Source organism: Carcharhinus amblyrhynchos, chromosome 18 (genome assembly GCF_965287045.1).
Source record: "Carcharhinus amblyrhynchos chromosome 18, sCarAmb.v2.hapA, whole genome shotgun sequence".
Taxonomy (NCBI): Eukaryota; Metazoa; Chordata; class Chondrichthyes; order Carcharhiniformes; family Carcharhinidae; genus Carcharhinus; species Carcharhinus amblyrhynchos.
The window spans coordinates 15990471-17143903 of NC_137341.1; the positions used below are offsets into that span (position 1 = coordinate 15990471).

The following is a 1153433-nucleotide window of genomic DNA, read 5'->3' on the forward strand; positions in this document are numbered from 1 at the left end:
CATGTCCTTCATTAAAGCAGGGCTGAACCCTCACCTTTATCATTAATGGTAGTGCTGAGCTATAAGGTTACAGACTGCATTCCAGGAACAATTTTGCTGATGTCAATGGCCCACAGTGCCTCATGGATGCCTGCAATGTGAAGGTGCAGCTTTCTGTGCAATGGTCACTCCTACCAATACCATCATGGATAGATGCATCCGTAATAGGTGATTGGTAAGGACAAGGTCAAGTGGGTTCTTCCCTCTTGGTTCCCTCTCACACCTTAGCATTCTCAGTGTTTTTTCTAAGTAATGTACTGACTTAGCAGCAGAGGTGACTGGGGGAGAAGGCAGTAGTGGTAATGAGCAGTAGGTTTCCTTGTCCGATGTCTGTAAGGTTTATCTTGTGAATGTGACTAAGTCAGGTTTTTGTCCAGTCTGTGGGGCAGCTCTCCCAATTTTGATGCAAACCCCCAGATATTTGCATTGTGGATTGATAGCACTGGATTTCCTGTCCAATTAATTCCTTATTTACTTTTTCTATAGCTTCTTGATATAACTGATGGCTTGCAAAGGTTACTTAAGAGTCAACCACATTGCTGTGGATCTGGAGTCACAGGTAGACCAGACCAGGTAAGGACAGCAGATTTCCTTCCCTAAAGGGTGTTGGTGAAACAGGTTTCATTACTGAGGATGGCTTTATTTTCCAAATTTATTAATTGAACTGAAATTCCATCAGATGCCATGGTGGGATTTGAATTTGTGGCCCCCAAGGCATTAATGTGGGCCTCTGGATTACTAGTCCAATAGCACTAGCACTACACCACTGCCTCTTCTGAATTCTGTGTTGGATTTTTAAAAATTCATTTTTCCAGGATGTGGGCATCATTGGCTAGGTCAGCATTCATTGCCCATACCCAACTGCCCTCCATTTCAGAGGGGAGGTGAGGACTTCCTTTCCTAAATGACATCAGTGAGCCAAATGGGGTTTTTCCAACAATGATTTCATGATCATCATTAGACTTTAATTCCAGGTTGTTATTAGGCTCAAATTTCACTATTTGCCATGCCAGGATTTGAACCCACATCCCCAGATCTTGCTCTGGCTCTCTTCTAGTCTCGTGCCAACGCAACTATGCCACTGCCATCTTGGTGACTGTCTTATATTGATGGCCTCTAGTTATGCTTTATTCCAGTCGAGGAAATACTCTCTGAATCCACCCTGCCAAATCCTGTCATAATTTTAATTACTTCAGACCCAGTCTATCAACCTTTCCCTATTGTGTTTACCCATGCAGTTCCATGTCATCCTTGCATGCTTCTCTGCACCATCTCCAGTGCCTCAATGTCCTTCCATCCATTATGTCCATAATATGGTGACCAGAACTGCAGACAGTACTCCTCAGTGTCCTCCTAAGTGTAGTCTAACCAAGATTTGATACAGGTCTAGCATAAACTCCCTCCAGTTCAATTCAATCCCTCGAAATAAAGCATAGGCAATTTCAAATTATATTCACAGCAAATAGAACCAAAATTGCATGCCACTTCTGGATTCTCAACCATACCAGTTTTATAAGCATCATTTTGTGTTGTTGTCACCCTTTTGCAAAAGTAACTTCCTCCCTGTAAGTTTCTGGAGTGGAGGTAGTGCGGGGGTTGGCTGTTTTAAGCTATAATCCATGTCCACAGAAGCAAGTATGCTGGAACTGAGCCAAGGTTGTTGCCCTGGAGCACTGTTAGGGATTGTGGATTAGTATCACTGAATTTCAAACAGTGCATCGACTGTTAGCAGTCAAAGCTACATGATGAAACTGTTATTAAAGCAAAGCACTTTTACAAATCTGTGATAATGTGATTGTTACACCTCAGAAATAAATAACATATATTGGTTGAAATGTAATTATCATAACAAGGGACATTTAAAACTATTCTGTGATATAACGTAAAGAGTTAAATCCATTATGACAGCATGCTTAACGCAGAGGGGATGAGAGCATATTCTATACAGTAATGGTAGCCCAGCTATGAACGGCCTCATCAGACCAAGTTTTGAATTTTGAAGAGACCATATCTTGTGTGTTATGAGGACCGTGGTGGCTAGCAACACATGGCTGTTAAAATTGCACATGTTGATAGATCTGCGAGGTCCAAATGAGTGGTCTCTGCAAGTAGCTTAATCCTTCAAACAACACATGATGATGAACAGCAGAAGGAATGGAACACTTGGTGAACTGTGTATCACAAGCTGTTGTGCAATGGACCAGGCACTTCTGAGCTTTTCTTCACCTGCCCTCACAAATAGAATCAATGAAGATCTGACCTATCGATTTCCTACTCCAACAAGATTTCTTTTGCTGTGGTGCCAGGGCATGTGCAGAAGTTGTTGTTCTGCAATTTACAGGATAATCTCTCCCACAGTGGTGCTCATCCATAATCATCTTCTAAGATGATAATTAGGTCTTTGTGTCATCCTTCCTGTCCCCACTCCCACACTTCCCCACCCAATAGGAAGTTTCCAGTTTTCAATGTGCATGGTGGCACAGTGGTTCACACTGCTGCCTCACTGTGCCAGGGACCTGGGTTCGATTCCCAGCTTGTGTCACTCTGTGGAGTCTGCACGTTCTCCCCATGTCTGTATGGTTTCCTCTGGGTGCTCCAGTTTCCTTGCACAGTCCAAAGATGTGTAGATTAGGTGGATTGGCCATGCTAAATTGCCCCTTAATGTCAGGGAGACTAGTTAGGGTAAATGCATGGGGTTGTGGGGATAGGGTCTAGGGGGGATTGTGGTTGGTGCAGACTGGTGGGCCAAATGGTACACTCCTACACTGTAGGATTCTATGATTCAATGCAATAATCTTACCATATGGTGAACAAACAGTCAAGTCCAATGTCAAACAATGCACTAAATGCAATTTGTGTTCAGCCAGGACTACTTTTCCCCAGAACTCATTACAACCTTAGTCCAAACATGGGTTAAGGAGCCAAAATCCAAGGATGAGGTGAGAGTGACTGCTCTTTATATCAAGGCATAATTTGATCAAGTATGGCATCAAGGAGACATAGTAAAATTGAAGGAATGAAGGAGAAAACTCTGCTGGCAGGAGTCATACTGAGTACAAGAAAGATGGTGGTGGTGGTTCTTGGAGGTAAATCATGTTAATCCCAGGACATGACTGCAGAAGTTTTTCAGGGCTGTCCTTGGCCCAGCCATCTTCAGCTTCTTCATCAATGACTTTCTCTCCAATACAACATCAGATATAAGAATGTTCACTGAAGATTGGACAGTGTTCATTACCATTCACAGCTGCTCAAACATTGAAGCAGTCTATGCCTGCATGCAGAAAGACCTGGACCACATTCAAGCCTGGCCTGATGGGTGACAGGAAACATTTGTGCCACACAAGTGTCAGCAATGATCTTTTTCAGAATTATCATTTGAGTTTTCCAACAACAAAATTGTGGGCGGCAGTTACATTAACCAGCAACTTAACTGGACTAATCACATATATACTCTGGCCAGAAAAGCATAGTAAAAAGTCTGACAACACCAGGTTTAAGTCCAACCGATTTATTTGATAGTAAACTCACTAGCTTTCAGGGTTAGTCCCTTTGCCAGGTGAATGGAGAGTTCTGGCCTTAGCTTATAAAGCACAGACAGTTTACAGATTACTGATTAGAATGCAAATCTTTACACCTAACCTGCTGTTCAAGTCTAAAAGTGGCCGACAATGTGAGTGGAAGGAGCACTATCTACTCACTTCCACACATTGTCGGCCACTTTAAGACTTGAACAGCAGGTTAGGTGTAAAGATTCGCATTCTAATCAGTGATCTGTAAACTGTCTGTGCTTTATATGCTCTGTCTGAGGCCAGAACTCTCCCTTTGCCTGGCAAAGGGACTAACCCCGAAAGCTAGTGAATTTACTATCAAATAAATCAGTTGGCCTTGAACCTGGTGTTGTCAAACTTTTTACTGTGTTTACCCCAATCCAACACCGGCATATCCACAGCAGAGATGGGAATGTTCTGCAATGAGTAACTCTCATTTCCAGGCTCCCCAAAGTTTTTGCATCATCAAAAAGACACAAGTGAGGAGTATAATATAATGTCCACTTTCCTGAACGAGTGCATTTCTATCTGCATTTGAGAAGCTCAACACCATCCAGGACAAAATAGGCCATATAATTGGCACTGCACCCACTGTCTTAAACATTCATTTCCCCCCACTATTGGTTCACTGTGGCTGCATTGTGTCACATTTATAAGATGCATTGTGGCTGGTCTCCAAATCTCTTTTGGTAGCACTGTCCAGATCTATGACTTCTGCAATCTAGAAGACAGCAGGTGGCACAGTGTTAGCATTGCTACCTATCAGCACCAGGGACTCGGGTTCGATTCCAGCCTTGGGTGGCTGTGTGGAATCTGCACATCTCCTTGTGTCTGCATGGATTTCCGCCAGGTGCTCCGGTCCAAAGACATGCAGGTCAGGTGGATTGGCCATGCTAAATTGCCCCTTAACGTGCCAAGGTGTGTGGATTAGTGGGGAAAATCTGTGGAGTTACAGTGATAGGTCTCCTTTTGGAGAATCAGTGCAGACCTGATGGGCCAAATGGCCTCCTTGTACATTGTAGGGATTCTCTGAGATGCACAGGGACACCACCACCTGCACATTTCCCTCTACATCACACATTATGCTGACTTGGGTCACTGTTTTTCTCACTGTCACTGGGTTAAAAATCCCAGAACTCCCTTACAGCACCGTGGGCTGGAGCAATTCAAGCTGGCTATCAACTTAAGGATGATTTAGGGGCAGCTGATACAAGCTGGTCTTGCCAGTGACGCCCACATGAATCAAGAAACACACCTTGGCGCACTCGTGTACGACCTTGCACACATTGTGCTTCCTATATATCCAGCTCTGTGCAAACCAGCCAGCAGACTATCATAACACTTAACTAATGCAATTAAGGACGTGGAGTGCTCTGGGGTATTTCTGAAATGTAAGAAACCATCTAAATGCAAATTTTTCCTTTAAAATTTGTTTTGTCTTAATTCCAGCATTACAGGGGGTTGGGGGGGGAGGGGGTGGAAGATTAATGTTGGTGGCCAGAAGCAATTGTCTCTGCATTATTTCTACCCTCAATTTACTTTGGATCTATGTTTATAATGTCTGTTTCTAATGATGAAATATTATTAAATTCTTTCTTAATGATTCACTGGCAGAATCCAGTGAGAGTTTTTCTGGTTGAGTCAGCAGCTGAATAGCAAACATGCCAAGTGAAAATGACTGTGCTTTATCCTGCAGAAGACTTGTGTCATTTAATACAACTGGAAAAATAAGCCATTAGCATACATTTACAACTTGATCAGGATGACTGCCCGAAATGCACAAATCTCATCCGTTTTGCTTTTTTTTTGCCCGTTTGAGATCATAGAATCCCTACAGTACAGAAGGAGGCCATTTGGCCCATCAAATCGCACTGACAGAAATCCCACCCATGCCCAATCCCCATTACCGTACGTATTTACCCTGCTTATCGCCCGATACTGAGGGTTTATTTAGCATGGCCAATCAACCTAATGCGCACATCTTTTTACCAGTTGCGGTGAATAGTGTAGATGTCTTTGAAGTGATGTCAGATAAGTACCTGAGGAAGGAAAGGAATAGGAGGCTGTTAGGAAACATGACCACATGTCAGCTATGGACAGTTGGGCTGAATGGCTCGTTTCGATGCTGTACACTTGATGTAAGCTTTGACAGTGCTGTACTCCCTCAGTATTGCGGAGCTGAACTGAAGATTGGATTATGTGCTAATATTTTGGAATGGGACTTGAATCTACAAGTTAGGAGGTAAGAGTACAGTCAGAAAGCCATTACTTGCATATGAATCGCACCGGCAAAATTAGAAAAAACAACTACAAAATCTATAATGACATTATGGAATTACTCCAGATTTAGAAAGATTCTGAACGTTCATAGAATAGGCTGCTTAGATTTTATACATAAGTAATTATTTAAAATGTTAACATAAATAACCCTGTTGCACTAAACCTCAACCTCCCCTGATAGTGTCTTATCAATGCGTTTTTCTTAAATCAGTCTTCCACATATTGAGGGTAATATGAATGAGCAACATTCAGTGGACGTGATTCCACTGTCAGGCTAATTATTGCCTCAAATCAGGAGCCTGGCCTTGTCTTTGAGTCAAAATTTCACCAATGTGTGGGGAAACTGATTCAACAGGTGACCCAAAGGAGGGATGAGAACTTTGACATTCATAATGTGAGAATCTGCTCAGTCTGTGATTTTACTGGTATTCATTCCACATTGGGTAACTAACCTCTGATTTACACCATATAGAATGTATAAACGGGCCATCAACATTTACACTACACTCTCTCCCATCCTTTTCTAACTCAATCAGCACAATCCTCTATTTAATGCTCCCTCCTATTTATTCATCTCACTCCCTCCTTCATAGCAAACTTCTCCCAAATTACACAGGATTTGATATGACTTCTCGTGAGAGTCAACACTTGACACACATTCATATTCAAGATTAAAATAGTTTCTTCAACAAGTGGATGAACTCCACATATTAGTCGCTGACAATATCTACTGAGCAAAGCAGCATTAGTTGGCAGTTGGTTTAGCTCAAACTCAATGGCTGTAACATTACTAAATATTGACCAAGAATTCACCCAGGAAGAAAAGTAATAGGGTGCCACACTCAAGGGTTAAAGTCAAACCTGATGCAGGATTATTGAGATGTTGTTGATCCCAGGTGGATATGCCTCAAAAGTCTGCAAACGCCTCTGCTTACATCATCAAATCTTACAATCCCTACAGTGCAGAAGGAGGCCATTTGGCCCATTGAGCCTACACCAACAACAATCCCAGCCAGGTCCTGTCCCTGTACCCCCACATATTTACCCTACTAATTCTCCTGACACTAAGAGACAATTTAGCATAGCCAATCCACCTAATCTGCATATTTTTAGACCGTGGGAGGAAACCCGAGCACCCAGAGGAAACCCACGCAGACATGGGGAGAATGTGCAAACTTCACACAGACAGTGACGCAAGCTGGGGATCGAACCCGGATCACTGGTGCTATGAGGCAGTAGTGCTAACCACTATGCTACCCCTACAGGTCACGTGACATTTTACCAGCAGAGATGTAACCGCTTTTAAATACACAACATTTATGGAGGAAATCTTTAACATTAAGGTGCTTTCTTTACCAACCAAGGGCGGCACAGTGGTTAGCACTGATGTCTCACAGCACGAGGGACCCGGATTTGATTCCTGGCTTGGGTCACTATCTGTGTGGAGTCTGCATGTTATCTCTGTGTCTGCGTAGGTTTCCTCCAGATGTTCTGGTTTCCTCCCACAGTCTGAAAGACGTGCTAGTTAGGTACACTGGCCATGCTAAATTCTCCCTCAGTGTACCCGAACAGGCATTAGAGTGTGGTGACCGGGAGATTTTCACAGTAACTTCATTGCAGTGTTAATGTAAGTCTACTTACGACTAATAAACTTTAGTTTCAAGGAAGTTCAGCTTCAATCTGACTTGCTTCATCTCATGACGTGACGAGTTCACCCCCACGTCCCATCTTCTAAGCAGAATCCTCTATATTGTCGCACCCTCAATAGTGAAAAGTGTGGCTGTTCACCCTTCCACGAGTTATTTTTCAGGGAGGATTATTTGAAAAATGGAAGATTGAGTTTAGTCAGCAGATATAAATTAACACAAGGTGGTGTCGCATTGGTGCCATCTGACATGAATCAGAAAGGATTTATAAAACTATTAGGGAAACAACATGAGAAATAATGAATTATAAACGAAATACTTAAATGTTTTATGGATGAATGACAAACTAGCTATGAAGCAATAATAGTTTCAGAGCTCCTGAATACTGAATGAATATGCAAAGCTTCTATAACAGGCAATCTGTGCTGTCTATAATTTGAATGCATTTACCTATTAATATAACATCTCTGCGTGTAATCAAACAATTTCTTATCCCTCATTAATGAAACTGTTTCATTAATTACTGTTATTAAATTAAATTGAAATAGCTGAACAAGCATTCCTCATCAAGGAGGGCTCTCTAATGCCTGGCATATCTTGGCAGACCAGGCATTTCTTCCATTCAACCCTTACTTTCATCTGAGTTTGATGGTCTAAGCCAGGGTGACATTGTAATTCTCCTGAGTGCACCAAGGCGGGAGATGGAGAATACACCAAGGCCCCTTCTCTCAATCATTGTCTAATGACCCTTCTAAAAAATACATGTCTATCAACGTTGTGTTAAACAGCCTGGCAATTGCAGAGGTTCATAGGGGAGGAATGGGGACTTGCTGAGATCAGGAGCTGAATTATACACTGACGTGAATCTGAAGCTTAAGCAGAGGAAGAATGAGCACTCAAATGACAAGGAATAAACCTTGCAAGTGAGATCTTGTGGCACAGTGGGTAGCACCTCTGCCTCTGAGCCCGAAGCTCTAGGTTTGAGTCCCACCCGGGATATGGTGGCCAAAGAAGGTGCATTAATAGCACGATCAAAGAGGTTAAGAGTGTCGAATTGAAAATCCTTCCAAACACGCCAATAACACTGGCATAAGAGTGGGAGAGACTCCTAGTCAGCCATGTTTGATGTGGAGTGGTGTCCCTTACACTATCAGTGTCTGGCAACAGACTAGCAATCTGTTCTGGGAATAACTAGCTATGGAAACAGATGAAAGTCTGTGTTAGTGCACCACCAGGTGCGGGAAGAGAATGGAAAATATTGCAAGGTGGAAAGATCAGGAAAATTTAATGATTACCCTTTAAATAATAGTGAACAATATTATGAAGTGGAATTTACAGGATCATTCAAAGGAAGCATTTTCTGATTCAATGCCAGCAGTGGAGTCTATCAGCTATTGCAACCAACACTTTAAAGAATGTTCACAGCAAATCTTTGTCACGATGAACAATTCAATGATATGAGGACTGCTGAATGAAAAGGCTTGTTGCTGTTAAAAATTTACAAGTTGCACTCATCAGAACTGATACAAGAGTGCCAAATATCAAAGGAAGCAATAATTTATACTGCATGAGAAAAGGGTGCTGATTAATCAGAGTTGACTTGCCAATCAAGATTGGCAAGGTGAATGCAAGAGAAATAGTGCCCCCACACATTCAAATTAAAGAATTGGTGCTCCCACAAATTCAAAGAAAGGTACAATGCCTGAACATATTCCTTTTGTTTGCAGAGGTCAGGTCCCTGTACATGTAGTTTCTAGCAAGCATAAGTGAGCCACCTTGTCAGCCTGTCGGCTAATCTTAAATTGGTTGTTAGTAATTAGCACACTTGGAATTGATTAGCAAGTGCTGCCCATTCACGAATCATATCTAACATTAGACATCATGGCCGGGATTTTACGACCTTGCTGGGATGAGGCTCGTAAAGTCTCATTCTGTGAGGTGATAAAATTCCAGCCTATGTTTTGAGTTCTGCGAGCACAGGCTGGTTGAGCATGGTTAGTCCTCTGCCTGCATTGTACAGCCTTGTCCTGAAAGATACTCCTGTCACGTGTGTATGTGGAGACAATGAGAAGTGAGTGTGAGACTGGCAGTGTTGGTAGTTGTGAGAATCTGGTTGTGATTCTGAATGTTACTGAGTGCCTGGGAGTGCTGCTGAATGAACGAAGAAATATGGTGCATTTAGCAGTGTGAGAGGAGATGTTATGTGAAGATGCATTCACTTCCTTTGACTATTGCATGAGGTTGTTAGACTTTCTGTAGCACTACCATCAGGGAGTTGCCTTACCTGAGACAGCTCACTGCTGAGGATTGTCCTTCAGGGTCTTCTCATCCCATGCAGAGGCTCCCCCTCCTTCCTACTCCACCAGAAAGGCTTCCAGCACTGCATCCATCCTTAAGGATCTTTCTGTTTGTTCAGTTTGCAAGAATTTCCACTGTAGCACTTTTATTTGTGAGGCTCCGCTTTAAGGGACAGCTTGCCGTTAAGAGGGGCAGATTGAGTGCACCATGTGATCTGTAAACAACAGTGCTGGTGTCCCCTGCCATATACAGAGAAGCAGAGAGCAGTGCTGATGGTGCATTAGATAGCTTTCCAATCGTTCAAACTCTGCACAGTTCCCAACTTGATTAGGTGGGGAAATCAAAAATCAGGGCAATCCAATTTCTACCTCCTAAATGACTCAACCTTTCCAACGCTTTGGGGATTTTACTGACCAATTACAGTGGGAAATTTGAATGAATGCTCTCGGAAGATTCAGCTTGAAATTTTGTACCTTTTTTTGCGACAATAAGCAGCAACTCACTGGGTCACTACTGTTAGTCTAACCGGTAATGATTACAATTTGGCAATGCAGAGTTCTGGACACAAGAAGATTGACACACATGTCTCCAGGACAAAGGAAGTATCCATAATCCTGTGAGAATAGATCTGTCCTTATCTTTTCCAAGCATTTTGGGGCAGGATTTTCTAGGCCTATCTGCCAGCAAGACTTTTCAGTCTGTCTGAAGGTGACCCCCTGTGATTGGGTTCCCTGGAGGCAGATGAGTGAACCACACAAAACGCCGTAAACATTGGCAGGCCCGACCACCCCACCAGCAGGCAATTACGAGCCATCACCACCACCAGGAAACGTGTCATGGCGGCAGCCCAGAAAATCCCACCCTTGATGTCAGCTATGGCTCAGTTGTTGACACCTCAACTCTGACTGAGAGTTCGGATGTTTACGTCCAACTGCATTTCATCTGGGTTGAATCTCCAGTGCTGCACAGTGGGAGTGCTGTCCTACTCTTTACTATGAGATGTTAAACCAAGGCCACATCTGCCAGATTAAGTCAATGTGAAGAAGCCTCTGGCATCATTCAAAGAAGTCATGATGTGCAGATGCTGGCATTGGACTGGGGTAAACACAGTAAGAAGTCTCATAACACCAGATTAAAGTTCAACAGGTTTATTTGATAGCAAAAGCCACTAGCTTTTGGAGCGCTGCTTCCTTGTCAGGTGAGATCGCCACTCACCTGACAAAGGAGCAGTGCTCCGAAAGCTAGTGGCCTTTGCTACCAAATAAACCTGTTGGACTTTAACCTGGTGTTGTGAGACTTCTTACTGTATCATTCGAAGAAGAACAGAGCAGCTGTCCCCAGTACCCTGACCAATATTTAGCCCTCAAGAAATGTCCTGAAAAGTTTCTGTGGTCGTTCCCTAATTACTACTTGTACAAACTCGCCATCAATAAATATGTCGCCATGATGTCTACATTTCAATAATGATTCATTTCAAAAGGGCTTCATTAGCTGTAAAGTGTCTCAGACAGTCCTGAGATTGTGAGAAAACACTTCATCATTAATACAAGTCATTCTTCCATCCTCATCTATACAGTAATGAATAAATATTTATTCCATGTCTGAGAACATTGCAAATATCATAGAATCCTGTAGTGCAGAAGGAGGCCATCCGGTCTGCACTGACCATAATCCCATCCAGGCCCCATCCCCAAAACCCCATGCATTTACCCTAATTAGTCCCCCTGACACGAAGGGGCAATTTAACATGGCCAATCCACCTAACCTGTGCATTTTTTAGACTATGGGAAGGCACCGGAGCACTCAGAGGAAGGTCATGCAGACATGGGGAGAACATTCAGACTCCACACAGACAGTGACCCAACCTGGGAATTGAACCTGGGTCCTTGGCATTGAGAGACAGCAGTGCTATCCACTGTGCCACCTTTCCGTCTGAAACACAAGTTTAATTTTGTTGCAGGGGATATCCATCATTGATTCAGTTCAGTATATGTTAAACTGGTGTTTGTACCTCATAATATCTGTTCCAACTCCCATCTCGGCATCAATCAAACTAGACAGGATTTTGTTTTATTTTACAAGTTTGCATGCATCATCACTTTGTAGAAATTTATATTGGAAGTTAAAATAACTTTATCACGGAATCCCTACAGTGCAGAAGGAGGCCATTCAGCCCATCAAGCCTACACTGACAACAATCTCACCTAGGCCCTATCCCTGTAACCCCATATATTTTCCGTGCTAATCCCCCGACACTAAGGAGCAATTTAGCATGGCCAATCCCCCTAACTCGCACATCTTTGGACTGTGGGAGGAAACCAGAGCACTTGGAGGAAACCCACGCAGCCACAGGAGGAACGTGCAAGCTCCACACAGACAGTGACCCAAGCCAGGGATTGAACCCGGGTCCCTGGCGCTGTGAGGCAGCAGTGCTAACCACTGTGCCACAAATCAGCAAATGGAAGAAATTGCAGGCCACATATGAATGAAAAGCTTCACCAACTAAGAAAAGCAGCATTCCAGGGCAACTGGTTTGTCTTAAAGCTCAATTCCTGGAACTTTATAGAAGAAAATCTCCAGCACAAATTGAGATAATATATCTACCAACCAAGTAAGTTCACCTCCAATGTTAACAGTTTCATCATTTGATGTGACAGGTCCACCTCCATGTCCCTTCTCATAAGGAAAGCTTTTTCTGTTATCTCCCTCAGGAGTGAGGGAAGTGACTGCTTATCCTACCGTGATTTATTTTTTTCGGAGAGGATTATTTGCAAATGGAAGATGGAGCAGGCTGCAGATATAAATTAACATAGGGTGGTGTCACAATGATGCCATTTGACATGAATCAGAAAGGATTTATAAAACTATTAAGGAAACGACATGAGAAATAATTGATAATAAACCAAATACTCAAATGTTTTATGGATGAATGACAAGCTAGCTATGAAACAATAATAGTTTCTCAGCCCCTGAATATCGAATGAATCTCCAGTTTCTGCCCTGAAGCTTCTAAAACAGGCAAAATATGTTGTCCAGCGCTTGAACCCATTTACCTATTAATGCAATGACTTTGCATGTAATCAAACAATTTCTTACCTCTCATTAATGATTTAGGTTTGACTAATTGTATTTATCAAATTAAACTGAAAGTGCTGAGCAGAGCTTCATCATAAAGAATAGTGTCTGCTGTCTCAACGGACTGGGGATTGCACCCCGCCCCCGAGTTTGAGCTGATTTTAATGATTATGGGAAGAGTGATGTTCGAGGCATTACATTTAGCTTCAGGAGAAAGAAATTATCTGCCAAGGTCCTTCTTCGTGACCACAATCTAAACATCATTTTAAAAAGTGCATGTGTGATTAGACATCAATTGAACAGGTTGTAATGACTTCAGTCAGGCCATTGAGGTTGGCCTTTGGAGTATGAGTTCCCTGATTAAGGATCCAATTGATGGGCCAATCAGGGAATCTTTGCCTTGTATTTATCCAAGAGTGTCGGTTCCTCTGACACTCCCCGGAGATAGACTGCTAACTACTAGCGCTCTGTACACTGCTGTTAGAGTTTATAAATGAAGGGATTGTGGTGAAGGGACTTTTGCCCCCAAATGCTTATTACACAGCTCTACGTTTGATCACAAGTCCCAGTTGTGTACATATAAAATAAATCCTTGAGTTTAAAAATTAGTATTTGCTGCGTAAACATCAAGAAACCAACCATGCATTGGGGATTGGTTAACACATTATTTGTAGGTTAGTTTATTAAGAACCAGGTAAATGAAAGCAGTTTTACATTATTACCAAGCATGGAAAACATCTGAGACTAAAGGGTATGTTAACGTCAGAGGGAATTCCCGGCCAAGGCAGATAAGTATCCTAAATTCCACCCTAAGCCTGAATCACGTGATAGGCTGCATCACTTCCCTTCTGGTGATATGCATATCTATTCCTTAAAAGGTATCCCACAACGGTCCCCGCCACCTTCTCCCACCATCAGCCATAATGTCTACAGAGTGGTAATCACGGTTGGATTACTGTTCTGCTCCTGGTTACTTCCCTGAAGTGCAGCCGTACCTTTACTGCCTGATCTTCCGACTCGGGCTCAGTGAGAATGGCACAGTGCAGCTACTTCACAAGGCCTTCTATCAAGCCCAATAGTCAGGGGAAAGGATGGCAAACCTCGGCTGCAATTCTCCCATCCGAATCCGCAATTTTTCTGGCGAGTCGGGATGGGAGATGTGCGTCACCGGCCTTGTTCCGGGATTTGAGCATGCACCGGGAATGCATGTGCATCTCCCAGAGCCCACCCCGCCAGGAATACTTCACTCCAGTGGGGTTTACAGTACTTCCCCACATTCAGGGATCTAGCTGGAGACCCCGCTGGAATTAAGGGTGGGGGGGCAATTGGGGGCCCCCCAGGGAGTTGGGCAGTGGGGGGAAGGTACCCCCTGGGCATGCGCACCCTGGCAGTGCCAGCCTGTGCCCCCAGCACTGCCCAAGGGGCAAAGTGCCCATGCCCATGGGGTACCTTGGCACTGCCCAGCAGGCACTAAGCAGAGCCAAGGGGCCGGGGCCTGGGGCGATTGGTGGGGGTGGAGAGTCCTGCTGCCACTCTGGATTGGTCTGAGATGGAGGGAGGGCAGCTATTGGGACAGGCAGGGGGAGGTGTGGTCTGCCACAGGGGTCTGCCTCCCCTGGGGGGGGCGGTCAGCGGGAGGGGGGTTCTGCTGGGTTGAGGGGGCTGGGGGGAATCACCACTGACGGGGGAGGGTGGTGGGCTGGACATTGGGGCGCTTCATGGTGGTGGGAGGGGGTCAGGACTGGCCTGGGAGTTGGTGTAGGGGCTGCAATTGGGACGTGGGGGTGGCTGGAGGGGCAGCACTGTGGTGATCGAGCAGGCCTGCAAACGGGGAGACTGACCGATCGGGAACACTGTACATGAGCAGAGTTCCAGAGTCCAGCGTGAACAGGCCTTGGTTTTTAATGATATTCACGATTGTGACCTCTGCATTGCACAGAGTGTGGAGACTCAGGTGAGAAGCTAAAGTGTCAGAACAGTCAGGATCGAGAACAGTTTTCCCACCAATTCAGCGCTTTTGGGAGAACTGCAGCCCCCCCTAACTCTCTCAGACCAGGTAAGTTTAAAGGTCCAGCCACTTTGCGAAGTGAGGCAGAAGGTGAATGGATAGAATGGGGAGGGTGGGTTAGGATGTGTCAGAGGTGGGGGGTGGGGGGGAGGAGATAGTAGGATTGGAATGGGGGTGTAGGACGGAAGATGAGTGAGAAGAATGGGGGGGGGGTAGGTTGGGGGGATTGGTTGGGTGAGGCTGGGGAAGGGGGGTAGTCAGCAAGGGTTGGGAGGTAGTCCAGTAATACACCAATAAATAAGCCTTTTCTTCTGAGATTCCACTGTTTGGGGATGGAGCTTTCTCCGAAAGTTGCTGCAGGAGAGTTTGTATGTTTAAGTCCCACTGCAGAGCACAGCATCTTTGGTTTATATGCTAACTGGGTCTAAAATGTCTATGGGGGGATACTAATAAATTGGGACAATAGAGATAGCGAGCAGTTAAGAATTATACTTTGTCATGTGTAAGTATTTATGGTAAAACTTGTGCTGATTCTTTTTGTTATCTTCTAACTGCATTCTTAAACAAAGCTTCCTAGTGGGTCACTTGAAACACCTTTAAGGTCAAGAGACAGATGGGCTGGTGTGGAAGGGAGGGAATGGGAGGGTTTTTGTATTGAGATAATAAATGTATGGGATATTCAGAAATGAGCTGGAGGAGAAAGGTCACAGTCTGAAGTTGTTGAACTCACTGTCGAGGGCTGTATAACGCCTCATGAGATGCTGCTCAGTCTTTTTAATTTTACAGTTGTTTTGGAGGTGAAGGTTGTCACAAAATCATTGTCATCAAACGTTTGCCAGTTTGTAGGTAACAGGTTCCACAGACAGTAAGTAGAATAAATAACCAGTTAACTGTATTTGCTTGCATTGATTCTGGGATAAATATTGGCCAAGACCACAAATAACTTTGCTGTTCTTGTATTCATGTGGACAGAACCACATTTTAACATCTCATCCATTCCACCTTCAGCAGTCAGCACTCAGTATTACATTAAAATGTCAAGGCTAACTATCTCCTCAAATCCTAAGAACAAGATGACTTTCTCAGTTGTAAGAGCATTAAGCCAAGCTGATACCTAGCACCTCACCATTCTAAACAGACCTCTTTGCCAAAGATATATTTTCAAGTCAGCAGTCTTTTGAAGCACCAGTTATCCTAAAATATCAAAGACAGAAATGTCTGCTTTACTGACCTGAGCCAACAGCTGCTGAATTGAGCAGTTTAATATCTGGAGACTGTCAAATGGTTTGAGGCAAGAAGCCTCTCCATCCCTTTGATAGTGCTCGTTACCATTGGCTACTGAATGTGCTTGGAAATGGAAAGCGTTTAGTTCAGTTGCACAGATTTAGTGTTCAGGCCTCTGATGGTGGATGGTAATCGGATCACATTATGAATTTGTATTGCTGCACATGCCGACGGCTGCCTAGAGGGCAAAGGATTTTTACTTTAGATTAGAAGCCTCTAAGGCCTTGCCAATTTTAATTGGCTGTAGATTGTTGGAGAGCTTAAAGAAGAAACCACTTAGCACTGATGATAAATTGTGTGTTTTTTTTTAAATTCTGTCATTGGATGTGGGCAACATTGTGGCTTGGCCATTTCAGAGGACAGTTAAGAATCAACCACATTGCTGTGAGTCTGGAATCATGTGTAGGTCAGGCCATTTCTTTTCCTAAAGGATGTCAGAGAACCAGATAAGTTTTTACAACAACCAATGACAGTTTCATGATCACCATCACTGAGGCTAGCTTTTAAATCCACTTCATATTTCTTGAATTTAAATTCTACCAGCTGCCATGGTGGGATTTAAATCTATATCTCTCTGGGTCTCTGAATTATAGTCCACTAAGATTACCATCAAGCTATCACCACTTCCCATCTAGCAAGTAAGCTTCATAACATTCAAGAACATTAAATTACCACAGGGGCAGGTTCTATGCAAGTTTTGAATACTGCTTCCAAAGATGGGTGAATCATTCAGTATGAAACTTTTATCAAAATATAAATTACTACATTTGAACTTGTCGGATTCTTCTTTTTCACCCCTAGCTTCCAGGCTTTCTCTTTCTTATCCCATCGACTGGAAACGTTTTATCTGTTATGGGACAAGCAGAAGATTTCTCCAGTTAGATATTAGGAAGAGTGAAACAATTGTCTTTGGCCCCCGACCACAAACTCAGTTTCCCAACATTTTCTCTATCCCTTTCATAGAATCCCAACAGGGTGGCAAGAGGCCATTCGGCCCACTGAGTCTGCACAGAGACAGCATCTTACCCAGGCCCATCCCCCGCCCTATGCCTATAACCCCTCTGCTAATCCACCTGACCCACACATCTTGGGACTCTAAGGGTCAATTTAGCATGGCCAATCAACCTAACCTACACACCTTGGGACACTAAGGGACAACTTACCATGGCCAATCCATTTAACCTGCATGTCTTTGGACTGTGGGAGGAAACTGGAGCACCTGGAGGTTAAACCCACTCAGACACAGGGAGAATGTGCAAACTCCACACAGACAGTGACCCAAGACCAGAATTGAACCAGGTCCATGGCACTGTGAGACAGCAGTGCTAACCAATGTGCTACCGTGTTGCCCCCTCACCACTGCCTGGCTGCATCAGACTGGAGCAGGTGTCATATATGACTCTGAATGAAACCATATTCTCACCATCACCACAATGGCTGACTCTCGCCTCTGTAATGCTGCATCCCTGCCTTACCCATAGCCGTGAATAACTATCTATCCTACTGCTGGTGTTCACTGCTTCAGGCTGCTGAACACACTTGGACATTTCACTTTCGGAAAGATAGAATCCCTACAGGGCAGAAGGAGGCCATTTGGCCCATTGAGCCTGCACTGACCACAATCCCACCCAAGCCCTATTCCCATAACCCCACCTATTTAACCTGCTTAATCCCCTGACACTAGGATAAATTTAGCACAGCCAATCAACCTAAGACATGAAGGCAGTAAAGAGCTTGTTTAGAAGACTGATTCCAGGGATGAGGGATTTCAGTTATCTCAGTAGATTGGGGAAGTCTGGATACTTTTCCATAGAGAAAAGGGGGTTGGGTGGAGATTTAATTGTGGTGCCCAACATCATGAGGGGTTGGGACAGAGTGGATAGAAATTTCCCACTGGCAGAAAGGTTGAGAACCAGAGGACACCACTTTAAGGTGAACAGCTCAAGAACAAAAGTCAACAGAAGGAAAAACCCCTCTGGTGCAGTGTCTGGTTAGGATCTGGAATGCCCTCCTGGAGCAAATGCTGGCAGCAGAGCCAAACATAGCTTTAAAAGGATATTGACTCTGCAGGATGGTGGAGAGGGACAATCTGAGTTGCTCTTTCAGGGACAGAGTATGGACATGATGGGGTCAATGGCCTCCTCCTTGCGCAGTAATCATTCTATGATTCTAACTGAAAGAGTCACCTCCAGAGCTCATTTATATTGACTAATCCCAAGTTTTTGACATTTTCTCTCAACAACATGATGAATACTGATAAAAGCCCACTGTGACCATAGTGTGTGTTCAAAAGCTCCCATGCGTGATATGTCCTTACAGGCAAATTCAAAGTGGCAGTTTACAGTAAATAATGTGGAAGTAAAAAAGCACAAGTGATATAATTTATCTTGAAGTAAGAGCTTTCTCGAGCAAAAAAGGTCAGAGGAACCGGAGGTGTAGGTCATCCAGTTGGATCGTGGCTGACCTATTTCTTAACTCCCAACTACCTGCCTTGCTTATTAATACTCCTTAATGGCCTTCCCTGACAAAAATCTATCAAAAAAAGGCAAAATACTGCAGATGCTGGAATCAGAAACAAAAACCAAAAGACTGGAAAATCTCAGCAGGTCTGACAGCGTCTGTAAGAAGAGAATAGAGCCAACGTTTCGAGTCTGGGTGACCCTTTGTCAGAGACCTATCAACCTCAGTTTTTATTTTGATCAACATCACCCACAGCTTTCTGGGAGCAGCGGGTTCCAGATTTTCACCATCCTTAATGCGAAGAAATACTTCCTGATTTCACCCCTGTGAAAGCCAAGCTCTTAGTTTAAGATGATGCCACTTTATTCTGAACTCCCCATGACAGGAAACAGTTTCTCTCCATTTACTCACCTTAGGTCATTAAGTGACCCTTGTTCTCCTAGTCAGACATTTTGCTAGCTTACCTGTATATCAGCATCTTCCATAGTCCTTGACATTATCTTTCCTCTGTCTTATGCCCTATATATCCTTGTCACAATCTCTCCTAGCTCCCACCTATCACTGCTCCTCTACTTTCCTCCACTCCCTTATAACTATATATATTCCATCACCTTTCTTACTCTCTTTAACTCCAAAGAAAAGTCAAAGGGGCTCAAAACAATACGTCTGTTAATCTTTCCGCAGATCTGCCAGACTTTTACTGGGTGGAATTTTTCCATCCCGGGAATGGTTGTGGGTGGGGACGGATCATGCAATGGTCCATTGACCTCGGGCAGGAATTTCTGGCCTTGGGGGTGAGGGCAGCTGAAAAATCCCACCCACTGAGTCTTTCCAGCATTTTCTGTTTCTATTTCAGATTTCCTGCCTCTGTAGTATTTTGTTTTTATATCGAGGCCCATTAAGATCTGACAACTATTAATGTCACCTCCCTGTCTCCTCATCAATTCACTCAACCCTTTCTCTTGGTCTCCTGATCTCGTTTTAAACTGCCTGTTTCAATGACCTTTGCTGATAAGACATTTTGCACTACTATTAACTTCTGGGTAATTAGTTCTATTTGACATTTCATCTGATTCATGGTTGTTAATTTGTGATTTGTCTCTTCATTTTAGTTGAAAAAGTCCTTGACCAGTTCGGTTAATTGTCTTTCTAATGTGGAAAATTTTAAATAGGTCACTTTGATTTCCCTCTTTTACAAAGAGAATTAACTATCTTTAGCACTTGACAATGAGAAGAAATTACTTCATACAGACTGAACACCTTGAGGAGTAACCTGACAGAGGTCTTTAACATTGTACAAGGGTTTGGTTGGATAGATGTAGAGAAGATGTTTCCATGTGGGAAAGGTCATAACTATAGGCTATAACATAGGATAGTCGCTGCTATATCCCAAAGAAGGGATTTGGGGGAGGTGATGGCTAGGTGGTATTATCGATATGCTATTAATCCAGAAACTCAGTAATGTTCTGGGGACCCAGGTTTGAATCCCACCATGGCAGATGATGGAATTTGAATTACGTAAAAAATATCTGGAAGTAAGAATCTACTGATGACCATGAAGCCTTTGTCGATGGTTGTTAAAAATCCATCTGGTTCACTAATATCCTTCGGAGAAAGAAATCTGCCGTCCTTACCTGGTACGGCCTGTGTCACTCCAGAGCCACAGCAATGTGGTCGACTCTCAGCTGCCTCAGACAACTAGGAAAGGGCAATAAATGCTGACCAGCCAGTGATGCCTAAGTCCCATGAAGTCTGAGTCATGAAAACGTGGAACTCACGTGGAGTATTTCACGTGAAAAAGGGCGGCATGGACAAGTTGGGCCAAGGAGCCTGTTTCCATGCTGTAAACCTCTGATTCTATTGCCCTATTTGAGGCAAATAGCAGAGAATGTTTAAGGGGAAGTTGGATAAGCACATAAGGGGTAAAATAGATTATAGTTAGATGAAGAGGAGTTGGAGAAGGCATGAGTAGAGCATTCACACTGACATGGAGCACATAGTACATGTGGCCTATTTCTGATCTTGTTGATTCAGCTTTTTTAAAAAAAACTTTAAAAGATTAATTTGCTTTTATGTTAGAACTGTGCATATTGCTGTCTGACATTTTGACTGAAGGATAAAACATTAATGCCATTGATAATATTTCAGTTCTGAAATCCTGTTTGAATTTGATTAAGTAATTCCATTTGAGGTTTAGGTCTTAAATGCTGAGGAGGAAGTCCCCTCCCAACCATTCAAAATGTGATTGCTTCAGTTTGAAGTGCAATGGTGGTTACACATCAGCCCAAAACATTTTCTTTCCCCAACTACAGCCTCACCAATCATGAACTAAATGGTGAGTTCACCTTTCAGGTTAAATCAACATTTCAACCAAAGGTTTATGTTTGTTTGTTTCTTGGTTGTTGAACAAAATGAGGGCCTTTGAACAAGAAGTAGTCGTCTAGGGTGAACTGTGGCATAGTGGTCAGCACTGCTGCCTCACAGCTCCAAACATCCGGGTTTGATTCCCAGCTTGGGTCATTGTCTGTGTGGAGTTTGTATCTTCTCCCCATGTTTGTGTGGGTTTTCTCTGGGTGCTCCAGTTTCCTCCCACACGCCAAAGATGTGCGGGTTAGGTGGATTGTCTGTGCTAAATTGCCCCTTAGTGTCAGGGGGACTAGCTAGGGTAAATGCATGTGGTTAAGGGGATCGGGCCTGAATGGGATTATGGTCATTGCAGACTCCATGGGCTGAATGGTCTCCTTCTGCACTGTAGGATTCTATGATCTTTCTTTCCAATGAAGCATCTATTAAATGCAATGTTCCCCAGTTGTTCTTGTCCTCCAAAAGAATGCTAAAGCCTTGAATGAGATCCCAAAGGACAGATGCTAATTACTGGCCAGGATTTTCTGTTCCTCCACTGCCCCCACAACAATCACTGTCCATCGAGACAAAAATAATCAAGAAAAGAAATCTTATTATCCGTTCAGCTTAATTTTAAATGGTAACACACTGCAGAATTCAAAGTCTAATCACTGGGAATGCTAAGGCACCACTGGAGACCAATGATCTGTTTATTTTACTGTCCCCTGTCAAAAAGAATCTCTGTCTGCATTAAAATAATAAGAGAACATGCATTTGTATTGCATTTTTCACGAGCTCAGGACATCCCACTGGGCTTTAATTAAGTACTTGTTATTGAAATGGAATCACTGTTGTAATGTAAGGAACTGCCAATTTATGCACAGGAAGTTCACCCAAACAGCAAGGAGATAATGACCAGGGAATATTGTTTTGGTGATGTTGATTGAGAGATAAACCATTCAAAAGACATTTTGTCATGATGACAATTGTTTAAGTTTAAAGTTTATTTATTAGTGTCACAAGTAGGCTTACATTAACACTGCAATGAAGTTACTGTGAAAATCCCCTAGTCGCCACACTCCAGTGCCTGTTTGGATACACTGAGGGAGAATTTAGCATGGCCAATACACCTAACCAGCAGGTCTTTCGGTCTGTGGGTGGAATCTTCCATTTTGTTTTCCTTCTGGACTAGGAGAGAAACGTTTGCACCTTGCAGGCTGCACAGCCATCCTGTCTCACCATATTGTCCAATGCTTCGAAGGAATAAATCCATCGCGAAGGTGGAGTCTGAAAGACCCGCAACATTGGCTTTCTAGAAATTGAAGCATCCTTTTTAAAGGATATCCCAAGCTCCAGTAAATGCAAATGAAGAACCCTTTCCCGCCCACATAGATTTAGTAATACCCAGCCCACCCATCTACACAAAGACAGCCCCCACCCCCTCCCCACCATGGATGCAGAGATCCTCCCACCAACGCACACATGAACACCCCCCGCCCCCGACCTCCCCACCATGGAGCTCCCCAGAGGAACCCCCCAACACTGCCCTTTGGCACTGCCGGGGGGGCATTGTCTGGCCATGCCCCTCTCCCCCCTGGAGGGGCTGTATTTACCTGTGCCCCACTGGTATGGTCCCTTAACCTGCTACGCATTGCTCCAGACATGTTGTAAACATTGTCGACGTGGGAAGGCAGGGGGTAAATCCCAGTATGGTGGGACAATGCAGCAAGGAAGGCCGCAGTCCACTAATGAGTTGATAATGTATTTCGGTGAGTTTCCTGACCTTCCTGGCTGGGGTGGGAACCTTATTATATCAATGGTGGGGGCAGGTGAGGTGGAGACAATCCTATCATGAGATCTCACTGGTGAGAATCTCGTTTTTTGGCCTCTTGTGGGATTTTGCACCCACATCACCACTTGCAGGTGCAAAACAGTGGCCAATGTCTAGAATTCTTCCATCCTGCCCCCGATGGGGTTGGTGGTGGGCAGGAGTGGAGAATCTGGCGGCAACCAAAAAGTCAGAAACCCATTAGTTGCAATTCTCCCAGTGGTGAGTTAATAGTGGGTTAGTCCTGCTGCTGCCTGAAAGTGTAAACACCATGCATCTCATGAATGCTCATTAACACAGTCGCCCATAGAATCCCATCAGGCATTCCAATCTTGTGTCGCATCAGTGAGAAATTACCTCAGATTGATCAACACTGGCATGTACAATGGGTCCTCAGTTCACCAGGGATTTTGAGGTGAGTGCAACAACCTTCTGCCATAATGTTGCATTATTCCTGATGTGCTATTCACCATTATGCCACGGCAGACCAGTCCCTGCCCACCATCTCCATGCCAAGCTGGTCTTCATGAACAGCACCATTATGTTGGACCCATGCTCCCTCTTGCATCACCATCTTGGTTCAATACTCCACCTGGAATTTAAGTTTGAGTTTAAGTTTATTTACTAGTCACAAATAGGCTAACATTAACACTGCAATGAAGTTACTATGAAAATCCCCTAGTTGCCACACTCTAGCGCCTGTTGGGGTACACTAAGGGAGAATTTAGCCTGGCCAATGCACCTAACCAGCATGTCTTTTAGACTGTGTGAGGAAACCGGAGCACGTGGAGGAAACCCAAGCAGATATGGGGAGAACGTGCAGACTCCACACAGGGAGTGACTCAAGCCAGGAATCGAGCTCGGGTCCCTGACACTATGAGGCAGCAGTGCAAACCACTGTGCCATTGTGGGGTCGGGGAGTACAGGGGTCCCTGGTGCCACACACCAGTGTCTACCTAGGACAGCACTGTGCTGCAGGATGAAGTAAAATGGGAAGCAGCTCATGTGGAGCCTAAATGCTGGTATGATCTGGTTCCATATTGTACATCCCATATAATTCTATGTGAAACCTGTCAAAGTAGGCAGTCACTCTGTACCTGATGACTGCTTCCGGTAACTTCCCGCGATTGATATTAGAATCGAGAGGATAGACATATCAGGAAATGTCAAACAAGTTAGGTCTTATTTTTATAGAAGGAAAGGTTTCGCTGGTCTGTCAGATTATGTGAGTCACTGATGGGGCAAACCACTTGTTTGGTCTCCATTGTTTGAACCTCTCAGTTGTTGTAAAGCAGACACAAATTCTGTTTTTTCATAAAATAGTTTTATTTCTTTGAACCAACTTCACACACAACTCTCCGCCAATACCCAATGCCACCTGTGACCCCTTTATACATCAGTGACTTCTATCAAACAATTGTGTAAGGCCACAGTTGGAATATTGATTTCAGTTCTGGTCACCCTATTATAGAAAGGATATTAAACTAGAAAGAATGCAGGAAAGATTTACTAGGATGCTACCGGGACTTGATTGTTTGAGTTATAAGGAGAGTGCGTAGACTGGGACTTTTTTCTCTGGAGCTTAGGAGGCTGAGGGGTGATCTTATAGAGGTCTATAAAATAATGAGGGGCACAGGTCAGCTAGATAATCAATATATTTTCCCAAAGACAAGAGAGTCTAAAACTACAGGGCATAGATTTAAGGTGAGAGGGGAGAGATTAAAAAAAAGTCCAAAAGGGCACTTTTCTCATAGAGGGTGGTGAGCATCTGGAACAAGCTGCCAGAGGTAATAGTAGAGGCGGATATAATTTTGTCTTTTAAGAAGTGTTTAGTTACATGGTAAGATGGGTATTGATGGATATGGGTCAAACATGGGCAATTGGGACTGGGTAAGGGGCTAAGAAAAGGGGTGGCATGGACAAGTTGGGCCGAAAGGGCGGTTTCCATGCTATAAACCACTATGACTCTATAATTGACATCAAATTAGGACTTAGTTGGAAGGTCTGTTAACCCATTCCTAACATCCGTAACGAGAACTCATAAATATAAAATCATCACTCATGAATCCAATCAGGAATATCAGGAAAAGCTTATACAGCCAAAGAAAGTTTATTTAATCAAACTCTGCCTAAGGGTTATCCAGACAATTCTCCCAGTCTGCTGTGCTGATTTAGCGGCTGGGAGACTCAAGCAGAGGCTGTTTAGTGAGCTTCCCGCTGGGCGCCACAGCCTCCGCGAGTTTCTGGCCACCAGATTTCTGGCACTATCAGTTCCACACCAGAAATCGGCAGATATCTGTATGATTTTTTTTTAAATTAGGATTTGCATATAATTAGCCAGGCCCAGTAGAGTCTCCCCATCACGCCAGGAGAGTTTCGTTCCAGTGGGTTTTACAATAGCTCCCCACTTGTGAGGAACTGGCAGTCTGAAGGAGTTAGGGGCGGGTCCCTCTGGGCACTTCCAGTGTCAGTGCCAGCCTGATCCTCTGCACTGCCCAAAGGAGCAAAGTGGCAATGCCCAAGGGGCATTGGATAGCGTGAAGCTGGCAGGGCCAGAGTGGGTACAGGGCCTTTGGAAGGGGAGCATTGATATGGGTGGGGGAGTCCTGCTGCCACTCTGCATTTTGTAATGATAGAGGGAGGAAGACCAATGATTGGAGCTGGCCAACGGGGTGGGGGGAGGGATTGGGATAGAGGAAGGGAAAGCAGGAGATCAGGACTGCCAGTGGAGGAGATCAAGGCGGGTGAGGGGATGAGGCTGCCCTGGGCACGTCCGGGGGGCCAATGATCAGGCCATGGTGGGGGGGGAGTTGGAAGGGCAGCAATGCGGGGGTCACGGGACTAGCTAGCAATTGAGCTGGCCAGTAATCGGGAAGCTGGCAGTGTGGGCCACTGCGTATGTGCTGATCTTATGGCCCGCTCAGCACTATGCTGCTGACCTCTTCAGTGGGAATAGGCCCTGCCCACAGTGTGGGAGATTCATTTTGAAACTCCCGCTGAAAATACCAGCGGGGTTTACTCCAGTTTTTACATAAATGTGACACTTAGAATTTTAACTCTATTTTCTCGCCACAGATGCTGCCAGACCTGCTGAAGTTTTCCAGCATTTTCTGTTTTTGTATAGCCAAAGAATGGGAGGATTCTAGAATTTTCTGCTTTGGGAGCAGTTGAGGTGAAAACACATGTTTCAGGAGAAGTAAGATAAACATCAAGAAAGGAACAAAATTATGCCTTGATAGCGTTAGAAAAGTGGGAAGAGGCTTGGTTCAATGCTGGCATCAACCCATAGGGTCAAATGGCCTTGTCCTGTCTAACCATGATGTGGAGATGCCAGCTTTGTATTGGGGTAAACACAGTAAGAAGTCTCACAACACCAGATTAAAGTCCAACAGGATTATTTGATAGTAAACCCACAAGCTTTCAGGATTTGCCCCTTCGTCAGATGAGTGGGGAGTTCTGATCACAAACAGGGCATATAAAGGCACACACGGTTTACAGAATACTGATTAGAATACAAGTCTTTACAGCTGATCAAGTCTTAAAGGTGCAGACAATGTGAGTGGAGATAGCATTATGCATAGGTTAAAGAGATGTGTACTGTCTCCAGACAGGACAGTAAGTGAGATGTTGCAAGTTCAAGCAAGTCATGGGGGTTACAGATAGTGTGACATGACCTGCCGAGATTTTCCAGCATTTTCTGTTTTTATACAGTCAAAGAATGGGAGGATTCTAGAATTTTCTACTTTAGGAGCAGTTGAGGTGAAAAAACACATATGTTTCAGAAGAAGTAAGATAAACACCAAGAAAGCAACAGAAAGTTAAAGAGGTGGGAAGAGGCTTGGTTCAATGTCAAATGTTGTGAGACTTCTTACTGTCTAACCATGACAGGCTGTATTCTTTGTTTCTTTCTTCCCCTGCCCCATTCTTAAATAACAGAGTGGCATTTTTACTTTTCCAATTCACAGATATAATTCCTGCATTTGGAGCATTTTGGGAAATGACTAACACACCTGTTTCTTTTTAATACTGTGTTAAAGCCCTTTAGTCCTGGACACTTGTCTATTTGAAGTTCCATTATTTTCCCTGTTACAGTATTGTCACTTATCATAGAATCCCTACAGTGCAGAAGGAGGCCAGTTGGCCCATCAAGTCTGCACTGATTCACCTACAGAGTATCTTACCCAGACCCTATCCCCATAACGCCACATATTTACCTTGCTAATCTCCCTAATCTACACATCTTGGGACACTATAGGGCAATTTACCATGGCCAATCCACCTAAACATGGGAGGAAACCGGAACAAACCCACACAGACACAGAGAACTCCATAAAGTCACCCAAGGTGAGAATCGAATCCAGCCCCTGGTGCTGTGGGGCAGCATTGCTAACCACTGTGCCACCATGCCACTCCCAGTCCTTGTCCCATCTTTGTTAAACCTGGAAGTGGACAGGTTTTTCCAGATTTATATTATGTTAATATCTTACCTGGCTACTTTTGAGTGTTAAAATTAGAATCATATAATCCCTACAGTGCTGAAGGAGGCCATTTGGCTCATCGAGCCTGCACCGACAACAATCTCACCCAGGCCCTATCCTCCATAAACATATCTATTTACTCTGCCAGCCCTCTGACACCAAAGGGCAATTTAGCATGGCCAATCCATCTAACCTGCACATCTTTGGAGTGTGGGAGGAAACCGGAGCACCCGGAGGAATCCCACTGTGTCACCATTGCCATCCTTTATGTTCAGTAAGTTCCTGCCTGAGTTATTTTTGGGTTCCCGTGTTAAATTGGTATTTTGTCCTCATAATTCATCGAGTTGAAAAGCATCCTTTAAATAAACCTGCCATTGTCTTATTATTGCCAATCTTTATTGAGTTTATAATGCCCTTTACCATTTTCCTCTTAATAATATTTGTTCTTAGCTTTGATATCCTGTAACAACTTTGTTCACACCCTGTTATTATTTCCTTTGTTGCTTTTTATAACTCTCCCAGCCCACTAGATTTCCACTATCTCTTACATTTGCATACATGCTTTCTTTTAGCTCAGTATGGTCTCTTGCCTCATTTGTTACTTTGTCACACCATGTTAGTTCCTGCCCTAGCTCCTCTGCCACCAAGTCAGGGTCTGTTTGTGAAACCTTTTCATAAGGCTAAAGACACTATAGGATTCAAGTTATTGTTACATCACTTTCTGAACCACACTCATAGATAAATTGAACAAATAAAATATTCCATAAAATGAACAACAAAACTTCTACTTGTATATCACCTTTAATGTAATCAAATGGCTAAGGAGCTCCATAGAAGTGATACAAAGGAGAATTGGACAAAGACTCACATAAGGAGAAATTAGGACAGTGATTATAACATTGGTCAAAGAGAAATTCCTCCCCCTCCATGGTGTGTTTTGCAGCGCTGGCATCTTATGGTTCCACCTTTGTCCCCCTGACCGCACCTCTCACTGTCAGGAAACCCACAGCAGGGGTGTGCCGTCAGCAGGCACTGTAAGATTCTGGCAGTGTAAAATGGCAGCAAGATTTTAAGGATCGTCCTGAAGAATGAAAGTGCATTGGACAGGTTCAGAAAGAGAATTTCAGAGCTGGGGACCCAAAGTGGCTGAAGGAATGGCCACCTATGATGGAACGATCAAAATCAAAAAGGTTTAAGGGGCCAGAATTGGATGGATGCATTTACCTCAAGGGTTATGGGGCTGGAGGAAATGACAGAAATGGGGAGAGGCAAGGGTGAGAGAGATTTGAAAACGAGGATGAGAGCTGTATTATCAAGAAATTGCTGACTGGGAGGCAACGTCAACCAGTGAGCACAGGGGTGACAGACCAAAGAAACTTGATGTGAGTAAAGTTTGTTTATTAGTTTTACAAGGAGGCTTACGTTAACACATTAAGTAGTTACTGTGAAAATGTCCTAGTTCAGGTGCATTGAGGAAGAATTTAGCATGACCAATGTACCTAACCAGCACGTCTTTCAGACTGTGGAAAGAAACTGGAGCATGTGGGGGAAACCCATGCAGACACAGGGAGAACGTGCAAACTCCAAACAGACAGTGACCCAAGCTGGGAATCGAACTTGAGTTCATGACGCTGTGAGGCAGCAATGCTAACCACTGTGCCACCATGCTGCCCCTGGCAGTGGGATTTTGGATGATGGCAGGTTTACGAGGGTAGCATATGGGAGAGCTAGCTAAGGCTTTTTAAATGAATGAGAGTTTCAGGAGTGCAGTCCACGTAAAATGGAAGGTAAGTTAACATTTTCAAATTATGCTGTAAATTGCTCACCAGAATAGAAAAAATAGATTTTGGACGTGGATGAATATAACTAGTGTAACACATTTCTAGAATTATAATGTTAATGACACTTAGAAAAGTCACAACAATAAATTCATAGACAATTGATCCCAGCCCTCCCAGTCTCAACAAGAACTCACTGCCGTTCAACAGGAGAGTTATGTAGAAATACCTCCAGTTAAATCTTTATTCAACTCTCTTGTCATCTTGTTTGCCCTGAATTAGCGGCACCCCATATTCACCCTGGCTCGCTTTGTTAGTTATATGTGATAATGATGTTTGCCTAATCATATTATCGACAGTGGTAGGAAACTGGCACTGGCGAGTCACGATTTAGGGGATTACGAACAGTGAAATGTTGTAGTTAGCTGGGAGAGTTCAAGAACACAAAGTTAGCAGCTGCTTGACATAACTACTAGCCAACCAGAATTACAAATTGGTCGGCCGTCATTTCTGATTGGGGAAAAGTAATTGCTTTAGAAGGGCGGGGTTCGAAAGTTGGGGTGCTGTTTCAAAGAGAGAGAGAGATGGATGGCTGGATTATTCCTTGCATCAGTCCAAGGAGCCCTCTGAGGAAATGTGTTCTGGCTGGAGCTTTGACTCAAGAACTTTGTGATAATTAACTTCGGCACTTACCGTCCGAGGGGAGGTCCGGCACCGAGCTGCTGGCTGCAGCAAGAGCAGGCAAGTGTTCAAATTCCAAGTGTCTTCTCTGCCGAGACAATTCCCGGTCCTTCGTTGAATCCGCTTCCTTGCGCATTGCAAAAGTGCATTTCGGCTGCTGAGCCTGTTTGATTCCACCGGCAACCTTATTTCTGCCAATGCTTGGAAAACATCTCTCTTTTTAACAAGATTTCTACAAAGATTCTTTATAGAATTCTCTACAATGCAGAAGGACACCATTCTGCCCATCGAGTCTGCACCAACTTTCCAATAAAGTATCCCACTCAGGCCCTACCCCCTTTGCACCATGTGTTTACCCTGCTCATCCCCTTTGACCCACATATTTTAGGACATTAAGGGGCAAATTAATATGGCCAATTCGCCTAACCTGCACATCTTTGGAGTGTGGGAGGAAACCCATGCAGACACAAGGAGAATGTGCATTCTCCACAGTCACCCAAGACTGGATTTGAACCTGGGTCCCTGGTGCTGTGAGGCAACAATGAGTGGCACAGTGGCTAGCACTGCTGCCTCTCAGTGCCAGGAACTGAGTTCAGTTCCAGCCTTGGGTCACTGCCTGTGTGGAGTTTGCATGTCCTCCTGTGTCTGTATGTGTTTCCTCCCACAATTTGAAAGATGAGCAGATTAGGTGCTTTGGCCATGCTGAAATTCCCCCTTGGTGTCAGGGGGACTAGTAGTGTTAATATGTGGGGTTCTGGATTAGGGCCTGGGTGGGGTTTGTTGTTGGTGCAGGACTGATGGACTGAATGGCCTCCTTGTGTATTGTTGGGATTCTATGATTCAGTACTAACTACTGTGCCTGTGTGTTTCAACTAGATATTTAGAGGGGTGTTCACATTTGTTTCCTCTCTGGAAATGAATTATTTGATTGTGATCTAATAAAGACCACCCCCACCCAATCTGGCTATGTTGATTGTCAAAGATGTTTTAAAACAAGATTTCAGTCCACTTTAAATGAGGAGTTGCCAATCCCCTGAATTATAAAGATATAATCTAATCTAAGGTTTAAACAAAACACAAGCGGATTACAAATATCCTTTAAAACTCCAGATTGACTTAATGAAATGACTTCAGTATAAATATTTGTCAGAAGTACACTTAGCCTTCAGAATAAAATCATTCAGTCAAGCAATCATTTCTTCTCTTTTTTTGAGATTTGTATGGAAACTGTCATGTTGAGAAAATAATAGCTCTATTGTTAATCTTGCAAGCTGTGATTTACTGTCCGAAAACCCCTTCCTCAGTAAGTCATTCTGTACGGACCATTTGCAATCATGTGGACTATTTAAGACCGAGCTAGGGAGTAATTTCTTCTCAAGGGTAGTGAACCTGTGGAATCGTTTACTGCAAAGGCTGGATTGTTAAATATGTTCAAGGTGGGAATAAACATTTTTCAGTCAGTCAAGGCATTTGAGGGTTATGGGGGTATGTTGGGAAAGTAGAGTTGAGGATTATGATGGGTCTGTCACTATCTTATTGAATGGCCTACTCCAGCTCCTATGTCTTATGGACCACACTGGTGTTCTGTATTACTCACTGCTTTTTATATTCTGAAGTTCAGTGTGGTGAACCTCATTTGAATTGAGAGATTATTGAGGTTGCTTTTGCACACCTTCGATTGTATTGGAAGGTTAGATCGTGCTGCAGATGTGATGCTGCTATCTTGAAATCGCCATGGCAAAGGCGGTACAATGGACATTCTTTCTGAAAATGAAGTGTCCCTGATTTTCATTAGTCTGTCACTGGTGGATGTGCTTTCAGCTACTCTGCTCTGTAATTTCTTTCTTAAACCACTCAGTCCCTCTCCCATGTTTAAAACCTACCTCACTGGCCAAGCACTTGATCACCTGTGTGAACACCACCTGATAAGGTCCAGCAATGACTTCTGTTTGAGAATGCTGATGTCCTTGTGACCTTTTGCCACATTAAAAGATACATTTTCATTGCATCATGTTGTTTGTTGCCCAAGATCGGACTGTGGTGGATGAGCGCAAACACTGCAGATTCTGCAAATCTGAAATTAAAATTGAAATTCTCAGGTCAGTCAGTATCTGTGAAGAGAAACAATTTAATATTCTGGGTTGCTAAAAGGATATTTTGTTTATTAGTGTCACAAGTAGGCTTACATTAACGCTGCAATGAAGTAACTGTGAAAATTCCCTAGTCACCGCACTCTGGCGACTGTTGGGGTACACTGAGGGAGAATTTAGCATGGCCAATGCACCTAACCAACACACCTTTCAGACTGCGAGAGGAAACCCATGCTGACATAGGGAGAATGTGCAGACTCTGCACAGGCAGTGACCCAAGCCAGGGATTGAATTTGTGTCCCTGGCACTCTGAGGCAGCAGTGCTAATAGCTATGCCACTCATAAACGTTAACTCTGTATCTGTCTGCGCGAGTGTCACCAGATTTGCTGACTATTTCCGGTTTGTTCTGTTTTTTTGGTTGTGAACTGATGAGCATTGTAGTCAGTCTCTTGTTTCTGTGACAATGATATTTTACTTCATTGCACCTGAAGATGACAGTGTGAACCATCCCGGGACCTGAACTGAGGACATCCTGGTTTGGATATCAGCACTCAATGACCTGAGCTACCCCGATGCTCCCTAAATATATTAAATCCACAAACTGGTGCTCTCAAATATTCTTTCCTTTGCAAAGTAGTGATTCACTGGTAAGCACAGAAATAAAAGCACATGTTATATAATCCTTAGAGCTTCCATTGCATAACATAGTGCAGAAGTACTTCTGTGAAACATTTGTCATAGAGGTTTACACATGGAAACAGGCCCTTTGGTCCAACTTGTCCATGCCGCCTTTTTTTAAACTACTTTTAAACCCTCCTGGATGGCTCTCGCAAATTTCCCTGCCAAGATGTTAGTCCCCCTCCAATTCAAAAGTAACCCACCCCTCTTGAACAGATCAGCTCTTCCCCAGAAAAAGATCCCAATGATCCAAAAATCTAAATCCTTCCCTCCTGCACCAGCTCTCAAGCCAGGCATTCATCTCCCTAATCCTCCTCTTTTCTACTCTCACTAGCACATGGCATTGGTAGTAGTCCTGAAATTACTATCTTTGAGGTTCTGCATGTTAGCCTTCTGTCTAACTATCTATATTCACATTTCAGGACCTCATCCCTCTTCCTACCTATGTCGTTGACTAACAACACATTGTATATATTGGTACCAAAGAGGAAAGGAGAAATAAACGTGTGCATAGGATCTTCTCTACCTTGTAATAAGATATATGCAGAATGTAACTTCCATCTACTAACTGTATATTTACCCTTTAGAATTGCTATCTGGTTAGCAGTGGCAAAGGAATACCAAGTACACCTCCTTCCATTCCATCTCTGTTTGGCATTGTTATGAAAGCCTGAGTTATGATAAGAATTCAGGAGAACCATACGTGTCAACTTGTAATGTGCAAATCCCAGAAAACTTAGATCAGTATCATCTGTAATTTCTTATCCATTGAAGCTTAATTCTAAACAGTTGCAGCAAAGTGCTCAGGATTTGCCTATTTGTGCGCAGGTCTTATAACTAATGATTAGAAATATAATTGGTAGCTTAAGGTACAGAGTCTTGAGAACCATGAACTTATTTTTTCCTCACCGCATCTAATTATACCCCTTTTCTTTGTATTTACTACTGAGTGAGTCTAGTCAGTTTTCAATCAGCCTTGGTCCTCAAGTGTCACTTTGCTGTTGGCACCAAAGACCCTCAAAAACCCACATTAGATAGAATTTACATCTGAAGAACTGGTTCATTTGAGCCCAGTAGACTTGTTCTCCTGTTTATGCTATGCATAATATTGCTCTGTTTGCTTCATCTAGACCAGTGCCTCTTTTGTTGCTCTCTAGTTTATGGTGAGTTCCATGTTTTCACCACCCGCTGAGTAAAGATGTTTCTCTTGAATTCCTTATTGGATTTATTAGTAACTATTCATATATTCTTGGTTGAGCAACATCCATCTTGCTGTCAGAATTATGTGGTAGACACTGTGATCCATGTTTCAATTATGCATGAGTTTTGAAGCATCCATAATCTTGTGTCTGGTTTTAAAAAGGAAGACCAACTCAACTGTACAATGCTACCTCAAAGTAAGGTAATTAAATCCCTTCCAACAGTTGGTTCCTACTTCATCCATGGAAGTCACTTGACATCCCAAAAGATCAATCTAAAGGGTGTCTAGCAAATCAGTCAGTGTTTGGAGATGGCTTCAGACTTGCAGGAAGAAAGGAAGTGGGTCAGTGTTCATTGTCAGGGCAGGAATTAGTCTGCATGCTGTTGAAATAAGGATTCTGTGCACATTTCTTCCATTTGACAAAAATGTTAATTTTGACCTTTTTAATCCAAGCTGAAAGCATCAATCGTTTATTCAGTGAATATGTTCTCTTTTTTTGAATTTTATCTTGCCTGTTGGTAATCTGGTTGTTTTCAATAATATCTAACTGCTAACATAAAATATATGAAATCAAATGCTCCACTTTCCCTCTGTGTGTTTCCTCCAGGTGCTCCAGTTTCCTGCCACCGTCCAAAGATGTATGGGCCAGGTTGATTTGCCATGCTAACTTGTCCGTTTTGTGTCGGGTGGATTAGCTGGGTAAATATGGGATAGAGCTCAGGTGGGATTTTAGTTGGTGCAAGCTCAATGGGCTGAATAGCCTCTTTTTGCACTCTCTGCATGGTATGGTATTATGAATGTCCTGTGGCACAATGGCAGTGCCAGGGACCCAGGTTCGATTCCCAGCTCGGGTCACTGCCTGCATGAAGTCTGCACGTTCTCCCCATGTCTGCATGGGTTTCCTCCGGGTGCTCCTGTTTCCACTCATAGTCCGAAAGACATGCTGGTTAGGTGCAATGGCCATGCTAAATTCTTCTCCGGGGCACCCGAACAGGTGACAAAGGGATTTTCACAATAACTTCATTGCAGCGTTAATCATAGAATGTATGGTGCAGAAGGGGGCCATTTGGCCCATTGAGTCTGTGCCTGTGACGATCCCACCCAAGTCCTATCCCTGTCACCTCATATTTACCCTGCTAATCTCCCTGATACTAAGGGGCAATTTATCATGGCCAATCAACCTAACCTGCACACTTTGAGTGTGGGAGGAAACCAGAGGACGTAGTGCACAAACTCCACACATACAGTCACCGGAAGCTGGAATTGAACTCAGGTCCCTGGCGCTGTGAGGCAGCAGGGCTAACCACTATGCTGCCTACTTGAGCCACTAATAAACTTATTATTTTTCCTCGTTTGTTTGGTTAACCATACCTCTACATTGGGGACCTTTTTCAAGTTAGTTATCTACCAGCCCAGAAATTATATTGACATTTGAGGTATTAAGTTCATAGTGACAATTCAGATAACTTGGTTAAATTTGAGGATTGGAGTTGCACCACTTAAGGAATCTCCTGAGACTTCTCAACTACTTATTTAGTGAGAGGTATAATCCACTCCATTAGATACCTATTGTCCTATTGGTTCATGCACAAGTTTGCTAACATTCATTTCTTCCTGTGCATGGCAGAATTAAGTTGATTAGAAATCCTCAGATTTTTGAGTGACTGACAGTGATTCAAGGCACCTGGTCATGGTTAGATCAGGACACACAACTGACCATTTTGCATGTACATTTGGTTCAGGTAAGAATTTATGTCCTGAGACATGCCATAAGTTGTAAATCTGGTCCACTTTTATATTGACAATGAAGTTGGCCACATCACAATTCTACAATTTGTCAGTAAAGTTTTTTTTTACGGTATTGATGTTTCCCCTGTCATGTCCATCAAAGGCTTGTCATATCCACAACTCTTGCTCCTGTCAGGTGGCTGTTGCTTATTCAAAACACTTGCACATCCATTTAATCCAGGGTGAGTGCCTCTCCCTGCAGTGGATGTACCAAGGTGTCATATCTGTGGAAGTCACGTGTGCCATTGTTCAAAACTTACTCCAAAAAACCAAGTCAATAGACAGGAAAGCTGGTGAGACCGGTTATTCACGAGCAAGTGTGAAAGGCCACCATCTATTTCCTATTATGTGGTGGTGGTGGCTTTGGACTTCCAAACCATTTTTTTGAATGAAAATACTCACCACTTTCCATAAAATATACTGATTGATTGCAGTCAGTTACGGGAAGAGATGCATTCTGTCTGTGACACTCCAGTGGATATCGACACTTAGTAGGCTGGAAGAAATAAGTTCCTAAAGTGGGTTAGACCAGGACGTGCGCTATGTTTTGGGTTTATAGCTGAATATAAATTATTTATTAACAACTTGTAAGTAGCTTTCTTTGCTATCATCTGTCAATTTCCTGGTTGCACAAGGGCTTTGTGAGCACTGTATGTAGCATAAAATTACAGAGATAGTAAATCATGGCTTAGGAATCAGATTTATAACATAGTAAATTGTGAAGTCACCCGCTTTGCTCCTGAAATGGATAAAACAGGGTACTTTCTGAATGATACAAAGCTGGAAAAGTGAAAGACCAAAGAAACTTGGGAGAGGGTATATGGGTTATAAAGGTACAATGAGCATCTGCAGAGGATAATTGGATGCTGGCCTTTATATCGGAGGTCCAGAATACAAGGGGTTGAAGTCATGCTTCAAGTTGTACAAAGCCCTGGTTAGGCCATAGTTGGAATACTGGTGAGCAGTTCTGGGCATCAGACCTTAAGAAGGAGATATTGGGCTTGGAGGAAGTGGAGTGTCGATTATCAGTGGGCCCATGAACAGGGATTGCACAAACTAGGAACCCATTCCCTGTCATTTTGAAGGTTGATGGGTTAATTGATCCAAGTTTTAGGACATCATTAAGGAGAACAGATAGAGAACTATTTCTGGTAATTGCAGAAATTATAAGATACAAGCAGAATTAGGCCATTCAGTATGATCTCTTTGACTAAACTTTTGCTTAAATGCCTTAATATCTTCTGTGTGGTTCAATGTCAAATTTTGTTTGGTAATGCTCCTGTGAAGCACATTGATGTTTTACTATGTTAAAGGTGCTATATAAATGCAAAAGATCTCCTATTAGTGCATTTTGGAGAAGGAAAGAGAAGTTAATGAAAAATATTTTTATTCTGTATTGTCTCCTCTCTTTCTAGAGAGGGTGCCTTTCATTAGAACAGTGAAGACTTGGAGATCTCATTGAAAATTTATGAATAGATGTGGAGATAACATTTCTACTTGGGGAATCCAGAACTGGGAGCCATATGTACAAGATATTGACTAATTAATCCGAGAAGGAGAAATTTCTTTACTCGGTTAGATAGAATCTGGAACTTGCAGGAAGTGGCAAATAGCTTAGATGCTTTCTGAAGAAAGTTGGACAAGTTCATAAGAGAAATGAAAGATGTGCTGAAAGATTGGATGAGGTATGTGGAATAGGTGGAAGCGTGCGTGCAGTATTAACACCAGTTGAACCAGGTCTCAGACACTGGCATTCAAGCAGTTTGAATACAGAATGTTCTCTCTTAAACCACAGTTTGTTGAAGCGCATTATTACTGAGATTATCCAAAGCACAAAATTCAATTCAGATAAAGTCAAAAGACATTTGTGTAACGTCTGAGTTAATTTCCATTCTATTGCCCTCCTGTACCTGTTGTGTGATATAGTCTCCCAGAATTACGCCAATACCGTGCTACTTGAACTTGCACCACACGGACAGAGAAATTGTATAAATAACCTAACTCTTTGCAAAGTGAAACTTATTTTGCTACTAAAACCTGCATTTTTTTGCATCAGTTTTTGACTGGCATTAGCTTTGAGTCTGCAAGTCTTAAAATCCATACTCTCACTCAATGAACTCTTCCAGCGGAGGTTCCTAACATTTAATGTGACAGAGTTGCCTGAAGGAGAGATCAGACTATTTGATTCAAACACACAAATATTGTAACAAATATTGACTTTTTAAGTTGTTTCAACTTATTGGATCCAAGAGGATTAGTTCTGATGAATTTGATGGGTGAGAAACTAGGAATCAGCATGGACCTGCACCTTTGTAATGTTAAACTAATTACAAACTATTATGTACAAAGTCGAGCCAATTTATTAACTCTTTTTTTAAAATTGCCTGTAAATTCTGAACAGCAATGCTGCACTGATTTCATCTGTCCTCTACTGTCAAAGGAACATGCTTCATGGCAATCCCCTTGGAACCCTTTTTGTTTTTGGATGTAGAGGTGGAGAAAGAGAGGACATGCCCCCCTTTTTATTTTACAGCACAAGCTTGCATGTTCTAGTAGATATTTAAAGGTACAGTCTTTTATTAAAACGTGGGTGACAATTAAAAATGTGCTATTGAAAATTAGCCTTAATAATTAAATCATGGTTATCATTACTATTTAAAACAACATCTGGTTCACTAATACCCTTTAGGAAAGGATCCTCTGCAATATGGTTGATTCTTAACTGCCCCCTCTGAAATGGCTAAGCAAGCCACTCAATTCAAGGGCAATTAGAGATGGGCAACAAATATTGCCCTTATCAGTGACACTCATATCCCATGAAAAGAAATAAGATGGTAGGTTGGGTGAGTTGTGGTCTGGTTGGGGGTGGTCTTCTAGGCAGGATGGGATGGGGTACTGGGATCTATCCAAGGGTTGGTGGTACTTAGCCAGGTGCTCAAGGGGCATGGTTGACTTGGGGGGGGGTGGGGGGGGGGGGGTGCAGAAATGGGTGCTGGCTGTGGAGTTACTCAGGTATTTGTTGGATGAGTTTTAAACTGCCTGGCATTTACTGGGTAACTGTTGAGCCAAAGCTGTGTGGATCTGTCAGATCAATTGCAGCTCAGGATCACAGACTTTCACTTAAGTTCCTGAGGAGTAGGAGAATTTCCCATTGGAAGATTTGGACCATCATGTCACTGCCACTTTTCACTTGGTTTTTGCCTGCTAAAGTTCCTGGAGTTAAAAATCTGAACTAAGGCGCAACAGAAGATTATTTTAGCACTTTCTGAACGAAAGAGACTTCATAATGGTACAGAAGGATGGAACTATTGGGCCCAGCATTCTTCTGCCAGCTCTTACCATTTCAATTAGACCCACTCCCCAAGGCCTTGCAAAGTCTTTCACTTCAAATACTTACTCAGTGCTGTTCCTGTTTCTATTTGACCTATTTCCACCACAACGCAATACATTCCAATGTGAATGACTCGCTGTGTAAATAAATCTTCATCTTCACAGCAGGTTCTTTGGCCAATTGCCTTCAATCCCTTCCCTCTGGCCATTGACCTTTGTGTCTAGAAATAGTTCCTATTAACACAATCCTTCATCGGACAACTTCTACTCAAAATCTTTTGTTGGTGTGTGACAAAATCTGCAGAGAGCAGTCTGTTACCTGGGCAATTTGAATTTCACCTTGATGCAGAGGGACAAAGACTGCAGATGCTTGAATCTGAAAGACAGAACACGCACATCTCCCAGGTGCTGTCTGCCCTGCTGGCTATTTCTGGCATTTTCTGGCCATCCTTTACCTAGACGTTTGAGGAGAAAATGCTCACCACTGTGCCACCTTGGCATTGTCCCTCTTTCTTGTCTTGCCAGAACTGGTTATTTACAGTGGGAAGGGGGAGGGGTGTTTATGCTCCCTCACCCTTTTTTCATTTTGAACTATCCAACTAGTGCGGATTCGATAGGGTCTTTTTAAGAGACTTTTGGATAAGTATATGGGACTTAGTAAGATAGAGGGTTATAGATAGCCCTAGTAGGTAGGGGTATGTTTGGTGCAACTTGTTTGTCCTATAGGTTTTCTATGATCTAACCTTCTCTTCCTTTTTTGCCTTGTGTGTTTATCTAGCTCCCCTCATAAATATATCTATGCTGGCTACCATTACTCTGTCAACTGGGCTATTTCTACATAAACGCAGATCTATTGATGTGAACTCCCCTACAAGATCTAAAGTGGACACAAAGTACGGAAGCTTTTGGATTTTCTGAAGTGTGCTGTTATTGGTTGGTTGCTTGTTAAGCTTTGTGTAGCTCAGTCATTCCATATTTCCCTAAGTTGGTTCCTTGTCTTTTGACTTTCTGAATTGAATTTTGTGCTTTGGATAATCTCAGTAATAATGCACTTCAACAAACTGTGGTTTGCGAGAGAACATTCTGTATTCAAACTGCTTGAATGCGTGTGTCTGAAACCTTTACACAGAGTTCACTTGATGTGTTTAAGTTTTTCTCCCAGAGTGGTAAACTGAACGGGCAGATTGTAAACTGTGAGAAGGAGCCTTGCAATTACTTTTTGAACACAGTTGTCATTTATTAGTCTTTAGAGAATAATGTTGTGTTTGTTCAGCTTTGGATGTTAAGAACCAGTCATTGCACTACAAGGGACAGGCTGTAGACCAATATGAAATGAAGCCCTGAGTTGACCCCAGCTTCTCTGTAAAGAACATCTTCTGTTCCACCAAAAAACATCATCTTGTGAAAAGAACTGTGGCTAAATTTGATTATGTATTTGTTTCTGTGTCACGAGTAGGCTTACATTAACACTGCAATGAAGATACTGTGGAAAATCTCCTGGTCATCACACTCTGATACGTGTTTGGGAGAATTTAGCATGGCCAATGCACCTAAGCAGCACATCTTTTGGACTGTGGAAAGAAACCCACATAGACATGGGGAGAATGTGCAGATTTCTTACAATAAGTCCAGCCGAGTATCAAACCTGGGTCCCTGGCACTGAGGCAGCAGTGATAACCACTGTGCTGCCCATAATGTATGACCTCCATTTTCTTCCATCCCTCAACAAACCTAAATGTAAGTTTTAAAAACTGGTTTTGACCATGTTATATTTTTCACACTGCAGACTTAATAGTATTGTTGCCAGACATAAGTATACAAAAAATCCTCATTTAGTGCCTGTCTGTAGTTTCTGTGGGGTCCTGTGGGACTGGTGTGCAGGTTCAAACTTACAAGAGCATTTCCATTTAGAAATAAATCAATTGGGTCCTTTGTTTAGTGGTTAACCACAGATTGGAACAAAGGAACAGTTTTTAGCCAGTCTGGTCACATTTCAATCGGTGTAAAATATGACATGGCATTGAAACTGACGTGCAAATTTTTATAAATTCTACTTTAACAGCATAAGTTTAATGATGTACGTACTCCAGTTACTCTGGACAATTTTCGTTTACGCAATTAGAAATTTAGATACATCTGTAGGTTCATTGTCAGATGTTCCTGGAGCGGGATATTACCAACTTAGAACATAAGAACATAAGAAATAGGAGCAGGAGTAGGCCATCTGGCCCTTCGAGCCTGCCCCGCCATTCAATAAGATCATGGCTGATCTGTCGTGGCTCAGTTCCACTTTCCCGCCCTCTCCCCATAACCCTTAATCCCCTCTCTTATCAAAAACCCATCAACCCGCTTCTTAAAAATATTTAGCGAGGCAGCCTCCACCACTTCAACGGGCAGAGAATTCCAGAGATTCACCACCCTTTGAGTGAAGAAGTTCCTCCTCAACTCCGTTCTGAACCGCCCCCCCTTTATCTTGAGGCTGTGCCCCCTAGTCCTACTGTCTTTTTTGAGCGGGAAGAGTCTTTCCACCTCTATCCTATCCATCCCATTCATCATCTTATACGTCTCAATGAGATCTCCCCTCATTCTTCTAAACTCTAACGAGTACAAGCCTAGTTTATTCAGCCTCTCCTCATAGCTCAACCCCCTCAACTCCGGTATCAGCCTAGTAAACCTCCTCTGCACTCCCTCCAAGGCCAAAATATCCTTGCGCAGGTGCGGCGCCCAAAACTGCACACAGTACTCCAGCTGCGGCCTCACCAATGCCCTATACAGCTGCAGCAAGACCTCCCTACTTTTATATTCAATCCCCCTCGCTATGAAGGCCAGCATCCCATTCGCCTTCCTGACCACCTGCTGCACCTGCAGGCTGGGTTTTTGCGACTCATGCACAAGGACCCCGAGGTCCCTCTGCACCGTCGCCTGCTGCAGTTTTTCGCCACGTAAGTAATAGTCCTTCCTACCATTCTTCCTACCAAAGTGGACCACCTCACACTTGCCAACATTAAATTCCATTTGCCATTTCCTGGCCCATTCGCCCAGCCTATCTAGATCCTTCTGCAGACTCTCCACACCCTCCGCACAATTTGCCTTTCCCCCAATCTTGGTGTCATCAGCAAATTTCGACACCCTACACTCGGTTCCCTCCTCCAGATCATCTATATAAATGGTAAATAGCTGAGGCCCCAGCACCGACCCCTGGGGCACCCCACTAGTCACCATCCGCCAATCCGAATAGCACCCATTGACCCCCACTCTCTGCCTCCTATTTGACAACCAATCCTCTATCCACGCTAACACCCTACCCCCAACTCCATGTCCTCTGACCTTCTGCAGTAACCTCTTGTGAGGTACCTTATCAAACGCCTTCTGAAAATCCAGAAAGACCACATCCACCGGCTCTCCTCTATCCACCGCCCTAGACACATCCTCATAGAACTCCAGTAAATTTGTCAGACACGACTTCCCTTTAAAAGTTGATCCTTGCTCCATCTTCTCTTATCTGTTGGTGTGTGTCGATACCTGTAGTTCTTTAGGTCAAACCTCCCATGTGTTGTTCCAAGTGTGCTCTTTCACTCTTGTCAAATGTCAGATCAGGTTAACATAAGACAAGGTGTCATTTGGTTTGTATGTTTTTTTTCATTCCAATGCAAGCTGAACAAAGTATGATTGTCACTTGGTCAAATTAGTACAACCTCTGCTTGCATACCATTGCCAAATAAAGAACTCACATTTGGTAAACTGTTTACTTGAACATTTGGTTTGTGGTGTCATATCTCTTTGTTCTGCCCCACTTCTGCAGCCTTCGGTGGGGCTGATTTAATTTTTCCGTTCCTCTACTGTCCTGCTTGGCTTTACTATAACCTATCCAGTTGTACCTAGTGTTCCCCAGAACAGCTCCTTCCCCCTCTCCCACACCCATATTTCCAAGGCCATAAAGGACCTATCCCTTTTCTCCCCTTCATTTTACATGTTACCAAAAAGCAGTATCATCCCAGGCACAAGGTAAGGTTTCAGATGTAACAGCGCACACAACTACCTTTTTCACCACCTCTCCTGACCCCTCCACTGCCTCTGTCAGACTAGTTAAAGAAATGTAAACTTGCCCAAGAGTTTTGGTGCATGTGCTGGCAAGGTGATTGGCCGTGTATGCTCAGGATCTTTGGGCAAAGATCATGAGTGCCCCTGTGTGATGATGATGGCATGGTAACCTGACCATGTGACCCACAGTGGTAGGGAAAGGTATGCCATGTGACTGTATGGGAAGAAGAGGCTCCAGGCAGTGAGGGCTCGGAGCTCCTGGGGAGTTGAAGTGGCAGAAGGTCCCTGGCCTTTTGAAGGAATTTGGAGACTTGCGCACCCTCATGAGGGAGTTTACACAAGATTGTATCTCACTGTGGACCGTGATATCTTGGTTGTTTGCTGAGGAATTTCTTAGTCACAAATTGTCTAGTTTGGGTTCGACATGGTTTACCTGTTAGTTCATATTGGCATAGTGTTAATTCTGAATGTTAAACTACAATATACTGTAAATTGTTCTGACTTTGTAAAATGTACACTGACATTTTTGGTTGAAAACATGGGATCTTGTGGCTGTATTCTCTTTGGTACCTGGGAATTCAAACTTCCTCTGATTTTAAACAGTGAACTGATTTTAATTTGATTATTGTCATGTGTGTTAACATAGTGAAAAGTATTGTTTCTTGTGTGCTGTACAAACCATACCATTCATAGAGAAGGGAAGGAGATTGCAGTATGCAGTGTTACAGTCATAGCTAGGGTGTAGAGAAAGATCAACTTAATGCGAGGTGGATCCATTCAAAAGTCTGATAGCAGCAGGGAAGAAGCCGTCATTGAGTCGGTGCCTAACTATTGGTAATGAGTGCCTGTTCAATGTCGGGATCTGTACAGAATGAGTCGGGAAGCTGCAAGATTCAGCATAGTGCTTGTTGATTCAACTTTTTAACTGGCTTTTTAATTCAACTGAGGCATCTGACTTGTGGTTTTCCAAACAATTGTGGTGTGGTGACACCCTGCTGCAGTCTCTTTCAGTTCTACTTTTTACAGGAATGCTGCCACTGTCAAAATGGAATGATACCAGAACTGTGGCAACAACTGGAGGGTCAGTATTCAAAGTCTGTAAGCACAGTGCTTTTCCTGCACGTGGTGCTGGGGCTGCACGTGCCCGCAGACAGGCTCTTGGGCAGCAGGAATATGGGAGAGACAAAGAATTAGGTGCACATGGCTGCAAGTGCTAGACAAGGTGTGTGGGTGGGGGGGGGGGGGGGTGGTGGTGTAGAAAGGTACAGTAGAGATAGCAGGACAGTACAGTAGATTTGGCACATTGTGAAACTTCTTACTGTGTTTACCCCAGTTCGACGCCAGCATCTCTGCATCACAATAGAGATGTTTTTTTTTTACGTAGGGTGCTGGGGGCCTGGAGGGCACTGCCAAGTGGAAGTGGTTGAGCCCGATTAGATTAGTGACGTTTAAGATTTGCCTGGATAGGCACATGAGTGGTTGGGGGTGGGGGGGAATGGTAGAGAAGAATACAGGTGGTTGGTCTAGGTAGGACAACTTGATTGGCATGGACTTGGTGGGCTGAAGGGCCTGTTCCTGTGTGGTACTGTCCTTTGTTCATGGCACATTCTTCTGTTAAGAAGTGAGGAAAAATTTAAGATTTAGAATTGAGATTGGAATATAAAGGGAAATTGATAAGTGCAGCTGTCAGAAGGGGTCTTTGATCTGTAAATTAGCAATGAGAAAAGCAAGTGTTTACCAGTGGCTAGGGGAGAACAATGGAGCAGACATGACCACAGGTTGGAGAGATAAGGCAATTGTCACTTGTGGACCTGGCTTTTAGCATACAAAGTGTGTAACATCAAAGGGAAAGAATGATATATCCATAGCTAGAGAAGGGCACACAGTACAAGCAGCTACTGTGATGACCACACCCAGCTGCAGAAAATAGCTTCTTTAAGTCATTGCTAAAAGGTTAAAATCCCAAACCTCAAACAAGATGATGCTTTTGCTGAGACTGAAGACGGTTCTCCCCAAATGTGGACAAAACCTGGGTGTGGGTAACTATCTGGATTTAATTCATAAAGTTGTATAATACTGAATGTTTGGGGGACAAAAAGGGGTGCCTCAGTTCAGGAAATGTGGGCAATTGAGACACTTGGAAGAAAATGGACATGGTTTGTACAGGGAAGGTCATGTCTCACTAACTTGATTGAGTTTTCAATAATAGAGGGAAGGGCTGTGGATGTTGTTTATATGGACTTTAAGGCATTTGACAAGGTCTCTTGTGGCAAACTGGTACAAAAACTAAAATCACATAAGATTCAAGGTGGGCTGGCTAGATGGACACAACTGGTTTGGTTATAGAAGACAGTAGTGGTGGAAGGATGGAGATCTGTAGCTTATGGTGTTGGTGGTCTGGGTATGTAAGTTTGTGGATGACATGAAGATTGGCAGAGTTGCTAATAGTGCTGAGGATTGTTAGAGAATGCAACAAGATGCAAATTGGAAACTTGGGCATAGAAATGACAGATGGAGTTTAATCCAGACAAATGTGAGTTGATGCATTTTGGAGGATCAAATTTAAGTGTGCATTATCCTGTAAATGGCAGAACCCTTAAGAACAGTAACATATAGAGGGATTTGGGTGTGCAAATCCACAAGCCACTAAAAGTGGCAACACAGATGGCCATAGTAATTAAGAAGGCAAATGGCATGTTTGTCTTCATCAGCCAGGGCATCGAGTACAAAAGTTGGCAAATGTTGTAGCTATATAAAACCTTGGTTAGGCTGCGTTTGGAGTATTCCGTGCAGTTCTGGTCACCACATTGTCAGAAGATGCAGAAGGTTCACCAGGATGTTGCATGGCCTTCAGAGCTGTCAGCTGAGATTGAATAAATTAGGATTGTTTTCACTGGAAAGACAGAGGTTGAGGGAGACCTGATAGAGGTCCATAATATTGAGAGGCATAGATAGGGTGGAAAGTCGGAGGCTTTTTCCAAGGGTGGAAGTGTCAGTTACAAGGGGGTGGAAGTTTAAGGGAGATATGCAGGAGAGGCTTTTCATTGGTGGGTGCCTGAAATGCACTGCCAGAGGTGATGGTGGAAACAGGCACATTAGCAAGACATGTGGGTGGGCACATGAATAGAGGGATATGGACTGAGTAAGGGCAGAAGATTTGTTTTTAGTTAGGGCAACATTAGCACGGCTCGTTGGGCTGAAGGGCCTATTTGTGTGCTGTACTGTTTTGTTCAAAGGTATAAGTTCATGTAATACTGTGTGTATAGCCATCAATGCAGTTAATTGTCACCCCTCCTACTATTTTGACATGATGACTTTTTTCTGATTTATGGCTACAAGAACAGGTCAGAGGCTGGGAATCCTGCAGCGAGTAACTCCCCTCCTGATTCCCCAAAGCCTGCCCACCATCTACAAAGACACAAGTCAGAGGTGTGACGGCATATTCATTTGCCCGGATGAGTGTAACTCCAACACTTAAGCTTGACACCATCCAGAGAAAACGGCCCACTTGGTACACCTTCCACAAACATCCACAGCCTCTGTCACCAATGCACAATGGCAGCAGTGTGTACCGTTTACAAGATGCACTACTGGATCTCACCAAGCATCCTGAGGCAGGACTTTCCAAATCTATGACCATGACCATCAAGAAGGATGAAGGCAGCATATACCTGGGGATGCCACCTTTGGAGGGTCCCCTCCAAGCCACTCACCATCCTGACTTGGAAATACATCACCATTTATTCACAGTCACTGAGTCAAAATCCTGGGACTCTCTCCCTAACTGTGGGTGTACCTACACAACATGGACTGCAGCAATCCAAGAAGGCAGCTCATCACCACCACCTTCTTGAGGCTTCTTCCCTGCTGCCATTGGATTTTTGAATGGACCTACCATTATATTATTCAGCTGATCTTTCTGTACACCCTAGCTATGACTGCGACTCTATTCTCTTTTCGCTTCCCCCTGCACCCCCACCTTTCCTTCTGCTCTACGAACAATGTTTTGTCTGTATGGCGTGTAGGAAACATTTTACGCTGCATCCCAACACGTGCTAATAAAATTAAATCTTAAAAAAATATGTGTAATAGATGCTAGCCTAGCCAGCAGTGCCCACATCATTGCATAAATTTTAAAGTGAATTGTGATGTGTTTTTCTACAGTTTAAATGTACTGTATGCCTCTTGAGAAACTCATTAACAATGTACCTCATTTGAAAAGGGCACAACTAACCCACTGGAACAAAAGAACTTATTAATTCAAAAAATTACATTCCTGGGACTAACGTACTCCAGTCACGTCAGCGCCCAGCAGTGTGTTCACAGAAGCAGCTGCAATGGCGAGGTGGAGAGGCAGGCAGTCAAGCTTTAGACCTCTCAACAGCCTAGGTCTACCTTGGCCAAGCCCAGGAGCAGTCAGACAAGGTTTCCTGATCTGCCTCTTTCCCTCCAAAGGTGCTATATAAATGAACCCTTCCTGTGTAAAAGCCTTTCTTCAAAGTAGAGTAGAAATGAAAAAGTCAAGGTGCTAGAAATCTTCCTGACCTGGCTAACCGTTGTGCCGGACAACTGTCCATTCTGCATCTTAAATATTCCTCATTTAACTGAACGTGGGCTGCCTTTTGAAGGCAGCCTTGTAGGGGGAAAACATGTTTTTTTTTCAAAAAATAGCACTTTCAGTAGAAACGTGACTAAAGATGCCTGAGCAATACCCACTTTAACTTGAACACAACAATTAATCCATTTCTCATAACCTGGTGACAGATGTGTAGCATAAACACCAGAAGCTTAGTCAAGGACACCACACTGCTAGAATCTGAATTAAAAGAACATCAATACTGATTTTGCTGTGGTCTGCATGGTGAAAATGGTACTTTGTGACTTTCCTTTTTGAAAGAAAACCGAGGGGAGGGACATTCTACAAGCTGAAAGACATTGATTGGGGAAAGTCCAAATATCAGTGTCTGGATTTTAAATTAGCTGACTCCCTGCGGGTGGGTGGGAGGGAGGAGAGTTAAGAGAGTGTAGAGAATACGTCAGTAAAGCACCGAGACACAGCCAGCATTCCTCTGTGTGCAACATCATAACCAGTTCCCCACCTGTAAACTAGCCTGATTAGTGATGGCCGAAGGAGGAGGGGCCAACCTGGGTAAAGGGAGGGTGATCTCGGGTTTAAAGTTTATTAGTGTCACTATCTCCATTAGCATTGCAATGAAGTTGTTGTGAAAATCCCCTAGTCGCCATACTCCAATGTCCAGGGGTACTGGGGGAGAATTTAGCAGAGCCAATGCACCTAACAAGCATGTCTTTTGGACTATATGCGTTAAGACCTTCCTTCACTCAAAGGGTGGTGAATCTCTGGAATTCTCTGCCCATGGAAGTGGTGGAGGCTACCTCGCTAAATATATTTAAGTCACGGTAGATAGGTTTCTGATGGACAGGGGAATTGAGGGTTATGGGGAGAGAGCGGGAAAGTGAAACTGATCCACTTCAGATCAGCCATGATCTTATTGAATGGCGGGGCAGGCTCGAAGGGCTAGATGGCCTACTCCTGCTCCTATTTCTTATGACCCAGAGAAAACCCATGTAGATACGGAGAATGTGCAGAATCCGCACAGACAGTGATCCAAGCCAAGAATCGAACACAGGTCCCTGGTGCTGAGATACAGCAATGCTAACCACTCTGACGTCCATGATGTGGGGGGTGGGGGAGCACACCCATATGAGGGACTCTGATGCCTGTGAAGGTGAATATACAATCAGACTGGGAAGACAGAGTTCGATAATCAAAAGCTGGGAGTTTGAGGTCTCGAGTCAGTGTGGGGGATGTTAGTTCCAATAATTGTGTTGAAGAATGAGTCTGAAGTGAACCTTGCCATTGAAAGATTTGTTTCAAAGACAGCAAAGTAAAATTCACTCCCAATTCTTTCTCTTCTCAGTGTTCCAGCTGTCCCCATGTATACTCTAGCAAAACAAATTAACAAATCAAGGACATATTAAAAGGGCAGCCCCTTTTTGAAGTGATACTGGAACCAAGAAGCAAAAATGCAAAGGAATCTTTAGAAGTGTTAATTTAAGTGTGGTTATCGTGGAATCCTACAGTGCAAAAGGAGACCATTTGGCCCATCGAGTCTGCGCCAACCCAGGCCTACTCCACATAATCTCATGTATTTACTCTGCTAGTCACTAAGGGGCAGTTTACCATGCCCAATACACCCAACAAGCTCGTCTTTTGGAGTGTGGGAGGAAACCAGAGCACTCAGAGGAAACTCATGCAGGCACAGAGAGAACGTGCAGACTCCACGTGGACAGTGACCCAAGGGTGGAATTGAAACTGGGTCCCTGGCACTGAGGCAGCAGTGTCAGCTTAACATCATAACATTCACAGTACCCAGCAAGCACATATCTGTCCCCTCCCCATCCCCTGTCCTCCTCCACAGTATTTCAGGTTACAACAAATGGACAAATAACAAAGTTAAAAAGGGAAAGCCCCTATATGGGAAACTGCAGTAAGGTGTTACATGAATATAACATGTCCCAAAGTGATTCAGAGCATAAAATATAATAGTGACTTACATCAGGGTCAAAACCCTGTTTTTGATAAGAGAGGGGATTAACGGTTATGGGGAGAGGGCGGGAATGTGGAACTGAGCCACGACAGATCAGCCATGATCTTATTGAATGGCGGGGCAGGCTCGAAGGGCTAGATGGCCTACTCCTGCTCCTATTTCTTATGTTCATATGTAAAACCTTGGTCAAAGAGATAGTTTAAGGAGAGGTGGAGACATTTTGGGAGAGCATTCTGGAGCTTGGGATCTAGGCTGCTGAAGACAATGTCACAAACGGTGGAGTGATTTTAAAAATCGGGGATCCTCTAGGAGTCAGGAGCGCTGAGATGAGAGTTGTAAGGCTGGAGGAGGTTAGAGATTGACAGGGGAGAGACGATGGAAGCACTTGAAGATGTGTTTAAAATCAAAAGGTTCTTTGACCAGGAGAACAATGTCTTTCTGACCAAGGGAACAATTTTGTTCCATGTGCAGGTTAGGAAATGGAAATAGTGTGGAAATGTGTTTGCAAGCTTTCACAAGGTCACAAACAGGCTGGTTTTATCTGTGTTGCCAGGGAGAGGGATGGAAATGGTAGCTAAGGAATGGAGTTTGTTGGGAGTGGGGAACTAAAGACATGGGTTTCAACATCCCCAATATTTAATTGGGAAAAAATTCTTCTCATCCAATCCTGAATGTTAAAGTAGATAAGAGATCCAAGACACTTTTTCAGAATAAAGCCACAAGATTCCCATGTATTTTAGATAAATACAAAAACTTTGTGATATCAGGTCAGAAAGATAAAACAATATACAATATCTATCTTGTATGCCAAGGTAAATATGAGGTATATGAATTAATAGGCAAACTATGGTCAAATACTCCATTCTGCACACTAGATGGCAAATGTGACCAAGGGAGTCCATGGATTTTGCAACAATCCATGCAGACATCAGTAATACTGAACAAACCAATCTTATTGAAACTCTGGATGGGATTTTCTGGCCCTGCCATGGCAGGTTCTCATCTAGTGAATGCCACCAGCTAGCCAAAGATCCATTCACTTCACTTTGGTGGGAAAAGAAGATCCCATTGGTGGATAAGGCCAGAATCTTGCGTTCTGGAGATTTGATTCCAGTATTTGCCTTTGAAGATCTCACCTTTAGGATTCTCTAAGTCCCTACAACTCAGATATCATGAACAATGGCCCATTTCACAGGATTTTGGTCTCATCTTGTCTCAAGATTCTATTCGCTAGTTGGGTCATAACTTTCACAATATACATTAACAATTTGGAGGAAGGAACTGAAGGCACTATTGCTAAATTTGCGGATGATACAGAGATATGTAGAGGGACAGGTAGTATTGAGGAAGCAAGGGGCTGCAGTAGGACTTGGACAGGTTAGGAGAATGGGCAAAGAAGTGGCAGATGGAATACAATGTGGAAAAGTGAGGTATGCAATTTGGAAGGAGGAATGGAGACACAGACTATTTTCTAAATAGGGAAATGCTTAATAAAAACAGAAACACAAAGGGACTCAGTCCTTGTTGAAGATTCTCTTGAGGTTAACTTACAGATTCAGTCAGCAGTTAGGAAGGCAAATGCAATGTTAGTATTCATGTTGAGAAGGCTAGAATACAAGAGCAGTGATGTATTTCTGAGGCTGTATAAGGCTCTGGTCAGATCCCATTTGGAGTATTGTGCACAGTTTTGGGCCCTTTATCTAAGGGAGGATGTGCTGGCCTTGGAAAGAGTCCAGAGGAGGTTCACAAGATCCCTGGAATGAAGAGCTTGTTGTATGAGGAATGGTTGAGGACTCTGGGTCTGTACTCGTTGGAGCTCAGAAGGATGAGGTGGGGGCATCTTATTTAAACTAGTAGGACACTACGAGGCCTGGATAGAGTGAACGTAGAGGGAATGTTTCCACTAATAGGAAAAACTAGGACCAGAGGGCACAACCTCAGGCTAGAGGGATGATCCTTTAAAACCGAGATGAGGAGGAATTTCTTCAGCCAGAAAGTGGTGAATCTGTGGAACTCTTTGCTGTAGAAGTCTGTGGAGACCAGGTCATTGAGTGTCTTTAAGACAGAGATAGGTACTTGATAAGGGGATCAGGGGTTGTGGGGATGGAAAAATATCAGCAAAGATTGAATGCTGGAGCATGCTTGATGGGCTGAGTGGCCAAATTGTGCTCTTATGTCTGACGGTCTTCACATAGATTTGCACACCTCCACTTGAGCATCAACTCGTGAGCACGATACCGGCTCCTCTGGCTGCACCAAGCAAAGCATTACTGTTCCAAAGGAGTTCCTTTTATCACAATGGTTCACAGCATGGAGTCACCTTTGTCTTCCTGCATCTCCCAGGTTTCTCTTGTACCCACCAAACTTAGTCTGCTAGCCACAGCCCTTTTCCCACTTTTAACTTAACTGGGACCTCTCGCTATCCCCTGCTGGGACACTTGTTTTCAATGGCACTCTGCTCCCAGTCAAGTGCTCTGGACTTTTGTGCCTTTCCTTGTTGCTGGACTGTGCACATGTAGGCTGCTCATGGACAGAAGATCCGAGGTCTGTCGGGCTCGCTTCCCGACCTCTGCTCGTTACCCAAGTTAACTTGAGAGCAACAGTAGAGAACTTGAGGCATTGGTGAGGTGGAGCTGGGTGTCCTCAGCATACAGATATAAAAGTTTTGGATGATCTCTCCAAGGAGCAGCATGTAAATGAAAAGTAAGGGGGGGGGGGGGATGAGAAAGTCAAGACCGAATCCTTGGGGGACCACCAGAGGTCATGGTGCTGGAGCAGAAAGTGAAGATGTGTTAAGTGATTCTCTGGCTATGATAGGTTAGATAAGGGTGGAACCAGGTGACAGCAGTCTTGCCCAACTGAGTGACCAGCAGAGAGGTGTTGGAGAATGATGTGATCAACCATGTCAAAGGGTGCAGATAAGAGGAGGAAAGGTTAATGGTTCTCACAGTCACGTGACTTTGGGAGCCATTTTGCTAACTGTCTCAAGGGTGCAAATGGAATTGGAGGGACTCGAACATGAGTTCTGGTGAAGGTGAGCACAAATCTGGGAGGCAACAACATGTCATTTGCAGGAATGGTAGGGGTTCCTTATTGAAAACCATAGATTTAAAAGAGAACCATTTACAATAATAGCTCATGTGGAGAGCAGGAAAGGTATTTGGGTCATCAGTTTAGTGGAAATAGGTCCACGGGAGCTGGAGGCGGTTCTTATGAACAAGAGAGGAAGAATGAGGGCGATTCAGGAGAGGAAGTGAGGTGCAGTTGGGTCAAATCATTAGAGAAGTTGTGGTGACGGGAGGTTAAAGGCCTGGGGTTTTGACGATGTAGTTAGTGAACTGGGGGATAGTTTATCCAGATGCGCGCACAGAAGGAGATGAGGTCGGAGCGTGAGAGAGGGATGTGGATATTGAGTGATGCAGAAAAGTGATCAGAGACTACAACTGGGACAGCACAGTGGTTAGCACTGCTGCCTCAGCACCAGGGACCCGGTTCAATTCTGGCCTCAGGTCGCTGTGTGTGAAATTTGTACATTCTCCACGTGACTGTGTGGGTTTCTTCTGGGTGCTCTCGTTTCCTCCCACAGTCCACGCTCCAAATGTCTAAGGTGGATTGGTTATGCTAAATTGTCCCCGAGTGTCCCAAGATGTAGAGGTTAGGGGGATTAGCAAGGTAAATATGTAGGGTTACAGTGAGAGGGTCTGGGTAACATGTTCTGGAGAGTCACTGCAGATTCAATGGGCCGAATAGCCTCTGTCTGTCAGTGTAGGGACTCTGATTCAAAGGTCAGTTTTTGGATGAAAGGTGAAGGGAACAAGGTGAGATGCAGAAAGTATGAGTGAGTGTCAGCTGAATGGCACCACGTGGCGGGGGGGAAAGCAATGATTCAGGAAGGGGAGTCATCACCACCTTCTCGGGAGAACTTGGGGATGAGCAAAATATGTTGGCCCTTGCCAGTGATGTTCACATCAAATTAGTGTTTTATAAATTCAACTTGGATTTTCTGAAACATCAACTCGCCTGTTTTTGATTTTGGTGATTTGTTTGAAATGCTATTCCATTGGTTGTTTCTGTTGCGTAATTACAAAAATGATTCACTATCTGCAGCAATAGCATTTGATTAACTGGCCCTGGTCCATACTATGTGTAAGGACCCCCTCACACACAAGTTGGAAGTTGAATGTGAGTGATAAGTGGGCATTTGCCACCCCCTAGAGACCAATACTGGTATTGAAAAAGTAACTCGCTGAAAAGAAACAGGGCACAGTTCAGGGCAATGAGCTGTAAATCGGCTACTTTTTTTCAGTTGCTTGGGCATAGCTGAGATTATTTGGATGTAATTAGTGTGTGCTAATGTCTTTTTCAGGCACTGGGCCATTATTTTTTGCTTTTAGGGTAGATTATGCTTTCTGTGCCGGGCGCAATAGTTTTGGGGAAATCAGAGAATCCTTACAGTGCAGAAAGAGGCCATTTGGCCCATCAAGCCTGCACTGACAACAATCCCAGCCAGGCCCTATCCCTGTAATCCCACATACTTACCCCACTAATCCCTGTAACGTATGCATCCCGGGATTAAGGCACAATTTAGCATAGCCAATGCACCTAACCCGCACGTCTTTGGACTGCGGGAGGAAACCCACGCAGACACGGGCAGGACGTGCAGACTCCACACAGACAGCGACCCAAGTCGGGAATCGAACCCAGGTCCCTGGCACTGTGAAGCAGCAGTACTAACTACTGTGCCGCTCCAAACGTCCCTAGAGACAGGTGGATCATTGGAAATACTTGTCAGATTCGGCAGGCACCATCACAGTTTCGTTTTCTATATCCTCCCCTTGTGATGGAAAACCCCTCAATTTGGATATTTTGGCAAGTTGCAGTAATCCTCATCCCAAAGCTCCCTTTCTGGAGAAATCCATCTTGTTGAATACTGCAAGCAAAGGGGGAAGCCAGTTATCTGTCAAAAGCCCAGGCACTGATTGAAATATAACAGCCAGGCTCCAGGAGGCTAATAAAGTTTAATATGTCTGCTCAGGTTCAACACTGAACTTTCTTTCTCTCGTACAAATAGTCCTCGATACCATTGCAATCTCGGAACTGCATGAATTGAAACTGAGAGTCACACATGCTGAGCCTTTACCTTATTGCAGCCACAAATAGAACTTTCTCATTTGGTTCTCCCCTGGCATCTTGTCTCCATCTCACGCACAGTTCAACAGATACAATTGTTGTGAGATTAGTGGTTGCATCCTCAGGTGAGCGCAATATGTTATTGAATGGTTTTATAAACCATCATCTCCAACACTCTCAATCTCACGGCCTTGCGATCTCAGCTTCAATGAACCTCATGTTCTTGCGTGTTTTATGAACAATGATTTAATTCCATTTGAAAATGAGCAGCATGCTGCTTGAAGCATCTGACCTTGATCAAAGGCTCAACATCCCATCATTTGAAGTTAAGATAACATGCACATTCATTACATTCACTGGCTCCAATGTGATAAGTTCAAGTACTTTGGATTCAACATCAGAAATGGCAATGAGCACTTTACCACACACACACACACACACACACACACACACACACACACACACACACACACACACACACACACACACCACCCCCAGTTAAAGTTCACTCTAGGTTGCTCAGCTTGGCACTTATCACAAGAATGATTAGTGTTCTGTGTTCGCTGGTTTGGTGTGTATAGCTGATTTTACCTCCAGAGTAATGGAGGGATAGCACTGCTGCCTCTCAGCACCCGGGACCCGGATTCAATTCCTGGCTCAGGTGACTGTGTGGAGTTCGCACGTTCTTCCCATGTCTGTGTTTTCCTCTAGATGCTTCAATTTCCTCCCACAGTCCAAAAGGCATGCTGGTTAGGTGCATTGGCTATGCTGAATTCTCCCTCGGTCTACTCAAACAGGTGCTGGAGTGTGGCAAAGTATCAATTCAGGCAGTGTAAGCCTACTTGTGACAAATTTAACCTCCTATCAGTTTTATTTGCAGTACCTAAAATAGCTCAGCAATCACAGGATTTCTATATACACAGGCTCATTGGCCTGGATTGGGGAACCTTCTGTATAAGATCAGTTACAGTTCCACCTGCAGCTTAAGCAATTAAGCACAGTGAACTGAAATCAATGACCAGATTAGCATAATCAAGCACAGATCAATCAAACAATTGACCACGACAGTGGGGTGAATGGTCACCTCCTGTGCTGAAATCCATTAAAAAGACTGATTAGGCTGAGGTTTTATTTTGTAGAAAAGAGAAGGCTTGAGGGGTGGCGTGTTAGACTCTTTACATCTGCCTTCTCGAACCATGTTTCAACTTTGTGGGAGTCCAAAAGTTGAGATCAATGAGTTTCCTATTGGATTGATTGAGAGAAAATTATTCACCCAAAGTGGTGAGAATGTGAATCTCACTACAACAAACAGTTTGGGCAATTAGCTGAGTGTATAACTAATTAAATACATGAGGGACAAAGGAATAGAAAGTTAGCTGATAAGATGAAGAAAGATGGAAGGAGGCTCATGTGGAGCATAGTCCTGTTGGGCCAAAAGGCCTGCTTCTATTCAATGTAAGTATGTAAATGGACATAGCCACTTCCTATTTTTTAAAATGTCACTAAAACATTTAAACATATATAAATACCATTGCTCAAGACATAACATGTTTGCTTTTCCCATTTTTAAAATCTAAAGCTGTGCTTCACAGAGGTAGTGAGGCCTTCTATTGATCCACTACAGTGACTATGGGTTCCTGTGTAAGAATGATGAACGTGGCAGAGAATGTTAATGCATCATTGTAGAGACACCTATTGCTCAGTCTCTGATCATTTCCTCAATGGCAGAAATCCATCATATATTTCTCACCAGTTGGTTTTGCCACATTCACTGATTTTCATATCCCTGCCTTTCAAATCTTACACAAGGTAGTGAGATATTGGCATGGATCTGATACTAAGGCAGGACAGGGCTGACTATACATTGGACTAAGAACTTCCAGGTTTTGTTACTTCTTGGTCTGTTTGTTACATTTCCCTTCATGTGTATACCTGTTTTGAGAGAATGTTCCTCCCCTAATCTGAAAAGAAACGAACCACAAAGGTGAATCAGGTGATTCAAAAGCATCAAGTCTCACCCCAGAGATTTGGGCAAATATACCAAAATCTTGTTGGCATTCACAGGGGGCGGGGGTGCAAAATTGTAGGTACCACTTTGTAATCAACCTACTCCCCCAGTTCAAAAATTAGCCCCAGCAAGTACAAAGATCAGCTGGCCCAGAGGGAATATGTCCCTGAACACCCCAGGATGTAAGGATAGAAATTACTGAGGCATTGCTCACAATCTTCCCAACCCTCGGGCAAAGAAGTGAGGCCAGGAGAATGGAAAATTACAAATGTTCAACAATGGTAAGAAGGATAGACCAGCCAACAACAGGTCTTCAGGTTAACTTTGAGATAGGGTAGCTTTTAAGAAACAAGAACAACTTGGACAAACATGTTCTCATGAAAACCAGCACTCATTCAGGGTGAATTGTCTTTGGCTAACTTGATTGAGATTTTTTTGAGGTAACAGGGAGGCTGAATGAGGTCAATGCAGTTGATATTCAAGTCACAGGGGACTTTGCAAAGATATTTAATTATTCCGCATATACATTAGACTTTTTAGCAAGATTGAAGATTGTGGGATTTAAGGAGCGGCAGTAGCTTGGATACAAAATTGGCTAATGGCAAACTGAGTTGTGATGAATGGCTTCTTTTAGTACTTGGAGGCATAGGGTGGAGTTCCCCAAGGTTCAGTATTCAGGTGGCTGCCGTTTTTGATATGTGGTGGAGGAGTACAAGGCATGCTTTTGAAATTTGCAGATGAAGCAAAACTTGCAAGTGTAGTAAACAAGAGAGACAGTAATAGACTTCGACAGTAATAGAATGATCACAGTTGATATCAGAGTGGGAGGTGATGCGTTTGATTGGAAGCATGAGGAGTGACAATACAAAAATGTTAGTATAATAGAAGGTTCAAAAGCTAGTTATGGGGGTATTTGAGCAGAAATCCTTGAAACTGGCAAGTTAACAAGTTCATGAAATTTTGTTGGGTTTTAAGTGTATTTATAGAGGATTAAATCCAATTGGTTTCCTTGCGCAGTTCAAATGATGTGCTGGTTAGGTGCATGGGCCATGCTAAGTTCTCCCTTGGTGTACCCAAACAGTGTGTCAGAGTGACTTAATTGTAGTGTTGATGTGAACATGTTTGCTACACAAACTTCAAAGCTAGGTTACTGTCAAATTCTGGGCACCACACTTTAGGAAGGACGTCATGTTACGAAGAGGATGCAGAAGAGATTTACTGGACTGCTTCCAGGTATGAGGGATTATAGTTAGTTACTTAGACTGAGGAAGCTGGGCTTGCTCTTTAGAGTAGAGGGGATTTGAACAGTGTTCAATATCATGACGGTTCAAACTGTTTCCAATGACTAAAGGGTTAAAAACAGCAAGAGGGCACCAGTGACATATGGCAAAAGAACCAGAGGGGACATGAACATTTTATCCCAATATGCATTGGGAGGGGATTTGGAACACTGCCTGATAGGAAGGTGGACATTGGATTCAATAGTGGCTTTCAAAATGGAGTTAGTTAAATACTTGCCAAGTGGGATTTGGGGCAAGAATGGGTCTGGGTCTAATTCTTTGAAAGAGAAGCACAGTCTTGATGGGCTGAATTGCCTCCTTTTGTTGGGGCGGTTGGGGGGAGGGAGAGAGAGAAATCATGGGCCCTGGACCTCCCCTTTTTGTGGGCCCCTTATTCCAGCATCACTGCCTCAATTTCTTCCACCCCACCCCCACCCAACTACTTCGCCTTTCAAGATCCTTCAATGAATTTGTCAAACTATCTCCTTTTTGGTCCGAGTAAAATGGTATCAGCTATCGCTGGCATCTGGTTACAAATATCTTCTGATTTATACGTGCAGTGTATGTCATTAATATTAACAGCGAAGCCAATAAAATGCAAAGTTAGTTTGTGTGCACCCCGTAGGGGTTCCTACCATCACTATTAAAGAGACGAGAGAGTAACGTTTTTATTTTAACAGCACTGTCCGATGTTGTTAATTTGACAAGAAAACATCTCATTAGTTCTTTCTAACTCTCTATAGGCAATACTGATTACAGTGACTGCCTTAGTCCTCATTAATATGTTCTGCGCTTTGGACTGTATGAATACCATGATAAATTAATATCTTGGGGAAAGATTCAATACTGGCAATCCAAATAAAATTGCACAAGGTCTTTTGCATTCTGTAGAAGAATTAGAATGCTTTCTTCTGCCTCAGATGCATGATATTCAATATAATTATTTAATACAAGGAGTGTGATTTGGATTCTATTTTATCAGCAGTCACACAGGGTAGAAAGATCAAATCACTCTTGAGCAAGAAAGTGGGATGTTTAAAAATCAATCTTCACTGTAAGTGAGAAGCATTGGAGTCCCCAGGTGTCTGTGCAGCATGAGACCAGAGAGCGAAGATTGGTTCACAATTCCATCCTTGTTTTCACTGAAAACTCTGTTACTCCTCACAACAATATCTACTGTACAACACAACTTTATCACAATTTCATTCCTCAACTTATTAAATAGGTAAGTAAACAAAATGGCAAGACTGAAGTCAGTGGAAAAACTGAGAATCATGTGCAAAGATAACTGATTCACTCTGAACTCATTATGCATGCATGTCCTGGTAAACTCTGTCTGCTCACAGTAAACTTTCATTTGCAACAAAATAAGCAGAACTTCACTCCAGCCATGATTCCACTACGACAAAGGCCACATAGCCCAGCACATCTTGCACATCCAGAATGATATGCATATTAGGAACATGAGTAAACCATTCAATACCTTGAATCTGCTCCACCATTTGATAAATGTAAAAAAAACTGTCTGCTGGAATCAAACAAAACTTGATAACATTGGAGTTGTACTCGCTGGTATAATGTAGACAATGGATTTAAATCATGTGTTGAAGAAATGTTGGTTTTGTCTTTTTGATTATATCTGCACGCATTTGGCAGAGTGACTGTATCATTAGTGACATTGGATACCCAATGCTGATTCTCCATAGATTATTAAACACAGAGCAATCAAGTGATAGGGATTTCTTCAAAGAGAATTCCCTACATTTACAACACAATTCGACTCTGTAGCTAATACAACCTTACCATTCTAACTTCTCTGGCACTAACTCACAATAGACCCAAAATGGCATCTGTTCCTTTTATGTTAGAGTATTCTAGGATTTGTGAATCAGACATCTACCAGCAGTTCAAAAGATTTAGATTAAAGTACTGCCCTGAATTTTTCAGGGAACAGTACATGATGTAAAAATTCAGTGCAGCCAACTCAAGAACAAGATGGTTTACCCTTCCCCCTCAATGTCATCCAAGTTAGATTATACATTGTGAATTTAAAGCCTAAAATTGGAAAAAATATTTAATAAGGAAACTCCCACAGCAAAACAGCAATATCCTGAAAGAAATTGTCTCTAGAAGCAGCCAAGTCATAGGATTGAGTTGTTATAAAGGCCCTTTAAGGTAGAAGTCTTATTTACTGTTCCTCTGGGATTTCAAATTTTTTTTTTGCCACAACTACAATGGGTGATCAGGAATCCTCCCCCAGAGAAAGTTTAATCCCACAGTGTGACCACCATCTGCTAGTTTTTAAACTGGATGATGCAGGGTGAGGGTGAACCCAGGGCAGTAGAGATTTGTAAAATCTTTTTTTAATTTCAATGAAAATAGAAACTTCACTCCCAGAGTTTGCAAGAGTGATTTAAGATGGGCGATAGTCCAGTTTTGCATCAATCCAGGTTTTTAATTTCTCGCATTTTATTTCTTTTGAGGTCCAAGATTCTCGAGCCTTGGGTATATCAGTATATCATCTGAATTGGGGCAGAATGAACAGTTAAACCCCTACTTATATGCTGGTGTAAATGTATACGGTGTTAAATTTTATGATACTTAAACCCTACGTGCCCCCATCACCCCCAGATCCACTGGGTGTAAAACCACTAGATATTTGCCTCACCATTTTCAGCCAAGGACATGCTCGGTTGTTGCACCAACGCTGACTTTTGGCAACTTTGCAATTCTCTAGTGAGCTTTTTCCAGATAAAGCTGAGAATGACAAAGCTGCCGGAGGGTTAGAATCAGCAGAGCAGCAAACTCCGTGAAAGTGATCTGAAAGACCGGCTATAAGGAAGAAAAAAGCCAGGAATCTCAGCCTGACTATCAAGACCATCATTTTGGGCCTGCAGCCCCTCTGACAGGTGCCAAGATTGCCGATGACAGCCACTTGGGTCACCTGTTTGTCACCCATCTGCAAATCCTCTCCCAGGCCCAGTCTCGTGTGCAGAATTTGGTTTCGAGTGGGAGAATTGTCAGTTCTCTCCAAATTGAAATTAACATCAAGTGGATTTGGTGTCCTGGGGATGCAAGAGACGGTTTGTAGACCAGGATTGACATTGACTTGCATTTTTTTTCTTTTGAGGTGTCAAACCAAGTGCTGTTGATTTGATCTGCTCTCTTGTCTCATTTGTGAACAGATACTAACTGGTATTTTCTATAAGCTTAGTATTAGCCTGAAGCACTTTCATTTTTGCATGGATGTTAGCATTCCTCTAACATCTGTGCAAAAAAAACCCCTCCATTTTAGCAAAGATATTAAACAACAGCCTCCCCGCTTGCTCCCCCGCCTTCTCCAAATGGGTCCAGCTGTTGCCATGAGAATATAATTTGAAGGAGAGGGTGGTGGTGATGGGGGCTACTTTAGCCTCCCCCGGATCCATGGAGCTATCAGCAGTTTTCTTTCAACGTGCAAACAGGTGGAATAAAGTGATGGAGCGAAGAGAGAGCAAAGTCTTTCAGCACATTACAGCCATGTGTTATTTACTGGAAACAGCGATGAGTGACGTGCTCTCGGAGTTGTAACACCGTCCCACGTCCAGCGCAGCCGTGATGACTGGACTGGCCTCCAAACAAGTAGTCGTGACATGGATATGCTGGCGTTGGACTGGGGTAAACACAGTAAAAAGTCTGACAATGTCAGGTGAATGACAAAGGGGGGTAACCTCAAAAGCTAGTGAGTTTACTTAAACCTGGTGTTGTCAGACTTTTTACTCTTCAAACAAAAGCACAGCCCTGCCTGTTTAGGGTAAAATCTTTGCAAGTCATCAGAGTGAGATTGAATATTCAATGCTTGACCTTTTTTCTATGTTATCTGCAGTTGCATTAGTATTTTCAGTTGGCGAGAAAATGTTCCTTGACGTAATGATAGTTAAAACAACAGAGTTTTTATTGAGGAAAAAGCAAGAACTTGCATTTATAAAGTGGCTGCTCCTCTATTTATAGCTGATGATTTTGGAATGCAGTCACTGTTGCAATATAAAATGTGCAGGCAATTTGTGCTCAGCAAGCTTCCACAAACAACAATGTTCTTTATAGAAGCTATTTCTACTGGTTGGAGAATCTGGGGGGAATAGTGTAAAAAATTTGGGCCAGGCAGCTCAGGAGAGATTAGTAGAGGTTTGGAATTCTCTTCCACAAATGGCTTATGTTAGATCAGGAACTCGTTTAAAACCTTGAGATCGATACATTTTTGTTGAGCAACAGTATTAAAGGGTATGGGCCAAATGCCATGGAGTTCAGCCACAGATCAGCCATGATCTCACTGGCACAGAACAGGCTTGAGGGGCTGAATGGCCTACTGCTACTCCTATGTTATTTGCTAATGACCAGGCAATCACTTTTGTGATGTTGGTTGAGGGATTAATGTTGGAGATTTCCTCTGCTTCACAATAACACCAGGGACACCAGGCTTCTGTTTCACACTGGATCTGAAAGCTACACGTCTTCCTCATTACTGCAGTGTCAGCTCGGATTTTGCATTCAAACTTCTGGAGAGCGACATACTTTGGACCCCCTCCATCCCAAGCACAACAGTGCTGAGATTGCAAACTCTGGCAGAGTGGCAGCAGGATTATGAGCTGCAGAGATCTCCAGGCCTCTGTCTCAGTAAGGAACTCAAGAAGGTTCTGTTCCTGTTACCCATTCTGAACACTAGAGGGCAGCATTTAGCCAAGTTTGTTTTGGGGTTTCTACCTAACTTTTTGATTTTCTTGGAGTCAGTGTTGGGTACTGCAGTTACAATGCTCAACAGATCCAGACTCTGAATTTCTTCAATCCTGCCTGCAGGGAATCATGCCAAATCTTTGCACAATTTTTCTGGTGAGCTTGTTTACCTTGGATAGAGATTATAGAAGAACCCAGCACAAAAGCAGAGTGAATTAAGAATTATGATCTTGCTTTCTATATTCTAAATGACTGATTGGAAATTTCAATCAGGTCCGTAAAAAGTCGATCAAAACTTTCTCTAGTGTATGGGGAGCTGGGCATATTCCCATGTGTATATGGAGGGGGGGGGGGAGGGTGTTGCTGGGGCTTATGCCCTTGTGTATATGGAGTGGTGGGGGAGGACATATTCCCTTTGAGCCTATTCAAGTGAGCGATCAATAGATTCTTGGATGCTGAGAAAATCGGAGGGAAAGGGTTTAAAAGCAGCATTGATGTAATAGGTCAGCCAGGATTGTATCGAGTAGCTGAGCAGACTTGAGAGGCAATAAAGATACCGGAGTTGAGGGGGTTGAGCTATGAGGAGAGGCTGAATAAACTAGGCTTGTACTCGTTAGAGTTTAGAAGAATGAGGGGAGATCTCATTGAGACGTATAAGATGATGAATGGGATGGATAGGATAGAGGTGGAGAGACTCTTCCCGCTCAAAAAAGACAGTAGGACTAGGGGGCACAGCCTCAAGATAAAGGGGAGGCGGTTTAGAACGGAGTTGAGGAGGAACTTCTTCACTCAAAGGGTGGTGAATCTCTGGAATTCTCTGCCCGTTGAAGTGATGGAGGCTGCCTCGCTAAATATTTTTAAGAAGCGGGTTGATGGGTTCTTGATAAAAGAGGGGATTAAGGGTTATGGGGAGAGGGCGGGAAAGTGGAACTGAACCACGACAGATCAGCCATGATCTTATTGAATGGCGGGGCAGGCTCGAAGGGCTAGATGGCCTACTCCTGCTCCTATTTCTTATGTTCTTATGTTCTTATAACATCCATTCTTCCTCTTAATGATCTTCCAAGATCCATTTAAATAACAACTAAAGGTGCAACAGTTACCGAGACATGTCCTTGTAGGGAATGTCTTTGACCATCCTCCTGAGCAGATTGCATACCCTCGTGTTGTGCATCTGGAGTCTCAGTGCAGTTTTAGAGCTGACAGTTGGGTAATCCACATGGTTTTCTCACTGACCATTACAGGTGAAGTGTCTCAAACGGTGCGGGCCACCCTGCATTGCCTTCCCAGGCCTCACCTGAGGCCTCCGATCTTGCTGGCAGAGACAGACCCTTCAAACTGCAATAGAAAATGTGCTGCCCAGCTAAACTCCTGGACACCTTTTTAACTACAAGAACCTGCACTGCTCCATCAGGTACAATGGAGCAACATGGACCCAGCAGCAAACTAACTGAAACTGCACAGCCCCATATGTTCCAGGTATCTGTTCTCAACAGCTGTCTTTACAATAATGAAGTAGTGGTACCTTATGCAAGGCAAGAAAAGAGGCTGAGAAACTCTTAAGTTCGTGACTTCAGATGAACATTGCACATCTCTTGACAAGACAAGAAGTGGATGTACACCAGTGTGTAGAGATCCCCGCATGGTCTGCTATGACTCCATTGATCAGATAGGTGATGGCCACATTCTCAAAGACATGCTCTAGGACAAACTTGCACAAGGAAAGCACAACCCCTAGGGCTGCAATACAATATACGCTATCTGCGAGCAAGACCAAGTTGACTGGCTGGTAAGTCCTTACTACTCGTTGGAACCGGGAGACGAGCAGTCAGGAAGGGAATGGAAAACGTACAGAGGGAAGAAATGACCAGATGGTGGAAAAGTCTGCCTGTTGACTGAGGATCTACCCAGGGTCAATGCTCCAGTTGTGCCAACACTGGAAAGGTTGGTGTCATGGGCTTCTACAAGCATGGTAGAGCATGGGTGAGATCTTCCAGCTGCACATGCTGGCAGGATCTTCCAGTCCCGCTGATGGCACACCTCTGCTACGGCTTTCCCAGTGGCATGGGGTGGACTTGGTGGGAAATCTCACTGCTGGGGGAGGTAGTGGAAGCGATAGTGATTTTAAAGGGGCATCTGGACAAATACATGAGTAGAGGAATATGGTCCCCGGAAGGGGAGAGCATTTTTTTTTAGTTCTGACAGGCAGCATGGTCAGTGCAGGCTTAGAGGGCCAAAAGGTCTGTTCCTATGCTGTAATGTTTTGTTTCTTGTTCAATCCACAAGTGATGTAATTGGCTAAGGTTTGTTTCACGTTGGGTTGTCTTAACTACAACTTCAATTCAAATCTGAATTCTTAGAAAAGCACTTTTAAATAGGAGGTACAAATAATAAAAATGGTGTGGTGTACCCAGCACAAAGATTCTTAGAGGATTACTCCATTCTTGTGCTACAGTTACACTGAAAAGTTCCAGGCATTTTCAGAACGCGACATTTTCCAGCACACACTCAACACCAAGTTTAATATGTACTGTGAACAGAGAAAACTTGAATTTCAAAAACAGAGACCATATTAGACTCCTGTTACATACAAATGTATTCCTGACCCAACAACTCTTATTTTCACAACAAAGCTCAAGAACCTGACCACATTTTGGTAAAGTCATTAAGATCAATCAATGGAAGTGCACTTTGCATTGTAACTGTGAACTTGATGCAAAGCTGTTAAAGACATTAGGAACTTGGAGAACGTTGACAGGTGTGACTGGTTTAGTTCTAGGCTTTCTCAAACTGGGCTAGAGATTGTAGGAATGTCTTTGGCCATCCTGTGAGGAGTTTGCACGTGCCTGTGTAGTGTATCTATCCTGAGTCTCAGTGCAACTTCAGAACTGACAGCTGGCCAGTCCACCTGGTTTCTCACTGGCAGCTACAGGTGGAGTGTCACAAACAGTGCTAGCCACCCTACATTGCCTTCCCAGACCTCATTGAGACCCTTTGATCACAATGTGGAGATGCCAATGTTGGACTGGGATAAACACAGTAAGAAGTCTCAACACCAGGTTAAAGTCCAACAGGCTTATTTTGTAGCAAAATCCCGATGCGATGACACACAAGGCAAACACACTGAGCAGTCCCATCGTACCAATGGGACCTTGTGCAAGAACCTCTCCGGCTACGTCAAGGGCATCCTGAAACCTGTTGTACAAAGAACCCCCAGCTTTTGTCACAACACTACGGACTTCCTACAGAAACTCAGCACACGCAAAGCAGTTGAACCAGGAGCACTTTTCATCACAACAGATGTCCCAGCATCCCCCATGACGATGGCATTGCTGCAACTGCCTCAGTACTCAACGGCGACAACTGCCAATCTCCAGATGCAATTTTACAACTCATTCGCTTCATCCTGGACCACAATGTCTTCACTTCCAATAACCAGTTCTTCATCCAGACACATGGAACAGCCATGGGGACCAAATTCACGCCTCAATATTGCTAACAACTTCATGAACAGGTTCGAATAGGACCTTCAACCAATGCAATACACTAGGTATGTTTGATAACATTTTCTTCCTTTTGGACTCATGGTGAACAATCACCTGAAGCAACTATATGATGACATCAACAAGTTCCATCCCACCATCGGACTCACCACGGACTACTTTCCGGAATCAGTTGCACTTTTGGACACGCGCATCTCCATCAAAGATGGTCATCTCAGCACTTCACTGTACCACAAGCCCACAGATAACCTCACGATGTTCCACTTCTCCAGCTTCCACCCTAAACACATTAAAGAAGCCATCCCCTACGGCCAAGCCCTCCATATACACAGGATCTGCTCAGATGGGGAGGATCACAACAGACACCACCTAGATGTAGAAAGATGCCCTCATAAGAACAAGGTACGGCGCTCTAATCATCGCTCAACAGTTCCAACGCGCCACAGTGAAAAACCGCACTGACCTCCTCAGAAGACAAACACAGGACATAAGAACATAAGAAATAAGAACATAATAGGAGCAGGAGTAGGCCATCTAGCGCTTTGGGCCTGCCCTGCCATTCAATAAGATCATGGCTGATCTGTCGTGGCTAAGTTCCACTTTCCCGCCTTCTCCCCATAACCCTTAACCCTTAATCCCCTTGCCTATCTACCCGCATCTTAAAAATATTGAGCGAGGCAGCCTCCACCACTTCAACGGGCAGAGAATTCCAGAGATTCACCACCCTTTGAGTGAAACATGCTGGACAGAGTACCCTTCGTCGTCCAGTACTTCCCTGGAGCAGAGAAGCTACACAATCTTCTTCTCCAGAGCCTTCATGTCATTAATGAATATCTTGCCAAAGCCATCCCCACACTCCCACTTTTTGCCTTCAAACAACCGCACAACCTCAAACAGACCATTGTCCGCAGCAAATTACCCAGCCTCGAGAACAGTGATCACGACACCACACAACCCTGCCACAGCAACCTCTGCAAGACATGCCAGATCATCGACATGGGTGCTGTCATCTCACGTGAGAACACCATCCACCAGGTACATGGTACATACTCTTGCAACTTGGCCGACATTGTCTACCTGATATGCTGCAGGAAAGGATATCCCGAGGTATGATGCACTGGGGATGAATGAACACTGCTCGACAATCACCAGGCAGGAGTATTCTCTTCCTGTTGGGGAGCACTTCAGCAGTCACAGACATTCAGCCTCTGATCTTCAGGTAAGTGTTCTCCAACACGGCCTTCACAACACACGACAACAGAGTCGCTGAGCAGAGACTGATAGCCAAGTTCCACACACATGACGATGGCCTCAACCGGGCTCTTGGGTTCATGTCACACTATCTGTAACTCCCATGACTTGCCTGTGCTTGCAAAATCTCTTTAACTGTCCTGGCTGGAGACAATGCACATCTCTTTTAACCTGTGTTTTAACCCTCTGTCCACCAATAGTGTCTGCTGTATCTTTTTAAGACTTCTTTACCTGTAAAGACTCGCATTCCAACCATTATTTTGTAAATTTGAGTTTACATCTTTATATGGCCCATTTTTGAACAGAACTCCCACTTACCTGACGAAGGAGCAGCTCCAAAAGTTAGTGGCCTTTGCTACTGAATAAGCCTGCTGGATTTTAACCTGGTGTTGTGAGACTTCTTACTGTCTTTGATCATGTCAGCTGAGACAGCCCCTTCAAACTGCAATGGAAAATAGGCTGTCCGGCTGATCTCCTGATTTATCTTTTCTTTCTATGGGTGGCACAGTAGTTAGCACTGTTCTCTCACAGCACCAGGGTCTCGGGTTCCATCCCTGCCTTGGGTCACTATGTGGAGTTTGCACGCTCCATATGTGCATGTGTTTCTTCCAGGTGCTCTGGTTTCCTTCCACAATCCAAAGATGTGTGTGTTAAGTTGATTGGCCATGCTAAGTTTTTCCTTTTTAGCGTGAGGGGGATTAGCAGGGTAAATGTGTGGTGTTACAGCAATAGGGCCTGGGTGGGATTGTTGTTGATGCAGGCGCAATGGGCTAAATAGCCTCTTTCTGTAAATGTAGTGATTCTACGAGAACCTGCACTGTTCCATCACTTACAAAGGAGCAACATCAGGTGCTTTCTAGATTGGCAACATGGACCCTGCAGCAAACTAACCAAAAATACAAAGCTCCATATGTTCCAGGTATCTGTTCTCAGCAGCTGCCTTTATAATAGCAAAGCACTGAGATGACTTGAGCATGCCAAGAAAAGCTTTTACTTCCATGACTTGAGATGAACATTGGACATCTAAGACAGTGCCAAATATGGTTGTACACCAGTGTGCAGAGATCCTCACGTGGTCTGCTACGAATCCATCTGAGGCGAATAGGTGATGGCCACATTCCCAAAGACATGTTCTAGGGTGAGCTTGCATGAGAGAAACAGAAGACCCACAGTACAAAATAGTGATCATTGTCACCGGCAAATCGGATGCCTTTTCTTTTGGCCACAAAATGGCATTGGAATGGGTGACTTTCCACATCCCTTACACTCCCCCAAGAACTCCAGAAATACATCTGTCCCCACGCCCAGTCAGTTGACACCTAAAATGTTGAGGATGGCTTCCAAAAATCAGCTTTATCCTCTTTAGTTTGGCTTCCAGAGTGTTACTTTAGTTTAATGGTGGCATTCTTGTCTCTGAAACAGGTCTTGAGACTATTTTATTTAACGTGGCTGGTTATACATTCCCAGATCCAAAATAGTCTGATCTCTAGCTGGCTCCATAATGCATTGCTCCCGGAAAACATCCTGAATGTACTCTTGAGCCATTTCCAATTTGGTTAGCTCAATCTCCACGAACCCCAGTGTAGTAGATTTGGTGGCTCAGCCAAAAATCCCAGTGGTGGGATCTTTATCTGCATAATTGGCTGCATGTTTCTTGCACTATAACACCAACGTAACACAAGCAAGAAATAAAAACAGAAGTGGGCCACCAGGTCTTTCACGTCTGACTGGCCATTCAATGTAATCATTGTTAACCTATGCTGGCCTAGCTCCTTTTCTGTGCCACTTCCCCACAGCCCTAACTTCCTTTAATCTATCAAATATTTACCCATCTCCACTTTTAAATACTTCTAATGATCCAGCCTCTGGGATAGACATTTACCACCCTCTGCAAGAAGACATTTCTACAATCTCAGATTTAAATGATCAGTCCTTTTATCTTTTTAGTGCTTACTCTCCTGCTAGTGAAAATCTCTCACCATCTACCCTGTCCAGCTCCCTCAGGATCTTCTTGTTTGAATAAAGTCACCCCTTATTTTAAACTGCAAGGAATACAGATCCAGACTATTTAGTCCCGAAAGGACAACACACTTATCCCAGGAATCTCCATTGGACTGCCTCCAATGTTACTACATCCTTTAAGTTAGGGAAGCAAAACTGTACGTGGTACGTGGTATTCCAGTTGAGGCCTCACCAACACCCCGTACAATTGCAGCAAAACCTCCCTATTTTTAAACTCTGCTTTGCAATAAAGGCCAAAATGCTATTTGCTATCTTTAACTACTTGTTTGACCTGCTTGCTAGCTCTTTGTGATTCCTGCCTTGATCCCTCTGTACTTCATTCACCTCCATTTAGATGATGATCTGCCTTTTGATTCCTTCTACCAAAGTGCATGACCTCACATTCCCCATATTAAACTCTATTTGCCAGTTTATCACCCAGTCTTTCTCTATCCCATTGCAGAATGCAATATCCTCATCACGCCATGTCCTTCACATATCTATGTATCATGGTGAATTTGATAACCTTGCAATCCATTCCTTCCTTCAGATCATTAACTTTAAGGTTTTTTTTCCCCCACCGAGGGTGGTGGGTCCCTGCAATTCACTGCTAGTGAAGGTGGTGGAAGCAGGCATGATAGCAACATTCAAGGTCTATTCTGATAGACAAATGAATGGGAGGCGACCAGAGATACAAACTGTGTATTGGCGCAGGCTTAGTGGGCCAAAGGGCTTGTTCTTGTGTTGTTTTGTTCTTAATTCTTTGTTCTAAATAGTTACTTGCAGACCAAGAACTGATCCCTGCATTATTCCACTAATTATACCTTTCCAATCAAAGAACCCATTTATTCGACCGCTCTGTTTTTGATGTAACAGCCAGTTTTGAATCCATGCTAAAACGCTGCCTCTAATTCCATTACACTGTGCACTAACCTCTTGTGTGGCACCTTGTTAAATGCCTATTGGAAATCAAAATGCACTACACCTACAAGCTCCTGTCTTTGCCCCTGTTACATCTTCCCTAGAATTCAAGCAAATTTGCCAAACATGATTTATCCTTCATAAAACCACGTTGACTGAGTTTGATTTTATATTCAGCTTTCCTAAATAACTTGCTCTTTTTCCTCTTTGATTATTGACTCCAGTATCTTGCCAATTACTACAACAGTAATGAAGGAAATAATGGCACTAAAGAGTGACAAATGGCCACGACCTGATCATTTTCATCTTGGAAATGTTCACAGTTGCTTCCTTTTAAATGCCCTAACTTGTTATCATTCAGGTCAGAAACTCTAGTGTTTTATGAAGTTTTGCAATTTGAATTTGGCTAGGGTAAGCATGAGATGTTTCACTTCAGGTTCGATTCAAAAGACCCACTAGGGAGCTTTCATCGAACAAAGTTTATTTAAGAATACAGTTAACATGTTGAGAAAGAAAATTAGCAAGAGAGAAAATTGGTTAGAAGTTCAAGATGGGTGCAAACATCTAAATAACCATTCAGGAGATACAATAAAAGTCTGCACTGCACGCGTGATCTTTGATGTATTTTCGATCTGTATTGGGGACAAAATAATGAGGGGCTCCTGAATTTTTCACTTGCTGAATTTGTCACATTTACCAAAAAGCAATTTACTTGGTCACCTGAGTCTCTGCTGTGGCTTGTACAAACATGACGTGAAAATTGGTTTAAAAGATTATTTTTAATGTTTTACCTGTGTGTTGCATGTCTGTTTTGTACAGGGTCGTGGGGGTGGGGAGTTAGCTGATGCAAGGTACATGATTGTGTAGGGGTGGGGGGGAATATAGTTTATGATATCAGTGTGTTTTTGTAATGAAATTGTGGACATCAAATCCACGTTTCCATGTCTGCTGTAAAACAAAAAAAATTCTGGCAGAAAACATGTAAGCATTCAGTATAGGGGCCAGTGAAATATGATTTTTATTTTCAGTCTTAAGACCAAGACTGATAACTCGGGAGCAACAAGTGGAAATGATTAGCATTTTACTGGCCCCTGAAGCATATCCTGTTTAACGTGCTTGGGGCCAGATGGTTTCCAAAAGAAATGAGAGTGCTGACTGTATCCTCACTGCAATGAAGTGTTGTGTCCATTGGACCTGGAGAGAGTTGACCAGTGAGAATCAGTGCAATGGGAAGTGTTGGCATGTGGGTTAGAATTGGTACAGGGTTACATATTCCTGGAAGTGTCATCACATGATCTAGGTTCACCCTTCAGAGGCAGCCCAATACTGAGTGAGTGCCACATTGTCTAAAGTTTGGTATTTTGGAGGAGTCATGAAATTGGGAATCCCATTTACTAGCCTCTTGCCCACTGTTGATCCTGTGGCATTAGGGCAGTTCTCTGTGGGTGTCCTGGCCAATATCCGTTCCTCAAGCAGCATCACTAATACATCAAATCCTTTCTTGAAGGCTGCAGGACCATCCTAGAAGATTGGTAACTAGATATCAGTAGTGCTCCACTGTGCTTGCACGTTTGGGCAAGGGAGTGACAACTTGCATTGTGGGCCTGTGCGGGTCTTCCACAGATAACATCCAAGAATATCTATAGGCAGCTGTGACGCATGACACAAGCGGGACTTGGAAAATCTCAGTTCCCTCTTGGAGAAGGCAGCCTTTAAAAAATGGTGCCCCGATCTTTGAGGAGCTAAGTTGCTGCTAATGTTACATTGAGGGATTGCCACCTCCTTTTTGTTTTGAACGATACAGCAGAGAAAGCCGTACCTGCTGCTTTCAGCTTCAATGCCACTTTCCCACCCACTGTCGGCTTTTGCCGCTATCTGAGATAACGTTACCCACTGTCTCTCCATCATCAACTCTTTAATTCCCAATTCTTCTAGGGAGGTGAGAAATGGATGAAATACTGAGGTTTACCTTGGGACCTCAGTGTGGTGATACTGTGCCTTAAATGTAATTACATGTCTCTTGTGAGGGGTATGTTTGGAATTCAGCTATTTGACATGGTGCCAATTTGTCTGCAAAGTTCACGTTCTGAGAATGCGGGCTAATCTTTGATTTTAGCTTGGGATTTGTTTTTTTAGTCTGAGGCAATGCATTTTGTTTGCTTCTTCCCCTGGGGTTTCGGTAGCATTTTGATTAGGTTGATCATGTGCTTAAAGGGAGGAGCTAAACTTACAAGGACAAACAGTTATTGGTAGATTCTGAAAGAAGTGAGAGGGCTTGTGCGCTCATTGTTAAGAATTGTATCTTGTGTGTTTGTTTCAGTTGGAAAAGTTAAGCAAATTAATTAATTAGTTCTAATTAAACTGTATTGTTGAATAAATTGGGTTTTGATTTAAAAATTTCCATTGTAGGTCAATAGAATTGCACCTGGAGTGAAACATCTTATCCTCACACTAATGCCAAAACAGAAAACTGTTGGGGTTCCAGTCAGGCTTCATACTATACTTTGAGGTTTCAGCTCTGAAACCTTAACACCAGCAAGGAACTTCTTTGAGAATCTGCAAATGCTTTTTGTTTTTGCATGGCATGACATGAAAAAAATAACAGGGTGACAAAGGGGTTGGAACAACATGACAGGGAATGGGCATGTGAGATGGGAAGGGAACGATAGAAGAGCAGTCAAGGTCTGTGATACACTGTGGTGGAGGCAGATTCAATCGATGCACTCAAAAGGGAACTGGGCCGTCTTCTGAAAAGGAAGAATGTGCAGGGCTAAGGGGAGAAAATGAGAGAATGGCACCAAACAAATTATTAGTTTGGAGAACTGGTGCAGACTTAATGGGCTACATGGCCTCTTTCACCATTGTAACAATTCTGCGATCTTGTTAAAGGAAAGGCAAGAGAGGAATAGTAAGAGGAAGGATGGAATGTCCTGAGATGGAGCAAATCCCCTCTAACGTTAAAGATACAGCATCAATGGCATTTATTTTGCTGGTCTCTGCTAGCTTTGGCCATAATTTTTAGAAGTTAATATTCTTGGCCATTATATTCCTCAGGAGTAAAAATCTAACTTTTTAATCGCGTTTGTTCCAGAGAAAGGGACCAAAAGGTACTATAAAGTATGTAAAGTAATCCCAAAATGTTTTGGGTACTTGGAATCCTGTACACAGAGTGAATGATTAAAATAACCAGTACTACTTCCAGGGAAGTTTGTTGATGTAAGCTTATCAGTACTGTCTTTAGGGATCGAGAGCATTTGGTACAGCATGTCCAAAAATATGCACCTTGGCTGCAGTTTTCTTAATAAGTAACACACAAGGTTAGCTCTTGTAATAATGAAATAACAGAACAATAAACAAATGCAAATGATTTACGAGTTGATGTCATGCAGATAGTATCAGCATGATTTTGCTGTACCCATTCTAGCCTCTGCATCCTCCCAGACCGGCTAATGAGTCGTCCATTTCATCTGCAACTCCTCAAACAGCCCATCTCCAGCACTCCTTCCAAGTGAACTAGTTGGTGTTCCAGTTCCAGTCCCACTCACTGGCCTCAACTGTCCGTTCCTTCCCTCAGATTGTTTCCCAATCATAAAAACGTGAGGCCATTCAGCCCCTCGAGCTGTTCAGGTGAGATCTTAGCTGGTCAGAACCTTCATCTACCCTGTTTTCGTTCTGTCTCCTATTTATACCTAGAGGAGACCCATTGCTTTGCCGAGTCCCGTGACTGGGCACCCCCTTTGCTCTCCAAATCAAACGACACGCTTTGCTGCTTCTGTGGAACAGGAGTGTGATTGTCTTTTGAGTGCTTTGGGGCTAGCAAATGGGATTATGGAATAAGATGGTGCAGAAGGAAGGCCATTTGGTCTGTCATGCCTATATTAGCCCTTTTTTAAAATAGTGACTTGGTTAGCACCCATGTTTTCTCAAAGTCCCCGTTCAACAATAATAACTTTTTTATATGATACCTTTAACATAATAAAACAGGCTATTCCCAAAAGCCTTACAACAAGGTGCCAAACCACAGGAGGAGGTAGTAGGTCAAGTGCCTAAAACCTTAGTTTGAGGTATATTTAAAAAGTGTATTGTTACAGAATCACGTGCTACAGGCAGCCGTCACTTAACAAGTTTATTATGGGTGGCACGGAGGTTAGTGCTGCTGCCTCAGTGCCAGGGACCTGGGTTTGATTCCCAGTTTGGATCACTACCTGCACATTCTCCTTGTGTCTACGCAGGTTTCCTCCCACAGTCCAAAAGACGTGCTGGTTAGGTGCATAGGCCATGCTAGATTTCTCTCTCCATGTACCCAAACAGGTGCAGAAGATACAAAAATCTGAGGTCATGTGCTAACTGACTCAAGAACTGCTTCTTCCCTGCTGCCATCAAATTTTTGAATGGACTGACCTCACACTAAGTTGATCTTTCTCTACACCCTAGATATGTCTGTTACACTCATTTTCCTTCTCTATGAACAATATGCTTTGTATAGAGTGCAAGAAAAAATATTTTTGACTGTATACTAATACATGGAAGGGTGGTGGGGAGCGGAGGCCTCAGCATCTCAATCTGCATAACAGGTTTGCGGTTCTTGCTTCCAGTCTGGACGAGGACGAGGGAGGTGAGGTCGGTGAGCAAACTGCACACAGTAGTGATGCAGCAGGACATAGGCAAAGAGAAGGTGAAAAGGAACGTAGTAGTGATTGGGGATAGTGGGGTGAAGGGTATTGACACTGTCCTTTGTGACAATGACAAAGTCCACAGAAGGGTGTGTTGTGTGCCTGGTGCTCGGGTCCGGGATGTCACATCTGGGCTGCAGAGGAACCTGGAATGGGAGGGTGAGAATCCGGTCATTGTGGTACATGTGGGTGCCAGCGACGTAGGCAAAATGCAAACTGAGGATCTGGGGAGGGAATATGAAAAGCTGGGAATGGAATTAAAAAGTAGAACCGACAAGGTGGTTATCTCTGGGCTACTGCCTGAACCGAGTGCAGACAGGCGTAGGGTTGACAGGATTAAGGAAGTGAATGGGTGGCTCAGGGATTGGTGTGGGAGGAATGGGTTTGAATTTATGGGGCATTGGCATCAGTATTGGGGTAGGTGGGATCTGTTCAGGCGGGATGGGGTGGGTCTGAACCGTGCTGGGACCACAGTCCTGGCAAATCGTGTAAAGAGGACTGTAGACAGGGCTTTAAACTAATTAGGGGGGAGAGGGTGCGAGGGTAGGTGACATTACGAGGCCTAAAGTTAAGGAGAGGGTACAGGTAAGGGTGGAGGCCGAGGATGTCCCAATAATAAAGGGAGTAGGGGGCGTGAGTATGAATAGGGTCCAGGTGAAGGCTGGGATGAAGGCACTTTATCTGAATGCACGAAGCATTCGGAATAAAGTGGATGAGCTGGTGGCGCAGATCAGCACAAATGGATATGATCTGGTGGCCATTACAGAGACGTGGCTGCAAGGTGACAGGGACTGGGAGCTGAATGTCCAGGGGTATCAAGTGTTTAGGAAGGATAGGCGGGAGGGAAAAGTGGGGTGCGTAGTTCCGTTGATTAAGGATAGCATCAGGGTGGTAGCAAGGGATGATATTGGAGCCAAAGAGCAGAAAGTGGAATCGTTGTGGGTGGAGATTAGGAACAGCAAAGGGAGGAAGACGCTGGTGGGTGTCGTCTATAGGCCCCCAAATAATGATCTGGAGGTGGGGCGGGCTGTTAACGCGCAAATAAGTGCGGCGTGCAGGAATGGGACGGCCGTAGTTATGGGGGATTTCAATCTACATATTGATTGGTCGACCCATGTTGGACGCGGTGGGCTCGAGGAGGAGTTCTTGGAATGCTGCCGGGATAGTTTCCTTGAACAGTGTGTGTTGGAGCCGACGAGGGAGCGAGCTATCTTGGATCTGGTGCTATGTAATGAAGCGGGTAGAATCAGGGACCTTGCGGTGAAGGATCCTCTTGGGGAGAGTGATCATTGTATGGTGGAGTTTCTGGTGCAGATGGAGGAGGAGAAAGTGGGTTCCCGGACACGCGTCCTTTGTTTGAACAGAGGGGAGTACGGTAGGATGAGAGAGAAATTGGCGAATGTGGACTGGGGGAGCGCGTTCGAAGGTAGGTCTGCTGAGGAGCAGTGGAGGATTTTTAAGGAGACCTTTCTTGGTGCTCAGCAGAAATTTATTCCAATGGTTAAAAAGGATCGTAGGAGGAGAGGTAATAAGCCGTGGATAACGAAGGAGGTGAAGGAAAGTGTTAAATTAAAAGCGGAGGCGTTTAGAGTAGCTAAGAGTAGTGGGCGAGAAGAGGATTGGGAGAGGTTTAAATGTCAACAAAGATTGACAAAGAAATTGATAAAGAAGGGTAGGAGAAACTATGAAGCTGGGCTAGCGCTTAATATAAAAAAGGATAGCAAGAGTTTTTATAAATATATAAAAAGGAAGAGGCTGGCTAGGGTGAACGTTGGACCCTTAGAGGATGAGAAGGGGGACTTAGTGGTAGGGGATGGGGAAATGGCTGAGGTCTTGAATAACTTTTTTGTTTCTGTCTTCACGGAGGAGGACGTGAATAATTTGCCGGGTGTTAGAGATGGAAAGGTGGTAGGACTGGAGGGTCTCGATGACATTACTGTTACTAGAGAGGCAGTGCTCGACAGACTGGAGGGGCTGATTGTGGACAAGTCCCCAGGACCGGATGGAATGCATCCGAGGGTTCTGAAAGAAATGGCGGAGGTGATAGTGGATGCCTTGGTGGTTATTTTCCAGACGTTGCTGGATTCCGGGGAAGTGCCGGAAGATTGGAAAACGGCTAATGTTACGTTGTTGTTTAAGAAGGGTGGCAGGCAAAAGGCGGGGAATTATAGGCCGGTTAGTTTAACGTCTGTTGTAGGTAAAATGTTAGAATCCGTCATCAAGGAGGAAATAGCGACGCATCTTGAGGGGAATTGCTTGATAGAGCAGATGCAGCACGGTTTCGTTAAGGGGAAGTCGTGTCTGACAAATTTACTTGAGTTCTATGAGGATGTGTCTAGGGCGGTGGATAGAGGAGAGCCAGTGGATGTGGTCTTTCTTGATTTTCAGAAGGCGTTTGACAAGGTACCTCACAAGAGGTTATTGCAGAAGGCCAGGGGACATGGAGTTGGGGGTAGGGTGTTGGCGTGGATAGAGGACTGGTTGTCAAATAGGAGGCAGAGAGTGGGGGTCAATGGGTGCTATTCGGATTGGCGGTTGGTGACTAATGGAGTGCCTCAGGGGTCGGTGCTGGGGCTTCAGCTGTTTACCATTTATATAGATGATCTGGAGGAGGGAACTGAGTGTATGGTGTCGAAATTTGCTGATGACACCAAGATTGGTGGAACGGCAAATTGTGCGGAAGGTGTGGAGAGTCTGCAGAAGGATCTAGATAGGCTGGGCGAATGGGCCAGGAACTGGCAAATGGAATTTAATGTTGGCAAGTGCGAGGTGGTCCACTTTGGTAGGAATAATGGTAGGAAGGATTATTATTTACGTGGAGAAAAACTGCAGCAGGCGACGGTGCAGAGGGACCTCGGGGTCCTTGTGCATGAGTCGCAAAAACCCAGCCTGCAGGTGCAGCAGGTGGTCAGGAAGGCGAATGGGATGCTGGCCTTCATAGCGAGGGGGATTGAATATAAAAGTAGGGAGGTCTTGCTGCGGCTATATAGGGCATTGGTGAGGCCGCAGCTGGAGTACTGTGTGCAGTTTTGGGCGCCGTACTTTCGCAAGGATATTTTGGCCTTGGAGGGAGTGCAGAGGAGGTTTACTAGGCTGATGCCGGAGTTGAGGGGGTTGAGCTATGAGGAGAGGCTGAATAAACTAGGCTTGTACTCGTTAGAGTTTAGAAGAATGAGGGGAGATCTCATTGAGACGTATAAGATGATGAATGGGATGGATAGGATAGAGGTGGAGAGACTCTTCCTGCTCAGAAAGGATAGTATGACTAGGGGGCACAGCCTCAAGATAAAGGGGGGGGAGCGGTTTAGAACGGAGTTGAGGAAGAACTTCTTCACTCAAAGGGTGGTGAATCTCTGGAATTCTCTGCCCGTTGAAGTGGTGGAGGCTGCCTCGCTAAATATTTTTAAGAAGCGGGTTGATGGGTTTTTGATAAGAGAGGGGATTAAGGGTTATGGGGAGAGGGCGGGAATGTGGAACTGAGCCACGACAGATCAGCCATGATCTTATTGAATGGCGGGGCAGGCTCGAAGGGCCAGATGGCCTACTCCTGCTCCTATTTCTTATGTTCTTATGTGACAATAATAAATCAAATCTCCCGGTTTCAGCCCCAGTCACTGGCCCCGCTTCCCCTCCCCCCTGGAATGGCAATAAGAACCCCAGCATGAAGGGATTTTCTTGAGGAAAGGTTAAGCAGGTTGGGTTTCTACTTTATTGAGAAGAATGAGAGGTGATCTCATTGAAACATATAGGATTCTTAAGGGACTTGACAGGGTAAATGCTGAGAGGATGGGAGAGTCTAGACCAGAGGATACAGCCTCAGAATAAAGGACACCAATTTAAGATTGAAATGAGGAGAAATTTCTTCTGAGGGTTGAGAGTCTTTGGAACTCCTTGCCAAGAAACTGTGGGACTAGAGTCCTTGTGTATAAAGTTATGAGAAAGGGCAAGAAAGTGGACATAAAGAATATTCAATCAGCCATGATCCGATTGAATGGGTGAACAGGCTCAAGGAAGCCAAACAGCCTACTCCTGTTCCTATTTCTTATGGTCTTAATGGATTCTTTCCATTGTGCACCATTAGCTCAATCATTGTACGTTAGTCTCTTAAATCCAGAAATCTGCTAAGCCCTTCTCTCCATAGTTTAAATGAGATGTTGATAGGGTGCCCTTTCAATCAGCCATTGTTTTACTGAATCCTCCCCTGCATCCTCAAACTGCATCATTCTTTGGTGAATGAAAAAATGGTGCTGTTGAATTTAACAAGTGAGGCATGCTTCCAACCGCCCCGTCATTCACAATGTTCCTGGTCCTCCATAATCACCACCACCTCATTCCCATTCTTCCTGTCACTCTTGACCTCATCACCTGCTCATGTAGAGGTTCCTGAACCCTTCAATATTAATGTCCCCGTGGTGTTTGTCGAACTGACCCTTGCCCTTCCCAAGGCCACATACATCTCGACTTCTCAGGAACCCCAAACCACACCCCCCCCCGCCCCCATATGAGACCATTGAAGTCTCCTCTTCCAACCTCTAATATTTTAGCTACTGAAAAACAGGCCACTGTGTCCCCTGAACCTTACTGTGTCCTTTTTATCTTACGATACCATGACTCAAACCCCCAGAATCAAATGCCTCGTGTGACTGGCCACACCTTGCACTCTACACACTGAATGATCATCACTGCCCAGAGAGGCCCAGGACTGGGGACAAAGACTTGCCCCTGACAACATTGCCTCAGCCCCAGACAGTCTTGTTATTCTTACCTGAGACAATTATTCACTGTTGCACTCTGATCACTCCCTAGTCTTGCCTGCAGGGTGACTCTGTGGTTAGCATTGCTGCCTCGCAGCATCAGGGTCTTGGTCACTGTGTGGAGTCTGTACATTCTCCCCATGTCTGTGTGGGTTCCTAACTACCAAGCCTGCTAGTTAGGTGTACCGGCCATGCTAAATACTCCCTCCGTGTACCCAAACAGGCACCAGAGTGTGGCAACTATTGAGGCTTTGGGATGGAAGAAGAGTTGGGTCAGGGAAAGCCATAAATTAATTCCCAGTTACCAAAATAGGCTAAAAGAGTTGAGACTCTACACTTGGAGAGAAATGTAGGCTTGGGATAACCTGATTGCTTATTCCCTTATCATCTAAACCTGTGTTCTGGCTGACTGTTTCAATTCAACAGATCAGATTTTTAAGTTGTAGATGGTTAGATATAGGAGGTGCTGCTTTTCCCAGAGAATAATGAACCTCTAACAGCTTGCTGACTTGCGTGGTGGACAGTGATCTGCTGAATACCTTCTTGAATGCTCATATCTGCAGTGTAGTTATACCCACAGAACTGTTAGGGAGGGTGTACCAGGATCATGGCCCAATGACATTGAAGAACGACGATATAATTCAAGTCAGTATGGTGAGTGACTTGGAAGGGAACTTCCAGGTGGTGACATTTGGTGTTGCTGTCCTTGTCCCTCCTAGATGATGGTGACAATGGGTTTGGAAGATGCTGTCTGAGGAGCCTTGGTGAGTTCCAGATCATTTCTAGATGGTACACCCTGCTGCCACTGTGCAAGGTTGGGATTACTAGCTTCTGACCTGCTCTTGTAACCAGTGTTCATATTGCCAGTCCAATTCTAGTCAATGGTAAACCCCAGGATATTGATTAGTGGGGGATTTGGCAAAAGTCATGTCATTGCCATTTAGCTCTGGAAAATTCACAAGTCATTAAAATTAACTCGGGTTCAGGTTGTCAGAAAAATCCAAATAATGTCCCCTGGGGTGGAAATCTGGCATCTTCTTCCAGTCCCGCTCATGTGACTGCAGTCCATACACCAACATAGCTGATTTCTTAACTGCTCCTCGGTGGCCTACCAAGCCATTTAGTAAAACAGGTCAATCAATTCAAATGCCCCTACTTCAGAACGGGGTGGCATGGTAGCACAGCTGCCTTACAACTCCAGGGACCTGGGTTCAATTCTGGCCTTGGGTGACTCTGTCTGGAGTTTGCATGTTCTCCCTGTGCTTGTGTAGGTTTCCTTTGGACGCTGTGATTTCCTCCCATAGTCCAAAGGTGTGCAAGTTAAGTGGATTGGCTATTCTAAATTATCCCTTGGTCTCCCCAAGATATGTAGGTTAGATGAGTTAGCCATGGGAAATGCCAAGGGTTACAAGCATAAAAGGTCTGGGTGGGGTGTCTGTCGGAGAGTCAGCGCAGTCTCGATGGGCTGAATGGCCTCTTCTGCACTGGATTTGTTTTATTGTCATGTATTAGTATACAGTGTAAAGTATTGTTTCTTGCATGCTATACAAAGTATACCGTACATAGAGAAGGACAGGAGAAGGTACAGAATATTGATTACAGTCCATTCAAAAGTCTGATGGCAGCAGGGAGGAAGCTGTTCTTGATTCGGTTGGTACATATCCTCAGACTTGTATCTTTTCCTGACGAGAGAATGTCTGGAGTGTGTGGGATCCTTAACTATGCTGGCTGCTTTCCTGAGACAGTATAGGTAGTATCAAAAGATGGAAGGCTGATTTGAGTGATGGACTGGGCTTTATTCAGACCCTTTGTAGTTTCTTGCAGTCTTGGACAGAGCAGGGGCCATACCAAGCTGTGACACAACCAGAAAGAATGCATATGGTGCATTTGTAAAAGTTGGTGAGCGTCATAGCGGACATGCCAAATTTCCTTTCTCATCTGAGAAAGTAGAGGCTCTGGGGGCTTTTTTCTAGTGTCAGCATGGAGGGACCAGGAAGGTTGGCGATCTGGACACCTAAAAACTTAAAGCTCTCGATCTTTTCTACTTCATCCCCATTGATGTACAGTCTCCACTACGTTTCGTGAAGCTGATGACTATGTCCTTTGTTTTGTTGACATTGAGGGAGAGATTATTGTCATCACACCAGTTCACCAGATTCTCTATCTCTTCCCTGTACACCATCTTGTCATTGTTTGTGATCTGACACACTATGATGGTATCATCAGCAAACTTGAAAATCAAGTTGGAGGTGAATTTAGCTCCATAGTCATCAGTTTATAAAGAGTATAGTAAGGGGCTGAGGACACAGCCTTATACGGCACTGATGTTGAGAATGATCACAGAGGTGTTGTTGCCCCTTCTTACTGTTTTGAGGACTGTGGGTTAGGAAGCTCAGGATCCAGTCACAGGGATGAGCCGAGCCCCAGCCACGGAGATGGGTTTTGTAGGAATAATGGTGTTGAAGGCTGAGCTGTAGTTGATGTCTTTGTTATCTAGGTGTTCCAGGGTTGAGTGCAGGGTCAGGGAGAAGGCATCTGCTGGTGAACTGTTGTGGATCCAGGCAACTGGGGAGGCTGGAATTGATTTGTGCCATGACTAACCCTTCAAAGCACTGAGCCCATCAGTCGATGGTCATTAAGGCACACTGCCCAGCTTTTCTTTGGTAGCGGGATGATGGTCATTGTCATGAAGTATATAGGGACTTCAGATTGTTGTAAAGAGAGGTTGAGATGTCTGCAAATACCTCTGCCAGCTGGTTTGAGTGCTCGTCCACATATCTCATTCAGGCCAGTTGCTTTCTGTGGATTGACCTTTTGAGAAGAGTGCTGTGATGTCTGCAATGGTGACCTTGGACACAGTTTTGGGGTAGAAGGTATGTATGCTTTCACAGATTCTATGATCAGTAATGATAAATCATCAGTCTAGTTTCTTACCTGGTTTCTGTCGTTTCTTTCAGGCTGGGAAGGATTATTCACACTGTGTGGTAGGATAGTGATCATTGGTAATCTTCAACATGGGATATGCACATCTGCAGAGGTTTTAACACCTGCTTCTGTGCTTCCTTTGCTGGTGAAAGCAAGCAGAGATTTGAGAAAATAACCAGTAGGATTTGAGAGATTTTCTCAAGTGCCAACATGCAAGAAGCTGTATTATGTCCACTGTGCATTGAAGGTGGTCCTAGAGTCTACATTTTTGTGGTGTTTTGGGTGTTGTTTCCCCTGTATTGGGGAAAAGTTGCAAAATTGAGTAAAGATTGTGTTCACCACGCTTTGGGCAATTTGAGTTCTGACATTACGTTGGCTCCCTACACACCGGTCACCCCAATAGGATGAATAACTCTCAAATTAAAGTTTGTTAATTGTACATATCTACAGACCTTGAAGAGAGGTGACAAAAATTAAGTTGAAACAGCAGTTAAGTCTGGAGCAGAATAGATACTTTTTTATTTTTAAAAGGTTTTAAATTTCTTTTTAGTTTACTTGAGGAACTGATTGCAATATCCTAATCTGACTTGAAAATAGTTCATTTTCAATCATTTAAATTCCGTTTGCTGGTGCACTGATACAATTTGAAATGCTTATATTACTTTGTGAATACTTTGCAGCAGGGATCCAAATCCAGGCCAAATCTGTGTAGGAATCACGGATTGTGCCCAAATGGATCTCAACACCACCCTCCCCAGCCCCTGTAACTGGAGGTTACAAATCTTCCTGCCAACAGGAAGGTCCACATATCACTCCCTTTTTTTTTAAGGTTCACATGGAAACATATAACTCAGCACTGACTGAAAAGATTTGGAATTCATGTAATTTGATGAGCAACATTAATTTTGTGTGTGAAACAGTGGTATTGGGAACACTTCATTAATTACCAAGGATTTGGTATTATTAACTCGCCTGCAGGCAATTGCTGTTTCTGTTCACAAGTTTGTTCCATTTGAGAAAGTCAGCCAGAAAATCGAGGCAGATTAGTGCTGGTTTTGTCAGCTATTTGCTATGGCAGCAGTGCATTAGCAGAATACTTCTGCCTCTCTCTCCTTATTTGCCACATATAAATATCATCACAGAATATTGATTTACAGAAACAGGTCTTAAAAGGCCAGGGGAGAGAAAAAAATCATTCACTCAGTCAAAAGGTTACATTTTTGCCAACATTCTTTATTTTCATTTAAAGAGCCTAGACTTGGAAAAAGAGTATACTTTTTCAATATCTTGACTGCACCCATAAAGTGGTGACATCTCAAGATAGGAAGAAGTAAACAGCTTTGGTCTCTTGTTTCTGGATATCTAGCTAGCCCCCACTGCTTGGAGCATACACCTGGATATCCAGTGAGATCAACTGTAGCTTTTTCCTTCACAGGCCATCCAGTAAGCTGCCAACATCCTGAGAATAGGATGCAGTCCATTCCTGGTCACAGTGGAACAGAAGTTTTCAAAGTATGACGCAGCACCATTTTTATCGAATTTCCCCTCCTTTTTTTCCTTCCTTCCTGTTCCTTCATGTCCTTAGCCCTCCTCTCTCCCTCTCCCTCATCCTTGGCCCTCCTTTTTCTTCCTCCTCACACCCCCTCTCATCCTCGGCAGCCCCTTGTTTCTTCTTTCCACCCCACCACCCCCCCCCCCCCCCAGTCATTTTCCTCCCACGCCCTCCCACCAAGGTGTTGACTCCTTGCTGAGGTACGATGCCCTCTGGTGCATAGCTCGAGCGATAATTGCTCCTGTGTAAACGGCGGTGAGTTGGCAATGTGCAAGGACAGCACACCTCATGGCAGCTCTGTTTTTATACATCAGTCCGTTTCAGGATGGGGTTTCTTTTGCCCTGTGATAAATTTGCATCTCTGTGGCAGCAGACCATTGTGTTCATTTTTATCAGTTTTAATTAAATGAGCCTAATAATACCCCAGACTTCACTTTCTGAAGGATAAGCACGTGACTGAGCATTTTTTGTTTGCAAACTGATATGCCTGGGGGGGCCCCAGTCCCTGGTTCCCACGCCTTTCCTCTCTCCTGATTCAGTAATTTATAAGCTGGAGGTGTATTTGAGAAGCGCAAGTGCCAGTTTATAACAAAATGCTGGTAATTTATTAACTTCCACTGGGCCACATGCCTGGCCCTTTGGACAGGGTGATTGACAGCAGAGTCTGGGCTTATCTCTCTGTGAACGTAATGGCATTAACAGGAGTTTGCAGGGTAGGACATGTGCACATGTAGAACCCAACGGATCAAAACAGACCTCCCTCTCTGGCCTGCAGCTCTGAGCACTGCAGAACTGAACAGGATAAGGTTACTGTTAGGCAAAGTGAAGTTGGCAGCATTCCTGCAGATTGATTAACCCTTTGGTTTGCCACTCAAACCCAAACGTTAACAGAACTATACATTCAAGATTAGGAGAACAATGCTTAATAAAGCTGTGACTTTTTTTTAGATCAGTGATCAACAACAACAACTTGTATTCGTATAGCACCTTTCCACGCAAAACATCCCCACAGGTGCTTTTGAGTATTATCCAACAAAACTTGATGTAAAGCCACAAGGAGATATAGGGATGGGGGCCAAAAGCTTGGTCAAAGGGTTGTAAGGAGCATCTTAAAGGAACTGAGGGAGGTGAGGAGTTTTAGGGTTGGAATTCCAGAACCTAGGGCCGAGGCAGCTGAAGGTACAGACACCAAGGGTGAAGCAAAGGACATGGGAATGCACCAAATCTGTTACACCGGGGAACGGCTGGAGGGAGCTTTGTTTTCCTGCCTACCTGACACTACAAGAAAGGTAGGACCGGATGGACAACCATTCCCAATGCTCAGTTCCCACATCCCTGGCTTTTCGAAGCGCTGAATGTACAGTAGCAGCATGCCTGATTAAATCTGAAACTCCAAAGAAGAAGAATTTAGTCCTTGAATGGTTAAACATGAGCCTCTGGACATAATTAATGGATCTTTGTGAATCCCATAAGCTCCTAGTACCAGCTGATACATTGGCTCTGGCAGCTCAGCACCAAGTATGTATCCTGTGTGGCATGGAGAGCTATCATGAGTGGTGCAGTGGGTAGCACAGCTGCTTCACAGCTCCAAGGACCTGGGTTCAATTCCCAGCTTGGGTCACTGTCTGTGTGGAGTTTGCACATTCTCCCTTTGTCTGCGTGGGTTTCCTCTGGGTGCTCCGGTTTCCTCCTGCTGTCCAAAGATGTGCGGGTTAGGTTGATTGGCCATGCTAAGTTGCCCTTAGTGTCCCAGGATGTGTAGGTTGGAGGGATTAGTGGGGTATGGGGATAGGGCCTGGGGTGGGATTGTTATCGGTGCAGACTTGATGTACCAAATGGTCTCCTTCTGCGCTGCTGGGCTTCTATGATCTTTAAAGGATCCCACAGACCTGAGCAGCTTTGGCTGGATCAGACCCAATATGTATTGACAATTAGTGGATCTCTCAAAACTTTGCCCATGGAAATTTAGGACAAAACTAATTGTCCATACACTATGGACAATATCTAGATATTTACCTACAATACCTGGTGTGCCTGTGGGTGGCACACACTCAGTGGTGAGTAATTTCATTGGTGTTGGCTAACATTGTAAGATCCTAATGTTACCATTGCACTAACTGCTAAAACAAAAACAAGAATTGCTCGTGTAGCAACTAAGTGTTCCTACTTCTGCAGTGCCCTCACCTTACACACTGTAAACAGGGCTCCTGTGTCAGCTATGGCTCAATTGGTGCTGTTGCAGCACAGGATTCTGAGTTCAAGTCCCACTCCAGCACAGTGGTCAAAGCTATTGCTCCAGTACAATACTGGAGTACAATACCTTGTTTTGGTTAAGACTTTTCACCTGCCCTGAACCATCACCTCAGGCTGGTTTAAAAGATCCCGTGGCACTATTTTGAAGCGAGCAGGAGAGTTTTCCCTGGTGCAGTTAGCCGATATTTATCTCTCTGTCAACATCACTGCAATCTGGCCATTATTGCAATGCTGTTTGTGGGAGCTTGCTGTGCACATGTTGGCTGCTGCAATTTCCCACATGCTTGTTACTGTCGGAAAGTGCTTTTGAGACATCCAGTAGCCACTTCTGGACCCACTTAGTTTCAGAAGTACTTGATTGTCCACTTCCTCTGATCCGTTGTGGGACATGTGTTGACTGGGGCCACGTTCCAAAGACAGCTCCTCCAACAATGTAGCACTCTGTCAGTTCTGTCCCAATTGAGTACAGAGGGCTAGAAGCATATCACAAAATAGATAGAAATGTACCTGAGGTGCGTGCACAAAAATCCTTGTTGGCCCAAGTGGAAAACTTACTTTTGAAATAAATATGTTTATGTTTTCTTTACACGACACCAGTGTGGTGGGAGAAGAAATATTTCACGATGTTGATGAGCCCCTGTCGAGACAAAGGAGTCTTGGCACCACGTTTGGGAGATCAGTTTACTGTGGTGCTTTAGGAGGTCAGCAGTCAATAGTTCTGTTCTTGGCCCTGTCGTACTGGGCTTGTATGTAAATGTGTCACATCACAAGATCGATGATAGAAATATTCTGCGCCTGGTAGCACTGAGCAGGTGAGGAGCGCTGTACTAGATTCCCTCCAATTTTTTTTAAGTTCTGGCCCAGGGCACATGTGGCTTAATGCGACAGCTATCCATTGCAAAAGTGGGATTAGATCCCAACTGTTGACGGAAGTGTGCAGCATCTGCGGGCTGAATGTAATCGATCCTATGGAAATGTTTTTCGGCTCATTATCAAACTCCGCAACACTTCTCTCGCGCTCGGGACATCTGTTGTTGTGGAGTTGGCTGCAGTTAGTTTCAGTTAAGCAGACAGCTGCACCATTGGAAGCGTTGGAAGATATGTGTGACCTTTTGCAGTTGTTCCTTCTGATTTGCACTGGACTTTTGACTTGGGGGGAGCATTTCAATGTAAATCATATTCTGAGTGGATTGAAAATGGCAAGTGCCACTGTGGGAACTAATGGAACTGTGCAACGACATTTTATTCAAAGTCCTGCACAAGTTAGATTCTATGAAGCCTTCCAAATGTGCAAATAAGCAATTTATAACTAAATGATCTTGGTCTTTATAAAATGTTGTTTGTGGCCTCAGCACAGACTCTTGCAAAGAGCAACACACAGTATGATATTTCAAAATGAGTTTTTGTCTGGTCATCAAATAGAGGCCATTTGTGAACAGTATTCACCGGGTTTGCTATTTATGAAATCCATTCCTGTTTGCAGTTGTAGACTCATTGGACAGGATTTTCCAGCCCCATCATGAAGGTTTTCCAGCAGAGGTGGCTTCCCATTGGCATGATCTTCTGGTCTTGCCAACGTCTGCGGTGTTTGTGGTTCAACTATCTCATTGCTTCTCGGCCTTTTGGCTAAGATCAAGTGTAGTATTGACATGTTGCGCTCGGTTGAAGTCATTAGGTTACATTTTAGCTTCATTTGAAGCAATTTTTTCAAGCGGCATCTCAACCTTTTGGCTAAGATGCAAATGAGATCAAGCCTTGGAGGAGGAGTTATGCCTACTCCGATCAGCTTGGATCATGTAGATCAAGCCCAAGACGGGAGGTGAGAGCCCTGTCTTATCAGCTTGGATCGGCAGTGTCCCAACTTGTTGGGACTCTGGATTGGATTTGATTGGATTGGAATAAAGTTTTTTTTTAAAAAAAGTCTCATCGTGCCTGGGAACCCTTTTAGCTCAAGGCTCAGTAACAAGGGGGCATAACATCAATGTGATGGGCAGAAGGTATAGAGGGGAATGTGAGGACAAACTTTTTTTTTACTTAGAGGGTGCTGATGGTCTAGAATATGCTGCCTGGGAGGGTGGTAGAGGCAGGTTGCCTCACATCCTTTTTAAAAAGTACTTAGGTGAACACTTGGCATGTCATAACATTCAAGGCTATGGGCCAAGTGCAGGCAGATGGGATTAGACAGGAGTTCAGGTATTTCTAATGTGTCAGTGTGGATTTGATGGGCCGAAGGGTCTCTTCTGCCTGCATGATTCTATGAACCTGCCAGAGATGGTCATATTCAGTGGGTCCAGAAAGTCCCATGGGCAGAAAAATCCTGCCCAGAGAATAACACAGCACAGGAGTCCCACTGTGTCTGTACCACTTTTTGAAAGAATGATTGAATTAGTCAATCAAACTATTTAATGGGGAGTGTGGCATCAAGGATAAACAACTTCAAAGAAGAATCTGACTGGGATAATTGGAACCATGACCTTGGTTTTTATTAAGGATGTGGATGGAGGGAAAGTTATGGCACTAGAACCCTACCTGTTATCAACCACGGCTCCAGGATCATACTTTAGACTCCAAGTCAGAGGGTTGTAGATTGGATGTCGCGCTTCACGATACCCTGGCGCAGGGAACGCAGCGCTGTTGGAAATGTCATCTTTTGAGACACTAAATTGGGCTCCTGTTTATGCAATTGAGTGAACATAGAATCATAGAACCCTTCAGTGCAGAAAGAGGCCCTTCAGCCCATCAAGTCTGCACTGACCACAATCCCACCCAGGCCCTACCCCAATATCCCTACATATTATACCCACTAATCCCTCTAACCTACGTATCCCTGGACACTAAGGGGCAATTTCTTACTATGGCCAATCAACCTAACCCCCACACCTTTGGACTGTGGGAGGAAACCGGAGTACCTGGAGGAAGCCCACGCAGACATGAGGAGAATGTGCAAACTCCACACAGGCAGTGACCCGAGCTGGAAATCGAACCAGGACCCTGGAACTGTGAAGCAGCAGTGCTAACCACTGTGCTACCGTGCCACCACATAGACAGATCCATGATGGTATTTTTAAAAAGAGCAATGGAATTATTCCCAGTGAATTGATCAGCATTTGTCGCCCCACCATTGTCAGTAAAACAAGTTGTCTGGCCATGGTTTTGTTGGTGTTTGTGGGATCTTGCTGTGCAAAAATGGCTGCTGCACTTCCAATACTACGACGGTGACTCCACGCCATAAATATTTCATTGGTTGTACAGTACTACAGAATATCCCAAGGTTGTGAAAGACGCTATATAAAAGTAAGTTGTTTTTTCAATCTTGCTGGTTCATCCAGTACACCTCGTACTGACCCGGTCCTTGCATTCTTTTTAACTGATTTCCTGACATTGTGCAATACATCCGATGCCACGTGCGTTCCTACCTGCAGGCGCTTGGGGATGGAGTTTAATTTTTATTGCTTTTAACGTACATAAACCTCTCCCTAGTTGATTTACCAATCAGCGGAGGCCAGGAGATTTTAGCTGTTGGCCTACCTCGTAGTGGAAGGAGCGTGAGCTTAGCTCAGAAGAGCCCTCAGCAACCTCCCCCACCCTCAGCTTCCCTACCAGTAACAGAGAGGGGAGGGGTGGGGAAGGGGTCGAGGGAAAGTCTTGTAGTTGGAAGCAGCAACCAGAAAAGTGACAGCTCGCTCGGGCTCCACAGAGGAACGTTATGGACTTTCTATGCCACTTTTATCTTCAAACATGGTTCTGACTAATGATGAATCTACTCCACTCAGGCCCCAGTTTAAAATTACATCAACTATGTGAAATAAAAGGGCCCAATTTGCATACATTTAAAGGCTTCTACTTTAGGTGGCCACCTTATCTGCCTGCTAAGCTCTTGGATTAACCTCGCAAGTGGCCAGGATCTGTATGGATAAATAACCCATTTGTTCTGAAACTGTCTGCTTGTCTAATTTCCATTGGCCGGATACTGTTACGCTTAACTCTTTGAATACAGTGTGGTGGTTTTGGGTATTGGCTATCAATTGGGTCTTGATGAAGTCTTTAGTCTTAAGTACGTTAACTATGTGTTTATTAATCAGGCCTATGCACATATAGACAGTAAAGGATTCAAGCCAGGAGCTGGCTCCGTGCTTGCTTGTGCACATGGCTCTGTCCAACACTACACTGATCCCCAAATGTAGGTCATATGTTTTCTCATATTACTTCTGTACTCAGTACCACATTCAACCTGTATGTGCCAGACTCTTGAGCCATAGCGGTCACCTTGCCTGCTGCCCTTCTCTCTTTGCTTTCTGTTTCCCCAGTGAGGGAAATGACAACGCAGGGTCGCTGAACGGATTCTGATAAACAAGTTCCGCACACATGAGGATGGCCTCACCCGGGATCTTGGGATCATGTCACACTATCTGTAACCCCCACAACTTGCCTGGACTTGCAAAATCTCACTAACTGTCCTGGCTGGAGACAATACACATCTCTTTAACCTGTGTTCAACCCTCTCTCCACTGATAGTGTCTGCTGTACCTTTTTAAGACTTGATTACCTGTAAAGACTCACATTCCAACCATTATTTTGTAAATTGAGTTTGTGTCTTTATATGCCCTGTTTGTAAACAGAACTCCTGCTCACCTGGCAAAGGAGCAGCACTCTGAAAGCTAGTGGCTTTTGCTACCAAATAAACCTGTTGGACTTTAACCTGGTCTTGTGAGACTTCTTACTGTGTTTTCCCCAGTGAGTGCTCAGTTATCAAGACTTCCCACCTAACAAATAGGGTGGCACAGTAGCTAGCACTGCTGCCTCACAGCATCAGGCACTTGGGCTCAATTCCTGTCTTGGGTCACTGTGCAGAGTCTCATGTGAGCGTGGGTTCCTTCTGGGTGCTGCGGTTTCATCCCACATTAAGAAAGTCGTACTAGTTAGATGCATTGACCATGCTAAATTCTCCCTCCGTTGATCCAAACAAGTGCCAGTGTGTGGTGACTGGGTGTTTTCACAGTAACTTTGTTGTTCGTGTTAGTGTCACAAGTAGGCTTATGTTAATAAATTTAAAGCTATTTGTTCAATGTCATGAAATTAGCCAAAAACTACACGAGAAACATTTTGATGATAGTTACTGACTAAATTTCTATTACCAGGAGTGAGGACTGTCTCGGTCACACAGTTGACTTCACAGGAATGATGAGACCTTGCTCAGGAATCTGTGCCATTCTACAAGTCAATGGGGCAGGAGGTAATATTTTTAACCAGCATCAAGCAAATATTGACTGTAATTTGCAGCAAGTATAATGGTGCCTTCGAGCTAAAGCATTAAATATAGAACAAATCAATGGGACTGAGTGCATTTGTGTAAAGGGAAAGTGGGATCTTAGATTACACCAGTTGTCATTGAGTGAAAAGACACGGACTGTTCTGTGACTACATCTAATCGTTTAAAATAAATGACTGTTAATTCTTATTGATCCCTATTGACTTAAATGTTTCATTTATTTGCAAATAGTTTTCAAAGGACTAATGAAAATGTATCAGATAAAGGTCTAAATGGTTCCAGTTTTTGTCTGATTTCATTTTGAAGTCGAATTGGCATACTAGTGAGGGGGAAAGGTATGTGGGTATGAGTGTGTCATCGCTGTGGGTGGTCCATACTCCATTCTTGATTTTGCATGCCGTATATTATCTCGCATCTCAAGTCTGCACTCTGCATTCATTTAACGTGACTCTGCAGAGTATCCCAGAGAGATTTGATTGGAACACTGGGTTTTATTCTATTGCAGCTGCTTTGTTGAAGAGTTTGAGCATCCAGTGTGATGATTTGATTTGGATAAGATTAAAGCATAACATTAAATAGACTCTCCACCATCTGCTGGAAGATGCAGGAAAATGGAGAACGGCTATAGTCCACTAATAGCGCTCACTTTGGCATCCCATTTGAGTTTTTGATACCTTGTCCAGAAAGGCTGACAATTATTGATGATTTTATTACCTCAGCACTCTAATTCTCTGAAACCCTCACTGCCAACTTCTGTTTTCCACCCTTTTAACTTGGATTTTCCGAATGTCCATCTACCATGCTTTGTCCAGCATTAAGTCCAGAGTAGCTCATTGCCCTTTGCATGGGTTCACTGTGTTTCAATTTAAATAGGAGCAGAAGTAAACAGTTTCACTCCTCAAGCCTGATCAATTCTTTAAAAAGGTCATGGCTGATCTGTTTTTGTATCAAGTTCTACATTCTCATCTACCCTTGGCTGAGCTCCTGGCGAAGAGTCATCCAGGCTCTGATTGTTGGCTCTACTCTCTCTCCACAGATGCTGTCAAATCTGCTGAGGTTTTCCAGCATTTTCTGCTTTTGCACCCCCAGTAGTTTTAGATTCCCTTGCCTAACAAGAATCTGTCAACCTCCACGTCAAAAATATTCGGTAACCCAGCTTCCACCACTTTGAGGCAGAGTTCCAAAGTTGTACAACATCAGAAAAAAGCTCTCCTCATTTCAAAGGGTGACCCCCAATTTTAAAACCGTGCCCCCTAGTTCTGGACTTGCTCACAAGAGGAAACATCCTTCCACGTCCACCATATCAAGACCATTCAAGATCTTTTATACTTCAATCAGGTCATCCCTCATTCTTCTAAACCCCAGTGGAAACAAACCCAGCCTGTCCAAATTTTTCCCCATAAGACAATCCAGTCATCCACTCATTCTAGTAAATCTCCTCTAAATTGTCTCCAACACATTTACATTCTTCAGGTTACATAGGAGATCAAATTTGAACACAGTATTCAAGATGCAGTGTCACCAATGCCCTGTATAACTGAAGCACAACGTCCTGACTTTTATGTTCAATTCCAGTCATAATGAAAGCATTCCATTAGCCATCTTAATTACTTGCTGTACCTGCATGCTGACTTTTTGTAAACTTGTGCACTAGAACACTAGATCCCTATGCACTTCAACAGAAAATAGTTACAGAATTCTGAAATTGATGGCATAGTGGTTAGTACTGTTGCCTCTCAGCATCAGGAATCTGGGTTCAATTCCTGGATTGGGTCACTGTGGCGTTTGCATGTTCTCCCCACGTCTACTTGCGTTTCTTCTGGGTGCTGCAGTTTCCTCCCACAGTCCGAAAAACGTGCTGGTTAAGTGCGTTGAGTCATGCGAAATTCTCCCTTCAGTGTACCCGAACAGATGCTGGAGTGTGGCAACTCGGGGATTTTCACAGCAACTTCATTGCAGTGTTAATGTAAGCCTACTTGTGGTACTAATAAATAAACTTTATACTTTTTACTCTATTTTTACAATCTTACTACCAAAACTTCACATTTTACTCCATCTGCCAGATTTTTGCCCACTCATTCTATCTTTATCCATCCATCTACAACTTCACTTTCCTACCTATTTTTTGTGCATCCTGCAAATTTACCTACCATGCCTTTACTCCCCTTATGTATGTCATGCACTTTGAAGAAGAGAATCCAGGATATTTGACCTTGGCGAAGAAACATGGGTTGGGTCCTTTCCCTGACGTGGTACCTCCATCTCATGGGTTGTCTTGTGATCCTCCGTCCATCTGGTGATATCTTTTGAATAGCTTTCTGAAGTGTCTCGGTGGAAACACTGCACTGAGTTTGCTGGACATTGCTGTCATCTGTGAGGTCACTCGACTCCACATGGTTGCCCAATATAAGGAGTGCACACTCCTGTTTTACTCATACTGTCTGTGCTTGACTTTAGGCATTTATAAAGGACAAATTTTCATTGGCTTTAGGCTCAGCTACAAATGTTTTAATTAACAAAAAACAGTCCACTCCTAATACTAGATATTTAAGCTAATGTAATGGTGCCATACAACACTCAAAACGGTGTTAATAAAAAGCCTCCATGGAGAACTCCATGCTACTGTCTCGACCTCAACTTGAACCCCCTCAACATTTATTTATTATCCTTAAGATATTTTTAAACTTCAACTCCCAATATTCCTCATCTGGCTCATACTGACTACTCCCTTTGCGGTTGGTCCTTCCAGTTGGAGCTGTAGGCCATGAATCAGGGTGACTATTCCTGACCCTCCCCTCTGACTGCAGCCTATGACTCAGTGGTCTTGCCCTTTTTTATTACAAAACGTTATCAAAGTATCAAAGCACATTCTGGGGATGGTAAATGCTTAGCACCTTTTTAATCTTTGTGCAAGGTTCCTGCCTTAGTCCAGATAAACTCATGATGATGTGCCCGTGACTGAACATTGGATCCCTTCTAGGAGTGATGTCTCTCACTCCCAAGTTAATACGTACGTGATAAAATCCATTTCTCCTTGGCCATTGTTGATGTTTGTTTGTATAATGGCTGTTGTCTGGGGTTATCAGCTCTAATAGTCACCAGTTTCTTGGATTTGGATTGTCTGGCTACTGCAACGTCGTTGAGACATGGGGTGATTGTGCAGACTCCACACAGACAATCACCCAAGCCTGGAATTAAACCCAGGTCCCTGGTGCTATGAGGCAGCCATGCTAATCACTGTGTCATCATGCTGCCCCATTCTCTAATTCATTCTAGAATGAGGCTGTTCTGTCCATCCAACTTGTGCCTGCTGTTTTGAAGAGTTATCCAATCAGTCCCTTTCTCCATAGCCATTCACATCTTTCTGCTTTTAAGGATATAGCCTGTCCCTCTTTTGGATGGAGCTGTTGAATCTACTTCCAGTACGCAGTCAGGTAGTGGATCATCAGATCTTGCTGCTTAAACAAAATTCTCTTCATCACGACCTGGTTCTTTTGCCAGTTGCTTCGTTTTTGGGCTACGATTGCACTCCTTCCCCAAGTTAAGTACTTCTGAAGTGAATGGCTGAGGCATCGCACATTTTACCACCTGTACTCTGCAGTTGTTCCTAACTGCTTCCGAGTTTGGGCATTTTGAGACTGTCCACAGACAAGACTCCAGTAAAACAGTGCAAGTGTTTGCTAGTCTACAACAGTGCTGCCAAATAGGAGGGACCAGGAATTACCAAACCGGAAAATGAGATGACAATTGCATGTAAGTAATGATGAACGAACAAGGCAAATGTGGCACAGAGCTTCTATTTGTATCTAGGTGGATGGAGAATATAGTACTGAAGTAGGGAGTCATTCTCATACCTGTTTCTAAATGCATTGCCTGTGGCTCCATCTGAAGAATAAGTTTTTTTTTTCTTCCCCTTAGCCATACTGGGAATCTAGGAAGTTGTAGCTAATGAAAAGAGATGTCAACTTCACAGCATAAGCAAGCAGCAGAAGGGTCAATATGTCAACACATTTCCAGATGATGTCAATTTTCAATTCACAAGTGAAGGTTATCAAAAAGCTGCCAAATTGTAAATGTCACCAGTACATGGCACCAGCTCCTGACGCACATGTCTTGCAGTAGATAGTAACCCCTAAGTAAACTGACAGATTCATTCATTCCACTAGTGAAGAAACCTACATAAAAACTTTAAAGAAACTAGAAGCTAGAGTAGGGCAATCTGCCCTTCAAATCTGCTCTGCCATGAACTTTTTGATCGTGGCTGATCATTAAATTTAACATCCTGATCTCCCACAACCCCCTCTATATCCCTTTAGCCCCTTTAACCCCAAGAGCTATTTCTAATTTCTTCTTGAAATCATGTGTTTGGGCTTCCACTATATTCGGTGTTTGTGAATTCCACACGTTCACCACCCTTTGGGTGAAGATGTTTTTCCTTACCTCCATTCTAAAAGGTTTATCCCTTTATCCTCAAACTATGATCCCTCGTTCCAGACTCCCACGCCATTGGGAATGTTCTTTTTTGAATCTGTCTAATCTTGTCAGAATTTTTAAGTTTCTGTGAGATCCCTTCTCATCTTCTAAATGCCAGTGAATTATTTAGTCTCTCCTCGTATGATAGACCTGCCATCCCAGAAATCAGCCTGGTAAACCTTTTGCTGTTCTCCTTCTACAGCAAGGATATCCTCAGGTTAATGAGTTGGTGGAATATTTGCACATCTCTACCAGTATATTTCTATTGACCTCCAAGTTGTGTCTCTCTCTTCTCCAAAGAAAAGAACACTTGCATATGTATATTGCCCTTCGTGACCTCCAGGATGTCTCAAATGGCTTTACATCCAAGAAAATATCTTGTGGAATGTAACCACTGATAACATAGGGCAGCACAGTGGTTAGCACCTGGGTTTGATTCCCAGCTTGGGTCACTGTGTGGAGTCTGCCCATTCTCCCTGTGTCTGTATGGGTTTCCTCCAGATGATCCAGTTTCCTCTGTCTGATGGACATGCTGGTTAGGTGCATTGGCCATGCTGAATTCTCCCTCTGTACCCGAACAGCCACTGGAGTGTGGCGATTTGAGATTTTCACAGTAACTGTATTGCAGTGTTAAAGTAAACCCACTTGTAACAGTAATAAATTAACTGAAACTTTAGTAAACATGACAGCTCACTTGCACACAGCAAGCTTCCACAAAGAGTGATGACCAGATAATTTGTGGTAATGATTTGAGGGGTGAATATTAATCATGATACTGGGGAGATCGCCCCTGCTGTTTGGATATTACATATCCAATTGAGGGTACAGGATCAGTAGTTCATGAACAAATGGCTTTGTTTGCATGAAAATTGTATTTCGTGGAAACTTCTAACATTCTGAAGTTGTTTCTTTGCACCACAAAATGAAAATAAGAGATGTAATGCTCTGAATGCAACTTGTATTTGGGTGGATCTTAGTCAGTTGTGTTTTGTCAGCTATTACATGGTGCAGATGTATTGGGCAGGAAGCAAAAGTTTCATGATCCAAGGGTGACTTCATAAAATGATATCATTCTTGTGTTTAAAAGTTGAGGCTTTTACAATAGTTTTTAATTGAAATGTCTAATCAGCTGCATCTAAACATTGATGACTAACTGTACTGGTCATTGTATTTCAGTGCACATTGTGATTAAATCCTGCACGATGCCAATAGAACTTGGTAAATTTAAGAAATAAAAGCAGTAGTCTTAATGATGTTCTTGAAATAATCTGATTAGCAAAATGATAAAATCAAAATGTGTTCTCTTCCAAATGCAGTTGATGCTCTGTTGGGTTAGGGAACCAGAGGGATGAGGCTCGATGGGACTTATGACCATTTCTTGCCCCAGAGGTGTTGATGCAAACACATGGGTGGGGCTGGGGTGGTGCTAACTGTATATTTAACTGACGTACTGGGCTGGATTCTCCAGTCATTCACACCCTGTCGGGGCAGGCAGAGAGAATGGTGAATATGTCACTCAGCTAAATCTCTATTCACTGCAGCAAGACTGGAGAATCCCAGCTGCAGGTGAGGTGCGCAAAATCTAGCCCACTGTGCAGGGTTCCCTGATCTCGACTGTTGCAAGTGAAAAATGAAAAATTTGTATTCCAACCAAAGCTATTCACTTTCAGCTGCACCGGAAAGTCCCAGCTGAGAATGAGAACATCAGATTTTGATCCTTCATTTAACCCGTGCTATTGTAGTTGGAAACAGGCCTATGAAAACACAAAAAGAATCAGAGCCAACGTGAAGCAAAATTTTAATTATGCAACGAGTGGTTAGCGCTTGAACACATAGGGTAGGATTTAACGGACTCCCACCTCGCCCTTCCCCCGTGGCTTCTGGCAGCAGGGGCAGTTCACCATTGGTCATTGATAAGATCTTTTGTCCTGCTGATGTTTTGTGGGACTTGCCCATCCTGTTGCTGAGGAAAAGCTGCTATGGGGTTGGGAGGGGGGAGCTTGGGGCTTGCCTTTTTGACAGGACTGGAAGACCCCGCTGGCAGGAAGGGCTAGAAATTTGGCCCACGGTCTGATAGATTGGTGAGATGACAAGCTTGAGGGAAAACTCTGCATTTGGTAATAATTTTCAAAAAGAAGTGGATAATGTTTGATGGAGGAAATAATAGCAGGGATACAGGGAAAGAACAGTGGAGTGGGATTAGGGCTGATGCAGCCAACTGGCTTTCTCCTGTGTCTGTAATTCTGTGTTCCTGAGAGTTGCCTAGGGGCCCTCAGTTTAATGGCTCACCTGAAACATAGAAAAATCAATGGTTTTCACGGCAATGCAAAATTGTGGCATAGTGTGGAAAAACCAGTAATGTTAGCTAACAAAAAAGGATTCAATGAATTAAGATGCAAGAGAAGATGCTGACCAAAAATGGCAGCCATGAGTCATTTGATATTGGAATTGTGTTGACTTTTTTGGAAAACTTAAAAATGTGAATTCTTGGCTGAAATGTTGATCATGCAATTACATATCTGGGGGTGTTGAGGCCTTCTTCATGAAGGGGCTGTTGAGTAGAAGGCCCCATATAAATGCAAAGAGTTGGATTTTAATCAACTGTAATTCTGTCAAGGCAATGGAACTGCTAACTAGCCAGCTACCCAACAGACATTGTGAACCCCTTGTGGACGGTGAAAAAACCCTTTTCCATTGGTTTCTACTATGCTGGAATGTCAAATTTGAGATGAAAGATCAAACGTTTGATTACTTATCCAAGATACGTTAATCAAGTTCCTCCTTGAAATGTCCAGACGGAAGATTTAAGAACTGGTAGTGCCAAGCCAGAAACTGAAAATAAATGTCATCATATATATGTAATCTAACTGGGCCAAAATAGCAATTTAACCCAAATTACTTAGTTAACTGCCTTCTATGAGGAAACACTCTCTAGATTGGAATCAAATTATTAATATACCTAAGGAAAGGATCTTTAAAGATTTTATTTTATTTAACACCTTTAAGTGTTACTGGAGCAGAAGTGAAGAGGGCAGGGTTGTGTAGTCCTGGGTGATAGAAAAGGTGGCATTTTGATAAACAGAAAATCTTGGGCAAAATATTCAATTATCAAAAAACTCTAGTCCACATCTCTTGGTGTCCCCAGAATGGCACAGTTAAGCTTTACAGTTTTTAAAAAGTTTATTTATTAGTCACTAGTAAAACTTACATTAATACTACAATGAAGTTACTGTGAAATTCCCCTAGTCGCCACGCTCTGGGGCTATTCGGGGCAATGCACCTAACCAGCAAGTCTTTCAGAAGGTGGGAACAAACCGGAACACCCGAGGAAATCCGCGCAGACGCGGAGTATGTGCAGACTCTACACAGTCACCAAAGTGGGAATCGAACCTGGGTCCCTAGCACTGAGGCAGCAGAGCTAACCACTGTGCTGCCCCTACTGTGCCATCATGCTGTCCATGTAGAGAAGGAAATGTGACCACAATGTGACCAGCTTCACTGACACCAATAACGAAGAGCAGATGTATTCACTGGTGTCACTTCAGCATCTCAACTCCAGGAATGACATTCCCCATAGAGTTAAAAAAACAGAAAATGCTGGAAAAACTCAGCAACTCTGACAGCATCTGTGGAGAGAGAAACAGAGTTAACATTGATTCTTCATCAGAACTCTCTATACGGCACAAATAAATATTTTAAGTTGCAGTCATTGTGCCCAAATTGCACCGACAGATCAGTGAAAATAAGAGAGAAAGAGGTGACTGGCCATTTATGCTTGACTAATGGGAACTCTGCTGGAATTAGTGATGGGGATTGGTGGGAGAAGATCACGATAAGTGAACCATAGAATCCGACAGTGCAGAAGGAGGCCATTCAGTCCATCAAACCCGCACCAACCACACAACCCCATGTGTTTATCCTAGCTAGTCCCTCTGACACTAAGAGGCAATTTAGCATGGCCAATGCACACATCTTTGGTTGTATTTTTTCCATGGATAGACGGATAGACTGTCTTTTCTAATACAATGTCTGAGTAGCATTCCAGCTGTGGACTCACTATCGATGCAGCCTGATACCCGTACAGATTTATCTCTGACTTTTCCATTATTCAATGCCCCATATATGGAACACAGACTATTCCTTTTTTTTTGTATATGGCTTTTTGCAAATGCAATGTAGTTTTAAAAGGTTGGTGCATTTGCACCTCCTTGGACTGTTTGCTATCTACTGTTCAGGGTGCCACTAGGACATGTGTCTATTCTCTTCCCAAAAAATATTCTCACTCATAATTGACTGATTTTCTTGAATGATCCTGATGTGCCTGATCTTGTCTAAGCACAGAGGGTGCACCATTTGAAATCAGCCTACTGCTTTGCAACTCTGCACAAAAATATCAAACCCACGCCCAGGGCTTTTGTAAAAGTACAAACTTTTTAATGAAAGTACTAAAAGGGGCACAAACCAACTGGATGGACTGGTGGATGGATGTTAAATATATCTTGAAGGACATGTTGAGGTGTGACAGTCAGCCAGGGCTAACACTGCTGAATACTATTTAGTGACCCTTATGCCAGAGAATACACAGGTCAGATTACCATGCAAGGATAGGTTCAGGTGCAATGTTCCTTGTTTGAACTGAAGAGCCAACTGTCAGACTTGTGTACACAGCATTGCCAATTAAGAGAATAATCAGGGGATTCTTGGACTTGCGAAGCCAAAGCCTTGAGAAAATTAGCCCTTCAGACTGGGGGAGCAGGGTCAGAATTTTGGGGGGGATAAGATCGAATTTTTTGAATTCTGAAGGCTGTGTCGTTTAGCTGCTTGAAATTTGAACAAACTTTACTGGGCTTGGAAGCTTTTCACTGCTTTTCCACGCTCCCTTTTTTTCCCGCTGTTGCATCAGGTTTATCTGTATCATTTCCAAAACACTCGCCAACTTCTTAGAATACATCCGGGCTGACATAAAGTACAACTTGCCCTCCGCAGGTTCAATTTGACTACTGCAAGTGGTTTCCTGTCCATCTATGAGGAAATTAGAGACAGAATTAGCTGAAACTTCATGCTGTTGGGTACACCCACCTCCAGTGAATTCCTTGCAGCACGCCGACACACCCTCAGTACGACTGAGCGTTTAGTATTTCTTTTTCTTTTCACATATGTGACAAACTGATCTTCATCGCCCTAGATTCCTTTTGGCATTCAAAAATCCATCAATCTGGGGCTTAAATGTTTGCAATAATTGGGCATTCACAGCCTCATGAGGTAGAGGATTCCAAAGATTCATAACCCTTCCAAGTACAAGTGTTTCCCCCTTTTTTTCTCCTCATTTCAATCCTAAGGGGCCATGCTTAGTCTGAGACCATGCCCCTTGTTCTAGACTCTTCTGCTGGGAAAACCACCTCTTAGCATCTACCCCACCAAGCTTTCCCAGAATCTTGCGTTTCAATGCTGCAAGGCTTCCTTATTCTTATTCTTATACTCTATGATGCAGGCCAATCTTTTTAATTGCTTGACGTGCCATCATGTGAACATTTGTGTTTCGTTTAGGAAAACACCAAATCCCTCCAAACAGCAACATTTACTAGTAGTGCAATTTAAAAATGCTTACTTTTCTGTTCTTCCCATCAATTGCCTAACCTCTTATTTCCGACATGACACTCGATCAATCACTTAACGTGTCTATAAACAGACTGCTGTCTCCCACCTCTTAACTAACTGTCTCACTTAACTTTATATTGTTAGCAAGCGTAGATGTCGTTCACTTGGTTCATTAATATAAAGGTGAGATTTTTCTGGCTCTTCCTGTTGGTGGGATCAACCATCCTGCTGAAGTTGACTTGATGGTTTGAGTTATAAGGAGAGGCTGGACTCTTTTTCCCTCTGGAGTGTAGGAGGCTGAGGGGCGACCTTTATAGAGGCCTATAAAATAATAGTCAATATCTTTTCCCAAAAGTAGAGGAGTCTAAAACTTGAGGGCATAGATTTAAGGGGAGAGATACAAAAGGATCCAAAGGGGCAACTTTTTTTAAACAGAGGGTGATGTATCTGGAACAAGCTGCCAGAGGTGGTAGAGACAGGTACAATTTTTAGTCTTTTTAAAAAAAAATTTAGACGGTTACATGGTAAGATGGGTATAGAGGGATATGGGCCAAACGTGGACAGTTGGGACTAGCTTAATGGTAAAAACTGGGTAACGTGGACTAGTTGGGCCGAAGGGCCTGTTTCCATGTTGTAAATTTCTGTCTCCTGCCATGGATTCCCCAGTGTGGGATGGGGCAAGCCATGCAAATTGCCAGCATCCTGCCAGTGGCCTCCGCCTTGGAGGGGAAAACTCGGGGGGGGGGGGGTTGGGGGAGAGAGAAAGAATAGTGGAGGAATGGAAAATTCCACTCAAGATTTTGCGATACATTATAATTAGCTGAAGGCCCAACATTCGATCTTGTGGCAAGCTCTGAATAGTGTGATGCCAATCTGAAAATGACCCATTCATTCCCACTCTGTCCTGGCCTTCAACCAATCCTCTCTCGACACCACCAACACATTACTCTCAACCCCAAGAGCCTTTATCTTGTGCAACAAAGCTTAAAGGAGGGAAAGTAAATGTACGTATTCAAAATTCTAGAAAGTTTGATGTGCCAAACATTTGAATTATTTTCACTTTTTGGTAAATTTCCAAAGGGATGGCATAAATTTAGGATTACACTAGAGGCACGAGCAGAAATGGAAGGAATTTGAAATTGGTGCTAGAAGTGTAAGGGAGGAAAATGCAAGCGATTTTCTTATTGTAAGCTTGTGGGTTGATTCTAATGGGGAATTCGCGATTTAACATTTACAAGAAGAAAATAACAATAAAGGGTGTGTGTATAAAAAATCAAGGAAATAGGCTGAGAGTTGATGGCTCTGATCTGGAGCTGGGACAAAGTAATTACTTCATGTTGAAATATCAATAATATTTTTCAGTGTGTATGTAGAATGACTCAATTTTCTTTTCATGTGATTCCTAGCCTTCTCTAAGTTGCCTTCAGCACTTTTTCTTCTTGTCCGATTTGCTATTGTTCAGATTGTTCCACATAAAGTTTGACAAAGGCCTCTCGACACAGTCTTCGCAACTGACTTTAGTTGGATGCCTACTAGCTTCAGTTGCCTGAGGCTGTGTTCTTTACTTTGTTTTTGTTTCAAAGGCAAATGACCCCACATGCATACATATCCACGAAAGGAAATTGTGTAAGGCTCCAATGGTGAAATTAATGTTTCACCCACTGGAATAAATGAGTGTAAGGATCACAGGGTTGAGGTTGCCGGCTTGTTGATGTAATGTTAATAACTGATTTGGCCCACTGCAGAGGTCAGAACAAATTATATTTTCCGAGGTCTATGCCTTGGGTAATTATAGGCTCCAGAATGAAGAACTCTCCCGGTTTAGCCTTCGACTTGCAAACAGTGCTGATAAGGAATATGACAGACAAGAGTAACATGGCAGTGGCATCATTTGGAAACACACCATTGCTAATCAATCGGTTGGTTTCATGGTTTGTGTGTTATTCATGCTATTCCAATCAGTGCAATTAATGAGCAGATTAAAGATTGAAATATCACTGTCAATTTAAGGAATTCAACCCATTTGGGAGATGAACTTTAGTAATACATAAGCAGTGCAGTAACCTAGGCTGGCACAGTGGCTAGCATTGCTGTCTCACAGCTCCAGGGATCCAGATTCGATTCCTGCCTTGGGTGACTGTGGAGTTTGCACATTCTCCCCATGTGTGTGGGTTTCCTCCTGTAGTCCAAAGATATGTCGGTTAAGTGGATTGGCCATGTTAAATTGCCCCTTAATGTCCCATGCTAGGGAGATTAGTGGGGTAAATGTGTGGGGTTAAGGGAATGCATAATATGCCCTGTCAGAGTCAGTGTAGACTTGATGGGCCAAATGGTGGCCTCCTGCCCTATAAGGATTCTATGACACCTCAGCACAGCACTGGAGGTACCCTCTTTTAGATGAGATGTTAAACCAAGGTCCCTTTTGCCTTCTCAGCCAGATTTGACCAATCCCATGAGACCACTTCAAAGAACAGTAGGTAAGTTCTCCCCAGTATCCTGATCGACATCCAGCCCTCAGACTAAGACCTTTGTCACTAAAGTGGATCATTAAGCTGTTAACTTCATTGTTAATTGTGGGTCCTTACTGTGCTACGTTCTTAACATTGCAATACTTGAGAATACTTCAAAGTATGTGACAAGGTGTCAAACGTTTTGGTATTTTTGAGGTCATGACAGATGGTTTTGAAAGTTGTCAATTTTCTTTGAGAAGATGATTGCAGCCAGAATTGTGGTCAAGAGCCATTTCCAAGCCCAATCTCGAATGGTGCAACGTCTAATATTTTTAACCTGTCAGCACGGACGTTCATTGTGTAAAGTACAACATCCTGTTGGCATGGTTGATTTAGACATAAAAGATCTCAACCCACAGGCTAATGTGCAGGGGAAAGGAGATGATGAGGAGCGGGTTGTTGGACAATGCCAAGCTTGGCATTTTCAATGTTCTCAGAACAAATAAGTAAAGAGTTCCACTGCTCTGAGGTCCTGGAAAAGCTGGCGTCACGGAAGTCTAATTGCCTCCTTAGGACCTCCAATGTATTTTATAGCCAAGAGATTGCCTTTTGAAATGGAACCACTTTAGATGATAAGTCTCATGACACCAGGTTAAAGTCCAACAGGTTTATTTGATAGCAAAAGCCAGTAGCTTTCGGAGCACTGCCCCTTAGTCAGGTGAGTGGGAGTTCTGTTCACAAACAGGGCATATAAAGACACAAACTTACAAATTTACAAAATAATGACTGGAATGCGAGTCTTTGTCATGCTCTTTTAGATGTACATGATGACAGCTAATTTGCATGTACCAAGCTTTCACAGCTACTGATCATACTATCTGTGGGCCACCTTACCAGCCATACAGACCGCACCATCACTGCAAATGAGCATGGAGAATTTGACACTGAGCCAAATCCCTGTTTGCCGCAGTGGGACCAGAAAATCCTGCCAGCATTGAGTGCCAGAAAATTCCACTCTCTATTTTTGATGGTCTTAAGATTTCTCCCTCAACTAGACTCTAGGAGAATTCCCTGCACTTTTAATAGTGCCATTATATCTTTTTTGCTAAAAAAATTATCTAATGTCTTTCATGACCCCTCAAAGCTCTGTACAACCAATGAAGTAATTTGTCAGTGCGAGAATGTGGGAAACATCTACCTGAGCATGCAGGCACAGCCTTGGTTTAAAACCTCCTCCTGACAGATAAATCACTTGTTTAATACTGCACTAAAAAGGCCATGTTTTCAAGGCCACATTTGGCACCTTAGCCTTGATACAGTACAATGAGTGTACAATGAGACAACAATACGTGAACTTGGGGATGACAACTTGGGAGTAATGAGAGAGCAAAGTTCAGGGTAGCAATAGCCATTGCAGTCTAGATAAAACACAGACGAGTATAATTGTGACATATGGACAGAAATTGTGGCTGCAAAAGTGGAGGATTAGCCATCAGGAGCATACTGATTTAATATTTTAATCCTATAAGCCCAGTGATCTTATTACTGTTGAGGTGGGAGCCTGTATGACTGCCAGGTCCGCCTGCCTTATGAATTATATGTTCCAGTCCTACACTGGTCTCCTCCCTCACCTTTCCTTTCAGAGGCATTGTTATTATTCAGGTCAGAAACTCAAATGTTTTGAGGCCTGGCTGGACCATAAGTTTTGCAATTTGAATGTGGCTAGGATAAACAGGAGGTGTTTCACCTTCTTGCTTTGATAAAAGCTCCCTAGTGAGTAAGTTGAATCAAAGTTTATTTAAGAATATAGTTAACATGTATGGAAAAATAATTTAGCAACTTTTACCAATGACAAACAAAACAACCATGATAATGTATAACAAGAATGTCCCAATCAAACAAAACTTCCCATAGGCAAAAACTCTCTTTCCACAAGTTTAACGTAGCAAAGACTAAGGCGCACGTGATACTGGGATTTGGATGAATGCTGCAGTTTTCCTGAGAGAGACACAGAACAGCTTCCTAGAACACCAGGGAGAGACTCTGGTCGAGCCACCAACAGTAGATTCTCTACTTCAGGAAGGCAAGAAGTCTTGCTTTCAGCTAACGAGCAGAACTTCCAAAACTAGAGAGAGAGAGAAAAACACTACTTTCAGCTTGATATCCCTTCTAAACTAAAACTGCTGGCAGCCAAACAGAAAATAAAACTGTCCAAAACACATGACCTGCCTCCTAACAATGCAGGGTCTTAAAATCAAATCCTATTTAAGTAGCAATAAAAGGACTTCTACAGACAACTCAACATTGAGAGCTGCAAAGACTAAAATGGTTGTTGTTGGGTTAGGAGGTAGATGTTTTTAATGTGCTAGTCTGTAAATAAATAGAAGCATGTCAGATTGCCTCCAGTTCTGATCTTCAGTTGGCTTTCTGGAGCAGGACACTTCACTGGGGAGACCAAACACTGATTGGATGACCATTTTATAGTACACCACTGTTCAGTAGCCCTGAGCCTCCACTCACCTTTCATTTTAATTTCTTGCCATACTTGCACTTTAATCTCCCCAGTCCTTGTTCTGATGAGATCAAAAGTTAGCTCAAGGAACAACAACATCATCCCAGTTTAACAATTTCACCTTGTAACCTTTGCCCCTTTTTGGTAGATGGTGGTTGTTATGATTTTGCTATTTCACTTGCACCACCTCCGAATCCATTTTTGTTTCTCCACTTGTCACGTTACAATCTCTGATTTCTTTTGCCCTCCACCCTTTATTATTTAATCCTTTCTGCCTTTTATCCTATTTTTCTTTCCTTTTTTGTTCTTCCCTATTCCCTCACTAGACCGCCAACATTACCGAGTTGTGATGAAAGGCCATTGAGCTGAGGTGTAAACTCTGTTCCCCTCTTCAGACAATGCAGACCTGCTGATTATTTCCAACAATTCCTATTTTTATTTCTGCTTCCCCAGTATTTTTGGTTTTGTAACTTATTGTGCCAGTGATGGTAGTGGGAGACTGTTTTGTTATTTTGAGGATCTTCAAATTGTAGGTGGCTTCATTGTCTTCTGTGGGTCGTCTTGTGGCTGAAGAGTCCAATGTGAGATTGGCATGAGCATCAGGCAGGTTTAGTATGGATTGTGATTGGTACAGACTCAAATGGCCTCCTTTTTTACTGTAGGGATTCTGTGGTTGTCAGAGATATTTCACATTCATGTACTTGGATACGGGAGTGCTGAATAAAATGTAATCTGAGCTCTTGTGGTGGGTTACGGGGGTGCATTTTGCAGTAGATGGCAGTGTGGTTCTATTTCAGCGAGTCTCACTGTTAGCTTTCACACAACGTAATGTAAACTGAAGACTTTTCCAGAGTTAGGCTTTTTATTAAAGAACAAATTGGAGAGACCCCTTGATAACGTTACCAAGCCTTTCAGTGGGATTAACTGCATTACGGGGCACATTTTGGAAGTGGAACCCCATCTCTCCTCAGATTTGCCACATTAATGACCAGACTTTAACAAAAGCTGAGTCTTTGCATCGTGAGCATTCAGCTGCACAGAATAACCAAAGCTTGGAGGCTTTGGCTCTTGCAGTTGGCAGTGGGCTGAAATTGAAGCAGGCTAGGGAAGTAGCTATGGGCCAGAACAGGAGCTTTCCAGCCAAATTATTAGCTATAAACCCGAGCAGAACAAAATCTCCAGGCTACAAGGCTACACAACAGCCCAGTGCCTCTTGCTCATCGATAACAGACAGTAATCGATAACTCTCAATGAAATCTCCAGTAATGCTGATTTGACTGACTGGAGCATTGCTGAGGCTAGGAAAATGGCAAGTCTCATGATGTTCCAATTTTCTATTAACTGATGTTTCAAGGCTTGACTCAGTGCTGCTCCTAACTTGTTGTGTAGTTGATTTTGTGTTGCATTCAGACTTATGAGACAATGGATGTTGAAGCTTGTATTTGTTGGATGATGGGATAGTTTCTGCTATGGATCTTGAACTTGACGTTCTCCAATGGAGAAAATATTTATTTGCCTTTTTAATTAATGAAGCAGAGTGGCCATACAGCTGCAGGATTAAGGAGGAGGAAGTCATTGGAATTTGAAATGAATATTTGTTTATACCGGGGATTTTAGCAAGGCTTTGGCAGTCGATTGTTTTATCCAGCCATGGTGCACTTCTTTAGCCTTTTAGGCTAAACCTCACATTTTTTGAATGCGCCACAGATAATTGTGCCTTCAGCACTCACCAAAACCCAAAACTTTACAATCAGTTCAGGTAAAACTGGCACTCAAACTCTTCGAATACATGCAGAAGGATAATTACATTGCAGCTTCTTTGTTTCCACAAGACTCTTCAACAAATAGCTGATTTAAAGAACTTTGTTTGATTTTTACCCTATGAAGAGGTGAAAACTCTATTTGGAAATGTGCATTAAACTCTGACCTTTTCACTCTCACCTTTTTACTCCTCCACCTTTTTGGAATGATCAAGTAGCCCAACAGATTCAGCAACAAATTTTTATTGGTTAACTTGTGACTCGAATGTTGTCTGCTAATGGAATGCAGTGCTGCCCTTTCCACCCTGTCAGTTGGCAGATGTTTCTTCAGCTTCATTTCAGTAACTCAACTCCAAGAAAGAGGGGAGTGCCCTGCTCCCAACTGGCACCTTTTGTGAAGGGGCACACCCTGAAATACCAACATATCCTGTCTGGATGTCTGAATCCACTCGCAGCATCTCAGTAACAAATTTTCCGTTCAGTTGTTAGTAAATGATTTAGGACCCTTTTTTAAAATTGGTCTTGGTCAAGAGCAGCATGTTACATTATTGAGTTGAAGTTAGAAGGAGAACACTCTTGAATCATCTAAACATCTTTTGTCCTCCACTTTAGAATCATAGAATCCTACAGTACAGAAGGAGGCCATTCGACTCGTCGAGTCTACACTAACTACAATCCCATCCAGGCCCTATCCCCACAATCCCTTGCTTTTACCCTATCTAAGACACTAAGGGGTAATTTAACATGGCCAATCTCCCTATCTGTGTGTCTTTAGACTGAGAGAAAACCGGAACACGCAGAGGAAACCCACACAGACATGGGAAAATGTGCAAATTCCACACAGTCACCCAAGCCGGGAATCGAACCCAGATCCCTGGTGTTGTGCGGCATCAGTGCTAACCACTCTGCCACCATGCTGACCACTTCTTGACATGAATCTGGATTAACATACTTGTTTAAAAATAACAATGGAATTTCATTCAGACAAATTACGTTGGTTGCTAATATTGCTGTGTGACATTGAGAGACTTGAACATTATCTTCCCTGCTGTCATCAGACTTTTTAAATGATCTGATCATCTATTAAGCCGATCTTTCTCTTCTGTAGCTGCAACGCTGTATTCTGCACCCTATCATTTTCCTCTTTTCTGTGTTTTGTCTGTATTGTGTGCAGGAAACAATACTTTTCCCTGTATTCAAGTACATGTGACAATAAAACAAATCAGACAAGTTTTTGGGAGTAATTTGCACTTGAGTGTAATTGTCTTTCAGTAATGTACATTTATATATAATATCCATTTTAAAAGCAACAGTTCCATCAGCATCTGAAAGAGAAAGATAGTTTTGCACCGCGGACAAGCTCTTCATCAGTGACATGTTAACCAATCTTTCTGATGCTGGCTTAAGTTCCTTTTCATTTCCAGCTGTTTGTTTCTCATTTAGCTTCTGGTGTTTCTTTGCTTTTCTTCCTTTGACTGCCCTGAACTAGATAAAGGGTTCCAATGCAGCAAATTTTTGTTCCTTTCTTTATCAGATGAGCGATCTATAAACTGACGACATAAACATGCACGAATGAATGGATTTATGGACCTATAAATGCTGACTTGTGACCTCAATAAGTTAAAGACTTCATTAGAATTTAACCAAACACTTAAGTGACTTCCCCTCATTAGGCAGTGTGCTAGTTTTAAAATAAGATTTAAACTGCAGACTGAGAACTTTCTGTACTGTGATTGCGAATGTAACTCATTAAACCCTGCTCGATGCTGTGGAAACACCATCTATTACAGCTGATATAAAATGTACATTGTGAAAGCGGGTATGTAAACATGGAAAGTGCACAGCAACTCGAGTGTAAATCATCCTACATTTTAGAGGCATTCAGATATACAGTATTATGCGGTGAAAACCACCAGCCTTTCAATTCAGGCTGGCTTACAAACGTCTATATTGTATTTTTGACGTTCAGTTGATTCTTGCAGTCTTTCCTTCATTAACATTCATTAGAGCAGAAGGGTGCCCATAGCTCCCATCCTGAAATGAAGTCTTCCAGGAAAGAAATGTATGTTGCTCCTCTTCACAATCCTGGGTGTCCAAAGCACCCACTGCCAGTAAAGTACTTTTGACAGGTAGTCACTATTGTAAATGAGAAATACAACAATCAATTTAGTGGAAGGTAATGGCCTAGTGGTATTATCACTAAACTATTAATCCAGAAACTCAGTTACTGCTCTAGGGACCTGGGTTCGAAGCCTGCCATGGTAGATGGTAGAATTTGAATTCATTATAAAATATTTGGAACTAAGAATCTACTGATGACCACAAAACCATTGTCAATTGTCGGAAAACCCGATCTTGTTCGCTAGTGTCTCCTTTAAGAAAGAAAATCTGCCATCCTTGTCTGTCACACATGTGACTCCAGATCCACAGCATGGGGTTAACTCTCAACTTCCCTCCAAGGGCAACTAGGGATGGGCAATAAATGCTGGCCAGTCAGCAACGCCTATGTCCCACAAATTAATAAAGAGTGCCTAGCAAGGTTTTGCAAACAGCAGCACGTAAAGATGAGGTAGTCTATTGTGATGTGCTGAGGGCAGCTGGAACCCTAGTTGGAAAAATAAAGCTGCATCTCTGGCAGTGCAGCTGTCCTTCAGTTCGGCACTGATTTACCAACCTGGATTACATATCTGGAGGAAGGTTTAATTGGACTTGCAACCCTGTGATTTGGCTACCAACTGTGCCAAGGCTGATGATGGAGAATCAGGGACCTGTCCTGAGAGCTCAGGAATAGTTAGACATTTGCAATGGGTGACGGGTTCAGGTACTGCTAACTATGGATGATTACCAGTTTAAATCGGGAGTCACTATATAACTACACCCTAAGCAGTCGCCCCCAGACCATGGACAATATTTTATACATACTGCATATTCTGATTGCTTATATACAAATTATTTGAAAAATTGGCAGAATTACTGAAAGGGTTAAAGTAGCCTTATGCCAATTTAACTAAACAAAACCTTAATTTGAATATAATTCAGTTAGTGGTGCAAGATCTGTTTGAACAACACCACTATATCTAACTGGTTTAATTAATACTTTGTTAACCATAGTAATTGGGCCATGTGCAAAAAGATCCTTTCTTCAACAAAGCCTAATGCTTTATTGTCATTTAAAGCAGAGCCTCTTGTTTTATCTTTGTCCAGTTGCTTTTAAAAGGCGAAAGCTTTAGGGACAGAACCTCAGGGTTTATCTCATACGTGTTCGGGGCTCGTTGCTGAGCAGCTACTGAGAGCCAACTCATTTAATTTGTAACTGCACCACACACTTTTGGAGAAATGGGGTCAAGCTTCATGGCAGGCTGGGGTGGGGGGAGGGCGGGGTGGGAATGTTCAGCTGTTGAGTTCCAGAGTTGGCGTCCTTCCAAGCTGGTGGAGTTGGCATGTTGCAATGTTTTCTTTTAATTCTCAGTGCAAGTTACTGTAGTAACCATTTAAGACCCTGTGGCAGACATTGCTTGCCGAGCCTCAGTAAGATTGTTGCCAACAGCAGGTTGTGTTTCAGGCAGAGCAGGCTATTTAGTGGCAATGAATACTGGGCAGATAAGATTGGCCCCATTTCAGATTCCCAGACGGCATTTTTCCAAACTAAGCAAAACCAATGTAATTTTTTTTTTAAAGATTCTTTCTCGTGTGGGAGAAATGAACTCTGGGATACATAAGAGTGTTAACGTTTTGGATGTTTGACTGGAGGTTTTATTGCAGGGCAGCCCACTTCCAACTGTCTTGAACATAATTTTCCCCATGTCCCTCCCAATTTCCATATTTTTACAACAAAGTCAGTGAAGAAAGTACATATTTTATTTTCTCCCCCCACCGTGTATTATTCTGCTAAATTGTTACAACCCCAGGAGGTTAATGTTATTACTCCGATACGTCGCTGGCACTGGAGGGTTGGCATCCCTTGGGAAGTAGGTTAGTAACTGCTGAAACCATTCTGGTTGGTAACTCCAGACCGCCCACACTATGAACTTCTCAAATGTGACTCTTGATATCTGTTCCAGTCCTTGCGCTTAGCCGTTGACTTTACCAGTGACACAATGACACAAGTGTGTGCAATCCATTGTAAAACTGGACAAACTGGCTTTGCAGATACTTTGCCTGTCAATGACATCCAATAAATACAACATTTCCAAACAGCAGCTGAAAGGGTGCAGTATATCTATGCATGAATACAGTTCAGAGAAAGATAAATGCTAACTAGTCTTTCTCTGTCTCTCTCCCAGATCTCCAGCATTTTGTCTTTGTCAGATTGTTGGATCGGGAGTGTTGTTTTAAAACTGTCCCATCTATTCAGTCATGACGTTCCTGGCTTTTGGCATTCCCTCTCAAAACCGTTTTGCTCTGTTACCTCTGTCCCTAACTTCAGAACCTCCTAAAGCTTAACCCCAGTCCTTCACTATCCACAACACATTCCTACCCCTCTCCTCCAATCCCAAGTCAATAACCTCCCCCCTCCCTCCATGATGATAAACTTCTTCTGTACATTTCATGCTACTTAAAAACAAGTCTTCATCAAACTTGGATCAGCAGCCTGGATTAAAATGCCTGCTCATTAGTCGCTCTTTTTCTCTGATCAGTGGTGGCCAGCCGGGGTTGGGACCACTGGATGTGTGTAAGTGGGTCTGTTTAAGCAACAAGACCCAACTTGGTGGGGCTTTCCAAAGCTGCTTTGCTTTCTGCTTTCCAAGGATGATATTCTCCAGAACTAACTTTTCCTGCACAGAAACAGGAGTGATTATGATGTATCAAGTATCTGTGTGATATGTAATGCCACCAGGTATCTGAAATCCCCATTTCTCCATCACCAAAGGTCATGCACTCGGCTGTTCTCCAGAGCTTCCTTCTCCACAGCAGTCAGGGTGGCTGTCACTGTAGAGGCAGCCCTGGTCTTTCTCTTCCTGGAGTCATGCACTTCGGGTTTTAGGTAGGGTTCTTTGGGACTTGTCCACTCTCCCAAAATGTTGGTAGTTTGTTAAAAACATTACTCTTACAGCTACTACATCCATGTTAAGACCTCAAAAGGCAGGCCTCTCCTCCGTCCAGGCCTCTTATGTCTATTACATCAGCATGTGCTGCAGATATTAAACTTTTATTCCACGTCTTTCCAAAGTCTTTATCCCTATCTTTTATTTATATCTTCCTGCATCTCCACCCAAAGCCTCAGATTTCACAGGGCTAGTCGCCATGGTGCACTGACCAATCACCCAGACCTCATACAGATTTCTTCCAGAGGTTGAGGATATTCCATACTCTCCCTCCTATCGGTACGCGTGTTCTTCTCCTGGGTGTCAGTACTTTGGCTTCATTCTCTTCAGGATGAGTGGTAAGCCCAAGTTTCTATTGACCGTCTTTCCAAGGGTAATGAGAGGCTGTTGTTTCTCTTTACTGTACCCTGATCTCAATCCTGCTCGACCTTGCTTCTTTTGGTGATTGTGGTTTCTCTGTTAGTTACTTACCTACATTCTCTACCCAGGCTCCAGCACCGGCAACTGGTGTGCTCGGTGAGTGTGGTTAAAGTTACCAGCCTACTATTTTCTCTTTACAGATTCGTAGAATCCTACAGTGCAGGAGGAGGCCATTCAGCCCATCAAGTCAGCACAATCCCTATCCCCGTGACATCATGCATTTACCCTAGCTAGTCCTCTGACACCAAGGGGCAATTTTAGCATGGCCAATCCACCTAACCCGCACATCTTTGGACTGTGGGAGGAAGCAGAGCACTTGGAGAAAATCCATGCAGACTACGGGGAGAATGTGCAAACTCTACACAGTGATCCAAGCCGGGAATTGAACCTGGGTCCCTGGCATTGTGAGGCAGCAGTGCTAACCACTGTGCCGTCGTATGTTTTGTCCTCTCATGAACATTCAGGGTGGTATGGATTTATGATGTAGACTTGCTGGCATTGGACTAGGGTAGGCACAGTAAGAAATCTCTCAACATCGGGTTAAAGTCCAACAGGTTTATTTGGTAGCACAAGTTTTCGGAGCGCTGCTCACCTGATGCAGGGGCAGTGCTCCAAAAGCTCATGCTACCAATTAAACCTGTTGGACTTAAACCCAAATCCAATATGAAGTCTCACTACACCAGGTTAATGACAGAGATGGAAATTTGTTCTGAATCTCCTTCCAACTGAGATGGTGAGAACCATTTTCACGGTGTGGCTGTTCTGTCATTGGTAGCTAGTAAACAGTCAGTGACTGTTCAAAAATATTCACCATTTTGCTGCTGTGCTTGTTTATGTTCCTGCAACTTTTCTACACCTATACGGGGGTGTCAGTGGTTGGCACTGCTGCCTTACAATGCCAGGGACCCAGATTCAATTCTTGGTTTGGGTCACTGTCTGTGCAGAGTTTGCACGTTCTCTCTGTGTCTGTGTAGGTTTTCTGCAGGTGCTTCAGTTTTCTCCCACTGTCGGAAAGACATGCCGTTTAGGTGAATTGGCTGTGCTAAATTCTCCCTCGGTGCACCCAAACAGGCGCTGGAGTGTGGTGACTAAGGGATTTTTCACAGTAACTTCATTGCAGTGTTAATGTAAGCTTACTTGTGACACTAAAATAAATTGTGCCCTCTTGTCTGTAAGGAGAGAAGGTAGGGAGTTTTGAGAATGAGATGAATTTATAGGGAGGGTGGGGAGTGATCACGTGGAAGGTGACTTTGAGGCGAGAGGGTGAACATGAGTGTTTGTACAGATGGGAATGTGAGGAGCCTGGAGAGAGGAGAATGTGTGTGTTGGCCTGAAGAGCGCCATGCAGGAGGACCCTGGGAAAAGCTGAGTGAGGGGGTTGGGTTGATATCTGATGGCATTCCCCTTTTCCTGCCCTCCTGAAGATGTTGAACATCTTGTGGTACTGAATCCAGATTTGAGGGGCTGCTTCCTTCTGCTGCTGCTCTCCTCTCTGGCCACTTGTCCTGGTCACTGAAGCCGGCATTACACTGTGGTCCTACAGTCGGACTGCAGTGCGGATGCTAACCATGTGGCCAAACTAAAGAGCCACAACACCGCCTACTCTAGCAACAGTCATTGCTGATCTGGTGCCAACCTCCACACTAGGCAGCTTCAATTAAATTCTCTCCAGTATCTCTTACTGTGAGTCAAATTTTGTTCACTGCTCTTGTGAAGCACCTTGATGTTTGATTGTTAGTCACTATGTAGATGCAAGGTGGTGGTGTGACCCTGCACCAATATGCCCCAGTTTGTGATAAAGTTTTTTTTTTGTAGTATGCGCTGTGGTCCTTTGCTCCAGAGACGGTCGTTCTCAAAGACTCATTACCCGACAGCATCTTCCCACTGTGTACCGAGTCTAGGATATACTGAGTGCCTTAAACTCTGGCAGCAAACGTTGTAGCACTGTTGAAATGGATCTTGGCTTTGTTGAAGATTAAAGCAGGAATAATCAATCCAACTGGATCATAGGATATTGTTTTTGGTTAAATTCTTTTCACCAGGATTTTTTTTTCTTCCAATGCCACCAACATCATGGATGGGACAGGCAAATCTGGTGTGCCCAAAATCCAGCCCCCCACTTCCAGGTGTTACCTGAAGTGACCAGTCCACTATTTTCCATCCTTTTCTGCTAAGGGAATACCAAATTTTTGTTCGATGCCGACTACCCCAGCAACACAATTGGGAAATGTTCTTATCTATCTTATGTGGAAATGTCTGCATTTCTGTAGCATCATTCATATCCCCCAAAGTGCTTTACCACCAGTGAAGTACTATTGAAAGGCAGTCAATGTTTGTATGTCTGAAGCTGGAATCTACCCGAGTTCATGACTGCAAAGGAAAACGGGAATATCTGCAGAGGAAATGAGGCAAATTGGATGGCCGTTTCAACAAACGAGCACAGGCCAAATAGCCGCCTCCTATGCTGTGGCTCGACAAATATGAGGACCATCCAAACTCGATCATTCAGGGCAGCTTTCAGCCTTGGTGCGTTTTCCCAGCCATCTGTGATTTTTTTTTTAAAACATCTTTTTCCCATAAACGTAAGTGAGTAGCTATGCAAGTGTTCTTTAATCATTTTTCAGTGTAATTTGTTATAACTTCCAAATTCCTCAATTAATTGGAAATGCGCAAAAAAATAGCCAGCAGTTTTAGTTTTGTAGATCTTGGCTTTGCCTTTCCTCTTTTTTAATTAATTGTCTTTGCAACAAGGCATGGCGCAAAGAAACAGAACACAACCCCATCATGCTGAATCGATCAAGGTCGATTTGGCATTCGCTCAGCAAATTTAATATTCTGGAGAAGGAGACAAAGGACAAATTAATTTCCTTTTTCCCATTTCACCTACAAGTTAGGAAAATATTTAAAGCTTGGGTGGCACAGTGGTTAGCACTGGTGCCTCACAGTACCAGGAACCTGGGTTCGATTCCTGGTTTGGGTCACTGTCTGTGTGAAGTCTACAGGTTCTCCTCAAGTCTACGTAGGTTTCCTCCGGGTGCTCCGGTTTCCTCCCATGGTCTGAAAGATATGCTGGTTAGGTGCATTGGCCATGGTAAATTCTCCCTCTGTGCACCTGAATAGGCACCGGAGTGTGGCAACTAGGGGATTTTCACTAACTTCATTGCAGTGTTAATGTCAGCCTATTTGTGACACTAAATAAACTTCAAACTACCTGGCAGGTTTTATAAAAGACATCGTCTTGACAGTAACAGAAAAACACCTGGCTATATCCCATGTTGGAAGGGTTTTTTTTTTAAGGGAATGTAATTTATTCCATCAAAAATATTTAAGATTCAATTATGCTGCGACTTGAAGGAATGCAGGCACTGCCTGAAATGCATAATGTCTTGGAGTGGGAGGTATGAAAGAATGCTGTGGATGTGGAAATTGAAATGAGACTGAATAATCAAGTGGTAGCACATTGAGTCAAATCAGGCACCGTATATCGCAAGCAAGTGCCTTGCATGCGTATTCAACACTGAGACTGAATGAAAGGCATTTAATATAACACAAACTGCCTTAGTTTGTCGTCTTTGTTTTGTCACCCTTGCTACATGTGATCAAATTCCAGTTTAAATGTATTTGTTCAGTGGCATTGTCTCCTGCGTTTGTGTGTTAGTGCGTAGACTGTGTTTCCGGTTCACACTTCTGTGTATCAAGTTAACATGTATGTGGCTGGAATTTCGCATAGCAGGGTAGGGGCAGCACAGCGATTGGCACTGCTGCCTCACAACATCAGGGACCCTGGTTCAATTCCAGCCATGGGTCACTTTCTGTGTGGAGTTTGTACATTCTCCTTATAGACGGCACGGTAGCACAGTGGTTAGCACTGCTGCTACACGGCTCCAGGGACCTGTGTTCGATTCCCGGCTTGGGTCACTGTCTGTGTGGAGTTTGCACATTCTCCTCGTGTCTGCGTGGGTTTCCCCTGGGTGCGTGGTTTGCTCCATTTCCTTCCACAGTCCAAAGCTGTGCGGGTTAGGTTGATTGGCCATGATAAATTTCCCCTTAGCGTCAGGGAGACTAGCAGGGTAAATATGTGGGGTGACGGGATAGTGCCTGGGTGGGATTGTGGTCGCTGCAGGCTCGATGGGCCATATAGCCTCCTTCTGCACTGTGGATTCTATGAATTCACGTGAGAAAATGTCGGGTGTGCCTCCCGATTGTTATCAGGCTGCCACACCCATATTATGGTTGGGTGCACGTGGGAGTTGGAAACATGCCCACTGGCTAACTGGCAGTGAAGCACATTCGAAAGGCAAGTAATTGGAATTTTAAATGGCCCACGCGATTTTTTTTGCAGGCAGCTATCCCTTTTTCTAATTGAAACCCCATCCAGAATGGGCCAGAACCATGGCAATGTGAGTTGTTCGGAGTTTAGGTCCGAGTTGGCTATAGGTGGTTTCCTGACAGTTCATTACATTCTGTTTTCTAGAGGACACCTTGGCTTCCAAGCTTTGAGAGGCTTTCCACTGAATGCATTCTTCAGGGCACATCCCATGCCATCTGTATTCCAGGAAATGGGAAGGAGAGCGGGTCCAGTGTCTGCAGCACCTTCCCAGAGAGTGACCTGTGGAGGTATTGACATGGTGGGTGTGGAGCGGATTTTTCCTCTTGTCAGAGAATCTAAAACTAGGGACCACTGTTCAAAAATAAGGGGTTTTCATTTAAAACACGGATGAGAGCTTTTCCCCCCCCCCCCCCCAGGGCCATGAGTCTCTGGAACTTTCTTCCTCAAAAAGCAGTGGAAGCAGACTTTGGTTATCAAGAATCTATCTAGCTCTGTTAACCTTTTCATCCCTTTGAATATGTCTATCGGGGTTGGAAGGAATACGAGGTTGAAGTAAAAATCAGATCAACCATGCTCTTATGAATGGTGGAACAGGCTTGAGGGTCCAAGTGGCCTAATCCTGCTTCTGATTTGTATGTTTGTACGTTGACTATATACTTAACCAATATAATGTCTAACCATAGTTGTGGTTCTGTGATTGTCAACACTTGCTGAATAATCCTGACTGCACCAAGAATTACCTTAATAACCAATTTATGATTTATTAGTTGGGCTCAGTGTAGCTCACCGACACTTGCCAAAGACTCCATATATTCATGTGCAAAGACCTGTCTCCTGCAAATAAAAAGATTATCTCTAGGCATTGCTCCTTTTCTGAATTAAACAGAAGCATAGGGGAGCACTCGCTCCCTGATGCTTTTTTCAAGGTGAAGCCTCAATCAAAGCTGATTTATCAACCAATCAGCACCCGTTGCTCATGCAGCATTATATTGTTGTTCTCTTTGAAATTTGGCATTCTTGTGTCTATCCTGATGAGTGTGAGATGAAAAGCTTTGACTGCATATCTTTTTTTCAGCCATACTCGAGTTCTGTTCTAGCGAGTGACTAATTCTGAACTCTTGAGATTCTCCAATTTTAATCACTTCACTATCTATAGCTTCAGTGTCTTTGATTGCCAAAGCTCTAAAGCTCTTGAATTCCTTCTTTAATCCTTCCCTTCTCTTTCTCTCTCCACCTTTTTGTATGCTCATCAAAACCTTTTGACCCAGCTTTTGATCACCTGTCTTATATTTCCTTATGTGGTTCGGGGTTGTAATTTTGTTTGTAGTTCTGCTGGGAAACGATTTGGGAGCTTTACATTGTTAAAGGCACTACACTAGTGCTGGTTGTAGTACCAGTTCATTGAATCATAGAATCCCACAGTGCAGGAGGCAGCTGTTTGGCCCATCAAGTCTGCACCGACCACAATCCCACCCAGGCCCTATCCCCATGACCTCACGTATTTACTCTAGCTGGTCCCCTTGACACTAAGGGGCAATTTAACATGGCCAATTCACCTAACCTGCACATTTTGGGATGTGGGAGGAAACTGGAGCACCTGGAGGAAACCCACACAGACTTGGGGAGAACATCCACACAGACAGTGACACAAGTTGGGAATTGAACCCAGGTCTCTGGCACTGTGAGGCGGCACTACTAACCACTGTACCACCATGCTGCCCAAAGTTGTGGATGCAGAAGCCTGTGGGTAGTTGCTGTGATTACTGATATCATTCCTCACGTTTCCACATGGATATTGTCCTCTGTATCATGGATAATGCAATTCGGTCCCCAGCTGCCACAGAAGCTGATACGGAGATGCCGATGTTGGACTGGGGTAGGCACAGTAAGAAACCTCGCATCACCAAGTTAAAGTCCAACAGGTTTATTTTACCAAATACCTCGCACTGTGCCGCAGAAAAACAGAGGCTCCTCAACCAGCATAAACGGCACAGAACATAAACTGGCACTGCATGAAAACCTCATTAAAAGTATTAAATTGAAGAATCTCAGCTTTGAAATGATGGCCTTTAGGCTCAGGGTCAGTACCATTTTCAGTACAGTATCCTGCACCATGCATTCGCTACTCCTGAATGGCCTGTCTAATTAATTCATTGAGTGCCAAGTTGATGAGTCCATTGCTGAGAATAACTGTTTTAAATGTTTCTGATTTCATTCAGGCAGATGGTCGGAGCCATGAGTCAGGCTGTAAAGGCAGAAAATACTCAGCAGGTCAGGCAGCATCTTTGGGGACAGAGGCTTGAGTTAACACCTCAGTTCACTGATGTAGAATCAAAACCAGAAAATGTTAAAGATGCAACAGGTTTTAAACACACAGATATGAGGGATATGAAAAGACAAAAGAAAAGGTCTGTGATAGGTGGAAGGCAGGGGAGATTAAGTATCAGAAGGGATAACCAGAGAAGGCAAGAGTGGGTGGCAAATGGTTTGTTCATATTTGATTTCCAGCTTTCTTTCTGAGCAAGGCACAGTGGTTAGCGCTGCTGCCTCACAGCACCAATGACTTGGGTTCGTTTTCCAGTTTGGGTCACTGTCTATGCTGAGTTTGCGTGTTCTCCCTGTGTCTGTGTGGGCTTCCTTCCTGCTGCTCTGATTTCCTCCACTGTCCAAAGGTGTGCAAATCAGGTGGATTGGCCATGCTGCATTCTCCCTCGGTGTATCTGAACAGATGCCAGAGTGTGGCAACTTGGGGATTTTCACAGTAACTTCATTGTAGTATTAATGTAAGCCTACTTGTGACTAATATACTTTTTTATATTTAAAAAAAATTGTTCACCTTTTGAGTAATCTTCTCGTCAGCTCCCCATTTAGACTGTCTCCTTGAAATTAAGTGAATGAGAGGTGCATCTCATAGGAATGTATAAAATTCTAACGTGATTAGACAGGGTAGATGCAGGAAGAATATTCCCAATGTTGGGGGTGTCCAGAAACATCGGTAAACCTTTTAGGACTGAAAATGAGGAAATTTCTTCACCGAGTGTGGTGAGCCTGTGGAATTCGCCACCACAGAAAGCAGTTGAGACCCAAACCTTAAGTATTCAAGGAGTTGGGTATAGCACTTGGGGTCAAAAGGGATCAAAAGATATGGGCAAGGGGTGGGGTTGGGGGGGAGGAGGGTGGAGATGGTGGAATCAGTCACATTCGATTTTGATTTATTATTGTCACATGTATTAAATACGGTGAAAAGTATTGTTTCTTCTGTGCTGTACAGACAAAACATACTGTTCACAGAGAAGGAAAGGAGACTGCGGAATGTAGTGTTACTGTTATAGCTAGGGTGTAGAGGAAGATCAACTTAGTGCAAGGTAAGTCCATTCAAAAATCTGACAGCAGGGAAGAAGCTATTCTTGAGACGGTTGATACATGACCTTAAACTTCTGTATTTTTTCACGAAGGAAGAAGGTGGAAAAGAGAATGTCCGGTGTGCATGGGGTCCTTAATTATATTGGCTGCTTTTCTGAGACAGCAGGAAGTGTAAACAGAGTCAATGGATGGAAGGCTGGTTTGCGTGATGGATTGGGCTACACTCACAACCTTTTGTAATTCCTTGTGGTCTTGGGCAGAGTAGGAGCCATACCAAGCTGTGATAGAAAGTGTTCTTTCTGGTTCTATAGTGTAACTGTAAAAGTTGGTGTGAGTCACAGCTGACATGCCAAATTTCCTCAGTCTTCTGAGAAAATAGTGGCATTCGTGGTCTTTCTTAACTATCGTGTTGTTCATTCGTAATGAATGGTGGAGCAGGCTTGAAGGGCTGAATGGCCTAATCCTGTTCCTATTTCCTCTGTTTCAATGCAAATGACAACATGGCTCCTGATGTGCATGGCACAGGGAGGAAATTCAGGTATTTTGAATGGCTTTCGAAGCAAATGCAAGCACCACCAGTCTGTCAGGCCAATCCGGAATAATAAGTCTGTGATGGGCTTTCTGACATACTAAACGATGATCTTATCATTTTGCTGCTTTAACATCTGAATGCAACTTTTATTTGGATGAGCCATCTCCAGATGTTCATTATCAGCTGTTTCATCATGGCCTGTTTCTGCAGCTGATAATGGAGATCATTCCAGTAAGGCCAATCTTATGGGACTAAGAAATGATCTTAACTAATCCCCTCACAGATGTTTGTGCTCAAAACATCGTGAATGCTGCAGACCTCCCTGACGGAATGTTCCTTAAAGGACATCATCTTGCCTCAAGGTGAGAGTTGAGTAATATGACTCAGCTGTAACTCTCTTCTCAAACAATAATCATCTAAAAAGGTTCTTGAACACCCTGCTGGAAGATCTAACAATAGCTACTGCTTCAGTGTAGACCTCAGTAGTTTCGTCTTGGGTTGGGTTAGTTGACCAGAAATAATTTTGGCTTCTCCTGCTTTCAAATGTCCTCAGTTGATTGACCACTGACAGAACACCAAATATTCTGTTGTTTTAAAACGTTTCACTCTGTGAGACACAGTGGCAACTAGTTATAAGACCACTTATTCTGCATATGTGTTTTAATACATTCAGGGACTGGTGTGATCACAGTTTCATAAAGATAACTAATTACTTACATATGCTAAATTTCTAATGGCTGTCTTGAGAGAGACTGACCACCACCACATCTTGGAAGATCCTTTGACCATTTTGTTGTGTTTACCCATTAAACCCACACCACTCCTCAAAAACATTTAACAATGAAATAAATAAGTCTCATTTTAAGAAGAACTGCTTCCCTGCTGCCATCAGACTTTTGAATGGACCTCCTTGCATTAAATTGAGTTTTCTGTACACATTAGCTATCACTGTATGACACTACATTTCTGCACCTTCTCTTTTCCTCCCCCCCCCCCCCCCCACCAAGTACTCCATAAACAGTATGCTTTGTCAGTATAGTGCTCAGGAAACAATACTCTTCACTGTATCCCAATGCATGTGACAATAATCAATTTGAAAAATATTTTAGTCTGGTGCACCCATCAAATCAAGGCTGGATGCTGATATAATCTGCTTAATGTCATCCCTCGCGCCCCCCCCCCCCCCGAACTTCAATTTTCCCTCAGCAATAAAATCTCGGCGTCCATGACTGAACAATGTGTAACTCTTTGGAGTTAGAAGTGTAAGGGTCAGATTTTAACTCCTCTGTTTAAGTTTCACTCCAGAGGCAGACTTCTCCCATTTTGAGACTGGGTGCTGTGGCAGGGGCGGGAATGTGAACTGTCTCTGCCGAGGAGACCGGCAGGAAAACCAAATCTTCCAGCCTCGACTTTATCAGTTACACACTTGGATGTTTTATACTGTATTCGGTGGCAGGGCAGTTCCGTGTGGCGCATAGCCTATTTTTTGTGTCCGGCTGCCTTAGTGAAAGGATGCCCAACATCACTGACCGACTATTGAAGAAAGAAGGTGGACCTCCTGAAAATGACGATGGATCTGTGGGAACATTCTGAGACAGGGAAATGAATCTCCTCTGAGAACGAAGATGGATCTCTGGGAGCACTGAGACTGGGAGATGCTTTTCCAGGAACATTCTGAGGCTGGAAGATGGACCTGCCCCAGGATACCTGCAGATGCACCTGTGACCCATTGCTCTGGTGTTCCAGGGTTACAGGCAGCTTCCATTCTGAACTCTAGAGGCAGCCCCAGGCATTGTTCAGTTGAGTCCTGACATCTGCACACCATGTTGTTTGGAGCATGTTTCACATTGGCATGTTTGCCTGCTGTTATCATGGAGGATCTGGTGTGGGAAGGTAGACATTCATCTGCATCCTTAATGGGATGTGAATGAGGTTCATGGCAGCCTCTATCAGGTTTTACAACCCAACACAGCACCAGCAGAAGATCCCACTGTAAATTCACACGGGCGGATCCAATTTCTGGGCTTCCTGCAATATTCTCCCGTTTTTCTGCCTGCCATCGAACCCATTGGTAGGGATTTGGGAGAATTCTGTCCTAGGTCTGGCCAAGGAAGATGCATTCATAACGCAGCCAAACACATTGGATATCAGCTTGTACACCTTTTCCAACGTGTGCCAATGGCAGGCAGTAAGTGCAGGGAGATTCCAGGTTAGCCATGTGATGGAAAGAAACTACAGCCATCACGATATGTTATTTCCAGTTTCCAATGTGCAAAATTAAAAGTGGATGTTGCCACAGCAACTTGGACTGCTTTTGGCAGGCATTATTTGCTCAGCTGAACAGTGGTGTGGATCAGATTTTGGCATCAACAGCACCAGGGGTTTGATCCTGATGACAATACTGTACTTTTAAGAAATTTGTTTTGCCATGTTCTTGTGCATGATCTGTTGAAGCAGCTCTAGGCACTGAGCCATTTTGTCTGGATTCAGCAGGACTATATTGTTACTGCAGCAGCATAATTACTTCCAGTTGCTAGAATGTTTGTTTAAAAATGGACTAATGCCGTCCTGCTGTTGGTGTTCCCCTGGGGTTTTGCAGGGTAGCGCTTGATTAGGTTGACTGACAAGTAAAGTCACGTGACTGGGTGGAGCTAGGTTTACACAGAATTCGAGCTTTGATGTTGTTTTGAGTCGAGAGAGCAGTGCCTTTCTTTTCCCTTCTCTGCCAGCTCCCAGTTTTCAGAGACTCGGGTGGTACTCTGAAGTTCTTCTGTTTTTAGGATATATCATTCTTTGGATACTGCTGTCTGGATCTCTGTCCAGAAATGTTAAAAGGCTGGAAATTCAGCATCACATGAGCATACTTTTTTTTTCTACTAGCTAATAAGAACATAACATAAGAAATAGGAGCAGGAGTAGGCCATCTAGCCCTCTAAGCCTGCCCCGCCATTCAATAAGATCATGGCTGATCGGAAGTGGATCAGTTCCACTTTCCTGCTTTCTCCCCATAACCCTTAATTCCCCTGTCTATCAGACACCTGTCTACCCGTGACTTAAATATATTTAGCGAGGTAGCCTCCACCACTTCAACGGGCAGAGAATTCCAGAGATTCACCACCCTTTGAGTGAAGAAGTTCCTCCTCAACTCCGATCTAAACTGCCCCCCCTTATCTTGAGGCTGTGTCCTCTAGTCCTGCTATCCTTTCTAAGCAGGAAGAATCTCTCTACCTCTACCCTATCCATTCCCTTCATTATCTTATACGTCTCTAAGATCCCCCTCATCCTTCTAAACTCAGAGTACAGACCGAGTCTATTTAGTCTCTTCCAATGAGTACAGACCGAGTCTATTTAGTCTCTTCCAATGAGTACAGACCGAGTCTATTTAGTCTCTTCCAATGAGTACAGACCGAGTCTATTTAGTCTCTTCCAATGAGTACAGACCGAGTCTATTTAGTCTCTTCCAATGAGTACAGACCGAGTCTATTTAGTCTCTTCCAATGAGTACAGACCGAGTCTATTTAGTCTCTTCCAATGAGTACAGACCGAGTCTATTTAGTCTCTTCCAATGAGTACAGACCGAGTCTATTTAGTCTCTTCCAATGAGTACAGACCGAGTCTATTTAGTCTCTTCCAATGAGTACAGACCGAGTCTATTTAGTCTCTTCCAATGAGTACAGACCGAGTCTATTTAGTCTCTTCCAATGAGTACAGACCGAGTCTATTTAGTCTCTTCCAATGAGTACAGACCGAGTCTATTTAGTCTCTTAATTTGAAAGAAGGATGTATATCTACAGGGATATTGCTTTAAATTTAACAACAGAGATAGCTAGCTGTTACGAATTGTATTTTGTCATGTGTAAGTATTTTAATTGCTAAATGTTATGCTAATTCATTTGTTATATTCTAACGTTTTAAATAGTTTTGATAACTTCCTAGTGGGTCAATTGAATCATATCTGGAGTGAAACACCATATGCTCATCCTAATGCCCAAATCAAATGCAAACGTTGGAGTCTAGGCTAACTGCATAAAATACCTTGAAGTTTCTGGTTGGGTCTCTAACATGCCCATTCTGGTTGGAATGGACATGTTAGAGATTTGGGTCCTCTCTCCTTGCCCTACCTGTGGTGAAGGTTGTGATACTCTGGGCCAGGCCTGCCTTTTGGCAGAAAACCCAAGAAGATGAAAGAATGGTTTTAAAATCTGGCCCACAATGCTGTAATGAAAGAGCTCTGGGGCGTGTGATCTGCTGAATGGGGGTGGTTGTAGAATATGATTATCAGCAAAAGAATAGGTGGAATTAGTTGATGAAATGAGAAGGATATTGACAAAAGCAAAGACCAGATTGCAAGAGAAGCCAATTCTTAGAATAATGTATAGAGAGTCAGTTTTCAACACAAGTTTTTCCTGTTTATGTTGCATTGGTTCCTTTTGTAATAGATGCTCAACCATTTTCCTAGTGCCTACTTTAAAGCTTTTGTCCCTAACACACCAAGATTGGGCGCAGATATATCAGAATTTTAGCCACAAGGTTGAAAAATGATCCAGGCAGTTTGATTCTGCCATACTCTGCGGTGTGTTGGCACTGTCATCGATGGGCATCTTAATGAATTCATTGAAAGTTAGGCCTGCACCCTGTGTGAAAGATCTGGAAATATTGTGTTTCGTTCATAAGGTTGAACTTGCACTTTCACGGTCATCCTCTCTTTATTCAGGGGAAAAGCTGAGAGAAAATGAAATTGAAACTTATAAGGGCAGATTTGCCAGGCCAGAAGTTGCCTTTTATTCTTTCAGGATATTGTTCCTTTCTTGTGAGACTTTTTAATGCCGTTAAACCAATGGTGCCTTGGACAGTGTTGGAGCATTTCCCGGATATTGAGTTGAATAATTAACCAGTTCACTTAACCTCCAGTCTGAGAGTCTTCCTGCATTCTTCCCTTCCTTTGCTGAGCTGTTTTGCAGTTGCTATGGTAATATCTCCACAGTTGCTCCATGTGAATGGAAATCACTCTGACTGAAGTGTGTTGATTTATTAGTCTCTGTTGGTGGCTCCCACTGGAAACAGTATAATGGGTATAATCGAGTGAAAGGTATGCTGTTAACTGACTGGATAGTCTGAATGACGAGGGCCATGTTTGGCTGTAACAAAAATTTGTATCCGCCGCTGTTAGTTAGACCTGCCCCTGCACAATACAGCTCAAAAGTTTTTTGCCAGCTTGGTTGTTGAAGGTATGAACTGATGGCAACGTAGTGAGGGGAGTAGAGCATCTGGGGGACCGGAGTGAACAAGGCAACAACAGGATACCTCCTTGGCCAGTGGTAGAGTATTGTGAAATAAACTGTGCAGGACTGAGACAAGAAGGAAACTCTGTCACTAGGGCAGTTCAGAATTGTTTAGGAGGAAGTATTGCAGAGACTTTCAGCATTTAAAGTTAAGTCCCCGGGACCGGATGTGATGCATCCAAGGATGTTGAAAAAGAAGCGATTGGAAATTACACAGTCACTGACCATAATCTTTCAGTCTTCTCTAGACTGGGCGGAGCTGCCAGAGGATTGGAGAATTGCAAACATTACACCCCTGTTCAAAACAGTTATAAGGATAAGCCCAACAATTACAGGCCAGTCAGTTTAACATCAGTGGTGGGAAGCTTTGAGGGATAACTGTTTAGGATAGAATTAGTAGTCGCATGGAAAAATGGAGTAATGGGCAGAAAAGATGAAAGAAGGATAATTTTGCACCCAGGCTTTGTTGGAGTGCAGTCCTTGTTGGATTCACAGGTTTCTGCATTGTTGCAAAATATTTATCTTAAGGTGACATTTAGTGTGGGTCTGCATGATAAATATAGTGAAAGAACTCATGGGTAAATCCCAATACTTCCTGCGCGGTGTTTGAAATGTCGCTGAATGATTAGTGCATGCATGAAGTCTTCAGAATAGGCCTGTGATCATCTGAAAATACTGGGTTTTTTAACTTGGCTATTTTTATCCCATTTTATTAATAGTCCCTGACAACTTGTGACTCATTTCCTTTTCAGCAGGATGATTTCCAGTTGTCAGTCATAAAAGCATTACTTGCTCGCATACAGTTCCACAATCCGAGACAAATCATTGAAGCCAATAATGAGTTGTGTGGCTACTGTTTCGCAGGATTCCATTGTTCGAGTGATAGCTTAAAGGCAGAAATAAATTGGGCAATGTTCCTTCAGACACAATCATTTACCTATTTTTCTGCTATAAAGGCAGTTCTGAAGAAGAGCCATTTTGGACTCAATGTTAACTCTACGTTCTCTCTCCACTGATGCTGCCAGACCTGCTGAGTTTGTCCGCTGCTTCCTGTTCTAGTTTATTAGCCATTTTCCTGCTTTCAGTTTTAAAGGGATAAAGCATTTTGCTTTAAAGATCTTTGCATTTGCAACAAGCCTAAAGGATCAAAATAATGAGGGGCATTGATCAGCTAGATAGTCAACCTATTTTCCCAAAAGTAAGGGAGCCTAAAACTAGAAGGCATAGGTTTAGAGTGAGAGGGGAGATGCACAAAAAGGTCCGGAGGGGCAATTTTTTCAGAAGGTGGTGAATGTCTGAAACAAGCTGCCGGAGGCAGGTACAATTTTGTCTTTTTTAAAAAGCATTTAGACAGTTACATGGGTCAGAGGGATATGGGCCAAATACAGGCAATTGGAACTAGCTTGATGGTTAAAAACTGGACAGCTTGAACAAGTTGGGCCAAAGGGCCTGTCTCCATGCTGTGTGGCTCTATCATATCTCTATGACTCTAGTGGTTTGAGGATTTGAATTTATTTTTCACTGTCCATAAGTTACCACAAAGCTATCAAATTGTCACCAAGAATGCCAGCTCATTCACTAAATGTCCTCTTGATGGAAGTAACCACCTATATTTACCCAGTCTGAGTCTGTATATATGATTCCAGTCACCAAACCAATATGGTCGACTCTTACCAACCCCCTGAAGTTCCTGGCGAGTAACTCCATCCTTAAAGTTACAAAGCCAGTGCTCAGAATGGACCGGGCAAACACAAATCCATTCCTTGCTCCAAAAACAAACCAAATACAATTCATGGTTCCCACAAGGGAGCCAAACAAGGTGCAAGTTGATAAGGTGAGGCAAAAAAATGAGTTACTAGTTGCATCAAAACACTGAACTGCAGCGATTCAAGAAGAATGCCACTTTTCAGGGCCAGGCAAAAAAATGTCAGCCGTGTCAGCTACATCCCGACAATAAATAGGTAGAATCTTTAAAACTATTACAGCACAGAACAGAAGGAGGCTGTTCAGTCCATCTAGCTTATACCTTCCTTACTACTGGCATTCAAACAAATGATCATTGAACCATGAAGTAGGTTTTTAAAAATTTTATGGGATGTGGGTGTTGCCGGCAAGGCCAGCATTTAATGCCTCCCCTTCCCCCCCCGTCCCAATTGCCCTTGAGAAGGTGGGTGGTGAGCTGCTGCGGTCCCTGTGGTGCAGGTACACCCACAGTGCTGTTAGTGAATGAGTTTTGTTAAGAGTGTGTTTTTGAAAGTCTACAGATTGTACGTTGAAGAGAGAGCTGACTGGGTGAACAAGTCTTTTGAGTTTCCAGGCTCATTGTAGGCAGATCAGGGATGTGTCCAAATCTAACGTTTCTTGAGAGGTAAGAGTAGATTCATTTTAAATCCTATCACTGGAATCCAGTTGGCAGAGTAGTGGCTGGGAATATGGTTGTTGAAAGATTTCACTCCTGAAAATTGATGGGCTTTCTCAAACTGGCACCAAAACCCTGGTGGCAGACCAACAGAAGCTGCAGTATAAACAGCAGCATTGACATGCATTTATATAGTGTCTTTAACATAGTAAAGCATCCTAAGGTGCTTCACAGGAGCATCAAGTGAATTTGATGCCAAGCTACAAAAGCCGATGTTGGGACATGTGACCAAAGCTTAGTTACAGGAGTGAACTTTTTATGGAGCAGTTTGGAGGAAGTGAGAGAGATGGATAGATTTACAGAGGGAATTCCATTGCATAGGGCCTGAGCGATGGCCAGCATGACAGGCCATGATTAGAGAGGCACAGATTTCATGCAGCTGGCGGGTTGGAATAGGTTACAAAGATGGGGAGAGATGAGGGAATGGTTAGGACTTGAAAACAAGGGTGAGAATTTTGACGTGTGTGTGTGTGTGTGTGTGTGTGTGTGTGTGTGTGTGTGCGCACGCCTGTCTGTTCTCGCCCAACAATCCCTTCTATGGTTTGTGGAGATGTGAATGTGAGGCTTGTAGTGCTGCTCAGGTGAGTGAGGTGAAGCTCGGAATGGTGGGTGCAAGTGGTGATCAGTGAAAATTGTTGATAAGTGAGCATCTCTGCTGCTTTCCACCTCCTCCAGTGCAGCATCCAAAATCCTGAGTTGTGCCATTGTTCACTGTTTGCCAGGCCAGATTTACTTCACACGTGACTGCTCCTAATGCTTCAGACACAACAGACCTCTAGTGCACGTTGTCTGCAGACAGCACGTACTATCTTTAACTGGCCTCAGTAAGTAATGATTTGGAGCCTGCTATGCTGATGGCTGCAGCCAATGAACAGCGCAGGTACCCATTCAAATATATATATAGAATCAAAGTGCAAAAGGAGGCCCTTCAGGCCATCAAGTAAACTCATCAAGTAGGGCTGACGGGGAACTGGAGACTGGCCCTGGGGGACTCGATCTTTACTTTGACAACCCCTTTGCTTCAGGCTTTACCGTGACTGGACATGTTGCTGCTATTCTGGTGTTTTTTAAAATTTTTTTACTCTATCCTTAACATTACAAAGCCAATGCTCAGAATGAACCAGGCAAATCCATTCATTTCTTACTTCAGAAACCTATTTCAAAATCCAATTTGTCTGTGAAGAGAGAATAGGGCTAGTGTTTTGAGTCTGGATGAAGAGTCATCCAGACTTGAAGGCCAGAATTTTACCACCTTGCTCACCTTGATTCTGGGGTGTACAAGGCTTGCTGAACGAAAATCTCCGTTGGCCTCTGGCAGGATTTTATGATCTCGCCCGAGCAAGGTCGTAAAATCCTATGCAGATGTTGGCTATAATCTCTCTACAGATGCTGTCAGACCTGCTGAGATTTTCCAGCATTTCCTGTTTTTGTTTCAGATTTTCCAGCATCCACAGTGTTTTGCCTGAATCCAATTCAGGGTCCCTGCTAGGGAGATGCACAGGATTCAAGCTGCACTCCATCTTGGGCTTGATCTTAGCCAAAAGGCTGAGAAGTGGCTCTCATCCCAGGACAACCCCGTCAACCCAGGAATTTGCAAACCTTCACTGATCTTGCCCATTGACAGAAACTCTCCAATTTAGCACCTGATAACTGAACTTGCACCTTATTATTGTGCATAGGCCATCAGGTCTAACAAATCTGTTTTTCATTGATTCACCACTTAGTCACCTTGTTTGTGACATCCACCATCTCTTCTCTCTCGAGGAGAGTCTGTTTCACATTTGTTTGCATTATTGGAAATTTTTGTTTGCATGAATGGAAATTTATTCCACAGTCATAGTGTCCTTCTGAACAAAAAGACTTCCACCTGACTTCTATTCTTCCACCCAACCTCTTCATTCTGCCCTTTAAGCTCGTCATTGAGGTAAACAAGTTGCCTGGATCCAGTTCTGTTAATTCCCCCCACAGTCATGAACGCTGGATTAGATTGACTCACAAACTCACTTCCCCAAAAATAGGGCCAGCTTTATAAACCTTTCTGCACCATTTAAATGCTTGGAATGATCTTTGACTGAAAGGTAGAATAAAAGTTGAGAATCTTTAACTGACCAATAGTTAAGAGTTTTATTTAAGAAACTTCCTTTTATCGCAGATTAAACCCACCCAACATTTTTTTTTCTGATAGAAATGAAGGTCTCTGAAATGTGCAGAACTGCTGCCATAAAACATCTAACCGCCCCGCTGTATGGACGACCTGATGTTGGGGCTCCTGTTCACCAATGCTTCACCCCTATCGTCAATGTTATTTTGGCAAATGTATCGATTGTTAATTTAACCACGGGTCTATCTCAAGCCAAAGACTGAATAAAAAATTACTTGGAAGGTGGCAGGGCAAGTTGATGAAAGCTTTTGAATCCTGTGCTTTGTCGGCAGAGGCACAGAGTACAAAAGCAAGGAAATTGCACTAAACTTTGACCAGTCACTGGTTGGACCTCCGCCAGAAAACTGCGTCCAATTCTGACACGATTCTTTTGGAAAGATAAATGCTTGGAGAGGAGATTTACTGGATTGGGTCTTTGGTTATGTGGAGATATTCAAGAAATTGGGATTGTACTGCTTAAAAAGATTAAGGGTTAATTTTACAGAGATCTTCAGCATGGTGAAGAGTTTTGAATGGTGAAGAGAAACAGTTTTCCCTGGCAGCTGGGTTGGTGACCCGAGGTTGTAGATCGTAACATTTTTTCATAAAACTAGTAGGAAGACCAGTAGCTTGATGTGCGGGTGAGGTGCATTGGCCATGCTAAATTACTCCTTAGTGTCCCGGGAAACATTAGAGAAATAACAGTTGATAAAGTTATCGGTAAATTATCCGGTGGCTGAAGGAGCAAGTTGAAGATGAACAAAAGGATTTTAAATATATAGTTATTTTCGGAATGCACACTGACTTGAAAGTTTGGGGAAAAAAATGACTGATTTGGAAGCTACAACCCAGTTGGGCAATTAGAGACTTCCTGCATATAAAATTGTGAAATTAAATTTGGGAATACTTGCTGATCAACGTGAAATGTGTGGAAGAATTCCATGAAGGCAACATTGCCGTAACACGCACCCTCTGAGTTTAAAAGAATAACTATTCTTGGATTATGGGCTGTGGGAGCAAGGCTGACATTTATCAATAAATTCTAGTTGCCCTTGAGAAGGTGATAGTGAGCCACTTTCTTGAATCACTGTGTTCCCATGTGAAAATACTCCCACAGTGCTGTTAGAGTTTCCAAACATATTCCAGTGCAATACACCCTCGTCGTTCCTAATCAGTACTGGGAAGGGGTAGTCAGTCCTTGTGTCTCAGATATTTCCAAAGGTTTCTGTCTCTCCCTTTTCTCTTCTTACCCTCCCCATTTCAAACCTGGGCCGCAAATCTTCCGCCCTCGTTTGCAGCTGGGATTTTCCGGTGACGCTGAGAGTTTGGCTGGAACACCAAATTTTCCGTTCTCGCTCGTGACGGGTCCTGTCACGGACCAGATCGGAGAATCCTGCCCAACTGTGCATGCAGCAGTGGTCAGTTCCCACCTCGCAAGATGCAATAAAAGTTGCGGTAAGGAGCTCACTCCCAAATGAGGCAATTTTTCTGCCTTATCCCAGAGTCAGCAACAACCGTGGAAGGTGATCCCCACAGCACTGGGAATCGGCCGCACAAGCATTCCCCTCTCCTTACCAGAGCACCCAGAAGAACCCACGCAGACACGGGGAGAATGTGCAAACTCCACACAGACAGTGACCCAAGCCGGGAATCGAACCCAGGTCCCTGGAGCTGTGAAGCAGCAGTGCTCACCACTGTGCCGATGAGACAAGAAGCAGGCAATGCAGTCAGTCGCCAGAACATATCCAATTTCCTGAGGTGGAATGCACTCTGGTTTACATACTTTGCCAGTGCCCTCCCCGACCCTGCCCCCAATTTTTTTTCCCCTCTGGTAGCTCCCTGCCTCTCGTCACTCATTCCATGTGGAACATGGAAGTATTTTTGTTTAGTTCATGTCTGCCATCCTTGAGAGAGTCTCTTCCTCAGAGCCTTGGGGCCTGTGCATAGTTCAAGATAATCATCCACTTAACTGGAAAGGTACCCTCTTTTTTGATATATATATATAGAAAATTTCAACCAAAGGCTAGAGCTTGGCAGCAGATATGGACCATATCCCTTGTCTAAAACATTGTGACCTCTGTGTCGTCTTTCGTTCTCACGCACCTTTTATTAAACTTTCTAATCGAGGCAAACATGTTTCTTGTTTCAGTATATTTAAATGTTGCTTTTAAAGCTGTACGTTCTTCCCAGCGGCTGCAGCCACCGATCTTCTTCTTGCCATAACCACTTCCGAATCAACACCCATCTGCAGTCTAAACCATCCGTCTCCCTTGCTTTATTCCGACAGTGCTCGCCCCCGATAGCCAAAGAGCATCCCCGTGAAGCTTTTCAGTGCTTCCGTGCTGAAGCTATCGAATGCCTCCAGGTTCTGCTGTGAGGGTACTGTGACCTCTGCTTGATGACTCGGTTAGCCGCCAAATTACAAAGCCGTTTTCGGAAATCATAAGACTGGAAACCGTGGTTTAATAAGCAGACATGTGTCGGCAATTACACAAATGCAAAAAACAATTATGATTTGACTGTGGGAAGTAAAAAGAGATTGTATATTATAAAATGTTGGCAAAAAAGCAGCAGAATAAAGCTGCAATAAATTAGCAAGATGCCCTTGATTTTATTCAACCAGAATTTTTCCTGTTTCTCCTCAATTAGAATCCCTACAGCGCATGGAGGAGGCCATTTGGCCCATCAGTTCTGCACTGATTCACCGTCAGAGCATCTTGCCCAAATCTTATCCCCAAATCCCCATAAATATATCCTGCTAATTCCCCCTAACCCAAACATCTTGGGCGCTGGGGCAACTTAGCATAGACAGTCACTTAACCTGCACATCTTTGGAGTGTGGGAGGAAACCCACACAGACACGTGGAGAATGTGTGGAGTCTGCACAATGTGACCCAAGGCTGGAATTGAGCCCAGGTACCTAGCATTGAGGCAGCAATGCTAACCACTGTGCCATGGTGCTACCCTGCTCAGGAATGTTGCTTTTCCTTCCTTTGGTGGGACAATGTAGAACCCCCCCCCCCATTCCGGAGGTTTGAGCGTAAAACCCTCTGGTGCAGAACTGAGGGAGTGCTGAATCCCTCAGTACTGTTTATCAGGTGAAGCATAGCACCAAAGGCCTGGCTTTCTGAATAGATTTTCTGGAGCTAAGACTGGATTATATGTTGAGGCTGGTCTCTTTGCAGCGATGTTGGACAGGGATGGAAACCTGGGGAAGATTATTGGGAAGGCAGCCAGTGACACTCCCTCTCTTTCACAGGCCAGCAGCTCAGAGTCCAACCAAAATGGGTTGAGCGTGGCCTCTCATGCTGCCCATGTAATCGGAGCAGTGGTAGAATGAGCACCTTAGTTAGGTATTAATTGCCCAGCTGGGCTGTGGGTGGGCAGTCCCTCTGGCACCCCCATCCCCTACCACTCATTAAATCAGGGTGGGGGGGGGCCACATAGGCAGAGGGTGAGCCTGAAGCAAATGGCACTTTGTGGGTGCATCCACTAACCTTCCTGCCCACGGTGGGGGGCAATAAAATCCAACTCTTGGTCTGGCTATCTGTCATGGCCACTGTTGACATGAAATTATGGCAGGAAACATATTTAAGTAGCAAGTGAGTGCTTAACAGAGGGGAGTACGGTAGGCTGAGAGAAGAATTGGCGAATGTGGACTGGGGGAGCGTGTTGGAAGGTAGGTCTGCTGAGGAGCAGTGGAGGATCTTTAAGGAGATCTTTCTTGGTGCTCAGCAGAAATTTATTCCGATGGTCAAAAAGGACCGTAGGAGGAGAGGTAATAAGCCGTGGATAACGAAGGAGGTGAAGGAAAGTGTTAAATTTAAAAGTGGAGGCGTTTAGAGTAGCTAAGAGTAGTGGGCGAGAAGAGGATTGGGAGAGGTTTAAATGTCAACAAAGATTGACAAAGAAATTGATAAAGAAGGGTAGGAGAAACTATGAAGCTGGGCTAGCGCTTAATATAAAAAAGGATAGCAAGAGTTTTTATAAGTATATAAAAAGGAAGAGGCTGGCTAGGGTGAACGTTGGACCCTTAGAGGATGAGAGGGGGTCTTAGTGGTAGGGGATGGGGAAATGGCTGAGGTCTTGAATAACTTTTTTGTTTCGGTCTTCACGGAGGAGGACATGAATAATTTGCCGGGTGTTAGAGATGGAAAGGTGGTAGGACTGGAGAGTCTCAATGACATTACTGTTACTAGAGAGGTGGTGCTTGACAAACTGGAGGGGCTGATTGTGGACAAGTCCCCAGGACCGGATGGAATGCATCCGAGGGTTCTGAAAGAAATGGCGGAGGTGATAGTGGATGCCTTGGTGATTATTTTCCAGATGTCGCTGGATTCCGGGGAAGTGCCGGAAGATTGGAAAGCGGCTAATGTTACGCCATTGTTTAAGAAGGGTGCCAGGCAAAAGGCAGGGAATTATAGGCCGGTTAGTTTAACGTCTGTTGTAGGTAAAATGTTAGAATCCGTCATCAAGGAGGAAATAGTGAGGCATCTTAAGGGGAATTGCTTGATAGAGCAGACGCAGCACGGTTTCCTTAAGGGGAAGTTGTGTCTGACAAATTTACTTGAGTTCTATGAGGATGTGTCTAGGGCGGTGGATAGAGGAGAGCCGGTGGATGTGGTCGGTCTTGATTTTCAGAAGGCGTTTGACAAGGTACCTCAGGTTATTGCAGAAGGTCAGGGGACATGGAGTTGGGGGTAGGGTGTTAGCGTGGATAGAGAACTGGTTGTCAAATAGGAGGCAGAGAGTGGGGGTCAATGGGTGCTATTCGGATTGGCGGTTGGTGACTAGTGGAGTGCCTCAGGGGTCGGTGCTGGGGCCTCAGCTATTTACCATTTATATAGATGATCTGGAGGAGGGAACCGAGTGTATGGTGTCGAAATTTGCTGATGACACCAAGATTGGTGGAAAGGCAAATTGTGCAGAGGGTGTGGAGAGTCTGCAGAAGGATCTAGATAGGCTGGGCGAATGGGCCAGGAAATGGCAAATGGTATTTAATGTTGGCAAGTGCGAGGTGGTACACTTTGGTGGGAATAATAGTAGGAAGGATTATTACTTACGTGGAGAAAAACTGCAGCAGGCGACGGTGCAGAGGGACCTCGGGGTCCTTGTGCATGAGTCGCAAAAACCCAGCTTGCAGGTGCAGCAGGTGGTCAGGAAGGCTAATGGGATGCTGGCCTTCATAGCGAGGGGGATTGAATATAAAAGTAGGGAGGTCTTGCTGCGGCTATATAGGGCATTGGTGAGGCCGCAGCTGGAGTACTGTGTGCAGTTTTGGGCGCCGTACTTACGCAAGGATATTTTGGCCTTGGAGGGAGTGCAGAGGAGGTTTACTAGGCTGATGCCGGAGTTGAGGGGGTTGAGCTATGAGGAGAGGCTGAATAAACTAGACTTGTACTCGTTAGAGTTTAGAAGAATGAGGGGAGATCTCATTGAGACTTATAAGATGATGAATGGGATGGATAGGATAGAGGTGGAGAGACTCTTCCCGCTCAGAAAGGACAGTAGGACTAGGGGGCACAGCCTCAAGATAAAGGGGGGGTGGTTTAGAACAGAGTTGAGGAGGAACTTCTTCACTCAAAGGGTGGTGAATCTCTGGAATTCTCTGCCCGTTGAAGTGGTGGAGGCTGCCTCGCTAAATATTTTTAAGAAGCGGGTTGATGGGTTTTTGATAAGAGAGGGGATTAAGGGTTATGGGGAGAGGGCGGGAATGTGGAACTGAGCCACGACAGATCAGCCATGATCTTATTGAATGGCGGGGCAGGCTTGAAGGGCCAGATGGCCTACTCCTGCTCCTATTTCTTATGTTCTTATGTTCTTAACCCTAGCACCACCCCCCACACCCCCATTCCTGGCCATCAGTGTAGCAATCCATCAGTATTGCCTGGATTTGTAAATGGAGGTGTGCTTCTTGCCGCCATCTCTGAAACACTTATTTTCTCATTCGCTTTTTACGTTAGATATAGAAATTGCTCCCAAATCCAAGTTAGTACGACAGCTAGCAAAAACACCAGATACGATGGACAGAATAACACGTCTCCCCTCCCCTTTCTATGCTAAAGGGTTTTGTGATTGGGGTATGGTATGTTTCTTTTTGTTGAAAAGTGAAAATTAATGGACATTGCAGGAGTCACCTTCAGAGTTGAACAGGGTCAGACAGAAGATGTGATAGTGACGGTGTGATTGAGAGAGGCCGAAACATGGCTTGTGAATTGTAAACAGAACAAGCGACTGGGGGCCGGTTTGGAATTTTAACAGTTTTGAGAGTTAGAGAGGAAGGGTGGGCATTGAATCTTCAAATTGAACAAGAAACTAAAGGACAAAGAGGCATTGATGAAAATGGGAAGAAAGCTTGCCGTGTGGAAGAGAACATAAGCTGGAGGTGGAAGAAGAATCACCACTGAAATTGCCAGGATTTTCTCTTGTATTCAGATCGTGAGTTTACGAAGAAAGCCATCCTCCATATGTAAGTTTGGGACAGACCTACCTGAGAAGTTGCTGAGGAAATGAAGTAGTCTTCCAGCTTGCTGGAAGAAAGTGAGCTTCTTGGACGAAGATTTTGCCATGGTCGGCAGAGATGTGGATGTTCCATCTGAGACCAGAGGACGCAGTGAGGCCAAAGGTGTGAAATGAAGGAAAACAGCACATGCAGTGATTGAGTGCATTTGGAGCATTTGGTGTACATGGGTTATTACCCATGGGCAGATGAAGATTTCAATTTGTTGATGAGTGTATATAACACGTGGCCCAAGCAAGAATGAAAAAAAAATTTATATCAGTAGCACTTGAGTGACTGCAACAAAGTGTTGTCAACAATCAGCTGGATTTACCAGCCCACTGGAGAAGGGCTGGGAGGTAGGAATGTTGGCAAAATGGAGGCTAGAATCATCAGGAGGGGAGCCCAACACCTTCCTTCTACCAGGGCATATCACCAGGAATGGAAACCCCAGCCCAAACTACTGATGTGGCACAGTGGTTAGCTTGCTGCCCCCCAGCATGAGGGACTGCTGCAGGAGCCCCAGTGATGCTGGTCACCCCTGTTGTTACACGACCAGTGCTAGAATGTGGCAGGCCACCTCTATCAGCGCCCTGCTGAGCTGCCCAGGAAGGTAGGGCCACTGTCCTGGATTGAGCAGCAGTCCAGACACAGCCTCTCAGTTAACCTCTGCCAGTTAAGGCTGCCCAGTGTCCAGCCATCTGCCCACATGGGCTTGGGTCCCACCTATGATCCGACAGCTGGACTACTTAAACTGCTGGGGTAATCTCCTGAAGAATGAAAGGGAAGCAGGTTGGCAGAGCACATGCTACATTTCTACAACCTGTCCTTTTATACATGATTCCTTTAAGCCCCGGTATTGTAATTGTGCATCCAGAGGGAGTGTTCCAGAGCGTCAGAAACAAAAGCAACAATTACGTGCCATACCAACTTGAGGGTTTATTAAATATGACACCACTCATCACTTTTCCTGTTTGTAAGTCCCTCTCCTGGCTATTGCTTTCCACTGGAATTCTGCAGAATTTTAAACATGGGAGTTTAATCATCACTTGTGGAACAAGAAGTGCTGTATCACTTGTCTGGGCTGAAGAAATGCCACTATATTGGTATTTCAGGAGAATTTCTTGCATTTTAACCACCGTGCCTCAAGTGCATGGCAGTTCTGCTGCCTCATGGGTTTGATTCCGGCCTCTGGTCATTGTCTGTCTGTGTGAAGTTTGCACGTTCTCCCCGTGTCTGCATGGGTTTCCACCGGGTGCTCCGGTTTCCTCCCGGAGTCCAAAGATGTGTGGGTTAGGTTGATTGACCATGCTAAATTACCCCTTATTGCCGGGGGGCTAGTAGGGTAAATATGCAGGGTTATGGGGATAGGGCCTGGGTGGGATTATTGTCAGTACACACTTGATGGGCTGAACGGCCTCCTTCTGCACTATAGGGATTCTATCATAATCGTACTTGGCGATTTTCTAAGTTAAAGTTTTTTTATAGTATCACAAGTAGGCTTACATTAACACTGCAATGAAGTTACTGTGAAAATCCCCTAGTCGTCACGCTCCAGCGCCTGTTCGGGTACACTGAGGGAGAATTTAGCATGGCCAATGCACCTAACCAGTATGTTTTCATTTGCCACTTATTACAGTCACAAAGAAATGGGTCTCCCTTTCCAGTAAGTGAGCAGGACTTCAATAGATCAAAAAAATAATTGCACTTGTGTTTCGAGAGAGAAATAATAGCGCCCCTCGGTTTCTCTTTATTTTGTGCCTTCTGTTGCTAGGTGAGGTTGTGGTGCTGTAACATTACCGATTTTGTTTTGAATTGATGCCAGTGTTGTCATATTTTTGGCATCAGGCTGGTAATAGCACACCACAGTGGAGCACGGTGTTAGAAGTGAGTCCTCCCCCAAGAGTCTGGTTCCTTCCTGACCACAGGAAAGGGCCAGACTAAACTCACCTTGGCATTGGTGTGGAGAGTCTGCAGAAGGATCTAGATAGGCTGGGCGAATGGGCCAGGAAATGGCAAATGGAATTTAATGTTGGCAAGTGTGAGGTGGTCCACTTTGGTAGGAATAATGGTAGGAGGGACTATTACTTACGTGGCGAAAAACTGCAGCAGGCGACGGTGCAGAGGGACCTCGGGGTCCTTGTGCATGAGTCGCAAAAACCCAGCTTGCAGGTGCAGCAGGTGGTCAGGAAGGCGAATGGGATGCTGGCCTTCATAGCGAGGGGGATTAAATATAAAAGTAGGGAGGTCTTGCTGCAGCTGTATAGGGCATTGGTGAGGCCGCAGCTGGAGTACTGTGTGCAGTTTTGGGCGCCGCACCTGCGCAAAGATATTTTGGCCTTGGAGGGAGCGCAGAGGAGGTTTACTAGGCTGATGCCGGAGTTGAGGGGGTTGAGCTATGAGGAGAGGCTGAATAAACTGGGCTTGTACTCGTTAGAGTTTAGAAGAATGAGGGGAGATCTCATTGAGACGTATAAGATGATGAATGGGATGGATAGGATAGAGGTGGAGAGACTCTTCCCGCTCAGAAAGGACAGTAGGACTAGGGGGCACAGCCTCAAGATAAAGGGGGGGCGGTTTAGAACGGAGTTGAGGAGGAACTTCTTCACTCAAAGGGTGGTGAATCTCTGGAATTCTCTGCCCGTTGAAGTGGTGGAGGCTGCCTCGCTAAATATTTTTAAGACGCGGGTTGATGGGTTTTTGATAAGAGAGGGGATTAAGGGTTATGGGGAGAGGGCGGGAAAGTGGAACTGAGCCACGACAGATCAGCCATGATCTTATTGAATGGCGGGGCAGGCTCGAAGGGCTAGATGGCCTACTCCTGCTCCTATTTCTTATGTTCTTATTGTTCAGCTTGGCGCAGCACTTCAGGACCCTGTGTCCAGCGTAATACGTGCAGTTGCCTGGTGAATGCACCAAATGGTGCCTGTCTGTTCTCCAACATCCTCCATTCTGGCACTCGGTCGACATAAATTATACGTCTATTTGCCTCAAACCATGCTGGCAAAGGAAACAAAAACAACTGTGCTATGTGAAAGTTCAATGTTGTACAGACAAGGGGGGCACAAATTGTCTCGTGTCACTCAACCCATTCTGATTGGTGTTTTGTATTTGTACTTAAACCCTTCAAATCACTTTGTCTCCAGAGACTTGTCACCAAGTTTACTGATTACCACGAGCCAATCAGCAGCCATTCTGTCATTAGCAAATTCCATATATGGTCTTGGTCAGGGCCGGCTTGAAGCTCAGCTAACTGGGCGGTCACCTGGGCAACAATGTGCTGAGGGATGCCGAGAAAGGGAAAGAGAAACAAAATAAATGAATGGAAAATTAAATTATTTAAGGTATATGGTACTGCATTGCAATCTTAGTTAGCATTATTTAACTTCGTATTAGCCAATAGTATGCTTAAGGTGGCCTTAACCTCATCATGTGACTTGGCATGGGTGAGCATGGGAAGGGCATACAACATATACAAATATTGTAGATATTTAAGAAGGATTCATAAATGTAGTTAGTATTGTTGCTAACCACACAATTTGTTCAATTATAGGCATAACTAGTTGGCATTTATTGCCATTCCTCATTGTCTTGATGAGGCATTTAAGAGTCAACCACATTGCTGTGTCTCCGGAGTCACATGTAGGCCAGATCAGGTAAAAATGGCAGATTTCCTTCTCTAAAGGACATTCGTGAATCGGATGGGTTTTCACAACAATCATCAATGGTTTTATGGTCATCATTTGGCTTTTAATTCCAGATATTTTTACTGAATTCAAATTGCATGATCTGCCATGGCAGGATGGTCCCCAGAGCATTACCTTAGATCTCTGGATTTACTAGGCCAGTGGTAATGCCACTACACCACCATCCCTTGATACTAAAACGAGTGGTGATATAAGCCATATGATGAGTAAGGCAGGTAGTCGGTAGATATTTTTGCAGTGTATTTTCCAGTCAGCCACCATTTTCTTCTTTACCATATAATGGTTTCATTCTTGCAAATAGTAAATGCCAATCCATTGCCCAAGGAAAAACCAATAATTTATAGATTTACATGTCTGGTGTTGCATTTGATTTTAGCTTTTTGTTTTTATTTGTACAGGTAGTAACTTCAGTTCTTTTAGTCCCTTCTATCTTATTATAATGAAAAATTGTAGAAGTCTTAAGATGATGTACATATTTAACTTATTTTACCTGTAATAAACTCTTTATTGTGATATTTGTAATTCTGAATGTTTTTTGTCATTTTGAAAATGGTAAACTGCCTTACAAGCACTGAAATTCAATTTGCCCGCCACACTAACAAACCTCAAGCCAGCCCTGGTCTTGGTGCCAGTAATTGGAGGAGGAATCTTGCCCAGGATATTGGGAGATCGATGTAGGAATCTTTCACTACTTGGCACCTTTCTCATGCATATCATTCACTGACACAGGCAGCTGTGGGGTAGGTCTCGGTTGAATGTCTATAACAACAGTTTGTATTTGTATAGTTGCTTTTTAAAACATCCCAAGACACTTCACAGGAACACTATGAAGCTAAACCAATTAAGGTGCTAGATGGGGCAGATGGCCAAAAGCTTCGTCAAGGATCTAGGATTGTAAATGAGGAAAGTGAGTAAAGGTGCTGGAGGAATTTAACAAGGGAATTACAGCGGTTGGGGGGTATGGGCAGTTGAGGCGCAGGTCCAGTGATGAAGTAATTAAAATCAGGGATGATGGGCAGCACAATGGCACAGTGGTTAGCACTGCTGCCTCACAGCATCAGGGACCTGGGCTCGATTCCTGGCTTGGGTCACTGTCTATGCGGAGTCTGCATTTTCTCCCTGTATCTGCATGAGTTTCCTCCCACAGTCCGAAAAATGTACTGGTTAGGTGCATTGGCCATGCTGAATTCTCTCTTGGTGTACCCAAATAGGCACCAGAGTGTGGCAACCACGGGATTTTCACATTAACTTCATTGCATTGTTAACATAAGTCTACTTGTGACTAATAAATTTAATTTAACTTGGCCAGAGTTAGAGGAGCTCAGATATCTGGGAGGGTTGTGGAGCTGGAGGAGGTGGGGCGGAGGGGAGGGTGAAGCCACGGAGAGATTTGAAATTGAGGATAAGAATTTAAAAATTTAAGATGTTGCTTGAACAGGAACGTAGGTAGGTGAGTGAACACTGGGATGGTAAGAGAGTGGGAGATGATGCAAATAGAGACACAAGCAGCAGAGTTTTGGGTGACCTCAAATTCATGGGGAGTACAATGCGGGAGAGGCCACTGGCAGGTAATGCAGCGAAATGAGTTCCGGTCTCGACGTAACTAAAGATGAGGGTTTCAGCAACAGATGGATTGAGGCAGGAGTAGAGTCGGGTGATTATAGAGGTGGGATAGCACAAACGTGTGGGCGGACGACTGGTGTCAAGTATGTGACCAAGGTTGTGAGCAATCTTGTTCCAGGTTCCTGTGACAATTAGTCATAGAATCCATGCAGTAAAGAAAGAAGCCATTCGGCCCATCGAGTTTGCACCAACCACAATTCCACGCAGGCCTTACACCCCCGCCCCTCCCCAATCCCTACATGTTTTACCCACTAATCCCTTTAACCTACGCATCTCGGGACACTAAGTGGCAATTTTAGCATAGCCAGTCAACCTAACCTGCACATATTTGGATTGTGGGAGGAAACTGCAGCACCCAGAGGAAACCCACACGGACACGGGGAGAATGTCTGCGTGGAGTTTACACAATGACCCAAGCCAGGAATCATACCCAAGTCCCAGGAGCTGTGAAGCAGCAGTGCTAACCACTGCTACTGTGCTGCCAGAATTGCCAGGAGGAGGAATAGAGTTGGTAGTGAGGGAATGGTGAGCCACACCTTTGGCAATCTATTCCAGTCTGTGTGTCTCGTCTACACACTGAATATGTGTGCCATCTTTTTCCTTTGGCCCTTTCAGTACCCTTTAGACTTTGGGCAATAGTTTAAAATGGGCCCCTGGGAATCAGTCACCTGTTGTGCACCTCCTCCAAATTTCACTTCCATTTTAAATGTTGTGGCTGAATCAATAGTAATCTCCTGATCTCAAAATGTCTCTCTAGTGTCCTGTGGCCAAAGTGTTTTCCTGTCTGAAGAGCTTATAACTGGCATCCACTGATACCAAATGGGATGGTGATGAGAACTGGGCAGTAAACTTCTTTTTCAGTTCTTAACTCTGACGTACTTCCACTTCAGTATCGATGCAGAGTGGTTTTGGGTGTGCGTCAATGTGAAAGCAGCAGTGAAACTCTAAAAATAATAATATAAAGTGAAGCACTAATGCCAAGAATTTGGAAGCAGCCTCCCATGATACCACCTCATATTGAATGCCTGAAATAAGAGCAATGTACCTGCTACAAAGCCAAGTATGCAAGGTTCTTGAGTCAGCCAGGGGATTATTTTAAACGCCGAGGATAATTTATCTTCTTAAAAATGGATGGGTTTGGATTGAATGGGTGATTTTTTTTAAAAAAAAATACTGCCAGCCTGCCTCAAAACTTCCAATATGGGCAAACTGGTAAGATTCTTAAAGGAATTTCTAACTCGTGTTGGTTGGATTTCTGTGCATCGCGAAGTCCAGCGGATAAAGGAGAAGTGTGGGTCCCGCCAGCAGAACATGTGGGCTAGGGGGAACGGAAATGTCTCATCACAGCCCAACAGACCAATGCTGTAAACATGGCCACTTCCTCCCACCACTCCAAACAACCAGCCCCATACACATTGGGTTATCATTTTCAACACCAATGTTCAGAAGTCTTCCTCCAATGTTTTAAAAAAGAAGGTAACCTCCTAACACTCCAAGCGTTATCATTGTGAATCCGAGTACGTTACAGAGACTGCGTTACGTTTGCCTGCCAGAGACTGTCAAGACTTGGTCAATCAATAGATAAAATTGGGGCGGTACGGTAGCACAGTGGTTAGCTTAGCTGCCTCATGGCACCAGGGATCTGGGTTCAATTCCAGCCTCAGGTAACTGTCTGTGGAATTTGCATATTCTCCCCATGTCTTCGTGGGCTTCCTCCCACACTCAATGTGTGGGTTAGCTGCATTGGCCATGCTAAATCGACCCTTAGTGTCATGGGATTAGAAGGGTAAATATGAGGTTACAGAGATAGGCCTGGGAGAGTGGTGATGGTGCAGACTCAGTGGACCAAGTTAGCCTCTTTCTGCACTGCAGGAATTCTATGATAAAAATAAGATTTCCCCCTGTTATTTTACACCACACGTCCCTGAATGGAAGCATCTAGCCTAAATGCTCGACCAAGGTGAGAAACTTGCCATAAATGGAATTGGGAGTGATTTGTGACATTCTACCAATAACAAACGCTAAGGCTCTGTAATATTGCATCACCTTGCTTAAATATTCTATAAATATACATGAGGCTTGATGAGCTAAACAGTGGTTAAAATTGGCTTTTGCAGAGTCACTCAAGTGGGCTGGGGTTGAGTCTTAATTGTGTTGAGCCATTCAAAATCATGATGGAAAGGTTTTATATTCATTGTGGAATTGGAGTAAATGTTCCAAATACTTAGTATAGTATTGCACTGCACTCAGTAATTTTCCAGTTGCTTTCTTCACGGGGTATATCTGGTTTCTTCACAGACAGTGACACAAATTACTTGCTGTGAGGTCCAAAGAAACTTTGTATTTGTTTTGGAAGTACTCAAAATAAATGTTAGAACGCTTCCTTGTGGTCTTCGTATTTCGCAATCCTAAGGGGACATTAGGCAGGGTCTGTACAGCATATTCCCTGCAGGATGTGTTGGCAATTCCTTGATTTCTAACAAGTGAAAACACTGGCCTTGCTTATGGGAGGGCTTTCTGAATCCCTGACAACCACCTGGATTTGGGCCAAACAGCCACTAGACGCCCAACTGGAAAGTTATCCTACGTCTGAAACCCAAAACTATACACAGGGTATTGAATTCATTCGTCACTGACAGTGTCTGCTCCTCTTTAAAGGTGTTTTCTCCAATTTATCATCGCTTTTGTTGAAATTATTGTACTTTTTTTTAAAGAAAAGACAACTTGCATTTATACAGCACCTCTAATGGTGAAATATCTCAAGGCGCTTCACGGGCATTGGTGGAATTTTCCAGAGGCAGTCTGCCATTGGCTGGTGGCAGGATCCTCCACTCCTACTGATGTCTGTCTATGGGGTTTTGTTTGCCCCACATTTTCACTGCCAAGGAATGTGCCGCAGTGCATCACCATCTGCAGGGCCAGAAGATTGCACTGATGGGATGGGCTGGAAAATTTCTGCCTTTAGCACACAAATAAATTGACATGAGATTTCATAATACAAGTGACCACAATGTTGTTCAAAGGGGCTGGTTTTGAAGATGATACAAAGAGGAGAGAGAGAATTAGAAAGGTTTACGTTATGTTCTTTTTGATTTATTATTGTCCCATGTATTGGTATAAAGTGAACAGTATTGTTTCTTGTGCGTTATAAGAACATAAGAAATAGGAGCAGGAGTAGGCCACCTAGCCCCTCGAGCCTGCCCCGCCATCCAATAAGATCATGGCTGATCTGTCGTGGCTCAGTTCCACATTCCCGCCCTCTCCCCATAACCCTTAATCCCCTTGCCTATCAAAAACCTATCAACCCGCGTCTTAAAAATATTGAGCAAGGCAGCCTCCACCACTTCAACGGGCAGAGAATTCCAGAGATTCACCACCCTTTGAGTGAAGAAGTTCCTCCTCAACTCCGTTCTAAACCGCCCCCCCTTTATCCTGAGGCTGTGCCCTCTAGTCCTACTGTCCTTTCTGAGCGGGAAGAGCCTCTCTTCCTCTATCCTATCCATCCCATTCATCATCTTATACGTCTCAATGAGATATACAGACAAAACACACCATTCATAGACGACATACAGGAGAAGGGGAGGGTGCAGAATACAGCATTGCGGTTACAGATAGGGTGAAGAGAAAAATCAACTTAATGTTAAGTAGGTCCATTCAAACAGTTGATGGCAGCAGGGAAGAAATTGTTCTTAAGTGGGTTGGTACGTGATCTCAGACTTTTGTATCTTTCTCCTGACGGAAAAAGGTATGTCTGGGATGCATGGGGTCCTTGATTATGCTGGCTGCTTTTCCGAGGCAGTGGGAAGTGTAGATGGCATCAATGGACGGGAAGCTGGTTTGCTTAATGGACTGGGCTACATTCAATGTAAGTGTACCAGTCAGAAATGAGAGTTGATGAAATAATAATGTGGTACTCTAATTGAAGATAGAACCACCTACAGATAATTTTCACTAGGAGTCTGTATTGCACCTATCTGACCTTGGCAAGCACCGGTTGTCAACTAACTACAAATCATGGGATTAAGTGCATCATATCCTGTCAATGCATCATATCCTGTCAAGTCATTTAAGATACTTAAAGGTATATGCATATCATATCACAATCCACATCATTTCATCACACACAATTATAGATTTTAGCATTTTCCCTATGGCAGATGTTAAGCTTACTAGCCTGTAGCTTCCAACTTTCTGTCGCCCTATATTTTTTTTGAATAGAGGAGTTAAATTCACTGTTTCCCATTCTGATGCGACCCTTCCAAAATCTAGGGAATTTTGGAAAATTGCAACTCGTGGAGGGATTATCTCAGCAGGCACCTCTTTTTAAAACCCTAGAGTGAAATCCATCAGGAATTGACTACTTGTTAGCTTTTCATCCTAATAATTTTCTAACTATCCTATTCCCCGGTGATTTGAATTATTTGAAGTTCTTCCTTCCCTTCAACCTTTTTTACAATTATTTTAGGATGTTATTTTTATACTCCACTATGAAGACTGATGGAAAGTATCTGTTCAATTCACCTGCCATTTCCTTATTTCCCATTATTAATTACCCGAACACTTTCCAGAGAGAGAGAGCGAGGACCAGTGGTCACTTTACGACTTCCCATACTAAATGTTTTTTTTAGCTGGTTTTTCTCTTGTACTCTAACTCTTTTGGTTATTCTTTACTGTTTTCTATATTCTATCCAAGCTATTAATCGTTACCAAACTTTTTATTCAATTTCATAGGATCATACAGTGCAAAAGAAACTCTTCAGCCCATCGAATTTGCATCAAATTTGATACTATCTTTAACTTCCTTAGTCGTCCACAGATGGCATGGCCTACTCCCGAAGTGTTTCTTTCTCACTGGAGTGTATCATTACTGAATGTTATGAAATATCTCCCTTAAATGTCTGCCACTGCATCTCTACTAACCCTTAACCCCTTAATCTAATTTCCCAGTTCACTTTACCCAGCTCTGTCTTCAAACCATTATAAATTGTTTGTTCTTATGTTTAAAACATTAATCTTGGACCAACTCCTCTCCCTCAAACTTAATGCAAAATTCGATCAGTTTATGATCACTGCAGCCTAGGAGTGTCTTTTACTATGAGGTCATTCATTAATCCTGCCTCATTGCACGTTACCAGATCTGGAATAGCCTACTCTCTGGTTGACTGTGGAACATGCGACACCTAGCAACCATCTTGAAAACGCACTATGACCAGGCAGATGGTGAAATTTGAATAGAGGTAGGTATTGTTAAACTTGATATGGAGAGGGGCATGCCCTCAACTATGCTTCCTGTAGTCGATGACTGTCTCTTTCATTTTGTTGACGTTGAGGAAGAGATTATTGTTGCTGCACCAGTTCACCAGATTCTCTCTTTCCTGTACTGTGTCTCGCCATTGTTTGAGATCCAACCCACAACGGTGATATCATCAGCAAACTTGAAAATCACATTGGAAGAGAACTTGGTCATACAGTGAGAGGTTTATAAGGAGTTTAGTAAGGGGCTGACGATACAGCCTTGCGTAGCACCATTGTTGAGAATGATCGTGGAGGTAGTGTTGTTGTCTACCCTTACTGACTGTGGTCTGTAGGTTAGGAAGTCTAAGATCCAGTTGCAGAGGGAGGGGCCAAGCCCCAGGCATTACTGTTTGGAGATGTCTCATAGGAGTAATGGTGTTAAAGACTGAGCTGTAGTCAATAAATAGGAGCCTGATGTAGGTATCTTTGTTATCCAGACTTGAGTGTAGGGCCAGGGAGATGGTGTCTGTAGTGGACCTGTTGTGACAATAGGCAAACTGTAGTGGATCCAGGCAATCTGGGAGGCTGGAATTGATTTGTGCCATGACTAACCTTTTGAAGCATTTTATAATGATGGATGTCGGAGCCAGGTTCTATTTCATGCAACAAATTCACCGATAAAGATTCTCAAGTACCTCAGCTGCATTTTTGAATTGGTTGGTGATCATTTTGATTACGTGTGCAGCTCTCCTTCACATAAAAAACCTAACTGGGGCACTCATTTATTTCAGAGGTGTTTGTAACCCTTGCTTTTCAGACCCGCACATGTACACACCTTGGAAATTAATGGACGCAGGAGGGATCAGCATGTAGCCCATCAGTGGCTTCTGTTGCTTGTGACACAGGGGGTGATCCATGCCTCCCACTGATCAGAGATTTGTCTTGCCTCACATCCATCAGGCTACTTTTACCCACTATTAATGTTTGTCTGGAGCGCGTTTTGTTCTATTCTTTCGTGGGATGTGAGCTTCACTAACTAGGCCTACATATGTTGCTCTAATTGCTCTTGAAGGTTATGGTTCATAGAATCTGTAGAATCATAGAATCCCCACTGTGCAGAAGGAGGCCATTTAGCCCGTTGAGTCTGCACCAGCCACAATCCCACCCAGGCCCCATCCCCGTAACCCCATATATTTACCCTCTGATCCCCCTGACACAGGGTCAATTTAACAGGGCCAATCAGCTTAACCCACACATTTTTGGACTGCTGCAGTCCATGTGGCATACGTTTTACTCACGATCTTGTATGGAAGAGGAGGATTTCTTGAGGTATTTTACAGACAGGTTATTAGCATGTGTCACCACCCACTTTACCCACCAATGATAGCCTTGACTTCAGGAGGCTTTTGAATGGTTCTATCATAATATTAAGGTGATCTTTCTCTTCACCCTACCTGTAACTGCAAGACTACATTCTGCACCCTTTCCTTTCCTTCTCCCCTATGTAGTCTGTGAATAGTATGTTTTGAAATTTGATTTTATTACACACATTAGTACACAGTGAAAAGTATTATTTCTTGTGCGCTATACAGACAAAGCGTACTATTCATCAAGAAGGAAAGGAGAGTGCAGAATGTAGTGTTAGAATCATAGCTAAGGTGTACAGAAAGACCAACTTAATGCAAGGTAGGTCCATTCAAAAGTCTGATGGCAGCAGGGAAGAAGCCGTTCTTGAGTCGGTTGGTACATGACGTCAGACTTTTGTATGTTTTCCCGATGGAAGAAGGTAGAAGAGAGAATGTCCAGGGTGTGTGGAGTCCTTAATTATGCTAGCTGCTTTGCTGAGGCAGGGAGAAGTGTAGACAGAGTCAATGGGTGGAAGGCTGGTTTGCATGATGAACTGGGCTACACTCATAACATTTTGTAGTTTGTTGCGGTCTTGGGCAGAGTAGGAGCCATTCTAAGCCGTGGTACAAACAGAAGGAATACTTTCTATGGTGCACCTGTAAAAGTTAGAGTCATAGCTGGCATGCCAAATTTCCTTAGTCTTCTGAGAAAGTGGAGGTGTTGGTGGGCTTTAACTGTAGTGTTTTGTCTGTATAGTGTGCAAGAAACAATACTTTTCACTGTACCCCAATACATGTGACAATAAATCAAATCAAATAAACTCTAGAATTCCCTCCTTATATCCCTCCACATTTAAAAATGGTCCTTAAAACCTGCTGCTTTGACCACGTTATTGGTCACCTTAATACCTTCTCAGTTGATGTCAGTTCCATGGTAACAGACCTATAAAATACTTTTGGGTATTTCATTGTTGAAGGAGCATATGAATGTTGTAGTTAATTGTTATGAAAAATACTGTATGTTGCAATATATACTGTATGTAGAAATATCAATTATTTTAAACCATTGTCAGCACTCCAGAAGCAAGAGTGCTGACAATTCAAAAGTAATTAGTTGATTGTAAATGACTTTGGGACATCATGACACATGCAGCGTGCTGTATAAATTCAAATTCTATCTTTCAGTCTTCTGTTTGTTTCTCTATTGTGTCAAAATTAATCCTTATCTTGTTAAAACCACCTCAATGCTGTGAGAAAGCCTTAAGCTATCTTGATGTTACAAGGATGTGGGAGGGATTGTGACTTAATCTTATAATGTGAAGATAAATTATATCTTGATTCAAATCTCACCGCGAATTCTCAACTTATTCCTTTTTTTCCCTCTCTGCTGATGCATCTTAGTTTATTCCAAAATATATTGTCCTTCATTGAACATTAGCTTGGGTTAGTTGGTTTAAAAAGAGCCTGGCACAATTCCAGGTGTGACCAACCAACACTGTTCCCGACTTGCTATTGGAGTTTCCCATTTTTGAAGTTTTCCATTTTTTTTGGAACGGATTTGTGTTGCTTTCCCGTACTTCTGAAATTGTTAATTCCTCCTGCCTGTCCTCGGGTGCCTTTTAGACGAGTGTATATTTTTCATGTGCGAGCGACAACAGACTGTTTCACTGTGGAAGGTATCACAACTACGAACGAGGTCCCATCCTTATTCGATACATCCTAACGAAGCCATTGGATCATCATTGTGCACGGACGACAACAACTTGCATTCATATAGCACGTACAGCACAATTAAAGCATCACGGGCAGAAGTTTCCGATATCGACTCTACGTGCTGATACTTGCACGCAGCTCCCCAACTGCAGAGCCAGCTTTCTCACCAGGCAGTGCAGCACTTAGAGTAAAAGAATGCTACAGGTATCTCTGACATCATCACATTTGCAGGGGCTTGATAGAGCCAGGAATGCTGCCCATCATGTGCCCTCCCCAAGGGGCTGTACTTACCAGAACACCCCTGGTGACCAAAAGAGAGAGTGCTGGAAAATCTGACAGCATTTATAGGGAGAGAAGAGAGCTGACATTTCGAGTCCAGATTACCCTTTGTCAAAGCTGGTAACCTGGACTTGAAACATCAGCTTTTATCTCTCCTTACAGATGTGTCAGACCTGCTGAGATTTTCCAGCATTTTCTCTCAGTTTCAGGTTCCAGCATTTGCAGCAATTTGCATTCACCTCAGAGTTCCCTACAACTGATTCACGTTTTTAAACCCTTTGACACACAGCCTCATCAGGCAATTATTAGTGCTGAGGCCCGAAGCTCAGTCAAAGGTAAGCTGTAAGGAGCGAGAGAGTTAGAGAGGCAGAAAGGGCTGGGGAAGGGAATTGAAGGCTGAGGGGCTAGGTAGGTAGGCCACTGGTGGAAAAGTGATCGCTTCAGACCAGAGTTGGAAGAATTTGGAGTCTTGAAGAGCTGGAAAAGGTGATAGAGATTAGGAGTGACCATGCCATGGAAGGGTTAGCAAAAAAGGATGAGAGTTTAGATGATTTTTTTCCCCCTAACCCACCAAGCTGAGGGACACAAAGATCAAAAGTAATACGCATGGAGCTGATGCTGAATCTTCAGGCCTTTATGGCTTGGTATCACACTAGGCAATGCCTTTATTGTGCTATGGAGTGAATGAAACTATAACAATAGGTGGCATGGTAGCACAGTGGTTAGTGTCCTGCCTCATGGCACCATGGCACCAGGGACCCAGGTTCAGTTCCTGCCTCGGGTGACTGTCTCCATGGGTTTTCTCTGGGTGCTCCGGTTTCCTCTGACAGCCCGAAGATGTGCAGATTATGTGGATTGGCCATGCTCAAATATCCCTTAGTGTTTAGATTGGGGGGATTAACAAGAAAAGTAGAGCATAGGAAAGGGCTTTCGGCCCTTCAAGCCTGTGCCAATCTTGATGTCCTAACAAAACTAAGAAAAAACCTTTGTAATTGCTCAGACCATATCCCTTTTGTCCCTCCCTATTCTTATGCCCATCCAGATGCCTCTTAAATGTAGCTAATGTGTCTGCTTCCACCACCATCTCTGGCAGTCCATTCCAGGCATCCACCCCTCTCTGTGTGAAAAACTTCCCCTGCACATCTATTTTAAACTTTTCCTCTCTCACCTTGAACCTGTGCCCCCTTGTAACTGATACTTCCACCCTAGGGAAAAAGCCTCTGACTTATTCACCCTGTCTATGCCTGTAGCAGGTCTCCCCTCAGCTTCAGTCTTTCCAGCGAAAACAATCCCAGTTTATTCAACCTCTCCTCACAGCCAGTGCTCTTGAGACCAGGCAACACCCTGGTGACCCTTCTTTACACCCTCTGCAAAGCTTCCACGTCCTTCTGGTAGTGTGGCATAGAACAAAGTTGTGGGAATAGGGTATGGGTGGGATGTTCTTTTGGAGAGTCGGTGCAGACCTCTTGGGCCGATTGGCTTTTCCTGTAGTGTAGGAATTCTAAGATGATTGCAATGTAGAATCATCTTGGGACTTGCATTTTAATTACAACCTTCTGCACCTAACAAATGGTTTCCATGACAACCTGCTCACTGCCACCCAGCTACTCCCCTCCCCCCCCCCACCCCACCCCACCCCCAAGATCATCTTCCGTACCCAGCTATACTGCTTCATGAACCATTGTAAGTAAAATTAGGCAAGCAAAGGCCAATTCCCTTTTTCCTTCCCAGGTAAGGATATCAGCCTGGAATGCTGCTGTTCTTAGTAGATCAGTTGTGCATTGACTCAACTCGAATCTGGTTTCCAGTTAAGGGAGCCTGAGTGTCTGGATGCCCTGAGGTCGATACCATGACTGGACAGGAGCACTCAACTGCTTAAGCTGCTGAATCAAGTCTGTTAAACTTTAATCCTGACCTTTCATCTGTGTTGTACAGTTCAAATATTAAAAACTATTGTACTGCCAAGTTTTGTCTGTTGGGTAGATCTGCATTGACTTGTGCAAGCCTTAACTTTGTGCAAGCGTACCGAGAGGTGAGACTGGAAATTGCCACCCAAAGTCAATGGAGTTTGGTCGCTCTCCAAATCTTCCTGTCCCACCGGTTATCACTTCTGCTGTTGGCAAGACCACAACATCCCAGCCAGAGAATTAAAATACTAACTTGATACTTCAAGTGAAATAGAGTTAAACATAAAATTAACACTTTCGGAGCGAGTTGTATCTTGAAGAGTTGAGGAGGGATAGGTGGCATAGTGGTTAGCACTGCTGCCCTGCAGTACCAGAGACTGGGGTTCAACTCCAGCCTCAGGTCACTTTGTGTGGAGTTTGTACATTCTCCCTGTGTCGGCGTGGGTTTCCTCTGGGTGCTCCGGTTTCCTCCCACATTCCAAAATGCCCGGGTTAGGTGAACTGGCCACGCTAAATTACTCCTTGGCGTCAAGGCGATGAACAGGGTAAATACGTGGGGTTGTGGGAATAGGGCCTGGGTGGGATTGATTTTGGTGCAGGCTCGATGGGCAGAATGGCCTCCTGCACTGTAGCGATTCTACGATTCCCAAATAGATCAGAGAACATTTAGGAATGAGTTGATTAGGTGGTTGAGGGACAGAAAATGAAATGTTAATCAAGTGGGCTGAAACTGTAGCTGTTGGGTTTGAAGGTGGATGCTTGTAAGATAAACTTTATAAATAAATGCTTACACAAGTGTGCAATGATTGGCTCAAGTTCTTTCTTCACCAGCTGCCTGCCTGGATATTAACAGAGGGTTGTTACATATTCTGGATACAAAATCAATCCCAGCCATTAATTCCTGGGCTTTTTGAACCTGACCTAACCCGACTCTTGGCCCCGTGTCACTGCCTGTGAATATCGGGCAGGGGCTAAAATGAGCTGCTGATTCATTATAAGCCATTCAGCTCTTCCATGCAAGGACAAGTTCACCAACAATATATTTACAGCAAACGCTTGGGTGCAAAGAGAGAGGAAAGTGGCAAATCCTCAGAAGACGTGATAATTATGGGGGGCGGGGGGGCCCTTTAGATCAAATGAAATTGTGTGGTTGAAGAGAATAAAGTTTGAAAGGTACTTCAGGCTGTGACTTGAACTTGAGCCCACTAAATAGGGGTCCAGTATTCTATTGTAGCAATTATTGGGTGACCCCCACCACCCGCGCCCCCCCCCCCCCCCCCCAACCCAGCTCATAAAAATATCCAACTTGGCAGAGTCATAAATTAGAGTAAAATGCTTCTTGTGACACCATCCAGTGTGTTGAAAATTTCACTTGTGTTTTGCTCATAAATAAATTGGATCTGTTTGTCACTCTCTGTTAAAAGCGTCCCACACTGCCAGCACCCTGGTGCATGCTGGGTAAAACAGAAGCCAAGCACAATACGTCTATCCAATTTGGTTCCGAACAATGAAGTTTCACAACTGGCCAATCAATCATGGGGCTGACCTGTTTTGAGCATTTGAGCCAGCTGGCTGCCAGGCTGGCCGGTGACTCATTTGAAGTCACCCCTTTAAGGAAGCAGCTGAAGTTTCCCATGCGTCCCCTGTCATAAATCTCCCTTTGTACAGGCCTTGACCAATATTCACATGAGCTAGCTCAAGAAACGCAAACCAGATTTTGGCATTGTCTTCACTGCCAAAAAGTGGATTGCCGACCTGGACCCCGTTTAGCTCCAGGAGAAAGACGACTGCAGGGAGCAAATGTCATTGGGTGCTAAGAATTTACACTTTGATTTGCCATTCGGCGCTTTTCATTAGCCTGTCTCCTGAGAAATCTCGCTCAAGATCATTGCAAGTGGAGGAATATTAACTCTCCATTCGCTCAGACCAGCAAACTGTAAGTCTGATGATATGAAGCAAACCAATTAACTCGCACTACCAGAAGAATGTGGAGGCTTTAGGGTACAGAAAAGATTTACCAGGATGTTGCCTGGTATGGAGGGCATTAGCTATGAGGAGAGGTTGGAGAAACATGGTTGTTCTCACTGGAATGACTGAGGTTGAGAGGGCAATCTGATAGAAGTCTACAAGATTGAGAGGTATGGACAGTCAGAAACTTTTTTCCAGGGTAGAAGAGTCAATTACTAGGGGGCATAGGATTAAGGTGAGACGGGCAAGGCCTAGAGGAGACGTATGAGGCAAGTTTTTTTCATAGATGGTGGTTGGTGCCTGGAACTCGCTGCCGGGGGATGTTTTGGAAGCAGGTACGAGAGTGACTTTTAAGGGGCTTCTGGACAAATACATGAATAGGATGGGAATAGAGAGATGCAGTCCCCAGATAGGCAGCATGGTTGGTGCAGGCTTGGAGGGCCGAAGGGCCTGGTCCTGAATGTAATTTTCTTTGTTCTTTGTTCATGGGTGGTTCCACTTGATGTGATGGTGGTCACTTTTTACAGACTGATTGTGGGCTGCATTTTATTTCTTTATCATTTCTACCAAGCTCCTGCTGGACCTGGAGGAGACAAAGGAGAGGTTTTGTACACCTTTCGAACAGTGTTTTCTTGAACGTTCCGAGTCAAAAAAATGTGAATGCAAATCACCAATTGTTGACCATCACATGACTTGTTGTTGTTCTAGGATGGTGTCAGTTTATCCCCTATTAGTGTTTTCCCACACATTGCAGCAGCTCCCAAAGGTAGTGGACAATTTGAGCTTTCGCCACAGTAAGATTTAGATTTTTGTTAGGCACAGGTATCACAGACTCTGAGGCAAAGATGAGAAGATAGAATTGTTGCGCAGGTTAACCACGATCCAACTGGCAGGGCCTGAAGGGGCTGAGTGGCCTCCTCCTATATTCTGCTCAAATGGTTAGAGCAGTGTTTCCCAACCTTTTTTATATAGGCGGTATGTACAGTGGATAGCACGGCTGCTTCACAGTGCCAGGGACCTGGCTTGGGTCACTGTGGAGTTTGCACATTCTCCCCATGATCCCTAAAAGTTGGCACGCAGGTTGATAGGGTTGGTAAGAAGGTTTACGGTGTGTTAGCTTTTATTGGTAGACGGATTGAGTTTAGGAGCCATTAGGTCACGTTACAGCTGTACAAAACTCTGGTGCGGCCGCACTTGGAGTATTGCATACAGTTCTGGTCGCCGCATTATAGGAAGGATGTGGAAGCTATTAGAAAGGGTGCAGAGGAAATTTATCAGGATGTTGCCTGGTGGAAAGGTCTTATGAGGAAAGGCTGAGGGACATGAGGCTGTTTTCGTTAGAGAGAAGTAGGTTAAGAGGTGACTTAATAGAGGCATACAAGATGATCAGAGGATTAGATAGGGTGGACTGTGAGAACCTTTTTCCTCGGATGGTGAGGGATAGCACGAGGGGACATAGCTTTAAATTGAGGGGTGATAGATATAGGACAGATGTCAGAGGTAGTTTCTTTACTTGGAGAGTTATTAGGGTGTGGAATGCCCTGCCTGCAACAGTAGTGGACTCCCAACATTAAGGGCATTTAAATGGTCATTGGATAAACATATGGATGATATTGGAATAGTGTAGGTTAGATGGGCTTCAGATTGGTTTTCACAGGTCAGCACAACATCGAGAGCCAAAGGGCCTGTACAGTGCTGTAATGTTCTATGTGTGGGTTTCTTCCAGATGCTCCAGTTTCCTCCCACAATCCAAAGATGTGCAGTTAGGTGCATTGACCATGCTAAATTGCCCCTTTTGTGTCCTGGGATGAGTCGGTTAGAGTGATTAGCAGGGAAAATATTAGGATTACTGGGATAGGGCCTGGGTCGGATTGTTGTCAGTGCAGACTTGGTCTTCTGAGACACACCTCCTATGTTCTCTGTCATATTCCCGTACTCAGAACTTCATTTTAATTTCTCCCCATCTCTCGCTTCCCAAGGAGTTTTGCACCCTTTTTGAGTTGTCGCTTTTTTGTGCAAGTGTATGTGACGTTTGTCTTCAGCTCCAAGTCCTGTTGTTCAGGTACCTGTGCCTGACCAAGGTAAAAAAAAACCTAAACCACAGCTTTTTCCTGGCTAGCTCATGCATGGGAGGCCCTAGATTCATTGGGTCTTGGAGATGTCAGTCACAGAGCTATAACAATTGGGTTAGAGGCACAGTAGCACAGTGGTTAGCACTGCTGCCTCACTGTGCCAGGGACCTGGGTTCAATTCCCGGCTTGGGTCACTGTCTGTGTGGCGTCTGCACGTTCCCCCCGTGTCTGTGTGGGTTTTCTCTGCGTGTTCCGGTTTCCTCCCACAGCCTGAATGATGTGCTGGTTAGGTGCATTGACCTGAACAGGTGCTGGAATATGGTGATTAAGGGAATTTCACAGTAACTTCATTGCAGTGTTAATGTAAGCTTTACTTGTGGCGAATAAATGAACTTTACTTTAGAGGTCTGTTATCCAGACCATCCTATGGCTGTATATTAAGATGATTGCAGGTAGTTGACTGTAGTGCTCCAGAGTAACATGGTCACATTAGAAAGATCACAATCGGTATAAAATGTTGACAGAAACTTAACATTTCTTTACACACTGCGCATTGCCGCTCTCCACCACACAAGCATTGGAATTCAATTCTCACTTCCTGTACCTTGAATTCAATGTTACCTGCACTGTGCTGGACACAAAGTCTCCTCTGGTCATCATTAGTGCAGTCAGAAGGATGTCCACTGACGCAGTGCACTGTAACACCACAAAGTCCTCTCTCCAATGACCCAACCAAGAAATAGTCAACATGTTGATTAAAGATGAGATAGGAAGCTGGCGACCATAACTGAGGCATTCCTGCAGCCATGCTGCCGTCATTTCTCCTTCCTTTTAAAAAGAATCTATTTGACCTTTAAAACAATTACGTGATCAACCCCTTATAAAGCCATAGCAATAGATTTTCTCATAAAAATGTCAGCAGAATTTATGGAGGTTAAAAGCCTTCTTGGCAAGGGTTCAATGAAGCAGAGCGACCGGGCGAGGCTAGGCAGTGTAATGACCACTAAAGATTTAAGCATCTGCTGGTACTTCAGTCTCCAGGGAGGGCTGTGTTAGATTTGGAAAGGTAGGGGTTTTTTTTCAGCCAAATATCAGGATTGGAGTAGCTGCTTATGAAACATTTCAATTAGCAGGGCAAGCCCTGACAACAACAAAGCAATTAGAAATGCTGAAGAAATTAAATTGTTAACCTGAAGGTTTGGATTTCCGTTGCCTTTTAACCTAAATAATTGGGAGGTGCAATTTTTAAAAAATTTGCTGCTTTCTTTTTCGCGTAGCCCGCCAAGATAGGGAGAGAGGAGAGGAGTGGGAGTAATTGAATATCTCTCTGAGTGCCAATACAAGCTAAATTCCTTCAGCTGTTTGCTGGGAGTCAGTGTGTAGCACCCTCACCACTGATTCAAACTTCTGGTTTGGGTGGCAAGGTGGCACAGTGGTTAGTGCTGCTGCCTCAGTGCCAGAAACCCGGGTTCAATTCCCAATTTGGGTCACTGTCTGTGTGGAGTTTGCACATTCTCCCCATGTCTACGTGAGTGTCCTCCTACAGTCCAAAAGACATGCTGGTTAGGTGCATTGACCCAAACAGGTACCGGAATGTAGCAACTAGGGGAATTTCACAGTAATTTCATTGCAGTGCTAATGTAAGCCTTATTGGTGACTGAAATAAACTTTAAGTCTCACTTGAGCACAAAATCGAGCCCAACTTAGTCATTGAATCCCTCCCAGGCAGTCCTGAGGGAAGTCTGTGCTGTCAGGGTGCCATTCCTTTGGACAAGAGGCTGAATCCAGGCACCATGCTCGAGCTTACGTGGGCACAAATGCCAGAATCTTCCAGCCCTGGGCGATCGTGCTACGGTGAAGGGCTGGATAATTTCAACTAAAAGATTCCATGGCACTATTCAAAAGAAGAACAGTGAAGTTCTCCCTGGTACCCTCACCAGTATCCCTCAAACAACAACGTCTGAACGGGTTATCTGCTCATTATCATATTGCTGTTTGCAGCTGCTTGCTGCGCACAAATTGTCAGGTTTCCTACAGCAGGTGATTCTCGAACTTGGGGGCCCTTCAACCTCAATTGAAAGAGACTAGTAATCATGGACCCCCAACTCATTTATTTGGGCAAATAAATGGCAGATGGAATTTAACCCTGAAAGGTGTGAAGTGATATGCTTTGGAAGGAGTAATTTGACAAGGAAATACTCAATGAGCAGTTGGACATTGGGAAGTTCTGTGGAACAAAAGGACCTTGGTGTGTTTATCCATAGATCTCTGAAGGCAGAAAAGCAGGTAAATAGGGTAGTAAAAAAGGCATATGGGACACTTGTCTTTATCAGTCGAGGCATAGATTTTGGAATTGTATAGAATTTGGATGAGGCCACAGCTAGAGTACTTTGTGCAGTTCTGATCGCCTCGTTATAGGAAGGATGTGATTGCACTGGAGGGGAATGTCCTAATGAAACCATTGGAGTCCACAGTTTGAGAACACTGCCCTACGTTACAACAGTGAGCAGACTTCAGAAACATACCTTTTTGAAAGATGCAACATCTAATGCAAATCTTTCCATTTCCGTTTTCCTTCTATGCAATTTGATACTATACAGTGGGCAGTCAAAAATGCATGAGTAAGAAGGACGAGAGAAAACCAGCAGTAATATCGAGCACATCCCCTCCTAGTAAATGTTATAATGTTGCACACTGTCCACTGATCCTCAAGTAATGTCCTTTCCTCAAAGAATTATAAAGAAATATGTTCAAGTCAAGTAAAACTTCACCCTGACTAACGGAGACAGTTACACCAGAAAGTAGGTGTCCAACAATGTATTACAGTCTGAACTAACTAACTGTATTACATTCCTCCAACAATATATTACGATCTGAACTAACTATATTAGCCCTCCAGCAATGTATTACAGTCCGAATTAACTAACTGTATTTCAGTCCTCCAACAATGTATTACAGTCTGAACTAATTGACTATATTACAACCCAATGTCCTTTCTCTTGGGCACTAAAATTCCCTTCTGACGGAATCCAATGCTCACTGCAAGAGTGGACATTTGATCAGAAGACAAAAATAAATACTGCTCACATCTAACCTATAGATGCCTGCTGATTCTGAAGCCCTGGCAAGTGATGTAATGAGTATCGTTACTGGACTAACAACTGACAGTCTGAATGATTGATTCCATGAATTCAAATTGCACTGTGCCTGTTTGATCATTTGAATTAAGTTTTGTTTAACAGAAACACTGAAAATGAAAAGCTGACATGAGTAAAAGTGACATTGTTATACCATCTCAAAGCTGTCATTGTTATACAATCTCAATTGGGTTCATTAGTATTCTTTTGGGATGGAAACCTACTGCCCTTACCCAAACTGGTCTACATGTGACTCCAGTTCTACACTATGTTGGTTTTAGCTCAGTTGGCTGGACGGCTGGTCCGTGATGCAGAGCGGCACCAATACCGCGGGTTCAATTCCTGTACTGGCTATTCACAAAGGCCTCACATTCTCAGCCTTGCCCCTTGCCTGAGGGGGAGTGATGCTCAGACTAAATCAGCACCAGTCAACTCTTCCCCTATCAAAGGGGAGAGCAGCCTATGGTCACCTGGAACTACAGCAGCTTTACATTATATGAAAAGGATGGGATCAAGGTGCCTAATGATGGGAAATATATGCTGGCTACATCTCAGAGATGAATTAAAATTATATCCTCTGCCTCTCCTCACCCTCAGCAGTTTCAAATCGTCTTCCTTATTGGGTTTGTTCCTTAAAAATGTCTTCCACCATATCCCTTTTAACTCTAACCTTCTTTCCCGAAAGCAATCTATCAGGAGCTTTATCAAAAACTTTTAGGAAACGATGGTGACCAGGACTGGGTGGATTACCTTCATTCTCACACTTATTATTTCCTCAAAGAACTATATCGAATCAGTGAGACAAGATGCTGTGCTTTCCAAAGCCATGTTGATATCCTTAATAATCACTGTACTCTCCAAGTGATCACATGTCACAGTGCACCAAGCACTTTCTCACAGTTTCCCTGTAGCTGAGGTTAAGCTCATGAGTCTAAAAGTTTTGGGGTGTGATTTCCCCCTCTTTGTTAACCAACCACATCAGTCACCCTCCAATCCTCAGGAACCAACTTAAACGTCAGCATGTCATTGAACATGTGAACTTGAGGCTCATCTGCAACTACCCTACAATACACTCCATACAACTCTCCATCTCCATGCCCAGTCTAAATTACATTAAATGCTTCAATCTTAGATGCTTTAATCTGGCCAAAATTAAAAGTTTAAAGTTTATTATTTATTAGTGCCACAAGTAGGCTTACATTAACACTGTAATGAAGTTACCGTGAAAATCCCCTAGCCACCACAGTCTGATGCCTGTTTGGGTGGCATGGTGGCACAGTGGTTAGCACTGCTGTCTTAGTGCCAGGGACCTGGTGTCTATTCCCAGCCTTGGGTCACTGTTGGTGTGGAATCTGCACGCTGTCCCCATGTCTGCATGGGTTTCCTCCGGGTGCTCCAGTTTCCTCCCATAGACCAAAGATGTGCAGGTTAGATGCGTTGGCCGTGCTAAATTCTCCCTCCGTGTACCCGAACAGGCGCTGGAGTGTGGCAACTAGGGGATTTTCCCAGTAACTTTATTGCAGTGTTAATGTAGCCTATTTGTGACACAAACAAATAAACTTTGAGCCACACTGAAGAACAATTTAGCCTGGCCAATGCACAATAATCAGCACAACTTTGGACTGTTGGAGGAAACCCACACAGACATGGGGAGAATGTGCAGAATCTACACCGTGACCCAAGCCAGGAATCGAACCAGGTCCCTGGCACGGTGAGGCAGCAGTACTAACTACTGTGCTACCATGCCCTGCCCCCCCCCCCCCCCCCCATTCCTCAGCTTGCAGTCGATTTTAGCTCAACAGTTATACAACACAGAGAGTGTGGTGTATTGAAAGTTATTTAATTTATCAGCCATTATCTTTATACATAATCTAACCTTTTATTGGCCCAATGTGATCCTTGATTATTCTCTGCCTCCTAATCTAACTGGGGGAAAAAATGACCTTCAGAATCTAAATTACCCACTACCCCTTTTTATCTCAACATTCCTAACACTGGTTTTATTTATCATAAGCAGTTTTTTTGTAATAACTGTTCTTATTTTCTGACCATTCCACTCTTTATACTTAGTAAAATAGTTTTCATAGAATCTCGACAGTGCAGGAGGCCATTCAGCTCATCAAGTCTGCAATGACTCTCTGAAGGACATCCCACCCAGACCCACCAACCCCCCCACCCCACCTCTGTAAACTTGCACATCCTTCATAACTAATCCACCCAACCTACACCCTGGGGTATATTCTCACATACCTTCCTTAAATGTGTCCCCAGAAGTAAAAATTCAATTCTTCTGAAGTTAATCACAACCATCCTATTAGCAATTTGATTATATCACTATTACAGCTAGAACTGAACAAAATAAGCATGATAGCCAAAGTACTGTCCAACAATGTCCAGTTCTTTAATTCATTCAGGGGATGTGGGCAACGCTGGGAGGGCCAGCATTTGTTGCCCATTTATAATTGCGTGATTTGTTAGGCCGTGTCAGAGGGTATTAAGTGTCAACCGCATTGCTGCGGATCCAGAGTCACATGTAGGCCTGATAGGGTAAGGACAGCAGGATCCTTCCCTAAAAGAAGTTAGTGAACCAGATGGGTTTTTCCAATTATTTCATGGTCATTGAGAGACTGTGACCGCCTGACTTGTTTTGCTTTTGGCTCACTTATAAGTACTACATTGAGTAAGATATCATCTAAAGGCACCCTTTCTAAAATGTTGCATGTGCTCCCATCCCGTAAACAGCAGCTTCCTGTGAATTGGTTGTCCCATATTGGAACATAACAGTGGACAGATAGCAAAGCTGCCCTGTTACAATGCAACAGCCTTCAGTTGCTCTTCCACTGTGTCAGCTGTGGCTCAGTAAAATGGCAGCAACGTTCCTTCTGAGTTAGAAACATTGTGGGTTGTCCTGAAGTCTTCAGCAATTGAGGTTTAATCTTGAGACCACTGCTGGGAATGATTCAGAAAAATCGTAGGAGCAATGGTAAGTTTTGGAGTTGCAAAAGAGAAGGCTGCTTGTTGGTCAGTCAGTCCTGTAATAAAGGGTGGGATCTTCCTGTCCCATCAGCAGTGGGAAGCATGGTGGGCGGGACAATTTAATTAGGCACGAGCCCAAAAATCAGTTCCATGACTTTGGGATGAGCCGACAGAATCCTGTTCTCAGGACTATAAAGATGGGTCAAGCTTCCTGACGAGTTCGTTAATAAAACAGCTCACCAGAGTGAAGTTCCCCTCAGGAATTAGGTTGCCCACCAGTAGGAAATGAGAGCTTTCAGTTTGATGGATGTGGCCAGCTCCATTTCTTCCACTCATAATTTCACTGCTATTAGGTGCCACTGGCACAAGGTTTGGGGGAGAGGTTGGTATGGTGGAGCAGAGGCTGGGCTTGAGGGGAGGGGCAAGTGGCTGTCTAGGTGCCCTTCAGAGATAGTACCTAGACCTTCAAATCCATGAAGTAATGATGGATGGGTGACGTCCTGTCCTCCCTGCTAAGCAGTTTGTTGTGCTCCCCATGGATGCAAAAGTCATGATGTGAATGGTGCAAGAGGGCCGCTGTCCCACCCTTCAGTGGGAATCACTCGTAGTTCTGTGCCCACCACCAAATCAATACTTCAGCGCAGAAGATTCTGCCCAAACAGTCTTTTGCTGTCTAGTTCATACTGGAACATGTTGCCTCATGAGAAGGGGGGAGGGGGAGGCATTGGTGGAGGTGGTGATGGTGGGTGGGGGTGGGGGGGTGAAAGCACTGATGGAGATGGGGGCAGAGGGAGGCATTGGTGGAGATGGTGATGTTGATGGTGAGGAGAGGAGGCATTGGTGGAGATGGGGGTGGTGGGGCAGTGGGAGGTGAAGGGGCAGGGGGAGGCAGTGGGCATTTGGGGGAAACAGCACAGTTGGACAGAGGAGGTCATGTGATGAAACCTCCAAAAATACATCCAGCCAAAAATGGCAAAGCCACATTTTACCAGGATGGCAATCTGGCTATTGTCACGAACTGTGCTGATGTTACCTGTGAGAATGTACCAACTTGAAACACCAGTTGGTGATGGGGTTGGGAGTTTGCGGGGAGAGGGGAAGAAGAACCTGTGAATGGAACGGAAGATCCTGCTGGCTGGAAGGGCCAGAAAATCTCGCCTATAGGTGTTATTTTGAACACTGGCAGAGGAGCTCTCCCCAACTGCCTCCCCAATATTTATCTCTTAACTACCAACACTAAAAACCGATCAGCTCACCATTTATCACTCTGCTGTTTGTGGGATCTTTCTATGCACAAATTGACTGTATTTTCCCCCACGTAGCAACAGTGCTATACTTCAAATTGCAGTTTATTGGCTGTGAATCACTTTGCAATGTGGTCTTGAAGTTGCAAAAGGAGCTGTCAAAATACAAATATTTTAGTTTTAAAGTTTTAAGCCTGTTTATTAGTGTCACAATTAGGCTTACATTAACATTGCAATGAAGTTATTGTGAAAATCCCCTAGGTGCCACACTCCAGCGCCTGTTCGGGTACATTGAGGGAGAATTTACCATAGCCAACGCACCTAACCAGCGCATCTTTCAGTCTGTGGGAGGAAACCAGAGCACCCGGAGGAAACCCATGCAGACACGGGGAGAACATGCAGACTCCACGCAGACAGTGACCCGAGCTGGGAATCGAACTCAGGTCTCTGACACTTTGAGGCAGCAGTGCTAACCACTGTGCCATTGCGCTGCCCTGTCTCATTCAAAAATGTAATACGTAAAATATGCGGAAGGCACAGACTCTGAAACGTACACCACAGAACAACAGCCAGGTCTTGCTTCAAGAGCCTTGCAGGCTAAAGATCTCCCCATATTGCACTGATGCCTATTTCAGCAGGATTTTTATTTTAAACAATACAAACTGGGTGAGGAGTGCACTCATTTTAGAAAACTGTATTGCAGTCAAAAAGAAAACTTTTCAATATATGAAAATAAACTTTTCTCAAAAGCCAGAACTAAGTACAAGAAACGCTATCCTTTTGAATAGAGTTCTGGTAAAATGATTTTCAACTCTTGAGCTCGTTTTCACAGAAATTATCATTTTGGCAAAGTACTCCAGTTTGTAGCGATACCTGTTTAACTCTTCATGTGCTAAATATTATTGATGAATACATATTTAACTCGCAACTATGATTGTTTACTGATCGCCATGACAACCGGGTGCATGGAACAAACTGTTCAGTCCAAGATTTAAAATAAGTGACAAATAAATAAATTTATCACTTCAGCATTGAATTTTAATGTATTGGAGGCCAGTGGACATATTAATCATTTGAAATTGCTGTTAGTTTTCAAAGCTGTTCCATTCTCCTTTTGTTAGACTAAACTCCCGGGGAATACAAACTGGCGAAGCAGTCCCTCACGCTTTGCATTTCTCTATCTTTTCACAATGCAGTCACTTTAACCCAACTAAGCAACTGGGAGGAGGGGGGGAAAAATATGGGGCATTGTCCCGTTTTTGATGGGGCGTGAGCAGGTTTGAGACCGTATGTTTTCCCACGCAAGCTCGTGAAAGGATAAGCCGAGAAAGCCTTTAAACCATTCCAGGCGCCTTGTTGATACCTGGGTGCTCACGTGAGATACTCCGGTTCTCCTGCCACACCCCAAAGATGGGCAGGCTCGGTGGATTAGCCATGCTAAATTGCCCCTTGGGGTCCCAAGATGTGTAGTTTATAGGAATTAGTGGGGTAAATGTTTGGAGTTATGGAGACAGTGCCGGGTTGGGTTGTCTGTCAAAGAGTTGGTGCAGACTGATGGGCCAAATGGCAGCCTCCTGTACTGTAGAGATTCTATGACAACAACTGCTTGCATTTATAGACCACCCTGACCGTTTAATGGACTGAGCTACTGGGGATAGTGAATCTGTTTTCTGGGTGGGGCTGGAGATCAGGGTGGGCTAGGGGGTGCCTGCTGGGGGTGTGGGGGATGTCTGCCCAGGGTGGAGGGGGGTTGGAGGTGAGGCGGTGTTGGTACTGCGGGTGGGGGGGTTTGCTGGAGACAGGACCCTTTTGAGATGGGGGCAAGTCAAGGTTGGCCTGGGAATAGTCAGGGGGACTGCGATCGGGCTGTTGGGGGCTGAGAGAGGCAGCACTGTGGGGGTCCCGAGCTGGCCAGCAAATGGGTGAGCTGACAGATCGGGGCCAGTGCGCGCGCGCAGAGTCCCACCGGTTTCAGCTTTCCGGATAAGAATAGACCTGGCCCCCTGAAATGTAATGATATTCATGTTGGTGGCCTCTGCATTGCACAGAGTATGGGAGATTCTAATGTGAACTCCCTCTGAAAAAAAAAGTGTGAGTTATTCCAGCTTTCCTGCGAATTCAACACTTAAAATTTTTTTGGAGAATTCCGGTCTCTATCTCATTCCAAGTCATTGTTTGAGGTCCAGTCCACTATGGTGGTGTCATCAGCAAACTTAAAAATCGAGTTGGAGGGGAATTTGGCCACAAATCATAGATGTATAAGTATAGTAGGGGGCTGAGAACACAACCTTATGGAGCACCGGTATTGAGGATGACCGTGGAGGAGGTGTTGTTGTCTATCCTTACTGATTGTGGTCTGTGAGTTGGGAAGTTCAGGATCCTGTCACAAAGGGAAATGCTGAGGCCCAGGCCACGGAGTTTGGAGATGAGTTTTGTAGGAATAATGGTGTTGAAGGCTGAGCTGTAGTCAATAAATAGGAGTCTGACATAGAAGCCCTTGTGATCTAGGTGTTCCAGGGTCGAGTGCAGGGCCAGGGAGATGGCATCTACTGTGGACTTGTTGTGGTGGTAGGCGAACTGTAGTGTATATAGTGTAGTGAGCTATGAGAGCAATAAATACAACACTTCAGTATACAGTGTTAATAGCATACAGCAATAAATACATCAGAATACAGTATTTGGTATTCATTAGTATACAGGAGTAAGTCCTATACTTTAGGTTTTAGTACATAGTAAGCAGAAATGAATGTTATACAACACTTTGGTGTACAATATTCAGAATTCATAATATACAAGAATAAGTACAATGCAACATTTCAGTGCTTTTTCTATTAATTCAGTGCTGTGAATCTGGAGTCATATGTCAGCAGGCCAGGATTCCTCCTCTAGCGACATTTTACAACAACTGGCAATGGTTTCAAGGTCATCATTTGACTTTTAATTCCAGATTTTTGTTGAATTCACATTTCATCACCTGCCAAGGTGGGGTTAAAATTTGGATCCCAGAGCATTACCCTGGATCTCTGGTCTAGTGCCAATATCCCCATGCCATCACATCCCCATATACAGTATTCATAGTATACAGGAATGACTACTGTATGACACTTCAGTATACAGTCTTCCGCATTCATAGTATACAGGAGTAAATAACAAACAACACTTCAGGCTCTGTAAACTTGGTTGTTTCCTCAGATTTATTGTTGCATATCTCTTTTGCTGACATGCTGAGAGTTGAAGCAAAGTTGAAGTCAGTTCTGCAAAGGTACAATAGGGTAGATTTAGACTGAATGTAACAGTGTAAAATGGGTGAGAAGCAAGTTTATTAAATTAACAGTGAATATACAATGACGTGATTAAAATATATAGTTGAAATGTTATCAGCTAACTCTAAGAAAAGCTTCCAAATTTTAGTTTATTTATTAGTGTCACAAGTAGACTTCCACTAACACTGCAATGAAATTACTGTGAAAATTTCCAAATCACACTTAGGCGCCTGTTCAGGTACACTGAGGGAGAACTTAGCATTGCCAATGCACCTAACCAGCACGTCTTTCCAGACTGTGGGAGGACACCGGAACACCCGAAGGAAACCCACGCAGACTCTGCACAGAAACTCACCCGAGCTGGGAATCAAGCCCACATCCCTGGTGCTGTGAGGCAACAGCGCTTGCTCACCCCTGAACCAACTATTTATTCTCTGTATTTAAATAGATAATCATGCTACACATGAGAGCTAGCTCAAGAGTGCCTGCCTTTCAGTGATGATTTCAGTTTGTCTGATTCAAATTTTTCTCTTTCAGTCCTCAGCTTTAGCCAGGACTCATAAAAAAAATGGCTAGCCTTTGGTTCTATAACTAAATCAAGTCTTAAATCTGTATGTATTTAACCTCCTCTCAAACGTGTACCCAGGCGTAATGAACTGCAAATCATATGCAAGGACGAGAGGCCCAGATTGTCAATGTAACCTTTGTGCTTTATGCCTGATTTAAAGGAACAAAACAGGATAGAAGGAGAATTCAGTACTGCTGGAAATATGAAAAGAAAACAGCAAATACTGCAAGCACTCATCAGATCAGGTGGCGTCTGTGGATTGCAAAGCAGAGCTCCTTGATGATTCCTAATGGTGTCTATTATATTTCAGAGTTATAACTCAATCATCAGTATCTATGTCATTGCTCTTGGGCTCCCTGAGGGCGATGGCTAAAAAAAACCTGAGAAAATTATTAGAATGTTACCATGTACGACATAAAGGCAAAGGTGCCTCGATATGTTTCATGCTGGTGGGGTATGTGATTAATGGCAGATTGATTTAGTCCCATAGATAGTGCTCAGGTAGCTAATGAATCTACCATAGCTGTTCAAAATTGACACTTGAAAGAAGAGCTTCAACCTCTTTCTGTCGGATTATTTTATACAGTCCATGCAAAGAGAGACGCCCAGATCTCTATGGTATCTGTTGTTACCATTTGTTAAATAACTCCAATGGATGCCACATTTCACCACTCCACCCAGCCAAGTTCTTCAGGTTCAAAGCCTTTCAATCGAGTAAGTGAGACCCTTGCAAAATTGTGCGGATGATGCATTGATCAGGAAGGGCCAAATGGTTGTAAACCTCTTAAATGTGATTCGAAGGGGTGGCTAACGTTATTTTTATGACTCTCACTAGATCACTTTGATTCGCATTATCTGCAAGATCATCTCCACTATCAATGTGCAAGTGATATAACGGATGGGTAATGATGGTAACATCTGGACACAATAGAACAGTTACAGTGAAAACATTTCCTACCTCCAGGGTAGAATGGATAGCATGACCGTAATTTTCTTTTCCTGTGCCCTTTTAACAAATTTATTAAGTTCAGTAGCTTTGAAATTCCCTCCCTAAATTGTTCTCCTTTTCAATGTGGCTCCTTAAGCCTACCTCTCTGAGCAAGCTAGGTCCTAATATCTCTTTAATGTGTGGATCGTTGTTTAATAGTTTTGCTATGAGACAAACTGGGGCATTTTGTTACATTAAAGGCATGATAGAAATGAAAGCTGTTTTACCCATTTTCTTGTGTCAAGGCAGACTGCAGGTTAACCAGAGTGCTCACGGATGTGTAGTGCATTCCCTACATTTTAGAAGCATTATGAAGGATAAATTGGGCTTACGTCTTCATGCAGTGTGCTGGGTTGGACAGGAAAGGCAGGTCAAAGCCTTAATGCAATATAGTGTTGTGTGTGTGTGTGTGTCTGATTTAGACAGGAATGTATTCCACAGTTACGGAGCATTACTAAAGTATCTGGGCAGCTATCCTCCCATTTTTTGTGCTTTCAGAAGCAGTATTTATTACAATGAGAGATTGTGTCTCTCAACTGGAGCCAGTACTCCCAAATAATGCAATCAAAGCCAACTTCTTCATGTTTAAGAGTTATATTATCCAGATTAATATGCACAGTTAGGGCTGCTGAGTTGATGGATGGATTTGACCATGGGTAAATATGCAGGTCTGGTGCTGGCCTTGGTAGTGCCTTGCTGGGAGAGATTTTCTTGGTGCCCAAATTGCACCTGAAAAACTGATGCTGTGTGCAGGAAAATGTGGCACTGAGTTTTTTGCGTGTCCCCCACCCCCAAAATTTAGTGTCACATTTTTTCTGCAAACAGCATCAGTTTTTCAAGTGCAATTTGGGCACCAACCCCAAGAAAATCTCTCCCAGCAAGGCACTACCAAGGCAGCACCAGACCTGCATATTTACCCATGGTCAAATCCATCCAACAACTCAGAAACCCTGCTGTTTGTGTGTGAAAGCACACTGTATAACAGTTACCTACAAATGAATGTTAGCCATATCTTTGTCAGACAGTGCTTTGACAAAAGGCCATCTGGTCTCTCAACATCAGCTCTTTCATCTCCTTACAGATGCTGCCAGACCTGCTGAGATTTTCCAACATTTTCTCTTTTGGTTTCAGAACTGCAAAACAGATTTCCTCTAATCCCTCCAGGGGCATATGAGTGGCATAACCGTCTACTCCTCCCACAGCTGGCACATGGATGCCAACTGTCTGAACAGAATAGGCTAATATCCTCAGGAAAAAGCCTCTATTTTGGATTTTTTAAATTTTACAACAAAAACTGAATATAGTGACACTGCAAGTCCTGGCAGAAGGAAGTGGCTGGGGTGATTTTCCAGAAGTTATTTCTACAACGTAACTGGCCTTCTCTGACAGCTGGAGAGATAATGGCACTGTGGTCTGTTTGCTGTCATTCTGGTCATCAGTGCAGAGATGTTAAAACTGCAAGGCTACAACTTGTTGGTTGACACAGTGCTGTCAGCATTCACCTTGTTGAAAAGGAAAGGTTTTTCTGCCTATGTTGTGAGTCTTCTACTGCCCCATACATTTCCCAGTTCTGCTACGTGAAATCACAGTACTGCCCTTTTACAAGTTACCCCTCTGAGATAGAATCTCTCCAGGACCGAATGAGGCCAAGAGGCCCACTGAGCCTGCACCAACAACAATCCCACTCACGCCCTATTCCCATAACTCCACCTATTTACCCTGCTAACCCCCCTGACACTTAAGGATCAATTTAGCATGGCCAATCATCTTTGGACTGTGGAAGGAAATCGGAGCACCCAGAGGAAACCCACACAGAGACAGGGAGAGCGTGCAGACTCTGCACAGACAATGACCCAAGGCCGGAATTGAACTTGGGTCACTGGTGCTATGAGGCAGCAGAGCTAACTGGTGGATGGCAAGAGTGTCCGACCAGGGGTACTTCTGCCATCCCAGGTTTGGCATGGGAGACTAGGTTCAACCTGATGAATTTTAGACCTGGGCATGTTTCTGGCACTCACCGGGAACATGCGACCGGCGGGCTTGGAAGTGGATGCAATATGCTTTTCTGGTCACATCTGAACCGCGATTTCATGCTTGTTGGCATATTAAGTATGAAACGTGTGCCTCAAAGAATGAGAGGTGATCTCATTGAAACATATAAAATCTTTTAAAAAGCTTGACAGAGCGGTAGATGCTGAAAGACTGCATTACCTAGCAGGAGAGTCTAGAACTTTGGGCCCTGAGTCCCAGGATAAGGGATTGACCATAGAACTGAGATGAGAAGTTGCCTTATCAAGAGCAGAATAACCCTTTAGAATGAGCAACCCAGTGGGCTGTGGATACTCAGTCAATGAGGATACTCAAGACTGCGGTGTGTAGATTTTTGGACACTGAGGGATATGATGATGATAATGCAGGAAAATGGAGTTCATGTTTTAAAAAAAATCAGCTGTGAATTTCTTCAGTGGCTTTTGCAGGTTCATGATGCTCTATTGCTCCTGCTCCAATTTCTTATTTTTTTTGGAAAGACTGTACAGAATTGATGGGTTGAATGGTCATCAGTGTAAAGATACTTGAAATCATAATGTTGTCCTTTTACGAGCTATCTTCCCCTAGCCAGAATCATAGAATCCCTGCGGTGTGGAAGGAGGCCATTCGGCCCATTGAGCCTGCACCAACTACATCCCATGCAGGCCTTATCCCCGTACCCCATGCATTTAGCCTACTAATCCCCCTTACACTATCCCATGAAAGGATTCTATGGATGATGGAGCAGAGAAATTCTGAAGGAGATTCCTAGTGGCTATATTCAAATGTTGAATAGCGCCAATAAATCCTGGGAAGAGAAGGTGCCGTTTTTAGAACAGAGTTGAGGAGGAACTTCTTCACTCAAAGGGTGGTGAATCTCTGGAATTCTCTGCCCGTTGAAGTGGTGGAGGCTGCCTCGCTAAATATTTTTAAGACGCGGGTTGATGGGTTTTTGATAAGAGAGGGGATTAAGGGTTATGGGGAGAGGGCGGGAATGTGGAACTGAGCCACAACAGATCAGCCATGATCTTATTGAATGGCGGGGCAGGCTCGAAGGGCTGGATGGCCTACTCCTGCTCCTATTTCTTATGTTCTTATGTTCTTCCCCCAACTCTGTTACTCACTAACAATTATTTCCTATGGTCGGGGCTTGAGAGTCAAGTGAATGTCTAAGCAGAGGTGTGTGTACTTTTCGATATTAAACTCACAAGTAGTTCCCTGTGTCAACAGGTGTGTAAAGCCTGTTTAAAAAATGAATATTGCTGACACTGAGCAGTTCTACTTGGAAAGGACTCACTGCGCATGTGCAAACTGCACCCATCTCACTCCTTCACTATTACTGTGGCAGAAAATTTCAGCATGAATTTTCAAATAAATCTATAATTCTGAAGACGCTGGACAGGACTAATTGTAAATGAGAATGACATTTACGTCAGTCTGATTGCCAGCAGTCTTGCCAAGCAATGTTACGCAAGCTACATACTTCAAACTTTACTAATCTTACTGACGAGTACGTAAAGCAACAAACACAGCAACAAAGGGAATTCAGTGGCCGTGCTTGAAGTCATCAAAATTATAGTGATGAGTGATTTAAAACGGAATGTGGAACATAAAAGGACAGCAGAAGAGAGAGAGGAGCTCATTAGACCTCAGGTTCCAATTCCTTCTATACTTCCCCATCCTCTCTCAAGTATTTATCTCATTCTCATTCTAAAATTGTTCTGCTTTGCGTTCTATCCCCCTATTTGCAAAATCTAGGGCCCGTATATGCTTTTTCGACTTGTCTGCTCACTTGTAAAGATTTCCCAGTTTGAGCTGTTATCTGTTCCTTTAGTTTTGAGGGGTTTCTTTTGCCCCATTCAGTGTATATGTCCTGTCCTCCCTCACAAAGTGTATCATCTCCTATTTCGCTGGACAAAAGCCATCTGTCCACGCTGCCAAGCTGTCTATGACCTCGTAAAGTTGCCTCTCATTCTCTTCACTGTTGACCATGGTCGGAATTTTGCACTGCCCCCACTACCCTTCTGGGGGAGAGGGGTGGGGGGGATAAATTTCATGGCATTCCCCCTAAGATCGTGCACGTCCTGATCCAGACTCGATTTTACAGGTGGGGTAGGCAGGGCCTCAGATAAGCAACCCACCCATGCCCCTAATTAAAACCTTTGTGTGGCCACTGAGTGGTCTTTTCCCACCCAGCCTTAATTCTTAAGCTGGTACGTGCCCAATGGCTAAGAAAGGGAAATTGATAAAAGTTCTCATTCTTGACCCCACCTGGGAGGGTGGGCACATCAATTGGAAGACCCTTTCAGACTGGGGATGTCTTCTCAAGGGCATGAAAGCTCTGGTCCTACCATCCCATCCTGGACACTATCCCCTCCACAGGACCTTTGGTATTAGGAGGCTTGGTACTAAGTGAGGAATGCAGCCCGGGACCAAGGCCTCAGGCATGGCATGTTGTTGCAGTACCTCATTCCACCACTGCAGCGCTGTGTTGTCAGCTCTCCATGGTAGAACTTCTGTCCCAAGTGTGGGCAGAAATCCCGCCTGCTGCCAATCAACGGCCTATAAATGGCAACAGGCCTGCATCATTCCTTGCCAACAGTCAGGATGATGGGTGGGGTAGAAATGACTCGTATCCAAATTCTCCCTATGGTATATAATAATGATCAGGATTCTGCATATACACCAATCCTTAATGCCAACCTTGCCTTTCCTGCTTAGCCAAGGGAGTTGGATGCCCAAAGAGGATGGTTTCCCACAGAAGGTCTTACTGATTTCCTGAGTGTGTGCCTTGACGCCTCTTTCAACTCACTGAACTTACCTTCTGAGACTTTACTGAGGAGCCCAAAGTCTATCTGCACATATAGATAGATTTTGTATACCAAGGATCCCAACAGACTAAAATATGCCAAAACTTGCCACACAACCTGGGGGAACCAATAATAAAGAGAACTAACTTGTTCCTTGTAGTTTGGGCTTGAAATCAAAGATATGGTGCAACTTGATGATACTGAGTCAGAGCAAAGGTTGCGTTACTACCCTGAGCTTAATAAACACAATGTTATTTACTCAACAGTGCTGGCACGTGAAGAAATTGGAACATAATTTGATAATTACTGTCAGGATACAACAATTCCCTGCGGGGATATACCTTGAAAATGGTGTTCCCATTTCATGTGGAAAATATTGGCTTGTTTCAAAACATTCCATGTCCCAATACACCTCGTAACTCCCTTCCAACAAAGGACACATGCAGCAACTGTTCACAGAACTAGAGATTGGACAATTTAGTTTTTTAAATTCCCTGATAACCTTATGCTAGAAAGATGCTTTCTATATTTGAGATGTTGGCAGTAGATATTTTCAAACGTGCACATCTTGATAATGTAATCCTTGTTGATAAACTAATCGTAATTATTGGCTTCGAAATAGAAATCTTCCACACTTGTCTAAAGCTCCCATCAGCCTTTGTTTTTATCTTGTTGCCAGGGCAATTATTGTTAGCTAATCTCACATTCTTCAGACCATAGCTGCTATGGTTCTGACTTTTCGGGCCCTGCAAATACTCTTCTGTTTCTTCCAGTTTTTCTCTTTCTCCTTGAGAGTAGACTTTTGTACCCTTGGGCCTTGCATTGGTTGTCATGGTGACCGATAGCTCTCTTTAATAGTATACAGAGTAAATGCAGCCTTCTCAGGGATATCATGCAACAAAGGCCATGAAAGTCCTTTATTGCAAACCTCACCTCCGACAGGATCATTTTACTTATCGGTTCACATAATCTCTTTCCAGAATGCTGAGCCAGGAAATGAAGGAGGAAGATACAGCTGACTGCGCCGATAGCTAAAATTACTGGAGATGAGGATCTGATCACCACTGGAATATCTGGAAACATTGCCACCAGGTATTTAATGCAACTCGATCATGTCAGCTATAGCTCAGTTGTAGTACATGTGACTCTGAGCCAGTAGCTCATGGGGTCAAGAAGCACCCCAGAGACTTGAGCAGAAAACAGTAGGTACTCAGTGCAGTACCTACAGAGGAGGGAGTGCTGCATGGTTGTCTTTTGGGTGGGGTGGTAAGCCAAAGCTCCGTCTACCCTCTCGGATGGACATAAAAGATTCCATGGTGCTATCTGAAGAAGAACAGACGAATTCTATCCAGTGTCGTAGAATTCCTGCAGTGCAGAAGAAGGCCATTCAGCCCATCGCATCTGCACCGACCACAATCCCACCCAGGCCCTATCCCCATGCATTTACCTTAGCTAGTCCCCCTGACACTAAGGGGCAATTTAGCACGGCCAATCCACCTAACCCGCACATCTTTGGACTGTGGGAGGAAACCGGAGCACCCGGAGGAAATCCACGCAGACGGGGAGAGCATGCAAACTCCACACTGACAGTCACCCAAACCGGGAATCAAACCTGGGCCCCTGGCACTGTGAGGTAGCAGTGCTAACCACTGTGCCGCCCTGTGCTGTGTCCTGGTCAATATTTATCCTTCAGCCAACATCACTAAATAAAGATAGTTTATGTGGTTATTATCATATTTTGAAGCTTATTGTTTTTAGATCATGCATTACAATTTTAAATATACATCGTTAGCTTTGGGACATTCTGAGGCACTATACAAAAGCAAGTCTTTCTTGCAATGAAACGAGCAAAAATATTGCCATACAACAGTTTGGAGTCATGCCTCCTTATTCTGAAGCACTTTGAGATGCCCAGTGGCCATGAAAGGTGCTATATAAGTTCCTTCCAATTCTCTTCCCAAACCTTGTGGTGCACTAAGGCAGACTTTTGCCTGTTTCCACAGTTAATAATTCCTGGAACAGGTCGCTAGCCTAGGCTTAGAACTTGAGGGGTGCTACTCCAGCTACACGAATAGATTTCATGAACTGTCTTTGGTTTCATTTTTTTAATGGTAAAATTTTCACCTTTTCTCAAGTCCAATATTGTTCGAGACTCAAGGAGGTGGTGGCAGAGAGCATGACTGGGGCTTGAGTTCTGCCCGTTGCTTTGCTGCTGATTAAAAGTTCATTGAAAATCTCAATAACCTGCAAACCATAGTATAAAACCAGACCGTTCATTTTAATGATCCTGGATGTCGAGGGTGACATGTAGATCAATTCAAATATCCTGCTCGGAAGCACAGTCCCAATTCAAAATGGAACAAGTTGCCTGCAGAGACCAAATGGATCATTTACCATGTTATGCTTTATTTTCCTCCTGAGTATTTAATTAGGTTTGCCATTTATTTAACCTATTCTGTGAGAATGCAAGTGCTTTTGAGGTTGGTAGGATAACTAACCCATCGGGATTGGTCTGGACTCTCCAGGGATTTAATCTCCTATGATATTGCTAGACAAAAGCATCATATTTCTTTTTGTTTTCTTTGAATACTTTTGTTTATTAGTTCTGAAGTGTTGGGTGGTGCGGTGGCACAGTGGTTAACACTGCTGTTTCACAGCACCAGGGACCCGGATTCAATTCCCAGGCTGTCTGTGTGGAGTTTGCACATTCTCCCCATGTCTGCATGGGTTTTCTTTGGGTGCTCCTTCCACAGTCCAGGAGATATGCTGGTTAGGTGCATTGGCCATGCTAAATTCTCCCTCAGTGTACCCGAACAGGTGTCAGAGTGTGGCGACTAGGGGATTTCACAGTAACTTCATTGCAGTGTTAATGTAAGTACTTGTGACACTAATAAATAAATTGTAAATGGAGATAGGGTGGTGGGAAAATCAGGGCTGTTTGTTCAGTCTTCGTGAAACATTTTTTTATTCATTCATGGAACATGGCTGGCTGGCCAACGTTCATTGCCCATCGCTAGTTACCCTTGAGCAGGTGGGGGTGAGCTGCCTTCTTGAATCGCTACCGTCCATGTTCTTTAGGTTGACCCACAATGCCGTTAGGGAGGGAATTAGAGGATTTTGACCCAGCGACTACGAAGAAACGGTGATGCATTTGCAAATCAGGACGATGAGTGGTTTGGAGAGGAATTTGCAGGTGGTGGTGTTGTTGGTGGTACTCATCCAGGAATATGTCCAACTAGATCTGGTAACCCTGAGGCATCTGTGCGTGGTTTCCTTAATGAAATTGTGGAAAATGGGAAATATTTTCGCCCATATTTTAAAATCACAAGATGTGGATAGAGTTCCTTGGAATTCTAAGTACCACCGTGTGTTGAATGCTATTAAAGGTTGACCACAAAACATGGTCACTCTGTTTAGTGGAGGTACTTGATTGGACCAGCCACCCTATTGTGTGAAGTTACTGCCCATTCCAGTATTGAAGGGCTGTCCACTTTTGAGAAAAATATGAATGGCAGTATTAGGCATTGAGTTTGTTTCTTTATAGTGAGGTGGCATGCTCCTCCTACACATGCTGCCTCTTACACATCCCTGATTTTAGTCCCTCCACCATTGTGGCCGTGCCTTCAGCTGCCTGAGTCCTCAGTGCTGGAATTAATTCCCCTAAATCCCCAGCACACACTCCTCCTTAAAACCTGACCTCTGCGAGCAAGCTTTTTGATCACTGTCCTCATATCTCATGATATGATTCCTTGTCACATTTTTTGTTTGATCATGTTTTTTGTGAAGCCTCTGGTGACATTTCAGTACATTACAGAGTGTCATGTAAGTGTGAGCTGTTGTTACCTGGATAGCAGACTGATTCACATATTTACTTTTGCTTGACATGTAACTGAATAAATAATGAAAATATTGTTTTAAGCAGACATATAGATATATACAGATGCTTAAATGCTAGTTCTTTGCAATCAATATTGCAATTCTATCTTGGAGCAAGACAGTCACTCTATCCAGTTCACTTAAATCAACATACCTTGTATAATTTGCACTGTTGTAGGTTGTCCTGATTGAATATCCTGAGGGAGGTGAATAATGCCTTTCATCCTGTTTCCTATAAGTAATTAAATTGACATAGCATAACTTGTCTTGCCACTATTACCCAAGGTAAATCATGCACTCCCAACTATTATCCTTCCCATGTCTGAGGATATAGCCAAATCCAATAACTCACATCGACCTTTTTGAATTTCTGGACAGTAAAATATTGTCACATTTTTAAATTTTTGAAAGAAGGAATTTGGGGTAACCTATATTCAGCTAGTTCATTACTACTAAGATAAATTTGAGTCACAACTGATTTGACACATAAAGCACAAGCACCTAAGGACCCAAATTACAGCATAATGAAACACCCATCTGGAATTCTTTCTTTTTTCACATACTCTGCCCGCTTAAGATAGTGAGACTCATCAGTATTGTACGCCTTGGGGGTTAATTGGGTGTGACATTGAAATGGTTTAATTCACAAGTACAAAACGTGAGATACTGCCAGTGATCATAGAATCATTGAATCCCTACAGAATGAAGGAGGCCATTCAGCCCACTGCTTCTGCTCCAACTACAATCCCACCCAGGCTCTATTTCTGTAACCCCCACATATTTACCCTGTTAATCCCCTGACACCAGGGTCAATTTAACATGGCCAATCAACTTAACCCGCACATCTTTGGACAGTGGGAGGAAACTGGAGCACCCAGAGGAAACCCGCACAGACACAAAGTGCAAACTCTTCACAGTGACCCAAGGCCAGAATTGAACCCGGGTCCCTGGCGCTGTGAGGCAGAAGTGCTAACCACTGTGCCATCATGCCACCCAAGTGGGGAAACTTAATGTCCAAGCCTATGTGAGGAAAGGTGGTTGATAGATTGTTTGACATATTCTCAAACCCAGAGGTGAAAGGAGGAGTTAAGAGAGAGATTTTTGCAGAGTTGGGAAGACTTTGCAGATCTTTAAAATGAATGGAAGTCCTGCACCGCTTCTGATACATCCTGTTTTTCCTAGCAGGGTGAGGGATAAGCAAAGGGGAATGGGGTGCAATACAATTCACACAGGAGGGAAACCAGAACTGAGCAAGGCCATTTAAACCTAGCACCCATTGAAATAGACCCCATTTTGACTGTTGCAAGGCCCTTAATTTACAGTATGGGAGTCACAAACTGATGGAGTAGACACAAATGCTCCTTAATATGGAATAGGACTATATAATTGTCATGGTCTGAAGTTTCTTTAAATCACTGTTTCTTCAAACTTAAAAAGAAAACAAGCCACAACTATCACTAAGAATGTAAAAAACAACCTCCCTCTATAGGTTTCTTTTAATTGACAATTCATCTGTTTCAGGTTAGAAAATCAAGTGGCATCTGTTTATGTCATTTCCATAAAGGTCTTTGTTGATATTGCTTCAAGGGAAATGCTATCGTGAATGCTTGTTTGAGTTTCAAAAACTACAATTATCACAGCAGGGTCCCAAATTCACAGACTGAACAGTTTACGGAGGTTATTCAAGGATTAGCTGCCTTTGCTATGTGGTCCGAAAAGATGTCTGTTTATATTTGTATGAGATTAATTATTTGAGATTTAAAAGCTTTGAATGGGTTCTATGAATGAGTATGAGACCTGTATCAGATTGTTAGCTTATTTCTTTTCATCTTCACATACTCCTGAAGTCTGCCCATGATGGATAATCGGTGAGTGGCTATGCGTCAGGGTATCAGGGACCATGGGGCATTGTTGGGTACAATGTAGTGGTTTGAAGGTGTAAGGGGTGAGGGCTAGAGTGCCCGCCAGCTTCTGAAACAACTGGGACAAAGCTCTAGAAAATGGAGATGATCTTTCTAACTCACCCACCTCAGGATTCACCTATTCCTGTGGCCACTGACATTCTGCTTCTGGGGTCCATTCACACACACAGCAAAATTCATGCAATTTGGGGTACATTTTACCAAGGCAGATATGAGGAATGGGGAAATTTCCCAACGTGAGCCATCCAGCTCAGTAGTGAAAACCTGGCTGTAAGCTTCGGCCTCCAGTGTCATTGGGCTGAGTTGAAAGAAATCTTGAGCATGAGCCAGGTATAAAGGGCGAGATCACTCCTCTCGCATTTAATGCCATTCAGTTTCACACAAATACTCATCAAGAAATATTACAAGACGGCAACAGATTGGATTAAAAATTAATTGTAACATTATTCTGTTAATTCATGTGTAATATTTTTAAATAGATTTGCTTGTTGGTCTATGAATGGCCTCCTCTCACTCTGGAAAACATTAATAACCCTCGGAATGATTAGTGAAACTCTTGTGGGTGAAGTTTCCAGTTCACATGACAAAGGTGTAATCAACAAGGGGACATCATTGAGAAGTGCTTTCGTTTATGTTCACAGTACGATTAGAAATATAGAAAGTGGAAGCAGGAGTAGGCCATTTGGGCCTGCTCCACCATTCATTCTGGATCATGGCAGATCATCGAGTTCAATGTCCAATACACTGGGGCAGAAAGGAAAGATTTCTGAGTGTAAGGTATGCGGGGCCTTCTTCCAGCAGAAACCATGATGTTGTGATGATATTTACCCTGAGGTGGTATGTAGTATAAACCCAAAGTATCTACCCAGTTTTCTCACCTATGTTGTGCTGTATGAAGCCGAAACTCAGCCAAGGTATAGATAGGCTGTTGAGATCCTGCCATGATGTGGCTGGAAAACCCCAGTATAGTTTAGCCCTTGCATTGTAGAAAGGGCAGGACTAGAGGAGGAGGAGAGAGAAACTAATCCTGTCCTAGGAATGGAACTAGGTGTCCTGCTTAGCCTCTGATCTTTCTTTAATTTGGACAAATTTATTTCTCCTCTGCTCTCCCCCCACTCCCCTGTTGCAACCGTTCCTCTCCTAGGGTGTTTTTCCAGGGCACAGGGCATATCTGACTTGCATTAGATCCGATTCAAGGAGCCAACTGCTGCCAGTGAAGACTAACTCTTTATGTCCCCACAGAGCGTAGCCATGTTCTCACTCATCGTATCCAAGTGTAGGCTTCCCTTTGGGCAGGCTGTGTGGTAACCAGGTGTGCATCAATTGTGGCTACCAGACCTGCAGATGTCAACTAACTTGGTACAGATGGCAGATCAAACCTGGGGCCCTCACTATCTGTGTGACAGAGAGACAACTCACTGGCGTCTCTCTTTCTCTCTCTTCTCCCTCTGTTTCATTGTGCCCCCATCATTTTGCATCTTGTTGTGATTTCCAAGTTGCCAGTGCATATTTTTGGTGAAACTTATTATTTCAAAATGTGGTTTTCACTTTCAAGGCACACTAGATCCGCATATGTTTCTTCATGACTTATTCTAAGTGTCTTTTAAAACAAAGCCAATATTTCTAGGGAACTAGGCCACATATGCAAATATCTACATGCAGCCGTGAGGCAATTCTAGTTAAATGTTAAAGACACGCCAAGCTTCTTTCGCTGGATTCCCTCCTTTTTGTCTCTAACTGTGATTTATTTTGCATTGTTCAGATCTCCGGACTTGAGCTTTTTTATTACTGTAACCCAGTGTGAGTTAGGGCTACGATCCCAGTCAGTGCCTTGCTCAGCGTGCATTCTCTGGAACACTCTGCACGTTGCCCCATGCGGTGACAGAAGTCGGATCTGCTTCTGTCGTCCCCTGTGCACTGAAATCTGCCCTCCCGCTGTGGGCAGTGACCAGAGGAAACTTTTACAAAGGAAGAGGGAACAGAGCATGCTGGAGTAAGGTTGCCAATTCTGGGTTGGATATATTCCTGCATGCACTGCCAAATGACTTCCTGTCTGTAACGGCCCCGCACTATTGCCATTTGTTTTTTTTTACACAAAAGGTGGCGAGTGCCTGGAACTCACTGCCGGGGGAGTAGTGGAAGCAGATATGATGGTGACTTTTAAGGGGTGCCTGGGTAAATAGATGAATATGATGTGAATAGAGGGGTATGCTGCCTGGAAAGGTAGGGGGTTTTAGGTCAGATGGGTAGCATAGTCAGTGCAGGCTTGAAGTGCTGTAATTTTCTTTGTTATGTAAGTGGGGCATTGCCCCTTTAAGAGGATGGGTCAGGTGACCTGGGGTGAGAGATGACCTGCCCGGGAATCCACCCCCAATGAAGCTGAGGGCTGGAGTGCAAGAAAAGCAGTTTATTAATAAACTCTATTTACTTCTGTGACTTACCTCCATGTGCGTTCTTTGGAGCTACCCCTCCCACCTCCCATTAGCCTCAGACTTAACACCATTGGTCTATTGTTCTGGCCACCTCTGCATTCCCATGGCCTATTGGAAAGGCTTTGTTGTCCAGTGGAACTAACTGTTTGTGAGACAGCCTTTTTTCAATATTGTTCTGAAAGTGTTTGAAGAAAATGGAGGGGAAAACAACACAATTATTGCCCCTCAGAATTTTGTTTCCTGGAGATTAGGTGGCACAGTAGCGCAGTGGTAAATGCTGCTGCCTCACAGCGCCAGGGATCCGAGTTCAATTCCAACCTCAGGTCACTGCACGTGTGGAGTTTGCACATTCTCCCCATGTCTGTGTTGGTTTCCTCCGGGTGCTCCGGTTTCCTCCTACACTCCAAAGATGTGCGGGTTAGGCTGATTGGCCATGCTAAATTCTCCCTCAGTGTACCTGAACAGGTGCCAGCGTGCGGCGACTAGGGGATTTTCACAGCAACTTCAATGTGGTGTTAATGTAAGCTGACTTGTAACACTAATAAATAAACTTAAAAACTTGTTTTCAAGTCTCCACCCTTGTGTCAGGAGGGTTAGCAGGGTAAATATGTGGGGTTACAGAAATAAGGCCTGGGTGGATTGTGGTTGGTTCAGGCTTGATGGGTTGAATGGCCTCATTCTGCACTGCAGGGACTCTGTGATTCTACCATTCAGTTTCAGCTCCCAGAAACTTCAGGAGGGTTACCAACTCTGTGTTAAACCTATAATTCTGCATTCAGCAGGGGGTCTTCCACTGGTTGTCGAGTTAGCTCTGCCTCCTACTGCGGTCCCTTGGCTTCTGGTGCAGAACAGCAGGGGAAAGAAGTGAGGCTTTGAGTGAAAGACTGAGTCCCAGCTTGGTCCGCAATCCTTCAAAGAGCAGAGGCCGCAGTTCTGAGCCGGGCTTTAAGCAGAAGGGGAAGACAGGCTGCGAGCAGGCCCGGATATTTTATCTGCAGCAATGTTGCCAATTTACATTGCTGCCTCTTAACCCCTTAATGCCCACTTCAGCCTTATTCCTGCATGATTTACACACTCAGTTTATTTATACCGTTCTTTGGCCTGGGTTTGTTGTCCAGGGCGCGCCCGGAGCCAGCACGGGACAGGAGCAGATGTGAAACCTGCTCGCGATTGAGTTGTTAACATTACACTGGCTGGCCAATTAACAGCCATCCATGCAGCGTCAAACTGAGTCAAAGACTGAGTGCTGCCAGGGAGGGGTGGCAAGAGGGAAGGCGCTGAAAATAGGGAGGGACCAGCCTGGCACTCCAAATGTGCTCCCTTGGGGGAAGAGGGCCACTGCGGATCTGTGTGAGGGAACTGCCCATCTGTGAGAAATAAAATACCAGCAGAAAAACTACACCATGAGAGTCCAGCAGCACAATCAGACCTCCGTCACCAGGCACATTTGTTAATTTTATTTGAGCCCAGACACTTTATCCCACCCTGGATCGAAGTCAGAGCTCCAAAGTGGAGGCCTCCTGGCCAACTGGCCTGTCCGCCTGCCAATCGTAAAGGCAGATGGGCAACTGGTGTTTAATTTAAATTGGTTTCTTGATTGTCGTCGGGCACTCATCCAACTCGCACACTCTCCCGACATCATCTCGTCGGATTTCACACGCTTCCGCTCCTGAATTTTATCAGTAACATTCTGGCCCACACCTTAGCCTGTGACAGGAACAGAGGGCTGGATTTTCAACTGCTGGGGATGTCTGAACCCCAGCCAATCTTAAAAATCACAGTCCCAGAACCATCTCTTCTTCCTGACACTTTCAAGACAGCCTGCAATTGCTAAAGTTAGGACATATAATCACTGCAATGCAGAAGAAGGCCATTCAGCCCATCGCATCTACACTGACTCTCAGGCAGGGCACCCCACTCAGCCCCCATCCCCATAACCAAACGTATTTACCCCGCTAGTTCCCCTAACCTACACAGCTTGAGACACAAAGGGACAATTTAGCATAACCAATCCACCTGACCTGCACATCTTTGGAGTGTGGGAGGAAACCAGAGCACCCGGAGGAAACCCACGCAGTCGTGGGGAGAATGTGCAAATTCCACACAGCCAGTGACCCGAGGCAGGAATTGCACCCAGGTCCCTGGCGCTGTGAGGCAGCAATGTTAACCACTGTGCTACCGTGCCTCCCCAAAGGTCAACTGGGAGGGAATGGGGAACTCGCTCTCTTCCGATTAATGGCAGCTTAAGCTCCTTACGAAGTTTGTGAACAAACCAGTGAGAGCAGCAATATGACTTTCAATGGTGATTCCGGGAAACAGTCTGGTACACGTTAGTATAGCTGTCGGGTTCACTGCAATTTAATGCTTAAAATCCTCAAACCCTGATGTATCCTGCGCTCAATCAGAGAAACATCGAATCATAGAATCCCTACAGTGCAGAAGGAGGCCATTCAACCCATCGAGCCCACACTGACAACAGTCCCACCCAGGCCCTATCCCCGTAACTCCACATATTTACTCTGCTAATCCTGCGACACGAAGGGAGAATTTAGCATGGCCAATTCGCCTAACCTGCATTTCTTTGGACTGTGGGAGGAACCCACAGCACCCTGAGGGAAATCCACACAGACACGGGGAGAGCTCCACACAGGCAATCACCCGAGGCCGAAACGGTGAGGCAGCAGTGCACCCATTTCTGCTATCCGCCCTCTCGGGAGCTGCCAGCTGTGGGAGAGGGCGGGCTTTCTTATAGCTGCCGCCTGTGTTTGCGGCTGGCAGCAGGCAGATCACTCCCACCTCCCGGAGAGGCCCGGCACCACTGACTGTACACCCAGCTCACCGCCTGGCCAACCATTTACATTTAAAAATAACGCTGAATCGGAGGTTGAGGCGTGGGGTCTGGAGCGGGAATTCACCCAGAAGTCCAGTTCCCGGCCGTGCTCCGAAAGTCCGACCAGGATATCAGTTTTACTGCGCTATGGCTAGAAGCAAAACTCTGGATCAAGCCCTGAAATGACAGGCAAATCGAGAAGGAATGTAAGGCAGAGCAAAATTAGCCTCACCAAGCACTGTGGTGGGGGGGGGGATCTTAGCTGCAAAGAACAAGGCAAATAAAACTAAATCAGAGGCCTTCAGAATCCAAAGACATATGCTTAATAATAGCAATGGGTATATTACAAAGGAAACTCTGAAGGGTTCAAGCCAGGGCATGTGAGCGGGGAGTAATTGTGTGACTTTGAACAGATATCAGTCAAGGGTTGGTATGAAGTGTAGGAAAATGTTCAAGTCTCTTGTTTACAGAAAGAGTTGCCTCATTTTATGAACTGGTTGAGCTGAGTTGGAAAGAAGTGAAGGAAACTTTTCCGATCTGAGGTGGGGTGGCCCCTGCTCTGTGCAGGTCCAGCGCTGGACTTTGTACTTTTGGGAGGTTTGAGCATAAATCACTCGGAAAGGTCAGGGGTCAAGACCATGAGCACAGAGGGAATGAGAGATGATCACACAGGAAGTCCCGATTGCATAACCCTGTTTACTTCGCTCACTTGCCATCTTCCAGGCAGTTTCAGCTCCCACACAATGACCTCAACATCACTTAGTCTTTCCTGTCATGTTTTTGCCATTTTCATTTTGTTTGCAAGACAAGTGAGGGGGCGGGGAGAGAGAGAGTGTGTTTGTGGGGGATGCTGGGAGAGCTAGTTTCCTTCCATGTTCACCGGGCACATGATTTTAAAGACTTTTATTTTAGTGATTTCACTCATCAAGTTCTCCATTGTCTAGTCGTGTGCTGAGAATAATATCTCTTATTTGTATTTAAAATGTGTAAAATGTAAATGAAAAAATGCTACGCATGGGTAGCATTGATTTAGTAGAGCAAATATATAAAATATAGATTTTCAATTCCTTCAGCACCTTGACGATTTAAATCTCCTCAGATCTGGAAGAATGTCAAAAGCCACAGTCCTTTAAAAGGAAGAATGCCAATCGGACACTGATAATTCATTGCAGCAAGCAGTGACTCAGTCTTCTTCTGGGGTCAGTCGTTTGTGAGTTTGAGGTCCGCACTGGAGACTTGAAAACAAGTTTTTAAGTTTATTAAGTTTATTTATTAGTGTCAGCTTACATTAACACTGCAATGAAGTTGCTGTGAAAATCCCCCAGTCGCCACACTCCAGCGCCTGTTCGGGTACACTAGGGAGAATTTAGCGTGGCCGATGCACCTAACCCGTACAGCTTTGAACTGTGAGAGGAAACCGGAGCACCCGGAGGAAGTCCACACAGACACAGAGAGAACGTGCAAACTCCACATAGGCAGTCATCCAAGCTGGGAATTGAACCTGGGACGCTGGTGCTGTGAGGCAGCAGTGCTGTGCTACTGTGCCGCATGAAGAATTTCTCATGCCATTTGAGGAAGAGTGGGTGTTCTTCCCGGTATCCCATCCAGGGGAGGAAGAGGAAGGAAAGCTGCAACCAAGATAACCACTTTATGGCCAGTCTGTTCAAGAAAATACTAATTCAAGTGTCATGCCATTAACCTCAATCCTAATCCTCCTCCACTGACAGTCCCACACTCCTCTTCCTTCTGTCACTGAACATCACTGGTCAGAAATAAAAAGCCTACAGAAAATAACCAACTTCATAAAGACACCTTAGCCATACTGCAAACAAAATAAAACTAATCACTCTTATGGAGTCCCTGATGTGTCTTTTCCAAGCCTAGTGCTCCTACAAGGTGAAATCCCAGTGCCTGCAACAAGGCTGGTGGAAAGAAGTTAACTTTCAGTGGTGGAGACCACAGAAGGCCATTACCAAGGAGTTCTAGGCCTGGAGGACCAAACTGCAGACTTCATCATGTTCGCCCTGATAGTAGCAATCTGGAACTGGCTGGCAGACCACAGCAGGGCGATTGGTGGAGCAGCAGCGATGGGAGGGCAAAGTCTGTCTTCTACACAGAGGGCAGTGGGTGTGAGCTCCATGGAACTCCTGTCTATCCCTCGGGGAAACATAAGTAATCTGTCAGATGAGAGTTTCCTGGAATGTTTGACACCCTTTGACACTGGTGTCCACAGTGTGGGTGGCAGTAGTTTGAGCTGTTGTGAAAACACTCAGATGTTGGTGGCTCCTGCTCTGTTACATTGGAAGCTGAGACAGCAGCACAGTGCAATGGTTAGTACTGCCACCTCACAGCACCAGGGACCCAGGTTCAGTTCCAGCCTTGGGTATTGACTGTGTGGAGCTTGTACATTCTCTCTGTGTCTATGTGGGTTTCCTCTGGGTGCTCCGGTTTCCTCCCATAGTCCAAAGATGTGTGGGTTGATTGGCCATGTTAAATTGTCCCTTCGTGTCAGGGGTCTAGGGTAAATACCTGGGGTTATGAGGATAGAGCTTGGGTGGGATTGTTGTCGGTACAGGCTTGATGGGCCAGAAGGCCTTCTACTGCGCTGTAGGGGTTCTATGATTTTATAACTGAAGTGTCTCATCTGCCTCTGTGCTTGGTTAGACAATCGTGCTGATGGAGTTGACCACCTTTCCCAGTGGAATGATGGACTCCCAAGTTGTGCACAAAACTCTGTGCCAAGTAGGCACCAGACCCCTTCATTACCTTCAATATTTACACAAAGGCTTTCCGGCAGACTTTTCCATGGTCAGAGCATTTGGGAGTGTACCAATTACCTTCTGCAGCCTGAACAATTGAACTTCTCAACTGGGTCCTCTGCAGCACAATCTGTGTACAATCTCATTCTCATCCTCTGGCAAGCTGCCACTGTGTTATCTGTGCCCGAGCTGCAGTGTGCTCACATGCAGCATCTCACTGCATACAGAACCCTCTCTCTGCTATCTGCTAATATACACATAGGGTCAGTGTCAGAGAGCATGAGAGTGAATATAAAATCAAGTGATGGCGTGTCTTCATCATCTGTCATACTAGTCTTTGCAAACTACTTCTTGGATGGGCTGCATTTTTTTGAACATCTGAAAGGAAGGAGTCACAAGGGTAAAAAGTGGAAAGCATGGCTACAAACCTGCATCTTGTAAGTGTAGGATGAAGGGGAAGTGGGTTGTAAGAAGGAGGATTAGTGATGCGGTTGTCACCACCTTCAACTAAATCAGCCCAGCACTGCCCTCAGCTATGGGTGGCCCCACAATGGCCAGCATTGCCCCACTCCCACCCCGAGTGAGGTTTGGACATGTAGGCATGCCTCTCACCTTCTACTTTCTTCCTGCTGCCTCTGATCTGTTCACCAGCTTCCTCTGTCAGAGAGAGAAAGTATGTCAGTGAATGGATTGCATTCTGGGTGATGTGGCTGTCATGGCTGAGTGGCTGAATAGGTGGCTAGCTGGCAATGTGTGTAACCTGCTGCGGGAGATCTGCAGCAATGCCAATGGTGTGAGGGGAGGCAATCAGGTGAATGATCATAGAATCATACAGTGCAGCAGGAGGCCATTCGGCCCATCTGATCTGTACTGACTCTCCCGACAGCATCTTAGCCTGGCATTATTCTTGTAACCTCTTGTATTTAACCCACTAATCCCCCTAACCTTCACATTCTGGGGCAATTTGGCATGGCCAATCCTAACCTGTGTATCTTTGGAGTGTGGGGAGAAACCGGAGCACCCAGAGGAAACTCACACAAACATGGGGAGAATGTGCAAACTCCACACGGATAGACACCTGAGGCTGGAATTGAATTGAATAGATTCTATGATTCTATGAGGCATTTCGAGATATGGCATTTGGAGTTGTATTCACTGTCCTTGACCACTCACATGAGGCCATTAAACTTTATGGGGTGCTGCATTTAGCTCCTTGTGACTTTATTATTGGCATTGATTTCCACCCACTGGGCAGGATTTTCCTACTCCCTCCCCCACCTCGTGATATGTTTTCTGGAAGTGGAGGCAGCTTGCCACATTGGCCATTTGTGGGATCTTCCAGTTCCGCTGATATCTACGCCGTTTTGTGTAGCTCACCCATTGAGCCATGAGGGAACTTCCAAGGAGGTGGTGGTGGTGGGGTGGGGGAACGGGACGGTGGGGGTGTGGGAGGGTGTTTTGGGGGAGGTAGGGGGAATGGTGGTTGGTTGCCTTCAGTGGGACTGGAAGATCCTGCCAGCGGGAGGGTCTGGAAAATCCTGCCCACTATCTTTGAAACAAGAATGGGTATCCAATACCTGATGAGTGATAAACAGGCGACAGGGCAACTTCACACTGCCTGCTCATCATCTGTGACACTAACAACACTGTTCAGTGGCTACACACATCTGCACAGGGGTCCCAATAGTTTGCCCTACTTAAAGCTAACCTGCATTTCCGAAAAAGGAGGTACGTTGGCTGGAACTCTATCACCTCGCTCGCCACAGAGTTGGAGTGGGCAAGGGTGCAACAAGGAAATCACCGTTGACTTTAGGCGGGTATTTCTGGTCTCGCCTGCATGAGGCCGTAAAATCCCGGTGTCTGGCGAACCTCCTGAACCCAGCAGGTATCGGAACACCCTCATTTCCATCTCTGGCACCAACAGGTAATGCGGTATCTCAAAACATGGTGCCTGACCTCTTGCGCTCTCCCTCTCTCTCTTCTCTCTTTCTCTCTCTGTCAGTGTCAGCCATATTTCACTCTGTCCAAGTCAAATTCAGTTATGTAACGGCTAACAGCACATACTGTAGCCACAATGCGCCTTCCCTCTAAGCGCTGCATTGTAATGGGTAGGCTGAGTGAAGTTTTTCTGTCCAATTCCTCTCGATGGGGGCTAATTATATCACACAAGGCGACACCCATTTGCAGCAGCTCCCCAGTCTCACCCCGCAGTCTCCCCTTCTATTCTCCAATCTCCAAGCTTTTAAAACCCACCGTGTCCTTACTGCACGCTCTGTTTTCAACCCCAATGATGGCCAACCTGATGGGCCTTGGGCCTGTGATCTCAGCACCTCCAGCAGCCCCAGTGTATCTTCCCTTAAAGCAGGGCAGGCTAGCTTGAAGTGGGGTTGGCAAGTCACGATATTGGGCTCCCTGCTGGTGATGATTGCACGCAGTGATCGTTACAATCAGCAGACACAACAAAGCAGACAGGCTGTCTGCATTACGCTGAACGGGCACATATTAATTATGCATCATGATCACCGCATCCTTTTCTTGGGTGCCTACATTACAACAGTGACTGCATTTCAAAAGCATTGCATGAGCTTTCAAAAGGTGGTACATTTTCACAATAACTTCATTGCAGTGTTAAATAAGCCTACTTGTGACTAATAAATAATTGAATTCTTTTGTGAAATGGGTCATTTTCAGAAACACTGGTGTAGACGTTTGTAGATCCATTTTGGTTATTTCTGTTGTCCCCTGGTCTCATTGCTTCTTGTAATTGCTGCCAGCCTCCTGCAGTGTGACGCCAAAAATATAATTGCTATCCTGCCTTAAAGATTATCCATAATCATGCTGATGTCAGCTTTAATCCAGCCTGCCGCAGATTCTGTTCACCCTTCTCCTTTATCCTTAACAGGAGAAAAGGTTGGGAAAGAAAGATTGGATTAAGAAATGGAGAGAAAGGAGGCTGAAAGGGAAAGTGAAGAAAGGAATGGAATTTACTATTTTGCATGTTTAAGTCTCCAAATGCTGGAGGAAGTTGTGGGGAAGAGGGGTCACTGTTTGTAGTGAAAAGTTTAGAATGTTAAGAGGGAATTTACTCATCAAAAGGATTGAATGGACATTTGATGTGTGTAGCGTGTGCAAGGACAACAACTGAGGATAACAGCAAATTACTGTGGATGCTGGAATCTGGAAACCAAAAGGGAAAATGCTGGAAAATCTCAGCAGGTCTGGCAGCATCTTTAAGCCACAATGTGGAGTTGCCAGCATTGGACTGGGGTGGGCACAGTAAGTAGTCTCACAACATCAAGTTAAAGTCCAACAGGTTTATTTGGTAGCACGAGCTTTCAGAGCGTTGCTCCTTCATCAGGCTGTGAGACTACTTACAGCATCTGTAAGGAGGGAAAAGAACTAATATTTTGAGTCCCGATGTCCCTTTGTCAAAGGATTAGAAATGTCAGCTCTCTTCTCCCCTTACAGATGCTGTCAGACCTGCTGAGATTTTCCAGCATTTTCTCTTATGGACAACAATTGTTTTTGTGAAGCTGTTGGCAAAATGGTGCATCTTGGATAACAACGGTTTCTACATTTAATAGCAGTATCTTCCCCTTGCCTGATATTACTGTCACAGTTGTGTAGTAATAAAGGTAAGTTCCAATCACCCTGCCGTTACTGCGACAGGGCTATTGTCATGTCCAGTCATCATGGAGCAGCAACCAGCAAATAGAATGGTGGACACTAACCAGTTGCATGTCAGTTGGAGGTTGCCCTGCTGAAATCTTACCACATTCCAGTTAAACTGTATCTTGAGCTTTGTGTCCATTTCTTGGTCATCAAGATGAGGAGGAAACATCATTCCCTAAGTGAGTAAAACACAAGGGTGAATGTTGTTGTCAGTAGATTAAACTTGAAGGGAAGGCTGGAGAAAGTTGGCATCATCAGTTTTTCTTTGAAAGGACAATTGAGGGGATAAGTTTTGGAGGTATGGGAGATAGTAAATGACATATCCACAGCACTGTTCTTGAGGTGACCAACTCCAGCAAGTTCTTCATATTTGGATATGAATAGAACAGGCACTTGGGTTCAGTCCCCGGCTTGGATCACTGTCTGTGAAGAGTCTTAGTAAACTGAACGTTTGTATTATTTTAACACAAGCTGAGATTGGATGGAGCGCCTTGTGGGGGTAAATGGACTAACTGTGAAGATACATTGCTTTATTAAACTTGCTTTGCACCATTTGCAGTTCCGGTGCCAACCTCGCACCACTGTCTAAGTTCAATCTGGAGCAGGTCACACTTAGCATTGAGTGCAGTAAAACACTGTGCACAAACATAAACTGTGACTGTCCAAGTATGTTCTACTGGACATGCCAAAATAGTTGCTCAAGACAAAAAAATCTTCCCAAGCTCCAACACTCATGGAGCTAAACTTAGAAAGAACCCGAGTCAGATGCTTCAAAGGTTTTTCTTAAGAAAGTCTTTCTGTAAATTATAAGTTTGAATACAAAGGGTTTCACAAAGAAAGAATTGATCCACCACAGAACCAGAGTGAGATCTGGGAGAGCGTTGTTACATAATGCATGCAGAAAAGCAGTTATGAATGTGGCCTCATTTTAGTGGCAATTAAATTTGTGGGTGGAAGAGACAAAAGCCTCAATAAAATTTCCAAACTGTCAATCTGTTTGTGTTAAAATTTGGTTAAACTGTCAGCCAAGAAAAAGACAGAAGTCAAAACTATTATCTCCTCAAAGCTGAGTGCCATCAAACATTCCTGCCCTTGTGCCGAATCCTACTTTCTTTAACTGGGATCAGTGAGTGAATCAAAGACCTCAGAAAGCCAGGAGACATTGGAGATCTTGGAGATCACTCATCATTCACAAGCCGACCATCCAATCTGGAATGAATTATATTTTCCTTCCTGTTTCATTTAACATGATGGAACAACAAATTTAGCAGAAATACACAGGGAGGTGATGGTGTAGTGGTATTGTCGCTGGACTAGTAATCCTGAGACCCGAGGTAATGCTCTGGGGACCTGGATTCAAATCCCACTATGTTGGATGGTGAAATTTGAATTTAATAAAAATCTGGAATTAAAAATCTAAACAATGATCAATGAACGATTGTTGGAAAAACCCAGCTGGTTCACTAATGTTCCTTAGGGAAGGAAATCTGCCTTTCTTACCTCGTCTGGCCTACATGTGACTCCAGACTGACTGCAATGTGATTGACTCTCAGCTACCCTCAGGAATTGGCAATAAGCGCTGGTCCAGCCAGCTATGCCCACATCCCATGACCAAATTTTTTAAAACTATAAAAAGTTTTACTTCTTTCATTTTCCAAAGATGACCAAAGCTAGGTGGAGCTTCAGCATGTTGATATCAATTCTGACTGTGCCAATCCAAAGAATTTGATTCTCAATAACCTCTTTGACTCTGTGTTAACACTGTCCTGTTTTCATTGGGCTGGGGTCATTTGCTGTCGATGACCCAAGTTACCTGGCACATTCATGTCAATTCTGACTGTACTGGTCCAAAGGACTTGGCTCACCATAACTCTTTGACTCTATGCCAACTCTCCCGCCTTTTGGGCTGGGGGGGGTTTCATATGCACAGCAGGTTTGCAGGTGGGACCCCCATTTGTCAATAGGGACCCTGACAGCGTCGCCAATGAACAATGGATGACACTGCCACTAAAGCAACTGCAGAGGCAACAAGCCACACTAAAGGGCACGAAGAGGCTTGAAAATGGAATCTTCAATAAAAATTCCAAGCTGTCATTCCGTTTTTGTGTTGAAACTTGGTGAGCCGAGGTCAGAAACCAAAGTGAATAGTTCCTCAAAGAATACTAGAGTTTTTAGGCTTGCAAAAGGAAAGCAGTATCTGCTGAAAATATCTGACCTCCACCACCCAAACTCTCCTGAAGCAAAGGAGGTAGAAATCTGTGAAGAGCTGCTAATCTATTGCAACAGGACCTTCACAACAGCAGTTAGCATCTTTTGGCCCCAGGATGTGCCATATTATCAGAACGAGACTTTGTGGAATCATTCCACTTTAGCAGCAATATAATAAATTGTGAATTACATAGTACAGAGCTCTGGTCTTCCGTGGAACAGAAGATCAGGCAGGGTTACGGACTGCCAATGTCCCATGCAGTATTACCGTCTAAAACCAATTTCATCCTCTCTACATCCTTGGACTTGCTGCAAGCAATGCCCCCGGAGGTCTATTATATTTTGCATGTAGAATACATATTGGGGATGGATAAAAAGCAGAAAATAAGCAACTCACTTCATAACCAAACTACCTCACCCACTCTGGTACCCCTCCACAGTCCCTTTTCCTCATCACTAGCCCCTGGTTTATATCCTTTATATAATAGGTTCTTCTTTAATATTCGTCTTTCAGTCTTTAACAGTCTTAAAGTTAAAGCCGGAAATCACTTTCCAAAGTAATGGGCAGAATACTCCCAATTCTTTAAGTGCCAAATTTGACTGAAAACTGGAGTAATTCGCACTGTTTTCTTCAGTGGGAGTTCAGAGCAGAATCTCCCACACTCTGTGTACTGCAAAGGCCACCAGCGTGAATATCATTAAATTTCAGAGGGCACGGCATATCCCTGCTGGAGAAGCTGAAATCAGCGTGCGTGGTGGGTGGGTTGGGGCGGGGGTGCCTACAGTGCATGTGCTGATCTGTCAGCACCGAGATCGGCAAATGTGTGGTGGTCCCACACCTCCCAATCGCTGGCCAGGCCCAAGACTCTGCAACGTCGGCCCTTGGCCGCCTCCCCTCCTCATCACAGCCCGATCGCTGGCCCCCGGCCATTCCCAGGCCCAGTCCTGATCCCGCCCACCCTGCCTCGATCTCCAGCCACTCCCACCACTGATCTTACCCCCCGCACCCCCCCCGCCCCCCCCAACAGTAAACCACCCCGCATTCCTGACCGCATTTAAATATTTACTCCACCGATCTCCGGTGTGGAGCGGACGCTGCTGGAAATCCGGCACTGGAAGACACTGTCACACGTTTGAATCCCGTATCGCCCGGTGCGAGATTATCCCGGATGGGAGAATCACCCCCAGTGTTATCTCTTATATGTTTCTAAGGTGTGCAGTGTCAGGAAAATAATTTAATGAGCCCACTTAAATGAGCCACTCAAGCCTTCTGAAGATTTTGATTTCTGATTTCCCACGGCATTATCTTCAGAAGTGCAAGTTGTTAAGTACCCACTTAGCCCATCACCATTTAGCTTCTTATCTAACCTGCCCAATTAAAGGAGGGGGGTGTGCTTAAAATGCCACCCGCAGCATTTCTGATGTAAAACACCCCAAGGTGATTCAGAGGAGCAGTATCAAACAGAGTCTGACACCCCACAGCAGGAAATATTAGGACAAAGTATTTTAATTTTAAGGGCCATCTAATAATTGGCTTCACCAGTATCCTGTCCAATGTGCTGATTTTATGTTTCGTACAATTCTGTGCTTCTTCTGGCACTTGTGTGTTTATAACTCAAAAAGCAAGTAAGTGCAGCCCTCAAATGGTTCGATGGTTTTGAGAGTAAATCTTGTCTCAATATTTTCCCACCCTTCCTGTGGAACGGTATCTCCAAGCTTTGCGTTAAGTATGTAAAAAAAAAACTGCTGCCTCATGCCACAAATAGACCCTTAATGTTCCCTGAGAAAAGTATTCCTCTGTGTTAAATCACTGATTTAGTTCCTACCAGGATTCTGAGTTACAAGTTGGCTAAGTTGTCAGCGCTGGCGACACTGAAATATTAGTGGTTAAACCAAAATATTACTTGTGAAACCTCACCCCCCTCCCCTCACTCAAAGTCAATCTTAAAGCCAGTGATTTCCCTTCCAATCCCCCAGTGGCAGTAGCATTTCATCGGCATATTGTAAAGGGAATATCTCAAACCCGATAAAGCGAATGGCCGACTATGCCTTGAAAGCAGTTTCTAGTTAACAGTAAATGATTGTGGAGCAGGTTTGTATCAACTTACCACAGCCCTTTGAATTGTTCTCTTCAGGATCTGTCTACGCTCCAACTAGACTTTAGAAAACAATCTCTTAACAGGAGGAGAGGAGGAAGCATGAGATCAAAAGGGTCCAAAGAACTCACTTCTTCCAAAGTTGTCTGGTGAAAGAAAGATTTGCTTACCAGAGCTCTGGTGTGATTGAACTGTGCAAGGAAACTATATTAAATGATGGACTGTCCGCTGTTGCAAAATTGTTATGTTTGTAATGACTGTCAGGGCACACACAGTGTTTCCTTCGAACTACAGCACATTCTTATTGTACTTTGCAACAACGAATAGTTGCCATAATTATATCCTTCAGATGTGCTGAGGTTAATGTGTTGGATACTATTTTTAGCGCAGGCTAGGGATGAGCAGTATAATCAGGGCAGCCAGGCATTCAGAGAAGTGCAGAATCAGTTTGGGTTTAAGTACCTTCTCATCTCACATTATTTGCAGGCTACTAGTAGGTATAAGTTACTGTTTCGAGTTCCAGAGTTTCATCCTGGTGGTATGAAATATGTTATAGAAATGCAACTCTGGCCGCGATGTTCAGCATACCTTCCTCCACCCCCCCCCCCCCCCCCCCCCCGCCAACTTCCCCCAGCCTCCATGGTGATGGCTCACTGTTGCCCGCTGGTGAGAATTTCCAGCCCTGAAGAAGTTGGTGGCCATTGCCGCTGGGAAACTTACTGGCTGATGCTAACCTGCTTCTGCTGCTCCCCAGGGTGGGCAGAAAATCCCGACCTTTGTTTCTTCCTTTACCTCTATCTCTCTCAAGGGTGGCATGGTGGCACACGGTTAGCACTGCTGCCTCCGTGCACCAGGGGTCCAGGTTCGATTCCGGCTTGGGTCACTGTCTGTGCAGAGTCTCCCCATGTCTATGTGATTTTCCTCCAGATGCCTTGGTTTCCTCCCATAGTCCAAAGATGTGTGGGTTGGATTGATTGGCCATGCTAAAATTGCCCCTTAGTGTCTGGGGGGGTTAGCAGGGTAAATATGTAGGGTTACAGGGATATGGCCTGGGTGGGATTGTAGTCAGTTGAGGCTTGATGGACCAAAGTTGAGTTTGCACATTCTCCAAGTGTCTGCATGGTTTCTTCTGGATGCTCCAGTTTCCTCCCACAGTCCAAAAGATGTGCTGATTAGGTGCATTGGCCATGCTAAATTTTCCCTCAGTGTCCCCAAACAAGAGCTGGAATGTGTCAACTTGGGGATTTTCATTGCAGTGTTAAGATAAGCCTACTTGTGACATTAATAAATAAACCAGAAATATGATATGATAGTTTTTGTTTAAAACCACAGAATTGAGCGCAAACAGTTAATACAACTCTTCCCTATTAACAAACTGATTTGAAGTACTACCTTTTAAAACAAAAATAAAACTCCACTGTTGTATAAGAAAGCATTATCTGGCAGAAAATAGAATAACATGTATTGAAAAAAGTGACTAACACTGAATGACTTGTTAAACTTTCTCAAAACTACTCCATTAGCTGCTCAGATTGCTTGAAGCAGTCTTGTAAAGGTTAAAGATAGGAAGGCTATTTTTCGATGGAGTGTTCATTTTCTTCAGTAAATATTTAATTTGTTACCATGCAAACATTTCACCAAGTGTTTCATTGAGCCTTCCCTCCCAATGGTTATTTTCCGAGAATTTGAACCAGGAGTTCCAACGACTACGAATTCCAATTCTTGGGATAGTTTTGTTAATGGACTGGACGCATATATCAAAAACAGACTGTTCAGTAAATTGGAAACCTTTGAGAGTTTTATAACAAGTGAATGTTTAGGAGGTATTATGATAGGTGATCGGGCGTATTGGTAGATCCCAATCCCACTTTTCTCTTTCAGTGCTTAAAGCAGGATGAATTACATGCCTGCGGAAAGGTGCCGAGAGATACAGGATTGCAGAAAAAAGAATACAATGACTGTTTTGCAGGAGAAACGATCATAGAATCCCTACAGCATGGAAGGAGACCATTTGGCCCATTGAGTCTGTACTAACAACATTCCCACCCAAGCCCTGTTCACCATAACCCTCATTTACCCCAATAACCCCCTAACGTTAGGGTCAATTTAGCGTGGCTAATCAACCTACTGGCACATCTTTGGACTGTGGGAGGAAACCGGAGCACCTGGAGGAAACCCACACAGACACAGGGAGAAAGTGGAAACTCAACACAGACAGCGACCCAAGGCCCGAATTGGACCGGGGTCTCTGGCGCTGAGGCAACAGTGCTAACTACTGGGCACCATGCCACCCAAATGACGTTTTTAGATTAAAGCTATAGCTGAAGAATTGGAACAGCACACTTCAATACATGAATAGACAGGTGTAAAAACACCTCCTCACAGGGGGAACGTCATGGAATCACATCAAATCTCTCCCCCTTGCATCTATGAATCATAATCATGATTAAGGCATAACCTTAGAAACAGATCACTTGGAATTAAGTTAGGAAGTAGTGGATGTCTGGAACACTCTCACCCAAAAAATTGTTGAAGTAATTGGAAATGTCAAAACTGAGATCAATTGATTCTACATAGGCCAGATTTGAAGAGTTAAAGTTTATTTATTAGTGTCACAATTAATTTACTGTGAAACTCCCTTAGTCACCACACTCCAGTGCCTATTCCGGTTCGCGCAGGGAAAATTTAGCATGGCCAATGCACCTAACCAGCACATCTTTTGGAATGTGGGAGGAAACTGGAGGAAGCCCACACAGACATGGGGAGAATCTGCAGTCTCCACACAGACAAGCCGGGAACTGAACCTGGGTCCCTGGCGCTGTGAGGCAGCAGCGCTAACCACTCTGCCACCATGCGCCCAAGATTCAAAACTGTGGTTAACTAGTTCTGTACTGCTAAGTTTTGGAGCTACTAGCAAACATAATATGTTTGATTTATCCTGGGATCTGTTGTGTGTGCAGTTGGCTGACATCACTGAGGAATTGTGAAATACGATGGTTTACAATATTGGCCAACGTTTCCCGCCATTTCCACTGGTGGGATCTCTCACCCCTAGTCTAGGCAAATCGTTCCAGAAGGTTATGTGCTGGGTTTTCTGCCCCTTCCCACTAGTGGGCTTTTCCAGTCCCTCCAAAGTCGAACCCCCACTGTGGGTTCCCGGCAGCATGGGGCAAGCCACGCAAAAACGCCATAGGCATCGGTTGGGCAGGAACATCCTGCCAGCAGCCTCCACTGCTGGTAATCGTACTGCGGGGGCACTGGAAAATCCCGGCATTTTAACATCTTTCTGTAGGAAGATGGCCAATGAGAAGTTAGAATCAAAGTGAAAAAAACAAGTTGTTGTGCCAAATTACTGTTTTGTTTTCTGAAAATTTCTAATCATGTTGCATAACTATTACGTTGGTGAAATGTTGCATCATGTCATTATACCAGAGTAAACTATGCTACAGAGTTGTAAAATTCAGTGTGTATTCAGAATTTCAACAGAGCAGAGCTGATCTGCCTCATTACTGGGATGCTTCAAGTACAGAATCACTAAAAAAAGAGGGAAATTAGCCAAGGAATCATGAGTGGGACAAAGGAAAAATAACTTTGTTGAGGATTAACAGTGAGCTTTATTTCATTCCTTTAAAAGGCTACATTTTAAAACGTCCTATTTTACACACACTGTTCAGTTGTTTCTTACAACTGAAATATTCAGTCCTAAACTTCAAACATCCCTTATTATTAAGTGAGCACTTTCACTCAATGTGCCCCCAGTGGGAGGCGGCTTGTAGGCTAGTCAGAGACACAAGAGCTCCAGAGATCCTACAGGAGACTGCAGCAGGTACAGGACAGACTGAAATCAATGTGCGCACACACATACACACACACATAGACAGCAAGTGGTCTGAGGGTTTAAACTTCTGTGGAATGGAAGTGTTCACATATGTGCAATTAATTCCAGCAAAACCACTGTCAGGGCAACTCCAATCTCTTTTCAGTTTTACCCACAGGTGATAGGCATTTGAAGATATATACCTGGCTTTATCCACTCACAATTTTGTCTTTCTCAAAGATGATCAGTTAGTCGTTTGTTTTCATATCCAAATTGAAAGGAACGTGGAAGGGACCCTGGATGAAATGTTATCGGGTGTTACATAGTGACTAATTGGGAAAATTGTGCACAGTGCATTTGGGGAGCTGTTTTATCAGCTTTGGGAGAGGGGAAGGGGGGTTGGGGAGGGAGGGAGTTGGTGACCTGCAATATGTGACAGGAGCCCAGCAGCCCGCCCTAACCCCAGATGGAGAGTAGAAATTGGCGGACAATCAAGTTTCCTCAAAGTCTGGTCTTCCATATATGGCACAATAGCTTAGTACAATACAAATAACAAGCAGCACATTGTGTAGTCCTAGTCACCCGGAAAAAAGAATGCAACACACGGAACAAAGGAAGCTGTCTAATGAGGCAGTGTGTCCCACAAGATATTGTCCTGTGAAAATTCTGGTGGATAATTAGGATGGAAGACAATGGGTGGGATTAATGGAGGTCCCGTTATCATTTTTGTTTAATATATTTTTGAGGGCATGGCTCTTTTGAAAGGTATTTTTCCCTTGCTTCCTCTTGCTCTCTTTCCAGGCATATTTCTCAAGAGAAGATAGTTGGCTGACTGGTTATGCAATGTTCCTGCTTTTCATTCAGTTGACTTCTATGGAGAAGAATATTGGCCAGGGAGGTCAATCTAATACTACACATTTGATGCTGTCACTCAAATTAAAATGAGCTCCCAGCATGTCTTACATAGAATAACATCACTATTGAATTAGTTACAAAAGAGCATATGCTCTAATACACCCTGCATATAAACAAGGGACTGTTTATATATTACTGTCAATTTGATAATATTCAGATATTTCTATAGAACTGGCATTACTTTAAAATTCTCATCTTTGTTTCCAAATCCTCCCATAGCATCATCCTTCCCTATCTCTGCAACCTTCCACAATCATCTGACCTTCACACTCCACATTTTCTAGCCTCTTTGCATCCTCGATTTTCTCCTGGCCTTACCATCACCTTCGTGAAACCTGAGCTTTTCTTGTGCCAGCCCTGGTGCAGTGGATCGCACCCTCACCTCTGTCCCTGAATTGAACATGGGTCCCTGGCACTATGAGGCAGCAGTGCCAGCCACTGGGCCACCAGGCTGCCCTCAGGAGAAACTTCTTTACTCAGTTAGTTAGAAGTAGCTTCGTTGTAATGTAAGCCTACTTGCGACTTTAATAAATAAACTTTAAAAAAACTAATCCTGGCCTTTTGAGCATCCCCAATTTTAATCCTTCCACCATCGATAATCATGACTTCAGCTCCTGTGGTCCCAAGCTCAGGATACTCTCTCTCAACCTTTCCACCTCTTTATCCCATTCTCCTTGGTCAGGACACCCCTCAAAGCCTTCCTGACCAAGCTTCTGGCTATGTGTCCTAATATTTCCCATGTGGCTTGCTGTCGAATTTTGTCTGACTATGCTCCCCTGCTTTGTGCAATATTACTATGTTAAAAGTTCATGTTGTTGTTGTTGAATTTTCAATCCTGGCATTGCGATCGCAGACTGAGATCAGCTAACCCAATACAGACTTGGCATCAACTCTGGCACCTTATATGTATGACTCAGTACTGCCCCACACCATCAGAACAAGATGTTCAATCCCAAGTGTGTTCCTTTGAGGTTTTAAATGTCAGGGAATAAAACTACCTCCTCATCATGTGGGTTTACATTTTACAATAAAGCAATGGGCTATTCAGCCCAACTTGCATGCCATATAAGCCTCCTGCTACGCCACTAGATCTAACCATATCAGCAAACTTTCCATTCTTTTCTCCGTCATGTTTATCTAGATTCCTCTTACACATATCTATACGACTGACTCCATTCAGCAGCAAGATACACATTCTAACCAACTGAGTAAAGAAGTTTCCCCTGAGGGCAGCCTGGTGGCCCAGTGGTTGGCACTGCTGCCTCATAGTGCCAGAGACCCATGTTCAATTCTGACCATCTGTTTGCATGTTCTTTCTGTTTCTGCCTGAGTTTCCTTCGGGTGCACTAGTTTCCTCCTGCAGTCAAAAGATGCACGGGTTAGGTGGATTGGCCATGCTAAATTGTCCCTAAGTGCCCTAATATGGGGTTACAAGGATAGGGCCTGGGTAAGATATTCTCAGAGAATGGCCTCCTTCTACACTGTAGGATTCTATAATATCTTTATTGGATTTAAGAGTAACTATCTTATGGTATAATTCAGGTCAAAAACTCCAAAGTATTGTATGAAGTCTGCCTGGATACTGTGATTTGCAATTTGAATTTGGCTATGGTAAGCACGAGATGTTTCACCTGAGGTATGATTCAAATGACCCACTAGGGAGCTTTTATCAAACAAATTTATTTAAGAATATGTTAACGTGTATAGAAAGAAAATTAGCATTATCTTTTACCAATTACAAATAAGAAAAAAATGATATTGTATAAACCTTAATAAATATTTGAAATGTTCCAACCAAATAAACTTCCTTAAACAAAACCCTTGCCATAGATTTAGCACAGAAAATACAAATGCTCATGTGATGCTGGAACTTAATCCATTGATTGGATGCTGCAGTTCTCTTGATGCACACACAGACAGCTTCCCAAAACACAAGGTAGAGGGCAAGAGGCCCTAGACAAGCCAACCACTAACAGCGGAGTGAAAATAAACAATACCCTATTTAAACTATTGAAGCAGCAGACAGCTCGGCAACAATGAAACCAAAAGGTCTGTTTACAACTGCAGAGAATATGATTTAAAAAAAAAATTGCTTGAAGGTATGCTGAAGTCACACTTTGATCCCAGGTATTCAGAACAGTAATAGTTTGAAGGGAGGTTATCTTCCATGGTATTCTAAGAATCTATTACAGTAGGAACAAAGAGCTCTGATTGTCCATTTCCTTTCTTCTGTCCATTTCTTTAATGCCTCCTCGAATTCCTCTCCCCTCTCCGCTGAACTCTCCTAGTCCCTTCCTGGCAGACTCTTCCATAAGCCTAGGTTTGCCAACTAGTACAATGGCCAGTGTAATATAATGACCAAGTGTTTCACACTTCTGTGCTCCCACCCTACTCCCCATTCTCCATCAGTGTTTCACACACATGCAGTTGCCAGCTGGAGCTCATCATTTCAGCAGTAGGAACTGTGGCTTTTCTCTTCTCCTCTCAAGAACGTTCCAAAGCCATTTGTGGCGGCCCTACCACCAACTCATTCATGATCTGCTAACTCAGCACACATTCGGGCAGCCGAGTTCCATCCATACTTTGTCTGCTGCATGTTTTCTCTAATAGTTCTTGTCTGAACTGCAGTTTTACCCTTGAAGATTCTGAAGCAGCTCCCTATTAAAATTATTAAAAACCCAGGCGTCAAGCCAATGGGGGGTCTTCAGACTTGTTCTCAGCTAGCTCCGATGTCTTATAAAAATTCTATGTGCTCACTCCTTCTGATTCTGGCAAACATCTTTTACAGGCTTGGGGGTGAAATACTGGTTTAGGGATAATTTATGCGGCGACAGTTTATACATTCAGCTAATTAACTAAATCTGAAATGAAAAGCTAGTGTCAATAATGTTGACCATGAAACTGCGGGATTATTGTAAAAGCCCATCTGGTTCACTGCTCTGCAATGATCCAGCAAGTCATTCAGCTGTAAGCAAGATAGTATCAAATATCATTGGCTCACCACTACTTTCTGAAGGGAAATGAGGGAGAGGCAATAATTCCTGGCCTTGCCAGCAACACTCACATCACCATGAGTGAAATAGAAAAAAATCTAATAGCCACAAAGAGAACTATTAAGTGGCCTTGTGTGAACCATTGGAGCAGGTATTTGGGGCCACACTCAGAGCATCACACTTCCTCAATACTAGAGTTTTAATCTATACTCTGAGTTTATGGTCTGGAGTGGAACTGAAGTGTTGAATGGGAGAAGCTCAGTACAATAGAATGACAGTACAATAGAAAATCTTTTGATTTCAGTACCCTACACATAAATACACAAACATATATACACATACACACAGACACCCATGATTGAACAGCTGCGTGCGCGTGTGCGCGCACACACACACACACACATATGATACACACATGGAGGGGTCATTAGTTTTTGGTCCTTCTACTGCCAGTAAGAAGTCTGACAGCACCAGGTTTAAGTCCAACCGATATATTTGATTGTAAACTCGCAAGCTTTCGAGGTTTCCCTCTTCATCAGGTGAATGAAGAGTTCTGGCCTCAGACAGGGCATATAACAGCACAGACAGTTTACAGATTACTGATTAGAATGCGAATCTTTACACCTAACCTGCTGTTCAAGTCTTAAAGTGGCTGACAATGTGAGTGGAAGGAGCACAGGTTAAAGAGATGTGTATTATCTCCAGACAGTACAGTAAGTGAGGGTTTACAAACACAGGCAAGTCATGGGGGTTACAGATAGTGCAACATGAACCCAAGATCCCTGTTGAGACCGTCCTCATGTGCGCAGAACTTCCACTGCCCACATTGACTTGCACCTTTCGTTTAATTTGCTCTTGCCCACAGTATCAGCAAGTATCTCTTGACCCACTGACACTCCTCAACCTCTCCCTCCATCGAGAAAGCACCCCTCATCCTGTCAGCTTTGAAAATTCAGTGCTAATGTTAAAAATGAAGGTCTGTTCGAACCTCATTCTCTGAACCAGTGGATGCAATGTAAGGTAACCTGGAATCTGCTGTACCCCAAGAGAGCATTTGAAACTTGGTTGTCTTTAATAAATAACCCTTTTATTCATTAGCTTACTGAAGGGGTTAAGCGTTGTGCTCATACAGTCAAATTTCATTACAGCTACGATTGTAATAACAGACCTCCCATTGTCCCAGTGCTTTCTCTTTCACTGTTTCAGATATGTGCAGTGAAAGCAGCTAAAGCCTCCATAAGTTTGACTCCCCATAAAACAACATTGCCAGTCCCTGTGAGCTATAGGTTAACTTTTCAGCATTCCCATTTCCCTGTCAAAGATAATGTATTATAAAGTACTGAATTCAACCATTAGAGATTGGAACTCCTCAAGGGAGATAGAAAACCCAATCTCTACAGCTTCATCAAAGAAAGAAGAAAAGGCCTTGCATTTATATAGCGCCTTCAATAACCCCAGGATATCCCAGGACATGGGTGGCACGGTGGCACACTGGTTAGCACTGCTGCCTCACAGCGCCAGGGACCTGGGTTCAATTCCAGCCTCAGGTCACTGTCTGTGTGGAGTTTGCACATTCTCCCCATGCCTGCGTGGGTTTCCTCTGATGCTCCGGTTTCCTCAAACAGTCCAGAGATGTGCGGGTTAGGTTGATTGACTGTGGCAAATTGATCCTAGTGTCAGGGGATTAGCAGGGTAAATATGTCGAGTTACAGGGCTTGGGTGGGATTGTGGTCGGTACAGACTCAATGGGCCAAATGGCCTCCTTCTGTAGTGTAGCGATTTTATGATTCTGCCCCCCCAAGCACTTTAAACCAATGAAGTACTCTTTAAATGTATTCATGTAGGAAACTCGGCAGCCAAATTATGCACAGAGAGATCCCACAGGCAGCAATATGATATTGACCAGCTAATCTGTCTCAGTGATTTCCTTTGCCGGATTAATATCGACCAGGAATTTCACTGCTCCTTGTTGGCAGGCACCTCGGACAGTGCAGTGCTCCCTCAGTACTGTACTGGGAGTGTGCCAGCTTGGGGGAGGCGCTGGAGTCGCCTCAAGTCCCTGGAGCGGAACTTGAGAGCAGGGCCAGGATCTTCCAGTCCTGTCCAGCGATTTGGCAAATTGGACCGGAAAATCCCAGCCCGTGACTTTCCGACTCAGAGAAAGTAAGGTGAGGAACACTAGGCTATGCATCCAAGTTTGGCCTTGATAGATAGGTCTTTGACATCACTGTGCGCATGGCCACAACAGTAGTGAATTATTGGGCCTGTAAAATGGTCAGTGGAGCTCTGCTTTGTGAGGTTTTGGCCAAACACCTATGACCCTTAACTTAGGTGCTGACAGATACACTGAAATAGCCATTGGACATCAACTGCAGAATGTGGTCAGCAATGGGGACAGCTCAGCTTTTAATTTGACTTGCAAGCAGCTGAATTTGATCGGGAAGTGTCAGCCAGCAGTCTGTATTACTGTCAAATATTCTCCCTGTAATAGACTGAGGCTTTCATTATATATATATTTGAATGAGTTACCTTATGCTGCAGACAACTGGGCAAGGTGGGTACTTTTCCTCTTCATTTTGGTCCAACGTAAATGAACCGCCGGCCTCCAGCCACTTTCTAATGAAACCACTGACTCCAGCCCTGGGCTGAACATTTGACTTGAGCATTGACAGGCTGCGGTTGCAACACAGTAAAGCCTCAGTCTCCTGCTGCCTTCTACTGAAACCCCTGTGACCTATAGCAAAACCTGCAAAAGAAAAGTTAAGTATGTTAAGAGAAACTGGTTGGACTTTTAATTGCCATGAAGTCTGAATTATGAGCAAACCACATTCAAAAAACACATTAGGTCTCATTATACCCAATGAGTGCTACGTTTGCTTTATGACATGTTTCTCATTGACATTCTGCCTCTGCCCTTTGAACCTTGAGTCATAGTTTTGGAGTGTTGTTGGTCATGATCAGTACAGGCTTAAAGGGCCGAAGGGCCTTTGCCTGCGCTGTAATTTTCTTTGTTCTTTGTTTTGTGGAACAATGGCTATATTACCTTTCCCGTGCACTCATCTTCAGGTTGCACGCCCTCATGTCTGCGTGGGATTCCTCCGGGTCCTCCATTTTCCTCCCACACTCCAAAGATGGGTGGGTTCAGTGGACTGGCCATGTTAAATTTATAGAATCATAGAATCTGCGGCATGGAGACAGGCCCTTCAGCCCAAATTGGTCCATGCCGAGCAAAATGCCCATCCAAGCTGACCCCATTTGCCTACATTTGGCCCATATCCCTCCAAAATTTTCCTATCCAGATATCTGTCCAAATGCCTTTTAAATATTGTTAATGTCCTTCCCTCAACCACGTCCTCTGGCAGCTCATTCCACGTACATACTTACCTCAGTATAAAAAAGTTGCTCCTCAGGTTCCCATTAATTCTTTCCCCTCTTAACTTAAACCTGTGCCCTCAAGTTCTAGATGCTCCCACATTAGGAAAAAGACTGAGTGCATTCACCCTATCCACTCCTCCCATGATTTTAGACACCTCTATAAGCTCATTCCTCAGTCTCCTACACTCCAAAGAAAAGAAAAATTGAGCCCCAGGATGTGTAGGTTAGGGGTATTGACGATGCAAAATTGTCCCTTAGTGTCTCAAGATATTTAAGTTATGGGAATTAGTGCAGTAAATAGTGGGGTTACAGGAATATGGCCTGGGGGGTGCTCTGTTGGAGAGCCATTGTTGATTCAATGGTCTGAATAGCCTCCTTTGGGACCCTATGATTCTATAGCCTTCATCATTGAATTTGGGACTCCTGAGACTAAAGAAGTAGACGTTGTTTAAAAATAAAGAAAAACAGCAAGTAACAATATTTCGTTTAGAAAATAAAATAGCCTCAGAGAGCTTGATCAGGAGTGTGAAGACCAGGAGATCAGCATTGTTGGATTCAATCGCGTATTTTTTTGAAGAATTGTTGGTCCAATTCAGTGCTAGAAAAGGGGAGAAGATTCCTGTGTTCAGTGGGAGAAACAAGCCCTCTGAGGTTAGATGTAGAATAATCAGATGCAGACAAAAACTCCCTTTGCATTGCTAACATGTCTGGTGTCCAGCTTCCAAATGCAGTTACTGACACACTTGCCTCTGGGTTAGAAAGTGGTGGGATCTAGCCCCACTCCTGGACATGAACACAAAGCTTAAGCCGACCATTCAATGCAGTGCTGAGGGAGTAATTACAGAGGGGCAGCCCTTCCGGAGAGATACAAAAGTAAAGAAACTTCACCTGTTCAAGTACACATTGCAAGTCCCATGGATTTGTTAAAAGAGCAGGCTTCTCTCGGTGTTTAGACCAACATTCTTCCCTCATAATTAACTCCATTACAAATGCAAAGTTTCCCAGATTATATTTTGGGATTGTCACTTTAATTTAGGCTAAAATGAAGGAATTAAGTGAGTCATGTGACCTACTCAACCATAAGCTTAGGTGGCTTGGTTGTTAAAGGTTGGGATGACAGACCAAGTTATTTTACTGGGAATAAGATGAAGATATTCTCATCTGTCGGCAATAGTAAGAGCATCTATGATGACTGGGTAGACTATTAGTCTTCGAGTCTCAAAGGAGGAGTTAGGAACATTGGATTTTATAAATGGTTTAAATAGTCTATTTAATTTCAAGTTAGAATAGAGTTGGGGGTGTAGAGGATAGTAATTAACATTTCCAGCTGTGTATAGGGCACATGATTCCCATTGCCATGGAGATGGGCAAGAGTCCGTTTGGTTACAGGGTTTTTCTAACATGTCTCTGAATCTCACAGAGACAATTGATTCTACAAGAAACTGTACAAGAGAGAGGGAGAAAGAGAACTGTGAGGTAGAGACAATCAGTCCTGCATCTGAACCAGAGAAAAAACTGTCTTTATTATTCAACATGCAGAAGGTGGGTGGGAGCTTGCACGCAGATTGAAGAGACTGGGTGGGATTGTATGGCATTGCTTATCCCAAAACCTTAAAATTCCATCTGAGGTCAATAGACCTTCCCATTGTCCACCCCTTGCCTGCTCTAATTCCCGTAGCAGTGAGGCAGTAAAATTTCAGCCACTAAGGCTGGACAATTTGCCTAGCTTTGGCAGAGGAATCTCCAAGGTCACCCACAGGTTAGCCAGCGAAGCAAGGTAAAAGGAATCGGGCTATCTGCAGTGGAAATTATCTTTAGATTGGTTCAGGACAGTGTAAAATATAATTGTAGTGGGAGATTTTAGTTACATTGAAAGTTAAATGAGGGAAACTTTTCTGTAGCCTAGTTTAAGTTGCTTCTAACAATCACGTTTAGTCAATTTTGTTTTTCGTTTTTTTTACAAAAGAAGTCTAAAAACGTGAAATCTTATCATCTGATCCTTCAAGTCAGTCACTGGAAATTCAAGTATCTTTTTAGAAGTTGTCAGTCTCTACGTGGATTGTAACATCTCATCATTTGCGCAGTATAGCTATCATATCTTCACGTACATAGCAGTGACTGTGGTTAAAAACAATTCATTGAATGTGAAATGCTTTGACGTTGCAAAGGGAAGTCCTTTCATCCCAGATCTGAGTAAAAAGCTAAGAAAATTGTTTCCTACATAAGCCCTCACTTCCATCTCTAGCTTCTTTGAGTTAAAGTCCTGATTTGTGCCAAATTCTGTGCAGTTTTATTTTCGCTGTTATCCCACGCACACCCAACTGCATAAAATCATTTCAAGCTATTTGCAAAGATTAAAGACCCATCCCATCCATATGGATTGAAGTCGTACCCACATCCCAGACATAAAAGAACAACATGCTGCCATCGCTCACTCATTTCAAACTACTCATTCCAATATGTAGGCATATTTCAATGCTGTTCAACCAGCCCAACTTTGGAATGCTGTTCATGAATTCTAAAAGTTCATCCAGGGCAGATTCTATTCTGACTAACTATTATATACTTGTTGATATATAAATAGATATTGTACATCAATTCAAAAAATACCTTCAAGGAATATAAATTGACATTTTATTTTACTCATTTTTGGGATGTGGGCATCTCTGGCAAAGCCAACATTTATTTCCCATCCCTAATTTCCTTTGTGAAGTCAGTGGTGAGCCATATCCTGAAGTGTTGCGGTTCATGTGATGTGGGTACGCCCACAGTGCTATTGGAAAGGTTGTTTCAAGATTCTCACCCAGCAACTGTGAAGGAACCGTGACATAGTTCCAAGTCAGGATGGTGTGTCACTGGAGGTGGCAGTGTTCCCTTGCATCTGCTGACCTTGTTCTTCTTGGTGGTAGAAGTTGGAGACTTGGCAGGCACTGTCGAAGGAGCCTTAGTGAGTTGCTGCAGTCAACTTGTAAATGGTCCACATTGCTGCTACTGTGCGTTGGTGGTGGAGGGAGTGAATGGTGAAGATGGTGGATGGGCTGCCAAGTAAGCGGACTTTGTTGTCTTGGATTTTACCAAGCTTCTTAAGTGCTATTGGAACACCTGTCATCCTGGCAAGTGGAGAGTATTCTATTACACTCCCAACTGGTGCCATGTTGATGACGGACAGGCTTTGGGGAGTCAAGGGGGCTGCAGAATTTCCAGGTGATGTCCTGCTCTTGTGGCCACAATGTTTAAGTGACTGGTCAATCTCAGAGGATGGTTTTGGTGAGGAATCCAGTGATGGCAATATTGTTGAATGTTAAGGAGAGATGGTTAAATTCTCTATTGTTGAAGATGGTCATTGCCTGGCAATTGTGTAACTTGCCACTGATGTTCTTGTTGCAGGCCGACACAAACTCCTTCATTATCTGGGGAGTTGTGTGAGGTGCTGAACACTATGAAACTATCAGCAAATATCTCAAAGACAGAAGCTCGATAATTAATGAAGCAGCTAAATGGTTGGACCCAGGACATGATGGAACTCCTGCAGCAATGTCCTGGGGGTGAGATTACTGCCCTCCACCAGACGCAACCATTTTCCTTTGTTTATATTTGACTCCAGCCAGTGGAGAATGTCCCCCAATTTCCACTGACTTTAATTTTGCTAGGGCTCCTTGATGCCACCGTTGGTCAAATGCTGTCCTGACATCAAGGGCTTTTATCTCTGGAATAAACCCCTTTTGCCCTTGTTTGGACCAAGGCTGTAATAAGGTCTGGAGCTGAGTGGCTCTGGAGGAACCCAAACTGAGCGTCAGTGAGCAGGCTGTTGCTAAGGAAGTGCCAATGTCGAGTTCATCTTCCATCTCTTTTTCGATGATTGAGATTAGACTGAAAGAATCGTAGTTGACTAAATTTGATTTGACAGTGATGGATGGGTGACTCCCCCCCAAGGTTGAATTGCAGGTGGATGCAGCCCTAGAAACTTCTATACAGCATCTACTTCAGATGTCATGGAGCTAGTTTAACTTGGTGAGTGTTTGAATAACCTGCTCCACGAAGGTCTGTCATTTTAATATTTGAATAAGACTCCATTCCTCAGATCTGACAGCTTTTTTAAGTTAATAGCTGCAAAATACTCAGCGACTAAAAGGGAACAGTGCCACCTGATCTTCTTCTGTATATGACAGCGCAGGTGGGAACCACAGTTTAACGTCTCCTCTGAAAACCACACCTCCAACTGTGCGGCACTCCCTTTATCCCGCACCAGAGTGTTGACCTAGCTTTCCTGTGAAGTTGGATCTGGAGCCTCCTGACTCAGAGGCGGGAGAGCCGTTCACTCAGCCACAGCTGACACCTGCCCAGGGCTCCAACTCTGATTTAATTCAGAGGGCCGGCGAATGAAATTTAACTTGTTGTTAGCTAGTTCTCAAAATATTTTTTTGCTGCCCGTCAGTTCACACAAGCGCTTGGTCTGTTGGCGGCTGGTGTGTCATTTGCTATTAAGGCTATCAAAATCTAAAGACTAGTCAGGCCAGATTTATCAACAGAATAAATTGCTGCCTGGGCTTCTGCAGTGTCCATGGGGCGTCATTTAGAGATGAATGAAGTGAGGGGATGCTACAGTTGCAATTAGCTATTCTTCCCTGCTTTGTTTCAGGAATTTGCATTCTCATAATGAGCCCTCGAGACAAAAGGAAGATTAGCAACAATAAAACTGCGGATTGGGAATTATGGTGTCAAGGGCATCACATCTCCCAACCAACCAGTTTGAAATTTAGGCACACAGCTCTAAAAAGTATGGGCAGAATATTAAATTCGAGGAGCGTTTAATTCCACTGTGCGTATCTTCCCAAATTTTCCAGTACCGGTATTTTTAGTCAAATGAGAGTTATTGCATTATTTTGGCTTCTGCTTATCAAATAAAGTTTATTTATTAGTGTGACAAGTAGGCTTACATTAACACTGCAATGAAGTTAGTATGAAAATCCCCTAGTCGCCACACTGTGGCGCCTGTTCGGGTACATTGAGGGAGAATTTAGCATGGCCAATGCACCTAACCAGCGCATCTTTTGGACTGCGGTTTGGAACCAGAGCACCCAGAGGAAACTCATGCAGATACAGGAAGAATGTGCAGACTCCACACAGACAATGACCTAAGCCGGGAATGGAACCTGGGTCCACTTAACAGCTTCAACTTATGATCATATAGACCTTCGATGAAGGAGCATTTGCAGACAATATTTGACAATAAGCAATAAGGGAATATTAGGATGGATGACCAAGAACTTTTCAAGAGGGAAGGAGAGGTCAAGAGGCCGAGAGGGGTTCAGTTACGTAATTCCGTTACTTTAGGGCCTTGGCAACTAAAGTATACGGCTGCCAGTGGTGGAGGAATTTAAATCCACAATGTTCAGGAGGCCAGAGTTGGAGGAACATTGGGTGATGTGGGGCTAGAGGAGATTATAAAGATAGGGAGGGGTCCATGGAGGGATTTGAAAAGATAAGAATTTTAAAAGCGAGGCATTGTATAGTTGGAAACCAGTGCATATCAGCAAGCCTAGGCAGGTGGAGAAACAGAATCTTACGCAAATCTGACCACTCTGACAGCAGAGTTTCATGCTTCCCCATTTCATGATGGCTGTCATTGAAAGCTGAGGAGATTAAATTTGTGTCCTACCCATGCATAGTGACGTGCTAGTTCCCAAGGAAGCTGCAAGCCTTCATCCAGTGTCTCCCATAGCTGAGACTGAACCTGCTGTTATGATTTGAGTGGGCTATAGAAAGGTTACCAAGCCCAGTGCTAAAACCTGCTTCCCATAAGTGAGCCTGTTCTCCCTATCAATGAGACCTGTCTGAAGTGGTTGGTTGCAGGGTGTGACAAAGAAATAGGGTCCCAGGACATCTTAGGCAGAGGTAAGACACCCTTTAGGATTGTTAGAATAGGATGCATTAGTGTGTAGTTTTCATGCATAAACTTACTGGAACTGTCAACCTGTCAAGGAAGTGTCCAAGGATATATACTCTGCAGAAGCTTTCTCTCACCTTAGTTGTCAAACTTCTCCCATCTTAGTTGTCAAACTAGATCTGAACATTTTTGTTGCATTCTCCCTCGTACCCAGGCTGACATTGGCCACATCTCACCTTGGGCCAATATTTGTGATGTGAAGCTTACACACGAGATGAGATATTTGGAGGATGGTCCAGAGAGTACTGGCCCTTAGCCAGCTGGGAAGTTAGAGACTCACTATTGGACAGCAGGAGATTCCCTCCGTAGCTTTAAAGTCCCATCTGGGAGAAGTGAGGACACCATACGATTAACCTTCCAAATTAGCACCACTAATCAAAGAGGTTGCCCAGGAGCGCAGTAGACTTTTCTGATCGAATGGGTTGATTTTTCATGTAGCCCTTTGCATCAGGTGAGTGGTGAGATTTTGCATCGTAACAGAGAGCCAAGCTCCAGTCTAACCTCCAGACCCAGGGAAGTTATGCAACATTGGGCAGCTTCACGGCCCATGTTTAAGTTGGATGCTCTCCCAAGTATTCTGATTCCATGTGCGACCTACATAGTATTATTGAAAGCATGCCATGGATTTCTTCTGTTCACTAACTCAAAATTCAGGTTGCTATTCCGGCTGATTAGCTTCATAGAATCCCTACAATGAAGAAGGAGGCCATTTGGCCCATCGAGTCTGCACCGACTCAACATCTCATCCAGGTCCACCCCTGCCCTATTCCTCTATCTTCATGTATTTACCCCATTAATCCCCCAAGCTTACACATCCTGGTACACTGAGGTGCAATTTAATACAAACAATCCACCTAACCTGCACATCTTTGGACTGTGGGAGGAAACCGGAGGAAACGCACGCAGACATGGGGAGAATGTACAAACTCCACACAGACAGTGACCCAAGCTGGGAATCAAACCCGAGTCCGAGGCTGGAATTGAACCCAGGTCCTTGGCACTGTGAGATAGCAGTGCTAACCACTGTGCCACTGTGCTGCCCAGTAGAATCTTATAGAATCTTACAGTTTATAGAATTATATAATCCCCACAGTGCAGAAGTAGGCCATTCGGCCCATTGAATCTGCACCAACAACAATCCCACCCAGGCCCAATTCCGGTCTCCCTGCATATTTACCCCACTAATCCCTCTAACCTACGCATCCCAGGACACTAAGGGGCAATTTAGCATGGCCAACCAACCTAACCCACACATCTTTGGACCATGGTGTGTGGATTAGGAACACCCAGAGGAAAGCCACGCAGAATCAGGGAGAATGCGCAAACTCTGCATGGTGACCACAGCTGGGAATCGAACCAGGTCCCTGGAGCTGTGAGGCAGCAGTGCTAACTACTGTGCCACTGTGCCACCCCTATATGCTATGCAATAGAATCAAACAACTATTCCTTCAGCATCCTTTCCATCCTTTCTGAATCTGGTAGAAAAAAGTGCCAGCAATTAATCATCTTTAAGTTATTCAAAAATATCTGATATTCATGCAAGGCATTCTTCGTGAAATGAATGAGCTGAGTATTACAGTCCCTTAGATTGACTGCTGCCCAAAAATCCAGTTCAAATCTCAAAGGAGGCAGAAAAATCCTCTCCAGATCAAAACCAAAATAGTATTTTTACACATGACAATGCTGGAATATTTCTCTTAAGATTAGACTGTAACACTATTAAAAAAGACCCAGTTGGCATGTTTATGAGGTGAGTGTACACAGGCCTAGAATGTCCACAGGGGTTCTGATTCCCCACTGCAACTTCGACCCAAGATCAGCAGAACGTCCGAAGCAATGATATCCAAGAATGTTGTTTGGAATTTTAGCTGGTTTAACAATTTGGTTGTCAGCAGCCAAAGACTTGCAAAACCTGATGAGAAACTTTTTGCCTGATTGGCAATAACAGTCTAAAAGGCAAAGTCCTATTCTTATGCACTTCCAAAGATGAAATGATGGTTACGCAGATACAGAATCATTTGTTAAGGCTCAGTAGGAGACACTACCGTCTGACTCAGAAGGTTGGGGGTTCAAGTCTCACCCCAGAAACCTGAGCACAAAAATGCAAGTTAATGCTCCAGTAAAGTGCTGAGAAAGTGTTGTACCGTCAGAGGTGCCATCTTTTTTGGAGAAGATATTAAACCAAAGTCCCGTCTGCCTTCTCAAAAGATTCCATGACACAACTGCAGTGGATTCATACCCAATTGCCCTGGCTTGTTCCTGTGCACAAATGGCCACACTTAGATTTTTTTTTGTTGGAGGAGATGTGACTTTCCTCTGCATTCCATGCTGCAGCCCGGGAATGCCTAATGCACATGTCCCCCTGCTGAGGTCTGGTTCCCAATTTCAAATATGGAATGAAAATCAGATGTCCGGTTTCGCCGTTATTCCGTCTGGAGATGTGGGGGTGGGGGGGGCGGGGCAGGTTGAAAGGCCATTAAAATCACACTAGGTTTGGGAGTTTGTGAAAAAAATAAACAGCCTGCTGAGGAGGCAGGAATATTCTGAAAGGCAAGTGTCAAATGTTCTAACATCTTCAAGTGTCACTGTTAGGTAATGTGTTATAATATGGGTGTGTTTTTAACACTCTGATTCAGCACAGGGATCTGTCCTGCAAAGATAGCTTTACCCCTCCATTGACCAGTATTGTGTAATTGTACACATGCATTGCAGCACTTTTCCAATGGAGAAAGTGTCTTAATGTGTTTTTTTTTTAATGTCTCTTCTCTGATTTAGTTAGGTTGGCAGTTTTGGTTGCTTTAAAATCCTGCTTTTGAATGTAGAAAAAATGATCTCCCCTACCTTTGGTAGACAACATACTGTGCTTTGAAATAGAAATGGATATTTGTTTTGTCAGTGTGGATGGATGCATTAGCTATTGCACCTCTTTCATTATGAATGGTTGATAAGATTTCCATTCAGCAGGTGGTCATACTAATCCAAGAACTAGTGAACATAATCATGGGGAGGCGATGGCCTCGTGGTATTATCACTAAAAGGAGAATGTATCGAGGCATGGGGGAATGTGTCAGGGCCTGGGGGAATAAGAGGTGGCAGAGAAGTGGTGGGGGGTGAGGTGGGAGAGAATTAGGGAGCCTTTAATAAAGCTGAAAGCTGGGCTGCTGTATGGAGAACGAGGGAAGTCTTCTACCTGGCCTGACCTGTATATGCATTCCTCAGGGGCTCCATCCTGGAGCCTGACCCATGTGTTAAAAGACAAAAATCACAAAGTCCCACATTGGTTGGGCGTGCATTATTGAGAGCTCCAGAAGGCTGGGTTTTCCAAACCCAGACGAAAATCTGTCCCTTCAATTCCATCTTCGATTTGGATTATATTACATTCAAAATGTAAATCTTAATTGAATCTTGTACTATCCTTTCTTTTGTCACAAACATTTTCTGAGTGCTTGTTAATGCTGGATTTTGCTCCACCGTCCAGCTAAAAATTGGGCATGATTGTAACAGAAATTCTGGGAATGGGATGGTGACATCTCCCCCATCCGAACGCAGCTTCATCCCTCTTGCCAACCTGTGCTTCCCTGTCCCTGCCGCTGCTCCTGCCTGCTTTATGCCTTTCCTGATGGAAGCATGAGGAACACTCCTATTCCTTATGCACCTATTAGGAGCACCATAAACTCTCTTCCTTTATTTCCTCTGACCATGGTTCCCCAAGTCCCTTGGGTTGAGAGTGACAGTGGAGTGATATTGGAAGCAATGTTCTCAGTATCCACAGGTTGACAGAATGAACCAGATAAAGGTCTCCTCTCCTGCCAATTTGATCACCAAAGCTCATCCTCTGTTGCTCATGGCTTCTGGGCACAGTCTACAGAAATGGCAGTTCCATCCTTCTTAGGGGACATTCTGCTGCATCAAGGTCTCTCACCAACCCTCGCTGTGTGCCCACCCTGCAGGCCCAATCACCCCAATCCCAGCCCAGGGGAATGGGTTAGGGTTTGCAGCAGGTTTGGAGGGAGGGGTAGACATCCCACCCTAACACCAGCAAGAAAATGCAGGCCCTTGCAGTGGAGCTGGCAACCACGAGGTTAAAATACAGCACATATCCCACTGGTGCTGTGGCTTTCTCCAGACCCCACACACTACAGTTCCCAAAGCCTTCAGAGTGCAGACCTACCAACACGATTCCCTTGAAGCCCTAAGCCATAAGCTTTCTAACCTCATTATTACAAACCCGTGGTGACCAGTAAAGTAGTTAGGAGATCATCTGACTGAGATTTAAGCTCCTCTATGGACTATAATGGAGTTTAGCTGGGGGCAGGGAAAATTACAATAATAAGTTTGTAATGACAGAGTCTGCAAAAACATGGTTCCAATACCACCAAAAATGCTGAAACATGCAAAGCAACTGAGGCTGCAGTGACATCTTTAATCAAACCTCACTTCTATCTCCACCTCCACAAATAATACTTCATTTATGCAACACACGATGTGTCTCATGCCTCTCTGACCCAGAGGCAATGGGGGTAAAAGATTGCTGTTTCAGAGGGGCTAAAGACAGAAAGTGTGCTCCCAAAATCATCAGTACTTGGACCACTGTCATTCCCAATTTATATCAACAGTTTACACTTCAAAATCAAAAACGTAATTTCCAAGCTTATAAGAGGAGTAGCCCGTACTGAGGGGGACTGCGACAAGTTACAAGATCGATCAGCATCTAAATTTTGGTAAGAAAAATGAAGAGCCCCAGTTTCATAGAACCCTTACAGTGCAGAAGGAGGCCGTTTGGTCCATCGAGCTTGCACCAACTCTCCGATAGAGCTTCTTACCCAGGCCCTATCCCCATAAACTCACACATTCATCCCTAATTCCCCTAACCTATACATCTTTGGACACTCAGGGGACAATTTAACATGACCAATCCACCCAACCTGCCCATGTTCGGAGGGTGGGAGGAAACCAGAGCACCTGGGGGAAACCCACGCAGACACGGGGAATGCACAAATTCCGCATCGTCAGTGACCCTAGGCTGGAATTGAACCTGGATCCTTGGCAGGCAGCAGTGCTAACCAATTGTTACTTGGAAGATGAGAATCAAAATGGGTTGGGGAAGCAAGGGAATTTGGGAGGAAAACTATAGGAATCAGTACTCACCACGAAATAGGCAATTCAGAAGAAACCTCAAGTGTCATCCAAATACAGAATACATTGTGGAGTCATAGGACTGGATCTTCACCATTGAAATGGGAGTCAGGAAAATTCCTCAGGAGCAATTGCCCACAAGGACAGGATTTCTATTGCCAAGGGTGGGTACAGTCTGTAGTCGAGCCAAACGGCCTGGCAAAAAGTTTGGTACGGAGTCAGGCCATTAAAAAACCCACCTTGGTGCTGGGGAACTTCACCCCAGTTATAATCGTTCCTCTAGCCCTCTCGCCTAATGTTTCCAATGCCAAGGACTGCCCTCCACTCAGCCCCATGACTCCTCATGCCAAAGTACGTGCCCCACTCACTCCATATGATGTCTTGTGCCCTCCGTGCCAAGCTATACACTTCTATGCCCATTTACCCATTATACACTGTATAGAACAAGTAAACGCAATAGGGACAGTAAACACTGGAAAAAAGCTTTGGAAAATCAGTGGTTCATTAATAAATTATCACTTTCTTTAAAAAGCTCTACTTTAGCCCAAAAAAAATGTCAATCATCCAAACCCCTTAAACTACCAACAGTATAAAAGTTAAAGCCTCTTCATCTTGTGTAAGTAAAAATTGCACGATGAACCACATAGATCTGAGAGCCACAGGTATCAATCAAGCAGTATTTTGCCTGGAATCATGTGTTTCAACAGGCTAATAGATTATTGGGCTTTCAGCCAAGCCTCATTAGAATTCTTAGCCTTTCAGGTATTGTGAACCATAGTCTGCATGAGGGAATTTCAGAACAATAAGTTTGAAATGGCCTCCTCATGCCTCCAATACAAGGTCATTCCGACTTGGTGAAAATCCAGCCCATGGAGTGATTTTTGACATAGCATGAGGGCAATTCAGGTGACTGAGTCCCTGCTGACTCCCCACGGAGCAATCCAGTCAGTCTCACTTCACAACTCCATCCTCTTTGTTGTCATAATAACTAATTGAGTTGAATAATTTAGATGTATTTAAGAACAATCTCGATAACACATGAAAGTGAAAGGAATAGTTATATGCTGACAAAAGTAGAGAAGCAAGGGAGGGTGGATGGACTTGGCACAGCCATATGGACTGGTTGGGCCAAGTGGCATGTTCCTATGCTCTATGCTAGTGGTAGGCAACCTGTGGCCCAGGGACCACATCTGGGTTCTGAGTTCCACCCATGTGACATTTTGTCGACCGTCGCCTACACAAGGTTGCCACATTCTGCTGATTTCCATCTGTCAATTCTTCTGCTACCAGCATGACTGAAATAATACGCAAGTAAAGCAAGGGCCAGGGAAGTGAGGTGACATGCTAATTGATCACATTGACTGTGAGAGCTGTGCGTTCTCTCTGTGTCCAAAGTGTAAATATTTATTTTGTTTTGACCATTTGAATTTGGTCCCGATTACCAACAACCTGTCCTAGTCCCTCCATGCCGACACTATAGTTGAGAAACTATACTTTCTCAGAAGATTAAGGAAATTTGGCATGTCCGCCACGACTCTCACCAACTTTTACAGATGCACTATAGAAAGCACTCTTTCCGGTTGTATCACACCTTGGTATGGCTCCTGCTATGCCCAAGACCACAAGAAACTGCAAAGGGTTGTGACTGAAGGCTAGTCCATCACTCAAACCAGCCTCCCATCCATTGACTCTGGCTAAACTTCCCACTGCCTCGGCAAAGCAGCCAGCATAATCAAGGACCCCACGCACCCCACACATTCTCTCTTCACTTTCTTCCATCAGGAAAAAGATACAGGAGTCTGAGATCACATACCAACCGACTCAAAAGCAGCTTTCTCCCTGCTGCCATCAGACCTACCTCGCATTAATTTGATTATTCTCTCTGCTAGCTATGAGTATAACACTATATTCTGTAATCTCTAATTGCCTTCCCTATGTACGTTATGCTTTGTGAAGTGCGCAGGAAATAATAATTTTCGCTGTATGCTAATACATGTGACAACAGTAAATCAAATCAAAATCGTGATAGTTCTGTTCTATATAAATGATTAAGCATTTTCTATAACTCATTATGAAATATTCAGCATTATTTAATCTTATTCATGGGGGTCAAGATTAGTCAACAAACCAGATTTCAATCTTGTGGCCCTGAGATGAAGGAAGGCCACTCACCATCCTAGATTGCCCATCACTGCTCTATGCTGTTTGAATATTCGCACCTTCCTAGGAGATTACAAGTGATAGGTTTTGTGATGAAACATGGAGGGATCCTTTCAACCAGAGTTGGGATCTCTGGTCTGGGCTTGTTAGAGCCTGATTTCCTGTACTGATTAGTTCGCCATAGAATTCACCAGCACCTCTCCAGAAAGAAGGGCATTGAATTTCATTCTTAATCCCACCTTTTACTCTCGGAATATCCAGAAATATTTTGCAGCCGATGAATTAATTTTGCAACATTGTCACTTTTCTTACAGGTAGTATTAGAGAAATAGTGGGGGGCACAGTGGTTAGCACTGCTGCTTCACAGAGCCAGGGACCAGGGTTCAATTCCCAGCTTGGGTGACTGTGTGGAATTCTCCCCATGTCTGTGTGGGTTTCCTCTGGATGCTCCGGTTGCCTCCCACACTCCAAAAATGGGCGGGTTAGGTTGATTGACCATGATAACTTGTTCCTTCATGTCAGGGGGACTAAGATGGTAAATAGTGGGGTTATGGGGACAGGGGGTGGGATTCTTCTCGATACAGGCTCAATGGGCCAAATAAGAACATAAGAAATAGGAGCAGGAGTAGGCCATCTAGCCCTTCAAGCCTGCCCCGCCATTCAATAAGATCATGGCTGATCTGAAGTGGATCAGTTCCACTTTTCCGCTTTCTCCCCATAACCCTTAATTCCCTTGCCTACCAAAAACCTATCTACCCGTGTCTTAAATATATTGAGCGAGGTAGCCTCCACCACATCAACGGGCAGAGAATTCCAGAGATTCATCACCCTTTGAGTGAAGAAGTTCCTCCTCAACCCCGTTCTAAACTGCCCCCCCCCCTTATCTTGAGGCTGTGCCCTCTAGTCCTGCTGTCCTTTCTGAGTGGGAAGAATCTCTCTACCTCTACCCTATCCATCCCTTTCATTATCTTATACGTCTCTATAAGATCCCCCCCCATCCTTCTAAACTCCAACGAGTACAGACCCAGTCTGTTTAGTCTCTCTTCATAGTTCAACCCCCTCATCTCTGGTATCAGCCTAGTGAACCTCCTCTGCACTCCCTCCAAGGCCAAAATATCCTTGCGCAAGTGCGGCGACCAAAACTGCACACAGTACTCCAGCTGCGGCCTCACCAGTGCCCTGTACAGTTGCAGCAAGACCTCTCTGCTTTTATATTCTATCCCCCTCACTATAAAGGCCAGCATCCCATTCACCTTCTTGATCACCTGCTGCACCTGCAGACTGGGTTTTTGCGACTCATGCACAAGGACCCCCAGGTCCCTCTGCACCATAGCATGCTGCAGCTTTTCTCCCTTTAAATAGTAATCCCTCCTACTATTATTTCTGCCAAAGTGGATAACCTCACACTTGCTAACATTGTACTCCATCTGCCAGCTCCTTGCCCACTCACTCAGACTATCCAGATCCCTCTGCAGACTTTCCACACCCTCTGCACAATTTGCTTTTCCACTCATCAAATTGCATCACCCTACACTCAGCCCCCTCCTCCAGATCATCTATATAAATGGTAAATAGCTGAGGGCCCAGCACCGATCCCTGCAGCACTCTACTAGTCACCAACCGCCAATCAGAATAGCACCCATTGATACCAACTCTCTGCCTCCTATTAGACAGCCAATCCTCTATCCACGCTAACACCTTACCACCAACTCCATGCCCCCTAACCTTCTGAAGCAACCTTTTGTGAGGCACCTTATCAAACGCCTTTTGAAAATCGAGAAACACCACATCCACCAGTACCCCTCTGTCTACCGCACTAATCACATCCTCATAGAAATCCAATCAATTCGTCAAACATGACTTCCCCTTAACGAATCCGTGCTGCATCTGCTCTATCAAACCATTCTTTGTTTGGCCTCCTCCTGCACTGTAGGATTTCTATGATGTGTTACAAAGTTACAAGAAGACAGCTATCCAACAGGTAAGGGCAGCATGGTGGCACAATAGTTAGCACTGCCGCCTCACAGCGCCAGGAACCCAGGTTCAATTCCAGTCTTGGGTCACTGTCTGTGTGGAGTTTGCATATTCTCCCCATGCCTACGTGGGTATCCTCCCATGGTCTGAAAGATGTGATGGTTAGGGTGCATTGACCGCGCTAAATTCTCCCTCAGTGTACCCGAACAGGTGCCAGAGTATGGCAATTAGGGAATTTTCACTGTAACTTCATTGCAGTGTTAGTGTAAGCCTCCTTGTGACACTAATAACTAAACTTTAAACTTAATTAATTTGCATTAGGGAAAAGTATACAGTAATGACTATATTTTTTGAATTGATTTTGTTTCAAGGATAAATTTTGCAAGAATTCTTCTGCTCTTGAATTAATGTCGCACCTGAAAGACAACACCTCACACATTGCAATACTTCCTCCGTACTACACCGGAGTGTCTGCCTGGATTATGTATGGAATGGGCACAGAACCTACAGTCTTCTGACTGAGGAACATGAGGTGCTACCCCTGAACTAAAGCTGACAGCCAGGACCTTTAATAGCTGCTTGAGATGGCGGTTACGGGGTTGGGGCCACAGTGGGATTGTTAGTAAGGAAGACTCGATGGGCCGAATGGCTTCTTCCTGCACTGTTAGGATTCTATGATCCTATGAATCTGTTCTATAATTCTAGGAGGCGAAGCCACAGTTTAAACTCTCACGTAAAAGATGCAGCCTCTGTGATATGCTATTGGCTGTTGTGTTGTGTACTAACTCTGTCCCTGCAGCCCCCTGCGCAGACATAGGACCTCAACAGTGCAGGAGGTGACCCGTCAGCCCATTGAGTCTGCACAGGCATTCAGAAAGAGCATCTTACCCAGACCCACCTCCCCAATCTGTCCCTGTAACCCCATTCATTTACCATGGTCAATTCCACCTAACCTCCACATCCCTGGACACTAAGGGACAAGTGAGTATGGGCCAATCTACCTAACCTGCACATGTTTCGACTCTGGGAGGAAACTGGAGCATCTGGAGGAAAACCACACAGACATGGGAAGAACACGCAAACTCCACAGTCATTTGAGACTGGAATCAAACCCAGGTCTCTGGCACCGTGAGGCAGCAGTGCTAACCACTGTGCCACCGTGCTGCATGTAATCTCCTGGGAGAGACAAAAATCTAAAGTGGGAAATTCCACTCAGGGATAAAGGGTATGCCTGTAAATTCCTCTCCTGACTTCCTCAGAGCATCAAAACTACTCCAGTAGAAATATGGTCCAAGTGTTATAGATAAAACATCTATCTGATGTGGTGCCTATCCCAGTCAGAAACCAACCCAGCTTTGCCTAGAAGACAAAGTCAGGACCCTCCACAGCAACCAGCAGCACATACCAGACGCTCATTATTCTCCGGGGAAGGAAGAACAGCCCAAAATGTGGTTTATTTTACTCTTCTTTAACAATTTTGTTTAAAATTACATTTCAATTTTGAAAATGTAATTTTTTTAAAAGCTTAAATATTTCACCTTTAGCATCCTCAAGCTTCAGAAATCTACCTTGCATCTAAAATTACTGCTATAGTTTATCTAATTTTAACTTTACTTAGGCAGCATTTGGTTGCCACACTACCGGAAGGATGTGGATGGTTTGGAGAGGATGCAGAGAAGGATGTTGCCTGGTCCTGGAGAGTTTTGGTTATGAGGAGAGGTTGGATAAACTTGGATTGTTTTTACTGGAAAGACGGAGGTTGAGGGGTGACCTGATACAGGTCTACAAAATTATGAGAGGCATAGATATGGTGGATAGTCAGAGGGTTTTTTTCCCAGGTTGGAAGGGTCGACTGCAAGAAGGCATAGATTTAAAGTGAGAGGTGGTGAGTTTTTCACATAGAGGGCGGTGGGTGCCTAGTGGAGAATGCACTGATAGAGGAGATGGTGGAAACAGGCACTTTAGCAACTTTCAAGGCATATCTTGATAGACACATGAATGGGAGGGGAACGGAAGGATAGAAACCGCATATCGGCACAGGCTTGATGGGCCGAAGAGCCTGTTCCTGTGATGTATTTTTCTTTGTTCCAATTATTATTTCACGTGAGCAGGAAGATTTCCAAGGCTAATTGGACAGGCAGGAGAGAGGAATGAATTGTACAAACCCTACCAAAGATCCAACACTGCCTCGATGGGCAGAAAGACCTCCTTCACTGCTGTCAGGCTCTGTGATTCTAGACTTGACAAATGGTTAACATATGATTGAAAACACATCATATCCCAAATATTGCATGGGATTTTTTTTAAAAAACTAAAAGCAGCTTATCCCAGTGCTGTAATTAGAGATGTCCAACTTCCCTCAGTCGTTGACAGAATGATGGTTTTGGTCATGAGGTATGTACCATAATTACCAGTGTTTCATTATCGTGGAACTGAAGACTGCCACCGAGACCCTCCTCACTGCTCATGACAGATGGCAAATGCCTGCTCTCCCCTCCCACGTGAAGGCCACCTAGTGCATTGCACACACGAGTTCTGAAAGTTAGAGCGTGCCCAGAACGCAGCACATATACATCACTGTGTTTCTGGGAAAAATAACACAAGACCCTCAACATTTATCTTTTTTTTCAGTTAACAGATGCATAAAATAACACAACACAGGGATCTTAACTGAAAACTCAAAATGCAGGCTATATTGCATTGGTGTCTTGGGTTCTAATTATACCCAGAATATTCAGTCTGACAGGAATAGTGGAAACAGATTCAATAGTAGGTTTCACAAACAAATTGGATAAATAGATGGGATAACATAGAATTTGCAACACAGAATTCTGCCCAATTGATCAGCTCTGGAGTTCCTCTTCTACCCACTACCTCATCTAACTCCATCAACACAAACCTCTATTCTTTTCTTCCTCGTGTATTTATCTAACCTCCCATAAAAGGCATTGATGCTTTTTCACTTCATCTACTCTACAAGTCTCACGTTCCAAACAAGCTCTCAATAAAGCGGGTTCCCCTGAATTAGTGACTTGCACTTATAGTCTCTAAAAGGTAAAGACATGGTCGCCTCAGATGACCATAGGATGCTCTAGCCTTTGGGGAAGTGGGGGGAAGAGACAGGGTGGACTGGCTGGTGGTGATTTAACCTGAGAATCACCACACCGGTTGAGAAGGTGGACTTTCATGTCGGTATGGGAATTGAACCCATGCTGTTAGTGTCGCTCTGCATCGCTCAACAGCTGTCCGGCCAACTGAGCTAAGCCAACCACAAGCCAAGACACAAGCAGCAGAGTTGTGGATAACCCGAGGGTAGAGGGGAGGTGACTAGCCAAGTTTACATTGTGACCAGTGAGTGTGAAAGGTGACACAGGGATGGATGAGAGTTCCGGCAGCAGGTGAGCTGAGAGATGGGCAAAGTTGGACAATGTTACAGAGATGGAAATAAGCAATCTGAGAGATTACATACATGTGAGGATAGGAACTCATCTCAGGATCAAACGTGACAGCAAGGTTGTTCACAGGCTGGCTTATTCTCAGACTGTTGCCAGGGAGACGATTGGAATCAGTAGCTCAGGAGTTGAGTTTGGGCAGTGGAGTAGGAACTGAAGACAGTGGCTTCAATGTCTTCCAAATATTTTATTGGTGGGCTCCAAAGATGTGCAGGTTAGGTGGACTGGCCTTGCTAAATTGCCCCTCAGTTTCAGGGTGTTAGCAGGGTAAATATGTGGGGATATGGGGATAAGTCCTGGGTGGAGTTGTTGGTTCAGGCTCGATGGGTCAAATGGCCTCCTTCTGCGCTGTGGGGATTCTGTGATGCTATCTATGATCATCCAGTACTGGACGTTGTTTAACCAGTCTGTTAATTTAGCAACAGTGGAGGAATCGAGAGAGATGGTGGTGAGGTGTTGTTGGTGTTGCAGGTGAGAGCTAACACCAGGCCTGTGGATAATGTCCACGATTGGCAGCATGTCAGTGCAAAATTGGGAGCAAAGATGGGTCCTTGGGGAGACACTAGAGGTAATTGTGTGGGAGCAGGAAGAGAAGCCATTGCAAGTGATTCTCTAGCTACGATAAGATAGATAAGGGTGGAACTATTCCAGAACAGTCCCACGCAACCAGACAAGTGGAGAGATGTTGGAGGATGTGGTCAATATGTCGAAGGCTACAAGACAGGATGAGGAGGCCCACAAGGGGTTCAGAGCCAAGTAATGTTTTAAAACCTAACTGGGCCTTTTTCAGGCTAGTCAGCTCCTCCTACCATGTTAATGTTGCCCGGCAACATTATGGCAACCTTGTGTTGAAATCAAAAATACAGCACGACTTATGAATCCAACAGAGGCTGCCACCTGCTCTTATCAGGACCTGGTCCAGGGTCTAAATCAGCACAGTTAATATTACACTGGGCAGGGATGGAAATTAGATTTATGTATTTTTTTAACTTAAAAACCTGCCTGGACAGGATGTTTAAAATCAAAGGTAATGTACTATTCATGGAAAGCTGTACTGATAGTGGGACCCATGCATCACAGACGTGCTACTGCGTAGAAATCATTATTTCATCCGTGTCCCATGATCCAATATGATGCTTGCTTGCCTCAGTCAGTACATTTTGGTCGTCCTGAGGGAGTACAAGTTACTTCTGAGGCAAGTGCAAGTTATTTCTTTTACTCTGGCCTCAGAGTTAGAAGATTGTCGGTTGGATTGTTCTACTGGTAATACCAGTAGAATCTACTGGACGCTAAGTTACTGATCAAAACATTGGATAGAATCCACTTTCACCAATTTACATCCAACATTGAATTTTACAGCACGGAAACAGGCCATTCATTCCAATAGTTGATTCTGTCCCTCCTGAGCCAGACTGATTTTGGGATGGATATGGTACTGGATGAAGGGCTGCCAACCTGGTAAGGTCCAAACAACAACATAACATCCAGCACACTATTCCCATCACTTCTCCCCGATTAGTGGTTCCACTCCTACATTTTCAGTGGACTTCTTTGTTGACATTTGTCCAAGGGAAATTATGAAGGCATTATTTGATTGGATTTGATTTATTTTTGTCACGTGTATTGGGATACAGTGAAAAGTATTGTTTCCTGCACTATATAGACAAAGCATACTGTTCATAAAAAACATAGAGGGAAGGAAACGAGAGGTTGCAGAATATAGTGTTGCAGTTACAAATAGAGTGAAGAGATACATCAGCTTAACATATAATAGGACCATTCAAAAGTCAGCAGGGAAGAAAGTGTTCTTTAGTTGTTTGATCTGTGTTTTTATCTTTTGTATCTTTTTCCCAATGGAAGAAGGTGGAAGAGAGAATGTCCAGGATGCATGGAGTCCTTGATATTGCTGGCTGCTTTTCTGAGGCAGAGAGTCGTGTGAACTGAGTCACTGGATGAGAGGCTGGTTTGCGTGATGGACTGGGCTACATTCCCAACCCGTTTTAGTTTCTTGCGGCCCTGATCAAAGCAGGAGCCGTACCAAGCTGTGATACATCCGGTAAGGATGCTTTCTATGGTGCATCTGTAAAGTTTGGTGAGAGTCGTAGTGGACATGCTGAATTTCCTTAGCCTTCTGGTAAAGTAGAGAAGTTGATAGGTTTTCCTAACTATAGTGTCAATGTGGAGGGACCAGGACAGATTGTTGGTGATCTGCACAGCTAGAAACTTAAAGCTCTCTGCCATCACCGTTGATGTAGACAGGGCATTACCTCCGCTATGTTTCCTGAAGTCAAAGACTGCCTCCTTTGTTTATGAATGCTTGGCTCAGTTTTAAAACTTGATATTATCCAAGTAGAGGATTCTCCATTCACAATTTGACAGTTTAAAGAGGCAGTTAAAGGATTAGATGTCATTGATGTGGAGTGTGAACAGAAGTTTGTTTTTATGAGAGACTAACTATTTGGGATATAAGAGCTTTGAATAGATTTCAGGAATGGGAAATTTTTTCACCATGAAGTGTGTTTGGGTGAGAGTTGTATTGGATTCTTGGAAGCTTTTTCTGTTATCTCAGCATGCCCCCTGATGTCTGCCCATGATGATAACTAGGCAAGCAGCTATGGAGGTGGCATGGGGAGCATAGGGTGCGTGCGGGTAGGGGAGGCCATAAGTTGTCATGGAGAGGTCATTGGGCTGGGTGGGGGCAGTATGAGGGATGAATGCTAGAGGGTTTAAAACAGCTTTAAAACAACTGGGACAAAGTCTTAGAGAACTGTGAATGGGCATCTAACCAGCCCACCCCGACATTCGCTACCCCTGTGGTCATCTACAATCTACATCCAGGATCAGCAGACCAGGCCTATCACAGCCCCATCTGCCCAGAGTGAAAATTGGTTCTAAAGGGACCCTTTGAACTGAGACCGGTCAGCCTGGTCTGAAGATCTCCAGTCATGAGCTCCCTGCCTCGGTGGGGAAAATTTGGCCGCCTGTCATTAGGACAAGTCATGCAAGCCCTCTCAAGTAAATATAAAAGATATATAATTGAAGAAGGGCAGGAGAACTATTCTGGCCAATTCTTATCCCTCAACAATCACCTCAAACAGATCATCGGGTCAGAGTACATGTTGGACCTAGTTGTGTGCAAAGTGGCGCCATCTTTCTTAGAATACAGCAGTGGTACATTTCTAGTCAGTAGATAATTGGCTGTAGATAGGGTCCGTGAGGGCTGGGTGCACAAGTGCTGTAACACCAGGACCAGGGGGCCAGCTCTAGTCCTCCTTTTCTATATAAAAGGTCAAAGTCGTTCATCTTCATTCCAAAGTGAACTCTTCATTCCTGCTTATTTCCTCCATCAGTGATGAGTTTTGTGAATGGTGGATTGCCATAGAGAGTTGGGGAGGTGGGTTGCGGGGGGCGAGGGGGGGCGGTGGTTGGGAGTGGTGGTTGCTTTGCTTGATTGGCATCATGTTTCAGCTTTCCATTGGCCCGCATGGCACTGTCCATCAATCAAAGACTTGCTCAGGATGCCACCTCCATCCAATTCAAACACTTGCACACAATTGATTGGGCTGGTGTGAGCGGGTACGGACGTATGTGTGGCAAGCGGAGATGTTATGGTGTTAGATGCACAACACGAGGCATTGGGAAGATAAAATATGATCACGGGCAGGATTTCCCAGGCGCGCTCACCCCAAGAGCAGAAAATCCTGCCCAAAGTCAACAGACCTTTGCCTGATCCACCCTGCTCCCACCCACTACGATTCCGGTGGCAGGCAGGATGGAAAACTCTACCCCTTGAGTCTACAAACCTGCTTAATTCTTTTAGATTTCAAATGAACCACATCATGTATGCCAAGGATTCAGACAAATTCTGAAATTTAAAAAGGGATATTTGAATTGCTATTTGCCCTCCCAAATATTTAAGCCTGTAAAATGTAACTTGCTGTGACATTTGGACAGCATATTGCAAGGAATTCACATGGTGATGGGGTTTTCTTTTTCTCAATTGGACAACCCCATATGATGCATTTTAAGTCATCCTGAATACTCAGCTCCTGTAGGTAACAGTAGATTGTGTCTGTGTGGACTTTAATTCAAAAACTGCAGCTTACAAAGCCCTCACTGGAACAGTTCCCAAAACTAAATAAAACCAGCTCTATTTTTAAAGGAAGCAAATAACTGATCCTTGGGTGATTGCTGCTGTTCTTTTATTCTCGTGGATGCAGGAGCATTTTATAGAACCCAAGCAGTGGAAACCCAGGCCATTGTTAAATGATAAAAGTGCATTCCCTTTTGAAGCTGTGTTACAGTTAGTCAGAACACGCATGATTTATCCAGTGTATATCAATGCAGCACTTGGCCATGGAAACTCAGCTTGAGGTTGAATAGGACATGAGATTGCAAGCTGCTTCAGTCAATAGCGAGCGAGATGCAATGCTGCTGTTTTAACGTTCCTAGCTGAAGGATATTACAGCTCATTTAAGACTGGATCTCAGGTGAGGAGCTGGTATTACAGTGGTGGGTTTTGGGGGGGTATGGTGTAGTGAGAGGTGGTAGAGAGGGTAGAGTTGGGTGAGCCCCATCAACATAGCATAGTGGTATTATTGCTAGACTATTAATCCATAAACTCAGCTAATGTTCTGGGGACCCGGGTTCAAATCCTGCCTCAGCAGATGATGGAATTTGAATTCAATAAGAAAAAGAAAATCTGGAATTGAGAATCTACTACTGACCATGAAACCATTGTCGGTTGTCGGAAAAACCCATCTGGTTGACTATTTTAGGGAAGGAAATCTGCTGTCCTTACCTGGTCTGACCTACATGTGACTCCAGAGCCACAGCAATGTGGTTAACCCTCAACTGCCCTCTGAACAAAGGCAAATAGGGATGGACGATAAATGCTGGCCAACCAGCGACGCCAATGTCCCACGAATGAATAAAAAAAAGGGAGTGAATAGAGTGCAAAGTTAGGAAGTTACTCTCAATCTGTTTGAAATACTAGTTCACCTCTCTTGGAGTATCACATTTGATTCTGGGCACCTGTCATCAGAAAGGATGTACAGGTTAGATGGATTGGCCATGCTAAACTAATCCTTAGTGTCCCAAAATGTGTAGATAGATGATTAATCATGGTAAATGTATGGTGTTATGAAGCTATGGCAGGGAGAGGGCCTGGGTAAGATACTTTCTGTTAGAGAGTTGGTGCAGACTTGATGGGTGAAATGGTCCGTTCTTCCTGTGTCTGTGTGAGTTTCCTCTGCATGCTCCGCTTTCTTCCGAAAGTACAAGGATGTGCAGATTATATCAATTGACCATGCTCAATTGCCCCTTAGTGTCCCAAGCTGTGTAAATTAGTGTGATGAGCGGGGTAAATACGTGGGGTTACGAGTAGGGCCTGGGTAAGATACTCTGTCAGAGAGTCGGCAGCCTTTGGCTGTAGAACAATTTGGGACATCCCAAAGCAGTGAAAGGTAACTGTAAACTCACTCTTCTTGAGTAAAGGACTGAGTGGGCCAAGATAAATGCTTGGATAATGGCTGAGGCAAACTCAGAAAGGTGCTGGGTTTGTGATTCCATTTAGTTTAAGCCATACCAGCACCTTGAGCTGGATAGGCTGGAGTGACCAGGTCCAAAGTGGACCAGGACCTGGCCAGCAGTTGCAGTAATTTGTTGGACTGGTCCTCGGTTGTGATCTAAAATAGGGAAAGTTCTTCTGCAGAAGTTAAGATTAGGAATGGGGGGACTGAAGTGCGACCTGGAAAGTTTCTCCTTCCAGTTGTATCACAACCTCAATCATCTGATAACAGCTTTGTTTCAAAATATTATCCTTCAGCTGCTATAGGCTCCTCTTTGATCAAGATGGCAAACCACTTTTATGCAGACTTCAGGGCAACTTCAGCTAATTATTTGCACGTTTTATATATACTTGTGCATGCGCGACTGTGTAGCTCAGTTTCAGTGACACACCATATAAGTGAAAGCAGTATAATGCTGATGCTGTGAATTCAGTGAAAATGCAACTAAAAAGCAAACGGGTTCTGTTCTTTTCTTTGACACAGTTGTTGCAGAAATATAACTCTCAAAGGTGCAGTAAATAAAGATAAATGGTGATTGTTTCCCTGCCCTTTCACTCTTGTTTCACGTTAAGGTGCAGTTCCCCAGAACCAAGAACATATTAGTGTGAGTGCTTGGGAATTGGTAGCTGCCAGTGGCTGACAGTTTACTGTGTGATAGCTGAATAAATTGCCTTTTAACAAGAAGAATATAGAAGCAGTGGAGGGTGATGGCTGCTGCGATTTACCACACATCAATACAGAGGAAATCTATAAATTGTTTGACCCATTGACACCATCTTAACCAAGCACTTCCCAGCTCCACTCTGTCTAGTTGAGCTTAAAGAATGAGCAAGATGGACACTTCCATTTTTTACATCAATTTTGGCGTTTGTCCCAGCCCGTTTTTCTTTCCCATTACCCACTCTCTTTTATAAATACAATGGGGAACGATCTTACCAGCTCGTCGCGTTGGTCGATCGGCGTGATGCGTTGGTAAAATCGAGAGAGAGGTGAGAAGACCAGGTTCACGCTGGGAAGGGCGCGAGGCTGATTTAAATATTTATAAGCTAATTTAAGTCTGATTGACAGCCTCATCCGTGCAGGCTTTTACCAGCAAGGATCACATATGGTCCCAACCAAATGGGGACTTGTGGGCACATGGCACAGTGGGTAACCTTCCCACCTCTGAGTCAGGAAACTGTGGGTTTGCCAGACCTGAGCGCCAAAATCTGGGCTGGCACTCTGTCTCCGTACTGAGGGAGTGCTGTCAAAGCTGCTGTCTTTCAGACGAGGTGTTAAACTAAGGCTTCAACTGCCCTCTCTTGTGGGCATATAGATCCCATGGCACTATTTCAAAGGAGTGCTGGACAGTTCCTGCCTCCGTCAACCATCATCATTGAAAAATGATCTGGTCATTTCTAAACAGCTTTTGTAAAAGCTTTCAGTAACGCATCAGAGGGTTGGCCTGGTTTGTACAGTCAAACTGTTTTGCGGAGCTCTTCTGGATCAGACAGAGCAGCTGAGGAACAGGGAGAGTGACAGCATTGAACCCCCTTTTAGGAAGCCAATGCACTGTCCTAGTATCAGTGCAGAGGTGCCCAAACCAGGGGAGAGTCTTGCTCCGCTACAGTTCACAGTCACCATGAAGCCTTGACCCTGGATTGACACTGCAGTATCACTCCTGGTACAAACCGCTTTTTGCCAGCACCAAGGCTACATTGTAAATGCATCTTGAAGGGTTACTGCAACAGCTATCACACTACTGTTTAAACAGAGAGTTTAACAGCTGTTTGTTGCATGTGCAGTGAACATGGCAAAGCACAGTGGTTGGGCACGCATGCCAAGTCTTTCTTTGCATGTCTGTACAGCTGCTTCCCAATAGTCATTACAAATGTTGGAAGAAACCACATGGAATTTAAGAAGGTCACCGCAGCAATGCTGGAAAGAATATTGTGTGGTCATTTTCACATACATCACCCAGATGGGCAGCGCTTGAAAGAAAGATTAAAACTCAGTAGTTGGTATGGAAGAGCCATTATTACTTAAAATGCAAAGCAACAAACCAGTACATTTAGCCCATCTAATCGCTGCCAGTGTTTATGGTCCCCACGAGCGTCCTCCCAGCCCTAACGTATCCTGGTATTCCTTTTCCTATAATGTGCTTATTCAGCTTCCTTCTTCTTAAGTGCAGCTATGTTATTCGCCTTACATGGTCAAAGATTCCACATTCAAACCACTTTCTCCAAAATTCCTTACTGATTTTTTTTTAGTGACTGATTTAATTGGATTATCACGTTTCTTCACACAATGCCCAGTGAGATTCTCCAGAGGGAACTTTCTGTTCAGCATACATTCTCGTTGAATTCATGGAAGGAGTTAACTCATAACAGGCTGATGTAATGAGTACAAAAGACAAATTATGGTTTGCAGATAATAAGCACGGAGGAGGATCGTTTTAAACAAGTTGCAATGTTGCAATCTCATGTTCTCCTTCTGTTTCTGTCACAGATATCCCCTGCTACAGGTTTTTAGGTTGGAGTCCCACTCAGCACCCCAGATAACCACAAGAAAAAAGCTTTTGATGGCATTTATTTTCTTGCACCAACACGACCGCCCCACCTACCCCCCCCCCACCCCACCCATCCCCTAGCATTTCATTTGACTTGTTAAAACAAAATTCTCTCCAATTGTAGACCCACACTACTTTGATCTCAAGCGGAGGAAAACTATTGGGAATTGTATAGCATTGTCAGAGAGGAGTACCCAGTCACCAACAGCTCCAGGGAATTACTTACTCCCCTGGGCCAGCCCCCTCCTCCCACCCACCCCCTCCCCATTTTCAGTTTTGAAATGATTTCAGCTCACTGTTCATTTGTTAAAAGCCTAGACGATGGCAATAATGCTAGTGGAATATCAGGAGTAGCTTTATGGCCACAATCTTACATGCACGAAATTAATGTAACAATTTTAAATACTTCTCCTTTAAAAATCTCGTCTTTTCATTCCATTACAATGTGGCATCATGCACAATTAAAGTACAGAAAAAGGCCATTCTTAATGCCTCACCCTTAACCTCAAGCTTCCATGAAATAATTTTATGACCCTTTTGCCTTGTTTAAACTTGAAGGACAAGATTTTCACTAGGACAGAGAGCCTCTCCATCGTGACAAAAGATGGGTTGGATGTGGGGCAGCTGACCCCGGAATGAATGAGCAGTTTGCTGGATGCGGAGGCAGGCTGGGTGCAAAGTTCCAGTGCTCCAGCGCTGTGTTTAAATGAATCAAACATAGAAATAAAGCAAAAGCACCCTCCAGCCATCACCCTTGCAAACCCCACACACTTACTATTTCCCAGCCATACCTCCCCACACATCTCCATTACCTTCATACATCAATGCCAATCCAGGCTTCTTTACCCACCCCCTGACCCCCAAACCCCTTATAAATTAATGCCCTTTTAGTGTCATTCCATTGTCTCATACCCTCTGTGCCAACTTGCTGTCCACTCATGTCGACCCATGCCCCCTTCCACCACCCTTTTTTCTTTTCCCCTCCATGCCAACTTGCCTAGTATCCTTTGAAACTTCATGGACAGTTGTGACACTTTGTGGACAACTCTTTAATGATTCATTGACAACTTGACTGTTCCATGACAGCTGGACAGCTCTTTTACAGTTTCTGGACAGCTGGACATCTCTTTATCAGCTTGAAACTCCCAGTGAGCTCATGCATAAAAAGTGCATAATCTTGTTTGCTTTTAACAATCCCAAAGGATACCTTGCCTCTCCTAAAGTAAAGTTTATTTACTGGTCACAAGTAGGCTTACATTAACATTGCAATGAAGTTACTGTGAAAATCCCCCAGTCGCCACAGTCCAGCACTTGTTCAAGTACACTGTGGGAGAATTTAGCATGGCTAATGCACCTAACCAGCACATCTTTAGTACTGAGGGAGGAAGCCGGAGCACCTGGAGGAAACCCACGCAGACACGGGGAAAACGAGCAAACTCCACACAGACAGCGACCCAAGCCTGGAATTGAACCCGGGTCCCTGGCGCTGTGCGGCAACGGTGCTAACCATTGTGCCACCGTGTCCCAGGACCCTATTCAAAGAGGCACCCTGGCTCTCCAGATTAACCCATCAAGTTCAGACCTCTTAAAGTCTGGATTCCTCATTTCTGTTCTCCCAAAGCCCTAGTTTTAAATGATTTAAATGACCAGCTGTTTCTGTAAAACAACCATAATCCAACAGATTGGATTGAAAGGGCTGAATGATCTACTCCTGTTCCTATGTACAAAGAAGATCATAAGAAATAGGAGCAGGAGTAGCCATTTGGCCCATCAAGGCTGCTCCACCATTCGTTAAGATCACGGCTGATTTGATTGTGGAACGAATGGCACTTCCCTGTCTGCCCACTCCCCGTAACCCTTGCCTCCCTTTTCATTCAAAAACCTGCCTAACTCAGCTTCGAATATATTCAACGACCCAGCCCTTTCTCTTCTCTCTCACACGTAGGCTGCCACATGCTGCAGTACGGTTCCACGGCTTTCCCCAGCTGAGCCATCATGCACTCTGCAGCAAGAAGCCTGTTCCTGTAAAGGGCGGGGGGGGCCACTTGCATGAGATTAAAGTCTGTCAAAGGTGAACTCTGTTAGCTCAGTGCGGATCTCGCGCCTTCTGGTTTGTGTGGCTCTAGTGCTACGCCGGGAGTGATCCATCCCACTGAGGCTATCGACAGAGCTGAGTACACAGTGTTTATGGACAGCACAGGTTTCACCCACTCGGCGCCATTATGATTAAAATGCAGTGAACTTTGCTGCTGATTTACTGGTGTTCGTACTTCTGTAATGAGACACAGTCGCCCACTGGCAGGCAAGCATTTCCTCATCCATTAAACCTAAGGCTGGTGAGACCCATTGAACCCATTTAGAAAGTAATACTGTAATTCAGATTAGTAATATATAGACTGTTAATGAGATTCTGATCCTGTTGCAGGCATTCAGAAGCTGGGTTCAAATAAAAATAATCCAACCTGCAGCCATGGTTCGTTTCATATACTTCAATAAAGCTGAAGGTTGTCAACTGAGACAAGCGCAGGGCTGTCGGAATGGCCAATTGGAGTTTGCCTTTGAATTATTTAAACCATATTTGGGGCAGCTTTATGGAGCACTTCTAGGAAATTTGAATCACTTTCTTTTTTTAAACACATGCATTTTTATCTTTAAGAGGATTTGTTTTTGACAGTCTTAAATCATTTCAGAGGATGGGATTTTCCACACGTATCCACCTGGACCAGCCGAAAATCAGCAAAAAAACATAGAAACTAGAAGCAGGAGTAGGCCGTTCGGCCCTTCGAGCTTGCTCCGCCTTTCATTTCGATCATGGCTGATCATCAAATTCAATATCCTGATCCCGCCTCCCCCAATCCCACCCCCCCCCCCCCCCCCCCCCCTCACCCCCATACTCCTTGATCCCCTTAGATGGGCTAATCAGGGAGTCTTTTCCTTGTATTTAACAAGGGTGTCAGTTCCTCTGGCACTCCCTAAAGTAGACTGCTGACTGCTAGCACTCTGTGCATTGCTGTTGGAATTGTAAATAATGGGGATTTTAATGAAAGGACTTCTGCCTCAGAAGGCTTATTATAGAAATCACACAATGTTTTGGCCTCAACTACATTCGATGGCCGTGAATTCCACATGTTCACCATTCCCTAGGTAAAGATATTTCTCCTCACCTCAGTCCTAAAAGGTTTACCGCTTATCCTCAAACAATGGCCCCTAGTTCTTGATTTCCTCCATCCCCACCCCCCCACCCCCCCCCCCCCCACCCCCCCAGTTGGGAACATTTTTTCTGAAATCAATGAACTTTTAGCTGGCCCAACAAATCTCTCAGGGCAAGTCTCCTCATGATGGGGCTGAAAAATCCCAGCCTGAGTTTTATCTTTTTAAGAAAGAGGCAGGTAACCAGAAGCTTCATCAATCTTGGGTTTTAAGGAGGATCCTAAAAGGAAGAAGGATGGGGAGGGAGGTGGAGGGATGGAATTCCAGAGTTTTGGGCCTAGTTGACTAAAAACCTGGCCAACAGTGATGGGTGAAGTGAGCCAGAGCTGTCACATAACCAGAATTGGAGGTGTGTAAAGATTGCAATGGCTGGTTGCGAGGGGCAGGGAAACGCTACAGATTAGAGGGGCAAGACGTCGGTGGAATTTGAATATGAGGATGAGATCTCAAATTGAGGTGTACAGGGATAAAACAACAAAAATTTAAACGGGTTTAAAATTAAAATAGTAACAGCACCTCATGCAGATTAAAGTAAACATCAAGTAGCACTAGAAAAAGAAGAGGCGATGAAAAAAGGAATTTGGGAAAGGTTTGTAGTTCGGAGTGTTTTCCTTAGAGAAAAGAAGGCTGAGGAGATTTGATGGGAGGTATTCAAAATCACAAAGCCTTTGTACAGAGGAGATGGGGGGTGGGGGACTTTTCCCACTTGTGAAAGGATCGAGAATGTGAGGGCACAGATTTCAAATAATTGGCAGAAGTGATATGAGAAAGAAACTTTTCCACATGGCAACTGGTAAAGGTGTGGAATGCACTGCCTGGGAGTGTGTGTGTTGGGGGAGAGGGGAAGGTTCAAAGAAAGCATTCAAAAGGGAATTAGACTGTAGCCTGAAAAGGAAGAATGTGAAAGGTTATGGGGAGAAGGCAGGAGAATGACACTGAATGAATTGCTCATTCGGAGGGTAGGTACAAATACAGTGGGCTGAATGGCCTCCTCTTGTGCTTTAACAATTCTGTGAATCTTTGTGATTCTGTGCAGAGTATGAAGCCAAGCTGGCTGAAGGTTCTGACACACCAAAGCTGGTTCTGTTTTGATGACCTGAATGCAAAGTTGTTCTGGCAGTATAGCTTCCATCTATCAGCCGTGCCTTATCCCTAATCAGATACCAACCTCGATTCTCCAAATTGACCCAACGTCTTCAGAAATTAAAGATTAATCTGTAAGACTCTGCTGCAGGAAAGAAAGCCCATGAGAAGAAACAGTGGGGCCATTAAAAGAAATTGTGATTTATTTTCCATTTCCTTGGAATATTTCCATTTACTAGTTGTAAATCACTGGGATTTGGGAAGTCTTGTGGCACAGTGGGTAGTGTACCTACTAGAAGCTTCGGGTTCAAGTCAAATGCTAGGACTTGCTGGCCATGTAAGGAACGTTCACAAAGCGGTTCAACGGCCAACAGGGGAGTGGGTGAAGATCTGCTAAAAATTGGGGAATGCTCAGTGAAGATTTTTTGATTGACAGTCAAGAATTATTCAACTGGATACTAAAGAGTTTTTTTCACTTTCCACTCCAACATGAGAAGGCAGGGGTCTGCAGTGATGAATATGTCAGATGACCTATGGTGTGAGCGTGACAGCAGGGCAATTGATGATAGGAGGTCATGTGATGAAATCGCCAGAAAGAAATTTGATTTTTTTTGATTTATTATTGTCACATGTATTAGTATACAGCGAAAAGCATCATTTCTTGTGCACTATACAGACAAAGCATACCTTCATAGAGAAGGAAAGGACAGGGTTCAGAATGTAGTATTAGTCATAGCTAGGATGGAGAGAAAGATCAACTTAATGCAAGGTAGGTCCATTCAAATGTCTAATGGCAGCAGGGAAGAAGCTGTTCTTGAGTCAGTTGGTACCTGACCTCAGACTTCTGTATCTTTTTCCCGAAGGAAGGAGGTGGAAGAGAGAACGTCCGGGGTGCGTGAGGTCCTTAATTATGCTAGTTGCTTTGCGGAGACAGCAGAAAGTGTAGACGGAGTCAACGGATGGGAGGCTGGTTTGCGTGATGGATTGGGCTACATTCACAACCTTTTATAGTTCCTTGCAGTCTTGGGCAGAGCAGGAGCCATACCAAGCTGTGATACAATCAGAAAGAATGCTTTTTATGATGCATCTGTAAAAGTTGGAGAGAGTCGTGGATGACATGCCAAACATCCTTAGTCTTCTGAGAAAGTAGAGGCATTGGTGTGCTTTCTTAACTATAGTGTCGGCACAGAGGGACCAGGACAGGTTGTTGGTGATCTGGAGAACTAAATACTTGAAGCTCTTGACCCTTTCTACTCCATCCTCGATGATGTAGACAGGGGAACTGGCATCTATCGTATATTTCTTCCCTTAAAACAAAAGGACACATTTCCCTTTTAATCTTAGTACTCTGTAAATTAACAATGTGGAAATTATGATGTCAACTGAATCTAGAATAAATCAGCTCAACTCATTTCGTCTTTGCCATGTGCTTCTTGTTACTGTGCAAACTCCAATGGTTAATTAGTGCAATTTCAGAAAATCCCCCTTCCCCATTAAACAATTTACTGTATCTGTTGCTGTTACTGCAAATGAACGGAGTTCAAGTTTCCTTCTTGATTCTAATTCACAGAAACCAAGGCTCAGATCATTTTCTTTTTAAGTTATTGCAGTGAGCAGTGAGAGCTACCACTTAACCTCGAAGTCGTGCAGCCACAGCAGCCACCATGCTGTAGCCACAGCTTCCTTTCCCCGAGTTAATTGTCTTTGCAAGCCGTCAGTTCGAAGCAGCCTTTCAGGTAAACCACTCCACTGATAGTGGTGGAGGGAGAGACAAAGAGAGGTTTGAGGGAAGGGAGCAAAGGCAGATGAAAGGTCTTCACACGCGTACATTAGGGGAAGTATTTAGAAGGCTCCCAGCAGAGAGATAGGGTTTCTGCTATATTACAGCTCAAGCATTTGAGAAGTACAATTTGCTGGTTGTGTGGTATTTAGAGAGGCTCAGTTGTAATTACAGCAGGCACATACTTTGTAACATACACGTGTGTACACTATAACAAATACAGTAAACATGCACACATACTAACATACCAATTGACATGCCCAAACATACAAATGCACGAACACATACATCAACATGTGTATACACACAAACCTATGAACGTGCACCCAACACACTGCATTGTGCTTCTTAAATTTGACATCTCCAAATGACTTTAGTGGCAGAAGCATGGCAGTTTTGTGCACAAGAAGTAGCACCCTTGCCCCTGAGCAAGAAACTCTGGTTTAAGTCCCACTCCAGACCTTGTTGGCCAGGGAAAGAGTGGTTCACGATGCTGCTCAAACAGATTTATCATCAGCCTGCTAATCCGGCCAACATTTCCCCACTATTCCCCCGACTAATCCTGGGGGTGGAAAGTGCATGTGAAGATACCAAACAAACAAGGCCAGATGTTTATCTATTGCTTTGTACTCTGTGTTCAAATGATCTGGATCCACTGAAGGAATAATTAGGAGAAAATTGAATCTAAATGTTCTATTCCAGATCACTGGTCTCCACCATCTTAATGAGTACAAACATTTAGTCATAAACATACTTTTAAAAAGTACAAGTTGATGGGGATTGCTGATATGAAGAACAGAAGTATGGGGATAGAAAAGGCCATCCGGTATCCCCCACATCGAGCCATCTCATCATCAAATTGGCTGGTATATGCTTCTCACAAAGGAGTGGATGGATTCACCAATTTCAGTCCCAAAACATACCTAAAATTCCATTTAATGAATTGGAATTTCATTCATCCATTCAACAATTGCAAAACAATTGCCTTGTGAACCCTGTGGTGGACAAATCCATTCAACCCCTTGAGGGCAGATTTTGCAAAGTTTTTCCCTTCCTAACCTCACCCACCAGAAGCCAGTTGAGTGCCAGCTTGGATGGGTGGGTCGTGCATACTTTGATTCGGACTGTTGTGGGTTCAAGGCCCACGTCAGGATCCGACCCTAACCCTCCATTGCAGTACTGAGGGAGTGCTGCACTGTTAGAGGTGTTGTCCCTGGAATGTGGACACCTCCGTCATTCCGAGTAGAGACAGGAATTTTTTAGTTTCCCTGTCCAATGTTCTTCCCTCTGCTGCTATCATTAAAGCAGAGTATCTGCTCATTCTCTTCGTTGCTGATCCTGTTTGCAAAACAACATTTGCTTGCATAAGAACATTTGGTGTACTTCAGAATAAACAGTCATTCATCATTTTGAAAGGTTTCTGAGAATCACACTGCAGCAAATGCAAAATCTCTCCCTTGAGATGAAATTCTGGAATATCTATCAAACTCTGTAATCTACATTCTTCACTGTTCCTTTTCATGGTTTGACATTTACCACAGTCACAACATCTCAGTGTGTCACGGTGGTTGGCACAGCACCAGAGACTCGGGTTTGATTCGCAGCTTGGGTGACTGTCTGTGTGGAGTTTGCACATTCTCCCTGTATCTGCGTGGGTTTCCTCCCATCATCTGCACATCTCTGGACTGCGGGAAGAAACCGGAGCAGGAGACTCCAGTTTCCTCCCACAGTCCAGAGATGTGCGGGTTAGGTTGATTGGCCATGCTAAATTGCCCCTTAATGTCAAAAAGTAAATAAATAGGGTCATGGGTTTAGGGCCTGGGTGGGATTGTGGTCAGTGCAGACTCGATGGGCTGAATGGCCTCCTTCTACACTGTAGGGATTCTATGATGCTATGATCTCGCCAATTGCTGCCAGCCTGTCGGATACTTTACTGTCCCAATCTGGATCTGTTTGTCAATCTTTTTACCAATCAGATTTTTATAAATTTTTTTTCAGAGAAATTAATCAGCACATTAAGTTCAAAATTCTTGAGGCCTTGACAAGGTAGATAGTCAGAGGCTGTTTCCCAAGGTTAGAAAGCCCAGGACTGGGGTCACATGGGCAGAATTTTCCACCCTGGAGACTAATTCTGGTGGCAGGTGGGAAAGACAGCACGATTCCGGTTGGGCAGCGGGATTGCTGGAATCGCATGACCTTCTGCTTTTCAGCTCATTATTTATGCATCTGTGAGGAGCTCAGCAAATCCTGTGGTGGGACGGGCAAGAAGTCACTCGCCCCATCATGGGGTCCAAGGTTCTGGCACCATTTTAAAGGGCATCAGGACAGCAATTCGATGCAAAGTGTTATTCCTCCAGGGTCCTTGTGGCTGCAGCTCATACTGGAGAAGCTGGCAGATTTGAGCAACCATACCCCACCTTTCGCTCATCTCTAGATGAGAGCATTATCAGTGATACACCCATGGTGAGGTCAGTCAAGCCAACATCTTGACCTTCTTGAGGTCCTGCTGTCTCTTGCTGCTCACGCCCTCCCTCTTCCTGTCACTAACGTGCGAATATCCCTCCTTCTCCTGCCGCTATGCCAACATGTGATCGACCCTCCTTCTCCTCCCTGTATGCCAACCTTCAATGAACCTTCCTTCTCCTCATCTTGGTGAGAGCCATTAACAAGGCAGAGTTCTCTGCAGCCCTGCATTAAATGATACCTCAGTGGATGTGGAAATGAATTGGAGCAATAAATCCAGTGAGTGTGTCCTTTACAGCTTTCCCTCCATATCAAAGCTAACAGGCCAATGCCAAGCTCTTCACCTGGCCTCGATCTAGACATGGCATTCCCACTTTCAGGCAAGGGTCCAGAGATGAATGTTCATCCCATTAATGCAGTACTGTGTATGCAGACATTGCTGTTTAACCAGGGTGATGAGAGCCATCTGATGTTATGAGGATGTGTCTAGGGCAGTGGATAGAGGAGAGCCGGTGGATGTGGTCTTTCTGGATTTTCAGAAGGCGTTTGACAAGGTACCTCACAAGAGGTTATTGCAGAAGGTCAGGGGACATGGAGTTGGGGGTAGGGTGTTAGCGTGGATAGAGGATTGGTTGTCAAATAGGAGGCAGAGAGTGGGGGTCAATGGGTGCTATTCGGATTGGCGGTTGGTGACTAGTGGGGTGCCCCAGGGGTCGGTGCTGGGGCCTCAGCTTTTTACCATTTATATAGATGATCTGGAGGAGGGAACCAAGTGCAGGGTGTCGAAATTTGCTGATGACACCAAGATTGGGGGAAAGGCAAATTGTGCGGAGGGTGTGGAGAGTCTGCAGAAGGATCTAGATAGGCTGGGCGAATGGGCCAGGAAATGGCAAATGGAATTTAATGTTGGCAAGTGTGAGGTGGTCCACTTTGGTAGGAAGAATGGTAGGAAGGACTATTACTTACGTGGCGAAAAACTGCAGCAGGCGACGGTGCAGAGGGACCTCGGGGTCCTTGTGCATGAGTCGCAAAAACCCAGCTTGCAGGTGCAGCAGGTGGTCAGGAAGGCGAATGGGATGCTGGCCTTCATAGCGAGGGGGATTGAATATAAAAGTAGGGAGGTCTTGCTGCAGCTGTATAGGGCATTGGTGAGGCCGCAGCTGGAGTACTGTGTGCAGTTTTGGGCGCCGCACCTGCGCAAGGATATTTTGGCCCTGGAGGGAGTGCAGAGGAGGTTTACTAGGCTGATACCGGAGTTGAGGGGATTGAGCTATGAGGAGAGGCTGAATAAACTAGGCTTGTACTCGTTAGAGTTTAGAAGAATGAGGGGAGATCTCATTGAGACGTATAAGATGATGAATGGGATGGATAGGATAGAGGTGGAGAGACTCTTCCCGCTCAAAAAAGACAGTAGGACTAGGGGGCACAGCCTCAAGATAAAGGGGAGGCGGTTTAGAACGGAGTTGAGGAGGAACTTCTTCACTCAAAGGGTGGTGAATCTCTGGAATTCTCTGCCCGTTGAAGTGGTGGAGGCTGCCTCGCTAAATATTTTTAAGAAGCAGGTTGATGGGTTCTTGATAAGAGAGGGGATTAAGGGTTATGGGGAGAGGGCGGGAAAGTGGAACTGAGCCACGACAGATCAGCCATGATCTTATTGAATGGCGGGGCAGGCTCGAAGGGCTAGATGGCCTACTCCTGCTCCTATTTCTTATGTTCTTATGTTCTTATGTTCACAAAGCCTCCCTCTAAAGTGTACCTCAACGACCCTTGAGATTCAATAGAGAGGCAATAGTCTTGTCAGCTTAGAGAGACTTCCCATCAGAACCCTTGGCACCCATGTCCATTCATCTGGGAAGGTGGAGTTTTTGGGTTGTGAGTTGGCTGCCGTCCACCAGCCCTGCTCTGTGGAAGCATCCACCTCCCTCCCTCCTTCCCTCCCTCCCTCCTTTCATCCCTGCCTTTGACTGTAGCCAATGGCGCAGAATGAATGATGGCTCCACATCTCACTGGGATCTCGATGTGATGAGAGCCATGAGTCAGAAACTGACCTACTGCTCTCTGGGCTTCACCATAGAGAAGAGAATGCAATGAAGCATGATTGACATCCAGTTGCCTTGGTGTCCCTTTAGTCATCACTTGTGCTGACCTTGAACTCCTCCAATCTGAAAATCCTTCCAGTTCAAGGGCTCTCACTGACTAACAGCATGGCCAATGTCAGACTGGAACAGTGGTGTGCCATCACCTCCCAGACTCTGCCCTCCCCTGTTATCAACCAACTACCCACAACACCCTAAACCCACCCAATATCATCATTCCTCTCCTTTCCCTCAATCCTCAAACCTTCCCATGTTACCCTGGACCTTATTGCCATCCATCTTCACATGCCACCCATCCACTCAGAGCTGGCACCTGTTAATGTCCGCTGGCTCTGCCCTCTCACATTATCCAAGCCACTTATCTAATACCCTTCCATGACACCGCCCCCCCTCCCCGCCTGCATGAGACCTTCACCTACCAGATTCTCACCCTGAACCTGCCATTTAACCACATCCCAACCCCTTTGTTGACTATGACTGTTCCCTCCTATTACCAGTTCCATCCTCCCCCCCCCCCCCCCCACCCCACCCGAGTCCCATCCCCAGGACTCCATAGTCAACACAAGCGACCATGCCTTCAAAGACATTGCACCCATCCCTTTCCCTAATACACAACCACCCCCCTCCACAACCTCTTCTCCAGACAATCTCTCCTGCACTTAGCTAACCTCTCCTGTCCAGCTTTTGCTCCACCCTTCCATCCTCATCATTCTAATTTGATTTGATTTATTATTGTCACATGTGTTAGTATACAGTGAAAAGTATTGTCTCTTGCGTGCTATATAGACAAAGTATACCGTTCGTAGGGAAGGAAAGGAGAGAGTGCAGAAAGTAGTGTTACAGTCATAGCTAGGATGTAGAGAAAGATCAACTTAATGTGAGGTAGGTCCATTCAAAAGTCTGATGGTAGCAGGAAAAAAGCTGACCTTAATGTCGGTTGGTACACGACCTCAAACTTTTGTATCTTTTTCCTGACAGAAGAAGGTGGAGGAAAGAATGTCGGGGGTACGTGGGGTTCCTAATAATGCTGGCCGCTTTTCCAAGGCAGCGGGAAGTACAGACAGAGTCAGTGGGTGAAATGCTGGTTCAGGTGTTTCACTGGACTACATTTCTTGCAGTCTTGGACAGAGCAGAAGTCATACCAAGCTGTGATACAACCAGAAAGAATGCTTTCTATGGGGCATCAGTAAAAGTTGGTGAGAGTTGTAGTGGACATGTCAAATTTTCTTAGTCTTCTGAGAAAGTAGAGACATTGGTGGGCTTTCTTAACTATAGTGTTGGCATGGAGGGGGGACCAGGACAGGTTGTTAGTGATCTGGACACCTAAAAACTTGAAGTTTTTGACTACATCTACTTCATCCTCATTGATGTAGACTGGAATTTGGAACAATTTGGAATGGGAATGTGATTCCAGCGAGTTGGCATTTTAATCCATGAGATACAAATGCATGGAATTATTATCCCCAACATTGTTCAGAGGGAAAGTTGATCTGCCTTCAACCCACTCTGAAAGCCGGGAGGACAAAATTTCAAACCACTTTTCTGCTGACGGAAAACTGACCTTTTCATTCATGCCAAGTTATGTGACCATTGCCTGCCACAATTCCTGGCATTGGCAGGAGCAAAAAATTCTGCCCATGGTCTCAGAATAAGAGGTCTCAGCCATTAAGAACTGAGATAAGGAGAAATTTCTTGACTCATTGGCTTGTGAAGCTTTGGAATTACGTACCCCAGTGAGCAGTGGTTGCTCAGCTGTTGACTGTAGTCAGGAATGAAATCAATAGGGGTTTCCAGGGTTATAGGGATAAAGTGGAGAAGCAGAGTTGAGGTCGAAGGTCAGTCATGGTCTTACTGAATGCCAGAACCAGCTTGATGGGCAAATGGCAAATCACTGTTCCTATTCCTTAGGTTCTGAAGTAAGCTTTGGCTAGAGTATGTTCCATATTTCCAATGTGGACTCATTAGGTGTGTATAGCCAATGAGATTCTTTCCTACCAGTGGCTACCAGTAATCAAATTTACCACTCGCCAATGAAAAGTTTATTTGTCTATTTATTTATTAGTCACAAGAAGGCTTATGTTAACATTGCAATGAAGTTACTGTGAAAATTCCCTAGTTGCCACACTGCGGTGCCTGTTCGGTACATTGAGGGAGAATTTAGTATGGCCAATGCACCTAACCAGCACACCTTTTGGACTGTGGGAGAAAACTAGAGAAAATTCACGTAGACACAGGGAGAACATGCAAACTCCGCGCAGTTAGTGACCCAAGCCAAGAATTAAATCGAACCTGGGTCCCTGGCGCTGTGAGGCAGCAGTGCTAATTAAACCAACACCCTCCCCCTCCCCCCGCTCCCAACACCACACTTACATTGCATTTTCTATCTTTTGCTGCTGATTATTTCAGGTGTTGGTCAATTAGCTTGTTTCTTAATTTTGTTTCTGCTTTGTAAACATTGGAGAAAGATCTGCATTTATGTGATGTCTTCCAGGGCCTCGGGAAGTTTCAAAGAGCTTTACAGCTAATAAAGTATTGTCTTGGAGTGTAGTTACTACTGGAATGTAGGCAATCTGAAATAGAGTAAAATAGAGAATGATATAAATACACCATAGGTTGGGTCTCCACCTCAAAAGTAATTTTGTATTTTGTTTTTGTTGCAGATCCTGGTGAACCTGCTGTGGATTTCCAGAGTCTGCAGTTTCTCCTTTGTCAAGTCACCTAAAAAATGATTGTGCAGTTTGGATGAAGGTAATTTTTTATGCTGTAGCAAAAATGAGGGACACCAAGAGTCAAGCTAATGAACTTCCTCATTGATACATTAGTAAATGTGGGTAGCATCAAACCATTCTGTGCTGTGTTACCAACCTCAGCTGCAATAGAAGTAGAAGTGTTACAGTGAAGTGTCAACTGCGCTTCATATGCTCACCTGATCCTGATCCTTGTTCAGCCACCTCCACTCAATGTGCTGGCTTAGGCTGAGCTAACTCCTCCCACACCCACCTTTGCACTGAAAGTCCCCCACATTCCCTAGGTTCAAATATGTTCACTTGTCAGATGGCCAGTGCACAATAAAGAAATTTATCCTATGCATTGGTGCCGGGGGAAGTTAAGAAGACGAGGAAAATGATAAAACATATCTGATGTAAGGCAATCTTAACAGTAACTCATTTCATTGTATTTGTATTCTTCAAGTTGAATGACCATGAGATTAAAGTTTCGCTTTCTCTTCCAGACCCTGTAACATCGCCCCATTGCAAACCCTGTGACATCGCCCCATTCCAAACCCTGTGACATCGCCCCATTGCAAACCCTGTGACATCGCCCCATTGCAAACCCTGTGACATCACCCCATTGCAAACCCTGTGACGTCACCCCATTGCAAACCCTGTGACATCACCCCATTGCAAACCCTGTGACGTCACCCCATTGCAAACCCTGTGACATCACCCCATTGCAAACCCTGTGACATCACCCCATTGCAAACCCTGTGACATCACCCCATTGCAAACCCTGTGACATCACCCCATTGCAAACCCTGTGACATCACCCCATTGCAAACCCTGTGACATCACCCCATTGCAAACCCTGTGACATCACCCCATTGCAAACCCTGTGACATCACCCCATTGCAAATTCTGTGACATCACCCCATTGCAAACCCTGTGACATCACCCCATTGCAAACCCTGTGACATCACCCCATTGCAAACCCTGTGACATCACCCCATTGCAAACCCTGTGACATCACCCCATTGCAAACCCTGTGACATCACCCCATTGCAAATTCTGTGACATCACCCCATTCCGAACCTTGTGACATCACCCTATTTCAAACCCTGTGACATCACCCCATTGCAAACCCTGTGACATCACCCCATTGCAAACCCTGTAACATCACCCCATTCCAAACCCTGACATCATTCCATTCCAAACCCTGACATCATTCCATTCCAAACTCTGAAACATCACCCCATTCCAAACCCTGTGACATCACCCCATTGCAAACATTGTAACATCACCCCATTCCAAACCCTGTGACGTCACTCCATTCCAAACCCTGTGACGTCACTCCATTCCAAACCCTGTGACGTCACTCCATTCCAAACCCTGTGACGTCACTCCATTCCAAACCCTGTGACGTCACTCCATTCCAAACCCTGTGACGTCACCCCATTCCAAACCCTGTGACGTCACCCCATTCCAAACCCTGTGACGTCACCCCATTCCAAACCCTGTGACGTCACCCCATTCCAAACCCTGTGACGTCACCCCATTCCAAACCCTGTGACGTCACCCCATTCCAAACCCTGTGACGTCACCCCATTCCAAACCCTGTGACGTCACCCCATTGCAAACCCTGTGATGTCACCCCATTGCAAATTCTGTGACATCACCCCATTCCGAACCTTGTGACATCACCCCATTGCAAACCTTGTGACATCACCCTATTGCAAACCCTGTGACATCATCCCATTGCAAACCCTGTGACATCACCCCATTGCAAACCCTGTAACATCACCCCATTCCAAACCCTGACATCATTCCATTCCAAACTCTGAAACATCACCCCATTCCAAACCCTGTGACATCACCCCATTGCAAACATTGTAACCACCCCATTCCAAACCCTGTGACGTCACCCCATTGCAAACCCTGTGACGTCACCCCATTGCAAACCCTATGTAACTTCACCCGACTCCAATCCTACCTAATTTCATCTGCTGTTGAAACTGTCATCCATGCCTTTGATATCTTTAGTTTTCACCGTTCCAGCACTCTTTTGACCATCCTCCAATCTTCCACATTGCCTAAACTTGAGCTCCTCTGTTGGGTCTCAGATTTCCAATGAGAGATAAAGTCCGATAGTAAGTTTGGATCAAGTTTTATTGCTTCACACAAGATGGCTAGATTCCAAAAGGTGAGAGAGAGAGAACTCTATATGGTCATGCCTTATATATGTATACTTTTTGGTAATACCACTTCTTAGTCCCCCAGCAACACTGAATTCCAACCTTCTGATTGGCCACACCCATCTGTGCAATTTATGTCAGTGCTTGTGTCTGCAGTAGATCAATTACTGCACTTTGGTAGCTTGGTTTTAAAGGTTAATGTGTCACTGAGTAGATTCAGTATCTTCCACATCCTCCAAATCCTTGCTGCCCCTATTCTGATTCACACCAACTGAGCCCTGTGCTCACTGAACTAAATTGGCTCATGGTCAGTTAGAATTCCCATTTTTGTTTTCAGGTCCGTTGGACCCTGCCCTTCCTTATGTCTGTAATTTCCTTCAGATCTGCAATCCCTGAACTACCTGCAGTTTTCAACTCGCATCTCCTTCTGTAAATGTCTCCTCTCTTCTGCTTTAAGATCCTCCTTAAACCTACTTCCTTGACCATGCTTTTGGTCACCCAGTCTTCTATGTAGAGGTTTTGGGATTACTAGTCCAGCGACAATACCACTACACCACCACCTCCCCCTGAATTGTTACTGTCTGTCTCACTCTGTAGCAAGTTTTTTGTCATTCCTGTGAGACTCTCAACCACATCAAGAGAATAAAAGTTGGAACTGGCCTCCATTGAGCAGAGAGGATTGAGAGGAGATTTGATGGAGGTGTTCAAAATCGTGAATAGTTTTGATGGAGTAAATGGTGAGAAATGGGTTCCAGTGGCAAAATGAGATGTCTTCATGGGTTATTGGACCAGAGGGCACAGATTTAAGTGATTGGTTAAATAAAACCACAGGCGACATGAGGAAATCTTCTTTTGCACAGTGAGTTGTTGTGATCTGGAATGCACTGCCTGAAAGGGTGGTGAAAGCAGATCCAATAGCAACATTCAAAAGGGAATTGGATAAATATTTGAAGGGAAATAATTTACAGGGCTGTGGGGAAAGGGCAGAGCAGTGGAATTAATTAAATAGTTCTACTAATAGAGTCGGCACAGGAACAATGGGTGAATGACCTCCTTTGGTGTAGTCTCATTCTCTGGTTTTATGCCTGTTCTTTTTTTCTGTTAGCTTAGGGATTGCAAGTATCACCATTGATGTAATACAACACTCGGCGCTAACCAATATCATCAGGGAATTGAACCAACGTTAGATCATTGGATCGAATCCAGGAAAAAATGATCTCGGTCCAGTGAAAACAGGCCTCACACTAGCAGTCTGTTAGCATTTCATGCCTGCTGTTCGAGAACTTTCTAAAAACGGAATTAAATTAATTGGTGCCTTCGCAGTATGTGACGGCTGGTATGTCGCGAATAAATAAATTTGTGAAAAAGAAATTGGACTTGTGTTCTGAAGGATTGATTGGATCCCATTCATCCGTTCAGACAGGGTCGATTGAAAAAGGTAAAACTAAGATTACCAAGCAAGTACATTAGGCCTTGTGGAACCAAGATGGTTCATTGGGAGATAAGGTGCTTGCAGAACATTGAATTGAATTGAATGGATTTATTATTGTCACGTGTATTGGGATACAGTGAAAAGCATTGTTTTTTTGCAAACTGTGCAGACAAAATATACCATTTGTTGAGTACATGGGGTAAAGGAAAGGAAAGGGTGCAGGACCTAGTGTTGAAAAGATGGAATTAGAAGGTGTGCTGGGGATAACTCGCAAGAAGTTACCATGCTGCAGCACCCTGAACCATGGCCTCATTGAATGGCAAAACAGGCTTGTGGAGCCAGTTGAACCTTTTCCTAGTCATATGTCACAATCTTCTCCCTGGTCTCTGCAAGCCATACACTATGCCCATTTGAAGGCTTAACCAGAGAATTGTCCTAATGTGGCTCAGTCTCCCGTTAGTAGTCTGCTGGTAGGGATAACTTACCTCCACCCACTACCATCCTATAACAGGGCTGACATAAGGAACTCGCTGTTAAAAGGATTGTCAGCAAAAACTGTTCCTTTTTACCCACTTGGATCATTCTGAAACATTCATGATTCCTAGAATCTTCAATGCAGAAGGAGGCAATTCGGCCCATTGAGCCTACACCAACAACACTGCCATCCAGGTCCTATCCCTGGAACTAGACATATTTACCCTCCTAATCCCCCGACACTAAGGGAGAATTTAGCATGACCAATCACCCTGCACATCTTTGCACTGTGGCAGGAAACTGAACATGGGGAGAACGTGCAAACTCCACACAGACAGTGACCCAAGGCCGGAATTGAACCTGGGTCCCTGGCACTGTGAGGCAGCAGTGCGAACCACTGTGCCAGTGTGCCGTGGACAAAGGCAGTTATTTAGAATAAGGCAACTTATTAGACAGTTATTTATTATTCAACTCATTGAATGGTGCATTGCCCTTTCAGCTCCCCAGATGCTCAAGAGCCAGGTAACGAGTTTCTAAGTATAAACATTAATGTGATGGGGACAATTGTAATGAGCATAAGATGAATGAACAGCCAGCCTGTTTTTGGTGATTTTGGTTGAGGGTAAATGCTGGTCAGAGTAACAGGAGAATATGACTGCTCATTTTTGAATTGTGCCCTGGGAGCTTTAGCATTCACCTGAGAGATCAGACAGGGCTTCAATTTGACGTTTTATCTGTCCATAAAATGAATAGAATTAGAACTCTCAACTTTCTGAGTGCTACAACAACAGCTTATATTTATATAGCGCCTTTAAGCTAATGAAATGTCACCAGTGATAGAATAATTACAATTGCGAATGCACAAGAGGCCAGAATTGAGAAGACCCATATCTTTGATTTGATTTATTATTCTCACTTGTATTAGTATACAGTGAAAAATATTGTGTGCTATACAGACAAAGCATACCGTTCATTGAGAATGAAAGGAGAGAGTGCAGAATGTAGTGTTACAGTCATAGCTAGGGTAAAGACAAAGATCAACTTAGTGTGAGGTAGGTCCCTTCAGAAGTCTGATGGTAGCAGGGAAGAAGCTGTTCTTGAGTCAGTGGGTAGGTGACCTGACTTTTGTATTGTTTTCCCGAAGGAAGAAGGTGGAAGAGAGAATGTCCGGGGTATGTGGGGTCCTTAATTATGCTGGCTGCTTTGCTGAGGCAGCGGGAAGTGTAGACAGTGTCAAGGGATGGGAGGTTGATTTGAGTGATGGACTGGGCTTCATTCACAATCCTTTGTAGTTCTTGCAGGCTTGGGCCAAGCAGGAGCCATACCAAGAGATACATCCAAAAAGAATGCTTTCTATGGTGCATCTGTAGAAGTTGATGAGAGTCGTATCGGAGGATTGGAGGAATTTACAGAGATAGGGAGGGGCAAAGCTATGGAGGGATTTGGAAGAAAGCATGGGAACTTTAAAATCAAGACATGACTTGAGCGGGAACCAAAATAGGTTGGTGAGCACAAGGGTGTAAGAGGAACAGAACTAACTGTGAGTTAAGATGCAGGGTTTTGAATGACTTCAGGTTTAATTGCTACTCACTGAGTTGATACCAAAGGTCATAACTTCCTCAGAGTGGCAATCAGTATCAGATTGCCCCTCAGTGCCCAATGAATTAATGAGGTTCAGTTTCTCCCAATCCTGCCAAGGGGTGGAGGCGGTGCTTGGGTCAGGTGGGGCCTGCAGGATGCAGGACTTTAGGGCAGTGGGGGAGGTTAGGTCTGCTCAGTGAATGGGTGGGATCAAGCCGTGATGTGGGAGTGAGAGGAATCCCATGCGATTGGAGTGAATTCCATTGGGCATCGGGATGTGTGGGAAGGGGGGATGGCCTGGGGACTGCCATGGCTGGGTGGGGATGTCTAATCAGGGGGATGGGGGGGAGCGCTGTGTCGGGTCAGGATGGTGGGGTGAGTCCCATGTGCAGTCAGGAGTAAGGGGGGAGTTCTAAGGGGTGGAGTCGTCCAGATCTTTACATTGGTGTCCCAGAAGTTAGAAGAGGTTTTAATTCTTCTAACTTTTTCTAGTTAACTATTGGTGTAACTCTGTTGGAATCATCTAAAGTTTGTGGTTTGAATTGCATTTTTGGGTGGTTGCCAGTGCAGGACAATGGTCCAGAGGACGTCTGTGCTTCTGGGCAATTGCCATGCAAGCCCTTACCTGTGAGGTTCCAAGCAGGGTTCTCCAGTGCAGCTTTGGGGTGCCCCCAATCTGGTATTAGATGGCTTGGAAATTACAGCTCAATATTTCACTAGAATCACTGGCGTATCTTTCAAGTGGCAGTTTTTGTTTGTCACTCAAGTCAGCCGGCAATTGAACCACTGGGGTAAATGAATCTTTGCCAAAGTGCCAACTGCAGAATTGAATGATAATCAGGGACATGGTAGTCATTCCGCCCGCCCCCCCGGAGGAAATTGTAGCCTCTTTACTGCTACCATGACTGAGAGTAGCTCACTCAGCATTTATCCAGAATTAGACATTCATGGTGTATACAGGACCTCCTTGTTATTTACCTCTGAGTCACCAGGGAAAATTGGTACATACTACTATTTTCTTTAAAAAAAAATTGAATTTTACAGTTTATTTTTTGAAACGGAGATATCTTTAACTTAAATATTTCTTTCCCATTAAAAAGTGCAATTAAAAGACAGAATGTGCCTGACAATTCCATGACATAGACAGTTGAGTAAAAGAACGTGTAAATAAGTAAATGATTAAATCCTGGCAAGCATTAGTGTACAGTAAAATGCTACAGTCCTAGATCAAGCTTAGTGGTTACATCTCAGTCACAGTCTGTTGGCAAAGGTCCATTATGAATCCTCTGAATATTTTCTGTAGCTGATTAAAACATCGGGCTTTAGCCTCAGTGCCCGGGTGCACCACCATTAAAAGCAATTAAACTCCCCTGCATTCAGCTTTTATATCAGATGTGAAATCAGGGTCTCATCAAGCCTCTTAGGCGAGCATGAAGAATCCCACACCATTATTTCGAAGTTTAATTCCACAGCTGAGGTTCTGCTCATCATTTCATTATTGATTTCTAATCAGTAAGGGAATTAAGGGTTGTGGGGATAAGACGGGAAAGTTGAGTTGGGCAGCATTCCATTAAATCTCATTGAATGGCGGAACATACTCGAAGGGCTGAATGGCCTCCATCTGCTCCGACCTCTTATGGTTTTCTAGACTGTGTAATCTATCATCTGGAATCTATTTCATTCTGGTAACTCTACTCTCACACTTTTAAGGGTGGCACAGTGGCACACCAGTTGGCACTGCTGGCTCACAGCGCCAGGGACCCGGGTTCAATTCCGGCCTCGGGTTACTGTCCGTGTGCAGTTTGCACACTCTCCCTGTGTCTGCGTGGGTTTTCTCCAGGTGCTCCAATTTCCTCCCACGTTCCAAAGACGTGCTGGTTAGGTTGACTGGCCATGGTAAATTGCCCCTTAGTGTAGGGGGATTAGCACAGTAGTTAGTGGGGTTGTGGGGATGGGATCTGGGTGGGATTGTTGTCGGTGCCAGCTCAGTGAGCCAAATGGCCTTCTTTTGCAAGGTAGATTCTGTGACTCTCTGTCCAAGCTCAGTATATCTTTCCAAAGGTGTGGTGCCCAGAATTAAACACCAGATAACAAAATCCTTGCTCATGACAAAGTATTTTATCCTGGCATGGCAATCAAGAGAGTCACTGATGTACGCCCACTGAGTGAGCTTGGCCTTCATAAATATAAACCCAATGTCTATTCGACCTGAATAGGATGAGGAAGATCCTTAGAGCACAGCAATGAGATATGGAAATATTCAGATAACCCCTGTGAGGCTGTTTAAGGCCCAAGTCCACCTTTTCTGGGGGAGTGGGTGAAATATTTGGTCTGCTTCGGACACCCTGAAGTGGGCTTCCAGTCTGGAATATGCCAACAACAAGTCTTTATTAACAATGCATAACTATGTACATATTTACAGCAGAATGTGCAGACCCCATTCTAGGTCTTAACCCAAATCTATCCATCTCCATACTGCCCTGGCTCTGGTTCAGGTGTCGTCTTATATCAGTGTGTGGGCACTACTGTCCTCAGTCCCAAATTAACCCTTTATATATAAAAACCCATCTACTACAATCCAGAGCACTCTGTCCTCCAATTATTGGATTAGAGAGAAGGTGGGATGATGGGCTATGTTTAAAATTTGCACTGGAAGATTTGTACCACACTTTATGCTACAGCAAATGTAAAATCTTTAAGATCCTGAAGGGTATTGACAGGCTGAATGTGGAGAGTATGTTTGCTGTTGTCAGAAAATCTCGAACCAGAGGTTACTATTTAAAAATAAGGAGTCACTCATTTATTTTCTTGGAAAGCCTTGAGTTTCTGGAATGCTCAAGAAGCAGTGGAAGCAGAGTCTCTGAATACTTTTAAAGCAGAGCTGGATAGATTCTTGATAAACAAGGGGGTGAAAGGTTATCGGGAGTAAGTAGGAATATGGGGTTGAAGTTACAATCAGATCAGCCAAGGTCATGTTGAATGGCAGAGCAGGCTCAAAGGACTAAGTGCCTACTCCTAGTCCTAATTTTCTCTGTGTATGTATCTTTCTGGACATTGGTTTGTGTTTATGCTGTCAGTTATGCTTTTGTAGACTGCCATTCAACCCAAAAAAATGTAATTTTAAAAATATTATGATCATACACTTGAATGTGGAAGCAATAGGTAGAAACAAATCTGGCATTTCCCACACATTAGATGGCAATTGCAGGACTGCAAAAACTTGAGACCAGACTGATTAATAGTCAGTTGCAACACTGCAGCATTCTATCTCCAGAGTAACTGGCTCCTCCTCAACAGATTTGGCAACACATTTGTACAAGTGAATACATGTATACCATAGCATTAATCATCCCAATTTCAGCTGTACAACAGTTTAACTTCTTTTTAAATCCTATTCATAAAAACTATTGTCACCAGAGTTACTTCAGCCTGGAACCAGCAACCTTTAAATACATTTACTCAGTAAACAGTAAGTAAAGCTTTGCAGTTAATGCGTCGCCACTATTCCAGCAGTGGATACCAGAGTGGAAACTAAGTTTGAACACAGGCACAATGGGCCAGTTGGCTCCCTCCTGTGTTGAATGACTCTAAGTGGATTAATAATTCAGTAATTTTTCCCTGTGAAGCACTTTTAGAAATGTTTTGTTGGGGTTGGAAGGTGACATGTAAGTTAAGCTGTTAAGTGTTTTTCATCTTTACAAACTGCATTTGAAGTTAAGTTTATTTATTAGTGTCACAAGTGGGCTTACATTAACACTGCAGTGAAGTTACTGTGAAAATCCCCTAGCTGCCACACTCCGGTACACTGAGGGAGAATTTAGCATGGCCAATGCACCTAACCAGCACGTCTTTAGACTGTGGGAGGAAATCGGAGCACCCAGAGGAAACCCACGCAGTGACCCAAGGCGGGAATCGAACCAGGTCCCTGACACTGTGAGGCAGCAGTGGCATCCCTGACAAAATGAAATATTTACTCTGTGGTGACTGTAACTGATTAAAGTAAGCCTGGGTTATCTTGATCAGGGTACTTCAGAATAATAGTAGAGAGCACAGTGTTAACTCAGTACTAGTTAGAGAGGGGAAAAGAAAATCATTTTGTTTGGCTGCTTGGGGGAGGGTGGGGAGAAGGGAAATTAGTACTCCTTGTATTCTTGTGGCATTGTTCACCCTAATTGCTTAGATATCTGGAGTTGGAGCTTAAATAGTTTGCATTTAGTCTGAAGCACATTAGTAGAATGAAGGCTGTGCTCTACATCTCAAATCACCAATTTCAGAAGTGATTCACTGTATAAAGCACTCTGAAACATAATAATGTGAAAGCTAGCTGGATGCAAGCATTATTATTCTCGATTGACAATTTTAATCGGAGAATAATAATAGACAAGTGCAAAACGAAACTCTAACTTTACAGTTAAGACAGACTTGGAGTGTAAATGATCTGGGGGTTCTGTTATTGTTGCGATGTCTCAGAAGACATCTTACTTCAGTAAGAGATCTGGCTGAGGGCAAAGCTCTTTCCTTAAAAGTACTTTTCTTTACGTAACTGACTTTATGTAAGATTACAGAATGTCTGGATGGAGCCCCTGCTCCTCTCTCAGATTCTTCTCACTCATCTGTCTCTGAGTTGACATCATTATGACTTAGCTCCTTAAACATATGGTCAGCAGCTGGAGAAACAATTTCACTCTGAATTCGGATAAGTCCATATCAAGACATTGCCATGGTCTAGGTGGGAAAGAGAGGGAAATAGTGGCTCTTTCTGTTCCTGTCTGTGAATGGCGCAGGTGACACAATTGGAGACATTGGTGTGGGCGGGGGAATTAGCTGCTGGAGAGGAATTTTTAATCAGTGTCCCAAAACGTGGTCCGCACTGGTAGGATTTCCCATAGCAATTCATCGCACCCAGCAATGATGTAACTGGAGCCCAAATGTCAGGATTGCCATTGGAATAAATTTAAATGTCATCATCAGGCGTTCCCCACCTCTCCCCACTCCCCTACCATCCCCTCTGCCCCCAACCATTAGATTATTATCCATTCACATCAGTGTGAATCCTGACAGCTCTTCCAGGGTGTGAACCTGGGCCAGCAGAACCCTCCGGAGGGGTTTGGGTGACTGCATTGCTCAGGAGGAGAAGGCCATGCTTGGGAGCTGCCCCGGCTCTGCCCCCCCAGGCAGTATTCCTTGAGAGGACGGGGGCAGTTCTGCATGGGAGCAGGTTACATAGGGAGGGTGTTCTATGTGGGAGAAGTTGTTTGGGGGAATGGGTGTTGAGGGGAGGGGTGTCCGAAGGGGTGCTCTTTTAGTTGGGGAAAAGGGCAGAGTTCTTTATATTAAGGGAACCCTGATCTTTTAAAACCAAAATTGTTGGAGGGGTAGGCCTCTTCATTTTCTTTTGGCTATAAACCAAATGATATGACAGGAAAGCCGCCATTGTGTCTGATGATTTCCCCACCATTTTTCCTGCCCGATGTTGGGCGGAATTGGGGCGGTACTGTGGCACAGTGGTTAGCACTGCTGCCAAGCACCAAGGACCCAGGACCACAGCACCAAGGACCAAGGTTCAATTCCCAACTTTAGGTGACTGTCTGTGTGGAGTTTGCACATTCTCTCCGTGTCTGCGTGGGTTTCCTCCATCCGGGTGATCCGATTTTCTCCCACAGTCGAAAGATGTGCATGGGTTACGTTGATTGGCCATGCTAAATTGCCACTTGGTGTCAGGGAGATAAAATACATGAGGTTATGGGTGTAGGGCCTGGATAGGATTGTGATCGGTGCAGGTGCAATGGGTCTCCTTGTGTACTGCAGGGATTCTAAGATTCTCTGATGGACTATGAGACACATGGCCACCATATGGACTGTTGTGCCCTGACCCGACATTTGATAATACCCATTTGTCCTTGGTGAAACTTTTACGGAACTTCAAGGCAGAGCGCTGGTACCACCAGTCACGACCAACAATGCGAATGTGACGATATTGTTTAAAGTGTCGCCTCAGGATTGGGTAATTAGGCAAATACTTTGGCCTCCTGGCAAGGCAGTCTGTGCAAATCTGCATACATTCTTCATCCCTCCTTTGAGCCTCTTGAAATTGTTGCACATTCTGCTCTGTTGCTGGCAAGCACTGAGTGATTAAAGTCATGAAAGCCTCAACTTCCCTCAATGAAAGTTTTATCTTCTTGTTCTGGGTCATTAGTTGGTATTCATGACAGAGTGTTGGCTTAGTTTGGGATTTACCCCGCACTTTGTAGTAGTTTTGTATTATGAGCCTCAATCTGAGTCGCTGGGTTCAGGATGACATCTCTGTGATTTCTTCAGTGTTCACACAATTGTGGATACCCACAATTTGTGATGAGTTCTTGATCTTGAACTACAGGCCCAAGATGCATTCAAAAAATGTTTCATGTGCCCAGGTCACTGTGAGAGCTTCTTTCTCTATGACACTGTTTAGCCTCAGTTAAGGACCTTGCTGCATAATGTACAGATCTCTTTGTTCTAATACTCTACATCTGAAATAACACTGCTCCCAATTCTGTTGCTGATGAAACCAACACTTTGGAAATTCAGGGTTACAGTGAACCAGGGTCTCCAAAGCTACCAACAGAATTGTGGTTTATTCAAAGGATTGCTTTGATGCTCAGTCCATCACCAATCCTAGTCTTGTCACAAAGGTTGTCTTAGAAGTTCAGTTCTTGTGGAATGTGGGGTAGAACTTTCCCAGTTGGTTGACCATTCCCATAAACCTTTGTGACTTGGTGATATTCCTGGGCAGCAAGAATTCCCTTCTAAATTCTGTTTTCTGTGGCTCTGTAGTGATTCTGGTTGCCTGTATAATATGGCCCAGGAATTTTATTATGGGTTTGGAAAATTCTCACTCATCAAGTGTTAAGCCAGCAACCTGCAGTGTTCTTAATATTTCTCTTACTCTGCTATTTTGCTCTCCCTTTGTTGAGTTCCTTTGTTAGAACATCCATGTGGCATTTGGTACTATCTTTACCTTCATGTTAGGCATGGTCCTTTGTGCTGACATGATGCCAAAAGACAGACAGTTGAAACAATAACATTCAAAGGCTGCTGTGAAGTTGGTTAGAAGTTTTGACTTCTGACCCAGCAGTAATTGCCAGTATCTCCTGTTTACATCAAGTTAGGTTTACGTCTATCAACACCTTTGGGTGTAATTCTCGTTCATTGCCTTACAGGTTTAGATGGAGCCATTTGGCTTTGGGACTGGTACATATCAGAACACCACTTGGTTGGTTTAATAACTGGTAAATTAACCCCCAATGTTGAAACACTGCCTGGGGTGGTACGGTGGTACAGTGGTTAGCACTTCAGTCCCACAGCACCAGGGACCCACGTTCAATTCTGACTTTGTGTGACTGTGTGGAGTTTGCACATTCTCCCAAGGTGTGCATGGGTTTCTTCCAGTTTCCTCCCACAGTCCAAAGATGTGCAGGTTAGGTGGATTGCCCCTCAGTGTTCCAAGATGCGTAGGCCAGGAGGGATTAGTGGGGTAAATGCGTGGGTTGCAGGGATAGGGTCTGAATAAGATACACTGTTCGAGAGGCAGTGCAGGCTTGATAAGCCAAGTGGCATTCTTCTGCACTGTAGGGGTTCTATTCTATTCTAATATCATTTCTTATCTGTTTTAGAAGGGGGTGCATGACCTTCTTGGGTGTAACTTGGCAAATAGGTTTTGTCGCTGTTCTGAAGACGATGTGGTATACAATTTTCAATTTTTCTAAGCCTCCAAAGAGTTTAGGAAATTTTCTTCTAAATTTGTTGCCTTGTCCTTGCTTGTCAATCTCATCCACTCCAAGGATTAGGTTCAGACACATACAGCCTTTCCTGCTCAACGAAGAACATTCCAGTTCTGAATGACGTTTAGTATCTCTGAGATTTTGCCTTCGTTCTTCAGCCTACTCCATCAAATGTACAGCTCTTTTTAGTGTCAGATGTTCACAAGATTGTAGAAAGCCTGACAGGATTTCTGCTAAAGTCCCAGATACCATTCTATGTCTCATCTATTCATCTTTTAATGTTCAACAATTGTAATTGACAGCCAAATGGTAGAGATCATTTATGAATCAATCAATTCCTTCACCTTTTGGCTTCATTGGCTTCATCGATTAAATTTTGCCAACTCTTTTGCAATGTTTTGACAAAGAGAAAAGTATGAGTCAAAGACTTGGATGAGCTGTTCATGGGAAGCTGCCTCCTCATTCAACCTTCCTAACCCCAGCATGTCATCTGTTATTGTTGAGTTGTCTTACAAGGCTTTGGATGTCTCACTCTAGTAAGAGATCTGGCTGATTGAAAAGTACTTTTATTTATTTAACTAATTATATTTAAGATTACAGGCCAACAGAATAGATTTATTACCTCTCTTTTAAACTCTTCTCACTGATTTGTCTCTGAGTGATATCATTATAAGAAGTCTCACAACATCAGGTTAAAGTCCAACAGGTTTATTTGGTAGCACAAGCTTTTGGAGTGTTGCTCCTTCTTCAGGTGAGTGAAGATTTGTGTTCAACAGTGAACAACTCTTCACTTACCCAAAGAAGGAGCAACGCTCCGAAAGCTTGTGCTACCAAATAATCCTGTTGGACTTCAAACTGGTGTTGTGAAACTTCTTATTGTGCTTACCCCAATCCAACACCGGCATCTCCACATCATGATATCGTTATAACATTGCTCCTAATGCTCTGTTTTGATTTTATTTGATTTGATTTATTATTGTATTGGTATATAGTGAAAAGTATTGTTTCTTACACACTATAGAGTCAAAGCATACTATTCATAGAGTGCATAGAGGAGAAGGAAAGGAGAGGGTGCAGAATATTGTGTTACAGTCATAGCTATGGCGTAGAGAAAGATCAACTTAATACGAGGTAAGTCCATTCAAAAGTCTGATGGCAGCAGGGAAGAATCTGTTTTTGAGTTAGTTGGTCCTCAGACTTTTGTATCTTTTTCCCGACAACAGAAGGTGAAAGAGAGAATGTCCAGGGTACTTGGGGTCCTTGATTATGCTGGCTGCTTTATCGAGGCAGCGGTAAGTGTAGACAGAGTCAATGAATAGGAGGTTAGTTTGCGTGATGGACTTCATTCACGACACTTTGTAGTTTCTTGCAGTCTTGGACAGAGCAGGAGCCATACCAAGCTGAGATACATTGCAGCGCAGTATTTGAGTTCGCCCTTTACTCCACTGGAACTGGTATAAAATGGACAGGCAGCATATTTTGCACTGCGCCTGTTTCACGCCTATTTCATACCCTGCCTGTTTCTATGTATTGTCGATATACACCCCACTCTTTACATACTGTCTCTGATTTTTTTTTAAACTTGGAAATGGCATAAACCGAGCTGACAATTTTGCAATAAGGCCTTTTTGCACAACTGGAGTGAGCTAATTATATACCCTATCCCTCTGCCCCAAACTGAGAGCTTCCCTTACAGTTCGTTGTTGTTGGATCTGTTTGAGGATTGCTTCATGTCGACATAACTCCAAATTGGAAAAATACTCCGTCGCCCAGTGTTGACATATTTACACCTTTATTTGCACATCTTCTCCAAACATTGGACCGAACAGACAAGAGACCATCTGGACGATGGATTTGGATCCCTTTTAACTGGAATTCAGTGGGGGTTTGCCAAATTCAAGCACAGCTGATTATTTACTTGGCTTGGAATGCACAGCAGGCAACAGCAGAACGTTGCGTATGTAGCAGAAAGTAGGATAAATCAGTTCCACAAACAAGCAGCAATGCAAACACAGTAGAGGGAAATAACAGTTACAGAGAATTCAGTCTATTAGCACTGCAATGCACACTATGATTACTATTGAAGAACAAGTGTTGAAGGTAACTTGATAAGGTGAACAAGGAAAGCAAGACAAAAATGGGTCAGATTAAATTGAGCAATAAGTTGCTCCAACGACTTTGGCCTTTGTAGACCCTAAGTTCATTAGGGCTGTGAAGGGTTTAATAGACAAACAAAATCTGGATCAGCACAAATCCAAAAAACAGATGGCATTTTTCACTTGAGGATAAGAAGGACGACAAATTTCAGCCAGTACTGAAAGTTAAGACTTACCCTGTGCTCCCTCGTGCAATCCATGATCCAATGGATTGTGCAATACCTACACACAACTTAAACCACAAAAGTGAAACCAGGAAGACTCGCCCTTTCTCTCAGGACTGAAAAATAGATGGCTTTCTATTTATAATCACGTTTACAATAACCGTGATTGGACTTCAGAGTAATTCATGGATGTGAATTGCTTTGGAATGCCCCTGTGAGGCCCGGAAAGGTATTATATACTGCAAGATCTTCCTTATATAATGGCTTAATTATGTCAGTGGTGCCTCAAAATGCTTTGCCTACATTGCTCATAACAACTCATCCCACAATAGCAATATGAATAACCAGTTAAGTTATTCATTAGTGAATAGAGAAGAATGTTGGGTCAACGCACCAACTTTTCGAAGAGTGCTATGAGATTTTGGACCTCTATCCAAATTATCTGAAGAGGCCAATGATTTAATGTCCCATCTGAAGACAACACAACACTCCTTCAGTTCTGCTTTGATGGTGTGTGTAAACCTGATGTGTAGCTGAACCCAGAACTTTCTCTGACTCAAAGACGAGAATGCTACCAAATGAGCAAGTGAAAGATCCGCTCTAATTCAACATGGAACCAGTGTAATTGAACATAAAACGACTTTGGGGGCTTTGAGTGCCATGTTTGGATTGCAAACATCCAATCAAAGGAGCAGGTCTCCAAGCAAAGCAGCCTACCAGGAACAAATTGTTGCCAGTTTAAAATGGCCATCACATGACATTGGTTTCTGAATGCAGTGTCCAAAGGAAGGTGCTGCTGTGATTAGTTTTAAATAAAATCCTCATCCTGGGGCCACATGTGTCCCTCCTTGCCCTCCTCTCCCATCCCATTTGCTCCCCCCCTCCCACCCCCGGACTAAACCAACTGACCTGTTCAGCATGGGAGCTGTCTCACTTTTCACCTTCTCATGAACAGTGAGCTGCGGGAGGCCATCAGTATGACTATGTTTAAATAAGGCACAAAGCCACATATAATTCAGACCCCCCAGCAATGCTTTGGGTGAGCATTGCCATTACTCCGCTAGTTCACCCCTTGGATGGAAGGTGGAATCTCACCCTTTCCGCCCCATCCCTGACCCAAACCCCACCTAGAGCTCAGTTCCCCACTGGGTCATTTTTCAGCAACAAGGTCATCAACAGAATTGTAACAACTCAGGAGTCAGCTATAAAAGAACAGTGCTTTATTGTACAAAGTAAAAGTAAAGCAAGTTTCATTATTCTTTGTGGGATCTTGAAGTGAACATATATGACTAGCTAGTTTACATACATAATAATGGATGTGCGGGTTGGCCATGTTAAATTGCCCCTTAGTGTCAGGGAGACCAGCTAGGATAAATGCATGTGGTTATGGGGATGGGGGTTATAGGTGGGATTGTTGTCAGTGCAGACTGGATGGGCTGAATGGCCTCTTTCTACACTGTAGGATTCTCTGAGTCTAACTGTCGCTGCCAGTCAAATTAATTCATTGCGTGTGAAGTGCTTTGATGTTTGAAATGGTCCTGTAGGATTGCAAGTCTGTCTTTTCTCAATTTTGTATAGATGGATAAAATAAAAGCAAGTGTTTGCTTGTCATCCAATGTGATTGTTAATGAAGTCAACTCATTGGGCAGGTCAACGTACCAAGGTCAACAGACATTTCTATGGTCCTTGCCTGCTCCAATTATTGTGGCGGGCGGAACAGGAAAATTTGCCCCATTATATTCGCATTTTGAAACAAAAGTCAGAGTGTTAAATGACAATCCTCATCAGCAGTACACAAGTGATGCAGAAATCAGATTTACTGTGCAATATATTCATTCAAATTCTTTGACATCTGTACCCATTTTATAGAGTTCTGTTGGCATTTTGAGTGCCCCGGTCTCGGCTGAACAATTTTATTTCAGTGAACCTGCTGAGCTGATTTCTATTGCAGTCCCACATCAAGTTAATCTCAGCCAGAATGGAACTGATTGAGCTATTCCTCCATCAATGAGAGCTGAAGACAGCACTGGTGTAAGTGGCTGCGATGAATTTCACTCACAGAGGGCCAGATTTTTGCAGAGTTGGGAAAGCTCTGCGGTTCCTTAAAAAGTGGGACCCGGATGCCTAAGATCCGTCCCATTTTCGGACAGATCCCATTTTTGGGCAGTTGGAGAAAGGGGTAGTGCCTAAGGCATGATTCACACAGCAGGGGAACTCAAACTCTGCAGGGTTTGAACTTATCACTGGGTTTAAGGAAACCCCATTTTGGCTATTCCAAAGACCTTAACCTGCGGTATGGAAGTCACAAATAACCATAGTAGACCTAAACCGCAGTAGAACATAAAACAGTACAACACAGGAACAGGCCCTTCCACCCATGATGTTGTGTCAAACATGATGGCAAATTAATCTCATCCCTTCTGTCTGCCTTTGGTCCATATCCCTCTATTTCTTGCATATTCATGTGTTTATTTAAAAGCCCTTTAAATGCCCCTATCATATCTGCCTGCACCACCAACCGTGCCAGCATGTTCCAGACATCTGCCATGCTCTGTGTAAAAAAATTAAGATTGTGATTTAATATTCTGACCTTTGTTTCAAAGTGCGAATATAATGGGCCAAATTTTCCTGTTCTGCCCACCACAATAATTGGAGCGGGCAAGGGCCATGGAAATGTCTCCTTTAAACTTACTCCCCTCACCTTAAGTGCATGCGCCCTAGTAGTGTTCATTTCAATTCTGGGAAAAAGGTTTGACTGTCAGCCCTATCTACGCCTCTCATAATTTTATAGACTTCTGGCAGGTCTCCCCTCAGCCTCCAGAGAAAATAAACCTAGTTTGTCCAGCCTCTCCCTATAGCTCATACCTTCTAATCCAGGCAGCATCCTGTTACACCTCTTCTGCTCCCTCTCCAAAGCCTCCACATCCTTCCTGTAATGTGGCAACCAGATTTGAGCTCCATACTCTAAGTGCAGCCTACCAAAGTTTTATAAAGCTGCAACATGACATCCTGACTCTTGTACTCGATGCCCTGACCAATAAAGGCAAGCATGTCATATGTCTTCTTTACCACCCTATCTACTTGTGTGGCCACTTTCAAGGAACTAGGGACTTGAACCCCAAGATCCCTCTGTACATCAATGTTGTTCCAAGACCTGCCATTAACTGTATACTTCCCCTCAACATTTGATCTCCCAAAGTGCAGCGCCTCACGCTCATCCGGATTAAACTCCACCTGTCATTTATCTGCCCATATCTGCAATTGATCTATATGCTGCTGTATCCTTCGACAACTTTCTATACTATCCAGAACTCCATCTATTTTTATGTCGTCTGCAATGTTCTTGAAGGGCAAAAAAGATTTGTTTAAGTGTCATGATCTGAAATTTCTAACATGCCCTGCTCCTTAAACATTGAAAAAGTCATGTTAACTTGTCGTTGAGGGTTTTAAAACAAGTCCTATACTGGACTGATTTGATTAGTAGGCCATCTGATGTATGCTAGGAAAATAAAGAAGCATCTGATTAAGCAGGTTCAACAGAGTTCCTTATTGACATTTTCCCAAGGGCTATTATTGTGTCCTCATGACTTCAAAAGCTACAATTAACTCAGCAGGGGATTCTGGTTTGATGTTTCTTTGAAAATTTAAAGAAGTTATTAAAAGATTCTCTGTCTAATGTTGGGTCTGAATAGTAGTTTGTTCATTTTTATAAAAGATTAACCACTTGTGATTTAAAAGCTTTGAATGGATTTCATGAATGGGAGTTATGTTTCACTGTCACGTGTAAAAGTGAGAGCTGCATTTGATTGTTAGTTTTATTTATCATCTCCACATGGATCCTGAGGTCTGCCCGTAGTGTATACTGGGTAAGTGACGATGGAGATGGCATGGAGCTATGAGAGGGCATGTGTTGGCATTGAGTTGGCATTGGAGCCATGAGGGAGTTTGCAGGTGGATGGGAGGTGAAATGGCATGGAGTTTTGAGAGGGCATGAAGAGTGGGTGGTGGTGAGGGGTTCTGCAGAGTGAGGGCTAGAATGCCTAACAGCTTCGGAAGCAATTGGGATGAAGTTCCAAAGTACCAAGGTAGGCCTTCTAACCAGCCCACCTCAGCATTAATGCACCCCTGTGCAACCTGGTGTTGTGACATTTCTTACTGTGCCTATCCCAGTTCAACACCAGCATCTCCATTCATTTGAGGAGCAAGTGCTGGCCCTGCTGGAGCCTGGCACATCCAGGAGCCTAGACAGCAGTGAGATTGGAGGAGGCCTGGTTTTGGTGAGATGCCAAAAATTATTGGACTGGTTGGTAAGAAGAGATGGTTAGTATTGGTTTAAAGGAGTTTTGGAAATACGCAATTGAAGAATAGAGTTCACACAGCAGAACCACAGCAAGTTTCCTGATCAGAAGCTTCATATTGTTATGCAAGGTTTCATGGTGTCTGCTGAGTTTGTTTGTACATGTCAGGCTGTGAAAAGGTTGATGTGAGTTGGTTGGTAGGGGTGATGCATCAAGTAATCTGATACACAATTACCCCCTTGCTGATCTCTGTCTGCTATAGGAGAAGCCTCTTCAATAAAGGCTGCAGCAGAAACTGTACAATAACCCTCAGAGAGCGCAGTGTCACGCCCTCTGCACCCGGGACTATTGCCCGGGGTTCCCCAGGGTTCACAGGGATCAATCACACACTGGTAGGGCCCTTCACGTGTTCACGTGCGGCTGCCAGAGAATGTGATGGAGCAGATTGCGGGAAGTTGCCAGAATGTCCGAGGTGATCCAGGGACTGATTCCGAGCCAGATAATGAGCCTCTGGAGACTTCCGTAAGGTGGCAGATACTGGATGTTCAGCATGAGGTCCATGAAGATTTGGCCGGTTATATCAGAAGGGTTGAGTACTGTGGCCCAGACACTCTGGGTGTCCATTCAGGCCATGTGCACTGCAGTTATCCACTCCTCAGAGCGCCAAGTTTCCGCCTGAGACAGACTTGTCTATGGGTTGCGCTCTGACCGCCACACCCAGGGAGGGAAGATATTTCACCAAACCCATTATTGCCCTTCAAAGCTTATGTCACCCTCTGCATCAAGTCTCACACAGTAGCTGGTGGTTAAATCACTGCCTGTATACCCTTGGGGCAGTTTGTGTGCATATCCCAATGAGGGTTTCTAGGTTCCTTCTGACCATTGGGCTGTGGCTGTTCTCTGTTTCCTTCCTGAGGACCCAGAGCATCCTGAGCCACCCCAAGGCCCTTTATTCCTCTCGTCTTTCTCCTGTTCCCCCTCCTCAATCCTTCTATCCTCCTCACTGGGGGGAGTCTCTCCAACAGAGACCAAGATTTCCATCTGTCTCTGAGAGTGTTGCTCAAAGCAATAGATGACCCTACCAGCCCAGTAACGTCGTGCATATTTATGGTTTTGGGTTTCAGTTGGAGTCCTCGCGGTGACTAAGATGTTGGGTTGCTAGTCACAAAAACAGCAACCGCGATTTTATCAAAAGTTGGCATAAATTAGCATAGCTTGTGCCCTCAAGCACTGAATAGTTGCTTCAGAGGTAATTATGGCACAGTGAAAAGCTTCACACAAATTAAATTATACATTAACACAGCTCTGTACCACATCCTGTATCATATTGACAATGTACGAGGGGGAAATGGTTATACCAGCCTCTGAACTTCCTCGTTTAAGTTAAGTAAACATTTGGTGCACTTTTTAAAGAAAGAATCTTTTTTTAAGATCTTTGGTGCAGGGACAAAAGCAGCCACTGCAATAAACAAGACCGCTTCACATTTTAATATCTATAGCGGCACAGTGGTTAATACTGCTGCCTCACAGTGCCAGGGATCCAGGTTCAATTCCTGGCTTGGGTGACTGCCTGTGTAGAGTTTGCACATTCTCCCTGTGTCTGCATGGGTTTCCTCCAGGGGCTCCGGTTTCTTTGCACAGTCCAAAGATGTGGATCGGCCACGTTAAATTGTGCCTTTAGTGTCCAATGTGTGTAGGTTGGGGGGATTGGCCATGGTATGGGGGTTGCGGGGATAGCGCAAGGGAAGTGGGTTTGGATAATCATGGAATCTCTACGGTACAGAAGGAGGCCATTCAGCCCATTGAGTCTGCACCGATCACAATCCCATCCAGGCCCTATTCCCACAATCCCATTTATTTACTCGGCTAATCCCCTGACGGTAGGGTCATTTTAGCATGGCCAGTCAACCTAACCTGCACATCTTTGGACTGTGGGAGCAAACTGGAGCACCCAGAGGAAACCCACGCAGACACAGGGGGAATGTGCAAACTCCACACAGACAGTGACCCGAAGCCAGAATTGAATTCGGGTTCAATTGAGGCAACAACGCTAACCATTGTGCCACCGTGCCACCCCATGCTGTTTTGGAGAGTCGGTGTAAACTCAATGGGCCAAATGGCCTCCTTCTGCACTGTAGGAATTTTATGTTCTTTCATCAATTATTTTGACTCTCTCACTCGCCAAGCAGGTTACTCAAGTAGCCAGCTGCCTAATTCCCTCTTGAGTTTGCTGACACAGTAAAGGCAAGTTTAACCTAAGCCCCTTGCAGAGTTCCCAACTATCCAGGATAGGCCTGGACTCTGCAGGCCAACCTCCTAGACGCTGGTCCATGCAACACCCAACAGAAGTCATTAAAAGGTCAAACTGATCATGTTGTCTTTCATTTTCACTGAATCCTTCCAACCTTTATGAAAATAATTAGGGAAGAGGGAAAATGGTTGTTTAATTGGATGGGCTGCCAGGAAGTACAAAGTCATGTGACAGAGCCTCCAGGAATATGGTCAATCAGAATCGGCAAGCCTGCCCGCCTGGCAGGAAACAGAGCCGATTGACTGCAACACTAGTTTCCACCCGTTTGATTTTACTCCTGGTTTTAAGTCAACAAGAAATAGGACAGGTTTTAAAATTAGAACACCTCCGCCCCACACCCCCCCTCACCAGCAAATCCACTGGGCATGTCAGATTTAAATCATCTCTCTCTTCCAATCTGTTCAACATGTAGTAAGTCTGGAGAGACCTAAACTGGCTTCTAATTGACACTTCCTTGAAGTTTTATGCTGAGGAGTATTTCTTTTCACGGTAGATTTTCGAAGCTCCTTTGCTTGTTGTGTCAGCTTCATGAATATTGCGAAGACTCGTCAATGCCTCATTGGTTCGACATAGTGGATATCGAGAGGGTACAGGATGTATGGGGAGCATTCAAGGGGCATGGGGATTTGAAGGAGATATGGGGGCATGGGAAAAATGAGGAATGGGGGGGGCATTAGGGACCATGGAAGGGGCATTTGACTTATGGAACATGGTGGAGACATGGGAGATATGAGAGGGCATGGAGGGTGCACCTCCCCTATTACAAAAATATGCCGTTGCATTATTTATTATGGCGTCAATAGAGCTGATCACAAAAAAAATTAATCTGCACACAAAAATGTTCTAGGTAAGCAGTGTGAAGACGTCCTGTCTCAGAACGGTCAGAAGCTGGTACTTGACTTAAACGAAAACATTAGCAGCAGAAACTGAGTAGCTGTTACAGGGAGTAACGAACAATACTTGCCTGGAAATAGAGCCAGTCCTGAGGTGACAGCTTATGAGATTTTAATTCTTTAGCTCCATAAACAGGAAGTCCTTTGTGATTAACTTAGCAAGTGAGCCTGGGACTTTAACCAGATCAAGTTGCATCCAACCTTAAGATTGATTTGACACCCATGTATGAGAAGTGATATTTCCTTATTGCTTTGTTCTTCCCCAGTCAGTTGTTTATTCAACAGTTGTTTGAAAGATTAGTTGGGGCAGGAAATCCTTGAGTGACACTATTCTTGAAGGTTAATTATTTCAATCAGTTCCACATTTAATTGTACTGTGGAAATTCCCATTCAACCACCTCACTCGTACTGAAGGTGAGTGCGGCTGACAATCGCAAAATATTTCACTGATTGTAATGCCTGTAGAGTCTACAGTAACTGTGCCCTCTGTAACAGACATAGAGGGCAGATTTTATGGCATTGCTTGTCCCAAAGGCATAAAATCCCGCCTGAAATCAATAGACCTTTCCATGGTCTGCCCCTTGCTCACTCCGATTCCCAGAACGGTAAAATTCCAGCCAGGAAATCCTGTGGCACTATTTTTAACAAACAGTGAGGGAGTTCTCCCTGGTGTCCTTGCCAATATGTATCCCTCAAGCTATACCACTGAAACAGGTTATCTGATCATTGTCAAATTGCTGTTTGTGGGAGCTTACAATGCCCAGATTGGCTGCTGTGTTTGCTACATTGCATATGGTTACATTTCAAAAGTACTTCAATGGCTGTGAAATGCTTTGGGATGTCCTGAGGTCATGAAAGGCACTACATAAATGTAAGTCATTCTTTATCGATAATTGTTTGCTACCAACTCACAAAGCTGTCAGGAAAGAATCTGTTATATTTTGCTGAGTGCTGCCTGTCGCTGAAGAACCCTGTTTCAGACATCATGAGATAAAGGTGAAGCCATGGACACTAGACAGACTCATCTGTTCCACCACAAAAATGTGCTTCACCATCCGCAACGTTGGGATCACTTGTCGGCCCTTTGACTAAGATTATGTGTCAGATCAAGGCCAAGATGGGGCCCAATGCCTCATGTTGACAGGTTGGATCTTATTTGTCTTCCTTCTGGGGACCTTGAATTGTACTCAATTGGATTTTGAGTTTGGTTTTTGGAGTAAGCAGGGAACTGATTTGTGCTTGCCCGGTCCATTCTGAGCACTGGCTTTACGGATGGAGGAAAACAAAATTTTACAAATCTTCCACTCCCATAATCTGACATTTTTGTTTCCCACAGAAGTTGCCTAAAGGCCTTTCATGATTAGGTGACCAGTTCAATGCCAATTAGCACTGAATGGGGCACTTTTTTGCATGGGCCCCTGGCCACTATGTACTGAACTGAACTCATTCCACGTAGACCTCTTGCAGCTGACAGACAAAGGAAACTTTCATCTTGTCAGCCTGGAATGGATTTGAACTTGGATTCCAATGGCTAAAGTTCCAGTACAATGTGAAATGAACCCTCTTAACATTCTGGATTGTTAGGGACTTCAGAAGAAAGGTACCTCTATGTACAGCTGAGGTTTATTTTTCCAAGGGACCTCTATTGCAATTCAAAGAAATGGAAAACTAGGAAGCCCAGCAGATTATTCACAATGTATTTTGTTAGTCAAAGTAGTCAATGCATTCTCTGAGAAAATCATTGACGTTTTTGGGCCAACATTAGAAAGTAATTGATTGAGAATAAGCAGACCAGTTTTGATAAGATGATTGATAATTAATAATAACTGGTGAAATAATTGGGTTTGGTTTAAATCCGAAGGGAACACCTGGAGAATGGGTCGTAGCATTTCACTCACTGCTAGGAATGCCTTTGATCGATTGGAGTGGGAATACATCTCAGTCGGGTAATATTGATGAGATTAGAAGAGAAAGAAAAAGAAAAATAAAGGATTACATTAATACAGTACCCTTTGTGATTGTAGGATTTTCCAAATTGCTTTACAGTCAATGAAGTGTTTTCTGTTGAGTGTAGTTATTGCATTGTGGTGAACAGATCATCTATTTTTAGCTGTTGATTAAAGGACAAATTTTGGCCAGAACAATGCGGAGAACAACCATACCTCCCCTGCTCAGCTGCTCTTCCTCAAAATATTGCCAAGGAATTTTTTATACCTTCACCTCGCCAGAGCACACAAGGCTATATACCAAGTGCTGGAAAATGGGATTAGGACAGATAGGTGCTTGATGGTTGACGCAGACAGGATGGGTCGAAGGGTCTCTCTCAATACTGTAAAGCTTTATGACGCTATGGAACTTCAGTTAAATGTCCCATGAGAAAGATGGCAATTCCAATCAATGCAGCATTCCCTCAGGAACAAGAGCGTAGACTCAAGAACAGCTTCTTCCCTGCTGCCATCAGATTTTTGAATAGACCTACCTCGCATTAAGTTGATCTTTCTCTACACCGTAGCTATGACTATAACACAACATTCTGCATCATCTCCTTTCCTTCTTCCCCATGTACTCTATGAACGGAATGCTTTGTCTGTATCATGCACAGGAAACAATACTTCTCACTGTATTGCAATATATGTGACAATACTAAATCAAATCAAATCAAAAAGTTACCAAGTTTTCTGGAGTTGGACTTGGACCTGGAAGCTGCTGAGAACGTTACCCGTGGCTGTAAATGAATGATTAAAAAAGGTAAAGAATGATACAAAAAACTGTAGATATCTACCAGTAAATGGATATTTGTCACGTTCAAAATGCTGTGTGAGTTGGACAATTGGAGAGATGGATTTCAATGGCCTTCTCATATCTGGCTCATTCTGATTAAACTGAACAGTGTTAATCAGAAGCAAAGATTCAGAAGGTTGCAAGTCACTTCTTCAGGTTGGAAGATCTCAGTGCAATCCTCAAAATAGCTAATGTGTGCAATAACTTTGCTGGTCTCATTTATCCTGCATCTTTTGATTTGATTTGATTTTGATTTGATTTGATTTATTGTCACATGTATTAACATACAGTGAAAAAGACTGTTTCTTGCACGCTATACAGAAAAAACACACCATTCGTAGAGAAGGAAAGGAGTGCAGAAGGTAGTGTTACAGTCATAGCTAGGATGTAGAGAAAGATCAGCTTAAAAGTCTGACAGCAGCAGGGAAGAAGCTGTTCTTGAGTCGGTGGGTACATGACCACAGACTTTTGTATCTTTTTTATCTTTGAAAACTGTAACATTCTCCTGGCATTAGAGACTCTGATGGCCTTTCCAGGTCACATCAGGACATGTATTTGTTTTCTGTCCAATCATTTATTGTTATTGGCTTGAGATTTCTACTGGCTACAGGACCTCATTGACAGCAGTTGGTATATTTTATACAGAAGTTCACACAGGAAATCATGCAAACAGTGTGCTACGTATTAACGTTTGCAATGCTGTGGATGGAGATTTTCACACTTTGCTGCTTGTAAGATCTTCACATTTATCAAAAGCAAGATACAGCGGATGCAGAGATTCTGAAGGAAATGCAGAGAGTGCTGGATATGCTTCGTAGGTCAGGCAGCATCTGTGGAGAAAGAATTATCATTTGAGGTCGATGACTTTTCCTTCTGACCAGATGCTAACTTTGCTTCTCCCTCCATGAGGCTCTCCCCTTCCCCGCATTTCCTCCCTCTCCAAGGCCAACAATCACTGCAGCAATATCAGCAGTGCTCCCCCCCCCCACGCAATGCCCCCACTGTCCACTCCCCTCAATGCCCTTAATTGAAAGACCACCGCCCCCCCCCCACCCCCACCCCCCGCCTCACCACCATACACAGTGGGAACCACCACCCCCCCCCCCCCCCCCCCCCCGACAAATTGGGCTGCTGTTAGAGCCTGCCCCCGGCACAGGGTGGCACCGCTGAGGCAACCTGTGCCAAGGGCAGTGCCAAACTGTGCCAGTGCACATGGCAACCTGTGCCAGGTAGCAGTGCCAACCTGTGCCAAAGAAACATGGCAACTTGTGCCAGGGCAGTGCCAGCCTGTACTAGTGCACATAGCAATCTATGCCAGGGACATGGCAACCTGTGCCAGGTAGCAGTGCCAACATGTGCCAAAGAAACAAGGCACCCTGTGACAGGGCAGTGCCAACCTGTGTCAAGGCAATGCCAAGGCACAGCTTGCCCTCTCCCCACCACCCCCCCCCCCCCCCCCCGATACTTTGTGTCTCTGGGGAGAGCCCCTCAACTGATTCACGACTTTATAAACCTGCATCAAGGGTTTGCATTGAGGCAAGGTGTGTATGGGATATTAATCCCATGTATGGAATATTAATGACTCCCCACTCTCCCTCCCCATCAAGCTTTTGCTGTTAAATTTGCTTATTTTTGTTGCAACCTTTCACAACTCTAACACATTCTTCCTTCCTTCAGTTCCGATGAAGAGTCAAAGGCATTTGAGAGGGTAACTCAGTTTCTCTCCCAATAGGTGCTGCCGGCCCTGCTGAGCTTTTCCGGTATCTTCTGTTCTTGTTTCAGATCCCAGCACCCGCAGTATTTTGCTTATTTTGGCAAGTGCAGCTCCCCGTTGAGTTCATCTCTTACGCTGGTTGTCATGTCATTGAGGGGGGAAGATTACTCACAAAGACTGCAACTTTGCAGCTGATCCGCGTGGATGATTGCTGATGCCAGCAGCAACTCGAGATTAATAACAATCGTAGTCATGGCAATGGCGATTGTTTAAAGCCCAGGGGTATATTCTGTTTATACGCCTGCTCACCATCAATTAGATAATCTTTATTTGCTGGCTCCTTGTTCTTTTTTCAAAAAAAAATTATTCTCATTACTTGGGCAAAATCATTTTTGCCAAAATTCCTTCATTCCAGAGGGAGTATTTTTAACAACATCTCAACATGTTTGCAAAGTATCAAGCAAAAGCAAGATTGATGCCTGATCTAATTCTTGGCAAGTTGCACACTCGGGCTATATTATAGTAACTAAAGACAAACTTAATGAAGTGGAAACAGTGAATCCTGAAACAGCAGAACAGATCAGTCAGTCCCTGAAAGCGGCGAAGATGCCAGGTTGCAGGAAGGGCCCTTCAGCTCAGGGGGATGTTGTGGCGCAGTGGGTAGCGCCCCACCTCTGAGCTGGGACTTGATGACCAAGGAAGGTGCACTCTTCACACCGTCAAACAGGTTGGGTATCAACCTACAAATCCTTCCAGTGAGCGCCAATGGCAGGCGGTAAGAGATTCCTGGTCACCCACAGGTGGACGTACAATGAAATACACCAGCCAATGGGGGGACCCCAAACTGAGAGGTGACTGTGACAGCACCAATCAGAGCTCTCAATTTGCTGATAGGCTCAGGAAATTCGAATGCACTTATCAGTGGATATTGGAGAACAACATTGGGATCTGATTTGTAGAGTTTGCTTAGAGTGGTAAACGTGGCCTGTCCCGGGGGTGGTGACTTGAGAGCAGTTTGGATGGAATCTCTTGATCGTCTGGCTGGTCTGGAGTTTCTGAACTTTATTCTGCTAGTAAAGCACCCGACCGACATTCAGGCAGGCAGTCTGAGGCAACAGTGAGGTCATCGACCATACATCGGGTGTGAGCCTGTGAGGCCTTCACTGAGGATTAAGGTGGAAGTGCCAGCCGATGGCCATCGTGGGGAGCAGTGGCAAATCTTGACCTCTAGGCCAGGGCTGAGGAGGGCAGGCAACCAATCAAAGAAAGAACAAAGTCCAGGCCAGTCCAGACAGTGACAGCAGCAGCCAGCCAGCTGCGCACACAGTCATTGACATCAGAGCGAGCAGTTGGGACTGGGAGGTACGAGGGTCAGGCAGGTGCTGGCATGATTTTTGGGGAGCAGCGAGGCATTTCAACCAGTGGTCGGAATTGAGAGTCAGAGGGCTGGGTGGTAACCTAGAGAGCGAAAGCAGAGGCCAAACCAGATAGACAGCAGCAGCAACCAGTGAATCACCAGCACACCTACAAGCTGAGGTCGTCAAGGAGAAAGGCTGCAGCAGGGGCAACTGGACCCCCCCAGGCCAGGGCTGAGGAGGGCAAAGTCACATTATCAAAGGGAGGGGCACAATGTCACCAGGGGCCCCAGCATGAGGACACAGTATGAGGCCCCCAGAAGTTAAGTCCGCTTCTGTTGTCACCTTTTCAATGGAAAACAAGTTGGTGCCTCTACCATCACTATTCATTACTCCAGACTACAACATGTGCATAATAATGCATGTTACCGCAGCAACCTGAATTCCTGAGTTTGCTGCAATAAACTACCACCTTATCCTAAACTGAAAATCTCATGCAAAACACTAAAATATCTCTCCATTTCAGACACTGGTGAGCCTATTAAGTGATTTTACTAATCTCTGGATCTCCCTGTACATAATCCGTCCTTTTGTTATCCAATGACTCAGCAATTATTGATGTTGTTATTTCTGCAAATATAGTTTTCCTTTTCATAAATTCCCTACTGTACAGAAAGAGGTCATTCGGCCCATCAAGTATGTACTGACCACAATCCCACCCAGACCCTATTCCTGCAACCCTACACATTTACCGTGCTCATCCCCCTGACACTCTGTGGCAATTTAGCATGGCCAATCCACCTAACCTGCATATCTTTGGACTGTGGGAGGAAACGGGAGCATCTGGAGGAAGCCCAGACACGGAAAGAATGTGCAAACTCCACATAGACAGTGACCCAAGGCTGGACTTGAATCCAGGCCCCTGGCGTTGTGAGGCAGCAGTGCTAACCACTGTGCCACCATGTCACTGTGCTATTCTTATTGCTTTGTCTACAACATAATATCAACATAAAATTTTCCACCTTAAAAGCCTTCACAAATTTGAATGTTGTGGATTTGCATAGTAATGCTGGTGGTTGTAAGAGAGATAATGAATAGGTTTCCCCTTCCAGTAAATTTGCAGAAAGAAATTTGGTAAACAAAGTTGTTCCCAGAACATTGTGCAAGTACATGTGTGTGTGTGTGTGTGTGTGTGTGTGTGTGCATGTCATGTGTGTTTGTGTGCATGTCTGTTTGTGTGTGCGTGCGCACGTCTGTGTCTGTGCATCACACGTGTGTTTGTGTGTGTGTGTTAAGAACAAAATAACACATAACGCAATATAATAAACAACCCCAGCAAGATCTGATAACATAGACAGCCTTTCACAATCTCACATGTCAAAAGCTAATAACATATTTTTGAGGTGTAATCACACAAATAGAAATCATTTCTTCTTTTGGAGAATGTTGTTATAACAATTTAATCTTAATTTATTAAAGGGTTTTGAGGGATATATGGAATCGAGGCAGATCAATGCAGTTAAGGCACAGATCAACTGTGAATTGAATGGCAAAACAGCTGAAGAGGCTAAAGTGACCAAACTGTGAACTGAAGTGTTATTGGTTAGAAAGGAACTCGGGAATGCCACACCATTAGGACTATCTTCACCCAAAGGAGAAGGAATTCATAGGAGGGTGCTTTACTGATGATGATTGGGCCTGTGGAGCTTAAAGGTAAAAGCTGTTGCCACACAGAACTCCTAACCTATCCTTCACAAAGTCCATGGAACTGTCCAGAACCAGGTTGCAATCTTACCGGCTCTTCCTACCATGCTGACGCTGTAATGAAGTCAGAGAATTAGGTGGCCAGCCAAACCTCCGTTCGTTGCGGTGGGATGGGAAAATCCCACCAACATTCTGGCCTGAGGATGTGGAATGAACCTTTTCAGACTGAGATGAGGAGTAATTTCTTCACCCAGGGAGTGGTGAGCCTGTGGAATTCTCCACCACAGAAAACAGTTGAGCCTAAACATTGCATGTTTTCAAGAGGGAGTGAGGTATCGTTCTTGGGTGCGAGTTGGATGATCTCCATGATCACACTTCATGGTGAAGCAGGCTAGAAGAGCTAAATGGCCTCCATTTGCTCCTATTTTCTATATTTCTATGAAGGAAGAAGAGCATATTGTGGAACTATGTGGTGCCATGTTTGTGGTTGAGTGTCAACTGTTTTGAACTTTCAGTTAAAGATGTGCCTTAGCAATACATAATAGATTTCCTGCCAAAAAATGAAAAGAACTTATACTTATATCGTGGCCGCAATTTTCTGGGCCCATTTGCTGTAGGCACAAACCCTGTTACGGATGCTAACACTTGCGAGCGGGCCACAACAGGATTTGCACAGAATATCTCAGTTTGAGATCTTCCATGTGACCCCTACCCCCACCCTACCACCCCACTGCCGGTGACGTAATGAGGCTCATGCCCTGATTAGCATGAAATTGAATACATTTCAATGTTTTTGAATGGCTTAATGCCAATGATTCCAAGGTCATCAGATACGCACCCGGACCCCCCCCCACCATCGCTTGCGTGACATCATACCGACGGGCATCACCACTGATTTCCAAACACGGAAATCAGTCTTGCTGACCGTTCCAGGAGCTCATAGGTGAGTATAGCCCCTCCCACCCACTGAGGGACATGGGGCAGTGCCAGGTTGGCAATACCATCGGTAGGGTTAGGGCAAGGGGTGGGGCCTCTGGGAAACCCCATTGGTGACGAGGTTTCTGTTTTTTGGGGGGAGGCGCTTTATTTTGCCTTTGAGATCGGGGCGCCCTTTAAAAGTGATGCCCCAATCTCTGTGGAGCTGGGCTTGCCAGCCCTACCAGGTACCGCTGTGCCAAAACATGCCCCACCTGTTTACCTTTGGGCAAAGCGCCAATGAAAACCTGGCTGTATTTCTGGGGAGAAAGCCAATCAGAATCTCACACTTTGCTGTTTTTAGGAGAATCCTGCCCCATGCTCACCAACTTTAAGTCAGTGGATAGGCATATGGATAACATTGGAATAGTTTAGGTTAGAGGGTCATTAGATTGGTTCTGCTGGTCAGCGCAACATCGAGGGCCGAAGGGCCTGTAATGTTCTATGTTCTTTGCCTTTCAGCTCCTCAGGACACCCCAAACAGCCTCACTGCAAATCAAATACTTTTAAAGTGAGCAACCAAAATTCTGCGGATGCTGGAAATCTGAAATAAAAACAGAAAATGCCAGAAATAGTCAGCAGGTCAGTCAGCATCAACAGAGAGGGGAAATGAAGTTAGCATGTTAGATTGATGACCATTCATCAGAACTGGAAAAAGCTGCAATAGGAATGAGAGAGGCTGGGAAAGGTATGGATAAGGGAAAAAAAACAATACTTTTAATGGTTGATGGTGTAGTGTAGAGAAATGCGGCAGCCATTTTGCACAAAGCAAGGTCCCACAACCTGCAATCAGCTAAATGACCAGTTATTTTCAAATGTTTGTTTAGTCTGTTGGATGTTGTTGGTAAGACGCTATCTATTGCCAATCCCACGTTGCCCTAAGGGCATTAATATTCAGCCAATTGCCATGTGACTGAAGTTACAAGGAGGCCCGACAAGGTAGAGACAGCTGGCTGCTTTCCCTTTCCCGTCCTGACATCATTGTGCTCTTGTACAGTATTTGGGTCAGAGGGCACACACGCAAGTTGGAAGCTGACTTGCCAATCAAGAAGCCAATTTAGATTAATGAAGCCCCAGTTAACCTGGATTTTATGTTGTCCGTCCGCCATTACGGTGGGTGCTCGGGTGAGTGACCAGGTGGGTCTTTACCTTTCAACTGCAACGTCGATCCAGGGCGGGATGAAGTGCCAGGGCTCAAATAAAATTAACAAATGTGCCTGGCGACGGAGGTCTGTAGTCCAGACGCTCGTGACGTAGCTTAACATGAACATTTATTTCTTGTGAGCCAGCAACTCCATGAAACAGCTTAGGTGGGCTCTCCCCCTGAGGGAAATACCAGACCACGCCCTGCGTTTTTTTGGGGTGCACCCTTGTCCCACTCTCCCCGACAGCGCTCAGCCTCTCACAGAGAGCAATTCACATCGGATGGCTGTCAACTGGCCAGTGAATGTGAACTTGCGCTCCTGGGCCTTACCCCCCTCCCCGACCCCGCTTCCAGGCCCACCAAATGCGCCTGCCCGATGGGCAAAAACTTCAGGCCGACCAACGTCTCTGAAATGTGACTTGATCTAACAGTTAATGACTCACAAAATGTGACATCAACTGAGAAGCTACTGCATCCCAGGAGTGTGTCCTGAATCAAAACCAGTGGACGCGGTCTTATCGGCAGTTCATGCCACAATCCCGCTGCAGAGAATTTGGCCCCTAGCTAGATCTCCGTTCATTGCAGCGGGATTGGAAAATCCCACCAATGCAAACAGCTGGAAAATTCCAGCCAAGATCTGTAATTTTCCACACAGCAGAATATATCTTTCGGGCTGGCTTTGCTCGTGTGAGGTCACACTTCAAGAGAATGCAGCTCAGAGCATTCAATAAAGAACAAAGGCCTGTGACTTGTCCTGATTTTTTCACTCCTGCCACAAGCTTCCATCAAGGTTCAAGTTTGGGTGCAGCTTTGAGATCACCTTAGAGTCAAACCATCCTGAACCAAACTAGCCATTTCAGCAGGATCGTGCAGATTCCTGTTCATTTCCATAAACTCAAAATATTTTGCTTTCAGTTGACACCTGATGCTTGTATTAAAATTCATTCAGACAAGCAACAACACTGAGTTATTGAGTACAGTCCAACATCCATCAGATCTGTGGAGATTGGGTATCATTAGAGTGCAGTGGAGACCTAGATTCATTTGGATATTATATACCCAAAGTGTATTTAAATGTTTTCTCTCCAAAGTTAGGGAAATGTACTGGTACCTGTTTTATCGGAGAAGGCAACCCTCAGGAAGAGTCAGAAGTTAGATTTCTCGGCGTAAAATATTTTGAAGGCAAATTGCTGGAAGTGCGAACCAATATCGGGATGGCAAGGGCATTTGGTAGCCTGATCCATTATGGGAATGTTTAATCTTCTATCTCCTTAACCCATATAAAGGTTGAGGGAGCAACAGAGGAGTGACATGATAGGAATGAGAATGAATTTGAGGCAAGTTAGATCCAGAGAAGGAGGGAACCGAGTGTAGGGTGTCGAAATTTGCTGATGACACCAAGATTGGAGGAAAGGCAAATTGTGCGGAGGGTGTGGAGAGTCTGCAGAAGGATCTAGATAGGCTGGGCAAATGGGCCAGGAAATGGCAAATGGAATTTAATGTTGGCAAGTGCGAGGTGGTCCACTTTGGTAGGAATAATGGTAGGAAGGAATATCACTTACGTGGCGAAAAACTGCAGCAGGCGACGGTGCAGAGGGACCTCGGGGTCCTTGTGCATGAGTCGCAAAAACCCAGCTTGCAGGTGCAGCAGGTGGTCAGGAAGGCGAATGGGATGCTGGCCTTCATAGCGAGGGGGATTGAATATAAAAGTAGGGAGGTCTTGCTGCAGCTGTATAGGGCATTGGTGAGGCCACAGCTGGAGTACTGTGCGCAGTTTTGGGCGCCGTACTTACGCAAGGATATTTTGGCCTTGGAGGGAGTGCAGAGGAGGTTTACTAGGCTGATACCGGAGTTGAGGGGGTTGAGCTATGAGGAGAGGCTGAATAAACTAGGCTTGTACTCGTTAGAGTTTAGAAGAATGAGGGGAGATCTCATTGAGACATATAAGATGATGAATGGGATGGATAGGATAGAGGTGGAGAGACTCTTCCCGCTCAGAAAGGATAATAGGACTAGGGGACACAGCCTCAAGATAAAGGGGGGGCGGTTTAGAACGGAGTTGAGGAGGAACTTCTTCACTCAAAGGGTGGTGAATCTCTGGAATTCTCTGCCCATTGAAGTGGTGGAGGCTGCCTCGCTAAATATTTTTAAGACGCGGGTTGATGGGTTTTTGATAAGAGAGGGGATTAAGGGTTATGGGGAGAGGGCAGGAATGTGGAACTGAGCCAAGACAGATCAGCCATGATCTTATTGAATGGCGGGGCAGGCTCGAAGGGCTAGATGGCCTACTCCTGCTCCTATTTCTTATGTTCTTATGTTCAATAGTGAGAGAAAGAAGAGGCAAAAGGGAAGGAAGAGTAAATGTAAAATGACAATGTGTTCCACATCATTTGCTACACAAAAAAAATTCTCATCTTATTTCTGGCTCAATTACCATTGTCCCTCTTATTATTGTTCTTAGAATAAAATACCTACAGTGCAGAAGGAGGCCATTTTGGCCCATCGAGTCTGCACCGACCACAATCCCACCCAAGCCCTATTCCGTAACGCCACATATTTACCCTGATAATCCCCTGACACTAAGGTTAATTTAGCTTGGCAAATCAACCTAACCAATAAATCTTGGACTGTGGGAGGAAACCAAAGCACCCAGAGGAAACCCATGCAGACATGGGGAGAGTGTGCAAACTCTACACAAACCGTAAACCAAGGCCAGAATCGAACCCAGCTCCCTGGCACTGTGAGGCAGCAGTGCGAGCCACTGTGCCACCATGCCGTCCACTTTGAGTTCTTTCAGAAAGTAACAAGCAACATGGATAAAGGGGAACCTGTGGATGCACTGCACTTAGATTTCCAGAAGACATGACAGGATGCCACATCAAAGGCTACTACACAAAATGAGTGCAGGGCTAACATACAAGAATGGATAAAGGATGTTTAGCTAACAGGAAACAGTAGGCATAAAAGTACATATGTTGTGGTTGGTGAGATTTGACGAGTGGTGTGCCACAGGGGTCAGTGCTGGACTGTCAGCTATTGACAACTTATATCAATGACTTAGATGAAGGGACTGAATGTGTAGTTGCTAAATTTGTTGATGACACAAAGATAGGTGGGAAAATAGTTATAAAGTGGACATAAGAAGCCTGCAAACGGACAGTTCGGTTAAATGAGTGAGCAGAAACGTGGCAGATGGAGTAAAATATGGGAAAATGTGAACTTGTCTCTTTGGCAGGAAGAATAGAAAAGCAGCGTATGGTGTAAACCAGGAGAGATTGCAAAGCTCTGAGGTACAGAGGGATCTCAGTGTCCTGGTACATCAGTCACACAGAGGTTGGTATACACATGCAGTCATTGATGAGTGAGACAAATGGAATGTTTTCATTTATTGGAAGTGAAATGAAATGTAAAAGTAGGAATGTTCTTGCTACAGTTATACAGGGCGTTGGTGAAACCACATCTGTCCCTTACCGTATTTAAGAAAGTATATAAATGCACTTGAAGCAGCTCAGAGAAGGTTCATGATAACTGGGATGAGGAGAGTTGGACAGTTTGGGCCTGCACCCATTAGAGTTTAGAAGAATGGGAGGCGATCTGATTGAAACTTGAAAGATGCTGAGGGAATTTGACATGGTGGATGTTGAAAGGATGATTCCCAACCCAACCCATGCTAGGCCTGCCCCCGATCCATCACTACTTCTGTGGTGGTGGTGGGGGCGGTGGTTGCCTGCCCCAACTTCTACTCTAGCTTGTTCCCAGGACTAAAAAATTGAAAGTACAGGCAGGCATTTTTAAAATATTGAGTTCACAGCGCCAAGAATTCTTCTGTGTAACCGTCCTGGGTGTAAAAACCTGGGTTCCTTTGAGATTAATATGGTATCAGACTCTCAGACTACAGTTTAGATTTAAAGTTTATTTATTAGTCACAAAGTAGGCTTACGTTAACACTGCCATGAAGCTACTGTGAAAATCCCCTAGTTGCCACATTCCAGCGCCTGTTTGGCTACACGGAGGGAGAATTTAGCATAGCCAACATACCTAACCAGCACGTCTTTCAAACTGTGGGAGGAAACCGGAGCATCTGGAAGAAACTCACGCAGACACAGGGAGAATGTGCAGACCCTGCACAGACAGTGACCCAAGCTGGGAACCGAGCGCAGGCCCCTGGCACTGTGAGGCAGCAGTGCCAACCATTGTGCCACCGTGCCTACATTGTTGACCATAAAGATTGAGCCGAAGGTTAGAATTTTATGGGTCTCACTGCGCATGCTTGGCATGAGCTTCCACTCACCATGTGGTCAAGTACAGATCATGCCTAGTTTTGTGAAGTTAAAATGTATACTCACTTGCAACATCAGTGTGCTTGCGTACATTCAGTGCCCCCCACTCTATTGTTTTCTCCTGGCTCCCTTCATGCAGTCTGGCTGCATAGAGCTTCTAATTTGCTAACTTGTTATCTCGACCAAAGGATTATTTGTTTCTCTTTGGGAACATGGAATCATTTGGAACTGGCGAAAGCATTCCGTTCCTGGCACCGATTCCTTCTGACTGGCCTTGGATAGTCTGTGTTTTTATTGACTTCATTAATTTCCTGAGGGAATAGGAATAATCACAGAGTAACACGATGAAAAAGCAAAACTATCATCTGAACCCCTCCCCGCTACCCATCTCCAAAACTAACGTGAGCAAAATGATAAATCAATGTTATCTATTTTACACTGGTCAGTGCTAATCAACTACATGTCGCAGGGTTCGATTCATAGGGTCATTACAACACCAAATGAGGTCATTCAGCCCGTCTAGTGCATGCCGCTGCTTGTAAAGCAATTTTGCCAGTGCAATTCTCCCATTCTACCCCTGGAGCCTTGTAAGTTTGCTGCCCTCAAGTGCCCGTCCAATTTCCTTTCAAAAATCATTCATAGAAACATAGAAAGTCGAGGCAGGAGTAGGCCATTCGGCCCTTCAGGCCTGTCTCCATGGCTGATCGTCAAATTTAATATCCCGATTCCCCCACCCCTCCCCCACTATCCCTTGATCCCTTTAGCCCCAAGAGTTGCATCTAATTTCTTCGTGAAATCAGACAACATTTTGGCCTCAACTACATTCTGTGGTAATGAATTCCACACATTCACCTCCGAAGAACTGATAACTTTTAATAAGAGGTTAATTCCTCAGCGACCAAGGTAAATAGCCAAAGGACAAGATTTTGTGTTTGAAGATATTTATTGCAACAAGATATCTAAAATCAACAAAGACTAAACATTATTAATAAGCAACTATTTTATCAAACTAAAGAAAATGTATTTCCCTGGTAACTAACTAATACAACCAAATTCTAATTTAGCACATTTTTACTTTACAGATGTGTAGCCAAAATGATTAAGTTCCAAGCTCCCCCCAGCTTCCTTCACCCTGACATCTGCCATACATGGGAGAGTTATTCAGTGTCGTTTAAAAATCATTCTACTCAATCTCTTGAAGGTTGCTGAATTGACTTCCAGCAACAAGGCCCATTTTGGGTCATGGTGTGGAGTGGTGACTCTCAAACTATGAGCCCCTGGCGACAGACTAGCAACCTGTTCCAGGAATTAATAGCTCTGGAACAGACAAAAGTCTGTCTTAGTGCACCATTAGGTGCAGGAAGAGAATTGGAGTGGATTATTTTGGCAGAACTGTAATATCTCACTAGGTGAGTGGGACTGTAAAATCCTTGGCCTAGAATACCTCAGTCTTGATCTCCTCATTTAAGGGGGGGGTATACTTCCAATAGAGGCTGTTCAGAGAGCACTCAGTAATTTATTCTCACAATGATTGGGGAAAGGTAGAGTATTTATTCATTGGACTTTAGAAGAATGAGGGGTGATGTGATTGAAATGTTCTGAAGGAGCTTGACGGGGCAGATACTGAGAGGATTCTGGGGGAATCTAGCTCTGGGGGGGCGTTATTTCAGAATAAGGATCCCCCATTTAAAATGGATATGTGGAGGATCATGACAATTCTCTATCCCCAGAGGGCTGTGGATGCTAAGTCACTGAATATACTCAAACTGAGATAACAGATTATTGAAGTATAGGGGTGCCAAGGAGATCAGCAAGAAATTGGAATAAGATCAAAATCAGATCAGCCATAATCTCATTGAATGGCAAGCTTCAGGCAATGTATGGGTGACTCTGCTCATGTTTCTTGTGTTATTTTTATTCTCATTAGACTGACATTTCTTGGTAAAGTATTTGCACCAAGAGCAATTCAAAATGGCTGTACATCAACAAGCAGAAAATTAATTCTGAGTTCATGGTTAGCAATTAAAGTGCAAGAAAGGCCAAACATTACAGAGACACAGGGCTATCAGGTTATGTTCTGGACAATATTCATACTTTAACTAAAAAGCCATTTAAAGGACCATGCTTTGTGTAAGATCCTTTAAATAGCTTTTTTAGTTGAAGTATGAATATTGTCCAGGACATAGCCCGGATCGGCAGCACGATGGCACAGTGGTTAGCACTGCTGCCTCACAGCGCCAGTGACCCGCGTTCAGTTCCTGGCCTGAGTCACTATCTGTGTGGAATCTGTACATTCTCCCCGTGTCTGTATGGGTTTCCTCCAGATGCTCTGGTTTTCTTTCACAATCTGAAAGACATGCTGGTTAGTTGCATTGGCCATGCTAAATTCTCCCTCACTGTACCCGAACAGGCGCTGGAGTGTGGCGACAAAGGGATTTTCACAGTAACTTCATTGCAGCGTTAATATAAGCCTACTTGTGACACTAATAAATAAGCTTTAAAAACTTAAATTTACTGCTGTGTTTCCTCCTTAATGACAATTACTACACTTCAAAAAAAAAGGTCTTTATTGGCCAAGAAGCACATTGGAATGTGCTGAAATTGTGGAAGTCACAATATAAAATTCAAATCTTTCTCTATGTGCTTTCCTTGCGAAATCAACAACTGCATTCTGCTTAAATTGTCTGATTATTGGGAAGCACTGAAATATACCTGTAGCTGAGGCCAGAACGTTGTGTGATTTTAAGAAGGAATTAAATATAGCTCTTGGGACTAAATGGATCAAGGGATATGGGGGGAAGGCGGGATCAGGATATTAAATTTGATGATTAGCCATGATCAAAATGAATGGTGGAGCAGGCCTGAATGGCCTTTCTATGTTTCTACACTTGTAGAAGCTTCAGATTGATGATGTTGCAGTGGATAAATGCACGGTCGAGTAACAATGCTACAAATGTGTGTCACTGTCTTTCAGAAATGTTGATCCATCGCCCGTTTTGCCTGCTGTAAAGTAAATCCACACTTTCGCTCTTCTGTTGTTTCACTGGCCAGCCATGCGTCCCACTGGCAAACCCCACATACATCAGTAATTAGGATAGCTGAATGCTTGCCAGGTAACAGGAGAAGCAACCAGTTGTTGTAGATTTAATATCATGATAGCCTAATGCAAATTGACCAGATGTTGTAAGTAATTGTGAACTCAGTTTATGCCCCGAGGCATGAAGCTTTGAAGGAACACATATGGGGAAACTAATATAATGGTGTTTGTGCTTTATTACTAAATGAACATATGAAAATTTTATTCTGAACATCCATTTGGAACTAAGGAAATTAAATGAAATATTTCCTTTTGAAAATTTCTTGCACAGTTAAGAACTGGAGCTCCTTTTTCTGTTTCAAAAGCTACTGAATAATAAAATTAAATCTTAAAGTCTAGCTAACTATCATTGAGAGCGTAGAAGCAAAGAATTATAGGGGTAGGCAGTGTACTATCACTGGACTTATAATTCAGATATCCAGAGTATCTGAGTATCCGGGTTTGAATCCCACCATGGAAGATGGTGAAATTTAAATTCAGCAAAAAGAAATCTCGAATTAAAAGTCTAAACCATAACGATGAAAGCATTGTTGATTGTTATTAGAACCCATCTGGTTCATTCATCTATGATTCTACCTGAAGTGGCCTAAAATGATCAGTAAACATATCAGTTCAGAGTAATAGTCAAGTTGCAGCTTTAGCTGGCACCCGAATTATTAAAGTATGATAAGCATTCAAAGCATCGACCAGTTTTGAAGTTTGCTAAATTGGATGACAGCTGACTCTACCAAAGTGGCATTCAGCAAGTACTTAACTGCAAAATTAGAATCAGCAAGTTTTATAACTGCATAATGTTGCCGAGCTGGCTACATGGGCACATGCTAACCAGCTTAGTGGGAAGGACCTAAACGGGAAATATTCTAAGAATGAATCACAGCACCAGATACTCCAGAAGCACATTTAGACCCCTTCAGAAATCCCACAGCAAGACTCCTACCATAGGATCCCTACATTGCAGATAAAGGCTATTCTGCCCATCAAGCCTGCACCAATCCCAGGCCCTATCCCCATGTATTTACCCTACTAATCTCCCTGATACTAGGGAACAATTTAGCATAGTCGATCAACCTAACCCACACATCTTTGGAGTGCAGGAGGAAACCGGAGCACCTGGAGGAAAACCACGCAGACATGGGGAGAACGTGCAAACTCCACACAGAGTGATCCAAGGTTGGGATTGAACCCAGATCCCTGGCGCTATGAGATAGCAGTGCTAACCACTGTGCTACCGTGCCGCCCTGTTGAGAAATCTTCAAGCTGACTCTAGGGGAGCTAAAATGTTTCTCATTTAGCGTTATAGATAGGCCTGGTAGGTATGGATATGATCGGCGCAACTTGTGGGCCGAAGGGCCTGTTTGTGCTGTAGTGTTCTATGTTCTAACTCAAGACCTTGTCTACAATCACTTCACATCTAATTCATTGCATGGCATTTCTAACAAAAAAAACTTTATGGGGATGCAGGTGGTTGTCCTGGTAGCCCAAATAAATGAATTTGAAGGGAGTAAGTGTTCAGTGGAGTAACAATGTGATAAATTAGTGCCACTAAAGGCCTCACTTTCCTTTGAAAATGTTGCTCCAGTTTCCAAGGAAAAATGTTCCTGATTTATTTCTACCAAGCAATCTTTTGTTTCTGTTTTGCTGTCTTTATTTATGTGCAGCAGACATTACTCTCAGAAGCAAAGTGTAATGACTGAAATGCAATATGTAAAAAAGATTCTGTTCATAATTCTTTTTGCCTGGTGCTGCTACCAGTTGAACTGTGTTGTAAATGTCTTCTCGGCCTCATGCCAATGCCATACGGGCTGATAAGGAGGAATGAATGATTACTTTCTGTACATCTTCACCTCTGCAGCTTCATACAGAACTGCCCATCGTCCTTGTTGTTGGATTCTGTGAGCGGTGTTGAAAACCAATGTTATTAACACTCCCACCAGATGTACGGCCCTGCCCATCCCCCACTGCACTCCTGCCAGTGCAACACTGAATACTATAATCTCCCAAACAATACCATTACATATCATTTGCACCATCCGAGCTATTGCCAAACTAAAGATCAAATTCTTACCAGGAGAGAACCATTTTATTCGCAAGTCACCTAAATCTCCTTGAACATTCAGCTTCAGAAATTATTCCAGCCCTCCTCACTAACAGAGCTGGCTGCAGTGTTTTCTCCAAGGTCAGAGTCTCAATGTGTGGACGTACAAGGGATCTCTTTATTCTTCATTCTTTCCCAGAGCACCTGCAGGAAACCCACGCATACACGGAGAGAGCGCACAGACAGTGACCCAAGCCAGGAACCGAAACTGGGCATTTGTTGCCCATCCCTAATTGCCCTTGAACTGAGTGACCATTCCGGAGGGTAGCTAAGAGTCACCCACAATACTGTGGGTCTGGGGCCAGACTGGATAAGGACATTAGTGAACCAGTTTAGTGAACAATCAATGATAGTTTCAGGGTCACCATTACTGAGACTAGTTTTATATTCCCAAGTTCAGTTCCCAGCTTGGGTCACTGTGTGTGTGGAGTCTGCACATTCTCCCTGTGTCTGTGTGGGTTTCCTTGGAATGTTCGGGTTTCCTCCCATAGTCCGATATACTGGTTAGGTTCGTTGGTCATGCTAAATTCTCCCTCAGTGTATCCAAACAGGTGTCGTAGTGTGGTAACTAGGGGATTTTCACAATAACTTCATTGCAGTGTTAATGTAAGCCTATTTGTGACAAATAAATATACTTTTACATTATATTCCAGATTTTATTAACTGTCGTAGTGGGATTTGAATCCATGTCCCCTGGCTTTCAGGCCAGGCCTTTGGATTACCATTATGCCACCATCATCCTCAGTGGCTTTTTGTTGGATGGGGTTCAATTCAGCAGAGGGGCCCCAACTTTAAGAGAAGAATTGGTGGGAGGAAAGTGCAGTGGAAAATTAAACCTGTGCATCCTTCCAGCTGCTCTTCTTGTGTAGCTTAAAACCTGTACAATCATGTGTGACCCCTGGACAGAGACACTCAAACTGGCGCAAACTGATCAGGAATCCTTTGAAAATCATTTTGCCAATCCACAGATCTTTTAAAAAGGGAATGAAATAGGTCAATTGCAGTAATGTGAAACTACCAATGACTCAGCAACCTGTTTTACCAGGCCTGGTTTACTTTACCATTGATACATTGCCAATATACAATCAGACACTTTTGCACTACCGATGTTGACCATTAACACAGTGGCACAGTGGTTAGCACTGCTGCCTCAAAGTGCCAGGAACCCGGGTTCAACTGGGCAACTGTCTGTACTGAGTCCACATGTCCTTTCCTTGCCTGCGTGGGTCGCCTCCGGGTGCTCCAGTTTCCTCCCATCGTCCGAAAGATGTGCTCGTTCAGTGCATTGGCCACTCTAAAACTCCCTCAGTGAACAGGCATCGGAGTGTAGGGGATTTTCACAGTACCATCATTGCAGTGTTAATGTAAGCCTACTTGTGACACTAATAAATAAACTTAACACCATCCGTGCCTAATCCTCCACCCCGCCATCGCTAACATCCCCTCTCAGCTGCAAAGTAAATGACAGATAAATGGATTTGAGATATAGATCAGCCGTGATCTAATTAAATTGCGGAACATGCTGAATGGCCTATTTTTGTTATGGTATTGGTTGTTGTTGATACTGTTATTAACTAATCAGCAGTATTAAGGATCTACTTTGACCCTATCTTTTTCCCCTCGTGAATAAGTCAGAAAGCTAAGCAGCATGATCCGCTTATTTAAACTGTATCAGTTCAGATCAGCTGCTCAGCTTCCTGACTTATTCACGAGGGGAAAAAAAAATCAGCCTGTGGATAGGGTCTAAGTAAATCCTTAATACTTCTGATCAGTTAATAACAGCATCAGCAACAAAACGATATCATAACAAAAATAGGCTATTCAGCATGTTCTGCTGATTATTGTTAATTAGATCACGGATGATCTGTATCTCAAATCCATTAATCTGTCATTTACTTTGCAGCTGAGAGGGGGTGGTAGGGTGGGGGATTGGGCATGGATGGTGTTAAATTTATTTATTAGTGTCATAAGTTAGGCTTATATTAACAGTGCAATGAAGTTACTATGAAAATCCCCTACACTCTGGCGCCTGTTCTGGTACATTGAAGGAGCTTTAGAATGGCCAATGCACCAAACCAGCACATCTTTCGGACTATGGGAGGAAACTGGAGCACCCGGAGGAGACCCACGCAGTCACGGGGACAACTTGCAGACTCCACATAGATAGTCACCCAATCCACAAAACAGATGTTTTCACAAGAAAGTCATTGAAACAACACAGAAAAAGAGCATGCTTCATTCCACAAGACATTCCATGAAAGGAATTGTGCACTTTAAAGAACAGCAAAGGTCTGCCAACAATTACCAAGGTCTTCTTATTAAAACTGAACTGCAACAAACACACTTTGTACATGCAAGCCAAAGCTGCAAAATCCAATTCTAATTCTGAGCATCACTGAGCTATTCAAAGCAAAATTATTTTCATTCAAGTTGTTAACTACTTGGTGTTGTTCCTGAAAATTGTCTTGTGCTGGTCTAACTGTAGGAAGCTGAATATGAACTGGACATCCCTTTTTGTTGGAGTGTTACATTTGCCAATATTTCATTCTGAACAATATCACTGACCGCACAGCTTCATGTGATATTTATTGTTTTAAGCAGGGCAGGTCAAATGTTTCTCAGTCCCAACAGTTTATGGTTATGCTGAAAATTCAGAGGAATGGCTGCGTGTGCACATTCTAATTGCTTCCGACTGATTGTATTCATTCAACAACAAGGTTCAGCTCTTGTATCCAAAATGCAAAGCCTGATTGCAATCTCAACAAGTGACACTATCTGTAGCAAACAAATGGTAAAAACACCTCAGATATGGTCAAATCCATTTAACAGGAGGCATTAGTGTAGTGGTATTGTCACTGGACCAGTAATCCAGAGACACAGGGCAAGATCCGGGCACCCGGGTTTCAAATCCCTTAACAGCAGGTGGTGAAATTTGAATTCAATAAAACAATCTGGAATTAAAAGACTAATGATGACCACAAAAACCATTCTTGATTGTCTGTTTCACTCATGCCCTGTAGGGAAGGAAATCTGCTGTCCTTAGCTGGTCTGGCCTACACTTGATTCCAGCTGAGAGATTAGTTGACCCTGAAATTAGGGATGAGCAATTGCTGGCCCAGCCAGCAACACCCACATTCCATCAGTGAATTTTTAAAATTCTGTATGTTTCATATAGCATTCATTTCATCCTTTCTTTATGCAGTCCATCCTTCACATCAACTTCTGAACATACATCAGTTAATCTCCTGATTTTGTTTTTGCCCATGTTGATTGTAATGCACAAATGTTTGCATAATTCTGTGACTTGTAGGAGTTATTTGATTTGATTTTTTATTGTCACATGTATTAGTATACAGTATTGAAAAGTATTGTTTCTCACGCACGCTATACAAAGAATACTGTACATAGAGAATGAAAGGAGAGGGTGCATAATGTAGTGTTATAGTCATAACTAGGATGTAGAGAAATATCAACTTAATATAAGATAGGTCCATTCAGAAGTTTGAAGAAGAAGCTGTACTTGAGTCAGTTGGCATGTGACCTCAAACTTTTGTACCTTTTTCCTGGTGGAAAAAGGTGGAAGAGAGAATATCCAGAGTGCATGGAGTCCTTAATTATGCTGGCTGCTTTGTCAAGGCAGTGGGAAGTGTAGACAATGTCAATGTTTGGGAGGTTTGTTTGAGTGCTGAACTGGGCTTCATTCACGACCCTTTGTAGTTTCTTGCGGTCTTGGACAGAGCAGGAGCCATACCAAGCTGTGATACAACCAGAAAGGATGCTTTCTATGGTGCATCTGTAAAGTTGGTGAGAGTCATAGTGGTCATGCCGGTGGGCTTTCTTAACTATAACATTGGCACGGAGAGACCAGGACAGGTTGTTGGTGATCTGGTCACCTAGAAACTTGAAGCTCTCAATCATTTCCACTTTGTCCCCATTGATTTAGACAGGGGCATGTTCTCCACTACACTTCCTGAAGACAATGACCATCTCCTTCATTTTACCGACATTGAGGGAGAGATTATTGTCATCCCATCAGTTCACCAGATTCTCTATCTCATTCCTATACTCTGTCTCATCATTATTTGGGATCCTACCCATTACAACGGTGTCACCAGTCAACTTGGAAATCAAGTTGTGGGGGGGAGTTTGGCTACACAGTCACACGTGAGGGGCTAAGGACAGCCTTGTGGGGCACCAGTATTGAGGATAATCATGGAGGAAGTGTGATCTGTAGTTAGGGAGTCTGGGATCCAGTTGCAGTGGGAGGAGCCAAGCCCAAGGCCACAGAGTTTAGAGATGAGTTTTGTAGGAATAATGGTGTTCTGTTCTGTTTTCAAAGATTATTTTAAAACATTATTTTTGTGTAAAATATCTCTTCAAATTTTAATTATCCCTGGGATTTGGGGTGCCTCTTACATCTGTGATTGTTGGAGGAAGGGAGAAGGGATCATTTAAACATCTCTGGTAATTAGTGGACGAGGAGAAATGCTCTATTTCAATGTCTCTAGTGATTGGTGGATAAGGTGAAGTGATCTATTTCAATATCTCTGCTGATTGGTGGATGAGGTGAAGGCTGTTTTAGTGTCTCTGGTTATTTCGCATTTGGTTTCTTCATATTTTTTCTTCCGACTTCACCTTCGTGTTTGTTGTTTATCTTTTGTGGTCCAGGCTGAGGAAATTCAAACTCCAGGTTGTGCAAAAGCAAATATGTCTCATTTAGAACATTGTGTATCATCATGTAAAGAGTGAGTTTAAAAAAATATCAAATGACAAGGAAATATCGTGGACAGTAATTTAAACTGCATCATTAAGTCATCTGTCCTAATATTTCCTTAAGAGGCTCAGTGTCTAATATGGTATGATAAACTCCTGGGAAGCACTTTGGGATGTTTAATTATGTTAATTGCTACATAAATGCAAGTTATCATCCATTGTATAGCAAAGGCCAAAGTTAAATTTAACCCCCCGGCACTGTTTCAGGTTTTTTTTAATGTAACTATTACAATACTCAGTTGGTAGCTCACTAACATGTGAAAAGACATGTTTTTTGTTGTTATCTTAACCTTAGGCATTACACAGCAACATTTTGTATGCAGCACTTTCATTACCAACATTTTACTCTTGTAGCAAATCTTCCTATTTCGAAACTGTCTTTGCCAAAAGCTAAAAGGAACAGAACCTAACATTGTCAAAATTGCCTCTGGCACTGCCCCTGGTTCCATCCTTGGTAGTGTCAGCGGCATGGGCTTCTCTGGAAGTCATAGAGGGGAAGAGGGGGAGAGGTTCTGTGTCCAAGGGCTTATTCCTTTTCTTTTACGTTGGGGCTCAGGTGTCTGCCAGCATGTTATGGGACCCACCTCTCGGAAGTGTTTTTTTTTTCAAAGTGTTCAAAAATTTGGTGAGAAAAGCTGGCAATGCAAACGGTGGATTACACACTGCTTTTTATTTCATTCATTCGTGGGACATGGACGTCACTGGCTGGCCAGCATTTATTGATGTGGAAATGCCAGCGATGGACTGGGGTAAACGCAGTTAGAAGTCTCACAACACCAGGTTAAAGTTTAACCTGGTGTTGTGAGACTTCTTACAGCATTTATCGCCCATCCCTATTTGCCCGAGGACAGTTGAGAGTCAACCACACTGCTGTGGCTCTGGAGTCACAAGTAGGCCAGATCAGCACGGCAGATTTCCTTCCCCAAAGGACATTAGTGAACCAGATGGGTTTTCCTGACAATCGACAATGATTTCATGGTCGTCACTAGATTCTTAATTCCGGATATTTTTTATTGAATTCAAATTCCACCATCTGCCATGGCAGGATTCGAACCCAGGTCCCCAGAACATTAGCTGAGTTTCTGGATTAATAGTCTAGTAATAATACCACTAGGCCATCACTTCCCTGCCCCAGTTGGCACTAAAGAGAAAACAGAAAATTCCACCCCATGATTTACTTGTTCAGTTTGGTCAACTGTATTCACTGTTTGTGATGTGGTCTCCTCTGCACTGGGGAGACCAAATGCAGACTGGGTGACCACTTTGCAGAACATCCCTATTCTGTCTGAAATAACCAGAGTTTCCAGTTGCCTGTCATTTCGTTCTTGGCCTCGTGCACTATTCCATCAAAGTTCCATGTAAGCTTGAGGTACAACATCTCATCTTTCAATTAAGCACTTCTTCCCCTTCTGAACTCAACATTGTGTTCAATAATTTCAGTTTAAAACCTCTGACCCAGATTTTTACAGACAGTAGCTTTTGTGGTGTTTCTACTGATGCCATTTACACCTCTTCTCGGCCCATCTTTTGTTTCCTTGTCTGCCCATCATCATGATTGAGACCTGATGCATGTCTAACTTTACTCAGGTTGTCCATTGGAAACACTGGGTTAAATAATGGTTGCCGAGAAACATGTTTGCAGAAGGCACAAAGAGAATCTCACATCGATGCAGCTCCCCAACACAATCTTGCCAGCAGTGGTACAAGGCTAAGTATTGTTCAGTTGCTCACTAAGGGTCAAACTGGTGACATGGCTAGCATCTTTCTGACAGTGGAGGCTGTAATCCAACTGGAGGCAGCCATCTTGCGGCAGCTTGCATGGCCAGTTTGGGCTCCTTTAGACATCCCTGCTCCCATGGGTGCCAGAAGGTGATTGGCCCTCCACACTGATAATCTGGCACCAAATTCTTGAGCCACCCTGCATTCTTCCACCTACATCAGCAGTGCCCACCACTCCCAGTGGGCCGGCCGACTAGGTCCTTGCTTCTCCCCCTTTCTTGGTCTACCCACTATCCTTAAATGGACATTGCCCTCTGGAGGCAAGTTCTAAATTAGCTGCTTCCCACAAAGGTCACAGCTGATGTCCCACCACAACCGCTTCCAAGCTCCCAGCCCAAATCTGAACCTGATCACCCCTCGAAGTCTTTCTCTCCCGCCATGCATGCTGCGTGACTTGCTGAGTGTTTCCAGCATTTTCTGCTGTTAACCTCAGATTTCCAGCAACTGCAGTATCTTGCCTTTGCCAAAGGCTTCCTCATTGGTTTCACTGCCAAAAGCCCAAAGCAGAGTAACTCTGATGGTCAAGTACGTTATTGGTTCACTGTTTGGTGCCACATTGAATGGGAGAAATTTAAAATTATATTAAAAATGCAAGCTGAAAATAACTCAGAGACTGGATTCATCGACAAACAAATTACGTCAGAACATTCCAGCTAGCTTCACCTGTTGCTCAAATGTTTGAGATACTTTAGCCTTCTAGGGTAATCTGAGGTAGGCTGGGCACTGTTCTGTACCGAAGGTAGCAGCCTTCGGCCCATTGATGAGCTTGCAGCAAGCAATGATCTAATTGGGATAGCTATTATCCAACAAGATGCCTTTGGTGTACCCTATTTCAGCATGAAGCTTGCATGGTGAGTAATTGGCTCAAGTCTGTTTATGAAGTTGCCAATCATGTAGCATGTGGAACTGTAGGACTCCCAACACTCACATTGATCAATGAAGGTGGGCTTGCAGAAGACAGCAATAGAGAACCGATTGGCAGATTTCTCAATGAGCGTGTCAAAGAAAGGGAACTCATTTAACTTCTCCATTTCAATGATGAGTTTGAGCAACATGGAGCCCATTGAGGTGTGTAAGGAAATTGCTATTTGCGGCTGTGATTCAACTATAGCAAACCTGTCACCTACATATCGGAAATACGCAAGCTGTAGGACGTCAAAGATCACTCCATCAAAGAAACATTTCTCATGGAAGATGTTAGCAAGTATTGTTCTTTATTTCCCCTACCCTTTTTCCATGCTGTGTCCCCCCAATAATTTGTTGCATCATCCACAGGTTAGTGTTCTTGCCTCAGAGTCAGCAGCTTCCAGGTTCAAGTCCCACTGCAGAAGGCTTGGTAACAAAATCTAGTCTGTCTTTCCTGAGGGAGTGCTGCATTGATTGGAGTTTAAAGTTTATTTATTAGTGTCACAAGTAGGCTTACATTAACACTGCAATGTTACTGTGAAAATTCCCTAGCCACCACACTCTGGCACCTGTTCGGGTACGCTGAGGGAGACTTTAGTATGGCCAATGCACCGAACAAGCACGTCTTTCAGACCATGGGAGGAAACCACAGCACCCAAAGGAAACTCACGCAGACATGGGGATAATGTGCAAACTCCACATAGACAGTGACCCAAGCCAGGAATCGAATCCAGGTTCTTGGCGCTGTGAGGCAGCAGTGCTAACCATTGTGCCAAATAAGCTGTTCATTTGTAGCATCTTCTGAGGAAGGTTCATATATATCAATGTGCACAGATGTTGCTTGAATAGAGATAAACGTCTAAACCCATGGGAAATTAAGCTGTAATTTGCCATGAAAATGCTGCCTTGCCCTGCTGACGGAACCAATCCCTCATTTTTAATCTTGTTCTGATGGGGGAAATCGGTTCTGACTTAAGACACTTCAAGTAGCAACACGGTTTCCAGAAACCAATTGTGTCGTAAGGCCAAGGATTGCGTGCATTTAATTCTGATTCAAGAAGTCTGACGTCTAATTTACTTGGCAGCTGGAATACCCAGAGGTTTTGCCACTTGAGTCTAAACCACTTAATATGAGCTAAAATAGCCTTAACAATTCACATCCAATTTAATCAAGTGCAGTGTATGTGAGACCGACATTCTCCAGTTTCTATTCAGAGACTTTGCTGCCTATAAACTGTTGAATGTTCGGAAAAAGTGGGCAAGAGCACAACTTTTCTGATCCAGCACCAACGTGAAAGGAGTAAATAGCGGAATTAAATTTTGGTTGATTTCAGGGTGAAGTGGCTTGCAAAGAGGTTTGGGATAAGTGTCAAATTTTGTTCACTGCAAGTAAGATATGAGATGGAGAAGGGTAGATTTCAGCACAATATCATTCACAGGATGATGTCCCATTACGTAAACTATGAGGTCGGAAGGGGAGTGGGTTACACAGTCAAACATGGAGAACTGATTGTTTTCAGTTAAAGCATTCACAACAGGTTTCAAAATGTGGCCATAAGAACACATGTGCCTGCATTTATGACAAACAGGCAGGTTTAAAGAATGCACCAAAGGCTGACATGGTGAACATACTGAGCTGGATACCTGGTTCAGTCTTGCCAGGCATCTCGGGAAGGCCAATATTAGAACGAACGATAAGTAACAAAATCTGACCCTGAGGAAGAATTCTGCATTCTAAAGAACGAAAGCTGAAACAGATGACTCAAATTGGCCAGGATTTCATGACTATTCCCACCGGCAAGATCTTCCACTCCCAATGTTGGCCCCACTCTGCCACCGGTTGCCCAGTAACGGAGGGTGCAAACAACGGGAAACACCATTGACAGCAGCAGGACTGGAAAATCCCACCATCTGTCAATGACTCTCAGAATCACAGAATTCCTACATTGCAGAAGGAGGCCATTCAGCCCATCAAATCTGTATTGACCACTTTCCCACCCAGGCCCTGTCCTAATAACCTCATGTATTTACCTTGCTTAGGAGCAATTTAGGTGGGCAATCCACCTAACCCGCACGTTTTTGGGATGTGGGAGGCAACCAGAGCACCCGAGGACACCCATGCAGACATGGGGAGAACATGCAAACTCCACACGGACAGTGATCCAAGCTGGAAATCGAACCTGGGTCCCTGGTGCTGTGAGGCAGCAGTACTAACCACTGTGTCACCATGCCACCCTATAACGGCCATCTCTGCCACCACAGAACACATTGCGAGAGGGCGAGGGCAGCAAATCCCATCTTTAATGAGATATTATTGAAGGCATGTACACGTAACTATGTTTGGGTGTGTTTTGCTCTTCAGATCATGATTTGAGGATTTTGGGTCATCCAGTTCATCAGATTCCCTCACCCTGCCCGGGTCAGCATTTACAGTCGTCTGAAATGACAATATAGTTTACAACAGAATCAGAGGCAACTTATGGCCTAGTTTTTCATCCTCTGTTTCAAATGGTATTTTACAAAGACAGCAGATTAAGTGAGTGTTCCATCAACAAAATCAAAAATTGAGGCAGTGAAGGATAGTATCGTTTGGCTGTTTATGATGAATGATACTTTCAAATCTTTTATTTCATTCTTGTACTTTTTTGGAATAAATCTATTTAATTGAAGGTAAATTTAAATAGTCACTTGGTCACAAAGTTTTGCTGAGAAAAGAGACATGCTGCTGAAGCTTTTCATCATGCACTTATCAGGACAGTTCACAAGAACACCAATAATCATCACAGAATTGAGAAATTGTTTTGGCACAGAAGGAAGCCATTTGGCCCATCCTGTCTGCACCAGCTATCCAAATGAGCATCATGACTTTTGTGCCATTCCCGTGCCTTATCCCCATGCCCCTGCACGTTGTTTCTATTCAAATAGTCATCTAATGCCCTCTTGAATGCCTCAATTGAACCTGCTTCCACCACACTTCCAGGCAGGGCATTCCAGACCCCAACCATTCGTTGTCTGAAAAGGTATTTTCTCACATCACATCTGCTTCTTTCAAAAATCACTTTAATTCTGTGCTGTTTTGTTCTTGATCCTTTTACAATCTGCCACCAATCTGCCCACTCCACCAACTTGTCTATGTCCTTTTGAAGTTCTACACTGTCCTCTTCACAGTTTACAACATTTCCAAATTTTGTATTTTCTCCAGACTTTGAAATTGTCCCCTGCGCACCAAGATCTACATCATTAATATACACCAGGAGAAGCAAGAATTCCAATAGCGACCCCTGGGGAACACCACTACAAACCTTCCTCCAGCCTGAAAAAAATCCATTGACCATCCCTGTTTCATACTGTTCAGCAGATTTTGTATCCATGTTGCTACTGTCCCTTTTATTCCATGGGTTATAACTTTACTCACTAGTATATTGTGTGGCACTGTATCGAATGCCTTCTGAAAGTCTGTGTATACCACATCAACAGCACTATTCTCATTAACCTTTTCTGTTACCTCCTCAAAAAACTCCAGGAAGTTAGGTAAACAAATTTTCTCCTTTAGAAACCCATGCTGGCTCTTCCTAATCCAGCCCCATTTTCCATGTGATTACAAATTCTATCCTGGCTAGAAGCTTGTTCACCACTGATGATAAACTGATTGATCTGTAATTTTTGGGGTTGTCTTATCAAACATTTTTGAACAAGGGCATAATATTTGCAAGTGTCCAGTCCTCTGGCACTTCCCCTGACTGGAGAAGACAGGAAGATTATGGACAACACACAATCTTTCAGTTAGTTTCCAAAGGCATCAACAATTTATACTGCATGAGAAGAAAGTGCTGATTGGTTGAGAAGTGGATTATGATTGGAAGAGGTATTGCCATGGAGAATTACCTGGTTCATTCCCCATGATAATGCCTTGACCAATCAAGGTCATCCTACCTGGTTTGAAATTGGATCAGGAGCTTGGCAGTGAACTGTTCCATGGTGCATTCTCCATGACAATGCCTCAAACAATCAGAGTCCAGTTGCCAATCAATCACTCTCTTATGTAGCATAAATTGTTGTTCCCTTTACGACTGGTATTCTTGCAAGCAGTCCTGATGAGTGCAAAGTGAGATGAGAGTGACTGCTCTTGACATCAAAAGGCCTAGCAAAACTGGATCCAATGGGAATCAACAGAAGACTGATCCAAGCGAGAGAACATAAGAACATAAGAAATAGGAGCAGGAGTAGGCCATCTAGCCCTTCGAGCCTGCCCCGCCATTCAGTAAGATCATGGCTGATCTGTCGCTGCTCAGTTCCACTTTCCCGCCCTCTCCCCATAACCCTTAATCCCCTCTCTTATCAAAAACCCATCAACCCGCGTCTTAAAAATATTTAGCGAGGCAGCCTCCACCACTTCAACGGGCAGAGAATTCCAGAGATTCACCACCCTTTGAGTGGTGAGGACTGAAGTGGTGAAGGACTGAAGTCCTCCCGAGAGGACTGAAGCACACTGGCCTTTGGATCATTATGCTATCATTCGATAAGACCATGGCTGATTTGTACCTCGATTCTGCCTATCTGCCTTAGTTCTTTATCTCTTACTAACATAGCCATTGGTAATCAGGATAACAACATGGTTTTGGTCCACAAGTTCTTTGTTTATTAATCTTAATTTTCAATTGATCCCAGCTTCGATAGCTTTTTGAGGGAGAGAGCTAAAGAAGAGGTGCTTCTAGATATCCTCTGTGAACAGCCTAACTAATCTTAAAAAAAGACAGGATTTTACAGCTTTGCTCATTCCAAAACCATAAAATCCCACCTGAGATTAACAGACCTTCCCGTTGTCTGCCCCTTGCCCTCTCTGATTCCCATGGCAGGTAGGATGGTAAAGTTCCGGTCTATATTTTTGTTCTGTGTCCCACCACTCTTTCCACACCAAAGAAAAGAGATTTCCTAACATTATTAACTACTTTAATCACCCCGAACATCTCAATTAAATCACCCTGAATGTTCTATACACATGAGAAGCCTAGTCTATGAGACCTCATTATGCAACTCTTTTAGGCCCAGTTTGAATCTCTGCCCTCCTAGTCAGTGAATGTTTCCCGAGATGCAGTGCCCAGAACTGACCACCATACTCTAGATGGTAACATAGAAAACCACAGCAGGATGTTTGAAAAAGATTTGGGGTGCAATCTTACCAGATGTCCACATTCCACAGCCACTGCAAGTGAAGATGGAGAATTTGGTGCTCAGCTAAATCTCCATTCACTGCAGCAGAAAACCCCACCAGTGTGAATAGCCAGTCAGTTCACCCCTTGTGAATTCTTGCCAGTGGAAAGGGATACAGAGCTATTAGTTTTTATTAATGGGAGACTTAGAGGATAAGCTAATGGGCCGAAAATGTGCTGCCCAAAACATTACCCACTTGCAATATAAAGACTCATATGTTCATGAGTTGCACAACATGTATGCAATTGCCACTTCCAAGAAAATCTTTACATTGTGAAGAGCTATGTTGACATTAAGAAAACAGTTAATTATTTTGCAGTGAAACTCAGCTCCCTAACAGACCACTGCATCTTGCAAGTGCATTTGTGTTACTCAGTACAGTGGGCTTGTATTTTGCTCTCCTTCGAGTGGGACATTCTCCAAGCTTGAAAGCATTTCCTGATCTGTACGAACATATTGTTTAGCATTTTGGCTGACTAATCTCCAATTTAATAAGAATCTTTTTCTGGGCAAATGCCAGGTGCTTGGCTCTGGTGGTACTTCCTGTCATAAAACACATGAAGATATGGTTCCAGACACATTTGAAAAAAAAATTAAATACCACTATTAAGGGCGGAGCTCTTTTATCTTCAGTTTCTTAAGTCCTTCAAGTCAAGCAGTGCAAAAATGGCTTGGCACAGTCAGTGCAATGACTTATTCTTAATATGGTGTGACTTGATTCCATATAAAGTGATAGGTTAGAGAATATTAGTTACAGTGAGGATTTTAAGAAAAATTTTACAAAGTATCCATGCCTTATCCCCTCCATGCTAACTCACACAGCATCCTTTGACAGTTCTTTGACAGCTTTTCTTATAGTTTTTTAATAGTTTGATAGACACTTTTGACCGTTTCAATGAGTTCATACATTATTCTGCACAATCATGTTTACTTTTAACAATTCCAAACGGTGCTTTACCTCTCCCTAAAGGGCTGCGTGGGTCATATCCATTTGTGGGAGATGGTGACATACTGGGAATGTCATTGGTCTAATAATCCATATCCCAAGGCTAATGCTGTGGGAATACGTCCATCAGCTGCCGTGGTGGGATTTGAACCCAAATAATAGATCTGGATTATAAAGCTAGTCTCAGTGATGGTGAACATGAAACAATCATTGATAGTCATTTAAAAAAAACCCCACCTGGTTCACTTATCTGGTTAGGGTTACATGTGACTCCAAACCCATAGCAGTCTGGTTGACTCTTAACTGTTCTCTGCGATGGCCTAACAGGTCACTCAGTTCAAGAGTAATTAAGGATGGGCAATATATGCTAACCTGATGGGCCAGCTGGCCTCCTTCAGCACTGTAGGGAGTCTATGATGAACTAACTTAAAGTCAAAGCTTATGGTGATAATCACTTCACATGACTTCACTTTGTGATATTTATTTTCCTCGCGTTTTGTTTAGACTTTCAGCTCAGTCACAAAAATACTTTGCATTGCCTCACTCCCAGCCCTCCTTTTTGCTGTTCCACCCCCAGCTTTTTCTTTGACACTGACCTGCTCCTGTTATAGTTTTCTTTACTTCAACATAAACATACCAGCCATACACAAGGATAGGGAAACAAGGATGGATTCATTATTGAAGATGAGGCTATATAAAGGTATATTCACTGGGAGGCTATGTATAGCAGCATGATGGCACAGTAGTTAGCATTGCTGCCTCACAGCACCAGGGACCCAGGGTCGATTCCCAACTTGGATCACTGTCTGTGCAGAGTCTGCACTTTCTCCTCATGTCCACATGGATTTCCTCTGGATGTTCCGGTTTCCTTCCACAGTCCAAAAGACATGCTGGTTAGGTGCACTGGCCATGCTAAATGCTCCCTCAGTGATCAGGTGCTGCAGTATGGCAATTTTCACAGTAACTTCATTGCAGTGTTAATGTAAGCCTACTTGTGACACAAATAAATAAGGTGATTTCTTCCCCGCTGCTTGTTGACTCCCGAACAAGTTGTGGGACTAATAAATCGTATCCTGCTGAGGTAAGTACTGATTGACAGTGTTGCTTCCTTAAAGGTACATGTACATCATATCACAACATCCCCCTTTTTATCTACTTGAAGAGTAAACATGACAACAAAGGAATATAACATTGTGTATAATTGCACTTTAATACAGAGCAATATATTTACAAGCCGCTGAAATGTATCAGTGGTTTGTTTGTCTAGTCCAATTTAGCTGTGGTGATCTTTTCAGGGTGACATGGTGGCACGGTGGTTAACACTGATGCCTCACAGTGCCAGGGACATGGATTCAATTCCAGCCTTGGGTGACTGTGTGGCGTTTGCATGTTGTTTCCAAGGGTTTCCTCCGGGTGCTCCGGTTTCCTCCCACAGTCCTAAAGGGTTAATTTGATTGTCCATGCTAAATTGCCTCTTAGTGTCAGGGGAACTAATTGAGTAAATATGTGGGGTTATGGGAATAGGGCCAGGGTGCGATAGTTGTCAGTGCAGGCTCAATGGGTTGAAAGGCCCCTTCTGCACTGTAGGGATTTTATGAGGCTGCTGTATGTTTTCAGAATGCAGGTTACAGATGCATTGTTTGTAATGCCTTTTAGCCATGTTCTAGTCACAGTAGGGTTACTTGGTGTTTCTGATTGTGATATCGTCCTGATTTGGCATCTATTTCATCGCACTGACATTCCATTTGATGTGTATGATTGATATGATCTTGTTTCCGGGCATATGCTAACAATTTCTGCTGGATTCCCAGTATCAGAACTTTCTATTAATGTTCGGGTTGGGTCATTACTCGCATGCCAGTTGTTGGCATACTTCACTTTTCACAATCTGTCGAGCATGAAATCACGTACTTCTGGGAGTATTGACAAGTGATGACTGGAGAGATTTGGCCACATACATCTGCTGAATAGTAATTCCTCATTGGTTCCACCGCATGATGAAGTATGCATGTTCAGAATGGGCATACATTCTTAGTTCAAACTGAGCCACTCAGCCTTATGGCTGATGATCTGCATCTCAGAATTAAGTAATCTTCTCCCAGTATAAACGCACTCCGACACGGAGAGAACATGCTCCTTGAGGTCTCTCAACATCTTCATGCCTTGATGTTCCAGGAAGGTGACCATAGGACAAAGACAAAGGAGGCTCTTCGGGCCTCCAAGCCTGTGCTGAACATGATGTCCTAATTAAACTTCAAAAAAAATCTTCTGCCCTTACTTGGTTCACATCCCTCTATTCCCTCCCTATTCATGTACCCATCCAGATGCCTCTTAAATGTTGCTAATGTGCCTGCTTCCACCACCCCCTCTGGCATCACATTCCAGGCACCCACAATTCTCAGCATGAGAATCTTCTCCTAAACAGCTCTCTTACACTTTCCACTTCTCACTTTGAACCTGTGCCCCCTTCTAATTAACACTTCCACCCTGGGGAAAAAGCTTCTGACTATCCACCCTATCTATTTGTCTCATAATTTTGTAGACTTCTATCAGGTCTCCCCTTGGCCTCAGTCTTTCCAGTGAAAATAATCCTAGTTTATTCGACTTCTTCTCATAGTCAACACTTTCGAAACCAGGCAACATCCTGGTGAACCTTCTTTGTCGTAAGTGAAAATAAATTTAAACCACTCAGTGTTTTCTTGACAAAAACCTCAACCCTTTTTCATTTTTAGTCCACACCATTTCTTTCCGCCTTTCGCATTCAACTTGCTATGAATTCAGTGGATTCATATCAATCAGTGTATTTGCAACTAGTTCCTTGTTCAAAAGCCTTCTTCACAAATTTACACTTCTAGTTGTGGATCTTTGTGAATGTGGTAGTGGACAGGATCAGGGAACACATCTTCACAGATCAACTAAAGACTCGGGCAATCGACTACTGCAAGAGAGTAAAGAGAGAGCAAACATTGCAGACATAAAAGCAAAACGCTACAGATTCTGGAAATGTGAAATAAAAGCAGAGTGCTGGAAATACCCAGCAGACCTGGCAGGATCAGTTCGGAGAGAATCAGAATTAACCTTTCCAGTTGAAGAAGGCTGCAAGAAGGTAGAAATATGATGGGCTTTATGCCAGTTAAGGATAAAGAGGAAGGATCTGCACTGATTCCCAACCTATGGTCCATGAGGGTACTGCAGGTGATTCATGGGAACAAAAATACAATTATATGTATATCATATATAAACTAACACTTTTTTGAAGACATAACGTTATATGAAAATGAGGTAAAAGAAAAGTTGCGAAAGTATTCAGCGTACTTGGTGCTGTGACAAGGAGAGAGAGTCTCAAAGGTTCATTGCTGAATGGTTAAGCAGGATAGATAGACCTTTTACAGCAGACTTAAGGAATACGATAAGTATTGTTAGAGATACCAGAATGAGCTTGACTTTGACAGGTGCTGCAGTGCCATTGTATCCAGATCTCACCTGGTTCTGAAACAGGAGTTACACATACAGGTGGTTCCACTGGCTGCAGCACTAAGCTGGCCTTTGTGCTGGTTGTCTCTCGGAGTCTAAGGGACAAAAGCAAAACCATCTGATTCAAAAGCGATAAATGATAAATGGGATGGGAAGCGTGCAGAGCTTCACTGCAGTGCCAGATAACCAGTTATGTGATTTCAGTTGAGCTGTCAGTGGGATCTCGCACAGCACAGATGATGAAACTACAAAGAGATTTGACCTGACCAAATAAATGGTTCCCAAAATTGGCAATATGGTTGGAGAATAGAAGTGACACCTGCAAATCTCTCTTGATAATAAAGTAATGAGCATGGTTGAAGATCCATCAGTGGCCATTAAGCCCCAAAGGCAGATAGACATTCCCACCTATCGCCTCCAATGAACACATACAGGTAAACATTGAGTCAACACAGCTCAACTTCCTCAGTACTGCCTCACTCATCTGATCACAATGTGACGATTGCATACAGGAGAATGTAAAGAAGATCTCCAAGGGGAAATGTTAGTTTAAATGAAGGTTGTTTTCCAACTTGCAGCTGAAAGATGTCACCTCAAGTAAACTCATTGTGTGATTTCAAGGAGAAACTACATATAGCTCTTGAAGCTAAAGGGATATGTTTTAAGTTTATTTATTAGTGTCACAGTAGGCTCACGTTAATGTTACTGTGAAATTCTCTAGTCACGATACTCCAGCACCTGTTCAGGTACACTGAAGGAGAATTTAGCATGACCAATGCACCTAACCAGCATGACTTTCAGACTGTGGGTGGAAACAGGAGCACCCAGAGGAAACCCACGCAGACACGGGGAGAATGTGCAAACTCTGCATAGGCAATCACCCGAAACCGGGAACAGAACGCAGGTCTCTGAGACTGTGAGACAGCAGTGCTAACCACTGTGCCACCGTGCTGCCCTATGGGGGGAAGGTGGGATCAGGATTTTGAATTTGATGATCAGCCATGATCAATATGAATAGCAGAGCAGGCTCGAAGGGCCGAAAAGCCTACTCCTGCTATTTCCTGTGTGAGTACACAGGTGAAGCTCATGCCGAACCACCCATCATGGAACCTTAGCTCGATTACTTAGCAACGCAGATTGTATGGGAAAATCTGTTTCAAAAGCCGAAAGCAGGTCCAGAACTGGTCACAGCAACCACAATTCCCAAGAGCTTTTATCAACAAATACCACCTCCAAACAAACTAAATCCGGTCAACTGACTCTTCATTGTTCAGAGTTTGCAGATGGTGATGATAGGACCCAGTAGAGTTCGGCATCAATGTTCAACCCCAGGCAGTCTCGATCTGTAGATAACCTTAAGCAATGATTTTATTGCAAAATCAGTGACAGTTTTTTATGTGCAGGACAGAAGCGATGATCAAGAAATTAGAGATGTGGGCCAAAAGACTTGATTAGTCAAATTAAAACTCGTTTGCAAACCTGTCAGATTTTTTGGCCACGGCAGCAATGCAGCTTCCAAACAGTGTGAAACATGACATCAGAGAGCACCTGCAAAGCTTGATAACACAGCTACGCAAGTACTTCCCTGTTCCTGACATAACGTTCAACTGGATTTTTTTCTCTGGAGCGTAGGAGGCTTAGGGGTGATTTTATGGCGATCTATAAAATAACGAGGGGTATAGATTAGCTAGACAGTCAATACCTTTTCCCAAAGATAAGAGAGTCTAAAACTAGAGGGCATAGGTTTAAGATGAGAAGGGAGAGATACAAAAGTGTCCAGAGGGCAATTTTTTCACACAGTCTGTGGAGCAAGCTGCCAGAGGTAGTAGTAAAGCATTTAGACATGGTTAAGATGGGTAAAGAAGGATGTGGGCCAAATGCGGACAATTGGGACTAGCTTAGTGGTTAAAAAAGGACAGCATGGACAAGTTGGGCTGAAGGCCCTGTTGCCATGTTGTAAACGCCTTTGAATCTAGGATACAAAATCCCTTTGTGGGCCTTGATGATGACATCCTTGTAAGCCTTACCTTGAGAAAGCAAGACAGCCTTGTGGAACTGTCCTGTGACGATACATTAAAGCTGAATGTTTCTCAGAACTACCTGACTGACTCCTGGCTTCAAGTTGCTTCAGAGTACCCAGAACTGTCCAACAAGGCAGTGAAGTCTCTAATGCCTTTTCCTTCGCAATGCTTTCGCAAAACTGGATTTTCCGGGCTTGTCGGATTGAAGATCAAATATCGGTGCTTTATCTCTGGGAGTACAAAGCAAAACTGCCCAATGACGAGTCTGACCCCAGGGGGATCAGCGGGGGTGGGGGCTGCTGGGGTGAAGGGGCTGGAGGATTGCCACTGCTGGGTGTGGTGGGCTGTGCATTGACACGCTCTGGGGTTGGGGGGGCGGGGGGATGGGGGTGACAGGGCTGGCCTGGGAATTGTTGTGGGGGCCACAATCAGGCTGTGGGGAGGGGCTGGAGGGACAGCACGGGGGAGTGGTGTGGGCGGGGGAGGTCCCAGACTGGCCAGCAAGGGGGCTGGCCAGTAAACAGGGAGTCTGACAGCTCGGGACCACTGTGCATGTGCAGAGCTCCAGAACTGTCAGACTCCAGCCCAAATAGCCCCCCACCCCCTAGGTTTTTAAATGAGATTCCTGACTGGGACCTTTTCAGTGCACAGAGTGCGGAGATTCGGGTGAGAAGCTGAACTGTCAAAACAGTTGGGATTTAGAACAGTTCTCCCACCAATTCGGAGAATCACGGCTGTAATTTCCATAGCAATGTAAGAGACACAGGAGACAACTTGCACACAACATGCTCCCATAATCAGACATTGCTCCGATAATCTGTGTGTGTGAGGTTGATTGAGGAATAAATATTGACATTCATATCTATAATGGTTCAGAATTACAGTCAGCTTGATCACATCAATTATACAGCAGGATTTATTGCAATCATTCTAATCGTATGTAAGATTAAAGCAGCAGTATGCAATTCTTCCAAAAAAGCCTAAAATGGTCACAGAAGATTCTCCAATAGCTCTGTGAGTTTATCCGGTGTGTCGGTGAATCAGTTATATCAGGAGGTCTCGGGTGTGATCCCTGGACTATGGTGACTTTGCTAATATCACCTGAGGAGCATTGCACATTGTGTCCCAGTTCTGTAAACACAGCAACTTTTATATCAGTACATCATCGATGAGAAAACGATCTGTGCGCTTCAGAAAGAAGCAAGTTTCAATTTGATCTTGTGATATTTCATATGTTAGAGCTATGACCCATCATCTCACTAATTGCGGTGCTTTTGTTGACACTGGTGCAAATTTATGTATGGCACACCACACAACATTTAGTTATTTATTAAACATTTTTCATAGATGAAAAGCCACAGAAACTGCTAATTTCCGCAACTCATGAAGATAATGTAACTGTAGTCATTCATCTTGAATTGACTAATATTGAAATTGCCAGATCAAGTGTATTTAAATTAATTCTCAGGATGACTGGCGAGGTTGTTATTTATACCCCATCCCTGCCAGCCTGAGAAGGAAATGGTGGGCCTTATTCTTGTGCAATGATGGCGTTACCTCAGGGCTCTCGGGAGGAAGTTCCAAGATTTTGACTCTGTGACAATAAAGGAAAGGCGGTGTATGTGCAAGCCAGTTTGGCATATCACCCCCAATGATCATCCCTAGGCCTCACCCACAATAAGCCCCACCCCCTTGGCACTGCCAAACATCAGGTGGACAGTGCTGGGGGCACAGGCTGGCACTATCCAGGTGCCCATGCCCAGAGGGCATCACCCAATGTCATCCAACCCCTTGTGGGGGGGGGCCCCTTCATTCCGACGGGGTCTCCCGCTAGTTCCCTGAACATGGGGAGCTAGTCTCCTGACGGGGTGGGAGATTCAGGTCCCGATTATTAACTCATGTACATATTTAAAACATTAAAAAAAGATTCAAATGATTTACCTGTCTTCCCGCCAGTTTGCAGCATGGTTTGACCGGTGACTGTTCGTCGGCTCTGGGAGACGTTCATGCGTTCCTGGCGCATGTGCGTATCCCTGTTCAAGGCCGGAGACGCATCTCTCACCACGACCCGACAGAAAAGTTGCGAGTCGCAATGGGAGCGTCGTGGCCCACATTTCAAAAGTGCATCATTGGGTGTAAGGAGCTTTGGGACTTCCTGTGCTTCTGAAAGATGCCACATAAATGCAAGTCTTCCCTTCCTTTAACCAATTTCTGTCAATTTGAAAAAATAATGCATCCTATCTTGGCCTTTATACTGAGAAGAGTGGTCAGAAGGATGTGAAATGATTCACAAACACTGGAATAGATTTCCAAGCCGTTGTTTTAGTTGCTGTGGCCTTCAGGGCTGGGTGGTACAGTGGGTGAGAACGTTCCCCTTTCACCTCCAGGGGACTTGGTTCAGAACTAACCCTGAGTGATGGGATTATCAGCTTTACTCTCTGCCAACTGTAAAAAATCTCATGTCATCGCAATTCAGTTCCATGTGAACTGGAGTCTGTTGGATTACATCACCCTGTAAGTCAGCAGGAGTCTCCCTCAGATCAATCAGGAGGCTCAGCTGGTGTAAAACGGGCAAGTCTCACAAGGAAAGGGTCCACGTTTGGAGATTCTGTTTATGCATTTTAGTACAAACAGCAAATGCACACCTTTACCCTGCATATAACCCGTACAATGTCGGAGAAGAAGTTTTTGATGGCAATTCTGGATATAAAAATGGAAAATATTTCACCCCGTTTAACTAGAAACTAGAAGCAGGAATAGGCCATTCAGCCCATCAAGCCTGCTGTGCCACTCATTTTGATCATGACTGATCATCAAATTCATCTGACCCTGCCTTCTCGCCTATCCCTTGGTCCCTTTACTCCAAGAACTATATATAATTTCTCCTTGAAATCAAACGTTTTGGCCTCAACTACTTTCTGTGGTAATGAGTTCCCCGCATTTATCACCTTCTGAGTAAAGAAATTTCTCCTCACCTCAGTTCTAAAAGGTTTACCCTTATCCTCAAACTGTGACCCCTTCTCTTTCTGGCCCACCGTTGGGAACATTCTTTCTGAATCTACCCTATCTACCCCTATTAGAATTTCAAAAGTTTCTATGAGATTCCCTGTCACCCTTCTAAATTCCAATGAATATAATCCTACCTGACTTAATCTCTTGCATATGACATCCCAGCTGTCCCAGGAACCAGCCTGGTAAACCTTCACTGTATAAACCTTCACAAACCTATATAGCAAGGACATCCTTCCTCAAATAGGGACACAAGAACTGTACACAATGTTTGCAGGTGTGGTCTCACCAACACCCTATACAATTGCAATAAAACAGTCCTATTCCTATTCTAAAATCCTCTTGCTATGAAAGCCAAAATACCATTTGCCTTTTTTACTGTCTCCTGCGCCTGTGTGCCTGCTCTCAGCAATGCACAGGGACATCAAAATCTCACTGAGTGTCCACCTCTCTCCATTTATACCCATTCAAATATTAATCTGCCTTTCTATTATTGCCACCAAAGTGGATAACCTCACATTTATCCACATTGTACTGCATCTGCCACTTATCTTTCATGTTATGTAAGTATTAGAAATGGCCTCAATATTAGCCATCTGAAACTTCTTGAATGGCAAATCACTTTCTGAAACCCTGGGTACTCTTTCTACATGTTGGTAAAAAAAATTGGGCCAGGGGAGGACCATATGCAAAAACTTAGAATCATAGCATCCTACAGTGCCGAAGGAGGCCATTCAGCCCATCGAGTCTGCTCCAGCCATAATCCCACCCAGTTCTTATCACCATAACTCCATGCATTTACCTTGCTAGTCCCCCTGCCACTAAGCGGCCAATCCACCTAACCCGCACATCTTTGGACCGTGGGAGGAAACCGGAGCAGCCGGAGAAAACCCACATAGACAAGGGGAGAACGTGTAAACTCTACACAGATAGTGATCCAAACTGGGAATCGAACCCGGGTCCCTGGCGCTGTGAAGCAGCAGTGCTAGCCACCATGCCACCCCTTTGGACTGGGAGAGAGAGCAGAACAGGGAGTCAATTAAAAGATGAGTAGAAATGCAGCAGGAAAGAGAGGCCAGAGAGGAGCATCCAAACTCACTGCTCCGATCATGCCACTGATTCTGGGAAACAAGTTACAGCAGACCGCAGCTGAATGTAACCAGGATTGTAACCCACCTCCCCACCCCTCCCAAGCTCACATTCAAAATAAGTTGCAGCAGTTATGACCTAAGTTCCTTCCACCGCCTTCGCAACTGAGAGGAAGAAAAGAAAGTGCAAAGCAAAACATGTTGAAGCCTGGGAGTCCTTCATAAAAGTTGTAAAGTCTGTGGCAGGCGGCTGAATAATAAAATTCTTTCAAAATGGTAAATCATCTCTTTCTCCGTTTAATTAATGTTAGCAGCCCACGGATTAAAGATCATACGTTATTGGAAAATGCAATAGCTGGTGGCAGAATGTACATGTTCTGGAACAACATTCCTCAACAACTCGCTGTCCTTTCTGCAAAATAAAATGCAGTTGAAATTCCGCCCACATGTGCATCTAATCAGCCATACAGAAGGCATTAATGACTTGTCAGTTATATGTCCTGCCATTTTCTGTCCAATTAATTCCCACATTATGCACTGGATCAAAAAAATACAAAGGCCTTTTTGCACACAATGACCCATCATTAAAATTCAGCAGGTTCCCCTTAGTGTGTGCTTGGGTCTCTGCCAGGAGAGTACAGCCTGCTTTCCTTCTGTGTACTAACAATGCTTAAAATTCAGCTTACCCCAGCAAAGACATCAGTAACCATTTCCTGGAGTATACTCTCAAATTTTCCAGTGGCAGCATGGTGACTAGCGCTGCTGTCTCACAATGCCAGGGACCTGATGATTTTCCATGCAGAGTCTGCACGTTCTCCCTGTGTCTGCGTAGGTTTCCTCTGGGTTCTCCACTTTTCTCGCACGGTCCAGGTTAGTTGAATTGGCCGTGCTAAATTGCTCCTTAGTGTCTCAAGTTGTGTGGGTTAGGTGGATTGGCAAATGCTAAATTGCTCCTTAGTGTCCCAAGATGTGCAGGCTAGGCGGATTGGCCATGCTAAATTGACTCTTAGTGTCCCTGGATGTATAGGTGTGGGCAGGGGGTTAGCAGGGTAAATATGTGGGCTTACCGGGATAGGGCCTGGGTGGGATGCTCTGTTGGAGTGTTGGTGCAGACTCAATGGGCTGAATGGCCTTCTCGTGCACTGTAGGAATTCTATGATTCCTTTGTGCCCATTTTAGACATCTAATAAACCAGAAAATCATTGTACAAGTTTAAAACTAAAGGTCCAAAAAAATACTTGTAGACCATGTAAATGTGAAAAGTCTGAAGGTACATGTTAACTGAACCTTTTTGTGTTACTGGGTATTTAAAAGAAATGGATTGATGCATCATGATGTCATCATTTTCTTCATTTCCAGCTCTCCCACTTTATACGTTCGGCGCACATTCCTCATATTATGTGGTTTAAAATCAATGAAACGGCAGCATAAAAAGATTCAGTTGTTAAGCCGCTACATGCAGCCAGTGTAGGTCAGAACTTAGTGCATGCTATGACGTGGGCAGCAGAATACTTGGCATTTTCAATTTTATAGATAGTGCTGCAATATCATTACCATCTGTACCTAGTTTAAACTTCTTAAACTTCACTTCCTATGACAGCACAGGGCTAAAAGTTACATTGCTACTCAGCAGAGAACTATCTAATTCATTTCTGGCCTTGTGTTGTTCACAGTGGACATTGATCGAAGACTGTGGAGTAAGTGGCTCCTTATTATTATTAAGCTGATGACAGTAGGGTGTACAGCACCCCTAAGCTCAAGTGACTGTTTTCACTTGGATACACTCTCCTGCTGATGAAGGGTCTCATTGAGAGGAATTAAAAACTGCGGTGAACTGGAAGCAAGGGATACATGTTCAAATGTGACAAAATGCCTTGCAATATCATCTGGCTCATTGGAAAACTTTAAGGAAACAGGAAAAACATTGAATATTTGAAAGGTTTGCAATATCCCAGAATAAACCAGGGGTAATGATCTCTGAATAACTGTGGTTAGCACCGCTGCCTCACAGCTCCAGGGCACCAGGTTCGAATCCCGGCTCGGGTCACTGCCTGTGTAGAGTTTGCACATTCTTCCCATGTCTGTGTGAGTTTCCTTCGAGTGCTTTGGTTTCCTTCCACAGTCTGAAAAGCTCTGGGTTAGGTTGATTAGCCATGCTCAATTACCCTTTAGTGTAAAGGGGATCAGCAGGTTAAATACATGGTGCTACAGGAATAAGGCCTGGGTGGGGATTGTTGTCGGTGCAGACTCGATGGGCTGAATGGCCTTCTTCTACACTGTAGGGATTGGATGATTTTATGATCCAGAGGTAACAATGTTTAAAATCCCACAAGTTAATTGTTCACCCCGAAATGAGTCCAAAACTTACCTGTCAGGAAGGGAGCTGAACAAGCTGGACCTCTTCATATTAGAAAGGAAAAGGCTGAGGAGTAACCTGCGGGATCTAAGATTATTGGACAGTTTCATCGGCTAGATGTGGTGAACAATGTCAGAAATTGGAGCAAGAGTGGTTCATTTGACCTCATTTCTGCTCCATTCAATAGGATCATAGCTGATCTTATGGTGGCTTTCGGCCCATTTCCCTGCCTGACCCCTCATAACCTTTGAGTCCACTTGCAGTGGAGACCAAAGCTCCATAATTTTGTATGAAACTGTCTCTGGGGAATTCAGTCTTCCTCCAGAGAGTAGTTAGAATGGGGTACTTGCTACACCTATAGGACAGGATTTCAGAAGATCATAGAATCCCTACAGTACGGAAGGAGACCATTTGGCCCATTGAGCCTGAACCAACAACAAATCCACCCTATCCCCATAACCCCACACATTTGCTCTGCTAATCCCCCCGAAACTAGGATCAGTCAACCTAACCCGCACACCTTTGGACTGTGGGAGGAAATCATAGCACCTGAAGGAAACCCACGCAGACACGGGGAGAATGTGCAAACTCCACACAGACAGTGATCCAACCTGGGAGTCGAACCTGGGTCCCAGCGCTGTGAGGCAGCAGTGCTATCCAGTGTGTTACCGTGCTGCCCCTGTGCCACTATACTGTTGTGGTGTTTCTTGCTGGTGGGATGGTCCGATCCCACCGATGGTGACCTCCCCCCACCTCCATGGAACCCCATTGACAGCAGTGGGCCAGGAGAAAATCCCACTACTGGCCAATGGGGGGCCCCCTACAGCACCACAAAACACGCCACGGGGAGAGCAGACAATCTCGACCATAATTTTTTAAGTGAAGAGCATAAATATATTGAAGAGGAAGCTAGACAAATACATGGCAGGGAAAGGAATAAAAGATCATGTCAATGAGGTGAGATGAAGACTAATGGGAGGAGACTTTAATGGAGCATAAATCTCAGGATGGAGCAGTTGGACTGGAAGACTTCAGACTGAACTGTACATTCCCAATCTACTGGGGCATTAGAGCGATGTATAGCACAAAAATACCTGGGCTTGGTTACCCAACATCACTCACTGAGATTTCTTCATTGATATTTATATTAAGCATTAGGTGAGATCAGGGGGAGTGATTGTTGGTGTGTGTAGAGGGGAGAAAAGGAAGAGGGGCTAAATATAATTCAACGTTTAAACAGGTCTCGGTTTGATTAAAATGTGGCGAAGGTTGTACTGCAGTGCCACAACTCTCCTCGTTCCTGACAGCCAAATCATTTGCCAGCTCCCCATGGTATGTTTATGTAGCCTTGGTTTATCTGGTTGCAGTTTTATGTGTCTCTATACACAAGGACACTTTGTACAGAAGGGAAATTGAATAAGGAAGGTATTCAGACTCGCAGTGTTGGCTGTTAGGCTGTGGGGTGGCCCCAAACAGAGCGGCGAATGGTGCATTCATATTGCAGCACGGGCTTGAAAGAGGTGGCTAGTATAAATGTGGCACCATACATGCCTGAGACACAAAATATCATTTTGTGAGAATGCTTGACTCTGTGGCTTCACACTTCTGGTGCCAAACATAAATAGCCACCTTCTCCTTGGCTCTATATTGTCAACCAATCCCCAACCGTTATCTGGTTGATTCATTCTCAGGGTGTGGTCACTGCTGGCAAGGTCGCCAGGTATTGCCCAACCCCAGTTACCTGGATAACTGAGAGGCTACCGCGGGCACTTCAGAGGAAAGCTAAGAGTCAACCATGTCTGTGTGGGATGGAGTCGCGTGTAGTCCGTACTGGGTTATGTGGTTTTTGGATTAGTGGCTTGTGTAGACCACCCACCATAAATGGAAGGCACTGACCGCCATCCCAGAGGAACTGTGCATTCACTATTATCACCATTACCACTGAGGCTTCATCTCAACTTCAGAGGACAAACAAACTGCATTTATATAGCACTATTACCACGATGTCACAACAGACTGTTATCAAACAGAATATGACCAAACCATATAAAAAAACATAAGGATCATAATATCCCTACAGTGCAGAAGGAGGCCATTTAGCCCATCAAGTCTGCACCAACTTTCTGACAGAGTATTTTATCCAGGTCCGATATCCATAACACCATGCATTTACCTTGGTTAATCCAATGAACCTACACAATTTTTGGACACTAAGGAGCAATTTAGCATGGCCAATGTATCTAACCTGCACATCGTTTGGAGTGTGGAAGGAAACTGAAGAACCTGAAGGAAACCCATGCAGATGTGGTGAGACAGTGACCCGAGGCCAGAATCAAACCCAGGTCCTTGGCGTCATGAGGCAACAGTACTAAGCACTGTGCCACCATGCTGTCCATGATGGATGGTGACCAAAGACTCGTTGAACTTGTAATACAACTTGAGCGATTGCCAGGCGTGGAGGTTTAGGCAAAGATTCCAGGATGTAAGGCTTAGGCAGCTGTTGGCACAGTCATCCACTGGGAATGATTAAAATTAGGAATGCACGAGAATTCCGAATTTGAGGAAGCAGGAATCCCATTGGATTGTAGAGCTGGAGAAGATGAGAAATAGGAAGGCCTGAGGCCCCGGAGAAATCGGAAAACAAGGATGAGGCTTGAAAATGGAAACTTTTAGGTCTGTGAGCACAAGCAGTGAAGAATAGAGGAAACTCAGGGCAGCTTAGGAAATGGCCAGCCTTGCTTTGGACGGGATTGAGTTTACAAAAGGTGAACCTGGCCGGGGGAGGATTGAAATAGTCAAACGTGAATGTAATGTTGATCCCAGTTGCAGCCGAAATCCACTGGGAGTATCTTGCAATGTACAAGGGGTGCAAGATGGACAGTTTCAAAAGCTGTTTATCCGTCACCTGTGTCCATCCACCTGCTGCTGTTTGGAGTAATGACAGTTCCCAACTGCACCACTAGATGGAGTGCCTCACCTTGGTGAGACATTAAGGGGCATCTTAAAGTTCATTTATTAGTGTCACAAGTCGGCTTACATTAACACTGCAATGAAGTTACTGTGAAAATCCCCTAGTGACCACACTCCAGCGCCTGTTTGGGTATACTGAGGGAGAATTTAGCATGGCCAGTGCACCCAACCAGCACTCCTTTTGGACTGTGGGAGGAAACCAGAGCACATGGAGGAAGCGCACACAGACACGGGGAAAACATACAGTCTCTGCACAGACAGTAACCCAAGCCAGGATTTTGATATGGTCATTAACTTTGTGTAAGCACATTGCCAGACAAAAGATTGTGATATTACTATTGCCCTTCATGGTACTGTCTGTAATTTGTTCTGCTGAACCAAGTGTTCTTTTGTTCAGGTGGGGAGAGGGAGGGTGGGGGGAAAGGATTATGGAATCAATGAAATGTTGTCTACACTTTAAAAAATGCTTCGTGGGCTGTACAGATCTTTGGGACATCCTGGACTTGTGAATGACGCTTTAACATTGGGGAGAGAGAGAAATCTTTTTAAGTGAAAATGGAAAATATTAACAAAAAGATGGGGGCTGCTGTGGTGACTCAGACAGTACAACATGGCTTTGACTTTCCATAAAAGCTGGTTGGCCATTTGAGGAGAGATAACTTCTTCTGAGGTGAGAAAGAGCCACGTGTGACTGAGAGAAGCTTTGGTGTTTCACGAATTGGTAATGATAGTGTTACAACTGTGGAACGAGGTGGGACCTAACTCATAAACCTGGCATGGATCATGGAAGACAGGTGTGAATGTGGATTGGCCACAATTCAGTGGAGAAAATAGACAGTAAAGCAAAGCCCAGGAAACATTCTGAGGTGAGTAAAAGATAATGCTTTGTTCTGATCACCCTTCCAATCAAATATCCACTTAATCTGCATTTAACAAAGATATGTGCAAATACTCCATACACAGCAAGCACGGCCCATAAATGTTAATGTAACAATAAAATTGAATTTCAGTCCTGATGAAATGTTATCTCCTTGTCTCTCTCTCTCTCTCTCTACAGATGCTGCCAGCCTTGCTGAGTATTTCCAGCACTTATTGTTTTTACTTTAAATAGAATTGAATACTGGAATATCTTTTGGATAAATATTTTAAAAATTGAACATTTTTAACTTGATTCCATTAAGTCAGGTCCAGTCCTTGTTCAAAGTTCATTAAATGCAGTGACCCCTATATAAAGCTATGCTCAGCCATTGTGATGGCATTTAAATGTTTTACTTTGCAACAGAGCAACCTGAATTATGCAAACTTGCTCACTCAACTTCTAGTAATAAATACCAGCATCTGACAGATAACTGAAAAGACGGTTATCTTTGCTCTTATCCATTCAGGTATCAACTACCGACCAGTGATAGCACATGCACCTCTGATGTTGTTGTTTTAGGTCCCGCTCCAGGAACTGAAACATAAGATTTGGTTGAAGGGTCCGTATAATGCTGAGGGAGTTCTGTCAGAGGTACTGTCTTTCAGATGAGATATTAAACTGGCGGCGTGCCTGACCTTTCAGCTGCCTGTAAAATATTCCACAATTGGGGAATTCTTCCCAACATTCTGGCCAATATTTATCTAGCATCACTGTAACAAATGATCTGGTTGTTGTTATTTAGACATGGATTGTAGGGCAAAACTGATGAGACAGGTTGATTACTGATCGTCTAGTAACCCTTTGCTAAACCTGTGTGTAAATATGCAGCAATACTGGTTCACACTGACCAAAAGGGAAAACTATCACATGCTGGATAACCTGCTTTATAGTGGATGAAAGCTATTCAATATGTTAGTTGTGCAAATAATTACAGCTTTCAGCTATCAAGCAAACTGAAAGCGATCAGGAACGTTCCATTGCTTATTACTCACTCAATACAGAAGAAACTTGTGGGTTCATGTATCATACGTGTATGTTTTTAAGACCCTTTCAGTTGCCTTGGGTGAACATAAAATATCCCATGGATCTATTCAGGTAAGAACAAGGAAGGCCTGGTCAATACTTATTCCTCAATACTGATAAGATGTTGTATTACCTCATCGTTATCATGTTATCGGATATTATGTTATCATAATTTGTGGGACCTTGCTGTGTGCAAATTGAGTACTGTGTTTCCTACATCCCAACAGCACTACAATTTTTTTAAAAAAATTAATTGGCTGTAAAGTGTTTTTGGATATCCTGAGATCCTGACAGGTGTCACACAAATGTAAGCATTTTTTTTGAGTGCATTTATTGAGTGTTGGAGGTCTAGTAATGCAGTGGGTGGCATCCCTGCCACTGAGCCAGAAGCTCTGGGTTCAAGTCCCACCCCAGGGCTTGATGGTCAAGGAAGGTGTGTTCATAACGCGGTCAAACAGCTTGGGTGTCACCCTAGAAAAGCTTTCCAAACACACCCATGGCTGGTGGTAAGAGCAGGAGAGACACCATGTTTGATGTGGAGTGGTGTCCCTCAAGCTATGAGCCTTTGGCAACAGACCGGTGACCCAGAATGACTAGCTATAGAAGCAGACAAAAATGTACCTTAATGCACCACTAGGTGTGGGAGGAGAATTGGAATACTTATTTCCTGTAAGACATTCTCCACTATACAATCCAATTATTATATTAAGAACTAATCTAAGTCACTTATGATGCGATGCATCTTGTTGTATACATCAGCTATATGGCTTATGAACCATATTCCCACATGAAAGCTATTAAAGCCTTTTTAAATTCACTTCTATTTCTTCATAGAATAAGAATGAAATGCCTCCATTCCTATGAAAATTTAAAATGAAGAAATACGGGTTTACTGAGAGAAAAATATCTCCCTTGAAAATTATACAATATGGTCACTGTGCTTCAAAAGTACTTAATTGACGATGAAACACTTTGGGAATTCAGAGGTACTATACACATGCAAGTCCTTCTTTATAAAACAAAAATGAACCATTTTCTTCAGTATTCTCCCATCCCCTTAAGAATTTAAAACACAGTTAACAAAACAATTGGAGCCCTCACGACACCAGTGACCTGGGGTTGATTTCCAGTTTAGGTCACTGTCTGTGTGGAGTCTGCACAGGTTTCCTCCGGGTGCTTTGGTTTTCTCCCACAGTCCAAAAGACGTGCTAGTTAAGAGCATTGGCCATGCTAAATTCTCCCTCAGTGTACCCGAACAGGCGCTGGAGTGTGGCGACGAGGGGATTTTCACAGTAACTTCATTGCAGTGTTAATGTAAGCTTACTTGTGGCACTAATACTTAAACTTCAAAAACTTTTAATTGGAGTATTTCAATCCATTACTCAAGATTTTAATGTTTTCAAAAGTCTATCATAATCAAAAGCCAAAAATGGAAATGACCTTTTGTGATATAATCAAAAATAAGTTACAAGTTTATTTATTAGTGTCACAAGTAAGGCTTACATTAACACTGCAATGAAGTTACCGTGAAATTCCCCTGGTTGCCACACTCCGGCGCCTGTTCGGGTCAATGCATCTAACCAGCATGTCTTTTAGACAATGAGAGGAAACCGGAGCACCCGGAGGAAACCCATGCAGACACGGGGAGAACATGCAAACTCCACACGGACAATGACACGAGCCAGGAATCGAAACAGGTCCCTGGTGCTGTGGGGCAGCAGTGCTAACCACTGTGCTATCGTGCTGCCCATGGAGTCTTTAGATGTTAGACCTCAGATTGACCTTCAGTGGACACAATAAATCGAGAAACTGATAATTTTGATTATTATCTTGGATCAGATTCCCTCATTCCAGATTTAACCCTTTCACTGTCCAACATATATTTTGTTTTAAGAAATATGGAACGTAATTCTTTTCTTTTAAAGTAGATAGACCAACAAAATACAGTAAAAAGCTTTGTTTTTAATTTTGACAAATTTTACCTGTACAAAAGTTAACATTGCTTAGTCAGGAATTATTCTGCATTCCTCTAACAGAAGTTTCTAGAACAAACACAGAATGGTTAAGTTACAGTTGATTTTTTTTCAAACTTTATACAGAAAACGGTTTGCAAAAAGAAAGGAATTCGCCAAGAATATCTTTGCCAAAATGAACACTTTCGTTTCCAAAAATAGAAGTAAAAATTAGCATTAAAAAATTATTTTTTTTTAGTTTTGCAAATATTTAAAGGCACGAGTTAGCGCTTAAATGGAAAACGAGTTCATATGCTCAGCATACAATTAAAACTGGAGAACAAAAGACAGTATTAGACTACACTACTTATCGGACAGCATTTGTTAATATAGGTGCAGTTTTATTGTGAAGGAGAATTAAAAGATTCACAGCTTATTGGCTAAAATATCTGGTCCCCAAAAGCCCAAGTTGAAAAGGAGCAAAATTTCTTAGAACTGCTCTGTTAGAGAAGTGTTACCATTTTCTCCAGAAATTCAGCAAAGGTGATAAACACGTGATTCCAAAGCATGTAACATGTTTAGTAAGGTACAGCGTCTGCTCTAATTTCAGAAAACACCAATCAGAATCAAGAACTATATCTCTTCCCATGGGAAATAAGTTAACAGACTCATTTTCCCTCAAGACACACTCTCCATTGTTACACGCAAATTCCTGATCCCATGTGAACGTCCAATATTTTTTGCCGCTGGATTTATTCCAGATAAACGGAGGGAAAAAAATACATAAGATAAATATACATTTCAACAACTTTCTAAAGGTTCAGAAATGACATGTTTCAAAGCTGAAGAACTCATCAACACTTGCAATATATCATTTCACAAACACAAGCAATAAAACAAACTGGGGGGGGAGAAATAATCAGTTTGCAGAATTTGACCAATTTCACTTCAGCATTCTTTGTCCTCACAGAGGATTTTAGAAATTCCTATTTTTTTTGTCTGTAATCAACCTGGAATCTGTCCGTACCAAAAGCTTTGTGTTCCTTCTTTTGTTGAAACTAATAAAAAAAGCAAGTGGTGGTTTTCATAAGCCAGGATTGGCAACCTTTTCAATCAGCAGGCACTTAAACTGGGATGGCACAGTGCTCCACTTGTTCAGTCCTTCATTAGTGCATAATGCCATGGAAGACTGCATCAGTCTCAAGGTTTCTTGAGTTCACTGTTTCCCCGACTACTCCCGACTCCTCGCAACCCCCACCCCATTTCGCTCCCCCCACCCCCACTTCCCTCCTGCCCCCAACCCAACACTTTTCTTGGCAGACGAAGACTTCCTATGGCCTGGTGAGGGTCGTGTAGACTGGCTGGTCCCAGTTGGTCGGACTGTGGGATGGAGGAATGGACAGAGTATTCAGGAGGGGCGAAGCATAAGGGCGACGGGATGAATGGAAATACGGGTACTGGTAGATGCTCGAAGGGTAGCCAGAATAAGGATTGTAGTAATTGGGGGTCTGGACATCTGAATAGTCACACTGGGAGCCAGAAAAGGCAGCGGTGGCAGCACTAGCAGGCGAGCAACCCTGGTTACTGTAGGAGCTATAATCGGTTTGCGGTGAAGAGCCATGCTGTTGGTCGTTGTAGTGACTTGGGCTGAGCTGTTCGGTCTTAATGTGAGGCCTTTGCTGACTCGGTTCACTGGAAACTGATGATGAAGGTGAAGAGGATGAGGCACTCTTGTGGTTCCAGACAACTTGGGCTGGGCTGCTGCTGGTTATGTAGGCGGCACTGTAGGAGCCTGCTGGGTTCGGTCCATGGCTGTGGTCAGCCGAGAGAGGCACCGCATGGCCATTCAGTGGTAGGTACTGGTCAAACTCGTGGACATCAAAGGTCTCCATGTTGTTGATGACCTCGCTGCTCAACTCGCTGATGTCCACGTTGCTGAAGTCGATGTTCTGGCGGCCATTCTCCGCCATGGGGCGCCCCTCCCTTTTCAGCTCATGCTTCCCTGCATGGAGGTCAGTTTTGGGGGTGGTGGGTGGTGTTGGGGGCCCTTGTGCATGGCCTGATTAAAAACAAAACAAAGAGACAGGCCCTTACTTAAAAGGTCAAAACTAAACCAATTACACTGTGGCTAACATTGGTGTCAAAAATTTAGTACTTACAGCACAAGAATAGATGGTGTGGTCCATCATGCCTCATCAGACTGATTCAATTATTAGGGGATTTTCACAATAACTTCATTGCAGTGTTAACTTGCGACTAATTTTTTTAAATTAATACCCACTCTCCTACTCTTTCCCTATAGCCTTGCATTCCCCCCCACCTTCAACTGTATAAGAACTTCCTTTTTGAGTGTTACTATTGAATTTGCATTCATCAGCCTTGTATACAGGATATTTCAAAGCATAAGTTAACAAAAGGTTCTCCTCATTCCTCTGAACCTTCAGCCAATTTCTTTATGCCCATTGTCAGTGGGAACTTTTCCTCCCTTTTTACTCTAACCAAACCCTTCATTATTTTGCCTCCCTTTATTAAATCTCCATTTAACCTTCTCTGCTCTCAGGAAAGCATTCCAGCATCTGAGTATCAACCTTTGTTCTATTAACACATCCTGCTATTGTACCTCACTGTCAGCACCTTCCATTGCCCTTCACACTGCCTTTAACACTTGCTCTGTCTTGTGCCCTACACATTTTTGTTGCAATCTCTCCTAGCTCCCGCCAATCACTGACCTTCCACTTTGCTCCTCCTACTGCACCCTCTCTCTAACAGTATAAAATCCCTCACATTTCCCCCCTTCTCTTGATTTCTGAAGGAGAGTCACAGGGACTTGAAATTTGAACTCTGTTTCTCTCTCCATAGAGGCTGCCAGACCTGCTGAGTTTATCCAGCATTCTGTTTTTTTTAATCCAACATCCCTGAACTCCTAACCTAACGAAAATGCTGCGTCCCCCGTACATTTGAAAACTATTAGCAATTCTGTGAAATGTTTTAAGACTCAAACCAATTGTCAAACCTTGTCCATTTTACACAGATATTAATATAAGTTAAAAAGTGGAAACTTTTCATTTTGTTGAGGGACTGGCTGGTCCTTGATGCATTTACCTGCCACGGTAGGTAAATGCATCACACGCAGGGCAGGGTAGGTGTAGGAGGATGCGGCGGCATGGGCTCGTTGGGCCGAAGGGCCTGTTTCCTGTGCTGGGTTGTTCTTTCTTTGTTCTTTTGTAGTAAGACACTTGACAAATACCAAGAGCTCAACCGAAACAGGGAGCAGAACTTTGGGGCAATAGAGGGTCTCACTCCTTAGTTAAGCATGGGACCACTTTTTTTAAATGGTCATCTCAATTTAATGCAAATGAACTGAAGCTCTCCTCAAAACTGCTACGGTACAAGCAAAAGACAGCAAATTTAAATCTTAGTCGTTCTGCTAAAATTCCTGGGTTTCATGAATTAGGTTGATATAAGTAATTGCAGTTCTACCGCTGTCCTGTTCAGAATTCCCTGCCCTTCTCGCTTTCTGCATTACAATTAATCAGAATCATAGAATCGCTACAGTGCAGAAGGAGGCCACTTGGTTCATCGAGTCTCCCACCCAGACGTTATCCCTGTAATCCCACATATCTACTGCTAGTCTCCCTGACACTAAGGCGTAATTTAGCATGGCCAAACAACCTAACTCACACAAGGTGGGAGGAAACCGGAGCACCCAGAGGAAATCCTCGGCGAGAATGTGCAAACTCCACACAGTCACCCGAGGCTGGAATCGAACCCGGGTCCCTGGCGCTGTGAAGCAGCAGTGCTAATCACTGTGCCACCGTGCTGCCCCAATTGAAATGGCTCTCTGCCTCTTTTGTTGAGTCCTATTCTGCCTTTCTCCCATCTAACTTGTAGTACACCCACTGTCCGCCCTCACCTGTGTGTTCAGACGGATGATGTCCATCGGGAAGCCCTCTCCCTCCGGGGAGGCTGTCTCCGGGGTGGCCGCCCTTGTACAGCTGGCTGACGGGCAGGTGGCTTTGCTCAGCGCCCTGCTCCGAGTCCGCCTGCCCGTTCTTCACGCTCTTCCTCCGCCGGGGCTGGTACTTGTAGTCGGGATGGTCCTTCTTGTGCTGCACCCTCAGTCGCTCAGCCTCCTCCACAAAGGGTCGCTTCTCGTTCTCGCTCAACAACCTTTAATTTTGTTTTCAAAAAGACAGACCACACACTCTTAGAGATGTCGAGCCTAAAAGAAGCAGCTCTATGAATGAATCATTCAATTATTTCCGCTCCCCCCCCACCATCTCCCCATCATTTTCCTATTCAAGTAATATCCGATTCCCTTCGGAAAGCTACCATTGAGTAAAACGAGCAGGGTATCTGCAGCCTCAACTCTCCTGTGAGTCTGTTCTCACTAACCTTCCAATTAAACAAACCATGCCTTATTGCCTTCCACTGAGTTTGGTGAGAAATCCCAAGTTTTAGAAACGAATTGGGTGACTGTGAAAGCACAGCCGCCCTTACTCACGTCTTAAGAAGCACTTGTGTGGTCTTGGGGAGGGGAGGGGGGCACTCAAATATGTAACCTGGTCTTAATAAAGAGATCAAGTCACTGGCAGGGTCTTGCTTCCAGATTAAAACACATCTTTTCTTTAAAAAAAACAGGGTAAAACTGCAATATCCTCGCCCCCCCAATCCGATTTCAATCTCAGGATGTAATGAGTATTATTTAATGAGCTAAGCACTACCAGATGGCTGCCTCCGAATCACAGAGGAGGGCAGAAGCGAAATGGAAGCAGGGGTTCTGGATGTAGACTGCCCCTGCCCTGATATTATTCAGCTGGAGAAGAGCCGGGGCGGTTCTCCCTCTCAGAGGCAACTCCAGCCTTCTGCTCATCGCATTGAATTTGCTGTCGAGCCAGAAGAGGGGCAAAACCGCGCCAAAGCCCACCCAACCCCTTCCAGCAATTAGAACCCGACTAGAAACTCCTCCGTTTTGAAAACCCTCCAACAACTTGGCCGCTTGGAACCGATTTCTCAAAGCTCCCCCCCGGATAACCCGTGTGTAAAACACCGAGAGTTCGGTCAAATCTGAACAGATTTAGAAATGAAGTGAATCTTCATCCGACGTGACACGGGCTATGAATAAAATAACCGAGCGCTTTGATCCTTATTCGCTGTGGCTTGGCAAATGTCTCCATGAAGCTATAAACTGTGATCGCTATTTCTAGGGAAACGCTACATTAACGAGGAGGACAATCCTTCACCCTCCCCCTCCCTTCCTCCCTCCCCCAGCCTCCACCCCCAAATAAAAATCGCCAGATATTGTCAACTGGGTTCATAACCTTTAGATTTAACGATGACAGAGCCGAATGAGTGGCTATTTATCAAAGTGAGGTTGAAATTATATTCCGGAGCGGGTATTTAACACTATTTATACTGAATAGTATCACTAGCATTTATTTCAGCTGTATCATATATTTATACTGTATCAGTTTATATTGTATCAGTATTCTCAGGTAAATTATCTATTAATGTTGCATATTGTATCAGTTTATATGAATATCCTATCGTCTCAGTTATATCATACATCTATATATCAATTTATACGTCTATTCTGTAAGTTCTCAGCTGTATCATATGTATATCAGCCTACATTTATATTGTATCACTTTGTATTTATGTTCTCTCAGTTCCCAGCTATACTGTATATTTAATTTGTATCAGTCTGTATTTATATTGTGTCAATTTATGTGTAAATTGTATCAGTTCGCAGCTATATTGTGTTCAACCAGTTTATATTTCTCCCAGTCCTCTCAGCTATATGATAATATTCATATTAAATCGGGTTATGTTTCCATCAGTATCCTCTGCTAAACCATACATTAATATTGTAGCAGTTTATGTTTCTATTAAATCAGTTTATATTTCAATCAACTCTCCAAGGCCATTCCAAACTAATGTATTGTGGGTTAATAATTGAGGTTGTTGATTTGGCGCCGTATTATCTGAATGGGGACGAGCATGGTAAAGGCGTTACTCACCGCCAGAGTTTGCCCAGGGTTTTGCTGAGCTCGGCGTTGTGTAGGTGCGGGTACTGATCGGCCAGTTTCCGGCGAGCTGCCTGCGCCCACACCATGAAGGCGTTCATGGGTCGCTTGACGTGAGGCTTGTTCTTGGAGGTGCCGTTTATCCGCACGGGCATGGGCACCAGGGTCCAGTCGTATCCCTTCAGCACCTGGCTCACCGCCTCTCGGATGCAGGCGGGGAAGCGCTCGTCCTCCTCGCCGCTCATCTTCTTGCCGTTGGCGGAGGAGAGCGGGCGGCCGCAGCCGCCGCCGCCGCCGTCCTCGGGCTCCGACAGGCCGGCGTGCTGAGCCTCGCTGTCCGACAGGGAGCCCGGGGAACCCACCGACTCGCTCTCAGAGCCGCTGCAAGCCGGACTGCACGCCCCCTCCGCCAACATCTTATCGTGTTCTTCCGTCATGTTCAGCATCGACTTGGCAAATCCGATGGGTCTGATTGCAGCCACAAATGTCTGATTTTTTTTAAAAAAAGAGACAAAACTGCAAAAGAGACGCTTTGCAATCCAAAACAAAAAGGCAAGAAAAATCTCTGCAACGATGGAATTAAAAACTGCAACGCAAATAATAAAAAAAAGTTCAACTTTGCGAGCTCAGTCCAAATCAGGATGGTATTTTAAAGTCATGCTTGGATTAGTGCATTTCAAACACAAGGGATGAAGTCCTCTGAGCAGGCAGACAGCTAGCGGGCGATGTCCATATGAGTCACCCACAGAGATGGAGCGCAGTGCGGGGCAGCCTGTCAAATTCCCCTCGGTAAGTCGCTGTGCTGCTGCCTCGCTGCAAACTTGCAAAAGAAACTTTTTTTTGCCAGAAGTTTGTTTACGGCTACAGTATATCAGTCTCTCCTTTCGCTCCCTGATTGGTGCAAGCTGCTATCCCTCTGATTGGCCTCTTCTATTCAGTGGGTGGGATTTTCTTAAAGGAACATTATCCTCGGTTTTTTTCTCTCTTTTCCCCCTCCCCGTCTCTTTGTAAAACTCCCCAGAAAATTTTTTTGTTTCCCCAAAAGCTATTTAAGTATTTTTTTTAAAAAAGTCAGCTCGTCCTGCCGTGGAGATGAGAGGAAAATTGCAACAGCAAACATTTCGGTCTATGGACCGTAATTAGATTTTCCGCTTCTTCCGAATCATAAAGCAAGCTGTGAGATTTCAAATCCCGCCGATTTCACCGGTTTGAACGACATATAAATATTTATATTCAAGGGTATGCATTCTTTAAAAAATAAGTTGCAATATACATTTTCCACACTAAGCGGCTCGCTACGTTTCGCCTTTTTTTCGAAATTTGTATCTAACTTGTTCAATTTTAAAGCATATGGGCATTCAGAGGATCCCATTTGTAAATCAGATCCATCTGAAATAAATATCTAATCACCCTTAGATGTATGGATCAGTCAATCGGCGCCAGCTTGCTAAAATATTGATGTTCCACCTCTAAATGAAATCCAACTCGAGGAAAACTATCGGCTCAACTTTCATTCACTTGGATTGTTTTATTGATGTTCAAAAATAAAACAAAATCGTAAGTAACTGACACGCAGAACAAATTGTGTGTGTATATTTTATGGTCCATTGTAGCGTTTAAACCCGTGTTCAGTACTGTGCATTTGAGGTGTATGCAAAGGGGGGTCCTTTGTTATTGTTTGGTGTTACCAAATTGGCTCAGTAAAATGATCGCTTAATTGCTCTATCACGCTCCGGCTGAGTTTACTAAATAGCAGACAATGTTATCAAATACTTGAAGCCACACTATTGTACAGGAGGGGAGTTGATGTGTAAACTGCCCCACAATTAAAATTGCGTTTTTTGACCTGGACTGTGCAATTTGGAGATTTCGGAATCTGCTCCGAAATTATTTCCAGCTTAGTGATAAAAATATGGAGAGATTTTCAGTTTTTCATGCAGTTAATAACAACTTAAGCGTTTTCCTTAAAAATACATACTTGGATAGTTTTGCGAGCTGAAGTCTGTGCTGCTAAATGATCTTTTTTTTAAATCTCAGATAGAAGACAGACAAGAATTATGTTCAGTCGTTTATTTAAAATTCGTTTTTCTTGCGCGGTTTCCAATTAATTTCACGTTAATTTCTGAAAGATTTGCGTTCGGATGTTTATCTGTGTTTCTCGTTTGTGGCTCATTTCATTTCCTCATTCCCCTCGCTATCGGACCCTTCTTACTCGTATCATCCCCATCTGGAGTCCTGTTGCTGCCGGAAATATTGTGAACAATCGCGATAGGACTATTAGGGGCGGTGGATTAATGTCCGAAACGATATTATTTTCATTCGAAGTTTGAGCACGGGCCTAAAAATAGAGGGCAGCGATCTTATCTTTGTTCGAATCTCATTTGAAAACTCTCCTCACAGCCTTTCAATTATTCGTTCTCGCACTCCAGTAACACCTGTTAAAGCGGCGGGATAAAACGCAAAAGAGTTTGGATAGTTCGGGGAGGGGGTTTGTGAATTCTCCTGCGCTCGCTCACTACTTTCTTACGAGTAACATTCACAATTAAACTCTGCAGTTTATTGTCTGAAGCGGGAAAGCCGGCGACATAGTTTAAACGACTTATATAGTTTATTTGAAATGCGAAGGACATGGAGGGAGCAACTGAAATATCACTGTCTGTTGACTAGTAAACATATAGCTGACACATGATTTATTAGTGTGGTTCATATACACCGGTAGTCTTAATGTGGTCTTTGTAATGTAAAGTTATGTTAATATATGCAATATACCCACAATACATTGGCTTATATGTATATTTCTGAGATGATATGAACTAAACAAATAAAGCATTTTAACCTAACGTGAATTTTCCTACCTTAAACCAGGTTGGATTTAATAGCGCGTTATAGAATGAATCTCATTGTAAAGTACTCTTGAAAAAAAAATTCAAGTAAAAAATAAGACAGTATATAGTAATTTATCAATTTCAGCTGATTTGTGCAGCACAATATAGAGGAGAGTTGAAAATGACAACCAAAGATTTTTATTTAATATTTTGTTCCTTTTTAAATTAGGAATCTTCATGATAAGACATGGTCAAATGTGTGTGTGTGGGAAGGTATGTGTGTCTGCCGGTTACCAAAACCGTGCCTTTAAAGCAAAAACCCTTAACCGATAGGAATGGATGAATCTAAACTGTATAGAGTCACAAGTTCCATTCAGAAACTGACTGACTGCTAGCTGAACAGTCCTGATAGTTAGCCCTTCTCTCCTCATGGAACTGAGAATCAAACTAATGGCGAAAAGAGTCCATCAGGGAGGAGTGTTCACCAATGCTATGCTTTAATATAATTTATAGGATGTATGGGGCAGAAATTGGCCGGGAAAGCACCGGTCTGTGAATGGAGGTAGTGCGATATTTCTGGGAGGACTGATGCTGACAGTCTTCAGCCAGGCTTAATTTTTAAAAATAAATTTTAAAACATAGGTCAGGTACGAAAGAAGTGCTGTAAATATCATTGACCCCCGCCCCCCGCATTACACATTGACTTGATTGTTAAAATCGGGCAAGAATCGATCGAATGCCTGCGAGTGAGTGCTGTGTCTGAATTGGAGATGGGTCAAGAGGAAACGGGAACCATCTGAAGAATCGCTGCTGCTGGGTTGCATAATGAATCTTTTGTGTTGACTTCCCATACTGGATGTGTCTGTGTGTGGAATAAACCACGAAACCCAAGCAGGCGACACTAATAATGTGTCATTGATCTTGGGGGTGAGATTGAAAAAAAGGTTGGGGATATCGGTTCGGAGGATGGGGACAGATCCTCGGGAAGTGTGAGTGGGGAGATATAGCCGCTGATAAAACGGCTCACACACTTTCTTCCAAGTTTCAGGGGAAAAATTTTTTCTTTACTCCTGTTCGATTTTTTTCCTGTCAGCTGCGTTTAAGTTTGATTTTAACATCGTCCCCGGGCTGCACTTTCTAGCCTGATATCACCGTCTGCTAGTTATATATTTTGGTCTATTTAACAATCTTGTCAAGAGGACGCAAGCTATAGGTTTGTGTTTCCTTGCAAGTAGAAATTGCGAGTGCACACACGCACAAAGCACATGTTCCCTGGGTCACACACTTGTGGCTGTTTGATGCAGTGGGGCCAGGTGTTGATGTTAATGTATGTCTAATTATCTCCCTTTGTGTCTGACAGCATGCCACCAGTGTCACGGCTCTTCACACGTTTTGTTTTGAGGATCTTGCCTGACCTGGATGTAACACGATGCTCAAATTTAAGACGGGTCCGGACTGCGAATACCTTTCGTCCCCACGTTCGTTCTTTCTTGCAAACTGTTGGACAACATCGCATCATTGCGGTGTAGCTTTTTAAGTATATGTATATCATACATACATCCGCAGGGAAGCAGGACTCCTACTACCGCACCGACTTGGCAACCAATCCCTTCCCACAAATTGGACGCATGCCTTGTTATGTTAAGCAAGTAAAAGACCAGCTCTGAAATAATAGAAACAAATGCGATTTCATCCTCCTGACTAGCTTCCAGCCGGAGTTACTGACAGCTCGGATCTTCAGCCCAGCCGTCGGAGTTTCAGAGCATACATTCCACAAATCATCTTGTGTTGTGACTGAATCCAGCAGCAATGACCCAGAACTAAAAACCCTTCAAGGATAATTCTTCCCCCCCCCCACCCCACACCCCCCACACACACACCCGCTACGGATCATCGTGGTTTACATTACGTAATATCATTTATTCAACAATAAACACAATATACATTTCAGTTTAAAATCACTGTCAGCAATTCTATTTGTCTTATTCCTTAACAATATGCGACTATTAACTAACATCCAGTTACTAATTGTGTGGAACCATCTCGGTATGCAAATCTAATCTATCCTTCTGTTTCTTTTAATGAAATCTATATTAAATGTAGGCTTTTATAAAATGTGTTCACTTCCCGCAGCCGAATCTGTGTGATCCTGTTTGGGATACATGCAAATTAGCAGTCTATTCTGTCTCAAACGCAATTCTGCTTACTTTTTCTGTTCAGGAGTAAATTTCCATTCATTTAAAAATTGGCTGTCAGGAGGCAATGTTTCTGCAAACTCTTCATGTTGTCCAATATTTTTCCCTTCAAATTTCAGGAGAAAACTAACGTCATCCTTACGAGAGCCCCTCGTGAAGAATAACTCAGTATAAACGGGCAGGCGAGAGAATTCCTGTTATTTTTACCAACTGTTCCAATGTTCTAATTCCCGAATCTGTTCACAATTAATTACTGACATTTAGTTTTGGATGAGGCCCTAAGCCTTCAAAAGCTTTATTTCACACAACGGAAGCCCTTTCACAAATAAATCTGTAAGGCACATACAACAAACAATGTTTAAAATAACAGTTCAGCTGCCAGGGGATGGCGGCTGTTTCTGGTTATTTCATGTATCAATGTTTGTCCCCCTACCTGGAATTAATCAAACGTTACATTGTGTTCGGTGGCAGAGCTTCAGAAAGGGATGTTTTGTCCAAATATAAAACAAAGCCTCCTTTTGTCAGAAATGCACTTGGCTTTATTGATAAGCATTTGCGTTGTGAGTTTTCTTTCTGAATTGTAAAACTGAAATCCAGTCACGCTGACTCGTGATGCTGTTTCCCTCCAGCTCAGAATAGACCAAGCATGAAGGTGGACGGACCGCACAGGATAAACAGCACTCTGTAAACCTCTGACTGGGAGCGAAGCTTGCGAAGGCAGGGGTTGTACTGAGCGATTGCAATCGCAAAAAAAAATCAACGAGGCGAACGGATTTCCTACATTTTTGCATTGCAGACATTGAATTGAATATGTACACAGAATGGAAATTATACGCCCGCCTACCTGCTCCTAACGCCTTTTTACTATTGAATTAAGTGCTGTGTTTAATAACGATATTTTAATTCCATTCTTCGATTGTAAATTTCAAGAAGGGAAGGACAGCCAATGATTAGAGCGAGAGAGAGAAAGAGGGAGATGCAGAACTTCTTTAACTGGGCCATTCACCGCATTCCCACCCCTCAGAAACACAACCATTAGATACCCGAGCGTTTGATGTCGGTCACGACAATAATGGAATGCTATTTACACGGGTTAACAACCGGGTCATCTCACTTAATGGCGACTGGGACAGATTTTGGTCGATCTGATCGTTCGCATGTGAGAGCGATCAAATGGAAGAAACTGGGAGGTAATTGGGTCTGCACTTAGAGGAGGGCTCTCAACAACCGCCCCCCCCCCACCCCCTACCCCCATCCCTCCCTCCTCCCAAACCCAATGAATGAATTTCCAAGTGCACAGGTGCCTAATATTTACGTTCTTGGGAAGCAGAATTTCGAACAATTTGTCCAGATCGAAATCAGTCTCGGGGAGTTCATAAACTTCTCAACCCACGTTGTTTCATTCAAAATCACTTCGTCAAGCAATCCGAAATAACAAGTTCGTACCTGGATAGATAGAGTCTCTGCCCTCCTCGGCTAAGGTTGTGCGTGGAGGGCTGTCATTCTGCCATTGCATTCAAATTCCCGTCACTTGGATGCCTCTCCCCCGCTTCGAGAGAGACACCCACGTTTCCAGCAGAAATACTCAGTGTTCACCAACCCTGTCCGAACTTACCTGTTTAAGAAAGGAGTCGTCAGCAATCCTCCCCAATCCTCGCAATAGGTTGATCACGGCAGAGATAAAACAGCGGTGGCGGCGGGAATAACAAAGGGAACTTTGAGATATTGTCAGCTCTCGTGAGTTCCCTGATTCATGTTTTCACTAGCTGGAGCAGGGTAATGTTTAAAGTGGGAATCTTTAGCATTTGGACAGGAAAGAGACTGCGAGCAACAAGGAATGCGAGTGGTTTAGTTTAGCAATGTGATTTCCCCACATCACGCTCCCTTTTTGTTTCTCATACCTGCCAATCTTTAGGGAACACTGATGCGCTTTAATCGTTTCATTACATTGTCTTGTTTAAAAAAAAGACAGTCAACTGGGTCTTTTTTACCTTTGTGCGGTGGGTTCCCTAACCCACTGACAGAGGAAAAAATGCTCAAAGTCAGTTCTTTCTGTCAATGAAAGTAAAATAGTTCCAATGCTAGACATTTGAAATTAAAAACAAAACAGGAAATGCTGGAGATACTTCTCAAGCTAGGCAGCATCTGTGGAGAGAGAAACAAGAGGTAATATCGGTGGTTATTCATCGGAGCTGGAAGTTAGAGATGTGATAGGTTATAACCTATGCAGAATTTTTCTATAGATATTGTATTCTGTAACATTAGCTAGAGAAAATACCATGAGATACAGGAACAGAATTAGGCCGTTTGGCCCATCGAGTCTGCTGCCAATTGACCCTGGCTGATATGTTTCTCAACCCCATTCGCCTGCCTTTTCCCCATAACCTATGATTCCTTTACCAATCAGGAACTTATCTATCTCTGTCTTAAATACACTCAATGACTTGTCCTCCACAGTCTTCCCTGGCAATAAATTCCACAGATTCACCATCCTCTGGCTGAAGAAATACCCCATCACCTGGGTTCTAATGGGTCATCCCTTTACTCTGAGGCAGTGCCTTCGGATCCCAGTCTCTCCTCCTAATGGAAACATCTTCGTCTTGTCCACGCTATAAGACTACATGGATAAACGTAACACGCACATAATGTACGACTCATAACGCTTGCTATATTTATTAAAACACAATGTGCTCTGTGTTATCATCTGCTTTCGCATTCAGATGGAGGTGCTCATTTTATAATTGTTGGTGATAATTATTTCTCGGAGAGAAACTGCGCACTTGGGAACCTGGGGGTGATGCTCACTGTTACAGGATGCGTCACGGACTGCAGGTACCGACCCTGAGTCTGATGAGGCAACCAGACCCAGTTAAAGTTACCTGTAGGCTGGGTGACAAAGCACTTCGGACACAGGGGAATCTGCATTCAACGCCCCCAATCTCGAAATGTTCTGACTATTGGCAGGAGTTGTGTTCCTGTCAGTTTGTTAAAATGTCAAAACTGAGCCAAGGAGCTCACATATCAACCTGGATATTTTTTAAAATGTGGCTTTGTAGTTATTTTGGGCACCAGAAACATTGACACAACAAGTAATAATATAGCCACTTAGCCTTAAAGTATAACAATGTCTTAAGCTAATTGTGTCTCCAGCATTGCTGTGCAGAACCGTATTTGCCAGTAAATTTCCTCGATCGGTAAAGTAAGCATTTTGCTTACTCCATCTATGTTCATGTCAGTCGGCTCTCACTTCAACATTTTTTAATTATAACCGTGCCACTCAGCCAAAGAGTAACTGCATGACACAATTCACCCATGACGAGTAGATGACAGTAATATGAAATGGAAGTCCCGGTGGCCTAAGTAAGCGAGGACACCGTGTTCTGACTAGCTGAGTGAGCAAGCAATTGACAACCCCAACAGAAACAGAAAGAATACATGGAACTGAGTGATTGGGTGTTGGATTCTATTTAAAAAAACCCAGGCCATTCGGCCCATCTGATGTGTGCCGGTGTTTATGCTTCACGCGAATCTTCTCCTTCCCCTTCTCCATCTAATCCTATCAATATAGCCTACTGTTTGTTTCTTCCTCATGTGCTAATCTAACTTCCCCTTAAACTTACCAATGCCCCTCACCTCAACCATCCACATCTGTTTTTCCTTGAGCTCCATGTTAAAACTCCTCCAACGAGTTTCTACCCCTGCCACAGCACCCAGAGGGCACTTATCAAAGTCACAAGTCATAATGTGTGACTGCAATTAAGGTGAATTTCCCCTTCTCATCTTTTCCCTATCTGCAACCGTTAAACATGGTGACCACACCATCCTCCTCCAACGCCTCTCCACTGTTGTCCAACTGGGTGGGACTGCTCCTACCTGATTCCATTCTTATCAACTTATTTATAGTCAAAGAATCACTTGCAATGACTTCTCTTTCTGCTCCTGCACCATTAGATCTGGTTCCCTCTATGGATCCATCTTGCCTGCTACCCCCCCACCCCTCCACACTTATCTACACACAATCCCTGAGCAACATCATCTGAAGGCACAGCACTAGTTTCCATCTGTCATTTGATGACATCCAGGTCTACCCCACCATCATCTCCATCAATTCCTCCACTATTGCTGAACTATCAGCCTATTCAACCTACATCCATTACTGGATGAGCAGAAATTTCCTCCAGTTGGGAATATTAAACCATTACTTTTGGTTCCTGCTGCAAACTCCAACACTGAGCTGTTGACTCCACCCTTCTTCCTGACAATGGTCTCAAATTATGTCTTCTGTCCACAACTCATGCCTTCATTATCTCTAGACTTGATTATTCCAGTGCACACACTTGGATGTAGATGGTCTCCTGCATTATATCCCACATAAACCTGATGTCATCCAAAGGTCAGCTGCCTCAGTTTTAAAACTCATACCAAGTCCCATTTCCCTACCACCCATCATTGACTTATATTGGCTTGTTCTTGATTTTAAAGTTCTCATCCTTTTTTTCAAACTCTCCTTGGTCTTGCCCCTATCACTGCAATCTCCTCCAGCCCCACAACCCTCTGATCCCTCTGGGTCATTTCAAATTATAATTGCTCTACTGTTGGTGTCAGTGCCTCAGTTATGTGAAGCCCAAACTTGGGAATTCCTTTCTGCACCATCTGTGTGGAGTTTGCACATTTTCCCTGTGTCTGCGTGGGTTTCTGTGCGTGCTCTAGTTTCCTCCCACAATCCAACAATGTGCAGGTTAGGTGGATTGGTCGTGTTAAATTGCCCGTTAGTGTCCAAAGATGTGTGAAAGTTAATAAGTTTATTTATTAGTCACAAGTAGGCTTACATTAACACATGAATTGAAGTTTCTGTGAAAATCCCTTAGTTGCCACAGTCCAGCATCTGGTCGGATAATGATGGAGAATTTAACATGGTCAATGCACCTAACCAGCATGTCAGACTGTGGAAAGAAATTGGAGCACCTGGAAAAAACCCACACAGACGTGGAGAGAAAGCGCAGGCTCCACATAGACAGTGACCCAAGCCAGGAATTGAACCCTGTCCCTGTTACTGAGAGCTAGCAGTGCTAACCACTGTGCCAGCCAGAGTTGCAGAGTTGTTACACATGAGAAGTGATCCAGGGTAATACAAGATGTTTCTGAATGGAGGCCATTTCTGAATGGAGGACTGTGACAAGTGGTGTTCCTCAGGGATCTGTGCTGCGACCTTTGCTGTTTGTAATGCGTACAAATGATTTGGAGGAAAATGTAACTGGATTGATTAGTAAGTTTGCAGATGACACAAAGATTGGTGGATTTGTGGATAGTGATGAGGACCATCAGATGATAAGCAGGATATAGATCAGTTGGAGATTGGGCAGAGAGATGGCAGATGGAATTTAATCGAACAAATGAGGTACTGCATTTTGGAAGGCCTAATACAGATAGGAAATATATAGTAAATGACAGAACCCTTAAAAGTATTGATAGGCAAAGAGATCTGGGTGTACAGGTACATAAGTCACTAAAAGTGACAATGCAGATGGAGAAGGTAGTCAAGAAAGCATGCAGCATGCTTGCCTTCATCAGCCGGGGTATTGAGTTTAAAAATTGGCAAGTCATGTTGCAGCTTTATTGAACCTTAGTTAGGCCTCATTTGGAATATTGTGTTCAATTTGGTCGCCACACCACCAGAAGGATGTGGAGGCTTTGGAGAGGGTACAGAAAAGATTTACCAGGGAGTTGGCTGGCTTGGAGGGCATTAGCTATGATGAGAGGTTGGAGAAGCTTGGTTTGTTCCCACTGGAGCAATGGAGGTTGAGGGGCGACCTGATAGAAGTCCGCAAGATTATGAGAGGCATGGGCAGAATGGATAATCAGAAGCTTTTTCCCAGGGTGGAAGAGTCAATTACTAGGGGGCATAGGTTTAACGTGCAAGGTTTAAAGGAGATGTATGAAGCAAATTTTTTACACAGAGAACAACGGATGCCTGGAACTCATTGCCAGGGGAAGAGGTGGAAGCAGATACGGTAGTGACTTTTAAGGGGTGTCTTGACAAGTGCATGAATAGGATGGGAATAGAAGGATATGGTAGGCTGTTTTAGTTAAATCAGACAGCATAGTCAGTGCAGGTTTGGAGGACTGATGGGCCTGTTCCTCTGCTGTAATTTTCTTTGTTCTTTAAGTGGAGCTGCCAGCATTGGACTGATGTAGGCAGAATAAGAAGTCTCACAACACCAGATTAAAATCCAACAGGTTTATCTGATAGCACGAGCTTTTGGAGCATCGCTCCTTCACTTACCTGAAGAAGCAACCATCTGAAAGCTTGAGCTACCAAATAAACCTGTTGTACTTGAACCTGATGTTGTGAGACTACTTACAGGATAATACAAGTGAGTGAGATCAGAAATGTCATATATTTCAGAATGCTACATTCCTCCACGTGGGGGTCAAGAGCCCTGGCAATGCACTCGTTTGTAACATTGAACCATGAGGCGCTGGCTTTAGTCCATTTTCATGTATTCTGGAACTGAAGCCTCAAGTAATTTTATCAACTCGCTTGAGTTCGGAACTAAAATGCTGTCGTGTTAATTAGAACTTTATCGGACGATAACATTTTCTGTCTGAATTTAACCACGAGTGTACCTCAATCAAATGTTTGCTTGTGCGTTCCACATTTTGAGATGGAATAGCCTGTAGCAGCTATATACAAAGTGATTGATCTGTCATCTAAAGGCATTTTTTTGGTGGGGGTGGTTGCAATGCCAGAAAGTATAAATCAGCATTTTATTTGGTTGAATTTTGGAGTAGACTTTGAACATCCTATACAGGGGAAATATCTTCTAATGCACTTTTTATATTTCTTTGTCCCCCATGGGACCATATTGAACCAAACTGGGCTGAAAACCACCCAGGTGAATTATGTATATCGCGGTGATCCATTAAGACATCATATACTTACTCATCATATACTTAAGACATCATATACTTTACTTACTCCTCTTGCTTGCTACAACGCTGGCTGGAAATTACTTTGTAAATTAGAACGGTGCCTCTTCGACCACTGTTTCAATCAAGCTATTAATCTACTCCCTAAACGTGTGTCCTTGGGCTGTGAGTGATGCTGGTAAAGAGACAACGACCCCTGTACACAATGGACAACCCCCACCCCCCACCAAAGAAGGGCAAATGAGTTTCTATTGTAACGTTGGTGTTTTCCCAAGGATGTTAAGTAGATCATTTAAGAACGTTAGTCCAGTAACAAACGGGACGTGTGTCAAAGCCGGATAGAATGGGGAGTTAGAGAATTGGAGATTCCGGTCTTCCCCTTCTATCCTCCTTTTCTATTCACGCTCCAAACTCATTCTGCCACATTCCGCAATTTTGTTTGACAGGGAGGGCTGTATATCAACGTATAACGATCCAAATGCCGAAAAATGGCATTACCACGCAGTATGATTTTGAAGCATGTGGTTTTATCCATTTTAACGATTTCCGAATTAATTTGCCCCACAATTTAGAGCCAAATCAGTTAACATAATCAGCGGTTTCTTATATACAGTTCATGTCAAAAGATTTTGGATTTGGGCAGGATCAATAAACCAGTCACAATCAGCAAAAGAAAGTACACACCCTGGGGCTAAAAGGCGACCTGTCCAAAGAGATTATGGAGTTATATTCTGCATGATCAGGTTTTTGATAAACCTCCCCCCGCCCCTTTGTAAAGATAGTGTTATGGCACAAATCAAATAAAAATGCATAATACCACTTGCAAACAAAAAACAGGTAGTTTTTACTTTGAAACGCCCACGCAAAAGACGAAAACCTATCGTGCAGGGCAGAGCCAAGGGTTAAACAGAACGGGAAGAGATGTTAAATCGAAAAGCAGCGAGAAGATGAAAGGAAGGCGGACGTGGAAGGTCTGAAGACGGTTGAGAGAAAAAAACCACAGAACTCTGGAGGGGCGGCAGGTCTTGGGACCGAGAGGCTGTGTCATTTTTTTTTAACTGAACAGATCGAGGATGCGGAGAGAAGCGTGCTGAGCGACACATTTGCATCTCGCGCGAAAGAGAGGGAATCTCATAGATCACTAAGAATAAAATATATGAGAAGGGTTAGAGACTGAAGGTGAGAGAAATCTAGTGCCTTACAAGTATCACTAATTTAGGGAAGTGCTTGCCGTGGATTACCTTAATTCTGCTTTTTAATGTTTAGGTAAGATTAAACAAGATTCTTTCCCCCTCATTCTCACTTATCCTACCTACCATTCAATGACAGCCATAAGGAGAAAGAACAAACGCAATCAACAAACATCCGCAAAAAAAAACGAATTTTGAAACAATCTGAAAGTTAGTTACACCAGACTTTAAACAATGACATTTTAATAATACGAAAAATACAAAATTCGTTATGTTTAACTTCAAAACAGCATTTATTTTGAGTTAAATCTTCAAACTGTTTCATTTGTTTACAAACAGTTGTTGCAAATCTGAACAAAATGTAAACAGTGCGGTGGTTTTGAACAGGCACATTGAAATTGGATACGTTTTCAACTTAAAGCGAATGATTTCACTCCCGATCGGTGTGATTTGGAAGTGTAATTAATTCCAAGACAGTGTATCCCAACTCCAATAAACTTGGTCTTGGTTTTTGTGTGAGATTGTCATGTTCAAAGTCCTGCGCCTCAAAATATGCCTCATTTGCGGTGCAGAGTAAACACATTGCTACAAAAATGACAAATACCTGACTTAATCTTGAAAGGAGATAGGAGGATAGAGGGAGTGTGAAAGGACGCAGAGACACAATGAGAATGGACACAGGGACACAGTGAGAATGGACACAGTGAGAAAGGACACAGGGAGAATGGATACAGTAGTAATGGGCACAGGGACAGTGGGAATGGGCACAGGGAGAATGGGCACAGGAGGAATGGACACAGGGTCACAGGGACACTGGGAATGGGCACGGGGGAATGGGCATAGGGACAATTGGAATGGGCATAGTGGGAATGGGCACAGGGACATTGGACACAGGGATACTGGGAATGAGCACATGTGGAATGGGCACAGGGACAGTGAAAATGGGCACAGGGGGAATGGACACAGTGGGAATGGGCACAAGGACAGTGGGCACAGGGACAGTGGGAATGGGCACAGGGACAGTGGGAATGGGCGCAGTGGGAATGGGCACAGGGACAGTGGGAATGGGCACAGTGGGAATGGGCACAGGGACAGTGGGAATGGACACAGTGGGAATGGGCACAGGGACAGTGAAAATGGGCACAGTGGGAATGGGCACAGGGACAGTGGGAATGGGCACAGTGGGAATGGACACAGTGGGAATGGGCACAGAGACAGTGGGAATGGGCACAGTGGGAATGGGCACAGGGACAGTGGGAATGGGCACAGTGGGACTGGCACAGGGACAGTGGGAATGGGCACGGTGGGAATGGGCACAGTGGGAATGGGCACAGGGGCAGTGGGAATGGGCACAGTGAGAATGGGCACAGTGGGAATGGGCACAGGGGCAGTGGGAATGGGCACAGTGGGAATGGGCACAGTGGGAATGGGCACAGGGGCAGTGGGAATGGGCACAGTGGGAATGGGCACAGTGGGAATGGGCACAGGGGCAGTGGGAATGGGCACAGTGGGAATGGGCACAGTGGGAATGGGCACAGGGGCAGTGGGAATGGGCACAGTGGGAATGGGCACAGTGGGAATGGGCACAGTGGGAATGGGCACAGTCACACTGGGAGCTGCTCTCTGTCACTCTTTGCTGGGAGGCGGCAGTGCGCAGGCGCGCTGTTTGAAGATGGCGGAGTTGAGAGGCCGGCGGCCGGGCCCAGCGCAGGGAGGCGGCAGCCCGCGGGAGCCTCCCCTCAGCCCGGGCACCAGCAGCGGCCACAAGGAGCAGGAAAGCACCCACAGGGCCGTGCAGCTGCAGCCAGGCACCTTCTGGCTGACCAGGATAGTCTTGCTGCGCTCCATAGCCTTTATTTACTGTGAGTGCAAACCGATTTAAATCGACTAGGAGTTCCCCAATCCCAGTCATCCCACCCCCCGCTCCCCCCTCCCCAACTCCTACCCCTCTGGCCCCCCCATTCACCCCTCTGCCCCCCCCCGCTCCCCCCCGCTCTCCCCCCCACTCCCCCCCGCTGTGCCCCCCACTCCCCCCCGCTGTGCCCCCCCCCCACTCTGCCCCCCCACTTCCCCCCGCTCTGCCCCCCACTCGCCCCCCTGCTCTGCCCCCCACTCGCCCCCCTGCTCTGCCCCCCACTCGCCCCCCTGCTCTGCCCCCCACTCGCCCCCCCTGCTCTGCCCCCCACTCGCCCCCCCTGCCCTGCCCCCCACTCGCCCCCCCTGCCCTGCCCCCCACTCGCCCCCCCCTGCCCTGCCCCCCACTCGCCCCCCCCTGCCCTGCCCCCCACTCGCCCCCCCCACTCACCCCCCCCGCTCTGCCCCCCACTCGCCCCCCCCTGCTCTGCCCCCCACTCGCCCCCCCTGCTCTGCCCCCCGCTCGCCCCCCCTGCTCTGCCCCCCGCTCGCCCCCCCCTGCTCTGCCCCCCGCTCGCCCCCCCTGCTCTGCCCCCCCCCCCCCCGCTCTGCCCCCCCCCCCCCCCCCCCCGCTCTGCCCCCCCCCCCCCCCCCCGGTTAGGCACTTTGCAGTGACAATAATATCCACCCCCACAGTCCTCCCAAATACACTTTCTCTGTCTCAGGTCTATTTGACATTCACTCTCCTTTTACCTGACTATGGGCAGCATGTCTGTAACCAGCTACGTCTCATAATCTGCACAGTGTCTGTCTATCCACTTCTTGTGACTTCTCCTTTAAGTGTCTCCTTAAAACCCACTATTTTGGACCATGCCTTTGGTCATTCTGTTCAATATTTCTTTTGTCTTGGTATTTATTTTGCTTGTTTATGCTTCTTTGAGACACTTGGAAGATGCATGATATATAAGTTATGACTCAATACTGCGTTAGACAATGCACTTGCAAAATGAGCTATCAGAGATATCCTGCCTTTATCTTGTTAGGCTTTTGTGACTTCATGTTGCCTTGTCCATAACTATTGCTATTTGACAGGCAAGCACCTAATTATATTTGTATTTTAGAACCTCATACTTGTTGTTCTGTTAATATCAATTAGCAAGTAAACAGTGGACATGAATTTCCTGTGACGGCTATTTTATTGTGGGTGGCACAGCTGCCTCACAATGCCAGGTAGCCTGCTCCAATTCCAGCCTCGGGTAACTGTGTGGAGTTTGCACATTCTCCCCGTGTCTGCGTGGGTTTCCTCTGGGTGCTGCAATTTTCTCACACAATTCGAAGATGTGCAGGTCAGGTGGATTGGCCATGCTAAATTGCCCCCTCAGTGTCAGGAGGCTTTGTGGGGTAAATACATGAGATTATTGGAATAAGGCCTGGCTAGGATTGTTGTCAGCACATGCTTGATGGGCCAAATGGCTGCCTCCTCCACTGTAGGGATTCTGTGATTAATTCTGTTTACCACCTGAGTCCAAGGGTATTTATTCCTTTATGCGTAGAATGCTGACATTGTGCACTGCATTTCAGTAGTTGCACATACACGCTGCACATTGAGTAAAATAAATGAGATCAGTTTTATCCAAATGTCCAGTTTCAAATCTTCCGTAACTTGTACAAGCCCCAAACTTTGTCCTCAAAGTGACCTTTGGACTCAAACCCACCTAACTGTAATCAGCAAAATCTAATATCAAGCTAAACTAAGTTGAAACCACAAAATCCTAATTGTTGGCCCATGGAAAAAAATGTAGACGTTCCAGTCCACTCAGATAGCCATCAGAAGCTCCAGGAATAGAGTTTATTGAAAAAAACAGCACTCGAGTCTTGAGTCACATGCGGATGGTCATGCACTGCCTGCATTCTCTCTCGATGCTGTACAAGCCTGGTTGATAGCTGATCATAAATATACAAAGATAACTATCTGATCTGGATTTACTGTGATTGCTGAAAGTGGCTTGCAAAGTCTCAAAAGTTTCTTTCCCAAAAGAACTTAATCCCTTTCCATTGATAAATTGAGCATTATGATAATTAACATGTAAAAGATGAACATAAAAGGTATAAATCTGCATGCTGTAGTTACTCCAGACGAACAGGGAAAGCTGGCACTTAAATGTTGTGCGGTGTATTAGTCATGTGGGTCTTTCCCAGGATTTCTGGTACAGTGTGGTCTCAGTGTCAACTGTGGTTCAGTAGGAGGCACTCTCGCCTCTCCTGTCAGAACTTATGGGTCCCGGTCCCAGTCCCACTCTGTGGATTTGAGTACAGCATTTAGTGATGCTCCAGTGCAGTACTGAGGGAACGCTGCACACTTGGAGGTGTTGTCTCTCAGATGTGACTTTAAGTCAAGGCCCTTTCTGATCTCAGTTGTCAATGTGGAAGATTCTATGGCACTCCTCAGTGTTGGTTACCCATCAGCCAGTACACCAAACAAATGATCTGGTCATCAACTGATTATGATGCAGGACCTTAATCTGCTACATTTCAACAGTGACTACACTTCAGAAGCATGTCATTTGCTGTGAAGTGTTTTGTGATGATCTCAGGCTGTTATACGTACTACACGTGCAAAAAGTAAAGTCGCTATAGTCACAGATGACTGGAGGTCGGTTTAGCTCTGTTAGCTGGACAACTGGTTAGAGATGCAGAGCAACACCAGCAGTGTGGGTTCAATTCATGAAGGCCTGCCTTCTCAAGCTTGCTCTCAACTGAGGTATGGGGATCCTCAGGTTAAATCACCCATCAGTTAGCCCAATGTTACCTGGGACAATGACAGTTTTTTTTACACAAATGCAAGTTCTTTCTTGCCTTCCAATCTATTAGTGTGAGTACGAAAATGTCAAATGAAAGGTGCTTCCCTAGTGCAGCAATTGGGGGTGAACATTAACCAGTCAGGAAGAGGAAGCTGAAATTAAAATACCAATGATCCTAGAAATCTGAAGCAAAAGCAAGAAACACTCACCCGGTCATGCACTACCCCTTGAGAGAATTCAAGTTGACGTTTTAGAATTGAATCCTTCTCCAGTTTTGAGAATTTGGTCAACACCCGAAGAGTTGACTCGTGCTCTCTTGACAGATGGTGCCTGACCTGCTGAGTGGCTCAGCGTTTTCTGTTTCTGTTTCAGGAAGAGGAAGCCAAGGTTTTTGCCCAAAGGGAGGAAGACTATGAAAATTGATGAGAAAATTGTATTCTACTTTGCAGCCATCTGATCAAGAATAGTATTGTCAGAGACTTGGGCACAGGTCATTGTCAGAGACTTGGGCACAGGTCATTAGCAAGTGATCTTGGGAGCACGGAGTGGGATACTTGCAGTGTTTCCATACATGTTTTGTGTTATGATGAGTTGGGTTTGGTTTCATTGCAGTGGGTAAAGTGCAAAAACCATTAAGGTATTCCATTTATAGCTTTACTTCAAAACCGCACTGATGCTACAGGCTACCAAGTATCTACTTTGTGAGGGATGCAGTTCTTAGCCTTCAGTTATATTTCTCTGCTTGCTTTCCTGTTATATGCACTCTGCGCATGATGCTTAAGTGCATGTATTTTCAGACGGAGAGGTGAGGAACCATTTTCTTACCAAGGGCCACTCACACATAGACAAAATCAGTCACAGACGACACAAGAGAAACAACTTATTGTTTTTAAAGAGGGAATACAGAAATGAATACAGAAACTACTCGCTCACTGATTCAATGTGATGACTAAATTTGCTTTTGCTTAATGAGTAACGCAACATCTGCATCTCAAGCACAATACTCCTAATTCAACTTTTTGCTTGCTTTCCTTTCCCATTCTCTCTCTCTTCCTTTCCAACTCTCTATCCCTCCCCTTTTTCAAAAAGTCTCACACCCAAACCCGCCCAAGGCAGTGACCCAATAACCCAAGGCTCTGGCCAACTATTTTGAGACTGCGCTTGGGCTTCTTGCTCAGTTTGCAGGGTCTGAATACCAGTGGGGGTGGGGAGGGGAATGAGTCATCAATGGAACCACGTGTCCAGCTCACTTTCTCCCCTGCTCTGGGTTACTTGCACTGCACTGTCCCGTCAGCAGCTGGCAGCTTCCCATTCCTGCCCTGTGATCTTGTTTTTAGGATCTTGGGCTTCATGCTCTTAAGTTAAAGTTTTAGTCACAAGTAAGGCTTACATTAACACTGCAATGAAGTTGCTGTAAAATTCCCCTAGTCACCACAGTCCAGCGCCTATTCGGGTCAATGCACCTAACCAGCACGTCTTTCATACTATGGAGGAAACCCATGCAATCGTGGGGAGAATGTGCAAACTCCATACACAGGCAGTGACCCAAGCCGGGAATTGAACCCAGGTCCTTGGCACTGTGAGGCAGCAGTGTTAACCACTGTGCCACTCAGACTACAAGCTGTGCCTCTCTCTTCACGAGCTGCGCCTCTGGTGACTGTGGCCAAGACTCAGACAACAGAAGAAGGTGCGGGGTGGGGGTGGGATTTGGGGGGGTGTGGTGCAGGACTGGATTTTGAAATCTCTCTGTGGGCTGGATCTGCCCCCCACCCCCTTCCCAGACCAGGGTGCCCCAACCCTGCTTAAGCTGTTGCATGTACAGACTTCTGCTCACCAGCTGATGTGGTTTCCAATGTCAGGAGTGAAAAGGCATTGTCATCACTTGTTTCCGAACATTAGAAACTATAAACCAACCTTTGCTTTTATAAAAAAAGGAAGCAGATTTGGTGTCTAGTTGCAGTTGTGCCACAGCCAGTGTGAAGCATAAGTCAGGCTAGTTATCACTGTGGAGAGATGGTTTCCAATCAGCAGTAATTCTTGATATAATGTAAGACTATTGCTCAGATAGGCTCTCTGGATTAGCTGTATTGTTGCAAAGCCAGTGTCTTTACACCAAACACAAAAATGCAGAAGATGTTTTTTATACAGAGAACAGGATAAAGTGGAGCATGATATTGGATTTAGTAAATTTAACTAGTTCTGTTTTTAATTTGCATCCCTTGGGTATGCGTTCACTGTGGCTGAGGAGCTGGGTAATTTTTTGTTGTTTACCATTGTCATTTAACACTGGTTGTTGAGAAGTGCAGTAAAAACACTTTTCCTCTCATTTATCCTCCCATGTGTGCAAACTTATAATTTCCAGTCTCCTTAAAGTTGCGTGGCTCAGATCAAGAATTTAGGTATCTGTGAAACCTCCTCCAGCACTTCTTCAAGGAGGACCAGGGTGTTCTCAGAATGTCTTGACCAACAGTCATTCCTTAATCCAACACCACGTGATTCAGCGCTGCTTATGAGACCTGCAACCGGCAAATTGGCTGCTGCATTTGCCTACAAAAAGAACAGTGACTTAATTTTAAAAAGAATACATATTATGTAAATACAGGTCTGTTTTTCCTCTGGTGCTATGACTTATTACTTTAATGTATCATACTACAGTGCCATTTCCTTTATTCTGTGTCAGGAAGTGACAAATCATTTTGTTGAATCTGTGCAAAAAAAACTGATCGATTGTTACTTTCAGCCTTTTGCATTGTTTTAACAGGTTTATAGTAAAAACAAAATTCACTAAAATAGAAATATGTTGGTTGTGTTGGCTTCATAAGATGGCAGTTAAGTATTCTGTTAAATACACGTCAATGCAAACTGTACACAATTGGCCTTTTCAAGTCCCACAACAGGACCTGGACACAAGAATCAAAATTGATTCTCTAATGCAGCATTGAGGGAGTGCTGCACTGTTGGAAGTGCTATTCTTCTGATGTGGCATTAAGCAGAGGCCCTCTCTGCATGCTTGGATGGATGTACGGATCCCATAGCACTATTTCTAAGAGGAGTCGGATGGCGGGGGGTGGATTTACCCTGATGACTGGGTGAACATTTATTGCTGTCCATCACAGAAACAGGTCATCTGATCATTTTCCAATTGAAATTTGTGGGAGTTTGTTATGTGCAAATTATCTGCCTGACTCCCTATACTGCAACAGTAACCATGCTTGAAAAGTATTTCATTGACTGTAAAGTGCTTTGAGACATCTGGTGGTCATGAAAGGTGCTTAGCTACATAAATACAAGACTATTTTCTATTAAAGTGCTTTTCTAGAAGTGGCTATCTTTTTTATGTTACAGCCAAGTTAGTGAACAGAATTCTAATTTCACCGGCAGGTGGAGGTTGGGAAGATTCTGAGTTTACCCACCTTTGACTAATGCGTAACTTAATAGACATTGTTCTGTTACATCCACATACAAAACTTTGCTTGATATGAAAGTATAAGACCTAAACCTTAACTCTATAAATTTGACTGTTTGCCTGATATATGCAAATCTTATTTCTATGCAAACAGTTTGACTTTCAAATTGATAACAGTTTTGGTGGCGGGCTTTAACATGCATATGAGCAAATAGCAAAATACTGTGGCTGCTGGAAACTTGAAATGAAAACAGCAACTGTTGGAAACTCAGCCAGCGTATGTGATGAGAACAGACAAGTTAATATTTCAAGTGTGGACCTTTTATCAGAACTGGAAGATGTTATGGATGAAGAGCACGAGAAAGAACAGAACAAGGAGAAGGGAGAGGGAAAACATGCAAACATATACTGAGATGGTTCATTGGCAGTGGGGATATTAGTTTTGCTGAAATTATAAAATAATAAACTGTTGAAAAGCTGAAGCAGAAATCAATGCCAATACCATTTCTGCCCATTTTAACCCTCTCGTACTTTTTAATTTATTTTTGTGTGTATATTTCCCCTTCCACTTGTCCTATTGCCTTTTAAATGCTGTTCGTCTGTAATAGCTTCCAGTTCTGATAAACAAGCCACATGAATTATAATGCTCCTTGAACTATTGATAACAATATTTGTTTTAGTTTACATCTACTTGCCTTTCTCAATGATTCATATTGCTTAATGAATACTGTACTCAAAATTACATCATGTAGTTCTTTCGTGTATCCAACAAATAAAACAAACTTAAATTAACTTAAGGACAAATTAAGAGGGGCAGCCCCCCAAAAAGGAAGGGGGGGATGGCTCAAACAGAAACCAAAGTCCAAAGGAAACTTGAAACATTAAATCAAAATGTGATTGTAAGGGTCTGTAACACACACCAGCCCCTGCGGTGCCCAGCGGGCACGGAAGGCATCAACTGTGCCCGTGGACACTGCATGCTCCCTCTCCAGGGACACCTGGCCGCGAACGTAGCTGCTGTAGAGGGGCAGGCAGTCGGAATGGATGGCCCCGTCGATCACCCACTGCCTGGACCTATTGATGGCGCGTCTCGCCAGGCCCAGGAGCAGGTTCACAAGGAGGTTGGCGTAAAATTACATTATATAAACTGTAGACAGTTCCAAGAAAGCAATTATCTGAAGGACATATTTAGAAAACTGTAAAAAAAAAAGTCATACGTTAAGGAATGACACAGGTGAAAGTAATGTGCTGGCAGGTCTAGTCTATTAGCTGGTTGTATTGTGGAGTAATGGACTGAAGATTTGCATGTTTAATTATTTTATAGTCTGAGTTTCCGTTTCAACAGGTTTCTGGATGGAACTAGTATGCAGAGAGCTAACATTTCCTCACCAGGAGGAATGGAGAATTGGCAGGCAAACACTTCCATTTGCTATAACAAAAGCAAAGTAATGTGAGTGCTGGAGATCTGAAATAAAATCTCAGCAGGTCTGGCAGCATTCATAGAGACAGCAAGTCAGTGTTTCAAGTTCAATATAACTCTTCTTTGAGGAAGAGTGATATTGGATGAGAAACTGGCAAACTCCACTTGCAGTGTCGTTATACATTGACCTAGATGTTTTGGCCTCCAGATGGTCAGAGACCAGAAATACTATGGAGGTATGATCTCGCTCGGGTGAGGCTCGTAAAATCTCACCTGAGCCCAACGGAAAATTCCATTTTGCGAGCTGTGGCTGCCCCAATCCAGCAAGATTCCAGCTAAGGACTCTGTGGGAATTGACTGGGAAGCTTAACCTTCTGTTGGGCAAATCCCCTATTCTCCGGGAAGCTCTGGAAATGTCAGGAACTTCGAGTTAGAGTCAGATATTCTGGACGGTTCTGTCTTAGTTACCCAAGGAGTATTAAACAGAAAAAAACCTGGTCCAACACCTGGGCAACTATACAACGGACCCCCCACTCACCCCCCTGACCCCTCGAGCCCTCACTACTCTCTTTTCTCACTCCTCCTCATCCTAACCTGTCTCTCTCCTGACCCACTTATCTACTCACCTGCCTGCAACCCTACCCAACTCAATCAGCTACCCACCCATCCCTTATCCACTTCATCTGCTTGCCACTCTGCTCACCTTGCCTACCAGTCATTTTATTTCCTTTCCTACCTTACCTATCCTACCCCCTTAAATGCTTACCTTCTCTTTTTAGCTGTTCTCAAGCAACTTTAGAACACTTTTTATTTACTGGAATATGGCAGCTACTGCCATGAAAAGGCAGAATAGTTCATGCATGGATTCTCTGCACGGCTCCTTGTGAGGTTTGTGGCAATGAGTCAGATGTTAAGGACCATCCATTAGAAGGTTGCTTCGAATAAATGGAGGAAGATAAATGTGTATCTTTTTGTCTGATCAGAGTCGAAAATAGAGTTTCTGATCCTGATTGGAAGATCTGGACCACACAGTTGCGCAGCAATGCTGGGAATAAGTGAACAAGCTGTTTGGTTAGGAAATTGTGCAAGCTGTTGTAGATAAAAATGGATAAACTTATCGTTCAGTGTGTTCCTTCCTAAAAGCATATGACCATGTCTGTCTTCACACCTTTGTTAATGTGGAGTAGGAGAGTTTCCTTTTGAATTCATAGTAGGGGTGGGGAGGGAAACACTAGTGTAGTCGTGATGTCACTGGGCTAGTAATCCTCTGAGGACTTGGATTCAAATCCCACCACGGCAGCTGGTAGAATTTAAATTCAATGAATAAACCTGGAATATAAAGATAATCGCAGTAGTGGCGACAACTACCATCAAATTGTTGTAAAAACCTATCTGGTTCACTAATGATCTTTAAGGAAGAAAATCTATCGTGGTTACTTGGTCCGACCTACATGTCACTGAAGATCCAAAGCAATGTGCTTGACTCTCAACTGCTCCCAGGCAACAAGGGATGGGCAATAAATGCTGGCCAGCCAGGGACGCCCAGATCCGATGATTGAAAATAAAAAATCTCCTCCTTGCAACTGTCTGAAGCCTAACCAGTCCATTTACTACTGAGGTGGGCTTCCAACCACACGTGCGGCCCACCACTAAATCAAATACTATTGATCAAAAAGAACCACATACAAATCAAGTATGCTTTGTATCATCACTTGACCCATCCTCCTGAAACACTGAAGTATCTCTTCGATATCTCTAAACCTGACTAGCCTCACATCTTCCATCTACATAAACTTGGGTTGATCCAAAGGTCTATGGTTCATAAGCCTTGTATTTCTTATATTACACCAATGGCTAGACTTCAAAAGTTCTTCATTATATTCAGATGACATCTTGAATATGGTGCTGTACAAATGCATGTTGTCTTTTTCATTTATCCACTACCCCTCAGCCTAGTGGCCTACTTTGGTTTTTGGTTAGGCAGTGTCTCAAATTCAAAATTCTTGTCCTTATTTTTAAATCTCTGTCTGGTCTTACTCCTCCATTACCTCTGTAACTTTTTCTGGCCCTGTTCTTGGGAGCTCTGCACTCCTGCTAGCATGCATCCTTGAATTTAATCACTCCATATTGGCCGTCTGACCTTCATTTGCCAAGACCCTAACCTCTGGAATTCTCTCTCTAAGCCTCTCTACTGCTTCAAGACATGCATTAAAACCTACTTCCTTGATCAAGCTTTTTGGTCATTGTCCTGAATTTGTTGTTTGGTGTCAAATTTGATATAGTTCCTGTGAAGTACTTAGTACCTTTACTACGTTAAAGGCATTATATAAATATAAATTGTTGCTTTGAATAACAACTAGGTACAGACAACTATAATTGTCATTCAAATGTGTTTTTTTCCAAAATTTGTCCACTCCTCTCCTTCAAAAACTGATTTTAATTTGTGCATTAGTTTTAGATAATGAGGAAAGTGAAGGTAGATTGTTTGTAGAACTAAGTGTTTCCATATTCCCTACAGTAAGGCAGTAATTAATCAGCATTACAAATGTATTACTAAAAGCAAACCTCAGAGTTATTAGCTACTGTGACTGATACATATTGAAGTGGATGTCCAGCACACACATGCAATCTATTTTTTTTCAATTCTTCTGCACATTGTAGCTAGAGCATTTTCCACTACTTGATTTTAAACTGTAGTCTTCTGTGCTAATGCACCTGTTCTAGGCATTACATAGATTAAATGTTGGGTTATCAAACACACAACCCTCTCTTCATACTTAGTTTATATCAGATGTTAGAACAATGGCAGTACACATACTGTACACAGTATGAATGAGCTATTTTTACTATTGTACTTTTAAAAGAAAGGTTTTGTCAGTTAACAGCGACCTTTCATCCAGTACAGCACCGGAGCTGTTTACTTAGCACTTTCATACAAGTTCAGGTACTTTTTTTAATGACAGCCACTCCTTACTGTTGGATAGGACACTGCAGACAAAAACCTACTTCGTGACACCTTTCTTGTTGACATACCAAAAGGTCCCTATATATAAATGTTCTGTATAAAAAGATAACAAGTTAATGGAAACGTGGAACGACAGGAAATAATAGCTGAACTGATGAGTTGCATTGCAAAGACCTGGCTGGTTTTGGAGAATATTTGTAAACCCAGAAAATGTAATTATGGATAAGAGGATGGCTGTGGTTTAAGAAGAAAATTGATGAGAATTTTTTGGAAGACCAAACTATTTTCCTGTAGGTAAGATCAGCTTATTGTGCGTGAAGTGATGATTTACATTTTGAAGTATATCCTTTTTTTCTCAAAACTATACTTAATATTATATATTCTATGGCAAGTTTGGGTCATGCTGCACTATGTAACTAATGTGTTTGATGTTTATTGCAAACTAACTTCTTATTGTAATCCAAGGTTATTTTGACTTGACAAGCAAGAATAGAGTGTATTATGATCAGCATTATAGCTGCCGTATGTTAGACCAGCTCATCCATAATAAATAATACTGCAAGGTGGTTATTGAAAATCAAGTATGAAAGTTAATTTATTGTTTTTGGGAGCTTTGTAATTAAGCAATCTGCATTAGATAAGAGCCATAACTAGTTCCTAAATAATCATGGAAATACACCAAGATGGATTATCTGCAATATCTCCCCAACTTGATCTTTCTTTTCATGTAAGGGGTCTCAAATGTGTTGTAATTAGTCACCCCTATATTTTCCTATTCTATCATTCCCTGTTTGAATTTCTACATGTTTCACCTTGCTTGTACCACTGAAGTTAACAGTAACATTTTTTTATGACTGAGATGTTAAACATTTGACAGCCAGATGGTGAAGTAGGAAAGCAGACACAAATCTTTTACTTAATACTAGATTGTGTACAGTGTAACATCACAAATGTCTGCCTCCTCCCTAACCAACCACCACTGTGGCAGAGTCTGTTCATACTTTTTGAAACCCGTAATAATAATAACTCATGCAAGTGAAAGGCCATTTTCTTTTTGAAAACAATCAGTTAACCTGATTAACTAATTGAAATCCTCTTAAAGGGCATTGTAATAAAGTGTCTCTTTAAACTCTATTGAGTGGAATAATTTAACAAATGAGCACATTAACTAATTAAATAATTAGCAGCTCCCTTAACAAGCACTGGGACAAAAAAGATAGAGCTCTACAGAAAACTTAGCAAATTAAATCAAAATCATGTTTCTGGAGCTGATGATGCACTCCAGCCTCTGTGTGGTGCCCACTGGTCCCAGAGATATTCTCTACACTTTTGAATACATCTATAACACTAATTAATTAAACATTAACAAATTAACAGCTTCTGAACGGTGGTGGTGGTGGGGGGGGTGCTCTTTTTATATATTGTGAGGGCACTTAATTAATCAGTGTCATCTACCTGTATGTCCTTAACATTAATAATACAATTAACATGAGACTTTGCCAGAATTTTGTAGGGGAGTGGGTGGTAACAGCATTCTGTCACTGTTGACTGTTGTTGCTCTCTGAGACTGACTGTAATTTCAGGGGGTTCACCATGTGCAGAAATCTTAAATTTGCAATCTGCCACTTGGGGCTCCAACAGGTGTGACTACTTAATCCTCCTCCCTGCTGTGGAGCCAGTGATCATGAAATCAATGAGAACTTCAATTTTCCTGCTCCCACTTTGCTGTTAGAAATCCCTTTAAAAATCTAACTTATTTATTTAGGAGTAACTTTGCTTGTGACAGCAAAATGATTAACAAAATGTCCTGAATGACTTTTCTTGAAAAATAATTTTGTATTCATGGAATGCTGTTATATAATTAGCAGATTTTTGAGCTAATTTGAAGCATAACACGTTTTACCAGAATATTTTAGCTTCTACCTTCATTCTGTGTATGTCCCAGTCTTTAATTTGTTATGTTATAAAGGTGATTTTTATTTTGCTACCTTTTCCTATTTGGGTGTCAGTGAAATCCTTTAATGTAATTGATTATTGGATAGGAAGAGAAAGTGTGGGTTCTATTTGGGACAAAAAAGGTGATTATATGGTCACAGGCTAAATTAGTTGATATCTACTTCATATTGGTATTTACAAAGGATGCTGACAAAATATTGGGAGAAGCAAAAATGATAGAGGCAATGGATGGAGTGAAAATTGATAGAAAGGATGTGCTGGAAAGACTGGCTGTACTGAAAGTGAATAACTCGCCTTGGCTTGTACCTGGGTTGCGAAAGAAAACGGGGTGGAAAAGGGTTCACCATAATCCTCCTGAGATACGTAGGTGATGCCAGAGTATTATAGAGTGTGACAAATGTGACACTCTTATTCGGGAAATGATCGTCAGAGTAATTGCAGTATAGGCAATTTAATATCAATGGTGGGTAAGATTTTAATTCAGTTGGCACTTAGATTTGGGTTAATTATGGAGAGTCAGCACAAATTAATAAAAGGTAGATCATGCTGACTAATCTAATTTTTTTGGTGAAGTAACAGAGTAGGCTGATGAAGGGAAAGTAATAGTTGGCTATGTGGATTTTTTAAAAACAGTGTTTGGTATGGTTTGACAAAATTGAGACTCGTGGAGTAAGAGAGTCAGTGTCGACTTGGATAAAAAAAAGTCTGGTTTAAGAACTGAAAACGGCAAATCTTGGTAAATGTTCTTTTCCGATCGGCAGATGGTAAATAATAAAGTTCTCCAAGGTTCAGTGCTAGGAACGCTGCTTTTGAAATATGTGTGTATATATATATAAATGATTTGGATATTGAAATATATAAAAATGCTTTAGATATTGGAATATGGAGTGATATTTCACAATTTGCTGATGGTACCAAATTGGAGGTGTATTAGATGGTGCGAATGATAGCAGTTGACCGCAGCAGGATGTACGTCAGCTTGCAGAATGGGCACATGAGTGGCAAATGGAACTTGATACAGAGACGTGTAAGGTAATGCATTTTGGCTGAGGGAGAGGCAATATTGATTTAATGGCACAGTTCTCGAGTATAGGACAGAGGGGCCTCGGGGCTTATGTGCATTTGTTCATTGAAGGTGGCAGGACATCTTGCAAATATGACATATGGGCTTAAAACAGGAAAGTCGTGCTGAGTTTTTGTAAAGCTTTGGTTCGGCAGCAGCTAGAGTATTGTGATGAGTTCTGGTCACCACACTTTGGAAAGATTGAGTATCCTTGAGAGATTGTAAAGGTGATTTGTCAGAATGGTTCCAGGGATCGGGGATTTTAGTTCTAAAGTTAAATTGGAGAAGCTCATGTAGTGCTTCTTAGAGCAAAGGAGACTAAGGTGTATTCTGATACAGGTGTATAAGATTATGATGGGTTTAGATAGGTAGACAAAGGCTGTTTCCATTCATTGATGGTGTAAAGACTAGTGACATGTATTTAAAGTTCAATGCAGGGTGGGGATGCATTGTTTTATACAGTGAATGGGAATGACCTGGAATTCATTGCCGTGAGGATAGTGGAGATGGAGATAAATGATTTCAAAAGCGTATTGGATGGGTATTTGAGGGAAATAAATTTGCAGAACAATAAGAATAGAGCATAAAAAAGTTCTGATTGGATTGGTCTACAGAGAGCTGGAATGAACTGATAGAGTGGAGTGTGACTTGGTCGATGTATAAGATCCTGAATGGTATTGACATGGTGGATGTGGAAAGGATATGTTCTCTTATGGGTGGGACCAAAACTAGGTGAAGGGCTAGTTTTAAAATTAGAGATCACCCTTTTAGAACTGATACGAGGAGAACTTACCTATTTTATTTTCAGGGCAGTAGATCTTGGAACTCTGCTTCAGAACACGGTGAAATCAGGGTCATTGAATATTTTTAAGGCAGAGGTAGATGGATTCTTGTTAGGCAAGGAAATCAAAAATTATTGGGGGTAGATGGGAATATGGAATTCAAAAAACAAACCCATCAGCCATGATCATATTGAATGGCAGTGCAGGCTGAAGGGGCCGAACGTCCACTTCTGACCCTATTTCATGTGTTCATATGACTGAATGGCTGCTTGGACAGCTTGATGACATCACCAGCTCCAATCTGGGAAATCCCTATTAAAGAATGCTGTAATCAGTACTGTTGCAGAGCCGTAGAGGTTGCATTCTTCCATAGAGATCACTAAATGTTTCAGTGAGACTTCCAGCGTCAGTAGCAAGCATCCTTACTTCATTGCTGACCATAAACTCCATCTTACTGACTCCAGTTCCAGTTCAGACACTGTGCATTGTTGTACAGTTCAGTCCATTTTGTAATACAAATTTCTTTCACTTTATTTTAACCATCTTTTAGCAGTCCTATTTATTCCTTGACCATTAATCTTCGTTCTTAATTTTGTCAGTCCTGTGCTTTCCTTTCCTGATTTGCATATATTGAGATTTGTTCTTGCTGACATGGGGGCATACACGTTCACATGCACGTGCACACCCTGAAAGAGCAAAGAAATAAAATGTGGGTGAATACTACACTTATCAACTTCTATCCTGTGATGCCACTGGATCTGGGAGTTGACCCAAACTGCGTGGATGCTGCTGAAAAATCTCACACTTTTCGAAACCTGATTTAGGATTCTTCATTCTTCATGTTTGATCCTCCTCCTATCAAGATGATTACCTTTCTGTTTCTTTTGAGGGTTATTTGGTTTTGTTTTTCACATGCTAACTTGCGCTAAGTGCTAACTTAAGCTTGCATGAACAACAAATGCTAAAGGCATTTTCCCTTTCTACACCACAGTGCTCCTCTCACCAATTTCTAATGTTTCCACTCTGTTCACTATCCATGCAGTTAACATTTTGACCTGTGGTTATACTCTGTGCTTCATGAACCAACAACGGTCTGAAGCTGGGCAACTTCTTAAAAAGTAGCCTGACTAGTAAATATTTCAGCCATTAAGTAGCTATCACACAGAAAGTGAAAATTAGTTCAAATTGCCAAATGTCCTTATATTCTGAATCACTTTCACAGTTTGAGCATACTTTCAGAGGAACTATTGACAGACTCGCAGATTAGATTGATCTTGAGTTGGGGATTGTTTTTGATGCTTGGGGTGATTTTCTGTTATAAGTTCAGTTATGTCAAAAATTAAATGGGATGTACATTTGTAAACCTGAATTTAGTATTCAAAATATGTTTTTATGAGAATTTAAAAAAAAGAGAATGAAGTTGTAAGGCTCAGCAACAAATTGCTGCTTAAATTTGGTGTTGAAGGAAGGGAATTTCAACACTAGCAATGTAATGCAATGAAGTTAATGTAAGCCTACATGTGACTAATGAATTAACTTTTTTTTAAACTAACCTGTCCTTGGCATGTATTATACTTTGAGCGAGAGAGCAGTTAGGCAATCTATTTGCAGCTTTTTACTGTCTCACTGCTGACCAACTCGACAAAAGACCTTTTGTTTATGTACTATTTTTGGAGTTCTCAGTCATTGCAAAATGTTTCGCAGATGATAATTGCTGTTGAATTGTGGTCACTTTTGGATAGATGGTACAGGCAATTTTCAAACAGGAGGGTTCAACAAAAAGCAATTAGATATATGATCGATTAGCCTTTATTTGGAAGTGTTAATTGTTGGTCAAGGCATGAAGGAACTTCCCTGATCTTTTCATAGTGCCGTGAAATTCTTTATGTTCCTGATTAAGCAAATGGCACCATGATTTATCCTCTTATAGGCAAGAGGGAATCTCACATAATATATTGTCTTCTCACTGTTGCATTGAAATAGGGCTTTAACCCATAACATTCTGACTTAGAAGCTAGTTGAATTGACAAGGAAATGAGCCTGTGATGAATATCCCTTTGATCTATATCTTCCCTCCTTTTCCACTGCTGTGGTACATCTCCTTGATTCCACCCAGTTGTCCTTTGCTATCATGTTGAAAATGAGAACTGACTGTATGGGGGATTGGAGCTTGCTTGTCTCAACTTTGCTCAATTCACTGCCTCTAATTTTTGTTGTAATTGCAGCATGCTGATATTCATCCTTGAAAGGACTTCAGATTTGTTATTGACACCATTCCCAATTAGTTTATTCCTCAATCCATTTAACACAAATGTATGTCTTGAAAACGCTTTATTATATTTTATGTTTGTGCAGGTGGCAAAGTGGTTAGCACTGCTGCCTCATAGCACCAGTGACCTGGGTTCAGTTCTGGCCTCAGGTCACTGTCTGGAGTTTGCACATTCTCCCTGTGTCTGTGTGGATTTTCTCTGGGTGCTCTGGTTTCCTCCCACAACCCAAAGGTTGATTAGGCTAAATTGCCTCTTTGTGGCAGGAAATTAGCAAGATAAATATATGGGAATACAGGGATAGGGCCTCAGTGGGATTGTTGTTTGTACAGGCTCAATGGGCCGAATAGCTTCCTTCTGCACTGTAGGGATTCTATTTTAAAATATTAGTTTTAAGGCTAATAAGCAAATAACATATCTACTATGTATGCATATGTGTACAATTTTTCAGCGCAAGTGTCTGGGTGCTTAACTCGGCAATTTTGGTAATTGAGTGAACTTGATGCAGTGAGGGAGAAGGTACTGTACTGGCTATTTACAAAAAAGAGAGGTCCAAGAGAGGTAGAAGGATTCATCGAGAGCTAAGGCTTAGAGGCATTGATTAGGGGAGCAACTAGGTGATTTGTGAGTTTTTTTATGTTTTTTGTTCTCTAAACTTTGGCAGTTGTTTAAACTTGTATTGCGAAGATGTAAGCAACATATTCACTTTATGGAATTTAACTAAGTATGCAATAGTGTAACAATAGATAGTCCTTGAGTGATATTTCTTACTTTGAAGTCCAATTAGTTAAGTAATATACAATAAAGATGGCAGGTTAGGTGACGTGTTGCAGCTGTAGCATGTGTGGGACTTGTGTGCTTCACGACAACTACAGCTGCAGCTCTAGAAACTTTGACTCAGAGTTGGAATCTGAGCTTCAGTACCATGATGCATCACGGAGGGATAAAGTTACCTGGATAATTTGTTCCAGGATGCAGTCACACCCCCGAGGTTAATTGCTTTGGTTTGGTCTGTAATCAGGGACGGCAATATTTGACTTTAAGAGAGGCGGGTATGGGGATCCAGAAAGTAGTAATAGAGAAGTCTCAGCTCTTGCAGTTGTCAGCTCGTTTGATGCTCTTGAAGCTTGTGTGGATGAGAGTATGGACTGTAGCAAAGACAGGCAAACTGACCACAGTACCGTACTGCAGGACACCATTCAAAAGGGGGAGTAAAAATGAATGTAATTGTAGTAGAGGACTTATAGTTCAGGATATGTACTGTTTTCTGTAACCAAAGTATGAGTTCCAAAGGCTGTGTGCTTGCCTGGTGCCAAGTCTAAGAACATTTCCTTGGGGCTCGTGAGGAGCTTGGAGGGGAAGGATTGAGTTGTTGTGGTCCACATGGATACCAATGGCAAAGGTAGGATTAAGGAAGAGGTTCTTCTGAGAGAGTATGAACAGTTAGGGACAATTTTAAAAAAATCAAAACTACAAAGATAGTAATCTCTGGATTACTGCCTGAGCCATGAACAAATTGGCATAGGTTAAAGCAGATCAAAGAGTTGAATGCGTGGCTTCAGTATTGGAGAAAGAGGGAGCTGAACTGTTGGGACAGCCCTTCCTGAACTGGGACTAGTGTCCTGTCGAACTGTATGACCAGAGCTGTAAAGAGGGATTCAAATAGTGGTGGTGTGGTTTGGGTTGGGTTCACATGAGGGGAGATTTAGAAAGTTAAAGAGAAATGACAACGCAGTAGTCCATGTTAGTGATATGGGTGATATAGCTAGAGTGTAACAAGGAGGGACAGAGTCTACCAATGTAACAGTGCACCAGCAAAAAGCAAGAGCAGGGAAAAAGAATGGTAAAATGACAGAATTAAAGGCACACAGCATTTGTAACAAGATGGATGAATTGACAGCACAAATTGAAATAAATGAGTAAGATGTGATTACTATTACAGAGGCATGGTTGAAAAGTGACCCCAACTGGACTGAAATATTCAAGGGTATTTGGCATTTTGGAAAGACAAGAATAAAGTAAAAGGAAGTGGGGTTAGTAACAGATAAGATCAGTACAATAGTGAGAAACAATCTTGGTTCAGAAGATCACAAAACAGACTCAGTTTGGGTTAAGATAACAGGCAGCAAAAGAGTTTGGGAATAGTTTAAACTCTCATCTCCCCGCCTCCCCCCCCCACAACTTTATTGTAGGATAGAAAAGTATTACAATAGCAATGGGCAATTTTATTCTTCATATTGATTGGATAAATCAAATTGGCAAAGGCAGCCTGGAGGATGAGTATGTAGAGTGGATTGAGGATAGCTTCCTGGAATCATGCTTTCTGGAGACAGGCAGGGAATCAGCTATTTTAGAACTGGTAATGTCTAATGATTAACATGGAAGCCCGTGGTTGCCCATGCATTGCTAGGTTATGGAACTTGAAGCGAGAGACAATGTGTAAAGAGGTAGAATTAAAGGATTCTCCAGGTAGGAGTGATCATATGATTGAACTGTGTCTTAAACTTAAATAAAGGTGATTACAAGGGTTTGAAGACTGAGTTGGTTAAAGTGGACTGGGAAAATTGGTTCAGAGATAAGATGGTAGAGAAGCACTGGTGGACATTTAAGGAGATTGTTGAGAATTATGAACTAAGATTATAATCCAGTGAAGAAGAAAAACTTTTGGAGAAGGAGGCAATTCCTGTGGCTAATGAAGTAATTTGTGGACGGTATCAAATTGTAAAAAAAAATGTCCAATGCTGCAAAGATTAGTGGTAGCTCGGAGGATTGGAACATCTAAAAAAAAACAGCAAAAAATGACTAAAAAATGGTAGAGGGAAATAGGACTAGCAGGAAACAGACAGTATAATTTTCTATGTGTACATAAAAACAAGAGTAGCTAAAATGAGTGTTGGTCCCTTAGAGAGTGAAACCAAGAAATTAATAATGGGAAAGAAGAAAATGACAGAGATTTTGAAGAAGTATTTTCTATCGGCCTTCATAGTAGAAGACACAAAAAGCATCCCAAGAAAAGTAGGAAAGCAGGGGGCAAAAGGCAGTACTGACTTAAAATATTCATGAAAAGAAATTGGAAAACTAATGGGACTAAAGACTGATAAGTCCCCTAGCCTTGATGGACTGCATATTCGTGTCTTAAAAGGAGTGGCTGCAGAGCTAGTGCTTGCACTGATGCAATCTTCCAAAATTCCCTGGTTTCTGGAAAGGTCCCAGTGGATCGGAAAATTGCAAATATAATGCCACTGCATCACTGTTCAAAAAAGACAGAAAGAAGGAAAGAACTGTAACCCGATGTATAGGGCATTGGTGAGATTGCATCTAGTGTACTGCGTATAGTTTTGTTCTCCTTATTAAAGAAAGGACATAATTGCTTCAGGAGCAGTGCAGCAAAGGTTTATTCACTCGACTGATTCCTGGGATAAAAGGATTGTGTTAGGAGGAAATATTTGTCAGGGATGAGCATCTATCTATTGGGGTTTAGAAGAATGAGAGGTGGTCTTTTGGAAACATGTAAGATCCTGAGGGGACTTGGCAGGGCAGGTGCTGAGATCATCTTTCCTCTTGTGGGGATATCTAGAACTAGGTGATCCAATTTAAAAATATAGGGTTTCCCATTCAAGACAGATGAGGATCATTTTCTTCCCTCAGAGGATTGTTAGCCTTTGGAATTCTGTACTCCAGAGAACAATTAAGGTGGGTCATTGAATGTACTCAGGATGAGTTGGACAGATTTTTGATTGACAAGGGAATCAAGGATGATGTGGCTCAGGCAGGAAAGTGGAGTTAAGGGGGCAATCAGATCAACCATGATATTATTGAATGGTGGAGCAGGCTTAATTGCCTGTTCCTATTTTTTATGATTCATGTTCCTATTTATTTTGATTTCATCATCTTAATATAGATATAATGTATATCTATATATAGATGTATGTGTGTATGCATACATGCATCTATGAAACCTGATGATTTCAATAACTTAAACTTAATACTACAGTAATTTGCCTATAATTTAAGCATTTAATCCAGCAGTCTGTATGAAAGAGCTGTTGATATGTCAGTAATTTACTTCAGAACTAAATTTATTGCAATATAATGTATCATCATCATAAGCCTTGTGGACAGATGATGTCTAAACATTCTGCAGACTCATGAGTGTGATTTCCTGAGCAGTGAGTTCATGACCTCAGGCGGATCAGGTGGGGGCAATGCTGAGTTGAGGTATTGCATTTATTTTACTTAGGTTTAGAGTCTAAGCACAACCCAATGGAAAAAAACTGAAGATGAATACTAAGCTGATGAAGGATCCACAGCTGCAAGGCATTCTCCCTTCCATCTGCAAACTTAATGAGTGGGTGACAGCTATCACTTTGGCCATTGGAATATTGATGCTTCAGCCTGTAGACTTTGTATGACCATTGTGCATGTATATTTTTCAGTGCAAATTACTGTATCTGGAGTGCGAATAATGGATAATTGCATTTCCTCTGTGGAGCCCAGTTGTATTTTAAGCAAAATGCAGTACAATTTGTTCAGGTTGATTGCAGTTCACACAGCATTGTTGTAAGGATACACCTTGGGCTTGTCCACATTGCTCATTCAGGACTGTACATTTGCTCATTGAGTCACTTGGGCAGTTGACTATATAAAATGTATTGCCATTCACATTTTCTTTAAATATGTCGTTTTTGTTCATGTGATTTTGAAATGTTTTGGAAATTGTGGCCTATCTCTCAATTTTGAAAACAGTAAGCATCATAGATAATTTAGGAGTAGAAAATATAAATTAAAGCCATTGTTTTGCATTGTTGTAGACTGCAACCATCCAAATTTCTAAGATGAACAGGTTGCTCTTACTCAAATATTGGAGTAACATTTATGCTCACTTACTGAACATCGAATTAGTTACCTCCTAATTATGATTTTTCATAAATAGCCAATGACTGAACTGTGTTGCACAATAGTGATGAACTCAGGGCATAGTTGAGTTTTCTTTCCTACAGAAAAATACCAAGGGGCTAATAGGTAGTTTGCTATTGAAAAACACTGTTCATCAACATGAGTGCATGCACATTGAGAGTGTCAGGCTGAAGTATTCTGAAACCTGCATCAATGATTGCCTGGACTCAGCTTTTGTTTCCATTATCTGGATGACCATTTAACTGTTCTTTATTATGAGGAACATTGAGAAACTGTACTTCAATGTCTGCCTTTCCTTATGTCTTTGTAAAGGTTCTTGAAATGTTATTCTATGTTAAAAGCAAGCTGTTGATCAAAATAACAACTGCTTCTAGGCAACATTTCTGTAATATCAACATAACTTGCCAATGGCTCTTCATGTTGGGATACCATAAAATATTCAAGGAAGAATGACACCACAACACATGGTTTTCAAGTTAAGGCATTGGCATTTTTGGTGCATTGTTTGCGCTTCTCATCAAATGATACCATGTGCAGTCACCCATGTTTTTCTCCTGGAGTGTGGAATATGTCCAAATTTATTTCTCCCCATTTATTGGAAAACTAGAATGTCTAGGGTCAACCTGCTGGTCGAAATAACTTGATGTTACGATGTGGAATAGATCGTTGTTGATCAGTAAGTGAATGCAAGTTCATTAATGCAGTAATAGCAAAACCCTTCTGGCTGTTCTGTAAGACATATTCACATGCAACTTGAGGAAGCATTATAGCATCATTGACACTGAAAATGAACAATGTAACTGAAGCCACAGCATTGTCTGTATATATTTGCTCATTATGCCTAGATTGTAATACTGTTGAATCATCAAAAGAATAGTAAAAGTTCCTGTACTGGTCATGTCTTTGATGTTTAGTTTACGTGCTTCCAGGAGGGCCAATTTTCCCTCTGCATATTTGCTCATTTTCTCTGCAGTTTGCTTTGATGGTAACTTGACCATTGACTTCATAATGGTGTGGTAGTACACAAATGATAATTTGGTTTTAAGAATCCTGTCATTCCCATCCAGTTCTTCATATAGTCACAGGACACATTAAAATTTGATTGTTTTCTTTATTGCTCTTTCTGATGCACAGTGGGAAAATCATGTGGTTTATGGAAAAGGTCCGTATGCCCAGTTGAATATTCGTCCAATGTTTACAGGGAATTCAAGAGATCTGACATTCTAACAGCTCAGTCCATAACCTTGTATTACGGTAATTTCCTTTTTATTTTTAAACCAAGTATAACTGACACGAAGAAAGCAGGTGATATTTAAAGATTCATTATGGATTGCCAGGTGTAGTTTCAGTTGTGAACTGAAAGTAGTTTTGACAGTTGAGGCAACCCTGGTTTATGTTACTGATTGGTGCAAAGGTTATTTGAAATGCAATCAGGGTCTAAGAAAATTTGTGCCAAACATTATAATTCAGCTATTCTCATCACTTGGGTGAGGATAGGTCTGCAGTTTTACAATTTCATATTCAATGTTCAAACATTTGCCAACTTTACTTAATCTTTTTTAAAAAAATTGGTTTGAAGGGCAGCACAGTGGTTAGTACTGCTGCCTCACAGCACTAGGGACCCGGGTTCGATTCCAGACTTACGTCACTGTCTCTGTGGAGTTTGCATATTCTCCCCGTGTCTGCATGAGTTTCCTCTGGGTCCTCCCACAGTCTGAAAGATGTACTGGTTAGGTGCATTGACCCAACAGACACTGGAGTGTGGCGATGAGAGGAATTTCACAGTAACTTCATTGCAGTGTTAATGTAAGCTTTACTTGTGACTAATTAATTAACTTTAACTTTAGTACATGAATGTGTCATAACATAATTCGGGGTTCAGAAGTTGCCAGAAACTCAGCAAGTTAAGGGAAGCTAACATGGTTTGTCAACTAGCATTGTCCTTGTGTACTGGTGTTTGTATCTTGTGTCAAACTTGGAGACGAAGACTGATCGAAGAAAACATGCTTCTTCTTTTCATGTTTCATTTATATGTATGTCAATTAAACTAAGTGATCAATTTAAACTGTTCAGATTGAATGAGGTCCTCCCTTCTCAGTATAAATCTTTACTCTCTTTGGACCACGTTGTAGCTTAGAAAGAGACAGGCAAACTGTTCCCAGACCATTGCCAATATCACCTTGAGTTACCTGCTAGGAGTTTTGTAAGGGAAGCGTGAGCACAACTGGACTTCTAATTTTTCCTCCTCCAGTTGGTAGTTGCTGGTTTCCCCTTGACGCTTTAAGGCTACAATTGGGGAACCAGGATGTAGGGTGAGTAAGCTAATGTTGGATCAAACCGGAACACTGAATGCTCTAAATTGCAATCTTAGTGTTAATTTTTCACTATAATGCTTTCTGGTGTTTTTTTAAAGTTTAAACTCCAAGAAATTGGCATTCAAATGAAGCTCAGGTATATTTTATTATTTATCCTTTTATGCGTTGGTATCACAGACTTGTGTTCCGTATTGAATAAATGCTGTCAACAAAATTGTGAATCTTGTGTTCATGCGGAACAGCCAAAGTTGACAAAAGATTGCTTCATCCAAAGAACACTTCAGCTAGTCCCAGTCCAGTATTCAGCTGTGTTTCAAAGTTATCTGATGCTTCACTTCACTTCAGCTAGTCCCAGTCCAGTATTCAGCTGTGTTTCAAAGTCATCTGATGCTTCTGGGACCTCTCTTTTAGCTGTTGGAATTTCCAAATTTTGATTTGATTTATTATTGTCACATGTACTGGGATACAGTGAAAAGTATTGTTTCTTATGCATTATACAAAGTACAGCGTTCATGGAGAAGAAAATGAGAGAGTGCAGAATGTAATGTTACAGTTACACCTAGTATGTAGAGAAAGGTTAATTTAATATAAGGTAGGTCCAATCAAAAGTCTAATGGCAGCAGGGAAGAAGCAGTTTTGAGTCGGTTAGTGCGTGATCTCAGATTTTTGTATCTTTTTCCTGACGGAAGAAGGTGGAAAAGAGTATGTCCAGGATGCGTGGGATCCTTGATTATGCTGGCTGCTTTTCTGAAACAATGGGAATTGGAGGCAAGGTCAATGGATGGGAGACAGATTTGCATGATAGACTGAGCTTTGGTCACAACCCTTTGTAGTTTCTTGTGGTCTTGCTCAGAGCAGGAGCCATACCAAGCTATGATTCAACCAGAAAGAATGCGTTCTATTGGTGCATCTACCAAAGTTGGTGAGAGTCGTAGCAGACATGTCAAATTGTTATGGCTCTGTCACTCATGATCTTTTGGTGCAGTCAGTTTAGAATTTATCTTAGACCAACTAAAATGCATGTCATTTTTGTACCAGTGGCTTGATGAAGAAATATTCTAAATTCATTGTATTTGTACCGTTTATGAACAAGGATCCCGGTAGCCTTGAAATTCTTTTTGAATGCTGTTGCATTGTGGCTAAATGGTTGTTTGATATCTTCTATTTGAAGAAGCTTGATATCGTTGCAATTTAAAATGATACATTTTTAGAGTTTTTTAGTAAAGGACTATGATTATACTGCATTTGGTAATTGCATTTTTATAGCAAAAAGAAATTTTAAGGGCTTTTTACTTGCCCACAGCTCAATAGAGCTGCGGAGTGTAGAATTGTCCTCATGGTTACACAATAATTTATATTCAGAACATTCAGAAGTTTGTTGAATCATGATATGCATAAATTTCCAATATAAAGGAAGGATATGATTGGCAAAATTAGCTATCAGTTATGTTCAAGTCCTATTTTGTTTTATGGTGCAACAGCCCTTGGAGTTTGTGTGAGGTAAGCTGATTATAGAAGAGAGACAAGACTTCATGATTTGATGAACATTAATGTTAGAAAGCGCACTAGCTTTTCAAGCTTTGTGCTAACTGTGAACACAATCTACAAAATTTCAAATAGTCTCAACTTGTTTCAAGATCGTGATACGGTACTGACATATTTGAAAATTGAATGTACACGTTGCCTTCTATTTAAATTTGGATTTCATTTCAAAAGACATTGCACTGATCTAACTAGGGTCAACTTGTTCTTTTCAATTGTCATGTTCAGCATTCAGCTTTTCTGGAAACAGAATGGATTATGAAAAAGAAATGTTATGTCTTAAATTTGTTGCTGCAGAGTTGGCATTTTTACCAACATCATTTATTTTTAGACACAACTTAATTTGATGTTTGATTTGATTTTATTATTGTTACAAGTATTAGTACATAGTGAAAAGTATTGTTTCTTGCGCACTATACAGACAAAGCATACTGTACATAGAGAAAGAAAGGAGGGAGTGAAGAATGTAGTGTTACACTCAGAGCTAGGGTGTAGAGAAAGATCAACTTAATGCATTAAGGTCTAACAGCAGCAGGAAAGATGCTGTTCTTGAGATGATTGGTATGTGATCTCAGACTTTTGTATCTTTTTTTCCCCATGGAAAAAGGTAGAAGAGAATATGTTTTCAGTGACCTGGGTATTGTGCAGTTGTTATGATTGTCATGACAATTAATGCACAGCATTTGCACTGTCCAATGTTCAATTATCTCTTGACAGTGAAAGATATGCATGATACTTTGTTTCTTTCATAATGTTACTGAGTATTGTCTGTCTCTCCTTTGCAGTTGTGGCCTTCTCTGTTGGCTATCACCAAAACAGACAGTTGCTTGGAAAAACAGGACTGCTACCAGGGAAACTGTATTTACAGAAAATTCAACGGTATGCTGGGGGCAAAGTTGGTTTCGAGGCTTTTAGCTATGCACCAACAATTCTGTGGTTCCTGGATTGGTCTAACATGGATGCACACCTTGACAATATTGCTTTGTTGGGAATGGGACTTTCAGTGTTCGTACTACTGACAGGATGTGCCAACATGATAATCATGCTTCTTTTGTGGATCCTGTATCATTCGTTGGTGAACGTTGGCCAAATCTGGTGAGTGAAGTGACTATAATATTGTATAGTTGGAGTAGAAAAAGGAATTTTATGATTACTTGGTTATATAATACTGTGTGTTGAATGGGAAAATGGGAAGTACAGCATCTTATAGGATGATGTATGCTATTATCTATTAGGAGCAGCAGTACAAGAGATTTTTAAAAAACCGTTAATAGAAAATAACTTTTGCATTTGTTTTCTGTATATGGTAAGAAAAGCTTTATGAGGCCCTTGTTTTCAATTTTATTACTGGAACATTCAATATAATTTTGTATGGAATCTTAATATTCCATATAAAGACTGACAATTGGAACTGTACAATAACCAGGTCACTGAAAAAAAAGTCTAAGAATAAATTATATTGCCAAAAATGCACTGATCTAGTTGGTTTTACCCTGTAGGTCTTGAAATAAAACATGAGATTGTGGCAATAGATATTATTCTAGTGTGATATCTGCCTTAATTTGGATGGATTGTCAAAGTCTAAAACTAGCTCTATATCGAGGCAGAGGAAGAGCTGCATTTGCGGCTTACAGCCTGCAAGTCAATGCCTGGGGACCAACAGAGTACCGGTCCGGGTTGAAGCAGCGGGTTTTAACCCCCCACTGCTAACTTCCCATTGCGTAAGCCTCTCGTCGCTCAATAAGGGAGTTCATACTTGACAAAGCTTATTGATGGTCACCTATGCGCTTTTTGGCCATCGTAACTGGAAGGCAAATGATATGTTGACCTTCATTGGAAGAGGACTTGCGTACAGGAGCCAAGCTGTCATAGTGGCACGGTGGCACAGTGGTTAGCGTTACTGCCTCACAGTGCTAGGGACCCGGGTTCAATTCCAGCTAGGGTCAATGCCTGTGCGGAGTCTGTAAATACTGCAGCTGTACAGGGATCTTGTTTCCACGCAGTTGGGAAACATGCCAGGGCATGCTTCCTGCAAAATCTCAGTTTGATTTTCCACTGGCTTTTCAACCACAATAGGCATCACTCCCACCTGTGATCCAGCTATATTGTTACCTAGGATAAACTGTACCCATGTCAACAAAATAAAGGACATAGTCATCGACTTCAGGAAGTGTGGTGGAGCACATGCCCCTGTCTACATCAATGGGGACGATGTAGAAACGGTCAAGAGCTACAGGTTTCTAGGTGTCCAGATCACCAACAACCTGTCCTGGTCCCCCATGCCAACACTATAGTTAAGAAAGCCCATTTTTGCCTCTACTTTCTCAGAAGACTAAGAAAATTTGATATGGCCATGGCAACTCTCTCCAACTTTTACAGATACACCACAGAAAGCATTCTTTCTGGTTGTATCACAGCTTGGTATGGCTCTTGCTCTGCCCAAGACCGCACAAAATTACAAAGGGTCATGAACAAAGCTCAATCCATCATGCAGACCAGCCTCCCACCCGTTGATAGTGTCTGCACTTCCTGCTGCCTCGGAAAAGCAGCCAACATAATTAAGGACCTCACACACCCTGGACATACTCTCTTCCACCTTCTTCCTTCAGGAAAAAGATACAAAAGTCTGAGGACACATACAAACCTACTCAGGAACAGCTTCTTCCCTGCTGCCATCAGACTTTTGAACTGATCTACCTCACATTTAAGTTGATCTTTCTCTACACCCTAGCAATGACCGTAACATTACATTCTGCACTCTCTCGTTTCCTTCTCTATGAATGGTTTGCTTTGTCTGTATAGCGCGCAAGAAGCAATAGTTTTCATTCTGTACCAATACATGTGACAATAGTAAATCAAATCAAAAAGTTAAATAAACTGTTTCATTTTGTTAGAAGTTTACTTAAACTGTGATATAAATAACATATGGGGAGACGATAGCCTAGTGGTATTATCACTAGACTATTAATGCACAAACTCAGCTTACGTTCTGAGGACCCTGGTTTGAAACCTGCCACAACAGATCATGGAATTTGAATTCAGTAAATTTATCTAGAATTACAAATCTACTGATGACCATAAAACTATTGTCGGAAAAACCTATCTGGTTCACTAATATCCTTTAGGGAAGAAAATCTGCCATCCTTACTGGTTTGGCCTATATGTGACTCCAAAACCATAGCAATGAGGTTGACTCTCAACTGCCCTCTGGCAACTTGGATAGGCTAGAAATGCTGACCAGCAAGTGAGCCCATATCTCACGAATAAATTTTAAAAAATCAAATTAAAGAGAGCACATTAAATAATAAAGGCAGTAATCCTAGTATTAGACAGGTCAGGCAAGAGCAGGGCAGAGAGCAAGAGAAATCCAGCTTAAACTGCATTTATTTCAATGCAAGAGGCCTGATGGGCAAGGTAGTTGAATTCAGGGCATGGATGGGTACATGGACTGGAATATTACAGCTCTTAGTGAAACATGGCTAAGTGAGGGACAGGACTTGCAGCTCAAAGTTCCAGGGTACAGCTGCTAAAGGAAAGATAGAATAGGAGGTAGGGGCGGGTGGGATTGTGTTGTTGATTGGAGAGAACATCACGTAGTATTGAGAGAGGATATTTCTGAGGTTTTGTCCACTGAGTCTATGGTTAGAACTAAGAAATAAGAAGGGAGAGATCACTTTGATAGGATTGTACTATAGGTCCCAAAATAGTCAAAGGGAAATTGAGGAGCAAATATTTTAGGCGATTACAGATGGGTCCAAGAAAAATAAGATGGTAATAGTAGGGGACTTCAGCTTTCTTAACATTGACTGAGACAGCCATAGCATTAGGGGCTTGGATGGAGAGAAATTTGTTGTGTGGTCAGGAGGAATTTCTCACTCAGTATGTGGATGGCCTGACGAAAGAGGGGCAAAACTTGATCTCTACTTGGGGAAAAAAGGAAGGGCAGGTGACAGAAGTGTTAGTGAGGGAATGCTTTGGGACCAGTGACCGTAATTCCATTAGTTTTAAGATAGCTATGGAGAATGATAAGTCTGGCCCAAAAGTTAAAATTCTAAATTAGGGCAAGGCCAATTTTGATGGCATTAGACTGGAGCTTTCAAAAGCTGATTGAGGGAGTCTGTTGGCAGACAAAGGTGTGGATGTGCCGGCGTTGGACTGGGGTAAACACAGTAAAAAGTCTGACAACACCAGGTTTTACTCCCACCGATTTATTTGATAGTAAACGCACAAGCTTTCGGGTTAGTCCATTCGTCCATTTGCACCTGACGAAGGGACAAACCCGAAAGCTTGTGCGTTTACTATCAAATAAATCAGTTGGACTAAAACCTGGTGTTGTCAGACTTTTTACTGGGCAGACAAAGGGACAGCTGGTAAAGTGGGAGGCTTTCAAAAGTGTGTTAAACAGAATTCAGAGTAAGCACATTTCTTTTAGAGTGAAGGGCGAGGCTGGTAGAAGTTGGGAACCCTGGATGACTTGGGATATTGAGACCCTAGTCAAGAAGAAGGATGCATGTGACATTCATAAGCAGCTGTGATCAAGTGGATCCCTTGAAGTGTATGGAGGATGTCGGAGTAGAGTAAATCAGGAGAGCAAAAAGGGGACATTCAAAGAGCTTCTACAAATACATGAAAGGCAAAAGGGTAACTGGGAGCGAGTAGGGCCTCTTAAGGATCAACAAGGTCATATATATGTAGATCTACAAGAGATGGTGAGATCCTAAATGAATATTTCTCACCAGTATTTACTGTTGAGAAAGGCATGGATGTTAGGGAACTTGGGGAAATAAATAATGACATCTTGAGGAGTATACATATTGCAGAGAAGGAGGTGCTGGAAGTCTTTGTGTATCAAGGGAGATAAATCCCTGGGACCTGCTAAGTGTATCCCAGGACATTATGGGAGGCTAGGGAGGAAATTGGGGGTCCCCGACCAAAGATATTTGAATCATCGATAGCCACAGGTGAGGTATCTGAAGATTGGAGGGTGGCAAATGTTGTTACTTTGTTTATGAAGAGCTGCAGGGAAAAGCCTGGGAACTTCAGGCCAGTGCACCTAAAGTCTGTAGTGGGTAAGTTGTTAGAAGTTATTCTGAGAGACAGGACTTCCAGGCATTTAAAGAGGCATGGACTGATTAGGAACAGTCAGCATGTGAGTGGAAAATCACGTCTCACAAATTTGAATTTTTTGAAAGAGTAACTAAGAAGGTAAATGAGGGCGGTGTAGTTGATATTGTCCACATGGACTTGAGCAAGACCTTTGACAAGTAACCGCATAGTAGGTTGTTGCATTAGGCTAAATCTCATGGGATCCAGGGTTAGGTGGCCCAGGTAGTGAAGAAGCAAATCAGCGTGTTTCCCAACTGGGAACCATGGATGAACAGGGATATCCACTGCTGGCTGAAGTCGGGGTCTGAGGCGTTTAAGTCAGGTGACCCTGACCTATACAAGAAAGCCAGATATGGTCTAAGGAGATCCATCAAAGATGCCCAAAAGACAGTACCAAACAAAGCTGGAGTCCCAGGCTAGCTACACAGACCCCCACCGACTATGTCAAGGTCTACAGTTCCAGTAGGGATCATGTATGAGTAAGGAAAACTCAAGCAAAAATACAAGAACATTTTTATAGGCCTGAGCTGCAGAATGGAATAGAGGAAATTCAGGATGATTTGACAGGTATATAATACAATGCATGTACAAGTGTATGTAAGAGTGTTTAGTGTTTGCATGTGCACTTCAACCCTTGCCACAAGGTAACTAAAGCAGATGAAAATCCTAAATTCTTCATTTTATTATTTGATTTTAGTGACTTTTATGGTTGAATGTCATTTACAGATTTTGTTTGCATATAGCTGTGGTAAATGTAACCATGAAAACTGACTGGCTGTCCAACCCTCACTGGCGGTATTCCTTACAAGACTCATTTATTTTAAAAAATATCTAGATCTGTAGATATTTCTTGAGCAAACCAAGGAATGTTTTCCCTGGTTTAAAAATTTGCAACCCACATCATGTTGCACTTTATTCCATGACGAAAAATATTCTTATCAGATTAAAGCACAGATTACATCGTGTTGAAATCCACAACAGCATTTTGAATGGTTCGTGTGAAAAGTCATGCTTGACACTGTGTGATTCCTGAAGGATGATGTCTTTGATCCTACATGATTTTGTTCATTCTTATTCACCCTGAAAACAGACCCTTTACAGATTTTGGTGTCTATTTTTAGTGACTTTTTAGAAAATGGAAAATTGCTGCTACTGGTTCAAAAAGGGTAATTTCAATGTGCTGCGTTTCCTTTCTGGATGCAACTTGGTATGTGCCATTTCTTGAAGTTAATGAGTATCGTCAGCTACACACACATTTTAGCATTTATTACGTCTGTATAATGGTAATAGAAATCTGTTAAGGAAGCAATTGTGCACTGTGCATACGTGCTACAGTTCACTCAAGCATAATTATTTTATTCATCAGTCATTCTGATATAGGTCATTGCATGGTCAAATAACACATTACCATGTTGTATGCCCAGGGACTTTACTGTTAACCCATCTGAGTACATTTTAATTATTTTTGAACACTATCACAGAAAGGACACATACTGCTTTAATTTCAGTTGTATAATAATTTTCCAGGTTTTGCTTGCTCTCCCATTATGTACTCAGTTAAATTAGTTGGTTATTTATTGTCTCAAATGATGCACAAATTAATTGTCTTTGCCTGCTGCTGTCATAATTCTCGGTAAGTACAACATATAAAATGAAGTGAACCCTACTGAGTATGTTGTTTGTTCAACTTTAGTGTGTTTGCCTTGCATACCGTTTAGTCCTTAATAAAATAATTTGATAGGGTAGACACAGAGTAGCTATTTCCTGTGGTGGAAGGATGAAGAACAAGGGGGTTGATGGGACAAGCTGGAGCTCTTTCTTTGAAAAAGAGAGACCTGAGGGGTGACCTGATAGATTATGAAAAATTTTGACGTAGTAGATGTAGAGAAGGATTTCCAGTTGTGGGCAGGAAACAAACTAGGGCCAGAAAAACAAAATAGTAATAAATCCAGTAGTGAATTCAGGAAAAGCTTCTTAGGAGGATAGGAAGAAAGTGGATAGAAAGTAGAACTTGCTACGACAGAGAGTAGTTTTAGCCTAGGTGTACCCAAGGCAAAGCTAGAAGCTTCTGAAGGAAATATAAACAGAAGGACATGTTGATGGGAGAAGGTGACGACTGGTGGGAGGAGGCTCACACTGAGCATAAATAACAATGTGGACCTGATAGTGTGAAAGGCTTATTTCATTGCTGAAAATACCTGGTAAAATTTGAATATTAAAATGTGATTTTGGTCCCTTCCCTCAAGGGTAAAATCAGGAAGCACTTTTTCACGCAAAAGTTGTAAATTTTTGAAACTATCTTCACCGCAAAAGTTGTGGATGCTAGTTAATTGGAGCTTTCTAGTTCCTGCAGATCGGAAATTTAAGGAGAGCGGGTCAGATTACGTGCTGAAGTCTGAGTAATTGTTGACTGCAGGGTGTATGATTAAATGGCAAGTTTTTTGTCTTGCAGGTACTTCTCTGTTTAATTTCGATTCCAGTTTTTGTTAAAACTGAAATGATGTCAGTGTGATGTTTGTAGTCATAGAATCAAAGAATCCATACAGTACAGATGGAGGCCATTTGGCCCATCGAGCCTGCACTGATGACAGTCTGCCCTAACCCCATAACCCCATGTGTTTATCTTGCTAATCCCTCTGAAAATAAAGGGCAATTTAGCATGGCCAAACAACCTAACCCACACATTTTTGGACTTTGGGAGAAAACTGATGCAGACACAGAGAGAATGTGCAAACTTCACACAGTCACCCAGAGTCGGAATTGAACTCAGGTCCCTGGCACTGTGAGGTAGCGGTGCTAGCTGCTGTTCCTCCGTGCTGCCACAAAAATATCCTGAAAAGAACACTTGAGATTTGTTGTTTTTAATTGTGTTTCTTCTAATAGCAAGGTAAAAGCAAAATACGTAGATACGTAAAAGATCATCTGACATTCTGACTGGTACAGTACTTGAATTTAGAGTTTGGCATTACCAGACTAAGGTGTTTCTGACTGCATCTTTAGCGGTCTTTTTGAATGCCTGCAATTGTGTAATTGTTCAGTCTTCACTTCCTCTTATAGTCTACATGCCTTTAAAAACCAAGATTTGGAATCTTCCGATTGGTTCCTGGCTTGCCTCATATTCCACTCTGCTCTGTTTTGACCTCAGTTGTGATCGTGCATTGTGAACATTTGTCCTTCATTCAGGCTTATTCACAAAAAAATGGATAATGTTTGTGTGGCATGAGAGTGCAGTTTTTGCACTTTAAGTTGTTCGTACATATTTCTGTCACTTCAATGCTATTGTTCCAAGATTTTTTTCTAACAATTAAATACTTATTAATGGCCCTGTTCCTATGAGAGTGAATTGGATAATGTTTAACTATCCACAAAGTACATCTTGGATAGGAAGAATATGGCAGTCTCCTGAACCATTTGCGTGTTGTTTATGCTTCAGGAAGCACAATTTCTGGTTCGTCAAGAATGAGCCTAGAAAAATCTGAAGACCCTTTTTAGTTAATCCAACCATTGAAATATATGGTACAAAAAATTGAAGCTTTCTTGAGCCACTCAGCCTGCAAAAATAAATTGTGATAAGGCAGCTTATTTTTTCTGTGTTGCAAAAATCAGTGACTTTCAAATAATGCTAATTTTTTATATGATTTTCTCATTTTTAATTTGCTTTTCTGTTGTGGGCAATGCTGGCAATTTAATATTTCATGTTCATTCCTAGTTAACCTGAGGATATTAAAAAGCAGCTGCATAGTGTGCAACTGGAACAACATACAGGGTAAAACCACATGGCAGGGGATGCATGTTTTCTTCCTTGAAGAACATGATTGAATCCAGTTAGCTTTTTTGATAATATATTCGCCCACAAATGACCAGATTTATTGAGTTCAGTTTCACAATTTTGTGTGGGAGATGTGAATTCTTGATTTCTGGGTTGCTGTTCCAAATAGGTTATAACACTCATTATTAATTCCTCTCAGTGCTAAAAATTATATTGCATTAGATTAAGGCAATGATTGGACATATCTCAATTAAGTCTTTGAGAAATGTTCAAATTTGGCATTATAAGCACATTTATTCTCAACAATATCCTCCACATTTGATTTTAATATTGTCACATATTAACATACAGTGAAAAGCATTGTTTCTTGCGCTAAAAGAACATAAGAACATAAGAAATAGGAGCAGGAGTAGGCCATCTAGCCCTTCGAGCCTGCCCCGCCATTCAATAAGATCATGGCTGATCTGTCGTGGCTCAGTTCCACATTCCCGCCCTCTCCCCATAACCCTTAATCCCCTCGCTTATCAAAAACTCATCAACCCGCATCTTAAAAATATTTAGTGAGGCAGCCTCCACCACTTCAACGGGCAGAGAATTCCAGAGATTCACCACCCTTTGAGTGAAGAAGTTCCTCCTCAACTCCGTTCTAAACCGCCCCCCCCCCCCTTTATCTTGAGGCTGTGCCCCCTAGTCCCTACTGTCCTTTCTGAGCGGGAAGAGTCTCTCCACTTCTATCCTATCCATCCCATTCATCATCTTATACGTCTCAATGAGATCTCCCCTCATTCTTCTAAACTCTAACGAGTACAAGTCTAGTTTATTCAGCCTCTGCTCATAGCTCAACCCCCTCAACTCTGGTATCAGCCTAGTAAACCTCCTCTGCACTCCCTCCAAGGCCAAAATATCCTTGCGTAAGTGCGGCGACCAAAACTGCACACAGTACTCCAGCTGCGGCCTCACCAATGCCCTATACAGCTGCAGCAAGACCTCCCTACTTTTATATTCAATCCCCCTCGCTATGAAGGCCAGCGTCCCATTTGCCTTCCTGACCACCTGCTGCACCTGCAGGCTGGGTTTTTGCGACTCATGCACAAGGACCCCGAGGTCCCTCTGCACCGTCGCCTGCTGCAGTTTTTCGCCATGTAAGTAATAGTCCTTCCTACCATTATTCCTACCAAAGTGAACCACCTCGCACTTGCCAACATTAAATTCCATTTGCCATTTCCTGGCCCATTCGCCCAGCCTACCTGGATCCTTCTGCAGACTCTCCACACCCTCCACGCAATTTGCCGTTCCACCAATCTTGGTGTCATCAGCAAATTTCGACACCATACACTCGGTTCCCTCCTCCAGATCATCTATATAAATGGTAAATAGCTGAGGCCCCAGCACGACCCCTGGGGCACTCCACTAGTCACCAACCGCCAATCCGAATAGCACTCATTAACCCCCACTCTCTGCCTCCTATTTGACAACCAATCCTCTATCCACGCTAACACCCTACCCCCAACTCCATGCCCCCTTACCTTCTGCAATAACCTCTTGTGAGGTACCTTGTCAAACGCCTTCTGAAAATCAAGAAAGATGACATCCACCGGCTCTCCTCTATCCACCGCCCTAGACACATCCTCATAGAACTCCAACAAATTTGTCAGACACAACTTCCCCTTAACGAAACCGTGCTGCGTCTGCTCTATCAAGCAATTCCCCTCAAGATGCCTCGCTATTTCCTCCTTGATGACGGATTCTAACATTTTACCTACAACAGACGTTAAACTAACCGGCCTATAATTCCCTGCCTTTTGCCTGCCACCCTTCTTAAACAACAACGGCGTAACATTAGTCGTTTTCCAATCTTCCGGCACTTCCCCGGAATCCAGCGACGTTTGGAAAATAACCACCAAGGCATCCACTATCACCTCCGCCATTTCTTTCAGAACCCTCGGATGCATTCCATCCGGTCCTGGGGACTTGTCCACAATCAGTCCCTTCAGTCTGTCGAGCACCGCCTCTCTAGTAACAATAATGTCATCGAGACCCTCCAGTCCTACCACCTTTCCATCGCTAACACCTGGCAAATTATTCACATCCTCCTCCGTGAAGACCGAAACAAAAAAGTTATTCAAGACCTCAGCCATTTCCCCATCCCCTACCACTAAGTCCCCCCTCTCATCCTCTAAGGGTCCAACGTTAACCCTAGCCAGCCTCTTCCTTTTTATATATTTACAAAAACTCTTGCTGTCCTTTTTTATATTAAGCGCTAGCCCAGCTTCATAGTTTCTCCTACCCTTCTTTATCAACTTCTTTGTCAATCTTCGTTGACATTTAAACTTCTCTCAATCCTCTTCTCGCCCACTACTCTTAGCTACTCTAAACGCCTCCGCTTTTAATTTAACACTTTCCTTCACCTCCTTCATTATCCACGGCTTATTACCTCTCCTCCTACGGTCCTTTTTAACCATCGGAATAAATTTCTGCTGAGCACCAAGAAAGGTCTCCTTGAAGATCCTCCACTGCTCCTCAGCAGACCTACCTTCCAACGCGCTCTCCCAGTCAACATTCGCCAATTCTTCTCTCATCCTACCGTACTCCCCTCTGTTCAAACAAAGGACGCGTGTCCGGGAACCCACTTTCTCCTCCTCCATCTGCACCAGAAACTCCACCATACACTGATCACTCTCCCCAAGAGGATCCTTCACCGCAAGGTCCCTAATTCTACCCGCCTCATTACATAACACCAGATCCAAGATAGCTCGCTCCCTCGTCGGCTCCAACACACACTGTTCAAGGAAACTATCCCGGCAGCATTCCAAGAACTCCTCCTCGAGCCCACCGCGTCCAACATGGGTCGACCAATCAATATGCAGATTGAAATCCTCCATAATTATCGCCGTTCCATCCCTGCACGCCGCACTTATTTGCGCGTTAACAGCCCGCCCCACCTCCAGATCATATCCATTTGTGCTGATCTGCGCCACCAGCTCATCCACTTTATTCCAAATGCTTCGTGCATTCAGATAAAGCGCCTTCATCCCAGCCTTCACCTGGACCCTATTTGCCAGAATGCCACCAACCATACTCAAGCCCCCTACTCCCTTTATTATTGGGACATCCTCAGCCTCTTCCCTTACCTGTACCCTCTCCTTAACTTTAGGCCCCGTAACGTCACCTACCCTCGCACCCTCCCCCACCCTGTTTAAAGCCCTGTCTACAGTCCTATTTACACGATTCGCCAGGACTCTGGTCCCAGCACGGTTCAGACCAACCCCATCCCACCTATCCCAATACTGATGCCAATGCCCCATAAATTCAAACCCATTCCTCCCACACCAATCCCTGAGCCATCCATTCACTTCCTTAATCTTATCAACCTTACGCCCGTCTGCACTCTGTTCAGGCAGTAGCCCAGAGATAACCACCTTGTCGGTTAAACTTTTTAATTCCATTCCCAGCTTTTCATATTCCCTCCCCAGATCCTCAGTTCGCATTTTGCCTACGTCGTTGGCACCCACATGTACCACAACGACCGGATTCTCACCCTCCCATTCCAGGTTCCTCTGCAGCCCAGATGTGACATCCCGGACCCGAGCACCAGGCAGACAACACACCCTTCTGTGCACTTTGTCATTGTCACAAAGGACAGTGTCAATACCCTTCACCCCACTATCCCCAATTACTACTACATTCCTTTTCACCTTCTCTTTGCCTATGTCCTGCTGCATCACTACTGTGTGCAGTTTGCTCACCGACCTCACCTCCCTCGTTCTCGTCCAGACTGGAAGCAAGAACCTCAAACCTGTTATGCAGATTGAGAGGCTGAGGCATCCGCCCTCCTTCCTCCGCCCCCTGCCATCCTTCCTCCGCCCCCCACCCTCCTTCCTCCGCCCAGCAGCCCCCTCTTGTTCCTGACCCTTAGAGTTAGCCACTCTAGGGGGGGGTGGATGTCACTTGCTCCCCATTGACAATGGCACCCTCTCTCCCCCTGATGAGCCTCAGTGTCTGTAGCTCAGAGGCTAGCTCATCTACCTTGAGCTGGAGCTCCTCCAGCAACCTGCACTTACTGCAGACATGGTCACTGGGAAGGACCCTGGGGTCCACCAGCTCCCACATCATACAGAAACAATACATCACAAGATCCTCCATTATTCACTGTAGTAATATTGAAAATTTCAACACGAACTTACCTGGCCCTTTTTCTCCCCAGCCCTTTTGCTCCTAAGCCCTAGTAGCTCACTCTGCTTCCCACTCACTCCACTGCCCGCTGTCTACACCAGGCCTCCTTTTAAACCTGGCACTGTTTTAAAGCCTGCTCCCCCACAACTCCCTGCTATCCACTCCCTTAGAATTCTTAAAGCGGTAGATACAAAAAGCCCGCAAAACTGCTTTTAAATGATTTAAACAGTTCTACAAGGTAAGTTCTTACTACGAAAGTGCTTTAAACTCATTTAAACAGGTTTTTAACAGGTAACTTCTTATCTGTCTCTCTGCTCCTTCACTCGCCTCCTCCAGCAAACAATGGAAGCACAGACAAAGGATAGCATTCATAGAGAAGGAAATGTAGTGTTACAGTCATAGCTAGGGTGTAGAGAAAGGTCAACTTAATGCAAGATAAGTCCATTCAAAAGTCTGACAGCAGTAGGGAAAAAGCTGTTCTTGAGTCAGTTAAAACGTGACCTCAGACTTCAGTATGTGACCTCAGATTTTTGTATCTCTTTCCTGATGGAAGAAAGTGGAAGAGTGGTGTCCTTAATTATGCTGGCTGCTTTGCCAAGGCAGTGGGAAGTGTAGACTGAGTCAACGGATGGGAGGCTGGTTTGCGTGATGGATTGGGCAACATTCATGACCTTTTGTAGTTCCTTGCGGTCTTGGGCAGAGCAGGAGCCATACCAAGCTGTGATACAACCAGAAAGAATACTTTCTTTGGTGCATCTGTAAAAGTTGGTGAGAGCCGTAGCTGACATGCCAAATTTCCTTAATCTTCTGAGAAAGTAATGGTGTTGATGGGCTTTCTTAACTTTAGTGTCAACATGGAGGGGCCAGGACAGGTTGTTGGTGATCTGAACACCTACAAACTTGAAGCTCTCAATCCTTTCTACTTCATCCCCGTTGATGTAGATGGGGCATGTTCTCCTTTACACTTCCTGAAGATGACCGCATTTGCAAACTAGTGTTGCTGGACCATGTATTGATTGTTACATTACTCCACACTTTCAGGCAATTTGCTTTGGGTAGTAATTACACTACTTAATTTACTGCTGAAGAATAGCTAGCTCTCAAATAGAATGTTTCCCTATTTTGTAAACAGAAAGAACCTTTAAAAGGAAGTCCAGTTTGGTATGCCCAACATGGTCTGGACAACATGCCAATGAGCTCTATAATGATGTAAATGAGCTTTGGAGAAAGAGGGATAAAAAAACATGATCTGGGATTTGAGTTGTGAAGAAAGACTGATAGGATTGAGTTTTTCAGAATGGAAAAGAGGCATCAGAAAGTTGACTTTATAAAGACAGAAGGGAGTATTAAAGAGCAGGGGATGATTTTTAAGTTGGAATATGAGTTGGAATTAAACTGCTGGAATCAGGTATGCACTAATATTAGGTATTTTAGACAGATATTTAAAAAAAGCTTTATTCAAAGAATTGATAAGAGAGTCATTGAAGTTGCTTCTTCGTGACATTTCAAAAAAATCTGTTTTTTTTAAATGTAAATATTTCTGGCAACCTTTTTGTAATAAAAGAACATGCCTGTTACAACAGCATAAAAAAGCCAAGCAAAAATTTCAAGATTGAGATGTATAGATTAAGTCATAATTGATTTAAAAACCTCAAATAGTGGCTGACTGCGCACAAAGCTCTAAATTATCTTCCTTAGATTATCCCATGCAGATATTTCAATTGTTGGATGATTCAGCTTAATGCTGTGATTCAACATTTTGAACATTTATAAAGGCCCAACAATGTCAATTGATCAACCACAAGATGACTTGTTGCACTTGGTAATCAAATTAGTTTAACATTTCTGGTTCTCATTTCAAGTTCAGGGTGGCGAGCAGGAAGGGGATTTGGAAATGAGTACTTTATTGCATTGAGTGACAGCAGGATTGAGTTATTTTTCTCTAATTGTTAAGACAGTAACTGAAAATGGGAGATGGTGGGTGGAAAGTTCAGTAACATATGTTATACATCTTCCTTGAGAAAATTTCTGGACAAGTGTGTGGGAAATTGACGAACAAGTCACCGTGATGTCTGAAGTTCACTTTAGATTTCAAGATGCATCTGAATATTGGTGCTTATTGGAACTAAATTTCACATTTCTTCTTGTGCACTGTTGGGAAAGATCAGGAAAGTGGTACTGATTGAATAGCACAGGTACAATGGATCAAATGGCCTCCTGCTGTTCCATATGGCCTCTTGCTGTTCCATAATATTCTATAATTTTGTAGAAACCCTATTTTTCTTTTGCCATCTCATTCTTGTTTTGGCTCTGCCTTTTCACATTTTGATTTGGTATTTTTTTGACAGAACAATATTCCACTCCATGATAGTCCCAAATCAGTTTCCAATTCTGAGGATACTATTGTTAAAAATGTACTGAAATCCAAAAGAAAGATTAATTTTGTCAAGCATTTTGACAGTTTGCATGGAGTGCTAAGACACAAGTACAACTGTTTTTTGTACGGCAGTAGCATTTTGTTTGCCTTATGAAATGTTATTTTCTGAATACTGGTTAATACTGATGCATTGTACTCGTGTTTTGGAGATTCACCCTTTTAGTTGATTTAATTTTTATAAACAAATGTTCAATTTTATTTGTCACGCTGTGGAGAAATCTGAACATTTAGCAGATGTAGGTCACACTGTTTCTGTGGTCACAACTTGGTTAGCTGTAGATCCAGATGCAATATATTTTTGCCAATACAAGTATGGTTTTAATACATGTATATAATCCTTTGCTTTTCTCCTATGCCTTTTTTTTAACAAATATTGTTTGTATGAGCAGAGCTATCGAGTGCTCAAAAAGAAAACTAGAGAGACGGTCATTTATCTGCTTGCAGTTGTTTTTTCACTAAATTATAGTAATTTATTCCCTTACCTGAACTCCATACACACCACCTAATTTAATTGATTTCTAAGAATTTTTCCTCTAATTTATTTTCTTAGGACTTGGTGCTCAAACACAAATTTTTACATTAAAAAATCTTGAAAGCTCCCTAGTTTATTTCATTGTTATCCACTCGTTTTTAGAATTACTTTTGCATATCTTTGTCGTATGCCCCTCCCTCAATTAAGGAGTTAGGTAGATATTTTCTGGTAAGTCCTATTGTGGCTTTGTTGCAGAGGTGTTGCCAAAAGTGACATATCTTCTGTTTTTAAAATTTTGATTATATCTTTGGACAAATGTCACAAATGAGATGATGACCTAGTGGTTTTATTGCTTAACTATTAATCCAGAAACTCAGCTAATGTTCTGGGGAACGGGGTTCAAATCCCACCATGGCAGGTAGTAGAATTTGAATTCAAATAAAAAGGAAATCTGGAATTGAGAATCTACTGATGACCAGGAAACCATTGCCGATTGTTGGAAAAACCAACCTAACTCACTAATGTCCTTTGGGGAAAGAAATCTGCTGTCCTTGCCTGGTCTGGCCTACATGTCACTCCAGAGTCACAGCAATGTGGTTGACTCTCAGCTATCCTTTTGAAATGGCTGAGTGAGACTCTCAGTTGTATCAATGGATCAATATCAAAGTCTCATGGACTGCAGTGATTCAAGAAAGTGGCTCACCGCCACCTTCTTAAGGGCAACTAGGGTTGGGCAATAAATGCTGGCCCAGCCAGTGACGCCCATGTCCCACAAATGAATAAAAAAGAATTCTCCCTTCTTCCCTTTCCAATACAGCAATGATTAGGAATCCACTGTATGGAAAATTTGAGCATTAAGTCTTTCTGCTAACAACAGCAAGCATTGATAGAGCACCTTTTAATGTATTTTAGTCTCTCGGTGTATGAACATGCACCACATCATATAAGGATGTGGCCCATGTGGATAGGTCAAAGTGGTGAGTTTTCAAGACCATTTTATGGAAGGCATGAATGATAAAGAGGTTTAACTGTTGAGGAATGAAATTCTAGAGCTTAATATTTTAGGGGTAGAAGGCTTGAGTTGGAGCAATTAAAATTGGGTTTGAACAAAAGGACAGATTTGAAGAAATGCATGCATCTTAGTAAGGTATTGCACTTTAAGAGGGGATAGATGTGAAGGGGTGCATCATAGAGGAACTTGGAAATAAGGTTGAGAATTGTAGGTCAGTGATCACGGGCGATGAGTACATGGGTCTAGATGTGAGTTAGAACACAAGTAACAGAGTTTGGGATGACCTCTCCCTGTCTGGAGAGTATTGGAGTAGTCAAGTCCAGAGTTAACAAAGGCATGAGTGTTTCAGCAGAGGCAGGGAAGAGTTGGGCGAAGTTATGAAGGTGGTATTTTTGGTCCTAATAATAGTGTGGATATGTGGTCAGATGCTCATTTCAGAGTCAAATAAGACACCAAGGTTGTGAGCAGTCTGATTTAGCCTCAGGGCATTTGACAGATGGATGGAACTGTGGCTGTGGATTTGAGTTAGTGACAAGAGCAATGAGAAGGGCTTTGGCTTCCCAATGTTTAGTTGGAGGAAATTTCTAATCATCCAGTAGGATGCCAGACAAGGAAGGGTTAAAAGAGGTGTAGAGGAGATAGAACTGGGAATTATCAACATACATGTGGAACCTGATATCTTTAGGATGATGTTACTGAGGGGCAACAAGTGGGCCAAGGATATATATTTCGGGGACTCAAGAAGTAACAGTTGGGGAGAGGAAAGATGAGTCTTTGCAAGTGATTTTCTATCTACAGTTGGATAGATAGGATGGAACCATTTGTAATCCTTTAATGAACCAATGTATCTCTTTGCCATGTTACATATTAAGGTTTGTTTCCTTCAAAATAACGTGAGATTTGTGGTTCCTCTAGGTTTCCCCTGTGAATAACATGACTTTTCTGCAGTGATTTGTTACAATTGAATGACATTCTGGATCATTTTAGAGGGCAGTTAAATGTCAACCACACTGCTGTGGGTTTGGAGTGATACGTAGGCTAGACTAGGTAAGGACAGCAGATTTCCTTCTCTAAAATAATGAACCAGATGGAATTTTACCCCAGCAGTTTCATGGTCATCAGTACTGACATTAGCATTAGCTCTTTACCCCAGATTTATTTTAATTGACCTAAACTTTTTGCAGCTTTTGGGGTGGGATTAGATCCCTTGTCAGGAACATTAATCCAAGCTTCTGAGTTTACTCAGCCAGTAACATTACCATTATACTGCCCAATCTTTAATTAGTTGACTCGTAATTACCATCTGAAATGACCTAATAAGTCATTCCGTTCTCTCAAACTGTTAGAGAAAAGTCAAAGAAGAATAATACTTGGGCTGACCACCTGACACCAACCAAGATACTGGATGTGGTAAAAGGCATATCGAACTCAGCTGACCCTGCAAATTTCTGTTCACTTACAACTGGGGATGTTTGCCAAAATTGAGGGAGTTAACTCGAGACAAATCAAGCAACTACTGATATAATCATCCTCATGAACATACCTTGCGAACAATGTCGCGGACCCCTCCATTTGTGGGTATGCCTGATCCCATCTACAGGACAGACCCTCCAGAGGTGGTGGTGCAATGGTATACGTTTGAGAGCAGGCATCCCTGGAAGTGCTGAATGTTGACTCCAGATCTCATGAAGTTTCATAGCATCAGCTGAAACATGGGCAAGGAAATCCCTTGCTGATTACTGTCTACTACCCGCCCTCAGCTGGTGAATCAGTACTCCATCAATACTGCATGTTGGCCACCACTTAGACGAAGCACCGAGGATAGGAAGGATGCAGAATGTACTCTGGATGGATGACTTCAGTCCCCACAAGTGAAGTTAGAACACCACTACTGACTGACCTGGCCATGATAACAGTAGGATTGACGACGCCCAGTCCTTGTGGAGACAAACCATCATGTTGTCTGGCACTATCACTGTGCTATGTTTGGGGCGGCATAGCTTTACAGTGCCGGGGATCCGGGTTTGATTTCCGGCTTGGATCACTGTCTGTGTGGAGTTTGCACATTCTCCCCGTGTCTGTGTGGGTTTCCTCTGGATGCTCTCGTTTCCTCCCACACTCCAAAGGTGTGTGGGTTAGATGGATTGGCCGTGCTAAATTGCACCTTTAGTGTCGGGTGGACTTGTTAGGGTAAATTCATCGGGTTTTGGGAATAGGACTTGGGTGGGATTGTGGTGGGTGCAGACTTGATGGGCCGCATGGTCTTCTGCTCTGTAGAGATTCTATGATTAAATGGGATAGATTCAGATCAGATTTGGCAGCTCAAAAGTGAGCATCGATGAGGTGCTGTGGGTCAGAATTGTATTCCTCTACAGTATGCAAGGTCATGGCTTAGTGTATCCCCCACTAGATTGTTACCACCAAGCCAAGAGGCCAGGCAGACCCAAAAATGAAGTGCAATCTGGTGAAACTATATCACATGACAATGTGTATACCAAAGAGCAGAAGCAGCATTCTATCGACAGAGCGAAGTGATCCCATGACAGACAGATTGGATCAAAGTTCTGCTGTCCTGTCTCATCCAGTTGTAAATGGCATTGGATAGTTAAACTTTCCATCCTCAATGCTGGCACAGCTCACTACATCAGCGCAAAGGACATTATTGAAGCTTTTGCAGCCATCTTCAGCTCTCAATGCTAAGTGGATGATGCATCTTAGCCGCCTTCTGATGTCCCCATCCCAGTTCCATTCATTCCATACGATAATAAGAAATGGCTGATGTTTGTTAATAGCAAAGGTGCTAATTGCCTCATTAATCTTGGCTAAAGACTTGTGCTCCAGAGCTAGCCATACCTCTGAGCTGTTCCAGTACAGTACAATACTGGCATTTATCTGACAGCACAGAAAATTGCTCATGTGAATGTAGATAGCATTCACCCTGGAACTGACAAGTAACATATGTGCCACGCACGGTGATCTGGTGGTTAGCACAGCTGCCTCACAGCGCCAGGGGCCCAGGTTCGATTCCTGATTTGGCTCATTGTCTGTGTGGAGTCTGCATGTCCTTCCCGTGTCTACGTCTATTGCCCCTGGTGCTCTGGTTTCCTCCCACTGTCCAAAAGCCATGCTGGTTAGGTGCAATGACTGTGCTACATTCTCCCTTAGTGTACCTGAACAGCGCTGGAGTATGACGACTAGGGAATTTGCACAGTAACTTCATTGCAGTGTTAATATAAGCCTTTTTATGACAATAAACTTTCACTCTTCAAGTGTCAGACAATGACCACCTTCAACCAGACAGAGCCTAACAGTCTTTCCTTGGCATTCAATGCAATCATAACTGAATCTCCACAATCAACATTCCAGTTAACACTATTGAGTAGAAACTAGTCCAACTGCATAGACACTGTGAGTACAAGAGCAAGTCAGAAAATGGGAATTATGTGATAACTCACATTCTGACCCCACTCCCCAACAAAATGTGTCTACTATTAACAAGGAGCAAGTCCAGAGTGTAACAAAATACTCGCCACTTGCTTAGATGAATGTAGCCCCAACAAAACTCGAGAAGCTTTTCACCATTCAGGACAAAGCAGTCAATTTGATTTGCACCCCAACTAACAGCATAACCGTTCGCTCCCTCGACCATTGGCATGCAGTGACTGCATCGTGGACAATTGACAAGATGAAGTACAGCAATTCTCCAAGGCTCTTTCAACACCAACTTCCAATCCACATCCTATACCACCAGAAGAACAAGACTATTGGTACACCATCACCTGAAAATTCCTCTCCAAGCCTCCATACCATCCTCACTGGTCAAAATCCTGGAACTCCCTTCCTTACAGCACTGTAAATGTACCTACACCACCATGGACTTCATTAACGTGGCTTCTCACCACTTCTGCCCTCACATCCGATGAATGATTTAAAAAAAAGAGCTTTCAGTAGGAATCTTAATTTTTGCCACAAATAAAGGAAGTCTTACATTTGTTTAATGCCATATTGCAGCTCTGAGATCTGAAAGTGCTTGGCGGTATATTGTGTGTGGACCACTGCTATTATGTTGTCAAACGTGAGAATTTTTGTTTGTTACAAACAACAAATTACGTATTAATAGAATTGAAAGTTAGTTTTGACACCGGCAGAGTTCCCTGATTGTAACTCTCTCTGAATGGTACCGTGAGAGCTTTGATTGCCTCCTGAATGACCGGAATCGATAAATCACACTTTTGCAGCACACTCTCAGTAATGCATAAAGCTCAGATTATGTGTTCAAATCCTGTAGTGGAGTTCAATCCACAATGTCCTGATTCAGAGGCACAAACTGAGCAGGATTGTTTACTTGGAGTAACTTGTTACTCCTTAAAAAGTTGGAACTTCTAAGTCTCCAACAGTTTCTATCTATGAAGGCGTTAGAATTTATTTTTGCAAGTAAATGGATTTACTGTTCAGTTACACGTAAGTTGAAAGCTAAACAAAGAATTTGGAAGTCATAAACAGTCTATTGTACAGACAATATACATTTCATGTTTAACCAAGTATGTGGAACATCTCCTAGTTTTCAAGTCAGCCACAACGAAAAGGAAACCATGTGCTAATGAAAGTTACTACAAGTGGTTCCAGTGACATAATCCAAAATAGTGAGACTTTGTGGGCTCAGTGTTTCAGTCTGTGATTAGTTCCACCATTCATCTTTTAATAATCTGTAACAAATGTTGAAATGTTATTTCAAAGTATGTAAATGATGTGGCTGGGGATGGATTTTGCCTTGCTTGCCACGAGCCAACACACCCTTTTCACACTACATGCCTATTGAAGAATAACATTTCTGAAGTTATTTCTGTGATATTGCAGGAGTTTAATCTGTTGTAGCTTCCTGGCTAATAAAACTAATTCATTTTAACAAATTCAATGACTTATGTTCCTGACAAGCAATTCCAATTGGCAGGAGAAAATGACCTGTGCGTTCCGTTTATACTTTTATAAGTATGTGATATAACAGTTACAATTTGTACAGTTTAGAGCTTTTGTGTATGTCATGAATGGAATAATAAATAGCAAATTATTTATTGTTTGAACTTGCTCGGAGTGGGGGGAGAGGCTTATATAATTTATTTTACCTCTATTGCTCAAGTAGCTGGTTGTCCAAACTCCAGTGAATATTTAGTTTAGCTTCTTTGTTCAATATTCATGTCACACGTTGTAGAAATTTATGTCACACCGGTGAAAGCGAAACTCATGGAGTTGTTGAGGTGAATAGGGTTGATGCACTTGAGGATAAGTTCATAAGGGAGAAAGGAACTGCAGGGGATATTCTGGAAGTGGATGAAGTAGGATGAAAGAGGCTTGTTTAAAGATTTAAAGTTTATTTATTAATGTCATAAGTAGGCTTACATTAACACCTCAATGGACTTACTGTGAAAATCCCCTAGTTGTCACACTCAGGCGCCTGTTTGGGTACACTAAGGGAGAATTTAGCATGGCCAATGCAACCAACATGTCTTTTGGACTGTGGGAGGAAACCCATGCAGACACAGGGAGAATGTGCAGGCTCTGCAAGACAGTGACCCAAGCCAGGAATCGAACTCGCTGTAAGGCAGCAGTGCTAACCACTGTGCTACCGTGTGTGGAACATAAATGTCTGCATGGATCAACTGGGCTGAGCGACATATTTCTATGCTGTTAATTCTGTGATACCACAGCATCACCATCTTTTGCAGTATCTAAATTTGAAGAAAGTGTTTCATTTACTTTGCCTAAAGAAGTAATCTGTTTCAGTGCAGTATGATTCTTCCAGCCTTGGCATTGTCATTGGTAACACATTGCTGTGGCTGTTGTTTGAAATGTTTGACAACTCTGTCTTGGAAAAGAAAATCAAACTTCTTCAGGTCAGGTGCTGTAGTTGATCCTGGCAGATTATTATGGTGTGCAGTTGTGATGTTGAGTGTTGACACAGAGTACAGGATATGGGTTACTGGATATGACATACCTCATCATGTCTTGGTCATGAGCGATAAGAAGCAAGATGATTTGCTAATGTCAATGTACAATTCAAAGTACTGTAAATGTAACCATTTGCTATGTTACATTTAGTTAAACCAATGTGCAAGTCCTACTGTTTTGTTGACTTCATAAAGCATAACTATTCTATTGAGTATTATGCATCATTTGCTGTAAATTGCGATGTATATTGTGACCCAGAGTATGAGACAACACCATTTTTGAGCTCCAAAATTAATGTTTTTGCATAAACTCAGCATATAATTTGACCCCCCTTTTCAGCTATGGGATGCTATACTTGCATTTGTTGTCAGTTTCAATCTTCCATCTCAAAATGCATGTTTTAGTCAGCTTACACTGTAAATTGGTGCAGTGGATGAAGCAGGCAATACTGATGGTGTTGCAAAGATGATGCATGGGAGTTTAAGACATGCCCACACACAGTAGACTGCTCATGAAATGCAAGTGACGAACAGAAGTGCATTGTCCAGCAAAAAGAATGACATACAAAGCTGTTTTCAAGCTAAAAATCAAATTTTTTAAAACTCGTCTGTAACTCTGCTGCAGCGAGGGAATAAAGTATCAGTGAAAAGCTGGTGCAGCAATATAAGAATCCATCCTGAAGACGAAGTAGCCCGAGACCAAATGTACCATTAGGATAGAGACCAGCCACTGACCTGATCTTGAGAGATATATGTGAGATCAAGGGTGCCTATGAAGAAGGAAGATCCATGTTGCATCTATACCAGGGGATCTAAAATCCATAGTTCAATCTTTAGATATAGGTCTCAACAAGTCATTCAAGAATCACATTTGCACCGAATGGTGGAAGTTTGGTGTAGAATAAAACCTTCACCAAGAGTGGAAACATGCCACAGTCCCACTTGATGTGTGATTTCATTATCAAATTGTTAGTTCACAAAGTGTCGTCAGATCATTCAAAATATGTGCAATATACATTTCAGTGGGTGGAGAGGAAGATGATTTGTTGTGGGGAGATGATTCTGAAATCCTGTAGTACCAAACCTGATCCAGCGTGGGATCCTATCAATGATGCCACACCCAAAGTGACTCAGACAGAATTCAATAAACCCTTTCCTTTGTCTTTGCTGAAAACAATGAATTCAATGGTTTTAAAATGCTTTGATTGGGTTAAAGATGTCTTGGACTATTAATTCATTCAACAAACAGCCCACAATAATTTAACCTGAATTGTTGGTTTTGTTTTTCACATTTCAAAATAGCAACCACCCATACCCATGGTTTACAATTCTGTTTCGTGATACGTCAAACCCCATCTTTGGAAGCATTTTCGATCTTCAAAGGTCAACTTTTATATTTCAGTTGTTAACTTGGGATATATTCATGGCTAGCAGCCTACAACATTGAATACAGATTCTTCTTAAAATACTTGGGAATGTTCAGAGCTGTTGTCTAATCTTAAGGCTCTGGAGACCATTTGCTATTGTGATTTTTGTTTTAAATGTGCTCAGAACTCCAAGAATAGATCAATTGCCCAGTTATTCATTTCCTGGTAGACATTGTACTCTGACTTTACTCATGTGGTTGAGTTGGTGTCAGGATGATGATCACTTGATAAAGTATTGCATACGTAACTGTTTGGGTGTTATTCATCTTTAATGAGATGAAGTGGACTTTCTCCTCTGAGGATCGTTAGCCTTCAGAATTTACTCCCCCAGGGAGCAGTGAAGGCTGGGTCATTGAATATATTCAAGGCTGAGTTGGAACAAATTTTTGATCTACAAGTGAAACAAGGTTATGAGTGACAAAAGAGTGGAATTAAGACCACAGTGATGGTCATCTTGAATGGCAGAGCAGCCTTGTGGGTCAAACTGCCAATTGCTGTACCTATTTCTTATGATCTTATGACTTAAGATTTTTTTCCAATAACACGTTAGGGGTTTGAATATTGACCTCCAGCTCACGCTTACAAAGTTACTCATATCACTGAATTTTATTTACTCACAACACCTTTAACTTCAGAACTTTGGAACTCTTCCCTTAATCTTCATTACTCTAATATTGTAAGTGTTTAAAAGTCTAGTTACAAGACTTGATTTATCCCAGCCTCTTCTCACTTTTTAAAAAAAATCCTTTATTATGTTCTCCATTCCGACCTAGACTGAGATGTTCCTTGTTAAAATGCTGTAAGTGATATCATTTTTCTTTCTTATTTTGTGGGATATAGGCATCACTGGCAAGGCCATCATTTATTGCCTACCTATAATTTCCCTTAAACTAATTGACTTATGATCCATTAAAGAGTCCAATGTATTGTTGTGGGTTTGGAGTTGCATGTGAGGCCAGACCAGGTAAGGAGGACAAATTTCCTTCCTTAAAGGAAGGATATTAGTGAACCTCATGGTCATTTACAATACTTGATGATAGTTGTCATGATCACCATTACTGGGATCAGCTTTCAATTGCAGATTTTATTAATTGAATTTAAATTCAACCAGACGCTGTGGCAGGATTAGAACCTGTGACCAGAGAATATTAGCAGGGGCCTTTGGATTACACGTGTAGTAAAATTAATGCTGCGCCATCCTCTCTTTAATTCCTCAAGCAATGATAACTTCACCTCACAACTTTGAATATATGGAATGGATTTTCTTTAACTTTCATGATTAGCCATGACCAAAATGAATAGTAGAGCAGGCTTGAAGGGCCAAATGGCCTCCTATTTTCCACGATTTCCATGTGTTTTTCCCTCCGCTGTAATGGAACGAGTTCTAACTTACCCCGTTCTCACTTTAGTTTGGAAGTTGCACGATTGTCTGCCAGTCAGCAGGTCCAGTGTTCAAGCCCTTTTTGGGGACCTGCAAATCTAGCTGACTACAGCACTTTGAGACTTCGTTGTTGGAGGTGTCATCTTTTGGGTGGTATGTTACACTAAGGCCTTATCTACCTTTTGGATGGACTTGGAAAAAAAAAATTCCATGGTGCTTTTAATTTATCCTCAGAATATGGGCAACGGTGAAAATAATGAAATTATCTGAGTGATGTTCAGTACAAATGTTAGCTGAATTCTTAGTAATATTTGGTTCATTTCTGGTGATGTTAAATAAATGTTTTCCTTTCTTTGGAAAATAAAATTCAGTTGTTTTCCCTCATTTTTATGTGGCAACTCCAGTTTTTTCCCCTCCTAAGCATTCCTGAGTCCCTGCTGTGTTGGGTGATTCAAGGAGACTATTACTGCCGGTTTATTAGAAAATAATTAGCAGTAAATTACAGGAAAATTCCATACACAGTATATATCAGATTGCAAACAGACTAGATGAATATGTGATTATGCGATATGCAGACATCGAAAAGTCTGAATTTCTGCCATGGATGAGTTAAGGACACATGTTCTCAATATGTTCTTAATAAAAGACAGTGGGACCAGAATTGGCATAACTCTGTGGTATTTAAAATGTCTTTAAAAGGTAATGCCCAAATTCTGTTTGATTTGATTGATTGATTACCATGTGGCAGAACTGTTTTGCAAAAAAAATTACAATGTTGTAAAAGGGCATATTTATTGAAACTCATTTGTACCGATTGACGTTTTTACTGATGGTAATTTGTGGGTTTCATCGTACCTAATTATGATTTTAGTAAACGTTAAAGAATCTGTCTTGACTTTTGTATTCTGCGTGTGACGTAGTCTTGTTCTTCTGCAATCGTGGATTCTTAGTAGGTAAAATGTTGTCCTTTTTAACCCATGGAGCAAGAGAAGTGACTAAAGCTTTAATCTCTGAGGAGGTCTTTGTAAAAGGTCAGAGACTGACATGATCCATGAATGGTTGATGAAAGCCACACTGTATGATCTGAATCACAAACTTTTACAGTACAGGAGGAGACTATTTGGCTTGCCGTATCAGTGCTAGCTCTCTGACCTGTGAACCTGTATTTTGTAGCCTGCCATTGGGCAATGCTGAAGAGACTGCAATTATCTAATTACTCAGAGTGGTGTTTAGTAAGTATTTGAAGAAGAATAGGGGATTTCCCCCCCCCCCCCCCCCCCCGCCCCCCCAAACTAGTTTTTTGGCCAAAACATGACCTTCAACCAACACTGCTAAAATATATTACAGTGACCGGTTTTTGCTGTATTTGGGATCATGCTGTGTTCAAACCCGTTGCCATGTTTACCTGCATAAGATCAGTAATGGCGAAGTACTTGTCCATGAAGCAATTTGGAATGTCCTGAGTATGTGAAAGGCGCTATATAAATTAAAATTCTTCCTTTTATCTGTTTTCATAAAGGATATTATTCCTCCTTTGTGAATTATCTTTTCCATACCCGTAGGTAGGCACCCAAAACTCAGCATAATACTCTAAATCAATGTGGAAAGTGTTGGCTTGGCAAAGATGTGGCTACAACGACACAATTTTAGCCTCACATGACAATTTTAGTTAAATTGCCTTGTGAAAATTCACACAATGCAGGCAGATAATTTCATACAAGTATTAACTTAAGCATCTACCATCATTCACTCTGATGCAAGTAAAACACAAAAATAAAAATAACCCATGTAAACTCTGCTTTTCGTCTTCTGATATTCACAACAAATGATCAAAAAAGCACTTCATATGCTGTGCGAATATGTATTAGAGATCAAATGTCCAACAATGTGTCTATTACTCATTCTGTATTTACTGATTAGCAATGCAACTAGCCACATCTGGAGTCCTAATTAGCCACATGTGGATACTGGGTAGTATATTGGACAACAGTGTTCCAACTGTAGCCAAGCTAATTTGTAAATATAAAAAAACTCATTTAATTGACACAGTGTGTTCCACAACATCAACTTAATTTAATCTTCTAACTCCAGCGATGAGGTGTTAATCAGGTAACAACTGCTGTCTGCTGTTTTGGAAAATAGTCATGTTAAGTTGAAATTAATTGCCCTCCCAGGCTATACCATGCTTCCCCTAATGTCATTGCTGTTTTGTATCCTGCCTGTGAAAGAAGTATTTTGTATAGTTGCCAGATGTAAAGTTAAAAGGGATAGGGAGAAATTTCATTCCATGGCATTGTCCTGTCTGATTGTACAAAACATACCCATGAATGGTTTGAAAAATTGAGGAGTTGGCTATAGCCTTGAATCTAGTAATAAAAAAAACAGCTTTGTGGGTTCATTCTATCCCCATAGAGGATGTGGGTTTGCCTGTCTCCTGTTTGAAATGCAGGAGAAAGGTATCTATTTTAGAATGGGCTTCAAGTTTGTCCAAAGTTCAATTGCATTTTTGGCCTCCACTGTGACTTTTATTAATGTGAACTTTTTCATAGGATTCTTATTGGATAAATGCACTTGTTAAAAGTTGACTTTAAATTATGAATATTGGGTGGTTTTGACATTCCATCAAATACGGTTGCAGTTTATGTTATTGTTAATTTAAATGCCTAAGAATATGATTAATGACAAAAAAAGTCAAATATGTTAAATAAGTTATATAATCTTATGAGGCCATGCTTAGTCAGTGTTCATCACCAGATTCTTTGTAAGCAATGGATGTGTTTATTGATCACTATTATTGTCGATTGTCCCTCAATTCATGTGAATGGCATCTACTCTGGGTCATGTATTTCTGCCACAGATGTTTTCATGTGACTGAACATGCTTCTTGTGGACTCAGATCTTTGGACACAAGGGGCAGGGTGTCCCATGAGGCAATGGGATCTAAAGTGGAGGATTTGCTTCCTTTTCTTTCTGTTTCTGCCCCTACTGTGCCTCATCGTTGCAGCATTAAGACTCAATGCGTGATCTAGCTTAATGGACAAGCAAGCTCCTCCTGTTCATTAAGGTCAACGCTACTGCACTTCAAGGAGACATTGTGAGTTTTTGAAGTATTTTCTTTGTCTTCCCCTGAAGTGTTAGTCATTTGAGAGTTGTGAAAACTGACAGGGGAGATGATTTTTGGTCATCCGGGTACCGTGTCCAACCATTGAAGTTGTTTTTGCAGGAGTTTTTCCTCAGTGTCACTGGAGCTGACTTCAAGAAGAGCATTACTGTTTGTTCAAAGGTCCTTCCATTTGGTCAAGCGGTGTGACAGAGGCATTGTTGATGGAAGTTCTCAATTGCTCTGATGTGTTGTTGATACACAGTCCATGTCTCACTGCAGTACAGGAATGCGGTGATGGCAACTGCTCTGAACTCTAGGAGTTTTGTTGATTTGCAGAGGTCTTTGTCAAATAAATACCACTGCTGTAGTTCATAGAAGGCTGAGCTAGCAAAACTAATCAGTGTTGGATCTCCTAGACAGCAGTGGTCTTCTGAGCGAGGTGGCTGCCAAGGCATCGGAGATGCTCAACTTATTCCAGAATCTCCTCTTCAACATATATTGGGAAATAGATTATTTGACTGACCAATCATGCGCATTTTGTTCTGGAAGTATGAATTCCTTTTACAGAATTGAAGAGGTGCCTTGCAAATCTGGTGCAGAGTGGGAAAAGACACTACAGTCATCTGCAGACCATGTGTGTCTATGATGGTCAGTTTAGTTTTGACACAGGCAACTGAGTTAAAGAGTCTTTCATCTGGCTGGTACTTAATACTCAAACCAAAGGCAATTATGAAGTGAAGAGCCACTGTTGGATAGATTGTTGATTAGTGATCGTTGTCTTGTCAACTTAAAAAAACAACAGGGCTCTCAAATTAGATCGATTGGAATATACCTGACTTTAGATGGATAACTTTTTCATTGAAGAGAAATGGCATTTGCTAAGATTTTGGAGGATTTTAATTATATTCACAAAAAACTTGAAATAGAAACAGAAAATGGTGGAATGACTCAGTAAGCCTGGCAGCATATTTGGAGAGAAACAGTAATAGTTTCAGTAAGGAAGTGAGATTAGGTGAGATGGTTTATAGAGGAATAGAACTGGTAAAGACTGATTAGCCTAGTAATCTGTTTCTGTTCATTGCTATTCAGTAATTCTAAGTATAATAATACGTTTGATTTGAAATATTAAGATGTATTACAAAATAGTTTTTAGTAACTATGAAGGCATTGTGCACATTCCTACATTCACTTTAGTTGACAAATGAGGAATAATTCTATATAATTAATATGAAACAGCATCACGTTTGCTTGCTTAAACTTATGGGAATTTTTAAAAAATTTTAAAAAAGGGAACAGATGTTCCCTTTCTGAATAACTCTTACATTTTTACTGTCAATGTCTACAAATGATTCTACACCTAAATCAAATATAAAAGGCACAGACTAGATGGTGGTAGGCAAAAAAACTAGATTGGCTCACTTGGAGTGAACGACAACCTATTCAACATTTCAGTTGAAGCATAGGAGGGGCCAAGTCCCGAAGGGTCACCCAACTGTCCTTCATAATCCTGGACCTCCTGGAACCATGCCATGATGAGGGCGAGACTAACCCTTCTGCCTAATGCATCCCTTCCTTTTCCTCTGGACACCTTTGGCACTGTTCTCAGTGTCATCTGAGGAGAGGTTCTTGACCTCCATTTCCTCCTGAGCAAGCTCCTCACCCTGTTGCAGTGCCAGGTTGTAGAGGACGCAGTATGCTACCACAATGTGGGGAACCTTTTAGGGCTACATTTGAGGACGACTCCTGTTCCGTCCAGGCATTGGAAACAATCTTCAGGATGCCAGTTTTCTGCTTGCGCACTGCACGAGTCGCAGTGTGTGCTTCATTGTAACAAGTCTCCTCTATAGTCTATGGTTACAGTCTGTGACCTCCACACAGGCATCATCAACCATGCTTTGAGAGGATAGACCTCGACCCTGACAAGCCATGCCTGTAGCTTTGGATGTCTGGGATCTGGGACTGGCCAAGGATATAGCTGTCATGAACAATCCCTGTGAAATGGGCAAACAACTGCATGATGCATCTTGTGTGGCCGCAGACCATTGAATATTAAGGGAATGGAACTTCTTGCGATTTAACAAAGGCACATCTAGTACTATGGAGAACAGAGAGCTTTGTACTTGAATGGGTGTAAATTGAGAGTGATGGATCGTCAACGAGACCTTGAAGTCCCTGTGCATCAATCACTAGAAGTAAGTGCGCAGGCAAAGAAGGCAAATGGTATGCTGACCTTCATAACAAAAGGATTTGAGGATAGGAATAGGGAAGTTTTACTGCAATTGTTTAGAGCATTGGTGAGGCCACATCTGGAGTATTGTGTACAGTTTTAGTGTACTCATCCAAGGAAGGATGTCCTTACTATAGAGGGAGTACAGCTGTTTACCAAACTGATCCTTGGGATGGTAGGCCTGTCATATGAGGGGAGACTAAATTGGTTAGGATTATATTTACTGGAGTTTAGAAGGGTGAGAGGGAACCTCATAAACATGTATAAAATTCTAACAGGGTTAGACAGGGTAGATTCAGAAAGAACGTTTGGTGGGGGGAGTCCAGAACTAGGGGTCATAATTTGAGGATAATGGATAAACATTTTAAAACTGAGATGAGGAGAAATTTCTTCACTCAGTGTGGTGAATGTGTGGAATTCACAAACACCAAATATAGTTGAAGTCAAAATGTTGTCTGATTTCAAGAATAAATTGGATATAGCTTTTGAGGCTAAAGGATCAAAGGATATGGGAGGTTTGGAGGATCAGGATATTGAATTTGATCAGCCATGACCGAGATGAATGGCAGAGCAGGCTCAAAGAGCTGAATGGCCTGCTTTTGATTCTATTTTCTATGTTTCTATGGAGCCCCCTCCTTGTTGGTGGTGGTGCAGCTGAAGAGGGGAAGGTGGGGGCAGGGTGCTGACTGCAGCTGAGGATTTGCTATCCCGTGGGTTTTATTATGGAAGGATGTGCTCCCTGATAGCTGCAGCTTGAGTTACCAGGGCGTCCATGAGCACTGCTTAGCACTGAAGGAAGAACCAGTTATGTCCAGTTAGTAAGCTGAAACTTATTCTTGTGACACTGGCCCTCGGGAGTTGAGCCTCAGTTTTCAATGAAAAGGCTAGCAAGCCTTTTGCTTTGGAAATAAGGGCCAGAAGTTCCTCTCTCCCCAAGGCATTTACAGTCAAATTGGATTCCTCCTCTATTTTCCAATGCCCACCTCACCAAATGTGAGTGTCCACGTGTAACCAGAAAACCCAAGTGCATCCTGAAAAATCCTTCAGTTGCCCCATGCGCTTGGATGGGCATCCTTAAGCGGATGGTCATCTGCAAGACTGTGCAGCTGACGGCTCATTCTAGAAACCACCGTGTTGGAGATGAGATGGGAATTGGTAGAAGTAATAAAGTAATTGGCCAATCTGAAGAACTTGATCAAGATTTAAAAGTAGTAATTAATTTTATGTTTTACTTCATGGCACTGTTGGCCATTTTGATTGTCGCTTTAAATGTCCTTAGTGTATTATTAAAGTGGAAATGGCTTAAACAAGAATGGCATTAAAATCATGCTGGTACCTAGATGAATAATAGATTGCACTGACTCTGTAATTGTTCACATTCTGTTTGTTATTTATTCTGTCAGTGAGGAATTATGGACTGGACAGTGGAACAGGAAGATTGTGATGAGTAAATTTAAGATTTTTTTCTGTGACCTGGGGAGTTCAGCGAGTAGTTGAATCTTATGAGCCTGTTGCTACATGTTTTAGGTATGTTTTATTCAAGGGATGATTTAAAACGTGCACTGATATCAACATATTGATCTTTTCTGTTGGAATACAGAAACATAAGAGATTTGTTATTAAAATCTGGAAGATGCACAATAAAATGCTATTTTTTTTCCCCACTGTCTTTGTTTACAGTGTAGATTATGTATTGACCTTTGGGCAAGGTTTATGGACCACTGCTGCAACAGTGAGATCCGACATCAGTACTAGTCATTGCAACTGTCTAGTTAATTACCTCTGCCTCAAACTGGCACACATTTCTGATGTAGCTTTTGAGAGATTTGGCGAATTGTATCATTGTTGCAGTGCCATGCGCACAAAGAATGGAGAAAACGCCTGACCAAGCTAGCTATTCACTCACATCTAGATCACTCGGGGGTTAGGCATCCCAATGCTAATCTGAGTCTATGTTCAGTGGTCTGCTGTGTTGATCATTTGGTGTTGATCATGTCAGGTAGAGGGAAAGGTGGGAAAGGGCTTGATAAAGGCGGAGCCAAGCGGCACCACAAGGTGCTCCGTGACAATATTCAAGGTATCTCCAAGCCTGCCATCAGGCGTCTGGCTCACCGCAGAGGAGTCAAGCGTATCTCTGGCTTGATCTACGAGGAGGTCCGCTGGGTGTTGAAGGTGTTTTTGGAGAATGTGATCAGGGACTTGGTGACCGACACTGAACATGCCAAGCGTAAAATGGTTACCGCCATGGATGTGGTGTACGCGCTAAAGCGTCAGGGGCGGACCCTGTATGGTTTTGGTGGTTGAGGACAGTGTAAATGGGAACAGACTCTCAGCAACTATGCCAGCACCTTGGGGTTCTTCACCATTCAAAGCGGGTTCCTGTAGTACCCACCTATTGTGTTTTACGTTCAAAACAACAAAAAGGCAAAGCGTTCACTGTATGGAACTCAACTCTCTGCTCTATTGAAGTTGCAAAGATTTGCTGCTGTGAAACTTCCTTCGATTTGAATTGTTCAATATTTAGTTATACAGTGACACCACTTAAATGTGGAGAAAAAAAGAAACAGAATTGCTTTGTGTCTAGGCTTGTTTGCTATTTTCTCTGACACCATGTTGTTTTGAATCTGAATCTATATGTAAAATTATGATCGAGATGCCTGCACTACACCAGTACTGTGCTCAAGAAATGACCTGGATCTCTGCATACTCCAGCTTAAATTGGCGCAGTAACTGAGGGGTGTGGGGTGGGTGGGGGAGTGGATTTAAATGATTTTTGAACATTTAACCATTTGCCCTCTTCAGAGTACTCTCTGTCAAAAACAGATTGACATTTGAAGCACTTATTAGGGGGTAAGGGCAAAAGGTTAAAGCTATTTAGGATGCCTCGTAATTATTACAGGCCTCAATGCCCTTGTTAAAAACTAAAAGTTGTGAAAATAATCACTCCGTGTGTTGGAATGGCTCACAGAAGGTCATTAAATAAACTATGCAAGTGGATTAGAAGGTAACTTTTTTTAAGGAAAATTTGAAAAACAAAACTTTTGCTTTATGTAAAGCATGTAACGAAAGACCATCATTAGACAAAGGAAAAATAATTTACATCTTCGACAGCTGTTTTTAGTTGGTGCCAAACCTAAATATTCTGCAACAGTCGTAGGGGAGGAAATAAGCTGGAATGGTGGTAAATGAAACCACTTGTCTGGTTTCAGCATTCTCTTTGTTGTGGTTGCAGTTCTCCAAACTGGGTTCCTAAACTCTGTAATTACACTGTCCATATTGCTAGGAAGGAAAAAGAAATGCAGAGGAAGCTTTCTCCTCTAGGGTATTTGATTATAGAGACGGAAGGAAGGGTCTTGCTGAAGAACTCCAGGGCACTGGTAATTGGAGAAATATTACCTTGCAGTGTACATGCTGTTTTTATAAACAAGAACCATAGTCAATTCATATAAACCTGCCAAAGTAAAGTAATTACAGGGTATTTTCACAAGTTTAGCAGTGTGGAGGTCTGACGAGTTGTTCTGTGACTTGGTAAAACTGAAAACCAAAAATTTCGAGAATTAAAAGAAATTGCAATGCAGACATTATTGGGCATTTATAATGTACACAAGTGTTAGCTGAAATTAACTCCTGAGTTGAATGATGCATATAAAACTGGTTGTTACTTTTCCATCTGATTTGGTTATGATGTCCTCTGGTGAAACTGGCTTCGTTAATTCAAGGTTACTTGGCTTTTATATGACTATCTTTCTTAACAGTGTCATTTTAACCATTGTGGATTTGGCTGTTTGGTAGGATGGTAAATATGTCAAAGAACAAAGAAAATTACAGCACAGGAACAGGTCCCTTGGCCCTCCTAGCCTGTGCTGATCATGCTGCCTGACTTAACAAAAACCCCTACCTTTCAGCAGACCATTTTCCTTTATTCCCATCTCATTCGTGTACTTGTCAAGACGCCCCTTAGAAGTCACTACTGTATCTGCTTCCACTACCTCCCCGGCAACGAGTTCCAGGCACCCACCACTCTGTGTAAAAAATCTGCCTTGTACACCTCTTTTAAAACTTGCCCCTCATACCTTAAACCTATGCCCCCTAGTAATTGACTCTTCAACCCTGGGAAAAAGCTTCTGACTATCCACTCTGACCATGCCTCTCATGATCTTGTAGACTTCCATCAGGTCTCCCCTCAACCTCCGTTGCTCCAGTGAGAACAAACCAAGTTTCTCCAATCTGTCCTCCTAGCTAATGCCCACCATACCAAGCAACAAATCTTTTCTGTCCCCTTTCCAAAGCCTCCACATCCTTCTGACAGTGTGACAATCAGAATTGAACATTACATTCCAAATGAGGCCTTACTAAGGTTCTATAAAGTATCAACATGACTTGCCAATTTTTAAACTCTGTATCCTGGCCCACGAAGGCAAGCATGTCGTATGCCTTCTTGACTACCTTCTCTACCTGCATTGCCGCTTTCAGTGACCTGTGTACCCAGATCCATTTGCCTATCAAAACTCCTAAGGCTTCTGCCATTTACTATATATTTCCTATCTGTATTAGACCTTCCAAAATGCATTACCTCATATTTGTCCTGATTAAACTCCATCTGCCATCTCTCCGCCCAAGTCTCCAACTGATCTATATCCTGCTGTATCCTCTGATGGTCCTCATTGCTATCCGCAAGTCCACCAATCTTTGTGTCATCTGCAAACTTACTAATCAATCCAGTTACATTTTTCTCCAAATCATTTATATACATTACAAACGGCAAAGGTCCCAGCACTGATCCCTGAGGAGCAGTACTTGTCACAGCCCTCCATTTAGAAACACACCCTTCCACTGCGACCCTCTCTTCTTTGACTGAGCTAGTTTTGTATCCACCTTGCCAGCTCACCTCTGATCCCATGGGACTTCACCTTCTATGCCAGTCTGCCGTGAGGGACCTTGTCAAAAACCTTACTGAAGTCCATGTAGACAACATCCACTGCCCTACCTCATCAATCATCTTTGTCACTTCCTTGAAAAACTCGATCAATTTTGTGAGACACGACCTTCACTTCACAAAACCATGTTGCCTCTTACTAATATGTCCACTTACTTCCAAATGGGAATAAATCCCGTCTCAAAGAATCCTCTCCAATAATTTCCCTACCACTGATGTAAGGCTCACTGGCCTGTAATTACCTGGTATATTCTTGCTACTCTCCTTAAACAAAGGAACAACCTTGGCTATTCTCCAATCCTCTGGGACCTCCCCTGTAGCCATTTAGGTTGTTGTTGGGATGATGTCATTCTTTATTTCTTTAAGTAGTTCTTTCATATATTTAATAACAATTTCACCAGTAGATCTAAACCCAAATATTTGTTTTCCTCTTCAGATGAACCAGAATAGTGGATATATGTGGTCACAAATCTATCATTTCAGTCACTGTGCTATCTGCAGACTAAGGGACATAGAATTCACGTGGAGCTGAGACCTGCAGTCTGGTCAAATTCCTGATGTGGAGATGCTGCTGTTGGACTGGGGTGGGTTCCTTCATCAGTGAGTGGACTCACCTGGTGAGGGTGCAGCGCTCCGAAAGCTTGTGATTCCAAATAAACCTGTTGGACTTTAACTTGGTTTTGTGAGACTTCTTACTGATCCTGATAGGACAGAAAGTAATTTAGACACACCTACTTAAGAGAAAAAAAAATCATAATTATATATAAAAGATATAGGGAGCTAGTGATTGACTTCTGCTGGAATCTCACCTGGAGTGAGAGAGACTTTGCCACAATACCATTTCTCTCTATATTCCAAGCTCCCTCAGGAACCATATACAACAGCAGTAATGGGCAAATAGGACCTGGTGGAATAAGTTATGGACAGCAGAATTGTGGGTGCGCCAAGTCTCCAAGTTTATGAAGAGTGAAGGATGGGAGAAGGAATGAAGGGTTCATCAATGGATGGGCCAAGATGTGGCAAAAGATTAGTGATGTTACAGAGGTGGAAGTAGGTGGTTTTGTAACGGCAAGGCTGGAGATCATAGGATGGGGTGAACCGCAGCTCCAGATTAGGCCTGTTCTGAATGAGACAGTGATTGGGGAAGAAAATGGAATCAGTGCCAACAAACTATTACAACTCCCCTCTGATTAATGTGAGAGGTGTATTAGTAATTATAACTACCTGGATTTGCTGGTTGATGGTGAGTGAATGGAATATGTTCACCTGACTAACATCCATTTCCAGGCAAGTATTATCAGATATTTATTGATTGCCACTTTTCTTTCTGAAAATTCTTCTTTGCCATTTTGGTTATATACTTGAAACAGCTTCTTGCCTCTACAGCATCTTAGAGCAGATGCAAAAAATTCTGAGATTTTCTGCTGCGTTTGTTAGCTTTTCATTTCAGAACTTGCCTCTGTCAATGCTTCGGTGTTGAAGGTGCCATTGGAAGATATCAATTACTTTCCCCATCAACAAACTATAAAGTTGGATACTTCTAATTGTCCTTTGAGAATCACAGAATCCCAACAGTGCAGAAGGAGGCCATTCAGCCCATCAAGTCTGCATTGATACACTGACAGAGTATCTTACTCAGGCCTTCTCCCCCTGCCCTATCCCAGTGACCCCACAGATTTATTACGGCTAATGCATACAAATCCTTTACATCTTGACACACTAAGCAGCAATTTAGTGTCGCCAATCCACTTACCTGGCACATCCCTAGAGCTTGAAGCAGCAGTGTTATCCACTATGCCACCGTGCAATCCCATTTTGCACTGATCATGAGATAACTTGACTATGTTACATAGTGCCTTTGACTGATTTTGACCTGCTGATCAAATTGGCAGTGTTGTTGGTGGGGAGGATAGAGAAATTACTGTTGCTTGATGATGCATCCTATTATGCCAATAAAGTTTAAATAGTTGCTTTTACATTATAGGTTATGCCCTGTACCATTCAACAAACATGGATAACTGAATTTCCTTAAGTGTCCTGAGGGGGAATGAAAGCTAATTTAGACTTGTAGAGAATTGGAGGGTTGTATTTTTTTGAATTAAGTTGATTTTTAATATTTGTTTGGAGAATTTGTTGATTAGTGGTCTTGTGACCGGCATTCTCCTTTATGTTCTGGAGGCTGCTTTTTTTTTTAACCTCTGGGGGATATACATTGGCTAATGTCATTTCAAATGAACTTGCCTGATTCTGACAAGCTGGCCAGTTTAGTGGGGGAAAGGTTATTTACCCATTGTTTCAGAGATCCTGTTTTATGGGAAAACCTGCTTGGTAGTTTTTTTTTCCCGTTTTTTGAATATTGCTTTGGTCATTAGAATCGTTAATAATTAGAAAGTTCATATTGTGTCCCGTTCATTCATCCCAGAAAGTAAAAAGGAAGTACGAGTACTTTCCCATAGCACAGTCTCTTTAGTAGATCTCTGCTTTGCTAGGCAGCTAATGAGCTGGAGCTTCTGGAACATTATGTACGAGACTGATTTCATGTGTATTCACTCTCTCAGCCACCTGGTCTAATTGAAGATCGTAACTTCCAAGGTCATCTAGGTTTTGAGACATTGGTATTTTGAAACAGGGACTTCTTAACTAAAGTTTTCTAATTTGACATTTTCTCTTGCAACTTTATTTGACACATTTGATTCGTAGTTGTAGTCTGAGGAATATGGTCTGTGAGAGCACTATTTGCTTAATATTGGTAGAGACGCAAGGCATGCAATAAAATCGGAAGCTACCCAATTTTGTGTATTTAATTGATCAGCCAAATGATTTGCTGTTCACTGTTTGGCCCACTGTCCGTTATAACATTGTGCATAACGTCACTTTTTTTGCTGGAAACATGGGCTAATAGTTAATATGAACTTCTGTGCTGGGAGTAGAAGTATTCTTTCCAATTTCCAAATTGTAACTGAGTCCTCATCGCTTAACTTTGAAAGCTGATGTAATTGTATTTGCCTCCTAACATTTCATTTGGTGTAAGTGATGTGTTTTCTTTATTTTGGGATTGGTAAAGATTCAGCTTTAACTGTGTTAGAATGCGCAGATTGACGTTTGTAAATCTATCATGTCGTGGGAGTGAGCCTTCATCACATCATGCCAGGACACCTATATTTTTTTCAAACCATGGACTCCATTACTATGAGATTTCGTAATTGGCTATTGCTAGTTATTTTCGTTTTAACAGGATGGTCGAAAACCTTACTGTACCTAACCTTTTAAAATGTTTTTTATGTATTGAAAATTTGAATTTGAAGATTTTGTTACAGATACCATTCATTGCCTGTTCTTGTTTTCCAGGTACTCGTTTGGTAAGTGGATGAAATTTCAGACATTTTGAAGATTATACGGTACTGATACAGTAAAAAGAGTATGGTTTTATTTTACAATTTTTAAACCATTACTTAATGACCTTTATGAAGAATATCAGTTGCTCTAATGATGAAAAATTAAATAGTCCACCTTGTGTGTTAATAGCTATCTGGCATTTCAGTGGATGTAGAAACAATTAATGTGACTGATTCAAAAAGCTGTGTTTCCCTAATGACCAGATTACACTTGGTAAAACATGTTCATTCATTTTGTTTGAGGCCTTAGATGCAGAAAGGAACCTTGATTATTAAACACTGATTTATCCGTTTCAGTTACACTCCAACTGTTGCATATCATGTGTTAAAGATTCTTCAAATAATGATGCACGTCCAAAGAATTAATTACATCATATGATAGACTATTGATGAGTGATATCTGTCTTCCCTGATATTTATGACTCTGTTCTTTGAGGGGTTGAGTGCCTTACTGTGAAAAGATATTTATTTATCTGCACTATTCATTATCAGGCATCTTCTGGAGTTTCTTACGACCGTTTTCTGTGTCCTGTAATTGGAGAAGGGAGACTCTCCAATAAAATCTTAATGCTCTTAACAATTGTCATTTGGGAGGCTGTTCAAACAATAGAAATTATGCAAGTTGGTACAGGACTATGGGATATGAGCGTTTTATTTGATCAGCTAAATGAGTGGCACGTCGGCATGTAGCAACACTTCCAGAACAAATTACTGGGGAATCCACACCAAGGGGAGGCAATAGCATAGTAGTATTGTTACTGGACTGGTAAGCCGGTGATGCTGTGGGAATCTGGGTTCAAATCCCACTACTGCAGATGATGACCATTGTTGGAAAAATCTATCTGGTTTGCTAGTGTCCTTCAGGGAAGGAACCCTGCCGCCCTGAGCAGAAATAACTCAACTCTGTTGACCCTGCAGTATCGTTCATGCTTAGATCTGAGAGCTCATGCCAAAATTGGGAGAGCTGTCTCAGACTGACACTCATACTCAGGAAATCATACCTTACAGCGAATGCCCTAGAAAACACCACCACTGTCCATGGATGTATTCTGTCTTGTGCAGCAGAGATGGCGGCACAATGATACACAGACAGAATTACCTTGCGAGTCCTTGACATTAACTCCTGATCAAAAAAAAAGTCATAAGAACTAGGAGTAGGTAATTCAGCTTCATGAGCCTGCTCCAATCATGGCTGATCTCTCAGCCTCAACTGCACTTACCTGCCCATTCACCTTAGCCTTTTAAACCTTTACGAATTAAAAATCTGTCCAACTCTTCCTTAAATTTACTCAAAGTCCGGCATCCACCATGTTCTGGGGTAGTGGATCACGTGGCTTCCAGTAAAACATTGACAAGAAAATCTTCTGCTGATTACTATGTACTGTTTTCCCTTCTCAGCTTATTTATGAGTTGAGGTTGGCAAGGGCACAGAAATAATGGTGCGTGGGTGGGTTGGAGCGGGGAAGGGGGGGAGCTTCACTGCACAATGCTTTTAGAGATGAATTCATGTTTTCACATTGAGGATACCTTCCATCATGCTGTGTGCCACTACCATTCTGCTAAATGGGATAGATTTGAACAGATCTAGCAACTCAAGACAGAGCATCCCATGAGGCAGTGAGGGCCTTTAGCTGCAGAATTATGCTCAACCACAATCTAACTTCAAGACTCCATATATCCCCATTTCATCATTACTACCAAGCCAGGAAACCAACCCTGGCTCAAAGAAGAGCGCAGAAGGGCATGCCAGGAGCAGCACCAAGCTGAACTAAGAATGAAGTTTCAACCTGGCGAAGCTACAACACACAACCATTTGCTATGCCAAATATATAAGCAGCAAGCGATTAGAGTGAAATGATTCTACAACTAATGGAACAGCTCAGTCATCCTGCCACATCCAGACATGTATGGTAATGGAGAATTAAACAACTCACTGGAGGAGGAGGCTCCATAAATATCTCCATCCTCAATTGGAAGAGTCCAGTATATCAGTACAAAATATAAGAATTGGCAAAAAGGGTAAATGTATACCAGAAGGGCAGTTCTATGTTTTATCATTAACAACATATAGCTCATTTTGCCAGCATACACCATCTTGGAGAATACAAATTTGTATTTACATCATATTACAGCAATACAGCTTAAACTGCTACAACGCACTAATCTAGTGTAAACTTTTTGATCCTGTCCATCGCAGTAGGAAGGAAAATTTGACAGACCATTTAAATATCCATTGAACTCAGACAACTGTGACCCAAAAATTCCTCCCTGGAATATTCTCCATTTGCCTGGGCAAATGTCATTCCGCAACAGTCAAGAAACTTGACGCATCTAGGAGGAAGAAGTCCGCTTGAATGGAACGCTATCTGTCATTTTAAACACTCACTCCCTCCACACTGGCGCACAGCCAAAGAAGTGTGTACCAAATGCATTGCAGCAGCCCACCAAGGCTCCTTCATCAGCACCTTTCAAACCCACAATCCCTACTCCCCAGATCACAGAGGAATAACCACCAAGTCCCATCCAAGTCACATACCATTCTCACTTGGAAATGTATCACCGCTTCTTGAGTCATTAGATCAAAACCCTGGAACTCTGTGTTAAATAATAGTATATGGAGAAGGAATAAGTCTGATGCTTGTCTTTTACCTTGAGAAAATTTATTCTTGCAACAGCTCAACACCCGACTGTTCCACCTGTGTCCATGTATTGTTTATCCCCCCCTCTGTTGTTATTAGCCCATTTAGGTGCATCTGCATCACTTTGGAATTATTGCTGTTGTCAATGTCAGGTCTCAAAGTTCTGCTTAAATTTTGTTTTTTATAATGAAATCTGTGCTTGTTGAAATGATTGAATGTAGTACTATGGAATGTAAGACTTTCAATTTCAAACATTTGCCTCTGTCTGTTCCTTCCCTTTCATATACAGATATTGGCATTCAGTAGGAGAGCTGGTCAGTTAGCCAATCTCCATCCTTCAGGTTACAATGTCAATGCCCAGAGTGGACTGGTGAAACCCAAATTCATTCTTTGCTCACTCCAAACTCCAAATTCAAATTCTAATTGAATATATAATAACTGCAGAAATCAGCTTTGAAGGAACTGTACTTTTATTGCACAAAATGAAAATAAACAATAACCATAAGCCTATGGTGAAGACAAAGTCCCGGTTGGGACTTAAAGATTAAAGGATCCTCTCAGGGTCTCGTTTTATACAGGACTTGGTATACAAGCTCCACCTCGTTGGTTAATTACCAATCCACAGGGAGCTTGTATGCAACGAACCCAACTGGGAGGCCAATTACTGATTTCCCCATGCAAATCGTGGGGGTTATCGCAGAATTCAATTCATGATTCTCACAAGAGAGACAAACAAGATCCAAGCTGATGAGATAAGGCATGTCAATTAGCCAGTCTTTCAGCTGAGGCAATAATCATTACCTGTTTAACAATGCACTTGGCTTAATGATGCAAAATTTTTTTTATTCATTTGTGGGAAATGGGCATTGCTGGCTGGCCAGTATTTATTGCCAATCCTTAGGTGCCCTTGAGAAGGTGATGGTGAGCTGCCTTCTTGAATTGCTGCAGTCCATGTTCTGTGGGTTGACCCACAATGCCGTTGGAGGGAATTCCAGGATTTTGACCGAGCAACTGCGAAGGAATGGTGATATATTTCCAAGTCAGGATGGTGAGTGGCTTGAAGGGGAGCTAGCAGATGGTGGTATTCCCATTTATCTGCTGTCCTTATCCTTCCAGATGGAAGTGGTTGCGGGTTTGGAAGATGCAGTCAGAAGATCTTTGGTGAATTGTTGCAGTGCATCTTGTAGATAGCACACGCTGCTGCTACTGAGCGTCAGTGGTGGAGGGATTGAATGTTTGTAGATATAGTGCCAATTAAGCGGGCTGCTTAATTGGCACTATATCCACAATTGCTAATACATTGACATTTTGGGCATATCTACATGGTTTGCAGTGGTCCAAAAATGTAACTCAAGGGCACCTTAAGCAATTGGGGATAGGCAGTAAATATTGGTCCTGTCAGTGATGCCCACATCCCGTGAATAAATGAAGAAAGATTCTAAATTGTAACATCTTAAACTAAGTCTACATGTATATGTGCATCTATTCAGTCATTCTACCACAAATAATGTAAGTGAAGAGAGTCTTTTTGCCCAACTTACTGAAAGATTATCAAGCTGAAACACATCTGTGGCAAGATAAACAGAGTTGTTGCCAGGCCTGCTCAGTATTTCCATTATTTTCAGTTTTGATTTCAGTTTTGCAGCATCCATGGTATTTTTTTGGTCATGCGACTCTTATACCTGGTTTTGACAAAAGACCAAGAATCGTGATAACGTATTGGTTTATTAGCATTGATCCGTCCTAATTCTCAATGTCCAATCATTCAGTACCAGGTTAGAAGTTGGAAATCACTAAGGTAGGTGCAAGAGCTTCACTTTGCTCATAGTTTCATAAGATAATTTTACAAAGTTGCCAGTGAGGTAAATCATTTCAGTGAATTAACAAAAAACAATGATATGCACCACTGGAGCAAGAAGAGGTTGAAGACTGTGGTGAGAAGGTGATTTATGTACGCTTGAGATCCAGAGAGAATGGCTCTGCTGGATTTTTCCTTTTTCAAAAAAAAATCATGTGCTACCAATCGCCTCCAAATTACTGGTGTTTATGGATGTTTCTGTGAATTATGAAAGTGAACCTTTGAAAGTTGTTGGAGCAAACTTGATAAATGTTGTAATTTACAGAAATCCTTTGTAAGTTGAATCTTCTGTCTGATGAAACTGTTGGAGATAATATAAATTGCCCATCAGGATATAATTATATAATCAAATCACTTGAAACAAAAAAGGTAGACTGATTATCTGCAAGTGAGGAGCAGCTGTACTAACACACAACTTGAACTGAATACTCCACTATCAAGGGTCAAGAATTTCCACTGATCTGAGGCCTGAGACCTGCTATTTTTAGGTTACGTCTTCCAGAATGCATTCCTTTTAAGTCCTTTTGCCCAGTTGATACATGGAAGGAGATGAATTTAAAGAAAACATTCATTTGTGATTAAGGTCGATAAACATTGATATAAAGAGCCAGTGGAGCAATGAAACAATTAAAATATATAAAGTAAAACTAGTAAGAAGGAAAATGGATGCTGAATATATTCTGGGTAGCCATGGTTAAAAAATGACTCCCAACTATTATAAGCTTTGTATTGAGGTCTTTGTTTAAAAGCTGCTTTGAGACCCATAACGTATGTTTGATTCCTGATTACGCAGTATTCCTTCAGTAATGTGTATACTCATTTCTTTTACTAGAAGATGTGAATTGTATTTTTTTTAGAACTCCATTTTTAAATCATTTGAGTGGATGTGGGTGTTGTTGCCTAGGCCAGTATTTATTGCCCATCCTTAATTAAGAACATAAGAAATAGGAGCAGGAGTAGGCCATCTAGCCCTTCGAGCCTGCCCCGCCATTCAACAAGATCATGGCTGATCTGAAGTGGCTCAGTTCCACTTTCCCGCTTTCTCCCCATAACCCTTAATTCCCTTGCCTATCAAAAACCTATCTACCCGTTTCTTAAATATATTTAGTGAGGTAGTCTCCACCACTTCAACGGGCAGAGAATTCCAGAGATTCACCACCCTTTGAGTGAAGAAGTTCCTCCTCAACTCCATTCTAAAATGCTCCCCCCTTATCTTGAGGCTGTGCCCTCTAGCCCTGCTGTCCTTTCTGAGCGGGAAGAATCTCTCTACCTCTACCCTGTCCATCCCCTTCATTATCTTATAGTCTCTATAAGATCCCCTCTCATCCTTCTAAACTCCAAAGAGTACAGACCCAGTCTATTCAGCCTCTCTTCATAGTCCGACCCCCTCACCTCTGGTATCAGCCTAGTGAACCTTCTCTACACTCCCTCCAAGGCCAAAATATCCTTGCGCAAGTGCGGCGACCAAAACTGCACACGGTTCTCCAGCTGCGGCCTCACCAATGCCCTATACAGCTGCAGCAAGACCTCCCAGCTTTTATATTCTATCCCCCTTGCTATAAAGGCCAGCATTCCATTCGCCTTCTTGATCACCTGCTGCACCTGCAGACTGGGTTTTTGCGACTCATGCACAAGGACCCCCAGGTCCCTCTGCACCGTAGCATGCTGCAGCTTTTCGCCCTTTAAATAGTAATCCCTCCTACTATTATTCCTGCCAAAGTGGATAACCTCACACTTGCTGACATTGTATTCCATCTGCCAGGTCCTCGTCCACTCACTCAGCCTATCTAGATCCCTCTGCAGACTTTCCACACCCTCCGCACAATTTGCTTTGCCACTTATCTTCGTGTCATCAGCAAATTTCGACACCCTACACTCAGCCCCCTCCTCCAGATCATCTATATAAATGGTAAATAGCTGAGGCCCCAGTACCGATCCCTGCGGCACTCCACTAGTCACCAACCGCCAATCAGAATAGCACCCATTGATACCAACTCTCTGCCTCCTATTAGACAACCAATCCTCTATCCACACTAACACCTTACCCCCAACTCCATGCCCCCTAACCTTCTGAAGCAACCTTTTGTGAGGCACCTTATCAAACGCCTTTTGAAAATCGAGAAACACCACATCCACCGGTTCCCCTCTGTCTACCGCACTAGTCACATCCTCATAGAATTCCAATAAATTTGTCAGATGCGACTTCCCCTTAACGAATCCGTGCTGCGTCTGCTCTATCAAACAATTCTTCTCTAGGTGCCTCGCTATTTCTTCTTTGATGATGGATTCAAGCATTTTTCCAACAACAGACGTTAAACTAACCGGTCTATAATTCCCTGCCTTTTGCCTGCTACCTTTTTTAAACAGCGGCGTAACATTAGCCGTTTTCCAATCTTCCGGCACTCCCCTGGAATCCAGCGAAGTTTGGTAAATAATCACTAAGGCATCCACTGTCACCTCTGCCATTTCCTTCAGAACCCTGGGATGCATTCCATCCAGTCCTGGGGACTTGTCCACCTCCAGTCCTGGGGACTTGCCCACCATCAGTCCTGCTAGTCGATCAAGCACTACCTCTCTAGTGACAGTAATCGCAATCAGGCTCTCAACTCCTACCGTCCTTCTATCTTTAATACCCGGCAAACTATTCGCGTCCTCCTCAGTGAAGACCGAGGCAAAAAACTTATTTAAGGCCTCAGCCATTTCCTTATCCCCCACCACGAAATCCCCCCTCTCATTCTCTAAGGGTCCAACATTCACTTTAGCCAGCCTCCTCCTCTTTATATATTTATAAAAACTCTTACTGTCCTTTTTTATATTTAGTGCTAGTTTAGCTTCATAGTCTATCCTTCCTTTCTTTATCAACTTCTTAGTCAATTGCCCTCAAGAAGGCAGTGGTGGCCTGTCTTCTTGAACCGTTGTAGTCCACATGGTATAGGTGCATCCACAGTGCTGTTAGGGAGGGAGTTGCATGATTTTGACCCAGCGACAGTTAAGGAACAGCAATATATTTCCAAGTCAGGATGGTGTGTCGCTCTGAGGGGAACTTGCAAGCAGTAATGTATTGATGCATTTGCTGCAGTTGTCCTTGTTAGGTGAGTGCCAGGCAAGTGGGTGAATCCTAACCTGGGCCTTGTAGATAGACTTTGAGGTCAAGAAGTGAGTTAGTTGCTGCAGAATTTCCAGCCTCTGACCTGCTACTGTTGTCACAGTATTTGTATGGCTGTTACAGTTTAATTTCTGGTCAATGGTAATTCCAGGATCTTGATAGGATGGATTTAACAATTGTAATGCTGTTGAATGTCGAAGGGAGATTTGTTCTTGTTGCAGATGGTTATTATCTTATGCTTGTGTGACGCAAGTGTCACTTGCCATTTATCAATGCAAGCCTGAATGTTGTCCAGGTCTTGCTACATATGGACACAGATTGCTTCAGTTCTGTCCTGTGATGTCTATGCCTCCAGACTATTCTCTTCTAGGTTCCTCTTTCCTTCATGCTCTGTCCAGTCTTCTGCATTTGCCATGTGGGGAGATAATTGAGCTATATTTTGCATTTCTGATGTTTCATATTTCCTATAAAATTCCAAGTTAACTGGCCAGTCCTCAAATGTGGTTGGTGGCTAACGTTATGTATTGATCCATCAACAACATTTGTCAAATATCTATTATGTCATTTACTACACGAGGAGATTGCTAAGTTATTGCTTATCTCGTTTTGTGACTCCACGAGCTACCAGGATTATATATAGAGTTATGAGGTACACTGAATTCCAACTGAATTGAGTCTTATTTTTGATCACTTCAGATATCAACCGTGAAGAGAGGTAGAGGAGACTATTGATGAGATATTTACAAGTTGTGAAAAAATGTTGCCTTGACTAACTTTCTGTGCTACACTAGAACATTTGGTCAGACTATTTGTATTTCTCATTTGAATGATAGGAACTAAGCTTGCTTTCACTTAATAGGTGCTGACAACTGAGTGGAATAATACCATTAGGATTTTCCTTGTTGTAAACCCTCATTTATTCCCTATTTGATAAATCACTTTACTCAAAGAAAGCTGTTGCTCTTTGTACAAGTGAATGACTTGGATAGACTTTTTAAAGTCCTTGGCCTAGATATCTGTTAGGCCAGTTTTCAAGCACCAAGTGGGAAAGGAAAGCAATTTCTGTGCTCCAAGATTGAGGCCCAGGCGTCTCAAGAAACTAGTCCTTGGACTAGATAATTTCATTTTTATCTAAAACATATGTAACAAGGTCAGATTTCTACATTAATATTTTGGAAGTACAGATTATTCACATTGGAATCAAATTAAAGATTGATCATCTCTGTTCCCGTTCAATGAGGGCATTAAAGCACTTTTTCGATTCAGCAGAAAAATGCATGAAGTATACAATTATGAGGATACATGTGATACTGGGATTTTTTCACAACAGCTTGGAAAGTTAAGAGGAAATTTATTGGAGACATTTAACATCAGGATGAGACTCATTGGGGCGAACAGGAAAAAAATGCTTCCTTTATTTGAAGTGACGGAGGTGAGGGGTCGTCAATTTAAGACTGTGATTAAGAAGTGAGGAGGGAGATTGTGGAAAAATGTCTTCAGTTGTTGGGAGATGGAACACTTTGCCAAAGGCGGTGGTTGAGGGAGAAATCATTGCATAATTTAAGAGGAAATTTTGAAGCAAAGTGTTACGGATAGGAAAAGGATTAATTTATACAGCACCAATTTTTTTTCTTGCCACCTGCCTGTCAATATTTGCTTCCCCCATTATAAGCAGTGGTGTATTTCCCAGCCCTTTGATGTTATCCAATTTCTATTAATAACCCCCCGCAAACTTGAGATAGGATGACGTCGAAGTTTATTTGTGCACAACCAAAACACAATAAAAGAAAGATTTGCGTTCAAAGAGTGAAAGAGGGACAGAGAAAAGAAATATTTATAGTTCCAAGACCACAGAGAAAATAAATGGTCTTTCACATGGGTCCCAAAGTCCAGGGTCAATCTCCAATGAGGTATTGTTTCACGGAAGTTGGCAGGCTGAAAATTAATGCAGGATATTCACTTTTCTGGTGGAATTGAGTTCAGGTGATGAGATAGGCATACAGAAATGAATTTGTCTTGTTAGCAATCGTAGAGAAGTTGCAGTATATAAATAGAGTAGATGGAGCTCCTCTTCTGCGAGGCTGGTAAACAGCAGACTGAGCTTGCAGTTCTGCAAGGCAGTATTATTGGATATATGGCTGGTTGGCCAAATCTGGGTTATGAAATGCAGATGGTCTTCATATAGTTTTCTTTGAATTTGGTCTCTGTAGCCCGCAAGTGGTCATTAACGTATCTTCAGAGATAATGAAGTGTCGGTTTCTTTGATACTGCTAGGTAGCTTCTTTTGTCTAAGAATCACTGACAGACTTGGCTTCAGCCATTTGTCCAGTTTTATAATTTTAGCAATTTCCATGAGGATATCTATATAATATATATATATTTATGAGGTTGAGGTTCGTCCCCTCACAAAAAGAATCAAGAGCTGCAGGAAAACCACAGCACAATAAAATGAGTTTTAGATTGGTCCAACAATGAGCTGGCTATGAGAAGTGCTCCTCTGATTATCAAAATATGGTAATGAGAAAACTCATTGTTAAGAATGTGATAACATGTTCAAGAATATTAGTTACAAAGGAATTTCAGAAATAGTTGTTTGCAATTGTCAACAATATTTGTTCGAAGAATGCGCCTTTTCTTTGAATGAAAACAATCTTGCCTACATTCTGCAGTGTGCATAACGGCTTTCTGCCCCATTGAGGAGTCTGATGAATGGTCTGTCAGTGGGAGATTTTTGTCCTTAGCCTGTTATCTGGTTCTGTTTACTGTCAGCTCACCACTCCTACCATCACCTCTGAAATCAATAACTGTCTAATTATTAGTTCTGCTGGCTCCGACAAATTTTGCCATCAGCACCACAATCAATCAGGTTTATTCCCAGGCGGATCCTCTAGCTTGAAACATTGCTGGGTTAATTGTCAAGTAATTTAGAACCAACAGACGATTTATGTTCATAATTAATTTTCTTAGGGATTCGTACTGGGAGGAATAAAACTCAAATCCAAGGCTAAGGTGTGTCGGGCACAGGAAACAATATATTAATGTTACTTTTACAAGTAAAGAATAAAGAGAACATGTATATTACTTCCTATTCCATTCTGATTAGAGCAGAAAAAGTGGAGACTTCAGTGTTACTTTAATTAGGGACAACGCTAATTGATGAGAGGATTAATTGTTTTCACAGCTATGGATTTGTACTTTGCAGTATTTACATCGTTAACCAAAGTGTAGCTTTTGTACTAGGAACTGACCCTGAGCATGAGGACTGAAGGTTGCAATGTCTTCTGTGATACGGCCTCAACAGCTAATTAAATAAATTGTATTTAATGTTGTTTTTGCCTTGCCTGTCACAAGTCATAATGTACCACCCTTAGCAATGTATTTTTGTATGTTTCAATAACACAAAATTTGTTCTACTTTCTAGTTAGTGCTTTTGATTTTCTCAGATCACGTGTCAGAAAAGAGGGTAACTGGCTTGCCCACTGAGACACTAGTAGTGTTGCTCGGAGCCTGATGTGAGGAACTGCAAGAGAGCACGATGAACTAATCTCCTTGTTATTGAACAGGGAGCTTTGACCACACCACTAGGTCTAAGCTTGATCGCACTACAACAATGTTAGTGCACCAAGGTAACAGGCCCCACTGTGTAGCTTCCTGAAATAGTTTGCTCTTGTAATATTTTTATTGTACTCAATGGGTTGCTCCTGTCTACTGTCATATTTTTAGGGCCTATGAAAATACATAATTTGTTTAATTCTGGAGCATCTGACATTTGATTTGAATTTGGTGCAGTAATACCATGTAAAACAAAATTGCTGAGAAGAGGTGCATATTAAAGCTTTTCATCTTGTATTCTCCAAAACAAACCTAAGAATGCTAAATTTCAAAAGATCACAAGGAATTAGGAAAAAAGGATGGAGGTTGTTAGGCAAAGTTGACTCTGGCTGAGGCATTGTCAAGAAGAAAGTTTGGCTTTGCAAGCTTCTGGGTAAATTAGAAAAGTGCCAGGCTTTGTTTGCAGAGAGTGAAATTGCATGTGGATGCAATACACTGATCCATGTTACGAGCTCAACTGTTTGTCTTAAATTGGTTGTTAGTGTAGCTATCAGCACACTTATGATTGTTCAGCAAGTGCTTTCACCATGGCCACACCAATCAGAGTTGGCTTGAAAACCATTCTTTTTGTAGTATAACTTGTCGCGATTCTATGAAATTTGGCATGCTTGCATTTGTCCTGACGAGTGCAAGATGAAAACCTTTGGCAACACAGCTCTCTTTTCAGCAGTATTCAAGTGGAAAATTAATGGATGTGTACAATCAGCATAAAATAATTATGTTTTAAAAGTACCATGTTTCATATTGTGTGCTAGGATGTTATTTTTATTTTAATTGGAATCACCTGAAGAATAATTAGTTATTTGTTTGGCATTCTGTGCTGCTGTGTTAGCCATGGAAGTTTAATTCTGAAATCGACCATTGCATTAATACAGGGACCTACATGACATTAGTGACCACTTCATTTTAGAACATAAGAAATAGGAGCAGGAGTAGGCCATCTAGCCCCTCGAGCCTGCCCCGCCATTCAATAAGATCATGGCTGATCTGATTTTGAATTTGTGTTTTTTTTTGTTCATGTGGCATTTGAGATTGGGGTCTGTTCGACGCGTCAACTGAGTTGTTAAAACCTAGATGACTCTAGTGGTTTATTTGCATAGGTTTGTCATACTAAGGACATGCATATGATTAATTTGGGAATTAAAGATCAAGAACCTACTTACATTAACTTCCTCTAATCTTCAAATTTGGCCCAGCAGTTGATTTTTAAAGTGTGAATTCAGGTTGAATGATTCACAAATAGGTGTTTCCTCCAGTGGGGAATTGAGAACAAGAGGACACAATCCTAAAACGAGACATAGGCCAAGAAGTGCATTTTCCAAAGGCTAATGGGAATCTGGAACACTTGTCCCCCAGAATGCTGTGGCCGTTGGATCAATTGAAATTTTCAGTTGTGAGGCTGATTGTTTTTCGTTAGGTAACCGTTTGAAGGCATGTGGAGCAAAGGTGGGTAAATGGAGTTGAGGTATAAATCAGCGATAATCCAACTGTTGGTAAAGCTTGAATAGCCAATTTCAGCTCCTGTGTTTCATGTCCAGAGCAATTTATGTCAGATTCATGAGACAGCTGGAGGAAAATGATGGGCAATTACCTTTTCTGTGCCAATATAAATTTGCTTCTGACTTTTATCACCTGTCTTGAAAAAGTATAGGTTGGCAATCTGACATAGACTGTGTTCTGACCCATGAACTTTGAGAGAAGCATTACTGACATAATCGGGTTTAAATGAATCCTTTAAAGCTGAAGAGAATGAACAAGATTACGTTTCTGGTACTATCATGTAAGATAACTCCATTGCTGCAGAAGCAAGTATTTGTACTTTATTTGCTGAAATGAATAATGAGGAATGTTTCATGTTTAGAATGAAGATTTTCATGAAGTATTTCATTGGATCGTTTTCTAAGCCGGTGTACAAGTGCATTTGAAATACTGATTTCAGCCCTTTATCTACATTTTTGTGCAGTGATTTGGAGTGTTATCAACTATCCAACTTCCACTAGTACTACCTTACTGTGGATAAAGTCAAGATAATTGTCTTATCCTGTTGAACAATAATGGGCATGACTTTGTGTCCTGACTCTCTCTGGCTTGTTTTGGAGTTTCAGCATTCCTTGGGTCTATGCCAAGTCTCTGTTTCTTACAATTAACCTGTTACCAGATTGGCTTACATGTTAGCCAACATGTTACAGTTGAGGTATATTGCTTAGAAATTTGAAGAAAAGTGCACTTTATTGAAATCAACGTCTTGTATATTTATTTTAATTATTTAAAATTTATTTTAATTTTAAGGAGTAGATCATAGTGCTTTTTTGCAGCAACAACATGTCAGAAGGAAGCATCGGTTAATATTTCATGCTGTCAGGTTTTTTTTGCGTTTGCAGTGATGGAATCGGATGTTTATATGGCCTGGCCAGTTGAACCCTTGTGTTTCTAATCATAACATCACCTTTGGAGAGTCGTTCTGTGTCAAATTCTAGTTTTGACCTTTCACCTCTTCTTCTCCTTTAATTTCATGCTGTAAAAACAGCATAATGAGGGGTTTACTGACCCAATTGGAAGTTTTAATAAAACCTATTAGTGCTAAAAGTTGTGCCTTAAGGAAGCAATTACTAAAAGAAACCCAGCTTGGTGCTGGCCTAGGTAATGGACATTCCCATTAAATGTTTCCAGATTGGTTGTTTAACTCTTGCACTACCTTCTTACTGATGTAAGTGCTTTCACTGTGAGCTCTGTCCACAAAGATCCTCTCTTGAACATCTGTGATTTAGTAACTGGAGTACCAAACTGAAACAACTGGCAGTTTTATGCACTGAGGCTGAACTCTAGCTTCAAAATTGGACTCAAAGTCTCAGACATGTATCTATGATCACTGCCACCCAATCCTAGGTTTCTAATTCCATTCCATCACTCTTGAGGAGCAATAACTAGATTAGGTTTATGCCACTTAATATTGTTTTGTCCCTGATAGATGTCCCTGATTTTTGGATCAAAAATTATGAACACTGGTTATCAGTCTTCGAAAGTAATAGATCTGGCACTAAACAGTACTTCTAAACCATTGGATGCTTCCTAATAAAACCTTCAATAATATAAATACTTCATGCTCTGCTTTTGCCAATTTATAAGGTAGTGGGAATTCTAAGAAAATCTGAGGAATCAATAACGTGGCTGAAGGAATGGAAGTAACACGGTATTGGTTGAGGAGTAATATGGTTGGAGAAGGAAGCAAGACTGAGGGGAGTAGCAAGGGGGCAAAACTTGACCTCCTCTTGGGAAATAAGGAAGGGCAGGTGACAGAAATGTTAGTGAGGGATCACTTTGGGACCAGTGACCAGGACTCTATTAGTTTTAAGATAGCTATGGAAAATGATAGGTCTGTCCCAGAAGTTAAAATTCTAAATTGGGGCAAGGCCAATTTTGATATCAGGCAGGAACTTCCAAAAGTTAATTGAGGGAGTCTGTGGGAAAGAAAAGGGACATCTGGTAAGTGGCTTGCTTTCAAAAGTGTGTTAACCAGGGTTCAGGGTAAACTCATTACTCTTAGAGTGAAGGGCAAGGCTGGCAGAAGTTAGGAACCCTGGATGATTCGGGATATTGAGGCCCTGGTCCAGAAAAGAAGAAAGAGGCACATGACATGCATTAGCAGCTGGGATCAAGTGAATCTCTGAAGATTATAGGGGGTGTAGGAGTAGAGTTAAAAGAGAAATCAGGAAGGCAAAAAGGGGACATGAAATTGTTTTGGCAGATAAGGCAAAGGAGAACCCAGAAAGCTTCTACAAATACATAAAGGGCAAAAAAAGACAACCGAGAGAGTAGGGCCTCTTAAGGATCAACAATGTCATCTATGTGCAGATCCACAAGAGATGGGTGAGATCCTAAATGAATATATCTCATCAGTATTTACTGTTGAGAAAAGCATGGATGTGAGGGAACTTGGGGAATTAAATATTGATGTCTTGAGGAGTGTATATATTATAGAGAAGGACGTGCTGGAAGTATTAAAGCGCATTAAGGTTGATAAATCTGCGGGATCTGATGAGGTATATCCCAGGGCATTGTGGGAGGCTAGGGAGGAAATTGCAGGTCCCCTAGCTGAGATATTTGAATCATCGATAGTCACAGATGAGGTGCTTGAAGATCGGAGAGTAGCAAATGTTGTGCCTTCGTTTATAAAGGGCTGTAGGGAAAAGCCTGGGAACTACAGGCCAGTTAGCCTCACATCTGTGGTGGGTAAATTGTTGGAAGGTATTTTGAGAGGCAGGATCTGCAGGCATTTAGAGATGCAAGGCTGATCAGGGACAGTCAGCATGGCTTTGTGAGTGGAAACTCATGTCTCACAAATTTGAGTTTTTTGAAGGGGTAACCAAGAAGGGAGATGACGGCAGTGCAGTTGATGTTGCCTTCATGGACTTTAGCAAGGCCTTTGACAAGTTACCACATGGTAGGTTGTTGCATAAAGTTAAATCTCACAGGATCCAGGGTGAGGTATCTAAATGGATACAAAATTGGCTTCTTGACAGAAGCCAGAGACTGGTTGTAGAGTTGTTTTTCAAACTGGAGGCCTGGGAGCAGTGCAGGGCCCACTGTTATTTGTCATTTATATTAATGATTTGGATGAGAATATAGGGGGCATGCTTAGTAATTCTGCAAATGACACCAAGATTGGTGGCATGGTGGACAGTGAGGACGGTTATCTCCAATTACAGCGGGATCTTGAACAATTGGGCCAGTGGGCTGACGAGTGGCAGATGGAGTTTAATTTGGACAAATGCAAGGTAATACATTTTGGTCAATTGAACCAAGGCAGGACTTACTCAGTTAATGGTAGAGCGTTGGGGAGAGTTACAGGACAAACAGATCTAGGAGTACATGTTCATAGCTCCTTGAAAGTAGAGTCACAGGTAGACAGAGTGGTGAAGAAGGCGTTCGGCATGTTTGGTTTCATCAGTCAGGACATTGAATACAGGTGTTGGGACGTTTTGTTAAAGTTGTACAAGACATTGGTAAGGCCATACTTGGAATGTGTGCAGTTCTGGTCACCCTATTATAGAAAGGATATTATTAAACTAGAAAGTGTGCAGAAAAGATTTACTAGGATGCTACTGGGACTTGATGGATTGAGTTATAAGGAGAGGCTGAATAGCTTGGGACTTTTTTCTCTGGAGCGTAGGAGGCTGAGGAGTGACCTTACGGAGGCCTATAAAATAATGAGAGGCATAGACAAGGTAGATCGTCAATATCTTTTCCCAAAGGTAGGGGAGTCTAAAACTAGAGGGCATACGTTTAAGGTGAGAGGGGAGAGATACAAAAGTGTCCAGAGGGGCAATTTTTTTTCACACAGGAAGGTGAGTGTCTGGAACAAGCTGCCAGAGGTAGTAGTAGAGGCAGGTACAATTTTATCTTTTAAGAAGCATTTAGATAGTTACATGGATACGATGGGTACAGAGGAATATGGGCCAATTGTGGGCAATTGAGATTAGCTTAGGGGTTTTAAAAAAAGGGCAGCATGGACAAGTTGAGCCAAAGGGCCTATTTCCATGCTGTAAACCTCTATGACTCTGAGTGCCCCAAAGATTGGTGTTTGTTTACCTAGCATTGCTAATTTGCACAAGTGACCTGGATTCAGAGCTCAATGTAACCCATCACATTCAGGGATAACAAACTGTGGAGAAAGTCGGATTTGTGGCAGTATCCAGCATTCAGAAAGCATGCAGAATGCCGAACGATGCACCCAGATCGCTTTTGAGTACAAAGCGATTCAGAACGTCAAGTGACAAGAGAGCTTGGGTGAGCAGCAATTCAGTTACCATAGAGATTTGTGCTTAGCTTTTGCATGATTTATGATCATCAAATCCGTTGGTATCTGTGGTTTGAAATACTGTAAATGCAAATCAGTGGGAATATAGATTCAAACTTTGTGAGGTTGTGTGATACCATAGCAAGTAAGCAGCCTCCAAAGCTAAAATGTTTGGACAGTCCTGCTGTAACATTTTGGTTTGTGGCATTTGGTAAATTCAATGCAGAGACAGCCAAACTGGTGTGGATGTTGAATGGTTATGTACCTAACTCTGCTCTGACAGAGTTTGCATATTTAATTTTGTTACAATCTCAATGGCAAAACAAACCAAAATAACTAAATTTAATGAAAGACCTGCAAATAAAGAAATTACCAACAAGATTCCACTTCCTATTGCTTTTACTTCAACACTAATCAGAATCAATAAATAAAACATATGATATAACAGGCGAATGATGCTTAGCGTGAACAACAAATTGCATGTGAAATAGCAGGTACAGCTGTTATGATCTTGAGGGAGACCATTAACTTTTGAAACAAAATCCAAACTACCACTGCATCGATGGTTATGGGAAGTTAGGGACATTTCTTTATTGTAGATGAAACAATGATGCTTTTTATGTTCACTTGTTATTAAATGTTCATATTAATATCAAATGTTGTACTTGTTACTCTGTGGCCACCTTTGAATTGCAATTATCAGCTTCTCACCAATTGCTTCCATCAACTTACATTTAAAAATCACAATCCCTATAGTGCAGAAGGAAGTCTTTTGGCCCATTGAGTCTGCACCAGCAACAATCCCACCCAGACCCTATCATTATAACCATAAGTATTCACCTTGCTAATTCCTCTGACAGTAAGGGGCAATTTAGCACGGCCAATCAATCTAACCTGCACATCTTTGGACTGAGGGAGGAAACTGGAGCACCCGGAGGAAACCTATGCAGACGTGGAGAGAATGTGCAAACTTTACACAGGCAGTGACCCGAGGTCAGATTTGAACCTGGGTCCCTGGCACTGTGAGGCATCTGTGCTAACCATTGTGCTGCCTTAAATGTCAGTCCCCAAACTAAAAAGTTATATTCTTAAAACATATGAATCGTAAAATTATACATTTTCGCAACACAAGAATATCTCATGAAATTCCAAGCATTTGCATCACCCCCTGCAGAATTGTTGCACTATGTACAATCTTGCAGTCTTTCCCACTGGCTCTCCAGAATGTAGAATCACCCACTTAATGGATTTGGCGCTTGAGTTACTTGCAAAAGTAGCTCGACTCTTGACATCTAAGTCTCCCAGAGACCAATGACATTTGTGAGATATGTGGAAAGATCAGGAAGATGCCTTTGAGGTAGAAGATCAGCCATGATCCAATTGAATTGTGGAGTTGGCTTGAGGGGCCTGAGCCAATATTTCTATATTCCAAACAGCAAATTCTGAAGAACCTCTTTGCCTAGATTCACAACAATCCGTATGGCAGAGATTCCCCAGAGACTCTCTTACCTGACTCCTTTAATAAACTTTATTGAACAATGTGGTTGGCTGGGGCATAGCGATAGAATTTCTAATTCATGATCTCTGCTCCAACTTGGTTTTCAGTTTTCTGTTCTTTTTATCTGTTATTACACAGCCAGCTCCTTGTAAATGTGCCTTCTCTGTTTTTCCACCCTTTCTCTGTCCACAGTACCTTAGCTGCCTTCCTGTTGGTGCTGCTCCCAGGTCAAGAATTGACAAGGTCACATGAATCAGTATTTCTTATTATTTGAGAAAATGACAATTGATCTCTTTACAACCGATGCAAGCATTTCAATCATCCTTGGAAACAATTACAGTTTCCCTACACATTTTCAAAAATTTACAGAAGTTCCTAATATACTGTTTCTGGGTCAAAGGGTAATCATACTTGGCATTTTGACACATTGTAAGGAACTATTCAATCTAATGTAAAATGCAGTCAAAAGCGAAACATAGATGAATATACAGAATGGCCTATCTAATGACAACCTTTTTCCACTTGAAATTTCCAGGTTTGGACTTCATGAATACTGCAGGAATGCTAGCTTCCTGCTCAGCAACTTGCTGTTATTACATTCTGTTCTTGGGGTGTAGATGACACTAACAGGGTACTGTAGTATTTATGATCCCTAACTGCCCTAAGGGAATTGTGGAACTGGAATCAGGTGCCAGACAGATCAGGTAGGGCTGATTAGAGAATTCTTGGCACCTTTTCACGACTAACCCACAAATGATCCATTTTATTGATTTTAGTTTCACAGATCACAGCGCTGAAATTTGAACTGATGACCTTTTGGGTTCTTAGTCCAGTTCTTAATCCATAATTGCAAGGCGATCTAACATCCTTGTTGACATGTGACCAGTGGTGTAAAATCTTTTCTGCTAACACAGCAATTGTGGCTGTATTGGCCTGGAGCAATAACCCAATGCATTTTTGCAAGAAATAATTGATACGTTATTGTACAGTACTTTGCATTTATAACGTCTGTGTTACTGCTAAATGTTATCACTTCTCCTGCAACCCCCAAAGCACATGGTACGTTTTTGATAAAGTCTCTTCTGCAGAGGCTCTGATTTATCCCAGTCCTTGTTAGTACATGTTGATTTATACATGAGAAAGTCAACCCCATCAGGTTTAATGTATAAAATATGCATCCCATTTGTCATCATGTCAGGTTTGGTATGTTTTTGATTTATTCAAATGGTTTGGTTATTGTTTCCATGCATTTACTTATCTGGTATTCCTGGATGAGATTTGTTGACAGTAATAATTCCAAAATAATGAACTAAGTATAGCAAGATTAGTTGACTTAGATTATGTTAATACAATTCTGACTCTTTTTAAGTAAATGTCAGGGACAATTAAACACTTTCTGTAAAAGGCCCTTTCTTTATACAGGATTATTTTATATTTTTCCTTCAAGTTATTTAGCTGTGTATATATGTGTGGAGGAGGTGATGATTGGTAGAGGATGAAGACAAATTGTGTTCAAGAGAGCCTTGTTAAAATTCCAGACTCTGTAGAGGCACAAAAAAATGTTCAGATTGACTGAAAGGGACAAATATGTGATTCCTGCAGCAAGACGTTATTGGCTATGAATAACTTTTTTAGATGCACAAAGGACCACCAAACTGAAGTAAATCCTTTTTTTTGTTAGATATGCTATCAAAAGTATAAATGATGAAATAACATCTTTAATTTAGGCATACAAATTTGTGTTCAGTAAAACCCATACGTTTTTGTTAGGATAATCAGTAATTTTCCTTTCCTTAAAATGTGGGTTCTTCTCAAATTATCTCTGGATGCTTAAGCGGAACCACATATTCTTGTATGATTTTTAGGTACCTGTGTTGTCGATGAATGAAGTAGTTCTGGTTTGCCATCTGCATCTGGTTGGAGTTACCCTGGCCAAATCTTGACTTCTTCCTTCCTTGTTAATACTGCTTTTTAAAATATAGCCCACCTCTCAGAAAAAGAGACTTCACAACACTAATGCACCAAAACATATGCTGTACAAAAACTCCTTCTCGCTGTTGGTGGTGGTGGTGGCGGGGGGATGCAGGAGAAGTGAAACTCCAGAAATCATCATCTTTTGCATCATTTTAAATGTGCAACACCACTTCCACCCCCGCACCCCACCCACCCACCCAAAGAAGACTGCTCCACACGCTCATGGTTGCAAGGCTTCTTGAGATGGACCAGGTTGCTAGGTGTTCGTTTGACTTATTGAGACTTTTACTCATCGATTTTTCAGGTTTCACCGGCATTTGGTGTGTTTATTTTGTTTTCCCTTGCTTTGACTTTACAGTAGAAAAAAGTGATTTGAAGTTTAATGGATAAATTAACCAGTATGAAATAATTACATACACGCAGCCTCCGGGTGGTCACATGGGTGCGGGGAAAACGCAGACGCAAAAGTTGTCATGTGTCAGGAGTGCAGGAGTTCTCCCCTGGATGCAAGCAGACCAGCAGCAAGTAAGGGCTGCTTAGTATTGTCAATAAATCACTTGTTGGTCCCTGATTGCCAGCTATTGCAATCCAGTACTTCTGCCTGGTGCCAGGAATTGGCAGAATGGCACAGGGACATTACCACATTGATGCACTTGTGTTTGATAAAAATATTACAGAATACTGGACAAACTTTGAGTGAGGGTGGAGTATCTAGCGAGACAAATCAAAGACGATACAGGCATATGCTCTTTTCAATTTAGCAAGCCCCGAGGCAGTCGAGAAATTTGTGTCTTTGGTTTTTCAAACGGAGGAAGAGATGGAGAATCCTGAGAAATTGCTAAAAAGTTTGAGCCCATATGCATGCCAGTAAAAAACATTATATTGGAAAGACACACATACACTACCAACCAAAAATTTGATGAATCTTTCAATCTTGTACAACTGTTCTCAAAACCCTAGCGAAAAGCACGTTTGGTATCCTTACCAGTGACCTTGTGGGAGATTGCATTGTGTGTGGGATCCATAGTGATGTTGTCCTCAAGCAGCTCCTTCACAGATTTAACTCTGGAATCTGTGGTCAACATCTTGATTTGATTTGATTTATTTTTGTCACATGTATTAACATATAGTGAAAAGTATTGTTTCTTGCGCGGTATACAGACAAAACATACTGTTCATAGAGAAGGAAATGAGAGAGTGCAGAATGTAGTGTTTCAGTCATAGCTAGGGTGTAGAGAAAGATCAACTTAATGCAAGGTAAGTCCATTTAAAAGTCTGACAGCAGCAGGGAAGAAGCTGTTCTTGAGTCGGTTGGTACATGACCTCAGACTTTTTTCTGTATATTTTTTCTGAAGGAAGAAGGCGGAAGAAGAATGTCCGGGGTGCGTGGGGTCCTTAATTATGCTGGCTGCTTTGTCGAGGCAGCGGAAAGTGTAGACAGAGTCAGTGGATGGGAGGCTGGTTTGCTTGATGGATTGGGCTACATTCATGACCTTTTGTAGTTCGTTGCGGTTTTGGGCAGAGCAGGAGCCATACCAAGCTGTGATACATTCAGAAAGAATACTTTCTATGGTGCATCTGTAAAAGTTGGTGGAAGTTGTAGCTGACATGCCAAATTTCCTTAGTCTTCTGAGAAAGTAGAGGCGTTAGTGGGCTTTCTTAACTATAGTGTTGGCACTGGGTACCAGGACAGGTTGTTGGTGATCTGGTCACCTAAAAACTTGAAGCTCTGGACCCTTTCTACTTCCATTCCCATTGATGTAGACAGGGGTGTGTTGTCCTTTTATGCTTCCTGAAATCAAATGAGCAGTCAGAAAGAAGCAATAAAGATATAAGTGAGAAACAGAGGTTTTTGCAGTACAAGAGATGATATACCCCAACTCACAGCAGAACTACATGTTTGAAGTTTTATAAACACTGTAACAAATGGACCCATTTTGTGAAATGCTGCAAATCCAAACCACAGCAGCCTGCCTGTGCCACCAGCTACATTGCAGCCAGTCACTGCTTCAGGGTTTGGTGTATGAACAGAGTAAATGAATTGGAGCTCAATCAGATAACCAAAGCGCTAAGCCTCCAAAAACATTAGGCTGTGAGAATGTTGACTCCCTCGTGGGGAAGGGTGAAATTTTCACCATGTTAAACATTGCCCAAAAAAAGTAAAACTAAATGTAAAGAGCGACACTGAAGCAGAGTGCAACATTCTGCCCAGGCAGTTGCTGCGGGAAATCGATCCATATATTGCACCAGATTTTAACACTGAGGTAGACCTCGTGGCATATGGTGGACGAACTGTCCGTATAGAAAGTGTGGCCACTCTCCCTTGCACACAAGGCAGTTTCCAGTTTCATGTCATTGACCAAAATGTAAAGCTGATTTTTGGGTCATTGGGAAAGCACCACACTGGGGCTAATCCACCTTGGTCCAAATGTACACACTCTGCAGCACCAGGCTCCAGAAATGATAGAATGTAAAGACCTATTCAACTGCAATATTACTGGTGTTAGGGACCAGATCAAAAACACCAAGATGTATTAAGAAGTTAGATTAAACACCAACTATTTTTGATTTAGCATTAGTGTGAGAATAAGATGTTTCGCTCCAGATGTGATTCTATTGACCCACCAGGAAGCTTGTATCAAAAAACTTTATTTAACGATAACAAAAATATTTAGTGTAACTTTTACTATTTGAAATGCTTAAACATGACCAGATATAATTCTTAACTGCTAACCTATCTCTATTAGTTCCAATTTAAACAATAATCCTCATAGACTCAAACTTCTCTTCAAAACAAGTTAGCAAAAACACACAGGCTTATGTGTTAGTATGTTTTAGCAGTCTTGTAGTCTTCTGGCTCTTCTGGAGAGAGATACCTATTTTCTAGCATGTCCCAACCAGCAATCTTCAGAGGAGAGAAGAGCCCCTGCATCTTTTGGACCCGAGCAACCAACTAAACCTGTCTTTTCCCTGAAAGCCTAGTTCCCCCCACTTATATGACCAACTCTTTTCAATCAACCCAACCAAACCCCACTCCAATACCTCAAGGGAAAAACAAACAATGCACCAGCTTAGATCAAAACAAACACCACCCTATCCAGAATCAACAATTCTTTTGCACTCTTAGCATGTGGGTGACCCAGTGCAGACAAATCAGCACCATAAACCAGAGTTAAACTACAAACACTGCTCACAAGAAACATTTAAAAAAAACTCAGAGGCATGGTATCATTCCATTGGGAAGCTACCTATAACATATCATATCAGGCTAGACAACTCAATTCCACCCACAGTCCGTGCTCCAGGAAGAGTTTCGACAATGATGAAGCCGAAAGTAGTTGATGAGCTGGATTGAATGACAACATTGGATGTCATAGCCCACATAGACAAGGCCACAAAGTTAGTTTCAGCAGTGGTGGCTGCAGTAATGAAATACAGCACACTCAGAATCTGCATCAACCCAGTTTACAAGGCACAGTGCAGACCTCATCGACCCATGACGATGGTTGAATAGGTATAGCTGACATGCCCAATAACAAAGTCTTCAGCATCTTGGGTGCGAAGTGTGGGTTTTGGCAAAACCGCATTGGATGAAAAATCCTTAAAATCCACTGCATTCATATCTCCTTCAAAAGGCCGATACCATTTCCTCCGCATGTCCTAGGGGATCTCCACTGGCAGTGAGGTCGTCACAGTGAATGGAGCAACTCTTTGCAGGACAATCCTGCAAAATCTTCTTTGATAACATCCTAGTCTGGGGTTGGATAATGTAAGAACACAATGCACGTCTTTGTTTAGTCCGCAACAGAATCAGGGTCATACAGTTAAAACTCAACCCCAGTTAAATTCCGTTTGAATCAACCAGATTTCCTACGTGGGTCACTTGTTCACAGAATAAGTGCACTTTGCGATGCTTCCTTAGTATGATGAATTGTCTTTCTAAATTTATTCTTGCTGCAGTGAAGTCCCATGACTACTACTTCAGCTCCTGCATTAAGGTGGGGTGGCATGGTGGCACAGTGGTTAGCGCTGCTGCCTCACAGTGCCAGGGACCGGGGTTCAATTCCAGCTTCTGGTAACAGTGCGGAATCTTCAAGTTCTCCCCGTGTCTGTGTGGTTTTTCTTCAGGTGCTCCTGTTACCTCCCTCAGCCTAAATTGTGCAAGTTAGGTTGTTTGGCAGTGCTAAATTGCCCCTTAGTGTCAGGGAGATTAGCAGGGTTATTATGTGGGGTTACGAAGATAGGGCCTGGGTTGTTGTTGGTGTAGGCCCTGTGGGCCAAATGGCCTCTTTCTGCACTGTAGGGTTTCTATGCTGAATGATGTTGGAAAGAAGACCATATTGTTGCGTTGAACTCTGAGCTCCTCCATGCTAAGATACTTTGACGTTCAAGTACCCATACTTGTATCAGCAGATGCCTCCCAGCACAGAATTGGCACAGTCTGTATCCAGAAAGGAGACCATTGGCCTTTGCATCAAGGGTCCTCCCTGACACTCAGATCGGTTAAGCCCATATTGAGAAGGAGCTCCTTGACCTCGTTGTCAGAAATTTCATGGTTTTATACATGGTCATGCTATAAGTGTTGAAACTGATCATCAGCATTTGTAAGTATCTATTCTTTCAAAAGCCCCTTCACACTGCATCTGCATGATTGCCATGCATGATGCTCAAACTACAGCCCTACAACCTCAGTGTCATCTACAAATGCAATGAGGAGGTATACCTTGCTAATTCCCTACCCAGATCCTTGATGCCCATTATGAAGAGGCAAATCGTGAGAACAACACGAACGTGGGTGGTGCACTCATGGAGCGGCAACAAAAGGGAAAGAAGTTTTACGATCGCAATATTCACAGACACTGCCCTTTAGAACCTGGTCAAATAGTCAGGATTCAGACCCCACACAGCCACGACAAACTGGCAGTGGTAAAAAAAAACCATGCCTCACAGCCAAATAGCAAAGTGGTTGACTCAGATAGTGGTCATTGCATATGAAACAAGCGTCACGTACTGCAGGATCTGAATTAAAACCATCAGCCACCATAGTAGCCCATGCATCCGGCATGCAATCCAGGCCCCAGTGGAACTGAAGGCTCACCCAGAGGCCAACACAGCAAACCCTGCAGGATATAAGGATACATATATCCTTATACATATAATTTTCCAGGACAGCAAGATACCCTTCGGCTCATCATGCCGGCCATTAAGAACCTATCCTAATTCCATTTTACAGCACTTGGACCATGGCCTTAGATACTATGGCTTTTCAAGCGTTCTTCTAAATACTTATTCAATATTGTGAGGGTTCTGGCCTTTTGCACCCTTTCAGGCAGAGAGTTCCAGATTCCCACCACCCTCTGGGTGAAAAATCGCCTCTCGATTTCTTGCCCCTTCCCTTAAATCTTACCACCTAGTATTGATCCCTTTACTGAGGGGTCAACCCAATCTATGTCCCTCAAAATTTTGTACGTCGTGATGAGATCCCCCTTCAGTCTTCTCTGTTCTGAGGTAAAGAACCCTAGCCTAACCAGCCTTTCTTCATAGGTGCAACGTTCCAGCCCAGACAACATCCTGGTAAATCTCCTCCAGAACTTTTTAGTGCAATCACATCCTTCCTTCAGAGCTGCACACTGTACTCTATCTGTGGTCTAATGAGCATTTTATACAGCTTCGTCATGATTTCCCTGCTCTTGTATTCTATGTCTCAGCTAATAAAGGCAGATATTCCATATGCCTTCTTAACCACCTTATCTACCCAATCTGTATTTTAGAAAACCAAATACAAGGTTCATGACTATGTGGTGAACTACCACATGGACCTTGCTTAATAAAGGGGAAGGAGATGCTACATGCTAAGTACCAGGTTCAGCAGCTCAATAACTAAATAGTTACGTGTTCAACTTATATGTTGTAAATGGTGACAGTTCTCTTGTACTGCTACACCTCAGTAAACCAGTTGTCCCAGATTAAATGGGGAAGATGTAGACTCGGTGATTACGTGGATGCTGGGATAAAGCAGGTACAAAAGGAATCTTGTGTCAGGTGCGTGGAAATTCTCCCCTGGTCACGGGCAGACACACTAAATGTAAGAGCTGTTCAGTATGACCAATAAGCCTGTATTATAGTTAGTCCCTGGTTGCCAGTTATTGCAACCCAGTACTTCTGCATCCTACTTATCAAAAGAAATTTTTCAGGACAAAAAACATTTGTTTTGATTATGTTTGCATACGATACATATTAATATCCTTGCTCCCCCCTCTCCCCCAATGTTCTCTCTCTACTTCAAACATTGTTGTTGAACACTGATCTGTTGTAGGAACCCTGGCTAATTTCTCTCTCCACCCCAACCTAATTGAAGGATGCTAAGGGTAATTTTATAACTAGCTAGGGTGAGGTCAGTGCGCTGAACACAAGCTATGCATCATATCTTGTTCTTATTGCTCGACTACTCACTGGGGAAATTCGCTGAGCTATTGGGTAACCAAGAGCCTATTTTTCTTGAAACAGAGCTTAAATCTATTTCCTGTAATTATAGAGGTTTCATCATATTTCATGTACACCTTTCATGGGTTGTGTCCAAGTTTCTATATTGTTAACACATCCCCATGGCATCACACGTTTCCAATTTTGGTACTTACTTTTGTTAACTGCATGAGTCGTCTTTCCATTCCTGTCTCCAGAGGATACAAAACATTCTAAACTGAGACTCTCTTCTTATGTTTTTAAAAAGCTCCACCTTTTGAGTGGGATTAATTTTGGGAACAACTGAGTGATATTTATGTATACTTTATCTTGCCTTTCCATGGGCATTTATTACCATTATTACCTTTGGGCACAAATGAGATCTCTATCCTTCATGATATTAGTCATTTGCCCAGGAGACAATACATCCCAACTCATGAACATGAAAAATAGACTAAGCCATAGGTAGGCTATAAACTGTAAAGATGCCTTTATATTGTGCCTAACTTCAAGATATATAGTGATCTAAGTGGTCTACTTCTGTACTGACAGTAGCTATGTGTTCTGGTGAGGATCTTGATGATATTGTTTCCAAACATGTAGTTCTTGTATCAGTGGATTATGTAGGAAGTAGTGAATGGAAACCAACATTTTCCTTTCTCTTTGGTCTCAGTACCAGTACGCTGTGACATTTACAAACTAGCTTTGGCCTGTACAGTTTTGGTGAATATCTGCATTGTAGATAGAATTATTTATATTGAGACTAATTGGAGCTATGTATTTTAAATAAAATTTATAGGGCTTTTAAATAATGAAATAGATTGAGCAGATTAATATCTGATGTCAAGGCTAAGAGCATGTATTTCATCCACATTTTTCTTTGGAAGAAAAATGTTTAACTGTCATTCCAAGAGAGAACATATACAAAGAAAATGTCTTTAAAGGTTGGCTCTGCGCAGGCTGCTGCTACCATCACCCTCAGCACTCGCACTTACATACTCAATAACAGAATACTGCACCCCTGTTTGGCCAAGATCATCACTCACAAATGCTCATACATGCACGCACACTTTGCAATGCCCCACACCTATCACTCCATACTGATCTATTCAGCCCACCCAAGGTACAACTCCCATCGAGAAAGCTAATCTGGAGCAACCCTCCCATGCAGGACATCCTTGCAAATTCCACCTGGATAAATGAATGGGAATCATTAGTCGCATCAAACAAGTACCTGGCCTCAAACCCAACCCAACAGCTGTCTGGTTTCAACTTTCCAAGGAAAGAGTGCTGCACCCTGAACAGGTTGAGGACTAGCCACAGCCCCTGCTTGGCCAACTTCCACAAATGGGGCATTAGTACCATTTTCTCTAAGTGCCTGTGGGAGAGAACAAGCTGTTCATCACATCGTAGATGAGTGTCCAATCTACAGACTCATCAGAGGCTGATCTGCACCCAGCACAGCAGGACCAGAAGAAACTGCTTGGCTTAGGGACTTAGCGCGTATTCACTAAATAATAAAAATAAATTGTTAATGTGTTCAGATTGACTGTTTTAAAGTTCATGAGAATAAATTCATATGAGACAAGTCAGTTAGAGGAAGAAAACATCAGTAATTGCAGGGTTAACTGAGGCAGACATCCAGCCAGCTGGCTACCATTTGCGGCCGTTTTTGTTTTACTGGCTCGTTTCTTCTCCTGATTGGTTTATCAGTAAGCTCCATGAGGTTTACAGCCTCTGAGGTGTGCTATGGATTGTATTTAGGCAGCTGGCCTCTGATCTCAGTCACCATTTATCCTCTTGGGGCAGTTATAATCACATTCTTTTATATTGTACGCACTTTATAAAAATACATGACTTAAGGGTTAGTTATGGAAGCTGCTGGTTCAATGCAGGAACAAACTTTTCCTCACTCTTATTTATGTAGGAAAGTTCCACACTTGTAATGATTGCCCATTGAAAATATTGCAGTCATGAGATTTTCTAGAAAATAGAACGTGCCCTGTAATATATTCTAGGCAACATTCTTTAGTTGTTCTCCTCGAATGTAGTATTGAGGTTCCGTGATACTGAGCAAATTTGTTCAGTTTCTGTGATACTGCAATATTTTGACTGACAAATGTAGATGTATTCCAGTCAGGGCTCATTTCATTATCTTCCAACTCTTTCTTCCTCGAACCTCCCCTTGTAGGTTCTTATCTATTCACAACTTTTTGATTTACTCATCTTCTTCTTTAGTCATTTCAAACTTGATGGTGTAATTTACATATAGTCTGTGACAATGTTACAAATGTATATTTACTTTTAAAAGACAATTAAAATATAAGTACACCCTTGGGGTGAGCTAGGAAGGGATTGAGGTTGCATTCCAATCTCATACTTTTACTTCTGATGTTCAAATGTAGCTCCTGTGTTTGTAATGGTGTCTGTACTGATGATGGCTGTAAAGTAAAATTTCAGAGAATCCAGTGCAGAAGGAGGCCATTCAGCCCAACGAGCCTGCAGTGCTAACAATCCCACCTAGGTCCAATCCCTGCAATCCCATATATTTACCTTGCTAATCCCCCTGACAGTAAGGGTCAATTTAACATGGCCACTCAACCTAACCCACACATCATTGGACTGTGGGAGGAAACCAGGGACCAGAGCACCTGGAGGAATCCCATGCTGACATGGGCAAAAAGTGCAAACTCCACATAGTCGCCCGAGGCAGAATTGAGCCCAAGTCCCTGGCGCTGTGAGGCAGCAGTGCTAACCACTGTGCAACCGTGCCAGCCAAAATTTGGTTAGCTTCAGCTCAGTTTGGGACAGGTACAATCAACAGCACAGAGCTGATTTCCGTAAAGCGTAAATGGCCACAATTGACAATCTTTCAATGACCATTTGGGCAGTTGTGGAAAATAGAAACACTCATTCTTTTGCGACTGAAGTTGTCATTTGAGGGGTTGCCCAACACCCATTGTTGGTGCAGAGTAGAGAGAGTTTTACGTGGCTGATGTGGGAGTACTTGATACTCATGTAAGCATCAAAAAGTGCATAAGTTTGCTCCATAATTAAATAATGAGTGAAATAACGTCCAGCTTTGATTTTGTATCCCTCAATAAATTCCAGGTAGTTAGATTGGAATTTTATTTCCAGATATTCATCTGGATCTTGTGTGGCACTTTGTACATACTTAGAATCACAGCTAAATGTTGGAGCTGCTGTGTTGTGATGACACAGCCTAAGGAGATCCACATGAAGTTCATTTGCATCGTTGACTTTTAAGGCAGTCTGTCTTGAGGCTGATTTGGTGGCATGTTCATTCTTCTTAATCTCACTCTCTTGAGTACTTATTTGAGAGTGTTCTTTATCCCCTTAAAGTTTTTAAAAAATGTTTATATTGTAAATGTACCGTCTTGCACCAGCCAATAAAATGTTTTTAGTTTCTGTTCATAAGGTGGACTTTAACAAAGATTTGCATATTGGAGTGAACAATGACTGTGGAATTGAAACTCTGAGGCCATATTTGCAGCATTAGACAAAATGATGGAAAAATACCTATTTTTATTGATAACCTACTAACAACTTTGTGGGAATGTGTGACTTTTGTGAATGTGGTTTCATTGAATATCCACAAGCAAAGGTAAAATAATTGACTTGCAGCTACTTAACCTGTTTGAGAGTGTAAACATTAGGTAACTATGGTCTATAATTTATGTACAAGATTGAGCAGAACAGAGGAAAGTCTGGTTTACAAACAAGACCCTGAATTGTTTATGAACTTTAATGGAGCAAAGTAAATGTGTTGTAAAAGGGATGGGACAAGAGGAAGATTGCCCCTCGCAGTGCAAAAAGGCAAAGCGGAAGCATGCAGAAGATAATTACACCAGCGACTCATCATTGAACATTTGGGAAAATAGGAAAATGTTGCACGTTTTTAGAGAAGTGCACACAAATTATGTAAAGTAAATTATGTTAAGTAAAGTTATTATGAAACCAAGTAGATGAGGATCATTTTTAGTTTGAACATAAGAACATAAGAAATAGGAGCAGGAGTAGGCCACCTAGCCCCTCGAGCCTGCCCCGCCATTCAATAGGATCATGGCTGATCTGTCATGGCTCAGTTCCACCTTCCCGCCCTCTCCCCATAACCCTTAATCCCCTTGCCTATCAAAAACCTATCAACCCGCGTCTTAAAAATATTGAGCGAGGCAGCCTCCACCACTTCAACGGGCAGAGAATTCCAGAGATTCACCACCCTTTGAGTGAAGAAGTTCCTCCTCAACTCCGTTCTAAACCGCTCCCCCTTTATCCTGAGGCTGTGCCCTCTAGTCCTACTGCCCTTTCTGAGCGGGAAGAGCCTCTCCACCTCTATCCTATCCATCCCATTCAACATCTTATATGTCTCAATGAGATCTCCCCTCATTCTTCTAAACTCTAACGAGTACAAGTCTAGTTTATTCAGCCTCTCCTCATAGTTCAACCCCCTCAACTCTGGAATCAGCCTAGTAAACCTCCTCTGCACTCCCTCCAAGGCCAAAATATCCTTACGTAAGTGCGGCGACCAAAACTGCACACAGTACTCCAGCTGCGGCCTCACCAGTGCCCTATACAGCTGCAGCAAGAGCTCCCTACTTTTATATTCAACCCCCCTCGCTATGAAGGCCAGCATCCCATTCGCCTTCCTGACCACCTGCTGCACCTGCAGGCTGGGTTTTTGCGACTCATGCACAAGGACCCCGAGGTCCCTCTGCACCGTCGCATGCTGCAGTTTTTCTCCACGTAAGTAATAGTCCTTCCTACCATTATTCCTACCAAAGTGGACAACCTCACATTTGCCAACATTAAATTCCACTTGCCATTTCCTGGCCCATTCGCCCAGCCTATCTAGATCCTTCTGCAGACTCTCCACACCCTCCGCACAATTTGCCGTTCCATCAATCTTGGTGTCATCAGCAAATTTCGACACCATACACTTGGTTCCCTCCTCCAGATCATCTATATAAATGGTGAATAGCTGAAGCCCCAGCACCGACCCCTGGGGCACTCCACTAGTCACCAACCGCCAATCTGAAAAGCACCCATTGATCCCCACTCTCTGCCTCCTATTTGACAGCCAATCCTCTATCCACGCTAACACCCTACCCCCAACTCCATACCCCCTTACCTTCTGCAATAACCTCTTGTGAGGCACCTTGTCAAACACCTTCTGAAAATCAAGACAGACCACATCCACCTCTATCAACCGCCCTAGACACATCCTCATAGAACTCCAATAAATTTGTCAGACACGACTTCCCCTTAACGAAACCGTGCTGCTTCTGCTCTACCAAACAATTTTCCTCAAGATGCCTCGCTATTTTCTCCTTGATCACGGAATCTCCTTGATCCCATTGTTTAAGCTGGCTGATATAAATGGCCAATGTAATTGACTCTAGTCCCTGAGTTAAGAAGGGAAAATTACCCATGATTATAACTTGTCATCATTATGTAAATGCAACTTTTTTTATTTTCTTGACCTGGTTTATGAGAGTTGATCCACACTTCGGTTTCTGCTGAAGGAGTGATTGTACTACAGTCTGCCATTAACCACATGATAACATTACTGGCAACTGCAAGGCTTTTGGCAAAATAGGGACAACTCTCTTGAATACTACCACATCTTTGTGCATGTGGAGAAAATGCCTGCTAGCAGTTATATGTTTCAAGTTGTACAAGTACAACAACTTGTCACCTATGTTAGTGTAGCAATGCTGTGGCACTTTGTTGGTCTCTGAAGTGCTGTGTCTGAAAGCAATATCCTGCAGCTTCTGATGATACTGTGCTATTAATATATTTTATGTTTAAGGGGAGACTGCTTTAAGATTCATTATTTTGTTACAAATAGTCGGTTTGTCAGGAAAGAATACAGCAGATGATGAAAAGCAGGATAACTGCTCAAATGTTTGTTTTTTTAGAAGGCTTAATGAGCTTTTGTTTTCCAAAGAAGAGGACTTTGAGGATGTTTTCTTGATTATATCATTGAATGTTAGAATAAAGTAACGGGAAGGTGAGTTAGGTATGCAGCGTCATATAATGATGTCATACTAGAAATGGGAGGAACTAGGTTTGTAGTGGAGAAAAACAGCTTTCTGAGTTCAGTTGTTGGAGAGGGCTGTTTAAAGATAACAGCCTATAACCAGCTCTCTCGCTACATAATCTGGAAGCTCTACAGCTGTTAACAAAGGTTGAAGCACGTATGCCTGGGTTTACTAAGTGTTTTTTAAAGTGGAGTTTAAGTCTATAAGAGGAATATTGCTAAATTGGAACTAAATAGTAATAAATTAGAAGTTAAAGGCTGTTTCTTTTCATGTATACTGGTTGTTCAATGATCAAGTGTTAAATTATTCCATGTTATAGTTATATTTAAACTGTGTCATAAATAAAACTTATTTTGATTTAAAAAAAAAGCCCAATTTGTCAGTGGGATCACCCTGAGGTGAAACATCCTTTCGTCATTGTTTCAGCTGGCTGATATAAGTGGTAGATGTAATTGAATCTAGCTCTCTGCGTTAAGGAAGAAAAATTGTGATTCCAACTTGTCGTCATTATGTAAATGCAATCTTTTTTGGTTTTTCAACCTCGGGCTGGCTTATGGGATTGACTCACACTTAGATTTCAGCTAAAGAAATGATTGTGCTGCAAGAATGAACATGCTACCAAATCAGCCTCAAGACAGAATGCACGAAAAGCCAATGATGCAACTTTGTATGGATCTCCTCTGATTGTGTCATCACAACATGGCAGCTCCAACATTTAAAAAGTACCACACAGAATTTATATTAATATCTGGAAATAAAATTCAAACCTGACTGGAATTTATGTCAAAAATAAAAAAATTGTTGGGGTCTAATTTACCTTGGGATTTCTGATCTGGCACCCTAACAAGTTAATCAAACAAAGGATACTAGACACTGATCAGCAGGTGTGCCGTATATGGTTGCAGGTAAACATAGTTTTTGTACTCCATAGACCCCATAGAATCCCAGCAGTGCAGAAGGAAGCCGTTCAGCCCATCAAGTCTGCACTGACTTAGCATCTTACGCACCTAATCCACTTAACCTACACAACTTGGGACAGTAAGGAGGAATTACCAAAGCCAATCTGCTTATCCTGCACATCTTTAGACTGTATGCAGAAACTAGAGCACCTGGAAGAAACCCACACAGACACGGGCAGAGCGTACAAGCTCCGCGCAGACACGGGCAGAGCGTACAAGCTCCGCGCAGACACGGGCAGAGCGTACAAACGTGCAAAGGCCAAAATTGAACCCACGTCTCTGACGATGTGAGGCAGCAATGCTAAGCCACCGTGCTGTAAGAAGCCTCACAACACCAGGTGGAACCTTCCACACACCTGACGAAGAAACAGCATTTCCGAAAGCTTGTTGGATTACTATCAAATAAACTGGTTGGACTTTAATCTGGTATTGTGAGGCTTCTTACTGTGTTTACCCCAGTCCAACGCTGGCATCTCTACATCATGGCAACCACCATGCCACCATGGATGTCTGAAATCTCACCACCATAGACATGAAGGACTCATCAGTAAGCAACTGTGAAAAATTCATGGTATATATATTAAATAAATTGAACATAAGTAATAGACTGAAGCACAAGATAAAATTTATTCATTTACTATGTCTTGAGCCTGTGATAGCGTATGACAAAAGGTAGTGAGAATAACTAAGAAGTACAATTAATGCATGCAGTGGAATAACTTTCTATATTAATCAGGTGACACACCAAAGATACAAGCTCCCTGAATTGCTGAATCTCCTCTTGGCCATAGGGTGACTGTGTTATAACACACCATCATATTCTATGGTAATGTGCTTTGTGTATTATGAATCTCCCAGATCCTTTTTCTCTTTGCCTGCTATGATGTAACTATTAGTGGCTGATGTGCATATGTTCTCTGACCCCAAAATAACCTTGAATGCCTACTGTTAGCTGGGTCACTGCCAGGATTAAAATCTCCAGATCTTCCTGTTAATTCAGCTCACCAATTTCAAGTTGAAAAGGAATCAAGTATTATTTTAATTTGACTTTGCAACTGCCAATTATTAGATGAGTTCTTATCAGTGGCTTTAATGAGAAATGCTCTTCTAACTTTTCACTAGTTGTTAACCCATTTTTAGAAGGGTAGGAATGCTAGAAGTGGTATTGAGCAGGGTTGTAACGTCTGGTGTTTCGTGATGGTTGTGTCTCACTGCATGCGCATACCAATTTTTGTTAACAAACAGATGAAAATAAAAAGCTTTTTAATCAAGAAAATTCCAAGATAAGTGTTTCAAGAAACAGCACCGACAGTACTTTTGTGGTTAGAAAGCCCTGTTGCCTCTGTTTACATTTTCTGGAAATTAAATTCCAAAATAAAAAGGCATGGCACAGTGGTTGGTACCGCTGCCTATCAGTGCCTGGGACCCAGGTTCAGTTCCCAGCTTAGGTCACTGTCTGTGTGGAGTTTGCACATGACTGCGTGGGTTTCCTCCCTGTACTCCAGCTTCCTCCCACTGCCTGAGGATGTGTGGGGTTAGGTAGATTGGCCATGCTAAATTGCCTCTTAGTGCCAGGGGGACTAGCTAGGGTAAATACATGGGGTTATGAGGATAAGGTCTGTGTGGAATTGTGGTCGATGCAGACTCAGTGGGCCGACTGGCCACCTTCTGTACTGTAAGATTCTCTGATACTATTCTATGAATAGCCAAAGATGCATTTTAAAAAAATTATGTACAATTCATAATTAGCATGAAAACAAAGCAAGAACCCTGGAATGCTAGATCACCCCCATTTTGACATATAGAAGTGAGTATTGGATGATCAGTGAAACAGTGCGGAGAAGGTTTGAGGTTGCAGAGCTGTGGGTTTGAGGTGAATAGTCAAGTTAACTTAGGTAAGTCACACTACCAATGAAGAACTGCTAGTAAGATCTGAGACCAAAAGAACTCTGCTAACCAAGATCGGGAAAAGGACAATAGGAATTTCTTGGGCGTGGAATAAGAAATCTAGGTTTAGAAAGTCTGAACTGATGGAAAATATCAATGGTAAAAGAGATTGAAATCTCTCTAAAGCACCTCACAAACTCTGAATGTACCATCAATGAAGATGATTCATGCTCCAGAGCAAGATTAGCATGGAGGTCCCTGGTCATCAATGTCCCCTTAGGGCATAGTGCCTGAAGAGAGAGAGGGAAACATGAATTGAAAACATGTAAAAGGTGTACCCTATGGTTTCTCATTAAAATTTTGATTTGAATTTGTGGATAGCTTGAAATAAAAATGAAAAATTGCCAGAAATATTTAGCAGGTCAGTAGCATCTGTGGAGAGAGAACAACAAGAGTTAGTGTTTCACCAAGCCTCCTTCAACAGCACTTCCCAAATCTGCAGCTCTGGCATCTAGAAGGACAAGAGCAACAGATGCATGGGAACTTTACCACTTGCAATTTCCCTTCCAAGCCACATACCATTTGTGACTTGGGCTTCAGTCACTAGGTCAAGATCCTGGAACTTCCTACTGAGTGTAATTACACCAGGTGGACTACAGTGGTTCAAGAAGGTTCAAGATCACCTTCTTAAAGGCAATCCAGGGTGGGCAGCCTTTCCATTGACACTCACATCCCATGAAAGAATAAAAATGGTTCTGATGAAAGGTCATACACTGAGAAGTTGACGTTTATGCTCCTTCCTCAAATGCTGCCAGACCTGCTGAGTATTACCAGCAGTTCTTAAATTAAAAAAAGTGGTCAATGACCTTTCAGCAGAACCAGAGCAAAAGCTATAACTAGTATAAAGCAAGTATGAAGCCAGGGAAAGTAGGGCAAGAGGGTGGAGTGGTGTTGGAGAACAATAGGGAAGATCTGTGACAGGGTGAAAAGCAGGTGAGATTAAATAACAGAATAAATGATAGTGAAAGACAAAGAGGCTGTAATTGGATAAGTAAAGAAACAAAAGCTGTGTCTGGTGGAAGTGTGATGAAAAAGAGCAAAATAATTTCCAGCAGCTGGTTCCTGAAACACAAAGAAACCTGCAGAAAAATGGGACATACAGTTATGATTTATAGCTAACTTGAATCTTTTTGAATAACAAAGTCTTTGAGATTACAGAAGTGAACTGTCGTTTCTAAATAATGTGAAAATGATGCATTCAATGAACTTTAAGTTTCTCAAAATAATAGGAAATTGATCAATTTAAAACTGACATAAAATAGGCTCAACTTGAATGAAATGGATGCTCATGGATCATCATTAAAAAAAGGATTAATATTATGTATGTTTTGGCATCCTTACAAAATGAATGTTTTGTGCCAGTTAATAGGCAACAGTAAAGCTGACACTGCATAAAAGCCAAAAATGCTGTGTATCTTATTAGAATTGTGTAATTTCTGCAGCACATGGATACCATTTATGCTCTGAGAATTCTTTACCTGAGGTTGACACAATTGAATTGCTGTCCTCACTAATGTAACTTTTTGTACTCTTGGGGACTTGGTTCTCAACTGTTGGCAGACTCACAAGTTATTGTATAAATGCATTTGCTGATAGATTTATGCAATAATACAGAACCAGCTGTGAGTGAATTGTTTTGCTTTAACTGTTTGTATGATACTGGTATTTCTATTTGATGTAAAGGGCTTGTTTTTGATATTCCGCAACCCTCACTCCACCCCGAGTCTCGGTCTCTTCAGGAGTGTACTGGAGGTTGTGCTTCAACTTTTTAAGAATTCATATGTCAGATATGGGCGTTGCTGGCTAGACCTGCATTTACTGCTAATCCGTAATTGCCTTTGAGAAAATGGCAGTGAGCTGCCTTTGAGAAGATGGCAGTGAGCTGCCTTCTTGAATTGCTGCAGCACGTGTTGTTACAAACCCTGTTGGCATTACCTACAAGAGTGTCTCAAAACCCCAAAGGATAACTTGAAACACTGGTTCTTAGTGATGTATATTTGTTTGGAATAATGACTGAAGGATAACTTGCAGTATTGGTTTTTAGTGGTGTACTTTCGTTTGGAGTAATGTGCGGAACAATGTACAACTCAGTGAGAAACGAGTCCAGTCATTGTTTAAATAATTAGAGAGTATTGAAGTAAAAGAAAAACACACAATAAGAAAAACTAATATAAACTATGACACTTAAGTGTACTAATAATTTAGCAGACTGTTTTATCTGAAATTAGCTCTTGCTCCCAAAATATGCCCTCATTCCCTGAACTCACTGTGATGCTCCTTTCAGCATCCAGTTTACTAACGATACAAGTCAAACCCAGCTCACAATTACTACACAACACAGCTTAGATGATCAGGTCTGGGGAAATGCCTTTTGCTGGTTCAGCGAAGGCACAAAACTGCAACTTTTAGAGGTGAATATCTGCAATCTGCCATGGCTCTAAATGTTAGATTGAACAGGCTTAGTGGCTGTGATCATGGATGGAGATGGTCTATCTGATCGTTGGATGGAAAACTAGCCTGCTTTCCCAGTTAAAATGTGGGCAGTTAACGGTTTGATATTCCACCCTGTGCGTTTGGTTGGCTGTCAACATCTCTCAATTTCCTTGTCTTTAGAAGTTATCATTTGTATAGCCCCACATATAGAAATTCGCACTTCAATTTCTCTGGATGCTTTCTAATCTTGTTACTTGTCTGTACTTTTGTTTTCATCTCAAGTTCAACTGTTCACCTCGTTAACATACCAAATTCCAAGCAATGTGGTGTCAGTGCACTCATATTACTGTTAATGAGAGTGTTCTGGATTTTGACCCAGCCACAGTGAAGGGAAACCAGTATATTTCCAAGTCAGGATGTTGAGTGACTTGGAGGGGAGCTTTTACATGGTAGTGTTCCCATGTGTCTGCTGACCTAATCTTTTTAGATAGTAACAGTTGTGGGATTGGAAGGAGCTGCCTAAGGAGCCTTGTCGAGATCCTGCAGTGCATCTCGGTGGTGGAGACCGTAGCACACTGGTAAACACTGGTGTAGAGAGTTGAGTATATTGCTGAAACTGTCAGAAAATGGCATAGGGAAGGTTCAATTTTTCAGCCACCCACCAGAGCCACAGAGTGCTGATGGGATTGAGATTTGTTCCCCAGCTCCCTCACTGCCCCGCCCCACCATGCCAATTGAAAATGGTGCTGCAGGTGTGTCTGAAATGCCAAAAATTTGTGGCATGAGATTTAAATTGATTCTAACCCTGGCAAGGGATACCAGAAGGTAGGAGCCACACTCCACTTGAGCCAAACTCTCCAAGGATACTCAATGATAATCAAGGTCTCTATTTTTACATCTGAATCTGATAACTATACCACAAAATCATGATCAGGTATTTTAAATGCATTAAGTCTTTCACAATGACACCTTATTTTGTTGAAAAGATACATTTAATGGTTAACTTATTTTGTGAATTTGGCCTACAACACATGCTTTAAATTTTATTGACAATTATTCAGAGCTTTGTATTGAATTTCACAAAACAATACACCAGAAAATGAATGACAATTACTTCTCAATCAATCTTGCTGAAAGATGGCTGTGCTGCTTGAGGATTTCTAAATATTTGCTAATATATCTTAAACCTGAGCTCTTTGGGACAAAATTAAGCCATCTAAAGTTTTCCTGCAGGGTTTTTAAATTCTGTGATAGCAAGTATATAAGTAGTGACAAATAATTTTACTGATAATTTATGTAGCAGCTCATAGTACAATACTCTGACATAGGTTTAGTTGCCAGAGGAGTCAAGCCATGTAATTCAAATTACAGCATGCTATGTCATTTGTCCAAATATTTGCAGCTTTTTGAATTTGATTTACCCAAATTTTGTTGGGACCCAGTTATAAGAAAAATGAGTTTAAAGCCAATAGGCTGAATATTGAGAGGTAAGTCTGCGAGAACTGATAATTTGTCATTGAAATGATAAAGTAGAGATGAAAAGCCAGTGGACTTTGCAAAGCCAGGGTTAAGAAATATATTAACTTGAAATTGTAGTGTTTATTTTCTAATTAAGTTATTTTTGGTGTCAAAAATATACACCTTCCGTAGAATTTCTTTTCACTTTTTTTTCCTCAGCTTTTCCATTCTTTCTCTCCTTTCTGGTGCCCCTCACACGACACTGCAGCCTTCTTCACAGTAATGTGGAATGGTCTGACCTATAAGCTTCTGTATGACCACGTCATTGCTGTTATGCAGTCAGCTGGCAAAGGAGTGTGATTATACTAGAACAAGATAAGTTATACAATTCTTTTCCCACTGATTCGCCTCGCGAGTAAATTGTTCTATCCAATGAACTCATGAAATTTGTTCAGTTGACTAGAGTAACTACAAGTTACATAAACGAGTTATAAGCTGGACAATGCACTTTGTATTTTGAGGTACCTAATTTATTTAGTTCTGTTGTTTGTCAATCATGAACTGCAATAGCTAATATTTTCTTGCATTAATAATATATTGGATTGCAAAGTATCTAATAAATGTAGTTTAGAATCATAGAATTCCTACAGTGCTCAGAAGGAGGCCATTTGGCTCATCGAACCTGCACTGACTCTTACCCAGGCTTATCCCACATATTTATCCCCCTAATCTTGGGATACTAAGGGGCAATTTAGCATCATCAATCCATGTAATCCACACATTTTTGGAATGCAGGAAGGAACTGGAGCAGACATGGAGAAAATGTGCCAACTCCACACAGTCACCTGAGGCCAGAATTGAACCAGGGTCTCTGGCGCTGTGAGGTAGCTGTGCTAACCACTATGCCACCGTGCTGTTGCGAATTTATTTTGGTGTTTTTAATTGATTAGAGATTTAATCTGTATCGGACCATTATTGTATCAGTAGTGGCAGCAGCTGCTGCTGAGTGGGAACAGTTGCAACCCTTAATATGGTACAATGTGATTTGGTCATGTTTGGATAGATTTTGTTTCAGTTTTTCTGGAAGGCAATGATGACAGTACTGTTTGGAAATAAAATGGTCTAGATTTTGAGAGACCTAAAGTAAATGCTCCTTTAAATCAGTAGTGTCTAAGATTTAATATGCCACTGTAGGATACTTAGCCTCTGGGCATCATTAAATAAAATTGCCCATGAATTTACACATGTCCTAGTTGCCAATATTCACCAGATTAGATTTTGGAGTTATTCAACAATGAAGGGTATCTTGCCAAACTTCAGGCCCACTAAAGTAAAACAGATTTACCCGCAGAGTAAGAAATACGAACACAAAATAGAAATTGAGTTGCTGTGATTCTAGATAAATTGTTTAAACATTTAAACTTATTTAGAAGGTGGTTATAGACCAACTCTTAGACCCACTGAACATCAATTTGGCATTGGCGCTGGATATGGAATTTAAGGGTAGTGTCCCATTGATAATGAAGGAATGATGGTGTATGTCCAAACCAGGGCAGAGAGACTTGATGGCCATCGTGTTCCCATGACTGCTACTCTTTTTCTTCTCAATGGTAGAGGTCAGGGAAGTCATGCTTTGAATTCATCAGCTTCAAATCAAGTTCAGTTTGAGAGGTTCATTGAGGTCCTAGTCCATCAATATTAACAATGAAAGCATGATATGTGAAGAATAAATATTTTATAAACATATTACTGTATGACAATGACCCACCAAACTCGAACATGCTTGTATTGAGAGGGTTAATAAGTAAGAGTGGATTAAATCTTCTTGGCAAACTTCCTGTGTTTAACTTCTTGCAGTACTTTACCATCTGTTTACTATTATTACATGTACTTATGATGCTTAACTTTTCCTCCAACTTGTATTCAACTTCAAAAGTAATATCATAGTCTATGTGTGGTTTACAAATTCTAACAAAAAGAATTATAAGTTTTATAAGGTTTTTATATTTTGTGACTATGCCTTTAAATTTAAGGTAAATGAAGAGTGTCATATGATCTGTTCTGAAATCTGTGTGACTGTAAGCTTGGGAAGTCTTATCCTTAGAGATCTAAGGAAGGTTTTGATTGTTTTACTGGGAAGAAGATGGAAGGAATTTGTGCTTGGAGACTTTGGCTGCAACCTGTGCATTAACAATGGAAACTGAGTCTCTGAAGTCCCAAGAAAGTGTAGAGAATGACAGGCTTTAAACTGACCATTTCATTCTAAGGTGAAAGAGAATTGGGCTGTCAAGGATTGCTAATTAACATTTCTACCTGGATACAAAGTCTGTGTGATCCATGTTGCCATGGGGAAGGCTGCAGAGGAAATCATTGTACAGAGCAGGTTACAGGCTTTCCTAGAATTTCACTGAATATCACAATGATTTGAATCTGCCTGAATCTAAGAGAAAGGGAGCAGCTAGAGGCCAAAAATATCTTTTGCTGCATGAATATAGGTGGAAGCTCATGCTCCGATTAGAAAGACCAAGGCTGAAACTTGCTGGCCATTCACGGGATCTGCTGGTCCTGCGGGTGGTGAACCCCCTGCTGTGGATTTTCAAGACAAGGGGTGCATTCAACAGGAAACCCCGTTAGCAATGGCAGGACTCACTGCTGGCCAATGGCAGGTGCCTCCTATTGCTGTGCAATATGTGGTGGGTTGCACAGTAAATCTCACCCTAAACTCCTGGGAGTTAAATTGAATCACCTAATTTGGGCTGGTTGGGGTGTCTTTGGGAAAAGAAAACTTCAATTGTGAAACCCAGTTCTAAGATTGCAAGTTAATAGACTGAGAAAAAGTTGAAGAACCCCTCAGGAGCTATGACTTACTTTGGATTAATTCCAGAAAAATTGAATGTCTACCCAAGGACAGTGTAAAGTAAACCTATGAGATGTGATTTTTTTGGTTGGGTTAAAATTGGGGAAGGGAGTATTCTGTTGTGTGATTTAAAGTACAAGTTGCATACAGAAATGGTATTTAGTTAATAGTGTTGTTAGTCATTTATTGCAGTAAAAGTCTTAAACATGAATTCTTGACATATTCATTGAGTTATTAGTTAAATTTAAATTTATTTTTAAAGGTTATAGGTCTCTGGGGATTGTAACAGTATTCAATTCCAAAAGTAATATCATTGGCCTAAGTATGATTTATAAATTCTACCTTTTTAAAGCTAATGTGCTACAGAAAGGGTCAGCAAAATAACTTTTTGTTGAATTTGTCTTCTGTTGCCCAAAATGGTTTTAGCATTCACAAAGTTATGAATTTTTATACATAATAGTGATTTAGCCAGCTCTAATCTTTTGCCACAAAGCCCGAGTATTTGTTTCAAACTTTCTGTTCAGTGTATACTATGAAGGCACATTCAAAGAATATATTTACTGCATAATGTTATAATTTTGAAATTTAATGATATAGTGGTTGGTGAAGTTGCATTTTCTTAGTTTGCCAACATTTCCTGATTTACAGGAATGAGAATTAGATTTCTGGAATAAATGTGTATATGCCCTGGAATTCTGTTTTATGCAATAGGTTGTGGTGGACAAGAAGTTGCTTGCATCAGAACAATTATAGTGTCACCCATAGTTAGTGCAGCATTGCCAGTTTATAGTAAATGTGAAATTATTATTACGGAAGTAATATGGATCAAACCCACATGTGCAATATGAAAATTTGGGTTCTTGACATTGGTGCCGGATAGAATTTTTTTGACTTGAGAAACCTGTTTCCAGTAGGCATATTCCACTACCAGGAAGGCATATCGATAACTTTTATTTATATTAATGGCTAGAACATCATGGACAGCAGATGTTTGAATTCCTAATGTTCTCTCCCAGCAGATGAAGGTTCTTATCAGGAATATTGTTCCATAAGCTCAAGCTAAATAGCTCAACTTGTTTTGCTTTTTACTTAGTTCAAATAAAGTTGCTGCATTCAAATAGCTAGATATTTTCTCATTCCACATTAACATTCCCACAACGTGACATGTTCAGTGTCAATATGGACAAGTTGGGCCGAAGGGCCTGTTTTCCATGCTGTAAACCCCTTTGACTCTAATATATAACTCTGAAGTTGGATTAGGCATGGACTTAGTGGACTAGCAACATGAAAGCCATATGCCAATTTTACATTAAATGGATACTTAAGCACCTTATATTCCAGGCAGTCATTCAATGGTGGATGTGGCCTGTATATATTATTGGTAAAGGCGCGTGAAATAGGCATGCTGCTGGCAATAGACTAAAACATTTGATAGCCAAAGTAATGCATCTTAAAAGGATGGTTGAAGACTTCTGGAAAAGCATGCTTTTTTTTTACTTTACCCACTTGTGGAGATGGGAGGAGGATTGCACCTCCCAGTTCCATGTTTACATTAATGGACTGCAGGTAATCACCCACTATTCACCACCTCAACCCCTCCCAACCCACTATTTGACTTTCTACAACCAGTGGTTGTACTATAACTGTTTGCATTGTGTTAATGCTGCATCTCGAGTGTAAATGAAGCCTGATTCCTGTGTCAACTTCCAAGGTGGCACTGAAACAGTGAAAAGCAAGATTTAACTTGTTGTGCTTTGGAATCAGTTATCCCCTTGAAGCCGAATATATCATCCCACATTTTGCACAGCATGAAACTGAATCTAACTGGCACTGTGCTTAACTTGTAGTTAAGCTAAAGTTTAGCATATGAAAAGTGCATTTCAGATGTGTGCCTGGTGTGTGTGTTTTTATTTCTTACGTACTTTTTATAAGATGCGCATTATCTATTATTTAAAAATATTTTCTATATAATAGCTATACTTGTAAATGTGTTGGAATTTTTAAGTGAACATATTCAAGTTCCAGTGTGGGTTAGAATTGATCAGGATGTCCGCATGTATTCATCCAAAGTTGTGAAGTGCCTACTCTTTAAGTACTTGTTTTTATTTTGAATTAATTTTGAAAAGATGCAATGCGGAATAGTATTTTTGTTATTTGTAGCAGACATTCATTTGATTTTCTGGCTTTAATATAGGGAGATTGCAAAATTCAAGATCTGTTGATAAGTGTTTGACAAGACAAGATTTGGAGACAGACACCAAGGACATCTAAACATGCTTTTTTATTTACAATTTCTGCTATCCTGTTATTTTCTCCTTATTCTACTATTAAAGCCGTTTTTTGCCCTGCCGAGCATTTGGAAGAGGTGACCTACACCTAGGCCTCTACCAATATTGGTTTCAACAGATGACATGGAGAAGTGTAATCATACCCCAGCAAAAACTGTCCCCCTCTGTTGTGTGGGAAGTTGCTCAAAGGTTGGACCTTCCTGTGGTGATGCAGGGAGCCTTGAGAATTGAGTAGAGTAGGGCAATCAGATCTCCCTCCCTCTTGGCAACGTAAAATCATCAGCAACAAAATTACATAGTTTGTAGATTTTTGTACATTTTTCTGTTGGGAACCATTTTAAATCATCTTGGCAGGAGTGTGGGGGTGGTGCGTGTCAGACTGTTTCAGTTTAAAATTTATTTATTGGTGTCACAAGTAGGCTTGCATTAGCACTGCAATGAAATTACTGTGAAAATTCCCTAGTCGCCATGCTTCGGCACCTGTTTGGGTACACTGAGGGAGAATTTAGCATGGCCAATGCGCCTAACCAGCATGCCTTTTGGATTGTGGGAGGAAACTGGAGCACCCGGAGGAAACCCATGCAGACACAGGGAGAATGTACAGACTCCACACAGACAGTGACCCAAGCCGGGAATTGAACCCAGGCCCCGGCGCTGTGAGGCAACAGTGCTAACCACTGTGCCACCATGCCACCCTGTGTTTTTGGAGTATGATTAGTTTTATTAAAGGTTGCTTTGAGGTGTATATTTGGGATCTTTCCCATTTGAGAAGTGTTGTTTGTCCTTCAGCTCTATCAGCAAGCAGTGTTCAGTTATTAAGATGTCTTTTTTTAATGCATATATTTTTGTGGACTTAGGGTTTTCATATGGCAGTTATGTTATTAAAGGACAAAAATTCCATGTATGTAAAGCATCCACCCGCCCTCTGTGATAAAATTTGCTCCAAATGTTTGTTCGCTGTTTGTGCTGTGAACGCAGAGGAAATTTCAAATCTGATTCGACTGACACAATGTTGGGATTACAAGATATGTCCTAAATAGCTAAAAGCCAAATACTGAGGATGCTGGAAATCAAAATAAAACGGAAAATTCAGGAAATTCTTAGCAAGTCAGCCAACATCTACAGAGAGAGAAACAAATGATGAAAGATCTGAAAAGTTAACTCTATTACGTTCCGTAAATTCTGCCTGACTTTTCCAGCATTTTCTGTTTCTGTTGCAAGTTCCCAGTTAGGAAAGCATGTTGTTGCAATAGGCAATGCAATAAACAGAAATGTTACAAAACCTGTTGTGAAGGTAAAATGTGGTGGTAAGGCACACAATTTCAAAGTGATTCAGCACATGGGGAATACTGAATTTTTCGCTGCACTAGTGCAGGATTGTACTGTCGAGGTCTGATATTTTTACAAGGGGAGAAAGAGGGAAAAATCTGACAGTTTGAACCATTTTCTATTAGTATCAGATGTATTCTGGTAACCGTTTATCTTACTTTCAGAATGTGGGGAAATAAATTGGTTTATGACAACAGGGGGCCAGAATGGAACTGTACAAATAGTATGGGTGCAACACCTGCATAGAACTTACTCGTTTCCTTTGAAAGAAGCCCTTCAAAAGATAAAAAAAACTATATTAGTATTTACAAAGTCATTTTGCTCTGTCTTATGTGTTCCAGAAAGACTATAAACTAAACCTTGAGAAAAACATAAATTAATTGTAATAAGCTGTTATATCAGAAACTATGCATATTCTTAATAGCTAGAAGACTAATAAAATGGTTTTATTTAAATTTCTGATAGGAATCTATTAATGTTTGTACTTTGTAAGAGCATACATCTGCAACAGATCAGCATACTTGCATATTACCCTAGAGAAACAGCTACATAGCACTGGGAAATATCAGACTGTTAATGGTTTTAAAGCTGTTAAGTCGTTTTAATGTAGGTAAATTTCTGCAGATGACACCAAGACCTCCATGTTACTGGTTTTAGTAGTTTCAGAGTCATAAAACATAGTTAACCCTTTTGATAAGGGAATACTAAATAAAGCAAATTTGTGGGTTGCAAGATCAAATGATGGACTATTATAGTCAGCTGTATAGGATTCACTTCAATGGAGGCACCCACTGGCAGATTATAGCTTAGAACAGCAGTTCCCAACCTTTTATGTGCCACGGCACACATTTATATTATAAAATATATTAAGGCAAATCTCCTATTTTTTCTGTTTTCTTATTGCGAACTTAGTTTTGAATGTTTCTCTGTCCTCTTGCCTGTTTTTTCTTTAAACTCTCCCTGTTTCTCTCACTTCTCCCAGAGTTTTGGCACCTTTGAGTATTAACTTTTTGTGCAGGCCCTTGGAACCTTTGTCTTCAGCTCCAAGTCCTGTTAATCATGCACCTGTGGCTGATAACACAAAAAATCTAAACCATGCATGTGCAACAATTTCTCGGCCAGTGCATGCATTGGAGGCCTAAGATATGTTGAGTCTTGGAGATGCTGAACACAGAGCTGAAAGTGAAGGTTAGTTTACTTTAATTACGTGCATTTTGAATCATCTTTCGCAGCACACTTGGGGGACCTTCACGGCACACAGTTGGGAACTATTGGTTTAGAGTTCTCAATTGTTATTGTTTACTTGGGAAAAGAATGAAAGTTAACAGAATACAAATACCAGAAGAGTTATTAGGCTATAATTTCCTGGCTGGAGAAAGTTGAAAGTTCCCATGTAAGGGTTTACCCGGCAATTGTCTAGAAGGGCTAACTTCCCCTGGGCAATTGTGCTGGGCTGGGAACCTCGACAAAGTGATTTAAATCACGACCTGTGGATGATTCTATTAGTGTCCTGCTTTGCTTGCTCCAATTGCACCTCACTACTGCTATCCCAGTCTCACCTGGCCTGAGTAAGAAAGGTCAGCCGAGACAGGCTTTGGGATTCCAGTGAAGATAAGGCAATATGGAGTGGCAATCCATTGGTGATTACCACATCAATGAAGTTGCAGTCTAGGAGGGGACAGAATATGCATAATACAAGAATCTGGATAATGACGTGATATTTCACTCAAAGGAATAATTTTGGAGGCTTTTGCTACATGTAATGTTTACCTTCACAATTATAAAATTCAAGCAATCACAAAAGCCAATGTTTTTAAACTGTGAATTATAGTGAACCACATTGCTTAATATTCAAAAATTGAAAAGCGAAAACTGTTTACTTTTTGAAAATGATTTTCCGTTTGTTCTATTGAGACCAGGGCTATTCGGGTTACTGAACTCATATTCTTGCGATGATAATGCTTACAGAAATTGACTGTAAGAAAATTGCTTCTTCAGGCAGGGACTGTCACCACAAGAGACTGCTAGTCTAAAAAAACTGTCTCTTCAAAACCTCAATTTGATGATGAATCTACACTGTGCTCTAAAAAGACTGCCATTGTCAGGCATCTTTGCCAGATGGTTTTGTTTAAGAATACCCTAAACAACGGGTTAGGAAGAGCATCTCCCTATTTGCGGTCCATGCACTAACCAAAAAACATTTTAAGGGCCATAACGTCTGAGCTCCAGGACAGTGAAATTGGGGAGTACCAAAGATGTGCTAGGAAACCCCTACCCCACGTGGACATTCCTGGATATGGTTTGCGTGGAAATTGCCTGGGAAGTACAAACTTCCCTTGGGCAATTGCCCTGCACTGGAAACCATCCGAAAGTGTGATTTAAATCATTAACTTTGAATGGATCTGTCTGTGTTTCACCAATAATTACTCATAAAAAGCTAAAAGGATTAAAACAACTTCTACCTTCTGGGTAACTGTTACACAGACTCACACTGACTCTCTGTAGGATTCATCCCAACCCCTCACAGGACCTACTTCAACCCCCCAACTATCTCCTCCCCGTTTTTCCCTTGCCCCCCCCCCTCCCCCCCCCAACACTCCTGCAGATGGAATTCTACCCCCACACGGGATTTCGCTGTCTATGGAGTTACTCCCACCCCATAACCGACTGGTCCTGAAAGCCCCCTCCCAATCAATACATGCTTATATGTCACTGCCTATACCACAAAATTTTATTTTCTGCAAATAACCTCTGCTGTGGCACACTATCAAATTCCTTCTGGCAATTTAATTCACTGGTTCCCCTTTACCCACAGCACATGTGACTCCTTCAAAGAATTCCAAGTTTGACTCTACCAGATGACCTTGAATTTTTCCAAATGCCCTTCTATGACATCTTTAGTAATGGCTTCTAACATTAAAGTTAAAACTAAAAGTCAAAGTTTATTTATTAGTCTCAAGTAGGCTTACATTAACACGGCAATGAAGGTACTGTGAAAATCCCCTAGTTGCTACATTCCAGTGCCTGTTTGGGTACATGGAGGGAGAATTTAGCATGGCCAATGTACCTAATCTGCACGTCTTTGGACTGTGGAGGAAACTGGAGCACCTGGAGGTAACCTACACAGACACATGGAGAACAGACAGTGACCTAAGCCAGGAAGCGAACCTGGGTCCCTGGCTCTGTGAGGCAGCAGTGCTAACCACTGTGCCACCATGCTGCCCCATGACACATGTTAGGCTAACTGATTTATATCTTCCTGCTTTCTGTCTCCCTTTTTGAATAAAGCAGTTATGTTTGCTATCTCCCAATGTAATGGAACCTTCCCTGAATCTGGGGAATTTTGGAAAATTAAAACCAGTGCATCTTATTAGCTACTTCTTTCCAATACTGCAGGGTAAAGCTCATTTGGACCAGGGAATTAGTCAGCCTGTAGACCTAACAGTTTATCAATGCCACTTCCCTGATGATTGTGAATATCCTGAGTTCTTCTCTCCCTTCCATTTCCTGATTAACAGCTGTTTCTGCGATGTTAATTGTGTCCTCTCCTGAAAAAAGATGCAAAATATCTGTTTAATTCATCTGTCATAGCCTCACTTTCCATTACCAGTTCCCCATATGCACCTTTATAGGACCAATGGTCACTTTGTCTATTCTTTTCTCATTTAAATTTCAAGAGAAACTTTTTCTATCTGTCTTTATATTACTGGCTAGCTTTCTCCTGCACTCTGGTTTTTCCCTCCTTAGTTTTTTTTAATCATTCTTTGATCTTTATATTCTTCCCAATCTTTAGACCTGCTTCTTGCCATTGTGCAAATATATTATTTTTCTTTAAGTTCAATACTGTCTTCAACATATTTAGTTAACTACAGATGATGGGCCCTTCCCTTGGAGTTTTTCTTTTTCATTGGAACATGTCTGTTCTGTGTATTCTGAAATATCCCTTTCAATGACTGCCACTGAGCATCTGTTTTTCTATCTCTTAAGCATATTTGCCTGTTCACTTTTGCTAGTTCTGCTTTCAGGCCCTCATAATTGTCCTTATTTAAATTTAAACTACTAGTCTTGGATGCATTTTTCTCTGTGTCAAACTGAACGTAAAATTCAGTCTGCGCTGTCGTGTGTCGTGAAGGCACACGAAAAATCACCAGGCAAGAGTGTTCTCTTCCTGTTGGGGAACACTTCAGTGGTCACGGGCATTCAGCCTCTGATCTTCAGGTAAGCGTTCTCCGAGGCGGCCTTCACAACACGTGACAACACAGAATCGCTGAGCAGAAACTGATAGCCAAGTTCTGCATACGTCAGCATGGCCTCGACTGGGATCTTGGGTTCATGTCACACTATCTGTAACCCCCATGACTTGCCTGGGCTTGCAAAATCTCACTAACTGTCCTGGCTGGAGACAATACACATCTCTTTAACCTGTGCTTAACCCTCTCTCCACTCACAATGTCTGTGCCTTTAAGACTTGATTACCTATAAAGACTTGCATTTCAACCATTATATTGTAAATTGAGTTTGTGTCTTTATATGCCCTGTTTGTGAACAGAACTCCCACTTACCTAACGAAGGAGCAGCGCTCCAGTAGCTAGTGGCTTTTGCTACCAAATAAACCTATTGGACTTTAACCTGATGTTGTGAGACTTCTTACTGTGTTTACCTCAGTCCAATGCTGGCATCTCTACATCAACACTATCAACTCCCCACTGTATCCTGATAGCCTTCCACATCTAAACTATCCTGGGTGGGCTTCTGAAATGAAACCAGCAGCCACGTGATTGAAGCTGGTTTCACCGACTGCATTCTTCTTATAACGAACTTAGTAGATCCATCAGATTCATCCAACTTGAGGACTAGACTCTGAAACGAACTGTGGTCACTCAGCCAGTTAAGGAGTTAAAACAGTGGGTTTGTGACCCATCTAGGCTTTGAAGATTCATGTTAATTCTTCCTTGTTGGAGGAAGTACTAGAACTGATCTCAGTGTGGTTTGTGTAAGAGAGTTAGTTACTACTGTAACATGCTATACTTAATGGTAGGTACCATCACTTCATGATGAACGTCCACCATCAGTCAACCCATTAGAGGAGAGAGAGTACTGGACCTTCTCAGTCAAGTGGACTGCACGATTTTGCAAGAACGAATTAAGACACAAAGCTTATATTTATGTGAGCTGTGCAAAATTATTAGCTTGACTGTCTTCAAGTCTTTCGTTTTATAACTGATCGTTGTATTAAAAAAAAGTCCTAAATTCATTTTTTCACTTGCTAACTTTGATGTTTAGTCAGGATCTATAAAAGCATTACAAAGGTTGAATAAGTGTAGCAGTATTTGAATTGTTTTTCTTCCATGGCCACCATTGATATCTACAATAAACTATGGCTGAAACTTGATATCCAGCTTTGTGCAGCTTTTCCCTTTTTCCCAAATGTTGCAAATGACCTTAAAAATCTTTCTTGTCACTTTCTTAAGTTAATATTAGGCTGTGATAGATTTTATTAGCCGCTACATTGTCTTTTTTTTGAACAGACCTTGTGCACCATCGTAAAGTAGAACTTGTTGGGGACATTGTATTTACTCTTGGCTTTACTAAGATCCTGTTATTGCTCATTAAAAGCTGCTGTTAGTGCACTTAGAACATACAATTCCTGAGTAACTGCTCAATATTAAATGCAATGTTTTGAGGACATTGTTACATCAGCAGTTCCCTTGTGCTCTGCTGATACCAGGTAGTAAGTAGTTTTCTGCTTAATGCCCATGCAGCTTTGACAATGGTGTGGCCATTTTGCACACATCAAGGTGGATAAGTTACTTGTAACAATTGTTTCCAGTGTTATGTATTAAATGATGTGGCTGAGTTTATACTGAAGTAAATTTTCACATTAGTTTGAGGATGTGTGTTTTGATTAAAATCCTGAAAGAATCAGAAGGCTTATCCCGAGGCATATGCCTTTGGCTATTCATGAGGATTTTCCATGAGCATTATAGAATAATGGACCATCATTTGGCCCACCGTACCCATGAAGATTCTCTGAAAGTATTGTCTTTTTCTCATTCCACTGTTCTTTGCTCATTGCTTTTGATATTTTGTATTTCTAGTGTTTATCCATTGCACTTTTAGAGATGATGTTCCTGATTGGGCATTCCATGTCTGAACAACAAACATCATCAGAAATTCTCAGCATTTTCCCTTGTTCTTTTCCTGATTATCCTAAATTTATGCTGTTTGGTTACCTACTCCACTGACCAGTGAAGTTAATGTTTCCTTCTTTACTTTATCAACATCCTTCACAATTTTGAACACCTCTATTAACCTTCTCTTTTTTAAAAAAGAGCCCTATTTATTTCACTTAGTGTTTTTTTTGCTGGCTGGGCCAATTTGTTGCCCATCCCTAATTGACCTTGAACTGAGGTGGCCATTTCAGAAGGTTTAACATTAAACCACATTGCTGTGGATCTGGAGTCACATATAGGCTAGACCAGATGGAAATGGCAGATTTAACCAGATGGTTTTTATGACAGTTAACAATCCTGGCTGGCCAGCATTTATTGCTCATCCATGAAGGCATTTAAGAGACAACCACATTGCTGCGAATCTGGAACCACATACAGGCCAGACCGGGTAAAGATGACAGATTTCCTTTCCTAAAGCACATTAGTAAACTACATGGATTCTTACAACAATTAACAGTGGCTTCATGGTCATCGTGAGATTTTTAATTACAGATTTTTATTGAATTCAAATTTCACCATCTGTTGTGGTGGGATTTGCACCTGTGTCCCCAGAGCATTACTCTGGGTCTCTGGATTACTTGTGCAATGATAATATCACTCTGTTACCATCTCCTCCAGTACTTAGCCAGCTTGGTTGGTAGCGGTGCTACCGAGCCACTCCTGGTAACGGACAGTAAAATTCTCACCCATCTGTACCCTTGTCATCTTCAGTGCTTCCTCCAAGTCGTATTCAGCTTGAAGGAGTACTGATTTGCCAGTTAAGGGGGTTGGGGGGTGGGAGTGGTACTTAGTAATAGGCAGGAGGTTTTGACCTAATACTATGAGACGTCAAGGGGAGCTGAGTCGATGTTGAGGAGTCACAGCGCAACTTCCTCCCAACTGGATACCGTTGTGCCACCGCCAGTATTGGGTCTGTCCAGCATACCCAGAAATAATGATGATGTTTTCTGGGACATTACTTGTAAGTTATGATTCCATCAGGATGGCATTGTCAGGCTGTTGCTTGACTGAGCTGTGAGACAGCTCTCCCAATTTTGGCATGAGCCACAAAAAATGTTAGTAAGGCGTACTTTGTACAATCGTTGGATCTCAGTTTGCCCTCATCATTTCCAGTGTCTTGGTTTGACTTTCATAAAGACAGTTGCAAAGTATTCATATTGTACCTTTACTTTGCCCTCTGTCTCCACGCATAAATCCCCAATTTGGCCTCTTCAACCCACTGGTTTTACCATCATTTTCTATTTATATTGCTATAGAAGACTTTGGGATTCTCCCTTATATTAGTTGCCAGTCTCTTTCCATGCTCTGTCTTTGCTTCTCTTATTTGCATTTTTATCGCTCTGAACTCCTTATTTTCAGCTTCGTTCTCAATTTTATTATCTACCTGACCTCTGTCATAAGCACACTTTATCTTTATCTTAATTTCGGTCTTTTTTATCAAGCAGGGAGCTCTGGATTTGTTTGCCCTACCTTTCCCTTTTGAAGGAATGTAACTTGTGTCCAAACTATCTCTTCTTTGAAGGTAGCCCATTGTTCAACTATCATTTCTCCTGCCAACGTTTGATTCTTGATTTATTCTGCTCACATTGTTTCCTACCTAATTGAAGTTGACTTTCTCCCATTAATTACTCTTTCTCTGAATTGCTGTTTGTCCTTTCTTCTTTGCCTAATATATAGTGCAGTGATATACTGTCCCTTAAGAGTTTTTATACTGACGCTTCACTTGGCCCAATTCGCTCCCAGGAACCAGCTCTAGTCGTGCTTCCTTTCTGATTGGACTGTGGAAAATCTTTCCGAAAACACTCTTGCAACTCTTGTACATCTCTGCCCTTTAACACAATTATTATCATAGTCTATAATCCAATAATTAAAGTCCTCCATTGTGACTATTCGCTAATTCTTGCACCTTTAATTTATTTGCAAAAAATTTATCCACTAAATCCTTCCCAGTAGTTGGTGCCAAAACACTACACTGAGCAATATAATTTCACCTTTTTTGTTCCTTAGCTGTAGCCTCTCTGGGATATCCACTCTCCTCAGCGCTGGCATGCTCTCTTTAATCAGTGTCTTTCCTTACTTTCCTATCTTTCTTCCTTTAACCTCCTTTACTAATTCTTGACTCATTGTTTCTGGACAAGTTTCCATAATTGCGTTGCCTCCCAAAATTAAGATGGATAACACTACAAAGGATTAATTTCTACAACTTTAAAATTGTTATTGCTTTTGGTGCTGTTATGGATATCGGTCCAGATGGAAAATAGGAAATGTACACCATTTATTTTCCACAAAGTTGAAGAAACAAGGTTGGTTTTGCTACATATACTAACTGAAAGACCCTGGGGAGATTTGCGTATGGTATGAGCTCCTTACTTTGGATGAAATAAATGAAAATACCAAATTGAAATTAGTGGATGTCCAAATGCACTATGGTGAACATCATCTTGGTGATCATTGCATGAGCTCTCCAATGCTAAGTACTTTAAAAGAAAATCCGTTTTGTACAACTGAGAAATGTTCCCAAGGGATTTATAATGAATAATAGATACCCGGGAGTGATTTCAAAGCAGTAATCTAATCAACCTTCAGAAGATAAATAGGAGAATGAAGCTTGAGCAGATTGAGTCGTTTGAACATAGATTATGTTGCAACCTTGAAATCATTCGCTGATATGTTATTATTTGTAATATATACCTTTTCAATTATTCATGGGGAAATTATTCTGTTTTTGCTGTTTTTAGTATGAGCTGTCTGTTGGTGTGAATTTAAACTCCGTTGAATGCACGATGATATTAGTCATAGGCAGCACAGTAGGTGGTGACTTGGCTCACTCTGCCCCTGCTGGTGCTTGCGTGAGAGAGTAACTATTGTGACATCATTACAGCCTGTTTATTGAGAAATATCATTTACCGGTTACGAGTGTGCAAACTGTAACAATCAAATCGGGAATTCTATATACATGCAAGCCAGCAAATTAGTTAAGGGGTTTGGTTGACATCATAGATTACAAAGGAAGATATGAGTTGTTCAACATTGTTGGATTAGTGTCGAGACCAGAGCAGTGCCTGAATTATCTCTACTTTTGTTTATAGTCTTTAATTAAAGCTCTCTAAAACTTGTTTCAAATAAGCAAACTCTTGCTTTGATTTTTACTTTTAGTGCTGTGGTTATTCTTTTTCCCTCTGTCTTTCCATTCTAAGTAGCTTTTTTTAGGCATTGTGAGTAATCATGTGCATATTCTTAAGTAGCATTAAGGCAAGGGAAAGTGAAGAAATGGAAAAGTGTGTTATTTTTGGTTGATATGTGCTGTTATTGAACTGTTGATGTTTTGGTAGAATCCCTGAGATACAATGATGAGGAGTTTGTTCTTTTGATCTTCTTGGCAGAATCTGAATTTAAGCCAGTAGTCCATAGGATGACAGAATTTTAAAAGTTGCACAATTTATTCTGTCAATAGTTCATTAGTGTGATTGTGATATACTTAAGTTGGACTTCTGGGTTTGTAGCCAATCCATTAACAAAATATTGAGACCCTTGTAATTTTTTTTTAGGTTTTATTTATTAATGTTATAAGTCGGCTTACATTAACACTGCTATGAAGTTACGTGAAAATCCCCTAGTTGCCACGTTCCGACACACCTGTTGGGGGTACACTGAAGGAGAATTTGGCATGGCCAGTACATCTAACCAGCACATCTTCTGGACTGTGGAAGGAAACTGGAGCACCCAGAGGAAATCCACACACACATGGGGAGAATGTATAGACAGTGACCCAAGCCAGGAATCTAACCTGGGTCTGTGGTGCTGTAAGGCAGCAGTGCTAACCACTCTGCCATTGTGTTTAAGACTTTTACTAAGCAATTAGTCAACTTGGCAACTAGCTCTGTGTGTCGGAAGCTCTTGTAGAAATAATTGGCTGCTGTTTGATTATTTGCGCGGACATATCCATGCATTATAGAATAATAATACTTGGAGTAAATTGGTCAAAATAATCAATTAAAAATTGAATTGAAATATGTGTGTTTCACTTTAATTCCTGCTGATCATTGGCAGTTTATCTGCTGCTGATTCAAGTTGCTTCTTCTCAAGGACACACTTAGTAATTTCACTATCGTATACTTTTTTGGAGAGAGTGAGGAGAAGCAAATTTCAGCAATTATATTTTCACTTGAGTAGATGGGGTAAATTTGGATCTTGTTTTAATCATTTATTACCCAGGTGCTTTGATGTCAAACATTAAATTTAAATTTCATCTGCCTGATCACATATGGAATTCTTCTAAATAACCATTTCAACTATTAAAACAAAGAATCTGACTTAAGATGACTTCTGGCTTTTGGAACTGCAAGTTGGCTAAGCTTCTGGAATCTTCTAAAAGGTGGATTAAAATGAACTGTTGGACCACATTTCTTGAGAAATATCACACCTACCTGAGGGAGGACTTGACCCAAAACAGCAAGGGCAAAAAGGCCTTCTGACTCCAGGTAACAAAGTTACCTGCTCAAGGGAAGTGCGAAAGACCCCTAATGGCCTCTATAATGGGTTTGATCATGGAAACTGGAGACTCCTTCATTAATATGAATAGACTATTGTTTATTTTCTATTGTGTAACAATGTCCAGTCATCACATGACCAAACTATTTGATTTTTGAAAATCTTTTATTACAAAACCTTGCTGGCTTGATAAGTAACATCTGAAAAGTAGACAGCACCAATAGCTGATGGCTGTCTGTCTTTCCCCTCTCTTTCAACTAACTTGAATGATGCCTGCTTATCTCATAATGTGGATAGCAGACAGAAAAATTCTAAAGAAGACTTCAAATTGTAAAGCAGCATTTCCAGGAGGGAAAGAAAGCAAGGACTGTAACGTTAAGAATGCCCCAGCCATAATGTACTTGCAATCAGTGAACTCTTTATTTTACTTGCCTCTTCTTGTTGAAACTTAATTTGGCCAAAAGTTAGCCTCTTCAACTTTGAAACTTGTATTTTTGAATGCTTTGCCCCCCTGTGTGTGTGCATGTTGCAACAGTCAGGACATGTGTTTACATTTTTTAATATTTTAGTATCTTCACCTAGGTGGATCTTCACAATAAAAGCTAATCCCTCAATGTGTTTGAACTCAAGAAAACCTGTCTGACTGAGTGTCGGGGGCAGGGGGTGGCAGAGTGGTTAGCACTGCTGCCTCAGCGCCAGGGACCTGCGTTCAATTCCCAGCTTTGGTCACTCTGTGCGGAGTTTGCACATTCTCCCCATGCCTGTGTGGGTTTCCTCTGGGTGCTTCAGTTTCCTCCCACGCTCCAAAGATGTGCGAGTTAAGTGGATTGGCCATGCTAAATTGCCCTTTAGTGTCAGGGGGACTAGCTAGGGTAAATGTATGGGTTTATGGGAATAGGGCCTGAGTTGGATTGTGGTTGGTGCAGACTCAGTGGGCTGAATGGCCTCCTTCTGCATTGTCAGGATTCTATGATTCATGAGACTACGTTTGCAGTCAGCATGGACATGTTTAAGTACAAAGATCGGATTGGCACATTTTTCCTTATATATTTCTAAAAAAAACCCCTGTTACAATCAACCAGGGAGAAGGAAAAAGGCAGGAGTTGTTGAACTCTTCTTCACCTGGTTGCAACACATTTGAAAAAAAAATTTAGTTGTTTTTCTTTCCTTCACCACTAGGATGGCCAAGCAATCCAGTCCCATGTGTCAGCTATTATACCACTAAGGGGCAATTTAGAACGACCAATCAACCTAACCCAAATATCTTTGGATTGTGTCCAGAATATACAATCATAGTCTGGTGGAGGGGTTCTTATGAGGGTAGGTTGGGTGACCGAAGCAAGCTGATCGTCTTTCCAGAAACAAGACCTTACAAGGGGAAAAGGCGCATGGAGTTGAATTTGTTTAAAGGCACCAGTCCCAACCTTGCAGTAGTTCTCAGTGTAGATGAAGGTCAGGCAATTCTACTTGGACAGAGCTCTTGCTGCTGTTATCTGATTGCTGAAATAACAGACGGTGCACGCTGCTACCTGCAGCTACTGATCTCTTCGGAGGTCAAACAGCATTTGAAAATAACATTGAATCGCAACTGAAGATAACTCCCAACATCTTAATTAAACAGATTCAGATGGCACACGTCTCAGTTGTGTGACAGCATGGGTAACTAACCAGGCCATTTGGGTGAAACCCATTATGCTTGGGAACAGGTAATGAGCCATTAATGCCACCTTGAGGTACCAGGAGTCACAAATTTTTGCTCTTAATTGGCTGGTTCACACATACCGTCTTTGGAAACTCTGCCTTAGAAATGGGAAAAAGTTTGCTAACTTTTCTCTAGAATTCCATTATTGGCTGGCACAGAAACATTACCACCTCTTTTCAAAGTAATGAGCTACCTGTTCATTTTCTGGAAGTTAGAAATTCCTCTGGTGTGAGTCGTAGGTAGTCATGGAAAGCCTTTTCGATTTTCAAAATAAAAATGACAATTTTACGGAGTAGTCCGGTTGACGTAGATTTGTATTTATTTTCCTGCCTGCCTCAATTGGGACAGTAGGCCAAAGAAGGAGCAAAATCACCTCCAAGTATGGAGAATTAATCAAGTATTGAAAATGTAATGAATCACACTTATATTCTTTGTACATATATTTCATACTGTTGGCTGTATGGTCTGATCTGGGATAATTGTAATTAATTCATGATTCATTTCCAAGGTTTCTTTGAATGCTTTACACATGACCAAGGTTGTGCGTTGAGGCCATTATATGAGGTGTGTTGGAATGCAATGACGCAAACAGAACTGTAATCTTGACTCCAAAGGTGGTATGTTACATTTCAGTTGGCGTTGATTGTGCTTGCACTATTACTCTAATGCTATGCTTAAAAAGTAGGAAAACTAGGAATTCATATTCCTGTCAGCCTAACATCAGTTGCTGGGAAATTAAGGATAGAGTGACTGAATACTTTGAAAATATTTAGCTGATCGGAGAAAACCAATATGGATTTGTAGATCATGCATGGCAAAGCTGATTTGAATTTGATGAAGAGGTGACTAAAGTGGTGGGCAAAGGAATTTAGTTGGTTGGATTTCAGAAAAAATTTGATAACTCCTTTAAAATGTGATGCTTCCAATTAACACAAATGCTCTGCACTGTGAGCCCAACTGATAATCTTAATTTGTTGTCAGAATAATTCTTAGCACTCTGAGAAACATTGAACAAATGTTATCCAATTGTGGAATCACGTCTAATGTTGGACATTCTGTTTTGAGTTTTGCAAGCATGGCCTGGTTGGATACAGTCTGTATCTTGCCTGTTTGCAAACAGCAGCTGGGACATGCTGTTTGACATGATGTACCAGTCTTTGGGACGTACAGCCTACATACCTAGCTTCACATTGACACTGAAATCCATATACCAAATTACTCATGGTGTGAAACATCTTTTTGACTTGACAGTTGCATCCTGTTAGTCCCAAATCTAACTTGTGTTGTTACTACATAGTAGCAGTGTGAACAGCTGGCTTTATCTGTTGCACAAATCTTTGAGATACCTGCCCTTTCAGGGTAATTTGAGGTAGGCTGGCACTTGTCCAGGCCAGAGGTGATAGCTTTCATCCTTCCATGAGTTTGTGTGATTTATTTGATTTGATTTGAGTTATTGGCACATGTATTAGTCTACATGTTTCTTGCATGCTGTACAGACAAAACATTGTGCATAGAGAAAGAAAGGAGAAAGTGCAGAATGTACTGTTACAGTCATGGCTAGGGTATAGAGAAAGGTCAATGTAATACGAAGTAGGTCCATTCAAAAATTTGGTAGCATAAAATGATCTGATCAGTATAGCCATCACACACAGGATGCCTTTGATGTGATTGATTTTGGAGTCAAGCTGCATGGTTTAAATTTCAAACAAAGCTTTGCACTTATCTGTAAGTCACCATCAACTGCTGCATTCTCCATGGCAACTTCTACTGATCAGCGTCCACTTGCCATTCAATCAGCATCCTCTTGTAATGCAAAATAAATTGTTGTTTTCCCATCATGTCAGTACTCTTGCAGAAGTCGGTACTCCTGATGAGTGCAAAATTAAAAACTTAGCCTTATCTCTCTTCTCAGCAACAATGCTGAGTTAATTCTTCATTCTTTAAGTTTATTTATTAGTGTCACAAGTAGGCTTACATTAACACTGCAATTAAGTCACTGTGAAAATCACCTAGTTGCCACACCCTGGAGCTTGTTTGGGTACACTGAGGGAGAATTTAGCATGGCCAATGCACCTAACCAGCACGTCTTTCGGACTGTGGGACGAAACCGGAGACCTGGAGGAAACCCACATAGTTACGGGGAGAATGCGCAGTCTCTGTATGGCAGTGACCTGAGTCGGGAATCGAACCCAGGTCCCTAGCGCTGTGAGGCAGGAGTGTTAACCACTGTGCCACCATGCCGCCCAACTGAAAATAAGTATACATGATATTTTGTATCAATACCCTTGCTTATTGTAAATTTGAAATCCTAAATCTCAACATATCTAAAAGGCTATTCTGTGTTCCCTGTTTTATTTGGCAGTTAGATTTGTCCCTTGACATTGTGCACTGATCTCAATTGTAAGCTCCACTACAGTAACTTATTCACCAGTGTGGTCTCTCAATTTGGATTGGTGTGAAGTGTGTACGGACCTAATGAAGAGTAATGGAAATCAGAATACTATTTTGCTCTCTGTTTCCTATGTAAATGTAATTAATTCAACTGAGTATGGTTAAGGGCAAAAACCATGCATTTACTAAAACTTTGGCTTGCAGACTGATTCCAATTTGCCTATTAGCATATTTTGTCTGATTTAGTCTCTTGATCTAGACCAGCCCAGTTGAAGTCCCTTCCAATCAAGCAGACTGGATAGAAAATGCAGTGTTTTGTAAGATGTGTGCCAGGAAAATCAATAACCAAATCAAATTGGTTGTTTTAGTATTTGTGTGGTTTTCCCGACATTTTTCTAAACTATAGTTCAAATATAGAAACACAAAGTTGGTTTGAAGGGAAGGATTATCCTATTCATTTTATTTTGATTTCTCATTTGTCTTGGGTATTTTTACAACATATCTCTAGTACCAATGTTAATTAACGCAACTGAGACAAATTCATACAATAATTGACTTGATAAGTTTGTGGGAGATGTATGTATTTTGCTTTCTCTTATTCGGGTCCCCTGTAACTGTTAACTCCTTGCTTGAGCATGATACCAGGTCCGTTGCATGCTAGCATCTTTTCTCCAAGTGACCATTATCCATTTGCACTCTCTAGCAGTGAACATGGACAGAGTATGTGACCATTGACTCGGGCCCATTACTTTCTGGTTCCTGAGCTTTGTATTTGGGGTTTTTAGAATCCCTGTAGGAAGTTCCCACATCGGAATTGTGCTGTGCTGGGAACCATTTGACAGAAGCGATTTAAATCGCTAACTTTGGATGGTTCAGTCAGTTTTTAAAAATTTGTTTGTGGGATGTGGGCGTCGCTGACTGGGCCAGCATTGATCGTGCATCCCTGAGGGCATTTAAGAATCAATCATATTGCTGTGGATCTGGAGTCAGATGTGGGCAAGGCAATGTAGAGACAGATTTTCGTTCCTAACAACATTATGACAATCGCTAGCGGTTTAATTGTCATCATTGGACACTTAATTATTTTTTACTGAGTTTAATTTCACTATTTGCCATGGTGTGATTTGAACCCAGGTCCCCAGAACATTACCCTAGGCCTCTGGATTACTAGCCTAGTGACAATACCACTATGCTACTGAGTTTTACCCAGACAATTTCTCTGAAAGAGTTACAAGGAAAAAAGAACACTTCTAACATCAGAGTAACTGTCTAAACACCCAGACCCAGCCTTGCATGGAACACAGCCCTCGAATGGACTCCCAGACTTACTCCAACCCTGACCAGGTCTGAATTTTGTAGATTTGTTTGGATAGCCAGGTCGCCTTTTTGGAGACTCTTTAAGTATAGCCCTGGAGCACCTTGGGGAGAGTTAAGGTAACCTTTTGGATTGTTAACAGTAGACAAGATTGTCCAAGCTGTCAGAGAACTGTTGAACCATTAAAGCTGTTCAAGAACTGCTCATGCTGTCAAACCAGTCCAAGAACTTACAACACTGTCAAAGAGCTGTCAGAACTCATTAGAACTGTCAAACAATCAAGGGATTTAACCCTGCTGGGCTTTAGTTTTTTAATAGATCATCAGTGCCTGATATTTCACTCTGTCTGTAAACATAAGCCAAAGGGCATAATAGGATTTGTGCTGCATGGATAATTTTACAACCTAACATTATATCATTGGGGTGCCTATTGAGCAAGTAGTTTTATTGACAGCTCAAAGTGGTTATAGAATAGAACAGTTAGTTTTCATAAGAAATGGTTGAAGGGATTTCGGTGGATTTAATTGTTATTGATCAAGGAGAGCTTTTTAAATGGTGATTTCATCAATACGCACGCAACTTTACTTTATGTCAGCATGGGTCCTGGAGTTTTCCTGTGTATACCAGACGAGTTGGCATGGAGGGCGTAAGGACAAAGGATGCAGGGTGGGGGCATTATTTGGCACTATGGTGTAAGAGCTATAAAGGGTCATGAGGATGAGAGGGGAATACGGATTGGCATAGGGAAAAAATGGGGGGCCTTGGGGGTGGGTAAAATGCATTGGGTGGCATGGCTGGGACATGGGGTATGTGTGTGTTGGGGTGAGGACTGTTTTTTGTTTTGCTCATTTCTTTAATAAATGCAACCAAGTGCCAAAGTACAGAGACAGGTATTCTGGCCAGCACACCTCTGGACCCAGCTGGCCCCGCACACGTTCCTAGTGTGGTGTGCCTGACTTGTAGCACCACCCTTCCACCCAACAATGAAAATCCCATCTGGGCCTCTTTTCCCCCGGTCGGTTTGTGGAGCCAGGAAATGTCCCATCCCTGTGCTTCAGATCCAAGATCAAAAATCCGGGCCCTAGTGTCTGAAACAGTGTATGTTCCATTATTCCCCACTAGTATCTGAAGGAAAAAACAAAAATGTTTATAAGAAACTGAAACTGTGTAATAGTATTCAAATACCATATTTACTATTCGAGGTAACTACAGTTATTGCTTCAATGGTTATCTTGAATAGTAAAATCTTAGTAAAATTTGGCATTTGAATAGTCTCTAATATACAACGCGTTGTCATGAGCTTGTGAAGAGGGCATGTATTCATTAAGTCCTTGTTAATTGGAGACCATCTTTATGCATCAATGCGCATTTTTGCACTTCATTATATTGTTGCAATTCGTAATTTTAAAACAAGATACTGGAAATATATAGCAGCTTGATCACCTGAAACAAAATAGTAACTGACAGGTTTTTTTGGAGCTAGTGCAGACAAGTATTTGGCTAACATTTGGGTATAACATTCAAGCATATCTGTTGACGATTGCTGATGTTAAAGCACGGCCTCGGATATAATTTAAAAGCGTAGACAAAATTCTTAAAATGAAACTGCTGAGGCCCTGGGAACTGGTGAAGTGTGGCAAGAATGCAGTGCAGAACTTAATGCAGTACAGGGGGTGTGCATAAGTTGTAGTTTGTAGGACAAAGTGGGGGAGACTGGCAGGGTGAGCATTTGAGAAGCTGAATTTTAAAGTGATGAAAGCTTGGATTAGGTTCTTGGCAATGATGAGTGAAAGCTTGCAAATTAGTAATGTTTCACAAGTAGATAACATGTTCTTGGCAAAAGATTGTATGTGGAATGCAACTACACCTGAGCCTAGCATAGGTCTTAATGTGGCTGTAAGCTCAAGTTATAGCGAGCTGTCCAAATTTAGCCTAGTTTGATGCACTCACAGGCACAGGCACATAGTGCTGGAGGAAACTGAAGATAATTGGGTTTTTGTCTCCACTCAAACTCTGCTCTGGCTATTTAAACACAATTATTCAGATTGCAGTGCTGAGACAGTTCAAGTCGACTTTTGGTTGAATTGGTAAACCAAGGTACTTGCTGCATGTACGTGATCCTGTTTGAAGAAGAGAAATGATATTTAATTGGGGTCCTGAAAAAGATCTATCTCTCAATCAGCATCTTCAAAATGGATCAGTTGGTCATTATCTCAGTGCTATTTGTGAGATTTTGCTGCCAAATTTTCTTGGATTACTTCATTGGGTAGTGAAATGTTTTACGATATTCTAGTTGTAAAAAGTGAACAAAGAAACGTACAGCTCAGGAACAAGCCCTTCAGCCCTCCAAGCCCATGTCAATCATGATGCCCTAACTAAACAACATAAAAAACTTCTGTCCTTATTTGATCCTTATCCCCCTCTTCGCCCCCTATCATGTTCCCATCCAGGTGCCTTTTAAATGTTGCTAATGTGCCTGCTTTCCACCATCACCTCTGGCAGTGCGTTCCAGGCACCCATGACACTCTGCATGAAAAATTTCCCCTGTACATCTTTCTTAAACTTTCCCCCTCTCATCTTGAACCTGTGCCCCCTTGTAATTGACACTTCCATCCTAGGAAAACGCCTCTGACTATCCAAGCAAATAACCTACATCTTTCTATGCCATGTAAATGTAGGTTATTTATTTTCTTTTGTGTACTGATGGTGAGTGAGATCAGATTTTGAGTATTCAAGTTGCACATACAATAGGCACTTTAGCACAAAACTTGCAGTCAGTGGATGGTGATGTTTCAGAATTCTTTGACCATTTTATCACAGGTTAAATTTGGGAAGAAAATATTCCTAAATGTTGAATTTAAAAAACAAAGTGGATTGTAAGGCTTTGGATATTTTTTGACTGTGCACTCAGTGATTAAAGGAATAATGTCAAATTAAACACCACCTTGTGTTTATATGGAGATCTTTTCAACCTTTTTGTCTGGCGTCATCTAATTCATTTTTCTTGTTTAATAAATACATGTTAAACGTTCATCAGCAGACAGCTGTGAGACTACTGTCTCAAAGTGGTGCTGTTGACCAGTTGGAAGGCACAGGGGAGTTATTATCATGACACATAGGTTCCCATCAAACAGTCATATCATGGGAGGATAGAATTACCCTTCCTGTTGTGCTTTGCATAAAGCTACTTCCAAAGACATGGGCCAGAAACCAATCCCAATGTCCTGTAGCGGCAGGAAAGAGGTTAACAAAAGCATCCATAGGTCAGATTTTTATCAAGAAAATGCTTTAAGAGCTTTTATTGCAGTGGTTTCAAAAGTCAGAAATACTGGAGAAACAGTGAGAAGACATCCTGTTCAAACCAACTGAAATAAGTGCTGGGTAGCTTTCTTGGCATGTTTTTTTTAAATGTCATAACCTGTCGATAAGTTGTGTAAATTAAAATATGAAATTGACCACAATTACTGCTCTGTATGGTGATCTTGGTGCAAATAAAGCAGCGTGCATATTTACATCAAATCTAGTCTCACCTGAACTCCGCAATTGAAACAGCAGTTTTCTACAATAGGTTCATCCTGTGCATGTGGAAGAAGTGGGTGCCAAATAACATGTGCTGTACAAGCAGGATTCGTACACAAAATAAGGCACCAGGAAAAGCCATTTTGTCAGTTAGATCCTCATTGTCCATATTATTATGATCCCAGTTGATAATATTGGACAAGTCAGACCCTAGAATGGAACTTGACATGATAGTTCCTAACTTCTTGTTTAGAAACAGTGGAGGAAAATTACTGAGCAAATTCACAGCTGTCTGCTGATGAACTCTTAACGTGTGTTTATTAAACAAGAAAAGTGAATGAGATCATGCCAGATAGGTTGAAATGATCTCCTTATAAACATAAGAAGGCACTTAAATTTGACATGATTCCTCTACTCTAGCATTATCTTTACAAGCGCATAAACCAGTAAAGAGTTACCACTAACTTGACACCAAAGACTTTTCACTTGGTAGACCAGTTGCAAGCATTTTTTTCCTGTGAATTTCTGGGCATTGGCTCGATGCTTTTCATCCAATTCACATCTTTCCTGAGCCACCCAAAAAGCTCACTCTAAGCTCACTCGTTCCTTAACAGCAGATTAAACAGATGAGTTCCCTGAACTCAGTCATCTGGCAGCACGTTTGCTAAACTTATCACTTTCCTGAGTTATGTAATTAATTATTCAGTCAACTGTTGTCCCTGATCAGAGAGCTTAAAATTCCTGTCTTCTTTCTCTGACACACTATTCCGACCATTTTTTCCTGAGCAACTTGAACGCTTCAAGGCAACAGTCAAGTTTTTTTCTACTTTGTGTTTACTTTCCCTGGATCACTAAACTTGTAGCTCCTTTTAATCCATCCCTTCAACTTCAAGGCTTGTAAAACCCTATATATATGTAAAATACCAAAAGATAACCTTTTATTCAGCAGTCTATCCAGACTCGCGGTATCAAGATTCATTAAATGAAACTGAAACAATTTTACTTTCCTTAACATAAATATATATATATTCAAGTTAAACATTTGACATTGTTCACAGCCACTTCCAATCTGTTCATGGACTTTACGCACTTAGTTGGATTAGTGGTTTTCAACCAGCGTGCCACAGCTCACTGTGTGCTATGAGAACTGTCCAAGTGTGCTCTGAATTTTTGTCCTCGCCCCAGAATAGTCATTAGTAAGACTTTCAACACTGCATAATTAAAAGATTCCCAGCTATTGGTGTGAGGGGTCACTCACTTCAACACTGATTAATCCAGTCAAACTAAATACTTTTTTCAAAAAAACAAGCCGCAGGACAGGCTGAATCATTTGTCACCATTGGCACCATCATTTGGTACATGGCACTTATTTTTAAAAAATATGTGGCAATTATTTTTTGCTGGACATTCTTTCCTTTAAAGTGGGAATAATTGCCTCCTGGGCACAATTGTCTTTCTTCATTCACAGATTCAGTTAGTGTGGAAAATCTGTATTTTTCTCAGGTTTACCATCATTCCATAATTGTTTTAAGAATCGTGGATCAGATCGCTCTGATAAGTGGCATTCTCTTTCATATTTTTAAACAATTGGTGGAAGTGGTCCAGATAGAGACAAAAGCCCAACTTGGAACCGTTCACTCCAGAACCCATCCTTCAAGTGAAATGAACCTGGATTATTTCAAAGGGAATCAGCAAGACTGAATTAAATTTCCCCAGAGCATCAACAAAACGGTCAAAGTAGGGATTGGAAAAAAAATACAGGTGTACGTATTAAAAAAAAATTTTAGAAAAGGCAATTGATGAATAACTAGCCCTGACTGAGACTTCAGAATGAATGATAATTTGAGTGAGCATCTGTTCTCTCTGCTGATCAACTCGAACTGAAGGCCTGAAATTGGAAGCACTTTGAAATTGAGTTTTGCCTGTTTCTGATTGTCAGTTGTTCGGTCCTTGTTGAAATTGGAAAGTGGTGTACTTTTGAAATCAAATCAGGGAAAGTGGGAGAGAATATATATTCAGCTACTCAGCTTTATGCTAAATGGCTTCAGTGAAATTTAATTTGCTCTGAGATATTTTGTACTTTTTAAAAAAGAAATACCATTTCTCTGGGTTGGAGCCAACTTTTTTTTATTCCAAAAAGGTTGCAAATTTTCTCAATCTTAATTTCCTCTTTAAATATTTCAGCGGCTCCTTTAAGAGTCCGAACCAAGCCTTGACATTCTTCAACATCTAACTCCGAAACAGTCTTTTCAATAAACATTTACTAAATATAAGCTTTTTGTCAAACATCACAGTATTGATTTATCAAACATTTGTTTTTTTTTAATCTTGAGTTTTTTTGAGTTTAAAATGGGCAGCTTTGAGGAAGGCACGAATTATTGGAAGAATTAGATGTCTTGCCATTTGCTTTTTGTCTTACCGAAGCCAAAATTATCTTGTATCCATCAATTTCAATAATGTCTTTATAATTATTTTCATGGAATAATACAGAAATCCACAACCACATTGAAAAATGTAGCCAAAAATAGGGATAGTCACAAATATTAACCAATTTAACAGAGTAGTTCAGGTCAATTTCAGAATGCAACACGTTTTGTCGATTTAATTTGCGAGTCATGGTTTGTAATATTTCCTTTTCATCCCCAACTGTAGCCATGTTTAATTTAGTTATTCTTAATTTAAGGTGGGCATTTAAAGAAAATACAGGTAAGTGTAATTCAAGATTGGTTACTGATTGTGATATCGCCTTTCCAAATCATTCTGTTTGACTGGCCTGAAATGACAAGTGCCCATGCAGTACCCGCCAAAAATGTAGCAGGTTCCAATGTTCTATCTCCATGGAGACAAGACATCTGGTGGCCCTGTCCCTTGTATGTAATTGGCCACTGTTGGTTTGCTACATTCTGGGGCATTTATGAGCAATTGATTCAGCTGAAAAAAAAAGTGGGTGCACCACTGAATTGTTTGTCTCGCTGAAATATGCCATGTTACTGAAAAGGTTGGGAACCACTGAGTTAGATCATTCAGTGAAAACTTCATATTTGACAAAGTTACTTTTTTCCACGTTAACCCTAGTGCCAGTAATAACACCGAGAGCTTTAAGAAAAATATCTCAGTCTATTCAATTTAATGCTTCTTTCAAAAGATCACACAATTTTAGCACTCTGTTTGCTGCACCTTTCTGTTCACATTGGTTAATTCTAATTATTGGATAAATTAATTTATCATAAAAATCTGTTCACATTATCAGGAATGTTTGTGCACAGATGGCGATTCAAGTAACAAACACATGAACAAATTAAAATTATTTCCAATTTCATTCTAACTTTATTTGTAAAAGGTCAGGTACCTTATGTGTGCTGATGATATCCCTGGCTTTGTCAATTTATTGTGGATTTAGGTCGAGCACAAATACCTTTCTGTGTAATCTGTCACTTCATTAACTCTCTGAGCACCATACCTTTATGAGAGTTGACTCGTACTGTATGTTTGCCTGACAACATAATTCAGGGATGGAATGGCAGTACTTCACTATGATCTGCACTATATAACCATCATATTTGCAAGACATCCTGGGCTCGTCTCCATATCCCATTTCAAATTTCCAGTAGACTCAAATGTGTTGGAGAATCATTGCAAAGGAACAACTGCCCAAGTTCTCCCTGACTGTTGGATCCGTACTTCAATTTCACCCCCAAAACAAAGAAATTGCTAGCCTGAAATATTTCGGTTTCACAAATATTCCCAACTCTGCTATTGATCATTTTCTGATACTTCAAATGTGTTTATGCTTCATGTCTGAGTGCAGACTGGGACTGTCAACAGCTTGTTTGCTGTAACTTTATTACAGCCTAGCCTGAACCAGCTTTACTTGATGGCAGCACACATGGCTTTGTAGCCAGTTTTGATAGATGAAGTTTGGGAAATGCCTCTTTTAGAGTATCATGTCAAAAATATCTCTCAATTGTGGGCTATTTCTGCTCTGAAGTAAGGCCAATTCTTGGCCCTCTTTAACAGCTGAAAACTAGTGTTCTTCTCCTGCTTCAAAATTGCCTTTGAGCTGTGTGTTACTTCGCCGGAATCTATTGACCTTAAAGAGCCCTGTGTTGCTTGGTTTAATTTCCTTCAAAAGGAAAAAATGTCTCAGATGGCTGTTTGACAGTAATAAAATTGACCAAGGTCATTGTTGTGGTTATTTCGGAACACCAGTCCTATACCACCTGTGTAGACCCGGGGCATACTGGACATCTGTGAGTGGGAATGCTGGTTGTTATGGAGACTGACTTTCAGTGAGCATCATGGCAGGAGATGAATTTGACTGCGAGGTTATGCGTGTGGGTGTTTGGGTCACCCTAGTCACTTCCTGTCTGTCTAGTCATTTGCAAAGTCTTTTAAAAATGTTAACAATTAACTCTGCCATTAATGGCACAGATGTACATCGGCATCGAAAGAAGTAGGAAAATGACAAAAGGAAAACGTTCACTCAGCAGAACCTTTATTCTCTCAATAATGAACACAAAACGCCGTTCATTGTCGGTCTTTGTTTCTTTGTACTTTCAATGGCACAAACATAGCTCAAATGTATCAGAAATTCTCATCAGCCCTTTAAGGGCTGTGGCAAATATGCTTGTAAAACAACAGCATAAGTTGGCTATTCTTTTTCCAAATACTTTCTCGGTTAATAATGTCAAATGGCTCAAATTCTGCTGAAGTGTTGCAGGCAAATTAAAAATGAGTTTCAGTATTAGCTGGCAATCATTTTAAAAGCAGCAAAAATATTTGCGACTCAAAACTTAACTACTGACTTGGTTTATTTCATCAACTGAGTGCAAGATAGCAGCTTATTGCCACATCACACTCCTTGCAGTGCAAACGCCCAATTTTCCGTGAATATTGGTGACCAGAGCCTATGATGAAGAACTCTTTGGCGTGATGTATGAAGCTTGTACAACTATATATGACCCTCACTGTAATTATCTGCAAGTATTGTGGAATTTTGTTCTATCGCTTGTACACTCTATTAAATCCTGTCCTAAGAGCAAGCTGATTTCTTGTAGAAAATTACACAAGAAACTTAAAAGCAGTGTTATGTGATCAGACGGTAATTCTCTCATCCTCCAGATTTTCACCCCCTCTGTTTTTTTTGAGATGCCGAGGGCATGGTTCAGTCTTTCATTCAGTTTGGCCGTTCTTTGTCTGTGACATGAATAATAAGTGATGGCAGGGTGTTCCACCATGGACAATATAGAGACAGATTAAATTCTGGTTTTCACATATATTGTGACTAAATACTTGCATTTTCTAGCAGGAGTCACTATGTAATGTTCTGGATTATAAGACATTGGCTGATTTCTTTCTTTCTTTCTTCATTGTTGTCTTATTCCCCTCACCCCCACCCTCCCTCCATGTTTGTTGCAGCTAAGTGCTGCTCATCTCAAGCCAGCTATGTTAAACAGATTGGACATTGGACTGAGGGCTGCTGGTCAGCATAGAGTAATATCTCATAGAATCATGGAATCCTACAGTGCAGAAGGAGGCCATTTGGTCCAATGGGTCTGCACTGACCACAATCCCATCCAGCCCCCATAATCCCAAGCATTTGTCCTAGCTAGTCCAAGGGGCAATTTAGCATGGTCGATCCACCTAACATGCACATTTTTAGACTATGATGTCTTTGTAATTATTTTTGTGATCTCCGTGCCATTCTTTTGGCACGAACTCCATAGCATCCCTACAGTGCAAAAGAAGAGCATTCGGCCCATCAAATCTACACCGTTTCTCTGAAAGAGCATCTTACCCATGGCCACCCAACCTACTGCCGCAACCCCATGCATTTACCATGGCAAATCCAATTAACTTGCACATGGTTGAGCTGTGGAGGAAACTAGAGCAAACACTGGGAAAACATACAATCGCCACACAGTAACTCGAGGCTGGAATCGAACCTGGGTCTCTGGTGCTATGAGGCAGCAGTGCTTGCCACTGCGCTGCACATGATTATTACTTAATTTTTTAGGATAAATTGTCAAGAATTTTTTTTTTTCTGTATGACAGTAATGTCATGCTATTTCTGTCAAAATGCGATCACAGCCATGTGTAAGATGAAGCCATCTGCCAGATTTGCAACGGGAGACTGAGAGATTTCCCTGATGGAATTTTTAGGACCTAAAGTGTTTTGATGGATCAACATTGAATCAGTATTCAAAGTGTATTATGACCAGAGTATGATATAATTTTATCAGAACTTAATGCATCCAAAGAAGAGTAAACCTGTTGCTTTGATTTAGTTTGGCGAACTTTGATAGAGACAATGGCCCATTTGAGAGGTCGGGCTGCAGGGGGCGGGGGGGTTGCTGGCTAGTGGTGCTTGTGGGTGATTCAATTTGTGGGAGGTGGCAGCGGTGCAAGGGAGTGGTTCAGTTTGTGGGGTGGGGATCAGGGAAAGTGGTGTATAAGGGGGGGTCAGCAGTAAGGACACTGTCTCTCAGTGGATACTTCCTTCCCAATTCTGAGTGCCATATGTGCGGGTACAGAGTGCCTTTGATTTAGGAACTCCACCTTCATCCTTGAGGTGACAAGCTGACCACACAGTTCTAGTTGTCATGCATGTTGCAGCTAGCTTAATAACAATGTCAGTGGAATGAGCTCTTAAATGGTCATGAATTGGCCCCGTTAAGAGCCTTATTCAGTGGCAGGGCGAGAAGGTCAACCATGGGCCTTTCCATGAAGATCTTAATTCTGGTGGAGGTGGGGGGGAAGACACTGGAGTCCTGGTAAGCTACCATCTCACCGAATTAAATGCCCTTACTGCCTCCAAGCTCACCACTGAGAGCAGAAGATTCTGCATAGAAAGGAAATGTATATGGATAACAAAATGTAGATAATGTTGAACATTGTGGGGAAGTGTGAAGTTATTCTCTTTAGTTGTAAGAATGGAACAGCAGAATATTTTTTCAAAGGTATGAAACTTGTAAATGTTAATATTCAGAGAGACTTGGGTGTGCTCTTATAAGAGAGACACAGCCAGCATGCAGGTATAGGAAGCAATTTGGAAAATGAATGGCATGTTAGCATTTATTGGGCAGGAATAAAGAAATCTTGCTACATTTGCACAGCACTTTAATGAGAGCACATGTGAGGTATTGTATGCAGTTTCAGTCTCCATATTTAAGGAATGGTATACTTCTGTTGAGGTAGTACAGCAAAAGTTCACTAAATTGATCCTTGGGATGAGGGGATTGTCTAATGAGGCTGAGTAAAATTGGGCCTTTATTCCCTGGAGTTTTGAAGAATGATAAGCAATCTTATTGAAACATATAAGATTCTGAAGGGGCTTGACAGGGTGGACACTGAGAGATTGCTTCAGCGGGCTGGGAATCTGAAATACGCAACGTATTTTTGTGGCGGTATGCCGCACACTGGCAGCAGGATATTATGATCCTGCTGCTGTCAACAGGGCTTCCCATTGAACCCAGGGAAATGCCAGCAAGATTTCAGCGACTGTCTCAGGATAAGGGGCATATTATTTAGGACTGAGATAAGAAATTTCTTCACTCAATTGGTTGTGAATCTTTGGTATTCACCTCCGCAGAGGGTTGTGGATGCTCCATCGTTGAATACGCTAAGGCTGGGTTTGACAGTTTTTTTGATGTTTTGGAATCAAGGGATATGGGGACCAGACTGGAAAGTGGAGTTGAAGACCAAATCAGCCATAATCATATTGAAAGTTGAGTGCTCAGTGGACTGTACGATCTACTCGTGCTCCAATTTCTTGTGTTATCCTCCTTACAAATCCCACCAGTTGTTTTTTTTTAATTTGTTTATCACCTACTGCTCCGTTTTATCTCTTGACACTGTAATCAACCTGCTATCATTGTCTGCAGAATGTATAAACTGATGTTCACCCTTCATATTCTGAAAACTCTGGGTTTAGTTCTAGTTTTTTTTTCACCTCAATTTATACTAAATTCAAAACAAATCAATTGATTTGCTTTTAAAGCAGTTCACCCCTGATAAAATAAAAGGGGTTGTGAACCATGGTTCTGAATTTTCTATATCAGTTATGTGAGATGAACAGAAATGAAGAATGGAGATTTTAAAAAAAACACTTGGTGTTTCCTATTATTGTTCTTTATTTAATTATACTTCTTTTGGAAGAAATTGAGTTTGTTACTAATCGCATACTGCTGCCACAAGTATTAAGTCTTTTCCACTTGGAGAGAATTTGCCTGAATTTGTCCACAATAAGAACACAGATTTTATGCATGATACCTAGTGAGAACATACAGAATGGGCAATTAAATGAAGACCTTACCTGCAGTTGGGGCTCAATAAATAGTCTGTGATGCTCAATGTAAAATTAACTGTACACTCCTTTACAGTGGAGATATTTCCTGGGCCATTATTGCAAAAGATGTAGAAGAGTTTTTAAAATTTGATTAGTCTGTATATAATCAGTTTAATACTTTGCTCATTTGTAACTTTAAGGATGCTTGGTTTGAAATTCAACAGTGACTTGTGAAGGCAGGACAGTGAAGAATCATCAGCAGTTATCTAATATATTTTTGGCTGCATCCAGGGTAGAATTGTTGATTGGTACTGTAGTCTTTGTAAAAGAGAATGCTCTTCGGGGATACAAGTCAGACAATGACATTCGTGACATTTGGTGCTCTTTTTGGTAGGATTTATATCTGACTCTTCAGAGTGAAGTAACAGTGGCTTATTGTATCGAACTGCAGCTGGCGTGTGGAGAAATCCAACTGGATAGAGAGGAGTGGGAGCAGGTGGACCAACAACACAGCCTGTTCTTTCCCGTAAATATCAAACTCCATTCGGGGTCCAAAGGGATGCTGCATTAAGTGTCATTAGGCCTTCCGTCCCCTCTGTGCAGTGTGAGAGGCTTTGGGACCTGCTTTCCACTGAGTACAGTCTCTTATCAGATTTAAGCTAGTTGCAAGTGTTTTGTTGATAGATCTCATCATTAGGGTTTGATGTATTGGGTTTCAGTAGTTTCCCTAGAGGTATGAATCACACAGTGGACTTTCTTTTCCTACTTAAAAAGTGAATGAGGTGTTTTGAACTGATTCTTCCACAGACCTTTTCTGTTCTGTTTTTTGGGAGGAGTATAACGAAGGGTGTGACACCATGAATTAGAAAATATTTGTGCTGCTGCTGTATTTTATTTGCCACAAGGTGTGTTTTTGTTATGGTCTTTCTCGAAAGTTGATAATTTCTGCTCTCCTGTGGAAGTTTTGTGTCTTTTGATAAAAGTTTCTGGAAAATGCCATTTTTTCTTCAGTTGGAAGAATTGAACTTTTGGACAAAAATCAAAATTTTAAATCCTAATGAAGAAACATTGGTCAGTTTTCACAAATGACTGCCTGATCCATAATGTTTTCCAGTGATAAACTGGAGATTCCATTGGTAATTGAAGGAGATTGCACAGATTTATTTGCAAGAAGTAGGTAATACTGAATAAGAATGTCAATGCATTGGAATGAGTCTCCTGTGCAGGTGGGTGAGTGAGGATACAGGGGGAGAGAAGGTACACAGAGTCTCTCTACAGTCTTTCAGCAACAGAAGACTAAATGCTAAAACAGAAAGCCACAGTTTGATCAGAAAGCTCTACAGGCATTTGGTATAAAAAGCACTGGTGCATACTGAAATGTACAGCTCCCACAGAACAACATGTCATTTACTCTCATTAGTTTTGCAAGATTAGTTTAGGCTTTTCTCCCCCGCCATTTTTGCTGTTGGATGAAACTTGCTCCCAGAAGTTGAAAGCTGTGTGATACTTTGGCAGATGAATAGGGCAGGCAGGAGAGCTTCAAGTTAGAGGAATATGATATGGGCAGCGGAGGCTTGGAGAGATCATGTTTATGTGTGAAAAAAGAAAAAGGATTCTTCCATTTAAATAGCGCGTGATGGTGGAGGATGGGAGGCTGGTGAGGAGAGCATTGGAATGGCCAAATCTGGAGATAACAAGGACATGAGGGAAAGTTTCAGTAGATGAGGTGAGGCATGGGGAAGGACCACTTGGTATAGGTATCAGAGGATGTCATGTAAATGTGAGCTATGTTGTAGCATGCTCATGACTTCTGGAGGGGAGAAAAGAAGACAGGTTGGGCAAAATAAAATTTTAAAGTTTATTTATTTGTGTCACAAGTAGGCTTACATTAACACTGCAATGAAGTTACTATGAAAATTAAATAAATCTGCAGAGGTACAATTAAATATTTAACTAATAAATAATAGATGACTTCAGATTCGTTGACTTTGAATTCCATCTGCCATAGTTTGATCTACTCAAGTCCGTCATTTTTGTAACTTCCTGCTCCAATCTACACAATTTTGTATCTCCAAACTTAGTGCCATCTGCAAATTTGGCTGGATAGTTCTCTATTCCTTCATTAAAGCCATTGATATATATGCATATAAGTATATATATAGTAATAAGTTGAGGCCCCAACACTGATCAACAACCTGAGTTCAGTAAAACATCCCAAAATGCTTCATAGGAGCATTAAAAACTAAATTTGACAACAAGTCACATAAAGAGCATTAAGCAGTTGATCAAATAAATGATTGATCAAGATGGTATGTTTTAAAGAGCATCTTAAAGGTGGATAAAGGCTCTGGACCACATGCTGGAAAATGGAATTAGAATAGGTAGATGTTTGATAGCCGGCACAGACATGATGGGCCAAGTGGACTCTCTCTGTGTTGTAAGACTCTATGGCCAAAATTTTACCATCCTGCCTGCCTTGGGAATCAGAGTGGGCGAGGGGTGGACTGTGGAAAGGTCCAATGACCTCAGATGGGATTTTACGGCTTTAGGATGAGCAAGGCCATAAAATCCTGCCTTACGAGTCTAAGCACAGTGGTTAGCACTGTTGCCTCACAGCACCAGGGATCCGGGTTCGATCCCAGGCTTGGCTGACTATGCGGTGTCTGCACATTCTCCTTGTGTCTGCTTGGGTTTCCGCTAAGTGCTCCGGTTTCCTCCCACAGTCCAAAAGGTGTGCTGGGTTGGTGCATTGGCCATGCTAAATTCTGCCTCAGTGTACCTGAACTGGTGCCAGAGTGTGGCAACTGGGAAGTTTTCACAGTGACTTCATTGCAGTGTGAATGTAAGCCCAACCTAATTGTGGCACAAATAAAAAATAAAAATAACAAGTTTCTTTATGAACATCAATATATGTTGTAACCTGGGACCATCAGCATGGAGATTATTAGTTTTCTTTTAATGGAAACTGAGAAACAAGGGCTTAATTTTCATAATCTCTTAAATTATTGCCAGTTCTTGAAGTAGCTGAGGAAAGAGAAATGTGGACATAGATCAATTAGGGGAAGTCTCTTTATTTGTATTTTATTCTGAAAAATGTTTGCTGCATAACAGGCACAATATCTGCAGTTAAGAAAGGCGTAATTCCACCCACATTCTGAATGCATCATCATCTCCTTTCGCTCCTTCCACCCACCCACACACCCCACTTCTGAAATTCTTTTCACTGATTCTCCATGTATTTCATGATGTGTTTGTAAGTTTCTGCTCATAGCTCTCATGAGACACAGCATTGGAAAGGGGCACAAACGCACAATAGTTGATTAGCTTTGTTACTTACTTGTTCATTTTCTTCTTTCTTTCACAGCATCTAAAGAAGGAACGTAGTAGTGATTGGAGATAGTGGGGTGAAGGGTATTGACACTGTCCTTTGTCGCAATGACAAAGTGCACAGAAGGGTGTGTTGTCTGCCTGGTGCTCGGGTCTGGGATGTCACATCTGGGCTGCAGAGGAACCTGGAGTGGGAGGGTGAGAATCCGGTCGTTGTGGTACATGTGGGTGCCAACGACGTAGGCAAAATGCGAACTGAGGATCTGGGGAGGGAGTATGAGAAGTTGGGAATGGAATTAAAAAGTAGAACCAACAAGGTGGTTATCTCTGGGCTACTGCCTGAACCGAGTGCAGACGGGCGTAGGGTTGATAGGATTAAGGAAGTGAATGGGTGGCTCAGGGATTGGTGTGGGAGGAATGGGTTTGAATTTATGGGGCATTGGCATCAGTATTGGGGTAGGTGGGACCTGTTCGGGCGGGATGGGGTTGGTCTGAACCGTGCTGGGACCAGAGTCCTGGCGAATCGTGTAAAGAGGACTGTAGACAGGGCTTTAAACTAATTGGAGTGGGGGGAGGGTGCGAGGGTAGGTGACATTATGAGGCCTAAAGTTAAGGAGAGGGTACAGGTAAGGGTAGAGGCCGAGGATGTCACAATAATAAAGGGAGTAGGGGGCGTGAGTATGGTTGGTGGCGTTCTGGCAAATAGGGTCCAGGTGAAAGCTGGGATGAAGGCACTGTATCTGAATGCACAAAGCATTCGGAATAAAGTGGATGAGCTGGTGGCGCAGATCAGCACAAATGGATATGATCTGGTGGCCATTACAGAGACGTGGCTGCAAGGTGACAGGGACTGGGAGCTGAATGTCCAGGGGTATCAAGTGTTTAGGAAGGATAGGCAGGAGGAAAAAGGGGGGGTGTAGTTCTGCTGATTAAGGATAGCATCAGGGTGGTAGCAAGGGATGATATTGGAGCCAAGGAGCAGAAAGTGGAATCGTTGTGGGTAGAGATTAGGAACAGCAAAGGGAGGAAGACGCTGGTGGGTGTCGTCTGTAGGCCCCCGAATAATGATCTGGAGGTGGGGCGGGCTGTTAACGCGCAAATAAGTGTGGCGTGCAGGAATGGGACGGCCGTAGTTATGGGGGATTTCAATCTGCATATTGATTGGTCGACCAATGTTGGACGCGGTGGGCTCGAGGGGGAGTTCTTGGAATGCTGCCGGGATAGTTTCCTTGAACAGTGTGTGTTGGAGCCGACGAGGGAGCGAGCTATCTTGCATCTGGTGTTATGTAATGAGGCGGGTAGAATTAGGGACCTTGCGGTGAAGGATCCTCTTGGGGAGAGTGATCATTGTATGGTGGAGTTTCTGGTGCAGATGGAGGAGGAGAAAGTGGGTTCCCGGACACGCGTCCTTTGTTTGAACAGAGGGGAGTACGGTAGGATGAGAGAAGAATTGGCGAGTGTTGACTGGGGGAGCGCGTTGGAAGGTAGGTCTGCTGAGGAGCAGTGGAGGATCTTGAAGGAGATCTTTCTTGGTGCTCAGCAGAAATTTATTCCGATGGTCAAAAAGGACCGTAGGAGGAGAGGTAATAAGCCGTGGGTAACGAAGGAGGTGAAGGAAAGTGTTAAATTAAAAGCGGAGGCGTTTAGAGTAGCTAAGAGTAGTGGGCGAGACGAGGATTCGGAGAGGTTTAAATGTCAACAAAGATTGACAAAGAAGTTGATAAAGAAGGGTAGGATAAACTATGAAGCTGGGCTAGCGCTTAATATAAAAAAGGATAGCAAGAGTTTTTATAAATATATAAAAAGGAAGAGGCTGGCTAGGGTGAACGTTGGACCCTTAGAGGATGAGAAGGGGGACTTAGTGGTAGGGGATGGGGATACGGCTGAGGTCTTGAATAACTTTTTTGTTTCGGTCTTCACGGAGGAGGACATGAATAATTTGCCGGGTGTTAGAGATGGAAAGGTGGTAGGACTGGAGGGTCTCAATGACGTTACTGTTACTAGAGAGGCGGTGCTCGACAGACTGGAGGGGCTGATTGTGGACAAGTCCCCAGGACCGGATGGAATGCATCCGAGGGTTCTGAAAGAAATGGCGGAGGTGATAGTGGATGCCTTGGTGGTTATTTTCCAGACGTCGCTGGATTCCGGGGAAGTGCCGGAAGATTGGAAAGCAGCTAATGTTACGCCGTTGTTTAAGAAGGGTGGCAGGCAAAAGGCAGGGAATTATAGGCCGGTTAGTTTAACGTCTGTTGTAGGTAAAATGTTAGAATCCGTCATCAAGGAGGAAATAGCGAGGCATCTTGAGGGGAATTGCTTGATAGAGCAGACGCAGCACGGTTTCGTTAAGGGGAAGTCGTGTCTGACAAATTTACTGGAGTTCTATGAGAATGTGTCTAGGGCGGTGGATAGAGGAGAGCCAGTGGATGTGGTCTTTCTTGATTTTCAGAAGGCGTTTGACAAGGTACCTCACAAGAGGTTATTGCAGAAGGTCAGGGGACATGGAGTTGGGGGTAGGGTGTTAGCGTGGATAGAGGATTGGTTGTCAAATAGGAGGCAGAGAGTGGAGGTTAATGGGTGCTATTCGGATTGGCGGTTGGTGACTAGTGGAGTGCCCCAGGGGTCGGTGCTGGGGCCTCAGCTATTTGCCATTTATATAGATGATCTGGAGGAGGGAACCGAGTGTATGGTGTCGAAATTTGCTGATGACACCAAGATTGATGGAACGGCAAATTGTGCGGAGGGTGTGGAGAGTCTACAGAAGGATCTAGATAGGCTGGGCGAATGGGCCAGGAACTGGCAAATGGAATTTAATGTTGGCAAGTGCGAGGTGGTCCACTTAGGTGGGAATAATGGTAGGAAGGATTATCACTTACGTGGAGAAAAACTGCAGCATGCGACGGTGCAGAGGGACCTCGGGGTCCTTGTGCATGAGTCGCAAAAACCCAGCTTGCAGGTGCAGCAGGTGGTCAGGAAGGCTAATGGGATGCTGGCCTTCATAGCGAGGGGGATTGAATATAAAAGTAGGGAGGTCTTGCTGCAGCTGTATAGGGCATTGGTGAGGCTGCAGCTGAAGTACTGTGTGCAGTTTTGGGCGCCGTACTTACGCAAGGATATTTTGGCCTTGGAGGGAGTGCAGAGGAGGTTTACTAGGCTGATGCCGGAGTTGAGGGGGTTGAGCTATGAGGAGAGGCTGAATAAACTAGACTTGTACTCGTTAGAGTTTAGAAGAATGAGGGGAGATCTCATTGAGACGTGTAAGATGATGAATGGGATGGATAGGATAGAGGTGGAGAGACTCTTCCCGCTCAGAAAGGACAGTAGGACTAGGGGGCACAGCTTCAAGATAAAGGGGGGTGCGGTTTAGAACGGAGTTGAGGAGGAACTTCTTCACTCAAAGGGTCGTGAATCTCTGGAATCCTCTGCCCGTTGAAGTGGTGGAGGCTACCTCGCTAAATATTTTTAAGACGCGGGTTGATGGGTTTTTGATATGCGAGGGGATTAAGGGTTATGGGGAGAGGGCGGGAATGTGGAACTGAGCCATGACAGATCAGCCATGATCTTATTGAATGGCAGGGCAGGCTCGAAGGGCTAGATGGCCTACTCCTGCTCCTATTTCTTATGTTAAAGTAATGTGTTTTCACCATTATGAATATTCATGTTAGTATTTTCTTAAAAGGGAACAACTTAACATTTTGGATTCAAAATAATGGTCAGGATTCTACCCAAAAAAATTCTAAGTTCCCAACGTGCAGGAAAATGGGAGTAAATCCCGCTGTTTTATTTTCAGTGTGATTTCCAGAATGAATGTCCAACACTCTGTGGATCATAGAGTGCCGGAGTGGGGATTCCCTCTGAAAATCTGTGGGAGAGGCCTATTCCTGCCCAATAGGCTGGCAGCATAGCGCTGAGTGGGCCATTGCGCATGTGCGTTACTGTCAGGACAGAGTGGCCACCCGTCCCCCCCTATTGTTGGTCTGCAGGTCGATGGCCAGCCTTGCAACCTTCCAACCCCTCCCTCACTTATCCCCCAGGCCCCGGATTGCTAGTCTCTTAGACTTCCGGAGGCAGCCCTTATATATCGTCGTTACCCCGCCTTCCTGGACAGGACTGACCACCACCCCCAATAACCAGCTGCGATGTTCCCCCCGATCCACCAGGCCAGCCCCAATCTTCCCCCATCCCCTGACAGTCCAAACCCCGCCAGCCCCAGTCACACTGATTCCTTCTCCCAGTGATCCCAATGCGGAGTGGCAGCTGGTTCCCCTGCCCCCTCAGCACTGCAGTGCCAGTTTGCCTCTTGGGCAGTGCCAGGGTGCTATGCTGACACTGCCCAAGGGGCACTCTCCTCACCCCTGGCCTCCTGAGTGGGGAGTAGCATCAATGGCTTCACTTTCTTCCAGCGGGGTCAGGCCGCCTGTATCCTGTTAGTGCAGAATAGTTGTAAATCCTGCTGGAGGAGAGATGCTAGCAGGCCTGGAGAATACTGTCCCAGGCCAGCTAATCATTTGGAATGTCAATTATCATCAGAAACCTTTATCGGGGAAAGGCACAGAGGGCGTGATGCCTGTGGGAATCTCACGAAACGGCTGCCACTAATGTCTCTATGCCCGTTGCGCTAGTTGAGCAGCACAGTGGGCTGAGATAATCGCCCCCAATATACAGGTTCATGTTTCAGAGTCTGTTAAAATTTCCTGTACCACCATAGTGAAGTGCTACCTGGGGGGGTTGACGTACTGATAATGATGGAGTGAAAACTGGACAGTCAGTGGTTTCAGGTGTCTTTTTGCACTCCTTGCTAGCCAACAATAGAGTACCATGAGTGGGGATCTGGAAATAAGGAAATATATTGCTGTCCCTTCACTGTGGTTGGGTCAAAATCCTGGAAGTCTCTCCCTAACAGTGTATGAACTGCAGTGGTTCAAAAAGGCAGTTCATTGCCACCTTCTCGAGGGCAATTAGGGATGAATAATGAATGCTGACATAGCCAGAAATGTCCACATCCCGTAAATGAATAATAGAAAGGAGAAAGAAAATTTCAATAGTATTAATACACTTATTTTCAGATGTTTTATAGCCTGCAGGAATTCATTATAAATAAATAATGAATAAATGATTAAATCAACCAATGGTAACGGTGTGTTATTCATTGTTTAATTCACGGTAGTTTCCAATAATACTGCTTTCTGTTATTTCAGCACTCACCAAAGCATTTTCATCACTGTACAAACAACCAAGATATTTGAATAGTAGTTACACCATGTGTTCCAGATCAAATTGCTTTTTGTACAAGGATGACTGCACTAAGGTTAGACAAATGCCATTCCTTTTCCCCAGAAAAATGTGTGTGTATATTGTTCAAGAAGTTTGAATAAACAGCAGTAACTGCAGGAACAAAATAAGAACAGAGATGAGACAATGCTCAAGATTAATTAACCCTAGGTTTTTGTCACCCCAAAGTATTTAAATATTTTTCATACCTTCCTTTGCCTTAGTCTCTTTGTTGTATTTCTCCCAATTATTCCAGAAATGAAGCATTTAATATATGCTCATGATGGCATAACAGAAATTGAGATATCCTTGTATGTAGATATAGATGCAAACCCACATTTTACTGCTTCTTGAAATACCCATTAAGGAGATGGCACTATACTGCAGCTATGTTTTACATGCTCCGTTCATCATAAGTTAAATGTGCTGCCTGTTTTGAAACACTTTCCATCTTAAGGTCCACATGTTTCTTATAAAAACCAACAAAGTTTTTTTTTGTTGTCGAATCTAAAAATAATTTTAACAGCTGAACTTATGTTGATAGTGTGCCTTTAATGTAATAAAACGTCCCACGGCACTTCATAGGTATATCATAAAACAAAATTTGACACCAAGTCGTGTAAGGAACTTGGTCAGAGAGGTAGGCTGTAAGAAGTGTCTTAAAGGATGGATGTGAGGTGGAGGGAGGATATCCCAGAGCTTGTGGTCTAAGCAACTAAAGGTGTGGCCACCAATGAGGTGGCATGGTGGCACAGTGGTGAGCACTGCTGACTCACAGCACCAAAGACCTGGGTTCAATTCCAGCTCTGGTAATTGGATGAGAAGTTTTCACATTCTCCCCTGTCTGCATGGGTTTCCTTTGGGTTCTCTGGTTTCCTCCCGCACTCAAAAGATGTACAATTTTGATGGATTGGCTGTGCAAAATTGCCTCGTCGGGGGAATTAGCGTGGTAAATGTGTAGGGTGACAGGGAGAGGCCTGGATGGGATTGTCGTCAGTGCAGGCACATTGGGTCAAATGGCCATCTTCTGCACTGTAGGGATTCTATGATTCAATGATGGAGCATTTAAAATCAGGGATGCACAAGATGCCAGATCATTGCTTTGTTCAGAACTGGATACATTTCTGACCTTCCACTCTCCTGTAAACACTTAAAGCATTTCCAGACTAGTAGCAGAAATGGTTTTTGGACTTTGACCAAACTTTTGCACCACTTGGCCCGAATTTGCCATGTGAGTTTGCAGAGGTCACGCAGAATTTGACCTGGGAATGTATGATGCTGCATCAGAGTTTGTGTGCCTTTGCATGCTGTAGTCTAACAAAGCCTGTTGCTGTGTTGGCTATTACACGACATGAAAATGTAAAAAAACAATGGCGTGATGTTGAGTCCATTGTTCCTGGTCAGAGTGCTTTGCAGGAGATGACTGCATTTCTTGTGTTTGTTACTTTTTGGTATTTGCAATATAACTGCCTTCAGAGCCAAATAAATTCCCATTAAAGCTTTTTTCTTTCAAAATGAATTGTGACTTTTTAATGATGCTACTTTCTGTTTGTTACTTTTTAAATACTGCATAATATTTTAAACAGTGTCAGTTACATGACTTAGCAGTGTAATTTTTTTTCAGTTTACCTGATTGCATTTGATAGTTTACACACTTTGACAACTGAGCAAGCACACACTATGTTGAGAATGTGCGCACCATCATATTCTTTATTGCCTCTTCCACTGTTGCAAATAGAGGTGGGGCATAACATTTCAGTGGTGTGAGGAAAAAATAAGGAGAAATTTCTTCGTATTAAAAATTGACTGGATCACCTTGCTTCAGACAGCCAGGAAAATTCACATGGAAGAAGTTCCTTGGAACTCAAGAAAAACATGTTTTACAATTACCTCTAATAGTGTTGTGTTAATGGTAACCACTAATTAGACAGTAACAGTCAATCGTCTAGTGTATATAGTCTGCGGAGAATCAGTAATTTTAAAAGATATTTATCCCAGCACTCTTGTGATTCATAAGTATGCTTTGATATGGTGTTGCAGAGTGTTTTGTTAGGTTGGGAAACTGTACCAAGGTAGATTTTATACTTAGTCAATTTTCACTTTTGGCAGTGTGGGGGGGGTGGAAAAAGAGAGGTAGTGGGTCAATTTGTACACTCATCCAGTTTTCCCTTCCATGGTTTTACCCCTCCACCTTGGCCAATAGTGAAAATAACCCGCTAGTATGGTCTGGGGCATAGTGTTTATTTGTGGGAAATATTGCCAGATTCTGTTTGTTTGTACATACTTGTTGCTTCCTTATGTTTGTGTCATGTTTTCTTTTGTTTGTAGTTCTTGAATGTGAGTTTGCATTTTTAATTGCTTTTCTTGATAACTTCTTAATTCCCACTTTTTGCATGGAGATGTTGACTCCTTGCTGGAGTATGGCATCAAAGAATCTGATTGCCCTCTTGATGCCTTGATATTGAGTATTAATATGCCATAGGAGCATGAGAAGACATGAAAAACTGAGCCTGATTTTGTCCAATTCCATCATCTGTACTCGCCTATTTCCAGCAGAGAACATTGGTTAGAAAGCAGGAATTGGAACCCATGCTGATTTTCTTCTTGTATCTTAATGCGCTGAGGTCAATTGCAGACTCATACTGCCAGTACACAATGGGGACTGAACCTGGCAGTTTCCTGGCTTAGCTCCTCTCTGAGGCATTTGGAAGTCTGATCCAGACATACTGAGATCAGTTGCACTTCATGAACTTAAATTGGTTAATTTGTGGGTAAAGTGTGATGTTTGTTTTGGCATATATTCTCAGTACATTGACCATGGCATGTCAGAACATACCTCATTTTAAAATAAAGTTTTAAGTGTTTGTATTCCCACATAGTACATTAGCAGCTATGTTGCAAGGAACATTAGGCTTTGTTTACACCAAAGTTTTAACAGGTAGGTATCTTTAATAATTGGTGAAAAAGAGGTGTTACAGATTATTGTTGCCTCACGCCTCTCTCTTTTTTCATTTGTTGGGCTATTGGTGATGGGAGCTAATGGTTGGCAGAATCACAAAACTGTGTTTTGTCAACCTTTACATAGTATGATATATCAGAGAAAAATGGAAAACTTGGATTGATCTAAGGATGCTTTCATCAAACGATTTTTTTTTAAATGTGGGGCTTTTACTACAGTTTTTAAATCAAAGTCTAATCAGTTGCATCTAAATTTTATGATAGGCTAACTGTGTGAGCAATTTTTCTTTCCGAAGTGGCATGTTATGGTTTAAGCAGAAATTGACAAATTTTTAAAAATGAGAGCAGTAGTTCTTAAAGATGACAAATAGGAATTTTTGATGCAGGAAGTGGATAGGAAGTATGGGAAGATATAAACATTTTTAATATCTTTTCAATGTAGCATTGCATATAAATAGAACATCAGTTGCACATTAACAGAATTAATTGATTTTGGCCAAATATCTAGAGGACAGTGGATTTTGAAGTTAATAATTGAGCCAAAAGTTTGTAATAATCTGCTTGGAAAAGTTGTAGAAATGCAGTTATGTTTTGATAGAATAGTTAGGGACATTGGAGGGGCAAATGGCCTTTTCCCATTTATTTTAATGCGGAGGTTGGGGAGCATTTGGCGCACATTCACTTGGCATATTAATTTAACTGTGCTAATGTAGTGGAAAACTACAAAAGAACCAGATGATGAGGATAAAAAAAACTCATACTAAATGAGTGGTTTGCATTTGTAACACACAGACTGATAGGTTGATGAATAGTAACCTTCAAAAGGGAATTGGATGGGAATGGGTGGCACGGTGGCACAGTGGTTAGCACTGCTGCCTCACGGGACCTGGGTTTAATTCTGACTGTCTGCATGGAGTTTGCACGTTCTCCCTGTGTCTGCGTGGGTTTCCTCCAGGTGCTCCAGTTTCCTCCCACTGTTCAAAGATGTGCTGGTTACGTTGACTGGCCATACTAATTTGCCCCTTGGGGTCAGGGGGACGAGTAGAGTAAATAAGTGGGGTTACGAGAATAGGACCTGGGGAGATTGTTGTCAGTGCAGGCTTGATGGGCCAAATGGCCTTCTCCTGCACTGCAGGGATTCTATGGTGTGCAGAAAGAGCAGGCCAGACTCACTGGATTGTTCTTCGAAAGAGCTGTTGCAGCTTCATGTGATGAATGACCTGCTGTGCTGTACAATTTTAAAATTCTACAATACAGCACAACAAACTTAAAACACAAAGGCCCTGGTGCTAATGGAGCACAGAATGTGGGTGAAATTTCCATCTGAAAAGCTCAGTAACAGTAGTGTATTTGTGTACTTCAAGCTATTTACAATTTAAGCTTATGATATGCATAACCACCTTGCTGACATTTCACCAGTTCACTTAACCCCTGAAGTGCTGTTTCAGAGTAGGCAGCAAAGATACAGAATAGTTTGAAGAATAGATTGACCAGACTGTTACTTTTGAAATTTCTCCATCAATTAATTTTAGCATTTGAAATAAATAACAAAATGGAGGCATGATGGTGCTGATTTGGTGAATTCTGTTACGGTGTCAACCTCCATTGAAACTTGAGCTCTGGTCTTTGAATCTAACTTGTCCACTGGGCAAATTTCACTAATTCACGAGTACAAAGTGTAGGATTGGAACAGCTCATAACGAAACCGACTCTTCAAGTGTACCACAAAATTAAAATGTGCCTTTTTTTTAGAACAGTTGACACTAGGGAAATGTGTGATTACAAGTTCTAAACAGGCAGTTTCAGTTGCAAGTATGGCTGTAGAAATTTTTGATGCAAAAACTGGGTAGGAAGTATGAGCAGACATAAACATTTTTAATATCTTTTAGATGTAGCATTGCAGATAAATAGAATATCAGTTGCAAATTTACAGAATATGATTGATTTTGGCCAAATATCTGGAGGACACTGGATTTTGAATCTAATAATTGAGCCAAAAATGAAAGATACTGAAATCAGTGTTTTAGCAGCAGGAAAAGAGGCCCTTCAGCCCATTGCATCTCTGCTGGCCATCAAACAACTATCTAGTCTAATCCCATTTTTCAACACTTGATCCACAATTTATTTGATTGCACCAACATTAGCAAACATTGAAATAATGCTTTCAGCATAGTAAACATTCCATTGTGCTCCATATGAATGTTACCAAGCCTGAAATGGAAATATATGGAACAATGACCAGAAAATTACCGGAATTTTTGAGGAGCCTAAGGGAGTGAGAGAAGAGAGGCAGAGAGGTTTAGGGTCTAAGTTGCAGAAGACACAGTGGCAAAGCCTTGGTGGAATTTGATATAAGGAATTGAATTTTAAAATTGAGATCTTACTTAATCAGGAGCACAGAGTAATAAAATGCATGGACTTGGTGCAAGTTAGTCCGATGGCTGAGAGTTTTGGAGTACCTCAAGTTGATGGAACATGACATTGTTTTTTCTGGTGGTGTCACCTGGGGGCAGCATGCTGATGAGAAGGAGACAGGAGCCAAAGATAGATGCTTGGTGATACCAGGGAGTGGAAGAGCAGCCATTCTTAGTCTATGGCTGCATCTTGATAGTTGAGAATGGAACTAGGTGAGTGCAGTCCTACCAAGCTGGGTGACAATGGAGCACCTTTGAGAGGAAGAAGGTGTGGTTAACTATGCCAAAGACTAAAGATAAGTAAAGATGGATGAGGATAGATAGTTTACAATTGCGAGTCATTGTAACTTTGTACTTGTTCAGGACTGTGGCAAAGACAGAAACTCGATTGAAGGATTCAATCATGGAGTTTGGGGAAAATGTATAGGGATTTGGGAGGCTGCTGCATATTTGAGGACTTCAGAGAGGAAAAGGGTGCACGGAAAAGATTGGTAGCTCCCAAAGGCCAATGCCTGCTAGAATACAGGCCTTAGCCGATCTGTGGTACTTGAGAATAATTTGACCTAAAAGCTTTCCCCCCACCAAAATTAAACTACTGGCCCGTAGTTGATGGGTTTATCCTTACACCCTGTGTTAAACAAGTGTTTAGAGTGTTTCAAGTTCTCAAGTTCGCTCACACAACTTTCGTATCTAAGGAGAATTGGAAGATTATGGCCAGTACCTCTGCAACTTCCTACCTTACTTCCTTATTGCTCGTCGTTTCATCCCATGCAATCTAGTGTTTTACCAACTTTGAATACAGCCTCTTCATTGGTTTTTAGCTCATTCAGTATCGCAAATGTGTTCTCTTTCACTGTGACTTTGACAGCATATTCTTCCATGCTAAAAACAGATGCAAAGTACTCCTTTATTACCTTAGCCATGCCTTCAATCTGATGTGTAGATCCCCTTTTTGCTCCCTAACTGGCTTCATCTCTACACTTAATGCACTTACAATTTTATAAGCCGATAGAAGACTTTAGCATTCCCTTTAATGTTCGCTGCCAGCTTCTTTTCATACTCTGTTTGGCCCTCTTTTTCCTTTTTCACTTTTCCTCTGAACTTTCTATAATCTCACTTGTATTATCAGTCTGACATCTGTACTATGCACCCTTTTTCCATTTATCTTTCTTGCACTCTCTTTTGTCATCCAGAAAGCTCTGGATTTGGTTGCCCCTTTCGAACATACTCAACCGCACTGAAGAACTATTTTCTCTTCCAAGGTAAATCTATGTTCTATTGCAGTTTTGCCTGTCAATCTTTAATTCCAATTTACCTGCAACAAATCTATTCTCACTCACTGAAATTGGCCTTCTCTATTAAGTATTGCTACTCCTACTTTCTCATGGCTAACTTAAATCTTATTATCCCTACTCTCTAATGTTCCCCTTCTGTCACTTGATCCATTTGATGTACCTCATTCATATGCCCATAAAACTTATTCGGAAGACTTCATTTTTTAAAGGCAGCCCAAAATATGGGCAGTTACCTTAACAAAAGGGAGTTGGCGTAGTGATATTGTCACTGGGCTAGTAATTCAGAGAGTCAGGGTAACTTTCTGGGGATGAATCCCACAGCGGTAGAAGTAGAAATTTGAATTCAATAAAATATATACAACAAATATACGAAAAGATGATTTCTACAGATGTGATATGTACTTAGATTAATGCCCTGAAAGTCAATATCACTCTGTTTCTCTCAAATGGTCATCAAAAATATTGCAGGCCTGAAAATTCTCTTTCAGTTCATTATAGAATAAAAAAATGGAGGCCAAACATTTCTAATAATTACCTCACAATAATAGTCCAAACAATATCAAGTTCCTGGTTTTTCAGTTGAGGTTGTGATATAGCCCCTGTCCTGAAGAAATGTAATCCTACAAATAAAACAAATTAGCCCCACTTCTCTGCCTATGGTGGATTTCAGGCAAAGTCCAATCTTGTGCTGGACGAGAGGTGGCTTCCCTCTAGTCTTCATATTCTAGACTAACATCCTCTGGGTTGTCTTTGTAGCTCAATAATGTACTTCCAGGCAGTTCCTATCATATACTAGCTTCTATCATGTGACAACAATTTCAATATTTTTCATTGTCCTGAATTCATTGTTCAGGAATACTTAGTACCCAATATTTAGTAACCCACCTTTTTTGAACCAGATTTTTGTTATTGCCGTAGCAACATATTTGTGCCTGCTTATTTACCATGCTTTGTGCATTTACAAACATGACCTAAGTTGGACCTTACTGCATTCCATCTTATTCAGACCCCACTGAATATTTTTTCTATTTCTTACTCTAGTACTAACTGTCTCTTTCTTTATTTACCTTGTTTCTTCTTTCCACTGCTACATCCTGGTTCTCACCCCCCTACCAAGTTATCTGAAAATTCCCCCAACAGTATGAGCAAATCTTCCCGTAATGGTAATTAATTCCAGTTCTGTTGAAATACAACTCGTCTGGTCTGGACAGATCCCATCCCTCCACTTTGGTTCTAATATCCAGGTAATTTAAATTCCTCCCTCCTGCACCATCTGTCCTGCGACAGATTCACCTGCTCTTCTTTTTGGGTTTTTTAATACTCACTAGTTTGTGGCACCAAGAGTAATCTGTTGATTACTATCTTTGAGGCCCGGCTTGCTTGTCTCCTTCACAGCTTTGCTTAACAAAACTTTCACTTTGATTATTCACCATTACTGCTACTTAAACTTTCAGATACAACTTTTAAAGTGGTTTGGATTACTTCATCTCAAGTTTTTTTTGACTTGTGTTTAAGTGTACTGCCTATCCTCTGTGTATTTACTTTGATATGATTGGTTCTTGCTAGGCTTATGCCTTGCAGCCACCAGCAGATTGTACCCATTCCTAATGGTGGGAAGATTTTACCATGCATGTGATCTTCTCAGATCAAGCACCTTACTACAATTAACTCAGTCTTACATTGATGGATGATGCATGGAGGAGTTGGATAATATGGTTGAAGTTGGACATTCTGTGGTTACCTTTTTAAAGCATTATTGAGTTATTTTGGGCAGCAAGTTACAGACAAATAAAAATGCTGGTCTGGTAGTGTGTGTGGAGAGAGAATCACAGTTTAGTGTTTTGAGTCCATAGAATCCCCTCAGTGCAGATGGGGCCGTTTGGCCCATCAAATCTGACAGAGTATCGGATCCAGGCTCTCTCCCCACCCTATTTCTTTGATCTCACTCATGTCTCATGGCTAATTCATCTAACCTACATATCTTGGGACACTAAGGGGCAATTTAGCATGGCCAATCCACCTATCTTTGGAGGGTGGGAGGAAACGGACGCAGATGTGGGGAGAATGTGTAAACTCCACATGGTCATCCAAGGCCGGAATTGATCGTAGTTCCAGGGACCCATGAGGCAGCAATGCTAACCACTGTGCCATCGTGCGGCCTCATAGTTCGTGATTTGAAATGTTAACTCTGTTTCTCTCTCCAAAGCTGCTGACAGACTTGCTGAGTCTTTCCAGCATTTTCTGTTTTTATTTCAGATTTCCAGCATTCGCAGTATTTTGCTTTTAAATTACAGACGGCCTTGCTTTCCATTGTTTTTTTGCTTAAGAAATCAAGGTCTCCTCTGGTACAAAATGACCTCTGTTAAGTTCAGCAACCTGATCACGACAAAATATGTTAATTTTGCATTAGCAGCCAATATGTTTATATGGGAAAGCTAAGATCAGATAAAAATGTGAATATTTTGCAAGTTAGATATGATTACTACACTAATATTTACATACATCAAGGCTAGCTGGTCTTTTAAAAAAATAGTATGCAAAGCAATATTTGCATTCTGTTTCCTGCTTCTGTTGATATTAGCACATGAGAAAGTGTCATGTTCTTCTTTTTCCAGAAACATTCTCTTACTTTATTTAGTTTTTGACCAAGAAGGTTTAAATGATGAATAAAGAAATATACTGAAAGGTTCATTGCTTTAGTCCATGTGTCCTCAGGACCTAGAAGGAGCCAGAGGCAGAAAAGAATAGTGAAACTTCAACCACAATTGAAACAAATCCAATTATTAGTTTTAACTTTATTTATTAGTGTCACAAGTAGGCTTACATTAACATTACATTGAAGGTACTGTGAAAATCCCCTAGTTATGACACTCCAGTGCCTGTTGGACTACACTAAGGGAGGATTTGTGATGGCCAATGCACCTAATCAGCACGTCTTTCGGACTGTGGGAGGCAACTGGAGCAGCTGGAGGAAACCCACGCAGACGTGGGAGAATGTTCAGACTCCTCACAGACAGTGACCCGAGCTGGGAATTGAACCCGGCCCCCTGGCACTATGAGGCAGTGGTGCTTATCACTGTGCCTCCGTTATTAATGCTGAAATATTCCGTTTCTGACAGCATTTAGTGCTAATCTTTTTCTGAGTATTGCATTCATCATGGTGAGGAATACTACTGCTAAGAAAGAGAAATTTTTTGTTTCAGACCGAAATACTGTTCATGCTGAGAAATTTCCAGTTCAGGTATAAGGTGGAAAGGTGTCGGTCATAGCTTTTGAGAAAAGAACCAAAACTCTGCATCTTGAACCTGCAGTTTTTGAGCTTATCTAAAGGTACACAAACTTAAGTCTTGTGCTGTACTCTACATATGAAAAGCAGGATAGATTTCCTTCCTGTTTACACTCCTCAGATGTTTGTGCCTATGGTTCCAATGGCATTCTGTGGGTGTACATGATATTTTACTGCCTCTGCAGCAGTTGAAGTTGATTTTACTGGCTAGTGTAATTCCAAGCCTTGGACCCTTGCCGAATTGAAGGCAAATCTCTGCTTTGGAGATTGTTACTGCCTAACCAGAGTATGGATAAATGACAAGGAATTGTGCTCGGTCCTCAACTACTCACAGGATTTATAATGACTGATAATACAACAGAAAGCAATATATCCATGTTTGTCAATAATAAATGACATAGTAAGTCATGCATTTGGAAGCGTAACTCTATAAGGAGGCTTAGTGCGATAATAGCGCAAAACCCTGGCAGATGGATTTTAATACAAGCTTGAGGACATACTTGCAGGAACAAAAATGATGAAAAGATAGAAGTGGAGATTCAAGGAGATATTGAGGCCCGTGCATTCAGATCACTAAAATATGGTAGTCAGGAGTAAAACTGAATTATAAAAGCTGATGGGTGGAATGTAAGCCCATGCAACTGGAGCAGTACAAGATAAAGGGGAAAATGTGTTGTTGCAACTCAACAGAACCCTGGGGTATTGTACAAGAGTTATGGTCACTGCACTTTTTTAAAGATATTTTGGCCTTGGAAGGAGTATGGCATAGATTAACCAGAATGTTACCTTTGGATCTAATACTGTAGTTACATTTATACAGGTAGATTACATAATCTCGGCTTGTAGTCCTGGAATATAGAATGTGAAGGGGTGGTTCAGGTTTTTAGGACTTTTTGGGTGATAGAATTTATTTTTATTTCTGCTGGCGGGGTGTTGAGAGCAAGGTAACAATGTTAAAATCAGAGCTAGACCATTTAGAAGTTCACGAGTTTTGTAAACTGTGGAGCTCCTCCCTCAAACTTGTTACTGTAAGATCTATTAATAGTTTTAAAGCTGGTATTGATAGATTTTAGCAGCAGTGTAAAAGGATGTGAAGCCAGGTTGGAGTTGGGATGAAGATGGAATACAGAACAAGCTAGAGAGGCTGAATGGCTTAATTCTGTTCTTATGTTCAGACCACATTAGATGGGCTATGCTGGCATCTTTGTATACTACACAGTCTTCAATATCCGTGGTTAATCTCAATCAAGAAATCTCTGGAGGAATTTAAACATTCTTACACTCCCACAGTGACATGTCCAGTGGTATAGTTGCTCAAGCGCCTTTTTCCTACTTTTAATTGGTGAATGGGAAAATGATACATTAGCAGCCCTTGAATTATCTCAGTAGTTGATGACATGAGGTAAATCCAAATTCTGACTCCAGCCTAGTTTGTTATTTTTTAATTACTTTGATTGTAGGAAGCCCTCAGGGTCCTCCTGATTCAGTTGCAGATCAAGAGAACTTATTTTAAAGATGCAATATTTCCGTTGCTCCTTTGAATCAACACATTTTTGCTTCCAAAACTGTGCGTTGGGAATAGCTCACCACTGGCCTGGATTACTACTTCCCCATGACACCATAGTCCAGTCATATCTTTATGATTAGAAATCTCTTCTGCTGCCTTAATCTCCAGGAATTGAAGATTAATCTCTGCACACTCTTGAGGGCATGCCTAGAAGAAGTCATCTGGGGAATAAAAAGGACTTAAAAAAAAATCATTTTCTTTGAAAGCTTCAGTTTATTAGTCACAAACCTGTAGATGATGGCAAAAAAAGGGCTGTTTATTCGTCAAGCATCACCCAAAGTTCTCTTGCTTCCCAATTCTCCAGGGAAAGGCTAAGCAGGTGAATGTATAGGGGACAAATAATGGGACATGGGGGTGGGCCATATGATGAAACCTTCAGTAATACTTAGAATCAATACTCACAAGAATTATCTATGTGGGACAGACCCTTTTCTGTGTTCTGAACCTGGCGACAATAGTATGTGAGCGTGATCTAGGACTTATTCCTACTAATTGTTGCCATTACGGCAAATTATCAGACATTTGTGCACTGTTAATTGTGTATTCTTGATCATTAGGCATTAATTTGGGTTTCACTTGAGTACACGTAGAATGCCTACAGCGTAGAATGAGGCCACTCGACCCATAGAAGTGGCGGCCCAGTGGTTAGCACTGCTGCCTCACAGTGCCAGGGACCCGGGTTCAATTCCTGGCTTGGGTCACTGTCTGTGTGGAGTTTGCACATTTTCCCTGAGTCTGCATGTGTTTTCTTTGGGTGCTCCGGTTTCTTTCCTTGTCGAAAGCTATGCGGGTTAGATGAATTGGCCATGCTAAAAATTCTCCTGCAGTGTACCCGAACAGATGCTGGAGTGTGGCGACCAGGGGATTTTCACAGTAACTTCATTACGGTGTGAATGTACGTCTACTTGAGATAAATAAATAAGTAAACTAGAGTCGACATCAACTCTCTCAGAATAGATATTTACCATAAATACATATTTGGTGAAACTGTGGGATTGAGTTAGGAGTTGAATACTTTGTGTTTAACCCTGTAAGTAAATGTAGACTGAGTGAAAAATTGAACTAATCTCAACTGTTTTGATAGAAGATGAGATATTATCTCTTTCCAGCACTACAATTGAGATCTAGTGTTCAATGGATAGGGAGGGTTGTTTATATCTTTCAGTGGTGTACCATGCCACCTACAGTACCAGGAATTATTTATAAGATGCAAGGTGGTCCTTCTCTGGCAACTAATTCCACACAACAACCACCCTTCACCACAAAAACCATAAAGAAAACCCTGTCTAAAAGTGAACTTCAGGTTGCAGGATAAATATGGAATTTAAAAATTTCTTTGCTATTAGGAGGAACAAGGTGCCTATTCAATGGTACAAAGAATCTCAAAAAACTTTTAAGATAGTTGCTGATAAATTAATTTCTTCTTAAAATGTGGCTTTTTTTGTAAAATTCTAATACAATAAGCAGATGTATGCAGTCTTTACAAGTTCAGTTTTTGCTCTATTTGCATGTGCAAATTCTAAATTTTCTATTTGGAATATAGTCTGCAGCAAGTTTTGCCTTTGTGCCGAGATGAGGAGCACAGATGAGTTTTTCGAAGTTATAGTTATCCTATTAATTGTTCCCTCCAGGCCCTTGTTTTGTTCTGTTAAAACATCGATGTGCCACTCCCAGGACTCAGCTTTCACCAAATAACCTGCCTGAGGACTTGTGGTTAAAAAGTGTTTGTTCGTAGTATGTAACAGCAATAAGTTTATGAAGAATAGAATCAGTTACTACCCAGGTCTCAGCTTGAGTGTAATTGGTAGCACTCTTGCCTTGAAGTTAGAAGATTGTTGGTTCAAGCCCAAGACTGAAACACAGAATGCAGGCTGACTATAATTATACTGCTGGGGGTACAGTCCTTCAGAGAGATACATTGCTATCTGTTCCAGTGGTTCAGATGGATGTTTAAAAATTACATTATGCTAATGAAGGAAGTTTAAGGAGATTGTTCATTATCTTGGCAAAAAAGATGAACTCATCTGACTTTTGTTTCTAGGGTCATGCTACGTGTAAGTTGGCAACTCAGTTTATCAACATTATCCCTTTCACGTCTAAGTGGCTCTCCCTTGGTGAAATGTTTGACATTTTTTCTGAAAGGTGCAAAAAGTGCTTGTGGAGGAAAAACAAAACTTTGTCTAGCTTTGGTTTGGTGGTGAAGTTCTTAAATCAACCATAACATATATAAGGATTTTAAAAAACATCTAAGGCAGAATCTTCTCCAGTTAATCCTGAGTATCAAGTTTCAACAGTTCATTAAATGGTCTGCCTGAAAGGGCGGTGGAAGCAGTTTCTTAGCAACTTTCAAAAGGGAATTTGCTCAATATTTGAAAAGGGAAATTTGTGGAGCTTTAGGGAAAGAAGAGGGAGTGGAACTAATCAAAATGCTGTTTGAGGAGCGAACGCAGATGCAGATGGACCAAACAGCCCCCACCACCTCCCACATAAGTCTGGAAAACATCCACTGACCACCACCATTTGCTTCTTGTCACTAAATCCATTCACTCACTTTTTCCTTAATTCCATGAACTTCCATCTTCTTAATAAACTTTCTGTACGAAATTTAGTTCAGTGTCTTCCAAAAGTTCGTATATATATTGCTGTACTTTGATCAACTTTCTCTGTTATCTGATCAAAAAATTCGAAGAAGCGTGTCAGACACAACTAATTGTGCTTTTCTAAATGAAAATTTAATTTTTCTCTGACAATAGTTTCCAATAACTTCCCTACTATTGATGTTAGGCTGACTAATTTCCTAGTTTATTCCTCTTACTTCCTTGAATGCCTTGAGTTCTTTAGCATGAGAATGGTAACATACTGGTAATGTTACCGGACTAATAATTAAAAGGCCTGACAAATGCTTTGGAGACATGAGCTCATTGATGGGTATGGGATGGCATGCCAGGAACAGAACCAGGCAAATCCAAAAATGAGGTACCAATCTTTGAAGCTATAATGTAAGATTGCATGAATGCTAAAACAGCTGAATCATGATACAAAAGAAAGAGCTAAGCAATTCCGTAAGCACACATTAGATCAAAACTCTGCACACTGTCATATTCAGTTGGGAGTGGTGGCAGATGATGAACTGGAGGAGAAGGCTCCATGAATATCCCCATTCTCAATGACAGGAGAGCCTAGCTGTCTGTGCAAAAAGCACGACTGAAGCATTGACCAGAAATTAACTGGACTGGTATAAATACTGTGGTTGCAAGAGTAGGTCAGAGACTGGGAGATCGATAGTGAGTAACTCATTTTCTGACTCCCCAAAGCCTGTTTACCATCTACAAGGCACTGGTCAGGAGTGTGGTGGAATATTCTCCACTTGTCTGGATGAGTGCAGCTCCAACAACACTCAAGAAACTCGTTCCATCCAGGACAAAGCAGTCTGCTTGAGTGTGCCTCCAACCACCACCTTGAATATTCACTCTCCTCACCAGCAGTGCACAGCAGCAGCAGTATTATCTACAAGATGCAGTGCAGTAATTTGCTGAAACTTCTTCAGCATCTTCCAAATCCCGGGCCTTTACTCTCTGGAAGAACAAGGGTAGCAGAGGCAAGAAAACACAATTGCTCTCCACGTCACAGAACATCGTGAGTTGAAACCATTTCATTGTTCCATCACTGTTGCTGGGTCAAAATATGAAACTTCCTCTCCGACAGCACTGATTGTGTTGCAGCAATCCAAGAAGTCAACACCGCCACTGCTTTGAGCAGTTTGAATTGGCAACAAATACTGGCCTTGCCAATGATGCTAATATCCTGCAAACAAATTGAAAAAGCTTTTATATCCAATGAAGGTTGAAAAGTGACCAATGCCTCTACCATTTCTATCTTTACTTTTATTTTTAAGCATGTGAATTATCATTAATGATCCTTTAATGCATCTTCTCTTTTGGTTATCCCACCTATAACTTTTACTCCCTGTTTTAGTGTAGCCTGTGCAGTTTCTGCTTCCTTTGGAAAGTGAGATGCAAAGTATTTGATGTTTTTGCCATGCTTTCTGTATCTACTTGTAAATTTCCCTTAGGCTTAAACTTTTTCCTTGCAAACCCCTTTTTGTTCCTATGTTTATATAATATTTTAGCATTCAATTTTAATTTTCTTTCTAATCTTTGCTAATGAGCTATCTTTGCCTCATATTTTTTTCAGTTAACTCCTGCACTTTCCATGGCCCTGGCCAGTTATTAATTGAATCTTGCTCCTGACCTTTTTCTGTTTTATTACTTTGTCATTCAACATGTTTTAGGTTTGGCTACGCTACTTCAGGCTTCTTCCCCCCCCCCCCCCACCCACCCATACACCCACCCCCCCACCCACCCATACACCCACCCCACCCACCCATACACCCACCCCCCCACCCATAGACACACACACACACACACACACACACACACACACACACACACACACAAAGGAAATTGCCACTTGGTACTGAACTATCTTTTGCTTGAATGTTCTTCATTTCCCTTACTACTTTATCTTGCAAACCTTTTCCAATCTATCAGTGCTTAGTCTTTTCTAAAAGCACTGAAAGATGGTCCAAACACTATCACAAGAGTTGTAATAAATAATTCCTAGTTCAAGCCTGTGAAATGAACTCAACTTGGAAAATATTTTGACTGGATTGTATGAAGGTGGGTTGTTTGGATGGAGAGTGTCTCAGTGTACTGCTAGGTACAGGTTGAGCTGCATTAGATGCTCTTAATTCACTTTGCTCGTTTGCCTGTTGCCCTGAAGTTGTACTTTCTGGAATTGCATTGTCATAGGTAATCCACAAGCTTTGTAGTGAATAATTCCCAGCTAAGTTTAGGAGATAAAATCATGAAAAATGTTAGAGAGAGCTATGGGAACAAATGGGTCATTTTGTGTTTGTGCCGCTGTGCAATGATGTGGAAGGCAGGTATCGAGACACAACAATGGCAGTGTTAACTAAAGTGGGTTAATGTCAGGGAGCTATCTGTATTACTAGGCTACCCATGCAGAAAGGCTGCAATCCAATACTGCACTTGTCCACATTGTGGCACAATGGAAATGTCCAGTGCAGTCTTACTGCTACATTTTTCACCTGACAAAATAGCCTATTTCTGGAATCATTTTGCACAATGTTCTACACAAGCGTAACTGTAATTAACCCATTTGAGTTGTGATTGCTGCTTTCAAAGTCCTCTCGATTTTTAGCCTGTGTATCTGTCTGGACTATTTCATGTAAAGAGTACTTGGATATACAGGCTTTGTGCTGAATTATTGGTTAGTGATTGTTGATTAAAGTATGAATCACTTCTTAGAAAAACATTAAGCACTTACGAATAGAGAACTTAAGGCAATTGTTTGGAAATTCATAAATGTGGCCTTTTTATGGTTAGCCAGCAAAAAGCCTTGCCCATTTGTCACCTTACTAACCTAAGGCATTGAAGACAACTAAAGACTCTCTATGATGATTACTTCCTCTAGCAGGGAGTCCAGAACATTGAAGCATAACCTTAAGATTAGAGCTGGACTATTTATGGAAAAGTTGTCAGGCAGCACTTTTTCACACAAAAAGGAGGGGAAATCTGGAACGCTCTCCACCCTCAAAAGCTGTGAAGACTGGGAGTCAGTTGAAAATTTGAAAACTGAGGTTGGTAGAATTTTGTTAGGTAAGTGTTACAGAACCAAGGTGGGTAGTTGCAGCTCATCGTCAGATTAGTTCTGATCAAATTGAATGGCAATCTGTAATAAGCTTGAGAGGCCACGTTCCTATGAAATCAGTGTATGTTTGGGACCTTCCTGACCTCTGTGACTGCTCTACAATGTACCCTGCATTTACTTACTGAGCCCTTCTGGGAGTGCTAATTCATTGGATTCTAATGAAGCTATCTACAAACACTAAATATGCAAAATCATTGGTTTGATGAGGCTTTTGTTCGTCCTAATTTTCTCATTGTATTGAATCTTTCTGAGAATTGTCTTGCAACAGTGTAAAATTGAATTTGAAAGCTGCAATGTGATGATTCACTTGTTTACAGCAAGATGACACACAATCAGCTAGTTGGACAGTTGTAAGGTGAAATTGCCTCCTACCATTGTGGCACACCATATTATTACAGTAGGCAAACTGGCTGACTCCTGTCTTACATTCTGACAGTGACTACACTTTAGTTACAGTACTAAATTGACTATGAAACACTTTGGGTTGTGAAATGTGCAATGTAAATGGAAATTGTTTCTTGCTTTCCTGCCCTCTTCCAGATTTTCTGTTGCTGCCAGTTCCACGATTGGTTCCCCCAGAAGAACCCAACCTGAAAGAGGGCTCTTTAGAAAATTGCTCTCAAGTAATCTTTCTGAACAACTGAAAACCGCACAGCTCCAACTGAAAACTTAAAAATAATTGTAAACTCCTTACAAACCTCTCTGGAATCAACCTCAAAACTCCAGGAGCTGAGTTTAATGTTCTCATAAATACTTCAGCTGAAGGTCAATCAGCTGTAGCCTGACCTTTTTGACCAAGCGGAACTTTCTCATTATGTCTGGTTATGATCATAAGAAATTACAGCTTTTGTTCCTGGATGGGGGAATCAACAGTTTGAGAAATGCCACAGTAGTTTTCAAATTCTTGTCATAATGTCAGAAGTTATTAAAGGAATTGCTGCAATGAATAAAAGGCTTGAGGAAACCCTCCGAGTTTAAAATGCTATAATTTCAGCTTTCTTTTGTTCTCTGTCCGTGAATGAGTCACATGGAAACCAACCGCACATAGTTGTTTGTGATGGACACTACGGCATGCAGAGGATTTGCGCCTGCCAGATGTGGCATATAATTTTTTGGACCACTCGCAAATCTAACCACGGAGCCAGTAAGCACGAAAGCCATGACTGGGTTAGGCTAGCCGGAGTCACAAATGTTCTCAGAATGACATTCTGACGTGGTCGTTGCACTTAGTGTGTGTTTGCAGAATGCAGTTATTGTATAAATGGCTTTCACACAGCATGTTTCAATAAACAGTGTCATTTGTAGTACTGTAAAATGAAGTATAATTTACCTGTTAACAAGCATTCAACTGTCTGAATGGTAACCACAAAGTAAATTGAGTATTATTACTAGCCCAATCCTCAATCATCTAATCTGATTATTTACTTACCATGGGCATTCAAATAAGTAAATTTGAACCTGTCAAGACTAAAATAAAGTTGACAGAAGAAGTCTCAAATTCTTTGGTCTGAAATAACATTTAATTAATATGATAATCTGAAGAAGGGAAGCTTTCTATTGATATAGCGCCTCTCATGATCTCAGGACATCCCAAATTGCATTATAGCTAGTGAAGTACTTTCTGAACCCACTGATGTGTGAAACTCAGCTACCAACTTCATGTAGCAAAGCTGATATTGGATATTAGTTAGGCTGCACTTCGAGTAGTGGGGTAGACTTTCTGCTTCGGGTGCAATCAACAATCTATGCAAAATTGCACTTGGTCTCCAAAGTGAAGTTATGATTCAAATTTTGGCTCAAACCCATTTGCATAACTGCAAATGTAAAGTTTTATGAGAACCCGCACCATGTGACAATGGTTTAGAATGTATTAAGTCAATTAGTGCCTTGCATTAAAACATTCCTTGTTTTATTTAAGCATGGCAAGCCAGTGCTGTTTTATTAATATAACTGAAATTGGGTTTAGCAAAAATTAAGCATTTTTAATCTGTCATCCAAAACCTGTGAATAGCCTGACTTTCAAAGCTGTACACTGGCCAGTTCCTTAAACATTAAGCAATGTTTAATGTGCCTAAAAGTTTTTAGAGTGCCACCTAATATGCTAAAGCAAGACATAAAGGGCACGATTAGTGGAAACTCACTATCCTGTCAAGACTAAAATAAAGTTGACAGAAGAAGTCTCAAATTCTTTGATCTGAAACAACATTTAATTAATATGATAATCTGAAGAAGGGAAGCTTTCTATTGATATAGTGCCTCTGATGATCTCAGGACATCTCAAATTGCATCACAGCCAGTGAAGTACTTTCTAAACCCATTGATGTGTGAAACTCAGCTACCCATATAGGGATGTGTCCAGTTTTGTAGGAGGGTCTGGCTTTCAGTGTAATGTTTTGTTTTAAGCTGGTACAGAACATTGCAGATACTCAATTGCCCGCAACATAACTTGCACTTTAAATTCCATGATTTTTTAAATGCTGGTTTGCAGGATTTCGAGTGAAATGTGCTGATAACTTAGTGGGAACCTATATCCATTGTGTCTAGTTAAGGGTATCTTAGTTTTAAGAGGGGATAATGATGATTGCACAGAACAGATTTAAGAATTTTATTAGAAGAGATTGGAGAAATTAGGGTTCATTTTATTCAGAACAAGAAATCCAATGGGCGATTCAAAATTAAGAGATCTTAAAGTAAATTAGGGAAAAAATAATTTTCACTGGTTGATAAGCCAATCAGTAGCCACAAAGCATATATTTAAGGTAATTAAAAATGAAGGGAGAGGTTAGGAGAATTTTTGGACAGGTAACAGTAATAAAAGGGGAAGCAGAATGCACAATGATTTTTAAAATAATATATAATTGTTAGGGCCAGTATATAACAGTTTAGAAAACAAAAAATTTAAAAAGGAACACTGCAAGGGCAGGGTGAACTACATTTGTCTTTTGGAGAGCCAGCAGTGAGAATGGCCCCCTTCTGTACTGTATGGGATGTGACCTTTGACTTCCATCTGCAATGGGTGGCAAACTGAGAAGCACCCTGCCCATGTATCGATGTCAGCTTCAGGCCTGACACTCATTATTATGCTGCCAGTAAATTCTAGGTACCAAGTTGGCATATAAACATAAACAAGTCTACTAGGGTTCAATATTACAACAGTGAATTTTAGTTTCCAATGTGATATTGAAAATACCTGGACTTGAAAATATTTGTGTAAAAGGAACTACTACTTCTTTGTCTCTTGATGAGCAGCATCTTAAATTAGTGATATTGGAACCAAAGAGATCTAATTTTCATTCTCCCCTAGTCTGAAGATGTGCAGGTCAGGTGGATTGGCCTTGCTAACTATCCCCTTCGTGTCCCAAGTTGTGAAAGGATTAGGTGTTGTGGGGATTGGGCGGACAGTGCGTAAAATGCTGAGTCAGTGCAGACTTGATGGGCTGAATGGCCTGCTTCTGCACTGTAGGGTTTCTGCGACACAAAGCCTTCTAAACTTAAACTATGTCTATTTATCAGAGTTGAAATACGTTATATTACTATTGGTATACAAGTTTGATCTATTCTTTTATTTCTCCCATTTTCTCTTTGCGCTTTTAAGCAATGTCCTTTTTAACTTTGAATTAAAGTTATGAGTTTAGTTCATTTGTTTGTTTTGTCGTTACACAATTGTTTGAAGCAAGCAATTGCCAGGAAGGGAAGATTATTTTTTGTAGCTTTCAACACCATGTTACTAGCATGTTTTGTTTGGTAGCTTTTATTTAGAAAATCCTTCATTTTGAATATGGAACAACAGCCTGTTCTTAGCTATGGAGATACTATTAAATGGTTTGCAGGACCCCCCTCAGTTGTGCCACGGTTGAGTAGATGGGCTGCTGAACTCTTCCCCCTCTCTGCTTGGTCACCAACGAATGGTTGCAAGAACGAAGCTGAATTAATTCACCTATGTGTTTTTTAGTCCTTGTGTGTGGAAATGCTGGGCCTTTGCTGGACATCTCATTAACAGCCAAGAGAAAATCTGATCTGAGAACTGAACATCCACAATCCACATCCTGCTGGTACTGGAACTCATTTACATCAAAGTTGGGTTCTGCATCTTGAGAACAACCATCGCACGTGTAATCTGGATCTTTCTTGTAGTTGGGGGACTGTGGTGCAAAAGCTGCATTGTTGGCCAAATGGACAAGACAGTACATTCATCTTGCAACCACAAAAATGGCAGAGTATTTGCTACCTACTATCTGGGGGTTTTCTCATCCTCTGGGGAGAGTCATGCTGTCTTATTTAAAATTATTACCATTTCAAGCAATAACACTAATATGTATGGTCTTGGAAAAGGCTGCTCAGTCACTCAGGCTGTTGAATTTCACTTCTGCTTTTCCAGTGAAAACAGCCTTATGGCTTGAGCCATCTCTGTGAGCTACAGCTCCCAGTGAATCTATTACGCCTGTTCTAATGTTGTTCACTTTCACCAGAGGACTTGTGATGGATATTGGATGAAGGATGCTAGGGAGATGATGAGTGTGACTTAGGTGTGAATTGAATTATGGCTAGAATTGCTGAACTTACCGAAGTGCATTTGAACAAACTTGAAAGAGTTCAGAAATGGGCATCTGATCTATTGTGGGCAACACATACCAAAGCTACTCTGACGCAATCAGATAACTGAAGGTGTTGCCTTGCTGAAAGGCAAAACACATTCTGTCTGAACTTTGCTAGAGAACTCTTAAAATCCACCTCCCATTACCACTATCTCACTACAACCATACAAAAGTAAATGTGTGACAGAATTAAGGAGAAAAGACACCATTCTGCAAATAAGAGACAGAACAATTAGATCACGAGCCTGCCCAATCCTCGACTTTATAAAAGTCATAAGTATTATGTAAATGATTGAAAATTTGTTGAACTCAACCTGAGAACATATATTGACTTTCGTACAAAACTCAGAGTGTAGTAGACACTTCATTTTTATCCTGGGCTTGAGGAGGCTTACATTTTACAAGGTACTGTAATTGTTTGCATATTTAAATGTTTGCAATGTGCAATCCCATTATTATTGTGTGCTGAATTTTCATTTTAATTGTCTGTAACTGTGTTATGAATTATAATTGCTTATTTTCTTTGTATTGTCATCATCACAATTCAGTGCTGGCCATGATCTATGTATCTGTCTACTCCATCGTTCTGACTTATCCTTGTTCAGTGATAGGACGGTTATAAATGGCTGGAGGTAGATCTGGATGCAGCAGCTGACCAGGACATCATCAGTGTCTTGTCAAATTCTACACATTCCACAACATTGCACTGACTTGCCTTCAAGACCATTAATCTTAGATTTGCCCACTCCAAGAGAACCATTCTTCCTGCGCCAGGGTAGATCTAAGCTACTGAGGGGAGGTGATCCATTGGCTACCCTCACCTGGTTTGACCCACCAGTCCAAGCAGTTTACCAGGTGTGACTGCTGTCGTATGCTCACAAATACATAGAGCCACAGATGAAAGCTGTGTGAAGGTTAGGATTAATACAGGATGAACTCACCTATGAGAGGTGCTACCCTGCCTTTACACACCAATTAGATAGTTTCTTACTCGTGACCTAGAATTAAACAGGGCAATAGAGAAGCTTATATGTTTTACTGGGTATGTGAACAAAAGACAGTTGCACATCTGCATGCTGTTAACTTTTTGAATGTTCTTGTCTTTTATCTCCTACAGGCTGGGAGTCTCAGCTCCTGGAAACTGGGTTCCTTGGTATTTTCCTGTGCCCTGTTCTAACTCTCTGTGCCATTCCACGTCATACACCACCATCCAAAATTGTCATATGGTCTTTCCGTTGGCTCATTTTTCGCATCATGCTGGGAGCGGTAAGAGTTTTTTAAAAAAAATCATTTTCTGCAGATTCTGGGTTTCACTGTAATCTTATGTCATGCAACATTAATTAGCAACAGATGCATTGTAAAGATGTACTGTCAGGGTGGCTGGCTTGCGAAGAATGAGGGGATGTAAGCAAGTTCTTCTAAAAATTATTGATTAAACTACTGAGAGAATAAATATAAGATGTTGTATTTGTCAACCAAAACTAAATAATGAGAATAGATGTGAACATGAACTACATTTAAAGGTGTATCCATAACCATCAGTTGCACACCTCTTTTCACAATCAGAACATTGTTAAATCTTTTATATTGCTGTCTGATAATCGCATATTCTAGTGTTAGCTGCAGCTTTTAACAAAATATTAAGAGCATGCAGGTCTTGTGTGTTACTATAGGTTGCGAGCCATGTACCCAATTACAGTCACTGGAAAATCTAATAAGGAATGCAGGTGAAACTTCTTACCCAGAGTGTGGGTAACTTGCAACCACATGAAGTAGTTGAGCCAAATATTCTAGGTACATTAGGCGGAAGCTAGATAAACACATTGAAGAAAGACAGTTGGAAATGCAGATAGGGTTAGATAAAATAGAGTGTGAAAATGGCATGTGTGGAGCATAAACACCAGCATATATCAGTTGGCTTGAATGGCCTATTCCTATGTAATTCTGTGTAAAATGAGCTACGAAAATATGATTAGAGTATTTTATTTTGCTTTTTCCCTCAAAATGGATGTTTCAACTGGTGGATTGCCAGAGAACTGATTCATTCAAACCTTCACCTTAGTTATTCCATGTTAATACTATCCATTAATTATAAATCAGCAGTTCATCAAAAACAGGTGAGAAGCTCGGGCTATTAATAAGAAATGATAATACTTTCAGCCATCTACTCGAACATTCAGTTACATTTGTTGCTTATGATCCTTTATTGTGGGTAATTGGGAGGAGTACATGTAAAGAGATCAAACTTAAAAAGGTAACCTCATGTGAAGCAACATATTTGCCAAAGTAACAGAATTTTCTCTGAATTTGACAATGAAGATGATGTAACCACAACTGGGTGTGCTTGGAAATCACCCACCAGATTAGTTGGAAGGAGTTGAGAGATAAGATTCAGAGTCAATTTATTGAGTTAAATCTCCAGACAACGATAGTCAGTAAAGGAAGATTACCAGCTACTGACTTTCCAGCTAAAAGTCGCTGTTATCATACCAACAAGAATTTGAGATCCTAAACGGCTCAGGAATAGAATCCCTACAGATCAAGAATAACTATCAGCTCAAAAAGCAAATTGGCCAGTTTCACGAAAAAAAAAATTACTTATGTACAGAGTTTGTTGGTTTGGGTAAAATAGGCCAGAGCAAAACTCTGCTTTGAGAAATGAGGCAATCATGTAGGTTAGCCCTCCAGCCTATACGGAAGGCTGAAACGTTCACCATGTGTTCTGAGTTAACTGAGCTTATGTCAAGGATTGTATAAAGGCTGTAGGTTATTGTTTAGAGGGATGGTAAATTGTATAATGACAGTAGTGTCATCTTTTTATAGTAATATTTCCATTATTTTTAGATGCTTTTAGCAAAGAAGAGTGGATATATTTTAACTGTTGACTTTGGTAGTCTTGGTCTTTATGTCAAAAGAATTTCCAATACACAACATTTCCTGAACTGGGAAGCATTCCAAAAAGAATTGTTTGTCTCGTTTTGCTGTTTAAAGATTGTAAAAATAGCCTTCTGTGGAAGATCTTTAAACTCTTACGGATTCATTTAATCAATATCCTCTCTTAAATATCTATACAACCAATATCTTACAACTCTTTCCTCCTACTGTAGTTCCCTTATAAAAAATTTTAATCTTAATCTTAGTTTGAACGTTATGGTCTGGCTTTATGGTGTGAACAAGCCTTTGCCTGCTTATGGGAACTGTTTTTTGACTGTGGATGCAAATTGGGAGAGAATCAACGTTGTAACAAACTGAATCTTACTAAGAGGAACACTACAGATTTGATGATTGTTTTATTTTGTTTCAATGCTGTCTGATAACATCACTATTTAAAAAGAAGTCTTGAGGATGCTGTCCATTTCAGAGCTCTTGTCTAACAATGGCATGAGCTGTAGTTCAATTCTCCCTTCTCAGGTAAGATGTTAGGGAGTGAATGGGTGACACCTGTAGGATAATATAAGAGAAACATTATTGAAGAAGAGAGCAAAATTATTTAACATACTAACCTTGTTGGAAGAACAAAGACTTTGAGGCATCTGATCCATCATGAGACTTTGAAACTAAGTTAGGTCAAGTAGTTTTGGTCAGTTGAAACAGAACTGAAAAAAATGTATACCTAAATCAACTTGAGCAGTGAAGAAAACAGGGGACATATAATAAGTATACAGATCTTCACAGAATAAATGTGAGAAATTAGCGGGCAAAAAACACAATTATCTTTTAATGGTCTGAAATAATCTGTATTTTTAATATTTGAAGGCAGCTTCTGTTCAAAGCATGAATATTATGGTAGCAAGTAATCTTTAGCCTCATTTCTCTGACTGCTGTTAACTTGCAACAAATTGCAGCTGTCTTATGTAAATGGTCAAGAATAAATTGTGCAGAGTTTATACTTGGATCACAACTCAAGAGTAAATGCCTTCACTTGTCACTGGAGTTGACCTCTCCTGCTCAGTGGGAGGTTTGCATTATGGTGATAGATGCACCCTTTTTGTCAATCTCTTTCCATTTACTGCAGGAAGAAACATCCAATGCGTGCTTCAAGCTCTTCATACAGACATAGTGCAAAAAGCTGGACATCTGCATGTGTAAACCTTGAGAAATTGAAATCAGCTTGAATATCATGACCTGAATATTTATTATGTCCACCGTTACTATACACGTAGACTTATTCTATTTTTGACTGTTTGTAGAGTTACACATTGGTGGGTCAAGTTACAAACCACTGAAATGGAGTGTGTTCATTTCTCGTTTCTTTTGGTCAAACGTATAGAAATACATCTCTATGAGCCTGGGGCTGGACATTCAACATCACATTCGTGATGAGAAAATGACTGAGTGATCCTAGTAATCCCCACTGATTACATTGATTAAGACAGTCATTAAATCATTGTCACTGACGGCATCAAATGAATTGGAAATATTGATTATTGCTTTGCTTTTTAAAGTAACTTCTAAAAATATTTCTGATACCTTTATGCTGACTTCTGATTTCAATATTGGCACATTGACCAATGTTTCTGCTTTGTTTTGTTGTGTTCAATTAAAGCAAAATTGAGATCTGAAAACCTTGAAAATCATTGTCTTAATAACATAAAAACTCCATCGCTTTTTTGAAGAACTTAAGTTTTAGCATTAAATGTATAGTTAAAACTTAATCTGATCTGTCCTGTTTGAGATCTGTGGAACGAGGAAAGATGGAGAATGGGAAAGAGGACCTGGAATCACTTAAAATGTTTCTCTGGGGGATTCTAGGGCTCTTTTCGATGGATGAATTGGGCCAAATGGCTTCCTTCATCCGTAATTACTTCATGATTGGCACTTTTTTGTTTATCTTACTCATCATCTACAATGTACAGCAAGGAGGCAACTGTTTTCTTTCAGTACAGTCTTTCTTTATGGTATAACTTTGCCAAACATGCACATTTATCAACTATGTTAAGGAAATAAGTTATTTAGCTGACGACAAAAACAAACTGTTGTAGTCTATTTTGCAGGAAAATATTTGCATACTTCATAAATGTACATATTCATGATAAATGGCTTTCAAAACACAGACTTTGCTCTTCCCTTCTTCGATACTATATTGCAAAATGAGAAATCAAAGGGCTACTTGCAAGGACTGAGGTACTGAATCCGTTAAAGCTTCGTTCAGCTTTGTTCTCAGTGACTTGCTGGACGTAATTCACATGATCGTTCATATATGTTATACAGGATTAAGAGATGTGGGGCAAGTTCAAGGAGTTTTTCAGTATGAGGTATCACAATACCTTGAAAGGTTGCTCCTTGCTGGAAATAACTTGTCTTTTGCACAGCTACTCTGCATATGGTCCTAGTTGCTACATTTCGATCCTTTCCAGCCTACACAGGCCAAAGTAATCCTTAGTCAAAGCGACCAGAAGTGGTTATTTTCTGTTGCCAGCAGTCAAGACTACCAGCAACGCGTAAATATTGCAAATCAGTTTAAGATGTCTAAGTGAAGTGCCATCCATCTGTTTAATGAGGCTTAGGACGTTAATGTCAGTGGGGGTGACCAATATAGTAAAATGTGAAATGTTGCAGATGGCTACCATTTCAAAGTTTGATTCTTAGAACAATCACAGGCTGCAATAGCTTATATTTCAGTAATGAAGTGGAATTCCTATGAATCAACTAAAAATATACAATTCCAAAACCCACTATCAAATTCATTGTTGTTTGGCTTAATCGTAGAATCTTGCAGCGCAGAAGACGACCATTTGGCCTATTGTGCCTGTGCTGCCTCTTTCAAAGAACCAGCCTGATAGCCTTATTTTCCTGCAATTTTTTCCTCTTTCAAGTATATATCCAATTTCCTTTTGAAAGTTACAAACATCAGCTTTCACTATCCTGGCAAGAAAACACAAAAGCAAATACTACAGATGAAGGAAATCTGAAATAAAAACACAAGATGCAAGAAATACTCAGGTTTTGTAATATTTCATCAGAACTGGGAAAAGTTAGAAATGTCACAGGTTTTAAGCAAATGAAACAAAATTCTTTACAGGACCTCATGAACCACATAAGGAATTGTTAGGGCAGATGACTAAGAGCTTAGTCAAAGGTTTTATGGTGCATCTCAAAGGAGGAAAGTGAGGTAGAAAGGTGGGAAGGTGTAGGAAGGGTATTCCACAACCTAGGGCATTTAAAATGGAAAGTCAGGATGCGTAGAATTGGAGCACCATAAATGTCATGGGAAGCTGTTGGAGGTAATAGAGATAAGGAAGGGCTGAGTCCTTGGAGGAATTTGATAACAAAGAGGAGAATTCTAAACCCGCAGGCTTAGCTGTACCAATGCCAATGTATGTCAGCAAGAGGTAATGGTTGAAAGATGACTTGATGTGAATCAGAATACACGTAGTAGGGCACAAGTTTATGGAAGGTGTAGATCGGGAGACCAGCCAGGAGTTTGATGGAATACAGTGGGTCCTCACTTAAAATAGTAGTTGCCTTCCCGAAAAGTTCAAAATCTGACGACTTTGAATTTTCTAGTAGTTTAATTCAGAATTCATCTGTGTATCCCTAACAAGTACTTGGTTGAATAGTGTTGTGAAGGCTGGAATAACAGGACGCGATTGAAGATCTTCTGTGAAACAGAAAATGTTAGTGAGTTTTGTCCTGTTTTTACTGCCTCAGACCTCAGAAAGGCAGTCATTTGAAAAATATGACAGAATGAAGAAAAATAATATCACTTAGCAAGTTAAGTTTTTTTCAGAGTTTAATTTACATTGGTATAATTTTAGATTTTGTCCTTCTGGATTCTCTTGTACAATCCCTATTAGGACATTCGTATATTTCTCATATTTGCAGCCACGTTTAGCCTTAGTGTCAAATTCTACAGTAATATTCTGTTCTAGTTTATGTTGCCTGCAATTAAATCACTTGTTCTTTTTGCCCTCATTATATTTAAACAATTTATTTTTGACCGTTCGCTTTAATTGTGGCCAAGTGAGTCTAGAAGTAGAACTTTTACCTCAATAAGTAGGACTAATCTTTGATGCACCTATTCTGTTATAGGTTATGACTTCAAGTGTTTACTCTACAATTTGAGCATATAAGGTAAACTGATACCATGATCCTGCGTGTGGCTTTGAAGCATACAGATTGGAATCATCTCTTCTCTGACCATTACTTTGTACTGCAAAACCTGGTATTATACAGGTTGTAAAAGGACACTTTATTTGGCCTCTGCACTCTGATCTAGGGAAGAAAAACAAAATGACCCCAAAAGAACATGCCTGGTATTACTGGTAATCTTACTGCAAAATTGTGCATGTGTGCAACTTGGCAGAGATAAGATTGAGTTGAATTGTGATGCCCATCACAGTCAAGTAATGCCAAAGCATTCTGACTATGCCCAGGCATGCTAAGCTTGTTCCTATGAATCCTTATTTTAGGCTAAAAGTGAGTGGATGTTAGGGGATGGGGGAGTATTTTGGCAAAAGGTAGAGGGTAGAAAAACCTTGTGCCAAATAGAAACACAGCACTGAATTACTGAAGTATTGCAGTGGTACATGTTGACTTGATTCAAACTTGCTGTAGATTCCAATATTATGTATTTGCCAGAGTTCTTTGTTTGTTTCTGATGATGAACTGAATGTCATTATCTGTATCAGTAGATGCCTAACATGTAGTACATAAATAATCTTGACAAATGTTGAACATTCTCAATCAATCATCTTATGCTTCTTCATCCCAAAGAGCCAGAAATACAAAAAGCTGTTTTTCCACAACTTAAGAAAGAAAATCAATTTCGTTTTCCTTTTTGATTTTTGACAAGTGTACGCATTTGGGGATTTTATTAAATTGTAGCCAAGAAATTACATCCAGATAGTGAAAGTGGCAACAGTGCAAGAATAGTGGTTTATCTGACGATGCCAGATATGCCTTATGTTATTTGGCTTCTGAGAATAAATGTTTGCATGTAAAAGCGGCCTTTTACTGTTCAAACCTGGCAATTCTTGAGAGTCAGCAAATGCCAGCCAATTCGTCTGAATTTCCCTCCTGAATATTGCTTACGTTAGTGCAAAAGTTAGTCTTGATAATTGTGGTATGTTTTGGGTTTAATCATTTGATTAGCCGGAATAGCAGATTTTGCAAGTTAGTACATCAGGAGCAATTCAGAAACTTTGAAATTTCCCACTTAAAATTGGGCCAACTTCCAACATCACTCAATCTTTATGACACATATTTAGAGTTTAGTGATATATATAATACGATGCATTGAGATTTTAAACTTATTTTTTGTAGTAAGTTATGACTAACGAAACCAAATTCTTTACTGTTTTGTTCCTTTCTCTTTTTCCTCCTTTCTCCGTCCTCATCTAAAGTTTTAATAGACAGCTCCCTTTCCTGGCAACTGAGTCATGCACATCTCTCCGTTTCTATGACTGATGGCTATAAGTGGAATGTGGGGATTTTCAGAACCTTTTTTAAGTTGATAACATTGCTAGTAATTTACTTCTCTCTGGTCTTGAAACATGCCTCCACTGTATTGTAATCTATAAAATACAGTTTGCCAATCAGTGTTTTATTATCTTGGTAGAAAATCCGAACATCCATCTGATGGATAAAAGCAAATTGCTGCGGATGCTGGAAAATCTCAGCAGGTCTGGCAGCATCTGTGAGGAGAGAAAAGAGATGACGTTTCAAGTCCAGATGGCCCTTTGTCAAAGCTGCCTTTTGCTGACCCTTTATCAGAGCTTTGACAAAGGGTCTCTTGTACTTGAAACATCAGCTCTTTTTTTCTCCTCACAGAAGCTGCCAGGCCTGCTGAGGTTTTCCTGCATTTTCTGTTTTGGTTACATCTGGTGGAACAGCTCGGTAAATGTTATGGGTGTTCCTGTTGTCAGACACCTCCTGGTGTCAAATTTGACAGAAAAATAGAGAAAGTGCATATTCTTCCATTGCATTGTTTAAAATCTCAAGTGATTTGGATAGAATGCAACTCTCGATAAACATGCAGTTGCACAACAACCACAAGATGTTCACATACACGTCTGAACATCAGAACAGTGTTTGAACCACTAAAGACTAGGGTAATTAATAAATGTTAATGTACTTTGTCAAATGAATGATTACTGTGAGCTGGTCTAAATTCTACTGTTGGCCCAAAAATAGGGACAAGAATAAATCCCTCCATTCTACTCCATCATTCAAAAAGATCATAACTAATCTTCTACAGCAACTCGATTTTCCCTCCCTCGTCACCATATTTCTAACTCTCTTCTTGCCTTGAATACAATCAATGGCTGAGCAGCCATAGTCCTCTGGATTCACAGTCCTCTAAATGAAGAAATGTCTCCACATCTCAGTACTAAGTAGCTTGACCCCTTATCCTAAGACCATGACTCTGCAACCAAAGGGAACTGCCTCTCAGCATTTACCTTATTGAGCCCTCATTTATATTTATCTTGGGTGATGGTCATATGTGTCATCTTATACTTGCTTCAACACCAACATAATGTATTATTTGCAAAGAATGCTAGTGACATCTAGTGGCTCTGCATCAATCTTTGTTTTTATTACTTTTTTGTTAAAGCATTGTCCAGTCTGGACACCCTAAAACCTGTCTGTGATGTCCAACTGGAATATCATTCGTCTGTTAGGCATGTGATCGACGCAAGTCAAGGTTGAGGTCTGTACGTAGTTGTGGAATAAAATGTGAATGCATTGAATGTTCTTGATTTTTTATTGGTGGCTTAGTAGGCTTTGACAGGACTTCAGTTGCTGACCATGGCACTGAAATGAGTAACTTGCATTTGATTTATGATTGTTTTGAAAGGCTGGGCACGCGGTGTCTTCTTTTAGAAAATAGACTGCTTAGGCTATATTTCACAGGACTATAAGCTGTTTTAGGAAGGAAAGGTCCTTGGAGATCAGTTAAATGGTTAATCTGTGAAAGGAGAAAGGGCTGTGATTGATGGGGGTGTTCATGTCACTGGTTATGAACATGACACACAGACACTTGTAGGATTCCTTCTGTGCAACGATAATGTGCTTGACAGGCATGTTAAAGTTAGTTTAATGCATGAAGCTCCCGTTTCCTTTGCAAAGGGGAGTGCACCTGTTAGGTTGCAGCCCTGAGTACCATGCTAAGCCTAGCAGGAGATGTAACACGTGCACTTCAGAAGAGGTTTCCCAGGGCTGGTTTCAAGCAAGCCACTGAACTTAGTGAGCCATGCATAACACATGTCCCAGTGAGCTACAAACCCTGATTCCATTTGACAGAAACTTGTAAAACTACTTCTTTTAAAAAGTATACATTTGAAAGTTTGCCCCTGTTCTTTTCTTCTAGTATGAGCAGGCTGCCTGGATTGTAAGGTTCTGTCACCTGTTTATAGAAGAAACATTTGAATCTTTCTAAAGAAGCGTGGCATTGAGCAACATTCCTATCAATGTTTATAACTACATCATTTATCAGTAAACAAGGAGCTAATTGAAATGTCATAGCTGTTATTTCTATTGGATTAATTTATTTCAAGAAAAAGAATCTGATATTATTATACTGCACTAACTATTTACTCTATAGTTTACCATTTCTGAAGGCAGTGTGCAAAACTAAGCCCTCCCAATTTGTGATAAGAATGAAAAGATTATTGACCAAGGGTTCAGATGTGGGCAGCAGGGTGGGGGAGAGGAATCTTCCAGCTGCATTTGAGATTAAGTTGTTGCTGAATACGTTCCTGTAATTACTGTTGCTGAAAACAGTTTGTACAAAGTGTGGTCGCTATGACCAATTCACAAAACACTGACATCAAGCTCATAGTATCACTGGGTTTTGTACAGCCCCATGTTAACAAATGACAATATGGACAAAAGAAAATACATCAGGCTGCTCCATTTCATAAACTGATGAAGACTTACCTGCTCAAAGCATGCGGAGTTATAAATTGGCGGCTTTCTACAAGCTCACTGAAAAATAACAGCACATTGTTTCAATAAGCATATTACTCGATACATTACTGGCAATGACAATACAGATGTTTATTCCATGCCATGATTTTCTACAAAAAATGTAAATGGCTTGTGCTAGCTATAGGCAAGATTAATATAAGAATTGAACCCAGGAAATATTTGTTGAATAGATAACAAGCTTTTGATTACAGTGAATTTGGAAAAAATGTAACTTAACTCATAATGCATAATCTCCTTTCATACCCTTGCCAAGCGATTATACACATAATAAATAACTTGATTTACTGAAGGAAAAATGTTCTTAATTAAAACAGGCATGGGATCAATAAGTAGCCTAAAGGGCAGCCTTAAATATATTCCCAGCACTTTCTCATTTGCTTATGCTTCACATGAAAATTGCAGGAGGAGGTAAAATTTGCCCTCAAATCTGACCTACGTGCGCTGTTACAAACTACCCAAATTACTAGTTCTTAATACACACCAGTGTAAACCAGACCTGACTACAGTGTAGGTCTTATGCTAGTCCAGCAGAGGTTAAAACGCAAAAGCCACTTTCTCAGTGCTGTTCTCCTAATATGCTGCTAAACATGCTCACTCTTGCTCTCGTGCGCGCTCGCTCTCTGTGTAATAGAAAGAAAGAGGCATCTGCGTTAACACAGCACCTTTCATGACCTCTGGTCTGTGCAAAGCACTTTAAAGCTAATGACTTACTTTTGAAGCCTAATTACTGTTATGACGTAAGAAGTATGACAGACAACTTGTGCATAGCAAGATCCCACAAATGGCCAAATAATGATGGGCTGATAATTTGCTCTTGTGGTGTTACTTCACAGCAAATCAAAACTTTTTCGTTAATATTTGCAGGTGCATTTTAAAAGCTCAGTTCTGATTTTGCTTTTGGATCTCATTACAACAAATACAACCAAAATATGTAGAAAGATCGAAGTGAATTGGCTATTTTTACATTGCTGTCTACTGTCTCCTCTGAATTGTTGTAATTATTGAAAGAATAATGCAGCAGCATCACAGACACCAGATACGAATTTCAGAATATCATTCCCAGCAACCTAACAAAATATCTGCTTCACCTTGGCTGGTTTGTGGTATGAATGAATCAAACCAGTATGGAGAAAATGTAAAGGGAGGCAGCTTGAGAACTAAGGTGTATAACAGGGTTATTTAGTTAATCATGAAGCAGTTTTGTTAAACACCTTTTCAGTACGCATACCTTTCATAAGCCTTCTGAATATCAATGATTGAATGGTTGAACTGAACAGTAGAGATTGTATTTGATACACCAAAACACATCTTTCTGCGACCTGTCATAATCTTAAATGAGAACACAAATCAGTCTCTTATCATGAAAGCCTGGTGAAGTTGCACTTTAGTACAACATCAGAAGCATCTTGTGTTTTCGAAAGTGAATAATAGCAACAATGGTATAAAGTTGATCTTTTCATGGTGACACTGATTTGGAAGTTTTCAAGGCGCTGTATTTAGATTTTGAAACTATAAATAGGAAGTCCAAGGTTACTGATTTTAAGAGTTGTAATTTATGATTGCAGGTACTGATCTTAAACTGACTTTAATGCTCAAAATTGTGAGGAGGCTGTATAGAATAGATAGGGAGAAACTCTTACTGATCGTAAGATGATCGAGAACAAGAGGACACAGATTTAAAATGATTTACAAAGGAAGAAAATATGATGTGACAGAAAACATTTTCACACAACGACTGACTTGGGTCTGGAATGCTGTGCTCGGAAGTGTGATTGAAGCAGGCTCAATCAAGGCATTCAAGAGGGCATTAGAATAGAATAGAAACAATGTACAGATATACAGGTAAAAGCAGGAGAATGGCACTAAACCACAATGCTTATTTGGAGAGCCGCTACAGACACGATGGGCCAAATAGCTGCCTCCTACACCGTAACAATGCTTTGATTTGGTGGTAAGAAAAATAGTCACTGAGTGTATAACTTTTAGTCCTCTGAGTAAGCGAATAGGAAGACCCCCATTCTTACTTCATTACTTACTAAAATCACAGAGGTACCCAGGAGGTCCAGTGAAATGCAGACAGATAATAGAAGCCAAACAGCGCCAAAGAAGTAATGGTGTTTCATGTGTCGCATTCTTCTTACTGCGCGAGGTTTAGCAAGGATGCAAAAGAAAGCACAGAAATGAACAATGTGATTATACAGTTGCTTTTAACCAAGTTGCGTCTTAAATGCACTGAAGTCAAATATATGAGTTTGAGGTACCACATACACTCATAATGGTTGATTTCGTATATAAGTTGGCCCTTATTTTTTCCAAAAGATCATCAATTTTTCATACATTGTGTGCAAATTGACTCCCGACTTCTAGCCAAAAATTCCAAACATTTTGTACTTACTACCTATTCCTTACTGAAGTCAAACTCACCTTGGTGTAAACCTACTGTTTGATAGAGCCGTAGAGTAGCACAGCATTGAATGCGGCTTTTCCATTCCTTGTGTCTGTATGCATCAACATGTGATAAACATAGCTTTTGGCTCGTCTTGTGCTACTTTTGAGGATGGATTGGCAGAAACAGTCTCTCTTTTTGCATGAAAAATCAACAGAAGTGAGATATTAAGCACAATCACCTCATTGTTGGTGTCATAATCCAAAATGTTTAAAGTAAGATACAGTAAGGGACTGAAAACGTTTTGTTTCACTGGACCTCCCTTGTACGCAGGACATATTATTAAATAAAAGGGTGAAAGAAGGGATATTTCTACTCGTTTGTTTGCAGGATTAAAGTTAGCAACTTTACGATAGTGAGATGATGGTGGATTTTAACATTTGAAACTATTATTTGAGTAAAGGTTGACCCCTTTGCTAAAAATTTAGTCTCAGAAACTTGACTTTTACATGAGTTTACACATTACTTGATTTACTTTTGTAAAGAAAAAGACTTGAGATTTAGATAGCATCTGTTATGGGTCAGGTTAGAAACTATGAAGTGTTTTATGAAGCCCGTCTGAACCATAAGTTTTGCATCTTGAATTTGACTAGGATTAGCATGAGATGTTTCACTTCAGGTATAATTCAAGTGACCCACTAGGCAGCTTTTATCAAACAAAAGTTATTTAAGAATATAGTTAAAATATATAGTAAGAAAATTAGCAAGAACTTTCTCAATTACAAGCAAAATCAAAACAACCACAATAATGTGGTTAATTAATATAGTATTAATTAATATAGTATATATACATACATATCAGATGTTCCAGTGAAGACCAACATCAAATAAGCAAAACTCTGTAAACAGATTTATCACTCCACAGGCTAAAGCTCTCACAATACTGGAATCCAGTTACATGGGTTAAATGCTGATTTCAAATGATCTTGAAAACTCAGAGCAGTTTGTTGTCATCCATTTCCCAAAACACCAAAAACATAGATTCTTTACTGCAGCATGGCAACAAGCCTTTCTTTCAGCTAACTGGTAAAACTTTCAAATCAAAACAGAGAGAAAAAGAGACTTATTTTCCAGCTTGCTTCTAAAACTACCGCTAAAACTGCAGCCAAAATGAAACTAAAAACAACCCTTGTCACCTGACCAGTAATTTTTTTCCTCCCACCAGTGACATCACCTAAGGCTGAGAATGATTTTTAAAAAGCCCTTTCTTAAAGGGACACTAACGTCACACGTCTTAGAACATAAGAACATAAGAAATAGGAGCAGGAGTAGGCCATCCAGCCCTTCGAGCCTGCCCCGCCATTCAATAAGATCATGGCTAATCTGTCGCGGCTCAGTTCCACCTTCCCGCCCTCTCCCCATAACCCTTAATCCCCTTTCTTATCAAAAACCCATCAACCCGCGTCTTAAAAATATTGAGCGAGGTAGCCTCCACCACTTCAACGGGCAGAGAATTCCAGAGATTCACCACCCTTTGAGTGAAGAAGTTCCTCCTCAACTCCGTTCTAAACCGCCCCCCCTTTATCTTGAGGCTGTGCCCCCTAGTCCTACTGTCTTTTTTGAGCGGGAAGAGTCTCTCCACCTCTATCCTATCCATCCCATTCATCATCTTATACGTCTCAATGAGATCTCCCCTCATTCTTCTAAACTCTAACGAGTACAAGCCTAGTTTATTCAGCCTCCTCATAGCTCAACTCCGGTATCAGCCTAGTAAACCTCCTCTGCACTCCCTCCAAGGCCAAAATATCCTTGCACAGGTGCGGTGCCCAAAACTGCACACAGTACTCCAGCTGCGGCCTCACCAATGCCCTACACAGCTGCAGCAAGACCTCCCTACTTTTATATTCAATCCCCCTCGCTATGAAGGCCAGCATCCCATTCGCCTTCCTGACCACCTGCTGCACCTGCAAGCTGGGTTTTTGCGACTCATGCACAAGGACCCCGAGGTCCCTCTGCATCGTCGCCTGCTGCAGTTTTTCGTCCCGTAAGTAATAGTCCTTCCTACCATTCTTCCTACCAAAGTGGACCACCTCACACTTGCCAACATTAAATTCCATTTGCCACTTCCTGGCCCATTCGCCCAGCCTATCTAGATCCTTCTGCAGACACTCCACACCCTCCGCACAATTTGCCGTTCCCCCAATCTTGGTGTCATCAGCAAATTTCGACACCCTACACTCGGTTCCCTCCTCCAGATCATCTATATAAATGGTAAAAAGCTGAGGCGTCTTGTTATTCAACTTCCAGGGAGGTGATGGCCTAGTGGTATAATCACTAAACCATTAATCCAGAAACTCAGCCAATGTCTGGGGACCCGGTTTCAAATCCCACCACAAATGATGGAATTTGAATTCCATTAAAATAAATCTGGAACTAAGAACCTACTGATGACCATGAAACCATTGTCAATTGTTGGAAAAACCCATCTGGTTCACAATGTCCTTTCGGGAAGGAAATCTGCTGTCCTTATCTGGTCTGGTTTGCATTTGACTCCAAACCTACAGCAATGTGGTTGACTTTCAACTGTCCTCAAACAACTAGGAATGGGAAATAAATGCTGACCAACAAGCGATGTTCATGTCCCATAAATGAATTTAAAACAAAATCACATGAAATTACTGCAACTAATATGTAGGCAAATGAGGCAGCCGTTTTATTGTCCTTCAAAGGCAGGATTGGATGAGTGATCAGCTGATTTATTTTTCGTGGTGGTGATTGCGAATGGAGTGTTGAACTCTTCAAATAGTGGGATCTTTAAAATCTATCTGAACCACCCTAGTAGGCGCACAACACTTGGTTTAGTGTCTTATCTGAAGGGTAAATACAGTAAGAAGTCTCGCAACACCACGTTAAAGTCCAACAGGTTTACTTGGTAGCAAAAGCCACTAGCGAGTCTTTACAAGTAATCAAATCTCGATTATCTGTAAAGATTCACATTCCAACCATTATTTTGTAAATTGAGTTTGTGTCTTTATATGCTCTGTGTACAGAACTCCCACTTACCTGATGAAGGAGCAGCGCTCTGAGAGCTAGCGGCTTTTGCTACCAAATAAATCTGTTGGACTTTACTCTGGTGTTGTGAGACTTCTTACTATGTTTACCCCAGTACAACGCCGGCATCTCCACATCATCTAAAGAGTGACAGCTCCAATGAAATGTCAATCTGGATTATGTGCTCAAGCCCTGGTATGGGGTTTGAACTCCCTTCCCAGTGTTGAGACTGCTACGAATTTAAGCTGACTGCCTGCAAAAAAAGCCACAGATACCATTTTTACCCAATTGCTGTAGATATTAAGAGAAATTTGGAACCTTTGTTTATTATTTGCTATTATTCATTGCTCGAGAGATGGAGTTTAAAAGCAGCGAGGTTAAAAGGTGCAGCTTTATAAGGTGCTGGTGAGGTCACACCAGGAGTACTGTGTGCAATTTTGGTCTCTTTACTTGAGAAAGAATATACAAGTACCGGAGGGGGTAAGGAGAAGATTCACTAGGTTGATTCCGGAGTTGAGAGTGTTGGCTTATGAGGAGAGACTGAGTAGACTGGTGCTATACTCATTGGAATTCAGAAGAATGAGGGACAATCTCAAAGAAACATATAACATTATGAAGAGAATAGATAAGATAGAAGGAGGGAAGTTGTTTCTGCTGGCAGATGAAACTAGGACTAGGGGGCATGGCCTCAAAATAATGGGGAGCAGACAGAGGACTGAGCTGAGGAGGAACTTCTTCATCTAAAGGATTGTGAATCTGTGGAATTCCCTGCCCAGTAAAGCAGTTGAGGCTACCTCATTAAAAGTTTTTAAGGCAAAGGTAGATAGATTTTTGAACAGTGAAGGAATTAAGAGTTATGGTGAGTGGACAGGTAAGTGGAGCTGAATCCGCAAAAAGATCAGCCCTGATCTTGTTGAATGGTGGAGCAGGCTTGAGAGGCCAAATGGCCTACTTCTGCTCCTAGTTCTTAAAATAAACATGTGTAAGAAAATATATTTCAGAAATGCCAAACTCTTGGCTAACATTTTAATAACAATGCAGTTGAATGCTGAAATACTTAATTTACAAATATGAATATTAATGAAATCTTTAACCATGTAGAAATGTGAAGTTACTTTAAGACTATATGCTGAATATTATAAGAAAAAATGATTAATGTACCACTCTTTTCCCTTGGTGACTGAACTTTCTGATTTTAATTTCCTAATTGTATAGTGAACGGGACATATTGTTCTTATTTTATTCCCTGTTTCTGCTACTTGATGTTCTTCCAGCTTAAGGTCTTGGCAAAAAAATCCCTTAGAATTAATTTGGTATGTTTTGCCAGACTTTATTCACAGACAAAGAGTCAATATAGGTATAATAGGTTGATGATCATTAATTTATAAAGCACATTATGTAACTTTAATATACAGCCATTAAGCTTTAGTGTAATGTGCCTAATGATTATATTACATTAATGTACATCATCAATTTAACCAATGACTTAGGTTCGGCATGTATTCCTTCAGTCAAACGATGAACTAGAAACTTTTTCACTTCATTGTTAAGCATGTGCTTAAAGACAAAAAACAATTATCAATGCTGATCAATGTGTTTCTACCTTTTACACGGAGCATTCAATTAAAATTAAATTTGCTGCGGTGCAAAATATCTTGCAGAAGTACAGCACTTCATTATGTACTTCAGGCATCCCAAATTGCTTTAAAATTTATGAATTACATTTGACCTGTACAGTGTTTATATGTAGCCCAGCAGACAGCAAATTTCTGCAAATAACAAATCCACAAATGACCAGAAAATCTGTCTTGATGGAGGTGTTAGTTGGAAGAGGATACTTTGGGCTAGACGGTGAGAGAGCCCCTTTCTCCTCTTTTTACTGTAACCTTTACATCAGGTAAATTAAACTGTGGAACAAAACAAATGCTAAATTTTCCTGAGCCGAGCGTATTGGAGAAGGAACTCACTATGCAAGAAAAGCCAGAAAATCATTTTCTGCATCATTTCATTTGAGTTCAAATTGGTTTCTATGATTCTGTTAAAATAACACACAAAAACTTAGAATATAAAGAGCAGAAAAATGATGCTCAGATGAAAGTTTTTAATGTGTCCTTATTTTGCTTGTTTTATTTACTTCAAATTAGAAAAAAAAGTATGAATGAACACAAATTTAAAAAAAAGATAATTTTTCCCTCAAGGTGAACGGTTTACTTTGAACATTCCATGTTACATAGTACTACAGGAAACTTCTCAAGTCAGATGGGGGAGATTAGTTCTAGCTATTTGATGTAGATAAATCTTATGCCAAAGGCTTCATAGCTACAAGGTGCCATTGAAATATAATGATGTTGACGGCAAATGTTGAGACCAACATTTCTCGCAGGACAATGGAGATTCTGGTAACTGGGCAACCACTGGTAAGTGGTAGACATCTCAGCGTAGGATTCATACATTTGTAACTCACCTTTTGGATAAAATGTTAAAGATTTGGGGAAAAAAAACACTACACACCATGGCTCTGTGGATGGCACAGTGGTTAACACCACTGCCTCACAGCGCCAGGGACCCAGGTTCAATTCCTGGCTTGGGTCACTGTCTGTATGGAGTTTGTACATTCTCCTCGTGTCTGCATGGGTTTGCTCCAGGTGCTCTGATTTCCTCCCACACTCCAAAAGATGTGCTGGTTAGGTACATTGGCCATGCTAAATTCTCCCCTAGTGTACCCAAACAGGCGCTGGAGCGTGGCGACTAGGGGACTTTCACAGTAACCTCATTGCAGTGTTAAAATAAACTACTTGTGACACAAATAAATTAAAAAAAGGCTGACAGCACCAAATTTCAGGAGACTTGAGGTGAATATAAATCAAAAGACCATGGGAAGTCGGATGACTGGAGGAATTTGCCCGTTTTGAGTAAAAAAAAAACCACCCCAAGAAACAATTTGAAGAGACTTTATAATTTGACAATAAGTTACAAAAAAGCAGAAAACTACAGAACCTACTTCTAAGATACAATATCGCAGAAGAGAGAACTTGACTTCATAGAATGCTTTATTGGATTCTTGGGATATCCCAAGTACTTCACAGCCACTGGATTATTTTGTTACTGTGTAGGCAAACTGTAATGTTATTTCTGTGGTTAAGATGTTGTTCTTTGCACTGCACCATTGATTTGGATCAAGCACGATGTACATGTGTTGGAATGACACGTGGGGGATAGTTTTCTCGCTGGTTGCACATTTTGGAAAGTTGCAGGGATCTTGTGGTTGATTTTTTTTTTGTCCGTGGATGGGGAATTGGGCAGTACGCCTGTTATTTCCCAATGTGTGCTGACAGTGGGTAAGCCTCCCTGCCAACAATTTGGAAAACTGGAATGCCTTTCCAAGCACGAAGAGATCAAAGGTTCAGATGACATCACAAGTTGATGAACAAAATCCAAGTAAGACTATTGATGCCAGCCTAAAACGTCTTGTAACCCATTTTATTTTAATCATAACATTCTTGAAGCGACTCCCCCTTACACCGTGGCCCAACAGGCTTACCTACCTCCAATTCCACGTTCGAAGTATGAGTCCTATGTTGCGATTTCTGTCACCTGTGAGGTGCCCACTGACTAGAATCTCCATTTTCCTGCTAGAAATCTTGGTCTTTACATTTACCCCAACTTCTTTGTATGAAGTCTTTGGCATAAGGTTTATCTACACCAAATACCTAGAACTAATTTCCCTCATCTGACCCCTCAGTTTTGTTCCACTCCCCAGCCTAGTGCCCATGATCTCTCACCTTTGACCACCATCTGTTTGAACACACGCGGCCGACCAGAATCTCCGACCACCTCCCTATCCACTCCATATACTGCCGGCTTTCCTGGCAGTTGCATTGACTGTTTCGTGCGAATCCGGAAGAAACAATTTAAAAGACAATCTGCAGTAAACATTTATCTGGGTATACCTACATTTCTGGGTTTACCTACATTTCTGGGTTTAAAGGCCACAATGGCTCCCAGCCTCGTGCATGCACAAATATTGGGGCCTGTATTTCTGTTGTATTGTGCAACTGGCTAAATACTGAACTGCAGCAATTCTTTAAATGCACAACATGTGCATTTAATTAATCAATTTTCTTTACCCGATTCTTTCCCCAGTGAGCTCCCCTACTTGTACAACTTCTTGGTATTTCTATCAGCATTGTGCCAGAAGGTGAACTAAGTCACAAGTAAATACTACAGAAGATCTGTATACAGTTGCAATACACTTATCTGATGCAGTCTAATTCTAATTGCTAATCTATTTTGGCATCTTATTTCCCTCCTTGTAACAAATCGGAGTGAAAGGTCACAAAAAATTCTTTGCTGAATTTAAGATTATAGAACCTTCAATCCTAGGTTGGCCCTTTCTTGGGTAAAGGTTTTATTAACTAGGCTGTTGATCTTAAAGAACTTATGTTATTTAACTCGGCGAAATTATATTTAAAGTAAGCCTTCCATATATGCTGAGATTTTAACCGTGTGTCACAACATTGAAAAATAGCAACAGATGTCAATGAATTAGTGTGACGGAATGAAGAAAGTGGGAAAACACAGCTGTTTCTGAGTCAAAGGGACTCTGGCCTCATGTAGTGTCGGTGGAGTCATCTGTGGCCAGTGGAGGACAAGAACATTCAGTTTTTACATGTTGCTTTTTGAATTCTGAAAAAACAATATTTCAAAGAGCATTTTCAGAATGTACAAAATCTGCAACGTTACTTAAGAAAAATCCTTGCATTGCAGGTAATAAAATCCTGCATTCTACTTTTTCTCACTTGGATTTTCTAGTTGTATTAATCTTACATCTTGCTGGGTGGATATAAATATAGAAGGGTCCTAATCAAAATAAAGCCCAGCAATCTAAGTAAAATTTATCAGTTCCTTTCCTTCCCAGATTCATATTTTTTCCTTTTTGTGCTCCTGGCCAATTACAAGATTGAATTGTACAGTCTCTGCTAATATGACAGTGATTGGTTAGTGACACGGACATATAAAATTGGCAGGCAGGAAAAGACCAATTGGTTCATCGGCCTGCTCTCCATACCATGATGGTGGAAGCATCTGGAATAAATACTCTTTCCCCTTCCCCTTCCCCTCACCCCTTCACCAACTTCCCCTGCATCCAAATAACCACATGGGAGAGACAAAAAAAAATTGGTAAAAGCCAAGGCCCAACAAAGGGAATGTTATGCTGTAAAAGTTTCCTTTGATCACATCAGATTATTGAAACCACTCTAGGAGATCATATGGACCAAGTATAATCTATAAAGGCAATCACAGTACCTTCAGCAATCTCTACTGCAGTTAGAAACTTGTCTAACTCCTTCTTAAAAGCGTGTTCTTAGAGTCAGTACCTTTCAGACCAACCAGAGGATCACTGCTCCCTGGGGAAAAGAGAATTCTAATCGTCAAAACAAGACGTTCTGGTGTGGTTTGGGCTCAGTTTGCCTACTGATAGCTTTTAAATTCAATATCCTATCAAATGTTGTACAGTCATGAACACAAATGTTCAATCTAATACTCTGGCAAATTACATAATATCATAATTTTATTTGAATGTTACTTGCAATTTCTAAAGGAACTTTAGTTCCTGCATTGTTACATGTATATGCTGCAGAAAATTTAATTCTTTTTTGCAATCTTTTCTCAAAATAATTATCTTTTTGAGACTCATATGGGAGTATTGCTTCATATAGTTCACCAAATGTATGACAAAATACAGTGGATGCTGTCCAGTGCCATCAGGGAGACAGATCCTTGTGAAGTAGAATCTCTTTGCAATATATTGCATATCCAATTAATGTAGTTTTCTTTCGCTGAAGGAACAGGAAATAATTAGGAAGCAAGTTAGTTAGCTGTGCAAAATGGTTTGCCAAGTTTGCTAATTAGGAGTCCTGTGATACCAGATGAATTGTGCTTATGGTTTTGTTGTTGGAAGCTTTTGAAATTTTCATTTGATCTCATCTCAAGAGCTATGAGTAGAAAAAGTTCCAACTTTTTGTGCAAAAGAGAGTTTTCTGGCATCACCCCTGAATGGCCTAGCTCTAATTTTAAGGCTCTGTGTCCTTGTTCTGGACTCCCTGCCAAAGAAAATAGTTTCTCTTTTTCTAGCCTATCAATTGCTGTAAACTCCTCAATTAGATTACTCCTTAATCTTTTATACTCTTTTGTCCACCACCCTTTCTGTGGGGAAGTGGCTTGACAATAGTTTCCATGAATAGACTAAAACTTTACTAAGGTAAAGGCAAAATACTGTGGCTGCTGAAACTTAAAACAAAAACTGAAAATGCTGAAAAATCTCAGAAGGTCTGACAACATCTGTGGAAACCACAATGTGGAGATTCTGGTGTTGGATTGGGTGGGCACAGTAAGAAGTCTCACAACACCAGATTAAAGTCCCAACAGGTTTATTTGCTATTACGAGCTTTCAGAGTGCTATTCCTTCATCAGGTGAGTGAAGGGAGAGACAGAGCCAATGTTTTGTGTCAGGATGACCCTTTGTCAGAGCTTTACTCTTCGTCATATTCAATCATGCTTAATACTCCTGGACTGTAGTAAATTATGTATTGGATAATGTGTAGGAGGCCTGTTGCATCTTTTTCTCTCCAACCCTGCTAAATACTAAATGCATGATACAATTGGCAGCTAAACACAATAGGATGGGCCTTCCTATTTCCCGGTCAATTAGAGAGTCAAGGTTTATGGGGGCAGTCAACTCTGCCAATATCTTAGTCGTCAGTGGGGCAGGTTCAACGGGCCTATATGTGACCTCAGATCCACAACAAAGTGGTTGACTCTTAAATGCCCTCAGAGATGAGCAATAAATGCTGGCCTAGCCAGAGATGCACATATTCCATTACTGAACATAAAAACCTCTGAGGTGCCATGAACTATGGCACTTTCAAAAGCTGGCCTGACTCCTTGAGAATTATGAAGGACCAGGATGTACCTATCTGGGTTAAGATTGCGAGGTGTGGGCTCACAACTAGAACCAGCCCTCACCCTTAAAAAGCATTCCTGAAAATCAGAAACCTTGGGAATGAGCTCAGGAATCCCAAAATCAGCACCAGGCTGCCATTCCCACCCTTTTGTGGAGTCCAAGGATCCAGTGGAAGATCCAATCCATTGAGAGGGGCTGAGGCAATGGAAGGATTTGTATGTAAGGAAGAGAATTTTAACATTGAGACAAGCTCAACAAAGAGCAAGTGTATGGAACTTGGTGCAAGGCGAGATGCAGTGGAATTTTGGATGAGCTTAAGTATCTGGAGGGTGGAAAATGGGACACTGGTCAGGAATGTATTGTAATAGTCAAATCTTGAGTTACCAAAGCCATTGATCAATAATTAGCTGTTTCCAAAATTGCCTGTTAGTGTATACTAATTGAATATACATGTCCATGTATATGTAATGTACATATAACAATGGGAAGGGATCTTCAAAAAGGTGGGTAGTGTCCCCTTCCTGTTTTTCTTTGTTTTGGCATCTGTTTGGAGAGGCTATCTATGTAACACTGCTGTGAAGGAAGTTTTTAAATCTGTACAGTAACATGATTTTGTTTTGCATTTTATTACCATGGGCTATATTAAAATGTTTTATGTTAAAAGTTACTAGGCCATGTCCAATTTAAGTGAAACCTCCAACTGCAGGTTTATGTAGTAGCTGTGAATGAACACTTATTTCCAACAGCTGCTTATGTTTTGTTTTTATAAAGAATTATTTTGTCGAGCTAGGTCGTTGCCTTTTGTCCGTCATGTAGCTGGTCACGGTTCACTTCAATGATCGTGAGATTCAGACAGAACTCTAATTCCACACAAATTCAGGGATAAATACTAGTAACCATAATATATATGAAATTGATGGTCTTTAGTCAATTCAATTCCTACATCTATTTGTCAGATATGATTATATTTGCAAATGGCCTAGTGGTATTATCACTAGACTATTGATCCAGAAACTTCGTTGATGTTCTGGGGACCCAGTTTCAAATCTCGCCAAGGCAGATGGTGGAATTTGAATTCAATTAAAATTTCATGGAATTAAGAATCTACTGATGACCGTGAAACCAGTCAATTGTCAGAAAAGCCCATCTTGTTCACTAATGTCCTTTAGGGAAGGTAATCTGCCATCCTTAACTAGTCTGGCCTACAGAGCCACAGAAATGTGCTTGATTCTCAACTACCCTCTTAACAAGGGCAACTAGGGATGGGCAATAAATGCTGGCCAGCCAGCGATGCCCATGTCCCACAAATGAATTTTTAAAATCATTTGCTTTGATAAGCAGGAAAAGACTGCCCACTGATGACTGGAGTATTATAGCTGAGCACTTTTGAAACCCCCACCCTTTCCCGAGGACCAATTAAGGGTCAAATTATTGCTGAATGTTTTTCTGATGCCCAAAGATGCTTTGATGATCACATGGACCAGGTTTTATTTGTAAACCAAAGGTGAGCTGAATGTTTGCCTTGGAACCAGGCAACAGGGGCCAGTGGGTCCCAAACCCGTCCCTACCCCTGGAAGTATTATGGAGGCACTCCCATATTTGGTATGGAATCAGGCTCCCTGTCTAATTAAGGACAACAGGCAGACTTTTGAAGCTGGACAGTCAATAGAGGACTTACAGCTTGAGAGGAGCAATCAGTTGCATTAAAGGATAGGTAACTGAGATGACAGTTCAGCATGGGATTGCCGTCTCATCAGCCTTTTTGGAGGATGACTGGGAAATCCAGTAATGTTGCTGTTAATGAGCCTAATTGGCTACTCACGCCCAAGAGATGGATAGCCTTAGCAGTCCCTGAACCCTCCTCCTATAAAACCGATGGGATCTGTGTGGGGAAACTGAAATGACATTTGGTGCTGCTATTACTGGGCCACAACTGCTTTCATTCCCGAACCTGGTGGGGCCTGAAAAGTCTGTTCAGTCCCTCTGTTGCTGCTAGTGCTAGAGCCTGAAAGCAAATGGCTGTCCGTCTTCCTGTCTTCCTGTCTTCCAGGTAGGTGGCAGTTGAATGAGGTAACTGCCACTGATGAAGTGCAGCCTGGTGATACACAATCAGGGAACCTGACAATGCTGCCCAAGAAATCTGCTGGAAAATTCATGTCAGAAACAAGGATTATCAAAGTGACTGCACTGCTGGCTCCCTGCGGTTGTGCAGCTGACTGCCCCCCATTTCCCATCTGCATCTGTTAACTTTGAGACACAGAAGAGTATTAGCAGTCTGCAGGATGTTGGGCTTTAGTTAGGTTGGGAAGTGTGTGGCGCCTTATTCTTAAATTTTTTTTGTATGCTGTAACAAATTGAAACGTGTAATATTCTTAAGGGGTTCAATAGTATATGTGTTGGGAGGATGTTTCCACTAGCTAGGAAGTCTATAACAAAAGGGACAGTCTCAGAAAATGAAATCTGCCATTTAAGACTGAACTGCAAGAGTGTGATCATCGGGATTCTCTATCCCAGATAGCTGTGGATGTTCTACTGTTGAGCACATTCAAGGCAAACTGCTAGATTTTGGATACTGGGGGAATTAGTAGGTACATGGATAGTGCAGGAAAGTGGAATTCAGTGAGAAGGTGAGCCATGATTGTGTTGAATGGTGGAACAGGCTCAAAGAACTGAATGACCTACTCATGCCTAATTCTTATGCAACTTACTTAACATTTAACTAATCAAAAACATGGCCTCACAAAAATTTATTACAGTGATTCATTTTTCTCCTTGTTCACCTCTATACATCTTTTGGTCAGTAAATTGTGAAGGAGCTTTGCCTGAATGGTCTAGACCAGGGTTTTCAAAACTTTTCCAGCCACTGAAACCCTCTTAATCTCCCAGGATTAGTGACAGAATCCCCAAGAAACATTTTTAATATATTGAAGAGTTAAACCACAAAACAATGTTTGGGAAACCCTGAACTTCACCACTGTTTGAAGCCCAACTGCATCTTGATAATGGCGTCTCGGCATTTCATGCAGATTTTGCAAATTTGTTGCAAAATTTGAACCAATGTCACAGATGGTACACTTGGGTTTGCAACATTTTAGTGGTTCTGGTTGCGTGCAACAAATAGATTACTGTGAAGTAGAACAACAGAAATTATCACCTTGTGTTCCAATTTAGTTGTCAACTGTTGGCATTTTTTTTAGAAGTAGTTCTTACTATGTTATTGGCAATTCTTCTTTTCTCATGCAAAACAATTTTAATGCATTGAAATCCAGAATTATTGCCATATACGTGTTATTGCCTATTTTACTAAATTATACTAACTGAACAGTTGAATGTTTCCTACAGTCATTCATTAAGTAAAATTACTTCCTGGCATAGCTATGTTGCCAACTTGACTGTACCATCTGATTGACTAATGGAAAGAAAACCTGGAAGAGATGGGCTTCCTTTTCCATGGCCTTGAGCTGTTTTTCAGAATTATCAGCAATCAGATGTACTTGTACATGGGGTCTGGTTTGATGCACTTCATTCCTTTCTAAAACAATCCACATGATTTCTTGAACCATTTAATGTGACTGTTTGTTTATGTATGGTTTTTAAATAAGCCAGCAACTGAAGATGGCAGATTGTTGCTATCACAATCACATTTGATAAAGTTTGATTTGAACTAATTGGAATAGACTAGCCTGATCCTGTAAGAAATAGGCCATTTGGCCCCTCAAGCTTGCTCTGCTATTCAGTAAGATCGCAGATGATCTGATCTTGGTCTTAACTCCACTTTCCCACTTGCCCTCTGTAACTTTTGACTCCCTTGTTGATCAAAAATCTGTTGACTCAGTCTTGAATATGCACAATACCCAGCCCTCATTGTTGTCTACAGAAGAACATCCTCTGCAAGAATAGGATTCTTCTCGTTTCAGTCTTAGGGGCGGCATAGTGACATCATGCTTAGCCCTGCTGCCTTGCAGCACCAGGGCCCTGGGTTTGATTCCCAACTCGGGTCACTGTCTGAGCGGAGTTTGCGTGTTTCTACCCGTGTCTATGTGGGTTTCTTCCGGGTGCTCCTGTTTTCTCCCAACTCCAAAGATGTGCAGGTTGTATGTATGCTAAATACTCCCTCAGTGTACCTGAACAGGTGTCAGAATGTGGAGACTAAGGGATTTTCACAGTAACTTCATTGCAGTGTTAATGTAAGCTTATTTGTGAGACTATTAAATAAACTTAAAAAAAAGGGAGTCCCCTTCCAGCTTCCCCTACGAGGGAAACATCCTCTTAACATCCACCTGCCAAGTCCCCTCAGAATGTTATGTTTAATTAAGATCATCTCTCCTTCTTCTAAGCTCCAATGAGTATTATGCCAACCTTTCCTTAAAAACCAACCCCTTCATCTCAGGAATCCGCCTGTGAAATTTTTCTGAATTGATTCAAATGCAAGTGTATCCTTCCTTAAATAAGGAGACCAAAAGTGATTACAATACTCTTGGTGCAGTCTGAGTACCTTACACAGTTGTAGCAAGACTTTCTTACTTTTATACTCCACCTACCCTCCTTGCAGTAAAGGCCAAAATTCCATTTGCCTTTCTAATTACTACTTAACTACCTAGATTTTTGTGATTCATGTATGAAGATGTCAAGCTCCCTCTGTACCACAGCATTCTGCAGATACTTATAGTTTAAATAATATTCTGCTTTTCTATTCGACCTGTCAAGTGGACAACCTCACATTTTCCCCACATTACACTCCTTCTGCCAAATTTTTTGCCCACTCACTTAACCTATTCATATGACTCTCTGTACCCACCTCACAAATTGCTTTCCTACCTGTTATTTTGTCGTTAGCTAATCTTGCTACAATGCAGTTGGTCCATTTATCCAAGACATAGATAAATGGTTGGCACAGTGGTCAGCAATGCTGCCTCGCAGCACCAGAGGCCCAGGTTCAATTCTGGCCTCAGGTGACTGTCTGTGTGGACTTTGGCCATTCCCCTCGTGTCTGCATGGGTGGTGGGCCTGTGGGTGCTCCAGTTTCCTTCCACACTCTAAAGACATGCGGGTTATGTTGATTATTGACTGATTATGCTGGATTGTTCATTGGGGTTGGGGGGGGGAGAAATAGGGCCTAGATGCTACTGTTGTTGGTGCAGGTGTGATGGGCCAAATGGCCTCTTTTACACTGTAGGGATTCTATGATTTATATACATCATAAATAGTTGAGACCCCACTACTGATCCTTTTGGAATTGCACTCACTACAGTTTGTCAAATTGGAAATTGCTCTTTTATTTTGCCTCTGTTTCCTGTCAGTTAGGCACTCCTCTATTCTTGCTGATATATCACCCTGACACCATGTGCTTTTATCTTGTGCAGTAACCTTTTGTGTGGCACTTTTTGAATGCCTTTTGGCAAGCTAAATGCACTATAGTTATTGGTACCCATTTATCTTGTTGCATCCCTCAAATAAGTTTGTGAAACATGATTTTCCTTTCACAAAACCATGTTGAGTCTGCCTGATTGTATTTTGATTTTCTAAATGTCCTGCTACTACTTCTCAATGATGGATTCTCATTTTTCCAATGACACATTTTAGGCTAATTGGCTTATAGTTTTCTGCTTCCAGTGTTGATAGATTACAACCAATACATCCACAGGATGCAGACCATCAAGTCCAGGTTACTTTCAAGCTTTTTGCTCCATTAATTTTCCCAGTACTTTTTCTCTTGTGATCATAATTGTTCTAAGTTCCTCCTCTTTTGCCTCTTGATTTTCTACTTTTCTTTATTTTTTAGATACACCCCTAATTTGTGATATTTCCCTTTGTCCATCCATTTGCTTTGCTGGTCCCTCCCTCCTCCTTGGTTCTTTGACCAGGTTAAGGTGGGTTAAGGTAGGGAAACGGTGAAAGCTGTTACCATTCAAATGCAAATTAGGTAGGTTTATTTCAAAAATATAATTCTGGGATGGAATATATGAGCAATTTAAGACACTGCATAGCATATTTGGGGGAGCAGATGAATTTGGGCTGATGGTTCCCAAAGCTTTCTGTCAATAGATTTCCTTGTGTCACGTTTGTGTCTGTTATAAAATAATAATTAATGATTATTTCATTACCAACTTCCTTATTGTTGTATTGTGTGACTACCAGGATGACAAAAGATGAACTGGATGGACTTTTATCATCTACTTTGTATGTTCCTTTGCTATTTTCATTTCTCCATCATACATAAGAAGCACAAAAGCCAATTTTAGCATTACTGTTGCTATGCTGACTTCAGCTTACTAGCAGAAACTGAGATGCAGGGACTCTGTGATTCAGTTCTTCACTAATCAGTAAACCTACAAGCTTCTCATTTGGATGGATGTTATGATCCAGGCCATAGCCTCACTATGTTTGCATATTACAAAGAAGATGTTGTACAGAAGTAGGCCATTTAGTGCAAACCAATCCATCTCATAATTTTGTTTTATTCATTCATGGGACTTGGACATCACTGGATGGCCAGTATTTATTGCCCATCCCTAGTTGCCCCAGGGCAATTGAGAGTCAACCAATTGCTGGGGCATTGGAGTCACATGTAGGTCAGAACCAGTGAAGGACGGCAAATTTTCTTCCCTAAAGGACATTAGTGAACCAGATGGGTTTTTCCGACAATAGACAGTAGTTTCGTGGTCATCAATAGATCTTTAATACCAGATTTCTTTTATTAAATTCAAATTCTACCATCTGCTGTGGCAGGATTCGAACCCGAGTCATCAGAACATTAGCTGAGTTTCTGGATCAATAGTCCAGCAATAATACCATAAGGCCATCACCTCCACTTGAACCGACTCTCATTGTGCCTCATCTAATTCGGTCAGTGAAGCTCTACATTTCCTCTCTCTCATATGCTCACCTGACTTCCTCTGAAATGCATCTAAGTTATTAGCCCTTACCAACTGTATTGTTGCGATTGGCTGACATGATGTGTGCTTCTGCAGAGTTGGGATGAACAAAAATATCTTTTCCATGTCTGTTCAGACAAGGAGTCAGCTGAGGATTGATGAGTTCTTTAAAACTGTGCACAGTTCTACTTTTTGTAATTGCAAAACTTTTGTCATAATCTTTCTTTTTCTGTCATTATTTCCTAGATTGCCAGAGGTTGGAAACCCTTCTAGTTTATTGTCATCTTTCAAATAAGATTCCAGACAGGGTCTCCATCTGGTTGTTCAACCAGGTGACACTATTTAAAAAATAGTGTGGAGTTTTCGAATGCCCTGGCTAATATTCACCCCACAGCCAGTGTCACCAAAGAAGGAGATAGCGTGGCCTTTTATTTTGTTCGTGAGATCTTGTTGTACTCAAACTCACTATCACTGTTACACAGTGCTTTTCAGGACTGCCAAACATCTCAAAACACTTTATAGCCATTGAAGCACTTTTTAAAGTGTCGTCATTGCTGTAGAGTAGAAAACGTGGCACCCTACATATGCAAAGCTAACTCCCACAAAACAGCAATGTGATAATGACTAGATAATCTGTTTTCACAATGGTGACAGAGGGATAAATATTAGCTTGGACACCGAGAATAACTCCGCCGCTTCTCTTTGGAATACAGCCATGGGATCTTTTATACCCACCCGAACTGGGAGGTGGGGGTCTCAATTTAACCTCTCATCAGAAAGACACTGCATTCTAACATTGCAGCACTCCCTCAGAACTGCAGTAGAGTGAGTACCTTGAATTTTGTACTCCAGTCCTTGTAGTGGGACTTGGACCCAGAACTGTTTGACTTTGAGGTGGAGGTGCTAACAACTGAGCCACAGCTTACAGTCCAATTACATAAATAACATTCACTGCATTTCAAAAGTAATTTTTGTGCTAGGAAGCACTTTGGGATGTCGTGAGGACTTGAGTGGTGTCAAATAAATGGAGTGACTTTCAGTTCCTGATTATTCGAAGTCCCATTGCAGTGAGAAAAGCATTTGCAGGGATGTTAGTTCCGTAGACAAGGTTCTCCACTGCACAGGCGATGGTCAAATTTATTGTCAGAAATAAGCACATTAAAAATCCTAATTTATCATCAAATACTAGTCTCAAAAATGTTCAAAGGGAGAGCAAATGCAGGGTCATGGCACGTATCTGTGTATATCCATATTGGAACTGGGACATAGCACAGATTGTGGACATTGCTGGAGTTTAACTTCTAAATTGGCGGCTTTATTATCCTTCATTCTCTGGCAGTTTTTCTCTTGCTATGCCTTTTATTTCTGTCAGTGGATTTTCTGTCTCTTATTTACATTCCTTCACAGCACCCATGTCAACATATGAAATGCTGTTTGGGGCAACACTGCTCTAAAGATATTGTAAATACTTGGTTAGAAAATTTGTCCTGGAAGGCTATATTTCAACTAGTTACATTCCGAAAGGATATTTCATACAGTCTTGCACATAAAGGTGTATATTGACTTAGGGTGATTCATTTTCAATGCCTGTTGGTATGAAATAAACTCTGGGGATTTAGCTTGTAACTACTGTTTTCTTTCAGTTGTGACATTTTCTAGTCATTGATGTTGTAAAGTAGAAAAAGAGGAAGTTTAAGAATGAATAAATGTCGCTTAATTGATGCTGAGAACTGAATATGCATAAAGGGGTAAAATCTTTCAGACAAGTCATGGTTTTATTGATGGCGGAAGGGCTGAGTGGCTTATCCTGTTCTGAATTCCTAAGTTCTGTTAATCGGATATTCCATTCACAGGCTAAAAGGAACCAGAGTCATTACCGCAGTAGTGAGGCTGTGGTCTGTACAGCAGTTCTGTGAGAAGATATGCACTGGTCTCCATGCTTTATAGGAGAGGAAAGAATCAAACTTTTACAGTTACTGCAGAAACTGGAATGATAGGGAATCTGTGGCTGGAGTTGTCGCTCCAGCAATGGGAGCGAGAGTGGGGAAAGACTCAAGCCTTTGGTCATTATATCACCAGTAATGGAAGCAAGCATGATGGGGAAAGGAGAACCAATGGAGCCGGAGGGACAAGGCTGGTCCTGTTGCAGTGGCATGGAATCATTGGCTCAGCTAAACTCCATAGAATTGAGAATGATTAAATCTAGACATGCATGGCGGTGGTGAAAGGAGAGGTGTGGCATAATTGACTCAAACCTGTAATGGGTCTGAAAGAACCTGAACAACTCTGCCCCCTCACCAGCATATTTAACAGCTGTCTGCTTAGTTTTGAAGAACACTCACCGAATCTAAAATTTGCATTTCTAATTCCAAACTTCCAAAGGAAAGCAATGAGAGTTTTTTGGCAGAGAGCTCATCCTTGTGTAAATGAGTGTTAGCTTGACTTGATTTGTCTTTGAATCAGGATGTGCAGGCTCAAGTCCCATCTCAGGTTATTGCATGGGCTAATGACTACAGTGCAGCCTTGAGGGAGCGCTGCACAGTCTGAAGAGCCATGTTTTGAAGGAGATGTTAAGCCAAGACTTTGGCTGTCTGTCCAGGGGCATGAAAAAGATCTATTCAAAGGGAGCAGGGGATTTTTTTTTCCAAAGTCCTGGCCAATTCCTCCTTGAATCATCACCAGAAAAGCAGATTAAAAGTGTTATTCATCTCACTTGCTATTTTGGGATTTAGCTGTTCAAATTGGCAGTTGTGTTTGCCTACATAATAACAGTGACTTCACTTCAAAAATAATTCATTGAATATGAAGTGCTTTGGGGCATCCTGAGCTTGTGATGAGGGTCTATGAATACTGGTTCATTCCTTCTAAATGATGCTTATTGATTCATTTGCCTAGAGGTGTGCTTGTTAAATGGGGGCAAAAGGCCACTCAACCATCATATGGAAAAAAGGTCGGGGGTGGGGGGAGCGTAAGAAATGCATTGTGTGCTGGTGTGACAGGAAATGTTCATCTTATTGTTTGCTTTTTATAATTCAACAGTCAGGTCATGCGTGATATTTATGCAACTTTCAACATTGCACACAATAAACTCAGCTGATTTTTTACTTTAATACACTTTGGAATTGATTAAAGAAGCTACATTTACAAGCACTACCTTCACATCATAGATAAAGCCCTCAGCTTCATCCCCCAAGTTGGGAAAACAGTACATGTTGACAAAATGTAACTTCTGTAAGGTTTGTGATATTGAATTTACAGATAAAATTTTGTGGACTTAATAATCAATGTCTAGAGGGCCAAGGAAATAAGAGACAGTGAAACATTAAACTGGATTTATTTTCATGGACCTGCACGTACTGATCTTTGTTGTTTTTGACATTTTTTAAGAATCTCACTTTGGAGTGCTCTTGGTCAGAATTGTTACTTCAGTGTTGACAGTAATACTTTTATAATTGGAGCAATTGTAAAATTTTAGATCTGGTGAGTGTTCTTCAAAAACACACCTAGAGAAAATGAGGTGCAATCCAATATGAAGTCCACCGCTCTGCAACTTTGCTGTGTACTGAATTTTATTTATTCAACCTTGATGTTGGTTATTAGCAAATTACTATTAGCCTGGTTCATCCCATTGCAAGTAATGGATGTTTATGGTTATATTTGCCCTTCAGAATCCTGTCACATTGCAGTTGTATGACCTGTTTTTTAAATTTCAGAGTTCTTGAACTGTATTTTGCAGAACTTTGAAAGCCTCATTGTCAGAATTTACTTTAGTGTGAATTGGCTTCTAGTTTTAAGTGCGAGCCAAATGTGCATGTTATGCTGCGTAGTGGGTCTCCTTTCATGGTCAGTTTTAAATGCAGTTCTAAAAGATGTATTCTCACATTTCATTTTCTTACATTAATATTCCATACCTAGCATAATGGCTGCAATGACCACTGGGAATATGTTGCCTTGGGTATACATATCAGTTTGCATTTCCACAATTTTGAATGGGGGAATGCTCAGATTTGGGTGTGTAACAAAGAGCTATTGATGGTGGGAAGAAAAGAGACATGGTTCCATTTTATGTTTACAAGCACAAACATATAACTAGCTGGATTGTTAATTAGACTTCGTGCAGTATGTGTGCTGTATATTTAGCACCAGTATCCACAATAAGCTTTCTGTTCTTCAGTAAGTGTGTGAAAAGAACACATGTTGAGGTTGACATTTGAAATTAAACAATTATTATTTGTGGGATTGTGCTGCACAATTGACAAAACCTCGTTTGAAAGTGCAGCAAGATAATATATGGGTATATGACTTAAGCATTTAAGGCTCAATTTTAACTTGGGATGTGAGCTTGGCTTGCTGGGATCAGTCGTCAAAATTGCATCATGGTGTCACAAAAGCTTTTAACAGTTCTAATGCTTTGGCCTTATTTAAATGTTAACCAGAAATCTTATGCCCGAATCCAGTGAGAATCATTACCAGGATCTGGGGTTGAAATTTTAGATGCCAGGAAACTTGTCGCCAGGAACAACTTCTTGCAAAAATTGGTGATGAGGGAGGCTGGTCCAGGATTGCTCATAGGAGGAGGACAAACCTAAAGTTTCCTTGTACAGCCTGGGTTAGAAGCCCTGTGCTAAAACACTCTTAACAGAGTGTCCTTTCTTTCTGAATTCTGGGACTAATCTACAGAACCAAAATCGACATTTGCAGCAGTGTATGTCTCTATCTTTCTACAAATGTTGAAATGACCTCAAATGGGTTAAAAATTTGGCATGCAGGAGCCTGTTTGACTCTTTGTGTCTGCAATAGCTCTTTGAAAGAATTATCCTATTGTCCCGCTCATTTCCCATCGCCATGTAGATTTCTCTTTTCAGTATTTATCCAATTCCCTCTTGAAAGTTACAATTGAATCTGCTTTACATTCCTGGGAATATTGTGTAGACTTATAAATTGGAGGTAGTTGAGCTAAGTAATTGAGGGATTTTTAAAATTAGTCAAGAAAACAAAGTACACATTGTAATTATTCTTTTGCTGCATTTTTAAATATATGTTTCAAATTGGGTCTTGGAAATCTATTTGGTTCAGATTGCATAGAAGATCCTTTATTTGAGCTGAGTTTTAAGCTGACATGGTAGAACGCTAATTCAGCAGTTTTGGGAATACAGCCATGCCCTCTCTGCTATGGGAACAGGATAAGGTCTCCCTGAGGCTTAAAGTCTGACCTTCCTACCCTTCCACTGCCACTGAATATCCCATTGCATCTTCCTGGGCTGACACAGGCTGTGAGACTATCCACTGGTGTTAGCTCCCATGCCACTTGGTAGGCACCTTTTTGTAGTTACTATGGGTTATTGAAATCAATATAATAGGGATAATTTTCCAAGTTCACGCTACTAGCAGGAGTCTTGCCTGCCATCTCCCCCATTAAGAGATTGTAGAGATACCAGCCATGATTTGTCGATCATTTGTATCAAAGATGCTCTGAACATGGAAAAAATCAGTCTTATTTTGCCAAGTAGTTTCTGCTAAGTAATAACCAATGCATTAGGAGTATCCCATGGCAACTATGAATGTATTTTTTTAAGTGGTTAGACATAATGACCTTTTATGCATTGTGAAAAGTTGGGATTTAGAAGTTTTCAAGACAATAAGTTTAATAGCCAAATGTCTACATATATTTATACTACAAACGTAATGGTGGTATGGTGCAGTTTTAGCTTTGCATTGATACTAACTTTGTGTAGTGTAAATCAGGACAGAACTAAGTTCTGAGGAAAACAAAGTGACACTCCCTCCTGCAAGAGGTCTTAACACATGTTCAATATAGCACTAGGTTGGGCTCTGCTTCCAACTGACTTTACAATCACATATAGTTTTGTGAAAATCAAAACTCCTATGCAAAATACTACAATTATCATATGAATGCATCTTTAATTATAATCACTCAACTGGTAGGTTTAGAAATGCCTTAAAATTAAATCTGGAGTTAAAAAGAATCTGAAATAGAATCTAAATATAATATTTTTTAAATTGCAGAACCCTGCTGTCATATGTGCCAAAGAATGTGCACATTAATATGACATGCACTATGTATCCTGGTTAGAAATTTCTGATCTTAGTGATTAAATCAGTTGTAGATGATACTCATCCCAAGTAACTATTCACAAAGTATCTTACAGCCTTTGGGCACAGAATATTGCATCATTGAAAGAGACTGTTGTGCCTGTATTGGTTCTTTGAAAGAGACATCCAATTCAGTGCACTCCCTCGACTCTTTACCCGTAGCCATGCAAATTCATCCATTTCTCTTTCGAAATAACCCTCTTCTCTTTTAAGGATATTCAGACTGGATCATACATCCTAGCGTTGCATTTGAGGGGTACTCCAAAGATGCGGTGGGGAATCCCTCCAGGACGTTTCCACATAATGGCTTACCTGGCAATTGTCCAGAAGGACCACCTTCCCCTGGACAATGGTGCTGGGTGGGGAACTCATATCTGACAATGCAATTTAAATTGTTAACTTTGGATGGTTCTGCCAGTTTTACATAAGACTCTGAAAGAATCAGAAGGAAAAGAAAAGAGCTTCTAACTTCAGAGTAACTACTTTAAAGACCCAAACCAAGCCTGCACGGGATCCTCTATACTTCTGAACCCCAAGGGGACCTCCACACCCTCCCCCTAAGTATCCCACACTCAATGTATTCTCCATACCCACATGGGCCATCCCCCTGCCTAGGCCACATGTCTCAGCCTACACCACCTAACGCCCACTCTCCAACCGACCCCACACTCCTGACCCAACCCGACCATCCTCTGACTTGGCCCCACACTTCCATGCCTGGAGCAGCACTGTGGCACAATGGTTAGCACTGCTGCCCCGCAGTGCCATGGATCCGGGTTCGATTCCCGGCTTGGGTCACTGTCCATGTGGAGTTTGCACAGTCTCTCCATGTCTCCCCATCTCAGGGTGCTCCGGTTTCCCCCCACGGTCCAAAGATGTGTGGGTTAGGTGGATTGGCCATGCTAACTTGTCCCTTAGTGTTAGGGGGACTAAATTGGGTAAATGGATGGGGTTATGGAGATAGCACCTGGGTGGGTTTGTGGTCGGTGCAGACTCGATGGGCCAAATGGCCTCCTTCTGCACTGTAGGATTTTATGAACTTTTGCCCCTGAACCAGCAACCTCCCCACAGCTCGATGTTCTACTCCCCTTCCCTTGGCTGCCAATGTCCAAATTCCCGTCCCCAAATCCCATTCACTTACCTTAAAAATTTATCTTCTCTCTTTCAATGGGACCTTTAACCTCGCCTGCTTCACTGCGGCTAGTGCAGTAAAATGGAGTGTCCTCCTTCCCTCCGCCCCTTTTATCCTTCACTACTGGTGAGTCAGGATGGTCATGTGAGTCAGGCATTTTACGATTTAAGCACAGGTAAATCATTCAGAGTGGCAATCCACTGCAGATTGCCACTCTGAGGAAGTTACGGGCCACTAGATCCTAGAAATTTGAAGTTATTGATTTGTTCTAGCACAACAGTAATTGTTAACTGGAACATGCACTGACTCCCTTTGGAGTGTCACTTTGCATACAATTTTGTCAGATTAAAAATCCATTCTTTTACAGTCTGTCCTGCCTAGACACGTTGCTCTAGGGTAGTTAGAACACAATGAAAAATAATGTCGACTAAACACTGTTGCAGAATTAAAACCTTATTTTTCAGTGACCTTGGAGCATACAGATTTTTCAGTGACATTGGAGCATACAGATTTTTAAAAAACTGCTGGAGAAGCTTGACTGAGTGAAAGTCCTATTGCTTCTCTGTACTGTTGAATTAGAAATCTTTACTATTGTGCGTAATTCCGTTGTGTTGCAACAAAAGCTAGGGGTTCTTTGTATGATGGGTTTCAGGATGCCCTCGACGTAGCTGGAGAGGTTCTCGCAGAGTTCCATTGCCCAATACGATGGGACAGCCAAGTTTGTTTGCCTTGTGTATCTTTGGGAGGCAGTAGAGCTCTCCAACATGGGGTGTACGTGGAATGAGAGCACCGAGGGTGCTCTGACGGTCTGGATCAAAGGTCTTGATCAGTCTGTTGAATTAACGGGTGTGTCTGTAGTGTTCCTCCTTGTTCAGTTTTCGGTACACAAAGCCGCAGTTTTGACAAAGGGTCATCTGGATTTGAAACATCAGCTCTTTTCTCTCCTTACAGATGCTGCCAGACCTGCTGAGATTTTGCAGCATTTTCTCGTTTGGTTTCAGATTCCAGCATTTGCGGTAATTTGTTTTTTTTGCACAATGGTCAATTGTATTTTGTGCAAAATTTAAAAAATGACTAACTTGTAGATTCATGATAACTAATCGACATTAGGCAAGTTTTACATTTCTTTTTGCCTTTAACCTTGTAAAATTTCTGCTCCTTTTAAGCAGTTGCCCTTTAAATTTGGTTGAATCTTGAAATGTAACAGCACTGGCCATGTTTCTTGCCGATTCTCTGAGAACTATTGTTGTTGCAGTTATAGTCTGTATGTCGCTGGTGTTCCTGCAATAACGGTAGGTAAGAAGTATAAAAATAATGATCCAGTGATGGTGGATGTAGGGCAGTAAGTTTCCAAGTCACACGGTTTATGAATCGGCTCTTCTTTTTGATGGCAGACATTGTGGTGGGGAAAGAAGGAGCTGTTGAAATAACCTTAGTGGTTTGCTGCAAAACATCCCATAGATAGCATATACTGCAGAGATGGTGAGCTGTTAATGGCAGAGATGGCTGTGACAGAGATGCATTTGAAAAAGTACCTTTCTAGTGGTGTTGAGGTTCCTGAGTCTTGTAGCTGCACTAATCCAAGTGAGTGGTGAGTGTTACATCACAGTTTAGGAGAGGTCTTGAAGTGTTAGGAAGTGAAAAACTTGCCACATAGTGTGATTGCATTATCTGTAGCTGTGATGTTAATATGGATGACCTTAAGCTTTTGCTTAATGGTGGAGCATGTCGAGAGTCCTTTCCTTAGTTATCATCCATGATGCTCTTCACTTCAGGGCAACAAGGTTGAAAAATAAATAACACTGGGGGGAAAAAAAGGGAATTAAATGTTTGTAAATGCCACTTCAAAACCACAATAACTAGAATGTCAAAGCCTTCAATTGTCTTATTACCCAACTGATACGGTAAGAAGAAAAAAGTAGGATTTCTTAGGGTATCAACTTACAGTTTCGACACAATCGCTGCCACATGAGCTTAAGAGGTCGCATGCACAACAATGAACATGCAAGCTCTTTAATAGGTCATGTGCAATATCATATCATGTGGATCAATTATACTGTCACTCGGAATAACTAAGCTCAGCATTAATATTGAAAAGTACTTCCCTAATTTCCTACCACAAAACTTTCACATTTTCACGTCTTGAGTTTCTGCCAGGGCTTCTTTGATATTTTACTACAGTCCAAAGCATTCTGTAACTGAAGAAATAACAGCTTTTTTCCATGATTAGAGTAAATAGCGTTTAAAAATCTCAGTACTTCGTAGTGTTACATGGTTGAGAAGACATTGTCAAAATGTTGGCTTTACAAGTAAACCATCTTGGCAAATTATTGACCATTATTTGATCTGATCAAAGAAAGTGTGGAAAGTCTGAAAAGGTTCAGACGACGGGTTGTGAATCTGGTCCCTGAATCTTATTCTGTTCTCCACCGGTGTTGTGTTTCCAATACTTTTTTTCTGCTTTCATTCCAAAGACTGCAAACTGTTTTCATCACCCCATTCTGTTTGCATTAGAAATTTGAGGTTAATTTCTACATGCATTGGCTTCTTCCAGGGAATTCTAATAGCAACAGCAAGATTACAGTGAAGTCTGCATCGCTTAGTTGTTTTCCTGGCAGGAACTGCCAAGTCTACTGAGACAAACAATTGATCAGACATTTGCACCAGAATACTTGTCAACCTGTCAAAAATTTATGCATTGCTTTACTTTGTTAAAAGAGCCACACCAGTGCAAATAGTTGTTGTTGCTGTTGGATCATCCCCATATTATAATTAAGTGTCTGCATAGCATAGTTTCAGCGTGGCAGTGTTGCAATGCATTGGAATACCAACTTATTAAGTGCAATGATGCTAAGATGCAAGTTAGTGTCTAATTCCCTAAGTGTTATTTTTCTATTCTTGACACTAAAGAAACATGCCATTTTGCCTATCAGTGTTAGCTGTGACTCAGTGTTGCTCAATCAGAAAGTTGTGGGTTCAGTTCCCATTCCAGGACTTGGGCACATCTTTCATGTAAAGCATTGGATGTAAACATCTCATGGCATAATCTTGAGGAAGAGTAGGGAAGTTCAGTTCCAACCTTGGGTGACTGTCTGTGTGGAGTTTGCACGTTTTTTCTGTGTCTACATGGGTTTCCTCTGGGTGTTCAGGTTTCCTCCCACACTCCAAATTTGTATGGCTTAGGTTGATTGGCCATGCTAAATTGCCCCTGAGTATCAGTGAGATTCGCAGGATAAATACATGGATTTATGGGGATAGTGCCTGGGTGGGATTGTTGTCGGTGTAGGCTCGATGGTCTGAATGGCCTCTTTTCGCACTGTAGGGATTCTATGATTCTGAATTATTACCAGCATCCTGTCTAGTGGTTATCTCTCAGTCAGTGCCACAAAACACGTTATCTGTTTCTTATCATATTGTTGATTGTGGAAGTTTGCTGTGTGCAATATGGCTGTTGCATTTCGCCTGAAGGGTCATCCAGTCTTGAAACATTGGCTCTATTCTCTCTCCACAGATGTTGTCAGACTAGCTGAGACTTTCCAGCATTTTCTGTTTTTGTTTCCGATTCCAGCGTTTGCAGCATTTTGCTTTTAGCCACTTTTCTGAGCCTGTTATATCTAATTTTCTTCCAAATTGACCAGATATCTCCTTTCCATTTTTTTGGCACTCCATAATAAAATCCCATTGACTGTTCAGTCTGCAACAGTTGAGACTGGTGTGAGTAGTGATTCACTGCACTAGTGCAATGGGGCAGCAAAGTTGTGCTTTAGAAATGTTCTTGATGCCATGTAGCTGACTATATGGTTCAAGAATTTCCATGGCAACAGAAGGTGGGGGGGTTGAAAATGTCTGGATACCTTCCTCCTCTAGGTTTCACCACTGCATGTACAGAGCTGCTGTACTTATGTCTGTGCTTGCAGTTTTACTGAGGCCATGACTTTTGTTGCCAATCTAAGGATACAATTCAGCAGTAGCAATTATGTTTTGAATACCACTTGAATTGAGTATTGCCAAATAAAAGAACCCAACTCGACCGGACAGTGCGCATCATAATTCGCTTAAAGTGTTACTGCATGGAAGTTGATTGTATGTCAGTGCAAATGAGTTTGTGAAAACCCAATTTTTAATTGTTGGCACAAAAATGCTTTGTGCATTGTTGATGCCCATCAGTTGTGTAAAGTGTAAGACTGCTTGCAATTCTCTCCTGTTGCTGGTTCTTACCAATAGTTTTACTTTGCAGCACAGTGTCAAAGTGAAAAGGAAGTTCTTCAAATCTAGTTGGTTTCATAACCTTCCGCCTTGAGTTTCTTTTTATCTTTTGCTGCAAAATAGAAGCATTGAGATTGTTCTGAGTGGAGTGCACTCCCAGTGAGGTGGAAATGTTAATACATTCTGAGGAAGAATCAAAGGGTTCATTTTCAAAGTGGTCAGGAATTTCCTGCAATATTACAATAGTAAATCTGATAGTCATGATCTCTGATCTTCTCGCACTATACAATTTCCCTGCTTCTCTAGCCCTTTCCCCTCTTTTAAGATGCCCCTTAAAGCTCACCTCTTTTGGCCATGTTTTTGATTGGCTATTCTAAAAACTCCTTATATGTGTTGCCATCAAATCTTGTTTGAAAATCCTCTTGCAAATTTCTTGGGGCATTTTGCTTTATAAATGCAACTTGTTATACTTGTCCTCCCTTTGTCTCCATTCCAGCAGACTGAGGGTGAAATTCAAGTTCAGTGGGAGTGCAGTGCTGAAGGTCATGGATTGATCATCTTGCATGATTCTTTTTCCTTCAATTGAAGTAAATTGAAGGCCTTGCTGACTGAATTTGCAAATAGGTCTTTTATATGAAGTATAAGAAATGGAGCATTTCTGATGGATAAGACCGTAAGACAGAGGAGCAAAATTAGGCCATTCTGCTCATCGAGTCTGCTCCACCATTCGATCATGGCTGATATTTTTCTCAACTGTCATTCCCTGGCCTTTTCCCATAATCCCTGATCCCCTTATTAATCCAGAACTTATCTATCTCTGTCTTAAAGACACTCAGTGATCTGGCCTCCACAGCCTTCTGCGGCAAAGATTCACCACTTCCTGAATGAAGAAATTCCTCCTCATCTCTGTTTTAAAGGATCGTCCCTTTAGCCTGAGATTGTGCCCACTGGTTCTAGCTTTTCTTACTAGTGGAAACATCCTCTCCACGTCCACTCTATCCAGGTGTCGCAGTATCCTGTAAGTTTCAATAAGATCCCTCCCTCATCCTTCTAAGCGCCAGTGAATACAGGCCCAGAGTCCTCAACCATTCCTCACATGACAAGCTCTTCATTCCAGAGATCATTCATGTGAACCGCCTCTGGACCCTTTCCAGGTCGGCATATCCTTCCTTAGATAAGGCAAAATTACTCCCAATACTCCAAATGGGGTCTGACCAGAGTCTTATGCAGCCTCAGAAGTGCATCCCTGTTCATGTATTCTAGCCCTCTCAACATGAATGCTAACATTGCATTTGCCTTCCTAACTGCCGACTGAACCTACATGTTAACCTTAAGAGAATCTTGAACAATGACTGTCAAGTCCCTTTGTGCTTCTGATTTACTAAGCATTTTCCCATTTAGAAAATAGTCTATGCCTCCATTCCTTCTTCCAAATCGCACTTTTCCACATTGTATTCCATCTGCCACTTCTTTGCCCACTCTCCTAACCTGTCCAAGTCCTTCTGCTGCCCCCTCTACTTGCTTGATACTACCTGTCGCTCTATATATCTTTGTAACTTAGCAACAGTGTCTTCAGTATCACCATAACTCAAACTCTTTCTTGCCGATGTTTGTCCACAAGATGTGAGAGCCATTTCCTCATGCATAGTGAGTGACAACCACCATCTTTCTCGATGGTTTTGTCCATCCTTGGCCTATGAATGGGGCAACATTTATGAAGTGATTAACTAGTGGTGGAGGTGAGCAATCACCACCCCTATGCCTTGATTATTCTTGACACATTGTTGTTCATGAAAAGGTGGGGCCGATGGCACTGTGCCAGGCAAGGTTGTAGAATGAAGATATGATCCAAATGTTGTTCGCTAACTTGACGAGGGGGGCATGAACCTGACTTCCGTGAATTTAAATATTCTATATTCACCATGTGCCTCCTCTCCCTCCACCTCTCCCCCGCCCCCCCAATCAGCATGATGTCATGCTGGCAGGAATCACTACTGGTTTCCAAATATGGAAACCACTTGTGAAGACTATGCCTTGGTACTCCCCCTGACAGTGTCAACCTGGCAGTACCTCTAGGGAACTCCATTTGGGGGCCCCCCAATATGTTGGGGCTGAGGGGGTGGGGGGAATTGTGTCTACATTGCAATGGTGGGGGGGGATTGTGTCGACGTTGCAATGGTGAAGGAAGGAGGTGTCTGCATGGTGGGACATTGGGAGAGGGGTCTAATACCCCAATGAATGAGTGAGGGGGTCTTTTGAATGGCAAAGTCTCAGGTTCTGATTGAAAATCAATGTTTCTCCCCGGAAAACTGCAGGTTTTCGTTTCAGATCTTCTGACACTGTTAAAAATAAAACAGCAAGGGCCATGTTTAACAGAGTCATTTCTGAGGCCTAAAGACGCTGGCGAGACTGGCTCAATAGGGATCGGGACGCCCCTTTTAAAGTTTGGTCCTGATCTCAAATTGAAATTAAAAACCCCCTGTCATCATCAGCATTGGGTGTCAGAGCCCAATGTAGGCATCTCCCCCTCATCCCACAACCCCCACCGTGCAGGCATTTCCCCTTCAAACCCTGATCCCTCCCTGAGGATTCCTTCCTCAATCCCCCCTGCCCCACGCACCCGCCCACCATCATCACCCCCCCCCCCCCCCCCCCACCCACCATCGTCACCCCCCTCCCCCCTACATAAAGGTAAGCCCCCAATCAGGTTCCCCTGGTGGCATCGCCCTGCCCCTGGCAGAGCCAACACAGTTTTGTTGAGTGTGAATGTGATGCTATTGACAGTGGGGGAGGCAGGGAAGATCTCATCTCTGAGCACAAATCCTGTGATGGCCCTCTCGAAAGTGAGAGCCGGAAAAGTGCCCCACCTTCATCATTTTTTGGGATATCTCGGCCCATAGTCTCTTGTAACCTTCAATCGATATGCGTTAAGCTCAATTTTACTGTCAGTGGCGTTGTTCCAATTTTCAGCCGAAAGTATGGACCTTTTAAAAATAAATAATAGATCAGAGAAACTGAGTAATAATGGTTTAATTGAATCACAGGTCTCAGATGACATCTGTAAGCCATTTGAGTTTTGCTGCTGCGCTTTATCACATTATCTGAACTTTTTGATTAAATTAGAATCTAATCAACCACTCCCAACCATGAGGAATCTCGGTTGTACTCTACAAGGAAACACAAATTTACATTCTCGTTCCATTGGTTGAACGCTAAGTAACTATTGTCTGTCTGTTAGCAACTGCATGCGCCACATTAAAATGATCTCCAGATCTGGGGATAAATAATTATCTGTTTTTAAACATTGTATTCAATCGGTTCAGTATTTGAAATTCAGTACTGTATACCGAAACACTGCTTGAAAGTTGCTCAGTATTTGAAATGGTAAGTACTTTAAAAATGTTGGCACGGAGCCAATGTAGGAGATATTAGAAGAGGTGACCAGAAATGTTGCTCAAGTGTTGGAATTGAAGTGTCTTAAAACAAAAGCTAGAGGTGGAGGCCCTCATGGGAGGAACTTCTAGACAATGGGAGCCAGTTGCTCCACTGGAGGCAAGAGGGCAGAGTTGAAGGAAAATTTAGAGTAGGCAAGCCCTCATATAGTGAGAGGAGATTACAGAGATGTTATAATGGGATGATTTAAACACAAGAATGTGAATTTTAAATTTGAGGCATTGGTTGAATCTAGGGCCAGCGTAGATCAGTAAGTGCAGGAGCAGTGGGACAGTGGAGCTGTGTTTGGGGTCGGATACTAGCAGTCGAGGTCTTAATGAAGTGAACATTTTTGGAGGTTGGGAGATGGAACACTGGTGGCAAGAGCATTGAAATAATTGAGCTTGGAGGTGACAAAAACATCAAGGGTTTCACAATGTGCCAGTATGGAGGGATTATGATGGCGTTAGGTTGTAGATCAGAAATAAAACATTCAATCAAATAGGACTCAGCCTCTTGGTAGGAAATCCAGTAACTCATCAGATCTCCACTCTGCATTTCCATACCGTAGCTTAGCTGCGAAAGGAATATTGTAGAGCAGAGAAATATGCAAATATGCAAAAATGAAAGGTCATGCGTGAGTACAGTCGCTGACCTCCAATACCATTTTCTGCTTTGAGTGAAATCTAATTTTTTTGTTACAGTTTTCAGATATTTGTATCAGGACGTTATGAAAACACATTTCAGAGCTTTAGCCTTGTGTGTCACTTGGTAGAACTGTCACTTCTGAGATTGTGGGTTCACGTACCACCCCCAGACTGCAGCACAAAATTAAGGCTGACATTTCAGTACAGTACTGTGGGAGAGTGTTGCCCTGTGGGAAGTTCTCTCATTTGGACGAGACATTAAACTGAGACATATAGAAGTTTTAATAGCACTATTTCAAAGAAGAATGGGGTGGAGTTATCCCTGGCATCCTAGGCAATACCTGGTCCTTAATTAAGAAATCAAATGATCCGGCTGTTACTGTTTGCGGAAGCTTGCTGAGCACAAATTGGCTGCCATGTTTTCTATCATGACTACACTTTAACATGCTTTGTTGGCTGTAAAGCACTTTGAGACATCTGGTGGTCACGTTAGGCACTATATAAAGGCAAAGCCTTCCTTCTCTTCCCTATCCAAGTTGATGGAAAACATGTTTATTTGTTCCAACCCGCAAGGGAAATATCAAACTCTCTGAACCAAACTATTTGAACACTCCACTGTTACAGTGATAGAATTGCTCTGCATTTCTCCATTCTTATACACTTAATGATTTAATGAGATAAATGTAGGAATGAACTGGTCTGTTGCTGTTGATAAATACCAAAAGTAACAGATGCATTTGCCATCCTGTTTATGTGCATGTCCTCATCCTGTATATTATGAGTCTTAAATTGAGAGTAATTATTCTAATTTGTTTTATTACATTAGTGTAGGTCGTATGAATAAAGGAGGCTTTATTTAATGCTTTATTATTATTCATAGGAGACGAGTCAGCTAGCCCAGACTTGTGACTTTTGTGCTGTGCTTCATGGGAATTTTTAGAAAATGATGTCTAAAATGCTCTGACCTGTGACCTTTCCAGCTGCAGCCTCTGCTCTCCACAGGAATCCCATACTTGACTCCTTAGAAAGTCCTTTGTAGTCGTTATCTTCATCCATTTGTTTTGCAGTAGCCTTTGGCAGCGTGATTTGATGCCACTGAATGGAATAAAAGGCGTAGAATCATTAATGCCAAGTTCTTTTCAAATCCCTTTCACCCACTACTTGAAGCTAGACTTGAAAGTGTCTGGATTGCAAAGAATCCTGTTTGGGCGCAAATACATTGACTATCCCAACAGATGGATAGAAGTTAACATTAAAAAACTTGGAATTGGTTTAATTTTTTTGTTGTGTTTTAGAAAAATGTGAGCTTGAAACAGTTAGGGGAATGTTGCTGTGGCATTAAAATGTGGCAGATCTGTGCATGCAAAATATTTTTTAGAAAGCTGTGACTTAATGGGCTGAAAAGACAATATTCAGTTTTCAAAATGATTTGCTTAATATAAGTGGCTATAACTGAGACTGTTCACTGGTAAAGTTTGCAAAATGTAACTTTTATATCCTGTTTTTCTAATATGCTGTACTTGGTAATTTTAAGGAGGTGTATTTTTGGAATCCAGATTTTAAAAAATTCAGGTTTTTTGTTGAAATCAACTTAAATTTGGGCAATACACATAGTCAGTTAAAGTGAAGGCTGTTCCATTATTTAAATAACATTTTTTCAGAGAGTGGTTGGAGCGTGGAGTGGAATGGACTACCTGCTGTGATAGTGGAGTCAGACACCGTAGGAACTTTCAAGCGGTTATGGATAGGCACATGGAGCACACCAGAATGATAGGGAGTGGGATAGCCTGATCTTGGTTTCGGACATAGCTCGGCACAACATCGAGGGCCTGTACTGTTCTATGTAATGGAGTGACTTGTGGTTGTCAAATAGGAGACAGAGAGTGGGGGTCAATGGGTGCTATTCGGATTGGCGGTTGGTGACTAGTGGGGTGCCCCAGGGTTCGGTGCTGGGGCCTCAGCTATTTACCATTTATATAGATGATCTGGAGGAGGGAACCAAGTGTAGGGTGTCAAAATTTGCTGATGACACCAAGACTGGGGGAAAGGCAAATTGTGCAGAGGGTGTGGAGAGTCTGCAGAAGGATCTAGATAGGCTGGGCGAATGGGCCAGGAAATGGCAAATGGAATTTAATGTTGGCAAGTGTGAGGTGGTCCACTTTGGTAGGAAGAATGGTAGGAAGGACTATTACTTACGTGGCGAAAAACTGCAGCAGGCGACGGTGCAGAGGGACCTCGGGGTCCTTGTGCATGAGTCGCAAAAACCCAGCTTGCAGGTGCAGCAGGTGGTCAGGAAGGCGAATGGGATGCTGGCCTTCATAGCGAGGGGGATTGAATATACAAGTAGGGAGGTCTTGCTGCAGCTGTATAGGGCATTGGTGAGGCCGCAGCTGGAGTACTGTGTGCAGTTTTGGGCGCCGCACCTGCGCAAGGACATTTTGGCCTTGGAGGGAGTGCAGAGGAGGTTTACTAGGCTGATACCGGAGTTGAGGGGGTTGAGCTATGAGGAGAGGCTGAATAAACTAGGCTTGTACTCGTTGGAGTTTAGAAGAATGAGGGGAGATCTCATTGAGACGTATAAGATGATGAATGGGATGGATAGGATAGAGGTGGAGAGACTCTTCCCGCTCAAAAAAGACAGTAGGACTAGGGGGCACAGCCTCAAGATAAAGGGGAGGCGGTTTAAAACGGAGTTGAGGAGGAACTTCTTCACTCAAAGGGTGGTGAATCTCTGGAATTCTCTGCCCGTTGAAGTGGTGGAGGCTGCCTCGCTAAATATTTTTAAGAAGCGGGTTGATGGGTTCTTGATAAGAGAGGGGATTAAGGGTTATGGGGAGAGGGCGGGAAAGTGGAACTGAGCCACAACAGATCAGCCATGATCTTATTGAATGGCGGGGCAGGCTCGAAGGGCTAGATGGCCTACTCCTGCTCCTATTTCTTATGTTCTTATGTTCTTATGAATGGCATCACCCATGGTCACTTGGTAAGGGGCTCTCAGAAGATGGTCTAGAAAACACTCTGTAAGCAGTTAGCCTGTATGGTGGAGCGTAGGAATTAGGAGTGAGAGTAGGCAATTCAGCCCTTCGAGCTGTTCCACCGCTCCATATGATCATCGCTGATCTCTATCTCATCCTAACTCCACTTCCCTGTCTTTTCCCCATAGCCCTTTATGCTGCCTATGATCAAATATTTATCTATCTCTTTCCTGAATCCATTGATTGATTCTGTATCCAGTGCACCCTGAGGCAGAGTGTTCCGTAGATTCACAACTCTCTGTGAGAAGTCGCTTCTCCTTAACTCTGTATTGAACCTACCCCCTTTTACTCTGCAACTATGACCTCTTGTTCTGGACTGTTCTAGAAGGAGGAAACATTTAGTTAACATTTACTATCAGTTTACTATCAATCACATTGAGTAATTTATATATCTCCATCAAATTCCCCCTCATTCTTCTGTACTCCAGCGAGTACAAACTCAAGCTACTCAACCACTTTTCATACGACAGCTCCTTTGAACCTGGAATCGATCGAGTGAACCTTTTTGGAACTGCCTCCAGCGCCACAACATCCTTCCTCCAAGAAAGTGACCAAAACTGAACACAATACTCCGAGTATGGTCTCACCATTGCCTTATACAAGTGTAACAACGCTTCTGTACTATATTCTAGACCCTTTGCAATAAACGCCAAGGTTTCATTTGCCTTCCTTATCACATTCTGCACCTGCATACCCAGTTCCTGAGGCTCATGCGCAAGGACACCCAGGTCTCTCTGCACAGACACCTTTTGAATCTGCTTCCCATTTAAACAGTAATTTTTTAAAATTTTTCTGGCCAAAATGGAAAACGTCACATTTATCCACATTAAACCCCATCTGCCAAATTCTGGCCCATTCCCCGAACCTGTCACTATCCATTTGTAAACATTTTATCTCATCAGAACCTGCTTTCCCACCTATTTTCATGTCATCAGCAAATTTTGCTATGTTACACTCTGTCCCTGCTTGTAGATTATTGATATAGGTTGTAAATAGTTGTGGCATGAGAACTGTATGTGCGGGATCCCACTAGTTACAGATTGCCAACTGGAAAAGGACCCTTTTATCCCAACTCTTTGCTTTCTATAAGTCAGCCAATCCTCAATCCAAGCCACTACTCTACCCATAACCCTTTGGGATCTAACCTTTTGGATCAGTATCTTGTGTGGCACTTTGTCAAATGCCTCCTGGAAGTCCAGATAGATCACATCCACAGAATCCCCATTACCTACCTTGCTGGTTACATCCTGAAAGAACTCTAGCAGGTTTGCCCAACAAGATTTGCCCTTCACAAAACTGTGCTGACACTGGTGAATTGAGCTTTGCTTTTCAGTCACTGAACTGTTCAGTCACTTTCTCCTTAATGATTGACTCCAGTAATTCCCACACCACAGAGATCAAGCTGACTGATTACTAGTTTCCCACTTTGTGCCTCTCTCCTTTCTTGGATTAGGGTGTCACATTATTATGTTTCCACCAGTACCTTTCCAGAATCCAGGGAATTTTGGAATATCATAACTAATGTATCCACTATTTCTGCTTCACATCCTTTAACATCCTAGGGTGTAGACCATCAGGTCCTAGGGACTTATCTACTTTTAAACCTGAGTACCTTCTCCCTGGTTATAGTAATTTCACCAAGTTCCACTGTGTTAACTGCAGTTTTTGGAACAGAATTATTATCTTCCACTGTGAAGACAGAGACAAAAGTATTGGTTTAGTGCCTCTGCCATAGGGCCAACATCTACTTTAGCTATTCTCTTCCTGTTTATGTACTTTTAGAAACTTTTGGTGTCAGTGTATATGGTCTTAGCTAGCTTCCTTTCATAGCCTACTTTAGCATTTTTGATATTGTATTTAGTCACCTTTTATTGGTGTTTGACATTCTCCCAATCCTCCATGCTGCCACTGACTTTTGTAGTATTATATGCCCATATTTTTGCCCTTACATTATCCTCAATTTTCTTATTAAGTCACGGATGATTTTTCATTTTTTTTCAATTCCTCTTCATCGCAGGAATATAGCTTAGTTGAGATGTCAACACTGTTAACACTGAGCTTTATCTCTAATACCGTCCTTCCCTTTAATACTCTTGCCCAGTCCACTTGGGCTAGCTCTTTTCTTAGGCCTGCATAATTACCCTTGTCCAGTGCTAAAACTCGAGTGTGCGATTCTGTCCTCTTACTTCCAATCTGAATTTGAAATTCTATCATGCTGTGATCACTCCTTCCAAGTGGATCCTAAACTACAAGGCCCTTAATCAATCCTTCCTCTTTAGATAATACCAGTTCTCTGGTTGGCTCCGTAACGTGCTGCTCTAAGAAACAATCCCTCGTACACTCTAAGAACCTTTCCTCATGGCTCCCATTGCCAAGTTGGTTAATCTAGTCAATATGCATGTTAAAGTCACCCATAATTACTGTTGTGCCCTTTTCACAGGCCCTCTTCATTTCCTGACTTATACTATGCCCTACTTCTAAAGTACTGTTTGGGGGCCTGTAAATTACTCCTAGCAATGTGTTTCTTTCCTAGCTTTTTATTTCTATCCAGACTGACTCAACGTTTTGGTCTCCACTGCCAATATCATTTCTGAATGCAGCCTTGATGTCATCCTTAAGCAGTAGAGCAACTCCACCGCCTAATCCTTGTCGTCTGTCCTTCCAGAATATTGAATATCCTTGGACATGCAACTCCCAGGCCTGATTCCCTTGTAACTACGTTTCAGTAATCCCCACCAGGTCATACCTGGTTGCCACTATTTGTGCTGTCAGCTCATCAGCTTTGTTTCGAATACTGCATGCATTTAGGAATAAGGTCTTTAAATAAGGCTTACTGACTTGTCTTACTCTCTCTCTGTCCTTATTTGTTGATCCCTGGTAACACTGAGCCTTATCTCTAATACTTACTCCAAATTTCAACGTGCATTTTGAATTTTTACATTTTCTGCCTGCAATATTGTTTTTCGACTGACTGTTTAATCTGTTGACTTCCACCTTCTGCTCGCCTGCTGTTTTGAATCTCACCTGCCCCCAACTGCCACCCGCTCCTTCCCCGCCCCCCCCCCCCAGGCCTTACAGTAAAATAATAGTTAAATCTACACATGGTCACATTTTCCTGCTAGGATGTTAGTGTCCTTCCAGTTAAGGTGCAACCTGTCCTTTTTGTACAGATCCCCTCTGCCGTGGAAGAGACCCCACTGGTCTAAAAATCTGAAGCCCTTCTTCCTGCACCAACTTTCAAGCCACTTGTTAAGCTGCACTATCTTCCTATTTCTTGCCTCGCTACCACATGGCACAGGGAGTATTCCTGAGAATAGAACCCTAGAGGTCCTGCATGTTCAGCTGCCTCCCTAAATCCCCTGGACTCATTTTGCCGGACCACATTTTCCTTTCTACCCTACATGAACATACCTTTCCACTGTAAATATACATTTTTTTGTTTTCCCATTTTATTTTGCAACCTCTGTACATAAAGGCACAGTAACACAACAGAACAATGTGCAAGGTCTTCTCATAACCAGCATCCAAGGTGCCTCTAAATTGTTGGCCTCAGAAAAAGATGTATAAGCAGAAGCAGCAGGGTCTATTTGCCATGTAAGATTTAACAAAGCCTGATCAGTACCACATCTTCAGCATTTGTTTAGCTAGACCTCTGCCTCATCTTTCATCTTTTACACTTCAGCCTGCACATAGGCTTCTTCCACCACTTAGCTCTCATGTCGACCAGGATCTCAAAGCCCCAGTTAAAGCCTACCAGTAAAGGTCTTTATGATTAAACATACAAGTCTGAAGATCTCTTCAATAAGCCACCTCCACAGCAATAGAGAGAACCCATATTATAGAGAGGGTTAGCTTAAAAGTAGAAAGGAAGATCCTTGAATTTGAAAGAAGACCTCTAACTATTTGAAATGAATAATTTACTCCGTCCCACATAATGTAATCTGTAAAATTTTATACCTGTGCTAATAAAACTTGCAATGGAATTAATTTAATCAGCATTTTTGTTATAGCAACACAGGTTGTAAAATATACTCAGTGTAGTTTTAAATGAAATGGAAATTTAGAAATATTGAACCACATTGGAGACAATAACACCCAGATTATAATTAGATCAGTTTCTACAGCTGAAATTACAAATTGCAAATCAGCCATAAGCTTTAAGCATGCATGATCCATTCCCAAGGTCACATTTGTCTTTGCACAGTTAGCACAGTAAATACTTTAAAAGATACTTTGTTGACCTGATTTGGTGCATTCCCATTTGAGATGTTCATTGCCTTGAAACTAATTTAAAATGATACCATCTTATTTATTTATGGCTGTGCAATTCCCCAGTGGGAATGAAAAACCAGAAACAATAAAAAAAGACAAGGAGAATGGAAAAGGCACAAAGTTGCTTGTGTCTGTACTTGTGGCTGGAATGTTACTAACCCTTCAGAGATGGCTGGAAGTTTTAATTTTTTTAGTTTAGTTTTTTTTAGTCTATTTATTAGTGTCACAAGTAGGCTTACGTTAACACTGCAATGAAGTTACTGTGAAAATTCCCAGTCACTGCACTCCGGTGCCTGTTTGGGTACACTGAGAGAGAATTTAGCATAGCCATTCCACCTAACCAGCACGTCTTTTGACTTTGAGAGGAAACTGGAGCGCCCTGAGGAAATCCACACAGACACTGGAGAATGTGCAGACTCCACACAGACAGTGACCCAAGCCGAGAATCGAACCCGGGTCTCTGGCATTGTGAAGCAGCAGTGTTAACCGCTGTGCCACATGATAGGGTCAGTAAAGTTGTGGAGAAATGCACCAGAAGGGAAATGCATGCATACCTGTTGCCACCGGTTATTAACAAAGGCAAGGAGGCCAATGGCTCAGCCTCATTGACATTTTACTGGCATCGGAACGGCTCCCATTGAGTGGCCAGTTTACCAATTTCATCGAAGCAGCCTTGCAGCAGCTTCCTATGGGGGTCGTGGGGAGTCTGCTGTTCCCAAGGCTCCATGGCCCTCAGATGGGCCCACCAAAGGGCAATGGCTGCCCTTGTGGCTTGACTTCACTGCTGGAGGGTTCACCTCTCCAATTGCCATTGAAGTCCACCTGGCCCTGGTATGTAACTGCATTTTTTGCCGGTTCTCTGAATGCACCTCAACCTGGAGTTGCCGTCTCCTTTTCCTTGCAACTTCCGAAGTGGCCGTCTGTATTGGGGGCACTGCCGAGGCTGCCAAGCTGCCAGCAATCTGATTGGGTCAGCAGCTTGGAGAAGCAAGTCACCGTCCATAATGGGATGGTGATTCCAACATTAGCCTCTTGATTGGCCTAAACCTGTAAAACTGCCAATCTGAATGGGCTTGGGACCTGTCTTTTGCCCTGACAGCACACCGAAGGTATGTTATTAAAGTTCCTAATTCCTAATTGTTAAAATTCCTAATTAAAATTTATTTTTAATTTGGAATTAAAAATAAATGGCCTATTTTTAATTCGGAGAATCTGATAAATCAGTATTTTTTAACACAAAATCCCCACTTTCTGTGCTATTTGCGTTGTATAATTCAAATGTCCATTTTTAGCACAGTAAATGACTTTGCATGATCAGGTGTACGTTTCACTGCCTTCTCTGTGTCTGTGCGGCTTGGCTGTTTTTGATCATTTCACTGCCTCTCTTTCTCCCTCAGTCTGTTATCCCAAACAGCTTTGCCGAGCAGTGTCTTGTAGAGGTGGCTGTATCTCTCCCCATGAGGTTAAATGGTGAGGAAGGGAATGAGGCTAATTGATGGCACAGGTTTGGTTGGGTGGAATGGCATCCTCCTTTACTGTACGATTATGAGTTTGAGTATGACAAGACAGATCAGATCTGCTCATGGAAATCCTGAAGCTGAGCTGGTCGTCATCATTGGACGTTCATTTGCGACAAATGTTTGTGTAAGAAACCTGCGAAGGAAATAAATAAGAAAATTTTACTCTTGGGGCAGAGTTTGAACAGTGGGAGCATATATTGGGAACTGGTGCATGATGCTGATATTGGTGATTCACATCTTTGTGATTTTGATGGATGGAGAATTGGGCAGACTTGAATTTGCTATGTCTGTATCTGTCTATCATTTCCTAATACGCACTTGTTTTGTATACAGCTTTATTCCGTTTGGACTGAAATCTAACATTTCTCTGGTGGGCAGGTTTATTTATCCATCTGCTCTTCTGTATTAATGTACTCATCTCACTGAATTCCACCAGTCTCATTGCTGCCAAATTAAAATAATTTGAGATTTTATTCAAACCTAATCACCCAGTAGATTTTCTGTCCTTGCTGGTGTTTGTAGCTTCCCATTTACTCCACGAATGGAAAGTAGAAAATTACACTTATGTAGCATTTTATGTATCCGTATGTTGTCCCAAAGCCTTTTCCCTTCTACTTTTGAGGTATAGTCACTGTTGTAATGTGGGGACTTTCCTGACGATTCTTCTCATGAGAAAAATCTGTATTTAATCTTCCGTTTTTGCAGTAAGGTTGCTCTCTTGGTCTGTGGTGAACATCCAAGTGCAAATGAACGTTTTGGCTTCCTTTCCAAAATCTGCCCACTCAACCACCACTTCTTCTGAAAAGATACCTAATCCACATTAACATCCACAGTGATCTGTGCCTCTGTATTTGATTCACAAGTCACCCAAATCAGCAATGCATTTCTCTTGAGCGTGGAGACACAGAGACTCATACTTCTCGTAGAAGTCTTAAATGTGGTCTAACCAAAGCATTGTAAGGGGTTGATATCATCACTCTGGATGTAAGTTTGATGCACACCCTGCACATCCATTGAAACATGCTTGAAAGTACTCAGACTAGATCAATGAGTGGTTAGTTAAAAACCCACAAAATTTTTTTACATTTCACTTCCTTCCCTCTTCCTCCACAATGTAATCATTCCCAATGCTTCCAGGCCTAGATGCATAACTGTTATCTACATTTATCCACATTGGAAAACACCCACCATTTAACTGTCCAAAAGCCTAGATCCCTTGAAGTACTCCAAACTCTGCAAGAAAACATTTTTCATTTGGACACCTAGTTTTACATACCATCACCTAAATGATTAAATTAAGATTTTTTTGGGGGGTGTGGTGGTGGTGGTTGGCAGGAGAAGGGCCAAGTATGATTATAATTTTTACAGACAAATTAAAATGTTTTGTTTTCGGGGTTATAAAGTTCTTATGTTCAATGCTCTTATGCAAAAACCTGAAAGAACTAATTTGTATTTAAGTAAAAGGGATAATGTTTTAAAAGATCAAATTAAAAAGCAATCCACCAAGCTGTGTGGGCATAGCTATAACTATTTGAGAAAGGTTCCCGGTCACTCAATAACTCCTGGAGTATTTAAAATGCTCACCTAACACACAGCTGCTGTTTTTGTTATGGTTTACGCGATTCACCTAATTTCTGCCGTCTTCTTTGTAACTGAAACTTTATTAGCTTCTGAAACTTAACAGTAGATGACAGAGTCTTTTGTCTCATCTGCGGGATTTGTAATATTATGCCTAAATCCTGTTGCAAATAAACATGCAAATAATGTGAAGCTGACAAAGTAATTGTTACTAAAGAATTATTGTCTAACCAGTTTTGTTTCTGAATCGCAATTTGAAGTGACAACTGAAAAAAATGTTTGATGCTGCTTGAATCCAGTATCCATTTCGGCCATTTGCTATCATTTTTCAAGCACCTATTTTGCTTTGACCATAGACCTGCTTGAAAGTTTCTTAACTGATTACACCAGACAATTATGGTTAAGGGATGCGGCACACCCCATCTTAATTCCAACACAGCCTCTCTACTGCTTTCAGTTTGTAATTGTTTCTCAAACGATAACCAGAGTTTTCTACTTGAACTCCATTCCAGATTTTGGTCACCATTTATATGAATACAAACTTTCTTGCATTAATCTTAAACCTTTTGACTCGCTTCTGAGTCTGAAGATTTTGCTTTCAAGTAGCACTTCAAAGATCGGAGCAAAAAACCTAGACTAACACACCCGAGGAAGTGCTGCACTATTAAGAACACAGAACATAAGAACTAGGAGCAGAAGTAGGCCATCTGATCCCTCGAGCCTGCTCTGCCAATCAGTAAGATCATGGCTGATCTTTTTGTGGACTCAGCTCCACTTATCCATCTGCTCACCATACCCCTTAAGTACTTTACTGTTCAAAAATTTATCTATCCTTGCCTTAAAAACATTCAGTGAGGTAGCCTCAACTGCATCACTGCGCAAGGAATTCCACAGATTCACAACCCTTTGTGTGAAGAAGTTCCTCCTCAACTCAGTCCTAAATCTGCTTCCCCTTATTTTGAGGCCATGGCCCCTAGTTCTGGTTTCACCTGCCAGTGGAAACAACCCCCCTCCTTCTTCCTTATCTATTCACTTCATAATCTTGGATGTTCTTACAAGATCTCCCCTCATCCTTCTGAATTCCAATGAACATAGTCCCAGTCTACTTAGGCTCTCTCATAAGCCATATCTCTCAACTCCGGAATCAACCTAGTGAACCTCCTCTGTACTCCCTCCAGTGCCAGTATACCTTTCTCAAGTAAGGAGATCAAAACTGCACTTGAGTACTCCAGGTGTGGCTTCACAAGCAGCTTAAACGACTGCAACATAACCTCGCTGCTTTTAAACGCTCTCTCTAGCAATGAATAATAGCAAATAATGAGGAAGGGCTCCGAATTTCTCTTAACACTCATTTAGACTATCTATATCTCTTTGCAGACTTCTAGCATCCTCTGCACACTTTGCTCCGCCACTCATCTTAATATCATCTGCGAATTTTGACACACTACACTTGGTCCCCAACTCCAAATCATCTATGTAAATCGTAAATAATTGCGGTCCCGGCACTGAGCCCTAAGGCACACCACTAGACACTGATCCCTAAGGCACATCACTAGTCATTGATCACCAACCAAAACACCCAATTACCCTGAGTCTTTGCTTTCTGTTAGTCAACCAATCCTCTATCCATGCTAATACATTATCAGTAACACGTGCACCTTTGTCTTAAGTAGCAGTCTTTGATGCAACATCTTGCCAAATGCCTTCTGGAAATCCAGATACACCACATCCACAGGTTCCTCATTGTCCATTACACATGTAATATTCTCAAAGAATTGCACCAAATTAGTCAAACATGACCTGCCCTTCATGAATCCATGCTGCATCTTACCAATGGAACAATTTATATCCAGATGTCTTGCTATTTCTTCCTTGATGATAGATTCAAACATTTTCCCTACTATAGAAATTAAGGCCTATAGTTACCTGTCTTTTGTCTGCCTCTTTTTTAAACAGTGATATCATATTTGCTGTTTTCCAATCTGCAGGAACCACCCCAGAGTTCAGCGAATTTTGATAAATTACCACTAGTGCATTTGCTATTTCTTTTGTCATCTGCTTTAGTACCCTCGGATGCAATCCATCAGGACCAGGAGACTTGTCTACTTTTAGCCCCATTAACTTGCCCAACACTACCTCTGTCATGATAATAGTTTCTAGGTCTTCACTTGCCAGAGCCTTACTGTCATCAATTTTTGGCATGTAACTTGTGCCTTCCACTGTGAAGACCAACGCAAAATACCTGTTCAGTGCCTGGGGCATTTTCTCATTTCCAGTTATTACATCTCCCTTCTCATCCTCTAAAGGACCAATGTTGACTTTCGCCACTCTTTTTCATTTTATATATATATATAGAAACTTTTGTTTTTATATTCTGAGCTACTTTACTCTCATAATCTATCTTACTTTCCTTTATAGCTTCTTTCGTGGCTTTCTGTTGACCTTTAAAGATTTCCCACTCCTCTAGGTTCCCGCTAATCTTTGCCACTTTGTGTGCGTTTTCTTTCATTTTGATTTTTGGAATTGTCCTCCTTTGTCTGTAGTGGTGATATTTCTCAGCTAGTAATCCAGAAGCCCAGGCTAATGCCCTGAGGGCTTGGGTTCCAGTTTCACCATGGCAGCTGATGGAATTTAAATTCAATTAAAAAATCTAGAATCTAAAACTAGCTTCAGTAATGTTGATCAGCTCTTATTGATTCTTATAACAACCTATCTGGGGGTCTTCTGGAAAGGATAATCTATCATGCTTACCTGGTCTGGCTTACATGTGACTCTGGGTCCACAGCAATGTGGTTGACTTTTAAGCACCCTATGAAATGGCCAAACAAGCCACTCAATTGAAGGACAGTTAGGAATGGGCAACACATACTGCTTTTGCCAGAAACACCAGTGTACCATGAAAGAATAAAAAAACTCATTTTTTTTTATCTTCACCATAAAACATCTCAAAGTGCTTTGTAGGGGCATTAAAAACAAAATATGACATTGAGATCAAGTGACCAAAAGTTTAGTCAAAGAGGTAGGTTTTAAAGAGAATTTTGCGTGTGTTTCCTCCGGGTGCTCCGGTTTCCTCCCAAATGTGCGGGTTAGGTTGATTGGCCATGCTAAAATTGCCCCTTAGTGTACTACGATGCTCAGGTTAGAGGGATTAGCGGGTAAAATATGTAGGGATATGGGGGTAGGGCCTAGGTGGGATTGTGGTTGGTGCAGACTTGATGGGCCGAAGGGCCTCTTTCTGCACTGTAGGGTTCTATGATTCTATGAGAATCTTAAGGGAGGAAAGTGAGGTACAGATATGGAGATGTTTAGGAGGGAATTCCAGAGCTTGGGGCTGAGGCATCTGAGACGTTAAACTAGGTCCCAGTTTGCCCCTGTAGGTGAGCTTAAATGATCATATTAAGGGGAGTTCTCCTTTTTGTCTAATTACTTAACTTTCAGCCTGCATTTGTTACTTGCCTTTCCTGGAATTCCATATTTCAATCTCACTTATTCCATCACCCCAACCACAAGCGTCACACTTGATACCCAATGGGACTGTGACAAAGGTAAGCTATGTCTTCTCATTCTCTCAACCTGTCTGTAACCTTTTACATGATCCATTTGGGTTGTACTGCATTCTGTTAAGGCCAGAATATCAGCTGTGGCTTCTTTTCCCACATTTGCACCATAATCCCTGGAGTCCACCAAGAATCTATCCTTTTCCCTCTCCCATTTCATATCCATATACTACCCCTCGGCAACACAGTTGTAGATTTTACATGCATGTGTTCAGGTGGTACCTGGCTATTCCTCACCATCATCTCTCTTGGCTACTCCCCACCATTAAATAAACAGACTGCTTATCCAAATCCAGTGGTGGATGAGCAGAAATTTCCTCCAGTTAAATATTGGGAAGACCAAAGCTATTGTCTTTGATTCCCACTATAAAATCTGTTCCCTGTCTACCAAATCCATCCTGCATTCAAGCAAAGCCTGAGGCTGAATTGGACACTCTGCCACTTGGCTGTCACATTTGCCCCTAAAGTGAGCTTCCAATCACACATCCCTACCATTAGTAAAACTGCCTGTTTCTGCTTCTATAACATTGCCTGAATTTGTTCCTGTTACGACTTAACTGCCACGGAAATCTTCACCCATGTTTTTGTTACCTCTAGACCTGACTATTTTATCACTCTCTTAATTAACCTCCCACATTCTAACTTCTAAATTTGAGACTGTGTAGAATCATACAGTGCAGAAGTACCCCTTGGCCCACTGAGTCTGCGCTGACACACAAGAAATACCTGAACTCCCTTCTACTAGCACTTGGCCCATAACCTTGCATGTTATGACGTATCAAATACTCATCCAGGTACTTTTTAAAGGATATGAGGCAACCTGCCTCTACCACCCTCACAGGCAATGCATTCTAGACTGTCACTGCACTCAGGGTTAAAAAAAAAGTATTTCCTCATATCCTCCTAAATCTCCTGCCCCTCACCTTGAATTTATGTCCCCTCATGACTGACTCTTCAACTAAGGGGAACAGCTGCTCCTTATCCACCCTGTCCATGCGCCTCACAACCTCGATCAGGTTGCCTCTCAGTCTTCTCTGCTCCAACAAAAACAACCCAAGCCTATCCAACCTCTCTTCATAACTTAAATGTTCCATCCCAGGTAGCATGTGTCCTTACTTTGACCTATTACATCTGTGTTCGCTAACTTGATTGGCTCCCAGTGCCTTGTTTGAAACCTCCATCCTTATTTTCAAATCCATTCATTGCCACATCTCTCCTTATCTTCTATAGTCTCCTCAAGCTCCACAACCCCTAGATATTTGTGCTGACCTCTAATTCTGGCCTCTAAAGCATCCCGATTTTAATTTGCTATAGCATTGCTAGCTGTACCTAGAAGTGTCAAGGCCCTAAGTTCCTCCTCTAAGCTGTTCCCCTTAGTTGAAGGGTCAGTCATAAGGGGGCATAGGTTCAAGGTGAGGGGCAGGAAATTTAGGGAAGATATAAGGAAATACTTTTTTTTTTACCCTGAGTGAGGTGATAGTCTAGTTGCGCTGCCGTGAGGGTGGTAGAGTGAGTTGCCTCATATCCTTTAAAAAGTACCTGGATGAGTGCTTGACATGTCGTAACATTCAAGGCTATGGGCCAAGTGCTGGTAGACGGATGTTCAGGTGTTTCTGGTGCGTTGGTGCAGACTCAATGGGCCGAGGGGTACTTCTGCACCATATGATTCTACACGGCCTCAAATTTAGAGGTTGAAATGTGGGAGGTTAATTAAGAGAGTGATAAAATAGTGAAGTCTAGAGGTAACAAAAACATGAATGAGGATTTCCATGGCAGTTAAGTTGTAGTAGGGACAAATTTAGGCAATGTTACAGAGGCGGAACAACTACAAATCATGAAAAATGCAAGTCTTCCTTTCATTCTTTAACTTTACCCCTTACTGGTTTAAATTTGTATTCCCTGATGGAGAACAAAATTTAGTTTTCCTTCATGATTTGACTATATCTGGTCATTTTACCATTGCACTGGATGGTAATCTGGCAGAATGGATCATCCTTCTAATTGCCAAATCCATTGTAGAACCTGCCAGATTTTCATCCCTTTCAAATCAATGTGGATTGAGAATGTTCTGTAATGGGTGTGTAATTCAGTCAGCCAGTTATCACCTGTATGCTGAAAAACCTTCATTTATGTAGCTCTTTTCGCAACCTCAAAACATCCCAAAAAGCTTTACAGTTAATAAAGTACCACAACAATGGAGTAACTGTTTTATTGTAGGAGATGCAATGGTCAATTTGCACAGAATGATATGATCAGATAATCTGTTTCAGTGATGCTTGATACAATCAGATGGAATAGGATCAGAAGTAAGCCATTCTGCCCCTCGAGCCTGCTCTGCCATTCAGAAGGATTGTGGCTGGTCTGTTTGAGTTTCAAGCTCCACATTGCCATCTATCCTTGCTAATCCTTCCATTCATTCCCTTGCCTAACAAGAATCTATCGACTTCCAACTTAAAAATATTCAATGACTGCTCCTACACTGTCTTCTGAGGCAGAGCGCCAAGGTGCACAACCCTTTTGAAGAAAAAACTCTCCTCATTTCTGTCCTAAAAGGTTGCCCCTCATTTTACAACAGTTTTGGACTCAGCCACAAGAGGAAACACCCTTTCCATGTAGATCTTATCAAGACTATTCAGGATCTTATATATACTTCAGTCAAGTCACTCGCTCACTTTTCTTTACTCCAATGGAAACAAACCTAGCCTGTTCAACCTTCCTTATAAGATAACACACTCGTTCCAGGTATTCAACTGAGGGATTGATTAGAACATGTAACTCCCATGCTAAACATCATCTCAATGTTTTCAAGAGATGGCTGGATATAACACTTGGGGCAAATGGGATCAAAGGTTATGGGGGAAAAAGCAGGATTAGGCTATTGAGTTGAATGATCAGCCATGACTATAATGGATAGTGAAACAGGCTCAAAGGGCCAAATGGCCTCTTCCTGCTCCTATCTTTTATGTTTCGACATATATCATCAGACCGCATTGCCATGCTATATACATCAATATATGAACCAAGCCTGAACTCCAAAATTTAATTCAGGAATTATCTCACTCCAAAATGATTCTGCAGTTCCAAATGGCTTCATTCTGGCGTCGTTGCTATACAAACAATTAAAGAGTTTTAATTTATAGCCTGTAGCCAGGTCACCATTTTATTAAATTAATATGATAAGGTGTAAGAAATGGCGCAGCTGAACTGCTGTCCAGCATCCCTAACGGAGTTTCCTTGTGCAAAGGCAGACACCAGGAAGCAAGAATGTATTTTACATTGTACGTGGAAACAGTGTAGTAAATTGCTTCTTTTTGTAACTGACAAGCATAAGTCTGTCAGCCATCCATACCTTTTAAGTAATGAATCACATCCTTTCCCTATTACTGTGTATATACTACACACACCACAAATTGGAGGGGGGCTAAGATGTTTTTGATTATGCGTTGTTCATTCTTGCCTTTTGTTTGGTGTGATTCTTTTTTAAAGTGTGTCTGTTTTTTATTTAACGTCTATTTAATGTAGCCCAGTCCAATAAATGACTTTGGCCTTCAGCCTTCACTGTCTTGGTTATGCCTCAAAAAATTAGTTTGGTTTCAAAATGCCATTAGCGTGTTTGGGTGCATTAAAGGAAAAGCATAGAAAGTTAATGCTTTGCTTAATGCTGCATTGGAAGGTTACTTGTACTTGAAGTATGATTTAATTTTTAATCAGCTGAACAAAAAAATAAAGGATAAAAACATTTTGTTCAGGCATTATGATATGCCCTGAGGTGGCAGTTGTTGGCTTGGGTAAAGCAGTGGGTTGTAATGAAACACTTGGAGCTAGTAATGATCCTAATGCTTGAATGAAACAATGTTATCACTGTTGTTATCAGTTCTGCATGTGTCGTTTTTTTTCCCCCAAATCCTGCACATTGAGGCTGTTTGCATGAAGCGAAAGGCGATGGATGCATTCTTTGTTCATTAGCTTGAATAAACTTGGCTAGAGAGAGAAAAAAATTATTTTTCCTGTTTATGTGCAGCTGATGTCTTGTTGACTTGTTTTGAGTTGCCGGAAGACTGGTCAACAAATCTTGGAATATCAAATGATTCCGGAATTTCCTAACATCTGGCCTGTATGTGAAAGTCAAGTTGAAGTCTGCTCCGACAAAAAAAACTGTCGGATAATTTATCATTTGAGAAGTTGAAATTTCTTTATGTTCAAAAATTCTGAGACTGCTTGTTTTTCTGCATATGTAATGACTCTCAAACAAAATTGTGTTTCAGAGATTACACTTGTCAAAAGTGGGCTTTTCCAGGGCTTCATTTTCAGCTTGTTATTTCCAGAGAAATAGAAACTGGTCCTGTTTTCCATTAGCAGGTCCTAGTCCCCTGCGTTAGTTTTTCCAACACAAGTAGACCTACCAATTGTAGATTTAACTCAAAACTCATTTCAGTAACTAGCTTCTCATTTAGATAATCACATTTATTGAAAAATGTTAACCAATTCTGCTGCTTTGGATATTAAATGTTGGCTGAGCACTTTGTCTTTAATTCTTTGGAAATTTTGCCTCAAGCCTTCTGTGTTGAGGGCCTTGTTACCCTAACGTTAGAACTAGCTTTGAGGTTCAGACTATTTCCTTGTGGCACTTTCTATGATTTACATAGTCTGCAGCAAGGAAACAGACCATTTGCCCAACTGCACATCTTGCCCTTGCAGCATATCACAGGATAATTAAACCGGGGTGTGAAAACATTGTTTATCATTGTTCTGTTAATAGATGGTGCACCCTTGTTGGTGCAAGACTGTATTCAGTGAGAATATTTTAAATTAGCAGCTGGATGACTGATGGTAATGGGGAATTGGAAAGCCAGTTGATGAGGGGTGGGGACTCTCACTCCAAGCTATTTTTCCATTTTACACATTGCCTGCTGTAAAGACAAACTCAGGAAAGCTAGTAAAAACATCCATAATTGCTTAAAACCCTCTCCTCATTGGGGCCAATTTTTTTTAATTTAAGCTTTTGCACCTTCAGAGGGTGAGGGAAGGGTAAAGTTGGCATGTGTTCAAAGGATGATGCAAAATTTGGTACCTAAAGTCCACAGTGCATTTTTAAGTCACTATGGCATTTCTATCCATTCCTGCTCAAACGTGTGTTAAAAAGTTACTTGTGGTAACCGGAGGTATTTTGCCCCCTTAATTCAGTATTTTTTTGTATGGTTATACGAACCTTAACGGTGCTTCCACAATTGGGCTTCAAAGTCAATTGGACCTGTGATAACTTGTTCTTAATGATAACAAAATGCGTTGGTCATAGATAAAATTTAAATCTCGGCTCTCTCATTAAATATAATTTCTATTTTGAAAAAAAAATAAGTTTTTTAAAAAGTTAAGTGTTTTTGCATTTTATGTTAACTGGCTACATAGAAAACTTGATGGCTTTTTACAGAATGGATTCCGTCAAATCTCTCGGCCTCAGTCAATAATTGTCTGCAACCTTCAGCTCCAAAGTAGATATAAACTCCAACGGCCCATGAGCCTAACCACTAAGCAGATGTATTTGACAGATATAATCATGGCTGCGTGAAATTGTACTATGTACTTGAGATAAAGCTGCCAGGATGGAACTGTTTAGCTCTTTAATTTGTACAGAAATTGTTTGGAATTGAGGCCTTTTATAAAGTTTAAATTGGAGATGCAAATTTACTGATTTATGTAAGTGTATTAGATGAGGTGATTCTGAGCTTAACAGTGAATGCTCCTGCTGGTTGTTAAAGATTCATTGGACAGTGATGAAAGACAGCACAGATGATTTCAGTTGGGTATTGAAATATCCTCTGAAACTGTAGTAATCCTATTTCCCTAACTTCCTTTCCCCCACTATTGTTGGCTGTTTCTTTAGCTGCCAGGGCCCTAAGCACTGAAATACCCTCCTTAAACCTTTCTGCCTCTGAGGCACTTCTTAAAATCTAGCTTCTCGTTTAAGCTCTCGGTCACCCGTCTAATGCATTTCCTTTGGCTTGATGTCACTTCTATCTGATTACACTCTAGTGAAGCACATTGGGATGTTTAATTTAAAGGTGCTGTGTAAAATTGCAAGCTGCTGTGGATTGGCATTATCCTTTTAAAGATGTAACTGAATATTTAATGAAAATGGATAAAATTTCCCAATGCAAAACTCATCATTGAAGGTTTTGCTGCGTGTAATTTATTATTTTGCCCTCATTCTTGGAACAACTTTGTGTCCCACCATTTCTCATTATGGATTCTCCACTTCTTTGTTCATGAAATCTCAATCATTCAAATCTCTCTGAGAAATTATTTACAATGTACTTATTTCTTAATACTGAACAATGAAATAATTTTCACATCATTCGAGTCTTAGACATGGGAAACATTGATAAATACACCAGCTATTAACCCTCTGTATTGAAATTTTGGATAATTCTATTTAAAGCTACTTGTATTGTCACATTTGCCAGGATATGTGTTGTATGTTTAATGCGAAACCAGGGTGCTAGAATCCAAATAAAGTGCATGAAACTGGTAACTTTGTTCTTCTTATCAGAATTCTGGACTTTGGCAATTTGATCTAAAGTTTAGGAAAGCTGGAAATGCAGGACAGACCAGCTGATAACTGAAAAAGCAGGTGAATGATTGTGATTTTTGAAAATTTAATTGTGTTTGCGATTCCAGAGGTTTTAAGCTAAGCTGTTCGTGAGAGTGGAGGCTTCATTTTTGGAAATAGTCTCAAATCGCAGGGCTGATGGCATTTTCTTGTCATTGTTTCCCAGCAGATATGAATAGCAATGCAGACATAGCTGTAGGTCACTTGGCTTTTATTTGCCTCCCGTGCCCTTGCCCTGTCGATACCAGTTTTTGAATTAATTTTGGGTTGAATTGCTCAAAGACTGCATTGTTCAGCAGACACTTGTGATCTGAGAATCCATGGAGGATCTGACATCTGCATGTAGAAAATCAATAGATTAAGAGTGAGTATAATTATACACTGTTTCCGAAAGATTTCTGCATCCTTTCATACTTAATTAGTGCAGAATATTTTATTCTTTGCGACATACTTTCCGTTATAGCTTACTAACACTTTGTAATATTTTTTACTGAGAAAAGTTTTATGCTTTATTAAATCCAGTTTTCAATTGATTCTGTAGTGCTGGCACCCTGTTTTGTTCTTAGAAATGTTTATCACAATTTTGAAAATAAATACTAATCAAGATTTCTTTTAGCCAGTTAGGATAGGCTAGTCTTTGCTGAACCATTCTGGTGATTTTTTTTCCGAAAGCGATGCAATAAATCTCAAGCCAGAAGTTAAAAGTTCAAAAAAAATCGTTGCAACTTATTACAGGATGTTTTACCGACATAACCACAGTGAATGATCACTTTGTGAAGTCCCAAGGGAATGTGAAGGTGTCTTATAAATAAGAGTTTTCCTTTTTATAAAAAAATCATTGCCTTGACAAATAAAGTAGGACTTAAGAGTCTAATTAAAAAAGGCGACAATGCATTTAGGGACTTAAGAAAGCCCAAACTAACAGACTCAAAGCAAAAGCATGACCAATTTACCAACATTATCTGAATCAGAAGTGTGAAGTGTGAATGTGAAAGTTTTAGAAAATGCGTGAAAAGCCACTAAGTATCTTACAAGGAAATACCCTTGATACTATTATAATTAGACATTGAATTTCCCCCTTCTCTAATTTTCCCTGCTTTTGCTGTTGTTAGAATTTCTCCTCCAGCGTTTACCACGCCTACTCATAAAGCAAATAAGTGAGAAGGTTAGAAGATAAGATATTCAAAACAAGCGAAAGAGGAAAAGAAAGTATCTGGCTGTCCTCGCATTACTGCTGCAGTCTGTACAAAATAGGGCAAGAGGTTTTATCACCACAGGAATCTGGCCATCCCCGGCGACCTGGGACACTTGCAGTTTTGAAGAGTTTATTCTTGTCTGTGCCATTGGCTTGCCAGCTGAGAATGAAACAATTAAAGATTAAAAAAAGCAAACAGGAAATAATTACACATCAAAAGAAAATAATTGGGATAAGTGAAAGACAAAAGGATCCATCAAAACAGATAGAGAGAAGAAGTGAAATGAAAAGCTGATGAAATAACTTGTAAGGAAGCAGTCAAAAATTCACAACGCAAACATCAGAGAAATGAAGATTATGCAAAGAAAAAGTCTATGGATAAAAGCAGAATGAGAGAAGCAAAATACACAAGCAGAGTGCCATTGCCTCTTGGTGTTTGTAGAACATGTAGAACATTATAACAAGAAACTGCTGAATGTGCCGGATATATGAAAAACTAAGGCCCTTGACAGTATCTTGGCAATAGTACGGAAAACTTGTGTTCGAGGACTAGCTATGCCCATAGTGAAACTGTTCCATTCCAGATAGAACATTGGCATCTACCTGACAATGTTGAAAAATGTCCACATATGTCTGGTCCACAAAAAGCAGGACAAATCAGTTCAGGCCAATTATTGCCCTATCAGCAAAATGTTTGAAGGTAGCATTGACAGTAGTATCAAGCAGCACTTACCCACAGCAATAACCTGCACACCGGTGCTCAATTTGAGTTTCACCAGGGCTGCTTGTCTCTTACCTAATTACAGCCTTGGTTCAAATATAGATCAAAGGCTGAATTCCAGAGGTGAATGAGAGTGGCTGCCCTGGACATCAAGGCTGCGTGTTGTAGCAAGCAGCCCTCACAAAATTGAACTCAGTGGAAATCGGGGGAAAACTCTCCACTGGAAGGGTCATACGTTGCACAAACATAGATGGTTGTGGTTGTTGGAGGTCAATCGCTCCATCCCCAGGACATTGCTGTTGTTGTTCCCCAGTGTAGTGTACTAGGCCTAACCAGCTTCAGCTGCTTCATCAATGATCTCTCCTTCATTGTAAAGTCAGAAATGGGGCTATTTGCTGATGATGCCACATCATCAATTAATAGCAACTCATTGGCAAATGAAGCAGTCTGTTCCTGTTTGCGCAAGGCCTGGTCAAGATTCAGGCTTGGGCTGATAAATGGCAAATAATTTTTGTGTCATACAAGTGCCATTAAACAAGTGCGAATCAAACTATCCTCCCTTAACATTCAACAGCATTAGCTTTACTGAATCCCCTGCCTTCTCTGAATAAACATCCTGGGCATTATTATTGACCAACAACCTAATTGGCCCTGCCATATAAACAAAAGATGGATCAGAGGCTGGGAATTTTTCCATGAACATCTCACCACCTCACTTCCCGAAATCTGTCCACCATCTACAATGCACAAGTCAGAAATGCGATGGAATACTCTCCACTTGTCTGGATGGTGCAGCTACAGCGACAATCGAACTCAAAATCATCTAAGACACAGCAGGACACTTAAATAGCATCCCATCGCCTACCTTAATCACTTACTCTCCACCACTGGTGCACAACGGCAGTATTGTTTACCATCTCCAACATACAGCAACTCGAACAGGCCCCTTTGACAGCACCTTCCAAATCCATGACCTCCATTACCCAGAAGTCTAAGGGCACCAGACGAATGGAAACACACACACACACACCCCCCCGCCCCGTGTTCTCCTGCAAGTCACACACTGTCCTGATTTGGCACTGTTTGCTGTTTTTTCACTACTAATGGGTCAGAATCCTAGAACTCCCCCCTTGACAGTGCTGTACCTACACCACTTAGACTGCAGCGATTCAAGAAGTTGGCTCACTGCCTCAAGGGCAATTGTGAATGGGCAATAAATGTTGGTGTAACCAGTGAACCTCAGATTCAATGAACAAATAAATATATGTTGTTTAAAACCAGGATGCACAATTTAACAGTACTGTATGTGCATATTTTAGACATGGGGAAGATATTTCCATTTTGGATCCATACTCATTGCTAATAGATCTAATAGTGAATTCAGGAGAAACTTTTCCTGTGAAGTGGTCAGAACATGGAACTTTGTTACCACATGGAATGAATAGCAAAGATGTATTTAAGGTGCATGAGGGAGCAAGGAATGGTAGGATAATGTTAATAGGATTAGATTAAGTACGGTGTGAGGAGCTCTTATGTATTGTAAAGACTGGCACAGATTAACTGGCCTGTTGCTTTGCTTTATGCTCCACATTATTGTATGTTTCTATTTAATATTAGCGCATTTAGAACATAAGAACATAAGAAATAGGAGCAGGAGTAGGCCATCTAGCCCTTCGAGCCTGCCCCGCCATTCAATAAGATCATGGCTGATCTGTCGTGGCTCAGTTCCACATTCCCACCCTCTCCCCATAACCCTTAATCCCCTCGCTTATCAAAAACCCATCAACTCGCGTCTTAAAAATATTTAGCGAGGCAGCCTCGACCACCTCAACGGGCAGAGAATTCCAGAGATTCACCACCCTTTGAGTGAAGGAGTTCCTCCTCAACTCCGTTCTAAACCGCCACCCCCCCCCTTTATCTTGAGGCTGTGCCCCCTAGTCCTACTGTCCTTTCTGAGCGTGAAGAGTCTCTCCACCTCTATCCTATCCATCCCATTCATCATCTTATATGTCTCAATGAGATCTCCCCTCATTCTTCTAAACTCCAACGAGTACAAGCCTAGTTTATTCAGCCTCTCCTCATAGCTCAACTCTGGAATCAGCCTAGTAAACCTCCTCTGCACTCCCTCCAAGGCCAAAATATCCTTGTGTAAGTGCGGCGACCAAAACTGCACACAGTACTCCAGCTGCAGCCCCACCAATGCCCTATACAGCCGCAGCAAGACCTCCCTACTTTTATATTCAATCCCCCTCGCTATGAAGGCCAGCATCCCATTTGCCTTCCTGGCCACCTGCTGCACCTGCAAGCTGGGTTTTTGCGACTAATATAATTGGGTTCCTCAATCACTCAGCAGGTGAATAGTTCAGTATTTTCTCACTGCCAAGAATAACACTTGGATGATGTCTGCCATCTGGTCTACTGAGGATGATCTGCACTCAATGAGGAGTTGGTAGCTTCAGGAGAGGTGTGGTGGAAGACGATTATTGAAGAAGACTAGCACCATCACTGGGCAGGCATTTTAAATTTACGACCTTACTTTCTGCTTATCTTTGCTTTGGAAAGAAAATGCATGCACACTTAGAGTTGTACATTCTGCCAAAAGTTATGTTACTGGATCATACTGTTTCGCCTCTTAAGTCAGCCAAGTTTGGGATGAAGATATTAACAGAATTAACTGTGGTAAGATGCACAATCTTCTTCGGCATCGGTTGAACTTTGACTAACAAATGGAGTGCAACCCGGAGATTTGCATTAATTCTGAGTACTGTTGGTCATGTTGTATTGTTCAGGAACTTTAGATCATTTGATCATCTAAATAACAGAAATGTTCAATTCACTCATTTACATTGTCTCCCGGTTGACTTGATTAACCCAGTTAATCCCTGTGAAGGGCCACAAATTCACTGAGCGTAGTTTTAAACCTGGGCCTCTGAAAGATGTGGAATAACTCCAGTGTATGGAGAATTTCTGAATGTTTGCATGTTAATTATCATCCAAGATCATTTGTCGATAATATGAGAGATGCCAACTGTTTTGCTTTGAATTGGACTGTGTTTTTTGTGCAGATTGTTTATAATAAATTGTTAATTCCTTACTTTTAAAGTAGAAGTCCACTTTTTCCATGCTGAGACGCTGTTGTCTTCTGATGTGGAGACACTAATTTGTTATTGTGTTCACTGAACTTTCAACATCTCTGCACAAATGCTTGAGTATTCTGCACACCAACCCTGTCTTGTTTTGGATTTGGAAAATGTGACCATCTACGTTCTGTGCTGATCCCATTCACAGTGTTCTAGTTCAGGTGATAAGCATTCAGTACAGCACAAAGAGATTAGATAAAAGCAGGGCTTGAAATTCTTGAGTATTGACGTCCTAGCTTCGAAACCTTAGCTGCTAAAATCTAACTTCTTTTGAAGAGCTAGACTTGGCTGGTGCTATAATTGGGTCGACAAGTTCCACAATTCTTGTGTGCTTCCTACCAACTTTTTTTTATTCCCCAGCTTCTAATGATGACCCCAAGCTGAGAAACTCTGAGGGGCCTAGGTTAGTTCCTGCCAAAAGTATGTAAATTCACAGTCTGCTAAATATCACAAGTGAATTCAAGTTTCCGTCTCAGCCGAGGCTGTAGAGGAGATATGTTGCAGATCCGCGTTATAGTTGAGATTATGTTTGTCTATTTAACGGTGGGGCTGTGGATTGAAGATGTAGCAAATAAATGATTTTGGTATTGTCACTGAAGTGGATTTCTGTGGAACAGGAGTTCAGTTTCATCACTAATTTCAATCAGGAACTAACAGCAGAATGTAAAAACTTATTGAACATTGATGCAGAGGGAGAGACTCTCACACTTAACATATCGAAGACCCCCTGAATGAATGATAACTGTCCTGCGAGGCCTTAGAATTGCCAAAATAACAAAGACACCATGTGAAGCCTGAAGCATAAGAAATACTCAGTTTTGATCTCTGCTGAGTTCTTGATTAAGACAGTACAATTGTTCTTAGTGCCTGTGGGCTTGGTAGGGGAATCAGCGAAGGCTCTGCTGCTGATGATAGCATCAGACTCAAATGTGCAGTATTCCATGGCAAAGTAGCATGTTGATGATTGTTGTCTAGGTTTGCATAAGAAAAATGGCAGGAGGGTGAAATATTGGAGGGAATTTGCCACCCATGAAAATGTCTTCCAGCTAGACTCTGCGCCTCCAAGAGAGGGGAGTAGAAAGAAAATTTGGAAAATGGTACTCAGATATAAATTGACTCATTATGCTTCAGTCATTAATGGTGAAGCATTGTTTGGATCACTTTTTGATTGCAAGTTACTGCTTGTGCATATATCATGATGTTACTGTGTCGATTTTCTTGAATGTGGTGCAGTTCATCTTGGCTTTTTATCAGGATGGTAAAGTACATTTTCCCTTTTGCTAAGTTTAAAAATTGCAATTGAATCATTTTTTTTGTTGCTTGTAGAAATAATTCTTGAATTTTTACATTGATGCTCATATCAAAAGACCTCCTATAAATCCACGTAGTAAATTACATTTGAAGTGGAGTGGCTGTTGTTGTGCAGGGAAAACACAATCATGCACAGATGTTTCCTAAGTTATGAGTGTTGAAATGCTTACGGTGAAGTGAAAATTAAAAAGGAAACGAATGCCAGCAATCTGCAATTTAAAGAACAACGTTCACATTTGACAAGTGTTGGAAAAGAGTCAATTAACTATTAATGCAGTTCTGGAAGGCACATCATTTTTTTTTCTTGATGTACTCCTGCATTTAATGAAGAAAAATAATAACTCAACCAACATATTTTTCAAACATAAAACATTGATTTTCTCAGCTGTTGGGATTCCCTCCCTAGTAGGCCCCTCGGCGATGATACTGATGGGGAGCATCTTGGAGCAACTTCGTAGGAAAGAACTGTGACTTTGAACAAGGCCTGAGAGCTACTCTGGGGTCCCAGGATCCCTGGATCTGCTCTACATCCTTGGCAGGGGATGCAGAGTACCTCGTGCCAGATGTATGTCTGGAGTTACCACATGGAAGACTCTTCCTGCAGTTCCCACGGACACTGCCTAATTTGGGAAGTAGATTTTCACAGGTATTTGCAACAGTTTATTAGCTTAACAGGAACAAAAATAATGTCAGTAATATAACTTTGCCTGGCCATGAAACACCATTTTGTTTTTATGTGAATTCACAGATGGGTGGCACAGTGGCATAGTGATTAGCACTACTGCCTCACAGCGCCAGGGATCCCTGCTCGATTCCTGGCTTGGGTCACTGTCTGTGTGGAGTTTGCATGTTCTCTCTCTGTCTGCATGGGTTTCCTCTGGGTGCTCCGGCTTCCTCCCACAGTCTGAAAGTTAGGTGCATTGATCCGAACAGGCGCCGAAGTGTGGTGACTACAGGAATTTCACTGTAACTTCATTGCAGTGTTAATGTAAGCCTTACTTGTGACTAATAAATAAATTTTTATTTTAATGTGTATGGGCAGCAGCACTCTGGAAATTGGGACATTGGTCCTCAGGACTGTGTTCGTATTCTGTAACCTCTTCCTGGCCCTAAAGTCCCCAAGAATTCACTCCCTCAATTCTGGCCTCATGTACATCCCTGTTTTCCTTTGTTTGACTACTTGTGATCATGTTTACAGGAGCCTCTGCCCTAATCTCTGGAATTCCGCCTCTAAATTTTGTCACCTCTACCTCTCTTTCCATGTTAAAACCTACTTCTTTTGAAGATGATTTTGCTTGCTTGATCTAATATTTCCTATGTGACTCAGTATCAAATCTTGTCTGGTAGCATTCCCGACAATTGCTTAGCACATTTTATTACAGTAATGGTGCTATCTAGATGCAAGTTGTTGTTGATATAATTTGAGTTGCTAAATGCTTAGTGATAGTGATGCTCCCCATTCCAAAAATATGAGAACACACATATTGTACACAGTATTTCACTGAAACAGATTGGATAACTTGGTTTGTTCAGATTTGATATGCATGAACAGTGCAAAGGCTGAATCCTTCTTGGAAAATACCTAATCATTGTCTTTTCACTTTTGTTACTGGTATGTAACAATATTGTGCATGCCTGGTTTCTGGCAGAGAAAGTTGAGTGTAGGAGAGAGAAAAAGATACATGAAGAAAGAAAACAAAGCTGTGAAAAATTAAGAATCATAATCTTTCCGTAGTTTCATTCCTGCTTTACTTAGATGTATTGTCACTTTGTGTTGAGTACATGATTCCCTGCAAGAGTAGACTGTTAAGATGCACACAGCTCAGAATTGATTTGGAGTTTATACGCAAAACTTGGATTGTAGCCTATGGTCTCCACTGTACATTGCCTCATATCAGCTTTTGAAGTAGATAATAACACTGGGCACTAAATTTTCATTGTGTTTCATGAAACATGGACCAACTTTTTATTTCAACTGAAAGTCAAGAAAGCTGTTTATTGCAAAATTCCCACATTAGACGTTATCAAGAGTGGGATGGATATAAATTTGCCTTACATTTTTTCCCTTTTCTCCTCATTGATTGTTATGAGTGTATGGATTCACAAACGTTGCTGGCTTTCGAATATCAGCCAAAATCATGCTTTTAAAAATGGAATTACCGTAATTACTTAATACCGCAGATGCTGGAAATCTGAAATAAAAACAGAAAATGCTAGGAAACCCAACGGGTCTGGCAGCATCTGTGGAGAGAGAAATTGAGTTAAAGTCTTGAGTGAATAATTGTTGTTTAAAACCACATTTTATTTAATCTTTCATGAGATGTGAGCATTGCAGGCAAGGTCAGCATTCATTACCCACCCCTAAACTTGCTCATGTGAAAGCTTAGAAAATGAGCGTTTGTCGAGCATTCAATCCCAGACTGATTTTATTTGCTCTTAATGACTGCATGTACATGTTTTCTATGAAGGGTTAATGCATAACAATCAGCACTGGGCAACTTGACTAATTAACTTTGTTTTCCCTTCTTTGCGGTTGAGCACAGGGACTATAGTCCTGGAGCTTCCTCTTATTTATTTGTGTACTTAAACCCCAGACCAACCTATGGATTTGTATGGCTCATCGGGCATGGCTGTATGGGGCGGAACATTTGTCCATGAAATTTGTTTCTCTTTGCATTGTGTGGAATTGCCTTGGAACATTTGGAGGGAGCGAGCTATCTTGGATCTGGTGCTATGTAATGAGGCGGGTAGAATTAGGGACCTTGCGGTGAAGGATCCTCTTGGAGAGAGTGATCATTGTATGGTGGAGTTTCTGGTGCAGATGGAGGAGGAGAAAGTGGGTTCCCGGACACGCGTCCTTTGTTTGAATAGAGGGGAGTACGGTAGGATGAGAGAAGAACTGGCGAATGTGGACTGGGGAAGTGCATTGGAGGGAGGGTCTGCTGAGGAGCAGTGGAGGATCTTTAAGGAGATCTTTCTTGGTGCTCAGCAGAAATTTATTCCGATGGTCAAAAAGGACTGTAGGAGGAGAGGTAATAAGCCGTGGATAACGAAGGAGGTGAAGGAAAGTGTTAAATTAAAAGCGGAGGAATTTAGAGTAGCTAAGAGTAGTGGGCGAGAAGAGGATTGGGAGAGGTTTAAATGTCAACAAAGATTGACAAAGAAGTTGATAAAGGAGGGTAGGAGAAACTATGAAGCTGGGCTAGCGCTTAATATAAAAAAGGATAGCAAGAGTTTTTATAAATATGTAAAAAGGAAGAGGCTGGCTAGGGTGAACGTTGGTCCTTTAGAGGATGAGAAAGGGGACCTAGTGGTAGGGGATGGGGGTATGGCTAAGGTATTGAATAATTTTTTTGTTTCTGTCTTCACGGAGGAGGACGTGAATAATTTGCCGGGTGTTAGTGATGGAAAGGTGGTAGGACTGGAGGGTCTTAATGACATTACTGTTACTAGAGAGGCAGTGCTCGACAGACTGGAGGGGCTGATTGTGGACAAGTCCCCAGGACCGGATGGAATGCGTCCGAGGGTTCTGAAAGAAATGGCGGAGTTTATAGTGGATGCATTGGTGGTTATTTTCCAGACATCGCTGGATTCCGGGGAAGTGCCGGAAGATTGGAAAACGGCTAATGTTACGCCGTTGTTTAAGAAGGGTGCCAGGCAAAGGGCAGGGAATTATAGGCTGGTTAGTTTAACGTCTGTGGTAGGTAAAATGTTAGAATCCGTCATTAAGGAGGAAATTGCGAGGCATCTTGAAGGGAATTGCTTGATAGAGCAGACGCAGCACGGTTTCATTAAAGGGAAGTCGTGTCTGACAAATTTACTGGAGTTCTATGAGGATGTGTCTAGGGCGGTCGATAGAGGAGAGCCGGTGGATGTGGTCTTTCTGGATTTTCAGAAGGCGTTTGACAAAGTACCTCATAAGAGGTTATTGCAGAAGGTCAGGGGACTTGGAGTTGGGGGTAGGGTGTTAGCGTGGATAGAGGATTGGTTGTCAAATAGGAGGCAGAGAGTGGGGGTCAACAGGTGCTATTGGATTGGCGGATGGTGACTAGTGGAGTGCCCCAGGGGTCGGTGCTGGGGCCTCAGCTTTTTACCATTTATATAGATGATCTGGAGGAGGGAACCGAGTGTAGGGTGTCGAAATTTGCTGATGACACCAAGATTGATGGAACGGCAAATTGTGCGGAGGGTGTGGAGAGTCTGCAGAAGGATCTAGATAGGCTGGGCGAATGGGCCAGGAAATGGCAAATGGAATTTAATGTTGGCAAGTGTGAGGTGGTCCACTTTGGTAGGAAGAATGGTAGGAAGGATTATTACTTACGTGGCGAAAAACTGCAGCAGGCGACGGTGCAGAGGGACCTCGGGGTCCTTGTGCATGAGTCGCAAAAACCCAGCTTGCAGGTGCAGCAGGTGGTCAGGAAGGTGAATGGGATGCTGGCCTTCATAGCGAAGGGGATTGAATATAAAAGTAGGGAGGTCTTGCTGCAGCTGTATAGGGCATTGGTGAGGCCGCAGCTGGAGTACTGTGTGCAGTTTTGGGCGCCGCACCTGCGCAAAGATATTTTGGCCTTGGAGGGAGTGCAGAGGAGGTTTACTAGGCTGATACCGGAGTTGAGGGAGTTGAGCTATGAGGAGAGGCTGAATAAACTAGGCTTGTACTCGTTGGAGTTTAGAAGAATGAGGGGAGATCTCATTGAGACGTATAAGATGATGAATGGGATGGATAGGATAGAGGTGGAGAGACTCTTCCCGCTCAAAAAAGACAATAGGACTAGGGGGCACAGCCTCAAGATAAAGGGGGGGGGCGTTTTAGAACGGAGTTGAGGAGGAACTTCTTCACTCAAAGGGTGGTGAATCTCTGGAATTCTCTACCCGTTGAAGTGGTGGAGGCTGCCTCCCTAAATATTTTCAAGAAGCGGGTTGATGGGTTTTTGATAAGAGAGGGGATTAAGGGTTATGGGGGAGAGGGCCGGAAAGTGGAACTGAGCCACGACAGATCAGCCATGATCTTATTGAATGGCGGGGCAGGCTCGAAGGGCCAGACGGCCTACTCCTGCTCCTATTTCTTATGTTCTTATGTTCTTATGGAATCTTGATCTGGTGCACTGTAGCTTTCACCGTAAAGCTGTCCAACAAAGTCTGACTTGCAATGCAGAGAACAGGGCTTCCAGTTCAAGTAATAATCTGTATCATTTGTCATTGCTTATTATAACATGTACATTGTGGCTTTCAAAGGAAGTGCTATAGAAAAATGTCCTTTTTGAATAATGCAGAAATTAGACACACGTACTGAAGGGTTAACGGATCTATTTTGTTTTTAACCAGCAATCACCTATAGTAATTGCAAATGTACATTTGGATAAATTTCTGTTTCAAAGCATCCCTGTAACTAGGGCTAGGGGAAATGAGAAATACTGCTAAAATTCCTGTGTTTGCATCTCTTAGTAAAATAATATTCAAATACCAAAATATTGAAATAAGCCGGCAGGGTTGAATACACAACAAAGCATATCTCTATTTATACTAGTTTCTGAGTTGGATCGTTGACTACATTTCAAAAACCATGAACATCAGTTCAACACACCATGCATTTTGAAAATAAGTTTAGCTTCTTTTTCATGAAAATGGAATTACTGTAATTTTAAGGAAACACTTAGAATGTATGTTCTTCAAATTTGAATTGGAATGATGACTTGAAAAATCCTGTTGTTCATAACTTGTTCACCTACGTGCTTATTGCAAATTTCCCACCACATTAAACATTTTGCTGTCTTAAATACTACTGGAAATCGAAATGAGAGTCTCTGCAAGCTTTGTTAGAAGCTCATTTTTCTAAGCTGCAATGTGTATAGGTCCAATCTCCTCAATCTTTCCTGCTAAGACAAACTCTGTCAACCCAGGAGCCAGGTGAGTCAGCTCTCTGAATTACGTTCAGTGCAAACATATGCTTCCTAAAGTAAGGAGATCAGAATTGCAGAAAATACTCTCAATGCTCTGTACAGTTGTAATGGTATTCATTTAGAACTGTACTTCCATCCCCCTTGCAATAAAGGATAATCCATTTGCCTTCCTAATTATTTGCTGTCCCTAAGTACAAAGACACTGAGATCCTTCTTCACTCCACTTTTCTATTCTTCCTGCCAAAGTAGATAACCTCACATTTTCCCACATTATTCTCAATCTTTCTTTTGCTCATTTACTTAACCTATCTGATTTCCTGTTCAGACTGTTTGTGTACCTCCCACAGCTTGCTTTCCTGTCTATTTTTGTATCATTAGTTAATTTGGCTATAATGATGCAATAATATTGCCTCCAGAATTGTATTGTTGGTTTGGTTGAGTGAGTGGAAAAGTGGCGAATGGAATTCAATCCAGAGAAATTTTAAGCAACTCATTTGACGAACGAAAATGAAACTAAAGAATACACAGTAGATGGGAGGATATTGAGAGGGAAGGGGAAGTGAGAGACCTTAGAGTGCTTGTTCACAGGTGGCAGGGCAGGTGCAAAGTGGTAAAGAAAGCATATGGAATCTTTTCCTTTACTGGACAAGGAGCTGAGTTTAAAAAAAAGGGTAAAATGCTGGTTAGGTCACGCCTGGAATTTTGTGTACAGTTCTGGTCATTGCATTACAAGAAGAGCATAATTGCACTGGATGGGTACAGAGGAGATTTATAAGAATCTTGCCAGTGTTTGAAAATTGTAGCTATGAGGAAAAAAGATTGGAGAGCCTAGGGTTGATTTCTTTAGAACAGTAGAGGCTGAGAAGTGACCTCATTGAGGTGTACAAAATTATGAGGAGACTAGATAGGGCAGACAGGAAGAACTTGCTTCCCCAAGCTGAAGAGTCAATTACCAGGGTTTGTAGATTTAAAGTGATTGGACAAGGGAAAACACTTACATCCAAAGAATGCTGGGTGTTAGGAATTTACTACCTGAATAGGTGGTTGAGGCTGAAGCACTCAACTCATTTCAAAGGTACCTGGATCTACACCTGAAGTGTTGTAACCGGCAAGGCGATACTAACTTTTTCTCACATTCTAACTCCTCCCCGTTATTATTTTTAATCATCCTTTGCTGGGTTTGGAAAATATTCCCAATCTTCTTGCCTATAACTAACATTTTCAGCATTTTGTGTCTTTCCTTTCAATTTGACATCATAACTGAATTAGCCACAGATCATGCATCCTTCTCATCTAATTTCTATTGGTTTTATTCTGCTAAAGGCCCTATATGATGATGTCCACTGATGAAAATGTATATTACTTTCCTGTGACCATAAAGGCTGCCAGTTGAAATTATGAAATGTTCAGTGTTGTATAAATTGCTATAACCTCCTTAAAGCTATGAGGTGAGGTTTTAGACGCCATGTCACAGTGCAAAAAAACAGTGATCATTAGCTGAATTCTCCCAAAAAATGATGCTGTGTCATCTCCAGAGGGAAAAGCGGTGAGAATTTTGCTGGGTGGGTCAGTGAGGTACAGATCTCAATTCACCTGCATTTTGTCATGTTTTTGGAGCTTGAGATTAGAAACTGGTGAAGGGATGCGCAGAACCGAAAGACGGTGGCAAGACTGGCTCCTTGGAAATTGGAAAGCACCCTTTTTAAAGATTAAATCAGTGTGGGAGGACAAGGGGTGGGCAGAATCCCAAAACAGGTTCTCAACCAGAACAAATTGCACTTGGCCTCTCTTGTGATATTCTCCAGCCATAACACGATTTGTACATGGGCGTGTGAGGCTGGAGAATCACCCTCAATGTCTTGCCTAACTGCAGAACACTTTACTAGAGTGCTATTGCTGTGCTGCACATGGTGATTTTCTTTTCTTAAATCCAGCGATTTAAAATTCTTGTATGTACATGGTTATGTAAACATTTCAGAGCGGGTGCAAACTTTTTGGAGGAAGCAGAATGGTCCCCCCCACCTCAAAAGTACTCTAATGCATCTCATTACTTAACTAATGCCGTAATGTAATGATGAATTTACCTATGAAGGACAGAGCCCTGTAATCAATCACTGTGGTAAAATACACATTCATCTTGCAGCACAACATATAATACTTGAATCTAAAAGAAGAGTTTTTTTTGCATTTCAAATCCTGTCAATGGAAGAACCCAGGGAGCAGGTGACTGTTCTTTGATTTCCCACTTGGGACTGGGGTCCGCTGTAGTTCATGGCTCCTCTGTGGGGCCAGGATACAGATTTTCTTATGAAAGGAGTCTGACACCCAAACATTTCAGGAATGGTTTATATAATAAACTTCAGACGCCCCACGGGGGAGTCGGCGAGGGTGGGAATGCTATGTGCAGGCAGGCTGCCCACATCCTTAATGTGGAGATGCCGATGTTGGACTGGGGTGGACAAGCTGACAGATCACATGACACCAGTCCAACAGGTTTATTTGAAATCATAAATTTCAGAGTGCCACACCTTCATCAGGTGAAGTGAAGCGAGGCGTGTAGGTACAGCATACCATAAGCACACAAACCACAAACTGCTGGCTCAAAGTGGAGAGATCTCCAAGAAGATTGTGCCTATCTACACAGACATCAAGTCTATTTTGTGCCTGCGCAGATCATTCGTGGTGTGGCTTTTTTTAAAGGAAATTAATACTTGTGGTAAGGAAAAGCTGAGTACCAACTTTCTCTGAAACTGCCGCAGGACACAAAAAAATTTTTGCATAGCCGTTTGGAAAATGTGTGCAAGCAGTCAGCAGCTTCCCAGAAAAAAAAAACACACTGGCATCCCCATTCCTGTTTGTGGCAATTTTTGCTGGTGTCATAAAGGGTGGACAAGATGAGAGGTCACAGAGCACCAGGTTATAGTCCATCAGGTTTATTTGAAATCATAAGCTTTGAATGATGGCACCGTATGATCTCTCATCTTGTCCACATCCTTAATGGCACCAGCAAAAAAACTGCCAGAAACACGAATGGGGATGCCAGTGTGTTTTTCTCTCTGGGAAGCTGCCGCGCTGTGCACAATTTCCAAACGGCTATGTAAAAATTGTTTTGTGCCCTGCAGCAGTTTCAGAGAAAGTTGGTACTCAGCTTTGCCTTGCTACAAGTATCCATTTCTTTAAAAAGAGACACACCACGAATGATCAATAAATTACATGACAAACAATATACCGTGCCTTTGGCAAGTATTTATTTTGGACTGTAGAATCAGATTAACTACACCTGACAACTAGCACTTACTTCAGCTTTGACTAAGGGAAGGGAATTCTTCTGTAAAATGCTTCTGCCAGAGTTGCCCCAACTACACTGGCAACACAGTGATAATGTAAGACTATTCTCTTGTGCTATAACTCTGGGTAGACACCATGATGTAATCATTCCGGGTTCAAATGGGCGAACACATCACTCCAAGTGTCCCCAAGTGTTATTTTTGCATCACTAGCCAAACCTCTCATTGGCTTGAGGGAAGGGATGGCCTGATTGATCCACTTAGGGCAATTAAAGGATTTAATATTTTCTAAAGGAACTGGAATACAAAAGGGTAAAGTTATGTCACAGTTGCATAAAGTTTTGGTTAGTCTTCATTTCAAATAATACATGCGTTTATATAGCACCTTTCCCAGCCTAGGGAAGTTCAAAGCATTTTATTCAATGAAGTACTTTTAAGGTGTAGTCACTGTTGTAATATAGGAAATACGGCACCTAATCTGCACACAGCAACCTTTCACAAGCAGCAGTATGATGATCTGTTTAGTGATGTTGATTGAAGGATTAATATTGGCCGGGAGTAATTCACCTGCTACTGTTCAAAATACTGGTATGATTCCATCTGGGAAAGCAGACAGAGTCTTGACTTAATATTTTGTCTGAAAGACAGCACCTCTGACTGCACAGCATTCCCTCAGTACTGCACCGGCGTGTTAACTTGGAATTTTCTAATCAGGTCTCTGGAGAGCACTCAAACCCACAATATCCTAACTCAGGGATAATCAGAGTGTTATACTAACTGAACCATAGGTGATATTTAGAGTATTGTGTTCAGTTCCCGAAAGAGGAAAACCTGCGAGTGGTTATAGCTGATGCAGCAGAATGATACAGCGCTAAATTAAGAGGTCAGGTTGTATCAACTATGCTTGTATTTAATCAAGTATAGAATTGTGATCTAATTGAGGTGTTTAAGATGATCAGAGGAATTGATAGTTCTTCTCTTATCACAGAGAAGTATGCATTTATGCATTTTCTGAGGAACACAAGAAATAATAGTGTAAACCAAATGGGCAGATGCTGGAAGGGTATGGAGCTGCAGAGGTCAAGGTGTGCAGGTGACTATAACAAATGAGGAAAATATTGAATCCTATTTTGTCTTGTTCTCGTTGGAAGATACATTTCACGCGCTCATATCCCGCACTCCAAAAGTAAGATATGTCCATCCCTGTATTGACTAAAGTGTTTTTACAAGTGTCTGTACCTAAACTGGCTTCACTATTGCTATACTTGTAAATGAAGGGCCCAAAGTCAGTATTGATCCGAGGATACTTCTTATGTTGTTAGTCTATTTCATGTAGCTGTGAATCACTTGCCTCAGACAGAAAGTTGTGGGTTCAGAGCCACTCCAGCGAAATCCAGGCTGTCTCTGCAGTACAGTACTGAGGGAGTGTTGCACTATCGGAGACGCTGTCTTCATAGAATCATAGAACACTGCAGTGCAGAAGGGGGCCGTTCGGCCCATCAATTCTGCACCGACCACAATGCCACCCAGACCCTATCCCCAGAACCCCATGCATTTACCCTAACTAGTCCCCCTGACACCAAGGGATAATTTAGCATGGCCAATCCACCTAATCCGCACATCTTTGAATTGTGGGAGGAAAGCGGAGCACCCGAAGGAAGCCCATGCAGACACGGGGAGAATGTGCAAACTCCACACAAACAGTGACTCAACTGGGAATCGAACCTGGGTCCCTGGCACTGTGAGGCAGCAGTGCTAACACTGTGCCACCGTGCCGTCCGACTTGTTGGAGTGCTGTCTTTTGAATGCTCCATCTGCAGTTTTAGCTGGACATAAAAAGCTCCACAGCATTATTTCGAAGAAGCGCACAGAAGTTTTCCCTTGTGTTCTAGTCAATCTTTAGCTCTTAATCAATAAAAAAAAAGATGATCACATAGATGTCTTTGGGAGTTTGCTGTGCACAAACGCTGCTGCAGCCTTTCTGATTTTATAGCAGCAAATGGATATACTTCAGATGTACTTAATTGGCTCTAAAGTGCTTTGGGAGACCCTGAAGTTGTGACAGGCACTTCAAATATGCATTAATTGGTGGCATTTGGGACATTGCAATCGTGTGTATTTTCCAATAAAAATCAACAGGGTGCCTGATGAAGCGTCTCCCTCTTAACCTTATTCCTCTCTGATGTTAACCAACTTGCTATGACTTTCTAGCACTATCTGTTTTATTTGGATGCTTTGCCGACTATACATTTTCAGCTGTGCATATTAATTTTACTTGCATCTGCAGTTTTTACAATCCAGGATCCCAGCACTTTCAACTTATTTTACCAGTAACACACAGAAAATGAAAAATTAGTCAGGGTTGTTTTGAGATGTGTATGTTTAATGAGAATTGCCCACATTGAGAATTCCACTTTTAGCAGAATTATTGACAAGTCAAGGGCATGTAATGAGACTGAAATATTGCCAATTTTTATTGCCTGCCAAATAAGTACTAACATGATGTTTTATGTTTGCACAAATGGCAAAATTGGCAATTAGCATAACTTGCACTGACACCTGCTGCTATTTCATTTTGATGGGAGATGGAAGTGTCCTAATTTGCACATTGCCTCTATAAGCCCTGTTATTTGAATTGAAAGGCATTATTTTTTGCTATCCTAGTGAAAGGTGCCTTTGTTCAAATCTGGTTGCATTTGTCAGCTTTGCATATGAATATGGGAAAAGTTGCTGCAGTACGAAAATGAACAGTTATTCTGAAACCATACAGTATCTATTACAGTAAGCTTGGCTTTGATAAAGTAAAAAGGGTGCCTTGTTAACTGCAGGATGCTTCTGGAAGAGCTGTTATATTAATTAGTGCTCAACATTCCATTTTGCATGCGTTGGAAGGGAAGAATTTTTTAAAAACCCTTTTCTTTGCTTTTTAAACTGTATTTATAGTTTTGAAATTCAATATGACACAAAATAAAATGAAATTACTGGCAGCTGTTGGCAATTTCTAATAACGCTATCCTTCCCACTGAAATGAATAGGCAGCAGTTGCTGTGAGAGCGAGGACACTGGATTGCCATACAAACGTCCTCAACTTGAAATGGTGCCAAATATTTGCTGTAGAATTTCCTCCAGAGAGATTGCAAAACTACTGTTGTGACTCATACATGCCCCTGTAATTTGGCTCCCAACTGTTGCACGCTTTGGTAAATGGCAGCTTACCAAAGTAGCAAAACTACTGTTGTGACTCATACATGCCCCTGTAATTTGGCTCCCAACTGTTGCACGCTTTGGTAAGTGGCAGTAGCTTAACTTGCCTTACATATTTCTACCTCTTCTTCCTCACCTTCCCTCCCCTTCTATTCTCTAGAAGGTGACCTAGGCCCACAGATCTTTAGGAAAAGTCAAATAAGAACGATCCCTGAAATGGTTGCGTATGACTCTTTGGTTGATCCTCATATACAGCCCACTTCGATTGCCAATGGACTCTGTGCACTACTACGTTGGTCAAAATTCAGGTTGGGGTCCTGATTGCACCCTGTGAGATAACCCTATGTTACTTCACTAACTCTTCTATGGAAAGCCTTACTGGAAGACCTGGTTCATTTTTAAAAGCAATAATCTAGTCTTCTGCCTGGGCAGTTACTTTTAGAACTTCTTTTGGAAATTTATTTCTTATTGTGCCTATTCTCAACAACAATTTTGGCCAAGATGGCAGATTTCCAAAATCATCGCGTTTTAAGTATCTGGACGTGGCAGCCCAGGCCTGCAGGATGATAATGTCTCTTGTGTTCAGATTTATAATACAGCCTTTGATTTTGCGCCCGTCTCTATTTTCTGGTTCCTCGGCATTTTTGTATGCATTAAGTTATATGCAAAGCAAGACAACTAAAAAAAATAAGAAACAGGGGTTCTATGTGGAAGTGCGCTGATGAAGGTTGACATTTTTTTCGGAATTATTTCAGACATGAGGATACGCTTTCCGTGTTGCTCGATGTACAGAAAATCTGTTTGTCGTAGTTGTAGTGATAGCTGTTGTTAAGTCGCAAAATGTTCTAGTTGCTAGGCAACATTTCTTTGCAGGTATGTGTCAGTCAATGTCTCCTTGCACACACATAGGTTTTTAACTCTTATCTTGGATTCCTTTGAATGATTTTTATTGGGTATTTGCCTCTGAAACAATGCGAGTCTCCTGTCCCACAGGAGCTGTTACTTAAATCTTTTGCAGAATTTGAACTGCCTCTGTCCTACTAACAGATAACATTGTAAATAGTAACAAGTGATAACAAATCTACCTAGTGCAGGGACATCCCTATTATTTAGAAATTGACTGAATTATTTGGAAAACATCGGCAAACAAATCAGCAAAAATTCCATGTAATTTTAAAAAGTGCTCAGCTCCATAATGGAACCGGCAGGCAGCTATAAAGTAAGGAGTTTCTGCGTGAATGGTTTAAAACATTTTTCTAAAAAATTATACTTTATAATCAACTTGTCTCATGTTGTATTTTCAGCTTTTGTTGCACAGTACTAAATCTCACCAGTTCAAAATTTTTGAGGATTAAAGGGGCAAGGCAGAGGAACACCAGAATAGGGCATTCGGCACCTCAGATTGTTTCCATTTTTCCTTGTTTGTAAATAGATTTCGAAAGGGCAAGGGGCCAGGAACTAGCTAAATTGCCCTTGTGAAGAGCCTGAATCAGCTGGAAAGGCCTCCTATTAGTGCTGTGTTCTGTATTTCTGAGAATTAGAATTAAGAAGGTTGCAGAGACTTCAATATTTCTTTAACACACAGCAGATCTTTCTTTTCGTCTCTTGTGTTGATACTGACATTTAAGATTTTTAAAAATCAATTGAGGTTCAAAGTGCATTGAAAACCAGATTGTTCTGGCGGAGCAGGTGTCCCCATTGCAAGCTAAACTTGTGTGGCAGCCAATTTGGCAGTTGACTATCAGGAAATTAGTGTGCCTGAAAATTCCGTATCTGAGTCAATCTCTCTCCTCCAAGCAACATGGGAATTGACCAAACTTTCAAGTCACATCACTGCACACAGTTTATGTACACTTACATTACAATGCCTCTGTATCCGCTAGACTCGGCAGTTCGCTGAGGTGTCCTCACTCGCCTTGTTCATGCATCAACCCTTTACTCTTGAACCTACATTGGCCCACGATCTGGCAACGATTCAACTTATTTTCAGATTTCTCTATCAGCTTGACCCGCTTGATCCCTGTAACCTCCTCAAGCCCAGCAGCTCTCAGGGATTTCAGTGCTCCCTTAGATCTGACCCCTTGTGTACTCCCAATTTTATTTGCTCCAACAATGGTGGCCAAGCCTTCATCAACCTCAGCCCAAAGGTCTGGAATCTCCCCCAGGAACTTGGCGCCTCTGTACCTCTTTGCCTCCTCTCCTATAAGACTCTTCTTAAAGCATACCTCTTTGAGCAGATATTTAATCACCTGTACTAGTTCATCTGAATGTGGCTTGGTGCCAGATTTTGATTGCTAATGCTCCTGTTTTCAATGTTACTGCAGAATTGTTACGGCACAGAAGGAGGCCATTTGAACCTGCCTCCACATGCTCGCAGGCAGAACGTCCAGACTTGAACCACTTGCTGTGTGAAAACATTTTTCTTGCATAATATTTGCTTCTTTTGCAAATCACTTTAAAGCCATGCCCCCTCATTCTTGATCTTTTTAAGAGCAGAAACAGTTTCACCCTATCTGTACAGCCTTGTCATGATTTTGCCAATAGAGAAATCTCCCCTTAGTTTTCTCTCCAGTGAGAAAAGTTCAAGCCTCTTCAATTTATCCTCATAAATGAAGTTTCTCATCCAAGGAACAATTCTTGGAAACCTCTTTTGCACTCTCTCCAATGTGTTTACACCCTTACTATAGTGTGATATCCAGTACTGTACACAGTATTCCATCTGAGGCCTAGCTAGTGTTTTGTACAAGTTCAGCGTAACTTTCTTGCTCTTGTGCTTTATTAACTGCTCTCTCCACTGCTTTCAATGATTTATGCACATCTACCCAGATCCCTTTGCTCCTGCACCCCCTTAAGAATTTTGCCTTTTATTTTATATTGCCCCTTCAATTTCTTCCTACCAAAATGCATCACTTCACACTGCTCTGCTTAGAACTTTACCTGTCACTTGTCTAAGTCCTTTTGAAGTTCTCTACTGTTCTCTTCACAATTTACAATACTTTAAAGTTTTGTATCTTCAGTAGACTTTGAAATTGTCCCCTGCACACCAAGATCTAGATTATTGCTATATATCAGGAAAAGTAAGAGTTCGAATACTGATTCCTTGAGAACATCACTGCAAGCCTTTCTCCAGCCCAAAAAAAATCTATTGACTGTTATCGTCTGTTTCCTAGTTTTAAACCAATTTTGTTTCCACTTTGCAACTGTCCCTTTCATTCCATGAACTATAGCTTTTCTCACAAGTTTGTTGTGTGGTACCGTATTGAATGCCTTTTGAAAGTCTATATACACCATCGACAACATTACCCTCATCAACCCTTTCTGTTACCTCCTCAAAAATGATTTCCTCTTTAAAAACCTATGCTGGCTCTTCCTAATCAGCCCACATTTTCCATGTGATTACTAATTCTATCACAAATAGCTGTTTCTAGAAGCTTGCCCACCACTGATATTAAACTGACCAATGAATAATTGCTGAGGCTATCCTTACAACTTTTTTTTGAACAAGGGGATAACATTTACAATTCCCAAGTTCTCTGGCCTGCAGAAGACTGGAAGATTGTTATGGCCAGTACGCCTGCAATTTTCATTCTCATTTCCTTCAACATCCTTGGATGCATCTCATCTAGTCCCGGTGCCTTGTCAACTTTAATTACCTTTTGTCTATTCAACATTTCCTCTCCATCAATTTTGAACCATACAAGGGATAGAGTTTCTTCTTCTGTTGCTGTGACCTGAGTAGCATCTACTTCGTGGTAAAGATGGATGCAAAATATTCTTTCAATACCTCAGCCATGCCCCAGCTTCCATATATAAAATCCCCTTTAGGTTCCTATTCCTATTTACCACCCTTTTGCTGTTCGTATGTTTGTGGAAAATTTTGGGATTCCCTTTTTTTGGCTATCAGTCTTTAATGATCTCTCTTCACTTCTCTGAAGTGCCTTTTCACATCCCCTTTGAACCTTGTGTATTCCTGTGGGTATCATATAAATGCAGGCTGTTGTTGTTGTTGCTGCTGTGCACATTCTGTTTATGAAATTGATTAGTTGTGAGCATATAAGTACCAGGTCGATGTGTGGTTTATCAGCCTATGGGTGTTGATTCACCCTGCGATATTGGTCCCTGGCACCCGTTCAATACATTAGCCAGGCAACCATCCATTCTTGAAGTGTGAATCTAATTAGTAAATGGCGTCAAACCTTGCTTATGGCATCATAGCTGGGCCTAATTCAACTTTGTCTCAGCATCTGCATAGCTATGTGCTCTATTGGTCACTGGAAAATGGTCAGTAGTGAGAACCATCTTTCAAAGTTCATTGCTACTGAGACCAAATGTAATAGCTGTTTTGGTGTCTGTGTAGATGTGAATCACATACATGTTCCAGCTCTACATCCATTGCAAGAATTACCTTTCCACAACACTTAGCTTCCTGTACAACCCACTCAGTTTGCCTCACCATTAGTAATTGTACCTTGGTTTGGAATTCTCTTCATAAACCTCAGCTTTTCATTGCACCCCACAATTACAATGCTCCTTAAACCTTAACTCTTCTGACAGCTTCCTGCAGTGCCTTTCTTGACATTCTCCAAATGGCCCATTGAGCACTGAGTGCTACTTCATTAAGAGTGGTGGTTAGCGCTGCTGCCTCATAGTGCCACAGGCTTTGGTACAATTCCCATTTCAGGTCACTGTCTGTGTGGAGTTTGCACATTCTCCTGTGTCTGCGTGGGTTTCCACTGGGTACTCCGGTTTCCTCCCACAGTCCAAAGATATGCAGATTAGGTTGATTGGCCATGCTAAATTACCCCCTTCAGTGTCCCAAAATGTGTGGGTTAGGGGGACCCACAGGGTGGATATGTGGTGTTATGGGCTGGATGGGATTGTTGTTGACATGGCCTCGACGGGCTGAGTAAACACTGTGTCAATCTTCACATGGATGTTGATGACACCTAACATCACATCTCCACCAATTCCACTCCACTATTGCCAAAATTATCAGACTGTGTATCCAACATCCAGAATTGAAAGAGCAAAAATTTCCTCCAGTTAAATATTGAGAAGACTGAGTCTACTGTCTTTAAGCTCCATGACCAATTTCATTCCCTGTCCCTTTTCCTGGCAACTGCCTGAGGCTGACCCAGACTGTTCACAGATCTGGTGATGTATTTGATTGAGATGAACTTCTGACCATATATCTATGCAATCGTTAAGATCGCCTATGTTGTGATGGCTATGGAGGATCGTCAGTAGATATCATCGTGGACCTCATGGAATATGAGCTCCCCTATTAGGCAAGTGGAGGCTCGTCCACTGGGGAAGGAGTGGAAGGGTTGGGGGGGGGAGGGGTGGCAGGGGGAGGCTTAAAACTAGCTGGCTCCACTCACGCTGGCAGTCATAATACCTGGGGCTGACTTGCATTCTGTCGTCATTGAATGGCATTTGCACAAATAAAGGGTGATTGGTGATGGAAGACTAGCCTTGGTAAGATTATTACAGCCTACATCATTTCATCTCTGTATCAACTCATCCGCTACTGAAATCTTCTTCCATGTCATTGTTATCTTTGGACCTGATTGTTCCAATGCACTTCTGGCCCACCCTCCCACTTTCTTCCATCTGTCAATCAGAGGTCATAGAAAACTCTGTTACCACGTCTTTTCCAGTGCTGGGTGCTGTTCACCCGACTTCTGAGCTTACTCACTGACATTGGCTCCTGGTTAAGCATCACCTTGAATTTAAAATTCTCAACTTTGTTTTTAAATTCCTCCGTGGCATCACTAATTGCTACATGTTTAAAAAGGGTTGTGCGGTTGCTTTAAGAGCTGATCACATGATTTGCTGGTTATGTCATTAGGGTGTGTTGTTAGGCTGCCGTTTTATTTTCAGTTTTGTATTGGATGCAGTGTAAAGAACAGTTCTTCAATAAAACCTGTTGGGTAGGATTTTCCAGCTGTGCTTGCCTAAAACTGGAAAATCTTGCTTGAGGTCAGTGGACCTTTGCATGGTCGGCCCTGCCCGCTACGAATCCTGTGGGAGGCAGGACGGGAAAGTTCCCCCCATTATGTGTTAGTTAAATCTACATTTGCAAACCTAGTCTTTTCTTTCTGTTAAAGCCCATTCCTGTAACATAGGACATTACACCACATATCCATAATCTCCTCCAGCTTCATGATCCTTAGTTGAGGAGAATCTTTTTCTGTCACAGGATTAAGAGTCATTGGAACTCTTTTTCTCAAAAGGCAGTGGAAGCTGAGTCTTTGAATATTTTTAAGGCTGAGCTCGATAGATTCTTGATTAACAAGAAGGTGAAAGGTTATCAGCTGGTAGGCAGGAATGTGGGATTGAAATTACATTTTGAAAAGCAGAGCAGGCTTGAAGGGCTGAGTAGCCTATTCCTCCCTCTAATTCATATATAAGCTAGTCTAATTCTGGCCTCTTTAGCATTCCCTGTTTCAATTGCCCCATTGTTGCTGGCTGAACTTTCAGTTCGTGGGGCCCTAAGCTCAGAAATGCATTCCCTACATCTTTGTCTCTCTATCTTGGTCTCCCCCTTTAGCTTGCTCCTTAAAACCTACCTCTTTATCCAAGCTTTTGGTTATTTGTCTAAATATCTCATGTGGCTCAGTGTCACACTCAGCTTTATAATGCTGCTGTGAAGCACCTGGGGATGTTTTGCTATGTTAAAGGTGCTATATGAATGCAAGTTGTCGCTGAATAATATGGGATAGAGAAACAATGGAACTGGAAGGAGAGTGAGTGTTTAATTGCCAGGAATATCCTCCAAGCTTGATTTGGACTGGATTCCAAACTCTGGTTGCTGTGGTGCTTATTTACTAGGTTAAAAGAGTTATTGATCTGCCCTTGTGTTGTGCAGATAGAATGAAGGAATGTGGTGCTCTTAACAAAAATTTGCAATGAGGACCTATTTTGAAACTTCATTTGAAATATTACAGCCTGATAACAGAAAGAGCTGGAGGATGGCAGAAGGTCATCAAGATAATCTTGCGTTCATATCGATCGTCATCATGTTGCATTCTTCTGCGTGCTTTTCTATAATGTGCCGTCTTCCTTCTTGGTGACAGCTTTGGCAGTGTGTATCCTGAATTCCTCTGAGATCACCTCGAGAGATATCCCTGTAACCCTAGAAGGAAAAGGCTGAGATTGGATCAGGTTTTTTTCTCTGACTACTGATGCCTTCTTTAGTCTGTTGCATTGTAATTCTAATCAGAATCTGCCTGCACTTCAAAGGCCCATGACAGGCTGCATAGCTCCAGGCCCAGGCGATCTGATTGTGTATCTTCCTGTCAGTAGTATTGCCATGATCCAGGTGTCTTTGTTGTTGTGGGCCACTGGCTCCTTTTTATTATTTGTGGTGATGAAGAAATTTAATCCATTTTTTTATGAACCCTGGCACAGCTCAGTGGGTTGGAAATGTTATCCTGCACTTGTTTTGAAATTCAAATGCAGGAAAGGTAAGAACAGTGCCTTCTTTTTCATTACACGCTTCCTTATAATATATCCCAGCATCCGATCAGTTACAGGCGCGTACAGAGACTTGTTAGCTTCACATCGGATGATCCTTGAACTCAAAATATAGAATTATCAGGAAAAACTGAAGAGGCTAGAGCTCTCTTTTGAAAAAGGAAGACTTAAGTTGAGACCCACTCAAAATATTTAAAGTTATGAAGAAGATGCTTCCACTTGTCGGGAATCCAGAATGAAGGGTTAATAAATATTAATTCTCCAATAGATAGAGAAAGCTAAATAAATACATGTGGGAGAAAAGAACAGAAGGTTATCCCAATGGGATTAGATGGAGCCGAACAGGTGGAGGTTTGGCCTAAATCGCCAGTTTCTGTACAGTAAATTCTATCTGATGTCATTTAACTTGGCAGCACTGTTGTATGTTGCATATTCAGTAGATCTCACAAAGAGGTTCTGAATGTAGTTGAATATTAACAGGCTATAAGTAACGTATGTATATATAGAGTATAGCCTGAGCTATGAGCTAACTCTATGCTTGGTTCTACACAGGTCTCTGTCCAGCCCAAAACTGTCTCTAGTCTTGGGTCATGTGCCTCTTTACATCACAATGTGGGTGGTACTGTTTTCCAGTCGCACTTTAACCTTTGCTCTGTCCGATACCCTTGTACCACACCCCAAAATCTTTACTAAACTTATTTACATTACAGCCGCCCTTCTCCCCCGCCGCCCTTCTCCCCCGCCTCTCCAGACTAACTGGCAGCTTGACAACTTTTTCGGGTCTTGTTCTGGCCCTGTTTGGTGGAGTGGTAGGGTTTTGCTGATATGGACAATCTTTGTTGATTCAAAGCTTTAGTTGCATTCTGGTTCTGGCACTCAATTGTCTTCTAGTTCAATCAAATGTAGTTGGAGGTTTGCCTCAAACAATGTGGACGAGGCTTTTCCTATTCCTTCTGATCACATCTTCTGGTATATGGATGAGGGATGATCTTGGCAAATCATTGTTTTTTCAGACAATGATGCCCTCTCTTTCAAGTTCCCTGATGCACACCTTGTCCCCTTTGTGTAACTGTGACAGGTCTCTAATGTGGTACCTTCTATTGGAGGCAAAGGTCTGCCACTGCCTGTAAGACAGTTCTTAGTCCTAAATGCTTTGGTAGCCCATAATTGCCAAACCTGGCATTAGTTTATTTGGCAGCATTGAGTTGGATGCAGAATTTTCTGCCAGCAAGACTGATTAGGCTAATACACATTGCAAATAGATGAAGCACTATAGGATTGATGTTATTCTTTCTCATTAGAGCTTTAATAGTGTAGATGCCCTTTTCAGCCTCACCATTTGATTGGCAGTTGGGGAGCTAGCGCTGTGCCCTAACTGATGGCAAATTGGGTAAAGTATTCATTTATGAATTGTGGGTCATATTGGACACTACCTGGTCTGCAATTTCACGCCTTGCAAACGTTCTCTTCGTGGACGGAACAACCACCTCTCTGGTTGTTGAGTAGAACTGCTTCACCTTGCTCCATCGGGAATAATAGCCAACAATAGTGAAGAAGGACTTACCATGAAAGATAAGTACATTGATTCCCAACTGTTCCTATGGCCTGGTCACGAAATGGGAATGAGGATCTCTTTCTCATTCAGCTTGTGCAACACACACTCTTGGTAGTTTGCAATCAGTTCTTCAATAGCCTTTGTTATGTCTGCCCACCATAGTGCAGATTGGGTTAATTATATAATTCGTCCCCACAGAACCCCTCTCCTCATTGAAGATGCTCCTTAAAACCTATCTCTTCGACCAAGCCTCGTCTATAACATCCCTTATGTGACTTAGTGCCAAGATTTGTTTCAAGTCACTCCTCTGATGTACCTTTAGCAATGTTAAAAATGCTACATACATGCCAGTTGTTGTTGTAGCACACTTTTAGTTGTGCTGTTACTCTAAACGTGTAATGTACTGCTACTGTAGTCATATTTACAAAATTTTTGTGAAGAAATAATGGAAGATATGAGTTCCAAATTTCAATGCAATTCTGCAATCTGCTGCCTAAGGATACTTTCTAGGTCATTTATTGTTAGATGTTTTCAAAACAGTGACTAGTTATGGAAGCAATCATTATTTGTGTCATACAGATCAATGATATCAATAAAGGAGAATATTGCACCAAAAATGAAATCCAGACTCCTGTAAATAAACTCCAATACACTGGATGTAAAGTTTCCTAAAGGTCAATGGTAATATCATCTTAATGTTACACAAAACATATTATATTTTGGAAGACATTCCAAGAACAATAAAGAATGGAATTTATAAACTTAATGTTCAAAAAGTACAAACAACATCTCCTGTGACGGGGATAAGATGAAGTGTGTAGTCTGAATTAACTACCCTGGCAAGTGTTTGAAACCTCTGCTGTGTCTTTTGCTGTCATCAGGACTCTTTAATTGAGCTACAGTCCTGCTCACGGATATGCACTCTTCAACAACAAACAAAAACAGAAAAACGCTGGATAAACTCAGCCACTCTGACAACATCTGTGGGCAGAGAGGTTAGAGTTAATATTTTGAGTCCGTATAACTCCCCTTCGAGTTCTTTCAGATTCCAGCATCTGCAGTATTTTGCTTTTATTATACTCTTCAAGATCTGCACCGATGTTTATTGCTATAGTTTTACTTTTGAAAGCGTTGAAATTCTATGCCACAGACTCAATGTTTTAATTTATTTCCTGACTCAGTGTTTAATTGTAAACAGAATTCTTGTTTTTTTTATTGACAGGGGCTGATTAAAATTCGTGGAGATCGCTGTTGGAAAGACCTGACCTGTATGAATTATCATTATGAGGTATGTGCATTGCAGCAGTGTTGCATAAGGTGTATCTGGCCTGTTTAGGATATCAGTTCAGAATAACTTTGATTAATCAGTGTTGATCATTCATACATTTTTTGTACGGTGTGTGTGTTACTCTCAAACAAGCTAAAAGTAGTTTGTTCAAACCAAAATGTCAATGTGTGTGCTCACATTGTCAGTTGAAAAGAAATCAGAATTCAAAAGCAGAAAGTGTTGAAAATACACAGCGAGCCAGCAGTGCTTGAAAGAGAACACACATTCGGCAGCTGTGACAATGACAGTCTGCCTCATCGTTCTTGACCTTTCTGTTGTCCATGACATCATCTTCCAACATCTCTATCTGTCCACGTCAATGGTATTGCGCTCTGCAGGTTCAGTTTATTTGTGACTTCAACAGTAACTCCTTTTTACCCACTGTTATGACCAGGTGAAGAGGGTTCGAATGGCTCCCCTCTTTGCCCTCTGATTTTTACCCTTTGAAGAGGATATACTTGTCAACTCAGTGAGTGCCTAGCTGTTTACGCAGTGTGATCACAATAGAACGTGTTTTCTTCTGTTTAACAAAGAAAGGCTGTCGTTCGGTAACTCGGCTGGCTTTAGTTGAATTTCGTGGTCTTGATATTTCTGATGTAAAGGTAGAGACTATGGAGTTGGTTGTTGTTTAGGAGACGGTAGTGATGGGTTAGATTGTTTTAAGAAATCTCTCTCTGCAGCAAGGCACCCTGGGTGACCATAGATAGTAAAACACAGCTTGAAGCTACCAGGTAGGTTGGAAAAAAAAGGAACCAAGAGGGACCCCATTTGGGTCTTCCTCCTAAGCTAGTTCAGCTGAGAAAATATGCTTAAAACATACAGAGGTGTTTTTTGTCATATGACCTTCCTTTGCCAACCGTCAGGGAATTTTAAAAAAGCATTGTTCTTGTCTTACCTTTCTTTCTCCTCATTTACCTATTACTCTTGGTGCCATTGTCTGGAACAATGGCATATGGATTTTGCTCCCAGACAGATCTGGTGACACTGTGCTTTATTTCTCTGCTTCCTCCATTGATTCAAATGCTTCAATTACTTTATTGACATCAAAGTTTGGATAGGTTTAATATCGCACTAAGTGACAATATGCTTTTCAACTCCTACTCAAGTCTACATTTGGGGATTTGAGTATAGGAATAGGGATGTTTTGCTGCAGTTGTATAGGGTGTTGGTGAGACCACATCTGGAGTATTGTGTGCAGTTTTGGTGTCCATATCTGAGGAGGGATGTCCTTGCTATAGAGGGGGTACAGCAAGTTCACTGATTCCTGGGATGGCAGGTCTGTCATATGTGGAGAGATTAAATTGGTTAATATATGTCCACTGGAGTTTAGATGAGTGAGAGGGGATCTCATAGAAACTTATAAAATTCTAACAGGGCTAGAAAAGGTGGATTCAGAAGAATGTTCCCAATGGTGGGGGAGTCCAGAATTAGGATTCATAGTTTGAGGATAACGGGTAAACCTTTTAGAACTGAGATGAGGAGAAATTTCCTCACCCAGAGGGTGGTGAGTGTGTGGAATTCACTACCACAGAATGTAGGTGACGCAAGAATGTTGTCTGATTTCGAGAATAAATTAGATATAGCTCTTGGAGATCAAGAGATATGGGGAATCAGGAGATTGAACTTGATGATCAACCATGATCAAGATGAATGGCGGAGTAGGCTTGACAGGCTGAATGGTCTACTCCTGTTTCTATTTTCTATGTTTCTATTGAATATTCTTTATGCTAGCTACTTCCCTACCTGTGACCACAGACTGAGTCCAGAGATGTGGAGCCTTGTTGTATCCAGGCCCCAAGTTCAGCTTCCTTTCCCATCTCCATTCCATAACCAAATTTGCCTTTATTCACCACTACAACATTGCTTGCTTCTGTCAGACCTCCTCTTCACAACCAAAATTGCAGGCTGGGGTTTTCTCATTTTTTAACTGAGTGTCACCTCAGTCTGCTGGCTCCACTGATTGGGTTCCCTCCAGATTTTTTTGTAACTCAAGTTGAACCAATTGTGGAGGTAGGTACCATGGGTCACCTGCGCCCAGGAACCTCAGCCTTCTCGAGATAAGGATGCCCTGATCAATAAGAAAAAAGATCCCCCGTCACCCACAGCCCCTCGCAGACATAGGAGCTTCAGACGGGAGGTTTATGAAGGGGGCTTCAGACGGGGAGGTTTATGAAGGGGGCTTCAAGTAGGGAGGCTTAAGAGGGGGACTTCAGGCAGGGAAGTTTATGAAGGGAGCTTCAGATAGGGAGGTTTATGAGGGGTGGGGGGCCTTCATTTTTCATTATTGGCAGGGTAATATGAACGGGAAATTCCGCTGACATGAATGTCGTTTGGAGACTCCATTTGGATATCTGCACTCACTGCCTTTCCCACCCTCCATAAATGGGGACACAGTATCCTGGCCATAGTCTGTGTCCTTATCAATTACTAAGCTTTTTTTGACCTGCACTCAACACGCTGATTTTTTTTCAGATGCTGATGGACCTGATGTACGTCCAGTATTCTTTGTTTTGACTTGTGTTTCATATAACTGGCAGAATTACATTCCGATCAAGGAGTCGGATAGTGCTGGTAATGGAAGGTTATTTAAAGCTTAGCGTACTGCCAGGGGAGTGAATCATTATGCGTGTAGGTGATGAGTTTTGTGCAACGTATTCATTATCAGTTTTTAAAAAATCATGAATTGAAGGCCCCACTGTCGCAAGTCTGACTTTAAGCCAAAAAAATCAGGAAAGTGAAATATTTTGCTTTCTGTTTAAAAATACTTGTGCTATTTTCCATCCCTTTTCTCATTTCAATACTGTGATACTCAGTACCTCAGACATTTTCTACAGAGCTAGCTGAAAAGTTATTTAATTCTGTGCAAATGTTTACAGTGTAGCAATCATTAAACACAACAGACAATAAACTGTGAAGTCTTTACGTAAGGGTAATATGCTATAGCTCAACGCGAAGGTCTCAACTTGTTTCTCATTCTGCTTTCTTCTGTTCTTTTGAAGTCTGATTTCAATTGTAAATGGTACTAGATCGGTAACAGCTCTCTGTTTGTATTCTGGCTCCACTTTTTATCGCAGTTAGATTATAAGGAGACAAAGCTGCAATCAGTCTTACGGGAAATTCACTATTTTTTTGGACATTCATGCACTAGCCTGTTGCAGACACTTGGTAACTCTAATAAGAGACAATTAATGTTTTTTTTGCATGCAAACCGTTGGACTGGCTTTTGACAGATAAGAGTGCTCTACTCCAATTGCACCATATCAAGATTTACCATTTGACACCCTTTTCAAGCTGCTTTTGAATTGGGGAAAGTATAATTTTGCATCATTGGTACTTGGATAGCTTCATGGATCTCTGATCATAATTAGAGATGCTTTTAAGATTGGAAACTAGCCAATAGGATAGACAACCCAGTTAAACTTGGAAGAAGGTGAATTTCTAATTTAGGCTAGGACAGTTGTTTCAAACTCTGATATTTATCACAAATTTCATGGGTTTATAATTCACCCAAACTGTTTGTTTCCAACTCCTATGTAGCTGAAGAAAATGTGAATGATGTGTCAGGGTTTTGCACATAGATCAGTTACACATTCATTTGGACTTGAGATCACAGGACAGTTTGATTGTCTCTGACTTGTCATCGCTGACTGTACCCTTTCCAGTAGTAAAGCGGCAATGAAAAGATTGTCTGTTATTTCCAAAGGAAGTTGTCTGCATGATATAGTTTGTAAGTCTGATTCCTCTCTCCATTACCACCCCGCCCCCCCCCCACACCCCTCAACCCTTAGTACAATGCTTCTCACAGTCACAAAAATGTTAACAATTTAAAGAGTATTTTCAAAACATTATTATCCCTCGACATGTCGGGTTTATTGGATGTTTGGAATGGACTTTTTTATTACTTTTATAAAACTTTTTCATTTTTCCTGACTTCTCTCTGCACTATGTTTCAAGCAATATGTATATATGTACACACACATATATAGATTTATAGTTATCTATCTACTTTGTATAACTTTAATTTACAACTACATATCCCAGTCCAACTATACACAGTCCAGCACCTGAAGTTACACTCGAATGTAATGATACAGAGAAATGATTGCTATATTCTCTAAATAAAGCTATTGACCTCCTAACTCTCAGTCTTGTAATTTTATGCCATCCCCAGACTTTGACATTGAAATCTTCTGACTTTCATTTTTTTTTAATACTTGTTTTTCTTTAATTGCTTTAAGCTTTTCATACTTAAAGTAATGTAGTGATACTATGATGCGAAGACTGCCATTTCTCTTAGAAAGAGAGACAGTTGACTGCTGAAGTATTCCAAGCTCTGTGGCATGCTTCGCTGAGATACAAATGAGCCTGTATGTGCGCATTCATATGGAAAAATTCCACATGCTGCCGTCCAAATATCTAATTTTATTGGTTAAGTTTATTAGTATTTATTCATGTTGTCGAGGAACTAACTGTCCTGCCAGCCCTTTGCTTTGAAACAGACAGTTTGTATCACCCTTTTCTCTGAGTCAGAAGGTTGTGTGATTCCGCCATAAGCCTTGAGCTGACATTCTGGTGTGGGACTGAGCAAGTGTTGGAGATTTCATTTTTTGGATGAGACATTAAACAAACCACCATTTGCCTGTTTTGATCCTGGTGGAAATTCACAATCTTACAACATTATTCTGAAAAAAAAAATTCTTGCATTTTCCTGGCTGTTCGTTCAACCTCAATCAATATCACCTAAAAATGTATTAACGTCTGTCATTCATCTCATTGGTGTTAATGGGATCTCGCCATGTATTCAATGGCCATCGGGTTTGCCAACATAAAACCAGTTACTGTCAAATTTCCAATCATTCATTAATCTTGTGAGCTTAATTGAGACATTTTTGAGTGGAATAATACGGTGCTACATAATTGCAAGTCTTTAATTGCTTTTTGCCAGAATTCAAAAGGTTAAAACTTTAGGTTAGGCTCTGAAACTTTTTTTAAAAGTTTGGTTTGCACTGACTGCAATGTGAAACTACCTCCTTGAAGTGCTCTCACGCTGCTTGCCAGAATTCAATCCAGGCAACTTCACTGTCCAGTTATGCAACCTATTTTGTGTTGTTGAGAAGGGGCTTTGGTTTTTGTATCAGTACAAAACATTGCAGTATGATCAACCTGTGAGTAAAATTATACCCTTAATTATTTGGTAGTAACTTTTGTAATGTGCCAGTTCCATGCTGATTTGTGAGGAATGCTTGTTAGTAAGCAATTGATTCCTTTGCTATATGGTTAAAATTTAATTGTACATTAACCTACAGGCTAAGTTATTTTGTTAACTCCCTTAGAAGCAGTGATAGCAGAACCTTGATTCTTTGCAAAACTGTGGGAGAGCAAATGACAGCAGCAGGGAGGGTGAGCAGGATACACTAGAGGGCATGGGATCTATGGATAGTAGAACAAGCATCAGTTTGCTTTCACATTGATTTTGTTTGGAATTAATCCAATGCCATTTTTCTTCAAAGCACACCAGTGTTGAGTAAGACCTTGGATTTATAGTTTAATATAAAACATTTATCAGCCTCACTTAAAACTGTTTTCCTTGGAAAAGGTGTATGCAGGAGACGAAGGAGATTGTTGAAGTCTCCAGCATCACCTAATATTTTGTTGTCTTGTGCGGAAGAAGAAAGCGTGCCTTTTGACTTGGAGTCACCACAACTCTTCTCCATCATTTCCTGTCAGTCATCCATTCTTCTCCTAATCTTGCTGCATTTAAAACTCTCTCTACCAGATCCTCCTTTTCACTATTTTCCTGCCAGTTCCATCTCCATCACTCACTTAATTGCTGCACATCCCCTCTCCGCACAACAGATGTGCATAACATTTCAGTCTCAAATGGACTATTTTCTTCAATGTTACTATAATCTTCGCTGACCCCTGAGGTATTGGTTCCTGATCTTGTCCTCTCTCTTCACTCTACATATCCATCTTAACATTGGCATCTCATTATAGCGAGGGGGATTGAATATAAAAGTAGGGAGGTCTTGCTGCAGCTGTATAGGGCATTGGTGAGGCCGCAGCTGGAGTACTGTGTGCAGTTTTGGGCGCCGCACCTGCGCAAGGATATTTTGGCCTTGGAGGGAGTGCAGAGGAGGTTTACTAGGCTGATACCGGAGTTGAGGGGGTTGAGCTATGAGGAGAGGCTGAATAAACTAGGCTTGTACTCGTTAGAGTTTAGAAGAATGAGGGGAGATCTCATTGAGACGTATAAGATGATGAATGGGATGGATAGGATAGAGGTGGAAAGACTCTTCCCGCTCAAAAAAGACAGTAGGACTAGGGGGCACAGCCTCAAGATAGAGGGGGGGCGGTTCAGAACGGAGTTGAGGAGGAACTTCTTCACTCAAAGGGTGGTGAATCTCTGGAATTCTCTGCCCGTTGAAGTGGTGGAGGCTGCCTCGCTAAATATTTTTAAGAAGCGGGTTGATGGGTTTTTGATAAGAGAGGGGATTAAGGGTTATGGGGAGAGGGCGGGAAAGTGGAACTGAGCCACGACAGATCAGCCATGATCTTATTGAATGGCGGGGCAGGCTCGAAGGGCCAGATGGCCTACTCCTGCTCCTATTTCTTATGTTCTTATGTTCTTAATATCTGGTCTATGTTCCTCTCTTCTTGATGTTGCTCGAGTTTCTGCGCTGTATATAACAAGAACAGTCTCACAATTGTAGGCCCTTCCTTTCAGTATCAGCTGTAATTTTCTGTCATACAACACTCCATTATACTGCCTTCAATTACTCCAACCAAAGCTAATCTGTTGCTTAATTTCTATTCCCCTACTTCCAATGTTCTGCAACTATTGATGCCAGTTACTCAAAACAACTCTTTTTCCACAGGTCTTCCTAATCTTTCTCCCCAGGGTCAAACTAAGGGTTTATGTATTACGGCCTCAGTTTAACGCCTCCTCCAACAGTGCTGAACTGCCTCAATATTAAATGCCAGCCTGAATCATATACTGAAATTCATTAGAATGAGAGGTGCTAAAGTGGGTTCCCGGACACGCGTCCTTTGTTTGAACAGAGGGGAGTATGGTAGGATGAGAGAAGAATTGGCGAATGTTGACTGGGGGAGCGAGTTGGAAGGTAGGTCTGCTGAGGAGCAGTGGAGGATCTTTATGGAGATCTTTCTTGGCGCTCAGCAGAAATTTATTCCAATGGTTAAAAACGACCGTAGGAGGAGAGGTAATAAGCCGTGGATAACGAAGGAGGTGAAGGAAAGTGTTAAATTAAAAGCGGAGGCGTTTAGAGTAGCTAAGAGTAGTGGGCGAGAAGAGGATTGGGAAAGGTTTAAATGTCAACAAAGATTGACAAAGAAGTTGATAAAGAAGGGTAGGAGAAACTATGAAGCTGGGCTAGCGCTTAATATAAAAAGGATAGCAAGAGTATTTATAAATATATAAAAAGGAAGAGGCTGGCTAGGGTGAACGTTGGACCCTTAGAGGATGAGAGGGGGGACTTAGTGGTAGGGGATGGGGAAATGGCTGAGGTCCTGAATAACTTTTTTGTTTCTGTCTTCACGGAGGAGGACGTGAATAATTTGCTGGGTGTTAGCGATGGAAAGGTGGTAGGACTGGAGGGTCTCGATGACATTATTGTTACTAGAGAGGCGGTGCTTGGCAGACTGGAGGGACTGATTGTGGACAAGTCCCCAGGACTGGATGGAATGCATCTGAGAGTTCTGAAAGAAATGGCGGAGGTGATAGTGGATGCCTTGGTGGTTATTTTCCAAACGTCGCTGGATTCCAGGGAAGTGCCGGAAGATTGGAAAGCAGCTAATGTTACGCCGTTGTTTAAGAAGGGTGGCAGGCAAAAGGCAGGGAATTATAGGCCGGTTAGTTTAACGTCTGTTGTAGGTAAAATGTTAGAATCCGTCATCAGGGAGGAAATAGCGAGGCATCTTGAGGGGAATTGCTTGATAGAGCAGACGCAGCACGGTTTCGTTAAGGGGAAGTTGTGTCTGACAAATTTATTGGAGTTCTATGAGGATGTGTCTAGGGCAGTCGATAGAGGAGAGCCGGTGGATGTGGTCTTTCTTGATTTTCAGAAGGCGTTTGACAAGGTACCTCACAAGAGGTTATTGCAGAAGGTAAGGGGGCATGGAGTTGGGGGTAGGGTGTTAGCGTGGATAGAGGATTGGTTGTCAAATAGGAGGCAGAGAGTGGGGGTCAACGGGTGCTATTTGGATTGGCGGATGGTGACTAGTGGAGTGCCCCAGGGGTCGGTGCTGGGGCCTCAGCTATTTACCATTTATATAGATGATCTGGAGGAGGGAACTGAGTGTATGGTGTCGAAATTTGCTGATGACACCAAAATTGGTGGAACGGCAAATTGTGCGGAGGGTGTGGAGAGTCTGCAGAAGGATCTAGATAGGCTGGGTGAATGGGCCAGGAACTGTCAAATGGAATTTAATGTTGGCAAGTGCGAGGTGGTCCACTTTGGTAGGAATAATGGTAGGAAGGACTATTACTTACGTGGCGAAAAACTGCAGGAGGCGACGGTGCAGAGGGACCTCGGGGTCCTTGTGCATGAGTGGCAAAAACCAAGCCTGCAGGTGCAGCAGGTGGTCAGGAAGGCTAATGGGATGCTTGCCTTCATAGCGAGGGGGATTGAATATAAAAGTAGGGAGGTCTTGCTGCAGCTGTGTAGGGCATTGGTGAGGCCGCAGCTGGAGTACTGTGTGCAGTTTTGGTCGCCGCACTTACGCAAGGATATTTTAGCCTTGGAGGGGGTGCAGAGGAGGTTCACTAGGCTGATACCGGAGTTGAGGGGGTTGAGCTATGAGGAGAGGCTGAATAAACTGGGCTTGTACTCGTTAGAGTTTAGAAGAATGAGGGGAGATCTCATTGAGACATATAAGATGATGAATGGGATGGATAGGATAGAGGTGGCGAGACTCTTCCCGCTCAGAAAGGACAGTAGGACTAGGGGGCACAGCCTCAAGATAAAGGGGGGGGCGGTTTAGAACGGAGTTGAAGAGGAACTTCTTCACTCAAAGGGTGGTGAATCTCTGGAATTCTCTGCCCGTTGAAGTGGTGGAGGCTGCCTCGCTAAATATTTTTAAGACGCGGGTTGATGGGTTTTTGATATGCGAGGGGATTAAGGGTTATGGGGAGAGGGCGGGAATGTGGAACTGAGCCACGACAGATCAGCCATGATCTTATTGAATGGCGGGGCAGGCTCGAAGGGCTAGATGGCCTACGCCTGCTCCTATTTCTTATGTTCTTATGTTCTAACTCATGCCTTGAGCGTCAGGTAATTTCTTGGACAGTGCAAAACAATCCAGAGATGTAGCATTTTTTCTGGCTTCATTTTGAGATAGCAATTTGTTACATTAAGGTAGATGATATTTAAGCTGATTTGTTGTTATTTACATTACTTATAATAATTTTCCAATTAATAAAATGTGAGTTTCTTATAAATTAGTTTCCACCACCATATTCTTTTCATTAGTAAAGTTAAACTGAATTAGTCTAATGAAATTAAGCAAGCTTCCAGAATTCATAGTCCTGAGTGTTTTATCTGGAGAAACCTTGTCTGTTGGAGCAGAAACAGAAAATGCTGGAAAAACTCAACAGATCTGGCAGCATTTGTAGGGAGTTTTTCCAGCATTCTCTTTTTTGTTCAGATTCCAGCACATTATTATGCTTATTCTTGTCTATTGGAGCTTCCAAATCTCAGAACATGTAAACAAGGACTTCAATTTATATTAACATGTTAACACATCTCTTGGAAGCATCTTGAAGCACTTCACATACAATCAGTTTTTTTTGAAGTATAGTGATTGTCGTGTTAGCAAATATGGCTGCAGTTTTATTCTCAAAAAAACATCATTGTTGTAGGAGTAAAATACCTTGTGGGCACTGGAAAACAAATATGAACAGAAAATGCTGGAAATCCTCAGCAGGCCAGGTGGCAGCCGTGGAAAGAGAAACTTGAGTTGATGTTTCAGATTGATAACCTTTCCTCAGAATGTCCAAGACATTATCATGTCTTCCCTGGTGCATATAGTAAGAAGTCTCGCAACACCAGGTTCGAGTCCAACCAGTTTATTTGATAGTAAGCCCACAAACTTACGGGGTTTGCCCCTTTGTCAGATGAATCCACCTGACTGATTCATCTGACGAAGGGGCAAACCCCAAAAGCTTGTGGGTTTACTATCAAATAAACTGGTTGGACTCTAACCTGGTGTTGTGAGACTTGTTACTGTGTTTACCCCAGTCCAATGCTGGCATCTCCACATCATTCTCTAGTGCAGTCAGGCTTGAATCACACATTCTTCTTTAAATTTGGAACTCGTTCAAGCAGATTATAGACCATTGTGGCACATTGTTAGATGATTTGTAATAATAATTTGAATATGATCTTCATTAAGTCTGAAATGTTGGTTATTCCATGTAACCTATTCACATCTCAACTGTGTCTTTGGTCAGCTGAGATTTTTTTCCCCTGAACATGTGCAGATGGTAACACTGTTAATTGCTCTTCTGTGGGACACATGTGGGACCATCCTCGCTATTTACTTTCATTATTGGTTTTGTAAAATACATAAAGGCAATGCTGCAGCTTTCTTGATTTAATGTGCTCCATGTACAGAGTATCTACATAACAGACTGGAAAATTCCACTTGCCAACGAATGGAGGATGATACAGTAAATTGACCAACCCAAGCTAGATTATAAATGACATCCACATATTTGTCAATCAATCTCCAGTTCCTCATTGCTTCTCTGTGTGTAGTTCTTCCCTTTCCACTTTGGGCAATTTTCCTTTAGTCTGAGTCCAAGTAGCTGTTTTGCATTGGAATACAATGTTAAATTTAAAAGGGGATTTTTGGTTTAACAAACGAGGTCTCTGCTGCTGATGTGAGATTACGCAGAAACCCCATTTCGTCTTTCCAATGTGAAGCATAAAAGTAAACATTACTTTGGGAAGGATGTAGTGGAAATATGTTCAATAGATGGTATTCCAATGTGTCTAACAAAGTTTAGTTAGGAAATTCTTTAGTCATCATTTTTTGCAAGAAATCACCACTTTCATTGCTGTCTGGCAGGATAGAGTAGGACAGGCAATATAGAGTCTCAACTGCCTAGATGGTACCCAACTTCAGTATATTGCTTAGTGAGCTTGTCCTAATGAGAGCATGGATGTTAATGTGAGTGCTGCTTTCACAATGGAGCTGATCACTCATGGACGTACTGCGGGAATCAACATCGCTTCTGTCTCTTGAATGGAAACCTGCTGAGTGATAAGTTTGAATAATAGAGAGCTTGTGCTAATCAAAAAATATTAAACAGGCTGGGAGCTCTTTTCTCTGAATAGGGAAGATTGAGGGGAAGACATGATGGAGGTCTTTAAGATTATAAAGGGATTTAATAGGGTAGATGCATACAAGTCATTTTTACTTTCAGTGAGGTCAGAGTCAGAAATATAAAATGTCCACCACTAAATCCAGTAAGGAATTGAGTAGAAATGTCTTTGCCCAGAGAGTGGTTTGGATGTGGAACTTACTGCCACAGTGGGTAGTTGAGGTGAATAATGTGGATGCATTCATGAGGAAGCTGGGTAAAAACAAGGGGGAAAGGCATGGAAGAATAAGCTGATGAGGAGGTTCAATGAAGAAGGATAGAAGGAAGCTCATCTGGAGCTTAAGCAGCAGCGGAGAACATGTAGCTCACTCGACTGCTTCTATGCCAAATACTTTGTGATATTCTGATAAGTTCATAAAGTTGCAGCACATCATTCCTGCGCTGGTGTATACTCCTCAAATTAAGTTGTTCACTTTAGATCCATTTCCATATGCATTTCTACATATCCTTTTACTTCCTCCTTTTCATTTCTTACTGCATGAGGATGAGCTACTTGTACAGGAACCCTGCCCATTGTCCACTCACCGAAATTGAGCAAACGAAACGCAAGAACCAATCATCCATTTTGCAATGCTCAACTGCCAGCATCTCTTGAAGTCCAGATATGAATGAACAATGGTTACAGGATTGTCAGGGCACAGGGCTTCTAAAAACTGGCCCACTGCACAAAACTGATCAAAAGAACATTACTGCTAGCTGCAGACTCCAGAGTCACAGTTGCACAAATATTTCTACTTAGGCCAGTGTTAATGAATCACCCAGTAGGATGTGCTTTGTAGTACAATTTGCAGAAACCTAAATAATCCTAACAGCACTGTGCGTTGAAATTCGATATGAGATTATTTCAATTAAAAAATGCAACTTTCGCTCCAGTGTATGGACTAAATAAGATCTTTAAACTTTGAGACTGCAACATTTACAATTATTCCTTAAGTAGGAGCATTGATTGACATGTTTAGATTTACTTTGGTTCCCAATTTACACAAATGAACTCATAAACTGTGATGTCTGTAACTCCTAATTACACACTTGCTAACTGATAATCGCTCTGATAAAGATCAGAATGGAAGAGACTTGTCATTTGGAGCTTATTTCATCACATCAATTAACCTTTGCGCTTTACTTAACAGACGCAATCATCCCCTTTGTCTTTCCTCCAGAATGACCACTGAACTGGAGTCTGCCTTGACTATTTTATGACCTTGGGAGTAATTGAAAACTCATTATATGGCAATTATTTTCATGAGGATGAAAATTATCTTGCAATGTCATCATCAGCGTCTGGCAGCTTGTTTGATAGGTGCTGTGGGAGTCTATTGATGAGGTTAATAAAGACCTAGGCATATCTAGGGATTGGGCCAGGCTTTAGATATATATGTTAAAGTCTTATTGCTGACGTTTCTGGATTACTTATTAATCTGGGTCAAAAAGGTACCAGTAGTTTAGTGATAATGAAGGTAGGTATTTGCAAGCTATTTTTGGTTAGACAACGAGAATAAGCTAAAGTCTCATGAGCCTTCGTTAGCCCTTGAAAGACTGTAGCTAGATCTAAGCTCTGGAGGTAACAGAGATTGTTGAATTTAAACCTTATAGTCACAAAGTGTAAACTCTATTCTTTCTCTGCACATTTCTGTAATATTTATGACGACCTTTTAAGGACAGAAAATGCTTCAAACAATAAGGCAGATCAGTCAGCAGATGTGGTGAGAGCAAACAAATCAGGTGAACGTCCTTCAGATCTGAAACATCAGATGGGGATGGCTATATTAATAATAATTAATCCCCTCCCATTTCTCCATCAGGTAATCCCAGTGAGCAATGATGAGTGGAATAATGTCACAGATCACATTTACAATCAACAGTGGTGTAAAGAAAAGGGGACATCTAATCTGAATGGGGCACACTATGAACGGTGATTGTAATGTACTAAATATGAAGTTGTCTCATATTATTTTTTAGTTCTATAGATGAATCCCAAAACTCGACCACAAATATACGGTAGTCACAAATATGTGCAAATATGAACTTAGGTGCAACATTTTTATGCAGTGTGAGATGAGAATGTGGAACTCAATACGCTGATTGGAAATGAGAGGGATGCTTTTGAGCGGCAGTTCGGTAAACACGTGAGGGAGAAAGGAATAGAGAGACCTCTTGATGGAATGAGATGAAATAAGGTAGAAGGAGGTTCTTACAAAGCATAACCACTGGTGTAGACTTGTTGGACCAATGTCTGTACTATTAACATTAACTTGTTTGTTCTCTCCGCATATGTTGACAGACCCGCTTTGAAATTTCAGCATCTTTTTTCCCTTTTGCAGCATTTTTTCTTTTTACTTCCTTCGGGGAATTGTGTTGTCCTTTTGAATTTGTTTGCTCAGTCCCTCACACTGAGTCAGAGGTGCTGCAAACATACTTGATGGGTTTTATTTGTAGGAGGTTTCCGTGGTGGGGCTACAGAAGCCCAACTGTTACTCTTTCCCCCACTGAAATGAAAAACTATGGTTTATCAGAGATGAATGGAATCTTACAGTGCAGAAGGAGGACATTCAGCCCATCAAGTCTACACTGACCACAATCCCTTCCCAGGTTCCATCCCCATAACTCCATGCATTTACCCTAGCTAGTCCCCTGACACTAAGGGGCAATTTAGCATGGCCAATCCACCCAACCCGCAGATCTTCGGACTGTGGGAGGAAACCGGAGCACCCCGAGGAAACCCACAGACACATGGAAAGAATGTGCAAACTCCACACAGACAGTGACTCAAACCCAGGTTCCTGATGCTGTGGGGCAACAGTGCTAAGCACTGTACCACCCCAAATGACATTCTATACTGAGAAAACAAGTAAATAAAGCAGGTAATCTGTAGGATTTAAACTAAGTTGCTTGTCAAAAACTGGGCACGTTTAGATTAGGTGTTAGAACCTATTTCAGTACAGTCAATGCAAATCAGGAATATGGCCCAAATACATCCTGTTCTCCTAAGAATGTTAGGTTAAAATCAGGATTTGTATCTCTCATATACATTTCAGTCCTGTCATTTGTAGTTACTTCATCAATCTCTGTGGTTGATTAGGAATGCAATATTTGTCATTCCTGTAATAAAAGCAGGTTTGGTTTTAACGCATGTTTTTACTGCAGTAAAAATGAAGTTAAATGCTCCACCCTTGAGATCACCTCATTCCCTGAACGCCTTCTCCAGGTAGGGTTGCACTTCTGGCTTCCCTTTGAGTCTCCAGGGGTTGAAAGTTAATCTTCGACTTACTTCTGCAAACAGTCTATGGAAAAACCTTGGTGGCACTTTTTAAAAAAATGATTATTTTTCATTTTCCTTGATCACCTGTTTAAAAATATGAAATGAAGAGAAAAGACTGTTGAATCGCGAGCCAGTCAGTTGACAGAAAATCTGTTCAATTCCAATTGGTGCGGAAAGACAGGACACCGTTCGGGTGCGCTGGCCAGGGAACAGGAGAGAATTCAGGGTGAGAGCCTGGGGATGGCGGCTGAAGATGGGAGATCATCTGATGGAACCTGTAAGAATAGATCAGACCAGTGTTGGCAACCCAGCCCCACCCAAATGTTTTGCCCTGGGTCTCTGGGACCTGTCATTTCAATAGAATATGACGTGTTGGAACTATGACAGCTCTCGTGGAATGGGCTAAACTCAAGGCAGGAATTTTACACTGTTCTCTTGCTAGATGTTGTTCATATTGGCTTAACAGCTAAATTCCCTTTATCTTCCAGCTGATTTTTAATAATTCTTGTCGTTCAATCTTTAACAGGTCTATTTTTTTTCCTAACTTCTTTGACCACTTACAATGAGTTCCAGCAAAAACACAATCTTTACTTTCACAGATGTAAACTTTACAGTACATTAAAGTCACTTGTGCTCATTTTGGTCATGTATCGTTGAATATGGTGACCCATACTAGACTGTTAAGAGAGGCAAAAATTTGTTATGAGATATCTCACTGTTAACTATTTCCCAAACACTCTTAGGCATATTTTGTCCCTTTAACCTACATGCTTATGAGACAGCTTTGAATGAATAATTTAATCGATTAGCAAAACTTTGATTTTGCTTCTCTGAGTTCAAAGTTTTCTGAAGCAAGTCTCTGTGCCACTTCCCCCTCCCTGACCCAGCTTATGCTCTGCAAAAGTTGAAATGGAAAATAGATAAAAAGCTTTGAATCTTTTAGAGTAGAACAGAAACCAAAGCCTGGAAGAAAAAAGAAAGGAACTAACTACAGCTTTGTATGACTGTTCCTGTGGTTATAATTGTGACTAGATGCAAATCAGCTCACAAACAATCTACAGGGCCCGAGACAAATCCATTCAATTTTGACATTCGCGACAAGACCAAACGTCCTTATTTGGAAGTTGTGAAGATTTTTGGGCAGCAACAAATGTTTCTCTAGTACTCTGTGCAAAGCATTATTCCTGTAAGGGAGACCTCTCTCTCTTGATGTTTACAGGCCCAAGTGTGATCTCATGTGCACAATGTCTCAATACTGTTGTTTGCCTCCAGGAAGTGTCACAAAAATGTCATGCTTTGATCATTTTTAGAAAATAGAAGTGTAGTTGTTCTGGTAGAAAGTGTGGTTTAGGATAAGATCTACAAATCAGTTTAATAAAAGGTGAACGTTAAATAGCAGCAAAAGATTTCACAACAAATTCCACACTGTAACATTTACCCCACTTAGATTACAATTTCTCAGTTCATAAATAATAAAAGTAATCACACTTCATTTGCTCTTTCATACCATAGGACTTGGAGCATTAGCTGTAGCTTGGAACTTGTAGATGAGAATGAGTCCATTCCACTGAAACCTTCATCTGTTGACTTCCATATTGGTGGAACTGCTGAACTGGCCAAGTGCTGAAACACATTTCCCTTTGTGCCAGAGGCATACTGTGGGATATCCTCAGCGATGAGAACCAGATGGCGGAAGTTCAGGTTCCTGAACTGATTTCTGAACTGATTTTCAAGCCGTTGGTAGTGGAAGTGGAACTCTCTCCCACAAAATGTAGCAGGTGCTGCTTCAGCTAATGCCCTAAAATCTGAGATTAATGGATTTATGCTTGACAAGTGTATTAAGGAATATGGAGCCACAACATGTTTATTGGCATTAGGGGGAAAAAAAATCAGTTATGATCTTATTGAATGGCGGCATAGGCTCAGGGGGTCAGTAACGATGTTGTGTATCTGTGCCACCCAGAGTTATTTTGTCATATAGTAGGCTTGGGGGTCACAATGCACACTCAAAACAGTTAAGTAGTTCTCCAGCTGCTCGTACCAACGGTCCCTGCGGGTAGCGTGGGGGTGGCTTCAATGGGAATTCCCGTTGACAGTGGCAGGACCAGAAGATCCCACCACTAGCAAATTGCATGCTGCTGAGAAAAATGCTGAGAGGAGCCCAGACCATCTTGCCCATCATTTCTAATAAAAGTCAATCCACTTCCACTTGCATGCCCAGTCACAAAACCAAGAAAGGTAATGGCAATTCATTACATTTGGGGCAGCAGGTTGGCAAAGTGGTTAGCACTGCTGCCTCACAGCGCCAGGGATCCATGTTCAATTCCTGGCTTGGGTCAATTCCTGTGCAAAGTCTGCACATTCTCCCCATGTCTGTATGGGTTTCCTCCTGTTTCCTCCCATAGTCCAAGGATGTGCGGGTTAGGTGGATTGGCCGTGTTAAATTGTTCCTTGGTGTCAGAGAGACTAGCTAGGTAAATGCATGGTGTTTTGGGGATAGGTCCTGGGTGGGATTATGATTGGTGCAGACTCGATGGGTTGAATGGCCTCCACCAGCACTGTAGGATTCTATGATTCTATCTGACAAAAGTACTACGAAGCATCCTGGTTAATTAGGTTGACTACACATTCCAAAATCCAACACATGGCAATTCTGGGCAAAACCACCCAGTTCAAGCCCAGGTGTTTGGGAGAATCTGAGACTTAAAGCAACAACAAATGAAAGCACTGAAGTACGTGAGAACAATTTAATCAAGTTATCAACGTTATTGTGAAAACATGTAGTTGTTTTGAATGTTTAAGTCTTGTTTAAACCATTATTTTGTGTAGTAGACATTTCTGTTATTGAGACAATTGTTATTGAAAATGGAAAAAAAATCATAGAACTTGATGGCTACATTGGACATGTGCGATGTCATATACTTGATTGTGAATTAGCAGCTATTCAGTGTCAAATAATCTGAGTAAATCTTAAATATGGAGAATATCTGTTATAGCACCACCAGCAGGAATAGTAGATGCAGGTAGTACAGCTCACAATAAGTGTTCAGTAAAACCTGCTCGTCGTGTTTTAAATTTAATGTTATTTAAATTTTCAGGACAAATTAATTTTGAGGCTGACGCATTATTTCCAGCAGCTTTCCCAGAAGCGAAAGTTCAGAACATTAGCCCAGTGCAGTATCCAATTTCCCAGTTTCTACTTTAAAGATGGTTGGGAAATTAAAAAGAAAACCCTATCATGTGGACAGGGTTCGGTCCTTGGGCCCCAACTATTTACAATCTACATTAACGACTTGGGTACGTCGCCAAATTTGCAGTTGACACTTAAATAGGTGAGATAATAAGTTGTGATAATGAAATAAAAGTTCAAATGGATTGGATAGGTAAAGTGAATGAGGCAAAATTTGGCAGATGGAGTTTAATGTGGTGAAGTATGAGGTTATCCATTTTGGTAGGAAAAATACAAAGGCAAATTATTATCTGATTGGAGAGAAACTTTGGAATGCTTTAGTGAAGAGGGATTTGGGTGCATGAATCGCAGAAAACTAGTATGCAGGTGCAGCAGGCAATAAGGAAAGCAAATGGACCTTGGCATTTATTGCTAAAGGAGTAGAGTATAAAAGTAGTAAAGTGTTATGGCTACTGTACAAAGCATTAGTGAATGGCACTTATTGTGTGCAGTTTTGATTCTCTTAGTTGAGGAGGGATGTAGTTGCATTGCATTGCAGGTGGCTCAGAAGAGGTTTACTAGGTCGATTCCAGAGATGAGAAGTTGGTCTTACTAAGATTGGGCAGTTGAAACCTACACTCCCTGAAGTTCAGAAGAATGCGTGGCGATCTAATTGAGATGTACCAGATGATAAGAGGGATTGACAAAATAGATGTGGAGAGGATGTTTCCTCATTTAGGGCAATCTAGAATAAGTGGTCATAGTTTTAGGATAAGGGGTGGCAGATTTAAAACAGAGCTGAAGAGAAATTACTTCCCTCAGGGGTTCGTGAGTCAGTGGAATTCACTACCCCAGGATGTGGTGAATGCTGAGACCTCGAGTGAGTGTAAGGAAGAGGTGGACAGAGTTTTAATTAGTGAGGGGTTGGATGGTAATGGTGAATGAGATGGTAAGTGGAGTTGAGGCCAATATGAGATCGACCATGACTTTCCTGAATGGCGGAGCAAGCTCAAGGGACTAAATTGCCTACTCCTGCTCCAAGTTCTTTTGGCTGTTTCTTATGATGATGGATTTCTGATCAGACTGCCATCACATTTTCATCTTCAACTTAGTGCTGTGAATATGGGCCAGCTTTTAAAAATATTCTCTGACGAATTAAATGTGAATTCATACGAAAACAATGTTGTGAAGAAAAATGTTAGAATTGTACAACTCAGAAGGAGGCCATTCAGTCTATGGTATCTATGTTAGCTCTTTGAAAGAACTATCAAATAATTCCACCCCCCCCCCCTTTTCTCCACAACCTTTCAAAATTCTTTTCAACTATTTTTCCAGTACTGTTTTGAAGGCTACAATTGAATCTGCTTCCACCATCCTTTCAGCCAGTGCATTCCGGATCATAATAATTGATTGTGATTTTAAGAAATAATTCCCTCATCTTCGAATAATAAATTAATTCATTTTCTTTAAAAATCTGCAGTGTAACATCTGATTACTCACAATGGTTTCATTAATCTAGTTAGTTGGAAAAGAACAATACAAAACTTTACTCAGCTCAGCCAACTTCAGCTGCTTCATCAATGACCTTCCTCCCATTGGTCAGAGGTGTGGATGTTTGCTGAGAACTGCACAATGTTCAGCACCATTCGCGACTCCCCCGATATTGAAGATATCCATGTCCAATTTCAAGGCTTGGATAATGTCCAGGTTTGGGCTGAAAGTGGCCAGTAACATTCATGTCACACAAGTGCCAGACAATGACCATCTCCACCAACAAGAGAGGATCTAACCATTCATTGCTCCTCGATATTCAATGGGATTACCATTGCTGAATCCCCCACTATCAGCATCAACAGGTTTAGTATTGACCAGAAACTGAACTAGACTAGCCACATAAAAACTGTGGCTACAAAAGCAGGTCAGAGACTGGGAATCCTCGGCAGGTAACTCACCTTCTTGCTCCCCAAAGCCTGCCCATTATCTGCCAAGCACAAATCAGGATTGTGATGGAATACTCTCCATTTGCCTGGAGTGCAGCTCCACCAACACTCAAGAAACCTGACATCATCCAGGACAAAGCCCACTTGATTGGCACACCTTCCACAAACAGTCACTCCCTCCATCACCAATACAGCAGCGTGCACCATCTGCAAGATACACTGCGGGAACTCACCAAGGCTTATTAAGCAGCAGCACTTTCCAAACCCAAAACCACTGCTATCTGAAAAGACAAGGGCAGCAGGTGCATGGAAGTACTATTAGCTGGTTCCCTTCCAAGTCACTCAGCATCCTGACTAAAGAATTATATTGCCATTCCTTCACTGTTGTCAGGTCAAAATCCTGAAACTTCTTTCCTAACAGCACTGTGGGTATACTTACACCACGTGGCCTGCGGTGGTTCAAAAAGGCAGCTCACCACTACCTTCTCGAGGGCAATTTGGCATGGGCACTAAATGTTGACCTAGTCAGTTTTTAAAAATTCTGTCAATTTTATAATATAAAAATGTGTTTTGTAGTAATTGAAATTATGCCACTTGAAATTGTACATGTGTATATATAAACATTAGAATTTATACTTAATTTGACAAGTGACTGGGGCATTCTGTAGCATAGCCCCTTGTTCTATCTGTACCTGTAAAGTCCACATTTACTATCTCATCGATCTCTTGTCTTCTATAGATGAAGACTTATTTCACTCAAGATGCACTATTAGGATTGCATGAAATTTGGGACTTTTGTAGTCCATTAAATGGTCAGTAAATTGCAACCAATAAGCTTGTGGGTGTATCATTGAGTTAGTGCTGAAATCTAACTCTGGGAAATGTCCCGACCTGGGAAGGTTTCACCTGTAATTATTGTGTTTAATGAGAACCTAACCCTTTTATTTACACTGTGGTAATTAATCTGCTTGAATTATTTGCAGTGGTTGTCCAGGCACCCAGGTAAATACTAGGTTGAATTTTTTTAACTTGTCCCACAGCAAAATGCTTCAAGTTACAGCTTTCTAATAGAATCACCGCTGAGTTTGAACTTATCACAAAGCAACCACACAATTGAGCAGCTCGAATGACATCACTGAGGGCACAGCTTGAGTTAGCATCTCTTATATTACTTTTGTGCAGTGAAGTTTATATTACATTGTTACTCGTGGCTGCTGTTGATCCTTACTGTTTGATATTCACCTTTTTAATAAACCCGATTTGTATATTACAAACCAAACTGCATAAAACTACCTTTTATACCCTCATTTTGAAGTTTTAGTCCATTGTTTGAGAGATACCAAGTCTCATTTGAAGTGTTAATTTTAAAGTTTCTTAATGACGAAAAAAGATAATTCTTCAAAGCTAAATTTTGAAAATCCACGACGAGAATTTTTTTTTTAACCTTTTGACCATAGGTGGAAGGAGAGTTCTGTCGTCAGTAGAATGCTTTGGGCTTCTGCAATGCTGAGCAAGGCACGGAGAATGAGCTCAAGAGCTGGAACAACATTGCAGAATGTTCTGGCCCACTTTAGTCACTAGTGTACTTTGTGTCCTTAACGCATGATGATGATGATAACCTAATAGCATTAACCATTTTGTCTTTGGTACTTCAAGTTTATCAAGAAGTAATTTGCAGTCGATTAGTGGAAATACTGTGTCCAGTGTATATGTTATGCAATAATCGCAGTAAATGTGTACTTAATTTTGGACTTCCTGCCTCTTGCCTTGCAATTTAAATGGTTTCTATTAAATGCAGTTTGCAGCGAGACAGCATTGGGTCCCCATTGTTTGTTACCCTGTTGCCAATTTCTTAACTTCTTGGAAACTGTAGGATTTGGCCATTGTACCAATTAGTAGATTAACCGTCAAGGCCCAAGTTTTTCGTAGCGATGTGAAACACAAGTGATACTTGTGAAGTGTATAACTTTCTGTAGAAAACCATGCCTGCCCTTTTCTAAAAAAAAATTCTGCCAACTCATTTTGAAATGTTTCTGAGAGATTGTTGCATTGAAAGCATTACAAAATGATACAAATCTCCCCATGTGCTGTATTCCTTGTTGCCGCTGTGGAACTGGTGAGCAGGTTACAGAAGCTATAACTGAAATACAAGAAAGCAGCGTAAGGGCTGTTGGAATTTACAGAAATTATAATGAAATTATATTTCATCAGTGTATTTTGTTTAACTGTGATTAACATCTCATTTTTCAATGGTCAGATCTAAGTGACATTTTGGGGGCATCTGCCTGTTTATCAGGAAGCTTTCAAGTCAGCTTGGCTGCAGTAACAATCTGCTCCAATTCTGCCAGTGCTGCATATCTTGTTGCTTGTCACTATTCCCACAGTATTTCACTTGCTACAGTGCATGCCACTTTTGTTAAACTTTATATCGCTTAAAAATAAAAGTTTAACATCTAAATTTGCAGGAAACATGATATGCCAGGCATCCACGAGCAACCAACTTTAGATGCTTTTAGTTCAGTACAATTAGGAAGTGCCATGAATGACCTAAGGAAGAGGAGAAAGAAAAAGAGAAAACAAAGCTGCTTTTTACAGGTACTGTAGCAGTGCAGCCCATAATCCTGTCAGTGAACATGTACTTGTGCTTTGTGACATATTGCACCAAATCATTGGATAATGACCAACCCCAAAAGAGCAGGCTTTAACTTTTTAATCAATCACATGCTGTACTTTGGATCACGCTGCTTGACGTCTCCAGGGTGTCCTTTCGTGCCCTGCAGTATTGATGCCAAAAGTCCTCAGTAGTAGCAGTACATGATGAAAAAAACTGAGATGTCGCTATTGCAGACGGAACTAATTTACTGGTTGCTGAGTTAACCTGTGCTTGGCCAGAATACGGTTGTGTTACAACTTCATGCAACTACATTGCTCCTTCTGCGCTGATCAAACTGCCTGAGTGAATTATTACACTTGGATATAAATGTTGGATGCTATATTCCTGCCCACCAGTGCCACCACCCTAAATACAGTCCTTCTGCTAAATAATTTATAGCTATTCTTGAGGTTCATTGCCATCCAGTTTAAACTTTCAGCCTCTCTTTGCAAACAATCGTATTGCGTTGATTTGTTTAAGATCCAGCAGCTTAATTCTCAGCCACATGGGATGAAATATAATAAAAATAGATGGATTTCTCTGGTGGCCATTGTGAATTCAAGTTGCGAAAACCACACTTCAGTCAACGAAATGCTTTTGAAATCAAGAAAATGGAACAGCCTATTTGCACACAGCAAAGTTCCACAATTAGTAAGATAATGATCCAATACCTTGTTTTAGGCAATGTTGAGGGATAGATGTCAGCTCAGACATCAGAGAAAATCCCCTTGATTTTCTTTGAATACTGTCATTCTATCTTTTATGACCTCCTGTTAGGGTAGACAGCTTAGCGCCTCATTTGACAGACGGTAGCTCTGAAAGTGCAGTAGTCCCTGAGTGCTGTCCTGAAATGCCAGTGAAGATTATGTGTTTGGATATGTTGAGGTAGACCACTCACTCCAGAGACTGGAAAGAGGCTTGAGGTCATAATCTTTTGACTAAGAACTGGGACTTGTGAGCTAAAGCACAACCAACACTGTTTAATCTCAGAATGATGGCAATAAACATTTTTTAAAAAACATATATTTAAAAATTCCTTTCTGACCTCCTCCTGATCCATGAATGCAAATCCTCCCTCAGCTACTAGCACGTGTGCAAAAGCAGACTGGGGTAGCATGCCCTTTCATTTCTTCTCTATTTCCTGTTCTCCAATGTTCCATGCCTCCCTGTGGCTCTATTAAGAAGTTTGACGTGATGATTTGTGAATGTATAAGCATGCTACTATAGTAATGTGTCCCAAAGCAATGACGCCCTTGTATTGGAGGAAATTATCTTCTCTGAAACCATTCTCTGGTAGAATTGCAGTAAACATTGTTATCATAGTCACTGGTGCTGTCTCCTGGTGAAGACTTCCATTAAAACATGATATTGTCACCAAAACATTTGTGATCCAGCAGAGTTTTATTTTTCTCCGTCTTCCCTCACATCCTCAATGCACTTGTGAATCAAAAGATATTTTTAAAAATAAAACATTTATATATTATGTCTAAAGTGAAAACATCATAATCTGATCATGTTCCATCTTGACAGTATAATACAGTGCAATTTAACATGGGCACATGCAACAACACTTTATTATTATGTTGCTTTGTGATTTGGGGTTTGATTGCAGCTTTTAGACCAACTAACAAGATCATTCCATGATCCCCGCGTTGTTCCAAGACATTTTAGTGTAATACATCCTGTTACTTGGAATATAACGTTACATGGGAAAATTGTTCTGCTAATTATCAGTCTTGATATCATTGAATTGCGGAGCAGACGCAATGGGCCAAATGGCCCACTTCTGCTCCTACATCTTGTAATCTTATATATGAATTTAATCGAAGTACTCGGTGAAGTAAAGTGGACCATCTCCTTCTGTGATTCATCTTCGATTGAAAAACTGTGAACAAAATACGTGAAGTATATAGATTGTTAATAAGAATGGGATTTTAAAAAGGTCTTGATTTTGATTACAAATTTGTGCCAAATATTTTTTGGAAAATATTTTTATTTTCACTCAGAAAATTCTCATGTTGAGATTTCATATGTGTCAATCCAGTGAATATTCACAGGAGCTGTGGTTGAGGATTGGGTTCTGCATCAGCTGAAGGTAGAAATGTGATGCATGGCTCCAAGTTTCTCTCTCAGAGGAGCTCTCAAACAAATCTTAAATCTGATTTTATTCATCTGCTGACAACTGTTCCGTCACCAACTGGACTTATTATAAGCTTTCCAGTTTGCCTTTGGTAATTGTAATCGTACAACAAAGGAAGAATGAACTTGCATTTTTATAGCACGTTTCATGACCTCAGAATCATTCTAAAGTACTTCACGTATGGCAAAGTACCTTTTCATCTGCAGTCACTGTCGTATTGGCGGGAAGCATGCTAATGAGGCTCCTCAGCACTTCACTGGTTTCTCACATTACTCTGTACAAATTGTTTGAAATTCCTGAGTAAATGTCCCCCTTCATGAATGCCTCTGTGAACTCATGTTCTACCCATTTCCCTGCCCTCCCATCACCAATTCCCCCACCATTTTCCAAGAAAGTGACACCGAGTGCCATTGATTCTGTCTACACTTCCCGCTGAAAAAGCAGCCAGCATAATGAAGGACCCCATGCACCCCAAACATTCTCTCTTCTGCCTTCTTCTGTCAGGAAAAAGATACAGAAGTATGAGATCATGTACCAACTTGACTCAAAAACAGCTTCTTCCCTGCTGCAATCAGACTTTTGAATGGACTTAACTCACACTAAATTAATCTTTCTCCACTAGCTATGACAGCAACATTATACGTTCCACTCACTCCTTTCCTTCTCTAGGTACGGTATGCTTTTTCTGTATAATGTGCAAGGAACAATACATTTCACTATATACCAATACGTGTGACAATAATAAATCAAATCAAATCAGTGATGATCAAATTGAATAGCGAAGCATGTTGAATGAGCCAAATCACCTACACCTGCTGCTAGGTTCCTCTAATGACCAAATAATCTACCTCTGTGACTGTTCATCCCCGTTTGATTAATGAATCACCCTGTTCTCACCGTGAGATCTGAACGAGTTTCCAGCAATGCTGAATTCTGTAAGAATGTTGCACCAACACTCCTGCTATCAGCCATTACTGCTCCACAGAGTTTAGTGCATCACAGAGTTTGTAAAATACATATATTTAGCTTGATAGAGGGTGCATTTTTGATTATACTTCCTCTGCTCTGCTTTTTCTTTCAGGAAGGAAGTTAGTCTTCCAGTTGCACTTTTTCCAGCCCATCTTAAATAAATAATTTGCTGCCCCTATCGATAAACACACCAAGAAACAAAAAGTTGGAAGCAAAACCGCTAGCTAGCACAATACTTGTATGCAAAACCTGGAATCAGCCTGCAAAAAGTCGGTGTACCCTTTTCACAAGATAATTATGGATAAGAAAAGCCTTTTACTAATTTGAACCTACGTGCTCTTGTCCTACTCCCCTAATTTAATTTGATTATATTCCAGATTTACCTTGATTATCTTGCATATCTCGATAAGATCACCTCCTCTTCAGGATGAGAAGCTCACGTTTCTTCCGTTGTCCTAGTGACTCAGACCCTTGAGACTAAGAATCAGTCTGATGGTGTTTTCTATTTTCTCTGCCTCAGTGCTTCCTGGCGACCAGAAGAATACACAGTATTCAAGCTGTGATCTGACCGGTGAACTCTACAATTTCCTGTAGGAATAGCCTCAATGATAGGAGACTTTCCATTAATGGAAAGTTGCATTCTTTTCTATCAAAAGCTGTACAGTATTCAAAATTTATCACCTCTGCCATTAAGCTGCATGGTAGCACAGTGGTTAGCACTGTTGCCTCACAGGACTAGGGACCCAGGTTCGATTCCTGCCTTGGGTCACTGTCTGTGTGGAGTCTGCACGTTCTCCCCATGCCTGTATGGGTTTCCTCCAGGTGCTCGGTTTCCTCCTGCTGCCTTAAAGATGTGCTGGTGAGGTGCATTGGAAGCTAAATTCACCCCCAGTGTACCATAATAGGCAACTAGGGGATTTTCGCAGTAATTTCATTACAGTGTTAATGTGGGCCTACTTGTGACACTAATAAATAAACTTTAAATTTAAACTAAGCAAAATAATTTGGACTGTGATCCTGCCTGGATGATACTTGAAGAGTGCCTCTTGCACTCTTATCACTTGCGCCTCAAAAAGAAGGCAATCTCTACTTTAAATCCCAGTTACATTAAACTGCATGAAGCTAAACATTGAACCTCCTATTTTGAAACAGTCAGCACAATCTTGATCTTGAAGTAAGCCACACAATTGTTTGTTGCTTGATTTACAATTGTCCAGCCGAGGGAGGGTATGAAGGAAAGAGTTCAAGGAATGTGCCTTTCTTTTCACCGAACTTAAATATGATTCTTCAACCACACACTAGGATATCTGAATAGTTTGTTTTCAGTTTCACTTGACTGAAGTTGATACACACTGACAAAAAGTCTCTGATCAATCTGGAAAATTGCCAATGGTCTGATGAAAATTTACTTAGTGTCGATGAATTTTTGTGGTGAACTGAGCTTAATAACGGAACTCAAGATCCTCATTTTGTGAGACTTGCCTTCTGCCACCTCCTGGGCTATGGTGTGGTTCAACTTCTGCACATCAACCTTATTGCCCTTGAATTTGTTTGTTTTCGTGTTATCTCCAGAAGAACAGCGAATGATAAAATGAGCAGAAGTTAGACAGTATCTGTCAAAGGCAACAAACAATTTAAAACTTTAGGTGCGGAATCCTTTGCCAAAGCAGTTCAGAACAATGACCCACTCTCAAAGTCCTATGTTGCTTGCCTGTTGAAAGACGCTGTCTGATCTGCTGAACATTTCCAGCTTTCGTCTGTTTTTTGTTTTCAATTTTGAGCATCTGCAGATTTTGCTTTTTGCATAAGCTATAGTTATGGTTCAAGTAAAATTTATTGAAAACATTTGGCAGTCTGAAGAACATTGTTGGGCTCACCCCCAATCAAAGAAGCTGCAGTGTTTTCAGGACTGCCATTTTCATCGTCCTTTATGCTTCCAGTGAAGAAGCATTTACTTTTCATGTTGACTGTATCCTAGAATGTAGTACCGGGGGAACATTTAAAAGAAGAATAGGAACTAAAACTTTTTGAAGTATATCATAACGCAGGTAAACTTCTTGATTTGGAATCCTGCACTACGTGAGGGGAAACTGAGCACATCTCATTATTTGCAATAATTCTTTTTTACGTGTAAAATTCAAGTGGTTCAGTAAAAAGGATGAAGTAGGAGCTGCAATACTATAGTGCCTTTCCAAACCTCAGGGTCGCAAAAAATTTTACAGCAATTATAGTATTTTGAAGTATAGTATCTGTTTTAATGTAGTAAATGTGATGGCTGAATTGTGTACAGTAATACCCACAAATAGCACTGAATGACCTGATAATCTATTTTAGGTGTTGGTTGTGGAATAATTGTTGGTTGAGAGACTAGGAGCACTCCTCTGTTCTTCCTTGATTCATACGATGGGAACCTTTAGAATTACTTATTACTACGCTTACAAAGGTATTTCATCGGTGTCTGGAGGCATCCAATAGTCATGAAAATTGCTATATAAATATAAATCTTTTAAGACGTTTTACTGGGTAAGACAATCTAACTATGTGTAACATTGCATCTGAGAGGCAGCATTTCTGACAGTGTGGCATTCCCTCAATGCTACATTGAAATGTCAACCTGGATTTCTGGTATGGGGTTTGAACCCATTACCTTTACTGACTCATAGGCAAGAGTGGAAGAGGATAGTTGGTGGGGAATTCTAAAGTACAATTTCCATTCCTTGAGTTAAAATGTTCTAACATCAATGCAGCCCATAATGTAAAACTACCATAACTCATGGAACTACATTGACAGTCAGAGAATTCATTGGTTGATGTAGGAAATGCAAGATTCACACTGCCTGGATGGAAGGGATTCAGTTGAGGTTGTGGTCAATGCGTCTTGTGGGCTCAGAGAAAGGGGAGTTTTACTGTGCAGCTGTGCATGCATTACACAACCCTGAAACGATGAAAAATTTGGAAAATCTATGAAATATCTCACTTGAATACACAGTGTCCCCAAGAAAAAAAAGTCAGAAAATGGAGCTGGCTGGAAGAGTGCGATCTTTCCATTTGCTGTGTTGGGAATTTTTGTATGCTTTCTAATTGCAGTTGTTTAGTTATTGGGTGGGATTTTCTAGCACCACCGTGGGATGTTTTCTGGTGGCAGAGGTAGCTCATCATTGGCTGCTGGCAGGATCTTCTGATCCCTTCAAGGTCTACAGCATTTTACATGGCTTGCCCATCCCACCACCAGAGTACCTGCCTTGGGAGGTCAATGTTTGAGATACTGGTGGAAAGAGCTGGGAAATCCCACCATTAACTCTTGGTGTCAATTATAGCCAGACTTGCAGTAGTATCCACCAAAAACAGATTTAAGCTTTTTTGGACCACTTTCCACAGAAATGTCCACAACAGAGGAAATCTTTTATATGCCCGACTTATATGAAACCATATTTCAGCAGTGATAGAGGATATTTTTCAAAGAATCATAGAATCATTGAATCCCTATAGTGCAGAAGGAGACTATTCAGCCCATCGAGTCAGTGCCAATGACAATCCAACCGAGGCACTATCCATAACCCTTTGTATTTACCCTGTTAATCCCCCTGACACTAATGGTCAATTTAGCATGGCCAATCAACCTAACCTCCTCACCTTTGGACTGGGGGAGGAAATCCATGCAGACATGGGGAGAATTATTGCATAATTTACATTTTCAAACTTGGCATGACTTGTTTGCTAGATAATTCATGGAAAAGGCATGTTATCTATATAAGGTTTCTTTACATGTAATTGATGTCCTTCTGCATTGTTTGTAAAGCTGGTAATATCTTTTATGTGGAGTGGCACAGCAGTTAGCACTGCTGCTTCTCAGCGCCAGGGACTCTGGGTTCAGTTCTGGCCTCGGGTCACTGTCATGTAGAGTTAGCACCTTCTCCCCATACCTGCAGGGGTTTCCTCCAGCAGTCCAAAGATGTGTTGGTTACGTAGGCTGGCTGTGCTAACTTGTCTCTAGTGTTAGAGGATTAGCAGGCTGAATATCTGGGGTTACGGGAATAGGGCCTGGGTGGGATTGTTGTTGATTAGATGGACTGAATGGCCTTCTTCTGCACTGTAGGGATTCTATGATTTGAATCTTAATGATGGTTATTTTGACATTAAATTACAAACCATTGTCATTGTCGCAGTGTCTCGCGCTTCAAGTTCATGACCACCATTCTCCACCTGAGTTCACAATCTAGGCAGCTTGCCAAAGAGCGGGTGCTTTGTAATGGGAACGTGCAGTCTCAAAGGAAGAAAGAGATGATCAGAGAGTGAAAACAAAGACTGCACTCATGTATACCTCCCTTCAACTAGCATGGACAGAGGCCAAGAATTAGGTCACCTATCTGTCTGGACAGCCAGGAAAATTGTGACCTAAATAAAATCAGACCCATTGGCTTTGAAAAATAAGGAATAATAATACACTTCAAAAATGTCCTGGCTATATTCAGAATAAGTGGTGCGATGATGTACAAGAAGCTAAAGCCATAATAGTTTTAACCCATAAAATGTGTCCATTTCTCCAAAGCTTCAGTTGTAAGGTTTTGAATGCAGCCTTGTGTAATGACAACGGTGACCCCGTCCAATAGTCTCTTTGGGAAGTCTTTCCTACAATGTGGCAATTCTCACGTACGCATTGGAATATTTGTATTAATGAGGCTAGAGTGAGATTGAAACAAAATTTTCCTTCTTTGGGCTCAGAAAACTTAATCCAGGCAAATCAATTTTTATTGAAGCTTTTTTTCTCTGGGTTGAAGATCCTGGTTCTCCTTTTGTTTACAATTGGCCCGGTGGTTCACACAGAGCACCCGCATGCTCATATTACAGTCAGCATGATACATGGTGTGCTTTTACTGTCAAAAAATGTAGATTGAACTCGCAGATAGTGGAAACAGGAACAGTGCAGGGGTTTGTAATTAGCATTTTGGACTTTTGGCAGAATTTGTTATTGATACAAAAAAAAGGCCACAAGTAATTTTTTTTTCCTGAGATTTCACTCCTTTTATGTTGAAATGTTTTAGCCACGACATGCTCATAGAGTCATAGAGATTTACAGCAGGCCCTTCGGACTTGTCCATGCTCACTTCCATATATCCGTGCGTTGCAGCATGTACATTGCATAAGAGGACCCATTGCTTTAAAATAACCATAATGTAGTGTGAATTATGTGAATAGGGTCTGCACTTCTGGCCTAATTGGCAATCTGGACACCAGCCACTGAAATTAAGCATGCAGGTGGTATGAAGGCAAAGAGTATGTTGGCCTTTATAGCAGGAGGATTCAAGTATAGGAGCAGCGTCTTGATTACATAGCAATTATATGGGGCCTTAGTGAGGCCACACCTGGAATATTGTATGTAATTTTGGTCTCTTTATCTGAAGAAGGATGTTCTTGCTATAGAGGATGCAGAGAAGATTTATGAGACTGATCTCTGGGATGGCAAGACTGAAATACGAGGAGAGATTGATCAGTTAGGATTACATTCACTGAAGGTTAGAACATGGAGGGAGTGATCTGATAGGAACCTATAAAATTTTAACAGGACAGGAGAGGGTAAATGCAGGAAGGGTGTTCTTGATGATGAGGTGTCCAGAACCAGGGGTCATAGTCTGAGGTTACAGGGTAAGCTTTTTTTGGGGGATTGAGATGAGGAGGAATTTCTTCACTTAGAGAGTGTGGAATTCACTGCTACAGAAAACAGTTGAGGCCAAACAATTGTGTGTTTTCAAAAAGGAGTTAAATACAGTTCTTGAGGAAGAGAGGATGAAAAGATATTGGAGGAAGACTGGATCAGGCTGTTGAGTTGGATGGTCAGCCATGATCATAATGAACGGTGAAGCAGGCTTGAAGGGTTAAATGGCCTACTCCTGTTACTATTTGCAATGTTTCTATGGTGATTGATTGATCTGAAGTGGGCCAGTTTAGTGATGGGAGGGTGGCCTCCAGTGTCATTTACTAATGTGAAGGATTGTGGAAACCAGATTTTGAGAGGATTTCGGCAAAGCTGGTTTCAAGAATATGAGTTTATTCGTTGTGCTTGTGTCTTGTAATGTTAGCGGATTCCTTTGTTTTGGCTACAGGCTGAGAGAGAGAAATCATGGGATATGACAAGTTTGTATGATGGAGATCACAAGGAACTATCCCTTTCTCAGGATGTTGAGGCCTCATTTTAACTTCATTTTAACAGTCCACCTGAGGCACTGTTATGCGTTAGCTTCCCGATGAAACAGCACCAAAGATGAAGAAGCTGCACCAACATTAGTGAATGCAGCTAAATGCTGAAGGGGGCAATTAGAAGTGGAATTTGAACCCATAATCTTCTTACTCAGAAGTGGGAATGCTGTCTGCGACCTCCTCATTATACACCCTCACTGTCTGCGACCTCCTCATTATTCACCCTCACTGTCTGCGACCTCCTCATTATACACCCTCACTGTCTGCGACCTCCTCATTATACACCCTCACTGTCTGCGACCTCCTCTTATACACCCTCACTGTCTGCGACCTCCTCATTATACACCCTCACTGTCTGCGACCTCCTCATTATTCACCCTCACTGTCTGCGACCTCCTCTTATACACCCTCACTGTCTGCGACCTCCTCATTATACACCCTCACTGTCTGCGACCTCCTCATTATTCACCCTCACTGTCTGCGACCTCCTCATTATACACCCTCACTGTCTACGACCTCCTCATTATTCACCCTCACTGTCTGCGACCTCCTCATTATACACCCTCACTGTCTGCGACCTCCTCATTATACACCCTCACTGTCTGCGACCTCCTCATTATACACCCTCACTGTCTGCGACCTCCTCATTATTCACCCTCACTGTCTGCGACCTCCTCATTATACACCCTCACTGTCTGCGACCTCCTCATTATACACCCTCACTGTCTGTGACCTCCTCATTATACACCCTCACTGTCTGCGACCTCCTCATTATTCACCCTCACTGTCTGCGACCTCCTCATTATACACCCTCACTGTCTGCGACCTCCTCATTATACACCCTCACTGTCTGCGACCTCCTCATTATACACCCTCACTGTCTGCGACCTCCTCATTATACACCCTCACTGTCTGCGAACTCCTCATTATACACCCTCACTGTCTGCGACCTCCTCATTATTCACCCTCACTGTCTGCGACCTCCTCATTATACACCCTCACTGTCTGCGACCTCCTCATTATACACCCTCACTGTCTGCGACCTCCTCATTATACACCCTCACTGTCTGCGACCTCCTCATTATACACCCTCACTGTCTGCGACCTCCTCATTATTCACCCTCACTGTCTGCGACCTCCTCATTATTCACCCTCACTGTCTGCGACCTCCTCATTATTCACCCTCACTGTCTGCGACCTCCTCATTATTCACCCTCACTGTCTGCGACCTCCTCATTATTCACCCTCACTGTCTGCGACCTCCTCATTATTCACCCTCACTGTCTGCGACCTCCTCATTATTCACCCTCACTGTCTGCGACCTCCTCATTATTCACCCTCACTGTCTGCGACCTCCTCATTATTCACCCTCACTGTCTGCGACCTCCTCATTATTCACCCTCACTGTCTGCGAACTCCTCATTATTCACCCTCACTGTCTGCGACCTCCTCATTATTCACCCTCACTGTCTGCGACCTCCTCATTATTCACCCTCACTGTCTGCGACCTCCTCATTATTCACCCTCACTGTCTGCGACCTCCTCATTATTCACCCTCACTGTCTGCGACCTCCTCATTATTCACCCTCACTGTCTGCGACCTCCTCATTATTCACCCTCACTGTCCGGGATTCCCTCAGTATTTACCGTTGCACACTACAATCTCCTCAGTTTTCACCCCTGCTGGCTATGACCTCCTCACTGTTCACCCTCACTCTGCGATCTCCTCACTGTCCACCCTCGCTGTCTACGACCTCCTCACTGTTCACCCTCTGTCTACGACCTCCACACTGTTCACCCTCTGTCTACGATCTCCACACTGTTCACCCTCTGTCTACGATCTCCACACTGTTCACCCTCTGTCTACGATCTCCACACTGTTCACCCTCTGTCTACGATCTCCACACTGTTCACCCTCTGTCTATGATCTCCACACTGTTCACTCTTGCTGTCTACAATCTCCTCACTGTTCACCCTCACTGTCTGCGATCTCCTCACTGTTCGCCCTGTCTATGATCTCCTTTCTGTTCACCCCCACTGTTTATGATCTCCTCACTGTTCACCCTCACTGTCTGCGATCTCCTCACTGTTCGCCCTGTCTATGATCTCCTTTCTGTTCACCCCCACTGTTTATGATCTCCTCACTGTTCACCATCGCTGTCTGCAAATTTCCTCAGTATCTGTAATGATGTTTACCCTCATATTGACAAAAGGTGACAGAGGTTTTACGAGCTAAATGGAAGCTACACAGCTATATCGCTCCAGACTTGTAAATACGCTGCTGCCTTGTCAATCTTAAATCAAAAATGCCATCCCTGGCAAAGTTCTTACAGGGGTTGATGACAAGAATGTGGAATTTTAACTGAGGGAAATGATGATGTGTCTTATTAGAGGTTACAATGTTAAGGAGTGATAAAGTGCGTGGAGTGAAAGTGAAGATTGTTTTCTGTGTTGGCCCAAAGTAATGGTGTCACAATTGATGAGTGTCTGGCTACTTGAACTATCAGACTTAGTTACTGAAAACAGATCCAAAATGAATAATTCTCTGATTCCCCATTAGGTTTGAATGATGTCCATAAGATTACTCACGCTTACACACTCTGGGCTGTTTTGGCCAAAACATTAGTTATGATGTCATTCATCTTGGTGGGAAAATTATCGAACATCAGGAAATGACCTTAAGATTATTAATTTCACTTACAATAAGTGCAGTTTCTGTTATTATAATTCCCCAGTGGTATAATTTAAAGTTGTATAAAGTTCCACTGTCTGATAATTAAAAGCTGCAGTGCCCCAAATTTGTAATGGTGTTTCCTTTCCACTCTGACTTGTGACTAAGTGGTAAGCTCCATTCTTCAGGAAGATATTCAAGCTGTCCCAGGGATGCTAGTTTATGAAGACCCTGCCTGTGTACCTGTGCCAGTGGTCCCTTCACCGTTGTACGCAGGTCTCTGCGATTGGCAAGAACCTAGGATTGTTTTGGATCTTAAGTTTGGGGTTAATTTGAAAACAAGGGAAACTTCAGTTCTCGGCTCATGTAAATTTCTAATTACTTAGGAAACTGCAAGTGGTAACTGTAGAATGTCGCCTAGCCAAATGCCAGATATCGGAAATAAGAACAAAATAAGCTGGAAAAACTCAGCAGGTCGGCATGGTGGCACAGTGGTTAGCACTGCCACCTCACAGCACCAGCGACCCAGGTTCAAATCTGGCCTTGGTCTGTGAGGAGTTTGCACATTCTCCCCATGTCTGCATGGGTTTCCTCCAGGTGCTCTGGTTTCCTCCCACAGTCCAAAGATGTGCGGTTTATGTTGATTGGCCATGCTAAATTGCCCCTAGTGTCAGGGGGATTAGCAAGGTAAATATGTGGGGTTACAGGGATCGGGCCTGGGTGAGATTGTGGCTGGTGCAGACTTGATGGGCCAAATGGCCTCCTCCTGTACTGTAGGGATTCTGTGATTTGGTCAGGCAGTGTCAGTGGAAAAAGAACAGAAACTCAGTGTTCCCCTCTTGTTGTCTCCAAACAACCTTTCGTTATCTCTCATGATTAAAATTACTTTAAAATGGTCATCCTTGTTTTCAATCCCTTCCTTTGGTAACCTCCTCCAACTCAACAATCCTCCATAATCTCTGCATCCCTCTAATTCTGCCCACTTAAGAGGCGGCATCATAGCACAGAGGTTAGCTCTGCTGCCTTGTAGCACCAGGGACCCGAGTTCAATTCTGGCTTTGGGTCACCGTCTGTGTGGAGTCTCCACATCCTCCCCTTGTCTGCGTGGGTTTCCTCCAGGTGCTCTGGTTTCCTCCAACAGTCCAAAGATGTGAGGGTTAGATGGATTGGCCATGCTAAATTGTCCCTTAGTATCAGAGGGACTAGCTGGGTAAATATAATTGAATATAAAAGTAGGGAGGTCTTGCTGCGGCTGTACAGGGCATTGGTGAGGCCACAGCTGGAGTACTGTGTGCAGTTTTGGGCGCCGTACTTACGCAAGGATATTTTGGCCTTGGAGGGAGTGCAGAGGAGGTTTACTAGGCTGATGCCGGAGTTGAGGGGGTTGAGCTATGAGGAGAGGCTGAATAAATTAGGCTTGTACTCGTTAGAGTTTAGAAGAATGAGGGGAGATCTCATTGAGACGTATAAGATGATGAATGGGATGGATAGGATAGAGGTGGAGAGACTCTTCCCGCTCAGAAAGGACAGTAGGACTAGGGGGCACAGCCTCAAGATAAAGGGGGAGCGGTTTAGAACGGAGTTGAGGAGGAACTTCTTCACTCAAAGAGTGGTGAATCTCTGGAATTCTCTGCCTGTTGAAGTGGTGGAGGCTGCCTCGCTAAATATTTTTAAGACGCGGGTTGATGGGTTTTTGATAAGAGAGGGGATTAAGGGTTATGGGGAGAGGGCGGGAATGTGGAACTGAGCCACGACATATCAGCCATGATCTTATTGAATGGCGGGGCAGGCTCGAAGGGCTGGATGGCCTACTCCTGCTCCTATTTCTTATGTTCTTATGTTCTAAATACATGGGGTTATGGGGTTAGGAAGGGATTGTTGTCATGCTCAATTGGCTGAATGGCCTCTTTCTGCATTGTGGGATTCTGTGATCTCTGATTTTTATCATTCGGCGGCGGACTATTGTGCTTTTAACTGTTTAGACCTTAAATTCTGGAATTATTTCCCTCAACCTCTTTGCTCCTCTGTCTCTCTTTTTCTCTATTAAGATGCTCCTTAATGCCTTTGGCCAAGCTTTGGGCAGCTGTTGTAATAGCTCCAAATGGGATTTGTTTGTTTTTGTTGTTATACTTCTGTGAAGCACTCTGGGAAGTCCTATTCCGTTCAAGGCACTAAATAGGTCCAAGTTGTTAGCCATGGAACCTCGACATTTGTGTTCCAAGTCAGTTACTTAGAATGTTCTTCCCAACCTAGTTGTTAGATTTTATTTTATTCATTCACGGATGTGCATGTCACTGGTTAGGACAGCATTTATTGCCCATCCCGACATGCGATCAAGAAACTATCCCTTAAACCTGAAGTGTTCAAATGTGAACTTTTAAAGTGATAACAATTGAGTAATTTTTGAAGCAGAGCAAACACATTCTTTTGAAATACCTTCCATAGAGAATCAAAGATAACTAGGATAAAATAAACCTGGAACATTCACAGTTTCTCTCCTCATAGTGCCTGACCTGATTACTTTCAATTATTTCTGTTTTTATTTCCGATTTCCAGGATCTGCAGAAAATTTTTTTTTTGCTTTGGCCAAAGATAATGGTGATTGAGTGAGACTGTGATCAGCCAGCCAGCTAGGAACTGTGATTAAGGAGATATTAGGTGTTCATAGTAAGGCTTTAAACATGAAGGTGGGTTATTTCTAACTGGCAAGGTGAAGGTGAAGTGAATCACTGAAACCTGAGATGTGTTTTTGCAGTGAAACGTACTTCTGAAAAGAACATTCATTGACGTGTTTGTTAAAGAATGAGCCTGTCATTTCGGGAAAATCAGAGACAGCAAAGCTTAGTGAAAGAAACTAACCCACTACACGCAATGGTTAGCGCTGCTGCCTCACAGCACCAGGGACTAGGTTCGGTTCCAACCTTAGCTGACTGTCTGTGTGGAGTTTGCATGTTCTCCCCGTGTCTGCATGGGTTTCCTCCGAGTGCTCTGGTTTCCTCCCACAGTCCAAAGATGTAGATTAGGTGGATTGGTTGTGTTAAATAGCCCCCTGAATGTCCCAAGTTGTGTAGGTTAGGGATATTAGTAGGTTAAATATGTGGGATTACGGTGATAGGGCCTGGGTAAAATGCTGTGTTGAAGAGTCGGTGCAGACTCGATGAGCTAAATGACCTCCTTCTGCATTGTAGTGGATTCTACACGTGAGGGTACTGAGAATATGACTGGATTCTGTGTCATCTGTTAATCTGAAGATGCCTTGTTTCTACTAAGGCTAACTTATTTGACTTGATACACTCCTTAATCAGATTGAAAAAAATCAAAAACATATACAATGTCAAAATACATTAAGAACATGGTGAGGGACAGCCAAATTACCCGCTACTAAATAAGTCTACCTGTATCGACAATTTGAGTCCAACTGAATTACCTTTCAACTATCTGTAACTCAGCAATGGTAATTGGTGACTTATTTTGTTCCTATAACACTTAAAACTTGGAGATACCATGGAATCTCTTCCTATGGAAACTGGAAAATGACGGCCTCTTCATTGATGGTGCTAAATAGTTTACATTATAAAAGAGACAAGCGGGAATTTGCAGTGACAACTACATGCAAAGTGTGGAATAAGGCTACATTCAATGCTGCCAAATCTTATTTATTTAGTGTATTTTAAACCTTTAAAATATGGCATAGTGAATCTTTGCTAAGGTGCTGAGCGCAAAGCTAAATATAGTGCTCCAAATGAAGTTCGGCCTTGCTTTGCTGCTTGTTTTATATTTGAAATTTCTCAGACTTTTGATTAATTTCCGAACAAGCTTTTAATAGTATGTAAATACTGGACGCAAACTATATAAATTTTATTTTCTAAATACTATCACAGTTTGCACCTTTATCCTAAAAGTTACTTTTTTTGTTCTGACATATCATTAGTTCCCAGTAAACTCAATCTCAAACATGGGCAGGGACCACCCAGCCACTCATCACCTGACTTTGACTATTACAGCAAACTCTTCAGTGTTAATCAGGTTAAACCCTACTTCACAGGCCCTTTAATCAGCTCTTCAAGATGACCTTCACTGCACTTTTCATCCTTTGAACAGTTCAACAGACCTGTAAAACAACGACTTGTCCCTGGGAGAGGTAGCTGAACACAGCTCCTTGAAACTCTTTATGGCTCTTCAGGTTCAATTGGCTTCTTTTGAAGACCGGAGGGATTATCAGAATGCCTTTTGTTTTGGCATTACGTTTGTACCAGAGTCACAGGAAAGCGTGAACAGATTTTTTTGGGAGTTTCAGAGCGTATGTTTTAGTTGCCTGACAACTAGGCAACTAAAACTAGGTGGCACAGTGGTCAGCACTGCTGCCTTACAGTGCCAAAGACCCAGGTTCAATTCCTGGCTTGGGCCACTGTCTTTGTGGAGTTTGCACATTCTCCCCGTGTTTGCATGGGTTTCCTCCGGGTGCTCCGGCTTCCTCCCACAGTCCAAAGATGTGCGGGTTAGGTGGATTGGCCGTGCTAAATTGCCCCTTAGTGTCAGGGCCACTAGCTAGAGTAAATGCATGGGGTTGCAGTGGTAGGGCCGGGGTGGGATTGTGGTCAGTGCAGACTTGATGAATGGCCTCCTTCTTCATTGTAGGATTGTATGATTCTAATAAAGTTGGTGTTTACTAAACTGCCTTGCTTGGCTCGAAACTAATCATGAATATTTTTCTTCGACATTTGTGGTGATCTTTTAAAGTTTCACACCAAACATGCTGGGTATCAAAGGAAATTAGGGGTGGGATTTTCCAATGTTGTCCCCTGCTACCCAACTGCAAATGAGAAAAGAGAATTTGGCAATCTAGCCAAAACTCCATTCACTGCAGCAACATTGGAGAATCCCAGCTGTGGATGAGGTTGGAGTATTTGCAAAGGTGTTTCTTTTTACCTTTTACCAAAGTAAAATGAGGAATTTGTTAGAACTGAATGACGAGCAGTTTATTTCTCTCAGCTTAAAAGGAGGAGCATTCTTGGTGATCCTGAGACAGTCCATTTTCATATGGCTCTGCCTTACTAATGAGGGCATCAGCTGGAAAGCAAAACAAATTAGCAGAAAATTGACGGTCACCATACTTTATTTTTCTTGATTTCACCAATAGGATCATAGAGCGATGATGAACTCCTACTTGCTACAATTGCAGAGGCTTGAGGCTCATCATTTTCTGTAAGTTCGCCATTAAGGTGAAATTGTAAGACATTTGTTAGGATCCAGTGAATTTAAAACATGCAAAGTTGGCTGGCTGTAAATGATAAATTGACGCCAGAAAAATTGCATCTGCCGTTTGAACACTGCAAGATCTTACAGAAGGATTATTTTTATATTTCAAGTGTATGAAAGTCAGCGCAAAATTACTCCCACATTCCTGGCTGTAAACAAAGAATTGCAAGGTCCAGTTACCTGTTAAAAGGCAAGAGGTGCAATCTGACCTTTTGTTCCATAGCTTCTGAATCACATTCCCTCATACTTCAAATCTGGAATCCTTAGAATGCATGGAGAAAGTTTTATTTTGTGGTAATTTATAGACACGGTGTGAAGAATTGACATGAAGGAAAAAAGGCAGATTTAAACTTTATTGCAGAGGCAGTCATTAGTAAATATTTTATATTGTACCTTTGTGATGTGCATGCTGCACTTATCATAGAAATAACAGCCCAGGCCAACTAAGAAAAAGGTGGTATGTTTTTCTTTCTCCCTGGATCAGACAGTTTCTGCTAGTAGCAATATATTACTGCATTTCTTGATTGAAGACGAGGTAACCAATAAAAATTAGATTGTTACCATCAACAAAAGGAACTTTAAATATTCAAAATTGAGAGGGACACAGACATTAGCATGGAACAGTTGAACCCAGTGCCCTGTTTCTGTGCTGTAGGTTCTATTTCCATTTGAAATAGAAATTGGAGATTGAATAGAGGTGTTCAGCATTAGGAAAAACTTTGTTCAAGGAGGTTGGATAAATCTATTTCCACTGCTGGGGAATCAATAACCAGGGGGCAAAATTAGATGATTAACCCAAAAAAAGGACAGGGAGAGATTGGGTGAATACTAAGGGTTGTTTGGACATGGAATGCCCCACCAGAAACAGATGTAAAAGGAGACAGGAATCTCATGCAATAGAAAGCTGCAATTGTATAACTTCATTGATAGAAACTATTACCATTCCTTCATTGCTGGGTCAAGATCTTGGATCTTTGGGTGGCACAGTGGTTCGCACTGCTGTCTCACAGTACCAGGGATCCAGATTCGATTCCCAGCTTGGGCCACTGTCTGTGCAGGGTTTGCAAATTCTCCCCATGTCTGCGTGCGTATCCTCTGGTGCTCCAGTTTCCTTCCACAGTCCAAAGATGTGCAGGTTAGGTAGATTTTGCCACGTTAATTTGCCCCTTATGTCAGGGGGACTAGTTAGGATAAATACATGGGATTATAGGAATAGGGCCTGTGTGGGTTTGTGGTCGTCGCAGACTTGATGGGCTGAATGGCCTCTTCCTGCTGTGTATAATTCTATGATGCTATCTTCATGCTCAACAGCATAACGGAAAGCTCCTTTACCAATTGGTTCAGCAGATCTTCACTAGTCTTTCAAGATGGTCCACCACCACCACCACAATGTCGAGGGCAACTAGAGCAAGGCAGTAAGAACCAGTCTTGCTAATGATGTCCACATCCCAAGAATGAAGTAAAAAAATGATAGCAAAGCTTGAGAAAATCTTTGGATTCAGCCACGTGTGAGCAGTGGTTACCATGTCATACATTCCAAGCTGAATTTACTCCTGCTGTTCGGTTAATTCTTTGCTTATATTCCACATGTTTGTACAATAAAATGCTTATTTGGATCCCACAATGTAACCTATCCTCTGCTTTAATGTTTTACTCACATTTTTCTTTTTGTTTCTTACTCCAGGTTTAATTACATCTCTTAACTTTCCTTTTCCAGCCTGTTCCTCTACACCCTTCCTATTAGTTATCCTTTCTCCTGGGACTCTGATCCTAGCTCAGTTCAGATAGAGCTTGTCCCAGTGGTGCAGTTCCTGCCTCTTTATTGGTGCCTTTGAAAACCATGGTACAACATTACTCCTTCAGCGTGGCATTCACCTACCTAAATAGCCTTAATTGTCTTGCCTAACAAAAAAACTTATCAATTTTAGTTTTATATTTGGGGAATTTCCATCACAAATGTCAACACAAAAAGTATCACCCTGCTTGACACTTGATATAAATGAAAAATCTCAGTGAAATTTGAAGCTGGAGTACTGTGTGCAGTTTTGGTCGCCGCACTTACGCAAGGATATTTTGGCCTTGGAGGGAGTGCAGAGGAGGTTTACTAGGCTGATACCGGAGTTGAGGGGGTTGAGCTATGAGGAGAGACTGAATAAACTAGGCTTGTACTCGTTAGAGTTTAGAAGAATGAGGGGAGATCTCATTGAGACGTATAAGATGATGAATGGGATGAATAGGATAGAGGTGGAGAGACTCTTCCCTCTCAGAAAGGACAGTAGGACTAGGGGGCACAGCCTCAAGATAAAGGGGGGGGGGGATGCGGTTTAGAACGGAGTTGAGGAGGAACTTCTTCACTCAAAGGGTGGTGAATCTCTGGAATTCTCTGCCCGTTGAAGTGGTGGAGGCTGCCTCGCTAAATATTTTTAAGACGCGGGTTGATGGGTTTTTGATAAGCGAGGGGATTAATGGTAATGGGGAGAGGGTGGGAATGTGGAACTGAGCCACGACAGATCAGCCGTGATCTTATTGAATGGCAGGGCAGGCTTGAAGGGCTAGATGGCCTACTCCTGCTCCTATTTCTTACGTTCTTATGTTCTTATTTGGTTGAGTGCAATACTTTGTCGAGATATTCTGGAGGGTGGCATGGTGGCACAGTAGTTAATGTTGCAACCTCAGGGCCAGAGACTGTATTTGATTCTAGCCTTGGGTGACTGTCGAGTTTGCACATTCTCCCGTGTCTGCATGGGTCTCCTCCGAGTGCTCCGGTTTCCTCCCACAGTCCAAAGATGTGCAGGTTAGAGGGATTAGCAGGGAAAGTATATGGGGATATGGGGATAGGGTAAGATGCTCTGTTGGTGAGTTGATGCAAACTCGATGGGCCGAATGGCCTCCTTCTGCACTGTAGGGATTCTATGTTTCTATAATGTACTGTTCATAATTTTCATTGTAAATAATGTGATCCTTCAGCAGACTGTACAAAGGCTATGGGAGGAATTCCCATGGCACTACCTGTAGGATCATTGGTGGCTGGGGGAGTGAGAGAATTGGCGAGATCGGGAATTCCACAAGAGGCCTGTGTGAAACCAGTTTGTATCCTGTTTATGAGATGCAGATGAAGGCCCTACTGCAATTCTCCCCCACGCCCAGAAAATGCATTGGGTGAGAGCATGTTTAGATTAATGTGGTATGTAAAAGTCAGGAGTTACTTAAAGGAAGCCTTGGGCTGGCCCCAGAGTTCGGGACGGAGGTCATCAGCGACCCTGGAACACCTCAGCACTGGATGGGAGGGAGCATCCATCAGCAGGATCTTCCAACTTCACTGTCTATGAGAAGGTTCACCTTCCAGCCTTGCGTGTTTTCCTGGAAATCCACCTTCTTACTTCAATGGTGGGTCAGTGATGTCGGGTGCCTTTTAAATATGACACTTGGATATGATGGCTGGGTGCACGCCATCAAGCCTGCCCCGCTTCTGAGGGCTGTGCAAAACTGCATCATTAGTTATGTCAGGAATGGAAGATATAGCGTGGTTTCCCATTGACCTTCACAGAGAAAATCACTCTCCATACCTGCTCCTGTCTCAGGACTCAATCACAATTAGAAGAATTCCACCCTGTAAGTCTCATTCAACTGAAGCTTTGGGCTGGACTACGTGACTGAAACGTGTTCGACCTATCTTATTGATGAAGTCAGTGTAAGTGAATTAAGAAAAATGTTTTTTCTATATGCTTTCTAACTAGTTTGGAGGAAATTTAAGGAAAATAATTTTACACAGCCTTCAGGGGAACAGTTTTAACACTGCTGGCCTGTTACAGACTCCCACCCATAATTGGGGAAGGTTTGCAGCCAGAAAGCGAAAGTCAAGATGACAACGTTTACACAGTACGCGTGGAAGCAGCTGTTTCTGTGTTGCTGCAGGCACTTGGAAAGCTTTCGAACCCTGTCTGAGCATTGCAAGCTTCATCAAATTGTCAAGCCATTGCAACTAAAAGCATCTCTAGGTATGAAATGGATTTATTGATAAATATGCTTTGAGTCAACTGGAAGCAACTTGGTCGTAGCACCCGTTCGCCATTGTTTATGACTACTTGCCTAGGCGTGCAAGTTGTGAAACCATGACATCTCAACACTTCTGATGAAAGGTCATCCAGACTCGAAACATTGGCTCCATTCTCTCTCCACAGATGCCATCGGACCTGCTGAGATTTTCTAGCATTTTCTGTTTTTGTTATGTCAAGCTAATGTCTGAGGTAGATCTGTCAGCCTCACACAAAGTTGTTCTTTCTGCGTGCTATACACAAAACTCCCATCAACAGGATGTCATTTGTGTTTTTCATTCAAATATGTCCAGGTAATTTGTTAGTGATCAGCTTTGGTTCAGTGTGCTTCACATTTCCCTCCTTAGGTGATTGTGGGTTTAACTCTAACTCCAGAGCCCGCATTCTACTCTCAGGGACAGGAGGTGGTCTAATTTCCCACCCGCAAACAGAAAAGTGCTTTCCCCTTTATAAGTGGTGGTGTATTTCCCAACCCCCCTGGTTTTAATATGATCCAATTTGTATTCGTAACCTCACAGCAAACCTGTCATAGGATAAACTCAGAGAGTTAGTTTATTGACATGCACTCAAAGCATGGGAGGAGGGTTCAGAGCTGCCTCCTTTGCATTCATAGAGTTAAAGAGGGATAGAACAAAGAAAGATTGACAGCACAGAAAACACAATGAAAAGAAATATTGCGTTGGATCCTGAGACTGGACTCAAAGTCTGATGAGGTATTTCTTCACGGAAGCTGGTGAGGGCTGAAAACCATTGATGGATAATTCACATTTCTGGCAGTGTTGCCTTTGAAGGATGAGATAATCACATGGAGATGAAACAGTTTTGCAGTTGATGGTATAGAGTTTCCAACAGAAGCCGTATAGATGAGGCTAGGTGTCTAACCTGGGCCAGAGCTCCTTGCCTGTGAGGCTGCTAATCAGGTGATGAAAAAGCGGACAAGACTTTGCAGTTATGCAAGGTCCACAAGTGGGCCCATGTCTCATGACTCCCACCTTTCCATATTGCCTTTGACAAAGGATGTATATCCCTTGTCTGGGTCCCTGAGATTGTTAAAAGTCTTAGCCATTAAGAATTGAAAAAATGTTGTGGGGCCTGTTGTCTTGTCAGATGAAACAACAGCTGTCGGCCAACCTGGTTATCAAAATCAGGTAGCCTTTGTATAGCTCTCTTTGAATTTGATCTGGACAGCTGATAAGAGGTCGTTAGTGGCTCTTCAGAGATAATGATAAGTGAACTTTCTTCAGAGCATATTTTCTTTGGGGTTGCAGACAGACATAGATTTAGCCTTTCTAGACCTTTGTCCAGTTTTAAAATTGTTAGAGATAGTAACGAGCATATTCTATATATTATTGAAAAATTATGCAGGATGAGGTCTTGGACCCTCACACCAGGTAAACACTTCAGTGCATTATTGGGGGTGTGCTATGTTGTCAGAGATGTTGTCTTTTGATGTGCTCAGCTTGAAGGATGGATATGCACATTGTGTTGGCCTAAAATATCCAAATATAGTCTTAAAATTTGGCTCAGCAAAATTCACTTGTAATAACAAACTGCAAACAAGAAACCAGGTCAAAATAAAACTGTCTTCAATACTTCAAAGGTTTGAACTCATCAGACTTTCTTCTGCTTGTTTTAAAGTTGTTCCTAAATTATGTGACTGAAGATCTATTTTTGGATTGTGGTAAACAAATCCTGAAAATCCTGAGGGCAGATTACCAATGTGTTGCCAAGTTTAGGATCCCTTTATAATGACTGTGAAGTTCCCAACACTGACAGTTGCAAACTGAATACAATCGATGTCAGCTGCACTTCTTACTCAATTCACAGCTAACGGAGTAATGTAGATGAGTTTCACAGGGAATCAGGGAGCTACATACATTTTGATTTTCTATCTCAATGTCATCATCCTGCACTATCCCCATAGCCTTTAATATCTAGAAATCCATCTACCTCTGTCCTTCATATACTCAGTGACTGAGCCTGCACAGCTCTCTGAGTAATGAAATTCTTTCTCATCTCAGTCCTAAATGACCTACCTCTTATTCTGGGACTGCGTCCCCTGCTTCTAGACCCCCAAGCCAAGGGAAACATTCTTGCAGTAATCTACCAAATCAAGTCTGTAAGAATTCTGTCTGCTTCAATTAGATCATCTCTCATTCTTCTAAACTCTAGAGATCATGGGACCAGTCTCCTACATCTCTCTTCTTAGAACAATCCGCTGTCCCAGGGATCACTTTGGTGTATCTTTGTTGCACTCCTATGGCAAGTATATCCTTGCTTTGGTAAAGAGACAAAAACTATATACAATACTCCATTGCAGGCTCACCAAGGCTCTAAACAATTGTAGCAAGACTCCTGTACTTAAATCTTTTGCAATAAAGGCCAACATACCATTTGCATTTTCCTAATCGCTTGCTAAATCTTGCATATTTGCTTTAAGTGACTTCTGAACAAGGACATCAACATTGTTGTATGCTGTATGCCCTGTAGACCAAATGAAGAGATTCTGAGTCTTCTATTGTTGAACACTAAGTGTTTATTGATAACATGTAGCTATGTCCTAGGTCCAGCCATTTTCAGCTGTTTCATTAATGACCTTTCTTCAACATCACGGGTGGCATGGCGACACAGTGGTTAGCACTTGTGCCTCACAGTGCCAGGGACTCAGGTTCGATTCCTGGCTTGTATCACTCACTGCCTGTGTGAAATTTGCACATTCTTCTCATGTCTGCTTGGGTTTCCTCTGGCCACTCCAGTTTCCCCTCTCGGTCCAAAGATGTGCAGGTTACATGGATTGGCTATGCTAAATTGCCCCTTAGAGCCCCAAGATGTGTAGGTTAGATGGTTTAGCCATGGTAAGTGTTTGGGGCTACTGGGAGAGGACCTGGGTAAGTTGCTCTCTCAGAGAGTTGGTGCAGACTCACTGGGTCAAATGGCCTCCTTCTGCACTGTTGGGATTCTATGATTCCATTCATGTACATTCATGATTGTACAATATTCAGCATCATTTGTGACTCCCCAGGTACTAAGACAGTCCATGCCCAAATGCAGCTAGACCTCGACAACATTTAGGGTTGATCTGATAAGTGGCAAGTAACATCCGTGTCACACATCTCTAGCAGGAGAGAGAATCTAACTATCTCCCCGTTATTGTTACTGAATCCTCCAGTATCAGTATCCTGGGGGTTACAATAGACCAGAAACTGAACTAGACCAGCCACATAAGTATAGTGGTTATAAGAGCAGGGCAGAGGATGGCAATTCTGTGACAATTAACTTAGCTCCTGACTCCGGAAAGCCTGTTCATCATCTACAAGATACAAGTCATGAGTGTAACAAAATACTCTCCACTTTTTTAGATAAGTGTGGCTCTAGCAATACTCATGAAGCTCAACACTATCCAGCACAAAGCAGCCCACTTGATTGGCATCCCATCCATCACCTTCAACATTCTCTCCACCACTAATGCACAGTGGCAGCAGTGTGTAGGGTCAACACAATACAGCAATTCACTAAGGCTGTTTTGACGACACCTTCCAAACCCATGATCACTGCCATCTAGCTGATGCATGGAAGCATCACCATCTGCATGAACCCTCCAAGTCACAGGCCATCCTGAGTTGGAAACATATTGTCATTTCATCACTGTCATTGGGTCAAAATCCTGGAACACCCTAACAGTACTATAGATGTACCTACACTACATTAATTGCGGTGGTTCAATAAGGCTGCTCACCACCACTTTCCTGAGGGCAATTAGGAATGGACAATCAGTGCTGGCCTAGCTAGTGATGCCCATAACTTGTGAAAGAATTGGAAAAAGATTCTAGCATTTTCCTTTCTACTAATGTCAGACTAACAGATCTGCAGTTTCTTATTTTCTTTCTTTCTCTTTTCTTAAATATTGGGGTTACCTTTGTTACCTTCCAATCTGCCCCCAGTTGGGTGGCACGGTAGCACAGTGGTTAACACTGCTGCTTCACAGCTCCAGGGACCTGGGTTCGATTCCTGGCTCAGGTCACTGTCTGTGTGGAGTTTGCACATTCTCCTCATGTCTGCGTGAGTTTCCTCCGGGTGCTCCCGTTTCCTCCCACAGTCGAAAGATGTGCAGGTTAGGTTGATTGGCCATGCTAAAAAAAATTGCCCCTTAGTGTCCTGAGATGCGTAGATTAGAGGATTTATGGGTAAAATATGTAGAGATATGGGGATAGGACCTGGGTGGGACTGTGGTCGGTGCAGACTTGATGGGCTGAAGGGCCTCTTTCTGCACTGTAGGGGTTCTATGAATTATGATCAATCTGCAGGCATTGTTCCAGCATTTGTAGAATTTTGGAAGGTGGCCACCAACACATCCACTACCCCTATAGCCACCTCTTTCAATTCTCTGGGATCGTTATGTCCAGAGGTTTCGTCAACTTTCCGTCCCACTACTTTCACCTGTGCTCTTTTTGCTAATACTAATTTATTTCAGTTCCTCAGTCTCTCTAGATCCTAGTTCTTTAGTATGTTTCTCTGTGAAGACGGTCACACAGTATTTGATTAGTTTCTTTGCCATTTCCTTATGAGTTTTCTTGTCTCTGCCTATAGCGGGCTCACATTTGTCTTTGCTTATCTTTTCCTGATTACATACCTATAGACGACATTACAGTCCATTTTCATGTTTCTCACTAGTTTGTTTTTGTATTCATATATATTCATTTGTGGTTAGCACAGCTGCTTCACAGTGCAAGGGGCCCGGGTTCAAGACCCAGCTTGGGTCACTGTCGTTGTGGAGTTTGCATGTTCTCCCAGCATATGTGTGGGTTTCCTCTGGATGCTCTGGTTTCATCCCACAGTCCAAAGATGTGCGGGTTAGGTACATTGGCCATGCTAATTTGCTCCTTAGTGTCAAGGGGACGAGCTGTGGTAAATGCATGGTGTTTTGGGGATAGGGCCTTGCTGGGATTGTGGTTGTTGCAGGCTCAATAGGCTGAATGGTCTTCTGCACGGTGGGAATCTACGGTATCCCATTTTCCCTTTCTTTATCAAGTTTTTAAATCTTCCTTTGCTGAAGTCTAAAATGTTCCCAATCCTCAGCCTTACAACGTTTTTGGCAACTTTACAAGCCTCTTCCTTTCATCCAGTAGAACCTTTAACTTCTCTTATATGAGAGCAACACTGTGGATGCTGGAGGTCTGAAATAAAAGCAGAAAGTGCTAAAAACACTCAGCAGGCCTAGAAGCATCTTATAAGAGGAAATAAAGTCAACATTTCTTGGACCTGTTATGTTTTTTGAGCACTTCCAGTACTTTCTGTTTTTCTTTAACTTTCCTTGTGATCAACGGTTGAATCACCGCTCTTGCTGGGTTTTAATGCCTCAAAAGACTGTAACTTTGTTGTAAACCCTGTATTAAATTATTTAAATGCTAGCCATTGTCTGTCTACTCTCAAAGCTTTCAATGTAGTTTCCAAATCTACCACAGTTAGTTTGCCCCTCATACCTTCATAGCTTCCTTTAGATGCAAAATCTTAATTTCATATCGCACTGTATCACTTTCAAAGTTGATGTAAAATTTTATCATATTAGGGTCACTCTTTCCTAGGGGCATCTTAATAAGATTATTAATTAGCCCTTTCTCATTGCACAATACTTGATCTAATATAGCCTATTCTCACATAGGTTCCTCCACATAACATTTTAGAAAATCATACTGTATGCATTCCAGGAATTTGTCCTCTACAGCATTCGCGCTAACTAGGTTCAAGAAGTCTATATATAGATTGAAATCTCATGCGATTAATGTATTACCCTTGTTAAATGCACCTGTATTTTCCTGATTTATAGCATGCCCAATATCACAACTTTTGATGGCCTGTAAACAACTCCTACCAATGGTCGCTGCTCCGTGCTGATTCTAAACTCCACCCAAATTGATTCTACGTCTATTCTGAAAGATTCTCTCTCAAATTGCCTGATTTCACCCTCTACTAACAATGGTACCCCATCTCTTTTTCCTTTCTAAGCGTCGAAAACCCTTGAACGTTCAGTTCCCAGCCTTGGTCATCCTGCAGCCACAAGCACGTAATGCCAATGAGATCATATCTATTTACATCCCTTTGAGTTATCAATCCACTTACCTTGACGAGAATGCTGCGTGCATTCAGATATTATGTCTTTTCATTATTTTCACAACTTCTATCCTTATCTTCTGGTGCACTTTTAAGTTTGTACACTCATTTTCGATTCCTTTGCACTTTTGTCTTGTCCTCTTTTTATCACGTCTTCCTTCACTTGGTCTCTTACCCCACTATTTAGTTTAAAGACCTTTCTATCCCCTAAATGTTTAACTTACCAGAACACGCAGCAAGTTCAGTTAAAGACTTTTCTAATGGTACAGCTCCCACTTTGCCCAGTACTCATGTCAGTGCCCCTTGAATGAAGACCCATTTCTCCCACACAACTTTTTGAGCCATGTATTAAGCTTCCTAACCATTTTTACCCCACTCCAGGTAATCATAGAATCCCTCCAGTGCAGAAAAGGCCATTTAGCCCATTGAATGAGCACCGAATCTCTAACAGAGCATCTTAACTTGGCCTTCTCCCCTTGCTTGTAACCCCACACCTTTACCATGGCTAATCAATTTAACCTACGTCTTGAGACTCTAAGGGGCAATTTAACAAGGCCAATCCACCTAACCTGCACATCTTTGGACTGTGGGAAGAAACTGGAGCATCCAGAGGAAACACAGTAGATAGGGAAGAACGTGCAAACTCCACACGCACAGTCACCCAAGGCCAGAATCAAACCTGGGTCCCTGGAACTGTGAGGCAGTAGTGCTAACCACTGTGCCAGAGATTATTATCTTTGAAGTTCTGCTTTTCAATTTAGCCTCTAGATACTCATATTTGCTATGCAGAGCCTAGTTCTTAGTCCTACCTGTGTCATTGGTACCTACGTGGAACACAACAACCTGATCCTCCCCCTCTCACTGTAAATTCCTCTCCAGCCCAAGGATAGATATCCTAGTGTCTGGCACAGGGCCTTCTGGACTCACGTTTGTGGCTTTAGAGATCTGTGTCAATCTCCCTGACTATATTAACCCCTACTATCATTTTATTCCTATTAACTCCCCCTTTTTGAAAAGGTGTTTATACCATGGTGCCAGTTTGCTCACCCATCCTGCAGCCCACTTTTTTCCATACAGTCTATATGAGCTGTGAATCTGTTGGACAATTGCCCCTTATATATAAGATATATAAGCCCCAAGATATATAGGAGATTAGCAGGGTAAATACATGGTGTTATGTGGTAAATCTGGATGAGTTTTGGTTCAGACTCAATGAGCCAAATGGCCTCCTTCAGCATTGTAGGGAATCTGTGATTCTGCGAATTTTTCCTTATCTCAGTTGTTACGTAGACAATCATGGCAATTATAGATGAATGACCCATTCATCTATTTTGTGGGGAGGGAAGAACATTAGTCAGGACATGAAAACTTTGTGCTCTGCTTTGAACAAGACCCAGACAGTTTTTCAACATTCTAAACTACTGGAGCAGGCAGATGGAGCCTCAGTTTAATGTGCCATCTGAAGAATGTCAGTTGTGACAACACATCAATCCCCCACTTCTGTTTCGTCATTATGTGCTAGTGTGGGATTCAAAACCACTAAACTGTCTGGGAGAGCAGACTGATTCTACTAACTGCTGCTACCAATTGATTCAGATTACGTGCTGATGTGACTCTGTATGAACAAACTGGATTTAGATGTCAAAATACACAAAATAAAGTTATCTTGAATTTTTGTCGAAGGGATATAGGGTGAGCGTGGGAGCATTGTGTTGAAGGTTAGCCACAATCATGTTGAATGGCAGTGCAGACGCGAAGGGCCAAATGATCTCACTTTTGATGTTTCTGTGTTTCTATTTACGTGCCAACCAAAAACTGCAACAATTTCTGAAGACATCACCTTAATGTACACCAAAATCCTCACTAAAACAGTGTTGTACACCGTATTTTTTCACACACTTTGATCAGATGGTGTCAACCATGGCTCAATGGATGGCCTGTGATAAGCTGCGTGTTCAAAACCTATTCCAGAAACATGAGCATAAAATCTCGGCTGACACTCCATTGGTCATGGGAAGTACTCAATAAATACACACTCTTATCCTTCATACCCGTACAATGGCTTAGGTTATTACAGAATTTGTGGCATTGTTCGCAGATTGATCTAATTTCTGCGAGTTGGTTAAAGCAAAGTCTGTTTACAGTACCTATTTTGAATTCAATGTGTTTCCCATTCCCTTGGTCTTGAGCCCCCAGTGAAGCAGCATGTGTTTTCATTATACAAGGGGAGAAAGTGAGGGCAGATGAGATTCAGCAGCATTGCAGAAGTTTTGGGAAATCCTCACCATGATTCATAGAATCCCTGCAGTGTTGAAGGAGGCCATTCAGCCCATCGAATCTGCATCGACCACAATCCCATTCAGGCCCTATAACATCACGTATTTACTCTCCTACTCTTCCTGACACTTCAGGGGCAACTTAACTTGGCCAATCCACCTAACCTGCACATCTTTGGACTGTGGGAGGAAACTGGAGCACCCGGAGGAAACCCACTCAGACACCGGGAGAATGTGCAGACTCCACACAAACAGTGATCCAACCCGGGCCCCTGGTGCTGAGCGACAGCAGTTGCTGACCACTGTGCTACTGTGCCACCCCAGTGACTTTATCTTGAGCTTTGCATGCCCTAGAGTTAAGGGTTTGCTGGGAGTTACATTTTCAAAAACATCTGGGTTCATTTTCTTTCAGTGAACAGTCATTTTGGACCTGGTCCGATTCGGTGAAATGTGTTCTAAGTTTTAGGTTTACTTGCGTGGATGCTCTGTCTTAAAATTGGTCAGCTGGTTATAGTTACCGACAATTACAATGTAGTGTCGCCATCCAGCTAGATTTTACATTGAAAGCCTGCTTGGAAAACAAACACAAAATAACAACAGAAATGTTAGCAACAACAGCCATTTCTTAGAGGCTTCATTCAGGATTCCAACCCAGATGTTTCAAATAAAAAAACTGTAGAGAACCAGCTCTTGCTGGCTAGCAATCTGTACTTTAGGTCTATCGAACATAAATCAGTGCAACACCAATTACTGCAAATTTTGAAAAGGTTTCCTCTCTCTGATAAATCACTTTCTCCTCTTCACGGGGAAATGAATTGCAAACACATTGCAGTGCATTATGTTTGAGCAAGATTTTGTGATTTTGAATATGACAAAGTTGACGGTGCCATTCAGTAATTCAGCAATTACTACATGATGTCATATTTTTCTAGTCCATCTACTAATCAAATCAATAGTTTTTTTCATTATTGGAATGTGAGTATCAATAGAAGTTGGCATTTATCCCCCCATCTCTAGTGGTCCGTGGTCCTTGGGACGGTGGTGGTGAACTGCCACCATGAACTAATGCCCTCCAAGTTCCCATATTGCTGTTAAGTAGGGAGATCTAGGATTTTAAGCCAGTGATGACTAAAGCAATGGCAGCGTGAGTTGGAGGCGATGCAAATGCTCCCATGCATTCGCTGCCTTTGTCCTTCTGGCTGGTAAAAGTTGTTATTGATATTCTTTGTTTTGTTCTTGTTACTTTTCTGTGATTTATTTTTAGAGCTTGAATCTGGCAAGATATTAGTTGATCTTTTGGTGATAGGTGATTTTCAGCTCCTGGTAAGGCACTATTATATTACAGGCCAGTTGTACTTTACAACTTGCATTGAGACAAAACAGTTTCAGTTTTCATAATGCATACCACATTGTTTTAGTGAAATGTGCAGTTACTCAAAGTTAGATATAAAAGTTGACTGTTTTTCATTGTAATTTCAATTCTTTTCATGTTAGCCAAGAACTGTTTATCTTATTGAATCTTTACAATATTAAAATACAGGGAGCATTTGGATTGCAATGAACCTACCTATGCAGGTGTGTGCAGAATGTTTGTGGAGAGGTCTGGTTTCACTTGTTGGAGAGGGTGGAGACAGCAAAATTGTTTGATGCTCCCTTGTTCGTCAAAGGCACTGGCCTTGAACCAGAGCTTGTTTTATAGCAGAACTGTTCCGTTTCTATTTCATACCAAAATTAACCGGAATCTCACTGTTGAATCACTTTCAACCTTTTTGATGAGATTTAGGTCAAACAAATTTTCACATGCATCGGGGTCATATCCATCCATAAGCCATCAGACATTTGATTGACAGGATTTGCTTTGGCCACTGAAATGCCCATGGAACCACCGTCACCTCCTGCTTGTTGCCTGATTGTCCACCATCATTCTTGATCATTTAGGATCAGACCTCAGAACTTTGTTCTGCTGTGTTAGTTCTGGGACTGCTTATCTCTTTCCATAGCTTGTTCTTGGTGTTTACCATGCAGCTAGTGTTGAACATAATATAAGAAATCAGGGGAGGCTAACAGTCCCTCAAACCTACTCTGCCATCGGTAAAATCATGGCTGTTATAATCTTAGCTTCTAACTCCATTTTCCTGCCCGTTTTCCATAAAGCTTGCCTTCCCTGTAGCTAAAAACAGTCTGCCAATTTCAGCCTCAAAAGCATTCAGTGACAGCCTCCATAGTTCCCTAGGGTAAGAATTAAACAATTTACAACCCTCAAAGAGGAAACCCTTTCCCATTTCCATCTGAAATGGGGTCCCTTATTCTGAAGTTGTGCGCCCTAGTTCTAGATTTTGCCAAGAGGGGCAACATCCCTTCAGCATCTGCCCTGTCAAGCCCCTTCAATGCAAGATAACGTCTCATTTTCCTAAACTGCCATGGGTATAGGCCTAAACTGTTCCACCTTTCCTCACAACAGAACTCCTTCACCCCAGGAATCAACCTGGTGAACCTCCTCTGAATGACTTCTAGTGCAGTTGTATCCTCGCTTAAACAAGGAGACCAAAACTATATGCAGTACTCTAGGTATGGTCTCCCTAATGCCTTGTACATTCATAGGAAAGCTTCCTTTTTCTTAATACGCCACCTTTTGCAATAAAGGCCAATGCTTGATTTACTGCTCCAATTAATTATACCTGCATACTAACTTATTGTGATTCATGCACAAGGGCATCCAGATCCCTCTGTCCCATAGCATTTTGTAGTCTCTCTCCACTTAAGAAATATTTAACTTTTCTACTTTTTCTACTAAAGTAGACAATGTCACATCCTCCCACATTATAGTCCATCTGTCAGTTGTTTTCCACTCACTTAATCTATCTATGTGCCTTTGCAGGTTCTTTATATCTTCCACTTGCTTTTGACAGCAAATTTGGCCACAATTTGTCCTTTCATCCCAGTCATTACTATAGGTCATAAATAGCTGAGATCTTAGCACTAACCCCAATGACATAGCATTAGTAACAATTCGCCAACCTGGAATTGACTCATTTGTCCTGGTCTTGTTTTCTGTTTGTTAGCAAACAATCTATCCGACTTTTTTTTTCTAAAAATATACTTTATTCATAAAAATCTCAAATAAACCATTGCAAATCTACATGTCTTTGAATTGCAAACAGTGCAGAATTAAAACTTTTTACATTCTATACAAATTACAGTCATAACATTTCAAAACTTAAAACTATTTACATGCCTTAAAAATTACTGTGTGCCGTTATTGCTCAGATTGGCACACAGTTACGCAGGTCGAGGGTATTCTGCAGTTCCCAGGCCCTCGGTCTGCCTCCGTTAAAAGGCCTTATAGTGTGGCCTTTCCCCATTGTGCCTTTGCGGCAGCTGCCCCAAGCTTCAGCGTGTTCCTCAGCATGTAGTCCTGGACCTTGGAATGTGCCAGTCTGCAACACTCAGTCGAGGACAGTTCTTTCAACTGGAAGATCAGCAAGTTTCGGGCGGATCAAAGTGCGTCCTTCACCTAGTTGATGACCTTCCAGCAGCAATTGATATTTGTCTCAGTGTGCGTCCCCAGAAACAGCCCGTAGAGCACAGAGTCCTGCGTCACCGAGCTGCTCAGGACGAACCTCGACAAATACCACTGCATCTCACTCCGGACCTTCTTTGCAAAGGCACATTCCACAAGGAGGTGTGCGACCGTCTCATCAACTATTAATATATTATACCACCCCCCCACCTCCCCCCAACCTTTATAAATACACACATGTGCACCATGGGCTTCTTACCCTGTGCAGTAACCTTTTATGTATCATCTAACTGAATGCTTTTTGGAAATTCAAATGTATTATACCTCCTTATTATTTCTTGCTGTCCTAGCATGTACCTGTGGTTAAGGGGACTATATATTACCCCCAGCCATAGTGTCATTATGGCAAAGAAGGAGGCCATTTAGCCTATCAACTTATTGCTGGCTTCGTAGAGCAAGCTAATCAGTCCCATTCTCCAGCTGTATATCTATCGTACTTCAATGTCATATCCCTCAAGTGCCCATCCATTTGCCTTTTGAAAATCAATGATTATCTTTGATTCACCATTTGGTGAAGGTGTTTAATGATCAAAGCAGGAATCAGGGAAAGAATCCTTTTCTGAAAGGACTATAAAATTTAAATATAGCATTTCATTGTATGCTTAATTTTACTGTGTTAACTACAAGTATACTTTAGAAGTAGTGAAAAACTTTGTCCACTAATGCAACTTTTATTGCTTTTATTTACTTGAAATCGACATTACACTTTATCATTACTTTTCTCACTCTGTTTCTCTGCTCAGTCTCTCGCAATCTTCTAGTATCAATCCTTTTTTCCATGTCTCACATTGCCTTTCATATTCTGCAATTCATTCCATTTTCTTCTGTCTTTCATTCTCTCTCATATGTCCTTTCCGCATTTACTTTTGCCTTCCACTTCTGTCACACCCTGCAGCAATTTCTGTGGAAAATTGTTGGTAATTTTATGTCGAGGCAACAATGTAAGGCATGGAGCTTGGGCAGTTTCAGATTGGTTCAAAGATATGGGAATGCAAATATCACACTGGAACAGCAGGTGGAACTTCAATTTGAAGAACTTAATCCAACATCTATCCGTTCGTTTGCTTAACCTGGCCATAGTTGAGCTGATATAGAGTACTGAAGTGAAAAAAAACAAGAAATTTGTACTTCATAATTTGTTCTTAGGTTTTTGAAAGAAAGTTCACAAATTTACAGAATACTCCCAAGTTTTCATATGAAGCCAGTTCATTATTTTACTGTTACCACAATATTGAAACATTTAGCTTCCATAAAAGCACAGAGCTCAAATCGACAATAAAATGCAAAAGGCACGATCTTTTTATAACTGTTATGATTCCATCACTGCAGTGATTCCTTCCCTTACTTAGTCATTTAAAAAGAGCAAACTCTTCAGTCATTATCCTCCTCAAATTTAGATGCAGAAATGACGAATAAGATTAAATTGGGTCAGTTCTTTATAATTTCCAAGACAGATAACTAATTACAGTACCTTGTGGGAGGTAAAGTCTAACAGTAAGTTTAACAGTAAATTGAAAGCACATTACTGTGGATGCTGGAATCTGAAACAGAAAATGCTGGAAAATCTCAGCAGATCTGACAGCACCTGTGGAGAGAGAATAGAGCTAACATTTTAAGTCAGTTCTGACAAAGGGTCATCCAGGCTCAATGCTAAGTCAGTTCTCTCTCCATAGACGCTGTCAGACCTGCTGAGATTTTCCAACACTTTCTGTTTTTGTCCCAGTCAGTAAATGTTGGTTGATGCAAGATTGTCACAGACATCTTTAAGATGACATTTGACATACAGACGTGATAATTACTTGGCTGTTTCATATCGGTCAAGATGTACTCGAGAATAAGCTGGTTATCCAAATGAAGGAAGAAAGGATGCAAGAATAACAAACTGGAGTAGGCCATCAAGCCCCTGGAGCCTGCTAAGCTGTTTGATAAGATAATAGCTGAAGTGATTGTGTCCTCAGCTTCACCTACCTAACAAATGCCCATAACCTTTAACTCCCCCATCAATCAAAAATCCAGCCAAATCAGTTTTGAATATCTCCAATGTCCCAGCCTCTACTGGTCTCTGGGAAAGGGAATTCCACGGGCCGTCAACCCTCTGAGGGAAAAAAAAATAATTTCAGTCTTAAATGGGAAACTCCTAACGTTTAGACTGTGCCCCATAGTTTGAGATTTCCCCACAAAGGGAGACGTCCTCTCAATGAACACCCTGTCAATTTTCCTCAAGATCTTAAAAATTTCAATAAGACCTCCTTTTATTCTTCCAAACTCCAATGGGTTCATAGGCCTAACCTTTCCTTACAAGCTAACCCTTCATCCCAAGAATCAGTTGAGTGATTCTTCTCTCAATTGCCTCAATGCAACAGTATTTTTTCTTAAGTTAGGAGACCAAAACTGCACACACTACATAAGATGCAGTCTTTCCCTGTATATCCCTACTTTTATACTCAATCTCCCTTGCAAGAAATGCTAACATTTCATTTGTTTTTCAAATCACAATGCTGCACGTGCACATTAATCTTTTTGTGATTCATGTACAAGATCCCTTTCTACCATGGAGCTCTGCATTCTCATTTAAACAATATACTGCTTTTCTTTATTCCTTACAAAGTGGACAAGTTCATATTTTGTCACATTAGACTCCACCTGCCAAATTTTACCAACACACTTAGCTAAATCAGTTTGTAGACTCTTTACCTTCTCATGACAACTTACTTTCCCACTATTTATGTCATCAACTACCACCTGATTCCTTCGTTCAAGCCATTGATACAGATTACAAATAGTTGAAGCCACAGCATTGATCCCTGTGGTGCTTGACTTGTTACAGCATGCCCATCCAAAAAAAAGACCCATTTATCCCTACCCAATCCTCTAACCAATCAATCCTCTATCCATGCTAATATGTTACTTTTCTTTTACTCGTTCGTGGGACATGGGCATCACCGAGCTGCCCAAGGCCAGTTGAGAGCCAACCACATTGTTGTGGCTCTGGAATCACATGTAGACCAGACTGAGTAAGGACAGCAGATTACCTTTCTTAAACTACATTAGTGAACTAAATGGGTTTTTCTGACATTTGACAATGGTTTCATGGTCATCAGTAAATTCCTAATTCCAGATATTTCTTATTGAATTTAACTTCCACCATCTACCATGGCAAGAATCAAACCCGGATCCCCAGAACATTAGCTGAGTTTCTGGATTAATAGTCTAGCAATAATACTACTAGGCCATCAATGCCCTGGCCTTCTATAGCATGAACTCTTATTTGTGTAGTAGGCTTTGACGTGGCACCTTTTCAAATGCATTTTGGAAATCCATGTACACTGCACCTTTATCCAAACTTGCTTGATACATCCTCAATGAACTCTAATGAATTAACCAAACCTAATTCCCCTTTTACAAAACTATGTTGACTATGCTTGATTTCATTATGATTTTCCAAATGTCTGGCTATTATCTCATTAACAATGGATTCTAACATTTCCCCTATGACAGATGTTTGGCTAACTGACCTGAGGTTTCCTGCTTTCTGTCTCCATCCTTTTTTGAATAGTGGTGTTCTACTTGCGATTTTCCAATCTGTTGGGGCCTTTCCCAAACTTAGGAAATTTTAGAAGCTCACAACCAATGCATCCACCATCTCTCCATTTTTTCTAGGGCCTAAAGATGCAAGTCAGTGTAGTCCAAGGAACTTGTCAGTTTTTAGTTCTAATGGTTTTTCCATTGCCTTTTCCCTAGTGAGCGTAAGTTTTTAAGCCCTTTAACCTGTTGATTTTCTTGGGATGTTTTTCTGAAGACAGATAGAAAATATCTGTTTGATGCTTCTGCCATTTCTTTGTTGCCCATTATTAATTTCTCAATCCTCTCTCTTAGGAATAAACACTCAGTTTAATGAAACTGTTCTTCCTTAAATATTTACAGAAGTTCTCATATATTTTTATTGACTGGGTTCTCCCACCACCCGCGAGTTTTCTCACAGCAGAGGTGGTTCACCGCCGGTGGCCAGTGACGAGCCATCTTCACTGAGAGAGAGCCGCTGGGGTGGGTGGGGGAGGAAAACCTGGAGAGTTCCACCCTATAGTTTTAGCTAGCGTTTCCTCAGCCTCTAAATTCTTCCTCATTATTCTGTTAATCATTCTTTGTTGATTTCTGAAATCTGTAGAATCTTCTAATCTTATCACTAATCTTTGCTGTACATTCTATGTAACAGTCATTAATGTTAATAGGTTTTAAATTGTAATGCAATTTGTCCAGTTCATTATTTTATGCCATATACTATTCTCTAGCTAATAGAGTAGCTAGACAGCCTGCTTGCACGCCTCTGGTAATTACTAAAAAGCAAAATACTGTGGATGCTGGAATCTGAAACAAAAACAGAAAATGTTGGAAAATCTCAGTAGGTCTGGCAGCATCTGTGGAGAGAGAATAGAGTCAACGTTTCGAGTCTGGATGACCCTTTGTCAGAGTTAAAAGCAAAAAAAAACACAAGAGATTTATACTGAGGGTGGGGGGCTGTAAATGGACAAAGGAAATACAAATGATGATGATGAAAGGTGTGAAAAGTGTCAGTAAAACGATCAGAGTGTGTGAATGGCAGTATGGAGGTACAGACTATTAAGGGACTGCCTGAGGAATGTGGCAGTTGCTTTAAAGGGGGAAGGGTAGTTGTTGGGGGCAAGATGGAGATCAAGAATGGAGAAGTGGAAAAATGGAAGTGAGAATGAGGGATGATAAAGATGGATGAATGAGATGAAAAAAAGAAATGAAATAAAATAAATTAAATTAAGGTGAAGGTGGGGGTTGGGTGGGTTCATGCTCTAAAGTTATTGAACTCAATGTTCAGTCCCAATGGCAGTAAAGTGCCTATGTCTTCCTAGGTGGTAGAGTTTGGAAGGGATTGTTGAATGAGCATGGATGAGTTGCTGCTGTGCATCTTGTCTATGGTGCACTGCTGATACTTAAGGGAGTGAATGTTTAAGGTGGTGAATAGGATGCCGATTAAGTGGACAGCTTTGTCTTGGATGGTGTTGAGCTTCTTGAACACTGTTGAAACTGCACTCGTCCAGGCAAGTGGAGAGTATTCCATTACACTCCTGACTTGTGTCTTGTAGGTGGTGGACAAGCTTTGGGGAATCAGAATTCCCAAGCTTGTAGCTGGTTCCTTGATGCCTCACACAGTCATATGCTGCTTGATGTCAAGGGCAGCACCCTCATTTCACATCATAAATTCAGTTCTTTCGTCCATGTTTGGACCAAGGCTGCAATGAAGTCAAGAACCAAGCAGAACCCAAACTCAACAGGTTATTGTTGAGTCAGTACCTCAAAATAGCACTATTGACAGCACCTTCCATCACTTTGTTGATGGTCTAAAGGCTGCTGATGCAGCTGATACCAAATTTTTAGATATGTCTGATGCTGCTGCTAGCATGTCTTCCTGCATTCTTCACTGAACTAGGGTTGATCCCTTGGCTTGGTGATAATGGTAGATTGAGGGATATCCAGGCCATGGAGCTATAGAGTGTGGCTGAAATTGTTAATTTACAATGTGTTGAATTGTGACTGAATATAATGAGCCTAATGTAGAATGTTGTTGAGTTGGTTTTGTGCCTGCACGCCCAAATGACTGAAGTACTGATCCATGCACGGTGCCCAAGGTCAACTTTATTTCCCAGTTAGATTCTGGCCTGTGCCCTGGACCTTGTGATTGAGGAGGTGGTAGCTGGGATTGGGGGAGCAGTAGAGAGCAAGGATCAGATAGTAGCTACTGCTACAGAAGATGGATGGCTGAAGTAATTTAAAGGACAAAACACCTCAAAAAGTAAAATAATTCCTTTACCAATACAAGATGATTGTGGAGTGCTGCCTTTAACAGCTCTTGCATTTAGAAGATAACAGTGATAGGATATATCCTGCTTAAACATTATTATCACATTTCCAATTTGTCCACCACACATGCTGGACACTTCTGATGTATGGGGGGTAGTGACAATGAAAATTTTTATGGCATTTGAATAAGCAACAATCTTGTGGAATGTGTCCAAGCCCAATTTTCTACACCTGTCCATTCAAGTGACACTGGGAAATTGGATGGCATGGTGGCACAGTGCTTAGCACTGCTGCCTCACAGCGCAAGGGACCTGGTTCAATTCCGGCCTTGGGTCACTGTCTATGTGGAGTTTGCAGGGTCCCCCCATGCCTGCGTGTGTTTCCTCCATGTGCTCTGGTTTCCTCCCACAGTCCAAAGATGTGCATGTTAGGTTTATTGGCCATGATAAATTTACCCTAGTGTTAAGGAATTAGTAGAGTTAATATGTGGGGTTACAGGAATAGGGCCTGGCTCGGATTGTGGTTGGTGCAGACTCAGTGGGCCGAATGGAGTCCTTCTGCACTGTGGAGTTCTATGGATGTGCAGGTAGAAACTCTTGCTTTATGTGTATACCAAAAGGTGAGGGGAGATGGGACTGGGAAGGTATGCAAAGTGTGAGACATGCCACAGTGACCCTATGATAATGTAGATGTGATAATGGGTTACTTGTTTGCTGCTGGCATTCTTTGCACAGCAAATTTCTGATTTATCTCGAACATCAGATGGAAGTTCTGATGAGGCACCTCTTTATTTGAATAGCTGCAGCAGGCTGGTTAGGTTCTATTTTTCTTTCCCAAGTCCATACTGACTGGCCTTTAGCAAACAATGTTTTATGAAGTGTTCACCAAACTGACCCCTTAAACTTGTTTTAAAATCTTCTCTTTAGCTGACAAATGTTTTGGGCTAGAACCCAGTCACATCCCTTTTAAGTAAAGGAGGTTTTATACATATATTCTAAGCCTTAGAAACCTCTATCAAACTTCCAGTGGTGACAGTTCAGCAGTAACCAAACAGATTGTTTGCTGACACCTGTAACAAGAAATTACGAAGTCCTGTTTTGTTGTAAATAGAGAAAAGAATGTAATAAACATCAGCATGGTGGTGACATGATGGGTAAAGTACGTTCGAGGCTATTCTTGGCTGTGGTCAATTGCTGTCTTTGTTCTCCAAAGGGTCCTATTGTGCACGCAGCTGAATGAACACTCATGCAGCAATTATAATGGCAACAGTACAAGCATGACTTTTATAACCCTCACCAATTTCTAGTTGGTGATGGCATCAAGAGCTGTCTGCCCCAGTTTAGAAACCAATTGTAGCACATTTAGCAATGTGATGCATGTTAGCTGTGTCCAAAGCTAATTACTAATTCCATGTCACAAGACCTTTGTAGAAAATTAATGGTTCACAATTAATTATGCACGGTGAAAGTAAAGTCTATCCTTCTTTCTCACACAAACAGAGCTTCCTTTGTCGAGGGGTCCTTTGGGCATTTGAGAATAAAGTTGCACATGAAACACCTGAGGGCAGAGCTCTCCCTTTTGGCCCTGGCCTATTTTTCACACTACTTTTAAAGTGTATGTAATTTGTAAGAGAGCATTCCCAACCTATTTTCCAATTATTTGTTCTTATTTCTGCTGATTTAAAATATAATAAGCAAGACCTAAGGAATTATTTTCCTCCCTCTTTCTGACCCAGTAGACAGCCATTTATTAAACTTGGATATAGTTTTAAAACATGATTAAGAAGTTTGATGGCAGAAACTGTTGGGTCAGTGGGAATTAAGCAGCTGGAAAGGAAGAGACTGGTCAGTTCTTTCCTCTCACCTTCCATAGAGAATTAAAGCACTTTCTGGTTTCTCAATGTGTGCAGCTAAAGATTAGAATTTTTCTTTGTTCCCTATAATCGGGAGCAACATCTTGTTAGCCCTGAATTGAAGAAGTATTTTCATTTGCTGAGTTTTGAGTTGGGCTAAATGTTGTCATTTGAGGCTTTTTTGATTCATACCAATTCCTGACTTCACTGTTTATATGGACTGTCGAGGGGTACCCCACTGGCATTTCCAGGGAATCTCAATGAATGAGATTCATTGAGATTCATAAAGCAGATTAAGCTTGAATGTCTGAACATGAACACTCATGATTGGGAGCAAGAAGCATACCGAATCGATCTCCAAATTTTAACTTAAACTCCAAGCTGTTAAATAAGAAGAATTCACAGCAAGAGACAGAGCGTATTCTCAGACAGAGATGCGATTCCCCAGGCACAAACTTCTGTAACTTCAATAAAGTGACTTGGGTATCCAGTTACTGCTCTGTTCACAAGAGGTTGGCACTGCAATTATCTCAGTTGCAGCCAGCAAAAAATCTTCATCATCTCCTCACGTATTGCTGGTGCACAGGTTAATTAAACTGAAGCTTAGAGAAGCTTTGCTACTCTGAAAAGGAGGAGCTTTGCATCACTAACTCCAAATGCTGCATAAAATGCAGGAGGAACCAGACATGTGTGAACTTGTTCTTTATACAGGACATCGTGAAGTTATTCCCCAAGAAACTCTTAAGAGATCAAATGATATAAAAAAGAAATGCATCTTGAAAGTACCCTTCAAAAAGGAAAAAAATCTCTCTATATAGCATCTTCCACTGCATTCAGATATTGCAAAACACTTTATAGTCCATGAAGTATTTTTAAAGCATAGTTACTGTTGTTATGCAGGAAACATAGCAGGTAGTTTTTCACACAGCAAGGGCCCACAATGATAGCGCTGATATAGCAACCAGATAATCTGTTTTCGTGATGTTGCTTAAGGAAAAAATATTTGTCACAACACTGGGGAGAACTGCTCTGCTCTTCGTCAAAGAGTGCCATGAGATCGTCTGCACCCTCATGAGAGCGTAGACCCTGGGTTCGACTCAATTTAAAAATAAAACCAAAATATTGTGGTGCTGAAAATCTGAACTAAAAACAGAAACCGTTGGAAAAACTCAACAATTGCTCAATTTTCTAGCACAATTGTATTATAGTTCCGTCAGGTCATTGGAAAAAATTTGTACTTTATTGGAAATTGTCCGAATATTAAACAGATTTTACCTCATTGCTTTTAGCTGCTACAGCTTTTTAGCTTGTGCCCTTCTCCAGTGAATCTTAATGTTTATTGAGCTTTGCTATTGCCAAGATCGTGGAATGGAGTGTGTTTCTCACTTTTGGCATCTACCGCATACTCTGCAGTGACAAAAACAGGAAGTTGCAAAGCTAGCATGAAAAGCATCAATTAAAAACAGAAAATGCTAGATAAAAGCTCAGCAGGTCAGGCAGCCTCTGGGGCGAGAGAAACTATGTTAACTGATTCAGAGGGGGGTGGGGTCCTGAGTAGCAGGGGTGAAAGTGAGGGGGGCACAGATGGGGACTGCAATGCACGGCATCGTGGGGGTGATGTGGAGCAGGGTTTGAAATGTGTATACTTTAATGCGAGGAGTATTCGCAATAAAATGGATGAACTTGCAGCGTGGATCAGTACCTGGGACTTCGATGTTGTGGCCATTTCAGAGACATGGATAGAGCAGGGTCAGGAATGGTTGTTGCAGGTTCCGGGGTTCAAATGCTTCAGTTGGAGTAGAGAAGGAGGTAGAAGGGGGGGAGGGGTAGCATTATTAGTCAAGGATTGTATCACGGTGTCAGAGAGGAAGTTTGATGAGGACTTGTCTGTTGAGGTAGTATGGGCTGAGGTTGGAAATAGGAGAGGAGAGGTCACCCTGTTGGGAGTCTTTTATAGACCTCCTAAAAGTTCTAGAGAGGTTGAAGAAAGGATTGCGGAGATGATCCTGGATAGGAGTGAAAGTAATAGGGTAATTGTTATGGGGGACTTTAACTTTACTAATATTGATTGGAATAGCTATAGCTCTAGCTCATTAGAGGGGTCAGTTTTTGTACAAAGCGTGCAGGAGGGTTTCTTGACTCAGTATGTTGACAGGCCAACTAGAGGTGAGGCTATATTGGATTTGGTGCTGGGAAATGAGCCAGACCAGGTGCTAGACTTGGAAGTTGGGGTGCATTTTGGTGATAGTGACCACAATTCGGTTACGTTCACCTTAGTGATGGAAAGGGATAGGCAGGAACCTCGGGTCAGTAGTTTTAGCTGGGGGAAGGGTAATTATGAGGCTATTAGGAGAGAATTAGGAAGCATAGGTTGGACTAGGAGACTACAGGGTCTCGGAACGTCCGAAATGTGGAGTTTTTTCAAGGAGCAGCTACTGCGAGTCCTTGATATGTATGTCCCTGTCAGGCAAGGAGGAATTGGTCGAGCTAGGGAACCATGGTGCACTAGGAAAGTTGATTCGCTGGTTAGAAAGAAAAAGGAGGCTTATGTCCGGATGAGACTTGAGGGCTCAGGTAGTGCGCTAGAGAGCTTTAGGAAGCAGGACTAATTAATAGCAAAAGGAAATTACAATGGGACAAGTAAAGAAGCAGAAGGACGGACAAGAAGTCATGGTCTTAGTTTTAGGGGTACAAATTTAAAACAGAGTTGAGGAGAAACTACTTCTCCCAAAGGGTTATGGATCTGTAGAATTCGCTACCCCAAATGCTGGGACAGTGACTAACTTTAATTGGTAATGGGTTGAAGGGTTATGGGGAGAAGGCAGGAAAATGAGGATGAGGACCATATCAGCCATGATGAAATGGCGGTGCAGACTTGATTAACTGAATGGCCTGTTTCTACTCCTATATCTTATGAACTTAAGAAGAAGCCTCTAGAGGACAACAGTAGAATCACTGTCAGTACTTGTTGCCTGAGAAAATGGGAGCCGTGGTTTTGATCTGAAGCATACTAACTATCTGCCTACTTTGTGGGCAGACACTAGAATTGGAATTCTTTATCATTTCCCCCACCCTTACCCTAAAAAAACCATTTATGCTTCAATGTCTGGCCTGTAATGTAGACTTGAACCATCAGTGAACCATTTAGCTTCTTCTGCATCCTGGTGGTGGGAACTCCTACGGGTATGCTGCAGATCTACCAAATATCCGTACAAGGAAAAGCATTTTCTGGCAAATAAAGTGAAGCTTTATCAATGAAAGTGGGGAGTCGCCACCTGTGATTCGACATCTTACTTAAAAATTTCCATTATCTCCCATCTGCAAATGCTTCAGTCAATCAAGCAGCTTCTTCTCTAAGTTCCAATTCTTTTTTGGACAAATAATAAATGAAAATGTGGAAAGAAGATGGTAAAAATGCACACATACACTATTTTTCTCCTGGGCATCTGTGTGCAGCGGACCGACCTTTAGTTCCTAGACTCTTCTGGACAGTCTCAAACTTTGGAGAGTGGCAATAAATGGGAATTGTAGAAGAGTAAGGAAAAATTCATTCCCCAAACACCCCCAAACAAAACCACAGTGACAAAATAGGAAGCGAAGAATTGAAAACTATAACACTGAAAACAAAGAGGTGGAGGAACAATAAAAAAAAACTTGCAACAAATGCTAAACCACTTAAACTCCAATCAATTCTCCAAGAATCACTTAATTTTTTAACAATCTTCCTTTTCCTTTTGAAAAGCCACTTAACCAACTCGAAGCTTTTTATTTGGTAAAGACGAGAGGTTGTGAGAAGAATTGCTGCATCCAATTACATGGTCATATAATTGTAGCGTGTAAGAATATGCTCTATTTTTATTTGTTTTTAACACGGTCGGGTACGTATTTATTTATATTGATATGTTTAATCACCCAAACTACCATAAATAAATCAATTGCTTGAAACAAATGGCAGAGCCAGTGTGACTTTGTGAGTCTTGCTCTGAGGCACACAGGAGTGCAGCAATGGAAACTTGCAAAATAGAACCATAAATTAAAATGCTATTTGTTAAATTTCTGAACAAGTTCTTTCCAAGTGAGAAATGCTATCTGTGAAGGGAAAAAGATGAAAGGAGTTTATAAACATAAAATCCTTAAAGTGCGGAAGGAGGCCATTCAGCCCATCGAGTCTGCACCAATCCTCTGACAAAGCATCTTATCCAGGCCCTTTCCCCACACTCTATCCCTGTAGCATCATACATTTATCATGGCAAATCCATCTAACCTACACATCTTTAGACTGTGGGAGGAAACTGGAGCACCCAGAGGAAACCCAAGCAGACATGGGGAGGATGTGCAGACTCAGCACAGACAGTGACCCAAGGTGGGAATTGAACTCAGGGCGCTGGAGCTGTGAGGCAGCAGTGCTAACCACTGTGCCATCATGCTGCCCCAATTAAATAAAGTCCTGTGCGGTAAAATAAAGGGAAGAGACATTTCATCTTTATATACTGCCTGATCATTTCTTTCAGGAGCATCTTAAATCAATTGTTATGTGCAACATGTTTTTAAAGTACAGTGACCTCTTGTGTGAGCAAACACAGCTCAAATATGCAGCAATTATATTTGAACTGAAACAGAAAATGATGGATATATTCAATAGGCCTGTTGGCACCTGTGGAGTGATTGGTTTGAAAAGTGAAAGCTTTGACATAGTTAAAGAGAAGAGGGAAGAAAGATGAGGATTGGGTTAGTACTACTAATTTGAGGCAGCCTAACGACAATAGAAAAACTAACATCAGAACAGAGCCCATATGGATTGAGACAAAGCAAAAAGGGATTTATCAATTGTGAGCCACAGGCTTCTGATAAAAGGGTCATTTACTGTTAATTATGTTTTTCGTGCCACAGAAGCTGCCTGATCTGCTGACTGTTTCCGATATTTTCTATTTTTATTTCAGATTTCTAGCATCTGCAGCATTTTGCTGTTTTTTTTAATTTGAATGACCAGTTTGTGATGGAAATAATTCAGGGATATATATTGGCTGGGATATTGTATCCTCCTTTCAGAAAACTAAAACTTTCCCTTGTCCCTCTTGATTAATCCTTTTATTGCATATTATCTTATTGATAATATCTAGCCTAATTCCAAGTATTTAATTTAATTTGGCATGTATCAGCAGCCTGTCTATTGTTTTTGTTATAGCTAGGAACATTTTATTGGTAAGGCTTCAAGCTCGACCGTAAAACTTTGCTTTGCCGTGACCATTCTAACTTTTGACAGTTATTTCTCTCTTTCTCTTCCTCTGTCTTATATGCATAAACGCCTTCTTGTCTCACTCCTCATTGCTGTTATCCACTTTTTCTCACCACCTTGTCTTTCCACCCCCCAAATGTTTCCAGTGATTGTGAATATTTTGTTGTTATTTCATATGGAATCACATTTGCTTATCCATGATGGTAAGGCAGAATATTTTTGCAGTGTTGTCGTAGTCAACTTTAAGTAACTTGAAAACCTTTTGGGCTTCCGACACCTTGAGAGACTTTTATTTAGCTCCTAAAATTGGTGACAAGTAGTTGGAACCTGTCTTGCCACAGCATGTACATATAAGCCGGAATTTCTATGTTGGAAATTTCAGATTTGCTATCGGTTTTATTTTCCTCCTGATTGTTTGCTATCTATAAACACCAATCATTGCTTTACATTACTAACACAAGATTGTTGAAATGATTTAGTTGCAAATTAGAAGTCGTAATTTGTCCACAACATGGTTAAAGGGAAGTTGGTTTGTTGTCTGATTTTATTTTATTTTTTCAAATTCTCCCCCTCCCCCAAAGAGGTGAACTGGTTCCCCTGGGCACTTTCACTGAACACACAGCCAAGATTGTCTTTCACCAGCTAGGAAATTGCACTGACAGATTTGTGTCCTTCAGCTCTGCAGTATAGTATGGTCAGAAGGTTGTTGGTTCAGGCCACCCCAGACTTAAGCACATGTCTCATCTGACACTCGCGGTTCAGCCCTAAGGGACTGCTATACTCTCACTCACGGATGAGATGTTTAAAAACTGAGGCCCTATCAGGTTCAGGTGTATATGGAATATCCATGCCACTATTTAAAGAATGGTAGGGACATTTCTTGGCATCAGGCCAACATTCCTCTCTCGAACAATACGACAAAAGCAGAATAATTGGCAATTCGTTGGATTGTGCTCCTGGGATCTTGCTGTGTGAAAATCACTGCTACTTTCTTCCACATAGCACAAAAATAACTTGGTACATTCATCTCCATGAAAGCTGATGAGGCAGCAATATAAATGTCATTTTTCAGATGGCCTTCTGATTTGGTACGCTAACATCCTATTCTGGGATTTATTAATAACTCTTTGAGCTGGAAAGTAAATCCCATTGTAATACTTTCTTTTATTTTATATTAATTGCTGACTGTTTACAAAAGAAGTTGTTGGCATATGTCAGGTAAATGTACATGTTTAAAGCCATATCTATACTTTTCAGTGTATTTTTTAAACTACTGTGCAGGGAATAATTTAGGAAGGGAATATGATCTTGGTATATTGGTATATCTGCTTCTAAGTTAATTAATGTCCCTTTCCCCCTCTCCTGTTGTGTACAGCTATATTTTTTAGCAGTAACTCGAGAGACTATAGGTTTTGCGTAGCTCATTTCTGAGGGTATTAGACATTGCGTAGCAGGACTCAGTGTTGCTGTGCAGCTGGCCTGTCCTGATACTTGAGCCGGAAACATCTGGGTCCATCCACTGATTGCTCTTCTTGTTTCACCCCCTCGTGTGGAGCTCTGTGATTGATTTTTCAGCTTTAAGGCTTCAGTCGCTTGAGACAATGTGCTGCCTTGCTGGAATTTGACTTTATAAAGTACATAACAAGAATGCAGAATGTGAACTTAGAAAAAAACTGAACTGAGAGGAGGAATATTTTTTCATGTTGCAGGAGTTTATTCAACTATTGTTCCAAAATGACTAGGTGAAAACCTTTGTTCTGATTGTCATTCATTTTCTCCCCATTGATCCCACTGAATGTCAATTTTGGGAGGGTATGGTTTAATGTATATATGTATTACATATAGCTGAAGTTAAAGTCTTTAATTCACCCAGTGTAATGCAGGACTTAGGGGTGTTGAGGAGTGATTACCATCAGCACTGCACTAATTGCTCATTTCTGAAATTATCCAGTAAAGGAGCCTTTGCATTCATGGTGGGGTTGAAGCGCATTATTGAAGAGAATGTAGCGAGCTCTACTCTGTGCCCTAGGAGACTTGGAAGTGCTGATAGTGACTGGAAGAAGTAGGGATATGTTCCATTCCCCAGCACTATCATCCCTCACTTTGATGAGCACAAAAATGTCCCCAGAATTATTTCTGAAAAGGCTAACAGTGGAACTGCTCCACACTCTTTATAACAGATGTTGTTTGGAAGAACAGTTCTGAAACCAGGAGGATTACTTAGTACTGATCTGTATGTCAGATTTATTTGTTTGCATGGTAACTGTAGGGTGTTTTTAGAAAGGAATCTTCCAACGGAAATGCTTAAAATAAGATGAGCTAAAAGGGAACAACAGCCCCGCAGTCTTTCTTTCTAAAAATGTTGCATCATGAAAATCAGCCCCAGTGTATCTTCTAATTAAAATAGTTACTTTCTTAATGTCTTTTAGCTTATCTCAGACTTGCCCCAAAGAGGGAAATGCTGTGATTTTTTTCCTATACTTGTACCTTGTTGAGTCTTAGTTGAGTTCTTCAAATCGGTGTAGGAATTCTGATATTGGAATCCTCTTCTGCCTTCTTCACTGACTGTTGGTTAATTGTATATAAATAAAGAGCAGGCAAAATTGACTATTTACCATTCTCAAACTGCCCTCCAATTGCAGAGGATGGGATGAAGCCATTGTGGGTGGTGGTGTTATTTTCTTTAGCATTTGACTTGTTAGTATTTCATACAGGGAAGTGGGGCCTCAGCATGCTGGCAAAAACCTGCTGCTCAGTGATCAGGGTGCCATCTTTAAAGGGGGCCACGATCAGAAAGTGAGTAAACCTCTCTCCTGCAGAGATCTCAGGGTCCCCCCTCACCATACCTAATTGAAGTCGGTACGTCTCTCTTTTCCCCCAGCACTGATCAGCAACACCTTCCCACTTTCTCCCCATTGCCCCCACAGCTGCACCCATCTCCAGCCTATGCCAATGAGCAGTGCCATTGCCTGGCAATGACCCTCTCCCCCAGGGCTATACCCACCTTTACGACCCTGGGGAGACTGCCCATGACAAGTTCACATCCAGGTGAACCTGTTGTATTGGCGCAGGTCTGACTGCATGCTGGTGCCCGCTGAATATCTGGTGAGCGGGACAGTCCCAGAGAGAGTGCTTACCAATGGCATGCTAATGTATTAAAATAAGCTTTCTGCAGTCCCACTGCATGTTTCACACCACTCTGTTGGTGAGGGGCCGGTAAGATCGTAACTCAGAAACTTGCTGGTGTGAATCACACTTTCTGGCGCATATGCAGAGTGCAGGCTCAAAAATGTCCCCAAAATGTTGCAAGGGATGCAGTTAAGTGCGGGGATTCCACAGTGTTTTATGTTGAGCCTTTATGCTTTAATGGCCTCCCTGGGGGATCCATTGTTGGTTCAGGTTTTGTGTGCTATCACTCTATATAGCATCACCAGTGAAACTGTGCATCCTCACAAATTAAAGGTAAAATAGAAAAGTAAGGTGACAATTGAACAGAGAGGGAAAAGAGTATGTTAGAAAGCTAGGTGGCAGTATTCTGATGAGCTGGAGAGAAGGTGCTTTGGATGAAATGTGATGCAAACAAAAAGTAGATTTGGCCATGTGTTCTTTGATGGCTGAATATTTATACTAAAAGAATGTGGATCAGAGAAGATACATAATACATATGGAATAATAGAATCCAAGAGAGTAATATAATTGAGGATTCAAATGATACCATACACTTGCTTATGCCAGTGAATTCTATACCTGAGCTTTATCTGACTGTCCTTGTAGAGTTCTATTTTTGTAGAAATAGTAGGAGGCTTGTTCCAATTGGTTTCAGATCTCTATGGAATGATGTCATTGGGGTAACTTTTTTCCTAGGATATTCACAACATCTCATAGAATCATAGAAACCCTACAGTGTAGAAAGAGGCCATTTGGCCCATTGAGTCTGCATTGACCACATTGACCAGGCCCTACTCCATATCCACCCACTAATCCCTCTAACCTACGCATCTCAGGACACTAAGGGGCAATTTTAGCATGGCCAGTCAACCTAACCAGCACATCTTTGGGCTGTGGGAGGAAACCGGAGCACCCGGAGGAAACCCATGCAGACACGAGGAGAATGTGCAAACTCCACACAGGCAGTGACCCAAGCTGGGAGCTGTGAAGCAGCAATGCTAACCACTATGCTACCATGCTGCCCACCTCCATCATTACTAACTTTTGTGTCCATTAATTATGCTTTGTGAATCAGGTGGTTAAGTTAGTTAAATAGATCAAATTTCTCCATGTAAGTTCTGTGTCTAATTAGCTGGAATGTGACGCAGTTACAAACAAAAGTCAGGTACCTTGAAAGATTATTTCTGGAATGTGTTTAACCCAGTGTTGGTTATTGCTGTTTCACTAAATGCAAAAACAGGTTAAATGTGCTTTCTTGGCTTTTGCATTGCTCTCTTGATGATGCAATGAATGAAGCCACTACAGAGAATAACATTAACTGGTGCAGGTCAGAGCTCCTAGATTCAGTTCCCAGTCTTCTGAGTTGAATTGGAACAACTGGCCTAAGTGCCTCTGGGCTGTGGATCTGACTGGATCAACTTGGATCCAGCCTTTTATTTGCTTTCTGGTGACTTGCTGGGAAGTACATGTGCATGAATATATGAGAATAGTTAATGCAATGGCATGAATGGGCAAATATCCTGGGCCCATGAATTAAAAATGACTGACTGATCGGATGATTTGGAGAGCCTTAGGATGAGCCAGCTTATTCAGGATAGCAGCAGAGAACATGGTAGGGGAATGAACTACGCAATTGGCCCTTTTGTAGTTTGAGTTTATGCAGTAAGTTCAAAGAATTATCATTTAATCATGCAGCATACAACAAAAAGGAAATCATTCAGCCTATTGTATCTACCAGCATTCTGAAAACGCTATCCTGTGCTTTTCCCCATTACTTTGCAGGGTTCCCCTTCTCAAATGTATATCCAATTCGCTTTTGAAAGTTACTATTGAATCAACGAATTCTGCTTGTTCACGCAGTGCATTCCAGATCATAACAACAAAATTTCACTTCAGTTCACGTCTGGATTATTTTATTTTAGCTAATTAACTTAAAATCTGTGCTCTCTGATTACTGACCTTCCTGTCATGGGACATTGTCTTTATAGAAGCCCCATACAATCTTGACAATGTGTATTAAATTTTCATCCTTCTCGGTTTTAAGGAGAGTAGTCGCAACTTCTCTAGTTTCTCCAGATAACCTGAAGTCACTCACCAATTGGTAATAATTTGGTAACGTGTTTTGTCAATGTGAGCAAAATGCGTGGACATGTATGGTTCCCTGAAGGAAACAATACTGACGTTAGAATTCAATTTTAAAGAGGGAAAAAAAACCAAATCTTTTGTGACTGCAGTTGTGAGCCATCCTTCATGGATTGCAGCCGAACACAAATTGGTTTAGTGTCAATGCTGGAATCTGGCATTGCTCTAGTATTGCACCCTCACTGACAGTCTTGTTACTGTGACTACATCTTGGCAAAGGGGCTGGAGAGCAGGACTGCAGGAGTCCTGGTTAATTGGATCCAGATGCCCTTGCTCATGTATGCTGATGGCATTACGATAGCTGGCCTTTGGCTTTCAGGCAATGCTCGAGTTTGAGTTGGTCTCTGCGCTTCGACAATTAACAAACAATCAGTGACACTAAAATTGCAGCTGTTTAACGTTTTAACTCAAGTTCTCACTCAGCAAGCGTGCCAGTGTCGGCAAAGTAACATTTGTACACATTTTCAATTTTAGTGTGTTGACTAGCACCAAAAAGGTATCAGAAAGCACCTTCAGACCGGCAGCAGGCTTCAGGTAGCTCGAGCAGCTTTGTGACTATCACATGAAATAATACAAGTTGTAAATGTGTTCTTTAATGGTTACCACACCCTTTTCTGTGATATCAAAGCAGTATAAGCACTTGAACAGGGTTCTCATGAGAGGACTTTGGGCAATTGAAAAGACAGGTAATTCACAGGAAGGCATTGAAATGATCAAGGGAAAATGGCTTATTTGGAGCATTACCACATGAGCCAGCTATCTGGGAAAAGGCCACCGAAATAAATGCTATATGAAAACGTGGAGGCAACATGGTGGCATAGTGTGGTTAGCACTGCTGCCTCACAGCACCAGGGACCTGGGTTTGATCCCTGGCTTGGGTCACTGTCTATTTGGAGTTTGCACATTCTCCCCATCTCTGCGTGGGTTTCCTCTGGGTGCTCCAGTTTCCTCTCACAGTCTGAAAGACATGCTGGTTAGGTGCATTGGCCATGCTAAATTCTCCCTCAATGTACCTGAGTAGGCACCGCAGTGTGGCGACTGTGGGATTTTCACAGTAACTTCATTGCAGTGTTAATGTAAGCCAACTTGTGACAATAATGAAATAAATTGGAAGGTGGCCAACACTGTAGATCAGAAGAATTATTTTCTCACTGAACTTGTTGGACTATGTGCTGCCATTTATCTGTGTTTGTGTTTTAACAGCAGCAGCTTGCATTTATATAACGCCTTTAACGTAGTGACAATGTGAACTTGTGTTGTAGGTGATTGTTCCCAATGTAAACAAACAGTGAGGACAATAAATGTGAAAATGGAGTTGTCAGTTTGACTCAACACAACATCTGAGACACATTTCATGTGGTAATAGGTTTGAAGCTTGGCAAACGCCCATCTATTACCAACCAAAATTTTGTGTTCTTTATCTCCAAGAAAAACAGTATAACTCCTCTCCTGAGGCCAGTAAATCGGCATTTAGGAGAAAACCATAGCAGTAGAATCCCTTTAGACATGTACTTAATAGTGGTTGTTTGGAAAGAAACTTTTTAAAATTGTCATTGGATTGTTAACGTAAACATAATTCCTCCAGATTCTCTGCCAGAATTTTCAGTGCTTCCTAATGTCCCTGATGAAGACATTTTCCAATGCTTAACTTACAGATAATGTGTTACGGACTATTTGCATGATTAGAATAGATAACAAAATAAACAGATGCAGGCACCTAGACTTTTTAAAGGTATAGATAGTAACCGCATAAATAAACTATTTCTTGAGAGAGAAATCAGCAGTTTCGAAAAAGGCAAAATCAACAAAAGTGCAATAAGTATTTTTAACACCTTCAGCTGCAGTCATTGTTTCCAGTAATCCAAGCCCATTCTTCCTCCACCTCCTTTCCACATTCATCATTTGAAGATTTGAGCAGTATTTCTAGTGTCCTAATGCAATACAATCCTTCTTGAAGTGTGACAAAAAAATTGAATTGCCTTCCTCCACCCTCATTGTTAGTTTTTTGCTAAATCATAGAATCCCTACAGTGCAGAAGGAGGCCATTCGGCCCATCGAGTCTGCACCAAGTCTCTGACAGAGCATGTATACGTAGTGGGGTAAATATGTGGGGCACATTTATTTAAATGTAGCCCCATTTATTTAACCCACTAATCGACACACCTTGGGACACTAAAGGGAAAATTTAGCATGGGCAATTCACCTAATCGGCCCATCTTTGGACTGTGGGAGGAAACGAAGCAGCCAGAGGAAACCCAAGCAGACATGGGGAGAACATGCAAACTCCACACTATCACCCAAGGCTGGAATTGAACTCTGGTCCCTCGTTCTGTGAGGCAACAGTGCTAACCATTGTGCAAAATCTGTTATGCACTAAATCCAGTTACATTCTAAAAGATAAATTAACATAAATGAAGTAGTGAGTCTTCCCTTTCCATGAGCGAGTTAAAATAATTAAAGTGAGCAGCTAGTTAGACACAGTAATAGTGTTTAATTTTTCACTTGTAAACTCCAGATCAAATCTCTGTCTATGCTGTGACTAACTGTCAAACATGCATTAGAGATCTCACCCAGTTGTCTGGAGAGGAATGGATTGAAAATCAGGGGAGGGAGACCAGCCCAAGCAATAGCTTGTGGATGTGGAAGCTGCCTAGGGTGGAGTGGAAGGAGAGAATAACTGGGATAATAAGTTAGCTTCAATTTTTTCAGTTAAATTGAGGATAAGTAGGATATGGTGGTTTGTAAAAATTGTGTAATGAGTGTATTAAGTCATGTAATTGCAGCATCTGAGATAGCACTACTTGTAATGTGCAGAAATGAAGAATGCTGGAGTTTAGTGGTCAATTTTTTTGTTGTGCTTGTCTTGCATCAAGGGTGACCACTAACTAAACCAAAATGTTGCTAAATTTCCTGTTCTTGGTAACTATACTCATTGCAAATTGACCGCAGAATGTGTAGATGCTGGTATATGTTACATTAGACTGGAAAATGCTTTGGTTGCTGACATTCATTGAAACCCTGATGTTACAATACTACTTGCAAAGTTCCCTGGCCTGTATCAGCGGTATGGCCAGTTTGCTAACTGAATTTAGCACAGTTAATATACTGGTGAGAATAAGAGAGTGTTAAAAGATATTTGACATTTTTGTGTGAGGGTATGTCTGTTGGCCATTAGGAAAAAAAACTGTCTCTTTAAGTTAAAACCATTGATGAGTAATAGACTTATGATGTGGTGTCAGAAATGCTACTGTGTGCCTTTGGGGAAAGAGGGTTAATCCCAGGCTATTCAGACTGTTCAGCTTCCTGTTCTCCACCTCATTGGGTAACCTGAGACTCAGACTCTGCTACATCCTGCAGAAGCTTTTCTGTTGGCAGAATGTTAGCACTGTATTCGCCTGAGGCACTTCCACCACTAACAAACTGCAACAGGAAGGCTCCTAAGGGGTTCAGAGTACATTCAACAAAACAAATGAAAGCTTGGCAAAAATGAAGTACCTTTTCGAGAATATGTATCAAAGTTCCTTAAAATGAACGTGACTCTTTGCTTTACTTAGCATGTGATTAACTTCCATTTTTTTTGCGATGACAAGTCGCACTACAAGAGTCTTTACTCTTGTGAATTTGAGATGCCTTCACTTGTCTCAGTGAGGATTATATAACTTGGTGGGACCCATCATCAGCGAGTTTGCAGTACCCTTCCATCTCCCTGATGCTCTCCAGCAGCTGAGAAGTCAGACCACCTTGGCTGTAGCTTTTGTCAATACTGCTAAATTGTCACTTGCTTTGGAACAACTGAAGGGCTCAATAATATGTATTTAAAATGTGTTTTTTAAAATGCAATGGTCATATGCTACCTGCAAATCTCTAGTAATTAATGTTGATGAGCATGCAATAGTTTTGTCTCGGTGTAAAGATAGGTTATTGTTGAATGAGACAATCATCCATGATGTATATCCTAAGCACATAATAGACAAATACACATGTTTTAACTGTGGTCATTATGATTCTGATCTTTTGTTATTTCAACAATAAATGCCTTGTTCTCCTCTAATCCGTATCACTGCGAATTCAAAGAATAAAGAACTTGCATTTGTATAGCATCTCTCACAATCTTGGAAGTCCCAAACTGCTTTACAGTCAATGAAGTCCTGCTGAAGTGTAATGTAGAGCATGTGGCAGGCAGTTCGCACATGGCCAGGCCTTACGAGCAGCTATGTGATAATGAGTGGCTAATCTGTTTCAGCTGCATCGATTGAGGAATAAATATTGACCAGGATTTTAAAAAAATGTATTCTCTCAATGGTTGTGGGCATTGCTGCAGCCAGTGTTTGTTGCCCATCTCTAAATGCCCATGAACAAAGTGGCTTGAACCCCTGCACAGTAAGAAGTCTCACAACACAGGGTTAAAGTCCAATAGATTAACCCCATATCTTTACCCTCTTAGTTCCCTGGCCAACCCGACTAACCTGCACGTCTTTAGACTGTGGGAGGACCCGGAGGGAACCCACTCTTGTATAATTTCTTATTACACAATGTAACCCAACCAAAACTATGATTTATGAAAGTTTTAAAGGAAATGGGTGTTTTTTCTAAATTAATTTTTCTATTTGTAGATATAAAAAGTCTTCAAAAAGGAATCCAGTTTTCATTGAAAAAACACATCCTGTTTTATATCCTTCCATCTCACTTCATTGTCCAACAAGATTGAGCACATGCTTGTACGCAGCTGTTTGTTGCTCTTCTCCTCTCTGTGTCACTGACAGCCAAATGCGCCAGAGATAATTTGATCAAGCGTAGCTGCCCTGCGACAGGTACAGCAGCACAACTTGCCCTCTTGAAAATCAACATGTCAGGCAGAGCTAAATGATGTTAAAGACACAAACACACAGCAGAATTTCACAGTCTTCTCAAGTGACAACCAAACAAACCTGTGCAGCTTAAATATTGATTTGGCTCTTGGTAGCTTGTGTGAACCTGATGTTCCCATTTTGAAGGGCAAGGAAGTGTAATTCCATGGTGGGAAATCTAACTGAACTACTGGATACCTTTGCCCCACAGTAAAAGTAAATGTGAACTAAACCTCATGCCATGCATCAGATCATAAATTTGAATCTGAAGATGCAAACAAACAAGTTGCATTTTTTACATTGCAAATAGCCACACGGCATTATCAAACAGTATTCAACACTCAGTCACATAAGGATAGCTGGTCAAAATCTCGGTCAAAGAGCTGGATTTTAAGGAATGTTTTGAAGAAGGAAAGCGAGGTTCAGGAAGGGGATTCCAAAACTTAGTCTAGGCAACCAAAGGCATTTCTGCCAATGGTGGGCCAAAGAAAATTGGGCTTGCATAAGAGGCCAAAATTGGACTAATGCAGAGATTTTGGGAGAGTTGTAGGCCTGGTAGCAGCTACGAAGATGGAGAAGGGTAAGGCCATGAAGGAATTTGAAAATAAGCGTGAGGAGGTTAAAATCAAGGTGTTAAAGATCTTCCAAACAAAGTGTTGTAGAATGAGCATATAAAATGCAGATTATGATTTTTCCTAGGCAGTATGAAGCAATGACCTGTCACTAAGTTTGATGTACTCCGAAACTGAGACTTACTATCTCAAGCTGCGTAGAAAATTAAAGATGTGGTAATTCCAATACCATCAACTAAAAAAAAATCTGTTCCCTTATAAATTTACCTTTGAATAAAATCTTTTGATCATTTCTATTGGGTGAATTTGTTTGTGCTCATTTAATGAAAGATATGAAATCGAGGCTTTGAATATCAATCACTTCCAAGGTTGTTTGCCACATGGATATCATGCAGTGTTAAACTCCCTCAACTTGACCCTGATAATGTACCTTAACCAAGGCAGTGGGAGAGTATTCCCTCCCATCAATGTGTCACCATGACATTTTCCATACCAACTAACCTTGGGGTCAAATTGCTGTCTTCCCTAATTTACTGGAGAAACCCAAGTGAGTTCTCAGCGAGGGAAACCTGTTTTATACCTGCACTTTGAATTTCATTATAATTGGTTAGTTCACCAGTTTCATACTATAATGGGAGTGGGATTTGTCAGTGTAGTCCCAATTAGGCTGAATTATCTGCAGATGTATATGTGGATTCTTACCCAAGGCTCCCACTAAGCTGTTGGGTGTTTGACTGAGCACCATCCTGGAAGGTGCCATTCAGGCCTTGATTGTAATAAATAACCTGTGTAACCACTAAAAATTTTAAAGGGATCACACAACTGACCACGCACAATTAAATTTTAAAGGAAAATTGCTTATAACAATGGAAAAAGAATCAGCTAAGATAATTGTCATGGATAGATTTATGGACAGTTACTTCTGTGGAGTGGCAATCACTGTCAGATTACCATTCTGCTCCTAGTTTCTTGCACTGAGATGCAGCCACACCTTTCTTGCCCAAGCTTCCATCTCAGGCTGGGTTCAAATATTGCAGTGCAGTGCAGCAAGATTGTGAGGTCATCTGTCGAGTGCAGGAGAGTCGATGGGCAAGCAAGGCAGTCTCCATTTTTACAATACCATGATGCAGGGCAGGTAGTTTCAAAGACCCAGCCACTTTGAGAAAGCAGTGTGCAAAGTAAATGGATAGGATGGAGGGTGGGATAGAGTCTCTCAGATTGGGGGAATGTTGGCAGAAAGCCAGTGATTTGGGGGGGGGGGGGGGGGATTTGGGTGGCCAGTGGAGGGGCTTGGTCAGATGGGAGGGAAGTGGGAGGGGCTTGGTCAGATGGGAGGGAAGTCAATAGTGGTGGGGGGGATGTCAGGGTATGATGGCCAGTTAGATCGTTGGATGTGGTGGGGGTGTTTTGGGGAGGGTGGGAACGTTGAAAATTAGTAAGTCATGTTTTGGACATATCTCTAATGAATGTTATATCTGACTGAAGGAAGCAGCAATTCAACATGCAAAGCTGTCACTGCAAACCACTTTCTCTTCCCATTTTATGGAGGCCTGAGATTTTTGGGGCTCCTATCGAGGGGTGAAGCAGGTCCTCCACGTGCGTTAGGTGCCCTCACTGGAACAAGGGAAAAGGGCACCTCACCTCCTGTTAACTGAGCCAGTTTGATACCCAAATGCAGGCTGTCTGAAGAAAATGGTGGTGGGACTTATATTGACAATCAAAGGTGTTCAGATCAAAAATTAACTTGTTTTTAAATGTGATCATTGTATCCTCAAACCTGGAGGCCTTCTGCAAGTCACTTTTCAAACCTCAGAGGGCCCATTCCCAGCACATCATGGAACTAAGCCATTTTCCTGGTCTGATCCATCAAATACTATGAGTGCCTTGATTCAGCAAAGCACATTCCACTGGACTGCCTAGTGTCTGAGAAGCAAAAAGTCAAGAACATCAGACAGAAAAACCCATGCAAATATAAGTCTTACCATCACCATTACCTCAAGCTGTCGATTAACTGACTTGAAATACAATCTTGAGTACAATAGTTTAACATCTCCTGACCCAAACTCTTGCTTACCTGAAAGTTCGCATGTACTCAAGTGAGCATCGTCCCAGTTGGTAGTCAAGCCCAAACCAGAGACTTCAGAAGATCCAGGCTGACATTCCAGCACTATAATGAGGGAGTGTTGCACTATTGGAGGTGCTATGTTTCAGTTGAGATATTAAACCATCTACCTTCTCAGGTGAATGTAAAACATCTTGTGAAGAAGGAGGTCAGGAGATTTCTGTAAATGTCTCTGCACTCAAAAACTGTTTCATAAGTTGTAAAATGCTTTTGCAGAGGTCATGAAGGACAATATGTAAATGCAGGTATTCTACATACTGGCTTGGAGTGGGGTTTGCCTCTCTCGTCCCTTCCTGCTGTGGGCTATGGGTCTGATGGTGCACATAAAGAGGTTAATAAAGGGAGAAAACCTGAAAACAAAGCAGGTAGCATATCCTCAAACATGAGATTTCCTTTTAAATTCTAATAAAGAAAACATGTGAAGGCACCTTTTAATGAAGGAGCATGGATCTGTTTAGATGACCAGCAGTCTGAATTTCCCATTCGTTACTTTGACCAGTCGGTGTTTAAACATACTGCTGTTTGAGAGGTCAGCTGACAGTGTGAAGTGCAGATCTGTGTCACATAGATGGCTTTTCTTGTCGGATGCACAACTGATAAATGAAAGACATATGGTAGAGTTTCTTGCCTCGCTGCAGGCAATGCAATAATTCCTGTTGTAATTCCCCTACAGTTTTAAGGTAAATATTTACATTTATTCTTTGGCTGATTGCCACATGTCCCAACAATTATTGTAATAATGATATTTTCTTTCCGTTTGCTATATAGATTTTTTAAAGAAATGAAAGCCTAAAGGTTGTACATTTGGAAACATATGAAACCCATCTTTCAGTACAGGACCTTATTCTGTTTAAGGTTCATTACCACATATCAACAGCAATCGTAGTTTTTTTTTCCTTTCCGTTTACTAAATACATTCAAAATAGAACCCTAAAGGTTGTATATTTGGGAATCTATTAAATTAATCTTTTGATACTGGAATTTTCTGGACAGAACCTATTTAAAGTAAAATCTTGGGAAGTGGATGTTGCTGGCAAGGTTGACATTTGTTGTCCATTTTTTTGTTGCACTGAGAAGGTGAGCAGCCAATATCCAGGCTTGGACTAAATGGCAAGTAACATTCACGACATTTAAATGCTTAGCAATGGCCCTGTCCAGCAAGAGAAAATCTAATGATCTCTCCTTGACATTCAATGGCATTACCACTGCTGAATCCCCCACTATCATCATCCTGGGCCTTACTATTGACCAGAAACCCAACTGGATTAACCACATAAATATTGTGGCTACAAAAACTGTCAGTGGCTAGGAATCCTTCAGCGAGAAACTCACCTCCTGACTTCCCAAAGCCTATCCACAATCAACAGGGCACAGTTTAGGAGTGTGATAGAAGAATCATTCCTTGTTTGGATGAATGCAACTCCAACAACACTCAAGAAGCCTGACACCATCTCAGACAAAACAGCCTGCTTGATTGGCATTCCTTCCACAAACATTCACTCCCTCCACCACCAAAGCATAATAGCAGCAGTGTGCACCATCTATAAGATGCACTGCAGAAACTCACCAAGGCTCCTTTAGGCAGCACCTTCCAAACTCATGAACGCTATCATCGAAGGGGAAGGACGGCAGGTACATGGGAACACCATCACTTGGAAGCTCCCCTCCAAGTCACTCACCATCCTGACTTGGAACTATATCATAGCTCCTTCACTGTTGCTGAGGCAAAATCCTGGAACTCGCTAACAGCACTGTAAGTGTACCTAAACCATACAGACTGCAGTGGTTCAAGAAGGCAGCTCATCACCACCTTTCCAAGGCCAATTTAGGATTGGCAATGAATGCTGGTCTGTCCAGCGAAGCCCACATCTGATGAATGAATAATTAAAAAAGAAACAGTAATATGTGTCCAGGTTAGGATGGTGTGTGACTTTGAGGAGAACTTGTTAGGTAATGGTCTTACTAAATACCTGTGCCTTTGACATTCTGAGTGGTGGGGGCTGTGTGATTTAAACCAGTTTAGACTGGTTTAAAATTGTAATCACCATACCATTTTGCACAAAAATATGGTGTTGCTTCACAAGTCATTATTGTGAAGATACTTCAATCAGCTTATATTCTTTTTACATTCAGATACTGAAGGTTCCATTTTGTGTAGTGTCAGTGAAGAATGGTGATCTCAGCTGCTTTAATTTTAATTATGGTACGGAAGAAAAAATATCTGCTGGACTATTCTAAATGTACCATTTATTTTACAAAATAATTATGTTGTTAAACGCTAAGTACCATGCAACTATAGTCATTATGTTAAAATGATGCTTCTTTTTCCTGAGTGATCATCATTCTTGGTTGCTGGTGGAACTCCCTAGTCACCCCTTTCTGGGAATGGATATGTATGATGTTTGTGAGAACAGACTTGGAGGAACCTGTGTAAACACCCTTACTGAAATAGCTCTCTGGCATCCCAAATTCAGGGACAGAAAGTGATCTTCTGTATGTCATCCTAAAGATCAAAATGATTGAGTTATAGCCCTGTATTGTAACTTAGGATGGGTTTCATCTTCAGGAATGGAGAGATAGAGGAAGAAACAACAAAAGGACTGCAATATGAGTTTTTGTTGTCAGACGACAGCAAAATTAAACTTGTGCCCAGAATCTGCTTTCTGAGACCTAATTAAATGAGAGTGTTGTAATTGGTGCATGATCCATATGTTATTAATATAAAATGTTTTTTAAAGATCTCAATGTGTGTGCTGCTGAAGAGGCTGCATTTATTGACCATTCCTTTGTGCTCTAAAGAAGTACATAGAACCATGTAACCCCTACAAGTGCAGAAAGAGGCCATTCAAAACATCGAGAATGCAGAGACTTTCCAAAAGAGCATCTTACCCAGGTCCACACCACCCCACCCCCACCTGCCCTACCCCCCAACCCTGTACCCTGCACGCTTACCACACTTAATCCACCTATCCTAGTGTCTTGAGACACTAAGGGGCAATTTAGCAAGACCAATCCACTAAACCACGGATTGTGGGAGGAAACCAGAGCACCTGGAGGAAACCCACACAGACACAGGGAGAATGTGCAAACTCCACACACAGTCATCCAAGTTGTGAATCGAACTTGGGTCCCTGGCACTGTAAGGCAGCAATGCTAATCACTGTGCTGCCCTGCTGCCTTAGTGCTGGACTAAAATCTTTACAAGTAAATGATTTATGCAACTACTGCAGAAGACATTAAGAATCAAGCATGTAAGACAGAAACAGACTCACATGCAAGCGAGACCAATAAGAAGCCTCTGAACACCAGATTAAAGTCTGACAGGTTTATTTGGTAGCACAAGCTGTCCCTTCATCAGGTGAGTGATGAGAGAAAGCTCGTGCTACAAATAAACCTGTTGGACTTTAACCTGGTGTTGGAAGACTTCTTACTGTGCCTACCCCAGTTCAATGCCAGCTTCTCCACAAGCAGGACCAGGTAGGGATGGCAGATGCCTCCGCTCCGCTCCACCCTGCCCCACCCCACCCCACCGCACCCCACCCCACCCCACTGCACCCCACCCCACCTGACAGTGAACCTATCGGGCTTCTACAACAATCCATAATTTCTGATGACGTTTCCTCATGATGGTAGCCCATAAATTAAAAACAGCATGCTGGATCACACTGCACCTTGCATTGTCTGTTTCTCTACTATCTGCACTGATGCTTGCGTCCTCTGCTGTGTAAAGGTATGCAAGATGGATCAAAGCAAACATAGTGTTCACCTGAGAAGCCCTGGTTTCTATAGTATTGCTGGTATAAATAGGTCACAGTGCAATATTTGGTCCTGGATGCAACTTACAGAGTGCCTTTAATGTAGTAAATCCTCCTAAGGCATTTCACAAGAACATTATCAACCATAGACACTGAGCTGCATAAGAAACTAATATTCTATCCGCCTTAAGCATTGTGCAAAAATAATTCTTTCAAGATACAGACAGGAAAGTGAACAATGATGGATTTGCTCCTGGTTAAGGCAAAAGTGAAATCTCAGAATTTCTAGGTGATTGCCTCCCCATTCTTGATGATGTTTTTCATGTTAAGATTTGATTTCCCCATACAGCTTCCATGCCCTCTGAACAGATACTTCTCATTGCCTCATTTTACCCCTCAGTGGACAAAGAAAAGTTTCATTTAGAGTAAAATTTCGAAAGTGCTGATTTTGTTAAGGTTTACTGCTTCAGCTAACAACCTTTGTTTGCAGTGGATGTCCACATATGTTGTCATTTTGAATGGCTTTTAAATAAATCCAACAGGGTCGCTGTAACTTCAAGTCTGACACCAACAAAAGAAATACAATCTCTCTTGCATGTAACAGGAAATAATAGCTGGAATATGCCAGTGAATTGGGGAAATAATACTTTAGTGAAGTGGTGATATAGAAGTGGAGGATGGGAATGCAGAATTAGGTCATGTCATTCGGTGTGGCGTTGCAGAGCGTGGCCTACTTCAGGTAACATCATGTGATGCTGTTCTAGATATCAGCAATCATTCAAGGCTCGAGGCTGTCCACATGGAGAGTCATTTTTCATGATGCAATGTCTTTGATTGACTAGAGTTTCTCTGGGGACCAGAAACTATTTCCAGAGTGTTTAGTTTCAGCCAATTTCAGGGTAAACCTCTTCAGCATTTTGAAGAAGGTTGCCTGAGTAAACTTCTATTATTAAGTGCAAGTCACTGTTCAATTTTCTCTATAAAATTGATCAATAGATGCCTTGCATTTGCATTGCTGTTGTGTTTATGCAGTGGTGGGACATTGTGGAATACTGTGGGTAGAATTCTCCATTTTTTTCTTCCAAAGTGGGGTGGCGGCTGGTTCTGGCTGCACTCTTCCTGCTGGCTGGAATGACGTGAGCTTGCGCCTAATTACTTGCTTGGTTATACACATGCCAGCAACTCTCTGAATCACCTGGCAGGTCAGAAGCTGATCCAGCTGCCTACCATCAGCTAGTAAGTTCGAAGGTCCAGGCACCATATGTAAACCCCAGTCCAACACAGTCTTCACAAGATCATTCAGTATGTCCAGAACCTGGAGGCAAAAGGCTAGCAGTTTGAAAGTTCAACCACTATGCCCTCTACTTCTTGATTCTAGGAGCCTGGGTGCAGAAGGATGTCCCCTAAACAAGGGAAAGCTCCAGGAAGCACACCAACCTTATTTCCCCTGCATGGAAGGCATTGCACAGGAGATCAATGCCAGAAGCACCATGCAGTGCAGGAAGTGGATGAATGATCTCATCCACTCCACCAGGGTAAGCCCTCTCTGAGCTTCCCTCTGCTATCAAACTCTCACCCTGGTGTCATGTACTCACATAAAGAAATCCCACAGCACCAACTTAAAGTCCAACAAGTTCATTTGTAGCAAATGCTGCAAGCTTTCGGAACAGGCTGTCCCTTCGTCAGGTGGCTGGGAGTTCCCATCATGTACTCAAACAGATTTCATGCATCCTTTAATGGGGGACATATATTGTTCTCTCACAGATCACCATCATCCCACCTGTCATGTTGCCCACCTCCATCTTTTGCTCTTTCGGTGAAGGCTCATCCCTTTGTATAGCTGGATTGTGAAGGGCACAGTGCACTGCAATCATGCAGGAAACCCTCTCTGGTACATATTGCAGAGAGCTATCTGTGAATCACATCTTCAGAAGTGCTGTAGTCTGCTCTGAGAGAATGTGTGGAGCTGTGAACAGTGTTGTACCTCCCTTTGCCACAAGTCTGAGGGTGATGCACTAGATATATCAATAACAGCATATTCCCAGCATCTACAGTACTTTGCTTTTGCATTCAGCAGTAAAACAAGAATTTGTTTCTTTCAAAACAATAATTTATTCATACAGAATTCTAAAAGACAGTCGATTATCTCCTGTATTCCTTTTATCTGCGTAAGTGTCTGAATGGGTAGCCCTTATCTCCCAGCAACCATCCCTGCAGACAATCTGGATCTAGTCGTTGTCTACTAGTGAGCCCATCACCTGCCTGGCACCAATGCCCCATGTAGACTTCTACCCACTACATCTGGAGTCTCCCTGTATGCACTACCAGTAAGCGATGTAGTATCCCTTTGACCCTCTGATTTGTGAATGTTTCACAGAGCCCCACCACCCTTCTCTAATCCAAATTGAACTTTGGTCTGTTGGAGTGGAAGGTCTGTCAGTCTAGCAGCACGATGCTGTCCATAAAGGCCAGCTGGGCATGGGGTTGGAGGGCACAAACCAGCCTGCTCCAGGAGAGTAACATTCATTGCAATGGGAGAAGCGGAACGTTATGGCAAGTAGGCTATGTATGTTGCACTCACCTTGAAATCTCCGGTGAACTGAGGTCCACCTTGTGCATTCCACTCTGTTTCAATCAGGTGATGTGATTTCCCACTGGTATAATATGAGATTGGAAAACTTGATGTGATTCTGGCGAGCAGTTGCTTTAATGAGCATTCATGAAATGCAAAGGAATGAAAATGGCGCTCATGACAGCAGGCAGTGGGGACCTGACCTACCTTTAACCTTCCATCAGGAGAATGTCAAACTGATTTTACTCTGGTGCATTCCTGACTCCCGCTGGACTCTCTGCTTCTTCCCGCCATCAAACCCTCCGCCGGCAGGATGGGAAAATATTGCCCATTATGTCACAACATGAACTGTACAGGTATTTACATTGAACAGACACAAGACAGCTTAGGGCAGTCCTGTGTGGTGAACTTAATTTTTCAGCTTTGAAGGATGTCAGTCTGGAAAAGACATGAATGAAGTTCTACATTATCTTCTCTAACTGAGAACGATTGTTATCTTTCTTTTAATCCTGCTAATAACAACTTCATGTTACCGAGCCCTCCTTAGAATCTCGGTTACAACAACTGAAATGGAATCTATCGATCCTCAATGGAGGGGACAAAAATAAAGCAATCTCAATTTGGGGTGATCTTCAATTCAAAGAAGAGTTGACCTGTGAAAAAATATTGAGTGTCGTGTTGTTGAGGGAAACCATGTCTGCACTTTGGCACCCAAGGCCCACCAGCTGCAGTTTCAAGTGGCCTGCACAAGGTGCATAGTATGCCCACCAGTTTCAATAGGGGATTGTTTTACAGAATCATACAGTGCAGAAAAGACTCTTCGGCCCATTGGTATTGCACCAAAATGCGAGAACCACGGGAATTCCCAACTAATCCCATCTACCAGCACTTGGCCCATAGCCCTGAATGTTAAGATGTGCCATGTGTTCATCCAGGTATTTTTTAAAGGATTTGAGGCAACCCACCTCTACCACCCATCCAGGCAGCACATTCCAGACCGTCACCACCCTCTGGGTAAAGAAGGTTTTCCTCACATCCCCCCCCAAACCTCACCTTGAACCTATGTACCCTTGTGACTTACCCTTCAACTAAGGGGAACAGCACATCCACTCTGTCCATGCCCCTCATAATCTTGTACACCTCGATCAGTCACCCCTCAGCCTTTTCTGCTCTGATGAAAGCAACGTTTAAGTGGCAAACACTGCTGCCTCACAGCGCCAGGGACCTGGGTTCGATTCCTGGCCTGGGTCACTGTCTGTCTGGAATTTGCACATTCTCCCTGTGTCTGTGTGGGTTTCTTCCAGATATTCTGGTTTCCTCCCACAGTCCAAAGATGTGCGGGTCAGGTGCATTGGCCACGCTAAATTGCCCCTTAGTGTCCCGTGATGCGTAGGTTAGAGGGATTAGCAGTGTAAATATGTGGGCTTATTGGGATAGGGCCTAGGTAGGATTGTTGTCGGTACAGACTTGATGGGCTAAATGGCCTCCTGCACTGTAGGATTTCTATGATTTATCTTGATGGACGCATGAATGGGAGCTGAACCGAGGGATAGAAACTGCATGTCAGCATAGGTTTGGTGGGCCAAAGGGCCTGTTCCTCTGCTGTATTGTTCTTCTTCTCTTTGTTTTTAATATTCCAGTTTGCTTCCTTAATTCCTTTAACAACATCTTAAATACTTCTGCAACTTCACGTCCTGGCTGTGGTTAGCTAACTCTGCAATGAACACTGAGAATCAAGATTATTTGTCTGGATAGTCTTGTACAGGGTCTTAGAAGATCTTACATAACTTGAATAAGGAAGTGTCATTGTTCCAGAGACAGACAACACATTAGGGAAGCAGAGTTGGAGCCTTCATCTCATACATGCACATACCTGCTGCTGGCTTATGAAGTGAGTTGCCCTAATATTGAATTTGCAGGAGTGTGTCGGACTGTCTCTTAGGAAACTAGTAATGAAAAGGTTGAAACCCAGAATGGAAAAATGGAAATAAATTGTTTATCTCTAAAGTACTTAGCAGGAGACATGGTAAGATATGTTTGAATGCACAGAAAAACAAAAAAAAGCAGAAAATGTGAGAAATACTGTGAAGGTCATGCAGCATGTACAGAGGGAGAAACAGAGTTAATGTTTCAGTTCTGGATTCATCTGGGGTCAAAATGAAGGTAGGGTGGGGATGGGAAGGAAAGAACAAAGGAGAAAGATCTGTGGTAGGGTAGAGGGACATAAGTGATTAAATGACATTCAGTGACCTGTTTTGTGTGGTGTAAAAATCTTTTAAAACAATAAAACATTGTAAGTTAATATATTTCTATTGTATGTGGTTGACAGTGAAGTGGGTGGAGAAGGATCCAGTTGTCATGGTCCATGTGGGTACCAGAGCCATAGGTAGGGCAAAGAAAGAGTTTCTCCTGAGGGAGTATAACCACCTAGGGACTAAGTTTTGAAAGAAGTAGAAAAACAAAGGTAATAATTCTGGCAATAATTTGTTCTTGGCAAGACTGCATTGATTGCAATTTGCCAGGTGCCCTGAGAAGGAAATGGAAAATGCTGTTCTTGAACCATGGATGTGACATGAAAAGCTTTGTCGTATGCTTTACTTTCAAAGGAACCTTGCCAGTGAAAGCTTTGTCCCTTGTTCATAAGTGAATCTGCTGTGGACCAGCAATCACAGTTGCTTTGCTCCTTTTTGCTTTTCTTAGGCTGCAAAGTTCTAGCCCTCTGAATCAGACCTGTGGAAAAATAGGCAGCATTGCTGCTCCCTGAGGTCCGCAGTGCAGGATCATCATGGGTTGTGAAGCCACAGCAACCCAACCCCCGCCTTACACAGTACCATCTGCCGTATGTTTAACTAACCCGTCAAGGGCCTATCCTCTCTCCACAAATGCTGTGAGACCTGCTGTGATTTTCCAGCGTTTTTTGTTTGTGTTTCATATTTCAGCATCTGCAGTATTTTGTCTTTGTTTATTGTCTCTTTCAATAAACCTTGTTGTTAGTTTGAATCTCCGTGTGCAAAACATTTTTTTGTTGAAACCCACAACCACTAACATAGTTACGTTACACAGCCCCCCTTGCCCTTTGATTATTTATTATTTTTGGAACATTATTTGTATCTTCCGATGTCAAGACTGACACAAAGTACTTGTTTAACTTGTCTGCCATTTCCTGGTTCCCCATTATTATTTTTGCAGTCTTATTCTCACTTTGTTCACTTTGGTCTCTGTCTTCCTTTTAATATGTTCAAAGAAGCTCTTGCTGTCCGCTTCTATTTTACTTACTTGTTTACCCTCGTAGTTTGTCTTTCTTTATTATTTTAGGTACTCTTTTGTTGGTTTTTAAAACTTTCCCAATCCTTCAATTTGCTAACAATCTTTGCCAGATAATATACTTTTTCTTCTAATTTAATATCTTTAGCTTCCTTTGTTAACCACGTTTGATTTTTTTCTACTTTCTAGAATCCTTCTTCCTCACTAGGATATATCTTTGTTGTGGCAATTCTATAGAAACTTGTCTAAGTGAAAGGACAAATTGATCAGGCTGGTAAAGTGGTATATGAGATTTTTGACTCTATTAACAGAAGGAAGGAAATTATGCTCAACCTTTATTAATGATTGATTCGGACCCAACTGAGCTATTGTGTCCAGTTATGGACATCACACTTGTGAAAGGATGGTGAGTCCTTAGAAATGGTGCAGAGAGTTACCAGAATGGTATCAGGAATGAAAAAGTTCAGTTATGTGGAGAGACTAGTGAAAACAGGATTGCTCTGTTTAGCGTAGAGGGGGATATGGAGATTTTATAGACATGTTCAAAATCTTGAAGAGTTTTGTTAGACTGAATAGGGATAAACTGTTTTCAATGTCGGTAATGAGAAGAGAAAGATTGAAAGTAATCGGTAAAAGAGTCATTGGTGAGACTGGAATATTTTTAATGGGGCAAGATTTTGAGAGCATGGCCCATAAGGTGGATGCATATCCAATAATAACTTTCCAAAAGAAATAGGATACATACTTGAAGGTGAAGAATTTGCAGGGTTATGGGCACAGGAAATGGGACTAATTGGATTGATCTTGTCAGCACAGGAATGGTGAACAGTATGGCCTCCTGTGTGGCACAGACAGGATGCGGTTAATTTAAATTGCCCTGATATTCCAACTCTATCCATCCATGAACATGCGTTTTTTCCTCTGATTTTCCCCTTTATAAATGGTAGCATATTTTCTTTAACTGTTAAAATTGGAAATGTTCCAATCCTCAATTAATGACTTACATAGCAACCTTAAAAAAAAGTTTATTTATTAGTCACAAGTAGGCTTACATGAACACTGCAATGAAGTTGCTGTGAAAATCCCCTAGTTGCCACACTCCGGCGCCTGTTCGGGTACGCTGAGGGAAAATTTGGCATGGCCAATCCACCTACCCTGCACACTTTTGGATTGTGGGAGGAAACCGGAACACCTGGAGGAAACCCACGCTGACATGGGGAAAATGTGCAAACTCCACACAGAAAATGACCCAAGCCGGGAATCAAACCCGAGTTCCCGGTGCTGTGAGGCAGCAGTGCTAACCACTGTGCCATGAAGTAAGATGAAAGTAAAAAAGTTGATTTATTTTTTACACGTGCAGGAGATGGATTTTTCAATATCCACTCCTTTATACACTTGTGCAATAAGTGGGGGGGGGGTGTAAGGAAAAAAGGAAGAGAGTTCAGGGTATGACTACAATAAAATACAAGTACTGGTTTTACATGTGTCCAGATTACAGAATTAGAAGTCAACTAGAATGTATCTTCCAAGGGGCGGTTGGCTGATTGTAGAATGTTCTGTCTTTCCAGAGTGAGACCTGCAGGACAGGAGAAGGCATGTCGACTAAGTTAGTTTGGAGATGTAAGCTCTGAGGTTCTAGCAGTTGGCAGGTTTGACGAGACTCTCAGTTCTTTCTGCTGCCACAAGCTTGATGTCAGACAGCATGGGCTGTTGCATGGAGTTCTGTGCACGGTGAGTGGTCAGACAGTAATTGTTGGAATTCAGTTCCGACAGACAATATCACAGCGCAACTTAAGGAGATCAGGTGATATACTTCCTCAAGGTTGGACACAGGATGACTAGAATCCTGAGGTTTAATTGGAGTTGAGATTTCTTGTGTTTTTGGTGACACTGGTGTTGGGTTAACTAACTGCTGCTCTCTTTGTCAAAACCATTGTGTTCAGACTGCTATTTTTCAGCCATGAGCATCATCATGGGAGATTATGACCTGCAAAGGTTTTCCTTTGTTTGGAGGTAGCTGGACCAGGCGCCCTCCCACTATGGCCATTATTACCTTGAAACTGCTGCAAGGCTATTTGTTAGCTCAGCAATTTTACACTTTTAATAATGGAGAAATAAAAGTCTTCATAAAATAGTTCAGTCGATGAACATATTCATCTTTCATCGCTCTACCGAGACGTGTTAATGCATTATTCTCTGATTTTGGTGAAATGGAGCTTACGAAGAAATGATAAAGGCAAAATACAGCAGATGTTGGAATCTGAAACAAAAAGAAAAAATGCTGAAAAATTTCAGCAGGTCTAACAGCATTTGTGGAGAGAGAATAGATCCAATGCTTTGAGTCTGGATGACCCTTTGTCAGAGCTGAAGGCAAAGAAAATTAGACCAGCTCTGATGAAGAGTCATCCTGACTCAAAACGTTGACTCTATTCTCTCTCCACAGATGCTCTCAGACCTGTTGAGATTCTCCAGCATTTTCTGTTTCTGTTACTAAGAAATGACTCTCTTTGCACGTGCTCAGGTAGGAATGCTGTGTTCCATATCACAGTATCTGTGGACGTGTCTGTGTGCGCTGAGGACTTGAGATGTCATTGCATCAAAATGTTCTCTAGTTGGCACACTAATTCCCATCCTCTCAACCTTTTTAGTTTCCACTTGTATTGAATGTAGTTGCCACTAGGTTAGCAGAGGAAAAATACTGATTATGCAGAAACAAAGTCAAAGTGCAAAGGGATAGCAAAGGTGTAGGAGCTGTCAAATGCTTTTATTGAGACCACTCAAACTTTGTGAACAAGGCCAATGTCATGGGTGGATCTTCTCCAAAGCTTGAAAAGGTTGACCTGTGGCAGCTTGTAAAACAGGCTTTTGCTTATTCCCTCATGAACACCCCGAATCCTGCCTTTCCCTCCCCCCAATAAAAATGCACAATATAGGATCAGGTGTCAGACCCTGATTTCCAGAGCCATGATCATTGCTTGCAGTGCTGATGCTCTCAGTAGGGAGAAGGCAGTAGTAAACCAACCTGTTTTATGCCTCCAGTGTCTTGCTCCCTGCTCCTTCTCATCGCTGGGGTCTGGTGTACGCTGAGAGGTTTACGATCAGTGGATGAACCTTTAATAAGCAGTGACCCTGGAAAAAGAAGCAAGACACACTGAGACATTATTTCTGATGTCTTTCCATAGAATTTAAATGCACTTGACAGCTACGGCAGCTAATTTACACTCTCCCCACACCCCACAATCCAGGAAGTATATGAGAAATGAGCATTTCCTTGATGTGAGGAAGAGGAATATTGACCTTTAACTTTCTTATTGTTTCCAATCAACTCATTAGAGTTTGGATTTACTGTGTTGTTTTGTATTCTGTACACATTGGGCCCATATTTTATCAGTTGCTTGAATATTAATGGATGATTTTTGGACTGAGTGAGATTATGAATGTCCACTTGTATAATTAGCAAAAGTATTGAACCTTCAATTAGACTAAGTATTAAATTGTACAATAGCATTTTGTATTCATTGTGGTTACAGAAGCAGATTTCTAAACATGTTTTCCATTTAAGACTGAAATGAGGAGGAATTGCTTCTCTTAGAGGTGTTTGGAATTTCCTTTTCCAGCAAGTAGTGGAGGCTGGGTCATTGAACATTGAGCTGGATAGACCTTTGATTGACAAGGCAGTAAGAGTTTATGTTCTATCCCTGAATGTCCCATCAGGCAGAATTCCTCCAGTGATGGAGCCCCTTGAATTTTATTCAGGCACCTGGTTCAGAGGAACACATTGTACAAAATCCTGATGGATTTTAGTTAGTACTGGCATTGGGCTGTCTTACATCAGAGAGTTTCTCTTTCGCTGTATTTGAGTGACAAATCATTTGAAAGTTTGATGGTTTGCAGACATGATAGTCTTTTCTCTACTGTCTGATTGCTCTGGCCTGAGTTCCTAATAGGGCTTCACCTCCTGATGACATATAGTTATTATAATTGCACTACACATCTTTAACCTTTCTTCTTCAGGGCATTTCAAAATTGATTACAGTTTGATGGCACTATGCTGATTTAATTTCTATATATGCATAAGTAAGACTTTTAACACTTAAATATATAAATATGGATGGAGCATGCTAGTTGAATGAGGATGATTTTCAGCATAAGTTTTATTTTAGGTTAGGTGGATTAGCCATACACCATGGCACGGTGGCACAGTGGTTAGCACTGCTGCCTCACAGCGCCAAGGACCCAGGTTCAATTCTAGCCTCGGTCACTGTGTGGAGTTTGCATGTTCTCCCCGTGTCTGAGTGGGTTTCCTCCAAATGCTCCGTTTTCCTCTAAAGATGTGGATATTGGTGGATTTGCCATGTTAAATTGGCACTTCGTGTCAGGGGGACTAGCAGAGTAAATATGTGGGGTTACAGGGATAGGGCTTAGGTGGGATTGTTGTCAGTGCCGATTCAATGGGCCATTGGCCTCCCTCTGCACTGTAGTGATTTTATGATTAAATTGCCCCTTAGTGTGCAGAAATGTGTAAGTTAGATGGATTGGCCATACTAAATTGCCCCTTAATATGCAAAGGTGTGTAGGTTAGATGGATTAACCATGGTTTTGGGGATATGGCAGAGTGGATGGCCTGGGTGACATGCTGTTTCGGAGATTTGGAGCTGACTTGATGGGCCAGATGGCCTCAGTCTGCACTGTAGGGATTCCATGATTCTACCTTAAGATATTTGGTGAACTCCCACACATCTATCAACATTTTGGATAATTTGGACTACCAATATTCTGTTTATTCTCGATATCAGCTGTGGCTCAATGGTAGTAGGCCTGAATCAAAAGGGGTTCTCTGAAGTTCCACTCTATAGAATTCAGCACAAAATCTAGGGTGACACTTCAGTACAATACGAGGGAGTATTGACAGTGCCAAGTTTTGAGTGAAATGTTAAATAAAACCCTGCCTGACTTTTGAGCGCGCATAGCACTATCCAAAGAAACAGACGAAGGTATTCCCTGATGTTTAGGCTAATATTTACTCCTCATCTAGTCACTGATCTTATTGCTGCCTGTAGGAGCTTGCTGTGCACAAATTGGCTCATGAATTTCCTATGTTAAGAGAGTAACTGCATTTAAAATGTATTGGCTGTAATGTATTTTGGAACTTCCTGAGATTGGAAGCAAGAAAAAAAATCTGCAGCCTTATCTTCAACTACAAATAATAGCCCCGAGACTTCATTGGGTAGACTTGGGTGGGGAGTTATTTCATAGCTCCATGATTTCTTTAGGATCTCAATGGCCTCACACAGTTAGAGAGCGACCACCGAATCCCCATAAAATCTTTTGCGTCATTACGTTTCAACAGTTCACTTAGTGAATAATGAAAAAATGAAAGACAACGTAGAATGATTTTTGTATCAATCTCGCGGATTTTTGTTTGTTTTAAAAAGGATATTTAAATGTTCAGGATAATGCAGCAATAGTTCATGAAATCAGTAAGAATAGTGATTTTTATTTATTCATTCATGGGACATGAGCATTGCTGGCTGGCCAGCATTTGTTGCCCATCCCGAGTTACCCTTAGTGGGCTGTTGAGAGTCGATCACGTTGCTGTGACTCTGGAGTCACATGTAGGTCAGACCAGATAAAGACGGCAGATTTCCTTCCCTAAAGGACATTAGTGAAACAGATGGGTTTTCCTGACAAATGACAATGGTTTCATGATCATCAGATTGTGAAATTGTGAAAGTCATGAAAAACAAATAAGCCATATTAGTGTCAGCTTAGCTTAGTAGTAGCACTGTCTCATTTGAATCAGAAGCTCAGGTGTTCAATCCCACGCCAGATCTAGGTTGCCATTCCATTGCTATACTGAGCACAGAATTGACATTGTAATGTTAAACCAAGCCTGTCTCATATGGTGAATTATGCGAGAGATCGCATGGCGTGATTTAGGGGAAATGCAGGATAGTTCTCACCGACAATATTTATTCATCAACCAAACACCATTAAAATAGATTATCTGGTCATTATTACATTGCAGTTCATGAAACCCTATTGTGCACACACTTGTGTGTTGCTTCTCTATAATAGAGCAGTGAGTATATTTCATTGTCTGTGAATAATGCCTGATATGGATTGTTTGAACTCATGAAGAGTTCTATATAAATGCCTGTGCTTTCTTCGCCAGTGAGAAAAGAAATATTTCAAAATAAACCCATTTTCACACAGTAGCAGTCTATAACATAATATACATTTTCATTTCTCCAAGGCTATGCTTTCCTAACCTGATTCCTGATGATGTTGAATTTCAGTGTCTTTGCATATATTATGTTGAATTTACAGCACAAACAAGTCATTCAGCCAATCTGATTCATGCTGGCCTTTATACTGCACACAACCCTTCTGCCCACCTTATTACTTCTAGCCCAGTCAGAATATACTCCCTTCCTTTCTCCTGAGTGTACTTGTTTAGCTTCCCCTTAAATGTATTCATGATATTCACCCCAATACTTTGTTATTTTAAAAAAAAACCTTGTAAATGCATTGCCTGATAGGATGGTGGAAAGACTTTCAGTGGTAGGTTGGGTAAATCTCACAAGCAGAAATGTTTGTAGGGAAGTGGAAGAAGAATTGGAAACTGGGGCTGACTGAATTGTTTATGAAAGAGCCAGCACATGTTTGATGGACTGAGTAGCCTCTTTCTGTGCTTTACTAGATTATGTGCGAGGGACTTTCCTTCCCCCATTGTTGTTAGATGCCCCAGGGTGCTGTGTGAGGTGGGTCTATTGGGTGTGATAGTGGGAATTCCGTGTCTGTGGTCAGAGGGGGGGGTTCTTCATCCTTCTTTTAACTTTCAGACAGTGGGGTACCCTTTTAAAATGATGCAACCTGTTAAGAACTGTGATTATTGGCTGAATGGGCTTATTCAGACCATGATGCCATGGGACCCACCTCCTTGATTTTCTTTGCCTAAGTGTCAAAAAATATGGGGGGAAAAGTTGACATGGGCCTGAGTGGCTACACCTCTCTGTCTGAGGTGGCACTCGCCAGAATTTTCTCAGTGTTTGACTATATGGTTGCAAGTTTCATATTCTAGCTACCCTCAGAGTAAAACAGTTTCACCTGGGTGTATGTGCCCCTATTGTGGATTTCCTGCAGAAGTGGAAACTTCTGTGTGAAACCTACCAAGCCTTTCATAATTTTTAAGATCTCTATTAGGTCACACCTCAACTTGTCTCTTCTAAAGAAAAGAGCTTCGGGCCTTTTTGATCTTCCCTGATACTTAACAGTTTCTAGTTCTAATATCATCCTTGTGTGTCTTTTTGACATCTTCTCCAGTGCCTGTTAATGCAAAGATAAAGTGACGAGGTCCAGGAGCAGCTTACTCATCTCCCCTCAAAGCTTTTTTATTATTTGATTTATTATTGTCACACACATTAGTATACAGTGAAAAGTGTTGTTTGTTGTGCGCTATACAGACAAAGCATACCGTTATAGAGAAGGAATGGAGAGGGTGCAGAAGATATAGCTAGGGTGTAGAGAAATATCAACTTAATGTGAGGTAGGTCTGTTCAGAAGCCTGATGGCATCAGGGAAGAAGCTGTTCTTGAGTCCGTTGGTACGTGACCTCAGGCTTTCGTATCATTTTCCCAGTGAAGAAGGTGGAAGAAAGTATATCCGGGGTGTGTGGGATCTTTGATTGTGTTGGCTGCTTTTCCAAGGCAGTGGGAAGTGTAGATGGAGTCAATGGATGGCTGGCTGGTTTGCGACTCCTTTGTAGCTTGAGAATCATAGAACACCTATAGTGCAGAAGGAGGCCATTTGGCCCATCGAGTCGGCACCGACCCCCAGATAGAGAATCCTGCCCACGCCTTCTCCCCATAAGTCCACGTATTTGTCCTGGTGATTCCCCTACACAATTTGAAACACCTTAGGGACAAATTAGCATGGCCAATCAACCTAACCTGCACATCTTTGGGCTGTGGGAAGAAACTGGAGCACCTGGAGAAAATCCACGCAGACGCAGGGAGAACGTGCAAACTCCACACAAATAGTCAGTCAAGGCTAGAATTGAACCTGGGTCCCTGGCACTGTGAGACAGCAGTGCTAACCATTGTTTGATTTTGATTTGATATGATTTATTATTGTCACCATGTATTAACATACAGTGAAAAGTATTGTTTCTTGCGCACTATACGAACAAAGCATACTGTTCATAGAGAAGGAAACGAGAGAGTGTAGAATGTACTGTTATAGTCATAGCTAGGGCATAGGGAAAGATCGACTTAATGCAATGGATGTCCATTCAAAACTCTGACAGCAGCAGGGAAGAAGTTGTTCTTGAATTGGTTGGCACATAACCTCAGACTTTTGTATCATTTTCCTGACGGAAGAAGATGGAAGAGAGAATGTCTGGGGTGCGTGCGGCCCTTAATTATGCTGGCTGCTTTGCCAAGGCAGCGGGAATTGTGCCACCTTGTCATCCCTCAACCTGCAATTCAACTTCAAATCTGCATGACTTTTGGTAAGAACTTGACCTTCGTTGTCACATGGCATCATCATAACCCCGAGGATGTTTGTGGCTATGTAACACCACCTTTAGCCACCAGTTACTTCAGATTCAAGTTAACAGTTTTTAAACTGTACAAGATATTGCTACTCTCTTCAGAGAAGCTAATTTGAATCAGAAAACATAAAGCTCCATCATTTGTTCTTTCTAAACAGTTCCAATGCTAGTTCCAACATGGAAATATTAGCATTTGGACTATATCCTGAAGAAATGTTTTTCTCTATTCGAATGTACTGTAATTAAATGAGTATTTTGGCTTCCACAGTGTTTTTTTTTAAACTTGGACCTGTTTATTTTCTTTAATTTTATTAAACATGCAGTGCAGAGCTGGATACAGAAGCAGATTTGCTTAGTTTCATCATTTTTTTCGTTGCAAGTCATATGGTGTAGAGTAATAACCAAAGTGATCAATGAGTGAAAGATAAATCTCTGGTCCTTTTCTGGCTTGTACAATTTAATTAACTTAGTATTTGAAGGTAAGCAGACCTACTGTACCACTGTAGCATTTTTAAAGTGGAAATCAAACTTTATATGCAGAGTTTAAAGCTTTATTGCTTTGTTGTTAAGCTGAGTAGGACAGTCCCAATATGTGGACTTAACTCTTGATCACCCTGTTTATGTAAACTGATTGCCTTTGAATAAAAAGATTACTGATTGCTAAAATTGTAAGCATTAACCATCCATTTTAGAAAATGCCTGATGTTAGGATTCTCCGTTGGTGATGTCTGATGATGATGGTGATGATAAATCAACAGGATGATGTCTGAAAATCTGTTCTGTCTTAATCAATACATGCTGACAAATGAAATAAGCACTGATCCCATTGCCCGGTTTGACTGCTGCCGATCCCCGTTGGCTGTTCTTGCCAAGTAAATGGAATAAATCAGATTATTTGCTGAAATTTGGACATGATAAAGCGTGAAATAGCATGAGGTTGCTTGCTGGATGGCTCCTTTACTCATTAAGGACATTGCATATTACGTTACCAGCTTCCTGGCACAGTTGGAGTATTTTGAAGTAAGCTTAGAGCAGTAACTCCATCTTGGTATGGGGTTAGAGAGAAAATGCAAATAAATGCACTTTGCACCATGGGGATGAAGGAGGATGCCTCTCATTTATCTTTGTAGTGCTTTGAAAGTATATTTTGCATTTCTGTTTGTACATATGGAGGCGATTTTCTAAGATATACATTTGCAGATGAAGTTACAAGCTTCCAGAGCATACTTGTAAAACTATCCTCAATTACAAACCAAAAGCACATTGAAAGCCTACAGTATGTAATGCTTTTAAAACAAGGAAACCTGTTGTTATCCACTTTGGATATCATTGCCTGTCTTACACGGACAAGCAGATTAATATTATATCCAGCAAATGTCAGGTGTATGTCCTCTGGTTAGAATACTGCACTTTCCATCAATGACAAGTCAACAAAGTTAAACGTTATTGAATTCTTCGTCCTTAAGAAGAACTTGATATGGAGCTTGTAACCACAGGGGAGTTGTTGAGGGAAATAGCATTGATGCTATTAGGGTCCTCGTAGAGACCAATAACTTTTAAAAGAGAAAGATTTCTCAAACAAGCAATAGAAATAATGGGAGAACAAGATTTCACATTTTAATACTTTTACTGTAACATACAAACCAAATTCAACAAAGATCAAACATTAATTAAGAGGAAATTGATACATTAAACTTAAGAAAAGGGTAATTTCCACCTTGACAAACTTTAATGAGTTGGGCTTAATGGCCTGCTTTGTACTATAAGTTCGATGTAATACTCTGTTTCACAGATATTCTGTTTCATAGTTTCCTTTGCCTGTTAAATTTAAATAATACTACTTTCTCATCTCACCACCCTTCCATGAACAGAAAGGTGTTTCTAATTTCCTTTCTCCTTTTTTAAGGAGCGATGTTTTTCTCAACCGCTCAGTTTTGGTGTGATCCAGTTTTCTATTAATAACCCCAAAGCAAACTCAAGATAAAATGAACTGAAAGAGTTAGTTCATTTGCACAGATTCAAAATGCAGGAGGAGGGTTGCAACATTGCTTCCTGCCAGTTTGATGGTAAACCACAGATTGAACTTTTAATAAACAATGTAGAGATGTGCTCATTGCTACCTCTAAAGCTTTCATACTATCACATCATATGAAGTCAACTTAACATATGGCTTACAAAATGCTTTTACTCTATGTCACAGTTCTGGCAGACATGTAGCATTAAAGGGATAGTTTTAAAGTTACCCCCATTTCTTCAGCAAAGGTTCACCTCGCCCCACCATGCTAAGTCAAATTTCCCAGCATTCTTTGACAGTCGTTCCACTGTGTCTCTGTTTTCTCCATCTGATTATCACCAGCATGGCACATCTTGTTTCCCCTTCCTGTCCACAGCAGCAGCTTTTTGTCTCAGCAGCTGCATTTAATTTGTTCTGTGTGCTCCTGATAGAAGCGCTAGAACTGTCACTTAACAATTGAATAGATTTCTATTTGAGTTTTCTATTCTATTTGCGCTTTTTCCCCATGCATACTTATTAGGACTGAAGTGTTTACTAGGAGTTCATGACAACCACTTTACAGATGTGACTGATATGGGACTAAGACCTCACCCTGTTTTTTTTTAAAAAATTAGCCCCCTCCTGTTCATAATGCAGCTTTCTGTTTTACTCTAATTAAAAATCCAATTTTAAAATATAATCATCTTGTGAAGTACAGCATTCATAATGCATTTAAGTGGAAGCTAGATAAACAGATGGAGGAAGAAGGGATTAGATAGGGTTAGATGCATAGGGGTAGGAAGAGGCTGGTGTGCAGCGTAAAACATCAGTTTGTATGAGTTGGGCTTAATGGCTGTTATTGTACCAGAAGTTCGATGTAATACTCTGTTTCATAGATTAGTTTGAATGTGTTCATCTTCAGTACAAGAACTGAAAGTTTTATCTTGGAAAAAGCTGTTTTTGAGTCGCTTGGTGTGATTATATGATCTTAGACAGAAGAAGGTGGAAGAGAGTATGTCCCGACCATGTGGTTATGCTGGCTGCTTTTCCGAAGCACCAGGAATTGTAGACAGAGTCAATGGATGGGAGGCTGGTTTGAGTGATAGACTGGTTTCCGTTCATAACCCTTTGTAGTTTATTGCAGTCTTGGGCAAAGCATGAGCAATACCAAGCTGTGATACAACCAGAAAGAATGCTTTCTATGGTGCATCTGTAGACGTTGCTGAGAGTTGAAGCAGAAATGCCAAATTTTGTTAGCCTCCAGAGAAAGTAGAGGCATTGGTGAGCATTCTTAACTATAGCCTCTGCATGGAGGGACTAGGACAGGTTGTTGGTGATCTGGACACCTAAAAACTTGAAGCTCTCGACCATTTCTATTTCATCCCCATTGATATAGACAATGCCTTCCACTATGCTTCCTGAAATCGATGACTATCTCCTTCGTTTGTTAACATTGAGGGAGAGATTATTGGCATCACACTAGTTCACCAGTTTCTCTATCTCATTCCTGTACTGTTTCTTGTCATTGTTTGAGATCTGACCCACAATGCTGGTATCATCAGCAAACATGAAAATTGAGTTGGAGGGGAATTTGGCTACACAGGCAAAAGTGAATAAGGAGTCTAGTAAGCCCTGGGCCTCAACCAGCATTCTAGATGACAATTCCATTCATGCACATCTTAGTAAAGTTTATTATTTATCTGAGCCTAAAATTCATGGCAACAGAACAAGTTGGTGATTTTAATAGGCAAATAAGCAACTTTGCACTACACCGCGACTGTCACTGCATAGAATTTGGCGGTTTCAGATTTGAAAACTGTTCTTTTTTTCTCATGGTGAAGAATTTATCTTCACAAAAATCCCTCCCACATCCACTGTTATTAGGTGGAGGATTTGGCCAGAATACTGCAGAGATTGATCAGAAATATTGATCAGCATTCCAATACGTCCCGAAAAGCATTGGATTGGTGTAGACAGTAACTTCCTATAAAATGTGCGTGTTTTATTTTTGTGCAATGGACACATGATTGAAATTTCATCCGACAAGGTGAAAAATTGGGACTTATGGGGGAGGCCATTTGGTCCATTTCAGCTGCTCCATCCAGAAGGTAATTAGCCTCCCCAGTAGAACACTCTTAACTTCTGTTTTTGCTTCAGGCCTCCCCTAAGGTTGAATCCAATTCTTAGTTACCCTTTGGACAGATTTTAATGTCGGCAATGGGAGTCTTGTCCACTGGCTGGTGAGCTGCTGAATACCCTGCATGACATCTTTTTGGGAAGGCCTGCTTTATTAAGTGCCAATCAGGCACTTAACTGCAAAACATTCCCTGGGGCTGGAATTACCACTTGCTGGGCAATTAGAGGTCAGCGGCTCTTCATTGTTCAGCAGCGCCACCAGGGCAGAAGTGACTACTGCTGGTAATGCACCTGCCAGAGTCCCAGGGTTATGAAAGACTCGGGTCACAGGCAAGAGATGGCAGGATTGCTGGGCGGAGGTTGCAGGAGATGGAAGGGAGTCAGCAAAAGGGGTAGAGGGGTGGCGCGCCTTTTCTGATGCTGACTTCCTCAGTTAGATACTACTTCCTATAAAGTTGGAAGCAACACCGACCAGGCTTTGCTTCTCAAGCTTCCTGCATGGTGAATCCTTCACAGGCCACTGGTGAATGCCAGTAACAGCAGGATGAGGCCCTTCAGTAGGCATTAATTTCCCACTCCAGGGTCTCAATTGATGATGGGATGGGAAGGGCATCCATGAACCTTCCCACCATGAATTGAATCAGTATGGAGTTGGGAAGGCAACAGGCCTCCAGCTACCACCCTCCCTCCCTCCTGATTAACTGCCCATTCAATTTCAGCTTTTGAAACATAACAAAGAGCTCTGATTATGAGAAATAGTACGTAACTAATTACACACCATTTAAATCCTGGTCTTTTAAAAAGTTTCCCATTCATTCCTTCTTGGCTTATGACTTCATGAGGATTCTCAGATTCGTGATTCTTGAGAAGTTGCAGCATGATATTGGAGTTAAGAGTCCTCATTCATGTGAAAAGCTTAGTTTCTTCTTTGAGCAGTGAAAGGTTAGTGGGAGATTTAATAGAGGTGTTCAAAATTATAAGGGGTCTTGATGGAGCAGCAGCGGAGAATATTTTTCTATAGGCAGAAGGAATGGTAACCAAAGATTTAATGTAATTGTCAAAACATCCATGGGGATAATGAAGAGATTTTTGTTTTAAGCAGCAAATTGTTATGGCCTCAAAAGCAATGCCTGATTTGATCGTAACTTTCCAAAGGGAGTTGGATAAATACTTGGAAGTGAAAAATTTGTAGGACAAGTAGCAAGAGCAGGGGAGTGAATAATTGTTTCAGACAGCTGGCACAGATAAAAAAGGGCTGAATGGTCTTCTCTACTTTATGAATCTATGATTTTTTTTTCATTTGTGGGACATGGGCATTGCTGGGTAGGCCAGCATTTATTACCCATCCCTAGTTGCCCTTGAGAAGGTGGCGGTGAGCTACCTTCGTGAATTGTTGCAGTCCATGTACTGTGAGTCGACCCACAATGCTGTTGGGAGGGAATTCCAGGATTTTGACCCAGTGCCTGCGAAGGGACAACAATAAATTTCCAAGTCAGGATGGTAAGTGGCTTGGAGGGGAACTTGCATGTGTTCCCATTTATCTTCTATCCTTGTCTTTCTAGATGGAAGTGGTCCTGGGTTTGGAAGGTGCTCTTTAAGGATCTTTGGTGATTCTATAATTCAAACTCTGTGATTTGCACTTGTTCTTTAAACTTTCAAATCTCATTGTCACCAGTGAAATGGAGTGGATTTATTGCCATAGATTTCCAATGGACCAAATTATTTCATCTCCTACGTTTTGCTTACAGAATGGAGGCATTTATTGTTACAAAGTATTTCAGCCAGTGGCCAACTTGAAGACAAGACATCATTTGGAATCAGTAACAAACAGTCATGAGGTTGAGTTGTGAAGGAAAACCTTTTTATCAGTTACACCACAGATTAATTTATTTTGCCGATAAGACTTTAGCACTTTTAAATAATTTGGTGACAATATAAAACTTTGATTTGAAACACTATCTCTTTTTCAGCCATCGAGATTAGTTTGACCCAATGAGTGTCAGCAAATAAGCAAGTTGAATATGCCTGGGCCAATTACTGCCCCAAGTAAACCAAGGGTTAATTATTCCTGGGTTTCCTCAGATTTAGAGTCTCCAAGACCCCATGCTGTTGAATTTATTGTTCCATGGAATGTGAAAGTCACAACGAAATGCAGTTAGTTAAATTTACAAGCAATAAAATGTTGATCCTATATTATCCTAGGAAGGACACGTAATTTCTTAAATTTGTAATTTTACCTGCCTGCTGTGCACTCCGAACTCAAGCTGGAGAACACCAGGGTTACAATGAAATCGGAAATCTGCAGGCTGGGTGTGGAAACCCCCAGCAAGCTCTTGGATGTTTCACTTCTACAGCTCAGTCGCTGTTTCTCATCAACTTGCTCAGCAGAGCAGTAGGAACAGCTTTTTTCCTTGTTGGAACCGGCACACAAGTGGCTCGAGAGTCCACTACAGTAAAATGTGCCTTCTGGCCTCATTTGGCATTTAGCCTGTGAACGTCTGTGGAGGGATTGGAAGTTACAGTGCATGGAAAAAAACATTGATTAACCCTTTAGGGTAATACGGTGTGGAGCTCGGACCACAACAGAGACTGTTACTGTCATTGCAACACTTCACAAAGTACTTTATTGGCTGTAAAATACTTAGAGCACTGGGTGATCATGAAAATTGCTATATAAATGCAAGCTTTTCTTCTTAATACAGCAGATTATCAAAGGAAATGATAGTTTAAATGTTCACTAATTCATTTCACAGTAAACCTTAGAAAGCTAAACAAATACTGATATCATTTTGAAACAATACTACCTAGTATTCAGTAACATTGCTGTTTGGAGTTGCAGAATTCTCAATGGGCTGAACAACACATTGGACGGGATTTAACTGCCTCGCTCATCCCGAAACTGTAAAATTCCACTCAAGGTCACCAGACCTTTCCATTGTCTGCCCCTTGCCCACTCTGATTCCCATGGCAGGCAGGACAGTATAATTCCGACCAATGACCTTTCCATAAGTCTACCAGTACAGCTGAAGCAACTTTAAGGAGCTCCCCCACTTGCTGTGTTTGATTTGTGAACTTGTTCTGCTTCACATATTCTAAATTTGGGATGTTTTCACTTATTGATTGTACTTTTGTTTCTTAGGCTGGAATTTTACCGGCATGTCCGTCTGAGGCTTGTAAGATCGCGCCTGAGGCCAACTGAGAATGCTGTTCTGCAATCCTGGCCCATCCCGATTCCGGGGCAGGCATGCTGGTAAAATTAGGGCCTTAGCGTATCACATATTACACGTCTACATGAAATAACAGAGCTATTTTAAAATATTTATTGCCCTTTTTTACAATCAGTAGTTTGGTGTGTGCAAACAGACATATGGTGGGGTAATTTGTTCACTTTGCAGACTTATCTTGATTCTCCTCAGCTGCTACCTTTCATGGCCTTCTTCAACTAAATCATTTGTTTGTAAGGGTATTTCTCTTCCATTACCCATCAACTCTGATGCACAACCATCATTTAGCTTAATTTATATTTCTAGGCATTAATCCTAGACATGTGAGACACTAAGACCCTGATTTTACAGCATGCCTGCCGCAGAATTGGGGTGGGCCAGGATCACAGAACGGCGTTTTCCATTGCCTCGGGTGCAATCTTATGAGCCTTGGGCAATTCTGGTAAAATACCCACCTAAGGAACAGAAGTACAATCAATAAGTGAAAACATCCCAAATTTAGAACATATGAGGCAGAACACGTTCACAAGTCAAACGGAGCAAGAGGGGGAAAACAGCAATAGCAAGCACTCTGTTGCTTCATATCACCATTTTGGTGCATTTCCCAATCTGCAGAATGTCACCAACTTGAAACTTTTGGCAGATGCAATTGCTGTGGTTTTTATTCTATGTTACATCTTGATTGTGTGTTCTCCAGAGTTGTGAGCGTGCAAAAGGTACAAAAAGACTTGCTGTAGTAGAGTATGAAGGTTTGCATGCATAAACTCTGCGACATGAGCCATAACCTTGCCGATTACCATTACCAGAATCCACCTTCTCCTGCGTCTGTTCCAGTGTCAGTTCATTCTGACTTCCGCATCTTGCCAGGTCTGGTACGCTGTGCTGCCCTCTGAGGATGGTTCCCTGGAGTGCCAATCAGGCAGAAGTCATTGCACTTAGCTCATGTACTAACCTTGCCAGTGTCTAGACACTAGCCTTGGAGAAACTTTCAAATTCTTTAGAATGGCACTGGGAGGCTGTTCTTTTTATCTAAGGAATCAGGAATTCAACCACCTTTTCAGAAGCAAGATTATGAAAATTAACACTTGTAACTGTTTGTTCCACGTTAAAATGCCTCAGCTTGAGATAATGTACCACCTGAAAAATCCAGTCTCTGTCATGCAGTGCATACTAGCTAATGGCTGCATTGGAGCAAGGCTTCTTCAACAGGACATCCTAAACATGTGACCTCTGTCATCGAGAAGGTACCTAAAAACGCATGGAAGTCGATCACCTCCAAGTAATATACCATCCTTACTTGGGACATTTACCAACTTTCTTTTCTCATCACAGGGTCAAAATTTTTGTAACTCCTGACCCAACAGCAGGATGGAGACATCTTCACCACACAGACTGCAGCTCACCACCACTTCCTCAAGGACAACTAGGAATGGACATTAAATGCTGCCCTTGTTAGCCACACCAGAATGAATGAAAAAAAAAGCAATACTGTTGAACAGATTGATGTGGGAAAGTTGCTGAATCAGTGTTTGGTTTGTTTACTTGTCCCTATTCTAGATGGATGCAACCAAATAAATAGCTGTGAACTGAGAAAAGAAAGATGGGCAGAAAACACCAACATGGCTTTAAAAGATTGCACTGTATAGTTGCTGAGCTATTAACGGTAATAATTTAAGATACAAATCCATCATGGAAAAACTGAGATGTAGCTTCATTATATAGAAGCTGTACTCTGCTTACTCAGGAGACCAATACTGTGACTCAGGACGCAGGCCAATAATGTGTGGCTGCCACAACTGAAAAATAAACATTGGCTCAACCATTGAGCACACTGCATCTTTATCACAGAAAACCTCAGTGATGGTGGCTGTGTATGTTATCTGCTTCACAGCAGACTGGTAGAGAAATTGCCACCATATGTAAAGTTGCACTTTATCAGACAGAAGGGAATTGCTAACTTTTGTCCAGTGTTTTACTAAATTGGCATTTATTGTGGAGAATTTCAATGTATTCCCCTTTCTTAAGTATGAGACAAATGTGCTTTTTGGCACTAAAACCAGATTCTGAATAAGACTACACAGAATAACATTGATTTTGGGGAACAGTTCAAAAGAAGGTTAGATCGGTGATTTAAAAATAAGACTGCATCTAGTTTTCCCACTGTCATGGAAAGTATCAAAATGTGGGTTAAACTGAACTTATTCCATTGGTCACCTGAGTTTTGTTCATTTAAATGGACAGCTTTGTATCTCACTGCTAACCGGGCTGCATCTTCAACCTTTCAATCTTCTGAAACTTAGCCATTTTATGTAACCATATGACATTGTGTTTTTATAACATCACTAAATAAGAGCAGTGAATGTATACAATGCTGCCCTCTTTAGGAGCATATGCTTGATACTGATGTAGTATTTATGCCCCTTTTGTAAGCTTCAGTTGCAGTTTACGTACTCACTATTGAAGAGTGAAGATTTGAGCGTGAAATCTAGCCGATACTACTCGAAATGCAGCACTGTGGGAGGGCTGTGTTATTGAAGGTGTGCCACTATTTGGTTTAGATTGTAAATGGATGCCCATAAAAGTTCAAAGTTTAAGTTTTAAGATTAGTTATTCGTGTCACAAGTAAGCTTAGTTAACACTGCAATGAAGTTACTGTGAAAGTCCCCTCGTCGCCACATTCCGGCACCTGTTCGGGCACACTGAGGGAGAATTTAGCATGGCTAATGCACCTAACTAGCACGTCTTTCGGATTGTGGTAGGAAACCAGAGCACCCACAGGAAAGCCACGCAGACATGGGGAGAACGTGCAGACTCCACACAGATAATGTCTGAAGCACAGAATTGAACCCAGGTCCCTGGCGCTGTGAGGCCACAGTGCTAACCACTGTGCCACCATGCCACCTTAAAAAGATCCTACTGCACTGTTTCAAAGAAGAGCAATGGATTTCTCCCTGGTGATCCAGTGAATATTTATCCTTTGACCAACATCACTAAAATGGGTAGCTGGTCACTTATCTCATTGTTGTTTGTGAGAGTTGGCTGTGTATAAATTGGCTTCTGAGTTTCCTACATTACAACAGTAACTTCATTGCCTGCAAAGCACTTGTAGATATCCTGAGGTTATGGGAAAGGCATATAAAATTGAAGTTCAATTTGTTGGCCTGTTGAAATCTGTACCATGTTACCTCAGAATTATGTCTTTTTTTTATTTTTAATCCAATTCAGTCAAATCAAGTCCAATTCAGAGCCTCAACAAGTGAGGCATTCCCGATCCAACCTGACGAGATACGGCTCTTAATCCCTGCCTGGGGCTTGATCTACATGACCCAAGCTGATTGGAGTAGGCATTGCTCCTCCTCCAAGGCTTGAACTCATTTGCATCTTAGCTAAAAGTCCGAGATGCCGCTTTAAAAATTGCTTCAAATGAAGCTAAAATTTAACCTAATGACTTCAACCAAGCACAGCATGTCGATACTACACTTGATCTTAGCCAAAAGGCCAAGAAGCTTATCTTCCTAATACTATCTTCCAATTCCAAAATGAAAGGAATTCATTCCAAATACTGGCATTAGAAACACCAGAGCTCATTTCATCCTCAAGTTACTTATTCACATAAACTATAAGAATTCTTTTTTTAAGCTGAGGAATGTGCTGAGGGCTGACATGATGGGACAGTGGTAGCACTGCTGCCTCACAGAGCCAGGCGCCCTGGTTCGATTCCTGGCTTGGATCACTGCCTGTGTGGAGTTTGCATGTTCTCCCCATGTCTGCATAGATTTCCTCCGGGTGCTCTGGTTTCTTGCCACAGTCTAAAGCAGGTTAGGTGGACTCGCCATGCTAAATTGCCACAGTGGGTTAGGTGGATTGGCCGTGCTAAATTGCCATAGCGGGTTAGGTGGATTGGCAATGCTAAATTGCCCCTTATTAATGTAAAAGTAAATTTTATTTATTAGTCACCAGTAAGCTTGCATTAACACTGCGATGAAGTTACTGTGAAAATCCCTTAGTGTCAAAAGATGTGTAGGTTAGGGGTAATAGTGGAGTAAATGTGTGGTGTTTCGGGTGTAGGACAGGGGGTGGACCTGGGTAAAAACGCTCTGTTTTGCTGCAGACTCGTGGGACCAGATAGCCTCCTCCTGCACTGTGAGGCTTCTATTATTCTATATGAGTCTGCAACCAGAGCTCAAGATGTAGAGGAGAGCAGCAACAACAAGAATTCCTGAGGGGTCTTAACAGGGTGGATGTGCAAAAGATGTTTCCTCTTATGAGAGAGTCTAGTATTAGGGGCCATTAATTAAGGATAAGGGGTCACCCATTTAAGACAACGAGGACAAGAAGTTTTCTTTTCTCTGAGGATCAAGAGGTGAGAATTGGAGGAATGAGGGTATGAGGCTGTGGGGCATTATAGAGAATGGGTGGGAGAAGGCCCGAGGTATATGAAAACAAGGATGAGAATTTCAGAATTGTGATATTTGCTGCACTGGGTGTCAATGTCGGCCAATAAGCACAGGCTTAATGGGTAAACGAGATTTGGTATTCGTTAGAATACTGGCAGTTTTGGACACTTCTGAGGTTGAAAATTGGTAAAAGGAGGCTAGATAATTCAAGTAACACAAAGAGCAAGCTCAGGTTTTCAAAGCCTGTATGCTGGAGGATGGGAAAACTGATGAAGTCCATGTTTCAAATTGACAAATCAGTGCACAATTTGATTTGCCACACTAAGTTACTCTTCATAGACACCATTCTATATAACTACTCATTAGAAAGAAATTCACACTTCATGACTGATGCCTGCAGTTGTTTTGTATAAGAAAAATTACATGAATTAACACCACTGATTACTTTCAGATTACATAATGTTCATTACCTACTGTCATATTGACTTACATCATCTGAACTCCTCAGTGATGATAATGGCGTCTTCCTTTACAGTGGGTAGCACTGCTGCCTCACAGCACCAGGGACCCGGGTTCGATTCCCAGCTTGAGTCACTGTCTGTGTACAGTCTGCACATTTGCCCCGTGTCTGCACGGGTTTCCTCCAGATGATCCGGTTTCCTCCCACAGTACAAAAGACGTATTTGTTAGGTGGCATTGGCCAGGTTAAATTCTCCTTCATTGTACCCAAACAAATGCTGGAGTGTGGTGGCTAGGATATTTTCACCGTAACTTAATTGCAGTGTTAATGTAAATCTACTTGTGACACTAATTAAACAAAATAATCTTTATTATCAGTTGTGCATAAAATGTACATTAACGAAAAATAGTTTTATAAATAAAAAGATTGATGCACAGCACCTAGATAATTGCATCAAACTAAATTAATTTTTGATTTGCTTTTATAAAACTGCTGTGTCCTGTTTACCAACTCACAATTTTTTCCTTTACAAATGATGGAGAATGTTCAGCATGGAAACAGGCCATTTGACCCATCTAGTTTCTGCTAGTTTTATCCTCAGACTTTACTTTGTTTCACCGTACCAGCAATTTTCCTATTCTTTTCTCTCCTTATGTTTATCTATCTTTTTCCCAAATGCCATCAATGCTATTCAGCTTAACTGCTTCACTCAAGTTCCACCTGCAGCACTTTTTAAAGATGGCCAGCCCACTGATTGTCCTTAATGGGGTCTGTAGCTGGCACTGATGGAAAGAATTAGGGTCAAGTGCTTTTTGGCAACTTTAGTGTGGAATTGGTGGGCTGGTGTCTATATTCTTTTCCCCTTCCCCCAGGTAGCATCTTTGATTATTTGAGGATTACGTAGCCACACCTTCTGCCTTGACTTTACTACACGGAAGGCTGAAGAGGCAGATCCCAATGTCTACCTCATCCAGAACAGGGGATCGGCACACACTGCTGCCATTACTCTGAAACACAGGCTAGCTAACTGAGCTAACCCTCCCCCCACCTCCTAAATTAATATGCTAGAGCAACATAAGCAAAGCATAATATAGTTGTTGGACTTAAATAATGATAACAAGGAGCAGATGTCAGCATCTTATTAACTTGTAGTGTTATAGTGTTGTATTCATTCATATTTTGGAGAAGGAAAGAGTGTCAGCTTTATAAATAATTGTTCACAACCCATCAATAATAACAACTTGAATTTATATAGCAACTTTAACATAGTAAAACATCCCAAGGCGCTTGACAGGAGCGTAATCAGACAAAATGTGACATGGAGACACAATGGAGATATGTGTGTGTGTCTCTCTCTCTCTCTCCCTCCCCCTCCACAGATGATCAGATACTTAATTTTTGAATATTTCCTGAATTTTCTGTTTTTATTGAAGGAGATATGAGGACAGGTGCCCAATGCTTGGTCAACGATGTCATTTTTTTAAAATAACATAGCAATGATAATCCAAATAAAATGTTGTTGGATTTGGAAATTGATCTCATGGACTCTGTTAAATCCTATATAAGGAGCACCAGGAATCTGTATTTATCCTGCAGGTCTGTCTGAATAAACATCCCGTTTTTATAATATTTGGCAGAGATAGCTGGCAATAGCTGCAACAAGGGCGGATGTCTTGCATTGACCCTAGGTGGTTGTAAAGTCTCGGCTGTTAGTGAGGCATGTTTTGGATTTTCTATCTCTACCCTGTTGTCGGGGAGCTCTGAATGGAAGCCAGATGCGTTAGAATCAGGAGGGAGTGATTAATAAGTGAATCACCCTGATGCACTCCCTCCTGCTGGCAGAGCTGGTGAAGAGAATGCTTATAAAAGCAGCAGTGAAAGTTTCCCAGACCTGATTCTGGTAACTCACAAGAGTTGTTTGCGCACAGCAGTCATTTCTTCAGGAAGAACCTCAGGTGGATATGTGGCAGTTACTACGGCACTGTTCCACTGGAAACTGCGGTGACACGATGATACAGTGGTTAGCACTGTTGCCTCACAGCACCTGGGACCCGGGTTCAATTTGGGCCTGGGGTGACTGTCTGTGTGGAGTTTGCACATTCTATCTGTGTCTGTGTGGGTTTCCTCCGGGTGCTCCAGTTTCCTCCCACAGTCCGAAAGACATATTGGTTAGGTGCATTGGCCATGCTAAATTTTCTCTCTGTGTGCCTGAACAGGCGCCGGAGTGTGGCGACCAGGGGTTTTCACAATAACTTCAATGCAGTGTTAATGTAAGCCTACTTGTGACATTAATAAATGAATATAAAACTTATGTTGTACCAGCGGAAAGTTTAAGAGGCTTATGAACAAGATTGACGAGCTTTACTGAGTAAACTTGGATATTTTTGTTCTGAGTCGGCATTACTGAGGTTTGCAACTTTGCCATAAAAACAGAGTGAGACAGTGTTGTCATTAATAAACTCAGAGATGGGAAGCTAATTTCTTCGTATCATATCTCAGGGGAAGGCAGTAGTGCAGTGATAATATCATTGGACTAGTAATCCAGAGACCCAGGCTCATGCTTGGGGACATGGGTTCAAATCCCATGACAGCATCTGGTGGGATTTAAATTCAATTCACAAATCTGGAATTTATAAAAAAAAAGCCAGTCTCAGTAATAGTGACCATGAAACCATTGTCAGTTCTTGTAAAAGCCCAAATGTCCTTTGGGGAAGGCAATTTTTCCTCTGAAGTAGAATCTACAGAAAGAATCAAACTGGATGGATCATCCAGAATCAACCAAGGTGTCAGAAGCAACAATGGCAAACCCAACCATGTCAACTCAGCAAAGTTCTTACTAAAATCTGGGGCCATGTGCCAAAATTGAGAGAGCTGTCCCACAGTTTAGTTAAGCAACAGCTTGATATAGTATCATACCATACAGACCATGTTCCTGACACTACTACCACCATCCCTGACTACGTGCTGTCCCACTGAACGGGCAGACCCACTCTTGGGGAGTTACCATTGACCAGAAGCTGAAGTGGACTTGCCATTTTAATACTGTGGCTACAAGAGCATGTCAAAAACTGGGAAGTTTGCACACCACCCGCCCTCCCACAGCAACACTCAAGAAGCTTGACACCATCCAGGACAGAGCAGCTTACTTGACCGGAATGCCATCCACCACCTGCAACATCCACTCCCTCTACCATCAACACACAGTGGCAGCAATGTGTATCACCTGCAAGATGCACTGCAGGAACTCACCAAGACTCTTTTGACAGCACCTTCCAAACCCTCAACTCTTACCACCTAGAAGGACAGGAACTGCAAATGCATGACACCACCTCCTGCAACTCTCTTTCTCTCTCTCTCTCTCTCTGTGGTGCTGCTTAATCTTCTTCAGTACAAATGTTACAAGTTGGTCAGATCTCAGAGGAAGGTAGTTCCAAAAGAGTCTGCTTCCTAAATCGTAACACTCACTTTTTTGCCCTACCAATTAGATTGCAGTATATAGTAGTCCTTCGCTTTTTTTTGGCTAGTTTTCTCTCTCTTTTTTTTGCTGGGCTGCTGTGACAACCCTACACATTGTCCATTTCAGAAACAAAAGAAGCAATACATTCGCTTAAAATCATGCCAGTTCTGAACTTGGTGTCAACGTTCTTTTCCCCAATTTCAGGTCATGTATATTTTGGAGAGGTTGGGGGTGGGGTGGGGGAGATAATGTGATATCTGTACTGTTTCTTTAAGATGAGGTATTAAACCGAGGTTCTGTTGCCCCCTCAGGCAGATGTGAAAAATTCCATGGCAACATTTTAAAAACGATCGGGGGAGATGGCCCAATACCCTGGTCAATATTTATTCCTCAACTAAAATCATTAAAATAGATCATCTGGTCATCACTACTTTGCTATAACCATAGAATCCCAAAGGATCCATACAGTGCAGACAGAGGCTGTTTGGCCCATTGAGTCTGCACCGACTCTTAGAAAGAGGTTCGTACCCAGGTGTTGGCACTGTGAGGCAGCAGTGCTCATCAGTCTGCCACTATACTGTCCTTTACAGTAGTGCATGTAGCTACTGCCACATATTTGCTTCATGTTGAGCCATTTCCTTGGCAGTTTTTCTGTAAGTGGTGGTTTGCCATTGCCTTCCACTCTCAGGGGCCGAGAGAGGAGTCAGGTCCCAACCAACTACCTCAGCTGGAATAGGAATTGAATCTGTGCTGTTGCCATTTATTCTGGATCACACAACAGCCATTTAGCCAACTGAGCTAACTGGTTCCTATCTGTGGGACTTTACTATGTGCAAAATGTCTGCTGTGTTTCAGATCTTAAACAGCGACCACACTTCAAAAATACATAATTGGCTGTAGGGCACTACGAGATGTTACTGAGCTTACAAAAGGTGCTACATAAAAGCAATTATTTTCATTAGTATCCATTGTAGGTGATAGAAAAGGGTTAACTTGTGCCATTTTGGTTTATTAATTTTTAAATAAAATTTATTTGTTTGATGTTGAGTTAAAGCAAAATGCCCATCCAAAACATAGAGTGTTACTGATGACTTGACTTTTTTTAATTCCAAAATTGGAAGTAGATTATTCTTGCCACCCACATTCACACACCTGCAGACACAAATATCCCCACGGGTAGGTCATATACCTTTTATATTCCATAACAATGAGCTTTCTGTGACAATAAAGATTAATTACTAAAGGCTTCCTCTTGGGACCACATACAAAAGGGTTTGCAAATGTAATATGGACCAACAGCAGCCAATGGGCCAATGCATCACAACCGGCATGAAAATCCATTATCCCATTATAAACCTGAGCAGCATTTGAGCAAATCTGCCTCCAGGACAGCATTAACCTATATACAGGTTTACATTGCTAATAAATATTCGTCATGCAGTTGCATCTGTGTGGTACTCCATGGATCAGAACATGTTAACCAGATATAGTTTTATGCACATGCTGAGGAAATGATTTGGAGTAAATCTACCTCAAGTAATTAGCGAGCAGGCCCAGCTCAGTGCTGTTGTAATAACGCTTCAGGAAATATGTTTGCTGTGTGAAGAATTATTTTTGTTGGAAGAGCATTTCAGGAGTGTGGCTTGGGATTGAAACGACTGAACTCAGAGTGGTATATTGCAGTGAGGTGTAGGCTCATATTGGGCACTTTTCATACATCAGCTGCCATTCGGTTTCTACCACAGATGTGGCTTCATGCCAAGTATATTTGTTCTTTGTATCCTGTAGCTGTAATATCAGAGTGAAAGCTCACCACTTGGGTACTTAATGTTTGGTCAGCAGATTGCAATTCTTCACTTCCAAAACAAAACATGTCGAATACTTATGAGGCAATTATACTTTATTAAGAACAAGAGACATTCAGGAGGTACAAGAAGCATAAGAATGCTGGACCTGCTGAGTTTTTCCAGTGCTTTTCTGTTTTTGTTTCAGTTTCCAGTATCTGCAGTATTTTTGCTTTTATTTTGATAATCATACAGTGCTTTATCTCTTGGATGTCTTTCACACAATGCTTTGCTTTGAAATGTGGTGACTTAGGTAAGTAACTGTAGCAGTCATTTTGTGCATATCAAACAACTAGAAATCCATAAAACCATGGAATCTTACAGCACAGAATGAGGCCGTTCAGCCCATAGTGCCAGTCATAGAATCATAGCATCCCTAGAGTGGAGAAATAAGCCATTCAGCTCATCAAGTCTGCACCAACTCTCCAGCAGAAAGTACCTATCCCCATAGCCCCATGTATTTATCCTGCTTATCCCCCTAACCTACACATTTTTGGACACTAAGGGACAATTTAGCATGGTCAGTCCATCTAATCTGCACATCTTTGGAATGTGGGTGGAAGCCAGAGCACCCGGAAAAAACCAATGCAGACACGGGACAACATGCAAACTCCGCACAGATAGTGACTCAAGGCCAGAATTGAACCCTGGTCCCTTGCGCTGTGAGACAGCATTGCTAACCACAGTTCCACCATACTGCCCCTGTGCTAGTTCTTTCAGAGCTATCCAATTTGCTTCGCCCTGGTTCGTTCTTCACAGTCTTTTTAAGTATATAACCACTGCTTTCTGAGTTAAACCTAATTCCACTTGCAGGTACTGCATTCCAGATAATAATTCTTTGTTCAGGTGATTGAGGGATGAATATTTGCTAGAGCTGCTCCCTCCTCTGCTCTGATCGGTGTGATTGGATCTTGCATGCCTGGTGGAAAAGGCCTTGGTTTAATGGCTCGGATCCAAAGCATGCATCCTATTTACCCTTTCCCTGCAATGCAGCATTAGCGCAGTACTGCAGCTTTAGGTTGTGAGATCAGGACCTGAAGTGGAGCTTAAACTCACTTCCTTATGACTGTGATTGGCCTGTTTCCAATAAAGCCAACTAACAAACTACGGGATCTTTTTAATGTTTGATTTTGGAAAGTCTTAGTATATGAATCATTTGAGTCATGCTTTTTCTAATTTTAGGTGTGTTTTTCTCGAACCCAGGGATACCAGGAATTGATGCAATCATGCAGTGAATCAGACCGCACAATTTACAAGAAAAGATTCTGGCCATTTATAATTGGCATTGATATTTTATTACCTTTCATACCCCAGGGCGTTGTAAAGTGCTTCCCAAGCAAGGAATTACTTTTGAAGCATAATCACTATTGCTGTGCAGCACAGCCAAAAACCTACCTTAGACCAATTTCCAGTTAATCTGTATTGATGCTGTTAGTTGTGGAATAGATTCTGGTCAGATTGGTCAAAGTAATCATAGACATGTGATGCAGATTACAGAAACAAAACAAGATGAGGGATTTGTAGATGACACTAAGAATTGGGAAGACAATGGATGTTGGCATATTAGATGAGTGAGATAGAAACATAGAAAATAGGAGCAGAAGGAAGCCATTTGGCCCTTTGAGCCTGCACCGCCATTCGTCACGATCGTGGCTGATCGTCCAACTCAGTAGCCTAATCCTGATTTCTCCTCATAACATTTGATCCCATTTGCGCCTAAGTGCTATATCTAGCCACCTCTTGAATACGTTCAATGTTTTGGCATCAACTACTTCCTGTGGTAAGGAAGTCCACAGGCTCACCACTCTTTGGGTGAAGAAATGTCTCCTCATCTCTGTCCTAAATGGTCTATTCCGAACCCTCAGGCTATGACCCCAGTCCTGGATCCCTCCACCAAGGGGACCATCCTCCCTGCATCTCCCAGCCAAAGATTTCCAGTGTAATCAGGTCCACGCCAGAAATCGGCAGGAAGCTGACTTCAGTATCGTGATTTAAATTTCATTAGGCCAGCAATGGGAGGTTGCGGGTCTGGCCAGAAATCGAGAGACTGGCAGTGCATGCGCTGACCTCTGCACTGACAGATCAGTGCATGAGTAGTGCTGCTGGCCGCTTGGGTGTGAATAGGCCTCGCCCCCAGGTTTCCAGAGTGAATCGTGCTGAGGCACTCTGTGATAGAGAATCATTCTGGATATCACACTGAAAAAAACTAATAGGATTTACTCCCATTTTCCCACAAATTGGGGGCTTAGAGTTTTCTTGGAAGAATCCCAGCCATTACATTTTGCATTGATTGCTGAACTTTAAGGAGGTGGTTTCACTATCAGTGCTGCTTCACAAAGGTACTTTCAATGCATTGCTTTCAAAAAAATAATCCGTGGAAATCAACTGTCTTTTTGCTCTGATTCTATTTTGTTTTTAAATTTTCTTTAAACTTTGCTGAACAAACAGTTAATTTATTGGATTGAGAGAAATCACTGAACCTTTCGGTATAAAAATGTAATAGCGAGAGTGGGGGTCAATGGGTGCTATTCGGATTGGCGGTTGGTGACTAGTGGGGTGCCCCAGGGGTCGGTGCTGGGGCCTCAGCTATTTACCATTTATATAGATGATCTGGAGGAGGGAACCGAGTGCAGGGTGTTGAAATTTGCTGATGACACCAAGATTGGGGGAAAGGCAAATTGTGCGGAGGGTGTGGAGAGTCTGCAGAAGGATCTAGATAGGCTGGGTGAATGGGCCAGGAAATGGCAAATGGAATTTAATGTTGGCAAGTGTGAGGTGGTCCACTTTGGTAGGAAGAATGGTAGGAAGGACTATTACTTACGTGGCGAAAAACTGCAGCAGGCGACGGTGCAGAGGGACCTCGGGGCCCTTGTGCATGAGTCGCAAAAACCCAGCTTGCAGGTGCAGCAGGTGGTCAGGAAGGCAAATGGGATGCTGGCCTTCATAGCGAGGGGGATTGAATATAAAAGTAGGGAGGTCTTGCTGCAGCTGTATAGGGCATTGGTGAGGCCGCAGCTGGAGTACTGTGTGCAGTTTTGGGCGCCGCACCTGCGCAAGGATATTTTGGCCCTGGAGGGAGTGCAGAGGAGGTTTACTAGGCTGATACCGGAGTTGAGGGGATTGAGCTATGAGGAGAGGCTGAATAAACTGGGCTTGTACTCGTTAGAGTTTAGAAGAATGAGGGGAGATCTCATTGAGACGTATAAGATGATGAATGGGATGGATAGGATAGAGGTGGAGAGACTCTTCCCGCTCAAAAAAGACAGTAGGACTAGGGGGCACAGCCTCAAGATAAAGGGGAGGCGGTTTAGAACGGAGTTGAGGAGGAACTTCTTCACTCAAAGGGTGGTGAATCTCTGGAATTCTCTGCCCGTTGAAGTGGTGGAGGCTGCCTCGCTAAATATTTTTAAGAAGCGGGTTGATGGGTTCTTGATAAGAGAGGGGATTAAGGGTTATGGGGAGAGGGCGGGAATGTGGAACTGAGCCACGACAGATCAGCCATGATCTTATTGAATGGCGGGGCAGGCTCGAAGGGCTGGATGGCCTACTCCTGCTCCTATTTCTTATGTTCTTATGTTCTTATAAGAATACGCTCCTCTAGCCTGCTCTGCCATTCAATAAGATCTGATTCTGGCCTTAATTCTACTTGTACTGTCTGTATTCTCACTCCCCATAATCCCTGACTCCCTTGCAGGTCAAAAATCTGTCTTAGTCTTACATACATTCAATGACCCAGCATCTCTCAAGTAGAGAATTTCAAAGATTAATGCTCTTCTGAGAGAACAAGTTCCTCCTCACCTTGGTTTTAAATGGGAGATGCCTTATTTTGAAACTGTGCCCCTTTGTTCTAGAAGGGGAAACATCCTCGAAGCATCTACCCTGTCAAGCCCCTCAATTTATTTATATTTCAGTAACATTATCCCTCATTCTTCTAAACCTCAATCAGTAAAGGCCCAATCTGCTCAGCCTTTCCTCGTAAACCAACTCCCTTCATCCCCAGAATCAACCTAGTAAACCTTTTCTGAACTGCTTTCAGTGTAAGGAGATCAAAACTGTACATAGCACCCTAGATGTGGTCTCACCAATGCAGCAAAATTTCCTTATTTTTACACTTCAACCCCACAGCAATAAAGGCTAACTTTCAATTTGCCTTTCTAATTACTGCAGTACCTGAATGCTAACTTTTGATGTATTTATATATATGAAGACATCCAGATCCCTTCACACTGCAGTATTTTGTAGTTTCTCTCCATCTAAATAATATTCTTTTATATTCTTCCTGCCAAAGAGAACAAAGTTTCCCACATTATACTGCATCTGCCAATTTTTTTGCCTGTAAGTTGTTTAAAATTAGAGCATAGGGCAATAACAGTTTGGCCATTGCCATACCTGTGGTTAGTAAGTACTTTGTTTAAACAATACTGATGTAGGTAAATGCAACAACCATTTTGCATGATGTGATCTCATAAACAATTTATGACACGAATGATGATATATCCTCAAAAAGGAAGGACTTTATAGAGTGCATTCAAATCCCCAGGATGTTACAAAGTGTTTCATGGCCAATAAATTATTTTTCAATTGTTCTAATATAGACAAAACCAACAGGCACTTCATGTTAATTTATTTTCGGTGCTGTTACTTGAGTTATTTTAATGTTGAACAGGATAGTGGAAGGAATTATTCAGTTAGTGCCATGGAATCATTTGGATTCAGGCAAACAGGGGGTCTTGTGGCGCAGGTGGATAGCATCAGTACCTCTAAGCCAGAAACTCAGGGTTCGAATCCCACCCCAGGACGTGATGACCAAGGAAGGTGTGTTCGTAATGCAGCCAAACAGGTTGGTTGTCAACCTGCAAAATCCTTTCACTATGCAGTGGCAGTTAATAAGAGTCAGAGAGACTTCTGGTAAGCCATATTTGATGCGGACTGGCACTCTGAAACTATTGGCCTCTGACGACAGGCTTGCAATCTGTTCTGGGTAAAACCTTGTGATAGGAACAGATGAAAATCTGTCTTATGAGCCACTGATGCACAAGGGAAACAACAATAGAGAAACAGGACATGAACAGTTCTCCCAAAAGATTAGCATTGCACTGGCATATAGCCTTAATTTCTGGAGTGGAACTTGAACCCACAAACTTCAGAAGTGTAAGTGCTATCAACATAACCAAACTAGAACCTATGTTTGATGGCATTACTGGGGGAAAGAATTTCCCCAGGACAGCAGGGAAGAATTTCTGTTCTTCAGATAGTACAGTGGGATCTTCAAAATATAACCTTGGAACAAGCAGCCTGTCATTCAGAGGGCAGCATTTTTGACAATGTGGCAGTCTGTCAACATTGCACAGATGTGTTGCTTTAATCATGTAGTCAAGACCTGTTTCTGACTGTGAATATCTTAACCAATCACACCCTCATGCCTCCACAGAATTCTCCTTCTGACTTTTTGAAACCTTTTTTATGCATTAAAAATGTGGTTGGGCCAAAGAGTCTCTGTTCTTTCTCACACAAGGAGTGCCGTTTCAGTCTCAATCCTTGCTGTACATGCCAGTGCAAGTCAATCAGCTCCCATGCTAGCTCATATTGGATATATATTGTACAGAGTTTAACTGTGTCTCTTCCATCTGAGTTAAAAGATTGTTGGTTGAAGCCTTACTCCAGAAACTTGAACATAAAATCTAGGTTTTTGTCCCAAGTGCAATGCTGATGAAGTGCTACACCAGCATAAATGAGAACCAAGGTCTCCTCTAATGTAAAAGATTTGACTATGCTATTTTGAAGAAAAGCAGTGAAGTTCTTCATGGTTTTCTGGCTAATATTTATTCCTTAGCTAACATCACGAAAAGAGCTTTGGTCATTATCAAATTGGTGTTGTGGGAGCTTGCTTGGTGTTGGCTGCTTCATTTCCTACACTACAGGAGTGATTATACTTCCAAAGTATTTAATTGGTGATACTTCGGGATGTCCCTGAGATTGTGAATGGTGCTATATAAATATTCATTTTCATATCCATCTGTTGATTTTTTAGGGCAGGAGGTACATTTCTTTGAAGCATGGTGGGTGGAATCTTGTTGAAGTGTAAAGGTCTCATCATCAAGGGAGAGAGCAAATGAGAGGCCCACACTGCCTCTTTTTGGGATGGCCTGCCGAACCACATGCCAGTCGGGCAGTGGTGAGGCCACCAATGGTTCTTCCACTGGAATCAAGCCCCCAGGGACACAAGTCCTGCCTAGCAAGCGATGCCAGAAAATCAGAGGCAAGTGGCACTTGTGCTCAGTTGCATCATGGAGTAGGCCATGGTTGTAGTCAGAACAACATTCATCACAAGAATTACAGAGAAACCCAGAACAAAGCTGCTATGTGGGGGTTGGTTTCATTGGGTGCAGGTCGTGAGGAGAGGGGGCTGATTTCTGAAGCAAAGGCCAGTGGGCTGGATCTCAGCAGGCACTCCCATGCCTGACGTTCAGTCATTTGATCAGGCACTGAATGCCTTTGATTGAAGTATCTTTCCCCAAGTTGGCTATGCGCACCACACAGTGACAGGCTCGTCTACAGCTAGGTTAATCACAGCGCTGGCAGGATGGAGCCCTTAAGTGCCTTTAATTGGCAGGTTAACCTCAATTGGCAACAAGGCAAGAAAGTTAACCATGAGCCTGTCTGCTCAGAACTTTAGTTGGGTGGAGGCAGGAAGGTGGCAGGTTTCCAATATGTCACTATCCTGCCCAAATGAATGCCCCTCCCGTCTCATCACCGGTGAGATTACAAGATTCCGCCCATTGTTACTGAGGGCTGCATTAATAATTTTGACAAATTGCTCAAACTATCCTTCAATTTGTAAGAGACCATAAGAGTAATTTGTTTTGCCTGTGAAACTTAGTTGTTCACCTGCACTGCAGTTTGTGTAGACAACGTTAAGTACCGAAACCTAGTGTGAAAAGTTTAAAAGTTACAGTTTTGCATGTGATGCCAAACCACAATGTTAATATAAACCTCTTGTTCTGTCCTCATTGAGGTTATCTTTGTACCTCATGGTGTGAGGTGCAGTACTGAATCATCACTTTGCATATTAACACTTTATTGTAAGAAACTATATAACTAGTAGAGTACCATTTGAAATAAGAGAGCTTTGCAAATCACGGAGTCATTTTACCTGTATCTGTCTCTGTGACCTCATTGCAGAAGAACAACATTATTGAAGTAATGAGTAGTTAACATAATGGTCCTGCAAAGGAACCAAGTGCATTGAGTAGATTAGTCTATGTCTGCATGTGTTTTGGTGCACAGGGGACTTTGCAGTGAATGTGTTAATCAGAAAGCCTCCTTTGTAAGAATCCAGTTGGTGTCCATTGGGATTAAACGTTCTGGCTGCCTTATTTGTTTTAGGAACTGAGTCCCCCTTGTGAGACATTTGCACAACAGTACCGGAGAGTAATACCTAGCTCAGCTACAAAGCATCAAAAGATTCAGCATCTCCAGCTTCCAATAGACAATCACACTTTGGAAAAATGACATGAGCTCAGAAAAAGCACTTTACATTCTTACGTTAGTCTGAACCGATTGTTTCTGAATGTGCACGGGTGTGTTTCTGAGAGATGCGGTGGGTAGGGGGCAGTGGTTGACTTTGTTGTTGCCTGATTGGAAAAAACTGCCCCTCTTTCCAGGGGTCCAGACATTGGTGTCTGCAGGCAAAGGCAAACAACGTAATCTCATATTCCTCTTCCAACCAATGCTCATCTTGCGACCACTGTAGTGGGTTGGATTTGAAACAATTATGAGACAGAATACAGGAATGAGATAGAGAATTTGGTGAACTGGTATGGCAACAATAATCTCTCTTTCGATATCAACAAAATGAAGGAGATTGTTATTGACTTCAGGAAGCATAAAGGAGGACATGCCCCTGCATATCAATGGGATGAAGTAGAAAGGGTCGACAGCTTCAAGTTTTTAGGTGTCCAGATCACCAACAACCTGTCCTGGTTCCCCCATGCCAATGCTATAGTTAAGAAAGCCCACCAATACCTCTACTTTCTCAGTAGACTAATGAAATTTGGCATGACAGCTACGACTCTCACCAACTTTTACAGATGCACATAGAAAGCATTCTTTCTGTTTGTATCATAGCTTGGTATGGCTTCTGCTCTGCCAAGAATGCAAGGAACTATAAAAGGTCATGAATGTAGCTCAATCCATCATGCAAGCCAGCTTCCCATCCATTGATTCTGTCTACACTTCCCGCTGCCTTGACAAAACAGCCAGCATAATTAAGGAGACCATGCCCCCTGGACAGTCTCTCTTCAGTCTGAGGTCACTAGGCTGATACTGGAGATGAGGGGGTTGGACTATGAAGAGAGGCTGAATAGACTGGGTTTGTACTTGTTGGAGTTTAGAAGGATGATGGGGGGATCTTATAGTGACGTATAAGTTAAAGAAGGGGATGGATAGGGTGGAGGTAGAGAGATTCTTCCCGCTCAGAAGGGACAGCAGGACTAGAGGGCACAGCCTCAAGATAAGGGTGGGGGGGGGGCAGTTTAGAACGGAGTTGAGGAGGAACTTCTTCACTCAAAGGGTCGTGAATCTCTGGAATTCTCTGCCCGTTGATGTGGTAGAGGCTACCTCGCTAAATATATTTAAGACACGGGTAGATAGGTTTTTGGTAGGCAAGGGAATTAAGGATTATGGGGAGAAAGCAGGAAAGTGGAACTGATCCACTTCAGATCAGCCATGATCTTATTGAATGGCGGGGCAGGCTCGAAGGGCTAGATGGCCTACTCCTGCTCCTATTTCTTATGTTCTTATGTTCTTCACACACCAACCGACTCAAGAACAGCTTCCTTCGGGAAAAAGATACAAAAGTCTGAGGTCACATATCAACCAACTCAAGAACATCTTCTTCCCTGCTCTGTCAGACTTTTGAATGGACTTACCTTGCATTAAGTTGATCTTTCTCTACACCCTAGCTTTGACTGTAACACGACATTCTGGACTCTCATGTTTCCTTTTTTGTGAACAGTATGTTTTATGCATTTCCTTAGAATGCAAGAAACAATACTTTTCACTGTATGTTAATACATGTGACAATAATAAATCAAATTAAAAACCAGTGGAAGCCTTTTTGGTGAAATCCGGGCAAGATATCCTGAGATACCCTACTCATTCATTGCTGCCACTTCAGCAATATAGCACTGACACATTCCAACACTCTTTTTCTTTTCAAGTCAAAATAAAACCTATTAAAGTTTATGGATAGGTAAAGCTGATGGTTCATAAGTAAAGTACTGGTATATATTTTGTTCTTCTGCATATTGCGTAACATTTCTCAGAGTCTGCAATACAATGAGGAATTTGCAGCTCCTGATCGCTGGCCAGCAATTTCTGCTGGTTAGAAGTACATGCATGTTTATTGCATGAGAACAAGAATAGGTCAGGCATTGGTTCCTCCCTCTCTCACCTACAATCAGTTGACATTTACTTTCTTGGCTGACATGTGGAACTGGGTTTAGATAGGTGCAGGATGGCTATAACTACCAATGGAGTAAAAGAGAATCAGCATTTCAAAGGTTGGCAAAGAAAAAGGTAGAAATACTGTTTGTGCAAACCAGCGCATCAAATGCTGAATATGCTACTGCTAAACAATATTAAACCTGAAAAGAAATCTAATCTCCACGTGAATTATTTCACACTTGGTGTTGTTTGTCATTGCATAAAACAATTACATTTACTCTCTGTGATGCAGTAGGCAGTTAGTGCATTAATGATCCACAATGCTTTACAGAGTGAGCACAGAGCATTTGTGTAGGGTACCCAACTTTCCCCAACTTCTGTTGAACAGCTGACATCTGATGTTGATTTAATTCCTCTGGGATTGTGGTGTGGCACACTGTCTCTTGTACATTGCCAAGTTTTATGACTGGACCAGCTCTGGGTCAAACACACATCACTTTGGCAAAGAATGCTCTCCGAAAGCGTGCTGATTTTGTATGTTGGCCTACGGTTTGAGAATTACTTTTGACTGTTTTAGGAAGACAATTCTCGATTCAGGCTGCCCCACAAGCTGTTATGATTCCTGGTGGACCTAATTAGATAGATTTTTGAATTTCTGTTCCAAGTGTGAAAAAATTGACATATAAAGCGAATGCAAGTTAAAGGCAAAACAACAGTTTTTTTTCTGATCATTGATGTTTCTGGAGAGCCTCTGGGTATGTGAATTGTGCCAGTGTGCTCCAGGAAGATTCCAGGTTTGAGATTTAGATAACCTGTGCTAAGTTAGTGCAAAATTAGGGGCCATAGATATCAGATAAATCCAAATAAATAAATCCAACAAGGCATTCAGGCAAAACGTCTTTACCCCAAAATGATGAGGATGTGACACTTACTGCCAGAAGGATTACTTGAGGCAAATATATGGATGCATTTAAGGAGATAAACACATGACAGAGAATGGAGTAGAAATAGAGTTTATTACAATAGTATGTGATGAAGTTCATGGTGTCAATGTATCAGCAAATGCATATTTTGGCAATTGCTTTAAATTAATTGTCTTAAGACAGGTGTGATTATTGGCTCAACCTCTGCAGGGATATAAATGGACAAAGCTGGAACAGTGGGGAAACCATAAGGAACTGTATGAAGAATAAATTTGCTGAAGGTAAAAAGCAGGCTGCCATATTATCTCTCCACCATATATTTTAAATATAATTAACGGTGGGGAACATCAACAGTTGGGTAGAATGACCCATTTCTGTGTTGTTAATTCTACGTATGTTTACTGATCTCAACCAGAAATTTGTCACAAGTAAGTGAGCTTAAGCTTGGCTTAATGCAAATACCACAGATGATTGTTCCACAATTGCCTTTGCCACCCTCGTCATGAACTTCAGTTCAGTTGGTTTAGTCTTGACAAGGCAAAAAAAGCATTAAAAAATCAGCCAGGCTTCCAGCTGCCCATCATTATTCTTGATACCACTGGAAAGTGTGGAACTCCTTGAGGACATTGTACCAACTTGATAAAGATGGCACATGGCTTCCTAGTACCACTAAGTTCTACATGAGATATGGCAGGGTATGTTAGTGTTTGATGCAGTAGCGTGTGATAAGGCTCATGGGCATCTGTGTATCAGCAAGGGTATACTTTGGCAATTACATTGTTAAGCTAATCACCTTATTAAAGACAGGCAAAGATTATTGACTCAACCTCCAAAAGAGTGGAGCTTGAATTACTTGTGTTTATACAGTTCCCGCTATGATCTCAGGGTATTGCAAAATGCTTTACAGCTAATGAAGTATTTTTGAAATTAGTCACTACTGTAATATAGAAAATGAGTGAGGAATGATTTGGTTGAGGTATCAAAAGGCATTTGATAAATGAGAAAATTGTACCAGCATGAATCGCAAGAAGGAGGAATAGAAGGAAAGCAAATTAGAAAAAAATGAATTTTGCATGATAATTATTGCTAATATAGTGTGATGCTATAGTGTAATATATTGTAGTTTCCCAGTATAGCGAGCTGCCTGAGGAGGTGAATCACTGGATGGCGTGGCTTCAACTTGTTCCAGTCCCCTTGGTTTGTATGTGTTGAACGTACCAAATTAATAAGGAGCTTGCCTCTAAAGCATGCCATATACTTGTAGTGCCTGAAGCATCATGATTAGAAACCCCCTAACCTGCTTACCCATAGCCCATTGTTATTACCCATGGCTTCTCGTGAAAGGCTGAAAAACAGGAAACAAAATTAAAGGCCAGTGAAGTCAGATACAAGGGCTGGATTTATCTGGAGTTGGGGAGATTACAAGAAAGTGTAAAAATTTTGTATTTCCCCACCCTATTCCTGCCATCCCCAGTTTTCACCAGAGTGGGCTAAAGATGTGGCTGGTGCAGGTCGGAAGGCCACACCCTGTACTTTTGATTTTCATGGATTTGCAGTTTTCATGGATTTGGACCAGCTGTTAAAGGATTTGTGCTCCATGGCTCCTCTGAGGTATTGTGAATTATAATGTGAGTTTATGGACCTTTTGAAAGGCAAATTCAAAATATCTTACCTATGCCGCCCATCCAAAACTATGCCCCCCATTCCCAGGCTTCCCTCCCTCCATGCCAAGCTATGTCCTTATCTCGAACCCCATTACGACTAATTGCTTCTATGCCAGAATATGTCCCCAATAGCTTAGCCTCCATACCAATGTTCATTCCCATTCACTGACCATGTACTGAACCCTGCAGTAACAACAGGATGTGTGAAAAAACCTTTTTTAAAAAAGTCATTCTTTCATAAATTGCTACGTTCTTGAAAAACTGTTTTTAACTACAAACTATAAGCGAATCAATTGCAGAAACTGCAAACCTCTTGAAGCCTTTTTTATTTTGTATAAATAGACATTGTACAATTGACAGAATAGATCATCAAATAAGAGCTGTCAATTAAGTAATGTTTTCTCAGGGATACGACAGTTTCAACAGTCTAATGGATATTTGGGCCCTCAGCTAGAAATGAAGCTTGGTTGAAATCCCAGACCTCCATTTCTCTGGTGAAACAGCCACATTCCAGAGAAAATATTTATTGATTGACAGCTCTTACTCTATGATCCATCCTGCCAATTGTATAATGTTTATCCAGTAGTAAAAACAGAAATTTTCCAATTCCTGCTACTAGCCTCTTGGAAGAAAATCCAGTTCAAAGTGCCATTAACCGAGGCTTGGAAATTGTTTGTTGGTTGGCCTGGTCTTGTTTAGGTTGTGGTGCAATGAAACCTAAAAGAGGAAGGTACAGAAACATTTTGGAATGACTAAATAGATAACATCTGGCTTATTTTGTGGTGTCATGAATATCTCATCATGGGTTTGGACAAGAATATGTTTCAGCGGCCAGTCATGGAACATTGTGTCCTCGTTATTTAAAGGCATTGCCCTGCTTGCATCAAACACTTGTCGAATCTTGGGGCCCATTTATTCAATATCTTGAGAAGCAATATGTCAAATTCTATATTAAAGGGTAAGCTTACTTCAATTGACTGACAATGCATAGCCAGATCAATGCATTGCCAGATATACAGTACTGTATATAGGCTGTATTTATACTTTATTTAGACTTGTATTCATGTAGTGATTTGTCATGTCTCTGGTATTAAGTTACTTTCAAGTCTTTTATGTCATAAACTTTGAGACACAATGACTTGGTGAGCAGGATACCTCCTTTCTTGCAAAGCAATATTCAACAACTTGCATTTATGTAGATCCCGTGACATAGTAAAATATGCTAAGGCGCTTCACAGGAGTGCAATCTGCCAACCTATGACATCATGCCAAAGGCCAAGACATTGGGGCCAGTTTAGTCAAATAAATAGTTTTAAGGAGAGTCTTAAAGGAAAATTGGAGAAAGAAGTCTAAGGAGAATTGAGGCCTAGGTAGCGAAGGCACAATCGCTAGCAATTAAATGAAGTTGGAAATGCATGAGAAGCGAAATTTAGGGGAAAGCGGAAGAAACATAAATTTTCTAAAATGGGTGCCAAAGAAGAGTCACTTGACTCAAAGCATGAATACTGTTTTTCTGTCTACAGCTGTTGCCAGATCCTCTGAGTTTTTCCAGCACTTCGTTTCCAACACCTAAAATAGATCTTCTGGTTACTTATTTAATTACTGTTTCTGAGACCTTGCTCAGTGCAAATTGATTGCTATATTTCCTACATCACAACAGTGATTACACTTCAAAAGCTACTTTATTGGCTATGAAATGCTTTGCGACGTTTCTGAGGTTGTGTAATGTGCGACGGAATTGTAAGTCAGTCTTCCTTTTCTCTGACCCTTAATCCTATGTGTCTTCTTGTCCCCAGATTAGTCCACATTTAACAGATGCCATACTTTCTAACTAGTTGTGCATGTTCACTAATCCTGCAGGCTACATTTTTCTACTATTCAGTGTTGTACGGTGCTGCTTTTAGTTCTGGCAATCATATTTTGAAAAAGTCTCGATGTGAATTAATGCAGTTTAGACTTGTAGGTTTGGCTGAAGATTTCTAGAGCTTTTGTGTCTTTGGGAGAGAAATAAACCTTCAATAAATAAATTACCATTGTGGAATGAAGTAAAAATATACCATGTTAGCAACTGGTTTATGAACCATGTCAGGTCAGATAACTGGATCCAATTACTCTTGGTTACAAGCAATCCTTTCTGAACTGAAACCTATGATCAGTATATGACCAATCACTTCATCAGCAACATATTCTTGTAATCATTTTGTTTCCATTTAAAACAAATATCTCCACAAAGAAGAAACTACCTATTTCTACCAGTGTCTTGGTCCTTGTCTAAGTTCATCTGGTGCTGAATCTTCACCCATGGTCTTGTCTCTTCTCGTCTCAAGTATTTCAGTTGCCACATGGCCTTGCTATTCCTATATTTAACAGTGAGTGTTACTGAACAAGCAATCCCTGATTATTTTCTTGTTTTGTATCTCACCTCCTCCTCCCAAGTTCACGCCATTCTATGTCCGACCCTGAAAAATACCTTCCCCCAAGTTACTCAGCTCTGCACATTAGAACTTTCAACTATTTAGTCTTTAATCCATCATGATGTTGCAACAGCTATTAAGTCATTAAATCACACCCTATCCACCACCCTTGGCTTATCCCAAATAGAACTATTACTCTTTCCCCTTCAAACATTCTCTCTGGTATTCCCCTCATCACCATTCCCTTAAGTCCATGAGACACAGACTTGAACATCCTTGGCCAACAACTGATTTAATCATTCATCACAAGGTCTGACTACTCCATTCAAAGCCTTGCTGGGCAATACCCTTCATCACAAAAACTGCCTTATATTCAAAGATCGTCTAGGAAGATGACAGTAACATCTGGTTTCTTTTCGCCATTACTAACCATCTTCTTAACCACCCTTCCCTGCTGTCATCTCAAACAATAAGTGTGACATGCTCTTGTACATCTTTGTTAGCATGATCATGACCATCTGATCAGTTGCCACACTTGGATTCCACCCTTTCCCAGCCCACTGGGTCTATTAACTACTGAATCATGAGTGGGAGTGCAACTCCATTGTTGTCTGCTGAATCAATGACAGTGTTCTCTGGTAGGGTAGCTAATCCTGAATTTGCACCTTTAATTTCAGTCTCCACTCCTTTCCTACCTTCTTCAAGCTAATATTGTTGATGCGACTCACCCTCTGCTCTCCAGATCCTAATCTTGCTAAACTGATAACTGCCCAACTTCCCTTAATCTCTCCTATGTTAGCTGATGTTTGTATAGTTCCCTCTCCTCAGGTTTTACCTCTGTCTGTCAACTCTGACATTATGTGGAGATGCTGGCGTTGGACTAGGGTAAGCACGGTAAGAAGTCTCACAACACCAGGTTAAAGTCCAATAGATTTATTTGGCATTAGCTTTCGGAGTCTCAGGCTCCTTCATCAGGTGACTGAGGACTTGTGTTCACAAATTTGTCATATCCAGACACAAACTCAATTTACAAGATATATTGTTCACAGATAGATCATGTGCAGACACAAACTCAAGTTACAAGATATTTTGTAAATTGAGTTTGTGTCTGTATATGACCTGTTTGTGAACACAAGTCCTCACTCACCTGATGAAAGAGCCTAAGGTTCCGAAAACTAGTGTTAAGTAAACTTGTTGGACTTTAACCTGGTGTGTTGAGACTTCTAACTCTGACATTCTCATCCTTCTCTTCAAAAAAAAACTATTTTTGCCTTTCTGTCCTTGCATATCTCCAACTTCTTTCCAGTCTTTGAACGTGCTAACATCTTGCAAATCTGTGTCCAACTTCCTTGGGAAACTTTGTTTCATCCCTTCGTTCAGATTTCCTTCTCTCTTACAATACTGAGGCTTCTCTTACCAAAGTTATAAATGGCACCCTAGTTCATTGTGACCTATTTGCAGCCCTTGACATAATTTACCATGAAACATTAGCCCAATGCCACTATCGTCCAGCTGAGTGGGACTGTGTTTGCCTGGTTTCATTCTTCTCTATCCTGCTGTAGTCATGGAATCATTTGACCTGTCTTCTCTTCTGCATCATTACCTCTGTGTTCACACGGATTTACCCTTGGCCTCCTTTTTCTCACCTATCCCGTGAATCACCTTGTGATGTTTTATAATGTTGAAGTTACTCTGCAAATACACATTGGATGCCGGGGACAGGGGTGAGTGTGGGGGTGTGTGTGTGTGTGAAGCTCTGCATTCGGGGCCATGATTGCGGGTGGGGGTGGGAGAGAACTCTGCAAGCAGGTGGGGAGAGACTAGCAATAGGAGTGATCAGCAGGGGGTAGGGGGTAGGCAATGACTTTGGGGCAGATGGGCATCTGGGCTTTTTTTTGCACTGAGTGCTGTAAGATTGCAGCCCGCTGAAAGAACTGGTGCCATTTGCTCTCGTTTTTCCGCTCATTTAGCACTTAGAACTTTTTGTGTAATTTGTTACTCCCATGACCATGCACCCTTCCATGAACTTATCTTCCTTTCATAAACTTATACCCATTCAAAACCATGTTGCCAACATCCTAACTTGCACCAAGTCCTGTTCACCCATCACTCTGTTTACTGATCTACATTAGCTCCCAGTCCAACAAGGCACAGGTTATCATTTTATTCAAATTCCTCTATGGTGCTGCCCTCTTCCTGCCTCTGTTATGTCCTCTTGTCCTACAATGTACAGAGATTCTTACGTTCTTCCAATTTGGACTTCTTGCATACCTCCAATTTTCATTTACTCAACTACTACCGGTCATGTCTTCAGGGACTTTTCCCTTATAATGCCCCTCTGATTCTGCCATTCTCCCCCTTTAAGATCCTTTAACACCTACCACTTGGCCCAAGCATTTTATCACCTACCCTAATGTTTCTGTGTGGATTGCTGTCAAATTTGGTATTGTAATGCTCAAATGAAGCACCTTAGGATGTTTACTGTGCTAAATGTGTTATATGAATTGTAGATTCATGCTGTTGTACAATTAAATGGACCTGTCTTAAGTACTGAATTGTGAGTGGGAGTGCAATTCCATTGCTGTCTGCTATGAGCTGTTTACTGCAGCTGTTGGCCTCAGTCCCTGTCACTGTTGCTTTTCTACTGCACTAACAGCCTGATTGGAAATAATTTCAATGATAAGGGCCGTGCACTTTGTGCAGCTACTTGATGTAATTTCTTAGCCGATTAGAACTCGAAGCATCTAAAGTGCCAACACTTGAAGCCATTATCTAAATCTATTTCCAAGAAATATTTCAGAAATTTAAGGCCGTTTGATTTTTGTTTGTAATACATTTCTAAAATACTATGTTTAGAGGCTAATAACAAAGTGGCTGCAGGATATTAAAGGGATGGCTCTGTAATTGCAGGTCAAGCTGCCATTTGATTTTTATTATACCTCGGAGATGCTGTTTCACTATAAGATGGCCAGATGTTCCTGTTTAAGTCACATGATTGCAGAACATCCGCGCTGTATCAGAAGTTTACTGCCTCTAGGGGTTCTCAGGATGGATAAGATTAATCTTTAGCTTGCTAGACGGAGACTTCACCAGAAAAAACATCGAAGGGGGTAATGAGTGGGAAAGTACTTTGCCTTCTAGAAGGAACTATGTCCACCATGATGTATTTTGAAGAGAAGCTATGATTATGCTTTTCCGAATCTTCAAGCACTGAGGGAATGATTTAAGTGCAGTTTATAATGACATAAATATGTTAATTCCAAAATATTTCCAAAAGCTTTTAATTTATTCTACTTAAAAGGTCAGATGCAATCACATTTAAAAAGTGATAACTTCCTTTTGGCTACAATCAAGCGTCAGATCAGGTGCAGTTGTTTTCTTGTCAGCTTGGGTCTTGTGTCCCTCTATGATGGGGACCATGAATTGGATTCAATTTGAATTGGTTTTTGAAACAAGCAAGGAGATGGATTTGGACTTGCCCGATCCACACTCTGAATTGACTTTGTAACTTTAAGAGTGGAGAAAAAAGTTTTCAAAAATATCAGAACAAAGCCCAGGCAACACAGATTTTGTTTTGCAAATCTCTTGGGAAACCTAAAGGAAGACTTTTTTGGAAGATGCTTGGAAATGTCTGTCTTTCAGTGTCTTCCTGATAATGACCTGCTAATGATGATTATACCAATATTTTAAAGCAATCACCTGACATGATTTTGAAATGATGTGGAGATACTGGTGTTGGACTGGGGTAAACACAGTAAGGAGTCTCACAACACCAGGTTAAAGTCCAATGGTTTATTTGTAGCAAACACCACTAGCTTTCGGAACTGGCTGTTTCTTTGTCAGGTGGGTGGGAATTCTGATCACAAACAGGGCAAATAAAGACACAAATTCAATTTACATGAATAATGATCGGAATGTGACTCTTTACAGTTAATCAAGTCTTAAAGGTACAGACAATGTGAGTGGAGAGAGCATTAAGCACAGGTTAAAAAGATGTCAATTGTTTCCACACAGGAAAGTTGGTGAGATTTTGCAAATCCAGGCAAGTTGTGGGGTTTATAGATAGTGTGACATGAACCCAAGATCCTGGTTGAGGCCGACCTCATGTGTGCGGAACTTGGCTATCAATCTCTGCGCTGTCATGTGTCATGAAAGCCGCCTTGGAGAACGCTTACCCGAAGATCAGAGGCTGAATGCCGGTGACCGCTGAAGTGTTCCCCAACAGGAAGAGAACGGTCTTGCCTGGTGATTGTTGAGCAGTGTTCATTCATCTGTTGTCGTAGCTTCTGCATGGTCTCCCCAATGTACCATGCCTCAGGTCATCCTTTCCTGCAGTGTATCTATTCCTGTAGCGTTGTCTACCTGATACACTGCAGGAAAGCATGTCCCGAGGTGTGGTATATTGGGGAGACCATGCAAACGCTACGACAACAGATGAATGAACGCTGCTCAACAATCACCAGGCAAGACTGTTCTCTTCCTGTTAAGGAACACTTCAGCGGTCACGGGCATTCAGCTCTGATGTTCGGGTAAGCGTTCTCCAAGGCAGCCTTCACGTCACACGACAGCACAGAGTCGCTGAGCAAGAGATTGATAGCCAAGTTCCGCACACATGAGGGCGGCCTCAACTGGGATCTTGGGTTCATGTCACACTGTCTGTAACCCCCACAACTTGCCTGGACTTGTAAAATCTCATTAACTTTCCTGACTGGAAACAATACACATCTTTTTAACCTATGCTTAATGCTCCCTCCGCTCGCATCTTCTGTATCTTCAAGACTTGATTAGCTGTAAAGACTCACATTCCAATCATTATTAATGTAAATTGAGTTTGTGTCTTTATATGCGCTGTTTGTGATCAGAACTCCTACCCACCCGACAAAGGAACAGCATTCCGAAAGCTAGTGGCATTGCTACAACTCACACTGGACTTTAACCTGGTGTTGTGAGCCTTTTTACTGTGATTTTGAAATACCATGAAAAGTGCTCACCATTTCTTCCATTTTCCAGTGAAAGCAACCACGCTTTACAAGATTAAAAGTAAATCGGGTATTTAGTAACATTTGATGGACTAGACAAGTGCTTCGTTTCTAGGAGTGAACAGGAAGAGAAAAATTTGTGAATGTCTTACAAGGATATAAGGTTTTGGATCACAGAATAGACCACGGGATGACAGAATAGACCACGAGGTCACCTTTTCAAGATTATTTTGAATGTATTTAGATATTACACAGTAATATATAAAACCCCATGTTTCTTGTATCTCCGCTATGAGTGACACTTTTCACCTAGAATTCCTACTTAAGATATGTTAGGTTCTGATTGCAAATGAAGCTCTAAATTGCTGTTGGCAAGATACTTTGTCGGAGTTGTAACTTCTGACCTAATCTGTGTGATGGAAAAAGAGCACACAGACATAGGCACACATGCATGGGCATGCCTGCATGCATCTCTGTGCACACATATAAAAATCTTACATTGGCGTGTGCTTCTGGTGTACCAGACCCTACTTTGTCCTGTCAAATTTTTGTTGCACTTTGTTAGTTTCTTCCAATGGCAAACATGTGTAACAGAATTACCCATCTAGATATGCACAATATGTATCAATGTCTTAACCTCAGTGGTCTGCCATCCTTCAGTACTTCAAGAGTCAAAAATATAAAAGTAGAGAGGCAATTGCTTTTGGAACTTGCCAGCAATGGCCCATCTGCCAACCTTCCTGATTAGCACCTATTAACTTCTAATTGACTTTAGGTTGTGCCAGTTGACAACAATTGAGCACTGTGACCTAAAAGGAACAAGTCAGATGAACACAGCCGTATCAGTAATATCTTATATATTGTGAAGTTTATGTTGTGAAGTTTATTGTGACGTCTCTTTATGAAGTACTTTACCATCTGATTTCCCTTCAGAAATAGAAAGGATTAAGTCTTTTTTTCTCTCGCCACTCATATTTACATATCTTGTTGCCTTCAGGTTAACTCCCATCAGGAGAGTTGGATGTTGTATTAACAGTGGTCGAATGGAGATTCATGGTCATCTATTATGAGGCATGAATTAAGGATCTGCCAAGTTTGAATGATTTGGTTAAAAATATGATCTAAATTGACACAACTCGATCCTTAAAATAATAATAAATGTCTCCACTATTATAAGCTGGGAGTGCAATTTATCTTCTTAATCGTAACTCTCCAGTCATTTTATCACAATATTACGAAGTGTTTTCAAAAAACATATTCTTGCTTTTTTCTTGATTGTCCAACTAGTCATGTTCATGGAAATAAGACTATCAGAAATTTAGCATTTGAATTTGAATCCCTGTTTTTGCATTCATTCAAATTAAGTTGCTTTCATGGGTGGTATCTCATCCCAAGTTCATTGCTAGGTCGTAAGATAGATCATTTAAGAGTTACTGCAGTTTGTAAGAATGGGGCAACATCCTGGTCAAAGTTCATTTGACCTGCTGGCTATTTAATTGGAATTGCGTGGAAAGTTGGCTGAGAGGGAAAATGGGGGGAAAAAAACTGATTCAAATATTGTGTAAGCAAAAAACCCATGTAAGGTCTGGGGCCGGAATTTGCTGGCAACATGATGTGTCATAGAATCCCTAGGTGGAGCTTATTGAATCATAGAATCCCTACAGTGCAGAGAGAGGCCATTTGGCCCATTGAGCCTGCACCGACAACAATCCCACCCAGGCCCTATCCCTGCAACTCCCCTAACTTGTCCCCCTGACACAATTTAGCATGGCCAATCCACCTAACCCTCACATCTTTGGACTGTGGGAGGAAACTGGAGCACCCAGAGGAAACCCACTCGGACACGGGGAGATTGTGCAGACTCCACATAGACAGTGACCCGAAGCTGGAATTGAACCCGGGTCCCTGGCACTGTGAGGCAACAGTGTGCCATCATGCTGTTCTTATTGAGACCAGCTTTATATTCCACATTTTATTAACTGCCGTAGTGGGATTTGAATCCATGTCCCCTAGCTTTCAGGCTGGACCTCTGGATTACCACTCCAGTGGCATTACCATTATTCCACCATTTTACCTCATAAGAGGCTATTTGGCCCATCAAGTTTTCTACGACTCCTTGACATAGTCACTTACTCAGGCTGTCTCCCATGTCCTATCCATGGTATAATAACATTGCCAGAATTTCCTGGAAATGATGCAAGGGGACTTGACACTTAATTAAACTTGATGAAAATTCCTAAGATCCCTCTCTCTCTGCTGCATGTGAGCGAGCTTGTTGAATTCCAATGTTGTCATTCTACACATCCCTCCTGCATTACTTCTCCTATCAAGATCAATGGTAATATGCAATAGTGGAACTAATTCAACTGGAAGCTCCAGTGTGACTTAAGGCATTGGTGACCTGGCAGTGGCTTGTTTTATTGTTCTAAAATCAACTTCCCTTGACAAGGGACCTTTTCACTGGTACAATGGCAAAATAATGTGATGCAAGGAATCTGACAAATAAACAGAAAATGCTGGAAATACTCTGCAGGCCTGGCAGCATCTGCGGTGAAAAATAACAAATTAAAGTTTCAGGTTGAAGATTTTCTGTCCTTTCACTGAACTTTGCTGGTTTATTCAGTGCATATAAAAATAATAAACCTCCAGACATTTTAGCTAGCTGTAAAGTTCCTTCTTCAATTGAATTGAACCTTTGAAACCCATTTAATGTTTCAGTCCACTCAGTTGGTCACTTAGCAATGTTGCGGGCTAACTTGAACGTAGAGTGTCTACCCAAAAGTATATTTCTTTTGAAATTCATATTGATAAATACATTTATGGCAATTCATTGGGGCAGTACATTTGTAAGTATTGTATTGCAGGAATAAATTGGTCTATTTAAAGAGTTAAGATAACTATTTGAAACCTTGCAGCTGCTCTGAATTTAAAGATGGGATAACTGCGAGATGTATATTAAATAATTACTTCCTACCGTACCTTTCATTGACATTTTAATATGTTTAAACTGCAAAGCACAGGACTTGTGCTTTGAAATGAATTGGTTCACCAACATCTGAAAACAATTACAATTTAGAAGCTTTCAATTAGCTCAGGTACTTGCAGCCTCACTCGGGCTGCCCATGTTACACCAAGGAATTACTTCACAAAACAGCATGATTAACCTGATAAATATAGATCTATTGTAAATTCTCCAAACAGGGCTTTCCAGTTGAGTGCAGACTTTTATAACGTGGCTCTAGAAATGCGTGAATCAGGTGTACGTCATCAAAATCAGAGTTGATGGCAAATATATGTCAATAGCCAGTGCTGCTCAGCTCCCGGATTCCCTGTCTGTCATATATTTTAAGTTTATTTATTAGTGTCACAAGTATTATGTTAAATCTGCCATGAAGTTGGTGTGAAAATCTCCAAGTCGCCTGTTCGGGTATTCTGAGGGAGAATTTAGCATGGCCAATGCACCTAACAACACATCTTTCGGACTGTGGGAGGAAACCCATGCAGAATGGGCAGAATGTGCAGATGCCATACAGAGAGTCCACCCAGGCCAGGAATCAAACCTGGGTTCCAGACGCTGTGTGGTGGCAGTGCTAACCATGTGCCACTGTGCTGCCCACCATTCTCCAACAAATTATGGCCTTAATACACCACTGGAAGGGCCAACAAAGCACATGTCAATATCCATTTCTTGACAAATGAACAACACAAGGTACAAATGCCATGAAAATGTATCAATAGGACACTTGGATTGTGTGAAAATGTTGAACTTTTCTATTCAAACTAATACAGAAAATGTTGGAAGATCTCAGCAGATCTGACGGCGTCTGTGGGGAGAAAATAGAGCCAAAGTTTTGAGTCTAGATGGCACTTCATCAGAAATTTTCGTTCTCTTCTCTCCAAAAACAAGCTTGATCAGTTTTTTCCATGCGTATTGAGCAGTGACTAAATTTTACCTTAAGGACTTGCAAAGCTTTTAAGGTTTGATTTAATTTTGTTTTCAATATAACTTTTTGATTGTTTTTTCCTCCTTGTAAATTGCTTATTGCAATTCATGCTCTCCAGCTGTAGAAGTGGACAAGTGCAAATTATCAACAATGGGAATTAGCATCCTTGCAGCTTCAGGATTAGTAAGAGATATCGTTTGGGGAGCAGAGTGGGTCAGACGTGATTTATGCTCTCTCGTTCTTGCTCCTTCTCCAAGATGAATCAATTCTACATTTAATAGAGCTTTTAAAACTTCAGTGTGGGGACCATTTGAAAATATTGGCACACTTCTTTGGACTCCCTGCGAATACTGATGTGCCATCATAGGATCTTTGATTCTAACTTGCAAACGTTTTGCCTGTTCATCTACAACTGTAAACCTTCTTTAACATGAGTACAGAGCGTATGTAAAAGTTGAAGTCACAAACCACCTGCATTCTTTCTGGAGACCCTCCTGTTGTAGCCGAGTGGAAATGTTTCCATCTGAGGAAAAGAGATTTGAATTGTGGTTAATCTTGTGACTCAAACCCATGTTCTTTTGGTTGAAAACTCAATGGCTTAAGTGATGTTTCTACATTAAGGATGTTGCATTAATGCAAGTTGTTGCTGTTGAAGTATAACGGTGTAGATTCAGTGTACGTTCACTGACACTGAGAATTTTTTTATTTTTGGGTAATGGACATCTCTGGCAGGCCAGAGTTATGGCCCATCCCAAATTACACTTGAGAAAGTGATGTAGCATCGAACTGCTGTTGCATAATGAGCTGGTGATGATGGATGAACACTCATATATGTCCAAGTAAAGATGGTTTTAACTTGGTGGAATTGGAATTGTTGCTGTTCCCATTTGCCTGCTGGAGCTGTCCTTCTAAAATCTAGTTGCTGAAACATGCAAAGTGGCATAACATTAATAACTTTCTAACATGTACAATTCATGGAGCTACTACCGAAAAGCTTATCATGACTGACAAACATAATCGGCCACATTGAATGTTTCCAAATTGTACAAAGCTCTATGTTCAGTAACAATTGTCTGCTTTTCCAGTTCTGTGAAAGCCTTTTGAACATTGCACAATTGCATTGCAGAATCTACAAAGTTACTAAACAGAACCATAACATTCAAATATGCAATGTTTAATTGAAGGAATTGTAACCTGCAAATCAGAACAAGGGAAAGCTGGCTGGATCTGACACGCATTGAATTCTTTCCCCTCAGGAAATGCCTCGAGAAGCATTTCAAACACATGCACCTTGCTGACCTAGGAAGTAATAATTTTGTGATCCTTACCGGTGCAGTTGTTGAACTTATAGTCATCGCTGGGTGCTTCCTGCATTGGTCTTGGAAGAGGAAGGAAGGATGCGGTAGTGTCCTCAGGGGGAGGGGGTTGAAATCAGTGCTTACTTAATTCAAATGCAGATACAAGAACGAGTTTATTAATTCCAGGTTGTACAGAGATTATTATCACACTTGTTTATTGGCAATGCGGATATGTTTTTGTTGTATCATTTGTGAGGAAAATGAACATTTCAGAACTAAGCATGTAATACAAGTTTAAAAATATGTTTAGAACATTGTCCACTTCTGATGATGTATATTAATACCACAACCTTCTGAAAGATGGTCCACACTGGTTCCAGCAAGTAAAAGTGCTTTATGTTCATGCCAACTAAGAAGCTAATTAGAGTACCAACAATGGCTTTTGAATAACTATTTGAAATTCATGATTTTTCTTTCCAAATTTAACTTCAGATTGTAGAAATAATTCCAGTGCCATACCCCATTTTGTCCACTGTCAGAGGGATTCTCGGCCTTGTGACTCCACTCCTACTACTGATGATCAAGCCACGGGCCCAGCCCAACAGCAAAACCTCCAAAATGGAGATTGGACCACAGAGCTGGTGATTGGATTCAGTGTCGTGCTTAGTATGACTTGATCCCAACAGCTTGGTTTCTGTCTCTCATTGGGAGCTGCAAGAAGCAGGAGTGAAGGGATGTCTGCAGCTCGAGAAAAGTGACTGACTGAGAAACCACACATCTCAAACTTTCACACTCCGTTCTCTCTCCCCCTGATCTGTGTCACTGGAGATCAACATTTCACACTTGGCTCAATTGACTGCCATTCTTTAATGCAATGTTAAACATTTTCTTTATCAGTTGGAGCTGTAGCTGATGTCAGTTACAATAAACCTTAATTAAAGTGAAGCTTAAAAACAAGAGAATAGTTGTTCCGGAGCATCTACTGTTCTTCATGATGAAATCATCTCAGGTTCTATATGTTTAATTCAGTCATTTCCTCAAGAGACTTGCAAGATCTAACAAAACTGAACATACTTAGTTCAGAGATTTTATGTGGTACTGAGTATTTTAGGGATGCCGGCGTTGGACTGGGGTAAACACAATACATAAGAACATAAGAAATAGGAGCAGGAGTAGGCCAACTAGCCCTTCGAGCCTGCCCCGCCATTCAATAAGATCATGGCTGATCTGTCGTGGCTCAGTTCCACATTCCCACCCTCTCCCCATAACCCTTAATCCCCTCTCTCATCAAAAACCCATCAACCCGCGTCTTAAAAATATTTAGTGAGGCAGCCTCCACCACTTCAACGGGCAGAGAATTCCAGAGATTCACCACCCTTTGAGTGAAGAAGTTCCTCCTCAACTCCATTCTAAACCGCCCCCCCTTTATCTTGAGGCTATGCCCCCTAGTCCTACTATCCTTTCTGAGCGGGAAGAGTCTCTCCACCTCTATCCTATCCATCCCATTCATCATCTTATACGTCTCAATGAGATCTCCCCTCATTCTTCTAAACTCTAACGAGTACAAGCCTAATCTATTCAGCCTCTCCTCTTAGCTCAACCCCCTCAACTCCGGCATCAGCCTAGTAAACCTCCTCTGCACTCCCTCCAAGGCTAAAATATCCTTGCGTAAGTACGGCGCCCAAAACTGCACGCAGTACTCCAGCTGCGGCCTCACCAATGCCCTATACAGCCTCAGCAAGACCTCCCTACTTTTATATTCAATCCCCCCCGCGATGAAGGCCAGCATCCCATTCGCCTTCCTGACCACCTGCTGCACCTGCAAGCTGGGTTTTTGCGACTCATGCACAAGGACCCCGAGGTCCCTCTGCACCGTCGCCTGCTGCAGTTTTTCTCCACGTAAGTAATAATCCTTCCTACCATTATTCCTACCAAAGTGGACCACCTCGCACTTGCCAACATTAAATTCCATTTGCCATTTCCTGGCCCATTCGCCCAGCCTATCTAGATCCTTCTGTAGACTCTCCCCACCCTCCGCACAATTTGCCTTTCCACCAATTTTGGTGTCATCAGCAAATTTCGACACCCTACACTCGGTTCCCTCCTCCAGATCATCTATATAAATGGTAAATAGCTGAGGCCCCAGCACCGACCCCTGGGGCACTCCACTAGTCACCATCCGCCAATCCGAATAGCACCCATTGACCCCCACTCTCTGCCTCCTATTTGACAACCAATCCTCTATCCATGCTAACACCCTACCCCCAACTCCATGCCCCCTGACCTTCTGTAATAACCTCTTGTGAGGTACCTTGTCAAACGCCTTCTGAAAATCCAGAAAGACCACATCCACCGGCTCTCCTCTATCCACCGCCCTAGGCACATCCTCATAGAACTCCAGTAAATTTGTCAGACACGACTTCCCTTTAAGGAAACCGTGCTGCATCTGCTCTATCAAGCAGTTCCCCTCAAGATGCCTCGCTATTTCCTCCTTGATGACGGATTCTAACGTTTTACCTACAACAGACGTTAAACTAACAGGCCTATAATTCCCCGCCTTTTGCCTGGCACCCTTCTTAAACAACATTAGCCGTTTTCCAATCTTCCGGCACTTCCCCGGAATCCAGCGACGTCTGGAAAATAACCACCAAGGCATCCACTATCACCTCCGCCATTTCTTACAGGACCCTCGGATGCATTCCATCCGGTCCTGGGGACTTGTCCACAATCAGCCCCCTCCAGTCTGTCGAGCACCACCTCTCTAGTAACAGTAATGTCATCAAGACCCTCCAGTCCTACCACCTTTCCATCTCTAACATCCGGCAAATATTCACGTCCTCCTCCGTGAAGAAGTAGTCTCACAACACCAAGTTAAAGTCCAACAGGTTTATTTGGTAGCACAAGTCACTAGCATCAGGTGAATGGGAGTTCTGTTCACAAACAGGGCATATAAAGACACAAACTCAATTTACAAAATAATATTTGGAATTAAGACTTTATAGGTAATCAAGTCTTAAAGGTACAAACAATGTGAGTGGAGAGAAGGTTAAGCGCAGGTTAAAGAGATGTGTATTGTCTCCAGCAAGGATAGTTAGTGAGATTTTGCAAACCCAGGCAAGTCGTGGGGGTTACAGATAGTGTGACATGAACCCAAGATCCCGGTTGAGGCTGTCCTCATGTGTGCGGAACCTGGCTATCAGTCTCTGCTCAGCGATGCTGCATTGTTGTGTGTCTTGAAGGCCGCCTTGGAGAACGCTTACGTGAAGATCAGAGGCTGAATGCCCATGACCGCTGAAGTGTTCCCCAACAGGAAGAGAACAGTCTTGCCTGGTGATTGTCGAGCGGTGTTCATTCATCCGTTGTCGTAGCGTCCGCATGGTCTCCCCAATGTACCATGCCTCGGGACATCCTTTCCTGCAGCGTATCAGGTAGACAACATTGGCCAAGTTGCAAATGCAGTCTTAGGTAGACCGACGACTTTGCTTACTTTGTGGCCAGCAAGCCACTTCCTTGTCAAATGCCACTCTTGCTGCTTCTACAAGTTTGAACTGACAAAACGTCTAGATAAGTTTTTGGATAATTGGGTGACTTCTCCCATGTTCCTCTTCCAGGAACATTCTACTAAGCTCTTGGCTCAGGTGCAGACAATGCCAACCTGCCCCCAAGCATATGGAAGAACATCAGACCTCCCCTTCAAGACCCTGGGTGACTGGCCAGAATCCAGATGCAATTCCTTTCTTGCAGATGTTGGAGTTGTTTCTGAACATGTCAAAGGACAAAGATTGAATTTTTATTTTAACTGTAGGAAGTGTTAAAGCTTCATGAAAAGGCATTTGACGGTACAACTGAAGTTATTTTCTGGTGCATTTCTCTATAAAAGGCAACTCATTGCAATGTTTTAACATCTTGTACACATAAATTGAAATGTGTTTGCTCATCTTTGTTAATTCTCAATGTGTTTTGTTCTATGTTACAGACTCAACCTGTGCCTAATCCTATTGCGTATTATATGCATCGATCCCCATGGTGGTTCCACAGCTTTGAGGTCCTTACTAACCATTTCATTGAGCTTATCGTGCCTTTCTTCCTGTTTATTGGGCGCCAGATGTGTGTAATACATGGAATCCTGCAGATCCTATTTCAGGTAGGATTGCAAATTACTACTTCTTCTGCTCCATTCTCATGTTATTGCTACAAAAATCCTCAAAAGGAAAAAACATTGAGATTAAAAGCGTCCCAGTTGGCTGATTGCTGTCACTGCGACATGATAATTTTCAATTGCCCGCCTTATTCCTAGGTTTCTTTTCCCATGTAGTTACTCTATTTCTCCAATTTCTCCAACTCCTATTAAATTGTGACTCTTGTACATAGAATTTTCAGCACAGTAACAAGCCATTCGGGCCACTTGGTGTTGATGTTCTTTGTGTATGTTTCACCCCGCTTTTCCTTTCTCCTGCTAGTACTTATCCAGCTTTCTCCTAAATGTATTATTGATATCTGACACAACTACTCCATGTGCTAGTGAGTTTCACATTCTTATCACTCTGAGTAAAGAAGTTTCTCCTGAATTCCTCATTAGATTTATTGATTATCTTATATTTATGAAGCATAGCTTTGATTTCCCCCTCAAATGATGGATTTTCTCTAAAAATTGACCTACCCTTCATAATGTTACAGTTTATATTGGGAACTTCTTTAGTCTCTTTTCTTAGAGAAGAATGTTCCAGCTCATGTTATGATCCCACAGTCATCAGTAATCTGTTATTGTCTCATGCAATTGACTGTTCTTTAATTGTAAATTGATTGAGTACAGACAAGTTGCTATAGCAACGCACCACTCTTAAGCCTGTTCTTCTTCTTGCCTAATATCCATACATGCAGACTATCCAGCAGGAACAACAATGGATGACAATCAGGAACCACAATCCTTGTTGATTTTAACCCCCACTTCCTCTACCCATTAAAGAAAATTAAGACCTGTTCTGCTATCTGACTGGGACACTTGCTGAGATCAGTTAGTTTGCACAGACTGGTGATTAAATTTGTAACTTTGGAGGCTGTGAGTGCTATTTCTGTTCTGGGAATACCATTATGCAATAGGCAAGCAGGAGGTCTTCTGGCTCGATATTGATTTGAGCCCTGACTGCCCTCTTGAGTCTCATCAGGGCATTATTCTGAAGAAGAACAGGAGTATCCTGGCCAATGTTTGTTCCTCAACTGTCATTAAAAACATAATGGATAGCCTAGTCATTATCAGATTGTGCGTGGGAGGTTCCTATGTGCAAATTGGTTGTTGTGTTTCCTGCATTACAATGGTGACCAGATTTCAAAAGGTGTTCAGTTGGCTGGATATATCTTGAAGTTGTGAAAGGTGAGTGTGAACGCAAGCCTCTCGTTTTAGACAGCACGAAATTTACAACATCTCAACTTTCTGCTGAATAACAACAGCCGTTAGATGAAATTTGCCAGCTGCGTAAAGACTCTGCCTCTTTTTCTCTTCCTTTTACTCCAAGTAACATTTTACATCCAAACAGTGTCAAATTACTGATGGTCAGGGCAGAAAGGAATCAAACTGTATCCAGAATTTCTGTGCCAAGAATCTCAGATATTTACTTGTGTTCCATTTTTGTATTAAAGGACTGCTTGCTTATCCCATCTGTGGTCACATGTTTTGGTTATGAAGGATGCCATTTTCAAACCAAATCCATAAAGTTTGCCATCAGCTGTTCACTAGCAGATACATTTGGGATATCTGAACTGACTGAAGTTTAGTCACTTGTTTCAGTTCCACAAAAATATTTTCTGCATGGGATTGCAGACATTATAGGAACATTAGGAGCTGGAGTCAGCTGTTCAACCTGCTCCTCCATATAATTATATCACAATCAGTCTTGATCTCAACTCTATTTAGCTGCCATTGCCAATTCTGCTTGATATCTTTACCCAACAAGATCTCAGTATTGGAAGCTTCAGTTGACATGCCCATCATCAACAACTTTTTGGAGAGATTTTCTAACAAGTTATAGATAGGGGCAGCAGGATGACACAGTGGTTAGCACTGTTGCCTCACAGCTCCAGAGACCCGGGTTCAATTCCCGGCTTGAGTCACTGATTGTGTAGAGTTTGGATGTTCTCCCCGTGTCTGCATGGAATACCCCCGGATGCTCTGGTTTCTTCCCACAGTCCAAAACTGTGCACGTTAGGTTGATTGGCCATGTTAAATTGCTCCTTATTATTAGGGGGAATGTCAGGGGAATTAGTTGCGTAAATATGTGGGGTTACGGGTTAGGGCCAGGGTAGGATTGTTGTCGGGTTCAGTCTTGATGGCCAAATGGCCTTCTTCTGCTCTACATGGTTTCTATGATTTCTACTATGTATCCATGTCTTGACTTTCTCAGCAGAGGGAAGGATCCTAATGAATCCTTTTTAATCATTTTAAATACCTCAATCAGATCACCCCTCAATCTTCTGTACATAAAGGATTACAAGTATTTAACTCCTATTGATTGTTCTGAATAAAGATTGCCTTATCACCTTGTATTTCTATTTTAAGCATTTTGTTGCATTATTAAGAACCACATTTTACAAGTTCTTGCTTCTAAGGCACAACTGAATGTGGCAGAGCATACTTGAAAATATAGATGTGGCAGTCTGATTAGTGGCTCCATGACTTTCTGTCCAAAATCGTACAAGCAGTGAATCAAGTGCACCAGTTTCTATGCCCAAATTCCCCTGATGCACTTCCATTCCACGGTGCCTTGTTAACTCATTAAACAGACCCCCAAATGAACTGATTTGTGCTGAGGTTGCTGCTGCAGCTGTAACTTCCAACAATTATTTATAAAATTGACCCAAGTTCAGAGTCAGGCAGGATCGAGGATGAAGACATTAAGCGTCTAGTTGCTAATGCATTGCCAGCAGCCATTTCTACCCTCAGACTTCTGGAATTTGCAACTTTTTTTTCATACCTATCCAACAGGTTGGGGTACTCAGAACTTAAGGTAGTGATTTTTTTTTGTTTGGCTTTGATGCACTGTACGTTGTCTCAAAACATTGCCAGAAAATCCTTAATGCATAGATCATGGATAAGGTCCTACCTTTAGGTCTATTTTCATGTTCAGCTCAAAAGAGGATTGAATCTGTTGCTTATTTCAGTTAGGTTTCCATGTACAGTGCCATTTAGATGGCTATATTTACTAGTCCCTTGAGATGAGCCTACCATTTTATGGAAAGAACCACATTTGCTTATCTGTGCCCACTGGAGTTTGGTCCAATCAATAGAGCATTATTGGATGCTTTAAGGTGCACCTTCCTGAGCTCTGGCTCAGTTGGCAGCATTACTAGGATTACATAGGATATACAGCTCAGAAATGGGTCATTCAGTCCATGCTGGTGTTAATATTCCACTTGAATCTTCTCTCTTTTTTAATCTAAATCTATCATTGTACGCATCTATTCCCTTACCCTGGTATCACCATTCTTACAAAGAGCATTCTTGCCTCTGAGTTAGAAGGTTGTGGTCAAGTTCCGTGCTAGCATTTGACCACAAAAATCAAGACTGACGCTTTGTGTAATGAGGGACTGCTGCATTGTCAGAGATATCTTTCAGGTGAGATTTAAACCAAGGCCTTGTCTGCTCCCTCTGGTGGAGTTATTCCCAGTGTACTGGTCAATGTTTATTCATTGATCAACATTAATAAAATAGGTTATCATATTGTTGCTCTAGCATTTTACGCTACATAAATTAGCTGCTACATTTCTTACAGCACAATGGTGACTATGCTTCAGTGGTTGTAAAGCACTTTCAGACTTCTTAATGCAGTGAAAGACAATGCGTAATGCAAATCCTCCTTTTTGTACTTGGGAGGGAAAACAGGGCATGCTGTTCTTCACCTAGCTGTCCTGTTATCTCACTGGTCATGTGATCCAGTCTTTCAGGAAAATCCAGGTCATTCTGCAAATCTGGAATTTAGATTGAAAGCCATTGTTGGCAGTGTTGCAAATGGGCTTTATCAAAGGTTAAACCCTTGTGATAATCTGAGACAAAATTATAATTGTGTGCGATCTGACTTGTTTACCTTACAAACTATATATCCAGCAGCACCTGTGACACAAACTCTGTCCGAAAAAACCAGAGTTGTCTCAAATTTCATGCACAGACGATCATTATTGCTTCAGAGTTTCTGGGCATTGAGCAAGAAATGTCAGAACACTTACTTCACTGTCTCTGTGAAATTTGCCAGCTTCTTTCCAAATTCTCAATGGTCAGCCTGCTTTCTGTCTGTTGTTGGCTTGAAAAGAATATATCTGATGATTCACAGTGAGCAAAACCATCAGAGATCTATTAGTCATATCCATAACCTTCATATTTTACAATGTCACATTTAAAGGTTTCATCTGTGAGCATTTAAATGCACTTCAACAATTTCCAGCTATTGCTAATCAATGTAATATTCACGGAGCCTTCACAACGCAACAATTTCTAGTAAATCTCTCATTATTTTGAGGTGATTATATCCAAAATTCCACCTGTCTCCTCTGTTAATAATAATACAGAGCAGCTTCACTGGATACTTGCCATTTCTGGGTGATTATTTGAGGTTTGATTTAGAAACCTGGGAGATGAGACATCCAAATATTACCTTTAGAATTGAGAAGAGAAATATTCAGTTGTGCTTTTATTATTCCCAGGTGGCCCGCAAATATCTTAACAAGTGATGTTTGGAGTGGATACTTTTGAAGGCTAGTGGCTATCACAGGGATCATTGGTTAGCCTTTGTTAATGTGTATTTGCAAAGTAAAGAACTGTAATTTCACGAAACATGACCTTGGCACATAACTCACACCTGCAGCATCATTGAAAAAAAGAGAACTCGCAAGGCTAACTCTTCAACAAACATGCCCTGGGGCAACCTGTCACTCATACTGGTTTCACTGCACTTGGTGTAACTTTCCCTTTCTCTATCTATGTGGTCAAGATAGTCTTTTATTGTAATAAACATACAACTGACATAGTGAAGACATAACATAGGATGAAGCGGTTTCAGCGTTAACTGTGAATAAGGGAAATGTGCTTCTAACTATTGCAACTGAGGTGGCTGGCAGGGGGAGGAGAATAGGAAATCCAAGTGTCAGGAACTTCAGGACTAAAGCAGTGACTGATGGATTATGCCATGTTGACATCTCTGTATACTGTTACATCCAGCCAACATAGCCTGGAGATAAAAAGCTACCCTTTCACATTGTAATTTTCTGCAAGACTCGGCCCATACTTTGATAAGCGCGTAACTTGTATTTGTTTCCCCCCCTCCCCCATTGTTGACCGACATCTAATAATCTAGTTAGGCCAAACTTAATTCTGAGGGAATTAATCATCAAGAGGATCTCTTGGTGTTTCCGCAGCTTGGACCTTGGGGTCTGCACATTCAGAATTTCATTGGTGGATTTAAAAAACTGTTTGCGGTTTGGTATGACCCGAGGGGCACCCCAAAGTGAATGCAGTGAAGTTCTAGGGAAGCAATCATGTCTCATGCATCTTTCCACTGCTGAAAGCATTCAGTAAATGTTTTTGAGAATTCTGTGAAGCTGTACTCAATTCCATAGGGAATTAGCTAAAGATGGACAATGCATTTATACAGATAATAAACAACTTATGGATTTAGTTCTTTTGGTATCAACTTAGAATTTTAATATGTTACACCTCCTTATTTTGGTGGGAGGACAGCATCAGTCCTTCTCTCCTCCTGTTACATTCAAGAGATTTATGGATCTGATAGCATTGAAAGGAGTTAAGTGAAATTGCTTTCGAAGATGTACAAATGTATGTAAAAGCCTCTCCTGTGAAGAAGTCCACAACACAAAGTCTGTGTTGCTGTCTGGGACCAGACTATCAAAATATTTGAATTTCTGAGTTTTTTGCTTTGCAATGTTCCAGCTGGTTGGTGGTAAATGCAGTTAGCTTGGTGAAGTGTAAAATATGTGCACTTGTTAAATGGAGGCCCTATTTCTCATTGCAAACTTAGCTTGGCAGAGTCTCCAAGCTGGAGGTCCAGCATGATAAGCTGTGGATGCTAGAGAATGGCCATGGGGCAGTGTTTTCATGGGTGGAATTCTCCAGCCTGCCAGCGGCTGCTATAGGGGAGGGAGTGTGTGGGGAATCAATGGGAGCCAAAAAGCCAAAAACCCTCAGTGTACAAACATGTTGCAGTTCTCCCAATGGCAGCTTAATGCTAGCTTGCTCTTCCCACCAATGGTGGCATGAATACTATTTGCATTCGGTTATATCCTATGAATACTTATTAAAACGACTGCCAGCATCCGCCAGGCTTTCCAATCTTGCGTTGCGTCAGTGAGAAATTGCATTGGCATCAAACCCAATTGATAAAGAGCGGCATGCACAAGGTACCATCAGTTTGCCACAGACTTTGAGGTGAGTGCAACACTTTCATAGTGCTGTGCTCCTCCTGATGCACTGTTCATCACTCTGCTGGTTCCTGCCTTTCATCTCCATGTCATACTGTCTTCATGAACAGCTCCATGCTGCTGGACCCATAGATATGCCTGTGTCAGCAAGGAAGATCCATACTGCACCTGGAGTTGGTGAAGAACCCCCTCCCCCAAACCGATGCCATAAACCAGCACACTCATATGACCTGGACACCCTACTGTGGGACTCATACAGTCACCGCAACAAAGGTTGAACCAGGTTTAGAGTGCAAGGTGAGGCTGGGAGAAAGGGCGGATCGTGGTGGTAGCTGAAGGAGGTGGGGGAGAAGGTTGAGGACTCACAGTGACAGGTAGAGGGGCAAGAAATGGATGAAGAAGGAGGAAGGAAGAGGGGAGGGAAGCTGGACCTCGATAAGGTTGCATAAACAAGGGGGTCAAACAGGTAAGCATATTGTTTACAGAAAGGCACAAAGACTCTGGATGTGGTGGGTAGAGATCTAAGTGGGGCATGGGCACTGTGAAATCCTATGCTTAGCACTGTTTGCCTCATTTATGCAAAGATTTCATTTTAAGATACTTCTGCCTATGTAATTAACTCTGTTAAGCTTAAAAAATTAACTAACACTTGACTACATCTTAAAACTCAGACGGCATGCTGGGTTAGCGAGAAATTGACTGCAGTTTTGAAGGGTACAATACAAGCAAAACAGGCTTTTCATAAGCCAAACAAGTTTTTCATAAACAACATCTGCGAGGTCTGTTTCTCCAAGGTGGCGACAGCATGTGCAAAACAATTTCAATAAAAAGATAACGAATATATATATTGTGGTTTCAGCTCTGTGTTTGCAACTTTGTTTTGGAGTTGTGTGCGATTGGTATAGGCCTGGCAGAAAAAGTCAGTCTCTCTCTCCAGCTTTCCTCTTCCTTTTCGCTTTTGTAATGATTTAATTTTAAGTTCTGTTCAATAAAAGAAATTCATTTCAACATCGTATCAATGCTGTGTTCGTCTGTTCAAAGGAATGAATGGATCCTACAAGTACTTCATAGGGGTGGCACAAGGCGGGGGATACAGTTAAATTGAGAAACAGACTTTGTATCGAGACTGCTAGCCTTTCTCCTCTGGGGTGCTGATATCCTGTCGGGTCTGGTGAAGACAGGTGGACTAGAGAGAATCATACGATTGTGCTGGACAGGTGTTTAATTAGGTGCTGGGACCTTCAATTCCATCAGATGAAAGTGGCTGGTGAATCTGCTGCCAGGCCCCAGGTGACTTGTATGGGAATTGGCCTGTGCATAATTAATGAGGTTTTAAGCTCAGAGCCTGGTGCAGGATTCTGCCATTCTGGTCATGCTTATCTTAAAATGGGAGAATTCCACCCTATGTGTCTGGCTGTAGCAGTGCTGCACCAAAGAATCAATCATAGAGTCATGCTGCTCGGAAAAGCCTTCTAACCCCTCATTGTGCCATCTTTTTGAGAGAGCTATCCAATTATTCCCATGCTCTTGCTCTTTCCCTTTCCCACAGCCCCAATAAAAGGCCCTTCGCCAGGTCCAGACTGTCAACCACTATTGTTTTGCCAGTAATTTCTCATGGAGGGTATAACTCATTCAGTGTTTATTGCTGACTTGGCTATACCACTGGCTTTCAATCTGTAAGGAGGGGGCAAGGCAGGGATCTGCATCACTCTTGTTTTTGAACAACATGCTCCATGCTGGGTCTGAGTCCAAAGCTATAACTTAAATCATACCCACCTAGATAGTGGGGAAAAAAACTGGCTTGGGAGCAATGTCCCCTCCCTTGTAAAATGTCATTGTTGTGTGCGGCTCATTTTTCCAACATGCCGAATTTTGTTGTGTGGCAAGGCAAGCTGGGCATTTTGGGCAAAAACCTCCTGTGCGATATTTCCTGGCTGCTGTGTAGCCATGCATGTGTGCAGCCGAGCAGAGGTGGTGAGGTGGTGCCAGACATAGATAGAGGTGTCGCTTCAGTTGTTTTATCTGCCTCTATGGCATCAATAGGTCTAGATTGAAAACATTAGTGTCATCTAGTGACCTCTTCAAGTCTTACAATTTCTCACAATTTCATTGTAATATGTATTGTACATGTTATGTGGAAGAGGATATGAGGATAGGATGGGCAAAGTGGATTTTTTTTATTGGTACATTTCAGTACTTTATTTCTAATCAGAAAGTCAATTCATGGTCCCCACGTGAAGGACAAACCAGATCCAAGCTGACAAGACAAGGCATTACGTCTTGGGCTTGTTCAAACAAGGTCTAAGCTGACAGGATGAGGCATTGCACTCCCCTCCCAGGCTTGATCTAATGCTTCATCTTAGCCAAAAGGCCCAGATGGCTTTGAAAAATTGCATCAGGTAAAGCCATGCTTTAACCTCATTGGGTACCCTGATCCTTACTCTCCCCTAGCCTGGGCAAACCACAGTTGCAGACGTCAGCACATCCCCAGCGTAATAGGCTAGCCTCATCTCCTGCCAGATCATGTTTCACCACTGCCAGGTTGAGTTAGAAAATCAGCTACAGTACTGTTGATCGACAGACCAGGCTCAAGGGCTGAATGACCACTGAACTGACACTCAGAGAGACGACAGAGCCCAGGACTTTGCTAGGCCCCTGACCAATGATGTGCCCCTGCGTCCATTCATCCCAGAGCTAGTAGAGTTGTGAGCACCAGGAAGGGATGTCAATATCCCTCCTCAGACTGCAAAGCTGACTGGAGGAGCACCACCTCCTTTTGTCCTGAAGTGATGGTGCCATCACTGAAATGCAATGAGGCCAACACTGCATGGATGGCATCCACAATCAAGACCATGGTGCGTGAGGTGTACTCCATGGTGGAGGTGTCCATTCCATGGTTCAGTTTATGATCTCCATGGCTGAGGGCATGAGTTCCATTGTGCAGGGTGTCAACTGCATGGTGCAGGCACAGGTGGGAATCCATTAGTGTCTGTGCCAGATGATGGTGGGGCTGCCCCTCTATCCAATGGAAGAGCCCGGGTGCTCCTGTGCACCTGAAGGGAAGAGGATCGGCAGGAGCACAGCCTGAGGCCATCCACTGGAGAGACCCTGGGAGGGTGTCCAGTCCATCTGACATTTGCCTCCAAGCTGGTGATACACCTCCAGCTATGCTCACTGAAGAGGGCAGCACTCTAACACCTGTGCAGCCTGAAAGCAGGTCCTGGACCCCTCAGGGGATGCCCTGTAAGGTCATCTCAGACAACAGGGTATGGAAGTCCGCAGGTTGCCTCAACCTCAACTATGGTTCTTGGGATACACGTAAATATAGCAGGAGGGTGAGGAAAAGTAAGAAACAATGGACAGTTAGTGGGCACGGGTGAACCTTGACAATAGTACAGATAAGTCTCACCGTTGTAATATTGTATTAAACATCACCTAGTTCACCCAAACTGATCCTCTGCACTATCAGGTCATGACACCAAGCTCTGCAAATTTGGTGCTTCATCCCTGTGCAGCGTGGGAATGGCAGCACTATGCCTGACCCACTCTGACGACATAGTCAAGCTGTGCTGCTGCTGGCACGGGCCCCCGGCCTGCCTCCCCCATCCATAGGTGGTGACATGGAAATATACCTGTGGCTCTGCTCCCGGAGAGACATGGATCCAGTCTCCCCCTCCCTCCGCAGGGCAGTGTCCTGGCCACGTATAGCAGCACATGGATGTCACTGCTGCTGACCAATCACCATCAGTAGAATACCTAACTCAACTGGCTCCAGAATCATAATCTGAAAGGAAGAGAACATCAAATTGAGTGCTGAGGATTCCTGACAGGGCCCCGAGCCTCAGGCCTCTCAGCACCTAGGTAGGTGTCTTTCCACTAAGCCTCACTCCCTCCTCTCTCACACAAGAGCCACTTCCCCACACTCGCCCCTTTCAAATCTGCTTGAATGAATGACTTTGACCCTTGAGAGTCTCAGCGGGCTCGAAACTAAATTAAATAAACTGAAGGACAAAACAATAAGGACAGCCCCTGAAAGGGGTACCGCCCGAAGCAAAGCACAAACAAAACTTAAAATATGAAATCAAAGGAGTGCTTCAAAAGGATTTTTAAAAAACTGGGCTCAAATCAGTGACACACTGGTGTATTGCTGTGCTGACTTAATTGGTCAGGCAACTGGCTTTCTCTTATGGCAGGTGAAGCACACCTGATTTGTGTCAAGATTGCAATTAGCAAGTCAACTTCATCCCAAGAGGGCACCCCCATTCCCCCCAGCTCACAAGAGCTGTGGATTTAACAAGCCATCTAACTGGAATAGCCAGTTTCCTGACACTCACACCTCCATAACCAGTCCGTGATCTTCCATACAGTTCATCCCCTTTGTCATCACAGTGCTACCAGAGTAGGGGTTCATTTTCACTGCAGTCGTCCTCACCCAAGTGAGAGGATATTCAGACCTCATGAGGCAGAGAAGCACCCTCTGTCAGAGTCCTCCAGTAGACTTTCATGGGACCCAACTCAAGAACCTCACAGTTGTTCCCAGTGCTGACCGTCTGTATTCACCTGCTCCCACTCACTTCTGGAAGGGCAATCCCTCAGTGGCCTAACAAGGAGGGCACAGGAGGTGGCACCTGCATGCAAGCCACCAGACTCCTTTCAACCTAGAGGGTAGCCATGATGTGGAGTTGCTGGCGTTGGATTGAGGTAGGCACATGCACTCACCTGATGAAGGAGCGGCGCTACGAAAGCTCGTTGGATTTTAACCTTACTTACTGAACTTAGCAGGTCACAGACATGAAAGGCCGCTAAGACTTGTGATCTGTCCCTCCCTCCTGCACAAATGAGAGGAGAGCACAAGGTTCTCATTTCTATACAGCTGTTGTAAATCACGTCAGCGCCATGTCACACCGATGCCCAATGAATATTCGGTGAACAGGGAAGAGCTGGAGAGAGGTGATGCGTTCAAATGAATTTGCTGGCCTTCAATGACCTTTTGTTTTCAATCCTTAGCTGGCAAGTGGGATTGATTTTCAATCTTACTGGCAAGAATCTCTTTCTTCGAATCTCACTGAATTCCCCAAACGCATCGGCAATCTCACTGACTGCGAATACGATCTCAAAATTGCACTCCCAGAGTCTAATTTGTGATGACCTGATGCAGCTTACTGAATTTGCGAGAGTTTATTTCCCTATCTATTTAAGGGAAAACCAGAATTTTTAGCCAGAGATGAAATTGTAATACATTCTGTTGTAAACCATTATGGAGAATTCATTCATTCCATCAGTTATAACAGGAATATCTTTCCCAGTTCTGAGAAATGTTTTACTGTTTGGGATTCCAAGTTAGCCAAGGTGATATAATTCTTCCTCGACTGCATTGTATCGTGTGTCCTTTAATCCTAAATATAGCGAATAAAAACTATAGGATGTTCTTCTAAAATGTACTGAGTGACGTAAGAACAGTAACTGACTCGAATATATGCCTTAAGGGGTTGATCATGGTGATTGTTAAGAACTAAATTGATGAGTTAAATTGTACAAAAACATCAGGAAGTGAGAGATTTCTTCTGGTTTAATGCAGCACTGACTCAGCAACTGTTTGACAGCCAAATTTCTCCCTTTCCCCGAACTGTGTGGTTTGTACTACAAAGCAAATGATTTGTTAGTCACTGATTAACATTTCATGCACTATGGGTTAGATGTTCTGATGCTAGTTAAAGGTGCCAGCCATGAACAGCTGCCAATGCAAAACTCTTTGAGACCAGTTCATTTGAAAATTGAGTATGATTTTGCAACACAGCTTTGAACTTGCGATGGGAGCTAGCCCACTGGCGAAGGTAGCGAATCTCATTGGCAGTGAAAATCTAAACGGCTGTGACTCCCTGAGTTGAGTGAGTGACTGCCATGTTGCAGTTTTTACACAGGTTCGAGTTTAGATTTTGCCAACCTTATTGCCAAGGCGATGAAATAAGAGCTATTAGATGAGAATGTACCCAATGTGGAGACACAAAGCAGTATCTGTGGAGAAGTGACTGCAAGTATGACTGGTGAAGTAGATGTGTCACTGCAGAAGGATGATTGAGAGATGGATTGCTCTCTTCATCTCTCCAGGCCATCCTACTGCCCTTTTGAGGAGCTGATGGTCAAACTTACTGACCTGTACAATACCAACTGGACAGTATTGTAAGATGATGTGCCAGGATAAGACTAACAGTAGTACTGCTTATCATTTCACCTGAAACTATTGCTTGTTTTCACATATATGGCACGCCTGAGGTCAGCCTTGCAGCCGCAGTACACACATTTCGGTAATAAAGCAAGGCACTCACTCGAGATGCAGTGCCTGATTAATAGTCTTTTCACACTTGCATCTTACAAATGTTTCACACATCCTATCATTGGAGTATAACCTAGCTTCATGATGCAAAGCCCCTTACTGTCTACTGACGGACCTATGTTTCTTCCCCTCGCCCTCTCCGGAACCAGTATTACATGCCATGAAGTCAATAGAGAAGCATTTAGCTAATTGTCATAGATTAGTGTCATAGATGAGAGATTCAATAAGATGTTATATTTTGGGACTGTCTCTAATTTAGGGTACAATATAAGAATGAGAGGGGCAGGGGAAAATTGTGGGGGGGGCGGGGGGCAACTTTTTTTATTAAGAGGAAGATGCAAGGTGTTCATACCTGTAATCCTTACCCAAAGCATTTGTGCTGATGTTAAATAGAATGTTCATCTCCAAACCCCCAGGAAGACATTAAGAATGTGTAACTAGTTATACGTTAAACTATCTATTTCGTTTCAAGATGGAGCAAATTTGGGAGTTTAAAGGATAGCTAATTAGCTTTTCTACCTGAATAAAAGGCCTATGTAATTCAGTTGCCATGAAGATGGACTTTGAGAGGAGGAAGCATTTGTCGCATGCCATTGTAGAATTAACGTCATGCTACTGGAGATTAGAAGAGTGAGGGATGACTTGATCGAAGTATATAAAATCCTAAATGGTCTAGACAAGGTGGATGTGGAAAGGATGTTTTCTCTTGTGGGTGAGTCCAGAACTAGGGAGCACTGCTTTAAAATATGGGGTCACCCTTTTTTTTGCTGAGCGTTGTGTGACTTTAGAACTCTCTGCCTCGAAAGGCAGTGGAGATGGGGGGGTGCGTTGGGTCATTGAATATTTTTAAGGTGGAGGTAGGTAGATTCGTGTTAGACAAGGAAACCAAAGATTATTGAGGGGTGAATGGGAACATGCAACTTGAAACATAAACAGATCAGCTATGATATGATTAAATGGCAGAGCAGGTTTGAGAGGCTGAATGGCCTAGACTTGCTCCTTTTTTTTTGTATGTTTTGTCTGTGAAATTCCCCACCAACTCCTGGCCATCTGGCTGGATTGCCGAGGGGAATCTTAAAAGGAGAGATCAGCATTCCCACTTGAAACAGGCGCTTTATTAGAATATTACATCCTGAAACTTGAAGGGACAGCATTTTGAAATAGTATTTATTTATCCTGCACTTTAGTAATCTCCTTCTTAACATTACCTAATTAATGATCAACACTACTGTCTTCCCACCTGAGCTACTTCAGGCTTCACCTTTCTAAGCTCTGCTCTATTCAGCCACATTACACAGAGGAGATCAAGGCTACAAGGATTCGAGAAGCGGAAACAAAAGGGATGCAGTTGGCCGAAATGTGAGAACCTGAAGTCCACACCTCGCAACAAGAGACGAAACATGCTGGCAGCATTTCACTCAGAATAACAGGGAAGCAGCCAGTGGGAGCAGAGCCACATGAGAGCTGATTTGTTTTTTAATGAACTTAATTTTCAGTCAGGTAACTGGAAATTCTCTCGCTCACCTCTGGCCTGTTCCTGGCTACCAGCTCTCTACTTCTATGACTCCCTTGACAGGCCACTGTGATGTGGGGGTGAAATCATGGCCTTGAACCCACATCCTACCGTTCCAACAGCACACTGAAGCACCAGTGCATTTGTCCTGCTGTGTTCATTCAACTGTATTCGTTGATAGCTTTGTATAATAATTTATTGGTGATTAAAATGTTGCTGAACTGAAACACAGTTATGAACTACTAACTAAATGTACAAAACCTTTGGGAGTTCAGTACATTAACCAGATTCTTTTGGGGTGCTGTTAGTCCTCAAAATACACCCAGAAGTGGCCTTGACATAAGCTAATTAAAACAAGTTGTTTTGTTACTGTTTAAGTCATTCATTATTAATTATTTTCTCCTGTGGATTTTTTTTTGTTTGCTTTACAGTGCATGAATCTTGCTGGTTTGTAGTTGTTCATTTAAAAAATAAGTAAATGTCAACAGTGGAAACTTTACTCTGAAGGTATGTTCTTTATTCAAGAGTTGAAAAACCTCTCAGTGTGTAAGAAATGTTTCATAAACTTCATTAAGTTTTTCTTTCACCTTATTCTTCTGCCAAGTACTGTGATTAAAGTTCTATGGGTGCTGACAAGTCCTCTGGTACCTTCTGAAACTGGTCAATATTTGAAGAGGCCATTCAGCTCAATGCTAACTTAATTCAATGTTCTTTTCATCCACTTTGCTTACACAAGCTCTCTTTCATTTACCATATTCACTTTCTGACTCTTCACTCTCACAGACTTGCTTGCTCTCTTGCTATCTCACACACAGTCCAATTTCTTCCTCTCCATCTACCGTTATCTCTCCCTGAGCACCTTCCCACACATTCTTCACTTTCTTTCTCTGCACATTCACACACACTCACTTTCTCTCTCAGACTCCGTAGCTGGAATTTTTTGGTGCAGCCAGCAGCGGTGTCAGTACGGCCAGGACCAGAAAATTTGTAGAACAGCCAAATGTCCATTGACTTTAGGTGGGAATTTCTGATTTCGCCACTGTCTGGATTGGAACATCCTGGCCTTCGTATTCTCCCCTTCTGCTTCCTCTCTCAGTTTTGCTGTCTCCCACTGTATTCAAATAGTCTTGTTATCTCTCCCTTTGCACTCCCATGCATGCTCTTCCTTTTCTCTTTTTGCACTCACACTCATTTCACTTTCTCTCCCTCAGACATGTCAGCTTCTCTATCTCTCATACTCTTCATTTTCTCTACTTTCTCCACACTCTCTCTTTCTATCCTTCTGATGCTCTCACACGTGCTCTGTCATGCTCTGCTCTCTCGCACTCCCTTTCTATCTCAGGTGCAGTTTCTTTGACCTCAGCGGAGGAACTAAATTAAATAATTACCAACAAGATTTCACCTTTTGTAAGTTTGATTTTAACATGAATCAGAACCAGTGCAACTTAAACATGAATTAACTGGCAAATGGGGATTAAGGGTTATGGGGAGAAAGCGGGAAAGTGGAACTGAGCCACTTCAGATCAGCCATGATCTTATTGAATGGCGGGGCAGGCTCGACGGGCTAGATGGCCTACTCCTGCTCCTATTTCTTATGTTCTTATGACATTTTTAGGCAAACTACTCTTTAAATAGTCAGTGCAACAAACAGACATCTTATATATGTATTTTCATTGCTCCCCACAGACATTTGGTACTATATCGCTGCACATTTCCACAATATACTATTCTTTATTCACACAGACTTGATCAAGAGTTGTATCTGACAAGAGCTTTCCCTTCAAGTTTTAAGAGTATGATTAGCATGGCCCATTTCTTCAAATTCTCTCTTGGATCACAACACTTCCTGATCGTGTAGCTTTCCTGAGTTTCTTTTCAACTGAGAAACAAAAAATGTCTAACTTCATAGTTTAGCCCTTCAGGGAAACCGCCTTAGTGTCTTGAACAACTCGTACAGCTTACCTGGCTTTAGACCCTTTTAACCAGCTTGTGTAATACCTCCAGGAGCTCCCTTTTCTTTTCTGATAACTACAAAAAACTGCACACTTTCTGAGAGCAATTTGCTGTTGAGAAGAATTCGTTGTGTTCCTCTTTCTGCATTTGTATGTTTATCACCTTCACCCTTCAGCTTTAGTGCCTGTATCTTTCCTTTGTGTCTGCCAGTCACATGGCTTCTTTCTTAAGATAAAAGCAAAATACTGTGGATGCTGGTATCTGAAACAAGAACAGAAAATGCTGGAAAATCTCAGCCGGCCTGACAGCATTTGTGGTGAGAGAATGGACCCAGTGTTTCAAACCTGGATGACCCTTCGTCAGAGCTGGCTTCTTTCATAACCTCTTTGCTGTTGGTACTGCTTATACGTCAATGGTTGCTAGGTCACGTGATCAGTATTTCTCCTTATCCAAGAAAATTATAACGGTTCAGTTTCCAATTGGTGCAAATGCTTAAAAGGTCTTTTCAAACATTCTTGGACACAGATTCCACAGACCTTTTTAAGAAATTACAAAATGTTCTTTACTGTACTGCCTCTGGATCAAAGGTCATTGCATAAGCTTCGTTTCTCTCACTTCACTCACTATTATATGCGCCTCTGTCCTCTCTCAGATGTGTGCACAAATAAGGCAATTAGGACTGGAAGCTCTAGATGTTTTTCTTCACCACAACCCAATAACACTGAGATTAAGTATGGTGCTTTACCACCGCTGACAGAGACCAGCTGGTTCACCTTGGACCTGCTGTGCAAATTTGTGTAGAACACTAACCAATGCAAATTATGTGCTGACTGTTCTGAGTGACCCTAAATGATATCTTTCACAATTTATCCCACAAAAATACATATATGTTACTTACCTAAAAGTTATTTGTAGTGACAAATATTCTGGCAACTAAGTTATCAAATAAGTTTGCCCTGACTTAACCTAGGAATCTTTTACAGGCTAATGTAAACATGATAAATTGTCCCTTAGAGTCGGGGGGGATCAGGAAGGTAAATATGTGGGGTTACGGGGATAGGGTCTGGGTGGGATTGTTGTCAGTGCAAGCTCAATGGGCAGAATAGCCTCCTTCTGCGCGGTCGGCATTCTATGATTCTACCCATCATTTATTTTTTAAGATTTGGGCATTTGCTGACATATGAAGAATTAGGCAGTAAATTAATTGTCAAAAACTTTTTGACACAAACTAGCTGCCTCTGTTTGTATGATGTTCGCAAATCCTGCAAAAGACACATAAGTTGTTAGAAGATTATTTGTCTTTTTTACACACCCCAGATGTGGAGAAAATAGCGATTTGTGCCACCAAAAGTCAAACCTTAAACTGTTAAAAGTGTTTCACAAAACCTCAGTATAACATAATGAAGCTGGCACATAGTTTTGCTCATCAGTTGGATTTATTTTAATCGTTAAACAAATAAATTCTTCCTTCTTGTAAATCAACATTATTAACTCCGTTTCAAGAAGGCATTGAGGTCGAGCACAAAGAGCAAAAAATAATTCAATTGTTCCAATTCACCCCATCTGACCTCCCAGAGTAAGTGAAGGTAAGGATTTCTCATTTCATAATGATGCCAGACTTGTTATGGGCAATAATCATTTGCCACATTAACCTTGAAAACTTCATGTGTTTGCTGAATGCTTACTGTTCACTGATACATCCCAGCCCCATAATGCTAGTTGCCAGTGTTTGTAAATGGAACTCATTCGTCACGCTATGCTCAGAAAGTCGTGAATTGTGCAGTTATGGGATGAGGTCCAATAAATATGATCGGCAGAGTTGCCAACTTTTAGCCAAGTCAAAAGCTGAACTGTGAGTAAGAGTAAAAGTGAGAGCATGGTTTAAGCATTGCAACTTGGGTGGCACTGTTGCACAGTGGATAGCACTGTTGCCTCTCAGCGCCAGGGACCTGGGTTTGATTCCTGGCTTGGGTAACTGTGCGGAGTATACACATTCTCCCCGTGCCTGTGTGGGTTTCCTCCGGGTGCTCCAGTTTCCTTCTACATTCCGAAAGACGTGCAGGTTAGGTGCATTGGCCATCCTAAATTCTCCTTCAGTATATCCGAACAGGCACCAGAGTGTGGCGATTAGGGGATTTTCACCATAACTTCATTGCACTGTTAATGTAAGCCTACTTGTGACACAAGTAAAATTTTAACATTAAACTCTAATATTAACCTCAGTAACTCATGTCCTCAGGTCATGAGGCATAGAAAATAAAAACAAAAATGATTGGTGAAGGCTCTCATTTCCAAATTTTCCAGAAAGATGACTGGAAATTCAGCCTGTTCTTTCCATAAATCATAAAAAGAATCAAAATTCTTTCAAATGCCTCCACCTATCAATTTTACGTTCTGTATGAGTAAACCATGGCTCAATGACCAGCACTTTCTGCTCTGACGCTTTAAGTTATGGGTTTGAGAACAAATTTAGGCTGTCACTACACTGCAGTACCGAGAGAATACTATACTGTTGGGAATGTTAAACTGAGATCCAGCACAGAGGGCAAGAAATAATTCAGTTGTTCTAATTCTAACCCCCACCCATCCTCCCAAAGTAATTAAAGGGGTAGATATCTGCCCCAGTGTCTCAGCCAATATTTATATTAACTGACACCACAAAAGCACATTATCTGGTCTTTCCCTCATAACTGTATTGGGACCTTACTGTGCATAAATTGACTGCCACAGATTCCACATTACAACAATGATTCTGCTTCAAGAATAAATCATTGGTTGTAAAGTGTTTTGGGACATCCTGAGGTTGCGATTGCACTTTTTTTCTGTACTTTCCGGAGGTCATGGACAGAGCTAGATTGATCTTTACCTACTATTTGGATCTTCAGCTCAGTTTATGAGCTAAGAATTGATCAGGTTCTGTTCAAAGGGAAAGGAATCAGAATTTTTCTTTTTCTGACCACTGTCTAAGTAGTGTATAATTTTTAATCTTCCATCCTGTTTTTTTTGGGAGGGGGTGCAGAGGGTGGGTCAGTGTAAACAGTGGTGAATTGCATAGCTTCAGCATGTTTCATACTTCACTATGTTGCTGTTCCCAGTGACTTGAATTTCAGATCTCTCTGCAGTCATACTCTTAGTCATCTCAGCTGTGTTAGCTGCAATTACTGAAGATGCATTACTTCCTCCTGGAGGCAGAATTTAAAAAATAATGGTGAAACTCTAAACTACCATCGCTGGGGCTGAAGTGGTTACAGGGCACTAAAGCAAAAGAAACTCGAGCCTTCTGTTCTTTAGTGTGAGCCCAGTTTTCTTTGAAAGTAGTGGAGGCAAATGTTAGAAGTTTTGCATTAAATTTTTGGCCCCTCAGGTGAGTCGTTGCTGGAGGATATGTCATTGGCTGATACTACATTAGAAAGACTCAGCGATTGGGTCGAAGTGACACAACCAACCCTTAAGGATGGAAACTGGATCCCCTTTTACTTAAGATGGGGAGCTGCACCTGGGTCAGTTCAGTCGGAGAACCTCCTTCTGAACAACTGACAATTTCGATGCATTATTGTGGTTGTGGACCCAAGGGGAAAATGAAGAAAACCCAGTTTCTTTGGAGTTGGAAAATAGCTGCGGTCACTCATTGGCATGCTGGTAACTCACTTCATTGATCAGCACTGTCCAAGCATTTTCTCCATTAAGCTGATCGTTTTAATAAATATCTGGAAGGCTCAAGTTATCCTCCTGAATTTTGGAGAGCCTTAGAGATTTCCTGGGAAGTCTCACACCTGACCTCTGCATGTACACAAAGATATATTGTGGGAAGCACTGCATTATTTGCTGGGACTGCGGAGAAATGGTGATAACTCTGGAAAGTCCTTACTGTCCTTAACTCAATGGGTGGGCTGACAGTGTCCATGGTGATTTCTTTTTGAAGAATGTTTGAACAATATAATATGATGATTGTGGCAAGAAAAATACTGGATTTCCATTGTAACTTATCAGAATTAGCCATCAGTCTGACGGAATTGTACCTCATGGTATTGTGTTCCCTCCGTATATTGATGACCCGAAGAGTGCAGAATCGAGAGGGGAATAAAATTTGGAACTTTGCTTGGTCATAATTTGATTTTTGATTTGATTCATTATTGTCACATGTACTGGAATATGGGGAAAAGTATTGTTTCTTGCGCACTGTGCAGACAAAGCATACCATTCATAGAGTATGTAGGGGAGAAAGAAAGTAAAGGATGTAGAATATAGTGTTACACTCATAGCTAGGGTGCCAAGAAAACTCAGCTTAATATATGGTAAATCCATTCAAAAGTCTGATGGCAACAGGGAAGAAGCTGTTCTTCAGTCGGTCGGTACGTGACTTCAGACACTTGCATCTTCTTCCCGACAGGAAAAGGCGGAAGAGAGTATATCCTGGGTGCGTGGGGTCCTTGATTATACTGGCTGCTTTTCTGAGGCAGAAAGTGTAGGCAGAGTCAATGGATGGGAGGCTGGTTTGCATGATGGACTGGGCCACACTCCCAATCCTTTGTAGTTTTTTGTGGTTTTGGGCAGGGCAGGAGCCATACCAAGCAGTGGTACATCTGGAAAGAATGCTTTCTATGGTGCATCTGTAAAAATTGGTGAAAGTCATGGACGACATACCAAATTGCTTAGCCTCTTGGGAAAGTAGAGGTGTTTGTGAGCTGTTTCACCCGATTCTCTATCTCTTCCCTGTACTTTGTCATCATTGTTTGAGACCTGACCTTTGGAAATGGAGTTGGAGCAGAATTTGGCCATCCAGTCATAAGTGTATAAGGAATTAATAAGGGCCTGAGGACACAGCCTTGCAGGGCACCAGTGTTAAGGATAATCGTGGAGGAGGTGTTGTTGCCTATCCTTACTGATAAGGATCTGTAACTCTTACTGGGATCAGGGTATGTTTGTCAGAGTAGAGTCCCTGATGGAGTGAATTGCACATAATGGGCTGAGTGTAATAGGGAGTGAGCCGGGAGTGGTGTGTGTTTAGCGCGGAACTAGTAAACAACAGGGAAAATTAGGGATGGGGGTGGGGAGATAGTTAAATGACAAGGAAAGGTGGGGGAGCCTGCTAAATTACAAGGAAAGGCAGAGATGGGGGAATGGTGGTGTGCTGGAGTGCATAGTGGAAAATTATGGGTGCCTCAAAGCTTGATGATTTAAGAAATGTTTTTAAAATGGTACAGTGGGCTGACCTGGGAACTAGCAATGCTGTGCAATTCACACAGTTGGTGGTGGAGTGAAAGTGGAAAATATGAATATGTGAATGAACCATAAGCACGATCCAAAGAAACAATAACTACGTTCCAAGATATCTCTATGGCTGTGTGCAAGTAGTGACTTCTGTATAGCTGTGTGTGAGGTGTGCAGGAGACTTTAATAATCTATCTATGTGATTGAAATTCTGCTCTTCATATTTAGCAGACAGGACTACAAGTAATTGGAAGGTGTAATGCAGCAATAAAAAAAGCACTGGTAGACCAAACCTTGAGTGTTGCATTGGTTGTGGGCACCACATCTTCAGGAAAGCTATATTAGCCTGGGAGGGAGTGCCGGGTAGATTTATTAAAACATGCACCGCAAGTAAATTATAGAGAGAGATTACAGAAATTAGGATTTGATTGATGTTTTCAAGATACGACGGAGAAATGGCAGGGTGGGTATGGATGGACTGTTGCTGCTGGTTGGGGAATCTTTAATTGGAGGAAATAGCCTCAAAATTGGAGCCATGTGTTTCAAGGGTGACCCAGAAGCAAAGTCTTGCACATGCTAGAAATCTGAAATAAAAACAGTATGTGATGAAAACACTGAACAGGTCAGGCAGCAGCTGTGGAGACAAAAAAAAGTTAACGTTTCAGTTTGATGACTTTTTATGAAAATTGCAGTGCTGATGAAAACCTGAAGCACCAACTCTGTTTATCTCTCCACAGCTGCTGCCAGACCTGTAGGGTGTTTCTGGCAGTCCCTGTTTTTCTTTCAGGAGTATTGTTAGGGAACACTTTTTACAAGTAATGAGCATTGAAGTTTGAGACTCTTTTCTGCAAACAGCAGTTGATGCGAGATCAATTTGGGAATTTTAAATCTGAGATTGATATATTTCTATTAACCAGTGCTATTAAGGGATATGGGGCAAAGTTTACAAATTAGCAGTGTTCTCACTGAATGGTGGAACAGGTCTACCGAGTCCATTTTCGATGATTAAATAGATGTGACTGTGTATATGGTGTAAATGTGGTGTGCAAGACCACAGTCATCAACCTTTTATATTCTGACCTATGCTGAAGCAATTGCTACTTTCTATTGTAAAAATGATTGCAGAGAATGATGTATGGTACACTTCATATGTGGGATGTTCAGATGATTCCAGCCTCTTTAAAATTTAATAACATGCTGAGGTATTCAGATAATGTACTACAGATGTGTTCTCCACCAAATCATTGATTACTGTTTGACGTGTGAAATATAAAACAAGGAACACTTCCTCACTTGGGGGCCTCATAATAAACTCCCGATGTATAATATGTACAAATAGCTGCCTAGTAATTAAAAAGGAGAATTTATTTTTTGTTGCACATTCCCAATGATTTGAAGTTGTTCTGTGTGAGGTAGTAATGTCATTCTTCCAGTGCTGTTTCATTATTTCAGGGTGGGCGTCACTGCTGGAGACATAGGAAACAAACAATGATTCAGGACAATGGTTGCAATTATGAGTCGACTTTGGGCAGAAGGGCAGCGATATGAATTAGAAGCTCATGTTGCTTCAGAAATGAGGCCTTGGCCTCTCTTAAATTCCATAGTTGACTTCCACCTCTTGACAACATCGTCCTGGGCCAGCTTTCACATATGTCCTGAATACACCCAGTTCTGGCTGGATATATTCCTGGAGATTTCATTGCATGAACTCCTGCCTCCAGCCACTTTGTCTTGCCTGCATTCACCTGTACTGTCAATCCTCACCGTGGGCCACCTTCCTGTGCTAATTGAAAAGCAACTTCGTTAACTGATGGGACGATTCATCACTGTTGGTCAACAGCCTTCTCTTTGCCCGTGATCAGTAATTTTATAACTACTGAATAAAATTATTCAAATAACATTTTAAAATGCACAACTCCTTTAATGCCCCTCTTGGGCTGCTTGTAGTCATGTCGTGGAGATTAATCTTTAATTCCTAGAGAATCCCGGACAATTCTGGAAGTTGGCAATCCTACTTCTGCTTCAGCAGACTGCTTGTCCAATGTTCAATCTTCGGCAAACTGCAGTTTTTTCATCTAAATATTGACCTGACTGAGGCCATGGCCTTCAACCTGACCAGCTCTACCACCCTCCCTGACGGCTGTCTCCAGTTTCACCTGACTGTTTACAACTCCGCTATGAGTTGACTTTTTTGACTTTCTACCTTTTATGATCCCAGTCAATGTTACTAAAGGACGGGGAGATTTCAGAATGGAATCCTGGCACAATAACTTGTGCTTTTCTTTTAAGAAAACATACATGAACAAAATCAAAGGACTGCCAATTAGCTTTTAGAACAGTTTGACTGTAATACAATACTCCTTCCCCTCCCTTTTCTTCACAAATATACACAAATTCCCTTCTATCCACAGGCTGACCATGATCAGACACACTTCACTCGAAAAGCAAGTGTCAGATGCCATCCGTTCAAACTTCTGTAGACTTCTCCTCAAATCTCCCCTAGTGATTCGTACATCATGAGCCAACTTGCCTTACTGGGCTCTGGCTTCCACGTGAGGAAGTCCAAACTCCACTCTTGAGAAGACATGCTTCAGAAACTTCTTAAAAACAATGCTTTCCCTCAGTTGTCCCCAACAAGGATCCACTTCCAGGTTTTACCACTCTTTCTTTCAGTATTCCTTTGTTTGAAACTTTCAAGCTTTCTAACAAACTTGAGAGATCCAACCACTAATTGCTTTACAGTAGCTTCAACTGTTGCTTCACATGCTGTAGTAAAATATCTCAAAACTTATCACTTCCAATATCTTTAGTTTTTCACTAGGCAACTTAACCAATTGCTTCAATTTCAATTCTGTCTTTAACTCCACTGAACAGCATCCCGTTCCAGTTTATATCCATTTTATATTCCAGTTCATTTGGCTTCAGACTTCCTGGGATGTTTCTTTTCATTCTCTAATTTCCGTAACTAGCTGCTCTTTAGTTTCTGGTGTGTTTTTTGCAGCTCCCTTGTCCTGCTTCTGTGTCTCATTGAGCTGTTTTCTCTCTCGCTTCTAAACTCCATCTGCTATGCATACAGCTAAAACACAATCAGATGGTCTGTCTCTGCTAAAGTGGCCTCTGGTTGCTAAGCAACATCTCATTCTTTCCCCAAGCTCTTGTTTACTTTTCCCATTGTAAACTGTCTCCCTACACAATAGAAACATAGTTTAAACTAAAACCAAAAATCCCCATACTTGCAGACATCTTTGTCTAACATGAATCTAACTAGAGTTGTACCCTTTCCTACACAAACACTAAAGTAAACCCACTTGAATCAATACCATATTTCTAACATTTAACAATACAATTACATATCACTTAAATGTACCTCTTCTTCCTGACACACCACAAAGGCAACCTAGTTCCTCCAAAACATCACCGGTCCCCATCCTACAAAAGCCCTCATCCTTGTCCTTGTTATCCCCAGTCTGGAATAAAAGAAAAATAATATGGATGCTGGAAATCTGAAGTAAGAAGAGAAAATGCTGGAAATGGTCAGGAGGTCTGGTTGGAGAGATAAACAGTGTTAACATTTTGAGTTGGATATGACCCTTCAGAACTCTTTCTTTCTGAAAAAATGTTAACTATCTTTCTCGCTCTACAGATGCTGCTAAACCTGCTGAGAATTCCCAGCACTTTTTGTTCTTACTCCCAGACCAGGCCATTCCAGCTCTTGATTTCCCATCCTTCTAAAGTCATAAAAGACACTTTCAAGGTGTAATTCTTTCTTTCCAAGATGAACTGCAACAAAGCATGTAGAAATAGTGCTTTCTGTTGTTTGCATTTCAAACTTGCAGTGTTGTGTTGAGGAACTGATCAGTAATGTTGAAGTTTGTATGTCAGTTGTATCTCGTTAGTAGCAACTTCAGTTCTGAGTCAGAAGGTTGTGGTTTATAGTCCCACACCAGGATGTGCGCACAATCTAGGCTGATGCTTCAGTGTGGTACTGAGGAAGTGTTGCTCTGTCAGAGTGCCATTTTTCAAATGAAGCAATAATTATCTAGTCATTACCACATTGCTAATTGTGGGACCTTACTCTGTGCAAATTAGCCATTGAGTTAACTACACTAAAAGAGTGACCACACTTCAAAAATACCTAATTAACTATGATGAACTTTGGGATGTTCAATGGTCATGAAAGATTCTACGTAAATGCAAACTTGTCTGTCTTTCTGTCTTCATAGTGACCCATTTTGCAAAAGTTTACAAATTTCAAAGCTCGTGAGTTGCACCTGTTTGACTCACTGTTCAGTGAATGTCGATCTGTATTTGCAGCAGAAAGATAAGTGAGTATGTAGAGGAAAGACGTCCGAAAACATACTTGGACAAGATTCAAAAGCCTATTTCAACAATAGGCACCCTCTGCAAAGTCAGAGAGGGAGAAAAAGCCAGACTAAAATGAGCTGAAAGGAAAATCCAGTGTGGAGATATGATGCATAAGAAATAGGAATAGGGGTAGGATCCTTCAGCTCTCCTCTGTCATTTAATAAGATCTTGGCTAATCTCAATGTGACTTTAATTCCACTTTGCTGCTTGCTCCCCTAACCCTTGACTCCCTTGTAAATAAAAAATATATCTATCTCGGCCTTGAATATATTCAATGACCCACCCTCCACTGGTCTCTAGGGAAGAGAATTCCAAAGATTAACAACCCTCCAAGAAAATAAATTTCTACTCAACTCTATCTAAAATGGGAGATCCCTTACTTTGAAACTGCGCTCCACGATTCTAGATCCCCTCACAAGGGGAAACATGCTCTCAGCACCTACACTGTTAATCCCCTTCAGAATCGTATATGGTATAACGTCTGGGAGCATTAGCACTGGAATCACACAAAGCTCATCAGAGGTATTGCCAAGTCTGTGAAAATAAACTTCTAATCCAAGCATGAACTCTTTCACATTTACTGCAACTGTCTTTGAATACTCTAACGATGGTTAATCTGTTGCCAGTTTGCGCCCATGAATAACAGGGTATTTTTAAAATCCAAATTTGAAAACAAGACTGTTTTATTGTTGCTATTGATCTTTTTGCTGTGATTGAATCACTGAATAGGTTAGATGGACTGCAGTGGGATGATTTTAAAATTGGCTATTTTTATCTTGTTCCTGATTCAAGCACAACGCCCTTGGCAATGTGTGCTCGTCCGGACTAAACTGTATTGAGGGTGTGGTGTGGCTCACAAGTATCAAGTAATCAGTCGGACAAAGAGTATAATAACTGGGGCGAGGTCATCAAAAAATCCAGTATAATTAGAAAACTTATCATTTCATACCAAAGTAATATTGGTATTATGATGTGGCAGCTGTAACTTTGACTATAATTTTTTTTCCTGACCAGCTATGCTAATAGCAGATACTGACTGCCTCAAAATACTAGTTCACAGGATATATGGGTGTCACTGGCAAGAGAGGCAGTCATTGCCCATCCCTAGTTGTCCTTGAGAAGGTGGTGGTGGGCATTCTTGAACCACTGCATGCGTGCAATGAAGGTATTCCTACACTGCTGCTGTTAGGTAGGAGCTTCTGGAATTTTGATCCAGCATTTTAATAAATAAAGTTGCTGATTTCTCATTTCATATTATAACCTATTGATAAATTTAATTGTAAAATTAGGTTACCAAGCTGACTAACTGTTTTGGGTGACTTTGGAATCTTTTTGCACCCATCTTTTGATGTGTCTGGAAGAAGGAAAGGTCATTAGAGTTCATGTGTTTACAGCTTATGCTTAGAGGACATTTATGTAAAGCCACTCAGACCACAGGCGTCTGCCTGAGGCAGCATTTTACCACAGACGCTGTAGTAGTGTGAGACTATGGCCCAGTAAGGAAATAGGAAGAAGCAGCGTTGTATGCTTTCACAGATTCTATGTGATGCTCAATCTGTGACAGATGACAGGATCTTCCGATCCTGCTGAAGGGGATAAGCGAGATACGCAAGACTTTGGCTAGACCGGAAGATCTTGCAGGTGAGCCGCCTCCGCTGCTGGAAAACCCTACCATGGCAGGGGTGGGGTGCTGGAAAATTCCCCTCCCCACAATGTCTTTCAAAATTGAATAAAAAATCTGGTAGAGAATGGATTAAAGAGGGACTCAGTTTCCTGAACCTTTCTTTTTAAAATAAGCATATAAAATGAATTAGTTGAGATTCTCTGCCAGGGTAACAAGTGTGGGCACAGTTACGACATTATTCCTGGTCAAATAATTCACAGATGTTCACTTCTCAACTTTAGTACTGAAGACTTTTCATGCTCAGGTGAGGTGCTGAAGAGTTGTTAATGTGCCTTGAATGTAACTCCAATGTGACTCGCCACTTCTGGAGGAGGGAGAAATGTTGTAACTACTGTAGGAAGGAGGTGACAATGGTGAAGTTGAACTCTCAGATTAGAGAGCATAAAACGTGGCCGTAACCACAACACTTTATACTTGTATAGTATCTTTAGCATAATGAAACATACACTTCCCGAGGGTAATATCAAACCACATATTGGGGTTAATGCAGTAAACATTAAAGACTGTCTTGGAGGAGGAAAGGAAGGGGAAAAGATTTAGGGCTTCAGCAACTGAAAACATGGCTGCCAGCAGCAGAGAGATCAAACTCTTGGAGATCTGTGGACTATTGTAGAGTAGGTACACAGTAGGAATATCCAGAAAGTATGTCAATCCAACTGAGATTGCTTTTGGGATGAACAAAGGTTCAGCATATTGCGCAACTGGCTGACTGTCATGTGGCACAATGCACACTAAGAAGCACTTAGAGAAAAAAGCTCCAGATAATATAGTGTTGTTTTCCACAGTGGCTTAGAGGCCAGATACATTGTATAGTGTTAGACAGAGCCATGCAAGCCAAGAATCCTCCAGGTTTAATTGGGTCTGGAGGAGCATTGGTTAAGAAATTGCTCTTGATCTCAGTCTGTGTGAGATGTGTTAAATGACACTATTGGCGGCTCTGCATTTACTGTCCCGTCCTAAACTGCTCCACCTCTCGTCCTTTAAAATACATCTTTCGATCTACCATTATGACAAAGCTTTAAATCAGCGGTACTAATGTCTCTTCTTGGCGTGATTTTTTTTTTGCATATATTAAGCTGCTGAAACCATGGTTTCCCAAACTTTTCCAGTCACGGAATTCTTTGATCTCCCAAAAGTAAACCCTGAGAAACATGTTTATTATGTTGAAAAGTTAAACCAGAAAAAGCTGATGGTTTTTGTGCAATAGGTAGAATGTACAAAATCAAATTTATCAAAGTCTTTTCTATTTCTTGTAAGTATACACTTCCTAGAATAAAAAAGTTCTCTTATTCAACTGTGTATTGAAGTCTTACCTTTTTGTCATTTTTAACGGAGGAGTAATGCTGCTTATTTTGCTCACAAATTCACTTAATATTAGGAGAGCTGGGTTCTCCTATCAGACATTCACACGTACTTTCTCTCATCTCTCTCTCACACACACTCCCAGCTCACTCCCTCTCTCTCAAACACATTCACTCACCTCGCACACGCACACATTCTCCCATCTTTACATACACAGTCAAATCTCTCCCCACACACAGTCTCTCACCCCTCTTTCACACACATGCACACACACTTTTTCGCTCCCTCCCTCACGCACACACTCTCTCTATCTCTCATCTCTCTGTTATACCCACACTCAAACCTCTCTCGCACCTGTCCCTCACACATACACTCTCAGTGGTCTCTCTCTCTCTCACATGCACCTAAAACATGTGCACAGGTCTCTCTGTACTTTGCTCCATGGCTGCTTCCCCCCCTTGTCCCAGAGCCACAACCTCTCTTATTTCATGGCTACTTCCCCTCCTATCCCAATGCCTGCTACCTCCCTCGCTCCATGACTGCTTTCCCTTCCCCTCCCTCCTCAGGGCTGCTTCCCCTCCTTCCCCATGGCCGCTTCTCCTCCCGCTCCATGGCCACTTTCCCTTCTGTCCCATGGCTGCCTCCCCTCCTTTCCAAGGGCTACTTCCCCTCCTGCCCCAAGACCCCTACCTCGCTCCGCTATCAGCTCGCTTTTGTTCTGCCACCCACTGACCATTGCTGCCACAACTTTGGGACTTTGAATGGTCACTTTGCTTCAGTTTCCAGCTTGTCTAATCAGATGCTAATTTCTCAGTGCGTTGATTATCGATAGGCCGTCTAATGCATCTATTGGTGAAAACCACCTCTGTCTGGTCAGGTTGGAAGAACTGCTTTCTTCAAATTTACAACAGCCAGACCTATCCCATACCCCATAAATGTCACCTCTGGAACCCCAGTGTTCCATGGAACCCAGTTTGGGAAACATGGCCTAGGCCATTAGCTATAGAATCCCATTCCTAAACCTCTCTCTTCCATTCACATGACACACAAGAACATAAGAAATAGAAGCAAGAATTGGCCTCCAGACTGTTTAAGTCTGCCCCACCATTCAATACAATCATGGTTGATCTATGCTCCTCAGCTCTTTTTCTGTGCCATTTCCCCACAGCCCTCTATTCCTCAATCTACCAAACATTTATCCACCTCCATTTTAATACTTCTAATGATCCAGCCCCCTCCTGCGGCAGAGATTTCCAGAGATTCACCACCTACCATACCATCTATCTTGCTAAGCCCCCTCTGGGACATATCTATTTGAATAAGTTCATCCCTTGCTCTTCTAAACTCCAAGGAATACAGACCCAGACTATTTAGTCTCTCTTGATAGGATAATCTTCTCATCCCAGGAATTAGCTTGGTGAATCTTCTTTAGACAGCCTCCAGTGTTACTCTATTCTTTTTTTAGGCAAGGGGACCAAAACCATATGCAACATTCCAGATGAGATCTCACCAACACTCTGTACAATTATGACAAAACCTCCCTATTTTTAAACTCCAACCCCTTTGTAATAAAGGCCAAAAGGTCATTAGTCTTTACTTGTTGGACTTGCTAGCTTTTCGTGATTCACACACAAGAACACCTAGATCCCTCTTCATTCACCTGTAGTCTCTCTCTCCATTTAGATAATAATCTGCCTTTTGATTCTTCCTACCAAAATGCATGACTTCACACTTCCTCACATTAAACTCCATTTGCCAGGTTTTCACCCAGTTACCCAATCTATCCATCCTGTTGCAAAATTAGAATATCCCCATCACACCATGCCCTTCCACCAATCTTCATATCATTGGCAAATTTGGAAACCTTGCATTCTGTTCCTTCCTCCAGGTCATTAACATAAATAATGAACAATTGCGAGCCAAGAACTGATCCCTGTGGTACTCCACTAGTTACATCTTTCCACTCCGTGAAGGACCCATTTATTCCAACTTTGTTTTCTATGTGACAGCCAGTTTTCAATCCATGCTAATACACTTTCTCCAATTCCATGGGCGTTGACTTTATGCACTAGCCTCTTATGCGGCACTTTGTCAAATGCTTTTTGGAAATGTAAATACACCACATCTATAGGTTCTCCTCTGTCTACAATCCCTGTTACTTCCTCAGAATTCAAGCAAATTTGTCAAGCATGCTTCTTAAAACCTATTTCTTTGGCAAGGTTTTTTGCCAATTACCTGAATATCTCATGTGTGATGTCATGCCATATTTTGTTTGATAATACTCCTGTGAAGCTCCTTGGATGTGTGCTTTATAAATGCAAGTTATTGTAAAGAGTTGAGGACAGTAAATCTGTTTACACTCAAGGCCAAAGAGTAGTCCCAGCCTACGTCAAATGACAGTGCCTATGCAAAGAGTCACTGGATAAACGCAAGTTTTTGCATGTTACAATGGGTCCCATTAATGTGCAAAGCTTGAAATGACACACAGATTTTCATTAGCAGAGCAAATTTGCAGGGAAATGACAGAGAGGTGCAAAAACTTTAATTGTCCTTTTATAAATTAGGATAGCAACAGTTGTGATAAAAACATCATATTTTTTCAATATTTTCCCAATACCAGAGTGATATAATGTAAAACAGATTTCTATGTGTGTGTAAACCTAGAAGATGCACTGGAATTTACTTTATTGATACAACAGACTTGTGTTAATGCATGCATCTTATAATGTAATAGTTTACATAAGTACAGTAAATAATGCAAGGTGAGTTGAGAAAATGAATCCATCTTTTAGAATTATGATAGATAATTTTTCCATAAGTTTGAAGGTGTGATGAAACTGTCATATTTTTCAATATTTTCCCATCACTGTGCTATGCTGTGAAATGGGCTTATTTATATATGGATGTAACTAATTTACTTACTCTAATGACAGCTTGCAAGGTTAAAACATCAAAAGGATTAAGTGTGAAAGCAAGTATTTTGGATTGGAGATTGGGAACAGTGGGCTGTATGAGTGGAAATTTGCCTTAGAAGATAAGGAGGGTGACTTGAAGTTTAACTGTTGTAAATGCATAAAGCAAGGTATTAAGTTTCTTTTTTATACAAAAGTAGTAGCCATAAAAAAGCATGGAAGATCTGGGAAAAGGAACTTCCAAAGAGATGTAAGAACACTAGTTTTAAAAATGAAAATATATTTAAAGAGAGATTGAAGGCTAGATTGGGGATATGATCATGTGATCCAATAGGGCATATGGATTGGAGCAGACCTGTGAAGAAGGTAGTTTGGAGCCAATCTTTGAGAAGACCAGTGTTGTGTCTGTAAGGTTTTGATACAAACTTTGGCTATTCAGTATTGAATGAGAGATGGATAATCCTGTCTGATATCTCCCTTGTAACAAATGCTAAAATTACTGGATTTTTTATGGATTAAAATCAATGAGGTCTGTTGCCTCAAAGGGGTGTTTATGTCTGATTTTAATGAAGCAGAAACATTTTGGGCAATGTTTGTAGAACTACTGTTAACTGTGTAAATGTAATCTTGCACATTTAGGTTTTCTTTTGTTTTTTAATAAATGTTTAAATTTGGGATTTAAAATCTCCCAGAGTGATTTAAAATCTGCACTCCTGACCTCAGTGCAGATACCTTCCCATTATGGAATTCTATTAGAGCCCTGGACCAGAATCCCGAATTGCATTAGGAAGCCAGGCTAGACCTCAACATTTTTTTCTATTTTGGCATAAATGTGAGGACAGCATACTTCACTCCAGGGCTAATTCCACTGACAAATTAGGGACCATTTATAGCAGAACAAACTTTATTTAATAATACGATTTCAGTATAATGCTAACAAAAAGAAGCATTTTAACTCTTAGCAGTTGAACAATAGTAAAAAAAAGGCAACAACTCCAGTTTCTAACTTACCACTGTTTCAATAAGCAAGGTTCTCTTACAGACTTAAAATTGCACTTTAAGCATAATTAGCAACTATATCTATACTTGCCACATGGGGTATAGACAGCAAGAGATGAATTTTGAGTTTCAGAGCAGCTTGTAAACCTCTGTCTTTAAACAAACCCCAGCCAAAACTGCTACAAACCTAGCTCTTCCCATTAACTATATTATTGCATGACCCTGTCAATCAACTTAATCAAAAACCCCAGGGGAAATCTTCATCTATAAGTAAAAATCCATTAGCGCTCTCCTATGTAAACAGTAAACATTAAAATGAGCAATTATTCTCCTCTCCAACATCTGAGCTATATTCCTCAAAGACCCACTGACTGTATAAAAAAGCTGAATTTTAAACATAAAAATATATATATGTATCCATGACAACTACTAACTTCACAATACAAATTGCAAATCATTGTGATAGCTTGTCCCAAGCTTCTCTTTGAGATTTGGGAAGCCCTGGAATTACTACCTATGTATCATAGCTTAGTATAAAGGACAGAAAAGAAAAGAGCTTATAAGCGAATTCTCTTGATCAGTATGTTCCTATCCCAGTGAGGTAGGAAGCAGTGATGATCTGGTTGTGGAGAAAGAGCTTGACAAGTGGATCAAGTATCATTATGGGAACATTTAAGGAACAGTGATCATGGTATTATAGGATTTAGGTTAGCTTTGGAAAAAGACAAGGAGTAACTGGGAATTGAAATGTTTAATTGGAGGAGGGCCAATTTCACATGGGGTGAGAGTGGATTTAGCTCAACTAAATTGGAATCAAAAAATGACAAACAAAATTGCAATGGAAGAATGAGTAACCATTAAAAATGAGATAATTCGGATATAATCCCATGAGGAAGAAGGATAGGAGAGCCAAAGCCCATGTTCTCTATGAAGAAAGTGAGTAAGGTGAAACAGGAAAAGGGAATGAAGAGCAGATGTCAGATTGATGATGTAAATGAGAACCAGGGTGAAAATAGAAGGTTCAGAGGTGAAGTGAAAAACAGTACAAGAGATATAAAAGAAAGTCATTTCGAGGTTTCTAGTCAATTGTGCAATATAAATGTTATTCATTAGGTTCTTGTATCCTTGGTTAACATTACCAATTTCAACTTGATGGGCTTCAGTTCCTGCTGGTTGAAGTATGTTAGCACACTTGGTTCATACATGCCATATGGCATTTTTAACATTTCTCTTGTACATCATTTTACTTCCTTTAATTTCTAGTTTATTATCCTCTTCATCTTCCAGTTAAGATAAGGCAATAATTTATGCGCAAGGTGCCAGATTACTTCATGGAGCAGGGAGGGGGAGATGATAGGTTTCTTTGGAACCTCTCTGGTTCCACCACAGTAACTTTATTGGGAATACAGTTTGTATGTATACATAGGATTTCTGCACACTTCTAATGCTGAATGCCAGAAGTGTGCTTCCCCATCCTGAGAAACCCAAGCCCCATCTCACTCACCTCAGCCATCGTTTCTGTTTTTCTGAAAGCAGCATTTAGAGCAGGAATGGCACGGCCTATTCTTTCTCCTCACGTCAATAACTTGCATTGATGTGGCACCTTTATCATTGAAAAATCTTTCATGGCACCTGACAGGAGTGTTTGAAACCAAAGTTCGACACAGAGCTGCAGAAGATGAGATTAGGTCAGGTGGCCAAAAGCTTGGTCAAAGAGACAAGTTTTAAGGAGCGTATTAAAGAGAGGTGGCAAGGCAGAGAGCTTTAGGGAGGGACAGTTGAAAGAACAACCACCATAGTGGAGTTGAGGAAATCAGGAATATGTGAGAGACTAGAGTTGGAGAAGCATTCAGAACTGAAAGAGATGCCAGGCCAAAAGACGATTCATTGTCGGGGAGAATGAAGGCCATGGAGGCTTTTGAAAAGAAGGAGAAGAATCTTAAAACTGAGGTGTTTCTGGCCTTAGAGCCAATGTCAGTCAGTGAGCACTGGGGTCGTGGGACTTGAAATGACTTAGGATATGGACAGCAAAGTTTTGGATGACCTGAAGTTTAAGGAGGGTGCATGTGATGAGAGGTTGGCCTCGAGAAAATTAGAATATTCATCCTATCCATGTGACACTGGCTAATAAGGTAGGCAGCTGAGGTGTCTGATAAATCATTAGGAAGTGTGCAAAAGCAGTTCAGGGTCACCAGATTTCCTTCATACTTGGGATCTGTCCCAACAGTACTGTAAAGACTGGGAGCTTGCCCATGTGTGAGTTGTGCCAGTCTGCAGCACAGTACACTGGACAACTGCCATCTTGAGTATCTTAATAATATTCAGCTCTTTTGACTAATTATAAAGATCTTCACAGACCGGATAAAATAACCAAATGGACCGGATTTGGCCTGGGGTGGGGAGGGGGATGGTTGGTCAGGGGTGGATGGGGGGGGGGGGTGGTCCTTAAGCTATGGACCCCCTGGCTTACAGTATGCCATAAAACAATCAAAGGAGCTGATCTTTATCAGATTACCTCGAGTGAGCGGAGCTTGGTTACTTCAGCCTCCTACTGTTTAATACTTGAATTCTTACAGTGCAAAGCACAGCATTTTATTGTCGTCTGTTAAAGATGGGGGCCAGACATTCGAAACATTTATCAAACCCAGTATCATCTGGAGATAGTTTCACGGAAACAGATTGTGACTTTATGGGCAGGATGGGGCATGTTAAAGGAAATGTCACACATTTGTTTTCAATAGTTTTGAAGGCAGCTGGAGACTTAACCCAGAATGATGACTGTAATTATCAATTACCATATAAATTTTTTTATTTATATCTAATTACAGACTACATCGTAAAAACCAACATAAAAGTTTTCCTTTTTTTAAAGAAAAGTATATATATTTAAATGAATCAAACCCAGTTGTTAGAGGGGGAAAAAGTACCAGTTCTGCTCCCAATAGCTGCCGTATAAACCAGAAGTTTGATTTTAATCAAGTTTATGTCTGTCTTTTCGTGCGAAATATATTTTTAAAATCCATGGGGAAAGTCATTGGAGGTTTCTTTATTAAATAAATTGAGAGTTGAAATATATGACCGACTTAAAATAGATACTTCGACAGGAAATTGTAAGGGAAATTGTAACTAGTGTGGACTTGGTTAATCTGTGTAGATGAAGGTTCTCTTTCATTCAGTTTAATTTCTCCCTGGCCTTGGTAGCAGACTAATGTTCCCCTGTTTGTTTGTTGAGTGTATGAAATGAACGTGTACCCATGTACAAGATGCCTATCTATTGCATGAATCAGCAATGCTGGTGATAAATCCTAAAATGCCAGGTGAATAGCACAAAAGTGGAGACTTGCACTCCAGGGAAATTTTCTTCCTGCAGTACTTGGGGTGTTGTGTTCAATGCATCCACTGGAGAAATAAAAATAAAATGAACTTGCACTTACATAAGTTCTTTCACAATCTCACAACATCCCAAAGTATTTTTAAAGTTGTAATGTGGAGAAATGTGGCAGCTAGTTTGCACATAGAGATGTCCAAGGAGGTGTAATAGATAGGCATCTTATATCATGAGTAGAGATGTCCCACAAACAACAGTGTGGTAATGACCAGATTTCTTTAAAAAAAAGCACTATTGGTTGAGGGATAATTATTGGCCAGCACACAATAGGGAACAGCCCTGTTTTTCTTCAGAATAGCATCGTGGAATCTTTCATGCCCATCTGAGAGGGAAGATGGGTTCTCAGTTCAACTTGTATCTGAATAGACAACACATCCAACAGTGCACCAACCCTTCATCTGGCACTGGAAGTTTGGGCTGTTCTGTGGGTGTCACTGGCTAGGCCAGCATTTATTGCCCATCCCTGGTTGCCCTTGAGAAGGTGGCGGTGAGCTTTCTTCTTGAAATACTTCAGTCCCTGAAATGTAGGTACACCCACAGTGCTGCTAGAGAGGGAGTTCAAGGATGTTGACTCAGTGAAGGGACGGTGATATGTTTCCTAGTCAGGAGGGGAGTGACTTAGAGGGGAACCTGCAGGTGGTGGTGTTCCCATGTGTCTCCTGCCCTTGTCCTTCTAGGTGGTAGTAATTGTGGGTTTGGAAGGTGCTGCTTTGTCAGTTCCTGCAGTGTGTCTTGTAAATGGCACACACTGCTCCCACTATTTGGTGCTGAAAAGAGTGAATGTTTGTGGAAGGATTGGTTTTAAGCTTTCTGCTTTGACCTGGTATGGTATTTGAACCCTCAAACCTCTTGCTCAGATGCTAAGGTGTTGCCAACTCAGCCTGGATTCACACAGTGCGGATAGAGGTCTGTGCGGAATCCAACCATTCTCTTTATTCCTCAGTTCAATTCCCACATCTACAGAGTGCAACACTCCATTCTTGGACTGACTAGATGTTTTTCCAACTTTGTGCTGCTGCTTTAGGATTTCCAGACCACCACTGATCATGCCTCTTGTTGTAGCTAATTTCACTTGGATCTCATTATTGGATGTAACTTTACTGTTTACCACAGAACAAAGGCACTTGAATTTGTCCACTGCCACCATCTCGGTGCTTCCAATCTTGACTTTAACATTGCCATTTACAACCGTAGTGTTGGTCTTTGCCTCTTTAGATTCACTGTGCCTTTTGACTAGATTTGCCAGAGTCTCAAGTTCTTCCTTTGTTCTGGCTTTGAATGTGTGTCTTCTGTACACCATAAATTCCATAAGCTACCACCTCCAATGATGTAGCCACAGCCCCCTGGTGATTCTTCCCACACCATCCTCAACATCCTCTCCAACAGCATTAGACGATGTGGGTGACAAAAGATGCCCCCTTCCGACTCCTTTCTCAAACTGGAATTGGTTTGTGTGCCAGTCGCCAACTCTGATGATTTCTGAAGCATTTCTGTATATTCTCCTTGTATTAGCCACACTAGATGTTTCAGTACATCAATATCTGTAAGTGCCTAAGCATTTACAGTTCTTAACTTCTGCAGGGACAGTTAAGAACACATCTAAAGAAGAAAAAGAGCAGTCAGGAATATACTTGACTTCTCAGTATCCTTGAATACTTTCCCTGATCGTAACTCCTGAATATCAAGTTGATACAAAATATAAATGTCCCTTTTTTTATTCATGGAACCTGGACATCGGGCAAATCCTGCACTTATTTCATACCTGTAATTGCCCTTCAGAAGATAGTGGTGAGACACTTCCTTGAATACAACTGAAAGCTTGTTAGGCTATTTCAGAGGACAGTTAGGAGTCAGCTCCTGTAGGATATGTATGGGCTGCACCAGGTAAGGATGACTGATTTTCTTCCCTAAAAGATTTTGGAAAACACGTAAGTTTTTGTGACAATCTGGTTGCTTTGTGGTCATTATTTACTGATATTGGCTTTTTATTACAGTAGCAATTTGTATTTATCCAGTACATTTAAGGTAATGAAGTGACCATTTTTAGTCTGTTGATATTCCTTGTGATATTGCAAATGAAGTGAATCGATATTTTAGCCAGTTTGAAAATGATAACTTTAAGGAACATGTGATTCTGCAACAGGCTTCACTTCATGAATTAAAAGGATCCCGTGGTACCATTGATAAATGGGAGATAGAAGAGCAATACAAATGAGTGAATCCATGGAAAACATGCAGCCAAGATCAGATCGGTGGAAAGATTCTTTGGAGTGTGCCCATCAGTTGGCAGTTCCTTTCGATCTGTCCTTTCAGAAATCGTTTGGTGCGCATTGTGTTCTTTGCATTCAAGGGGCATTAGATGGTTATTGGAACACAAACAATATGCATGGGTATGGGGGAAAGGTAGGAGAATGGCACCAAGTCATACTGCACACATGGAGAGCTGATGCAAACACAAAGGGCCAAATGGCCTCATTCTGTGCTGTAACAATTCTGCGATTCTGAAATCCTGTTAAATGGCTGTAATTAAGAGTGCTATCCTTTTAAGATGCCTCACCTGAGTATTGTTGTTTCAGGAAAGTAGACTTTTTAAGGGCACAGAGATTATTGAACTGGGCAGATCTCTCTTGATAAAATCTGCTTTTAAATAATTTTGACAAAAGTAAATTGGGTCATGAATAATGTGAATCACCCCATCTCACTATCACTGTTAGCTCCTTTCAGAGAAAAGACTACAATCCCTCAAATGCAGGACAGTTCTGTTCCTGAACTCATTTGTGCCCTTTTCTATAAGAACATTGAAGAGGAGTTTGATGTATGGGTAAGAATTCAGGGCAGATTTGCCCCAATTATTTTAATGCCTTGTATTAGTTTTTAATAAAATTACATCTTTGTATAAGATAATTTTATTCCTTTTTTGTTATTTTATTATATATAGATTTTTAATGAATGAGTGATGTTGTCAAAACAAATTTCCATATGGATAATAATGAAATGAATTGTGTATTGAATTGAAAGCACCCCAATGCTCTTCATAGGAGTGTTGTAAAGCAAAATCTGACACCAGCTACATCAGAGGTTATGAGGGCAAATGGCTAAAAACTTGATAAGAAACATCAGAATTAGGATTGGGAGAAGGCCATGTTGCCCCTGAGCCTGCTGCACTATTTAATAAGGTCACGGCTGATCCTTGATCTCAACCCTACTTTCCCATCTGATCACTATATTCTTTGGTTCCCTTGAGTCTGAAATCTGTTGAACTCAGCCTTGAATATGCTCATTGACTGAGTATCCACAGCCCTCTGGAGTGGAGAATTCCAAAAATTCATTGCCCCCTGCCTCCCATCCATTGACTCTGTTTACACTTCCCGCTGCCTCGGAAGAGTAGCCAGCATAACTAAGGATCCCACACACCCAGGATATTCTCTCTTCCATCTTCTTCCGTCGGGAAAAGGATACAAAAGTCTGAGGTCATGTACCAACTGACTCAAGAACAGCTTTTCGCTGCTGTCATCAGACTTTTGAATGAACCTACCTTGCATTAACTTGATCTTTCTCTGCACCTTAGCTATGACTGTAACACTACATTCTACATTCTCTCCTTTCCTTCTGTATGAATGGTATGTCTTGTCTGTATAGCATGCTAGAAACAATACTTATCAATGTATGATAACACATGTGACAACAACAAATCAAATCAAATCTCTGAGTGAAGAAATTTCTCTTTTATTTAAGCTGGACATGGCTGTCCCTTGTCCTGAGACTATAATCTGTAGTCCTATACTTTTGAACCAGCAGAAACTTCTCCGCATCTGTCCTATCAAGCCCCTTCAGAGTCTTTCATATTTCAAAGGAATCTTCTCTCATTCTTCTAAACTCCAGAGAATAGTGTGTCATTCAACCTGACCTCTCCTCACAGGATAACAATATAGACAGGGAGACGCCAAAGCCATGGAGAAACTTGAAAATGAGAATTTTGTAACGTTGCTAAATTGGAAGCCACCAGGTGAATAGTTTTGGTGTGAGCGTGGACGCAGGCAGCAGAGTTTTGGATGAACTCGAGCTTATGGAGGGTGGAAGGTGGTAGACTAGCCTGAAGTGTGTTGCAGTAGTGAAGTCTTGAGGTAGCAGAGGCGGGGGTGATTGACCTTGGTTTATTGAGTTGAATTGAAATTGTTTACAATTGCACTTGAACAGATACCTTCTGATTATTAGTCTAGTAACAAAACAACTGTGGTGCCAAATACTTTAAAATTAGATTGAATTGGCAGCATACAAACAGAAAATACTGAATTTTATTAGCAGGCCAGGCAGCATTGCATTATTTTACTTTGGTCTTAAATTGGCAGCAATTGTACTTCTCCTGTTAATTGCTGTTGTAAAGAAACTTCGATTTACAACAACTTGTATTTCAAAAAGGCCTTAAACATAAAATCTTCTACAAAGATCTAAAATGAGGAGGTATTGGGGTTCTCGAGAAACATTAAGGCAGACAAGTCCCCAGGGCCTGATGGGATATACCCCAGGATACTGAGAGAGGCAAGGGAAGAAATTGCTGTGGCCTTGAGAGAAGGGTGCGTTTCCGAATGGAGGGCTGTGACAAGTGTTGTTCCTCAGCGATCAGTGCTAGGACCTTTGCTGTTTGTAATATATATAAATGATTTGGAGCAAAATATAACTGGTTTGATTAGTAAGTTTGTGGACGACACAAAGGTTGGTGGATTTGCAGATGGTGATGAGGACCATCAGAGGATACAGCAGGATATAGATCATTTGGAGAATTGGGTGGATTTTCAAAAAGGCATTAAATGTAAAATCTTCTACGAAGATCTAAAAGGAGGAGGTATTGGGGTTGTCAAGAAACATTAAGGTAGACAAGTCCCCAGGGCCTGATGGAATATACCCCAGAATACTGAGTGAGGCAAGGGAGGAAATTGCTGGGCAGTTGGAGTTTAATCCGGACAAATGAGGTAATGCATTTTGGAAGGTCGAATAAGATAGGAAATGTACAGTAAACGGCAGAACCCTTAAGAGTATTGTTAGGCAAAGGGATCTGAGTGTACAGGTACACAAGTCACTCAAAGTGGCAATGCAGATGGAGAAGGTAGTCAAGAAGGCATACAGCATGCTTGCCTTCATCGCCAGGGTATTAAGTTTAAAAATCGGCAAGTCATGTTTCAGGTTTATAGAACCTTAGTTAGGCCGCACTTTGAGTATAATGTTCAATTCTGGTCGCCACATTACCAGAAGGATGTGGAGGCTTTGGAGAAGTTACAGAAAAGATTTACCAGGATGTTGCCTAATATGGAGGGCATTATCTATGAGGAGAGTTTGGAAAAGCTTGGTTTTTTCTCACTGGACCGACGGAGGTTGAGGGGAGACCTGATAGAAGTTTACAGGATTACAAGAGGCATGGACAGAGTGGATAGTCAGAAGCTTTTTCCCAGGATGAAAGAGTCAGTTACTAGGGCGCATAGATTTAAGATGTGAGGGGCAAGGTTTCAAGGTGGTGTACGAAGCAGATTTTTTACATAGAGAGTAGTAGTTGCCTGGAACTCGTTGCCAGGGAGGTAGTGGAAGCGGATACGGTAATGACTTTTAAGGGGAGTCTTAACAAGTACATGAATAGGATGGAAATAGAGGGATATGATCTCCAGAAGGGTAGTGGGTTTTAGTGAAGTCAGACAGCATGGTCAGTGCAGGCTTGGAGGGCGGAAGGGCCTGTTCCTGTGCTGTAATTTTCTTTGTTCTTTGATCCTTCAAAGGGACCTTGTAAAGCAAAATTTGACCATGTGCCACATAAGGAATTTTAGGGCACATGATCAAAAATCCTGATCTTGGAGACTTTAAGGATTGTTTTAAAGGAGAACAGAAAACTAAAGGTGTTTTAGATATAGAAATGACTTAACGAGCAAATAAATTAATATTTCGTTGAAAACATTGCCCTTTTTCACTTTAGATTCCGTTAATTTTGCGGATGCACAATACTGAGCATTCTCTCTTCAGGTTTCCCTGAGTGCAGGCAGGTTCTCAATTTTGTGGCACATCAGGTTTATGAATTATTTGTAATCAATGTGTGACTGATTGGTTTTGCCTCCAACCTAGGCCATGAAATGGCTGATATTCCTATAGGGTGATAAACAGGTCAAAACCTAAACATCTGTCTGGGTTCTTTGGAGTGCTTCCTGTAATACGGATGCACTACAGGAGCTTCCCAAGCTTCCTCAGCACCTTCCAAACCCATGGCCATTACCATCTATAAGGACAAGGGCAACAGATACCGCGGAACACTGCCATCTAGCCGCTCCAAGTCACTCACCGTCCAGACTTCATAGAATCCGTACAGTGCAAAAGGAGGCGATTCAGCCCATCGTGTTTGCACCGACCACAATCCCACACAGGCCCTATCCCAATAACCACATGCATTTACCCTAGCTAGTTTCCCTGACACTAATGGGCAATTTAGCATGGCCAATCCACTTAACCCACACATCTTTGGGCTGTGGGAGGAAACCAGAGCACCCGGAGGAAAGCCACGCAGACACGGGGAGAATGTGCAAACTCCACATAGACAGTGACCCAAGCTGGGAATCGAACCTGGGTCCCTGGTGCTGTGAGGCAACAGTACTAACCACCGTGCCCTTGGAAGTATATTGTTGTTCCTTCACTGTTGCAGAGGATGCCAAGATTTGTGACATAGTGGACAGTGAAGAAAGTTATCTCCGATTGCAACGGGACCTTGATCAGTTGGGCCAGTGGACTGACGAATGGCAGATGGAGTTTAATTCAGATAAAGGCGAGCTGATGCATTTTGGTAGTTTGAACCAGGGCAGAACTTAGTTAATGCTGGGGTGTTGGGGAGAGTTACAGAACAAAGAGATCTAGGGGTACGTGTTCATAGCTCCTTGAAAGTGGAGTTATAAGTGGACATTTTGCTGAAGAAGGTATTCAGCATGCTTGGTTTCATTGGTCAGAACACTGAATACAGGAGTTGGGACATCTTGTTGAAGTTATACAAATCATTGGTAAGGCCACACTTGGAATACTGTGTACAGTTCTGATCACCCTATTATAGAAAGGATATTATTAAATTAGAAAGAGTGCAGAAGAGATTTACTAGGATGCTACCGGGACTTGATGTTTTGAGTTATAAGGAGAGGTTGGATTGACTGGGATTTTTTTCTCTGCAGCATAGAAGGCTGAGGGGTGATCTTATAGAGGTCTGTAAAATAATGAGAGGCATAGATCAGGTAGATAGTCAATATCTTTTCCCAAAGGTAGGGGAGTCTAAAATGAGAGGGTACAGGTTTAAGGTGAGAGGGGAGAAATACAGAAGTTTCCAGAGGGGCAATTTTTTCACAGAGTGTGATGGTGTCTGGAACAAGCTGCCAGAGGCAGTAGTAGAGGCAAGTACAATTTTGCCTTTTAAAAAGCATTTCGACAGTTACTTGAGTAAGATAGATATAGAGGGATGTGGGCCAAATGCAGACAATTGGGACTGGCTTAGGGGTTTAAAAAAAAGGACATGGACAAGTTGGGCTGAAGGGCCTGTTTCCAAGCTGTAAACCTCTATGTTGCTAGGTCAAGATCCTGGAACACCTTCCCTAGCAGCATTGTGGGTGTACTGACACCCCAGGGACTGCAGCAGTTCACCATCACCTTCTCAAGGGCAATTAGAAATGGGCAATAAATGTCGGTCGAGCCAGCATGCTGTAGATTAGCAAAAGAAAGCAATTGTCTGCTGAAGAGCTGGGATTTTGCTAATGATTAGCTGCTGGGATGCAGTCATGTAAATCCAGTTGATTGCAGCCTCAGAAGAGACTGAGCAACTGAGAGGCAAGATGCCATTGGGCAGTCTGAGTTGGAGCGACTGTTGAACGGAAATGAAAGGCTGTATCCTCAAAAGAAAGGATCAGAATTCATTGAGAGATTTGTCCTGCTTGCCATTTATTGTATGGTTTGAGGTGTGTTCAACAATTTGCTAGCTAATTCATGTTTACCTTATGTTAATTCTGGATGTTAGATTATTAGGTAGATAGATTGTTTGCATTATTGATCCTTATAGAGTAAAATTTCATCTGTTGGTTTAAAACCATGGAATACTTTGGCTTTATGTTGTTATGATGTGGGTATGCCGGCGTTGGACTGGCGTAAACACAGTAAAAAGTCTGACAACACCAGGTTTTATTCCAACCTATTTATTTGATAATATACTCACAAGCTTTCGAGGGACACCCTCTTCGTCAGGTGAATGGAGAGTTCTGGCCTCAGACAGAGCATATAAAGCACAGACAGTTTAGAGATTCCTGATTAGAATGCGAATCTTTACACCTAACCTGCTGTTCAAGACCTGAAGTGGCTGATAATGTGAGTGGAAGGAGCACTGATCACAGTTTAAAGAGATGTGTATTGTCTCCAGACAGTACAGTAAATGAGGTTTTGCAAACCCAGGCAAGTCACGGGGGTTACAGATAGTGCGACATGAACCCAAGATCCCTGTTGAGACCGTCCTCATGTGTGCGGAACTTGGCTATCAGTCTCTGTTCAGCGACTCTGCGCTGTCGTGTGTCATGAAGGCCGCCTTGGAGAATGCTTACCCGAAGGTCAGAGGCTGAATGCCTGTGACCACTGAAGTGTTCGCCAACAGGAAGGGAACAGTCTTGCCTGGTGACTGTCGAGCGATGTTCATTCATCCGTTGTCGTAGCGTCTGCATGGTCTCCCCAATGTACCATGCTTCGGGACATCCTTTCTTGCAACGTATCAGGTAGACAATGTTTTTTATGTTGTTAGCCAGTCACCGTGATTTCAACTTTCATATACTTAAACAAAAAAGTTACTGTTCCCTAACACTTGGGAACACCAGGTATGCTTTTGTCTGTATAACATGCAAGAAACAATACTTTTCACTGTATATTAATATATGTGCCAATAATAAATCAAATCAAGACCATAACAAACTTAAAATAATGATAAACATTCTAAAAGTGCGCATTGCTGGACTGCGAGCCAATATAGTCAGTGAGCATAGGTGTGATGTGGGTATGAGACTTTGTGAGTTATGGTTTTACCTTAATGAGTGCAACACTGCGTATTTATAATAAATGTGAAATTCTAATCTATGTCCACATATGATATGAATCAAATCCACATGTGTAATACAGAAACTTGTTTTCTCAGCTTAAGGGCCTGATCGAATTTTCCCCACAGATCTTTGACTTGAAAAGCATCCTTCCAGTGGGAAACACACCACCAGGAAGACATATTGATAACTTGTTCTAGCCATTTAAACCTTAATGGCTGGAACATCATAGATAACATATGTTTGAGTTCCTGACGTCCTCTCCCAACAGGTGAAAGCTCTTGTCGAGAGAATCATTTCATGAAATCAGCCTAACTTGCTGTTTAATGTGTTTAAATTAAGCTGCTGGATTCAAGTATTTTCTCAGTCCACATTAGCATTCCCACAAAGTGATCTGTTCAGTGACATATATAACCCAAAGTTAGATTAGAAATGTGAAAGCCTTGCACCTATTTCATAGGCATAAAATGGATACTTAAGCATCTGATATGGCAGGCAATCGTTCCATGATGGATGTGTCCTGCCTGCATGATTGGTAAAGGTGCCTGTATTAGCATTCAGAACCATTGTGTGAAATAGCCATGCTGCAATCAATGGACTAATTGACACCAAACTACTAATGCACCTTAAAAGGATGGCTGAAGACTTCTTCTGGAAAGGTATGCTTCACTTTTAATTCACTGATTACGAAGATGAAGGATTGCACCTCATGGCTCCATGTTTAAATTTGTGGCCTGCTGTTGGCCTTGGGATATTTTATGATATTGAAGATGTTTAAATAATTATAAATTTAAGTTGTTGATATATCTTAGCTGAGAAAGACAGCAAGTGATGTTAATAATTGAACACTTAATGTGACGTTCCCAACTCACCATTTCAGCTGAGACAATAGCCCATTTGCATGGAAGCTGTTGATGCGTCCTTTGAAGCACTGGGCAGAGGAATGTCAATTTGCCATCTGAGGCATTGGTTCATTGATATTGCAGCAGTCTATTCTGGCTTCTTGTGTTGACAGATCGTTTTCCAACAGTAGCACAACCTACTTTTTTGAAGTTTGGAGCCTCTGCGATGGTGTCAAGAATTGGGTATTCCATCCTGGGCAACACTTTCCTATCAAAATCTAGGTGTAGAGGTTGAGAGTGAAAGCATAAAAGCAGTGGACTTAACCCAATATAAGAGCTTATCCATAGCTGCAACCTTTATGTACTGAATGTGTATGGCATTAAATTTCCATTTGTAAGAGACTTGGTTAATATCCGAGGACAATAACATTCGCACAAATTATGAAAACCTTGCTCAAGAGAATCTAGTGTCGTCAGTTCAGCTTGAGTAAATATACTGCATGTTAACAGAGCACCACAGTATTATTAGAGGGAGGTATTCTGTAATCTTTGCAGCTACCATGCCATTTTCTGTTGTATTTTTGCAACTAAGTTCTTCTCTGTAAAGCCCAGCTGCCATGTTATTGCGATTTTGGGGGAGCAATTAAAGCAATTTTTAATTAGAACAAATTGTAAATTTGCAAACTTTTAAAGGTAATTTTACGGCCCTGCATATTTGTTAGAATACTCCCCCAGTGGCTCTCCGTTCATTCGAAACATCTGGAGCTGGCAAACAGGCAGTAAATCTGAACACCCGTTTCCTTCAACGCTGATCTAACTGACTGCTTGCCTCAACTAAAGAGGTCAAAGTTTGCAAAAGCAGATGTACTCCGGTAGTAGCAATGCGAGTTGCAGATGCAGACACCACCACTGGTTAATACCCCAGTTATTTACACAGGATCTCACACTGCGACTGACTCAGAGACTACCAGAGAACTGTTACTTTTTTAGTTTTATCCACCGTGTGCACTTTTGAGGCATTTTATCAGCAATAGAATCATAGAATCTTGCAGCACAGAGGAAGGCCATTTAGAGTTTTGCCCAGAGTGTGTACATTTGAACAGTTTTATCAGATCTTAGCTCTCTTTTCCATTCTCTTTTTTAAGAAAACTATTGATAACCTGATTGGTGATCAACTGATCAACCTTGCTTCATAATTCAATGGCATGTGACTGACCAACCTTAACGCCATAGCTATAAAGAGGACAGAGACTAGACATGGAAATATATTAGAGTTAATTTTGTGAACAGCGCGTTAAAGTTGGAAAAGTAACTAAGGATACTAAAATTGGTTGCAACATCCCTCAGTTAGTGAATGGACCATCTTTCAGGGTTCCTACTTATTGCAATGCAGTGATCCTTGCTACAAGGGGTTGTGTGTGAAAGCAGGACGAGGACAGAAACAGACTTGCTTCTGATTCCTTCCAGTTGGATAGACTGCCAGTACTCATTGCCGAGATTTATTCATGAAGAATTTTCATCTGAACAAGTTACCAAAGAATGACTATTGCCTGTGGAGCCATGACTCATGACTTGGGACCACAAGGTAGTTTTCTTACTAATTCCAGACTACCTTGTGCTTGTTTGAACTGAGACCAAAAGCCTCTGTCTGAGTTTACTATTGGACTATGAGAACCAATCCAGTAGACTTGATTGTTTTGTGTAATAAGTCTTCGGAGGCAGAAGTCCCTTCACCAAAATCCCTTTATTCACAATTCTAACAGCAATACACAAAGTGCTATCAGTCAGCAGGTTACCTTCAGGAGTGCCAGAAGAATTGACATTCCTGGTTAAATACAAGGAAGAGACTCCCTGATTGGTCCATCAATTGACTTCTTAATCAGGGAGTTCAGATTCCAATAGGCCAACCTCAGTGGTCTGGCTGAAGTCATTACGCTTTGCCAACTGAAAATGTTGGTAACTATATTTAGTGCGCTGCAGTTGGAAAATATTTGTTCAGATGTTCAAACTGGAGAATTAAGTTTATAGGCCATAGCCTCAAAATTGGTGCCAGTCTGATAGAAGAAAGATCTGCATTTACAATAAGCACTTTTCATGACTTTGAGAAGTCCCAAAATACTTTACAGCTCATGAAGTACTCCAAATGTGTAGGAGTACTTCATTAGGAAATGCGACAGCTAATATTCACAAAGCAAGCTCCCATAAACAGCATTGTGGAATAGCCAGGTAATCTGTTAAGTCTGATCTTGGTGGAACCCTCCCTTTGGGTAGGTTGTGTGAGAGGATTGATTTACCACCCCTCCCCGCCCCCCAAGAGTGCATTAACCATTGAGAGTGGCTTAAATCTATCTCAAGCTGATGGAACTGAAATGTCCCCCTAATTGTTAGACCTCGCTAAATATATTTAAGTCACGGGTAGATAGGTTTTTGATAGACAAGGGAATTAAGGGTTATGGGGAGAAAACAGGAAAGTGGAACTGATCCACTTAAGATCAGCCATGATCTTATTGAATGGCAGGGCAGGCTTGAAGGGCTAGATGGCCTACTCCTGCTCCTATTTCTCATGTTCTTATGTACTTATGTTCTTACGGGCCCAAATAAAATGAATGGCAGTGTGGGGGATAAAGACAGAAAATTCTGGGGATACTCAACAGGTCTGGCAGCGTCTGTGGAGAGAAATACGAAGTTAAGATTACGTATTAGTATCCTTTTGCAATAACTTAGGATAACTTAAAGTTTTTAAACAACACCAAGCGAGTTGAAATATAATAAAAGGGAAGGTGTGTGCCAGGGTGGAAAGGAGAAGAGATTAAATGGCAAAAGGGAGGATGGTGCAAGGCAAAAAAGAGATGTAATAGGACCAATAAAGAAACAAAAGAGGAAGTGTAAGCGAAAAAGACAGAATCATCGTCAAAAACTGCTGAATAGGAACAACAACAAATCCAAAGGGAAAAATGGAAGCAGAAGTCATGATCTGATCTCAGTGTTGAGTCTCAAAGGTTGTAAAATAAGTAGTTATAAGATGTTATTCCTCAAGCTTACATTGAAAAGCAGAGGAGGCAGAGGAAAGAAAGGTCAGACTGGAATGGAAAATTAAATTAGCATGAATAGAAGCTCTGGATCATGGTGGCAAGCTAAGCGGGGTGCTTTACAAAGCAGTCACCCAATAGCTTTGGAAGTTTTTCGTGGATGTTTATTATAGGGCAAAGACATGTAAGCTAACACTGTTTTACGTTGTTGCTAAAAGAATGTGCAAGAATGGCTGACGAGGGAAATAGAAAACTAGGAATGATAGATTTGGATTCGAATCCTAGTTTGAGATAAGGATATCATGTTGGAACAGTGGAGCAGCTTCATATGCTCGATTCCTCTACCATATGGAGACAGTCTCCTCAGACCAGAGAAGTCAGATCCAATGTGGTGAACTCAATTCAAGTGATCCACTTAATGTATCATGCGTACCTCCATGTAACTGGCCCAGAAAATGCTCAATATGGACTGAATTGGGAATTCCTGCATCTGAAGATTACGAGAGAAATGTTCACATTATGATACAAAATTCTCCAAAGGTATTTAAAAAAATCATGAAATCAAAGTTACTCAAATTAATCAAGAAAATTAAGAAAGTTAATTTCCAGTGGCGTGAGCAGAGAATGTTTTTCAGAAACTTTACACTAGACTCTTTCGGATAGGTATACACTTATAATAAATCTTACTGTAATGGAGACACTGAGATCAGTTCCTCGCTGCAGGTCTGTAATTTATCCCTTAATAACTAAAAGCCCTGCTGCTTTACAGTTTGACAGTATATTACCACTTTGAGCAATCTCCCATCTTTTGTGCCATTGTGTGCAAGATCCTTCTTTGTCATCCAGTCTATGAAGATATCTTGTTTGATAGAGAGATTTAAATCATTGTCCCTTTGTACTTTAATACTTTGACTTACTGTAAATCAATTACTTATCAGCTAATAATAGGATAAAGTAAACCCTATCAAATCAACTCAGTGACTTTGGAGGTGGGAATAACCTAAATCAATATCTTAAAGAATCATGCAGCCTTGAAGAAAGTCATTCAGAATTTATGCCGATACCATCTCTTTTCATAAACTGTCGAATTAGCCCTGTTCACCTGCTCTCTCCTTGCAGCTCTAAGATTATTCCTTTTCAAAGACACATTCATTTCCCTTTGTAAATTATAATTGAATCTGTTTCTACTATCCTTTCAGACAGTATTCCAGATTATAACTTTTTTTGAAAAAGAATCCTGCATCTCCTCTCCAGTTCCTGTCGCATTTATCTTGAATCTGTGTCCTCTGGATACTGACTGTTCTGCCAGTGGAAACATTTTCTCCTTATTTATCCAGTGAAAACTCTTTATAGTTTTGAATACCTCAAAATTATCTTGCTCAAACTTACATTGTTGCCAACCAACTGCTTTGCAACAATAGCCTCAAGTGTTAAGTATTTCAGAATAGTTCAACAATGGGGAAATCTGAAAGAGGAATTCTGTTGTAATTACCTACCAGGATATTATGATCCAGGTTAGTTTGTCATCCAAAGCTTAGAAGATTCAATTATAGCTTGCATGAACTTGGCTTGTATTTCCTTGACTTCAGATGATTGAAACAGTGTGATCAAGGTGTTCAAAGGATTCAATATCCAGAGAAATTATATCCTGATGGGAACTCAAGAATGAATAGACATAATCTTAAAATTAGAGTTGAGCAATTTAAGAGGGAAATCAAGAAGTACTTTTTCACACAAGGAGGAGTCGAAATCTGGAACACTCTCCCCAGAAGATGGTCATTTGGATTTCAAGGCTGAGATCAATGATATTTTTATTCAGTCAGGGTATTACGGCCATGTAAAGGTGGATAAGTGGAGTTGCGTGTCAGGTGGCACAATGGTTAGCACTGCTGCCTGTCAGTGCCAGAAACCCAAGTTCAATTCTGGCCAAGGGTGACTGTGTGGAGTTTGCAAGTTGTCTACATGAGTTTTCTCCGGGTGCTCTGGTTTCCCCACACCCTACAGAGATGTGCAGGGTAGGTGGATTGGCCATGCTAAATTGCCCCTTTGTGTCCCAAGATGGGTAGGTTAGGGGGATTAATGGCCTTCTTCTGCGCTGTAGGAATTCTATGACATATTAGCCATGATCTAATTGAATTCAACAATCTTGAAGGGCTGAATAACTATTGTTCCTGTTCTTGTGTCTGAAGGGGAAGCTGGTGTTTCTCCAATTATATTTTCAATTCTGTAATGTACTTATAATTCTTACCAAGTAAAGTATGTAGTGTGCTAGTACTTGACAATTGTTTATTTATACCCACATCAGAATAATTGTGCTAAATACTCATCTGATGAGTGAACATTAGTAACAAAAAGAACAAAACCTTTTGATGGCTTCGGGCTGATCATTTCTCATCATCTTCCATCCAGTGTTTTATTTGAGCACAACTGGTGTTATGAAATGACTTGGATGCTCAGTGCAGCACTGAGTAAATTAATTGCTAAAATTTAGAGTTGACTTTAACTCTCAAATTCTACAAAGAAAGCTTGTACTTCCTGGGCTTTTTGGTAATAACTGATAATGTTTAGTAATAACTTTTGAGCGTGTAGACATTAAGAAAGAGGATGTGTTGGAGCTTTTGAAAAGCATCAAGATAAGTCGCTGGGACCAGATGGGATGTACCCCAGGTTACTGTGGGAGACGAGGGAAGAGATTGCTGAGCCTCTGGCGATGATCTTTGCATCATCAATGGAGACAGGAGTGGTTCCGGAGGATTGGAAGATTGTGGATATGATTCCTTTATTCAAGAAAGAGAAGAGATAGTCCAGGAAATTATAGACCAGTGAGTCTAACCTCAGTGGTTGGTAAGTTGATGGAGAAGATCCTGAGAGGCAGGATTTATGAACATTTGGAGAGGTATAGTATGATCAAGAATAGTCAGCGTGGCTTTGTCAAAGGCAGATCATGCCTTACGAGCCTGACTGAATTTTTTGAGGATGTGTCTAAACACATTGATGAAGGAAGAGCAGTAGATGTGGTTTATATGTACTTGAGCAAGGCGTTTGATAAAGTGACCCATGCGAGATTTATTGAGAAAGTGAGGGGGCATGGGATCCAAGGGGACATTGCTCTGTGGATTCAGAACTGGCTTGCCCACAGAAGGCAAAGAGTGGTTATAGATGGTTCTTTTTCTGCATGGAGGTCGGTCACCAATGGAGTGCCCCAGGGATCTGTTCTGGGACCCTTGCTCTTTGTGATTTTTATAAATGATCTGAATGAGGGAGTGGAGGGATAGGTTGGTAGGTTTGCTGATGACACAAAGGTTGGAGGTGTTGTGGATAGTGTGGAGGGATGTCAGAAGTTGCAGCGAGACATAGATAGGATGCAAGACTGGGTGGAGAAGTGGCAGATGGACTTCAACCCAGATAAGTGTGTGGTGATTCATTTTGGCAGGTCAAATATGACAGATTATAATATTAAGGGTAAGACTCTTAGCAGTGTGGAAGGTCAGAAGGATCTTGGGATCCGCGTTCATGGGACACTCAAAGCAGCTTCGCAGTCAGAAGCTGTGGTTAAGAAGGCGTATGGTGTACTGGCATTCATCAATTGAGGAATTGTGTTCAGGAGTCGGGAGATAATGCTGCAGCTGTATAAAACCCTGGTCAGACCCCATTTGGAGTACTGTGCTCAGTTCTGGTTGCCTCATTACAGGAAGGATGTGGAAGCCATAGAAAGGGTATAGAGGAGATTCACAAGGATGTTGCCTGGATTGGGTGGCATGCCTTATGAGGATAGGTTGAGAGAGCTCGGTCTTTTCTTCTTGAAGAGACGAAGGATGAGAGGTGACCTGATAGTGGTGTATAAGATGATGAGAGGTATATAAGATGATGAGGTATTGATCAAGTGGATTCTCAGAGGCTTTCTCCCAGGGCTGAAATGGTTGCCACAAGAGGACACTAGTTTAGGCTGCTGGGGAGTAGGTACAGAGGAGATATCAGGGGTAAGTTTTTCACTCAGAGGGTGGTGGGTGCGTGGAATTGGCTGCTGGCGGTGGTGGTGGAGGCGGATTGGATAGGGTCTTTTAAGAGACTTTTGGATAAGTACATGAAACTTAGTAAGGTGGAGGGTTATAGGTGTGCCTAGAAGGTAGGGACATATTCGGCGCAACTTGTGAGCCGATAGGCCTGTTTGTGCTGTAGTTTTTCTATGTTTCTAACTGTTTTGCTGCTGAACTCGCCTTTGCAAATTTTTAGATAAGAAGAGTTGATAGGCGGCTCTCCATCATAATTGAATGTAATGATTGGCCAGAAGGCTATGTGATCTCAAACATCATTAGTCCATTGTATAATGGCTTTTTAACCAATGAGGTGCGAGATATGACTCACTAAGAACCCAACTGAGATGAAAATTCAAAGCTACAGAGGACATCCCAGAGCCTGGAATTTGCTGCCTTTTGCTTTCAATGGCAGTGGTCCAGGAAAGTACCTGAATCTGCAATTAGCCTCCTCCCAGCCTTTGGAAGCTTGCTTATTCATAGATTTGCTCACTCTGGTTGCACATATTTGTAAAGATTTTATCACATGACATGCCTGCCTGTGCAATACTTTGCACTCCTGCTATTGGTCATCTGATGTGCGCTGCTTTCCAATCAGAATGTGAAGAAACTTTTCATTTCCTGGTTTGGTGATCCTTTGTTCTCCAAGTCCAATATTTTTCTAGTGACTGTGATAAAGAATCTTTAAAAGTAACCCAATTTTTTATTGTCACAGTGATTTTCTCCTGAGTTACTTGTAGCAGCAGTGTCCTGGAGATTTATCTTTAATGTTTGGAAGCTCCGGGGCAATCTCAGCAAAAGAGCAACTAACCTTAAGCAGTAATAAAGGAGGTGGACCATATACCTTCAGGCAGAAATTTCTGATGACTGACTTTTTCTGAAATGTCATGTTAACATTTCAATGCAAGAAGTAATGTTCTTCCAACCTCAGCACTCGGACTGGCGTCTCTGCATTCTGAATGGTGAACGTAACAATCTCCTTGGCCTCAATCCCAGGAGGTCCCCTGCCCAGCTCAGCCCCCAGATCTCACTGTTGCCTATTGCAGACATTTTGTTCCCAGCCTTAATCCCCAACAGCTTCAGATCCCAGGTGTGTTATCCAGGCACTGTCAAACTGATTCCAATCTAGGCAACTACTTGCTGAAACTTTCCAGAATAAATCAACTTCCTGTTACCAGTCTGAAAGAATTTCAAACCTGTTTCCAATTAAATTCTGTCAAAGTCTGTACTTCCCAATTTTGGAGGAAGATTTCTTCCAGCAAAACTATAAACATGATTTACATTTTTACAATTTAACTACAAATAGCACAGAATGGAATTACTCAACTATTATCCTTTCCAGGTTGAGAATATCTGTAGCTAGTAATTGACATCTGAGTTGTCGTCCTCATTGTTCTAAGCTACAGACTTGATGCTTCATACTTCTCAAGTTGTTTTTGTTTTCTTTTCAGTTTCTCTATTACTTTCATATTACCCTCTACTCTCCTCTCAGGATTGCTTTACAGCTAATCAGTGTTTGTTTTCTGCTTTCATTTACGTATTTTCCCCATCTTAATCAATGATTGGATGAGGCGAAGACTATTGTATGACTCCAAGAATTCTGCATTTGATCACCAGGCATTAGTGTTGTGCAACAGAAACAGAACTTTGACTAAGATTTTTCCTTGAAGCATTTACCTTTTAATCGTATACCACCCCCATAGATTCCATGAAGAGACCATCATTGTTCCCATCAGGAAGGGCAGGCTTAGTGTGGCTCCTAGTCCTATTCGCAATCTGTGCTGTTTGTTAGAATGTAACCAATGATAACATTGGATCTGTTGTAGTGTGACCAATGGTAACACGCTGAAAGGTCAGCTGACCCAGTAAACCAATGACAAAATGATGTGGTCAGCTGACTCAGTACAAATAAGAACTTGCTGGGGTTTGTGGGAGCTTGGAATGGCTCAGGCCTCAAGTGTTGGCATAATGAAGTCTCTATTAAACCTTTCTCTTTGGTTTATAAGATGGAGCAAATTTTGTTTTATTTTATTGCCTATAACTGAAGAGTTCCTTCTGGAGGATCAACACTGTTAATCTTGTTCGTCAATTTTTTTCCCCTTCTGCTTTTGTTTTTCTCTTTCCTTGGAAGCAATGATCTGCTTGGATCAGGTCCATCAGACAGGGCATCTTTCCAATACCTTGTTTCAGTGGTAGCTGTCCCTGTATGAGCCTGTACATTGATTACAATTGCACTGTCCAGCTATAATAGAATCAATTGATCTAAGTCGAACACTAGCTTCTCAGGCAATAATAAATGTCTATTCTCAGTGGGATTTAGTGCATGGTGATCAATTTTAGTCTTCTCCCTGAAAAAAAATGTTTTGTTCACTTCTATTTTCCCCTTAATGGCAAGCTCCTCTTTTTTTTGTTCCTACCATTCGTCTACACCTGCCAGATTAATTGTTTTTCTGCTGATTAGAAGATGCACAGGGCTAGCCATGTATGATTCCGATCTACGATATAAAAGTAAAAACAAACTTTGTTTCTCATCAATCCCCATGGAGAAGGTTTTGGCCGGCAATGTACCTCTTTCCTGGCTTGCTCTGCATTGCTCTCCTGCATGGAACGACAGAGTCCTGAAGCCAACCATTCAGGAAATTCCGATCTTGAACTTGAGCCTTCCCACTTGGTGACACAGCCTTTCGAAAAGCCAGTCACGCAGTCTACTTTTCCTATTCCTAGTTTCCGAATTGCTCCTTGCCGTTTCTTCGCTCTTTCTGTGGAGCATGGTGAGCACTTCCCAACGAATGAAATCCATGTTTATGATAAGCTCCCAGTGGTTCAATGTAAGGCATTCACGGGCTTCATAGTTATAAGGTGGGAGCTGAAACACAATTTCTCATGATTTCTTGCTTACAGAAAATCAGGAGGACTGTTGTCAGACAGAGAATATGAGAATTAATTTTAGACTTTATAAGTGAGCAAAAATAGTGTCTCTGATTATCCTTCAGTGTTCAATAAATACATATTATTTTGTTTTACACTTCATAAAAGCTCCACTGAAAACAAACACGTTAATATGATTGAACGAGGTCTGTCTGTTTTTTTTGGAATTCCCAAGCAGCACCTAGAAGTAGTTTTTCTTGCAGCTCCATAGCTCTTGAGGGATAGGGCAGAGCAGCGTGTGTGTGTAGTGTTTCCAAATGCTATCTCTTCATCTTCTAAACTCCACTTTATACCTGATCAGAGATGATGAAGGCCACTGTAAACTTTCAATGCTATGTGCACAATAAATTCTGGTGCCCACCGCCCTGCTGCCCCCAGTGCACTGAAGTGCACAACACAAACCAAATGGACTCAACATTAACTTCTGCTGAGCTCTGCAAAATTGGATGTAGGAACTCAAATTCGAGCCTAGTGTGTCAAATAACAATATACTCAGGTCAAATTATCTCAGGGTCATGAGCATCTAGAAGCTTTCTATTTTGTACTTTATTGTACAGGATTATATGGCATATTACCTGACATTAGCGATTTTGGAATATTGGAGCAATCAATGGCATAGTAAAGACTATGGGAGCAACCTTACCAAAAACATTCTAAGTGCCAAACAAGCGTGAAAACGAGAAAACTGTTTTTTTTTGTGCGAGTTAAGAATCAAATCTTACCTCACTAAGAGGAAAATAATTAAGCAGGATCTGTTTCCCACCAGTGATAGTTTATAGGCTACCTGTTAGTTAACCCCTACCCTCTATCCATGCTAATATATCACCCCTAACACTACAAACTCTTGTCTTGCTTCATATATGGCATCTCATGAAATGTCTTTTGGTAATCCAAATATACTACACCTACTAGTACCCCTTTATCTACCCTGCTTGTTACATTGTCAAAGAGCTCTAAATTGGTCAAACACAATTTCTCTTTCATAAGACCATGTTGATTCTGCCTGATTGTATTAGGATTTTCTGAATGTACTGCTATTATCTCCTTAATAATAGGTTTTAGCATTTGCCTAGAGACAGATGTTAGAGTCACTGGCCTATAATTTCCTGTTTTCTGGCTCTGTAGAGGTGTACTTTCACAGTAATGAACACAAAATACATTTATTAATGAGAATTGTGCAGCAGCCTCATGCCTGTAGTTAGCTCCCAAAATGCCCCTTTGCCTAATAGCCTCTCTCACCATTGGAATGATTCTACACTCTGAGTCCTGATTAGTTACACAGGCCATGTGACCCTTACTCTGCTGTTTTGTTCTTAAAGGGACAATCACCACAGGCTTTCCCCTTTCTTGAATTGAAGTGTGGCATTTGCAGTTTTGTAATCCATTGTGACCTTTCCAGAATCTAGGGAATTTTGAAAGATTACAATCAATACACTTATTTCAAGACCTTAAAATGCAAGTCATTAGGTCCAGGAGATTTGTTAGTGTTTAATATCATTCGTTTTTCCTGTACGTATTCTGTGATGATCATGATTGTCTCGAGTTTCTCCCTTCCTTTAGCCTCTTGATTTTCTACTTTTCTTGTAATGTTTTATGAGTCTTACGCTGTGAAGACAGGTACAAAATACTTGTTCACAGTCTCTGCATTTCCCCAGTCTTATTCTGTAAGGTACCAACCTTCATTTAGCAACTCTTCTTCTTTTTATATACAGTAATTCCTCATCTAGCATTTCCCATTTAATATTGTTTCACTTTAACATCAGTAAGTTAATGGGGCCTTTTGTAATTTTGTCTCTACTTCATGAGATTTGTTTAAATGAAATTTCCCGATTGGCCCTCTTTTGGAGCAGCCTCTTTTACCGCTTCCCAACCCACCTCTATGTGGCCTTCCCTCACCACCTCTCCCCCTACCGTTCCTGCAGGAACCAATGTTCCATTTAAAGTTGCAATTTTCACGAAAGCAATCACAACTTTAAGTGAGGACTTACTGTACTTGTAGTTATTACTGTCTGTTTTCATAACTCTTGCTGGTATTCTATCATGCTCCAAATTCCCCTTTTTATTTTTTAATTATCCAGGTTTCTAAAATGTTCCCAGTCTATGGCCTCCAATTAACCTTCACTGCATTGTGCATCTTTTCTTTCAATTTGATACCATCCTTAACTTCTCTAGTTTGCCATGGATGCTGCATCCTCTTCATTCTTTCTCCACAGAATACATCTTTGTTTAGAATTATAAAATTTTCTTCAAATGTCTGCCACTGATTCTCTGCCATCTTACCTTTTAACCTATTTTCCCACACTACTGTAGCCAACTTTGCCTTCATATCCTTGTAATTTGCTTCATTTAAATTTAAGTCTCCGGTTTCAGACCCATATTCTTCAACCATAAGCTGAACGTGAAATTCTATTATGTTATGATTACTGTTGCCTGTTCTCTGGTTGGTTCCAGGATGTATAATTCTAAGGAAACACTATGAACTCATCCTCAAGGCTACATTTACCAATTTGATTCACCCAATCTTTATGAAGATTAAAATATCCCACGTTTATTATAGTACCATTCTTACAAGCCCTAATTATTTCTTGATTTACGCTCTCTCCTGCAGTGGACCTACTGTCAAGGAGCCTATAAACCACTCACATCAGTCAATTGTTCCCTTTGCTATTTCTTATTTCCACCTAAACTGACTTTACATCTTGATCCTCTGAACCAAGGTCATTTCTCATTACTACAAGGTGTAGCAACACACTAGGAAAGGGATAGTTATGATAGTAGTTGAAAGGTGGACTAATTTAACTAGTGAACAACACGTGTTCCCTTTGATACTGACAGATTAGAGATCATCCTTCAAATGTTGCAGTCAATGAGAGTGTTTCTCTGTGAGACCACAGCCCATCTTGCCCTAAAGGCATGGGTTTAAACTAAATGGAACGAGGTTAATGTTTATTTATTGGTCATAAGTTGCAATTGATACCAGTGCAGTCGCCTACTGCTTTTTTAATTGCCTGTAAAGAAGGAAAAAGTGTTCTAATGTCAGCAGCTAGATGAATGGTCTCATGTTTGCAGATATGACATTCGGCATAGCACAAACCCAAATTGGGAAGCAGCTTACATTCTGCACCACTGTACACAAAGTATTGTCTTACTTTTTGTACATCCTAAAATGCAGAGTACACTTGGTTTAAAGGTAGAGATAGTACCTGAGGTGTACCAATGGATACCGAGGTAGTGTGTCCCTCTGCTGTTTGGGGATTTCTTGGTGAGATTCAGAAATGCAGAGGAGAAATAAGAGATTTTCATCCTGCTTCCTCTCTGTGTGAATTAACATGGAAAGTATAGACTGCTGCTTCCTGGATAATAGACACTGGCATGCATGTGGTTGTAATTGAATACAAACTAGTTTTTCCACAGAGGCCATCAGATTAATAGAAAGAGCCTATCTGCCCACCATGTGCAACTCTTTGCACTCAAGGGAATGCTACCAGTTGGTAGGGAATGTGTCAAATGCCCCCTTGCAAATACAGCAGTTGTCACTCCTCTGCTTCATATCTGTGTTGCAGACTGCCTGATGCAGCAGATGTCTCTGGGGTGGGGGGAGTGGGGGGGTGGCTTGAAAGGATGTGGTCGCATGAAAACCTTGTGCTGTGGTAATCCTCTTCTTTGGAAAGAGGTTTGACACAGATGTTGACTGTAGGTCACTGCAGAGCAAATGGCACAATTCTCTGGCAGCCTGTCTTAGAACATAGAACACTACAGCACAAACGGGCCCTTCGGCCCGCAAGTTGCGCCGATCATATACGTACCTACCAGGCCATAGAACTATCTGTAACTCCCAATTCCATTAAATCCCATGTACTCATCCAGAAGTCTTTTAAAAGACCCCAGTGAGTTCGCCTCTACTACCACCAGCGGCAGCCAATTCCACTCACTCACCACCCTCTGAGTGAAAAACTTGCCCCTAACATCTTCTCTGTACCTGCTCCCCAGCACCTTAAACCTGTGTCCTCTCGTAGCGACCATTTCAGCCCTGAGAAATAGCCTCCGAGAATCCACCCTATCTATTCCTCTCAACATTTTATAAACCTCTATCAGGTCGCCTCTCAACCTTCGTCTCTCCAGACAGAAGAGACCTAGCTCCCTCAACCTATCTTCATAAGGCATGCCTCCCAATCCAGGCAACATCCTTGTAAATCTCCTCTGCACTCTCTCAATAACTTCCACATCCTTCCTGTAGTGAGGCGACCAGAACTGCGCACGGTACTCCAAGTCTTGTGAAACGCGGCCTCGATTTCGGTCCTGAGGTGCAATGAACATGGTCAGAACTACTCGTGATGGAGATCAATGAATTTATTGAGTTGACCCCAAAGCCTTGGTTCAGCTTTGCAGCCTGTTTTCTATCTCCAGAGGAAAAGCCATCCTCATCTTTTTGTGGAGTGTAATTTGAATGCTAGCAGAAACCAGAAGTAACAATGTATTCACGAAGAATAAGGCTCATAGATCAAGGATCGTCCAGCAAAGTAAGCTAATGTAATGAAACTGAAATAAGAATGTAATTTTTTTCATTGACCTAGATCAAAAGCCTGTCTTTTAGCTTTAAGAACATAAGAACATAAGAAATAGGAGCAGGAGTAGGCCATCTAGCCCTTCGAGCCTGCCCCGCCATTCAATAAGATCATGGCTGATCTGTTGTAGCTCAGTTCCACTTTCCCGCCCTCTCCCCATAACCCTTAATCCCCTCTCTTATCAAGAACCCATCAACCCGCTTCTTAAAAATATTTAGCGAGGCAGTCTCCACCACTTCAACGGGCAGAGAATTCCAGAGATTCACCACCCTTTGAGTGAAGAAGTTCCTCCTCAACTCCGTTCTAAACCGCCTCCCCTTTATCTTGAGGCTGTGCCCCCTAGTCCTACTGACATTTTTGAACAGACCACATCCTGGAACTCCTGTGAGCTCAGGTTGACTGAAGTCTGATACAAATATGTTGAATTTAGCGTAGGACCTTGAAACAGTATTACTACTTTTTAAAATACATCAGTGAGGCTGTGCATATGTCAGTGTTAACCCCGAGTTGCCCACAGGAAATTTGGGCATCCTGTGGATCGGGCACCCAGTTTGCTGATCTGACACTGGCACCTCGCAAAACTCCACATAGGGACCCCTGAAAAATTTCACTGGCAACACGTGTCTGGATTTAGCCAGTGGATGCAAGGCAATTCTCTAGCGAGATCACTTAGGTTCACTGAATTTCTGTTGGGGTGTGGGCATCACTGGCGAGGCCAGCATTTGTTGCCCATCACTAATTGCCCATGAGAAGGTGGTGATAAGCTACTTAAACTGCTGCAGTCCCTGAGGACTAGGTACACCCACAGTGCTGTTAGGGAGGGAATTGCAGGATTTTGACCTTGCAACAGTGAAGGAATGGCGATATGTTTCTAAGTCAGGATGGTGGATGGCTTGGTGGGGATCTTTCAGGTGGTGATATTCCTATGTGCCTGCTGCTCTTGTCCATCTAGATGGCAGTGATCATGAGTGTGCTAGGTACTGTCTGAGGAAGCTTGGTGAGTTACCCTTGTAGCCACAGTGTTTATATGGCTTGTCCAGTTCAGTTTCTAGAATAAAGAGAAGTACAGCATAGGAACAGGCCCTTCGGCCCTCCATGCCAAACGTGATGTAGATGAAATCAAGATTGGTGGCATAGTGGACAGTGAAGAAGGTTATTGAGGATTGCAGTGGAATCTTGATCAATTGGGCCAGTGTGCTGACTAATGGGAGATGAAGTTTAACTTAGATAAATGTGAGGTGATGCCTTTTTGGTAGATCGAACCAAGACTTAGATAATAGTATGGCATTGGAGAGAGTTATAGAACAAAGAGATCTAAGGGAACAGGTTGATTGCTCCTTGAAAATGGAGTCACAGGTGGACAGAATGGTGAAGAAGGTGTTCAGCGTGCTTGGTTTCATTAGTCAGAACATTGAATACAGGAGTTGGGGCATCTTATTGAAATTATACAAGACATTGGTAAGGCCACACTTGGAGTACTATGTACAGCTCTGGTCACCCTATTATAGAAAGGATATTATTAATCGAGAAAGAATACAGAAAAGATTTACTAGGATGCTACTGGGACTTGATATTTGAGTCATAAGGAGAGGCTGGATAGACTGGGGCTTTTTTCTTTGAAGTGTAGGAGGCTGATGTTATAGAGGTCTATAAAATAATGAAGGGTACAGATCAACTAGAAAGTCAATATCTTTTCCCAAAGGTAGGGGAGTCTAAAACTAGAGGGCATAGGTTTAATGTGAGAGGGGAGAGATACAAAAGTGTCCAGAGGTACAATTCTTTCACAGAGAGGGTGTTGAGTGTCTAGAACAAGCTGCCAGAGGTAGTAGTACAGTCGGGTACAATTTTGTCTTGAAAAGTGTTTAGACAGTTACATGGATAAGATGGTATGGAGGGATATGGGCCAAACGCGGGCAATTAGGATTATCTTAGGGGTTAAAAAAGGAGTGGCATGGACAAGTTGGGCTCAAGGGCCTGTTTCCATTCTGTAAGCCTCTATATGCCCTAACTAAACTGAAAAAACCGTCTGTCCTTACTCAATCTGTATCCCTCTATTCCCTCCCTATCTATGCACCCATCCGGATGCCTCTTAAATCTCACCAATATGCCTGCTTCCACCACCTCCTCTGACAGCACGTTCCAGCCACCCACCATTCTCTGCATGAGAAACGTCCTCCATACGTCTCCCTTAAACCTTCCCCACCTGACCTTGAACCTGTGTCTCCTTGTAATTGACACTTCCAGCCTGGGAAAAAGCCTCTGACTATCCACCTTGTATAGGCCTCTTATAATTTTGTAGATCTCTATCTAGGTCTCCCCTCATCCTCCTTCTTTCCAGTGAAAACAATGGTCAACGGTAAACCACAACATGTTGTTAATAGAGAATTCGGTGATGAAAATGCATTGAATGTCAAAGGGTGATGGTTAAATAATCTCTTGTTGGAGATGCTCATTGTCTTGCACTTGTGTGGTGCAAATGTTACTTGCTACTTGTCAGCCCAAGCCTGGAATATTGTCCAGGTCTTGCTGCTTTTGCACACAAATGCTTCAGTTGCCAATGGTGCTGAACATTGTGCAATCATCAGCAAACACCCTTCCTTCTGACCTTATAATGAAGGAAAGGCCATTGATGAAACAACTGAAGATGGCTGGGCTTAGGACACTACCCTGAGGGACTCCTGCAGTGATGCCCTGGAAAGTATTTTGCATAAAGGCTCTACACAAGAGAGAGACAGTAAATGAATTGTCGTAATGGGCTTTGAGAGATGAATTCACCTCTTTAAGCAGCAGATTGGACGTTTTTGAATTTTTTCCTGATGTTTCATTTTTTTTAAATTCCCCCTTCATGGAGGAGGTGTTTAACTATGTCTCAGTGGGTAGCCCTCTTTCCTTTGAATCAGAATTCCTTTGAATCAGAATTCCTTTGGATTCAAGTCTCACTCCAGAGACTTGATCTTGTAATCTAGGCTGAAGCACACATGCAGAATTGAGGGAGTTCTGAGCTCTTAGGAGGCACTGTGTTTCAGGTGAAACGTTAAACCAAAGTCCCATTCGCTGTCTTAGATGGACACAGATGATTCCAAGACACTACTTCGGAGAAGGACAAGGAAGTTCTCCCTTGTTTCCTGCTCTATATTTATTCTCCCAACCAGCAGAATTAACTGGTTAATGTTGTTTGAGGGATTTTGTCAAATGAAAAATCTGCTACCACAGTTCCTACATTACAACAATGGAACACTTCACTATTCCATTGTCTGTATAGTAATTGGAGAGACCCTGAAGTCAGAAAAAGCGCTATATGAATGCAGGTGTTTTTTCCTTTTGTTTCACCATTTTGCCAGCAGTATCTCATGTTTTTGGTCCATTTAAAGCAATCAGCATCTATTTTTGGACTGATACACTCAGATTTTTGTTATGGACTATTTTTGTAATATGCATCAATTAAATTGTACTAAATTGAAAGAAAAATCACTGTTAAAATGAGTGATTGCATAACTTGACATCAATAGAAAAGGAACAGTTTAAGCTTTGTTTTACAATTGAATGCAAGTCAAACTCCAAATATAAAAAGACACAGCGGCCAGTCAACTCTGCCATTGCAAAGAGGTTTGAAGAAATGGCTCAGGATGAACTTCCTCCTCCATTTAATGTGGAGGAGCTACTGGATTAAACGCTTGTAATAGGAAAGCTCCTTGCAACGCAAGGCAAAACCACGTGAGCTCAACCGTGCACCCTTCACAAAACTAAACATTTCTCACTGAGATTAATGTTATTCGAGCAAAGCATCGAGCTGATCTGAAATTCTTTCCCTGTTTGTAAATAAATTTACCTCTAAATGAGTTATATAAATCAATATGATTCATTTGAGCTCTTTTTTAAATTATTTTGTGCGACATGGGTATCGCTGGCTGGTCCAGCATTTATTGCCCATCCCTAGTTGCTCTTGTTCAGAGGGCAGTTAAGAATCAACCATAGTGCTGTGGCTCTGAAGTCACATGTTGGCCAGACATGTAAGGAGGGGCAGACTTCCTTTCCTGAATGGCATTAGTGAACCAGATGGGTTTTTCTGACAATGGTTTCATGGTTAGCACTAGATTCTTAATTCCAGATTTTTTCATTGAATTCAAATTCCACCATCCACCGTGGTGAGATTAGAACCCGGGAACCTCCAGAACATCAGCTGAATTTCTGGATTAATAGCCTAGGGATCCTGACAGCAAAAGATGTATAAATGGAAGCCAGCAAACTGAAATTTTAAAAAACCTATTGGAAGTAGGTAGGTCCCTCGCAGCTTGTGAACATCAATGACCATTCACATTTATACACTGCCCCCAAAGTTAGTAAAAGTTTCCAGATTTCACCCCATGAGAAATTAGGACTGGGGACCCAGTGCTTAATCAAAGAGTTAGGTTTAAAGGAGTGTCTCATTGGAGCCTTAAAAGGTATGAGGAAAAAAAGTCCCAGAGCTATAAGCAGCGGAGGGCACGGCAGCCAATGCTGTGGTGATGAACAGAGGACGGATGGTTCATGTTCACAATCTTGGACATTAAAAAGGAGTAACGCCATTGCTGATGTTTGGACTTCACATTTTTGTTTAGTCAGTGAAGTCTTATATTTGAAAATTGATGACCAAGTTAAGGCTAGTTGTATATTTATGTAATCTAATTACAGTAACAGACTCTGATAAGAAATTTAGAAGAGATTGGTTTGATGGATGACAATTTCTTAGTTTACTTGTAAGTGTTTACTTGGTCAAAATAGTGCTTATACAGCATATTTAAAGGAAATGTATTGTGTTTGCACAGAAGGTATATAGCTTGAATTTTATTATGGACTTTTGCCATAATTAGTTAAGGTAAGTTCAATGTTAGTGTGCCAGAACTACTTTTGGAGTATAATGTGTGGCATTTGCCAGTTGAATCATCTCATACCTTGATTAAGAATTGTCAAGCGGCACATTATCTAATTGAATGCTCCAAATTTAGTGATTAGCTTCATCACCTACCCATGTACACCGTTGGTGTGCAAGATGGCCGCCTGATATCGTGTTTGATGGTGGGGGTCTCGTAATACACAGTATATGGTCTGCCTAATGCCTTGCTGCCCACTTTATTGGAGGTTGGTGGAGATGCCTGTGACCTACTTGTACCTGGGCCTACTAAGATACTTAAATGGCCAGTTAATTGCCACTTAAGTGCCTCGTCCAGCCTTGTCATTGTTTCAGATGCTGCATAAAAATAGTTGACGGAAACCACCAGCTGCCACCATGTTTTGTCTTGTGTTTGGGGTCTAATTTGGGTTTCTTTCGGGTTTGCCTGTTACACTAAGAATGCAACCATAGACTGTAGAAAAAAACATTCTTGTATATTTGTAGATCTATATACATCTCTGTACTCTTCACAAGGTTGTACCTCTGTTTCCTACCAGATCTCAGTCTCTTTGTGACTTGCATCATGGTTACATCAGTAGTTACATCTGTATCAGATGCTCCTGATGTGAAACCTTTGCTCCATAGCCTCAATTTTATTTGTGACAAGGGGAGGCCTAGGCCAAATAGGTAGTCCAGCAAGCACTAAATGAGCTGGTGTCAGGCAGGAAGTGGGTTAGGCGGCTCCATCCCATCCCCCCCAACCACTGAGCCACTCAAACAACTCACCTTGCTGGGAACTGCCAATCAGATCCCACGATACCCCGAAGTCACCTTCAGTCCGGTATCCACAACCACTTTTTTGGATTCTAGCTGTTCCCAGTAGTGGCTATTGCCTGAAGTTGGCGCTGCTGGAACAACAGAGCTGCTGGCCAATCAGATTGGCTATTAGGTCCCAGTGGCGGGTCTTCCTCCCCAGATGGAGGCATAAGGCTGTCAAGTGTAAAATGGCCACTGGGCAGCCGGATCTTTCATGGGCAGGCTACCAACCGTAAAATCCAGCCCAGTATACCTGGTTGTCACTATTTAATTGGCTGTGAAGTCTCACAAATGGGGATGAGCAAATACCTACTGTATAGTATGCTGAGAAAATCGTAACATATTTCATGTTTATCCATGCCATAACTGGTCTTAAGAAATACATGCATATCTGGCATTCTTCATTGCTAAAGGCCATGAGGAGAGATTTTGGAAAATACTTTTCTCAAAAGTCATAAATCCCACATTGCTTTCAGGAAGCTGATGTATAGATCCTTGGGCAATATTTTGATTTTCTGAGTCACTGCCTGGTTCTGTGAGCCCACTAACACCACGAAATGGGTTGTAGTGAAACTCATCCCTTCACAAGCTGGGCAATAATTATGTTAGCCTTGACTCAGTGGTGGGGCTCACACCATTAAGTTTGAAGGTTGTGATTTCAAATCACACTCCAAAATATTGAGCATACAATCTAGGCTGATACATTAGTGCAGCATTGCAGGAGTGTCGCACGTTCATACCATCTTTTGGATGAGACATTCACATGAGGCCCCAAGTGTCAGTTGTTGATCTCATGAAGAAATCACTGGAAGGTGGCCAAATTTTCTTGGTATCCTGGACCAATATTTAGTCTTTAACCACTGTAACCAGGACAGCTAATCTGGTCAATATCATGTCACTTATTAGTAGAAACTTGTTTTGTACAAATTGGCCCCTGTTTTCCTACATTATAATAGTGCCTGCATTTCAGAAGTACTTCATTGGCTGTGAAGTACTTTGGGACCTCCTTAGGTTGTGGAATGTTCCAAAAGTACATATGCAAGTTCTTTTGGTCCTATAATTGGCATTGTTCCCAGATCTGTAATGTTTAAATGCACCTTGACCCTGGAATATGAACTGTTGTCAACACAAAGGTGCATGTCCCATCCTGACAAGGATCTGCCGAAAGGAATCTTTCCTTCAGATTTCTGGGCTTTTATTTTTCCCTGCAGTGAAAGGATGTGGAACTTACATTTACACAAACTCTTTTGAGAAAATACCTTTCAGAACGATTTTCCATTGTGTAGTTACACCTTGCATGATCAAAAAGCTTTTGGGGAACTTGAATTAGTTTTATGCTTACCTTTTATTCAAATGACTTCATAATCAATTACATTAAAGCATACATCTTGGGAAGTAACACAATGGGAAACTTTAGGATGACAGAGACTGGGAAGTTGTCCAAATCCTGGCCAATTAATTGGCTATTCTGTAACAGGCAAGGAGGCTTGGAATAAAGTACTTTGCAAAGTAAATGTCTAATGACTAATTGTCTAAATTGCATACATCTTCATATAGACTCCCTGTGCTGGAAGAACTGGAGGCTGTGAGGAGTCTTTTATTACCCATTATGGGATTTTACAAACATCCAGAAAGTTTGGCCACTAGTTTAATTGGGTTTAAATAAAAAGTTGACATAACATTACCATGTACACAATCCAATACTCTGAGTTGGTTTTTTAAAGAAATACATCTTTCTGTGAGTAAATTGCATTTTAAGCTGGTAAATCATTGTATTTGAAGTTGCCTAGCATTGTGTCCTAGTAAAATAGTAAAGCAATGACACAATCTCAATAATATCATGTTTCTAAAATCTTTTGTCTGAAGTCCCAGTTAAAGGTTAAGAAAAAAAGTTATGCATTTTGTTTGGCACAAGAGAACATCGACATAATTTGGAAACCTTTGATTGAATGTTTATTATGATGACAATCTCAGTCAAAGCCCACAGTCAAATAGAACAATGAACCACTGGATGCTTGACATCACTTGTAACAAGATCACTACAAAACTGGCTGATAAGATGCATCCAACGCAATCTTAAATTTTTTTACATTTACCATAAACCACTGCCCTCAAGTTTGATAAAGTAAAGGGGGCCCCTGTACCATAGTTCAGCTTCCACCATCAGCAACTTCTTCAGTTTGGGCACTCAGTCTGAAAAATGGAGGGGGACATCATGAGATAAGGGTTATTCAGGCAAAATGACCTGTAGTAGCAGGTTGCATATCAAAAAAAAGTCTAAAATGGGTTGATAACAGCAGTGTGTGCAAATTTCTACGCTTTCCCTCAATACACTCCCACTGGCATCTGTACATTGTTGCTATCTTCCCAGGCTAACGCATTATCTTTCACAAGCTGGGTGCTGCCTTCTGTTAACTCTCCTACACAAGTACAGTCAATATCAATGCTCGGCTGATACTGAGCCTTTTCGTTTGAGAATGACGCACTCTGTAATTTGTTACATTTTTCTGCTTCTTACCCAAGCATTTTTTGAAAATGACAGTATCTAAAGGAGAATTCCTCATCCTGCTTAATCTGCCGCACTTGTCCACATCCTATTTGGTCACTGTACATTGGACCAACACAGCAAATTTAATTCATTCAGGAATTTCTTCAGTTATGCCGTTTCTGTGATTTCATTTGGAAAAAGATGGTGGAAGAATTCTCAAGATGATTAACAGTTAGACAGGCTGTTTTAGTGGGGATTGCTGCTCCCATGACCAGAACACATTGATTTAGCAAAGTGTTATCCTGTGAAAACACATCATCAAGTGCCTCCTCTCCCAGGGAAGGTGTCGATAAGACAAACCTAGATTCTCTTATGCTGAGTTGATGTGGAATAGCCGCTGCAAATTCCAGGAAGAGTCAGCCCACCCAAATTGTCATCCAAATAAAGCAAACAGTCCAGGATGTGTATATCACCAATCAGTGTTCCCCCACAACTTCTTGCTTAGAATTACAGTTTTAGTTTTCATGAGGTGACCTTCGAGAACCAACATATGATACCACTGACTTTCTAAATGTCTTTTGAACGTTTGTTTTGTTTGACTGCTCCTGACTTTATTGCTCTAACTTGATTTGTCCCTTTTGTTATTTTTCTTTTGTTTAAACACAGTGGTTCATAGCAAAGCAGACAAAAAGGATTTGTAAGTGATAAAAGCTTATTATGAAGTTAGTGATGAAAAAATGCCTTGCTTTCATTAGTACCTCAACTGTGTAGTTGTAGGATCTATTCTCTATTTCCAGCCTCTGCTCCTTTGTCTAAGCACAGTTCTCTCAACACAGAAGCTCTGCCTGAAATTTGTTTTAAATTTAATTTCCATACTTTCACATTCTATCAACTGAGCCTACTTCCCTGGTTTACTTTGATCAGGTTTTAATCAGGGTTTACCTTGTTAATATGTTTAATGTTTCATGATGTGGAAACTGGATTTTGCCCGTTTGAGGGGCACATAACTGCAGAGACAACAAAGTCCAAAGATGGGGACAAATGCACCACATCCCAAGACTGAAAAGCATCCAACTTGATTTGGGACAGAATGAATTGACAACCATCGAAAATATGCATCAGGTCCCTTGTAAATAAAATGAAGGGTCTGATGTCTGTTTAAAGCCCTCCTGTAAAATTGAACAGCAACAACTTCAAAATTCTTCATTGCCCGTTGCAAAAAAAAAGTAGTTTTTTTTATTAAAACTCCTTCCTGTAAACTCAGGAGGAATAGTATGCTGTTCCAGTTCATAGTCATTTTAACCAGAACCATTTGCAGCAAGCACTTATGCATTTGGACCTTGACTGAGGTAAGAGCTTCTGCTTGCTTCAAGATCTCCCGTCTTTCTCAGTCATGTGATCTAACTTCATTGCATCAGCGTCATGTATGCTTCTGACGTTATCCCTCACACTACACCCACTGGCTCCATAGTGGTAATAATCACCCTCCAACTCGTTACCTCTTGCAACCTTCCTCTCAACACTGGCCTGCCAGTGGCCCAGTGATCTCTCCATTCAAACACCTGAGCTGCCTGTTAAAGACTTAGGCTTTATCAATATTTTAATACCTAACTTTGGGCTGGCCTTGAACTTCAGGACTAGGTCTGTTTGTTTAAGGCCGTATTTGGTCAAATTTCGACCATGTTTTTCAATGATGTCTCTTTCAAGGCCTTCTGATTGTTCTCCAGTGGGTTGAGGTTCATCATTGCTTTGACTATTTTCAGTCATGCCCCCACATCTCTTTCTCCCTCACAGACTGCAATCAGTCAGGATAGGCAATGGCACCTCCTCCATGATCAATCTCAACAGTAGTACTGTACGAGGTTGTGCCCTTAGCTCCTTACAATATACCTTATATACTTATGACTATGTAGCCAAATTCTGCTCTAATTCCATTTTCATGTTTGCTGATGATACCACCTTAATGGGTCGGATCTCAAATAATGATGAGATGGAGTACAGGAAAGAGATAGAGAATCTGGTTAACTGGCGCTATGACAATAATCTGTCATCAATCTCAGGAAAAGTAGTGGAGGAGATACCCTGTCTACATCAATGGGGATGAAGTGGAAATAGTCGAGAACTTCAAGTTTCTAGATGTCAAGAATACCAAAGGAAACTGCCCTGGTCCTGCCACACGGTCATGATAGTTAAGAAAACCCACCAACACCTTTACTTTCTCGGGAGCTAATGAAATTTGGCATGTCTTCTATGACTCTGTCCAATATTTACAAATGCACCATAAAAAAAAATCCTTTCTGGTTGTATCACAACTTGGTATGGCCCCTGCTCTGACCAAGAAACTACAAAGGGTTGTGAATGTAGCCCAGTCCATCACTCAAACTACCCTTCAATCCATTGACTCTGTCTATGCTTCCTGCTGCCTCAAAAAGCAGCCAGCATAGTCAAGGACCACACACATACCGGACATTCTCTCTTCCACCTTCTTCCATCAGGAAAAAGACACAAAAGTCTGAGGTCACGTACCAACTAACTCAAGAACAGCTTCTTCCCTGCTGCCATCAGACTTTTGAGTGGACCTACCTTAAATTAAGTTGATCTCTCTACACCCTAGCTGTGACTGTAACACTATATTCTGTACCCTCTCATTTCCTTCTCCCCTATGAACTCTATGAATGGTATGTTTTAACTGTACAGCAATACTTTTCACTGTCTCTGAGTACATGTGACAATAAATCAAATCAAATCAAAATCCCAAAACTCAGCATTTTTCCCCTGTTATCTGCTCTTCCATCTCTCTCATTAAAGTGTGTTAAGGCAAGTTGTTGTCATAAATCAGAATGAAATTATGGAGCAACAAAATGCAAGCAAAAGGTGTATGAATTAGAAGATTAGAGAACTCCTATAATGGCGTCTAATTTGGAGAGACAGGAAGAAGTCTAAATTGGCAAAACAGAGAACAATAGGAAGATTAAAGTTTTACGAGTGCCTGTGAATACACAGTTTATCAGGAATTTAATACCATGCTTCTGAGGATAGAAATTCCTACTTATGCAAGCCAAGAAAATTGTTTACATTTAACATTGGATTTGTTGACATGTCACAATATAAGAAAGAAAAGACAAGATTTGTGTTCTATTATTTATAAAACACACTGACGTACAGTATATAGAATGAAATAGAGAATGGTTTGGTGTTTTGACATAATGCAATAAAAAATGGGCTATGCCATAAAGTGACTTGATAATAATTGAACACTATATCAACAAAATAAACTGTATAATGTGTACAAGAGCTTCATAGTGTCACTTCCTTGGTATAATGCAGCTGTAAATCTGATTTTCCTCCCTTCTCTACAGGTCTTGCTCATCATAAGTGGGAATCTCAGCTTCTTGAACTGGTTGACTATTGTTCCAAATATTGCCTGCTTTGACGACTCCAATCTGGCCTTTCTCTTTGGCTCGAGACAAGGAGGGGTCAAAGATCAAGTATCTAAGATTCAAGCTAAGGAGGCACTGGGTCAGAAACCACCTACTCATTATGGTATGTGATCTTGATTAACAGCCTATCCAATTTTTTTGACATATGCCTTTTCCATGAACTTTCCTTTTATTCCTTTAGCTCATTCACTACAAAGCTTTGGGTCCTTCTCACAGTCAGTCTTGATCTCAAAATGTCAACTGATCCTGCCATCACTTCCATTAGGCAGAACATACTTACAGATGTCAGTCAATGGTGCTTAGTAAATAAACTAAAGAATAGTTTAGAGATGGGATTGAATCTGAATTCCAAACCAAATGTGAATTGAATTGAATTAGTTTGGATCAGCTTGCCTCATAAATACCCAAACTCAAAAATGAATAATTTTTGCATAAAGTTTACAACATAGATCATTCAGACCAAATGGTCCATACCAGTGTTTCCCTACCCGAAAAAGTTGACGTCATTTTTGCATTCATGTATATTCAATACTGTTAATTACAATTTGACATTAATAGTTCTGATTTGAAATGAAGTTGATATCAAATTTGATATCAAAGATATCCCGTGTGCTCAAAGATATCCCGTCTACCATTTTGTCCCAAAAAAATGGTTCACAGTACAGTATATGCTTGAGTACCACCTGATCCCTGTCAGTTTTTAATTAATTTTAGTCTTCACCCACCCACTCACCAAAGCTCCAGGTCCAAACACTCCCTTGACCATTGACCCACCCACTCTCTCTAGCCACTACACTCTTTCACCTCTCCTTTCCTTCAGCCTCTGCACTGCTCTGTCTTCCTCAGGCCTGGCTCCATTTTCCTGGTCGGGCCCGGCCCCGCTTTCCCCAGTCGGGCCCAGTCGAGGTCGGGCCCGGCCCCGCTTTCCCCAGTCGGGCCCAGTCGAGGTCGGGCCCGGCCCCGCTTTCCCCGGTCGGGCCCGGCCCCGCTTTCCCCGGTCGGGCCCGGCCCCGCTTTCCCCGGTCGGGCCCGGCCCCGCTTTCCCCGGTCGAGGTTGGGCCCGGCCCCGCTTTCCCCGGTCGGGCCCGGCCCCGCTTTCCCCGGTCGGGCCCGGCCCCGCTTTCCTCAGACTTGTCAAAATGATTGCATTTGAGTGCAGTTAATGTCAATGAAAGCTGTTGAAGGCAAATAATCTGAAAACATTAAGGTATGGGATGGTCTATGTGGGCCTTCTCCTTCTTCAAATGATAGCATAATCTTCTAATCTTTTCTGTCTTGTGTTCCCCTTCTATATTCTACGTACCCACTCACCTGAGTTTTTGCAGTAACTGGGAAGCAGCTTGAAAACTGTTTCTATCAAATTTCACTGATATAGTTGAAGTAATTTATGAATGTTATTTTACATGCCTAACTTTATTAAAAGGAGAATACAATGCGAACTGTCTTTCCCACCTACCCTTTACATATAGAACATAAAAACAAGGAATGGTTGAGAGGTGCTAATAGCGTTTAGATAGCTAACTCTATGACCTTTCTCCTCATCTATCTGAAGGTGTTGATGCCTTCTAAGATATAGTTACCATAGGCTTGACACACATTATAGGAGCTCAACCATTCAGAGGGATGGTCGCAGTCAGCTAAATGTACGCATAGACTCTTACCTGTCCTTTCCACGTTCTGTCACTTTCCCATGCGTGCATTTGGATGTTACAGGATAAATAAACATTCCAATTTCCCACTTCCAAGCCCCACCACATCACTGAACCAAAATTTCAGTGTTCCTGCTGTCACCCAATTGAGATCAGCAGCATTGCATTGTAAAGTCTAAGCTTTCCTCTAATAGTTCACCAAATCCCCTTCCAATTTGATTGTTTTTTAAATAAACCTGTTGCACATTAAGGAGTAACGACCACATTATATTGTCACCATGGTTGCCTTCATATTATTGCATGATTGTTTTTAAAATTGTAATTGTGCACGTGTGTCACAGTATATGTGCAATTAAAACATTGCATTAGCACCTGTTTTAAATGGACGCTATTAGTTCATTATGAGTACCCCGTGCCAGTCTAACAACTGAACGCTTGGCTCCGTGCTGTCACTATGGCTCATTATTTTTGCTGTAATGACCAATATATCAAGAACGTGCATTTAATAAATATTCATTTATGGCAGTTGTGCTTTGGGAAAAGTTAATTTAGCAGACCCGAATGTTAATGTCTTTGGATTGAAATGAAATGAAAGCCAGATTTGCTTCATGTTACACTGAGTGATTACTGTTGAATTTTATAGTTACTAAAATTCCAATTTGTAAAGAATGCGGCTTTGATTTGATAGTCAGAGCCTTGAAAAAAGCAAAAGGCTGTACCACTGATATTGCCTTTGTTTTCTCCCCGCTCTGAAAGAGTGGCAACGGCCTTTTGTCAAATATAAATGAGGACCGTCAGTATGGCAATGAGGCCAGAGTGATCTATGGAAATGTGCAAAGGCCTTTAAATAGTGTACTGTAGATAATGATTGCTGCATACAACCCATAGCAGCTAATCTTAAGGCAGCATTGTTGTACAAAATGCACTCATAATGAATCATTACGTTTCCTGTCTTAGTTAGAGCAGGATGGAGAAGCAGAGAATAAGTCTAAAAATTGTGTGCGAGGCCAGAACCAGTGGTTATTAATATAAGGTAGTCACTAATAAATCCAATAGGGAATTCAGGGAAAGCCTTTTTATTCAGAGATTAGTTAGAATGTGAAACTCATTGCTGCAGGGTGTACTTGAGAATAGCCTGCCCTTTATGAGGAAGCTAGACAAACATAAGAGAGAGAAGAATAGAAGGATATGTTCATGGCATTAGCTGAAGAGAGATAGGTTGAGGCTCACATACAGCCATCATGGACAAGTTGGTTTGAATTACCAGATTCTATGCAATTAACACTTTGTGATCCAATCAGACTCCACTCTGTACTGCTGAGCACACATATCCTTTGACTACACTGAAACACTACTGGCTAAGTTTTGCTTCTTAAAATTTATTCTCAGGGATGTATGACAGTGATGCTGGCAGGCTACATTTATTGTCCACTCTTAATTGCCCTGAGAAAGTAGTGATGGAAAAGAGTGCTCACACAATGAGGGTTTATATAGAGAACTCCAGAACATTGACCTAGCAACAACAAAAGAATAGTGATACATCTTCAGATCAGAATGGTCAGAGACTTGAGGGAATTATTGAAGGTGACGGTGCTTGCACAATATAGCTTGTCATATTCTTCTCGGTGGTCAAGATTGTGGGTGGGAAAGGCGGGGGGTGGCTGCTGTTGAAATACATTTGGTCGGCTTCTGCATCACATTCTGCAGTTGCAATGGACTCACAACTTTTGCGTGTTCACGGAGTGGTAGTCCATTGAATTGGATGGTAGCAAACCTTCTTTCATGTTTCTGCGACTGCACTTATAGTGACTGTGATGAGTGTTTTCTAACACTTCTGAACTGAGCCTTTCACAAGGCTCTGAGGGATGAGGAGCAAGCTGCTTTTTGCGAAGTGCCCAGCCTCTGTCCTTGTGTTGAGCCACAGGGTTTTACATGGCAGGTTCATCTAAGCTTCTAGTCTGTGATGTCCCTCAAGAAGTTGAGAGAGAGCGTCTTGGCAATGATGGTATCGTTGACGATCATCAGTACCTGACTGACATCCTCTTGATCGCGATGATCATTATCTGGCACATATGTTCCCTACCAACCCAATCAGAGCCGTTCCTGCTGTAGGCAGGATGTGGTGATCCTCAGGGTAATCACCACCAGTCAGCTCTCCCCCCCTCGAAGATGAGAGCAGCTCATAGTCATCTGGGGCTAAGGTGACTTTACTATTACTTTAAGTCCTATTCCAGCAGATTTAAATTGACCGTCAGTAAGATTTTCCCAAAGCATCAGGAATGTAATTTATAGCTTTCACCTGGGAGTTCAACAGTAAAAGGTCAATAAATTTTATCAAGATACAAACCCATCTTTAAAATCTTTGGAAAACTTTGCCCTAGCAAACAAGCATATACTGAGCAACAGGAACTGATAAAATAAATAAGAGAAAGCCATAGTTGACCATGTAAATTTAACTGTACCATTTGACTGATTGGTGCAGTGATATCTCTAACTTCATACCAAGTACTACATTGCCCAAGTCTGTGAGATAACAACTGCAGAATAAGATTTTTCACTAAAACATCACGTTCTCCAAAATCCCTTTGAGTTGCACTTTGTTAATGTGATTATCAGTAACTTATTTTAAACTTTATACAGTTAGTTATTGGTATCACCACTTTTTAACAGAAAATATTTTGGGTTCCCATTGGATATTAAGTATGGTGTTACGTTGGGGTTTTGCTTCTGCTCACTTGTCATTTGGTACATGATAAACACCGTGTGGGCACTGGTGGTTCTCTTGCCAGTCACAAATATGTGCCATAAGTGTGTACCATCTATAAGATCCAGTGTGGGATCTCACCAAGACTCCTTGAATAACACCTTCCAAACCAAGAAGGACAAGGTCAGCAGACACATGGGAACACTGCTACTTGGAAGTTCCCTCCAAGCCACTCACCATCCTGATTTGGAAAAATATTATTGTTCCTTCAGTTATGCTGAGTTAAAATCCTGGAAGCCCCTCTTGTGAATGTACCTGCATCATATCGACTGCAGCAGTTCAGGAAGGCAGCACACCACCACCTTCACTGGAGTAACTAGGGATGGACAATGAATGCTAGCCTAGCCAGCAAAGTCCATATCCCTTGAATTAATTTTTTAAAAACCCAGGCTGGTCTTTTTGGAGCCAATCAGCTGCTATTGCCATTATGCAGTTCTCCTTTACTAATCCAAGATCTGATTTGTATTGAAATGAGAAGTGCAGACCAACCTGGGTTTTTAAAAGAATTAATTCAAGGGATATGGACGTTGCTGGCTAGGCCAGCATTCATTCTCCATTCCTAGTTGTTCTTGTAAAGGTGGTGGTGTGCTGCCTTCCTGAACCGCTGAAGTACATATGGTGCAGGTACATCCACAAGAGGGGCTTCTAGGATTTTAACTCAGCAACACTGAAAGAATATTTTTCCAAATCAGGATGGTGAGTGGTTTGAAGGGGAACTTTCAAGTGGCAGTGCCCCCATGTGTCTGCTGCCCTTGCCCTTCTTGGTTTGGAAGGTGCTATCCAAGGAGGCTTGGTGAGATCCCACAGTGGATCTTGTAGATGGTACAGCATGCAGACCAGAGCATGATCCAGCCTATCTCACTTGTTAAATATTTAACTATTCAAAATGAAATTGCAATGTGACAGGAACAACAGATTTCATTTGTATAGTGCCTTTAACAAAGCAAAGTGTTGCAAGGCACTTCATTGGCGCAATTACCAAACAAGATCAGTTCAAGTGGTATTAGGGCAAGCCAAGAAGGTGGGCTTTAAGGAACTTATTAAAGGAGAAGAGAGTGCTGGAGAGACAGAGATTCAGAGAAAGGCTTTCCAATGTATTAGCATTGATACTAGGGTTCCCGCTCGACTCTTATGGGTCACATTTCACTGGCAAGGAGTACTTCTGTTTGATTTATATAACAGAAGTGTAAACATAATGGGGAAATATGCCTGACTGTTTCTTTGTGCTTCTACACTTTAACTAGAAGCAGTGAACATGGAACATCACTCCAATGTCCTAGAATATTGCTGTTGCTCAGTTGTTGAGAGGGAAGAAACAGTAAAGTGGTCGATCATCGCTTTTCCTCTTCCCCTGCTCTGAGAAGGGGGCGCCTTGCTTTTGGACTGAGAGTGCTGCACTGTTTGACGAGGCGTTTAAATGAAGTTCTGTCTGTCCCTCATCTCAGTAGCGGGAGTTTAGCCCAATGTCTTCCCCAACATTTTTGCCTCAACCAACTAAAATAGATTATCCGATCATTATCTTGTTTCTGTTTGTGGAACCTTGCATTGCAGGAATTGGCCATCTTTAAACACTTCAAAAAAAATTATGTCATTGGTTGTAAAGCACTTTGGGATATGCGGACGTTTTGAAAGATGCAATTTAAATGCAAGTCTTTATTTTCCCCACAAGGAATGGCTGACTTTGAAATCACACATAGTGAAATCCATTTGGAAGGCACAGGTGATGTTGGACTTTCCATCACTGAGGGTTTCCTTATGTCATGTCTGGGTGTATTGCAGACTAATCAATAGAGATTGATTGCTATGATTAATCCATAACTCCATTGTCATCACATCATGCAACTAGCATGATGGGAAGAGATAAATGAGTTGGACTCTGTTTTGTTCAGTAATTCTGATATTCCTCTAATAAAATTCATCCCCCCAGATAACCCCCTTCAGTTCTGAATCTTATTTTTGACTCACAAAAAGTATTAAAATAATTTTGTTTTCTGTCTTATTTCTTCAGGTGCCTTTATTCGACGGGCGTTGAATGTGTCCTTTGGGGTTCTTATAGCCTACCTCAGTCTGCCAGTCATCGTAAACTTGCTCAGCTCAAAACAAATGATGAACACTTCCTTTAATCCATTACGAATTGTCAACACTTATGGAGCCTTTGGAAGGTGCGAAGTAGGAACAGTTACATTATGTAATAATATTGTTATCCTTTAAGTTTGCGTTATCTCGCTGTCATTGCTTATTCTATCTGAGGCATCCCTGGTCTAATTAACTAGTTTTATTATTACTATGATTTTTATCCCAGTTCACTGCTGACTGGTTCTGTCACTTATTTATAATACTGTCAAGGTGGCACAGTGGTTAGCACTGCTGTCTCACAGCACCAGGAACCTGGGTTCAATTCCTGGCCTGGGTCACTGTCTATGCAGAATCTACATGTTCTCCTCCGGGCGCTCCGGTTTCCTCCGGGTGCTCCAGTTTCCTCCTACAGTCTGAAAGACGCGCTGATTAGGTACATTGGCCATGCTAAATTTTCCCTCAGTGTACCCGAACAGGCACCAGACTGTGGCAACTAGGGGATTTTCACACCAACTTCATTACAGTGTTAATGTAAGCCTATTTATGACACTAATAAATAAACTTTAAAAAAAGTTATTTTATGCAGAATGGTGGCTTTGCCCACCTGACAGAAAAGTTGCTGGCGAGCCTCCCTTTGCTTGCTTGGTTTGTCAGAACTTGGGCCCCCATTTGAAAGGAAGCTGTGCCTCCATGAGTGGCTGACCAATCCAATGGCCAGAAGCATTCTAGTCCCAGTGGTAGCCGCAGGTAATAGCGGCCGTTGCTTAGAGTGCAGCCAGTTTCCAAAGAGAGAAGTCAGGGACTTGGTCATCATGGTAAGACCCACGGTTTTGGAACAAGTTGGGTGGAGAGGTTGAGTTTATCAGGGAATGCAGGTCCTGTTGAACACAGGAAGTCCCCTCCCTTTAGCCCACAAAAAGGCCTGCCAGGTTTTACCTGCTGGCCTTGCCACGTGACATTGGCACCTCCCATCCACAAATAATATTCCAGCGACGACAGGATTTGGGCGGCACGGTAGCACAGTGGTTAGCACTGCTGCTTCATAGCTCCAGGGATCGGGGTTCAATTCCTGGCTTGGGTCACTGTCTGTGTTGAGTTTGCACATTCTCCTCGTGTCTGCGTGGGTTGCCTCCGGGTGCTCTGGTTTCCTCCCACGTCCAAAGATGTGTGGGTTAGGTTGATTGGCCATGCTAAAAATTGCCCCTTAGTGTCCTAAGATGCTTAGGTTAGAGGGATTAGCGGGTAATAATGTGGAGGGATATGGGGGTAGGGCCTGGGTGTGATTGTAGTCGGTGCAGACTCAATGGGCCGAAGGGCCTCTTTCTGCACTGTAGGGTTCTATGATTCTATGAGAGGAGGAGATTTTAAGTTGCCCTTAATTGACCCATGGATGGGCCTCTCTCACCATGGGTAAATCCCAGTGAAGGTGGTGTGATGACTAGCTTGGCAGTGCTGCTAAGGTGCCTAATTTTACTGTCTGCCTGATATCCCATTCCGGAGTGAGGGAGTCTTAATAGTCTGTTTTGCCTGAGCTTTCTCTTGATACCCCTGCCTCTCATCTCATAAGGGCCTCAAGCAGCTGGAGAAACTGAAGAAGCTACAGTTGTCCTTAGTACAGGGAAAATTAAGAGGAAATTTGATGGAAGTATTCAAAATTATGAATGATTTTGATAGAGTGAAACAGTAACAGCTACTGAGGCAGAATTGTAGAATAGTTGCAGCATAGGAAGAGGCCATTTGGCTCATCAAGTCGGTACTGGCTCTCTGCGAGAACAACTTAGCTAGTCTCACTTCCCTGCTGTTTCCCCATTGCTGTGCAAATCTCTTCAAGTAATTATCCAATCCCCTTTTTTGAAAGCCACAATTGAACCTGCCTCCACCTCTCAGGCAATGCATTCCAGATCCTAATTACTCTCTGTGTAAAAAAGCTTTTCCTCATGTTGCCTCTGTTTTTTAGCCCATCATGTTAAATTGGTGTCCTTTGATCCACGTCTCTTCCACCAATGGGAGCTGTTTCTCCCTGTCCACTCGTGATTTTGAATACTTCCACCAAATCTCTCCTTATTCTTTTCTTATCTAAACAGGACAACCCAGGGTTGATGATAGCAGGAGGACACAGATTTAAGATGGTTGGCAAAGAATGCAGAGGTTACGCAAGGAAACAATTTTTACACATGAAGTTTTTTGTGATCTGCACTGATCGAAAGAGTGAAAATAGATTCAGTAGTATGGTTAAGAAATAGAATTGGATAAATACTTGAAAACAAATTATAGGACTGGACAAGTTGGGCCGGAGGGCTGTTTCCATGCTGTAAACTTTTATGACTCCATGACTGTGAGATAAGAGCAAGGGAGTGGGATTAGTTTAATTATATCACTCCACCAAATAGCTAGCACGGGCATGATGGGCAGCATGACCTCCTTCAGTGCTGTATCATGATATTAATACGAATCTTTTGTCAGTGGATCAACTTGGCACAATGAGTATTACGCAACTTGGCTGGTAATCTGGTGGAGCTCTCCATCATAGTCAAACCTTCCTAATCTTCATCCCATTGATTTCAATGGGGTGAAAGTGAGCTGGGAGATTCATTCCAATTACTGCCTGAGCGGCGAAGGGGAAATTAGCTTCAGTGGCCACAGAAATGAATTCACTCTTCACATTTACCATCAACTGCTACACAGAGTCAAGTCTTTCACCTTCTCAGATCTGTCTGGCAGGCTGAGTGGGTAGCAATTTCCTGGTATCTACTTTAGGGCAAGATAGACATGACACATGTAATTGGACTTTCATCTAATGTGATGTTATTAATTAGCATGTATGTTGCCAAGAATTCTATGCTGTTAAACTCTTAACGTGATTACGAATTTGACACAAATTAAATGTCCAGGTTTAACTCTGGAAGACACTATCAATAAGGGTGGTAGAATCAGGTTCCATCATACATCTAAAGGAAATAGGACACGTATTTGCAGGGTACATATTTTCAGTCTTATGGGGGAAAGCTGGAGTGTGGGATTAAGATGGACCGTTCTTTGAAATAGCTGGTGCAGATGTGTTAGACCAAATGGCCTCCTTCCGTTCTGTATGATTCTGTGATAGTTGGATTGTTTTACAGTAATGCTTACTCAGCTCTCGGAGTGTTAACCTGTGTAATTATGTTCAAACTAAACACCACAAGGTAATTGCTCTGGAGACGTTTGGGGAGTTGCCTTTACTTGGTCAGCAAGTGCAGACACACTGAGAGGTCCCTGAGACTGTTCTCTACACCTGGACTGTCAGCATTGGCAGCATAGAGTAAAATTCCAGCAGCAATCTGGAAATTCATGCAAAAGTCATTCATCCGAATTGCACAGCAGGGAAAGCCTTTGTGACCGATATTGTTTTAATAAATAATGTCATATAATTGAAGGTTATATTGAATAAAATGTCACCTCCACAGTAAATATACACAATTATGTTAAATTCATGATGGATGGTAAATTTTACATAATTCAAATGACACAAATAACTTCTTTCTTTTAATAATTGTCCAATAACTTTGATTTAGTAAGTGCTGCCAGTAACCCGGAGTTACAGCAAACTCCATACTTCATACATTAATGAGGTGAGGCATCCGACTACAGGGGCACTTTATACAGTGGAAGTAATGTTAACCCTTTCCAGTCCAGGAAGCTGCAATCGGTAAAGCAACATCAAAGCTCACTGGATGCCACCTGCAATGCAAAATCAGCAGTCTATTTATCCAGCCTGGCTGCCTGATACCAGCAGAGTAGTCAGACACATGTAGAATTGTTATCCAAGGAAAGAACAGGCAGCACAGTGGCATAGTCATTAGCACTGCTGTCTCACAGCACCAGGTACCCGGGTTCAATTCTGGCCTCGGGTCACTGTCTGGGTGGAGTTTGTCCGTATGGGTTTCCTTTGGGTGCTCCGATTTCTGCGCACAATCCAAAGGTGTGCGGGTTAGATTAATTGGCCGTGCTAAATTGCCCCTAGTGTCAGGGGAATTAGCAGGGTAAATATGAGGGGTTACGGGAATAGGGCCAGGTTGGGATTGTGGTCGGTGCAGATTCTTTTGGGCTGAATGGCCTCCTTCTGAATTGCAGGGGTTCTATGATTCTAATAGGAATAAATGATTTGTATGTTTGGCTCAAAGGTGGTTTCTAGGCCATGCACAGAGATGCATGCAGACATTGCTGCAAGCAGACTTTGAGAATTCAATATTCTTTTTTTCCTTTCATCCCTCCTCATTCTCCTCAAGAGGTGGGTGTCAAGGAAACAGAGGTAGTTTTAAATAATCAATATCTGTATGGGTATTAGAAATAAGCTGCAAGTAAGTTTAATGTTTTTGGTAAAATTAAACTACTGCTAATGCTGGAATCTGAAACAAAAGCAGAAAATGCAAAGTCTTAGCATCTGTGAAGAGAGAAACAGAGTTGACGTTGTAAATCAAGATGACCCTTTGTGGTTTGAGACTTTGTGCTTCTGCAGTTCAAAGAGTTAATTACTTCAGTTTGGTTTACATGTTTGTATGGTAATGAGTTTGCAAAGTGAAAACAAACAGTGTTTAAAGAAAGATTAGATTGTTGCTTCGCCATTGCCTGTATTATTAGCCTAGATGTGGAGATCCTGGCATTGGACTGGGGTAAGCACAGTAAGAAGTCTCATAACACCAGATTAAAGTCCAACAAGTTTATTTGGTAGCACAAGCCACAAGCTTTCAGAGCACTGCCCCTTCATCAGGTGAGTGGGAGTTGTGTTCACAAACATGGCATATATAGACACAAACTCAATTTACAAGATAATGGTTGGAATGTGAATCTTTACAGGTAATCAAGTCTTAAAGGTACAGACAATCTGAGTGGAGAGAGGGTTAAAGAGGTATGTATTGTCTCCAGCTAGGACAGTTAGTGAGATTTTGCAAGCCCAGATGTGCGGAACTTGGTATCAGTTTCTGCTCAGTGATTCTGTGCTGTTGTGGGTCGTGAAGGCTGCCTTGGAGAACACTTACCCGAAGATCAGAGGCTGAATGCCCGTGACTGCTGAAGTGTTCCCCAACAGGAAGAGAATACTCCTGCCTGGTGATTGTCGAACGGTGTTCATTCATCCGTTGTCGTAATGTCTGCATGGTCTCCCAAATGTACCATACCTCGGGACATCCTTTCCTGCAGTGTATCAGGTAGACACGAGTTGTAAGAGTATGTACCGTGTACCTGCTGGATGGTGTTCTCACGTGAGATGATAGGATCCGTGTCAATGATCCAACACATCTTGCAGAGGTTGCTGTGGCAGGGTTGTGTGGTGTCGTGGTCACTGTTCTCCTGAAGGCTGGGTAGTTTGCTGCGGACATTGGTCTGTTTGAGGTTGTGTGGTTGTTTGAAGGCAAGAAGTGGAGGTGTGGGATGGCCTTGGTGAGATGTTCATCTTCACCAATGACATGTTGAAGGCTCCGGAGAAGATGTCATAGCTTCTTCTCTCTGGGGAGGTACTGGGTGATGAAGGGTACTCTGTTCGCCGTGTCCCATGTTTGTCTTTTGAGGAGGTTAGTGCGGTTTTTCACTGTGGCGTGTCGGAACTGTTGATTGATGAGTCAAGCGCCATATTCTTTTCATATGAGAGCATCTTTTCAGCGTCTGGAGGTGTCTGTTGAGATCCTCTCATCTGAGCAGATCGCCAAGGCCATCCCCATACCCCCACTTCTTGCCTTTAAACAACTGCACAACCTCAAGCAGACCAATTTCCGCAGAAACTACCCAGCCTTCAGGAGAACAGTGACCACAACACCACACAAACCTGCCACAGCAACCTCTGCAAGACGTGCCAGATCATCGGCAAGGATGCCATTGTCTCATGCGAGAACGCTATCCAGCAGGTACACAGTACATACTGTTGCAACTCGGCCAACATTGTCTCCCTGATATGCTGCAGGAAAGGATGTCCCGAAGTGTGGTACATTGGGGAGACCATGCAGGCGCTACGACAACAGATGAATGAACACCACTTGACAATCGCCAGGCAAGAGTGTTCTCTTCCTGTTGGGGAACACTTCAGCAGTCATGGGCATTCAGCCTCTGATCTTCAGGTAAGCATGCTCCAAAGTGGTCTCCATGACCCACGACAATGCAGAATCGCTGAGCAGAAACTGATAGCCAAGTTCCGCACATGCAAGGAAGGCCTCAACTGGGATTTTGGGTTCATGTCACATTAGCTGTAACCCCCACGACTTGCCTGGGCTTGCAAAATCTCACTAACTGCCCTGGCTGGAGACAATACACACCTCTTTAACCTATGCTCAACCCTCTCTCCACTCACATCGTCTTTACCTTTAAGACTTGATTACGTGTAAAGACTCACATTTCAACCATTACCTTGTAAGCTGAGTTTGTGCCTATATGCCGTGTTTGTGAATACAACTCCCACTCACCTGATGAAGGGGCAGTGCTCCGAAAGCTTGTGGCTTGTGCTACCTAATAAACTTGTTGGACTTTAATTTGGTGTTGTGAGACTTCCTACTGTTATTTGTCCAGGCCATTGTTCATTAGTCCAGTAAAATAACCAATAGACTGCAGTTTATCCATAATGTTTAGCCACTTGCATGCGTGGTGGGGAAAGTGAAATCTTATACTCTCACTGACATCAATGGGGTTATTGAATAGTGAGCAGGCCTGGGGCCTTGGCTGACCTTTCTTCACCCAATCTACTCTTGAGGCATTGAGACTAATTGATGGCTTCCACCACTGCTCTGGTAGAAATTGGCTATCTGGATACCATAATTTGAATTAGGCGCCCAAATGACTTAATACTTCATGCAGTGACACATCAGGAGAGCTCAAGCAGTGAAAGATTTTTGTACTTTACAGAAATGAATATTACTAAATGTTTCATATGAAAGATGATATGCATGATCTGATTCCATGTTCAGTAGGTTAAGTGGAATAGCAGTCACAATGTTGTCTATTTCTGTGCTGTCAGCAGTTGTGGAGTGACACTGGCAACATTACTAGTTTCTGATGGCAAGCAATTAAATCGTGTGGAAGAACAGAGTGGTGAGAATGTGGAACTCTGCCATATTAAGGTGAATAAGGAAGGTTTGTTAAGTATATAATGGATAGAGTTATGCGAAGCAGGGAAGAAGGTGTCTTGTCTGGAGCAGTGATAATATTGCAATCATTGATATTCTGACAGCAAAATTTAAGAAAAAACATTTTGATCACTGGATGTAATTTTTCTGTTTTTTTTGTTTGCCTAGTATTACAAAGGAAAGGACCGAGGTCATAATTCAGGGGACAATGAGTCAAGATCCTCAAGATCCCAGTGCCTTGTGGGAGGAATACGAGTTCAAGTGTAAACCTGGTGATCTGAAGCGAAGACCGTGCATTATCACTCCGTACCATTACCGTCTCGACTGGCTTATGTGGTTTGCTGCGTTCCAGGCAAGTGTTTCGTTGGGAGTGGCTGTTTGAATCAATCAGTCAGTGAATTGGGCAAACTGAAATGTGATACTTGCTTTCTGAGATTAAATTCAGACAGACAAGACAGGAGCAGAAGTAGGCCATTCAGCCACTCAAACCTGCTCTACCATTCAGTACGGTCATGGCTGATCTGTTTGTGTTGAGCTCCACATTCCTTATCTGTCTCCGATAATCTTTGATCTCTTTGGCAAATAAGAATCTATCTACCTCCATCTTAAAGATATTCAGTGCCCCTACCTCCACTGTCTTCTGAGGCAGAGAGTTCCAAAGTCGCAAAATCCTCGGAGAAAAAAATTCTCCTCAGCTCTGACCTATAAGGGTGACCCCTAATTTTCAACAAAATTCCCTAGTTCTGGACTTGCCCATCCTTTCAATGTCCACTTTGTCAATACCATTCAGGATTTTTAGACTTCGATCAAGTCACCCTTCACTCTCTTTCTCTTAAATTCCAGTGGAAAGAAGCCCAGCCTGTACAAGTTTCCTTACAAGGCAGGTCACTCATTCCAAGTATCAATCTCCTTCGACCTACCTCCAAATGTGGCCTGACTAAAGCTTTTTAAAGCCTCGGTAATACGTCCCCGCTTTTGTATTTCAGTCTTTTCAAAATGAATGCTAACATTGCATTTGCTTTCCGAACTACCAACTCAACCTGCACGTTAACCTTAAGAGAATCCTGAACTAGGACTTCCAAGTCCCTTTGCACTTCTGATTTCTGAATTCTTTTCCATTTAGAAAATAGTCTATTTATTTATTCTTTAAGCTTTGACAAAGCTTAACCAAAACTCTTAATGTAGCTCTGTATCAGTTTTTGTTTAAAGCTCTTTTGAAATGATTTGGGACATTCTACTGTGTTGCTATATAAATGCAACTTGATCTTATTAACCTTGGTGGCACTATATTCATTTAAAAGTCCCTAATTTTATTGGTATGGAAACATAGAAAATAGGAGTAGACCATTTGGCCCTTTGAATGGAGGAATAGGCTCAATGAAATCATGGCTGATTATCTATCGTAAAACCATATTCCTGCAATTTTCCCACATGTTTTGACACCTGTAGTGTCTAGAAATCTATTTCCTTCATATATATATTCAGTGACTTGGTCTCCACAGCCTTCTGTGGTAGAGAATTCCACAGATTCACCACACTTCGAGTGAACCTTCACTGCACTCCTATGGCCAGTTTATCCTTTCTTAGAAAAGGAGATCGTAACTGCACACAACACTCCAGTTGTGGTCTCACCAAGGCCCTGTACAGCTGCAATAGGATTTGCTCCTGCACTCAAATCCTCTTGCAATGAAGACCAATATAACATTTGCCTTTCAGACCGTTTGCTGTACCTGCATTATCTTTATTTTGTCCATATTTCCCATGTCCTTTGCTTTATCATAATCTGCTCTTTCTATGTTTGTGTCTCATCGTCCATGCATCGTGTTTACTGCCTTACATTTTCCTTCATTCTAATGACCTGAACAAGGGCTACCCTTGGAAGCAGTTTCCTTCTAGTCTGAGCCAAATAGGAATGTTAGGAACAGGCAGATCCATTTAACCCCTCTAGCTTACGTTGCTGTTCACTTGCATCTCATTCCAAGCCACTCTGCAGCTCATTAAATTATCCCACTCGATTGCATCTCCAAGTAGATTTATGGATTCAAAAGCCTCAGAATTTGCAAATTGGCTTTAAAATCAAGCATCTCAATCAACTTTGTTCCAGTGGAAATCATAGAAAAGTGAAATGTCATGCAACACAATTATTCATAAACGCACTATACATATTTACAACCATTTCAGTTTAGCCCTTGCAATGTTTTGTCATGCCAAAACTGCACTAGTCTAGGTTTGACTCAATGGATTGAATGGCGTCTTCTGCACTGTAGGGATTCTACAAATATTAGCTGCAAAGGTTATTATATATACCTTATATCATAAAGATAAAAGTGACATTGTCACTGTTCCAGATGACCATAGGTTGCTCTCCCCTTTGAGGGGCAGAGCTGACTGCTGGTGATTTTAATCCAGAGTGAAGGTTGAGAATTCATGAATATCCTGAGCTGGTACAGGAATTGAACCCACGCTGTTGATGTTACTCTGCACTACGAACCAGCCATCCAGCCAACTGAGCTAACCAACTCCTCATCACACTTGAAATCATACTGTGGTGATATAAGGTACAGAGATGGACTGTCAACATCTCACTTTAAAGATGCGAGTATTGCTAACAATATTTTAAACTGCTGAGAATGTGCACGCAGCACCCAAAGGTAATGGTAACATTATATTTCTTAAGTAAACTGGTCAGTCTGCATATTGTCACACAGATTTAGCAGGTCTAAAAATCCAGGCAGGAAGTGTATTTTTCACCACTGACAGGGCATCTTTCCTCAAACTCTGCTCAGTACCTGACACTTTATTTCACCAACCGCCTCGGAAAATATTTTCCAAATGTTTACTGTAATTAATGTCCTATCCTAAAAGGAGAGTGTGCTGATTGATGGGCTTGGAATCTGTCACTGAGTGACGACCTCTTGCTTATCGCTTGCTTTATTATATATAAGGCTGGTAGTTTTAAGTAAAGAGAATGCCAGAAATTCAAGGTATGTTGGAAATGAAAATGCAAGTTCAGGCAGTTTCGGTCGACTGCTTAAAAAGGAAGTGTTCTCATGGAGAAATGCTTCCTTTTTTCCCACCCGGAGTATATTTTTTTAATGCTCTGATACATTGGTCCCTGGTTTTAAAACATGTAAAGATTACAAAAATAAATTTATACGGTATTTTTCTTCCACCTTAGCTTTAATGTTTCTTACCAGTAAAAGTAATGTTGACCCACTAAAGTGACTGTATATTAAGGCTGATACTTGCTACAGTACTAGCAGAGAGCCGCACTGTCAGAGATTCTGCCTTTGCGATGAGACATTAGTCTGCCCTCACAGATGAACATGTATCATCCTATGGTATTTATTTATTTAAATAAATTAGATAATTTATATTTAAAGGAGCTCAAGGAAATTTGCTTCGTGTCCTAACTGATATTTATCCCTCAGTTATCTTTACTAAGATTAATTATCAGGTCATTATCACGTTGCTATTTGTGGGACCTTGCTCTGCGGAAATTGGCTGCTGCATTGCAACAGTGATTCCACATCAAACAAACTACTTTGACTGAAGGCCTTTCTTTATCCCTAAAACAGATTAATTAGTCATTTATCTCCTTACTACGTGCAGTTTGGTTGCAGCATTTCTCAATATGGCAATGACTCTCAAACAAAACTATTTAATGCACTATAAAGCAATTTGGAACCTCCTGAAGCTGTGAAACGCTCCATACCAAAGCACGTTCCTTATGTTATTTTCCTCCTTCCTTGCTGTCTTTCTCATTAGCATTTTTCTTCTTTGTTCTTTTCTCTCTGCTTACTTACATGTAATTCTGTATTGTCCTTTCACAAGAAAGATATCCCCCACGTTATCCCATAGTCCCAAGCCTGATTACGCGATGCTGTTGTCCCACACTGAACAAGATTTTCAGCATCTGTACCATCACCTTCCCCAACAATACTGCATTACACTGCAATATGTTCCAAGGCATGCACCACTGCCCTGCACCATTATTGTAAGCCATTGCTCATTATTGTCCTCTGTAAGCCAACTTTCCAAACTGTGCCAAAGCAGTCTCCGGGGAGATGTTGTGATTACCTCCCAGCCCAGGCTGCTTCATTTTTAAAAATTTGTTTGGTCGTGCAATGTGAGTGTTGCTGGTAAGTCATTTCTTTCCAGTCTCAAATTGCCCTTGATAAGGTGGTGGGCTTGAACCACTGCAGTCCATGTGGTGTAGGCATATCTGCAATGCTGTTATGTCATAATATACAACACTGCCATTGACCCTTATAATTGTCCCTGGACCACTTTCTTAGTCCACACGGTATTTCCAGGATAGGAATCTCCTCCTCCAAACTACTCTCATGTAATATGTCACCAGTTCCACACCTGTGATAGAACATAAGAGGGTTGGGAATGTGATTAAGCTCATGGTACAAACTTTGTTTACATACTTCAGGATGACAGAATAAAATATATGGAGGCCTTGCATTTAGAACTTGCAACTTCATAGGATTATTTGTCAAAGCAGCTGACCCCTTTGCTGGATGAATATCCTCTTTTTGTTCTCATATCCATCTGCACCATGTAAATAAGGGCGGCACAGTGCCAGGGATGCAGGTTCTATTCCGGCCTTGGGTGACAGTATGGATTTTGCATGTTCTCCCAATGTCTGCATGGATTTCCCCCGAGTGCTCCAGCTTCCTCCCATAGTCCAACGATGTGCAGTTTAGGTGGATTGGCCATGTTCATTGCCCATTAAGTGTGCCAGGACCTGTGGGTTAGAGGGATTAGCAGGATAAACACATGAGGTTACGGGGATAGGGACTGAGTAAAATGCTCTGGCGAAGAGTCAGTGCAGACTCAGTGAGCTAATGGGTCTCCTTCTGCACAGTAGGGATTTCATGAAATGTGCTGCCTCTCTTAAATCTCCAAAATTAGGCTTGGTTATAATTAATGTAACCAGTGTAAGAAATTACTTCAAGTGTTGTGAAAATCTAATCCCTGGTTTGTATGTTTATAACTTCCAGTTTTAGGAATTAAAGTTTTGGCTAGTTAAGTGGATGGCATTGATTCAGAAACTGATAAGCAACTCTTATTTAAATGCAACTCAAACAAGTCTGGGTTTATTACACTTTAAAACTGTTGTATATTTGTCTTGAAATGTCAGAGTTGTTTAAAGTTTATTTATTCGTGTCACAAGTAGATTTATATTAACGTTGCAATAAAGTTACTGTGAAAATTCCCTAGTCACCACAGTCTGGCGCCCCTCGGGTACATTGAGGGCGAGTTTAGCTTGCCAACGTACCAGCACATCTTTCGGAGGAAGGAAACTGGAGCACTCAGAGGAAACCCACGCAGACATGGGGGAATGTGCAAACTCCGTACAGACAGTGACCAAAGCCAGGAATCGAACCAGGGTTCCTAGTGCTGTGAGGCAGTGCTAACCACTGTGCCACCATAGGCCCAATTGATGGTGAAATTATCTTAAACAACAATTGGTCCATCTCTAAGCTTGTCTTGGAGTCAGGCAGTCTGGAGAAAAAGTCGTAAAATTTCATTAGCATTAGACATGATTAATATGGGCTGCAGAATCAAAGAGTTGTTTTGAAGGTAAAACAATTTGTTAGCTTTTCTATTTGAATCATCCAAAAGCATCCCAAATTGTCATTGAGATGGTGATTCAGGGTGGAACCTTGGCTCAAAGGCTTTTGTGTTTAATTCATCTGTGTATCTTTTTGAAAGAAGCAGGCAATTCAGTTTGGGTTTCGCGAAGGAAATGCAGCTGGAAAATTTGCTCCTATTTGCAGCAAAAGGATAAACTGGATACTGACCCTCACATTGCCATGTGGCAGAAAGCAGTCAGCTTGAATAGATATCTTGAGGAGAGCTATACAGAAGCTGTGGGAGCAAATTAGGAAAAGAAAACAGTTCAATGCCAAGATAAAGAGCTGAAGAATCTGCAATCATGAACTCTTCAAAGAAAATTAGAGGATCATTTAGCCAAAGGCTAATGGAAGGATCCCCAGATAAATTGTACCTTGAGGAATAGTTGGAAATTAAGGTGAAATTAAATGCTGGATGGCCATGGCATACCTTTTGGAACGATCTCAGGAAAAGTAAATGAATCTTCAGTATTTCGCAAGGTAAAGAACTTCTGTGAGGCAGGGGGCAGGAAAGTAAAAACTAGAAATCTAGAACTGAGTTCATAGCATTAGCCTTCATAGGCCATAATGTTGGATTAGTGATGCTTGCTTTGTTTAATTTCACTTTGCAGACCAGTGTTGCAAAACTGGCAAACCTGAGACTGAGTCCGTGTTGGATTTTGGACTTTGCCTGTTTTCAGGTCGGGCACTTGGGTTTGGGTTGAGCACATAGACTGTTGAGATTTTTCAAGTAAGGATGGCAAGGGACTGTTTTGAAAGAGATGGAGGCAGTGTTGCAAGATAAGCCTGGGAAATCATTCAGGGCGACATCAGGTGCATTAGTATTACTTGGCCGCAAGTGTGGCAGAAGCTCTGTTGATGCATGTAGTTGGGGTTATCACTGCGCTGCAATGAAGCTTTGGTGATGGAGTGGCAGCAGCTGCAAGGAATTCCCCAAAAATATAGACCAAAGATGTCAGTGAGGAGAGAAATTCGGGTGATGCAACCAAAGAAGTCCAATTTTCAGATTGCTGGATTCGATACACAGCTCCTGTATATGTGTAAAAACACTGTTGGCTTTTAATCAAAAAATGAGAAATCTGTTGGTGTAGTTCTCTTGGTTAATTGCAGAATGTTTGGATTTCTTCTTGAAACCTTAATGGGATTATAATGCAAGCAATACATGTGTTAAGCAACAGCAAACTAGAATAGAAAATAAAAATATTCAACAAAAAACTAGATTTTGCTTCACTTGTGGCTGGCGCAGTTATGTGATTGTTTGTTTACAAAAGACTTTTGGGATATTGTATTAAATTGTAGCAGGGTAGCACTGAGCCATTAGACATTTCGTTACAGCAGCTTCCTGACATCGATGACAAGTGGCTCAAGGATTTTTTTTTCTGCTTTTGTTGAAGAATTCAAAAGCAAAAAATGTTTTTAATTACATGTCTTCTTTCTCTGCAGTGGTCCATGTGGCCAGTTCCAACTTACTAATTAAAACAACTTGGAACTTTTTTTTTCATGTCAGCATATTGTGACTTACACAATCCAGTTTTAACTCCCTTGGAGGTCGTGCAAGTGAAGCGAATGAGCCATAAGGGCAGAGTTGTGTGTACGTGCAAATGAGCCATATACCTCATTGTTTTACTTACTTTGAATGAAGGCACATTTACCCTTTGTAAAAACTGAAAATGCTGGAATAACTCAGGCAGCATTTGTAGAGAGAGCAATGGAGTTAATGTTTTGAGTCGTTATGGCTTCTTATCCTTGTTCAGTGTTTTGTGCAGGTAGGTTTGTTTTAGAGCAACATATTATTCGGATATCCCTGTAACCCCACATTTTTACCCTGCCGATTCCCCGAACCTATATAACTTGGGACACTAAAGGACAATTGGATACAGCCAACCCATCTGACCTGCACACCTTTGGAATCTGGGAGCACCTAAAGGAAACCTACGCAGACAAGGGGAGAATGTGCAAACTCCACACTGACACTCACCTAAGGCCGAATTGAACCTGGGTCCCTGGCACTGTGAGGCAGTAGTGCTGACCACTGTGGCACCATGCCACCCGTTTAGGTGAACCCTTGAGGTGTTCTCCTACTTCTCTTGTGGTCCTTGCTGCTCTGTGCTCCTGGACATTCATTCGTGACCAGCTCAGATATGAAATGTCAACTGAACTGGCATTGACTGTGATAAACACTGACAGCACTTCAACACAATTCATTGGCTGTAAAGTGCTTTGGAGTGTCTCAAAGTTTTGAAAGGCATTTGTTAATGCAAGTTCTTTATTCCATTCTTTAAGTATTTCTTCCTAATGACTCTTGTTTGCTGAGATTTCCTTAACTATCTCTGGTCTTCATGTAGTTCTCCTCAATTGACCCTTGTAGATATCTTTTCATAACAACCTGCCTGCTCTATGCAGAACTTGCAGTCCTTTGTTAGCTCTCATATCCATCTGTACTATGGAAAAAATTGTGCTGTCTCTATTAAATTTTCCAAACTTAAGCTTGACTGCATATAACATGGACAATTTTCCTATCTTTGATAAGTATTTGACTTGACTGTATTTGAGATCTTGAATCTGTAGCCACGTGTAAGGATTTAATTAACATGTTTCATCCCCATACTCAAATTCACTTTTGAGAAGAAGAAATCTAACACACCCTGTTTCCTCAACAACAGTTGCAAAATCTACCAATGGGATCTCTACTGCTGTCTGCCACAAGCCTACTTTCACTGGTCAAGATACATGTTGGGATTTATGTAGCTCGACATGCTATATGGTTGGCCTTAACAGCAATCTTTGTAAGTAGGGCCCTCGCCATTTGCTGACCTTGCAAGCTTGATACAGATGCAAAGCAACCTTGCAGCACAGTGGCTATCCTGATTGATAGTTTGCTCTGTGAATCACAAATAGACCAAAGACTGTCACTTTCAGATCTGAAAAGTGCCTGACCTACCTCAAATTACCATAGAGGAAATATCTCAAATATCCCATTTCACGGCGGTAATATGGAATGGCTGTGTAAATGATATTTTCTGCTCATCAGTCTAATAAGAAATTCTCCTGACCGAACAATTGAGCGTACTGTGTATTAATTGTAGTGACCATGTGATGCCTGGTGCATAGACCGTATGTCCTTGTGTTTGGTTGGTTGAATCCATTTTCCTTTGGTTATTCAGAAAGCAGAACGCAGACTCTACTCAACGAGCCTGCACTTGCAAAACCCAAATTGTCTACTTTCAGATGTGAATCTGTGATTGGGCACTAATAGGTACACTGAAAACCAACTTAAGATAATCAGTCAAGCTTGTAACAATCACACTTGCTGAAAGCAAAATACATCCATATGCAGAGAGCCATTATCCACAAACAAAAGGAATGTGTTCAAGCCTTGCTTGCTTTTTTGAATTACCTGGGAGTGCGAGGAACATATAGTTCCCCATTGTTTATCTCACGTAACCCCCTGACCACAATCAAAGTTGGCTTGTCAGCACCCTTTATTGCCTGTACTGTAAACAGCTGTGACCATTTGAAATTTGACATTCTTGCTTTTGTCCTGATGAATGCATACCTTGGCAACTTGTCTCTCTCTTCAGCAATATTCAAGTTCTGTAAAGCCGAGGGTCTTATCGTGTTGCGTTTTCTCTCACTGCCTTGTTTACTCCTGTTGCAGTTCATTTCATTTCCTGCTCCTCTCGTTGTTCCTTAAACCTATGCAACCGTCCAGACCGTGAGATAATAAGCAATGTGCAATAACAATAGCTGCCAAGATTATCTGAGAAAATAAGCACTTCTGGAGGATCTGGCACTCATTTGCATAGTTTCCTTATGTCATTTGAAAGCCTTTAAAAACTAACATTCATGGGAAATCCTTGATGTAATACTTTTTTGACTATAAGGTTCAGCAGAAGGCAAAAACAGTCTCCATAAAGATGGGATTTTTGTCACCGCAACATCTAAAACTGTATTGTTGCATCTGGAGCATGAGAAAGCACAGATCCCAAGGGAAGTTGCAGACTAAAGCCAATAGCCTTTATTGATAAACTCATGAAGATCGATGTCATTTCATGGATTTGTGTGCCAAGGTTAACACCACTAGCAAATATTTTAATTGATAAAGTCTCAGAACAAGCCTTACACAATTTTATAGAATTTATCGCAACAGAGAAACAGACCATTTGATTCTACTGGTATGAGCCAACTCCCTTTGTTCTTCTCATATCTAACTTCCTTTTAAGTGCAGTTACATGTGGCCGTGAGTTCCACATTCTCACCACTCTGGTCTTCGAACTCTGCTACCGTACTGCCTTCTTAACATGTTCAGGGAGGTATTTTGATTAAATCCAGAACAAGTAAAGAAACCAGAACCAATTGAGAATCGAGCATCATTGATTGAAGTATATTATCAGAAAAGCGGCGAGGGGAATGCTTTACTTATGTCTAATTCTAATATACTTGATCTGACTGTTGTTCGATACTGGCAGTACAGATCCAAAATGAAAAGGATAACGAACACCTCTCACCTGCTAAGCACTCAAAATGCAGGAAAATGGGAGTAAATCCCACCAGCATTTTTTAGTGTGATTTTCTGAATGAATCTCTGACACTCTGGTCATTACAGAGTGTCTGACCGTGATTCATTCTGAAAATCTGTGGGAGGAGCCTATTCCCACCTGAGAGGCTGGCAGCTTAGTGTTGAGCGAGCCACTGCGCATGTGCTGATCTGTCAGCACGGAGATTGGCACATGCAGAGTGGTCACTATTGCTGACCTCCAGATCTTCCACCCCCCCCTCCGATCGCTGGCCTCCCTGACCTACCCGGGCCAGCCCTTATCTCCCTGGTCATGATCTCCAGATCCTGCTGACCAGCCCCAAGGTGTTCCCCGCCACTACCGCCCCCCCCCCCCCCACCCTCAACCACCAACAGCCCCGATCTCCGCACCTCCCCCACCGCCCCCCCTTCCAGATGGCCAGCCGCAATCACCCACTTCCCTCCCTCTCCCAATGCTACAATTGCGGCATGGCAGTGAATGATCTCAATTGCCCCCTTGTAGGCCCTGTTTCCCCCCCCCCCCGCCCCACTCTAGCCCAGCATTCTTGGCATTGCCTGATGCCCAAACGCACACCCCCCCCCCCCAACCCCGATATCTGGGGGGGGGGGGGGGGAGGGGGGGTGCCTCATTAACTCCACTTCCCTCCAGTAGGGTCAGGTGCCTGTTCTCTATTCATGGGGAGTGGGAGTAAAACCCACTGGAAGGAACCAGTCCAGAAAAAGGGCAGGGGTGGGTTGGAGTCTGGAGATTTCAATCCTGGGCCTTCTAATCAGATAGACATTGCGATTTTCGTATTGTAATAAGCAGTGTGCCAATTTCCAGCACAACTGATTACAATACGAAAATTGCATTGGAGTGGATGGTGCTGAAAAACTGGGTTCCGGAGATGCGTGGATGCCCACGGTGCCCAATGCGAAGCCTATGAAATGACCACCGCTGACATCTCCCAGCCACTGCACTACCAAGCAGTGCAGTGGATGGGAGAATCACCCCCAGTATCTCTTGGGTAAAGTAGTTAGTTGACTATCTAGCCAAAAGAGTGAACCCAAATAACTTGCCTGTGATTTCCTGTGGCTCAGCAGTGAAGGGACTTCTCCATCAGTACAGATCTGGCAATAAAGCATCGGCCCGTGAAATTTCCTGCAATGCTGTTCATTCATTCAAACCATTTAATGAGCAGTTGGATAGGTTTTTGTCTAACAAATATTAAAGAATATGGATTTGGGGTAGAGGAAGGAAACTTTTCTCATAATCAATATTCAAATATGAGTTGTGAGACTAGTGAGAAGTGCAAGTGACAAGGCCACACCTTGCTTTTACTTTGGTAGGGATGTAACCTGTGTCCATATTTCCACTTTATTCTTTCAATGGTCATCCGCTCAGGCTTCACAGAATAAGCGTAGAAAGTCATACCCAGGTACTTTATACTTGGTTTTAGCCATTCTTCTCAAAAGTTACTCAGACAACAATGTTCTGTCTGTAATCCCAATTCTAAGATGCTGTCTGAAAAACATATTTCCAGTTTCCAATCTTTACCTTTAGGCAATTACCCTTTGCTAACATGTTACATGACTCAAGCCAGTTGGTGAAGTCAAGACAAAGGCAGAGAGCCTTTCCATGCAGAAAGAGTTTATTGACTTAGTACAAGTCAACAGTCATCCACCCCACCTGTGTTCCAGCTATCCCCATTTTTAGGTGTACAAATACCCATCACCTGATTAACGATGGAATTACCATTGAACAGTAACGTGATTGCTGTTGAAGTTTAACAATGTAATTGTCAATAATATCGACAAAAGAAAGAGAGTAATAGTCAAACATGAGCTGAGTGACACTGCGTGGACTTTGATCATAAATCTTCTATAACTATGTGCATTTTTAATTCCTTCACTATTATTTACAACAAAATACTTTGAAATTTCATCCATCAAAAAAATTTCTGTTATGGTGTGTACTACTGTCAGCAATAGGACAAATCTCTGACCCCCACCCTCATCTGTCATCAGCTTACACGATTGATTAAATTTATTTTTGGTAAAGTAAGCTTTGAGTCAGACCTCGTTGCAAAATGCTGCCTGCAATGAATGGGCAGTTTGGATACTTACAGGTTTCAGACTGAAGGTAAGGGCAAAGGGTTCATGCCAAGTTTCTGTTTACGTTGTCAATGACTCAGACGTTTATGACCTTTGCAATTTTTTCAGTCTCGTTATCCCATTTAGTGGAATTACTGAATACTTTCTCAAGGCAGCTGCCCTTTTGATGCTAATCTTTAATTGTCAATCTTGGTTAACGCGTGTAGGCATTAACCTTGGGAAATGTGCACTCTATCTGTTGAAGTTGTTGCTGTTATGTTGACCTGTGAGGTGCTGTTTTGGTTTCCCAGTTTCACTTAGGAAAATTAAGACTGGGTTCGAATTTCTTTTACATTGAATGGGTAGTATTCTGGTGGAACGCTTTATCTGGCCATATGGAGCACATCCAATTTTCATTGATTGGTTCACTGGCTTACCACACACTTGGTGAAGGTGAAAGTGATCTCCAAAATATCCTGAGGTATGTTGTGGTGTTAAAATCATAAAATGATGCAGAACACAAAGATACAATCGTGTTTATGCCAAATATAACGTTGTCCAAATGAGGCAGAGCTAGAAGCAGAGTTTTGAAAAGGTGTGTGAATTGGACTGAACGTAGCTGGAGAGTGAAATCATGGCAACAGCATTCATCAGCTTTAAAGAGGAATAATAGGAAATTATTAACAGCCAATTTCTTCTTAGCAAAATCAAAGAGCACGTTCAGACATGTAAGCTTTCAAAATCTCCTAAATATGGAAATGTGGTTGTGGCAAAAGGTGGAATTTGTCCCTTGGTTGTAAAATGCAGAATAACAAAGATTTTATAAATTGGAACTATTTTGACTCTCCTTTTTCAGATTACCACTTCTCTCTTTGCACCATCTATTATTTTCTTGGCGATCAAGCAATCTGTTTCTAAACCTTTGTTAATGTCAGTTGAAGATGCAATCTTTATCTTCTTTCCTATCAGGAAGGATCTCGCCTTATCCTTCCGGCCTGATCGAGATACACAAACGTACAAATTAGGAGTAGGAGTAGACCACTCCTGCTGATGTGATTGTAACTTGAATCCCACATTCCTGCCTACCCCAATAATCTTTCACACCCTTGTTGATCAAGAATCTTATATTAGCCATGTTATGTGGAAACTCTACAAGGTCTGAACCCACCCCATGTCATTGCATTCAGTGGTGCCATTTGATTGGTCTACAGTTGGGAAATGAGAAGTGTTCCTTATTTTAGCCAGTCATGTTGGGCTGCTGAGTGTCTGCATCATTAGCTTAGCTCAGTTGGCTGGACGGCTGCTTTGTGATGCAGAGCAATGTCAATAGCCTGGGTTTGAATCCGGTACTAGCTGGTGTTATCCATGAAGACCCTGCCTTCTCAACCTTGTTCCTTGTCTAAGGTGTGGTGTTCCTCAGGTTAAATCAGCACAGTCTGCTCTCCCACTCAGAGAGGAGAGCAGCCTGTGGTCATCTGAGATTATGGCGACTTTACCTTTTACTAAATAGTGTCAGTGGAAAAAGAATTGCAGGAAGTAGTTGAAATAAACAGTAAATGAAATCAGTTTTGTGACGGACACAATTTAACAACTGAAGACTTAAATGTTAAAAGCGAAGTCTTATTGTGGATCCATTATTTTGCTATCCTGAAAGAAAGAAACAGGTTGTGGTCTCCGTCAGGTAAATGAACAGATGGGGTGAAGTACAGTTATTCAGCAGCTACTGTTTATTTTAGACAAGTCAGATCAGACATTATATTTCCTCGTGATAAATGTTGGTCTTCTCAGGCACACTTGAGTCATAGAGTGCATTATCCAAACTATTGTGTAGTTAAGGCTTAGACTAGCACATTTGTCAGTTTCTAATTCTTGAGGAAGTGCCTTTGGGTGCGCCGCACTTTGTTTTTGAATTCACTTATGTAGGAATCACTACAACACTAAATATTTGAATATTTTGCATTAGGTACTTTTATCAATTCATGATATATCTGAGGCATGTATTTTATCTCTAAGATGAACATATTAAAAAAAACCCACGTGCTGTTTTGAAGGGGCGTAAAGGAATTCTGCTTAGTGTTCTGGCCAATATTTACCCCTCAAGCAACTTCACTTCAAAGAAACATACAGACTATCACATTGTTTTTTGTGGGAGCTTGCTGTACATTAGCTGGCTGCTGCATTACAAACGTTACAAGAGTGGAAAGTACTTTAGGATGTCCTGAGGTAGTCAAAAGCTTTACATAAATACATGTTTCTTTTGCTGTCTTATGCTTTTACAAATATTTTCTTATATGGAAATTTTGACATTGCTGATGTCACAGTACAAATGTAACTGAACTGTCTCCATCCTGCTGGAAGCGTTCCTGTTTTGGGGTTGCAGTTGAATGGTTGTTCTTTGTGGCTAGAGACACAGGTGGATCTAGTTTTAGCTTGGTGTTTTTAAACTGGTCAATGTGGTAGGAGCACATTTTTGTCAATCTGAGCTAGCTGTACAACCCTACTGGCCCAGCATGATACAAAGGACTAGATTTTCCCACTATTCGGAAGGAATAGCTGCAAAGCTTGGCTTAATTCTCGCTGACCTTGTGGAATGGAATCCCTGACACTGTAGGTGGGCTAACTGATTATTGGGGTGCTGGGGGGAGTTTCTAGGGGGATGTCTGAATATAATGCGATGGCGATGTGAGACAAGCTCATGTCCCACGGCTTTCCAGAGACACAAGTCTGTCAACTATTAGATTCCAATTTCAGATGTGGTTTCAGAATTTTAGACTTCCAAGGATGAAATGTATTCCAAATTGTTCCAATTTGGAATCAAGAATTACATTAGCACCACTAGACCAGATGTAGACCCCGTGCAGATGTGGACCTATCTAAACCAATTATGTTTGAAATTCAAAGACAATTACAGTTTTTGCCATGCCAACCAATTTAATTAGACTCTTTTAATTTGGAGGCGTAGACTTGCATAACACTTCCTAATCCACATTATTTATTTTTCATTGAGATTTTTGCCAGATATCTGTTGAAACTGATCTGTACCTGGCTCTTCTGTGATATGCAAGTATAGGATAATAGAGTGGTTACATCAGAGAAGGAGGCCATTTGGTCTATCATACTGGTTTTTTGTAAGAGCAATTTAGTTTGTTCCACTACCCTATTCTTTCCTCTGGCCTGGAAAACCTTTTTTCTTCAGGTACTTTTCAAATTCACTTTTGAAAGCCTCAATTGAACCTGTCTACCACACCCTCAGGCAGTGTATTCCAGATCATAACTACTCATTATGTTAGAAGGTTTTTCATAATGTCGCCAGTGGTTCTGTCACCGATCAGCTCTGTCCTCTGGTTCTTGGCCCTTTCACCAACTCCACCTAATCTGTCTAGACCCCACATGATTTTGACTATCCCTATCAAATCTCCTCTCAACCTTCACTAAGGGGAACAGCCCCAGCTTTTCCACCCTGTCCATGTAATTGAAGTCCCTTATCATTCTCACAATTTTTTCTGCAGCTGATCTGAAGTTTTCACATCCTTCCTAAAGTGCAGTGCCAAGAATTGGACTCAAAACTCTGATTGAGGCTGAACCAGTGCTTTATAAAGATTCACTGTAGTTTCCGTGCTTTGCTCTTCCATGACTCTGTTTCTATAGCCCAGGTTTCTATATGTATTTTTTGACACTTCCTCAACCTACCATGTCACCTTTGCTTGGTTGTGCTCATATGCTGCCTTTGGAATTGCGTTTTTTTTAGCTTCTGTTGTCTCTCCTCATTCTTACATCTGTAATGTGTTATCGAACACTCCTATGCATTAAATTTGATCTATCACGTGTCTGCCTATTCTACCAACTAGTCTGGGTCCTCTTGAAGTCTATCAAAATTCACTCATGGTATGCAATATTTCAAAGTTTACTGTTATCTGAAAGTTTTGAAATTGTGCCCTCACAACCAACTTCTAGGTCAATAATATATATCAGGAAGGGAAATGGTCCTAACACCCACCCTGAGAACCTCAGCTTGCATACCTTCCTCCAGTCCAAAAGTAACCATTCACCATTTATTTGTTTCTGCCACTTGGTCAACTTTATATCCAGACTGCCAAATGAGACAGTGTTGGCTTTTCCTTCTTTCTTCCCTTCTAACCTGGTAACTCCCTCCCCTTGCCTCTGTGACATGACTCCATCGATGGAATTGGAGATGTAAATGTATTTCCCACAATTATCAGTGCACACTATTCGAGTCACTCTCTGTGTGGAACTTGCACGTTCTCCCCATGTCTGTGTGGGTTTTGTTTGGGTGCTTCAGTTTCCTCCCACATGCCAAAGATGTGCAGGTTAGGTGGCTTGACTGTGTTAAGTTGCCCCTTAATGTTGGGGGGCTAGCAGGGTAAATAGGTGGGGTTACAGGGATAGAACCTGAGTGAGATTGTTGTTGGTGCAGATTTGATGGGCTGAATGCCCTCCTTCTGCACCATCAGGATTGTTTTCTCTTAGCCATAGTTGCATTGATGGCAATCTAAAGCTGAGTCAGAATGTCATAGGTTCAAACCCACCCTAGCAACTGAAGCAGACAACCTATTCAGCCCTGGGGTCTGTTTTATTGATGTCGTCTTTCAGATGAAACATTAAACCGTGATCTTGTCCACACTCTCAATGGAAGAACCAACAACACTATTCAAAGAAGAACAGGGGAGTTCTCATTGCTTATCCCTCAAACAGCATTGCTAAAACAGATTATCTGCCCACTATCTCATTGCCATGGACAGGTTGTCGGCCGCATTTCTTACACCGCAGCAGTGACTACACTTCAAGAGTACTGCATTGGCTGTGAAGCTCTATGGGACGCACTGAGGTTACCAAGGCACCATATAAATGCAAGTGCTATGTTTGCATTGGCAATGGTACATTTCCTTCTGCCAAAGTTAACGGTTTCTTTCATTTGTGTATGCCTATAGCTCATTTGGGATTGTTGAGCAGTCCATGGTTTTGGAATCACTCATGCATGTGAAAATCTTTGGGCCAGTGATGCACTCCATACCCATCTGTAATTAATCATTTGCTTTTGTTCTGTGTACACTCTGGGAATTGATTCATTATTCATGGCAAAATGATAGACAACAAGGGTAAAGGGGGTGCTGCCAGCTAGGAGACTGTTGGCAATGAAAAATAATAAGTGTGGGATCAAATAGGTGTAAAGGACCTAAAATAATTGTAATCAAAAGTGCAACATAGCAATTTTCAGATTAATTTCTAATAAAATGCTGTTGTGTATCTATTTTAAAATCGCCAGACTCCAACAACAGACTATTTAAGGAGTTATTCATAGCAACATTTTTAAAACTGCTTCAATATAATTGAAAACTTCTTTTAAGGTTTTGGCACACTCAATTTGTTTATTCAGTGTATCGTGAGCTACTGGAGAAAAGAGCTGGACATTGTTGGTACAAATGACTGAAATTTTGTTCTGATGTGGTCTATTGGAAATGTTCAGTATTTTGAAAGATGTGCTTTGTGGTATAGGTGGTTAGCAGCCATGGCTTGCACATAGACACTGCACTGCAAGTGGCATTAGGGAATAATGGTGGAGTCTGGGAAAAGAATGGAAGAGGTCCTTAAGTATGTTGTGCGTGTGCATGTATTAATAACTGCGCTCTTGATTCTGTAGGGTGCCCTTTTGTTCTAGTGCTCACAGTTTGCATTTTCTCATGATAGAACCATAATTTATTATTTGTTGGCCTATTTATGTTGGTATCGGCAATAATGAATAACTAGGCGTGTGAAATTCTGTGCTGTTGCATGACTGTGAGTGTGGATTTCCAGCTGTGGCAAACTGAAGAACTGGTGGCAGCAGCTTAGGCATCACTGGCACCAAGATATCAGAGGTACCCTGGAAAGCTCCTTATTCTGATGGAAGGTTATTTGGCCCATCTTCTCTCATCCATTCTTGGAAATCACAATGTTTACTCATTGAGACTGGTGTCAGCTTCTGTGCAGAGTTGCCTTTGATGTTGCTCTTGCCTCTCCAGTAAACTAACATATAGAATTGAGTCAATAACAGTTAAATACTTCATACTTTATTGCATTAACAATGATTTGTATTAACAGGCTCAAAAATATTGGCAAAAGATGTGTGGGAAGTCAGTTCCATCATCGAATCTGCCATCACAAGAGGGACATGGTTGGTGCAAATTAATGCAACTTAGTTCTGGGATGGTCTGTTGGAAGGGTTCAGTATTTTGAAAGATGTTATTTGTGGTGTTAGCAGACCTCATTCGCACACAGACACTGCACCTCAAGTGGCATGAGGAAATAATGGGGATGGATGTGCATGTGCACGCATTTCAGTTCGCACAATTCGGTACGTTGTCATGGACAGAATGTATGTGTCTCTTATTACTTGTAATTGGTATGTTTTCTCTTCTAGAAAAAGATGTCTGGTTTCTTATTACTGGAGTGTGTATACCAATTAAAAGCATTTTAAATTCACGAGAGCAAGCTTTTGTGAATTTAAAAATGAAGGTTATTTATTCTTGTACACTCATCCTGAAATATCATAGAAACCTACAGTGCAGAAGGAGGCCATTTGGCCCATCGAGTCTGCATCGACCACAATTCCACCCAACCCATATCCCCACTTATTTACCCTGCTAGTCCCCCTGGCACTAAAGGTCAATTTAACAAGGCCAATCAACCTAACCTGCATATCTTTAGACTGTGGGAGGAAACTGGGGCACCTGAAGGAAACCCATACAAACACGAGGAGAATGTGCAAACTCTACATAGACAGTGATCCAAGCTGAGAATCGAACTGGGGTCCCTGGCACCATGAGGCAACCACCCAATTAATTGCAACAGCAGATGCACTCATTCTTAAACACACAATGATTAGATATGGAGAAAGGTCATGCACTGGTGACAGGTATCTCAGTCCCTGGTTTATAATCTCCAGTCTCTCACATGGCAGGTGTGCAGTTTCTGGGCAGTTTTTGATACTTTTAATGCTGAAGGGAAGATCTTGTAAAGCAAAGAATTCATGGCAGGCTTTAGGTTTCTGGTCGTGAACAGTTGTAGATGGGTTTTCAGGTGAATTTTTAACAAAACCATGTTGGAGGATGAGAGAGACTGTTCTCCATGTTTTTAATTACCTTGACTGCTTGATGACTTGTAGCTAGTTCATAGTCTGTCTTCCTGACCAACTGACAACTCAATGCAAACAGATCTCAGCTGATTTTTAAAAGCAGACAAAAATGTGCTGATCTCCATACCAATGTGGAGCTGGATGAAAACTCCCAAAAACTGTTCACCGTTAACACCCACATACGGTTATATTGGTACACATGCCTGCCATTTGGGGTCTCACTGGCACGTGCCATTTTTTAGCGTACTATGGAAAGCTCATTGCAGGGAATACCTAGAGTGGTGGTGTACTTGGATGATGCCTAAATTACTGGGGCATTCCTGAGGAACAGAGAACAAACCTAGAAGAGGTCTTGAAAAGCTTTAAAGAAACAGACATCTGCTTAAAATGAGAGAAGTGCATCTTTCAGGTGAGGTTATGTACCTGAGCTTCAAGGTAGATGCCTATGGTTTGCATCCCCTAGAGGACAAGGTGAAAGCTACCAAAGAAGTACTACAACCTAGAAATCATTCCTAGGGATGATAAACTACAATGGGAGATTCCTACAAAATGTGTCCACAACTCTGGTCCCATTATACTGGCCTCTGAAGAAGCATCAATGATGGGAATGGGGAGAGGACTTTGCTAAAGTAAATAAAACTTTGCAGTCTTCAGCACTACTTGTACATTTTGTTCTCACAAACCATGAGTGGGAACTTGCAATGCTTCACCATATGGAGCTGGAGCAGTCCTTTCCCTTAAGATGTCAGACAGAATAGAGGGGCCAATTGCCTTTGCATCGAGAGCTCTGTCCAAGGCTGAGAAGAGATACTCTCAGATTGACAAGGAGAGTTTGGTCGTAATATATGCGGTGAAGAAGTTTCACCAATATACTTGGAATGCATCTCACCATTGCCTCTGTTCATATTGTTTCGAGAGGAAAAGCCAGTGCCACTAATCGCCTCTCTGAGGGTACAGAGATGGGCTGTGATGTTGGCTGCATACAGCTACTTGTTCCAGCACAGACCAGGAACACAGATATCAAATATGGATGCACTCAGCCACTTCTCCCTGGCACAGACTGTACCATCTCCACCAATGCCACAATAAAACTGGTAACTCTGCAGTCTTGTTCCTGTAGCCATGATGAGGAGATGCTGGCATAGGACTGGGATGGGCACAGTAAGAAATCTCTTAACACCAGGTTAAAGTTCAACAGATCTATTTGGTATCAAGAGCTTTCAGAGTGCTGCTCCTTCATCAGGTTCCTATAGGATACCATTTGTGCAATTGACCCTACAGTCTTCAGCATCTCTGTTGTATCAGAGAGATTCAGTTATGCCTTCCTCAGTGCATTCAGTCACCTGGGCCATCTGTGCAGCTTTTTCCAATGAAATTTTAGCCTCAGTCAGTAGCATTTTTTTGTATTGTGCGATTGTTAATCCCACAGACCAAAAAGTCTCTTAACATCTCCCCCAAAGCTGGGCTGAATTCCCAGTACTCTGCTGGAGGTCATAGTCTGGTCATGAATCTAGAGACCATCTCTCCTGGTTCCCTCACAGCCGAATGGAAACTTATACCTCAACATGATGATGGATAGTCGGCATTATAATGGTCTCACTATGTGGTCAAAGGTCTTAGTGTCCAGGGCATCAGGTGATGTTAGGCCTCCTCAGTAGGCGGTTAAATTTGTTGGCTACAGACTGTAAGTAATATCATCTTCTGCTTTTCTTCTGTAGTGATCTCATTAACCAGTGTAATAACTGGAGGTGACTCAATGTGGCCCCAAACAATAAGGGATTTATTAATTAACAATAATAATATATATACTGTTGCGAAGTTGAGTAGTGTAATTGTAGATTAGTATTTGTAAAATTGTAAAATGCTAGGGAAAAAGCATTGCACGTTCCCTTTAAAAGGTGGTGCTTTTTCTTCTTAGAAAAGTAAAAAAAATGCAAGCACGTGTAGAGTGCTCAAAATGAAACATCTGTATCGGAAGGCCAAGTAGCAGGGTTACCAAGGCAACAGGCTTTTAGGCTTTTGAATTATTTGAATTTAGCCTATCAATTTGAATCAGGCACTTCAATACTTTCTTCCCGCTTAGAAAGGAAAACAGAACTAGAGGGCACAGACTCAAAAGAGGGGGGGGCAGTTTAGAACAGAATTGAGGAGGAACTTCTTCACTGAAGGGGTGGTGAATCTCTGGAATTCTCTATCTATTGAAGTGGTGGAGGCTACCTCATTGAATATATTTAAGTCACGGGTAGATAGATTTCTGATAGACAAAGGAACTAAGGGTTATGGGGAGAAAGCGGGAAAGTGGAACTGATCCACTTCAGATCAGCCATGATCTTATTGAATGGCGGGGCAGGCTTGAAGGGCTAGATGGCCTAATCCTGCTCCTATTTCTTATGTTCTTATACCAAGACCCTATTGAAGTTTAAGTCCGATGGTTTTGACAAACTAAAACTAATTCTATCGTGGGAAGTATTGATATGTCATTACAGGTATAAGTGGAAGGGGGCACTGTGACAAAGGGAGAAAGTAGCTGCCACCTGCTGCAGTTCATAGTTTTTTAGTTCAAAGCCTCATTTAAATAGCAAAGAAGAAAGAAGAATCAACGGAGAAGGCCCAGAATATTCGGGAAGACACAAAACCTGATTGTAATTTAGAGAGTGACTAAAATTCAATTTTTTTTTGAATTTTAGAGGAGGGGATCCACCTTTGTTTATAACAAGATGGTTACAGATTAAGGATCTGCCAGAAAATTCTCTCTCACTTCTACTCTCTTCTCTTCCACTGGCTCCAACAGAAGGTGCTCCACTTCCCCGGATTTGCGCCACACTCCTGATAGGCCTGGTTTCCCATGTGGCTTCTTCATAGGTTATGCCCTGGTCATGTGACCTGCAAAGGATTGCCCCTTAAAGAGGCCACATTACCACAGTCATGCTAATCTCTGATACAACATTACATGGTTGAAGTATTTGTATTCTCTGATTCAACATCTCAGCTTGACTTCATATCTCACAAATTTAATTGAGTTTTTTGAAGGGGTAACCAAAAAGGTAGATGAGGGCAGTGCAGTTGATGTTGTCTACATGGACTTTAGCAAGGTCTTTGACAAGGTACCGAATTACATCTCACGGGATCCAGGGTGAGGTATCTAAATGAATGCAAAATTGGCTTCTTGACAGAAGCAAGAGGGTGGTTGTGCAGGATTGTTTTTCAAACTGGAGGCCTGTGACCAGAGGTATGCCTCGGGGATCAGTGCTGAGTCCACTGTTATTTGTCATGTATAGGAAGCATGGTTAGTAAATTTGCAGATGACACCAAGATTGGTGGCATAGTGGACAGTGAAGAAAGTTATCCCCAATTGCAATGGGACTTTGATCAATTGGGCCAGTGGGCTGATGAATGGCAGATGCAGTTTAATTTGGACAAGTGCGAAGTGATGCATTTTGGTAGATTGAACCAGGGCAGGACTTAGTCAGTTAATGGTAGGACAGTAGCGAAAGTTACAGAACAAAGAGATGTAGGGGCACATGTTTGTTGCCCCTTGAAAGTGGAGTCACAGGTGGACAGAGTGATGAAGAAGGCATTTGGCATGTTTGGTTTCATTGGTCAGAACATTGAATACAGGAGTTGGGACAAAGTACAAAAGCATTGGTAAGGCCACACTTGGAATACTGTGTACAGTTCTGGTCACTTTATTATAGAAAGTATGTTACTGAACTAGAAAGAGTGCAGACAAGATTTACTAGGATGCTGCCAGGACTTGATGGTTTGAGTTATAAGGAGAGGCTGGATAGACTGGGACTTATTTCTCTGGAGCGTAGGAGGCTGAGGGGTGATCTTACAGAGGTCTATAAAGTAATGAGTGGCACAGATCAGCTAGATAGTCAATATCTTTTCCCAAAGGTAGAGGAGTCTAAAACTAGAGAGCATAGGTTTAAGTTGGGAGGGGAGAGATACAAAAGTATCCAGAGGAGCAATTTTTTCACACAGAGGGTGGTGAGTGTCTGGAACAAGCTGCCAGAGGTGTAGTAGAGGCGGGTACAATTTTGTCTTTTAAAAAGCATTTAGACAGTTACGTGGGTAAGATAGGTATCGAGGGATATGGGCCAAATTGGGATTAGTTTAGGGGTTTCAAAAAAAAGGGTGGCATTGGCAAGTTGGGCCAAAGGGCCTGTTTCCGTGCTGTAAATCTCTGTGATTCTATGACTTGAAGTTTACAAAATGTATTGCCTCACATTTATCTGTGTTGAGTTTCATTTGCCAATTATTTGCCCATGTTGCAAGATTATTGATATGTCTTCCCTGCCCCCCCACCCCATCTCCCATAGCCAATTTGGTGTCATCCGCAAATTTATAAGAATTGTGTTTTTGATTCCAAAGTCCATGTCCCTAATGTAAATTATGAACAGTGGTCCCAGCACTCATCCTTGTGGAACACGACTTTCCACCTTCTGCCATTCTGAATAGTTACCTTTTTATTCCCATCCTCTGCTTTCTACCTGAAGCCAGCTTGCAATCCATTCTGCCCTCTCCCCTGACTCCACATTCTCTGACGTCGCTCATTAGTCTACTGCACCTTATCAAAGGGAGAACAGTCTTCGAACAAAATGCTACTTTGTGTTCCCAAATGATGAGGAAGACTCTTCCCCCTTCCTAGACCTCAGAAACCAGGACAAATTCCTAAAGGAAAAGTTCAAGACGGTTACCCTGCCCACAGTTATGTAGGCCATGTGCCCAAGAGATTTGCCTGCAGCCAAAAATACTTTTTTACACAGAGACATACAGAAAGTTTTATATCATTTCAGATGCTGAACATGTGTAAACAGAACATGATATGATCCTTCACACCGCCCTCTGCAATTTGTTCTCACAAATATCTTTCCAAGTAATAAATGCAGCTGTTTTTATAGCCTTTTTACAAATGACTAAATATCTCATCAACACAACTCTTTTGATGTCTCCTGCACAATACCTGTATTTAGTAAGTGGCCTCAGAAGATTGCACCGGCTACCAAATCGGTAGTTTCAGCAGGGAAACTTGACGTGTGACTACAGAATTTACTGAATCCTTTTTAGATCTTCTACCAAAATATACTTCAATTCCTTCTCATCAGTAGAGGCAGAACTGATGTGTTGGCTCTACCCAATAGTCTGAATTTGTATTTGAGTTGAGACATCATGGTGCCATCCTTCTATCTTGTACCAGAGTCTGGAATCCAGTGGTTAATCCACAGAGCTAAGTCAGTCATTTAGACTTGGACCAGTTGGGAATTTGGGGACTGCGGGGGTGGTGGAAGATGAGTGAATTGTTGGAAACATTCATTCTGGTGTCGCAGGATGAGCTGTTATAGTCATGAAAAATGCCTGCCTTGTTTCCCCGCATCTTAGCACTAAACTTCAAAAGTTGTACAAAGCGCTTTGAGGTGCTTTGATTTGTAATCTGTTATAGGAATTTTAAATGTATTATTTTCTGTTATGTGGGTGAATTGGAGAGGAGGACACACAGTAGGGGAGTTGGTTGAGACTGTTTAAATGAGACATGAGCTGGAGCGACCTAGGTATGCGAATATATTATTATCGGTGGCACACTGGTTAGCCTTGGTGCCTCACTGTGCTAGGGACTTGGGGATCCCCAGCTTGGGTCACTGTCGGTGTGGAGTCTGCACGTTCTCCCTGTGTCTGTGTAGGTTTCCTCTGGGTGCTCCTGTTTCCTCCCATAGTCTGAAAGACATACTGGTTATGTGCATTGGTCATGCTAAATTCTCCCTCAGTATACCCAAACAGGTGCCAGAGTGCGGCGACAAGGGGATTTTCACAGTAACTTCATTGCAGTGTTAATGTAGGTCTACTTGTAACACTAATAAATAAACTTCAACTCAAGAAAAACTCAGTTATCCAACTCCATAAGGAGTCTTCCAAGATAATTTCCCTTGACCACATATTAATTAACACTACTTAAATCAAATTTCCTAAAAATGTTGATATTTTATTCTTTAATACAAAGCGCATGCACAAATCCCACTTCCTTAGCAACTGCTTGATTTTCTTGGAAAGAGCTGCTGATCTGGAACTCAGTCTTTTAATTAAGTGATCTCTAAAAATGAAAAAAATTGTGTTAGAGTGGGAGGTTAGGAAGTTAAATGAAGGTGAAATAATTTGCCACAATTTGAGGTTGAGCCAGGTGTTGTCATTTGCTACCATTAAATGCTCTGCACTATTTCTTCAGCCTTTACCTGGCAGCCTAGTGTTTTCTAATCATAAATCCTGAGAGAAGTGTAGCTGGGCCGTGCTACAGGTCAGCCCATGGGATTCGGCACAAAGACTTTGAAAGTTGAAAATGAAACAAAAGCAGCTGTTAGAAAAATATTGCTGCACCTAATAACAGCAATAAAAATCATTTACAGTCTGCAGTGCAGTTTGAGCGAAGCCAGCCATGCTTTCCAAGCCTGCCAGTGTGGTATTAACAGCCTGATATCATTCACAGCTTTTGTTCCCCTGCCATGATTTTAAGTATTTGCTGTCCCATCCACTGATCTCGCTCGAGAGGGAGATGGGAATGATGCTGTATCCTGTGCAAAAAAAAAACGGTTTTACATTTTAATAAAGCACTGCCAAAGAAGCGCATGGTCTCTTACAGTCAGAAACAGGCTTCTTCCTTTGTTGGTGCAGTCCGGCCCCTAATTTCTGTCAAGCAAGGTAGAATGTCCTCAGGTAGAAGTTACAGAAAGGTCTATAAACTGCGATTGGGCCTGGCTTAGGGTATGTCACAGGGTAGAAGTTATAGTACAGGTCCATAAGCTGTTGTTGGACCTTGTTTAGGGTACTTTGGAAGGATCTAAAGGATGGGATGCAGTATAGCTTCACCAGGGGTAAAGGAGTAAAGATTGTTGTTTGCAAAGACTAAGTTTGCACTTCCTGTAGTGTAAGAGATTAAGGGGTGAGCTAACTGATATTTTTAAGATGATTAATGGAGCTGGTAGGATAGATGGAGAAAGGTGAGGAGTAAAGAACAAGGGGGCATAATCTTAAATTTAGGAACCATGCCATTAATGGGTGATAGCATTTCTTCACACAGGGTAGTGGAAATCTGTCCCCAGACATCTGACTGGGCATCAATTGGAAATGTGAAAACAGATTTTTTCAAAGGACGTTACTAGATGACATGGAACCAAGGTGGGAATGTGGAGTTAAGATGCAGTTCAGCTCTAATCAAACTGATGGGATTGATGGGCTGAATGGCCTACTATTCTTCCTATGTTGGAAAGCATGGCCATCCTGTAGGGAGAGTATCACAATCAGTTGTGACGCTTCTGATGACTCAGTGTTGAGGCTCAGGTAAGAGCAGTAACATACTCTAATGTGGCTTGTGCCTGCTGAACCAAACCTGAACATTAGTTAGTGTTTGCAGGAGTTCCAGAGGAGAAAATAGGAAGATAAATGCCAGAATTATGAATTACTAAAGCACTAAAAATGTTACAAGCCTCCATGTGTTGAACTATGTCAACCTTCCACTTACACTGGATTACTTTCCAATAAAGGAACAGCTGTCTGAGTAAAATTGAAGTAATTTGCACCCCATACATCTGCATTGATTGATCTACTTATTATAACAGCAAAGGAAAGGTTTGAGGAACCTCACTGTGCTGCTGTAGGGCTGATTACATTCTATTACTGTTTGAAATTTTGACTCCTGTTTATCAACTCCACAATTTCTTAGAGGATGTCATCCAATGTTACCATGTTATTCTGCAGGGTAAATGCAAGATGTAGTGCCTTGATATTATTTAATTAGAATTTGCAGATCGGACTCAGTGGTAGCACTTTTGACTGGGAGTCAGAAGATTATGGGAAGATTATGAGCCCTACTTTAGAGATCTGAACACAAACAAGGCGGCTTGTATTATGCTGTATTAAAGAAGCAGGTATTTTTGGGGGCACCATAATGCAGATAAGATGTTAAACTAAAGACCCTATATGCATTCCAATGTGGATATGAATTTCCAATAGCATGCCTTGCAGAATATCAAAATACACGCTTGAGGAGTGTACACGTAATAGAGAAGGAAGTGCTGAAGCCTTAAAGCACATCAAGATAGATAAATCCTCGGGACCTGAGGAAGTGTATCCCAGGGAGGTGAGGGAGGAAATTGCAGGTCCCCCTTGCAGAGATAATTGAATCATTAATAGTCACAGATGAGGTGCCTGAAGATTAGAGGGTCGCAAATGTCGTGCAGAGAAAAGCCTGGGAACTACATGCCAGTGAGCCTCACATCTGAGGTGGGTAAGTTGCTAGAAGGTATTTTCAGAGACAGGATCTGCAGGCATTTAGAAAGGTAAGGACTGATTAGGGACAGTCAGCATCTCATATTTCCATGAGATATGAAAATCATGTCTCACAAATTTGATTGAGTTTTTTGAACAGGTAACCAAGAAGGTTGATGAGGGCAGTGCAGTTGATGTTGCCTACATGGATTTCAGCAAGGCCTTTGACAAGGTACCACATGGTAGGTTGTTACATAAGGTTAAATCTCATGGGATCCAGGTTGAGGTAGCCAAGTAGATGCAAAATTGACTTGATGACAGAAGACAGAGGGTTGTTTTTCAACCTGGAAGACTGTGACCGGCGGTGTGCCTCAGAGATCGGTGCTGGGTCTACTGTTATTTTGCATTTATATTAATGATTTGGATGAGAATTTAGTAGGCATGGTTAGTAAGTTTGCAGACGACACTAAGATTTGTGGCATAGTGAAGAGTGAAGATGGTTATCTGGGATTGCAACAGAATCTTGATCAATTGGGCCAATGGGCCTCTGGACCCTTTTGTATCTCTCCCCCCTTACCTAAAACATATGGCCTCTAGTTTTAGGCTCCCCTACCTTTGGGAAAAGATATTGACTATCTAGCTGATCTGTGCCACTCATTATATTAAAGACTTCTGTAAGATCACCCCTCAGCCTCCTAGGCTTCAGAGAAAAAAGTCCCAGTCTATCCAGCCTCTCCTCATAACTCAAACCATCAAGTCCTGGCAGCATCCTAGTAAATCTTGTCTGCACTCTTTCTAGTTCAATAACATCCTTTCTATAATAGAGTGACCAGAACTGTACACAGTATTCCAAGTGTGGCCTTACCAATGTTTTTGTACTTTGTTCCAACTCCTGTATTCAGTGTTCTGACCAATGAAACCAAACATGCCGAATGCCTTCTTTACCACTCTGTCTACCTGTGACTCCACTTTCAAGGAGTAATGAACATGTACCCCTTGATCTCTTTGTTCTGTAACTTTCCCTAATGTCCTACCATTAAATGACTAAGTCCTCCCCTGGTTCAGTCTACCAAAATGCATCACCTCGCCTTTGTCTAAATTAAACTGCATCTGCCATTCATCAGCCCACTGGTCCAATTGATCAAAATCCCGTTGCAGTTGGAGATAACTTTCTTCACTGTCCACTACGCCATCAATCTTGGTGTCATCTGCAAATTTACTAACCATGCTTCCTATACTCTCTTCCAAATCATTAATATAAAGGACAAATAACAATGGACCCAGCACTGATCCCTGTGGCACACCGCTGGTCACAGGCCTCCAGTTTGAAAAACAACCCTCTACAACCACCCTCTGGCTTCTGTCAAGAAGCCAATTTTGTATTCATTTAGATACCTCACCCTGGATCCTGTGAGATTTAACTTTATGCAACAACCTACCATGCAGTGCCTTGTCAAAGGCCTTGCTAAAGTCCATGTAGACAACATCAACTGCACTGCCCTCATCTATTTTCTTGGTTACCCTTCAAAAAACTTAATCAAATTTGTGAGACATGATTTTCCACTCACAAAGCCATGCTGACTGTCCCTAATCAGTCCTTGCATCTCTAAATGCCTGTAGATCCTGTCTCTCAAAATACCTTTCAACAATTTACCCACCACAGATGTGAGGCTCACTGGCCTGTAGTTCCCAGGCTTTTCTTTGCAGCCCTTTTTAAACAAAGGCACAACATTCACCACTCTCCAAACTTCAGGCACTTCACCTGTGACTATCGATGATTCAAGTATCTCGGCTAGGGGACCCACAATTTCCTCCCTAGCCTCCGACAATGTCCTGGGATACACTTCCTCAGGTCCCGGGGATTTATCTATCTTGATGCACTTTAAGACTTCCAGCATCTCCTTCTCTGTAGCGCGTACACTCCTCAACACATCACTATTTATTTCCCTAAGTTCCCTAACACCCATGCTTTTCTCAACAATAAATACTGATGAGAAATATTCATTTAGGATCTCACCCATCTCTTGTGGATCTGCATATAGATGACCTTGTTAATTCTTAAGAAGCCCCACTCTCCGCCTTGTTACTCTTTTGCCCTTTATATATTTGTGGAAGCTCTTTGGATTCTCCTTTGCCTTATCTGCCAAAACAATCTCGTGCCCCCTTTTTGTCCTCCTGATTTCTCTCTTAACTCTACTCCTTTGCCCCCTATAATCTTTAAGGGATTCACTTGATCCCAGCTGCCAGTGCATGTCATGTGCCTCTTTCTTCTTCTTGACCAGGGCCTCAATATCCTGAGTCATCCAGGTTTCCCTACTTTTGCTAGCCTTGCCCTTCACTCTAAGGGGAATGTGTTTACCCTGAACCCTGGTTAACACACTTTTGAAAGCACACCACTTACCAGACGTCCCTTTGCCTTCCCACAGACTCCCCCAATTAACTTTTGAAAGTTTCTACCTAATGGCATCAAAATTGGCCTTGCCCCAATCTAGAATTTTAACTTTTGGGCCAGACCTATCATACTCCATAGCTATCTTAAAACCAATAGAATTATGGTCACTGATCCCTCACTAACACTTCTGTCACCTGCCCTTCCTTATTTCCCAAGAGGAGGTCAAGTTTTGCCCCTTCTCTAGTTGGGCCATCCACATACTGAATGAGAAATTCCTCCTGAATACAGTCAACAAATGTCTCTCCATCCAACCCTTTATTCCTATGGCCGTCTCAGTCAATGTTGGGAAAGTTAAAATCTCCAACTATTACCACCCTATTATTCTTGGAGCTATCTGTAATCTCCTTACAAATTTGCTCCTTAATTTCCTGCCGACTATTTTGGAGCCTGTAGTACAACACTATCAAAGTGATTTCCCTCTTATTTCTCAGTTCTACCCATATTGACTCAGTGGCCAAACCCTCGGATATATCCCCTCTCAGTACGGCCATGATGCTTTCCCTAATCAAAAGTGCAACTCCCCCTCCTCTCTTACCTCCTGTTCTATCTTTCCTATAGCATCTGTATCCTGGAACATTAAGTTGCCGGTCCTGTCACTCCCTTAGCCATGTTTCAGTAATTGCTATTATATCCCAGTCCCACATACCCATCTATGCCCTGAGTTCATCTGCCTTGCCTGTCAGGCCTCTTGCATTGAAATAAATGCAGCTTAATCTGGATTTCCCTTGTTTTTGCCTGATCTGTCTGGTACTAGGATTTATTTTAGCTTGTTTTGCCAAGCTGGACACAGAGAGAAGTCATGATAGAAAAACTGACGGAAGCCATTAGAGATCTTTACCTCTCTCGCCCTTAAATTAAGAAAAGCCCATCACTGCAGCATAAAACTCATGTCTAGTCTCTGTACGCTGAAATATCTTTCTGTCTAACTATTTATAATCTTAAAGATGTCTCTCACTCCTCACTTTTATAGAGACAGAAGCCCCAGAATGGACAGCCTTTTCAGATAATCGTAATCTCCTAGTTCTGGTAATGTGCTTGTTATTTGTTGCATCTCCTCCACTGTTTTTGTATCCTTAATATGGAGACCAGAACTGTTCATAGGACTCCAATGTGATCTAATTAAAGTTTATGATTTTAACTTTGATTCTCTGCTTTTCACTTCCATCTCTTGAGAAAGGGATCCAGTGCTTTGCTCGCCTTTAGTTTGTGTAGACTTGAAACATCAGCCCTGTCATAATTCAATTGGTCAGTGCTGATGAAAGGTCATCCAAACTTGAAACGTTGGCTCCACTTTCTTTCCTTCCTTTTAATTCTGTGATTCGTATCTCAGAAATTGATGTGTTTCTCCTGAGGTTCTTTCTGATAGACAGTGACTTGGATTGGAGTTTTATGCTGCAGTGAGAGGGCTTTTCTTAACTTAAGGGCGAGGGAGATAAAGATCCCGAATGGCTCCTGTCAGTTTTTCTATGATGATTTCTGTATGTGTCCAGCTTGGCAAAACAAGCTTATATAAACCTTCTGTCTGTATATTCCCAAAGAGGAATTTGATTAATTTTGTCTCATGTTGTACAACAAGTAGTCATGATGTGGATATGCCGGCGTTGCACTGGGGTAAACACAGTAAAAAGTCTGACAACACCAGGTTTCAGTCCAACTGATTTATTTGATAGTAAATTCGCTAGCTTTCGGGTTAGCCCCTTCGTCAGGTGAATGGAGAGTTCTGGCCTCAGACAGAGCATATAAAGCACAGACAGTTTACAGATTACTGATTAGAATGTGAATCTTTACACCTAACCTGCTGTTCAAGTCTTAAAGTGGCTAACAATGTGTGCGGAAGGAGTTAGCCACTTTAAGACTTGAACAGCAGGTTAGGTGTAAAGATTCACATTCTAATCGGTAATCTGTAAACTGTCTGTGCTTTATATGCTCTGTCTGAGGCCAGAACTCTCCATTTACCTGACGAAGGGGCTAACCCGAAAGCTAGTGAATTTACTATCAAATAAATCGGTTGGACTGAAACCTGGTGTTGTCAGACTTTTTACTGTGTACAACAAGTAACCACGTTTTGGTCTTTCATGTCATAAGCGTTTGCCATGTTTCATGATAGTAGCAACTAACAGAAGGGGTTATTCATCTTCCACTTTGTGGGTTCGAGTATCTGATAGGTGTATCTGACTGGTTAGCAGTTCCCATTGGTTTTAACTGTTGGCTAAAGTTCAGCACTTTGTATTTTTAATCTTTTCATGTCTGGTGGATGTCTTTGAAATACCTTTCTTCACGTTTCCTTTCAGAGGGGGTTCTTGTTTGCTTTTCTCATCTTCACTTTGGAAGGTAGCCTCAAAAGTATTTTAAAAGCAAATTACTGTAGATGCTGAAATCTGAAACCAAAAGACAAAACGTTGGAAAATCTCAGCAGGCCTGGCTGCATCTGTAAGGAGAGAAAACAGCTGACATTTCGAGTCCAGAAGACCCTTTCTCTAGCTTTAACAAACGGTCATCTGGACTCGAAACGTCAGCTCTTTTCTCTCCTTCCAGATGCTGCCAGACCTGCTGAGATTTTCCAGTATTTTCTCTTTTGGTTTCAAGTATTTTAAAGCAGCTTGCCATCTCATTTTTTTAAAATACCAAATTTTCAGTTAGTTAAAAATGTTATAAAAATCATTTTCCAGAAGTAGTGACAATTTCATGACAAAACATACAGGATTCTGAAAGGGCTTGACTGTGTAGACAGCCCAGGTGAGAGTGACTGCTCTTGACATTAAGGCAGCATTTGACTGAGTGCATGCATCAAGATCCCGAACAAAATTGGAGGCACTGGGAATCAGTAAGGAAATTCTCTGCTGGTGGAGTCATTCCAAGTACAGAAGAAGATGACTGTGGTGGTTGGAGGTAAAATATCTTGGTTCCAGGACATCGCTTCAGGAGTTCCTTACAGTAGTGCTTCAGACCCAGTTATCTTCAACTGCTTTCATCAATGACCTCCCTGCAATAATGTCAGAAGTGGGGATGTTTCCTGATTGTTGCACAATGTTTAGTACCATTTGCGACTCCTCAGATACTGAATCAGTGCAAATTCAACAATACCTGGGCAATATCCAGGCTTGGGCTGACAAGTGGCAATAACATTTGTGCCCAGTAATGACCATCTCCAACAAGAGAGAATCTAATTATTGCCCCTTGACACTCAATGGCATTAGCATCACTGAATCCCCTACTGTCAACATCCTGGGGGGTTACCATTGACCAAAAACTAGCCATATAAATACTGTGGCTACAAGAGCAGTTCAGAAGCTTGGAACCATGTGTCAATTAACTCACCTTCAGACTTCCCAAAGCATGTTCACCATCTGTAAGGCACAAGTAGGGAGTGTGATGGAAAATTCCTCACTTGCCTGGATGAGTGCAGCTCCAACAACACTCAAGGAGCTTGACACCATCCAGGATAAACCATCCCATTTGATTGACAAACATTCAGTCCCTCCACTATTGACACATAGGGTCTTCAGTGTCTACTATCTGTAAGATGCACTGCTTGACAGCACCTTCTAAACTCTCAACTGCTACCATCTAGAAGGACAAGGAGAGTAGGCACCTGGGAACACCACCATTTTGAACTTCCCTTCCAAACCATTCACCACCCTGAATTAGAAATGGATTGCCATTCCTTCACTGTCGCTGGGTCAAAGTCCTGGAGCGCCCTCCCTAACAGCGCTGTCGGTATACCTACACCACATAGATTGGAACCGTTCAAGAAGGCGGCTTCTGACCACCCTTTCAAGGGCGGTGGGCGATGGGCAATAAATGCTGGCCGAGTCACCAAAGCCCATATCCTGTGAATGAATAAGAAAAAGCACGGAGAAGTTGTTCCCCTGGCTGGGAAATCTGGAACACAGGACACAGTTTCAGGATAAGGGGACAGTCACCTAGGACTGAAAAGAAAAATAGCCTCACTGCCAAGGGTTGTGGATCTTTGGAATTTTGGGGTTTTGGGTATCCCATTACTAAATATGTTGATTTTTGGTCTCTAAGGGAATCAAGAGATTTTGGTAGCGGGCTGGGATGTGAAGTTCTAGGTGATGGTCAGCTGTGATCATATTGAATGGTGGAGAAGGTCAATATCATGAAATCTGGGATGTGGATAAGAGCAGATTTGGAGGAATGGAGAACTCTCGGAGGGCTGCTCTCAACTACTTGAGGGGCAACAAGACTTATTTTGTTGAAGTAGTTCTGTTTAAACTCATGTATAACAAAAACCTTGATAACACATCTGTTTTCTAAAGACATTTGGGGACTGATTGGTGCAAAGGAGGTTTACAACAGTGGTCTTTCAACTCTTGGAATCCAGCCCAGATTGATGGGGTTGAAACCTCTTCTGTCTATAGGTTGTAAGGCTCCCATTACAACAACGAATGCACTTTAAACAATGCTTCAACGGCTGTCAAGTGTTTTGCGACTTCCTAAGGTCATGAAAGGTGCTATAAATGCAATTTGTTCCTCCCGTTTACAGAAAATGAATTGAGGCAATCCTAGTTGAGTTCTTTTTGGGTGCTAACCCATTGCATTTAAATGTCCAAATTGTCAGCGCCGTCATTTAAAGCGTTCCAAGGTTTGTTGGTGAGAGAAATGAAAATTGATGTCTTCAGCTGAAATCAGAGGTTAAAGTAGCTTGTTATGAAGAATGGAAGGAGCTAAACTGTGTGATGTGCCTGTCCTTGATAACCGGGTTCTTGCACTGGGTGGCCACAAGTGAAATAATACTCTGCTCTATCACCTGAAATTCCTCACCCAAATGGATAACAATGGAAGGCCAATTCTCTCACCGCCGGTTAAACCTCCGTACCCTAGTTCTGGGCTGCCATCGGACAAGAGGGAAAATATCACCATTAACATTTAACTAGATTCCTAACTTATTCCACCAAATCAAAACAGATGTTGGTGGAGTTCCCCACCCCTCCCTCTCCTAAATTACCCACACATGTTCCTTATAAAGAAGTGCTGATTGTTTTATGTGCAAATTGTTTTTTTTTCTGTTGAATTTAAAGCTTATCTACCTAGAGGCGATGAAAACAAGCTCGGGAGTTATTTGTTTGTGGCCCCTTTCACTACAGGATCCCAAAATTTTGTTTTTTCTGTTTAGTGGGATACCACATAACATGCAGGACTACCTACTCCCCAGGAAACTTGGGCCGAAGACCATAAATCTCTCACTCTGCAGGGTCAAGAGGAGATTTAAGAGAGATGTGCAAAATTACAAAGGGTTTTGATAGAGCAGACAGAGAGAAACTGTTTCCACTGGCCTAACATAGTTTGAAAATAATGGTAAAATAAAGTCTGGCATTTGAGTGGGGGGTGTTGGTGATGGGGAAGCAGGGTGGTGTAGGAGGGGTGAATTATGATTTGGAATGTGTTGCCTGAAAAGGTGGTGGAAGGAAATTCAAAAATAACTTTCAAAAGGATATTGGATGTACACTTGAACAGACTTCAGTTGTAGGAATATGCAGAAAGAGCAGGGTAGTGAGGCCAGTTGCATAGTTCCTTCAGAAAGCCAGAAGAGGCATAACGAGCCAATGGCCTCCTCGTCTGTTATATTATTCTGTGTAGAAGATGAGTAATCTTGGTTGACTGGTTTCTTTATTCTACTCAGGGACATTGAAGCCAATTGCAACTTTCCCATTTTTTTTGAACTGGTTGACATCAATCAATTGTACCGATCAGGCATTCAATCTGGAATCTTGTTGATCTGGGTGACTGAATACCAGGTTGGGTGACGTCCTATCTACTTGAGGCACAGAGAGAAACCCATCCTTTATCTCACCACCTCTTTGTCACCTCTCCCTCTCCGTCTCCTTTTTCTACTTCCCTCTCTCTCTTTCCTTCTCCCTGCCTTACCTTTGGCAAAAGGGATCACAGTCAATATGAATCCTAATAAAGCGTTTATGGAATCAGGCCAATCGGCCAACAAATCCACACCAGTGTTTATGCTTGCCCAAGCTCCCTCCCACACTGCATCATTTAATCCCATGAATTTATCTTTCTATTTCGTTTCTTTCTCGAGTGTTTATCCAGCTTCTCCCTTAAGTGCATTGGGTATGCTAGAAGTGGTTGGACTGCCAGATTACCCTTTCACTTTTCCTTTTTATTAATTTGTCTTAACATTGTTGTTCCAACTCGGATTTTTTAAACAATACTCTGAACCTTAAGCAAATGTTTTTAATCATTGCAGCAACACCATAGCCTGAGGTTATTCCCCAGCCCTGAACCATAGTTTGTGCAAGCTCCAGATTCAGCTTTCGTCAAAACTGAACATGCTTTTCAGCACTTGATATTAAAATTATGATATTAACTCTGATGTTGGGGTTTCCTAGAGCTTAGTTGGATATTGGCTTTTGATTATCAACAAATGAATGTTCAGCCTGGATGTAATTTCCTTGGCATAGTTAAAGCCATGTGGGTTCAAGTTCCTGCATTACTACACTGTCCCCTAGAGTTTCAAAAGAAAATGATTCTGTGTACAATGCAACATGCGTTTTGAGTCTGCAGTCACGGCAAAACTTCAGGACCTTTCACCAGGCATTTATCTAACAGCATGATAAAGGCATGATGTAGGTATGGCTAGGCCACATGTTAACATGTGCCGTATGAACATGGAAGCAAGCAGGGAAATGCTATCTTCACCAATCTGGCTGAGCCAAAGAGATTTGTACTGCCAAATTAGTTGGAACTATCAGAGAGGGACTCTAAGGCCTTATGTTTGCAAAGCATGCTCTGTGCCACTAAATCACTGAACTACATCTCCCACTGTGTTGACATGTTTAATTTTGTTGATTAGAGTCATTAAGTGATGCTGTTTGCGTGTAGTCAGTATTTGCTGGCGGGTCCTGAATTGTTGAAAGATTTATCGATGATGACTTTTGCGATTTCTCCACATCTGGTGTCTTTGCATGAGCCATTTCCTAAGACTTGCCAGCCTCTTGCAAGTGGAAGCAGTTCCGTTCTTTTTTCTGTTGTTATTTTTTAAATTTTCTTCCATCAGACCACTTAATTCATTAAATAAAGTTGTCAACAAGTTTGTCAGCCATAACTTTTAACCCATTCTTGATTATTCTATGTAAACTGTCCTGGAGAAGTAGCATAACAATTGTGCTGTAAACCTCTGCTGCTTCAATCCAGCATTTGTGTTGTTTTATAATGTACAAAGATTGCAATTCTGCTGCAAGTCACAAGCAAGGAACGCCTATCAAAATTTAAAATAGTAATTACATATTTAGAGCGTCAATGCTAATTCTACACTGTGATGAAACCTATTCCTGGAGATATCATCGCATGACCCTCCTTGTATACAAGCACTGTATCGTCATATTCCTGCCATTGGCCACCAACATGCCAATCATAATGGGTGTCGCCTCTTCCAGTTCTTGCCATTGGCTGCCAATGTGCCCCCCCTTGTGCTGCACTGTCTTCTCATAGCCAGTTGGAAAGTGAGTTGACTCTTCATTCACTGACTGTTGGTGAAATTCCCATTATTCACACATCCAATATTTTTGCTGTATATGTATTCCTAAAATTATTTTCATGAAATAGAGTTTTGTTTACTGCCCTTCAGAATCTTCTGTGTTGCTTGCAGTGGTGACCCGGAGATTTTTTTAAAAATTCATCATGGGATGTGGGTGTCGCTGGCTAGGCCAGCATTTATTACACCCATTCCTGAAGGCATTTAAGAGTCAACCACTATGCTGTTGATACGGAGTCACATGTAGGCCAGACTGGGTAAGGATGCCAGATTTCCTTCCATAAAGAACATTCTTAAACCAGATAGGGTTTTTTTTAACTAGCTTGTGCTAGTGAGACTCTTGGCCTTATATCATTGTCATCCTATTCTGAGTATAGACTTTGGGCCTGATTTTACCATTTTGATTCTAAGTGCTGAAACTGGGAGTGATCTGACTTTTAGACTGGTTCTCAGGCACCTCCACATGCACCCTGATTGAAAAAAAGCAGTGATTCTGAATTGCGCTGCAGAAGCCCGTGGGTGGGGCTTATCACACCCAAAATGCTGCTGCTCCGATCGGCGATCCGATAGTCTCCAACTGTGCATGTGCAGTAAAAAAAAATAGAATGCTGCTCCACTGCTACATTGCTCCTGGGCTCCCTCCCTCCTAGTTAGCTCCCCCACCACACACAACATCACTGTCCCTCTTATCCCCCCCCCCACCATCCAGACTGATAGCAAGCCCCTTCCCCCGACTGATCACACGCTGTGGCAGCGGACCCGCCGCAGCCCCCCCACCAGAGAACCACCTGACCCGCCTCCCTCCCCCCCCGACCAGTGAGCCACCTGACCCGCCTCCTTCACTCTCCTCTAGCAGAAAGCCATCTGACCTCTCCCTCCCCGTAACCAGAGAGACATCTGACCTGCCCCCCAAACCCCACCCCCACCTCACCAGGGAATGATCTGACCTGCTGCTTCCCCCACCACCAATTTCAAGCAGAGAACCACCAGAAGCTCTGAACTTCCTCAGAAGCTGGAGCGCCCAAAATGGACCTTTGCGGGACCATGTTTGTTTTGTGCCAAATCTGGATGGGTGAACACGGTGATAAAGGGGGAAATGCAGGTAAGTTTGGGTATTCAGCCCATTGTCAATTTAAATGCATGCAAATGCATTTAAATTGCTGTCGCGCCTGTTTCGGGCATGGTCCTGACAGTGGCCACTGTAGCTGCTTGGTAAAGGGGGAACGGGCACAGAAACTGTCGCGGATCGCACTATTCGCCTCACGCCCGACTTTACCAAGTTTTCATGCCTGAAAATGGGCGCAACTTCTTGGTAAAATCGAGCCCTTTATCTTCATTCTTGCCGAATTGTCATGCATGAATCCATCAACAACTCCTCAGTCTGTTTTCCCAATCTCGTTGCAGCTTATCCTGTACTTCTGTGTGGAAATCTTGCGCCAGAGCTGCCGAGATTAACTAGATGTTGTGGTATTATTGGTAGAGCCTTTGAATTCTGCACTAGCTGTCCAGTGTTGTGATGTACCTTGAAGGAAGCATATCTGACACTGCTGTCCATTACTATCCACCACGAGACAGGCTGTGATGTATAATCCCATGACTCTATGGACAGAACCTCACAGCAATCTGACAGGTCAGGCGTGTCCACATCCTCTCCTAGTACCATTGCATGTATATAGTTTGACCTTCAAATAAAGAGTCCACTTTATTGTACTACCAATCCTTACTGTATGATTGGTATGTTTGTGCTAAACCGAAGAATGCACCATGTCCACTATGTCTAAAGGCACAATCACTAGCAATGAGGGCGTGTTAGTGACAGCAGAGAAAGTAAGCATAGGAATTTGCCGAAAATATCCACTGATTCAGGCAGCAGATAACTGAGATATATGGATTGGGAAGGAGCCAATCGCTTGTTATGCCGTGTTCGGTAATCTCAGTAGAGGTGATGGTAGAGCCGCTGCAATTGTCAGCTGTGGCTCAAAACACAGCAGTCCTGCCTTTGGATCAGAAGGTTAAGTCCCACCTGTGGACAAACTCTAGACTGATATTCCAGTGTAATACTGTGGGGAGTGCCATCTTCCAGTTGTCATATTAACCAATGGGAATGTCCCCCTTCCTGAGTGAGTGGAAAAGATTCCATGACACTGTCTTGAAGCAATGAGGGGGGAATTCTCTTTGGACTGCAAACAGAAGAATTTGACCCACAGTGATTCTGCTTAATAAACTGCAACATTTCTGACTGTAACAGGCTGCTCACATTTTGATAAGGGGATGTTGTAGGAAAATACAGCAAATCAGAATCATTCGCGTTGTAGTCATGAAGGCTATTTGGTCATGTGATTGTGATGTGAGCCTTTCCATCTCTCACAAACACTGAACCGTGTCAGATCATTAAATTGGGTTCTGGCAGTCCTCATCTTTCTCATGCATAGGGATCACAAATGGTAATTGGGAGAGCAAAACGAGGCTGATTTTCCTCCCCTTCCAGCAGTTCCTCAACTCCTGAGCTGACAGATAGGCACATCCAGGGCTAAAGCTGGTACTCTTACGACCTCCGGAAAAGTGCATGATAACAAATTACGTTTTGTTTCTATTAACTTTCCAGACCTATGAACAAAATGAATGGTTAATCCATCTGGCAGGAAGACTGCTGACGAACGATAGCCTTACCCTGTCGCTAATAGCGCACAATCCTTTTGAGAATCGAGGAGCACCAAGGTGAGAAGTCCTATTTCTTTGTTTATTTGGCCCACTTTGAGTTCAGTTGGGGGGCAGCTTTCAGCTGAGTGTATCCTCTTCCTTTTAGTTTCAATCAGTAGGAATCCCAAGTATGTTTTTTTTTAATTCATCCCCAGGAGATGGACTTCACAGGAATTATTATCCATCCATGTTGTCCTTGTGAAAATATTGGTGGGCCGCCTTGAATGACAGCAGTCTGAATATGAAAATACTCCTAACAGTGCTGCTAGAGAGGGAGCTCCAGGGCTTTGACTATTTGTCCCAAGTTCATTTAGTTAACGAATGTAAGGTTAATTCAACTGTAGTTTTGGAATATTTCACGATATCTACTGTGGTTCAAATCACCACAGATTAAATTATCTTCGGAACTTTTCCTGCTGCTTTATTTCCAGGCTCAAAGCAGCATTAAGGGATTAAAAATCTGATTGATCTGTAATTAAACAAAAAAATGTGGGCGTCGCTGGCAAGGCCAGCATTTGTTACCCATTCCTCATTAGCCTTGAACCTAGAGGCTAGAAGCCAAGTGCCTTGCTAGGCCATTTCAAAGGGTCCGGAGTCGCATGTAGGCTGGGCCAGGTAAGGATGGCAGATTCTATTCCCTAAAGCATATTACTGAAGCAGATAAGTTTTCATGACAATCGATGATGGTTTCATGGTCAATATTACTGAGACGAGCTTTCAGTTCCAGATTTATTAATCGAATTGAAATTTCACAAGTTACAGTGGTGGGGTTTGAGTCTCAGGGCATCATTCCTGGGCTTCTGGATTACTAGTCCAGTGACGTTACCATTATATCACTGTCTCCCCCTCCAACTGGTCACATGAAAACCAGCAACGGATATTCTAAGGGAAGCCCTTTGTGTTGGCTACACCCTTCAGTGAGTGGTATGAAGTATTTAAGTAAGGTCTCAAATAAAGATGCGCTGTTTGCGTTTGAAGCATTAATTTTCCATCAAAAGAAAAATGTGACAGTATCAGACAGACAAAGCACTAGCAAACTAATGCAAACATCATGCGCTGACTTGTGTGTGTTTCTCCTGGGAAGGGTGCATAAAATGGGGTGTGCGTCTGCTTCTGAGCTGACCCCACAATGTAGGGGAAGATGTGCTGCCAATTTCAGCACATACCCACCGTATTTAAATCAACAGTTCAGGGTCAATTAGGATTGCCATCAAACCAGTTGACCCTGATAATATGGCCACCCACACGATGAAGTGTTTGATGTGGGCAGCAGGGAAGGTGCAGGAAGCCTGACATTTTATCTCAAGTTGTTAAAGAGCAGGAAGGAAGGAAGCTTTTTGGGGCTGCCTCCCTTAAGGTTTACTCCCCTTCCTTCCTACCCACTCCCTCCCTTAAACCCACTGCCCCTCTTCCTCACCAACCCAAAAACTCCCTGCCCAAGACTCCAGATGTACCTGTTCCAAGAATCCAAAGCCTTTGAGGTCCTTTGTTGTTGAGCAGCCCTGGCAGCGGCTGTTCGTGTCTTCCTGGTGCTGCCATGACTGAAGCAGCTGATGGCCAACTGATTTGGCCGGCAGCTCCAGAAGGCAAGGAAATACCACTTGGCCTTGTTAATCTGCCTCTCAGTGCTTTATGGCTGTGGGGGCAGGCTGACATGGGGTCTGTTGATTCCACAAAGACAGGGGTTTCTATGATGCCCCCCATATTATTCAGTCAAAGTCTGTTTATTTTGCACATAACCTAGGAATGACTGTGAGTCATGTTACCAAAAGAATGTCTTAACGCACTTATAACTTGTGCCTCTGCCTTAGGTTGTTTTGCTATTTTAAGGCACTGTATTACACAAGTTGTTCCTATGCCAATTCAAGCAAGGCATTGACCTTAGTGTAAATTGCCATTGTAAATAAATTGCGTTGATCTATGGATAAACATTTGGAGTAATTAATAACTTCAAAATAACAAAAATTGGCAGAATAAGCCCGCTAATGTGTAACCAACCAAATGCCTCTTTTGTTCTGCCCCATCCACAACTAGTAAATAACTTCTTTGACTCATTGACATTTGAATGGACTGACATCAAGTACAGTACGTGCTGATCATTGTTGAGTGAATTGGCTGCTCCCCAGTGGCTGGACCAGTTAAGGCATTGAGTATCCGTACGCAGGCCAGGAAGGTCCAAGGACGAACCACTGTCTGTGTTGAGGCAGCTGACCTCAGCTGGTCAGTGTTGAGAAGAGCTCTGATATAGGTGGTGCACTTCTAATGGCTACCTAACACCACCTGTAAACACATGATGTCTGTTGAGGGCAGGGTCAGGACCTTGCAAAATTCTTGACACTGGCTGCCTCTCTTCCTGTATATAAAATGGGGGGGGGGTGGTGGTTAGGCAAGAGGGAGAAAATTGATGAAAGATAGTGGAGATAAAGGAAAATATGGAGCATTGTTTCATGGTTTAATTCCTCTCTGCACCAACATATGACACTGGCTTCCCTATCTGTTACTCACAGCCACCTCTGACATGGCCCGAACTGTGCTGTTATACGCTCTGTCTGAGGCCAGAACTCTCCATTCACCCGATGAAGGGCAAACCCCGAAAGCTTGCGAGTTTACTATCCAATAAATCGGTTGGACTTAAACCTGGTGTTGTCAGACTTCTTCTGTGATGGCCCAAATTTCCATCCTTAACCCTGTTTAGCAGACCAGCTTTAGCTTAGTGATTCTAACTGACTCTGAAAGTTGTGGGATCAAATCCTACTCCAACTTTTAGACTCTGCAGTACAAGGAAGACTGCACTGTCAAGAAGGCTATCTTTCAAATAAGAAGCTAACTGAGGCAATGACTATCCACCCTTGAATTGCAAAGGATTCCACGGCTACTTGAAGAGCCAGAGAATTTTGGCCCATCTTCACCTCACACCCAAAGTTATCAAAAAAAATCAAGTTATTTATTTCATCGCTCTTTGTAGAAGCTTACTATGTGCGAATTAGTTGTTGAGTTTCCTACGTCGCAACAGTGACTGCATTTCAAAGTATTCATTAGCTGTAAAATGCTTTGCGACATCTCAAGATAGTAAGAGGGTGCTGTATAAAATGCATGTTCTTTCTTTCACTTTGAGTTTATCACTTGTCATTTACTAGATTCATTTTGTTATTTAGGAGTCTCAGTGGCTGGTAGTGTTTTGAGCTGTAAATGTGTTTCTTTCATTTCTTTTCCCTTCTTCCTTTTGTTGAAGTCGGTTGCCTTTTTATCTTCTTGGCCAGAAACACTTGCTGTGGGGAAACAGAGAAAAAGAAAGCACGGCAAACAAATTAAAATAACCACCCACAGAAGCCTCCAGAAAGATAATATCGCAGCCTAAAATTTTAAACAGACTTTTTTCTACCTCTCTTACAATACTAACTGAAAAGAAACACAAAGCAAAACTGGTAAAATAGTAGTAAAAAAGTAACCTAGAACAACAGCACGTTTTATATCGCAAGTTTGGTGATTTAAAGAGCGGCATTGGAGAGAAAGAAAGTGAAACTTTATGGGGGAGAGCACTGACTTGCAGTAACTACACAAAAGGAAAAGAGATGTAAAATACCTGCTTTGCTCAGTTTTGCTCTTGGATGCCCAATTTCCCGCTGGACTGGCAGGCCATTAATCCTGACACAAGACATGATTACGTTTTCCCTCCAAAACCTCCCAGCTGTTGCCTAGGAGCAGCTGCTCCCCTCTGGAATTAATTCCAGCTGTCGGGAGTCTTAAGTGCTAAGCATAACATTACGAATATAGCCGTGTGGTTTTTAGTTTATATTGCATTTTTTTGTCCATATTATTCCCCCCCCTCCACCCCCACCTACCCCAAACCCCCCACAAGTAATTGGCTGACCAGGGCTGGTCTTGCTTTTTCTATCAAATCTCTGGTCATGTTTAATTTATTTATCTTTAAAAAAGCTAATATACTTGAAGCGAATGTGGCCTGTGTTGCTTTCAAAGTTGTACTCATTGGACATGAATTAATCTATTCAACCAAAGCAAGATTACTACACAGTTCATGTGTTGATCAAAGGTATCTTATATTCACTGTAGCCTGTGATTGTAACAGCCATGGAAGGTCAGTCCTCAAGGGGTTAAGTCTATCTTTTAACACTTGAAGCGCTCGATGTAATTCACCTCTTTCAAAGTGAGCAATCGATTGTAAAAATTATATTCTTTTGATTTTATTTTAACTCCTGCCCTCCATTGAAGATGCTGAATGTTATTAGGATGCTGTTCCTGATCAACAACAGCCTTCTTGTACCTTGCTGTAAGGTACGGCTGTATACAACTGGACTAATTTCAATGTGGGTTTAAATCCCACCTTGGAGCACTGGAATTTGAATCCACTTTAAAGAATCTGGAAATTGTAAAAACTGTGATCAGGAAGAATGACAATGAAGCTGTCAAATTCAAATACAAACTCAACTGGATGTATTTGTAGGACAAACAGAGATTAGTACACGTGCGTGGAGTCCAAGTACCAAACTGAACTGGTTAATGACTTATATACATACATGCAGAAACGTCCACAAGAAGCTGCTACAATCACTCCTTCTCCTTAATGAAGAACTTTGCACAATCTTCAAGATTCCGCACAATCTTCAAAATTCCACACAACTTGCATAAGTTTCTTGTTCTTCATTTATTTGCACACTCAATTTAATCACTGGGCTCCTATTCCTAACAGGGCATCTCCTTTCTTGGCCCAAACCTTCAGAACTTTGGGAAATACCATGATCCCTTCTGAAAAGTTTTTCCAACAAAGACTGATTTTTAAACTTGATCTTCAGTTCAATTTACCACTTCATCAGAAATGTCTATCTGATGCTAACTCAGATGTGAACTGGTTTCAGGCACAACTTGTTTTTGAGTAACTGTATGTATCCCAACGATCCAAACCATCAGACATATTTCATTCTTCCCAAATTCCTTCTTTGTGAATCTCTAAAAGTAAAACATCATACACACCTGATATTTCCACTATGAAACACGTTGGCCAAATTTGTTTGAGGACCACCCATTTTCACAACTCTTCCAGCAGACAGTTCAACCACTTAATATAATGACCTTTCACTTTTTAATTGAACTTCAGACATCTTTCTCTCACTCCACTCCTATCATAATCCACTTTCTGCCTGTGTTGTTTGTCTTCTACTGACTGCTAAATGTGACTTCAACAGCGCAAACCTCATTCTACTCTGTCTCCTGAGAAACAATTCAGCTAACGTTCTGCCAGTATAGTATGAAGTGCTGGTACAGTATGAGGTGCAGTACGATAAATAAGCAAAAAAACTTGCCAGGTTGTGGTTCAATGACAATTGACATTTCTTCAATTTTTATCTAACATTTGCTCAACAAGAGCACCCTTAAAAATATGTACTGTGTGCACTGTGATAATAGGATGGAACACTAGTGTGTTTTACCCTGTTTGTTTTCATGAATTTTACAAATTCTTCTGAACAAAACTATTATCAGACACAGTTTCCTCTGTGAATACAACAAACTATCTAGAGTTTTGTTAATTATTGTTTGATTTATTGGGACCTCCCCTTAACCCACTTTGAATGGTTATCTATCATGGCAACTGGCTGCTGAAGGCTATTGCCCGTCAAATTCTTCAAGATTTACCTGCAGCCCCTGCCACACTGTAGCTGGTCATTTCCATGTTTGCAAGGATACCAATGACAGCCTCTTCTCTACCACTTGACACACTCTCCACCATTCACTCTGTCTTCTATGCCCTTTTCTAACCCTGGCCACCAAAGAAAATTTTGGCATTTTGTCAAGCCCATCCCCAAGTTTTGATCACAAAGATTACACAATAGCTGCAGTGTGAACTTTACAGGAATTACAACCTTGGTTTGCCCACAAAACACAACCTTGACAACTCATTCTTATGCCTAAAAAATGGGCCTGATTTCTAAACCTAGTATCTGTGTCTCATTTGTGATTTAGCCATAAATTTTGCCAAAATACAGACTGCCCACGGGTTGTTCTACCAACGTCACCAGTTGTGACTGGCAACTCATCTACATGTGGAAAGAAAAATGCATCTTTTCTTTTTTGAGCACTACCTCGATTGGGGTTGGTAATCTAGACAACACATTGGAATTGTGATGACTTTCTGTATTTAAATGCTGGAAAGGAGCTCGAGAGGCAGATGCTGCAAGGAAACTATTCATAACTCTCATCCTTTCTTTGGAAGCATTGTGATTGACACTCATCAACAGAATTTCCTGCAATGTAAGTCTTTTTTGTGAATGGAGAGCAGCCAATGAATAAACTACAGGTGATGCCCTTAATCGAGAGGAATTTGCATCTTTGTTGTAATAGAATTCATACAATTGGAGCAACTTTGGAAATTTAAGAACTTTAAAACTTACAGTATTAAAAAAGTGTACTGTCCAAGCCTGCAGTGAAAATTCTGCCCGAGGTCCTGATCGGTGCTATGTTCCCATTAACCTGGAAGTCTGGTATATCCAATTGGATGTCGAGATTCAACACACACAGGCACCTGCCACTTTAAGTGAACTTTCTTCACCTAGGAAGACAGAAACATTGACAATATAGCTTGTAGTTTGTGAAAGTTTTAGATGACATTGCTTCCATGGCTGCTTCAGTCTTGAATGAATATGGTCGACAGTTAGAGTCATAGAGGTTTACAGCATGGAAACAGGCCCTTTGGCCCAACTTTTCCATGCCGCCCAGTTTTTAATCACTAAGCTAGCCCCAGTTGCCTGTGATTGGCCCATATCCCTCAAACCCATCTTACCCATGTAACTGTCTGAACGCTTTTTAAAAGACAAAATTGTACCCGCCTCTACTACTCTAGCAGCTTGTTTCAGACACTCGCCACCCTCTGTGTGAAAAACGTGCCCCTCTGGACCCTTTTGTATCTCTCTCCTCTCAGCTTATACCTATGCCCTTTAGTTTTAGACTCCCCTACCTTTGGGAAAAGATGTTGACTACCTACACACATTATTTTATGGACCTCAATAAGATCACCCCTAAGCCTCCTACGTTCCAGGGAAAAAAGTCCCATTTGGTTCACTGCCAGATGTAGCTGGGCCAAGCATTATTGTATTCTGCTCTTGTCTGCCAAAATTGCTTACTATTCCAGATCATCCTGGAATGTACAGATAACCCCTGGCTTCTTTTCTGTCTTCTGAAACCTCTCAACCCTCATCTCAAGCAAGTGTTCATGGACCTCTTTGTCATTGAGATTGAGACCATCTTATCTGCCCTCTCTGCCCCTTCCCTCATTTCCCCAAGCCCAGTGGGTCAGACTTCCCTAAGATACCCTACTGCCCTAACCCTGAGCTTGTACCCTGTCCGAGCTCACCTTGTCCATGAGACCTCTGTCCTGCTCTTGTGGTCTGGCCACACTAAACTGCTAACCACTTAATTTCCCTTCCTGGCTCCCATGTTATTTAATTTTAATAGTCTGTTCACTCTGCCCAGAAACTATACCCCTGTCCTTCACACGTGCATCACCCCTCAAAACATGGAAAGTGTTTCCACTGTGGCTAACGAAAGAACTCAAGGATCATATTAGATCAAAGGAAGAGATGTATAAAGCTGGTTAAAAAAATGGTAAATCGGAGAATTAGGAGATTTTAGAATTCCGTGAAGGAGAACCAAGGAAAAGATTATGAAAGGGCAAACAGAATATAAGAATAAACTAGTGAGAAACATAGAAAGAAACTGTAAAACTTCTAAAGGAAGGGAACTTAAAGAAAAGGATTATTAAAAAACAAAGTGGATCCATTACAAGCAGAACCAGGAACTTTTGTAATGGGGGATATGGAAATAGTAGAGAAACTAAACAAATACCTTCTGTCTTCACAAAAATACTGAAAACCTCCCAGCAATAATGGAAAATAAAGGGACTAATGTAAATGAGGAACTGCAAGATATTAATATGAATTTTAAGAATTACCAGAGAAATTAATGGGGATTAAAGTAGGTAAAGACCCTGGACTTGATGATCCACATCCCAGACTGTTAAAAGAAATGTCTTTTTGATTTGATTTGATCTGATTTATTATTGTCACATGTATTGGTATACCGTGCAAAGTATTGTTTCTTGTACACTATACAGACAAAGCATACAGCTCAAAAAGAAGGAAAGGAGAGGGTGCAGAATGTACTGTTACAGTCATACCTGGGGTGTAGACAAAGATCAACTTAATGTCAGATAGGTCCATTCAAAAATTTGATGGCAGCAGGAAGAAGCTGTTCTTGAATCGGTTGGTACGTGAGCTCAGATTTTTGTATCTTTTTCCCAACGGAAGAAGATGGAAGAGAGTGTGTGCGAGGTCCACGTGGTCCTTGATTATGCTGGCTACTTTTCTGAGGCAGCAGGAAATGTCAACAGAGTCAATGGATGGCAAGCTGATTTGCATAATGAACTGGGCTATGTTCATAACCCTTCGTAATTTCTTTGGTTTTGGTCAGAGCAGGAGCTATACCAAGCACTGTTACATCCAGAAATGTAATTTTCTATGAAAATTGGTGAGAGCCATAGCAGACATGCTGAATTTCCTTAGCCTCCTGAGAAAGTAGAAGCATTGGTGGGCTTTCTTAACTATATTGTGGAGGGACCAGGATAGGTTGCTGGTGATCTGGATACTTCGAAACTAGAAACTTATATCCCAATTGTTGTAGACAGTGTCATGTCCTCCGCAACACTTCATGAAGTTGATGACTGTCTCCTTTGTTTTACTGACACTGAGGGAGAGATTATTGTTGTTGCACTAATTCATCAGATTCTCTATCTCTTCTATAGAGTCTGTTAAGATAGTAGATGCATTAGTGCTCATCTTTCACAGGTCTGTAGGTTCTTGTAGAGTTCCTGAAGATTGCAAGGTGGCAAATGTAACTCCACTATTTATGAAAGGAGAAAGCAGAAACTACAGACTTGTTAGCCTAACATCAATAGTAGGGAAAATTCTGAATTCAGCTAAAGTGGGTGCTGGAGACTTTGGATTAAAAGTAGCCTTGGGTGACTGTCTATATGGTGTTTGCATGTTCTCCCCATGTCTGCGCGTGTTTCCTCAGGGTGCTCTGGTTTCCTCCCACAGTCCAAAGATGGGCAGGTTAGGTGGATTGACCATGGTTAAAAAAAAATTGCCCATTACTGTCCCAAGTTGTATAGGTTAGGTGGATTTGCCACGGCAAATGTGTGGTGTTATGGGGATAGGGCGAGGGAGAGGGCCTGGATAAGATACTCTGTCAGAGAGTCGGTGCAGACTTAATGGGCCAAATGGCTTCTTTCTGCACTATAGAGATTCTGTGCTTCAACAGTGGCATATGATCAGTTTCATTTGTGAAACTATGACCGTGCAAGTGTTTATGCAATCTTCTCGCAAAGCTTTATGCTCAATCAGAGCAGAATTTCACTCACTGGAGTGAACAACATCACATGCTAGCTTTGCCTTTTTGGGCACATGTAATGTACAAGTTTTGTATCATCCACCAATTTACTTTAACACAATTGGAATTCCTTAACACACTCCCTTGTCCAATTCCATGGTACTCCCTTCCTCAAGAGATCATTCAATGCATTCAACAAGGTTGCCAAATTTGATATGAATTTCGTGTAGTAATTTACTAGATCCTAAAAAGATCTGAGATTAGAGATTTCCTGAGGGTGCAGCACAATTCTTATTGCCTGAATTTTACTCTTGGTTGGATGTCACCCACTTTTGTCTGCCCTGTAACCCAAATACTTAGAATTTGAAACATTTAACATCTGTGTGTCTTTGCTGAACTCCATGCTTTTCCAAACGTTGGAGCACCTTTTGCAGCCTGTTGTTATGGGTCTGCCTGAAGTAAGTATCCAATTAGCACACCACTCCCAAATGTCTTGCAAAATTGGTTAATCACCCTTGAAATATTCCAGGGCTGAACAAACACCAAGTGTATATTAAACTGATATAGACCCATGTGTGTATTAGTAGTCTTGGACTCATTGTCTAACTCAAGTTGCAGATCAGTATTTTAAGACATAACTTTGAAAAAATCTGGCCCCTAACATTGTGAACATGTTTGATGAAGTATTGGGTGGATTACATTCCAGTGCCCAATTTAAGGTTGCCTTATTATCTCCACATATTCTTGCACTACCATCTTATTTTGGTACTACCACAATGGGAGTAGCCCAATTAATCTATCCTACCTTCGTAATAATGTTCGCAGTCTCAAGTGTTTTCCATTCTAGCTCTGCTTTTTCTGCATGAGAGCCCTGGACAAGGCCTGCAGTAAACTAGTCCTGCATTCCTCTAAATCTGTACATTGTCCTTATACTCTTGAATTGGTTTGCCACTTTCACTAACACCTGAGGGCACTTAGCAATCGCGTTATCTTGCAATGTGAATTTTGCTTCTACACGAAACAGATCATTCCAATTTAACTTAAATGCTGTAAACCAGTTTCCTTGCAACAAGCCTGGTTTCCCACCTTTACCACAATGTTGGGCAATTTTGCACATTGCTCTGACATACTTCCCAGATGGGAACTTTCTCTTCTCCATAACCTCTATGTGTGATTTCTCCAGCTAACTTTGACTCAACATTATAAGATATAGTGATTCAGAATCATACTAACCGATCTACCCACACTGACCTCCATGTTTACTGGATCTCCATCTGGGAGCTATGCTGCCCCGCGAATACCCTGCAGATTTCCATTGGACATCTTTGTGCTTTGATCCGTTTGGGTCTCAGTGGACCACTCATTGACCTGGTGCTGTTTCGCAACCCTATGCAATGACTGCTGCACCTGTAGCATTCAGCCTTCACAAATGGATAATTCGGTGCCCAATCTTGGCCTAAACACCGGTAAAAAGATTTTGTAGCACTCCTACCAGCTGTCTTCATTGGGGCTTTCTGCTTATTCAGCTGCAGCTTATTTACTTTAGCAGACGACTAACTTCTTTCAAGTCATGTTCCGGTATGTGCATGGACAGACGAATGCCATTTGGTAAGCTGTGTCAAAAGTTAACTTTGGCAATGTCAGTAACTGACTGCAAATGTGTTTAATTTTTAAACAACATACAAATCTGCCCGACAATGCTCTTTCTTGACATTCTCCAAAATTACAATAAATGCACAGCTTTTCCAAAGTCACGAGAAACTCACCAATGTCTTCAATGGGGCAATTGATTTCTTATTCCAAACTGATGGCTTTCTGCAATCTCCATTGACCTGAGACTGTAGTGCTGTGTAAGGTTGCATGAAGTGTCTGACACCAGTATGTCTTTTCTCTTATCGGGGCAAGCAAAATCATGCTTTCATAGGCCTGCTGCTGTTAAAAATATAACTTTTTTTCTATCCCACTGTCTGACTAATAGCTGTATTATCAGGATATTAAGCATATTATTAGCTCTGAAAAATATTTCGGAGCTGGTCCACATACTATTGATTATGGCCTTTACTCTCAGATGCCTGATGACGCAGCCATCTTTGAAGGTCAATCCACTAATGTATTGAAACAACTTTTTCTCCAAGACTGCATTTTTGAGCCTTTTTCTCAGCAACCAGACCTCTCAGTTCCTCTGTCGATTTGCCGGAGACTGCTCCAAACCAGATTTATTCAGCCAGGGAAATCCACAATTCAAACTAATTGCCAGACTGTGATATCTCTGCAGGGCAAAAAGGGATAGGTTCATGCACATGGAGCTCAATTACCCAACCAAACTGGTTTATTCTATTTTGACATGTACGTACATGCTAATATATTATCCTGGTCTGTTCTTGCCTGTAATGTGAGTCTAGTTTCACACCAACATGGTTAGCTGCTAGCAACCTTCTGAAGAGGGCTAGTAAGCCACTCAATTGTCTTAAGCCCACTTCATTACAATTGTCTAAGGGCACTGGAGATGGACAATGAATTGCCAGCCTTGCCAGTGAGAACAGACCATTCTTTACTTAGAGCTTAGATTCTTGAAGTAGAACAGTAATAATGGCTCAAAATACTACAGGCATCACCTATGGTGTGGGTTCTGTGAAGTCTGAAATTCAGACTAGACATTTAGCTGGTCAATGTCATTACTTAAAAAAAGCATAAACACTTAGAATTGTTTACCCACTAGATGAACGGAGGCAAGATGATGAGGGGGACAGATAACGTGGACGTGCACAGACAGTTTCCTTGCAGGGATGTAGCTGTTACTAGGGGGCATAACTGTAAGGTTCATGGGGGGAGACATAGGAGGGATGTCTGAGGTAGATTCTTTACTCAGAGTGGTTGGGGTGTGGAATGCGCTGCCTGCTGTGATAGTGGAGTCGGACACTTTAGGAACTTTCAAGTGGTTATTGGATAGGCACGTGGAGCACACCAGAATGATAGGGAGCGGGATAGCTTGATCTTGGATTTGGACATAGCTCGGCACAACATCGAGGGCCAAAGGGCCTGTACTGTACTGTACTGTTCTATGTATCAGGATTCACCTCGGCTGAGGGGAGCTGGGGTTTTCTTGATCAGCCAGGGGAGGAGGTTTAACTGAATTCCTATTTGGTACTAATCTAGGGCTCTTAAGAACATCTGATATTATGGCAGTTGAATGGGCAAACCTGTATCCATCCACTTCACCCTCACCCCCACTAGGAAATTCCTGGCAAGAGCCAGGAGGACGGGATCTAAATGATGCCATTCAGCTCCTTGGGTCTGGTTTGACATTTAATCAGATCATGCCTGATCTTAACTCCATCCATCTGCCTCAGCCCTGTAATTCTTTAATATCCTTTCTGAGCAAAAATCTATCAGTCTCAATTTAGAAGTTTCCTACTGAACTCCAGCTTTTTTGAAGAATGTTCAAGCTTTCTGTCACCCTTTGTGTGAAGTGCAACCTGACATCGACCTAATTAAAAGCAAATTACTGCGGATGCCTGAATCTGAAACCAAAAGAAAAGATGCTGGAAAATCTCAGCAGGTCTGGCAGCATCTGTAAGGAGAGTCCAGATGACCCTTTGTCAAAGCTAAAAGGCATAGAAAGTGGGAGATATTTATACTGCAGAGTGAGGGAATGAAAGATGAAAGATAGCCACAGAAACCAGGGTAAAAGACTGCGAATGGCTGTCCACAGAGAGAATAAAGAGTGTGAATGGCCAAACGGCAGAGAAGCTAAAATGAAGATGTTGGTGGAGAGGGCTGGGGGGAGGAAAATAGATGGGACAGAGGTGAGATTTAGAAAAAGAGAAGCAAAAGGGGAGAAAAGATAACGGGAGAGGGATAAAATAGGGGGAAAGAGTGCAGGGGGAAGAAAAATGAAAAAAGACAATAAAGAAATAAAAGATAGAGAAAAGTAAAAAATTAAACAAAATAGAATGAATACAAAGGGGTCAAGGTGGGATAGGGCTAAAATAATCTGAAGTTGTTAAATTTGATGTTGAGACTGAAAGGCTGTAATGTGCTTAGCTGGAAGATGAGGTGCTGTTCCTCCAGTTTGCGCTGAGCTTCACTGGAACATTGCAGCAAGCCAACGACAGACATGTGGGCATGGGAGCAGGATCATGTGTCAAAATGGCATGTTGGGCATAATGGAGGAGTGGACTAGGTTATCCCGGAGGGAACGGCCTGCGGAATGCTAACAGAGGGAATGAAGGGAAGATGTGTTTGGTGGTGGCATATGCTGGAGTTGGTGAAAATGGCAGAGGATTATGCTTTGCATGCAGAGGCTGGAGAGATAAAATGTGAGAACAAGGGGGACTCTATTCTTACTGTGGGAGGGAGGGAGGGCAGGGGTGAGGGTTGTGGCGCACGGTGTTGAGGGCCCTGTCGACAACGATAGATGGGAATTCATGGTTGAGGAAAAAGGAGCACATATTAGAGCACCTAGTCCATTCCTCCACTATACCCAACACTTCTCCCATCACCCATGGCACCTTTTCATATAATCACAGAAGGTGTAACACCTGCCCCTTTACCTCTTCCATGCTCACCATCCAAGGTCCAAAACACTCATTCCAGGTTAAGCAGCTTTTCACTTGCACCTCTTTCAATTTGGTGTCATTCGCTGCTCCCAATGTGGTCTCCTCTATATCGGAGAGATCAAGCATAGACTGGGTGATCACTTTACTGAGCACCTTCAGTCTGTGCCCAATTAGGACCCTGACCTTCCTGTTGCTTGCCATTTTAACACACAATCCTGCTCCCATGCTCACATGTCTGTCCTTGGCTTGCTGCAATGTTCCAGTGAAGCTCAACGGAAACTGGAGGGGCAGCATCTCATCTTCCAGCTAGGCACTTTACAACCTTCCAGTCTCAACATTGAATTCAACAACTTCAGATGATTTGCTCCTCCTTTGTTTTCATTCTAGTTTTTTTTTTACTGTTCACTAACTTTTACTCCTTTCATGTCTTTCTTCATTTTTCTTCTCCCCCCCCAACTCTTTCCCCCTATTTTTTCCCCCTTCCCTTATCTTTTCTCCCCTTTTGCTTCACCTTTTCTAAATCTCACCTCTGTCCCATCCATTTCCACCTCCCCCCCCCCATCAATTTTCTGTTCTCAAGGGAACACTAACAGAGCCTAGAAGCTTGCCCTCATCATTTTGCTTTTAGCCCCAGTGTCAGTGTGGAGAATTTGTGCTGCACTCCCTTCAGGGGCAATTGAGATGATATTGGAATAGCGTGGGTTAGATGGACTTTAGATTGGTTTCACAGGTTGGCGCAACATTGAGGGCTGAAGGGCCTGTACTGTGCTGTAGTGTTATGTGTTTTGAAGCGTGCCACCATGAAAGAGTTAATCATTGTAGAATACCTACAGTGCAGAAGGAGGCCATTTGGCCTATCGCGTCTGCACCAATCACAATCCCACCCAAGCCCTATTCCCATAACTCCACATATTTACCCTGCTAATCCCCCTGACACCAGGATCAATTTTGCATGGCTGATCCACCTAACCTGCACAGCTTTAATATTGCTGAAGGGATGAGCTATAATGTTACACAGAGTCACAATAAGTGACAAGCCTTTCAAGACTTGGACAAGGATATCCATGAAGCTTCTGTGTTGGAATTACGCAGGTATTTGGATGAATGCACTTTTTTTTCTCCTTCATTAGAAAACAAAATGTAAATCAGCAATGCTTTTGGAATAACAGATCGCTGTAACTTTGTCATGAATCACAGCTTGATAAAATGTACCCCCCGGGTTGGAAAGCGCATTATTTTTTAAATGAAATGAATCATATCTGACTCAGAAATGAAATAATTGCCAATAAATTCAAGCGCTGCTCCAAAATTGTAGCCCTGGCACTGTGGGACTAGTTACTGACTGTTTTTGCATGCAGATTTATGGGTTAGGTGCATTTGCCCACTGGTAATACAGAGTGGATATCTGGCAAAGATTCAAGAACACTGTTGTTGTCTTTATTTAGGTGGCAATCACAACTCTGGGCAGCACTCACACCTCTGAATCAGAAGACTATGTGTTCAAGTCCCGTTCCAGAAGATTGAGCGCACAATCCAGACTGATATATCAATGTAGTACTGAGGGAGTGTTGCACTGTTGGAGGTGCCACATCTTTTAGATGAGATGTTAAAGTGAAGCACCGTCTGCCGTCTCAAGTGACATAAAAGATCTCATGATACTCTCTCAAAGAAGAGTGGCTGAAATTCATCCTGATATCCTAGCCAATATTTATCCCTCAAGCAACATCACAAAATTATTTGGTCATGATCACGTTGCTTTTTACGGCACGATGGCACATAGCTAGCACTGCTGCCTCACAGCGCCAGGGACATCAGTTTGATTCTAGCTTCAGGTGACTATCTGTGTGGAGTTTGCACATTCTCCCTGCATCTGTGTGAGTTTCCTCGAGTACTCCGGTTTCCACCCACAGTCCAAAGATGTTCAAATTAGATGGATTGGCCCTTTGTGTCCAAAGACATGAAGGTTAGTGGGGGCGGGGGGGTTAGCCATGATAAATGTTTGGGGTTATAGTGATAGGGCAGAGGAGAGGGCTTGGGTAGAATACTCTATCTGAGAGTTGGTATAGACTCGACAGGCTGAATGGCCTCTTGTGCATTGTAGAGATTCTATGGAGCTCATGAAAGGTGCTATATAAATGCAAGTCTTTCTGTTCTTCTGGCTGCCCCTCTATCTGTTTATCTTTCTTCTTCCTGCCTAGTTGGACCAACACATCCTTAATCCAAAAAAAGGCATGTTCTGCCCAACAAATATCCCCATGGATGCCTTCAGTCCAGCTCCTGTGCTGGCTCACCAGGGGACGCACCTGAACAAAATCGGGGAAGTACCCCTCCTCCAACCTTCCAACTATGACCTGACTAGTGCAGAGGCCAAGGTGACTTGTGACTCCTCTCTGTGACAGAGAGGGAACGCACCACTATGTTACTAGGCATCAACCTTCCCCCTAAAGCATTCCAGCCCTGGCAGCTCAATATATGTGACAGGCTGCTCAGGACTTGAATATTAATGGGGGGGAATTCTGACTCGGCAGCCACCAGATATCGAGCCCTCACTTTTAATGAGCCCAAGCTGCCAGGTGCACTGTAGGATTTATCTAAACCATAGTAAAGATTAACCTGGCATTTGCCCATGTCATAACAAAATGAAGATAACACATTCTGTTCATTAAGTGTTACTTCACTTCTGGTTAGTCCACGATAAGGACAGAATATTGCTGACTTTCAAATCCTTTTTTAAACAAAACAAAATCTTCAAAATGATTAAATGCGGCAGTCCCTTTTTCTCAGTCATTTGCAGGATTACAAGTAAACTGCCTAACAGTGTGAAGATGAACTTTCTGCTATTTTAACCTTCTCAGCTATCCTCTCTTTAAGTGAGTTTTTAAAAATAATCCCCAGCCTGTGTATATGGAAACCATCCGATGGCTGTGAGTGCACCTGGAACTGACATTGGCTTTTTAAACCTTCCTTTGAAAGGAAGATTTGCTGTTTTCAATTGTTAAAGGGCCCCTGTCTTCAAGAAAAGGTCTTTAGGAACTCCTGCTTTTTTTAGTTGCTTGATCAGGGAGAGTCATGGTGTCCTTGGCACGTGTCTGTAAACATTTAACAAAAAATGTTTGTCCAACATTTGCTTCCATGAAAAGATAAAACATATCTCTCTCTCCTTGTTCCTCCAGTTTGCCCTGCCGTTGCTTGAAGATTCTGACTTGCACTGAAACTTATCTCTTGTGCTAATAGTCCGGGTGGCCATTTTTTATGTTTGAGCCTTGAGTGTTAGCAGGCTATTTGACCACTGGAGGCATCGCAGTCCATTCCAGTTCACTCTACTGTCCTTTCGATAATGATTGGTATTGAGAATTCTGAAATGACAAGGCAAAATAGGACAACAAAGAAAAAGAGACTCAGTAGCCTACCTGAATGATTATTAAAATATATCCCAAGAGATAGGGTACAAAAGCCAGTTATGCTAAATCCATGCAAACCACATTGTGGACCCCAGCTGGAGAATCACATCCGATTCTGGGCTTTAGGAAGGATGCAAAAGCTTTGGAGAGGATACAGAAGAGATTTACTAGAATGGCTCCAGGGATGAGAGATTGCATACAGACATAGAAACTAGAAACAGGACGAGGCTGTTTCCCCGCTCTCCCTGTTTCCTTGTAATCATAGAATCCCTACAATGCAGAAGGAAGCATTATGGTTGGAGCAGTCTCAATGGGCCGAATGGCCTTGTTCTGCTTTGAGCCTGCTCCACCATTCATCTTGATCATGGCTGATCATTAAATTCAATATCCTGATTCACCCCTTCCTCCCATATTCCTTGATCCCTTTAGCCCCAAGAGCTATATCTAATTTTGTCTTGAAATCAGACAACGTTTTGTCCTCAACGATTTTCTGTGATCGTGAATTCCACACATTCACCACCCTCTGGGTGAAGAAATTTTGTTTTAACTTCAGTTGTTAAAGTTTTACCCCTTATCCTCAAACTGTGACCCCGTGTCCTGGATTCCCCCACCCATTGGGGGTATTCTTTATGAATTGACTCTGTCTAACCCTGTTAGAATTTTATAAGTTTCTATGAGATCCCCCCCTCACTCTTCTAAACTCCAGTGAATATAATCCTGACTGAGTTACTCTCTCCACGTAGAATAGACTTGCCATTACAGTTAAATGCATAGACTGAAGAACCTGGTGTTGTTCCTGATGGTGCAGAGAATGCTTTGAGGAAAATTGATAAACATGTTTGAAATCATGGAGAGTTTGAGTAAATGAGGAATAAGCATTCTCTATGTCTGAAGCGTTGATAATAAGAGACCACAGATTTAAGGTGATTGGCAGAAGAATCAGAGGCCACATGAAGAAAAACTTTTTTTTAAACAAGAGCACCTAGTGATCGCAGATTCAGTAATAACCTTCAAAAAAGAATTGAGTGAATACTTCTAAGTAGAAAGGCAGTTTCCTGCTACAGTCCAAATTTATGCAGGTTGAGTAGATTGGCCATACTAGATTGCTCCTTAGGGTCAGGGGGACTAGCGGGGTAACTATGTGGGGTTACAGGGATAGGGCTTGGATGGGATAATGGTTGGAGCAGTTTCGATGGGCCGAATGGCCTCTTTCTGCATTGTTGGGATTCTATGATTACAAGGATATGGGGAAATGGGACTAACTGCATTGCTCTGCGAAGGAGCTAGCAGAGACTTCGTAGGTCAAATATCCTACTTCTGGCTCTACTTCTGGTTCCAATTGCTTGCCCAGGCTGGTGATCAGAAAGGCCAACCCACACATGATTGTGCTCAAAGATTTTTAACTGGAGTAACAATCAATATTTTGGCTGTTATCAATACCCAATGCCAATGCTACCTTGTGCTACAAATGGCCTGTGCCTGCAGCAATAACTATTCCAAGATATCAGTGAATTCAACCTACTTAAAGGCCACAGGTGGGATTTTCTGGTTGTGCTCGGCCCAAATTTGGAAATCCCCCGCCCCCACCCGAGGCCAGTGGACCTTTGTATGGCCCTGTCCTGCCCACTGATTCCTGTGGTGGGTGGGATAGGAAAATTCCAGCCCGAGGGTGCAGTGAGCATATTGATTTTGGAAGGAATGCATGTAACTCCGAAGTTGGAGAAATCAAACTCTTTGTCTTTTTTTTTCTGTAGCATAATTTCCTCTCCAGGAAACCCACAATTGTATGAGCATTGTTAAACTTAGCATTGTATTGCTTATAATGGGCAGTTAGCTCTTTCAATAATCTAATCAAATGCCATTTCATCTTGTACTAAGTAAGGGTGGGAAGTCAGCTAATTTCCCTCCAATCCCAACACTGCCCTGCCAGTAGAGATGAAGGCAAGGAAGAAGGAGACAGGAGAGGAACTTTTTTTGGCTGCCAGGCAGGAGAGTTCCCAATCCTGCTATTAGTCTCTCTTAGAACCATTTTAATGCTGGCATACCAACAACAACTTACACAGCACCTTTAAAGTAGTGTCACAGCTGCTTCATAGGAACATTATTAAACAAAACCTGTCACTGAGCCACATAAGGAGATAACCCAGGACAGCTAAGTCAAAGAGGTCAGTTTGAAGGAGCCTTTAGAATTTACTCTGTAAATCTCCTCAGTTCTTCCCTGTCCCATGTTTAAGACATTTCTTTAGCGTTACCTCTGATAAAGATTTCAGCTATTTGTCCTGATTTTTCATGCAGCTCGGTGTAAAATTCTGTTTGACAACTCTCCTCTTAAACACCTTGGGAGATATTAAGACATTAAAAGCTAAATTGTCATTGAAAGAGTGGGAGAAAATTAGGTAGGGAAGTGCAATGTTTGGAACCTAGACAGCTAAAGGCAAGGCCCTCAATGGTGGAGCAAAGGAATTCAGGGATATCTAGACTAGCGATATGACAAATAACCCTTTCTCAAGGGTTCTCTGAGTGAGATTGAAACCTGTCAGAAGTCACCACTTTCAAGAGGAGAAGAAAATGGAAAACAAAATATTTCTTATTAAGTTCTTCTCTAAGGTACATTTTAACCCATAACTCTGGGAGCAGAAACATCAATCAACTTAGTAAACTTTAAGGCTTTTCTGACTCTATTGTGGACTTAAAGGATAGACACTAGAATAAAACATTTCAGTTTCAGAGAATTGTGTAATGCAGAAGGAGGCCATTCGACCCATCAAGTCTGTACTGACCCCAATCCCACCCAGGCCCTATTCCCATTACCCCATGCATTTACCTTAGCTGGTTCCCCTGACACTAAGGGGCAATTTAGCACAGCCAATCTACCTAACCCATACATCTTTGGAGTGTGGGAGGAAACCAAAGCACCCAGAGGAAACCCAAGCAGACATGGGGAGAACATGCAAAATCCACACAAGCAATGACCCAAGTTGGGAATCGAACCCTGACACTGTAAGGCAGCAGTGCTAACTACTGTGCTGTCCAAAATGACCCTCCATTTGCTGTCTGAAGGAAAGCTTCTTCACAAACTTAAAAGAAACACGTATTATACTGATATGTGATCCCGATATTGTCGCAAAGTTCAAGGCAGCAAAGAAAAGCGATAACTTCCACTCACATTTTACTAGATTGCTAATGATGTTTACCCCAATCCTCAGGACTTTGAAAATTCAATTATAACATTCTTTTAAAACAACTCATTATTTTTATCGTAACCTTTAGCATGGTCTGTTGTGATTTTCTCGTATTGTAAACCACAAATGATTCAGGGAAAACAGATTAGCAAGATTTCACTGATGTGAATCACTTAACACAGTTGGCTGTTTTCATGATTGTACTTGGACCTGCACTGTTCCTAACCCACTTTGAAATTGAGTTCCCAGTTGTTGGAAACATGTATTTCAGTTAAATGAACAGATTGAAATCACCATCTCTTATCCAGTGCTTAGTTGTTAAATAAGCTAACCTGTGCGGCACTGAGACAGGGAAGACTGGCAAAGCCCACATCTGTTTATTAGTGAATCTGAGAAGGACGGTCAAAAAAAGACACGTGCCTTTTGTGATGATGCTGTGCCTTTAGGAATTGTATTTAGAGCATGCTTCTCATGAGGGGCATATTTAAAATTCAGCACTGTTCATGCGGTGCCAATCTGCCTGCCCCAGGGATCCCACATGCTGAAAATGCAGGAGAATAATTGCACTGAGATAAGAGGGTGTTTGTTTTAATCTGTGCTACTGCATTTTTGTTTATGTTTTGGTTTTTACACTGGGGTTTCAGAGTAGGGTTTGATTAGGTTGATTGACGAGAGACAAACATCATGTGAATGAGCAGAGCTAAGCTTACAAAGAAAAGAAGTCAGTTTTTGCTTGGGTCTGCAAGTAACAAGAGGTATCATTCTCTGCCTCTCTAGAGGCTGGTGTTTTGGAGCTTTCAGAAAACAGGTCTCCCTCTGTCCCCCTCTCTCTCTCAGGGTAAACTCAGTATTGGCATCTCAGGAGAGGGTTGTTCGCAGGCCGCAGTGGCTCTTCATGTCTGGGTGCTTCTCGGCATAAAGGGGTCTGGTGGCTAGCAGGCATGTAACACATCCTGTGTCCTCCTTATGGGGCTTGTGGTGATACAACCACTGAGGAATTGCCCTTCGAGTGGGGAGTGGGAGGTGGGAAGTGGGTGGGAGCAGGCAAATACACAGGATTAGTACTCAGTCAACTTTTTTTCTTGGGTGGAGTCCCATAAGAGGCCAGGCTGTACGGGCAGAGTGAAGGACTCTGACAATAGGTGTTTTCTAGCATCATGTGGCCTGATGACCCTCATGGGGGGAGGACAACTGCAGTGAGAATTCATCCCCACACTTGGGCGGCACTGTGAGGACAAAGGAGATGAGCTGTATGGAAGTTCAAGGACACTGGTTATGACCGTCAGAGATTAGTTAGAGTGGCTGGTTTAATCCACAGTTCTTGTAAGTTGGGGGAATGGGAGTGCCCTCTCAGGATGAAGTTGATATGCTAATTGCAATCTTCAAATGATCAGGTGTGCCTCACCTGCCACAGGAGGAAGCTCCCTGACCCTTCCATGATGAGTCAATCGAGTCAGTACTGCAATACATGAGTGTGCCACTGATTGGAATCCAGTTTTAAAATTGGAACTAATGCCCTTGTTTGTGATGCAAGAGTCTTATTTAAGCACTGCACGGTGACCTGTGTGGCACTTTGCAGCCAGCAGGCCACAAATGCATAAGGGAGGTAACTGATGTGTTAGTCACGAAGGCCCACTTGTACATCAACCTTGACTGGGACTAGGTGAGTCAAGATGCCAGGGCTGTGTTCTTTGCCCACATATCAGGAATGCCTCATGTGCAGGGTGTGAATGACTGCACCAGTGTGGCTCTGCAGTGTCCATGGGGGAGGGTGGGGCCTGAGTGCCATTTATAAACAGCGAGGGAATCCACTCCCTCAATGTCCAGGTTGTCTGTGACCACACGGTGCATTGGTGCAAGTGTGTGCCCGTTTCCCAGGGAACATCCAGGCAGTGACACAGGACTCTCTTAGATCCTAGCCATATATGAGGGAGAGCAGCAGCTGGAGGGATGGTTCCTCGGGAACAGGTACCATCTCACGAAGTGGCTAATGCAGTTCAGAGACCACAAACCCCTCTGGAGTCTTGATGCAATGGTGCTCATGCATCAACCCACACGCTGATTGAGCTGCCCAAGATGTAGCTTGGATGCCTGGACCAGCTGCGGGGGGACTCTCCAATACAGTTCCCAGAGGGTGTCCCATGGCACTGAAATCTGCTGTACTCCCCACAACCTGATACTGCAGTGGGGAGAACAGCTGGACCAGGAGGAGATGTCAAGGAGTATGGTGAGAGTCAACACACAAATGAGGAGGAAGAGGAAGAACCCAGGCCGATGGCCAGGGCCTGCATGGGCGGAAGAGTTAGAGACACTCTCATAGCATCCTGGTTTGGGGACAGCCAGAACTAGGAGTGAAGAATGCTCCCACCGTGGGGCCTGACATCCACTCACTGATGTGTGGTGCCTGCGGGAAGTATTCCTGACAATGGGAATATTCATTGGCAGGACGATAAAGCCATTGACCACACGCTGCAGGAGGATGATGATGGCTTGCAGTAAGGACAGAGCGATGCTCCTGTCATCCTCAGCGACATGTCTGACCCCTGCCTGACAGAGACTGAATGTTACCAGCCAGTGAATGAGCTTATCATAGTGTTCAGAGATGCTGGATGACAAATCTCAGCTGTTACTGCCCCCTCTGAGGTCTGGGGTGCTGGTGTTTTTCTCCATCTCATGTCTAAGGTTTATATAAGTGCAAGTCAGTTATTTTCTTTCTCCTCCTCAGCAAAGGTATCCACATGACATTGATTCTAGTGCACTTTCCTGCATGGGTGGTCCAATATCCAGCCATGATAACAGAATCTGTTTTTGTCAATAGGTGGATACGGGGAGAACACTATCGCTACAAATTCAGCAAGCCCAATGGCAACCATGCAGCGGAGGGTAAGTGGTGGATTCGGAAACGGATTGGCTCTTACTTCCCTCCCGTCAATGTGAAGGGGTTGAAGAAGTATTTTAAGGAGCGTGACTGGCCAATTCCTGAGACCCAGTGAAGTGAGATGTTTCCTTTGGGAGAACAACTGGCTTCCAGCAAGAACACGTTAGTTGTACCTCAGGACTGCAAACATGTCACCTCATACACGATTAATGTTCAACTGATGGATGCAACATGACCACAATTATCAACAATTTGACCTCTAATTTTCTGGAGTAAACAATGTACTTGATTTGAAAATAAGACTCAGTTTTAAAACTTGTGATGTTATCTCATGAATTTCTGACCTATTTTCAGTCCTCGTTATATTTAGCAACTGTTAAGATTTTTTTGTGATTTGATCTGGACCTGTCTTTGTAATTCAGACCTTACAGCATGAGCAATTCCTGTCTCAAATGTTCGGTATGCACAACAGGAAGAAATTACAGTTGGCAAGGTGCTTAGTGTACTAGAAGAACATGAGATAATGTTCTAGTGGGGGATAAAGGATGGTAATTGTTCCTCATTCACCGATCATTTACACTTCAGTCAATGGGGCTTTGGGTCATCTGTCCAACTATCTTCAGCTTCAGTCTGCTGGTCTGCGCACTTCCCCACTCAGTCCGCTGGTCTGTGTAGTCCCCCACTCGGTCTGCTGGTCTGTGTTGTTCCCCACTCGGTCTGCTGGTCTGTGTTGTTCCCCACTCGGTCTGCTGGTCTGTGTTGTTCCCCACTCGGTCTGCTGGTCTGTGCACTTCCCCACTCAGTCCGCTGGTCTGTGTTGTTCCCCACTCGGTCTGCTGGTCTGTGCACTTCCCCACTCAGCCTGCAGGTCTGTGTGCTTCCCTGCTCAGTCCACTAGTCTATGCAGTTCCCCCTCAGTCTGGTCTGTGTGCTTCATCATTCAGTCTGCTGGTTTGTGCACTTCCCCATCTAGTGTGTTGGACTGTGCACTTCCCCATTCAGTCTGCTGGTCTGTGTGGATTCCCACTTAGTTTGTGGATATGTGTGGCTCCCCTCTCAGCCTGATGGCCTGTGCACTTCCCCATTTAGTCTGCTGGTCTGTGCACTTCCCCAGTCAGTCTGCTGGTCTGTGCACTTCCCCAGTCAGTCTGCTGGTCTGTGCACTTCCCCAGTCAGTCTGCTGGTCTGTGCACTTCCCCAGTCAGTCTGCTGGTCTGTGCTCTTCCCCAGTCAGTCTGCTGGTCTGTGCACTTCCCCAGTCAGTCTGTTGGACTGTGCACTTTCCCACTCACCCTCCTGGTCTGTCCGTGTTCCCACTCAGTCTGCCAGTTTGTGTGGATCGCCACTCAATCAGCTGGTGTGTGTTGTTCCCCACTCAGTCTGCTAGCCTGTGTTGTTCCCCACTCAGTCTGCTGGGTCCATGCGGTTCCCCCTTCAGTCTGTTAGTCTGTGCAGTTACCCATTCAGTCTGCTTCCCACTCAGTCTGCTGGCCTGTATTGTTCCCCACTCGGTCTGCTGGTCTTGCAGCTCCCCACTCAGTCTGCTGGCCTGTGTTGTTCCCCACTTAGTCTGTGCAGCTCCCCACTCAGCCAGTTGGTTTGTACAGTTCACAGTTTAGCCTGCTGGTCTGCATAATTCTCCACTCGGCTTTCAGATAAGGACAGATTGACATTTCCCAACTCAGGTTGCTTCTAGCCTCAAATCTCAAACTTGCCCCGTCCCCCTTCAGCCAAACCTTGCCTCGTCAATGCTTTATCAGCTATTTGAATGAAGTTTAGACAAAAGTGGCAGTTCCCCTGTTAGAACAATGGAATGTTTTGCCATGGTAATGCCAAGCCCAGAATTGTTACAACTGCTTTGCTTACAAGTATATAATGAGACAATGCAAGAATGTAGAATACTACATACAGTCTGGGGAACCACTGCGATTAAATTACATTTGTTTTATAATGCAGACAATTTTGTTCTGTATATGAATCAATCATACTACCGTGTGAATCTTGTTCATTCTGGAAAGAAAAGGGCCCTGGATTCTCTGGTTTGCTAGAGAGTTTGGAATGTGTTGTTTTGTCAGCAATGTTACCAAAAATTGATTTTGGAATTTCTAACCCTGAACGAGGATATTTATCTCTTGTTTCCTGTTGTATCTTTAGTGTAATAATCACCCCAAAGGACTAACAATTAGTGCCGTGGTTGCCTGCTTTGTTTTATGAGTCTATGGTGATGATTGCAAAATCACAGGCTGTCCTCTCCCAGTGAGTTTGAAATGGTGGTAGGAGGAACGACAGCAGAAGTGGGGTGATGAAGAGTCACCCAGACTCGAAGCATTGGCTCTATTCTCTCTCCACAGCTGCTGTCAGACCTTCTGAGAATTTCCAGCATTTTCTGTTTCTGTTTCAGATTACAGCATCTGCAGCATATTGCTTTAATGATAATTCTACGCATTGACAGTAAGTACCACTATTGTGCCATTCCTGACCAAGGGCTGGCATGAAAATCAGCCCCCTTCTGAAATGCCTGCCAGAACTCTGTAGTGTTCTAACTCCCTTACTTGAACTATGTTTGTGCACTGCTCTATACCTATTCACCTTTATGCTTGACTGCCCACAATATGGTTTATGCTTGGAAGCCAAAGATGTTACACAAACTTGTCTCGTCTTCCGAATGGGGAATATTAGGTCAAGTATTTTAGCAGCTAATTTAGCAGAGTTTACTGTCTTAATGATTGAGATGTGTTGTCCTTCTGAATGCATTTGTATTTGCAATGCATAAGATGTCAAAAGCGTTTTCCCAGATCCTGTCAGCATTCTGTTTGTATAACATGTGCTCAGACACTTGGCACACCGATCGTGAGGTAAGTTTACATCCATTCTTATCCGTTGCTCTCACAGTCAGCTTAAAGAACTTAATCAGGATAAGGATCAACAGGTTGTGATATTGGTCTGAGCCAGTAGTACCCAACAGGCTGAATAAGGGACGGTAGAAAACAATATCAGGTACAGTGCATATTAACTAATTAGCCCGCACCCTTGTCATAGCCCAGTTTCACCTCCAGTGTCTCAGCTCAAAAAGGTGGGCATGGCCCCAAGAATAGTTTTAATAGCTGAGGTTGAGTGATGGGCAGCCCAGAATGCAACTCTATGGTTTGTCTAATTAGGATCAATAAACTCTATAGCCAAGTCTTCCATCGTAATATACTGGGTATTGAGGTGATCTTTGGATGGTGATCTTTCCTGCTTGGTAAGTTATCCCCAACAGTTCAACTTACTGACCTTTCATTCAGCTTCCTGATTTCAGTTTCAATGTGGATTGTAAATCCATTCCCATGGAGATGGGAAGGCTTATTCTCCTTCTGTTACAAAAGTGAATCTTAAGGCACTGTGGCATGTGCGTTACCCCATTATGCCAAGAAAGACAGGAGTGGAAGGACATGTGGCTCAGTGTCGTTGTGTAATAGGAAAAGAGAATAACTACTTTAAAAAGAAAACTGAAAAGAAGATCAGAGTACAGATTGTTTCCACATTCTGTAAGTATTCATAGTTCAGGAAAATTGAGTTTGTTGCATGAATTTGGCTTGTCATCATTTTGAGTGCAGAAGATTGTCGGGTAATCAAAATGAGGTGATTAAAATGATGAAAGGGCTCAGCAGGGTAGGTCCAGCAGAGCTATCTCCTCTCTTGGGAAAATGTAAAAACTTGGACACGTGGTAAAGTTAGAACGAGATCATTCAGCCTTGATACCAGGAGATACTTCTTCACACAAATGGTGTAGAAATCTCAAACTCTTTCCCTCCCCTCAGGAGAATGTGTGTGCAAGTGGTTGATTGAAATTTTCTAGACTGAGGTCAAAAGAGGTTTGTATAGAAGTGTATAAAGGGACATTGCTGGTCATTGGAATTGAGGCGCAGGTCATCCATGGAGCAGATTCAAGGGACTGAATCGGTGAGTGCTGTCTCAGTACTATGAGTGGTTTGACTTTCTGTTTAAACATGTCATGCAAATGTTTCGATGCATCAGTATATTTTGATTCTGATTCTGAACATCTAGAACAAAATGCAGGGAGCAATTATATTGTAATATATATTTCATGCTGCAATTACAATGTTTCGTCTCCAAATTCAAAACATTGCAATGGTGAACCAATAGTTAAATGTGCATTTGCTTAAAAAAAATGTGGTTAAAAAGAGCATTACAAGGGAAAACTGGTGTATAAATATCTTAGTATGCGATTGGAGAATTTGTTTGTGCACTAAAGACTTTGACACATTTTAAAATTGTCTACATCTCATCAACATGCAGTTCCTTCCCATTCAACCCCATCATCTTGGATAGTCATCAGCCCAGTAGATATCAAAATGCCAAGTTTCCGTTCTTCGTGCTTCCTCTTGTGTAATCACATTCCTATGAGGTGTGAGTTAGACCTCTGTTTGGCAGGATGAGACATTAATCTGTCATTGGTTTCTTGGGCACTTGATTATCTCAAGGCTCTTGGTCGAAATCCACTCTAACAGATTTTCCCCCACTTGTGAATTTTTGGAGAGTTAGTCAGTGGCAATGTTCAAACATTCGCCTAGATTGAGTTTTTTGGTCATGGTGTATCACATTATCTAACCGTTTCAGTCATGTTTTTGAGCCATTACATCATTTCTGGCTAGCTTTGGAGGCGCAGTTCAACTTGCTGAAGCCTGACTGAGGATGACAATAGAATAACCCAGCAGTCTGAGTATGCTCCCAGTTCCTTACTGTATGACCAAATCACAGTGTTCCACTCCAAAAAGCCAGAGAATGTTCTACCCACTGGCATTATCAATCTGTGTGTTAACCGTCCTGTCATTTTCAGACAAATAACTGTGATTGTTTCATTGAATAAACTCAGAATTAAATCATTATTGTTACCCCTTCACTTTAGATGTCAACACATATCAACAATATGAAATGTGCCAATTGCAGTATCTAGCATGCTTACTCATCACTTAACCACAGAACTAGAACTGAATAAAATATTACCACAAATTGATATGATTATCAGGGATAATTGATAGGATATATGTAGCATAATATAAACTATAGATAAAAACTATAACATATATAACAGTCTGTTTGATCCTTCTGCTCATGGTTTTTAAAAGACAATTTCTCTTCCTGTGATGTTCTCTTTGTCTGTTGATCTCTGACTTGATCTCTTCCTCTCTATCTTTCATTCCATTTCTTTCTTCTTTTCTCTTGCTTTCTATTTGTCCCTGACCTCACCTATTCTCTGGCGTCTGTAAATCACTTTAGCACGTCCTGAAAGGCACCATATATTTGCAGGTCTTTATTTTCTGCCTGTCTAACTCCGCTTCCCTTTTCCCCTTTCTTGCACACACACTATACTTACTAATAGTTTATATACAATTGGCAAATATAAATTGTATTAAATATTGCTTAACATTGCACCATTCTAATTATTTTCATTCATACAATTGTAATGATTAAACATTAAGCTGAGGAATGATTGGGTTTCTCGAATTTTATGTAAAATCTTTCAATTTAAATCTACTGTAGAGCTGCGATAAAGGTAAAAGATACAAAATCAGCATCTGATCCAATTGTTGCCTACTTCCTTTGGCATCCATGTTGTTCTTAAAAAGCACAGCCTTCCTTTTACTATACTGCCACACACAAAACAAAGCAGGAACAGCGTGTATAACACAAAAGCCTGCAAAGCAGTAGGGCAGGCATAGGACATGAGACTGGAAGAAGCAGCAGGAAACAAATCAATCTTCAAGGGCTTCAAGTTTTTAGATGTCCAGATCACCAAAAACCTATCCTGGTCCCCCCCACCATGCCGACACTATAGTTAAAAAAGCCCACTAATGTCTCTCCTTTCTCATAAGATTAAGGAAATTTGGCATGTCAGCTACGACTCCCACAACTTTTATAGATGCATCATAGAACGCATTCTTTCTGGTTGTATCACAGCTTGGTATGGCTCATGCTCTGCTCAAGACCTAAAAGAACTACAAAAGATTGTGAATGTAGCCCAATCCATCACGCAAACCAGCCTCCTATCCATTGACTCTGACCACACCTCATGCTGCCTCGGCAAAGCAGCCAGCATAATTAAGGACGCTATGCACCTCGGACATTCTTTCTTCCACCTTCTTTCTTTGGGAAAAAGATAGAAAAGTCTGAGGTCACATACCAACTGACTCAAGAACAGCTTCTTCCCTGCTGCTGTCAGCCTTCTGAATGGACCTATCTTGCATTAAGTTGATCTTTCTCTACATCCTAGCTATGACTGTAACACTGCATTCTGCACTCTCTTGTTTCCTTCTGTATGAACAGTATGTTTTGTCTGTATGGCACGCAAGAAACAATATTTTTCACTATATGTTAGCATATGTGACAGTAATAGATCAAATCAGTCTTCTAATCATTGCACCTAATCATTGCTGAATCTCCATGCTCAGGAAGTAATTGTCAAGTGGCTCCCATGGTTCCAATTGGATCTCTCAAGATGAATTTATGCTACTTTTTTAGTATCGGTGGTCTGATGTATGGTAAAGGTTTTGCAGTTATAATCTTGCGGCCCTCAGAAGACAGTCCTGAATCACAAAACTAAGTTGCTGCCTTGTGAATGCTCTTTACATTGACCATAGGGTTTCAGTAGCCTTGTAGTAATGGTATTGTAATTTCAACCTCAGTGTCACAGCACAACAACGCATGGGAAGCCCAATAACTGGTTTAGTTAACCACAACAAGTGGACTCTGTTCCTGTGCGTGGACCACTCAGACAAAGAACAAAGAAAATTACAGCACAGGAACAGGCCCTTTGGCCCTCCAAGCCTACACCGACCATGTTGCCCGACTTAACTAAAACCCCCTACCATTCTGGAGACCATATCCCTCTATTCCCATCCTATTCATGTATTTGTCAAGACGCACCTTAAAAGTCACTATTGTATCCGCTTCCACTACCTCCCCAGGCATCGAGTTTCAGGCACCTGCCCCCCCCCGCCCTTTGTGTAAAAAATCTGCCTCATACATCTCCTTTAAACCTTGCCCCTCGCACCTTAAATCTGTGCCCCCTAGTAATTGAATCTTCCACCCTGGGAAAAAGCTTCAGACAATCTACTTTGTCCATGCCTCTCATAACCTTGTAGATGTCTATCAGTTCGCCCCTTAACCTCTGTTGTTCCAATGAGAACAAACCAAGTTTCTCCAGCCTCGTCTCATAGGTAATGTCTTCCATACCAGACAATATCCTGGTAAATCTTTTCTGTACCCTCTCCAAAGCCTCCACATCCTTCTGGCAGTGTGGCGAACAGAATTGAACACTATATTCCAAATGTGGCCTAACTAAGGTTCTGTAAAGCTGCAACATGACTTGCCAATTTTTAAACTCAATGCCCCGGCCGGTGAAGAATTCAGACTTTTGAATGGACCAACCTCGCATTAACTTGATCTTTTTCTACACCCTAGCTATGACTGTAACACTACATTCTGCACTCTCTCCTTTCCTTCTCTATGAACGGTATGCTTTGTCTGTATAAGAAACAATACTTTTCACTACATCTAATACATGTGACAATCACCAATCAAATCAAATCAGTTATGTCTATAACAGGTCAATCAGGTACTTTGGTGTTTACAGGTTTGAAAACATTTCTTGACAGTAACACTGACTGCTGGAGCGTCTCCCTGTTCTGTTTCTTTCTCTGTCTGAATTACTGATTCTGCTGTGAATTTCAATGTTTTTACCCCTTCAGTTAATTTATCATTGTCAAGTTGCCTTTCTTCAAATCTTATTCTCCTTACTCAATTCTTCACTAGATTTGTTCTTATTTTCTAGTTGCTTTTTCATAGAATCATAGGATCCCTACAGTGCAGAAAGGGACCATTCGACCCATTGAACTGGCACTGACAACCAATTGTACCCAGGCCCTATCCCCGTAATCCCACCTATTTACCCTGCCGAACCCCCTGACACTAAGGGAAAATTTAGCATGGCCAATCAACCTAACCAGCGTATCTTTGGAGTGTGGGAGGAAACTGGAGCACCTAGAGAAAACCCACACAGACAGAGGGAGAATGTGCAAACTCCAACAGAGAGTGACCCAAGACCGGAATTGAACCCGGGTCCCTGACTCTGTGAGGCAGCAGTGCTAACCACTGTGCTACTGCGCCACGCACTTCTTGGAGTTCAGCTTATTCTCCATTGTTTCAATAATTTCTGCTTATTTTGTAATTTTGTATTTTTCATTTTGTAATTTTTTGCATATTATTTTTCAAGTTTGCTATCAGTCATTGTTGTTTTAATGTTTTCTCTCAAGCTTTAATTCTTTTTGCCAATTCCTCTTTATGTTCAATAGTTCTTAGTTTATTTTGAGGTCTTTAACTTCTGCGCTTTGGAGGTGAATCCATCATGTTCTTACTGGACATTTACAATTCACAAATGGAACCTTCATTTCTACTTTAGCATAAGAGTAAAAAAAGAAACAGCCCGGAACACACTGTACTTGCAATGAAAGTGGCAATCACAAGAAGGAACAAACTGCTATGGACAAGAAAATTAGAGAATACCCCAGATAGAGGGTAACTCGCAGAAAAGGTCCATAGGCAACAAAGATCTCAAGGAATTTACTTCAGTCTTAACTTCAGCTAAACACTTTTGGCTTCACTCTTGGTCCTGTCTCTCCAACAAAGTGTTGACTTGTTTCCATTCTACAATTCTTTCGTTGCCCTTTATTCGAGGTCATTAGTTACCCTCCTTCTGGGATCTTCATTTGCCCTTCTGGGGTCTTCGTTTGCCCACTTTTTGAGGTCTTCTGTTGCCTCCTCTTTGAATTGTTTGCTGACTATGGATCTTTTTTGAGAGTTGCCCTCTATCTAAGATCTGTATTTTGCCCTCTAGCTGGGTTCTATCTTTTGCCCTCTACTTGGAGTCTATCTTTTGCCCTCAATCTGAGGTCTGTCCTTTGCCCTCTATCTGAGGTCTGTCCTTTGCGTTCTGTCTGGGGTCAGTAGTTTGCGTTCTGTCTGGGGTCAGTAGTTTGCGTTCTGTCTGGGGTCAGTAGTTTGCGTTCTGTCTGGGGTCAGTAGTTTGCCCTCCGTCTGGGGTCAGTAGTTTGCCCTCTGTCTGGGGTCAGTAGTTTGCCCTCTGTCTGGGGTCAGTAGTTTGCCCTCTGTCTGGGGTCAGTAGTTTGCCCTCTGTCTGGGGTCAGTAGTTTGCCCTCTGTCTGGGGTCAGTAGTTTGCCCTCTGTCTGGGGTCAGTAGTTTGCCCTCCGTCTGGGGTCAGTCCGTTGCCCTCCATCTGGTGTCAGTTGTTTGCCCTCTATCTGGGGTCTGTCTTTTGTCCTGTATCTGGGGTCAATATTTGCCCTCTAACTGCGGTCAGTAGTTTGCCCTCTAACTGGGGTCAGTATTTGCCCTCTATCTGGGGTCAGTAGTTTGCCCTCTAACTGGGGTCAGTAGTTTGCCCTCTATCTGGGGTCTGCCCTTTGCCCTCTATCTGGAGTCTGTCCTTTGCCCTCTATCTGGGGTCAGCAGTTTGTCCTTTATCTGGGGTCAGCAGTTTGCCCTCTAACTGGACTCAGCAGTTTGTCCTCTATCTGGTGTCTGTCCTTTGCCCCCTATCTGGGGTCTTATTGCCTCCTTTCTGAAGTGCTTGTTGCCTCTTGTTTGAAGTACTAATTTCCTCTTCCTGGAAGATTTCAGTGCCTTCCTTGAGGTCTTTGGTGCCCATGGATCTTTTCTGGGAGTTATTCTCTATCTGGGGTGTTCTCTAATTTTCTTGTCCATAGCTGTTTGTTCCTTCTTGTTGTTGCCACTTTCATTGCAGGTACAGTGTGTTCCAAGCTTTTTTTTAACTCTTAAAGCTGCCGCACAGCTTTCTGGTGCCAAATTTTTTTTTAAACTTTTGAACTTTTTTAACTACAGCAATTCTTTGCCTTGTATCCAAATTCCTTTTTTTGAAATTTGAAGCCACAGTTCTTCTAGCTGCCAGCTCCGCATGGCCAGTTTTTCTACGTCCGTCTTACACATCCTCCCAGACTGCACCTAGTCTACAAGATAAGTTGAGGTACTTTTCTATATTTGGCTCACCCTTCCTGTGGCTTCTGACCCAGGGGTCTTGCCGTATTCTCTTTGTTACTCTTGTAACTGCCCATCTTTTCTGATTCTATATTATTCAGGTCAGGCAATGTCTCAAGTTGGCCTATTTGCCTAAAGAGGCACTCTGGTGAGTATTTTTTTTAGACAAATACTCACAGTATCGGACTAGAGGCAGTGTGGTGATAATTTATCCTCGTCGCCAGATGTAATGATGCACTTTCACAGATGTCATTCATGAACATGAGAAAGGATTTATTAACAAGAATTGTTCAGTAGCCGCATGGTTACAGCTTGCTCCCTACATGTCTCTTTTCCCAAGTGGACTTCACCCCTTGGGGTGGTTACTCATTTTGAATCGCAGTTGGTCCTCCAAGCCAGTTGACTCTTACCCTGCTGTGCTACCCTTAAAGGGGCAATCATCACAGCTGGATAGATTCTGAATAGGCAAGGGGGTGGAAGGTTATCAGCAGTAAGTGGGAATGTGGAGTTGAGGTTGCAATCAGATCAGCCATGATCTTATTGAATGGTGATGCAGGTTCAAGGGGCTGAGTGGCCTCCTCCTATTCCTAATTCATACAGATGGGGAGGGATCATAGCAAAAAGGCCAAAAACAGTTTTTATTTTAACAAGGAAAGTCCCTCTTCCTATTAGTTTGATGTCTGTTGGACCTTACCGGTTACAGTACTCGTCCTCAATGTGGCTCCTCATTCACTGAGCCCGATAATTCTGTCAAAGTGATGTTTTCTTTCCAATGTAGTGTTTGAAGTTTGTTTAAGCACTAAGTGGAAAGATGGGAAAAACCAGGATTATTCTCCGGGGAGTATAAAAGGCTATGGAGTGTTTTAATAGATGTATTCAAATTTATCTGATGTTTTGAAAGAAAAAGTGAGTAGCTAACTAGAGTTCATAGATTGAAAATAATTGGCAAAAGGAACAGGGGGAAATGAGGCGAAACGGATCTGGAATGCAGAGCCTGAAAAGATGATGAAAGCAAATTGGATTTCATGGGAAATTTCAAAGGACATTTGAACCTGTCCTTGAAGAGGATTCACTTCAGAGAAATGGAGACAAATCTGGGATGTGGGACTAAATTGGAAAACTCTTTCAAAGACCCAATATCCTCATTCTGAGCTGCACAATTAAGCCAGTGCATCTAGCTGTCATGCTATTCACAGAATCCCTACAGTGCAGAAGAGGCCATTTGGCCCATCGAGTCTGCACCAACTCTCCAACATAGCATCCTACCCAGGCCCTAAGCCCTGCTCTGTCCCTGTAACCCCAGACATTTCCTATGGATAATCCCCCTAACCTATGCATCTTGGGACACTAAGCGGCAATTTAGCACAGGCAATCTATCTAACCTGCACATCTTTGGAGTGTGGGAGGAAGTCAGAGCACCCGGAGGAAACCCACGCAGACACAGGGAGAATGTGCAAACTCCACAGAGACAGTGATTCAAGCCGGGAATTGAACCTGGGGCCCTGGAGCTGTGAGAAAGCAGTGCTAACCATTGTGCCACTGTGCCTATCTATTGGTAGAAGATAGAAATCCTAAAATTAATCAGAATTACTTGGAAGTAAAGGCATTCTGTCAGAATCCATGAAGAGCAAAATCTGACGATACTTTGGGCAGAGATTGTTTGTTAGTTCCAGCATGTGGTCTCTTGATCCTTTGACACGATGATCAGTCTGTCTGTATTTCAAGCATTTTCTCCTTTTAATTTCAGATTACGAACATTTTTCAGTTTTTGTTCCACAAGCTCTCATGCAGGATAATTGTTCAGTCTCTAAAGGGTTAACTTGTGATGTACCCTATTCTCTCTCCACCCCCTCCCCGGCCAGCTATCACATTATAAGCTAGCCAGACAACATGATGGAAATCTGAGCAACTGAGAAGTTTAGGTGTCATTTACTGGTCCGTTCAGGAACGTTCGTGAGATGCAGCATAACACGGCTTCTGCTAGAATAATTATGATCTCAGGTTTTGGGATCTAGAGAAAGGACAGCAAATGCACTCGGTCTCCATTGTAGTTCTATTTTCTCGCTGTTTCACTCCTGTAGAATGTCCCTACAGATTCAGAACTGTGAGGGGGCAAAGAAAAACAAACCCATGTCTAGCAGAGAAAAGGAAGTATTCCAGACACGCACTGATCATTTTCTAAATAGCTTTGGTCTATAAAAATAATCATCTTCCTTTCTTTCCCCCACTGCCCCCCTCCCCCCAACCCCAAAACTGGAATGGGCTCTCGTATTTGTGTTTCTAAGAGGAAATAATATAAACCTGCGGATCGCCTGGCCACTAAAACATGACATCTGTGAGAGGAGAATCAGTCCACATCAGTCGATTCTCATTCTCATTAACCATGACTGAAGTGAAATGCCTTGCCAGAAGGAGGTCTGTTAGCCCGTAACCTCCTTCAGTTGTGCAGAAGGAATTAAAAAAAACTTTCAGGAATGCCACATCCCGTTATTTCCCAAATTTGGAGGAACCAGATGCAACAATTTAAACGAGATACTATCTGGGGTAGAACAAATCAGACATGTTCTATTGCTAAGTATGATGGAATGCAATTATTGATTAGCTTTCAAGATTATTTTTCTCGCAAACATGCCAACAGAGAAATGCAGAGCTATTGATGTTTGGGTGATGCTATCGATCAATGATCTTCCACATCCTGGGTCACCATGGAGTTGCATCCTGCTGAAGTGTTGAGTGACTTTGAGTTGTGGTGGGTTGAAATAGCTGGAAAGTGACTGCAGCAAATTTGCAATAAACATTCTTCGCCTGCCAGTTTGCCTGCAAATATCAAAACTGCTATGGAAATAAATCATCCCACTTGGGAGGAAACTGATTCATCCTCCAACCCATCCCATAATAATTGAACTTCCACTTCATGTCAACTGACAAACTATAGGTGGAAAGCTAAGGTTGAATTTGTTGATTGCTAAGCCAGTGACATCTTATCACCCAGGAATAAAGTTCCGCTTAAGGACACGGGAATTAGAAGCAGAAGTAGGCAAATTCAGCCATTTAATCTGGTCATGGCTGATCTCTCCCTGGCCTCAAATCCACCTCCACACCTGTACTCCCTATCCCCTTATCCCTGATTTTATTAGATATATGCCTAACTCCCTTCTTGAAACCATTCAATGATTCAGACTCCACCATGCTATGGGGCAGCGAGTTCCACAAATTCACCACCCTCTTCAAGAAGTAGTTCCTCCTCATCTCAGTTTTAAATCAGCCACCTCTCGACCGATACCTGTGATCTCTTGTTCAAGATTTCCCCACAACAGGAAACGTTTGGTCTACATTTACTTTATCAATCCCTTTTAAAATTTTATATATCTCAATCAATCCCCTCTCATCCTTCTAAATTTCAGTGAGTACTAGCCCAGACCGTTTAATCTCCCTTCATACGATAACCCCTTCATCCCCAGAATCAATCGGGTGAACTGCCCCCGATGCCATTACATCCTTCCTCAAATAAGGAGACCAAAACTGGATGCAGTATTCCAGATGTGGTCTCACCAACACCCTGTACAATTGCAACAACATTTCTCTACTTTTATACTCCAGTCCCTTTGCAATAAATGCCAACATCCCATTTGCCTTTTTTACTACATGCTGTACCTGCATACCGATTTTCTTTCTCATCAGCGTATATCCAGAGCAACTGAGTGGGCTATTGACTGTTTAGTCAGAGCTCACGAGCTCTGGGAACACTGGATTAACTGTGTCAATAATTGATATATCAATAAACCTCATAGATTCAATCTGCCAGTGCACATGAAGTGTGCGGCTTATCAGAGCATTTGCCTCATCAGGATCCACTTAAAGTGTATGTTTTATCAATTAAAACCTGGTGTTGCTGAGATTGTCACTAGAGAAATCTTGTTAGTTTCCCTTTCTTTTCTGATTCACTGAATGAAGATGCTGTGGGATAGACAACGAGTGGATCACATAGCAAACTGGCGCCTTCATTTGGCCAGTCCGTTCCGATATAGAGAGCGGCATACACTGGGCGACGAACTGGAGTTAGGTATAAGACAGAGATATCAATAATTTGGTTTGTGGGCCGCATGTGACACTTTCTTGTCACCTGCCAATCTCTCAAGGCTGAGGAAACTTATTCTCCTTCTAAAAGCAAGATAGAGCAAATGCTGGCATTCTAAACCAAAATTGGAAAATACTAGAAATGCTCAATAGGTGGAGAGAGAAACAGAATTATTCTTTCAGGTTGATGACCATTCATCCAAACCACAGCATTTTAAACAAGTGCAGAGGCAGGGCAAGGGGGGAAAAGAAGGTCCAGTTGAATAGAGGTAAGAGTAATTTTTAAAAAATTCATTCATGGGATGTGGATATCACTAGCTAGACCAGCATTTATTGTCTATCCCTTGAGAAGGTGGTGGTAAGCTGTCTTCTTGATTCGCTGCAGTCCCTGAGGTGTAGGTGCATCCACAGTGCTGTTAGGGAGGGAGTTCCAGGATTTCGATCCAGCGACAGTGAAGGAACGGTGATATTTTCCACATCAGAGTGATATGTGGCTTGGAGATAGTGGTGTTCCCAGGTATCAGATGCCTTTCTCCTACTAGATGGTAGTGGTCATGGGTTTGGAAGGCACTGCTTAAGGTGAGTTCCTTGGTGAGTTGGCACTGGTTTGCACTACTACCTCACAGCGCCAGGGACCTGGGTTCAGTTCCCAGCTTGGGTCTCTGTCCGTATGGAGTTTGCACATTCTTCCTGGGTTCTGCATTAGGGTTTCCTCCCACAGTCCAAAGATGTGCGGGTTAGGTGGATTGGCCATGCTAAATTGCCCCTCAGTGTCAGGGGGACTAGCTAGAATAAATGGGATTATGGGGATGGAGCCTGGGTGGGATTGTGATTGGTGCAGACTCGATGGGCCGAATGGCCTCCTTCTGCACAGTAGGATTCTATCCTATGATTACTGCAGTGCATCTTATAGATGGTACACACTGCTGTCACTGTTCATCATTGGTGGAGGAGTTGAATGTTTGTGGAAGTGGTAGCAATCAGTAGATTGCTCTGGCCTGGATGGTATCAAGTTTCTTGCGCTTCAAAATGGCAGTAAACTGTTGGTTATTTTATGCTTGAACAGCCTTATCCTTGGCCAATCCCAGATCCCGGACATTTTGGAAAGACATTCAGGACTACAGGGATAACTCCTTAGGGGCAAGGGTTACCCCCTCAGGGCATGGCTGATGACACCGTTTGAGGCTACAGAGCTGCTAAAATGAGGCAAACACTGCAACCCACACACTGAGTGAGTGGAGCATCAGCCTCCTCAATGTGTCTGGGCTGGTCTGGTGGAGCAGTATTGGCCCCAGAGGGTCTCCCACATTGTGGTGGTGTGCTGCACCCTCCACAACCTAGCTCTTCAACAAAGTGAGGAGCAGTCAGATGAGGATCTGGAGGGGCAGCACATCTTCTCAAATGAGGAGGAATTCTAGGAGGGCGCCAAGGAGGAGCCTATGGAGGAAGGCGGATGGAGGAGTACGTGCATAGGCAGGAGGACTAAAGATGCCCTCATCGCTGTGCGGTTCTTGGAGGACAATGATTAAGGTAGATACTTGGGTGTTGCTTCAGGATGTGGACTTTCTGATGTGCCCGGGTGATGGGGCACACTCATGTCAGCAAATGCTGGCATTCTAAATCAAAACTGGAAAATACTAGAAATGCTCAGTAGGCAGAGAGAGAAACAGAATTAGCGTTTCAGGTTGGTGACCATTCATCCAAACCGCAGCAATTTAAACAAGTGCAAAGGCAGGGGAAGGAGGGAAAAGAAGAAAAGGGAAGGTCTATGTGAATAGAGGTACGCTAATTTTTTAAAATTAATTCATGGGATGTGGATATCACTAGCTAGACCAGCATTTATTTTCCATCCCTTGAGAAGGTGGATCTCCGCAAAAATGGTGGAAAGGAGTCTCTGAATGCTTGCTGCCCGTTCAGGAGGGGGCTGATGACTTGCAGCGAAGAAGGGGCTGTGAAGCTCCTCAGATATTGTGCAAAATGACATTATCACATGCAGGGGATGGAGGCAGTGCTGTAAGTCTGAATGCATCCCAAAGGTGAAAAGTACCCTTCCATTCAGAAATCAGCAGAGATCTTGCAGCCAAAAAGTGGTGAACAAAAGTGATATTTAATACTATTATAGGTTATCAGAACAAAAAATCAGTGCTCCACGGATCAAAGTACTGAACATCACTTTAGGTCAGTGCATGCTTGGAGGGCCGAAGAGCCTGCTCCTGTACTGTAATTTTCTTTGTTCTTTGTATTACCTGTGCCCATGATGAGCAACTACAATTTCTTAACCCTCCTAACCCCATTACTGTTCTAGGAGTCTCCTCAGGATCCGTGTCTGAGGTTGAGATAGTCTGCTGTCTGCTACACCCTTCTTTCTAAGATATCCTTGGCAGGCATCCTCTGGAGAGCCAACATCTGGAGGGCCTCAGCCATCTTGCAGGTGGCACAGATGATTTTGTGCCCCCCTGTTCCATCCACTGGTCTCTGGAAGAGGAGAATTAGATGGACTGGGCAGTCCAAAGGTCTCCTGGGTGGAAGGTCTTGGGCTATGAGAGGATCCTCCTCTCTCTGGGTGTTCGTGTGTTTCTGGGTCACTCCATTGGGAGAGAGGGGCAGTTGGAGTGAGATCCAGAAGTCCTGCCATTCTCTTGTCTTGGCACTCATGGGTGCTCACCAGTGTCTGCACCATTCATTATTGAGTTCTTGCCCTGAACCGTGGAGCTGATGGACTGAGCCAAGCTTTGAACACCTTTCACCATGGATCTGATGTCAAGCCCCAGGCTCTCTACTGTAGGAACCACTCTTGCAGTGTTGACCTGGGTACCTTGTATTGCCAAAACTATCTCCTGTGAAAGAAGGTTTTGGGGCTCATCCAGTTGGCATTGCAATCATTGCAGTGTTGCAGACACCCCTTCCTGGTATTCCCATCCCTGCCTTTGCATCTCCAGCAGCTGAGGGATGAACGACATCAGAGGCATGGCACCTGGCTGGGGCACAGCTGAGTCCTGAGCTCCAGCAGACGTCAGACTGCCCGATCCCTGTGACATCGCTGCCTCGGCCTGATATGGGTATGATGCAGTGAGCTGCTCACCAGATAATGACCTAGAAGCCTGCTATGATCCCCCAGTGAAATCTGTGTCTCTGTGCTGGGGGAGGGTGCAGATGACAACCGTGATGCCTCTCCTATGTCCTGCGCCGAAATCTCCTCAGAACTCTGCACCCGACTTGGAATAGTATCTCTGCTGGTGAAGGGGCCACGCTGCCTGGGTGATTTTCCAGCAAGGGAAGGTACATGATATTAGTGCCTGGGAAAGACAGAACTGAAGTGAACTTGAGATGGATGAAAGTGCAGAGATTCCCTTTTTGTTGCCCACCTCGCTCTCTGAACAGACCCACTCCTTCTCCTCCCCTGTGAACTCCAGGGCTCTCTCCTCATATGGAGTGAGATTCCGACGCTGTACCTGCCATTGCTTACTCGTGGTGGCTATGAGCCAGTTTACCCTGCCGAGGGAGAAATGATGTTGTGAGCAGGCTGTGTGCCAGGTCAGAGGGTAGTGATGCCTGGCATGTGTGGGCACTGCGTGTGAGCAGGAATGAGTTGTGAGTCTCGGGGAATGAGGAAGCATGTGAGAGGTTGGGTGGTGGGGCCCTGCAGTGTGGCAGCAAGTGGGGTTCATGTGGCATGGTGAGGGACGTCTGAGAGGAGGAGTGGTGAGAGAAGACAAGAAGCACTTACCCGGGCAACACAGAGGAGGTCATTCATTTTCTCTGTGCATTGAACCCCCCCCCCCCCATCCTTTTGTGGAGGGTGCTGACATTCACCAGCATGGCTACCATCGCCCACACAGGGTTGATGATCTTACCAGCAGTTCTTCTGCCCACTGCGGGCATTGTTGCCCTTCCCCCTTCCACGCCATCCAGTAGACTTGTAACAACATAAGAAGTAGGAACAGGAGTCAACTATCTGGCCCCTTGAGCCCATTCTGCCATTCAGTAAGATTTTGGCTGATGGTTGTACTTTTTGTGGACTCAGCCCCACTTACCCGCCCGCTCACCATATCTCTTAAATTTTTGAACAGTAAAGGAATTATCTATCCTTGCCTTAAAAAAAACATTCAATGAGGAAACCTCAACTGCTTCACTGGGCAGGGAATTCCACAGATTTACAACCCTTTGGGTGAAGAAGTTCCTCCTCAAAGTCAGTCTTGAATGTGCTCCCCCTTATTTTGAGGCTATGCCCCCAGAACCAGAAAGGAAAAGTCCCCATTACATATTTAGAGCTGCTAAATTGAGCCCATCATGAGCCTATCTATTAATTGTAATTGCAATATGCCAATGGAAGCAACCTCCCTGCTTTCATCCTTATCTATTCCCTTCATCATCTTATATGTTTCTATAAGATCTCCCCTTATTATTCTGAATTCCAATGAGTATCGCCCCAATCTACTTAGTCTCTCCTTATAAGCCAACCCTTTCAATTCCAGAATCAACCAAGCGAATCTCCGTTGCACCCCTTCCAGTGCCAGTATGTCCTTTTTCAAATAAGGAGATCAGAACCGTGCACAGCACTCCAGGTGCAACCTCACCAGCACCTTATGCAGTTGCTACATAACCTCGCTGTTTTTAAACTCCATCCTTCTCGCAATGAAGGGTAAAATTCCACCCATGAAGCGTGGAGTTGGCTTCTTGGCTGCCATCCTCTTGGCTTGACTGTGAGTGAATGCTGTGGAGTCGTTCAAATGCAGTGCTGCCTTGGTTGAACTCAAGTTACCCCCACCCTCCCCTCCTCCCTCCAGGGATGGGCAAATCAGATGCTTCGCTCCACAGTTTTTTCTCAAAGAGCCCAACTATTGCGATTCAGATCATGCCGACCAGGTTGGTGGGATTTGCCCCGGTGTTAACACCGAAACTGGCATTTAGCCTAATTGGGCGGTCCTTTCTGCTGGCGGGATCTGCCCAGTGAGTCATGCCAATAGGCATTGACTTCAGCGGGACTGGAAGATCTTGCCGGTGGTCAATGGTGAGCCTCCCCCACTGGAAGACACGCCGTGGGGGACCGGGCTGGTAAACCCCAATCTCAGTTTAAGGTAACAGAGCAGATTTTTTTTCTTTTGTTTCACACAGCGGGTGACTACAATTTGGAATACGCTGCCTGAAATGGTGGAAGCCGAGTTAATAGTAATGTCTAGAAGGGAATTAGGTAAGTTAAAAAGGAGAGAAAAAAATGGAAGGCTCTCGGGAAATTACAGAGAAATGGTACTAATTGGGTAAGTCTTTCAAAGAGCTAGCACAGACAGGATGGATCAAATGGCCTCCATCTGTGCCACTATCAATGAGTAGAGGCGGATTAGAAAGCGAAAAAAAAAGGTGAATTTAAAAGTGGAATAGCCGGGATCAGAGCTATCAAAATTAAACTGGCTTTCCAACATAAATGGGCAAAACATTCTACCCTACAGGGATCACAAGAACAGCTGTACTTTGGAGTACTTAGTACTCACTTTGAAATATCTTTTTCAGCAGTTCTCTAGAACCCATATTCTTGGACGAAATCCATATGGTTCGACGTTCAAGTGTTGTTTCAGCAGATGAAGGTTTAATTTGTCCAGAGGGATGCAGGATTTAAGAATTCCTTTTTTTTAAAGAAAAGGTTCTTGGCTAACTTTGAGTTGCTCCTTCTCCCCTGGCGCCTTCCTCCCCCCCCTTCCCCCCTGCTCCCCCACACCATTTACCGTTTGTGATCAGGATTATTTTGATATAAATGACAGTTGATAGGCTGCACTGTATTTTGTCACCTGTTCCATTTTCCCATCCAGACAGAGATTTGCATCACATCATTACCAGCTGCTAATATGTAACCCTTTGGCTGAAAGCTGCTGAAAACGTGGTTGTCCAATGACCCGACCGACGCCTTTGTAGCTGTGCTGATTCTCTGAAGCCACGCTGAAAGCAGCCTACCTTATAAAGAAATGGGCGAGGGAGCACTCTTCAATGAAGACTGAATCAGACCGTATGTAATTCAGCATTTGGAAGATACCTAGTGTTTGGCTAGTAATATATGCAAAGACAATATGTAATTTTAAAAAAAGCTGATTGCAGTCTGTACCCAACAGATTTTGAGTTACGTACTATTCTGGTAAGGGAACAAAAAGAAAAGCTTATTTCTGCCGATGCTTTCTCAACGAGAAATGCATCCCAAAGTACTTTAGTGCCAATGGGATACTTTTTAAATCCAGTCAGTTGTTCATAGAATCCCTACAGTGCAGAAGGAGGCCATTTGGCCCATCGAGCCTTCACCGACAACAATCCCACCCAGACCCTATCCCTGTGACCCCATATATTTACCCTGCTAATCACACTGACACTACTGGATCATTTATCATGGCCAATCCACCTAATTCACACACCTTTGGACTGTGGGAGTTGTAGAATACAAATTATGGCAACCAATTTGTGCGCATTAAGGTCACAAAGCTGTCATGTTATAATGACCAGCTAAGCCAATTTAGTTGTTGATTGAAGGATAAATATTTGATTTGGTTTATTATTGTCACATGTTCTGGGATACAGTGAAAAGTATTGTTTCTTGAGTGCTACACAGGCAAAACATACCATTCCTGAGGTACATATGGGGAAAAGGAAAAGAGTGTGGTACTGAACGTTGGACAGAACACTGGGGAGGACTTCCCTGTTCTTTGAAATAGAGCCATAGGATCTTTCCCATCCACCCCAAAAGACAACACAGCAGCACTCCCTCATTGGATTGTATGCTCCAGCGTATGGAGCAGAATTGAACACATGATGTCTGACCCATGCTAGCTGAGCCATGGCTGATACCTTGATATCTGACCAGCATAATAACAGCCCTTGGACAATGTCAACATTGAACCTCCTGATTGTTCACACTAACTTGGTTTCTCAATACTCTTATTTTATTCATCTGAATTCCAAACCCCTTCATACTCTCAGTAACACAATTACTCCCATCCAGCTTTATTTTGTTCCCTTAGCAACACTGCTCACAACTAAACTTCATCTCTCTGTCCCAGATTACCCAATTGCTGCTGCTGTTTCTTCTATAAAGTTCGTCTCACAGCTCATAGTTTCTGTTAAACCTTATTCACCCTTTTGTACTAATCCTATTGGTCTCTTTGATGATCAATGCTTACACCCACATCAGTGTTAGGTCTGCAGTGTGGGAGGAAAACGCACATGTAATACTGTGCCCATTCTTTCCCTAGAGTTAGCTGGGTGGGTGAATGCACTTCTTCCCATGTATCACTGCCAACTGATCATTTGATTTATGCTGACCCTTGCCTCCCTCAGTCTGCTTCAGATCATTTCTTTGATTGCAGAGATGTGTGCTGTCCAATGTCATGTTTGCCTTTATCTTTCCAGCAACACTTGGCAAAGCTTTAAGGGGGAAGTCTTGAAATTATTGTTACGGTTTGTACCTCAAGTAAAAATGTCCCCAAAATGGATTAAGACATACATTTTGACTACTTTAAAGGCACACAATCCCTTGCAAGTTATTCTCTTTGGTTTTTAATATCTTTGAATGTTTATTTTGTCATTGCCTGTCTGGGCCCTAATTCTATTCTGAACATGTTGCCAATACCTAATAGTACCTAATAGAGGCCAATACCTAATAGTTGAGAATGACATTTCAGATGTTCTCTTTAATATCGTTGTTCTGGCCTCCAGCATGTATGTGATTTCCTTCAGCGTTCAGCTGGTGGGGCCCTAAGCCCTCTCCTCCTGCAAGCCACTTCACCAAACTACCTCTTGGGCCAATTCGTTGATCACCTGTTTTAATATCTCCTTATGTGGCTTGGCATCAAGTTCTCTTCTGTGAAACACCTTATTACATTTTGCAGTGCCAAAGGTGTTATATAAATCATAGAATCTCTACAGTGCAGAAGGAGGCCATTCAGCCCATTGAGCCAGCACCAACGACAAACCCACTCAGGCCCTATCTCCATAATGCCATGTATTTACCCTGTTTAGCTCCCGACACTAAGGAGCAATGTAATATGGCCAATCAACCTAACCCGCACATCTTTGTACTGTGGGAAGAAATCCATGCAGACACGGGGACAACATGCGTTTTTTAACAGACAGTGACCTGGGTCTGGAATTGAACCTGGGTCCCTGGCGCTGTGAGGCAGCAATGCTAGTCACTGTGCCACCGTGTTGCCCAAGACAAAGAACAAATCTAAGTTGTCAAATTCCAGTTTAGCCCTTGAGTGTACAACACTACAAGTAGATTTACCTAGTTCCAACAAATCCAGATAGTTTATATAAAGAAATCCTCACTACAGTAGTAAATGAATGGTGTTCCTTTCTTTATGGAGGAAGTCAGAGTAGTACTCTACGACGCAATAGTTCACAACCCTGAACTGCAAGGGTGGTTACAGTAATAATCGCAGTAATTCTCACACCTGCAAGCACTTATAAGGGCCATAAACTCCTGGCTTTCCCTGATAGCTTTTAACACCTGCATCGGATGTCAACAATTGACAATTAACCCAACGAATTGAACCCAGGCTGGGGAGGGGAGAATGTAATGAACATTGACTAGTCTTTTATCCCTTCCCCTTGCCTATCTCGGTGACAAGAAAGCAAAAGAAAAATGCACTTTTGAAACAAAAAATAAACAGACCCTGAGCAACATGAAAGTTTTGAATATTAATCTTCATTCAAATGACCATCTGTCAATCTGACCCCGGAGGGCAAAACGTGTGACTATCACAGAGTGTTATCGGCGGCACAAGGTCAGATAGACTATATCTGTAAAAGGAAAGTTGTAAAGCAAGGTTGATGCTTTTTACTCAAGTGAAAGTAGATTGTGAATGTGTTCAGAGGAATCTATAAATGGTGGTGAAGCTATTATATAGCTTCTTCTCCCAATGTCCCCTTCTACCTTTGATGTTAACCCTTCATCATCTGTAAAGCGGACACCTTATCTGTTCCCATCATTCTCTGCATAGAGTTTGGAGTGGAAAGCTTTATCACAGCTTCTGCTCTCAGTGATTACTCTCATATTAAAGCTAACGTTGTATATAACTTTTTACACTAGAACTTTGATCGATGCTGAAAAACGCTTTGGAACATTAAAACCTTTACCACCAAATTTTGGCAAAAGAAGGATTTCATTTCCATTTAACCCTTCGAATGTTAGGCAAGGTTTGAGAACCTAAGACAAGGGAGTTGTAATGAGTTTTTTTCACAGTCTTCTAAATTCTCAGAAGGTGATTTTTCTTTTCCCTGGAAGCGTCCAGACTGTCAATTGGGTAGAGATGGACTAAGCCAGTACCAAGATAGTGGTTCAAGGTGGGACATTTCTCACCCAAAACATCAGCGAAATACTGCAGTTGCTGGAAAGGCTCAGCAGGTCAGGCAGCATCTGTGGACAGAGAAGAATTGAGTTAACATATGGTCATCCGGACTGTGAAAAGTTAGAAAAGTAATAGATGTTAAGCAAGTGAAAGGGAGAGGACAAATAGAACAAAAAGGTTTGTGATAGGGTAGAAAATGGAAGAAATTAAATGAGAAAAAGACTTGGTGCAAGGCCAAAGACAGTGGAATAACAAAAGAAACAAAAGATGTATCTAGAGGGGGTGTGAATGGCAGAGTGATGCCGTAAGGTGCAAAACGAGAATTAAAAACGAGAGTAAAAGCAAATCTGCATGAAAAAACGCAAACAAAATGGGAGCTGAGACTATGGTTTGAAATGGTTGAGCTCAATACTAAAATTGGAAGGCTGTAAAAGTCCCTAACTGAGAAATGAGGTGCTGCTCCTCAAGTTTGCTTTGAGCTTCATTCGCACGGTGCAAGAAGCCAAGGACAGAAGTCAGCAAAAGCCCAGTGGTTTGAAAATTAAAATAACAGGTAACAGAAGCTGGGAGTCAAGTATGTAGAATGGAGGTGTTCAGCAAAGTGATCATCCAATCTGCATTTAGTCTCCTCAGTATAGAGCAGACAGCGACTATGGTATACAAAATTGATGGATAGAGGAGTACCCCAGTCAATGTAATATAACTGGATTTCCAAAAAACATTTGATAATGATCGACATAAAAGGTTACTGCACATGGTAAGGTCATTGTGTTGAGGGTGATGTATTATCATGGCTGGAAGATTGGTTAATGGACAGAAATCAGAGTGCTTGGGTAAATGGATCATTTTTCCATTGGCAAAGTGTAACTCATGAAATGCCGCAGCGATCAGGACTGGGGCCTCAGTTATTTGCTATCTATAATAATGATTTAGATGAAGGAACCAGATCAACTGTCACATTTCCTAGTTTGCTGATGATATAAAGATGGAAAAGGAAAACAAGTTGTCAGAAGGATATAAAGGCCAGGCAACTGACAAATCAGGATCACGCCTGATTTCTCAGCTCTTGCGATTCTTCCAGAGCCGAATTTCTGGTGAAGTCAGCCTCTCACCGGAATGGGACAAGAGGCTGAATAAATTATTTAAATTTATTGTAATCTTAATTTACATCTGTTCAGTGAGCCTGGCGCTGAATCATCCAGCATCACTTGCTTTTATGGCCTCACCAGGAGAAGTTCTCGCCAGAAGAAGAACACCTGCTGCCTGTGAATGGGGACCAGTTGGGTTGGCCTCGCTGGTAGAACTGGAGGCAGAGGTTTGCACATGCACAATAGCGCCCTCTGCAGGCTGGCTGACAGCCCACCTCCTGCAGCAGCTAGAAATATTTTCAATGTCTAAGTCTGTAAGATTGGGTATGTAATGAATCAGGAATTCCCCCATTTTCACGCTAGCTGGAAACTTAGAGTCATTCTCATAAAACTCTGCCCAAAAAGTCTGCAAAAGGATTATGGATAGGTTAGCTAAGTGGGGGGGAAATTGGCATACAGAGTAGAATGTGTGAAAATGTAAGGATGTTCATATTGGCAGGAAGAATTGAAAAGCAGAGCATTATTTAAATGGAGTGAGACTCAAGAATGCTTCAGTACAGAGGGATCCGGGTGTCCCTGTATATGAATGGCAAAAGGTTAACAAGCAGGTATAACAAATAATTCGGAAAGCAAATGGAATGTTGTTCTTCATTGCTTCACGTAAATATAGGGAAGTCAACTGAACGGGGCATTGCTGACACTGCACGTGAAGTTCTATGTACAGTTTTGGTCTTCTTACTTAGAGGGGGATGTAATTGCATTGAAAACAGTTCAGAGAAGGTTCACTGATATGATTTCTGGGATCAGAAAAGAAAATGTTAGAAAATTTCAGCAGATCTGGCAGCATCTGTAAGGAGAGGAAAGAGCTGACATTTCGAGTCCAGATTACCCTTTGTCAAAGCTGTGCTCTTTCTCGAAACATCTGCAGTAATTTGCTTTTATCCATGATTCCTGGGATGTTGGGTTGTTGTATAAAGAGAGGTGGAGCAGATTGAAAAATGAGAGGTGATCTTATCGAAACATATAATATTCTGAGGTGGGGGGGGGGCGCGTTCTGACGGGCTTTATGCCGAGAGGATGTTTTCACTCATGGGAGAACATAGAAGTGGTGGCACAGTTTCAAAATAAGGGATGTCCCATTTAAGATTGAGATGAGGAGAAACTTCTCTCAGGATCAATAGTCTTTGGAATTCTCCGCCTCAGGGAGCTATGGAATCTGGGAGTTCCTCAAAGCTAAGTTAGGCAGATTTTTGATTGACAGAGGAATCACAGGTTATGGGAGACAGGCAGGAAGGTTGAGTTGAGGTCTTAGTCAGATCAGCCACGATCTTACCGAATGGCGGATTGGCCGAGTAGCCAAATCCTGCTCCTATTTCTTCGCTGTTTCATCTGGAAAATAGTAATTTGGAGCTCTGGATGGTAAAGAGTGAAGAGGTAAAGCGCAATTGTTGGATCTCCTGTGCTGTCGAAAGTTGTCAAAGGGAAGAGAAGGGGTGTTGTTGGGAGGTGGTTGAGGAGTAGAGATGGATGTCATTGAGGAAACAGTGCCTTCAGAGAGAGAGAGAGAGACTGAATGAGTATTGGTGATTAGAGAGTAAGAGTGAATGGAAGGCTTTAAAGCGGATACAGAAAGATTAATGAGAGTGGTTCCAGGGATGAAGAGCTTCAGTTATGTGGATAGATGGAAGCAGCTGGGGCTGCTTTCTTAGAGCATTGAGAGGAAATTTGATAGAAGCATTCAAAATGATGAGGAGTCTGGCAGAAGAGTTGAGAACCATGGGACCCCAATTTAAGGCGATTGGCAACAGAAGCAGTGGTGACATGAGGAAAAACATTTTTACGCAGCGAGTAGTTTGGATCTGGTATGCACTGCCCGAGGCAGATACAATTGGAGCTTTTCAGAAGGTAATTGGATAAGCACCTGAAGAGGGAAAAAAAATTGGCAGGGCTCTGGGGAAAGGTCGGAGCAGTGGGGCCTGCCGAGTTACTCCTGCAGTGAACCCTAACAGACACCATGGACTGAATGGCCTCATTTTGTGTTGTCACTGTGTTTCCATGAATTAAATAAGGATAGTGTGTTTAACTAGCTGAGCTTAGAGCAGTGAAGATGAGTGTATTGCAAATAGAAATGAGAGGGTGATGTATTACAGATGCAGAGAGTATGAACCTTCCTGTATTAATGATTAAACATACTGTTGATAACACTCTACATTCCTGAGTGTCAAACAAGTTAGCAGTGCCATCCGTAGCATTCTGTCTTCGGGCTCAAGTAGCATTAAATACCAGGAAATAGTTAAGATTTAAGAAGAAGGTAACAGACGGACAAAAAAAACCGCAGACTGCTCGATATCCTCTGGGGATTTTCCAGCCCTGCAATAAATCCCAGACTATTACATCTGATTCCTGAAATAATCACTGATTCAAAATCAGCTCTTTCACTTGCGTCACCATCCAATTGGAGCCAACCCATTTAGAACATAAAGAACGGGAGCAGAAATAGACCATTCAGCCCTTCTAACCTGCTCTGCCATTCAATAGGATCGTGGCTGGTCTTCCACTCCAGCCTCACTTTCCAGCCTGAACCCCCGATTCCCTGAGAGATCGTTCAGCTATCTCAGCCTTAACCATGCTCAGCAACGGAGCAGCCACTATTACCCGCAGGAGTAGAGAATTTCAAAGATTCTTGAGCCTCCTGAGTGAATAGGTTTCTCCTCATCTCAGTCCTAAATCATCAACCCGTTATCCTGGGAACTCCAGCTCCTCGGCCTAGGTTCCCCAGTCGGGGGAAAGGAGGGGAAGGGGAGGAGAGGGAAATGAGTGGAGGAGGGGGAGAGAGGGAAAGGAGGGGGGAGAAGAGGGAAAGACAGGAGGGGAGAATGGGGCTGAATATGAGTGCGGGCTTGGGGACCCCAGAATTTGGTCTCGGATTCATCCCAAGGCCTGAGCAGGATTGGCTCAGTGATATTTACTGTAGGGTACTGTACTGGCTGCCTTCAGGTTCACCTCCAATTAAGGTGGGTGCTGCTGAAGAAGGCAGTCAACCTGGGGGCATGGGGTCTCTACAACAATTGAAATTTAGGGAACAAGGTCTGTAGGCCTTATGGAACAGAGGGGAAGCCCTTCTGACAGCCAGTAGGGACCATGGGGGTTTGCCTCCATGCCCCACTGTCACAGGGAAGCCAGTTTATGACACTGTCTCACAATGTGACAGGGTTGTCATACTGCCTTCAGCAAAACACTACTGGCCTGTTAAACAGCGCTGCAAAGGGGCTTTAGTTATATAAACTGTAGGAGGTAGGCAGCCTCTCTCCCTTGTATCCCTTCACTGGGAAACATCCCCAGCGGTGGGACAGTATTGGGCAGTTACCTGATGTGGCTCCTCACTATTTGTAAACTTCACCTTCTCAAGGATAGATCCCATTTCTATTTATAAGTTACTTCCTGCCAATGTAAACAGTTTTTATCCTTATTTACATTATTAAAATCCTTCATAATTTTCAACACCTTCATTAGTTCTCCCCTTAACCTTCTGTAGGATCAGTCTCCACTTCTCTCATCTCTCATCATAACTGGGATCGTTCTGGTAAATCTCTACACCCCAACCTCTCCCCTCCCCTTTATTCCCCCCCTCCCCTTTATTCCCCTCCCCTCCCCCCTTTCCCTCCCCTCTCCTCCCCCTCCCTTTGCCTTTCCTCCCCCTCCCTTTGCCTTTCCTCCCCCTCCCTTTGCCTCTCCTCCCCCTCCCTTTGCCTCTCCTCCCCCTCCCTTTGCCTCTCCTCCCCCTCCCTTTGCCTCTCCTCCCCCACCCTTTGCCTCTCCTCTCCCCCTCCCTCCATCTACCTCTCCCTCCCCTTCCCTCTCCCTCCCCCTTCCCCTTCCCTCCCCTTCCCCTTCCCTCCCCTTCCCCTTCCCTCCCCTTCCCCTTCCCCTTCCCTCTCCCTCCCCTTCCCTCTCCCTCTCCCTTCCCTCTCCCTCTCCCTTCCCTCTCCCTCCCCTCTCCCTCTCCCTTCCCTTCCCTCTCCCTTCCCTTCCCTCTTCCTCTCCCTTCCCTCTCCCTCTCCCTTCCCTTCCCTTCCCTCTCCCTCCCCTTCTCTCCCCTCACTTTCCCTCAATTTCCCTCTCCTCCACTCCTCTCTTCCCCTCCCCTTTCACTTCTCCCCCAGTTCCCTTTCCTTCCCTCCCCCTCTTCCCCTCTCCCTCCCTCTCTCTCCCTCCCCCTCCCTCTCTCTCCCTCCCCCTCCCTCTCTCTCCCTCTCTCTCCCCTTCCCTCTCTCTCCCCTCCTTGATCCCCTTTCTTAAGTTCACTGGCTGGAATTGGATCATGTAATCCTACTGGCACCTACTCACTATAAAAAGATAAAGTCACAATGATCCCAGACAATCAGAGGCTGCTTTGCCCTTTGGTGGGGAGAGCTGACTAGTGGTAATTTAATCTGAGGGTCACCATACCTCAGGCGAGGGGCAAGGGTGGGTGGGCCTTCATGGATAACCTCAGCCAGTATCGGAATTGAACCCGTAATGTTGGCATTGTTGTGCATTGCAAACCAGCCATCCAGTCAACTGAACAAAACCACTTCTTTGCACCGACCTGCATCAAGTGCAATATCTAAATTGTCCTAAACCTCTCCTACACAGCAGAAAGATAATTGTAACTTGTCTTTGTGTCATGGAGGCAGGATAGGGTTGGAAATCTTGTCGCTATTGTCCATTTTCTTTAACTCTTGCTGTAAATCAGAATTAGGATCCACAAATTTAAGAGAATCACTTAATCAATTCAATAGATTAGCAAATGTGAGGTTATCCACTTTGGTAGAAAAAATAGTAGGAGGGATTATTATTTAAAGGGTGAAAAGCTGCAGCATGTTACGGTACAGAGGGTCCTTGTGCACGAATTGCAAAAACTCAGTCTGCAGGTGCAGCAGGTGGTCAGGAAGGCGAATGGAATGTTGGCCTTTATAGCGAGGAGGATAGAATATAAAAGTAGGGAGGTCTTGCTGCAACTGTACAGGGTTCTGGTGAGGCCGCAACTGGAGTACTGTATGCAGTTTTGGTCCCCTTATTTGCGGAAGGATATATTGGCCTTGGAGGGAGTACAGAGGAGGTTCACCAGGCTGATACTGGAGATGAGGGGGTTAGCTTATGAGGAGAGATTGAATAGACTAGGCCTGTACTCATTAGAGTTTAGAAGACTGAGGGGAGATCTTATGGAGACATATAAGATAATGAAGGGGCTAGAGGTAGAGAGATTCTTCCCGCTTAGAAAGGAAAACAGAACTAGAGGGCACAGTCTCAAAATAAGTGGGGGAGGGGGGCAGTTTAGATCAGAGTTGAGGAGGAACTTCTTCACTCAAAGGGTGGTGAATCTCTGGAATTCTCTACCCATTGAAGTGGTGGAGGCTACCTCGTTGAATATATTTAAGTCACGGGTAGATAGGTTTTTGACAGACAAGGGAATTAAGGGTTATGGGGAGAAATGTGGGAAAGTGGAACTGATCCACTTCAGATCAGCCATGATCTTATTGAATGGCGGGGCAGGGTCAAAGGGCTAGATGGCCTACTCCTGCTCCTATTTCTTATGTTCTTAATAAGGAATTCAGGGGAAATGTTTTTACCCGGAGGATGGTGAAAATGTGGCACTCACTACCAAATGGTGCACACGACGTAGGTATGTTTAAAGAGAAACACATTAGGGAGAAACTACTGCAAAGAAAATAGGGTGGGAGGAGGCTTATGTACACCAGTGTAGCCTTTTGAGTCAAATGACCTATTTATATGCAGTAAACAACTTATAATGCTTCATAAACAGAAGAAAACAAATTTAAAATGCGAGTCAAGGTATACTGGAACCAGCAACTAAACTACAAGCTTGTTGGATTATTGCCATGTTTGACCTTTGCTCTCTCCCTTTTCAGTCAACCGATTTTCAATGACCCTATCAACAAAAGTCATTGTGTAGACACATTTACTGTTGACCAGTTTATCAATTAGTTTTCATGTCCTTCATATGTCTCAAACTTCAGTTAATAGAGAACTCCACAAAGTCCCACACACCTTATTGCCTCATCCTTGCAAAATTCTGCATGCTGTCACTCGCACACTAACTCCAAGGTCCTTTTGCTGCACCTTATCTGGATGACCCTCCTCAGCTGCACGCCCCAGCCTGTACCACTCTAGATGGCTGTATTCCTGTAATACCTCCACTCACCGGAAGAGGCTGCTCTTTCATTCATATGTTCCTGCTCTTTGATCCTCTCCCACTAGGACAAGCCACCTTGGTTCTCCTCACATGCGTTTAGTATGGAACTTTACCACACAGGAGACTAACTGGTCCATCATGTTTACATCAGCTCTGCCAAAGTATTAGTGTGTCTCCCCTATCGGCCTGCAAATTTTCCCTTGTCTACTCCTATGATCGTGTTTGCAGTGGCTCTTGTTGAGAAAATATGTCTCCTCCTCCTGTTTTATGGCTAGGAAGCTGTTTCTAGTGGTGTTTCACAGAAATCAGTTCTATTTTGTGGTATGTAGCAATGATTTAGACTTAATCAATGACTGAGAAGTTTGCAGATGTTACAGAAATTGACCTTCTGATTGACAAAGGTCAGGGGGACAATAAAGTAACATGAAAATCTATCCAGAGAAGTGTTAAGTAATGCATTTGAGGAGGAAAGATACTAAGTGGTCAGATACTGAGATGAGGCACACTTGCTGTTATTAGCCAAGATGAGGATATAACAGCAGGGAAGTTATGATGGAGCAGTATAAAACACTCAGTCGGTCAAAGCTAGAGTACTGTGTGCAGTTCTGGTCGCCATACTATAGGAAGAATGCAATTGCACTAGAAAGGGTGCAGAGGAGATTCACCAGCATGTTGCCTGGGCTGGAGCTTTTTAGCTATGAAAAGAGGCTGGTTAGGTAGGGTTGTTTTCCTCAGAGCAGAGAAGGCCAAGGGGGATATCTGATTGAGGTGTACAAAATTTTGAAGGACACAGGGTAGATAGGAAGAAACATTTCCCTTTAGTTAAGGGGTTAACAACCAAAGGGCATAGATTAAGTTAAGGGGCAAAAGATTTAGAGGAAATTTGAGGAAAAATTTATTCATCTAGAAGACGATGGGAATCTGGACCTCTGTGCCTGAAAGCATGGGAACCCTCACAACATTTAAAAAACATTTAGATGAGCACTTGAAATGCCATACATAGCACATAAGACTACGGACCAAGTGCTGGAAAATGGATTTAGAATAGATCGGCATTTTCTAGCTAGTACAGAAACGATGGGCTGAAAAGTCTCTTTCAGTGTTGTAAAACTTGATGACTATTACACTCTGATGTGTAGAGGAACAGAAGTAAGGTCCTTTGAAGTACACAGCCAAAGCTTCCTGAAAGTAGAAAGACAGGTAGGTGATGTGGTTAAGAAGTTAGACACTATATTTTCCAGTATTAGCTGAGAATATGAAAGCAGGGAAGTTATGCCAGAACTATGTAAAATACTTGTTAGCTAGCATACAATTGTGGTTGCTACATTACGGGAAAGATGCAATCATATTAGAGGAGGGGCACAGACGAGGGTTAGAAGGATTTTGCCAGGACCAGAGAGCTTTAGCTACAAGGAAAGAGGTTGGGCCTGTCATCTTTGATGCAAAGAAAGCTGAGTGGAGATTTAATTGAGGTGTGTAAAATTAATGAGGGGCCCAGACAGAGTGGTTAAGAAGACTCTGTTTCCCTTAACTGGGAGGTCAGTAACTGGGGAGCATAAGATTTAACGTAATTGGTAGCAGGATTGAAGGGAGAGTTGAGGAGAAAATGTTTCACTCAAGGTAGCAGATGTGGAACCCATTGCTTCAGAAGGATGGTAAAGGCAAATATCCTCATTGTATTTAAAAAGGACTTGAAGTGCTGTAACCTGCAGGGCTATGGACCGAAAGTTGGAAAGTGAAATTGGGTTGTGTAATTATTTTTCAGTTAGCGCAGGCACCACGGTCCAAATGGCCTCTTTCTGTGCAGTGATTATCTATGATCTTTCCCTTTGACTCTTTTGCCAATTGTCAAGAAATCAACATCCTCTGCTTATCAATCCTTCTGTCAGTTTAATTGGTTTCTCCCCATCTCAGCTGTCAAAATCTCTCACTGCTACAAACAATTCTATCAAATTAGAACCTGCTCTTTCAGACAGGACTCTTTCACCAGTTTTCCTGCCTCCTGCTCCCCTCTCCCAGAAAATACTCTTGACACATTTCCCCATGAAAGACATTATATAAATAAGGGGTTTCTTCCCCTCCAATTTACTTCCCTGCTCTGAAGGAAAAAGAAAGACGTTGTATTTTATGAAGCACCTTTCACAAAGGTGAGCACTGTCCCAAAAACACTTCACAGTCAACAGAGTACTTACTGAAATGTAGCCATTGTCACAATGTTAAAAACACTGAGGTAAGTTTCTTGGACATTATCTTATGGGGTCCTCGAGAGGTTGAGGGCATCAGAGTTGAATATCTACATATGTCCTTTGCAACATGTGCCATTGAATATCATGAGGAGAAGCTCCCCTGGTTGGCCACTGCTAAGTGCTGTGCCAGCCATTGCACATACTCACTCAGGGAACTTTGGGAAGTGGGGGGTGGTAGAGCTGCCAACTCTGGTCAGGCATTTTCCTGGGAGTTTCATCACGTGACCACCTGTCTCCAACTACCTGCCCCTACCCGCCAACCCCCTCACCCCCTTCGGCCCCCACAACATTTCTAGGATTAAGCTAAGAAATGTCCATCAGAAGCTTTAAAACCCTGCAAATTCCCCTCTGCTTTTTCTCCTGGGTCAATCAGAATAGTGTCACCTCTTAGAATTATAGAACTCCTACAGTGCAGAAGGAGACCATTTGGCCCATCGAGTCTATACCAACCACAATCCCATCCCGGCCCTATCCCCATCACCCTACATATTTACGCTGCTAATCCCCCTGACATTTGGGTCAATTTAGCATGGCCAATCAACCTAACCAGCACATCTTTGGGCTGTGGGAGGAAACCAGAGCACTCGGAGGAAAGCCACACAGACACAGGAAGAATGTTCAAACTCCACACAGACAGTGACCCAAGGCAGGAATTGAACCTAGGTCCCTGGCGCTGTGAGGCAGAGATGCTAACCACTGTGCCACCATGCCGCCCCAAACTCAAATCAATTGCAGCAGCAGTGGGATTCGAACCCGCACCTTTGCAGAGAGTGGAGCTTTAATCCAGTGCCTTAGACCACTCGACCATACTAAAGAACTTGCATGAGATGACTTCTGATGTGGTTATAAACAGCTCCAGATCTTGCTCGTAGGAGTTCAGTGAATTAACGCTCGCTACATGTGACAGCAGGGAGTTTCTAGTGGCATAGTGGGTATTGTCCCTGCCTCAGAAACTCCAAGTTTGAGTTATACTCAGGGGCTTGAAAAACAAGGACTTCATTACCCAGCCAAGTAGGTTCAGTACCAACCTGCAACATCCTTCCAAACACGCCAGTGGCAGGTGGTAAGAATGGGAGAGACTCCTGGTCAGCCATGCTTGATGTGGAGTGGCGCCTCTCAAGCCAATAGCCCCTGGTGACAGATCTGTGACCGGTACTTGGGAAAATTCACTACGGGAGCAGTTGAAAGTCTGTTTTGTTCACCGCTAGGTGCAGAAGAGAAACAACAAGAATGCCTAACAGTAGTGAGTTCCACAGGTACAAAATCTTCTGGTTCAAAATGTCTAGTTCTAAAGAAAGAAAACAAACTCTCATTTACATCTTTCATGATCTTATGGTACCCTCAAGACCTATATATCCAAAGAAATATATTTGAACTGGAATCACTGTTAAAATGTGAGAAACACAACAATTTGTTCCACAATCACCAATGTGATAATGAACAGATCATTGGTTGAAATATAAACATAGAAAATTGGAGTAGGAACAGGCTATTTGGCCCTTCAAGCCTGTTCCATCATTCACAATGATCCTGGCTGATCATCTATCTTGATACCATACTCCCAAACTCTCCCCACAATCGATGACACTTTTAGAGTCTAAGGCCAGAATTTTACCACCTCACCCGCCACGGGAATCGGAGCAGGTGAGGGAGGGACAATGGGAAGATCTGTTGACCTCAGGCAGGATTTTATGGTTTCGAGACCAGCGAGGCTGTAAAATCCCACCCTAGAAATCTATTTCCTTCTTAAACATATTCAGTGATTTTATTTCCACAGCCTTCTGTGGTAGAGAATTCCACAGGTTCGCTGTCCTCTGAGCGAAGAGGTTTCTCCTCATCCCAATCCTAAATGGCTTACTCCGTATCTTGAGACTGTGATCCCTTGTTCTTGAAACCCAGCCAGAGGAACCAATATCCCTGCATCCAGTCTACCAGCCGTGTCAGAATTTTATTCATTTCAATGAGATCCTCTCTCATTCTACTAACTTACAGTGAGCGCAGGCCTAGTAGACCTGATCTCTCCTCATACGACAATCCTGCCATTCTGGGAATCAGTCCAATGAACCTTTGCTGCACTGGCTCTATGGTAAGTGTATCCTTTCCTGAATAAGGAGAATAAAAATGCATGTAATACTCCAGGTATGGTCCTGCCAAGGCCCTGTACAGCTGCAATAAGACATCCTTGCCCCTGTCCTTTTGCAGTGAAGGCCAACATACCATTTGTTGGTTGAGCAATAACTGCTGGCCAGGAAGAATTCTCCTGCTGTTTTTGAAAACATTGCTCCGAGATCTTTAATGCCCATTGAGAGGATGTTCCTTTGAAAGTATGATATAATAGACAACAACTCCAACAGTGCAGCACTCCCTCAGTATTGGGTTAGAGTTTCAGCAGGGACTTGGTGCTCCTGTCTCTGGAGAATCACGGCCAACATACTCAAAGGGAAGAGTGATACCAACTGAGCCATCACTGACAAATCTACAGAATGCCAGTCACAGTCAGATTATCTTAAAGTTCTTTACAGCGAGCAGATTATTTTGAAATGTGGGGGAACTGCAGTTAATACACAAGGTCCTGCAAATCAGGATATAAACCAATTAATCTGCTTTGACAGCTTCTATTGGGGAATATGCAGAATTTTCACATCCAGGCAAGTGAAAACTCATCTGAAAGCATGAACCTTAAACAGTGCAGTGCTCCCTCCATCCTATTCTGCAGCATCAGCTGAGCTTAAGTACCTGGAGGTAAACTCTCAGTTTTCTGACTCAGAGGTGAGTATACTACTCAGTGAGCCAAGCTGACACTTTGCCAGAAAAGATCCATGGTCACAGAATCTAGACTTGAAAGAACAACTTATCTTCTGGAACTCTACCTCAACCCTGCACTCTATGAACAAACTGGGATTGATTCTTACAGTGGGCCAGCCCCATGTTTCACACTATGTCTCGCTGTTCAGTTTTAGATGTGGTTTGGCTGAATTTTGCACCCCGCCTGTTCCAGTTATAGAATACCTACAGCCATTCGGCCCATTGAGCCTGCACCGACAACAATCCCATGCAGGCCCTATCCCCATAGCCCCACGTATTTACCCTGCTCATCCCCCTGACACTCGGGGACAATTTAGTATGACCAGTCCACCTAACCTGCACATCTTTGGGCTGTGGTAGGAAACCAGAGCACCTGGAGGAAACCCATGCAGACATGGGGAGAACATGCAAACTCCATACAGACAGTCACCCAAAGCTGGAATCAAATCTGGCTCCCTGGCACTGTAAAATAGCAGTGCTAACCACTGTGCCACTGTGTTGATCTCGAGGACCTTTAAAATAATCTCGCTTATTGGAGGATGCACAGAAGTTCATAGGGAATCACTGACCACAGAAAGATGCCATTTAACTCATCGTGCTCTTTGAGAGACCCCCAAGCAATCCCACTCTTCCGTAACGCTCAATTTCTCCCTTTCCAATTCCCCTTTGAAAAGTACAGCATAACCTAGAAGGGCTGATTGGCCTTACTCCCGTTCCCATTGAATCGACTTCTACCAGCCTTTTCGACAATGTGTGCAAACTCAGGATTAAATTTGCACCCTCTCATTGTCAACTGCTCAGCCACTGGAAGCAGTTTCTCTTTATTTTGGACTATCACAATCCCTCCTCATTTTGAATACCTCTGGCAAGTTAACCTTTCTCTCCTCAGTTGAGTGCACTTTGTCCTACATGGAAGACACGCTCACAGTCCTGCTTATTACTTTTAAAGAAGTGTTTCATCTTCAGAAAGGCAAGTATTACTTTCTCGTCAGCGTGGATGTTGCTATAGCGACAGGCTGTGTTGAGACAACAGTATCAAAGAAACATGGGGGCTGGCGGTGTTTATTTGTCAGCATTGTCGTCCTGTCTAGTCAGAACGCCTACATGCTTCTGCTTATTTAATCATAAATTACATATTGTACGTCTCCAGATAAAACTTTGGCAAACTTTAATGCCTCATAAATCACTTAACATTTAACTAGATGAAAAAACATACTGGTAGCAATCATACTGCAACACTGGGGAATTCAAGCCACTTTCTGAAGATCGCAGCTCCCACCCTGAGCCTGTTTGGATTGTACTTTATCCCCTTTGAGGGGTGGGGAAGAGGGGGCGGGGGAGGAAGGATCATTTTTGTGTCCACCGAGATCTTGGGTTTCACTTCCCCTGTTTAGGTGGGAGGTCATTCAGATTTATTTCCTTATCTAAGATTAACAGGAAGCGATGGCTATGAGCATCATTCTACAGCACAATTTTCCTGAACTTTATATGAAATCATCCCAGCCTCCTGTTTCCTATGCAATGACTTGCCCTGTGAAAGCTTCCTCAGCCCTTCGAAATCTCTGCACTCCTCCCTTCTGGTCTTTTGAGCATTCCATTGGCCCACCATGAGTGGCCTTGCCTTCAGTTGCCGAGCTCCTTAGCTTTTGATTTCCCTTTCTCAACCTGTCCACCTCTTCTCCCTTAACTCCTTAAAAGCTACCTCTTTGGTCACTGACATTAATGAGCTTTATCTAGCTTGGGGTCAAACATCACTTTGTAACGCTCCTGTGAAGTCCCTCGGGATGATTTACTAAATGAACGGCACCATACAAATACAGGGTGTTGCTGAAGAAAGAAAATGAAATTTGCGAAATGTTGGGAAGTGCTTCCTGTTGTGCAGTTACTTTTTAGTGCTAGTTTATCCTGTTTAAAACATTTATCAGAAGGGAATGATCTCCAATATACTGTAAATGTGTAGCAACTTGCAGTTGCTTACAGTTGAACTGTTCTTCAGAGAACCCTGGTTCACTGCCTGACCCTGTGCTGGAACTCAAAATCGAGACTGCCATTCCTGGTGTAGTACTGAGGGAGCGCCACAGTGGCGGAGGTGCTGCCTTTCAGAAAGGATGATAAACTAATGTCCTGGTTTCCTGGATCGTGACAGACACCTCCAGACCCTGAAAGATGCCCTCATAAGAACAGGATATGGTGCTCAACTCATAGATCGGCAGTTCCGATGCGCCACAGCGAAAAACCGCACCGATCTCCTCAGAAGGCAAACACGGGACACAGTGGGCAGAGTACCCTTCGTCGTCCAGTACTTCCCTGGAGCGGAGAAGCTACGACATCTTCTCCGGAGTCTTCAACATATCATTGATGAAGACGAACATCTCGCCAGGGCCATCCCCACACCCCCACTTCTTGCCTTCAGACAACCACACAACCTCAAACAGACCATTGTTAGCAGCAAACTACCCAGCCTTCAGGAGAACAGTGACCACAATACCACACAACCCTGCCACAGCAACCTCTGCAAGACATGCCGGATCATCGACATGGATACCATCATCACACGTGAGAATACCATCCACCAGGTACATGGTAAATACTCTTGCAACTCGGCCAACATTGTCTACCTGATACGTTGCAAGAAAGGATGTCCCGAAGCATGGTACATTGGGGAGACCATGCAGACGCTACGACAACGGATGAATGAACATCGCTCGACAATCACCAGGCAAGACTGTTCCCTTCCTGTTGGCGAACACTTCAGTGGTCATGGGCATTCAGCCTCTGACCTTCGGGTAAGCATTCTCCAAGACAGCCTTCACGACACACGACAGCGCAGAGTCGCTGAACAGAGACTGATAGCCAAGTTCCGCACACATGAGGACGGTCTCAACAGGGATCTTGGGTTCATGTCGCACTATCTGTAACCCCCGTGACTTGCCTGAGTTTGCAAAACCTCACTTACTGTACTGTCTGGAGACAATACACATCTCTAACCTGTGATCAGTGCTCCTTCCACTCACATTGTCAGCCACTTCAGGTCTTGAACAGCAGGTTAGGTGTAAGGATTCGCATTCTAATCAGTAATCTCTAAACTGTCTGTGCTTTATATGCTCTGTCTGAGGCCAGAACTCTCCATTCACCTGACGAAGGGACTAACCCCGAAAGCTTGTGAGTCTATTATCAAATAAATCGGTTGGACTAAAACCTGGTGTTGTCAGACTTTTTACTGGTTTCCCAGTCCAGTGAATGGAAAAGATCCCCCAGCACAATTTTAAAGAAGAACAGATCAGTTATGCCCTGTTCAGTAAATAGCCCTCACCGAACATCTCTTACAATCTTTTAAATACGTTCTTTTTAACAATCTATACGATGTCCAGAATATGGTATAAGACTATCTGGCATAGCAAGGGTTAATGAGGGACTGGGAAACAGTACCCCACACAGTGCGATGTAAAGAGGCACATGACCTGAGACTAGGATCAGTTATGGACTGGACAGAGACCTGTGTAGAAGTAAGCATGGAGTTAGCTGATATCTCAAGCTATGCCCTGTATGTACATAGTTATGTGTTATCAGTAAACACTTGATTTTCAAATGTACAAGTCTCAGAACCTGCTCATGAAACCCATTGATCATACAACATGGTGGCAGCTCATGGAAAATCCCAGAGCCTCAGGGAAGCTGGAGCTGCATTTCAAAAGCTGGAAAATTGAAAGAGCAACAGTCTGACCTGACTGAAATCACCTGAAGTGAAGATACGGAGGGAGATTGCCTGAAAGAAGCTCCATTGCAGAATTGAAAGCAGAACAGCAGAAGAAATAACTCCACCATGCAGCTGTGAGCTCCACAAGATCTCAGAGGTCTATAGTGAATGCCAACTGAGAGCAGAGTCAAAGAACCCAGCAGGAGTAAGCAACATTCAGTTCTAAGCCAGGACTAATTTAAAAAGTTTCAGTGCTGTAAAAAAAAGTAAGAGCATCACATTCCCAAAACCCCGTGGCCAACCTGGGTTCAAAATTGGCCAAGTTCATTTTAAGAAACAAATTGGAGAAGTTAAAAACCTCAGCCAAAGTCCACTGCAAAACATCAGAAAATCCTCTGATCTCACTGGGGAAGTCCTAAACCATTGATTTAACAAATTGCTGCAAAAGAAACCACAAAGAGGTTGGGACCATCATAATGGTGGGCACCAGCCACAATATGACAAGCACAGAAAGATTCTTTCAAAAACGATGAATGAAGAGTATGCACGCTCTCCAGAAAGAGTGGGTCAAATCGGTGGACCCTGAGCAGAGCAGGTTGGCAGCTGACAAAGAGTGAAAAACGTGAATCAGAAGACAACCAAAAGCCAGAAATGCAGGTTACAACTCAAACTCTGAATCAACAAAGGTTACCCAAATCAACAAAACCTACTAATCTTCCAAATGTGAGGGTAAATTCTTGGGGGAAGATATAGTATAAAGGGATCTGGCAAAGCGCAGATTAATATGGGATTGGGAAACAGTACCACACAGTGCGATATAAAAAGACACATGACCTGAGACCAGGATCAGTTATGGACTGGACAAAGACCTGTGTAGAAGCAAGCTCATAGATTGGGCTACAGTGCGTATACATGTACGTATTTATGTGTTATTGATAAACACTTGGCCTCCCCTCAGCATTTTTCTGAGCAGTGAGAGGCAATGTGCCGTTTGCTGGTGGCAGAATCGTCTGATCCCACCGCTGTCAATGGAAATTCTTATTGGAGCCATCCCACACCGCTGGGACACCTACTGCAGAGGGTGTGCCATCGGCCAGACCAGAGAATGGCCGGAGAATTCTGATCTTAATGTTCAACCTATACGTGACACTGAACCTCTTCAGGAGACCTACTGAACCTACAACACAACACTGAGGCCATGAAAGGTGCTATATAAATGTCAGTGCTTCTTTCATTTAATGGTGGGGCTGCCCATTCAGTGTCAGTTCTCCATGACTGATGCAATGATAAATAATCAGCTGGGTTCATAGTTTTGGCAGCTGTCCAGTCACCCTGAATAATAAAGCTCACTAGGACATCAGGGGAAAACAAGATTATGTTTTGTTGCAATACCTCCTGAACGGTAGAGCCGGTGCCTTGAAAAGATGGAGAAGGGCATTGGGAGGCAAATAAATAAGCATCAATGCCTGTCAGTTGCTGTTCTCTGTGGCTGTCGATAGTTCCACTGAGCAGTAAAGTTGCTGATTGCCGCCCCTAAGGGGCTGCTCTTCGTGCACAGATCAGTGCTTTATTTCCCTGCACCTGATACTGTTTAGTTGGCACAAAGCCTTTTCGCTCACTCCCTCCCACTCCTTCCCCCTCCATTGAATATCATGAGTCATTAGCTGGTGTGACCTGTGGCTTATCTGGAGACCTTGAGGTGAGCTGTTCCACCTACACTCACTGGTGGAACTCATTCTGCTTGTTAATGTTTAACATCTAAGTCATTGCTCATGCACCCGTATGGTGAGGGAATGACTGAAGTAATGCACTCAGCCGATACTTGATAGTAAGGTGCAGCTCACCTGCTACTGTTTCATCTTTATTTTAATTAAGCTTCGCATAGGGGGAGGAGAGCTTTTAATCAAATTGGTAGACACATGTTAAACTGCGGCACAGACACAAGCTATTTGAGAGATGTACCTCCTTCACTATAAATAGTTTTGTGCACATCTGTGCACCGAAGAGCTGTGGCCCGCTTAACGTGACAAAGTAAGAAAAATAACTAAATTGTTGTAAGTCGACATTAGCAATGCCTAGTGTCATTTACTTTTATTCAGAATTGGCATGAAGATAGAGCAGTGCAGATTTACCAAAATGATAAAAGGGTTAAATATGAATCACAGAATCCTTATAGTACAAAATGAGGCCACTTGGCCCATCAAGTCTGCACCAGCCACAATTCCACGCAGGCCTTATCCCCACAACCCTATATATTTATTCTGCTAGACCCCCTGATAATAAGTGGCAATTTAGTATGGCCATTCAACCTAACCTGCACATCTTTGGAATGAGAGGGGAAACTGGAGCACCCGGAGGAAATCCACGCAGATACAGGGAGAATGTGCAAACTCCACACGGACAGTGACCCAAGTCGGAATTAAACCTGGGTCCCTGGTGCTGTGAGGCAGCAGTACTAATCACCATGCCACCCACAAAGTTGGATTTCATCGAGTGAGCTTGTATTTCTTGGGGCATAGAAGATTAAAAGACAGTCTGATTGTAGTGTGTGAAGTGATTAAAAGTGTTGAAAGCATAGATAGATAGAAACAGTTTCCTCTGTAGGGGAATCCAGAACAAGGGGACACAACCTTAAAATGAAAGCCAGTTAATTCAGGGATAATATCAGGAATGCTTCTTCATGTATAGGGCAGTGGATGTCTGGAATACTTTACCCTACGAATGACTGTAGAGGCTGGAAGCAACTGGAAATGTTAAGGTTGGTAGATTGTTTCTGGTGAGGACTGTTGGAACAAAGGCAGGTAAATTGAGATACAGGTTGGTCACGATCAAATTAAGTATTTGAAGCAGGTCAGTGGGCTGAATGGACTTCCTCCTGTTCCTGTGATTTTCCAAGCTCAGCACTGGAAGGCAAGGCAGCAATACTGTGGAACTGCATTTCCCTGCAACCTGAGAGTTGGGTTTTGAGAGGGGTATGTTTAAAGGACCCACATCCCCTCGCATGGTCTTGCATTGTCTTGTGTCACATACTGAGTAAACCCATTGCTAAGGATTGATCAGAAGCCGAGCATTTTCAGTAATGCAAAGTGCAAATCAAATTCAAAGTTTATTTATTAGTTTCACAAGTAGGCTTACATTAACACTGCAATGAAGCTACTGTGAAAATCCCCCTAGTCGCCACACTCCTGTTTGGGTACACTGAGGGAGAATTCAGCATAGCCAATGCACTTAACCAGCATGTGTTTTGGACTGTGGGAGCACCCAGAGGAATCCCACGCAGACATGGGGAGAATGTGCAAAGTCTGCACAGACAGTGACCCAAGCGAGGAATCGAACCTGGGTCCCTGGAAGCGCGAGGGAGCAGTGCTAACCACTATCCCACCGTACACTCTGCCCTTGCAAACTACGCCTGCTCCTGCCAGCATTCAACTTTCCACCCATTTAAAGTGAGCTGGTCGGAAACGGTGATAGCAGCAGTACAATTCTTTCTTACATGCCCTAGAATGTGGAGTTCAGCGGGCTGTTCTGCATCTGAAAGCAGAAGCCAGGTTATTGTTTTGGCTGAGGTCTCTTTCAGAGAATCTAGTTTTCTCTGTTTCTGCACCGCATGAGACTGGGTTTCTCTGTGGCATACCTTAATTACTCAATAGGGATGCAAGCTGTTTGTGGGGAATACAATTCTTTGCATCTCTGATCTCAGCTCTGACCGCCCCCACCTCCCCCCCCCCCCCCCTCCCTCCACCCCTGCCTCCCCCATGAATCCAATCACATCACCTACCTGTGGCTCAGTGGACAGAAATCTTTACCAAGTGCGAAAGTTGCCGGTTCAAGTCCCAGTCCAGAAACTTGAGCTCAGTACTGGGGAAGTGCTGCACTGCCGTAGATGTACACCAAAAGCCTCCGACCTCGCAGCTGTGATTCTCCTGTGCTGCTTGCAGTGAATAGAGTATTGTCTGAGCGCCAAATCCTCCATTCTCGCTGGCAGCAGGGGCAGGAATGGAGAGATCGGGTAATCCCACCAGCTGTTGTTTGGATGAGATGCTAAGCTTAGACCCCCGTCTTCCCCCTCAAATGGATATAAAAGATCCCATAGCACTATCTTGAAGAAGACCTGTGGAGTTCTCCCTGGCAATATTCATCCATCAGATAGCATCATGAGAACAAAAGATTATTCAGACATCATGATGCTCTTTAAGACCTTGCTGTGTGTAAATTGGCTGTTTCCTGCATTACAGCAGTAAATATTTTTCAAAAAATACTTGATAGATAATAATAAAGCACTTTTGGACATTTTGAGATGCTATATAAATGCAAGTTACTTATTTACTTTCGTGTAAGATCTTCATCTCTGAACCATGTCATGGAAGAATGATAATTCTTGGATTGGCTCTAACTAAACATCATTGAAGAACTGACCTTGTTTTCTCCTCCTGAGTCTTTGTGTTGAACTTTACTGAGAAAGACTGAGAGATGAGTGTAAAGGTTAAGCCCAAATGTGTGATCCTCCTTATATATGTAAATTATGCCAGTTTAACAACTATCTCATTTGGGGACCCCTCCATTTTATCCTTTAGATCTCTAATGTACCTGGAAGCATTGTCTTGTACATCAAAGAGACTACGTAAATGCAAGGTGTTGCTGTGAAACTGCAGTTCTCAAGGTAACATTTCTGTTGAAGACAGGGGAACAGGATAAATTAGGAAACTATAAACCATGATAATCATAAGAGCAAAAGAAATAGGGCAAGGATTAGGCCATTTGGCCCCTTGAGCTTGACCATAGCCAGTGCATGATTGAGCATGTATCTTTGGCATTTTCTACATCCCCGTCTAACCATATAGGCAACTGAGCAAACTGAGAGGTGGTCTTATTACAAGCTGTAAGATTGTGAGGGACCTTGACAGGGCAGATTCTGAGAGGAAGTTTCCACTTGTGGGGAGTCTAGAATGGGGGTGGGGGCTCACAGTTTCACAATAAAAGGATATAAATATGTATAAGCCGTTTAAGACTGTGATAAAGACTAATTTCTTCTCTACGGGTCATTAATCTTTCAAATTCTCCAGAGAGGAGTGGAGCCCGGGTCATTGAATATAATCAAGGCTGCGTTCATTTTGATCTACAAGGGAGTGGAGAGATATGGAAGCAGGCGGAAAAGTGAAGCTGAGGCCACAGGCAAGTCAACCACGTCAGCTGTGAGTGAACTCTGAGAACGGTAAATGAGTTTGTTGCGTACATTGAAATTGGCTGGTATGATGTTGTGGGCATCACAGAGATGTGGCTGCGTGGGGATCAGGGCTGGGATCTAAATATCCAAGGATATGTGTCCTATCGAAAGGACAGGCAGATGGGCAAAGAGGGTGGGATTGCATTGTTAGTAAGGAATGAAGTTAAATTGATAGCAAGAAGTGATGTAGGATCAGAAGGCATAGAATCTCTGTGGGTAGAGTTGAGCAATCGCAAAGGTAAAATGGCCCTGATGGGAGTTGTGTACAGGCCCCCTAGCAGTTGTCAGGATGTAGGGCAGAAAATAAATCAGGAGTTAAAAAAGGCATATAGAAAAGGCAATATTACAATAATCATGGAGACTTCAACATGCAGGTGATCTGGGAAAATCAGGTAGGTATTGGATCCCAAGAAAAGGAATTTGTGGAACGTCTAAGAGATGGTTTTCTGGAGCAGCTTATGACAGAGCCTACCAGGGAACAGGCAATTCTGGATTTGGTGATTTGTAATGAGGCAGACTTGATTAGGGAACTTAAGGTGAAGGAACTCTTATGGAGCAATGACCACAATATGATATAATTTACCCTGCAGTTTGAGAGGGAGAGGCTGGAATCAGATGTTTTACAATTAAATAAAGATAATTACAAAGACATGAGGGAGGAGCTGGTCAGAGTTGATTGGAAAGGGAGCCTAGCAGGGAAGACAGTGGAACAGCAATGGCAGGAGTTTTTGGGGGTTATTTGGGAGGCACAACAGAAATTCACCCCAAGGAGGAGGAAGCATGCTAAGAGGAAAATGAGACATCCATGGCTAATGAGGGAAGTCAAGGACAGCATGAAAGCAAAAGAAAAAGCATACAAATTGGCAAGGATTAGTGGGAAACCAGAGGATTGGGAAGTCTTTAAAAGCGAACAGAGGACAACTAAAAAAGCAACAAGGAGGGAGAAGATGAATTATGAGTGTAAGCTAGCTAGTAATATGAAAGAAGATAGGAAGAGTTTTTTTTCTATAAAAGAAAGAGAGAGGCAAAAATAGACATTGGACCACTGGAAAATGAGGCTGGAGAAGTAATAATAGGAAACAAAGAAGTGGCAGAGGAATTGAATAGTTACTTTGCATCAGTCTTCACAATGGAAGACACCAGTGGGATAATCAGAGGCAGAGGTGAGTGTAGCAGCCATCACTAAGGAAAAGGTTCTGGGGAAACTGAAAGGTCTGAAGGTGGATAAGTCACCTGGTGATCTTTCAGGAGTCATTGGAGACAGGGAGGTCCCACATGACTGAAAACTAGCTAATGTAACACCACTTGTTTAAGAAGGGAAGGAGGCAGCAGGAAGAAAATTATAGGCTGGTTAGCCTGACTTCAGTCATTGGCAAGATTTTAGAGTCCATTATTAAAGATAAGATCGCGGAATACTTGGAAGTCATGTCTGACAAATCTGCTGGAGTTCTTTGAGGACGTAACAAGGAAGTTAGATAAAGGAGAATCAGTGGGTGTGTTTTATTTCGATATTCAAAAGGCCTTTGGCAAGGTGCTGCATAGGAGACTGATAAATAAGTTCAGAACCCATGGTGTTAATGCTAAGATTCTGGCATGGATAGAAGATTGGCTGACTGGAAGAAGGCAGAGCGTGGAAATAAAGGGGTAGTTTTGAGGATGGTGGCAGGTGACTAATGGTGTGCCTCAGGTCTGTGCTGAAACCACAACTTTTCACACTATGCATTAACAATTTGGAGGGAGGAACTGAAGGCACTATTACTAAGTTTGCAGATGATACAAGGATATGTAGAGTGACAGCTAGCTGCAGAAGGACTTGGACAGATTAGGAGAGTGGGCAAAGTAATGGCAGATGGAATACAATATGGAACAGTATGAGGTTATGCACTTTGGAAAGAGGAATGGAGGCATAGACTATTTTCTAAATGGGGAAATGCTTAGGAAATCAGAAGCACAAGGAATCCTTGTTCAAGATTCTCTTGAGGTTAATGTGCAGGTTCAGTCAGCAGTTAGGAAGGGAGATGCAATGTTAACGTTCATGCTGAGAGGGCAGTGATGTACTTCTGAGGCTGTATAAGGCTCTGGTCAGACCCCATTTGGAGTATTGTGAGCAGTTTTGGGCCCCGTATCTCAGATACTGGCTTTGGAAAGAGTCCAGAGGAGGTTCACAAGAATAATTCCTGGAGTGAAGAGCTTGTCGTAGGAAGAATGTTTGAGGACTCTGGGTCTGTACTCATTGGAGTTTAGAAGGATGAGGGGTGATCTTATTGAAATTTACAGGATATTGCGAGGCCTGGATAGAGTGGACATGGAGGGGATGTTTCCAGTAGTAGGAAAAACTAGAACCAGAGGGCATAACCTCAAGCTGAAGGGATGATCCTTTAAAACAGAGATGAGGAGGAATTTCTTCAACCAGAGAGTAGTGAATGTGTGGACCTCTTTGCCACAGAAGGCTGTGGAGGCCAGGTCATCAAGCGTCTTTAAGGCAGAGATAGATAGGTCCCTGATTGATAAGGGGATCAGGGGTTATTGGGAAAAGGCAGGAGAATGGGATTAGAAAAATAATCAGCCATGATTGAATGGTAGAGCAGACTTGATGGGTCAAGTGGCCTAATTCTGTTTCTGCGTCTTATGGTCTAATGAAAAGTTGAAGATAAAATGAGTGAACATTGAGAAATGCGTGGGTTAATCAGTGACAGCAAACATATACTTATTCAATTGCAAGTTCTTTTTGACAAATTTAGAACCATAGAATCCCTGCAGTGCAGAAGGAGGCCATTCAGCCCATCGAGCCTGCACTGACTCCCCAAAAGAACATGTTAGCCAGGCCCACCACCCACCTCCCCACCCCACCCCATCTCTATAACCTATGCATTTACCATGGCTAATCCATCTTTAACCTACACATGTTTGGACACTAAGAGTAGTTTTACCATGGCCAATCCACCTGACTTACACATCTTTGGGCATTGGGAGGAAACTGGAGCACTCCGAGGAAACCCACAAGGGGAGAACGTGCAAACTCCAGACAGACAGTCACCCAAGGCTGGAGTTGAACCTGGATTCCTGGCACTGTGAGGCAGAGGTGCTAGCCACTGTGCCACTATGCCACCCAAGGGTTGAAATGGATTTAAGGGTTTAAAAACTTTGGGTGATTTGGAATCTTGACTTCACAGCACCCCTCCCTTCCCCTGTACCCTGTCTGCATTTCAGTTAATATCCAGTCTATTATTCAAAATGGGGACAAAATAGACTGGACCTATTTCCATTGGAGTTGGCAAAGATTAAAGAATTAATAAGAGTTTTGAAATTATGAACTGTTATGATAGAGTGTAAAGGAAAGGCAAGTGGGAAAAATAGAAGTGTTAATGTTAGTCATTATTAATTAAACAGAAAATCTGGGAAAAAGGGCCATTTTCAGGTTGGCACATTGTAACTAAAGATGTGCCATAGAGTTCTGTGATGGGGCTTAACTATTTATAATCTGTATTATTGACATTGGATGAAGGGAATGAATGAATTGCAGCCCAATTTGCTGACAGGACAAAGATGTGGAGAAAGGTTGTGTGGAGGAAATAAAGAATCTGCAAAGGGATACGGATAGGCTAAGTGAATGGGCAAAAATTTGGAAGATGGAATATAATGTTAGAAAATATGAGGTTGTCCAGTTGGGTGAGAAGAAAAGAAAAGCAGAATGTTATTAAAATGAAGAGAAACTGCAGAGTGCTGCATTACAGAAGGATCTTGGTGCCCTTGTACGCGAATCACAAAAGATCAGCATGCAGATGCAGCAAGTAATTAGGAAGGCAATGGAATGTTGGCCTTTATTGCAAGAGGATAGCGGAAAAAAATAGGGAATCCTTGATATAACTGTGCAGAGCATTGCTGAGACCTCACCTGGAGTACATTTGTGTGACCACGTCTGAAGTACAATGGGCTGGAATTCTCCAACTTTGCCTGCATCCAGGATTCTCGGGTGCCTCTGCTATGAAGAGATCTGGCTGAGCGCCAAATTCTCCATTCCCACTGGTAGCAGGGCATGCAAGACTGGAGATTTCCGACCTTGAACTCCTTACTTAAGGAGGGACAAATGTGCATTGGAAGCAGTTCAGAGAGAGGCTGGTTCTTGGGATGGCTGTGTTGTCTTATGAGGAAAGGCAGTAACGTGAGGCAGCAGTGCAAGCCACTGTGCCGCTTGGCGTAAACTCTTGGCTTATCTCGTGTCACCAACAATATATTGTGGCCTCTGCATTTTCACACACCGCCCCCCCCCCCCCCCCCCCCCACCCACACACACACACACAGAGTCTCTCTGCCCTCTGCTAACCTATCCATTCAACTGCCGTGACTTGCAAGGACTGTCCTGAGAGGGAAGTGGGGGGGACCCACTCTCTGCCGCCAGTCCGCATGTCTTTCACCTTCCCCCAAGGCCTCGGTTGTCATTACGAGGGGTTAATGCTTGCTGGGGGGGAGGGGGTGGAGGGAGGGGATACTGTTGAAAAGTGAGCATTATTGTCCGTGGGGCTATTTAAATGTCGATGTTTATTTTTTTTTGAAAGCAGGAATCCGTCGCTTTTGGCCGGGGTGCCCTGCAGCTGGTCGCTCTGAGAGAGAGGAGGTGACTTATGCCCTGGCAAGGTCCCTGATATTTTTGCTTAATAAAGAATGAGACAGCTGCGCGTGCTTGGTACAGAGGGGGCCCAGACTAACCATTCATCACAGGGCTGACTGGTGCAGACAATTATATTGCGGAAAGGGCTCTTAGAAAGCATGGGGAGGTGTGGGGGCTGTGTTAGAGAAGCAGGTTCTGCTGAAAAAAACCCTTCTGAATATCAGTAAGTGATACTTTTTGGTGGGGCGGTGGGGGGGTGGTGTGCGGTGAGGATAATATTAATTTATTTTCTTTCCATAATTTTCCGGGATTAAGCATTCCAGCTGTTAAAAACCCAAGTGGCTTAACCGCCTGTCCTTCTATGTTGAATATAATCCTTTAATTCCAGAACTTTCTTTCTAGAAATGTTCTCCTGCCACCCCCACCCCCACTCGACAATGCACAGAAAATAAAATTGATCCCAAGTTTCTTAGTGAAAGATAAATGCAAAATTGCATAATGTTATTCTGCAGTTTCCCGCACCAGAGCTTTTAGAATTTCAGCTTCAACAGCCTCTTCAGTTCCAAACCCCTGCCATCCACTGGGTGGCATGGTGGCACGGTGGTTAGCATTGCTGCCTCACAGCTCCAGGGGCCCAGGTTCCATTCCAGACCGGGTCACTGTCTGTGTGGAGTCTGCATGTTCACCCCACGTCGGCATGGATTTCCTCCGGGTGCTCCGGTTTCCTCCCACAGTCCAAAGGATTAGTTGCATTGGCCATGCTAAATTGCCCTTTAGTGTCCTGGGATGCATAGGTTAGAGACATCAGCAGGATAAATATGTGGGGTTAAGGGGATATGGCTCAGGTGGGATTGTTGTTGGTGCAGACACGATGGGCTGAATGGCTATCTCCTGCACTGTAGGGTTTCTATATCACTCCCACTTTAATTAGAGAAGGTCAGCTGTATCCCACAGTCACTTGCGTGTCATTGATTCTTTAAACCCAATGATCTGTAAGCTGGTGAGCTGGAGCCTGGATTGACTTGGTCTCTTTGTCCATTGTTTTCATTTCCAATGTTTACCATGTTCTAAAAATTGCCTTTGTCATCTACTGCTGCCAGCAGATGTAGATAGGAATCAACAGATATCTGCCAACTTGCCAGCCTCTGCTCTGCTAACCCATTAGCCCATCTGTCCCTTGTACTCACTTACTAGAGAGCGCGGTACACACCCTGCTCCTATAGCCTACTACACTTCTTACTCATTGCCCATTGCCTTGCTAGCCTATTCTCCCTCTTGCTCACAAGCCCATTATACCACTTACACAGAATGCTCCCCAAGGCCATTCCCTGACGTTAAACCAGAGTCTACCTCATGAGCCTAGATATGAATGGTGTGTAGAAATTGAAAACAATAACAAACCAAATGGTGCTTTACAATTTATAGCATAAGAGGCAGAAAGATCTAAATCTTTGTGATGCAGTAGGGAATGTATTTCATATGCTGAATACCAGTAAAAGGGATTTTTTTCTTTTGCACACAGAGAGATTTTTATTAACTATTTAGTTAGTAACCAAACTAAATGAATCAAACATTATCCCAAAAATGAATGAGTACAGATGTTTTGAGAAGAATTTAGTGAGGGAATAGTGGCATAGTGATATTGTCACTGGTTTAGTAACCCAGTGGCCCAGACACAGGTTCAAATTTCCCATCATGGCAGCTGGTGGAGTTAAAATTCAATGAATAAAATCTGGAATTAAAAGCTAGTTTAATGGTGACCACGAAACCATCGTCAGTTGTCGGAAAACCCATCTGGTTCACTAATGTCCTTTTGGGAAGGAAATTAGCCGTCCTTACCTGTTCTGGCCTACATGTGACTCCAGACCCACAGCAATGTGGTTGACTCTCAACTGTTCTCCAAAATGGCCAAGTATATCAGTGTCAAACTGCTACAAAATCTGGCAGCAACCTAAGCACCAGGAAAGGCAAAGGCAAACTCAGCCCTATCAACCTACAAAGACCTCCTTAGCAACATCTAGGGGCCTGTGCCAAAATTGAGCATAGCAATAGCCTGACCCACCGAATCGTACCACATACACAATGCCCCAGATACCACCATCACTATCCCTGGATATGTCCTGTCCCACTGGCACAGTGGTATATAGTTGGGAGGGAGTTATCCTGAGAATCCTCCACATTGACTCTGGACCCCATGAAGTCTCATGGCGTCAGATTAAACATGGGCAAGGAAAACTCCCATTGATTTCCACCTGCCATATCCCTTCAGCTGATGAATCTCTCCTCCTCCATGTTGAACACCAATCGGAAGAAGCACTGAGGGTTGCAATGACACAGGGGACTTGTAAATGGTGAATATATGAGGTCTTCAGTGTTCATCACAAAGAGTGACTTGGTAAGCACCACTACTGACGGAGCAGATTGAATGGGAGACTGGGGCGGAATTCCCACCATGGGAATCGTAGTGGGCAGAGACAGACCATTGCAAAGGTCCATTCACCTCAGGTGGGATTTTCCGGTCTTGGGGTGAGTGCAGCCAAAAAGCCTGCTCCTTGTCAGTGGCAGGTGCTGAGGGAGCCAACAAAAAGGAAAATCCTACTTGACCTTATTCTCATCAATTTATCACAATTGCACCTATTCTTGATTGTGTTGGTAGAAGGTCCTTATGGAGGTGAAGTCCCACCTTCACAGTGAAGATACCCTCCATCATGTTGTGAGGCATTACCACCATGTGATATATTTCAAATAAACCTAGTAACTCTAACCTCCCCAAGATCTTGACCGCCATCTGCAAGACACAAGTCAGGAGTGTAACGAAATACTCGCCAGTTGCCTGGATGAGTGCAGCTCCAAAAATACCCGAGATGCTCGACACCATCCAAGAAAAAGCAGCCACTTAGTTGGCACCCATCCACCACAATAAACATTCACTCCATTCGCCACCGATGTACAGGTGCAGCAGTAAATACCTCTACAATGTGCACTGCAGTACCCGCAAGCTCAAGTGTAGCAGATACTTGGGAATGCCAATACCTGCAAGTTCTCCTCTAAGTCTCACATTATTCTGCTGTAGAAATACATCACCATTCCTTCACTCTGTCTCTCATGTACTTATATATCTTTCTCTTGGCAGTGTCTAATCTACTTGCCTCATGGGATAGCAAGTTCTCATTCACACTCTAAGTAAAGATTTTTCTCCTGAGTTCCTTATCGGATTTATCAGTGACTATCTTATTTTATGATCCCTTATTTTGGATTCTCCCACCATGGAAACAATCTTTCCCAAGCACCATGTGGGAAGAATGCAGGAGACAGTCATAAAGAATGAGAGACTTGGAAGCAGTTCCTGTGGAGGAGTGGGTCAATGCTGATGCTCATAACCAACAAATCTATACCATCAGTGAGGCACTTGGTAACTACAGACTTAGATAAATCCTGATATGTATCTGGACCTGTCTGATGCGTGGTTGGTACCCCTCCCATAATGACACATCTGAGATCAGTAGCGCAGTGCATGGAAGACTGCAGGCATGAACATGTAGCCCTGTCTTCTGTGATTTCACAATTCTTTTCGACATAGTGGGCCCTATTTTACCATATTGATTCCAAGTGCTGGGAGGGCTTGAAACTGGGTTTCAGATGCGACGTTTAGACCTGTTTTCAGGCGCCCCCATACACACTATGCCTGAAAAAATATCAGCGATTCCGAATCATGCTGCAGAAACTTGTGGACTTAATGCGCCTGAAACCCTGCAGCTTTGATTGGTGTCTCCAACTGCGCTTGCGCAGAAAAACATGATAGAATGCTGCTCCCCTGCCACATCCCTCCCATGCCGGATTATGCCTCACACAGTCCCCACTGACATTGCCCCATCCTACAACATTACTGATCCCCTTATCCCACCACCAACCCACCACTGGTCCCAGGTAAAATGAGCCACCCTCCCTCTTCCCTGTTCTCACTGATCTCAGGCACAGATGCAGTTGGCCCCCTCACTGATCTCTGGTAGAGTGGTAGTGGACCTCACTTCTCCCCCCAAACACCAATCTCAAGGAGAGAACCATCAAACGCTAGGCACTTACCTCCTCACTAACTGTAGTGCCTGGATCAGACTTATATGGAGCATGTCTGTTTCGCACCGATTCTGGATGGGCGAATGTGGTGGTGAAGGGGGAAGTGCCGGTAAGGCTGGGCATTCAGCCCATTAAGTTAATTTAAATGCATGCAAATGCATTTAAATGACCGTTGCACCCATTTTAGGCACAACCCCGATTGCAGCCATTTTCAGGCCTTGGTAAAGGGGGAACTGGCACGGAGGTGGGCACGGATTGCGATATTCGCCTCACGCTCGACTTCATCAAATTTTTGCTCACGAAAGCGCGATGGTAAAATTGGGCCCAGTGGGTCTAGAACCATATACAACAATTAGTTATCAATTTCAGAATGCCAGAATTTGCGTTTTTTGCTTTCAATAAAGATCTTATAGCTGCATATTTTCAGGGTAGTTTTTAATAGCATGTTCTGGAGCCAACCAGAGAACAAGCTATACTGGACCCGATGTTGTGCAATGAGACAGGTTTAATTAATGACATATTATGAAAGCACCCCTGAGTAGCATTGATCATAATATGATTGAGTGTTACATTTAGTTTGAGGGTGAGAGGAGTAGGTCTGAGCTTAGTATTTTCAACTTGAATAAGGGCAATTACGATGACATGCTAGCTAAAGTAAACTAGAACCATCGAAACCCTACAGTGCAGAAAGAGGCCATCTGGCCCATCGAGTCTGCACCGACCACAATCCCAACCAGGCCTTACCCCCATATCCACCCGCTAATCCTTCTAACCTACACATCTCAGGACACTAAGGGGCAATTTCAGCATGGCCAATCGACTTAACCCGCAAATCTTTGGATTGTGGGAGGAAACCGGAGCAAATGGAGGAAACCTACGCAGACGTGAGGAGAATGTGCAAACTCCGCACAGACAGTGACCCAAGCTGGGGATCAAACCCAGGTCCCTGGAGCTGCAAAGCAGCAGTGCTAACCATTGTGCTACCATGCCGTGCCGTGGCAAATTAAATCCAGGGATGGTGCAATACATTTGAGAGGTTATTTCACATAGAATCAACACATTATCATGAGAAAGATAAGTTCCAAGGGGAGGACCCATTATCCATGAAGAAATAAAAAAGTTAAAGACAGTATCACACTTTTTAAAAAAGTATATAATTGTGCAAGAGTGGATGCTAGGTTAGAAGATTGGATGAAATATAAAAAGACAGCAAAGAAAGACTGAAAGATTAATAAAGAGGACAAAAATGGAGTACGACAGAAAGCTATCTGGAAATGTTAAGATGGTTAGTAAGAGTTTCTATAGATATTTTGAAAAGAAACATTAACAGAGTGAGCATTGGCCCTATTGCAAGGGAGTCTGGGAAATTAATAATGGACAATAAGGTGATGGTAGATGAAATTAAACAGGTATTTTGCATTGATTTTCACTACAGAGGGTGTACATAATGTCCAAGAAAGCTGTAAATTAGGAAATGGAAGAGAGGGAGGAACTCAAGACAATCACAATCACCAGGGAAATTGTACTGAGCAAATTGTTGGAGCAGGGGGCTGAAAGGTCCCTGGGTCCTAATGGACTTAAAAGAAGTGGCTAGGGAGATAATGTTGGTTTTAATCCTCCAAAATTCCTGATATTTGGGGAAAGTTCCATTTGGTTAGAAAAGAGCTAATGTAATTCTTTTATTCAAAAAGGGAAGGAGAGAGAAAGCAGAAAACTATGGGCTAATTAGATTAACATCTATGATAACTATAGGGAAGATAGAGGCGGAAATGTAGAAGGTATTGTTAAAAACATTATAGCAGGGTGCTTGGAAAAAATTGTGATAATCAAGACAGAGTCAACGTGATTTTGTGAAAGGGAAATCATGTTTCACAAGTTTATTGGAGTCTTTTAAACCAGTAATGTGCTGTGGATCAAGGGGAACGTAGGTTTCCAGAAGGCATTTGATAAGGTGCCATATCAAAGATTATCATGAAAAATAAAATATTATGGTGTAGGGGGTAACATATTGACGTGGACTGAAGATCAACTAGCTAATAAGAAACATAAAGGAAGCATAAATGGGTCATTTATGTAACAAGTGATATGCTACAGGGATCAATGCTGGGGCCTACACTTGTACAATTTATATCAATGATTTGGATGAAGGGATTGAGGATATTTTTGCTAAATCTGCTGAATGACACAAAGATAGGTAGGAAAGTAAGATTGAAGAGTTCTCAACTACCCCCAATCGCCTTTCACCCCCTTGCTTATCAAGAATCTGTTTACTTCTGCTTTGAAAGTATTCAAAGGCTCTGTTGTCACTGTGTTTTGAGGAAGTGTGCCAAAGACTCATGATTCTCTGAGAGAAAAAACTTCTTCTCACAGGTGACCCCTTAACAGTAATCCCTAGATCTCAATTCTCCCACCAGAGGTTACATCCTCTCCACACCCACCCTGTCAAGACCTCAGGATCTTATGTGTTTCAATTTAGTTGCCTCTTACTCTTCTAAACTCCAGCAGATGCAAGCCTAGCCTGCCCAATTTTTCTCCATAAGACAACCCTGCCATTCCAGGTATTTGTCCGGTAAACCTTCACTGAACTGCTTCTAATACATTTACACCCATCCATAAATAAGGAGACCAATATTGTACACATTACTCCTGATGTGAGACCTAGATAACTGAAGATTAACCTTCCTACTTTTGTACTCCATTCCCCTCGCCAGGGATTCATGCACTCAAACACCAGATTCCTCGGCACTTTAGAGCTCTGCAATCTCTCACCATTTAGATAATAAGCTTTTTTATTTTTTCTTGCCAAAACGGATAATTTTACACTTTTCCACAGCAGATTGCATTTGCCAGCTCTTTGTTCACTTACTTAACCATCTAGATCCAGTTATAGCCCCCTCATGTTCGCTTCAGTTGGGAATGTGGAGTTGAGGTTGCAGTCAGATCAGCCATGATCTTATTGAATGCTGATGCAGGTTTGAGGGGCCGAATGGACTACTTCTGTTCCTAACTTGTATGTTCATATGGATTTCTGACCTAGAGATTGGCAGTTTTATGCCCAGTTCTTTTACATTATAAGAAAGGGTAATGAATAGCAGGAGTTGGTTCACTTTACAGCCTTTCGGTCTCAACATCGAATTCAACAACTTCAGATGATTAGCTCTACCCCACCTCAACCCCTTTGCTTTCATTCTGTTTTATTTCTTTTTTTTTACCGTTCTCTATCTTTTATTTATTTATTGTCTTTCTTTATTTTTCTTCAGTCCCCCCCTACTCTTTCCCCCCACTGCATCTGCCTTCCTGTACCTTTTCACCCCCTTTGCTTCCCTTTTACATTTTACCTTTGTTTCATTACCCCTCCCCCCCCCCCAAACATCTTCATCTGTCACAGTTTACAGCTTCTCTCTCATTCACACCCTTTATTCTCTCTGTTGACAGCTGGTTACTATGGTTATGACTCATCTTTCATTCCCTCCCCCTGCAGTATAAATAACTTCCACTTTCTATGCCTTTTAGCTTTGACAAACGGTCATGTGGACTCAACATCAGCTCTCTTCTTTCCTTATAGAGGCTGCCAGACCTGCTGAGATTTTTCAATGTTTTCTCTTTTGGTTTTAGTATAAGTAGGTATTCAAAGAGGTAGCTTTTAAAGACTATCTTGAACATAGAGAATAAAAGTTCTGAAGAGCCGTATAGATACAAAATGTCTCTCTCCCCACAGATGCTGCCAAAGTGCTAAGTTTTCCCCCAGTTTTTCAGTTTTTATTTTAAATATTGGGAATATGTTGTCAAAGAGTTTGGTGCAGGTTTGCGTGCCCAGCCATGGAGTGGAAGTGACATGAGGGGCCATGTTCTTTCAGGTGGCACGGTGGTTAGCATTACTGCCTCACAGCGCCAGGGACCCGGGTTCAATTCCAGCCTCAGGTCACTGTCTGCGTGGAGTTTGTACATTTTCCCCATGTCTCCATGGATTTGCTCCGGGTGCTTCCGTTTTCTCTCTCAGTCCAAAGATGTGTGGGTTGGATTGATTGGCCATACAAAATTAACCCTAGAGTCAAGGAGCTTAGCGGGGTAAATATGTGGGGTTAAGGGAATAGGGCCTGAATGGGATTGTGGTCAGTGCCATCTCAATGGGCCAAAGGGCCTCCTTCTGTGCTGTAGGATTCTATGAGTCTATGATTTTGTTGGGAGTTCTCATTATCGCCCAGTTTACTGTCTTCTCTGAAGTCATTTTAATTCAGAATTTTTCCACGTAACCCCATGGAGGATATTTCACTTGCTGCACTGTCCTTCCATAGTGCTTGTGGTTCTGAGTCAAAAAGATCCTGGTTTCAAATTCTACTTCAAAACCAGAGCACGTAATCGAGGCTAATAATCTGCAGCGCTAAAGTGGGAGTTGCAATCTTGTAAATGAGATGTCGAATAGAGCCACCATTTTCACTTTCAGGTGGATGTTAAAGACCCCATGGCATCATTTAAAGAAGAGCTAGTCTCCCAGGCAATGTTCATCCTTCAATATATCAAAACTGGATGATCTGATAATTATCTCACTGCTTTTTGTGGGAGCTTGCTGTGCACAAATTGACTGCCGCACTTCAACGGCATCCACATTTCAAAAATGCTTAATTGACTGTGAAGTATTTTGGGATATCCTGAGGTTCTTCTAATCCATTGGTTTTACATTTTTCCCATTTCTTGGAATTTTAATGTTGTAATCCTTATTGTGAGTTAATGAAAAGCTTGATCATCTGTGGTCAGTGACATACTACAATACTACAATTTCCATTTCCTGCACTCTGTCTGGGTCATTTATAAACACTAGGTCAAAATGAGTACAGCCTGATTTGAAGCAGTCATGCTTTACTGTTCACCAACTCTTACACCAGAAGCTTGATATTTTTTTCCCTAATTTGTTTCAGGGTTGACCTAAATCCCTAATTTAATGACTGGCCTGTTCACCTCTGCATGAAACGAACAGCTCTCCACCTCAGCCACCCCTTAGGACGGGACCAAGGTCAGAGGTTTTCAGCTTTAGTGTAAACTTTGATTTTGACGCTTGAGTTTCTTTTCGGAAATAACTCTCTGTAAAGCTTGCATCTTCCAACAGGATCTCCTGCTTGTTGCACCTGACATCTCACGTGACACCAGCTCCTTTTCTGTCATCAAATCTTACAGCACATTAGGAGGCTATTCTGTCTATTGTGTCCATGCTAGCTCTTTAGTAAAACCCCAAATCCCTGCTCTTTCCCTTCAGATCCAACATCCTGAAACTCTTATTGTCCTGAACTTCCATCCTTTGGCATCAACCAAAATTCAGACATTCCCATACTTCCTTTTCAGCATCCAGTTCTGTCATTTGTACAACCAATATGTCTTAATTTCTTGCTTCCCAGTGAGAGTTACTGAGGTAGAAATCTGTCTTGGGCAGTAATGAGAAATGCCTGGTGTCTTGTTGACTAACTAATAACTGCACCTATTGAATATCGGGGAGCACAGCATGTAGAATAGTTCAGCACAGGAGGAGGTTACTTGGCCTGTCGTGTCAATCCAGCAATTTACAAGATCATTTCACCTAATGAAATTTATTCCCCAAATTATCCCGTTCTCTTTTGAAAGCCGCAATTGAAGCAGATTGAACCTGCCACCATTTGTCAGTCATCTTAAATCAGCATCCTCTGGTTCTGAGTCCTTTCACCAGTGGAAGCAGCTTCTCCCCATCTTTTTCCATCCACGCTCCATGATTTTGAATACCTCCTATCAAATCCCTTCTCAACCTTCCCCTCCCCCAGGACAGTCCCATGCTGTACATTTCTACCTTACTGTGTCTATAGCCATCTGTTGACTACCTTTAGTGAAAAGACTGATGAGTTCTCCCAACCCACCACGAACCCAAGAAAGCATTTATACCTTAATTATCATCATTATAAAAGCCATAATAGTTTGGCCATTATCACATTGCTGTTTGTGAGGCTTTGCTGCATGAAAATAGCTGAGGTTACCCTATAACAGTGACTCCACCTCGAAAGTGCATCATTGGTTGTAAAGAGCTTTGGGATGTCCCGAGGTCTGCAGTGCTTTAGCTGAACGCAGCCTGGATTTCAGTGAAGGTGCTAAATTTAATTTCAAGAAGTAGGGAGGGGGAAAGAAAGGCCCATTGTTCCAGTTTCTGATCGTCCGTCTGCACTGCCAGGTAAAAAAGTGGGTTTGCGTACGCCTGCATGTACCTCCCCCTTTCCCACCCCTCCCCTCTCTGAAGCCATCCATTCATTTTTGATTTGATTTATTATTGTCACGTGTATTAGTATACAGTGGAAAGTATTGTTTCTTGCGCGCTATTTAGACAAAGAATACCGTTCGTAGAGAAGAAAAGGAGTGCAGAATGTAATGTTATAGTCATAGCTAGGGTGTGAGATAAGTCCATTCAAAATTCTGATGGCAGCAGGGAAGAAACTGTTTTTGAATCAGTTGGTACATGATCTCAGACTTATGTATCTTTTTTCTAGTGGAAGACAGAATGCCCAGGGTGTGTGGGGTCCTTAATTATGCTGTCTGTTTTTCCAAAATAGTGGGAAGTGTGGACAGAGCCAGTGGATGGGAGGCTGGTTTGCATGATGGATTGGGCTACATTCATGACCCTTTGTAGTATCTCGCAGTCTTGGACAGCAGAGAATGAGGCCATTTAACCTCTGGTGTCAGATAGATAGATTTTTGATAGAGTTTTTTCAAAATCTGGCTCACTCCCCCTGCTGCTTCCCCCCAGCTCTGCAGTCCTTTCCTTTATGGATTCACTTATGAAAGGTACCAGTGAATCTGCCTCACTGCAGGCAGGTTTCTACTTTTCAGACAGTGAATTCCAGATCTCAACAATGCATTGCATAAAGAAAACAGTTCTGCTCATCTCGTTTGTCAATCATCTTAAATCTGTGTCGTCTAGTTAACAACATCATTGCCAATAGAACATAGAACATTACAGCGCAGAACAGGCCCTTCGGCCCACGATGTTGCACCGACCAGTTACAAAACAATGACCCACTAACCTAAACCAATCCCTTTTCGTCCATAAACCTATCCACGGATCTCTTAAACGCCCCCAAACTAGGCACATTTACAACTGCAGCAGGCAGGGCATTCCAATCCCTCACCACCCTCTGGGTGAAGGATGGAAACAGCTTCACCCTATTGAGTCTTATTAAAACCCTTCACATTTTTTAACCATTTTTTAAACTAGTAAACCTCTCCTTAAACTGCCTCTGCTTGAAGGAAAGCGATCATAGCTTCTCTCACTCAGGCTCACATGCAATGAATAACTGTTTGGCAGCTGCTGATATAGATATAGACCATAGAATCCCTTCAGTGCAGAAGCAGGCCTTTCGGCCTGTTGAGTCAGCACCTACCCTCCAACAGAGCATTTTGTCCAGGCTCTATCCCTGTAACCCCACGTATTTACCTCACAAATACCCCTAACCTACACTTCCTGGGATATTTGGGAGCAATTTCAGTTGTAGTTGTTTAAGATTGTCAGGGTTGTGAAAGAAGAAAGAGAAAGGAAATAATCTTGGGTGTTATCCACAAAAAAAAATGCTTGTATAACTTGGGAGTAAACCCCCTGATGAACCAATCCAAGAGAAACGCAGTGAACTTGTGGAGATAATCACCAAAGCATAATGGAAGTGGCTGGGAAATTGCGACTAGGTTTGTGCGTTACTCCTTCATCACTGATTTACCCGAATGTTAGAACAGGAATTCAGCAATGGTGTGCTTTAAACCAGTGAACTAGAGCCTTGCTTAAAGCACAAATCTAATCACAATTTTCCAACCACTTTGATTACATTTCAGCTGTTTATTAAATTGGAAATGGGAGTTTTTTTTTAGAACAGAGTGCACAATACCAAAACTAAGTGAAATGCTGGCTGGGAAAGTTTGTACGTTGATCCAGTCACCCATTTGGCCAGCGGTGAGTAGGGATTACCTTCTATCTTGGCAGATAAAGCACAGCAAGAGGGCAGAGGAAATGGTAAAGGCTGTCTCTTTCTTCCCTGATCAAAATAGGCACTATATTTACCAATATATGGGCTGCGCTTTCCTAAAGCAAGAAGTTATAAGCCAAAGCCTTTATTTTAAATCACTCCATGGCTTTGCCCTTCTATCTCAATAAACACAACCCTTTGAGATCTCCGCACTCCTCCAATTCCAGCCTCTCTTGCACCCTAATTTTAATCTCACCACCATTTGTGGCCAGCCTTCAGCACTCAAGGTTCTAAGCTCTGGAATGTCTTCACTAAAAGCCTCCATATCTCTACTTCTTGCACCACCCATAACTATGTAGGTGAATTCATGACTAGTTCCAAAGTTTGCTGACGATTGGAGTGCAGTTGTATTAGGTGAGGATGCAATCTTATCATTTGAACCTATTAACTATGATGCTATGCTCACTGGGTTCCTCACCAGAGACAATTGTTTCTCTCTGCCCTTTAATCACCTTAAACAGTTTGATTAGATCAACCTTTGTATTCAAGGGAGTACAAACCTAATATTTGCAGCCTATCTTCATAATTTAACCTTTTTAAACCCAGAATCATTCTGGTGAGTCTGAGTTGCACCCCTATAATGTCACCACATCATCCCTTTTGCAGATGTGTGTGGGGATGCACCATTTATTGTTGCAGAAGGTCATAGGTACAGAATCAATTCCAGTATTAGGAGAAACATAGTGACAGGGCAGGCTTGACAGGTGGAATGAAAACAGGCTGAAGATCCTTGTATTAACTGTGCAAAATCCCACAAACCTGAGTATCGTGGAGACAGTTCGGGGCAACCTGTTTGTCTAGAGCCTGTCCTGAAGTGGCAGGTGCTTCCTTCTGATTTTTGCCCTTTGCCCTGAAGCTGGTTAGGTGACCTCTCATGGCAAGCTCCGGCATTTAGGAAAAGGGAAGGTGATTGGAGGGCGGGAATGTCACAGAATGGGATCTGTTACTCAGTAAAGTGGAACCAGAGTCAATGCCCCCTCACCCCACCACCTCCCGCCGATTGTTGTTTCAGGGTTTCCAGTGCATCTCCAGGTTAGAGGCTGCCGGGGCCTGTGTCCGGCAGAGGGAGCAGGCAGACACGGAAGAGGTTAACTGCAAAGCCGCAGCTGTCGTCGTCACCTGTCTTGCTGCCGGCCTCTGCAGCTGTGCATAGCACAAGACCATGTCTCAGCCTAGGCCAGATTAAAGCTGTATAGAGAGAGAGAGAGAGAGAGCGAGGGAGATCGCTCTGTACATGTGAGTGAGATCTCACTGTCTGTGCAAATCATTCATTTATATTTCTACTGCTGCATAAATCAGGATTGCGCCTGAACAGAAAATCTCTTCCCTCTGGTTGGAGAGAAGTAGAGGGCACAATCTTAAAATTAAAACTGGGCCATCTAAGAGTGAGCAGAGTGAAGACCTTTTCAGAATGGTAGAAATCAGGGAACTCTCCCCTCAACATGCTGTGGAACCTGGGTTGGGGGCGACATTGATAGACTTTTGTTGACAGTGGGAAGGGATGTGAAGTAAAGGTGGTAAACAGAGTTGGATGCAAGGATCTAACTGAATGGTGAAACAAACTGGAGACAGTGAACGTTATCTTAATGTTCTGCTGAAAGGTTTTTCCCCCAGCTGTGGTGGGGAGCTGGAAACTTGACTGATCTTGATTCCCTCCACCCCTCTCCCTACTCCCCACTCCCCACCCCCCAGCACCTATTCCACCCGATTCCCCACTCCCCATTCCCTACCCCTCACCCCCACTCCCTACCCCTCACCCCCACTCCCTACCCCTCACCCCCACTCCCTACCCCTCACCCCCACTCCCCAGTTACTCCCCACCCCACTCCAATCTCCACCCAACATCACCCCCACCCCACTCAATCCCCACCCAACTCCCCACTCTACTCTCACTCTACCCTCACAATGCGCTCACATTGCCCCATGCTGCCCTACTCTGCCTCACTCCGCCCCCACTCCACTCCCCATTCTATCCCACTCCACTCTGCTCCCTAACTCAAGCGTGGCCCTCCCCCTGCTAGCCTTAGTGTGGGGGTCAAATCTGGCATTGTATGGCACCCAGTATTGCAATTTCCCCTTTGGATGGGAGGGGGGTTTATTTCCTTCTGTTCCTGAGTGAAGGGAGAATGTGTTCTTATTTTTCTTTCTGAATATGTGAAATATTGATATGCAGTATCAGATAACTCTATAATGCTGAGTTAATGGCCAGATGGAGTAATATTGTACTGATAGTTCTAGCAGTCTCTCTTATTGTGCAACAGTTGGCACAGGCCAGATAGAAACGTGAAGGATCCATTTCACAGTTATTCTCATTGCAAACTACCACGTGTACAAGTTTCATTCAAACTCTGATCAGTGCCTGTGGGCGCTTGAGAAAAATATGATATGATGTGCAATTTTAGATTTTCAAAAATGTGTTCATTCTTCTATTCATTTACAGGATGGGGACATCACTGGCAGGTTTATTGCCCACCCTGAATTGTCCGAGAGAACATGGGGGCGGATCTGCTACCGTCCATTTGGGGATTTGGGACATGAATATCACTGGCAAGGGCATTATTGATTGCCCATTCCTATTTTAACTTTAGCATTGGGTGGTGAATGCCAGCTTGTGCCACATGGTCCAATGTTGTTAGCTGAGAACATATAGGATTTTGACTTGGTGATAATGAAGGAATGGTGATTCCCACACCAGCATGGTCTATTCTCACACATGGCAGTGTTCCCATTGACCTGGTGCAAGAAGACACTGCTGGGATTGGGACAGGGAAATGAAGACATCACTGGACTGGGTTGGGACGAAGACATTGCCAGACCGGTTGGGACAGGGGATGAAGACATTGCCGGATTGGGTTGGGACGGGGATGAAGACATTGCCGGATTGGGTTGGGATGGGGGAATGAAGATATTGCCAGATTGGGTTGGGATGGGGGATGAAGACATTGCCGGATTGGGTTGGGATGGGGGAATGAAAACATTGCTGGATTGGGTTGGGATGGGAAATGAAGACATTGCTGGATTGGGTTGGACGGGGGATGAAGACGTTCCAGATTGGGTTGGGATGGGGGATGAGGACATCGCTGGACCGGGTGGGATGAAGACATTGCTGGACCGTGTTGAGATGGGGGAATTAAGACATTGCCAAACTGGATTGGGGTGGGGATGAAAACATTGCCAGACCGGGTTGGGGTGGGGGATGAAGACATTGCCAGACCTGGTTAGGATGGGGGATGCGGAGGTGATGATGTTGCTGGACTGGGTTGGGATAGGAATGAAGACATTATGGGGCCGGAAGAGGCTGGATCAGGTGGCACAGATGGGAATGGTGAGGATGAACAAACCTGCTATCCTGTGATATGAGGGAAGGACAGAGAAAATGAGTGTGGGAGAAAGGGAGAGTCTGTAGGAGACAGAGAATGTGAGTGAGTGTGGGAGAGAGAGACAATGTGTGAGTGTGAGAGAGAGAGTGTCTGAGTGAGGGAGAGAGAGTGAGCGAGTGCGTGAAACTGAGTGAGTGCGGGAGAAAAAGTGAGAGAGTGCGTGAGTGCAGGAGAGGGAGCATGCGCGAGTGCAGGAGAGCAAGTGAGTGAGTGCAGGGGAGAGAGTGAGTGCTTTGGCTTGCTCAGTCTCAGGATTCCAGCATTCTTTAACCCCATCTCCCCCGCAACCCCTGCACCAATACAACGCCGTACCCACTCACACAGTGGGAGAGGACGAGTGAGTGAGTGAGTCAGACAGACCCTGTCCCCCTCACACTCTTATGGTGATCTTTATTAATTACTCTTTTTTAATGATCATGGTGATGCTTTGATGTTGTTTTATTTTTGTTCAGCAGGTTGATTTTTTTTTCCCCTTTCAGACCTGAGCTTTATTTTGAAATTCACGCTAAACGTTGCTCCAAACCTTATCTTTCCAGAATCAGTTCATCGGCCCCTTGAGTGAGCAAGAAATGGAACTGTGGTCATGCGATGTGAGAGTTGGACAAAGCTGAGCTGAAAGAACAAGTGCAGCAGAGCTGTGGGAGCACCAGCATGCTGCCCTCCCAGTCACACACCATCCTGACTTGGAACAAAATCACTTCCTTCAACATCATCGGGTCAAATAGCTGAAACTCCCTACAAAATAGTCCTGTGTTGTAACTGTACCTCCTGGACTGCAGCGGTTCAAGACGGTAGCTTCTCAAAGGCACGCTTCCCATGCCTGAACAAACTCACAGGTCTTTCTGGGGGCACCATTTCAGTAAGCTGTAAACTATTAAAGGAAATAAAACATTCCATCATTTACCAAATTCATTCGGTTATTTGTATGAAGAAGATTATCTGCACAATGATAAGGAGTAAGTAAAAGATATTGGATGGTGATTACCTATCTCGATAATTGAGAAGTCCTTGCATTGCCACACTTTTCTCACCAAGTTTCCTTCCCTCATAAAAATACCTTCTATCACTGCGGAACAATTCCCAGAATTTCGGATGAAGCAGGTGGCCAGTCGGGGCCACCTCCTGTGGGAATTATTGGGGAATTTCACAGATAATCCCTCAGCCTTTCCATTTCCTCCTCCCCCCATCCCTCCATTCGCTACCCCGCTCCCCCCCTGCCCCCACACCGTCCTCTAAGTGACACTTCCTCTGACCCCTGAACAGTCACGGTCACCATGTCTTCCTGACACGACTGGGTCAGTGTTTTGATAAGCTCATGTTGAGATGCCAGTGCTGACTAACGTGCTGTTAAATATAAAATATGTTGCGGGGGAAGGGGGGGTGGTTGTGGGTTTCTTGTGAAAAGATTACAAGGATGTCCTCCACGATTCTGAGGGCAGATGTTTTGGGATTTGTAATATCCGATTCGTAACTTCTTCAGCGACTGATAAATGATGTGGAAATGCTGTTTGAATGAGTGAACTTGGCTCTGTTTAATACCAAGCAAAATGACATTCTACTGGTGAAAACTTGCTACTTTGCAAGCTATGAATTTCTAATCATTTCCCATTAATATATGATTGTGATCATTCCATTATTGAACAGCGACGGAACCATTTCTTTCCTGTCAGAGATTGGGGCATAAGATACTAATAATGTTTGTTGCATTGTGTGAGTAGTTTTGGACATCTGGATCTATAATAGGGAAACTGAGACATTCGACGTGGGGGTGGGTTTGTGGCAGTGAGTTAAGACCGTTATCTGCAAGCTTTTAAAAGTCTGGGGATTGTAGAACAGATAATCAGTAAATAGGTGGCACAGTGATTAGCACTGCTGCCTCACAGCACTAGGGACTCGGGTTTAATTCGAACCTTGGGTGAAGTTTGCATGTTCTCCTGACGTATGTGTGGGTTTCCTCTGGGTGCTCTCCCACACTCCAACCATGTGTGGGTTAGGTGGATTGGCCATGCTAAATTGTCCCTTAGAATCCCAAGCTGTGTAGGTTAGCTGGATTAATGGACTAAATATGGAGGGGTGATGGGGAGAGAGCCTGGGTAAGATGCTCCCAGAGAGTTGGTGCAGACTGGGTGGGCTGAATGGCCTCCTTCTGCACTGCAGGGATTCTGTGATTCAATGAAAAGGGAGGGAGACAGAACTTACATTTTATATGGTGGCTTTCATAACTGCAGGATATTCCAAAACTCTTCCCAACCAGTGGAGAACATGGTCACTGTTTTAACGTAGAAAATGTAGCAGCAATTTGCATACAGCAAGCTCCCACACACAGCAATGAGAAAGTGACCAGATAATACTTTAGTGGTGTTAATTTTGGGTGGTGTGGGATGTGGGTTAAATATTGGTTCAGTACATTTCTCCAGTTTTCCTGTAAGGCACTGCTATAGGGTCTAATCCATCAAACAGAATTCTCCAGTCTTGTATGCCCTGCCACCACTGCCAGTGAGAACAGGAAGTTTGGCTAATTCTCCATTCACTGCAGCGGGACTGGAGAATCCCAGCCAACATTTCATCTGAAAGGCAGCACCGGTGACGATAAAGGAGTGCAACGTTGTCAGAGGTATACAAAAGTTAGTTTTGATTGTATATTCAAATCCCTGGTGTGGTATTGGAGCACACAACCTTCTAACTTAAGAGGCGAGAGTGTGGTGATATGACTATAAAATCATGCGGCAGTGCTTCTTTTAATAAAGGGATTTACGGAATCAGAAACACTCCAGAATCACTCCAAAGGTATGCAGATTAGGTAGATTGACCATGGTAAATTGCCCCTCTTTGCCCCAAGATGTGTAGGTCACATGGATTTGACCATGGTAAATTGCCCTTTAGCGTCGGGGGGACTGGCAGAGTTAATACATGGGGGTTACAGGGAAAGGGCCTGAATGGGATTGCTGTTGTGCAGTCTCGATGGACTGAATGGCCTCTTTCTGCACTGTGGGAATTCTCTGAGATGCTGTATGAGTCAAAGAGCCCAGGCTGGGGAAACCTTCCTCACACCTCAGATTATCTGTATTTTCATCCTCCTATAAAGCCCTGTTTTTTTTAACAAAAACAAATCCATGGTGAAAGGTTTAAAATTCTCTACTTGCCCCCCATCCTTCCCAAATGCTGACCAATTCCTGGTGGCGGAAGTAGGTGTCTGCAAATCCCAGCATCTACAGCTGCGTGTGCAAATCGTCTGCTTTGATTCTGGGGTCAACTGCAGGGGTCAATGGACAAGAGCTTACAGTTGGAGCTGCAATTAACTGGGAGGGGTTAACTTTCTGGGGTCAAGTACTGAGAGTTTGAGCTTTGAACTCTGACCCTATACCTGACTATTTACTAGAGTCAGCTGTAAACAGTTGAAAAGAGATTAAGTGGTAATATGAAATCCAGAGCAACAGTTTGGGATCCCTGTACCTTATTTGATTGCCTTGGTTACAAATCTGAGTTTTGGTCCATTTAAACATGAGGTGTGCCCATCTATATGTCTCCCTGCCTTCATATCTGTTGTTCAACAACAACTTTCATTTAGCAACAACAACGTTTCATTTCTAGGGCGGCACAGTGGTTAGCACTGCTGCCCCACAGCGCCAGGTACCTTGGGTTCAATTCCAGCCTTGGGTGACTGTGTGGAGTTTGCACGTTCTCCCGTGTCTGTGTGGGTTTCCTCTGGATGCTCCGATTTCCTCCCACAGTCTAAAGATGTGCAGGTTAGGTGGATTGGCCATGCTAAATTACCCTTTAGTGTCAAGGGGATTAGCTAGGGCAAATGCATAGAGTTATGTGGATAAGGCCTGGGTGGGATTGTGATCGGTGCAGACTCGATCAGTCGAATGGCCTCCTTCTGCAGTGTAGGGATTCTATGATTTACTTCCCACCTTTAATGTAATAAAATCCGGTTATTTCAATGCGTTCATGTATTGCTTCAGAAAGACCTGGGAATGTTTTATAATAAAGAGGGGAAAGGATACACTGAATATCAAGCAACTGCAGGGGAATAAATGTGGAGCGGCTTAGGTGGAAAATGAAGGGAGTGGCTGAGGCTTTAAGAATCTTTTTCAAAGCAGAAAGAAGGTGTCAAGATGGAGGAAACACATGACAGTGTTGGAGAGCCGAGAGAAAATGGAGGTGACCAGAGTTACTGCATCAGTATGGTGAATGCATGAAGCAAGCTCTTTGGGTGAGTAGAGACTGCGGACGTTAGAGAGGTCAAACTTTTAAGGTGATAAAGAGTTTTGGTAGCAAACATAAAAGTTGGAGGTGGCAATGAAGAAAGTGTTTTTGGTTAAGAATGAGTCTGAGATTAATTAGGACAGAAAGACTGCACTGATCCATTCTGAGGTGACAGTGTGTCAATTGTACTGGGGTTGTACATTGATTATACAAAATATTATTCTACTATGATGCATATTATCTGAAGTACTATACATAGGAACACTCCTAACACCAATGCATGTTGTCTTGGTCCTTTTACCTCATCTCTACTGATTTGGAAAGATATGACTTGCACAATTTAAAAGTAATTATATGAACTGAAGAGACAGTATGGCACCAGACTATACAGTACCTTATGTGACTGTATTGCCTCTCTTTTACTCAACATGGTCTCTTCAGTGTCAGTTAGCAATAAGATCATAAAATATAGGATCAGTACTAGGCCATTTGAGTCTAGTCAGCCATTCAATCATGGCTGATATGTTTCTCAACCCCATTCTCCTGCCTTTTCCCCATAACCTTTGATCCCTTTACCAATTAGGAACCTATCCATCTCTGTCTTAAATACACTCAATGACTTGGGCTCCACAGCCTTCTGTGGCGATGAATTCCACAGACTCACCACCCTCTGGCTGAAGAAATTCCTCCATCTTGGTTCTAAAGGCTTGACCCTTTACTCTGAGACTGTGCCCTTGAATCCTAGTCTCTCCTACTAATGGAAACATCTTCCCCACGGCTACTCTATCCAGGCCTTTCAGTATTCTGTAAGTTTCAATGAGATTTCCCCTCATCCTTCTAAACTCCATCAAGTACAGACCGAGCATCCTTGCTTCCTGAGTTGGATGGTTATGGATTGAACCTTAAACCAGAACAGGAAGCAGAACACTGCCCTCCAAGAGGAGAGTTAAACTGAGGTCATACCAGCCAGTGCCAGTGGTTAAAAATTGTCACCTTTTGACGTGGAGTGGTATTCCGGCCAAACGTTCTTTCCTCTAAAACAGCAGAGGGGTAAACTGGTTACTGGATTCATTTCAGTAACACTAGTTATTGTCCTTCTAAAGCCATTCATTTTGTGAGTGAGGCAGACTGAGGGCGCAAGGTGGAAATTTATTTCCAACCTTACAAATTTTCACCCTTATAAAATGTTTTTACATGAAGCAGGAATGAAATTAAATATAAAGTTTAAATTTGTCACAAAGCTGAATTACAAGAACATATGCAAGTGAAATGATTTCTTATCTATATTTGGTATTGAGCTGGGCGTACATTGTAGCAGGTGCCCTGGAAAGGCTGCAAAGGGTTAAAAGTGTTTGCCCTAGCTGCAGGGGAAATGTGCTGACTCTAGACGACCACTGCTTCCCTCTGCACGGTGTTCTGTAGTTTTTTGCAATGGAGCCTTATCTGTTCAAAAATAATTGGTCACACTTTGGTGGCCTGATTTAATGACTGTTCACGTAGCCTTACGAAAAAAGGAACAGAGGGAAAGAAAAATCTCGGAGCGGAACAGCTGTTGTGTGAGTTCATCTCCTGGAAGGGCCTCAACCCAGCTGTTGCTATCTGTATGTGTCAATCCTGCCCGAATGGAGATTGATGCAACTGAGCACGTTCCTCGGGATGTCAGGTGGCGATTTCCTCTTATAAACCTTCCTTTGTGTCTTGGATTTCTCCTCCTTTTGTTAGAATGCACACATCACCCTTTTTTGTTGGCACACACTTAGTCTTAATCAATGGGGTGGGGGGGAAGCCTGGCACAGCTCCTGGTAGACTTAAGGGCAAGGCTTTTGGTTTGATAGCTGGGGGTTTATCATGCAAATGGACCTGCTGGGCTACTAGCCAAAGCATTTGTTAATGGCCAAAATATGGACAGCACAAGGGATTGAATTTGCATCAACTGCAGACTTTCTCTAGTTTTTAACTGTTTCCTATCAGAGAAAATAACCTTCAACTCAGAATCCTTTAACATGAATCTAATTCCGCTCTTCAGGTTTTCTAATTGTACACTTCTCTCTTCTTTATCTTTTAATGAATTTCATCTAGTAAGTAAGAGGGGGGAGAAAGAATTAGGCTTTCATGACCTTAGGACATGCCAAAGTGTTTCTCAGTCAGTAAGTACTTTTTAAAAGAACTATACTCAGAGTTACAGAATGGGCGGCGTGGTGGCACAGTGGTTAGCACTGCTGCTTCACAGTACCAGGGACCCGGGTTCGATTCCCGGCTTGGGTCACTGTCTGTGTGAAGTTTGCATGTTCTCCCCGTGTCTGCATGGGTTTCCCCTGGGTGCTCTGGTTTCCTCCCAGTCTGAAAGACATGCTGGTTAGGTGCATTGAACTGAACAGGTGCCAGACTTTGGCAACTAGGGGAACTTCACAGTAACTTCATGGCAGTATTAATGTAAGCCTCACTTGTGACTAGTGAATAAACTCTAAAACAATGTAAGCTAGGATTTTCCAGCCCCGCTAAGGTGGGACCCACTGTGGGAGATTTGGCGGCCCACTTAAAAATCCATTGATTTTCAGTGGGACTGGATAATCCTGGTGATGTGAAGAGCCAGAAAATCCTGTCAATAGGGAGTGCAGAAGCCAATTCGCACACAGCAAATTCCCTCAATCAATAATAAGATGTTGGCTGCTGTATACATGGGCCAGGATCCCAGGGAAATGTCCCCTACTCTTCTTCCAAAATGTGGCCTGGGATCTTTTATATCCACTTGAAGGAGTAGGTAGAGCCTTGCTTACATCCATTTGTTTCTGTGATATTGCTGGCTAGGCCAGCATTTATTACCCAGCCCTAATTGCCCTAAGAAGGAGAAAATGAGCCAATATATTGAACAGCTGCATTCCAAGTGGTGTAGGTCCACCCACAATGCTGTCAGGAATGGAGATGCAGGATTTTGAATTAGTGACTGTGGAGGAATGGTGAAATATTTACAAGGCAGGGTGGTGTTTTGTTTGGGGGGGAAATTGCAGGTGATGATCTTTCCAACTGTCTGCTGCGGTAAAGATCACAGGTTTGGAAGGTGCTCTCTCACTTGAAGGCGCTGTATCCAGATGGTGCACTGGATTTTACAAACTGTTCTTGTATTTCTCTCATGCCATGTTAATACTGGTCAGGGTTGTCAACCCTTCAGGATTGCCCTGGAATGAAAGAGTTATCTTCTGAGCATTGCCCCAGGGGAGAAATCATTGGGAAATGACAATTGTGTTTAATAGCTCTAGAAAAATATTAGTGGTGGATGGAAGGTGATGGCGGAAGATAGAGCAGGAGATCATGGATTGAACGGTCCAGAATTAAGCCCATCCAGACTTCGCAACCCTTATGCTGCCAGTCCCACGTACATAAGTCTGAGTAACCATCAGCAGCGCCAAGATTACATTATGCAGTTTGCAAAGGCCAGCGAGTGACAAGATCCTTGCTTGCTTGTTTTTTTAAACAGGTCTCCCTGGCTAACAACTTTAATTAATCCGGTAGAATTGGGAAGATTAAACAGGTGGAGGTCCTTTTCTCCTGAAAAATAAATGGATAATGGGTAATTGATAGAGATCATTAAGGTTATGAAGCAGTTTGATCGGATAGGTGTAGAGAAGATGTTTCTGCTTGTGAGCCATAAGTATGAGAGAAACATTGGAGGGCAGGATTTTCTGGCCATTGCCAGAAAATCTTCCAGTCCCACCACCAGTGACCTGTGCCACAAGTTCTCTGACGGCAGAGGTGTGAACAACGGGAAGCCTGTTAACAGTGACAGGAAAATCCTGCTGTCGGCTGATGATGGGCCACTTCCGCCATCGCAAAAGACACCGTGGTGGTGGGCGGAGAGGAGAGTGGAGTGGGCGATGGGGATGGGTGGGAGGAGTGTTGTAATCCTACCCATTAAACACCAATACAAAATTCAGGAGAAACCCCTTGACCTAAGAGAGTGGTTGTTAGATTATACAATTTGCTGCTACATGCAGTGGTTAAGGTGCACAGAGGGGAATGGATTTAAAGGAAAATTCGTTAAAAGCAAGATGGAGAAAGGAATAAGAGGCTATCCTGGTAGGATTTGATTAAATGGGGGTGGGGGGATGGTGAAGAAGCTCAGGCGGAGCTAGCATAGACCAGTTGGGCCGAATGGCCTGTTTCTTTGGTGTAAATTCTATACAGTTCTATTTTTATTGGAGTCTTGCCTCTCGCTGCATAAGAGCTGAATATCCGAGATGGTCGGCATTGGGTAATGATGAGTAATCATCGAATCCCTACAATGCAGAAGAAGGCCATTCAGCCCATTGAGTCTACCTCAACTCTCCAAAAAAGGATCTTACCCTAACCTACACATCTTGGGACACTAAGGGGCAATTCAGCATGGCCAATGCACCTAACCTGCACATCTTTGTACTGTGGGAGGAAACCCGAGCACCCAGGGAGAATGTGCAAACTCCACATAGACAATGATCCAAGGCCTTAATCAAACTCAGTTCCCTGGAGCTGTGAGGCAGCAGTGCTAAAGAATGTGCCACCTAACTGTACAAAATCAATTGACTTTCCTGCGGAGACAGATTACAGAGTTGTTTCTGTGTTTGCTTTACAATCTTCCTGTGCAGCAGGGCCAAATGTGCTATGTCAAATCCCTCTGTCATTAGAGGTGCCAAGGTGCTTAACGTAAATGAGGTAAGACTTCCAAACAAATGGGTTTGATATAAATATATTAATATGTTCGTACATCAGTATTCTGATAATGTCTATTTAATAAGATTTATCTGTTATAACATGCATTTTTTTAAACATTACACCGCAGCTATAGAATAAAAGTGTTGAAAACAGATAGTGGTTAAAGAACATTTCAATTTTGGCTTCAGCTACCTTAGTCAAGCTCTCTTAACAAGATTTTCTCCTCAAGCCATCATAATATCCAAATTCTTGGCCTTCCCTAACCTTGGAGAGGTGCTGGCGCAATGGCATTGTCACTGGACCAGTAATCCAGACACCAAGGGCAGTGCTCCAGATGACTCAGGTTACTTGGGTATGGTACCTGTACCCACTTACCTGGCCTGGCTGACATGAGACTGCAGACCTACAACAATGTGGTTGACTCTTAAATGCCTTCCTCTGAAATGGCCTAGCAAGCCACTTGGTTCATGATCAATTTGAGATGGGCAATAAATCCAGGCCCAGCCAGCCACACCCACATCCCATGAAAATGGCAGACGTCTGCAGAAGCTGCTAAACTCTGCTTGGTGATCAAGTAACAGAAAAAGCTGTGGCAACTACATATTTGCTTATTCTCAGATTCTGAATCTGGCTTCTGTCCTCTTCAGCCTGCCTGTAAAGCACCAATGGACTTATCAACCTCTACTATCCAGTTTGGATGGACTTGTGTCCCTTTATATCTTTGAAACAGGTTCGGTCTGCCCAGAAGTTTTGGTTTCCAAATCTCAGTTTGTTTTTGTTTCTTCAGAAATTGGGAGGATCGGTTTCTTTTTCTTTGAAGTTTATTTATTAGTCACAAGTAAGGCTTACATTAACACTGCAATTAAGTTAATGTGAAATTCCTCTAGTCGCCACATTCCGGCGCCTGTTCGGGTCAATGCACATCTTTCAGACTGTGGGAGGAAACCAGAGCACTCGGAGGAAACCCACGCAGACACAGGAGAATGTGCAAACTCTACCCAAGCCATGAATTGAACCCAGGTCCCTGGCACTGTGAGGCAGTAGTGCTAACCACCGTGCTGCCCATTTTCCCTTTTTAGTTCAATTAGTCTTTTCAGTTAAAGCCTGCCTCGAAAAAGTACAAACGTTAAACATACAGATTTCCTCACAGCACAAAAACCTATCTGATATCCCAACCAGCAATGAAGAAGATGTCATCTCTTACATATGACGTTAAACCATGTCTGATCTCTCAGGTGGATGTAAAAGATCGTGGACCAGGGAAGTTGCTGTGTGCAAAATGGTTGCCATGTTTACTACATTACAGTAGTGACCTGTGGATTTTCCAGCCCCACCCTCCAACTGCAACTTCCTGTCCTGCCAAAGTCAATGTATTTTGGGTTGGTTCACCACATCTGCACTCACAGGACCCGCCATGCTGGGTTAGAAAATCCCAGTCTAAATTTCCAAAAGAACTAAATTGTTTGGAAAGCACATTGGACGGGATTTTCCATGATTCCTGTGACCTCACTGCAAATTGCGACAGGTTCTTAAAATACCTGAGGCCAGGAGGGCCAATTCTCAAAATAGATGCGAGCTAATGCCTTGGGCCAGTGCATGTTCTAGATGCTTGAGATCTAACCATGTGGTACTGGGGGTGCAGAACATACTGTTCAAAATCACAGGACTGGAAACAAAAAGAAAAATATTTACCAGAGAGGCCGAGATGCATGTGATGTCAGAGATGTTGTGTTATGTTCCTGAACTAATTCTGAATGAATGACAAATCTCATTGATCTCCAAGATCTAGTGCAATGTGCAGAAAAAATGCTTGCCGGCTAATCAATCAGTTCTACCCTCCAAACTGTTTCTTCTTTCTGACACAATATTTTCACATTTTCTTCATAATTTTCATGCCTACAAAGTCCAAAATACACCAAGCTATTCTTTCTTGCATCCTAACTGTGTTGAAAACAAGAGTTTCTTTTTCTCTACTCATCCTAATCCCTGAATCTCAAAACGTGGGATCTTCTTTCATTCCTTTGCCTCGCTGTCCTCTTAGAACCTTTAGCCTTTTAAAAACTCATGTCATCCTGCAAGGGCCGATGGGGTTCCCAGTTTCAATGTCTAATCAGAAAGACAGTGCTCCACTCCCTCACTGCTGCACTCGAGTGCCAGCCTGGATTATGTGCCCAAGTTTCGGGAATGAGGTTAGAACCCAGGAAGCTCAGAGGTGCTGCCACTGAGCCACCAGAAGCTCCGGGGATGCTTAATGCTTAGAAATGGAACGTTTCCCATTCGAAGACAACAAGCCAGCTCAAAGCAGAAAAAAGCTCCTTCTCTTCTCAAATGTCAGATTATCCCAGCATCCTCAGAAGAGCACATCCTACTGTAATATGTCATTGTGTCCATATGGACACGGGTCAGAGCGACATACCCAACTGGTGCCAATTTCAGCTCATTCTCCTGAGGAATTGGAAATTGCCCAAAGCTATTTTGATCAGACCCTATCAGCAATCAAAGGAGGAGACTTTCATTCCATCAGTCTAGAGTTCAAAGTTGAAAGTTCAATGCTCTGCACCTTTTCACATCCAAGTCAAAGAGCAGCCAGAAATAAAGCTGCAGCATTTTCAGAAGTCAAGATGAACGGGATCCTTCCTTAACTATGATGGTATATTGGGTGTCCTTCTTACTGCCCAATGGAAAGTGATTGTGCAAACTGGTCAGTTTGATTACTGACAGGTTTCATAATCATTTAATTGTTGATGGGAGATAGCTGGAGATTGGGTGACATGGTGATTGAGGGGGTGGGGAAAGTGTAGTACAGGAAAACAATTGATCTGTTGCTCTGCAGCTTGCTTATTTTGAAGCAAGGGCAGAGAAAATTCTCCCTCCCTCTCACTATCCCTCCTCTCTCTCTCTTTTCACTCTCTCTCCCACCCTCCAGCTTTCTCTCTCTTCCCCTCCCCTTCCCCCTCCCTCTCCCTCTCCCTCCCTCTCCTCCCACTTTCCTTCCCTATCTTGCTCTCTTTCCTTCCCTCTCCTCTTCCTTCCTCTTTCCCTCTCTGTCTCGTTCTCCTTCCTTCTCTCTCTCTCTCTCTCCTTCCCTCTCATTCCTACTCTCCAACGCCCTCTCCTCTTTCTCTCCCCTTCCCTTTTCAGGTTCTGTCTATCTTTCCCTGCCCACCTCTCTCCTTCCACTTCTTCTTGCTTTCCTTTCTCATGCTCCCCCTCTCTCACACCCCTTCTCTCACCTCCTCCCACTTTCTCTCCCATTCTCTCCTTTCTCAGTGAATTGCACTCATGGGAACAGGAGTGGGCCATTCAACCCCATCTGTCTGCTGTGCCATTAAGTTAGGTCATGCTGATCACATTGAACAATGGCGGAAAATCAATGAATAACTGTTTTGGCTTCAAACATTTTCAAGAAGCATCACAGACAGGTTGACCAACTCTCAGTGAAATATTTAACAAACACTTTGGCCTGGTGAAACTTTAAGTTGTGTGGAGAGGTGGGTGGGTGGCATTTTCCGATTAAATGCAGAACTCGGCAACATTGAGCACAACATACGCGCAGAAACAATGTGTAATGCAAAGCAAGAAATCAATCATATCCCAGGAAGGCTTGACCCAAGATGTTGGGCGAAAGGCCAAATTAAGGGATGGTCTTGGAAAATACAGGACAGTTGGACACCCCGAACACAGGCTGCAGGGCTGCAAATTCCCATGGTACAAGTGCTAATCTCTGCTGGGAACATGGAATCTCAGAATCACTTCACTCCTCCTTCATATCCAATCATATCCTCGTAGTCCAATCTGAAGGCATCACTACAACTCTGGCATCAATTCCCTTTAGAGTGGCCATCTCCAGCCCCCGACACTCATCCTGATTTCTAGAGCACCTTCTTTCACAATGTCCCAAGGAGCTTTTTAAGCTACTGAAGTATTTTTAAAGATTGTTGTAATGTAGAAAACATCGCAGTCAATTTGCACGCAGCAAGCTCCCACATCAGCAAGATACTTAACACAAAATAATACATGCTTACATAGGCAAAACATGAATGTTAACATTACTTTGTTATATTAACACCTAACTTAGTGGTTATAGGTGAGTTAACACCAATACCAAACAGCAGACTAAGACATTTGAACAGTTTGATCCCAGATTTCTTCCTTTACAGGGGAAGTTGTTTCTGGTGTGCCTGGCCCTGAGATGAGTCAGAGCCCGAGTTGTGAGATGACTGGAATAATTCCTCTCTCTCTCCCCCTACCCTGGCTCTTAAAGCTTGGGAGTTGCCTGTGATGTTTCTTGCAAGTTTTTGCAATTAAAACAGTTATAATGTCATTGCAATGATGCAGAAAGCAAGCTTAGACAAGCTCTTTAATAAATAGTGAAATATTTTTCTCTTAAGAAACAGAACAGCCAAACTTTTATATTTTTCACTAATGTTAGTGAACATAAATTCTGTTATTGTACTTTGGGTATCAAGTTTTGGCCAATAATGCTTTTGTTTTTTTAATTCATTTACAGGAAGTGGGTGCTGCTGGTTGGACCAACATTTATTGCCGATCTCTAATTTCTTTTGATTTGATTTGATTTATTATTGTCATATGTATTGGGATACAGTGAAAAGTATTTTCTTGCGCGTTATACAGACAAAACATACTGTTTACAGAGTACATAGGGGAGAAGGAAAGGAGAAGGAGCAGGATAAAGTGTTACAGGTAGGGTGAAGAGAAAGATCAATTTAATATAAGGTAAGTCCATTCAAAGGTCTGATGGCAGCAGGGAAGAAGCTGTTCTTGAATTGGTTGATATGTGACCTCAGACTTTTGGATCTTTTTCCTGACGGAGAAAGGTAGAAGAGGGAATGTCTGGAGTGCATGGGGTCCTTTAAGTACGCTGGCTGCTTTTCCTTTTGAAAAGTGAGCTGCCTTCTTGAACTGCTGCAGTCCCTGAGATGTAGATATGCCCAATGTGCTGTTAGGGAGGAAGTTCCGGGATTTTGACCCAGTGACAGTGAAGGAACGGTGATATATTTCCAAGTCAGGATGGTGAGCGATTTTGGTGGGGAACTTATAGGTGTTGGCATTCCCGTGTACCTTGTGAAGGGCATTGGGATGGTAAAGGCACTGTATAAATGCAAGTTAGAGTTGTTGGCAATCCCAGCACACTTACTCATCAACATTTCTTTCTTAAAGGAATGGTGCATCTCCACGTAACCTGCTTTATCTATCAGAGTGTGGTACTTAGGTTGCAGCTACTCTCAAAGTGAAAGAAAGATATCCTTGCATTTATATAACTGTCCCTTGATTCTGTATTGGGGTTTGTCAGCCTAGATTTTTGTGCTTCTGTCCTGACACTTGCAACCTTCTGTCTTGGAGACAAGAATGTTGCCAACTGAGCCATAGCTGATGCTGCAGACTTGATGGGCCAAATGACCTGTTTCTGCACTGTAGGGTTTCTCTTTCTATGATTTCTAAGCGTGAGTGTGAAGATTCTTCCTGAGTGAGTAAGAGAAGGTGCGATCAAACCTGCCAGTTTAGATTCTACCTAATCTTTGTTCCCGCTCCACAGGTGAAACAGCTGTCTTGTCACAGGAATTATATGAGGAACTGGTGACCCCTCGTTCCACATGACCCTTTTTTCAAGGCTTGTAGACATGGAATCTTTGTGTTGCACCTGTTGGCTGAATGACAAGAAGAACTTGCATTTAAATAGCACCTTTAAGATAGTAATGCTTCACAATGTGCTCCCCTGGACCATCACCAGATAAAATTGACAGATCTCCACAAAAGGAGGCTCTCAGTGAGCTGATCAAATAAGCTAGCTCCTAAGGAACCTGCTGAAATGAAGGAAAGAGAGGCAAAGTGATGGAGAGATTTATTGAATCGTTGCAGTCCAGAAGACGTTATTTGATCCATCAACTCTGCACTGACTCTCTGACAGTGTATCTTACCCTGGCCCCCTCCCCTGACCTAACCCCATAACCCCACATATTTTCCCATGGCTAACCTATCTAATCTATACATCTTGGCACACACTAAGGGGAAATTTACCATGGTCAATGCATCAGTGCAGACACTGGAAGAATGTGCAAAATCCACACCTGAGGCTGGAATTGAACCTGGGTCCCTGTGCCACTGTGAAATTCCAGAACGACATAGCCTTCGCAGCCAAAAATCAAGATATTTGGATAGGTAATCAAAGGCTTGGTCAGATGGGTAGAATTTAAGGAACTTCACAAAAGAGGAAAGAGAGATGCGGAGATACAAGGGTGTAGGGTAGGGCTTCCAGAGCTCATGAATATAGTGACCGACACTTGGGCGCCAGTATAAATTTGCCAAAACCTAGGTTTGAAACCTATAGAACCATGTGATGGGTAGAGTGCATCTGGAATGCAGAGGACTATGGGTACTGGAACTGCCAACACTGGTTGTCACGAGGACTGACGGATGAGGAGACCTATGGCAGGACAGAGTGGGGCCCAAATGCTTAGGCATAGACCTTTGAATGGTTATTGGTGTCCATTCTGAGTTCACAATTCAATCTGAGATAACCTTTGATGACTGTAATCTAATCCAGTTTCTCGTGTGTTCTGTGTATGGTCTGAGATCTCCAACAATGCCTTCCATCATCAGAAACATTCTCCTCAAATTAATTATTGGATATTGAATGAAACTGGGCACACTACCACCTTCATTTCCTACTAATTAAGGAATGTGGTACATTATTCTATTGCAAACGTGGGTTTAACATCGGGGGGGAGGGGGGCGGGGGTTACATTCTGACTTTAATTCGAAACACAACATTCAAAGCAAGCCAGTGTAACAAGTCAGAGTGAATACAGACTTGATTGGGTAGCTATTTGCAACAGGTACACCTTTTCCTGCTACACTTCTGAGGTGTGCTTAAAACAGCACAGTAAAGAGTTCTTGTCAACACTTGGCCCCTCAGGATACCTGCTACTTGTCCAAGTGAGATGTGCTGGAATTCAGATACAGGCTGGGACTGCAAATGACAAGGTTACTGGGTCTGTTGCAGCCTAATTGATAGAGACTGATTGGAGTGATTGGACAACAACACTGTTATTGTTGCATCATGTGACTAGCAGGATAGTAAAATAAGGCACACAAGATGGTTGCTGTTCTGGTGATTACTCATCAAAAAATCTCCGACCTCTTTGTGGCTGGAATTTCCTGGTGCGGTGAATGGAGGTTTGGCTGAGCGCCAAATTCTCCATTCTCGCTGGCAGCGGGGCGGGAACAGATGAGATCAGAGAATCCTCACCCCCATGTCAAAACTGTAGTTTCCAGTTCTCAGAGAATAATTCCACTGCCTTGGTACAGTAGTCAAGTCATTTGGACCAACAAGGTACGGCATCAATTCCTGCACAGTACCAAGTGCACTGAGAACTTCCCACAGGACCAATGAGTTCTAGACAGGGTGGGGAGCTGAAGGTGAGCAAAGGATTCCTCTCCTGATCTGAAATTGTAATTACTGCATTAAATTAAGGGCAGGTTTGGACTCAGTGGTGATGCTCCTTTCATGGTTGAATAGTTACAGAATCACAAGATCTTTACAGTACAGAAGGAGGCCATTCGGTCCATCAAGTCTGTACTGACCACAATCCCACCCAGGCCCTGTTCCCATAACCCCACATATTTACCCAGCTAATCCCCCTGACACTAGGGTCAATTTAGCATGGCCAGTCAACCTAACTCTCACATCAATTCCCAGCTTGGGTGACTGTTTGTGTGGAGTTTGCATGTTCTCCTCGCGTCTGCGTGGGTTTTCTCCGGGTGCTCCGGTTTCCTCCCACAGTCCAAAGATATGCGGGTTAGGTTGATTGGCCATGTTAAAATTGCCTCTTAGTATCCTGAGATGCATAGGTTAGAGGGATTAGCGGGTAAATATGTAGGGATATGGGGGGTAGGGCCTAGGTGGGATTGTGGTCGATACAGACTTCATGGACCAAATGGCCTCTTTCTGCTTTGGACTAAATTCACTGAGAATTTCCTTCAGGACCAATGAGTTATGGACTGGGTGTCTATAATCTGTTCAGACTCAGCATAGACCTATCCCCTGGCATGAATGGAACTTGGGAAGACAAATACTGGATGGAAATAATGAACTACTCATGTGCAGCATAGTGGGCCTGTCAGTGCCCCATGGATAGTAATTGATCAGAGAGGGAGCTCTGATGTTTCTGGACTTGTCACCCGACTCCAGGAACAAAGATCTGACCTTCTGGGCTACTTTCTGGTGGGTCAGGTTTGTGAAGCTGTGAAATGCCCTGACTTGGAGTGAAAACCCAGACTCTTGTCTTCTCATATCCTGTCGTGTTCACTGGAATAATACGGTGGCATAGTAGGCACTCGTAACCACTTCTCTCTGATGGTGGAAACAGGTCATCTTGGCATTGGGGTATTTTGATAGTCTCTGAGTCTTCTGCTACAAGGGTAGACATTTCGTCCCATAAAATGACTACACTAACTAGCTCTTGGATTGAAATATTTGCTCGACTCAGGGTTTCATTGGGCCCACTTTGCATTTCTGGTGACAATTTTTGAGGACTCATTCCTACACATGATTCTCAAGATCAGGCTGCCCTGTTCTAATGGTGCATTTGGTCTTGGGAATCTTCTTCAGGATTCATCCTCCTCTCATTCTCACACCAGTTTTTCACACTCAATGAATTTTCTCGCTTACTTGATGAGTTTGCAAATGTTATGACTTTTAGCTTGAAATCAGCTTTGCTGGAAGATTCATTTCTCTTCACTGTCCATCATGCATTGAAAATCTGCTTTGTGTGGGTATGTCTTAAATTCCCGCTCAGCTTTGTATCACCAGCCCGATATCTTGCACTCAGTTATAAGTTAAATAAAATATTTATTTAATGATACTGACTACTAATGGCCGCGATTCTCCCATACTGCTGGAAAATCACGTGGGGGCAGGGGCGTTATGTGGGATTTGTGCCCTGCTAGCGTTTCCCTGCGCCGCATTTCCTGCATGGTCTGCTCCACATCAGAAATCAGTGGGAAGGCAGGGCTAACATTTAAATGATATTCTAAATATCATTTAAATGCTTTAGATTTGATTTGCATGTATTAACATACAGTGAAAAGTATTGTTTCTTGAGTGCTATACAGCCAAAACATACCGTTAATAGAGAAGGAAAAGAGAGTGCAGAATGTCGCGTTACAGTCACAGTAGAATGTAGAGAAAGATTGACTTAATGCTAGGTAAGCAGCCCAGGACTAGATTCTCTGGGCCCGCTAGCCTCTCACATCCTGCCAGAGTGTTTAACTCCAGTGGGGTTTAGAGGGGATTGGCAATGTGGGGAGGGGGACGGGGCTGGAGATCAGGGAGCTCTGGAATGGTGTGGGGGTGGGGGGGGTCGAGACTGGCCCAGCATTAGTTGGGGGCTCGCAATCAGGCCATGGGGGAGTAGGAGGGCAGCGTTTTGTGTGCGTGTGTGTGTGTGCGTGTGTGTGTTGGGGGGGAGTGGGGTGGTTGGCGCAGGTTCAGCCTCCCAGGTGGGAATAGGCCCCACTCTCTGAAATCTAATGATATTCACGCTGGTGGCCTTTGCGTTGCACAGAATGTGGGAGATTCTAGTGTGAACTCCCACTGAAAAAAACCAGCATGAATTACTCCAGTTTTCCCGTGAACTCAATACTTGGAATTTGTTTGGGAGAATTCCGCCCCACGTGTCCAGGTTGAAAAAAATGAGTCAACTTAAATGGCAAGGATATGCAAAAGTACCAATTCTGGGGCCAGGAAAATGGAGTTGTATTAGACACCAGGTTGATGTTCATGGTACGTGAATAGGAGGCAGTTCAGAGAAGATTCACTGGTTGACTGCGGGGATGAAGAGGTTATCTTATGAGGGAAGCTTGAACGGGTTGGGGGCTATACTCATTGTCGTCTAGACAAATGAAACAGGTGAGAACCCTGAGGTTATATGTAATCCACCTTTGGATCTGTGCATTTATAATTCTGTGAGAATTCAAGAGTTGACTGGTTGCAGTATCTCAGACAAGAGCCAGACAACAGCGTCCTCCACTGTTGGAATCCTCCATCGCATCACTCAGCCACCTCAACAACAGCTGACCCAGTCCAGTGCCGCTCTCCAAAACTTGCCTTTTCACAACGCTCTTCCTGAACTTTCCGTCTATTTACACGGGCCTATCATTTGATATTTCCTGCCGGCTGTCTCATGTCAGCCCTGTTTTCCTAGCGTGAAATTGTGGGTTTAACAGGCAGTGACATGTGTGTCTTACATTAAAAAAAAGGAGGGAACTGCCTTGTAGCAAGGCCAGCTGCTGCTGCTCATACGATTCTTCCATTTTCCTAACAGAAAAAAACATTTCCCATTCTTGACTCAAAAAGCAATTTTTAGTTGTAATGGAAATGCAAACTTCCAATAAAGATGATATTTATTAATTAAAGTTTATTTCTTAGTCACAAGTAGGTTTACATTAACACTGCAATGAAGATACAGTGAAAATCGCTAGATCTGTTACTTATCACTAGCATGATGATAATGGCCACTGCACAATGGTTAGCACTGCTGCCTCACAGCGCCAGAGATCCGGGTTCAATTCCCGGCTTGGGTCACTGTTTGTACGGAGCCTGCATGTTCTCCCCGTGTCTGCATGGGTTTCCTCCAGGTGTTCTGGTTTCCTCCCACAGTCTGAAAGATGTGTTGGTTAGGTGTGTTGGCCATGATAAATTCTCCCTTAGTGTACCTGAACAGGCGCCGGAGTGTCGCGACTCAGGGATTTTCACTGTAACTTCATTGCAGCGTTAATGTAAGCCTTACTTGTGACAGATAAACCTTACTTCAACTTTAAGTTTTCTGCATGTGACCGCTAAGACCTTTCCATTGTTTCTTCAATAATTGCTGCATTTTCACTGTTTATACAAAGATTTTCCATGCATTTTGTTCTGGATTTATATTTTGTTACTTTTGCCTTTCACTTAATCAACCTTCTTCCACTTCCCGAATGATTTTGTATGGGATAGGATCACCCATTCCAGGTCAAAGTGCCCATTTTCCCTCAGGCATCACTGACGCTTAGACATTGTCAGGTGGGGGGGCTCCTTAAAGGGAATTCGATGTTCCTGAACAGCCAATTGTCCAGCTGCACGATAGTTCATATACTTCCTGATGAAGAATGTTTTTGTGACTGGTGATTTTGTTTTGTGTTGGAAAGAGACTTCTGTTTTTGCTGAAATGTGTCTCACCAAATGCTAGAAATACAGTTTAGTGCTGCTGCCTTACAGTGCCAGAGACCCAGGTTCGATTCCAATCTCAGGTGACTATCCATGTGGAATTTGCATGTTCTCCCCGTGTCTGCATGGGTTTCCTCTGAGTGCTCCAGTTTCCTCCCACAGTCCAAAAATGTGCAGGTTAGGTGGATTGGCCATACTAAATTCTCTCTTGGTGTCAGGTGGACCAGCTAGGGTAAATATGGGGATAGGGCCTAGGTGAGATTGTTGTCAGATGGGTGGAATGGCCTCCTTCTGCACTGTAGAGATTCTAAGGGAACCATTCGGCCCATTGTACCTGGCTCTTTGAAAGAACTGTCCATTTCACCTTGCTTCTTGCTCTTTCACCATAACCATGCCCATTTTTTATCTTAGAGATCTAGTTCCCCTTTGAAAGTTATTATTGAATTTTCTACTGTCCAGTCATGCATCAAACTCCATTTCATATCAGGTTGCCGAGTTTTTAAAAATGCTTTATCTTCTACTTGGTTACCAGTTATTTTAAATCTATGTCCTATTGTTAATGGCCTCCTTGCCAATTTCTCCCTACTAACTCTGTCAAGGCTCTTCAGAAGTATAATATAAATCAGAGCAGAAATAATGATACTGTTGCTGGGTTGCAAATGATTTCTGGTTGCTGACTGTTTGTCCTTTTAAATACCCCTCCTTCCACTTCTGACCCTTGGGTTGAAGGTTGGTCGGAATAGCTAGAATTCTCTGGCCATTCGCACCAGCCGGATTATGTGGTCCCACCAGTGACGCTCCCCCCGCTGCGGGTTTCCGGGCAGTTTGGGCTAGCTTCAGTGGGAATTCCCATTGACAACGGAGGGACCAGAGGCTCCCTCTGCCTTGAATGGTGCACTGCCTCCCACTGCTGAGAAAAACGCTGAAGACAGGCCAGAGAATCACACCAAAGAGAGCAGAATAGGTAAAACTGAGAGGCTTGGAAGAGGGAAAGTTGTTGACCTGGAGGAGGTTACAGCAATAGGGAGTGGCAAGGCCATGGAGGGATCAAATATGAGTGAGATTGTCCAATTAGTCCAACACTTCAAACATAGTCTATATGTAACCTCACCCTTGGCTTACCAACCTGTGCAATCCTAGATGTGGGTAAGTGGGACGTGTCATGACAAAGAGATTCTATATGGACTCTATCAAACAAACCCCTTATGATGAATTTATTTTGGAATTGTGTCCTGAGATTCTTAGGCATGCCAATACTCGATGACCAACAAAAAACATGGAGGATCTCATAGAATCCAATGGGGTTTATCATGATGGTGATGTATCTTTCTTGGGCTTTTAATCTGCCAGGTCTCATCATCTAATAGCTAACCAACATTAAGATGTTTCTCAATTTTTGTGGTGGTTCTATTCTATATGTTGTCTGTTCATATTCGATAACCAGTCCTGTCTCACATTCAGCAATCCCTTTCCTGGACTATTGTTTGTTTTTTTGGTTTGTAATTGAAATAGATTCTTCTCCTATGTACTCTCTTGACCTCAGGTTTCCCAACCTCAATGAACTGCAGATCGCCTCAAAACTTTTTTTTCAGTATGAAATGCATCGAAGAAGTGTTGAAATGTGAAAAGATATTTGACAGCTGATGTGAACGACAGTGTAGTGTGACTGGGAGAGCTGCCGAGTGATTTTGTTGCATTTTACTTTCATTTCAAACCTTGATGAAGTGTTCTCTCCACAGGTCTGGCTTTGGTCTCTGAAGTGGCGGCCATATTTGGTACCGACTGTAATGGAGTGCTGCCGGACTGCTGCTGATTTGCTATTTCCTGTCTGTCAGATTTCTCTTCCCCTCTCATGAAATCGCACCCTTCCATGGGCAATAATGTTTTTATTAGACAAGGATATGAAGGGTTCCAGAACCAAGGTGGATAGATGGAGTTAAGTCATGAACTAATTGAATGGCCGTATGTTTCAGAGGCTGAATTCCGTACTTCTGTTTCTAAGTTCCTATGCTAGCCCAGCAGTACCTTGCCAATGGCTGTTCTTACTTGTTTCATGGTGGAGGGCACTGGTGCGGAGAAGATATGGTTGAGAACAAGCTTTGATACCCTTTTCCGTGTCTTTTGTCTCCAGACTCAACTATTCCAATTGCCTGCTGCATGGCCTCCTATCTTCCACTCTCTGTAAACTGTAGCTCCTATGCTAATTCGCAGCCATTGCCCTGTACTCACTGACCAACACTGTCTCCTGATGTGGTGCAATGTCTCAGACTGGAAATTCTCACCCTTGTTTTCGAATCCATCCATGCTTCGGCCCTGCTTATCCATAATCTTTTCCAGCTGCACAACACTGCCAGCTTTTTCACAGTGACTTCATTGTAGTGTTAATGTAAACTGACTTGGGACATTAACAAAAAAACTTCTGCACTCCTCTAATTCTGGTTCCTTTGGCATTCCTGATTTTCACTGCCCCCTCATTCATGGCTGTTCTTTCAGTTTTTACAGTCCTGCATTTGGAAATTCTTTCCCTTCACCTTCCTCAAGAGATTCAAAATGCATCTCCTTATGTGGCCCGACATCAGATAATGCCCGATTCTAGAGGTTCCAGGTAAATTCAAGTTGCTGTTCTTGAGGTGAGATGACGGCTGTGGTTAGTAGGACAATGAGTTTTTATTTAAATTTTTTACTCCATTCTTAAAGTTACAAAGCCAATGGACTGGGCAAACCCGAATCCACTCTTTGCTTACTCCAAAAACCAAATTCAAATTCCATTTGAATCCAATTCATGGTCCGTACAAGGCAGACAATCAAGATCCAAGCTGACAAGATGAGGCACTGCAACTCATCCTAGGCTTGTTCTGACGTTTGATCTTCGCCCAAAGACTGAGTAGGGATGAGTGGTATTTGAGGTAAGTGATCATGCTGTGGTTTAATTGGGTGATGAAACTTCAACATGGCTATACCTCGAGGACTTTCTTCTGGTTCAGTGTGATTTTAATTTCTCTTGATTGGCCAATCAGGAACCCTTGAGGTGCAGAAAAGCATGAAGGGGGAAAAGAACTGGTGCGCTGTGGAAAATTGTAAGTCTAACCATGAGACAAAACTGAGGGACATCAGGACTAAAGTTCCTAATTTAACAATAAATAGTTTACTCAGAATTTTCTTCCTGGGATTCTACAGAAAGTCCTGAGAGGAGACAAAGAGCAGTAGCTTCAACTGGCGTCTTATCCCAGAAACTAATGAAGAAATATAATACAGAGCTATGGAATCCCTCAAGGTTAATCACTCATTGAGTTATATATTTTTTCAGTGCCTTAACTATATTGTAATTAATGATCCTGTTGAGATTCAGGTCAACTTTTAAGAGTTGCAACTAACCCTGAGTGACATTCATTACTGCTTAACTCTTTGAAGACTCGTAATCCCTTGGTAATAAATACAATTCATGGCACTTTGTTTTATACCAACTGAAAAAAAAATCAGTTTATTTTGTGACATTTTGTGGCCATTATCAGCTTTCGTTGGGGGAGGGGATCTAATTCTGGAATTCCCTTCTGTGGAATCAAGAGAATTGTAACCTTGGGTATATTCTAAGTTGGTTTTGAAATATATTGTATTTTATTTGTGCAGTGCATTGTAGAATCTTGGAACAGTACAGCATAAAGGGAAGAGCAATCCAATCAATCTCATTGGCTCTTACCCCCAAATTCTGCAGTTAATCTTGTTAAGTGTTTGTTTAAAACTTTATTTAACCCTGGTTGCATTCCAAATCCTAACAACTTGTTACATTATAAAAGAAGTGTCTCCTTTTATCATTTCCAGGGCTTTGGTCAATCACTTTAACCTTGTGTCCTCTTGTTATTGGCCATGCATGCATTGAATATAGTTTCTGTTCATTTACTCTGCCTAATTCCCTTCATAATCTTAAACACAAATCTCCTCTTATACTTCTCCACTCCAAGGCAAGCAACCCCAGCTCCTCCACAGAATGTTCTTATTTCATTTCCTACCTCTTCTTCCTGTGCAATACTACAGGGTTTTGGCTTTTCCACTATCCTAAACTGTAGGATACATTTCAAATCAGACGTTCCTAATTGAGCTCCGACATGTTCTTTCTTCCAGCCACTTCAAGCTGAACCTGAATACAGGAGGATGGCCAAACTGACTGGGGGATTAATTTTAAGTGATCTTTCTAGGTGGGAAACCTATTGGTGGGATGTCATAGAATCCCTACAGTGCAAAAGGAGGCCATTTGGTCCATCAAGCCTACACTGACAACAATCCCACCCATGCCCTATCCTGGTAACCCCACGTATTTACCCTGCTAATTACCCTGACACGAAGGGACAATTTAGCAAGATCAGTTATAATAACCTGCACATCTTTGGACTGTGGGAGGAAATCCAGGCAAATGCGGGGAGAATGTGCAAAGTCCACACAGACAGTGATCCAAGGCTGGAGCTGAACCCGGGTCCTTGGCGCTGTGAGGCAGTAGTGCTACCACAGTGCCACTGTGCTGACCTTGCTCAGTATTACATTCCTCTGACTTCAATGGTGTTAAAAACCCAGCGGAATGTAAAAGCGGATTCACACCCAATCCTGCCATTTTACCAAAGAGTGGTAGGTTCACGTAGGGGCAATAACATGCTTGGTGCCATTCTGAGTTTGGGTTGGAAAGTAAAGCTGAAGTTTCTGCAGAAGCCAGGTCTTTGTCTGTTGGGCTGATGTGGCCTTTGGTCTCCTCCAAATGATAAAAATAGGATTGCATCCATCTCCCGACTTAGACGTTGCGCTCTGTTACAGACGATTCCTGGCTCATATATGTTTTGCTTGGCCGGTCCAGAAACAGCAATTAACATGATGGGTTTAGCTGTGAGGAAGATATAGTGAAGGCATAATTCAGACTGACGGAACATCACAACACAGCAGCATGCTGTGGCAGGGGTGAATGCTATTCTCTCTCACAGTGTCAGGAGAGGCCGTGGAACAGAGACTAGGCAGTGGGAGGGGAGCGAAAGTATATGGGTGAGTCACTCTGGGGCCCCTTTGACACATCCTCCCACAGGCTGACTCAACAGTGGAATTGGCAGGAGTTGGGTGACAGGTTTCTTGGTCGCCCATGTTTCATAATAATAAACATAAAGCTGATATTTCTCAGGATAGGAGCCAAAACAAATCCATGCTGGTTATGAGATAATGGTTTCTATCTGTGGCTGGAATTCCCGCAGCAAGACAAATTATTTTTTAATCCTCTGACAGGGCGAGGCAGCTTTTTAAGTTTATCATTTCTCCTCTCTTGGTACCTTTGCACCAATCCCCATTGGGACATCAGGTGGGAAAATGTCATTGGGACCCAGGTTCGATTCTAGCCTTGGGTGACCATTTGTGTGGAGTTCGTACATTGTCCTCTTGTCTGCGTGGGTTTCCCCCCAGTTTTCTCCCATGCCTAGGTTAGGTGGATTGGCCATGGTAAATGTGTGGGGCTAGGGGTTAGGACGGGGGTGAGGGCCTGGGTAAGATACTCTGTCAGAGAGTTGGTGCAGACTCGATGGGCCGAATGCCTCTCCTGCACTGTGGGGAGTCCACGATTGTATGAATACTATGAAAAGCTGTGACTAGAGATACACAAGAAACTAGGAGTTGTTTAATATATTAAACTGTTCAATGTTCCCTGCTGTGCTATAGGGATGGCACCTGCCTTGTTGGTTTGATTTAAGAAAAATCTATTCTCAAGGTCAACAAAACTATAAAGTAAAATAATCCACCATTTAGGACAGTGCTTTATATCAGTAGGATGGAATACATTAAACCTTGTGTCTTCATTGTTACAGACTAAACCACAGCTGATACGGGGAATATTTATGGCTTTTGGAACTCTCCCTTGTGTTTATGGTACAATCATAGAAATCCTGCAGTGCATGAAGAGGCCATTTGGCCCATCGCGTCTGCACCAACCACAATCCCACTCAGGCCATACCCCCATATCCCTAAATATTTTACCTACTAATTCCGCTAACCTACACATCTCAGGACTCTAAGGGGCAACTTTAGCATGGCCAATCAACCTAACCTGCACATTTTTGGACTATGGGAGGAAACTGGAGAAAACCCATGCAGACACGAGGAAAATGTGCAAACTCACACAGACAGAGACCCACACCGGGAATTGAACTCAGGTCCCAAGAGCTGTGAAGCAGCAGTGCTAACCACTGTGCTACCATGCCGAATCTTTGGGCCCAGTTAACACTTCAAAGCTGTTGAATTTCTCCCTATCTCTTTTGCACAGCCACACACACACACATACACACACACATACACACACACACATTCTCATATACAGCAATACACACACGCACATATACCCATTGCTGCACAGTCTATTTTAACTGTTATACGGTGGACAAAGAATTGTGAGCAGACTTCTTGTTAATACAGTAATATTTTATTCAAATACAAGTAATAATCACTCACCTAATCATCAATAAGTTATCTTACAGAAATACTAAAGTTCAAGTCCAATACTAGACCTTGACTTAACCTTTGCGTGACTGGCAAGTACCCAGGCTGATATTGGCCTTTATCTGTGTGTTGGTTTCTGTAGCCTCTGCATAGTCTGGTCCTTTTGTCTGGTCTGACACTCTGGCTCTGGTCTTCCTTACTTCTTGGGTGTGGTGGCTCTTCTCATGTTGGTCGTTGCTGGCGATGGTCACCGTTATTGTCGTTTGTTCGTTGGGAGAGAGATTTTCTTCTCTTGTGCGGCACCTTTTATCCCTCCTTTGTTTTGTGTCCTTTTGGGCAGTCTCCTGATTCTTGTCAATCAATCAATCAGGGCTTGATCACACTGATTGATAAGAGTCCAACCAGGTGCAGTCACACCAATCTCTGGGTGTGTACCCAGCGTATACAGTGGGTGTAGAACTCCCAGACGAAGGGGCAGCAAGTGCTCTGAAAGCTAGTGGCTTTTGCCAGCAAATAAACCTGTTGGACTTTAACCTGGTGTTGTGAAACTTCTTACTGTGTACCCAGTGACCATACCTGGAGGCAGGTGGGTCACGTACCTCCCTTCCAAATAAGGGTTTAAGGCTCCTCTTTGTCTGGTAAACAACCAGGTCTGGTTTGACCAGAGCGTGTCCATTGCCTTTGGGATGGTCTATTTCCTGTGTATTCAGTCATCTAAGCTGCAGCCAACTTATCTCTGCCTTTTAAGCTGCAGTCTGCTGTTTCAGTCCGGTTATCCCAGCATGCTCTGTAAATCGCCAGTTTAGGTGGCCCGTTTGGCCACAACATACACACACAGATGCTCACACAGCCCCATACAGCCACCCACATTGACATGCACAAACATGCTCACACATAGCCCCACACACACACACACACACACAAGCACAAACATGCTCACACACAAACATGCTCACACACAAATATGCTGACACAGCCACGCACACACACACATGCACACAAAATTCACAATTGCAAATGGACACGCACATATAAAGACACGTACAAACCCCCACCTTAGCTGCAATCCTCCCAGACCCATTACTCTGGCAGTTGCCCTGTGTCATGATGATCAGCAAATGATATTTCAGAGTTTTCCAAGTTTATTCACAGAAAGGAGCTATTAAACATAAGTGTTATTAGCTAAAATATTTTTTAACTGTGACTGTTAATCTTGGCACTTAATAGCAGTAGGATATATTTGAAATGGAGTACTGTAAATGTGTATGTAGAGATGAATGAATTTACATTTCTGCAATGATCTTTACACTCCCAAAATCCTTTACAGCCAGTTTGAAGCAATTGTTGTAGGAAAGACACACAAGAAATAGAAGCAGGAGAATGCCACGAGGCCCTTCAAGACTGGTCCGCCATTCAATATGACATGGCTGACTTATGGCAGCCACTCTATGAGCACCAATGTCCCACAAACAGCAATGTGATAATAACCAGATTGTCTGTTTAACTGCTTTTGGTTAAGGATAAATATTGGCTCGGACATCAGGGTGGACTTCAGTTTTAAAATAGAGCCGGGGCCCTCTTATCAACCTGAGAAGGCAGATGGGAGGTCAGTTCAACACCTCATCAGTACTGTCCAGGAGTGTGAGCCTGGTTTATGTGCCTAAACCTCTGGAGTGAGAACTGATGTATGCTCCTCATTGTTCCTATTTAGGTCACTGCTTTAATGTATTGTTGTTACCATTTGCAGGGAAGAAGTGTTAAAGCTTGAACTTGACTTAGTTGGGGAAGAGTAGCTAATCCTTAAAGTTAAATGATTATCTTTCCTGTTCCATTAGAGTTCCAGTAGTCCTTTTGTATGTCGCTTGAGTTGCTAAGCTGTGAGAAAGTGCAGATCGATTGTGTGTGGTGTCAATATGAAAGTCCGACCTCCACACACACTTTCCAGCAGCAGTGTGTGATCAGGAACGATAGCCTTGGCTTGATTTGTTCCCCCCCACCGACCGGCCACAGGAACTGAGGTCAATTCTAGAATCCCAATTGCATGGCCAGTTGGGATCAGCTAACTCAGGGCACACCCAAAGAAAGGGTTGATCTTTCTGACTTCTGAGTCCGTGGATGATACATCCATTTTCCTTTTAAATGGAGAAATGTTGTAAGCAGGCTGGATCTAATCTGAAGGGGCTGATCTTTGCTTGGTCAGCTGTAACTGCATGTGAATTTAAGATTTCCATGTGTCAGCAGTGGCTCAGTTGATTGCTGTTTTGTCTGTGAGTCAGAAGGTGATGCATGATGCTCAAGTCTTTCAAGTTGAAAGACTTGAGCGAAAAATCCAGGCTGACGCTTCCGGTGTAGTATTGAATGAGTGGACACAATTGGAGGTCTTTCAGATGAGAAATTAAAGTGAGGTCACATTTATCCTCTTGGATAAATGCAGAAGATCCCATGGCCCTGTTTTGCAGGGGAGCTGTTCCGTCTGGTACTGACCAATATTTATCCCTGAACTGCATCATGAAGAACACAGATTATCTGGCCATCATCATGTGGGATCTTCCTGTGTGCAAACTGGTTGTCACGTTTCCTATGTTGCAGCAGCTTTGAAAGTACTTTATTAGATGTAAAGGATTTTGACAAGCCCTGAGATCCTGAAAGGCGCTGTACTGATGCAAGATATTTAAAAAAGGCACTTAGTGCTAAATATAATGAAAAATAATTTAAAGGAGATTCTTTTGTCATTTACATTGATGGGCATATCCCTTTCACACCTGTAGTGAGCCACTTTGATTGTTACACATTATGAGCGCTGCAGTATGCCCGAGAGAAAACCAAGAATTGCTGTCATTTCATTTGAATATCATTCCGGCAGACATTAAATTATTTGAGTCTCTTTAAATGGAAGAGCAAATCATAAGTTTTGAACAAGCTCTATTATCCAGGGTTCAGCGAGGCAAAGGTCAAGCTGTGCTTTTTTTAGGAAGCTGATGATTTTCAAGCTGTAGCTAATTAGTTTTCCAATGGACAGGAAGTGGGTCCCAGACCACAGGCTGACTGTGATTCCCAGGCGAGGTGTGGTTTAGAGATGGCTTTCCCAACTGAGGATGTGGACAGGACATGTAGAGGTTGCACGGTGCAACTGAAGTCATCCCTGCACATTTCCACGTGGTTTTGTGGTGTGCTTGACCAGAACACATATCAGGATATTAAAGCTGTGATTTTCATGTACAAGCCTGGATTACATCATCGTGCACATTTCATTCAGGAAAGAGTACCCTGGGAACTGATAAACCTCATTCTGGTCTGTTAACTCATTGAGTACCAAATTTGATCACATGTGGGGAACTGCAAAACTAGACTGAAGGTTAAGAGGTGTTTCAGATAAATTCATAGAATCCCTACAGCGCAGAAGGAAGCCATTCAGTCCATCAAGTCTGCACCGACTCTTCGACAGAGCGTCCTATCCAGGTCAACCCCACTTTTTAAATCCATTAATTGTCCTAATCTTAACATCCTGAGACACTAAGGGACAATTTAACATGGACAGTCCACTGCACATCTTTGGTCTGTGGGAGGAAACTGGAGCACCTGGAGGAAACCCATGCAGGCACAGGGACAATATGCACACAGATAGTCATCCAAGGCCAGAATGAACTCCTGGCACTGTAAGGCAGCAGTGCTAACCACTGTGCCATCATGTTGCATAGCATAGATGTGGCAATATTTCCATTCATGGGTGAGTCCAGAACATTCATTGCAAGATGGTCATTAATTAATGCAATGGAGAACTCAGGCAAAATTAACAGTGCAAATGTGAAACACATGGATTAGTTGAGGTGAATGACATCAATGCATTTACAGGAAAGCTAAGTAAGAGACAGAGGATTAGATTGCAATGGCAATTGGCTGATGTGAAGTCTGAGTGTTAGGAAGAGACTCCTATGCAGGATAAGCACCAGCCTAGACCAAGCTGGTTAAATGTTTCTGTGCTAGTATACACAATGTAGAACAATTACAGGCTTCATGAGCCATTGGGCTGGATTTTCATCTCTGAGGCTGTTAACAGGTTGGGAAATTTTCCAGCTCAGTGCATTGGCCTCAAGAGAAAAGGCCCACAAAGGTAGGGTTTGCATTCCAGTGGGATGAGTGTGAGCAAAGCTGGGCCCAAGGCCCTTGGAAAGAGAGCAGAGGGTGTTGGGATGGGCTGTTTAACAGCCTCAGTACTCTGCGACTTCAATGCAGTTATAGAAACAACAGTAAGGGCCTCTAGCCCTCAACCCCTTACCCCACCCTACCCCACACACACACTTCCCATGCCTGCCACCCATCCCCATGACCCCTCAAGCCCTCCATGCCAATCTATGCCCTCCTCCACCAGCCCCTCACATGACATTTACATCTTGCAAGCCAAGTTTAACACTTGAATGCCCATTCAATATACATTCTGTATAGACCCAATGAACCCTTTAATGACAACAGGCTGTGATTTTAAAGAAACAAAAAATTCATTCATAAATATTGTTTTGACAACAGCCCATTAAAGTGTCGATCATCCAGGCTTTCAAAGTATCAATAACAGAACAGGAAGCACTTCAAGCTTGTGTAAATGTACAGTGTGACATTGACAGAACAGATCATAGAGCTGTCAAACAAGCAATGTTTATCCTGGGGTGCCACTGTTTCAACACTCTAATGGAGTCTCACCTCTCAACTGAGCCTTATTATATCTTATTGGCTGAGGCTTCAAGCTAGCGCCATTCTCCACCAATACTGTGACCTTAATATCTCCCCATCCAACCTGAGAGCTGAATTTAAGAATAAATGGAAGTATGTACTGTGAGAGCTTAACACTGTAATTCATTAGCAGCTCACCAAGGCTGCTTCAGCTGCATTTCCCCAATCCATGATCTCCATGATCTGAAAAAGACAAGGGCAGCAGATGCATGGGAACACCAGCATCTACAATCTCCCCTCCCAAGTTACACACCATACTGACCTGCACCTATATCACTATTCCTTCACTGTCTACTTGGTTAAACTCCCTCCCTAATTGTACTGTAACTGTATCTACACCATATGGACTGAAGTCACACAACAATGTAGAATCACTGAGCAGAAACTGATAGCCAAGTTCTGCACACATGAGGACGGCCTCAACTGGGATCTTGGGTTCATGTCAAGACTTGCCTGGGCTTGCAAAATCTCACTACCTGTCCTGGCTTGAGACAGTTCACACCTCTTTAAACTGTACTTAACCCTCTCTCCACTCACATTGTCTGGACCTATAAAGACTTGATTACCTGTTAAGACTCGCATTCCAACCATTATAAATAGAGTTTGTGTCTATATGTGCACTTTATGTGAACCAAATCGTGCACTCACCTCCTGAAGGGGCAGTGCTCCAAAAGCTCATGCTACCAAAAAACCTGTTGGACTTTAACCTGGTGTTGTGAGACTTCTTACTGTGGTTTAAGCTAACAGTTCATCTTCACCTTCTCAGGGAAATAAGTATTGACTTTGCCAATGATTCCCATATTCTGAGTATGAGCTTTGAAAAAGATTCCAAGGTTTTCATGCCATTAGACACAACATTGGGAATGGTAAAATTATTGAAAATGAAGTAATGTGGGTCACCATCATGCTGGACTAAATGCAAGATGGATACCTGATTCTCAAACCTTGTAATATGAAAAGTAGGGAAAGGTCAGTGAAAATTTGCTTAAAGCAATTTGTATATCATATCACTGGATGAGTAATAACTCTAACGATTTACAGTTAACTGCTTCAGAGGACCAGAATTATCTACCGGGCAAGGAAGGTTTTAATCAGATTTTCACTGACTTTTACATATTTAGTTATTGGTAGATCACATTTGAACCAAGTGACCACGGATTTGCATTTTTGTTTAATATGAACGTGGTATGCTTTGATCAGATTGCGTTTTTATAGCACAACCTCCTCTGGGGTTTTTTTTGCACATCACAAGGTTAGCAGCATTGAATTCTAAATAAGGAAAGGTGGGTCAGGCTGACCTCTCATTATGGCACTGCAGTCAAAGTTTAATTAAAACAAATTTGCTCTCAGGCTGCATTCACCAGTGAGGTAATTGGGTGTAATACATTTGAAATTGGAACGTGTTTCAGGGGCGCCACTCTCTCACACAAGAACTCTAATCAACATCCTCCCTCTTACTAACACAAGCTGACAATAGATAATCGAATCAATATCGTTTAAGGTGTACATGGATCATACTCTGCACCTAGCTGTTTGACCTCTCTGCGGTGAGATTGGCCAATGCTGGGGTTATCACTCGCAGCATTGAAACGTTTACCATTCGACCAAGTCAGCAAGCGCTGAGTCTATTCAAGAAGATAAATTAATGTAAGGCTGATGGAGTCCAGAAATCTGTTTTGTGTTGGAGGTTTTTTTTTCCTCCTTCCATTGTCAACTCTGGTTCAACTGATGGCACTCTCACCTCCATGTCAGAAGATTGTGGTAATGAGTCCTACTCCAGACACTTCAGCACAAGATCTGGGCTGACGCTCCAGCAAAGTACCAAGGGAGCACTGTCCTGTCTGAGGTGTCATCTTTCCTAGGCCAAATCTGCCCTCTCAGATGGACACAAAAGATCCCACAGTGCTACATTCATTCCCCCTTTGCTCTTGATCTCTCCGCCTCTATTATATGCAGTGTCACATGCAGGAGACACGGTGGTACAGTGGTGAGCACTGCTGCCTCACAGCAGTGTCTGGTGAGCATTGCTGTCTCACAGCACCAAGGACCTGGGTTCAATTTTGACTTGGGTCACTGTCAGTGCGGAGTCTGCTCATTCTCTCCATGTCTGCATGGGTTTGCTTTGGGTGCTTCAGTTTCCTCCCACAGTCCGAAAGATGTGCTGGTTAGGTGCATTGGCCATGCTAAATTCTCCCTCAGTGCACCCAAAAAGGTGCCAGAGTGTGGTGACAAGGGGATTTTCACAAAACGTACTTGTGACACTAATAAATAAACTTAAATGTATAATATTGGGCTCTGAACCATCTGCAACAATCACATTAATGACTACTGACTTACCTTCTTCCATATTGTCCATTATTGATGGTGGGTAAGAACTTCCTTCATGTTGTGCATTAATGTCTTTTAAATTTCCTGTCCCTGCATCTCAGACTCCTGACCCTTAACACTGTGCATCCAATATATAGACTAACCTAGATGAATGCGAAAGAATTTGGCGTAAAGCACAGGGAAATGAGGATTAAAAGTTATGGCTGAAGAGGTGTCACCATCACGATGGGCTGAATGGTGTTCCGCTGTGCTATGTCGTTTTTGATCTGTTATCTTGCAGAAAATACATCAGCCACTACACCAAATGCTGAAGTCTCACCAAGATTGCAGAGAATCAAAGACAATCGAGCTTCCCTTATTTCAGTCCATGCTTGAGAATACAATTACAAGATATAATACAATGCACATTTTTGAAGGGTGAGCTTGCTGGAAGGGATTTGATCCTTGAACCTTGAATGGACAAATGAGTTCCAGAATGGATTCTGGTCATCGCCAGTGGGTTAACTGGATAATTGATTAATTGTGGACGTATTGGTATATTTTGGACTCTGTCAGGCCACAAATAGATTTAAATACACAAAACCTTATACCTTCCTGGTGTAAAAAAAGAGCATGATCCTATGAATTTATGCTTATCCATAACTAGAGCACATTTCTATAGTGACTATGCTTCAAGCATTATTTCAATGACTATAAAGTGCTTTGGGACATCCTGAACTCAGGAAATGTGTCGTGTAAGTACAAATCCCCTGTGCTCGCTCCTGGTTAAGCAACTTCTCAATTTTAACATTTTAATTCTTGCTTTCAAATCCCTTCATGATCTCTCGGTCTCCACTCTCTCTGCCACCCTCTGAGATCTCTGCGTTCACCTATTTCTGCCCTGGTAAGCTCCCTGATTTTAATTACTCCACCACTGCTACTTTGTTTTTGCAAGTCCCATTCATTCATCACCCCTTGCCCTCACTGATTGAAGTTATCATCTGGCTGGATCCATTGCCTTCAACTTAAGATTCTCACCCTTCTCCCTAAAACCTTTGTTCTGGGTTTGTGTCACCAAAGCTTGCCACTTTATTGGGATAGTTCTATATTTCCTGCACTGGCACTCAGTCACATTGTCTATGTGTCATTATGGATTTACCAATCACAAAAAGAGGTTCTAATGGTTAGGGTTACCTGAGAAAGACCAACAGCACCAATTGATTGAGTGTGACTGAACTTACGGTCAAATTATTCTCCTTTTTGCTCATCCCAGTGATTGCGTAATTGCAGTTATCATCAGAAAGGGCAGCATTTATTGCCCATCCCTCTTGCCTTTGAGAAGCTTCTAGCACAGTGGTTAGCAGTGCTGCTTCATAGCACCAGGGACCCGGGTTTGATTCTGGCTTGGGTCACCGTCAGTGCACCCTGCATGTTCTCCCCGTGGCTGCGTGGGTTTCCTCTGAGAGCTCCAGTTTCCTCCCACAGTGCAAAAGACATGCTAGTTAGGTGCTTTGGTCATGCTAAAATTCTCACTCTACCCGAACAGACAAGGGGATTTTCACAGTAACTTCACTGCAGTGTTAATATAAGTCGACTTGCGACTAATAAATAAACTTTCAACTTTAAGTCTTTTTCTCTAACCACTGCGGTTAATGCATATTGAAACAATTGGTCACCACTTCGTGGGACTTTTAAAGGTCAACCTGGCAGTAGGTCACAGTGTGCCGCCGGCTGTAGGTCGCGGTGTGCCGCCGGCTGTAGGTCACGGTGTGCCGCCGGCTGTAGGTCACCAGCAGCCTGATTTGTTTGTTGATGAGTAGGTGGTGATGTTATGCGGAGGGGAAGGGAGGGGGGTGGTAGAGCGATGAGAGGAGATGCAAAATCTCTGAGGCGTTCCTCACTTCTGAAGAAAGAAGTGTCTTAAAAAAACTAACCTTCACGCACAAACATAAAATGATAGGTGGTAAAAAAACAGTTGGTCCATCAGAAAGGCCCCTCGCTTCTTATTAGCCCAATACTGACTTGATCTCCCATGTGAGGCCCAAAACATACTGAGCAAGAAACTCAGCTTAAAGAATAAAAGTGGGGAAATCTGGAACATTCTTGTTTGATGCATTCAGGTGATCGAAACCAATCCAGGAGATCACAAGGACCATACTTATATTAACTTTGGAATTTCTAACCTTTGTTTAAGATGTAATCTCCTCCCCAGCTAAGGAAATAAAAATTTCCTAGCAATGTAAATGATTAATATTCCAACCTTTATGCAATAGTGCATTGTGAACTATCCCTAACCAGGTATCAGAATCAGAGAATCCCTACACTGCAGATAGAGGCTATTTGGCCCATTGAGTCTGCAAAGACATTCTGACAGAGCATTTCACCTTGGCCCTATCCCCATAGTCCTGCTAATCCACCTAACCAACCCATCTTTGGATACTAAGGGAAAATTTAGCAAGGCCAATCCACCTAACCTGCACATCTTTAGACTGCGGGAGGAAACCGGGGCACCCGGATGAAACCCACACAGACATAGGGGGAACGTGGAAACTCTGTACAGATGATCACCCAAGGCCGGGTCCTTGGCACTGTGAGGCAGCAGTGCTAACCACAATATCACCTTGCTGCCCTATTATTGCAGGCAATTGTTGCTGAAGGCATTGAACCTTGATGGAAGTAAATAAGCACATTTTGCATCATGCTATAGGGCATGAGGTTTCAATTCATGTCCAACTGCAAAGGTAACACAGTTCCTGTCTGAAAAATCAAGGTGGATTCCCATGGCTGGTTAGTTCAGTGAGAAGCTGAGACATGCACGCTGGAACAGGGCTCAGTTTCAACATCAGTCTGTGCTAATATAGTTCATCTCAGCTAGGTTGGCAAAGGAAGTGTTGGATTAGGCCTCAGCATACCTCAGGGTAAGGAGGAGAAAATTAGTCAGGGCCCCTGCATGGTACTTGGTTGCTGTCCAACAAATCGCATTGGGAAGTGCGTGCGTGGGTTGCTGGTGGTATGTTTGCATGTTGTGTGTGAGAATGATACAACTACTCTGCTGTGATATCCATGCAATGAAATAGCTAACCAGGTTCATGCAGTTTGGCATTGGCGAGGCATCAGTCTTCAGTGAAAAGCGTAATGCTGCCAGGGGAGGCAGAGAAAGGGGGAAAATGGAAGTGAAAAGGATGAAATGTCAAATGCTGACCCCCCCTGAAAAAGCCTAGAGACATTCCAGCTCAAACCTTTGAATCTGAACATGGACTCAGCCGGTACATAGTCTTTTTGATCAAGTGGTACTCACAAAGGTCTCCAATGTTTCACTTGGCTTGTATCCTGATTCAATCAATCTTCGATGAACTCCCAAATATCACCCCTTCGGTGACAGCACCTTAGCAAAGCAAAGGCTGTCAGACAAAAGCAATGCTTTTGCAAAAAGAAAAGCAATGAATTACTCTTGTGTGAAGTTACGTTTCATATTCAAAAGAGTTAGGAATGAGACGTTATGCAGGTCAGACTTTGGTCTGTTTTTTTAAACCAAAGGACAATTTGGCAGAAGTTATTGAAATGCAGGAAGGGATCACATATTATCTAAAGTGTCTCCATGATTGTGATTAAATTATAGCTAGCAGCTCCAGACTAAACCTGAATTATTTGTGCCAGGTTGCCTGGACATTTCAATGTTACTGCTTCTGAAATATTGTAATACTTTGCAGCAAAATTTCCTTTCTTTAGGAGCAGGAATCTCCATTTTTCTGTTTGTTTTAATGACTAGTGTGGAAATTGTGATCTCTCAGTGAGAATTGTTTATCCCACTTTTTTTTTCCCCTGCCTGTTTTCTTCCCCTGTGCTTCCTTGTTTTTCAGACAGTCCCATGTGTCCTGGCAGCCTGCTCTTCACAGAAGTAACCATTTCTCCCGTAAGCCTAGAAATAGAAAGAGAAGCTTGCATTTCTATAGCACCATTCATGGCCTGAGGAAATCCCAAAGTACTTTCCAGCTAATGATGTATGCTTTGACATGGGGTCAATGTTGTAATGCAGTCTTGAACACAGCAAGTTCCCAATTGGCTAACAGGTGGGTTCTATAATTTGCAGGTTGTATAACCTGTGTGTGTTATAACAAGCAGGTGATTGCTCTGGTGGATTCATACCAAATGAAGATGTGAAAGGGAAATAATTGCAAAAACCATCTGGATTGTTACCAAAGTTCAACTGATATTTGGGAGTTCATCAAAGATTGAATGAAATCAGGATACAAGCCAAGTGAAACATTGGAGACCTTTGTGAGTACCACTTGATCAAAAAGACTATGTACTGGCTGAGTCCATGTTCAGATTGAATAAAATCCCCACCAGAGAATGACACATGTCATCCTGATCTGATCTGACCTAAACACTTGAATCTCTATTCCCCTGCATACTGTGTGGATCAATCTTTGTAAGGTTGTGGAGTCAAGCCCAACTCTAGGTCGTAAAGTCAAAGCTCTCACTCCCAAGATCATGAATGCAGCCCAATCCATCACACAAACCAGCCCCCCACCCATTGACTCTGTCTACACTTCCCACTGCCTCTGCAAAGTAGCCAGCATAATTAAGGACCCCACACACCCTGGACATTCTCTCTTCCACCTTCTCCCTTCGGGAAAAAGATACAAAATTCTGAGGTCATGTACCAATCGATTCAAGGACAGCTTCTTCCCTGTGGCTGTCAGACTTTTGAATGGATTTACCTTGCATTAAGTTGATCTTTCTCTACACCCTAACTATGACTGTAACATTACATTCTGCATGCTCTCGTTTTCTCCTTTATGAATGATATGTTTTGTCTGTATAGCGTGCAGGAACCATACTTCCACTGTGTGATAATACATTTGACAATAAAAAATTGAATCAGATCATATCAGTGCTGTACTGAGGGACTGCTCAATCTAGCTCCATCCTGCCCTCTCTCAGAGTGGGTTGAAATGTCCCATGGTACTATTTTGAAAAGGAGCTGAGGAGCTCACGCTGATATCTTAACCAATGTTTAGTCCTCCACCAATACCTAAAAACAGAATATCTGGCCACTTATTTCATTGCTGTTTGTGGGACCTTAACATTCTCAAAATGACTGTCACGTTCCCTACTTTAACAACAGTATCTACCCTTCAAAATGCACTTCATTCGCACTATAAAGTGCTTTGGGACATTCTGGGTTCACAAAAAGGTGCTACAGAAATGCAAGTTCTTTGTTAGCTGTAGCAGCTGTTTGTACCTCTGAAATGCCCCAAACAATGTGCTAACATTGCTGCGTCCTAGAGAGATTTGTTTTTAAAATTCCACCAAAAAAACATCTGCAAAATGCTTTTCGTAGTAGCTGTTAGCAATTTCTTTGCAGTTGTCTTGATTTATTTAGTAAATGATGCTTGTTTCCCTCCAGTGCTGTGACTTTTGACTGCTTGTAAAGACATTTTTAGCTTGACGCTCACAGCTGGATGAAAACGGATCAATAAATCAGCTCTCAAGGTGATTTGGACCATCCACTCATATTTCCTCAAGTGATAGGAGATTGGAAACTGGTGACTAAGAGGAATGTGTTCTCCACATTCTTGTTGTTCTCTTTTGGGAAATAATAGTTTTTCCTGGGTTGCCTGCCTCACTTCTGCCTTCAGTCCTTTCTGTTGCATTTACAGACCATTTGTACGATGATGACTGTGGTTCAATCTAAGCTGAACAGCTGTCACCTCACGCCCTCCTGCAACACCTTCCCTTTCACCATCCACAGCCCTAATCACCCCCACCTGGGAGACCTTTGTGAGCACCATTCTGTCAAAAAGACAATGTATTGGCTGAGTCCGTGTTCAGATTCAAAGGTTTAAGCTGGAATGCCTGGAAGCTTTTTTGGGGGTCAGCATTTGACATTTCATCCTTTTCCTTCCATTTTCCCCCCTTTTCCTTCCATTTTCCCCCCTTTTCCTTCCATTTTCCCCCCTTTTCCTTCCATTTTCCCCCCTTTTCCTTCCATTTTCCCCCCTTTTCCTTCCATTTTCCCCCCTTTTCCTTCCATTTTCCCCCCCTTTCCTTCCATTTTTCCCCTTTTCCTGTCTCCTGAAGCTTTTCACTGAAGTCTGTTGGCTCACCAATACCAAACTGCCGGAACCTGAGATTTGTTTTACTCCTTTCAATTTGACTTACTGTATTTGCTGCTCGCAATGCTGTCTCCACTATTATGATTTGATTTGATTTATTACTGCCACGTGTATTAGTATACAGTGAAAAGTATTGTTTCTTGCGCCCTATACAGACAAAGCATACCATTCATAGAGTACATAGGGGAAAAAGAAAGGAGGGGGTGCAGAATATAGTGTTACAGTCATAGCTAGGGTGTAGAGAAAGATCAACTTAATGCGAGGTACGTCCATTCAAAAGTCTGATGGCAGCAGGGAAGAAGCTGTTCTTAAGTCGATTGATATGTGATCTCAAACTTTTGTATCTTTTTCCCAATGGAAGAAAGTGGAAGGGAGAATGTCCGGGGTGCATGGGGTCCTTGATTATTCTGGCAGTTTTTCCGAGGCAGCGGGAAATATAGACTGTGTCAGTGGGTGGGAGGCTGGTTTGCTTGATGGACTGGGCAGTTTTTTTGTGGTCTTGGTCAGAGCAGGAGCCATACCAAGCTGTGATACATCTGGAGAGGATGCTTTCTATGGTGCATCTATAAAAATTGGTGAGAGTCACAGTGGACATGCTGAATTTCCTTAGGCTCCTGAGAGAGGTGTGGTGGGCTTTCTTAACTATAACGTGGGCATGGAGGGACCAGGACAGGTTGTTGGTAATCTGGACATCTAGAAACAAAGCTCTCGACCATTTCTACTTCATCCATGATTCAGAGATTGCTTTGCTTTGCTGAATATTTGATTCATTTGATGCTGAGATCCCAGTCTCTTGCCATTTTAGTTCTCCATCCAGTTCCCTCTCTCTTCCCTCCACCGTCAGTCTGCTACACTGGCCCAATGGAGCTCCAACAAAACTAGAAGGGCAGCAACACATCTTTCAGTTAGATATTTTACAATCTTTGCTTTGCTTACCTCAAGCGTTCATCTTGAACCTTGGTTACGTGCTTGAATAGTCACTCTGTTCAGAGCAATGATCCCAGAACTCTTTGTTCACACTGTAATCCAAACAGTTTACAAATGTTAAACATAAATTAGCTTGCCAAGAAATTGTGCAGTTGATCATCTTTGTTCAACATGATCCTAACTACCCAATCCACCTGTAACTTCACTCTGTTCTTGTTTGCAAATCTCTTGATGACCTTGCTCGTGCTATCTCTGTAACTTCTCCCAGCCCTTCAGTCTCTGCACCCATCCAATTCTGACCAAGTTCTGCATCCCCAATAATTGACCTTGCCATCATTTGAGGCCATACCTATTGCTGTCTGCACCCCGAGGATCTAGAACTTCCTTTCCAAACATCTAAACACCTCTCTCTTTCTTTAAAACTTAACTCTTCGGCCAAGGCACTGATTAACTGTCCCAATATAGATTGGAGGATTGCTTTGCTGAATATTTTCATTCAATCCTGAGGTCCCAGTCTCCTGTCATTTTAATTCTCCATCCAGTTCCCTCTCTCTTACCCGTCTGCTGCACTGGCCCAACAAAGCTCCAACAAAGCTAGAAGGGCAGCACCGCATCTTTCAATTAGGCATTTTACAATCTTTGCTTTAGTTTTGTTAGAGTCAAATTTTGTTTGATAATGCTCCTACAAAATGTCTTGGAGCTTTGTAGTACCTGAAATATGCCATTTAAATGTTGATGGGTTAAAATCAACTCTCCTCTCACTAGCTCTTACTCTGACTCATCCTTTCCCAAGAACTTTGAACCAGCATGTTTCCTTCAATCTTCTTTCAATTTGTAGACTTTTAATGCCTGGTGTGGCAGCATGTAATCACTGCTTCATTTACCTTCCATTGTTTCCCATGTCACTTTTAACTTTGGCCATGTTCTGCACTGTGAGCCTTCTTCACCCAGTCACACAATAAAACTCACGGAGGATGACGTTTTCCAGAAGCTGGAAGACAGGACTTGCATTCGGATCACACCTTTCATAGCTTGAGGATGTCGCAAAATGCTTTACAAAGAACAAATAACAGCACAGCACAGGAACAGGCCCTTCGGCCCTCCAAACCCACACCAATCTTGATGCTTGCCTAAACTAAAACTGTATGCCCTTACAGAGTCCGTGTTCTTCTATTCTCACCCTATTCATATATTTATCCAGTTGCCCCTTAAATGCTGCTATTGTATCTGCTTCCAACACCTCCCCTAGCAGCACATTCCAGACATTCACCACCGTCTGTGTAAAGAACTTGCACATCTCCTCTAAACTTTTCTCCATGCACCTTAAGTCTATGTCCCCTAGTATTTGACTTTTCTAATCTAGGAAAGAGAATCTGACTATCCACTATGTCCATGCCACTCATAATCTTGTAAACTTCTATCAGGTTGCCCCTCAACCTCCGTTGTTCTAATGAGAACAAACCTAGTTTATCTAACCTCTCCTCATAGCTAACACTGTACAGACCAGGCAACATCCTGGTAAACCTCTTCTGTACTCTCTCCAAAGCATCCTTATTCTTCTGGTACACATCCAACCAACTGGGTGGCATGGTAGCACAGTGGTTGGCACTGCTGCTTCACAGCACCAGGAACCTGGGTTCAATTCCCGGCTTGGGTCACTGTCTGAGTGGAGTTTGCACGTTCTTTCCATGTCTGCGTGGGTTTCCTCCACAGATGTGCGAGTTAAGTGCATTGGCCCGAACAGGCACTGGACCGTGGTGACTAGGGGAATTTCACAGTAACTTCATTGCAGTGTTAATGTAAGCCTTACTGGTGACTAATAAATAAACTTTAATACTTCAATGAAGGACTGTTTGTACTTCATCATCCTACTCACTATTGTAATGTAGGAAATTTGGCAGCCTATTTATGCACAATAAGCTCCCACAAATGATGCAATGAAATAAATGATCAGATTATGGAGGTGATCTTATCAAACAAATTCTAAGTCCAGGATGGGTGGGAAAATTGGGTGGGGGGGGTTCAGATCTCTTTGAGTGAGATCAAATCTGCGATTTTATACATTTGGTGCATGAAAAAAGAGCAAAAACCATTTCTCGCCTGTAGGGAGAGGAAGTGGGCCTTAAGTTGCCTGAATGCTGGCTGAGAGCAGCAGAGAGTGTCATTGTGCGTGTGCGGGTTTCTAGCAGCAGAGATCTGTCACTCAACCTCTGCTGTTCCCAGCCAACCTCCCAGCCTAAAGCATCCCCTGCCACCAGCTACGGGGGCTTCTTGCGAGCACCCTCCCCACCCACCTCCCCACCCACCTGGACTGATTCCTTCCTCCACCCCTCTGCGATCAGCCACCCTCCTCCCTCCCCCTGTGATTGGCTGCCTCACCCCTCCCCATGATCAGCCACCTGACCCCCCCACCCCCACAATCGGCCTCCTGAACCCCCCTCTCCCCACCCCGTCCCCCATCTTCATGGCCAGCATTGATCATCCCCCCCCCCTGCCCCCCCGCCACCCCCCCCACCCCCCCCGCCACTGACAGTGAGTCATGTTGCAGGGGCCCTGCTGTGATCCTCTCCCACAAGGTCAGACAGGCAAGTGAGCCCAGACAATTCTGTCCTGGGCTCATTAAATCTATGCAAAATCAGCTTTAAATATGTTTGAATAAATTACTGAGCCTCGTGTTGGAAATAGGTGCAAGGCTGACCGTGCCGGTAAGATCACAAGTGGTGAGAAATTGGGCGTGGTTCTGATTTCTCAGCTCTCTTGCGATCTTACCGGCTTGTCCTGCCCATCAGGGGGCACAATGATAAAATCACCCCCGATATGTGTTAGGCATCGGCTGAAGTAGAAACATTGGCTAGGTCACAGGGGAGAATACCTCTGCCCTTCAAAATAGTTTCATAGATTCTTTTATGTCCACCTGGGAGAAATAGAAGGTTTTAGTTGAAAGACTCATGTTGAAAGTGGCAGCACTGACCATGCAACACTCTGAAATGTCAGTGTTAATGATGCGCTCCAGTCTCTGGAGGAGGACTTGAACCCATGACCTTTTCGCTTGAAGACGAGAGTGCTATCCACTGAACCATACTGACTAGTTGATAATTTATCTACTGTACCTCAGTACTGCTCCTGAACCAATATGGATAATTTAAAATTAAAATTGACACACATGAGAGGTACTAATGAGCATTAGTTAATCCAATTTCCTTTGTAAATGTTCAGTTAGCAATAGACAGTGAGCTCTACAATTCCTTCTTGGCAATAAGGACTAGTAACAAATGGCCCTGAAGTAATCTGCCCGTTTGGAGGAAGCTAGATAGGTAGGGGGCACTAAAATGGAGTGGAGGACTTATTCTAACATTGCATGCCCGGATCTGGCCACCCCTATTTTAAATTTGATTTCTGGCAAGATTGGGTGGGATTCTGAACCCATTGTGTCCTGACCTCTCACACAGAAACATCCGCCCCCACCAATACCGCTGGGGCCAGTGATGCAAGCCAGCCGTCTGTCTAGCTCTGTTTGTCCATATCACCTTCTGCAGTTTGTATTATCTGCCCAATATTTCTTTCTCCCCTTTACAACATGGTGAGAGGGGCCATATCTCCACTTTCCCACTGCTGACTTTCTCAGGAGTAACTGGCAGCTCGTACACTCAGTTTGGATGCCGGACCGGCAAAATCTGTGCACTGAGATTTGACGATTTGTAAGACTTAAGAAAATGTTATGGCTGGATCATGATCATGAATGTGTAATGCTTGGATTAGAACTCCTCCATATGATTGAAATGATTTGATACAGTACAAATATTCTCTCTATCTGGAGTTGATCATGTTCTTATTTTGTGCAGTGCTTGTCTAGCCTCTTAATCTGAATCTTGCCAATCCGAACAGAAGCTTGCTAAACCTTTGCCATTCACTAAATGTTTAACACATTTGGTGATACTTAATGTGTAATGTTTGCTGCTTTACCACACATCATTGGTCAGATTAAATTACATGCAGTGAAATGATCAGATTACTCAGGGCTGTTATGCAATTTAAGTGGAACTGACTGTAACTGGTAATAATGTAGCAACATATTATGAAAAGATACGTGCTGTTGGACAATTGCGTTTTTCGATCAAATTATGAAATCCTGCTGATTTATTTCCTGTCCGTGTTTCTCTGGTTTTGCTTCATGCCCTGCTGCTCCTAAAATCTTCCTTCTTTTCCTTGGCCAAAATCTCCCTTTCCCACTGCTTCTCTCCTGCCTAGGGTGGGGGAGATTTGGGGGGGAGGGGGGTTACTGTTAAAGCAAAAGCACACTGCCTTGAACCTGTTCTTTTTTGACAGCCATTCCACACTGACCAACACTCAAAAAATAACAGGTTGTGGTTAGACTTTAGTGACTAGGATGTAGAGAAAGTTCGACTTCGTATATGGTAGGTCCAGTCAAAAATCTGGTGGCAGCGGGGAAGAAGCTGTTCTTGAGTCGGTTGGTCCGTGATCTCAGACTTCTATATCTTTTTCCCAATGGAAGAAGGTGGAAGAGAGAATGTCCGAGATGCTTGGGATTGTTGGTTATTAGGGCAACTTTTCCAAGGTAATGGGAAGTGTAGACAGAATCAATGGGTGGGAGGCTGGTTGACTCAGACCAAGACTCAGACTCAGCTGAGAATGGCAGAACTGATGGTAACAAATTTAATGTTCAGAACTCTGACATAATGAACAATTAAGCAAGGATATCATCAAAGACTGTATAGAACCTCAGAGTAGATTGGAAATTCAGGCACTTTTGTAATGTATAAACATGCCACTGACAGGTTGTGCACAGCAAGATCCTGCAAGTTGCAGTGTGATAATATCCAGATTATCTGTGTTAGCCGTGTAGGATGAGGATAAATGTTGGTCAACAGATGAGGGGGTAACTTCCCTTCTCTTCTTTGAATGGTGCCGGTGAGGTCTTCAGCACCCATCAGAGCGGCCTCAGTTTAACATGTGAAAGATGCATCTCTGACAGTGTAATACTTCCTCTGTACTGCATTGGAGCCTCAGCCTAGATTCTGTGATCAAGTCTCTGGAGTGGCGACTTTGCCCCACAACCATTTGACTCAGAGGTGAAGGGTGCTAACAACTAAGTCATAGCCGACACCAGAATAAATAAACCCATTTAGTCAGCGCAGCTCTGAGGCGTATAGTTTACAGGAAACTAAAGGCTTTTTGCTCCCAGGATTGTGAGGTTAAATGCAGTATTGGCCAACTAGTCAAGCTTGTGCAAATGTGATCAGTTCAGACAGCCCTGGCCAAAAACTGAGCACTGCATACTTTAGCTGAGAGGATTGTTTTTGTTATTTTCCTTTTCAGCACATGGAATGCTATGTCAGACATACCCTGGGAGCCACGTCCCTCTTGGAATTGCAAGAATGTATCTGCTGGAATTGGGAAGGCCAGGAGAACATGGCGGACCATATCGATGAAGCTGTCTGTGACTTTACAGAAACAAGTGTAAGCTATTCAGCCTGTCCAGGCAGTTCTGCCATTCGATTAGATCATGGCTGATTTGTGTTTCAACTTTGTCTAACTGGCTTGGTCCCTTGTCCATTAATATTCATCGAAAATCTTTTAATCTCAAGTTTGAAATATCAATTGATTTCCAGCTTCAGCACCAGTCCAGTTTGGTAAAGTCCTTTAGAGGAGAGCAGTCCAGTCTTGTAAAGCTCTTTAGGGTAGAGCAGTCCAGGTTGGTAATGTCCCTTAGGGAGAGGTCCAGTCTGGTAAAACCCTTTAAATAACAGCAGACCAGGTTGGTAAAGCCTTTTAGAATAGAACAGTCCAGGCAAAGTCTCCAAAGACTTCTGGTAAAATCTCCAAAGATGTGTGGGTCGGGGGATTGATGAGGTAAATGTGTGGGGTTATGGGAATAGCCTGGGAGGGATTGTGGTTGGTACAGACTCGATGGGCTGAATGGCCTCCTTCTGTACTGTAGGGATTCTATGAAAGCCCTTCAGGATAGAACAGTCCAGGTTGGTTAAACCTTTTAGGGTAGAACAGATGAGGCTTGTAAAGCTGTTTAGGGTAGAGCAGTCCATGTTGATAAAGTCCTTTAGTGTAGAACAGTCCAGGCTTGTAAAGCCCTTTAGGGTAGAGCAGTCCAGGCTGGTAAAGTCCTTTAGGGAGAGCAGTCCAGGTTGGTAAAGCCCTTTAGTGTAGAACAGTCCAGGCTGGTAAAGCCCTTTAGGGTAGAGCAGTCCAGGCTGGTAAAGCCCTTTAGAATAGAGCAGTCCAGGTTGGTAAAGCCCTTTAGTGTAGAGCAGTCCAGGCTGGTAAAGCCCTTTAGGGTAGAGCAGTCCAGGCTGGTAAAGCCCTTTAGAATAGAGCAGTCCAGGCTGGTAAAGTCCTTTAGGGTAGAGCAGTCCAGGTTGGTAAAGCCCTTTAGTGTAGAGCAGTCCAGGCTGGTAAAGCCCTTTAGGGTAGAGCAGTCCAGGCTGGTAAAGCCCTTTAGAATAGAGGAGTCCAGGCTGGTAAAGCCCTTTAGGGTAGAGCAGTCCAGGTTGGTAAAGCCCTTTAGTGTAGAGCAGTCCAGGTTGGTAAAGCCCTTTAGTGTAGAGCAGTCCAGGTTGGTAAAGCCCTTTAGGGTAGAGCAGTCCAGGTTGGTTAAGCCTTTAGAATAGAGGAGTCCAGGCTGGTAAAGCCCTTTAGGGTAGAGCAGTCCAGGTTGGTTAAGCCTTTAGAATAGAGGAGTCCAGGCTGGTAAAGCCCTTTAGGGTAGAGCAGTCCAGGTTGGTAAAGTCCTTTAGAATAGAGCAGTCCAGGCTGGTAAAGCCCTTTAGAATAGAGCAGTCCAGGCTGGTAAAGCCCTTTAGGCTAGAGCAGTCCAGGTTGGTTAAGCCTTTAGGGAGAGCAGTCCAGGCTGGTAAAGCCCTTTAAGGTAGAGCAATGCAGGCTTGTAAAGTCCTTTAGGATAGAGCAGTGCAGGCTTTTAAAGCCCTTTAGGGTAGAACAGTCCAGGTTGCTAAAGTCTTTGTGTGAAGGAGTACATACTGACATTATTTCTGAGCAGCCTAGCTCTTATTTAGGATTATTTCTGTTGTTCTAAGCTGCCCCTACAGACAAAATAGCTTCTCAATGTCTACTCTATCAAATCCTTTAGTCATCTCAAACACCTTGAGCAAATCATCCTGAAAATCAGTATTCAAGGGAATGAAGTCTAGTTTGTATAACTTGTCTTCAAAATTTAATCCTTTTAACCTGATATCATTTTGGTAAATACATCCCCCATCTTAATAAGAGCATAAGAAATAGGAGCAGGAGTAGGCTATCTAGCCCTTCGAGCCTGCCCCGCCATTCAATAAGATCATGGCTGATCTGAAGTGGATCAGTTCCACTTTCCCGCTTTCTCCCCATAACCCTTAATTCCCCTGTCTATCAGAAACCTATCTACCCGTGACTTAAATATATTTAGCGAGGTAGCCTCCACCACTTCAACGGGCAGAGAATTCCAGAGATTCACCACCCTTTGAGTGAAGAAGTTCCTCCTCAACTCTGATCTAAACGCTCCCCCCCCCCTTATCTTGAGGCTGTGCCCTCTAGTCCCACCAATGAGTCCCAGGTACAAATACTGGAGAAAGAAAGTGTTGGATGAGCAAGAAATGTTGCTAGTAAAATTAAAACTATTTGATCAAAGCCATAATAATCCTTTTAAAAAATAACTCTATTTGAAAACTCTGAATATTGCAGATGTCTGGAATCATTCCTTAATTTATTAAAGAGTATTAGCACCTTAATTTTGTACATTAAGCCATGAATTCATCAACTTTAGTTACTAACTGTGATCAGCACTGCTGCCTCACAAGCGCCAGGGACCTGGATTTGAATCTCGGCTTGGTTCATTCGAGCAATGCAGTGAGCTGGGAGTATCCAGGTCAAAATATTAATTTATCTTTTCTCACTTCAGATTTTTTGTTTTATTACACGAGGGATTAAAAAAAATTGAAAATGTTGGTTACTTGTATGTATTATGTCTGCCAAACGGGTGCTACCATACTTGGGCTGACAAAAAGATTTGGCTCATCACATTCCCAGCTACAAGAATTGGACTTGAGTGCAATTCTCAAAAGACGTAACAAAGACTGCTGATCCTTTCAAAATTCTTTCTATCAGACACTCAGTCAGTTCCTGTGAAGTGTGAGATGCACAATATAGAATGTGAAGCGGCCTGTCATTCCTGAATTGTGGCAATACAATGTCTTATCGCCCCATGTCTCAGAGCACTTTGCATCCACTGAGCAACATGACAGCAATGAAATGAATCAACCTGCTTTCAGAGTTTCTGAGGAATATTGGCCCTCAGGATGTTGAAAGAACTCTGTGTTCCTTGTTGAATAGGACGACAAAGACAGTGCGTCATTTTTAGGTCTCATTTGAACAGCAATGCCTCCAGTACATGCCACACTGCAGGCAAACATTTCCAAAGACAGGCTGGGTGGGACTTCATCCATTTCCGACAATAATTTCTAGCTGTGCTGCAGTGAGCTGGGACTTATTTAATTTCCAGCAGCACTCTATCTGTGAGTGCTTAAAGCACTTGAAGCTGGCCGAATGCTGATCCATGAGGGGCTTAACGCTAATGATGTCAATTAAATGGTCGCCATTCACAATTGACGTGGTTTCTACAGTTCTTAGCAGTTAAATGTTTGCAATTGATCTAGTCTCAGGTCATTTCCTTCATTGAACTACTTAACCATGACTTAAAAAAATTACTTTCTAAAGCAGAGTTTTATTTATTAGCATTACAAGTAGTCTTACTTTGACACTGCAATGAAGTTACTGTGAAAATCCCTTAGCTGCCACACTCCAGCGCCTGTTTGGGTACACTGAGGGAGAATTCAGCATGGCCAATGCACCTAACCAGCACAGCTTTTGGAATGTGGGGGAAACCGGAGTAGCCGGACGAAACCCACGCCGACATGGGGAGAATGTGCAGACTCAGGTAACTGAGTTTGGCAACTGAGCCCAGGTTAAGGTGATTGCGCGTTGAATTTGGTTAATGTTTCTGGGCAGGGACACAGCAATCCCGCAGTACTTCACTGGAGAGTCAACGCAGAATAAGCACTCAAGTTTGGGAGTGAAATGAACCCGGGATTGGAGGTGACAATTTAACTAAGCCAGGCACGGCATTTGGTAAAGGGGTAAAAAAAAAGTTTCAGCCTCCTGCTTGTCTGGAGTCTCCCTATCTAGGTCAGGATCATAAAAAATGGGATGACGTTTTTATACGTTCACATGATTCATGACTTCTGTGCACTGCTACTGAGGAATATGAATTGTCCGAAGGTCTTTTTGAATGATATAGTAAACCAAGCCCCCATCTGCCCTTTCCAGGAAACATAAGAGATCCCATGGGGCTATTTGAAAGAAGAGCAGCAAAGTTCTCTCGGCTATCCCCTGGCCAATATTTTCTCCTCAATCAACATCAGTTAAAGAAAGATGCTTTGGTTGCTGTTTGTGGGACTTGTGTGCTAATTGCCTGCTGTATTTACTATTTTGCAACAGCGACTTCACTTCTGAAGTACTTAATTGACTGTAAATTGCTTTAGGATATCTTCAGATTAGAATCACTACAGTACAGAAAAAGGCCTTTTGCCCAATCAAGCCTGCATTGATAACAGTCCCACCCAGGCCCTATCCCCACAGATTTACCCTAGCTAGTCCCCTGACAATAAGGGCAATTTAGCACAGTCAATCCACCTAACCCGTACATCTTTGGACTGTAGGAGGAAACTGGAGCACCGGAGGAATCCCACAGGGAGAATGTGACCCGAGGCTGGAATTGAATCCGTGTCCCTGGTACTGTGAAGCAGCAGTGCTAACCACTGTGCCACCGTGCTTCCCATAGAGTCATACTGCACAGAAAAAACCCTTCAGCCCATTGAATCTGCACCAACAATAATTACCACTAAAGGTGCACTAGTCCCACTTCCTTGCACTTGTCCCATATCCTTGAATGTTATGATATTTCAAGTGCTTTTCCAAATACTTTTTAGAAGTTGTAAGTTTTCGGGCTTCCACTACCTTCCCTGGCAGTGCATTCCTGATTCTCACCACCCGCTGAGTGAAAACAATTTTCCTCACATCCACTCTGAACCTCCTGCCTCTTATCCTAAAACTATGCCACATTGTGATTGATCCCTCAAGCAAGCTGCACCTTATTCACTCTTTCTCTCACTCTCTCTCTCCCCTCCCTTTGATTCGGAGGATTTGCAGTAATAAGGTTTCATTGACATTTTTTTCTGCAATGCTAAGTAATGCAAATAACTTTTGTTTCAGAGAATTTGCCCACCCTTGGATTCACAATAATATAAAAGCAAAGTGGGTGGCACGGCGGTTAGCACTGCTGCCTCACAGCACCAGGGTCCTAGGCTCCATTCCAACCTTGGGTCAATGTCTGTGTGGAGTTTGCATGTTCTCTCTGTGCTTGCGTGGGTTTCCTCCGAGTGCTCCAGTTTCCTCCCATACTCCAAAGATGTGCAGGTTAGGAGGATTGGCCATGATAAATTGCCCCATAATGTCCCATGATGTCTGGATTAGGTGGTAAATGTGTGGGGTTACAGGAATAGAACTGGGAAAAGGGCTTGGGTAAGATCAGCGAATCGGTGCAAACTCGATGGACTGAATGACCTCTTCTGCACTGTATGGATTATGTTATTCTATAAAGTACTCCAGCTGCTGGAGATCTGAAATAAAAGCAGAAAATGTTGGGAAAACCCAGCAAGCCTGGCGACATCTATGGCAGGAGAAACTGAATTAATGTTTCAAGCCCTAAATGACTCCTTTTCAGAACCCTGGATTCTCAGTGTTGTCGGCGACAGTTGCCAAGGAGATGGACCACTAACTGCCCACCGGTACGTCTGTTAGGCGCCTCTGCCCCTGCTTCGGTGTCCATGTTTTTGACAGGCAACACTTCTAACTGGTCATAGTGTGGCGATGATGTCTTATCCAAACTTAATGAATTCAGAATGTGTTAACATCCTGTCAGCCCAGATACCAGTGTGGTTGCAATGTTATTCAATGTACAGAATATCAGACATCATCCAACAGAAACTAAATTCTGCCTCAGTGTAATAGAGCTTGTTAGATCGCAAGCTGTTAATCTTTTAGAGTTACAGCTTCATTTCTCCATCAACGTAGATATCCAAAATCCAGATTGGCAGATGTGGTGCTAAAATCCTGCCTATGTTGTGTATTACCAAGCATGGGCATGTCGCATAATCCAGACTTGGACCCAAAGGCATCAAACTTGTTTTTGGCAGCTGCAGATTATGTTTTTACAGATCAGGGACGTGACGGAGACAACGTTGATGGAAGAGGTAATAATCCCTTTCACTCCCAATAACTCATTTGTCGCTACACGTTACCCTGTGTGTCAGTGATGACTCAGTCAATGATGCTATCAACTCTGAAACAACAGGTTGTAGGTTCAGGCCCCACACTAGGGATTTCAACATTTAATGCAGGCTCACAGTCAAGTGCAGTACCGAAGGAGTGCTGCACTGTAGGAGGTGACACTTTTCAAACAAGGTATTAAATTGAGACTCACTCAAGTGGACATGAAGTGTCACGGTGGTTAGCACTGCAACCTCACAATGCCAGGGACCCAGGTTTGATTCCAGCCTCGGGTACTGTGTGGAGTCTGCATGTTCTCCCTGTGTCTGCATGGATTTCCTTTGGGTGCTCTAGTTTCCTCCGACAATCTGAAGATGTGTGGGTTAGATTGATTGGCCATGATAAATTGCTCATTAACGTCAGGGGGACTAGCAGAGTAAACACATGGGCTTACGGGGATAGGGCCTGAGTGGGATTGTTGTTGGTGCAGACTCGATGGCCCAGTGGCCTCCTTCTGCATTGTAGGGATTCTATGATTTTATCTCCCAGGGCAGGGGAGCCAGTATTTATCTCGCAACCAATGCCTTAAAAATAAGCAGGTTATCTGGTTATGTTCACATTGCTTTTGTGGGACTTTGCAGTGTGTATATTTGCTGTCACTATTCTGTATTATAATGGGAATGCCACTTGTAAATGCTTATGTGGCTGCAAAGTGCTTAAGGGTACTTTTGGATCCTAAAGGGCTCTATTTAATGTAAACTTCTTTTATCTCCTCCTATCATTGTTGTATTCTTAATGGTTTGGTAGATTGTTCGATAAAATAAATATCAGACAACTATTGGCAGAGTAAATTCCCATCCACTGTCCACTCTCTGATATCATTCTCCATTTAAATATTTTTTTCAATCCTATTATTTATGATGAGTTTTGTTCAAAAACCGATGAAGGAAGAGGGACATCCTGATTGGGATCCGAGTGCGTCATGGGGCTGGCAGTTTCTTGGTTTATGTTCATGATTGTAATTTCACCAATAATTTCCCAATTTCCTCTCAAGTTAGATGACTTTATTATGAGTTAATGCTCCACTGAGTTTCCTTTTGACATTATTGACAAGATCCCTGCCAAAGTCAGTGGAGCAGGTGAATCCGTGTGGGTTGGTCTGTCATGCTGGTGTGCAAGATTTCCAAGCCCCTGAAAACTGGCGCGGTGAATAGTGGAAAGGGTTAATTTCTACTTCTGGTCTGGCCAGATCGATGCAGCCAAGCTGAGTGTTCTTTCTTTGCAGCATGTACAAAACTTATACTCTGCATAAATCAATAACAATGTGGAAAATCGGTTAAGCACTTCAAAGCAACGCGCTGCACTCGTTTTGTATTTAAGGTCTAAAATGCTCACTTGATTATTCTACCAGCTGCATAAGGAAAATAAACCCTGCATCATTTCTTCTTGACTTTATTCTGTGGGCAAAGGACATCCTCATGGTCATGGTGAATGTTGAAGACTCCAGGGTGCTATTTAATGCGAAAAAGGGTATTTGTCTATTCAAGCTTTCCTCAACCAACCAAAGATCAGTTCACTGCTCACTTCTTTCATGAGAGAGGTGGTGGTGTAGTGCTATTGTCGCTGGGCTAGTAATCCAGAGACCCAGGCTATTGCTCCGGGGACCCAGGTTCAAATCCCACCATGGCAGATGGTGAAATTTGAATTCAATAAAAAATCTGGAATTATAAGTCCTTCACGGTGACACAGTGGTTAGCAGTGCAGCTGCCAAATGGCCTCCTTCTGCACTGCAGGATTCTATGATTCTACAATATTGTCGATTGTTGTAAAAACCCACCAGGTTCACCAGCATCCATTAGGGAAGGAAATCTGCCATCCTTACTTGGTCTGGCCTACATGTGACTCCAGAGCCACAGCAAGATGGTTAACTCTTAAATGCCATTTGAAATACACTCAGTTCAAGGGCAGTTAGGAATAGGGCAATAAATGGTGGCCTAGCCAATGAGGCCCACATCCCCTGAACGAATAAAGAAAAATTGTTGTCTAAGGGACCTTGCTGTGCAAGCACTCAGCTCAGCAACAATCACTGCACTTGGCACCAATTAGTTCTGTGATTGTAAATGGGTTGGAATGTCTGTGAAGAATGTGGAAAGCTGCTGCACAAATACAAGTTCTTCCATCATAGAATCATAAAATCTCTACAGTACAGAAGGAGGCCATTCAGCCCATCGAGTCTGCACCGACCACAATTAGCATTTACCCTAGCTCATCTCCCTGACACTCAGGGTCAATTTAGCATGGCCAGTCCATCTAACCTGGACTGTGGGAGGAAACCGGAGCACCTGGAGGAAACTCACGCGGACACGAGGAGAATGTGCAAACTCCACACAGATAGTGACCCAAGCCTGGTTCCTTTTGGTCCTTTTGATTCATCTCGGAATACGTGAACAGCTTAGCTAGCCCGTTTGCTGTTTAGATTCTGGGCTGCCAGACACTCTCTTTCTGCTGCTGAGTTTGTTCTGTTCCAGGAAGGGAATGGTCACCGTGTGCATCTCTTCCACATTTGCACTATGTGTCAGGTGTTGGGGTGTGCCATTGTGTCAGATTGATTCCTCATGTTTAGTTTACTGAAATCAAATGTCTCAATCCATTCTTCTTGAGTATATGACACCATTGAGTGTTTAAACCTGAGTCAGGCTGTGTTAGAGTTAGCTATGGTTCAGGCTGGGATTAAAATCTGCTCAGAAAGCCAAATGTCCATTGACTTCCAACATGAGTATCCGGTTCTGCGGGACTAACGCCTGGGCCACAAGGTTGTGGGTTACAATCCCACTCTGTAGACTTAAGCACAGCAATGCAGGAGTGCTGTACTGTTGGAGGAGCCATCTTTCAGATAAAATGTTAAAGTGGACTCCTGGCTAGCATTCAGTGATAGTAGCAGAGTCAGTGGTGTCCAGGGCTGTGTCTTGTAAGTGACAGTCAATCAAATGTCCATCCTGATTGTTGGTCACCCAGTAGCAAGAGCTACCAACCAATTGGCAAATCCTTTTAATAGAGGGCAGGCAGTGCTGTCCTGCAGAAAGCCTTTGCTGCCAAAGAGTCCCTTTGTGTTCCGAAGAATGTGCAAACAAGGGGATTCTCCCCCTCAACACCCACCCACCGGCTGACCACCAGGGTTTACCAAGCCGTGGTAGATAACTTCCCCCAACCACCCATTCCTCACCACTGATTAAACGCCAGCAGAGGTGATGAGGGACACTTCATTACCACTTAAATAAATCAGTTGGCCTGTAGGTGGGAGAGAATTCAGCCACTCTCACTGCCACTGCCAAGATGCCATGGTGGTGGGAAGATAAGTGGCATGCCACAGCCTCCCTTTCTGTGCCATTTTATAGCCCCCTCCCCTGGTGCTCACCCTACCCTCACCTTCTGGTCCATCCCCACAGGGCTGGTAAAGTCCAGCCTCCTGTCCTCCTCCTCAAGTGAAAGGAAAAGACCCTGTGACATTATTTGGCAGAGGAGCAGGGGAGGTCTTCCCTGATGCCCTGGGCCAATATTTCTCCTTCAACCAACACCAATTAATATGCAGATGATCATTGCTTAGGTTAGGTTAGGTGGATTGGCCATGCTAAATTGCCCCTAATGTCAGGGATTAGTAGGGTAAATGTGTGGGGCTATGGGAATATGGCCTGCGTGGGATTGTGGCCAGTATAGACTCAATGGACCGACTGGCCTCCTTCTATAGTGTAGGGATTCTATGATTAGTGTTTTGGGGCCTTGCTGTGTGCAAATTGGCTGCTGGGGTTTCCCACATTACAACAATGACTGCATTTCAAAAGTACCTCATTGGCTGTAAAGCAGTCTGGCATACCCCTGGAGTCATGAAAGGTGTTTTATAAATACAAGTTCTTCCTTTGGACTACTGCAAACAATTGAAGGAGCAACATACATACATTGTGCTTCCTGTACACTTAATGAATGTTTCAGCTACAGGGGCTGTTATTTTCAGTGGGAAATTCACAGACAAGCCAGTCACACCAGATTTTTGTTTTACGGATGACAGAATGTCTGGAATTCCTTGCCACTGGTTGAAATATTTGGCTTCTGGTAAAACAGTATAAATCTTTTCAGGTAAATTCCAGAACAACCTATGACTCAGAGTTTGGTCTTTGGAAGTAATACTATTGTATACATTTACCATTAGTAGTACTGTTTTCACCTGCCTTAACCTGTACCTCTCTATCCTTCCCTCCATCTCTAAAATACCTTCTCCAAACCTGTCTCTTTGATCAATTTCCCACCATGCAGTGATTTAATCTCTCCCTTTGTGGCTCCAATTTCCTTACATTCATTCGTGAAACCTGTTAGAATATCACTCCATGCTCAAGACTCTATACAAGTGCAACTTGGTGCTTTAAGTGTCTATCCTGTGAGAAAACAGCCAGGTTCATTGGCATGAAGTATTTCTGAGAGATTGTCATCTTGCAGTAGTAATGGTGGAGTTGGAAGGATTAATGTTGGCCAACATAATTACTGACAACTCCATCTTCTCGTTATGTAGCAGCATCAACATTGATTGAGTGGATATTTGTTATGTCAAATGCTATTGAAGTGTAGTCACTGTTGCAATGTAGAAAGTGTGTGAATTTGCACAAAGCAAGCTCCCATAAACAACAATGTGATTAGTTTTTTTAAAAGTTTATTTATTAGTGTCAAAAGTAGGCTTACATTACCACTGCAATGAAGTTACTGGGATAAATCGCCTACTTGCCACACTCCGGCACCTGTTCAGGTATACTGAGGGAGAATTTAACATGGCCAGTGCACCTAAGCAGCATATCTTTCATATGCGGACATGGAGAACGTGCAAACTCTGCACAGAGAGTGCCCCAGATGGGAATCGAACCTGGGTCCCTGGCACTGTGAGGCAACAGTACTAACCACATTGCACCATGCTGCTCAAAAATGGCCATATCATGTTTGTTTTTAGTGATATTGATGGAGGGTTGAATATTGGACGGGATACTGAGGGAACCTCCCCTCCCCTCCTGCCGTGGGATCTTTTGTACCACCTGAAAGGTCAGACAGGAGTTTGTTTAAGATTTCACCTGAAAGACTGCACCTCCAACAATACAGCGCTCTCTCAATGCTGCACTGAGTATCAGTGTAGATTCTTGTGCACACATCTCTTTTCAGTGTCGAACAGTGCCATTTTATATAGTTGCCTCTGACATTATTGAGCTTTTTAGGGCCTATGGAGCTTGAAAATCCGTAGCCCATCCAATGGATTCCCACCAATATTACAGTGTGAATCTGTCAGATAGGCTGTAAACCTAGCCTAATCTAGACCTTTAGAGGTGTTGAAAGACAGGACCTCTGGCCATGAAGCATTCCTTCAGTACTCACATTGATGTGTGAGATTTGATTCGACTCTCCAGAGTGAGGCTTGAGTCTGTGACTTTAACAGTTGGAGGCCAGTGACTTAACCTGTGCCAGAGGTGAATGAGCACCATTGTTCAGGAGATATGTTAAATTGAGGCCCTATCTTCTTGCCCAGGTGAATGTACTAGATCCCGCACACTTTCTGAAGAAAAGCAGGAATATTCTTCCAGTCTCTCTCATCTCCTTAACCTACTACACTGAAACAATGTGAAATAGTCAGTATCTCATTGCTGTAGGTACTGTGTGAAAATTGGTTGCCATGTTTTCCTTCACGAGAGAGGAGAGATGCAAAAAGGATCCAGTGCGGCAATCTTTTCATTCAGAGGGTGGTAAGTGTCTGGAAGGAGCTGCCAGAGGTAGTAGTAGAGGCAGGTACAATTTTGTCTTTTAAAAAGCATTTAAGCAGTTAGGTGGATAAGAAGGGTATAGAGGGATATGGGCCAAATGTAGGAAATTGGGATTAGCTTAGTGGTAAAAACTGGGCAGCATGGACAAGATGGACCGAAGGGTCTGTTTCCATGCTGTAAAACTCTATGACTCTGAGGGCGGAATTTTACCGACATGCTGGCCCCGATTCCGGGAGTGGGCTCGGTTCGGAGAACGGCATTCTCTGTTGGCCTCGGGAGGGATTGTGCGAAACTTGGGCAGACGTGCCTGTAAACTTCCGCCCTAAGAGTGATTGCTCTTCAAATAGTTTCATTGGTGGTTGAAGCTCTTTGGGGTTTCTTAGGACAAGGAAGGTGTTACATAAATGTAATTTCTTCTTTTCTCAGGCACTTTTCATTGGAGAAGTTGGCTGTGTAGACCTGGAAGGTTCCACCTTGTTGAGTTAGTTGGCCTCATTGAAGTGGGGATAATGCCATTCTCCCCAGTGTCCCAGCTTCCGGATCACTGCCCAGCAACTCCCACCGGGGAGTGCTGTGGGTAATGAGAGGATGATGCCTGATTAAAATGCCTGCTCATTCCCCGCAGCAGTGAAGAGGGATGCTGATATTCTCGTGAGTAAAGTACAGAGTGTGCCCATGGAAAGATGAGAGTCAATGACAGGAAGAGATGAAAGGGGAAGAACTAAATACTACGATAGTTGATGACTGGGGAATTCTATAGCTGTCATGGGGAAAAAGTGTAGTGAAAATGAAAACCCTGCCTGCGGAAAGATGGGTTTATGATGTTATTACATATTGCGCACAGAGGAATAGTCCTGTCTGTGTGTGACCTTTCTCCCAAAGGTCATCTGACAGATATTTGGCTCAAACTGTTGGATACCAATAGCAGTCTAATTCCAGGTCTTACCTGGTTTTCTTTGGGTGGTGAATTCATTATTTCCATGTCAACCTGGAGTAAATCTTTATGATCAAAAGTTGAGGCTTAATATATTTGCATCAAATCTGTTAGTAGGCTGAGTAACAAGCAACAACAACAGAACCTGCAATGGTTGCTGTCAAGGTTACTCAGTTACCTGATGGTGCAGGGGGTGTATGGTGGAGTTTGCCTGAATGATTTCCACACTAGCTTGGTGAGACTCTCCCTGCTCACAGACCGAGCGCTCTCAATTTAACACCCAGAGTTACAAAAGGCTTTCAAAGAGGAAAAATACATCCAAGGAAGAAAAGTTGCAGGAATATGCAAATGGAAAAAAAACAGCATTTAAAAGAAATCATAGATATAGAAGCCAGAATTCTCCCAAAATATTTCTGAATGTGGTCTCCGGCGGGAAACAATAGTGCGATTCTTGCCTATCCCGATCGCAATCCACCCGCACTTAGACAATTTTTTGGAGGTTGCTGTGATTTGTGCCATGAATGAAATGTGGAGGATCTAAAGACGCTAGTTCCTCAGAGACCGAGGCTCCAATTTTAAAGGGTGCCCACATCTCAGAATAAGGCTGCAGACCCCACCTGCCCTTCTTGCTGGCAAAGACCCCCACGCCCCCAATTGTCAGCATCAGGCCCCCTAACAATCACCGCCCTCCCCCCAAGTGAGCGCCATCCTGCTCTTTTAGTCCCCTGCCCCTTGGCAGTGCCAACTGAAGGTACTGGGGACAGTGCCAGGGCACTGTTCAGCCATGGCCCTGACCACCTGGCAACTACAATGGACTGCGAGACCCCCCCTATCCACCACCGCTCCCTCCCCTCCCGGGCATGGTCAGCATGTCTGGTCTCCATTTTTGGAAGCCAGCAGTGACTTCTGCCAGCTTCACGTTTGTGCCAGTGAGTGGGAGAATTACAGCAGCTGTGTGAATTCAGCTTAAAGCCCATTCTGAATATTTAAATTAGATTTTAAATATGGTCATCGGATTGACACTCTCACTGGTTGTGAACCACATTATGATGCCGATTGAGGGGGGGGAGCTCTCAAAATGAGATCTCTCTGTGGTAAATCCCATTATTGCGAGAGTCTCTGGCCAATAATGGGATTTTTGTGAGGGTGGCTGTAGAATCGCCCCCATAATCTTTGGTGAAAGTTTGAGGAGAGGTGAGTTTTTTCCACTCAGTTGTTGGGATTTAGTCTATCTCGGAAGGTGGTCAGAGATGATTAGGTTTATAATTTTGGCAGGGATTGGTACTGGAGGATGAGAAACTTAAAAGCGAGGGCTCTTTTGAAAAGCCGCCACAAACATGACAAGCTGATTATCTTCTGTGCTGTTTTTATGATTCAATATCAGTAACATGTGTTTAAAAATTACTTCCTGTCAAGGTCTGTGCCTCAAATAACTTCCGCTAATGCAAAAATGTCTCTCAGTGACATTATTTCCTGCCTCACAATAGCTTCAGGCCTGAGACTCCTGTTTAACTCGAGCCTATTATAACATTTACTTGGGCTTGATTAATAGAGAGACTGCAGACATAACTATCTATCCTCTGGGTCTCATTCAGAGTGTTCCTGGCTTCTGAAGCGATGCACTATAGACCAATCTGGCTGATGTGTAAGTTAATGGGCAGTAATAGCAATGAATGTCAAGCTGTTCTTGGGTAGCATCCAGGATTCTTCAGTTACCTCTGTCTGGTGAAAGCAGTTTCCTGCTCATTTTGATGTATGTGGTCTCTTTAGCCACTTGTCCCTGGATACGCAGAGTATTTCAGGCATTGAGTGGTCACCAAGATGTCCTTTCACCAACAGTTTGGGGGTGAGGGTGCAAATAGAGGAACAGATTTGTTTTGCCCTGCTTAGTTGTAATAGGTTTTTGAAATTAGATTCCTTTCTATCTTAATATAGCCTGTCGACAGTGCTACTTATTACGGTAGATCTTTCTGACAGAGGCCTCTGTTTTTCTATTAAATTATTTCCATTCCAATATGACTAGAAGTGTCAATTCGGTCTGTACTATACATATATACGTCTGACATTTTATGTCAAACCTCGTTCGGCATAAAGTATCTTTAGATTTCAAAATTATTTTAAACACGACTGAATAGGATGTAGTGACAGGTAACTCTCCATACCCACATAGCACGGTGGCACAGTGGTTAGCACTGCTGCCTCACAGTGCCAAGGACCCGGGTTCGATTCCTGGCTTGGGTCACTGTCTGCGGAGTCTGCACATTCTCCCAGTGTCTCCGTGGGTTTCCTCGCATAGTCCAAAAGACGTGCTGCTAAGGTGGATTGACCATGCTAAATTCTCCCTCAGTGTACCCGAACAGGAGCTGGAGTGTGGCGACTATGGATTTTCACAGTAACGTCAATGCAGTGTTAATGGTAGCCTACTTGTAACATTAATAAATAAACTTTATAAAAGCCTTTACCCATTGTTCATGGATTAGTTATTAAGTTGCCTACTGGAGAGGATGGGGTTAATAGCTCGTGTGACACTTTGACATCACTATTGGGTAGAAAAGCCTCTTTAACTGAAGTTAACACCAGGTGTTGAGGGAAAAAATAAATATCATTGGATAATCCTGTCATTAAATCTCTTAGATTGGTTCAGTTCATGGGGGTGTGTTTACCACACAGTTTTAATTTCATATCCTCCCCCACCCAACAGATAAAATCTGCTCATATTCCTCCAATTGGCAATGGCAAAGCACTGCAGGACTTTGCCAAGCACTATCATGGACCAAACCAGTGGAAATCCATGGTCACTGGCACCCTCTTAGGCCATGATACCTGAAGGAAGAGGTAGATCTTTCCAATGCGTAAAGAGTTGGTTGATACTAGCTGAGTTGAGGAAATTGGCTGTATTGTTGCCATTTGCAACTCCTTCTGGATCCATCTTTGATTTTTGTTATTGTTCCATTCCCATTCCCACAAACTCAATGGGCCGAAGAGCCTCTGTTGCACTGTCTGATTCTATGATTCTCCTTTGCTCAGTTGCCAGTTGAAGCAAATGTTTCATGTGGTCAGAAAAGATGAGAGATGTGAAGCTTACATAGCTCGGAGGTTAAACCATTGTGGGACCACAGCACTCACACCTTGGTTAGAGCTGTGACAGGGAGACAATTCAACCAGATAGTTCCAGCAAGTTCAAGACCTTCACTGAGAGAAGTAATTAAGGGTTGCAAAACTTTCAATATCTCGTGGTTATTCCTGAACTTTGGAATCTGCTTGTTGAGCTACAATGGCTTTTTTCTGACCAGCATGAGATCTTCAGTGGGAAATATTGAGCAGAATGTTATCACATGGATAAATGGGGCAAAATCATCACATCAGCAATTTTCCTGGATTGAGTATCTGACTGGCTGCCTGCGAGCTTGCCATCCAGTTAAGCTCTGAAGCCTCAGTAAGCGCCATTGTGAGACGTGATCGCTGCTGGGGTAAGCTGGAGATCTGGGGCCTGTAGCAGGTCGGTAACAAAATAAAAACATGACAGAAACCCCCTTTGGGAAAATTGTTGGATTCACTAGGACTCCCTTCACTGCCACCCGGTTCCCATGAAGCCTTTTCCTCCTCTCTACCTCCCCCACCCCTACCACAGTCCGCAGGGAGACTGCCTCCCTGAAACAAGTACCATCAGAACATGGAGGAGGGCTAGGTCGCCACTGGGGAGAAATGCTGCTGCCTTGAGAAGGGCCCCTAATTGGGCCTTGAGTTATTCAAATTGGCTGTCCAACTCCATTTGGCAGCCAGTTCTTCTGACGACACGTCACAGTGAAACCTCCTCAGCAGTGCGACTGTATCATGGATCTTCCCCAGCATTTACCAGCCCACACGTCTCCCAGCCCATCACCCCGGGACCAGTAAAATCCCAGCTACTAACTCTGTATCTCTCTCCACAAATACTGCCAGACCTGCTGAATACTTACAACATTTTCTATTTTTATTTTGTCACTTTCATTGTAACTACCATCGCCACAACCCCTACTGTGATTACTTCTGTCGTTACTGTCATTACTTCTGTTGTAACCAATAAATCTATTAATGTTACTACTATTTACTAGCTATTTTTATACAACTACTTTTATGACCAATTCTGGTCCTTCTGCTAGAATTGCTGTCCATTTACCAAATGTACTGCTAACATTTTTGAGATCAACATTTTTATTATTTGCATAGCTGTCATTAGGGTACGTGACTGATGTGAGGGAGGAGACTTTGAGGCTCAGTGAGAGTGTCCTTATCTCTGAGCCTGTAGTCCTCTGTTCAGTGGTTAAGAAAAGTGCGTTCATAATGTAGGCGCATGGGCTGATTATCAGCATTTATATCCTTTCAACATGTCTAATGACAGGCAGTAAGAGTGGGAGAGTTTCCTGGTCGTACTCTAAAAGGCAATGGCAAATCACTGCAGCATGTTGCAAGCATAATCATGGACCAATTGAACTAAACCATGGGGAGGCACGGTGGCACAGAGGTTAGTGTGCTGCCTCACAACACCAGGAACCCAGGTTCAATTATGACCTTGGATCACTGTCGTGTGGAGTCTGCATGTTCTCCCCATGTTTGCATGGGTTTCTGGTGCGCCGGTTTCCTCAGACAGCCCCAAAGATATATGGATTAGGTGCACTGGCCATGGTTAATTACCCCTTAGTATCAGGGCCTGGGTGGGATTGTTGTTGGTGCAGACTTGATGGGCCGAATGGCCTTTGTCTGCATTGTAGTGATTCTGTAGTTCCTGGAGGAGGAAGTGGACAGAGGGTGAGAGGGATATTTGTTTACTATCTCTGCTGTCTACCTCTTCGTCTATCTGTGGTGGATAAGTTCTAACTCACAGATGAACAGGGAGTGCTAAGCAATGCATTTCACCCTTTCCCCAATTTTCATTGCTTGGCCCATCATACGAAAATCCTTCACCGCCTCTGAGCTCTTTTCTCCCTCAGATTTCTTTCCAAATCCTCTCAGCATGGTGCCCCCCGTCCCCACTGTGTAGCCTCTGACTCACTGGGAGTAACACAAAGGGAGATCCCCAAGCAAGCTGAACATGACTATGTCTCAGCAGGTTAAAGAGGAAGGTGTAAAAGGGTTAAAGGATTAAAAAAAGATCTGTTTTTGATGAGAGCAATAAATGTCTGATTCTGGGCAGACATTTCCTGCCGTGGTACTCTGGTTTCTTGTATCAGTTCATTCTTTGGGGTGTTTTATGTCTAACAAGTGGCAGGTGCAAACTAGTGAATGCTCCCTGCAGTGAGGAAGCAGAGATATGTCAGAACTAAACTCCCGATAAGGGAATTTATAAATCCAGACTTTACAGGGGAGGTGGGGGTTGGAGGTTGGGAAAGTTATTTTGTTCTGTTTTCTCCGATTTATGCATGAATCAAATTCTCTTCCTCTTAACTCAAAAAGAAAAGGATTGAGAGAAAGAATTGCCTGCGGGGGCTTGTTTCTACGTGTTTAACTATCGCACACGTTCACGGCTCAATACAGGGTTGACTCCACTGCTAAGATGCGTGCAGTGAAGTTGGGCTGTTTGTTGGCCAGTATGTTTATGAGGTTTATAATCTGAGCAAACTCACCTCCATCTCCCACGCACCCCGCACCCCCCCACCCCCCTCCACCCGTCTCCCCCGCCTCCCTCCCCCCCCCCCCCCCCGCCTCCCGCCTCCCTCTCCCCACCACCTCTTTGAATTTGGAATTATCCTTGGCTGAAATAAATTTGCATTTGTTCAGTGGCTGGTGATTTATTTGTCTGCTGTCGGCAGAGTTTGTTGAGAGAGTGGCAGCACAGTGGCACAATGGTCAGCACTGCTGCCTCACAGCACCAGGGACCTGGGTTTAATTCCGGCCTTGGGTCACTGTCTGTGTGGAGTTTGCACTTCCTCCCTGTGTCTGCATGGGTTTCCTCTGGGAGCTCTGGTTTCCTCCCACAGTCCAAAGGTGTGCAGGTTAGATGGATTGGCCATGCTACATTGCCTGTTAGAGCCCCAAGATGTGTAGTTAGATGGATTAGCCATGCAAATCTGCCCCTTAGTGTCAGGGGGACTAGTAGGGTAAACGTGGAGTTATGGGGATAGGAATTGAATGAGATCGTTTTCAGTGTAGACTCGATGGGCTGAATGGCTTCCTTCTGCACTGTAGGGACTCTATGATTCTATTCCTTTACCCACGCTTGGAATAGGAAGTTAGGTCAGAGTACAGTCAAGCACCCAATCATACCAGATTTGAGGTAAGAAAGACTTGCGCTTATACAGTGCCTTCCATGATTTCAGGATATCGCAAAGATTTTTATAGTTAATTATGTGTCTTTGAAATGCAGTTACTGTTTTAATGTAGGAAAATACTGCAATCAACTTGAGCACAGCAATATCCCACACGTGGCACTATCGTGATGACGAGATTATCTGGTACAACCATAACAAGGAAGATTAGAAAAGATTTTTCAGGCTTATAGGAATATGGATTTCATTACCCCTCGTGACTATTAAAATGAGTCAATAAAAGCTTCGAAGAGGGAATCAGATAAACATTTTGGAAGGGAAAACAATGGACAGGTCTAGGTGAATGAGATTAGAAAGCAAGAAGAATAGTTTGCATTGCTGTTGCACCTTTCACATCCGTACAGTGTCCCAAAGCACTTACACTATTTTGAAGTGCTCACTGGATTCTCCTGAAGCCAGTTTATGTACAACATTGACCCACAGTCACAATGAGATGAATGGGCAACTAAATTGTAAAGATGACCTTGGCTGAAGAATGAACATAGGCAGACACCCATGCTCTTCTTCATAAAGTGAGATTCATATTTATATATTTATCTTCACAGAAAGTTGAGGCCTTGGATCCAACATCGTGGCTGATAATGGGGGCTGGTGGTGTGAGATAGCAGCATGGGGGATGCAGGGGAGAAGGGAGATGTGTGCCTCAGAAGAAGACACCTGGGTAGGAAGGAAGGCTGAGGACAGAAGTGAAGATGGAGGGGGTTGTCCTGACTGGGGATCAGGAAAGGACGCTGGGAGTGGGAGTGGGGCGATTGGGAGCCAGGACAGATGTTGTGGTGTGTGTGTGTGTGTGGGGGGGGGGGGGGGGGGGGGGGGGGAGCGCGGTGGTGGTGCTGATGGTGCCGGTGGAATCGAGGGTCAGGATTTGGGATTAGGGAAGGGGGTTGTGGGGAGGTTTGAAGTCAGGAACGGGATTTGATGTGTGGCTTGGCGAATCAGGAGTGCTTATATTCATCCAAGTTATTCATCCCTGTTGCAGACGGTCCTTAGGCTGCGATCTTAGAACATAAGAACATAAGAAATAGGAGCAGGAGTAGGCCAACTAGCCCTTCGAGCCTGCCCCGCCATTCAATAAGATCATGGCTGATCTGTCTTGGCTCAGTTCCACATTCCCGCCCTCTCCCCATAACCCTTAATCCCCTCTCTTATCAAAAACCCATCAACCCGCTTCTTAAAAATATTTAGCGAGGCAGCCTCCACCACTTCAACGGGCAGAGAATTCCAGAGATTCACCACCCTTTGAGTGAAGAAGTTCCTCCTCAACTCCGTTCTAAACCGCTCCCCCTTTATCTTGAGGCTGTGCCCCCTAGTCCTACTGTCCTTTCTGAGCGGGAAGAGTCTCTCCACCTCTATCCTATCCATCCCATTCATCATCTTATACGTCTCAATGAGATCTCCCCTCATTCTTCTAACGAGTACAAGCCTAATTTATTCAGCCTCTCCTCATAGCTCAACCCCCTCAACTCCGGCATCAGCCTAGTAAACCTCCTCTGCACTCCCTCCAAGGCCAAAATATCCTTGCGTAAGTACGGTGCCCAAAACTGCACACAGTACTCCAGCTGCGGCCTCACCAATGCCCTATACAGCCGCAGCAAGACCTCCCTACTTTTATATTCAATCCCCCTCGCTATGAAGGCCAGCATCCCATTCGCCTTCCTGACCACCTGCTGCACCTGCAGGCTGGGTTTTTGCGACTCATGCACAAGGACCCCAAGGTCCCTCTGCACCGTCGCCTGCTGCAGTTTTTCTCCACGTAAGTAATAATCCTTCCTACCATTATTCCTACCAAAGTGGACCACCTCGCACTTGCCAACATTAAATTCCATTTGCCATTTCCTGGCCCATTCGCCCAGCCTATCTAGATCCTTCTGTAGACTCTCACCACCCTCCGCACAATTTGCCTTTCCACCAATTTTGGTGTCATCAGCAAATTTCGACACCCTACACTCGGTTCCCTCCTCCAGATCATCTATATAAATGGTAAATGGCTGAGGCCCCAGCACCAACCCCTGGGGCACTCCACTAGTCACCAATCGCCAATCCGAATAGCACCCGTTGACCCCCACTCTCTGCCTCCTATTTGACAACCAGTCCTCTATCCACGCTAAGACCCTACCCCCAACTCCATGCCCCCTTACCTTCTGCAATAACCTCTTGTGAGGTACCTTGAAGTGCAATCCGAGGCAGGAATGGCATGGGCAGGGTGGATCGGGGTTTAAATTTCAGCAGATCATCTTTTCCGAACCTCAGATGGGATGGGACAAGTTGGTGGGGAAAGTGGGGAGGGGTGGGGGGGTCTTCATCACTGGCTCCCTTTCCACATCAGGGGTGACACTGGTTGTATCAGGGTCAAACCAACCTTGAAATGGGGGGAAGATGGGGAATGACCTCAAACAAGCAATTTAACTGCTTAAGCAAACAGCCTGATGTCTTCCTCCTAATACAGATAAATGATAATTCTTGTTTATCGTTTGCTTCCATTCCAAGGTGTCCTTGTACTTCCAGCCCACGATAATGGGGCTTTCATCGTCTGAATGGTGCCCAAGAAAATAGGTTCTGTACGGATACAATCCTAGGCTCGCAAGTGTGGGCTTGAATGTATAACCTCCTGACCCAGAGAGAGCAATGTCGCCGGTGAGTCATGCTGACAGCTCGCCTTAGTGTAACAAATGACCACCCCCTACCCCATGCTGAAATCTGTCCGATTCAATCATTCTAACAAGATTGTGAAGAGAGTAACAGCAACATCTTAATGAAGGATTTTCTGAGGGTGTGACATTCAGTCAACTTGGAAAACGTTACTATCAGTCACTGCCAATTGTGGACAAACTTTAGTGTTTTGCATCATCGGGGGATCTGTCTAGCTCAAACTACTTTGTCTTAAGAACGTTAGCAGCCATCAGAGAGAGAGTCGGGCAGTGGGAGGATAAAGGGACCCTCATTTCATCTTCCAAAGCTCCATTTAAACCCAGCTCCATGAGCCGCAACACAGGATATGTTAACTCCAGGGGAAGGAAGCATTCAATAGTCAGTGTGGTGACTGAAATATATATTTCCCATAAAATAGAGTAAGTGGGGGGGGGTGCAGAGGAAGAATCATCCCAGGGTAGGTTAAAGAGACTGCAGAATGGATCATCTTACCTAGTAAACTCAACAATTACATCAAGTATTCCATGGCAAAGGTCAAAGAATCGGCCTCACTGGATAGGCCTAACATCTGACTGAGTTACATTTAAATAGCACCTCTCACAACTTCAGGATGTCCCAAAGCACTTTATGGCCAATGTGGTTTTTGTACTGGTGTTGGACAGTTAGAAACACACAATTTGCACACACACATCAATGTGATAATGAATAAACAATCTGGGGCAGAATTTTACAGTCTCTCTCACCAGCAGCTTTTGCAGGCGATGGGGCCGGTAACATTCTCTAGGTGACCTACCCGGGTCCCTAATTGAGGCAGTTAATTGGCACTTAAGGGTCTTAAAATTGAGGTTGGGTCAGGGTAGGCCAGGAATTGCCTGGGCAGGGTGAGAATGGCCTGGGCAGGGTGGGAATGGCCTGGGCAGGGTGAGAATGGCCTGGGCAGGGTGGGAATGACCTTGGCAGGGTGGGAATGGCCTGGGCAGGGTGGGAATGACCTTGGCAGGGTAGGAATGGCCTGGGCTGGGTAGGAATGGCCTGGGCAGGGTGAGAATGGCCTGGGCAGGGTGGGAATGACCTTGGCAGGGTAGGAATGGCCTGGGCAGGGTGGGAATGGCCTGGGCAGGGTGGGAATGACCTTGGCAGGGTAGGAATGGCCTGGGCAGGGTGAGAATGGCCTGGGCAGGGTAGGAATGGCCTGGGCTGGGCAGGAATGGTCTGGGCTGGGGGGATGGGGAGTTGAACTCTAGTAGGTCATCTCTTCTGAACCTCGGGTAGGATGGGAAATGTTGGCGGGGTAAGTGGGGAGGGGCAGGAGGCAGGGCGGGGGGGGAGGGGGTCCCTCCATCACTGGCCCCCCTTTCCACAACAGGGCTTCACCCCTCCCCCTATGGTCTACACATCCACCCCAAACCACCCACAGCCCCCTATCCCTCTGACCTTTCCAAAATGACCCCAACCCCTTGTCTCCTACAGGGCCACACCACACCGCCCTGACGTCTCCTGCATTTACCTCCAGCCTGGTCGGATTGGTTGGCAGCTCGCATCCTCCCGACTGAGGAATGGGATTCCTGGCTGCTGCCAATGAACATTCCTCGGCCTGTTAAGTGGCTGTGGGGCAGCCATTGGGAGTTAGGGTACATTATCTTCTTATGGGAGCGTGGCAATGAAACCCTGCCACCTGTTAGATTCTGCCCCTGGTTTTATATACTGGCTGAGGAATAAATATTGTCCTGGACACCAAGGATAACTCACAAGCTCTTCTCTGAAGAAGTGCCATGGGATGTTTTATGTTCCTATGAGAGGAGGGAATGGACCCCTTGTGTAATATCTCATTGAGGAAACTTACCTCTGACACTCTCAGGCAAGGTTTACAAGGTTACAATTGACCCAAACTGTCAATAGGGATAGAATAAATCTGCAATAGCAGAAGGGCCCAGAGGGGACTTTTTTGAGACATTATTCAGAAAGAGACAGCTCAGTCGCCTTGTTTGCGTGGAGTAAATTTGTGTCCTATTTTCCCCTTCAGTGCTAGTGAGCTATTTGGCTGTAGAAGGTTTCACTGCTGATCCGGATCCTTTGCTCACCATTCCAGACATCCATATTTGAACCCACCAGCAGGATACGATGGATCAGAATCTTACTCCTCACCCTCCTCTGGGAGAGATGAGGGACTGGATTCTGCTGGCGCCAGGTGGGGTCAGAGAATCAACAGGGGAGGGGCCTAGTGTGGTTCGCACTGGCGAGAACCCACTTTGGCATTCTTCTCACTCTTCCTGCTCGGCAACCTGGTTCAAACCCAGCGAGGGTAGGACCCTGAGCAGCATGTTTAAATCTACATTTCATTTTCATTTTCAGTCTGGATTCTCCCTCAGGGATCACGGGAATCTGAATTACTGCTGATCCCCATAAACAGAGAATTGGCACACTGGGGAGGTGGGGGTGGAATGGGTGCTCAGAGACCATTGAAGTATAAAGAGGCGACCCCATAGTGAGTGCTGCTCACTCGGGGAATGGGAGACAGTGAGTCAGGAAGTGAGGGGGTCGACCTGATACCAGGGAGGGGCTCTTAGCCGGTGAGTGGGGCGGGGGTGGAGTCTGTAGATCACTGCCTCTTTTAAAAAGGGTGTCCTGACCCCTGAGGAGCTGGTCTTGCTGGCATCTTTAGCTCCCCACTTCAAAAACAATTTTAAGTGTGGGTGAATATAGGAAAGCCAATGGCCTAATGGTCTTACCACCCGACTATTAATCCAGAACGTTCTGGGGACCCGGATTCAAATCCCACCATCGCAGGTGGCGGAATTTCAATTCAATAAAAATACCTGGAATTAACAATCTACCGATGACCATGAAACCAAGGTCAACTGTCCAGAAAAAAACACCTAGATCACTAATGTCCTGTAGGGAAGGAAATCTGCCATCCTTACCTGGTCTGGCCTACATGTGAATCCAGAGCCACAGCAATGTGGTTGACTCTCAACTGCCTTCCAAGGGCAACACCCAGGGATGGGCAATAAATGCTGGCCGGCCAGCGACGCCCATGTTCCACGAATGAATAATAAGAAAAGAATTCAGTGAAAATCTCTCCAGCCTCCAAAACAATTTTCAAGTGTGGTTCAATCATGAACTGAATTACACCGACCCTCCCAGAAGGAATGTCATCGGTTTTCCCACTGGAGACAGCACTTAGAAATTTTTGGGGGGGCGGGGAGTTACAGCTGAGGCCAACGGCATTGCTCTAACTGAGGCTAGGATTGGGCTGGGCTTGACCCCCTGACCTTTGTACCCTGTCTCCACACCATGGAATATTATTGTTTCCCGGTTAAATGATTATGAAATGAGACTTAGGCCTGTGCTTCGAGGGTTTGTATTTTATGCATCTGTGAAATGTGCAGGTTGACAGAAAGCAGCTGTGTGATGGGCTGCCTCCATTAACACATTTGATCTGTTTGACACAGATATCTGCTCCTGGTTCGACTCATCTGTGTTCCAGCGACCTCCATCTTGTGTAGTAAATCGCCATTGAGGAAAGACGGTAAGAGTGGAGTGTTCTCCCAGTAGAGAAAGCAACTTAAAAGGCTCTTTTTGAAAACAGACGGATGTGGAGAACTACAGGTGGCTTGATTTTGCAATGTATCGACCCACGTGGAGTAATTGGGGTGATAGTGTAGATTCATTTCAAGGGAAGTTTGGTAAATGTGAGAGGGTTGTATGGTTAGGGTTAAATGAAGAGCAGTGAAAACTCCTACGGATCACTATGCACTGTCATGGAGCAGATGGGCTAAATGGTCTCAAAATATGCTGTGCGTTCTGCTTAATTCTCTGTAACCAATTCTTGTTTTCCAATGCATTTCCTGATGTTTCATTTTCATCATACCTCCAACAAAGGACCCTTTTTTTATTCACCGCCAACTTCTCAAGGGCAATTGGGGATGGGCAATAAAGGCTAACCTAGACTGGGACTCCAGCATCTTGTAAAAGAATTTAAAAAAGATGGATTCAAGGTGGAGTACTGTGTGCAGTTTTGGGCGCCGCACCTGCGCAAGGATATTTTGGCCTTGGAGGGAGTGCAGAGGAGGTTTACTAGGCTGATGCTGGAGTTGAGGGGGTTGAGCTATGAGGAGAGGCTGAATAAACTAGGCTTGTACTCGTTAGAGTTTAGAAGAATGAGGGGAGATCTCATTGAGACGTATAAGATGATGAATGGGATGGATAGGATAGAGGTGGAGAGACTCTTCCCGCTCAAAAAAGACAGTAGGACTAGGGGGCACAGCCTCAAGATAAAGGGGGGACGGTTTAGAACAGAGTTGAGGAGGAACTTCTTCACTCAAAGGGTGGTGAATCTCTGGAATTCTCTGCCCGTTGAAGTGGTGGAAGCTGCCTCGCTAAATATTTTTAAGAAGCGGGTTGATGGGTTTTTGATAAGAGAGGGGATTAAGGGTTATGGGGAGAGGGCGGGAATGTGGAACTGAGCCAAGATAGATCAGCCATGATCTTATTGAATGGCGGGGCAGGCTCGAAGGGCTAGATGGCCTACTCCTGCTCCTATTTCTTATGTTCTTATGTTCTTATGTACAGAACAACCATGATCTAACTGAACAAGCTCAAGGTTCCATACCTGTTCCCAGGGGCTGAATTTTCCCAGCTGGGTTTGGAGGCCAGGCAGGTAGAGGGAGGATGGACTGGTTGCCAAATAAATAGCGGGGGAGCCTTGTTGGGACAGCCCCCGGTGTATTTGTGCACCGGGGGAGTCTCCCGGGGGGGGTGGCCTAGAAGAGGAATCAGCTGTCAGCACCATAGCTGTGTTGAGGGAGGAGATGTTGGAGGGGTCTTGGAGTGAGGCATTATGAGTGGAGCTCAGGAATAGGAAAGGTGAAATCACAATGTTGGGTGTGAACTATAGACCTCCCAACAGCCCACAGGAGACAGAAGAGCAATTAGTCTCATACCAAAAACGTGTGAAATAAGTAGGGTAGTTGTGGTGGATGACTTTAACTCCCCCAATATTATTGGGAATCCCTTATAGCCGGGGGCTGAGATGGAGAGCAATTTGTTAGATATGTTCAGGAGGGCTTTTTGATACAGAATGTTGACAATCCAACCAGGGAGGGAGATATAAAAGGCTTGGTATTGGGGAATGAGCCAGGCCAGGTGATCGATGTTTCAGTGGGGGACCATTTTGGGTTAGCAACTGTAATTCCATAAGATTTTGAGTGGTCACGGATAAGGACAAGAGTGGCCCTTGGTTGAGGGTGCTAAATTGGGCGAGGGCCAATTACATCCAAATTAGACAGGAACTGGGTAACGTGGATTGGCAACGGCTATTTGAGGGCAAATCCGCATCTGGCATGGGGGAGGCTTTTAAAGGCCAGTTGATTGAAGTGCGGGAGAGGCTTGTCCCCCCCAAATTGGAGGATAGAAATGGCAGGGACTTTGGATGACAAAGGAAATTGGAAACCTAGACAGAACGAAAAAGGTCTCGGCATCTAAAAACTGATGAAGCCCTTGAGGAATACAATGAAAGTAGGAAGGAACCTAAATGTGATATTAGGAGGGGTAAAAGGGGCCAAGAAATGTATTTAGCAAACAGGGTCAAGGAGAATCCCAAGGCTTTTTATGTACATATTAGGAGCAAGAGGGTGCAGGAGGAAAAGTAGGCCCACTTGAGGACATTGGAGAGCGATTATGCGTGGAACCACAGGAAATGGGTAAAATCCTTAATGAGTGCTTTGTATCGGTATTCACAAAGGAGGAGGAAATGACAGATGTTGAGATCAGGGGTAGGTGTGTGAAGGCTCTTGGGAGCATCAATATATCAAAGGAGGATGTGTTGAGTATCCTAAATTGCATTAAGGTAGACAAGTCCCCAAGGCAAGGGAAGGAATAACTGGTGCCTTAACAGATATCTTCACATTGTCTTTGAACACAGGTGAGGGTCCAAGGGACTGGAGAATAGCCAATGTTGTTCCCTTATTTCAGAAAGGAAGCATGGATAATCCCAGATGCTATAGGCCAGTGAGCCTGTCATCAGTGGTGGCGAAGCTTTTGGAGAGGATACTGGGGGACAGGATATGCTTATTTGGAAGAAAATGGACTAGTTAGTGACAGGCAGCATGGCTTTGTACGGGGAAGGTCATGTCTCACCAACTTGATTGAATTTTTTGAAAAGGTGACAAAGAAAATTGATGAGGGATGGGTTGTGGATGTAGTTTATATAGACTTTAGTGAGGTGTTTGACAAGGTCTCACATGGCAGACTGGTACAAAAACCAAAATCACATGGGCTGGCTAGATGGATACAGACCTGGCTTGGTTATAGAAGACAAAGAATAGATAGAAGGATGTTTTTCAGAATGGAGATCTGTAGTTAGTGGTGTTTTGCAGGGATTAGTGCTGAGACGTCAGTTGTTTGTAGAATATATAAATAATCTGAAGGAAAATATGGATGGTCTGATTAGTAAGTTTGCGAATGGCACAGAGCTTGGTGGAGTTGCTGATAGTGCTGGGGATTGTCAGAGGATACAGCAGGATATAGATAGATTTGGAGTTTAATCCTGGCAAATGTGAGGTGATGCATTTGGAGGATCGAATTTAGGTATGAATTAAACAGTAAGTGGCAGAACCCTTCGGAACATTAAGATGCAGAGGGATCTGAGCATGCAGGTCCACAGTTCCTTAAAAGAGGCAATAAAGGGGGTTCAGGTGATTAAGAAGGCATATGGCATGCTTGCCTTCATCAGCCAGGGCATTGAGTACAGGAGTTGGGAAATCATGTTGCAGCTACATAAAACTTTGGTTAGGCTGCATTTGGAGTATTGTGTGCAGTTCTGGTCACCACATTACCAGAAGGAGGTGGAAGTTTTGGAGAGAGTGCAAAGAAGGTTCACCAGGATGTTGCCTGATCTCGAGGCTGTTGACTATGAGGAGAGGTTGAATAAACGAGGATTGTTTTCACTGGAAAGATGGATGATGAGGGGAGACCTGATAGAGGTCTACAAAATTATGAGAGCATAGGCAGAGTTAATAGTCAGGGTGGAAGGCACAGGTTCAAGGTGAGGAGGGGGGGTGGAGTTTAAGGGAGATGTGAGGGGGGAGTTTTTCATGCAGAGAATAGTGGGTGCCAGAGGTGGTGGTGGAAGCAGGCACATTAGCAACATTTAAGAGGCATCTGGATGGGTACATGAATAGGGAGGGAATAGAGGGATATGGACTGGGTAAGGGCAGAGGTTTTTTTTAGTTTAGTTAGGGCACCATGAACGGCACAGGCTTGGTGGGACGACAGGTCTGTTCTTGTGCTGTACTTTCCTTTGTTCTTTGTTCACAGAAACGGGTGAACAATCTGAGGTGATTCAAGGGCCACACCATCAGCGAAGAGGCTCCCTGCCACATGGGTTGGCCACCAGCTCCATGGAGGCCAGTCTCCTTGCAACAGTCCTGGGCTCACGAGCTGGAAAGCATCACTCATGGTCTCTTCCAAACCATGGGCCCGTCACCATTCTCCTCTCTGAAATATGGAACTAGTTTTATGCTGCAGAGGAAGGGTTCCTTGCAATCTTAGACCTGCCTCTGCCAGTTGGGCTGTCATCAATCTACTCTCGGCTTGGGGCCCCCAATTAGCCCTTCTGTCGGGGTCCTCAAAACCCAAGAGAAAACCCTGCCCCATGGTTCTAACAGTGGTTCCCTTAATAGCAGCTTAAATATCAGCACAACGTGCAAATTTTGTTGAAAATCATTAAAGGAGTGGGAAAATGCTTATTTCCAAGAAAGGCCCTGTATATGCTGGTGTAGTCAATTCTGTAGAAATGTGAGAATGTGTTTGATGGGACAAAGGCCAAAATACACATAGGAGGTGTTAAATATATGTCACAGAAAGAGGTGTCAATCATTTGGTCAAGGAACTGGCTGAATGCCTGGGATATACTGCCTGACCTCGGGGTCCTTGTGCATGAGTCGCAAAAACCCAGCTTGCAGGTGCAGCAGGTGGTCAGGAAGGCGAATGGGACGCTGGCCTTCATAGCGAGGGGGATTGAAAATAAAAGTAGGGAGGTCTTGCTGCAGCTGTATAGGGCATTGGTGAGGCCGCAGCTGGAGTACTGTGTGCAGTTTTGGGCGCCGCACCTGCGCAAAGATATTTTGGCCTTGGAGGGAGTGCAGAGGAGGCTTACTAGGCTGATACCGGAGTTGAGGGGGTTGAGCTATGAGGAGAGGCTGAATAAACTAGGCTTGTACTCGTTAGAGTTTAGAAGAATGAGGGGAGATCTCATTGAGACGTATAAGATGATGAATGGGATGGATAGGATAGAGGTGGAGAGACTCTTCCCGCTCAAAAAAGACAGTAGGACTAGGGGGCACAGCCTCAAGATAAAGGGGGGGCGGTTTAGAACGGAGTTGAAGAGGAACTTCTTCACTCAAAGGGTGGTGAATCTCTGGAATTCTCTGCCCGTTGAAGTGGTGGAGGCTACCTCGCTAAATATTTTTAAGACGCGGGTTGATGGGTTTTTGATAAGAGAGGGGATTAAGGGTTATGGGGAGAGGGCGGGAAAGTGGAACTGAGCCACTTCAGATCAGCAATGATCTTATTGAATGGCGGGGCAGGCTCGAAGGGCTAGATGGCCTACTCCTGCTCCTATTTCTTATGTTTCTTATTACTGTAAAGCAGTAGCATATATGGACACAGAGAAGTAATTGTTAAAGCTAGATACACAGATAAACACCAGAGTGACACAGAGATATAACAAATAAAGCCTTCACAGTGAAAGAAGCAGAATTATCAACACTACATTGTCGAATCATACTGCACAGATGATGCCCACGAAAGTAGTTAATCAGGCAGGGTATGAGAGATAGGATTGCTGTCTGTCAAAGTGAACCCTACTGTATTCATGAGGGACACATCAAAATTAATACAACTATAAAATCCTACAGCCGCCAGGTCGATCATGTCCTTGTGTCTTATCTTAGTCCAAACATTACTACATTTCAGTCAAAGAACATAGAACTGATATTTTCATAGCATCTCATAATGTAGTAAAATGTTTTATAGCCAGTTATGTACTCTGGAAGTGTAATTATTGCAATGTAGGGAAATGAAGCTGCCACTTTGCACACAGCAAGATCCCACACTTATCAGATGTTCCCCTTAGAAGGTGAGGCACCTAATCCCTCCCGCATTATATTTAAGATAGGTCCCAATGCATCAGCTTGAACACTCTCATCCTCATGCTTAAAACTCGCCATTACCCAGTCCCTCACTTTCTCCATAACCTCTCCAACCCTAAGCATCTCCGAGATCTCTCTCGCTCTGATCTCTTATGTGCCACAGTTTTCTTCACACCCCATTGGCCCTCATTCATCTTGGGCTTAAATTCTGGAATTCCTTCCCTTAAAACTTGCGACTCCATCACCACCTCCCTTCCTATATGACACTCCTTAACCAAGTGTCAAAATGGAAAAGAAGAATCTACAGGAAGTAGAATTTCCATGGAATTAGAAGCAATCCATGGGTTAGATTACATTCTAGCTCATAGAAAGCACCGCACACGCAGACACATACATGTACAGACACATATGTATAGAGATATATATGCACACAGACACGTGCACAAATATACATACACACAGCTAAATATACACAGACAGATACATAGATACATATGCACACAGACACATACATATAAAGAAATTCATACACGCAGACATATGCACACAGACACATATACATACAGATACATACTCACATGGACAAATATTCACACAGCCACATATGCACATACATATGCAGGCACACATGTACACAGACACACACATATAGACACATGCTCATAGACATACATACATACACAGACACATGCACACAGAAACATATGCATGCAGACACATATACACATCCCTCTGCTGCTGGACTTGCTGAGTTTTTCCAGCACGTTCAGTTTTTATTTCAGATTTCCAGCACCGACAGTATTGTGCTTTCTGAAGCTTTGCTCCTTTTTGAGGAAGAAAGACTGCAAATTGTATTGTCGAGTTTTTTAATTTTAGGAAAACTAGATGGGGATTTAGCTTCCTCCACTAATGTGAACGCACTTCACACTGTTCTTCAAACAAAGCAGCATTCTACAACAATTGCATTTATGTAACACCAGTAATGTTGACCCAGATGTGATAGGGCAAAGACCTGGCACTCAGCCACATGGTAGGTGGCATGGTGATGAAGTGGTTAATGCTGCTGCCTCACAGCATCAGGGACCCAGTTTGCCCAGTTTGGATCACTGTCTGTGTGGAGTCTGCACATTCTCCCTGTATCTGTGTGGGTTTCCTCCGGGTGCTCCGGTTCCCCCCACAGTCTGAAAGACATGATGGTTAGGTGCATTGCCATGCTAAATTCTCCCTCAGTGTACCTGAACAGATGCTGGAGTGTGGTATCTAGGGGATTTTCACAATAACTTCATTGCAGTGTTAATGTAAGCCTTATTTGGGGCATTAATAAATAAACTTTAATAAACTTTAAACATGAGACAATAAAGACATCTGGTCAAAGGTTGGTCAAAAAGAGAGGATTTAAGGAGTGGAGGAAGAGGTGGAGAAGTTTACAGAGGGAATTTCAGAGCCTTTGGAGTCTACTTAGCTCTGGATGGCACTGGGATGTGCAGTGAGAATGACACAAGATGGTGTTGGCAGTAGTGAAGGAGTTAAAAAGGAGGAAAGCTCAGTCACTCACTTGTCGTATGTCAGTGTTCATTAATCTTCAGAAGCACCTGTGCCAGTACAGTGAAATCCATCGCAGTGACCGTGATTGCTTTTCCAGGAATTGGTAAGATCCACAGTGTGCCTTTTTTTTTAATGTTTAGTCCAAGTTTTCTAGTAATGCTGAAAGATCCCAGTTTTGGCAGAGGAGTAGAACTTCTGGTTTTGAAATCAGTCTCTCTCTTTTTTTCACAAAAAAAATTACATAGCATGTGTTTTTGATAAATCGCAAAGTCTGAAGGCTGTAAAATCTATTCTACATGAAGGGGCTGTTTAACAAGACGAAAGTTAGATATCCAAAAGTTGGTTTGGTTTGATAACTATTCGGTTACACGTTGATTGATTATTTAGATTATTAACCCATTTATGGGATTTTGATTACCTGATAGGGCAAAGAACTGATTTTGTTCCAGTTCATATTACAGTCCTAATGAGTGAAAGTGGGGATGCTTGGGTGGAAGGGGAGAAATGCAATCCTAAACATGCTATAATTGACTGACCCTGGAAACCTCCCACTGTTGGAGTAATGTCCACTGTTATTCATGAAACAGCTGTGGACCTTAAACACTGATCTTAGCCAAATATGCTCATGCATTAATCCCCAAGACTGAAAATAAAAGATTTGAATAAATTTGTATTTCCAAGAAAATCCAACCTGGACAATTACTGCCCATTGGCCTACTTGCAATCATCAGCACAGTGATGGAAGGATGGCACAGTGGTTAGCACTGATACCTCACAGCGCCAATGATCCAGGTTCAATTCTGGCCCTGGGTGACTGTCTGTGTGGAGTTTGCACATTCAAGCCGTGGGTTTCCTGCAGGTGCTCCGGTTTCCTCCCACACTCCAAAGATTGCGGGCTGGGTGGATTGGCCATGCTAAATTGTCCCTTAGTATCAGAGAGATTAGCAAGGTAAATACTTAAGGTTATGGGGATAGGGCCTGGGTGGGATTGTTGTTGGCGCAGATTCGATGGGCTGAATAGCCTTCTGCGCTGTGGGGGTTCTACTGCTGGAATTTTACCATCTTGCCCCCAGAGGATTGAAGGATCCCACCCGAAGCTAACAGAGAATGCTATTCTGTGAGCCTCACCCACCCCGATTCTGGGGCAGACGAGGCAGTAAAAGTCCAGCCTATGAGTTTGCTTTATAAAGCGGTTCTTATTTACCAATAATCTGCTCACTGAAGTTCATTTTAGATTGCATCCAAGACCAGTTAGCTCCAGGCCTCATTGCAGTCTAGTGAGCAGGACTTTAGAGTTGGATAACATGTAGGACTGCAGCGCTCGAGATGAACTCAAATTTATGAAGGGGATGTGGGGAGACCAGCCAGGAGATCTTAGGAATGATTGAGACAAAGATCAGGATGGAGGTTTCAGCAGCAAATGTGTTGTGGGAGGCACTTGATGTTGGAGGTTAAGAGGTTTCAGTGATTGGGGTCAGAGCTCAGAGTTGTACTGGACATGGGAGCTACGTCCGGTGTTACCCGAGGCATTACCTGAGGCAGGAAGTGGAATAAATGATCCAAAGGGAAAATGTTGGAAGCATTCAGCAAATCAGGCAGCGTTTGTGAGGTGAGAAAAAAAGGGAGGGATTTTTCAGGCATGCTCACCCCAAAACTGGAAAATCCCACCCTCTTTGGTCAATGGATCTTTCCATGGTCCGCCCCTTGCCCGCTACGATTCCCGTGATGGACAGAATGGGAAAATTCACCCCGGAGTGAACATTTCAGTTGGACCTGAGGGCTGAGGAATCCCGCCCAATGAATGTTTGGCTGCCTCTCTGAATTTTCTGTCCTGCCGACAACAGCCCCGCCACGGGGGGAGGGGGTGCTGGAGAATCCTGCTGCTGAAGTATTAACTGGGTTCCTCTCTCCAGGTGCTGCCTGACCTGCTGAGTACAGTAAAAAGTCTGACAACACCAGGTTTTAGTCCAACCGATTTATTTGATAGTAAACTCACCATCAAATAAATCGGTTGGACTAAAACCTGGTGTTGTCAGACTTTTTACTGTGTTTACCCCAGTCCAACGCCGGCATATCCACATCATGACTGCTGAGTACTTCGAGCATCCGCAATTACTTTTTAATGGAATCAGCCAAAATTGTGGCAGGGCCCAAGTCAGGACTGAAAACAGCTTCAGTCTTCCCAATGTCTGTCTGGAGGAGACTGTGTCCAAGACTGAGTGTTGGACAATCAGCCTGCCAGCACTATGGTGTGGTTCTGGAGAGATGGAGCTGGGTTCCGTTAAGCTTGTGAGTGGAAATTGATTTCATCTCTTTGGATGGCCTCACTGAGGGGAAGTGGAGAGGACCAAAAGCCTCAGAGACTTCCTCCATAAGAATGGACAAGAAGAGGAACCATTGCTGGAGATGATATGGTTGTAGTTGGATAAGAGAGAGTGAAACCAGGTGGGAGCAGCCCCACTGAACTGGATAGGAGCAAAGAGACATGGGTGGCACAGTGGTTAGCACTGCTGCCTCACAGCCCCAGGGACCCGGGTTTGATTCCTGGCTTGGGTCATTGTCTGTGTGGAGTCTGCACATTCTCCTTGTATCTGTGTGGGTTTCCTCCGGGTGATCCGGTTTCCTCCCGCAGTCTGAAAAATGCACTGGTTAGGTGCATTGGCCATGATAAATTCTCCCTCGGTGTACCTGATGAGGCGCCAGAGTGTGGCAACTAGGGGATTTTCACAATAACTTCATTGCAGTGTTAATGTAAGCCTACTTGTGACACTAATAAATAAACGTAACTTAACTTATATGGCGTGGAGTCAAAACTTGTCTGATAACACTCCAGTGAAAGGATGTTATACTGTGTTAAGGATGCTGTATGAATGCAAATTGTCACTTGCTGAGCATCATATTCACTGCAGTGTTAATGTAAGCCTACTTGTGACAGTAATAAATAAACTTTAACTTTAGAGATTGGAGGGTGAATCTGTCCTCGACCTATTCAAAGACTGCCAAAGTGGTGGAGGGATAGCGCATCACATGTAACTTTGATTCGGGTTGTTTCGGTGTTATGGCTGGTTGGAACCCAAACACCAGGCCCCAGTATAATTCTTGTCTTCAATAACTCTGACACACAGAACAAGGTGAGGAAAATCCTCAACACCTTGCTCATTCAGGAATAAGAAAAGAAATCTTTCTGTTTGCTTACAGATTGAACACACTGTGTATCTTGAGACAAGAAGAACAGCTCTTCAGAGCCAATTAAATGCAAGTGGTAAGACCTTTATGCTTTATGATATCCCTTATAGATATCAGTTGTGGCTGATTGGCTAACACTCTCTGAGTCGGAATGTTGTTGGTTCAAACCTCACTCTGGAGAGTTAAAGGGCGCCATGGTGGCTGGAACAGTGGTCAGCACGATGACCTCACAGCGCCAAGGACCTGGGTTCAATTCCTGGCTTGGGTCACTGTCTTTGTGGAGTTTGCACGTTCTCCCCATGTCTGCATGGGTTTTCTCCGGGTACTCCAGTTTTGTCCCACAGATATGCAGGTTAGATGGATAGGCTGTGCTAAATTGCCCCTTGGTATCATGTCAGAGTGAGTAGCGGAATAAATATGTGGACTTACAGAGATAGGGCCTGGGTGGGATTATTGTCAGTGCAGGCTCGATGGGCTGAATGGCTTCCTTCTGCACTGTAGGATTCTATTCTATTCTAAATTCTCACTGACACTCAAGACACTGTTTTTTTGGGGGGAAATGTTAAAACGAAGGTCTCAGTTGCCGCCATAGGTGTATGCGGAAGATTCCATAGCATCGCTTCAAAGGAAAGCAGGGGTATTGTTACTGGTGCCTTGGTAACCATTTACCATTCAACAAACATCTCTAGCACATGGATAATTATCTGGTCATTGTGGGAGCTTGCTGTGCCCTCACTGCTGCTGTGTTTGGCTGTGACTACAGTTCAAAAGTACTGGATTGGTTGTAAAACGTGTTGAGACGCCCTGAGGTTGTGAAAGGTGCTATTGTTTGCAGCTGTTTTCTTTAACCATGAGTTGAAGTTATTTTGCTTCCTTGCTGCAAAGCAACCGGGGAAGCTGAGCAGTGCTAAATCCAGAGGAAACGCTACTGCAGCGGCAGCAGCAGAGTTAAGAGGGTGGATTGTAGCTGCAAGTTGCAGGTAGGAGGTCATACATAGACGGTGCTATCATGTAGCCCTGCTGTAATGGCCACAGTGGAATGCTTCAGAATGCTGGCAGCTGACTCATTTGGCTGCCATGGTGAGGCTTAACTTACTGCTGTTTAGCTTTTAGCATAGAGCCCAGATCCTGATCGGATTACTGGAAGGAGGGCTAGAGGCAAATGCACAGCTGAAAAGGGATTTTTGCAACAACAACAAAAAAATAAGATGCGCTCTAAACAGATAAATCAGTCTCCCAAAGGAAACTGCACTGAGGGTCACTTGCGCAACAAGCCCGCAGATCAGAAAACTGGTCCTCGTTTGCGGTTTTGGTATGTTTCAGATTTAAACTGAACCAATGCCAACAAATCCCTGGATGGCCATTCCTCCTGAATGTTGCCTTCCAATATCCATCGCCCTTGGCGGCACTGTTGCAAAGTGTGAGTTGGCCTGAATCGACCCAAGAGTGAGATGCAGGGACAAGGAAAGAGAGAACTTACTCAGCTTTTATACCTTCCATAGCTTCAGGTCATCCCACAGTGCGCTTAAATTATTGAAGTGTTCTTTTTAAGTGTTGTATTGTTGGACACGTGGTAGTACAGTGGTTAGCGCTGCTGCCTCACAAATCCAGGCATCCTGATTCGATTTCGGCCTTGGGTCACTATCTGTGTGGAGTTTGCACGTTCTCCCCCTGTCTGCATGGGTTTCCTCTGGGTGCTCCAGTTTACTCTCATAGTCCAAAGATGTGCGGATTAGGTTGATTGATCATGATAAATTGTCCCTTAATGTCAGGGGGATTAGTAGGGTAAATACGTGGGGGTTATGGGGATAGGACCTGGGTTAGATTGTTGTTGGAGCAGGCTTGATGGGCCAAATGGCCTCTTTCTGCAATGTAGACAGTCTATGATTCTATGAGAGCCAATTTATGCACAGCAGGCTCCCACAGACAGAAGTAACCCGGTCATCTATTCCAATTACACTGGTTGAGGGATATATATTGGTCACTACACTAGGTGCCTACTTCTCTTCAAAATGATCCCATCTACCTGAGCTGGCAGACAGGACTATGTGTCATTCAAAAGAATGGCACCTCCAATAGTGCAGCATTCCCTCAGTACTACGTTGACTGTGTCGGCCTAGATTTTATGCTCAAGCCTTTGGCGTGGTATTGACCAATGGCGCTGTAATAAAGACAGAAAGGGAATTGAAAAAAGATCCTGGATATAGTGAGGTATGGTTATGTGGTTGTGGTCAATCTGTTTAACCTATTATTGTACATCATAGCTTTGGAACAAGCTGGGTAGCGGAACTGGACTGGTTTATCAATCAGACAATATGAGAGCGGCTGGAATCAAGTCAAGCACCAGGGGATGGATCAAACGCTAATATAATTACATTTCCTAGGCTTAGCAAGCTTAATTAGTCATGATCAGCCATTTTGTAGTGGTCAATAGTACTTTAGCTGTGGCTTCCCTGAGCAAAGAGGCACTTAGAACATAACACAGTTATTGACTGCTTAATAATCAGCAGGCAGTCATACACAGAGCTGAGATGGAGTTAGGAGCTACTTATGGAAAGTATCCCAGCTCCTTATGGTGCAATAAAGAGTTGGTTAATTTTATTGCGGTAGCTGTTTATGGAGATGACATCAGAAAGTATGGAAGAAGGCAATGTGTTTTTAAGCACTGCTGGATCCCTTAAAGGAGTGATGTAACCCATTAAACCTCCTTGATGTTGTTCAGAAAGCTCGAAGAACACTTCCGTTCTGCCTTGTGTGCCAAAGAAACCTTCAACCTCACGGGCAGTTCACAAAATTACCTTTCAAAAGTCATCAGCAATAGGAGACTTTTACAATATTGGATGTTGAAACACTCAGATTTTATTACAGCCTCATGTGCAGTCGAATGGTGTACGCTGCCAGTTGCTGCGCTGTACCTGATATACAGGAGGGAATTCAACAACTGTCCGAATATACGGGAGAAAACATTCAATTATGTGGATGGAATGAATTTTTGAGATTATTGTGTGAAAGTTTGGGCTGCAGAATTGAATTTGAGCAATATCAATTTTTCTCAGCGGATGATTTTTTAATATGAAATACGCATTGGACCCCTAAAGGTAGACAAGGTTTATATAGCTGAACAAATTTATTTTCTCCCAGGAACACAATTTAAAAAAAACACAGGAAAAATATAGGGAAGCAATTTTATTTGCAGTGACGATGCACTCAGTCTTTTACTTGACGCACTCTCCATTTACCTGGGCAGCATATTTATCTGATGTACTCAGTATCCATTTACCTGGCTGCATATTTACCTGATGTACTCAGTATCCATTTACCTGGCTGCATATTTACCTGATGTACTCAGTATCCATTTACCTGGCTGCATATTTATCTGATGCACTCAGTATCCATTTACCTGGCTGCATATTTACCTGATGTACTCAGTATCCATTTACCTGGCTGCATATTTACCTGATGTACTCAGTATCCATTTACCTGGCTGCATATTTATCTGATGTACTCAGTATCCATTTACCTGGCTGCATATTTATCTGATGTACTCAGTATCCATTTACCTGGCTGCATATTTATCTGATGCACTCAGTATCCATTTACCTGGCTGCATATTTACCTGATGTACTCAGTATCCATTTACCTGGCTGCATATTTACTTGATGCACTCAGTACCTGTTTACCTGGCTGCATATTTATCTGATGTACTCAGTATCTGTTTACCTGGCTGCATATTTACCTGATGCACTCAGTATCCATTTACCTGGCTGCATATTTACCTGATGTACTCAGTATCCATTTACCTGGCTGCATATTTACCTGATGCACTCAGTACCTGTTTACCTGGCTGCATATTTATCTGATGTACTCAGTATCCATTTACCTGGCTGCATATTTATCTGATGTACTCAGTATCCATTTACCTGGCTGCATATTTACCTGATGCACTCAGTATCCATTTACCTGGCTACATATTTATCTGATGCACTCAGTATCCATTTACCTGGCTACATATTTATCTGATGTACTCAGTATCCATTTACCTGGCTGCATATTTATCTGATGTACTCAGTATCCATTTACCTGGCTGCATATTTACCTGATGCACTCAGCATCCATTTACCTGGCTGCATATTTACCTGATGCACTCAGTATCCATTTACCTGGCTGCATATTTACCTGATGCACTCAGTATCTGTTTACCTGGCTGCATATTTATCTGATGTACTCAGTATCCATTTACCTGGCTGCATATTTATCTGATGTACTCAGTATCCATTTACCTAACTGCATATTTACCTGATGCACTTAGTATCCATTTACCTAACTGCATATTTATCTGATGTACTCAGTATCCATTTACCTGGCTGCATATTTATCTGATGTACTCAGTATCCATTTACCTGGCTGCATATTTACCTGATGCACTCAGTATCCATTTACCTGGCTGCATATTTATCTGATGTACTCAGCATCCAGTTACCTGGCTGCATATTTACCTGATGTACTCAGTATCCATTTACCTGGCTGCATATTTACCTGATGTACTCAGTATCCATTTACCTGGCTACATATTTACCTGATGCACTCAGTATTCATTTACCTGGCTGCATATTTACCTGATGCACCCTCCATTCACCTGGACTGCATATTTATCTGACACACTCTCCATTTATCTGGCTGCATACCTGATGTACTCAGTCTCCATTTACCTGGCTGCCTATTTTCCTGATGCACTCTCCATCTACAGTATTGATATGTGGAATTTGGCCTCCGAGTTTACGTTTTCCTTCCCAGGAACGTTCATTGCCCTCCAACTGATATCCGATCTGAGCACAGCTATCACAGCAGTAACCATGAATTAAGCTGGCATCTCTGGTATGTGTGCCTTGATGATACAACAACAACTTGCATTGACAATACCTCTGGTTAACAAGGCAATGATTGAAGAGTGACAACGTCACTCTTCAGCTTCTTGTCTCCTTTACCTAGTGATTCCCTCCACTTATTCTACAGTCCATCTCCCCTGCTACACTCACTCATCATCGACGCTATAAATTCACTTTTTCACTGCCCTGGATGAGACATTACTGCCCTCTTGGGTGGGGCCAGTATCGCAAAGCAGGGCAGGAGCATTCCCCATGGCCTCCTGGTCAGTACATATCCCTCACCAAACAGCTAGAAAAACATGATGTGCTCATATACCTCATTACTGTTTGGGAGCTTGATATTTGGGAATTGGTTGCCATGTATCTTACGTTACAATCGTGGTTAAACTTCAAAAAGAAATTTACTGGCTGTCGAGCATTTTGGAGTGTCATGAGGTTGTGAAAGTCATGACAGAAATCCAGATACTTCTTTGAGTTATAAAGTTTAAAGTTTATTTATTAGTGTCATAAGTAGGCTTACATTAACCCTGCAATGAAGTTACTATGAAAATCCCCTAGTCGCCACATTCTGGCACCCGTTTGGCTACACTGAGGGAGAATTTAGCATGGTCAATGCATCTAATCAGCACATCTTTCAGACTGTGGGAGGAAACCGGAGCACCCGGAGAAATCCACGCAGACACAGAGAGAATATGCAAACTCCACACAGACAGCCACCTAAGCTGGGAATCGAACCCGGGTCCCTGGCAGCAGTGCCACCGTGTCATTTTCTCCTTGCTTCCTCATTGACATCCGTCCCTTTCTCGTCCCCCACACATCGTACTCAGCCTGATCGCTGTGGGTTCACCTCCAGATCTTGCAGCAAGTCAGTTGTTGAATACATTTTGTGAGCATTTCCTTTCTGAAGTATTCTAACTATTCTGACCATTGCTATACTGGGGACAGAATTTATTCAAAGAACAAAAGAAGTTACAGCACAGAAACAGACCCTTCGGCCCTCCAAGCTTTCACCGGCCATGCTGCCTGACTGAACTAAAACCCCCTATGCTTCTGGGGACCATATCCCTCTATTCCCATCCAATTCATATATTTGTCAAGATGCTCCTTAAAAGAAGAAAGAAAATTACGGCACAGGATTACAGCATTCAGTGCCTTCAAAATAGTTCTTAGAATTCTGAAAATGCAAGTGTGCAGACAGATATGGGGGAATGAGTTAAATTCTTAATTTGCAACTGATGCTGATATAAACTACTTGATTGACGAAGGAGTTGGTGAAGGTCTTTTGGAATTCTGAACCACTATTGGAAGATTAGATTAACTGTTACTTCATCACAAACCAGAAATAAAGAACATTTCTAAATCACGTATAATCTAACCTGCAAGATCATCTGTATTTTAACATTACATTTTGAGTGAAAAAATTGGTTAAAGTGCTTTGCCTTGGTAATATTCCTGGATTTTTCTAATTAATACTTTATAAGGCAGCTGTTGCCAAGAAAGTGTTTACCTCTGTGTGGGTTTTTGGAGGGGGGGGGATGTTTTGTAAAACTGTTTTAACTGTGTACCTTTAATTTTAAGTGCTTTAGTCTCCTCTTATTATTTATAATTCTTAACTTTTAAAATCCTAAAGGTTATACCGGAGTTCCATGCTTCTAGGATCAGTAGCTATTCCCCCTCAGTTAGCAATACAGAAAAAAAATGTTTATGATGAGTAAGACAGGTTTCTTTCTGGGATTTGGCTTGATCAGCAAGTCATGTTTGCGGTTGTTATAACACTGCCAAGAACAGACAACTGACAGGTTTTCTCACAAGTTTTAAAAAGCAAAGATTAATGTTTATCATTTGACATCCATATGTATTTGGGTGTTGAAGAGTGACTTACTCATTGGCCGAAATTTGCCGGCCGTTCCCATTTGCAGAATCTTCTGGTCCCACGGAATGTGACCTCCCACCATTGGTTTCCCGGCAGTGAAGGGTGTGAACAACAGGAAACTCATCGACAGTGGCAGGATATTGCTGCCGGCAAATGGTGGGTCACTGCTGCCACAGCCAAACAGGGTGGGGGGGATTCTGGACATAGAGACATACACATGCACACAGACACACAGAGATAAGGAAAGATTGTGTTTGCTAACACAAATGGTAGCATGCATTTAAGTCTGAAAAGTTCAAAGCTTTGCTGTCATGTTTGTTTTTCCCTGTGATGAAATCTGGAAATGTTGCAGGCCTGTTATTCTTATTGTGGTGTATGAGGAATGGAATCCGGAAGCTTTGGGAAAGAAATGGGCTGTTGCTTTCTGCTTGCAGTGGTAGCTTTCTCTTGCTCCTCTGCACTCCAAATGCTCTTAAAACCTTGTAGTGGAAACCTGGTTCAGTTCCTCAAATGGAAAGGAAAGGGCCAACTCAAATTCTCTGCCTGGTTCTTCGGCAGGGTTTTGTTCCTTTGCATGTCTGGGTCCATCACCCTTTCCGCTCCAATACTATGCCTTAGCATATGCCCTAACCTGCAACTAGTTGGGAAAGGTAGTGGAGGGTGGCAGACTGCTTCTCCTAACCCCCCAACCTAGGAGGAAGATAGGTGTGGAGCTGACTTGCTGAAATGTGCAGGGCAAGGTTTTTACACACAGAGTGGTGGGAGCCCAGAATGCATTGCCAATTGAGGTGGTCGAGGAAGTTACGATAGCCCCATTTACCTTAATAAGCATATGAACAAATGGGGAATAGAGGGATATAAACAGTTGGTCTAGATAGGACAACCTGATCAGCGCAGGCTTGGAGGGCCGTGGGGCCTATTCCTGTGCTGGACTGTTCCTTGCTCTTTGATTGTTCCTAGTCTTTGTCCTGTGGTTAGGGTGTTTCCATTCATTGACCTTACGAATGGTTTCTGTTGACTATAGACCATTGATAAACAATAGGGTTTGAGTTCACCCATTCACAGATCATTGTAATTGAATAGAGTTGATTACACCTACTCCTGAAAAGTCTGCATGCAGTATTGTGAAACAGTTTCCTTAATTATTCAGAGGTGGGCAACCAGGGAAGGTCTATTGCACTTTAATGCCTTCTCAACGGTATGCCCCAAAAAATAATTTTAATGTCTTGTCTATACATGAAGCATAGTTCAAGTGTCTTGACAGGAAAGATCGCCAGACCTCTCAACTCCATTTTGTTGTAAAATTCCCATTTTAAATTTACACTCCATAAGTCCACGAGTGAAAAATGCATAAACATGACACTATTTTTCTCTAGAGATAGGAAACTATTTTGTTTAATTGTAAACAAGTCTACCTAAAACTCTGCCGCCCTTGTCTTAACCCATCACAGGTCCTGTTCATTCATTCCCCTTGCACTGACTTACACGGGCTCCTCATTCACCAACATCTCCATTTTGAAATTATCATCCTGCTGTTCTAATTGAACATCAAAACATATAAATGAGAAGCAGGAGTAGGCCACTCGGTCCCTTGAGCTTGCTCCATCATTCAATAACATTATGGCTGATCTGATTGTCACCTCAACCCCACATTCCTGCCTACTCCCGAGAACTTTTCACCTCCCACTTGCTAATCAAGAATCTATCCAGCCCCATCTTAATAATACCCAAAGACTCTGCTTCCACTACCTTTGGAGACGTAAGATCCAGAGACTCAAACACTTTTATTTCTCCTTGCCAACATCCAAAGCAGAATTGATTTGAATTCTTGAGATGAAAATGTCCCCCCCAGTTTAGATTCTGATAAACCTGCTCTGTATCTCCAGCGATTTTTTAAAAATTTTCTTTGAGCTGGATTGATAACAAGATCATTGACTTTTTTTCCCCCTGTTCATTCACGGGACGTGGACATTGCTGTCTGGGCCAGCATTTATGGCCCATCCCTAATTGCCCCTAAACTGAGTGCATTTTTAGAGTCAACCACATTGTTGTGGGTCTGGAGTCGCATGTAGGCCAGACCAGGCTCGGATGGCAGATTTCCTTCTTTAAAGGATATTAGTGAACCAAATGGGCTTTTACAGCAATCGACAATGGTTTCATGGTCAATATTAGAATTTTAATTCCAGATTTTTACTGAAATCAAATTCCACCACCTGATGTGGGTGGGACTTAAACCCAGGTTTCCAGAGCATTACCCTGGTTCTCTGAAGTACTCACCTAGGGACAATACTACTACACCACCACCTCCCCATGCAAGCTCATGTATGAAGGAGTGCCTTAAAGACATTGCAAACTCTTAAGATGCATCAACAGGTGGAATTTTCTTCTGAAATATTGGAAAACTTGATCTATAACAAGCTAGGTCAGTCAGCAGGGGGGGCTGAAACTCTGGAATAAAATTCTTCTCCACCTCCCCACCCCACCTTCATTCTCTGTTCATCCACCTCTCCCCTTTCTTCTTCCCTCTCTCCTGCCCTCTCTCCCTCTTTTCTTTCCTGTTCCCTCTGCCACCATTTTATTTTCCAACCCTTGTCCTCTCCTTTCTCTCTCCTCCTCCACTCCTGGCACTCTCTCTGTCTCTGTCCTTCTCTCTCTCTCTGTTGTCAGCTATCCTCAAGTACTTGAGCACCAAAGTGGAACAGTCCTCTTCACACCGATGTTCCTTACCTCAAGTGGCACAAAGTCCACGATCCTACACAACTTCCCCTACCCTAGACAGCACTGCAACAACACTCTTTACGCTATGTGGGAGAGTACAGGCGCACTTTGAAACAATGTACTGTGTCTTGTCAGGCTCCTTCTCCATCAGCCACACTCTAATCCCGGCAGCAGGTCTGTGGCACGATGCCAGGAACAGGAAGTGGAACATCAGAGGAAAGGTCATCACTGGGCCACTGTCACATTCCTCCGCAGGGTTAGCTTAGCTTCATCAGTCATGGTCTGGGATCAGGTGACTCAGCATTAGTGTGTGGCCTTGGAGTTAAACAGAGAGTTATTCTTTTCAAAAACTAGCACGGGTGAATTGACGGCAGTGCAGAATAGAAAATGGACAGACATAACTGAGAGCAAAGCAGCCTGTTTCATTGACATACCCATCCTCTGGCCTAAACATTAACTCCCTCCACCACCAACACAGTGGCTGCAGTATGTACTTTCTGCAAGATGCAGTGCCATTACATGTCAAACTAATGCCTTCTACAATGCCTTCCAAACCTACCATCTCTACTGTCTAAAAGACAAGGCCTGCAGGCAGCCACTCACAATCCTGACTTGGAACTAGATCGACCTTCACTGTCATTGGGTTAGAATCTTGGAACTTCCTCCCTCACCACACTGTGGGTCTATCCACGTCACATGGTTAAAAATAACCGCTCACCACCACCTTCTCAAGAAGCAACCAGGGATGGTCAATAAATGCATGTCCTGCCCATACCCTGTGAGGTATTGGAACATTGATGTTGTCTCTGAAAGTTGGACAATAGTTACATTGTCATCCTGGGTGTACAGGCTGCTGCTCAGTTTTCTAGCTGAGGCTACAGATGTGGAATTGTTCCCAAGTTGCTGCATTTGAACAGATGCATTGAAAAGATGATTCATATTAAATAGCACCAGTTGTGTAATTCTGGAAGTGACCTTGAGATGATATTGTACCAGCAAAAGAGGGCTGCCTGACTGAAAAATACATACAAGCATGACAACTCCCATCAATAGGAGGAATGTCAGATGGCTGTAACTCACTTGTATGCCTTTTGTGTAGCAGCCCATGGAAGAGAAACTCAGAGTGTAAGCTGTTACCAGTCTATCGATTCTGCACTGTCTCTCTGCATCCCACCCAGGCCCTATCCCTATACCCCATCCCAGTAACTCCACACACTTACCCCGTTAATTCCCTAACTTGTACATCTTTGGACATAAGGGGCAATTTAGCATAGCCAATCCATCTAACCTGCATCAAATAGGGCCTTTAACAGAGGAACACCTCCCAAATTGTTTCACAGGAGACAAAGTAGGGGATATTTGGGCAGGTGACTAAAAAAATGGTCAAGTAGTAAAGTTTTATGAAGGGATTAAAGGCAGAGAGAGGCAGAGAGAAATCCAGACCTTGGCTGAGATGGCTGAAAGCATGGCCACCACTGAAGGGGACAAAGTGAGTGGGGAGGATATGCAAGAGTTCAGACTTGGAGAAATACAGATTGCTCTGAGGATTGTGGAGCTGAAAAGAAGTCACAGAATTCATAGTCAGATAGTTAAGTTGTTGAAGATCATGTGAGCTAAAATTGCCCAATCTTCAAAAGAATGTTATTCCATTATTTGAGGTCAGTTTAGCTCTGTTGGTTGGATGGCTGGTTTGTGATGCAGGATGATGCCAACAGAGTGGATTCAATTCCCAAACCGGCTGAAGTTATTCATCAAGGTCCTGTCATCTAAACCTTGCTCCTCGCCTGAGGTGCAATGATCCTCAAGTTAAATCACCAGCAGCCTACCTATGGCCATCTTGGACAATGCTGACTTTACCTTTTTTACTTTTACTCATTATTCACTCACTTGGAGCTAGCTCCATGTTATCTGAATAATTCCAACTCATAACATCTCGACATCTGCAGGAAGATGGTAAACTCCCAGTGGATGTATGGCTTCACCACATGACCAATCACCTGTCCTCCCCCAATACTCCCTCCCTCATTGGCCACTCAGTGACCCATCCTCCAATCAGAGCGAACACTCCACTCTCTGATTGGATGATTCTTGACTGACAGCAGTGTTTTACAGCAAGGTTTTTCATAGATATATTTTAAATAGCACACACAATCTGGCTGATTTTCCATCCGGATTCGTGGCATCAATGTCCTGAAGATTCAAATTTAATTCTTGGACGACCTTAGAGTTTGGGAACATTGAGTTGTGAGCCGTGATAGACAAGTTTACTAGAAAGACGAGTGACATTAACTAATTATTCACGTGAAACTCAGCTTTCTATAGATTGAGTTAGATTGTGGATGGTCTTTAAATATTTGCCGATCCCTCTGCCCTGGGTTGATGCTGTCAGTATTCCATTAGCTGTGAATTCAGCTTCAGTTTTGACAGCATGAAGCTGCAAACCTGGATTCACCTGTTGATTCACTCCAAATGCAGATGGCCATGTTGTGATAGACACTGAAGGGATTGGATACCCCAAAACCCTTTTCCCAAAGTTCCTGATGCCTGGAAGAGGAAAATTCATTTCTATTGTAACAGCCCCACCCTGTGTCCACTGAGATAATTGCATGTGCTGGCTCTGCTGAGCTGCAGACCAGCTTGTTGGTTGGCCAGCTGGGTGTGATGGTCTGCGGGTAACAGATGGGCCCCCAGATGATAACTTAGGCTCCCCGCTGTCCAATGCCCACTCACTGCTGAGCGACTGAGGGCTTGGCATGAAGGCATCTAACTTTTAAAGTGGCTGGGGGTGTGCAACCATATCGCTGCAAATGCATCTCCAGTGCCCAATGTCATCATAGAATCATGGAATCCTAACAGTGCAAAAGGAGGCCATTCGGCCCATTGGGGGCGCACCGGTAACAATCCCACCCAGGCCCTATTCCCATAACACTACATATTTACCCTGCTAATCCCCTGACACTAATGGGCAATTTAGCATGGCCAATCCACCTAACCTGCACATCTTTGGAATGTGGGAGGAAACCGGGGCACATGAAGGAAACCCACATAGACATGGGAAGAATGTGCAAATTCCATACAGTCACTCGAGGCTGGAATTGAACCCGGGTCTCTGACATGGTGATGGTTAGCATTGCTGCATTGTGCCACCGCGTGGTTTCTGGTTAGGGCCTCCACCGCTCCACAATCAGTGCAAACCTTTCATTTCGCTCGTAAAGGGGTGGTAGTTGCCTCTTCCTAGGCCTGGGCTCCTCCTGCTCTCCATGAGGCCGACACACTTCACCTCTCTGAGCTTTCCAGCCTCCACTTCTACACGGGCTGCCGAGTCAGCAACTGGGAATCCCCAATGTGTGGAGTCATAGAATCCCGACAGTGCAGAATGAGGCCATTCGGCAAATCGAGTCTGCACCGACCACAATTCCATCCTATTCCCATAACTCTACATATTTACCCTGCTAATCCCCCTGATACGAGAGTCAATTTAACATGGCCAATCAATCTAACCCGCACATCTTTGGACTGTGGGAGAAAACCGGAGCACCCAGAGGAAACCCACACAAACATGGGGAGCATATGCAAACTCCACACAGAGAGTGACCAAGCTGGGAATTGAACCCGGGTCCCTGGTGCTGTGAGGCAGCAGTACTAACCACTGTGCCACTGTGCCACCCTTCTGCTTCTCTTCCTTGGCTGTGTCTGGCTTATAACCAAGTAGGGAAATGTTCCATCCCTTGCAAAACCAGTCAGCGATTCCCTGTAATAACAATGGAATACATTACTGTCTAACCTGTGTGGATTAAGAAAGGAAAAGGAAGACTCATATTTAAAGACCACAAGATATATCAAAGTGTCTGACAGCTAATAAAGTACTTTTGAAGTGTTCCTGTTCTACTGTAGGAAACCCAGCAGCCAATTTGCATTGAGATAATGACCAGGTAATCTGTTTTTAACCATGTTGATTAAAGGCTAAATATTGACCAGGGTGAATTCAGTTCCCCTGCTCTGCTGAATAGTGACAAGCAGGATCCCATACAGCCCACTTGAGAGAGCAGGAGAGTTTGAACATAAGAACATAAGAACATAAGAAATAGGAGCAGGAGTAGGCCATCCGGCCCTTCGAGCCTGCCCCGCCATTCAATAAGATCATGGCTGATCTGTTGTGGCTCAGTTCCACTTTCCCGCCCTCTCCCCATAACCCTTAATCCCCTCTCTTATCAAAAACCCATCAACCCGCTTCTTAAAAATATTTAGCGAGGCAGCCTCCACCACTTCAACGGGCAGAGAATTCCAGAGATTCACCACCCTTTGAGTGAAGAAGTTCCTCCTCAACTCTGTTCTAAACCGCCCCCCCTTTATCTTGAGGCTGTGCCCCCTAGTCCTACTGTCTTTTTTGAGTGGGAAGAGTCTCTCCACCTCTATCCTATCCATCCCATTCATCATCTTATACGTCTCAATGAGATCTCCCCTCATTCTTCTAAACTCTAACGAGTACAAGCCTAGTTTATTCAGCCTCTCCTCATCTCGCCTGAAAGACGGCATCCCCAACAGTGGAGCACCCCTTCATTACTGCACTGAAGTGTCAGCTTGTTCTGCATTCGGATCTTTGGAGGGAGCTTTGAATCTACGTTAGCCTGCCTGTTACCCTGTCTGTGATGCTCTGCCAGGCATTGAACATCGATAGGACCTATACATCAATGGAGTAAGGGTAAGACTATAAAGCTGTTAAATTGGAGGGATGGGCTTGAAGGTTATGCATGTAAGGATCTGGGTAGCCATAGTGCAAGACTCTGAATCGGGGATGTGTGAAGTTGTGTAAAGTTGTGCAAATTGTTTTAGCGAGGTGTCTCCTCAACTCTCCAACCCTCTGAGATTTTGAGCTCCTGTTAACTCTGCTGTCTTAGCTATCTATGTTTAACCATTCCAGCATTAGCAGTCATGCCTTCCTTTAGACTCTAAACTCTGGAAATCCATCCTCCTCCCCCCCCCCAACCCCCGCACCCCCCCCCCCCCCCCCCCCCCCCCCCACCACCACCACCACCACCACCACCACCACACTGCTTCTGCTCCCTTAAGAGGTGCCTTAAAGCTTACCTTTTGGGCCAAGCTTTTGGTCACCTGCCTTAATGTGTTAAATCTTCATCCGGTGAAGTGCCTTGAGTTGCTTTTCTACTTTGAAGGTGCTGTATAAATGTAGATTGCTGGTGTTGTTGAAGCGTGCTGGTCTCCAGAGCGGCCAAGGAACAGAAGGCCACAGAGTTCTGGGCCTTCCTTGTGAAGGATGCGGGATTTTCTATAGTGACGGTGTCTCCACCCTCCAGTGATAATCCTGGGCAATCTGCCAGTACCCATTCCCCAGTGTTCCATCAGTGCCTACCAAGAGGGCTTGAAAGACTCTATGAGTGGGTTCTTTCCTGGCTTGATCCCCTGTCTGTGTGGGGTATTGTGGTTATGTTAGCAGACTCCTAATCCGGAGACATGAGTTCGAATCTTACATGACAACAATGAGATTATTAAATAACCCGGGATAAAAAGTTAGTATCGGTGATCATAGATTGCCATTACCTTCCAGTTAACTAATGCCCTGTAGGGAAGGAAATCTGCCTTCATTATCTGTTCTGGATCTGCTTGTGGCTCCAGATTCACAGCAATGTGGTTGATTCTTAACTGCCCTCTGAAATGATTTAGTAGGTACTCAAGAAGGTGGCTCTTCTCACAGGGAATTAGGGATGAACAATTAACACTGACCTTCCCAGAAGGTAAAAACAGTTTGGACGAGTATTCATATTTGTAATTCTTCCTTCTGGGTTGCTAGTCTTGCCCACTTCTCATGAGAGAATAATTAGAAAAGAATTCCCGGCCGACGTTTGGGTTTAGATGGTTCTTGAAGATTTAGTGCTAATACTGAGACATCCAGTGAACCGTCTGAACTAATTAAGAGAGTGTTTCTTTCTTAGTTGACCTTCAGTCTGCTGCTGATTTCTGCAAGCTGAACTGTCCAAGTAGTTCAGCTGCTTACACCTGTATTACACTGGCTTTACACCAATGTATAGGGCATTGGTGAGGCCGCAGCTGGAGTACCGTGTGCAGTTTTGGGCACCGTACTTACGCAAGGATATCTTGGCCTTGGAGGGAGTGCAGAGGAGGTTTACTAGGCTGATGCCGGAGTTGAGGGGGTTGAGCTATGAGGAGAGGCTGAATAAACTAGGCTTGTACTCGTTAGAGTTTAGAAGAATGAGGGGAGATCTCATTGAGACGTATAAGATGATGAATGGGATGGATAGGATAGAGGTGGAGAGACTCTTCCCGCTCAGAAAGGACAGTAGGACTAGGGGGCACAGCCTCAAGATAAAGGGGGGGCGGTTTAGAACGGAGTTGAGGAGGAACTTCTTCACTCAAAGGGTGGTGAATCTCTGGAATTCTCTGCCCGTTGAAGTGGTGGAGGCTACCTCGCTAAATATTTTTAAGACGCGGGTTGATGGGTTTTTGATAAGAGAGGGGATTAAGGGTTATGGGGAGAGGGCGGGAATGTGGAACTGAGCCAAGACAGATCAGCCATGATCTTATTGAATAGCAGGGCAGGCTTGAAGGGCTAGTTGGCCTACTCCTGCTCCTATTTCTTATGCTCTTATGTTCTTATGTTCAATGGCTATACAAATAACCAGGCTGATGAAACCTACCCCTCTATGGGCCGTTGATTGGTGCAAACCTTTAATTAAAGGCATAACTCTGAGCAATTTCTTGGCTCTTGTTTTTCTTCAGGGAATGACAGAAACCAAAATTTTCAAAGTGATTTGGTTGAAGTTTAGTTTAAATTTTTGTAATCTATTAATGGCTAAACCATACCATGGTGAAGACAATATTGATTATTCCACCAAATATGATAAAATCTTCATTAGGAAAATAGGTTGGTAGGTAGTACTGACATTTCCCCTGCAGACGTAACATTGCAGCTCTCCTGAAACGGCTAATTTTGTTGAAACATTCTGGATATTGTGGTGTTAGGTTGTGAACGGAGTTGATTGGAGTAGTTCCTGAGTAATTGATCTGTCCTGTGATGTCTGACTGATACTATGCATTGTTACATGGCTCCTCTATGTTGATTCTGGAGTTGAGAGGGTTGGGTTATGAGGAAAGACTGAGTAGACTGGGGCTATACTCATTGGAATTCAGAAGAATGAGGGGAGACCTTATAGAAACCTATAAGATTATGAAGGGAATATTTAAGATAGAGCCTGCTCTGCCATTCAATAAGATCATGGCTGGTCTTTTTGTGGACTCAGCTTCACTTACTCGCCCACTCACCATAACCTTTAATTCCTTTACTGTTCAAAAATTTATCTACCCTTGCCTTAAAAGCATTCAATGTGGTAGCCTCAACTGCTTCACAGGGCAGGGAATTCTTTGTATGAAGAAGTTCCTCCTCAACTCAGTCCTAAATCTGCTCTCCCTTATTTTGAGGCAATGCCCCCTAATTCTAGTTTCACCTACCAGTGGAAACAACTTCCCCGCTTCTGTCTTAAATATTCCCTTCATAATCTTATAGGTTTCTATAAGATCTCCCCTCATTCTTCTGAATTCCAATGAGTATAGCCGCAGTCTACTCAGTCTCTCCTCATAACCCAACCCTCTCAACTCCGGAATCAACCAAGTGAAGCTCCTCTGCACCCTCACCAGTGCCAGTATATCCTGTGAATCTTGACACACTACACTTGGTCCCTAACTCCAAATCAACTATGTAAATCATAAACAATTGTGGTCCCAATACTGATCCCTGAGGCACAGCACTAGTCCCTGATCGCCAACCAGAAAAACACCCATTTACTCCCCACTCTTTGCTTTCTGTTAGTTAACCAATCCTCTATCCATGCCAATACATTACCGTATCACTGTGCACCTTTATCTTATTCAGCGGTCTTTGGTGCAACACCTTGTCAAATGCTTTCTAGAAATCCAGATATACACATCTGCAGGTTCCCTATTGTCCATTGCGCACGTAATGTTCTCAAAGAATTCCACCAAATTAGTCAAACATGACCTTCCTTCATGAACTCATGCTGCATCTTTCCAATGGGACAATTTATATCCAGATATATCACTATTTCTTCCTTGATGATAGATTCATGCATTTTCCCTACTACAGAATAGGCATATACATTAACGACTTGGATATGAATGTAGAAGATATAATTAGTAAGTCTGCAGATGACACACAAATTGGTGGTGTTGTTGATAGTGAGGAGGATAGTTTTAGGCTATGAACTAATACTAGTAAACTGGTAAGTTGGGGCAGAGCAATGGCAGATGGAATTTAACCCTGATAAGTGTGAGGTGGTGCATTTTGGAAGGTCTAATAAAGTAGGATGTACACAGTGGATGGTAGATCCCGAGGGAGAACTGAAGAACAAAGGAATCTTGGTGTACAAGTCCATAGGTCACTGAAGGTGGCAGCACAAGTAGATAGTGCGGTCAAGAAGACATATGGAATGCTTGCCTTCATTAACCAGGGCATAGAATATTGGAGCAGGGAGGTCTTGGTACCCGTTATAAAATATTAGTTAGGCCACAGATAGAGCGTTTTGTGCAGCTCTGGTTGCCACACTCTGAGAAAGATGTGATGTATCAGTAAGTACACTTTGAAATTATTTCTTTGGCTGAAAAATGCTTTGAGGCATCCAGTGGTCATGAAAGACATTCAGCCATATAATACAATCTTTCCTTTCATTAAATAATATATTCTGTTTGCATTAGGGACAGGATAGCAGATGAGTACCATAGAGGTACTTGCAGTAGTAGGAGGAAATCCAATGTAGTGGGTATTTGAAGTGAAGGTGGTTGCATGGCGACATGGATTAAAAAGAAAAGGTCTCCCACTCAAAATGGAGATGAGAGGGAATTGTTTCTTGTAGTAGCTGGTGAGTCTTTGGCACTCCCTGTCCCAGAGAGCCGCAGAGGCAGCTCATTGGACATTTTGATAACCTTTGACTTCCTCGTTAGTCAAGCATCTGTCAAGTGTCAGCAGAATGTGGGGGTGAGGCTGCAATCAAAGCAGCCATGTTCTTATAGGTGGAGCAGGTTTGAAGGGCTGAATGGCCTACTTCTGCTCCTGGACAATTGACATTATTCCTTTTTTTTAGGTTCTGTGCATTTCTCTCTGCTTTTGGAGCTTCATTTGTGTTGCTGATTGTGTTATATTTCTGCTGAAACATTAAAGGTGTGGCACTCATTTCTTTTGCAGAGGTAGTGTTGAAGCACTTTAATGGATCAGTAACAATGGAGGTTGTTGCCTTATAAGAAACCCTCACTTCAATCCAAAAATATATATTTTAGCCAATATTTCAGTCAGCATATTAACGCTGGCATCTATTCCATGGTGGGAGTGCTGAACGAGTTTCTCAACAGTTTTCCTTTTTTAAATGGCCTGTGTTTTCTTCGCAGGGCCTAGCTTGTTGACTGCTTTGTGGATCCACGGTCTTGAACATGCACCTGACAAGGAACATCAGCAACATCTGCACCCTGTGTCCTGAGGTGCTTCACGGAATATGTATCGAAGAACAAGTATGGACACTGAGCCAAAGAAGGAGATATTAGGAGAGGTTGGCTAACAGCTTAAGTTATGGAGGTGGGTTGTAAGGAAAGGTTTAGGAAGGAGGACCCAGATAGATGAGGACACACTTGCTAATGGTGAGGTGAAGGGAGGATGTGGAGGTATAAGAAGACAGCTAGAGTCTGACAATGAGATATTGTAGGGTTGAAAGAGTTTACAAGACGGCCTGGCATGCAAGGGATTGAAACTCATCATCAGAATCATAGAATCCCTACAGTGCAAAAAGAGGCCATTTTGCCCTTTGAGTCTGCATCAACTCTTACCCAGACTTACATCGTAACCCCATGTATTTACTTTGCTAATTCCCCTAATCAATATACCTTGGGATACTAAGGGGCACGGCTAATCAACCTACCTCGCACACCGTTGGAGTGTGGGAGGAAACCGGAGCACCCAGAGGAAACCCACGCAGACATAAGGAGAACATGCAGATTCCACACAGACAGAGGCTGGGATTAAACCTGGGTTCCTGGAGCAGTGAGGCAGCAGAGCTAACCGCTGTGCTGCTGTGTCACCCATTCAGTGATGAGGAAATGCTGCCTATTTTTTGCCCTTTCATTAAGAATTGCAGGATTAAACACCACAATAAGATCTTGGATCAACTGCACAAGTTTGTTGGAAAAGTACGGATGGACATCCTACCTAGAGCTGCGACTTAATGCCAAGGATGGCTCCCTCTGGAAGCCAGATATCATCTTCAAGAGGGATAAAGATCAGTGTATTGCGGTCGTAGACGTGACCATTCGGTTTAGACAACTGCTACATTTTGGCATCCAAGCACAAATGGGGAGAGTGGCATGCATGCATTTAATTATATGGTGACATTTCAGAGAGGAGGAATGTCTCCTATACTTCACCGCATCCTTTGTTCACCAGCTATCTATGTGTGTGTGTGCGTGCACTTTCCAACAGTCACTGGATAGTAGTGATCACGAGCAGTAGGAATCCTGACTGCTCCTTTCTCCCCTTTTGCTGATGTGAGCACTGAAATTTACTGTCCTTCCACTAGTCATCCCTCCAGCACAGGTCATTAATCTGGCACAGGAGATGGATTGCACCTTGGATCATTCCAGTCCCTATGGCTGAGTTCCACTTTGGAGCAGCTGCTGTTGTCCCTTTAACTGGGAAGGAAGGACAGTTGAACATCAGTGGACCCCCCCTTGTTGTCATGGTGACATTCCCTATTCATGGTACACTGATGCTTTTTCATGTAAATTTTCCCTGAACTCCAGCAAACACCGGTATGCAAGCTAACTCCATGCAGACATTGCCCCTTTAAATAACCCTTAAAGTGATATGTGCTCGGGAATGTTCTGTTTTGTACACAAACCAGACAGTAGATGGCGCTAAAAGATTGAGCTCTCTGCAATCGATGGCATCTGTCAAAATAATGGAACTGAGAACCCTGGACTGCACTTGGAGGTTCGTCAGTGTGTCTGTCACAAAGTTGGTGGGGTTTTTCACTGATGAGAACATCAGATACTGTACTGAGATAATTCAGGCATGACCTTTTCTGAGAGAAATGAGCAATGAGTTAGACAAAACTTTACGCTACAAATGTTAATCGATAATCTCAGGTTAACCACAAACAGATCCATCTTAAATCAATTAACAATTGAGGCGCATCCCAATTTACTCCTCAAAAATGCCAGCTTGTGCTCACATACCCAAGAGTGGGAATAGTGACTTGCTCCAGAGACCATAGACCATTCTTTCATGTCTGACCCACTCGGAATGAGTCACAGCTCAGCCAGATTTCCACTCACATTTTTGGAATCCCTACAGTGCAGAAGGAGGCCATTGAACCAAAATCCTACCCAGACCCTTTCCCCGTAACTCCATGTGTTTACCCTGTTAATCTCCCTGTCAGGAAGGGGCATTTTAGCATGGCCAACCAACCTGACCTGCACATCTTTGGACTGTGGGAGGAAACCGGAGCACCTGGAGGAAACTCACGCAGACACAGGGAGAATGTGCAGGCAGTGACCCAAGGTCGGAATTGAACCCGGATCCCTGGTGCTGTGAGGCAGCAGTACTAACCACTGTGCCACCTGTGTTTTTGCACAAGTTTGTGACACTGTTCGGTATTTTCCCTTCTCTGGGTGGAAGTAGTGAATCAATTGCAGTAAATATTCCAATAATTCATTCATCATATGTTTACAACCTTAGCATGCTGCTCCGTCTCCAGGATCTTTGCAAGGTGAACTGACTATCTTCCAATTCTGACCTCCTTTGCAACCTTAAAGGGTTAATAAACATACAAGTTTCCAAATCATGTAAGTTGCAAGCTGTATCTCAGTTACACAGAAAAGCTATGTGAAAACCGCAAGTCTTGATTAAAACAGACCCAGATAAATAGTGGAGGACATGTGTCTGTCCACATCAATAGGGATGAAGTGGAAATAGTCAAGAGCTTCAAGTTTCTAAGTGTCCAGATCACCAACACCCTATCCTAGTCCCTCCATTATGACAGTTAAGAAAGCCCACCAACGCCTCTATTTTCTCAGGAGGCTAAGGAAATTTGGCATATCCGCTACAACTCTCACCAACTTTTACAGATGCACCATAGATGCTTTCCCACTTTCCGGTTGTATCACAGCTTGGTATGGCTTCTGCTCTGTCCAAGACTGCAAGAAACTACAAAGGGTTGTGACCGAAGCCCAGTGCATCGCGCAAACCAGCCTCCCACTCTGTCTACACTTCCTGCTACCTTGGAAAAGCAGTCAGCATAATTAAGGACTTCATGCACCCTGAACATTCTCTCTTCTACCTTCTTCCATTAGGAGAAAAGATACAAATGTGTGAGGTCACGTATCAAACCAACTCAAGAACAGCCCCTTCCTTGCTGCCTTCAGACTTTTGAATGGACCTACCTCATATTAAGTAAGTCTTTCTCTACGCTCTAGCTATGACTGTAACACTAAATTCTGCACCCTCTCCTTTCCTTCTCTTATGCATGATATGTATTGCTTTGTCTGTATAGCACGCAAGAAGCAATACTTTTCACAATATACTAATATATGTGACAATAATAAATCAAAATTAAGTAAGTAAGAGTCACAGACCATTTAATTAAGTAATGTGCTGCTGCAGCTCCTGTTTGTTGATTAGAAGAAGGAACAGTGGAAAGGGAGATTTTTTATATCATTGGTTAGAAACACAGTTGCAATTATATGATGATATAACATGCACTAATTATAATTGGACAACTATGTCCTTATGTATGCAGGATGTAACTTTAATCAATAACTGAGTGGATAGAGATAACTCTTATACTTTGATTGGTATATGCTAATTGCTTGTATATTTCTGAATTCTGCACTCTGGCTGGTTTTAAAGATTTGGTCAGGGTTCTGTAGCTGCAGTAATAAATCATCTTAAACCACTCTGTGACTTTGTCTGGTTACTTGAGGGAAATATTAGTTTTAACCACAACAAGAAAAACATGGTGGCAGCCCGGTAATACAACCCCAATCTTCATTGCTTCACCACTGGCAGCCGAGCCTTCAACTGCCTGGACCCTAACCACTGGAAGTCCCTCCAGTAATCTTCACTACCTTTCCATCCTCCTATCCTGAACCTTGCCCCTTCAAACAACATTTGGTCAGCTATACTAACATTGCCTTTTCTGGCTTGGTGTTGGGTTTTGTTTGATAGTGGCTTTTGTCAAGCATCTTGGGTCATTTTAACCAGGTTAATGTTGCTAGGTAAATGCAAGTCATTATTATGTGGACAAGTGTAGCAATCATTCTGCTGTAGTCTGTTGGTATCAATAGAGGCAGGAATGTTTGTTGTGACATTGTGATGCTGTAAGCTGTTTGATGGCTGGTTGAACTACAATAGCAGACATTCAGCTCAATGCCTCATTCGAAGAATGGCATCTTTGACAGTGCAGTGCTCCCTCAGTCATGCTGAAGTGTTAGCTTGCATTAGATGCTGAATATGTGGCTCAGAAATGACAACAATATGCATTCATATTGTTAAAGTTAAAGTTTAAAGTTTATTTATTTGCCACAAGTAGGCTTATATTAACACTGCAATGAAGTTATTGTGAAAATCCCCTAGTCGTCACACTCCGGCATCTGTTCAGGTACACTGAGGGAGAATTTAGCGTGGTCAATGCACCCTAACCAGCACGTCTTTGGACTTTGGGAGGAAACCTGAGAACCTGGAGAAACCCCACACAGACATGGGGAGAACGTGCAAACTCCACACAGACAGTGACCCAAGGCAGGAATCGAACATGGGTCCCTGGCACTGTTGAGGTAGCAATGCTAATCACTGTGCCACTGTGCACCTCTCCCCCCCGCCCCCCACCACCACCACCATCATCCCAAGCTCTTTAGTGTCCTTAACACAATATAACATCCTTTCACAGGAGTGTTAACAGACAAATTTTGACATCACGTTACATAAAGAGAAGTTTAGACAAGTTATAAATGTTTGGTCAAAGAGGGAGGTTTTAGGGAGCATCTTAAAAAGTGAGAGAAAAAGAGAGAGATGTGGGGAAGTTTAGGGAGGCAATTCAACAGCTTAAAACCCAGGCAACTGAAGGCGTTACCAGAAATGGTGGAGCAATTGAAAGGGTAAGAGACCAGAACTGGAGGAACACACAGATCTTGGAGGGTTGTGAGGTGGGAGGATGTCACAGAGAAAAGAAGGACATGGAGACCATGGGGGGAATTGAACATGAGGCTGGGAATTTTATGATCATGGTCAGGAAGTACAGAGGAGAATGGGTGCACTGGACTCAATGTGAATTAAGATATGGAACCATCAGTCAAATGAACTAAGCTAACTCTCTGCTGTGCAATGTCAGTTGAGTTCATTTAAATTGGCATGGACCAGGATTAACCTGGGATCCTCACTTATTTGGCTGCCTTCCATTAATAACAGCTTTTCTCAGTTGGCCCATGTGCAAAGAGAGAGACACAGCATCTGCAACGAGTGTGGGCAGAAAGGCAGCATAGCACTGAGTCAGTAAGGGAGAACAGGAGGGAGTGACTGGGATGCAGTGTGTACAATCTACAAGATGCACTGCAGCAACTCACCAAGTCTCCTGTGACCTCTACTATCAAGAAACAACATGGGCATAGAGAACACCGCCAGCTGTAAGTTCTCTTCCAAACTATTCACCATCTTGACTTAAAAATGGATTGCTGTCCCTGGGACAAAACCCAGGAACACCCTTCCTAACAGCAGTGTGGGCATCCCTACACCAGATGGACTACAGCAGTTGAAGAAGGCAGCTCAGCACCACCCTCTCCAGGGCGTTTAGGAATGGACAATAAATGCTGGCTTTGGTTTCCCGTAAGTGAAGAATGGAAAAGTAAGTGCTGACTAGCTTGGCAAGGCAACCTGAAGAGTGACAGGAAGTTGGGAGAACCAGATTAGATGTTTAAAGAACTGTTGCACACCAACACTTGGCCCAAGGTCACCTGATCAAGTCAGTGGACTAGGATAGGAACAAGAGAAATGACGGAGCTAAGTATGGAAAAACTCCAAATTCCTGCTGCATATCTGACTGTCAGCCTCTTATCGAAATGGAGCAGAATCTTTGGGAGGTGAGTGAAATAGACAATCAATTCATTTATCGCCAGGGTAAAGATCAATTTCACCCCAATTTGATTGCTATCACTGTCTTGTAACTTCTGTGGCTTCAATTCATTCTACATTCAGCAAACCCAGTGACTTGCCTCAATTCTCTTTCGATATAGGATTTAAGCTATTCAAATGGATAATAGGAGCCCTAAAAATAGCACAGCAGGAACTAAACACAGCAAAAAAGAATGCCATCCCTTTAATGGAGATATTTTACCCGATCACTTAAGTTTTTCTGTTATTTCTTATGTTTTCATTTGCAGGATGAGGACATCGCTGACTAGACCAGCATTTATTGCCCATCCCTATTTGCCCAGGAGAAGGTGGTGGTGAGCTGCCTTCTTGAACCATTGCATTCCATGTGTTGTAAGCACAACCACAATGCTGAGCAGAAATTCCATGATTTTTGACCTAGCAACAGTGAAGGAATGGCAAGACGTTTCCAAGTCAGGATGGCCAGTGGCTTGGAGAGGAACTTGCAGATGAGAATGTTTCCTTGTATCTGCTGCTCTTGTCCTTCAGGGTGGTCCAGTCTGTGGGTTTCAGACTTGTGCCTTGCAGATAGTGGACAGGGTTTGGATATTCGGGAGTGGGATTCCCCCCAAAGAGTGCCGAATTTGCATAAAAACTGGACTAAATCCCACTGTTTTTTTTCCAGCAGGATTTTCAAAATGAGTCTCCCACACTCTGTGCATCACAGAGTGCCCCAGTGGGAATCACACTGAAAATCAGTGGGTGGGGCCTATTCCCACCGGAGAAGCCGGCAGCATAGTGCTGAGTGAGCCACTGTGCAGGTGCCAATCTGTGAACGCCAAGATCAGTGCATGCGCAGTGACCCAGCACTGCTGGCATCCTGATTACTGCCAGTCCCGCAACCCCACATGTGACACCTCCCCATACCCCAGTCACTGATCTCTCCAATATGCCTGGGCCAGCCCTGAACCCCCTCCCCACCTTCTCGGCCCACCTCAATCTCTGCACCCCCCCCCCCCCCCAAAACCCCTGGTAGTCCCCACCCCCACCCCACCAGCACCAAGACCCAGACCCCCTGCAGCCCTGATCCGCCAGACCCACCACAGCCCCAAACCCCCCCGAATGGCCAACTCCTCTCCTCACCATAGTCAGTCCCGATCGCTGGCCTCCCTCCCTCTGTCATTGATCCCAGTGCAGACTGGCAGCGGAGCCCCCCACCAACCGCCCCCTCCAGGGGGCACCTCCCCCTTTACCCCGACCTCTCGGGGGAGACTTCATGGCCACTCTTTACTCCAGCAGGTTCGGGCCCACTAGTGGGGAACTGTTGTAAACCCCGATAGAGTGAAACATTCCTGGAGGGAGGGAAATACTAGCGGGTCCAGGACTCAAGTCTCTGTAAATGATCATGTAAATAATTTGTTCAGATCCGCACCAATTTCTGGTGCAGAGCTGATGACACTGGAAATCCGGTGGGTGGAGATGCGCAGAGGCCATGGCGCCCAGCAAGAAGTCTGCTAAAAGGCATCCATTTAAGTCCCCTTAAAAATTGCCTCCAGGAGGTGAGTTACTCTGCACAGAATTCTGAGCCTCTGGTTGCCATGGTATGGCTAAAGATGGTTGGGCCCATCCTAAGGAGCTCCTGCGGTGATATCCGAGGAATTCAATATGAAAGCGGCAGAAAGACAGGGAAAAAATTGGAAAGCAGGATAAAGCATTCTTGGCATAGATTCAGGAGGTAATATTAGTGCATAATCCCAATCTATCTCTTACCGCCTCCACCTCTCAATGGCAGCAACGATACACAGCATCGATTTGCCAAGATTTCTTTGACAGAAATTTTCCAGACCTGCAATCGCTAACATCTGGTGGAGCAAGGGCAGCATATTCATGTGAACATTCTCCTCCAAGACATGTTCTGACTTGGAACTGTATCGCTGTTCCTTCACTGTCATTGGATCAAAATCTTTCCTGAACTGCCTATTGTAAAGGGCAATGAATGAGTGGAGGGAACTCTGGTCATTTTCTTTTCAGTGATTGTTCGTTTTACAATATTCCTGGTTGCAGCTCACCTTGGAGAAGTAGTGTCTCTGCCCGGGAGTTGACCAAAGGTATATCCCTGATGTGGACCCCAATCACTGTACTTGGTGCTGAAGAAGCATTTCTTTTGTTGATTTTATTTGCTTCTTAGCCAAGGTAACTCTTGAATTGAAGTCACTGATGAATTCAATTCCATTGAGAGGTTTGACCATGTTAAATACTTTCATGCTTCGCTCTCCTCAGCAAGTGCTCCCAGGTTAATCCTGCTACAAGCCACTCAGATCGACAAGACTGAATCCATCATTCACAGCCGTCTTAAGCTGCGTTCCCTTGCCATGCCATGTAAAATCTTGGCATATTGTTAAATTGGTGCTCTGTTCCAAAGTCAGCATCGTAATCATCATCGAGTCTGTTTGTTTTCACTATTATAACACAGTCACATTCGGCCCCAGAATCACCAACCCTGACTCCCACCAAAATCCGATCCTTCCTTTTACATTTCAGACTTGACTCCTGCACAGTCTTTATTTATTTACCCACCAACCTCCCTCAGCACCCGTGATAAATTCCAACTGTTCCAAAATGTAGTTGCACACATTCTGTCCCATTCTGAGACATGCTCACCCATCACTCTTTCCTCCCTCCCTCTGCAGCTGCCTCATCGCTTGCTGACCAGCACTAACGCTGTCAGATTCATTTACAATCTCTTTCAGCTTCAAATCATTCCCACCCTTCTTCACACTCTCCCTCCTCTAACATTTTACCCCACTGCAGGCATTTCATTCTCCTGAATCTTGTGTCTAGTGTAGTTCATTGCAATCCCAGTCTCCCTTCGCTCCCACTCCCCCTCTCCTCCCCTCCCTGCTTAATGCCCATTCCTATTCCCAGCTCCACTTCTTTTCCCCTTCCCTTCATCATACTGTTGGTATCAAATGTGAAAACAAAGATTTATATTTATGTCAAGACGTTTCATGCCTTCAGACATTCCAAGGTGCCTTCCAGTCAATGAAGGACATTTGAAATGTAATCCCAGCTGAAGGAAATAAGGCAACCATTTGCAAATGGCAGTCCCCACAATCTGCAATGAATTAGTGGCCAAGTTATCTGTTTTAGTGATGTTAGTTGAGGCAGAAGTATTGGCAAAGGCACTAGGGAGGACTCCTTTTTCCACATAGTATCATGGAATATTTAACATCTACCTAATAGACCAGAAAAGACGATGCTTTAACATCATAGCCAAAAGAAAACTGGAATGATTCTTCTGAACCAATTAAATACATGTAGGCCTCCTACAATCCTCAGAGCAAGGGTGGTCTGGTTACCTGCATCAACTATTCTCAGCCATTGCAAAATTTACTGTTCAACCTTTAACTTGCCCAAACAAGGCATCATTGCATTATAAGTGATTAAAACTTGTTTATAGAGAGTTTTGACTTACATTTTGAACAATTAGCATGTTAACAACACTTTCTCCTGCTTTTGACAGGCAATTGAAGTAAACTGACTCTTTTCCTCCAGTGGCCCCTTCCTAAACAAACAGTTGTGTAACACACAGCAGCCAGATCCAACAATCAAAGTCCCTCCTTGTCAATGAAGTGTTCAACAAAATGCCTTGGCCCAGTTTAGAAGGCCACCAATGGAGTTAAAGTTCTCTTGAGTGTTTGATTTTTGTAAAGTATATTGATTCTCTGTGTGCAACACTGCTTGAGATTTCAAGTGCTTAGTGTGCGAACCCACAATAAAATGGCATGTGTCAATGGTAGTGCAGTGAATAGCTCAACTCAACACAGGCAGCAAGGTGCAGGTTCAAGCAAGCCCTGCTCTAGAGACTTGAGCACCTCATGAAGATTGACACTTCAGGGCTGTCTCTTGGGAGAGATGTTAAACGTACGTCTTCATGAGTGGATGTAAAGGATCCTGTGACACTGTTTTAGGCCGGGGCATTCTTAGTGTCCTGAACCAATGTCACAGAAACAAATAGGGCAGGATTTTCCAGCCACACTCACCATGAAATTGGAAAATCCCCCCCAAGGACAATGGACCTTTCCAATGGTCTGCCTCTTGCTGGCTCTAATTTCTGTGATGGGTGGAAGGGGAAAGTTCGCCCCATGATCTGGACAATATCGCATGTTTTGTTTTGCTGAGATCTTGCTGTATGCAAATTGCTTGCTGAGTTTCCCCACATTACAATAGTGACTACTCCTCAGAAATATTTAATTGGTTATAAAGCTCTTAGGAATGTTGGGAAAGACACCATAGAAATTCAAGTCCTGATGCCTTGTTGGTCCATCTGGAGAATTAGATTTGCTCTAACTTCAAAAATTGCCTGGCTTTGCGGACTCCTAAACAAAATTCAAAACCTGCAAAAAAATGGATTGTTGTTTGGATTACACTTAATGGGGAATGGAGAGATAAACTGACTGAATATGAAATATTCATGCATGGATGATGAGCATTGCAAACACTGACTGTTATATTTGAATTTATATGTAAGAAATTTGGATTCAACACATTAATGGAAGATACCCAGCAGAGGGCTGCAGAGTTAACAAATCATTGCCGTTCATATATTAATAAATGCTGTTTATGTTTATTTATAACTTCTAACAACCTACATGAACTGTGATTTATTAACAGTTGGTTTGGGAAAAAATAAATTCTATGTATATCTTTCCACAGAATCAGCATCTTATGAGTGGCAGAGTTTCAACGGGAAACTTGGAAGTCCACAATGTGCATCTTTTGTGCCTGGCTGGTTCTCTAACCTCTGCTCATGATTGGTAAGCTTGTCTTCTATTCAGGTGGGGGGGACTTGCAGCCTGCAGGAAGCAGGTGGATGCAATTCATGGTGTTGAGGGTGGGGGAGAGGGCTGTTAGGCCCAAGGAGCCAGATCCCCAGTCACAATGATGGGGGTGGGTGTCTGGTGGGAGGGGAAGCTTGGGGAGCCGAAGGAATGTCGGGGAGGAGGAGGAGGAAGGGGTGGGGTGACAGTGTTGTAAAGGTGCTCACTCTGGGCAGAACTGGTGTGCAGCTCCCTGACTGCACGGTCGGCTTTCCTCTCCACTTTGTGCAGCACGCTGCAAGCATAAAAAATGGAGGCGTGACCCATGCCATTAGCGTGGCGGGGCAGGGTTGGAAAAAGCTGGCATAACAGGGAATTCCAAGACTGGGGCACCCGATCTCCAATTTAAAAAGAAAGGAAACTCCTTTCCACCCCCCTGCCACCCACATGGAATTCCACTCCTGATACCGACATGGAACTCCACTCCCTCCAACTATACAGAACTCCACCCCATCCTCTCTCTAGTGACAGACTACTTACTGTTGGGTCCATTCATTCGTTTGAGGAGATGATATGCACTGATATGAGCTTAAACTGGTTTTCTTCTATTGAAAAGAACTTTGGAGAATTAACATGACAGAAGTGAAAAAAAGAACTTGGAGACTGGCTTCTCAGTCAGACCCTCTAATCTAAGGACTGAACTGAACTGAACTTGAACCTACTGAGCTGAAACTGAAAAAGTCAAAAATATATTTTGACCCTTATCTCATTATTGGAAATGTTTTTCACACGCTGTCTCCAAACCTTATCTCATTATTGGAAGCTTTTCTCATGCTGCCTCCAACCTTTATCTTGGCATTGGAAGTGTTTTTTGCAGGCTGCTTCCATCTGGAAAACCAATCCTTGCAGCAGTTGTTTGCCTGCATTGTGTACCCTTCGGGAATGCAGTCAATTTTTAGCGAATCCGTCATGCCTTCTGATTCTACATGTAGTCAAGTTAGCTACAATTGTTCAGCTTAGCAGAATTAGTTAACCCCTGCAGTCTGGCATTTAAATGTAATTGCTCATAGGCAGAAATATCTTAAAATGAAGTCTTTGCATAAACTGAAGCAAACAGGGCTACACATACACAGGATCTTTCACTCACTGCCTGACCATGTTCCTCTCTGCCTGGGGACTATACTTACCTGGGCTGATTCCCTTCATCTTGGTTCATGTTTATAAAAACGAATTGTGAATCTCACCAATGTGATGCCATGTCAGCGAGTGGACGATTCTGAATGTGGACGTGATACAATGGAGAAGCCCACTAATTGTATTTAAATATATGGAAATTAAGTTCCTGGGTGGGAGCCTCATCATGGGAAAATGGAATCTTGCCTACGTTTTCTAGTTCTCGTAGGAGTTTGCGCCTTTGGCCAATGCTAAGCACAACCCTCCCCCCATCCCCTTCAGTTGTCCCTCAGCTGCTTGGGAAATCCGACTGGCTACGCTTAAACCTGAAAATCAGGTTCAGTCAGAGGCAGTCAGTAATTAAATTCCCGAGAGTGGGTAGCCCCTTGTGAGCCGGGAAATGGGTCTATTGTGATAGAGTGTGAGATTTTAAAACAATGTTTGCATCTCACCCAGCCTGACTTTCAAGTGCTGAAATTCAGCCCTCTGTTATTCTATTCAACTTCAAGGCTTTACTTCCAATTTTTGATAATAATCGTTTAATTGATTTAGAGTTCAGGTTAGACCTGTACTTCAATTATTCATTGCACTCCAATGAATGATAAATTAGATCCCATTGCTCCAGAATACTTAAAATTCTGCCCATGGTGTTGCTGCACTGCTTTCTTTCATATCTCTGGGCCAACATCACATAACAGATCTCGCAATTGTCTGACTATTTGTCTGACCACATAATGAGCAGCCGTTACTGGAGCGATAATATGACACAGGAACATCTTCATTTCCTCCCCCCACCCCGCCCCACCTCAGCCTATTTGTAACAATAAGTACAAGCATTGATCTCATCAGAAGTGGTAGCTGCATCCCATTACAGTTGTAACCATGGCCCATTGGGGAACAGTTGCTGTTAGAGCAGAGCACTTCACTGAGAATGAGCTGGCTACACGTAGGGCAGAGTTTTTCACCTCCTCTTACATTAATGTGCCTTTTGGGTCTTTGCTGAATCAGATGCAAGGGGGGAGTACAGTATACAGCAGATCATTTTTACCAGGCTTCACACTGCTGCTGCTGTACCTGTCATGTTTATGCTGTTCCATATTCCGATGTATGACCATCGATACTCCACAGTAAGATGCAGCGGAACTTAACGGCTTAACAAGGCCACCTTGCTGGCCACTGTTTAAAATTAGTGGAGTAGAGGCTAAATCCTGATCCATGGCCTAACCTAAATCCGTAGCTTGACTTGGAGGTGACAAGCTAACCAAAGATGCAGCCCAGTTCCAACGAATAAACCAACAAATAACAAATAAATAGCTAGCTCCATTCTATCTCTCAGTGAATGGGACTCTCCGTTCTGTTTCTCAGTGAATGGGACTCTCCATTCTATCCCTCAGTGAATGGGGCTCTCCATTCTATCTCTCAGTGAATGGGACTCTCCATTCTATCTCTCAGTGAATGGGACTCTCCGTTCTATCTCTCGGCGAATGGGACTCTCCATTCTATCCCTCAGTGAATGGGGCTCTCCATTCTATCCCTCAGTGAATGGGACTCTCCATTCTATCTCTCAGTGAATGGGATTCTCCATTCTATCTCTCAGTGAATGGGATTCTCCATTCTATCTCTCAGTGAATGGGACTCTCCGTTCTATCTCTCAGTGAATGGGACTTTCCGTTCTATTTCTCAGTGAATGGGACTCTCCGTTCTATCTCTCAGTGAATGGGACTCTCCATTTTATCCCTCAGTGAATGGGAATCTCCATTCTATCCCTCAGTGAATGGGATTCTCCATTCTATCTCTCAGTGAATGGGACTCTCCATTCTATCTCTCAGTGAATGGGACTCTCCATTCTATCCCTCAGTGAATGGGACTCTCCATTTTATCCCTCAGTGAATGGGAATCTCCATTCTATCCCTCAGTGAATGGGAATCTCCATTCTATCTCTCAGTGAATGGGATTCTCCATTCTATCTCTCAGTGAATGGGATTCTCCATTCTATCTCTCAGTGAATGGGACTCTCCATTCTATCTCTCAGTGAATGGGACTCTCCATTCTATCTCTCAGTGAATGGGACTCTCCATTCTATCTCTCAGTGAATGGGATTCTCCATTCTATCTCTCAGTGAATGGGATTCTCCATTCTATCTCTCAGTGAATGGGATTCTCCATTCTATCTCTCAGTGAATGGGACTCTCCATTCTATCTCTCAGTGAATGGGACTCTCCATTCTATCTCTCAGTGAATGGGATTCTCCATTCTATCTCTCAGTGAATGGGATTCTCCATTCTATCTCTCAGTGAATGGGACTCTCCATTCTATCTCTCAGTGAATGGGACTCTCCATTCTATCTCTCAGTGAATGGGATCCTCTATTCTATCTCTCAGTGAATGGGACTCTCCATTCTATCCATCATTCTACTGTCTTTCTCCATATTCAACACAGAGAAGATGTTTCCACTTGTGGGAGTGTCTAACACTGAGAATGTGCATATGAGATAGTCACTAACAAACCCAACAAGGAAGTCACAGAGTGGTTAGAACCTGAAACAAAGATGTCTTTTAGGGGGAGCTACATAAACTCATGAGCAGGAAGGAAATAGAAAGTGATGTTAGTAGGCTGAGATGAAGTAAATAGGATTGGAAAAGGTTCATATGAATGATAATCAGCAGCATAAACCAATTGGGCTAAATGGCCTGTTTCTCTACTGCAAATACAACATTCTTATGAATGCTCTGAATGAAATTTCTGAGTTGATAGCATTGGATAATGGGAGACTTTATGCTTTTGGACCCCTGTCCACTGAGGATTGGATTGAGAGAGACAAACTAATTTCATTTAGGATTCACCAACTGCCTGACACACTAAGTTTACATCGCTCTCAGCGAGAACTGGAATTGACATCCAGTCTCCGAGGTGTAATGAGAGTGTCATATTCCATTATGTCACCTATTGCCTGTATGCTTCTGTAGCTCTAGCTTTCAAAACCTCACGCTTGACAGTACTGATCATTATTATCATTACCAACCACAAGTCAGTCAGCAGCTGGAAGAGAAGTAAGGTGGGGGGAATCTCTTTGATGGCAGACCTCCCGAGACACAAAGGGCGGGATTTCACAATTTTGTGCCGGCTGGGGTGTGAAAACCAGCCCGCAGCTGACAAGCACAGTGCTGATCCAAGAGGGTGACAGAAGAGGGTCCGTGGGTCCAGCAGCACAATCCGATTCGTGGAGACTAGCTCAGCCTGGAGATGGAGGGTGGGAACCGGTCTGCCCTGGCAGTGATGGACAGTGTATCGGGAGCAGTGCTGAACTATAACAGAGTATTGTTGCATTCATCTGAAAGTCACTTGAAGACCACCTGATGCATATTAATCTTGATCAATTGGACATTAGACCAATGTAATCCCCTGCTGGCATTATACAACATTGGAGTGTCTGACTGACACCAGTGGGTAGCTGGGGAGTATAGAGGTTCTCTATAGGGTGGCACGGTGACACAGTGGTTAGCATTGCTGCCTCACAGTGCCAGAGATCAGAGTTCGATTCCTGGCTTGGGTCACTGTCTGTGTGGAGTTTGCACATTCTCCCTGTGTCTGTGTGGGTTTCGTCGGGTGCTCCAGTCTCCGCTCACAGTCCAAAGATGTGCAGGTTAGGTTGGTTGGCCATACTAAATTGCCTCTTGGTGTCGGGGGGACTGGCTGGGGTAAATGCGTGGGATTGTGGGGGTGGACCCTGGGTGGGATTGTGGTTGGTACAGACTCGATAGGCCGGGTGGCCACCTTCTGCAATATAGGATTCTATGACTCTATGTTTCTAAGTCTCCTCCCCCCTAGTGCCTCACAGAAGTGTTTATTTGGATCGTATTGTGCTGCAGGACTCACACAGCCACCAGTCTGAAGATTGACCAGACGGTAGGATGTGAAGTGAGACCAGTGGGTGTGGGGGGGGTTGGCCTAATAAGACAAAGAGGGTAATGTGGAAGGAGAGCTGTACAAAGGAAGGGAGAAGGGTGACGGCTCACAATGGCACGCAGAGAGGCAAAGCGGTAGATGTGGATGGAAGGCAGAGGGAAGACCAAGGGGAGGGAAGCTGGACCTGACAAGCCTGCATGAAAGCCTCACAAACAAAAGGGTTAAAGGGATGCCACATCATTTACTGGGAAAAGATGTACAAAGACTCTAGAGCGGTGTGTGAATGTCCAAGTGGATGGAAACAAGATGGGTACCTTGCAGGTGATGAGCTCACAGGGAGGGTGGTTGAGTCAAGGAATAGACTTCTTCTTGAGGCTGCAAGCCTTTTTCCTCTGGGTTGCTGATAATCCTGCATGGTCTGGTGAAGACAGGAGGTCTGGAGGGAATGATATGAGTGGACTGGGCTGGTATTTAAATAGCGCTGGGACCTTTGAGGGAGACAGTTCACATCGGATGGACAAATCAGCTGCCAGCCCACCAAATGACTTGGATAGGAACACGCTTGTACATAATGAAAAAGGCTTCAAGTGCTGAATCTGACATAGAATCCTGCCATTCTGACCAACGGGAAATGCACCAGCAAAGTCACCTAACACCGCACTTAGTCTCAGAAACGGAGAACTTCATCTGTTGACTGGATATGGCTACTAGAAGAGAAAGCAGTGTCAAATCAGTGGGAAATATTCAAAAGTGAGATTCCAGGGGTACAGTGTGGCCATGTCCTCAAAAAAGAGCAAGAGTGTTATTGACAAACCTAGAGCCCCCTGATTATCCAGAAACATGCAAAGTAAGATAAAGCAGAAAAAGAAAGCTTACAACAGTGACAAAGAACGTAATACTGCAGAAAGCCTAGAGTAGAGAAAGTACAGGGATGAAGTAACAAAGGGAATTAGGAAAGTAGAGAGAGGATACAGAAAAATATTGGCAGATAAAATCAAAAACACCAAGATATTTTACCAGTACGCTAAAAGCAAGAGAATAACTAAGGGAAACCTTGGGCCTATCAGAAATGTACTTGGTAACTTATGCAGAAGATATAGGCAGGACTCTTAATGAATACTTTGTCTCTGTCTTCACTAAGGAGAGGGATGATGTCAACATTCTCATTGGAAGAAGAATTTGAAATTGTGATGATTGTCCCTTTAAGGCAACACAGCAGAGTAAGGGTCACATGGTCCAGTGACCAATCTGGAGAGTAGGAAATCACTCCAGGGGGGTGGAGCCTTCTTAGGCAAAGAGACAGTTTGGGAACTAGCTACAGTCATGTGGCTGCTGTATAATTCTTACTAATAAATCCCTTTTGTGTTTCCAATGGAGTATGTGAAAGTTTACCTTTGCAGAAATATTAGCTACAAGAAGTATAGTGAGAGGGAAAGTAATGGAGGGACTGACAATTCTTAATAAATCACAGTGGCTGGAAGGATTGTATCCCAGGTTGTTAAAAGAAGTCAGGGAGGAAACAGCAGATACTCTTGAGAATCATTTTCCAATCCTCACCAGATTGAGGTGAAGTTCCAGAAGATTGGAGGTCTGCGAACATTGCGCCAATATTAGAAAAGGATGCAAGAAGTGGACCAGAAAAATGCAGGCCAGTAAGTCTGATTTTGGTGGTGGGCACATTATTGGAATTAATTCTGAGAAGTAGAATAAACGGTCACTTAGACGCTGTAATAATAGAATATACTTTTGATGTGGTTTCTAGTATGTTTATACTGCAAACCTAATAAGCATTTAAAGGATTATGCTTTTTTACATTAGACTAGCGTTTTTTTTCCCAGTATGCTTTATAGTTAGCCTGAATGCAGGATTTTATTAGGTTAATTTTTTTTCAGTGATTTTAAAATAATTCCAATTACTAAAAACATGGTTCTTGAGGACTGTACACAGTGGAAACTGTGTGAGTGGCTGTGGAAGATATATGGTGGGTGGGGTGGTGGCTTGGAGGTGGCATTCAGTAGCTTGGGTAGCCTGAGGAGGCATGAGGTGACTTACGTGGCCTGAAATGGGATGGATGACGTGGAGGGATCTGAGGGGACGTGGTCAGGCATGGATAGGTGAGTGGGGGTGATGCTTATGGGGCCTTTAAACAATGTTGGGAGCTGGGCTGCTGTTTTGGACAACCAGTCTGCCTCAGCATCCACACTGCACTGCACCTCAAATTATAGGTTACACCAGGGGCACAATCTCCATATAAGCAGAAAAAAAACCATGACTAAGTCTCACATTGGCCAGGTGTCCGCTCCAGAAAATGCAAAAGTGGACATGTTCATTAGATTGATTCCAGAGATGAGGGTTTTGTCGTAGGAAGGGAGAGCGAATAGTTTAGGCCTAAATTCTCTGGAATTTAGAAGAATGAGGGGAGCTCAAATTGAGGTATACAAGATGATATAAGATATCGATAATGTAGATATGGAGCGACTGCTTCCTTTTGTGGGGCATTCTAGGACGAGAGGATAAGGGATAGCAAAATTAGAAACAGTTGAGGAGAAACTATGGGCCCGATTCTCCATCCCAACACGCATGTGTTTTTGGTGCATTGGGTTGGGAGATGTGTGTGTCAGCCATTTTGTGGGATTCATGCATGCACACTTCCCACCGCTGGAGAGCATGTGCAGTCGATACTACACTGGAAACCAATTGGAAGACCAGGTAATTGATTTTGATCTATTTTTCATGTAATTTAAATGTGATTATCGGGCCTGGGACTGAATTCTCCAAGCCCAAGAGTATCTCCCACCCCGCAAGGAGTATTTTACCCCTGCAGGGTTTAGAATAGCTACCCACGTTCCAAGAACTAGCAGGAGACCCCACTGGAATGAAGGGGGCCAATCGGGGCCTCCAAGGGGTTTGCATGGTGGGGAGGTGGTGCCTCCTGGTGTTGGGCATCTTGGCACTGCCAACCCAAGGGGAAAAGTACCCCTGCCCAGAGGGCACCTTGGCACTGGCCATGGGCATTTGGCAGTGCCAAGGGGGCTGGGTCTATTGTGGGCAGGGCTTAGGGGTGATTGGTGGGAGTGGAGTGTCCTGCTGCCACTCTGCGTCGGGATCAGTCGGAGCTGGAGGGAGGCCAACAATCGGGGTGCGTTAGCGGGGAGGTGGATGTGCCTCTCCCAGTGGGGAGGGGGGGGCTCTTTCTGCTTGGGCGGGGGGGGGGGGGGCAACAGGGCAGTCTGGGATGGGGGGCTGGCCCCAGAATGGTCATGGGGACCACGATTGGACCATGGGGGAGGGAAGTGTAGGGGCAGCATTATTGATTATGCTGGTTGCTTTTTTGAGGCAGCAGGAAGGGTAGATGGAGTCAATGGATGGGAGGCTGGTTTGCATGATGGACTGGGCTACATTCACAACCCTTGGTAGTTTCTTGCCATCTTGGTCAGATCAAGAGCCATACCAAGCTGTGATACATCCGGAAAGGATGCTTCTTATGGTGCATTTAAAAATGGGTGAGAGTTGTTGCTGACGTTACTGAGTTTCCTTAGCGTCAATGAGAATCTGGGCTACAGATGAACTGAGGCAGAGGTGAGGTCCGGTGTGCTGGAAATACACAGTCTTAGTTATGACGTAGATATGTGGTTGAAAGCTCAATCCTTGGTCAGAAATGACACCAAGGTTGTGAACAGTCTGGTTCGGTCTCAGGTGGTTGCCAAGGAGATGGATGGAGTCGTGACAGGGAGAGGAGTTTAAGTGGAGATCAAAGACAATGGCTTCGGTTTTCCTGATGTTTAATTGGAGGAAATTTCTGCTCAGCCAATCCCAGCTTTCGGAAAAGCAGTCTGATCATGTGGAGGAGTTGAGAGAGGTGGGGGTGAAGTAAAGGGTGGGTATTGTCATCCGTGTACACGTGAAAGCTGATGTGTTTTGCTGAGGGGTTATCATGCAGATAAGAAATAGAAAATAATGCTCAAAAAGAGAGAGATAATGGGGCTAATAATCACGACGTTACCAAAGACTAAACAGAGATGCTACAGTGCTATAAACTATAAGTAGCAAAACAGCAATTTGCCAAAGTTTTGATTTATGACATTTAAAGCTTTTAGTTATATCTCTTTTATCATATGTAACGGGGATATCTTCCACCTCAAATCCTGTCCCTCCCAGGATCCATTGCTGGGAGACACATGACCCAAATTGCTCCTCACGAGTTTTCCCTGAAGATAGGAATTAGTCACTGCTCATTTTGTACCTGGCATTAGTTGCTAAGCAGTTGTTCTTCCTGTGTGGTCTGACTCAACAATGTGCTGGGATTGTTGGCTTCACAACGAAGATGACATTCTTAATAATCTGCACAGATCCAAGCAGTGCAGTACACCACCACCCCTCTCACTGTCACCTCCTCTTCTACTCCTTCTATCACCTGCCTGGATTTCCTTTCAAAATATGGTCAACATCACCAAATCCTTGACCCTGAACTTGCTCAGCCGCTCCAGTCGATTCCCATGGTAACTCTGGCTACAACTGATCTCGGCCTTACGTAACAACAACTTTCATTTATAGAATGCCTACAGTGTAGAAGGAGGCTATTTGGCCCATCAAGCCTGCATTGACAACAATTCCACCCAGGTCCTGTCCCTCTGACCCCCACCCCCCCATCCCACCCCCCATATTTATCTTGCTATTTCCTTGGACACTAAGGAGCAATTTAGCATGGCTATTCCGCCTAACCTGCACATCTTTGGATTGTGGGAGGAAACTGAAGCACCCAAGAGAAACAGACGCAGACACAGGGAGAATGTGCAAACTCCATACTTGGGCAAATTATTGTTTTAAAGTGGTGGCAGCTTGGCTTCCTTTTCCTGGAGAGGGGTGATGAACACAACAGTCCCTCAGGAAGGTTGAATTGTGCTGGTGCATTGTGTAAAAGGAGCCTAGAATAGAATCATAGAATCCTTACAGTACAGAAGGAGGCCATTCAGCCCATCGAACCACACTGACAACAGTCCCACTCAGGCCCTTTCCCAGTAACCCCACATATTTATTGTGAAATCCCCTTAATCCTAAGGAGCATTTGTGCATTGCTAATCCACCTAATGTGCACATTTTTGGACCATTTAGCCTGTACTGTGCCTGATCCAGGAGTGCTTGATGAAGCAATGCAAAGGGAGCTTTACTTTGCATGTTCCTGCTTGTACCTGATCCAGGACTGCTTGATTAGGCAACACGGAATGAATCATATTTTGTGTCTTGCGCTCTCTGTCCTTGCAAATTATGGCTCCATCTCCAACTTTCCTTTTTTTACCAAAATCCTTGAATGAGCTTGTCACCTCCTGTAATCTGTGACCACCTTCCCCGGAGCTCCATACTGTAGACCCTCCAATTAGCTTTCTGCCCCAGCAATGGTCATGAACTGCTTCTTATAAGAGTTATGAAAGACATTGATGTGCAAGTAGCCTATCCCTCCTTATCCTTCTCGAAAATGTCTGCAACCTCTGATACACTTTGACTGCACCATCTTCCCCTCTCCATTATCCAGCCGGGCAGGACTGCACTCAGCTGGTACATCCTTATCTTTCCGATCATAGCCAGCGAATCACCTGCGATGCGTTCTCTTTCTGTAACTGGCAGCCATGGTGTCCCTCAATGATATCCCATCCATCCCTCCTATTTCTGATTTACCCTTCACCTGAAAACACCTAAAGTTCCACATGTGTGCTGACAACTCCTAACCCTGCTTCACCACAAGCTACACCCATCTCTCAATTATCTCTAATTGCTTACTGTCTTCCAGTAATTCATGGGCCAAAATTTCCACCTGCTGAATATTGGGAGTGAAGCTACTGTCGCCCAGCAGCATTTGAATGTGAACCAGACTGTTCACAAACTTGGTGTCATATTTGACTTTCAGATTAGCTTCCACCCACTTATCCGTTCCGTCTTCAAAACTGCCGACATTTTCCTCTGTAACACTGCCCCTCCCTCAGCCCATCTACTGTCAAAACCTCTGTCTGTACCTTTGTTACCTCCAGACCTACCTCTTGGCCACTCTCCATAAACCTGAGTGCTGCCGCCCCTGCTGTAATTCATGCTTTGTCTTGATCACCCATCACTTTTGCACCCACTGACCTGCACTGATTCCTGGTATGACATGAATTTTAAAAGTCCACATCATGCGTGTTGCAGTGAAGAAATATGAGCCTTACAAATGGATGTAGATAGGTTAAGAGAGTGGACCAAAATGTTGCTGATGGAGTTTAACGTGGGTAAATGTGATGACATGCATTTTGGTCAGAAAAATGGGAAGGCGACTTATTGTCTGAATGGGGGGAGTCTTCAGGGCATTCCAGTGCAGAGGGATCTGGGTGTCCTTGTTCATGGGTCACAGAAAACTAACATGCAGCAGATAATAAAGCAAATGGAATGTTGATTAAAGGAATAGAAGTTAAGGGTAAAGAAATATTGTTGCAACTATGCAAGGCATTGGTGAAACCGTACCTGGAGTATCCCTTGTTTAAGGAAAGATATAGTGGCATTGGAGGCAGTTCAGAGGAGGTTCATTAGATTGATTGCAGAGATGAGGGGTTTATCATGTGAAGAGAGATTGAACAGTTTGGGCTGATACTCTCTGAAATTTAGAAGAATGAGGGGAGATCAAATTGAGGTATACAAGATGATAAAAGATATGGATAAAGTAGACATGGAGTGGATGCTTCCACTTGTGGGGCATTCTAGAATGAGAGGTCATCGCCTTAGGATAAAGGATAGCAAATTTAAAACAGAGCTGAGGAGAAACTATTTCTCCCAAACAGTTGTGAATCTGTGGAATTTGCTACCCCAAAGGGCAGTGGATGATGGGATAGTGAGTAAATTTAAGGAGGAATTGGACAGATTTTCAATTGGTAATATTTGAAGGATTATGGGGAAAAGGCAGGAAAATGGGGATGGGAAGCGTATCAGCCATGATCGAAAGGTTCGATGGGCCAAATGGCTTAATTCTGCTCTGATGACTTGTAAACTTATGGACTTTGTCCTTGCTTAACATTAATCCCATCCGGCCCTATAGCCTTCCAAAATCTCCACATTCTGGCCCCTTGTGCATTCCTGATTTTCTTAATCCCAGCTTTGGCAGCCTTGATTTTGATTGCCTTTACCTCTGGGATTCCCTCCTGGAACCTCTTGGCCCAGCCAGCTTACTTTCCACCTTTAATATGCTCTTTAAGATCTATCTATGTCCAAACCTTCAGCCCCGTAACATCTCCTTATGTGCTCTGATGTCAAATTTGTTTGATATTATGCCTCTTCAGGTTAAAGATACTATAGTTATTATCTAATCCCTGTTCCTTTATTGATCTAGAAATGCTCCTTGCTAATTCTGGAATTCCTGTACTAAGAGGCCTCAGCTTAAAAAGCTACAACAAAAAAGCACCATGGAATTTATAGCATGAAAACTGTGATGTGTACATGACATGCGCTGGATTCACAGCAGTAATAATCCTGCTCAACCTGTGCACATGCCAGTATTCACTACATTAATTAGTATGTCAGTTTGTGCATCTGTTAAACTGTCAGTCCAAGTCTCCTGTTTAACCTCCCATCTGTTCCTCTGCCAGTCTTTGCTCCCTCATGACGTGGTATCTTATCAAACATAATTGTACACAGTCAATTCATGTATTTCAGATGACAGTCTCAGGTTTCTGTGATGCAATGGTTGCCTTTTGGTACTCAATTGTTGTTAAAAGTTATACCCGGTGCTACTCTATGTGCAGAATGCTGCACAGGTATTTAGATAGAGTTATATAGAATGTATAGCACAGAAACAAGCCATTGATAAAACACACATGCCTCCTCCCAGCCCTGCTCGATTTCTTTAGCAGGGAGGTCCAAACTGTCTCTTATACTTTTAAGCAGAAGTTAACTCTTCTCCCCACCTGTGATGCTCCAACACGTGTGACCCCACATTGTCTCCCAATCTGGAAACATCTCCACTTTAAATTATCCTCCTTTTCAGTCCATCGATGGGCTCATCCCTCTCCCATCTTTGTGCTGTCCACCAGCCCTGTGCCCCTCCCAAGATCTCTGCACTCCTTTAATTCTGGTCTCTTGAGTATCTCTGATGCCTGTTGCTCTACAATGGGCAGCTGCCTGGGTGCTAAGCTCTGAAATTCCTTCCCTAATCCATTCTACTCCTCTGCCTCTTTCTCCACCTTCAGGGTGCTTCTCAAAGCCTTCTGGTCACCAGCCTTCTTATATGTGACACATTTTGCAGCTTTGGAATATTTTACAATATCAAAGTGCTGTATTAGGGGTGGCTCAGTGGTTAGCACTGCTGCCTCACAGCGCCAAAGACTTGGGTTCAATTCCGGCCCCGGGTCACTGTCTGTGTGGAGTTTGCACATTCTCACCATGTGTTTCCTCCAGATGCTCTGGTTTCACCCCACAGTCTAAAGATGTGCAGGTTAGGTTGACTGACCGTGCTAAATTGCCCCTGGTGTCAGGGGATTAGCAGGGTAAATATTTGGAGTTACGGGAATAGTGAATGGATGAGATTGTGATCTGCGCAGACTTGATGGGCCGAATGATCCTCTGCATGGTAGGATTCAATGTTTCTAAGTGGAAGTTGATGTGGAGCCCAACGATGTGCTTCTCCATTCACCTCTGGTGTAGTTCATAGTATGACCCTGGGTTCCTTACTCAATTTGGTGGAGATTGTTGCCAAGTGTGCCCCTTGGCATCAGTTGTTTTTTTAAGGAGCACAAAGAGGTTCTAATCCTTGCATGGCATCTGGGCAATTGCTAAAAATCGTGAAGACTTGACACATCCAAGGAGTTACAGGCATTTTAAGATGTACTCAAATGCTTTGTAAGGGAGTGTTGCATTGTTGACAGTCTTAAATAATCCGAGTAACTGCTGCTCATGTCTCTCCAGTTTCTACTTTTATCTTCTCAACTTGACAGAAGAGATTAAGCCCATGGCTCCTCTATGCATTTCTCTAATACTTTAATGTTTCTTTTGTTTCATGGTGACCAGAGCTGAATTCAGTACTCCAGGTGTAGTCAGGTCAGAGATCTGGAGAGTTTGATTATGATCTTCTTTTGGTTTGTAGTCTACTGTTTTGGGTCGTTGTTTCTGTGGTATAATGGGGTGGCCGAAGTTAGGTTACAAACAATGGTGAAAATTAAAGCTCCATAATTGTCAAAAGAAACCTCTATCAAGTAATGGAAAATGGTTATCAGCTTACAAGGCCTTCAGTGAAGTCTGTGCTTGCTTATTCAGGATAAATGGCTAATCTTCACCTTGTGTCAGCCCTGTAAACATTCTGTTTGCAGAGGATGAAAAATAAAACATTTCCATAACAACATACCAAAGAACAAGATGTGGAGACATATTTTGCTAATGAAGGATTGGTAGGAAGCAGTTTTCTGTTGGATAAGAAAGGGCAAAAGTCTATGTTATGATTGGTGGATATGTTTGCAAATGAAGGATTAGAACATTGCTGGTTTCTCATTTGGTATAATTAACTATAACTGCTAAATTGTTTGTATGTATCAACAAAACACTTTGTAATGCATTCCGCTGCCTTGTGTTCTCCCTTGCGCACAAGTCATTAAAGCTTGGAAATTGCGAGTACTCTGGGTTGAAGTATTGTCTATACCCAAAGCTGACGATAGAGTATGTTAGATTAACTCCCACAAAGGGTTACCTGTAACAATCCGTGATGTCACAGGAGGAATTGACATACTTAAGTGATGAGAGAATCTTCATCAGTCAAAAGTAAAATGAAGACAGTCGTGGTCCAAAATTTGTAGGCGTGTGCTCCTGAATCTGTAAATATATTAAAATAGATGTTAGAGTGTTTGAAGCTCTTAGTCTTTGGGAATCGTTAAAACAATTCCAACCCATCGATGCAATTATATTTGGTAGCAGGCAGCAAAATGATGGTGCTAGAAACATCTCGACCTGTACCAGTGAATTTTGAGAAGGTTGTAGGTCTAAATCATGCTGAAACATTGTTGAAGTGGTGCAGGAGATTTGTTTGATTTCATACTACTTCGAGTCTTACAGCAAAGCCAGACTGTGAAATGGTCAGCACAATGTTCTAAGAAATGGATGACTGAGTGAATGACAGTTGGTTTTGATGAGGGTAAAGCTACATATGCCAAAGTTATTGATGCATTGGAGACATATTTCATCCTTTGCAAGAACATATAGTGGAATGCACAAAGTTGAATAAATGTATCCAGAGATACAGGGTCCTAAGGGTCCTAGCGACATTGATGCATTTATTAATGATTTGTACTGTTGAGCTGACGTCTGAGTATAGTAATCTGAAACAGGAGCTAGTTTATCATAGAATTGCTGTTTGAACAGCGAATGATGCATTATTGGGTGATTTGCAGTCGTGACGAGACTTGACATTGGCGAAGGTAATTCAACAAGTGGACAAGTTGAGATCACCAGTCAGAGGAGACAGAAAGAGAAACAATTCTTATCATAAACTAACAGATACAGTGCAATTTATCAGGAGCAAAAAAGGAAAATAGAGAGAAAGAGACACGTGCAGCGTGAAAAGCAATTAATTGCGGGCAATGCAGTTTCACTGCTGTTGGTGCAGATGAGAAAGCCACCGTAGTGGGAAACATCTTGCCAAAAATGTCCACTGCCACTGGTGCAAAATGATGGGACATTTTATGGCAGGTATATCATGATAGAAAAAAGAGGTAGAATGCTCAGAAAAGAGTAAATGAAGATATAGTGGAAAGTGTCAGGCAGGGGATTAATTTTAATGGCCCTGAGTTCTCCATTCACTCCGTATCATGAACAGAAATATGTTTTGATTTACCCCCTTCATAAATGGTGGCATATTTTCTCCAACCCTTCAGTTTTGGAGTGATCCAATTCTCCATTGATAACCCCACAGCAATCTCAAGGTAAAATAAGAATATTTTGGTTTATTTTATACACACACACACAAAATGTGGGAAGGTGTTTTATAACTTCTGTGCCTCTTTGCATTCCTACAAGGAAAGAGAGATAAGAGAAACAAAGTGGATCCAGGGCACAGACCATGATAAAAATACAATTCATGGTTTCACGTGAGCCCAGAGTCCAGTAATTCAATATCCACTGGAAGTTCTTTCAAGTGGCTTTGTCTGGCAGTATTCTTGATTGTATGAACTTGATTGCCAGTTGAATCCATTGAAGATGCAGTAAAGTGTTCTTGTCTCCTGGAAATGAGTTCACTGTGTAGACAAACCAGGGGAGATATTTTGGAGATCAGACTTTGAGAGAGATGGAGGTAAACAGCAAGCTACTAGCCTAAAGTCTGATTGTCTGATAAAACCCAAAAGCTGTAAAATTTAAAAGATTCAAACAGTTCAAGTCTCGTCATGTGACAGTGTGATTCCTGATTGAATCATTCAGTTAATGAGGCTCCTTGTTAAAACCCATTGCATTTTGAACAGGTAACTGTTCAACCATTCCAATAAAATTGGAAATGAGGAGTTATAAATAGCTCTGTATTTGTCCATAGCTGGCCAGTGCAGACACCTTGCCTACTACCTTTTGTGTTGGCTAGAATGTTTAAACAATGTAAGGAACCTTATATTCTAGGGGCTAACAAGTTAGCCTTTGTCCATTTTAGAACTGCTCAGAAACTTCTGGAACTACCATCATGTGGTTAGCTGAGGCGACTATTTATCCATATTTTTAAAAAAAGTCATACTTCATAAAGTAGACAGGATGACCTATATATTCCTTCATGTCTTCTGATCATGACAATTAAGAGAGAAGAAAGAGGTTATGCTTCCCATGAAACTTCAAAACACTAAAATAGTGAGAATAGAGGAAACTGAAGATTTGAGCTTCTAGGAATGTCAGAGAATATTGATGTCTGTATAGAGTCCTGGGAAGGGGTGATGTAATATAATGGAATATTGCTAGACTAAGTTCCATAAACGGTTAATTGTAATTGTCCACAATGTCATGGAAGGAAGTGATACCATGATGTGACGTGGGGCACTCTAAAAGGAAGGCTAACGTGGTTAGAAGCTTGGAAGAGTGTTAACCATAATCTGTAAATACATTCAAATATATGTTGGAGCATTTATAGCCAGCAGTCTTTGGGACTGCTCCAACCCAATAACACAGTAATATGGGGGGTGGGGGGGGTGGAGGGTTGTGCGACTCTCCCAAAAGTGCTAAATTGGTGGGAAAACTGGTCCATATCACAACTGTTTTTTTTTCAGTGCAGCTTCAGACCTCAATCTCTGCACTCTATGCACTGCAGAGATCAGAATTGTGAATCTCATTAAAAACCCGGGGGGGGGGGGCGGTGAGGCCTATTCGCACCAGAAGTTGACACTTTTGGAACACTGCGCATGCGCAGTGGCCCCGATCTGTCAGTCTCCCTGTTTGCTGGCCAACTTGACGGGGGGTGCTACCCCTCCAGCCATCCCCATGCCCCACAAAAATCCCGGGCCAGGCCTGACGCTCATCCCTGCCCCTTCGCTCTGGAACACCCGCTGTCCAGCTCACCCCCCCTCAGCAGTGGCAGTCCCCCCCCTCATCAGGCAGACCATGCCCCTCCCAGCCCAATCACTGGCCTCCCTCTGGCCCAGACCGATTGCCATGCAGAGTAACAGCGGGACCCCCCCCAGCCCCCACCGATTACCCCTAGGCCCTGCCCCCTTGGCATGGCCCAATGTCTGATGGCAGTGCCCCTGGGCATGGGCACTTTGCCCCTTGGGCAATGCCAGGTGCACAGGCTGGACTGCAAGGGTGCCCATGCCCAGGGGGTACCACCACCCCACTGTCCAACCACCTGGGGGGCCCCCATTTGCCCCTCCCTTCATTCCAGCGGCGTCCCCCACTAGTTTCCCAAACATGGGGAGCTACTGTAAACCCTTGTCAGAATGGTGGGGTGGGAGATTCATTTGGAGTTCTGTGCTGGGTCCAATAATCATATGCAAATATATTTAAAATACATTTTAAAAGATTCAAATAACTTACCTCTCTTCCCACTGGTTTCCGGCGCAGTCTCGACTGAGACAGTTCTCCGGCTTTGGGAGACGTGCGTGCGTTCCCGACACATGTGCGAGTCCCGCGAAATGGATGACACGCGATTCTCCGCGCTGGACCTGCCAGAAAAGTTGTGGGTCGCGATGGGAGAATCGGGCCCATAATTTCAACCTGTTGGCGTTATTGGTTTCTTCTCTGTAATGGTGGGAATATTGAGTGTTGAGGCTTCTCTATCTCATAGCTTTGCCTGTACCTATTTCAGCACCAATCAGCGAATATCTATTTTACCCATTTTCCTTTCCTATATACAGCATCTTCCATTTGTTTATTGTAGTGATTGTGGTGTCTGTCCATTTATGACAGCAAAAGAGGGTTACCTGGCTTGAGGGACTGATGGGAGTGGAGACCAAGTGATCACCCTAGAGGATGGAGTGCCCTCTCGTGCAGAATCAGCAAGCAGCCATGTAGTAAGCATGTAAGAACTGGGACTCTGTCCCAGGGCAGCACACAGCTGCAATCCCTTGTAAAGCTTCCTCTTTACTCGTAAAATTTGATCTCCTCTTGGGAAATAAGAAAGGGCTGGTGACAGAAGTGTTAGTGAGGGATCACTTTGGGACCAGTGACCATTCCCGGCTCGGGTCACTGCCTGTGTGGAGTTTGCACATTCTCCTCGTGTCTGTGTGGGTTTCCTCCGGGTACTCCGATTTCCTCCCACAGTCCAAAGATGTGCGGGTTAGGTTGATTGGCCATGCTAAAAAAAAATGCCCCTTAGTGTCCTGAAATGTGTAGGTTAGAGGGATTAGTGGGTAAATGTGTAGGGATATGGGGGGTATGGCGTGAGTGGGATTGTGGTCAGTGTAGATGCGATGGGTTGAAGGGCTTCTTTCTGCACTGTAGGATTCTATGATAATTCTATTAGTTTTAAGATAGCTATGGAGTATGATAGGTCTGGCCCAAAAGTTAAAATTCTAAATTGGGGCAAGGCCAATTTTGATGGTATCAGGCAGGAACTTTCGAAAGTTAATTGCGAGAGTCTATGGGAAGGCAAAGGGACAGCTGGTAAGTGGCAGGCTGTCAGAAGTATGTTAACTAGGGATCAGGCTAAACACATTCCCCTTAGAGTGAAGGGCAAAGCTGACAGAAGTAGGGAACCCTGGCTACTCGATATATTGAGGCAGTGGTCAAGAAGAAGAAGGAGGCACATGACACGCATTGGCACTGGGACAAAGTGAATCCCTTGAAGATTATAGGGGGTATAGGAGTAGAGTAAAGAGAGAAATCAGGAGGACAAAAAGGGGATATGAGATGTTTTGGCAGATAAGGGAAAGGAGAATCCAAAGAGTTTCTACAAATACATAAAGGCCAAAAGAGTAACTAGGGAGAAAGTAGGGCCTCTTAAGGATCAACAAGGTCATCTATGTGCGGATCCACAAGAGATGGGTGAGATCTTAAATTAATATTTCTCATTAGTATTTACTATTGAGAAAAGCATGGATGTTAGGGAACTTGGGAGATGAATAGTGATGTCCTGAGGAGTGTACATATTACAGAGAAGGAGGTGCTGCAAGTCTCAAAGCACATCAAGGTAGACAAATCCCTGGTGACCTAATGAGCTGTATCCCAGGATGTTATGGGAAGCTAGGGAGGAAATTACAGGTCCCCTAGCTGAGATATTTGGATTATCAATAGCCACAGGTGAGGTGTCTGAAGATTGGAGGGTGATAAATGTTGTGCCTTTGTTTAAAAAGGGCTGCAGGAAAAACCTGGGAACTGTAGGCCAGTGAGCCTCACATCTGTGGTGGGTAATTTGTTGGAAGGCATTTTGAGACAGGATCTAGAGGCATTTAGAGCAACAAGGACTGATTAGGGACAGTCAGCATGGCTTTGTGAGTGGAAAATCATGTCTCACAAATTTGATTGAGTTTTTCGAAGGAGTAACCAAGAAGGTAGATGAGGGCAGTGCAGTTGATATTGTCTATGTGGACTTTAGCAAGGCCTTTGACGAGGTACCACATGGTAGGTTGTTGCATAAGGTGAAATTTCACAGGATCCAGGGTGAGGTAGCTAATTGACTACCAATTGGCTTGATGACAGAAGCCAGAGGGTGGTTGAAGAGGGTAGTTTTTCAAACTGGAGGCCTGTGACCAGCGGAGTGCCTCAGAAATCGGTGCAGGGTCCATTGTCATTTGTCATTTATATTAATGATTTGGATGAGAATATATGAGGCGTGGTTAGTAAGTTTGCAGATGACACCAAGATTGGTGGCATAGTGGACAGTGAAGAAGGTTATCTTGGATTGCAACGGGATCTTAATCAATTGGGCCAGTGGGCTGACAAATGGCGGATGGAGTTTAATTTAGATAAATGTAAGGTGATTCATTTTGGTAGATTGAATCAGGGCAGTTAATGGTAGGGTGTTAGGGAGAGTTACAGAGCAAAGAGATCTAGAGGTGCAGATTCATAGCTCCTTGAAAGTGGAGTCACGGGTGGACAGAGTGGTGAAGAAGGCATTCAGCATACTTTGTTTCATTGGTCAGGATATTGAGTACGGGAGTTGGGACATCTTGTTGAAGTTGTACAAGACATTGGTAAGGCCACACTTGGAATACTGTGTACAGTTCTGGTCACCCTATTATAGAAAATATATTATTAAACTAGAGAGAGTGCAGAAGAGATTTACTAGGATGTTACTGGGACTTCATGACTTGAGTTATAAGGAGAGGCTGGATAGACTGGGACTTTTTTCTCTGGGGCATAGAAGGCTGAGAGATGATCTTATTGAGGTCTATAAAATAATGAGAGGCACTGATCAGTTAGATAGTCAATATCTTTTCCTAAAGGTAGGGGAGTCTTAAACTAGAGGGCATAGATTTAAGGTGAGAGGGGAGAGATACAAAATTGTCCAGAGGGGCAATTTTTTCACACAGAGGGTGGTGAGTGTCTGGAATAAGCTGCCAGAGGTAGTAGTAGAGGTGGGTACAATTTTGTCTTTTAGAAAGCATTTAGACAGTTACATGGGTAAGATAAGTATAGAGGGATGTGGGCCAAATGCGGGCAATTGAGACTAGCTTTAGGGTTTAAAAAAAGGGCGGCATGGACAAGTTGGGCCGAAGGGCCTGTTTCCATGTTGTAAACCTCTATGACTTTATAACTTTAAATACCTCCTGTTCCTAATGAAGGCTTAAATGTCTTGGTGTTGCCCAATGAGTGTCACATTATTATACCTATAGTAAATTTAATCAATACTTATTGCATGCATCTACATATTTTATCTACTTAATTCCATAATTTCTAAGCTGCCTGCTCCTGTTCCCTTATTTCCTCAGCTTACTATCATTTGTAAATCTGATTTGATTTATTATTGCCACATGTATTGGGATACAGTGAAAGGCATTGTTTCTTGCATGCTATACAAAGCATACCCTTCATAGAGTACAAAGGAGAAAAGGAGAGGGTGCAGAATATAGAGTTGCAATTACAGGTAGAGTGAAGAGAAAGATCAGCTTAATATATAATAGGTCCATTCAAAAGTCTGATGGCAACAAGGAAGAAAAGGTTTAAAAAGACTATTAGGAAATATAAGAGTTAAGTTTTAAGAGCATAGAACGGCATAAAAGTTGGACTTAGAGGGTATGCTGCTGACAGCTCGCATTTTTTTGATGAATTTGACTTGGATTCCCAGGTCTGAGTAATTGATGCAACATAGGAAAAGCAACAACAAATGCTGGAAAATCGTGGCAGGTCTGACAGCACCTGTGGAGAGAGAATAGAGCCAGTGTTTCGAGTCTGGATGACCTTATAGACTTGAAACATTGGCTCTATTCTCTCTCCACAGATGCTGTCAGACCTGCTGAGATTTTCCAGCATTTTCTGTTTTTGCTTCAGGTTCCAGCATCCACAGTATTTTGCTTTTAATGTGGAAATAATGGTGTTTCAGTACTGATTCCCAGAACACCCCTTTTACCAAATCTCTCCATCTCAACTTGTCTCCTTTAATCAGGACTTGCCTGCTATTTTCTATCCTTCAGCCAGTTCCATCTAAACTCTGTACTTTACCATGATTCCCATATTTGTGTGGATGTATGGTTCCAGTGAAACAATAGATGACTACTCAGTCCTCATATGACCAACAGACTCAGGAATTAGTGACCTTCAGACAAGATCCCATTGCAGAAGGAATGGGTAATCTATTTGTCCTACAGATTAATGGTATTCCCGAGAATGGTTCCAGGATTGGGTAACTTCAGTTACGTAGAAAGATTGGAGAGCTTGGACTGGTTTCCTGAGGAGAGGATACTTGACGGTGGCATTCAAAATCATGAGGGGCCTGGACAAAGTAGATGGGAAGAAACTGTTCCCGCTGGTGGAAGGATCGAGAGCCAGAGGGTGTAGATTTAAAGTAGTTAGTAAAAGAAGCAATGGTGACCTGAGGAGAAACTTCTTCATGCAGTGAGTGGTTAGGATCTGAAGTGTACTAACTGAGTGTGTGATGGAGCCAGAGTCAGTTGAGGCTTTTCTCAAGGGATGGGATCACCTTCTGAAAAGGAAATATTTTCAGGACTGCAGGGAATGGCACAAGGTGAATTTACCCTTCAGAGGGCTAGCACAGATGAGATAGGCTGAACGATCGCCTTCCATGCTGTCACTGTCTGATGATTTTATGAGTCTAATGCATGGAATAGGAAGGTGTGGAGTGCAGGGAGGAAACTAAAGTTCAAAGGGAAGGGAAAAAGTAAAAGTAATGAGGAAGATGCTTCTGAAGTTTAATATTTTTGAACAAATACAAGGTATCCAGTTCAAAGTAGATTGCATTGCCTGTTCCCTTCAGTGCCATTAATCTCAATCCCCATTTCTGCAATTCAGGTAAAACTGTATTTGAACATCAACATCAGCTCTGGGTGGCACAGTGGTTGGCACTGCTGCCTCATCGTGCCAAGGAGCCAGGTTCAATTCCTGGCTTGGGTCACTGTCTGTGTGGAGTCTGCATGTTTTTCCTGTGTCTGCATGAGTTTCCTCCCACAGACCAAAGGTGTGTGGGTTAGATGGTTTCGCCGTGCTAAATTACCCCTTAGTGTCAGGGGACTAACCAGGATAAATGCATGGGGTTGCGGGAATAGGGCCTGGCTGGGATTGTAGTTGGTGCAGACTCGATGGGCTGAATGGCCACCTTCTGCATTGTAGGATTCTACGATATCATGAAATCTCCAGGCATCAGTCAAACATGGGCAAGGAAACCTCCTACTAGTTACCACCTATTGCACCCCTCAGCTGTTGACTCAGTTCTTCTCCATGTTGGACATCACTGGGAGGCAACACTGGGGGTGGCAAGGGCACAGAATATACTCTGTGTGAGGGTCTACAATGTCCATCACTGAGGGTGCCTCGGTAGCACCACCACAGACTGAGCTGCCAAAGTCTAAATGACATAGTCCAAGACTGGAGTGGATCATCCAGATTGGTGGTCTAGTACCATATTGAGGGAGTGCTATCCTGTCAGAGAGATATTCTTTAAGGTCAGGTGTCAAACATATTTTTGATCCAGTAGAAAGGACGAAATGCTTCTGATGTATAGACATCATTAATAAAAGGCAAATGTACCATTTACTAATTTTGTTGCTTATTTTTCCCTATGTCGCAAAATTATTTCCCACATTACAACAATGACAACACTTCAAAAGTACTTCATTGCTGTAAAGCACTTTGTGGCATCCTGATATCATGCAAGGTGCTATATAAATGCAAGTTCTTTTTTTCCTCTCTGTTCTTTTGAGGGAGCATTACTAGTGGAGAACAGCTAACTCTTGTCTCCATAGCAACAATCACCCCATTTAAAAAAAAATACAGCTGGATATTTCAGTAAGATATACCATTACGTGTAAGCAATTGTTATTATTTATAATAATCACTACCAGGGAAAATGAGTAACAAATGCAAATGTGAAATGTGCCAGTGATTAGGGTTAGAGAATTACAAAATGTCAGTTTGCCAGTTTACCCACCTGTGAAAGCAGCTGTAAGGATGGAGAGCGAGGCCTAGTTCCTTCATAAAGGGCAAGGCCTCCCTATAAACATTGTGCTAGGCACTGCCTGACACTGTTTTTGCAAAGGATAACATCTTGTATTTGATTCTTCAGCAATTCTATGGAAAAAGTTACATCAGTAAGATCAATATATTGCACACGGTTGAGAGGATGATTCCACTAGCTACAGCAAACGTGACGGAGAAAAATAAAGCACAACAGGGGCAGGAAGAGGCCATATGCTTTTTTTTCAAATTTAGAGTGACCATTTGTCAGCTTTTTAAAAGTGGGCGGCCTGGATTTTAGCCAGCCTGGTCACTATCCAGAGTACTGGCTGGTTCATTATGTCACCTATTTTGTGCCTTTAGTAACATACCTCAGTGACGCGTTGGCCCCATCACACGCAGCAGAATTAAACCAACTGGGACAAGAAACGGATGTTCGCTTTCAAACTTTCTACCACAAACCACATCAAGGCACTAAGGGGAAAGGTGGAAGGCAGAGAAATCAGTGACAAAAATCCAAAAGGGCCACAGTTCGGAGTGCAGAGACTGTTATGGATGGTACAAACTTCAAAAGAATGAACACAAATAACGACACCTGTAACATACCTCTGCAGTTATTTAGATGTCTTCAGTTTAGGTCTGTGAGTACTGCTTCTTGGTGTCCCCTGCCGTGCTGGCAGTGACATTGGAGGCAGCCTGCTGGCTTTACTGTCCAGGTGGCCATGATCATCTTGGCAGTCGTCCTCTGACCGGTGAAGTCTTCGCCTGGGAGGGTACATCCAGCCTCATGGCTGGGCATTCCTCAGTCACTGTGGCACCACCAGATGCAGCAACCACTGACAGAAGGGCTGAGGAGTTGGCACCCTTGTCCGGCACATGCTGAGAGGAGCCCAAAGTGGTGACAGGCAACTTATCCGCCAGCGTGAGGTACGTTTGCAGACCCCAGTCTACCACTGATGGGTGACTCCAGAGGCTCATCATCTGCCTCAGACTCAGCCACATCCTGGTCTCTAGAAGTGCTCCCACTGTCAGGGCTGTGGTACCTCTCTGTCGCTGCCCACTCCTCACAAGGGTGTGATGTGCCCTAACTACAGTCTACTACCCATAGAGGTGACAACCTAATGCCACCTGATGTGAGAGTACCTGATCTGGTGCCTGTTTCTGAAAGAGGATGTGACACTGGCGCAGGTACAATGCCTTCCTCAGAAATTAACAGGGAGAGCTCGGGGTTGCCTCTGCCTCCTGTGGTTGGCATATGTGCAGGAGGAAAATATCACTAAATCCAATCATCACAGTCAGTCTATGTGAGGTGGGTTTAGGGTGAGAATGGACTCATATAGCAAAGTGCCAGCTGCATTGGAGCTTCAATAGGCACTCTGACTGTGACAGCTCACTTTCAGATGAGTGGAACCCATAACGTTTGGAGAAGTGGTTACACAGCATCTGTGTACTGCGCTCGTACCTTCCTCTGCCAGCTCCACCTCACCATTATCCAAGGCACAAGCTGGCTGGGGGCACTCCAACTCCAGGGCAAGACTCTTACATATGGTGAGGTAGAAAACATCATACCCATTCTAGACACTCTGCAGCAATGTGGCTTCTCTTCTCCTGACAGGAAAACATTAGAATTCATCATTTGTGCCCCATCTCCCAGGAAGTTGATTTCAGCCTCCAGTAGCACCAGCATCATGCCCACCCCCATGGGATGTGTCACACCCTGCAATGCACTAAGGCCAAACATGCTGACATCTCGCTTCAGTGCCAGTTGGCACACACCTTCTTAGACCCCTGAGTGCCCCAAGGAATGGGCACCTGACAACACTACTCCACACTTACTCTTGCCTGTGGCACTGAAACCATGAGCAGTGCACCACACACTGCCCACCAACCCAGGTAGTGACGCCTGCCCTGGCCTTTTTGTTCAGGTGGCCTGCTCTTGCCATCCTTTGAGATTGGAAATTTGCTGCCTGGAACTGACTCCTCCACCAGGACTCTCAGACCCTAAGCCAAGAAACATGGAGGGGCTGAATGCCCACCTGACTTGCCCACCCACCTTTCATGACCACCAGGTGTCGTGGCCAAGGCAAGACACCTGGGACAGTTATTACAAGGCTTTCAAACACCATCCCCCCCCCCCAACCTCCACATCGGCCTCCCACAAGACGACAATAAGCTTTAGGAGCAAAAGTAGACTATTCAGTCCCTTGAGTCTGCACTGCCATTCACTGAGACAACTCCTGCCCACCTTCAGGGAGCTGTTTTGCGGTTTTTAACACCCCCCCCCCCCACCCCCCCCCCCCCCCCCCAACCAGGTCTCCATCAGAACCCAGACCTGATGTGTTCCCACCCCCACGCATACTGAAGAGTCTACCAGCAGTCACCTTTCACACTGAGTGGGCTGTGTTTGGCGTATTATCACATGAACAATGTGATGTTGGTCAGGAGTAGGTTTTACATTGACATCGGGCCATGCTGACTTTGGGCACACCCTGATGTGCCCATGCAGGCCCGGTGAAATGTTCAATGTATTCAAATTTCAGTATTCTGAGGAAAAAGTGCCTCCACACAGCCTTTGTCTTGTGCCATATTCATCAGTTAGTGAGACATGATGCTTCAATACTTTACTCTCAGTTAATGGAGGCAGACAGATTTATTACAGTAACATATATTGCCATTTGAGAAATTTGTTGAGGGACACCTTTTGAGTTTTGTCCTCTAGCTGACCCTCCCAGCCTGGCTTTATGCCACCTCCTTTGACATTATCACTTCATAATTCCTGGGAAAGATAAGATTCTTGTTCTGTGCTTGATCTAATTTTAATTTTCTAAAAGGAGGTAAGGCTATAAATAGCTCCCATCAAGTGGCTAAATCATGCCCATAATCTCATCACCTGGTTTGTTACACTGCTTCACGGACAAACCATCTTTTAAAAATAAAAGCATTTGTCAATGTTGGCATGATGATTCCCTATGGACGTTGAATAATAATTTAGTGCTCTGTCCTTACCCCTTCCCCTCTCTCCCAGGACCATGACAGGACTTGATTTGATTTATTATTGTCATGTGTATTAGTATACAGTGAAATGTATTGTTTCTTGTGGGCTATACAGACAAAGGATAGAGAAGGAAAAGAGAGAGTGTGGAATGTAGTGTTAATCAGAGCTAGGGTGTAAGAAAGATCAACTTAATATGAAGTTGGTCATTCAAAAGTCTGATGGCAGTAGGGAAGAAGCTGCTCTTGAGTCGGTTGGTATGCGACCTTAGGCTTTTGTATGTTTTCCTGACAGGAGAAGGTGGACGAGAGAATGTATGGGGCGTGTGGTATCCTTAATTATGCTGGTTGCTTTGCCGAGGCAGCAGGAAGTGTACAGTCAGTGGGTTCTTCTTGACCTCTCTTTTCACTCCACAGTTTCCTCATTCAAAGAATCATCCTGTTATTTCTGTCAACTTCAACATGATGCCGCCACTCAACACATCACGCTCTTAATCCCCACCCTGGTCCACCTTTCCATCACACTCAACATCTCATTCGCACCCCTCCCCAACCATGGCATCTTCCATTGCAATTACAGAAGGTGCAACATTGCCCCTTCACCTCCTCTCCCCGCCACTGTCCAAGGGCCCAAACATCCCTTTCAGGTGATGTAGCATTTCACATGCACTTCCTACAATTTGGTCTACTGCGTTCACTGCTCCCTATACTCTGTACTAGGGAGACTAAACTCAGGCTGGCTGATGTTTCTGTAAACAGCTTTGCTGCAGGAGGTTGAAGAATTCCAGCCTAAAAGTCTTGCTTCTGGGTGAGAAGGTTGTAGGTTCAAGCCCCGATCCAAGGCATCAGCATTCTCATTCCAAGTGGGTTGCCAATTCTGATTGGATGAATCACATGACCATCCTGCCATCAACCTTGACCACTCTCCCACCACTGGTCACCTGACACATCCACACTCTCAGCATCCTATTTTTGCAATTGCAAAGTGAACTAACTGTTCTAAATCCAATTGGGATGATACATAGCTGTCAGAGTTCCCCACCTTCACTACTTTTATGACTAATAAATGCAATTGTTTGAAGAAAATGAAAAACAAACTACATTTTTATTGTTCCTTTGTAATATTTCTCCACATCTGTGGGAAGCAGAATCCTGGGATTAATTCCTGAAGACTCTAGAACACTCCTGGAGGATTGAACAACGCAATTCCAAGCTGGGAGAGTGGCATGTTGCCTAGTGCTATCAAATGTGAGACAGTCTTCACCAGCCACACATGGTGACACAGTGGTTAGCACTGCTGCCTCATACCGCTAGGATTCTGGGTTCAATTCCAGCCTTGGGTGACTGCGTGGAATCATAGAATCCCTACAGTGCAGAAGGCCATTTGGCCCATCGAGTCTGCACTGACAACAATCCCACTCAGGTCCGATCCCCGTAACCCCACATATTTACCGTCCTAGTCCCCCTGACATTAAGGGGCAAGTTATGGGTTTAGGCCGGCAGGTAAGGTGATCTGTTGGAGAGTTGGTGCATATGCAATGGGCCGAATGGCCTCTTTCTACGCTGTAGTGATTCAATGATTTCCAGCCCTGGCCTCTGAGGCAATTCATTTGTATAGCAGAAAGAAACAAAACTGTCCCACAAGGCTTTGAGTTCCAACACCGGAGAAGTAACTTGGACATGTTTAAAGAATATATTTTGTTGTATTGTCGGTGGCATTGCTGTTTAGCTGTTTTACCCACTTTTTGATTTTGCTTCTTTATTTTCAGGCCTGCGAATGTTAAATCATTCAAATGTGAGTGTCTTTGCTTCAGATTGTTTCCTCACAGAATTCCATGTGGAAGCTAAAATTGGAAGCAAGTGGGTCTGAAAAGTAATGGGGGAAACAAAGGAGGCTGCAGATTGCAGCTGACAAAGTTCTCTAGCTTTCTAATTCAGTGAAGCTATCTCCTGCCTTGAGGGACTGATTAGAACCTATATGTGGGTGGAATGAGGGATGCTTCATTCTGCTATGGAACAAACTGATCTCTTAATTTCCTGCTGAATGTGCAGTGCAGGACAGGCCTATTAATATCCCTCTGCATTCCTATGCAGCTGCCGGCCGTATTTTGTGTCCCGGGAATTGTGCCCACTGTCGGGTAATATCCACAATGCTTTCTCCCCTCCCCCCACCCCACCCACCCATCTTACCTCAGTTTTCTCTCCACCTGCTCTGAAGGATAATGGCAGCCCCTCCATGCGCCCCCCCCACCCCCCACCCTACTTCTCCTTGGCACAAGACCTGGAGTAGGTTATTCAGTCCATTGAGTACATCTAGCGCTGTTGTGATGATCTGTGCCTTTGAAAACATAGAAAAAAGAAGCAGGAGTAGGCCGTTCGGCCCTTCAAGGCTGCTCCACCATTTATTTTCATCATGGCTGATCATCAAATTCAATATTCTGACCCCACCTTTCCCCCATACCCCTTGATCCTTTTAGCCCCAAGAGCTATGTCTAATATCTCCTTGGAATCACACGACGTTTTGGCTTCAACTACATTCTGTGGCAGTGAATTCCACACATTCACAACCCTCTAGATGAAAAAATTCTTTCTCATCTCAATTCTAAAAAGTTTACCCCTTGTTCTCAAACTATGACTCAGAGTTCTGAACTCCCCCACCATTGGGATATTCACCATGTCTACAAGAAACCTTCAATGAAGAGGTCGTGAATGGAGCCCAACCCATCACGCAAACCAGCCTCCCATCTATTGACTCTGTCTACACTTCCTACTGCCTCGGAAAAGCAGCCAGCATAATTAAGGACCCAAGCCCCCCTTGACATTTTCTCTTCCACCTTCTTCCATCGGGAAAAAGATACAAAAGTCTGAGGGCACGTACCGACTGACACAAGAACAGCTTCTTCCCTCCAACATACAGATTTTTGAATGGACCTATCTCACATTAAGTTGATCTTTCTCTACACCCTAGCTATGACTGTAACACTACATTCTGCACTCCCTCCTTTCCTTCTCTAGCACGGTATGCTTTGTCTGTACAGTTCACAAGAAACAATACTTTCCACTGTATACTAATACATGTGTCAATAATAAAATCAAATCAAATCGAAACAAGGTCTCTTGAACGAGACTTATTTTCCCCTCAATCCTCTGAGGAAACACCTTGGTGTTTTTCTGCATTCAGGGGCTGCTTAACAAATACAATTTGCTGTAACAAATACAATTGTCAGATCAGAAAGGACCAATGTGTCTATCAGGCCTTTCCCACACACAATAATGGTCAGATTGTTGTGACCAAACACTATCCCCTGACTCCTCAGCAACGCACTGAGACAGGAAAGATCAGGAGGAATGGTTTTGCTGTCGTTCCACTGTTACTCTTCTTGAGGACCCCCAGGAAAACAGCAGACACCTGTCTCTGGTAGTAGTGGATTAACTACCACCCGCTGAGCTTTAGTAAGGCTCCCTGACCTTGCCCCCGCCCAACCCTTTGTTGAATAGAATAAAGTGACGTTAAGTAACGTTAGACAACTTATATCGTTGTACTATGTATAATGTGCCACGTGTATAATATCATAAAGTTATACGAATCAGTTATAGCCCTTTTATTCATGTGGTGTGGGACTAATACTATGTAAGGGTGTATGTTGAAAAAGTGTTATATGTAGCTAAGTAAGTACGTAATATATGTTTTAGCAAGACAATAAACTTATTGCATTTATTTTCTATTTATTTGCATGTAGTACAAGTCTGGGAATGAAGCTCCTCTGTTTATAAATATTTGTTATATTAATTCACCCTTAAAAGCGTTAAAACCAATTTTTATTTCCTCCCCTCCCCACCTTCTGGGCCCCTAGGCTTAAGCCTACTCAGCTTAATGGTTAATCCGCCACTGGTCTCTGTTGGGCCTCAGTCAGTTCTTGGATACCTTTGTAAGAGTTGGAATAATTCCATTTACCTCATGAGAGGCAAATGAGGGTCAGGAGTGCAGCCGGGCTGATTTGAAACTGAGTCACAAAGGCAGACCTTTACTGCCCTGGGGGCTAGGGGAGGAGCGGGCAGGGTGCCTTGTCAAATGCTTGGCTTGTCTGCCACCTACCTGCCACCCGATCTGTCTCTGATTTTTTTATGGGGCGGGAAATTAAGTCATCAGGTGATCCGCCTGCCCTTGGCCGATTGAGGCCTTTAAGTGGCCAATTACTAGCTCATTGCAGCCCTGCCCTTATTTTAGCTATGGTAGGGGAAGCCTATGCCAAGTGGGTAACCCAGCAGCTTTGACTGGGCAAGGTAGTGAAAGGGAGAGTTGCTTTGGGTTCCTCTGTGCCTATTGGAAGCACTTCCCCACCCCTTCCCTTATTGAGTCGTACACCCTTTAACCTACCTGCCACTGGCTCTACCACTTCCCTCGCATCTCTCTCTGAGGTCTGTCAGCCAAGCCCCAGACAGAGCTGAAGTCTGGCCTCCATTAGTTTCATTACTTTGGGGATTGACAGTAGTTTTGGCAATGTCTACTGCAAACCTGGCACTGTGGGGCTGCATAGTTGCTAACAAATCTGATCAGTCAGCTGCTCTTTAAGGCTGGGCCTTCCTCCCCAGATAGGGGCAGAAGTCTCACCCTGAGTCACTTGACACCCCGCTGAGTGTAAAATGGTTACAGGGCAGACAGTATGTGCAGGGCTGTGCTCCCCATCAATTCTTGAGATGATGGGACTGGATGCCTTACTATTCCGGTGAGGGGGGTGGGGGAAGGGGTTTGGGGAGGGAGGGGTGGGTGTTCCAGAGCTTAGGGCCAAGCATCAAGACATGGTGGCTGCTAACGATGGAGTGTCTAACAGCAGAGATGCTGAAGAGGCCAGGAAGGGAGGAGTGCAGAGATCTTGGAGGGTTGTACGGCTATGGAGGATTCAAAGATAGGAAGAGATAAAGCCAAGCAAACATTTGGAAACAATAAAATTGTGGCTCTGCTGGAATGAGAGCCAGTGTTGATCAGGGAGCACTGAGGGGTGGGGAGTGAATGACACTTACTGGGAATTAAGACACTGACAGTGAAGTTTTGGATGAGCGTAAATTTAACGCAGGATGGAATATGGGATGCTGGCCAAGATTACATTGGAATCGTTATGTTTGGAGCTAACAAGGAGAGTTTCAACAGCAGAAAGGCCTCAGACTGGAGCTCTGAGTCCTGCAGTCTCTGAGATGCAGAATAATAATAGTAGCTGGTACACTGAGTGATTTGGAGATATTCATTAGGGTAGGTGTGGAGTCCAGGTCAGGCAATTAGTCTAGATCCTTTGAGACTTGTTTAAAAATAGAAAGTTGAATCGTACAATCATGGAATGCCTAGAGTGCAGAAGGAGGCTATTTGGCTCATCGAGCTCACACCAATAATAATTCCACCCAGGCCCTATTTTCATAACCTCATGTATTTATCCTGCTAGTCTCTCTGACACTAAGGGGTAATTTACCATGGCCAATCCACCTACCCTGCACGTCTTTGGACTGTGGGAGGAAACCTTCCTGTAGGATTCAGATTACATCTTGAAAGACATTGGGATTCATTGATGGGAGATGGGCTTCACTGGCGAGACCAGCATTTATTTCCCATCCCTAATTGCCCTGGAGGTGGTGATGGTGAGCTGCCTCTTTGAGTCATTTTCGATTGTATGCTGAAGGTGTTTGCATTGTACTGTTAGCTCAGGCACTCCAGGATGTTGACCCAATGACCATGAAGGAATGCTTGATATGTGATGGTGTGTGACTTGCACTGGAACCTGCAGGTGGTGGTCAGTATGATGGCCACAGAGGATATGGGGAATCATCAACAGAGTGGCGGCTCATCCAATAGCAAAGGAGCAGTGGGAGTTTAAAACCAGCTGTCTCAATCCGGACCTGAGCATTTTAGGTCTTGGGGCTTTGACCTGTGTACTGTAGCCACAGAAGCAGTGCTCGTAGAATCATAGATCCCTACAGTGCAGCAGGGGGCCATTCAGTCCACCAAGTGTGCACTGACAACAATCCCACTCGGGTCCTATCCCCGTAACCCCATGCATTTACTCTAGCTAGTCTCCATGACACCAAGGGGCAATTTAGCATGGCCAATCCACCTAACCCATACATCTTTGGACAGTGGGAGGAAACCAGCGCACCCAGAGGAAACCCCCCCACAAACATGAGAAGAATGTGTAAATTCCGCACAGACAGTGACCCCAAGCCGGAATTGAACCCAGGCCCCTTGCGTTGTGTGGCAGCACTACTAACCACTGTGCCACCCATGGTGCTCCATTCACTATGTAAATAAAGGGTGTTGGTCTTGGCAAGATTATTACAGTGGTGTTCTTATGTGTCTGCTGCCTTTGCCCTTCCTGATGGTGCTGTTGAAGAAACCTTGACAGTGCTTCTAATAGAGGGTACATACCACTGCCAGCTGTGCATTAGTGGTAGAGGGAATGAACATTTAAGGTGTTGATGGGGTATGTTTTGTCCGGGGTGGTTGTCACACTACTTGGTAGGAGTTGCATTCATTCTGGCAAGCGGATTGCGTTGTCTTTCATCCCGGCTCCTGACTTGAGCCTCCTCGGTGGTGGAAAGTCTTTGGAAAGTCAGAAGGTGAGTCACAATTGTGCCGCGGTGTCTATTTGTCTGATCTAATTAAGTTTCTGGTCAATGTTAACAGTAAGGGATTCAGTGATGGAATTAAAATTGATCTCCTGGATCACTGCAACCCAGGAGAAAATTGAAGAAACTTTTAAAGAAAAATGTGTGATTGTTTTTGGTGTTGTTTGAAAAATATCGTTTGTTAGTAGTCGGAATATCGGGATGTGGGAACAAACGATTTTTGACTGGGTTGGAAGTGGAAAATTGTATGCTGAGAGCTTCAGGAATAGCTCCAATCAGAGTTGGCAATCCTGAATGAGTAAAACACTGCCTCGCTCCTCTCAGTGCTGCAGCTTGTGGGTTAACTCTCTCGAATGGTTCACTTATTCCCTTTCGGTTGACTGACTGACGACCTCAGCCTCAGCAGCTGGAGAATCAGCAGGTCGCCATGCAGAAATGGAAAGCTGTTCTCTTTATTTCCGGAAACAGGCTCTCATCCCTGCTGGCCAATGTCCGCTCTGAAGTCTCGAGAAAGCAGAATGTGACCACACGATGCTGACACGCCTGCAGTGGCCACTGTGCGACGCACTCTGCCCTGTCTGGGAATCTGTTCCTCACAGGAACAGACTGAATTTCCTCCCACAATGTTGATGTCCGTGAGAAACTGTCCCATCCTGAGAAGGCTGGAACAGTTGGTCACCTGTCCTGAAACTGTGAGATCTCCTGGGAGTGACGAAAAAATGCATGAAGAATAGCCCAGACCAGACCAATTTGGGATAAAGTTTAAGTTTAAAGTTTATTTTATTTGTGTCACAAGTGGAGCGACAGTAGTTGAGGGGCGATCTGATAGAAGTCTACGAGATTGTGAAGGCCATGGACAGAGTGGATAGTCAGAAGCTTTTTTCCCAGGGTGGAAGCGTCAGTTGTTAGGGGGCATAGGTTTAGGGTGCGAGGGGTAAGTTTTAAAGGAGATGTATGAGGCAAGTTCCCTACACAGAGGGTGGTGGGTACCTGGAGCTCACTGCCAGGGGAGGTAGTGGAAGCAGATACAATAGTGAGTTTTAAGGGGCATCTGGAAAAATACATGAATAGGATGGGAATAGAGAGATATGGTCCCCAAAAGAAGAGGGGGTTTCAGTTCACATGGGCAGCATAGTCATTGCAGGCTTGAAGGGCCTGTTCTTGTGCTGTAATTTTCTTTGCAGTGTTAATATAAGCCTAACAAAGAACAATGAAGTCACGGTGAAAACCCCCTAGTTGCCACACTCTGGCACCTGTTTGGGTACACTGTGGGAAATTTTGTATGGCTAATGCAACTAACCAGCATGTCTTTTTGACTGTGGGAACAAACCAGAGCACCCGGAGGAAACCCACACTAGCACGGGGAGAACGTGCAAACTTCACACAGACAGTCACCCAAGGCTATCAATTGCCCCCTCCACCACCCTTTCCAAAACCTCAATATCTTTCACTATGTGTGGAAACCAAAAGTGGACACAGTATTCCGAGTGAGACCTGACCAAGAGGTCATGTACAAGGGCAAGTTCTTTTATTTCACTTTAGACTCGAAATCCTATGATTATTCCCCAACACAGTTTAGCGAGTGCTTCGTGACATTACTGTTGTACCTGTAGAGATTATGCATGCATTAGAATGTCCAGGTATGTTCTAGCTCCAGCTCCTCACTTTGTGTGTTTATCTAACTTCTTCAAAGCACTGGGGCAATTCGCCCCTTCTACTGCTTGTATGGACGAGTCCCACATTCTATCCACTGTCTAGGTGAAGAGGTTTAGCCCAGGACGTTGTAGGGTATCTACAGCAGTGACTAAATGTCTCTTCCTTTGCCTCTAGTACTTGAACATTCTTTGGCTTGGAGAGAAGGAGGAGAACCAAAGAAGCTAATTTAATTCGCTAAACCAAGGGAGAGAGGAATAATTAGGCATCTTGTGAATTTTATTTGTTTAATCTGCCAGATTGCTTCTGAGCTCACTTGGTATTTTGGGACTGAAGGAAAGCAAATTGGAAAACTGTGAGGTGAAGGAGGACTCATTAAACCCTGTTGATACTGAAAGACTTTCTGCCGTTTGATTTTGGTGGATTAAATTATAATCTGACAGCCGTTTCTGGACAATTTGACAGTATAGGTTCCAAAATGTTTCATAGAGTCATAGAGATTTGCAGCATTGAAACAGGCCCTTTGGCCCAACTTATCCCCACTTTTTTTTAAACCCCTAAGCTAGTCCCAGTTGCCCGCATTTGGCCCCTATCCCTCTATACCTATCTTACCCATGTAACTGTCTAAACACTTTTTAAAAGACAAAATTGTACCTGCTTCTACTACTACCTCTGGCAACTTGTTCCAGACACTCACCAACCCCTGTGTGAAAAAATTGCCCCTCTGGACCCTTTTGTATCTCTCCCCTCTCACCTTACACTTATGCCCTCTAGCTTTAGACTCCCCTACCTTTGGAAAAGATATTGACTATCTACCTAATAATATCCTTCCTATAATAGGGTGACCAAAACTGGACACGGTATTCCAAGTGTGGCCTTACCAATGCCCTTTCCAATTTCAACAAGATGTCCCAACTCCCGTACTCAATGTTCTGACCAATTAAACCAAGCATGCTGAATGCTTTCTTCACCACTCTGTCCACCTGTGACTTCACTTTCAAGGAGTTATGAACATGTACCCCTAGATCTTTTTGTTGTGTAACTCTCCCCAGCTCCCTATCATTAACTGAGTAAGTTCTGCCCTGGTTCAATCTACCAATATGCGACACCTCGCATTTATCTAAAACTCTGTCTGCCATTTGTCAGCCCACTGGCCCAATTGATCAAGAACCGAGATAGCCTTCTTCACTGTCCACTTTGTCACCAATCTTGGTGTCATCTGCAAACTTATTAACCATGCCTCCTATATTCTCATCCAAATCATAAATATAAATGACAAATAACAGTGGACCCAGCATCGATCCCTGAGGCACACCGCTGGTCACAGGCCTCCAGTTTGAAAAACAAACCACTACAACCACCCTTCTGTCATGAAGCCAATTTTGTATCCATTTAGATACTTCATCCTGGATCCCGTGAGATTTAACTTTATGCAACAACCTACCATGCGGTTCCTTGTCAAAAGCCTTGCTAAGGTCTGTGTAGACAGCATCAACGGCACTGCCTGCATCTACCTTCTTGGTTACCCCTTTAAAAAACTCAGTCAAATTTGAGAGACATGATTTTCCATTCACAAAGCCATGCTGACTGTCCCTAATCAGTCCTTGCATCTCTAAATGCCTCGAGATCCTGTCTGTCAAAATACCTTCTAGCAACTTACCCAACACTGGCCTGTAGTTTCCAGGATTTTCTTGCAGCCTTTTTTAAACAAAGGCACAACATTTGCCACCCTCCAATTTCTGCAATTTTTTAATTTTTAGAATACATATTGCGCAGAAGGAGGCCATTTGGTTCATCAAGTCAGCACCACCACAACTCCACCCAACTCCTATCCCTGTAACCCTATGTATTTACCCTGCTAGTCCTCTGGACACTAAGTGGTGATTTATCATGGCTAATCCACCTAACCTGCACATCTTTGGATTGTGGGACGAAACTGGAGCACTCGGAGGAAATCCACACAGACACGAGGTGAACGTGCAAACTTCATACAGACAGTGACCAAAGCCTGGAATCGAACCTAGGTGTTTGTCTCATTTTCGAACCAATGATATTCTTCGTGCTATATCTCCCTTTTAACTCACTGTTCCTATGCTTGCCAGAGCAGCCTGGCATTGAGGGCCGAGGGAGCACCTATACTCTTCCTAAAAGCTGAGGAATAGTGTCAATGAGAGATGTTTGACAAGATCTCAGTCAGTAGTGCTCTGAATCAGATAGGGCTGTGGGTTCAGGGAACTGAGCTAACATTCCGGTGCTGACACTGATAGCAGTGACTGGGACATTGGCCATCCTTGTCAGCTGCACAGTCCATATCATGCGGCACTATTTCGAATAGGAGCAGGAGAGTTAACCCTGGTGGCCTGGCCAACACCTATTATATTCAACCAACACCTCAAAGCCTCTCAAAGCTGTTTTTGGGATCCTGCTGTGTGCAAAGAAGCTTCCAAGTTTCCTCCACAGGCATAAAAAATATACCATGACACTATTTCGAAAAAGAGAAAAGGAGTGGGGTTGGGTTGAGGGGGGCGGTGGGGTAGGGGGGTTGGTGTTGTGATGTTCCTGACACCCTGGCCAATACGTATCCCTCAAACAGCCTCAACAACAACACATTTTTTGGCCATCCCATTGGCACACTGTGGGAGCTTGCTGTGCACAAATTGCCCACTACATTTCCTGTATTACATGACAACAATACTTATTGATCATAATGCCCTCTGGGCCGGCTGTTAGTTCTGAAAGGTACTGTATGAATTGTTGAGTTAACATTTGAACAGTCCTCAAAATTGGGAACAGTGGTTATTTTTGGAGGTCCAGAACCTATTTAGGTTCCAGCGCGCAGAACACTTATATAAATTAGCTTCCTCAAAAAATGCATTATCCCCCTTCGCAAAAGGAAGGATCTGCTTCGTGCGAGGTTGTGGTGATAATGGAGAGGGTGAAAGTAGCTGGACAGAGCCAAATGAATGGAAGTCAGTGTGTACGGCCTAAAAGATGTTTCATTGTTCCAAAGGGCAGTTGCTCTCTGCCCCACTCCCCAACCAGTTCTGACAGGCTATTCTCATTCTGTGCTGCACGAGATAATCTATTGCCACAGCAGGAGTGTAAATGTAATCTATTAAACTGTATACAGCCCTCCTGTGGACATGCTGTGCCAGTACTTACAGCAGCATGTGTTTTAATGCAGTCCCGGCCTGGGAATCTCTGGAACTGATTCATTTCCACTGCCACACAAAGGGGGCCATATTTGCCCTATGCATAGTCTGTAATAAAATGGTGGAGCCTTTCTTTCAATGTGGCATGCAGGGGAAGCTTCCAGAGCAACCAAGAAATAAATACTCATATCAGTTGATCAGTGCATCAGTACTTTGACTATCTTGGCATTGTACTTGCAGACTTTTCTTCACTGATTTGCATACATTTAATGCTGGATTTTCTCAGTTCATGCACTAAGCCTACAGCAGTGTATCAAGGCACCACGGGGAGGGAAGTAACGTGGCTTTTAATCCTTTCAAATCACTCAGAAATACACTCTGTAAATTTCCAACATTGAGAATTGTCAAATTGAATATTGGAAATCTCTTGAATTATATCCTGCTTGTGTGTGATGGTTGACTGCTCTGGGGCTGGTAGCTAATGGGCTTATCTCCTGCACACCCAAGCTCGCTTCCCTAGCCTCTGTCTTCCCCCTCCCTGATGCGGAGATGCTAACATTGGACTGGAGTAAACACAGTAAGAAGTCTCACAACACCAAGTTAAAATCCATCAGGTTTATTTGGTACCAAAAGGTTTATTTGGCTACCAGATCAACCTGTTGGACTTAACCTGGTGTTGTGAGACTTTTTATTGTGTTTCCCCTTCTCTCCTAGGAATGGTGACAACCTGAATATAAAATCAGCATATAACTATTAGTAATTTGCATAAACAAGCAATGGAGGCAGTCCAGAGAATGTTTGGTAGGTTAATCTCAGGAATGGAGGGGTTTTCTTATGAGGAGAGATTGAGTAAATTGGGCCTGTACTCATTGAAGTTTCGAGGAATGAGAGCCAACTTTATTGAGACATATAGGATTTTCAGGGGGCTTGACAGGGTAGATGCTGAGAGATTGTTTCCTCTTGTGGGAGAGTCTGGGACTAGAGGGCATAACCTCAGAGTAAGGGCCCACCCATTTAACACAAGAATGAGAAGTGCAGTGAATCTGTGGAATTCTTTATTGCAGAGGCTGGGTCATTAAGTATGTTCAAAGCTGAGATAGACAGATTTCTAATTAGTAAGGGAATCAAGGGTATGTGGATAAGGTAGGAAAGTGGATTTGAGGATTATCACATTGCATCAATCATGATCTCATTGGCACAGCAGACTTGATGGGCTGAATGGCCTATTTCAGCTCTCTATCTAAGCAAGACAGATACCTAAATACTATGGAGGCACTCTTTCCTGGATATTCCAAGAAACTAATATATTTTCAGAGTGATAATCAGATCATTATCTATCTCTCCATTTTTATCTCATTATTGTTGGCAGCACAGTGGCACACTGGTTAGTGCTGCTGCCTCTCAGTGCCAAGGACTCGGGTTCAATTCCAGCCTCGGGTAACTGTCTGTGTGGAGTGTGCATGTTCTCCCTGTGTCTGCGTGGGTTTTCTCTGGGTGTTCTGATTTCCTCTCACAGTCCAAAGATGTGCAGTTTAGGTGAATTGGCCATGCTAAATTGCCCCCTGATGTCCTAAGATATGTAGGTTAGTGGGGTAATTATGGGGATAGGGCAGGGGCCGAGCCTGGGTAAGATGGTCTGCCAGAGAGTCAATGGGCTGAATGGCCTCTTTCTGCACCTTAGGGATTCTAAGGTTCAATAGCAACCTGTATTTATACAACACATTTAATGTGATGAAGTGCCCAAAAGGACCATAATAATACAAAGCTTGACACCGGGGCAACATTAGAAATATATTTGGGCAGATATGCAAAAGGTTGGTTTCTAAAAAGCTTCCTAAAAGAAGAAAGGGGTAGAGAGATTGAGCGGGGAAAATGAGAACTCAAGGTGTTGGCACAACCAGTGATCAAGTGACTTCACTCAAGGAAAATTGATATAACTCTTGCTATATCTCCATCACTTCATATTTTGCTTAATCCCAACCATTTCCAACGACCACTGCAAGCTTCACAACTGGATCCTTGAACTTTTCCAAATGTTCAATGAAAGGAGGTGGGCAAATGGCTTACTCACTGCTTCAGAAGAATGTAATGAGTGTATTGTGACTGGCTGATAAGCTGATTTGTTGCTGCCGATGAGGTTGCATGCCTCTTCACCACTCTCAAACTTACATTGCTCTTCCATTCAAATGGCCGATAGACATGCTTTTCACTTAAAATGACCTCTTGATCAGATTCGTGAAGGTTGGGATGAATGCCATAGCTAGTGTTCGCCTTGCATTTTGATGACACTTTCAAGGAAAGAGGTGCAAATTTTCCTGTTCCGCCTGCCACGGGAGTTGTAGTGGCTGGAGAGGGGAGTGGGGGGGAACAGATCATGGAAAGGTCCATTGACCGCGGGTGGGATGTTCTGGTTTTTGGCGAGTGCAGCTGGAGAATCCCGCCTAGGGTTTCAGCTGATGCAGCACTCCTTCAATCCTATTATAGAAAGGATATTATTAAACTAGAAAGAGAGCAGAAGAGATTTACTAGAACGCTACTGGGACTTGATAGTTGGAGTTTTAAGAAGAGGCTGGATAGATTGGGACTGTTTTCCCTGGAGTGTAGGAGCTAACGGGTGATCTTTTAGAGGCCTATAAAATAATGAGGGGCACAGATCAGCTAGATAGTCAATATCTTTTCCTAAAGGTAGGGGAGCCTAAAACTAGAGGGCATCAATTTAAGGTGAGGGGGAAGAGACACAAAAGAGTCCAGGGGGGCAATTTGTTCACTCAGATGGTGGTGAGTATCTGGAACAAGCTGCCAGATGTAGAGAAGGATACAACTTTGTCTTTTAAAAAGTGTTTAGAAGGTCACATGGGTAAATGGGCGTAGAGAGGTACGGGCCAAATGCGGGCAATTGGGACTAGCTTAGTGGCAAAAACTGGGCGGCATGGACAAGTTGTGCCAAAGGGTCTGTTTCCATGCTATATAAACCTTTGTAACTCTTTGCAGTGTTACCCTGGAGCAAAAGTTCACCTTTCATGGTGTGTGTCTTGCACCCACAGAGATGACGGTGTGACTCACTTGAGCCCTGACTGTGTTAGTAGTGCCCCCAAATATTCTGGGGAAAGGGGAAGGGTACTGGTGGTTGGGGGAAGTAAAAATGATCCAGTCTCTCTGCAGATGCAGCCTGCTTGAGTTATACTGTGTCTGTCAGGTTGTCCTAGGCACACCCAAAGAAGGTAACCATCCCTACAGATTTTACAAATGGTCAGCGTTTCTCATACAACTCAAGATCTTTCAAATTATAAAAGGCAGGGAAGGACCTAGGGAAGATGTTTCCAATTGTGGAGGCATCCAAAACTAGGGTTCATAAATATAAGATAGTGACCAATAAATCCAGAATGGAATTCAGGAGAAAGTTTCTTCTCAGTGACAAGAATGTGGAACTTGCTACCACAACTGTTGGCTGAGACAAATAACAGATGCAATGAAGGGGAAGCCTGATAAGCACAACCAGCCTCTTGGTTGAAGTCCCACTCCTGTCCTTGGGCACCGCAATCGACGCTGACACTCCAGTGTAATACTGGTGGAGTTCTGCACTGTCTAAGGCACCACTGTCTTTCAGATGAGTCCCTATCAATCTACTCAAGGAGGTGTACAAAATCCCCCAGCACTCTTTCATACAGGAGCAGGGAAGTTCCATCAACATCACAAATCTGATCGTTGTCACATTGCTGTTTGCTGTGCACAAACTGGCTGCCGTGTTTCCAACATTTTGTTTATTTATTTGTGGGACGTGGGTGTTGCTGGCTAGTTCTTGTTGCCCTTGTCAGAGGAAAGTTGAGAGTTAACCACATTGCTGTGGCTCTGGAGTCACATGTAGGCTAGGCCAGGTAAGGACAGTATATTTCCTTCCCTAAAGGACATTAGTGAATCAGATGGGTTTTTCTCACAATCGACAGTGGTTTCATGGTCATCAGTAGATTCTTAATTCCAGATTTTTTTAAAATTGAATTCAAATCCCCCCCTCTGCCGAGGTGGGATTCGAACACAGGTCCCCAGAACATTAGCTGGGTTTCTGGATGAATAGTCTTACGATAATACCACAAGGTCATCACCTCCCACAACAGTGACTGCATCATAAGTATGTAAGTGGTTGGCACTGCTGCCTCACAGTGCCAGGGACTCGGGTTTGATTCCCAGCTTGGGCCACTGTCTGTGTGGAGTTTGCACATTCTCCCCGTGTCTGCATGGGTTTCTTCTGGGTGCTCTGGTTTCCTCCCACAGTCCAAAAGATGTGCTGGTTAGGTGCATTGACCATGCTAAATTCTCCCTCAGTGTACCTGAACAGGCGCCAGAGTGTGACAACTAGGCGATTTCCAGAGTAACTCATTGCACGTTAATGTAAGCCTATTTGTGACACTAATAAATAAACTTTAATTTAGTTGACTGGAAAGTGCCTTGAGATACTGGTGGTCATGGAAAGTGTGATATAAACGCCAGTTTTTTTCTTGTATCTTCTCTGTGTTCTGTGTGACTGTAATGTAAGGTATAAAGTGATGCTTCACCACCCAGTAGAAGTATCACAGTTTAAATATCAAAGTGCTGTGGAATCAGAAGGTATTAGAACTGATAATGAATGAAGATGAAAAAGAGATATATATTTGGTAACAGTATGATTTGGATTTGCACACCTAAAAAGTGACTGAAGCTGGAGACAAGCAGTACTGGGCGGTGAGGGGCACGATAAAAGCAATGGTCATTATTGAGAGGAGGTCTCGTGGGGCAGGACTCATCCCTGTCTCTGAGCCAAAAGCTCTGGTCTCGAGTCCCAGCCCAGGATAATTTGGCCATACTGGTTGAATACCAATGCTTCCAGCGTATGTCAGTGGCAGGAAGCAGTGGGAGAGATTCCTGATCAAACATGTGAAATTGCAGCATCTGCTATCACTACTCATAACTCCAGACCATAACTCACTTGTGCAAGTATATGTTGCCCAGACTTCACAGGGAGAGGGTTGGGGTGGGGGTTGTTGGCTCAGTTGACTGGATGGCTAGTGTGGATCAGATTGGTGCCAACTTCTGGTTTGATTTGATTATTGCCATGTGTATTGGTATGTAGTGGAAAGTATTGTTTCTTGTGCTACACAGACAAAACATACTGCTCATCGAGTGGATAGGGGAGAAGGAAAGGAGAGGGGGAAAGGAGTTAGAGTCAAGTTTTAAGAGCATAGAATAGGAGTAAAAAGTGGAATTAGAGGGTAGCTCACAAGAAGTCTCCTCGCCCGGCGCTGGAATTCTGGTGCTGTCAGCTCTGTGGAGCTAAATGAATTATGTAAATGTGCATTTCCCATTTACCTTAAATACTATTAGCAGGCCCAGGACTGAAATCTCTGGCTGCTAGTGTCTCTCCACCCCCTAACCAGGAGTGGTTCACTCCAGTGGGGTTTAGTGTAGCCCTCCATTTGCCTGCAGAGTGACAATGGGAACTCCCCACCCCTACCCTCACTGGCCCACCAGGCCTTGCCCCCTCAGGCCCTGCCCCCTTGGTGTTGCCCATTGGGCATGGAGCAATGCCAAGGTGCCCCTTGGGCATTGACCCTTTGCCCCTTAGTAAGAAGTCTCACAACACCAGGTTAAAATCCAACAAGTTTAACTGATAGTAAACCCACTAGCGTTCAGGGTTTGCCCCTTCTTCAGGTGAGTGGAGAGAATGCCAGCATCTCCATATCATGACTTTGCCCCTTGGGCAGGGCTGGGGGCCCAGGTCAGCACTGTCAAGGTGCCAATGCCCAGGGGACAGCACCACCCCCCCCACCACCTGACCCTCTGGGGGGACCCCGGTTGCCCCCTTTCACTCCTGTGCGGTCAGGCCGCTGGTTCTCTGTTTGTGGGGAGCTACTATAACTCCTGGTGGAGCCTGGAAACTTCAGCCCTGGCCTGCTAATGAAATTTAAATTACATTTAAATGACCAGTGAAATGGTCTTGGCATCTCCCCGCCGATTTCTGGCATGGAGATGCTATTAGGGTGGGAACGCCGAGAATCTCCAGGCCCACTGCGCTAAAAAATGAGTGCAGTGGGATGGGAGAATCGCGGCCTATATCTACATTACTAATCGGCTCAATTTTTACCCCAGCGATGCTGTTTTACTTACCTTATGCCGTAAGTCAGTGCATGGACTTACAAATAAGGTGCATGGGAGTTGAAGACACACCCACACAGGCAATGGGGACAAGATACCAGTCGAGCATTCATCTGTATCACGGCAGAATGCAGGCCAGTTTCAAACCATTCGCCAGCAGGTTTCCCGATCTGCGATGGCAGTCACCAATGGTAGATCCCGTGGGAATTTCACACAGATATAATGCCGATATTTGGACCTCCCACCGAATTCTCCCCTGCCTGCTATTAAACCCATCAGTGATGGGGGGGGGGGTATGGAAAAATTCTGCCCACTATCAAATTGTAGGATCCTATTGGTGCAAAGTGTGCCATCAGATCATTCATAAAGTGAGGAATACCTGAATCAATGTGTGGAGAGGAAGGTGATTTGTTGTGAGGAGATGATTGTGAAATTCTGAAGTATCAAATCTGATTCAGAGTGAATCCTTTTGACGATGTCATAGCCAAAGAGACGCGGTTAACTCTTTGTACAGGTGAATTTGACGGTTTTGAAATGGTTTTATTGTGATTAAAGATATCTTTAGCAATTTGTTATTCCATAATCCGTGCCACAATAATTTGATATGAATTATCTGTATTGTGTTCTTTGCTTACATTTCAAAATGATGGCCAGCCTCCCATCCATTGACTCTGTCTACACTTCCTGCTGCCTCGGCAAAGCAGCCAGCACAATTCAGGACTCCCTGGACATTCTCTCTTCCACCTTTTTCCATTGGGAAAAGGATACAAAAGTCTGAGGTCATGTACCAACCGACTCGAGAACAGCTTCTTCCCTGCTGCTGTCAGGCTTTTGAATGGACCTACCTCGCATTAAGTTGATCTTTCTCTACACCCTAGCTATGACTGTAACACTACATTCTGCGGTGTCTCCTTTCCTTCTCTATGAATGGTATGCCTTGTCTACATAACGCGCAAGAAACAATGTTTTTCACTGCGTGTTAATACACGTGACAATAATAAATCAAATCAAATCCAAATCACCCACACCCACATTGATGATGCACTTTGTATACTCAGCGTATAAGTTGACCTCCATTCTTTGGAAGGATTTATGGAGGCTTCAAAGGCTGACACCTAATGCTGTGTTCTACAGTAAGGAAAAACAGCTTTCATTGTATTATAAAATAAATGATTATGAAAGGCAGGCATTGTTCAGCTATTATGACATCTTGAACAGATATGTAACATGCCAAAAAGACCGAACTATTACTACATTCAATCATCCTGTCTGTGCATTATGCTGTTTTAATAATCCAAACACCAGGAATAACATTTCTGTTCTGTTGGTGCCCTGACAAGTATTTATTATTTAACTAAGCTACACGTACAATGTAATGTGCACTTGGGTCTTTACAGCTTATTTGTTACTGTTGGGGTACTCAATTCACTCAAAGTCTGTTGTCTGATTCAATACATTGCAATGAGTAGTCTCTGGGTATAATAATTTAATGCGGGAATATGTTTTCAGAATGCTATTTGTGTTTGTCACGCACATTCCTGTTGCTTTAAGGTGTATGCTTGTTCACCGTAAAGGGTGACATGGCGGCACAGTGGTTAGCACTGCTGCCTCACAGCTCCGGGGAACCTGGATTTGATTCCCAGCTTGGGTCACCATCTGTGCGGAGTTTGCACATTCCCCCTGTGTCCACGTGGGTTTCCTCTGGGTGCTCCAGTTTCCTCCCACAGCCCTAAGATGTGAAGGTTAGGTTGATTGGCTATGCTAAATTGCCCCTTATTTTCCTTGCTAATCCCTCTAACATATACATCTCAGGATACTCTGTGGGGTTTGAGGGATGAGGACTGGGTGGGATTGTTGTTGGTGCTGACTGGATGGGCTTTCTTCTGCACTATAGGGTTTCTATGATTGTACTTTCACATCTTGTTACAGTGGCTTTTTATCTAATCCTTTGCTGACAATTATGATACCTGTTGCTTAATCTTTGTGGATTTTACATTTAACATGGACAGAAACCGTTCAATGCTGCTGGGCAAAAAAAATGCTAAAAAAAGTTCATTGTTAGCCTTCATCTCAAGGCAGTGCCAGTGCAAAGAAGTTATGGTACAGATTTTAGGCTCCATTAGGAGCGCGTCTGGGCACTGCAGCTCAGGAAGAATATTTTGCTTCTAAAGCGAGTGCACTACTGAACGATACCAAAGCATCAAGGATTGTATTATGAGGATTGGCTGCGGTGACTAGCCTTACATTCCCTTGAATGCAGAAGATTAAGGGTGATCAAATTGAGGTGTTTAGGGTGATTAAAAGATTTCATAGGATACGCAGAGAGAATCTAATTTCTGTGCTGAGCCCAGCACAAGGAGGAATGACATTCTAATTAGAGGTAGGCTGTCCAGGGTTGATGCCAGGAAGGAAAGGGTATTGGAATCCTGGATCTCTCTCTGCCCAGAAGCTTTTGGGGTTTTAGGTGAAAGCTTCAGAACTGAATTTGCTAGATTTTTGTTTTTTTAAAAATTTTATTAGTGTCACAAGTAGGCTTACATTAACACTGCAATGAAGTTACTGTGAAACTCCTCTAGTTGCCACACTCCCCCCGCCTGTTCAGGTATACTGAGGGAGAATTTAACATGGCCAATGCACCTAGCCAGCACATCTTTCAGAGTGATGGAGGAATCCGGAGAAGACTCACGCAGACAAGGGGAGAACATGAAGACTCCGCAAAGACAGTGATCCAAGCTGGGAATCTAACCCAGGTCCCTGGCGCTATGAGGCAGCAGTTCTAACCACTGTGTCATTGTGCCTCCCCATAAGGATATGGAACCAAAATGGGTAGATTGAGCTAAGATAAGGATCATCCATAAGACTATAAGACATCGGAGCAGCCCATCAAGTAAGCTTCGCCATTTAATCATGGCTGATTTTTTTTTTCTCATCCCCATTCTCGGGCCCTTTCCCCATAATCCCTGATCCCCTTATTAATCAAGAACCTATCTATCTCTGTCTTAAAGACACTCAATGACCTGCCCTCCACAGCCTTTTTTAGCTAAGAGTTCCACAGATTCACTACTCTCTAGCTGAAGAAATTCCTCCTCATCTCTGTTTTAAAGGATCGTCCCTTTAGCCTGAGGTTGTGCCCTCTGGTTCTAGTTTTTCCTACTAGTAGAAACATCCGCTCAACGTCCACTCTATCCAGGCCTTGCAGTATCCTGTAAGTTTCAATAAGATCTCCCGTCAACCTTCTAAACTCCAACAAGTACAGACCCAGAGTCCTCAACTGTTTCTCATATGACAAGCTCTTCATTCCAGGGATCATTTTTGTGAAAATTGTTCATTCAGCAGTATGGATTCTCCGGCAGCAAGCAATTCAAGAACTAACTTCACAAAGTAAATCAAAGTAAAGGTTTAATAAAGAAATTTCATTTCACCACCACTTGACCACACCCTGGGCCACAAATGCTCCCCACAATACCCATCTGCTTCCTATTTGTGTAGAGTATAGGGCTAACGGTAGGACTCTGAGTAGTGTTGATGAACAGAGGGATCTAGGTGTATGTGTACGTAGATCCCTGAAAGTTGGGAATCAAGTAGATAAGGTTGTTAGGAAGGCATACAGTGTTTTGGCGTTTATTGGTAGGGGGATTGAATTTAGGAGCCGCAGCGTCATGTTGCAACTGTACAAAACTCTGGTGCGGCCGCACTTGGAGTGTTGTGTGCAGTTCTGGTCCCCACATTATAGGAAGGATGTGGAGGCTTTGGAGAGGGGGCAGAGGAGGTTTACCAGGATGTTGCCTGGTTTGGAGGGGAGGTCCTACGAGGAGAGACTGAGGGATTTGAGGTTGTTCTCGCTAGAAAGAAGGCGGCTAAGAGGGGACCTTATTGAAACATATAAGATGATTAGAGGTTTAGATAGGGTGGACAGTGATAGCCTTTTTCCTCGGATGGAGAAAGCTAGCACGAGGGGGCATGGCTTTAAATTAAGGGGGGGGTAGTTATAGGATGGATGTCAGGGGTAGGTTCTTTACCCAGAGGGTGGCGAGGGATTGGAATGCCCTGCCTGCTGCAGTTGTAAATGCGCCTAGTTTGGGGGCGTTTAAGAGATCCGTGGATAGGTTTATGGATGGAAAGGGATTGGTTTAGGTTAGAGGGTCATTGGCTTTTTTATTGGTCGGCGCAACATCGTGGGCCGAAGGGCCTGTTCTGCGCTGTAATGTTCTATGTTCTATTTATAGCTCAGCTGATCACCACACCATTTTGCCATTGGTTACATTGTCTACCAGGTCAACTGGTCAGCTGACCCTCCCAGCATGTTTACCATTGGTTATGTTACAGCAGCCATGATCTAATTAAATGCTGAAGAGATTGGGGAGCGGAATGACCTTCTCCAGTTCTTATGTTCCGCCTTATATGTTTCTAATTAAAGAACAGAATTGAAATCCCACTGTACCAAATGGCATCAAAGTTATAAAGAGGATGAGGCAGATTAAGGCCCACCATTTATAAAGGGTAGCACAATGGCACAGTGATTCTTGCTGCTGCCTCACAGCACAGGGGACCCAGGTTTAATTCTAGCCTATGGTGCCTATGTGGCATTTTCACGTTCTCCCCATGTCTGCGTGGGTTTCCTCTGGGTGCTCCAGTTTTCTTCCATAGTCCACAAATGTGCGGGAAAGGTGCATTAGCCATGCGTAATTGTCCGTTAGTGTTCCAAGATGTAGATTCGGGGGATTAGCAGGGTAAATATGTGGGGTGACATGGATAGGGCCTGGGTCTGATGCTCTGTCAGACAGTCAATGCAGATGCAATGGGCTAAATCCCTGCACTTTAGGAATTCTATGAATTGATACTATCAGTTTTGACAATGTGAGCTGAGTGTGAGAGTGACGGTGTGTGAGAATGACATAGGAGAGAGTGACAGTGAGAGGGTGACAGTGGAAGAGAGTGACAATGTGTGGGAGTGACAATAAGAGAGGGGGACAGTGAGTGTGACTGTGTACGAGAGTGATTGTATGAGGTCATTTTTGCACAGTATTTTCGACCTTCACTGATGGGAGAAGCTGTAAATATTTACTCCGTTTCATAATCAGAATTATTGAATCAAATGTAAAATGAATTGGGTGAAGTGTAATCAGCATACACAATTACAATTTGCCTGAAATGGGACTAAATCCCTCCTGTGTTCTTGCTGCATGAGTATTAGACAGGTGACGGAGTGTGTGGTAACCCCTACAGTTTGAATGATGACTATTTGCTGCCCCGCTGCACACTCGCTGCATCGCTGGGTGATAGTGAAGGCTGCTTTTTGAGTTGTCAGCATTCTGTGAAGCTTTGTGCCATTGCGTGTCTGCTGATTAATAATACAGGAGAACACAGGTACCCAGTCGTCATTCTGAAGACCGTAACCTCATCAATGGGGAGGGAGGCATTCGATCATTTTATATAGAGAATAATTTGAACCCTAGGTGCAGTGAGCAAGGAAATATCGTGAAGTGGAGCAAAGCGCTTGCAAAATCTCATTTAAAGGTAATTCCCATTAAGTCTTATTTCCTGGGTTATCTATGTCCTGGCATCACTCAGTTCTTTTACAAAATCCATTCACCTGTTTTTAATTTTGGTTCCTTGCTTAGAACCTTGTGGGTGGCTCCAGAGACTGCAACATTACACCCCAGGCTGATCACCCCATGCTGTACATTTGGAGGAGCTGGCTGTTGGGTGAGATGTTGAACTGAACCCTGGGAGGTGGATCTGCGAGTTCTCTTGTCGCTAGGGGAGTAAGTAAGGGAGTCCTTTTCACCAGTGGTTCAACCTAACTTTATCCCTCAACTAACATCCCCCAGGAGAAACAGTCCACGCATCACATTGCCGTTTCTGGGAGCTTGCTGTGCTGTTGGGCTTCCTACATCACCACTGCGACCATCACATTTCAAGAGGGATTATTAAACTGTTTTGGCGTATCCTAAAGTCATTAAGGGCAGCTAGCTAGATGCAACTTTTCTTCCCCTCCCTGCCCCAGATCCTGCGGAATGTTCCAGAGAGTCTGCAGGTTTCTTGACGCAAGTTTCTTTTGCTCTGTAAATTCTTTGCTGCTGTGAAGTAGCTGAGACCGGAATTCAGCAGTGATGTGCAAAAGCCCGACTTGTAATCCGGACAATGTGAGTTCAAATCCAGCCGTGGCATCCTGAGAACGTGAATTCACTTTTAAAAAAGAAAATCCACAGGGAAAAAGCTGGGAGAGGCTGCCAGATTGTAATCAAAAATCTATCAGTTCCCTAAAGTCCCTTTATAGGAGAGGAAACCTGGCAACCCTCCCTGTGATGGGGCTGTACAAGATTCACAGCCTCTCATTGATATAGATTTTATTTTTATTCATTTGTGGGACATGAGTGTCACTGGCTGGCCAGCATTTATTGCCCATCCCTAGTTGCCTGAGAGCAGTTGAGAGTCAACCACGTTGCTCTGGCTCTGGAGTCACATGTAGGCCAGACCAGACAGGACGGCAGATTTCCTTTTGCTAAAGGACATTAGTGAACTAGATGGGTTTTTCTGACAATTGACAATGGTTTCACGGTCATCAGTAGATTCTTAATTCCAGATTTTGTTTTATTGAATTCAAATTCCACCCTCTGCTGTGGCGGGATTCGAACCCAGGTCCCCAGAGCGTTTGCTGAGTTTCTGGATTAATAGTCGAGCAATGAAACCACTAGGCCATTGTCTTCTCCTGGCTCTTAACTGCCCTTAGTTGTATCGAATTGCTTAGCACGGTTCGAGACTGCGGGTCACCACTGCTTGCTGGGGGCAATTAGGCTGCTGGGCAATAAATAAGTGCCAGCAATGTCTCCATCCCGAGAATGAATTATTAAAAACGGAGCTAGCTGTCCTCGTGCTTTGTTGTTGGCTGCATTTGGGCACAATGCTGGGACCAAGGACAAGTTCTGCAGGAAGAACGCATTGTAGTGCAAATAAGTACTTGAACTGTCAGTCAAACTGCATTGACAGAAGTCCCAGAAGGAACGTTCTCTGCTGCAAAGCTCTTGTCTCCTGGAGAAGAAAATGATATTTTAGTGGCTGCCTGCGCTCCTTTTCCAGAATATTTAAGTGGGAAGTCTTCATCTATCACGTCTGTTCTGCTGCAGTGAAAGCTGAGTTGGACATAATTGGGGAACAAATTAAGTGGAACATTGCCAATAAGAGTCGCATTGAAATCATTTAATCTTCTGCAAAGTGTGATACCAGTCTCTCCCTTTATGCGTATAAAGTTTCAGTATATCAGGGCACCTGGGCCTTAGTGAGTTTTCCAATGAGCTTGAGGTCGGATGTTTAAGAAAAAAGACTTCTGCTCGTTCCTCAAGAATTTTCTTTGTTTTTTCCTCTACCTGAAAGTGTTGACATGTTGGAGGGAGACAGTTTCACAGGAAACAGTTGCCTGCAGTACCATGTGCAGGGGCTCATTGTCGTAACACCATAAGATGTAGGAGAAGAAGTAGGCCATTTGGCCCATCGAGTCTGCTGTGCCATTCAATGAGATCATGCCTGATCTGTGACAATAATCATTCCTCGCATCTTGACACCGACTGTTGGCACGCAGTTCAACTATGGGAGGCCTTGCAATGGCATCTGTCTGAATCCAACCTCAAAGAGCAAGACTTTGAGCAGGTAGTTACTGGACTATGCTCAGAATGAGGAGAGATTTCCCCTCCTGAGTGTTGAGGGTAATAGTAATGGCCCTTGGCCAGGATCAGTACAGACCTACTATCAAATGTTGTCCTGTAATTTTACTTTGACTGGAACAAGACTGATCACTAGATTATTGCTGATTACATGATACAGAACAAAAGTGGGTAAGTGGGATAGAGGTGCAGATCAGCCATGATCTAATACAATAGTGAAGTGGGATTGAGAGGCTGAATGGCCCACTCCTATTTCTACTATTGTTCCTCCTGGAATTATCAGGAGAACATCCCTTGCTCTTTGAGCGACGTTGGAATTGAGACTGGCCTGTTACTTTTTGAATGCAATAATAGTTTTTCCGCTGTTGAAAACCTAAAATTGCCCCTCAGTGACAATCCTAGGTCCTGGCAGGGTGAGGAGGTGAGTGAGGATGGACAACGTTGTGTGTGTCTACAGTTCTGGTCATTATATCGTAGGAAAGATGTGAATGCATTGGAGGGTGTGCTGAGGGGCTGGACAAACTACATCTCACCAATTACTGCTCACCAGTCTACGATCAGCCATCAGCAAAATGATGGAAAGAGTCATTGCCAATCCATCATAATTGATACTTACTCACCACTAACCTGCTTATCAAAGTTCCCTTTGGGTTCTACCAGGACCACTCCTCTCCAGACCTCATTACAATCTTCATGCAAATATGGACAAAAGACAAGAGTGCCACAGGGGAGGTGAGAGTGCCTACTTTTGACATCAAAGCATCATACGAGTGAGTATGGCATCAAGGAGTTTCTAGCAAAACTGGAGTTGATGGGAACAAGGAGAAAACTCTTTGGAGTCATACATCTCTCAGTCCCACAAAGTGAGGTGCATGCTTGCAATGAGCACTTGGCAAGAGCTGGCATGTGGATCTTTTAATGTGGGGAGGCTGTTACACCATTACACAGTCCTGTGTGACCAGGAATCCTTCCTGCTCTTAGCACCATATCAGAAAGATTTATCGGTTATTCATCATCCCGCCTGACCGGATCATGAACACACCGGACAGGAGTTTACAGCCTTGCTCTTCCCGAAACCATGAAATCCTGCCCGAGGTGAACGGACCATTCCATGTTCCGCCTCTTGCTTGCTCTGATTCCTGTGACGGGCTGGGCAGTAAAATTTTGGCAACCTTCTGTGACCATCAAGGGCCAAAGTGGGAATTGAACATAGATCTTCTGGCTCAGAGGTAAGAGTATTACCCTCTGTGCCACAAGACTCCCGGAGTCATAGCTGGAACAGAGGAAGATGGTTGTGGTTGTCGAAAGCCAATGATTTCAGCCCCTTGATGTCACTGCATGAGTTCCTCAGTGTAGCTTCAATGCCTGACCATCTTCGGCTGTGTCACTGGTGGTCTTTCCTTCATCAGGAGGTCACAAGTGAGAATGTTTGCTGATGATTGTAGTGTTGAGTTCCAATTGTAACTCTTGGGTTATTGAATCAGTCTGTGTCTGCATGCAGCAATGCCTGTACACCATTTCAGTTTGGACTGATGAATGACAAGTAACATTCTTGCCAAACTAATGGCTGCCAATGACCATCTCCAATGGAAGAGTCAAACCACTTCCCTTGGCGTTCAATGGCATCACCATTGTTGAGTCAGAAGCTTCATTCAACAAACCACATAAACACAATGGCTGCAAGAGCAGGGCAGAATCTGGGAATTCTGTGGTGAATAACTCAGCTCCTGACTTCCCAAAGCCTGTCCACCATCTACATGACAAAGCCAGGAATGTGATGGAATACTCTCCACTTACCTCAATGAGTGCTGCTCCAGCAACAAAAGTGTCACTATGGCAAGAAAACTGGAATGATCTGCAGTGGTCTGTCCAGCACAGTCTGGACCGCAATCACCCCACACTTAATCATTCTTTGGGAGAGTGGTGTGTTGTGCACCTGTCTGGGAGGGGCAGGGCCTAAACACATCTGTTAGCCCGGCTGCAAAGCAATTGGGCACCCTTTTGAAAGGGCGCCCTGATCTCAAAGTGCACTGGGACACTCCATCCCTCTCCCCACAGACATCGGGACCCCTTCCCCCTTTTCATCCATGGCATGTTTCCCCAGTTTCTTGCTGGATTTGGCAGTATTGGAGCCTCCCAGTGATTCTCCCCCTCATGACCCCTAGCATGCCTCCCTGATCATGACCTTTGGCATGATTCACCCATCATGACTTTTGGCATGCTCTTCCCCCATTATGACCCCTCTGGCATGATTCCACCACCCCCCCCCAACCCAATCGTGACCTCTCAAATGACCTCCAACATGCTCCACCTCTGCACAGTCCCCCGCATAGTCTCCCTGTTATAGCACTCACTCAGGCTCCACTCCATTGGCATTGCCCTGGTGTACTAACAGTGCCCATTTGGCACTGCCAGGAGGATGCCAGGTGGAAACTGCCAGTGTATCAGGTGGGTACTACTGATGGGCACTGCCCAGCCATGTCCCTGCCCACCTGGAGTTTCAAGGGTCTCCATGCCCCACTGGGCGTGGCCATCGCAGCTTACTCTGTGAGTGGAGATCGGTAGTAATCCTTGCTGGTTTCATACCACACCCGAATGTGGGAAATCCCCGGAGCTGGGAGAATCAATAAGAACGTAAGAACATAAGAAGTAGGAGCAGGAGGAGGCCATCTAGCCCTTTGAACCTGCCCCACCATTCAATAAGATCATGGCTGATCTGAAGTGGATCAGTTCCACTTTCCTGCATTCTCCCCATAACCCTTAATTCCCTTGTCTAACAGAAACCTATCTACCCGTGTCTTAAATATTATTAGCGAGGGAGCCTCCACCACTTCAACAGGCAGAGAATTCCAGAGATTCACCACCCTTTGAGTGAAGAAGTTCATCATCAACTCCATTCTAAACTGTCCCCGCCCCCCCCCTTTACCTTGAGACTGTGCCCTCTAGTCCTACTGTCCTTTCTGAGCGGGAAGAATCTCTCTACCTCTACCCTATCCATCCCCTTCATTATCTTGTACATTTCTATAAGATCCCCCCTCATCCTTCTAAACTCCGAGTACAGACCCAGTCTAAGTGTCGAATGGGCTGTGCATATTTAAATGCTACTTTAAATATGCTAATCAGCCTCAGGCCCTCAGGGTGTAATTCGATTTGTGCCATTAGAAAAGGACCGGATGATTGCAAACTGTTTGGCACCGGGCATGAAACTGATTTTTATTTGGCCCACACGTTATTTTCTGGGATTGGCACAACCTGCACCAGATGTGGCAAGGTCAGAAAATGACCCTCCATATTCAAGATGCACTGCAGCAACTCACCTAGGCTTCATCAGCATTACCTTACAAATGAACCCCCTCTACCCCCTGGAAGGAGCAGGAATATGGGAACACCATCACCAGCAGGTTTCTCTCCAGATGACTCGCCATGCTGATTTGGAAATGTATCACCATTCCTTCATCACTGCTCAGTCAGATTCTTGGAACTCCGTAGCATTACGGGTGTATCTACACCACCTGAGCTGCAGTGGTTCAAGAAGATACAATGGTTAGCACTGCTGCCTCACAGCACCAGAGATCCAAGTTCAACTCCGACCTTCAGTGATTGTGCAAAGTTTGGACATTCTCCGCGTATCTGCTTGAGTTTCTTCGAGGTGTTCCAATTTCCTCCCATACTCCAAAGATGTGTAGGTTAGGTGGATTGGCCATGGTAATTTGCCCCTTTGAGTCCAAAGATGTGTAGGCTCAGTCAATTATCCATCATAAATGTGTGAGGTTATGGGGATAGGAAGGAGGAGAGGCCCTGGGTGGAAGGGGTTCTATGGTTCTAAGGCAGCTTCATCACCACTTTCTCAAGAACAATTAGGGACTATAAATCCACAAATCTGAAATTGAGTTTAATAAAAAAGGCCTCCTGTGAATTGCCACCCCTTTCCACTAGCATGAAGTTTTGGACTGATTGTGATTGGGGCCCTGAAGTTTAGAAAAGGTTGATACATTCATCTTGCTTCGGAGAGAAAAAATAATTGACATCCGGATTCCAGTTAGTATTATTTTTTAAAAATGTGAAGTGCTACCTAAGAACCACAGGGCACTGTCAAACCAATTTAACAAATGAGAGACGTAGTAAGCTGAGGGAGAGGTAATTTACTCTATTTCCAGAGAGCGTTTATATTGATATGTCCCAGCTTGGCTAATGGGCACCGTGGCATTAGTTACCATGGTAATAAACTTCACTATCTAATAATGAGACAACTCCTTTCAAAAAAAAGTTCTGTGTTTGGTGCAGTTTGGGGTTTATTATTATTTTATTAGTGTAGATCTCTTACTGCTAAGTAAACCTTTGCTTCACAAATCCTGAAAACTCTTACCTTGCAGAAATAAAGGGCTCTTCATGGCAATGGTTTGTTTGCTAATTTGAAGAACATTTAAAACTCAATTCTCCCACACCTCCCCCCTCACCATGCCTATGGCAGCCCAATGAACAGATCAGAGGAGGCTTGTTTTACCCTCCACCTGATTTATGCTTTTTATTGGCAGTCAATCTAGTCCCTCTGGCACTAAGGGGCAACTTGGCATGGCCAATCCACCTAACCTGTACATCTTTGGACTGTGGGAGGAAACTGGAGCATCCGGAGGAAACCCATGAAGACATGGGGAGAGTGTGCAGACTCTACACAGGCAAAGACCAAAGTTGGGAATCGAACCAGGGTCCCTAGCGCTATGAGGCAGCAGTGCTAATTACTGTGACACCGTGCAACCCAATAAGAATTATTTAGATTGGTCTCAGTGATATATGTTTATTTTAAATGTATGAAACAAGATGGGGGTGGGAAGAGAGATTATGCTGGATGGGGTTAGATTAAATATGATGGGAGGGGATTTGTGTGGAGCATAAGCACTGATATTGGCTACTGTTTTAAATACATTTCCATATGGCGAGGGCATCTTTGGCAAGGCTGACATTTATTGTCCATCCCCACTGTCCCTGAGAAGGTGGTTGTGAACCAGCTTCTTCACAGCTGAGTGAATTGCTAGCCTGTCTCGGGGGGTACTTAAGGGTCAACTACATTTACTGTAAGTCTGGAATGACACGTGGGCACACACCACTAAGGAGGTCAGACATTCATGAACCAAATGGATTTTTTAAAATAATAATCGATGGTAATGTGGCCACCAATACAAATTGATTTAATTAGCCGTATTTAAATTCTCCAGCTCCCATAATGAGATTTACATTCTTGTTTCCAGTGCATTAGTCCCAACTTCTGGATTATGAGAAATGTAACAAGTGGCATGGTGGCACGGTGGTTAGCACTGATGCCTCACAGTGCCAGGGACCCGGGTTCAATTCCGGCCTTGGGTCACTGACTGTGTGGAGCCTGCACACTCTCCCCGTGTCTGCGTGGGTTTCCTCCGGCTGCTCCGGTTTCCTCCTACCCTCCAAAGATGTGTGGGTTAGGTGGATTGACCATGCTAAATTGATCCTTTTGGCAGGATTTTCCAGCTGCGCTCGCCCCAAGGCCAGGAAATCTTGCTCGAGATCAGTGGATCTTTGCATGGTCCATGTCTCGCTCGCTACAATTCCTCTGGTGGGCGGACGGGAAAATTCAGCAATTTTTGATGGGGGGATTCACAGGGTATATCCACTGGTTTACAAGGATAGGGCCTGGGTGACATTGTTGTCGGTGCAGGCTCAGTGGGCTGAATAGCCTCCTTCTGCACTGTAGGGATTCTATTCTATAACCGTGATGTTACTGTTTCTGGTGAAAAGGCCACTCGGCCTGTTTGTCCGCTATATGTATTTCTACATGTCTGTGTATCGAAAATCTGCTGCTTGAACAGCTGCAGCCCGTGATGTGAAAGTACTCCCACCGTGCTGTTAGAGAGGGAGTTCCAGCACCCAACAACACTAAAATAACAACCATATTGTTCAGAGTGTTATGTTACTTGGAGAGAAACATGCCGATGGTGATATTCCTATTGCTGCCCTTGTCCTTCCAGTTGGTAGAGGTCACGAGTTTAAAGTGGGGGATGGGGTGCAGAGGGTGCGTGCTGAAGAAGAAGCTGGTAAGTTGCTGCAGTATACCCTGTGCGTCAGACACACAGTAGCCACTTTACATTGGTGGTCAAGGGAGCGGAGGATTAAACTTATGTAAAGGCTGCTGATCAAGCTGTAGGACGGACAAAGCAAGTGTCAGTCCATCTATTATTAGTTTGAGTGTTATCAGTATCTTATTTCACATCTAAAGCAAGCTTCTCATGTTTGTATTCAGTGTGGCAGTCTGGCTTGTCAATCATTTGAGTGTTGAATCTCATTTTGCAGGGGACTGCATGGTAAACGTATAATTTCATATGACTGAAGGCCCATCAAGTAGGATAACAAATGTTATAAATGCCAGTTAAATGAATGTTGTAGAAGCAGCATAGAGGCAACTTCCAAGTGGCAGAGCTTCTCACTCAGTGGATAGGATTATTTTAATAAGGAAATGAATAGGTACAAAGGCCTGGATTTTTGTGGAGTTGGAATGGCTCGGGAACCATTTAAAACTGGTGGGAGAGAGGCTGTTCTGGGATTCCTGCTCCCTCTCTTGGTTGGCAGGGGATAAGGGTACAGGTAGCAAGCCCGCATCCTCTCTCATCACCTTGCTGTCTCCATTGGGATAGCTGGTTCCCAATCCCCTGCAATTCTTGTGGAGCCACACCAATTCTCCATGACTCATGGATCTCAGAGGAGTTGTGAACTTTAGTCCTGATTCAGAAACCTTTCGCAAAATGAGTTCAAACAGGTATGCTCCTTCAGCTTCCTCCGTGTCCCCTCCATTCCAACTCAATGGCAACTCATGCCCCCCACAGCCACTCCCTGTGGTCCCTCATCCTATCAATGCCAACTTATGTCCCCTCCATGCCTCTTCACCCAGTGAAATCAATGAGTCAGATAATAAAATTGGCAAGTGTGTAACTGCTGGGAAAAACACTCATTCACTCATCTTTTTGTAAAACAAACTGCTGTATCTTCAACCCAACACAAGTGTCAATTAGACAGATCGTTCAAGTATCAGCTTCAGAGGCAACAAACACTTTGCACCTATTAGTCTTGTTTGCCAGGACACCCGACAAACTCTCTGCTCTTAAAAAGGGTGCAGTGAACTCTTTCATGTCCACCTGCACAGATGGATGGGACCTTGGCAGAATCAATGGAGGACTTGTTCCAAAAAGGGCAGAAGGATAAACCCAACAACCCCAAGACAGTCAGATTATCCTTGGGAATGGGAAAGCTTCTGTAAATGATCTTCCTGGACAAGGTAAACAATTATTTGGGCAATTGTGGATTAATTAAAGAAAGGCAGCATAGTTCTGTTAAAGAGAAATCATAGGCAACTGACTTGATTGAGTATTTTGATAGGGAGACAGAGAGGATTGATAAGGGTAATGTGGTTAATGTGGTGTACCTGGATGTCCAAATGGCAATTGATAAAGGGCCATATAACAGGCTCATCAGCAAAGTGATTGCCTATGGAATGAAAGAGACAGTAGTGTGGATATAAAATTGGCTGAGCTACAGAAAACAGAGTAGTGATTATATTTCAGACTGCAGGATATAGTGGGGTTCCCTAGGGCTGATACCAAGTGCAGTGAATCATAGAAACCCTACAGTGCAGGAGGAGGCCATTTCGCCAACAATTCTACTCCGACTTTACAACAGAGCATCTCATCAAGCCCATTCCCTTACCTCCATACATTTACCCCACTAATCCCTCTAACCTACACAGCTTGAGACACAATGGGGCAATTTAGCATGGCCAGTCCACCTAACCTGCACATCTTTGGCGTGTGGGAGGAAACTGGAACACCTGGAGGAAACCTATGAAGACAAAGGGAGAATGTACAAACTCCACACAGTCACTTCCCTGAGACACCCCCCACACAATAGCACTCACTTCTTTCCTGGGTTGCTCCTCGATGTTGAAAGTCTGGGGGGGTGGGGGTGGGGGTTGTTATTCCATCAGCAATTACAGCATCCCCTGTGCTACTGCCGAGTACAAAAGCTGCCAGACTCTGACTAGAAGGTTGTCCTCTAATCCTCAGTCTAGTGGGAGGTCCACCACTAGCCACTGAACTACCTGATGGGCAGACTCAGTGGAGAGTCAGTCTCACCATTCTTCAGGCAGCACTTACCGAGAATAGAACATTCCAGCCTATAGCACAGACAGGAATTCTACAGGAATGTATACTAAAAAAGACAAGACTAGCTACAAGATGTACTGTAGTAATTGGCCAAGTCTTTAACAGCATCTTCTGGACCCATGACCTCTGCCATACAGAAGGCCAAGGGCAGTTGGCACATGGGAACACCACCATCTGCAAACTCTCCAAAAGTCACTCACCATTCTGACTTGGATCTATATTTTTTGTTCTTCATTTGTGGGACATGAGCATCTTTGGCTGGCCAGCATTTATTGTCCATCTCTAGTTGCCCAAGGGCAGTTGAGAATCAACCACATATATTACCATTCTTTCACTTTTGCTGGGTCAAAACCCTGCAACACCCAATCTAACAGCACCTTGTCTGTACTGACACCACATGTAGCTGTTCAAGAAGGCAGCTTATCACCTTCTCCAGGGTAATTGGCATTTGGGCAACAAGTGCTGGTTTTGCCAGCAATGTCCACACCCCAAGAATGAAGTTTCCAAAAACGAGCCTGTCCCAATCCTTCATGTTAACCAATACACTTAAAATAATCTAAACTAAAACTCCCGAGATGTTGGAAAGTTTGTGTATGGAAAGCCTTGAGGCTGTGTCTCTCTAATAGTTGCCATGGTGTCATAGGAAATTTCCTTCATGATTAGAATATCCCGCCAGAGCACTTCCGAACATTCCTCAGGGCAAGAGCAGTAATTGGGGATCTGCATGGATTCAGCATTACCATCGCTTCAATATTCAGAAAAGATTTTGATTTCCTTTTGATCTCAAAACTGTGATTCTTAATGTGCGCATCAACAAGAAACTTTAGAAATTAAAAAGCAAAGGGAAAGGATGTGAAACTGTGTCCTGGCCAGTCCAATGGGATTCTGATAACCTTGTGACTCAGTTGTCAAAAAATGTTCTTGGCTCAGGAAGTGTACAGATTGTTAATTAGAAAAGTGTGTATTGACACTATTGTATCAGCCAAATACAGTCAGGGCAAAAAACTCAAAACAGTTTATTTTACCATTGTGTCTACTTATCCCTCAGAGTAAACTTTTACAGTAAATACAATTTACTTATACAGTAAGAGGAGGTCTTTTGGCACTGTGGTTAGCCTCTGAGCCAGAAGCTCTGGGTATGAATCCTACCCCAAGACTTGAGGCCAAGGAAGATGCGTTCATAGTGCAATCAAACAGGTTGAGTGTCAACCCACAAACCCCTCCAACATGCCATTGAGTGGTGATAAGAGCAGGAGAGACTCCTGGTCAGCCATGTTTGATGTGGAATGGTACCCCTCAAGCTATGAAACCTAGGAATAACTAGTTATGAAAACAGGTGAAAGTCTGCATTAGTGCAGTAACCAGGTGCAGCAAGAGTACTAGAATGGACTCTACAGTAAATGGTCTACTCATCATATAGCAAAAAGAGTCTACTTAGAATAAATCATTGCGTTTTACAGCAAATAGTGCTTACGATCAAAAGTAAGGAGGGAATTTAAGTATCACGACAGCGAGAATAACAAAGTGATCCACATCAGTCTTTCAGGCACTCTTCACCCTGCAATTGTCCAACACGCTGACACTTTTTTGGAGAGTGGTGAGTTGTGTGCTGGTACTGCGGGGAGATGGGGGATGATAAACACGCCAGTGGGTCCCACGTCAGAGTGCTCGGGCACCGGGTAATCTCTCAGTGCACTGGGAGACTCCACTCCCCCATGAATATTGGGACACTCCCTTGTTTGGTAGCACGTTCCTCGATCCCCTCCTCAACACGGGTCACCAGCATCATTGGCATTGGGGCCGTCCCCTTGCCTGGCCTCCAACATGTCCCCCCATCATGACTCCCAACATTCTCCTCCTATCATGATCCTATTCAAGATCCTGCACTGCCCGTGGCACACAGGCTGCACCCAACCGCCACTGCTGGGGTGTCTGGTGGCCACTGCCGATATGCCAGGAAGACACTGCCTGATGGGCACCACCTGGCCATACCCCCGATGACCTGAGGGTTTCAATGGCCTCCGAGTCCCTCCACAACCCCACCCCTCCCCCGAGTATGACCATGGTGCCAGGCCTCTGTGAGTGGACATCAGTAATGATTTGCGCTGGGAGATGGGGGGGATGACCACATGCTGATCTCGCTCATGAGATGGAAATCCAGTCAATCTCATGCTAATCGACTGCATGCCCTTTTGGGGCACAATCTGCAAACAGTTTAGCACTGGACACAGAAGTGGCTTTTAGGCCTGCACTGGGATTGATGCATTCTGCGCTAGGTGTGGAGCAAAAAGTGAACCCCAACATCAAAGTCTCTGATCAAAGCAGGGTAAATTCTCCTGAAAAATGCAGTGCAATGCATTAAATCAATCTCAATTGTTTACAACAGTATGGTCCTCAAGTGTAAATGATGGGGTCACGTACCCACCCATCTCCATTCTGGGTGAGAATACAGATTTTCACTCAATGCAGCCTTAACAAAACAAAAGCAGCCTGATTAATCTTAGACTCGTAACCTATTTAATCATTCATTCGGCAACTCAATCTGAACAGGAAAAGCAGACGCACATTACAGAGATGCCTGGAGCATACAGCTACCCACAGGTGAATTTTGGCAAATAAGAGAGTGGTGTCAGTCCAGTGAACCCATGTGTCACAGTCTCCAGAAATTGCTGTAAATCAGCACATCCCTCTTGACTCCACCAAGCTTCAGGTAGAGTTGCCAACTCTCTCACCTTGCCCCGGGATATCCAGAAATGAAAAATGCACCCCAGAATTCCGCTGCAAGCAACCCAGGAGAAGGACCAATAACCATTTTTTTTTTCGAATCATATTTGTTGACTAGTGATGAAAAATATTGGAGATGGAATTAAAAAGGCTGAAAGTCTAGAATCATCCAGTCGGATAATGCTGGGTCATTAAGGCATGGCAGGGCAGGTTGCCACCAGAATAGATGTATTGGGTGACCAATGGCTGAAGAGGAGGGGAGAGTGTGTTTGGTGGTGAGGTGTCACGTCCAACCAAATTTGTAACTCTGGCTTCAGGCAGTTTCTGTGAAAGGGGATATAGATTTCCACTGTGTTTGTACATATTTGCATGTCGGTGACATAAGAACATAAGAACATAAGAAATAGGAGCAGGAGTAGGCCATCCAGCCCTTCGAGCCTGCCCTGCCATTCAATAAGATCATGGCTGATCTGTCGCTGCTCAGTTCCACTTTCCCGCCCTCTCCCCATAACCCTTAATCCCCTCTCCTATCAAAAACCCATCAACCTGCGTCTTAAAAATATTTAGCGAGGCAGCCTCCACCACTTCAACGGGCAGAGAATTCCAGAGATTCACCACCCTTTGAGTGAAGAAGTTCCTCCTCAACTCCGTTCTAAACCACCCCCCTTTTATCTTGAGGCTGTGCCCCCTAGTCCTACTGTCTTTTTTGAGCGGGAAGAGTCTCTCCACCTCTATCCTATCCATCCCATTCATCATCTTATACGTCTCAATGAGATCTCCCCTCATTCTTCTAAACTCTAACGAGTACAAGCCTAGTTTATTCAGCCTCTCCTCATAGCTCAACCCCCTCAACTCCGGTATCAGCCTAGTAAACCTCCTCTGCACTCCCTCCAAGGCCAAAATATCTTTGCGCAGGTGCGGCGCCCAAAACTGCACACAGTACTCCAGCTGCAGCCTCACCAATGCCCTATACAGCTGCAGCAAGACCTCCCTACTTTTATATTCAATCCCCCTCGCTATGAAGGCCAGCATCCCATTCGCCTTCCTGACCACCTGCTGCACCTGCAAGCTGGGTTTTTGCGACTCATGCACAAGGACCCCGAGGTCCCTCTGCACCGTCGCCTGCTGCAGTTTTTCGCCCCGTAAGTAATATTCCTTCCTACCATTCTTCCTACCAAAGTGGACCACCTCACACTTGCCAACATTAAATTCCATTTGCCATTTCCTGGCCCATTCGCCCAGCCTATCTAGATCCTTCTGTAGACTCTCCACGCCCTCCGCACAATTTGCCTTTCCCCCAATCTTGGTGTCATCAGCAAATTTCGACACTCTACACTCGGTTCCCTCCTCCAGATCATCTATATAAATGGTAAAAAGCTGAGGCCCCAGCACCGACCCCTGGGGCACTCCACTAGTCACCATCTGCCAATCCGAATAGCACCCATTGACCCCAACTCTCTGCCTCCTATTTGACAACCAATCCTCTATCCACGCTAACACCCTACCCCCAACTCCATGTCCCTCGACCTTCTGCAATAACCTCTTGTGAGGCACTTTGTCAAACGCCTTCTGAAAATCTAGAAAGACCACATCCACCGGCTCTCCTCTATCCACCGCCCTAGACACATCCTCATAGAACTCCAGTAAATTTGTCAGACACGACTTCCCTTTAATGAAACCGTGCTGCGTCTGCTCTATCAAGCAATTCCCTTCAAGATGCCTCGCAGTTTCCTCCTTAATGACAGATTCTAACATTTTACCTACCACAGACGTTAAACTAACCGGCCTATAATTCCCTGCCTTTTGCCTGGCACCCTTCTTAAACAACGGCGTAACATTAGCCGTTTTCCAATCATCCGGCACTTCCCCGGAATCCAGCGACGTCTGGAAAATAACCACCAAGGCATCCACTATCACCTCCGCCATTTCTTTCAGAACCCTTGGATGCATTCCATCCGGTCCTGGGGACTTGTCCACAATCAGCCCCTCCAGTCTGTCGAGCACCGCCTCTCTAGTAACAGTAATGTCATTAAGACCCTCCAGTCCTACCACCTTTCCATCACTAACACCCGGCAAATTATTCACGTCCTCCTCCGTGAAGACAGAAACAAAAAAGTTATTCAAGACCTTAGCCATATCCCCATCCCCTACCACTAGGTCCCCTTTCTCATCCTCTAAAGGACCAACATTCACCCTAGCCAGCCTCTTCCTTTTTATATATTTATAAAAACTCTTGCTATCCTTTTTTATATTAAGCGCTAGCCCAGCTTCATAGTTTCTCCTACCCTTCTTTATCAACTTCTTTGTCAATCTTTGTTGACATTTAAACCTCTCCCAATCCTCTTCTCGCCCACTACTCTTAGCTACTCTAAATTCCTCCGCTTTTAGTTTAACACTTTCCTTTACCTCCTTCGTTATCCACGGCTTATTACCTCTCCTCCTACTATCCTTTTTGACCATCGGAATAAATTTCCGCTGAGCACCAAGAAAGATCTCCTTAAAGATCCTCCACTGCTCCTCAACAGACCCTCCCTCCAATGCGCTCCCCCAGTCCACATTCGCCAATTCTTCTCTCATCCTACCGTACTCCCCTCTATTCAAACAACCTCCTAGAGCTCTTGCTGCCGCTTAAAATGCACTTTACAAGTTACAACCATTAAGTGACACAGTAGTTAGCACTGCTGCCTCTCAGCACCAGGGACCCAGATTCAATTCTGGCCTTTGGTGACTGTCTGTATAGAGTTTGCACATTCTCCCCGTGTCTGCGTGGGTTTCCTCCGGGTACTCCAGTTTCTTCCCATGGTCGAAAGTTATGCAGATTAGGTGGATTGACCATGTAAAATTGCCCTTTAGAGTCTCAAGATGTGTAGGTTTGGGGGATTGACTATGGAGATAGGGTGGAGGGGGGTTGGTGGTAGTGGACGTAGTGTTTGTAGGCCTGGGTATGATTCTCTTTTGGAGAGTCAGTGCAGACTTGATGGGCCAAATGACCTTCTGCACTGCAGAGATTCTACGGTTCTAACACACTGGCTGATTCTTTGCCAGCATTTCTGTTCCATTAAAAGTACATGATTGCACAGTGCTAGTGTGCAAAGTGAGACCCCCCCAATCCCCCCAGCAAAATTATAGAGCTGCCAGGCACCCAGCTAGAGTGTTGAACTTGGTAACAGGATGAACTCAGAGCTTTTATGCTTTCTGAACAGATTTTCCTCAATTCTGTTTGGCAGATCATACTCAAAGCAAGGGCTAGTGATTGGGTCCTCCCTAAATTAGGACTGAGCTAATGTGAGCTAATCCAAGCAGCACACGGAGTGAGTTTGAGCCAAAATACAACACCATAAGGAAGGTAGAGATAAAAAGGAAACTGAAAGAATTCTAAATGAAGATATTGTTGCTTTTTAAAGGGTAAAGAGAGTCTTCAGAATGTGTGTTGTGTCCTATTCTAGTGCATTACTGAGACAACTCTGTACAACAACCACTTACATTTATGTGACGATTGTGGTGACAAGGGCAACACAGCAGATGAGGATCACGTTGCTTGAGGAACCAAATGGGACCAAGAGTGGGTAATTGCCCCAGGGGGTGGAGTCCTTTCTTCAACAGAAGACAGTCTGAAGCCACCTAGAAGACATGTAGGGACTGGGGCAGCCAGTGGGATGCTGGCCTCTGTATAGTTTTCCCTTATTAATAAATACCCTTTGTGTTCCTAACCAAGTCTGTCACGTGAAACTTTGCAACTTATATCCTGTTTTAATACAGTTACGTGTTCCCAGTTGTTTCACAGGAAGAAAGACTTGCATTTTGACAGCATCTCACAGGACCTCAGCGTATCCCCAAAAAGCTTTGCAGCCAATCAAGTACTTTGGCGATGCAGTTCCTGTTGTGATGAAGCGTAATCTATCCAGATGCCCTGTCCTTCAGATGAGTCTTTAGGCTAAAACCCTGACATTGATTAAATTAAAATTAAGTGGATTCTATAATGGGTGGATGATCAAGTCTGCCAATTTTCTGTCTACGCTGTGAAAATCTACCACCGCCCACTCATTGTGTTTTAGCTAGGTAGGCATGCAAAAGAATCTGTGATGAGTGCTTTCCACAAACCCAAACCAATACATGGAAATTACGTGGAAAATACATGGAGATTACGGTTCCTTAAAGATGGATTCACTAGGAGCCACTTTAATTCTCGATATGCCTGGAGATGGTACATTTGGAGTGCAATTTGTGCTCTAAAAGCAGAAAGTTAGTGTATATCTGCCAAAGTCATTCTATATGATGCCTTCCTCACATAATAAGTGCATGGTCAGAAGTGCATGGGCTGGCCTGCAAGTCATAAAAGGTGCTATATAAATGCAGGTCATTTTCTTTGCTGCACTCCTGTGATGTAAAAGGGGCCTCGTAATTGGAGAAAATAAGTCATGGTTTGACATCATAGCACTCTCAGCCTCTGAAGTCAAAGGTAATGCTGCTCCAACATGGGCCCAGCAAAGCTGCGTGAACTCTTGGAAACAGTTATGTAAATATTAAGTGGCACAGTGATTAGAACTCCTGCCTCACTGCACCAGGGACCCAAGTTTGATTCCCAGCTTGGATCACAGTCTTTGCGGAGTCTGCACGTTCTCCCTGTGTCTGTGGGTTTCCTCCGCGTGCTCCGGTTTCTTCTCTTACTCCAAAGATGTGCAGATTAGGTGGATTGGCCATGCTAAATTGCCCCTTGGTGTCCCAAGATGTAGATTAGGAAGATTAGTGATAGTAAGTACATGTGATTACAGGGATAGGGCCTGGGTATGTTGCTCTGCCAGACAGTCGGTGCAGACTTGATGGACTGAATGGTCTCCTTCTGCGCTGTTGGGATTCCACAATTGAGCTAGTTAGTAGTAGCTTGAAATTTGTTGACCTTTCATGGTTCCAGTTGTGTTCAGACCTGAGGAACCTATTTTGGATTTCAGTGATGTGAGGTTGTTTTATTTTTCTCTTCTGATGAGCCTTCAGATCATACACTTCAGAGTGCCTCTCGGGAGTTATTTGTCTCCCCTCTCTCTCTTGAGAACTGAGCAACTTTGAGAAAATTTATGAGAAATGGAAAGGGCACATGATTTATTGGAAAGTGTAGATTTGATGTATCAAATGGCCGTGTTTTTCTCTGTTATCATTCTGTCAGCCTTGTGAAAACTGGAATGAAAGTCAAAGCTGAGATTCAGACCTGGGGTTTGGGACCCTGTATTCTAGAATTTGCCTAGAATTTGATTGTAATTGTTTCATATGTTAGGACTTTGCTTGAAATTCAGATTAAAGACCGTAGTTGTTTATGCGGAGCAGACATTGATCAACGGTCTCTGATGTGAGTAACAAATGTACTGGAGCTTTGCCAGAGAGACTTTTAGTGAGTGATACTCTTTTTTTTACCAATTTTAATGAAGCATTTATGATCCTCTTCCTCGTTCTATGACACCCCCCACCTCTCAGTACCACACATCTTACCTAGTCACAGCATTCAGGTGACAAGCTCTTCGTCATCTTATGAATGCCAATGGGAAGATCGGAAAATCAACCAGGATTTCTGTCATTCCTGTGGGAAATAATCTGTCCTCAGCTTGATTCATCAGCAAATTTCTTGGAGGATGATGGATCTCAGACCATTTGCTTCCAGTGAAATCCCAGTGTCTGTAACTAAACAGCTTACCAGGGTTGAATTTTATTCCATGTCAACTGGTTAAAAAAAATCGACAACACCAAGTGCACATAATTGAAACTAATGCTAGTTAATTCAATAGCATGACTCAGAGAGGTGAGAAGGACAACCGGGCTGAGAGAGAGAGAAGACAAGGTAAATCAATGATCAGGGTTCAGCTGGCACCAAACTTGGTTCTAAAACTTCATTTGATAATGTTCCTGTGAAGAGTCTTGGGAACTTTAACTCTGTTAAAGATCATCTATAAATGCAAGATGTTGTTGCTAATTATAAGTAGATTTGCTCTGTTCTGTTGCTGGACTAAAAATATGTTTTTTCTTTCCAGTGCAGGATGCTTCAGGACAGATTGTTTATTAATATAGGAATCACTCGATTATTTGAGTAAGAGATTGGTACGGTTGTTCGAAATAGTGGGAGTTCAGGATTGATGCCAGGAACTCCCCCACACAGAAGATCCAATTTTAAGCCCCTGTACCTGACTGGAAAGGGGCATGCTAGAGGTTAAAACTGGGGAGAAGCCTTTCTTTGGTGATTAATGGGAATGAGCCAAAGCTGCACCCCTTCTAAGTGATGCACTGAATTCTGTTAAGACTCGTTAGCGTCCATGCTAACTGCCAACATGTGTTGCCCATGTGATGGCACGGTGGCACAGCAGTTAGCATTGCTGCCTCACAGCGCCAGGGACTCAGGTTTGATTCCTGGCTTGGGTCACTGTCTGTGCAGAGTCTGCATGTTCTCCCTGTGTCTGCGTGGGTTTCCTCCGGGTGCTCCAGTTTCCTCCCACATCCGAAGATGTGTGGGTTCGATGGATTGACCATTGTACATTGACCCTGGTGTCAGGGAATTAGCAGGGTAAATATGTGGGGTAACAGAATGGGGGGGATTGTGGTTAGTGCAGACTTGATAGGCCAAAAGGCCGCCTTCCGCATTGTAGCGATTCTATGCGAATTCTGTGGGTTTGTGTGGGTTTACTCTGTGTGCTTTAGTTTCCTCTCATAGCCCGAAAGACATGCTGGCTAGGTGTATTGGCTGTGCTAAATTCTCCCTCAGTGTACCCGAACAGGCGCCAGAGTGTGGTGACTGGGAGGTTTTCACAATAACTTAATTGCAGTGTTAATGTAAACTGACTCGTGACACTAATAAATTTGAAAAAAGAGCTCTGGTTGGCTATCTTCCTGGAGGCTTTGTTACAGAACCTCTGACTGTCAACAGCCGTGTCCCCACCCTCCTGTGTGCGCGAATCACCCACCTGAGTGACCAATTGGAGAGTGAGCGAGTTCTTAATTACTCAAATGAATAACGCTTGGCTTCGGTCAAACAGTCTTTTTTTCTGCTTCCAATATTTTTATGACTAATGAGTAAGAGCGTTCAAAGAAGATGAGAAACAAAACAAATCACACTATTTTTGTAGGCCCTGTGTTATTTTTTTCTCCTGGGTGTCACTTACAGCAGCACCCTGGAGATTAATCATCAGTTCCTGGGGATGCCAGGTCTCGCCTGGAAGGCTGACAACCCCTCTGCTGGCAGAAGGTGAACTTCTCCTTAAAGTGGTGGGTGTCCGTAAGTAACAGGATAATATGTCAGGAATTGTGATAGTTACACCAGAATTTCAGCTTGACATAACTGCAACCAATACAAAAGAGGGTATATTACTTGCATCTGTGTGGGTGGGGGTTGTGCAAGGTGATTATGCTGGGAATGGGTAAGGTGTTTTAAAGGCCCTGATTACTTTTGTGTCTTTCTGGGGCTGACAGAACTATTTTCTCCAGTGGATCTCTTCCACTCCTTCCATAGCACTGGCCCGAAACCTAAAATGGCAGCTGGTGTTCAATTTATACCACAGGGTTTCCGTATTAAAGGGGACCCTTAATGCTTCAGACATCCTGCTGAAGACCTGCTTCAAAATCATAGAATAGAATCCCTATGATGGGCCGTTTGGCCCATCTAGCCTGTACTGACCACAATCCCACCCAGGCCCTATTCCCATAATCTCACACGTTTACCCTGTTAACTCCCCCTGACACTAGGGTTAATTGAGCATAGCCAATCAATCGAACCCACACATCCTTGCAGTGTGGGAGGAAATCGGAGCGCTCAGAGGAAACCCACGCAGACATGGGGAGAATGTGCAAACTACACACAGACAGTGACCCGAGGCCAGAATTGAACCTGGGTCCCTGGCACTGGGAAGCAACAGTGCTAACCACTGTGCTACTGTGCTGCCCCACATATGACAGTTGTAATGATACACTTTCAGAGGCTTCATGTATTGAACACAATAGGATTTATTTCGTGATCTTCAAGAACAGCAGCATGCTTACAGCTGAAGTAACTTTGCCGAGGAGAATCCCCTCCTCTTGGGGTGATTCCCCACTATGAGTCCCAATTAGTCACCCAGGCCAGGTGACCCTTATTCTGCTGTGTTGCCCTTAAAGGGATGATCACCACAACAGCCCATCGATTTTTGGGGCTGTTCGCTTCCCATCAGGTGAAAGGAGTGAAAACCGAGTGAACTTTGTCTAAGTTAATCACATTTCACTGAAGTCATCAGAAAAATAAACTGTGCTATTAAGGTAGCATTCCACCAACTCTAACCCAGATTGGGCTGTAGTCTTTTTGCCACCTTTCTGTCATAGAAACCTTACTTCACTATAAGTAGGGTAGCATCTCCTTATGATGAAACCGAAACAGCAGTGGAACATAGGAACAGGAGTAGACCCTTGAGCTATTCTATAGGAGCTTGCCTGAATTGCAACTCAACCCCATTGACCCACATCACTTGATAGCCCCATACCCAATAAAAGTTTCACTGCTCTCAATCGCAGTAGCTTTCATTGGCCCTCAACACCAATGGCCTTTTGTGAGGAAGGGACTTGCAAATTTCTACGATATGTTGGGTCTGATTTTACCATCAAGTTGTGCCCAATTTTGGGCACAAAATCTTGGTAAAGTCAGATGTGAGGCAAGTAGCGTGATCCACACCTGCCTCCATGCCAGTTCCCCCTTTACCAAGGCCCCTTTACCAATGCATGCATTTAAATTGACTTAATGGCTTCACACCTAACTTTACCGGCATTTCCCCCTTTACCACCATGTTCGCCCATCCAGAATTGGCACAAAACAGACATGCTCCACGGAAGTCCGATTCAGGCGCTCCAGTTAGTGAGGAGGTAAGTGCCGAGCGTCCGACGGCTCTGCTTTGAGATCGGTGGGGCGGTGGGGGGCAGGAGGAGGGGGGAGTTGATGGAACCAACGGCTTTCTGCTTGAGATCGGTAGGGGGAGGAAGGGGGGGGGGGTTCCGTTGCCATTCTGCTTGTGATCAGTGAGGGGAAGGGGGGAGGGGCCTGTGATTGGTCTGGGTGATGGAGAGTGGAGGGATAAGGGGGTCAGTAATGTTGGAAGGGGATGCAATGTCAGCGGAAGGCATTATTTGGCCCAGGAGGGATGTGGCAGGGAAGCCGCATTCTATCATTTTTTTTTGCACATGCACAGTTGGAGGTGCCAGTCAGGGCTGTAGGGTTTCAGGCGTGTTAAACCCCGCCCACAACCTCATGCAGCATGATTTGCAATCACTGATATTTTTTCAGGTAGAGTGTGTGTGTATGGGGGTGCCTGAGAACAGGTTTAAAAGTCAGATCTGAAACACTTCCAGTTTCAAAACCATCGAGCACTTAGAATCAAAATGGGAAACTAGGACCCATTGTCCCATTTTGACATCAAAAAAACTTTAATCATTCTGGGTCAACAAGTGGATAATTCATGAACACCTTGTACTTAAACAGGACAAAGCCATCAAGGCATCTGTTTAGTTGGACACAACAGGGAAAGGAGAAGTTCTAAGATTTTAACATCTGTGAGGAAAAACAGCTTTACAACCTGAAATTTCCAAATCTGCCATAATGTCCAGGAGATTATGGTCTCCTCTTGTGAATTGCAGCATGAATTATTCACGTCAATTTTGGCAACAGATTATGAATTTGCACAAAGTGCTACAGCTGCTCCAGCAATATCTCTTTATTAAAACAAAGCGGATATACTGCCTAGTTTCATCTCTGCCCGACTCCCACAGGTACACCAGAATAAGCCATTGCAAACTCTGCTATCTCTTCACCGTGCATCTCACTCGGTGCGTTAGGAGAAGCTATGGGGCAGTTTGACATATAGAGGTAGACGATTGGGTCACATAGCCCCTCAAGCCTGTTCCACCATTCGATAACATTAACCTAATGCCATGAACCCACACTGAGCCCTGAATATCTTTGGGTGAC

General features: G+C 42.7%; 2 protein-coding genes, 1 long non-coding RNA gene, 1 other non-coding gene and 1 pseudogene across 5 annotated transcripts; 2 read left to right on the top strand and 3 right to left on the bottom strand.

Annotated features, from left to right (window-relative positions):
- Nucleotides 1-88011: 88011 nt before the first annotated feature.
- Nucleotides 88012-88210, top strand: LOC145355191 (U2 spliceosomal RNA). Its single transcript, XR_013888930.1, has one exon. It is a non-coding gene; the product is annotated as a U2 spliceosomal RNA (small nuclear RNA).
- A 91193-nt stretch (nt 88211-179403) lies between these two features.
- Nucleotides 179404-197306, bottom strand: LOC145354745 (uncharacterized). Its single transcript, XR_013888897.1, has 3 exons — nt 197169-197306; nt 192953-193027; nt 179404-179469 (listed from the first exon to the last, which is right to left on the bottom strand). It is a non-coding gene; the product is annotated as an uncharacterized LOC145354745 (long non-coding RNA).
- Nucleotides 197307-324513: 127207 nt separating this feature from the next.
- LOC145354871 (transcription factor SOX-8-like) lies at nt 324514-330090 on the bottom strand. Its single transcript, XM_080206430.1, has 3 exons — nt 329246-330090; nt 327139-327395; nt 324514-325284 (listed from the first exon to the last, which is right to left on the bottom strand). The coding sequence occupies exons 1-3, from the start codon at nt 329695-329697 to the stop codon at nt 324557-324559; spliced, it is 1437 nt and encodes a 478-aa protein (XP_080062556.1). The 5' UTR covers nt 329698-330090; the 3' UTR covers nt 324514-324556.
- Nucleotides 330091-370544: 40454 nt separating this feature from the next.
- lmf1 (lipase maturation factor 1) lies at nt 370545-909453 on the top strand. Of its 2 annotated transcripts, XM_080206431.1 has the most exons (10): nt 370545-370774; nt 409016-409026; nt 514840-514988; nt 609045-609110; nt 754900-755067; nt 827018-827201; nt 833520-833673; nt 840841-841024; nt 880886-880998; nt 904337-909453. In XM_080206431.1, exons 1-10 carry the CDS (start codon nt 370635-370637, stop codon nt 904509-904511), a joined length of 1344 nt encoding a protein of 447 aa, XP_080062557.1. In that variant the 5' UTR covers nt 370545-370634; the 3' UTR covers nt 904512-909453. The 2 variants fall into 2 exon arrangements, with proteins under 2 accessions (XP_080062557.1, XP_080062558.1); XM_080206432.1 differs by lacking the exon at nt 880886-880998 and having other exon boundaries at nt 904337-904513.
- On the bottom strand, nt 719457-719606 carry LOC145355195 (U2 spliceosomal RNA; annotated as a pseudogene).
- Nucleotides 909454-1153433: the final 243980 nt, after the last annotated feature.

Bases quoted from the DNA above. Each gene is read 5' to 3' on its own strand.
- LOC145354871 (XM_080206430.1), bottom strand. From the start codon at position 329,697: ATGCTGAACATGACGGAAGAACACGATAAGATGTTGGCGGAGGGGGCG. The intron at 327,396-329,245 runs GTGAGTAACGCC...ACAAAATTAAAG, and splicing joins ACCCTGGGCAAACTCTGGCG to GTTGTTGAGCGAGAACGAGA. The intron at 325,285-327,138 runs GTGAGGGCGGAC...GTTTTTAATCAG, and splicing joins TCATCCGTCTGAACACACAG to GCCATGCACAAGGGCCCCCA.
- lmf1 (XM_080206431.1), top strand. From the start codon at position 370,635: ATGGATGCACACCTTGACAATATTGCTTTGTTGGGAATGGGACTTTCA. The intron at 827,202-833,519 runs GTATGTGATCTT...TTATTTCTTCAG, and splicing joins GAAACCACCTACTCATTATG to GTGCCTTTATTCGACGGGCG. The intron at 833,674-840,840 runs GTGCGAAGTAGG...TTGTTTGCCTAG, and splicing joins ACTTATGGAGCCTTTGGAAG to TATTACAAAGGAAAGGACCG.